This window comes from Rana temporaria, chromosome 9 (genome assembly GCF_905171775.1).
Source record: "Rana temporaria chromosome 9, aRanTem1.1, whole genome shotgun sequence".
In the NCBI taxonomy this organism is placed as follows: Eukaryota; Metazoa; Chordata; class Amphibia; order Anura; family Ranidae; genus Rana; species Rana temporaria.
Window position 1 is genome coordinate 157,750,287 of NC_053497.1, and position 1,082,405 is coordinate 158,832,691.

At 46.5% G+C, this 1,082,405-nt stretch overlaps 2 protein-coding genes and 1 pseudogene across 2 annotated transcripts; 2 read left to right on the forward strand and 1 right to left on the reverse strand.

Moving 5' to 3' along the window:
• Positions 1 to 106,844: 106,844 nt before the first annotated feature.
• Positions 106,845 to 964,953, forward strand: OLFML2A (olfactomedin like 2A). Its single transcript, XM_040324870.1, has 8 exons — positions 106,845 to 107,056; positions 393,669 to 393,932; positions 530,625 to 530,732; positions 661,229 to 661,405; positions 784,403 to 784,655; positions 820,483 to 820,734; positions 878,510 to 878,695; positions 963,348 to 964,953. The coding sequence occupies exons 1-8, from the start codon at positions 106,988 to 106,990 to the stop codon at positions 963,947 to 963,949; spliced, it is 1,911 nt and encodes a 636-aa protein (XP_040180804.1). The 5' UTR covers positions 106,845 to 106,987; the 3' UTR covers positions 963,950 to 964,953.
• LOC120914247 (serine-threonine kinase receptor-associated protein-like) lies at positions 774,814 to 776,135 on the forward strand. The gene has a single exon (XM_040324871.1). The coding sequence runs from the start codon at positions 774,870 to 774,872 to the stop codon at positions 775,857 to 775,859; it is 990 nt and encodes a 329-aa protein (XP_040180805.1). The 5' UTR covers positions 774,814 to 774,869; the 3' UTR covers positions 775,860 to 776,135.
• LOC120914248 lies at positions 940,915 to 942,134 on the reverse strand (annotated as a pseudogene).
• Positions 964,954 to 1,082,405: the final 117,452 nt, after the last annotated feature.

Genomic DNA, 1,082,405 nt, shown 5'->3' on the forward strand with positions numbered 1-1,082,405 from the left:
TAACATACATTAAGGGAGGGAAATAGCGGTTGTCCTGAAAGGCTCTTAGAAATACCGTCACCGGTAAGTTCTAACTAAGTCTTTCTCTAATCGCCTTTCAGGACAACCTTGGAGAGGATAAACAAGTAACTTACCCTAGGGTGGGACTACTGCCTGCAGCACCTTTCTGCCAAAGGCCTGATCTGTGGCAGACAATAGGTCCAACCTGTAGTGTCTTAAGAACGTGGAGTAGTTGGACCAGGTGGCGGCCTTGCAAATCTGCTCAGGTGTAGCACCTGCTCTTTCAGCCCAAGATACTGCAGTTGATCTTGTAGAATGCAGTAGAATGCCTAAGGGAGGCGTTACTCCTTTGGCTTTGTAAGCTTCCATAATTGTGAGTTTAAGCCACCTTGCTAGCATACTTTTGGACGCTTTTTCTCCTTTACTGAAAAAACTATAAACAGTGCATTTGTTTTTCTAAACTCTCTAGTGACTGAGAGGTATTGCTCAAGACACCTTTTCACATCTAAAGAATGAAACGCTTCTTCTCCAGCGTTGGAAGGATTCGAAGAAAAAGTGGGCAAAACAATTTCCTGTGAACGATGAAATTTTGATGCCACCTTTGGAAGGAAAGCAGGATCTGTCTGAAGAACTACTCGATCCGGAAAGATTCTTAAAAAAGGTTCAGTAATGGCTAGAGCTTGGAGCTCGCTAACTCGCCTTGCTGAAGTTATTGCCACCAAAAAAAACTATTTTTAGAACTAAATTTTTCAAAGAAACATTTACTAAAGGTTTAAACGGATCCCCTGTTAGACCTTGCAAGACAACTGATAAGTCCCAACTTGGAACATTTTTAAGAGTCACTGGTCTGTTTCTTGATAGTGCCCTGAAAAATATGGAAATTAACGGTTCTCTAGACAGCGTTTTTTCAAAATAAACAGAAAGGGCTGCTACCTGCGTTTTTAGCGTACTAGCTGCCAGACCCTTCTCAATTCCTTCATGGAGAAACTCTAGAACCGAGACTATGCTCTTGACTTGGAAATCCTTGGGGGAACACCAAGAATTAAATACTTTCCAGACCTTCCTGTAAATAGATCTGGTTACTTCCTTCCTACTTGATAATAAGGTTTTCACTACCTTGTCAGATAAACCCTTGTCCTTTAGAATGTCCTCTTCAGAAACCAGGCGCACAGATGTAGTCTGTCTGTTTCTGGGTGACACATTGAGTCCTGCGTTGTTCCTTGATTAAGGATTTAGCTTGTAAAACTGTATTTATAACCAGCAGCAAGCTGCCAATAAATCAGTCTTGGTTCCAGCATTCAGTCTTGACTCATGTGTGGATGATCCTGTGATGTTCTTGTATGAAGAGGAGGGAATGCTTGACGGGGATATCATACCGATACCGTCACAATTGGTGGCAGCAGTGGGATTTTCCCTTCTACTCTCCCTTACACCAGGATTCCAAGCAGACACTGGGAACAGTGAATGGAAGGCTGCTACACCCTGCTTAAAAGAAATACACTGAAAGAACTACTGGAAGTTCGTGGAAGGATTGCTAGCAACAAAACCAAGCGGGTCATCATAGCAGAATTAATGGAGCTAGACCAGGAGGATGGGATTGCAGCAACGCCAGCAGTACAAGAGATGGAGACACCAGTGATTCAGGAAGAGGAATCACCAGCCAACAAGCTAATGAGAGAGAAGCTAGCGTGGTTCGGCCCGAACCCAACGCCGGATGTGGTGCTGAAAGTGATGGACCTGTTAGTAAACGCAGAACTACAGGAGGCTAAACAAATAAGAGACGCAGAGCTACAGAAGGATAAACAAATAAGAGACACAGAACTACAGTTAAAACTGGCAGCAGTCCAACAAGCAGCCGCACATCCTCCAAGCAGTGAGTACAGCACAGCAGACACAAGGAAGATTCCGTTTAGCGCTTTTAAAGCTTTTGATGAAAAGGACTGTGAGATTGATAACTACCTGGCAGATTTTGAGCAACAATGTAACCTGCACCGAATAGCTAGAGGAGAGTGGGTTTCAATATTGTCAGGCAAACTGTCAGGCAAAGCTTCTGATGCTTTCCGGACCGTGCCAGATCAGGATATCCATAGCTACGCCCAGGTTAAAGAAGCGCTCCTGGCTCGTTATGCAGTAACCCCAGAGTCCCACAGACAGAAGTTCAGGGACTCACGCAAAACCACGGAAGACTCTTACGCGGAATGGGCATGCCAGTTGTCCCTGTCGGCCTCTAACTGGGTTAACAGCAGCCAGGCCACCACCGCAGAGGACATTTTGCAACTAATGCTCCTGGAGCAATTTTACAATCACATCCAGACGGATGTCAAAGATTGGGTGAGAGATCGCAGGCCCATGACTCTACCAGAGGCCGCGAAGTTGGCGGATGAATATGCGGATACTCGCAAGACAAACCAGGTCACACCACGGGTACAACCTCCACGACCAACGGCGCCCTCACACCCACCAGCCGCTAGATACCAACCGCCTAACAGACCGATGATATCGAGCCCTCGCTATCCACGCCAGGAGGACAACGAACAACGCTGCTTCCGGTGCAAACAGTTGGGTCACTTCAAGCAGAATTGCCCCCTGAATGACAACACCAGGTCAAATTGGTCTCAACCTGGGTACCGCCCACCAGCAGCAGCCCATTGTGTAGACTCGGCTTGGGATCCCCAGGAGCTGGGTCAGGAAGAACCATTGGGCACCCCTTACGAAGCCCTCATGGTACAATCTGTTATTACGGACAACAGGGAACACCATTGTCAGCTGGTCATGGGCGACAGCCATGAGCCGGAGGGGCCTTGGAGGGAGCTGGGCAGAAAGAGGCACCGCCAGCTACCCTCCAAGAAGAAGAGGTCCTGGAAGTCATATAACCAGCGGACCTGGGAGGAGAAGAAGCGACTGGAGGAGATGGAATCGCAGCGGGCGCCCCAGATGCGGGCCGAGATGTTCGCCAAGGGCCCACCGGTGGCCCCTTACACCACCACCCAGTTCCTGATGATGAAGGACCACGTGGAAAGCCTGCAGGACATGAGCAAGCAGGAGCTGATCCGTGAATGCATGGAGCTGGAGGAGTGCATAAGCCGCATGGAGGAGGAGAACAACCGCCTGAGGTCACAGCAGGCCGACCCCCCCAGGCTCCATGAACTGGAGATGGAGCTGGAGAAGCTCCAAGAGGAGAACCGGCGGCTGCGGAGGGAGCAGGGGGTGGCTGACCTTATGGGGCTCTGATTCCCCTCCCCCCCCCGGACTCTGAGCACCAGTGCTACAGCATTTCAACAAATATAACTTTTCCTTTTTATGAATCTCCTGTGATTGTCACTTCAGAGCCATAACCTGCCCCTCCCATAGCGGGACACCTAGACGGCGGCGCACAGACCCATTCGCCGTCTTCACACTGACTTCTGGTGACTCTGCAGATCGCACAAAGACTTGATTTTAAAATCAAAGGAAAAGATTCTAGTAAGTCCTTCCTTGATGTGCCTGCTTGTATATGGCTCATAAGTTTTTCTACCCAACACTCCAAATTTCTTGCCACCACTGTAGAGGCCATGGCTGGCTTCAGACTGAGTGAAGTAGAGTCCCATGCTTTCTTGAGTAGAGAATCTGCTCTTTTATTCATGGAATCTTTACGCACACCCATATCCTCAAACGCTAGATCTGTGCATCCTTCCTGATAGTTTTAGATACCACCTTGTGGACTGGAAATACTTTAGATTTAGATTCATCTAACCCCTGATACATTTTGTCATGCAGAGATAGCTGAATTTTTTCCTCCTGAATTTCAAGAGTAGTATAAATTGCAGAAAGTAGATCGTCCACTTCGTCTAGGGAGACTTTGTATCTAGAACTTCTACCTTCTTCTTCCTCTTCCTCTTCATCTGAATCCATGACTGAGCAAAGAGTACTAGTCCCTCCATCCCCTGAATCCGCCCTCTCTGATCTGGAAGCTTTAGGGCTAGGTGGTGATTGCTGAACTTCAGTATGAACCACTGGTTTTGTCACCAGCAAGTTCTTAACTGACCCCAAAGAACCTTTAAGTTCCTGTACAGAAGAGAACAATTCTTTGTATTGTTGAGATGTTTCCTCTTCAACCAGATCCCTGATACAGCTTCTGCACATTTTTTTTTTTTTAAACCGCCACCAACTAAGGAAGGTACAGACAAAACACCACCATAAGTGAAAACTGACAGGGACCGAGAAAAGTTAACTCTGTCCCTGCAGTACAGGCTCCCAATGGAGGAACACATATAAAAACCCATATAAAGTCCATGAGGTAAAGAATAAAAGGCCCCACTGTGCCCCTCTTACCTGGACTGGAGCGGCGTCCATTACGCCTGTATCCGCCATCGCTGCAGATCCCTCTTCCATGCTGAACAGAGAAGCAGCTGGGACTGTGTGGCTTTTTAAATTTTCCTGGGGTCCTGACGTCATCACAGATGGCCGGAACCCGGAAGACGCCGCTCGACAGGCCTGACCCTTGACTTCTGCGTTCCAGGTAGTGTTGAGCAGAATATGCCATATTCGATTTCGCGATATATCTCGAATATATATTCGAATATTCAAGATATATTCGCTAAATTCGAATATTCGTGATATTTTATCGAAATTAAATGGTTGCGATTTTTCGCTATTGCGAATGCGAAAATAATTGCGAATTTTTAATAACTGCGGTAGGAGCACTCTGATTGGCTCACAATATTCTTGATATTTTACAATACAAAATAATTGCGAATATTCGGCAAATGCGGAAGGAGCACTCTGATTGGCTCAGAATATTCTTGATATTTTATCGAAATTTCGCAAAATGCGAATGCGATATTTATTGCGCAATTTCGACAAATGCTGGAGGAGCGCTCTGATTGGCTCAGAATATTCGTGATATTTTATCGAAATTTTGCAACATGCGAATGCGATATTTATTGCGCAATTTCGAGAAATGCTGTAGGAGCACTCTGGCTCAGAATATTCGTTATATTTTATCGAAATTTCGCAATATTGCGAATGCGATGATTATTGCGGAATTTCCCCAAATGCTGTAGGAGCGCTCTGATTGGCTCACTCTGAAATTGAATATTCGAGATATTTTAGCGCAATTTCACAAAATGCGAATGCGAAATTGATTGCAGATATTTCGAAAACTGCTGTAGGAGCACTCTGAAATCGAATATTTATGATATTTTAGCAAAAAAATATTGCGATTGCGATTTTTCGATCGCGCATGCGCAATCGCGCTAACAACACGCGACCATTTCCTGGACCCTTGCCAGTTTCCAACTTTATGATCGCATCACAATCGCAGAGCAAGATGGTTGGAAGTAATTTCACTGTATCTGAGGAAAAGATGCTGATTTGTGTAAGTATTTTGACCACTGTTATTTCATTATCTTCAACTGCATTTTAGTCTAGTTTAAAAGTTAGTATATATGATCAGATATTAGTATTTTACAAACAATGTGTCTCCTGCTTTTACAAAACTACAACTCCCAGCATGCCTGGACAGCTGCAGACACCCTGGTTGGTAAATGTGTATTTAGGCACTTTTCCTTGTTATTTAGCATAATGAATTTAACATTTTTTTGGACATAGGACGTATGCGAACGTCCTGACTTCAGGGTCCTCAAGGCCCAATGACGTTCGAATACATATTGCCCTTTAGATGTTGCAGAACTACAACTTCCAGCATGCCTGGGAATGCTGGCACTTCTAGTATTGTAAGTTCTGCAGGCCCACATTTTTCAGGCCTTTATGCACGGGTCTCTAAACTGTGGCACCCTAGATGCAGCAAAAGTAAAATTCTTAGCATGCACTGACAGACCGTGGCTGATGGGAGTAGTAGTTTTGCAACAGCTGGAGGTGGACTGGTCTTGAAACCCTGAGTTAGGTAACAAACCCGTAGTGTTTTGCAACCATTCTGCCTCCAGCTGTTTTTTTTCTGTTGAAAAGCCTGTGGCGTGCAAAACACAACCCAAAAACTTCACCCGGTGCAGGGAAAAATGTGCACACACCTAAAGAGTGACATCACAAAAAACTGCGACGGGTGCATACGTCAGTGGTCCTCCGAAAAGGTCCCGTCTCTGACCCCCCGGGGCGTTAGGCTCCTGACAGGGAAAATAGTTACTGTGGTCCATACAGCCGAAGCCATATGGACCCATCTCGGTCCAAGCAGCCGAAGCCACAAGGACCCAACATCCTCGGAGGGACTGCCGAAACAGAACCCTCCTCGTGATGCTCCCCCAAAGGGAGACCCCATGAGAGCCGGTGAACCTAACCAGAAGGCTAAGTCTACCAACTCCCAAGACTTTCAGAGACCGGCCCGAGGACCAGCACCCTACTCGCCACACATAAAGTGCAAGCACCAAAACAAAAAGAGTGACAAACAAAACAGAACACGGGGAAAAATAATAAAAGAAAGTGGGGAAAAGGAAGATGGGAGAGTGAGGAAAGTGACCAATGTGAAATAATTCTGCCTCCAGCTGTTGCAAAACTAAAACTCCCTGCATGCAACTGGCTGCAATTACCCCCCCCCCCCCCTCTCCCCCAATGTGAATGTACAGGGTACATTCACATGGGCTGTGGCTTACAGTGTGCTTCTAGCTGAAGCAAATTCGGTGCTGCAGCAGCCTACATATTTCTTGTATGACAGGTGCAAAAGATCAGAAAGTGTTAAGGAAACCAGTAGATGGCAGCACACATTCATTTATTGCTGTACTGCATGGATAAATGTGCCTACATAGAAAGGGGAGATATTTTTTTGGTCCTTTGAAGTTATATGTCATCATATATTAAGGCATTAGCTAATAAACACATAGATAAATGAGCCGCAGGTGGCACATACAGCTAGCCATACAAGTGAAGGGTAGTACACAGATGTATGTTGATAATGTTATGCACATTTTAAGTCAAAAAAGATTCGTAATCCATGGGTCTCACCCCTTTTGCCAGTAGATTTTGATCATCACTGGTTGTAAAGGAATTTATTTTTTTCCCTAAATAGCTTCCTTTACCTTAGTGCAGTCCTCCTTCACTTACCTCATCCTTCGATTTTGCTTTTATTTAACCACTTAAGGACCGGACCAATATGCTGCTACATGACCCAAGGGGTTTTTACAATTCGGCACTGCTTCGCTTAAACAGACAATTGCGCGGTCGTGCGACGTGGCTCCCAAACAAAATTGGCGTCCTTTTTTCCCCACAAATAGAGCTTTCTTTTGGTGGTATTTGATCACCTCGACAGTTTTTATTTTTTGCGCTATAAACAAAAATAGAGCGACAATTTGCTATAATAAATATCCCCCAAAAACATATATAATTTGTTTTTCTCAGTTTAGGTCGATACTTATTCTTCTACCTATTTTTGGTAAAAAAAATTGCAATAAGCGTTTATCGATTGGTTTGCGCAAAATTTATAGCGTTTACAAAATAGGGGATAGTTTTATTGCATTTTTATAAATTTTTTTTTTTTTACTACGAATGGCGACGATCAGCGATTTTTTTTTTGTGACTGCGACATTTTGGGACCATTGTCATTTTCACAGCAAAAAATGCATTTAAATTGCATTGTTTATTGTGAAAATGACAGTTGCAGTTTGGGAGTTAACCACAGGGGGCGCTGTAGGATTTAGTGTTCACCTAGTGTGTGTTTACAACTGTAGGGGGGTGTGGCTGTAGGACTGACATCATCGATCGAGTCTCCCTATAAAAGGGATGACTCGATCGATGCAGCGCCATAGTGAAGCACGGGGAAGCTCTCCCCGTTCTTCAGCTCCGGGGAGCGATCGTGACGGAGCGGCTATAAACGAATAGCCGCGCCGTCGTCCCGGATCGCTCCCCGAGGGAATCCGACCGCCGCATGTATCGGGGGGGGGGGGGTCCTGATCGGACCCCCGACCCACGTCTAGGCAGACACGTACAGGTACGTTGATGTGCCTGTCCATGCCATTCTGCCGACGTATATGTACATGCGGCGGTCGGGAAGTGGTTAAATGTCCTTATTTCTTCTGAGAAATGCTCACTTCCTGTTCTTCGGTCTGTAACTACACACCATAATGCAAGACTTTCTCCCTGGTGTGGAGAAAGCCTCTTGAGGGGGGAGGGAGCGAGTTTGTTTTGTTCTTTTGAGTAGCAAGTGCTTAAAATAAATATCAATTCACCTGCTAAATAAATGGTATAAGCAACACCAAAAGGCTGCACGCTTTGTGCATTTACAGCTAAATTCCCTGGCCCAGATTCAGGTAGATTTGCCCATTAGTTGCACATGTGAAGAGCAGCTGATTTGCTCTGCGCTGGGGCAAATTGGAAAGATTGCCACCTGATTCAGGTTTCCTTTTGTCTGGTAATTTGCTCCTTTGTCAGGCAAAAATCAGGGCGCAAGCCAGCGCAAGTGAAAGTGGGTGTGCCCCTATGCAAATGATTTGTTTCCACTCAGCCGTGGTTTGCGCCGGGCGCACGCATGCGCAGTTCGGGCGCTCTCGTCTGCGCATGCGTGAAACTGCGCCTGTCCTATTTTCAGGGCAAATTATGCCCACCTGCTTGCACTGAGCAAATAAATAGGGCCAGACCTGCGCAGGTCATGTGCAAAATTACATCCTGCTTGTTCCCCCCCCCCCCCCCCCCCCTGAGCAAGGTAATTTTGCCCTTTGTTGTAAGATGGCACCTCCCGGCCAAAAAAAAAAAATGAAGGCTAACTTTTTGGCAGCTGAGATGGAGATTCTGCTGGAGGCACTGACGCGCCATACTGGTGTTCTTTATGGCTCTGAACGCCAAAATACCACCGTAGCCCAAAGGAGGGCAATATTTGAGGCTATAACCTTGGACATCAATGCCCTGGGCATTGAGGAGCGGACTTAGGAGGACATACAGAAGAATTTCACTGACATGCGGCGTTGCGTCAGGGACAAAATTGTCCTCATCAAAAAACATAGAAGGGGCACGGGAGGAGGACCAGCCTGCTCTTTGCGACTCAATCCGGAGGAGGAGGTCATCGCTCAGAGTTTAGCGCTGGAGCAGGTGGAGGGACTGCCAGGCTATGACTCCACTGTTGGGGAGTTGGGGACTGGTACGTTTTTTGTTTCTCATATTCGCTGTGTATCATGGGAGGGGGTAGAAGGGAACATATGATAAGTGTGTTGCTCCAGCAACATTTTTGTTTTGTGTCATCCACAGATGTTGATGATGAGGCTGGGCCGTCGTCGGCTGTAGGGCGACCCACGCCATCCCCCGAACATCATGGGGTCCAAGCATGCCCCCTGCAGATACTGGGCATGTTGGTGGAGGAGGATTTCGGGCAGAGTCCATCTAGGGAGGAGGAAGTGGTGGAGGAGTCCATTATCCTCAACCTGGAGGAATCTGTGTCCCTCCAGGAGGATCCCACCATCCCTGACCGACCCACCACCCCCCGACCATAACATCATCCCCCTCCAGGGCAAGCCCCTCCAGTGTCCCTCCCTCCAGTGTCCCCCCCTCCAGTGTCCCTCCCTCCAGTGTCCCTCCCACCCCTTCTGCTCCCTCAGTTCATGCCCCAGCCTCTCCTCCAAGGAAGGCTCTTTCTAAAACTAGGGGTGTACCCTCCAGCCTCCGTGAGGGTCTGCAGGAGGAGCAGGCCCGGCAGACCCACCATATAGGGGAGATGGTGGGAGACCTGAGGCGGGTGGCGGACAGCCTGGCATCCTCCTCCTCCTCCTCTGTACAGCAGGCCCTCACCCTCCATGCTGACCGGGGGGACCGACAGACTGAGACCCTGGAGGATGTTAGTGGTAACTGCGCAGCCATTGTGACCTGTCTGGTTGAACAGCAGGATGCCACCGCATTATTAACATCGGAGGTGAGCAGGTTGGCAGTTGCGGTGGAGGCCAACACTGCTGCTGTGCGGGAGGAGAGGAGATTAACCCGACGGCAGCTCAAAATCACCACCACATGGCAGATGAGGATGTTGGGACAGACCAACAACGTCCTCAACCGCCTGGCCAACGCCATGGAGGGCATGCAGGCACCACCTGCCAGGAGAGAGGAAGTAGGGGTTGATGCTCCATCCCCACCACAGGCTCAACCACTGCGTCTGAGGAGCCAGAGCCGGGGCACCCTTGGGCCAAGGATGTCCAAAAAAAAAAAAATTTTCCTTTTTTTTTTTTTTTGGTGTCTCAGATTATGAGCTTGTTTTTTGTTTATGCTCAGATTTTGAGCTTATTTTTTAGTTTCATAATACTGAGTTTTTTTTTATTTTGTAGTCTCTACACACGGTGAGGAGTGTATACTACAGTGTGACTGGTGTGTGAATGGGGGGGGGTGTCACTCCTGCTGGAAAAGGGGTGTCACCCTCTGCCATGTGAAAGGTGTATGAATGGACAGCAACATAATTGGAGCCTTGACGCGGCGTTGCTGCTCCCTAATACCATGGGGTATCCTTGGGTCTAATTCAATTTTGGGTGCATGTGGGGTGTGTGTGCTAGGGACCACAGTGGTGTGCACGTGTGCATTCTACTTGTGACATGATTAATGTGTGTGTTTAACGTGAAAAGAGACGTTCCACGAGACCACTCCTGATTGCTCTTCCCTCAGTAGACCGTGTAGAGTTACTTGGGGGGGGATTGCGTGGTTGGGGGGTCAGGTCATCACGTATGTCAATCTGCAGGCCCTTTCTCTGGGCAAAGTTATGCAGAATACAACATGCCCCGATGATCTGGCACACAAAGTTTGGGGAATACAACAGGGTCCCCCCGGATTTATCCAGGCATCTGAAACGGGACTTCAGGAGGCCAAATGTGCACTCCACCACTGCACGGGTACGTGCGTGTGCCTCGTTATATCTTTCCTCTCCTGGGGTTTGGGGGTTCCGGAATGGAGTCATCATATGGGGTCCCAGTGCATATGCCGCGTCACCTGGAAGGGAAAAGACAGGAGGATGTTAGTCGTGCATGTGCCCCTCGTGATGTCTGCATCATGGGGGGGGACAGTCATACCTGACACCCATGTCACTCACCAATCAGCCAGCTGTCCCCATACATGTTCTGTTCAAATTCGGTGGGGATGCTGCTCTGACGGTAGATGAAACTGTCATGGCAGGACCCTGGGTGTTTGGCACGGACATGCCATATGAGGCCATGGGCATCCACGATCACCTGGACATTTATGGAATGCCAGTGCTTCCGATTACAGTAGATATGCTCTAGTTCACGGGGGGGGCCGTAGTGCCACATGGGTACAATCAATGGCACCCACAGTGCATGGAAATCTGGCAATTTGGTAGAAATCTGAGATTGCCTTCTGCCGCAGGTCATCCTGGGTTGGTTTGATGAACTGGTGGGACATGCGTCTCAGGATTGCAGGAATAACTTGGTGCACACACCTGCTCATGCTTGATTGGGACATCCCAGCCACCATTCCACCTGTGCGCTGAAAAGATCCACTGGCCAGGAAATGCAGGGTTGCCACTACCTTGACCAGTGGCTGCACTGCATGTCCATGATGTGTCTTGCTGGTGATGTCATCATGCAGGATTGTGGCTAATTCCAGGATGACTTCAGGGCTGAATCTAAACATGCGATACACCTCAATATCACTCAGGTCAAAGATGTTCCTGCGCACTCGGTATACCCTCTTCCGTGCCCTCCTACGAGTCGGTTCACTCTCTAGTATTGCTAGAACCATAGCTGCCCCTGGCATGTTGGCACACAGATGTGAGATCCAGAAAGTGTGGGTGCTCTGCTTGTTCAGCTCGTCCGTATTGGTGCTGCTGTAGTTGCTCTCCAGCTGACCTGTGGCCATCTGTTGCTAACTTGCCCCTGCTTTTATAAAGTGCAAATTTGCGCGGCCCGAACAGCTTGCGCGCTTTGTGCGCAAAGTGCGCCTCACACGCGCAAGTTTCTGAATCAGTGGTAGTTCCTCATTTGCATATTTGCTGAGGGAAAACCATGAGAGCGCAAGTTGCCCCCTGAGCAAAATTTCCCCTTAATTGCGCCGGGGCAGTGAAACTGCCTCCGTGGAAAAATGGCACATTTCAGGCTTAGCTTGCTTTCTGGGTCACCCGCAAATTTGCCTGTGCGCAAATCCGTACTTGCGCGGCGCAAATCGCGATTGCGCCCGCGCAAGTCGTACCTGAATCTGGGCCCCTGTGTTTTGTAGGTTAATACACTAATGCCCCGTACACACGACCAGATTTCCCGTCGGAAAAAACATTCAACATTCAACCAGAAGCGATTCAGTTCGCATGCGCCGCGCTTTATAAGTTTTTCATTCAACCTCTGTACGGGGCATTAGTGTAGTGAATTCCGCTCAAGCTTGTCTTGCATACACACGGTCACACAAAACTTCTCTGAACTTTCGAGCGTTAAGAACGTGGTGACAACACTACGATGACGCAAGAAAAATAAGTTCAATGCTTCCAAGCATGCGTCAAATTGTTTCCGAGCATGCGTGGTTTTTCCTGTCGGAATTCCATACAGACTAACCTTTTTTTCCGCTAGGAATTTTTTCCGTCTGGAAAATAGAGAACCTGCTCTTTATCTTTTTCCAGCAGTTTTTCCGTTGGAAAAAGTCTGATGGAGCATACGCACGGTCGGGATTCCCGACCAAAAGCTCTCATCTGACTTTTTCAGACGGGAAAACTGATCGTCTGTATGGGGCACTCATCCTAATTTGACAGGAGTGCAGATGTGGATGAGCAACCCCAAACACACAATGAGGTTTATTTACCGAGGGCAAATCCACTGTGCACTTGGAAGTGCGGTCACTGTAGATCTGAGGGGTACATGCAAGGAAAATAAAAAATAGCATTTTTGCTTGTACATTTGGATTGGATGATAGAAATCCACAGAGCTTCCCCTCATTTCAGATATTCAGCGACTGCACTTGCAAGTGCACTTGTAGTGCACAGTGGATTTGCCTTTAGTACATATAAACCCCACAGTCTGCGTTTGGAGCTGCTCACCCACAGGGCTGTAAAATTAGGACAGTGACAGTGTCCATTACAGTTGCTGCATACCTATAGACTTGCACAAGCCTGGCGGCTCAAGCCACAGAAACACATGGCCCATTTGCAGTCTATGGGCCTCACTGCGTGTGAATGAGCCCTTACCTTATCTTATCTTTACAAACTGAACTTTGGCTTAACTTATGGAAACTTGGGAAAAAAGAAATCCCCCTCCTCCCTCCGTGAGCCTTTCTTGTCTTCAACAGAACATCATTTAATGATCTATGGATTTGGAGACAGTAAATGTTATTATTCCTGAATCCTGACTCTGCACTGTGTTCTCACACAGCTTTTCTAGCAAAACATCTTCACTGGAGCATGATGAATGTAAGAGACAAACCATCAGTAATCCTTTGGTCAGACACCTGCCTGTGAGCAGAAGAGCACACATACCATATATGCACTGGTTCCTGGCCATAGCTGAGAGTATGTGCACATGTCTACACAATGGGGCAGCTGAGATATTGTACAGTCACGCATTGCATCTCTCTACTGGTTACCATATGGCCACTTGGAATGATCAAAAATTCAAGATTTTGCTTTGCTTGCTTTCCTCTGAAATTTTTCCATTCTCTAAAATTCTTTGGCGTCTGCAAGGCAAATGTAAAGCTGGTCATACATGTTTTTTTTTTTTCGTTCAGCCAGGTAATCGAAAAAAGATTCCTCCGTCCAAGCGATGGAGAAATTCTCTCCTGCCAAGTCATTGTATTCTGACAATGGCACCCACTACTCTCACAATACACTAATTAGTAGCTGCAACCGCTGATGAGTGGAAAATTTCCCGACATGTCCCTTTACCTGAAGGCAAGCTCAGGGCACACACACACTGGTTGAAATTCATCCAGTTTTTGCTGGACGAGCTGAATTTTAATCAATGTATGGCTACCTTTAGTTATACAGTGCAGTGCATAAAGCTAGTCAAACACCTGTTAGTAATAACAAAGATTGATAAATATATCACGTGAATATTATAAATATCACTCTGTGACGTGATAATTTAATATTTCAAAGCAAAAAAAATCCAATTAGATGTTTCAATGCTAAATCTTCTTTTCCTGACAGACTCTCCAATGCTATAGGACCCCATACCCATAAAAGTCAGCTCACCTCTCAGTACTGTGTTCCTTTTTTGTCCTCCTCCTACGGTCCGGGATGCACAGCAGTCCAAAGAAGTCGGATGGGAAAACACACCTTCAGCGGGGCAGCTCGGAGCCCAGCCATGGGCGGGTGGTGAGCTTCAGCAACTTGTCCATGGAGGGATGTTGCTGCGGTGTGTCCTCGTTGGCATCCCCGGCTGGCAAGGTCTGACCTCCTTTTTTTTTTCATGGCAGTTGCATCTGTATTTTTACTTTGTGTCTGTGTTTCATTCCCTGCTCGTTTGTTTTCCCCATTGAGCCCCCTGCCACTTCCGGGATGGCGGCTGGAACGCTTCTGCGCTCCAGCTCGCCGTTTCAGGTCGCGCATGCACCATAGCCCCTCTCAGATCGAGGCTTGGTTGGCGCCTGCGCAGTACAGTTGGACCCGCAGCGGCCGCGCAGGCGCCGCCGGCGGGTTTCTCATTGCACGGCTGCACGATGATGTCACAGGCGGCAATTTTAAAGCTGCAGATCGCCTGTAGTGAATGGGTTTCCCATTAAAGGCGAGCAGTGCTTTTTGGATAAGCATTCAGGTCAGTGTTTTTAAAACTACATATTGTATGCATATTCTTGCTTTGGGGGGAATGTCTTCTGGTTTATTTTGCATAGACCTCTGTTCAAGCAGGTCTCTCTTAAAGGGGCAGATATTTTATTTTCTGTATGCCTTACATTCAGGTCCTGTTTTCCTTTGCTGTTCCTGCTGTGACGCTCTGGTCCGGGTGCTATGGACCAATCACCGCCCACAAGTGGCCAGCCCCTTCGCATTAGGTATATGCGGGGGGATGGGAGGGCTCGGGGCTATAGTCACGAGTATAGGTGTACTTGAGACCTTATTATTTTCCCCTCAAATTTCTTCTCTAGCCCTTCCGGTTTGGGTCCTCGGATCGCAATCCAGCCCAACTCAGACCTTGCCAGGCAGCACCATCATTCGTCTTCTTCTTCAAAATCAAAGTCCAAATGCAGTTCTCCGCCTGCATCTCACCACCAGAGGAGAAGTTCTCATTCCTCCTCCAGACACCGCTCCCACCGCCATGACAGCCGCTCTGGTCAAAGAGCCTGCTGGGGCTGCGACACTCAAGTCCCTGAGGGCAAGTCATTGTGTGACCGCTGCTATGCCCACGCGTTTGGGGAAAAAGAGACTGAAGATCAACGCATTGTGTCTCTAGTTGAACAGGTGGTGCAAAGTTCCTTAAAGGAGAAAGTGTCTCCCCACGCACAAAGCCAGGCCAGTACCATGCGGTCTGGTTCTCCAGCCAACGAGGTCCATGAGGATCCAGGTCCTTCTCAGCCATATACTTCCTCACCAGCTTCCGCGGAGGGAGAACTGGAAAGTGATGAGGAAAGCGTGGAGTTTGATTTCTCCCAGGTAACTCCGCTCATTAAAGCGGTTAAGGAGGCCCTTTTATGGGAAGACCCGTTTACTCCACGGGTGGAAAATCAGGCTTCCTCCCCCAGGATAAGCGTCAGACAGGAAGAAACCTCAGTTCTGAAGGCGTAGCCCTGAACGATCAAGGGAAGCTTGCTCCTACAGACCTGGTAGGGACTTCAGGAGAAACTGAAGCAGGGGTCAGACATCTTTCTGCAAGCCAGCGACAAGCCAGGCGTCAAGTGGACGCGAACAGGCAAAGTCTTTTAGAGATAACACCCGCCCAGGTGGGTCGGGTGGGAGCCCGCCTGCTCCTCTTTTGGCATGTCTGGGCGGCCTCGATTATGGATTTTTGGGTCATCAGGACAGTGTCATCAGGCCACGCATGGTCCTCCAACATTCCTCCCCCCAGATTCATCTCCACCCTACTCCCAAGTACAGCAGAACAGAAACAGGCTCTTCTGTCCTACATGGATCTGCTAAAATCCCAGGGAGCAGTAATATGCGTCCCAAAGGACGAATAGTTTCATGGAGTATACTCCCCCCTCTTCTTGGTACAGAAGAAAAGTGGTGCTTGGTGTCCAGTCATAGATTTGACCTACCTGAACAAGTTCATAAGGCACGGGAGGTTCAAAATGGAAACTCTGTCAACAATCCAACAAGCCATACAACCAGGCGATTAGATGATCTCTATAGATCTAAAAGATGCTTATTTCCATGTGCCAGTGGCAGAAGAGTTTCAGAAGTATCTCAGATTCCAGGTCGGGCAGGAACACCTTCAATTCATTTGCCTACCCTTCGGGCTGACAACCTCCCCGCGTGTCTTCACCAAGACCCTATTGGCAGTAGTGGCCCTCATCAGGCTGAAAGGAGTATGCCTTTATCACTATCTGGATGACCTCCTTGTCCTGTCCCAAGACAGAACTCATCTCCTGACGCAAAAAGTTCAGGTAATCTCGACCCTGTCCGAGTTCGGATGGCTCCTAAACTTAGAGAAAAGCCACCTAGAACCAACTCATTTGATATACCTAGGGGCTCAGTTCGACACAGTGAAGAAAACCATCTCTCTTCCGAGGATTTCCCGGGCTCTGGATACTCATCACCTGAAAGCATCTCAGTGCCTAAGAATACTCGGCACAATGGTCTCCACGACCCCCATGGTGAAATGGGCACTGTGGAGGTTACGCCCTTTCCAGTCCGGCTTCCTCAAGCAGTGGAAGTCAAGGAACAAGAATCAGCGGATTCGTATATCACCATCAATGAGGAACAGCCTTTTTTGGTGGCTCCAGCAGAAGAACCTGCAAAATTGCCATTCCATCGCTCCCGTCTCCTGGATCACAGTGACAACCGATGTCAGTGGTTCCGGCTGGGGGGCCCTCTGCGGTGCGAACATAGCGCAGGGCAAGTGGGATGCTCGCCTCTGCAATCCGGTGTCGAATGTCCTGGAGCTTCGGGCAGCTTGGTGTGCCATCCAGTCCTTCTCCCGGCTCCTGAAAGGGGAATCAGTGCTGTTGAGGATGGACAACACCACGGCTGTGTCCTACGGTGTCCTACATGGAGTTCAACACTTCTTCAGGAAGTCAAACCCATTATGAGGTGGGCTCAAAAGAACCTGGCCAACTTGTCAGCAGTTTTCATCCCTGGAGTACAGAATTCCCAGGCGGACTTCCTCTCACGCACTCAGGTAGACAACTACGAGTCCCTCCACGAACAGTCATTCCGATGGATCCTGTCCCTGGGGATCGATCCCCAAGTGGATCTTTTTGCTTCCCCCTACAACTTCAAGATGGAGCAATTCTATAGGAGGGGTCATTGCATTCAGGCTATTGGGACAGATGCCTTGACGGATCGGTGGAGGTTCAAGAGGGCATATGCCTTTCCCCCGATCCCAATAATCCTCAAATTCTTGTGGAGACTTCAAGCAGAGGCAGTCGAAGTGACGCTGGTGGCTCCCTACTGGCTGAACAGGCCGTGGTTCCCTCTCCTGGTCAAGCCGAGGAGAGGGAACATCAAGGTTGAGGCCTCAAAAGAAGCCAAGATTCCCCAAGTGGGATCTTCCCCTGGTTCTTGATTTTCTGAACGGGCTTAGTACAACGGGGTCTTCCCCGTCCTCCATAAAGGACTGTTCAGCTAAAGTTGCATTTTTGGTCACTATCACTTTGGCCAAGAGGGTTTCAGAGATTGGGTCTCTCGATCACAAAGAACCGTTCCCGACGTTCTTCCCGGATTGCGTGGTCTTGATACCCATGCTGGGCTCAAATCCAAAAGTTTCTTCAGTATATCACGAGAATCAAAAAATTGTTCTTCCTACCTTTAAGTCTCCGGAGTCCAACGAAACTCACTCCCTGGACATAGGCAAGATCCTTACCGAGTATCTCCAAGTGACGTCTCCCTTTAGACCAGTGGTTCTCAACCTGGGGGTCGGGACCCCCTCGGGGGTCAAATGACGATTTGCCAGGGGTCCCCAAATCCTGGGCTGTTCCTGAATCCTGCATCACTCCCCCAGCCTTTTCCTGGTAACCCAGCAGGGCTGTTTCTAACGTCCCCTGGCCGCCCACTCAGCCGCTTCAAAGCCAACCATTCAGTTCACAGCATAGGTGGGGGGGGCAGAGACTAGAGTCAGCTGACTGGTTAAGAATGTGAAGTGGGAGGGGTTGGAAGAGACCCTATCTCCTGATTTCGGCATAGGTGTCACTGCTACAAGACACCACAAATCAGAGACACAGTGAGTAACACAACCTGTGATTAGAGTTGCCATTAATTTACCATATTGAATTTTGGGGGGACGGGAGGAAAGTACCAATTGGAAGGGTGTATGCTGTGATGATGAACAGTGTGGGGGAGGGGAGGGAAAACGGGAGGGGGGGCCAACACAGGTTGAGGGGACACCAGGGAAGGAAGGGAAAAGGAAATTACCAGGGGAACAGTGGGAGGGGATAAAAGGGACCCAGCCACCAAGGATGACCACACAAAGCTTAAAAGACCACAGAGGATCCTTACCATCACTATAGTAAAGATACATGAAGTGTTACTGGGGCACAAGAGGGCGGATGTATTCAGCCAGTTAGATGGTGAACATGCTTCCAAGTTTTGGACCGTGCTGAGCACTTAACCTGACTGAGAAAAAGTCAAAGGAGAAGGGCTTAACATGAGGGTTAAGATCCAATACAGGCATTAGAGAGCATAGAGACCGTGTGATTAGGCACTGGTCCCGCTTACCATGATCGTATGGAATCGCCGTGTGTCCCCAGGGAGAGCATCCGTGCTGTCTCACAATAACAGCTGTGGCAGCCGTTTATGTAAGCTTTCCTGGACGGCGTCTGACGTCATTAGATTCACGACGCCGCCGCCGTCCAACGTCCCACCAACCCCTGCACGAGGGTGCGTGGGCGTGCAACCTGAGACCCAATGGCAGGACGCCGGGTCACAGGCTGCAAACAGAGAGCTATGATTGGCGCTCTCTGCTGGGGACGACACTCCATGCGCCAATGACTGAAGGGGGGGCCAGGCATGGGGCTCGATCGACCAATCAGGGCGGCTGGACTCCGGGAACGCGCTGCTGTAAATAAACAAACATTTACCTAAGACATTTACAATCGCGATTTAAACAAAATCAATAAACTGTACAAAATATGTATAGATGAAAGGGAATCAATCCATCATCATGCTTGTGTTGCTAGGCAAGAGCCAATTGTTCCTTAACACTGAAACAAAGGACAGGAATTGCATATGCCAGACCTCAATTGATGTCGATTCATACAACCAGGCTAGGATAGCTTTTACATTAAGCTATTCACTAGAACCTGATTGTGAAAAGGTATGATAGTGAGCACATAGGCAGGGGAGGGGGGGGGTTTTGGAGAAGGGGGGGGTTTGGAGAAGAGAGAGGAAAAGGGAGAAAGGGGGGGGGGAAGGAGATTAGGGAACCGGAAAAGGGGAGGGGGAAGGGGGAACCCTGGGGGGGTAGGGGAGCAAGGGGGGGGGAAGGGAAAATGAAGGTGGAACAAGGTAACATACATGGGTATTATCGCAGAAATGATTTGTATGAATTAATTTCGTTTAACCCTGGGAAGGTCATGGCATTCAGGTGTTCAATCCACAGACATTCTTTTTGTAAGATGATTTTGTCCCAATCTCCACCCCGAGGATGTTGGGGGATCACTTCCAGGATAAAGAAGCGTACAACAGAGAGGTCATATCGGTGGTACAATCCGACATGACGCCCTACTGTTGTTAATTTACCGACATCAGAGTCGTATAGGTGGTCGCCCATACGTTGCCGGAATTCTCTAAAGGTCTTGCCTATATAAAAGGCTCCACAGGTACAGGTCATGAGGTAGATAACCTCTCTCGTGCCACAATTAGCAGAGAAGGGGGGGCAAAAATCCTCGCCATTTGGTAATATGAAGCGTTCGCCCTCCAGCACCCAAGGGCATCGTGGGCAATTGCCACACTGGTAGGTGCCTCTGCGTGCTGGTTGAGCTATGCATTCTGTAGTGTAGTGACTTTGTGTTAGTCGGTCTCGTAGTGAGTTAGCGCGACGAAACACCATCTCAGGTTGTCCTTTGACATATTTTTTCAAGGTATTATCCTCGGTGAGGATATGCCAGTTTCCTTGCAAAATATTACGCAGCTCGTTGTGATGAGCTGAGTAGGTTGTGATGAACCGTACTGATTCATGAGTACATTTTGTTTTATTTTTAGAAGGGTCGTACAGCAGGGAGTGTCTCGATCAGAGGCACGCCCTGTTATAGGCCTTCTTGAGGTTAGTGTGGGTGTAACCCCGGGCGAGGAGGCGTTCTCGTAGTTCATCAGCTTGTCTTTTGAAATCTGTTGATAATGTACAATTTCTGCGCAAACGCAGGTATTGGGCAAATGGGATACTTCGGATAAGTGGTTTCGGATGGGCACTAGAGGCGTACAACAAAATATTTCCCGCTGTGGGCTTTCTATAAAGGTCAGTATAGTGTGTGCCATCGGTTTGCTTGATGACAACCAGGTCCAGGAAGGGGACCTGGTTCTTATCAAACACAACCGTGAACTTCAAATTAAATTCATTGACATTGAGCATCTGTACAAATTCAAGTAGGGACTCACTTGAGCCCGTCCATATAATAAACAGGTCATCAATAAATCTATACCAAAGCAGGATCTTATCCATAAATCTGTTAAACATTTCACTTGCATTAAGGAACCGTTCCCATCCACCCAAATATAGGTTTGCGTAGGCCGGGGCACAGGAGGTGCCCATGGCCACGCCCTAGGTTTGTAAAAACAGTTCATCATTAAAGGTAAAGTAATTTTTTGTCAAAATAAATAATAACAGTTGTAGGACAAAGTCAACCAGGGGCCAGGAGGTGTTCTCCTGCTCATAGAGGAAGGAGCCAGCCATTCTGACGCCCTGCTCGTGGGGGATGCTCGAGTACAGAGCCTCGATATCCAGGGCCACGAGCAGGGCGTCAGGAGGGACTTGGGTCCCCTCAACATGTTTCAACAGATCAGAAGTGTCTCTAATAAAAGACGGGAGGCTGGTGACATGTGGCATCAGAAAGGCATCGACAAATTTACTGGTGTGGTCTGTGAGTGAACCCATGCCAGAGACGATAGGTCGCCCAGGGGGGTTCTGTACATTTTTGTGGGTTTTTGAAAGGGCATAAAAGGTGGGGAGATGGGGAAATTTCGGGATGAGGTACTCTAAGGTGTCCTTATCTATCAGGCCATTGAAGTAGGCCTCGGTACATATAGCCCTTAATTCAGTAGAAAAAGAGGCGATAAGGGTCCTGATGCCCTGCTCGTGGCCCTGGATGTCGAGGCTCTGTACTCGAGCATCCCCCATGAGCAGGGCGTCAGAATGGCTGGCTCCTTCCTCTATGAGCAGGAGAACACCTCCTGGCCCCTGGTTGACTTTGTCCTACAACTGTTATTATTTATTTTGACAAAAAATTACTTTACCTTTTAATGATGAACTGTTTTTACAAACCCAGGGCGTGGCCATGGGCACCTCCTGTTCCCCGGCCTACGCAAACCTATATTTGGGTGGATGGGAACGGTTCCTTAATGCAAGTGAAATGTTTAACAGATTTATGGATAAGATCCTGCTTTGGTATAGATTTATTGACGACCTGTTTATTATATGGAGGGGCTCAAGTGAGTCCCTACTTGAATTTGTACAGATGCTCAATGTCAATGAATTTAATTTGAAGTTCACGGTTGTGTTTGATAAGAACCAGGTCCCCTTCCTGGACCTGGTTGTCATCAAGCAAACCGATGGCACACTCTATACTGACCTTTATAGAAAGCCCACAGCGGGAAATACTTTGTTGTACGCCTCTAGTGCCCATCCGAAACCACTTATCCGAAGTATCCCATTTGCCCAATACCTGCGTTTGCGCAGAAATTGTACATTATCAACAGACTTCAAAAGACAAGCTGATGAACTACGAGAACGCCTCCTCGCCCGGGGTTACACCCACACTAACCTCAAGAAGGCCTACAACAGGGCATGCCTCCGATCGAGACACTCCCTGCTGTACGACCCTTCTAAAAATAAAACAAAATGTACTCATGAATCAGTACGGTTCATCACAACTTACTCAGCTCATCACAACGAGCTGCGTAATATTTTGCAAGGAAACTGGCATATCCTCACCGAGGATAATACCTTGAAAAAATATGTCAAAGGACAACCTGAGATGGTGTTTCGTCGCGCTAACTCACTACGAGACCGACTAACACAAAGTCACTACACTACAGAATGCATAGCTCAACCAGCACGCAGAGGCACCTACCAGTGTGGCAATTGCCCACGATGCCCTTGGGTGCTGGAGGGCGAACGCTTCATATTACCAAATGGCGAGGATTTTTGCCCCCCCTTCTCTGCTAATTGTGGCACGAGAGGGGTTATCTACCTCATGACCTGTACCTGTGGAGCCTTTTATATAGGCAAGACCTTTAGAGAATTCCGGCAACGTATGGGCGACCACCTATACGACTCTGATGTCGGTAAATTAACAACAGTAGGGCGTCATGTCGGATTGTACCACCGATATGACCTCTCTGTTGTACGCTTCTTTATCCTGGAAGTGATCCCCCAACATCCTCGGGGTGGAGATTGGGACAAAATCATCTTACAAAAAGAATGTCTGTGGATTGAATACCTGAATGCCACGACCTTCCCAGGGTTAAGCGAAATGAATTCATACAAATCATTTCTGCGATAATACCCATGTATGTTACCTTGTTCCACCTTCATTTTCCCTCCCCCCTTGCTCCCCTACCCCCCCAGGGTTCCCCCTTCCCCCGCCCCCTTTTCCGGTTCCCTAATCTCCTTCCCCCCCCCCTTTCTCCCTTTTCCTCTCTCTTCTCCAAACCCCCCCCCTTCTCCAAAAAAAAACCCCTCTCCCCTGCCTATGTGCTCACTATCATACCTTTTCACAATCAGGTTCTAGTGAATGGCTTAATGTAAAAGCTATCCTAGCCTGGTTGTATGAATCGACATCAATTGAGGTCTGGCATATGCAATTCCTGTCCTTTGTTTCAGTGTTAAGGAACAATTGGCTCTTGCCTAGCAACACAAGCATGATGATGGATTGATTCCCTTTCATCTATACATATTTTGTACAGTTTATTGATTTTGTTTAAATCGCAATTGTAAATGTCTTAGGTAAATGTTTGTTTATTTACAGCAGCGCGTTCCCGGAGTCCAGCCGCCCTGATTGGTCGATCGAGCCCCATGCCTGGCCCCCCCTTCAGTCATTGGCGCATGGAGTGTCGTCCCCAGCAGAGAGTGCCAATCATAGCTCTCTGTTTGCTGCCTGTGACCCGGCGTCCTGCCATTGGGTCTCAGGTTGCACGCCCACGCACCCTCATGCAGGGGTTGGTGGGACGTTGGACGGCGGCGGCGTCATGAATCTAATGACGTCAGACGCCGTCCAGGGATGCTTACATAAACGGCTGCCACAGCTGTTATTGTGAGACAGCACGGATGCTCTCCCTGGGGACACACGGCGATTCCATACGATCATGGTAAGCGGGACCAGTGCCTAATCACACGGTCTCTATGCTCTCTAATGCCTGTATTGGATCTTAACCCTCATGTTAAGCCCTTCTCCTTTGACTTTTCTCAGTCAGGTTAAGTGCTCAGCACGGTCCAAAACTTGGAAGCATGTTCACCATCTAACTGGCTGAATACATCCGCCCTCTTGTGCCCCAGTAACACTTCATGTATCTTTACTATAGTGATGGTAAGGACCCTCTGTGGTCTTTTAAGCTTTGTGTGGTCATCCTTGGTGGCTGGGTCCCTTTTTATCCCCTCCCACTGTTCCCCTGGTAATTTCCTTTTCCCTTCCTTCCCTGGTGTCCCCTCAACCTGTGTTGGCCCCCCCCCTCCCGTTTTCCCTCCCCTCCCCCACACTGTTCATCATCACAGTTTTCCCTCCCGTCCCCCCAAAATTCCCCCCTCCCCCCCTTCCCACCCTGTCCCCCCATCCTTCCCAACCCCCTCCCCCATTCCCTGGTCAATCTATCTCCTCACCCCTTGCCTCATCCCTAAACCCGGGTACTCACGACCAAACATGTATGGTGAAAGCGGTCCGTCGGACCGTTTTCACCATACATGTCTGCCAGAGGGCTTCTGTACGATGGTTGTACACACCATCGTACAGAAGTCCGCGCGTAAACAATACGCGGGGCGTGTCCGCGGTGTCGCCGCGTCGATGACGCGGTGTCGCCGCGACAATGACGCAGCGACGTGGGCGGCCCGCCTTTAAAATGCTTCCACGCATGCGTCGAAGTCATTCGACGCATGCGAGGGACGGCGGGCGCCTGGACATGTACGGTAGGTCTGTACTGACGACCGTACATGTCCGAGCGGGCAGGATTCCAGCGGACTGTTTTAAAACAAGTCCAGGAATATTTGTCCGCTGGGAAAAGGCCCGGCGGGCAAATGTTTGCTGGAATTCGGCCCGCTCGCGCCCACACACGGCCAAACATGTCTGCTGAAACTGGCCTGCGGACCAGTTTCAGCAGACATGTTTGCTCGTGAGTACGGGGCCTGAGGGGTCCCCACAACTTGGGAAGTTTTATCAAGGGGTCACTGCAATAGAAAGGTTGAGAACCACTGCTTTAGACGCTCCGATCATCTGTTTATCCTGCACTCAGGCAGTAATAAAGGGAAGAAGGCCTCTACAAGGACAATCGCATCTTGGATCGTCCAGACAATCCAGCAGGCTTATAGGGCTAAGGGCTTGGCTCCCCCGCAGGCGGTGACGGCACACTCCACCAGAGGGATGGCAGCTTCTTGGGCGGCGGCTCGTCATGTGGCCCCGGCCTCTTGGTCCTCCATAAATCCGTTTATGTCTCATTATTGTACTGAGCCTGCATCTCTTTCCTCTGTGAATTTTGGTTTGAGAATCCCGTCGGTTGACGGGACAAATTAAAAAAATGTTTTGTTCAGCATACCCACCCGTGCGGTCTGGCTAGTTATTTCCCACACGTAGGCTGCCATGGAGTCTGTCAGGAAAAGGGAAAATTTATTATCAGTTACTTACCGTAATTTTCCTTTCCTGATGGACTCCATGGCAGACGGAGTTCCCACCCTAGAAAGTAAGTAGTCGGCTAGTTATGGAACACGGTACTAAGAGGTGAGCTGACTTTTATGGGTAGAAGTTTCATTCGGATGGGGCCACCCTTTGGGCTGCTTTTGCTGATTTTGTGTTACTAAAAGACGATTCACGCTTTTCAGTCCGTTACAGCGTGATGAATGTGCTATCTCCATTAAGAACGCTAGTTTTCCCAGAAAAAGTGCTCCCGTCTCATAACTTGCTTCTGAGCATGCGCGTTTTTTTCACGTCGTTAAAGCCCACACACGACCATTTTTTAAGACGTAAAAAAAAAAACGTTAACCACTTGCTGAACGCCGCATGTATATGTACGTCCACAGAATGGCACGTACAGGCAAATGGGCGTACAGGTACGTCCTTGCCTTCTAGCGGGTGGGGGGTCCGATCGGGACCCCCCCCCGCTACATGCGGCGGTCGGATTCCCGCGGGGAGCGATCCGGGACGACGGCGCGGCTATTCGTTTATAGCCGCTCCGTCGCGATCGCTCCCCGGAGCTGAAGAACGGATGAGAGCCGTATGTAAACACGGCTTCCCCGTGCTTCACTATGGCGCTGCATCGATCGAGTGATCCCTTATATAGGGAGACTCGGTCGATGACGTCAGTCCTACAGCCACACCCCCCTACAGTTGTAAACACACACTAAGTGAACACTAACTCCTACAGCGCCCCCTGTGGTTAACTCCCAAACTGCAACTGTCATTTTCACAATAAACAATGCAATTTAAATGCATTTTTTGCTGTGAAAATGACAATGGTCCCAAAAATGTGTCAAAATTGTCCGAAGTGTCCGCCATAATGTCGCAGTCACGAAAAAAATTGCTGATCTCTGCCATTAATAGTAAAAAAAAAAAAATTAATAAAAATGCAATAAAACTATCCCCTATTTTGTAAACGCTATAAATTTTGCGCAAACCAATCGATAAACGCCTATTGCGATTTTTTTTACCAAAAATAGGTAGAAGAATACGTATCGGCCTAAACTGAGGAAATTTTTTTTTTTTATATATATATGTTTTTGGGGGATATTTATTATAGCAAAAAGTAAAAAATATAGATTTTTTTCAAAATTGTCGCTCTATTTTTATTTATAGCGCAAAAAATAAAAACCGCAGAGGTGATCAAATACCACCAAAAGAAAGCTCTATTTGTGGGGAAAAAAGGACGCCAATTTTGCTTGGGAGCCACGTCGCACGACCGCGCAATTGTCTGTTAAAGTGACGCAGTGCCGATGTGCAAAACCTGGCCTGGGCATTTGGCTGCCTAAAGGTCCGGGGCTTAAGTGGTTAAAAATGACATTTAAAATTAGAGCATGTTCGAAAAGGCCATTTTTCTATAGGTGCAGTGGTGGTATAGGGTATTAGGGGCAGTTACATATCTATTACCAACAGCTCATAGTCACACACCTTTGGATTTTTGAATGAGCAAAAGTATATTTGATAATGCCTACATACTTGACAAATGTTGATTGAGTACTTTGAAATTCCATTTGCTTATAACAGTCGATGTTGGTATGAAAGGATTTCCTGAAAAAAAAAAAAAAAAAAAACACATACACTTCCGGGAGCTCGTTCGTAAGTTCAACTTACGAAAGAGTTCGTAAGTCCAGAAAAAATCTGTGCTTTCAGACAAAAGCTGCGTGCACTAATAAGTGTGTTCTGGCAGGGGTAGCCCCCCTGTCAGAACACAAAGGCACAGCACGGAAGATCACAAGCATTGCTTGTGTTGATATGGCCAGGGCCGGACTGGCCTACTGGGATGCCGGGAAATTTCCCGCCAGGCTGCCTGCCCTGGGCCGCTTTGGGCTAAGCTGTGGCTGCAGCGCAGAGATCCGCTCCCTCCTCCTCGGGCAGCGAGTGTTAAAAATTTTGCGGCGCTGCTTTGAGAAAAGTCCCGCCCTCCGAGACCAGCTCGATTTATATGCAGGGCGCACCTACAGCAGTGTGTACCGGAGGTGACGAGGGAATGTCTGCTGTGGATTGTGCGGGGGAGCGGGGAGGGAACTATCGCATGCAGTACAATGACAGTTCCCTCCCCCGACTCCTCCAGCTGCTGAGCCATTCGGCGGCTCAGGGCTCTGATGCTTAGGTGCTGGCCCGCCTCCTTCACTAACAATGGTCGGGACTCGTGAGGGGGTGTGGCCCCGCCTGTTACGGGGGGCGGAGCGGCCGGAGTCAGGGATGAACGCATGGTCCCAAGTTCTGGGCAGAACAACATGGAGGTACAAAAAAAAAAGGCTCTAAAAATGTTGTTTTACTTTTTATGTAGCTGTCCCCTGTGTCACCCAGCCCTGTGTCACCTGACCCAGCCCTGTGTCACCCAGCCCTGTGTCACCTGACCCAGCCCTGTGTCACCCAGTCCCCTGTGTCACTCAGCCCTGTGTCACCTGACCCAGCCCTGTGTCACCCAGCCCTGTGTCACCCAGTCCCCTGTGTCACCCAGCCCTGTGTCACCCAGTCCCCTGTGTCACCCAGCCCTGTGTCACCCAGTCCTGTGTCACCCAGCCCTGTGTCACCCAGTCCCTAGTGTCACCCAGCCCTGTGTCACCCAGTCCCCTGTGTCACCCAGTCCCCTGTGTCACCCAGTCCCCTGTGTCACCCAGCCCTGTGTCACCCAGTCCCCTGTGTCACTCATTCCCCTGTGTCACCCAGCCCTGTGTCACCCAGTCCCCTGTGTCATCCAGCCCTGTGTCACCCAGTCCCCTGTGTCACCCAGCCCTGTGTCACCCAGCCCTGTGTCACCCAGTCCCCTGTGTCACCCAGTCCTGTGTCACCCAGTTCCCTGTGTCACCCAGTCCCCTGTGTCACCCAGTCCCCTGTGTCACCCAGCCCTGTGTCACCCAGTCCTGTCACCCAGTCCTGTGTCACCAAGCCCTGTGTCACCAAGCCCTGTGTCACCCAGCCCTGTGTCACCCAGTCCCTAGTGTCACCCAGCCCTGTGTCACCCAGTCCCCTGTGTCACCCAGCCCTGTGTCACCCAGTCCCCTGTGTCACCCAGTCCCCTGTGTCACCCAGCCCTGTGCCACCCAGCCCTGTGTCACCCAGTCCCCTGTGTCACTCATTCCCCTGTGTCACCCAGCCCTGTGTCACCCAGTCCCCTGTGTCACCCAGCCCTGTGTCACCCAGCCCTGTGTCACCCAGTCCCCTGTGTCACCCAGTCCCCTGTGTCACCCAGTCCCCTGTGTCACCCAGTCCTGTGTCACCCAGTTCCCTGTGTCACCCAGTCCCCTGTGTCACCCAGTTCCCTGTGTCACCCAGCCCTGTGTCACCCAGTCCCCTGTGTCACCCAGCCCTGTGTCACCCAGTCCCCTATGTCACCCAGTCCTGTGTCACCAAGTCCCCTGTGGCACCCAGTCCCCTATGTCACCCAGCCCTGTGTCACCCAGTCCCCTGTGTCACCCAGTCCCCTGGGTCACCCAGCCCTGTGTCACCCAGTCCCCTGTGTCACCCAGCCCTGTGTCACCCAGTCCCCTGTGGCACCCAGTCCCGTGTCACCCAGCCCTGTGTCACCCAGTCCCCTGTGTCACCCAGCCCTGTGTCACCTGACCCAGCCCTGTGTCACCCAGTCCCCTGTGTCACCCAGTCCCCTGTGTCACCCAGCCCTGTGTCACCTGACCCAGCCCTGTGTCACCCAGTCCCCTGTGTCACCCAGCCCTGTGTCACCCAGCCCTGTGTCACCCAGTCCCCTGTGTCACCCAGCCCTGTGTCACCCAGTCCCCTGTGTCACCCAGTCCCCTGTGTCACCCAGTCCCCTGTGTCACCCAGTCCTGTGTCACCCAGTCCCCTGTGTCACCCAGTCCCCTGTGGCACCCAGTCCCGTGTCACCCAGCCCTGTGTCACCTGACCCAGCCCTGTGTCACCCAGTCCCCTGTGTCACCCAGTCCCCTGTGTCACCCAGTCCCCTGTGTCACCCAGCCCTGTGTCACCTGACCCAGCCCTGTGTCACCCAGTCCCCTGTGTCACCCAGCCCTGTGTCACCCAGTCCCCTGTGTCAACCAGCCCTGTGTCACCCAGTCCCCTGTGTCACCCAGTCCCCTGTGTCACCCAGCCCTGTGTCACCCAGTCCTGTGTCACCCAGCCATGTGTCACCCAGCCCTGTGTCACCCAGTCCCCTGTGTCACCCAGTCCCTAGTGTCACCCAGCCCTGTGTCACCCAGTCCCCTGTGTCACCCAGTCCCTAGTGTCACCCAGCCCTGTGTCACCCAGTCCCCTGTGTCACCCAGCCCTGTGTCACCCAGCCCTGTGTCACCCAGTCCCCTGTGTCACCCAGTCCCCTGTGTCACCCAGTCCCCTGTGTCACCCAGTCCCCTGTGTCACCCAACCCTGTATCACCCAGTCCCCTGTGTCACCCAGTCCCCTGTGTCACCCAGTCCCCTGTGTCACCCATCCCTGTGTCACCCAGTCCCCTGTGTCACCCAGTCCCCTGTGTCACCCAGCCCTGTGTCACCCAGTCCCCTGTGTCACCCAGTCCCCTGTGTCACCCAGCCCTGTGTCACCCAGCCCTGTGTCACCCAGCCCCCTGTGTCACCCAGTCCCCTGTGTCACCCAGCCCTGTGTCACCCAGTCCCCTGTGTCACCCAGCCATGTGTCACCCAGCCCTGTGTCACCCAGCCCTGTGTCACCCAGCCCTGTGTCACCCAGCCCTGTGTCACCCAGTCCTGTATCACCCAGTCCCCTGTGTCACCCAGCCATGTGTCACCCAGCCCTGTGTCACCCAGTCCTGTGTCACCCAGTCCCCTGTGTCACCCAGCCCTGTGTCACCCAGTCCCCTGTGTCACCCAGTCCCCTGTGTCACCCAGTCCCCTGTGTCACCCAGTCAACTGTGTCACCCAGCCCTGTGTCACCCAGCCCCCTGTTTCACCCAGTCCCCTGTGTCACCCAGCCCTGTGTCACCGAGTCCCCTGTGTCACCCAGTCCCCTGTGTCACCCAGCCCTGTATCACCCAGCCCCCTGTGTCACCCAGTCCCCTGTGTCACCCAGCCCTGTGTCACCCAGTCCCCTGTGTCACCCAGTCCCCTGTGTCACCCAGCCCTGTGTCACCCAGCCCTGTGTCACCCAGTCCTGTGTCACCCAGTCCCCTGTGGCACCCAGTCCCGTGTCACCTAGCCCTGTGTCACCCAGTCCCCTGTGTCACCCAGCCCTGTGTCACCCAGCCCTGTATCACCCAGTCCCCTGTGTCACCCAGTCCCCTGTGTCACCCAGCCCTGTGTCACCCAGTCCCCTGTGTCACCCAGCCCTGTGTCACCCAGTCCCCTGTGTCACCCAGTCCCCTGTGTCACCCAGCCATGTGTCACCCAGCCTTGTGTCACCCAGTCCCTAGTGTCACCCAGTCCCCTGTGTCACCCAGTCCCCTGTGGCACCCAGTCCCCTGTGTCACCCAGCCCTGTGTCACCCAGCCCTGTGTCACCCAGCCCCCTGTGTCACCCAGTCCCCTGTGTCACCCAGTCAACTGTGTCACCCAGCCCTGTGTCACCCAGCCCCCTGTTTCACCCAGTCCCCTGTGTCACTCAGCCCTGTGTCACTGAGTCCCCTGTGTCACCCAGTCCCCTGTGTCACCCAGCCCTGTGTCACCCTGTCCCCTGTGTCACCCAGTCCCCTGTGTCACCCATCCCTGTGTCACCCAGTCCCCTGTGTCACCCAGCCCTGTGTCACCCAGTCCTGTGTCACCCAGCCCTGTGTCACCCAGTCCCCAGTGTCACCCAGCCCTGTGTCACCCAGTCCCCTGTGGCACCCAGTCCCCTGTGGCACCCAGTCCCCTGTGGCACCCAGCCCTGTGTCACCCAGTCCCCTGTGTCACCCAGTCCCCTGTGGCACCCAGTCCCCTGTGGCACCCAGTCCCGTGTGGCACCCAGTCCCGTGTCACCCAGTCCCCTGTGTCACCCAGCCCTGTGTCACCCAGTCCCCTGTGTCACCCAGCCCTGTGTCACCCAGTCCCCTGTGTCACCCAGTCCACTGTGTCACCCAGCCCTGTGTCACCCAGCCCTGTGTCACCCAGTCCCCTGTGTCACCCAGCCCTGTGTCACCCAGTCCCCTGCTGTCACCCAGTCTCCTGCTGTCACCCAGTCCCCTGTGTCACCCAGTCCCCTGCTGTCACCCAGTCCCCTGTGTCACCCAGTCCCCTGCTGTCACCCAGTCCCCTGCTGTCACCCAGTCCCCTGCTGTCACCCAGTCCCCTGCTGTCACCCAGCCCTCTGTCACCCAGCCCCCTGCTGTCACCCAGTCCTCTGTCACCCAGTCCCCTGCTGTCGCCAAGTCCTCTGTCACCCAGTCGCCAAGTCCACTGTCACCCAGTCCCCTGCTGTCGCCAAGTCCTCTATCACCCAGTCGCCAAGTCCTCTGTCACCGAGTCCCCTGCTGTCACCAAGTCCTCTGTCCCCTGCGGTCGCCCAGTCCCCTGCTGTCGCCAAGTCCTCTGTCACCGAGTCCCCTGCTGTCACCAAGTCCTCTGTCACCCAGTCCCCTGCTGTCGCCCAGTCCCCCTGCTGTCACCCAGTCCTCTGTCACCCAGTCCTCTGTCACCCAGTCCCCTGCTGTCGTAACATGCTGAATCTGGTGACAAGGGACAAGTGGCAAGTGACATTTCTGAGTGTCTCCGAAGCGCCCAGAGGCGATTTAGTTCGCATGTGCTGCGCTATATAAGTTTCTCACTCACTCACTCCTGTGCCCCCTACCTCTGGCCACATGCGGTATTGCATGCAATTGAAGTCAATGTGGAACAAATTATTTTAGTTTCCATTGACTTCAATGGGGAAACTCACTTTGATATGTGAGTACTTTGGATTACGAGCATTCACCTGGAACAGATTATGCTCGTAATCCGAGGTTCCACTGTAATATATATATATCTCCCTAGCCCTATGTGCTTTCATATCTGTCTTATCTTTATATAATACGTATCTTTATATAATACGCTCTTTAAATGTTTCTTTAAAATGTATGGTTTTCTCTTTTATGAACAAGAAAATAATGACGTTATGATGTTGGGCTGGTAAAATAATGCTATGGGGCTGGTATGAAATGTTTTCCAGGGCTGGTTTTTACTCCCAGTCCGGCCCTGGATATGGCGGTCTGACAGTTTTTTCCCCGATTAGTCCATGTATGTAAATAGATTTACAGGATTGGACATGTGACCACATGTTCACATCTTTAAAAATTGGCAAGTTGGATGTTCGTATGTAGGCAGTAGGGATGAGCCGAACATACCCAGGTTCGGTTCGCACCAGAATGGTCGAACAGACCGCGGTTTCGTACGAAAATTTAGAACCCCATTGAAGTCTATGGGACTCGAACGTTCGAATTCAAAAGTGTTCATTTTAAAGTCCAATATGAAGTTATTGATGGAAAACGTCTTTGAGATCCCGGGTCTTGTCCCAGGGAACATGTATCAATGGGAAAAAAAACTGTAGTTTTTTCTTGAGCAGCGATTTTAATGATGCTTAAAGTGAAAAAAAAAATCCTTTTAAATATGGTACCTGCTGGGTGTCTATAGTAGTGGCACGTGTTTAGAAATGACCCTGCACAACATGAGATTACTCTCAGAAAAAAGTAATTTAATACTGCTTGCGGCTTTAATGTAATGGTTGGTCCCTGCAATATGGATAAAAATCATTGAAAAAAATAGCATGAGTTTCCCCGCCACCACTCCCCCCAGGTCATTACAAGACCCAGTGCCGATCCTGACCTCCCTGGGGCCCTAAGCAAAATGACATGGCACATTAAAAATGAGAATCGGGGTGGGGGGGAGACTGTGGACAGTGACATGTCACATTACAGAAAGTTGAGAAGTGGGGGGAGGGGGTGTTCTGCTGTCGGAAATGACTCAGCCAGCGAGTTTAGAAGCGGGGTGAGGGGGCGAAAATGACTGATCTCACCAGGTGGGGCCTCTAGTAATTTGGGGGGCCCTTTGCAGCTTTGCGGGACCCTAAGCGGCTTGCATAGTGAGCCTATAGCGAGGATCGGCCCTGACAAGACCGTTTGGCCCTATATACTTTGAACAGCAGTATACAGGCATTGCAAACAAGATAAGGACTGTAGGTTTCTTAAGTAGAATCAGAACCATGTCATACTTTGCTCCTGCATATTGTACAATTTCCTAAAGAGACCCTCAACAAACTGCATGACACTTGTGCCTGATGAGGCCACTGATGTTCCAGTGGTGGTGGCCCGTGAGACTGTCCATACAGGCTTGGCCCCCCAAAGTGCACGTGCTGTGTGGCAACAGGGGTGGGGGGGGGCATTACAATGCCAGATCTTGGCTCAATAAATTATTATTTTGGGAAAGTAAAATTCTAGAAAAAAGGGGGGTTGCCATCCGGGGCCCCCTTTTTTTTTTTTTTTATTTCTGTTTATTAAAGGTCTTATATATATATATATATATATATATATATATATATATATATAATAAAACATTTCTTGGCACTCCGCCAAGCTTAACTATCGGCCAACATGACCGGGAACATATAACCGTGCCATCGCAGATGGCATATTCTACAAACCCCTCCCAGAACCCCCCCCATACACCCCTGCTCAGTTCCCCATCCCCATCAATCCATAGGTGAGGACTCATTAATTAACTGCTCTCCCTCTCAGTGGTAAGTCATAAATCCTTATTCCAGACGCACCCGAAATCAATTCTCGTTACATTTCAGCACAGACAACAATACATTTCAATTATCCTTCACCCTACCCAACCGTTTGGTCAGATTCATACCAGGCCCTCCACACCTTTTCGAACTTCCCCACGCATCCCCGAGATAAGTATGTTGCCTTATAATATGGGAGCATTGCGTTTACTAAACCTTTCCAGAAAGCAACCTCCGGGGCCCCTGAACTCCTCCATTTAATAAAAAATAGCTTTCTTCCCATAGAACAACAGGATACTTAGTAATGTTCTATGAGCCCTAGACGGGACCACCTCCTTTACCAGTCCCAGTAAGCAGACACTAATTTCTCGCGGGACAGGAACCCCCAGAACCCCTTCAATACAGGCAGTAACCCAGTCCAAAACAGTTGGATCTGGGGGCATCCCCAAAACACGTGATGTGCATCCGCAGGTGCAAACGTACACCTCCAACATTCGGAGGGCACTGAGGGACATATCGATGCCAACCTGGCAGGGGTGTAATACACCCTGTGCGGGAACTTAAATTGAATTAGCCTGTCCCTGGCCGCTACCAAATACTTAAAGGGACGGTCCCACATATCGTCCCACTCCTCCCCCTGCAACCCCGGGACCTCCTCCACCCACCGCTCTCTGCACTTAAGTAACGCTTTGGGAATAGCTTTAAATAGTTCTTTATAGGTCACTGACAAGGTCTTGGGCAGGTCCTCTGTCATAAGTAGGTCTTCCAACCTAGAAGGGAAGGATTCAACTGTCTGAGTTCCAAACTGAGTTTGATAGGCATGTCTCAGGCTCAAATATCTAAAAAATTGCAAGTTCGGAAGATCATGTCTGGCTTTCATTTGATCAAACGTCAAAAGTTCTCCATCCCGAGTAACATCCTTAAGCTGTTTAATCCCCCTAGATGCCCACCCAGCCGCAGCATCTAATTTATAAAAGTGTTGTATTTTAGGATTCATCCACAAGGGTGTTGAGGGGGAGAGCCCTTTGTAACTCGGAGAGGCCAGCCTCTCCACCTCCTCCCAAGCCTTGACAGTAGCCTTCATTGAGTCTGTAAGAGGAAGATCCCTGCCCGTGCCCCTATGAATGGCCAGACGGAGAGACTTGTACGACCCCAGATGAGCTGCCTCAAGCACCCCCTTTGAACAAATTCTTCGAAGAACTCCTGTTCTCTGAAGGCCTCCATTATTTTTGCAAGTGAAAATATTGCAAAAAAAAACAAATGTCAGTCAAGCCTTAGCTTTCTCCCCATATCTAACCCACAAACTCATCCACTGATCAAAAAGTCCAAAAATCAAGTTTCGTATCGTCGTACTGCACGACCGTTATCACAACATATTCTACCGACGGCGAACTACGTAACTCACGCAATATCCCTTTATACACTGCGCATGCGTGAAGCTCCGCATGTATCCCCGCCTATGACGATCGTTGGAGTGATTGACACGCCCCTTTTCAGTCATTCAATGCAAGAATCAGAAGACATGATGGAGGGAAGACAGCAAGCTGCAACCAGGCAGGAGAGAGGACAGGCACACCCCAGGAGGAGCAGAAGTTACAAAGCCACCAACATGAGCTTCGAAGAGATGGTAGAGATGGTGGCTGTTCTTAAAAAGGAGGACTACGACGGCAAAAAAGGGCCTTACAAGAACCCCAATAAAATGAAGGCCCAGATCATGGAGAAGTTGCAGAGGACTCTCCATGCAAAATTCGGGGTGCAGAGGTCCAGGGAGCAGCTGCGGAAGCGATGGTATGATTTGAAAATCAGAGAGCAGGACCAGATGGGGAGAATTAGAAGAGTTCTCAGAAGACGTAAGTAAATTTCATGTGTACTCCGAATATTTGTTTTAATTATTTTGCGTCATTTGGTTTTCTTTCAGGTTGTGTATATAGACAGTCCAAGAATAGATGTTTCAAGGTTCCTGTTTGTGGGCATAATACTTGGTTGTTTATTTTTTTTCTTTAAGTGTATTTTGTGCGTATACTCGAGAGAGGAGCCGTACTGCAGGAGTTGGGAGTAGGCAGGCCTCCCCCAGAGGCAATTTGCCACCTTTCTCCATGCCCTGGGTGGCAATGGTCGGTGTGTGAGGTGGTCCTCCCACACAGCCCGCCCTACCTGCTCCGCTTTGAAGCCCAATGGGGCAGAGGCACTCCCTATAAGGGAGTGAGAGGATCTAGCCCGCTCAACCATCCCCGTTAGTCCTTTGCCTCTCTTTTTAGAGACCGCGTGGTCAAAGTGCGTGCATGTTAACCCAATTTCGAGTGCGTGTAAGTGTGGTGGTTTTTGTGGGAGGGGGGTGGGCGTACTAAGCGCACTAAGCGCAAGCTTACCTCACATAGCACACCCACCGGGAGCCGGGCTGAGACCACCAAACTCAATTTACATGTAGCTGAGCACAGGATACGAACCTCTAGCTGCAGAGGTGAATGGCTTGTCAGCGCAGTGCCAATCGCGTTGAGCCACCGCAGCTCCCCAATACTTGGTTGTTCATTGTATTTAAGATCTTCTTATGTGAGACCAATTTTTTATTGAATGTAGATGTGTTATTAACTAGATTTAAATAAACCAACTTAAGTCATTATACAGTAAAAGGAGAGTATGCTCAGCGCAGAAGTTGATTACACATATGGACTCAGTAGCACAATGGTTGGCATGGCCGATCCCCCCTATAGGCTCGCTATGCAAGCCGCTTAGGGCCCCACAAATCTGCGAAGGGCCCCCCAAATAACTAGAGGCCCCGCCTAGTAAGAAGTAATTTTCGCCCCCTCACCCTGCTTCTCAACTTGCTGACTGCATGGGAGAAGAGGCAAGAAGTCAGCACCCCTTGCTTCTCAATGTAATGTAAGATGTCATTTCCGACAGCACAACACCCCCTCCCACCACTTCTCAACTTTCTTTAATGTTACATGTCACTGTTGTCGGCGCCCCCCGATTCTCATTTTTAATGTGCCATGTCATTTAGCTTTGAGCCCCAGGGAGGTCATGATCGGCACTGAGTGTTGGTCACAACAACAACCTAGTTAGCGTGTCACACAGAGGGGATCCAGTGTATACTTGTTGTTTTTCCAGGTAGGAAACTTGTCCAAAGATAGAGAAATGCAGCAGGTTCGGTAATGGATAAAATCCAGTGTTAAGCTTAGAAGGATTGTAAAAGCAGACAATTGTACTACACTTTTTAAAAAGGATGATTGATATTCCACTTTCAGGCCTGTAATCTTTTTGATTCATCCATCCCTTTTTTTTTACAATCTCATAGGCCGCAAGCAAGCTGCATCAATGGAGCAGACCAACCCCACACACAGCCAAGCCCCACCCTCGCCGGATGTACAGGAAGTGCAAAATGCCACCACATCAGGTCAGTGTCATACAGCACAGCTTCAGGTAATACATGTAGGCCTGCATAATTGTAATACATTTTTTTCTCAAATTTCAGGTGTACGAGCTGTTGATGGTGGCTTAGGCAGTGACAGTGCCCAGGTGCTCATTGGGGAGATAATGTCCTGTAGGGCACGAATAGAGGACACAAACATCGCCCTGGAGAAGATAATAAGGGACAATAAGAAGGTGGACCAAGACCTCAAGAATATTATTGATGTTCTGGGGAGGGTTTAAAAAATAAATAAATAAATAAATGTAAATATATATATATATATATATATATATATATATATATATATATATATATATATATATATATATATATATATATATATATATATATATATATATATATATATATATATAAAGATATAACAAATAAATAAAAAATAACAAATTTTAAGTGTGATACAATAAATATTTTTGGATACTAAACAATGTCTGGCTTCTTATTATATCAATGCTGCCTAAAAGAACAAATGTAGATTTGTGTTGTTTCCATTGACAATGATGAGTAATTAGTAAAGGAAAATAAACATGACACTATGATAACGTAGGAGAAAGCTAGAATGAACTTAAATTAGAAAAGAAGCAAACCAAGAAAATTACTAGAACCGGTGGCAGAAAAATTGGGCCTTAGTCACTGGTGGCGGTGTCACAACACTGCAACCCCTCACAGATACTGTAATTGGAGCTCAGCAAAGAGACACATGCAAAGTATAGCATTAAAAATTGTTATTAGCCGCCTCTGTTAAACAGGGGCAGAAACATTGGGCCTTAGGCACACCAAAAAACTGCAACCCCTCAGATACTGTAATTGGAGCGCAGAAAAGAGACACATGCAAAGTATTGCATTAAAAATTTTTATTAGACGCCCCTCTTAAACAGGGGCAGAAACATTGGGCCTTAGGCACTGGTGGCAGAGCCCAGAACACAAAATTTTATTAATAGCTATGAGCAAGATCAGTGAGGAGGAAAAGGATATTCAATCAGCAGCATAACAGGACAGTCACTCAGCATCAGTCTTGACCACTGGGCACTTAAACCCCCTTCCTAACCATATCAATTTTCAGCTTTCCGTGCTCTCACAATTTGAATGACAATTACTCAGTCATACAACATTGTACGCGTCTGAAATTTTTGTCCTTTTTTTTCACACAAATAGAGCTTTATTTTGCAGGTATTTAATCACCTCTGCGGTTTTTATTTTTTGCGCTATAAAAGAAAAAATTCTGTAAAAATATAAATACATTTATAGTTTATGCCATATTAGCGGGTTATTTCTCACACACAGCATATGCATACTACAAATAACACCCCTAAATACATTCTGCTATTGCTCCCGAGTATGGCGATACCACACATGTGAGACTTTTACATAGCGTGGCCAGATAGAGAGGCCCAACATGCAGGGAACACCATCAGGCGTTCTGGAGCACCCAGGCCAATTCTGACATTTCTCTCCTACATGTGAAAATCATCATTTACTTGCTAAAAAATTACATAGAACCCCCAAACATTATATATGTTTTTTTTTTTTAAAGACCCTAGAGAATACAATGGCGGTTGTTGCAACTTTTTATCTTGCACGGTATTTTCGACCCAATTTTGGAAACGCGTGTTTTAAATGTGACGGGCTGGGGTATCACTTGAAAGACAAAACAGGCACCCCATAGCCTACATTCATTTATTTTTATTGTTATTTTTTGATATCCTGCTATTCTATAAAACAACCAGTAGATGGCAGAGATGGTACCTGAACAGAGTCTATATAAGGCCACATGCACCATGTGACTTAGTGAAACTCATTTCACATCATAAAGAAGCATGGTCATATATTTTCTTGTTCGTGTATTTTTGTAGGTATGTACTTTAAACCTTTCTCATTCTTACTAAACTGTACTAGAAAGATTCCTAAACATCTAGAGCAGATGCAGGAGAAAGTTTTAGTAGATTTTGTGCAATAGTTTGGCTGTAATTAGACTTTCAAAGCAGCATGTGTTGAGAGCAGTGAAAATAGCGAAAAACCCTAGGACTATTGTACTGGTCGGAGCAACTGTTTATTACAAGCACTAGACTGTTATATATGGGTATATTTCAACCTGATTTATGCAAAGTTATATATATTAGAAGCACATGTTAAAATTAGATTAATAGCCACATGGACAGGTTATACACTGCTTGTACATTTATGCAAGGTGCGCCATCTAGTGGTCAAAAGAGAGAATTGCTTCAGGATTTATATTATAAGCAATGCAGTGTAATTCTCATTATGACACAGCTAAAGTGTGCCATAGAGATAAAGATAAGTGTCTATAACACGAAATAAAAGGAAAATGTATGTTTATTAAAATATAATAATGTTCATTGTTGCAGCTATGTTTTAAAGTATTTCAGTCCAATCTGTACTGTTGTTATGTTGGCAATTATAAACATGTAACTATAAAAAACTGTATGTATTGTTATGTAAAAGTGAAACTCATTTTAGTCATAAGGAAGCATGATCATATATTCTCTTGTTCGTGTATTTTTGTAGTACCCGCCGAGATGATCACATCCCATCAGTACGTCTACAATCATCGGTTCCCTTAATCTATATCTTGGGACCGGTAACATTTTGGGGGCTCGTCCGGGATTCGTTGTGTACCAGTGAGAGGGAAACGCGAGACGAGCGTGAGTCGACTGCAGAGCTACAAGGAGAGTCGCGAGTGTCGTCTGCCGTGTGAGTGCAAGTTGTCAGAGTGCAACAGAGATGGCGTCCCCTCGTCGTGCGCTGATGTGGGATATCCGGAAACAAATTCATCTGCTGAGTAAAGAACAGCTGTATAGCCTCGCTATTACGCTGGATGATGAAAGAGACGTGGACGTTCCATCAGTGACTGGTGCAAACGAAATGGAATTCGTTGAATTTATTGTAGACTACATGAGAAGTGATCAGCTGGCGAAGTTAGAAGATCAAGGCATGTCTTACCTGCTCATCATCCAAGACAAGATCGATGAACTAAAACTCAATAAGGAAAGTACACCAACTGTGAACATTGCAACCACTGCTAAAGAAATGAGTAGTGGGACTGCAAGGACTGAACAGGGATCGGAGGTGGTGAGATTAACTGATGTTGTTGCTTTATTGCCACGTAGGGAATTCAAAATGCATGGTGGTGTAATTTCAGATCATGGTTCGGACATGAGTTACAGTAGCGTGTGCCGTCAGATTGACGAGGGTCTAAGTGAAAAATTCCCTGAATCTGAAATTATACGCACAGTGTTGAGAATAATCAAACCTGGTCATTTTAAAGATATGTTGACTGACAAAGAGGATCTTACTGTTGTTGAATTGAAAAAGTTTTTGAAGTCACATATGAGAGAACGAAGTGGTACTGAGTTATTTCAGGAACTTAGCAATGCTACACAGCAAGAAAAAGAGACCGCACAACAATTTGTTTACAGGCTAGCAGGGTTAAAACAAAAAATTCTGTCTACATCACAACATGATAGGCTAGAGTTTAACTATGACAAAAAACTAGTGCAAGGCGTATTCCTTCATACACTGTATCAGGGACTAAACGAGAACAATTCTAATGTCAGACGAGATATCAAGCCTTACGTGTCTGATTTAACAGTAACTGATGACTTTGTCATAGAGCAGGTCACCAGATCAGTTGATGAAGAAACAGAAAGGCAGAGACGCTTAAACAGTGCACCTAAACATAAACATCTTACTGTTCATTCATCACAGACACCAGGGAATAGTGAAAAAGAAACAGTGCAAAAGAGAGTTGAGGGAGATGCTAGAGCAAATCACACTGCACTAATGGAACTAACAACACAGGTTTCGGCTCTCACGAAGAACCTGGAGAAGATGATGAAGCAAACTCCTGTTGTGGAAAACCGAATGACTAAGCCACTAACCATTGTTCAAGTTCCAGATACAGCTCACTGCAAGCCCAGGTGTGATGATTGCATCAAACGAGAGCGTCAGAACTGCTACCATTGTTTCTACTGTGGTTGGACAGGACACAGAGCAGTTGATTGCTTGAAGAAAAGAAGGCAGTCGGGAAACGACAGACGGTCACTGGGAAAGGGACAACCAGTGACCACCTCAAATAATCTGTCCCATGCTAAGATAAATAGGGTATTCACCCACCGGTCAACTAGAACACTCCCAAAAGAGAATGGATGCTCCAAACAACGCGTAGCACAATTAATTGGAGGAAAATGCCTATTGTCTTGTCGGATGAATGGTGTTCCGGTTGACATGTTGATGGACACAGGAGCTCAGGTCAGCATTGTCGGGAAGGCATGGTTAGAAAAGTTCCTACCCGGTGTCTCTATTAGACACATACAAGATTTACTTTGTGACGACAACTTATCCATTACAGCTGCAAATGGTTCTATCATTCCATTCATTGGATGGATTGAAGTCCTCCTGGAATTCGAAAGTAGTGGACATGGAAACTCAGCCATCCATGTGCCAATACTGGTGAGCGACTGCTGTAACGACAATCCACTTCTTGGGTTTAATGTTATCGAAGAATTGAATCGAGAAAACCGTGACCGATCAAACAGCACCCAAAACCTGACTATCTTGCTAAGTGAAGCCATGAAAGTAAGACAGAGTGTAGCGAATAACATTGTCAATGCTGTCAGTCAAGCAACTGACCCAGGAGAAATATCCGATAGTCGTGTGGTCAAAGTGGGGAAGAAAGGACTCCAGATCAAAGGAGGCGAGCTTGGTGAAGTCAAATGCAGAATTAGAGCATGGCCGAAAGGAGGAATCATGCCATTTGAACCACTTCCAGAATATCCAGTTGAAGAAGGACTTGAACTGTTTCCTTCAGTGGTAGATGTACCAAACGGTTTCTCTAAACTAGTGAAGATACCCATACTGAACCGTGCTGAACATGATATATACCTTCCACCCAGAACAGTATTGGGTACCATTTCTCCAGCAGCTGAGATTCTACCGTTTTCTCCAAATAAAGACGATGAAAAGGGAATGGACCAGAAGAAAAGAATGTTTCATGTAAACCAGTTGAATCAAGTGGACACTGAAAATCAGCTACCCACTAACGAATTTGTTAAGTGGCACCCACCTGTCAATTTGGATAATCTCTCAGAAGAAGAACAGGAGATAGCGAGACAAATGTTATATGACGAATCAGATGTCTTTGCTCGAGATGAGGGAGACATAGGAAGCATTCCAAACCTGAAACTGAAGATAAATCTGAAAGATGAAACTCCTGTCCAGAAACGCTACAATTCGATACCGAAACCCCTATATCAGGAAGTGAAAGAATATGTCCAAAACCTTCTTGACCAAGGTTGGGTAACGAAATCTTCTTCCGCATACTCGTCACCAGTTGTTTGTGTTCGGAAGAAGGACAGAAGCCTACGACTATGTGTGGACTTTAGGGAGTTAAACCGGAAGACTATTCCAGATAGACATCCACTACCTAGAATACAAGATCTGCTGGATAGCTTAGGAGGATTTACATGGTTCTCAATCCTGGACCAGGGTAGTGCGTATCATCAAGGCTTTGTGCACGAAGACTCCAGACACCTGACAGCTTTCAGCACCCCCTGGGGACTCCTGGAGTGGAATCGCATTCCGTTCGGATTAACTAATGCCCCAGCAGCTTTTCAGAGATGCATGGAGAATGTACTAGAGGGCATCAGAGACAAATGTTGTTCTCCATACCTGGATGACGTACTTTGCTACTCCAAAACTTTTCAGGAGCATGTCGATGATCTTAGGCAAGTGCTTAGTCGAATGCGCAAGCATGGTATCAAACTTAGACCGAAGAAGTGTGAACTCTTTAAACGACAGATTCGATACCTTGGACGAATGGTGTCAGAAGAAGGCATAAAAATTGACCCAAATGATCTTGAAGCGGTATTGCAGTTGAAAAGGAAAGAACCAAAAACAGTTGGAGAAGTCAGAACCTTGTTAGGATTCCTGAGCTACTACAGGTCCTTCATTCAAGATTTCTCTCGACTTGCTAAACCACTGTATGAACTTTTGCAGAACACTGAGAAAGAATCTGCTACATCCATCACCAAAAACCGGCACGGGGAACCTACAAAGAGAGACGGGAATAAAACACAAGTGCCATCTAAAACACCGATCCAATGGACACCCAAACATCAAGCTGTGGTATTCAGATTGGTGGACATGCTAACCAATCCACCAATACTAGCATACCCTGATTTTGACTTACCCTTCATCTTACACACTGATGCTTCCAATGAAGGTCTAGGTGCTGTACTGTACCAACGACAAGGAGAACACCTTCGTGTTATTGGATTTGGCTCCAGAACATTGACCCCAGCGGAACGCAATTATCATCTCCACTCTGGTAAACTTGAGTTTTTAGCTCTCAAGTGGGCAATCTGTGACAAATTCAGAGATTACCTGTATTACGCTCCAACATTCACAGTCTATATACAGACAACAACCCATTGACATATGTCTTGAGTACCGCCAAACTGAATGCTGTGGGTCATCGCTGGGTTGGTGAGCTGGCCGATTTCCACTTTGATATCAAGTACAGGCCAGGTAAACAGAATGCTGACGCGGATACACTGTCACGATTTCCGGTGGAACTCACTGAGAATCTGAGTGAGTACACAGAGCTTGTACCATTCGAGGTTGTGTCAGCTATGTGGCAAGGGAGCAAAGCTGTCAACGAAGAAGAGGCACCATGGGTGGCCTCATTGACTCTTCACTCAGAAAGTGATGTGGCAGAAGAATTGCTGAAAGGACGGACAATCTGCCCAATGACTCAGGAGAATATCAGAGCATTACAAGAAGACGATACCAACATTAGAGAAGTGGTCTGGCTGAAGGAGAACAATTGGACTCCAAACCACAAAGAAAAGGAGAGTATGACCAGTAAAACAAGACGTTTGATACACGAATGGAACAAACTCATAGTGGAGGAAGGAATCCTATATCGACACTCTGGAACCCGAAAACAGCTAGTTCTACCAGAAAAGCTAAAACCATTGGTCTTAAGAAGTCTTCACGATGACATGGGTCACATTGGCACTGACAAGGTAATCCACCTAGCACGTGAACGGTTTTACTGGCCATTTATGCAAAGAGACATTGATGAATATGTGCTGAAGACGTGTAACTGCATCAAACAAAAGCGTCCAAATATCCCAGAAAGAGCACCTATGGGTGGGATTACTACCAGTTCACCCTTGGAGCTAGTATCCATTGATTACCTCCACTTGGAGAGAAGCAAAGGAGGATATGAGTATATACTCGTAATGGTAGACCATTTCACACGCTTTGCACAAGCGTATCCAACTAAGAACAAATCTGGAAAAACGGCAGCAGAAAAGATTTTTCAAGATTTCATACCACGTTTTGGATATCCAGAGAAACTCCACCATGATCAAGGAAGAGAATTTGAAAACAACTTGTTTCAGACATTGCAACGATTGGCAGGGATTTCTCATTCAAGAACTACCCCATACCATCCACAGGGTAACCCAGTGGAGAGACTGAACCGTACTTTGTTACAGATGCTTCGTACCTTAGAGGAAGAGAAAAAGTCAGATTGGAAAGAACATCTTCCACACATGGTTCATGCATACAATTGCACCAGGCATGAAGCCACTGGATACTCGCCATTCTTTCTATTGTACGGGAGATCTCCTCGTTTGCCGATTGACCTAATGCTCAATCTAAATTTGGAAAAAGAATCAGAAAGTCAACCAACATTTACTCAGAAATGGGCATCCAGAATGCAAGAAGCTTACAAGATCGCATCCGAGAATAGCCAAAAATCATCTGCCAAAGGGAAGAAGTACTATGACAAGAAGATAAAAGGAGCACCTCTTCAACCGGGTGATCGGGTCTTAGTACGAAATCTCTCTGAAAGAGGAGGTCCTGGTAAACTTCGTTCATACTGGGAAGAATCAGTACACAAAGTGGTAGAAAGAATCAAAGATGGGCCTGTGTACAAAATTCAGCCTGAAAGTGGTAAAAAGACTATTCGAGTACTGCACAGAAATCTGTTACTACCAGTAAATGACCTACCCATTGAAAGACACATTCCAAGAGTACCGATGAACAAAAGACAATCAAGTAACAGGGAAGAGACTAGCATGGATCTGAACCAGGAGAAGGAAGGTTCCGATGATGAAAGATGGTATTATTCTTATGTACCGGAGACTACAGAAAGTCATGATCACGTTGTGCCTCAACAAAACTCTCAAAACGTACAAAAACCGCCATTAAGAATTTCTGCTCCAGAGTTCTATCCTACAACTACCACACCCAATCTTGAACAAGAACAAAATGATGGAACAGTAGTTGGCGACCAAGTTTGGGCTTCAGACATGGTGGAACTAGACACTGCAGAATTACACCCATTAAGTCAAGACTTGCCTGTGAGCCAAGATATGCTAATAGAGAATGATGTTGATGGAGAAGACTCAACTCCTGTAAGAAGATCTACCAGGCAAACTAAGTCTAAAGAGATCTTTACATATGATACACTAGGTCAGCCAACCTACAGACCAAGTCAGGTTCACACCGTACAAACTCCTACAATGCTAGCTACTCCCATGACATACCAGGTAGTTAACATAGCTCCGTGGTGGCAGCAAGTACCTATTTGGGTTTCTTAAATCACTCAATAGAGTTCAGAGAACAATTAAGTGTAATGTCAGGAGCCATTAACTAAAGGAGGGGAGAGTGTGACGGGCTGGGGTATCACTTGAAAGACAAAACAGGCACCCCATAGCCTACATTCATTTATTTTTATTGTTATTTTTTGATATCCTGCTATTCTATAAAACAACCAGTAGATGGCAGAGATGGTACCTGAACAGAGTCTATATAAGGCCACATGCACCATGTGACTTAGTGAAACTCATTTCACATCATAAAGAAGCATGGTCATATATTTTCTTGTTCGTGTATTTTTGTAGGTATGTACTTTAAACCTTTCTCATTCTTACTAAACTGTACTAGAAAGATTCCTAAACATCTAGAGCAGATGCAGGAGAAAGTTTTAGTAGATTTTGTGCAATAGTTTGGCTGTAATTAGACTTTCAAAGCAGCATGTGTTGAGAGCAGTGAAAATAGCGAAAAACCCTAGGACTATTGTACTGGTCGGAGCAACTGTTTATTACAAGCACTAGACTGTTATATATGGGTATATTTCAACCTGATTTATGCAAAGTTATATATATTAGAAGCACATGTTAAAATTAGATTAATAGCCACATGGACAGGTTATACACTGCTTGTACATTTATGCAAGGTGCGCCATCTAGTGGTCAAAAGAGAGAATTGCTTCAGGATTTATATTATAAGCAATGCAGTGTAATTCTCATTATGACACAGCTAAAGTGTGCCATAGAGATAAAGATAAGTGTCTATAACACGAAATAAAAGGAAAATGTATGTTTATTAAAATATAATAATGTTCATTGTTGCAGCTATGTTTTAAAGTATTTCAGTCCAATCTGTACTGTTGTTATGTTGGCAATTATAAACATGTAACTATAAAAAACTGTATGTATTGTTATGTAAAAGTGAAACTCATTTTAGTCATAAGGAAGCATGATCATATATTCTCTTGTTCGTGTATTTTTGTAGTACCCGCCGAGATGATCACATCCCATCAGTACGTCTACAATCATCGGTTCCCTTAATCTATATTTTGGGACCGGTAACATAAACAAAAAAAAAAGTTTTGTGCTTAAAAAAAAGGAAAAAGCAGTAAAGTTAGCCCAATGTTTTTGCATAGTATGAAAGATGATTTTACGCTGCCTAAATAGATAAGTAACATGTCACCCTTCAAAATTGCACACGCTTGTGGAATTGCGCCAAACTGCGCTACTTCAAAATCCACATAGGTGACGTACTGCAAGGAATTGGAGTATTGGGGTGTTGGGTAGTATTGGGGTATTGTGGAGTATTGAGGTTATTGCGGATTATGGGGGTATTGCACAATATGGGGGTATTGCACAGTAGGGGGGTATTGCAGAGTGTGGGGGGTATTGCAGAGTGTGGGGGGTATTGCAGAGTGTGGGGGGGTATTGCAGAGTGTGGGGGGGGATTGCAGAGTGTTGGGGGGATTGCAGACAGTATGAGGGGGGTATTGAAGAAGGTGGGGGGGTATTGCAGAGTGTGGGGGGGGAATGCAGAGTGTAGGGGGTATTGCAGACAGTGTGGGGGGGTATTTCAGAGTGTGGGGGGGTATTGCAGAGTGTGGGGGGGGGTATTGCAGAGTGTGGGGGGTATTGCAGAGTGTGGTGGGGTATTGCAGAGTATGGGGGGTAATATTGCAGAGTATGGGGGGTAATATTGCAGAGTATTGCGCAGGGAGGGATGGCTGGATCTGTGACTGCATTTGTCACAGATCCAGCCCACAGTGCTGCTGCCACCCGTTCCCCCCCCTCTCCTCTTGCACTGTACCGATCGGTACAGAGAGGAGAGGGAGGAATCATGTAATGACGCCGGTTTGTTTACAAGTGATTGCTCCGTCATGTGACGGAGCAATCGCGTGGTAAACGGACGCTATCAGCGGCAATTTACCGCGATCCGTGATGCGCCGTGTCCTCTAGACCTGGCGCTCATGAATCATTCTGGGGGCGCGCGAGTGGGGGTGCGCGAGTGAAGCATTCTGGGAGGACGTCCCAGGGACGTCTGCCCAGAATAACTCCACCGCGCTGTAGCAGTATTTTCTCTATGGCGCGGTGGGAAAGTGGTTAATGTAATGCTTGGTCCCTGCAATATGGATAAAAAACGTTGAAAAAAATAGCATGAGTTTCCCCATCCCCACTCCCCCCAGGTCATTACACAAGACCCAGTGCCGATCCTGACCTCCCTGGGGCCCTAAGCAAAATGACATGGCACATTACAAATGAGAAGTGGGGGGCGCTGACAACAGTGACAGGTCACATTAAAGAAAGTGGAGAAGCGGGGGAGGGGGTGTTCTGCTGTCGGAAATGACTCAGCCAGCGAGTTTAGAAGCGGGGTGAGGGGGCGAAAATGACTTCTTACCAGGCGGAGACTCTAGTACTTTGGGGGCCCTTCACGTCTTTGCGGGGCCCTAAGCGGCTTGCATAGTGAGCCTATAGTGAGGATTGGCCCTGACAAGACCCTTTTTCCCTATATACTTTGAACAGCATGTGACGGTATTGGTATGATATCCCCGTCAAACAGTCCCTTCTTCCCATAACGAAAATCACCCAATATTCCACAAGTAGGAGTCCATGGAATCGCCCCAATAAGCCACACATGAGCCCAGGCTTACTGCTAGAACAAGACACTTTAATGACACAACACTCAGCTTATATGTGGTTACAACCTGTTAGGAACAATGAAATCTCCGCCCCCTCTCACACAGTGGGGGTTCCCATACAGATTATAGGAGACACGTCGGAGCTGACCATGCAGACACATTTCTTTAGATAATGACATCAGTGGAGGTAATTACTACACTGAAGCAATCAGAATAATTAACATGAGCCACTTATCTAATCATTGTAAACAGTAAGGCCAGTCTCCTTCACACACACAATAAATCAATTACCATTTGAACTAGGGAGCTGGCTGAAGAAGGGTCATTAACATCTCAATCAGCCTGTAACACATGAACCCGTTTTACCTCTAACACACACAATATAACAAAAACAAGCAGGGAGAATTACACTGAAGCATATCCTTCACACAGCAGTATACAGGTGGTGCAAACAGGATAGGGACTGTAGGTTTCTTAAAGCGAAGTTCCGGCCACAATTGCACTTTTTAAATATTAATACCCCTGTAATACACAAGCATAATGTATTCTAGTAAAGTTAGTCTGTAAACTAAGGTCCGTTTTGTTAGGTTGTTACAGCATTTAGACACTGTATCTGCTGTCCAAGTCACATGATTCTTTGAGACTGGGGATTGCACAGACTCCTGGAAAGTTACACCCACTACATTCCCAGGAGTCTGTGCGGTGAAGCTTAAGCACCTAGGTGCAGGAAGTGGGAAGATTAACTGTTCTGCCTAGCAACAACACTTTGAAGGCATCTAAAAAAAAAAAAAATTTCATAGAGGACTAATGACATTTTTTTAAAACTCCTGATGTAATGTTATATTTATGGGTGGAACTCCACTTTAGGTAGAATCACAACCATGACATACTTTGCTCCTGCATATTGCACAATTTCCTAAAGAGACCCTCATCAAACTACATGACACTTGTGCCTGATGAGGCCACTGATGTTCCAGTGGTGGTGGCCCGTGAGACTGTCCATACAGGCTTTGCCCCCCAAAGTGCACGTGCTGAGTGGCAACAATATGTCGATTATTTTAGGGGTGGGGGGGGCCATTACAATGACAGATCTTGGCACAATAAATTATTTTTTGCGGAAAGTAAAATTATAGAGAAAAGGGGGGTTGACATCCGTGGCCTCCTTTTAACAAATACTGTGAAGAACTCCTTTTCTATGAAGGCCTCCATTATTTCTGCAAGTCAAAATCTGCAAAGTCAAGCCTTAGCTTTATACCCATATCTAACCCACAAAATCATCCACTGATCATAAAGTACAGAAATCATGTTTCGTTTCGTCGTACTGTGCGATCGTTTGCCCGACGTATTCTACCGACTGTGAACGACGTTGTAACTCACGCAATATCCCTTTATACATTGCGCATGCGGGAAGCTTCGCATGGATCCCCGCTTATGAAGATCGTTCTAGTAATTGGCACGCCCCTTTTCGGTCGGCCAATGCACTTTACTGTAGAAATGATGGAGGACACTCACAGCCAGGAAGCTGCAACCTCAAGTGAGGAGAGAGGCCATGCAGACACCAGCAGAAATAGTAAACCAGCCACCAGACTATACTTTAAAGAACTGGTGGAGATGGTAGGAATTCTGGAGGACTATGACTATGATGGCCAACTAGGGCCTTACAGCCAACCGAAGAAGGGAAAGACACAGATTATGGAGAAGGTGCGGAGGACTCTCCAGGAGAATTTTGGGGTGCATAGGTCTGCAGAACAGTTACGAAAAATATGGTGTGACCTGAAAAGGAGAAATCCAGAGAAGCTGGAGAGAATTAAAAAAGTCCTCATAAGACGTAAGTAATTTTCATGTGTACTATGAGTATTTATTTTTATTATTTTGTGGCATTTGTGTTTTTTAATTGAGGTTACGTATATATACGGTTCAAAAATAGACGTTTCACGGTTCATGTTTGTGGGCATAATATTTGGTTGGTCATTCCATTTAAGTTCTTTTTATGTCACAACAATTTTTTATTGAATGTACAGTTGTATTCAAAATTATTCAACCCCCACTGAAATTGATTGTTTTGCCCAGTTTGACATTGATTTTGATCATTCAGTCATCCTGCTTACAATTAAATCAAAGAGGCATGTGTAGGTCAGACAAATATAACATAACATTTATAATGAAATAACCACAAATGTCTTTTCTGTGCAAACATCATTATCAGTTTTATTCAACCCCAGTTGACATTCAATCTTAGTACTTAGTACAACATCCTTTTTCAGTAATAACAGCTTTTAAACTTGAAGCATAGCTTGACACAAGTGTCTTGCAGCCAGGCCCGGATTTACTCCCTTTGCCGCCCCAAGGCCGGCTCCTTCAATGCCGTGTCTTCTAGACCTGGCGCTCACGGATGATTCTGGGAGCGCGCCCCAGGGGGCGCGCGAGTGAAGGATTCTGGGAGGACATCCCAGGGACGTCCGCCCAGAATAACTCCACCGCGCTGTAGCAGTATTTTCTCTATGGCGCGGTGGGAAAGTGGTTAATGTAATGCTTGGTCCCTGCAATACGGATAAATATGGATAAAAAACGTTGAAAAAAATAGCATGAGTTTCCCCGTCCCCACTCCCCCCAGGTCATTACACAAGACCCAGTGCCGATCCTCACCTCCCTGGGGCCCTAAGCAAAATGACATGGCACATTACAAATGAGAAGCGGGGGGCGCTGACGACAGTGACAGGTCACATTAAAGAAAGTGGAGAAGCGGGGGGAGGGGGTGTTCTGCTGTCGGAACACCCCCTCTGCTGTCGGAACAACATCCTTTTACAGTAATAACAGCTTTTAAACTTGAAGCATAGCTTGACACAAGTGTCTTGCAGCCAGGCCCGGATTTACTCCCTTTGCCGCCCCAAGGCCGGGTCCTTCAATGCCGCTAACCCCCCCATTAAAGGGGGGGCGACGCACGGGGGTAAGCAATTTTTCCCAGACAATGACTGGTGTTAGTGCTTCAATCATCCCGGCACCATGGTTGTTATGGTGTCAGGATGATTGAAATGCATTATTTCTATCATTACATTGTAATATAAAATGAAATAGTTCAACTAAACATAAAGCAGAATGAGTGTGAGCCCTGAGCGTGTCACTTGCCACCGTTGCTTGTCACCAGGTGGGAATGTCACTTGCCACACTGCCTGCCACCAGATGGGAATGTCACTTGCCACAACTGCCTGCCACCAGATGGGGATGTCACTTGCCACACTGCCTGCTAGCAGAATGGGAATTGCCACAGTTACCTGGCTGCCACTCAAAAAGTATCAGTTTGTCACTAATTGCATGTAAAATCAAGCCCCCCTCCAGCATTGCAGAGTACTTGCAGCCAGGTACAATGCTGTCAGCCTGTCCTCTCCCACACGGGGAAACTAGCTGCAGGTTAACCGTGAAACAGAGGCACATGAGACTCGAGTGAGAGATGAGAGTGAGGGCGGGCGCTGAGAGATGACGTAATTCTCTCTCTTCTGTGTCACGCAGCCTGTAAGTAAGGGTGGAAGTTGGAACAGCAGTGCAAAAAATGAGAGAAGATGTAATCTCTCTCCGCCACCGCACGGCCCGCACCGCTGAAAAAATTACTTGTCTCCTCCGCCGCGCGCTGCCGCCCCTGCACACAGTGCCGCCCCGAGACCTGGCCTTGTTGGCCTTGTGGGAAATCCGGCCCTGCTTGCAGCGATCTACGGGTATCTTGGCCCATTCGTCATGGGCAAAAGCCTCCAGTTCAGTCACATTCTTAGGCTTGCGCACTGCAACTGCTTTCTTTAAGTCCCACCAGAGGTTCTCAATCGGATTTAAGTCTGGTGTCTGCGATGGCCACTCCAAAATGTTACAGCCTTTAATCTGCAACCATGCTCTAGTGGACTTGGAGGTATGCTTGGGATCATTGTCCTGTTGAAAGGTCCAACGTCTCCCAAGCCTCAGGTTTGTGACGGACTGCATCACATTGTTATCCACTATCTCCTGTTACTGAAGAGAATTCATGGAACCTTGCAGACGCTGAAGCTTCCCTGTACCTGCAGAAGCAAAACAGCCCCAAAGCATGATTGACCCCCCGCCATGCTTCACAGTAGGCAAGGTGTTCTTTTGATCATAGGCCTTGTTCTTCCTCCTCCAAATATAGCGTTGATCCATGGGCCCAAATACTTCTAATTTTGTTTCATCAGTCCACAGAACACAATCCCAAATCTTCTGTGGTTTGTCCGCATGATTTTTGCATACTGCAGTCGACTCTTCTTATTCTTTGGAGATAGCAAGGGGGTGTGCCTGGGAGTTCTGGGATGGAGGCCTTCATTACGCAGTGTGAGCCGTATTGTCTTAGCAGAAACTTCAGTACCCACATCTGACAAATCTTTTCTCAGTTCCTCAGCAGTCACAAGGGGACTTTTCTCCATTCTACGCTTCAGGTAGCGCACAGCAGTCGAAGTCAGCATCTTCTTTCTGCCACGACCAGGTAGAGTTTCAACAGTGCCCTTTGCCTTGAATTTGAGAAGGATGCTTCCTATGGTGTCTCTTGGTATGTTTAACATCTTTGCAATCTTCTTATAGCCATTGCCCTTCCTGTGAAGAGTAATCACCTCTTCTCTTGTCTTCCCGGACCATTCTCTTGACTTCACCATGTTTGTAACCACAAACATGGTTACATGGTTTGGTAATGGATAAAATCCAGTGTTAAGCTCAGAAGCATTGTAAAAACAGACAATTGTACCAAACTTTTGAAAAAGAATGATTGATATTCCTCTTTTAGGCCTCTAATCTTTTTGATTTATGTATCCCTTTTTTTACAATCTCATAGGCCGCAATGAAGCTGCTGCAGTCGACCCGCCGAAGCCAACACATAGAGAAGCCCCACCATCGATGAATGTGCAGGAATTGCAGAATCCCACCACATCAGGTCAGTGTCATACAGCACAGCTTCAGGTAAAACATGTAGGCCTACATAATTTTAATACATGTTTTTTTTCCCAAATTTCAGGAGGTGTCGGAGGTGTTGGGGGCACAGTGGACACCAACAGTGCCAATGTCCTACTTGGGGAGATAAGCTCATGTATCTCCGAAATAGAGGAAACAAACCTCATCCTTGAAAATGTTCTAAAGAAAAAACAAAATTTGGAAGAACAATTGAAGAGTCTTGTAGATGAGCTGGGGAGGGATTTAAATAAAACCTAAAAAAGAAAAAAAAAATACATGTTTAAAAATCTTGCAAATCAAAATAATATGTCTTGAACACAAAAAAAAATATTAGATTACGATATATTTTGAACAAATAAAAATAAACACTTTTTAAGTGTGAGACAATAAATATTTTTGGATACTGAACAATGTCTGGCTTCTTATTATATCTGTTATATCCTCTGTGTTGTGAGGGACACAAGACTCAGGTCTGGAACAATGGATGTTTATTTCAGTACAGGCTGTACACTGCAAAATGCATCTCAGGACATTACAGGTTATCTGCTTCCTGCATGTGCTCTCTCTAAGATGGCTACTATGCCCCTTGACCCTTGTCATCACTGCTGGGTGGAGCCAGTCTTAAAGTGCCAGTACATGTGGAACCCTTCAGGTATAACAATATCAATGCTGTTTAAAATAAGAAATCTATGTTTATGGTGTTTACATTGACAATGATGAGTATTTAGTAAAGGGAAATAAACATCACACTATGATAACGTAGGAGAAAGCTAGAATGAACTCAAATGATAAAAGAATCCAACCAATAAAATTACTGGAACAGGGCCATACAATTTGGGCCTTAGACACTGGTGGCGGTGTCACAACACTGCAACCCCGCACAGATACTATAATTGCACCGCAGAAAAGAGCCACATGTAAAGTATTTCATTAAAAATTGTTAGTAGATGCCCCTTTTTTCACAGGGGCAGAAACATTAGGCCTTAGGCACAACACAACACTGCAACCCCTCCCAATATCTTTAATTGGAGCACAACAAGGAGGGACGTGCAAAGTATTGCATCAAAAATAGGTATCAGACGCCCCTGTTACACATGGGCAGAAACATTAGGCCTTAGACACAACACAACACTGGAACCCCTCCCAATATCTTTAATTGTAGCGCAACAAGGAGCCACGTGCAAAGTATTGCAGCAAAAATTGGTATCAGACGCCCCTTTTTTCACAGGGGCAGAAACATTATGCCTTAGGCGCAACACAACACTGCAACCCCTCCCAATATCTTTAATTGGAGCACAACAAGGAGGGACATGCAAAGTATTGCATCAAAAATTGTTATTAGGCGCCCCTGTTAAACAGGGGCAGAAAAATTAGGCCTTAGGCACTGGTGGCGGAGCCCAGAAATACAAAATTTCTTACTAGATATCAGGAAGAAAAGTGAGGAGGAGAAGGATATTCCATCAGCAGCATAACAGGACAGTCACTCAGCATCAGCATACACAGTCTCCAAGGGATCTGACATTTCAACAAAAAATTATTATTCAGTAACATCAGCATCAGGTGCTTGGTAGCTGGTGTTGATCCAAGCCTGATTCATTTTGATGAAGGTCAGTCGATCAACAGAGTCGGTGGAGAGGCGCACCCTGTGATCGGTCACAAAGCCTCCAGCAGCACTGAATGTGCGTTCTGAAAGAACACTGGATGCAGGGCAAGCCAGTAGCTCAATTGCGTACTGTGCAAGCTCTGGCCAGTGATCCATCCTCAAGACCCAGTAAGCCAGAGGATTTTCGGTGGGGAAGGTGTCCAAGTCGGATCTTGCCCCTAGGTATTCCCGGACCATGTAAACCAGACGCTGGCGATGGTTGCTGGAACCGGTCAGACCTTGGGGCTGCGGACTAAAAAAATTGTTTGAACGCATCGGTCAGACGGCCACCTTCTCCACCGCTCCTTCTCTGACTCACCGAAGCCTCAGCAAGACGTTGTCCAGGGCCAGGTTTTGTTAATCCCCCCGGTTCTGGGAACGCATTGCACAGAGCCTTCTGCAAGGCCTCCCGCAGAAGTTTCATCTTCTGCTCCCTCTGCGATGGCAACATAAGGTCCGCTACCTTACTCTTGTAACGTGGATCAAGGAGAGTTGCCAGCCAGTAATGATCACTCTCCTTGATAGCACGTACACAAGGATCCTTATGCAGGCTTTGCAGGATCAGGGAGGCCATGCAGCGTAGGTTTGCAGAGGCATTCGGGGCACAGTCCTCTGGGTCACTGAGGACGACAGGATCGGCAGCCACCTCATCCCAGCCACGTAAAAGTCCATGTGTTCCTTGGGAAAAATGTAAATGTAAATGATCCCTTGAAGACTGCTGCTGTTAATGCTGAGTGCTAGGCTCCACCTCCATGCTGCTGATACAATCCTCCTCCTCCTCCTCCTCCTCCTCCTCCTCTTCCTGTGTTCCAGGTGGGCAAGCAGGAACAGTGTCTGGATAAAGGGGGCCTTGAGAAGTCAGGAAGTCCTCCTCTTCCTCCCTCTGTTCTGCCTCAAGTGCCCTGTCCATTATTCCATGTAGGGTGTGCTCCAACATGTGAATAAGTGGGACAGCCTCACTGATGCATGCACTGTCACTGCTCACCATCCTCGTAGCCTCCTCAAATGGTGACAGGACAGTGCATGCATCCCTGATCAAGGCCCACTGGCGTGGTGAAAAAAACCCAAGCTCCCCTGAGCCAGTTCTGCTGCCATATTGGCACAGGTACTCATTGATGGCCCTCTGCTGCGTGTGCAGCCGCTGCAGCATGGCCAACGTAGAGTTCCATCTGGTGGGCATGTCACAGATTAGGCGGTTCTTGGGCAGGTTGTATTCCCTTTGGTGGTCTGTCAGCCGAGCAGTGGCATTGTATGACCTTCGGAAATGCACACAGACTTTCCTGGCCTGCTTCAGGACATCCTGTAAGCCCGGGTACCTGCCCAAGAACCGCTGCACCACCAAATTGAGAACATGCGCAAAACAGGGAACATGGGTGTGTTTTCCCTGTCGCAGGGCAGAGAGGAGGTTGGTTATCGCTGACCACCATTCCAGGCTTCAGCTGGCGTGGCGTCAACCACCTCTGAGCCTGCCCCTGCAGAGCTGAAAGAACCTCTTCCCCAGTGTGGCTCCTGTCTCCCAAGCACACCAGCTCTAGCACTGCATGGCATCTCTTGGCCTGCATTCCTGCGTAGCCCCTGCTACGCCTACGGAGAATGGCTGGTTCTGAACAAACATCACCACAGGAAGAGGCCACAGAGGAAGAAGAAGAGGAGGGGGTGGAGAGGATAGGTGTGTCACAAGCAGTAGTAGTGTTTTGGAGGCGTGGTGGCGGAACAACCTCCAAAACTACTGTACCTTGCCCTGCGTCCTTCCCAGCTGCCAGCAGAGTCACCCAATGGGCCGTAAAAGACAGGTAACGTCCCTGTCCATGCCTGCTGGACCATGAGTCAGCGGTAAGATGCACCTTACCACTGACCGCCCTGTCCAGCGAGGCATGGACATTGCCTTCCACATGCCGGTAGAGAGCCGGAATCGCCTTCCGGGAGAAAAAGTGGCGTTTGGGTACTTGCCACTGAGGTACTGCACATTCCACAAACTCACGGAAGGGGGCAGAATCTACCAACTGAAAAGGTAGCAGTTAAAGTGCTAGCAATTTTGCTAAGCTAGCATTCAACCGCTGGGCATGTGGATGGCTGGGAGCGTACTTCTTTCGGCGCTGCAGCAGCTGGGGCAGGGAAATTTGTCTGTTACTCTCATTAGATTGCCTGCATGTACTACCACTACTACGTTGTGACAAACCTATTTCTACACCTTCGGTGCAGGCTTCAGAGAGGACTGGGGGTCTAGTGGGGTTGGAGGTCACAGAAGGGCAAGGCGAGGTCCGCTTCGGTCTTTGGTGTGGGTCTTTCTGGTATGCTTGCCATCGAACTGCATGGCAGCTCGACATATGTCTGGACAAACATGTGGTGCCCAAGCGGGTAATGTTTTGGCCACGCGAGATACGCTTGAGACATATGTTGCAAACAGCAAAGGTACGATCTGATGGACATGTTTCAAAAAAGGCCCACACCAAAGAACTTTTGCTGTACTGTTGAGACACAGCAGCGCCACGTAATGCAGTTGGTGTGCTGCCCTTAAGCTGACCCCTGGAGGGCTTCCTGCCTCTTTGAGGATGTGCCTGTGCCTCGTCCTCCTCCTCTCTCCTATCAGGCACCCAGGTAGAGTCAATGACCTCATCATCCCCTCCCTCCTCATCATCACTGTCGAAAACCTGGCAGTATGCTCCAGCTGGGGGAACATCACTCCCAGATTGTTGTCCCTCTCGGCCACCCCCTCTCCCTGGGCTCACATCAATGCCTTCCTCTATCTGTGTTCCGTCACCGGAGTCTTCAAAACGCTGCGCATCTTCATGTAACATGTACCCAACACTGTGTTGAAACAGTTCGGAGGACTCCTAAGGAGGACACGGTGGGACTAGGGAAGGATTGTGTGATGCCATTGTGCAGAGGGTAGAGGACGCCTTGGCAGCTGCTTTGCCAGACAAACTATGATCAGTCTGTGTGAGAGAGGATGAGGATGGCTTGGTCATCCACTCAACTAATTTCTCTGCATGTTGAGGCTCAACACGTCCAGCTCCCGAAAAGAAGGACGCTCGCACATAGCACCTGAACGCATAAATATGGCTGGAAGGACAAAGAGAGGCAGAGAGTCACGAGGGCAAGCAGGCTCTGCATCTAGAGGTAACGCTGGTGGTGGATGTGGTTTATCCTCTTCAGCACGTGGCCGTGGCCGCTCGGCCACGGCCACGTGCTGAAGAGGATAAACCACATCCACCACCAGCGTTACCTCTAGATGCAGAGCCTGCTTGCCCTCGTGACTCTCTGCCTCTCTTTGTCCTTCCAGCCATATTTATGCGTTCAGGTGCTATGTAACAGAACAGGCGCAATCACACCGACTGCGTTCAGGTGTTAGTAAACTGCACACACGCAGTAAGAGCGACTGCGTTCAGGTCCTATGTAACAAAATAGTCGCAGTCACACCAACTGCGTTCAGGTGGTATTAAACAACACCCGCACAGTAAGAGTGACTGCGTTCAGGTCCTATGTAACAAAATAGTCGCAGTCACACCAACTGCGTTCAGGTGGTATTAAACAGCACCCGCGCAGTAAGAGCGACTGCGCTCAAGTGCTATGTAACAGCACACACACAGTGATACCAACTGCGTTTAGGTGGTATTAAACAGCACCCACACAGTAATAGCGACTGCGCTCAAGTGCTATTTAACAGTACACACGCAGAGACACCAACTGCGTTTAGTTGCTATTAAACAGCACACACGCAGTAAGAATGACTGCGTTTCTGTGCAATTCAATAGCCCAGTTGCATTAACAGCGACTGCGTTTCTGTGCAAATAAATTGCACACGTGCAGTAACAGGTAATGCGTCTCTGTGCAATTAACTAGCACACGTTGAATAACACAGACTAATATTTTAAAGCTAATCCCTAATGCAGGCAATACAACACATTAGAGCACTGCATGTAGAACAAACTCCTGCCTGACAGATACTAATAGCAGATCTAGCTGAGCTATACAGTTTATAAATATATTGACAACTCCTAGGGATGTGAATATATTCTCTACAAACTGTAGATTAAACTATACTGACTAGCCTTCCTTATCTATCTATCTATCTATCTATCTATCTACTGGGCCAGATTCATGTAGATCCGCTAGATCTACTTGTTTTACGATCCGCCGGTGCAATTTAGCGAGGCTAGTGCACGATTCATAAAGCACTTACCTCGCAAATTGCAACGTCGGATCCTAACTCCCCCCGGCGGAATGCAAATTCCGCTGCTAGGGGGAGTGTACAATGTAAATCAGGCGCGTTCCCGCGCCGATTTAACTGCGCATGCGCCGCCGGCGAAAAAGCCCAGTGCACATGCTCCAAATGACGTCGCTAGGCTACTTACGGCCATCCGTATTCCCGACGGACTTACGCAAACGACGTAAAAAAATTCAAACTCGGCGCGGGAACGCCGGCCATACTTAACATTAGCTACCCCTCATATTAGCAGGGGTAACTATCCGCCGGAAAAAGCCGAACGCAAACTACGTTGCGTACGTACGGACGTGAATCGGCGGTTCTCCTCATTTGCATATGCGACGTGTAAAAAAAAGCGATGACACCTAGCGGCCGGCGGGAGATTGCAGCCTAAGATTCGACTGGTGTAAGTCACTTACACCAGTCGGATCTAAGGGAGATCTATGCAGAACTGACTCTTATGAATCAGTCGCATAGATCCGACCATGGGATCTCACAGATCCGACCGTCGGCTCTCACAGATACGACGGCGGATCAGGAGATCCGCCGTCGTATCTCTTGATGAATCTGCCCCACTGTGTCTCTATCTATCTCTCTCTCTCTCTAACTGTCTCTCTGACTTGTCTCTAACAAAGCCGGAACACACTACACGAGGCCGCTGTGCAGGCTGCCTTTTATAGTGTGGGGCGTGTACTAATCCCCCTGAGCCATAATTGGCCAAAGCCACCCTGGCTTTGGCCAATTATGGCTCTTCGTTTTTGGCGTGCTGTGATTGGCCAAGCATGCGGGACATACAGCATGCTTGGCCAATCATCAGCGCTCAACGCCGCAGTGAATTGTGGGATGTTTTACGTCACTCGAATTTGGCGCGAACGACCCGTTTTGTTCGGGTTTCGGCGAACGATCGAACGACCAATGTTCGAGTCGAACATACGTTCGTATCGAACGCGAAGCTCATCCCTAGTACGCAGCTTACTGTACACTGTTAGAAATTTGCATGTTTGAATTTTCTCACTATGGTCAAAAATGAACGTTGATCTGACCCCAGTAATGATTAGAAGTTTGAACGGCCAGTCACATTTGAGGTCAGTCAGTCTACTGATCGACTACTCACAAATGGGCTTGTTGGAAAACTTTAGTTTATCTGACCCATATTCCATTAGATTACACAGCGGGGGAGGGTACTCAATTCACCATGATTGGATAGGTGGGGAAATCTGTTATTTTCGCTCAGCCCGCTGGTTGAATGATAAAACAGAGCTGTGTATGGCCAGCCTAAAATTGAAATTCACTTTTGAGGAGATTTCCTCTTGTTACCTATTACTAAAGGGAAAGTCCCCCAGTGGGACACAAACATAAAAATAAAAATAAATTAATGTGGCCTTTAATCTATCCAAAATGAAGAGAAAAAAAATATAATGTTTTGGCATACACACTTTACTTACCTTTCTGTTTTCCAAAGCAACAATCAACTTAATTTTCAAATCTGACCTGTAAAGATACTGTAACAACCTAAAACTGCTACAGGCAACAATACGTTTTACCTATTCCCCTATTATCCAATACATTTAAACAGGACCAGATTTCATATTAGGCACTGTGAGCCAGATTCTCAGAGACTTCCGTCGGCGTATCAGTAGATACGCCGTCGTAAGTCCGAATCTGCGCCGTCATATACGCTTAATTTTGGCTAAGATATGAGCGGCGTAAGTCTCCTACGCCGTCGTATCTTAGGGTGCATATTTACGCTGGCCACTAGGTGGCGCTTCCGTTGTTTTCCGCGTCGAATATGCAAATGAGCAAGATACGCCGATTCACGAATGTACGTATACCCGTCGCAATTAGTTACGCCGTTTACGTAAGACATACGCCGGCGTAAAGATAAAGCAGGTCTCTAGGTGGCATAGCCCATGCAAAGTATGGACGTCGGAACAAGCGTATCTTTTTATGTCATTTGTGTAAGTCGTACACGAATAGGGCTGTGCGTAAATTACGTTCACTTCGTAGGCAGTGTTCGATGTATCTTAGGCATTCTATCCGACGCATGCGCACTGGTATACGTCCACGGACGGCGCATGCGCCGTACGTTCAAAACGTCATTTACGTGGGGTCATGCTTTATTTGCATAAAACACGCCCACCTCTTCCCAATTTGAATTAGGCGCGCTTACGCCGGCACATTTACGCTACGCCGCCGTAACTTAGGACGCAAGTGCTTTGTGAATACAGCACCTGCCTCTCTAAGTTGCGGCGGCGTATCGTAAATACGATACGCTACGCCCTCCCACACTTACGCCGGGGTACGTGAATCTAGGTCTGTGAGTTTGTACCTATTTGTGGCAAAAACAAAGAAGAGTAGTTTCTCTATACAGTTATACTTTGACCATACTTCACTACTGCAAATATACTGCTGCCTCATTTAGGCTTATTATACAACAATATTCTAAAGGTAACGCTAGGGTGAACAAATATCCCCGGTTCCTGGGCACAGTAGCCGGATTGAGGACACTGCCCCCGGTACAAGTCTGTCCTCGGTCTTGTCCCCGGACAGTCAGTGCAGAATTAAAAAAAATTCTGATTGCACACCACTCCTCTGCCGCTCCTACTAGCTTAGGGGGTGTATTTTTTTTCTATTATCTGTCCCCCTTTCTGATGATCATGTGTTGGTCGGGGCGGAGGGAATATTTCTTCAGTTTCGGGTGCATGCCCATTCAGCTCCACTCGCATTTATTTCTGCCTCAAGTCCCAGCCAGCCATGTCCCCGAATTTCATTTTAAAAAATCTGGTCACCTTAGGTAAAGCTGAAGTTTATGTTGTGCATGACTAGTGTAGTCCAGAGGTACCCATCCTTAATTTTACCGTTATGACCTTTATATTCCAACCCATACTTAACTTCTAAAATAATGAGACCACACCGTAATATTGGAGTAAAATGGCTACAACAGCCTATTTATTTAAACACTGTAAGGTAAAACTCCAACTCAAAATAATCAAACGAATATATAAAGCATATATAACAACATATAACATCTGTAAACCTTTTATTAATTAATTAACACAGTCTCCAACACATCTATAACCAATAGGCCCCATACACACGATAGAATCCATCCGCAGATAAATCCCAGCAAATGGGTTTCTGCGGATAGATCCTATGGTGTGTACACGCCAGCGGATCTGTTTCCGCGGAGAAATCTCCTCTGGGATGGATTCCAGCAGATCGGATATTTGCTGACATGCACAACAAATCCATCTGCTGGAATCCATTCCAACGGATGGATCCGCTCGTCTGTACAGACTCACCGGATCCATCCGTCCAAAGGGATTCCCCGCACGCGTCGTAATGATTTGACGCATGCGTGGAATTCCTTATATGACAGCGTCGCGCCCGTCGCCGCGTCATAATCGCGGCGACGGCGCGACACGTCATCGCCAGAGGATTTCCGCGCGGATTTCAATGCGATGGTGTGTACACTCCATCGCATAGAAATCTGCGGAAATCTTTGAGAGGATTTATGCGTGGAAACGGTCCGCTGGACCGTATCCGCGGATAAATTCTCTCGTGTGTATGGGGCCATACACTGCAGGCCCATATAACACATTAGGCCTCCAGCCGTATAGTCCGCTCGGAGACAACCACCGCCCGCAGTGCAACCATTACGGTATTCCATAAATCCTTTAGTTGGAATACACCGGAGGGGCACATACTACTGATGAGCCCCCACCCCCATTTTATCACATTTCTTACTGCCACCGTAAAAGACCAACAGAAAAACACTGTCACTCCAATCTGTTATAACGATCATCTGCCCGTGCTCCTGTAAAAGAGAAAACACACAAACAACAACACAGATACTACATAGGGAGGGAGGGTGGGAAAAACAGCCTCCTCCAATTTCTAACTCCAACTTTCTGTCTCTCTCTGGCCCCGCCTCTCCTTTAAATAATACCACTCCCCTACAGCTCTTCTTACTGCTAACTACCCCCTCTCTAACTTGTTAACCCTTGCAGTGTAAACTAGCCACACAGTCATGCCCGGCCCTACACTATTGTCTCTGTCCTTTTGTTTCGGGCCTCACTTGACTAGTGTAGTCCAGAGGTACCCTGTAACAATACGCCAAATTAGATTCAGGTTTATGGATCGCAACTGCGGAGACTTCTCAGGTTCGAACCCAGGTTTCACTCTTAACTCAGTTAAGAGTTTGGGTTCTATCATCACAGCCTCAGTAAAGTAAATAGTGCTTATTCCAGCATAAGCAACATTAAAGTAAATCTTGGTATTAATGGTATAGGGATAAGTATAGCTGCAGTACTGGGACTGCACACTAGGGGTTAGTAATGAACATTAACATGAGAGCTGGTATCTGTAGCAGTGAACATTAACATGAGAGCTAATACAGGCTTGAGTGAAAGTCCTTAGTACTTTAGCATAGCAGTGCACATAACTTGGAAGCAAGCGGCAAGTATGGAGAAGAGAGTTTAGTAATTGGTTTCTATAGCAGAGTATTTGCGGTTGCAGATGGCTGGGCATGGATGTGCGTCCTGGGAGCCTGGACCTGGTTGATGAGAGCGGTAGCTGCAAACAAGGAGTCCTGGTGATCCAGTTCAGGAAGCTGGAGCTCAGTTCAGGTGAGTCTGGAAGCCCAGCTGACAGTGGCGTACTGTCAGCATTAAAGGAACACCTTCCTGTCAGTGCTGAGAGTTTAAAGCGGTTCTCCACCCTAAAGTGGAGTCCCGCTGATCGGAACCCTCCCCCCCTCCGGTGTCACATTTGACACCTTTCGGGGGGGAGGGGGGTGCAGATACCTGTCTAAAGACAGGTATTTGCACCCACTTCCGGCCCGGCATTCACGGGCAAAAGACGGGCATTCCGTCACATCCCGTCGCCCCCCCGTTGTGTGCTGGGAACACTCGGCTCCCAGCACACAGCGGGAGCCAATCGGCGGGCGCGCCGCGACTCGCGCATGCGCCGTAGGGAACCGGGCAGTGAAGCCGCAGCGCTTCACTTCCTGGTTCCCTCAGCGTGGATGGCGGGGGGAGCAGCAGAGAGACGAGCGATCGCTCGTGCTCTGCTGCGATCGGCGCTGGACTCCAGGACAGGTAAGTGTCCTAATATTAAAAGTCAGCAGCTGCAGTATTTGTAGCTGCTGGCTTTTAATATTATTTTCCCGTGGCACATCCGCTTTAAATAGGCCGCAGGAAGTGAGAGGGTATTCGGAAAGAAGGAAGAACCGAAGAGAGTTGACTGGGAAAGAAGCAACTATAGTTGTACCCAGTGGAAGCCCAGTGGTGTGAGGTTACATACCCAACCTTAATTTTACCGTTATGACCTTTATATTCCACCCCATACTTAACCTCTAAAATAATGAGACCACACCTTAATTTTGGAGTAAAATGGCCACAACAGCCTATTTATTTAAACACTGTAAGGTAAAACACCAACACAAAATAATCAAACATATATATAAAGCATATATAACATATAACATCTGTAAACCTTTTATTAATTAATTAACACAGTCTGTTGGCCTTTCCTTGCAGCCCCCCGACTCTAACACATCTATAACCAATACACTGTCGGCCCATATAACACATTAGGCCTCCAGCCGTATAGTTCGCTCGGAGACACCCCCCGCCAGCAGTGCAACCATTATGGTATTCCATCAATCCTTCAGCTGGAATACACCGGAGGGGCACATACTACTGATGAGCCCCCCACCCCCATTTTATCACATTTCTTACTGCCACCATAAAAGACCAACAGAAAAACACACAGCCACAGCCCGCAAGGATGATACCTCCACCTTAAGGGCCCCTCCACACCCTCAGGGCCCGGACCAAAGATCAATCCACACATCTGAGAGATGCACCCCATCCCTCCTCAAATAAATGCCCAAATTGGACTCCAGCTCCAAATGCCGAATGACCAAACCTCCCTGGCGCTCCATAAACCTTCCCACCACCCTATTAACACAGATCCTGGCCCTGTTCATTCTTGCCACGGACCGAGCCCTGCGACACTGTGTTTGGGCAACAATATCCGACCACACTAGGACAGTAGACAGAAAGGCCGCGCACAGCTTTTCAATGTCCAATTTGACCCCCAACAGACGTACGAGTGGCCAAGTATCCAGACGAGGCGTGCAGACCCTCCATCTGAAACAAGACAAATAGGACCCGATAGCACCCAGGTGAGAACAACAGTAAACCAACCCACAACTAACCCCCCCAAGAGCGACCTCTCCCCCCACCTGTTACTGGCAGCCCAAACGGATCTGTTTTTCTTTTTTTTAATCAACAACTAAATGCGGCCGCACATAGGAACAAAATCTTCTCGATTCCCACCTCCCAATCCTTCGCACTGCAGCTTCATCCAGCCTACACCTGGCAGCTTCAGTAGCCTCCCCAATGCGAAAGGAGTGTGAAGCATAAGCGGAACCCTCCAAACCTACTTTCTGCAAGCACTTCCGAAACACAGCCACAAATCTTCATGCCTCAACAACGGACCTCACCCAGCCGACCCAACCCTCACAAACTGCCACTGCCAGGCATACCCAAGACCCCGGTAACGAAAACAGTAACACGTCCACCCCTCTGCCCTTCTGGTCAGTTTTAGACCGACACAGCTGAACACACACCCTGTCCCCCGCCACCCGTACATCCTCCTCCAATAGCCCCCCGGCAAGCCGCCGGGAAGGGCTAACCTGCTCTCCGATCCGAAAAGCCCCATAGAATGCTAACGAAAAGGCAGATGTAAATAGCATACATTCGTACTGTCCCGTACACACCCCCTCCAAAGAATCACAGGGGGAGGAGCCACGCAAGATGGCGCCGGCCAGCAGCTGAACGCCGGAGCTCCCGTTCCCGCCTTGACTACAGCTCCCCCCGGGCAGATGAAGCTATCTAAGGGCTGATTAATGGCCATAATAATTTAAACTAGACCCTGACATAGACACAGACTCTGATCCTGATGCACTCTGCTGGACCCCGTCGCTGCTGAACCCACGCTGGGTCGCTTGGACTACACGTGTAATGCTGTACTGAGGATCGAGGATACTAGAGAGTGACGCGAGTGGCGTGTTATCCTTATCTCCCCCTTTACCTGTGTCGCGGCCATCGGCAGGTTGAGCGCTGCTATAGGGCAGTGCTCCCGGAAAGCTGTGGAGAGGTGCGGAGATCCACGAGAGGCAGGGGGGGTCCGACCCCGATTCTGAATAAGCTGCAGGCACTGCTGGGCGAGCGGACTGAGCAGATGGTGCGGATAGAGTCCCCTTGGATGAGCGGTGTCACGCTAAACTGTTTGACACGTTATATGCTATACGCTGTGTTATCTTGAACTACACACCGGGAGCCCCCTGCTGTGAGCTGGTACACATCTTACATCTTACACACCTTACAAACAGCCTGAGACGATCTGAGCTCTCTGAACTCTCTGAGAAGGACGTGGTTACCAGGGACTGGAGGCCCGGATGGATGGAGGAACAGAGGGACTGTGCGGGTGGTAAGAAACCAAATTGCATATTGTTCCATTGAGAGACAGTCTCACCCCTCCTGCAAGTTTGGTAAACTAATATAGGGGAGTACTGCTGGACTGTATGATACTGTATGATATGACAAGATGGAGACTACCCCTTAAGTAAACTAAATCGCAGATGTCTGTATAAATCTATGTACCTGCAAATAAGTGATGAATAAGATGAACAAGCAGTAAACCATGAACTGAGAGTTAATGAGAATTAATAACATCTTACAGGACCTGAGATAGCAGGGTGGAATCTCTGCCTACTTGTCTACCAACTTGTCTACCCTCTTTATAAGTAATAGGAAGCTATAAGAAACATGGAAAAATGGGGTACATAAATCTGTCTTAAAGTCGCATAGGCTACCCATATAAATTAGACTTTTTCATTCTATTGAGATAAGAATTTACTAAAATCGTATAGAGGCAGAGGTATAGAATCAATTCAACACATTTTTATATGGCTGAATAGAGACGGACTGCTATATATCTGCTATATATCTGCTATATATCTTCTTAACGGGTCAATAGAAACTTACCTCTCTTCAAAAGTCTCTACTGGCTCTCCCCTTTTTTTTTGCTGTGGTTTTTTTTTTTTGCTCTGTTTTTTACTCTGCTTAAAGGTTGGGGAATCCAAAAGCTCAGTGGGTGTCCGTTTTCCAACCATATGCGGTGGATAGCATTGGAGAACTCCCTTTTTTGAAGAAGAAAAGAGAACAGAGAAACTGGACAACTGAATCCAGGGTGACCCCCCCTCCCCCCTAAAATTTTTTTGTGCATTTTTTTTCCCCCACCCTTTTTTTTTTTAACACTGATATAGATACACATATAAGGGGTATATAATCCTTATTAAAAAGAAATATATTTGTTTTCTCTTCTTTTTTTTTTTTTTTTTTCTCTTCTCCTACCCCCCCTTTTTTTCTCCCCTTTCACTCCCCCCCCTTTTTTTTTTTGTACATATATACCCACTTATTTATGCATATTATATATATTTATATATTTATATATATTTATTATTATTTATATGCGTATATATCTAATTTTTTTGTGTTTATTGGGTTTATCAGGTTATTTATGAGATAGAAGTGGCTTATTAACAGATAGCACGGTTAGATAAAAGGTATCGGATAGGTAGATAACAGGATAGGTTACGAGTTCTAGAGGGTTTTTTTTTTTGTTTTGTTTTTTAGAGTAAATTATACAATATTAGAGCACTTTAAGATCGATAGATAAAGTCACTGAAATCACTGAATTAATTAAGTAACTAGGTACCGGGGGGGGGGGGGGGGGGGGGGATTGGCTCAGGATAAAATTAACAACACCAACAAAGCTAAAGCCCAGGGTAATAATTTGATAATAATTAAACATTGAGCTACGGAATAAAATAATGGGGAAGAAAGGCCCCAAGGCCACAGAAAGTGGGAAGGGGAGCTCTATAAAGGCATACATGGTACAGGACATAACAAGTCAAAAAAAAGGACAAGAGATGGAGGAGACAGAAAAATCAGCGCCCCTTATGGAGAACCTAACAACAAAATCCCTGAATGAAGAAGAAAGAAATTCCCCACAAAAGAATGTAGAAGAACAGCAGCTAGCAGAGAAGGAAATTAATAAAGATACAGATAAATCTCAAATGCCATCCACTAAACAAGATATGGCCGAGCTGATGAAATATTTGGAATGTACGATCAAGGGTGAATTAAATGCAACCAAAGCAGATATTAAAAGTGTACTAACGCGAGTTGAAGAATCTGAAGGGCAGTTAGAGGAACACAAAAAAGCTATCCTAGAGCTACGAGAAAGGGCAGACAAAGATTGGATAGATATGAGGAACCTCAGATATAGGCTGGAAGACCAAGAAAACAGAAGCAGATGAAATAACCTAAGGATTCGTGGTCTCCCAGAATCGGTAGAAAATAAAGACTTAGAAGATGTGACGCAAGAAATATTTAATAAAATAATGAAAAAAGAAGCAAAAACACCGATAGTCTTTGAAAGAGTACATAGAGTACAGAAATCTTTGAAAGCCCCTCCTGAAACAGCAAGAGACGTAATAGTGAGATTTTTTCAATATAAAGACAAACAACAAGTTCAATATGGTTTGAGAAATACTGAAGACATGGAATATGAAGGAACTAAGCTGCTCTTTTTTACAGATTTATCACAAGAGACAATGGCACGAAGAAGAGCCTTGAAACCTCTGATCAATCAGCTGCAAGAGAAAAAGATCTATTACAGATGGGGGTTCCCGGCATGTTTAATAGCTAAAAATTAGGGAATATCAGTGACCCTGAGATTCCCAGAAGATATGAAGGAATTTTGTTCCAAGCTGGAAATACCATATGTTACCATAGAAAACTGGGGAAAAAAAAACGAATGGGGGAAAGAATCAGTCATGGAACAGGGTGTAACAGAAAAGTAACAGAAAAGTAACAGAAATATAAAGGAAAACTAGCAGAAAGGATGGGTCTAGGTTATTAAGAAATAGTTCTGCCTGGGGGGGGGGGGGGACCTGGCGGTGCCTGCCCGGACCCCGGGCCCATTCCCAAATAGGGACAGGACCCGGGGGCCGGGACTGGCATTACGGGCCCCCAGGAAGGTCTGACCAGGCTGGGAAACTAGCAATAGGTCCCAGCATGGATGACCGCAACATTGTTTTTTCAATGGAGGGGGGGAGGGAGAAAGAGAGAGGTATTGTATATGGTGTTTAGTCTGTTTTGTTGGTTTTTGTTATTGTCTGGGTACACTGAAAGATCCACTCTATGGAAAAAGCTACATAAAAGGGCATAGAATCTGGGATGTATATATTTGATCTTTTTTTTTGAAAAATGGCACCTTTAAAAATCATTACATATAATGTTAGAGGATTAAACAGTCCCTCTAAAAGATACCAAATATTGCAGGAGCTGAAAAACTGGGCATCAAATATTGTTTTCTTACAGGAGACCCACTTCAAGTGTTCCTCCAGGGCTGGATTAAACTCCAGACACTTCCCATTATGGTTCCATGGGTATTCACCAAATAAAAGATCCAATGGCATAGCAATTGGATTTGATAGAAATACTCCCTTTGTAGTGAAAGCTATGGAATCAGATTCTGAGGGGAGATATCTTTTTGTTAAAGGTTCTCTATTTAATAAAATGTATACCTTAGTTAACGTCTACTGCCCTAATGCACATCCCTGTCTCTTTCTAAGAAAAGTGCTGAATAAATTGGAAAAATTTAGAGAAGGGGGTGTGATTATGGCAGGTGATCTCAATTTTGTATTTGATCCAGCCCTGGATACCCAACCCCTCTCACTACGATCAGGAGGAAAAGAACTTAAGATTGTTAAAAGGAAATTACACCAGCAACAATTAATTGAAGTGTGGAGGATCTTCCATCCTAAAGGAAGAGACTTCACATACTATTCTCAAGTGCATTCTAGTTAGTCGAGAATTGATTATATCTTTTTAGATCATCAGCTTATGGAAGGGATAACGAAAATTGAGGTGAAGTCGATAACTTTTACGGATCATGCACCAGTTATGGCCCTACTGGACATAGAAAACATACCGGTTAGGCAGAGATGCTGGAGACTAGATGAATCCCTCCTATATGACCGTAATATCAGCAATGTCCTAGAGAGAGATTGCACCTTCTGTATTGTGGGAAACACACAAAGTATTTATGAGAGGGAGATTAATAGCAGAAGGGGAAAAAAGAAGGAAAATCTGGGTAGTGGAAAAAAAAAACTGATTCTACAGGAAATTCAGAAGCTGGAACAGACACATAAAGAGACAATTGATAGTAAAATAATGGAGGAGTTAACAGGAAAACGAAAAGTATTGAAAAACCTAGTAGAACAGGAGACAAAGAGAGTGTTTTTGAAAACGGCCAGAAAACAATATGAGTCGGGTAATAAACCTGGGAGGTTATTGGCGGAGGCAATTAAACCTAGACGGACCCGGAACTATATTGAAAAAATAAAAGATAAAAAGGGGACTTTGAAGTACACAACTAGAGATATTAGTAAAACTTTCTCTGAGTACTATCAATCACTCTATAAAGTAAGCGACAGACAGGATAATCAAGAAATACAGAATAGGAAAGAGAAAGTTGAACAATATCTCAAGAAGATAAAATTAACAGCTATATCAGAAGAAGATTCAAATAAATTAGAAAGTGAGATATCTGAGGAAGAGATCCGACAGGCAATTAAAAATAGCAAAAATGGGAAAAGTCCAGGACCAGACGGGTATACATCCCTGTACTATAAAAAAAATTCTGAGATATTAACACCTCTCTTTCACTGTTATATGAACTCCATTGGAGAAGGAATGAAGATACGTAAAGAAGCATTAGGAGCTCATATAACAATGATACCAAAGGAGGGTAAGGACCCAACGCTATGTGCCAGCTTTAGGCCAATCTCTTTGATAAACGAAGATATAAAAATCTATGCCAGGATTCTGGCCGAAAGACTGAAGCTATATATGCCAGACTGTATAGAGAAGGACCAAGCAGGCTTTGTGCCCGGAAGGGAAACAAGAGACAATATACTGAGGACGATCCTACTGATACACAAAGCAAAAAAGAGAAAGAGACCTGCCCTTTTTTTGTCTGTAGATGCCGAAAAGGCCTTTGACAGAGTCAATTGGGAATATATGCTACAAACATTGCTTGGATTTGGCCTGAAAACACGAATGATGAGATGGATAGGGGCATTATACTCGGATCCTACGGCGCAAATCCAGGTGAATGGGACTCTGTCGGAGGCTTTTAAGCTATATAATGGGACGCGGCAGGGATGTCCACTCTCCCCCTTATTGTTTGTTTTGTCGTTGGAGCCCCTCTTAGCCTCCATAAGAGAGAACCCAGAAATAAAAGGTATTAAGGTAGCAGATCAAGAACATAAAAATAGCTGCATATGCAGATGATATCATGCTATTTATAGCGAAGCCCAGCCAATCACTACCAAAGATCATGGAAGAAATGGAGGAATATGGAGGGGTCTCCAATTTTAAAATAAACCTGGAAAAAACAGAGATATTGAATATAGATATATCCCCAAAAGAAAAAAGAGAATTAAAAGCTCTCTTCCCATTTGTGTGGAAAGAAAGGGGACTGAAATATTTGGGAATTTATCTATCAGCAATAACAACGGAATTATATCAAGATAACTATATCCCACTTTTGAATAAAATCAAACAAGATTTGAAGGAATACCAGGCACGCAGACTGTCATGGCTAGGAAGGATAAACGTGATAAAAATAATGACGCTCCTGAAAGTTTTATATATCTTCCAAAGCCTGCCAGTCTGCGTCCCTGGGGCCTATTTTAGAACTTTTTTTTATAAATTCTTTATTTTTCCACATTGCAGTAGTATTATACAACAACACATCTGTATACATTCATAATTCTCTTCTACCTATACAGAAGATCTTCCTTCAACATTGCCCATTAATTCCTTCTCCCCTCAGCTCATTTACACCCTTCTTAACATCACATATTTTATATACATATTTGTCTCATACTTCTGATACAATTATGTTATACAACACCACTGCAATATCTTTTTCTTAACTGGGGTATAACCCCAGTACCCTCCACATCCAGTCTACCTAGATTAACCAACATAAAACACTGATAATACGCAAAAAAAAAAAAAAAAAAAAAAAAAATCTATAAATAACAAAAACATAAACAACAAAAGGAAAAAAAAAAAAAAAAAAAAATAAATAAAAAAGTAAAAAAACACAAATTATATATATTTACATTTTGGACACTGGGCCCCCCGCTTCCCCCCCATTCCCCCGCATATCTACCTACAGGCTTTGTTCCCTGTATTTAATATATGGCGCCCAGATCTCCCGGTATTTCTCTTCTTGTTCTCTCAGTATCATGGTTAGGCTTTCCATTTGCTGAATGTCTGCTATTCGCCCCATCCATTGTATTTTGGTTGGTGCGGTCGTACTTTTCCATAGGGCCGGGATGCACGCTTTTGCTGCCGTAATCAAGTGCCTTATAAGAGAGTTTTTATATTTTTCATTAGATAAAGGGATATCATGAAGTAAAAAAGCTGATGGATTATTTCCCATATGTACATCTGTAATTTCTAAGACCGTTTCTGACACCGTTGTCCAAAACTCTTTCAGTTTGGGACATTCCCAAAAAATATGAAATATGGTACCCTCCGCATTCTGACATCGCCAGCATAGATTGGCCACTTGCGGATATATCCTATTCAGTACTGCCGGAGTTCTATACCACCTGGTCAAGATTTTGTATCCCCCTTCCTGATACTTAGTTGCCATAGATGCTTTGTGTGCAAATAACAGTATCTTTTTTTTCTGTATCTCCGTGAAGGTAATACCCAGGTCCCTTTCCCACGCCTGTAGAAAACCCAGCTCTTGAGGGGCTTCTAAATCTATCAACAAAGCATAAATAACTGAAAGTGCGTGTCTAAGTGGCTCTCTTTTTAAGCATATCTGTTCATACCCAGAAGGTTTACGTATTCCTGTTATGCGTTGTCTAAGTGATTGTAAAAAGGCATTGAGCTGTATTCTCCTAAAAGGGTCCAGAGCCTCCGAAAATGCTCTATCTATCTCTTCCCTATTCATTACCAGGTTTTCTCTAGAAAAATGTATCAGCCTACTAATTCCCTGCCGCTTTAATTCTCTGAATCTCTGATCTATCAACCCCGGCTCAAAACCTGGGTTTCCCAAGACTGGGATCATAGGGCTTGGATATGTCGACATCTTTGTTTTCTTAAATATTTTCCTCGTCGTCTGAATTGTTGCCCCAATCGTAGGGTGACCCTTCACCTCCTGTGGTATCTCTGTTTCTGTAAGCCACACTATTCCTTCTAAGGGTATAGTAGTTATAGTTTGTTCAAGCTGTATCCATGGTTTTGCCTCTTGTACTGTACACCAGTCCACTACCCGTGCTAAGTGCGCTGCTTCGTAGTAGCTCACCGGATCCGGGAGACCCACTCCACCTCGTTCTTTGGGTAGAGTCAGAATGGCTCTACGTACCCTCGGGGGTTTTCCTGCCCAGATAAATCTTACAAATCTTGCCCTTAACTCTTTTAAGAAACCAGCTGATAGCTTAACGGGTAGGGTCTGGAACAAGTACAGTATTCTCGGCATTATGTTCATTTTAATGATATTAATTTTTCCAAACCATGTGAAGATTTCTTTCTCCCATCTCTGGAAATCCAATTTAATTTGCCTAATCAGGGGTGCATAATTCAATTCGAATACACGATTAAGCCTATTTGGTATTTTAGTCCCCAAATAGCTTATATGTGAATCTGTCCATTTAAAACTAAAGTTATCTGCCAGCTGTTGTTTTAACATTCCATTCATTTCCACTCCCATTGCTTCGGACTTACTGTAATTTATTTTGAAATTAGATATCTCCCCATACCTCCGTAACTCCAACAGCAATGGCGGTAAGGATATCACTGGGGACGTTATAAAGAACAGTAAGTCGTCGGCATAAGCTGCCACCTTATGCTCCCTCCCTTTAGTTTGGATTCCCCTGATGTCTGTATTTGCCCTTATTATTCTTAAAAGGGGTTCCACTGTAAGAATAAATATGATGGGTGAGAGTGGACATCCCTGACGCGTTCCATTACTTATCGGGAATGATTTGGACATAACATCATTCACCTTCACTCTTGCTCTTGGGCATGAATATAAGCTTGTAATCCAATTCAACATCCCCTTTTTTATTCCTATCTTTTGTAAAACTGCTCTCAGGAATGTCCACTCTACCCTATCAAATGCTTTCTCCGCATCAGCAGATACGATCACTAACGGTTTCTGCTGGGAGTGGGATAGTTGTATGGCACTAAGGACCCTTTGTGTATTTTCCCTCCCCTCTCTACCTGGTGTGAATCCTACCTGATCTGGGTGTATGAGGCCCGGGATAAATCCCAATAACCTATTTGCCAGTATTTTCGTTAAGATCTTAAGATCAACATTTAACAACGAAATTGGACGATAACTCGCACATTGAGTTGGATCTTTACCTGCCTTTGGAATTAGTGTTTTTATGAGCCATCAGTGTCTCTCCTCTCATCTCCTGTCCATCTCGTATAGAATTAAATGCGGCCAGGAATTTTGGTGCCAGCCTCTCAGAGAAAGTTTTATAATATATCAACGTATAACCATCGGGACCTGGTGATCTTCCTGGTTTTAATACTTTCAGCGCTTCTAAGAATTCTTCTATTTTAATTGGCCCGTCAATATTGTCTGCCTCCTCTTCTGACAGCCCCGGCATCCCTGATGTTGCTATGTAATCGTTAACCTGTTGTTCTCTGCATAAGGCAGATTGTTGGCCTTTTATGTTATATAGCTTCAAATAGTATTCCCTGAACGTCTTTGCAATTTCCTGTGATGATTTCACTAGAGTGTCATCCTGTTTTTTTATATGCTCAATATGATTCCTCGCCCTTGTCTCTCTCAGCGCATTTGCCAACATTCTACTCGGTTTATTTCCAAATTCATAGTATGCACGCTTACATCGAGTTAATTTTGCCCTTGCTTTCTCCGTTAGTAAAACATTTAATTCTTCCCGTAAATTCATAAGTTTTTCTTCATTCCGTATAGTTTGAAGTTTCTTATGCGACCGCTCCGCAACTTTAATCTGCTCAATCAGCGCATCTAGCTTTGCCCCATAAATTCGTTTCCTACGTGCGCCAAGTGAAATAAGAATTCCTCTTATATAACACTTGTGCGCTTCCCATACGCAAAGAGGAGTTATTTCTTCCGATTTGTTAATTTCAAAGTAGGATTCAATTTCCTGTGCTATTTGATTTTCATACTCTGGATCCTTCAGGAGCATCTCATTTATTCTCCAATGCCATTCCCGGGGGCTTAGCTCTCCCCATTCCAAGATGCAGCTGGTGGGCGCGTGATCTGATATCGTAAATGAACCTATGGAGGCCCCCACTACGCACGACAGAGCATTCTGTGACACAAAGACATAGTCAATTCTGGTATACGTCTTATGTCTCGATGAAAAAAAAGTATAATCTCTGTCGCGAGCATGGAGGACCCTCCATGTGTCCATCAGCTGCAGGTCCTGTAACAGTCCCTTCACTCTCCGTATTTTTCCATAAGATAAATGAGATACTCCTTTAGAGACATCCAGAGTCGGATCCAATACCAAATTCAGGTCCCCGCCCATTATCACTATCCCCTCCTTATTCTGATGGACTATATTCAAATAGTTTTCCAATGCACTGACTTGGTTTTCATTTGGTAAATACAGGTTTACCAATGTGACCTTTTGGTCACATAACAGTCCTGTCACAATAAGGATGCGGCCCGTCTCATCTTTAACTATCTTACATTCTTTCCAAGGCACTTGGTTAGACATCAAAATGGATACCCCATTTGACTTTGTGGACTTGGATGTACTGTGATAAACCGTTGGAAATTTACGGTTTCCCAACTTCGGGATTTTGTCATTTTTAAAATGTGTCTCCTGTAAAAATATTATTTGGGATTTCAATCTACTTAATTCCGCCAAGAGTTTTGAACGTTTCTCAGGGTTATTTAACCCCTTTACATTATATGAGGTAAAGTTTAATTTGGTCATCTTGCTATTCTACTACTTGCTAATCGCAGCTTATTGGGGGCTGGGTAAACTCACCAACGGGGGAGCCCAGTGTCCAAGGAAAAAAAAAACAAAAACAAAAAAAACAAAGAACCTTTACACTCTTACTCCGGGTCTGGTAGAAACTCTTCCCCCCCGGATACTGTATTATATTTTCCAAATAGTCACAGGTCTTGTGCACCCGCAAATTGACCTGTAACCCACAATTCCACAAAAAAAAAAAAAAAAAAAAAAGACAAAAACAAAAAAATTCCAACGTCTCTGACTTTCCCCCCACTTGGAGGAGAGACGTTGATATTGGGAGAAGTGAACAAGCACAGCCGTGATCTGAGCCTTTTTGCCTACACTCCCGTGCACCCTATATTTAATCCTGCATATCTGAAACAGCTTTCCATACCCCTCTCTCCGCACTTCTAAGTTAGACATTCCTCCTCTAATATTATACCTTTACTTCATACCTTCCCTGGATTCCCCTTACCCTCCTTCCCCCATCGCCTCCTTATATATTCATAATTACTCTATGATCTGTCTACTGCGATAGAGGAAAGATACCAAAAAAAAAAAAAAAAAAGGGACGACACAACCTCAATGCTTCTTCCACCTTCGATCCGGGGGCCTACCCTCTTATCCCTCCCCTCCTCCCTCCCTCTCTCCCAAAAAAAAAAAAAAAAAAAAAAATCCCCCCCCCCCCATTTAGCTTACCCCAACTATTATATTAGATTATAGTCTATTAGTTAGTGCCTAAATTAAGTAAATTAGTAAAATGTTATCAGTGCTTCGTCGATATATCTCCTTATAGTGCATTATATAGTGCCTTATATAGTGTCCATTATTTACATATTCTGTTGCATCAGAGGTATCATTCCTCTGCAGACTCCCCTCCACTCATCAATCCATATTACCCCAGTGAGATGGGACAAATAACAATGTCCTTCCGCTATTTTCTGTGATTCTTGTGACTCCCCTTTTCCTCCCCCCCCCCCACCCCCACCCCTGCCCATCTCTATTTTTAGAATCTATAGTGCCATACAACAACCAAAAAACAGAAAAAAAAAAAAAAACACTCCCCAGGTGTTGGTAAGCCCCCTCTGATATCTTAACCTTCCCTCCCCCTCCCTTCCCCTCCCTCCCCTTCCATGTTTGTATATCGGGGTGATCAAAGGGTCCACGTTAACACCCCTCCTCTCAACCCCTGTGCCTCTCTAGATTCCTCAGTAGGAAGGGCGAGCGCGAAGGGAAAAAAAAAAAAAAAGGGGTGTCAGTAAGGTTATGTTTACCCCAATACACAAAAATTAAAAAAAAAAAAAAAAAATTAAAAAAAAAAAAAAAAAATTAAAAAAAAAAAAAAATTAAAAAAAAAAAAAATTAAAAAAATAATAAAAAAAAAAAAAAAATAAAATAAAAAACGGGTGGGAGATATCCCATATTTCGCCAGGTTCTACCGTATCCCCTGACTTTTACTTTCCTTACATGCCCACTTTATTTACATATATATGTCTACCTGAGTCTCTTACCCCCCCGATAAACCAAAAAAAAAAAAAAAAGGAAACAGGATTAGGGAAAGTCCTCCAAGAATAAGTCTAGAAAGAAAAAAAAAAAAGTTTATATTATTTTTCTGTCCCGCCAGCTAGCTAGTCCTTACTAGCTGGCATACTCAGTCATTGTTGACAGTTCTGTCCAGTTGGGAACCTCTATCGGCTCAGAATCCAAGAAATTAAAAAGATCTGGAAGTTGAGACGGTTCTTTCAAAATGAGGGTGCGCCCCCCCTTTTTTATGATTACAGCAAATGGGTATCCCCATTTGTATGTAGCCCCTCTCGATAGTATGTGTTCCAGCAGTGGTTTCAACATGCGTCGCCGGCTTTTAGTTTGCCTGCTGAGATCTGGATATAGTTGTAACTCTCCTCCCAGATACTTCACTGCTCCCTCCTTCCATGCCGCCCTGAGAATGTCTTCTTTTACACGAAAAAAATGAACTCTGCACAGAATATCTCTTGGGTTACTCTGCCCAGGGTGACGCGTAACCGGTACCCTGTGCACCCTGTCTAATTCAATGGGCGTATCTAGGGGATTTTTTAATAATTGGTTAAAAATATTAGTAACAACTTCTCTAAGCGCAAGCCCCTCCATCTCTTCTGAGATTCCCTTAATCCGGATGTTATTTCTCCTAGACTTATTTTCGAATTCTTCTGATTGCAACTGTAGGGCAATTATCTGCTGTTGCTGTTTATTCAATTTTTTCTCTGCATTTTCAAGGCGCTTTTCCATTGAATTTTGCGTTTGCTCTATAGTCGCCGTTTTAACTTCTACCGCTTCCACTTTGTTATTTACTGCTGCAATCTCCTCTCTTAAAGGTCCAGTTATACTGCTAATCAACTGTTGAATGTCTTCCTTAGTGGGGAGAGCTTGGATAAGATATTTAAGCTGACTGATGTCCTGCTCTATCCCCTTCTCTTTTGTTTGCAATTCAGATATATTATGAGAACAAGCAGATATATCTTCCGAGACTCCTGCAAACATTTTAGGGTCCCTTTCTGCAGTTCCCTTCGCTGACCCCTTGCCTATTTGTTGTGCTTCCACCGCTGGTATCATTGCCTGCTGTACACTCTGTAATGTTGCCTCCGGGAGTAGCTCCTGTGTCATAGCCACATTCATGTTCAAACCTGTATCTGCCCCCTGTTTCATATCTCTCCTTACCGTCAGGTATCTAGTAATATATGAATGAGTCGGTGTAGTTGGCACTCCTGTGTTCTTCCACCGTCTAGACATATATATTTAAGGTTGCAGGGCTACACGGATACAAGGATACCCTCCCTGTTCCCACCTGGGTCTTCACCCGTGTATTGTCAATATACTCTACGGGTCACCTTGCCAGGGAGTTGTATCTCTGTTTCCCAACCCGGAGCGCAATAATGTACAGTCTTAATCACCAGCACCTATTAAATAGATTAAATATATTTGCAGATTTGCGGTCCTGAATCATGAGTAGCGCTGCTTAAATTTGCTTTTTACAAGGATTGTTTCAGGCAATATACACTGCGGGTAGCTTTACCAGGGGGATGTATCTCTATTTTCAGACCCAGTCCATAATAAAACGCAGTCTTAATAATGGTCAGCACCTCTTGAATAGATTTGCAGTCTTACCACCAGTATGGCACCGCTTGATTTTTTTGCAGCAGTTAAATCAGGCAGTGATTTTAAGCAGCCATAGACTATACTGCTTCACTGACCTTGTAGTCCTCCGACCAGCCGACGAATCCGCTCCAGCTCACACAGTCCTGCTTGTCCCGCAGCTCCAAGCTCTCGCTTGTATTCTATGCTGCCTCCAGCTGGTCTGTCACGTGTCACTCCGTGCTGTGAAGCCAGCCGACACACCCAGCACTTGTCCCGCTGACACACCGCGCGTCTCCACCGGTCTCCACTCTCCACTCTGCTCCGGGTCCCTGGTAAGGCAGATAGTCTCTATGCTGCTATACCTCACGCTAGCGAGGTTTACAGCCGATATGTGTCAGGATACATGCAGGAATATCCAGCTTCTTAGAAGATCTTCTGCAAGGGTGCACGGTGCTAACGCTTAGCTCCGATCTCCTCGGCTCTCACACCTCCATGCTTACGCCACTCCCCCCTACAAACGGAAGTGCAACTCTATTTTAGAACTTTGAGAAGTTTAATACAAAAATTTGTGTGGAAAGGGAAAGGAAGTCGCATCTCTTATAAGGTAATGAGTAGTTTAAGGGAAAAAGGGGGAGTACTACTCCCAGATCCTCAGAAATATTATGAAGCAGCCACAATCAAAAGAATCATAGACTGGGTCCATAATTCAACACATAAGAAGTGGGTCTCTCTGGAAGATAATATGAGTAAAACGGAGTTAGCCCATATTATCTGGATCCCAAAAAAATATAGGGATCTTTCTAAGACACCTGCCTTAATTACAACAGAAACACTAAAAATATGGGATAAAGTAACTAAAGACATGAAAGGACAGTACAACAGCCCACTGATGTCCCTGATAGAGGGTAACTATTTCCCACCAGGGAAAAACAATAAATTATATCTAAAGTGGACCCACAGGGACAGAGTAAGGTTGAAAGATGTCTTAAAGGGTGATAGGCTATGCTCATTAGAAGAACTACGAGAGAAATATGGGCCATTGCCGTGGGAGGGTTGGAGATATATGCAGCTCGGACATTTCGTTGAATCTCTCCCAAAACCTCTTTGAGGCTTGGAAGAGCTAAACTCCTGGGAAAAGCTGATAGATCAGGGAGGGATGAGCAAAAAAGGGACGATCTCCAAGATATATAGGCTATTGATAACATCTAATGATGAGCGGCTGACACACCCACTGGAAAAATGGGAGACAGTATTAAATCAAACAGCTCCAGAGAGGTTGAAGAGGAGTATTATGGACTATATACACTCTACTTCAAGGGACATAAAAGTGAAAGAAATTAACTATAAATTACTGACCAAATGGTATTATGTTCCTACTAAAATGCATAAAATAAGCCATGATATGTCTCCCCTGTGCTGGAGGGGGTGTGGAGAGGAGGGAAATCATGCTCACATATGGTGGCAGTGTAGGCTGATCCAAATATATTGGATAGAGGTATTGGATATAATAAAGCAGATAGAGGGGAGGGAAATAGGATTAGACCCTTGGAAATGCCTATTTCATGCGATGGATGACCAGAGGAAAAAATATAGAGCTACCCTTATCCCCTTTCTATTGAATGCAGCGAAAGCATTAATTCCGAGAAATTGGAAAATGAAGGAACCACCAAAGATAAAGGAGTGGCTGAATGAAGTAGATAAAATAAGGGTAATGGAGGAACTAATAAGCTTTCAAGAAAATGCAGAAATAAGATTTCAGGAAACATGGGAAAAATGGACAAAATTTAAGCAATCTTGGACTTACCTGAATGTGATGGGGAGTGAATGAGAGCTCTGAGTGGGTATGGGGGGGGGGGGGGGGTAGGGAAAAGAGAGAGGGGTCTTCCCCCTCCTTTTTTTTTCTTCCCTTTCCCCCTTCACATAATATGAAGTGTCGGAGGGAGGACAGATAGCCCCCCCTCCGCACTTCCTTAAAATAAAGACACATACATATAGGGATGTAGGATTAGATATAGACCCCACTATAAAAGGAGATATGTTCTCCTCCTTTTTTTTCTTTTTTTTTTTTTCTTCTCCTTTTCTTTTTCCTAGTTTGTTGGAAAAAGACATATAGGTGTGCACATAAGGTGATGGGCGGGATACGGGGGTGGGACAATGATCTGATATGGACTATATGAAAACACCTAGATAGTCCTATTCGTCCCCGTATCTTTCCCCCCCCCCCCACCCTCCCTCTTTCTTTTTACACTTTTCTTTCCCTCTCCCCTCCTCCCTGTCAGGAGAGTTTAGTAGACCAGTACTGTGTGCCTACACAGAGGAGACCAACACTGTATGCAGTGAAATAAAGGTGTTTATTTACAAATAAGTGAACAAAACATGTGAAGACAACCAGTGCACAGATAAACAACAAACGTATATACAATCCAAGGGGGAATGCCGTAATCATAAACAAAAAGCCAAGCCGAGGTCATATACCAGGAGATCGTAGAAGATGGGTAAGGACGGGACACAACGGAGCAGGGAGCGGATGGATGGCCAAGGATCGGGTCGGATAGGGATCGGGTCCAGAAAGCAGACTCAGGGTCAGAGTAACAGGCTCAGGATCAAGGTAGTAGACTGATACCAGGGCGAGGAATGATTACACACGCCGGGTATATATAGAGGCTTGCTAATTGCATTCAGGTCACACCTGAACGCAGGAAGGGCTGTATGCTCCATACTGCCAAGAATCCCCCGCTGGTGGACGCCAGTACTGCAGCCCAAGGATCACATAATACCACCAGGGGAGAGCTCCCCCGAGCAGTATCACCAGCGAGGGAAACCTTTCCTGACACTCTCCCCCCCCTTTTTTTTCCTCTCTTTTTCTCCCCCTTTTCTTTTCTCTCCCCTTTCTTTCTCTCTTTCTTCTTCTTTCTTCTCTCCCTTCCCTCTCTCTGTCCCCTCCCCCTCCCCCCCAGCTTATTGTGATAGATGGGAGGGTAAACTAAGGTGTATATCTTGGGGAGATGATTTCATTATCCCTAGGAGGTCTGTCAGTAACAGGAGAAGTAGAATAGGAAATAAAAAGGTGCTAAGATATAATACAAGCCCTATAATAAATTTAGGATTACAAAAATGGATCTAGTTGTGTACCCACACAAAATATTTTTATGTATGAATTTTGTTGTATGTATATGTTAAAGTATATGTTTTTATGTAAAAAGAATCTATAAATTATATACGAGATGTTGATTTTTAAAAAGTTTGTAAAGATTTTTTCTATGAGAAAAGAATAAAAACAATTTAAACACAAAGAATCAAAGATGGCCAAGAGGTTAGAAAAGGTGACCGGCGGGGGGGCGTGGCCAGCAGCCGGAGCGGATGGCTGTGTGAGAGAGGAGCTCCGTCCACAGAACCTCCATCCAGCGACATCCAGAGCTTAAACCAGCCAGTTTCTTCTACCTGACCTCCGCAGACGTCCCAGTGGGAGAAGGAGCAACGATGGGGAAGCGGAAGCAAGATAGGAAGCCTAAAAAACTTACCGACTTCTACCCCGCAGCGAGCACCCCTAGGCCGCAAGATGGCGCCGGGGCCTCGGCCTCACAGCGCGGCTCCGACGGCGGCGGACGCCAGCATAGCCCATCGCACCTGATGAGCAGTTCTCCATCCCAGCGAACAGGGGGGGAAGCGGGGGCTCCACGCCGTCCCCGTCCCCACTGAACAGCCCGCAGAAATCTGCTTTGAGGAGATCGGAGGACCACAGATATGCAGGTGAGCAAGATGACACCTGCAACTCCCAAAATAGCACAAGAGATTTTGTGGAACAGATCCACGAGTTCCCTACTTCTGGGGTCCCGCTCAGTGACACAGTTATGAAGGACATGCTGGTAACCCTTAGGGGGTCTATGCATAGAGACATGATGCAGTGTGTATCACAACTGAAGCATGAGGTGTCGGCCATTGGAGACAGGATAAGCCACGTGGAGGACAAAATGGGAGATTTTACCATAGCTCACAATGACTTGATAGAGGCTCATTATGAGGCAGAAGGGGATATCCAGGCCATGCGTGAAAAATTGGCGGACTTAGAAGATAGGTCCAGAAGGAACAATATAAAATTACGGGGGGTAGAGGAGTCAGTGCAACCATCAGACCTAAGGCAATATGTTCAGGAATTCATAGCGGCCATTTTGCCTGATGCCCCTGGAGCTGAGATCATTGTAGACAGAGCACACCGCCTCCCCAAACCTAAATTTCTGCCTGAAAAAGTCCCCAGGGATGTCATTGCCCGCATTCATTTTTTCCATATTAAGGATGATTTAATGCGCTTTGCGAGGAAAAACCATCCCCTCCCTGCTCCATACTCGGACATTTCAATTTACTCGGATCTGTCACAATTTACCATGATGGCACGCAAAAATCTGACCTCCATTACCAAGATCCTGCAAAATAACAAGATCACATACTCATGGGGCTTCCCCACTAAGTTGCTGATCACCTTTGCTATCAGAAATATTGATGAGGGACTGGAACTAGCCAAAAAATGGAACCTTCTTCCAGCAGAAGCTCCTACTTCTCTTCCCAAAACCACACATGCTCGGTTATCCCCTGATTGGAGCACCACTTGAAATGCATTGTATTTTAGCTTTAAATGCATTCTTCTTCCGCATCTCACCCGAGGCTGGTTTAGGATGACAACTGTAGTCATCTTTTTTCTCCCTATGTTTGGTTCTTTTGGGAGCTCATACCCCCCCATGAGAAATGCGAGGGATACTCGCACTCTGTGAAAGTCTTCACATTTTTATGTGTTGTTTGACATTTTTGCTCTTTTATTTTTTTGTTTGGTCTGTTTTTCTCTTCCCCCCTTCTCTCTTTTTTCTTTTTGACATATTGCCTGAAGAGTATGATACCATACCTGCCTGATATGCAATTCTCCTGCTTCATATGTATCCAGCCGTTCGCATTAATGTTGAGATCTGGACATCCAACTCCACCTCGATAGCACCATCTACAGGTAACTTTTTAGTACTACACATGGAAGAACTATTTATCAGCAGCAATGAAAAATCTAGACTTACACCTTTAATATGTCTTTGTCTATAGTATCCATGAACGTGCATGGGCTAAATAGCCCGTATAAACAAAGTGCTATGTGGAGGGAGGCCATCAAACTTAAAGGGGAAATTCTATGTGCACAGGAAACCCACTTTATGACTACAAAACAACCAAAATGCACCCACAGGGCCTTCCCTCATATCTTTCAGGCAACAGCAGCAGTTAAAAAAAGGGGAGTGTTAATTGCAATTAAGCAATCTGTTACTTTCCAGCTACATGAAGTGTTTACAGACCCGAATGGCAGGTTCATCATCCTGATATGCGAATTAAACAACTCCACATATACCTTGGTGAACGTATATGCCCCTAACCGCAGACCCCTCTCTTTTCTCAAATCACTGTTAAAAAAAGTTGATAAAATCAAGAAGGGCTCTCTATTGTTATGCGGAGACTTTAATTGCATTGTTGATAAGCACTTAGACAGCTCCGGCACGAAGCCTTCTTCAAGAAAAGAACTGCAACCGTTACTATCGGAGCACAACCTTTATGATCCTTGGAGGTGCCTCAACTCGACGGAAAGAGACTATACCTATTTTTCTTCCCCTCACCGCATATATTCTAGGATTGATCTCTTCCTCACGGATTTATCGCTTTTACATAAAGCACAATTAGCCAAAATCCACTCCATTACGTGGTCAGACCATGCCCCGATCTCTTTAGTATTACAGAATAACTCTCATGTTCCCCCCACGTACCTTTGGAGAAACAATACTGAACTTCTAACTAATCCTTCTATTATTTCTTCTCTTAATTCTCAATTATCTGAATTTTTTGAATTTAATGATACTGCTGATATAGATGTTTCTATGTTATGGTGCTCACATAAGGCCTTTAGCAGGGGACTGCTTATCCAAGCGGCAGCTCGGGAGAAAAAACGCAGGGGGGCAGTGCTGAACAACCTCCTCAGGGACCTAAAATCCTTAGAGGACCTTCATAAGTCGACCCCTTCCCCTGCAATAGAATCTGACCTAATAGAATGTAGACAGAAAGTACGTTTAGCCCTCTTATCTGGCCACCAAAATTGCTTAAAGAGACTCAAGGCTCAATTTTATGTACACGGTAATAAAGCGGGCAAACTTTTGGCTAGTTACATATCTAGGCGACAACAGAAATCCAACCTGACATCCATCAGGGACCCCCACACCAACATACTTGAACATCACCCCAATAAAATAGCCAACTCTTTCATGAAATATTATCGTGACCTGTATAATCTCCACTTAGATAGCGACACCCCACAACCGACTCCTCACTCCATTGACTCCTTCCTATCTACAGTGTCACTACCTTCGCTGACGGAAGAAGACTTAGCCATGCTGAATTCGCAATTCTCCCAAAAAGAAATACTGGACACCATCAATTCCCTCCCAAAAAACAAATCCCCAGGGGAGGATGGCTTTTCATCCGAATATTATAGAGCATTTTCTCACCTACTTGTCCCATATATGGAGAGGTTGTTCAGTAAGGTCTCATCCCTAGCCTCCTTCCCAGAGGAAATGTTACAAGCTATAATCGTGACACTGCCCAAACCGGGGAAGAAGCCGGACTCGCCCCAGAATTTTAGACCCATCTCCCTCCTTAACACGGATCTCAAGATCTACGCCAAAATCCTGGCCAACAGGTTAGCTAAAATAACTCCCTCCTTGGTCAAAGCGGACCAGGTGGGCTTTGTCAAGGGAAGACAGGCTCCTGATGGCACTAGGAGGCTGTTTAACCTACTTCACATAGCTGAAAGCAAAAAAATCCCTGCAGCTATTCTAGCACTCGACGCCGAAAAGGCCTTTGATAGGGTCCACTGGGGATACCTTCGTGCTACGCTGCAAAAATTTGGCCTTCAGGGACATATCCTATCGGCAATACTAGCTTTATATTCCAACCCATCGGCGAAAGTTTTTACCTCAACTGCTCTTTCGGATAAGTTTTACATTACGAACGGTACCCGCCAGGGGTGCCCTCTATCCCCTATCATTTTTACCCTTATGATGGAGCCCCTGGCAGAGGCCATTAGGACTGATAACTCGATTTCGGGTTTTAAGATAGGAAAAACCACCCACAAAATCGGTCTTTTTGCCGATGACGTAGTATTAACTCTCACTGACCCAGCTTCTTCCCTGGAGGGCGTATTTGAAATATTGACAAGGTATAGCAATGTCTCATATTATAATATAAGTTGAATGTAGTAAAGTCATGCCTGTTGCCCGTAAATCTATCACAGAGACAAATATCTTTCCTGAAAAGTAGATACAAATTCCAATGGATGTCTAAGGCGATCTCTTATTTGGGTGTCCGTTTAGCCTTTCCCTCCTCGTATACATATGAGGCAAACTTCCCTAGCTTGATCCACACAGTGAGGAACGATTTACAGCACATTGCCTCTTACGAACTATCGTGGTTAGGGAGGATTGCTGCATTAAAAATGGTGGTACTCCCAAAACTGATCTACTACTTTCGTACTATCCCTGTATGTCTTCCTGAATCTTTCTTTGCACTTATAGACAAACTCTTTAGACAATTTGTATGGAACCGGAAAATGGCTAGGATCCCTTATGTAATACAGAAACATAGGAAAAATGGCGGGGCAGGATTCCCAAATGTGAGAAATTATTACAGAGCGGCGATATTAGACCAGAGTAAAGCCTGGTTTGATCAACAGTCTCCCAAACTTTGGGTACACATAGAGAGATCAGTAGTGTCTAACAGGGATCTTCCCTCCCTCCTTATAGCAAACCTGATCAAAGCTCCTTTAATTTGTCCTAAGTTCCCCTCTATTGAGGCGACGCTTTTTGCTTGGAAAAAACTCCATCTCACAGCCCCCCGGGAGTCGTTAAATCAATGTCCCTTGTCTAGTCTCCAGGTGTACGAATACCTAATTCCCAACGTTAGTGTAGGTCAGTGGCTAAAAAAAGGAATACTCACTTACGAGGACTTGCTAGCAAGAGATCCAGATACACATCAGTTCTCTAAAACACAGATTCATTACTTTCGCTCTAGTTATCCAGATAAGACTTTTTCTTTGCATAATGAATTATGGGAATACCTCAGGTCTAATCACGGGAAGCCTAAAGGTTTGTCTTGGTTTTATGACTTACTACAAAACAATTCTAGGTTTAGCAAATCTTCCCACATGTTGAGCTGGGAAAGGGATCTAGGCTCTGTCCATTCCATAGAAGAATGGAAAAGGGCAATAGCCAATTGTTATAGAGTCTCTCATTGCTCCAACCACTGGGATCTAATGTTAAAGACGCTCCACAGGTCTTACCTGACTCCGGTGAGGATGTCTCTGATATTTTCCTCGGAGACCAGTGAGTGCTGGAGATTATGCGGAGCAAGAGGGAACATATTACATATTCTCTGGGAGTGTAAATCCATTCGCAGTTTTTGGCGTGAAGTTTTTAAACTGATCTCTTCAATAACAGGTTTTTTTCTTAAACCTTCCCCTCAATTAGCGCTACTCTTTCTCAACATCCAGACTATCCCTACACAACTTAGGAGCATCATAAGCCATGTTATCATTGCAGCGAGGCTTACGATCACTTCTAAATATAGGTCCACCTTAGTTCCTAATATCAGTGAAGTTATCCAACGGGTGCAGGAGCAGTACTCATATGAAAAGCATTTTGCGGCCCAATCACATTCAGTAGCAAAATTTCGTGACCAGTGGGATCCATGGGCATCTAAATTCCAGATTAACTAGGCAATTAGGTATATAGCTTACTGATTTACTGACATATATGTGCTGGCAGGCGGGCAAAAAAAAAAAAAACAATCACTAGCTATTCACTCTAGTATCACTCTTGAGGCAATCTCTTCTCTCTTCTTCTTCTCTCTCTTTCTACTTCCCTTAGTAGTCCTCTTTTTTCCCTATTCTCCTCCTTTTCTCTTCCTTCCCCCTCATTATTTGTTTGTTTTCCCTTTATACCCCTTTGATTTGTTGATTATAACCCTGGTTCATTTCTTGGGTGCTATATTTACAAGCAACCTACATTCTGGGTTAATATCCATTGCCATACCACGTGTGGTATAATTTAGATCACCGGATAAGTGTTTTGGCGGCAAGATCTATAGTAATCTTGGGGTTCATGCCACCTCCCAACTTGGGAATGTCCAGAGGGGAGGTAACGCCCACATTTAGCAGTAGGGCGTGCTTCCTCATTTACTTATTACTCATTGGAGACAGGTGTGACCCTACGGTCAATATCTTAATGCTAAGTTTCTCTTTTTGTATTATCTCCTCTACTAATTCTACGCAAATATCCGTTGGTTCTGCATTGACGAATGTTGAAAAATTGTATACGTTTGTATAGAGAATTGCAATTTTTGTATTGTCACTCTTTTTTATGAACCAATAAAAACTAATTGAAAAGAAAAGGTGACCGGCCTCCTAGTATCCTTCAACCTGAGCACTTTTTTATAGCCCTTCACTGACTGCTTAACCCAGAAATCCTTTGTCCAATCCTCCCCGCCCAAGAGCTTAAAGAAAAATGACAAACCCACCAGCTTCTTTTCAATAGCTGACACAGACACCCCCGTTCCATGTTCCTGAACACAAAGTACACCACCCTCAACCGAACCTCCGGCCCATGGCTCGCGGCCCCCGCCTCGGTCCCCAAGTCCAACCATTCTCTCCATACCTTGGCGTAGGCCGACCACGTGGCCTCGTTTATCGACTTCCGGATCCATCCAGCGGCGATTCCAATGCCAGCTCCCAAATCCAGCCCAGGCAAGGATCCCCTTCCGCCTCCGCAGCCGGGGCCAGCTCTCTGAACTTATCACACTGAAATCGAGACAAGGAGTCAGCCAGCGTGTTATCGATGCCCGGGAGATGAACGGCATAGATAAAAATGTTCAACTGCAAGCACCTCAACGCCAAATGCCACAGCATCCGGATGACCAGTTGTGAGGACACGGACATGCGGTTCACCACCTGAACCACGGCCATGTTTTCACAATTCAGCCAAAGTTTTAGGTTGCGGCACGACTAGCCAAGACCACTGGAAAAAGCTCCAGCAAGACCAGGTTGTGAAGAAACCCTGCCTCCACCCAAGCCCGCGGCCAAGGTTCCGCGCTCCACTGCCCTTGAAAAAACGCCCCGTAACCTGTGGACCCTGCCGCATCTGTGACCAGTTCCACATTAAAGTTATTCACCGCCAGCGAACTCTGGGGGGCGTGACCGGATGCAGGTGTGCGGAGTAAGGTGCGTGAGGAGAGAGGTGGACATGTGAGAGCTAGCGGGAGGTGAGAGGTCTCCCCCTTCCTACCTACTCTAGGCATGTGAACATTATGGGTGCTTCATACTCACGGGGGGGGTCAGTATACTGGTAAGCAGGGGACTACTATTCTCCTGCGAACACAGCTGGATAGATGAACAGGGACGTTATATCTTTTTGGCCTGTACAATAGATAACGAGCCTTATATATTGGCCAATATATATGTTCCCCCCCCCTTTAATCTTTCAGTATTACAGAAACTAATTGAGTTTATGATGGACAGGCCAGATATCCCCCTGATAGCAGTGGGAGATTACAATGAAGCCCCTGACAGAGTGAACAACAGATTCCCCCCGAGGCTGAACTCAAAAAACGAACGTGGAGGTCGTTTGGTTCAGCTCATGGAGGAGGCAGGGTTAAAGGATATCTGGCGTGTCCATCATCCAATGACCCGTCAGTACTCCTGCTTTTCCAGTTCTCATAACACATTGTCTAGAATCGATTTGGCTTTGGGCAATGCAATGTCAACAAATAGGGTGAAGGAAATAGAATATGGCCCGAGAGGGGTCTCAGACCACTCACCACTAGATTTAGCAATCAGAAAAAAGGAGAGTCCAGCTCCAAGGGAGTGGAAAATCAGCCCTTATTGGCTTGAATTGATTGGGAAATCACAAGAACTGTCGGACCTTCTGAGGGAATATACCCAGATTAACACTGGTACGGCAGAAGCTGACATGGTCTGGGACTCCCTGAAGGCATATTTAAGAGGCCTGCTAATACAAAAAGTTGCAAGATTACAACGGGAATCCAGAAAATGGGAAGAAGAGGTGAGAAACGCAGCGATGCTAGCCGAGCAGCGCTATATAGTAGATCCCTCCCCAAGCAGACAAGGGGAATGGCTTGAAAAACAACAGACTTATAAAATAGCAATTAGGAGAAAGGTTGCGAATCGCCAAATCTTTCAAAAACAACTCCAATTTGGCGAACAAGAGAGGGCATGGCGGGTGCTGTCACTCCTGATACAGACTAATACCCCATCCTCTAATATTAAGGCTATTAGAAATCCAACAGGCGAAATCGTAACAGAAAGCAGGGAGAGAAGATGCACGTTCCACAAATTTTATAAAACCCTATATAAATCAAGGGGTGAGAATGAGAATATGGAGGCTTTTTTTCAGGGAGTATCGTTTCCAACCTTGCTAGACAACGAGAAAAAAAAACTAGAATTCCCAATTACGTTGGAAGAACTGCGATGTGCCGTGACAGAGATGGCTAACCATAAATCACCAGGTCCCGATGGGCTCCCAACAGAAATTTTTAAACAATACGGAGATATATTATTACCTGAGTTATTGCACACTTTGAATCAGGCTTTCTCCAATGGACACCTACCTCCCTCTATAATGGAGGCAACAATCATCATAATTCACAAAGAGGGAAAAGATCAACTCGACCCCGCTTCATATCGTCCAATTTCACTACTCTGCACGGACGTAAAAATCCTTGCAAAGGTGCTTGCAACAAGATTAAAAGGGTGCATTGAGCGCCTTATTCATCCTGACCAGTCAGGATTTATCCCTAACAGGTCAACAAGCCTTAATATAAGAAGGGTTTTCTTAAACATCCAGGTTCCCACTAATAACGAGGGCCCTAGGGCACTGCTGGCTCTGGATGCTGCTAAGGCATTCGACAGCCTGGAGTGGACGTACCTATGGCGGGTATTAGAAGGCTTTGGGTTTGGCCCGTCCTTTATCAGGTGGGTTAAGCTCCTGTATAATAAACCTTGTGCAAAAGTCAAGATTAACGAAGAAACATCAGATCTGTTTGAGTTGGAGAGGGGAACGAGACAAGGGTGTCCTCTGTCCCCACTCTTATTCGCTTTGGCCATGGAACCCTTAGCTATAAAAACTAGATGTAAGGAAGACATTCTGGGATTCAAAAGGGGCCTAGACGAAGATAGGATATCGCTCTTCGCGGACGACATCCTTTTTTTATAGGGGATGTTAATAATTCATTAGCCTCCGTGGTCCAAATGGTTAGAGAGTTCGGCAGGTTTTCTGGACTAATTATTAATTGGGACAAGTCGGCTTTGCTACCAATAGATACAGCACGATATAATACATCAGTCAACATACCCCAGTTGAAAATCCTGACTACATTTAAATATTTGGGGATTTGGATCACCCGAGATGTTAGCGAATACATTGGAATAAACATGGCCCCTTTATTATTAAAGTTGAAGCAAAAAAAAGACATTAGGGGCCGCCTCCCTCTCTCGGCGGCCGGGAGATGCAGCCTAATTAAAATGATCTGGTTCCCTCAGATATTATACATTCTCCACAATTCTCCGATCTGGATTAACCAAGTGTGGTTTAAAAGATTGGAAACCTTATTTTGCGAATTAATGTGGAAAGGTGGACAGGCCAGAATTGGGTTGCAGACTATGCAGCTCCCGGTCAGGGGGGGGGGGGGGAGGAATGGCGGTTCCACACCCAAGAATTTATTTTCTGGCGTCTCAGCTTCAACATATTGCAGGTTGTGGGAGCGTAGACCCTAGAAAAGACTGCTTTAGAACAATGCTAGCAGGGGCCCCACATATAACGTTAGTAGAAACCTTGGAGGCAAACTCATTTGCCCATAAGTGCCCGACTATAAACCTACTCAATAAGGTGTGGAGGACAACAAAAGCATTGCTGGGATATCTTGGAATATCTGAATTTGCTCCCCTTTGGAACAATAAAAACCTCCCAGAAGTTGAGGGGGTGGGAAAATGTAATATCTGGGAGAGACAGGGAATCACACGCTTGGTCCATTTGTACGAGGGGAATACTATGAAGTCATTCTCAGATTTAAAACAAGAATTTAATATTCCAAATAATACTTTTTTTAAATACCTTCAGATCAGGCATGCCATTCAGACTCAGCTTAAGTCCCATCTACTAACTAGGGCCCAGACCCCTGCTCTCAACAAAATAGCCCAAAAAGTTTCAACAAAAGGGTTTATTTCAGAGTTACAGTGAGGAAAATAAGTATTTGAACACCCTGCTATTTTGCAAGTTCTCCCACTTGGAAATCATGGAGGGGTCTGAAATTGTCATCGTAGGTGCATGTCCACTGTGAGAGACATAATAAAAAAAAAATTTCAGAAATCACAATTTATGATTTTTTAACTATTTATTTGTATGATACAGCTGCAAATAAGTATTTGAACACCTGTCTATCAGCTAGAATTCTGACCTTCAAAGACCTGTTAGTCTGCCTTTAAAATGTCCACCTCCACTCCATTTATTATCCTAAATTAGATGCACCTGTTTGAGGTCATTAGCTGCATAAAGACACCTGTCCACCCCATACAATCAGTAAGAATCCAACTACTAACATGGCCAAGACCAAAGAGCTGTCCAAAGACACTAGAGACAAAATTGTACACCTCCACAAGGCTGGAAAGGGCTACGGGGAAATTGCCAAGCAGCTTGGTGAAAAAAGGTCCACTGTTGGAGCAATCATTAGAAAATCTCTGTCAATCTCCCTCGGACTGGGGCTCCATGCAAAATCTCACCTCGTGGGGTCTCAATGATCCTAAGAAAGGTGAGAAATCAGCCCAGGACTACACGGGAGGAGCTGGTCAGTGACCTGAAAAGAGCTGGGACCACCGTTTCCAAGGTTACTGTTGGTAATACACTAAGACGTCATGGTTTGAAATCATGCATGGCACGGAAGGTTCCCCTGCTTAAACCAGCACATGTCAAGGCCCGTCTTAAGTTTGCCAATGACCATTTGGATGATCCAGAGGAGTCATGGGAGAAAGTCATGTGGTCAGATGAGACCAAAATAGAACTTTTTGGTCATAATACCACTAACCGTGTTTGGAGGAAGAAGAATGATGAGTACCATCCCAAGAACACCATCCCTACTGTGAAGCATGGGGGTGGTAGCATCATGCTTTGGGGGTGTTTTTCTGCACATGGGACAGGGCGACTGCACTGTATTAAGGAGAGGATGACCGGGGCCATGTATTGCGAGATTTTGGGCAACAACCTCCTTCCCTCAGTTAGAGCTTTGAAGATGGGTCGTGGCTGGGTCTTCCAACATGACAATGACCCGAAGCACACAGCCAGGATAACCAAGGAGTGGCTCTGTAAGAAGCATATCAAGGTTCTGGCGTGGCCTAGCCAGTCTCCAGACCTAAACCCAATAGAGAATCTTTGGAGGGAGCTCAAACTCCGTGTTTCTCAGCGACAGCCCAGAAACCTGAATGATTTAGAGAAGATCTGTGTGGAGGAGTGGGCCAAAATCCCTCCTCCAGTGTGTGCAAACCTGGTGAAAAACTACAAGAAACGTTTGACCTCTGTAATTGCAAACAAAGGCTACTGTACCAAATATTAACATTTATTTTCTCAGGTGTTCAAATACTTATTTGCAGCTTTATCATACAAATAAATAGTTAAAAAAATCATACATTGTGATTTCTGGATTTTTTTTTTTGATTATGTCTCTCACAGTGGACATGCACCTACGATAACAATTTCAGACCCCTCCATGATTTCCAAGTGGGAGAACTTGCAAAATAGCAGGGTGTTCAAATACTTATTTTCCTCACTGTATATAATAATTTGGGGGACAGGGCCATAAACCAAAAGGGTATCCTTAGGAGTAGAGAAAAATGGGAATGGGACTTGGGACCGATAAAGCAGGAGAGGTGAAACAGGATTCTGAGCAGAGGGGTTTTAGTATCTATCGCCCCAGCGCAGAGACTGTCTCACCTCTTTTTACTGCATAGGGTCTATTACACCCCAAAAAATGTAAATTTGGTTGGAAAACGAACGATCAATGCCCTAGATGTAATGCCTATGGGCCCCTTTCCATCTCTCCTCCTCCCCCCTCTCCATCTATTCTTCTCATCCCCACTCTCCCCGTGTCTCTATCCATCTCTCCTCCTCCTCCCTTTCCAGGGTCCCCTCTACATCTCCCCTCCTTACTCCTTCCCCCAGGGGGCCCCCCTCCATCTCTCCTCTCCCAGGGCTCCTCTTCATCTCCTCTCCTTCCTTTTCCCCCCTCTCTCTGGGGGCCCCTCTCCATCTCCTCCTCTCCCTATGGGCCCCTCTCCGCATCATTTATATGGATATGAGAATTTTTGCAATATACTGTATTCTGGAAAGATAAAGTATAAAATAAAAAAAAAAGAATATAAAAAAAAAGTTACTCACCTGGCCGGACATCCATACCGATCTGCCGTTATTGGATGCCAGGAACTTATACCATACCCTTAAATCCTCCCGATGCTCTTTCATCAAGCGAATAAAGTGAGTCAGGGCCTTTACCCCTGCAGTAGCCACCGACAGCCGCCGGCAAAAAACCCTACCCATGGGGATAATCCTACAGGCAAAGTTTAACTTACCTAGTAAAGATTGCAACACCCTCTACTGCACCTCCTGCAAACCTTGGAACTCCCTAACCTCCCTCTGAAACGACTCCAACTTGTCCCTGGGCAGGCGACACTCCATCGCCCCCGAATCGATCACTATACCCAAGAAACTAATCTGTCGTGGGGCCCTCCATCTTGTCGGCCGCCAACGGCACCCCAAAACGTCCTGCAATGTGCTGCAACGTGGATAGGAGAATCGCACACACACCAGAGGAAGGCGGCCCCACGCAGAGAAAGTCGTCCAGGTAGTGAATGACCGAATCCAGCCCCAACACATCTCTCACCACCCACTACAAGAAGGAGCTGAAAGCCTCAAAGATGGCAAATGAAATGGAGCAGCCCATGGGTAAGCACTGATCCACGTAAGATTGACCCTGCCAGCAGCTTCCCAACAGCCAAAAAGCTGTCAGGATGTACCGGCAACAGCCTGAAAGAGGATTCAATGTCCGACTTAGCCATCAGTGCCCCGCGTCCGTACCACCAAACCCACCTGACCCCCGCGTCGAACGACGTGTATGACACTGTGCATGCGTCAGGGTCAATGAAATCTTTGACAGAGCCCCCTTTCGGAAAAGACAAGTGGTGAATAAGACGGAATTTGTTTGGTTCCTTCTTAGGCACCACCCCCAATGGAGAAACCACCAGATCTGGCAGCGGTGGGACCGCAAACGGATCGCCCATGTGACCCAGTGCCACCTCCTTCACCAACTTTTCCCCCACCACCCCTGGATGAAGCAGAGCCGATTTCAAATTCCGAGCTGTTCATTGTATCTCAACCACGCTGAACCTCCATACACCCCGTGGGCCTCCCCGATCGCATGCATGTAACAAAACAATGCTGTACAATGTTTGAGGTTCTTTTCCCTTATGACGCTCGCCATGATGGCGAACGCCTGTAGCCAGTTCACAAACGTACACGGGATCAGCCTATACCGCCTCTTCTCATCATCCTCTTTTTTTGAAAACATCAGATTTTACCCTATCCAGGTTGAACTTTTCCAACGACAATAGTGAGAAGATCTCCACATACTCACCTTTGCAAATCTTGTCCCTGATCTCCTGCTTCAAATGTGCCCCCAGCGGACCCTCATCCGCAATACAAATTATTTATTTCCAAATTTTCGGACTTCCGAAAATTTCAAATTTACGAATTTACGAAAATTCTAATTTTCGAATTTTTTAATTTCCGAAATTCCGAATTTTTAATTTCCGAATTTTCGTATTTCCGATTTTTAAATTTCAGAATTTTCGTATTTCCGAGTTTCGGAAATTCAGATTTTCGGAAATTCTGAAATACGAAAAATTTTCGTTTTTTACATTTTAGAAATTCAGAATTTTCGTATTTCCGAATTTCGGAAATTCGGATTTTCGGAAATTCGGAAATACGAACAATTTTAGTTTTTTTTTTTTCGAACTTTACAATTTTAGAAATGTCGAATTTTTCATTTTTTATTTTTTGAATTTTCTAATTTTCAAATTTCTAATTTTCAAATTTCGAATATTCGATTTTTTTATTTTCGAAATTTTCAATTTTCGAATAGTTCACTTTCGAATTTTTGAATTTTCAAATTTTCAAATTTCGAATTTTCGATTCTTTTACTTTCGAAATTCGAAATTGAAAGATTCAAAATTTCGAAAATTCGAAATTTCGAAAATGAAAAATTCGAAAATTCGAAATTGAAAAATTTGAAAATTCGAAAATGAAAAATCCGAAAATTCTAAATTTCGAAAATTCTAAATTTCGAAAATTGAAAATTTCGAAATTCGGAAGTAAAAAATTCGAAAATTCGATTATTGAAAAATGTGAAAAATAAAAAAAATCGAAATTTGAAAATTCGAAAATTCGAATATTCGAAAATTCAAAAAATAAAAAATTCAAAATTCGAAATGTCCAAAATTGAAAAATTCTAAAATAAAAAATGAAACATTTGAAATGTCCAAAATTCGGAATTTCGAAAATGAAAAATTCGAAAATTCTAAATTTCGAAAATTCGAAATTGAAAAATTCGAAAAATCGAATATTCGAAAAATCGATTATTGAAAAAAATTCGAATTTTTCATTTTCGAATTTTTCATTTTCGAAATTTCAAATTTTTTATTTTCGACATTTCGAATATACGAATTTTCGATTTTTTTTATTTTTCGAATTTACGAATTCGAAAAATTTGAAAATTCGAAAATTAAAAAAATTCGAAAATAAAAAAAAACAGAATTTTAGAAATTGTGGAATTTTCGATTTTTTTAATTTTAGGATTTTAGAAATCCCGAATTTTATAATTACATTTTTTTCGTACAAATTTTTTCATTTCCGAATTTTCCTAAATTTTTTGAATTTTTAGAATTTCCGAAAAAAAAATGTTTTTTCATTTTCGTTTCATTCGTTTTTTTCGGAATTTTTTTTTCCGTTTTATTCGTTTTTTGCTTTTTCGGAAATCCGAAAATTCGGAATTCCGAATTTCTGAATTTTCGAATTTCCCGAATTTCCGAAAAAAGCAAAAAAACAAATAAAACGGAAAAAATGTATTTTTCGATTTTCCCGAATTTCCGAAAAAATAAAAAAAACGAAAATAACAAACGAAAAAAACTAAATTTTTGGCAGTGCACATGTCTAGCCGCCGGTGCCCAAGGGGCCACCAGCGGAGGGGAACTTGCCCTGTGGCCACCCGGCCCACTAAATCCCGGAGGCCCCCTAACAAATCCCTCAGCAGCGCATTTGACCCGAAGTAGCAGGGACACTGCCCGCCACCCCAGTGCCAGCCGCCGCAACCTGCAGCGGAGGTGCTGACACCACCCTCTTGCAACACCCAACTGATCACACAAAGCATCAGACAATGAAACAGTAGCAGTAGAAGCAGACTTACCAGGCCGACCGGGAGCAGCCCCAACAGCCGTCGCATGGATCTCCCCTGCCTATTCGCGCTCCGGCACCTCCTCCTCTTCCTCCGATAGCTCGCCCTCAGATCTGTCCTCCCCGACCGGGATCGGTAGAGCGGTCAGCCCCCCAGGCAAAGCCGACCTGGAGGCTGTGGAGTCACTCCTCTGCACATCCGAAACTCCGCCCCTCATCACCTCACCGTTCTCGCCGCCTGTTAAGCATCTAGGTCTGTCACTTCCAGCTCGATCGCCGCCATCTTGGGTCCCATCCTGCCTGCTCAACAGGCCACGCCCACCCATGGAACCGCCGCCCCCACGTTTAGAGGGCCCAGCAGCCATGCCGGTGTGTCTTCCGTGCTGCGTACCACCCCGTGTGGATCCCGGTGCTGAGAGGGGGGGGGGGTGAAGCAGTCCTCTCCCCACGATTCTGGGAGTTACCGAGCTAGGCCGGCGGCGTGGAAGCAGCCCAGGCCCAGCCAACTGCTGTACTCTCTTTGCTGGAGGGGGCGATCGTCCCACCTGCGGGCTCCTCACCTCCCGGACAGTCCTGGAAGAGGGCCCAGGAGAATAACGGGCCGAAGGCCGCGACCTACGCCCGCATGGGGTCACCTCACATCACCTGATCCGCTCGCCTAGTCCTCCAAAAAGCCAGCGACGCAGCTCTCCAACCACTCCGGCCCTTTGCTGGCAGCTGCAGCCCTCAAACGTGCAAGGATCAGGTCCACGGAAGCCATGATGGAGGAGCAGCGTGTAAAAAACTGCCTCCTCCAATTCTAACTCCAACTTTCTGTCCCTCTCTGGCCCTGCCTCTTCTTTAAATAATACCACTCCCCTACAGCTCTTCTTACTGCTAACTACCGCCCCTCTAACTTGTTAACCCTTGCAGTGTACCCTAGCCACACAGTCATGCCCGGCCCTGCACTATTGTCTCTGTCCTTTCGTTCCGGGCCTCACTGAAAACTAGAATACATTAAACTTGTGTATTATAAGGGAATTTTTTTATTTAAAAAGTGTAATTTTTGACCAGAACTCCACTTTAAAGCGGTAGTTCCCCCTCCAAAAAATTGTTACCCTTAGATTGATGCTCATTTTGTCTAGGGGAATCAGCTAGTTGTTTTAAAATCGAAGCTGTACTTACTGTTGTAGAGAGCGATCTTCTCCGCCGCTTCCAGGTAAGGTCTTCGGGTCTGGGCATTCCTTCTTGATTGACAGGCTTCCGACAGGCTTCCGACGGTCGCATCCATCTCGTCACGAATAGCCGAAAGAAGCCGAACGTCGGCGCGGCTCTATACGGCGCCTGCGCACCGACGTTCTGCTACTTTTGGAAAATCGTGACGCGATAGATGCGACCGTCGGAAGCCTGTCAATTAAGAAGGAACGCCCAGACCCGAAGACCTTACGCGGAATCGGCGGAGAAGATCGCTCTCTATAACGGTAAGTACAGCTTGGATTTTAAAACAACTAGCCGATTCCCCTAGACAAATTGAGCATCAATCTAAGGGTAACAATTTTTTTGAGGGGGAACTACCGCTTTATGTATGGACCAGTAAAACAAGGAAATGTTCTGGGCTGAAAAAGTGGTGCTAAAGGGGTTGTAAAGCTTCGTGTTTTTTCAACTTAATGCAACCCTGCACTCACATGCCCCCCAGCCCCCCCCCCTTTTACTTACCTGAGCCACAAAACTATGTGGGGTCGATTACGCTATGCTTGCCCCCAGCTTGAGGCGGCTCTTCATTGGCGATTGATAGCAGCGCAGCCATTGGCTCCCGCTGCTGTTAATCAAATCAATGATGTGGCATGCCGGGGGCCGGGGTCGAGTGATACAGTGGCGGCCATAGCTGCCAAGTGTATCACACGGGAGCACGCCCGCATGCTAACCCCCTTGGTAGAGCAGTTCCCAGAAGGGGGATTAGCTCTTGCGAAAAGGTGCCTAGCCAGCCGCCCACGGGCCCGTAGAAGACGAGGATTCGGGCCACTCTGCAAAACGATCTGCTAAGTGGAGGCAAGTATGGTATGTTTGTTATTTAAAAAAAAAATAACCCGGTGGCCGGGATGTGAAAGGGAGCAGACGTGCGTTAGCTGAGCTCCGCTCCTACCTTCATCCTGACTTGATTCCAGCGCAGATTCCTCCTTCCAGCATCCGTCTGTCAGGTACCCTGGGGCGGAAGAAGGCACCCAGTACTCCGAGGGCTCCTCCGCTGTCGCCGGGCAAGCTCCGTTCATCCTTGACGCCTGGTGCCCGGGCCGCGGCGTCCATCTTACCCGCGAGGCTCCCCACACTTGAAATGTCGATTGACTTTCCAGCCCTACCTAATCCATCGGCATCCCAAGCCGCCTCTCACGCTGAACTCCTGGCAGCTATCAAGGAGGGCCGGGACTCTGTTATGGTCAAGATACACCACCTTGTGGCGGACGTGAGCCTAATCAGGCATGATATGGACAAATTTAGGGCCCGGTTCACCGAGGCGGAGGGCCACATCTCGCAGCTGGAAGAATTCACCAGAGCTGACTCCAGGGACCTACATGCCCTACAATTGCAGGTCAGAGCCCTACAGGAGAAGTCAATTGATACCGAAAACAGGCTCAGGAGAAACAACATCAGGATCCTGGGCCTCCCGGAGCGGGCGGAAGGCCCCAAGCCTGCGGAATTCACTGAAACCTTCCTGATCTCCCTCCTGGGCTTACCAGCTATGCCACCCACGTTCGTGGTGGAGCGGGCCCACAGGGTCCCCCCTAAGCCTCCGGTTCCGGGGGCCCCCCCACGGCCTTTCCTGCTTCGCCTGTTGAACTACCGTGAATCCTGGCGGCTGCCAGATAGAAGAGGGACCTGATGTTCGAGGGAGCCAAGATCATGCTATTTCCAGACTACTCTCCTGAGGTGCAACGCCAACGCTGCTCCTTCACTGAGGTGAGGAGGTGCCTGCGAGATTAAGGCCTCAAGTTCAGCCTGCTGTATCCCAGCAAGTTGCGGGTGATAGACGGAGACGGCACGCGCTTCTTTACCGATCCAGAGGCGGCTATGTCGTGGCTGGAGGCCTGTTGACGAAGCATACCTCGTGGCAAGTATTGCAGCCCGGTTTCCTGACCTCTCCCCTGGGTTACCCTTTCCTCCCCATCCCGTTTTTGATTTTCTGATGGTGGGGCTATGGCCTCTTGGACTCAGGATGGAGATTAATCCCTTTTTGCTGGTACTGTTATTTTATATTTTTTTCTTTTTCCTTTTTGAAACTTTGTTTTTCCAACATACCACTACCATCCGTTTTCAAGATGGCCGCCGCTGCCTTTGGTCCCTGATCCTGCTGCTGGAGGGGGGCGGGTGTGAACATGTCCTTTGAGTTTTGCTTCCCTTAGACTGAGAACTGAGATCCGTTTGCCCCCCCCCCCCTCCCTTCCTCCCTTTCCCCCTCTTTGCTGGCCTATTCTTCCTCTGCGGCCTTCCAATCCTGATGTTTTTACCCCTCCGTGGTTTGACCTCTGTGCCTTGCCCGGGCCTGGAATCTGCCTTGTAACCACTGGTTGGAGATTGGTTGCTCAGCGCGCAGCCATTGAGACGCATCACTCCGGCTCACAAATGCTGCGACATTTATGTTTAGTGTGTTTGATAAGCTCAATGTCTTGTACTTCCTACTGATGATGATATGCTCAGGTGCTATTTTTATGTTATGCAGTGTGCTCGGCATCTTGCTGCTCCTGGGGTGTCTTGCGGTGCACCCACATAGTTATCCTCCCCTTTCCTCACCCCCTCTGCCAGATGGCTGACCACTCGTCTGACTCCTTCACCATTCTCTCCTGGAATGTCAGGGGCCTTAATTCCAAGTTTAAACGCGCCACCCTTTTCCAATATTTGAAGTCCCGCTCGGTCCAGCTCATTTTACTTCAGGAGACTCACCTCATGGGCAGCAAGATCCTGACTCTAAAAAAGCCCTGGGTGCAGCGGGCGATACATGCTACGTACTTCACATATGCCAGGGGTGTTACAATCCTTGTCCATAAGAATTTTCCCTGTGTGATTGAGGAAGTCCGTACGGACCCCCTGGGTAAATATGTGATACTTGTTTTTACACTATGGTCGCAGAGGTACATTGTTGTTAATTTGTACATCCCCCCCTCCTTTTTCCTCTGCCCTATTGTATGATGTTTTGGATAGAATCACGCCCTTCTGCCCGGGGAGGGTTCTGGTGACTTTAATGCCATCCTATCCCAGGACCTGGACAGACCTACCCCACCGAAGTCCCGATGTTCAGACCTGCTGGCCTGGGCCCAGGCGGTGGGCCTGGAGGAGGTCTGGAGATGGAAACACCCCGATGTGCGAGCCTACTCCTGCTTCATACAAGACCGCCTCCCGGATAGATCTGGCCTTCTCCAACCCCGCACTGTTAGCGGATGTGTTGGAGGCGGACTATCTTCCCAGCGGTCTGTCTGATCATAGCCCATTGATTGAATTCTGGGAGCAGAATACTGGCTCGTCCTCCCCAGACATAGAGTGGGACGCCTTTAAGGCATACACAAGAGGGCAGTACATTTCCTCCATAGCTAGCGTTAAAAAACAACATTCAGCGCAAACGGGTGATTTGGAGCAATTGGTTGCTGACCGCACTGGCACATATAACTCTGACCCCTCCTCGGACCATTTTGATCTGATGATGGCAGCTCAGCGTGACTTGCACCTACACATAGCGGAATCGACGCGTCTAGAAATCCATAAGGGCAGACAGAGGGCCTTTGAACAGGGTGACCGGAACGGCCATTTCTTGGCCATGATGGCCCAGCACGACCAGCCTCTCACGACAATATCTCTCCTCTAGACCCCGGGGGGGGGGAACTGTGTCCTCCCCTCGGAACATACTACAGACTTTCAATGACTTCTACAGGACCCTTTACTCTTCTGGGTTACCCACAGATTACCGGCCTGAGACGTTAAATGACTTGCTTGATCCTTTGGCTCTGGGCTGGCTCCCTGACCAGGAGAGGGAGGCCCTAGTACAACCATTTGAGGTTCAGAATGCCATCCAGTCCTTTCCACCGGGCAAAGCGCCCGGGCCGGATGGGCTCCCACTGGATTTCTATAGAGCCCATGTGGGCCTCCTAACCCCCTTGCTGGCACAGCTGTACACCACGTGTCTGGCCGAGGGCAGCCTCCCCGCTTCCATGTACCATGCCCACTTGACACTGATTTACAAACCTCCCGAGGATCCCACTTCCTGTGTCTCCTACCACCCTATTGCACTACTGAACACAGACTTTAAAATACTTACCAAGCTCCTAGCCCTTCGGTTATACCCCATGCTGCCCACGGTCATAGACTCTGACCAGACGGGGTTCATGCCCCGGAGGTCTACGGACGTTAACCTCAGGAGGCTTTTTACCAACATCCATATCCAACACATTAATACAGGAACGGGGACCGTGGCCTCGTTGGATGTGGAAAAGGCTTTTGACACGGTCGAGTGGCCTTTTCTATGGGAAACTTTGCATCGGATGGGATTCCCCCTACTTTTCATAACATGGCTCCAGGTGATCTACAAGGCCCCCACCTCGTCGGTGCGTTTGGGTGGTGGTTTATCCGTCCCTTTTCAGCTTTTTCATGGCACCAGGCAGGGTTGCCCTCTTTCCCCAGCCCTATTCGCCCTTGCCATCGAACCGGTGGCGGAGGCTCTCCGTACATCGCCCCATATTAGGGGGCTCAGGGTGGGTCTGCTGGAGGAGAGGGTAGCCCTATACGCAGACGATATGCTGCTTTTCCTGAACGACGCGGGCCCCTCCCTGCAAGGCGCTCTAACTGTCCTGGACACATTCGCCCCGGTCACCGGACTCAGAGTGAACTGGTCCAAATCCCTCCTGTTCCCGATAGACCAGGCGGCCAGATCTACCTCCCCCCTAACAGCCCCCTTTGCTGGGTAGATACATTTAAATATCTGGGAGTACATGTCTCTGCCCTGGCCTCTGACTTTATCTCCCTTAATCTCTCCCCGGTTCTGGTAGAAGCTCAATCCAAGTTTAGGGCATGGGGCAACCTCCCTCTATCGGTCTGGGGGAGGGTAAATCTTCTCAAAATGAAAATTGTCCCCAAACTCATTTATCTCTTCTGCCACTCGCCGCAGTGGGTGCCTATGTCCTTTTTTGATAAGTTAAATCAAAATTTTTCCTCCTTTATTTGGGGGCCTTACCCGCTGAGGTATAAACTAACTACGCTAATGAGGCCGCGGACGCAGGGTGGGATGGCATTTCCAGACTGCTACAAGTACTACCTCGCCGCCCAACTGGTAACGGCGGCTTGGTGGTTGCGGCCGGATGGTACAAACGCCTCCACTGCCCTTGAGGCTTCGGTGGTTGGCTCGCTGGGGGCCCTCCAGTTTTTGCTGTTCCGGGGCCCCTGCGCGCCGTACTCCCTGACCCCCTCTATGCTCACCACCCTGCGGGCGTGGCGAACCGGCCTTGCCATTGAAAAGTGTAAGCCCACTGAAATCTCACCCAACGCCCCGATATGGAAAAACCCTACCTTAGCCCATTTCTATCGGTTATTAGATCCCTTTGCGTGGTCGAAGTACGGCGTGAAACTAGTCTCCCATATTGTTTCGCAGAACGCGCTGAAGCCTTTCACCGTGCTCTCGTCCGAGTTTAGTTTACCCGCTCATTATATTTTCATATACTTTCAATTATCACATGCCTTTTCAGCTCAGTTTCCTCTGTCCTCCTGCATCGTGGCCCAGTCGGAGTTGGAGAGGACACTTAGATTTGACTGTGATGTGAAACCCACCTCGCACTTGTATTCCTATCTACTCTTTGTGTCCCTCCCTCCCCTTGACTGCGATCCAGGTGGCAAACTGACATCCCTACATTAGACACGGACGACTGGGATGAGATATGGGACCTTCCCTTCACTACCTTGGTGTCAGTTCGAGATAGGTTGGTGCAATACAAAATCGTACATAGGGCATACTTCACCCCCTACAGGCTGCACAAAATGAACCCCACGCATTCACAGGAGTGCTGGAGGTGCGGCGCATCCCCGGGTGATTTCGCCCACATTTTCTGGAAGTGCCCAGAGGTGGTACATTACTGGGAGGCGGTGCTGGAATCGACCAACAAAATTGCTGGGACACAATTGCCTCTAAATATGGAGATATGTCTTCTGGGCATAGTAGAGAACATCGTCCGAACCTCAGCTAAACGCAGTTTAGTTAGCCTGCTGCTCTTCTACGCCCGTAAAAACATCGCCATGCATTGGAAAAAGCCTTCGCCCCCATCTCTAGTGCAGTGGCGGCGACTGGTGAACGCCAGCCTTCCTCTGTACAGAGACACATATGCCAACCGCGGATGCCCACAGAAATACGATAAGGTCTGGGGGGCCTGGGTGGAGGAATCCGAACATGCTGGTTAAAACATGGTTGTTAGGATGACACCCACCACCTCCCCCCCCCATTTCCTTTTTTTATGTATGCCGGTCATTGTGTGTATTAACCTGATAACATGTATACACTGCAGAGATTAATGTCAACTTGTTATATCAGCCGTCTCCCCTCGAGTGCTGTACGGAGTTGAGCTATCTATGTCCTGTCTTGTCTATTGTTTTGTTTTTGTGTTAAAAATTCTTCAATAAAAATAATAAAAAAAAATAAAAAAAAAATAACCCTTACAACCCCTTTAACAGAAGGGGTTGGGGTAGTATGTTGCATTGATCGATTAAATTGTTTTTATAATCAATAGGTGGTTGCAACCGAAATATAGTCAGCAAATTAGCCATGACTATACATAAAGCAATTTTATATACAAATTAAAAACGATTCATTGAACATAAAAGATGCTGTATACAGCGCTCCTGAAATGCCCCTTCCTGTTGCAATAAATCAGCAGCACCTGAAAAGCGATTCGGAAGTGCCGCAACGCGGGTGTTTGTAACCCCTTCTTCGACCGCTAGTGGGGGTTAAAAGCGCCTTGGTTTTCTAGTAACGTGGTATAACAAGCATTTTGCAAGACAAGCTATTATACATTTTTTAAATCCTGACTTGATTTGCGAGTGCTGTCTCGCAATATGAGCAGGACTCAAGTCGCTGGTGTATGTATTACCGTATGTGGCCAGAGGTCCGGAGATGCTCGAAAACACTCCCAGCTGGGTGGGGCCGGCGTGACGTGCGTCAGAGCACCCGAAAGTGTCAACAGTTCCCGAGTCATCTGAGTTTCCATTATTTCTTATGATATACTATATATACACACTATATTCTATATCTTATTGAAATACGAGTGCTTTGGATTACAAGCATGCTTCTGGAACGAATTATGCTTGTAACCCAAGGTATTACTGTACTTGTTTCCCACCACAAGATGTCCTCAGAATGAAGCCTACTTGGGAGGCTGAGGGCACTTTGAGTGCAGGGAGTCATGACCCCATCCCCTAAGGCCACTGCCTTAGTTTGAAGCGACAAACTATATTGTCCTTTGTAGTTAAAATTACGCAAAGCTGTACACTAGTAGAATCTTGTTTAAAACATTTTTTTTTTTTTTGATTTTCTAATTTGAAGGAGCACGATGAAAAATATTTCTGGAATTAACTAATTTCTAACAGTGTATATATTATGTGGTTTTTGTTAAGGAAAGTCCATTTATACCAAAATCAAATTTCAAGAGACACTTGTCTCATCTTTGTCGGCATTATCAAATGTATTAACAAGTTTTTTCATATGAATATTCGTTCGAAAATCTATCAGTGTGTAGCAATCTTTAGTAGATCTTTGCTCAGCATTACATTATAGAAGTGGAAGAGTTATGTGTGTGATAGCTGTGGTTGTGAGAAGTGCTCACCATGCCCCTCCTTTCCAGATGAAGAGCCTGGGAGGCACTGAAGCATATTCACTTCACTATCAGAGCTGAGGGAGGCAGGACACAGAAATCTGTCCAAACCATCGCCCCTCCACCATCCATCTGCTCTGTCTCCACTGCCTACTGTGCTCCTGGCTGCTAACACTGTATGACTAGTTGGTTGTATAGTGGCACCCCTGTAACCCGCTATGTGGGGATATAGACAGTCTGTGCTCCCCTGGCTTCTATTCACAACAGCGGTGATGGCAAACAGCAAGGTAGGAGGATCACAAATTTAAATATTATATGCACAGTTTTTCCAGCTGTGGATTGTATCAGGAAGAGGAAGACAACACTTATTTGCAATTGAAGTACAATTTCATTCCTTGAGTTGCTTTTACTTTTATAATATTTACTTCATTTTTGGATTATTTGCACAAACTACTTCTTACATTTTATAGGCATGTAATGTATGTATGTATGTATGTATGTATGTATATTGGGGCATATACAGTATACTTATGCATAGAAATGCATGGATTTTACTGCTGTTGTCAGAGGGCTACAATGTACAATATTGTACTGAATACAATGGTATCTAATCTAGTGCTTAAATATTTATCACACAAATGCATTACCAAGGTTAGGTTCACTCTTGTGTTGGTCAGGAATGCTTGTAAAATCATGCATGTTCTCGACACGCTGGCAAAACACACTGCTCTTTAGAAGATGCACAAGATTACTATTAATTCCTAATAGCACCCACATGCATCTGCAAAAAGGCATGTGTTGCAAAACCACATGGTACCACAGCACCATGAGATTCTATGTGATATGATTTAAAAAAAAAGTGTGCAGGACTTCTTTACCCAAGTTTCTGCGGGTAGGGCAACCTAGTAAATTGAATGGGCCGGCCCACCTCCAGAACGTGGGTCACTCTGAACGGAGCCTACAGCCAGCCACACATGGATTGAAATTCAGCTGGTTCAACAGGGACCGCCCGAGATTCGATCCACCTATGGGAAGGCTGATTGTACCCAAGTCGATTCATCAATCGACTTGGGTATAACCAGCCTGTTTGATTTTTTTTACATGAGATCAATGCTAGTGACTAACCGTGATCATTGTGCTCTGCTGTCTGGGAAGGCTCCACGCCTCAACCCCCCAGCCGGCAGAACACAATAGCGCTGCGGGAGGCATTTCCACATCAACACTGACTGTGTTGATGGGGGAATTGAGCGATTTTAAGGCAGGTCAAAGATGATGCATTTTTTTTTCATCCAACCTGCGGGCTGAACGAAAAAAAGTGATTTGATTTCCCCTATCAACACACTCAGTGTATATGGGAGAATCCCTCCTGCAAAGAGTTCCCTGCCATTACAATACAATGCTCAGTGTAACCTCAAAAGAAAACAGAGGGCGCACCAACCTAGTGCATTATCCTACATGACTTTATTATTGTAAAAAGTGTTTAAGTATTATACTCGCAGAATAACAATTGTATCAAAGCTCATTAAAAAGAACAGCACCATCCAAGCCACAGTACATTATGACGTGTCACAGGATAAATTAAGATCCAATAGGCTAACGTGTTTCGAGGACTAGCCTCTTCCTCAGAGCCACTAAAGTAGTTCTTGGGCACCACAACAGGTGTATTTTACAGCAGTACAAACAAATGGATGGCTGTGTGCAAGAGCCTTTATACCTAGTAGACACAATCGCCTGATAATCTGATCGTTAGTACACAGCTTCCAAGAGTCAATCACAACAGTTCATGCAAAAATATCTGAAGGGACAAGCATGGAAGTTCTCATATGATAACAAAACAAACAATTTTTGTGTAATTAGTATGGTATTTGTAAGAAAAAAATGTGACCAAGACCACGCATGCTCAAAAATTAAAGAACACATTATAAATACAATACAATATATTACATCACTTCTGAAGTTGTATTCTATTGTACAAGAATGTGTGCAACTTTAGTAACCTATTGGTTTTCAATATGAGTCTAGCATGCAAAAAAACAACAAAACTACGCTCTTTTGTCCTTTATTCTTATTGTGTGTATGAGGCTTTAGGCTTTATCAATACTGTATCTCCATGCCTTGCTAGTGTCAGGAAAGTCTGTGATGGACAGTAGTAAGTAGAAACAGTAGTAGCTCTTTGATGTATCGGCAGAATTGTGTTTATTTACATTTACATTTAGCATTCCAGCGTTGGGATAGACATGGAATCTCAAACTAGAGCATCACACTAACATCTGCACTGCAGCCTCGGCCTGCTATGTCATCTGCTTGGTTTTGCAATTATCCCGGATTTCCCAGTTTATTACATCCCTGTGTAGTGATTCAACAAAGACACATTTTTGGCATTGCGTATGCAATTGGAAGCCTTGTGCTAAATTCATGAAAACCCTGCTTTGTTGTTAATACAGAAACATGTGATAAATTCATGCAGTTCCTGTTTGTGACACTTTTCTCTGACAAATTTATATAGAAATATTGGTGATAAGGAAATTATGCACTCTTCCATTTTGTAATGAACTGTCAATTGTGATGCCCTTATAATTATTCTGTCACGTCTTCTGCAAAAAAATTGCCTTTAAGGGCTCATGCAACACGGGCAGTTTTGCCCCATACAGCATAAAAACTATTTACTGCATTTTGACATTTTTTTAGGTGCAAGGGAGGCATAGGTGCAGTGCACAGCCCCACTGCCAGCAGTCAATGATAAGCTGAAATATGTAGCAATTCTGAGCAGTGCTTGTGTTTAGATTTGTACGCGTTCAGGGATGTATGCCCCGAACACAGGAATTTTGCATTCAGGTATACATCCCTGAACTCATAAGGCCCTAAAACAAAAGCTAAATGCACCCAGCTTTGTAAAGTGGCCTTGTATTTTAACCTGTCCTTGATTTTGACAAGCTGTTAGAAAAGTGCTGTGTGCAGCACCTTTGCCACTCTTACACCCAAAAATGCCAAAATATCCATGAACACAAGCCCTTAATTACTCTGGAACTGATCTATAATGTACAGCAATTATAAAACAAACTGGCCCGGATTTAGATAGCAGTTACGATGGCGTATCTCTGGATACGCCGTCGTAACTCTGAGTTGCAGGGTCGTATCTATGCGACTGATTCATAGAATCAGTTACTTATAGATTTCCTTAAGATCCAACCGGCGTAAGTGTCTTACACCATCGTATCTTAGGCTGCATATTTACGCTGGCTGCTAGGTGGCGCTTCCGTAGATTTACGCAAGGAATATGCAAATTAGGTAGATACGCCGATTCAGAAACGTACGTCCGCCCGGCGCATTTTTTTATGTCGTTTACGTTAGGCTTTTTCCGGCGTAAAGTTACCCCTGCTATATGAGGCATATCCTATGTTAAGTATGGACGTCGTTTCCGCGTCAAATTTTGAAAATTTTACGTCGTTTGCGTAAGTCGTTTGCGAATAGGGCTGTACGTAAGTTACGTTCACGTCTAAAGCATTGACCATTTGCGGCGTAATTTCGAGCATGCGCACGTCAAATACGTGGGGTCACAATTAATTTAAGTAAAACACGCCCACATCATCCACATTTGAATTAGGCGGGCTTACCCTGGACCACATACGCTACCTGAGATACGTTACGCCCGCCGATAGATACACCATTGTATCTGAATCCGGGCCACTGTTTTCAACCTATAAAATATATGTTAAGTGTAGCACACCCAATATAGGAGCTGCAAATGAACAGGGACCCCTACTTCACAAATAGGCACACAGAATCTTCAGGCACTCAAACTCAGAAAACAGTTTGTAGCTTTGTTTTTGTTGTTTATTAGGGGTTAACAACTTGGATGGGGAAAGGGAGTTTATGGGATGCCCACTTATTGGCAACAGCATTAGGGACAACTTCCTATATACAGACTCCTCTTTAGCTTTTCGCTCTATTCCTGTTGGATCTGACAGGCTCCTTGTCTGTTCAGTAACAGCCCTTTATAGGCAGAAACTCACAGTCCCATGAGATAGCACTTGTGGAGTGAAGCAGTGTTTAGCTTTTCCTTCAGCTTCCTCTGTAGCCGCTGGTCCCAGCACCACTTCCTCAGGCAATGGCTAATCCACCTGGTTGAAACGGCCTCTTCCACCAGCCCTCCTGGCTGTCTCTCTCTTTACACCAGTCTGCCCGACTGACTCTTCACTTGCCCACCCAGCTGACTTGACTATGGTATCCCAGATATAACCTTTACTGCTAAGACCCACAGTTTATACTCCCCCTTAAACCTTTAATAATAATGAGACCACCACTGTAACTTGGAGTAAAAACTGGCCATAGCAGCCTACTTTATTTTAAATACTTCAAGTAATAAATAACATATATAAACCATAGAATTCCTGAGAAAACAGTTCTCTCTTACTACTGGACTTTGCAGGCACCACTAACACCAACTTGTAAACCTTTTAACGTTATAACATTTTTGGCACTGCGGTACCTAACCTCTGGTCATAGGCCTCAAGCCGACAAGCTGACTCAGAGACGACCACTGACCGCAGTGCCCCCATTAACCAACATTCCAGCTACACCTTGGTAGTCTAGCAAATAACACCCCTTCAGAACCCATACCACCTCTGGGTAATGGCGTCCATCTTTGGGGTAATTTCTTCTCCTGCAAAGTCCAAACACCCGCCACCAGCACCCAAAGGTAACACCTTGCCTTTGGGCGCACCTCCACAACCTCAATGCTTGCTGTACCCCGTACTACGGGTCCAACACCCCCATATCGACACCTACGGCCGAGTGGTGAACTCAATCACCCCTACTGTAACCCCATTTAGACATCCCCAACTCTGGATGCCTGACCACCAGGCCCCCCGTTTTTATTTACACACAACCTTTTTCTTTTGGCGCTGCGGTACCTGACCTCTGGTCATAGGCCTCAAGCCGACAAACTGGCTCAGAGACGACCACTGACCACAGTGCCCCCACCACATCTCTGTTAATCTACCTCTGTGCTCCGTTCACCCCCACCACTGACCTGGCCATCCTCTATGATGCCCTAGTAACCATGTCCCGACCATACCAACTTCGCATCCGGGAACGACATGTGGATGCGCAGCAACTCAAATATAAAGCGTCCTTCGCGACGTCCAGTATTGACCCCTCCCCCAAATCCTTTCCCCCCACCTGGGGAACCCGTACATCCGGCGGTCGGTCCACACCTGCAAACCTGTGCCCATCCGGTACCACTCTACTCCACCACAATTCCAGGAAACCACACCAACGCACATGAGCCTGTCGTCTCTGGGCCCCCAGCTATCTACCCTTCGGTCGCACCTGCTCTATTTGCCCCCCAATCCCCGAAGGGGTGGTCACAATCCAGACCAATCCCTGTACAGTACCAGAAAACAGTAAGCCACATATACAACCCTTTTTTTTAATAAAACAAAACACAAACCCCTTAAGCCAGGCCACCAGCCATTGTGGTCTTACAGCCACTCGAAACCTCCACGACTCCCACCTGCCTATCCTCTTGACAGTTGCCTCGTCACGACCATCACGCGCAGCCTCTGTCGCTGACCCCACTCCAAAGAAATGCACCGAGAATTCCTTATACACGAGGCCCAATGCCCCCCAAAACATTTCCCAAACACTGTTACCACCGATACCGCGACCAGGATCCCTCCTTCTTATGTAACGAAAATGAACCGCCCACCTTCGGGCGTGCCTGCGGGACTTACCGCACCAGCCCTACTGGACAAAGGTCTAAACCAACAACAGTGAACGTCTGCACTGACTTAACCTTCCCCTTCCGATCCGTTTTGGATATACTAGAACCAGTGTAGCCCCTTCCTTTGCCCACCCCGCGTCAGCAGAAACATGCCGCCTTGACTTTTATTTTTTTTTTTTTTTTTGAAGGGGTTAGGGTGGGTAACCGACCCGACCACCCCAAATGCTGCAAAAATAGCCCGAGCAAACACTACACGGAACAACGCAACCCCATACCGGGACGGACACAATGTCCCCCCCTTTCTCCATAACCACCTCCAAAGATGTAAACGACACCGAGCTACGTGCATCCATCCGGCGCCTCTGATTCCTATAACCCTTGAGTGCTTGCCGCACCCAAAACCTCAGTAAAATATGGACAACCTTGCCACTCGAACAAGAATGCCAGCCTCACCAATTTTCCTCATCCAATACCAGCTGTGACATCACCGCCTCCCTGTTCCTGGACCAACCATACCGAACCAGAACCCTTACCTCCGGTCCCAACGGCTACACCTCTGACTCCCGAACCATAGTCTGCCACCCAACCAGACCTTCTACAGACCGCCCATGTTCCCTCACTTTACCGACCTTCTGCTTCCACGGGGGACGATTGAACTAACCTCCACAGCCACTCAGGGCAAGGGACCCCATGTTCATCCGCACCCACTCACGAAAACCCGTCCCACTGAAAGCGGAACGAGGCGTACGCCACTACAATGTCCACTCCCGGCAAAACACAGCCTACACAAACTATCCCTTCGTAAACCGCGCAGCCCCATGTCGCAGGAGACGAGTAACTGAGGGGAGGAACCCGTGACCCTGTTGCCACCTTTGTACCACCCCCAACTTCGCCCCGTTGAGCGTACTTTTCCTGTCCCGAGAAGCCGCACCCCCACAACTCAACTGCCAGCACCCCTGAATCAGCTCAGCCGCACTAAATTCCTTGTGAAACACCGCTGCCCAACCGGACTGAGGAAAAATGGCAAGCACACCCCTTGCCCTGAAAGATCATCCCAAACCCCTGCTCCTCGCCCACATCCGTGAGCAGCTCCATGTCCAAGGTGCTGACCGGCTCGGACACGAGGCCCTGCCGTTAACAGACTACCAAAACCCAACAAAAGGATAAGTGCCCCAGCAGGTCCTACCTGTGACCTTTTTCCCCACCGCACCTAACCTCTACCCGCCGGGAGGATGCGGCCCGCAAAGTCAAGTCTTCCCCAGGAGCATCTCCAGCGCTTTAAGGTGAACCTTCCACAAACCTACTATCCCCTTAATCTCTGCCTTGAGGCCTACCAGTTTATCCGGCGGCAACCTGACTTCCAGTGATTATGAATCGCTGACAATGCCCAAGAATTGCCCGCACGACCTGGGGCCCCCGTCAGTCTTTTGGGCACCAACAGGGCGCAAACCGTACCGCCATGCAACCCACCATGGCCATCCAAACACCGCAGATACGCGACCCAGCTGGGCAAATGCCGAGAAGTCGTTCCGATAGCGCACCGGCTCCGGAGAAACCCATTGGCCGGCACTTATCCACGTAGCTCACCCCTTCTCCCGGACAACCCAACAGCTTGAAGCTGTCCGGGTGTACCGGCAAAGCCGAAAGGCCGCCTTGATGTACGACCTAGACACCCAGGTCCCCCGACCACACTACCTACCCATCACTGCCGCACTGAATGACGTGTACCACACCGTACAATCTCCCAGGTTGATGGCCCCCACTGACCGCCCCCCCCCCCTAGTACATGAAAGATGATGAATGAGAATGAGCCTGACCACCCCTCAATGGGGAAACTACCAACCCCACACAAGAGTAGGGGGAGGGTGAAACAGGCCACCACACTAACCAGTGCCCCTTCCCTCCCCAGGCCACCGAAACCACTCTGGGGAGATGTAACACAGCACGCAAAAGGTCTGTACCTCCGGGGGAACCCCGGACCACTAAAACCCCCTGCGAAACCCTTCCCAAGCAGCCACCCTGTCGGGCCACCTAACTATAATTTGTCGCAGCCTTTTACCCATCGCCGACGTACTACCTCTTACCGGAAGGATATGCGGGACGCCCCTACCTTGTCTTAAGACAGCGGAAAGAGGAACCCCCCCAACTTTTCGCCGCTACCCTGCTTACACCGCCAGGCAGTGCCCCCCTAAAACCGTAGGCTTTGCTGCTCGTTTCATGGTAGCTGAAGAGCGCCAGACCGTGCCCGGGGCCCCTCTCCTATCACGCTCGCCACAACCGAATACCCCTGCGACTAGTTTGCTAAAAGAAAATTCCTGGGTATACGCCTGCACCCCCTTGTACCTCTGCCCACCTTCTTGGACTCCTCCGGCTTGACCCTGTCCAGGTTAAACTTCTCCCAGCGGCAACAGAGCAATTTCTCCACATATTCGCTCTTCCAGCTTATCTCTTGTTTCAAATGTAAACCCAGCGGAGCCACGGACAAGTGTATACCTCCCCCTTTACCGCGTCCGCCAAACGGGCTAGATACCGCTTACTTGCAGTGTACCCCCACCGCCTCCGCCTTGTCCCCCTAGTTGCCACGCGGCCCTCGCCCATCCCATACACCTCTCCTCTGCCCCGAAACCAGCAGCCACCGGCACCGCTATCGCGGTAGCGGTGGTTCCAAGTTACCTCCACCCGCCGGCACCCCAGCTGCCACCGGGCCAATGGCGGGTTTGTCCCTCCCCTTTTGCTTGCTCCCCAAGGCCTCCAACCCCAACCGAAATCGTTGCACACCTGAGTCAACCACATAATTTTTCCCCATGGGCCCTGGCCCCCCCGACGGCCACCCCACTGTCACCCCCCCCCGCCACTGCGGGCACCTTCAATATCACCTGGGCCCCCCTCTCTCGGCCCCCACCCCACAGATACCCCTCACACCGTATTGCAAAAGTAATTAGCCAAAATCACCTTAACTGACTGCCTGGAAGCAATCCCAGCAGCCGACCGACACGCCTCCCTCGATGCCGACACCGTCCTGGATACGACCTCCTCCTCTGAGCCCGACATCTCCCCCTCCGCCCGGCCCACGCACGAACATCTGAAAAGAAAGAAGGCCCACCAGGCACCTCGGGCCTAGCGGCTGACGGTCCAGCGCAAGCGTGCACTCCCACTGCGCCCTCAGGACCCCTCCGGATTTTTTTTTTATTTTTTATTTATTTATTTATTTATTTATTTATTTATTTATTTATTTTTAGGGTGCCAGGCCTCTGCGACTCCCGCTGCCTTGTCCCTCCCCCCCTCTCTCCTGGGCTGGATTGGAGGTGGCTAGCCTCGGATGGTGAGGGGCTATAGCCACCGCTGGGACAGATTTCCCCCGCCGAGACTCCGGGACCTCCAGTGCTCTTCCCGTACAGGTGGGCCTAGCTGCCGCCTTGGTGCCCCCCCGAGCTGACCCCCCCGAACCGCACCACCGCCTGGCGCTGTCACCGGGGCCCCCCCGCTGCGCCCGAGTGATCTCCCCCCCCGGATCGCGGGCTCCCCTCCCTGCAGATGTGCATGGTGGAAGGCCCGAGGGGGGGGGGGCACCGCCACTAGGCCGCAAGCGCCGCGGCCGAAGTTATTATGAGGGGGGGGGGCCCGGGGGGACCCAGTAGGGCCCCCCACCTAGCTAATTTCCCAGGTGGATGGCCCAGGGGGGGGGCGCCGCTACTAGGCCACAAGCCCCGCGCTCGAGTGACCCCCCCCCCCACAACAGGCGGTGCGATCGGTCTGGCAAAGTGTGCGAGGAGCGGCTCCCAAACAGCTGAAATCACCCCTCCAGAGCCGCCCGGCCTATGCAGAAATATGGGCAAGCAGGCTGTCCCCCCCCGACGGTTCTGGCAAAGCACACGAATCCCCAGCAGCAATCCTGCCTGAGAAATATGGGCAAGCAGGCTGTCCCCCCCGACGGTTCTGGCAAAGCACACGAATCCCCAGCAGCAATCCTGCCTGAGAAATATGGGCAAGCAGGCTGTCCCCCCCGACGGTTCTGGCAAAGCAATCAATTCCCCAGCAGCAATCCTGCCTGAGCAATATGGGCAAGCAGGCTGTCCCCCCCGACGGTTATGGCAAAGCACACGAATCCCCAGCAGCAATCCTACCTGAACTTTTCTCCCCACACCATGTGTTACCCGGGAAAGGAGGGAGAAGGAATTTATAGCTTCTCCTCCCCCACCACTGTACTCTCCCTAACCACTCCCCCCTGGCTTGTAAGGGTTTCTGTTAACCCTGTCATGCCGGCCCTGCGCCTATTGTCTGCTGTTCTTTGCTCCGGGCCTCTCTTTCTGGAGATCTCTCAGGGGAAAGGCATAAGACTTAAGCCCACCGCTGTCTTCAAGAGAGACTGGCTACATGCGGTAGTCTCCCCCCTTTGTTAGTCCCCACCAGTGTTGAAGTACTCACTCAGTTCTCTCTTGCTTCCGTGCCTCCAGGAAAGCCTCCTCCCTTGTGTTTTTTGGCAGGATCCTTCCAGCACTCGAGCCCCAGCCGAAGGATGGGGCCACTGGCCCAGACTAGGAGGTACGCCTCAGGGCCAATGACAGCCTCCTCAACACTGCATCTACATCTTCCACCTGACTGCCCCTGCTGGAATGGCCCATGTCTATTTATGAGGTTATCTCAGTCCTTGCCAGCTCACCACTGGGGATTGCCCGAGGCCTCAAAAATATCCATGGCAGCTCCTTCTAACCCCCACCCTCTAATTCTAGAAGGTTCTCCAACCTTCCAGACATCAGGGGGAGGCACAAGGGAACTGCCCGGATTAGTCATCCAGCTATGAACTCTACTAACCCTGACCCAATTATAGACTCACAAGTTTACAGCATGAGTCAGGATATGGTTTGCCTACTCTTACTTCTAGCACACCACTAGAGGGTGCTACATAATATTGACATAAAGCAGACCATCAGTCATTTTTTCAACTTTCCATCTATTAAATCTTCTGCCCTTGTTTTAACTTTGGATAGTAAATACCTTATACAGCCAACTTCCTGTTTCTTGTCTGGTAAAAAGCCTAGGCTTATGACATCATTCACAGCTCCCACTCTCATGAGTTTGCCAGTAAGGGAGTGGAGGCAAGTTATAAGAGGGCCAATCAAAGCTGCAGGGCTGCAGAGCTGGAGGTGTGTGTCTGTGGAAATCCAGGAAGTGAACAGGCAGCAGCTTCAGCTGCCCATATTTAAAACGGTTGTAGCCAGACTTAGTGGAGGGAGATTTCTGCAGCATATTTGGCAAGTACAGAATCACAGTATATATAAAATATTCAAAGTGGTTGGAGGGAGCCTTCAGAATGGCAACAATGTTTTTTTTACAAATTATGTGAGCAGACTGGAGTTCTTTTAACACATGTGAAACTAGGCCAGATCCACAGCCAGCCGCCGCAACTTAAATATTCCCATTTAAGTTACACTGGCTGAAAATTTCTACCTAAGTGCCCGATCCACAAAGCACTTACCTAGAAATTTTCGGCTGTGTAACTTAAATCCGGCCGGCGTAAGGCGTTCCCAATTCAAATGGGGCGAGTCCCATTTAAATTAGGCGCGCTCCCGCGCCGGACGTACTGCGCATGCTCGTCACGTCATTTTCCCGACGTGCATAGTGCGAAATTACGTTACGCCGAGCTTCGTGAATCGCGCCGGGTCAAAAAAGTTGCGTCGGGAAAAAAAAACGAGTTGCGGCGGGAAAAAAAAGACAGCGTCGCTGGAAAGAAGTGTCTGCTTTTACAAGCTGTACTAACTTTACACTTTGTAAAAGCAGCCCTAATTTTACGATTGCAAACTAATACTTACGGAGAAAAAAACGAAGCTGAAAAGCTTTGTGGATCTCCGTAAGTGCTAATTTGCATACCCGAAGCAGCATTTCGACTCAAAATGCCCCCAGCGGCGGATGCGGTACTGCATCCTAAGATCCGGCAGTGTAAGTCCCTTACACATGTCGGATCTTCTGTCTATCTCTTGGAAACTGATTCTGTGGATCAGTTCCAAAGATAGAAACAGGGATACGCAGGCGGAACAGCAGATCCACCTGCGTATCTCTTTTGAGGATCTGGCCCCTAGTGTCCAGAAAATCCTTAAACAAAAAGGGTAAACAAATCAGTATAAAATGTGTATCCCATACATTGCACAAACCAAAAAAAAAAAAAAAAAGCATCCATAAAAATGTCCAACCACGTGTATAATTAAAATTACTTCTTCAATATCACCAGTAATTTGAAGATCACCACCCAAGTGCTCTCACAGCAGTGCACTCACTGCTTACTGGACCTAAATGATCACTATAATACAACGGTCAAAAACTAAATGCTCAGGTCCACACCTCTCCACCATTCTCAGTCACACCATCAACATAAAGGAAGAGATAAACCGCATGCATTGGGTAATAAAGTTTTAAAAACTTTCATTTATTATAAACAAGTGTGCACTCAAAATATCCCCCAAAATATTGCGTAATAATACAGCTCTAGAAGGTGTACTGATTACATCATGTCATAAGGCTCCCAATGCGTTTTGTTACAGACAACATCAGGGAACTGGCTGTATAGGGCTGTAAGTAGATTTACCATGAGAAATGCATAAACCGGCAAACATGTAAAGCCCCAGATGCAGATAGTCTGTGTCTACTGGTGTATATGTGTCTAAACGCACATAACACGCTATTACATGTTGTAAGATTGGGGAATTAAACTCAAGTAGCAGGTGCATTTACAATTGGCAGCGACCAGTCCAAACTGTAGTTTTAGGGTGTGGCAGCCCACTTTTATTGAGTAAAAGAAAAGTTCACTTATACACCAGTTGCCCATGCAGGGGGTTTCTTCCACAAAAGGATGAACGAAAATACCAAGCCACCTGTCTTACCCGTTGGCAACACTGCTGCTCCTCTTACCAGTCCTTTGACTGTCATTCAGCTCTTTTGCACACTTGGCTCTCTAGCCTTCAGTTGCAGCTCCCTGCTGCATGGCCCACCTCTGGCCTAGGAATTGGGGTTCTCCTGATTGGAGCTGACCTGACTCCTGGGACCAAGATCCGCTGCCTTGGGGCTGGGTCCTCTGACCCCTTGATGAGACCTGTCCTGTGGCTTCTGGCTGGGGCCCCCTGACCCCAGGTGAGACCTTCCAGACACCATACTGGTAGCTGTCTCCAAAACGACCCTGCACACCTGTGTAGTGAGTCAGGTTGCAAGCATCTAGCAAAACCTGGACCCAGGATTGAATGTTCTGATTCAGAACTACAGAATCTAGAGAGATGCTAGTTCTGAGCCTTGCATTAACCCTTAATGAGACTCCTCAGTCACCTTTTCCTATAAACTGAAAGAGCCTCTCTGTCACAGTGTATTTTTACAGTGGATGTCTCTGCCAGCTTTTGGCAACAAGATGCAACATAGATATTAGTATTTTCGTTTCAAAAATTATTATTCAGGTTTTCACATTTTTCAAACAATAGCACACAAATATTGGACACATGGTTCAGAGTGTTGACTTAACACAATAGGCTATATATTAGTATTTAGCCTATTGTGGGCATAGCAACTTTCAGGCATTTATGTTGAATGTTTGTGAGGCATATTACAAGTGCTTTACATGTTTATTCAAGCTTCAGGCATATTTGCTTTAGCCAATAGAAAGCACTAGAGGGGGAAAGCCAATTCTTACAAGGTTAAAAAAACACCTGAAATACGCCTGTAAGTGGGTGCAGTGTTGTGCACTGGCAGTAAAGAATACACTTAGAGGCTGAGGTAGGAGAAAACAGTATATTGAGAGACTTCACCAGTCACTTAAGGCGGAGTTCCACCAATATAAAAGTCGGCAGCTACAAAAAGTGTACAGTTGCTGTTGACTTTTATTAATCGGACACACACCTGTCCTAGGTTACAGCGATGCAGGCTGTGGCTTCACGCACTGCGCATGCGCGAGCTGCACGCCTTGATTGGCCGGGCAGTCATCTGAGGCCTATAATGTGTGTCCCAGATGATTGTGAGGGAGGGAGGGGGGAGAGGTGAACCGGTCCGGACCGGGAGGAAGTGGGAGCTGGAACCCTCTAAAAAGAGGGTTTCCGCCCCCCCCCAAAAATGACATGCCAAATGTGGCATGTCAGGGGTCACCTTCCCTTAAAGCAGAAGTTCCATTTTTGGGTGGAACTTCACTTTAAGAACAGTAGCAGAGTATTGTGATCTTGAAATGATGCTGACAGCTTCTGCAGCAAGGCGGGAAGGGAATGTGGTCTGGCCAGTCCATACCCAAATGGTAGATGAAATAGCACAGTTCTTGCACTTTCCCTACTTCTCCAGAACCTTTCCCTGATGCTAGGTACTGTCCCTGCCAGACGGGTAACCTGTTTCTACACTAGCCACTTGCATAAAGCACAACAAACCCGAGAGTTGGAGTCTTAAATAGACTCTGTCCTGCCCAAGATGGCCACCCAGATTACATGGAGTGCCAGCATTTAGTCAGAAAGCTGTATCCAGGAAGTCATAGAGCAGCGATATGCAATTAGCGGACCTCCAGCTGTTGCAGAACTACAAGTTCCATGAGGCATAGCAAGAGACTGGCAGCCACAAGCATGACACCCAGAGGCAGAGGCAAGATGGGACTTGTAGTTTTGCAACAGCTGGAGGTCCACTGATTGCATATCCCTGTCATAGAGGAACCTAGGGCCTAATCCACAAAAGGGATACGCCGGCGTATCTACTGATACGCCGTCGTATCCCTGTTTCTATCTATGGAACTGATCCACAGAATCAGTTTAACATAGATAGGCAGAAGATCCGACATGTGTAAGGGACTTACACTGTCGGATCTTAGGATGCAGTACCGCAGCCGCCGCTGGGGGCATTTCTCGTCTAAATTAGCACTTACGGAGATCCACGAAGCTTTTAAGCTTTGTTTTTTCACCGTAAGTATTAGTTTGCCGTCGCAATATTAGGGCTGCTTTTACAAGGCCTAAACTGTTTACACCTTGTAAAAGTAGACCCTTCTATCCTGCGTCGCTGTCATTTTTTTTTTGACAATTTTCTTTTTCCCGCCGCAACTCGTTTTTTTTTTTTTACGCCCGTCGCGATTCTCAAAACCCGGCGCAACGTAAAACCGCGCAAAGCACGTCGGGAAAATGACGTCGGGAGCATGCGCAGTACGTCCCTGCCAGACGGGTAACCTGTTTCTACACTAGCAACTTGCATAAAGCACAACAAACCCGAGAGTTGGAGTCTTAAATAGACTCTGTCCTGTCCAAGATGGCAACCCAGATTACATGGAGTGCCAGCATTTAGTCAGAAAGCTGTATCCAGGAAGTCATAGAGCAGCGATATGCAATTAGCGGACCTCCAGCTGTTGCAGAACTACAAGTTCCATGAGGCATAGCAAGAGACTTGCAGCCACAAGCATGACACCCAGAGGCAGAGGCAAGATGGGACTTGTAGTTTTGCAACAGCTGGAGGTCCACTGATTGCATATCCCTGTCATAGAGGAACCTAGGGCCTAATCCACAAAAGGGATACGCCGGCGTATCTACTGATACGCCGTCGTATCCCTGTTTCTATCTATGGAACTGATCCACAGAATCAGTTTAACATAGATAGGCAGAAGATCCGACATGTGTAAGGGACTTACACTGTCGGATCTTAGGATGCAGTACCGCAGCCGCCGCTGGGGGCATTTCTCGTCTAAATTAGCACTTACGGAGATCCACGAAGCTTTTAAGCTTTGTTTTTTCACCGTAAGTATTAGTTTGCCGTCGCAATATTAGGGCTGCTTTTACAAGGCCTAAACTGTTTACACCTTGTAAAAGTAGACCCTTCTATCCTGCGTCGCTGTCATTTTTTTTTGACAATTTTCTTTTTCCCGCCGCAACTCGTTTTTTTTTTTTTTTTACGCCCGTCGCGATTCTCAAAACCCGGTGCAGCGTAAAACCGCGCAAAGCACGTCGGGAAAATGACGTCGGGAGCATGCGCAGTACGTCCGGCGCGGGAGCGCGCCTAATTTAAATGGGACTCGCCCCATTAAATTAGGAACGCCTTGCGCCGGACGGATTTAAGTTACACCGCTCAAAATTTCTAGGTAAGTGCTTTGTGGATCGGGCACTTAGGTAGAGATTTTGCGGCGGTGTAACTTAAATGGCAAAAGTTACGGTGCGCCGGGTTTTTGTGGATTAGGCCCCTAGTTCCTCACAACTTTTTTCCCTCTCTGCATTGCTAGTTTGGTCTTACACCACCTACAGTGGGGAATACAGACTGCACCTGCATACACGTCTGCCAAAATGAACACTTGGGATTGTTAAGAGATATGGTTCTAGCTACAAACCGCTCAGGTGTAAACGCTCAAGGTCTGTGAATACAGGATCAAACAGCCTTTTTATGCGAATGATTAACTCCTTAAAGTCTTACTAAACCCACAACAGTAAAATCAGTCTGTATATGCAGTAAAACATGCTTGTTAAGCTCACTGTGGAACCTAAGGGGTTAATCATCTGTAGTGTGTAAAAAGGCTGTTTGATTCTGTATGCACAGATCCTCCTCTTCTTTCACTGAATTCAAAGCATGTCTGGATAAGACAGAGCCTTTGGAGTCAGGCTGCACATGCTCAGTTTGTTGTGTATTGCTAGGAAAAAAAAAATTCTTGGGCGTGCATGTGATCAGCGCAGGGCCAATCAGCACTGTCCAGACCAAGGGTCAGGGGTCCTGCATCCTGATAGGACAGCCAGTGCAAGTATGAAAATTCCTCTTACATGTGTAACCAGGCTCTTACATGTGTAACCCAAGACTGCTATTTAATGCTGATTAAGAAAAAGTATTTAGCAATCCTGGGTTTAGTAACACTTTAATCTTTACAGGAGTCTGTGTAGCTTCTAACTCGTGAGTTGCAATACCTGGTTAAAAAGCCATCAAAGATTTGGCAATTATGTTAGTTGGCAAACACACATGGCAACCAGGTTTCCTGCTCTACCAATATGACTTCCATATGTTGAAATCTTATTGGTTATTGCTTTGTTGCTTTTAGCAAAACATTGTAAAAAACCCAGCAGCCTTTGGTGTAATGGAATTAATTAACTTCAGATAGCTTTCAATGTTGGGACAGAGCTATAAACATTTTCTTTCAGGAGTGTAGTAGGAGTGTAGTAGCTTTTTGCTGTTTTTCTTGGGTAGTCATGAGGTTGTACACTCCCTAACATCCATCATACAGTACCAACATACCAAAATAATAAACATACAATAAAGGTTTTGGGAAAATGTTAAAGGAGTTGTAAATGTTTTTTTTTTTTTTTTTAAATAACAAACATGTTATACTTACCTCCACTGTGCAGTTCGTTTTGCACACAGTGCCCCCGATCCTGGTCTTCTGGGGTCCCTCTGTGGCTGTCGCGGCTCCTCCCCGCAAAAACTACACACAGACATGCGAGCAAGCTCGCATGGTGTGTAGCTATTGCAGACGTGCCCCCGTGATACAGTGGCGGCCATAGCCGCCGCTGTATCACTCAGCCCCGCCCCCCAATGCGCCGTATCATTGGATGTGATTGACAGCAGCGCCAGCCAATGGCTGCGCTGCTTCCAATCCATCCATTGCAGCCAATCAACGGCCAGGCTTCGACTCGAGGAGGATGACGGGGCGAGCGCGGGACTTTCGAAAAGGGTCAGGTAAGTAAAACGGGGGCTGGGGGCATCATCTAATGTTTTTTCACCTTAATGCATAGAATGCATTAAGGTAAACATTATTTTATTTTATTTTTTACAATCAAAGGGCCAGATTCACAAACAGCGGCGCAAATTAAGTTAGTCAAAACTTATGTCATTTAAGTTACGGCGCCCTAATTTTGTGTCGTAAGTGCCGTATCCACAGCGCATTTGCGTCCAAAATTGCGCAAGTGTAACTTAAATTCCGAGACGTAAGGCGGGGCTATTGCAAGTGGGAAGGAAGTGGGCGTGCTTCATTGTAATGAGCCGTGACCCCATGCAAATGAAGGGCCGGTCGTACTGCGCATGCGCGCATGAATCTGCTCCTCACTGGGCATGTGCAGAACTTTGCTCGGCGCAATCAGTGAGATAGGTAAAAGGCCAAGTGTACTTAGTTTGAGGATCGCCCTGTGTATAAAAAGCCCCAGACATACACACTTCTCTTGCAAAAGTATATCCCTGTGTTCCCCTTCCTAGAGCAAGTTGCTTCTGCTCTGATCGTTTGTTGGTGTTTGTTGGTGAGTTGTGTGTGAGATAAAAGTTTTGGAGGAGTAGTAGATTGTATTTGGTGTTTTTTTTGCTAAGTGTATTTTCTGATTGTTTTTTTTCCTAAGTGTATTTTCTGTTTGTTTTTTTTCTGAGTGTATTTTCTGTTTGTTTTTTGCGTGTTTGTTTTTGAATTTGTAGTAGCTGTCTGCTTGTGTGTTTAGATTTTTGTGTGTGTTTCTTCTGTGAGTTTTTTTGTTTGTTTGTTGTGTGTGTATTTTTGTTGGTGCTGAGTGGTGGGTGTGATGGCACCAAAGCGAAGGAAGCTCAATTTTTCCACGATTGAGAAGCAGATACTTGCTCGGGGCATCGTCCAATATGGGCGTTTTTTGCATGGCCCTGATAGCCGGAACACCTCCCCGGCCCAGAGGAAGGACATATAAAAAAAATCACGGATCAGATCAATGCGGCGGGGGGGGGAGACGAGGACCCCCGCTGGCATACAAAAGAAGATCAACGATCTTAGGAGCGTGGTCTGTGACAAGGTGGCCAAAATAAATGCACATGCCACGGGCACTGGAGGAGGGGGACCCTGCCCCGTCAGGCTCAGTGAGGAGGAATGGGCAGTGTCCCGGTGTTTCCACCCACAGCAGGTGGTGGGCCTGCGTGGCTATCAATCCGATGTTGCTGTGAGGACAGGTACATTTTTGGTTTTTCTATCTGGTGATTAGCATGTGTGGGTGGGGGAAGGGAAGATGTGCCAAGTGTGTGGATCCTCCAACCTGTGATTGTTTTGTGTCCTCCACAGATGGCCAGGAGGTTGCCGGCCCATCAGGCCAGGAGGTTGCTGGCCCATCAGGCCAGGCTGCTGCACCATCCCCAGGACAAGAGGCTGCTGAGGAGTCCCAAGAAGGGCAGGAGTCCCCAGGGGAGGGGATTGGCCACACCTCCCCTCATGAGGAGGTTGAGGGGGAGGAGGATGAGGGGGGGAGGCTGAGGAAGAAGATATGCAGATTGGCAGGGAAGTCCTTTTGGCCTCTGATTTGTTTCCCCCTGAGGCTACTCCTGAGGCTGGCAGCAGTCAGGCCACCATCAGGGTTAGCCCCTCCCACTCCTCCCCCAACAGGCCTCAACCCACAAGGGTCACTCTCTCCCCTCCTCCCAGGGCACATGCCTCAGGGGCAGGCAGGATGGCGACTCAGGAGACCAGGGGGGTGGCCGAGCGTCTGCCGGCCAATCTGCAGAGGGACAATACCCGGCAGACCCTCAATCTGGCTCAGATAAAAGATACTCTGAGCCAGATGCAGACAAGCCTGGGTGCAATGAGGGAGGCAATCACTGATGGGGCCACAAACTCCTTGGCGGTCATCACATGCTTGTGTGACGTGCAGACCGCCACAACAGGCATGGCCCAGGAGGTGAGTGCCCTGACCCAGGCTGTCCAGGACAATACCCGGGCTGGCCAGGCCAATGCGGCTGCCCTCACAAACTGTCTGACAAGGATAGCAGTGGCCTTGGAGGGCAGGCCAGCAGGAGGACAGTCACCAGGGGAGGCTCCTCCTTCCCCTGCTCACACCCCCCCCAGGATGATCCTCCTTCCCCTGCTCACACCCCCCCAGGATGATCCTCGTTCCCCTGCTCACACCCCCCCCAGGAGGCTCCTCTGGTTGGCCGTGGCTGTCGCCGCCGCCATTAATTTTGCAGGGGTACTTTTGTTTTTTTATTTTTATGATTTTGTTTTGTATACTGTACTTATGATTTGTTTCATGTGTGTGAATGATGTGTGAATGTGGGGGGGGGTGGCATTCCTGATTAAATAAGGGTGTCACCCTCAGTTTTGGTGGAATAGGGATCCCCAGGACCAGGGAGAAGTGATCCCAGGTCCCTGAATGGTGTATGAATGCACAGTGACATAATTGGAGCCGTGGCGGGGCGTTACTGCTCCCAAGTACCATTGGGGGGGTACTTGGATCTAATCCAATTCGATGTGCATGTGATGTGTCTGTGCTAGGGACCACAGTGGTGTGCATTCATGCATTCTAATTGTGACATAATTAATGTATGTGTTTACTGTGCAAAGATGCATTCTCATTGTGACATGTTTAATGTGTGTTTACTGTGCAAAGATGCCTTCTGCGAGGCGTCTCCTGGCTGCTGTTCCCTCAGCAGACCGGGTAGAGTTGGTTGGGGGGGGGGGATTGTCAGGTTCGGGGGTCAGGTCATCACATATGTCAATCTCCAGGCCCCTTCTCACTGCGAAGTTGTGCAGAATACAACATGCCCCGATGATCTGGCACACACAGTCTGGGGAATACAACAGGGTACCCCCAGACTTATCCAGGCATCGGAAACGTGACTTCAGGAGGCCAAATGTGCGTTCCACCACTGCACGGGTGCGTATTTGTGCAGCATTGTAGTTTTCCTCTCCTGGGGTTTGGGGGTTCCGGTATGGAGTCATAAGATGGGGTCCCAGTGCATATGCAGAGTCACCTGGAAGGGAAAAGCCAGAAGGTTGTTAGTCATGCATGTGCCCCTCGTGATGTCTGCATCATGGGGGGGGACAGTCATACCTGACACCCATGTCACTCACCAACCAGCCAGCTGTCCCCATACACGTTCTGTTCCAATTCTCTGGAGATGTTGCTGTGACGGAATATGTAGCTGTCATGGATGGATCCTGGAAATTTGGCACAGACGTGCCATATGAGATATTTGGCATCCACTATCACCTGGACATTGATTGAATGCCAGTGCTTCCTATTTTGGTACATGTGCTCTGTCTCATGGGGGGGCTGTAGTGCCACATGTGTGCAATCAATGGCCCCGATGGTGTGTGGGAATCCAGCAATTTGGAAAAAATCGGTCATTGTGTCCATTCGCTGGACCTCCTGGGAGGGTTTGATGAATTGATTGGCCATGCGTCTCAGGATTGCAGGGACAACCTGGTGCACACATCTGCTCATGGAGGATTGTGCCATCCCAGCCACACCTCCACTTGTGCGCTGAAAAGAGCCAGTGGCCAAGAAATGCAGTGTGCAGCCAGGACCTTGATCAGTGGCTGCACTGCATGTGAGCGGTGTGTTGGGCTGGTGAGGTCATCCTGCAGGATTATGGTTATTTCCATGATGGCTTCACGGCTGAATCTGAAGGTGCGATACACCCCTGCTTCCCCCATGAGAAACACATCTAGGCGTCTGCGGTATACCCTCTCCTGTGCCCTCCTCCTCCGTTCCCTCCTCCTTCTTAGCGCGTCTAAAGTCACTAGTGCAGTTATGATCATGGATGGCCCTGGCATGTTGGCAGACAGATTGTAGTCCAGCAAGTGTGTGTGCTCAGCTCTTCCTTAATGGTGTTGCTTTAGCTGACCTTTACACAGCAGGTGTAAAATTAGGGCACCTTTTATAAAGTGTAACTTCCTGCTGGTAAACTAACAGAAGCGCACAGGGCGTAATCTACGGCACACACACTTAATTTTGTGGATCGCCCTATCTCCCTCATTTGCATCTTTGCCTATCAAAACAGCGGCGTGTCTAGCGTAATTTGCGCGAAGAAGCGCCGTTGTAATTTTTTTAAGTAGGACGGAAATACCGGAATTTCAGGCGTATCTCGTTTTGAGGATCAGCCGCAAAGATACGCGCAACGCAAATTTCAATTACGACGCGTATCTCGAGTTAAGTCGGCGCATCTGCTTTGTGGATCTGGCCCAAAGGTTTTATTGAAAATTAGTAAATACATACAATTGACAATGTTGCAGAGATTGACATGAAACATAAACTGAGAAACAATGGGCTAGATGCATAGAGAGTTACGCCGGCGTATCAGTAGATACGCCGTCGTAACTCTGAATCTACACCGTCGTAAATTTAAGCGTATTCTGGAAACCAGATACGCTTAAATTAGGCTAAGATACGAGCGGCGTAAGTCTCCTATGCCGTCGTATCTTAGGGTGCATATTTACGCTGGCTACTAGGTGGCGCTTCCGTCGATTTCAGCGTAGAATATGCAAATGAGCTGGATACGCCGATTCAGAAAGGTATGTGCGCCCGGCGCATTTGCATTGACTATTTGCGACGTGATTAGGAGCATGCGCACTGGGATACGTTCACGGACGGCGCATGCGCCGTTCTTGAGAAACGTCATTTACGTGGGGTCATGTTTTATTTACCTAAAACACGCCCACCTCTTGACAATTTGGATTCGGCGCGCTTACGCCGGCAGATTTACGATACGCCGCCGCAATTTACGGAGGAAGTGCTTTGTGAATACTGCACTTGCCTCTCTAAATTGCGGCGGCATAGCGTAAATAACATACGGTACGCCCGCACAATTTTACGCCCCGCCCCCCCTCCCTCCTGAATCTAGCCCAATGTCTGTTGACAAGATAATAAAATATTATTGTAAATTCTTAAGAACAATTGCATCAATGAGATTAAAATTACTTATTGAGTTTTAATAAAGAGTATTAATAGGGAAGGGGTGTAGGGGTTGGGGGAGGGTGGGGTCAAGAGGTGAAAAGGAGTCGGAAAGGGAGGTAGTAATGGGGAATTCTGTACCATAACCTGTATTTGCTTATATGAATACACATTGCCTGTGTGGGGTCATATTGGAAAGAACATCTCAAAGACATAGTTAAAGGGTTTGTAAAGGAAATTTGTATTTATTTTTTAAATAACAAACATGTCATACTTACCTCCACTGTGCCCCGATCCACGTCTTCTGGGGTCCCTCGGCGCCTCCCCGCAATTAGTCACCACTGTCATGCGAGAGCTCGCATGGTGGTCACTATTTGCGGGCGCGTTCCCGTTCCCGTGATACAGCGAACGGCCATAGCCGCTCGCTGTATCACTCGGCCCCGCCCCTTGGCGCGCCGCGTCACTGGATGTGATTGACAGCAGCGCCAGCCAATGGCTGCGATGCTCTCAATCCATCCGCGCTAGCCAATCAGCGGCCAGGCTGAGTGGCGAAGAGAATATCGGGCCCGCGCGGGACTTTCGAGGGGTCAGGTAAGTATAACGGGGCTCGAGGGGGGGGGGGCAGCAGCAGCAGATGTTTTTTCACCTTAATGCATAGATTGAATTAAGGTGAAAAAACATTTTCCTTTACAACTCCTTTAAGGAGTACCTCAGAGTTGTATACGATGAATTGAATTACACAGCCGTTTAATTGTATAGTGAACGATATTCACTTGAATAAATGAATAAAACCCAGGGTTGCCATGTCAAATTGAAGTTATCGCTATTTTCTTTTTTCATTGCCACAACTTCTTCCACCTTATATAAATATTGTACCCTATCTAGCCAATCCTTGACCGTCGGAACTTTGGTGGTTCTCCAATGTAATGGGATAAGAGTTTTTGCTGCTGTTAGGAGGTGTCTGGTTAATGATTTTTTATATTTACTAAGCGTTAAATGGTTAATATGTAACAGACATGCCTCAGCGTTCAGGTTTATTTTGGTGTTTGTAACATGCTTTATCCAATTTGTAATCTGTTCCCAGTAGTCAAGGATTGGCGGGCAACTCCGCCATATGTGCAAGAAAGATCCTGTCTCCTTGCTGCATCTCCAAGAGGGGGCCTGACGTTGAGTGTGACCATTTTACGGTTTTCTGCGGAGTCAAGTACCACTGTGTTAAGATTTTATAGGAGATTTCCTGGTATTTTGTACTAAGTGAAAATTTGTGTGAAAATATACATGCTTTTTGCCATTGGGCGTTGCTGAACCTGTGTCCCAGTGCAGTTTCCCAGTTTATTTTGTGTTTACTACCAGCATCTGATTGTGACTGACTCAATCAAGTATAAGCTAAAGAAGTCGTTTTCAAGATCCGCGTTCTGTTGTAACAGATATGTTCCAGTAGAGTCAGTCTACAGCTGTATGCGCTTCTGTGTTTACTATTTAGTAGAAAATCTTTCAGTTGCATGTTGGACCAAATACCTGGGGATGTATCTCCAAATTCTGCTTCGAGAGCATCTAGTGTTTTGACCCTATTTCCGGTAAAACAGTGAGTGACAAGGAATTTGGAGGTAGCATAAGAAGATGGTAGGATTGGTTGGTTCATGCCCGGCAGAAAATCTGGGTTGTTGGCAATTGGGGTTAACGGACCCGGGATTGTGGCTAACTTATACGGTCCGGCTATCTTGTGCCAGACATTTAAAGTGGTGGCTACCAAAGGGTGTTTTATTTTTTTGGTGAATTTTGAGTGGGTGGACCAAGGGTAATATAAAATGTGTTGCTTACTGTGGCCCTGCTCTAATTGTACCCAGTCTTTATTATGTCCATGGCAGTGCCAGTCGATCAATCTGGTGATATGAGAGGCGTAATAGTACTTTTTAAAGTCAGGGAGGCCGATGCCTTCTTTACTTTTGGGTAGTGTGAGGAGGCTTAACTTTATCCTTGATTTCCTGTCTGCCCACAGAAATGTTCTTTGTAATTTTTGTAGTTTGAAAAAAAAAAGGAGTTAAGAATTGTGATCGGCAGAGCATTAAATAAATAAAGTAACCTCAGGAGAATGGTAATTTTTAAAATTGATGCTCTTCCAAACCATGAAAATAGCTTTGGTGTCCATTTGTGTAAATCTTGAGTGATAGAAGTAAAAAGGGGAGTGAAGTTGGCGGAGAAGAGTGTTTCATGGAAGGAGTTAATTTAATTCCCAGATATTTGAGGGTGGTTTGTTCCCATTTAAACTTATGATTGCTTTTTAAAAAGTTATATTTGTCAGGAGGAAGATTTAAGTTGAGTGCTTCTGATTAACTTTAAAGTTAGAAATAAAGCCGAATGTTCTGAATTTTTTTGTGAGATTGGGGATAGATATGTGGGGTTGCGTAATAAAAAAAAGGAGGTCATCTGCATAAGCAGCTAACTTATATTCTTTATTATGAATTGTGAATCCTTTGATATCTTTAGACAAATGTATGGTTCTAATTAGGGGTTCCAATGATAGAATGAAAAGGAGCGGAGATAGGGGACATCCCTGGCGCGTGCCATTCCGGATTTTTATTGTGTCCGAGAATACATTATTGATCACAACGAGAAAATAGAGAGCAGGTTCTCTATTTTTCTCGTCAAGATTTTATGCAGTTTTCTTGACGAGAAACTTAAAAGCCTCGTACACACGCACGTTATACTCGGCAAGAAAGCTCTGCCAGCTGTTTTCTTGCTGGTTCTTGCCGAGTAAACCAAGCGTGTACAAGGCTTTAGAGTAATTAACCACTACTCTTTGAATTCTGTGTTTTAGCCAGTTTTCTATCCATTTACAAATTGATCTTTTAAGCCTGTGGACTTACACATGAGTGGGGATTGGGGAACTGTGTCAAACGCTTTTGAAAAATCCAGGTATACCACGTCTACAGCCACCCCTCTGATCAAGGTTTTACTTACATAATCATAAAAAGAAATCAGGTTTGTTTGACAACTTCTGTCTTTTATGAACTCATGCTGTCTGTTGCTTAAAATATTTTTTGCCAGCAAGAACTCATCTATGTGGTCTTTTATTAAATGTTCCAGTATCTGTCATCAGTGTTGTTCATCTTCCTTTAAAAAAGTAATTAGTTACAATTACAAGTTACTTGTCCGAAAAAGTAATTGAGTTAGTGACTCTATTTATTGGCAAAGTAACTAGTTACTCGGCAAAGTAACTGAGATTTTTTTTTTTATATATTCTACAATGCAATTACGGTTAATCATATGCCTTTTTTTTCTTTGTGTGAATTTTCTACTGCAGGGCATGTTTTTTTAAAATCTATACCAAACCTAGAAATCTAGAAAGGATTTTAAAGGTGGACCACATTCAAAAAAATAAAAATAAAAAAAAGAATACTTTTTTTTAAATGTGTCCCCAAATACAGCCATGTCCCCCAATATATGCAGCCATGTCCCCAATATATGCAGCCATGTCCCCCACATATGCAGCCATGTCCCCCACATATGTAGCCATGTCCCCCATATATGCAGCCATGTCCCCCACATGATATACAGCCATGTCCCCCACATGATATGCAGTCATGTCCCCCACATATGCAGCAATGTCCCCCACATATGCAGCCATTTCCCCCACAGATGCAGCCATGATGTCCCCCACATATGCAGCCATGATGTCCCCCACAGATGCAGCCATGATGTCCCCCACATATGCAGCCATGATGTCCCCCACCCACATATGCAGCCATGATGTCCCCCACATATGCAGCCATGATGTCCCCCACATATAGCAGCCATGATGTCCCCCACATATAGCAGCCATGATGTCCCTCACATATAGCAGCCATGATGTCCCCCACATATGCAGCCATGATGTCCCCCACATATAGCAGCCATGATGTCCCCCACATATAGCAGCCATGATGTCCCCCACATATAGCAGCCATGATGTCCCCATACCTAGATGATGTCCCCATACCTAGATGATGCCGCCGCCGATCTGCCGCCGCCGCGTTAATCACCGTGCGGGGAACATTACAGCTTTCATTTGAATAGCTGTGTGTTCCCCGTCGCGTATAGACACTCCCCCTTGCTCGTGATTGGATGGGTGACCTGCACTTTGATAGACAGATCACCCATCCAATCCCGAGCAAGGGGGAGTGTCTATACGCGGCGCGGCGGGGAACAGACAGCTATTCAAATGAAAGCTGTAATGTTCCCAGCACCCTAATTAACTAGGCGGCGGCGTTGCGGTATGCGGCGGCGACGGCTGCGGGGGGTAATCTTGGTAACGCCGCCCATGTAGTGGGAACGGCGTTGCCGAGAGGGTAAAAGTAATCAGGTAGATTACTGTGATGCAATTGCCTATATGTCTCAGTTTAATGCTCCCTGCTTGTTTAAGGCTGTTAATGGTATTTACCCTTCTGCAGCCAGTCCTGTTTCAAATGTTAATTGCTCTAGCCCTGTGTTTACTGGTTACTGTGATTAGACAAGTGGCTCATGTTAATTATGCTGATTGCTTCATTGTGGTAATTATCTCTCTATATGCGGAGTCGAACCGGCTAGATACTGATTAGTTCAAAGAAATATCCTTATTCCAAAGGATCTGTATGGAAGCCCCAGTGTGAGGGGGGCGGAGATTTGTCATTGTAACAGTTTTGGAAATGACATATAAGCTGTGTGATATAACATTAAAGTCTGTCTTGTTCTAGCAGTAAGCCTGGACTAATGTGTGGCTTAATGGGCGATCTCAGGAATATTCCTCCTAGTGGAATATTGGGTGACGTTCTTATGGAAGAAGGGAATCTTTGACGGGGATATCATACCAATACCGTCACAATTGGTTGGTAGCAGTGGGATTTTCCCTTCTATTCCCCTTCACACCCGGATTCCAAGCAGACACTGGAAGAACTACTGGAAGTTCGTGGAAGGATTGCTAGCAACAAAACCAAGCGGGTCATTATAGCAGAATCAATGGAGCTAGACCAGGAGGACGGGATTGCAGCAACGCCAGCAGTACAAGAGATGGAGACACCAGTGATTCAGGAGGAGGAATCACCAGCCAACAAGCAAATGAGAGAGAAGCTAGCTTGGTTCGGCCCGAACCCAACGCCGGATGTGGTGCTGAAAGTGATGGACCTGTTAGCAAAGGCAGAACTACAGAAGGCTAAACAAATAAGAGACGCAGAACTACAGGAGGCTAAACAAATAAGAGACGCAGAGCTACAGAAGGATAAACAAATAAGAGACGCAGAGCTACAGTTAAAACTGGCAGCAGTCCAACCAGCAGCCGCACATTCTCCAAACAGTGAGTACAGCACAGCAGACGCAAGGAAGATTCCGTTTAGCGCTTTTAAAGCTTTTGATGAAAAGGACTGTGAGATTGATAACTTCCTGGCGGATTTTGAGCGACAATGTAACCTGCACCGAATAGCTAGAGGAGAGTGGGTTTCAATATTGTCAGGCAAACTGTCAGGCAAAGCTTCTGATGCTTTCCGGACCGTGCCAGATCAGGATATCCATAGCTACGCCCGGGTTAAAGAAGCGCTCCTGGCTCGTTATGCAGTAACCCCAGAGTCCCACCGACAGAAGTTCAGGGACTCACGCAAAACCACGAAAGCAGCCAGGCCACCACCGCAGAGGACATTTTGCAACTAATGCTCCTGGAGCAATTTTACAATCACATCCAGACGGACGTCAAAGACTGGGTGAGAGATCGCAGGCCCATGACTCTACCAGAGGCCGCTAAGTTGGCGGATGAATATGCAGATACTCGCAAGACGAACCAGGTCACACCACAGGAACAACCTCCACCACAAACGGTGCCCTCACACCCACCAACCACTAGATACCAACCTCCTAACAGACCGGTGACATCTAGCCCTCGCTATCCACGCCAGGAGGGCAACGAACAACGCTGCTTCCGGTGCAAACAGCTGGGTCACTTCAAGCAGAATTGCCCCATGAATGACAACACCAGGTCAAATTGGTCTTAACCTGGGTACCGCCCACCAGCAGCAGCCCATTGTGTAGACTCGGCTTGGGATCCCCAGGAGCTGGGTCGGGAAGAACCATTGGGCACCCCTTACGAAGCCCTCATGGTACAATCTGCTATTACGGACAACAGGGAACACCATTGTCAGCTGGTCATGGGCTCCAGCCCTGAGCCGGAGGGGCCCTGGAGGGAGCTGGGCAGAAAGAGGCACCGCCGGCCACCCTTCAAGAAGAAGAGGTCCTGGAAGCCGTATAACAAGCTGACCTGGGAGGAGAAGAAGCGACTGGAGGAGAGGGAGTCGCAGCGGGCGTCCCAGATGCGGGCCGAGATGTTCGCCAAGGGCCCACCGGTGGCCCCTTACACCACCACCCAGTTCCTGATGATGAAGGACCACGTGGAGAGCCTGCAGGACATGAGCAAGCAGGAGCTGATCCGTGAGTACATGGAGCTGGAGGAGTGCATAAGCTGCATGGAGGAGGAAAACAACCACCTGAGGTCACAGCAGGCTGATCCCCCCAGGCTCCATGAACTGGAGATGGAGCTGGAGAAGCTCAGAGAGGAGAACTGGCGGCTGCGGAGGGAGCAGAGGGTGGCTGACCCTATGGGGCACTGATCCAACCCCCCCCCCCGGACTCTGAGCACCAGTGCTACAGCATTTCAACAAATATAACTTTTTCTTTTTATGAATCTCTTGTGATTGTCACTTCAGAGCCATAACCTGCCCCTCCCATAGCGGGACACCTAGACGGCGGCGCACAGACCCATTCGCTGTCTTCACACTGACTTCTGGTGACTCTGCAGATCACACACAGACTTGGGGACTGACCGGCGTGTGATCTGACGACCCGGTGACATACCTGAGTCGGGAGCAGTTGCCAAGGGAGGTCAGTTACGCCAAACAGAGTTAACCTCGGACTAAAAGCTCTGAACCCGTCAACCCTACTGGACCAGGGAAGGTCCAACCGGGTTTGCCAGAGCAGGGAGAAAAAGGGGGGCCATTGTGATGCAATTGCCTATATGTCTCAGTTTAATGCTCCCTGCTTGTTTAAGGCTGTTAATGGTATTTACCCTTCTGCAGCCAGTCCTGTTTCAAATGTTAATTGCTCTAGCCCTGTGTTTACTGGTTACTGTGATTAGACAAGTGGCTCATGTTAATTATGCTGATTGCTTCATTGTGGTAATTATCTCTCTATATGCGGAGCCGAACCGGCTAGATACTGATTAGTTCAAAGAAATATCCTTATTCCAAAGGATCTGTATGGAAGCCCCAGTGTGAGGGGGGCGGAGATTTGTCATTGTAACAGTTTTGGAAATGACATATAAGCTATGTGATATAACATTAAAGTCTGTCTTGTTCTAGCAGTAAGCCTGGACTAATGTGTGGCTTAATGGGCGATCTCAGGAATATTCCTCCTAGTGGAATATTGGGTGACGTTCTTATGGAAGAAGGGAATCTTTGACGGGGATATCATACCAATACCGTCACAATTACTAGTTACCCGCAGGAGGCCAATTATTACATAACAGCGTTTATTTAAACGCTGTTACTTACAACACTGTCTGTCATGAATGTCACATCTATCCCAACGCAGGTGGTCAGAGACTATAGCTGGCTACTGTGCTCTTCACCTATAGCAGCCCCCTTTGCCTTAAAGGGGTTGTGAAGGATTTTTTCCCCCCTAAATAGCTTCCTTTACCTTAGTGCAGTCCTCCTTCACTTACCTCATCCTTCGACTTTGCTTTTAAATGTGAGAAAGAAAATGTAGCGCTGTGATACCATAGAGACAAGCTTATAAACCATGCGTCTGAAAAAGATTGACAGGTGTTGCAGATCATGCATTGGTGCTCTTATTCCAGTGACCCCCTAGGTAAATGCTCACCTTGGAGTGTGTGATTTAGCAATTACGCTCAGTCAATACCCACCCCTGGGTTCTATAATGGTAACAGAATCCTGGGCTTCCCGAGCAGTATCTCAGGAATAATGGGGAATAAAAAGCCTCAATAGTTTGATATCGCTTTAAATGTTTTATTAAACAAACAAGAACAACCCCCCAATGTGGTACTCACATGTACCAGGTGCATCAGTGCACCACTCTGTGTATGACATGAAATATTACAGAGGCTTTTATTTTTGAATGGTGTATGCTTCCTACTAAGCAGATAGACTGCCTGCTGTATCATTGATCATGACAGTATCTTCCCGACTATAGAAGTTAAACTAACAGGTCTATAGTTACTTGGTAAAGACTTTGATCCCTTTTTAAATATGGGCACCACATTGGCGCAGCCCCAATGCAGTGGTACCATTCCAGTCATTAACAAATCCCTAAATATTATAAACAATGGCCTTGAAATGACAGAGCTTAATTCTTTTAGGATCCGTGGGTGAATGCCATCTGGTCCAGGTGCTTAATTCACCTTTATTCTGTCTAAATATTTCTGGACCATATCACCTTTGAGCCATTATAGATCATTTGGGGCTGTGTCAAAACCATCCCCATTATGTAAGGGAAAAGGGAGTAGCCGCTCCAGGTGGGAACCCAGATGAACATCCCCCGCTGCAGACAACTCAGGTGCAGGCAATACACTTAGCAAAGCAGGAACAAAAATTGTCTCTGGACAGCCGCACTCTGAACAAATTGTAGCCTTTATTAAAAGAAGGACAGCACTACAAGTCACAGCAAAACAAAATAAAACCTGACTGCTGCCGCGTTTCGCACTGAAACTAGTGAATAGTCATAGCACAATGGTGAAGCTCCAAAAACTTTATCCAACATCTATGCCCCAGTTGAAGTCCCTTTGGACGAAACACGTAGGGCTTGGTACACCTACTCCTCATATTGCTTTTATTTCATCTTTTTTATTTGTGATCACTTTTATGTCAATGTTTTGTTGGTTTTATTACAATAAAACCTTATACAATTTTGACCTGCACCATTGGAGCACCGTTTTTTCTTTTTTCCTGCATGATCTGTTGGATAAAGTTTTTGAAGTTTCACCATCGTGCTTTGTTATATCCCATTTGGGGGTTGTTTCCTTCATCACTCAACATCTGCTGGAAGTAGGGGGTCCTCCCCTTTCTTTGGGTCCATTCCATCGATCCAGATTGACACTCACTCATTGAGAGTTTCCAGTTAAGGACTGTTGGGTCCCAACAAGGCCAAGTTTGTAGTTCCAATCACTCAGAGTCATCAGACAAGGTGAGTCGATCTTCCCTGGGATTTCCCATGCCTTTATGATCTTCTGTCGCTGACAGGTAGATCCTCTGGATCTGGTAAGCGTATTCCATCTATTCTACATAGTCGGAAGGAATGTGTCAGGTCACCTGCGGCCAGGTGACAAGTGCACCCCGTTAAGGTCAGGGATGCACCACAGGGTAGTGAACCCTATGGCCGACTGCTGCGATTAGAGAGGAAGCGTGAACCCAAGATCGCCCAGGTGCGGAATCTAAGACCCAGCTTTGTGTTCACCAGAGCCTATAGTGTTGAGGATGGCCTTCGCCGCAGCTGGATCCAGGTTGCGACCCCTGGGATCCCCTAGGTCACGCTACGCAGGGAGAGAGGGGAAGCAGCAAGAAGGACAAGCGGTAGTGATGGGTAAGCCGAGGTCAGGGCAACAGGCAGAACAGGGTAACCGAGGGCAAACGGGAGAAGTCAGGGACGAGCCAAAAACGGTACACAGGAAGATAATCGTAGCACACTGCAGACAGGAACTAAAGCTAACTACACGGTTGAACAGCAAAGCAGACTAGCAGTGCAGTGGTTAATATAGGCTTCCTGGGATGGCCTAGGGTGGAGCCATACAGGGAGGAAGTTAATAAAATACAGTCAGAAGGAGGGTCAGGCCTCTAATGAACACATGGAGATCAGGTAAGCTGCCAGACTTTATTGCATATCCATGACAGTACCCTCCCTCTTATGGCCCCTCCCCCTCCCCAGCCTGGACCCAGGCCTAAAGGGGAATCCCAGATGAAACCTCCTCAACAAATGGGGCGCAAAGACCTCAGATGCAGAAATCCAAGATGCCTCCTCAGGACCAAACCCTCTCCAAAGCACAAGGTACTGAAGAATGCCTCTGCAGAGGCGAGAATCCAGAACTTGAGTAACCTCATACTTTAGATTATCCTCATTGACCAGAACCGAAGTAGGGAGAAGACAAGAGGATTTATTGAGGACTAAATGCCTTTTAGGAATAAGTAAGGGCATGAGAGGATCAAAAGGAATCTGAGGAGGATTCCCCAGACCCTTAGAGATGAACTGGGCATCTAGCACAGGACCATCAGACTGGGCAGAGGTCAGAGGAACCCTGAGGTCAGGTTGGTTAGAAGGTGACATCACACAGAAGTCAAGCTGCATAGCAGAAAAAACAGCAGAATGCAGAGAGCCCTGAAAACAAGGTAGAAAATCCCACTTGGCCGAATGAGGCAATCTATCCAAAGGATGGATTGAGCCCCTTAAACAGGTTTGAAAGGACGTAATAGTACTAGGATGAGGCGAGGTTTCAGAAGGTCCTGAACAAGAAAAGGTAGGAGGCTCACTGGGCATGGGCTGGCCTGGTATAGCTGATGCAGAGGCGGATTGAATAGCACAGTCAGGTGTAGAGACTACCCGAATCGCATCACAAGGCGTAGCGACTGTGGAACTTGCAGACAAGTTAGCCTGGCTGTGCATTTTAGGGACAGACAAAGGTAACCTGGAGTGAATGATCGGCTCAGGTTCACAGGCGGGCTCCTCATCCAGAGTGCCACATGGGCTAGAAAGTGCATCAGCCTGACTATTGCAAGACACATCCCGGACACCACTACATGCAGGGCTAGCGCAACCACCAGGCGGACCAAGCGGCCGCTTGGGGCGGGCAGGTCCGCAGCCTGGGATGGGGCGGAAAGATGACTTTTTTTTTTTTATTGTCCGGAGTTGCCGCCGCCCTCCGGCGCCCGGTGTCCCGCTCCAGGGCTCGAGTCCTGCAGGAACGGCGTCCCTGCACTTTTTTGACAGCAGGAACGCGCGTTCCCTTTGTAGGACTCGAGCAGCGCAGGCAGGTAGGCGCGCCCCCCCGCGGCAAGAGAGATCCAAGTGTGGGTTGCCTGCGGGTTTAAGCCGCTGCACCACGGCGGTGACGGGAAGAACGGAGAGCCTGTAGTGCGGGCATAGTTGCCGCTTTTGTCCCAAGCCTCCCCCGCTATCATGAGTAGAGGAGCGGACGGCGGGGGGCGGGACAATTCTGGACTGCCTGTCACGTTAATCAGGATATGATTGGCTGCTAGGAGGTGGTCCTAGCAGCCAATCACCAGTTCACAGAAAATTCAAACCGGCAGCTCCCGCACCCCTGTGCTTTCGGTTCACGATTGTCACGCCTCCTGCTCTCCGCTCTGTGAAAGGTAGGAGTGGAGAGGGAAGGGAGGAAAATATATGAAAATGTGATGGATGGGGTGTGGGGGGCAGTGCTGTGTGTGTGGGGGGGTGCAGTGCTGTGTGTGTGGGGGGGGCAGTGCTGTGGGGGGACAGTGCTGTGTGTGTTTGGGGGGGACAGTGCTGTGTGTGTGTGGGGGGGCAGTGCTGTGTGTGTGGGGGGCAGTGCTGTGTGTGTGGGGGGACAGTGCTGTGTGTGTGTGTGGGGGACAGTGCTGTGTGTGTGTGTGGGGGGCTGTGCTGTGTGTGGGGGGGGCAGTGCTGTGTGTGTGGGGGGTAGGGCTGTGTGTGTGGGGGGGTAGTGCTGTGTGTGTGTGGGGGGGTAGTGCTGTGTGTGTGGGGGGGGCAGTGCTGTGGGGGGACAGTGCTGTGTGTGGGGGGCAGTGCTGTGTGTGGGGGGGCAGTGCTGTGTGTGGGGGGGCAGTGCTGTGTGTGGGGGGGGCAGTGCTGTGGGGGGACAGTGCTGTGTGTGTGGGGGGCAATGCTGTGTGTGTTGGGGGTAGTGCTGTGTGTGTGGGGGGGGGGGTAGTGCTGTGTGTGTGGGGGGACAGTGCTGTGTGTGTGGGGGCAGTGCTGTCTGTGGGGGGCAGTGCTGTGGGGGACAGTGCTGTGTGTGTGGGGGGCAGTGCAGTGTGTGGGGGGGGTAGCGCTGTGGGGGGGCAGTGCTGTGTGTGTGTGTGGGGGGGTAGTGCTGTGTGTGTGTGTGGGGGGGGGGGGGTAGCGCTGTGGGGGACAGTGCTGTGTGTGTGGGGGGGACAGTGCTGTGTGTGGGAGGGCAGCGCTGTGGGGGGGTAGCGCTGTGGGGGGACAGTGCTGTGTGTGTGGGGGGCAGTGCTGTGTGTGTGTGGGGGGCAGCGCTGTGGGGGGACAGTGCTGTGTGTGGGGGCAGTGCTGTGTGTGTGTGGGGGGGGGTAGTGCTGTGTGTGTGGGGGGGGGTGTGTGATGGGGAAATACTGTGTGGGGGGGTATGTGATGGGGGGCAATAATGTGTGGGGGGATATGTGAAGGGGGGTACATTACTGTGTGGGGGGATATGTGAAAGGGGGCATTACTGTGTGGGGGGATATGTGAAGGGGGGCAATACTGTGTGGGGGGATATGTGAAGGGGGGACAATACTGTGTGGGGGGATATGTGAAGGGGGGCAATACTGTGTGGGGGGATATGTGAAGGGGGGACAATACTGTGTGGGGGGATATGTGAAGGGGGGGCAATACTGTGTGGGGGGATATGTGAAGGGGGGGCAATACTGTGTGGGGGGATATGTGAAGGGGGGGCAATACTGTGTGGGGGGATATGTGAAGGGGGGGCAATACTGTGTGGGGGGATATGTGAAGGGGGGCAATACTGTGTGGGGGGATATGTGAAGGGGGGCAATACTGTGTTGGGGGATATGTGAAGGGGGGGCAATACTGTGTGGGGGGATATGTGAAGGGGGGGCATTACTGTGTGGGGGGATATGTGAAGGGGGATAATACTGTGTGGGGGGATATGTGAAGGGGGGTGCATTACTGTGTGGGGGGATATGTGAAAGGGGGCATTACTGTGTGGGGGGATATGTGAAGGGGGGGGCAATACTGTGTGGGGGGATATGTGAAGGGGGGGCAATACTGTGTGGGGGGATATGTGAAGGGGGGGCAATACGGTGTGGGGGGATATGTGAAGGGGGGCATTACTGTGTGGGGGGATATGTGAAGGGGGGGCATTACTGTGTGGGGGGATATGTGAAGGGGGGTAATACTGTGTGGGGGGGATATGTGAAGGGGGGGTAATACTGTGTGGGGGGATATGTGAAGGGGGGCAATACTGTGTGGGGGGATATGTGAAGGGGGGTAATACTGTGTGGGGGGATATGTGAAGGGGGGTAATACTGTGTGGGGGGATATGTGAAGGGGGGCATTACTGTGTGGGGGATATGTGAAGGGGGTAATACTGTGTGGGGGGATATGTGAAGGGGGTAATACTGTGTGGGGGGATATGTGAAGGGGGGCATTACTGTGTGGGGGGATATGTGAAGGGGGGTATACTGTGTGGGGGGATATGTGAAGGGGGGCAGGACTGTGGTGGGGAAGATGTGAAGGGGACAAGCAGCTGCGCACAAAATGAGGTGCTGCACAGAAAACGTGAAGGGGTACCATTGACTCCTAAATGCTCTGAAATGCAAGGTGCAATTTCCCGCACATGTAAATTGCATGGTACAAATGCATCATGCAGTTTCCATGCGGCTGCATTTTTAGAAGATGCCAGGACCTTTTCCAGCAGAAAACTCAGGCACAGCAGCCCATTCAAACGAATTGTGTGTCTTGCCTGGGCTGTGATGTAAAGAATCGGAGTAATTGCACAAAACTGCGATGCGGACCTCAGCTGGAAGAAAATGTTACTAATCGGACCTCCGTGAATTTTAATTCAATACCCCTGCTGTAGTGGCTTTGCAAGGAGGGGGGTACGCTAGCCGAGTGACCCCCCCTTCTCCCACACCGCGGCTCTGTTTAGTCTCGGCTGTCTCCGCCGAGCAATGCCGAGCTGTTACTGTCTCTGCCGAGTAAAGCCGCCTCCCCCTCCTCCTCCTTTCTACACAGGGGGAGGGGACCGGTCACCTGACCAGTTTTTTGCATGTCCCGCGCTTATCTGACTAAGGTATTGATTATGGGTCACTCTGTACTGTGAGGGGGGGGAGGGGGGGTCTGCACTATAGGGGTGTCTGTACTGTGTAGGGGTCTTCACTATAGGGGTGTCTGTACTGTGGGGGTCTGCACTGTAGGGGTGGGGATCTGCACTATAGGGGTGTCTGTACTGTGGGGGTCTGCACTGTAGGGGTGTCTGCATTGTAGGGGTGGGAGTCTGCACTATAGGGGTGTCTGTACTGTGGGGGTCTGCACTGTAGGGGTGTCTGTACTGTGGGAGTCTGCACTATAGGGGGTCTGTACTGTTGGGGTCTGTACTGTAGGGGTGTCTGTACTGTGGGGGTCTGCACTATAGGGGTGGGGGTCTGCACTGTAGGGGTGTCTGTACTGTGTCGGGTGGGGGTCTGCACTGTAAGGGTGTCTGTACTGTGGGGGTCTGCACTATAGGGGTGTCTGTACTGTGGGGGGTGGGGGTCTGCACTGTTGGGGGGTCTGAACTGTTGGGGGGTGTCTGTGTAATGGGGTCCAGAGGTGCAGGGTGCTATGTAATGTAAAGGGGTCCAGTGGTGTATGGTGCTGTGTAATGTAAAGGGGTCCAGTATGTTTTACATTTAGTAGTATGGTGTATATTATACTAAGAATTTCTGGTGTGGCGTGGTTACAAAAGCACAAATTAGTGTGTTTTTTTATATAAAATGGAGCTTTGCTTGTGTAGGCAGAAATCCTTGCACCGGCCCTGACTACATGCGGTTGAAAGAGCAAAAGATACTGGAATGGTGGCAACAGGAAGTTTCTCTTTTGGGGCAACCTTGGGTAGGCAGTACGTGGAACAGGAGGGACCCCAAGCCAGGATCTGTCCGGCAGTCCAGTCAATGTGTGGAGAATGGAGCCTTAACCAAGGAAGACCCAAAACGATAGGAGCTGAGGCCTTAGGTAGGATAAAGAAGGATATCCACTCCTGGTGAAGTGTCCCTACTGACATTTTAACTGGGAGTGTCTGGAAGCGAATAGGACCCCCTGGGAGAATAGTGCCATCAATCGCCAAGACTACCAATGTCGTGGTGAGGGGCAAGAGGGTAAGTCTCAAGGACGATGCGATTTCCCAGTTCATGAAGTTGCCAGCGGGTCCGGAATCCAGATATGCCGAGACCGAATGAGAAGAAGCACCAAGATGAAGGGACACAGAAAGAAGACGAGAAGGTGATATTTCTGGGTCCAATACTCCACCTTCCAGATGTATTGAACACAAGCGTTTTTCCCGGGCAAAGAGAGCAAGTGTCAAGAAAATGACCTTTGCCCCCACAGTAGAGACACAGGCCCAGAGTTCTGCGCTTAGCACGTTCCTCGGGGAGATAGCCTGGTCCGACCCAGCTGCATGGGTTCCTCAGCTGGCAGGAGATGCTCCACGGGTCGAAGAGAGGGGAGCTCAGGCTGACTAAGGACCAGTGGCGGCCCGTCCATAGGGACGCACGGGCGCCCCCCCCTCCCGCAGTCACACAAAAAAATAATAATAATTTAAAAAAACGGGCCCTTTAAGAACTTTTATTCGGCTAAAATGTCATTCTGACATTTTAACCGCAGTTCTGGTGGCCGTCTATAGAGGGCGCTGCAGCGCCACCCCCTCTCGCAAATAACACACATTCGTGCATAAATGCACGAATGTATGTTATTGTTGGTTGCCAGCTGCCTGGTCTATTCATATAACCGGACGTGGGTCGCCGGTTACCCGAATAGCGGCAGCTGGTTGGCTGAGGGGAACTGCCTATCAAAGCCAGCGGCTCTGATAGGCTTTTCCAGTACCGCCCTCCTGCTCTCGGATGTCTATACTCGGAGCGCAGGCAACCTGCGTTCCTTGCATAAGACTTTCGGCCGTTTCAGCCGATTGGCTGAAGCTTCACCACGGCGGCAGAAGACATCGAGGGAGGACATGGAAGCTTCAGGTAAGTGCTTTTTACAAGAAAGGGGCGACATTGGGCACAGTGGCATCATGGGGCACACTTGTGACAAAGGGCACAGAGGTGACAATTGGCACAGTGGCATCATGGGGCACAGTGGTGACAATGGGCAGAGTGGCATCATGGGGCACAGTGGTAACAATGGGCACAGTGGCATCATGGGGCACAGTGGTGACAATGGGCACAGTGGCATCATTGGGCACAGTGGTGACAATTAAAGGGCATAGTGGTGACAATTGGCACAGTGGCAACAATTGAGGGGCACAGTGGCTGCGTTTGATGGCATGGCACAGTGGTGACAATTGATGGAACAGTGGCTGCATTTGATGGCATGGCACAGTGACTGCGTTTGATGGCATGGCACAGTGGTGACAATTGATAGCACAGTGGCTGCGTTTGATGGCACAGTAGCTGCGTTTGATGGCATGGCACAGTGGTGACAATTGATGGCACAGTTGCTGTGTTGCATGGCACAGTGGTGACAATTGATGGCACAGTTGCTGTGTTTGATGGCATGGCACAGTGGTGACAATTGATGGTACAGTGGCTGCATTTGATGGCAAGGCACAGTGGTGACAATTGATGGCACAGTTGCTGTGTTGCATGGCACAGTGGTGACAATTGATGGCACAGTGACTGCATTTGATGGCATGGCACAGTGGTGACAATTGATGGCACAGTGACTGCATTTGATGGCATGGCACAGTGGTGACAATTGATGGCACAGTTGCTGTGTTTGTTGGCATGGCACAGTGGTGACAATTGATGGCACAGTTGCTGTGTTGCACGGCACAGTGGTGACAATTGATGGCACAGTTGCTGTGTTTGATGGCATGGCACAGTGGTGACAATTGGTGGCACAGTGGCTGCATTTGGTGGCATGGCTCAGTGGCTGCGTTTGATGGCACAGTGGCTGCATGTGATGGGCACAGTGAGGCTGCAATTTTTTTTTTTCGTTTGCGCCCCCCCAAAAATTTTGAGCACCAGCCGCCACTGCTAAGGACCAAGGAATGCTGGCGTTGCTTTTCTAGGGTCCTTTCCTGAAAGCGAATATCGATCTGGTTACACAAGGAGATCACTCCGTCCAGATCAGTGGGGATGGTTCTTCCTGCTAATTCATCCTTCACTCTATCAGAAAGGCCATGCAAAACGGTTGCGACTAAGGCCTCATTGTTCCAGCTCAATTCAGCTGAGAGGATACGGAACTGAAGAGCATATTGTCCCACTAAACAGGATTCTTGGCGGAGATGTAAAAGGGCGCTGGCCGCTGAAGAGACATGAGCCGGTTCTTCGAAGATATTCTGAAAAAGTTTCAAGAAAACACACAGGCTAGAAACCACTGGATCATTCGATTCCCACAGAGGGGCAGCCCAGGCTAAGGCCGCGTACACACGGGCAAACATGTACGATGAAACCGGTCCGCCGGACCGTTTTCACCGTACATGTCTGCCCGGGGATTTCTGTACGATGGCTGTACTAACCATCGTACAGAAATCCGCGCGTAAACAATACGCGGGGCGTGTCCGCGCCGTCGCCGCGGCGACGTGGGCGGCCCTGCCAGTTAAATGCTTCCACGCATGCGTCGAAGTCATTCGACGCATGCGAGGGATGGCGGGCGCTCGGACATGTACGGTAGGTCTGTACAGACGACCGAACATGTCCGAGCGGGCAGGATTCCAGCGGACTGTTTTAAAACAAGTCCAGGAATATTTGCCCGCTGGGAAAAGGCCCGGCGGGCAAATGTTTGCTGGAATCCTGCACGCTCGGGCCTACACGCGACCGAACATGTCTGCTGAAACTGGTCCGCGGACCAGTTTTAGCAGACATGTTCGGTCGTCTGTACGGCCCATTAGGCTTCACCGGAGAGGAGGGAAATGATATAGGCTATTTTAGCCCGATCAGACAGAAAGTGTTGGGGCAGGAGCTCAAAATGAATAGTGCATTGGCTTAGGAAACCCCTGCAGGACTTAGAGTCTCCAGAAAAACGGATTGGAGGTAGAAGTTTCAGTGAATGCGACTCTGCGACTGGTGCAACAGGCGCAGCCACTGGTTGTACTTGGGGTTGCGGATTCGGGGTTCCCAACGAGGTCTGAAGCTGATCAAAGCGGGAAGCCAGATCCTGAAGGAAACGCATCACCTGAGCTTGATTAGCTTCATGCGTCTCAAGTCTACGAATAATGCCCTGTAATGGATCGTCTGCGGGGAGCAACACGTCGGCCGGATTCATGGCTGTTCAAACTGTCAGGTCACCTGTGGCCAGGTGACAAGTGCACCCCGTTGGGGTCAGGGATGCACCACAGGGTAGTGAACCATACCCTGTGAATCGACTGCTACGATTAGAGAGGAAGCGTGAACCCAAGATCGCCCAGGGCGCGGAGTCTAAGACCCAGCTTTGTGTTCACCAGAGCCTATAGTGTTGAGGATGGCCTTCGCCGCAGCTGGATCCAGGTTGCGACCCCTGGGACCCCCTAGGTCACGGGGAAGCCGCAAGCAGGACAAGTGGTAGTGATGGGTAAGCTGAGGTCAGGGCAACAGGCCAAACATGGTAACCGAGGGACAGGCAAAAGGTCAGGATCACAGGCAAACAGGAGAAGTCAGGGACGAGACAGAAACGGTACACAGGAAGATAATCGTAGCACACTGCAGACAGGAACTAAAGCTAACAACACGGTTGAACAGACTAGCAGTGCAGTGGTTAATATAGGCTTCCTGGGATGGCCTAGGGTGGAGCCATACAGGGAGGAAGGTGATAAAAGACAGTTAGAAGGAGGGTCAGGCCTCTAATGAACACATGGAGATCAGGTAAGCTGCCAGACTTTATTGCATATCCATGACAGAATGTTTGTCCCATGATGATCCACGTGGCCATATGTTTTTCAGCATTTATTCACATTATATATTGATGGACATTCATTTGCATATCCATTTTTCGTTTTTTCGTTTTCACTTTTGTGCCTTTTTTGACACATTCACTTATATGGACTATTCAGTTTATATTTGTTTCTCTTAGTTACTCAGTGTAATATTGAGTGCTTCTTATTATCACTAGCGCTACATTTATATATTCATCCCTATTATGAACATGAACTCCCCCATGCTCCTTTGTATACACAGAGCTGAAGAAAGCATTCTCTTTGTCCCCAGTCACCCACTCTAGATTATTTTGTAAAGGGCCTACATGCTCAGACCTGACCTTTTTACTATTAATATATTTAAAGAATTTTTGGGGTTTGTTCTACTATCTTTTGAAATCTGTTGTTCGTTTTGATTTTTTACGTCCTTGATTTCCTTTTTACATATTCTGTTATATTCTTTGTAAAATTTAAACAATGATATTTTTTAAAAGCTCTTTTTTTTATTATTTATAGCCATCTTAACTTGGGCCATGAGCCACATAGGTTTTATTTTTAGCCTTTGAAACGCATGCATGGAAGTACTTCCAGCGGCGCGCACGTCGCCGCGTTATCATCACGGCGACGGCGCGACACGTCACCGCGGATGAATTCCGCGCAGATTTTGATCCAATGGTGAGTACAAGCCATCGGATCCAAATCCGGAGGAGGAATCTCCGCTGGAAACGGTCCAGCGGAGATCCCCTCGTGTGTACGGGCCTTACCTGTATCTTACAGCTAACATTAAATGAAATCATGTTATGGTCACTGCTACCCAGATGTTCTTTTATATGATGGTGATAGTAGTAATCAATAGAGTTGAGCGGACATCTGGAAAGTTCGGGTTCGGGACCGAACACGACCCGAACCCGAACCCCATTGAAGTCAATGGGGACCCTGACTTTTGACTACTAAAATGTCTCTAAAAAACTAAGGGAAAGGGCTGGAGGGCTGCAAATGGCAGCAACATGTCGGGAAGAGCATGGCAAGTACTCTGGAGATAAATGTGGATAGGGAAATAACTTAAAATAACATAAAAAAATTAAAATAAAATAATTTTGACCTAGGAGGACGAGGTCCATATGTAGTAGGAGGTTGAGGTGGATGTGGCGGTGTGGAAGCGGCAGTGGAGGAGGAGGAGGTAGCCAACACAGCAGGTTTTGGTTTTTAATTGATTTATTTTTTAAATTAGGGTAAACCCCAAAAGAGTGAGAAAGATCTAGGGTTGCTACCTCATCCATTTAAACCTGAACACAGAGTAATTACACAGGTTCTGGGACTAATTTAATGTCAATAAGTGTAATGACACTGCCTATGTGAAGTAATTAGAACTGTTGGATCTCAGCTGCAGAGGCTTCTCAGGTCTAACCACCAATTCACTCTCTTATTTAGTCAGAAAGTTTGGGGTTAATTCATCACAACCTCAATCCGTACCAACATAAGGAAGCTTATTACTTCATAAGCCATATATCATAAATGTCATTAGTAATAGAGTCTCTTTGAATGAAAAGGAATCCTACTGTATAGTTCCTAGGCAGTAATATGTCTCACTAGAATCTATGGCAGAGTAATATTATCTGATAATATATTGTTAGTTCACTTTATAGGCTTAGTACTATAGTAAGCAAAGTCCATCAAAGTAATAAATGGGGAAAGCAACAGAAATACAGGTGCAAAGCAGTCCTTTTGTGTTGCAAGCAAAGTGTGTGACACAGTTCAACAGGTATGAATATGAACAGGATACTTGCGGTTCTGCTGGGTCTTGTGGTACACGGCTGTAGGATGTAAGTAGGAGAAAGCCAGGGGACCTGTTGTGGAGGAGTCCTTAAAGGTCTGGTGTCAGGTGCTGGAGGCTGGTGGTTCAGAGCCTGCTGGGGCAGGGGAACAGTGATCGCTCGCCAGAGGTCCTGGAACGGGGGACGGTCCTCAGAGGCTCCTGGGCTCAGTGGTGTGATCCGCTCTTCCACAGGTGACGGCAGGCATTCGACAAAATAACCGAACACCCTGCCGTCATCTGTGGGAAGTTTAAATAGCCGCGATTTCGCGGGGAAAACGGGCAGGGTGCTGAGACGCACTTCCGCGTTCCAGCTTGGAATGCAGACGTCCGCGCACCGGAAGTGACGCGGACGTCTTGCATAACGGAGCGCAGCTGCTAGGACAAGGCACAGCCGCGCTCGTTCTGCGATAAGAAACATCAGAGATGTTACATACTCCCCTCCTCAAGGGGGCACCACCAGTGCTCCCAGAAATAAAGGGCCGAGTAGGATATCTTGAATGAAATTGCCTGATTAGACGTGGGGCATGTATGTCTGAAGAATCCTCCCAAGAGTCATCAAGTTGATCATAACCTTTCCAACGTATTAGGTATTGAAGAGTGGAACCACGTTTCCTAGAGTCCAGTATTTTCTCAACTTCATATTCAGTCTCACCATGGATCTTGATTGGTGAAGGAGGACATGGCTTTCTATTAGGAAATGGATTAGAAACAAAAGGTTTAATGAGAGAAACATGAAATGAAGAATGTATCTTCCAGTCTGGGGGTAAAAGTAATTTGACAGCATTAGGACTAATCAAATGTGATATCTGGAATGGTCCAGTGAATTGGGTGCCTAGTTTCTTTGATGGTATTTTAAGCTGAAGATTGCGGGTGGAAAGCCAGACTAAATCCCAGACCTTATATTTAGGAGGTACCGATCTGTGAGCATCATAGTATTGTTTTTGTCTTTGTTGAGCAAATTTTAAGTTAGAACGTAGAATCTCCAGTGTATCCTTTAAAGTAGATAGATAATGATCAGGTGCTGGAACACTATTTGGGAGGTAAGAGGTTGGTAGACTGTTGGGGTGGAAACCAAAATTGGCGAAAAATGGTGTGAATCGGGACGAAGAACTGGTGGAATTGTTATAAGAAAATTCAGCAAGGGGTAGAAGTTGAAACCAATCATCTTGTAGATGTGTACAGTAACAGCGTAGATATTGTTCTAGGATTTGGTTGACACGTTCTGTCTGCCCATTTGTCTGAGGGTGGTAGGCAGTGGACAGGCGGTGGTCAATCTGTAGAGCATTACATAGGGCTTTCCAAAATCTAGAAACAAATTGACTGCCGCGATCCGAAATGATTTTTGAGGGTATACCATGTAATTTGAGAATATTGGTGATGAATGCGTTTGCTGTCTCAAGGGAAGTTGGTAACTTCTTTAAAGGGACAAAGTGTGCCATCTTGGTTAAGAGATCTACTATGGCCATGATGGTGTTGGCACCATTGGATTTGGGAAGATCAACTATAAAGTCCATCGACACAACTTCCAAGGTCTATTAGGTACTGGGATAGAAGCGAGAAGACCGAAGGGAGGTCTCCTAGAATGTTTGTTACGAGCACAAATTTCACATGAACTAACATATTCATGGACCGTCTTAGCCAGATTGGGCCACCAGTAATCTCTCTTAATGAGGTGAGTAGTCTTGTTGATTCCAGGGTGGCCGGCTAGGGGTGGAGTCATGAAGATGTCTAAGTAATGAGAGTTGTAAGTTAGGGGGAACGAAGATCTGTCGTTGAAAGTATAACTCCATCTGGTAATCTAGTAAGATCTTTTGGTAAACTAGAGCGATCTCTGGAGAGTGATTGAGAAATTAATTGTCTAAAAGTGGTGGAAACGCCAATGAATCGGTTTGATGGAATGATAGAAAGTGGAGGAATCTCAGTAGTTTGGTCTTCATTCATACGAGACAAGGAGTCGGCTTTGATGTTTTGTGTGCCAGGCCTGTAGGATATATAAAATCAAACCTGTCAAAGAATAAGCTCCATCTGACCTGACGGGCAGAGAGCGTCTTACAGGCCTTGAGATGTTGTAAGTTACGGTGATCGGTCAGAATGGTTATTGGATGAGTGCTACCCTCCAATAAGTGTCTCCAATTCTCTAAAGCATCTTTAATTGCAAGGAGTTCCTTTTCACCGATGGGGTAGTTCTTTTCTGCTGGCGAGAGGGTTCTGGAGTAAAAAGCTACAGGGTGTAACGGCTCTGATAGACTTGGACGTTGGGACAGAATAGCACCCAAAGCATAATGAGAGGCGTTCTACTTCTACAGTGAAGTGGTATTGGGGGTTAGGAGTTGTAAGATGGTGGCTGAAGTGTAACAGAGCTTTAGAGTGTCAAAGGAATCCTGGGCTTCCTTTGACCAGGAGAAGGGTGTCTTCGAGCTAGTGAGAGTACTCAATGGTTTGACAATTGCTGAGAAATTTTTGATAAATTTGCGATAATAGTTTGAGAAACCGAGGAACCGTTGAAGAGCTTTTCTAGAGTGAGGTATTGGCCAGGAGGTAATACATTCTACTTTAGAAGAGTCCATTTGGATACCTTGAGGTGTAATTTGGTAGCCTAGAAAAGATATAGTTGACTGGCTGAAAACACATTTCTCCCAGTTTGGCATATAAGGAATGTGTTCTGAGTCTGGCCAAAACCCAACGAACATGTTTAGTGTGTTCCTCCAGTGTATCAGAATAGATCAGAATGTCATCCAGATAAATTACTACGCAGACGTCAAGCAGATCCCTAAAAATGTCATTTATGAACCACTGGAAAGTTGCAGGTGCGTTACAAAGTCCAATGGCATCACAGTGTATTCGTTAAAGACCATAACGAGTCTTGAAAGCAGTCTTCCACTCATCACCTGGACGAATCCTGATCAAATTGTAGGCACCCCTGAGGTCTAGTTTTGTGAAAACCTTTGAGGTTTGAAGACGTTCAATGAGCTCTGGAATGAGAGGTAAGGGGTAGCGGTTCTTCACAGTGATACTATTGAGGGCACGGTAATCAATGATAGGCCGTAATGAACCATCCTTGTTTTTGACGAAGAACATGGCGGCACTTGCGGGAGAAGTGGATGGTCTAATAAAGCCCTTTTCAAGTTTCATCCAGGTAACCCTTAAGATGTACAAGCTCTGGTTGTGATAGGGATAGATACGTGCAGTTGGAATTGGAGAGCCAGGAATGAGATCTATAGGGCAATCATAAATTCGATGGGGGGGGGAGAATCTCTGCCTTACTGAAAACATCTGAAAAATCTTGTAAATATGTAGGGAGATCTTTATAGTAAATTTCCGTGGAGAGATAGTTAAAAAGGAGGTAGCAAGTTTCTTTGCAGAATGTGGAGTTTAGATTGAGTGAGTGGTTAGTCCAGAGGAAAGTTGGCTGATGTAGGAGTAGCCAAGGTAACCCGAGAAACTATTGGGAAAAGTGGAGATGGAAATGACATCAAAGACAAGGGTCTCTGTATGGTTATTCCCGCAAGTAACAGTAGGGGTGAGGTTTGAGAGGACATTGGACCAGAGGTGGGGGAAACTAGAACCATCAATAAATGTGACAGAGAGAGGATTTTGCTTAACCACACAAGGAATTTTATTTAATTCACAATTGCTAAATCAAATAAAGTTGCCACAGGCACCGGTGTCGACAATCGCGTCAATGGTAGTTCTATTTTGATCCCACTGTAAGGTAAGAGTGACATAAATAAATCGATTAGTGTAGTTCCAGGTGGATTGATCTTACAAATGTTAGAAATGTTACCTTCTGAGTTCCTCTTTAGTAATGGACAAGTGGAGACAATATGGTCTGGGGGCTGAACAGTATAGGCCAGAGGTTATTAGCACTGCGCCGTTGTTTCTCAGCCAATGATAAAGGACCTTTGAGAGCTCTAGTTCCATGGGAACATCCTTTGGAGGTGATTTAGATCTCTGAATTGTGGAGGTAAGTAAGTGTTAAATAGGTTCAGCCTTCCCTTTCACGGAGACGCCGGTCAATGGTGAGAGATAAATGCATCAGATCTTCTAGGATGAGGAGGAAGCTCTACGCGAGCTAACTCGTCCTTCATTGGTTCAGATAAACCTAATCTAAATTGATTACGGAGTGAAATGTCTGTCCACTGTGTCTCTCTGCTCCAACACTTGAATTCCGCAATATAGTCCTCCACATGTCTTTTTCCTTATTTAAGGTTCCTAATGGTGTTCTCAGCTGTAAGCTGTTTGTTAGGGTCTCGTAGAGGAGTGACATCTCATCCAAAATGTCATTAAATGCCCCCAGTAAATCACCATGTTCTTCCACCATACGCATCAGCCCAGACCCTAGGCTCTCCTTTCAAATATGATATGAGGGTGAGGATACGAACCCTGTCTGAATGATAGGTGCGGGGCGCAATTCAAACATGAGGCGGCAAAGCACTAATGAATTGGCGGAAAAATTTTCGGTCCCCTGAAAAGGTTTCAGGGGGGCAAACTTTGGGTTCAGGTCCTCTCCCTGGGTAATGCAAAATTTTGGTTGCGTAAAGCGTCATTTCTAGACGTAAATCAGTGACAGTGGCAGTGAGGTTATCCACTCTTTGTGAAAGTCCAACTAGGTGGTTAGCAAGCTCTGCTGGATCCATTATCCTTTTAAAAGGGTGTTCGGTTATTATGTAATGACACTGCCTATGTGAAGTAATTAGAACTGTTGGATCTCAGCTGCAGAGGCTTCTCAGGTCTAACCACCAATTCACTCTCTTATTTAGTCAGAAAGTTTGGGGTTAATTCATCACAACCTCAATCCGAACCAACATAAGGGAAGCTTATTACTTCATAAGCCATATATCATAAATGTCATTAGTAATAGAGTCTCTTTGAATGAAAAGGAACTCCTACTGTATAGTTCCTAGGCAGTAATATGTCTCACTAGAATCTATGGCAGAGTACTATTATCTGATTATATATTGTTAGTTCACTTTATAGGCTTAGTACTATAGTAAGCAAAGTCCATCAAAGTAATAAATGGGGAAAGCAACAGAAATACAGGTGCAAAGCAGTCCTTTTGTGTTGCAAGCAAAGTGTGTGACACAGTTCAACAGGTATGAATATGAACAGGATACTTGCGGTTCTGCTGGGTCTTGTGTACACGGCTGTAGGATGTAAGTAGGAGAAAGCCAGGGGACCTGTTGTGGAGGAGTCCTAAAGGTCTGGTGTCAGGTGCTGGAGGCTGGTGGTTCAGAGCCTGCTGGGGCAGGGGAACAGTGATCGCTCGCCAGGAGGTCTGGAACGGGGGGACGGTCCTCAGAGGCTCCTGGGCTCAGTGGTGTGATCCGCTCTTCCACAGGTGACGGCAGGCATTCGACAAAATAACCGAACACCCTGCCGTCATCTGTGGGAAGTTTAAATAGCCCGCGATTTCACGGGGGGGAAAACGGGCAGGGTTGCTGAGACGCACTTCGCGTTCCAGCTTGGAACGCAGACGTCCGCGCACCGGAAGTGACGCGGACGTCTTGCAGAAACGGAGCGCAGCCTGCTAGGACAAGGCACAGCCGCGCTCGTTCTGCGATAAGACACATCAGAGATGTTACAATAAGGCACCAAGTGAGTTTAATTAGCAGCACCTTAATCAGCCAGAGAACCTGTGTAATTAATATGCTTTTGCTTTTAAAGGGATGAGATGGCAACCCTAGAAAGATCAATTTATGGTAAAATTGTTCAATGACCTAGGTGATTTAGGTACTCTTCATAATGAGTCTTTAAAGGCGGTGATAGCGGTGATTCCTAAGGAAGGAAAGGATCCCTCCCAATGTGGGAGTTATAGACCTATTTCCTTGTTGAATGAAGACCTGAAGCTCTTTGCCAAAATCTTGGCAGGGCGGATACAGCAGAATATACCAGGACTGGTCCACAAAGGACCAGGTGGGGTTTGTGCAGACCACGGGAAGCCGAGACAATACGATCAAGACTATGAACCTGATCCACTTGGTGGGTACCACCCGAACCCCATGTGTCTTTTTAGGAACAGATGGAGAGAAAGCATTTGACCGGATTAATTGGCAATTTATGTTTACGGTGTTAAGACACATGGGGTTCGGGAGAAAGATGCTTCAATGGATCGCAAGTAACTATACACAACCAACGGCTCAGGTTAGAGTGAACGGAACATTGTCATCTCCCTTTAAACTATCAAACGGGACAAGGCAGGGTTGCCCTTGTCGCCGCTCTTGTTCGCTTTGACGGTTTGAACCACTATTGAGCAGGATCCGTTTGAACCCGGGTATTAAGGGGGTGTCTCTGAGAGGTACAGAATATAAAAATTTCAAGCTTACGCTGATGATATGATGTTTAGCCTGACCAGCCCGATGGAATCCCTTCCCAATTTGGAACAAGAACTAAGTTTATACAGAGAGTTGTCAAATTTCAAGATTAATTTTGATAAATCAGAGGCGATGGGAGTGGCGATTCCGGGGAGAGAATTAAGGATATTGAAAACAAAATTTAGATTTAAATGGTCTGACACTGCCCTTACATACCTGGGAACCTCCATCCCGGCGGACCTAACACAAGTTTTTAACTAACTTCTTGCCTTTGTTGTCCAAAACGCGGGCCCTCCTGGATGGATGGCAGAGGGGGTTCCATTCGTGGCTTGGGAGATCTAGCATCATTAAAATGAGTATACTACCTAAATTTCTGTACCTCTTCCAGACCCTTCCGATTGCAATACCCAGATCTTTCTTCAAGCAGGTTCAGTCTATTATTAATAGGTTCATATGGGCAAACAAACGCCCAAGAATCAAGGCTCGTATAATGTCATTGACTAAACGGGACGGAGGAATAGCGGCCCCAGATATCTATAGATTTTATCAAGCGACATTACTGTGTCGACTTATTGATTGGAGCCGACATGCTGGAGAAAAGCTATGGCCAGGGTTAGAGCAGGATCAGTGTGGTAGTATTTTACGGCGGGCGGCATGGTGCTATCTGGGACTCCCAATAGAGATGAAGAGGCCACCCGTTGATAGCCCCACCTTGCGGGTGGCACATAAGCTATTTGTGAGGGGGGTACTGTCAACGGAAGACTCGCCGTCTTTCCAATTTTGGGAAATCCGCAGTCTTGAACCAGGGGCGATGAATGGCCCTTTAGTAAATTGATGGAAACAGGGGCGGTTCCAAGCATCGCACTTTCTGAGGGAGGGTGCATGGATTACCCCAGGCAGGAGATGGAGAGGGAAGATCTGCCTTACCAACTAGACTATTGGAGATCCTTAAACTGCACCATTTTTTAGATACATTAAAAACCACCAGCCAGATATTGCGAAGAACTGACAATGTTCGAGAGATATTGTAGATGGGGGAGGGGTCTTACGGCACTCCCTTTCAAGAATTAGTGAGTTGCCTCAATATCCCAACAGATGGCTCTCAGATGCCCTTCTTTAATAAGTGGGAACAGGAAACTGGGAAGACCCTTTACAGAAGATCAAAAAGACTAAGATAATAGGGGAATATTTTTGAAACATCCATGTGTATAAAGACACAAGAGATGAATTATAAAATTTTATCTCGGTGGTATCGTACCCCCGAGATATTGAATAAATGTTTCCCAGATAGACAGACAGATGCTGGAGATGTGGGAAGAAGGGAGGAACTTTAATGCATATTTTTTGGGACTGCCCTAAGATCCTAATCTACTGGAGAAAGGTCGGGAAATAACGCAAAGATTTTGTAGGGAACAACTACAGTCGAGTTGTCCTTTTTTCATACTTCAGGATGTGGGGATACAGTGAGCCGCTACAGGAAAATCAGTGGTATGCCACCTCTTAAACGCGGCCCGGGCCTGTATCCCAGGGTTGTGGAAACAGACAAGGGCCCCATCCATTAGGATGTGGCTTAATAGTGTGGAAGACCTGAACAGAATGGAGGACTTAGTATGGACTTCAAGGCAGAAGAGGAAAGGGTTACTTGGAAACGTGGACGGAAAATGGAACTAATTTTGATACTCAGAGGAGGGGAAGGCCCCTGATGGATGTCGGATTGAAGGGGGGGCGGCCTTAGAGGGGTCCGAAGGGGAGAGACAAGCAGGCATGGTTTTTTTTTTTTTTTTTTCTTGGGGGTTTTGTTTTTGTTTGGTTTGGGGGAGGGGTAATGGATTGGGGGGTATAAGGGAGATTAAGTAAAGCAAAACAGAGAGAGACAGTATAATAGTTTAATTGCCCCAATTCTGGCGGGACATTGGTATCCCGACAGGAAGGGGACAAATGGTACTGAGGTAGTGCTGGTGCTACATAGAGTAGAGAGCTGACCTCGGAAGACTGATAGCTGGGAGGGAAATTAGGATAAGACAAGAATATCCAAAATGTAGCATGTTTTTTTTTTGCCTCGTTTACATATGGAGAATGATATGATGGGGAAATGTTCTTGAATTTTTTCTTTGGATGTATGTTGATATCCCTGTTATACGTGAATTGAGGGGGCCAAAGTAGAGGAATGCCTCTTAGGTTTCTGTGACTTTCTGTTTTTGGCTGTTTAAAATCAAATAAAGATGATTAAAAGAAAGATCAGAAAAAAAACAATGGCTGGGTAAGGCTGGCCCGGGTGTCTATTCTGCACAAGGTACGGACAAGTCCTGTGGGATCCATGCCTGGTTCATTTTAATGAACGTGAGCTTGTCCACATTGGCTCTGGACAGGTGGCTGCGCTTGTCTGTGATAACGCCCCCTGCCGTGCTAAATACACGTTCAGACAATATACTGGCCGCAGGGCAGGGCCAGCACCTCCAAGGCGTTAAAGGGCAAGCTCAGGCCATGTGCCCAATTTGTTGACCCCAGAAGTTTAAGGGGCATAGCCCATCATTCAGTAGGTGTAGGTGTGTGCACACATACTGCTCCACCATGTTGCTGAAATGCTGCCTCCTGCTAAAACGTTCCATATCAGCTGGTGGTGCTGTTTGTTGTGGCGTGTTGACAAAGCTTTTCCACATTTCGGCCATGCTAACCCTGCCTTCTGAGGTGCTGGCGGTGCCCCTGCTGCGTTGGCGACCTCTTCCTCCTCCTCTGCCTTCGTCTTCTGCTTCCACTGTGCCCCCGCTGCCAGGTGGGAATTGCACCAGCAGCGCGTCTACCAGCGTGCGCTGGTACTCGCGCATCTTGCTCTCACGCTCCAGTGAGGGAATTAAGGACGGTACATTGTCCTTGTAACGGGGATCCAGCAGCGTGGCCACTCACTAATCAGCACCTGTTAAAATGTGCGAAACACGCCGGTCGTTGCGGAGACACTGCAGCATGTATTCGCTCATGTGTGCCAGGCTGCCCAGAGGCAACGAAAAGCTGTCCTCTGTGGGAGGTGTATCATCTGTGTCCTCTGTATCCCCCCAGCCATGCACCAGTGATGGCCATGAGCTGGTCTGGATGCCATCCTGCTGTGAACATGGTTCCTCCTCCTCCTCCATGTCTTCCTCCTCCTCATCCTCCACCGCGTCATCCTCCAGAACTGTGCCCTTGCTGGACAATTGTGTACCTGGCCTTTTTTTGTGCACGAACCCACTCTCGGAGCCACTTGTGAATGACTGCCCTGAAAGCCTTGGAAATGATCCCGATTCCTCCTCCTCCTCCTCCTCCTCCTCCTCCTCCTGTGCCACATCCTCTTCCATCATCGCCCGTAGTGTTTTTTCAATGAGGCATAGAACTGGGATAGTCACGCTGAGAGTGGCGTCATCGGCACTGGCCATGTTGGTGGAGTACTCGAAACAGCGCAACAAGGCACAGAGGTCTCGCATGGAGGCCCAGTTATTGGTGGTGAAGTGGTTCTGTTCCACAGAGCGACTCACGCGTGCGTGCTGCAGCTGAAACTCCACTATCGCCTGCTGCTGCTCGCACAGTCTGGCCAGCATGTGCAAGGTGGAGTTCCACCTTGTGGGCACATCACATATGAGGCGGTGAGCGGGAAGGCCGAAGTTACGCTGCAGCGCTGCCAGGCGAGCAGCAGCAGGGTGAGAACGCCGAAAGTGCGCACAGACGGCCCGCACTTTCTGCAGCAGCTGTGGCATATCGGGGTAAGTTTTCAGGAAACTCTGCACCACCAAATTCAGCACATGTGCCAGGCAAGGGATGTGCGTCAAAACCGACTAGGCCCAGAGCTGCTACGAGATTTCGCCCGTTATCGCACACCACCAGGCCTGGCTTGAGGCTCACTGACGCCAACCACTCATCGGTCTGTTCTTCCATGTTCCTCCACAACTCCTGCGCGGTGTGTGATTTTTCCCCAAACAGGAAAGTTTTAAAACTGCCTGCTGGCGTTTACCCATGGCTGTGCTGAAGTTGGTGGTGAATTTGTTATGCTGACTGGATGAGGAGGCGGTAGAGGATGAGGAAGCGGAGTAGGAGGAGTTAGGAACAGGAGGCAAACTGAAGCAGGTGGAAGGACATGCGCCAAACTGCTATCCGCCTCAGGCCCAGCCGCCACTGCATTTACCCAGTGCGCTGTTAGGGAGATATAACGTCCCTGACCGTGCTTACTGGTCCACGTATCCGTAGTTAGGTGGACCTTGGCACAGATGGCGTTGCGCAGTGCACACCTGATTTTGTCCCCCACTTGGTTTTGCAGGGAAGGAATGGCTCGCCTGGAAAAGTAGTGGCGGCTGGGCACGACGTACTGTGGGACAGCCAATGCCATCAGGCTTTTAAAACTCTGTGTCTCCACCAGACGGAATGACAGCATTTTTAAAGGCCAGTAATTTTGAAATGCTGGCATTAAGGGCCAGGGATCACGGGTGGGTAGGGAGGTACTTCCTCTTCCGCTCCAGTGTTTGGGAGATAGAGAGCTGAATGCTTCCATGGGACATTGTGGAGATGTTTGGGGACCCAGGTGGTAGTGTTGCTTGCCAGTCCTCTAATTGAGGGGTGGCAGGTGGCACTGTCACTACAGAGGTGGATGAAGAGGCCGAGAGGCCCGAGACTGATGCAGAAGAGGAAGCAGGAGGAGCCAGAGACCTTTCTTGGTTTTTGAGGTGTCTACTCCACTGCAGCTCGTGCTTTTCACTTAGATGCCTGGTCATGCAGGTTGTGCTCAGGTTGAGAACATTTATACCTCGCTTCAGGCTCTGATTGCACAATGTGCAAACCACTCGTGTCTTGTCATCAGCACATTGTGTGAAGAACTGCCACGCTAAGGAACTCCTTGGACCTGGCTTTGGTGTGCTCAGTCCCTTGCTGCTTTGGGCAGTAGCAGGCATACTGTCTAGGGGACGGACACTCTGCTTTGGCACCCTGCTCCCTCTTCTGTTGTGCTGGTGGCTCTGTGCGACCACCGCCTCTTCCTCCGAACTACATGGGTCACCTGCATGAGGTTGATTTCATGTTGGGTCGAGGACCTCATCGTCCTCCACATCATCTTCCACTCAGTCTTCACCACTACCCTCCTTGTCGGTCTGCACAATTGCAAAAGCACCAGCAGTTGGCAACTGTGTTTCATCATCATCCGAGACGTGCTGTGATGGTCCCCCCATGTACTCATGTTGAAACATATGTGGTTGGGCATCGGTGCACTCAATCGCTTCCACTTCTGGGGCAGGGCTAGGTGGATGGCCCTGGGAACACATGCTAACAGACTCATCAAAAAGAAGAAGAGACTGCTGCATGATTTGGGGCTCAGACTGCTTGGCTGATTTGCAAGGGGGTGAGGTGAAAGACTGATGGTGGACATCGGCTCTCCCTGTAACAGGAGCTCCACCAGCAGCAACTGTGTTTCATCATCATCCGAGACGTGTTGTGATGGTCCCCCCATGTACTCATGTTGAAACATATGTGGTTGGGCATCGGTGCACTCAATCGCTACCACTTCTGGGGCAGGGCTAGGTGGATGGCCCTGGGAACACATGCTAACAGACTCATCAAAAAGAAGAAGAGACTGCTGCATGATTTGGGGCTCAGACTGCTTGGCTGATTTGCAAGGGGGTGAGGTGAAAGACTGATGGTGGACATCGGCTGCAGGCGCCAACTCTAAACTTTCAGCACAAGATTGGTTGGAAAACAATGTGAAGGAACTGGAGGCACTGTCAGCAATCCAATCTACTACCGCCTATTCTGCTCCTGGCCTCAACATTCGTAGAGCTGGATTAGGCCAGACCAAATACCGCTGCAGGCTCTGTCGGCTACTCGCACCTGAGAAAGGTGTTTCACTTGTGCTTGTAGCTGGCACAGATCTACCACGTCCTCTCCCTGTAACAGGAGCTCCACCAGCAGCACCATGACCGCGGCCACGTCCCTTATTTGACTTTTGTCCTCATATTTCTCAAATGTAGGATCTTGCCCTAAATGGGTGTTTTTTAAATACAACAATAGTGTAATATGGTGTAAAATGCAGAGATTCACCTATATATTTCTCTCCCTATAGCAAGAAGCAGGAACCTAGCCCTAAACAATGTACTGCACAGACAGTATATCACAGGGGACAGGTAGAGTGCTGGTGAAATATGCAGAGATTCACCTATGTATTTCTCTACCTATAGCAAGAAGCAGGAACCTAGCCCTAAACAATGTACTGCACAGACAGTATATCACAGGGGACAGGTGGAGTGCTGGTGAAATATGCAGAGATTCACCTATATATGTATCTCCCTATAGCAAGAAGCAGGAACCTAGCCCTAAACAATGTACTGCACAGACAGTATATCACAGGGGACAGGTTGAGTGCTGGTGAAATATGCAGAGATTCACCTATATATTTCTCTCCCTATAGCAAGAAGCAGGAACCTAGCCCTAAACAATGTACTCTACATACAGTATATCACAGGGGACAGGTAGAGTGCTGGTGAAATATGCAGAGATTCACCTATATATTTCTCTACCTATAGCAAGAAGCCGGAACCTAGCCTTAAACAATGTACTGCACAGACAGTATATCACAGGGGACAGGTGGAGTGCTGGTGAAATAGGCAGAGATTCACCTATATATTTCTCTCCCTATAGCAAGAAGCAGGAACCTAGCCCAAAACAATGTACTGCACAGACAGTATATCACAGGGGACAGGTGGAGTGCTGGTGAAATATGCAGAGATGCACCTATATATTTATCTACCTATAGCAAGAAGCAGGAACCTAGCCCTAAACAATGTACTGGACAGACAGTATATCACAGGGGACAGGTGGAGTGCTGGTGAAATATGCAGAGATTCACCTATATAATTCTTTCCCTATAGCAAGAAGCAGGAACCTAGCCCTAAACAATGTACTGCACAGACAGTATATCACAGGGGACAGGTGGAGTGCTGGTGAAATATGCAGAGAGTCATCTATATATTTCTGTCCCTATAGGAAATAGCTGGAACCTCTCCCTAAACTATGTACTGGACACACACAGTATATCACAGGTGACAGGTGCAGTGCTGGTGAAATATACAGAGAGTCACCTAAATATTTATGTCCCTATAGGAAATAGCTGGAACCTCTCCATAAACTATGTACTGGACACACACAGAATATCACAGGTGACAGGTGCAGTGCTGGTGAAATATACAGAGAGTCACCTATATATTGCTGTCACTCTAGGAAATAGCTGGAAACTCTCCCTAAACTATGTACTGGACACACATAGAATATCACAGGTGACAGGTGCAGTGCTGGTGAAATATACAGAGAGTCACCTATATATTGCTGTCCCTATAGGAAATAGCTGGAACTTCTCCCTAAACTATGTACTGGACACACACAGTATATCACAGGTGACAGGTGCAGTGCTGGTGAAATATACAGAGAGTCACCTTTATATTGCTGTCCCTATAGGAAATAGCTGGAACTTCTCCCTAAACTATGTACTGGACACACACACAGTATATCACAGGTGACAGGTGCAGTGCTGGTGAAATATACAGAGAGTCACCTATATATTGCTGTCACTATAGGAAATAGCTGGAACCTCTCCCTAAACTATGTACTGGACACACACAGTATATCACAGATGGCAGGTGTAGTGCTGGTGAAATATACAGAGAGTCACCTATATATTGCTGTCCCTATAGGAAATAGCTGGAACCTCTCCCTAAACTATGTACTTGACACACACAGTATATCACAGGTGACAGGTGCAGTGCTGGTGAAATATACAGAGAGTCGCCTATATATTGCTGTCCCTATAGAAAATAGCTGGAACCTCTCCCTAAACTATGTACTGCACACACACAGTATATCACAGGTGACAGGTGCAGTGCTGGTGAAATATACAGAGAGTCACCTATATATTTCTGTCCCTATAGGAAATAGCTGGAACCTCTCCCTAAACTATGTGCTGGACACACACAGTATATCACAGGTGGCAGGTGCAGTGCTGGTGAAATATACAGAGAGTCACCTATATATTGCTGTCACTATAGGAAATAGCTGGAACCTCTCCCTAAACTATGTACTGGACACACACAGTATATCACAGGTGGCAGGTGCAGTGCTGGTGAAATATACAGAGAGTCACCTATATATTGCTGTCCCTATAGGAAATAGCTGGAACCTCTCCCTAAACTATAAGATGCAGATCTCACAGAAATAAACAGTGCTTGTGTAGATTTCTGAAGCAGGATACACCTCTCTGACACTGTCCCTCAATCAGCAGCAGCCTCTCCCTACACTAGCTAATGCAGAGTGACGACTGTGCTGTGTGCCTCTATCTGATATAGAGGCTGGTCACATGCTGGGTCACATGCTGCACTGGCCAATCACAGCCATGCCATTAGTAGGCATGGCTGTGATGCCTTCCTAGTCACACTAGTAAAGCAAATGGCGATTGGCTGCCGTGCAGCGCGCCATAAAATAGCCGAACTCCGAACCCAAACTTTTTTCAATTATTCGGGTTCGGGAGCAAAAAAAAAACAAAGTCCGTACCGAACCTGAACTTTACAGTTCGGGTTCGCTCAACCCTAGTCATCAATCCATCCTGTGTAAAAGTGAAAGAAAGTGCGCAACCAAATTGAGCAATAAAAATTGCATGTAAAAAAATCATATACACAATGTAGAATGAATGAATGATGAGATACATTCAAAATGTCCTTATTGCTGTGCAACAAAGGGTATGTAATAAAAACTAGGAAAGTGTCCTTATGAAGTCACATCAGTGCAATGGCTCATACAGGATCTTAATCTTCAGTCTGATGACTGAATGGATGCAGATAACTTCATACAAAATTCCCACGAATAAAGGAAATAAGTGGCCGCTTACCAGATCCGTTGGATCCCTGCAGGGATCAGACAGGCTCAGAGACATAGATGTCCGTGGTTGATTCAAAGCGGTTACTCCTGGTTAGGGATGAGCTTTGCATTCGATACGAACGTATGTTCGACTCGAACATCGGCCGTTCGATCGTTCGACTAAATTCAAACAAAACGGGTCGTTCGCGCCAAATTCCAGTGACGCAAAACGGCTGATGATTGGCCAAGCATGCTGTATGTCCCGCATGCTTGGCCAATCAAAGCGCGCAAAAAACGAAGAGCCATAATTGGCCAAAGCCTTGGTTGCTTTGGCCAATTATGGCTCAGGGCTTTAGCACACGCCCCACACTATAAAAGGCCGCCTTCCAGGCGGCCTAGTGTAGTGTGTTCCGGCTTGTTACAGAGAGCAGTTAGAGAGACAGAGGGCCAGATTCTCATACATTTACGTTGCTCCTGGGCAGCGTAACGTATGTGATTTACGTTACACCGCCGCAGGTTTACAGGTTTACAGCCTGATTCTCAGAACACTTACCTGTAAACTTGCGGCGGTGTATCGTTAAATCGATTGGCGCAAGCCTGCCCAATTCAAATGGGGTGGGCACCATTTAAATTAGGCGCGCTCACACGCCGAGCATACTGCGCATGCTCCGTCGGGTAAATTACCCGACGTGCATTGCGCTAAATGACGTCGCCCCGACGTCATTTGCTTAGACGTTTACGTAAATGGCGTCCAGCGCCATTCACGGACGTCTTACGCAAACGACGTAATTGTTTTTTAAATTCGACGCGGGAACGACGGCCATACTTAACATTGGTTGCCCCTCCTAATAGCAGGGGCATCCTTACACGTCGCGTACGCTACGGAAACGATGTAAATTCTCAGCGTCGACCGCGCGTATGTTCGGGAATCTCGCGTAATTACCTCATTTGCATAGACAACGGGGAAAATGACGATGCGACACCTAGCGGCGGGAAAAAAATTGCTTTTAAGATCTGACAGCGTAAGAGCCTTACGCCTGTCAGATCTAATGGGTATCTATGCGTAACTGATTCTAAGAATCAGTCGCATAGATACCCGGGGCCAGATGAGGAGTTACGACGGCGCAAATGGTGTTGCGCCGTCGTAACACCTTTGAGAATCTGGGCCAGAGAGATTATCTTTTTAGATAGATAGATAGAGCAGGGTAGTCAGTTTAGCTTGAAATACAGTGGGCCAGATTCACAAAAGAGATACGACGACGTATCTCCTGATACGCTGTCGTATCTCTGTTTTAGGGCCGTTCTAACTATGCGACTGATTCATAGAATCAGTCATAGCTAGCATAGCTATCGCATAGCTAGCCCTAAGATCCAACAGGTGTAATTGAATTACACTGTCGGATCCTAGGATGCAATATTTCGGCCGCCGCTGGGGGGAGTTTGCGTCGTAAACCAGCGTCGGGTATGCAAATTAGCAGTTACGGCAATACACAAAGGTTTTTCCCGTCGTTACGTTGGTGCAAGTCTTAGTTTCCCGTCGCAAAGTTAGGGGTACTTTAACATGGTGTAAAATTACTCCACCATGTTAAAGTATGCCCGTCTTTCCCGCGTCGCTTTTGAATTTTTTTGTTTTCCCGGCGTAAGTACGTTACGCACGTCGCGATTCTCAACACGCCGGCGCATCGTAATTTCCCGCAAAGCACGTCGGGAAATTTGCGAACGGAGCATGCGCAGTACATCCGGCGCGGGACTGCACCTAATTTAAATGGTACCCGCCCCATTTGAATTGGGCCGCCTTGCGCCGGACGTGTTTACGATACATCGCCGCAAGTTTACAGATAAGTGCTTTGTGGATCGGGCACTTAGACTGAAAACTTGCGGCGGTGTAACGTAAACGGGTTACGTTACACTGCGCCGCAGGTACGAGAATCTGGCCCGGTGTGTAGAGAATATATATACATCCCTAGGAGTTCTACATATATTTATACACTGTATAGCTTAGCTAGATCTGCTATTAGTATTTGTCAGGCAGGAGATTGTGCATAGCTGCAGTGCTCTAACGTGTTGTATTGCCTGCCTGTGTGCTGTGTAGTTTACACCTAAACATACTGGGTGTTACTGCACGTGTCCTGTTTATTTGCAACTAAGCGCATTTACTGTAAGTACAAGTTTGCTCTTTAATAGCACGTCAAAGCATTTACTGTAAGTGCAAGTTTGCTCTTTAATAGCACGTAAGCGCATTTACTGCAAGTGCAAGTTTGCTCTTTAATAGCACGTTAAAGGCCCAGATTCAGAAAGCAATTGCGCCCGTGTAACCATAGGTTACACGGCGCAATTGCTTACTTGCTCCGGTGTAACGAGTGCTCCTGATTCAGGAACCTCGTTACACCGACTGCAGCCTAAAATCTGCGCGGCATAAGGCTCTTATGCCTCGCAGATTTTAGGCTGCATTCTTGCGTGGGCCGCTAGGGGGCGCTCCCATTGTGATCAGTGTGTAGTATGCAAATTGCATACTACCAACTGATTCACAAACTTACTTCTAATAGTAGGGGCAGCCAATGCTAAAGTATAGCCGGCCTTCCCGCGCCGTGAAATTCAAATTTCACGGCGTTTGCGTAAGTGATTCGTGAATGGCGCTGGACGCCATTCACGTTCACTTTGAAGCAAATGACGTCCTTGCAACGTCATTTGACGCAATGCACGTCAGGAAAGTTTCCCGACGGAGCATGCGCTGTACGCTCGGCGCGGGAGCGCGCCTAATTTAAATGATTCCCACCCCCGGCGGGATCATTTACATTGCGCGTGCTTACGTCGGTCAATTTTGCCGGCGCGCCCTCGCAATTCACGGAGCTACTTCTCCGTGAATCGAGGGCAGCGCAAAATATTTGCGGGGGCGCAGGGCAAAATCGTTGCCCTGCTCCCCCGCAAATATCGCGCAATTCTACCTGAATCTGGGCCAAAGCATTTAATGTAAGTGCAAGTTTGCTCTTTAATAGCACATAAGCGCATTTACTGCAAGTGCAAGTTTGCTCTTTAATAGCACGTCAAAGCATTTACTGTAAGTGCAAGTTTGCTCTTTAATAGCACGTAAGCGCATTTACTGCAAGTACAAGTTTGCTCTTTAATCGCACGTAAACGCATTTACTGCAAGTGCAAGTTTGCTCTTTAATAGCACTTCAAAGCATTTACTGTAAGTGCAAGTTTGCTCTTTAATAGCACGTAAGCGCATTTACTGCAAGTGCAAGTTTGCTCTTTAATAGCACGTCAAAGCATTTACTGTAAGTGCACGTGTTCTGTTTATTTGCAACAAAGCGCATTTACTGTAAGTGCAAGTTTGCTCTTTAATCGCACGTAAGCGCATTTACTGTAAATGCAAGTTTGCTCTTTAATAGCACGTAAAAGCATTTACTGTAAGTGCACGTGTCCTGTTTATTTGCAACTAAGCGCATTTACTGTAAGTGCAAGTTTGCTCTTTAATCGCAAGTAAGCGCATTTACTGCAAGTGCAAGTTTGCTCTTTAATAGCATGTCAAAGCATTTACTGTAAGTGCAAGTTTGCTCTTTAATAGCACGTAAACGCATTTACTGCAAGTGCAAGTTTGCTCTTTAATAGCACGTCAAAGCATTTACTGCAAGTGCAAGTTTGCTCTTTAATAGCACGTAAGCGCATTTACTGCAAGTGCAAGTTTGCTCTTTAATCGCACGTAAACGCATTTACTGCAAGTGCAAGTTTGCTCTTTAATAGCACGTCAAAGCATTTACTGTAAGTGCAAGTTTGCTCTTTAATAGCACGTAAGCGCATTTACTGCAAGTGCAAGTTTGCTCTTTAATAGCACGTCAAAGCATTTACTGTAAGTGCACGTGTCCTGTTTATTTGCATTTAAGCGCATTTACTGTAAGTGCAAGTTTGCTCTTTAATCGCACGTAAACGCATTTACTGCAAGTGCAAGTTTGCTCTTTAATAGCACGTCAAAGCATTTACTGTAAGTGCAAGTTTGCTCTTTAATCGCACGTAAGCGCATTTACTGCAAGTGCAAGTTTGCTCTTTAATAGCACGTCAAAGCATTTACTGTAAGTGCAAGTTTGCTCTTTAATAGCACGTAAGCGCATTTACTGCAAGTGCAAGTTTGCTCTATAATCGCACGTCAAAGCATTTACTGTAAGTGCAAGTTTGCTCTTTAATAGCACGTCAAAGCATTTACTGTAAGTGCAAGTTTGCTCTTTAATAGCAGGTAAGCGCATTTATTGCAAGTGCAAGTTTGCTCGTTAATAGCACGTCAAAGTATTTACTGTAAGTGCACGTGTCCTGTTTATTTGCAACTAAGCACATTTACTGCAAGTGCAAGTTTGCTCTTTAATCGCACGTAAACGCATTTACTGCAAGTGCAAGTTTGCTCTTTAATAGCACGTCAAAGCATTTACTGTAAGTGCAAGTTTGCTCTTTAATAGCACATAAGCGCATTTACTGCAAGTGCAAGTTTGCTCTTTAATAGCACGTCAAAGCATTTACTGTAAGTGCAAGTTTGCTCTTTAATAGCACGTAAGCGCATTTACTGCAAGTGCAAGTTTGCTCTTTATTCGCATGTAAACGCATTTACTGCAAGTGCAAGTTTGCTCTTTAATAGCATGTCAAAGCATTTACTGTAAGTGCACGTGTGTTGTTTATTTACACCTGAACGCATTAAAATGGCTGGAAGGACAACAAACAGAGGCAGAGAGTCACAAGGGCAAGCAGGCTCTGCATGTAAAGGCAACGCTGGTGGTGGACGTGGTGGCTTTCTTTTCGGGAGCTGGCCGTGTTGAGCCTCAACATGCAGAGAAATTAGTAGAGTGGATGACCAAGCCATCCTCATCCTCCTCATCCTCTCTCACACAAACTGATCTTAGTTTGTCTGGCAAAGCAGCTGCAAAGGCTTCCTCTTCCCTCTGCACAATGGCATCACACAATCCTTCCTTAGTCCCACCGTGTCCTCCTGAGGAGTCCCCCGAACTGTTTCAACACAGTGTTGGGTACATGCTGAATGAAGATGCGCAGCGTTTTGAATGCTCTGATGATGGAACACAGATAGAGGAAGGCATTGATGTGAGCCCAGGAAGAGGGGGTGACCGAGAGGGACAGCAATCTGGCAGTGATGTTCCCCCAGCTGGAGCATACTGCCAGGTTTTCGACAGTGATGAGGAGGGAGGGGATGATGAGGTAACTGACTCTACCTGGGTGCCTGATAGGAGAGAGGAGGAGGAAGAGAAGGAGGAGGAAGAGGCACAGGCACATCTCCAAAGAGGCAGGATGCCCTCCAGGGGTCAGGTTAAGGGCACACCAACTGCATTACATCGCACATCTACGCTTGTGCATGGCGCTGCTGTGTCTGAACAGTACAGCAAAAGTTCTTTGGTGTGGGACTTTTTTGAAACATGTCCATCAGATCGTACCTTTGCTATTTGCAACATATGTCGCAAGCGTATCTCGCGGGGCCAAAACATCACCCGCTTGGGCACCACATGCTTGTCCAGACATATGTCGAGCTGCCATGCTCGTTGGCAAGTGTGACGAGATCCTTTCTCGCCCGGTTCTGCTCTCCCGACACTCCTCTGCTACCATTGAGTCAGCTTGCAGATTGCAACGTCTGATGGTCCAGTCATCCAAGGTTCCGGGATCCGAATTACAGCTATGTGCCATTCGGACCCATTAAGAACAAACACCAGGCAGGCTGTATGTAAGTTCCAACAGGACCCTTTATTTTCAAGTACACAGCACACTTTTATACAGAATTTTGGAACATCCCACTCCCAACAACCGCTTTCCTATTGGTCAATTGTAAAGTATGCAGTCTTCACTCAGGTCCTCCTTGACCATGCAAATGAGGACTTGAAATAGTCAACAGGGATTGGCCCAATAGCTTGGATAAAAAGACTTGTGTATTGAGACAGAAGCCCCAGGGGGTAATCAATGTACACAATAACCCGGTCTACTTAATTACTACCTCTGAGAGGTTACATTCCTTTTAGATAATAGAATGCTAATTCAATACAGCTGACAGGCTTCTGACCTTTAGAACAATACAAAGTCCCTTAGCGTAAACACATACATCTTCAAACATACATAATAGATTCAATTAACCTTCAATCCCCAATTCTAGCCAGACGGACTGTCTCCGACACCCGCTCTTAACCTGCAGAACACAATAAAAGGTATTTCACAAGCTGGTTCCACTTAGCATTTCAAAAGCCGGTGTCCTTGCATTGAATGTCCCTCTCCTGTGTAACAGATGTCAAGTAGAAACACTTTAACCACTTCCTTACTGGGCACTTAAACCCCTTCCTGACCAGAGGACTTTTTGCGATTCGGCACTGCGTCGCTTTAACTGACAATTGTGCGGTCGTGCGACGTGGCTCCCAAACAAAATTAACGTCCTTTTTTCCCCACAAATAGAGCTTTCTTTTGGTGGTATTTGATCACCTCTGCGGTTTTTATTTTTTGCGCTATAAACAAAAATAGAGCGACAATTTTGAAAAAAAATAAAATATTTTTACTTTGTTGCTATAATAAATAGCTCAATTTTTTTTTTTAAGTTTTTTTTTTATCCTCAGTCTAGGCCGATACGTATTCTACATATTTTTAGTAAAAAAAAAAAAAAAATCGCAATAAGCGACTGGTTTGCGCAAAAGTTATAGCGCCTACAAAATAAGGGACAGAATTATTTTTTTTTTTTTTTTTTTTACTAGAAATGGCGGCGATCTGCGATTTTTATTGGGACTGCGACGTTATGGCGGACACATCGGACACTTTTGACACATTTTTGGCGCCATTCACATTTATACTGCAATCAGTGCTATAAATATGCACTAATTACTGTATAATTTTTTTTTTTTACTAGAAATGGCGGCGATCTGCGATTTTTATTGGGACTGCGACGTTATGGCGGACACATCGGACACTTTTGACACATTTTTGGCGCCATTCACATTTATACTGCAATCAGTGCTATAAATATGCACTAATTACTGTATAAATGCTTTTTTTTTACTAGAAATGGCGGCGATCTGCGATTTTTATTGGGACTGCGACGTTATGGCGGACACATCGGACACTTTTGACACATTTTTGGCGCCATTCACATTTATACTGCAATCAGTGCTTTAAATATGCACTAATTACTGTATAAATGTGACTGGCAGGGAAAGGGTTAACACTAGGGGTTGAGGAAGGGGTTAAATGTGTACCCTAATTAGTGTTCTAACTGTGGGGGAAGGGGGGTGACTGGGGGGGGTGACCGATCTGTGTCTCTATGTACAAGAGACACAGATCCGTCTCCTCTCTCCCCTGACAGCACCGCTGTCTGCGAGAGCCGGGAATGAGAGATGATCTCATATGTAAACATATGAGATCATCTCTCATTGGCCGCACAGATCGCCTAGGAAACGGCCGCTCCGATTGGCCGTTCACGGCGATCTGTGACTGGCTGTGTCCAAGGGACACGGCCAGCACAGCAGTTCCCCGCTGCGCGCTCGGGAGCGCGCGCGGGGAACGCGAAAAGGGGAGGCCGTAAAAAGACGGCCTGTTAGAAATTGGGAGCCGCGCTGAGGCCGTACAAAGTCGTACGGCCGTCAGCAAGTGGTTAATATCTCAAGATCCATGACATTACTTCCCCTGGGAAACAGTCCAACAGCCGCAGTGGGACCCAAACTCGAGGATGTTGGAAAAGTAGTCTTAAAGTTCCAGGACTGTCTGCTGGGGTGACCCATCTGCCTTCCTGTTTTGAGGTCCTGGCCCATAATCGGACGGCAAGAGGCTCGCATTCAGTCCTCTCCAAAAGCCCCTGTCCCGGCTAGGTCTGTCACACATCTCCCCCTTTGGCAGGAGACTAACACTGGGAGAGACCCCAATTCCAGGACCCACCCAGTACCCCAGATAACTTGTCCCAAACAGAGCATTACTCACCCAGCCAATCTCTGCCTCTCTCAGAGAACACGCCTGCCGCTGGGGAGAGGCCTGGACTGGCCCTTCTCCCTAGAGTCCTTTCAGCCGCTGGAGAGAAGACAGGATGGCTGGGCTCAGTTCATCATGCTGTTGGGGATCTGGGCCAACTGGCCACCATTCCTGGGGTATACCAGTGGAGACTGAAGTCCCATCCACTGGTGGTAGGTGAAAATCCCCCGGTGCTTGCAAAGCAAAGCCGACATCCTCCTGTCTCAGTGCCGCACCATTTTCTGGGGTTGTGTCAGTGGAGATCAGAGTCCCATCCACTACCACAGGAACCCCCTCTCCTGTTAGTTGAGAGCAGAGGCCTGGGGCACTCTGCTCTGTTGCCAGCTCTTCCGCTGGGTTGCTGTGAGTGGAGACCACAGTCCCATCCACCGATATCCGCTCAAGCTGTAGTGGGGAGCAGCCGCCAGTAGCATCCTGTCCTGCTGCCAGTGATTCAGCTGGGAGTATGAGCTTTACCACCTCAGCTTGTTGCTGGGGAGGGGGGCCAACCGCCCAGGCTCCCTGGAACTCCACAGTTGGTCCCGATGCTGGGCAGAGATGGCTAGCACTCTGCCCTGTTGCCAGCACTTCTGCTGGAGGCTCCCCAGGTTGTTCTTCCTCAGCAGAAAAGTCTATCAAATCCCCTGTCTCTACAACTGGTGTCTGGGGATAGAGGTTCACCATCTCCTGTCCATGGAACCCAGAAGATGCTATAGGTACTGAGCAGAGGTTATCAGAGCTTGGCCCTGCGGTCAGTACTTCAGCTTTGGGAATGGCAATCTCCAGATTTTCCACTGCCGATTCACTGGCATACTGCTGGACAGGCACATTCCTCCATTCAAAATCATCCCATGCAAAAACCGGATCATCAAGGTCAGTCAGCGCTTGCTGCATCCGCCATAAGACCTCCCGGTCCATAGCTACAGGGCAGGTTGGCAAAGCCCACTGTTGCTCTGCCACATTGCCGATTCTTCAGCCAGGATTTCATCACTGTCAGCTGATATTTCTCCATAGTCCCATGTAAAGGGAACCTCACCCTGCTGCTGAGCGAAGTCTAGCAGCTGTTTGTAGGCGATTTCCAGTTCCCATTCCTGAGCGGCCAGGAATTCCAAATCTTCCTGTAACCAGTGCACTTCCGGGACATTCAGTCTTCGCTCTCTGTGCTCCATTATTTCCTCCCAACGCCACTCCCGATCGCTCCCAAAGTTGGGATCCCTGGACATCCTCCAATACAACAATCCCAGGCCATCATAGTCAAAGCCTTCCGTGGGGCTGTCATCCCCTACCACGGGCACTCTTGGACTACATACCACCAGAGGGCTCTGTAGCTCTCGTCCAACCGCATCTCTGCCTCGGATCAGCCTGCTTAACTCTGCTGTCCACTCCTGCTTCAGGTTGTTCCCCTGATAACAGCATTCTTACTTCATACTGTGACCAGTACCTTACATGGATGGAGGGGAGAGCTTTTCCCTGGTGTCGCTGCTCGCGGGCTAGCGCTTCTTTCCAGAGTTCGCAGCGGATCGACTCAGACCATCCAAGCAGGACCTCCTCTGATACTGGTCCTCTGTGCTGTATCTGCTTCTCTCGCAACCTCCTTCTGAATTCCTCTTCCATGGTTACTGGTATCTGTACCTTTCCTCTTCTTTCATTTGGTGCTGCTTCTTTAGGCGTTGTCACCGATCGCCGTATTTCTCCAATTCTCAGCTCCTGTTGCCGCTCTCGTTCTCTCTGTTGTCGCTCTCGTTCTCTCTCATCCTGCCGCTGGAGGTCTCTAATGGTATTCTGTATGGCGGTCTCTGATGGGTTAGCACCATATAACGCCAACAGCTGTTGAACTCGCTGCTGGAACAAGTCTTCAACTGACCGGGGTCCTGCATCACCATCCCTCTGATCCATCTCGGCTAGCGCAATGATCAGGGTGGCCTTGTTCTTCCCACCGGTCCCTCCACGGCTCTCAAGCAAGTCTTTTAGCATGGTTCTCCTCCAGGCTGCATAGCTGGTCATTCATGGTGGTGGTTTGGAGTTGTCACAGTAACTGGAGAGCAAATCCCACCGCTGCCAACCAATGTGACGAGATCCTTTCTCGCCCGGTTCTGCTCTCCCGACACTCCTCTGCTACCATTGAGTCAGCTTGCAGATTGCAACGTCTGATGGTCCAGTCATCCAAGGTTCCGGGATCCGAATTACAGCTATGTGCCATTCGGACCCATTAAGAACAAACACCAGGCAGGCTGTATGTAAGTTCCAACAGGACCCTTTATTTTCAAGTACACAGCACACTTTTATACAGAATTTTGGAACATCCCACTCCCAACAACCGCTTTCCTATTGGTCAATTGTAAAGTATGCAGTCTTCACTCAGGTCCTCCTTGACCATGCAAATGAGGACTTGAAATAGTCAACAGGGATTGGCCCAATAGCTTGGATAGAAAGACTTGTGTATTGAGACAGAAGCCCCAGGGGGTAATCAATGTACACAATAACCCGGTCTACTTAATTACTACCTCTGAGAGGTTACATTCCTTTTAGACAATAGAATGCTAATTCAATACAGCTGACAGGCTTCTGACCTTTAGAACAATACAAAGTCCCTTAGCGTAAACACATACATCTTCAAACATACATAATAGATTCAATTAACCTTCAATCCCCAATTCTAGCCAGACGGACTGTCTCCCACCCCCTCTCTTAACCTGCAGAACACAATAAAAGGTATTTCACAAGCTGGTTCCACTTAGCATTTCAAAAGCCGGTGTCCTTGCATTGAATGTCCCTCTCCTGTGTAACAGATGTCAAGTAGAAAAACTTTAATATCTCAAGATCCATGACAGCAAGCATACCAGAAAGACCCACACCAAAGTCCAAAGCGGACCTCCCCTTGCCCTTCTGTGACCTCCAACCCCACTAGACCCCCAGTCCTCTATGAAGCCTGCACTGAAGGTGTAGAAATAGGTCTGTCACAACCTAGTAGTGGTAGTACATGCGGGCAATCTACTGATAGTACCAGACAAATTTCCCTGCCCCAGCTGCTGCAGCTCCGAAAGAAGTACGCTCCCAGCCATCCACATGCCCAGCGGTTGAATGCTAGCTTAGCAAAATTGCTAGCACTTCAACTGCTACCTTTTCAGTTGGTAGATTCTGCCCCCTTCCGTGAGTTTGTGGAATGTGCAGTACCTCAGTGGCAAGTACCCAAATGCCACTTTTTCTCACGGAAGGCGATTCCGGCTCTCTACCGGCATGTGGAAGGCAATGTCCATGCCTCGCTGGAAAGGGCGGTCAGTGGTAAGGTGCATCTTACTGCTGACTCATGGTCCAGCAGGCATGGACAGGGAAGTTACCTGTCTTTTACGGCACATTGGGTGACTCTGCTGGCAGCTGGGAAGGACGCAGGGCAAGGTACAGTAGTTTTGGAGGTAGTTCCGCCACCACGCCTCCAAAACACTACTACTGGTTGTGACACACCTCTCTCCTCCACCCCCTCCTCTTCTTCTTCCTCTGTGGCCTCTTCCTGTGGTGATGTTTCCTCAGAACCAGCCGTGCTCCGTAGGCGTACGAGGGGCTACGCAGGAATGCAGCCCAAGAGATGCCATGCAGTGCTAGAGCTGGTGTGCTTGGGAGACAGGAGCCACACTGGGGAAGAGGTTCTGTCAGCTCTGCAGGGGCAGGCTCAGAGGTGGTTGACGCCACGCCAGCTGAAGCCTGGAATGGTGGTCAGCGATAATGGCACCAACCTCCTCTCTGCCCTGCGACAGGGAAAACTCACCCATGTGCCCTGTTTTGCGCATGTCCTGAATTTGGTGGTGCAGCGGTTCTTGGGCAGGTGCCCGGGCTTACAGGATGTCCTGAAGCAGGCCAGGAAAGTTTGTGTGCATTTCCGGAGGTCATACAATGCCACTGCTCGGCTGACAGACCTCCAAAGGGAATACAACCTGCCCAAGAACCGCCTAAAGTGTGACATGCCCACCAGATGGAACTCTACATTGGCCATGCTGCAGCGGCTGCACACGCAGCAGAGGGCCATTAATGAGTACCTGTGCCAATATGGCAGCAGAACTGGGTCAGGGGAGCTTGGTTTTTTTTCACCACGCCAGTGGGCCTTGATCAGGGATGCATGCACTGTCCTGTCACCATTTGAGGAGGCCACGAGGATGGTGAGCAGTGACAGTGCATGCATCAGTGAGACTGTCCCTCTTATTCACATGTTGGAGCACACACTACGTGGAATAATGGACAGGGTCCTTGAGGCAGAACAGAGGGAGGAAGAGGAGGACTTCCTTACCTCTCAAGGCCCCCTTTATCCAGACAGTGGTCCTGCTTGCCCACCTAGCACACAGGAAGAGGAGGAGGAGGAGGATGATTGTATCAGCAGCATGGAGGTGGAGTCTAGCACTCAGCATCAGCAGCAGCAGTCTTCAAGGGATCATTTACAGTCCCAAGGAACACGTGGACTTTTACGTGGCTGGGATGAGGTGGCTGCGGATCCTGTTGTCCTCAGTGACCCAGAGGACTGTGTCCCGAATGCCTCTGCAAACCTACGCTGCATGGCCTCCCTGATCCTGCAAAGCCTGCGTAAGGATCCTCGTGTACGTGCTATCAAGGAGAGGGATCATTACTGGCTGGCATCTCTCCTTGATCCACGTTACAAGAGTAAGGTTGCGGACCTTATGTTGCCATCGCAGAGGGAGCAGAAGATGAAACTTCTGCGGGAGGCCTTGCAGAAGGGTCTGTGCAATGCATTCCCAGAAACGGGGGGGTTACCAAAACCTGGCCCTGGACAACGTGTTGCTCAGGCATTCGGTGAGTCACAAAAGGAGCGGTGGAGAAGGTGGCCGTCTGACCGATGCGTTCAGACAATTTTTTAGTCCGCAGCCCCAAGGTCTGACCGGTTCCAGCAACCATCGCCAGCGTCTGGTTTACATGGTCCGGGAATACCTAGGGGCAAGATCCGACTTGGACACCTTCCCCACCGAAAATCCTCTGGCTTACTGGGTCTTGAGGATGGATCACTGGCCAGAGCTTGCACAGTACGCAATTGAGCTACTGGCTTGCCCTGCATCCAGTGTTCTTTCAGAACGCACATTCAGTGCTGCTGGAGGCTTTGTGACCGATCACAGGGTGTGCCTCTCCACCGACTCTGTTGATCGACTGACCTTCATCAAAATGAATCAGGCTTGGATCAACACCAGCTACCAAGCACCTGATGCTGATGTTACTGAATAATAATTTTTTGTTGAAATGTCAGATCCCTTTGAGACTGCGTATGCTGATGCTGAGTGACTGTCCTGTTATGCTGCTGATGGAATATCCTTCTCCTCCTCACTTTTCTTGCTGATAGCTAGTAAGAAATGTTGTGTTTCTGGGCTCCGCCACCAGTGCCTAAGGCCTAATTTTGGTGTCTAATAACAATTTTTGATGCAATACTTTGCATGTGGCTCTTTTGGGCCGTACACACGACCGAACATGTCTGCTGAAACTGGTCAGCGGACCAGTTTCAGCAGACATGTTCGGTCGTGTGTAGGTCCGAGCGGACAGGATTCCAGCATACATTTGCCCGCCGGGCCTTTTCCCAGCGGGAAAATATTTCCAGACTTGTTTTAAAACAGCCCGCTGGAATCCTGTCCCCTCGGACATGTTCGGTCGTCTGTACAGACCTACCGTACATGTCCGAGCACCCGCCATCCCTCGCATGCGTCAAATGACTTTGACGCATGCGTGGAAGCATTGAACTGGCAGGGCCGCCCACGTCGCTGCGTCATCGTCGCGGCGACGGCGCGGACACGCCCCGCGTATTGTTTACGTGCGGATTTCTGTATGATGGTGAGTACAGCCACCATACAGAAATCCCCGGGCATACTTGTACGGGGAAAACGGTCCGGCGGACCGGTTTCATCGTACATGTATGCACGTCTGTACGCGGCCTTAGTTGCGCTCCAATTACAGTTATTGGGAGGGGTTGCAGTGTTGTGTTGTGCCTAAGGCCCAATTTTTCTGCCCCTGTTTAACAGGGGTGCCTAATAACAATTTTTGATGCAATACTTTGCACGTGGCTCTTTGTTGTGCTCCAATTACAGTTATTGGGAGGGGTTGCAGTGTTGTGTTGTGCCTAAGGCCCAATTTTTCTGCCCCTGTTTAACAGGGGCATCTAATAACAATTATTGATGCAATACTTTGCACGTGGCTCTTTATTGCGCTCCAATTACAGTTATTGGGAGGGGTTGCAGTGTTGTGTTGTGCCTAAGGCCCAATTTTTCTGCCCCTGTTTAACAGGGGCGCCTAATAACAATTTTTGATGCAATACTTTGCACGTGGCTCTTTGTTGCGCTCCAATTACAGTTATTGGGAGGGGTTGCAGTGTTGTGTTGTGCCTAAGGCCCAATTTTTCTGCCCCTGTTTAACAGGGGCGTCTAATAACAATTTTTGATGCAATACTTTGCACGTGGCTCTTTATTGCGCTTCAATTACAGTTATTGGGAGGGGTTGCAGTGTTGTGTTTTGCCTAAGGTCCAATTTTTCTGCCCCTGTTCAACAGGGGCGCCTAATAACAATTTTTGATGCAATACTTTGCACGTGGCTCTTTGTTGTGCTCCAATTACAGGTATTGGGAGGGGTTGCAGTGTTGTGTTGTGCCTGAGGCCCAATTTTTCTGCCCCTGTTTAACAGGGGCGCCTAATAACAATTTTTGATGCAATACTTTGCATGTGGCTCTTTGTTGTGCTCCAATTACAGTTATTGGGAGGGGTTGCAGTGTTGTGTTGTGCCTAAGGACCCATTTTTCTGCCCCTGTTTAACAGGGGCGCCTAATAACAATTTTTGATGCAATACTTTGCACGTGGCTCTTTATTGCGCTCCAATTACAGTTATTGGGAGGGGTTGCAGTGTTGCCCTTTTTTCTACAATTTTTCTTTCACAAAAAAATAATGGCCCCCCACCACCCCTAAAATAATCGACATATTGTTGCCACACAGCACGTGCGCAAGCAGTATTAAATTACTTTTTTCTTATAAAAATCTCATGTTGTGCAGGGACATTTATAAACACGTGCCACTACTATAGACACACAGCATCACTAAGCATCATTACATTCGCTGCTCCGGAAAAAACGGTTGTTTTTAAAACTTTTTTTTCCATTGATACATGTTCCCTGGGGCAAGACCCGGGTTCTGAAAGACGTTTTCCAACATTAAATTGAATATTGGTCTTTAAAATGAGCGTTTTTGAATTCGAACGTTCGAGTCCCATAGACTTCAATGGGGTTCTAAATGTTTGCGCGAACCCACGGTCTGTTCGAACGTTCTGGTGCTAACCGAACGCGGGTATGTTCGGCTCATCCCTACTCCTAGTCCACTCCTCTGTTTTAAATCCAAAGGAAAACTTCTGTGGTCTCCTACTAATTAATCCCGGGATAGACCAGCCTCAGACAATATTGTGGGAACGTGTAGGTAAGAAGGAGAAAAAGCGCTTCATAGTGCAGTATTGATTAAAAATGTTTCTCTTTATTCCATTCAAAGGAAAATGACTGACATCTAAAAGCTTCACAAGTGATAAAGTATCAAAAACATAGGAAGCGTATGCAAACAAACAAACCAGCCTCGGCTCTGGCCGATCAGCTGGGGGATTGGTAACGTCAGCAACTCTCGCTCCCCCCAACGCTGTGTTTCTCCCTAACAAGCATCGACTGGGAAAGGAGGCGTAGAGCCAGACATCACACACCATGCTTTTAAATATTCACAAGACAGGAGAGTGACATCGGAAGTTCAATGATGAATAGAGTTGAGCGGACACCTGGATGTTCGGGTTCGACGGGTTCGGCCGAACTTCGGAAAAAAGTCTGGGTTTGGGACCCGAACTTGACCCGAACTTGACCCCGAACCCGAACCCCATTGAAGTCAATGGGGACCCGGACTTTTGACTACTAAAATGTCTCTAAAAAATGAATGGAAAGGGCTAGAGGGCTGCAAATGGCAGCAAAATGTCGGGAGGAGCATGGCAAGTATGCTGCAAATAAATGTGGATCGGGAAATAACTTAAAATAACATAAAAAATATAAAAAAATAATCTTGACCTAGGAGGACGAGGTCCATATTGGGTAGGAGGTTGAGGGTTAGGGTTAGGGTTGGGGTTAGGGTTAGGGGGTTAGGGTGGGGGTTAGGGTTGGCTAGAGGGCTGCAAATGGCAGAAAAATGTCGGGAAGAGCATGGCAAGTACTCTGCAAATAAATGTGGAATGTGAAATAACTTAAAATAACATAAAACATAAAAAAGAAATAACATAAAAATAAAATAAAAAATAATTTTGACCTAGGAGGACGAGGTCCATATGGAGTAGGAGGTTGAGGTGGCGGTGGATGTGGTGGTGTAGGTGGAAGCGGCGGTGGAGGAGGACAAGGTAGCCAACACAGCAGGTTTTGGTTTTTAATTGATTTATTTTTTAAATTCGTGTACACCCCAAAAGAGTGAGAATGATCTAGGGTTGCCACCTCATCCTTTTAAACCCGAACACATAGTAATTACACAGGTTCTGGGGCTAATTTAATGTCGATAAGGCACCAAGTGAGTTTAATTAGCAGCACCTTAATCAGCCAGAGAACCTGTGTAATTAATATGTTTTCGCTTTTAAAGGGATGAGGTGGCAACCCTAGAAAGATCAGAAAAAAAAGAGTGGCTGGGTAAGGCCGGCCCGGTGTCTATTCTGCACAAGGTACGGACAAGTCCTGTGGTATCCATGCCTGGTTCATTTTAATGAACGTGAGCTTGTCCACATTGGCTCTGGACAGGCGGCTGCACTTGTCTGTGATAACGCCCCCTGCCGTGCTAAATACACGTTCAGATAATACACTGGCTGCAGGGCAGGCCAGCACATCCAAGGTGTAAAGGGCAAGCTCAGGCCATGTGCCCAATTTGGAGACCCAGAAGTTTAAGGGGGCAGACCCGTCATTCAGTACGTGTAGGCGTGTGCACAAATACTGCTCCACCATGTTGGTGAAATGCTGCCTCCTGCTAAAACGTTCCATATCAGTTGGTGGTGCTGGTTGTTGTGGCGTGCTGACAAAGCTTCAGTGCCCCGGATGCGTTGGCGTCCTCTTCCTCCTCCTCTGCCTTGGCCTTGTGCTTCCACTGTGCCCCCGCTGTCAGGTGGGAATTCCACCAGCAGCGCGTCTACCAGCGTGCGCTTGTACTCGCGCATCTTGCGATCACGCTCCAGTGAGGGAATTAAGGACGGTACATTGTCCTTGTAACAGGGATCCAGCAGCGTGGCCACCCAGTTATCAGCACCTGTTAAAATGTGCGAAACACGGTGGTCGTTGCGGAGACACTGCAGCATGTAATCGCTCATGTGTGCCAGGTTGCCCAGAGGCAACGAAAAGCTGTCCTCTGTGGGAGGTGTATCATCTGTGTCCTCTGTATCCCCCCAGCCACGCACCAGTGATGGCCATGAGCTGGTCTGGGTGCCGCCCTACTGTGAACATGGTTCCTCCTCCTCCTCCATCTCCTCAACCTCCACCTCGTCATCCTCCAGCCCTTGCTGGACAATTGTGTGCCTGGCCTTTGTTGGTGCAGGAACCCACCCTCGGAGCCACTTGTGAATGACTGCCCTGAAAGCCTTGGAAATGATCCCGATTCCTCCTCCTCCTCCTCTTGTGCCACATCCTCTTCCATCATCGCCCGTAGCGTTTTTTCAAGGAGGCATAGAACTGGGATAGTAACGCTGAGAACGGCATCATCGGCACTGGCCATGTTGGTGGAGTACTCGAAACAGCGTAACAAGGCACACAGATCTCGCATGGAGGCCCAGTTATTGGTGGTGAAGTGGTTCTGTTACGCAGAGCGACTCACGCGTGCGTGCTGCAGCTGAAACTCCACTATCGCCTGCTGCTGCTCGCACAGTCTGGCCAGCATGTGCAAGGTGGAGTTCCACCTTGTGGGCACGTCACATATGAGGCGGTGAGCGGGAAGGCCGAAGTTACGCTGCAGCGCTGCCAGGCGAGCAGCAGCAGGGTGAGAACGCCGAAAGTGCGCACAGACGTACCGCACTTTCTGCAGCAGCTGTGGCATATCGGGGTAAGTTTTCAGTAACCTCTGCACCACCAAATTCAGCACATCCGCCAGGCAAGGGATGTGCGTCAAACCGGCTAGGCCCAGAGCTGCTATGAGATTTTGCCCGTTATCGCACACCACCAGGCCAGGCTTTAGGCTCACTGACGCCAACCACTCAGCGGTCTGTTGTTCCATGTCCCTCCACAACTCCTGCGCGGTGTGGGGTTTTTCCCCCAAACAGGAAAGTTTTAAAACTGCCTGCTGGCGTTTACCCATGGCTGTGCTGAAGTTGGTGGTGAATTTGTTACACTGACCGGATGAGGAGGCGGTAGAGGATGAGGAAGCGGAGTAGGAGGAGTTAGCAACAGGAGGCAAACTGAAGCACCCTGCAATCCTCGGTGGTGGAAGGACATGCGCCAAACTGCTATCCGCCTCAGGCCCAGCCGCCACTGCATTTACCCAGTGCGCTGTTAGGGAGATATAACGTCCCTGACCGTGCTTACTGGTCCATGTATCCGTAGTTAGGTGGACCTTGGCACAGATGGCGTTGCGCAGTGCACACCTGATTTTGTCCCCCACTTGGTTGTGCAGGGAAGGGATGGCTCGCCTGGAAAAGTAGTGGCGGCTGGGCACGACGTACTGTGGGACAGCCAATGCCATCAGGCTTTTAAAACTCTGCGTCTCTACCAGACGGAATGACAGCATTTCAAAGGCCAGGAATTTTGAAATGCTGGCATTCAGGGCCAGGGATCGCGGGTGGGTAGGGGGTACTTCCTCTTCCACTCCAGTGTTTGGGAGATAGAGAGCTGAACGCTTCCATGGGACATTGTGGAGATGTTTGGTGACCCAGGTGGTAGTGTTGCTTGCCGGTCCTCTAACTGCGGGGTGGCAGGTGGCACTGTCACTACAGAGGTGGATGAAGAGGCCGAGAGGCCCGAGACTGAAGCAGAAGAGGAAGCAGGAGGAGCCAGAGACCTTTCTTGGTTTTTGAGGTGTCTACTCCACTGCAGCTCGTGCTTTGCACTTAGATGCCTGGTCATGCAGGTTGTGCTCAGGTTGAGAACGTTTATGCCTCGCTTCAGCCTCTGATTGCACAGCGTGCAAACCACTCGTGTCTTGTCATCAGCACATTGTGTGAAGAACTGCCACGCTAGGAAACTCCTTGGACCTGGCTTTGCTGTGCTCGGTCCCTTGCTGCGTTGGGCAGTAGCAGGCGTACTGTCTAGGGGATGGACGCTCCGCTTTGGCACCCTGCTCCCTCTTCTGCTGTGCTGGTGGCTCTGTGCGACCACCGCCTCTTCCTCCGAACTACATGGGTCACCTGCATGAGGTTGATTCCATGTGGGGTCGAGGACCTCATCGTCTACCACATCATCTTCCACCCAGTCTTCACCACTGCCCTCCTTGTTGATCTGCACAATTGCAAAAGCAGCAGCAGTTGGCAACTGTGTATCATCATCATCTGAGACGTGCTGTGATGGTCCCCCCATGTACTTATGTTGAAACATAAGTGGTTGGACATTGGGGCACCAATCTCTTCCACCTCTGTTGCAGGGCTAGACTCATCAACAAGCAGAAGAGACTGCTGCTTGATTTGGGACTCAGACAGATTGGCTGATTTGCAAGGGGGTGAGGTGAAAGACTAATGGACATCGGCTGCAGGTGCCAAATCTGATCTTTCAGCACAAGACTGGTTGGGAGACAATGTGAAGGAACTGGAGGCACTGTCAGCAACCCAATCTACTACTGCCTGTTCTGCTCCTGGCCTCAACATTTGTAGAGCCGGATTAGGCCCCACCAAATACCACTGCAGACTCTGTCGCTTATTCGCACCTGAGAAAGGTGTTTCACTTGTGCGTGTAGCTGGCACAGATCGACCACGTCCTCTCCCTGCAACAGTAGCTCCACCAGCAGCACCGCGGCCACGTCCCTTATTTGACGTTCTCCTCATATTTAAAAAAATGTAGGATCTTGCCCTAAATGGGTGTGCTGCTGTAATATGCAGAGTATCTAACAGGAACCTACTCAGTGCTGCTGTAATATGCAGAGTATCTCACAGGAACCTACTCAGTGCTGCTGTAATATGCAGAATATCTCACAGGAACCTACTCAGTGCTGCTGTAATATGCAGAGTATATCACAGAAACCTACTCAGTGCTGCTGTAATATGCAGAGTATCTCACAGGAACCTACTCAGTGCTGCTGTAATATGCAGAGTATCTCACAGGAACCTACTCAGTGCTGCTGTAATATGCAGAGTATCTCACAGGAACCTACGCAGTGCTGCTGTAATATGCAGAGTATCTCACAGGAACCTACTCAGTGCTGCTGTAATATGCAGAGTATCTCACAGGAACCTACTCAGTGCTGCTGTAATATGCAGAGTATCTCACAGGAACCTACGCAGTGCTGCTGTAATATGCAGAGTATCTCACAGGAACCTACTCAGTGCTGCTGTAATATGCAGAGGATCTCACAGGTACCTATGCAGTGCTGGTGCAATATGCAGAGTATCTCCTATATAATTCTCTCCCTATCAGAACAAGCAGGAACCTTGGCCTAAACGGTCTAATGCAGAGTATCTCACAGGAACATATGCAGTGCTGGTGCAATATGCAGGGTATCTCCTATATAATTCTCTCCCTATCAGAACAAGCAGTAACCTTGCCCTAAATTGTCTAATGCAGAGTATCTTACAGGAACAGATACAGTGCTGGTGCAATATGCAGAGTATCTCCTGTATAATTCTCTCCCTATCAGAACAAGCAGGAACCTTGCCCTAAACTGTCTAATGCAGAGTATCTCACAGGAACCTATGCAGTTCTGGTGCAATATGCAGAGTATCTCCTATATAATTCTCTCCCTATCAGAACAAGCAGGAACCTTGCCCTAAACTGTCTAATGCAGAGTATCTCACAGGAACAGATGTAGTGCTGGTGCAATATGCAGAGTATCTCCTATATAATTCTCTCCCTATCAGAACAAGCAGGAACCTTGCCCTAAACTGTCTAATGCAGAGTATCTCACAGGAACCTATGCAGTGCTGGTGCAATATGCAGGGTATATCCTATATAATTCTCTCCCTATCAGAACAAGCAGAAACCTTGCCCTAAATTGTCTAATGCAGAGTTTCTCACAGGAACAGATACAGTGCTGGTGCAATATGCAGAGTATCTCCTGTATAATTCTCTCCCTATCATGACTATGGTATACCAGAATACACCCTGACCGCTAAAGCCCCTTTACAGTTAATACCCCCCACTTACCCTTAATAAATAATGAGACCACTACTTAATTTTGGAGTAAAAACTGGCCATAGCAGCCTCCTTTATTTTAAATACTCTTTAAATAATAAATAACAAATAACACATGAAAACACATACTCTTCCTGAGATAATAACCTCTCCTAAAATGGTGCTGGACTTTGCAGGACCCATTAAACCACTAAACTTGTTAACATTTTAACTTTGTAACCTTGTAACACTTATTGGCACTGCGGTGTCCTAACCTCTGGTCATAGGCCTCAAGCCGATGCGCTGGCTCAAAGACGACCATTGACCGCAGTGCCCCCATTCACCAACCTTCCAGCTACATTAGTAGACTGGCAACTAGAAACCCCTTCAGAACCCATCCCACCGCTGGGTACTGGCATCCATCTTTGGGGTAATATCTTCTCCTGCAAAGTCCAAAAACACCCGCCACTGCCACGACAACGTGATCCTTAAACCTGAAAGAAAAGAAAAACACCAAACAGCACCAAACCACATACCAATTTATCCATATACCATCAATACCCTAATCAATAAAAACCCCAAAATAAAGGGAGGGTGGGTGGGAACTTCGCTCCCCCACGCTGCCACTGCCCGGGAAACTGAGGGTAAGAGATATCTGTGATCTCTCCTCCCCTCACTCTGCTCCTCCCCCCCCCCAGCTACCAGGGTTTCTGTTAACCCTGTCATGGCCGGCCCTACACTGACTTCCAGTTGCTCCGGGCCTCACTTGACTATGGTATACCAGCAGGCGCGTCGCAACAGGACAGGCAAGGCAAGCAATTGCTTGGGGCCCCGAGCTAGAGGGGGGCCCCCAAGCTGGCTCGCCTGTCTGCCTGCTGCTATGTTCACAGGCTCCCCGCGAGCCCCCCTCCTCCCGCACGGAGAGCCGCACAGCTGAATCCTGGAGTTCAGTGCCGAAGCGTGCAGTTGCACTGAACTCCAGGATTCAGCTGTGCGGCTCTCCGTGCGGGAGGAGGGGGGCTCGCGGGGGGGGGCCGTTTCTCCACCCCCCGCAAAGTGGCGCGGTCACCGGGGACAGTGCAGCCGTCCCTCTCTCTCCACTGACTGCAATACACAGTCACACTTCGGCTCCTCCCCCCCTCATGGCTCAATGTGTACACAGCCAGGAGGAGGAGCCGAGGAGAGACACGAGTGCTGCACAGTAAGCAGGAGGTAAGGGGCCCCCCTTAAGCAGATTCGAGGTGAACTATTGAAGTGATGGGAGAGGAGAGGGTGGTATGGTGATATGTGCTGGGGACTGATTTGAGAGGGAAGATGATATGTGCTAATGTGTGTGTGTGTGGGGGGTCCGATTCCCCCCCCCCACTAGCACATATCATCTTCCCTCTCAAATCACTCCCCAGCACATATCCCCATACCACCCTCTACCCCCCCCAAATTAAGATGCTCTGTTACCATGTCCCCATCCCACCCTGTCCCCATCCCACCATGTCCCCATCCCACCCTGTCCCCATCCCACCCTGTCCTCATCCCACCCTGTCCCCATCCCACCCTGTCCCATCCCACCCTGTCCTCATCCCACCCTGTCCCCATCCCACCCTGTCCTCATCCCACCCTGTCCTCATCCCACCCTGTGCTCATCCCACCCTGTCCCCATCCCACCCTGTGCTCATCCCACCCTGTGCTCACCCCACCCTGTGCTCATCCCACCCTGTCCCCATCCCACCCTGTGCTCATCCCACCCTGTCCCCATCCCACCCTGTGCTCATCCCACCCTGTCCCCATCCCACCCTGTCCCCTTCCCACCCTGTCCCCATCCCACCCTGTCCTCATCCCACCCTGTCCTCATCCCACCCTGTCCCCATCCCACCCTGTGCTCATCCCACCCTGTCCCCATCCCACCCTGTGCTCATCCCACCCTGTCCCCATCCCACCCTGTCCCCATCCCACCCTGTGCTCATCCCACCCTGTCCCCATCCCACCCTGTCCCCATCCCACCCTGTGCTCATCCCACCCTGTGCTCATCCCACCCTGTCCCCATCCCACCCTGTGCTCATCCCACCCTGTCCCCTTCCCACCCTGTCCCCATCCCACCCTGTCCTCATCCCACCCTGTCCCCATCCCACCCTGTCCCCATCCCACCCTGTGCTCATCCCACCCTGTCCCCATCCCACCCTGTCCCCATTCCACCCTGTCCCCATCCCACCCTGTGCTCATCCCACCCTGTCCCCATCCCACCCTGTGCTCATCCCACCCTGTCCCCATCCCACCCTGTGCTCACCCCACCCTGTCCCCCTGTGCTCATCCCACCCTGTCCCCCTGTGCTCATCCCACCTTGTCCCCCTCCCACCCTGTCCCTCTGTCCTCATCCCATGAAAATGACAGGACGAGTCTTAAAAAGGAAGGGGTGCGCGAGTTTCACCAGGCCTAGGGCAGCACAAAACCTAAATACACGAGTGTGTCCTGCCTGGCTCCCTCTCCCTTCCTCCTCCCTCTCCCCTCCTCCTCCCTCCCTCACAGTCCAGAGCCGCCAGTAGGAGGCCGCCCACCGGTTCCTGTAGGCTTTGTGTGCGTGCAGGGGGGGTTGGGGGGCCTCTATGTCCATTTTGCTTGGGGCCCCCAAATTCCTTCAAACGGCCCTGTATACCAGAATACACCCTGACCGCTAAAGCCCCTTTACAGTTAATACCCCCCACTTACCCTTAATAAATAATGAGACCACTACTTAATTTTGGAGTAAAAACTGGCCGTAGCAGCCTCCTTTATTTTAAATACTCTTTAAATAATAAATAACAAATAACACATGAAAACACATACTCTTCCTGAGATAATAACCTCTCCTAAAATGGTGCTGGACTTTGCAGGACCCATTAAACCACTAAACTTGTTAACATTTTAACTTTGTAACCTTGTAACACTTATTGGCACTGCGGTGTCCTAACCTCTGGTCATAGGCCTCAAGCCGATGCGCTGGTTCAAAGACGACCATTGACCGCAGTGCCCCCATTCACCAACCTTCCAGCTACATTAGTAGACTGGCAACTAGAAACCCCTTCAGAACCCATCCCACCGCTGGGTACTGGCGTCCATCTTTGGGGTAATATCTTCTCCTGCAAAGTCCAAAAACACCCGCCACCAGCACCCAAAGGTAAACACCTTACCTTTGGGCGCACCTCCACACCCTCATTGCTCGCTCAACTCCATCCTGCAATCCTAACACCCACATGTCAATCCCCACGTCCGTGAGGTGAACACCATCACTCCTGAGGTAACGCCAAGTGTCCACTTCCAATTCTGGGTGCCGAATCACAAGCCCCCCGTTCCTGAGCACAAACCGCCCCACATTCCTGTTGATCTTCCTGCGCGCCCGATTCACCCCCTCCACTGACCTAGCCATCCTCCACGATGTCCTAGCCACCATGTCCGACCACACCACGACCGTATCCGGGAAGGCCATCCGGATCCGCTGGAAATCAAATTTGATGTCGCGGGCGACATCCAACATTGCCCGTACTCTGAGATCATTCCCCCTGGCATGAATAACCAGCACCTCCGGTGGCCTGTCCAAACGCGCAAATTTGTGCACCTCCGGCACCACCCTGCTCCATAACATCCCGGGGACCCCCAACCAACGCACACTCACCTCCTGTCTCGATATCCCCAGCTGGCGACCGGTCGGTCGCGCATCCGCCCGTTTGGCCCCCCAGGCCACATAAGAATGGCCCAATATCCAGACCAAAAGCGGTCCATTACCTGAAAAACAGTAAACAAAGTATATATCACTAACATACCCCCAAAACAGAATTAATCAACCTTCGTGAACAAACACTGACCCCTAGTTATCCCCAGTCCCTCAGCACAAACTCGCCACCAGCTGTGGCCTGACGTATAAACGAAACCTCCTAGATTCCCACCGTCCTATCCGCTTTATTGCTTCCTCACTCAGTCCATTCCTTGCTGCCTCTGTAGCCGCCCCGATCCTAAACGAGTGCCCCGAGAATTCCTTTGCCACTAGGCCCAATGCCCCCAGACACCTCCTAAAAACCGCCACAAATTGATATCGTGACAGCGGGGACCCATTCTCGTGTACCAAAAAGGTGACCCCTGCCCCAGGGCGGACATCCATGTAATCCTGAACCAACCCCACTGGACACATGTCTGATCCTTCAATCGGGAACACCTGGACCGCCTTGCCCCTGCCACATTGGTCCGTCTTAGACCTCCTGAGCCACAGCGTGACCCCCTCCGGGGCCCAACTAACGTCCGAGGCCCTCATGCCCCCGTGTACCAATTTCGATGGGCTAACCAGCTCGCCCACCCTAAAGGCCCCAAAAAACGCCAACGCGAATGCCGCGCGGAACAACGAAACCTCAAACTTGGAAGAACATACTGTACACACTTTTTCCATAAGGCCTCTCAGAATGTCGAAAGACACAGGGCGGCGTGCGTCCGGCCGCCGCCCCCGCTTTCTGTATCCCTTGAGAGCCTGGCGCACCCAGAAATCCTTCGTGAGATCCGGCCACCCCTGCCACTTGAACAAAAACGCCAGCCCAGCCATCTTCTTGTCTAGCACCGACTGAGACACTCCCGCTTCCATATTCCTGGACAAAAAATACAATACCAGTGTCCTCACCTCCGATCCCGAAAGGCGAGCCCCCGACTCCTTCACCAGATTCTCCCACTCCAACCACACCTTCTCATAGGCCGCCCAAGTGCCCTCACTCACCGAGCTCCTAATCCAATTGGAGATGATTCCAACGGAATTTGCCACAGCCACTCCGGACAAGGGACCCCGTGTTCCTCCGCCTCCGGCACCAACTCCCGGAACCTGTCCCACTGAAACCGAGACAGAGCGTCAGCCACGACATTGTCCACACCCGGTAAATGCACTGCGTGCAGAAACACATTCAACTGCAGACAACGAAGTACCAAGTGTCTCAGGAGACGAATGACTGGGGGAGAAGACGCCGTCACGCGATTGATCACTTGTACCACCCCCAGGTTATCCCCATGGAACCGCACCTTCCGATCCCGGAAAGACGCGCCCCACAGCTCGACCGCCAGCACCACTGGAAACAGCTCCAGCAGCACCAAATTTTTTGTGAAACCCGCTGACACCCAGGACTGCGGCCAAGGGCCAGCACTTCACTGTCCCTGAAAGAAAGCTCCAAATCCCGATCCCCCGGCCGCATCCGTATACAGCTCGAGATCGAAATTACTGACCGGGCCGGACATCCACAAGGCCCTGCCATTAAAAGCCTCTAGAAACGAGTGCCACACCAGTAGGTCCTCCCTATGCTCCCTTACCAGCCGTACGTAATGATTGGGCACCCTCACCCCCGCCGTGCTTGCCGACAGCCGCCGACAAAAAATTCTCCCCATCGGGAGGATCCTGCAGGCAAAATTTAGCTTACCCAAAAGCGACTGCAGAGCTTGCAGTTGCACTTTGTGCACGCCAATCATACCCTTAACCTCCGCCTTGAGGCCTTCCAGCTTGTCCGTCGGCAACCTGCATTCCATGGCATCAGAATCGATGACTATGCCCAAAAATTGAATGACCGACCTGGGCCCTTCCGTTTTGTCGGGCGCCAATGGCACCCCAAAACGTTCCGCTATGTGTTCCAGCGTGGACAACAAAACTGCACAGATCCGTGACCCCGCCGGTCCAATGCAAAGAAAGTCATCCAGATAATGGATAACCAAACTTACTCCAGCCACGTCACGCACGACCCATTCCAAAAAGGAACTGAATTGTTCGAATAACGCACAGGACACCGAGCAACCCATGGGCAGGCACTTGTCCACATAGAACTCCCCCCTCCAGTGACACCCCAACAGCCTGAAGCTGTCCGGGTGCACCGGCAACAGCCGGAAGGCCGCCTCGATGTCCGACTTGGCCATCAACGCCCCCCGGCCGTACCTCCTGACCCAACCCACTGCTGCGTCAAACGATGTGTAACTCACAGAACAATCCTCTGCACTAATCGCATCGTTCACCGACCCCCCTTTTGGAAAGGAGAGGTGGTGAATGAGCCTGAACTTATTCGGTTCCTTCTTTGGCACCACCCCCAACGGGGACACTACCAGCCCTTCCAACGGGGGGGAATCAAACGGGCCCCCCATACGGCCCAGCCCCACCTCCCTCCGCAGTATCTCAGAAACCACTTATGGGTGGTGGAGCGCAGAACGCAAGTTTTTGGACATTGGTGGAACCACCGGCAAAGTGCAAGGGATATGGAAGCCAACGGTAAAACCCTCCTCCAGTAGCCGGGCCGCCGCCCTGTCAGGATACCTACCGAGAAACGGCAGCATCCTTTTCACCATCACCGGGGTGCTCCCTCTTACCTGAAGAATCCCCGGAACGGCCCTTGCCTTGCTTGAAGCAGCGGGAAGAGGGGTGATTACCCCCACACCCGGAGCACTCATGCTTGTACCGGCACGACCCTCCGAACTTGCAGCTGCCCTCATTAAATTGCCAACAAACCCCCTTTTTCTTTCCGGCCGACTGTCCCAGGGAAGAGGCCCCGCCGCCCCCCCCCCTGAAAAAATGGCGCAGACGTCCTCGGAGCCGTCATCAGCCGCATCCAAAGGCTAATGTCTTTTGCATCCCACCGAATCTCCGGCCTTATCGCCCGCCGCTGTCTAAATTGTTCGTCATAACGCAGCCAACCTGTGCCCCCATAACACCTGTAGGCCTCACTGATCGCTTCTTGGTAGCTAAAGAGCGCCGAGCAGTGCTCGGGGTTCTTCTCGCCAATCACACTAGCCAAGATTGAATACGCCTGTGACCAATTCGCAAAGGTTCGAGGTATGAGCCTGTACCTCCTTTTTTCCTCATCCTCCTTCTTGGAATCTTCCGGCTTAACCCTATCCAAGTTAAACTTTTCTAACGGTAACAGCGCAAATATCTCCACGTATTCGCTCTTCCAAATCTTCTCGCGGACCTCCTGCTTCAAATGCGCACCCAATGGCGCATCATAGCAAGTGTAAACCTGCCCCTTCGCTTCGTCCGCCAAACGCACCAAATCCCGTTTCTTAGCTGGGGTTCCCGCCGCCTCGGCATTCACCCCCGGCTGCGGAGCTACCCCGGCCCCTGCGCCACCCACACCTGTCTCCTTTTCAGCCGCCACTACCGCCACCGGGGCAGACGCCGCAGCCGCAGCGGTCACCCCCGGCGCCCCCCCCGACCGGCCCCCATGCTGCCGCCGGGCTTGCGGGGGGTCTGTCACCCCCTTTAAGCTGACTGACCAGAGCCTCCAGACCCGACAGAAATCTCTGCAATCCCGCATTCACCCCGACATTACCAACCTGTGCATCCGTAACCAGGGAAGATGCTGCACTGCCCCCAGCCCCTGCGGGCACCACCAACCTATCCCGGGGCCCCCCCCTACCCCTCTCAACCACATCAGCACACTGTACAGAAGAAATAGTAGCATAAACGGACTTACCGGGCTGCGTGGAAGCAATCCCATCAGCCGATCGTCTGGCATCCCTCGCTGCAGGCACCGTCCTGGGTAAGACTTCGTCCTCCGAGCCCGACAGCTCCCCTTCCGACCGGTCCCCGAACAGAACCTCATCACCCGACGATGACCCACCGGGCGGCTCGGTCCCGGAGGCCGAAGGCCCAGGGCCGGACAAACTCCCCCTGCGGGCCCCGGACCCGTGCATGGATTTCGCCGACGCCTTTCTGCCAGGCGGATCACTGCTGCTGCCGGCGCCTTCTTCCTCCCGACCTCTCCCCCTCACCACAGGGGTCCTTGGTAAAAGGCCAGCCGTGTCCGCCGGGCGGCTAACCACCGCTGCCTGCGATCCCTCCTGCCGTGACCCCATGGCCGGGCCCGCCTCCTCCTGCTCCTCACGCCGGGCGGGCAAGGCCGCCGTATCTGAGCCCCCTTGCCGTCCCCCCCTCGACCCCTGACTGCTTCTGGTGCCTCCGGCCGGACCCTCCGTAACGGACGCCGCCGCCGCCGCGCGTTTTGCTGGGGGACCCAATGGGGCCCTGCCGCGATCGCCCTCAGTCCTCTGCTGCCCGGGAGATTGGTTAGGGGAATAACGGCGGGGGGGCCGGGACGAGCGCGTCCGCGTGGTCCCCCGGCCTGTGCGAGTAGGCCCCGATTCAGCCTGCACTGTGCCCCCCCCGCCCTGGGGGAGAAGTGGTCCCAGCTGCTGCTGCAACCACTCTTCCCCATGTACCGCCGCCTCCGCTCTCAGCTGCGCAAATAGGGCCTCAATCGCCGCCATCACGCCGCTCCTACCTGGCCAAATAGTAAGACTCAAGCTGCAGGCTGTTCAGACCTCACAACTTCGCTCCCCCACGCTGCCACTGCCCGGGAAACTGAGGGTAAGAGATATCTGTGATCTCTCCTCCCCTCAGTCTGCTCCTCCCCCCCAGCTACCAGGGTTTCTGTTAACCCTGTCATGGCCGGCCCTACACTGACTTCCAGTTGCTCCGGGCCTCACTGAACAAGCAGGAACCTTGCCCTAAACTGTCTAATGCAGAGTATCTCACAGGAACACATGTAGTGCTGGTGCAATATGCAGAGTATCTCCTATATAATTCTTTCCCTATCAGAACAAGCAGAAACCTTGCCCTAAACTGTCTAATGCAGAGCATCTCACAGGAACAGATGCAGTGCTGGTGCAATATGCACAGTATCTCCTATATAATTATCTCCCTATCAGAACAAGCAGGAACCTTGCCCTAAACTGTCTAATGCAGAGTATCTCACAGGAATAGATGCAGTGCTGGTGCAATATGCAGAGTATCTCCTATATAATTCTCTCCCTATCAGAACAAGCAGGAACCTTGCCCTAAACTGTCTAATGCAGAGTATCTCACAGGGACAGATGCAGTGCTGGTGTAGATTTATGAAGCAGGATAGTCCTATCTCAATCTCTCCCTCAGATCAGCAGCAGCCTTTCCCTACCCTAGCTAAAGCAGAGTGACAAGCTGTGCTGTGTGCCTCTAGCTTATAAAGATGCTGGGTCACATGCTACACTGGCCAATCACAGCCATGCCATTAGTAGGCATGGCTGTGATGGCTTCTTAGTCACAGTAGTAAAACAAATGGGGATTGGCTGCCCTGCAGCCCGCCAGAACATTCCCGAACACCGGACCCAAACCCGAACTTTCAGCAAAATGTCCGGGTTCGGGTCCGGGTACAAAAAACAGTTCGGGTTCACTCAACCCTAATAAATATTAAGTGTGTACTTAAAAATGGCAGTGTCTCTGCGCCTCTTGAGCCGGAATTTTACTTCAGGGGGAGAGGCGCATGCACCGCTCAAAAAATGACAGAGAACAACAACCCAATATTATCAAAATATTCCATTTACTTCATTGTGTCTTGCAGGATATGGGTATGCATAGGTGGAGGTCATGGTCGGAAATGCACATGCATACAAACAAAAAAACCCCACTAGTTTAGTTATCCCCGGTCTTAAAGGGCCAGTCGGAAAAAATTCTCCATAGTTACCTAAACATAACTAAACCTACACATATGCATATCTCCCACACAGACACCTCGTAATCAAAACACATTCCTGAAACATTAAATAAATGGAAAAAAAGCAGAACGTAGCCTAAACACATGTGTGGCCCTGACCATGTTGGTCATGCCACAGCTCTATGATCATTACTGTATGAGGCTACTAAAGAAATTATTTTTCACACGATGAGATTATAAAAATATATTAAAAATATTTCTTATATAAGAAAATATATATTAAAAATTAAAAATAGATAAACCAATATATATATATATATATATATAGATAAAAAAATGTATATATAAATAAAAAATATAAATAAAAAATATTTTGTGGACACCAAAGCCAGGTCAAAGAAGTCATAACCCTGGATAGCCCCTTACGACTGTATCCAAGAGAAATGAGGAAAGAAGGGGGGGAGGGGAAGCCAGGGGTGGAAAGACCAATTAATTTTAAAGGCAGAAATAAGAGATTATATAAAGGGAGAGGAGCTTGGAAATGACATTGTCTAGCTGTTATTAAAATAGCAGTTAATGTCCCACTCTATGTTGAGGCCCAGAGGTGTGTAACACTGCATATCATAAATCCAACATGTTTCTCTACGTGATATGTGACGTTTCAGATCACTCCCTCTCCAGTGTGGAGTATATTTTCAATCCCCACTACTTCCAAAACAGAGGAGTCTCGGTTATGGTGTTGCCGAAAGTGCAAAGAGACACTGTGTTCTCTAAATCCTCTGTGTATGCACGAAAGATGTTCACCTATTCTGACCTTGAGGGCCCTAGTGGTCCTCCCAATGTACTGGAGGCCACAAGGGCACCTCAACAAGTAGATCACCCCTACCATTTCGCAGGTAATAAATTCTGAAATGGAATATACCCGAGTGGTAACCTGAGACGAGAAAACCAAAGTTTTCATAGTCTTACAAGAAGCACACACTTTGCACCTCTTGCATGGAAAAAATGCTTTTAGATTCTCAAACATCCGGATTTTGGGGGAGGGTCTACAACGCTAGGTGCCAGCAGGTCCTTGAGATTTTTATTTCTTCTAAACAGGACCTTAGGGTTCTCAGGGAGTTTGGGTCCCATAATCCGATCATTTGAGGACTGGCCAATGCTTTTGTATTACTTTCCTGACCCACCAATGTTGTGACGAGAAAGTGGTCAAAAAGGACCATTCAAAATCATCGTTGTATCCCTCTTTGTTTTTATTTTTGGGGACTAACAAATTTTGTCTATCTAACGTGGCAATGTTTTTGATATCTTCATCCAGAGATGTTGTCATCTTTCTCCTCAAAACGACTTTTTAGTATTTCTACTTGTACTTCGAAATCCTCTACCCGGGAACAGTTTCTCCTAATCCTCTGAAACTGTTCTTTAGGGATGGCCTTGAGCCAGTTTGGATGGTGGCCACTATCCTTCGGGATATAGCCATTTCGGTCTGTACTTTTGAAAAAAGCCTTAGTTAAGAGGGCATCCTGTTCTTTAAAGATGACCAAATCTAGGAAATTGACCGATACAGTACTATATTCATATGTGAATTTGATCCCCCAGTTATTGCTGTTGAGATTTGTCACGTCACCCTTCCACAAAAAGAAGGCATCGATGTACCGATGCCAAAACAGGAGGCGGGGCTCCCCCAGGGAAAAAAGTTGGTAATTTTCCCACAGGGCCATAAACAACCCCGCGAGGCTGGGGGCAAACTTAGCCCCCATAGCCAAGCCTGTGCTCTGCAGATAAAACTGCCCACCATAGTAAAAATTATTATGTTCCATGGCGAAGCACAATAATTTCATGACAAATTCCAACGTAGAGGATTTTAGGGAGAGATCTTTTTTCAGGAAGAATTCCGCTGCCTTATACCCCAAATCGTGGGTCATAATTGTGTACAAGGAGGTAACATCCGCTGTTACCAGCAAGACGTCCTCCTCCACCTTCAGAATGGCAATTTATTTAATAATCTACATGGAGTCCCTCAAGAAGGCTGGCGTTTTGGTTACCACCGGTTGCAAAAAGTGATCGACAAACTTGCCCACCCTAGACGTGAGGGAATCTATGCCACTCACTATGGGGCGGCCTGGGGGTTGGATGGGGTTTTTGTGAACTTTAGGAATATAATAAATAGTGGGCGTCCTGGGGGTCAACGGTATCAAGTAGTCCCGCTCTTTGTTATTGATAACACCCTTCCTATGTCCCTCCTTTACAATGCTCTTAAGGATTTTTATATATTTGCCCATGGGGTCATTCCCCAGGACAGTATACATGTACTTATCTGCCAGTAGAGCATCTATTTCTTTGAGATAGTCTGCCTTTTTTAAAAGGCAGACCCGTTAGCCGGTCTTATAATAAGATCCTTCCTCTCACATAACGTTGCAATCCACTCCTCTGTATTTTTCTGTCTTTCCTTTTTAAATTGGACCTGGGATAGGTCACGTAATACCAGTTCCTTAAAAACTGTGACACTTGCATCTGGTTTCGCCGAGGGATTAAACAAACATGCATTCCTGAGTCCTGTCCCTACTTGGCTGCCAGTGGTACTGCTATTCCTTATGATAGGATTAGTCATAAAATGACGTTTGATGCTCAACTTTCTGGTAAATTTCTGCACATCAAGAAACATCTGGAATTTGTCCAAAGACCTTCTTGGGGCATATTTAAGTCCCTGGTTTAAAGTCATCTTTTCTGCTCTAGTTAGTTCCTCCCCACTTAAATTAAAGACCCCCTCACATGTTAACTCTTTCTTTTTTTGGGAGTGGCTCCGTTGCCCTCCTCTGACTCCTCTCTTAGTCTTCCCTTTCGGCTTTGGCCTCGTTCTAAAAAAACTATCTGTCTTGTTCCTCAGGGGGGCTGATCCAGACGGTCCATCATGGATACCTGGTTGGGGACAGTTAGTGTCTTCTGGCTAGGTGTTTTGATGTGCCAGGGTGTCCCTATTTTCACTGTACCCTTGTAATGGTTCATATTGGTTTCTTACCGGAATTTCATAGCCCCATGGCATCCGCAGAGGGGGGGAAGTGCCTCCCCTCTGTAGCCATCCCCATATTGGTTCCCATAAGGAACCCCATATTGCCCATTGTGGTCCATATAGGGTAATCTGCTCTGGGTATTGGGATGTGAATTAGGGTAATAATGGTTGGGCCCCTGAGGTTGCCTATTCCCTCTATTGCTACCATGGTTGGAAAACCTACCCTGGTTCCTGGGGTGTTGATATGGAGGTAGATAGTAATTGGATCCAGCCACTGCGGGTTTACCTATGTAACCATTGGGTTTCTTCTTCGTATTTTGAGGCGTCTTATTCCCCCCTATTCTACTGGGTCCCTGTTCTCTTAGGGGTAGGAAAACCCACCTGAGGTCTCGAAGGCTCACAAAAAGGGGGCGAAATGCCACTGGCTCCCGCATCGCCTTTCTCCATGTGAGTCTCTTCGTTCTGTCTATTAGTATTATTACGACTTCTCTCCTGCCATTTGAAGACATTGTGGAATTTGTAATCCTCAACATCTCTCAAATACTTTTTATGCTTCTTTATTCTTTGTTCCTCTTCCTCCTCAATCATGATTACTCTAAGCTCTTTGGTATACACCTGGTACAACCCCTCCTTACTCATGAGAGTCAGTTTTTCCGTGAAAACATTGATCTCCTGTTATAATCTAACTACTTTGGATTTTTTGCGGGTAACCAAGAATTCGAAAAAATGCTATACCTACGCTGTTAAAATAAAGAAACCACTCCGAGAGGTCCGCATCGCCTCTGTCTACACATGCCATCTAAGACTCCTAGGTATCATCTTCTCCTGGATATACCTCTCCAGGAAGACAATATCCCAAGTGGCATTTAATTCTGATACAAGTACATTTTTCAACCTCATAAAAATGCCCCATATTCCATCAGTCTCCAGACTGGTCTGATCAAACACCTCATCTGGATTGATTTTCCTATTTTTTTATAAATCAAAAATATCCACTTATATCACTTATTTTCTTTATTCGTGGGAGGCTGGTTTGTTTGTTTGCATACGCTTCCTATGTTTTTGATACTTTATCACTTGTGAAGCTTTTAGATGTCAGTCATTTTCCTTTGAATGGAATAAAGAGAAACCTTTTTAATCAATACTGCACTATGAAGCGCTTTTTCTCCTTCTTACCTACACGTTCCCACAATATTGTCTGAGGCTGGTCTATCCCGGGCAGTGGCGGTTCGTCCATAGAGGGCGCTGGAGAGCCGCCCCCTCTGGCTCTCACCGCCACTGAGTCAAATAACATAGATTCATGCATTGCACAAATCTATGTTATTTTCGCCGCTGTTATTCAGATGTCCGGCCTTCTGAATAACGCCAGCTGGTTGGCTGTACGGAAATGTCTATCAAAGCCAACAGCTCTGATAGGCTTTCCCAATACAGCCCTCGGGTCCCGGAAGCTTATTCTCGGAGCGCACAGACTGTACGCCCCTTGAATAAGATGACAGGCGTCTCAGCCAATCAGGTTGGCCGGTTCTGGCTACCGGTAACCTGATTGGCTGAGACGCCTGTCAGTCATCGAGGGCGGGAGAAGACATCGTGGGACATGGATGCCTAAAACCAGTAAAGGTAAGTGCCGGGCGGGGGGGGAAGAAAGCAATTTACAGGGCACAGTGGGGACAATTGGCACAGCGGCGACCATTAAAGGGCACAGTGGCTGCGTTTAATGGCATGGCACAGTGGTGACAATAGATGGCACAGTGGTGACAATGGATGGCACAGTGGCTGCGTTTAATGGCATGGCACAGTGGTGACAATGTATGGCACAGTGGTGACAATGGATGGCACAATGACTGCGTTTAATGGCATGGCACAGTGGTGCAAATTGATGGCACAGTGACTGCATTTGATGGCATGGCACAGTGACTGAGTTTAATGGCATGGTACAGTGGTGCGAATTGATGGCACAGTGACTGCATTTGATGGCATGGCACAGTGACTGCGTTTAATGGCATGGCACAGTGGTGCAAATTGATGGCACAGTGGCTGCATTTGATGGCATGGCACAGTGGTGCAAATTGATGGCACAGTGGCTGCATTTGATGGCATGGCACAGTGCTGCAAATTGATGGCACAGTGGCTGCGTTTGATGGCATGTAACAGTGGCTGCGTTTGATGGCATGTAACAGTGGCTGCGTTTGGGCACAGTGAGACTGCAATTTTTTTTTTTCCTTTGCGCCCCCCCCAAAAATTTGGAGCACCAGCCGCCACTGATCCCGGGATTAATTGATAGGAAACCACGGAAGTTTTCCTTTGGCATTAAAACAGAGGAGTGGACCAGGAGTAACCACTTTGAATCAACCATGGACATCTGTGTCTCTGAGCCTGTCTGATCCCTGCAGGGATCCAACGGATCTGGTAAGCGGCCACTTATTTCCTTTATTCGTGGGACGTTTGTATGAAGTTATCTGCATCCATTCAGTCATCAGACAGAAGATTAACCAGTTCCCGACCCGCTCATGTACATATACGTCAGCAGAATGGCACGGACAGGCACATCAACGTACCTGTACGTGCCCTGCTTGACGGGGGTCGGGGGTCCGATCGGGACCCCCCCCGGTACATGGCGCGGGTCGGTAATCTTCAGGAGCGATCCGGGATGTGGGGGCGGCGGTTCGTTTTTGTCCGCCCCCTCCGGATCGCTCCCCAGCCAATCAGCTTCCTCCCCCGCCCTCCTCTGCCTGCATTGTAAACACAGGCAGAGGAGGAAGTGATGTCACCGCTCCTCCCGCCGGTATATTCGTCCGGCGGAGGAGCGGAGACATCACACAGTGAGTACACAAGCACTACACTGACACCTGTACACATAGGCTTACGATCCCCCCCCCGGTCACCCCCCGATCACCCCCACCAGCCCCCCCCTGTCACACTGTCACTAAATTGCAGTGATCATTTACTGATCACTGCATTTAGTTTCAGTGTGACAGGCAGTTAGTGTCAGGCAGTTAGTGTTAGGTCCAGGATAGCCCCCTACCCCCCCCCAATAAAGGTTTTAACCCCTTGATCACCCCCTATTTAACCCTTTCACCCCCCTTTTGCCAGCGTCACTAAGCGATCGTTTTTCTGATCGCTGTATTAGTGTCGCTCATGCCACTAGGTAGCTAGTTTTTTTTTGAGGTTCGCCGCCATGTTTTTATAGCGTTAGAAAATGTATGGGGGTACCTAACGCTATAAAAACATGGCGGCGAACCTCAAAAAAAACTAGCTACCTAGCGGCACGAGCGACACTAATACAGCGATCAGAAAAACGATCGCTTAGTGACGCTGGCAAAAGGGGGGTGAAAGGGTTAACTAGGGGGTGATCAAGGGGTTAAAAGTGTTAGGTCCAGGGTAGCCCCCTACCCCCCCCAATAAAGGTTTTAACCCCTTGATCACCCCCTAGTTAACCCTTTCACCCCCCTTTTGCCAGCGTCACTAAGCAATCGTTTTTCTGATCGCTGTATTAGTGTCGCTCGTGCCACTAGGTAGCTAGTTTTTTTTTGAGGTTCGCCGCCATGTTTTTATAGCGTTAGAAAATTTATGGGGGTACCTAACGCTATAAAAACATGGCGGCGAACCTCAAAAAAAACTAGCTACCTAGCGGCACGAGCGACACTAATACAGCGATCAGAAAAACAATCGCTTAGTGACGCTGGCAAAAGGGGGGTGAAAGGGTTAACTAGGGGGTGATCAAGGGGTTAAAAGTGTTAGGTCCAGGGTAGCCCCCTACCCCCCCCCCCCCAATAAAGGTTTTAACCCCTTGATCACCCCCTAGTTAACCCTTTCACCCCCCTTTTGCCAGCGTCACTAAGCGATCGTTTTTCTGATCGCTGTACTAGTGTCGCTCGTGCCACTAGGTAGCTAGTTTTTTTTGAGATTCGCCGCCATGTTTTTATAGCGTTAGAAAATTTATGGGGGTACCTAACGCTATAAAAACATGGCGGCGAACCTCAAAAAAAACTAGCTACCTAGCGGCACGAGCGACACTAATACAGCGATCAGAAAAACGATCGCTTAGTGACGCTGGCAAAAGGGGGGTGAAAGGGTTAACTAGGGGGTGATCAAGGGGTTAAAACCTTTATTGGGGGGGGGGTAGGGGGCTACCCTGGACCTAACACTTTTAACCCCTTGATCACCCCCTAGTTAACCCTTTCACCCCCCTTTTGCCAGCGTCACTAAGCGATCGTTTTTCTGATCGCTGTATTAGTGTCGCTGGTGCCGCTAGGTAGCTAGTTATTTTTTGAGGTTCGCCCGCCAGGTTTTTATAGCGTTAGGTACCTCCATACATTTTCTAATAAAGGTTTTAACCCCTGATTGCCCCTAGAGTTAACCCTTTCACCCCCCTATTGCCAGCGTCACTAAGCGATCGTTTTTCTGATCGCTGTATTAGTGCCGCTGGTGCCGCTAGGTAGCTAGTTATTTTTTGAGGTTCGCCCGCCAGGTTTTTATAGCGTTAGGTACCCCCATACATTTTCTAATAAAGGTTTTAACCCCTGATTGCCCCTAGAGTTAACCCTTTCACCCCCTATTGCCAGCGTCACTAAGCGATCGTTTTTCTGATCGCTGTATTGGTGTCGCTGGTGCCGCTAGGTAGCTAGTTATTTTTTGAGGTTCGCCCGCCAGGTTTTTATAGTGTTAGGTACCCCCATACATTTTCTAATAAAGGTTTTAACCCCTGATTGCCCCTAGAGTTAACCCTTTCACCCTCTATTGCCAGCGTCACTAAGCGATCGTTTTTCTGATCGCTGTATTAGTGTCGCTGGTGCCGCTAGGTAGCTAGTTATTTTTTGAGGTTCGCCCACCAGGTTTTTATAGCGTTAGGTACCCCCATACATTTTCTAATATAGGTTTTAACCCCTGATTGCCCCTAGAGTTAACCCTTTTACCCCCTATTACCAGCGTCACTAAGCAATCATTTTTCTGATCGCTGTATTAGTGCCGCTAGGTAGCTAGTTATTTTTTGAGGTTCGCCCGCTAGGTTTTTATAGCGTTAGGTACCCCCATACATTTTCTAATAAAGGTTTTAACCCCTGATTGCCCCTAGAGTTAACCCTTTCACCCCCCTATTGCCAGCGTCACTAAGCGATCGTTTTTCTGATCGCTGTATTAGTGTCGCTGGTGCCGCTAGGTAGCTAGTTAGTGCCAGTAACGCTTACACCCACGCGCAAAGCATACTCACCCCATATGTGGAATTACACCCCAAAATACATTCTGCTGCTTCTCCTGAGTACGGGGCTACCACATGTGTGAGACTTTTTGGGAGCCTAGCCGCGTACGGGACCCCAAAAACCAATCACCGCCTTCAGGCTTTCTAAGGGTGTAAATTTTTGATTTCACTCCTCACTACCTATCACAGTTTCGAAGGCCATAAAATGCCAAAATAGCACAAAAAAACCCCAAATGACCCCATTTTGGAAAGTAGACACCCCAAGCTATTTTCTGAGAGGGATGTCGAGTCCATGGAATATTTTATATTTTGACACAAGTTGCGGGAATATGATAAACTGATTTTTTTTTTGCACAAAGTTGTCACTAAATGATATATTGCTCACACATGCCATGGTTATATGTGGAATTGCACCCCAAAATACATTCTGCTGCTTCTCCTGAGTACGGAGATACCACATGTGTGGGACTTTTTGGGAGCCTAGCCGCGTACGGGGCCCCGAAACCAATCACCACCTTCAAGATTTCTAAGGGCATACATTTTTAATTTCACTCCTCACTACCTATCATAGTTTTGAAGGCCATAAAATGCCAAGATGGCACACAACCCCCCCAAATGACCCCATTTTGGAAAGAAGACACCCCAAGCTATTTGCTGAGAGGCATGTTAAGTCCATGGAATATTTAATTTTTTTGCCCCAAGTGATTGAATATTGACCAAAAAATAAAAAATAAAAAAAATTACAAAACGTTGTCACTAAATGATATATTTCTCACACATGCCATGGTTATATGTGGAATTGCACCCCAAAATACATTCTGCTGCTTCTCCTGAGTACGGAGATACCACATGTGTGGGACTTTTTGGGAGCCTAGCCAAGTACGGGACCCCAAAAACCAATCACCGCCTTCAAGATTTGTGTGAGTGAAATCAAAAATTTATGTCCTTAGAAATCTTGAAGGTGGTGATTGGTTTTCGGGGTCCCGTACGCGGCTAAGCTCCCAAAAAGTCCCACACATGTGGTATCCCCGTACTCAGGAGAAGCAGCAGAATGTATTTTGGGGTGCAATACCACATATAACCATGGCATGTGTGAGAAATATATCATTTAGTGACAACGTTTTGTAATTAATTTTTTATTTATTTTTTTGGTCAATATTCAATCACTTGGGGCAAAAAAATTAAATATTCCATGGACTTAACATGCCTCTCAGCAAATAGCTTGGGGTGTCTTCTTTCCAAAATGGGGTCATTTGGGGGGGTTGTGTGCCATCTTGGCATTGTATGGCCTTCAAAACTATGATAGGTAGTGAGGAGTGAAATCAAAAATTTATGTCCTTAGAAATCTTGAAGGTGGTGATTGGTTTTCGGGGTCCCGTACGCGGCTAGGCTCCCAAAAAGTCCCACACATGTGGTATCCCCGTACTCAGGAGAAGCAGCAGAATGTATTTTGGGGTGCAATTCCACATATAACCATGGCATGTGTGAGAAATATATCATTTAGTGACAACTTTGTGCAAAAAAAAATCAGTTTGTCATATTCCCGCAACTTGTGTCAAAATATAAAATATTCCATGGACTCGACATGCCTCTCAGCAAATAGCTTGGGGTGTCTACTTTCCAAAATGGGGTCATTTGGGGGGGTTTTGTGCTATTTTGGCATTTTATGGCCTTCGAAACTGTGATAGGTAGTGAGGAGTGAAATCAAAAATTTGCGCCCTTAGAAATGCTGAAGGCGGTGCTTGGTTTTCGGGGTCCCGTACGTGGCTAGGCTCCCAAAAAGTCCCACACAAGTGGTATCCCCGTACTCAGAAGAAGCAGCAGAATGTATTTTGGGGTGCAATTCCACATATAACCATGGCATGTGTGAGCAATATATCATTTAGTGACAACTTTTTGTAATTTATTTTTTATTTTTATTTTTTTGTCATTATTCAATCACTTGGGACAAAAAAAAAAAAATATTTAATGGACTCAACATGCCTCTCAGCAGTTTCCCTGGGGTGTCTACTTTCCAAAATGGGGTCATTTGGGGGGGTTTTGTACTGCCTTGCCATTTTAGCACCTCAAGAAATGAGATAGGCAGTCATAAAATAAAAGTTGTGTAAATTCCAGAAAATGTACCCTAGTTTGAAGACGCTATAACTTTTGCGAAAAACAATAAATATACGCTTATTGCGATTTTTTTTACAAAAGACATGTGGCTGAATACATTTTGGCCTAAATGTTTGACTAAAATTTAGTTTATTCGATATTTTTTACTTTTTGTTATAAGAAAAATCATTTTTTTTCAAAATTTTCTGTCTTTTTCCGTTTATATCGCAAAAAATAAAAATCGCATAGGCAATCAAATACCATCAAAAGAAAGCTCTATTTGTGGGAAGAAAAGGACGCAAATTTCGTTTCGGTACAACATTGCATGACCGCGCAATTACCAGTTAAAGCAGCGCAGTGACAAATTGTAAAAACACCTTGGGTCTTTAGACAGCGTATTGGTCCGGGGCTTAAGTGGTTAAGATCCTGTATGAGCCATTGCACTGATGTGACTTCATAAGGACACTTTCCTAGTTTTTATAACATACCCTTTGTTGCACAGAAACAAGGACATTTTGAATGTATCTCATCATTCATTCATTCTACATTGTGTAAATGAGTTTTTTACATGCAATTTTTATTGCTCAATTTAGTTGCGCACTTTCTTTCACTTTTACACATATGCTCTAAGCCTGATATTAGTTTTTTTTTGAGTAGGTGCGGCACCTTCATTTATTGTTATTTATTTAATTTCACGTTTGCCACTGAGCACTTTGTTTTTATGGGGATAGCACGGATTGTCCACGCCATACAATCAATCCATCCTGCCTTCCATGTGCTGTAGTGATCCATCCTTTCTGTCTTCCATGTGCTGTAGTGATCCGTCCTTCCTGGCTTCCATGTGTAGTAGTGATCCATCCTTGTGTAAGAGAGAAATAGAGAGAGAGAGAAAGTGCAAGACAGCAGCAGTAATAGTAGCCCAGTCCCTGCTGGCAGACAGAGCAAAGCTATGGGCCTGGGGATACACAAGGGAAAAATAGAGTAAAAGGGAGACTAGAAGATGGAGAAGGTGAAAAGATACAAATGAAAGGATAAAGATAATCCAGATATGAGCCCAGATAAGGGTCCAGAGGTAACTGTTGACACCTCCAAGTGGTAGGAGTAAATTTACAACTGATTGCTTACTCTCATTAGCCAGCGTTTTCCCGCAAAAAGATTTGTCGCTAATCCAGTTCTCAGCTCAGTCTGCAATTCTGTCGAGCCCAAAGTAATCTTCCTAGCAACACCTTGTAAGCGTAAACACAAAATAGACAGAATCAGAAAAGCAGCCACAGATAGACGTGCATATAACTATTAGAGAAGAGCTGAACACCCCCCCGTTCGGTTCCCAGGCAGAGCAGCTTGTTTCCCAGGCAGAGCAGTGCTGTGCCTGGGAAACACAGAGGGTACTGATCTGTGAGAGCAAGGAGGTTTTGGGAGTCCTACATCAGTACAGTTTCCAGTCTGTCCCTGGGGATCCATTCCATCCAAGGATACATCATCCAATTGGGTCTACACTTCCCGCCAAGGATCGTTTTTTGACATCTGTCATATAAAGCCTTGATCGACCTCTTTTGGCATACGCCATCAGTGGTCAACAAGTTCCGGTAAGCCTGCACTTTTATCGGTGGTGGGACTGTCTCGTTTTAGAAGTCACGTATTTTTTAATTTATTCACTCACTTGAAGGACATGTAGAAAATATGAACTTCAACATTATCATTCTGAACACTGAGTTTTGCTGGACTTTGCACCTCACTTGATATCTCATTAAGTGTACTAGATTATTCATTTAATTGGCACCTTTTTCTATTTAAAGGGTTGTACATACTGTTTTGATTCATGTTCCACATTTATTATTATCTATGCATTTTATTTATTACATAGATTATGGTATTTTGATATTTATTATATCACTATAAGCGCTACACTTATATATCCTTTTGTTACTTTGCTTTTTTGAATAAGCTGTGTTAGCAGCTACCATTAGCGCACTACTGGCAGCGCAGGGTATTCACTTTTCTTTAGCCGCGGGGTTATAGCTTGGGCATAGTGGCGAATCTGCAGGTAGCTGTAAAACACTTGTCTGGGGAGGTCATGTTGGGATTGGAGCTTAGAGAACGGGAGCAGCGTACGGGACCTGGGGTCCACCAGGTGTCCGAAGTGGAACAGGCTCCGGGAGGCCCAGGGCCACGACATCTGGTGGGTGAGACTAGCCGGCACCTCGGGGATACACAGGAACGAGGTCATCAGGGAGTGATCCGATTTGAGGTTGTGTTCACGGGAGAGTTTTAGCCATAGTCGCAGAAGCTGGGACATAGGCCCCAACAGTCGACCGGGGTCTAGCTTCACATTTGCGCTCCAGAGGAGACTGTTGTGGTGTACGGGTGCTAACCAGATTTTCTCTATCTCCGTCCACCTATTGTATGACCTCTGTGGGAACCAGGACACAATCGCTTGCAGTTGGGCAGCCTGGAAATATCTAACCAGGTCGGGGAACGACAGACCCCCATCTGTGCGGGCCGCCATCATAACCGAGCGCGAGACCCTGTGTCTCCCGTAGTTCCATACATAGCACAGTAGGTCGGCCAGGAGTTTACGTAAGTGACTATAGGGAATAGAGATCAGTAGGGTCTGGAATAGATATAATAGTTTAGGGAGGATGACCATTTTAACGGATGCGATGCGCCCTAAGAGAGAGATTTGGTGGGTCTTCCATTTTTTTAAGTAGTTCCCTAATAGATTTGTAGAGGGGGGGGGGAATTGGAGTGGTATAGGGAGTTATAGGACGGGGTGATGTTCACCCCCAGGTATTTCAGACTCTGACGCACCCAGTTGCATAGGAACTCTGATTGCAAGTGGAGCCGTTCGGCCTCCGGGATATTAAGCGGGAGGGCCATGGATTTGGAAGCGTTTGTTTTATAGCCCGAAAGGGCGCTGCATATGTCGAGTTCGGCGTGTAGGTTGGGCAATGAGATTCTGGGTTGGGTCAGGGTAAGGATGATGTCATCCGCAAACAGGGATATCTTAAATTCTCTACCTCTGATGGAAATACCTTGAATATCCGGGTTTCTCCGAATGGTCGCCGCTAGGGGTTCGACGCAAAGGGCAAATAGCAATGGGGAGAGCGGGCATCCCTGCCTCGTTCCATTGGTAATCGGGAAGGAAGGCGATGTGGCGAACAGAGTTCTGACCTGCGAAGTGGGATTAGTATAGAGATGTTGGATCGCGTGTAGGAAAGGTCCCATGAACCCTATATAACGTAAGGTGGCGAGCATAAAGGGCCAGCCAAGGCGGTCAAACGCCTTTTCCGCGTCGAGGCTCAGGAGCAGGGATTCCGTGTTGTCCCTATTGGCTACGTCGATCAGGTCAATGACCTTTCCTGTGTTGTTGCCTGCTTGGCGGAGGGGGACAAAGCCCACCTGGTCTTTATGGATCAAAGAGGGAAGTATCGCATTCAGGCGTATCGAGAGGAGTTTTGTAAAAATCTTTAAGTCTTTTCAGTAGAGCTATAGGCCTATAACTGGCGCATGAGGAAGGGTCCTTGTCCGGCTTAGGGATCAGGGTGAGATGGGAGCACTGCATGTCAGTCGGGATGGGCGTCTGGTGAAGAAAAGCATTGTAGAGTTTGGTCATGTATGGGAGCAGCAGGTGGAGAAAGGTTTTATAGTATTCGTAAGGCAGTCCGTCTGGCCCAGGGGATTTGTGGGTGGGGAGGTCCTTTTTTGTTGTCGTGAGTTCCTCTCCGGTAATGGGGGCGTTAAGTGCGTACAGGTCCGACTCCGGCAGGCGGGAAATTCCCGCCTGCTCTAGATATTGTGTCATTCTGTCCACTAGGTCGGGGGAGCAGTGATTTTAATGATGCTTAAAGTGAAAAAAAAAAGAAAAATTAATTTAAATATCGTACGTGCTCAAAGGAATCTACAATTACATTTAGCTGAGGTCACATGCTTGGAAACATATAAGGGTAAACAAAGGGTCTTTGAGCAAGGCGATCGGAACGGCCGTCTGCTGGCCATGATGGCCCAGCACGACCAACCCCTCATGCTGGTATCGACCTTGCAGACCCCTGGAGGTGGGACAGTGTCCTCCCCCGCGTACATCCTACAGACCTTCAATGACTTCTACAAGACTCTGTATTCTTCTGGCCTGTCCGCGGATTTCCAGCCTGAGATACTAAACGACCTAATGGACCTGTTGGCGCTCGGCTGGCTCTCCGACCATGAGAGGGAAACCTTGGTTCAACCATTTACGGCTTTAGAGGTTCAGAAAGCCATCCAGTCCTTTCCGCCTGGCAAAGCGCCTGGGCTGGATGGACTCCCGCTGGACTTTTATAGAGCACATGTGGGCCTCCTGGCCCCCCTGCTAGTCTATGTACCATGCCTACTTAACGCTGATTTACAAACCTCCCAAGGACCCCACTTCCTGCGCTTCGTACCGACCCATAGCACTGCTTAATACAGACTTTAAAATCTAAACTTCTGGCCCTCCGGTTGTACCCCATGTTGCCCTCAGTGATAGATCCGGACCAGATGGGTTTCATGTCCCGGAGGTCCACAGATGTTAACCTCAGGAGGCTCTTCACTAACATTCATACTCGACACATCAATGTGGGAACGCGGGCTGTGGCTTTGTTAGATGTAGAAAAGGCCTTCGACACAGTGGAGTGGCCCTTTTTGTGGGAAACTTTGCGCAGGATGGACTTTCCTCTACTTTTTATAAAATGGCTCCAGGTGATATACAGGTCCCCCACTTCCTCGGTGCGCCTGAGTGGTGGACTATCCGTCCCCTTCAGGCTCTTTAGGGGAACTAGACAGGGTTGCCCTCTTTCTCCGGCCTTATTTGCCCTCTCCGCACCTCACCGCATATTAAAGGTCTTTGTGTGGGGTTGCTGGAGGAGAGGGTGGCCCTGTACGTGGACGACATGTTGCTCTTCCTCAATGATGCCGGTCCCTCACTGCGGGGAGAATTAAATGTTCTGGACACCTTTGCACAGGACTCAGGGTGAACTGATCCAAGTCCCTACTCTTTCCGATTGACCGAGCGGCCAGGTCCACCTCCCCGCCCGATAGTCCCCTTTGCTGGGTCAACTCTTTTAAGTACTTAGGTGTGCACGTCTCCGCCTCAGCTTCAGATTATATCTGGCACCGGTGCTTCTAGAGGCCCAATTAAAACTTAAAACATGGAGTAATCTCCCTCTCTCTGTCTGGGGAAGGGTGAATCTTATTAAAATTAAGATTGTAGACCAGCAGTTATCCCACCTATATCATCTCACCCATTCGTCCTCTATAGACTCCAGAACTCAAGAGATGAACTTTAAGGTACTGGCCAGATGGTACCGGGTACCGGCGGATCTGGCGTATATTTACCCCTCAATGTCCGAGTTGTGCTGGAGAGGGTGTGGACACCGGGGTACCTTAGTTCACATCTGGTGGGAATGTCCCCTGATTAGACCCTACTGGGAAGATTTACGGGACCAAATAAAAATAGTGACAGAGATAAAAGTCCCTCTCCCCGAAACACTTTCTCCTCCATTTCCCCCCCTGATCCCGCTCGGTCACTATCAAAAGAGCGTGCTACCCCATTTGTTGAATGTAGCGAGGCGATTGATTCCAATTTATTGGAAGACGTCCAGGATTCCCACTCGGGAAGAGTGGATTAACGGAGTGAGCGCGGTTCGGGAGGCTGAGGATTGGGTGGGAGGATTGGGTGGATTGGGTGTGCCCTTGAGTCTGGACGTTGCTCTATTAGATAGGAAAAACAAGCTGCACAATAGATCTGATAATTCAAACAAAAAACCAACAAGCATAAAAATGTGAATGATTGTACTATTGGTGTGTTAAAATCACTACAACAAGTAGGATCACCCCAGGACGAAGTCTTTTGTAGTGTTGCTCACGAATATTCGCATTGCGAATATTCGACTCGAATATAGCATATTCGAGAAATCGCGCTATATTTCGAATTTCGCGGTGAATATTCGCAATTCCGAATATTCGATTTTCTACAATTTTATTTTTAGAACAGATCACATCCTAGATATCTCCATCGATGTCTAAAAGCATTGCTGGTATGATTAGAGACCCTGGGCCGAGTAGCTGAAGCGTTCATTGAATTTTGCCGAAAAATCGCAATGCGATTATTCGGCAATCGCAATATCGCGCGATTATTTTCTTCGCCCCTATCTTCCGCATCAGAGCGATTTTTACAGTTTCATTTTTAAAACAGATTACATCCTAGTGATCTCCATAGACGTCTAAAAGCATTGCTGGTATGATTAGAGACCTTGGGCCGAGTAGCTGAAGCGATCATTTTATATTGCCGAATATTCGCAATGCGAATATTCGGCAATAGGAATATTGCGCGATTATTCTCTCCGCCCTTCTTTTGCATCACAGCCAATCAGAGTTCTCCTACCACAGTTGTCATAGGTTTTGCAACCAATAGGAACCTGCCTGCACGGACATTATATAAGGTCACTCCCAGCACCATTTCATTGCAGATTCAGAAGCTGGCTAGAGAGTGTGGAGGCTGTTTCTGTGTTCCTGTTTGATTGATCTATCATCATCAGCATAGTGCTGCATTGCTATTTAGTGATTCCAGTGCATATATTCCAGTTTATCAACTGCTTTTTTCAAAGCAATAGATCCAAGAGCTTTTTTCAAAGCTAAGTTTTGTGCTGTTTTGTTCATCTTGTGTTACTGTTTGATCTTGCAGCTTCGCTGTTCAGTGATATTTGCTAGTGATTTCAGTGCACATTTTGCTTAGTTTTTCTTAAAGAGCTTTTCTAAAAGCTAAGTTTTGTGTTGTTCAGGTTAGTTAGATTTCTGTGTAGTAAGTGTACACACTGTTAGTGTACATTTATTTCATCTAGCTTAGCTTAGTGTGTGTTTAGTGTCTGTGTTTTCTGTTAAAAAAAAAAAAAAAAAAAATTTAGTTAGTGTTTGTTTAGTGCATTTTTTTTTTAATTTTGTAGTCCTTGTCTTTGGTGTACTAGTTTTATTCTAGTTTAGTAGCTGTCTGTGTACATCTTTGTCTGCGTGCCTGTCTTGTAAAAAAACACATAAAAACACATTTTCCTCACATTTTCCCCCCCCAATAAAGTTTACCCCCCCCACACACATCAGCAATCATGAGCGGCATCCGTGGCCGTGGCAGCAGGGGTAGGGGAGTTACTCCCAGTGCTGGGTCGCTGCCAGCACGGGGTACCTCTCGTGCCCCTACTAGTGGTAGAGGATCGGGTGCAAGGGGAGTCCGCCTGATCCGGGAGTTCTTCCCATCGGGCAGCCGCCCGATATTGCCATCTCAGGCTGAAGTAGTGGTGGACTACATGGGGCACAGCAGTGCCACTGAGTCGTCGGTCCCGACTCCCAGTAGTACCACCATTACACCGGTGCCTGTAGTACCCCCCCCAGCCCCCAAGAGTCCAGCATCTTACTGTTCGACAGCGACAGTGAGAGGGATCTCTTGGGGGAGGCCATGCATCAGGCAGACCTCCAGCTCTGTCCTGATGGTCAGGACCTTTTTGAAGGGATGGATGAGGAGGATGGGATACCTGCTGGCAGTATCCCAGAGACATCCCTTCAAACTGGTGCTGCTGTTTTGGTGCAGGAAACAGCAGCACCTAGTCAGACCCAGGCGTGGGTGAGGGGACAGCGGAGCCAGGCTAGAGGCTCCATGTCAGTTGGTTCCCTCAGACCAACACATCTCAGCCCTTGGTCTGACATCTCTGGGGGCGAAGAGGGTGACCCATCATGGTTGCCATCTGACGCGTCGGCTCACTGCGTCAGTGACGACGGGGAAGGTAGGCACCCTGGTGAAACGGTGCGCCAGGTCACCACCAGGGAGCCCATCGTCAGGGTCTCCACTGGTGATGGCAGCAGGAGGTGTCAGGAGGAGCAGCAGCAGCAGCAGCAGCAGCAGCAGCAGCAGGCAGCTCCACCTGTGCGCACCGAGTCCCAGCAGGTGCAAGTCAGCGTCACCCCATCTGACAGGAGGGCGGTGCTGAAGTCACCTGTCTGGAACTACTTCACCCTGGTGGCAGACAACCCTACCGTGGCCATCTGCCGGATCTGTAAAGTGAGGGTGAAGAGAGGGAAGTGTTTGGCTCGGGTGGGTACCACAGCCCTGAACCAGCACCTGAGGATAAACCACTGGGGGGTGTTTGACGAGATGAAGCGTGGTGGTGGTAGCAGCGCCACCACCACAAGTGAGCAGGGTACAGCAGCCCCTGCCACAGCTTCATCTCTTTCCAGCAGGTCATGCCCCCGCGCTCCCTCTAGTAGAGGTACTGGTACCGGCAGCCAGACCTCTACTTCCACAGCACCCTCCGCGTCTGTGTCCCGCACTGCCGTCCGGCGCCAGGCGTCGATTTCAGACGCCTTTGACCGCACCACTCCCTTCCCCCCTGGAGACCGACGTGTGCGTTCCCTCAATGGGCTCCTGGCAAGGGTTATTGCCCAACATCTGCTGCCCTTCAACATAGTTGACAGCAACCCCTTCAGGCATATGTTGGAGCAGGCCCAACCCCAATGGCGTGTCCCCAGCCGCCATTTCTTTGCCAGGACTGGTGTCCCTGCCCTACACCAGCACATTGTGCAGAATGTAACCCTGTCGCTGGATCACGCTGTCAGCGACAGGGTTCATCTGACAATGGATGGCTGGACCAGCAGGCATGGGCAAGGGCGCTACATAAGCTTCACGGCCCATTGGGTTTCCCTCCGAGGCGTCGGTGAGGGATCGGCGGCAACCGATCTTGTGGTGCCGCCCCGGGGTGTCCAGGGGAGAACTGCTGGTCTCCCTCAAGCCACTGTCTCCGCAGCTGCTGAGCCTCCCAGCAAGCGCCCCCGTAGCTACTCAAGTGTGGGGCACGTGCGCTGTCAGGCCGTGCTCCAGCTTGTTAGTTTAGGGGACCGGAGACACACTGGAGAAGAAGTGCTGAAAGCACTTCAGGCTCAGGTCCAGAAGTGGCTGACACCCCGAAGGCTCCAGGCAGGTATGGTTGTCTGCGATAACGGCAGCAACCTACTCGCCGCCCTCAGTGCTGGCAGTCTGACCCACGTGCCCTGTCTGGCACATGTCCTCAACCTGGTGGTGCAGAAGTTCCTGCGCACTTATCCCGGGTTGAGTGACATTGTGCCAAAGGCGCGTAGGATTGCCAGCCACTTCAGGCACTCCCCAACCGCTACCGCGTCCCTGTCCGAGTTGCAGCGGAACTACAGGCTGCCCCTTCACAGGCTGATTGTGGACAGTGTGACGCGGTGGAACTCCACCCTCCACATGCTGAAGAGGTTGTGGGAGCAGCGAAGGGCGGTGAGGGAGTACCTGATGGACCTACGCACTGAGAGGGCTTCACCACAACTCCCTTTCATTGCCTGTGCAGAGTGGGGGCAGATACACCAGGTCTGCCAAGTGTTGTCCTCCTTCGAGCAGGCGACCAAGATGGTCAGCAGTGAGCATGTCGGCCTCAATAACGTGCTGCCAATAGTGTTCATGCTGGAGAGGACACTAGATCGCCTGCTCGAAGCTGGGGAGAGTGCCTTGGTGGAGCAGGAGGAGTCAGCAATGCTCCACCGAGACCAGAGCCAGGACGAGGAGGAGGAGGAGGAGGATGATGATGATGAGGAGGAGGTGGTTGCTGGTGTCATCCCGGAGTCAGGGCCTGGTCAGGAGGGAGAGCCGGTGTTGGGGGCACCGATAGTCCGGGGGTTGGGCATCTCTGAGCGTGACCAGCAGCGCCTCAGGGATGAAGAGTCGGACCTCATTGACCTGGGCAGCAGTGAGGAGTCACAGCGGGCTGTGCTCTTCCCCATGGCTGCCCACATGCTGAGATGCCTCAGGAGGGACCCCCGGGTTAAGACCATCAAGGCGAGGGATGATTTCTGGATGGCCACCCTTTTGGATCCCAGGTGCAAGGGGAAACTGGAGCAGTTCGTCCCAGCCAGCCGGAGGCAGTGCCGGATGGAGGAACTGCAGGCAGGCATTGTCAGCCGGTTGGAGCAGGCAACTCCCCGGCCTCCAGTTGTCCCCCCTCATCTCACCCAGCAGGTGGCTGCACCCAGCAGCAGCCGAGCAGGGGACCTAATGGATGAGATGAGGATGTTCTTCCAAACCGAGCGACCCAGTACCAGCACCAGCAGCAGCAGTCACCACCAGCGGCTGGCCCACATGGTGGCAGACTACATGGCGTCCGTCGGTGCTTCTGACAGTATGAGCACCGACGACCCCATGGAGTACTGGGTTGCCAGATTGGACACCTGCCGCGAGCTCGCTCAGTATGCGCTGGAGTTATTGTCTTGCCCCCCCTCCAGCGTACTATCTGAGCGGACATTCAGCGCGGCAGGTGGGGTGGTCACGGACAAGAGGACCCGTCTGTCCACAGACTCCGTGGACAGACTCACGTTCATAAAGATGAATGAGTCCTGGATCGGCGGTGACTTTCTGGCACCCGTCGTCGGTTCAGGGCGCTGAAGGGTCCCTTGTCATGCATTCCCTGATGGAGCCCCGGACCTGATGTATTTACAGTGCTGAATATAACTATTTTAACACCTGAGAAAATCAATGTTAATATTTGGTACAGTAGGCTTTCTTTGCAATTACAGCGGTCAAACCTTTCTTGTAGTTTTACACCAGCTTTGCACACACTGGAGGAGGGATTTTGGCCCACTCCTCCACACAGATCTTCTCTACATCAGTCAGGTTTCTGGGCTCTCGCTGAGAAACACGGAGTTTGAGCTCCCTCCAAAGATTCTCTATTGGGTTTAGTTCTGGAGACTGGCTAGGCCACGCCAGAACCTTGATATGCTCCTTACAGAGCCACCCCTTGGTTATCCTGGCTGTGTGCTTTGGGTCATTGTCATGTTGGAAGACCCAGCCTTGACCCATCTTCAAAGCTCTAACTCAGGGAAGGAGGTTGTTGCCCAAAATCTCGCAATACATGGCCCCGGTCATCCTCTCCTTAATACAGTGCAGTCACCCTGTCCCATGTGCAGAAAAACACCCCCAAAGCATGATGCTACCACCCCCATGCTTCACAGTAGGGATGGCGTTCTTGGCATGGTACTCATCATTATTCTTCCTCCGAACACGGTAAGTGAAATTATGACCAAAAAGTTATATTATGGTCTCATCTGACCACCTGACTTTCTCCCATGACTCCTCTGGATCAGACAAGACACCTATGTCAGCAGTTATTTCCCACTCTATATACTCCTATTACCACTGCTGTTCATCATGGCACCTCCTGCCCAAGTGATATGACTCTGTATCAACTACTACTGCTAATACTACTACTGCTGCTGCTCAGTCAAGACACCTATGTCAGCAGTTATTTCACACTCTATATACTCCTATTACCACTGCTGTTCATCATGGCACCTCCTGCCCAAGTGATATGACTCTGTATCAACTACTACTGCTAATACTACTACTGCTGCTGCTCAGTTAAGACACCTATGTCAGCAGTTATTTCACACTCTATATACTCCTATTACCACTGCTGTTCATCATGGCACCTCCTGCCCAAGTGATATGACTCTGTATCAACTACTACTGCTAATACTACTACTGCTGCTGCTGCTGCTGCTCAGTCAAGACACCTATGTCAGCAGTTATTTCACACTCTATATACTCCTATTACCACTGCTGTTCATCATGGCACCTCCTGCCCAAGTGATATGACTCTGTATCAACTACTACTGCTAATACTACTACTGCTGCTGCTCAGTCAAGACACCTATGTCAGCAGTTATTTCACACTCTATATACTCCTATTACCACTGCTGTTCATCATGGCACCTCCTGCCCAAGTGATATGACTCTGTATCAACTACTACTGCTAATACTACTACTGCTGCTGCTCAGTCAAGACACCTATGTCAGCAGTTATTTCACACTCTATATACTCCTATTACCACTGCTGTTCATCATGGCACCTCCTGCCCAAGTGATATGACTCTGTATCAACTACTACTGCTAATACTACTACTGCTGCTGCTGCTCAGTCAAGACACCTATGTCAGCAGTTATTTCACACTCTATATACTCCTATTACCACTGCTGTTCATCATGGCACCTCCTGCCCAAGTGATATGACTCTGTATTGTCAATGTCTACTACTACTACTACTGCTCAATCAAGACACCTATGTCACTAGTTATTTGCCACTCTATACTACTATTACCACTACTGATGCTGCTGCTGCTGTTCATCATGGCACCTCTTGCCCGAGTGATTTGACACTGTATTGTCAATGTCTACTACTACTATTGCTGCTCAGTCAAGACACCTATGTCCCAATTTTTTGGTACACTATTGACTACTATGGCCACTACTGATGCTGTAAAGGCTTCCCCAAGTGTTTTGATGCTATCTAGTACTATTACCACTACTGGTTGTAAATCCTGCCTTTGTGATACTTAGTGGGAATGCTTTAATAAGCATTCCCAGTATGGATACCCGTAAATGTATTAATCTTAATTAGTGTGAATGCTTTAATAAACATTCCCAGTATTGATATCCGTAAATTTATTATTCTTATTATTCCTTACGTTTTTTGGTTCTGCGTAACTTCGGCATCCTTTCAGCTATTGAGACCATTCAACTGTAAAAATGTTCGTCTCGTTCAGCTAATGATGGGACTTCTTCAAGTTTTTTTGGACTATTTATACTTTTATAAATTTTAAGCTTTTAGACCCTTTTTTTTAACATTGAAGTCAATGAGAACATCCTTTTCCCCTTTGAAATCACATGCCCTGCCAAAAGTTTCATCTACTTCATACTTTCACTTACAGACACCAAACAAACTTTAAAGCGGTCACAAAATATTTAGCTATCCGGCTATGACTTTTCAGATCGATATCGTTTACAATTTTTGGTGAAAACGCAATTTACGTTTGGGGAATTTTTTACGAAAATGCAATCGGTTATAATGTAATCCTATGGAGGGGATTTAGAGTGTGTCATGTGACCTTAACATTGGAGATCTTTGTAAAAAAAAATATCTTTAAAAAAAGGGGAAACAAATTGCTCTCACGCCCACAAGATCTACTTTTCATACGCAATTTATATATCAAAACGTAGCTATGCTTGTCTGGTTTCAGGCAATGTGATCAGTTCTGCGATACGTATTTTAGTTTTAGTTCTTGGAGCTTCTAAAGGACAACAGCCTGAAATTATGTCTCATAGACTCTCATGTTAAATTATCTAAAAAATTTTGCTGCAAAACACACAAAGACGCTCTTTTCTAAATCGCAGACATGGCCAAATTTTTAAGTTTATCAACATAAATTTCATATCGATGCGTTCACAAGGGCCGTGTATTTCAAACGGTGTAGTCGTTGTATCGATCGCATGTACGGTTGAGGATTTATTAAGCTTTGTTTGGAGGCTTAAATCATGTATTTGATCTGTGAATTAAAAGTGTTTATTTCTTTCCATAAATAGCTTTCCTTACCTCAGTGCAATATTTCTCCTCACTGACCTGGGGGGAGGGGAAACCTCTTGAGGGGGGAGTGGCGACCATGAAGTCAGCATACTCTATACTTTGCAGATAGAGAAAGAAGCTGTGTGTCCTAAAGATAGTGTAGTGGTTATGGTGAATGTCTTTGGCAAGGGGCTCAGCAATTAAGCTAATCAGCATTCCCACTCACATTTTCCTCAGGAAATGCATTGTCTAGTTACATTATATTTTAATACTACTGCTGCTGCCTCCATGCTGAGTAAAGCTTCATGACCTCTCTGGCACAGCGGATCCATCAACAGCCTCCGCTACAAGCTACCAGACCGGATCTAAACAGCAAGTGTAACTAAAACAATGAACCTTATGTTAAACCCTGGTTTGCGGCCTTTATACTGCAACCATTGGGCTGTCTGCAAGAGCTAATCTGCATTCTCTCTCTCTTTCTTGCTCTCTCTCTCTCTCTGTATATATATATATATTGTTGCTTTTGTTATGTTCATTTTTCAACAGTTTATTTTGTGTTCGTCGTGTCTGTGTCGTGTGCTTTAGTTTGTCCTAGGTTTGTGTTAAATAAAATAATAGTATAAAATGTTTTTGCTTATTATGAAGTTAGATGTGTTGATGTTGATTTGTTCGATGTGAAGTTAGATGTGTTGAAAAACCTACAAATCTATCTCAAAAAGAAATGAAACATTTCCAAAAAATAAGATTTTTTAATAAAAAAATAAATTCAGACATAACTCTGATTGAGCTTCTGAAGCCTTTCCATCTCAGCAATATTTTTTGATTGCTGCTGCTCTAGCAGCGCATTTTGTTGGACCAGGTAGCGGATTTGGCGTTGATTTCCCAGGATCCTCTGGCTCATCATCTTTCTTGATACTGTTAGGATATAATAAAAAAAACATTTGGATTTCAAAGAACGTTACCAAATAAATAAAATATTTTTTTTGCTTATTAATCAATCATTATCATGTCTATACACTTGTTATGTGTCTAACACATCCCGGGAGTGCAGAATTATTAGGCAAATGAGTATTTGGACCACATCATCCTCTTTATGCATGTTGTCTTACTCCAAGCTGTATAGGCTCGAAAGTCTACTACCGATTAGGCATATTAGGTAATGTACATCTCTGTAATGAGAAGGTGTGTGGTCTAATGACATCAACACTCTATATCAGGTGTGCATAATTATTAGTCAATTTCCTTTCCTTTGGCAAAATGGGCCAAAAGAAGGACTTGACAGACTCTGAAAAGTCCAAAATAGAGAGATATCTAGCAGAGGGATGCAGCACTCTTAAAATTGCAAAGCTTCTGAAGCGTGATCATCGAACAAAAGAAGCGTGTGGAAAAACAAAGGCGCAAAATAACTGCCCATGAACTGAGAAAAGTTAAGCGTGCAGCTGCCAAGATGCCACTTGCCACCAGATTGGCCATATTTCAGAGCTGCAACATCACTGGGGTGCCCAAAAGCACAAGGTGTGCAATACCCAGAGACATGGCCAAGGTAAGAAAGGCTGAAAGACGACGACCACTGAACAAGACACACAAGCTGCAACGTCAAGACTGTGCCAATAAATATCTCAAGAAAGATTTTTCTAAGGTTTTATGGACTGCTGAAATGAGAGTGAGTCTTGATGGGCCAGATGGAAGAGCCCGTGGCTGGATTGGTAAAGGGCAGAGCGCTCCAGTCCGACTCAGACGCCAGCAAGGTGGTGGTGGAGTACTGGTTTGGGCTGGTATCATCAAAGATGAGCTTGTGGGGCCTTTTCGGATTGAGGATGGAGTCAAGCTCAACTCCCAGTCCTACTGCCAGATTATGGAAGAGACCTTCTTCAAGCAGTGGTACAGGAAGAAGTCTGCATCCTTCAAGAAAAACATGATTTTCATGCAGGACAATGCTCCATCACACGTGTCAAAGTACTCCACAGCGTGGCTGGCAAGAAAGGGTATTAAAGAAAAAAAACTAATGACATGGCCTCCTTGTTCACCTGATCTGAACCCCATTGAGAACCTGTGGTCCATCATCAAATGTGAGATTTACAAGGAGGGAAAACAGTACACCTCTCTGAACAGTGTCTGTGAGGCTGCGGTTGCTGCTGCACGCAATGTTGATGGTGAACAGATCAAAACACTGACAGAATCCATGGATGTCAGGCTTTTGAGTGTCCTTGCAAAGAAAGGTGGCTATATTGGTCACTGATTTGTTTTTGTTTTGTTTTTGAATGTCAGAAATGTATATTTGTGAATCTTGAGATGTTATATTGATTTCACTGTTAAAAATAAATAATTGAAATGGGTTTATATTTATTTTTTTGTTAAGTTGCCTAATAATTCTGCACAGTAATAGTAGTCACCTGCACACACAGATATCCCCCTAAAATAGCTAACACTAAAAACAAACTAAAAACTACTTCCAAAAATATTCAGCTTTGATATTAATGAGTTTTTGGGGTTCATTGAGAACATGGTTGTTGTTCAATAATAAAATGAATCCTCAAAAATACAACTTGCCTAATAATTCTGCACTACCTGTATACTTCTATCATAAATACCATATTATGGTTCTGCAATCTGACGGGTGCGCTTTATATGTTGTCCATTTTTATATCTACATTTTATTGTTGAAATGTTATTAATCATTGTGCACATATTTACCTTCCTGAGCGAGGCTCATCGCAACGGGCTCTTCTTGGACCTCGACCTCTCCATGACCCGTGATATCCTCTTCCTCACCAGTAGTTTCTTGGAGGGGGGGATGCTCCTCAACAGGAGCTCTGGGTGGCGAGTTGGAGGGCCCTGGCTGCTCCTCCTCATCCCTCTCCTCCTCTGCCGCATCCTCCTCTGCCGCATCCTCCTCTGCCGCATCCTCCTCCTCATCGGCCTGGCGCCTTCTGCGCTTGGCGCGCACAACTGGTAGCGGAGCTCCTATAATAACACAATGTTCATATATTATAAAAATGTTTTCTAATGACGTATGCAAATTCTGTGTACTCTGCTGTATTGTATATGAATACAAATTAATTTATATAGACAGTTAACCAATGTGACAATGTTATATTAAAGGGTCTTGTGGGCACTATAGGGGACTGAGCGTGAGCTGGGCTGCCACCATGGAAAAATTAGCTGTTTTTGTCTCCTTTGTTTTGTTCAGACGATCTCATGTTAAAAAAAGGGCCTGATGGAGTACACAGGATTACTATAACAACCCCACGCCTAACACAGGAATTTAGTGGGAATCTATATATATAAAACTCAACGTGTGTGTGCATGTATGTATGTATGTTCCAGCATCACGTCCAAACGGCTAAAGATATTTACATGAAACTTGGCACACAGGTTACTTATATGTCAGCCACAAACATAGGATAGGTGGTTTAACCCTTACCCACCCCCATTTGCCATGGTCGGGGTTTTTCTTTAAAGTCCCATTCAACTCTATGGGAAATACATGTTACTTCATAAGAGCTGTAGATATTTCGATAACACTTGGTCACATGTTACCTATACGTCCACTTAAAGTATAGGATCGTTAATTTATCCCTTAACTACCCCCATTGGTGAGGGTCTGGGTTTTTGTTTAAAGTCCCATGCAAAGCAATGGGAAAAGTATGTTCCCACATAACTTCTGTGTTCCTGTCTGCTGTCCCATGTCTTTTTTCAACGGTACTATGAATACCTTGGCTGGTGGTGATATATGTTACCACAACATGGCGTCTTGGTTAACAACATCTGACCTTACATGAATTACATATGACCTTATATAACTGTCACCAAAGGAGCTGCGGTGGCTCAACGCGATTGCCACTGCGCTGACAAGCGATTCACCTCTGCAGCTAGGGGTTCGGATCCCGCTCTCGGCTACATGTGAATTGAGTTTGGTGGTCTCAGCCCGGCCCCCGGTGGGTGTGCTATGCGAGGTAAGCCTGCGCTTAGTACGCCCACCTCCCTCCCACAAAAACCACCACACTTACACACGCACTCGAAATTGGGTTAACATGCATGCACTCTGACCATGCGGTCTCTAAAAAGAGAGGCGAAGGACTAACGGGGCTGGTTGAGCGGGCAAATCCTCTCACTCCCTTATAGGGAGTCCCTCTGCCCCGTTGGGCTTCGAAGCGGAGCAGGTAGGACGGTCTGTGTGGGAGGACCCCCTCACACCCGCCATTGCCACCCGGGGCATGGAGAAAGGTGGTAGATTGCCTCTGGGGGAGGCCTGCCTACTCCCAACTCCTGCAGTCCGGCTCCTCTCTCGAGTTTACGCACAAAATACACTTTGGAAAAAAAACACATAACTGTCACCAATAACTTACCTGGATGATATTTATTCCGGATATGCCTAACACGGTCCATGTTGCGCCTCTTCATATCGGACCATTTTTTCACGATCGCCAGGCGATCGTGTTGGCCGCCTAATTCCTCCATTAGGGCGCTGACAACGGCCTTTTTCTCAGCCTGCCTGTGGAGCTGATCATACCCCTTTTCTAGGAACCTCTGCAAGATGAAGAACAAAGTATATTGTAATACTTTTGTTTAAAGCCTTATGGATATATGACGTAAATGTATGGTATTCAACAATTGGAAGCATTCTCGCCTTATTAATCAATGACAGGGGTAACATGACAGATTTTATATCCTGCCATTTCGGTCGCCACCTTTTTTGCATAAATATAGCAGCCATTATCATTTGCATAATTATGTATATATGATTAACAACACAGGATACACGTATAGGGGAGATATGCGTTGCTATTCATCTGACCGCTATAATTATTTTTGGACACTGATAATGGGCCTGTACAATAGATTATTTTTTTTCATCCCTATCTTTATATAGGAACAATAATATGTTTGTTTCTTTTGACTTTTTGATGAATTAATTTTGAATAAATAATGGAGTTGATGTTATTTAACAACTACAACTACAAGCATGCTCTGATACACCATGTAGCTCACCGTCACCAGCTGTACAACAATTATACTTTAACTCCCAGCATGCCTGGACAGTTAATGGCTGTCCGGTAATAACGGGGAGTTGTTTTGCAACAGCTGTAGGCTCCGTTTAGGAAACAGTGCCGTACAAGATGTTTTCTTTTAATGTGGAGGTGAGGGTGGCTATGTAGGGGTATGTGTATATGTTTTGTTTTTTCATTTATATTTAGTGTGGTGTAGTGTTTTTAAGGTACAGTCAGAGGGGCATGGGGTTCACAGTAGTTTCCCGCTGAGGGTTTGAGCTGCAGCGCCAAATTTGCTTCAGCTAGAAGCACACTGTAAGCCACAGCCCATGTGAATGTACCCTGTAAATTCACATTGGGGGAGAGGGGGGGGGGGGTAATTGCAGCCAGTTGCATGCAGGGAGTTGTAGTTTTGCAACAGCTGGAGGCAGAATTAGTTCACATTGGTCACTTTCCTCACTCTCCCATCTTCCTTTTCCCCACTTTCTTTTATTATTTTTCCCCCGTGTTCTGTTTTGTTTGTCACTCTTTTTGTTTTGGTGCTTGCACTTTATGTGTGGCGAGTAGGGTGCTGGTCCTCGGGCCGGTCTCTGAAAGTCTTGGGAGTTGGTAGACTCGGCCTTCTGGTTAGGTTCACCGGCTCTCATGGGGTCTCCCTTCGGGGGAGCCTCACTGAGGAGGGTTCTGTTTCGGCAGTCCCTCCGAGGATGTTGGGTCCTTGTGGCTTCAGCTGCTTGGACCGAGATGGGTCCATATGGCTTCGGCTGTATGGACCACAGTAACTCTTTTCCCTGTCAGGAGCCTAACGCCCCGGGGGATCTGAGACGGGACCTTTTCGGAAGACCACTGACGTATGCACCCGTCGCAGTTTTTTGTGATGTCACTCTTTAGGTGTGTGCACATTTTTCCCTGCACCGGGTGGAGTTTTTGGGTTGTGTTTTGCACGCCACAGGCTTTTCAACAGAAAAAAAACAGCTGGAGGCAGAATGGTTGCAAAACACTACGGGTTTGTTACCTAACTCAGGGTTTCAAGACCAGTCCACCTCCAGCTGTTGCAAAACTACTACTTCCATCAGCCACGGTCTGTCAGTGCATGCTAAGAATTTTACTTTTGCTGCATCTAGGGTGCCACAGTTTAGAGACCCGTGCATAAAGGCCTGAAAAATGTGGGCCTGCAGAACTTACAATACTAGAAGTGCCAGCATTCCCAGGCATGCTGGAAGTTGTAGTTCTGCAACATCTAAAGGGCAATATGTATTCGAACGTCCTTGGGCCTTGAGGACCCTGAAGTCAGGACGTTCGCATACGTCCTATGTCCAAAAAAATGTTAAATTCATTATGCTAAATAACAAGGAAAAGTGCCTAAATACACATTTACCAACCAGGGTGTCTGCAGCTGTCCAGGCATGCTGGGAGTTGTAGTTTTGTAAAAGCAGGAGACACATTGTTTGTGAAATACTAATATCTGATCATATATACTAACTTTTAAACTAGACTAAAATGCAGTTGAAGATAATGAAATAACAGTGGTCAAAATACTTACACAAATCAGCATCTTTTCCTCAGATACAGTGAAATTACTTCCAACCATCTTGCTCTGCGATTGCGATGCGATCATAAAGTTGGAAACTGGCAAGGGTCCAGGAAATGGTCGTGTGTTGGGCGCGTGTTGTTCGCGCGATTGCGCTGCTTGGACCGAGATGGGTCCATATGGCTTCGGCTGTATGGACCACAGTAACTCTTTTCCCTGTCAGGAGCCTAACGCCCCGGGGGGTCAGAGACGGGACCTTTTCGGAGGACCACTGACGTATGCACCCGTCGCAGTTTTTTGTGATGTCACTCTTTAGGTGTGTGCACATTTTTCCCAGCACCGGGTGGAGTTTTTGGGTTGTGTTTTGCACGCCACAGGCTTTTCAACAGAAAAAAAACAGCTGGAGGCAGAATGGTTGCAAAACACTACGGGTTTGTTACCTAACTCAGGGTTTCAAGACCAGTCCACCTCCAGCTGTTGCAAAACTACTACTTCCATCAGCCACGGTCTGTCAGTGCATGCTAAGAATTTTACTTTTGCTGCATCTAGGGTGCCACAGTTTAGAGACCCGTGCATAAAGGCCTGAAAAATGTGGGCCTGCAGAACTTACAATACTAGAAGTGCCAGCATTCCCAGGCATGCTGGAAGTTGTAGTTCTGCAACATCTAAAGGGCAATATGTATTCGAACGTCCTTGGGCCTTGAGGACCCTGAAGTCAGGACGTTCGCATACGTCCTATGTCCAAAAAAATGTTAAATTCATTATGCTAAATAACAAGGAAAAGTGCCTAAATACACATTTACCAACCAGGGTGTCTGCAGCTGTCCAGGCATGCTGGGAGTTGTAGTTTTGTAAAAGCAGGAGACACATTGTTTGTGAAATACTAATATCTGATCATATATACTAACTTTTAAACTAGACTAAAATGCAGTTGAAGATAATGAAATAACAGTGGTCAAAATACTTACACAAATCAGCATCTTTTCCTCAGATACAGTGAAATTACTTCCAACCATCTTGCTCTGCGATTGCGATGCGATCATAAAGTTGGAAACTGGCAAGGGTCCAGGAAATGGTCGCGTGTTGGGCGCGTGTTGTTCGCGCGATTGCGCATGCGCGATCGAAAAATCGCAATCGCAATATTTTTTTGCTAAAATATCATAAATATTCGATTTCAGAGTGCTCCTACAGCAGTTTTCGAAATATCTGCAATCAATTTCGCATTCGCATTTTGTGAAATTGCGCTAAAATATCTCGAATATTCGATTTCAGAGTGAGCCAATCAGAGCGCTCCTACAGCATTTGGGGAAATTCCGCAATAATCATCGCATTCGCAATATTGCGAAATTTCGATAAAATATAACGAATATTCTGAGCCAATCAGAGTGCTCCTACAGCATTTCTCGAAATTGCGCAATAAATATCGCATTCGCATGTTGCGAAATTTCGATAAAATATCACGAATATTCTGAGCCAATCAGAGCGCTCCTCCAGCATTTGTCGAAATTGCGCAATAAATATCGCATTCGCATTTTGCGAAATTTCGATAAAATATCAAGAATATTCTGAGCCAATCAGAGTGCTCCTTCCGCATTTGCCGAATATTCGCAATTATTTTGTATTGTAAAATATCACGAATATTCTGAGCCAATCAGAGTGCTCCTAGCGCTGTTGTCGAAATTTTGCCATCAATATCGCATTCGCATTTTGCGAAATTTCGACAAAATATCAAGAATATTGTGAGCCAATCAGAGTGCTCCTACCGCAGTTATTAAAAATTCGCAATTATTTTCGCATTCGCAATAGCGAAAAATCGCAATCATTTAATTTCGATAAAATATCACGAATATTCGAATTTAGCGAATATATCTCGAATATTCGAATATATATTCGAGATATATCGCTAAATCGAATATGGCATATTCTGCTCAACACTAGTCTTTTGTGACGAAACGACGTAGGGTGAAGCGGCATGCTGACATCTTCACTACATACAGAGTCCCGGAGTGAACGGGCTGTGTTAGCCGGCCAGCTACAAATTTTCACATGCGATTTTTTTATCTTCATATTATAAGTGCAATTTTATCTATTTAATTTTACATTAAAATGTTTACTGGATTACGCTACGTCAGCCTTTTTTCCTTTCTCATCTGGTTGTAATCACATCTGACCATTTGTGAGCGGTGGGAGACTAATTGGATACTGGAGATATCCAGCTGCATAGACCCCTGGGCTGGGTTAGAAAGCCACACGCCAACAGAAGATCCCTGGTTGGGATCTTCCCTTTCGGTAAGGGGCAGTTATTTAAGAAGGTGGAGGATTTCTTTTCTATCCCATCACTGTTCTGCGGTTTCTTTTGGTTTGATTTTACCAACTTACCTGTAGGAGAACAGCACATCTTCAGTTTTTGACCATCATCTAATGCGTCCTTTTTGGGAAATTGGACATTTATTTGCTCACCTTTTTCACTGGGACTCATTAGAATGTGATACAAATAGGGCAACCTACTTGTTGTAGTGATTTCAACACACCAATAGTACAATCATTCACATTTTTATGCTTGTTGGTTTTTTGTTTGAATTATCACATCTACTGTATTGCACGCTTGTTTTTCCTATATGTGTTTATTTTGTGTGTGTTCCACATTTAAAGTTGCAGCATTTTCAATATTTGTTTACTGACAGCGCAGTATCACCACATTTCCTTATCTAACGTTGCTCTATTAGAGTTAGCAGATCCCACACTTAAGGCCCTCAGGTTGGCTGGAGCGTGGGGGGCGACGACATAATCTGCTGGTGAGCCGTAGGTGTTTACAGATACTGATACTTGGCAGTGGCGTCACTAGTGTTGGTGTCACCTGGTGCGGTAAAATATGGTGTCACCCCCCCCCCCCCCCCCCCCCAATAACATTTTTCAAATATTTTTTACCCTACTGTTTTCTCTCTGTTCTCCTTTTCTCTCTCTCCCTATCCATCTTTCTTGTTCGTTCTATCCCTTCTTCTTTCTCTCCATTTTTCTTTGTCCCCTCCCCCACCTCTCTTTCTCCAGAAATGGAATTCACATCTCAGGAGCCTATAGGCCAGGGGCGTACCTAGAGCATTTGGCACCCGGGGCAGATCCAATATCTGGCACCCCCCCCCCCACATTAAAATGTAAAAACACCCCACTGTGCCCCCTGCATACCTCTGCATCCTTCAATATCTTTTTGTTACTACTGTGTACCCCTCTCCACAACTGCACCTCTGGACCCCTTTACATTACACAGCCCCCTGCATCACTGGACCCCTTTACATTACACAGCCCCCTGCATCACTGGACCCCTTTAAAATTACACAGTACCCTGCATCGCTGGACCCCTTTAAAATTACACAGCACCCTGTATCACTGGACCCCTTTACATCTCACAGCCCCCTTCACCTCTGGCTCTGGACCCTTTTACATTACACAGCACCCTGCACCTCTGGGCCCCTTTACATTACACAGCACCCTGCACCTCTGGGCCCCTTTACATTACACAGCACCCTGCACCTCTGGACCTCTTTACATTACACAGCCCCCTGCATCACTGGACCCCTTTACATTACACAGCCCCCTGCATCACTGGACCCCTTTAAAATTACACAGTACCCTGCATCACTGGACCCCTTTAAAATTACACAGCACCCTGTATCACTGGACCCCTTTACATCTCACAGCCCCCATCACCTCTGGCTCTGGACCCTTTTACATTACACAGCACCCTGTACCTCTGGGCCCCTTTACATTACACAGCACCCTGCACCTCTGGGCCCCTTTACATTACACAGCACCCTGCACCTCTGGGCCCCTTTACATTACACAGCCCCCTGCATCACTGGACCCCTTTACATTACACAGCCCCCTGCATCACTGGACCCCTTTAAAATTACACAGTACCCTGCATCACTGGACCCCTTTAAAATTACACAGCACCCTGCATCACTGGACCCCTTTACATCTCACAGCCCCCTTCACCTCTGGACCCTTTTACATTACACAGCACCCTGCACCTCTGGGCCCTTTACATTACACAGCACCCTGCACCTCTGGACCCTTTTACATTACACAGCCCCCTGCACCACTGGACCCCTTTACATCACATAGCCCCTTGCACCTCTGGACCCCTTTACATTACACAGCCCCCTACATCACTGGACCCCTTTACATTACACAGCACCCTGCACCTCTGGACCTCTTTACATTACACAGCCCCCTACATCACTGGACCCCTTTAAAATTACACAGCACCCTGCATCACTGGACCCCTTTACATCTCACAGCCCCCTTCACCTCTGGATCCTTTTACATTACACAGCACCCTGCACCTCTGGACCTCTTTACATTACACAGCCCCCTGCATCACTGGACCCCTTTAAAATTACACAGTATCCTGCATCACTGGACCCCTTTAAAATTACACAGCACCCTGCATCACTGGACCCCTTTACATCTCACAGCCCCCTTCACCTCTGGACCCTTTTACATTACACAGCACCCTGCATCACTGGACCCCTTTACATTACACAGCACCCTGCATCACTGGCCCCCTTTACATCTCATAGCCCCCTGCACCTCTGGACCCTTTTACATTACACAGCACACTGCATCACTGCACCCCTTTTACATTACACAGCCGCCTGCACCTCTGCACCCCTTTACATCACACAGCCCCCTGCACCTCTGGACCCTTTTACACTACACAGCCCTCTGCACCCCTTTACATTACACAGCACCCTGCACCTCTGGACCCCTTTCCATTACACAACACCCTATATCACTAGACCCCTTTACATTACACAGCCCCCTGCACCACTGGACCCCTTTACATCACATAGCCCCCTGCACCTCTGGACCCCTTTACATCACATAACCCCCTGCACCTCTGGACCCTTTTACACTACACAGCCCTCTGCACCCCTTTACATTACACAGCACCCTGCATCACTGATCCCATTTACATTACACAGCACCCTGCATCACTGGCCCCCTTTACATCTCATAGCCCCCTGCACCCTTTTACATTACACAGCACCCTGCATCACTGCACCCCTTTTACATTACACAGCCACCTGCACCTCTGGACCCCTGCATGTTACGCAGACCCCCTTCAGTGCAGACACCCCCTTAGTGCAACCCCCCCTCAGTGCAAATCCCCCCCCTCAGTGCAACCCCCCTCGGTGCAACCCCCCAGTGCAAACACCACCAGTCCAAACACCCCCAGTGCAAACACCCCCCCTTAGTACAACCCCCCCCCCTCAGTGCAAACCCCCCTTAGTGAAAAGAAAACCCCCTCAGTTCAAACACCCCCTTAGTACAACGCCCCTCTCAGTGCAAACACCCCCCCCTTCAGTGAAATCCCCCCAGGTGCAAACACTCCCCATTCAGTACCTCAGCTCATCGCAGGCAGCGCCACGGCACATGGACAGAAGGTCCCCTGTGCCTGTGTGCCGACTGCCGAGCACCGCTAACAGCCCGTGGCTGTGAGAGGAGGGGATGGATGGTGCTGCGGTGTCACCCCGCAACCCCCCCTCCTCTTGTACCGCGGCGCTCCGATTCCGCGGCGCTCATCGCTGCAGTCGCGGGGGGGAGCCCCCCCCCCCACATGTCAGCTAAAAAAAAAAACTCTCACTTCCTGTTGTCTCCTTCCGTTTGCAAGTAGGAGTCGTTTGTAAGTTGGATGTTTGAAAGTAGGGGCCTGCTGTATATATTCTGCATACATTTGGGCCCTAGGTGTTGGTGTTGCCACAACACTGTAAGCCCTCACAGATAGTCTTGGTGGGCGCTGCAACACCCTGCTGTGAACTATTATATCAAGAATTGTAATTACATGCCACTGTTGAACAGTGGTGGAAAAGTGGGCCTTTGGTGCTGGCGCTGGTGCCACAACACTGTATGTCCTCACAGTTACCCTTGGTGGGCGCAGGAATGGGCCCTGCTGTTAAATATTAGATCAATAATTGTAATTACATGCCCCTGTTAAACATGGGCAGACAAATTGTGCCTTTGTTGTTGGGGGTGGTGGTGGTGGTGCTGGTGCCACAACACTGTAAGCCCTCACAGTTACTCTTGGTGGGCGCAGGAATAGGCCCTGCTGTGAAATATTAGATCAAGAATTGTAATTACATGCCCATGTTGAACAGGGGCAGAAAAATTGGGCCTTAGGCACTGGTTACACAACACAGCAACCCCTCACAGATACTCTATTTGGAGTGCACTAATGAGCCCTGCTGCAAAGTATTGCATCAAAAATTTTAATTACACGCCCCTGTTAAACAGGGGCAGAAAAATTGGGCATTAGGCACTGGTGCTGGTGCCACAACGCTGCAACCCCTCACAGATACTCTAGTTGGAGAGCAGCAATAAGCCCTGCTGCAAAGTATTGCATCAAAATTGTAATTACACGCCCCTGTTAAACAGGGGCAGAAAAATTGGGCCTTAGGCACTGGTGCTGGTGTCACAACACTGCAACCCCTCACAGATACTCTAGTTGGAGCGCAGGAATGAGCCCTGCTGCAAATATTGCATCAAAAATGTTAATTACACGCCCCTGTTAAACAGGGGCAGAACAATTAGGTCTTAGGCACTGGTGTTGGTGCCACAACACTGCAACCCCTCACAAATACTCTAGTTGGAGATAGGGATGAGCCGAACACCCCCCAGTTCGGTTCGCACCAAAACCTTCGAACGGACCGACCGTTCGCGCGAACATTTAGAACCCCATTGACGCCATCAAATTCAAAAGTGCTCATTTTAAAGCCTAATATGCAAGTTATTGTCGGAAAATGGGTTTGAGAACCCGGGTCTTGCCCCAGGGAATATGTATCAATTGAAAAAAAAGTTTTAAAAATGGTCGTTTTTTCTGGAGCAGTGATTTTAATGATGCTTAAAGTGAAAAAAAAAGAAAGAAAAATTCCTTTAAATATTGTACCTGCTGTGTGTCTATAGTATGCCTGTGAAGTGGCACGTGTTTAGAACTGTCCCTTCACAAAATTAGATTACTATAAGAAAAAAGTAATTTAAAACTGCTTGCGGCTTTAATGTAATGTCTGGTCCCTGCAATATGGATGAAAATCATTAAGAAAAATAGCATGGGTTTCCCCCCCTCCCCCCAGGTCATTACCAGCCCCTTTGGTCCTATATACTTTGAACAGCAGTATACAGGCGGTGCAAACAAGACAGGGACTGTAGGTTTGTTGTTAAGTAGAATCTGTTTGTAATTGTGAACTGGTACTTTTTTAAAGTGTAGCTCCAGCCATAAAATCTTTTTTTAAGCTTTTCTGAAAACATAGAGAAGGGTTATCACCCCTGTAACATTTGTTTTGCTGTCCGTGTGCATCTGTTCAGAAGATTACAATTCACTTTCTGTCCAAATGACAAATGATTTTTTGAAAATGTGGGTTTTTTAGTGAAACAAGGATTGGTGATAAAGCATCAGTGGACAGGAGACACCTCTTACAGAAGAGAATTTCCCTTCCTAGGGGTAGATTTCCTCTCACTTCCTGTTGTCTGCTTCCGTTTGCAAGTAGGAGTCGTTTGTAAGTTGGATGTTCGAAAGTAGGGGCCTTCCGTATATACTCTGCATTAGTGATGTCGCAAACCTAACATTTTCGGTTCGCGAACGGCAAACGCGAGCTTCCGCAAATGTTCACGAACGGGCGAACCGGGCGAACCGCCATAGATTTCAATGGGCAGGCGAATTGTAAAACCCACAGGGACTCTTTCTGGCCACAATAGTGATGGAAAAGTTGTTTCAAGGGGACTAACACCTGGACTGTGGCATGCCGGAGGGGGATCCATGGCAAAACTCCCATGGAAAATTACACAGTTGTCGCAGAGTCCGTTTTTAATCCATAAAGGGCATAAATCACCTAACATTCATAAATTGTTTGGAATAACGTGCTTTAAAACATTAGGTATGATGTTGTGTCGATCAGGTAGTGTAAGGGTTAGGGTTAGGGTTACATACAGGGTTAGGGTTACAGACAGGGTTAGGGTTACAGACAGGGTTAGGGTTAGGGTAACAGTGAGGCCCCGTACTCACGACCAAACATGTCTGCGGACCAGTTTCAGCAGACATGTTTGGCCGTGTGTAGGCCCGAGCGGACCATTTTCGGGCGGATCGGACAGGTTTCCAGCGGACAACTGTTTCCTGGACTTGCTTTAAAACAGTCCGCTGGAAACCTGTCCGCCCGGACATGTACGGTCGTCTGTACAGACCTACGGTACATGTCCTGCCGCCCGCCATCCCTCGCATGCGTCGAATGACTTCGACGCATACGTGGAAGCCTTTTAAAGGCAGGCCGCCCACGTCGCCGCGTCATTGTCGCAGCGAAACAGCGTCATCGACGCGGCGACACTGCGGACACGCCCCGCGTATTGTTTACGCGCGGACCTCTGTTCGATGGTGTGTACGGCCATCGAACAGAAGTCCCCGGGCAATCCCCGGGCAAACATGTCCGATGGAAACGGTCTGCAGACCGTTTTCATCGGACATGTCTGGCCGTGAGTACAAGGCCATAGGGTTGGGGTTACAGATAGGGTTAGGGTTACAGACAGGGTTAGGGTTTCAGACAGGGTTAGGGTTACAGACAGGGTTAGGGTTACAGTCTGTAACCCTAACCCTAACCCTGTCTGTAACCCTAACCCTATCTATAACCCTAACCCTATCTGTAACCCTATCCCTATCTGTAACCCTAACCCTGTCTGTAATAGGGTTAGGGTTCACAGTGACAGACCAAACTCTGACTATGTCCTCAGAACTTTTTGAGTTCAGGGTACGTGGCCTCTGAACACTGGGCATTATTCTAGGGCCAAAGGGAATCACAGCACCATGACCACGACGGCCCCTGCGGGGTGGCCTGCCTCTGCCTGTCATTTTTTTTAGATTAGTTTAGTTGCACTATGCGTGCAAGCTACTGTGCCACCAGATATGAAATGTGGCACTGGACAGGTGGGCACAGTTTACCCTGTGAGGCAAAGACACCCTGGCAGACAAATGACTACTATTATGTATTGCAGTGAATTGTGTTTTTATATCTTATCAACTGTGCCAACACAATATAGATGAGATGTGGCACTGGACAGGTGGGCACAGTTTACCCTGTGAGGCAAAGACACCCTGGCAGACAAATGACTACTATTATGTATTGCAGTGAATTGTGTTTTTATATCTTATCAACTGTGCCAATACAATATAGATGAGATGTGCCACTGGACAGGTGGGCACAGTTTACCCGTTGAGGCAAAGACACCCTGGCGGACAAATGACTACTATTATGTATTGCAGTGAATTGTGTTTTTATATCTTATCAACTGTGCCAACACAATATAGATGAGATGTGGCACTGGACAGGTGGGCACAGTTTACCCTGTGAGGCAAAGACACCCTGGCAGACAAATGACTACTATTATGTATTGCAGTGAATTTTGTTTTTATATCTTATCAACTGTGCCAACACAATATAGATGAGATGTGGCACTGGACAGGTGGGCACAGTTTACGCTGTGAGCCTGGGCCCCTTACATTACACAGCACCCCACAGCTCTGGACCCCTTTACATAGCACCCTGCACCACTGGACCCCTTTATATTACACAGCAGCTTGCACCACTGGGCCCCTTATATTACACAGCACCCCACAGCTCTGGGCCCCTCTACATAGCACCAGCACCACTGGACCCCTTTATATTACACAGCAGCTTGCACCACTGGGCCCCTTTATATTATACAGCAGCTTGCACCACTGGGCCCCTTACATTACACAGCACCCACAGCTCTGGGCACCTCTTGTTATATCCTCTGTGTTGTGAGGGACACAAGACTCTGGTCTGGAACAATGGATGTTTATTCAGTACAGGCTGTACACTGCAACATGCATCTCAGTACAGTACAGGTTATCTGCTTCTTACATGTGGTCTCTCTAAGATGGCTACTATGCCCCTTGACCCTTGTCATCACTGCTGGGTGGAGCCAGCCTTAAAGTGCCAGTACATGTGGAACTCTTCAGGTATAACACCTCTACATAGCACCCACCACCACTGGACCTCTTTATATTACACAGCAGCTTGCACCACTGGGCCCCTTACATTACACAGCACCCCACAGCTCTGGACCCCTTTACATAGCACCCTGCACCACTGGACCCCTTTATATTGCACAGCAGCTTTCACCACTGGGCCCCTTACATTACACAGCACCCCACAGCTCTGGGCCCATCTACATAGCACTCAGTACCATTAGACCCCTTTATATTACACAACAGCTTGCACCACTGGACCCCTTTATATTACACAGCAGCTTGCACCACTGGGCCCATTTATATTACACATCAGCTTGCACCACTGGGCCCCTTACATTACACAGCACCCCACAGCTCTGTACCCCTTTACATAGCACCCTGCACCACTGGACCCCTTTATATTACACAGCAGCTTGCACCACTGGGCCCCTTACAATACACAGCACCCCACAGCTCTGGGTCCCTCTACATAGCACCCAGCACCACTGGACCCCTTTATATTACACAGCAGCTTGCACCACTGGGCCCCTTTATATTACACAGCAGCTTGCACCACTGGGCCCCTTACATTACACAGCACCCCACAGCTCTGGGCCCCTCTACATAGCACCCTGCACCACTGGACCCCTTTATATTACACAGCAGCTTGCACCACTGGGCCCCTTACATTACACAGCACCCCACAGCTCTGTACCCCTTTACATAGCACCCTGCACCACTGGACCCCTTTATATTACACAGCAGCTTGCACCACTGGGCCCCTTACATTACACAGCACCCCACAGCTCTGGGCCCCTCTACATAGCACCCAACACCACTGGACCCCTTTATATTACACAGCAGCTTGCACCACTGGGCCCCTTTATATTACACAGCAGCTTGCACCACTGGGCCCTTTACATTACACAGCACCCCACAGCTCTGGACCCCTTTACATAGCACCCTGCACCACTGGAGACCTTTATATTACACAGCAGCTTGCACCACTGGGCCCCTTACATTACACAGCACCCCACAGCTCTGGACCCCTTTATATTACACAGAAGCTTGCACCACTGGACCCCTTTATATTACACAGCAGCTTGCACCACTGGACCCCTTTATATTACACAGCAGCTTGCACCACTGGGCCCCTTTATATTTCACAGCATCTTGCACCACTGGGCCCCTTACATTACACAGCACCCCACAGCTCTGGGCCCCTCTACATAGCACCAGCACCACTGGACCCCTTTATATTACACAGCAGCTTGCACCAATGGGCCACTTTATATTACACAGCAGCTTGCACCACTGGGCCCCTTACATTACACAGCACCCCACAGCTCTGGACCCCTTTACATAGCACTCTGCACCACTGGGCCCCTTACATTACACAGCACCCCACAGCTCTGGACCCCTTTACATAGCACCCTGCACCACTGGACCCCTTTATATTGCACAGCAGCTTGCACCACTGGGCTCCTTACATTACACAGCACCCCATAGCTCTGGGCCCCTCTACATAGCACCCAGCACCATTGGACCCCTTTATATTACACAACAGCTTGCACCACTGGACCCCTTTATATTACACAGCAGCTTGCACCACTGGGCCCATTTATATTACACAACAGCTTGCATCACTGGGCCCCTTACATTACACAGCACCCCACAGCTCTGGACCCCTTTACATAGCACCCTGCACCACTGGACCCCTTTACATTACACAGCAGCTTGCACCACTGGGCCCCTTACATTACACAGCACCCCACAGCTCTGTACCCCTTTACATAGAACCCTGCACCACTGGACCCCTTTATTTTACACAGCAGCTTGCACCACTGGGCCCCTTACATTACACAGCACCCCACAGCTCTGGGCCCCTCTACATAGCACCCAGCACCACTGGACCCCTTTATATTACACAGCAGCTTGCACCACTGGGCCCCTTTATATTACACAGCAGCTTGCACCACTGGGCCCCTTACATTACACAGCACCCCACAGCTCTGGGCCCCTCTACATCGCACCCTGCACCACTGGAGACCTTTATATTACACAGCAGCTTGCACCACTGGGCCCCTTACATTACACAGCACCCCACAGCTCTGGACCCCTTTATATTACACAGAAGCTTGCACCACTGGACCCCTTTATATTACACAGCAGCTTGCACCACTGGACCCCTTTATATTACACAGCAGCTTGCACCACTGGGCCCCTTTATATTACACAGCATCTTGCACCACTGGGCCCCTTACATTACACAGCACCCCACAGCTCTGGGCCCCTCTACATAGCACCAGCACCACTGGACCCCTTTATATTACACAGCAGCTTGCACCAATGGGCCCCATTATATTACACAGCAGCTTGCACCACTGGGCCCCTTACATTACACAGCACCCCACAGCTCTGGGCACCTCTACATAGCACCCACCACCACTGGACCCCTTTATATTACACAGCAGCTTGCACCACTGGGCCCCTTTATATTACACAGCAGCTTGCACCACTGGGCCCCTTACATTACACAGCACCCCACAGCTCTGGACCCCTTTACATAGCACTCTGCACCACTGGGCCCCTTACATTACACAGCACCCCACAGCTCTGGACCCCTTTACATAGCACCCTGCACCACTGGACCCCTTTATATTGCACAGCAGCTTGCACCACTGGGCTCCTTACATTACACAGCACCCCACAGCTCTGGGCCCCTCTACATAGCACCCAGCACCATTGGACCCCTTTATATTACACAACAGCTTGCACCACTGGACCCCTTTATATTACACAGCAGCTTGCACCACTGGGCCCATTTATATTACACAGCAGCTTGCATCACTGGGCCCCTTACATTACACAGCACCCCACAGCTCTGGACCCCTTTACATAGCACCCTGCACCACTGGACCCCTTTACATTACACAGCAGCTTGCACCACTGGGCCCCTTACATTACACAGCACCCCACAGCTCTGTACCCCTTTACATAGAACCCTGCACCACTGGACCCCTTTATATTACAAAGCAGCTTGCACCACGGGGCCCATTTATATTACACAGCAGCTTGCACCACTGGGCCCCTTACATTACACTGCACCCCACAGCTCTGGGCCCCTCTACATAGCACCCTGCACCACTGGACCCCTTTATATTACACAGCAGCTTGCACCACTGGGCCCCTTACATTACACAGCACCACACAGCTCTGGACCCCTTTATATTACACAGCAGCTTGCACCACTGGACCCCTTTAAATTACACAGCAGCTTGCACCACTGGGCCCCTTTATATTACACAGCAGCTTGCACCACTGGGCCCCTTACATTACACAGCACCCCACAGCTCTGGGCCCTTCTACATAGCACCCAGCACCACTGGACCCCTTTATATTACACAGCAGCTTGCACCACTGGGCCCCTTACATTACACAGCACCCCACAGCTCTGGGCCCCTCTACATAGCACCCAGCACCACTGGACCCCTTTTTAATTACACAGCAGCTTGCACCACTGGACCCCTTTATATTACACAGCAGCTTGCACCACTGGGCCCCTTACATTACACAGCACCCCACAGCTCTGGGCCCCTCTACATAGCACCCAGCACCACTGGACCCCTTTTTAATTACACAGCAGCTTGCACCACTGGGCCCCTTTATATTACACAGCAGCTTGCACCACTGGGCCCCTTACATTACACAGCACCCCACAGCTCTGGGCCCCTTTACATAGCACCCTGCACCACTGGACCCCTTTATATTACACAGCACCCTGCACCTCTAATCTAACTAAACTATACAGTGTATAAATATATGTACAACTCCAAGGATGTATATATATCCTCTAGACACTGTAACATTAACTGACTAGCCTGCCTGCTCTATCTAACTCCAAAAAATTACACTCTCTCTCTCTCTGTCTCTCTCTGTAAACCACGCAGCACAGATTACAGAGAAAAACAAGCAGACTGATTGATTAGCCCTAACAAGGGCTGTTTGGGGTGCTGTTCTAACAGCAGAGATCAGATGAGTCTTTCATGACCGGAGTACACTGGCCTAGCTAGCGCTTCCCTATAAAATCAGCAGCAGCAACACTGTCCCTCCTCTCACTAAGAATGCAGGTTCAGAATGAATCTAAAATGGATGCTGCCCTAGAGGTGGGAGGGTCAGGGAGGGAGGGTATGCTGCTGCTTGGCTGGAATGTGTCTGCTGACTGTGAGGTAGAGGGTCAAAGTTTGCTCAATGTTATTTAATAGGAGGCGGGTCGAACATCGCATATGTTCGCTGGCGGCGGCGAACGCGATCAAGCGAAAATCGCCGCAAACTATTCGCCGGCGAACCGTTCTATACATCACTACTCTGCATACATTTGGGCCCTAGGAGTTGGTATTGCCACAACACTGTAAGCCCTCACAGTTAGTCTTGGTTGGCGGCGAGCGCTGAAACGCTCTGCTGTGTGAGCTATTATATTAAGAACTCTAATTACATGCTATTGTTGAACAGTGGTAGAAAAAATGGGCCTTTGGTGCTGGCACTGGTGCCACAACACTGTAAGGGCCAGATTGAGGTAGCTCGGCGTATCTTTGAGTGGGCGTAGCGCATCTCATATGCGCTACGCCGACGTAACATAGAGAGGCAAGGCCAGTATTCACAAAGCACTTGCTCCCTAAGTTACGATGGCGTAGCGTAAATGGGCCGGCGTAAGCCCGCCTAATTCAAAGTAGGCAGATAGTGGGCGTGATGTATTACAATGAAGCATGACCCCATGTAAATGAAGGGCCGAACGAACGGCGCATGCGCGCGCATGCTCAGAATCACGTTGCATATACTCCCTAAGATACGACGGCTCAATGCCTTCGATGTAAACGTAACCTACACCCAGCCCCATTCACGTACGACTTACGCAAACAACGTAAAATCCGACGGCTGTTGCGACGTCCATACCCTAACATGACTTACCCCTGCTTTATGTGGGATAACTTTACGCCGGACGTACGCCTTACGTAAACGGCGTAGATTACAGCGACGGGCGTAAGTACGTTCGTGAATCGGCATATCTAGGTCAATTACATATTCGACACGTAAATCAATGGAAGCGCCCCTTGCGGCCAGCGTAAATATGCGTCCAAGATACAACGGCGTAGGAGACTTACGTCGGTCGGATGAGGCCGAAATTTAGGCGCATCCGTGGACTTACGCAGCGTATCAATAGATACGTTGGCGTAAGTTTTCTCTGAATCTGGCCCTAAGTCCTCACAGTTACTCTTGGTGGGTGCAGGAATGGGCCCTGCTGTGAAAAATTAGATAGAGAATTGTAATTACATGCCCCTGTTGAACAGGGGCAGAAAAATTGGGCCTTTGTTGGTGATGGTGATGGTGGTGCTGGTGCCAAAACTCTGTAAGCCCTCACAGTTACTCTTGGTGGGCACAGGAATGGGCCCTGCTGTGAAATATTAGTTCAATAATTGTAATTACATGTCCCTGTTGAACAGGGGCAGAAAAATTGGGCCTTTGTTGGTGGCGGTGCTGGTGCCACAACACTGCAACCCCTCACAGATACTCTAGTTAGAGCGCAGGAATGAGCCCGCTGCAAAGTATTGCATCAAAAATTGTACTTACACGCCCCTGTTAAACAGGGGCAGAACAATTGGGCCTTAGCCACTGGTGGCGGTGCCCAGAACCAAAAATGTTCTTACAAGCTATCAGCATGATCATTGAGGAGGAAAAGGATAGTCACTCAGCATAACAGGATAGTCACTCAGCATCAGCATAGGCAGTCTTGAAGGGATCTGACATTCCAAGCCTGATTCATTTTTATGAAGGTCAGTCGATCGACCGAGTCAGTGGAGAGGCGCACCCTGTGATCGGTTACAAAGCCTCCAGCAGCACTAAATGTGCGTTCTGAAAGAACGCTGGATGCAGGACAAGCCAGTAGCTCAATTGCATACTGTGCAAGCTCTGGCCAGTGATCCATCCTCAAGACCCAGTAAGCCAGAGGATTTTCAGTGGGAAAGGTGTCCAAGTCTGATCTTGCCCCTAGGTATTCCCGCACCATGTAAAACAGACGCTGGCAATGGTTGCTGGAACCGGTCATACCTTGGGGCTGCGGACTAAAAAATTGTCTGAACGCCTTAGCAACACGTTGTCCAGGACCAGGATTTTGTAACCTCCCAGTCTCTGGGAACGCGTTGCACAGACTTTTCTGCAAGGCCTCCCGAAGATGTTTCATCTTCTGCTCCCTCTGCGCCGGCAAGATAAGGTCCGCAACCTTATTCTTGTAACGTGGATCAAGGAGAGTTGCCAGCCAGTAATGATCCCTCTCCTTGATAGCACGAATACGAGGATCCTTCCGCAGGCTTTGCAGGATCAGGGCGGCCATACAATGTAGGTTTGCTGAGGCATTCGGTGAGGAGTCCTCTGGGTCACTGAGGATGACATGATCCACAGCCACCTCGTCCCAGCCACGTACAAGTCCATGGGTTTCTTGGGACTGTAATTGATCCCTTGAAGACTTCTGCTGATGCTGAGTGCTAGGCTCCACCTCCATGCTGACACAATCCTCCTCCTCCTCGTCCTCCTCCTGTGTGATAGACGGGCAAACAGGAACACTGTCTGGATAAAGGGGGCCTTGAGAGGTAAGGAAGTCCTCCTCTTCCTCCCTCTGTTCTGCCTCAAGGGCCCTGTCCATTATTCCATGCAGCGTGTGCTCCAACATGTGAAAAAGAGGGACAGTCGCACTGATGCATGCACTGTCACCGCTCACCATCCTTGTGGCCTCCTCAAATGGTGACAGGACAGTGCATGCATCCCTGATCATGGCCCACTGGCGTGGGAAAAAAAACAAGCTCCCCTGACCCAGTTCTGCTGCCATATTGGCACAGATACTCATTGATGGCCCTCTGCTGCATGTGCAGCCGCTGCAGCATGGCCAACGTAGAGTTCCACCTGGTGGGCATGTCACAGATTAGGCGGTTCTTGGGCAGGTTGTATTCCCTTTGGAGGTCTGCCAGCCGAGCACTGGCATTATATGACCGTTGGAAATGCACACAGACTTTCCTGGCCTGCTTCAGGACATCCTGTAAGCCTGGGTACCTGCCCAAGAACCGCTGCACCACTAAGTTAAGGACATGAGCAAAAAAGGGCACATGGGTCAGTTGTCCCTGTCGCAGGGCGGAGAGGAGGTTGGTGCCATTGTCGCAAACCACCATTCCTGGCTTAAGCTGGCGTGGCATCAACCACCTCTGAGCCTGCCCCTGCAGAGCTGACAGAACCTCTGTCCCAGTGTGGCTCCTGTCCCCCAAGCACACCAGCTCAAGCACCGAATGGCATCTCATTGCCTGCGTGCCTGCGTACCTGCGTAGCCCCTTAAACACCTACAGAGCACCGCTGGTTCAGAGGACACATCAGCACTGGAAGAGGCTACAGAGGAAGAAGAAGAGGAGGGGGTGGAGGAGAGAGGTGTGTCACAACCAGTAGGAGCATTTGGGAGGCGTGGTGGCGGAACAACCTCCAACACTACTGTACATGGTGATGCATCCTTCCCAGCTGCCAGCAGAGTCACCCAATGCGCTGTGAAAAATAGGTAACGACCCTGTCCATGCCTGCTGGACCATGAGTCAGCGGTAATGTGCACCTTACCACTGACCGCCCTGTCCAGTGAGGCATGGACATTGCCTTCCACATGCCGGTAGAGAGCCGGAATCGCCTTCCGTGAGAAAAAGTGGCGTTTGGGAACTTGCCACTGAGGTACCGCACATTCCACAAACTCACGGAACGGGGGCAGAATCTATCAACTGAAAAGGCAGCAGTTGAAGTGCTAGCAATTTAGCTAAGCTAGCATTCAACCGCTGGGCATGTGGATGGCTGGGAGAGAACTTCTTTCAGCGCTGCAGCAGCTGTGGCAGGGAAATTTCCCTGGTACAATCTGCCATCGGTGTACCGATAGTAGATTGCCCACATGTACTACTAGGTTGTGACACACCTAATTCTACACCTTCAGTCCCATCAGTGCAGGCTTCAGAGAGGACTGAGGTGGGGTTGGAGATCCCAGCTGATGAGGGGCAAGGTGAGGTCCGCTTTGTTCTTTGGTGTGGGTCTTTGAGGTACGCTTGCCAACTAACTACATGGTAGGTCGACATATGTCTGGTCAAGCATGTGGTGCCCAAGCGGGTGATGTTTTGGCCACGCTAGATACGCTTGTGACATATGTTGCAAATAGCAGCGGTGCGATCTGATGCACTTGTCTCAAAAAAGGCCCACACCAAAGAACTTTTGGAAAAACAGCAGCGCCCTGCACATGCAGAGCTCTGCGTTGTGATGCAGTCGGTGTGCTGCACTTAAGCTGGCCCCTGGAGGGCATCCTGCCTTGTTGGAGATGTGCCTCCTCCTCCTCGCTTCTATCAGGCACCCACGTAGAGTCAATGACCTCGTCATCCCTTCCCTCCTCATCACTGTAGAAAACCTGGCAGTATGCTGCAGCTGGGGGAACATGACTGCCAGATTGCTGTCCTAATTGGGCACCCCCTCTCTCTGGGCTCAGGTTACTGCCTTCCTCTAGTTGTGTACCATCATCAGAGCCTTCAAAACGCTGCGCATCCTCCTGCAGCATGTACCCAACACTGTGGTCAAACAGTTCGGGGGACTCCTCAGGAGGACATGGTGGGGCTAGGGAAGGAGTGACTAATGATATTGAGCAGAGGGAAGAGGCCGCGTTGGCAGCTGCTTTTCCAGACAAAGTACCCTGAGCCTGAGTGAGAGAGGATGAGGAGGATGAGGACGGCTTGGTCATCCACTCTACCAAGTGTTCGGCATGTTGAGGCTCAACACGGCCACCTGCCGGAAAAAAAGGTGAGCGTGTCCCACAGCCACGTGCTGATGAGGATGCACCGTGTCCACGACCAGCAGCACTGTTGCCTCTAGAGGCAGAGCCTGCTTTCCCTCTTATATCGGCTCGGGACTCTCTGCCTCTCCTTGTTGTCCTTCCAGACATACTAATGGCCTGCAGGGAGATGTAGCTGCACAAATACTGACAATACTTGCTGATCAGTCACTGCCTGTGGTATTAATATGGGAACAACAGCAATTGTATTCACGTAGCTTTAGGTGCACACTGTGCAGAGGACACAGTACACCAAGTGAAAATACTTGCTGATCAGTCACTGTCTGTGGTATTAATATGAGAACAACAGTAATTGTATTCACGTGGCTTTAGGTGCACACTGTGAAGAGGACACAGTACACCAAGTGGAAATACTTGCAGATCCCTGCCTGTGGTATTAATATGAGAACACCAGCAATTGTATTCACGTAGCTTTAGGTGCACACTGTGCAGAGGACACAGTACACCAAGTGAAAATACTTGCAAATCCCTGCCTGTGGTATTAATATGAGGACACCAGTAAATGTATTGACGTAGCTTTAGGTGCACACTGTGCAAAGGACAGAGTACACCAAGTGAAAATACTTGCAGATCCCTGTCTGTTGTATTAATATGAGAACACCAGCAAATGTATTGACGTAGCTTTAGGTGCACACTGTGCAGAGGACACAGTACACCAAGTGAAAATACTTGCTGATCACCCACTGCCTGTGGTATTAATATAAGAACAACATCAATTGTATTCACGTGGCTTTAGGTGCACACTGTGCAGAGGACACAGTACACCAAGTGAAAATACTTGCTGATCAGTCACTGACTGTGGTATTAATATGACAACAACAGCAATTATATTCACGTGGCTTTAGGTGCACACTGTGCAGAGGACACAGTAAACCAAGTGAGAATACTTGCTGATCAGCCACTGCCTCTGGTATTAATGTGAGAACAACAGCAATTGTATTCACGTAGCTTTAGGTGCACACTGTGCAGAGGACACAGTACACCAAGTGAAAATACTGCAGCTAGCACAATCACCTGCCTGCCTGTCAGTATATTAGGAAGAAAGGATCTCGCTAAACTCAATACAGTGTATAAATATATATACAACACCTGGGATGCATATATATCCTCTATACACTGTGAGGCCTCGTACACACGACAGAGTTTCTCGGCAGAATTCGTCGAGAATCTCGGTGAAGAGCCGGATTCTGTCGAGAAACTCGGTCGTGTGTACATTTTCGGCCCGATGGAGCCGCCGAGGAACTCGTCGAGCAAATAGAGAGCAGGTTCTCTATTTTCTCGATGGCAGTGGATTTTGGCTCGACGAGTTCTTCATCGGGCTGTTTTTTAAACGAGAAACTCGGTCGTGTGTATGCTAAGAAACCTGTCAAAAACTTAGACACTGGAGACCAACATAGGTAAAACTAGCGTTTGGAATGGAGATAGCACATTCGTGTCGCTTCCAACATTATTTAATCGTTTATTTGCAGCGCTTTACACAATTTTTTCTAAGGGCACAAAACAGCAATATAATTTTTTTTTTTACGATATTCACACAGAGTTCCTTAAAATTAGGTGGAACCTTTTTCTTACTGGACTCAATATTTTTTTTTTTTTTTATTGTCACCTTATTTTGGTCGTGTGTTTTAAATCCTGCTTTTAATCACCTTAATTTTAAATTTTTAAAAAATGCAAATCCTTTTATTTTTTGTAATGTCAAGTTCCCCCCATAGAAACCTTATTGCTTTGTCTTATCTCATGTGTCCCTTTCAAATTACACCTTATATCCAATTTTTAAAAAATAAGAACCTGCCTTCTCACTTGCAAAATTGAAATGTAAAAAAATACAAGGACAAGTATGAACTGTAAAAAAAAAATGTACCATTTATTTTGGTAATAAAAAAAAATTTTATATGCAAAAGTCAGCACTGGAGAGCTTGCTGCCATTTGTGCACAGCCAGGTGTGGCCTGATGTGACTGGTGATCAGTTGGAGGCCAAAATGGGGACTTGAGAGGTTCATTCAGGAAGTCACGCATCAAGGTCTTGGACTCCCCGAGGTCAGAAACTGGAGCAGGGCAGGCAGATGTCACCAGGTTGTGGTACTACAGCAGCCTGAACTCTGGTACACCACATGGAAGTAAGGGAGTCACTTTCTTGATTTCTTCAAGGCCTTCCTTGGTGGCTTCCCTGCAGCCTGCTCTTTCACCTTCTCTGCAGCCTTCTCAGCAGCCTTCCTCTTCTGCCTGGCTGGAGGTGGTGCCACAGGGGTAGTACTCATGCCAGGAGGAGGAGTAGACGAAGGTGGTGGAGGATGAGTAGCCGACGGTGGTGGAGGAGGAGGTGGAGGAGGAGGAGGAGCAGTAGAAGGAGGAGGAGTAGTAGAAGGAGGAGGAGCAGTAGAAGGAGGAGGAGTAGAAGGAGGAGGAGCAGTAGAAGGAGGAGGAGTAGAAGGAGGAGGAGCAGTAGAAGGAGGAGTAGAAGGAGGAGGAGCAGTAGAAGGAGGAGGAGTAGAAGGAGGAGGAGCAGTAGAAGGAGGAGTAGAAGGAGGAGGAGCAGTAGAAGGAGGAGGAGTAGAAGGAGGAGGAGCAGTAGAAGGAGGAGGAGTAGAAGGAGGAGGAGTAGTAGAAGGAGGAGGAGTAGAAGGAGGAGGAGTAGAAGGAGGAGGAGCAGAAGGAGGAGGAGCAGTAGAAGGAGGAGGAGTAGTAGAAGAAGAAGAGGAAGCAGAATGTTCAGATGGAGCAGGAGAAGAAGAGGAAGAAGAATGTTCAGATGGAGCAGGAGAAGAAGAGGAAGAAGAATGTTCAGATGGAGCAGGAGAAGAAGAGGAAGAAGAATGTTCAGAAGGAGCAGGAGAAGAAGAAGAAGAAGAAGGTGGGGGAGCTTGAGAAGGAGCATGAGAAGAAGAAGAAGGTGGGGGAGCTTGAGAAGGAGCATGAGAAGAAGAAGAAGAAGAAGGTGGGGGAGCTTGAGAAGGAGCATGAGAAGAAGAAGAAGGTGGGGGAGCTTGGGAGTTATGTGGTGTGTGAGGATGGGGATGGCGGCAAATCACAGTGTCCTCCGTGAGAAGACCCCTCACCCCCTGATTTGCGAGGGTGATGAGGAGGCCCTCAAAGAGGAGGCGTTGGTCTAATGTCATTTCTGACATTTTGGCCAAAACCACTGTGACAAATCCCTCCTGAGCAGTGGGAGGCTGTTGCAGGGTTGCATGGGCGTCCCGAATGAGGGCTAGTGAGGCGTCACGCACCCTTGTATCCCTCACCTGCCTTCTCGGACGCAGACGAAGAGGAGACACCTGGCATCTTGTGCTTGGCCCAGCAACCTCGTGCAACCCACTTGGGCCTGCCACCTCATCCGCTCCACTTGGGCCTGCCACCACGTTACTGATACTTGGGCCTGCCAACACGTCCAAGATACTTGGGCCTGCAGCCTCCTCCAAGCCACTCACCCTGTCCTCCTCCTGCCTGGCATTTTCCTGATCCTCCTGCTGCCTGGTCTCGTCCTGTGTATGGAAAAAAAGTAAAGTTTTACTATTTTAAAAAATTTTTGTTTTATTTATTTAAGCTCCTGACTGTTGCATTTTTTTTTGTCACGACTTAGCTAAGCCAATCATTCTGACCCATGTTTTATGGTCAATCACACCACAAAAATTCATGGCCAATACTGACAAATTTTAGGAATAACACTTTTAGATCTAATTTTTATTTACCTTTAATATCTTAATTTACATCTCTTTAACAACATTTAAACACCACACATTTGCACATTGAAAGTACTATATACCTGGCTCCAGCTGGGCAAATCCGGATCTTCATCCAGGATGGAAGGCTGCTGAGAGGGTTCTTCTGCAGAGGGAGCAGCAGGTTGGCTGGAGGGAAGGCTGGACCTTCTGTGGCTTCTGGGGCGAAGGCTAGAATGTGACTCCCTTACCTCCAGGTGTTCATCCAGGAAGCTCAGTTTGCTGTAGTACCACAACTTGGGTTTAAATACCCGCCCTGCTCCAGCTCCAGACCTCATCGAAGCCAAGACCTTGTTGCGTGCCTTCCTGTAGGTGCCTCTCAAGGTCCCAATTTTGACCTCCAACTGGTCAGTTGTCACATCAAACCCCACCTGTCTCCGCACAAGTGGGAGCAGGCTCTCCAGTGCAGTTTTGCGCAATTCTCTATTTCTAGAGATGGGGTCTTTGGTGGCCCACAGAACAGGAAGTTCTTGCCACCTATCAATGAAGATCTCCAAGAAGTCGGGTCGGTTAAAGAGATTCATCTTTTCCTGTCCAAAACCAAGGATAAAAAAATAATGTCACTACACAATCTATAAAGTCAATTACTCTTTCTCACAAGCTAGCCCTTAAAGGGTCACTAATGGATAACTATATTTTTGGAGGAAATGACTGTTTACAGTGTCTAGAGACATACAAGTGCATACATATAATGTGCCTCTAGTTTCACTTTTGTTTTTAAATTTATTTATTGTTTCTGTGAAGTAAAGAGACACACAGAACCCAAAAAAAATAAAAGCAGGGCATATTTTAATTTCTAAAATTATTAGCATTGTTTTGGTTGATTTTTAGACACACAGCTTAGACCACAGTGACAAGCTCCCCTGATAAATTTGAGAGGGAGCAGAACCAGGAAGTGATGATTTATGCAAATGATTACAGCTGCTTAAAAGCAAAAAGGGACAATGAGGACATGAAATCAAGACTGATATAATGTAAAGTTAGTTATTTCTGCCCCAAACAATTTTGGCTTATTGCTCCTTTAAATGTCTGTCTTTCCTGAATATGCCACTGCTGTCCCAAGTTCGAAGCATACCTACACGCTTGTCGTTCAAACGTCTTTCTTACGCAACCCGGTCGTATGGACGCTACATGTGTTCGAGCCTTATATACACTCCGCACACGACATCCGCCCATGCTTAAAAAAAATTGATGTTTCCCCCCCGCCCCTTATCTTCCGTCGCAAAAACGACAAGGTGGAATTGGCAGCAGATCATGTTGGGTCAGTTCCTAGGAAACAGATGACCAGTTGTGTCGAACTAATAAGCCAGATCTCATCCTCATTTGTGTATGAAACGTTAGTTAGAGAAAAGCACTCCCGATATAGTTTGGTCAAGACATAAAAGCGACCATTTGCATCATGTTTAAACCGACTTGTTTTTAGAAGACATCCTGATGAGAACCGAGATTGCCCACACAACAGTAGTTGGATCAAAATGCATAATCAAAGCGTTGTTTACGTACGACGGCACTATAGCGGACCATTACCTTCAAATTTCAAACTGGCTATGTTTTAATTTATGAACCTAAGATGTAGGCCACAAAATCATTCAATCAAGAAAAACATGTAAAATGTAGTTACATACCGGTCTTTGACCCGATCGTTATCTCCGCCGTCTTCCACAAACTGTGAACGCCCCTTTTACTCACGTGGTAGCCCTTTATACACGCGCATGTGGTACTTTACGCACGTCTCCCCGCCCCTGACGTTCATGGTGTCGTATTTTCCCCGCCCCTTTTCCATCTTTTTTTTGTTGGAAGCACATGGAGAATATGGCAGCACGGCGAATCCGTTGTAAGGCCTCCAACATGACCTTTGAGGAAATGGTGGAGATGGTCCTCATCCTCAAAGCAGAGGACTACGATGGGAGGCATGGGCCATATAAGTACCCTAATAAGGTCAAGGCCCAAATAATGGAGAAGGTGAGGAGGAGTCTCCATCAGAAATTTGGAGTGAAAAGGTCCAAGGAACAGATCCGGAAAAGGTGGTGTGACCTTAAGAAACGTGAGCCGGAACAAATGAAGAGGATCAGGAGAGTGATTAGAAGAAGTAAGTTTGTTATATATTTTGTAAGATTTGTTCCGCGCCATGTGTTTTTTATTTCAGGTTGTACTGTAATATTTTTTTATGCACAATAATTTGTCGTCAAACTGGACGTCCATTCGGAACGACTAAATATTGTGTTTAAAATCCTACAAATTATGACATTTTTTTAAAATTGTGGTGAGATCAATCGTGAAAATTATGTAGATGTGCTATTAAAACCACAAAACTTTTTTTAATAATTAAATATACAGTAAAAGGAGAGTCTGCTCAGCAGTCGGTGACACATGTGGACTCATTTGCATAATTGTTGTCCCCTTTAATAACCCATTTTGGGCTTCACACAGAGCTGAGGTGATCCAGTGTATACTTTGTTGGCTTACATGTTTAAAAGTAGACCAAAGCTACAAGATTTGTCAGGATCTTTGTGAATGCCTTCAATCCTGTGTTTTGCCCTGAGGGGTTTTTCTAAACATCAATAGTCCCAGAAATTTTATAAAGTGAATCATATTCCTCTTTCAGGCCTATAAGCTATAAAAATCCTGTTTCCATTTTCTTCATTCTCGTAGGGCGTCATGAAGCAAGAAGGGAGCAAGAAGTCCAGCAAGCCACACCCCCGAGGGATGGTGATGATGCGCAGCCTGCCACCACATCAGGTAAAGTAACATATAACTAACCCAGCTTCAGGTAATGTAGATGTAGGCCTGCCTAATTTAAAAAAATTGTTTTGTCCCACATTTCAGGATCAGGTGGTGGCTTGGACAGGCATACTAAACAGATGCTGATCTCCGAAATATGGGCCTGCAGAGAAGAGGTGGAGGAGATACATCTGGCCAACAGAAAAATAAACGAAAGAGCAAGGAGGGTGGAAACTAAATTAAAAAATTTATTGGATGTTTTGGGGAGAGTCTGAATCTGAAAAAAATACCCAAAAAAATTTTAAATACCAGATTTTGATGTTTATTTAATAAAAAAAAAAAAAAAAATAATAATATAACCAGATTTAGCTGTTTATTTAATTAAAAAAAAAAACAAAAAAATAATAAAACCAGATTTAGCTGTTTATTTAATTAAAAAAAAAAAAAAATAATAAAACCAGATTTTATACTTTATTTAATAAAAAAAAAACCAAAAAAATAATATAACCAGATTTTATACTTTATTTAATAAAAAAACAAACAAAAAAATAATAACCAGATTTTAATGTTTATTAAGAAAAAAAACCAAAAAAATTACAAAAATGATTGTATATTGTATGAGAAAAAAAAACAAAAAAATTACAAAAATGATTGTATATTGTATGAGAAAAAAAACCAAAAAAATTACAAAAATGATTGTATATTGTATGAGAAAAATCACCCACAAAAATACAAAAATGATTGTATATTGTATGAGAAAAAAAACCAAAAAAATTACAAAAATGATTGTATATTGTATGAGAAAAATGACCAACAAAAATACAAAAATGATTGTATATTGTATGAGAAAAAAAAACCAAAAAAATTACAAAAATGATTGTATATTGTATGAGAAAAATCACCCACAAAAATACAAAAATGATTGTATATTGTATGAGAAAAATGACCAACAAAAATACAAAAATGATTGTATATTGTATGAGAAAATATACCAAAAATTTTTGTAGGGTATTTATGAAAAAATAAAAATAAAAAAATTAAGAAAATAAAGAGCTTTTGAACATCAAAAAAGTGTGTGGTGTTTTTCCTAAAATACGTAAAATTTTCTATGTGTTTGGTTTGGGGGTCACCTGGGAAATGTTTGCTAGTTGATAATGAAAATACACTTAGTTACACTTAGTAAAGAACTCCAAACAACACAAGCAAGACATAACAAGTTTAGAAAAAAGATTATGATTTATTTTTTTGAAAGCTACAATTAGGGCAAATTTGATTGAGATGGTATTGCCCCCCTACCCATGAAATAGTCCATGTATTTGTCCCGGACTTCACGGGCACTCTGGGGGGGCAGTCCTGTGTGGCCAGCTTCAAGGCCCGCCAAAGTTTCTGCAGGGGTCAAATGTTGTGCCTCGGGCCCAACCAGGGCCATATAATTTGGAGATTGTCTCCGCAAAAAATTGTGGAGAATGCAGCAGGCAAAAATAATTGTATTCCACTTATATTCCGCCATGTGGAGAGAGGTGAGGAAAAGGCGGAACCGGCTGGCCATGATGCCGAAAGCGTTCTCAACCACTCTACGTGCTCGGCCCAGCCGGACATTAAAGACACTCCTCTCTGGGGTGAGGGTGCGCTGAGGGAATGGCCTCATAAGATGGGGTCCCAGGGCAAACGCTTCATCAGCCAGGAAAACAAATGGCAGGCCTTCTACATTCTGGTCATCCGGTGGCAATGACAGATCATCATCCTGAAGGCGAAGCGCGAACTCCGTCTGCCTGAAGGCTCCCCCATCCGATACCCGTCCATTCATCCCGACATCCACAAAAAGGAATTCATACTGTGCTGACACCACCGCCATCAGCACAATACTGTTGAACCCCTTATAATTAAAGAACTGGGATCCTGAACGGGGTGGAGGCACGATGCGGACGTGCTTCCCGTCGATGGCTCCCCCGCAGTTGGGGAAGTTCCATCGGGTCTGGAAGTCCAAAGCCACAGACTGCCACTCCTGTGGTGTGGACGGAAGCTGGGGAAGAAAAAAAGAAAAAATTAGCCACATAACCTTGCAAGCAGATTATACAAAGACATTATAAGCATTATAACATTTCTGGGAACTAGCATATTATATCTAAATATATTTAGCCAATTAACACATTAAACACCCCCTCTGATGGGCCAGTGCCCAAGTTTGGGGGAGGGCTAGATGAGTTTGGGAGTACTAAAAAAATTTAATTTTGATTATTGGTGAACATAGACTTTACAACACATTTTGGAGGGGAGGGCTAGATGAGTTTGGGAGTACTAAAAAAATTTAATTTTGATTATTGGTGAACATAGACTTTACAACACATTTTGGAGGGGAGGGCTAGATGAGTTTGGGAGTACTAAAAAAATTTAATTTTGATTATTGGTGAACATAGACTTTACAACACATTTTGGAGGGGAGGGCTAGATGAGTTTGGGAGTACTAAAAAAATTTAATTTTGATTATTGGTGAACATAGACTTTACAACACATTTTGGAGGGGAGGGCTAGATGAGTTTGGGAGTACTTAAATAATTTAATTTTGATTATTGGTGAACATAGACTTTACAACACATTTTGGAGGGGAGGGCTAGATGAGTTTTGGAGTCCTAAAATTAAAATAAAAAAAAATTAAATATTGGTGAACATAGACTTTACAACACATTTTGGAGGGGAGGGGGGGGACATTACAATGGATATAACACAATACATTGGGAAGTGACTAGACTAGGTAGGTTGGGGCCCAGGATAGCATGCTGGGGAGGTAAGTGATGGGAAATATGCATGTAGGCCAAAAAAGGGGCATCAAAGTTTACATCATGCATGGGGGCAAAGGGGACATTCACAGCATATTCCAGACATGGTAATTAGGGAAGGAGGAGATAACTACAAGACATTAGCATACATTATAGACATAAAATGTGAGATTAAAGGAGAAAACTTACCCTCATATATTCCTCCTGCAGAACCTGGATGATGGCAGAGCAGGTGTCAGGAATGATGAGGCCCAGAGCCTGGGGGGAGATGCCCGTCGAGAACTTTAAGTCCTGAAGGCTTCTCCCAGTTGCCAGATAACGGAGGGTGGCAACTAGCCTCTGCTCAGCACTGATGGCTTCCCGCATAACGGTGTCCTGCCTGGTAATATAGGGGGACACCAAAGCCAACAGGTGCTGAAAGACGGGATCAGACATCCTCAGGAAATTCCTGTAATCAACAGGATTATTTTCCTGAAGCTCCCGCAGCAAAGGCATGTGAGAGAATTGGTTCCTACGGAGCAACCAATTCTTGGTCCATGAACGTGTCCTCCTCCTGTTCATGAACTCCTCATCGTCTAGGTCATAAACAAACAGACCTATAGACAGAAGATGCTTAGCACGAAGTCGGCGACGACTAGGTGCCTGCAACATGGCTACAAGGCTAGTTACGAACGACAAATCAGAATTGCACTAAACAGACCGCAGTGAAGAACAGCAAGACCTATGAAGAACGACCCTGACAATGAAAAACGCGGGGACAGGACCGCAATGTAAAACAATACGACCTGACCGCACGTCTCGATTGCCTAGATACGACCCACACAAGTACAAACTGAACGGCAGAGATCAATCTGAAAGCACAAAGACTGAAAAGCACGAATCGTCACTCACCAAACTTTTACTAACACGCGTAAACACGGAATCAGCAAAAGGAGCCCCAAGGGTGGCGCCAACAAAATCAAACCTCCCCTTTATAGTCGCGTCATACGTCGTGAGCGTCATTGCGCCGGAGAACGACCAGATTTTGGTATGTTACGTGTGTACGCAAAGCAAGCCTGCCGAGCTTCTCGACAAGTTCAACAAGAAACTCGACGAGCAACTCGACGGGCTTGGCACGTCGAGTTTCTCTGTCGTGTGTACGAGGCCTGACTGTATCTAACTAACCTGCCTGCCTGCCTGCTCTATCTAACTAAAAAAAAAGACACTCTCTCTGTCTCTCTCTGTCTTAACCACCGCAACACACTACACAAGCCCGCCACAGAGCCGGCCTTATATAGTGTCTGGCGTGTACTAAACCCCCTGAGCCATAATTGGCCAAAGTCACCCTGGCTTTGGCCAATTATGGCTCTTCGTTTTTTGCACACTGTGATTGGCCAAAGCATGCGGGTCATAGTGCATGCTTGGCCAATCATCAGCCAGCAATGCACTGCGATGCCGCCGTGAATTATGGGCCGTGACACGTCACTCGAATTTGGCGCGATCGGCCCATAACATTCGTAATTCGACAAACGGTCGAACATACGATGTTCGAGTCGAACATGAGTTTGACTCGAACACGAAGCTCATCCCTACATGGGAGACACCTCCCCCTTCAGGAAGAAACTCACCGGATTCTTATGCAATTCATTATCATAAGCATACAGCTCTTGTGTATATTTTCCCTGGGACGAATCTCCGTTGCCTCACACCCTCATCCAGTTTAATCATTACCTTATCATATAAGAAAAATAAAAAAACAGCCTGTAGTAGAATAATCAACGCACTCTTTTATTATTTAAAATAACAATCACAAAGTTAAAACAATATTGGCTCATCTCATCCTAGAAGTAGCGTCAGGTAATGGTGACTAATGCTCCTCTCATCACACCCGGGGCCTACGACCTCATCCAGCGTGTCACTTCAGGTTCCAGGCTCAGACGTCACATCCAGTTGCCACGAAGCCACGCCCTGACACGTCTCTCTTTCTGACTTTATCATAGGGGGTGGCCGCATGGCATGACAACCACAACTATATACCCTCCGCCACACAATTATTAACCCTCGCTACTCCAGTGCTTCACTTTGCACCTGCAGGTATACAACACTGGAAGAATCTAACCAGACCGTCAAGATATATCCATCTGTGTAATTAACCCATGTCATGCCAATGCTATTGTAAGAGGGGGAATATTCCCAATGACCACAAATGTAAACACCATTCTTCCCAGTGACCATCACACTAATGTACAGTGAGTTGATATAGTAATTATTAGCAGGTGTTCCCTGAGACCAGAAAGTTACCTCAAGGGTTCCTGCATGTTAAAAGGGTTGATAAAGTCTACTCTAGATAGTAATTTGTTATTTATTTTTAAACCCTGAAGCTGTTTTGATTGATTTGGATTATGAATGGGATATCAATAGCTGTCCATTTATAGTCCAAATTCAATGCGCAAGTGGATAAGAGAGTCTGCGTCTGTCATTTTCTGAGTGATAGAGCAGCCCTGTGCTTCATTATTCTTTAGCTCTCATCAGTCCTCTGAGAGAAAACAAGTGGATAGCAATATTTTCTTTCATTACATCATTCACGTCTGCTGCAACTGTTCTACACTAGTGTCTGTATTGCTTCCAAAGAAATTGTCTATGTAGTCATACATTCTTCATTCCAAAGTTTTATGTGTAAATTGATACTGGAAATCAGCCTGTGTATGTCAGAATATACCCATTGAGTAATTAATGAATTTGTTCAGATTTTTGTAGAGCAGTCATATACAGTATGGGCCAGATTCAGAAAGGACTTACGATGGCGCAGCGCCATGTACGCCGTCGTAAGTCCTAATCTGGCCCGTCGTATCTATGCGACTGATTCTTAGAATCAGTTACGCATAGAAGTCTCTTACGCCATTGAATCTAAACTGCAATTTTTTTTCCCCGCTAGGTGGCGCTTCCGTCGATTTCCGCGTCGAGTATGCAAATTAGCTAGATACGCAAATTCCCAAACGTACGCGCGGCGACGCAGTAAAGTTACAACGTTTACGTTAGGCTTTTCCCGGCGTATAGTTGCCCCTGCTATATGAGGCGCAGCCAGTGTTAAGTATGGCCGTCGTTCCCGCGTCGAAATTTTAAAAAGTTACGTCGTTTGCGTAAGTCGTCCGTGAATGGAGCTGGACGTCATTTACGTTCACGTCGAAACCAATGACGTTCTTGCGACGTCATTTGGAGCAATGCACACTGGGATAATTTAGGGACGGCGCATGCGCAGTTCGTTCGGCGCAGGGTGATTTACGCTACACCGCCGCAACTTTACAGGCAAGTGCTTTGTGAATAAAGCACTTGCCTGAAAAACTTGCGGCGGCGTAACGTAAATCGGATACGTTACACCGCCGCACAGATACGCCCGCTGTACCTGAATCTGGCCCTATATATTTATGTAGTGCTACCTCCCTAGGGGCTGCTGGTGAATGTGGTTCGTCTCCCACCCTGCACAGCCAGGAACAACTATTTCCAATCACACAGTCCTTGAAGCAATCCTTGAAACTTTTGTTTTATTAGGAGATTAGAACTTGGATGGGGATAGGGTGCATATGAGATGCCCACTTGATTGAAGAAAATTGGTAGGGACTTAACTATATACACTCCAGTATATACAATCTCTTCTCCTCAACCTCCACCACATACACTTGCTTGCAGACTATCACTCCCAGGACCAGCTAGTACTGATGTGGGGATCTGACACTGACTCTGTCAGACCCAAAGCAAATGTCCTTTTCAGGCAGGGTCTGTGGGCCCTTATGGTGTAGCAAAATGAAAGTCTTTGGCACTAGCTGTCCTATATGTGGCTAGGGTGACCACATTTCCAAACTACCATTTAGGGACACCCTTCCTTCCCAAAAATCAGCTTGTTCTGTAACGAATCACAGCACAGTGATTGGACACAAGAGGCAAGATTTATAATTTCTCTAATCACAAGCAGGGGGCGGGGATTGTGCTCCTCCAGGCATTCCCGGCCAGGACAAGTACTGTCAGTGAGTAAAGCGGTGATGTGGCAGCCTTTTTTGGGGGCATCAGATTGGCCCCAGGGGTGGCTGTGTCAGTTTCATTCCAGGACACTGTATTGTCCTGGCATAAAGGTACCTGGGACAGACCTGCAAAATGCGGGACTGTCCCGGCAGGCCCGGATTTACTCCCTTTGCCGCCCCAAGGCCGGGTCCTTCAATGCCGCCCCCCCATCATCACATGGGGGGGGCGATGCAAGGGGGGTGAGCGATTTTTCGCAGACAATGACTATTGTTAGTGCTTCAATCATTCCGGCACCATGGTTGTTATGGTGTCAGGATGATTTAAATGCATTATTTCTATCATTACATTGTAATATAAAATTAAATAGCTCAACTCACCATAAAGCAGAATGAGTGGGAGCCCTGAGCGTGTCACTTGCCACTGTCGCTTGTCACCAGATGGGAATTTCACTTGCCATGCTGCCTGCCACCAGATGGGAATGTTACTTGCCATACTGCCTGCCACCAGATGGGAATGTCACTTGCCACGCTGCCTGCCACCAGATGAGAATGTCACTTGCCATGCTGCCTCCCACCAGATGGGGATGTCACTAACCACGCTGCCTGCCACCAGATAGGGATGTCACTTGCCATGCTGCCTGCCACCAGATGGGAATGTCACTTGCCACACTGCCTGCCACCAGATGGGGATGTCACTTGTCACACTGCCTGCTAGCAGAATGGGGATTGCCACAGTTACCTGGCTGCCACCCAAAAAGTACCAGTTTGTCATGTAAAATCAAGCCCCCCCCCCAGCATTGCAGAGTACTTGCAGCCAGGTACAACACTGTCAGCCTCTCCTCTCCCGCGCAAGGAAACTAGCTGCAGGTGAATCGTAAAACAGTGGCAGATGAGATGAGAGTGAGTTGTCTCCTCTGCCGCGCGGCGCCGCCCCTGCACACAGTGCCGTCCCGAGGCCTGGCCTTGTTGGAAATCCAGCCCTGTGTCCCGGGCAATCCGGGACACGTGGTCACCCTATATATGGCTACTTCTCCCTTTATCAACTCTTAAAGCGGAGATTCACCTGTAAAATGCTGTTTTTACCGTTAGATGGATGCTCATTTAGTCTAGGGGAATCGGCTAGTTGTTTTAAAATCCGAGCATTACTTACCGTTGTAGAGGGCGATCTTCTCCGCCACTTCCGGGTATGGGCTTCGGGACTGGGCGTTCCTTCTTGATTGACAGTCTTGCGACAGGCTTCCGACGGTCGCATCCATCACGTCACGATTTTACGAAAGTAGCCGAACGTCGGTGCGCAGGCGCAGTATAGAGCCGCACCGACGTTCGGCTTCTTTCGGCTACTCGTGATGCGATGGATGCGACCGTCGGAAGCCTTTCGGAAGCCTGTCGGAAGACTGTCAATCAAGAAGGAACGCCCAGTCCCGAAGACCCATACCCGGAAGTGGCGGAGAAGATCGCCCTCTACAACGGTAAGTAATGCTCGGATTTTAAAACAACTAGCCGATTCCCCTAGACTAAATGAGCATCCATCTAAGGGTAAAAACAGCATTTATGGGTGAACTCCCGCTTTAAGGCACTGTGTCATGGACATGCAAAGTTTGGCTCTCCACCAGGAACATCAAGCTCTGAGTTCCTTCTCTGAAGTTTGCTCCAAGATTCATTGGTCCATACACTATAACTTCTAAACTGAATTCAGTTTGTTTCAAACTTCAGATTCCCAAAAGCCTCAAAATCCCTAACTCCTTCCATGTTGCCCTTCTGAAGCCTTTAGTCCTCAATAAGTTCTCTCGTCCTCTCCCTACCATGGCGCCGGTCTCTGAGGATAATCAGGAATACGAGGTCAGTCAAGTTCTGGATTCCCAACTCTGTAGAGGCGCTCTTCAGTACCTTGTTCATTGGAAAGGCTTTGGTCCTGAGGAGAGGTCTTGGGTCCCTGCATCGGAGGTCTTTGCACCTCGTCTGTTGAAGAAGTTTCATCTGAAGTTTCCCTCTAAACCCGGACCCAGGCGGGAAAGGGGGAGGCCTCGTAAGAGGGAGGGTACTGTCATGGATATGCAATCATGTCTAGCAGCTTACCTTCTCCTCATGTGTCCATTAGAGGCTTGACTCTCTTCTGGCTGCCCTTTTATCATCTCTCCTCCCTGTATGGCCCCACCCCAGGCCTTCCCAGGAAGTCTATATTAACTGTTGCACTGCAGGTCTGCCTTTCTGTGTACCGATTTTGGCTCATCTCTGACTACTCCTGTTTGCATGTTACTCTGACCTTTGGCCTGTCCCTTGGTTACCCTAGTCTGCCTGTTGCCCCGGCCTTGGCTTACCCATCACTATCCCTTGTGTCTTAAGTGGCTGCTTCCCCTCTCTCCCTACGGAGTGTGACCTGGGGGACCCCAGGGGCCGCGACCTGGGTTCAGTTGCAGCGAAGGCCATCCTCACCACTAGAGGCTCTAGTGAACACCTGCTGGACCTTAGATTCCGCACCCTGGGGAATCTTGGGCTCACGTCTTCTGTCCATCCGCAGCAGTCCGCTATTGGGTTCACTACTTTGCGGTGCACCCCTGTCTCCAACGGGGTGCATTTGTCACCTGGCCACAGATGACCTGTTAGGTTTGAACAGCCATGAACCCGGCCGTCATGCCGCTCCCCGCAGACGATCCGTTACAGGGCATAGTTCGCAGACTCGAGACTCAAGAAAATAGTCTCAGGTGATGCGATTCCTACAGGATCTGGCTTCCCGCTTTGAACAGCTTCAGACCTCGTTGGGAACCCCGAATCCACAACCCCAGGTACAACCAGTGGCTGCGCCTGTCGCACCAGTCGCAGAGTCGTATTCGCTGAAACTACCACCTCCAATCCGTTTTTTGGAGACTCCAAGGCCTGCAGGGGGTTTCTTAGCCAATGCACCATCCATTTTGAGCTTCAGCCTCAAAACTTCCGGTCTGATCGGGCAAAGGTAGCCTATATTGTTTCCCTCCTTTCCAGTGAAGCCTGGGCTGCTCCCCTGTGGGAGAAGAAAAATCCGGTAGTTTCCAGCCTGTCCGACTTCTTGAAGCTCTTTCGTAGCATCTTCGAGGAGCCAGGTCGGGTTTCTTCAGCGGCTAGTGCTCTTTTACATCTCCGCCAAGAATCCCATTCAGTGGGACAACATGCTCTCCAGTTCCATATCCTCTTAGCTGAATTGAGCTGGAACAATGAGGCCCTGTCGCTACCTTTTTTCATGGCCTCTCTGACCGCGTGAAAGACGAATTAGTGGGAAGAACCATCCCTGTCGGTCTGGACGATGTCATCTTCTTATGCAACCAGATCGATATTCGTTTTCAGGAGAGGTCCATAGAAAGAAAAGGCCAACCTTTTCTAGGCCCTAGCCAGTCTGAGCTCCCCTCACTTTGTCCCGTGGAGCATCCTCTGCCTGCTGAGGAGCCTATGCAGCTGGGCTGGACCAGACTAACCCCCGAAGAACGTGCTAGGCGCAGAACTCTGGGCTTTTGCCTCTATTGTGGAGGCAAGGGCCACTTTCGTGACTCCTGCTCGCTTTCGCCCGGGAAATGCTTGGGTCTAATACATTTAGAAGGTGGAGTATTGGACCCAGAGACATCACCTTCCTGTCTTCTTCTTCTGGTGTCCCTTCATGTAAGCACTTCTCCCCAATCGACCCTTGCATACCTGGATTCCGGGGCTGCAGGCAACTTTATGGACTGGAGAACTGCTTCTTCAATGAAGCTCACCCTTTCGCCCCTTACTACGCCATTGGTAGTCTCGGCAATTGATGGCACTGTTCTTCCAGGGGGCCCTATTCGCTTCCAGACACTACCTATTAGGATGTCGGTAGGGATTCTCCATCAGGAGTGGATATCCTTCCTCATCCTACCCAAAGCCTCTACCCCTATTGTATTGGGCCTTCCTTGGCTACAGCTCCACTCTCCCCATATGGACTGGGTCTCTGGGCAGATGCTGGCTTGGGGTCCTTCATGTTTCTCGTTATGTCTTTCCAAGGTGACCCCCAAGGATAGACTTCTGGTTGCTACCACATCGGTATCTTCTGATCTTCCCACTGCATACAGCGATTACCAGGATGTGTTCTGTAAGAAATCGGCTGAGGTGCTTTCTCCCCACAGGTCTTTTGACTGTGCCATTGACCTTGTTCCCGGAGCAACTCAGGAGTCGTACCTACCCTTTGTCCATTCCAGAGACCCAGGCCATGTCTGAGTATGTCGCAGAAAATCTTGAGAGAGGTTTCATCCAGAAATCCTCATTGCCTGCAGGAGCAGGGTTGTTTTTTGTTGCCAAGAACGATGGTACCTTGAGACCCTGCATTGATTATCGAGGCTTAAACGCTGTTACCATTAAAAATCGTTACCCCTTACCCTTAATATCTGAACTATTTGATAGGTTGAAGGGTGCCTCCATTTTCACTAAGTTGGATCTCAGGGGTGTACAACCTCATTTGAATACGAGAAGGTGATGAATGGAAGACTGCGTTTAACACTCGAGACATCCTTTACGAATACCTGGTCATGCCTTTTGGGTTATGTAATGCCCCAGCCGTGTTCCAAAACTTTGTCAATGAAATCTTCAGGGACCTGCTGTACCAGTTTGTTGTCATCTATCTGGATGACATTCTTATCTTTTCGGAAAATCTGCGTGTCCACAGAAACCATGTCCGCACTGTACTCCAGCGCCTTAGAGAGAATAATCTCTATGCCAAGCTGGAGAAATGTTCCTTTGAATGTTCTGAGGTCCTATTTCTAGGATGCTTTGTCTCAAGCTTGGGTCTTGGTATGGATCCTGGGAAGGTTTAGCCATTACCAACTGGTCTCTTACTGCTAGCGTCAAGGCAACACAGTGCTTTCTTGGCTTCACAAATTATTATAGGCAGTTCATGAGGAATTACTCTTCCATTGCCGCGCCTATTATCGCTTTGACCAAGAAGGGTGCTAATGCCAAAGACTGGCCCCCCGAAGCTGTCTCTGCGTTTCACGATCTGAAACAGGCCTTTGTCTCTGGACCTCTCTTGAGGAGACCAAATCCTGGGGAGGCATTCTTTATTGAAGTGGACGCTTCTTCAGTGGGGGTGGGAGCAGTGCTTCGTCAACTCTTTGAGAAGAGACGTCAACCATGTGCGTTCTTTTCCACAAAAAAATCTCAGGCCGGGAACTTCTCGCAATCAAATTGGCGCTAGAAGAGTGGCGTCATCTTTTGGAGAGTTCCCCTCACTCCATAACGATCTTCACTGATCACAAGAATCTACAGTACTTACAGAATGCTAAACGTCTGAATCCCAGACAGGCCAGGTGGAGTCTCTTCTTTTCCCGTTTTAATTTCACGATTAAGTACAAACCTGGTTCCTGCAACGGTCGGGCTGATGCGCTCTCTAGGTCCTTTGACACTTTGGATGAGGAGCCCACTCCTGAATCTGAGCCGATCATCCCAACTTCATGCATTGTTGCCCATTCTACCACCCTGGATTCAAAAAGTCCTCCTGGTAAGACCTTTGTCCCCACTGAGCTAAGAGCTAAGATCCTTCGTTGGGGACATGATTCCAAGGTGGCGGGCCATGCTGGATTCCTCCGGTTCTTCTTACTCATCAGTCGTCACTACTGGTGGCCAAATCTCCGCTCGGAGGTCAAAGACTATGTCAAGGCTTGTCATGTCTGTGCTCAGTCTAAATCCTCCACACAAGCTCCTGCTGGTCTCCTCATGCCCTTGCCCATTCCTAAGAAGCCCTGGGCTCATATTGCCATGGATTTTATCACTGATCTCCCACTGCCTGACGGTAATATGGTCATTTGGGTGGTAGTCGATTGGTTCTTCAAGATGGCTCATTTTGTTCCCCTTCCTGGTCTTCCTTCTGCTCCTGCCTTGGTTCCCATTTCTATTCAATACATTTTTCCGTCTCCATGGGGTTCCTTCTCATATTGTTTCTGACAGGGATGTTCAATTTACGTCTCGTTTCTGGAGAGCCTTTTGCAAATCCCTCAAAATTGCCTTGGATTTTTCCTCTTCTTACCATCCTCAATCCAATGGTGTCAGGGCCAAAGCGCTGTACTTTCTCCTTTGCCACACCTGCGCAGTAGATTGGCTTCCCGGCGGCTAATTGGGCACTTCAGACGTGTGCGCACAGGCACGTGACCTCTCGGGGCCAATCACCAATGTGACCGCCCTATTTAAACCAGCTCCTGTCAGTAGACAGGTTGCTGGTTTATCGTCAGCTACTTCCTGGACCTGTTTCTCTGGAATCCTTTCCTGTTGGAAATCCGTTCGACTCACCTCTCACCCGGAACCTGACCTCAGCTTGCTTCACCACTCTATTTGAACTCTCCTGATCCAGACCTCGGCTTGTGACTTGGACTCTGTTGTTGTTTCTCCTGCCCTTGAACCTCTTGACTTGTGACCCAGATTTGCTGTCTTCTCTGCTCCCCGAACCCTGGCTTGCACCCCGGACTATCCAGCTTGTCTCCTGAACTCCTTCAGTACCGGCTGTCCGGATTCATTACTGTCTGTTTCCTGTTCCCGTCTACCGCCATCCAGAAGCACCTGCTATCTACGACCATCACTAAGCAATGCTTCCCCACTGGCACCGGTACCGCCTCGTGCTTCCGCCACCTGTTCCAAAACTCAGTGGGCGGGTGCGCCTGGTCGTAAAGGTGAACCACCCTCTGCATTTCGGTCCCGGTGAGTACTTGATTCCTGATAAATGGGCAGACGGAGAGGGTTAATCAGGAGTTAGAGGTTTTTCTTCGCACCTTAGTCTCCGCTCATCATGACGATTGGTCCTCTTTACTTCCCTGGGCGGAATTTTCTCATAACAATTATGTAAATACCAGTTTGCAGAAAACACCCTTTTTCTCATTTTATGGAAGACATCGTCAACTTCCGCTTCCCATGACCTGTTCTCTGGATATCCCAGCCTTGGCTTCAGCTCAGGAGTCCTTCAATTCTATCTGGAGTGACGTTCATGATTCCCTCCGGGCAGCTGCCAACAAATTCAAAGGCTTTGCTGACCGCCGTAGGCGTAAACCGCCTTCTCTTCAGCCAGGGGACAAAGTTTGGCTCTCCACCAGGAACATCAAGCTCTGAGTTCCTTCTCTGAAGTTTGCTCCAAGATTCATTGGTCCATACACTATAACTTCTAAACTGAATCCGGTTTGTTTCAAACTTCAGATTCTCAAAAGCCTCAAAATCGCTAACTCCTTCCATGTTGCCCTTCTGAAGCCTTTAGTCCTCCAATAAGTTATCTCGTCCTCTCCCTACCATGGCGCCGGTCTCTGAGGATAATCAGGAATACGAGGTCAGTCAAATTCTGGATTCCCGACTCTGTAGAGGCGCTTTTCAGTACCTTGTTCATTGGAAAGGCTTTGGTCCTGAGGAGAGGTCTTGGGTCGTTGCATCGTAGATCTTTGCACCTAGCCTGTTGAAGAAGTTTCATCTGAAGTTTCCCTCTAAACCCGGACCCAGGCAGGGAAGGGGGAGGCCTCGTAAGAGGGAGGGTACTGTCCTGGACATGCAATAATGTCTGGCAGCTTACCTTCTCCTCATGTGTCCATTAGAGGCCTGACTCTCTTCTGGCTGCCTTTTTATTATCTCTCCTCCCTGTATGGCCCCACCCCAGGCCATCCCAGGAAGTTTATATTAACTGTTGCACTGCAGGTCTGCTTTGCTGTTTAACTTTGTTTGTTAGCTTGTTCCTGTTTTGCTGTGTGCTACGTTAACCTTTCTGTGTACCGATTTTGGCTCATCTCTGATTACTCCTGTTTGCCTGTTACCCTGACCTTTGGTCTGTCCCTTGGTTACCCTCATCTGCCTGTTGCCCCAACCTCGGCTTACCCATCATTATCCCTTGTGTCCTACGTGGCTGCTTCCCCTCTCTCCCTACGGAGCGTGACTTGGGGGACCCCATGGGCCGCGACCTGGGTTCAGTTGCAGCGAAGGCCATCCTCACCACTAGAGGATCTGGTGAACACCTACTGGACCGTAGATTCCGCGCCCTGGGGAATCTTGGGCTCACGTCTCCTGTCCATCTGCAGCAGTCCACTATTGGGTTCACTACCTTGTGGTGCACCCCTGTCTCCAACGGGGTGCATTTGTCACCTGGCCATAGGTGACCTGACACACATCCAGCCCTTCTGACTGCAGCTGCCCCTTTCGAGTGCCTGAGCCACCACAGTCCTACTGACTGGCTCTGCACCCATCCCAAACTGCTCCATTCTAGTCCTCTCAGGTGTGCCTCTCAGTCCTCCTGACTGTGTGTCACTTACCAGCCCTCTTGGCTGTTTCTGTTTCTCCTGGAGACTTGCCCGGCAGTGTTCTCTCACTGTCTTCTCCTTGCTCCCATTGCCTCCTGGACAGGACACCTCTATGGGTTTTGGGATGGTCCTGTCTGCACCCGAGCCCAGGCCCAAGGTCACCCCCCAAACTGGGGAGCTCCCTCCAAGGCCCTGACAGCCTAACACTCCATCTCCAGCTTCTACCCGAACTCTCTTCCCCAGCTGGGCTGACCCAGAGTATTTGAGGAGGCCTGCCCCCTGCCAATGTAAGTTGGGGATTGGTCAGGGCCCTCAGAATACTGCAGGTAGCTCCACCTTATCTCCCCTTCCATATTTTCAGAAGGTTTCAGTACATTCTAGAAATAGGGGCAAGGTCACAGTGATGCTGACTGTGAGACATCCAGCTCTCCCTGGATTTTTGCCCAACCCAGGAAAAACACAGACAGGCTTGGCTGCCAGCCAAGCCTGCACACATTTTACCTACACTAAACAAAAATCTCACCTTTACCACTTTAGCAATGCTAGGGGGTGCTACATTTACATATTTAGAACAAATATTGCATATTTAGAAAAGGGAGTTTAAAAGAGAAATGCACAGGGGGCCCCAAAGAGAAGTGGGTATGGCTACATAGCGCAAAATATTTGTGTGATTTAATGGAGTCGATTAAATAGAATCTATTCCTACTCACATTCGCCATTATCCACAAAATCTTAAGCACAAAATATTCAGATTTTTATCTAAAAGGCTTACAGACACACATACAGCTAAGGACTAATATATATATATATATATATATATATATATATATATATATATATATATATATATATATATATATACATACACACACACATATATGAAAAAACTCTTCCATCTGAAAATGGAAAGATTTGGGCAGAAAATTGTTGGCTAAACAGAGACTGCATTCAAACAGTTGTAGCCACTGTACAGGGTACCGACTATCAGATTACAGTAGCCAGTAGGGGTAAGTCCTCCATTCATGCTGTTTAGTGTGGATGGAGAAGATGATAGATTTCTTTCATTTAGCCGGTGGTCAGCTTAATTATTAGTAACTGCTTGCCATCTTGTACTGTAGAGAACAAAAGACTGAGTGTATGTACATCCAAACTAATACAAATCCAAAAGTGGAAAATTAGTAGAATTTCACAAAAAAAACAAAACACATTTCATTTGTTCTATGCCTGATATACAACAATCATAAATGTGTGATACATATTTTTGTCTTCTTGAATTCGTGCCACTCATTACAACATTCCTGGCTGCAACCACTTTTTCTTTTTTTTATGGAATCCATTGCCTCTGCCTAATGGTGTGGACACTTTAAATCAATTTGCTCTGGACAGCTGCTTCCCACAATTCCAGCTTTCAGCGGACACCTAACCCATTAATTCCTTGGGAAGTTTAAAGTCATACATTTCTTACGCTGTATGTTTTGATGACTCACTACTGTCAGCTACTATTTTTCATGGTATTTATCATGGCATGTGTCTATTTAGACTCAAACCAGCCAGATAGATTTCAGATCAGGCCCGGATTCAGGTAGATTTGCCCCTTATTTGCGCCCGCAAATTTACTGCGCTACCCGCGATTCACGGAGCAGTAGTTCCGTAAATTGCGTGTGCGCTGTGTAAACTTGCCCTGCGTAAGGGCGCCTAATGTAAATGATCCCGTAGTGGGCGGGAATCATTTAAATTAGGCGCGCTCCCGTGCCGAGCGTAGAGCGCATGCTCCGTCGGGAAACTTTCCTGACGTGCATTGCGGCAAATGACGTCGCAAGGACATCATTTGCTTCAAAGTGAACGTGAATGGCGTCCAGCGCCATTCACGAATCACTTACGCAAATTACGTAAAATTCGAACGTCGCGACGCGGGAACGACGGGTATACTTTAGCATTGGCTGCCCCTGCTATTAGAAGGGGCAGCCTTACGCTAAACACGCCGTACTGAAACAACATAAATTGCGTACGCAAGGCTCGCGCAACATTGTGAATCGGTGTTAGTATGCAATTTGCATACTATACACTGAGCACAATGGGAGCGCCCCCTAGCGGTCATCGCTAGAATGCAGCCTAAGATATGCGTGGCATAAGAGCCTTATGCCACGCAGATTTTAGGCTGCAGTCGGCGTTACGATGTTCCTGAATCAGGGGCAAGTAAGAAATTGCGCTGTGTAACCTATGGTTACACAGGCGCAATTGCTACTTGAATCCGGGCCTGTGTGTTTTCACACTGTTAAAACAAATGTCTGAAAAGACACACAGATCTTGGAGACATTTAAATGCATTTTTAAATGTAAAAGAAACAAAACAAGGGAAACACTTAGCAATTTGAGACAGTTAAATCTGAACGCCATAAAAACAGCTAAACATACAATTGATATACCGTATTTATCGGCGTATACCGCGCACTATTTTGCCCTGAAAATCAGGGCAAAATCGCGGGTGCGCGATATACGCCGATACCCGCTTTCCCGCCACGAGTTTCAATACTGCGCCGGCATATACCGAGCGCAGTACACTCGTGAATCTTCGGGCAGTCTCGGCGCCTCTCGCACTGACGTCCTGTACGTACAGGACGTCAGCGCGACAGTTTTGCCAAGCCTCCCCGAAGATTCACGAGTGTACTGCGCTCGGTATATGCCGGCGCAGTATTCAAACTCAAGGCGGGAAGGACGCGAGGACGCCGCAGAAGGACGCCGGACCCGCCGAAGAGGACACCGGACCCGCCGAAGAGGACACCGGACCCGCCGAAGAGGACACCGGACCCGCCGCAGAAGGACGCCGGACCCGCCGAAGAGGACACCCGAAGCCGCAGAAGGACGCCGGACCCGACGAGGCCGCCGATGGACGCCGCGCAAGACACCAAAACTAAGTACAAAAAAACTAAAAAACTTTTTTTCCACAGGATTGGGGGCCACTTTAGGGGTGCGCGGTATACGCGGGAGAGCGTTATACCGCGATAAATACGGTACATATTAGAGCCATTTTAACCACCAAAGGGTTTGCATTTCAGAACAGCTAGTCCTGAGATTTACAAACATCACTCTCCCAATAAGAGTTCTGCTCCAGTGTGAATGATATTAGGCTGATATTATGAAGGGAAAATCATGTACTTGCACAAGTTGCATTTAAATCTTATATAATAAATGTAATGAATATTTCACATTAGTGATTAGTATTTATATCTACTTGGAATTCAGCTTAAGCATCGCACCCCCCTCTCAAGCCTAGTACACATGGGCTGAATGTTGGGTGGCATCGGCCGGTTCCATAGAAACCGTTCGACACTCGCATTGTGCGTACGGCAGCCGGTCAGACAGGAGGCGGCCGACTGGATCATGAACGAAAAAGGTCTGCCGATCGGCTCCCGTTCAGCACTCTCAGCTGATGGCTGAGAGCTTTGACCAGAGTGTTCTGTCTGTCCTTTTTTATAAACATCATCTAGGATGAGGTACCTCCATAGGCCACTTTCTCATTTTACATATATTTACATAGTTAGTCAGGTTGAAAAAAGGCACAAGTCCATCTAGTTCAACCAAAAATAAAACAAAAAATACAATCCCATATACACAATCCTATATCAACAGCTGATCCAGAGGAAGGTGAAAAACACCAGCAAAGCATGCTCCAATTTGCTACAGCAGGCAAAAAAAATACCTTCTTGATCCCTGGATTAACTTTACCTATAAATGTTATATTATGTTATGTACCGTATTTTCCGGCATATAAGACGACCTTTTGGATGCAAAAAAAGTGCATCCAAAGTCGGGGGTCGTCTTTTACGCCGATGACAGTCTCCGTCAGGCTGCGGGCATCCATGATTCAAAAGCAGTGCCTTCTCCTCAGACTGTTCCGTGATAGGCGGAACACAAATTTTCCCAGCAGGGCCTCTGTTCAGTGTTCCGCCTATCGCGGATGCCTTCTCATCCTCGGACGAGAGGACATCCATGATAGGCGGAACACTGAACAGAGGCCCTGCTGGGAAAATGTGTGTTCCGCCTATCACGGAACAGTCTGAGGAGAAGGCACTGCTTTTGAATCATGGATGCCCGCAGCCTGGAAGCCAGAATCTGCAAAAAAATAAGGTAGGGAGATCGTCTTGGCCGGCACAGTGGGGGCAAGTGATGGCACAGTGGAGGCAAGTGATGGCACAGTGGAGGCAAGTGATGGCACAGTGGAGGCATGTAATGTAATGTAATGGCACAGTGGAGGCATGTATTGTAATGTAATGGCACAGTGAGATTTGAAAAAAGCCTGTTTCTGTCAGAGGTTGTTCCTGTCAGTGGTTGTTCCGGCTACCCCTCAGCCAGGGCCAGATTAAGAACATCATGGGCCTGGTGCTGAGGATTTTGGTGGGGCCTTTTAGGCTGCATTCACACCTCCGCGACAAGTAACGCCGCGTACGCGGCGTATTTTGCCGCAAATAGTGTAACTTTTTTTTTACAAATCCTTCCTATTGCTTTGTATGGCCGAACGCCAATGCCACCTGAAAAAAAGGGTCCGGGACTTTTTTTCATGCCGCAGGTGTACGGCGTCTATGAGATGTGAACCATCTCATAGACAGCAATGGGAATTCTCCCCTCCAGCGGCACGAGCGGCCGGCGTCGGGCGTTTTGTCACGGAGGTGTGAATGGGGTGTAATAAATAATAAATAAATGCGTGGGAATGACATGAACGCAGCCCAGCCAAGGCAAGTGACCAAAGGCACAGAACCCAGAAGGAAGACCGGGTGAAGATGGAAGTGTCCAGGCCCCGCCTGATTCATCGCAGCACTGGAGGGCTCAGTCTGAAAATTGAAGTGTACACTAATGTGCTAATATGCTGTGCATACTTGTACGTTGTGGCATAACCTACCCCAGGGCCTCTAAAAAGTAGTAATGTCAGGAAAGTTTACTACCGCTTTATTATCACAGGATCCCAGGAGCCTCTCATGGGGCCCCCTACTGACCCGGTGGACGGTGGCCCTTGGGCAGTGCCTAAGTGCACAGTTGCCAACATTTAAAAAATATTTTCAGGGCCACTTTTTTATATAAGTGCTATATTTAGAGTAGCTGAGATCCCCGATGTTCCTCTATACATCATAGTAGTAATCACAAAATTAAATGAGTACTAATAATGGGGCAGAACAAATATGAGAACTGATATTTCCTTTAGTTGAACTAACAAAAGTGTGTCCATTCTAGAGCTGGTAACATTGAGGATATTCAGTATAATTTTAAAGAACTGTTTTTGTGGGTAAGCGACATAGGGGAGGAGTATGGACGGTATATAAGTGGGAAGTATGTGCAGGTGAGGGAGAGGAATGTGGAGGGTCTAACAGTGGGCACTATGTATAGGAGAGGAGTACAAAGGGTACGGAAAAAATCACTATGTACAGGAGAGGAGTGTGAAGGGTATGACAATGGGCAGTATGTACAGGAAGAGTGAGGGGGTATGACAGAGGGTAGTACGTACCAGAGAGAAGTGTGGAGGGTATGATGGGGCAGTATGTACAGGAGAGGAGTGTGGAGGGTATGACAGTGGGCAGTATGTACAGGAGAGGAATGTAGACGGTATGATAGTGGGCTCTATGTATAGGAGAGGAGTGTGGAGGGTATGACAGTGAACACTATGTATAGGAGAGGAGTGTGGAGGGTATGACAGTGGGCACTATGTATAGGAGAGAAGTGTATGACAGCAGGCACTATGTACAGGAGAGGAGTGTGAAGGGTATGACAGTGGGCGCTATGTATAGGAGAGGAGTGTGGAGGGTATGACAGTGGGCACTATGTACAGGAGAGGAGTGTGTAGGGTATGACAGTGGGTACTATGTATAGGAGAGAAGTGTGGAGAGTATGACAGTGGGCACTATGTACAGGAGAGGAGTGTGGAGAGTATGACAGTGAGCACTATGTACAGAAGTGGAAGGATATTTAGGGACTGAGTAGTGGTTAAGCGGGTCATACATGGATTGAAATTACGCCAATTATGCAGAGACCAGCCATAGTCAATCTATGTATGGGCTAGCTGGTTTTACACAAGTCAATCTATTAATCAACTTGAGTACAACCAGCCTGTTTTTTTTTTCTTAAAACAATCAGTGCTGCCAGCTAAAGTTAGCAACACTGATCATTGTACGCACTGGCAGAACACAATAACACTGCAGGAGTGATTCCCCCATCCACAGGTCAGCAGGTGAGAGGGTGTGTGGGGACAGGCTGGGGAGAGATACTAGTCAGTGGCTGGGTAGGCACTGGTAGTATCAGAGCCAGATACACACAGGTTACATACGCCATGATCGTTAGAGCGAGAACAATAATTCTAGTACTAGACCTCCTCTGTAACTCTAAACATGTAACCTAAAAAAATGTAAAGCATCGCTTAGGATACCAAAAAAAATCGTGCTAACTTAACTAACTAACTGTTTTTTTAATGAATGAAACATTTTTTTCCAAAAAAACATGTTTGAAAAATTGCTGCGCAAATACCGTGCTAGAGCTGCACAATTAATCGTTAAAAAAATTGTGATCTCGATTCAACCCCCCTGATGATCTTCAATGCAGAGTTTGCTGATTCTTTCATATAACAAGTGGAGAGACTTTCAGCTATCAAAAGAAAATATCCCGGCAGTCTGCCAAGTTTTTAACAGGAAACATTGTAACTAAAACTTCCTTCTTAGATCAAAGGGATACACTTCTGTGTGTAAAGAACAAATCTGGGCAGTCTGCAAAGTTTGTAAACAAAATGAAACATTGTAACTAACTAACATTGTAACTAAATTTAACCACTTAAAGTCCAACACTTGTTTCTTAAGTTAGAAAGCAATATTATTTGCTAGAAAATTACTTGGAGCCGCCAAACATTAGATATATTTTAGCAGAGACTCTAGGGAATACAATGGCTATTGCTGCAATATTTTATGTCCCACTGCATTTTCCCACTTCAATGAATAATAAAAACCATAAAAACAAAACAGTGAAGTTAGCCCATTTTTTTTTTTTTTTGTTTTAATGTGAAAGATGATGTTACGCCGCAACAATCGTGAGAGAATCGTGATCTATCTTCTAAGCAAAAAAATTGCAATTCTCATTTTAGCCAGAATCGTGCAGCTCTATACCCTGCAACATAAAAAGTGCAAAGACCACCATAGAGTAATTTTCTAGCAAAAAAACAATGATGATTTTTACATGTAGTAGAGAAGTGTCAGAATTGGCCTGGGTGGCAAGGGGTTAATTACCATGAGTAATATACAAATAATTATTATAAGCCCTGTGATCCTATCAGTCTGCTGCAGTGTGTCAGCTTGTATTTATATTGGCCGCTCTGAATGTAGCTTCTGACAAGCTGTGCAAGCAGGCCCGTATCTCCGGAACCATTAATGATAGCCGTCCCATATTTTAACCAGTTGTGGGGTAGCTCTTCCCATGCCTACCCCCAAATGTGGGGTTTCTGTGACCTCTGGTCATCGAGCTACAACCCCCCAAATTCGATCTTAAAAAAAAATTCTAAAAAAAAAAAAAAAAAAAAAAATTTTTTTTTTTTTTTGGGCAAATGGGCCTATCTTGAGAAAGGGGCCTGGAGCTGCAGCTCCATCAGCCCCATTGTTAATCCGGCCCTGCCCTCAGCTTCCAGAAAGACTAGTAGGAAGGGGGTAGTCTTATATGGCGAGTATATCCCAAAACCAACATTTTTCCTGGAAAAATAGGGGGTCGTCTTATACGCCGGCAAATACGGTACATTTAGGAAAGAATCCAGGCCTTTTTAAAAGCAATCTACTGAGCTTGCCAGAACCACCTCTGCAGGGAGTCTATGCCACATTTTCAACCCCCTCCTGGGAAGAAATCTTTCCTGTATTTGGAGATGAAATCTTTTTTCCTCTAGACGTAAAGAGTACCTCCTTGTCCTCCGTGATGACTTTAAAGTGAATAACTCAACACCAAGTTCACTTTTTGGACCACTTATGTATTTGTACATGTTGATCATATCCCCCTTAACTACTAGCCGACCAGCCACCGTCATTATACGGCGGCAGGTCGGCTCTCCTGGGCGAGAGCCCGTAGCTATACGTCCGCTCTTCGAGCGGCCACTAGGGGCGCGTGCGGCTCGCCCCCGACTCCCGTGCGTGTGCCCGGTGGGCTCGATCGCCGCCGGGCACCCGCGATTGCTCGTTACAGAGCGGGGACCGGGAGCTGTGTGTGTAAACACACAGCTCTCGGTCCTGTCAGCAGGGGAAATGCTGATCTTCTGTTCATACAATGTATGAACAGAGGATCAGTGTTTCCCCTAGTGAGGCCACCCCCCACAGTAAGAACACACCCAGGCACATACTTAACCCCTTCCCCGCCCCCTAGTGTTAACCCCTTCACTGCCAGTGGCATTTTTATAGTAATCCAATGCATTTTTATAGCACTGATCGCTATAAAAATGCCAATGGTCCCAAAAATGTATCAAAAGTGTCCGAAGTGTCCGCCATTATGTCGCAGTACCGAAAAAAAATCGCTGATTGCCGCCATTACTAGTAAAAAAAATATATTAATAAAAATGCCATAAAAATACCCCCTATTTTGTAAACGCTATAACTTTTGCGCAAACCAATCAATAAATGCTTATTGCGTTTTTTTTTAAAGAAAAATATGTAGAAGAATATGTATCGGTCTAAAATGAGGAAAAAAATGTTTTTTTATATATTTTTGGGGGATATTTATTACAGCAAAAAGTTAAAAATATTCATTTTTTTTCAAAATTGTCGATCTAATTTTGTTTATAGCGCAAAAAATAAAAACCGCAGAGGTGATCAAATACCACCAAAAGAAAGCTCTATTTGTGGGAAAAAAAGGACGCCAATTTTGTTTGGGAGCCACATCGCACGACCGCGCAATTGTCAGTTAAAGCGGCGCAGTCCCGAATCGCAAAAAGTGCTCTGGTCTTTGGGCAGCAATATGGTCCGGGGGTTAAGTGGTTAATCTCTTCTTCTCAAGAGAGAATAGATTCAGTTCCTTTAATCTTTCCTCACAGCTGAGCTCCTCCATGCCTCTTATCAGTTTGGTTGCTCTTCTCTGCACTTTCTCCAGTTCCCTGATATACTTTTTGAGAACTGGTGTCCAAAACTGAACTGCATATTCCAGATGAGAATAAATAGAGAACTCCATGCTATGGTAATAAAAATATAAATATATCAACCACTTAAGGACCGCCTAACGCCGATATACGTCGGCAGAATGGCACGCAGAGGTGATCAAATAACACCAAAAGAAAACTCTATTTGTGGGAAAAAAAGGATGCCAATTTTGTTTGGGAGCCACGTTGCACGACCGCCCAATTGTCAGTTAAAGCGACTGTACAGGACGCCAGGGTTGGGTCCTGGATGGACGCTATGTTGTGCCAATTTTTGGAGTCTGGTCCCTTTAAAGCAGTGATGTAGGATTCAGGAGAGCCTCCTCTTCTGACCCCTGGCTTTCAGGCACACAGGGGGTTAAGAACTCCCAGGAAATCAGCTTAAAGGACAGGAAGTGCTGATAGAGGGTATGAAGGAGTTTGGGAGTAAACCTGTCTGTAGAAGCTGTGCATTGCTGAGAAGGACTGGAAGTTTTACCTAAACCGTATGTGCCTTTGTTTTGTTTTGTTTGCTGTGCTGAAGGAAAAACAGACTTTTTTATTTAGGCTGGAGACAAGCAGGACTTTTGCTTTGATGCTTTTCCCTGTGTGCTGAAGAAAGCGTTGTTTTGTTTAGTTTGGTCACAAATAAAAACCCTTTTTGTTCACTGTTACGGTTTAAGCACTTAATCTCGCAGAGCTAAAGAACCTCCAAAGTTCACAACTGGTGTCGAATGCGGGCAAAGTGCATTTGCAAGCGCAAAAAACGTTTAAAACTGACGTTTAAAGAGACAGTGTGCTTATGGCATGTCTTGGGTGAAGTCAGCCCAGACATTGCAAACAGCAGGCAAAGGCATGGAGGAGGTCATTAAGGCTTTGGCACAAGCCACTGTGACCCAGCAGCAAGCCACTGTGACCCAGCAGCAAGCGTCAGCAGAGGCAAACCGTCGCCATGAGGAAGCAATGGCTCAGCAGCAGCAGGCCCTGGCACAGGCTATAGCTGCGCAGCAAGAAAACACACGGCTGCTAGCCACCCAGTTTACGGCCCAGCAGGAGTCCACTAAAGCACAGGTGGCTGCCTTGCAGGAGGCAGTACATCGGCTGGCTCAGGGACAAGAGCAAGCGGTCGTTGCCGTTAGCAACCCAGTGTCTGTGAGAGTCAGCCATTTTCCTACAAAAACGAACTCCCAGCGATGACGTAGAAGCCTTCCTCACCACCTTTGAAAGGATAGCAGAGAGGGAGGTGTGGCCCCTGGACCAATGGGCCGGCATTATCTCCCCTTTTCACACCGGTGACCCGCAAAAGGCCTATTTTCTGAGCACATTAGCGACTATGAACGTCTAAAAGCAGAGATCCTGGCCCGTCTGGGAGTGACCACAGCTGATCGATCGATCAGCACTTTCTGGGTGTCGATCGTATAAGTGGTGAAAGTTTAGGGAGAGGTTCCAGCTATTTCCTATAGGGACAGCAATCTATAGGTGACTCTCTGTATATTTCACCAGCACTGCACCTGTCACCACCTGTGATATACTGTGTGTGTCCAGTACATACAGTACAGACCAAAAGTTTGGACACACCTTCTCATTCAAAGAGTTTTCTTTATTTTCATGACTATGAAAATTGTAGATTCACACTGAAGGCATCAAAACTATGAACATAGAATATGAAATATATTTTCAGTTGTTTCACACTTTTTTGTTATGTATAATTCCACATGTGTTAATTCATAGTTTTGATGCCTTCAGTGTGAATCTACAATTTTCATAGTCATGAAAATAAAGAAAACTCTTTAATTGAGAAGGTGTGTCCAAACTTTTGGTCTGTACTGTAGTTTAGGGAGAGGTTCCAGCTATTTGCTATAGGGACAGCAATCTATAGGTGACTCTCTGTATATTTCACCAGCACTGCACCTGTCACCACCTGTGATATACTGTGTGTGTCCAGTACATAGTTTAGGGAGAGGTTCCAGCTATTTGCTATAGGGACAGAAATATATAGGTGACTCTCTGCATATTTCACCAGCACTCCACCTGTCCCCTGTGATATACTGTCTGTGCAGTACATTGTTTAGGGCTAGGTTCCTGCTTCTTGCTATAGGGACAGAATTATATAGGTGCATCTCTGCATATTTCACCAGCACTCCACCTGTCCCCTGTGATATACTGTCTGTCCAGTACATTGTTTAGGGCTAGGTTCCTGCTTCTTGCTATAGGGAAAGAATTATATAGGTGGATCTCTGCATATTACACCATATTACACTATTTAGGGCAAGATCCTACATTTGCGAAATATGAGGAAAACGTCAAATTAGGGACGTGGCCGCGGTCGTGGTGCTGCTGGTGGAGCTCCTGTTACAGGGAGAGGACGTGGTCGATCTGTGCCAGCTACACGCACAAGTGAAACACCTTTCTCAGGTGCGAGTACCCGACAGAGCCTGCAGCGGTATTTGGTCGGTCCTAATCCAGCTCTACGAATGTTGAGGCCAGGAGCAGAGCAGGCGGTAGTAGATTGTTCTTCTGAGGGAAAGTGTTAGGTCTATGCTGTTCTACTGATCCAGAAATATCAAGAGGCACACTTTATTAATTTGATATCTGCATCATCTTATTTCTGAATATTTCAACAACAGTACACCTGCCACCCCACCTGTGATATACTGTGTTTCTGTCAAGTACCTTAGCAGGCAGGCACAGTTTGCTGAAATATTTGTTCTGTAGGGGCAGTCAGCACAAAAGGTGACTGAGTATTTCAACAACAGTACACCTGCCACAGCACCTGTGCACATCTGTTCTATTCTGTGTTGCTGTCAAGTTCCTTATCAGGCACTGTTTGCTGACATATTAGTTCTGTAGTGACAGTCAGTACTGTATAGGTGAGGTGACAAGTATTTCATTAACAGTACATCTGCCACACCACCTGTGCACATCTGTGCTATTCTGTGTTCCTGTCAAGTTACATAGTCAGGGAGAGTTTCCTGAAATATATTTTCTGTAGGGGCAGTCAGCACTCTATAGGTGACTCTGTATATTTCACCAGCACAGTCTACCTGTCCCCTGTGATATACTGTCTGTGCAGTACATTGTTTAGTGCTGGCTTCCTGCTTCTTGCTATAGGTGGATAAATATATAGGTGAATCTCTGCCTATTTCACCAGCTTACACTTTTTTGTATTTAAAATTTCTCAAAATTAGGGCAAGACCCTAAATTTGAGAAGTTTGAGGAAACCGTCAAATAAGGGACGTGGCCGCGGGCGTGGTGCTGCTGGTGGAGCTCCTGTTAGAGGGGGAGGACGTGGTCGATCTGTGCCAGCTACAAGCACAAGTGAAACACCTTTCTCAGGTGTGAGTAGCCGACAGAGCCTGCAGCGGTATTTGGTCGGGTATAATCCAGCTCTACGAATGTTGAGGCCAGGAGCAGAACAGACAGATTGGGTTGCTGACAGTGCCTCCAGTTCCTTCACATTGTTTTCCAACCAGTCTTGTGCTGAAAGTTCAGAGTTGGCGCCTGCAGCCGATGTCCACCATCAGTCTTTCACCTCACCCCCTTGCAAATCAGCCAAGCAGTCTGAGCCCCAAAGCATGCAGCAGTCTCTTCTTCTTTTTGATGAGTCTGTTAGCATGTGTTCCCAGGGCCATCCAACTAGCCCAGGCCCAGAAGGGGAAGAGATTGAGTGCACTGATGCCCAACCACTTCTATTTTAGGATGAGTTCATGGGGGGGCCATCACAGCACGTCTTGCATGATGATGATGATGAAACACAGTTGCCAACTGCTGGTGCTTTTGCAATTGTGCAGAGCGACAAGGAGGGCAGTGGTGAAGACTGGGTGAAAGATGATGTGCAGGACGATGAGGTCCTCGACCCGACATGGAATCAACCTCGTGCAGGTGACCCATGTAGTTCGGAGGAAGAGGCGGTGGTCGCACAGAGCCACCAGCACAGCAGAAGAGGGAGCAGGGTGCCAAAGCAGAGCGTCCGTCCCCTAGACAGTACGCCTGCTACTGCCCAACCCAGCAAGGGTCCGAGCACACCAAAGCCAGGTCCAAGGAGTTCCCTAGCGTGGCAGTTCTTCACACAATGTGCTGATGACAAGACACACGCGTGGTTTGCACGTTGTGCAATCAGAGCCTGAAGCGAGGCATAAACGTTCTCAACCTGAGCACAACCTGCATGACCAGGCATCTAAGTGCAAAGCACGAGCTGCAGTGGAGTAGACACCGCAAAAACCAAGAAAGGTCTCTGGCTCCTCCTGCTTCCTCTTCTGCATCAGTCTCGGGCCTCTCTGCCTCTTCATCCACCTCCGTAGTGACAGTGCCACCTGCCACCCCTCAATTAGAGGACCGGCAAGCAACACTACCACCTGGGTCACCAAACATCTCCACAATGTCCCATGGAAGCATTCAGCTCTCCATCTCCCAAACACTGGAGCGTAAGAGGAAGTAACCCTCTACCCACCCCCGAGCCCTGGCCCTGAATGCCAGCATTTCAAAATTACTGGCCTTTGAAATGCTGTCATTCCGTCTGGTGGAGACGCAGAGTTTTAAAAGCCTGATGGCATTGGCTGTCCCACAGTACGTCGTGCCCAGCCACCACTACTTTTCCAGGCGAGCCATCCCTTCCCTGCACAACCAAGTGGGGGACAAAATCAGGTGTGCACTGCGCAACGCCTTCTGTGCTAAGGTCCACCTAACTACGGATACGTGGACCAGTAAGCACGGTCAGGGACGTTATATCTCCCTAACAGCGCACTGGGTAAATGCAGTGGCGGCTGGGCCTGAGGCCGATAGCAGTTTGGCGCATGTCCTTCCACCACCGAGGATTGCAGGGCGCTTCAGTTTGCCTCCTGTTCCTAACTCCTTCTACTCCGCTTCCTCATCCTCTGCCGCCTCCTCATCCAGTCAGCTTAAGAAACTCACCACCAACTTCAGCACAGCCATGGGTAAACGCCAGCAGGCAGTTTTAAAACTTTCCTGTTTGGGGGAAAAACCACACACCGCACAGGAGTTGTGGAGGGACATGGAACAACAGACCGATGAGTGGTTGACGTCATTGAGCCTCAAGCTGGGCGAAATCGTGGTGGTGTGCGATAACGGGCGAAATCTCGTAGCAGCTCTGGGCCTAGCCGGTTTGACGCACATTCCTTGCCTGGCGCATGTGCTGAATTTGGTGGTGCAGAGTTTCCTGAAAACTTACCCCGATATGCCACAGCTGCTGCAGAAAGTGCGGGCCGTCTGTGCGCACTTTCGGCGTTCTCACCCTGCTGCTGCTCGCCTGGCAGTGCTGCAGCGTAACTTCGGCCTTCCCGCTCACCGCCTCATATGTGATGTGCCCACAAGGTGGAACTCCACCTTGCACATGCTGGCCAGACTGTGCGAGCAGCAGCAGGCGATAGTGGAGTTCCAGCTGCAGCACGCACGCGTGAGTCACTCTGCGGAACAGAACCACTTTACCACCAATAACTGGGCCTCCATGCGAGACCTGTGTGCCTTGCTGCGCTGTTTTGAGTACTCCACCAACATGGCCAGTGCCAATGACGCCGCTCTCAGCGTGACTATCCCACTTCTATGCCTCCTTGAAAAAACCCTACTGGCGATGATGGAACAGGATGTGGCACAGGAGGAGGAGGAGGAGGAGGAGGAATCGGGATCATTTGAAAGGCTTTCAGGGCAGTCATTCACAAGTGGCTCCGAGGGTGGGTTTGTGCACCAACAAAGGCCGGGTAGACAATTGTCTAGCAAGGGCACAGTTCTGGAGGATGACGCGGTGGAGGAGGAGGAGGAACCATGTTCACAGCAGGATGGCATCCAGACCAGCTCGTGGCCAGTACTGGTGCGTGGCTGGGGGGATACAGAGGAAACGGATGATACACCTCCCACAGAGGACAGCTTTTCGTTGCCTCTGGGCAGCCTGCCGCACATGAGCAATTACATCCTGCAGTGTCTCCGCCACAACCGGCGTGTTTCGCACATTATGACAGGTGCTGATTACTGGGTGGCCACGCTGCTGGATCCCCATTACAAGGACAATGTACCGTCCTTAATCCCCTCACTGGAGCGTGAACGCAAGATGCGCGAGTACAAGCGCACGCTGTTAGACGCGCTGCTGGTGCAATTCCCACCTGGCAGCAGGGCCACAGTGGAAGCAGAAGGCGAAGGCAAAATAGTAGGAGGAAGAGGTCGCCAACGCAGCAGGGGCACCGCCATTACCTCAGAAGGCAGGGTTAGCATGGCCGAAATGTGGAAAAGCTGTGTCAGCACGCCACAACAAAAAGCACCACCAGCTGATATGGAACGTTTTAGCAGGAGGCAGTATTTCAGCAACATGGTGGAGCAGTATGTGAGCACACCCCTACACGTACTGAATGACGGCTGTGCCCCCTTAAACTTATGGGTCTCCAAATTGGGCACATGGCCTGAGCTTGCCCTTTACGCCTTGGAGGTGCTGGCCTGCCCTGCGGCCAGTGTATTGTCTGAACGTGTATTTAGCACGGCAGGGGGCGTTATCACAGACAAGCGCAGCCGCCTGTCCAGATCCAACGTGGACAAGCTCACGTTCATTAAAATGAACCAGGCATGGATCCCAGAGGAGTTGTCCGTACCTTGTGCAGAATAGACACCGGGCAGGCCTTACCCAGCCATTTTTTTTTCCGAGCTTTCTAGGGTTGCCATTTCATCGCTTTCAAAGCAAAAACATATTAATTACACAGGTTCTCTGGCTGATTAAGGTGCTGTTAATGAAACTCACTTGGTGCCTTATCGAGTCTATCGACATTAAATTAGCCCCAGAAACTGTGTAACTCTGTGTTCAGGTTTAAAGGGATGAGGTAGCAACCCTAGATCTGTCTAACTATTTTGGGGTTTACCCTAATTTAAAAAATAAATCAATTAAAAACCAAAACCTGCTGTGTTGGCTACCTCCTCCTCCTCCTCCTCCTACACCGCCGCTTCCACCTTCAGTCACATTCTTAGGCTTGCGCACTGCAACTGCTTTCTTTAAGTCCCACCAGAGGTTCTCAATCGGATTTAAGTCTGGTGACTGCGATGGCCACTCCAAAATGTTCCAGCCTTTAATCAGCAACCATGCTCTAGTGGAGTTGGAGGTATGCTTGGGATCATTGTCCTGTTGAAAGGTCCAACGTCTCCCAAGCCTCAGGTTTGTGTCGGACTGCATCACATTGTCATCCAATATCTCCTTGGTACTGAAGAGAATTCATGGTACCTTGCACACGCTGAAGCTTCCCTGTACCTGCAGAAGCAAAACAGCCCCAAAGCATGATTGACCCCCCGCCATGCTTCACAGTAGGCAAGGTGTTCTTTTCATCATAGGCCTTGTTCTTCCTCCTCCAAACATAGCGTTGATCTATGGGCCCAAACAGTTGTAATTTAGTTTCATCAGTCCACAGAACACAATCCCAAAACGTGTGTGGTTTGCCCACATGACTTTCGGCATACTGCAGTCGACTCTTCTTATTCTTTGGAGACAGCAAGGGGGTGCGCCTGGGAGTTCTGGCATGGAGGCCTTCATTACGCAGTGTGCGCCGTATTGTCTGAGCAGAAACTTCAGTACCCACATCTGACAAATATTTTCTCAGTTCCTCAGCAGTCACACAGGGACTTTTCTCCACTCTGCGCTTCAGGTAGCGCACAGCAGTCAAAGTCAGCATCTTCTTTCTGCCACGACCAGGTAGCGTTTCAACAGTGCCCATTGCCTTGAATTTTGCATTTACTACTGTATTACAAAACCAATTGATATCATTTTAGTTGCATATGGTTCTTTATGAAGTCCTTGTAGGATTTCATTCTGAATACAATTACAAATGTACACTAAATTCCCTAAAACCCTTTACAGCATTGGGGGGTTGAATAATTTTGAACAAAACTGTATGGACCTCGTCCTCCAAGGTCAAAATCATTATATTTTTTATTTTTATTTTTTTTAGGTTATTTCCCTATCCACATTTATTTCCAGAGTACTTGCCATGCTCTTCCCGACATTTTGCAGCCCTCCAGCACTTTCCCTTAGTTTTTTAGAGACATTTTTGTAGTCAAAAGTCCGGGGTCCCCATTGACTTCAATGGGGTTCGGGTCAAAGTCGGGTTCGGGTCCGAACCCGAACATCCAGGTGTCCGCTCAACTCTACTTATATTTCAAGATGAGTACATGGGGGGGGGATTTATCACAGCACGTCTTGGATGATGATGAAACACGCTGGTGCTTTTGCAATTGTGCAGACCGACAAGGAGGGCAGTGGTGAAGACTGGGTGGAAGATGATTTGGAGGACGATGAGGTCCTCGACCCGACATGGAATTAACCTCATGCAGGTGACCCATGTAGTTCGGAGGAAGAGGCGGTGGTCGCACAGAGCCACCAGCACAGCAGAAGAGGGAGCAGGGTGCCAAAGCAGAGCGTCCGTCCCCTAGACAATACGCCTGCTACTGCCCAACGCAGCAAGGGACCGAGCACACCAAAGCCAGGTCCAAGGAGTTCCCTAGCGTGGCAGTTCTTCACACAATGTGCTGATGACAAGACACGAATGATTTGCACGTTGTGCAATCAGAGCCTGAAGCGAGGCATAAACGTTTTCAACCTGAGCACAACCTGCATGACCAGGCATCTAAGTGCAAAGCACGAGCTGCAGTGGAGTAGACACCTCAAAAACCAAGAAAGGTCTCTGGCTCCTCCTGCTTCCTCTTCTGCATCAGTCTCGGGCCTCTCAGCCTCTTCATCCACCTCTGTAGTGACAGTGCCACCTGCCACCCCTCAATTAGAGGACCGGCGAGCAACACTACCACCTGGGTCACCAAACATCTCCACAATGTCCCATGGAAGCATTCAGCTCTCCATCTCCCAAACACTGGAGCGTAAGAGGAAGTACCCCCTCTACCCACCCGCGATCCCTGGCCCTGAATGCCAGCATTTCAAAATTACTGGCCTTTGAAATGCTGTCATTCCGTCTGGTGGAGACGCAGAGTTTTAAAAGCCTGATGGCATTGGCTGTCCCACAGTACGTCGTGCCCAGCCGCCACTACTTTTCCAGGCGAGCCATCCCTTCCATGCACAACCAAGTGGGGGACAAAATCAGGTGTGCACTGCGCAACGCCATCTGTGCCAAGGTCCACCTAACTACGGATACGTGGACCAGTAAGCACGGTCAGGGACGTTATATCTCCCTAACAGCGCACTGGGTAAATGCAGTGGCAGCTGGGCCTGAGGCGGATAGCAGTTTGGCGCATGTCCTTCCACCACTGAGGATTGCAGGGCTCTTCAGTTTACCTCCTGTTCCTAACTCCTCCTACTCCGCTTCCTCATCCTCTACCTTTTTTTTAAAGTCCGGGTTTGGGTCTGAACCCGAACATCCAGGTGTCAGCTCAACTCTACTAATGACTGCCCCTGTTTTTTTATGTTTTTTTTTTATTTCTTCCTTTTTCTTTTTGCCCCTATTATTGTTATTTCTCTTCCGTTCATGGCAGAATTACAGCACTTAAAGTGTTAATAACCTTTCTTTAGTGCAGCTCCCCCCAGGTGCGTGGCTCCCCAGGCATAACCCACACCCTGCTCTAGCAGACTCAGTTTTTTTTCTGCCTAACGACAGGAGAGGTCAGGCACTCTGGAGTCCTGTACTCTGGAGATTTTTTTTTCTTGCGATTTTTCTCGCTTTTTATTATTTTGTTCCTGCATTTTTGAATCCAGTGATTCTTCTATCAACAGCCGACTGGGGGACAGGCTGGGTCTTGACTCTTGTAGTCCCCCCATGTTCGGCCATCGAGCGTGTGCCGAACCTCAGTTCAGCTTTGGGACGTCCACCACAGGCCCCGTTGCTCCCGGGGCGGCCGGGGAACATCTTGTTCTAGGGCACACATATGACCGGTCTTTTATGGCTTTGTCACAGTGTGTCTGGCCGACAGCCATGCCGTTTAGCGAACGTTGGATCTGTCTGGGATACCTCCAGCCGGTGGTCGCAGGACGGGTAAGTAGTGGCTCCTTGCTCAGGTAAGGTAGTATGGCTGGAATTTTCCCCTGGGAGGTTGACTGAGGGCTTGCCCTGCTTTCCTCTCTCCCTTATTTCCTCTCCCTCCTTTCCCATTTGGGTAGCGGCTGTGAGGGGGGGCTTTCTGGGGTCTCTTATTACACCTGGGCCTGTGTGCGTAGCGGGGGCTGAGTGTGTTCACTGCAGGGGGCTGTGTGTGTTCACTACTGGGCCTTTTGTGTGCTATGTTGTGAATTTTGTGCTGCGCTGTATTGCTGTGTCACTGTCTTTTTAAATGCGCAACGGCCGCCATTTTGCCGAAGTCGCGCTTTATATAGCTTGCGGTCATTTTCTTGTGGTCCTATGCTGTTTTTTACACATTCGGCGGCCATCTTGGATTTTGTTTGGCCTCGTGTGGTCGTTTTAGCGCTGCAAAAAAGGCCGCGAATCTGCCTGAGTGACAGACGCAGCGCAGCCGATTTCTCAGCACACCTTAGGCTTCTCTCAGACCGCTCTGCACCGGGAGGGGTGGTGAGTTCCCGGGGGGCCACCATACTCTGTAGTAGCAGCCAGGAGGTGACCAGTGTTTTTTTTTTTTTGCCTTGCAGTAAGGGTGACACAGCGGTGGGGCATTATGGAGCCTGAGCCAGGTACTTCTTCCCCAGCAATGCCTAAGTTAACCCTTGATGCCCCTCCCCCTGCCACATCTGTTGAGGCAATGTCGGCTGTCCTGGAGTCTTTTCTTGCCAGGTTTGAAGCAGCTAGTGCCCAGAAGGGGGGTAAAAAGCGCCCCCTCCCTGAGCCTGCTTCTGGGGATGTCTCTGACGCTGAATCAGACCCTGCTATTGCTGCTTCTGGTTCTGTAGTGTCAGAGGCTGCGGGCTTAACCCACGCGGACAGTGAGGATGACTCTGCTTCAGGGTCAGTTGCTGACAAGGAATTTGTTGGAGCTCTTATTTCTGCGGTGCGTGATACTCTGAAACTTGAAGATGTGGCGGAGGCACCTGATGTGCCAGTCCTTTTTGGGTTCCGCAAACCGCCACGCACCGCTAAAGTGTTTCCTTGTGTTCCTTATTTGGACAATATGTTGTACAAGGAATGGGATACGCCGCAAAAGGTTTTTGCTGTTCCAAAAAACTTTGCAACCCGTTACCCCCTTGAGGAGGACTTTTTAAAAAAGTGGGTCTCTCCTCCGTCAGTGGACCCTCCCGTGTCCAGACTAAGCAAGGCCACCACGTTGCCTGTGGAAGGGGCTCCTGCATTTAAGGACCCTGCTGATAGGAGAGTGGAGACTGTGGCCCGCTCCCTATTCACTGTTGTGGGTTCGGCGGTGAGGCCGGTTCTGGCCGGGACTTTGGTGTCACAGACTCTGACTGAACGGGTGAAGCTCCTACTGCAGGAGCTGGATGAACAGGACGCTTCCGAGACCTGTAAGGACCTGGCTGAACAATTGGTTCAGGGTCTGAAGTTAGTCTGTGAGTCGGTCCTGGATACGCTCCCCTTGCTTTCCAGGGCTTCCGCCTATGCGGTGGTATTGCGCCGCCTTGTGTGACTGAAATGCTGGTCGGCAGACCAGTCCTCTAAGAAGGCTTTAGTGGATTTGCCCTTTAAGGGTGAACAGCTTTTTGGGACATCCCTGGATGACATCATTAAGGATGCCACGGGTGGTAAGAGCACACTGCTCCCACAGTCTGGGAAGGGCAAGGAGCCTCGCCACAAGCAAGGACCCTCCTTTACTACCCCAAAGCGTTTTTTTTTGTGCGCCCTGCGCGGCGGGATAAGGTCCGCAAGGTGCTAAGGCCCCCGCTGCGGGGCAGAAGCGCACCTGGTACCGCAAGCCCAACAAGCCTGCGGACAAACCTGCTTCCCCATGAAGGTCTGCCCCCGCCCGGGTCTCGGGTGGGGGGCCGGCTTCGCGAATTTGCGGATCGGTGGAGGTCTCTTCTGTCCGACCGTTGGGTTTGCAAAGTGGTTGCCTCAGGGTACAAGATAGAGTTTCTCTCTTGTCCCCCAAACAGATTTTTTCCTTCCAACCTCCAGCTTCCTCCGGTTCGCCGGCAGGCCCTGGCAGGGGCTGTCCAGGATCTACTGGACAGGGGGGTGATTGTACCAGTTCCCTCGTTGGAACGATTTCAGGGGTTTTACTCCAATCTGTTCGTGGTTCCCAAAAAGGATGGGGTCCGCCCTATCCTGGACCTCAAGGCCCTCAATTGCTTTGTCAAGGTGCAAAAATTCAGGGTGGAGTCGATTCGCTCGGTGATAGCGGCACTCCATCAGGGGGACTTCATGGCGTCCTTGGATATCAGGGACGCATATCTACATGTTCCCATATTCACAAAGCACCAGAGGTTTCTGCACTTTGCGATCAGGGAGGATCACTTTCAATTTGTGGCCCTCCCGTTCGGCTTGGCCTCGGCACCGCGGGTTTTCACCAAGGTGCTCGCCCCGATACTAGCCCTGCTGAGACAGTGAGGGTTTTGCTATCGTGGGATATCTGGACGACCTTCTCCTGCGAGCTTCCTCAGGCTCAGAATTAGAAGAGGACGTGTCTATCACGTGTCAGACTCTCCAAGAGTTCGGCTGGCTTCTGAATCTCCAGAAGTCAGTGTTAGTTCCGTCCCAGAGACTGGAATACCTGGGACAAGTTCTGGACTCCGGAGTCAAGTGTTCCTCCCGACGGAGAAACTGAAGACCCTGCAATCTGCAGTGAAGCAGTTGTCGACCCAGAAGTGGCCATCTCTTCGCTTCTGCATGAGAGTTCTGGGTCTGATGGTGACCTCCTTCGAGGCGATTCCGTATGCCCAATTCCACACCAGAGACCTACAGAAGGAGATTCTGTCACGTTGGGACAAACTCCCGTCTTCTCTGGATTACCAGATTCAGTTGAGCCATCTGGTCAAGTCTTTCCTCGTGTGGTGGCTGACGTCTCCGGTGCTTCGGACCGGGAAGTCTTTTCTGCCGTGCTGCTGGACAGTGGTCACGACGGATGCCAGCCTCTCCGGCTGGGGGGCGTTTGGGGCACTCAGTCAGCCCAGGGGCGCTGGACTCGGGTGGAGTCCCGCCTGCCGATCAATATTCTGGAACTCCGAGCAATCAAGCTGTGCATTGCCAGGTGGTCCCTGGATCTGCAGGGCCGTCCGGTCAGGATCCAGTCCGACAACGCCATGGCCGTGGCGTACGTCAATCATCAGGGAGGCACAAGGAGCTCAGCTGCAGCGACGGAGGTCGTGCACATCCTTCGGTGGGCCCGAAAGGTCCGTTCCGGCTCTGTCAGCCGTGTACATTCCGGGAGTTCAAAATTGGCAAGCCGACTTCTTAAGTCGCACAACTGGATCAAGGGGAGTCGTCTCTCCACCTGGAGGTGCTTCAGGGTCTGTGCCCAAAATGGGGCACTCCAGACGTGACCTTCTAGCGTCCTACCTCAACCGGAAGGTGCCACGATTCGTGGCCAGGTCGAGAGACCCGTGGGCGGACGCGTCGGTGGCCCCTTGGGGTCACTATCGCCTAATTTACGCCTTTCCTCTGAAGCTTCTTCCTCGCCTGTTGCGCAGGGTGGAAGCCGAGGGGATTCCAACAATCCTGATTGCCCCAGATTGGCCGCGCCGATCCTGGTGCGCGGACCTGGTGCATCTGGTGGCAGACATCCCCTGGCGTCTACCCCTGAGAGAAGATCTTCTGTCCCAGGGTCCGATCTTCCATCCTGCTTTACAGTCGCTGGCTTTAACGGCGTGGCTGTTGAGAGCCAGGTACTGAAGGACCGGGGCCTGTCGGGCTCGGTGATCTCTACTATGCTGCGTGCACGAAAGTCTACTTCACGAAGGATTTACCATCGTACGTGGAAAGCCTACATCTCTATGTGTGAGGAGATGAAGTGGAACCCTCGTACATACGTGGTGTCCCGGATTCTGCTGTTCTTACAGCGGGGAGAGGATCAGGCTCTCGCCTTGAGCATGGTCAAGAGCCAGATATCTGCTCTGGCTGTTTACTTTCAGCGTCCCTTGGCAGCGCACTCCTTAATACGCACGTTTGTGCAGGGGGTCCGCCATGTGGCTCCTCCGGTGCGCCCTCCACTGCCCACATTGGACTTGAATTTGGTCCTCTCGATGCTTCAGCTCCCTTTGAGGACATCCGAAAGATCCCTTTGTTGACTCTGTCACAAAAGGTGGTTTTTCTGGTAGCTATTACCTTGATCAGACGGGTGTCTGAACTGGCGGCCTTGTCCTGCAAGGCCCCCTACTTGGTCATCCATCAGGATAAGGTGGTGCTGCGCCCGCAGCCCTCTTTTCTTCCTAAGGTCGTTTCGCCTTTCACATTAATCAGGACATTGTTCTTCCATCTGTATGTCCTCAACTGAAGAACCCGAAAGAGGCCATTTTGCATTCCCTGGATGTGGTTCGGGCCCTTCGAGTATACTTATCGGTGATGGCTCCGTTCTGGGAGTCGGACTCACTGTTTGTCGGTGTCTGGTCCCAGAAAGGGCCTGGCAGTCTCGTCGGCCACCATTTCCAGGTGGATCCGACAGGTTGTGCTTCAGGTCTATGCTCTGAATGGGCGGGCACCTCCTTTTTCGGGTCACGGCACGGTGCCTCTTCGGCTTTCTGACATCAAGCCTCTGTGTTACAGGTGTGTAAGGCAGCGACCTGGTCGTCGGTCCACACTTTTTCAAAGTTTTACAAGGTGGATGTGAGTGCATCTTCTGATGCCTCTTTCTGCTGCAGGGTGTTACAGGCGGCAGTTTAAGGTTGGAGTTCCTCCGTTGAGTAACTCCGGTTTTGTTTGGGGTGAAGCTTGGTTTGCTGTGTTGTTTTTCCCACCCCTCGAAATTTTTGACACTGCTTGGGGATGTCCCTACAGTCAAAGGCTGCTGTGTCTGTCCATGAATGGAAGAGAAAATAGGATTTTTGTACTCACCGTAAAATCCATTTCTCTGAGTTCATGTACCCACCCCTCCTTTGTTTGTACTGCTTGTTACGAACTGAGGCTGCTAGAGCAGGGTGTGGGTTATGTCCGGGGAGCCACGCCCCTGGGAGGAGCTGCACGAAAGAAAGGTTATTAATAGGGTTGAGCGAAACCGAACTGTAAATTCGGTACGGACTTTGGGTTTTTCACGGACCCGAATAATTGGAAAAAGTCCGGGTTCGGGTTCGGAGTTCGGGTATGTTTTGGCACGCTGCACGGCAGCCAATCGCCATTCGTTTTACTACTGTGACTGGGAACTGATCACAGCCATGCCTACTTATGGCATGGCTGTGATTGGCCAGTGCAGCATGTGACCCATCATGTGACCAGCCTCTATATTAGATAGAGGCACACAGCACAGATCGTCACTGTGCTTCACTTATGATAGGGAAAGGCTGCTGAATCTGCTGCTTAGGGGCAGTGTTAGGTGTATCCTGCTCCACAAATCTCAAGAAGCACTCTTTATTCCTGTGACATCTGCTGTGCTTCATATAGTTTAGGAATTTTGTTCAGCTATAGGGGCAGTTAGTCTATCAATCTATAGGTGACTCTGAATATTGAATATTGACTCTGAATATTTCAACAGCACTGCACCTGCCACCACCTGTGCACCTGTGATATACTGTGTTTTTCTGTCAAGTACATAGTTCAGGGACAGGTTCCAGAAATTTTCCTATAGGGGCTGTCAGCAATCTATAGGTGACTCTGAATATTTCAACAGCACTGCACCTGCCACGACCTGTGCACCTGTGATATACTGTGTTTTTCTGTCAAGTACATAGTTCAGGGACAGGTTCCTGAAATTTTCCTATAGGGGCAGTCAGCAATCTATGGGTGACTCTGAATATTTCAACAGCATTGCACCTGCCACCACCTGTGCACCTGTGATATACTGTGTTTTTCTGTCAAGTACATAGTTCAGGGATAGGTTCCAGACATTTTCCTATAGGGGCAGTCAGCAATCTATAGGTGACTCTGAATATTTCAACAGCACTGCACCTGCCACCACCTGTGCACCTGTGATATACTGTGTTTTTCTGTCAAGTACATAGTTCAGGGATAGGTTCCAGAAATTTTCCTATAGGGGCAGTCAGCAATCTATAGGTGACTCTGAATATTTCAACAGCACTGCACCTGTCCCCTGTGATATACTGTCTGTGCAGTAAATTGTTTAGGGCTGGGTTCCTGCTTCTTGCTATAGGTGGAGAAATATATAGGTGAATCTCTGCCCATTTCACCAGCATTCCACCTGTCCCCTGTGATATACTGTCTTTGCAGTACATTGTTTAGGGCTGGGTTCCTGCTTCTTGCTATAGGTAGAGAAATATATAGGTGAATCTCTGCCCATTTCACCATATTACACTATTTTTGTATTTAAAATCTCTCAAAATTAGGGCAAGACCCTAAATTTGAGAAATATGAGGAAAACGTCAAATAAGGGACGTGGCCGCGGTTGTGGTGCTGCTGGTGGAGCTCCTGTTACAGGGAGAGGACGTGGTCGATCTGTGCCAGCTACAAGCACAAGTGAAACACCTTTCTCAGGTGCGAGTAGCCGACAGCGGTATTTGGTTGGGCCTAATCCAGCTCTACGAATGTTGAGGCCAGGAGCAGAACAGGCGGTAGTAGATTGGGTTGCTGACAGTGCCTCCAATTCCTTCACATTGTTTTCCAACCAGTCTTGTGCTGAAAGTTCAGAGTTGGCGCCTGCAGCCGATGTCCACCATCAGTCTTTCACCTCACCCCCTTGCAAATCAGCCAAGCAGTCTGAGCCCCAAAGCATGCAGCAGTCTCTTCTTCTTTTTGATGAGTCTGTTAGCATGTGTTCCCAGGGCCATTCACCTAGCCCATCCCCAGAAGGGGAAGAGATTGAGTGCACCGATGCCCAACCACTTATATTTCAGGATGAGTTCATGGGGGGACCATCACAGCACGTCTTGCATGATGATGATGATGATGAAACACAGTTGCCAACTGCTGGTGCTTTTGCAATTTTGCAGACCGACAAGGAGGGCAGTGGTGAAGACTGGGTGGAAGATGATGTGCAGGACGATGAGGTCCTCGACCCGACATGGAATCAACCTCCTGCAGGTGACCCATGTAGTTCGGAGGAAGAGGCGGTGGTCGCACAGATCCACCAGCACAGCAGAAGAGGGAGCAGGGTGCCAAAGCAGAGCGTCCGTCCCCTAGACAGTACGCCTGCTACTGCCCAACGCAGCAAGGGACCGAGCACACAAAAGCCAGGTCCAAGGAGTTCCCTAGCGTGGCAGTTCTTCACACAATGAGCTGATGACAAGACACGCGTGGTTTGCACGTTGTGCAATCAGAGCCTGAAGCGAGGCATGAACGTTCTCAACCTGAGCACAACCTGCATGACCAGGCATCTAAGTGCAAAGCACGAGCTGCAGTGGAGTAGACACCTCAAAAACCAAGAAAGGTCTCTGGCTCCTCCTGCTTCCTCTTCTGCATCAGTCTCGGGCCTCTCTGCCTCTTCATCCACCTCCGTAGTGACAGTGCCACCTGCCACCCCTCAATTAGAGGACCGGCCAGCAACACTACCACCTGGGTCACCAAACATCTCCACAATGTCCCATGGAAGCATTCAGCTCTCCATCTCCCAAACACTGGAGCGTAAGAGGAAGTACCCCTCTACCCACCCCCGAGCCCTGGCCCTGAATGCCAGCATTTCAAAATTACTGGACTTTGAAATGCTGTCATTCCGTCTGGTGGAGACGCAGAGTTTTAAAAGCCTGATGGCATTGGCTGTCCCACAGTACGTCGTGCCCAGCCGCCACTACTTTTCCAGGCGAGCCATCCCTTCCCTGCACAACCAAGTGGAGGACAAAATCAGGTGTGCACTGCGCAACGCCATCTGTGCCAAGGTCCACCTAACTACGGATACGTGGACCAGTAAGCACGGTCAGGGACGTTATATCTCCCTAACAGCGCACTGGGTAAATGCAGTGGCGGCTGGGCCTGAGGCGGATTGCAGGGCGCTTCAGTTTGCCTCCTGTTCCTAACTCCTTCTACTCCGCTTCCTCATCCTCTACCGCCTCCTCATCCAGTCAGCGTAACAAATTCACCACCAACTTCAGCACAGCCATGGGTAAACGCCAGCAGGCAGTTTTAAAACTTTCCTGTTTGGGGGAAAAACCACACACCACGCAGGAGTTGTGGAGGGACATGGAACAACAGACCGATGAATGGTTGGTGTCAGTGAGCCTCAAGCCGGGCCTGGTAGTGTGCGATAACGGGCGAAATCTCGTAGCAGCTCTGGGCCTAGCCGGTTTGACGCACATCCCTTGCCTGGCGCATGTGCTGAATTTGGTGGTGCAGAGTTTCCTGAGAACTTACCCCGATATGCCACAGCTGCTGCAGAAAGTGCAGGCCGTCTGTGCGCACTTTCGGCGTTCTCACCCTGCTGCTGCTCGCCTGGCAGCGCTGCAGCGTAACTTCGGCCTTCCCGCTCACCGCCTCATATGTGATGTGCCCACAAGGTGGAACTCCACCTTGCACATGCTGTCCAGACTGTGCGAGCAGCAGCAGGCGATTGTGGAGTTCCAGCTGCAGCACGCATGCGTGAGTCGCTCTGCGGAACAGAACCACTTTACCACCAATAACTGGGCCTCCATGCGAGACCTGTGTGCCTTGTTGCGCTGTTTTGAGTACTCCACCAACATGGCCAGTGCCAATGACGCCGCTCTCAGCGTGACTATCCCAGTTCTATGCCTCCTTGAAAAAACGCTACGGGCGATGATGGAAGAGGATGTGGCACAGGAGGAGGAGGAGGAGGAATCGGGATCATTTGCAAGGCTTTCAGGGCAGTCATTCACAAGTGGCTCCGAGGGTGGGTTCGTGCACCAACAAAGGCCAGGTACACAATTGTCTAGCAAGGGCACAGTTCTGGAGGATGACGCGGTGAAGGATGAGGAGGAGGAAGACATGGAGGAGGAACCATGTTCACAGCAGGATGGCATCCAGACCAGCTCATGGCCATTACTGGTGCGTGGCTGGGGGGATACAGAGGACACAGATGATACACCTCCCACAGAGGACAGCTTTTTGTTGCCTCTGGGCAGCCTGGCACACATGAGCAATTACATGCTGCAGTGTCTCCGCAACGACCGGCGTGTTTCGCACATTATGACAGGTGCTGATTACTGGGTGGCCACGCTGCTGGATCCCTGTTACAAGGACAATGTACCGTCCTTAATCCCCTCACTGGAGCGTGAACGCAAGATACGGCGAGTACAAGCGTACGCTGTTAGACGCGCTGCTGGTGCAATTCCCGCCTGGCAGCGGGGGCACAGTGGAAGCAGAAGGCGAAGGCAGAGGAGGAGGAAGAGGTCGCCAACGCAGCAGGGGCACCGCCAGCACCTCAGAAGGCAGGGTTAGCATGGCCAAAATGTGGAAAAGCTTTGTCAGCACGCCACAACAAACAGCACCACCAGCTGATATGGAACGTTTTAGCAGGAGGCAGCATTTCAGCAACATGGTGGAGCAGTATGTGAGCACACCCCTACACGTACTGAATGACGGCTATGCCCCCTTAAACTTCTGGGTCTCCAAATTGGGCACATGGCCTGAGCTTGCCCTTTACGCCTTGGAGGTGCTGGCCTGCCCTGCGGCCAGTGTATTGTCTGAACGTGTATTTAGCACGGCAGGGGGCGTTATCACAGGCAAGCGCAGCCGCCTGTCCAGAGCCAATGTGGACAAGCTCACGTTCATTAAAATGAACCAGGCATTGATCCCACAGGACTTGTCCGTACCTTGTGCAGAATAGATGCCGGGCCGCCCTTACCCAGCCATTGTTTTTTTCTGAGCTTTTTTAGGGTTGCCATCTCATCCCTTTCAAAGCAAAAACATATTAATTACACAGGTTCTCTGGTTGATTAAGGTGCTGCTAATTAAACTCACTTGGTGCCTTATCGACATTAAATTAGCCCCAGAACCTGTGTAACTCTGTGTTCAGGTTTAAAGGGATGAGGTAGCAACCCTAGATCTGTCTCACTCTTTTGGGGTTTACCCTAATTTAAAAAATAAATCAATTAAAAATCAAAACCTGCTGTGTTGGCTACCTCCTCCTCCTTCTCCTCCACCGCCGCTTCCACCTTCAGTCACATTCTTAGGCTTGCGCACTGCAACTGCTTTCTTTGAGAACCTCTGGTGGGACTTAATCGGATTTAAGTCTGGTGACTGCGAAGGCCACTCCAAAATGTTCCAGCCTTTAATCTGCAACCATGCTCTAGTGGATTTGGAGGTATGCTTGGGATCATTGTCCTGTTGAAAGGTCCAATGTCTCCCAAGCCTCAGGTTTGTGACGGACTGCATCACATTGTCATCCAATATCTCCTGGTACTGAAGAGAATTCATGGTACCTTGCACACGCTGAAGCTTCCCTGTACCTGCAGAAGCAAAACAGCCCCAAAGCATGATTGACCCCCCGCCATGCTTCACAGTAGGCAAGGTGTTCTTTTCATCATAGGCCTTGTTCTTCCTCCTCCAAACATAGCATTGATCCATGGGCCCAAACAGTTCTAATTTTGTTTCATCAGTCCACAGAACACAATCCCAAAACTTGTGTGGTTTGCTCACATGACTTTTGGCATACTGCAGTCAACTCTTATTCTTTGGAGACAGCAAGAGGGTGCACCTGGGAATTCTGGCGTGGAGGCCTTCATTACACAGTGTGCGCCGTATTGTCTGAGCAGGAACTTCAGTACCCACATCTGACAAATATTTTCTCAGTTCCTCAGCAGTCACACGGGGACTCTTCTCCACTCTACGCTTCAGGTAGCGCACAGCAGTCGAAGTCAGCATCTTCTTTCTGCCACGACCAGGTAGCGTTTCAACAGTGCCCTTTGCCTTGAATTTTGCATTTACTACAGTATTACAAAACCAATTGATGTCATATTAGTTGCATATGGTTCTTTATGCAGTCCTTGTAGGATTTCATTCTGAATACAATTACAAATGTACACTAAATTCCCTAAAACCCTTTACAGCATTGGGGGCTTGAATAATTTTGAACAAAACTGTATGGACCTTGTCCTCCAAGGTCAAAATCATTATATATTTTTTTTTTTTATGTTATTTTAAGTTATTTCCCTATCCACATTTATTTCCAGAGTACTTGCCATGCTCTTCCCGACATGTTGCTGCCATTTGCAGCCCTCCAGCCCTTTCCCTTAGTTTTTTAGAGACATTTTTGTAGTCAAAAGTCCGGGTCCCCATTGACTTCAATGGGGTTCGGGTCAAAGTCCGCGTTCGGTCCACCCGAACATCCAGGTGTCCGCTTAACTCTAGTTATTAACACTTTAAGTGCTGTAATTCTACCTAAACTCTCCTGGAAGGAAGGTGCATAACCCTACAGTCAAAGGCTGCTGTGTCCATCCATGAACTCAGAGAAATGGATTTTCAATCCAATTTTTTTGTACCCAGCAGATGTTTTTTGAACGTACTACGATTAACCCCCTTGGCATGCTTTTCGGCATCTCAAATTGATGTACTTAAGTTTGTGTGGTTAGCCCCTTTTTTGCTGCCCACATTTTGGCGAGGTTTGATAATCTGCTCTGTGGAGATCCGCGCCTCCATTGACGAGTGACTTGTCGTTTTGTTCCTGTTTGGGGGAGATGTGCTCTTCTCGGTTGGGGCGGCATGGGGAGGGGGGTGGGGGTTGAATGGCCGTTGCCTTCCGTTTTCAGGTGTTTTTTTGGGGGGTTACATTTAGTTCTAAGAGATTGGTCTTTGCTTATTCAGCTCTGTCGGGGACATGTGAAGGCGCCTTGTCTGTCTCTCTGGGGGGGTGTTTTGCCTCGTACCTGTCCGGTTGGGATTGGGGGAGGCGGGCACGCCCTCGGGGGTGGCAGACTGACAGGTTATGCTCTCCTCCTTTATATTTCTGTCACATGCAGGATGGCTCATTTTACTGTGATGTCGTGGAATGTCAGGGGCCTTAATTCTGCTATTAAGAGGTCTTTAGTATTCAAGTTCATACAACGTCATGGTCCTAAGATTTGTATACTACAGGAAACTCACTTGGTGGGCTCCAGAGTCATGGGGATGAGGAGGGCTTGGGTTGCTGCGCATTATCATGCATCCTATTCCATTTATGCTAGGGGTGTAAGTGTCCTGGTGCACCGGTCCCTGCCCTTTCAGCTCCAAGCAGTTCGAACTGACCCTGGGGGTAGGTATGTGTTGGTTCACGCTCTGATAGCGGGTACTCAGTATGTTATAGTTGGGCTTTATCTGCCTCCCCCTGCGGATCTTGACTTCCTCCACAAGGTAATACAGATTGCTACTCAATACGGGGTGGAAAGGGTGCTCCTGGTGGGGGATATTAATTTAGTTATGTCTGACACGGGTAATAGACTCCGCCCTTCCCAGTCCCAGACCCCTGGCCTGGCTGTCTGGGCGTCTACTTTTGGTATGACAGATCTCTGGTGTCACTTTCACCCCTCTGACACGCAGTTCACACGCCTATCCACTACCTTCCGAACGTTGTCTCGTATTGACATGGCATTTGCCTCCTCTGGCCTTCTGGGGGAGGTGGTGTCCACTGAGATTTTATCCCGGGGGGAAACTGGGGGGCGGGGGGGGGGGGGGGTCTGGCGACTTTCTAGGTACTGGATAGCGGACCTGGAGATCCAAGAGGCTATGCCGGAGGAGGTATGTAATTTTTGGTTGACAAATGAGGGGACCTCCGGTCCCTTGATAGTGTGGGATGCACTCAAGGCCTGGCTAAGAGGGGAATACATCAAGCGTATTGCAGCAAGGAAAAGGGGATCGATGCAGTCTCTCAGGCAGCTGTAGGATCGGGCCCTGTCGCAGGAGAGGTTGTACGCCCAGTCACCTGGTGCGGACAACTATTATGCCTGGCAGCATACTCTCAGTGAGCTTTCCCTCCTGAGAATTGATCTTACTAAGAAGTCCATGCTTGACAGTGCCCAGTGAGTATTCAAGTTTGGGGACAAGAACGGGAGGCTTTTGGCGTGGCTTGCTAGGGGTCAAAACCCCACTACGCACATAGGTAGGGTGAAAGATGAGGACGGTAGTCTACTAACCACGCCGGAGGACATTAACTCTAGGTTTCTCCGCTTCTATCAGGACCTCTACTCCTCTAGGGTGTCCTATACCCCGGGTGACCTTTCTGACTACCTCGATAAGATCCCGTTCCCCACACTTGACTTGGCTAAGAGTAGAGACCTGGATAAGGATATCACTTTGGAGGAGGTACAGACGGCCATGGGTTGCATGCAATCGGATAAGGCCCTGGAGTTGGACGGGTTGCCCACTGAACTATACTTTGAGCACCAGGAATTGTTAGCTCCTATATTGACCTCACTTTTCTCACAGTTCTCCACTCTTGGGGCTCTCCCGAGCTCCATGTCCGAGGCGGTAGTGGTGCTGGTGCCTAAACCGGGTAAAGACTCGGAGGAATGTGCATCATATAGACCCATCTCTCTGATTAACGCGGACGCTAAACTTTTGGCGAAGATTTTGGCCCTGAGACTGGTCGCGGTGCTGGAGGACCTGATCCACCAGGACCAGACGGGGTTCATGCCAGGGAAAGGCATAGACATAAATATCAGGAGACTGTTCCTCAACTTAGATACTTCCCATGATAATGGTGGTGCCCGGGTCATAGCCTCACTGGATGCCGAGAAGGCTTTTGACTCGGTAGAGTGGGGCTATCTCTGGGAGGTACTGAGGCGCTTTGGCTTTGGTTCCAAATTCCTGAAGTGGCTGTCTATGTTGTATGCATCCCCCAGGGCTAGAATTCGCACTAATGGTACCTTGTCAGGGTTCTTTCCCCTCCAGAGGGGCACCAGGCAGGGCTGTCCTTTGTCGCCCAGCCTATTTGCTCTGGCACTGGAGCCGCTGACGATTCTGATTAGGGAGCCGGGCGAGGTCAGAGGGCTTAGGGTTGGCCCCCTGGAGAAGAGGATCTCCCTCTATGCAGATGATGCTCTGCTCTATCTGCAGGATGCGGACACCTCGTTGCAGGCGGATTTTCAAAATTTTTGGACGCTTCGCCGGGGTTAGGATTAATTGGGTCAAATCTGTCCTGTTTCCAATGGATCCTGGGGCCCGGTGAGGGGGGACGTCGGCCCCGCTGCTATGGGTTGAGGAGTTTAAATAGAGTTTAAATACTTAGGGATTGTGGTTCAGGACTTTCGCCGTCTCAATCTGCTTCCTGTTGTTAGACGGCTTAAAGAACATTGCTCCAGATAGAGAGAACTGCCTCTTAACTTATTGGGACGTATAAATGTACTGAAAATGCTTTTTCTACCGAAATTCAATTATATATTTAGGAATTGTCCGGTCAAGCTCCCCCTTTCCTTCTTCAGGGAAATAGATGCCTGTATAGGCTCCTTTATGTGGAGGGGATCCTCCCCTAGGCTGGCTAGGTCCACCTTGCAGTTGCCGGTCCGCTGTGGGGGGCTTGCGCTTCCTAATTTCCTGGTGTATTATCAGGCGGCGGTCTTGGTCACTGTGATGCCCCGTACACACCATCACTTTATGTGATGAAAAAAAACGACATTTTCTGTGAAGTAAAAAATGACGTTTTTGAAACTTCAATTTTCAAAGACGAAGTTGCCTACACACCATCGTTTTTCTCACAATGTTCTAGCAAAGCGAGGTTACGTTCTCACCACTTTTTCCATTGAAGCTCGCTTCTGGGCATGAGCGGGTGAAAAAACGTTGTTTTAAACGACGTTTTTTGCTACACGCGGTCAATTTCTGTGAAGTAAAAGTTGACGTTTTGAAAAACGACACATAAAATTTGAAGCATGCTTCAATTTTTTTGGGTCGTTTTTTAGAAGACATAAAATGACGTTTTCCCCCACACACGGTCAATTAAAGTGACGTTTTTAAAAACGTCATTTTTTTTCATCACATAAAGTGATGGTGTGTACGGGGCATTAGATGGTGGTTCAAACAATCCAGGTCGAATGCGGCCACCTGCTTAGAGGTGGCGATACTGGGCTCACTTAGAGAGCTGGGCAATTTGGTTTATAGAGGGGCTGCTGCGTACCTCTCTCCCGGGAACCTACCAAGACTACCCTACAGGTGTGGTCTGTGGCCTGTAGGCGGCTAGTTCGCCCCCACCATTATTACCCCTTCTGTCCGATTTGGAAAAATCCCTCCCTTCCTCACTTCAGAACTGTACCAGACCCACAGTTGTGGGCAGGTTATGGGATCAAGACTCTTCGGGACATTATACGCTCTGAGTCACTGTTGCCCTTCCAAGATTTAGCTGTCAAGTATGAACTTCCGGGCACATGTTGTTCAGATATTATCAGCTGAGGCATGCGACTAGGGCGCAATTCCCACAGGCTGTCACCCTAAGTGCTGACCCCATTGAGGAGACACTAGCTCAGGAAACCCTTAAGAAAACGCTATCTATACTTTATATGGCCCTACTAGAGGTGGATTCTCCTAAGATCAGCGCCCTCTGGGGCAGGTGGCATTCTGATATCCCTGGCCTTGATAGAGAAGAATGGGTGGAATGTTTTGAGGATGGGACTAAGATAATGATCTCGTCTAGGGATAAACTAATACATACCAAGTTTATGCATCGTGTCTATTACACACCCCAGAGACTGCATCAGATATACCCTGATAGGTCCCCAAGGTGTCCTAGGTGTCACTCCCCGGGGAGAACGTTCTTTCATATGTTCTGGACCTGCCCATTGCTGGTGACGTACTGGGGGAAGGTGTTTGAGTGCATCAATATGCGTCTCCTGCTGTCTATCCCAGTATCGCCGGAGTTGGCCCTGCTTGGGATTCATGATGATGACCAACGCCCTCGGTATACAAAATTGCTTGTCTCTATGCTTGGGACTCCTCTGTAAATGCACTGTTGCCAATGTATAAGCTGACTTATATTAATAGGGGTTGCCCCAAAAAATTTGACAGGGTCCCTGCTCCCCTGGACACAACAGTTCTAATGTATGTTTTACCTGATGTGAGTGCTTTCTTATTATATGTTACGCCTGTCCGATGGGCGTGTGGGAGGGTTTGATAATATGATTTGTTCATGGATTGTGGTGCACGCTAAATCTCTGTTACTTTTATGTGACGATTTCTATATTGTTTCTGTTTGAGCTGTATACACATGTTACTTGTATTTTTATGAAAAGGTAGTATGAATCCGCGCCACGGAAAAAATATATGTATATAGGTTTTGCAGGGAGGACAATGAAATGAATGCAAATAAATGCAAATAAGTATAAAAGAATATTGGTTACAGTGGCTGCCCCTACAAAAGTATCCCACCGGGGTGGAATATAAATATGAGAAAAAGGGGGGTTGGTAGGTGTGCTGTGTAGATTATTGTGCTGATGCTGATAAAGTAAAATATAAAGTGAAATATGAAAATACTTCTTAGATTACATTAAGTGAAATATATATATATATATATATATATATATATATATATATATATATATATATAATATATATATTAGTAAATAAATGTGTCGCATATAGATCTGGTAATGCTCAATACATGCATAAAGTCCATATGATATTGCATAAAGTCCATAAAGTGATTAACGTGCTAGATAATTTAATTTTCTAAAGATATATTGCTGTATTATAAAGTGCTGATTAATCCGTGCAAAAGGTGCTACATGCCACTCTTAGAATTTCAGGTGATTCACTCTGTGCACCCTTCCTCTGTGCTTGAGTGTTTCCCGCACTCACCAGATTAAAATCCCCTCCTGGGGTAGCAGGCATCCACAGTATACGCCATGATTCTGGCTGGGGCCACATGACCCCGGGTGAGACCTTCAGTCTACCAAATTGGAAGCGGTCTCCAAACCGGAAGCTGTCTCCAAAATGGAAGCTCTGAGCAATTCTCAGACCTGATTATATAATGACCCTGCACACCTGTGTAGTGAGCCAGGTTGCAGGAGTCAAGCAAAACCTGGACCCAGGATTGAATGTTCTGATTCAGAACTACAGAATCTGGAGAAATGCTAGTTCTGAACCTTGCATTAACCCTTAATGAGACTCCTGGGTCACTTTTTCCTAAATACTTATATCCACATATGGAACCTTAAAAGGATAAAAGTCAGGCACATTGTGAAGCTGACTTTCATGTATGGTAACATAATGTCTACATTTGCATTTTATATGGTTCTCAGTTCAATTTATGCCTTACAATAAAACACTTTATCTATGTGGATAATTGTTGAATGCAGATTTCCTGTCTTTCAAATGTTGCTATTTATAGATTTTGTAGGAAAATCAAAGCACAAACCTTGATCATAAGGAACAATTTTCTTTTACTTACCTATGTCTGATACATTCTAACATCTGCCAAAAAATCTTTATATAACTTTATAATGAATATAGATGTAGCACCCTCATGTTTGGGCAGGGTTACTACTAAATGTATCTGCCAGGTGTATTTGCCTTGGCCTATTGTTAGGGATTAATTATGTTTACCCTAAGCCTTGAATTTCTACCCTTCTCTCTTTTGCCGCTGGGTGGCCAGGTGTAAAGACCCTGCTCTCTGTATTTATGAATAGGTTTGGATCTCAGCTGCGGAGGCTTATCAGGTCTAACCACCAATTAACTCTCAATACTGAAATGAGATTATGGGGTCAAGTCATCATATCCTCCTTGGGAGACCGAAACTTGAAAAGGGGACAGCGTATTACTTCATAAGCTATCGTTAGAAATAAACTAAATATAGAGTCTCATGAGCACAGAATCAGTCACTATAGGAACATATTGCAGCAGTAATATTAGGAATGTGGTTCTATGGTAAGTTATTATTGTGTCATTATGCCAACTTGTTCTCAAATGTCAAAGTTCAGTTCACAAGAGAGTATACATTGAATGTGTAGAGAAGTGGCATATAAATACAGTCCCTTGTATCTATGAGTAGATAATAGACAAGACAAGTTTGTTATGCTGAAGCCCAGATACTTGCGGTTCTGTTGTTTTTAGAGATGAGGTTATATGGTTGGGAACTTTATCCAGGATTCAGCAGACTCTTTGGAGATGAAGATCCAGGCTATGGTGAGGATGTAGGGGTGCTGGGTTGGTATCAGGGCCACCAGAGGATACAGGTAAGAGTGAGCACAACCTTCTGCAGTGTTGGTGAGTGATGGCCTGGAGGAATCACAGGGTGCATTCGTCAGGCGTCAGAGCAGGAAGGTCTCCGGTCTCAGATGGCGGCAGGGGTTCACAGAGAATATCGGAACACCCTGCCGACATCTCTCAAAGTTTAAATAGCCCCGAATTCGCGGGGAAAAGCACAGCTCCACGCTGGGTCGCACTTCCGCGTTCCAGCGTGGAGCGCAAACGTCCGCGCACCGGAAGTGACGCGGACGGAACGCGGCTGCCTGAATTGGACAGAGGCGCGCTCGCCAGGATAACGGCAGAGGCGTTACATACTCCCCTCCTCAAGGGGGCACCAACAGTGCTCCCAGTAGGAGATGGTCGATTAGGATACCTGCGGTGAAATTGTCTGATAAGTCGGGGAGCATGAATGTGTGAAGAATCCTCCCAGGAGTCGTCAAGTTGACTGTAACCTTGCCAGCGTATCAAGTATTGAAGAGAAGAACCACGCTTCCTGGAGTCAAGAATCTTCTCAACCTCATATTCAGTTTCACCGAGAACCTCGACTGGAGGAGGGGGATGTGGAATTCTGTTTGGGAATGGGTTGGATATGAAAGGTTTGATAAGTGAAACATGAAATGAGGGATGTATCTTCCAATCCGAAGGTAGAAGTAGCTTAACAGCATTTGGGTTGATCACATGTGAAATTGGAAAGGGTCCAGTGAATAGACGTCCAAGTTTCTTTGAAGGTATCTTAAGTCGTAAGTTTCGGGTGGACAGCCAGACTAAATCGCCTACTTTGTACGTAGGGGGTACTGTTCTATTGGCGTCATAGTATCTTTTTTGTCTTAGTTGGGCAGTCTCGAGGTTGGAACGAATTATACCTAGTGTCTTTTTTAAAGTTAAGAGATAGTGTTCAAGTGCTGGAACATCCTTTGGGAGAAAGGAGGATGGTAGACACTTGGGATGGAATCCGTAGTTCGCGTAGAACGGTGAGAATCGGGAAGAAGAGCTGGTAGCATTATTATACGCAAACTCAGCGTGGGGGAGCAATTGATACCAGTCGTCCTGTAGATGGGTGCAATAACATCGTAGGTATTGTTCCAATGTCTGGTTGACACGTTCTGTTTGTCCATTTGTCTGAGGGTGATAAGCAGTGGACATGCGATGATCAATTTGTAAAGCCTCACAAAGAGCTCTCCAGAATCTGGAAACGAATTGAGAGCCACGGTCTGAAATGATTTGGGAGGGCAACCCATGGTGTTTAAGAACGTGGCTAATAAAGGCATTCGCGGTTTCTAAAGATGTCGGCAACTTCTTTAAGGGAATGAAGTGAGCCATCTTTGTTAGTAAGTCTACTGTGACCATGATGGTGTTCGCACCGTGTGACCTGGGAAGATCAACTATGAAATCCATCGATATGACTTCCCAGGGTCTGTTAGGTATTGGAATGGAAGTTAGAAGACCGTAAGGAGGCATTCTTGAATGTTTGTTGGAGGCGCAAATTTCGCAGGAGTTAACATAGTCGTAAACTGTCTTCGGCAAATGAGGCCACCAGTAGTCCCTCTTCACAAGATGAAGGGTTTTACTGATTCCAAGATGACCGGCCAGTGGAGAGTCATGGAGTTGTTTGAGAAGAGGAATTTGTAAGTTAGGTGGAACGTAAATTTTATTTTTGAAAGTGTATACTCCGTCAGGTTGTCTGATGAGCCCCTTAGGAAGTTGGGAGGCATCATTGTTAAGAGCTTGAGTAAGTAACTGCCTAAAAGAGGTAGTAACCCCAATGAATCTGTTAGATGGAATAATGGAAAGTGGAGGAAATTCAGTAGTCTGGTCTTCGTACATGCGGGACAAGGAGTCAGCCTTTATGTTTTGTGTACCCGGGCGATAAGAGATATAAAAATTAAATCTATCAAAGAATAAGCTCCACCTAACTTGGCGAGCGGACAAGGTTTTACAGGCTTTGAGGTGTTGTAAATTGCGATGATCTGTAAGAATAGTGATAGGGTGTGTAGTACCCTCCAATAGGTGTCTCCAGTTACTTAATGCATCCTTTATTGCAAGGAGTTCTTTTTCTCCAATGGGATAATTTTTTTTCAGCAGAGGATAAAGTCCTGGAATAGAAGGCTACCGGGTGCATTGGCTCTGATAACGTGGGTCTTTGAGAGAGAACAGCTCCCAAGGCAAAATGTGAAGCATCAACCTCAAGTGTAAAGTGGTATAGTGGATTGGGTAGTTGAAGAATGGGAGCAGTGGTGTAACAGAGTTTGAGAGTTTCAAAAGAGTTTTGTGCATCATTAGACCAAGAGAAAGGTGTCTTTATACTCGTTAAACTAGTCAGTGGTTTCACAATTGCTGAAAAATTCTTGATGAACTTTCTGTAATAGTTTGAAAATCCAAGGAAACGCTGGAGAGCCTTCCTTGAATTGGGAACAGGCCAAGAAAGAATGCACTCCACTTTGGAGCGATCCATCTGGATCCCATTAGGAGTAATTAGATATCCTAAGAAGGATATAGTTGACTGGCTGAAAACACACTTCTCAAGCTTGGCGTATAAGGAGTGAGTTCTGAGTCGAGCCAAGACCCAGCGTACATGTTTGTTGTGTTCTTCAGGAGTGTCAGAATAGATCAAAATGTCATCCAAGTAAACTACAACACAAATGTCGAGTAAATCGCGGAAGATGTCGTTAATGAACCACTGAAAAGTTGCAGGTGCGTTACATAAACCAAATGGCATTACAGTATACTCGTACAGGCCATACCGAGTCTTAAATGCTGTCTTCCATTCATCTCCTGGACGGATCCTTATTAGATTATAGGCTCCCCTGAGATCTAACTTTGTGAAGATTTTAGAGGTTTGGAGACGCTCGATGAGCTCTGGGATAAGCGGTAAGGGATATCGATTCTTTACAGTAATGTTATTGAGAGATCGATAATCGATAATTGGTCGGCGTGAGCCATCTTTATTTTTGACAAAAAACATTGCTGCACTTGCAGGAGAAGTGGAAGGTCTAATGAACCCTTTCTTGAGGTTTTCATCAAGGTAAACCTTGAGATGTACAAGTTCAGGTTGAGATAACGGATAAATTTGTGCGGTCGGGATAGGACTGTCAGGAACAAGATCTATTGGGCAGTCATAAATCCGATGCGGTGGGAGTATGTCTGCGTTGGTCTTACTAAACACATCTGCAAAGTCATGTAGATGGGAGAACAGTAAGTGAAGGTTCTATGAATGAGATAGTAAATAAAGGATAACAGGTTTTCTTACAAAATGCAGAGTGTAGAGTGAGGGAATTGTTAGACCACTGAAAGCTAGGCTGATGGAGCGTAAGCCAAGGTAACCCAAGAACTATAGGGAATAAAGGTGATGAAATAACGTCAAATACAAGGGTCTCTGTATGACCAATTCCACAGGTGACCAATAGGGGAGAAGTTTGAGAACGCACAGGGCCGGAGGAGGAATTAGAACCATCAATAAAAGTAAGTGACAAAGGAATTTGCTTAATCACACAAGGAATTTTATTAAATTCTACAATTCTAGAATCAATAAAGTTGCCACAGGCCCCGCTGTCGACCATAGCGTCAATGGTAATCCTTTCTTGATCCCACTGTAAAGTAAGGGTAACAAAAATATATTGATTAGTGGTAGTTCCATGTGAATTGAGCTTACTAATGTGGGAGAGATTACCTTCAGAATTTCTCTTTAGGAGTGGACATCCAGAGACCATGTGATCAGGAGCTGAACAGTATAAACATAAGTTGTTGAGTCTACGACGTTGTTTTTCTGCTGGGGATAGTGGCCCTTTAATAGCTCCAAGTTCCATCGGTACATCTTTAGGGGGTGATCTGGATCTCCTGAGAGGTGTAGGGAGATATGTGGTAACTCTTTCAGCCTTCCTTTCACGAAGGCGACGGTCAATGGCAACAGAGAGATGCATGAGATCCTCTAAAGATGGCGGAAGTTGAACACGGGCAATTTCATCTTTCATTGCCTCAGATAAGCCTAAGCGAAATTGGTTCCTTAGTGCTATATCTGACCACTGGGTTTCTCTGCACCAACATTTAAATTCAGATATGTAGTCTTCCACATTTCTTTTTCCCTGTTTAAGATTCCTGATTGAGTTTTCTGCAGTCAGCTGCTTATTGGGGTCTTCATAAAGCAAGGACATCTCATCCAGGAAGGTGTCAAATGCCCCCAGGAGGTCCCCGTGCTCTTCCACATAGGCATCAGCCCGAACTCTGGGTTCGCCCTTAAGGTAGGTTATTAGGGTGAGAATTCTGACCCTATCGGAATAATAGGTGCGGGGACGTAAGTCAAACATCATGCGACATGAACTAATAAACTGGCGAAAATTTTTTCTATCTCCAGAAAAGGTTTCTGGGGGGCAGACCTTAGGCTCAGGTCTATCTCTAGCTTGCGCATAATTTTGGTTACGGAGGGCATCATTCTCTAAACGTAATTCGTTCATGGAGGTGGTTAGGGTATCTACCCTTTGTGAAAGTCCCACTAGGTGATTAGCAAGCTCCGCTGGATCCATTTTAAGAGGGTTCCGATATTATGTAAAGACCCTGCTCTCTGTATTTATGAATAGGTTTGGATCTCAGCTGCGGAGGCTTATCAGGTCTAACCACCAATTAACTCTCAATACTGAAATGAGATTATGGGGTCAAGTCATCATATCCTCCTTGGGAGACCGAAACTTGAAAAGGGGACAGCGTATTACTTCATAAGCTATCGTTAGAAATAAACTAAATATAGAGTCTCATGAGCACAGAATCAGTCACTATAGGAACATATTGCAGCAGTAATATTAGGAATGTGGTTCTATGGTAAGTTATTATTGTGTCATTATGCCAACTTGTTCTCAAATGTCAAAGTTCAGTTCACAAGAGAGTATACATTGAATGTGTAGAGAAGTGGCATATAAATACAGTCCCTTGTATCTATGAGTAGATAATAGACAAGACAGTTTGTTATGCTGAAGCCCAGATACTTGCGGTTCTGTTGTTTTTAGAGATGAGGTTATATGGTTGGGAACTTTATCCAGGATTCAGCAGACTCTTTGGAGATGAAGATCCAGGCTATGGTGAGGATGTAGGGGTGCTGGGTTGGTATCAGGGCCACCAGAGGATACAGGTAAGAGTGAGCACAACCTTCTGCAGTGTTGGTGAGTGATGGCCTGGAGGAATCACAGGGTGCATTCGTCAGGCGTCAGAGCAGGAAGGTCTCCGGTCTCAGATGGCGGCAGGGGTTCACAGAGAATATCGGAACACCCTGCCGACATCTCTCAAAGTTTAAATAGCCCCGAATTCGCGGGGAAAAGCACAGCTCCACGCTGGGTCGCACTTCCGCGTTCCAGCGTGGAGCGCAAACGTCCGCGCACCGGAAGTGACGCGGACGGAACGCGGCTGCCTGAATTGGACAGAGGCGCGCTCGCCAGGATAACGGCAGAGGCGTTACACCAGGTACCTAGTGACATTACCGACGACAAGGGCAAAGCAAGGACAGATATAGGAGTATATGGGGTATCTCAGCCAATTGGAAGGGGTTTTCTTAAATCCCCTGCTAGGAGAACCTATATATTTGGGTGGATTCAGGGCATCAGTGTTCTGTGCCACCTGGATGGATGTTTGGGTGTACGTGTGTTGTGCTGCCTGGGCTGCTAGACCAGAGTTTGGGCCTATCCCGGGCACATCTGGCTGCTAGGCTGTCTAAGGGGGCCTATCCAGAAGCAAGAGAGCAGCGTAGAGTTGGGATTGCGGCTTTCAGTCCAACCAGAAGTGACAGTTCTGCAGGCCAGAGAACCTATCCTGGTTGGACGTAGAGGGGAAGCTGTTACCCCCAAGGGACCAATTACCTTGTTACCAGGGACCAGAGTGAGTAGCTGAAGCAAGTACCGGAGCAGTATTTCACCAACCGGGGACTGTGAAGAAGCGGGAAACTTCAGCAGGTGCCAAGCCAGGGACCCAGCCAGTGGGGTGATGCTTGAGCAGTATCTGGAGTGCCAAGCCAGGGACCCAGCAGGGAAGTGGAGCGGTGACGCTTGAGGAAGATACTAAAGTAAGAAGATTAGAAGAGCTCACAGGATTCAGTGGCAGTGAATCAGCAAGTCTAGTGAGAGAGATTGGGCTGAGAATCTACAAGAAGTGATTGCATAAATAGTAGAGGAGTTCCTTTCAACTTGTGTTAGGAACTGTTCTAAGACTGTTGCCATAGAAGACAACGCTCCTTCACATGCAGATGTGGTGTTTTGATGGATGTTTTTCCCTGCATTGCTGTGTACCTGTAGAAGACTTAAAGGGTCACTAAAGGAAAAAAAATTTTTGCTGAAATGACTGTTTACAGGGTATAGAGACATAAAAGTTAACCGATTCCTTTTAAAAATGATTAAAAATAGATTAAATTCAATCATATAATGTGCCTTTTAGTTTCACTTTCGTTTTTAAACTGGTTTCATGTTTCTGTGAAGTAAAGAGACCCACAGAACAAAAACAAACAAATCCAGGGCAGTGTTTTGTTTTTAAAATGAATTTGATTGGTTCTGAGGAATTTTAGACACACATCTTGGACCACAGTGAAAAGCTTCCATGAGATTTTTCATAAGGAGCCAGACAACCAGGAAGTGTGGAGATCACAGCAGAATTACAGCAAATTCAAAGCAAAAACGAACAATGAGGACATGAAACCAGTACTGCAGTAAGGTAAAGGAAGCTATTTAGCTTAAAAATAATAATTCCTTTAGAGATCCTTTAACATTGCAACTAAGTAAGGGTGTTCTGTCCCTAAACCCTCTCTCCCACCATTCTGGTCAAGACAAAATAAATCTCTTTGCATTCAAGAAGTGTCTGGGGCCCATGAATCTACCTTGCATTACACCCACTATGCCTTGCAACCCATTCTATACAGAAGGATGTCAGCTGTCCCTGGCTCTGGAGGTTCTCATTAGACTAAAGGAGGCCTGGGACCTTGCTACATAAATATACTGACTTAAGGATCATGACTTTAATTTTGATCTCCATTACCATGCTAGTTCTGAAATGTAAGTTATTCAAGTAGTCTATTATTAACCACTGTATAATCCAGAATATGCTAGACTCAAGCAGCCCTCCTACCTCTGTGGTGAGAAAGACAAGCCAAACAGGGCTTTTTTGTGGAGAGAGACAGTGTGAAAATGTCACCTGCAGGAAGTATTGTTAGTCTAATGCCGCGTACACACGACTGTTTTTCATAATGTGAAATTTTACGTCGTGAAAAACGGTCGTGTGTGGGCTTTATCAACGTGAAAAATGAGCATGCTCAGAAGCAAGTTATGAGACAGGAGCGCTAGTTCTGGTAAAACTAGCGTTCGTAATGGAGATGGCACATTCGTCACACTGTAACAGACTGAAAAGCACGAAGACTGAAAAGCGCAAATCGTCTCTCACCAAACTTTTACTAACATGAAATCAGCAAAAGCAGCCCCAAGGGTGGCACCATCTTAGTTTGGGATGTTGGAAGGAATAGAATGGTAAATAGATGTCTGTTTTTTTTTCCGTCACTTCCTGGGGAATTTCTGCACGGTAAGGAGAAATACTTTTTTAGACAGCAGTACAGGTGGGGGGACCTTGGGGATTTTTTTCTTATCTTCTGCTCCTGCGACTGTGCTAAAATAATTTTATCCGTACATTTCCTGTACAGTATACAACGATCACCAGGAAGAAAGGTACATTTCTCCAGAGGGGCTACGGACAGGATTGGAAATCTGATAAGGGATCTAACGTTCCTTAATCAATCCAAAAGCCATCCAAAAAAAGTTTGGAACTTTCATACACGAGTGTCATAATATGAATGTATTTTTGAGTAAAACAAGACAGGAGAAAATTAGCCTGGTGGTTTACATAAATGTACAGAGAGATTCTTTACAAAATATTCCTTATTTCATATGTATGCAATCTACAACTTATAACTAAATTGTAAAGTAAAGCCCATTCAGGAGTTAAGTGCTGGGTAATGATTTTGTTATGTTTATTATGTCAGTGGGCTCTGCCCTGTCTCAGGAGACCAGTCTGAGCTATTTGAAGGTCACACTAATTTAACATATATGAAAACTTAGTTGCTTATAAAGTAAACCATGGCCAGCTGTTTTTTCTTCTGGTGGGATGATCCCATCTAATTTTTATAGAATAGAAATTCTGCACATCAAGTCATTAAACCAAACTAGTGTCAGTCCAATAACAAGGCAAACCACTCAAATGTTGCATACAATTATTATTCTTTTTGCTAGGCTTCATGATACAGGGTCTTGCCAATGTTTATATTATAAGGAAAAAACCCATTTAGAAATGAGAAAACCACTTTAAGGTTGTTTAGATATAATGTTGAACAGGTCCTAAAATACCAATGGTTGCCTAGATTCAGGTACGTTGCCGCAAGCGCCACCTAGCGGCCATCCGAAATATTGCAACCTAAGATAGGACGGCGCAAGCCGTCGTATCTTAGATATGTTTAAGTGTATCTCTGATTGAAAATACACTTAAACATAAGTCAGCGTAGATTCTGAGTTAGGTCGGCTTATCTACTGATAAGCCGGCCTAACTCTTACTGAATCTACCTAGGTATGTTTTTTTTTAAATCAAGAAAAAGGTTTATTGAAGCAAAATAGTCAAACAATACTTTAGGATGCATACAGAAATAGTATAAATACATTCAGGAGAATTGAGAGCCATTTAAGAAAAAATGCTTAAAGTCATAGATTGATAATTAGCAAAACCCCATCAAACATGGGTGGATTGTACACCCCCATGATTACAACCAGGATGAGCCGAAGGCCATCGCAGCTATACTCATGATACTGTCAACTTTACATACAACCCAGCTATCCGGGAATACCCTAGGCCCTCTTCATAGTAACTTTGCATTCTGCATAACAATAACATGTGATAGTACAGTTTTATTTGCAACTGGCATATAAACACATGAACCACATCCTGTATTAGCCCCTACCTCACCACATCCTGCTATAAAGGTCTTAATCAAATAGATCCATGTCTACCCTAAAACCATTTGGCCCATATCCACCCATCCAGTATCCCCTTATCCCTGCAATAGTCTCTCCATGATCAATTGAGTTGGTCCCAACCCCAGTACATCCAGCCAGGGTTGCCACAGTGAATAGAATTTTTTAAGAGCATTCCTATGTTGGTATATGATTTTTTTCCCTTATTAGTAAACTATTTACCATCTTTACCCATTGTCCCTCTGATGGCACTCTGGGGGTAATCCAATATCTAGCGATGGCTTTTCGTGCAACGTAAAGCAGCCTCAGTACAGCTGTATGGCCGTTAGGAGAAAGCGACGGCACCTCGAGGGCACCTAGTAGACATATCACTGGGTCATGAGGCAACGAAAAGCCATATGCCTGAGATATAGTATCAATAACATAGTTCCAGTATCTGAAAAGTTTAGGACATTTCCACATCATGTGCAGTAAGTCGCCCTCCTGCACACTGAATTTTGGACATATTGGGGAGTCTCGTATGCCCCATTTATGTAGACGAGTGGGGGTTCTGTAAACTCTGTGAAGGAGGAACAAATGAGACAGTCTATGTTGTGCCGATACCGAGACCAGTGGGGCAGAGGTTAAGCACAGCTCCCATGTATCCCCATCAATGGGGCCTAAATCGGTTACCCCAGGGCTCGACAAATCCCGGTCGCCAGGTCGCCATGGCGACTAGAAATGGTGTCCTGGCGACTTGGCTTGGAAGGTGGGCAAAAAAAAATAAAAAAATCTTTTTTTTTTGTGAGCTGGTGCCATCTGGTGGTGAGCCGTTGGTATTACAAGTTAAGCATTACAAGTTAAACAGCAATTCTAATGTCATTTTTCACTGCCATCTTCTTCCCTCTAATTAGAACCCCCAAACATTATATATATTTTTTATCCTAACACCCTAGAGAATAAAATGGCGATCGTTGCAATACTTTTTGTCACGCCGTATTTGCGCAGCGGTCTTACAAGCGCACTTTTTTGGGGAAAAAAATTCACTTTTTTTAATTAAAAAATAAGACAACAGTAAAGTTATCCCCATTTTATTTTATATTATGAAAGATAATGTTACGCCGAGTAAATTCATACCCAACATGTCACACTTCAAAATTGCGTCCGCTCGTGGAATGCCAACAAACTTTTACCCTTTAAAATCTTCATAGGCGACGTTTAAAAAAAATCTACAGGTTGCATATTTTGAGTTACAGAGGAGGACTAGGGCTAGAATTATTGCTCTCGCTCTACCAATCGCGGCGATACCTCACATGTGTGGTTTGAACACCATTTACATATGCGGGCGCTGCTCACATATGTGTTCGCTTCTGTGCGCAAGCTCGTCGGGACGGGGTGCGTTTTCTGGCTCCTAACTTTTTTAGCTGGCGCCTCGATTCCAAGAAAATTTGTCAAACCCTGGGTTACCCACCCCTTCCTACATGGTAGGGCGGTCGCATCATGGGTAACATTAATCAGTCTAGAATAGACTTGTGAAATCATGCCCTTTTTGTCTTTATTAAAAAGCACATCATTATGGAGGGGGTGTCTCACTAACGATATAGGGGAGAGCCTGACTTCCCTCTGAACTGCATGTCTTAGTTGTAGATATTTATAGAACTGTGTTCTATCCAGCTCAAACTCATCCTGTAGGTTTACAAAGGACTTGAGGATTGGGCCAACAAACAGTTGTGTGATGTACTGAATTCCTGCGTTAGCCCAAGGCCTGAAGCCCTCTAGTTTAAAAAGTTCCCTGTAGTAGGAGTTTTTCCAAATGGGGGTGAAGGGGCATACCCCCCTGACACTAAGACTGGACCGGATATATTTCCATAGTGTATTCAGTAACACCACAGTAGGTAGAGTCTGATCCAGGTGTGTAAACCCTGCCTCCAAATAAGACACCGCCGGGAGCACTGATCCCGGTGGGAGTAATGGGGTTCGTACTGGGTCCCCCAGATCTACCTCCCCCAGTTTCCCAGATGTTGGATTTGTGATGCTATAAAGTAGTAGCGGGCATGAGGGACAGCTAAACCGCCTTGGTCCTTGGCTAATTGTAACGTAGTAAGTTTTATGCATGCTATCTTACCGCCCCAGATCAAATCTCTAAACTGGGCATCAATCTGTGCAAACCATCTATGCGGAATCCAAACCGGGGTATTATGAAAAACATATAGAAGCTGGGGGGCCCACACCATTTTTATAAGATTCGCTCTGCCTGTAACTGATAGGGGAAGTTTTTTCCAGGACGCACATTTCTGTCTGAATTTATGCAACAGTGGTGCCAGATTCAGAGAGAGATATTGGGCAGGGTCGGGGGTAACCTGTATTCCCAAGTATTTAAATTCGTTCACTACCACTAGGTCCTTGGCACAGTCAGGCAGTCGGTCTGTCAAGGGGTCCAAGGGCATAAGCACCGATTTGTTCCAGTTGATGCTGAAGCCTGATAAATCACCGAAGTCCGCGATCAAAGTCTACCTAGGTATGTTTACATAAAAGCATATTGTCTGCTGTTCAACACTATTAAAACACTAATTGTATAAATTACTATAGAACTACTGTAGGTGCATAAAATAATTTGCTTTATTTCACAAATTATGTGAATACTGTCAGTTTCTTGTAGAAAATTACTATCTTTTGATTTAGTGAAGTATACATGATAATTGACTGTGCTGCTGAATTCCGGCACTGGTCATCAGTATCTAGACACCTTCAGACAGTTTCATAAGCCCAAGACAGCTGTTCTAGGGCAGTAATGGTCAACAATACAATTATAGCAGGCCTCAAGTGTGACCACTGGCACCCCCCGAGGGCCGCATAATAGATTTTTGTTTTCACGAGTTGAAATGTACTGCATCAATTTAGACAGCCCTGTTTTTTTTTTTTTTTTGTATAATCTTTATTTTTCAAAAATTTTCAGAGGAAAAACAGACGTGTATACAGTCGGCCAACATGACCCAATAAATTGAATACAACAATCACACTGCATGTCAATACGGATCCTATCTTGGGCATTCAAGTGCAACATAGTGGCAAAATACACCCCTAGGGTGTGCCTATACCTGGAAGTGCGTCCGGGGGAATAATAAGCAGCATATAAAGGACAAATTATAAACCTGTTTCATAGTGGATCACCCCGCTTGCCCTACCCAAGCACACCCCAGTAGAAGGTAAACCCCTCCACTAACCAAAACAAGCGGAACAGGCCCTCGAGCGTTGGACCCACATGCAGTGGGGGGACAGGGAGAGGGAACACAGAGGGGGGTCACACAGCCAAAGGAAAGGGATGGGGGGGGAAGCATCCGTTACACGTGCATCAAGAAGTTAGTGAAACTGTAACGTCTCCATCATGGCTCTAACAGTCCATGTCGTCATCAGGACCTCCAAGGGCACCCCTCTCTCTAAGTACGGGCCCCCTGCCAGAGGAAATCACCCCCTGGGGGGGCCCAGGCACAGGCAGCTCCTCCGGCCCCACATAGTGTATCCAAGTTGCCCATATCGAGTAGAATTTGTCATATTTATCTTTGCACTGTGCCCTCCACTTCTCGGCCTCCATGATTTTGTTCACCATAGCCACCCACTCAGAGCGGGTTGGTATCCGAGGCGTCTTCCAATGTATCGGAATAAGCCATCTGGCCGCGTTGAGCAGATGGGGCAGCGCAGATTTGCGATACTGACTGACTGACTGGAACAGTAGGGAAGTGGAGCAGGGACTCTAACGGAGAATCCGGTAGCTCCACATCCAGGACCAACTTGATCTGAGTGTGGACATCCTGCCAATAGGGGCGTAGTCTGGGGCACTCCCACCAAATGTGCAGGAAGGTGCCACTTTGGCCACACTCTCGCCAGCAGGCATCAGAAAGAGAGGGTTATATCTGAGCAAGTCTGGTTGGTACCCTATACCATCTGGTGAGCACCTTATAACCATTTTCCCGCATCCTTGTATCAACCGTGCTCGAGTGCGTGAGTCTATACACGTGGTCCAGCTAGTAAAGATGTGCTGTAGGTCTCCCTCCCACTCCCGTATGAACCTCGGCTTTCCGTCCTCGCGCAAGGAGTGTATCAGGGCATACAGCACAGAGATGGCATGGGGGACAGTAGCCAGGGACATACATAGACGCTCAAAGGGGGATGCCTGGGTGGGTGACCTAACCCCCTGGGATAGGGTGGTGAAAAAATGACTAAGCTGCCTATAGCGCCATTCATCCATCATGAAGGGACCGTACTGCTCTCTCAGCGTAGCCAGGGACAACAAGCCTTGATCCTGAAAAAACCTCCTGCACCTGGACTCCCCATCCGCCGCCCACGTCCGGAAAAAGGACGGGTGTTCCCCCGGAGTGAACCAGGGGAAGACCCCAAGGGGTGCCATCGGGGAAGTTGGCAAAGCGAGCTCCCCCGACTTGTTTAGAGCATCCCAGATCGCCAGGGCATGGGCGGCAAACGGAGAAACCAGCGGCGATAAACCTCTATGCTCCCTAGGTACCCATGGGGCATGGGACAGGTTACGCCCCGCCAGGAACTTGTCTAAGGGCACCCACACTTTGTGTTGGACATTATGATACCAGTCTAAGATGCGCTGTAGGGCTATCGCCTCGTAGTACTTGCGAACCACTGGGACCCCCAACCCACCCGCAGACTTAGGGCGTTGCAAGATGCGGAGTGCCAACCGGGGGCATTTCCCACTCCAAATATACTGGATGAATAAGCTGTTGAGGCTAGAGAAGAAGGCCCTGGGCAAGTCAATCGGTACCATCTGTAGGAAAAACAAAATTCTGGGGAGAACATTCATCTTCAACACACTGACTCGGCCCATCCATGAGAAGGCCGCCTTATCCCACTTCTTCAGGTCCACTCTAATGGCTGAAAGCAATGGGGCGAAGTTACAGTCATACAGCTGAGCGCAGCTCGCGGGCAGATGAACTCCCAAATACTTCAGGGAGGACTGGCACCATGTAAACAAGAAGGCGGATTGCAGCTGTGCGCGCAATCCCGGGGAAATATTCAGTGACAGGATCTCCGACTTGGCATAGTTTATCTTAAAGTTGGACAGAAGGTGGAACTCCACCAGCTCCGCCATGATGTTGGGCAATTAGAGCAAGGGTTCAGACACATAAAACAGCACATCGTCCGCATAAGCGGACAACTTATGTTCCTTTGGGCCAACCGTAAAGCCTTTGATATTGTTATTGAGGCGAATCCGGTTGAGCTACGGTTCAAGCGTTAAAGCGAACACGAGGGGTGACAAGGGGCACCCCTGTCGTGTCCCGTTGCTAATCGGGAAGGCGTCAGATAGCAGTCCATTCACCTTAACTCTGGCGGATGGGGAGCTATACAGGGAGGAGATCCAGGCCAGCATATTAGGACCTAAGCCCAGCTTGGTCAAAACTATCTTCATATATGTCCAGTCCACCCTGTCAAATGCCTTCTTGGCATCTGTGGAAAGCAAAAGACATGGGTGTAATGCTGCCCATGATTCCACCCAATGTATCAACTGGAGTGCCCTGTTAGCATTGTCCCTTGCCTCCCTACCCATGATAAAGCCAGTCTGATCAGGGTGTACTACTGACGGGAGGACCAGTTTAAGCCTATTGGCCAGAATTTTGGCCAATATCTTAATATCGGTGTTCAGGAGTGATATGGGTCTATAACTGCCTGGCAGGGAGTGGTCCTTCCCCTCCTTCGGCAGGACAGAAATATGGGCCATAAGTGCCTCCGGGGGTATTGCCGTACCAGAGGCCAGCGCCGTGAAGTAAGCACACATGGGCCCCGACAACTCCTTCACATATTTTTTTGTAATATGCGTTAGTATAGCCGTCCGGGCCAGGGCTTTTCCCATTAGGGAGGTCCTTCACCACCGCCCGAATCTCTGCAACGGCAATAGGGGTATCAAGCTGTTTACCCACTGAAGCCTTTAGTTGTGGGAATTGCACCTCTGCCAGATATTGGTGAATTCGGGCAACCCGTTGCGGTTCAGAAACGCCGGGTAACGAGTCTAGGAGGTGGTATAGCTGGGCGTAGAAGTCCCGAAACGCAGCGGCTATCTTGGACGAGTGTACGATCGGCGTGCCCGTCGTGGATTTAAGTTTGTGTACATTGCCCGAGTCCCGTTGGCCCCTAAGGGCCCTAGCCAGTATCCTCCCACATTTATTGCCAAACTCGTAGAACTTGTGGGTCAGGTATCGCAGCCGTGCCCTGATCTTGGAGTCCAGTAGGCCAGCCAAGTCCTGGCGGAGGGAGGCCAGCTCCGCCGCCAGTGCCGGGGTGACCTTTTTCTTATGCTTGAGCTCCGCAGCACGGAGTTTGGCTAGGAGGGTCTGTAGTTCACCCTCCCTAGCCTTCTTCAGCCAAGCCCCCTGTGATATCAGCTCTCCCCGCACCACTGCCTTGTGGCCCTCCCAGATGGATCCCATGCCCACCTCTCCAAGTGTATTCTCCGCAAAATACAAGGAGATGGTATCTGAGATCTGTTTTTGAGCAACCGCATCATCCAGGATGCCATCGTTCAAGCGCCACGTCCATGTCCGTGCCTCCACCGAAAGGGGATGCAACGAGATGGATACAGGCGCGTGATCAGAAATGGTAATGGAACCAATGGAGGCCCCGGCCAGGGAGTCGAGGGAAAACTGATCCATTAATAGAAGGTCTATGCGAGTGTATACATCATGCGTGGCTGAGAAATAGCTATAGTCTCTGTCCGTGGGGCGAAGCAATCTCCAGCAGTCCACCAAATGATGGGCCTGCAGAGATTTCCTGAAGCGCTTCAAAAAGGCAAATGAGTGCCCCGAGCGGCCGGAGGAGGTATCAACAAGGGGGTCGGGGCTGACATTAAAGTCCCCCCCCCAGGATGAGGTGGCCCTCCCGGAAGGCGGACAATGACTCCAGCACAGAGTTCAAAAAGGTGATCTGGCCACTATTCGGGGCATAAAGTGTAGCGAGAGTATATCTACGACCGGAGATGGTGCCCTTGACGAAGGCAAAGCGACCCTCGGGGTCCAGCTTTTGGTCCACCACTGAAGAAGGGACAGTTTTTGTGTATCGCAATAGCCACCCACCCCCCCCCCCCGATTTAGCACGGGGGGAATTGCTAAGGAACCACAATGGGTAAAGGTGAGTGGGAAGGCGGGGGGCCAAGTCAGTGCAGAAATGTGTCTCCTGCAGAAAAAGAACATGTGCCCCCATGTGTTTCATCTCAAGCCACAACTTACTGCGTTTCATCGGGGAGCCCAGGCCGCGGACATTGTAGGATATGACCTTCACATCAGCCATTTCAGATGATCAGGAAAAGGGGTCGCCCAACCGTCGACGGGAAGTGGAAGGAACCGCCCACACATCTCTGCCAGCAGACAGGAGCACATAGAACTCATTGAGCCTCGAAGGAGCCTAGGAAACAGAGCACGGTTATAACAGATGCACAGTACAGACAATGCAAGGGGTAGGGGAGGTACATAGAAAAAACAGTAAACAAAAAACAAACAATGTAACAAAGAAAAACATAAGGCCCAGAGGGCACAGCATAGTGCAATAACACCACTGGTCGGGGACCCCCCGTCTCCCAAAAAATGAGAGACGGTGAGGGCCAGCGAGCAAAGGTAGTCCCCAAAAAGGGAGCATGACTCCAAAGGAGTTGGCCTATTGGGGGGTTAGTGACGAGGCACAGGGAGCGAGTCCGTCCTGTGACCCGCGGGTGTCAAATGAAACAGCGTCTGCCCCTGAGCCCAGGGGAGACCAATGTAACGGCAGTCAGGGGGAGATTTTGTCAGGCAATGTCAAAATAGCATCTCAGGGGCCAGGAACAGCAGAAGCAACAGTTCATGCCTCCCCTTGCGGGAAATAGGGAAGTGGCGTGTGGCCAGGTGGGCCCCTCCTGGGGCCACGGCGGCGCTTGCGGCAGCGGGCCGGGAGCCACTGTTCAGGGCGATTAGGTAGAGGTATGTCCGGCGATGCCCTCCAGTCTGGAATATCCACTTGAGGTAGCCCCAGGGACTCCAGAAATCGGGGCAGGTCATCCTTGGTACGGAGAGTATGCGTCTGGCCATCTTTAGTTGCTGACAGGCTAAATGGAAAGCCCCATCGGTAAATCAGCTGGGCATCTTGGAGAACCCCCAGAAGGGGCTTGAGGGCCCGGCGTTGCATCAGTGTGCGTCTGGACAGATCCGGGAAGAAAGTTAGCTGTGCACCGTCAAAGTCCACGTGCCTGACCCCTCTGACCTGATTCATAATGCGCTCCTTAAGGGAATACTTGTGTAACTTACAAATAATGTCCCGGGGCTTATCTGGGTCATCTGAGGGAGGGCGCAGGGCACGGTGTGCCCGATCAATTTAAATAGTCAGGGGCTTGGCGGTCTAGGATTTGTTTAAAGACCCCCTGCAGAGTGGGAACAATATTCCTCGGGCCTGTCGCTTCAGGTAGGCCTCTGATGCGAATATTCACCCTGCGGCTCCTGTTCTCAAAATCATCCATTTGATCCAGCAGGGCCTCAAGCCTGCGATCTTGCCTCCTACAGTGTTCAGTGAGCGCCGGTAAGGCTGGAGTGGTTTCTTCCCACTGATTTCCCAGGGTCTCCACTCTGCCACCCAGATGAGCTGTATCTACCTGTAGATCAGCAATGTCCTGCCTCAGGGCCTTTTCTACTGTATGGGCAAATCGCTCCAAGTCTGCCTTAGTGGGGAGGGAGAGTGTATGGAAGCGAATGTCCTTATCCCCCCAGGGGTTCACTCCATTCCCGGGCTCATCAATGCTTTCAGAGCCGGATGTGGAAGGAGAGTGAGGCTGGGTAGAGGCCTGCACATGCGGGGAGCTAATAGGGGAAGCAGGCCTGGAAGCGTGGGAGCCGGGCGCCATCTTGGCTGTACTTGCCGTGTCACTGCATTCTCCAAAAAAGGCTTCCAGCGATCCGGATCGTCCTCAGGATGTCCGCTGAGGCTGCGGGGATGGCTTGCGTTTCGGCGGCATCATTTGTTGCTGAAATCCCCCCAGGGAAACCGCCGTATGTGCCGATAAGAGCGCGGGTCACACGGAGCTCAGGGAGAGCACGTCCTTACTCGCTCATGCCGTGGCCACGCCCCCTTAGACAGCCCTGTTAAACTTAATGGGCTGTGGCACCAAATATTTTAAGTCTGCTATATATTTTTCAATGAACAGTACTGGAACACACACTGAATAGAGAATTGGAGTAAAATCACTCCTTATCATTGGTGTAAGTGGCCACAAATATAACCCCCCAGCATTGTTGTCATTGGCTGCAATAATAATCACCAGCATTAGTGTTAGGAGCCACAATAATAACCATAATAGTAACCCTTGTAATGGTGTCAGAGGCCACAATAATACCCCCTCAGCATTGGAGTTCATGATCACAATAATAACCTCAAACATTGGCATCAGTGGCTGCAAAATTAACCCTCATTGGTGTCAATCTCAATAATAATCCCAAGCACTGGTGTATGCAATAATAGCCACAGAAATGGTAGTGGCAGTGGCATACCATTCATGTGTATGTAGCCAGGTTCTGGCTAAATTGCCTGTGTCATGGGGGGACACTCTACAACATTAGCCACAGTGAGGCTGTTCCCTCTAGTGCCCACTGTATTGAAAAAATATATATATGCAAAAATATATATAGAGGGCGCTAGACCACTCGGTGATACTAAATAATATTAAACCAAAGTGATCCTGTGAAAAAAATTGTTATAGATATGTAACTATCTGATATTAACAAAATAATATAATAAAGATAATTGACAAAAAAATTCAGAAGTGTCTGTGTCAAAAAAAAAATATATATATATATATATAAATAGTCCCAATAGTGTGTTCAATCAATACATCACACATATATAAAACAAATCTTCTTTGTTGAGTATTCTTTATGTGAAAAAAAGGAGAGGAAAGCCGTCACCACAAATCCAATCTTCTTAATCACCCTCTAATGGTGTTGAAGCAAACAGATGCGCTTACCGGAAATATTGGACTATTATAATTAAACAATAGTCTGTTAAACTTATGCAGGATTGTGCCTGCATACACATCGGACAGGAAAACCAAATTAGAACCTCGGTACCAGGGATTCCAGATAGGATATGAAACAACAAAAAGGCAATGGAGATGCCAATAGTGTAATATTGCTAAAAGTTTATTGTATTTAAAAAAAATATATATAGAAAAAACAAGGTACAATGGTCAAAGATGGCCTCTTACTTTAAAAGTGCCTACCCGGCACTGGGGCTGCAGGCGTGTCACCGCTACCTTGCGATGCGGTACGTGTCTAGGTCGTCTAGTGCGGTGCTAGCTCCGTAGCACGGCTCGGCGTCCCAGCTGTCAGCTAACACGGGCAGGGAGGCACGTCACGTGATCGGGTCCGCCTCCGACGTACGTTTCGTCAGGTACAACGTCTTAGGGGGGCGTGCCTGATCACTGTATATGTAGTCTCGAGGAGACTACCCATTGGTCCAAATTAAAAAGGTAAAAAGGAAGCAGCCGCTGTGCCGTTTAGGCTGCACATGTGGCATAATAATCGAAATATCACAGATGGAACTTAACATTATGATTAGACAGTATTGCGTGACCCCAATAGTTAGCTCTATAGACCAGAAAACAACAACAAAAACAGAATAAAAAAAGTGGCCTATCAAATACAAAATCCCGGGGAAGGCTAAAAAATACTACACTCGCATCCCTCCGGGCGTGCACGTCCAATTCAATCATAGACAATTCTATGTATTAAAAAAACATCTCGCAGGCTAGATGTCATACAGCAGTACCTAGTGCTAAAAATAGGGCACACTAATTATGTTGTATATGGTTGATGAAAGAACTCTAACAACAATGACATAAACAACACAGACTGGAGGTAAGTGGACACCTTCGCATCCCTCCAGGCGTGCAAAACGCTAGTTCACCTAATGTTAAGGAAAATATGTTTAAAAAATATACATACACATGTATGCACACATATGTCTAAAAAAGTGTTATATATGGCGAATATGAACAGGGATATGAGAGGCTCTCTGTGTTGTATACATTTCTATATAATTAGGCAAGTGGAGAAGACTAATACAAAAACTCCCTAGCCATAGAACCAAAGAAAAAGACTTGATATAGGAAGCTGAATAGAGTATATTACCACTTAGATGGACTCGATCGACAGAACACAAACCAAGTATTACAAATTATACCATAATCCATTACTAAAACTCGTTAACAATGGAATGTTGCATAAATACAAGAATAGTATATTAATGCACTTAGCTATAGAAAAACTTGGATCTGGAAGGTTATTAACTTAATTATTGGCTAAAAAGCAGTTTAAGTCTAGCTCAATATTGAGACCAGTGGGCTGCATGGTACGTAACCTATGCATCCATTTCATCTCATTTTGTGAGAAACTTTTAGTCATGTGCGTACCCCTCCAATGCTTGCTGATTTTATCTATACCATAAAAGGTACATAAGCTTGGGTCGCTATCGTGATATTTGGTAAAGTGTCTAGAAACACTGTGGTTTGGGAACTCTTTTGCAATATTTGTTAGATGCTCATTTATTCTTGTTTTTAGTTGTCGAGTGGTCCTGCCGACATACTGAAGTGAGCACGGGCACTCGAGTACATAAGTCACATGATCAGATCCACAAGTGATCAGGGGTTTGATTTTAAAACTCTCTGTATTGTCACATCCTGAATGCAGTGAGTGAGATCTAAAATAAGAGCAAAGAATCGTGGGACATGTAGTCTGAAGAGCAAAGTGTACACTGGGGATAGACCATTGTGCACTATAAGTTCCAGTCGGCTGAAGGGAGAGAACAGAATGCTGGAAGAGATGATGCTCTGGGGAGGAGTTGCTCTCTTGTAACCATGGCCTTGGGATGCAAGCAGAGAGCCAGACGTTCAGAGGAATACGAGCCAATGCTGCAGCCTAGGCAGTGGGGAGAGTCTCTGACGGGTGTGTGTGAACGCAACCATCATCACCAGCTTTCTGTTGGTCTGATGACAGTCAGGGGGTCACCCTCATCATCATCAGCAGAGATCCCCTTGAATTCTGACGCTACACCAACACCTTGCTTTTGTTACAGATTCTTCAGTATTTCCTCACTATTCCTTTGAGCCTGGTGTCCCCTGGATTGGTGAGCAGGCAGAAGCCCACCCTCTTTACACCCCAAGAGACACTCATTCCCCTGGGCCCTTGTTACGCTAGCTGAAGACACAGAACATTTACAACACAAGGGCTCACAGAAGGATGTTGTGAGTTTGGCGAAAGGTATAGAGGCTCAAGTAATACTGTTACTGCTGGCTGGGGACCTGGAAGAGAATCACTCACAGTTTGGGTCAATAAGCCAATTGTCGGAGGAAACTTATGTACCTGCAGCTGGTTTGCCGCCTGCCCCCTTTTAAACCAACATGAGCACACTGGTTGAGAGTTTAGTGAATTACAGCTTCAGCCTACCAAGGATACCAGAGGCTTCAGTTCTTCTCGAGTCCCTGGTGGAGAGAAGGAATTTGCAAGCTGGATAGATCATGCCATGCAAGCAGTGGGGGAGTGGAGTGTTCCAGAGGTGGTGAACAGACAGAGGATAAGTGAAAGTCTTAGAAGCCCATTGGCAGATGTGATCTGTAGTCTGAGAAGGGGGAAAACAGACTCTGTAGCAATGGATTACATTCAAGCCATGTGTGCTGTGTTTGGCAGAGTGGAAAAACTTCCTGGCTTAATGTACAAATTTGAGCACACCTACCAGTGCAAGGGTGAGAGGCTGTCTGATTATGTTGCCAGAGTGGATTGGATCCTACATCATATCATTTTAAAGAGCTGATCAGCTTCAACTATGAAGATCTACTACAAACTGGACTAGACTGTTCCCCCAAAGCTAAAATCCTGTTATTGAATGTGGAACTTCATGGAGACAAAATCTTCACCAACAATACTGAAGTTGCAAATCTTTTCTTCCTTGAGCCAATGTCCGCTGATCTCTCTTTGGAACCTTTCAGTTCCAAGGGGTTGTAAGGGTTATTTTTTTTTTTCAAATAACAAACATACCTGTAACGGGAGTCACTTTAGGGGCACAGGGTGAATGAGAATCCCACTATGGTCTGTGCTAGTCACATTTAATGCAGTCAGATATTGTATATATTGTATATACAGTATATTGTGTGTTGGCTGATGTATACTAGTAAGCTTGCTGTGATGAAAGGGGTGGGGTGTGATTGCATTCCATTGTCTATAGTGGTAATTAAGTCTGCTATGTGGATTGGAGCTTGGTAGACAGTCTGGATACCTATTATGGGATGTTTAAGTGTCTTGCTGTGAGGAAAGGGGGGGGGGAATCACTCCAGCAACCCCCCCCCCCCTGCTAAGACTGTTTACTGAAGGAGAAGTTTGAACACACCTGACCTGTATCACCATTGTCATTGGACAATTTAACCCACCCTGTTTCCCAAGGGTGGGAGGGATGTATTTTGAAGAGAAATGTGTTACCATGTGCAGATAATAAAGATTCATTCCCTGTTTTAAACCTGAAACAGAGCTGTGTGTCTCGTTTCTGGGGGAATTCTTATGGGTCATGTTCGTTTGCCTGATTGTGGAGTGTCTATTAGCTGTCTTGGATGGGATGGAAGGTCGTAAACGGTGGTGACCGTTACAATTGGTGGCTAGCAGCGGGATAATTCCATCGCTTAAAGGACAGCTACAAGGACTACTGGAGAACCGTGGCAGACCAGCCAGCAACCATAAGAAGATGGACGTGATCACAGAACTGGTCCAAATGGATGGAGCGGAAAGACCCAACTTAACGGAAAGGCCCAGCATAACAGACAGGACTCCGGAGGAGGCAAGCTTTGATCAGGCTGTCAAACTAAGACTGGCACACTATGGTCCTAACCCTCCACCGGAGATCATAGACCGGGTTATAGCTGCTGTGGATGCAAATTGGCTACGGCAAAGACGTTCTGCAGCAGCAGAAGTCACAGCAGCACCAACTGAAAGGAGAAAGATACATTTTGCTGCTTTTAAGAACTTCATTGAAACTGAAGGGGAGATTGATGGGTATCTTGCTGATTTTGAACGGCAATGTGCCCTACACCGGGTGCCCACAGAGGAATGGGTTACCATTTTGTCTGGGAAATTGTCCGGCCGGGCCAGTGAAGCGTTCAGGGCCATCCCAGACAAGGATATTATGAACTATGGACTGGTAAAAGAAGCACTTTTGGCCAGGTATGCCGTCACACCAGAGGCGGTTTCCGAGAGACGAGCAAGCAGACTGGAGACTCATATACCGAGTGGGCATGCCGCCTACACCGCACAGCATCCCACTGGGTCGATGGATGCCAAGCAGAATCCGGGGAAGAGGTGCTGCAGGTGTTCCTGCTGGAGCACTTCTTTGACAAACTGTCCCGGGAAGTCAGAGAATGGGTCCGGGACAGAAACCCTTTCTCCTTGTCTGAAGCAGCTCGCCTGGCGGACGAATACACAGACGCCCGCAAACTGCATAACTCTGTGGTCAAGACCACAGCTCGGGTGGATTATCGATCAGCGGCACCCCCGCCGGCTATTGCCTACAAACCCCAGTCGGACCGTCCTACAACACCACCTCCAGCGGCCACTTATCCTCAGAAGCCTAGGTTCAATTTCCAGGACTACTCACAGTCCATCAGGTGTTTTGGGTGTAAACAGCTAGGACACAGAAAGCTAGACTGTCCATTGAATCCACCCAGGCAGTCACAGTCATGGAGACAGCCAGAAAGGGGGAACCCCCGCACATCCATGCCTGCAGCCCACTGCATTGAGGAGGAAGAACATTGGGGCGTTCTGCACGAGGCAGATCCGATACAAGCAGCTAACCAGGACAACAGGCAGCAACACAGGCAGACTGTCTGGGTCAATGGAAAGGTAGCCAATGGACTACGCGATTCTGGGGCCACGATGACCCTGCTACAGAAGAAACTCATCCCAGAGAGCCAGCACACCGGAGACACCGTAGCCGTAAGAGTAGCAGGAGGCACTGTCTTCCGGCTACCTGTTGTCCGGGTTCACCTGAATTGGGGGGTTGGTTCGGGACATGTGAATGTGGGGGTGATGAAGGATTTGCCAGCAGATGTACTACTGGGGAATGATTTGGCCCCCCTTGTTTCTGCGTACGCCCCGATGTGCCCCGCTGAAGCCCACACAGTGACTACCTGTGCCCAGACCCGCATTGCTGGAACCAACTCGCTTGCTGCTGAGACCCAGGTAAGACTACCTTCCCTGACATGTACTGTAGATCCGGCACAATATCACAGTCTAAAATGGGAATGTGACAAGTTGGCCAGTGAGAAATCAGAGATGCAACGACACTATGTAATGTATTATGAGATGTCCCGTGGCTTGAACATTGAAATGCACAAACAGGCGGAAATTGTCAAAAGATTAAATGGGATTTGCATCCAGGTTGTGCCTTATCTGTCCCAAGAGCATCAGCACCAGGTTTTGGGAGCCATTGAGAGAGCAAAGCAAGTGACTGTTCCAGAGCTGAACTCCATTATTCACCTTCACCATCAACTACCAACCTGGTAAGCCAAATGGCAATGCTGATGGGTTATCCCGGCAAACAGACGTCATCCCGGCCTCCTAGTTCCGGACATCCCCAAGTTGACCCGAAAAGGATCAAGCCGGGTCTGCCGGAGTGTTCCACAAGGAGGGAGCCATGTAACGGCAGTCACTTTAGGGGCAGAGGGTGAATGAGAACCCCACTATGGTCTGTGCTAGTCACATTTAATGCGGTCAGATATTGTATATATTGTATATATATATTGTGTGTTGGCTGATGTATACTAGTAAGCTTGCTGTGATGAAAGGGGTGGGGTGTGATTGCATTCCATTGTCTATTGTGGTAATTAAGTCTGCTATGTGGATTGGAGCTTGGTAGACAGTCTGGATACCTATTATGGGATGTTTAAGTGTCTTGCTGTGAGGAAAGGGGGGGAATCACTCCAGCAACCCCCCCCCCCCGCTAAGACTGTTTACTGAAGGAGAAGTTTGAACACACCTAACCTGTATCACCATTGTCATGGGACAATTTAACCCACCCTTTTTGCCAAGGGTGGGAGGGATGTATTTTGAAGAGAAATGTGTTACCATGTGCAGATAATAAAGATTCATTCCCTGTTTTAAACCTGAAACAGAGCTGTGTGTCTCGTTTCTGGGGGAATTCTTATGGGTCATGTTCGTTTGCCTGATTGTGGAGTGTCTATAAGCTGTCTTGGATGGGATGGAAGGGAGTAAAAAGTGGTGACCGTTACAATACCATACTTACCCCCACTGTGCTGTTCGTTTTGCACAGAGTGGCCTCGATCCTGGTCTTCTGGGGTCCCTCGGCGGCTGTCTCGCCTCCTCCCCGCATGAGCTAACCCCCGTTCTAGGAAGCGCTCTACCAAGGGATAAGCTTGCGGGCACACTCCTGTGTGATACAGTGGCGGCTATAGCCAAGTGTATCACTCAGCCCCGCCCCCCGGCGTGCCTCGTCATTCATTAGATTGACAGCAGCGGGAGCGCTGCTATCAATCTCCAATGAAGAGCTGAGAACAGCCGAGAAGACCAGGCAGGGAAGCCAGCACTTTCACAACGTGGGACTTTCGAGGGCTCAGGTAAGTAAACGGGGGTCTGGGGGGCTTGTAAGCATCGGATGTTTTTTCACCTTTAATGCATAGGATGCATTAAGGTGAAAAAACATGAAGCTTTACAACCCCTTTAAGATTTTTGGGATCCCCTCACTATACCCTTGAGTCCACTGTCGTCTGGATTGGTGAGCGGGCAGAAGCTCACCCTTTTTACACCCTAATGCCGGGTACACACGAGAGGATTTATCCGCGGAAACGGTCCTCTGGCAGATTTTGATCTCCTGGTTGTACCAGGAGATCAAAATCCCCGCGGAATTCCGTTCCGCGGTGACGTGTCGCGCCGTCGCCACGATGATGACGCGGCGACGTGCGCGACGCTGTCATATAAGGATATCCACGCATGCGTCGAATCATTACGACGCATGCGAGGGAGGGAATCGGACGGATCGATCCGGTGAGTCTGTACAGACCACCGGATCGATCCTCTGGAGCCGATTCCAGCGGATAGATTTCTTAGCATGCTAAAGGGGTCCAGAGGTGCAGGGGCTGTGTAATGTAAAGGGGTCCAGAGGTGCAGGGTGCCGTGTAATGTAAAAGGGTCCAGAGGTACAAGGGCTGTGTAATGTAAAGGGGTCCAGAGGTGCAGGGTGTGGTGTAATGTAAAAGGGTCCAGAGGTACAAGGGCTGTGTAATGTAAAGTAGTCTAGAGGTGCAGGGTGCTGTGTAATGTAAAGGGGTCTAGAGGTGCAGTTGTGGAGAGGGGGTACACAGTAGTGACAAAAAGATATTGAAGGAGGCAGACGTATGCAGGGGGGTGCCAGATATAGGATCCGCCCCGGGTGCCAAATGCTTTAGGTACGCCCCTGCATCAGAGGTGTCGGGGGACTTGCAGCGGCAGGGCAACCTTTGTGGTCAGTCATCTTGAAGCCCAGGGATGACGCTACATGTGCAAATGTGTGCGGTGTACATGGGCCCTGAGGGTGAGTGGGGCCGACTGTGTCCCCACACATTTGCACGCATGGAGAAGCTGCATGCCCCCCTTCTGCTTTTATATGCCCCCCCCACGCACAATACCGATCGCCTGTGGCTGAGGCTCCCCTGCTGCTTCTTTTTCTCCTCTCCAGCTGGTTGGGGAGCGGCAGGGGAGCCACAGGTGTAATAAATGCCCTCCTTCCTCCCAACGCTGCTGGCTGGTATCCCCTCCTCCACCTCCCACTGGCTGCAGCTGGGGCAGGAGATGTGTGAATTTTCAGTGTGGCCTGAAGAATACATTGTGATTCATTAATCCCAGCCAGCAGGAAAGATTGTAGCAAAGCCAGCGAGTACCTGTCAGAGAAGCCAATGCAGCTGCTCTCATGCCAGCAGGTCTCTGCTGACAGCTCTGGTTGTAAATGTCAGTATCTAAGAAACTGTGGAAGATGGAGGGGAGGGAGATGGTAAACATGATATGTCAAGTTTACCAGCCCCTTTTTGAATGAACACAGTAAGCGATCGGTACAGATTGCTCCTGTATTCATTCATCACTGAAGCATAGTAGACAGTGTTTACTATGAAGCATATAGTGTTTACTATGCTTTAGTTTTTAAATAAATATAAGTCTCTGTACAGAGTTCTGTTCATTCATCTCAGGTTGCATGGAAAGGGAATGAGGACTATATGTCCCTTTCTCTGTCACACTGTCTATGTTCAGGATCATACACCCGCAACCAAACAGATGTCAGATTGGGAGCAGCAATGTCCATGCAGTCACTGCATCCCAATTGACATGAATGGGACTGCCTGCACAGGGATACACGGAACACCTATGCAGAGGTGTATCTAGTGAAAATGGCGCCTATGGCAAGCACTGAAACTGTGCCCCTGTCAAAACATTTTCCAGATAACCTTAACAAAAAAAAGCTAACAAAACTACAGGTCAAAATTTCAAAATATAAAATTGTAGTATATTAGTGATGGTGACACCCCCTATTGTAGGTGGAGTTATTTTATTTTTGAGGGGGGGGTTACCATCAATTACATATTGCAACTTGTTATCAAAAATCTTTTGAGGGGGTGTCAATATCACTATATGCTGCAATTTTATATTTTGATATTGTTATTTGTTTGAAAGATATAAAGTTGGATAATTGGTTTACAGGACACCACATATACAGTATATAATATTCAGAAGGAGGGCTCCACCATCACTTGAACTGGATGTAAACTTCCTTTAATGCCTTTTACATATAGGTAAGTCTATAATAAGGCTTACCTATAAGTACAGTAAATATCTCCTAAACGTGTACAGTTTAGGAGATATTTCGATTACATGGAGCCAGTGACATCACTGGCGCATGCGCTCTAAAGGAACGGCCACAGGTGTTGTTCCTTTAGAAAACTATGACATAAACGGTGGATCCTGCGTGCATGCACATGGGTGACTTCATCATGGCTCCGGACAGTCACAGAACCCGTAAACCTGGAAGCAAGATGAGAAAAAATGAGAGCACCTGCTGCGCTGACTTCTGGGTTTGGGAGGGCTTTGTTTTAAGGTAAGTTTGCCATAATGTGCTAGTATGCACATACTAGCACATTATACCTTTACCTTGCAAGGTAAAAAAAAAAAAAGTCCAGCAGTATACTACCGCTTTAAATTATGCAGTTACAGTTAAAAATGAAACACTAAGGTGAAGAAGGAAGCACACCATTGTATATATATTTTTTGTAATATTTACAAAATGTTTATACTGGTTATGGCAAGAGAGAGAGAGGGAGAGGGAGAGAGAGGGAGAGGGGGGGGGAGAGAGAGAGAGAGAGCGAGAACATCAGAAAGTACAAAGAGAGGAGCTCTTGCAGTAAATATCTTTTCCTGTGACATTCTTCAAATTACCTGAATGCCTTCTTCTGCTTCTCTTGCTCATTTCTCATCCTTCTCTGCCCCCTCCCCAGTCCCCACGGCAGCTGGCTCTTTCTCCAGGCTCCAGCATGGCTCCAGTTTTCTGTTATTCTCAATCGGAGGGCTACAGCAGCGCCCATTGGCTCAGTAAGCAGCAGGAGGTGGAGCTGTTAACTCTTTCTTGGCCTGTGGCTTGCCAGCAGCCTTCCTATAGTATGAGGCTGCTGGTTCCTAATCTGATTCTAAAGTAAGGTGACCAGATTTTTTAAATTAAATCCGGGGACATATTTTTTCTTTATGGCAACAATCAGCTACTCTCTGCCTGTCGCTGCCCGCCTCACAGCCTCTCAAGTCTTACTCTTCGGGCCCCGGGTACTACTGGATGGGGAGCGGAGGAAGATCACTCCACCAGGGAAGGCAAGGAGATAGGCAGGTGGCTGGCCAGGATTTGAGCCAAGGCAGAAGAACATGCGAGCGAAGCTGAATGGGCATGCGCCCGAAAATGAAGAAATATTCCCTCCGCTCCGACCAGCACATGATCATCAGAAAGGGGCACAGATAATGGGAAAAATGCAACCCCCCTATGCTAGTAGGCACGGCGGAGTGGGGGGTGTGTAATTCTAATTTTTTTATTTTAATTCTGCACTGACTGTCTTTGAAATTGCCCCTGCCCCTTATTAAATCCAATCTGGGGACAAAACCAGGGACAGACTTGGTTCGGGGACAGTGTCCTCAATCAGGGGACTGTCCCCTGCAAATGGGGATGTCTGGTCACCCTATTCTAAAGACAATGACAGGAGAGGAAAAAGGAAGCTGCAGGGCGCTCTTATACACACAGAGCCACTGGGAGAGAAGAGCTGCAGTTTCAGGACTGTTAAGCTGGAGAGCACAGCACACCTCCCGACTCCTTTGCCCTCTTTGGCACAAAAGACTAGTTTGCAAATATCCTAGGGGGACACCGGGACACACCACTGCCTTAAAGTGGTTGTAAACCCTTTTAGACCATTTCTACCTATAGGTAAGCCTAGAATAAGGCTTACCTATAGGTAGTGGAAATATCTCCTAAACGTGCGCCATTTAGGAGATATTTCACTTGTAGCCCGCCGAAAATCCCAACGGCGCATTCGCGGAGAAGAAACGAAACAAAGTTCAGTTTCTTCCCCAGCCTGTGCCATAAATGACGTCACGCGGCTACGGCGAATCACAGAGCCAGAATCCGCAGCCCGGAAGGAAGAGGGGACAGAAGATGGACGCCGCCTACACAGGGGACATCGCTGGATTCTTTTGCAAGTAAGTGGCACATAATGGGCTGGTATGCCATGCATACTAGCCCATTATGCTTTTCATTTGCAGGCTTTGCAGTGGTCTAAAGAGGAAGTAAAACCCATCAGGGTTTACTTCCTCTTTAATGCCTCTCTCCCTTTGTGCACTGCAGTCAGTGTCTGTGCCTCCACATGTTTCTTGTGCACTCGAAAAGATGCAGGGAGGAGGTGGGCGGAGCTAAGCAGTGTGCGCGAGGAGGAGGAAGTTAAATCCTCCTCCTGTGAATGCTGGTCTCTGCCTCTCTCCTCCTCGTGACATCACTGGTTGCTAGACGCGAGACGGGCCGTGGCTAGCAACCAGTTTGGGCTGTGAGCCAGGGGACAGTGGTGAACGAACTAAAGCAGTTTCCCCCAGCCAGGATCTCACCCCAGGCTGACAGTGAGCAATATCAGGGCTATTTTAATAAGAAATCTCTGTAAGTTCATATGGCGCCCATGGCACTTGCCTTATCTGCCATACCCTGGATACGCCACTGCACCTATGCATCCCTATGCAGCTAAACACAGCCCTCACATGGGTGTACACTTTAGTACACCCTATGTGAATGAGGAATTAGTAGGAATTTACCAGGAGTTGTGTAAGTTAAGTTTATGTGTGCTAATAATGATTTTAGTTTATTTTTTGTGAAAACAGTGATTTGATAAACATTTGCACAACTATTGTGGGGCCTTGACCAGTGTAGCTCAGATGTCCCCACCTTCTTTAGAACTTGACTGAGGTATAACAGATGGACTTGTTCTATAACCCAATTACAACCCCCTTTAACCTTACTATAGTAACTGAGACCACACCAGTGTTGGAGTTAAAACAAGGCTGTAGCAGCCTAATTTATTAAACAATATATATATATATATATATATATATATATATATATATATATATATATATATATATATATATATATATATATATATATATATACACATAACACTATAAATACCATAATAACATAAACTCTGTTAATAAACCATAATTTAACTATTGTTGGTCTCGGCAGGCCCTCAGTACCCATATCAGGGAATAAAAACATAAAGCACTGCGGTACCAAACAGTGTATAGATAGGCCTCCTGCCGAAAAACTGGCCCAGAGACAGCCACTGACCGCAGTGCCCCATTCCCACTTTCCAGCTAACCTCCGTTAGCTGGAAACCATTATCGGGAACCATAACAACGATGGGTCCCCAAGACTCCTCCTTTTACCATATCTTCTCTCTCCTGCCAAGACCAACACCCGCCACAGCACCCAAGGGGAACCACCTTACCCTTGGGAGCCCCTCCACACTCTAAGGGCTCTCTGAACTTCATCCTGCAACCCCAACACCCACATCAGTCAGGTGCACCCCGTCACCCCTCAAATATCTCCATGTGTCCTGCTCCAGCTCCCGGTGCCTCACCACCAAACCCCCTTTTCTCACAATAAACTTACTTATCTCGCTGTTTATTTTCTTCCTCGCCCTATTAACGCCCTCAACAGACCTGGCCATCCTCCAGGTCGTCCTTGCCACAATGTCCGACCAGACAATGACCATGCCAGGAAACTCCACCATCAATTGCTCCACATCCGCTTTGATGTCTCGCATGATGTCCATCATTGTTCTCTTCCCCAAATCATTGCCGCCCACATGCAAGACTAAAATGTCAGGCGGCCTATCCCTCTGTGCGAAACGCCGCACTTCGGGCAACATCCTCTCCCATAACATACCCGGGACACCTAGCCACCTAACACATGCCTCCCGCCTGGAACAGCCCAACTGCCTACCCTCCGGCCTGGCGTCACCTCTCCGAGCCCCCCAGCACACGTAAGAATGGCCAAATATCCAGACCAAACCAGTCATCGCATCTGAAATTAAAAGAGAGGAGAAAAAACAGCAACCCGTGACAAACGGCTCACCAAAATAAAGAAAGGCAGTTGACATGCACCATCGCACCCTTCCTCCCCCCAACACCAAAATTCACAAACCCACAGCTAAATGAGGACGAACATACAATTGGAACCTCTTGGATTCCCACCTCCCAATCCGTTTCACCGCCTCCCCATCCATGCCAACCCTGGCCGCTTCAGTCGCCGCCCCTATCCTGAAGGAATGAGAAGAAAATTCCTTACCATTCGAGCCCAAACTCTCCAAGCATTTTCTGAAAACTGCCACAAACTGGAAACGAGACAGGGGGGAACCATCCAAATGGATCAAAAAGGACCCCACCGACTGGGGGCGCAAAGCTAAGAAACCCCGCACTGCCCCTACCGGGCACAACTTGGAACCGCCCACTGCAAACACCCGAACCGACCTGCCCCTGCCTGCCTGATCCGTCTTGGACCTACATTAAAACAAACGCAAATCCCCTTCATTGCACACCACCTCCTGACACCCGATGCCACCTTGCACCTTTCTGGACGGACTTACCAACTCCCCTACCCGAAAAGCCCCAAAAAACGCCAACAAAAATGCCACCTTAAACAAGGCAACCTCATAAGGAGACGAGCACACCCTCGGCAGCTGATCCACCATGCCACCCAGAACTTCAAACGTTACCGGTCTCCTGGTATCCCTCCGTACTACAGCCTTCCTGTATCCCTTCATCGCCTGGCGCACCCAAAAATCCTTTGTAAAGTCAGACTGCCCCTGTAATTTAAAATAAAAGGCCAAACCAGCCAACGTCTTATTCACACCAGACGCAGACACCCCTTCTTCAAGCAACCTGGCTACATAACATACCACCAGCCACCGTACTTGATCCCCAACCGGGTCCTCACCCGCCTCGCTCACAAAGTTCTCCCAAGTTCGCCATACCTTCGTGTAAGACGACCAAGTGGCCGCACTAACCGACTTCTGGATCCAGCCCGCTACGCAGTCAATGCCACCTCCCACAGCCATTCGGGACACGGGACACCCTGCTGCTCTGCTGTTGGTACCAGCTCCCAAAACCTGTCCCACTGGAAGCGAGACAAAGCGTCAGCTATGACATTCTCCACCCCCGGGATATGAACCGCATACAGAAAAATATTGAGTTGCAAACATCGCAAAACCAAATGCTGTAAGAGCTTTATTACCGGCGGTGAAGACGCCGAGACTTTGTTAATGACCTGAACCACACCCATGTTGTCACCGTGATACCGGACTTTCAGATCCCTGAAAGACGTCCCCCACAACTCTACTGCCAGGACCACCGGGAAAAGTTCCAGCAGAACCAGGTTTTTGGTAAAACCAGCCTCCACCCAGGACCTTGGCCACGAACCCGCACTCCATTGACCTTGAAAGAACGCTCCAAAGCCAAAGGATCCCGCGGCATCCGTAAACAATTCCAGGTCAAAATTGCTCACCGGGCCCGACATCCACAATGCCCGACCGTTAAAGGACTCCAAAAAGGTATGCCATACCCCCAGATCCTCCCTATGGTCTTTTGCCAGGCTCACAAAATGCTTCGGTGACCTAACGCCCGCTGTACTGGCCGCAAGCCTGCGACTGAAAATCCGCCCCATGGGTAAAATGCGACACGCAAAATTCAGCTTGCCCAGCAATGACTGCAACACTCGCAGCTGAACCTTGTGCAATCCCATCAACTCAGCCACCCCCCTTTTTAGGTCCAACAGTTTGTCCTCCGGCAGCCTGCACTCCATGGCCTCGGAGTCCAGCACAATGCCCAAAAACTTGTTGACCGTACAGGGTCCCTCAGTCTTTTTAGGCGCCAACGGAATGCCAAACCTCTCTGTGATGTGTTCCAACGTAGCTAAGAGCACCCCACAGAGTCTGGAAGAAGCTGGCCCGATGCACAGGAAGTCGTCCAGGTAGTGAATGACAGAATTCACCCTGGAAACATCCCGCACCACCCATTCCACAAATGAGCTAAAGAGCTCAAACAAGGCACAGGATACCGAGCAACCCATTGGCAAACACTTGTCAACGTAGAACTCCCCATTCCAGCAACACCCAAGCAACCGGAAACTGTCCGGGTGAACAGGTAACAACCGAAACGCTGATTCCACGTCCACTTTTGCCATAAGCGCCCCCTGCCCATAACGCCGAACCCATCTCACCGCTGCATCAAAGGATGTATAAGTCACCGAACACACCCCCTGATCAATCGCGTCATTCACTGACCCGCCTTTAGGAAAAGACAGGTGGTGAATGAGCCTAAACTTATTGGGCTCCTTCTTAGGCACTACCCCCAACGGGGATACCACCAAGTCAGAAAGTGGCGCTGATGGGAAAGGACCTCCCATGCGACCCAAAGCAACCTCCTTCTGCAGCTTCTCCGAAACCACACCAGGATGCTGCAGGGCAGACCGAAGATTGTGAGCCAAAGGGGGGACCACCTCCAAATTACATGGAATCCTGAAACCCACCGTGAACCCCTCCTCCAGCACCCGGGCAGCCGCCCTGTCAGGATACCTACCTAGGAACGGCAGCATCCTTTCCACCCTCACCGGAGTCTTCCCTCTTGTTACCAGAGTCGCCGGCCTTTCCCTTACCCTGCTTGAAACATCTTGACCCAGAGTGGGAACCCTCACACCCGGAACACTCATGCTTGTATCGGCAGGCACTGCCAAATTTGCATGTCCCAGAGTTGTATTGCCAGCACACACCCTTTTTGTTTCCGGCCAACTGACCCTGGGCAGGAGGTCCACCGGCCCCCCCCCTGAAAAAACTGATTCTGCCCCCGCGGAGCCGTCATCAACCGCATCCACACCGTGATGTCCTTATGATCCCAGCGCAGGTCAGGCCGTACGGCCCTACGCTGCCGGAACTGTTCATCATAGCGGAGCCACCCCGAGCCCCCATAAACCCTGTGTGCTTCAGCAATCGAGCCCTGATAGCAGAAAAGCGCAGAGCAACACTCCGGGTGCTTTTCCCCAATCACGCTGGCCATGATCCCAAAAGCCTGCAGCCAATTAGTAAACGTTCTCGGGATGAGCCTATACCTCCGTTTTTCCTCATCCTCCTTTTTGGAATCATCGGGTTTAACCCTATCCAAATTAAACTGTTCCAGCGGCAGCAATGAAAAGATGTCAACGTACTCACCGTTTCACAGCTTCTCCCGCACCTCAGGTTTTAAATGTGACCCTAAAGGCCCCTCATAGCAAAGATACACTTCGCACTTCGCCGCATCAGCCAGCCTGATGATGTCCTGCCTACTAGACATGTGCATTCGTTTTCGTTAGAATGCATTTTCGTCCGAAAATCTTTTTTTTTCGTTATCGTTTTAACAAACGATAACGAAAGTGCAAGAAACGAAAACCGAAAGATCCGACATAAAAAATGCTTTATTTTCGTTTTCGTTGCGGTAAAAATTCGATATAGAGAGATTCGACATTATAGGGAAAGATTCAAAATTTTTGAGAAAAGATTCGACATTACAGAGAATAGATTTCGATTTATGAGAAAATAGATTCGACATTATAGAGAATAGATTCAACATTATTACTAGTCATACAACATTAGAATTCTTGTAGGCGGAATATTCGAACGGAAATGTACGATTTGGTGTAAAGATTCGACGTTGCGTCGAATATTTTTTGACCATTAGACAGAAACTAAGTATCATTGGATTTTTGGACGAAAGCTATTCCCCAACGAAAAACTAAATAAATCAAAACGATTTTCGGGAGTAACTAAATACATTTATTTTCCAAACGAAAACGAAAAAACGAAACAAAATATTCCAGTCTGCACATGTCTACTGCCTACCCGCTGATTCCCCCGTACTCACCTTACTGGACCCCTGCTGAACCACCGGTGCAGGGGAATCCACTACAGGGACAGCCACTGGAGCAGCAACGGGCCCTAAGGGGGGCCCCACCCCCCGTCTCGGTAGCCCCCAGCCCGGATGGAGGGACCCAAGCAGCTGCTGGACCCGCCCGAGACCTCTCAGCCGTCTCAAAATTTTGTACCAACGCCTTAATGCCCTCCAAAAATGCCAACATGCCCCGTTATCACCAACAGCCCCCCCGACCACCGGGGGGACCACAACCCTCGCCTGGCTACCTTGCCCCACATCGCCAGACACACCACCCACTGATAATGGTAAACTGGACTTACCAGACTGCGCAGGTGCTGACCCGCCAGCCGATCGTCTGTTCTCCACCGCAGCCGCGTGGAGGCCCCAAAACGATCGGGGGAAAAACGCTCCGGAGGCCTAGACCTCCGGGCCCTGCCACCCGTGGGCGCCGCTGCCGGGCTCTCCTCCATCGGTTGCTGCAGCACAGGCCCCAAGACCCCCTGCAGCCAGTCCTGTCCCCTCTCCTCTGCCTGCTCCCTGAGCTGAGAAAAAAGCTCCTCCATACCTGACATGCTGCCTCACTGAAACTTTCCCCCGCGCTGTGCTTGCCTATGATAGGATGGGCCAACCTTTTATATGCCTCTCACCCCTCCCCTAGGCAACTCCCCCTTTAAACTCCTGACCATTTTACTTCCCCTGTTAACTCTGTCATGTCCGCCCTGCGCATATGCCATTGCATTCTATTGCTCCGGGCTTCTCTGCCCAATCACTCATACTCCACCATCCCCCTCTTCTAAATTAACGAGACCACACCTAAATTTGGAGTATAACTGCCTGTAGCAGCCTTTTATTAACAAATATAAAAAACTCAACACCTTTAAAACAAAAACATCTGTATGACAACTTTCACCCTCAGTCTGTTGGTCTTTGACAGCACCCCAAGCTTTACACTTCTTCCACTACTACACTGCGGGACCTTTCCCATGATAGGCCTCCAGTCATACCACCAGCTCATACTACCAATGAGCCCCCACTTTGTATTCTTCCCGTCACCATCAAAGACCAAATACCACCGACGCTACCATCACTGCTACGACAAACCGACATCCATTGACCTAGAATAAAAGAACACAGACAAACAACGGACAACAAAACAAATTCAGGGAGGGAGGGAGGGTGGGAAACTGCTTCCTCCTCCCGGTCAGCAGAGTAAAGGACAGTAAGTCCCCACCTCTCCCTTAAGAAATCCCCCGCCCCCTTCAGACTTTCTTCCAAAACCATCCAGCCCCTTCCTGTTCCTTCTTGTAACTCAAGCATAGTTAACCCTTTGGTTGCCCCCCTTCCACACTGTCATGCCCGGCCCTGCACTATTCTCTTCTTTCTTTATTCCGTGGCCTCACTCGACCAGTGTAGCTCAGATGTCCCCACCTTCTTTAGAACTGCCCAACCACTCAAACTCAACCATCCCCCTCTTACCATTCTAAATTAATGAAACCACACCTCAATTTGGAGTATAACTGGCCGTAGCCTTTTATTAACAAATATGAATAACTCAACATCTTTAAAACATAAACAAACATCTGTAACGACAACTTTTCACCCTCAGTCTGTTGGTCTTTGACGGCACCACGAGCTTCACACTTCTTCCACCACTACACTACAGGACCTTTTCCCATGATAGGCCTCCAGCCGTAACCACCAGCTCAGAGACAACCCCTTTCCACAGTGCAACCATTCCTGTATTCCAGCTAACCATCTCCTGAAATACACCACCCAACACTTCCACTCGTATGTTTCCTACCACCATCAAAGACCAAATACCACCGCCACAGCCCACAAGCATAACACCTTGTCGTAGAAATCCGACTGTATGCAGAGCACACAGACAGATATCGTGTCTCTAAGGCCCCGTACACACAAGAGGATTATCCGCTGGAAATGGTCCTCCGGACCGTTCCCGCGGATAAATCCTCTGGCGGATTTTGATCTGATGGTTTTACTAACCATCAGATCGAAATCCGTGCGGAATCCATCCGCGGTGACGTGTCGCGCCGTCGCCGCGGCGACGTGCGCGACGCTGGAAGATAAAGACTTCCACGCATGCGTCGAATCATTACGACGCATGCGAGGGAGAGGAGCGGACGGATTGATCCGGTGAGTCTGTACAGACCACCGGATCAACCTGCTGGAAAGGATTCCAGCGGATAGATTTCTTAGCATGCTAAGAAATTTTTATCCGCTGGAAATCCGTCGGCTGGAATTTTTTCCGCCGATAAATGTCCGCTCGGACGTACACACCACCGGATCTATCCGCTGGAACTGATCTGGGGATAAATCCCAGCGGATAGATCCGGTGGTGTGTACGAGGCCTAATAGTAACACATTTTGTCTCAGTGAAATAATCCATCTTTAAGCTAAAAGGCCCATCATTTGCATGGGGTCACGGTTCATTTAAATGGATCACGCCCACCGTCCACCTACTTTGAATTAGGCGGGCTTGCGCCGAATAATTTACGTTACGCTGGCGCAACGTAGGGAGCAAGTGCTTTGTGAATACTCTGCTTGCCTCTCTGTGTTACGTCGAGATGCGCTACGCCGACAGAAAGATGCGCCGATCTACCTGAATCCGGCCCATAGTTTCCAAAACAAAAATGAAAAAACAAAAACCAGCCGGAATTCTGCCTTCACTCTTTCAGCAATAGAAGAAAATACAATGGGAAAAATATGAGAGCAGCTCGAGAACCTTGCATGGTGGCCAGCCATACAAAGTTCAATCAAACAGGCATGAGCCTCTGAGGATCACCAAAGCGTGTACTATACCTCCATCAACACACTCATTCAAGGTTTTTTTTTTTCTGAGGTCTCGTACCTCCAGTAAGAGTACCTTCCAAAGGAATACACCTTACTGTACCCTCTGACCACCTATGTCAATCTTTAAGTAGTCTCATGTCCGGAGCCCCAAACCCAGACCTCATGTGCGGTGTAGCTGTCTGACTGGTGCACTGCATGGACGGCACATTTGCCCATGCCGGTTTGAATCGCTTTTTTGGTGTACTCTGCGTCCAGAGAACTTTGCACTTTATTTTCGGATGCGGTTATGGTTTGCGTCTTTATTATCATAACCGACCCCCGGAATCCCGATTATTGTACACGGCCTGACCGGGTCTGTTAGCGTAACTACTCCTCACATTTATGCTAATACAATCGTGCACAGGAATTCCGAATATACTACACGGCCCGACCTGTCTCACGATATAAAGCCTTCTAAATGTGTTTATCAGAAACATGTGGACTACACTGCTGAGACACGGAGAGACTGCATCCTGAGTCTGCTCTCCCTCCCAGGGCGAGAACTGGTGCTTGCTAGGTAACGGCGCGCGCTCCTAGGAGTAGGACGTGTGGCTCGAGCACCAGATAGGCAGGGTTCTCCTAGATCCCCTGCCCCAGCTCCAGCTTCCAGCCCAGGACCAGTGATCTCCCTTCCCCTCGGACCTCCCTCGGCCTCCCCAGAACTACCAGGCATTACCGGTGCCTCTCAAGGTAAGGACCCGGCCTTCTCTCGATCACCCCCCCCCCCCTGGCACAGTGTGTGGCCGTCCTTTTCAGGATAAGCCGCGGCCAAAATACAGTGGGCCCCACCTGTGAGCTCAGGGGTGAGCTTACCCCACCCCCCCAATAGCCCTAAAAAGTACAAATCCAGGGACCACCACCATTGTAGCATTTGATCCAGGGTTCGTCTGATCGCCCCTGAGGGATCAGGAAGGAATTTTTTCCCCTGTCGCTGCAGATTGGCATTGCGCGGCTAGGGTTTTTTTTCCGCCTTCCTCTGGATCAAAAAAACAGGGAGGGATGGTTTAGCAAATCAGGGATCCACCTGGAATCCTCGCTCCCATTGCCATTTGAATACCCCCCCGATCAACATTTAACCACGATCTCCACCCCCGGTATTTCTGAGACTATGGCTAATCTGAGATACTCTGCAGAAACCATCTGGGGTCTAAAGCCATCTGCCTCAATACTACCAGCCGCCACCAAACAAGCTCTAAGGAGTGAGCAACTGTTAAGAATCAATCGACGATCGACAGTCAAAAATCACACGTATTCACCCCAGCCAAGGCACATATCATGCGCTTTGGTCAACACAAGATTGGCAGTAAAACACCGACAAGAAATCCATGATTTCATTCTACAACACGATTTAGACTGCCTTTTTGTCACAGAAAGTTGGCTAACAGCAGACTGTAACACCACATCTCTATCTCGGACTCCCTAAATACCAAATCTCTCGTCTGCAAGTCGTTCAAAATACGGCCACTCGATTGGTGACGGGGAAAAAAACATGGGAATCGATCTCACTCTCACTGAGATCGCTTCATTGGTTGCCAGTAAAAGACAGAATCACTTTCAAGGCACTCTGTCTAACGCATAAGTACGTTCAAGGAAATGCCCCCCAATACCTATGCGAAAAAACTAAAAGCTCACAACCCCAATCGCGTTCTGCGATCCACCAACCAAAATCTACTCCAGATAGCCAAAGCCAGATACAAGGCCAAAGGAGAATGGAGATTTGCAGTCCAAGGACCCAGACTATGAAACGCTCTACCAACCAACATCCGATTGGAGGTGAACCACTTGGCCTTCAGAGGAAAAATCAAAACCTATCTCTTCTGAGGGCAAAAGTTTCACTCAGAAAATGGATACTAAGGGCTAGATTCACAAAAGAGATACGACGGCGTATCTCCTGATACGCCGTCGTATCTCTGAGAGTATCTATGCGGCTGATTCATAGAATCAGTTACGCATAGATAGCCCTAAGATCCGGCAGGTGTAATTGACTTACACCGTCGGATCTTAGGATGCAATACTTCGGCCGCCGCTGGGTGGAGTTTGCGTCGTTTTCCAGCGTCGGGTATGCAAATTAGCTTTTACGGCGATCCACGAAGGTACGCGCGTTCGTTACGTCGTTGCTTGTCGATTTTTCCCGTCGCAAAGTTAGGCCTGCTTTTTCATGGCTTAACTTTAGACGAGCCATGTTAAAGTATGGCCGTCGTTCCCGGGTCGAATTTCAATTTTTTATTTTTTTCCGTAAGACGTCCGGGAATAAGAAAGTACGTTACGCACGTCGCCATTCAAGAAACACGTTGGGGCGCCGTAATTTCACGCAATGCACGTCGGGAAATTTCCTAACGGAGCATACGCAGAACGTTCGGCGCGGGAACGCGCCTAATTTAAATGGTACACTCCCCATTTGAATTAGGCGGGCTTGAGCCGGACATCTTTACGTTACTCCGCCGCAAGTTTACACTCAAGTGCTTTGTGAATCAAGCACTTACGAGGAAAACTTGCGGCGGTGTAACTTAAAGACGATACGTTACGCCGCCGCAGTTCTCTATGAATCTGGCCCTAAGTGCCCAGAGGCGATTCAGTTTGCATGTGTTGCGCTATAAAAGGTTTTCACTCACTCACTTACTCGCTCACTCACTCACTCAACCTACAACGCACCATGAAATCCTCCACTATTCAAAACAATATTATGTCTTCTTTCTACCTGCATCTAGATGTTACAACAGTAATGCTGATGCCCTCCATACTACTACCCAAACCTGTATTTACAGTATAAAACTTCACAAAAACAACTGAAATTAAACTTTTAAACACTATTTTTAAACGCCAAAATATTTTCCATTTTCCTTCCAAAACCCAAATCTCATTGCTCATTTTTCAGAAGACTCCAAAACTCATCCCACCAACTTCCTGCTGATACATGAATGCTGAAAAATTACTTTCTGTTGTATGCTCAGCTCTCAAAACCCTAAAAACTGGTTTATTTACATAATGACAGGAAGAGGGAGGGGAGGGGGAAGCCTAGCTTCATTGCCTTGTCTCATCAACACATCAAAAAATCCATGGCTAAACATCATATATATTTCAACAATTTCCCCTGGGAAGTTAAACCACAAGTTTTGAGACCGAAATATTATACAGCAGTAAACAAAAACACCTTTAGTTCAGGAAAGGGAAAATAATCCCCCCCATACTGCAAAATGGGAGTTGATGCCCCCCTGACCCAAACAATACCAGCTTCAAAAACAATGAATTGCCCTCTGGGAAACTCCCAAATATTCAAAAACAACACACCGCTGTGCACAAAATCGCAGTCAAAGCCAGTCCCATAAACCATCAAAATTCAGTGCTTCACCCAAAAACGAAATTCTACACAAAAATCTCCACTCCTACACTGCAAAGTCAACCGGTAGGTTAGTCAGATCCCGATTATAAATTGGCCCTAGCATGTGCCCGCAAGCGCGTCGGGACCCCTCGGGGCAAGACCACGCTATATCAAGATATCACTCTACTCAATTTAAATGCAGAAAACAGATTATCGGTCTATGTCTCTATGTAGTGCCACATCCAAAGAAAGAATCAGAAGAAAACAATGGATCCCCTGACTGGACTTTTAAGGCACATTAATGTAAACCACAAAGTGGATAAACGTTTTAGAAAAAATATATATAATTTATTATAGAAATACAAAACGGATTATGTTAAAACATTGACATGATATGGAATGGATGTGATCTACCATATAACTGGGTTTTAAGTGCAAACAAGCATTGTAGGACGTAATTCTTCAAGTGTACCCGACGTTTCTGAGAGATGTCTCTCTTTCCTCAGGGGTGTAGAGAAGAGTTAGCCCTTTATCTATAATATGTATAATAGATAGTCAGTATAAAACGTGCAACATTTTTCAAATTATGCTTAATGATAACAAAAGAGAAATAGTAACTTCTCAGTACTCACAGCTAGATGCTGTTCCATGGACAAATCAATCCACCCGCCACCCACTTAGACAGACTTACCAACTCTCCAATGAGGAATGTCCCAAAGAATGCTAATGAAAACGCCACCTTAAACAGCAGGACCTCGTATTCAGTCTTACACAAGGACCTTAAAAAAACACAAATGGCCTGGAGATTCGCAGGACACAGGACGTCTGGAATCCTTGTGCCTGTGCATCTTCCTATAACCCTTTATAGCATGTCTCACCCAAAAATCCTTTGTGTGATCCGCCATGTCATGCAATTTGAAGAAAGAAGGCAAAATCAGCCAACTTCCATTTAATGGCCAACACCGATCCCCCATGTTCAATGTTTTGTGACACGAAATACAGTACCATCAGCTTCGCCTCGTGGCCGCCCCCGCCTGTCTAAACCAAACGCAACCATTCCTGCGAGAACTTGGTGTACGCCGCCCACGTGGACTCACTCACGGATCTTCTGATCCATCCTGCGGCGATTCCAAGGCAATCCCCCATAGACAAGTCGGGGCAAAGAATTCCCACCTCCTCTTCTGAAGGGGCCAATTCTCTGAGATAGATAGATAGAGTGTCAGCTAGTGTGTTCTCAACCCCCGGTAAGTGAACAGCATACAAAAATATGGTCAGTCCTAAGCAGCGCAGCACCAAATGGCGCAGCAGACTAATCACTGGCTGTGAAGACACTGAGATGCGGTTGATTACTTGCACCACTCCCATATTGTCACAATTCAACCTGATCTTCCTACAAGAGCCCTCCCATATCTCCATTGCCAGTACCACCGGGAAAAAGTTCCAAGAGCACCAAATTGCAAATAAAATTTGCATCCACCCAAGACCGCGACCATGGTTCTGTGCTCCATTGACCTTGATAAAAGGCCCAATACCCGGTAGACCCCGCAGCTTCCGTCACCAACTCCAAGTCAAAGTTACTCACCGGTCCGGACATCCATACTGATCGACCATTGAATGACTCCAAATCCGCTAAATGCTCTGGATCATGCTCTGCTGGTGTTTTTTGCCTTCCTCCTGGATCAATTGTGGGTATAGAATTGGGTACTGTATATGTGATTGTACGATATTTTTTATTTTATTTTTATTTATTTTTATGGTTGAACTGGATGGACTTGTGTCTTTTTTCAACCTGACTAACTATGTAACTATGCTTCCTAGTCAGCCTTACAAAATGAGTCGGTGACCAGATACCAACCGTCGCTGCAAGGTCTGAAGCTGTACCTTGTGCCTTTCCATGATCCCCTGAATCTCCAACTTATGCGCCGCCAATTTATCCTCAGGTAATCGGCATTCCAAAGCCTCCAAACCCAACACTATGCCCAGGAACGTGTTTGTGGGACCTGAAAAACGCAACAACAGGCGTGGCCCAGGAGGTGACTGCCCTCACCCAGGCTGTGCAGGCCAATACCCGGGCTGTGCAGGCCAATACCCGGGCTGGCCAGGCTAATACGGCTGACATTACTTCCTGTCTGACAAGGATAGCCGTGGCCTTGGAGGGAAGGCCAGCAGGAGGACAGACACCAGGGGTGGCTCCTTCTTCCCCTGCACAGACCCCCCCATGAAAATACTCCCTCCCCTGCACAGCCCCCCTCCCATGAAAATACTCCCTCCCCTGCACAGCCCCCCCCCCCCCCGTGAAGATCCCCCAGTCGGCCGTGGCCGTCCCCGTGCCCGTGCCCGTGGGCAGCCCAGAAGGAGCACTCGGCAACATCCTTAAGTTGCAGGGGTACTTTTGATTTTTTTTTTTTATACTGTACTTATGATTTGGTTTATGTGTGTGAATGATGTGGGGGGGTGGCATTCCTGAAAACATAAGGGTGTCACCCTCAGTTTTGGTGGAGTAGGGATCCCCAGGACCAGGGAGAAGTCATCCTAGGTTCCTGAATGGTGTATGAATGCACAGTGACATAATTGGAGCCGTGGCGGGGCGTTACTGCTCCCAAGTACCAAAGGGGGGGGGGGTACTTGGATCTAATCCAATTCGATGTGCATGTGATGTGTCTGTGCTAGGGACCACAGTGACGTGCATTCATGCATTCTAATTGTGAGATAATTAATGTGCGTTTTGTACCAAAAAAGACATTCTCATTGACATATAAGTAATGTGCATTTTATGTGCAAAGAAAATGTTTAAAGGTCACATAATCTATGTGATTTATTCTTGGCAAAGCAAAAAAATAAAGATAATTAGGGTCCATTTACTGGGCAAAGATGCCTTCAGCCAGTTGTCTCCTTATTGCCTGGCCCTCAGCAGACCGGGTAGAGGGGTTTGGGGGGGGGGGATTGCCTGGGTGGGGGGTTAGGTCAGGACATAACTCAACATGCAGGCCCCTTCTCAGAGCAAAATTATGGAGGATGCAACATGCCCCAATAATTTGACAGACAAAGTCTGGGGAATACAAGAGTGTACCCCCAGTCTTGTCAAGGCATCTGAATCTGGACTTGAGAAGGCCAAATGTCCGCTCTACTATTGCCCGGATCTGGATGTGCACCTCGTTGAATTTCCGTTCTCTGGGTGTTTGGGGGTTCCTAAAGGGGGTCATCAGGTGGGGTCCCAACGCATATCCAGAGTCACCTGTAAGGGAAAAGACAGGAGGATATTAGTCATGCATGTGCCCCTTGTGATGTCTGCATCATGGGGGGGGCATACCTGACACCAATGTCACTCACCAATCAGCCAGCTGTCTCCATACACATTCTGCTCCAAGTCTTGGGAGATCTTGGTCTGCCGTAGAATGAAGCTGTCGTGGCACGACCCTGGAAACTTGGCACAAACGTGCCAGATGAGGCCATGGGCATCTACAATCATCTGGACATTGATCGAATGCCAGCCTTTCCTGTTTCTGAACAGGTGTTCAGTTTCATGGGGGGGCTGTAGTGCCACATGGGTGCAGTCTATCGCCCCGATGGTCCTTGGGAAGCCAGCAATGCTGTAGAAGTCAATCATGGCTTGCAGACGCTGCTCCTCCTGGGTGGGCTTCACAAATTGATTGGTCATGCGCCGCAGTATGGCAGGGACCACCTGATGGACACATCGGCTCATTGTCGACTGCACCATCCCAGCCAGACCTCCAGTAGCACGCTGGAATGAGCCACTGGATAAAAAATGGAGGGTTGCCATCACTTTATGTAGAGGTGTCAGGGCATGGGAGCATATTGTTGGGGTGATAAGATCCTCCTGAAGTAGTTGGGTGATCTCCAGGATGGCTTCCCTATCAAGCCTGTAGTTGCCATACACCTCATAATCTGGCATTTGGAAAAGATCACGCCGTGGCCGATAAACTCTCGCCTGTGCCCTCATCCTCCTCCTCTGTGCCCTCCTCCTCCTTTGTGCCTGTAAGGCGGCAAGTGCCGTCAGAATCATAGATGCCCCTGGCATTTTTAAAGACAGATCCTTCTCAACTATAGCTCTAGTCACTACCTACAGCAAACCCTTCCACGGCATGTGTAAAATTAGGGCTGGTTTTATAATGTGGAAATTTAGTCAGGGAAACTAACAGGTGCGCACAGGGCGGAAAATACGGCGCACACGCTTAATTTTGAGAATCGCCCTAACTCCCTCATTTGCATCTTTGCCTATCAAAAACAGCGGCGAGACTAGCGTAATTTGCGCCCGGGGATGCGCAGGTGTAACTAATTTAGGTACGGCTGAAAATACGGAAATCTGGGCTTAACTCGTTTTGAAGATCGTGCGCAAAGATACGCGCCGTGTAAATTTAGAAAACTAGAGTTAAGTCTGCGTATCTCTTTTGAGAATTTGGCCCTTTGAGTATTTAGTCATGCCCTTCGGGCTCTGCAACGCCCCAGCAACGTTCCAACACTTCGTGAATGACATTTTTAGAGACTATCTGGACCTCTTTGTCATCATTTATCTGGATGATATCCTAATCTCTGGAAAAACACCGGGTACACGTCAGGAATGTGCTTGAGCGACTCCGAACTCACGGACTGTATGCCAAGCCCGATAAATGCGAGTTCGAGCGCTCAAGTATACAGTTCCTGGGACTTATAATTTCTGTAAAGGGTGTTGAGATGGACCCCCAGAAGGTTTCCGCAATTCTTGACTGGCCAGCACCTACAGACATAAAGGGCGTTCAGCGATTCGTCGGTTTCGCAAATTTTTATAGGAAGTTCATCAGAGCCTTCTCCAACATCATTGCTCCTATAACGGATTTGACCAAACAGTCTGCTCGGTTCCGTTGGACACCAGAAGCCCAAACAGCCTTTGAAACCCTGAAGGACTTGTTCACTTTGGCATCCATTCTCAGACACCCCAACGCAAGCTTGCCCTACATTCTCGAGGTGGATGCATCTGAAACCGCAGTTGGGGCAGTTCTCTCTCAAAGACAGGGCCCCCGAGGCTCTCTTACATCCTGTTGCTTACTTTTCCCGTAAGTTATCTGAAGCTGAAAAAAACTATGACGTTGGGGACCGAGAGCTGTTGGCAATAAAGGTCGCTTTGGAGGAGTGGCGGTACCTCCTGGAGGGCGCAGCACACCCAATTTTGATTTACACGGACCACAAAAACCTCGAGTACCTGAAGGTGGCCAAGAGACTTAAACCACGCAAGGACAGGTGGGCACTTTTTTTTACGAGATTCTCCTTTCACCTCACGTACAGGCCAGGGTCAAAAAACACCAAGCCGGATGCTCTTTCCCGCATGTACGATAGTTCGGAGTCTCTCAGTCCCCCGGATACCATCTTGTCGTCAGGGAACTTTTTGCTATTACAAAGGGACTTATTACCCCAAATCAGGCAAGCCTCTGCTGGAATTTCCCCTTCATCTGGGTCGGAGCTGCAGTTCAGGGACGGTTTGCTATGGCATCAGGACAAGATCTTTGTGCCTGAGGGTCTACGAATTAATGTCCTGGGATCTTGTCACGATCACGAGCTGGCTGGTCACTTTGGGGTACAAAAAACTTCAGAACTTTTGCAACGCACCTTTTGGTGGCCCCAACTTCTGAAAGATTGCAAGGACTATGTGGAATCGTGCACCACGTGCATTCGTAACAAAGGAAGCAAGCTTAGAGCCTGGGGGCTCCTTAAACCCTTATCAGTACCAGAAAGACCATGGAGAATGATCTCCATGGATTTCATCGTGGAACTTCCCCCATCAGAGGGCTTTACCACTATCTTTGTGGTAGTGGACAGGCTCTCAAAGATGGCACACTTTATTCCTTTGAAAGGCACACCCTCTGCCCCGGAAACGGCCAAAGTTTTCATCAGGGAAATTGTTAGGCCCCATACACACGATAGAATCTATCCGCAGATAAATCCCATCGAATGGGTTTCAGCGGATAGATTCTATGGTGTGTACACGCCGGCGGATATTTATCCGCGGATATTTCCGAATTCCAGCAGATAAATATTTGTCGACATGCACAGAATATCTATCTGCTGGAATCGGATCCCACGGATGGATCCGCTCGTCTGTACAGACTCACCGGATCCATCCGTCCAAAGGGATTCCCCGCACGCGTCGTAATGATTTGACGCATGCGTGGAATTCCTTATATGACAGCGTCGCGCCCGTCGCCGCGTCATAATCGCGGCGACGGCGCGACACGTCATCGCCAGAGGATTTCGGCGCGGATTTCAATGCGATGGTGTGTACACGCCATCGCATAGAAATCTGCTGAAATCCTCGAGAGGATTTATCCGCGGATACGGTCCGCTGGACCGTATCCGCGGATAAATCCTCTCGTGTGTATGGGGCCTTAGGCTTCACGGCATCCCTGCGGACATTGTGTCCGATCGAGGGGTGCAGTTCACTTCCAGGTTCTGGAGGGCACTCTGCAGTAGTCTCAATATGGGCCTCTCTTTTTCATCAGCGTACCACCCACAGTCAAATTGGCAGACAGAGAGAATGAATCAGACGCTTGAACAGTATCTCCACTGCTTCTCCTCCTTCTCTCAAGAAGATTGGGTGTCCCTGCTGCCCTTGGCGGAATTCGCTTACAATAATTCCATTCACTCTGCCACCAAACAGTCTCCCTTTTATGCCAATTACGGTTTTCACCCATTGTTCCTGTCCAATTCTGTTCTGGAGAGTACAGTACCCGCTGTCCAGGACACTTTGAATTTTTTTAACACAAACAACAGGATCCTGCAGGAGACAATGACTAAGACACAGGAACGTAATAAAGAGATCTATGACAAGAGAAGAAGAGGGGAACTCAATCTGGAGCCCGGAACCAAAGTTTATTTGTCCACTCTAAATTTAAGGCTTGCATGCCCCACGAAAAAGCTAGGTCCTAAATTCGTGGGCCCCTTTTCTGTTAAAAGGAAGATAAATGAGGTAGCCTACGAACTTGACCTACCGGAAACCTTCCGAATTCATCCAGTCTTCCATGTTGCCTTGCTCAAGCCAGATGTTCCTAACCCCTTTCCTGAAGGAGATACTGGTCCTCCAGAACCGGTATTAGTCAATGGGGAGGAAGAATTTGAGGTGGAATCCATCCTTGACTGCAGGAAGAGACGCAACCAAATTCAGTTCCTCGTCAAATGGAAGGGGTATGGGCCCGAGGAGAATTCATGGGAACCAGAGAACAACATACATGCTGAAAGGCTAATCCAGTCATTTAAAGACTCACATCCACTGGAGATATCTCGGTTGGGCATCCGGAGGCTGCCCATTGGAGGGGGGCAATGTCATGAATTACCTCGGCCACCAGATGGGGCTAGCAGCGCATCGGCGCGCGGGGCACGCGCAATCTCGGCAATGACGCTCGTGCACGCGCGTTCACGGTACCGCGGTGGGCGCGCGCACCGGCGGCAACGGCGCGCGGGCACGTGCAAGCGTCAATCTGGCGCCAAAACGGGGTACTTACTCCTGGGAGCCTGGCCTCTTGCTGTCCAGTCTATAGCGTTTCCTGAGTCTACCAGTACCTGTTACCCCTGCTTGATCCAGATCCTGATACCCGGCTTGTTCCTGTTGACCCTGTCTTCCGCCTGCCCTGACCTCGACTTGCTCTGACCATCCCTTTGCCTCATCCCTGGTACTCTGCCGCCTGCCTGTTACCGACCCGGCTTGACAACCTCCCTACCATCTTGGCCTTCCTGTGCCTGATCGGCTGGTCCAGCTTCTGGGACTCTTCACTGTCTTCTGGGACTTGTTGATGCCTGATCTACAAAACACCTTCCCTCCGGTCTGTTACCTGCCAGCCTGCACCTGTCTTCCAGAGACTCTCTCAGATCCTGCAGAAGCATCAACCAGCCCCTGCATCAGCGTCACTCCTGTTCCCCCTGTCCACTCTACCAGGGGTCCCGGGATCAGAGGAGTAACGGCTGCCACTTCCTGCATGTCGGGCTCATCCTCCAGGTACGTGACAATATGTCTACACCAGTCCACTAATCTAGATAGATGTACTGCATAATAATACTTAAATATATCTGGGACCCCCATTCCACCAAGATTCTTAGGCATAGCCAACAGATCTCTTTTAATCCTAGGACGTTTCCCGGCCCAGATAAAATTCATAAATAAACTACGTATCTGACGCAAAAAAGTCACTGGCATCCTAATTGGTAGCGCCTGAAGTAAATACAACATTTTCGGAAGAACGGACATTTTAATTATACTAATGCGGCCAAATATAAAGAATGGGAACCAAGTCGCCATTTGTCAAGTAGGGCTCGTAATAGATTATACATTGGTAAAAAATTCATTTTAAAAATTTCCTTTTCTTTTGATGGAATATTTGTGCCCAAGTATCTAAGCATTGGACTCCATTTAAAACAAAAATTTGCCCGAATGGAATCCCGGGAAAGAGGGGATAGTGACATGCTCATGGCCTCAGATTTAGTCTGATTTATTTTTAAATTAGAGAGAGTGCCATATTTCTCAATCTCACCCAGCAAAGTAGGGAGAGAAATATGAAGCTTGGTTACTGAAAAAAGCATATCATCCGCATAGGCAGAAACCTTGTGGATTCCTTCCCCAACCCTAATACCCCGTATATCCGGATTCAGGAGAATTCTGTTTAACAATGGTTTCAAAGAGAGAACGAAGAGAAGGGATCAGAGGGGGCAGCCCTGGCGAGTACCATTCGAGATGCTGAAGGGTTCAGAAAGGACCCCATTTGCCTTTACAACCGCTTGAGGGTTCGTATAAACACTTTTAATCCAGCTAATCATTCGTTCTCCCATTCCTATTTGTTTCAGCACCTCAAATAAGAACCGCCAGTCTACCCTATCAAACGCCTTCTCCGCGTCGGTATTCAAAAATACACACAGTATTTTTTTATCGTTTACCTGATTAATCAAATTAAGAACTTTTGTTGTGTTATCTCTACCTTCTCTAGTGGGGACGAACCCTACTTGGTCTAAATCTATTATTTGGGGAATCCATGATTGTATTCTGGTTGCTAATATTTTCGTAAATATTTTTAAATCTGTATTCAGGAACGAGATGGGTCTGTAACCTCCACAATCCGCCAGGTCCTTCCCCTCTTTTGGAATTAACGTAATATGTGCTCTCAGGGTATCCATAGGGAATGTGGAAGTCCGACCCACCGCATTAAAGACTTTTGTCATTTGTTTACTTAGCAACTCAGAAAATTCTCTGTAGTAACTTAAAGTAAAGCCATCCAGAACAGGAGATTTTCTAGATTTGAATGATTTTAATATTTCAGTCACTTCTTTTACCGTAATAGGAGTGTCCAGATTCTAACGGGCTGGTGAGGGTAATCTCGTCATACCTGTCGAGGTTAGATATTCTGCCATCCTGGACTGAGGGGAAGTAACGTGAGGCAAATTATACAAAGTAGCATAATACTTCCCGAATGTCTGGGCAATATCTTTAGGTATCTGTTTTAAATGTCCCTCTATCTTTTATTTGTGATGTATAAGTTGACCTATTCTTTTCTTTAATTTTCCCTGCTAACAATCTGCCACATTTATCTCCTATTTCATAATCTATTTGTTTCCCTCGTTGGATTAGGGCTTTTGCTTTAAACCGTAAAATCTCTGACAGTTGTCTTCTCAGATGTCCCAGCTCCCTACCTACTGATGCTGTCTGTATCTTTTTATGCTGTGTTTCTAAGGCCTAAATCTCATCTAATTATTCTTTGGTCTGTTTTTCCCTTTTCTTTTTCAAAATTGCTCCATGTTTGATTAAAATTCCTCTGATCACGGCCTTGTGTGCCTCCCAAATCATACCTGGGTCACTCTCAGGAATGTTGTTTATCTGAAAATATTCTATCATTTCTTTAGATACATCGTCTCTTACTTCAGGATTTTGAAGAAGGCTTTCATTCAATCGCCAGCATCCCTTACGTCGAGTGGCCAGGTTAGACAGGGAGAGACACAACGAAACCGGAGCATGGTCCGACCATGTTATATTTCCGATGAGGATTTCTGTAACGTCTGAAATTAAATAGTGTGGAATCAAAAACATATCAATACGCGAGTACACTTGATGTGGGTTGGAAAAAAAAGTATAATCTCGTTCCTCTGTATGTAAAGACCTCCAGGCATCTACCACTTGCATTTCATGCATTTTTTGTAGTATACTTCTTCTGACCCGACAGGGGACAGCTGAAGTTCCTGAGGAGGTGTCGATTCTAGGATCTAGGGCAGGGATAAGCAATTAGCGGACCTCCAGATGTTGCCAAACTACAAGTCCCATGAGGCATAGCGAGACTCTGACAGCATCAAGCATGACACCCAGAGGCAGAGGCATGATGGGACTTGTAGTTTGGCAACAGCTGGAGGTCCGCTAATTGCTTATCCCTGATCTAGGGGGATGTTGAAGTCCCCTCCCAGAATCAATCTCCCCTCTATAAAATCCCTTAGTTCTGAAAGAATTTTTTTAACAAACTGGTCCTGCTGTTTATTTGGTACATAGATTGTTGCTAATGTTACCTTAATGTTTCCAATGCTTCCTTTAAGGAAAACAAATCTCCCATTAGGGTCTACCAGTTTGTCCACTAAGCACCATGGCACTCGATTAGATATTAATATTGAGACCCCCTTAGATTTAGCCTGTTGATTTGGAGCATGATACACACAAGGGAAAAATCTATTTTGAAGAAGAGGGAGTCTACCTGCCTTAAAGTGTGTTTCCTGAACATAGGCTACATCTGTCCCGGATCGCCTCAAATCGTTCAGCATCATTTTCCTTTTCCCCCGGGACATTAAGACCCTTAACATTCAAGGAGGTAATCTTCACCTCTTCCATTTTTCAGACAACACTGACATAAAAAAAAAAAAAAAAGAGAAAAATACAAAAATAAAAAAAAAACCCCACCCAAACCTACCTATACGCTCCTTCCTAACCCCTTCTAATCCCTCCCTCCCCTCTAGGCCCAATCGGGCGCGCACCCAAAACTGAGCCACCTGACTGTGACTTCAGTGGGTAAAACCCAATTGGGGGTTTTGGCACAAGATGACCGGGGGGCTCAGACCTAACCTCTTTTCCCCCCCGGCTCTGAGTTTACTACATTTACCATCTGTAGTCAATCTTCTATAACGTATATATCCACTTTATATTTAACCACTTAGTAACCACCCTATAGCCGAAATATGGCTACAAGGCGGTTCCCTTACTCTGGGAGGGCAACAATGTACTTCCTCCCGGAGAATCAGACCCGCAGCAACCAGGATTGCGGTAAGGAGCCAATGTAAGCGGCTCCTTACCATGTGATCGCGCCGTCCAATGACGGCGCGATCACTTGTACACAAACCGGCGTCATGTAATGACGCCGGTTCCTCCCTCTCCTCTCTGTACCGTTCGTTACAGTGTGAGAGGAGAGGGGGGGAGCGGGTGGCAGCAGCAGCACTGTGGCTGGATCTGTGACAATTGCAGTCACAGATCCAGCCATCCCTCCCTGCGCAATACTCTGCAATACCCCCCATACTGTACAGTACCCCCATACTGTGCAATACCCCCCATACTGTGCAATACCCCCCCCATACTGTGCAATACCCCCCCCCATACTCTGCAATACCCCCCATACTCTGCAATACCCCCCCCATACTCTGCAATACCCCCCATACTCTGCAATACCCCCCCATACTCTGCAATACCCTCCATACTCTGCAATACCCACCATACTCTGCAATACCCCCCATACTCTGCAATACCCCCCATACTCCGCAATACCCTCAATAAAAAGTTGCAACAACCGCCATTGTATTCTCTATGGTCTTTGAAAAAAAAAGTTTATATAATGTTTTGGGGTTCTATGTAATTTTTTAGCAAATAAATGATGATTTTTACATGTAGGAGAGAAATGTCAGAATTGGCCTGGGTGCTCCAGAACGTCTGATGGTGCTCCCTGCATGGCGGGTCTCTGTATGTGGCCATGCTGTGTAAAAGTCTCACACATGTGGTATCGCCATACTCGGGAGGAATAGCAGAATGTGTTTTGGGGTGTAATTTGTAGTATGCATATGCTGTGTGTGAGTAATAACCTGCTAATATGACAGAAACTAGATTTTTTTTTTTTTTTTTACAGAATTTTCAGTCTTTTTTCTTTTATAGCACAAAAAATAAAAAACGCAGAGGTGATCAAATACCACCAAAAGAAAGCTCTATTTGTGTGAAAAAAAGGACAAAAATTTCAGATGGGTACAATGTTGTATGACTGAGTAATTGTCATTCAAATTGTGAGAGCACCGAAAGCTGAAAATTGGTCTGGTGATTAAGGGGGTTTTCGTGCCCAGTGGTCAAGTGGTTAAGCCAATCGCCTTATTACTTTTTATTTATATCCAAAAAAAAACGCTCATCAACGCTACCCTATATCCTTCTTCCTACTCCATCTCTCGTAGGATCTGGACAATCCACTAAAACTCTCAGGCCCCGTACACACGACCGAGTTTCTTGGCAGAATTCAGCCAGAAACTCGGTCGGAGCTGGATTCTGCCGAGAAACTCGGTCGTGTGTACACTTTTCAGCGAGGAACCCGTCGAGGAACTCGTCGGGCCGAAAAGAGAACATGTTCTCTATTTTCTCGTTAGTCAATGGGAAAAGTCGGCCCGCCGAGTTCCTCGGCGGCTTCCACACTGAACTCGACGAGGAACTCGATGTGTTTGGCACGTCGAGTTCCTCGGTCGTGTGTACGGGGCCTAACAAAACATATATCTATCTTCTAATCATTGCACATTCATGTTCCCAGCGGTCACATCTTCCTTACTTCTTCTTCAATTCCCGAAAACTAATCTTTAACGTTTAAAGCAAAGATTCTCTGTCAAAATAAAAATTGTATTCCGCAAATATAATATCTCATATGGCCCCCCATAAAGAGCGGGCCAAAATACCAGACGGTCTTTGAAAATTTGATTTAAACTGGGAGTACCGCTAGAAGCGTGTTTTGATGTATAATAGCCAAAGTTAGGTAGAGGAACACAAATCTGCCCATCAGTAAGTCTATACAGTATCATTAAAATATCAATTGCCCGATCCCCTATAAACATAGCACACTTCCTTGATCAAAATATTATGCCCTACGTTCCCCAAAAAAAAAAAAAGGGGAGGGGGGCCAGAAACCGCCAAAATAATATCCAGTTGTCCTTTACCTAAATTCATCACCACTTAATATTACTGCTCCCTCCCTTTGTTTTCCCATTTCTTCCCTTTCCCTTCCCCTTTTTCTCTTCCCTTAACCCTTGCTTCTTCCCTCTAACCGCCCCTTAAACAACATATAAATGGTCCTTAACATAATTTTTTTCACAAATAGAGGGATTTGGAAGGGACATATAAATCCAACTTTTATTTAAATGATTTTAAAAAAAAATCGAAAAAATCCCTCCTGGAAAAAAAAGTTGGGACATGTTTTTTTTTTTTTAAAGGAAACAGGGGGGGGGGGGGCAGAAACCACCAAAATAATATCCAGTTATCCTTCACCTAAATTCATCACCATTTACTGTTCCCTCACTTTCTTTTCCCATTTCTTCCCTTTCCCTTTCCCCCTTTTCTCTTCCCTTAACCCTTCCTTCTTCCCTCTCACTGCCCCTTAAACAACATATAAATCGTCCTTAACGGACATTTTTTCACAAATAGAGGGATTGGGAAGGGACATATAAATCCAACTTTTATTTAAATGATTTAAAAAAAAAATCCCTCCTGAAAAAAAGTTGGGACATAAAACAAAAAAAACAAAAACCTATTTTATATCAGGGGTATTCTTCATATTCTCTATCTCACTTCAGATGGACCCAGGTATACCCCCCCTTCTTTTTTTCTGGGTTTGGCGTTATTTTATTTATAGCCACATTTTTTATTCGTTTAGAAAAATTAGGAATAAATTGTAGCCAGTCTGGCACTTCCAAAGAATCTACTTCCAAAAATGTAAACAATTCTGGTAAGTCTGTGGGTTGTTTAAGAGGGAAGGATTGCTGATTTTTCTTAATTGCTAAAGAAAGCGGTTATCCCCAGCGGTACGTCCCACCACATTTTTTAATGATATCTAATAGGGGGCGTAGTATTGCTCTCCGCTGAAGGGTAGCCCGTGAGAGATCAGGCATCATTTTTATTTGAGATCCCTCGTATCTTATCTCTCCCGCCTCCCAGGATGCCCGGGTAATAGCCTCTTTATCTGAATATCGGTGGAAACAGCAAATCACATCCCTAGGCCTATCTGCATTTACTGAGCGTGGACCCAGTGATCTGTGAACTTGTTCGAATTCAAATCTTTTGGATGGGGGAGTAACAATTATTTGAAGACAGATTGAATAAATAGTCTCTTGCAGTTTCTCTCTTTCAATTGTTTCTGGGATCCCCCTGAACCTCAAATTTTTGCGACAGCTACGGTCCTCAATTTCTTCCAGCTTTAACTGTATGTCATTACACGTCGGTGGATATTGTGTTTGTGTCTGCTCTAAATGTGTAAACCGATTTTCTAGGACACTCAACCGACTCTCATTAATTTCTAATTTATCCGAAAGTGTTTTTATGTCTCCTCGTACTGCTTCCAAATCTCTCCGGTGTGTCTCCTCAACTCTGGCGACCAAAGCTTCCATATCTTCCTCCACTCTAGAGACAAATTGCTCCATATCAGCACGTGTTGGCAATGTTTGTAAATCTGCCCTGGTTGGGAGAGCCAAAAGCAAAGTCCTGATATCAATCTCCTCATCTCCATGTTTCTGCTGTATTATATCTGGGCTCGGATTTACAATTGAGCTTTGACTAGAACTAGGGGAAACACAATCTTCTCCCCCCTCCATTAACCCACTGATTACTGTTGATGTCAATATATTTCTGTCCTGTGTCTTTCCCTGTTTGCCAAGCCCCACCACCTCATACCTCTCCTGTATCTCCTGTGTCATGCACAGAGTATCGTACCGCCCACAGCGCTCCTCCGGCTCTCCGGACCTCACAGGCTCTGATGGCTGCGATGACACTGAAGATCCTTGCCCACACCCGCGCTCCTGCACGTCGACGGCAGCAGCAGTGGCGGTGGCGGTGTCCTCTGTTGCAGAAGTTGCAGCGGCGGCCACTGCGACTGCGCGGGTCAAAGGAAAAAACCTTCGGATCTCTGGCTGTTCCCTGCTCCCTGCACTTTGACACTGCGGGGTCCAGTCTCCCTCCTCCTCATTCCAGGAATCCAGCAAAGGTAACAGTAATGTTAAACGCAGCACTAAAAGCCGTCACACATCCACTTCATTGAGTCCCATTAAAGTCCCATTAAAGTCCTGTTGATGGTTATGGCTTTTGTTTTTTAACTGTGACCGGTATGCAGAGTATGAAAGATATGTGAGTTGTACAAGATATACGAGGTATGCACTGCAGAACACACTGAATATGCAGAGTATACAGGGTATGCACAGTATACAATAAATGTTTCTGCACAAACCCTCCGTCCGTCCGCCAGCCAGCAAGTCTCTCATCAGTCTTCTCATCAATCAGTCAGTGTCATCAACTTCTCCAGTTTAGCCAGGTGGTTTAGGGAGAGGTCTGAGCGTGTGTTACTCTACTCCTTCATCTTGCAACCACACCCCCCTATGGGAATGATGCTATTTCCCATAGGAAACTCTTATATATCTTCCATAATTCACCGATATGGATACCGAACAAATGGTTCAAAAGAATCGATACCCAGATGAGTTGATATGGAAGAAAAAGGTAGCCAGGATCAGTTTAACCACTCTACAATATGGAAAGGATAGGGGGGGATTGGCGGTACCTCATCCTAAAACGTATTTTTTAGCCTCTCAGATACAACAGCTGGCGGGATGGAGACGGGAAGAAAGAGAGGATCCGAATAGAAACTAGAATAGAAACCGAATAGAAACTTGGTGATTGGTACTGCTCCCTCATTAAAGGCAGCCTCTCATCTTGAGATGTGCTTGCCCAGTATGCCACAGTCAGCACCCACAGGAATCCTCCTCAGAAAGGTATGGGCGGAGCTACGGAAAACTTTGGGGACAGAGGGGGTGCTACCATTCACTCCAATATGGAACAAACCGAGATATGCAGAGCTACAGGATCTAGCAGGCTTTACTTCCTGGAAAAAAAGGGGAATCTGGTTCTTTTCACAGCTGTATGAGGGTGAGGTGTTGAAAACTTACGAGCAGCTGTGCAGGGAATATCAATTAGCCCCGCGGGGCTTCTATCAGTATCTCCAGCTCCGACATGCCCTACAGAAACAACAACAAATACGATCGTTGGTGGTAACATCACCGTCACCTTTGATGACAACGGTTCTGCAAGCAGAAGCTCGAAAAGGACTGATAACAAAAATATATGAGGGATTGCTAGCAACAATTCAGAACCATGCCTCCCTAAGAAGTCATAGGAAGTGGGTGGAAGACATCGGGGAGATAGACGGAGATCAGTGGGAGAGGGCGCTTGAATCTGTCCCGGTGCTGTCCATGTCTGCGTCGCACAAACTGTCGCAACTTTTTATTCTACACAGGGCGTACAGAACAGCGCCACAATTACATAGATGGGGAAGAAGTGACACGCTTATGTGCCCAAAGTGTAGGGCTTAGCAACGGGACTTTATACATTTGATTTGGAGATGCCCAAAGCTTCATAGGTATTGGGAGGAAGTATCCCAGTGTATTACCAGAGTAGCACAGGTACCAATTCCATTGGATCCTTTGGATTGTATACTTGTTAGGGGCCATTGACCCTGGAGATTATACAAAAGGATAGTACTATATGGTAACTAGATTGCTGTATTTGGCAAGAAAACTCATTGCACGTTATTGGATGGCTTTGGGGGTCCCCACAGGGAAGCAATGGATTGCGTATGTCAACTCCCTGTTGGGTAGAGAACATCTGGCCTATAAAAGAAGGAAAGCAGAGGGTAAATTTGAGGAAATTTGGCATTCCTGGTTGAGAGACACAAGTGTCGCACCACCAAAACTGGTGATAGATAGATTTTCTATATAGAGTTCAGAGGACAGGGGGGAAGGGGTGGGGGGGATACAATAAATAAAGAGATATACATTGAAATATTATAGGAAGGTAAAAATGTTGTATAATGCATGTTAACTGAACAGCAATGGATGCCGAATAGGCATATCTATGTATGAAATAAGAGAATAAAAATAAAAATAAAGTTGAATAAAATAAATATATATACAACACCTGGGATGCATATATATCCTCTACACACTGTAACTCTAACTGACTAGCCTGCCTGCTCTATCTACCTGCAATAAATGACACTCTCTCTCTGTCTTTCTCTGTCCTCTCTTAACCACCGCAACACACTACACAAGGTCGACTTGCAGGCGGCCTTTTATAGTGTGGGGCGTGTACTAAATCCCCTGATCCATAATTGGCCAAAGCCACCCTGGCTTTGGCCAATTATGGCTCTCCGTTTTTTGCGAGCTGTGATTGGCCAAGCATGCTTGGACAATCGTCAGCCAGCAATGCACTGCGATGCCGCAGTGAATTATGGGCCGAGACACGCCACTCGAATTTGGCGCGAACGGCCCAAAACGTTCGTAATTTGACGAATGATCGAACATACGATGTTTTTTTTGAATCAAAAAGCAAGTTTATTGTATACAGAAAGGAATACAATCATATAATTGTACACAGACAGATCAACATTATTTGCAGTTTACAGGGAAGAATCAGGATATAATCCTATATCCAACATATCCATAAACAGTACAATCATGAGAAAATGTTATACTTTACAGTACTGCATGTCATATGTAGCATCACCCTGGGAAACGTAATCTGACTGTGTGCAGATGCATCTGACTGCAATCTCAGGAGGTAAAAAAAAGTGAAATAAACTAAAGTTGGAAGGAAAGGGAGGAGGGTAAATAAGAGAGAAGGAGGAAAGAAAAGAGAAGAAGAGGAAAGAAAAAGAAAGAGAAAGAAAGAAAAAGAAAGAAAGAAAGAAAGAGAAAGAAAGAAAGCTGTGGACCTCTATCATATTCCCCGTGCCTTTTTAGGTTCTCCAATAAATGATGTAGCATGTTCCTCTCTCTCTACCCACCCGCAGCACCATCACACTCCCTTTCACTAGAGTAAGCTACTCTATCCCTGTAGCAATCTGTCTCTCACCAATTGCAAGGGACCCAGTCCCGGTACATCCAGCCATGGCTGCCACATAGAGTAAAACTTTTTTAAGGCACCCCGGTGTTGATATGTTAGTTTCTCACGTATTAAAATACTGTTAGAACATACGATGTTTGAGTCGAACGTGAGTTTGACTCGAATACGAAGCTCATCCCTAGTACTGGGAAGAGCTTCGTATTTGATTATGGCAGGCGTCTCTCGACTAATACTCAGTAATCTCTTAATCTCTCAGGAACATCTGGTGGTAAATCAGATTAAAATGAGATTGTTTGCCCTCCGGCATTATGGGTATTGTGATCCTTTGATAAGACTTGCTGATATAAACACCTGTGTGTGGGACACAGTAATAATACAATGTGGTGTCCCATATCATTTGAAATATAATATTCTTTAATGTTAGGTCAGTCAGTAAGCTAATTGGCCCGTACACACGATCTTACTTTTTGACAACAAACCGCAGACGGACCTGTTTTTGCAGACAATCTGACCATGTGACCTGTTGTGTGTACAGCACACAAAAGGTAATTATACAGCTTGGTAAGTGTAAGCAAAGCATATACAAAAATAGATCCTAACGCGTTTCGACCCTAAAGGTCTTCTTCAGAGGTTTTAGTTGTGACTGAAAAGAAATTTGCAAAAAATTATTTATTAATTATAAGTTTATATCAACTGTCCCCCGCCCCAGCCCCGTCTGTATATGGGCACTAGTGAAATAGAGGGGGGAGAGAAAAAATAAATGCACATAAATAGAAAAAAAGTAAAAATAGATATCAAAATCATCCTTACCAAGTAGAAGAGTATGGAACAGTCCAAATTAAGCTTCATCGTCGCAACAAAGGAGGCCCAGCTGGTTCCCTGGATGATGTTCCAACCTCAAGGTGCCCCCACACAGGCATCCCAAAGGGTTGCTGAGTGATCATGTGTGACTCTACAGGGGGTCACCGGATAAGGGGGCGACGCCCAACAAAGTGGATAGGAAGGGAGAGAGCGGAGGGGGGGGAAGTGTTGGCCTGTAGTAAAGTAATTAAAGGCATTCGTAAATTAGATTTTAGTGGTATGTGTATATATATATATATATATATATATATATATATATATTCATAAAGCACATCTTGTATTAATTGATTGGATCCCATTAATGGCCAGCCCTGACAGATCCCACAAATTAAAATTGATTGAAAATAAATAAAAATATGTTGATTTCTTACGTGGGTGTTCCTGCCCGGGTTTTGCATCCTCTGTCCCCCAGGAGTTTGCCCCCCTGTTTTCCCTGGGTGTTCCTGCCCGGGTTTTCCTAACTAGTGTCCCCTACTTTGTCTTCCTGTGTCACCTCCCAGCAGGGGGCGAAATTGTGCACCTGTGCGCTCTCAAGTCCCCACCGGATGGCGATTATTTGCCTGTCTGATAAGGGCTGTTCTCCCCTGCTGGCGGCATGTGTGGCTGCTTCCGAGTGTCTCGACGTCTATCGCACATGTGCGGTCACGTTGTGCTTGCGTGATGTCGTCATCAGGTTACGCTGGCGTATGCGGAAGCGACGGCAGTGGCCGACGCTGTTTTGGCATCCACACACGCCGAGGGGATCACCCCAGTGATCCGCCTACGGCGGATAGGTGATGCTAGGCAGGTTTGGGTTGGGAGGGATTCCCCATCATCATGGGGGTTAAAAAGGGAGGGGGCGTATACTGTGCTTGGCCACTAATTGGGACCAATATAAATTCCCCAGCCCCATGTTACTCTCCCAGAGGACCTTGGTATCTCCAGGAGAGCGGACACCATCCCCTCAGGGTAAGCTCAGACCTAGCTACCTTCATCCTTAATTCACCTTATGCTGGTAATTTATTTTAACCACTTAAGCCCCGGACCTTTAGTCAGCTAAATGCCCAGGCCAGGTTTTGCGATTCGGCACTGCGTCGCTTTAACAGACAATTGCGCGGTCGTGCGACGTGGCTCCCAAACAAAATTGCCATCCTTTTTCCCCCACAAATAGAGCTTTCTTTTGGTGGTATTTGATCACCTCTGCGGTTTTAATTTTTTGCGCTATAAACAAAAATAGAGCGACAATTTTGAAAAAAATGCAATATTTTTTACTTTTTGCTGTAATAAATATCCCCCAAAAACATATATACATTTTTTTTTTCCTCAGTTTAGGCCGATACGTATTCTTCCACCTATTTTTGGTAAAAAAAATCGCAATAAACGTTTATCGATTGGTTTGCACAAAATTTATAGCGTTTACAAAATAGGGGATATTTTTATTGCATTTTTATAATTTTTTTTTTTTTTCTACTAATGGCGGCGATCAGCGATTTTTTTCATGACTGCGACATTATGGCGGACACTTCGGACAATTTTGACACATTTTTGGGACCATTGTCATTTTCACAGCAAAAAATGCATTTAAATTGCATTCTTTATTGTGAAAATGACAGTTGCAGTTTGGGAGTTAACCAGAGGGGGCGCTGAACGTGTTAGGCTTCACCTAGTGTGTGTTTACAACAGTAGGGGGGTGTGGCTGTAGGTCTGATGTCATCGATTGTGTCTCCCCTATAAAGGGGATGACACGATCGATGCACCGCCACAGTGAAGCACGGGGAAGCTGTGTTTGCATACGGCTCTCCCCGTTCTTCAGCTCCGGGGAGCGATCCCGACGGAGCGGCTATAAACAAATAGCCGCGCCGTCGTCCCGGATCGCTCCCCGAGGTAAGCCTCCCGCCGCACGCAGCGGAGGGGGTCCCGATCGGACCCCCGATCCGCGGAAAGGCAAGGACGTATATATACGACCATCTGCCTGTCCGTGCCATTTTGCGGACGTAAATAGTCGTGCGGCGGGCGTTACGTGGTTAATAAATCTCTTCTCATTAATTGCAGATTGGGAATATGCTATCACTGAATTCCAATGTTTCTTTTCCTTGAAACTTGGGGGCAGATCCACATAGATCGGCGCATATATCTGCCGGGCGTATCGTATCTAAGATACACTACGCCGCCGTAACTTTCTTTTTTTGAATCCTCAAAGAATTTGCGCCGTAAGTTACGGCGGCGTAGTGTATCTTTGGCGGCGTAAGGGCGCGGAATTCAAATGGATGTGATGGGGGCGTGTTTTATGTAAATACATTGTGACCCGACGTAAACAACATTTTTTTTGAACGGCGCATGCGCCGTCCGTGGGGGTATCCCAGTGTGCATGCTCGAAAATAAACCGGAACAAGCCAATGCTTCTGACGGTGACGTCATTCTACGCAAATCACTATTCGCGAACGACTTACGGAAACTACGTAAAAAATTCTAAATTCGATGCGGGAACGACGGCCATACTTAACATTGAGTACGCCTCATAATAGCAGGGGTAACTATACGCCGGAAAAAGCCAAATGCAAACGGCGTAAAAAAATGCGCAGGCCGGACGTACGTTCGTGAATCACCGTAACTAGTTAATTTGCATACTCGACGCGGAATTCGACGGAAACGCCACCTAGCGGCCGGCGGAAAAATGCATCTACGATTCGACGGCGTACTAAGACGTACGCCTGTCGGATCGATCCGAGATGCAGTCGTATCTTGTTTTGTAGATACAAAACAAAGATACGACGCGGGAAATTTTAAATTACACGGCGTATCAATAGATACGCCGGCGTAATTATTTTGTGGATCTGCCCCTTGGTCTTTATTGAATCTTTTGTCCATACTCTAAAGATTTCCTCACTACTTTGTGACAACCAAGGTAACACTCTTTCTTATTTACATTTCTCCCACTTGTCATTCTCACTTGCATATCATTTCCTTTTTCCCACTCTCACTCTTTCCTCCTCACATTTTATTCTCGTTTCCCATCCACACATTGCAACCACATCACCTCCCTCTCCTTTTCATTCGCAGCATTTGTTTTTCAGTCTTCTGTTTCACATTTTTCCGCTTTTCACTAGTAATTTTTTCACTTATTCCTTACACACATTCATCACTCACTTACATGCCTTCATTGCCTGTCTTTCTTTTCCCTTCCCCCCTGTCTGTCCCTCTCTTCCCCTCTCTCCGCCTTCCTCACTTTTCCTCCTTTTTCTTTTTCTTTTTCCTTTTCCTTACACACACCGTCCTCATCTTTTGGTTAACTCCGTTCACTCCAGCTCATCACACACACCTCATCATGTCCCTTTTCACCCCATCCATTTTCACTTTTCCATGTCCCCCTCCCTTATTCCCATTCTTACTTCCTTTCTCCTTCCCCTCTCTTCCCTCTAGCTTTTTATGCACTTGCACTTTATCACTCACCATGCCACCATTTCTTCACCTTTTTGCCCTCTCACTCTTTCACCGCTTCTTCACATTCTCACCTTTAGTGTCTTTAAATTTAATTCAATTAACGTGACACCATCACTTAACAAAAGAAATCAACATATTTTTATTTATTTTCAATCAATTTTAATTTGTGGGATCTGTCAGGGCTGGCCATTAATGGGATCCAATCAATTAATACAAGATGTGCTTTATGAATATATATATATATTGAATATATATATATATATATATATATATATATATATATATATATATAAACATACCACTAAAATCTAATTTACGAATGCCTTTAATTACTTTACTGCAGGCCAACACTTCCCCCCCCCCCCCTCCGCTCTCTTCCTTCCTATCCACTTTGTCGGGCATCGCCCCTTATCCGGTGACCCCCTGTAGAGTCACACATGATCACTCAGCAACCCTTTGGTACACCTGTGTGGGGGCACCTTGAGGTTGGAACATCATCCAGGGAACCAGCTGGGCCTCCTTTGTTGCGACGATGAAGCTTAATTTGGACTGTTCTATACTCTTCTACTTGGTAAAGATGATTTTGATATCTATTTTTACTTTTTTTCTATTTTTATGTGCATTTATTTTTTCTCTCCCCCCTCTATTTCACTAGTGCCCATATACAGACGGGGCTGGGGGGGGGGGACATTATTATAAACATATAATTAATAAATATTTTTTTGCAAATTTCTTTTCAGTCACAACTAAAACCTCTGAAGAAGACCTTTAGGGTCGAGACGCATTAGGATCTATTTTTGTATATGCTTTGTTTACACTTACCAAGCTGTATAATTACCTGTTGTGTGCTGTAAAAAGTTATGGAATTTTAAATGCTTTTGTATTACCGCAACTTATGTCTTAACCATACTCCCCATCCCTCCCTCCCTTATTATTCCCAATAAACCTTTTTTACACATTGCATTCTAACTCATTACTTGAGCTGCCTAAAAACCCCACTGGGGAAAATTTCTCTGATGCCTTTTTCGCGGTAAGCAGCAATTTCTCTCTACTACGTGTGTTTTGTCCCTTTCGCATATATATTGGGTGGTTAAACACCCACTCCCATATAAACACAGTAGAGATAAGGCATGAGTTTCCTGGCATTGGTACTTGATCGATTTCTTTTTACTGTCATGTAATTTATTTGCCCATCATCATAATTATGTACCAGGGTAATGAATAGATTAGTCTCATGCAAACGCATGAAACTGCCTTTGAACAAGATGATCAGGTTGAAACGCATATTTCATCCTTAACCCATAAGCTACATTAGATTTTAGATAAAAAATCCTCGCTCTATTGGCATGTTGGTTTCTTTGACGGATATAATTAATTTTTTTTTTATATAAACTGGACCATTCTAACGGAATATCGAAAAGTGAATTCATTTATTTCCAAGTATCCGTCAACTATATTCAAACATGCTACCTAATCCGATCACGTGTACACAATTCCATCGGACTAAAGTCCAATATACAAACATGCATGCTCAGAACCAATGCTAAAGATCAGACAACAATAGCAGAAGTTGCCCAAAGGGTACAACATGGTGGCCAGGACCATACAGCGATTTAACAGGACAGGTTCCAGTCAGAACAGGCCTCGCCATGGTCGGCCAAAGAAGTTGAGTTCACATGCTCAGTATCATATCCAGAGGTTGTCCTTGGGAAATAGATGTACGCATTTCTGCAGAGGCTGAAGGGGTGGGAGGTCAGGCTGTCAGTGCTCAAATTGGTCTGGCTGTCATCCAGAAGGAAGTCTCTTCTAAAGATGATGCACAAGAAAGATCATTAAACAGTTTGCCGAAGACAAGCAGACTAAGGACATGGATTACTGGAACCATGTCCTGTGGTCTGATGAGACCAATATAAACGTATTTGGTTCAGATGGTGCCAGTCGTGTATGGCGACAACCATTTGAGGAGTACAAAGTGTGTCTTGTCTACAGTCAAGCATGGTGGGAGGAGTGTCATGGTCTGGGGCTGCATGAGTGCTGCCGGTACTGGGGAGCTACAGTTCATTGAAGGAACCATCGATGCCAACTTGTACTGTGACATACTGAAGCCGAGCATGATCCCCTACCTTCGAGACTGTGCCAGAGGGTGGTATTTCAAGATAACAACCGCAAACACACCTCCAAGACAACCACTGCCTTACTAAAGAAGCTAAGGGTAAAGGTGATGGACTGGCCAAGCATGTCTGCAGACCTAAACCCTATTGAGCATCTGTGGGGCATCCTCAAATGGAAGGTGGAGAAGCGCAAGGTCTCTAATGTCCACCAGCTCCGTAATGGCGTCATAGAGGAGTGGAAGAGGACTTCAGTGGCAACCTCTGAAGCTCTGGTGAACTCCATGCCCAAGAGGGTTAAGGCAGTGCTGGAAAATAATGGTGGCCACACAAAATATTGACACACATATTTATTTAGTGGTGTACCAACTTTTGTTGCCAGCGGTTTAAACATTATTGGCTGTGTGTTGAGTTATTTTGAGGGGACAGAAAATTTACACCGTTATACAAGCTTTACACTCACTACTTTACATTGTAGAAAAGTGTAATTTCTTCTGTGTTGTCACATGAAAGGATATAATAAAATATTTACAAGATTGTGAGGGGTCCACACACGCACACTTTTTATTTTTGAGGGGGGAGGGGGGGGAATCTGTGTAAATTCCCACACTTTTTTCCTTTTATCCAGGACTTGACCCTGAAATAGGTACACTTTAAATAATGTGAAATAAGCCATTCATAAAAACACTAATATAAAGTGGAGCTCATGTTATGAGCATGTCATAAACTAAGCTATAATACACATTCAGAAACCTTCGTAGAAGCTTAGAAACTCTTGGCAACATTCACGTAAATTTTTTACTTCTGAATGACAAAATGAGCTGGGAGAAATCATCCAAACGCATGCAGTAAAGAAATAGACAAACTTGACAAAGGATTATTTTCTTAATGCCAGATACTGACTAACTAAACATCACAAGGGATTTGAAGAAGTAATCATGTGTTAGTAAAAATATATTTTTAGTTTATGCACTTTGAAAAAGGATTAACGAAAGCCAATGATTAGAGGCTTACAGAGACAAAAATAATATAATGTCATTAATGTCATGTCTAGATTCTAGAATAAGAAAAGTGTTTTTTTGGGGCCCAATTATGGGAGTAAAATAGGATGTAGGTGGTAGTGGAGGATCTGCTTGTATTGTTAATCTTCATCCTCTTCAAATTAAGTTGTTCCATCAAAGTGGTGGGGAGTGGGGAGGAATTTGGAAAACTTCATTTTTGTAAACTACTATAGGCAAGACAATTTGAAAAAAACATTAATTAATTAAAATTAATAACAGTATTTTTGTGGTGGAAATTTTTAGGCACTGATGTATACCAAAATTCCTGACACTAAGGCCCCATACACACGAGAGGATTTATCCGCGGATATGGTCCAGCGGACCGTATCCGCGGATAAATCCTCTCGAGGATTTCAGCAGATTTCTATGCGATGGCGTGTACACACCATCGCATTGAAATCCGCGCCGAAATCCTCTGGCGATGACGTGTCGCGCCGTCGCCGCGATTACGACGCGGCGACGTGCGCGACGCTGTCATATAAGGAATTCCACGCATGCGTCAAATCATTACGACGCATGCGGGGGATCCCTTCGGACGGATGGATTCGGTGAGTCTGTACAGACCAGCGGATCCATCCGTGGGATCCGATTCCAGCGGATAGATATTCTGTGCATGTCGACAAATATTTATCTGCTGGAATTCGGAAAGATCCGCGGATAAATATCCGCCGGAGTGTACACACCATAGAATCTATCCGCTGAAACCCATTCGATGGGATTTATCTGCGGATAGATTCTATGGTGTGTACGGGGCCTAACTCTATATTATATAATATACAGTTTGTGGCAGGAATTTGGAATTAAGTTTAAGTCTATCTATTATTTATTTATTATCTATTAAGTATTTTTTTGTTTACAAACGTTTTTATTGAAGCATAAGGTCATAGTATAAGCATTTACCAGTGGTAAAAAATGAACAAGTGAAAGAGTCATTTACATTATACATTACATACAAGTAAAGATATATCTCATGAGAGAATGTATACAATTGATTTACAGATCTATACGAGCTCCGTGGGGGAGAAAAAAAATAATAATAATTAGTGGATGTGCTAAAGCAGAATACCTGTAATAGATTTTACATCCGTAGAGAGGCTTCCCACAGAGACCATTTTTTTTGGTGTAGATGCATAGTGTCATATAGCGTGTGGTGTATCATTTCCGATAATTTGATATTTTCCATGCGGTTAAGAATTTGAGGCCATTGCACATTGTTTGAACGCCAGTTGAAAGCTATGGCCCAGTGGATGGCGCTAAGGAGAGTGTGGATTAATCTAGAACTTGCAATAGGTATGTCTTGAATGGGAGTAAATAGAAGGCACATTTGAGGAGTTATTGGGATTTTTCTACCTGAAAATCGATCAATCATAAGACTTGCATTGTGCCAGATGCGTTTGATGTGGGAGCATTCCCAAAATATATGTAATAGCGTCCCCTGTGTAGGACAACCCCTGAAACAGAGTGGAGAAGTTGATGGGTAAAACGAATTAAGTTTGTCAGGGGTTAGATACCATCTGTACAGCAGTTTAGTGGCAGATTCTCTAATGGTGGTAGTTTTGGTACATCTGTGTAGATTGTCAAATATGGCATCCCATTGTTCGGGGGAAAATGAAACATTTAAGTCCGATTCCCATTGTAGTATAGGGTGTGTTTTTTCAGGCATGTTGAACTCGTTTAGGTTTTTATAGATTTTTGATATTAAACCCTTGTCACGAGGGGAGGAAATACAAATCCGTTCGAATAGTGAGAAAGGGTTATTTGGAGTAAGTGAGTAGTATTTTTGGTAAAAGTGCTTTATCTTTTCATAATTTTCATAATCTGTGTGTGCAAGGTCAAATCTCGTTTGTAGTTCAGTGAATGAGTAAAAAGTATTGTTATGGGTGAGAGATTTTAGATTCGTTAGATTGTGTAGCTTCCATATTGCTAATGAGTTTTGGTAATTATCTTGGAGAGTGAAATGAGGGTCTCCTAGGAAGGATGCCAAGGGAGGGATGTCTGAAGACAAGTTAAATTTGGTGACCTGTCTGTTCCACAGTTGTAGGGAATGTGTTACAATTGTATTTAACGGTCTAATTCTCTGAGGCAAAATGGATCTGGACCAGAGTAGACCTTGTAGATGGTAAGGGAGGACGGATTGCTCTTCGAACTGGAGCCATGGTATTTGGGAGGCTGGGGCATACCACTGTGCAAGTTGAGTAAATCTGGCTGACAGATAATACAGCCATAAGTTTGGGATGCTTAGTCCTCCTTTCGATTGGGGCCTAAACATTAGGGAGTAGCTAAATCTTGTTTTTTTGTTTTGCCAGACAAATTTATTAATTTCCCTTTGGAGTGAATCTAACTTGCTTTTGGGCAATGCAAGAGGAAGAGCTCTAAAAAGGAACAAAAGTCTGGGTAGTAAGACCATTTTCATGGCCACTATTCTTCCTGAGAAAGATATTTGGTGTGAAGACCATAGTTTTATTGTGTTTTTGATATTATTGAATAATGGTGGGTAATTCGCATGGAATAGCGCTTTGAATGAGGGGGTGATACGTATTCCCAAGTATCTAAATGAATCCGTACACCAAGTGAATGGAAAATTGTCTTTGAGCGTTGCAATTAAGGTTGGTGGGATGTTGATGGGTAAGGCTGAGCATTTGGACAGGTTTACACCCAATCCAGATAGATCATGAAAGGTATCTAAAATCTTGGTCAGATTAGGTAAGGAGATTAGAGGATTCGTTAAAAAGAGAAGGACGTCATCTGCGTAGAGGCTTAGTTTGAATTCTTTGGACCCTTTAGTGTAGCCCTTGATATCTACATTATTTCTAATTGCGCAGGCTAGGGGTTCTATTGCCAGGGCAAAAAGGAGTGGGGATAGTGGGCAACCCTGCCTGGTGCCCCTGCACAGAGGGAAAAAGTCAGAATTGTTGCCTGGAAGTTTAATACGAGTTTGGGGGTCATGATAAAGAGCTTTAAATCCATGAAAGAATTTGCTATTTATGCCATATCTAGGGAGTAATGTTATCTATTAAGTATTAGGGGAGGCTGGTGCACACACAGAAGGCTGTTTACCTTTATGCATACAATGCATAAAGATAAAAAAAACTTGAGCCTTTACAGCCATTTTAAGCAAGCATAGTGTAGATGAAGTCTTGATTGAAGAAAAAAAAGTAATGTTGAAAAAAAACAGAAGATGACTAGCAAAAATGGTAAAACTTTTCTCAGCAGCGGAGTATACATGATATCAAAAAAGAAACACAGCGAAAGCAATATGGGATATGAAAAATGGAAGTAACCTACACGCACACACATACTGTACTTAGGTTGAACTGGATGGACTGATTTCTTTATTCAATCTTATTAACAATAACATCCATCTATCTAATACACTAGCAAAAAACTGAAGCATGCCAGGAGTTGGAGGGGGTTGTACCAGGCTGGTCGTTCACGTTGAAGCAAATGACATCCTTGCGACGTCATTTACCGCAATGCACGTCGGGAAAGTTTCCCGATGGAGCATGCGCACTACGTTCGGCGCGGGAACGCGCCTAATTTAAATGATCCACGCCCCCTACGGGATCATTTAAATTATGCGCGCTTACGCCGGCCACTTTTACGGAACGCCCCCGCAAATTACAGAGCTACTGCTTTGTGAATGAAGCGTAGCGCAAGTAATTTACGGAGGCGTACCGTAAAAACGGAACGCTGCGCCTCCGTAAGAGCGCGCAGCCCTACCTGAATCTACCCCAGTGTATTTCCTGACTTGCTCCATGGCAGCATACGTGTGGGTTGGCCCCGCCTCCATAACTACCCAATAGGACCCCTCCCTAAAAATTTCAGCTGTGGGCTCTCAGCCGTGTTCCTTTTTTGTCCTCCTCCGTAGGACCATGTGTTTTTGGTTCTCCTACCTGAAGACGATTGTTCCTACGATCAAGATCGGCCGATGATATGATGTCTCATCCCTCCGATAAGCCTTGACTGTTAAGCAGGGTATGGAGTGTATTGCAGAGTAGCGCTGAAGAGCTGGATTATGTCTTCCACTGGAGGCCTGAATACCTAGCAATGTGCAGGTGGCCATTATCTGCTGAAAGCCCGGTGTGTGTATGGATGCGGTGTCCCTGGCCGAATCGATCGTAGGTGGTGGTAAGCAGTATCGGCTTCATGGCAGCAGTGTTTATGTTTGTTAGAAATTAGGAAAGGTGTCTCTATATGGAAACACTAACAGCGCTTAGGTAAAAGAAAAAAATCTAAAATTACCCCTCTGCTTATGGTGATAGATATTCACCCTTGGTGAGAGCAATTGTCACTCCAAATCAATCATATACCATGAGTGAAAAAGAAGAGCACAAAACCTCACTGAAATGATAATGGTTGAAATTGCAAAAGAAACGATGATACAAAGTCCATTTACCAAAAAAACGCATTAGCATAAAAAAGTCTCTAAAATCATTGTAATTCCTGTGCGTTGTTATACTCCTGAAGTGTCCACACAAAGATCTTCACATACAGGTCTCCCTTAGGAGTTCTACTCACCAGATGCCTATGGTGTAATCAGCCTTGAGAACTCCTGTGATCCTGCTGGGCTCCTTCAAATGGTATGCCTAGGATGTATCCTGGAAGACTCTAAATATCTTTCCTCCTATTACCAGCATCTCTCGGTGGAGTGGATGGGTAATCAAGGGCAGAGTATGATCATGGAAAATAAGCATAGGAAAGAAACATAGTGTGATACTGCTTTTTATTCAAACCAAGCCCCTCACAAAATGTTATGCTTACAATGTAATAGAAAAATACAGGCACATCAGATGTTAGGACTATTAGCTCACGTAGCTATGTTGCTTGTCAGCTGAGCTCCAGCTGACAAGTTGCTCGTTCTATACAACTGCTGTCTGTATGGGTGTAGACTCGTCGTGTAGCCACGCCCTGACGCGTTTCGGGATTGGTTCCCGTCTTCAGAGGGCGTAGCTACACAACGCTGGCTCCGAATTTAAATAGGCAGAGCTGGTGTATCCATCCACGCTCCAGCCTATAGTACATCAGCTATGTGTGCGGATGGTACCCGCCCACTCAGTCCTGGAGTTCCCTCTCAGGTCCTGTTTTTGGCTGATGGTATCTCCCTATGCAAAACTATGGGCGCGGAGTGCATTGTAATGCCCGCGCTTCCATAATATGCCGGATGTTTAAAGCTTAGTGACACCTCCCTCCGAACGGATGACACGGCATCTGTGTCACCCTGCTCGAGGTGGCGTCAAAAGCTGGGGCAAATGAACGAAAACTCTGTTTAACCAGAGAAGTACTCCCCATCTCAGTGTGATAACCTGATCCCTGATGTTTTATCCTGCCCCCTGTTAACTGCAGATGCAGGACAAGGTTTGGGTAAATAAAGGTGTTATATCTTTAAACACCTGAATCAACATGCTGTGTGTGCGCCTCATCACTATACACAATGTGAGCACGAATTTAAAAATAATGACAATGCTAAAATGGCAGCAAGTGCTGTGCATGATAAACAGTAAAAAACACAACATATTATATGTGCAAATACAATGTATAAGTCAACGTAAATCCATTGATATGCTCTGGCACTACGAGCTCAAACATGGAAATACACGTGTTAATTCATAATATCAAACAAATACAATAAAAATACCATTAAAAAATATCATAAAAAATGCAACTATCTCTTCGTTAGCTATATATATTCTATATGCGTTGAGATGAACGATTCAAATATACAGAGTCTTAATATAATGAAAAAAAAATAAATAAATAAAAAAAAAAAAAAATAAATAAAAATAAAACGACCTCTGTATAAAATATATAGTGATTACTGACTGTATCGAAGACAGTATGTACACTAGGTGTATGACTACTCATGAAAGAGACTAACAATAAAACATAGATGTTAAAACATATGTTAAACTGTAAAATGTGAATACTTAATAAAAATGACCAGCATGAGGGAACATTTATCATGAGGGAAAATTTATCAGCATGAGGGAAAATTTATATATTACTGTGTGTCGATACACTAAAATCATGAAAAATCATAAAAACATCAATCTGAGCTGAAATTAATCTAAGCTAAAATTAATGGTTACTTATAAAACAATTTATGTCCAGGTCTATGTTCAGGCCATTGGGGCTGAGTGTGTTAGTGAGGAAAATCCACTCCGTCTCGCGCTTAGATATTTCTCTCACCCTATTGGACCCTCTCCAGTTGGGGTTGATCTTATCTATGCCCCAAAATTTTAATCCAATGGGATTTTTGTTATGTTTCTCCAAAAAGTGGAGGGACACACTGTGCTCATCGTAGCCTGTAGTAATATTGTATATATGCTCTGATACCCTCTTAGACAGCTTCCTTTTTGTACGGCCAATATACATTAAACCACATGGGCACTCCAGGGCGTACACTACATGCGTGGATGCACATGTGATGCATTCTTTAATTTCAAAAGACTTGCCATTGGCCGTAGAAGAAAACTGTTTTAGGTCCCTTAGATGAACTGCAACCTGCCGGCATGCTTTGCATCTTCTGCATGCCGTGAAACCTGGTCTGTCCCAAAACATTTTAATCTTCGTGGGGGGGTCCAGTACTTTTTTCACTATCTGATCCCCAAAGGAAGGTGCTTTCCGATAGATGAATGGTGGAACACTCGGTAATTGTGTATTTAATATTCTATCCATCATTAGTATGTTCCAATGTTTTCTAAAGATGGCCTCAATGTCCTTATATTGTTCGTTATAGCCTGTTATGAAGCCCCATTAATGCTGTTGATTCTGTGGTCTGATTCTGGGTACCAGAAGGTTATTTTGTGTATTACTTCCCACCTCTTGCATTAAGGAATTCAATTGCGGTTCCTTGTATCCCTTTTCAACAAAACGATCCTTTATCATTGTTGCTTGATTAAAATAATCACTATCCTCAGTGCAATTGCGCCTAATCCTCATAAATTGTCCTTTAGGGATGTTACGGAGCCATCTCGGGTGATGTCCGCTTTGAATGGGGATGTAACTATTTCTATCAGACGCTTTAAAGTATGCCTTGGTATAAAAATTTGTGACTCCCTTCATGACTGTCACATCCAGATAATTGATCTGTTCTTTATCCCACTGAAATTCCAGCTTAATATTATTTTCATTGGTATTTAGCCAATCTGCATAATTCTTAAGGGCGTCTTCCGATCCTTCCCAAATGATGAACAGATCATCAATAAAGCGTTGGTAGAAAATTAATTCTTTACGTCTGTTATGAAAGATCCATTTATCCTCCCACTCACTCATGAATAAATTTGCTATACTCGGTGCAAATTTAGCGCCCATAGCGACGCCAGTCTTCTGGTTATAAAAATGGCCACCGTACCAGAAATAATTGTGCGTGAGACAAAACTCTAAAATCATTTTAAGGAACTTCTTCTGTATAAATGGTAATTCATCCCGTTTGCTCAAAGCCCAATTCAAGGCTAAAATGGCGTCTTCATGGCGTATGTTAGTGTACAAAGAGGACACATCAGCTGTCACTAAATATAAAGTGCTATCGGGTGTGATCATAACTTGTTTTAATTTCTGCAAAAAATCCGTAGTGTCTTTGAGGTAAGCTTTAGTTATAATTACACTGGTCTGAAGAAAACGATCCAGGTACTGGCCTACTCTTGCTGTTACTGACTCAATGCCATTCACAATAGGTCTGCCTGGTGGTAATGTAAGGTGCTTGTGCATTTTTGGAACCGTATATATAGTGGGAGTGCGGCTGAAACTAGGACATAAAAATAGTTTTTCTTTTTTATTCAATATTCTCATATAGTAACCATAGTCTACTAGGTTCCGTAACTCTGTTCTATATTGTTTATTTGGGTCAACAACTAAGTGAGAATAAGTGTTTACATCATTCAGCATTTCCTGTAATTGGGAGTGGTAGTAGGTTTTGTCCATCACTACTACACCACCCCCTTTGTCCGCTGGTCTCACTACCACATCCTTACGTTTTTCTAAAGCTTGTACCCCTTCTTTGATGTGTTTCGGATTGAGGCTTTTTTTCACTTGTAGCGTGTCCAAATCCTTTAATACAAGCTGTTTAAACACCTCCACATGGTGATTGGAAGATTGTGGTGGGTTGAATAGTGACTTGTTTTTCAAACCGCTATCTACCCCAATAACTTCTGAGTATTTATTGCTCTTATTGCCACAGTTGTTATTAGTCAAAAAATATTTCTTAATATTGACTTTCCTTATATACTTATGTATGTCGATGTAAACTCCAAACTTGTTCAATGGTTTTGTTGAAGCACACTTCAGACCTGCATTTAGTATGTTGGTTTCTTTCTGTGTCAGAGCTATAGAAGATAGATTATAAATACCTCCTATTCTGTTTGTCTTGCTCTTTTTTTGTTGGACTCGTTGCCCTGCCCTGGTTCCTCTTCTCGTGGTGGTTGATTGTTCCTTAAAGGACTGTATGTGGCTTCCCCCATTGGGGGGTTCCACCAATCTCTCACATTCTGAGTGTTCTGATGTTGCTGTGGTCGTCCCCTCCAGGGGCGTCCCCCACGTGATCGACCTCTGGGGTGTCCCCTCATGCCTCTCCCTAAAAAAGGAGCCGGGCGTGGTGATTGCGTATAATATTGATTATCTGTATTCTCCTGTCTTGGTAATTGCTCGTACCTATTATGGGTGGTTATTGGGTAATGCTCATTATTGTATGCTGTGTAGTTAGCATCATACTCCATTTTAGGAGGTGCATTGATACCTCCCCTTCCCCGAGATTTATTGCCTCTACCCCGTCTTTGAGGATTAGAAATTAATCTCTTTCCTATGCTTATTTTCCATGATCATACTCTGCCCTTGATTACCCATCCACTCCACCGAGAGATGCTGGTAATAGGAGGAAAGATATTTAGAGTCTTCCAGGATACATCCTAGGCATACCATTTGAAGGAGCCCAGCAGGATCACAGGAGTTCTCAAGGCTGATTACACCATAGGCATCTGGTGAGTAGAACTCCTAAGGGAGACCTGTATGTGAAGATCTTTGTGTGGACACTTCAGGAGTATAACAACGCACAGGAATTACAATGATTTTAGAGACTTTTTTATGCTAATGCGTTTTTTTGGTAAATGGACTTTGTATCATCGTTTCTTTTGCAATTTCAACCATTATCATTTCAGTGAGGTTTTGTGCTCTTCTTTTTCACTCATGGTATATGATTGATTTGGAGTGACAATTGCTCTCACCAAGGGTAAATATCTATCACCATAAGCAGAGGGGTAATTTTAGATTTTTTTCTTTTACCTAAGCGCTGTTAGTGTTTCCATATAGAGACACCTTTCCTAATTTCTAGCATTTCTTTTATAATAGCTGCTATTCTGCCAAAAACTACCACTTCACATATCTCAGTAGATATCACACTATATCCATAGAGCGCTTGGATCAGTACTATCTTCGGATAAATTCTGATATTTTTTATATGTTTATGTTTGTTGTATTGTTTCTCTGTCTTTCCATGTGCTGTTTTTTCATGATTGCATCATGCCCAGTGAGCGGCTGGTTCCCGTGCGTTCCAGCCGCCACTCCCTCTTACTTCCGGGTTTCCGTCTGCGTTCTACGAACGGACAGACCCAGGAATGAAAGCAAGGTTTGGTTCGCGCATGCGCGCAAGTATCGCCGTTGTTCTTAAAAAAAAAGTCGGGGGAAATCTGTGAAGTTCGGGTTCGATCGTTCAAAACAACGGTTTACCTATGCATTTACAGAGAATACCCCAGGTTTGTGCTCGTTCAGAATGTTTGGTTTTAGCATGTGTTTTAGTCGTTTGAGATCTGATGTTTGATTCTCCCACCTGCAATGTGTCTGTTCTACTATGGATGCTTCATTGCCCCTAGTGGCCAGCCCTCTCTCAGCAGGTAAGATTGGAAAACTATGTTCTTCTTTTCCTGTTGGGGGGGAAGAGAGTGGAGTATAGGGCATTGTCATGACTATGCTTGTCTCTCTCTTTCTCTCTATTCTTCTTTTTTCAGCCCTTCTAGGTCTGACCAACATCACAGCGAGTCCCGCAGACGCAGCGGGTCCTCTAAATCGCACCACCAGCACTCATCTTCTAGACACAATAATTCTTCTAAATCCGGACATCCCAGTAGGGATACTCCTCACCCCCCCTCATCTCACAACAAGACGTTAGAGAGATTTTGTGTCCCTTTGCGACTATTGTTTTTTTAAAGGCAGCCAATGAAAAGGAAGGTGCAGACAAACACCTAGAAGCATTGGTTAAGTGGGTCATGAACAAGTCGCTACAGGAGAGAGATGCCAGAGTGCAGCATGATTCTCCTCCAGACCCAATGATTCCCTTGTTGGATCAGGGACAAATGCATGAGACTTTTGAAGTCGCTCAAACCAGCCATCCCTCAGCTTCCCCCTCAGAGAGTGGGTCAGAAGTGGATGATGCAGGGATAGACTTTGATTATGCCTTATGCCGCGTACACACCATCACTTTATGTGATGAAAAAAAACGACACTTTCTGTGAAGTAAAAAATGACGTTTTTGAAACTTCAATTTTCAAAGACGAAGTTGCCTACACACCATCGTTTTCTCACAATGATCTTGCAAAGTGAGGTTACGTTCCACCACGTTTTACCATTGAAGCTTGCTTCATAAGTAGCTTCTGGGCATGCGTGGATGAAAAAACGTCTTAGAAAACGACGTTTTTTGCTACACACGGTCAATTTCTGTGAAGTAAAAAGTGCACTTTTGAAAAACGACACATAAAATTGAAGCATGCTTCAATTTTTTTTGGTCGTTTTTTACAAGACATAAAACAACGTTTTCCCCCACACACAGTCAATTAAAGTGACGTTTTTAAAAACGTAATTTTTTTTCATCACATAAAGTGATGGTGTGTACGCGGCATTAGTTCCTGCTTTAGTGAAAGCAGTCAAGGAAGTTTTGAATTTGGAAGATCCAATTATCTCTCCTCCCAAACAAAGAAAACGTTTTAAACAGCTCAATAAGGAGCGACATTATTTTCCGTTTGTCACGGAAATAGGTGCCATTATCTCAGAAGACTGGGGTAAACCTGATAAAAAAAATAAAAAGGCTCTGTGCAGTCAAAAAAATTGCAAAATGATATCCTTTTAAAGAGAAAGACGTGAAACATCTTGACTCCGCTCCATTGGTTGATGCAGCTTTGATGCGTTTGGTGAGATACGTAACCCTTCCCCTGGAAGATACGGTTTCTTTCAAAGATCCTCTAGAGAGATGGATTGATTCAGACCTGAAGAGAATCTACCTGACAGCAGGATCAAAATTCTGGCTTTAGCAGCTCTCTCAAATCCTTAGAGGCATGATCAGACAATGTGAAACAAATCAAAAAAAATCCTTCAGGGTAGCGCTGTAACAAACAAAGACGGTAAAGTCCCACAATCATGTAATAATGAATTTATTAGGAATGTCTCGAGGGCAAAAAATCTCCAAAAACAGCCTGATAAAACAAGGTAATAATGATAAAATGTGAAATATGATAGAAATGTCACATATTAAAACAACTCCGAGAAGGTTGGCAGCAAGGTAAATATGAATGTAAACAAACCAGCACTTGTGCTGAGCAAAGGAACTCCTCCCACAAGCAGAGCGTCGCTGGTATATCACTGGTATATCACTCGTCACTGGTATATCTGGACAAGGAGGAGCTGCTTGTGGGAGGAGTTCCTTTGCTCAGCACAAGTGCTGGTTTGTTTACATTCATATTTACCTTGCTGCCAACCTTCTTGGAGTTGTTTTAATATGTGACATTTCTATCATATTTCACATTTTATCATTATTACCTTGTTTTATCAGGCTGTTTTTGGAGATTTTTTGCCCTCGAGACATTCCTAATAAATTCATTATTACATGATTGTGGGACTTTACCGTCTTTGTTTGTTACAGCGCTACCCTGAAGGATTTTTTTGATTTGTTTCACTGTTTTCACATCACTCCTGATGTGTATATCCTTCCAGCAGCTGACAAACTTTGGATATCCTTCCCCATGATAAATCCATTCAATCCCATGGTTTTACATGTTGCTATGTGTTCATAATTGCTGCACTTTGTCTTTTTGGCGCTGTCTTTGTTTTGTTTGTCATCAGACAATGTGAATGATTCCCTCAGAAGTATCTCTGAAAAAATGGCTTAGAGCTCTCCTATTCAGGAAATCAGGCTAGCATCGGCCTTTTTGGGGAGGCCTCTATTGATGTTATTCGCCTAGTGGCTCGAGTAATGTTGTCAGCGGTCACTGCCCGTCGTGCCTTATGGCTCCGTCCCTGGTTGGCGTATCCAGCTTCAAAGCAAGCTTGGTGCCGCATTCCCTTTAAGGGCTCTTCTCTCTTTGGCAATAAACTCGATAGTGCCATTTACCATGCCACAGGTGGTAAGTCGGGGTTCCTCCCTCAGGATAGGCGTTTACAAAATCAGAAATGCACCTTTTTTTCAGAACACAGAATACAGACCGTGCAAGGGAAGCAAGCAGCTACAGGCCTGTTCGTGAATCTTCAAGGCCCTGGAAATCCAGACAGTCTTCTATCAAGAAGCAAACTAAGAGTACTTCTTCTAGTAATCAGGAGTCTACTGAAAAGTCTTTCTGAAATTGGGTGGCCTCAATTCGAGATTTTTTGACCATCAAGACGGTCTCTTCATGCCACACCTGGGTCTTCAACAGCTACCCCAAGCTCAGATTCATGCCTACAAATCTTCCATGTACAGAAGAAAAGAAACAAATCCTATTGGCTTATGTAAGCTCTTTAGTAACTCAAGGCGCAGCCATTACTGTTCCAGAGGGCGAACAAGGCGAAGGCATGTACTCCCCTTTGTTCATGGTACAGAAAAGAACAGTACCTGGAGACCAGTAATAGACTTGACTCATCTCAACCGATTTATTCGGAAATAAATTCAAAATGGAGTCACTATTGACAATCCAGCAGTCAGTCCATCCAGGAGATTGGTTAGTGTCAATAGACCTGAAAGACGCATACTTTCATGTTCCAGTGGCGGCAGACTATCAAAAGTATCTCCGCTTTGCGGTAGGCAATCAACACTTACAGTTCACCTGCCTACCATTTGGTCTCACAACGTCACCTCGGGTGTTCTCCAAAGTTCTGTTAGCCGGTGTGGCTCTCCTCCGAGGGAAAGGAGTTCATCTTCATCTCTACCTAGACGATCTCTTACTTCTAGCTCAAGACAGAAGTCAACTCCTGGAACACAGGGACCTAGTAGTTGCCACTCTCCAAGAATTCGGATGGCTATTGAATTTGGAGAAGAGTCATCTTGTTCCAACACAATCTCTGGTATTTCTAGGTGTCCTCTTCAACACAATAGAAGGCACCATTTCACGCTTCCTGACGACGTGTCAATCACGAAACATACGTTGAGGCGCCTGGTTACGTACGAACGACGCACTTCCGGTCCCGCTGGCTCTCTGGCCTGGAACGCACGCCAGTTCCCCAGCGAGGAACTCTTATCTGACCTGGATTGCACGCCAGTTCCCCAGCGAGGAACTTTCATCACATTCTCTGCTTGCCACGCTGACTAGCCTCAGTGCCGGGTCTAAGGCACCACACAAGTAAGAGGCCATTTGGCGACGCTGTATATATTTTTGATACATATATTAAATAGTACTTCACTATGGTGGTTTCCTTCTCCCTCTTTGTTTGATTACCATGAGAGTACCTGAGTCTAGGAAACGTAGAGCCGCGCAGCTGAATCTCTGAACTGGTTTTGTGACCAACTGCTCTATTTGACCTTTTCTAAACAATTAGGTCAACACCTTGTGGTAAGAAGCCATCCATTAGCGCACTTTTGGGGGATCTTCTTGGTGGAGGTGGACACCTTTCACACTGAATTTTCAGCATTGTCCTTTCAGCTCAATCTGATAAGAACATCTTTGAATGGACTTTATTCAACACTTATGAATGGACTTTACTTATTTATTTATTTTATTTATTTATTCACTTATTTATTTTTCCCGAACTGTGTTTATGTTCACTAGTGCACTGTTGTTGGTTCAGACGGACCATCTGATTGTATTATTAATTTAATTGATATTTTAGGTATCACTTATTTACTGATTCACAAATTATTAAGTTATAGCGCCCCCTCCATATACCATTACCATTTTATTGCCCGAAGAGAAAATTGCAACAATCCGGGACAGGATACGCGCAACACTTGCTGCTCCTCACCTATCTGCTCTTCAATGTTTTGAAGGTGATTGGCACCATGGCAGCCACCATTCCTATGGTGAAGTGGGCTCAGTGACACACTCACCCATTCCAAAAGGGTTTCTCCAGCAATAGGACTTCCCCAGCAAGAGTCAGCGCATCATGCTCACTCAACCCATGAGAAAGTCTCTTCTGTGGTGGCTTCAGGGGAAGAATCTCCGTAACTGTCATTCGATCTGTCCCATAACTTGGGTTACAATAACCTCAGATGCCAGCAATCAGGGCTGGGGCGCTCATTGCCTGACAGAAATATCCCAAGGCAGGTGGAGCACACCTTCTCAAGGAACTGTATCCAACATACTGGAGCTGCGAGCTGCCTTTCAGGCGCTCATATCCTTCCGCCATCTATTAATGGATTCCTCTGTGATGCTCAGGCTGGACAACACAACCGCTGTTTCTTACATAAGGAAGCAGGGTGGAACCCGCAGCTGGTCCTTACTCTGAGAGGTGGAGCCAATTATGAATTGGGCCCAGAAGAACCTAGCCAACATCTTGGCAGTGTACATTCCGGGGGTCCAGAATGTTCAAGCAGACTTTCTATCACAAATCCAATTGAACAGCGAATGGTCTCTGCACATAGAAGTGTTCAATTAGCTATTAACACTGGGAGTGTCCCCAGAAGTGGATCTGTTTGCATCCCCATACAACCTCAAGTTGATCAAGTATTATTCGAGATTCCAGGATCCCCAAGCCTATGGGATAGACGCTCTCACAGATCAATGGAAATTCAGCATAGCATATGCCTTTCCACCAATACCTGTAATTCTTCAGTTTCTTTGGCGATTCTTCGGCGATTCAGATCAGAGGATGTAGAAATCCTAGCAGTGATTCCATTTTGGCCCAACAGGCCATGGTTTTCCCTCCTAACGCTTCTCAGTTACCGTGACTCGATATCTCCTCTCTCAGGGCACAACGTTGCACCCACGCTAGAAGAAATAGTACTAACAAAGTTTACGAGCGTATCTGGTCAAAATTTACAGATCATATGTCTTCCAGAGCTAACCCTTGCAGTTTCCCAGAGGTCCAAGATATACTAAGTTTTTTTTCACAAAACAGGTTTGGACTTACCTTTAGCAATCAGTTCACTCCGAGTGCAAATCTTAGCCATCTCTGCATTTACTGCAATCTCTTGGGCCAATCATCCCTTGGTTCGCCAGTTCTTCAAGGGTGCCATCCGGCTTAGACCCCAGAGAAAACCAAGGTTCCCCAAATGGGATCTGCCTCTTGTCCTGGGCTATCTTACCACGATCAGCTCTGATCCGGATAAACCACAATCAGCTAAGGATTTTACTCTCAAGACCGTCTTTCTAGTAGCGGTCACTTCAGCTAAGAGTCTCTGACATCAGAAATCTGGGTTCAAAAGAACCATTCTTGACCTTCTTTCCAGATAGAGCAGTATTAATTCCTATGCTGGTCTCTAATCCTAAAGTTACATCCATTTTTCATGAAAATCAGGAAATTGTACTGCCCACTTTTGGATTATCTGAAGATCAAGGGGGCGTGGCCTGGACAGGCATGTGAGCGGTCGCATAGCACGGAGCTCCCGCTATCGATCCTCCTACGATCCTTCCCGCAGTGATCCTGTTCTATAACAGCGCACCGGAAGACTCACCCTACCTTCCCCGAAGTGGCGGTACCGCTTGTGAACCATTCCAGGCTCCCGTTATGGCCCGCAAAGGCGACAAAGATCCGTCAGCGGCGGCGGCCCTGCACATCCAAGATGGCGCCAGCCCCATCCTCACGCAGAAAGCTCCGCGCGGCTGGGAGAAGCCCCAGGACACAAGTAAGTCCAATAAGACCCAGAAACCGCAGACCCAGAAACAGCAGGGAAAGGAGCAGCCCAAGGACATGTTATACTATGCCCAGAAGATGCAGGGCCCTAGCATCTCCCCTCCCCCGTGGCTGCAAGCCCCACTACATGAGGCTGGGGGACAAGATGGCGCCTCCGCCCTAGATGATACATTGCCTCTGGAGGTGTCCCAGGACCAGGATCAGATCACTGATTTGCTTGAAAGGCCAGCAGATGCCCCACAGCCTACCCTGAGTGAGATCTTGCAGGCAGTGCAGCGCTGCACAACCTCAGTGACGGCGTCAGTGGATGGTTTGAAAATGCAGTTTGGGGCACTGACAGAAACTGTTTCTTTCATTAGACATGATATCCAAAAAATCAGGGAGCGAACCACGGCGGTGGAAGGGCGCATTAGTGAGGTGGAAGACCAGATACCCCCCCTCGCCAGAGACGCAAGATCGGCGCTACAACAGGCGGCCCAGGCGAACGCAAAAACAGACGACATCGAAAATCGTTTACGGAGAAACAACGTGCGCATAGTGGGGCTCCCAGAGAAGGTCGAGGGCAGGGACCCCACGATCTTCGTGGAATCGTGGCTCCAGGAGATCTTTGGCGCGGATGCGTTTACCATGCTGTTTGCGGTTGAGAGGGCACACCGCCAAGACCCCTCCCGCCAGGTAACCCGCCTAGACCGATGCTTGCCAGGCTCCTGAACTACAGGGACAGGGAGATCATACTTCGCCTGGCCTGGGAAAAGGGAACAGTGCAATATAACGGCGCAAGGGTCTTGTTCTACCTGGACTTCTCGGCAGAGGTACAGCGCAGGAGAGCCAAATTCGCCGATGTGAAAAAGCGCCTACAGAGGCTACAAGTAACCTACGCCATGCTGTATCCGGCCAAGCTACGGGTCACCGCCAGGGGCCAAGCAACATTTTTTGAAACTGCTGCGGAAGCTGCTGACTGGCTGGACTGCAATGAACAAGACCTGAGAAGGAGACGTGATGCGGACGAGGGAGACTGAAGGCCTGAACCACAATCGGTGGGGTAAAGGTATGACATTTTCTGAAAATGGTGTCTCTAATCACCACCTGTAAAGCGGGACATGCTCTATTTGTTTTTTGTTTTTTTCGGGTTAGCGCTGGCTCAGTGCTTTGAAAGTTGCCATTTCCCTGTGATGGATTCTGAGCGGCCGTGGAGGGGGCTCCCCCACTGTGCCGCGCAAATTCGAGATCGATCCCGCTTGAAGGAGTGGACTGTTTGGTGCCCAGTTGGCACTGAGTTACAGAGACTGTGTTGTTTTGTTTTTATTTTTTCATTTTTTGCTCACCTCAGTACACACTTTGCTGCCTCTCTCTCCCCCCCCTGTGTGTTTTTGCTCCCCCACCCACTCCACGCATGGACGGACCCATACAGGAATGCAAATCCCTCATTTGACTTCTGTGCCCAAAAGGGGCAACCCATACCACCAACTTGGCCCAAGACCGTGTCACGGGGGCATGCTGCTCGCGGCTCCACCGCCTTTCTCCACTTGCCATGGCAACTACGCCAATAGTGACATGGAATGTCCGCGGAGTGCATGATCCTTTGAAACGCACCATGATTGGCTCCTGCCTAAAAAAGTTCCACCCGGGCATTGTGGGCCTCCAGGAGACGCACCTCACAAGAGACACTCTGGGCTGCCTGGGTTTTTCCTGGGTGGGCAAGGCCTACCACTCCACTCACACCTCATATTCTCGGGGGGTGAGTGTGTTGGTACACAAATCCTTGGCTTACCAGGAAATTGACTCGGTCGTAGACTCGCATGGGAGATATGTTTTTCTTTACTGCAAAATTTTTACTGTGACATTGATACTTGCATTTGTATATATACCCCCCCCATTCTCTAGAGAGGTTGTACAATATCTTTTATCGTACCTAGACAATAAGCCAGATGTGCCTGTTATGATTATGGGGGACTTCAACGGTTGCCTTGATCCCAGACTAGATAGGCATCCGCCAGCTCTACCGCCCCTGGGGGGAAGAGGCACCATTTTGAGCCGCCTCCTGGCGGAGGTGGGCTGGATAGATGTATGGAGGGCCAGGAACCCTACAACCAAACATTTCTCATGCTTCTCTAAGACCCACGGGTCGCTATCCCGCATTGACTTGTGAGTGGGGTCCTCTCACATGTTGCATATGGTGTCCAAGCTAGAGTATCACCCCAGAGGGGTGTCAGACCATTCCCCCCTGGCGGCGCACTTGACCACCCGCCCAGCTTCCACTTTGCCCAGGGCCCCCTGGAAATTAAACGCCTTCTGGCTAAAGCTTTTTACTTCCCATGAGCGGATAGGACTACAGATAGAACAATATTTCGTAGATAACGGGTTGAGAGGTGTCACTGTGGAGGGATGGGATGCGTTTAAGGCGTGCCTTAGGGGCACATTCATAGCTGAAATTACCTCTATTAAGCGCAACTCCGCAGCCCTTTTAGAGCAGGTGGAGGATCAGGTACAGAGGTTGGAGCTGCAATTTGTAACAGATCCCTCAGACTCAGCGAGGGAGGCGTGGATATCGGGCCAGGACTCTCTGGACCGGTTGAGGGCCTCCACCGTGGAAAAGAAACGCTTTTTCACAAAGCAGGCCTACTATGAGGAGGGGGAGAAGACAGGCAGGCCTTTGGCCAAGATTGCTAGGTCCCAACAGGCGTCCCCGGCCATTGGAGCAATCCGTGACCCCCAGGGACGATTGATGAATGACCCTGAGCAGATTGTGGCTGTACTGGCAACTTTCTACTCGGATCTGTATGGCTCTCGGGATGGCTATTCCGACGGTGAGTTTCAGGCGTACATGGATACTGTGGCTCTCCCGACTTTGAGTGGGCGGGCCCGGGCTGAGATGGACGCTTCCCTGACCCTTACTGAGTTGATGGAGGCGGCTGCCTCCTTCCCTACCTGCAAGGCCCCGGGAGATGACGGGATTCCCATAGAAGTTTACACCCAGTACGGGGGGGAGATCCTTCCCAGGTTACTGAAGGTTTTTAATGCCTCGTTTGACCTGGGGAGGCTCCCTCCATCTATGGCAAGGGCAAACATCATCCTTTTATTGAAACCAGGCAAAGACCCCCTCGATCCAGGCTCATACAGGCCCATTTCCTTGCTCCAAAGCGATGTTAAAATCCTTGCGAAAGCGCTGGCCATCAGAGTGAACAAGGTCATCCTGTCCTTAATACACCCTGACCAGGCAGGGTTTATGCCTCGTAGCTCCACCGCGACTAACCTTAGGCGCCTATACCTTAACTTGCAGACTCCCTCGGATGCCGCTGGCCATAGAGCACTGTTGTCACTTGATGCCAATAAGGCTTTCGACAGTGTCGGCTGGCGGTACCTGTGGGCTGTGCTGGCCAAGTTTGGCTTCGGCCCCAGGTTCCTTAGGTGGGTGAGACTGCTGTATGATGCGCCACAGGCGGCCATACGCTTGTCGGATAGGATGTCCCAGACCTTTGCTCTGGGCAGGGGGACCAGGCAGGGTTGTCCCTGGTCCCCTCTGCTCTTTTCTCTGGCAATTGAGCCACTGGCGGCCCTGGTGCGGGACTCTCCCGAGGTCAGGGGTTTCCGTTATGGTGACTTGCACGAAAAAATCATGCTGTACGCCGACGACATGCTCCTGTTCTTGGAGGATGCGGAGGACTCCCTGAGCAGAGTAATGTCCTTGGTGGCGGGGTTCGGCCATTTCTCCGGCCTCACCATCAACTGGACGAAGTCAGACCTAATGTTTTTAGATGGGCCTCCCCCACCTGGTGGGAGACCCACATGCCCTGTCCCCGTAGTAACCTCCTTCAAATACCTGGGGGTCCATGTCTCCCCCAAGGTGACCGACTACTGTAGCCTAAATGTCTTCCCCTTACTGACCAGGTTCAGAGACAAGATCCACATATGGAACAGGTTAAAAATGTCCCTAGCGGGCAAAACCAATCTCATCAAGATGATTCTGATGCCGCAGCTACTCTACTTCCTCCACAACTCCCCGGTAGTCATCACCCTCAAGACGTTTAGAGTGGTCAACTCGCTCTTTAGGCAACTGCTCTGGCACACTAAAGCTCCTAGGATAAAACTGGAACAATTGCAGCGCCCCAAGGAGGGAGGGGGGCTGGCTCTTCCTAACCCGTGGATCTACTATCTAGCCGCGCAGCTGCAACACCTGATCGGTGCCATGTCTCCGGTCCCGGCTGGCTCCTCGGCCAGGCTTCTATTGCTTGGCTCGGGGGCTAGGTCGATACCGGAAGGACTTGAGGCCCAGCAGTTTCAGAAACCTAACAAAAGAATGCCCACCTTTGCGCTTATCCAGAAGGTTTGGAATAAGGCGAGGCAGCTTCAGGGGGTCACAGGGTTCACTGAATTCAGCCCAATCTGGGAGAACAATACATACACTGAACTGGCCAAATTAGGTCAGGGTCCTAGATGGCGCCTTCAGGGCATAACGCTCTTAAAACAGATATTTCGGAGTGGTACGCTACTCCCTTTTGACACCCTTCAGTCTAGATTTGCACTCCCTCGATCCATGCTCTTTTACTATTTACAACTGCAACATGCAATTAGAGCCCAGGGAGATGCGGTGGAGTGGGCTCAGTCCCCCACTCCAGTATTCCGCGTCTTAAGGGCCGCAACTGAGACCAAGGGTATTATTTCGCAATGTTACAACATGTTGCTAGACTCGTTCTTAGAGACACATCCCATGAAAGTGGCGGACGTGGGCCCGATGACAGGTGACATGTGGGAGGAAGCATTGCAGGCAGTCAACAGCTGTTCGCTCAATGTGGCGCAGAAAATATCTCAGTTATACATTTTGCTGAGGGTTCATTACACCCCAGTAAAACTCTTTAAAATGGGTGGGGTTACGGACCCGATGTGCAACAGGTGTAAAGTAATGTCCGGTGATCTGATACACTTACTCTGGCGCTGCCCCAAACTCCACAGGTTCTGGAGGGGAGTTGTGGACACACTTAACTCTGTGTTCCAGGTAGCAGTACCCCTGGAACCGATTCACTGCCTGCTTGGAGTATTGGAGGGAGTGGTAACAGAGGAATTGACTCGGATGGCACTAAACAGGGCACTGTTCCAGGCCAGGAGGGCCATTCTCCTGAATTGGAAGCTGGAGGAACCTCCCACGCTCAAGTCTTGGGTGATGCACATGGGCAGGATGCTAGTTATGGAGAAGTATATATACCAGCATAGGGGAAATGCAGGCAAATTTGACAGGCTTTGGGATGCATGGCTGGCCACACCTGGCTTGAGCCCTATGGAACTGGTTCAGGGGAGGCTGTTGGGTAGTAATTAGATCCGCTAGTCAAGGGGGGGTGGGATTAGAGGGCATAATGCTGGATACTGAAGATCAAAGTGTTCATCCCCTTGGTGTGGGTCACACATTAAGTCAATATCTGGAAATGACAGAATCTTTCAGACAGACGGATTTTCTTTTCATTCTTCTTCATGGAAAGAATAAAGGAAAACGGGCTTCAATCAGATCTATTTAAGCTTGGATAGTTCAGACCATCCAGAGGGCATACAAAGCCAAGGGCCTGGCTCCTCCAGAGGCAGTAACTGCACACTCAACCCGGAGCATTTCGACTTCTTGGGCAGCCTCACATCATGTCGCACCTTAAGGTATATGCAGAGCGGCTTTGTGGTCATCAATTAATACTTTTGTTTCCCACTATTGTGTTGAACCGGCTGCTTTATCCTCACTGAATTTTAATTTACAAGTGCTGTCAGTTGACAGTGGTAAATGAATTTATTTTCTTGCCTCAGCATTTTGCCCGTCCGGGTGTGTTTGGCTAGTTATTTCCCAAACGTATGCTGCCATGGAGCAAGTCAGAAAAATAAAAATTTATTATCAAATACTTACCATAATTTTCCTTTCCTGATAGGCTCCATGGCAGCAGGAGTCCCTCCCAATGCTTGGAGTAGGCTAGTTACGGAACACGGCTGAGAGCCCACAGCTGAAATTTATAGGGAGGGGTCCTATTGGGTAGTTATGGAGGCGGGGCCAACCCACACGTATGCTGCCATGGAGCCTATCAGGAAAGGAAAATTACGGTAAGTATTTGATAATAAATTTTCCTTTTTCTCGCAATTTTGTGTAGAAAAAGCTGTCCAGCTAAATTAAAGTGACAGGGGCTCAGACAAACTACAACATAGTCAGAGATGCTTGCAACAGTCACTTTTTTGCATTAGAGCTTGGTCTGCATGTAAAAGTGGAAATTATATTTTTATAAAAATATAATAAAATATATCATATATAAAATATAAGTATGGGGGAAAAATGTATATACTGAATGTTATCATTATGTATTAACCTCAAAGAATTATTGATCTTTACATTTTGTGAAAGTAGACTATTAAAGCGGAGGTTCACCAGTAAAATGCTGTTTTTACCCTTAGATGGATGCTCATTTAGTCTAGGGGAATCGGCTAGTTGTTTTAAAATCCGAGCATTACTTACCGTTGTAGAGGGCGATCTTCTCCGCCACTTCTGGGCGTTCCTTCTTGATTGACAGTCTTCCGACAGGCTTCCGAAAGGCTTCCGACGGTCGCATCCATCGCGTTATGATTTTCCGTAAGTAGCCGAACGTCGGTGTGCAGGCGCAGTATAGAGCCGCACCGACGTTCGGCTTCTTTCGGTTACTCGTGAAGCGATGGATGCGACCGTCGGAAGCCTTTCGGAAGCCTGTCGGAAGACTGTCAATCAAGAAGGAATGCCCAGTCCCGAAGACCCATACCCGGAAGTGGCGGAGAAGATCGCCCTCTACAACGGTAAGTAATGCTCGGATTTTAAAACAACTAGCCGATTCCCCTAGACTAAATGAGCATCCATCTAAGGGTAAAAGAGCAAAAAACAGCATTTATGGGTGAACTCCCGTTTTAAACATGTACAATCTGTTTGTGCTTTATTTATGCAAAGTCGTTTTAATGACATCACAGTTAGGATATGTATTACTGCAGTCACTGTCATTTCAGGATTTTAGGAACAACAGGCAGGCAAGAGGGGAAGCTATGGCACAGTTCCATCATCCCTCGTTCTGATGACATCTGTTTGAGTAGTCGTGGCTGCAGATTTTATACTGCTTTCATATAAATTGTCCATGTTTGCTGATTATAATTAAATCCATATTTCAGATATTCGGAGATACAGACCATGTGCGGATGATTTCAGAAGGCTCAGACTGTCGCTGCAAATGCATCATGAGACCCTTGAGCAAAGAGGCCTGCGCCCGTATTAAAGATGGAAAAATGCAAGTGGAAGATTACTATGCAGTCGAGACAGTGAGTTCAGGATCAGACTGCAAGTGTTCCTGTACTGCACCCCCCTCATCTCTCAACCCTTGTGAAAATGAATGGAAAATGGAGAAAATAAAGAAACAGGCCCCTGAGTTATTTAAGGTATATTATCCCAAAAAATGACCTAAAATGAAAAATATCACTACACCTAAAAATGCTAACTGATAATTTTGTTTTGGTCATATGTAGAATTGTTAGATATGCTGCCAGTTGTAATATGTAGCCAGAAGTTTGTAGACACCTGACCATCACAACTACAGGTGAAACTCGAAAAATTTGAATCTCGTGCAAAAGTTCATTTATTTCACTAATGCAACTTAAAAGGTGAAACTAATATATGAGATTGACTCGTTACATGCAAAGAAAAGTAGTTCAAGCTGTTATTTGTCATAATTGTGATGATTATGGCTTACAACTAGGGTTGAGCGAACCCGAACTGTAAAGTTCGGGTTGGTACCGGACTTTTAGATTTTTGGTACCCGGACCCGAACCCGAACAATTTGTTGCAAGTTCGGGTTCGGTGTTCGGCAATGTAATGGCGCACTGCAGGGCAGCCAATCAACATTTGTTTAACTCGTCGTGTGACATAGAAGCCATCACAGCCATGCCTACTAATGGCATGGCTGTGATTGGCCAGTGCATGTGACCCGCCTCTATATAAGCTAGAGGCACACAGCACACGTCACTCTGCTTTAGATAGGGTAGGCAAAGGCTGGCGCTGCTGCTGCTCTGAGGGAGAGAATTAGATAGGAGTCAGACTGTCCTGCTTCAGAAATCAAATTACTCAGCGATCTACATAGCACAGCAAGTCACTCTGCTTTAGATACTTTAGGGAAAGGTTCCTGCCTGGTTTTGCTTTTAAGAAGATAAATAGATAGGAGTCAATCCTGCTTCAGAAATCAAATTACACCAGCACTGCATATGTTACTGTGAGATACACCCTTTAGATACTTTAGGGAAAGGCTCCTGCCTGGTTTTGCTTTTAGGGAGAGAAATAGATAGGACTCAGTCCTGCTTCAGAAATCAAATTACACCAGCACTGCATATGTTACTGTGAGATACACCCTTTAGATACTTTTCTTCTATTGTGCTATTCAAAAAACATCCATTTAGGGCAAAAAAAAATATTTTGCAGTGTTTCCTCCAGTGTTTGCAGTGTTTCCTCCAGTGTTTGCAGTGTTTCCTCCATATCTGTACGTGTGAGATAAACACTTTAGCTACTGTTCTTCTATTTTGCTATTCAAAAAACACCCATTTAGGGCTAAAAAAATATATTTTGCAGTGTTTCCTCCAGTGTTTGCAGTGTTTCCTCCATATCTGTATGTGTGAGATACACACTTTAGCTACTGTTCTTCTATTTTGCTATTCAAAAAACACCCATTTAGGGCAAAAAAATATATTTTGCAGTGTTTCCTCCAGTGTTTGCAGTGTTTCCTCCATATCTGTACGTGTGAGATAAACACTTTAGATAATGTTCTTCTATTTTGCTATTCAAAAAAACACCCATTTAGGGCAAAACAATATATTTTGCAGTGTTTCCTCCAGTGTTTGCAGTGTTTCCTCCATATCTGTACGTGTGAGATAAACACTTTGGGCCGGATTCACAAAGAGTTACGCCGGCGTATCAGTAGATACGCCAACGTAACTCGGAATCTAAGCCTGTCGTAAGTTTAAGTGTATGCTCAAACTGAGATACACTTAAACCTAGCTAAGATACGACGGCCTGCGCCGTCGTATCTAAGGGTGCAATTTTTCCACTGGCCACTAGGTGGCGCTTACGTTGATTTCGGCGTAGAATATGTAAATGACTAGATACGCCGATTCACGAACGTACGCTTGCCCGTCGCAGTAAAGATACGCCGTTTCTGTAAGAGATACGACGCGTAAAGATAAAGCTGCCCCCTAGGTGGCGTAGCCAATGATAACTATGGCCGTCGTTCCCGCGTCGAAATTAGAAAAATTTTACGTCGTTTGCGTAAGTCGTCCGTGAATGGGGCTGGACGTAATTTACGTTCACGTCGAAACCAATACGTCCTTGCGGCGTACTTTGGAGCAATGCAAACTGGGATATGTACATGGACGGTGCATGCACCGTTCATAAAAAACGTCAATCACGTCGGGTCACCAATAATTTACATAAAACACGCCCCCTCATCCTCAATTGAATTAGGCGCGCTTACGCCGGCCCCATTTACGCTACGCCGCCGTAACTTAGGAGGCAAGTGCTTTGTGAATACAGCACTTGCCTCTCTGACTTACGGCGGCGTAGCGTAAATACGCTACGCCGCCGTAAAAATGCGCGGATCTACGTGAATCCAGCCCAATAGCTACTGTTCTTCTATTTTGCTATTCAAAAAACACCCATTTAGGGCAAAACAAAATATTTTGCAGTGTTTGCAGTGTTTCCTCCATATCTGTACGTGTGAGATAAACACTTTAGATACTGTTCTTCTATTTTGCTATTCAAAAAACACCCATTTAGGGTAAAAAAATATATTTTGTAGTGTTTCCTCCAGTGATTGCAGTGTTTCCTCCATGTCTGTACGTGTGAGATAAACACTTTAGCTACTGTTCTTCTGTTTTGCTATTCAAAAAACACCCATTTAGGGCAAAAAAAATGTTTTTGCAGTGTTTCCTCCAGTGTTTGCAGTGTTTCCTCCAGTGTTTGCAGTGTTTCCTCCATATCTGTACATGTGAGATAAACACTTTAGATACTGTTCTTCTATTTTGCTATTCAAAAAAACACCCATTTAGGGCAAAACAATATATTTTGCAGTGTTTCCTCCAGTGTTTGCAGTGATTCCTCCATATCTGTATGTGTGAGATAAACACTTTTAGGTAGATTCACATACATTTGCCTAACTTTAGGGCGGCCTAGCCTAGCCTGTTTAGGCTACACCGCCGTAAATTAGTTAGGCTAGTAGTGATTCACAATCTACTTACCTGCTAATCTACGGCGGTGTAGCCTAAAACGAGCGGGCGTAAGGGCGCCTAATTCAAATTGCTTGGAGGGGGGCGTGTTGTATGGAAATGAGGCTTGACCTCACGTTTTTTTTTTTTTTTAACCACTTTTAACCACTTTATTTTTATTTATTTTCTTATTTCATACATAAGTCTGCCTATTCGGCATCCATTGCATTTCAATTGACATACATTATACAGCATTTTTACATCCCTATAACATTACAATATACGTCTTTTTTTTTTTTTTTTTTTTTTTTTTTTATATTCCACCCCTCCCCCCCTTCCCTCCACCACCCCCTATCCTCTGCTCTCTACATAGAGAATCTATCCATTACCAGTTTTGGTGGTGCGACACTCGCATCTCTCAACCAGGAATACCAAATCTCCTCAAATTTACCCTCTGCTTTCCTTCGTTTGTAGGCCAAGTATTCTCTACCCAAGAGGGAGTTGACATACGCAATCCATTGCTTCCCTGTAGGGACCCCCGGGGCCATCCAGTAACGTGCTATGAGTTTTCTTGCCAAGTACAGCAGTCTTCTTACCATATAGTACTTTCCTTTTGTATACTCTCCAGGGTCAATGGCCCCTAACAAGTATACTATGGGATCCAATGGAACTGGTACCTGTGCTACTCTAGTAATACACTGTGATACTTCCTCCCAGTACCTATGGAGCTTTGGGCATCTCCAAATCAGGTGTATGAAACCCCCCTGCTGAACTTTACACTTTGGGCACATAGGAGTTTCCCTTTTTCCCCATCTATGTAGTTGTGGCGCTGTTCTGTAGGCCCTGTGTAAGATAAAGAGTTGCGACAATTTGTGCGACGCGGAGATAGATACCACCGGGACATTCAAGTGCCCTCTCCCATTGGTCTCCGTCTATCTCCCCAATGTCTTCCACCCACTTCCCGCGGCTTCTAAGAGAGGCATGGCTCTGAATTGTTACTAACAATCCCTCGTATATTTTGGTTATCAGTCCTCTCTGAGCTTCTGCTTGCAAGACCGCCGTCATCAAAGGTGACGATGAAGTTACCACCAGTGGTCGTGTTTGTTGTTGTTTCTGTAGAGCGTGCCGGAGCTGGAGATACTGATAGAAGCCCCGTGGGGCTAATTGGTATTCTCTACACAGCTGCTCGTACGTTTTCAGTGCCTCTCCCTCATACAGCTGTGAAAAGAACCAAACTCCCCTCTTTTTCCAGGAAGTAAAGCCTACTAAATCCTGTAATTCTACATATCTAGGATTGTTTCATATTGGAGTGAATGGTAACACCCCATCTGTCCTCAAGGTCTTCCGTAGTTCCCCCCATACCTTTCTAAGAAGGATTCCTGTAGGTGCTGTCTGTGGCATACTGGGCAAGCCCATCTCAAGATGGGAGGCTGCCTTTAATGAGGGAGCAGTCCCAATTACCATATTTCCATTCGGGTCTTCTCTTTCTTTCCGTCCCCATCCCGCCAACTGTTGTATCTGAGACGCTAAGAAGTACGTTTGGGGGTGAGGTACCGCCAATCCCCCCCTATCCTTTCCATATTGCAGAGTGGTTAAACTAATCCTGGTGACCTTTTTCTTCCATATCAACTCCCGCATCTGAGTATCAATTCTTTTAAACCATTTATTTGATATCCACCTTGGTGAATTATGGAAGATGTACAGGAATTGTGGAGCCTATACCATTTTGATTAGGTTAGCTCTCCCTACCACTGATAGGGGGAGTTTGCACCAGCTGTCACATTTCTCTCTTTGCCTTGCCAGTAGTGGACCCAGATTCAGCTGAAGATATTCAGCCGTATGCGGGGAAACCACCACACCCAAATAGCAAAACCTACTTGATATAGTAATCTGCTCTGCTCCTGCTGGTAACTGTTCCCTCAATGGATCTATAGGCATTAATATTGATTTGGACCAATTTATATTAAACCCGGAAAAGCTTCCAAATTCTCCTATTATCCCCATTGCTATTCGCAGCGAAGCTGTCGTGTCACCTAAATATATAAGTATATCGTCTGCATATAAGGAGACCTTTTCTTCCCTCTGGCCCCTACAAAACCCAACCACCTCCGAAGTGTTTCTAAGCAGTATCGCCAACGGCTCGACTGCCAAGGCGAACAGCAGTGAGGATAACGGACATCCCTGCCGGGTGCCTCTATGTAGCTCAAATGGGAGGGAAAGGTTATTATTAACTCGGAGTCTAGCTCTAGGTTTAGAGTAAAGCACTTTTACCCATGTTATAAACCTCTCTCCCAGTCCGAACCTAGTTAATATTTCCAAGAGGTAAGGCCACTCCACACTATCGAACGCTTTAGTAGCATCCAGTGACAGGATGGCCCTACCCCCTGGATTATCGACCAGCACCTGTAAGTTCATATATTATCTTCTAATATTATCGGCCGTTGAACGGTTAGGTATAAAACCAGACTGGTCTTTATGCACCAGCCTGTCTATAACCAGCGATAACCTTTTGGCCAGAATTTTAGCTAGAAGTTTGACATCCGTATTTAACCTCTTGACCACTGGGCACTTAAACCCCCTTCCTCACCAGACCAATTTTCAGCTTTCGGTGCTCTCACAATTTGAATGACAATTACTCAGTCATACAACATTGTGCCCATCTGAAATTTTTGTCCTTTTTTTTCCCACAAATAGAGCTTTCTTTTGGTGGTATTTGATCACCTCTGCGATTTTTATTTTTTGCGCTATAAAAGAAAAAACACTTAAAATTTTGTAAAAAATAAATAAAAATATCTTGTTTCTGTCATATTAGCAGGTATTGCGGAGTATTGGGTGGTATTTCAGAGTATGGGGGGGGTTATTGCAGAGTATGGGGGGGGGTTATTGCAGAGTATGGGGGGGTTGTTGCAGAGTATGGGGGTTAATTGCAGAGTATGGGGGGTTAAATGCAGAGTATGGGGGGTTAAATGCAGAGTATGGGGGGTTAAATGCAGAGTATGGGGGGTTAAATGCAGAGTATGGGGGTTAAATGCAGAGTATGTGGGTTATTTGCAGAGTATGGGGGTTATTTGCAGAGTATGGGGGGTTAATTGCAGAGTATGGGGGGTATGGGGGTATTGCAGAGTATGAGGGGTTAATTGCAGAGTATTGCACAGGGAGGGAGGGATGGATCTGTGACTGCATGTGTCACAGATCCATCCCACAGCAGCTGCTGCTGCTGCCGCTCTCCCCCCTCTCCTCTCACACTGTACCGATCGGTACAGAGAGGAGAGGGAGGAACCGGCGTCATGTTATGACGCCGGTTTGTTTACAAGTGATCGCTCCGTCATTTGACGGAGCGATCACGTGGTAAACCGCCGCTATCAGCGGCGATTTACCGCGATCTGTGATGCGCCGGGTCTTCTAGACCCGGCGCTCACAGATGATTCCGGGAGCGCGCCCCAGCGGCCGCGCGAGTGAAGGATTCTGGGAGGACGTCCCAGGGACGTCGTCCCGGAATAACTCCACAGCGCTGTAGCAGTATTTTCGCTATGGCGCGGTGGGGTAGTGGTTAATAACGAGATTGGTCGGTATGAGTCTCGAGACAACTTATCTTTTTCTGGTTTAGGAAGTAATATAATTATAACCTCCTGCATACTGTCAGGTAGAGTTCCCTTTTCCAATGCCTCAGATAATGCTTCCAGCAGGTGCTGCAATATAACTTCTCCATATTGAGAGTATACCTCCACTGGTAGTCCATCTGGACCTGGAGATTTGTGTTGTGCGGCCCCTTCCAGCTTCAGTTCTGCCATTGTAATAGGGAGATTTAACATCTCCCTATCCTCCTCAGCCAATTGGGGGATGGGGCAGCCCTGAAGAAAAGAGGCCATCTCCGAGTCTACCATCTTAGTTCTGGAGGAATATAGCTCCCTATAAAACTCATAAAAATCATCTAAGATATCAGCACTAAGGGTGTGCGTCTCCCCGGACTCCACTCTTATAGCCAAGATGTTTGAGGAAACCCTTTGCTCCCTAGCTACCAGTGCTAGAATGTGTCCCGTATTTTCCCCTTCCTCAAAGTGACTCTGTTGGTGAAAGTATCTCCTCTTCTCAGCTGCCGTCAACAATACCGAGTTGTACAATGATTGCGCCTCAGCCCAGGATTCCTGATTACTCTGAGAGGGGTCTACTACCAGCGCTTGTTCTCTGATTTTCATTTCATCCCGGACTTTATCCTCCCATTCCCTGGAGCGGGTCTTGATGCCCGATATTTCCTTGATCAAGCACCCCCTCAGAAATGCTTTTAATGTATCCCATACCACCCCTGCACTGGCAGTGCCCCTGTTAAGTCGCTGAATACTCCTGTAGCATACCTACCGTCCCATCTGGGGATGGGAGTAAGGTCAGCCAAAAGGGGTTCACTTTTCACAGTGGGCGACCCGTTGCAACCGTAGCATCCAGTCTAACCCAAAATGGAGAGTGATCCGACAGTAATCTTGGCTCATACCCCGAATCCCTTACCCTTTGCATTAGTGCTTCATTTCCCAGGCCCAGATCTATTCGAGAGAGTCCGCCATACGAGGCCGAATGACACGAATAACATCTTTCGTCGCCATGTCTCTCCCTCCATACATCAAGGAGTCCTACTTCTGAAAGCAACAGAGCAAACTTAGTTTTTCCAACCATCTGTCCTGTCGCCTTAAGTATCAAAGACATTCTGTCTAGTCCTCGATCCAGAATATTATTGAAATCTCCTTGTGCTAACACAGGGGTATCTGGGTATAAAGCCATGAATTGTGCCAGCTTTCTCAGGGGTACCGCAGAAAATGGGGGGGGGGGATATAGATTGCAGCAATAATACATGTTAGCTTATTTAGTTTGCATAACAGGAAAACGTATCTGCCTTCTTCATCCACCTGTTGTTGAATACATTTGAACAGAACATTTGCAGACACCATTACACTGACCCCCCCTAGAATAGGAAGAGTATGTGGAATGGTATTGCCTCGAATATTTACGTGAACTCAGCCGGTGGATAGAGTCAGGACGCAGATGGGTCTCCTGTAAGCATATTATCTGAGGCTGCAGCCTATCAAAGTATCTAAACATTGCGTTCCTTTTATCTCTATTCCCTAAACCATGATATTCTATGTTATAAGTAGTACTCCCTTTTTTGTTACCTTATTCATTTGGACTTGTCAAACAGTAAATTATGCTAAAAATTGCTAAAACAACAAAAAGGGACAACAAAGAAAAAAACTCACTAAGTTTCCCACTACTATAGTGTACAAAAACACTAACATTGGTCGTGTTTCTCTATTAATATTCCTATACCATCTAGTGCCTACATAGTTCATATTTTGCCACCTTATTATTTGTGATTGTATTTGTAGATTAGTGTTTAGTGATTTATCTTTGCCCCCCCCCTTCCTACCCCATCTACCCCTGCCCTCCCTCCCCCCGGCCCATCTAGGCCTACCCCCAGGGTTGTACCTATGGCCTCACTATTACTCATACTACCACTCATACTCCTCCACTCTTCTCTTACATACCTCCCTACTTCTCCCTCACTCATACCCATTCGCTTCCTCCTTCTACCACTCATCTATACTCCCTTTATACCATTCCTCCCCCCCCACCCCCTTTTAATTAACTTTAGTGCTTCCGTGCTTCCGTGCCTCTTCCCTATTTTATTCAATTAATTTGAAATCCATAACCAGACTTTTACTTCTAGTTATATCTTTCTTCCCCTAGCTTCCCACACCATTTTATATTAGCAGCAATTTTCTTGAACCCTCCATACCCACACCTTTGCATTCTATACATTTTGTGCTTTTTTCCTTTTAAAAAAAAAAAAAAAAAAAAAAAAAAAAGGAAAACCATACTCTTGTGCTACCTCTAAATTGTGCTTCTTTGTGCGTTTCATGCAAAAAAAAAAAAAAAAGAAGAAAGAAAAACATTATTTTTCTCTTTTTCTTTTCTCTTCCTTCCAGCAAGTTCTCAAAGCCAGTCCTACTTCTATCTTATATCCCGAAGGAAAAAGAAAAAAGAAGAAAAAAAAAGGATTAGTTTTAAAGGTCCTTCTTGTTTTCTTCAAGCCACTTTTCCACACTTTTTGGAGTATCAAAAAATTTGGTACCATCTTTCGCCATTACTCGCAAGCGTGCGGGGTAAAGTAATGCATAGTCTAGTTTATGTTGTTGAAGCATTTGTTTGACCGGTATAAATTCTCCTCTTCGTCTCTGCAGGTCTGGGGAAAAATCCTGATAAAATGAAATTCTCGTCCCATTAAAAAAAATTTCTCCCTTTTCTCTGGCCTTCCGGAGCAAAGTCACTTTATCAATATAATTGAACATTTTAAACAGTAGTGGTCTGGGATATTTATTTGCCGGTTGGAGCTTAAAGGGGGTACGGTGGGCTCTCTCAATACCAAAAAATGGTGAGAAGGATGTAGCCCCGAAGACCTCCCTAAGCCATCCCTCCAGAAATGCTATTGCATTAGCTCCCTCACTCTGTTCGGGCATTCCTATTATTCTAACGTTGTTTCTTTGATTTCTGTTTTCTAAATCGTCGATTTTTGCAGCGTGTATATCCATCTGTTTCTTCATATCAGTAACTACTTGTTTAAGGGGATAGAGATCGTCTTCCACTGTACTGAGTCTCTCCTCCAACACAGTAATTTTTTCCACCGTCTTACTCACCCTATCCCCCATTGAGAGGAGCTCACCCTTAATGCTTTTAAGCTCTACATCCAGGCCAGTTATTGAGTCTCTACAGGCATTAATAGCATGCAGCAAATCCCGCAACGTGGGCTCCTCCTTCCTTTCTATGGGTGCTCCCTCCATGTTGGTTTGAGTTGTCTTCACAGGGGTTAAAACAGGGGGTAAAACAGCAATAACAGCGGTTACAGCAGTTACAGTATTGATTTTTCCTCCCCCTGCCCCTTTGGAACTCACAGTTTTCGCGTTAAGCTTCACAGCAGCAGATGGGCTGGCCGATCCCTGTCCACCACCCTGACTTTTCCGAGTCACTGCCGATCTTGCTTGAGTTAATTGCTGAGGGTGGGTCCCCTTTGTTGGTTTTAGGGAGGTTCGGGCAAAGCGCTCCAACTTTGCCGCTGCCGCCGCTGCTTGATTTTTTGCAGATCTGGTTTTCTTGACCCCCTCCTGTGATAGCTGTGCGGCCTGAGTCTTTGTAGAGCGGGAGCCTTGAGTTCCTCCTTGGACTGAAAAGTGTTGAACTGGTTGCTCCTCTTCTTCTCCACGCTTTTTGGACATATTACTGTCTCCTCACTTATTATTTAATGATGTCCACTCCACAGAGGCCGTTCTTTTCTTTTTGCAGATAAAAAAAAAAAAGAGGGGGTAACACGTTTATTAGCCTGTGAATTATTGATGTTAATCTGCGGTTCATGAGGGTGCAAAACCAAAAAAAAATAAAGGGGCGCCCCAACCATAGCTTATGGGGTAAACAATATCACAATGTCACAAAAGAACTGGTCTTCTGAGGCTGTTTTTGGTCATATAGGACTTTACTGGGGCTTTGCTGTACTCATCTGTACCAGTTCCTCTTGTTTTAAAAAAAAAAAAAAAAGAAGGAGCTCAGCTAGTGCTTCCAAGAATGCCAAAAATGCATAGGGCTGTATTGGTGCAATTTTGCTGTTTTATTATTTTTTAAACCGCCAGCTCTATGTCCGCACTCGGCCCAGAGAGCAGTGTATCTCTCCCCCAGTACCTAGCAGTCTCTTCCCCCTTTATGGGGTTCTGTGGTGCTCTCTCCACCCGCCTGCATTACATCGCCAGGTCTCTGTCTCTGTTACAGAGACACTCAATGCAGTACACAAAGCGAGGAGACCCGCTCTCGTGTTTGTGCGAGCTGTTTAAGTGTCCAGGTTTAACACCAAGTTTAACACTCCTTTGCAGGGATCTTTGTACTCTTCTTGGTCGGGTCTAGATCGGGTCTAGATCGAGTCTCTGTCCCCACTGAGAGACTGCAAAGAGACACAGTGACCAGGAGATGTGTTCTCACTTGTACTCGAAATCTCGCGGGATTTCGCGGGGTCCCGCGGGATCTCGGCAGCTCTGTAGTTACGGGTACCTCCTGTGCACCTTCGATCCTCCGCTTAGTGAAGCCTGCTCCCGGTCACCTCCAGCCCCAGAACCCCTCCGTGGTCCGGTCAAACAGCCCAGCACCCGAGCGGGAACATAAGTAAGTACACTCCGAACCTATAGTGCCCTGATAGCCAGGTTAGCCAGCCAGCCAGGATAGTCAATAACAGCAGCAGCAGTATTGCATAGCATAGTATATGAAAAATGCCACAGATAACGGTTCAGATAATGGCTGCAAAAAAAAAAAAAAAAAAGTTCATACATCAGGCTCAAACAGCACAGATGACAGGGAGTATACCGCTGCTCTATACCACGTCATGATGCTTCAAAGTCCTTGGGGGTAAATATCCGGCAGGGGTCCGAGTTTGAGTGGACTATCTCGGCATGATTTTCAGCCAGGTAGGGGGGAAGGTGAGACACTCACTCACTCACTCCAGTGCTCTCACTCCCTCCTGCATCCGGCCGTTTTTTTACGTTTTTTGACACTGCGCATGCGCCGGGCGACTACATTTCCCAGTGCGCATTGCTGCTAAGTACGCCGTACGGGCCTATTGATTTCGACGTGGATGTAAACAACATAACTCCCGATTCGCGGACGACTTACGCAAACGACGCAAAAATTTCGAACCTCGCGGCGGGAACGGCGGCCATACTTTAACATTGTTATTCCACCTCATAGGTGGAATAACTTTAGGCCGCCTAAGGCTTTACGGAAACGACGTAATTCGACGGTGTAGGCCTGGCGTACGTTCTTGAATCGGCGTATCCCCTCATTTACATAATCTACGCCGGCCGCAATGGAAGCGCCATCTAGCGGCCATCAGAAACATTGCAAGTTAAGATAGAACGGCGCAAGCCGGCCTATCTTAGCTTTGTTTAAGTGTATCTCTGTTTGAGAATACACTTAAACAAACGCCGGCGTAGATTCAGAGTTAGGTCGGCTTATCTACTGATAAGCCGGCCTAACTCTTTGTGAATCTACCTATTTGGGCTGGATTCGCAAAGAGTTATGCCGGCGTATCAGTAGATACGCCGACGTAACTCGGAATCTAAGCCTGTCGTAAGTTTAAGTGTATGCTCAAACTGAGATATACTTAAACCTAGCTAAGATACGACGGCCTGCGCCGTCGTATCTTAGGGTGCAATTTTTCCGCTGGCCGCTAGGTGGCGCTTCCGTTGATTTCGGCGTAGAATATGTAAATGACTAGATACGCCGATTCATGAACGTACGCTTGCCCGTCGCAGTAAAGATACACCGTTTCCGTAAGAGATACGCCGCGTAAAGATAAAGCTGCCCCCTAGGTGGCGTAGCCAATGATAAGTATGGCCGTCGTTCCCGCGTCAAAATTAGAAAATTTTTACGTCGTTTGCGTAAGTCGTCCGTGAATGGGGCTGGACGTAATTTACGTTCACGTCGAAACCAATACGTCCTTGCGGCGTACTTTAGAGCAATGCACACTGCGATATGTACACGGACGGCGCATGCGCCGTTCGTAAAAAACGTCAATCACGTCGTGTCACCAATAATTTACATAAAACACGCCCCCTTATCCTCATTTGAATTAGGCGCGCTTACACCGGCCCCATTTACGCTACGCCGCCGTAACTTAGGAGGCAAGTGCTTTGTGAATACACCCCACCAAAAACACCCATTTAGGGCAAAAAAAAAATATTTTGCAGTGTTTCCTCCAGTGTTTGCAGTGTTTCCTCCATATCTGTATGTGTGAAATAAACACTTTAGATACTGTTCTTCTATTGTGCTATTCAAAAAACACCTATTTAGGGCAAGATCCTACATTTGAGAAATATGAGGAGAACATCAAATAAGGGACGTGGCCCCGGTCGTGGTGCTGCTGGTGGAGCTCCTGTTTCAGGGAGAGGACGTGGTCGATCTGTGCCAGCTACACGCACAAGTGAAACACCTTCCTCAGGTGCGAGTATGCGACAGAGCCTGCAGCGGTATTTGGTCGGGCCTAATCCGGCTCTTCGAATGTATAGGCCAGGAGCAGAACAAGCGATAGTAGATTGGGTTGCTGACAGTGCCTCCAGTTCCTTCACATTGTCTCCCAACCAGTCTTGTGCTGAAAGATCAGAGTTGGCACCTGCAGCCGATGTCCATCAGTCTTTCACCTCACCCCCTTGCAAATCAGCCAAGCAGTCTGAGCCCCAAATCATGCAGCAGTCTCTTCTGCTTTTGATGACACTGTTAGCATGGTTTCCCAGGGCCATCCACCTAGCCCTGCCCCAGAAGTGGAAGAGATTGAGTGCACCGATGCCCAACCACTTATGTTTCAAGATGAGTACATGGGGGGACCATCACAGCATGTCTCGGATGATGATGAAACCAACTGCTGCTGCTTTCGCAATTGTGCAGACCGATAAGGAGGGCAGTGGTAAAGACTGGGTGGAAGATGATGTGGAGGACGACATGCAGGTGACCTGTGTAGTTCGGAGGACGAGGCGGTGGTCGCACAGAGCCACCAGCACAGCAGAAGAGGGAGCAGGGTGCAAAAGCGGAGCGTCCGTCCCCTAGACAGTACGCCTGCTACTGCCCAACGCAGCAAGGGACCGAGCACACCAAAGCCAAGTCCAAGGAGTTCCCTAGCATGGCAGTTCTTCACACAATGTGCTGATGACAAGAAACAAGTGGTTTGCACGCTGTGCAATCAGAGCCTGAAGCGAGGCATAAACGTTCTCAACCTGAGCACAACCTGCATCACCAGGCATCTAAGTGCAAAGCACAAGCTGCAGTGAAGTAGACACCTCAAAAACCAAGAAAGGTCTCTGGCTCCTCCTGCTTTCTCTTCTGCTTCAGTCTCGGCCTCTTCATCCACCTCTGTAGTGACAGTGGCGCCTGCCACCCCGCAAACAGAAGATCTGCAAGCAACACTACCACCTGGGTCACCAAACATCTCCACAATGTCCCATGGAAACGTTCAGCTCTCTATCCAAACACTGGAGCGGAAGAGGAAGTACCCCTCTACCCACCCGCGATCCCTGGCCCTGAATGCCAGCATTTCAAAATTTCTGGCCTTTGAAATGCTGTCATTCCGTCTGGTGGAGACGCAGAGTTTTAAAAGCCTGATGGCATTGGCTGTCCCACAGTAAGTCGTGCCCAGCCGCCACTACTTTTCCAGGCGAGCCATCCCTTCCCTGCACAACCAAGTGGGGGACAAAATCAGGTGTGCACTGCGCAACGCCATCTGTGGCAAGGTCCACCTAACTACAGATACGTGGACCAGTAAGCACGGTCAGGGACGTTATATCTCCCTAACAGCACACTGGATAAATGCAGTGGCGGCTGGGCCTGAGGCGTATAGCAGTTTGGCGCATGTCCTTCCACCACGAGGATTGCAGGGTGCTTCAGTTTGCCTCCTGTTGCTAACTCCTCCTACTCTGCTTCCTCATCCTCTACCCCCTCCTCATCCGGTCAGCGTAAACACATTCACCACCAATTTCAGCACAGCCATGGGTAAACAACAGCAGGCAGTTTTAAAACTTTCCTGTTTGGGGGAAAAAACCCACACCGCGCAGGAGTTGTGGAGGGACATGGAACCTCCGATGAGTGGTTGGCGGCAGTGAGCCTCAAGTCGGGCCTGGTGGTGTGCGATAATGGGCGAAATCTCGTAGCAGCTCTGGGCCTAGCTGGTTTGATGCATATCCCTTGCCTGGCGCATGTTCTGAATTTGGTTGTGCAGAGGTTCCTTAAAAATAACCCCGATATGCCACAGCTGCTGCAGAAAGTGCGGGCCATCTGTGCGCACTTTCGGCGTTCTCACCCTGCTGCTGCTCGCCTGTCAGCGCTGCAGCGTAACTTCGGCCTTCCCGCTCACCGCCTCATATGTGACGTGCCCACAAGGTGGAACTCCACCTTGCACATGCTGGCCAGACTGTGCGAGCAGCAGCAGGCTATAGTGGAGTTTCAGCTGCAGCACGAACTTGTGAGTCGCTCTGCAGAACAGAACCACTTCACCACCAATAACTGGGCCTCCATGCGAGACCTGTGTGCCTTGTTGCGCTGTTTCGAGTACTCCACCAACATGGCCAGTGTCGATGACGCCGTTCTCAGCGTTACTATCCCAGTTCTATGTCTCCTTGAAAAAACGCTTCGGGCGATGATGGATGATGTGGCACAGGAGGAGGAGGAGGAGGAATCGGGATAATTTCCAAGGCTTTCAGGGCAGTCATTCACAAGTGGCTCCGAGGGTGGGTTCCTGCACCAACAAACGCCAGATACACAATTGTCCAGCAAGGGCACAGTTCTGGAGGATGACGAGGTGGAGGATGAGGAGGAGGAGATGGAGGAGGAGGAACCATGTTCATAGCAGGGTGGCACCCAGACCAGCTCATGGCCATCGCTGGTGCATGGCTGGGGGGATACAGAGGACACAGATGATACACCTCCCACAGAGGCCAGCTTTTCGTTGCCTCTGGGCAGCCTGGCACACATGAGCGATTACATGCTACAGTGTCTCCGCAACGACCGCCGAGTTGCCCACATTTTAACAGGTGCTGATTACTGGGTGGCCACGCTGCTGGATCCCCGTTACAAGAACAATGTACCGTCCTTAATTCCCTCACTGGAGCGTGATCGTAAGATGCGCGAGTACAAGCGCACGCTGGTAGACGTGCTGCAGGTGGAATTCTCACCTGACAGTGGGGGCACAGTGGAAGCACAAGGCGAAGGCAGAGGAGGAGGAAGAGGTCGCCAATGCAGCCGGGGCTCCGCCAGCACCTCAGAAGGCAGGGTTAGCATGGCCGAAATGTGGAAAAGCTTTGTCAGCACGCCACAACAACCAGCACCACCAGCTGATATGGAACGTCTTAGCAGGAGGCAGCATTTCACCAACATGGTGGAGCAGTATGTGTGCACACGCCTATACGTACTAAATTACGGGTCTGCCCCCTTAAACTTCTGGGTCTCCAAATTTGGCACATGGCCTGAGCTTGCCCTTTACGCCTTGGAGGTGCTGGCCTGCCCTGCAGCCAGTGTATTATATGAACGTGTATTTAGCACAGCAGGGGGCGTTATCACAGACAAGCGCAGCCGCCTGTCCAGAGCCAATGTGGACAAGCTCACGTTCATCAAAATGAACCAGTCATGGATCCCACAGGACTTGTCCGTACCTTGTGCAGAATAGACACGTATACCGGCATTACCCAGCCATTCTTTCTATTTCTGATCTTTCTCACTCTTTTGGGGTGTACCCTAATTTAAAAAATGAATAAATTAAAAACAAAAACCTGTGTTGGCTACCTCGTCCTCCTCCACTGCCGCTTCCACCTACACCGCCACATCCACCGCCACCTCAACCTCCTACTCCATATGGACCTCGTCCTCCTAGGTCAAGATTTTTTTTTTTAATTTTTAGGTATTTTATGTTATTTTAAGTTATTTCCCTATTCACATTTGTTAAGAGTACTTGCCATGCTCTTACCAACATTTTGCTGCCAATTGCCCTTTCCATTACCTTTTTAGAGACATTTTAGTACTCAAAAGTTCGGGTCCCCATTGACTTCAATGGGGTTCGGGGTCAAGTTTGGGTCAAGTTCGGGGCCCGAACCCGGACTTTTTTCTGAAGTTCGGCCGAAGCTGTCGAACCCGAACATCCAGGTGTCCGCTCAACTCTACTTACAACTCATGAACACCCCAAATCCACAATCTCAGAAAATTTGAATATTGTAAAAAGGTGCAATATTTTAGGCTCAAAGTGTCCCACTCTAATCAGCTAATTAAGCCATAACACCTGTAAAGGGTTCCTGAGCCTTTAAATGGTCTCTCAGTCTGGTTCGGTAGGAATCCTTAGCAGCTCTGGGGTGTTTGGCTCCCATGCCCCATCTACTCAAGGCCCCTCTCACAACTGGCATTTATATGGGCACTGACCCATGACATTACTATAAAGGGAATTTTCTAAAAGGAGACCTAACACCCAATCACAACTTTCGTTTACCATACTATAATGGGACCAGAACCACCTAGTGGCAGGCAAGCTTACTGGACCTACCAACATGTTCTACAGTGATTTGCAATAAAATGCAGACATGCATAGCACTGCTTTACAGTGACATGCATCAAATGTGACTTTGAATGTGCTTCGTACAAGTACGTACAAAAAAAGGGAACTATGTGATGCGCTGAATCGCGCACCACAACACCTTCTATCACCAGCTCACTGCAGCCAAAACAGACAACTGTCTCACAGTATACCGCTGTGATTACTGTTTGGTAGCTGTCCATTTTAGTGTGAACAGGTCCTTATTGTATGACAGTATTAAATGATTAATCACAGTAATAAAAATGTATTTTATAGTATGTCTTGCTATTATACTATATCTGTACCTTAAAGTGGATGTAAACCTGATTTTTTTTTTTGATGTCACAATGTATACGATTTCCTACCATCTGTGCCCAGTCTTGCCACACAGAGTTAATCCAGCTCTGAGCAATCCTCTTTTATTGTTCAGTGAAATAAAACAGACTTGCAGAGAAAAACCTTAGTCCGTTACACCCCCTTGCTGTGAGTGCACTAGCTTCAGACAGGCATTATTTTTTAATTCCCACCCCCACTCCTTTTTTGAAGTCATGTGGTTACTTTTCTGGATTTTGACTGGATGTTAGTGAATATAGCAGAATTCAGTGTAAGAAATACATAGGAAAAAATGCATTTTGACAAGGGTAGTATAGAGGTGGGCGGAGAGTCTACTGACATCACAACTCCACCCACCGAGCTCCAGACAACAGATCCACCCACAGAATCTGCAGTATTTCAGTTCTTATAACAGACAGAGGGGAGACATTTGACAGGTAAGGATACATGCAGGAGGCATCTATATCCTTATAGATCAGCACTATGGCAGTAGTTTGGAAAGGATGAAAGTGGGTTTACATCCACTTTAAGGCCCCTTCCACATGGGTGGGAAAGGAGAGGTGTAAAAACAGACAGTTGATCTGGGCTTTTGCCACCCCCGACCACTCACCTTAAGCTTACCATGTAGGCGCAAAATGGTGGTACACATTACACAGCCACCCTGCTATGTTTTGTAACTGTGGTAGATTTAACTCAGATTGTTGAGTTTGCCAGGTAACATCACCTGTCAAACCCAGGGACTGCATGTAGGCAGGTAGCGGGGTTTGCTGCCCCAGTTTGGAAGAGTGGGGCTAATTGTCTATTTTGGTGGGTTTTCATGGGTCTGTCCCCCCTTCCCCAGACATGTATGCTATACAAGGTACAGACCCTAAAAGACTAGGCCTTGCTCACTTGTTGTGGACCCGCTCACCGCCATTGCCGTAGTCTGGATTATCATTGCCATGCCAAAATCAAAATTCCCACTGCAAAGGGGGATTGTTGGGATTTACAGCCCTCCCTGAGGAAACCAAGCATTGATTTAACCAAGAGTGGACTCTTTCCTATGCATGTGTGTGTGTGGGCAGTCACAAGCCTGAAGTTCGGGACTAGGGATGTTAGGGAAAAGACTAAACTTTATTTTAGACTATTGTTTGTGTATATCATCATGTTAGTTTATTTAAGTAAAATGGTTGAATATTTGCCTTTCCCTGTTCTGAAGTTACTAAAGGGGTGTCATGTAAGTAACCAGCATGCATAGTTACAACTTGGGTTAGAAAAGACCTTAGGGTATGAAGATAACGGTATAAGAGTTTATACAGTGTGAAGATAAAGTAGATCTGTGCCACCAGAGCCCTTAGCCTTTACACAGGTACAGAAGAGAAAGAGTTAAGTCCATGCTAGGTGCACGGTGGGACCCCATAATGTTACTGGGAGTGAGGTAGCGGTGATACGCTGGACAGGTGGAGAGGGAAAGGGCTCTGCATGCCCCTCCTAAATGCACAAGTAATCATGGTGATATTTAGTACATTGAGAGAGTTTACTCAAAGCAGTCAACTGTTCCAGCAAAGGTATCCCATGTGTAATTATAATTAAGATGTAGCGCTGAAATTAGGAGAGACCAAATCACACAATGGTGAGATATGCCTCAATGTGCAACAAAAGTGAAAATAAATAAATAAGTTCACATAAAAGTCCATTCATAAAGCCATGGAATGGGATGATGGAACCAGACGTGTAGCAATAAGGGTGTCATGGATATGCAATAGTCTGGCAGCTTACCTCTGTCCATGTGTCCATTAAGAGGCCTGACTCTGTTCTGGTTACCTTCTTATCTCCTCTCCTTCCTGTATGGCCCCACCCAGGCCATCCCAGGAAGTCTATATTAACTGTTGCACTACAGGGTTGCAGTGCTGTTCAACAGTGTTGCTTTGCTTAAGTTCCTGTCTGCAGTGTGCTACGTTTATCTCTCTGTGTACCATTTTTGGCTAGTGCCTTATTCTCCCTTTTGCCTGTGCCCTTGACCTTTGCCTGTCTCCCGGTTACCCTGTCCGTCTGTTGCCCTGACCTCGGCTTACCCATCACTTCCGTTTTTCTTGCTTGCTGCTTCCCCTTTCTCTCTGTGGAGCGTGTCCTAGGGGATCCCAGGGGTCACGACCTGGGCCCAGCTGCGGCAAAGGCCATCCTCACCACTAGAGGCTCTGGTGAAAACAAAGCTGGGTCTTAGACTCCGCGCCCTGGGCAAACTTGGGTTCACGCTTCCTCTCGGATAGCAGCAGTTGGCTATAGGGTTCACTACCCTGAGGTGCATCCCTGACCCCTACGGGGTGCACTTGTCACCTGGCCACAGGTGACGTGACAGTTTGAACAGCCATGAATCCGGCCGACGTGCCGCTTCCCGCAGACGATCCATTACAGGGCGTTGTTCGCAGACTCGACAAGCATGAAGCTAATCAGGCTCAGGTGATGCATTTCCTTCAGGATCTGGCTTCCCGCTTTGATCAGCTTCAGACCTCGTTGGGAACCCCGAATCCGCAACACCAAGTACAACCGATATGTTAGTGTTAAACGAGATGGCTCGTACGGCCGAATGCCTGGGTCTAAAAATTAATTGCTATAAACCGACACCTGGAAGATTTGGAAAATAGGGGGAGGAGGCATAACATTAGGGTCAGGGGGGTACCCGAATCAGTCATACCTGAGCAAATTTTCCCCACCCTGTCCTCCATTTTTAACAAAGTATTGGAGAAATCGTCAGATAACCTAATTGACTTTGATAGAGTCCATCGGGCACTTTGTGTGCGTCCAAGTGAATCAGCGCCTCCTAGGGACATTATCTGCTGTATTCAGAATTTCAAGCTTAAGGAGGACATTATGGCACATGCACATCAAAATTAGTTGATTTTCTTTAATGAGCAGAAGATTTCCTTATTTCAGGATCTTTCACCCATTACTTTGGGCAATCGAAGAGCCTTGCGCCCTTTACTTGATATACTTAGAGAGCATAAGCTCACCTATAGATGGAAGTTTCCTTTTGCTCTCTCAGTCAATGTGGAGGGAGTTTCCCACACCCTTAAGACCCCGGATGAATTACTGCAATTCTATGAAGCTCTTCATCTACCACCGGTGGACTTACCAGATTGGTATAGGGAATTTAGGTTCCCTCTAGACCCCCTTAATCCACCTGTTTTACAACAATCAACCCCAACTACACAAGGTAGGGAGACCACCGCTCCAGGTGAGCACAGGCAGGTAATCGATGTCCACTCAGGAATCACACGGGTGCTGGCAATGCATAGAATTAAGCAGGTGGGAGAATGGATGGACAGCCGCACTCCAAAAAGTCTTGTTGAAAAAAGACGTGCTCTTTATTGTAAAAAGGAAAAAATGCACAGCACACAACAGCATACAGTGGGATAGACAGCTGACGCGTTTCGCATTAACAACTAATGCTTAGTCATAGCTACAAATGAAATACAAAATTCTCAATATATACATATGAGGGTGTAAACTTTCCAGGTCCCACCCAGCCTCTGATTAGCTCCAGTAATTAGCTGGATGCAAACCACATGCAGGGGGGGAGGGAAAGAAAAGAAAAACCCAATGTCCAAAACATATGTGCAAGATGTAAAGCTCATAAACAAACAAGATACAATATATGTAAAATATATAAAAAAGGATTATATATATAGATGAAGGGCATAAAAGTGAATATGAACACACAAAACCACAAGAAGGCCGACAACCTATTAATAAACCCTACAAGTGAGTTGCATATTAGATAAAAAGTCAAAATATGGTACACCTGTATAGAAATAAAGTAAAGTAAAATAAACAGAAGTAAAGGTGATGAACAGTGATGTGTGTAAACCATAAAGACCATGGGAAGTGTCAAAGTATATGCAATGATGCAGTGAATGTGAAAAGTATAGCTGTATTCAATGCGTGTCAAAAAATGACAGTGGTGATAGTAATCGTGGTCATAAAGACCACCAAGTAAATGAGCATTGGGGTACATCGTGAAAAAAAGAAGTAAAAAAGACTGAACTACTGTGACGGCGGTGGGCATGAGAAATGGAAATAAAACGTCTGTGTATATATAACCAATGAAAAGTTCCAAGAAGAGAGAACAATATCAAAGCAATGATATGTACGGGAGGATTCCCAGCACAGAGCGTGTGGCTAATTACCGGTAAATAAAATATATATACATGTGGTGAATGAAGTGTGTTCTGTGATATGTTTTATGGTCGGAAAACAAAGAACAAGTTAGTTCGAAGTGACCGACAGTATCGTTTGAAAGAACTAATAAGTGAGATGCCTACAATATGTAGGCATAATGAAAATGGAGTAATGATATGTGCGGGAGGATTCCCAGCACAGAGCGTGTGGCTAATTACCGGTAAATAAAATATATATACATGTGGTGAATGAAGTGTGTCCTGTGATATGTTTTATGGTCGGAAAACAAAGAACAAGTTAGTTCGAAGTGACCGACAGTATCGTTTGAAAGAACTAATAAGTGAGATGCTTACAATATGTAGGCATAATGAAAATGGAGTAAAGAATGCACCGTGATGATGAACATAAGAAGTATGAGTCCAACCAATGGTGGTATACATATGTAATATTGTAATTGTGTTTCTCACTATTTCATACACAATATTACATATGTATACCACCATTGGTTGGACTCATACTTCTTATGTTCATCATCACGGTGCATTCTTTACTCCATTTTCATTATGCCTACATATTGTAGGCATCTCACTTATTAGTTCTTTCAAACGATACTGTCGGTCACTTCGAACTAACTTGTTCTTTGTTTTCCGACCATAAAACATATCACAGGACACACTTCATTCACCACATGTATATATATTTTATTTACCGGTAATTAGCCACACGCTCTGTGCTGGGAATCCTCCCGCACATATCATTGCTTTGATATTGTTCTCTCTTCTTGGAACTTTTCATTGGTTATATATACACAGACGTTTTATTTCCATTTCTCATGCCCACCGCCGTCACAGTAGTTCAGTCTTTTTTACTTCTTTTTTTCACGATGTACCCCAATGCTCATTTACTTGGTGGTCTTTATGACCACGATTACTATCACCACTGTCATTTTTTGACACGCATTGAATACAGCTATACTTTTCACATTCACTGCATCATTGCATATACTTTGACACTTCCCATGGTCTTTATGGTTTACACACATCACTGTTCATCACCTTTACTTCTGTTTATTTTACTTTACTTTATTTCTATACAGGTGTACCATATTTTGACTTTTTATCTAATATGCAACCTCACTTGTAGGGTTTATTAATAGGTTGTCGGCCTTCTTGTGGTTTTGTGTGTTCATATTCACTTTTATGCCCTTCATCTATATATATAATCCTTTTTTATATATTTTACATATATTGTATCTTGTTTGTTTATGAGCTTTACATCTTGCACATATGTTTTGGACATTGGGTTTTTCTTTTCTTTCCCTCCCCCCCTGCATGTGGTTTGCATCCAGCTAATTACTGGAGCTAATCAGAGGCTGGGTGGGACCTGGAAAGTTTACACCCTCATATGTATATATTGAGAATTTTGTATTTCATTTGTAGCTATGACTAAGCATTAGTTGTTAATGCGAAACGCGTCAGCTGTCTATCCCACTGTATGCTGTTGTGTGCTGTAAATTTTTTCCTTTTTACAATAAAGAGCACGTCTTTTTTCAACAAGACTTTTTGGAGTGCGGCTGTCCATCCATTCTCCCACCTCCCAACTACACAAGTACTGAAGAAGGGGAAATATCCAAAACATCAGGGTGTGGACCGCGAAAGACAGGTCCAGGTGACCAGAAGCACAAGGGCAAGAGAATACACTAAAGATGCCGCATCCCTGCTTCAAGGACTTTTGATTTGTAAAGGGAAAGGAAAGAAAAGAAAAAAAAAAGGAAACTTTTTTTTTTTTTTTGTTTGCTTCTCTCCGTTATATTTTCAGCTTGCCTATTTTTGGGCCCCAGATTAAGTATAGTTCATTGTTGGGACCATTCCCCGTCTGTTGTACATGAATTGACGGCTTGCAATTTGTGTATTTGAGTACATTGGATAGGGTGGTCTGATTGTTTGATTGCTCTCTGCACTTCTGGGATGTTGGAAACATTTTGGTCCCTTTTTTTTTTTTTTGTGTTTGATCCATGCACGTTTTGATAAATTTACGGATCAATGTTCTATGTTGTATAATATGTTGTTTTCTAGGCTGCGGGTGGGAGTAGTTGCTTTTTCGTTATTAAGATTTATTAAATACATTGTGTTTTCTGACCATTTCACAGGCCTCTCCCACGTACCCCACACTGTGTCTACCCGGAAGTTCAACGGGGCTATTTTTCTTCTGCCCGCGTACCCCTGGTTAGACACAATTGGAGGAGCCCCTCTACAGCGGTAGAGGAGTGCTCGATCGGTTTTTGTTTATATCTAGCCTGTTTATTCAGGGGACTTTTCTCTTTTTTTTTTTTTTTTGGGCTGGGTTAATTGACACTGTGCTGAAATGGCTTATCACTCACTAGGCAAGCACCCCACCCTGATCTCTCATAACCTAAGGGGCCTCAACACTCCGGAAAAGAGGGTATCACTTTTAAGAGAATTGAAAAAAGCTCAACTTGCTTTTGTGTTTATCCAGGAAACCCACTTCCAATCTTCTTCTGTACCTAGATTATTTGATAGACACTTCCCTGAGGTATACCATGCGCCAAACCCCAACTCTAAGTCCAAAGGAGTGTCTATTTTGTTGCATAAACATGCAAATTTTAAAGTGTCCCAGCAATGCACTGACCCTATGTGGCGATTTCTGTTCCTCAGAGGAAAGTGGCATAATAGAGAGATTACCCTGGCAAATGCTTACTTCCCTAATTCAGGCCACCTTGCATTTTGTCGTCATTTAATAGATGAACTAAAGGGCTTTGCCACTGGTTGTATTATTTTAGGTGGAGATTTTAATATCCCATTGTTACCCCTACAGGATACCTCTAATGTCAGGTCTAGCATTTCTTATTCTATTATACAGAAAATTAAATCACAGCTGAACTCTTTGGCCTTGGTGGATGCTTGGCGCCTGGTATACCCGACAGGCAGAGATTACACATACTATTCTCCGTTGCATAAAAAGCACTCCCGAATTGATTATGTGTTCATTTCGCAACGTGATTTACCCTTGCTCCAGGCAGCTAATATAGGCATACAATCCCTTTCGAACCACTGTCCGGTATCGATCTCTCTCTCACAATTAGATAGGCCCCCTAGGTCATGCAGCTGGCGGTTGAATTCCACCCTATTGACGGACCCCTCTACTTGCCAACAAATTCACGAGGCGCTCAAATTATATTTTCAGCTTAATAATACAGAGGATATGTCACCTCCGACGATCTGGGAGGCCCAAAAGTGTATCCTACGCGCAGGGGCGTAACTAGAAATCACAGGGCCCCATAGCAAAATGTTGTATGGGGCCCCCCAGAGCCGCCCTAGTGTCAATGCAGCGTGACCTGTGCCCCATGCAGCGTGACCTGTGCCCCATGCAGCGTGACCTGTGCCCCATGCACCGTGACCTGTGCCCCATGCACCGTGACCTGTGCCCCATGCAGCGAACGTGCTCGAACGTTCGAATTCAAAAAAAGTGCTCATTTTAAAGCCCAATATTCAAGTTATTGTTGGAAAACGTCTTTGAGAACCCGGGTCTTGCCCCAGGGAACATGTATCAATGGAAAAAAACGTTTTAAAAACTGTAGTTTTTTTCTTGAGCAGCGATTTTAATGATGCTTAAAGTGAAAAAAAAAAAAATCCTTTAAATATGGTACCTGCTGGGTGTCTATAGTAGTGGCACGTGTTTAGAAATGTCCCTTCACAACATGAGATTACTATATATATACATACACACAGCATATGTATGTTTTATGTACTACTTTTTTAATGAATAAACTGCAATATTTATTGTGAAGCGCCAGTTTATGAGTTGAGGACACATCTAACATTCACATGCATTAAACAAATAAATATAGCACAGATGTAACAACAAAATAATTTAATCTGTATGCTATACTAACAATAAAACACACCACACTGTGTGATAATGGTTCCCTCGCAGGGAATTTCTAAAACAAGTTGCAACAACTGGGACTCCTTCTGCACTATATTTCTATTCAGGCTCCAATGTGTGGGACCCCTGCTGCCCCAATGCGTATGCACACATGTGTTAATCTGTGCAGAAGAGTAAGTTTGGGATTGCTGAGTATGCCGGCTTGTGGCCCCTCTCCTCAGGCTGCCTGCCCTGGGCCACTCACTCCTCAGTGCCCATCAAATGCAGCCTGATTAGTGCCCATCAATGCAGCCTTGCCAGTGCCCATCAAATGCAGCATGATCAGTGCTCATTATTGCAGCCATACCAGTGCCCATACAATTCAGCATGATCAGTGCCCATCAAATGCAGCCTGATCAGTGCCCAGTAATGCAGCCTTACCGCCTTACCAGTGCCCATCAAATGCAGCTTGATCAGTGCCCATCAATGCAGCCTTGCCAGTGCTCATCAAATGCAGCTTGATCAGTGCCCATCAATACAGCCTTGCCAGTGCCCATCAAATGCAACCTTACCAGTGTCCATCAAATGCAGCCCGATCAGTGCCCATGAAATGCAACCTGATCAGCGCCCATGAAATGCAGCCTTGCCAGTGTCCATCAAATGCAGCCTAATCAGTGTGCAGCAATGCAGCCTGATCTGTGTCTAGCAATGAAGCCTGGCATGTGTCTGAATCTGGGATTTGAATATCCCAGCGCCATCCCGTCCTCCCCTCCCTCAGTCCACCTCCTCCTCCTCCAGTGGCCGCTGTAACAAAATCCCGGCTCCTATAATTTACATCACATTGATTCAATTTGCCAATGAATCAGTGTTAATAAATGAACGTAGGGAGGGGTAGTGGCGCTGCCCTACCTACAACTGGACACAGCAAGAATTGTGAACAGTAACCCAAATGGGTATGAGGTAACGTGTAATAGTCTAGTGGTCAATGCAGTAAGTGAAAGCAGACCTGTGTTCCAACAAAATATTATGGTGATAATACAATATTAAATAGAATGCCCCACCACATATAATATGGGGTGAAGGTAGGTAAGAATATCACTAGTAGGCTATAAAAATAGCCTGTGAGGGTTCCACTGTGCTATAAATACAAATAAATAATACTAATAAAATACGTAAAAATTATACATGTGACAAAAAGGATGAGCGTGTGACAAAAATGCAAAGTTGTGGTACTTGTAAATAAATATCTATTATAATAGTCCAATAGTATGTATATATAGTACAGAAAAATATAGTCCAACGATATATATGCAGTGAAAAAAACTTATTGCAACAAAAATATGAAAAAGGCCATCCAGGGAGTGGTAAAGTCCGTGCTGTTAAAGGTGCACCTGTGAAGGTGAGTGCTCAGGTATACAGTAGTGGAACTTGCACGCAGTGGTCACGGTGCTCCCCCTTATGGGTCCCCACTTACCAGAGGCACTAACCCCTGCAGGGGTAAAGTGCAAGTAGTCAGCCTCGGACGGCTCAGTGGTCTCCCGTAGTTCCTCAGTTATACTTGGGACCTCCTAGATGTAATAGTGATGTTTTATCCGGATCCAAGGTGAGTGGTTGTTTTAAAAGCCAGCAGCCCTCCGGAGAAAAAAACACACTGACATAGCGTGGTATGTTGGAATAAGTGCTTGGTTTATTAGCACTCACAAAAGCATGCAGGGTACATCAAAAATATAATAAAGGAATGAACATAAAAATACGCTAGAGCGGGGGTGGTTGCTCTAAAAAATAAAAAAAAATTTAAAAGCAAAAAGATGAATGTGGAGCAGCTAACAGCCTGTTAGCATAGCTCCGTCGCTGCACTGGGTAAGTCAGGAAGTATCGGCTATCGCCTGGGACCGGCGTGCGTTCCACTGATACTCAAGCTAGAAACCGGAAGTGCGTGCGTGTGTGCGTGTATCCGCTTTACGCGCGTTTCGTCATATTACGTCTTCAGAAGCGGGTGCACGCATCCAGCAGAAGGTGGCCTATATAGTAGGTTTCAATATGCAAAACCCCACCCACTAACGGCAGTGGCCAATCGTATTTTTCATGCGGGGTTCCCATCGAATCCGATCTTAAAGGAGGTGTAACCTTGGGTTTATCCTATTTGCATATTTACACCCTATTATCCTGACTGTGGCCATAATGTACCGTAATCATACTATCCGCAGTGTTTTTCCCAGAGGTGGCCCCAACATCCGTCCACCAGGAAGATGGAGACCAAGGACAGGATACGGAAACCCCGGATGGAGAGGGGGGAATGGCAACCGAGGGGGTACCCAGTCACGACCATCGGGAAGAGGGGAAAGTCAAAGAAACCAACCCTACCAAGGTCAGGGAACTTATCCCAATCAATGGAACAGCAGACCCCACAACCAGGAGAGAGAAATGGATCAAATACAAAGAGAAAACGCACCAGAGGGTGTAGGGGAGGGCAGAAGAAAACGCCCAAGACAACACTAGGGAAAGGGATATTTAACCTTAGTACTATTCAACTAACTGAAGACGAATTACGCATATTAGATTTAGGCCTCAAATATGCCCCAGAAAAAACTTTAGACCAATTTGAGGTATACATCGACCTCCAGAAATTTCTTAGAAAACTGAATCTACGCAAATTCTTTTTGAACAACACAGAGGAGCATGAAATGGAGGCGTCGGAATACACTCAAACTAATCTGAGAAACAACTCCACGTTCAACCCCAATACACCGGGCAACCAATGTATAGGAGCGTTTAAAAAGATGGTGGAGGGGGATTTAAGAAAACTACAGAGGAAATTTAAAAACAAAAATAAAAATGTGTGGAAAACCATTAAGGAGATTGGCAATAAGAATGATGTGATTATCAGACCAGCAGATAAGGGGGGCGGACTGGTAATTCTAAATAAAATAGATTACGAGGAAGAAATGAAAAACCTGCTGAGTGTCGAAAACACCTATAAAAAATTAAAAGGTAACCCGAAAATACGATTCATCAAACAACTGACCAAGTTTGTCAAAAAGGGTGCAACCATGGGGATACTCAATAAGAAGGAGGCAGAGTATTTGGTTTCTAATTCTACAAAGACACCAGTGATCTATTACACCCCCAAGATCCATAAGAGACTGCATAAACCCCCAGGCCACCCTATTATAAGCGGGATCAATTCCATCTTTTCTCGCTTAGGAGAATATCTGGATACATATCTACAACCTGTTGTTAAAGAGGGAAAATCACATCTTCGTGATAGTCTGCAACTTATTAACGAACTGCAGCATATTGGTGAAGTACAAGATTTACTATTAGCCACCATTGATGTCAACTCATTGTATACCAGTATATCTCAGAGAGATGGCATTATGGGGGTGGAGAAAGCGTTACATCAGAACACCAGGCTCAAACAGCAACAGATCAACTTCATCGTAGAAGGGCTGGAAATGGCCATGAAATGTAACTATTTCTGGTATAAAAAAAGCTACTATGTTCAAACTAGGGGCGTGGCGATGGGGGCACGCTATGCACCTAGCGTTGCTAACCTATTGATGGACTGTTGGGAAGAAGAATACGTTTACAACAGAAACATCTCCCATATCAAGCTATACCGGCGTTACATCGATGATATTATCATCCTATGGGACGGGACGGCGGACAGCTTCCAGGAATTCTTAGAAGAGCTGAATTCCAACAGATATGGTCTTACCTTCACAGGAAAATGTGATAGAGAATGTATAGATTTCCTTGACCTTCAGATTTTTAAAGACGGCCCAATACTACAGACAAGAACACACTTTAAGTCAACGGACCGCAATGGTTACATCCCATCAGCAAGCTGCCACCACCCCAGGTGGAAGTCCAATATACCCAAAGGACAAATGATGAGATTGCGGAGAAACTGTAGTTCAATTGCCGACTATAAAACACAAGCTGATATAATCATAGATCGATTCAAGGAAAAAGGATACAAAGAGCAAAACCTGATAAAATTGAAGGAAGAAGTTCTAAATATGAACAGGAACAACATGCTGGCACCTAAGAAAAAGAACAAGCAAAATAAGCCAGATGTGGCATTCATTACAGGTTTTAACTCTCAATATAAGGATCTTGAGCACATAATCAAAAAGTACTGGCCGATCCTACAAGAGGACCACGCCCTCTCCAAAATACTAAGGAAAAAACCCAACTTCATCTACAGGCGTGCTCCCTCCCTCCGCCACCATCTTGTGCACAATGTTGTAGACCCACCGCGATCAGTTAGTATATGTCCCGAACTTAAGGGCTTTTATAAATGCCAGAAATGCCTACCCTGCAGGGTTAGTAAAAAACAACCAAGACGAAAAATGAGTTTTAAGTCAAGAACTGACTTTAAAGAATACAAAATAAGAGAACTCATCACCTGCAGTACCACCCATGTAACGTATATTATTGAATGCCCCTGCCACCTACAATATGTAGGAAGAACAACCAGACCCCTCAAAGTGAGAATTCGTGAACATATAAACAGGATAAAAACAGGATATGATAAGCACTATCTATCACGCCACTTTAAAGAGGTCCACCACCAAGACCCTAGTGGTCTGATCTTTTACGGTATAGACCTTGTAAAAGATAACTGGAGGGGTGGTAATAAAACTACAGCTATTTCCCAGAATGAAACCAGCTGGATCTACCGTCTGGGATCACTGGCACCTCACGGGTTAAATAAGGACATTGATCTAAATTGCTTCCTGGCCAACCCCTGAACTAGATCTCCAGGTTAACTATATTGACACTCTCACATATTAATGTCTCCAATGCCCTATTTATTATTTCCATACAGCAATGCCTCCAAGGCCAACATCTATTCCCCCCAAGAGGGCATACACTATTTATTGACATATATATTTACAATCCCCACATTATGGTACGTCCTTGCCTGGTATGCCAGCTTACATACCTTAGATAACCGACGACCACCTACCTTATATATAGTTAATACACTTCTACCCCAATACTATATATTTTATTTTCCATATATATATATACATCTTTTACCTCTATGCGTAGTTGTGGTTTTTATATATACTTTCTCATATACCCCTTTTGTATTATCCATATGTAATTCCACAACACCCCTGTAAGAAGGCTTGGAAGTACAGCCTCTACTCAAGTGAAGCCACCTCTAACCAGTACCAACTTGGAGCTATCAACCCTTTATGGCTATCTCCATTTGGGATTTGCATTCCCTCATGTCTCTTATGTATGCATCTCTAGATGGCTAGCTCTACCATGTTCTTAATAAACATATTTAATTATCTGCGCTGGTAATATGGCGCATTGTATATACAGACCTCTTCCCATGGGCTGAGCTACCCATGACCAGTTTGGTTGTAGCCCTTTAAATAAGAGCTTATGCTAATTAACCTTACGCCCTTGTCTCTAATATATATAAGACGGACATTTAATATTCAATTATCTTACTTATATTTTATTATGTTCTATATATTTGTTTTTTGATTTCTGTAAATGACCGCTAGTTAATGGTGCAATTAGCAGATTAGGTTGCCTGTTTATACATATTGATTTATACCGATTGTGGCGATGGCAGACCCGCACAAACACTGCGGATAGTATGATTACGGTACATTATGGCCACAGTCAGGATAATAGGGTGTAAATATGCAAATAGGATAAACCCAAGGTTACACCTCCTTTAAGATCGGATTCGATGGGAACCCCGCATGAAAAATACGATTGGCCACTGCCGTTAGTGGGTGGGGTTTTGCATATTGAAACCTACTATATAGGCCACCTTCTGCTGGATGCGTGCACCCGCTTCTGAAGACGTAATATGACGAAACGCGCGTAAAGCGGATACACGCACACACGCACGCACTTCCGGTTTCTAGCTTGAGTATCAGTGGAACGCACGCCGGTCCCAGGCGATAGCCGATACTTCCTGACTTACCCAGTGCAGCGACGGAGCTATGCTAACAGGCTGTTAGCTGCTCCACATTCATCTTTTTGCTTTTAAAATTTTTATTTTTTAGAGCAACCACCCCCGCTCTAGCGTATTTTTATGTTCATTCCTTTATTATATTTTTGATGTACCCTGCATGCTTTTGTGAGTGCTAATAAACCAAGCACTTATTCCAACATACCACGCTATGTCAGTGTGTTTTTTTCTCCGGAGGGCTGCTGGCTTTTAAAACAACCACTCACCTTGGATCCGGATAAAACATCACTATTACATCTAGGAGGTCCCAAGTATAACTGAGGAACTACGGGAGACCACTGAGCCGTCCGAGGCTGACTACTTGCACTTTACCCCTGCAGGGGTTAGTGCCTCTGGTAAGTGGGGACCCATAAGGGGGAGCACCGTGACCACTGCGTGCAAGTTCCACTACTGTATACCTGAGCACTCACCTTCACAGGTGCACCTTTAACAGCACGGACTTTACCACTCCCTGGATGGCCTTTTTCATATTTTTGTTGCAATAAGTTTTTTTCACTGCATATATATCGTTGGACTATATTTTTCTGTACTATATATACATACTATTGGACTATTATAATAGATATTTATTTACAAGTACCACAACTTTGCATTTTTGTCACACGCTCATCCTTTTTGTCACATGTATAATTTTTACGTATTTTATTAGTATTATTTATTTGTATTTATAGCACAGTGGAACCCTCACAGGCTATTTTTATAGCCTACTAGTGATATTCTTACCTACCTTCACCCCATATTATATGTGGTGGGGCATTCTATTTAATATTGTATTATCACCATAATATTTTGTTGGAACACAGGTCTGCTTTCACTTACTGCATTGACCACTAGACTATTACACGTTACCTCATACCCATTTGGGTTACTGTTCACAATTCTTGCTGTGTCCAGTTGTAGGTAGGGCAGCGCCACCACCCCTCCCTACGTTCATTTATTTATTCTACTATCCCCTATGGGGATTTGTTTTTGGGGGGCTGCAGCCTGATTATTGATTATTGATTATTTTGATTATTTTGATTATTCTGATTATTTTGATTATTTTATCTATCGTTTTTCCCGGATTTGATTAGACATTTGTTTAGTATCTACTGCCATTTATATTAGCCTGGTCAGATCCTAAGCGCGGATTAACCCCTACCCTACCTTAATGAATCAGTGTTCACACATCACTAGAGCTGGGACTTTGTAACAGCGGCCGCTGGAGGAGGAGGAATAGGAGGACCAAGGTAGGGGAGGTCGGTGCACCTTGACAATGAGAACGGCATTCCTGCTGTGGAAAAAGTAAAGGAACGTTGTTCCCATGCGTTCCCGCAGGACTTGAGCCCTGGGTGTTCACACCCATGTGATTCAATTCCTGTCCGAATTTGCAGATCGCACTGCGATATGCAAACTGATTTGGCGGTGCCATTAAGTTTTAATTGGCACTCCCAGCAGTTCATATGGGGCAGTGTAAACTGCTGACAGGAGACATGCGATGTGGGAACTGCTCTGCATTTGCGATTCCTGTGCGGGCTGCGACTCCAGAAATGGTGGAGGGTCCTTTTGACCTTTTCTTTGTATTTAAGGAGGCACAGCAGCCCACACAGTATAAATGGGCTGCCATGCCAACACAAAATACACCTTGCAGAGCCACATTAGTGTGAACTAAAGGAAAAAATCCCCCCCTCTACTGCTTAAGAACCCCCACAAGCAAAACTCCCCACTGAAAAACACCACCCTCCCTCATATATCCCCACAATATTAACCCCCCTGTCTCTGATCACACCTCAAGGCAAAAATATCTCCCTCATATCTAATGCTAAATAATATCTCCCTTCATTTAACAAACTTCCCACCCAGAACCAAATCCCTGCCAACCACCCCCTGTAAACTTCTCTACAAGAAACTTACAGGGGGGAGGGGGGTCCTTCTCCAAAAGCAAACCCACCCCCTTTCCTTAACCTCCCCACTAAAATAAACTTCTCCAGGCATGAATTCTCACCCCCTCCTTCCTCCACATAGAAAGCCATGCTTCTCCACCTACCTGACCTCATCTTCAGAAATCGGCACGGCACAGAGGCAGGAAATGAAATCTTCTGCATCCCCGGTCTCCCTTCGGCTGTGTCAGATCTGTGAAGTCTCTAGGAGATCCCTCGGCAGTGTGCTCTCATTGGCAGAGCGTGCCTGGAGCAGTGTGTGTGTGTAAGCAGCCACAGCTGCTAACGGGAACAACGTTCCTGCCGGGCCCCCCTGATCCTCACTCGGCTGCGGGCCCCATAGCGTCCGCATGGGTCGCTATGGTGGTAGTTCCGCCACTGCCTACGCGGCGAACTTATGCGTCTTGGTTCCCTTAAGAAAAGAGAAGCCGATAAAGTTACTTCGGCATTGGCGGAAAAAATTGCTTCTTTGGAAAGCCAACATAAACAGTCACACTTAGAGGTGCTTTTGTTGGAACTGTCAAAGACGCAGGAAAAACTTAACTCCTTACTTAATCTTAAAGCAAAACGTATTCTCTATTTCAAGAAGGGCTTTTTATTATGAACATGGGGATAAGTGTGGCAAATTCCTTGCAAAAACCCTTAAAACAATTTCTCATGCACATTCTATTCTTTCCATTAAGACATCTAAGGGTCAACTTATACAAAAAACAGACCAGATTGCTTCACAATTTCATGCTTTTTACACTAAGCTTTATAATCATATAATTCATAAACCATCAGAGCTTCAGGGAAATAGAGAATCCGTTTTACGAGAATATATAGCGTGGGGAGTGGCATGCCCACTCTATCACCGGCTGAGAGCGATTGCTTGGAAGTGCCGATTTCAGAAGAAGAACTTATGGGGGTAATTAAGACTCTAAAACCGGGCAAAAGCCCAGGCCCGGATGGGTTTACGGCCCATTATTATAAAACATTTATAGACACCCTGAAAGCTCCCCTACTTCGTGCCCTGGAACATATCTGAATTTCTTCATCAACCTCGAGCTCTTTTACGACGGCATATGTAACATTGATCCCTAAACCAGCGAAGGACCCTACTGATTGTACAAGTTACAGGCCGATTTCATTGTTGAACTTGGACCTACAAATACTGGCGAAATTAATAGCTTCCAGACTGACACCTTTCCTTTCAAAACTTATAGGCCCAGAACAGGTGGGACTCATGCCAGGAAGGGAAGCACGGGATAATGTCATAAAAGCCCTTAATTTGGTTCATTACGCACATACTCTGGGAATTGAGGGCCTTCTCCTCTCAACCGATGCGGAGAAGGCCTTTGACCGTGTTGCCTGGGACTATATGTTTGCTACTTGCAGACATATTGGGTTGGGATCACACATGATGGCGTGGATATCGGCCCTATACCATAAACCTTGGGCACAGCTTAAAATCAACGGCACTCTTTCAGAAGCAGTGGATATAAATAATGGCACAAGGCAGGGATGTCCTCTTTCCCCTCTTTTATTTATTCTATCTTTAGAACCTTTTATTCGCACAGTCAATGCAAATCCGGAGGTACAAGGCTTCCAGATAGGTCAACGTGACTTTAAAATGGCAGCATACGCTGACAATCTTTTATTTTTTTTTACACGGCCTCATGATTCAATTCCGAATCTTTCTAAAGCCTTTAAAATGTTCAGCTATATCTCCAATATGAAAATTAATGACTCTAAATCAGAAGCTCTTAATCTTACACTGTCATCTGAGTCCCTAGAGAGTGCACGCTCCAACTGCTCGTTTAAGTGGGTAACTTCATCTATTACCTATTTAGGAATCAAATTGGCGGCTGACTTTGGGGATATTTACAACATTAATTTCCTCCCTTTGCTAAAAAAATTCAAGTAGATCTTAAAGGCTGGACTTCTAGACCCTTTTCTTGGTTTGGCAGAGCTGCCATACTAAAGATGGTAATTTTACCCAGAATCCTATATCATTTTCACACTTTACCTATCCCACTCCCAGGTCTCTTTTTTAAACGACTTCAGGCTATTGTACGCACTTTTATTTGGAAGGTGCAAAAACCTCGGATAAAGCTGGACATGCTTTCAAAACTTAAAGAAGAGGGGGGTATAGGCCTGCCTGACTTTAAACTATACCACTCCGGGATACACTTAGCCAGAATCGTGGACTGGAACTGTCACAGGGGGCAGAAGGATTGGGTTACACTGGAGGAAACATCGTCCATATTACACCTTAGATTCCTACCTTGGATTCCCTGGGGGAAACTTCTGCAGAATCTACAGCAGCATCCCCTGGTGGGGTCTACGCTTAGAGCGTTTCATACGATGATTAAACATCATAAATTGTCCTCATGTCCCGGTCCGCTTACCCCTATTACTCGCAATCCGGATTTCTTGCCCAGGATGGACTTGCACCTTTCTGCACCCACTGACCAATCGATGCCCCTCTTAATGACACATTGTGTAGAGGCTGACTCCTTAAAACCCTTTGATTCCTTAAGAAGAGATGTAAACCCTCAGAGTTCATTTTCATTTTGGACCTACCGCCAGCTGCATAACTACACACAGGTTTCCCAGCTTAAAAAACAGTTCTTTAGACCAATAACTCCTTTTGAACAAACTTGCCTGGCTGGAGCTCCGACTTCGAGATCTACTTCTCTTACGTACTCCTGGCACCAACTAGACAGGGGGGGGGGGATAGCTTCTGGAATACGAGTGCAATGGGAAAAGGCTCTCAAAACAAGCTTTACTGAAAAGCATTGGAAACGTGCCTGCATTTTTGCCCATAAGTGTGCGATTGGCACAAGATTGCAGGAGATGTCGTATAAGCTTTTAACACAATGGTATGCCCGGATAAAATTAAAAAATGGTACCCGCTGACATCTGGTTCCTGCTGGAGATGTGAGCAAGACCAGGGCACCATTGTTCACATTTGGTGGGAGTGTCCTCGTCTGAGACCCTTCTGGGACAAGGTGCGCGAACTGATCAAAGCCATTACGGATACCACAATCTCTCTTACGCCTGCATGTTGTTTACTCCACATCGCGGACTGCTCCATGCAGTATTACAAAAAATCACTGATTAGACACCTGCTGAACGCAGCAAAAGTTTTGATTCCCAGACACTGGAAATCGAAGGATATTCCTTCTATCCCTGAATGGTTCAGCTCCATAGAGAATATTTATCAAATGGAGGAAACTGTAGCAATTGCCAGGGAATCGTCGAAAAAATTCAATCAGACGTGGTCACCATGGGTGACGTTCAGGTTTTCTAATCACTACTCACAACTTGATTCGGGATGAGATTGCTGTTTTTTGGCGTTGACCATTTCCTTTTCACTCGGTGGTACGTAGAGACCTTATATGGTCCGTTCGCTACAGTGTATTTTTGTATTTTTTTTTTCTTTCTCCTCTCCTTTTTTTTTTTTTTTTTTTTTTTTTATTTATTTATTTATTAATTTTTTCTTCTTTCCCTCTCTCCCTTTTTTTTTTCCTTTTAGTAGTAGCTAGTAGCGAGTTATATCCTAGATAGTGATGTTTCCCTTTGCTTTCTTTTGATAAAAGTTGCTTACTTTCAGAGTATGTATCGACATGTTTTGATTATGTGCTATTGTGCGGTACTAAGGTACCCTGGCAGTATTCTGTACTCTGATTTCTTTCTTTAATAAAAAAAAACTTTAATACAACCAGCGGCTGCGCCTGTCGCACCAGTCGCAGAGTCGCATTCACTGAAGCTTCCTCCTCCAATCCGTTTTTCCGGAGACTCCAAGGCCTGCAGGGGGTTTCTTAGCCAGTGCACCATCCATTTTGAGCTTCAGCCTCAAAACTTCTTGTCTGATTGGACAAAGGTAGCCTATATTATTTCCCTCCTTTCCGGTGAAGCTCTAGCCTGGGCTGCCCCCATGTGGGAGAAGAATGATCCGGTAGTTTTCAGCCTGTCCGACTTCCTGAAGCTCTTCCGTAACATCTTCGAGGAGCCGGCTCGGGTCTCTTCTGCGGCTCTTCTACGTCTCTGCCAAGAATCCTGTTTAGTGGGACAATATGCTCTTCAGTTCCGTATTCTCTCAGCTGAATTGAGCTGGAACAATGAGGCCCTGGTCGATACCTTTTTACATGGCTTCTCTGACCGAGTGAAGGACGAATTAGCAGGAAGAACCATCCCCGTCGGTCTGGACAATGTCATCTCCCTATGCAACCAGATCGATATTCGATTTCAGGAGAGGTCCATAGAAAAAAGATGCCAACACTCCCTAGGCCTTAGCCAGTCTGAGCTCCCCTCACTTCATCCCATTGACCATCCTCTGCCTGCTGAGGAACCTATGCAGCTGGGCCGGACCAGACTAACCCCCGAAGAACGCGCTAGGCGCAGAACTCTGGGCTTGTGCCTCTATTGTGGAGGCAAGGGCCACTTTCGTGACTCCTGCTCGCTTCGCCCGGGAAACGCTTGGGTCTAATACATTTAGAAGGTGGAGTATTGGACCCAAAAACATCACCTTCCCGTCTGCTTCTTCCGGTGTTCCTTCATGTTAGCACTTCTCCCCAATCGATCCTTGCATATCTGGATTCCGGGGCTGCCGGCAACTTTATGGACTTGAGAACTGCTTCTTCTATGAAGCTCACCCTTTCACCCCTCACTACGCCACTGGTAGTCTCGGCAATTGATGGCACTGTTCTCCCAGGGGGGCCCTATTCGCTTCCAGACACTACCTATTAGGATGTCGATAGGGATTCTCCACCAGGAGTGGATATCCTTTCTCATCCTACCCAAAGCCTCTACCCCCATTGTATTGGACCTTCCCTGGCTACAGCTCCACTCTCCCCATGTGGACTGAGTCTCTGGGCAGATCCTGGCTTGGGGCCCTTCATGTTTTTTGTTATATCTTTCCAAGGTGACTCCCAAGGAGAGACTTCCGGTTGCTACCACATCGGTATGTTCTGATCTTCCCACTGCATACAGCGATTACCGAGATGCGTTCTGTAAGAAATTGGCTGAGGTGCTTCCTCCCCACAGGTCCTTTAACTGTGCCATTGACCTTGTTCCTGGAGCAACTCTGCCCAGGGGTCGTACATACCCTTTGTCCATCCCGGAGACCCAGGCCATGTCTGAGTATGTCGCAGAAAATCTCGAGAGAGGTTTCATCCGGAAATGCAGGAGCAGGGTTTTTTTTTGTTGCCAAGAAGGATGGTACCTTGAGACCCTGCATTGATTATCGAAGCTTAAACGCTGTTGCTATTAAAAATCGTTACCCCCTACCCTTAATATCTGAGCTATTCGATGGGTTGAGGGGTGCCTCCATTTTCACTAAGTTGGATCTCAGAGGGGCATACAACCTCATTCGAATACGGGAGGGTGATGAATGGAAGACTGCGTTTATCACTCGAGATGGCCATTACGAGTACCTGGTCATGCCTTTTGGGTTGTGTAATGCCCCAGCCGTGTTTCAAAACTTTGTCAATGAAATCTTCAGGGACCTGCTGTACCAGTTTTTTGTCATCTATCTGGATGACATTCTTATCTTTTCGAAAAATCTGCGTGTCCACAGAAACCATGTCCGCACTGTACTCCAGCGCCTTAGAGACAATAATCTCTATGCCAAGCTGGAGAAATGTTCCTTTGAATGTTCTGAGGTCCTGTTTCTAGGATGCTTTGTCTCAATCTTGGATCTTCGTATGGATCCTGGGAAGGTCTTAGCCATCACCAACTGGCCTCTTCCTGCTAGCCTCAAGGCCACACAGCGCTTTCTTGGCTTCACAAACTATTATAGGCAGTTCATCAGGAATTACTCTTCCATTGCAGCGCCTATTATCGCTTTGACCAAGAAGGGTGCTAATGCCAAAGACTGGCCCCCTGAAGCTGTCTCTGCGTTTCATGATCTGAAACAGGCCTTTGTCTCTGGACCTCTCTTGAGGAGACCAAATCCTGAGGAGGCATTCTTTATTGAAGTGGACGCTTCTTCAGTGGGGGTGGGAGCGGTGCTTCTTCAACTCTTTGAGAAGAGACGTCAACCATGTGCGTTCTTCTCCAAAATTCCCAGGCAGAGAGAAATGATGCCATCGGCGACCGAGAACTCCTCGCAATCAAATTGGCGCTAGAGGAGTGGTGTCATCTTTTGGAGGGTTCCCCTCACTCCATAACGATCTTCACCGATCACAAGAATCTACAGTACTTACAGAATGCTAAACGTCTGAATCCCAGACAGGCCAGGTGGAGTATCTTCTTTTCCCATTTTAATTTCACGATTACGTACAAACCTGGTTCCTGCAACGGTCGGGCTGATGCGCTCTCTAGATCCTTTGACACCTTGGACGAGGAGCCCACTCTTAAACCTGAAACGATCATTCCTACTTCATGCATTGTTGCCCATTCTACCACCCTGGATTATAAAATTCCTCCTGGTAAGACCTTTGTCCCCACTGAGCTAAGATCCTTCGTTGGGGACATGATTCCAAGGTTTTCTCCGGTCCCTCTTACTCATTAGTCGTCACTATTGGTGGCCTAAACTCCGCTTGGAGGTCAAAGACTATGTCAAGGCTTGTCATGTCTGTGCTCAGTCTAAATCCTCCACACAAGCTCCTGCTGGTCTCCTCATGCCCTTGCCTATTCCCAAGGAGCCCTGGGCTCATTTTGCCATGGATTTTATCACCGATCTTCCACTGTCTGGCGGTAATACGGTCATTTGGGTGATAGTCGATCAGTTCTCCAAGATGGCACATTTTGTTCCCCTTCCTGGTCTTCCTTCTGCTCCTGCCTTGGTCCCCATTTTTGTTCGAGAAATTTTCCGCCTCCATGGGGTTCCTTCTCATATTGTTTCCGGCAGGGGTGTTCAATTTACGTCTCGCTTCTGGAGAGCCTTTTGCAAAATTCCTCAATATTGCCTTGGATTTTTCCTCTTCTTACCATCCTCAATCCAATGGGCAGACGGAGAGGGTTAATCAGGAGTTAGAGGTGTTTCTTTGTACCTTAGTCTCCGCTCATTATGACGATTGGTCCTCTCTACTTCCATGGGCGGAATTTTCTCACAACAATCATGTAAATACCAGTTCGCAGAGAACACCCTTTTTCTCAGTTTATGGAAGACATCCTCAACTTCCGCTTCCCATGACCTGTTCTCCGGATATCCCAGCCTTGGCTTCTGCTCAGGAATCCTTCAATTCCATCTGGAGTGACGTTCATGATTCCCTCCGGGCAGCTGCAGACAAATTCAAAGGCTTTTCTGACCGCCGCAGGCGTAAACTACCTTCTCTTCAGCCAGGGGACAAAGTCTGGATCTCCACCAGGAACATCAAGCTCTGAGTTCCTTCTCTGAAGTTTGCTCCAAGATTCATTGGTCCATATACTATAACGTATGAACTGAATCCAGTTTGTTTCAAACTTCAGATTCCTAAGAGCCTCAAAATCCCTAACTCCTTCCATGTTTCCCTTCTGAAGCCTTTAGTCCTCAATACGTTTTCTCGTCCTCTCAGTCAAGTTCTGGATTCCCGACTCTGTAGAGGCGCTCTTCAGTACCTTGTTCATTGGAAAGGCTTTGGTCCTGAGGAGAGATCTTGGGTTCCTGCATCAGAGGTCTTTGCACCTCGTCTGTTGAAGGAGTTTCATCTGAAGTTTCCCTCTAAACCCGGACCCAGGCGGGGAAGGGGGAGGCCTCGTAAGAGGGAGGGTACTGTCATGGATATGCAATAGTCTGGCAGCTTACCTCTGTCCATCTGTCCATTACAGGCCTGACTCGGTTCTGGTTACCTTCTTATCTCCTCTCCTTCCTGTATGGCCCCACCCAGGCCATCCCAGGAAGTCTATATTAACTGTTGCACTACAGGCCTGCAGTGCTGTTCAACAGTGTTGCTTTGCTTAAGTTCCTGTCTGTAGTGTGCTACGTTTATCTCTCTGTGTACCGTTTTTGGCTAGTCCCTGACTTCTCCCGTTTGCCTGGCCCTTGACCTTTGCCTGTCTCCCGGTTACCCTGTCCATCTGTTGCCCTGACCTAGGCTTACCCATCACTTCCGTTTGTCTTGCATGCTGCTTTCCCTCTCTCTCTGTGGAGTGCGTCCTAGGGGTTCCCAGGGGTCGCGACCTGGGCCCAGCTGCGGCGAAGGCCATCCTCACCACTAGAGGCTCTGGTGAAAACAAAGCTGGGTCTTAGACTCCGTGCCCTGGGCGATCTTGGGTTCACACTTCCTCTCGGATAGCAGCAGTCGGCTATAGGGTTCACTACCCTGAGGTGCATCCCTGACCCCTACAAAGGGTCATCACATAAACCTCATTGCAAAGGAGTAAGGGAGAATACTCTTACTGGAACCGGTGGATCGTTAGAGCGTGTGAAATCCCAATGGCAAGTCGCATCAATTAGTATGGAGACTCTGGATGGACCAAACAGATCGCAGATGGCAACTTGTTTGAAAGATATCCTGACCTCAAAGGAGACTCTGGATTCACTGGATATACCTGTGGTCCTCAGATGATGATAAAGTGACTTCCAATCTAGGAATGTTCAGGATTGGAGGATGGCACAATGGAAAAAGGAGAAAGAAAGAGAAAAAGGGGGAAGTGCTCCAATAGTGCAGGTAAATGTGGGTTTAGTGAAAAACCAGCAAAGCTTGAAAGTGATCACAGTACAAAGTTTAAAAAAGGGCAATACGTGGAGTGGTGTATTGCCCTTTTTTAAACTTTGTACTGTGATCACTGTCAAGCTTTGTTGGCTTTTCAATAAACCCACATTTACCTGCACTATTGGAGCACTTCCCCTTTTTTCTCTTTCTTCCATGTTGTGGTTGATTGAGTTGCTGTTGGGAGTTTTTTCCATCGTGCCATCCTCCAAGAAAAGGATTCCTAGATTGGAAGTCACTTTACCATCATCTGAGGACCCCCGGGATTATTCATTGAATCCAGAGTCTCCATTGAGGTTGGAATATCTTTCATAAGAGTTGCCATCTGCGATCTGTTTGAGTCTTTATACTAGTTGATGCAACTTGCCATTGGGATTTCACACGCTCTAACGATCTGCCAACAAGTAGATCCACCGGTTCCGGTAAGAGTGTTCTCCCTTACTCCTTTGCAAGAAGGTTTATGTGATGACCCTTATTGTTACACGTCTGGTTCCATCATGCCATTACATGGCTTTATGAATGGACTTTTATGTGGACTTATTTATTTATTTTCACTTTTGTTGCGCTGTAGAAATGCCGCCCATGTAAAAAGGGTCTAAAAGTCCCAATATTTGTAAATGTGTTATGGGCATCTATATTATTGTAACATGGTGCCCAGACCTATCAATCAGTCCAAGATATTGGATTGCTGTAGCCATTAAATTGTATTATCACTCATATTTTTCATATGTCTTTAGACATGTAGGTCTAGATCTGATTTTGACCTTTATCAGTGGTGTAGCACCCTTCTAGTATAGGTGCTAGGATGTATATAGTTAAGTTAGTGTAATTTGCTTCTCCACCTAACGAGGGGGGCTAGAGGCAAATTTATCTTCTAGCAAGCTGCCTAACAGACTGATGCAATTTACTAGTCAGGACTGAGCATGATGTTCTGGTGCTGTTAAAGTGGATGTAAACCCAAAGGCCCAGATTCTCATACATTTACGTTGCTCCTGGGCAGCGTAATGTATGTGATTTACATTACACCGCCGCAGGTTTACAGGTTTACAGCCTGATTCTCAGAACACTTACCTGTAAACTTGCGGCGGTGTATCGTTAAATTGCTCAGCGCAAGCCCGCCCAATTCAAATGGGGCGGGTACCATTTAAATTAGGCGCGCTCCCGCGCCGAGCGTACTGCGCATGCTCCGTCGGGTAAATTACCCGACGTGCATTGCGCTAAATGACGTTGCCCCGACGTCATTTGCTTAGACGTTTACGTAAATGGCGTCCAGCGCCATTCACAGACGTCTTACGCAAACGACGTCATTTTTTTTAAATTCGACTCGGGAACGACGGCCATACTTAACATTGGTTGCCCCTCCTAATAGCAGGGGCAACCTTACGCGTCGCGTACGCTACGGAAACGACGTAAATTCTCAGCGTCGACCGCGCGTATGTTCGGGAATCTCGCGTAATTACCTCATTTGCATAGACGACGGGGAACACGACGATGCGACACCTAGCGGCAGGAAAAAAATTGCTTTTAAGATCTGACAGCGTAAGAGCCTTACGCCTGTCAGATCTAATGGGTATCTATGCGTAACTGATTCTAAGAATCAGTCGCATAGATACCCGGGGCCAGATGACAGCTTTATGTACAGCTTTATGTATATTCTGATGGCTGTTCACTGGAGCATTTCCTCATGACACTGAACTGTGGATCACCCCATATTTTGAAAACATTTAATCAAAACACAGGAAAGACAGCCAATCCTGGGAGAGCTGGAGGGGAGAGGAGAGGGGAGGGGGATGTGAATTGTGCATTTTGCAGAAGCTGTGCATGTCTGCAAGCTAGTGCACAATATATGTAAATAACCTGTCACTTAAAGCAGGGACTTTGGTTTTTATCTGCAAGTCTGTTTTATCTCACTGAACAATAACAGAGGATTGCTCAGCGCTAGATTAACTCTGTGTGGCAAGACTGGGCACAGATGATAGGAAATCTTATTCTCTACATTGTGACATAAAAAAAATGTTTTGGGTTTACCTCCATTTTAAGTTTACATGGGCTCCTCCTGCCTTCTGGAAACTACCAGAGCTTTCCAGAACATTGATTGGAACTGGGTAAATGAGCAGCATGAATATGAATGTAAGGATAAGGGAACTGAAGTGTGGCCCTGGTTCTTCTAGCTGACTCAATGGGAAGTTCGTACAATGGGAATCCATACAGTATCACTAAGAGGCTGTCGGTTGCTCTACAAAGGCTTGTAAGTGCAGACACCTGTGAAATCTAAGGGACTGTTGCTTTTGACCCCTTCTCTGCTGTTATCTAGTCAGCTAAAGGGTCCAGCTAAAGAGATCACTGGCATGTGATCTGTAGAGCTCTGTCTATCTGCCACTTACTGCAAGGGGCTTTGCTCAAGCATTCTTAGTTCTGCCCCTCAAGCTTCCAGCAAAGGAACTTCACCCAAGGCTCCATCTTAGATCAGCTAGAGTCTTCAAGTTGTGAATAGTTTTGTTTGCAATCCCCTTACCCTATCCAAGTTTCTCAAAAATAAAAACTACATAACACCTATAGATTGTTGTTTGTCTCCAACGAACTGAAGTGTGTGAAAACCTGGCTGTGGAAAAACCTTGTGCCTGGCTATTAGTACATAAGTGGGGACTACCTGGACAACACTCTGGCCGCTCCTACGGGGTAGTGCTACAGTGGCAAAACTGGGGCATTTTTTTTTTACAAATGGTGTTTTTTGTTTGTACTTTCTCACAAACATGATTAGTCATTCTAAATTAAAAAGACACTTCTGTATTATTGCTGTAATATAATTTAAGGAGGTTCTGTAAAATTGCACAGTTAGACTGGTTTTATCTGCTATGCTAATCTCTAATATTTATTTAGTGTGGGAAAATACTAATTGACATCAGCTTCAGGCATTGTCTCTGGAAAAAAACAGTTGTATGAGTGTATATTTTTACCAGCTAATTTTATCCCTTTCATGGGAAGTCATGGGAAAATGTCTGTACGTTGGGATGGTCTCGTTTATCCCATACAACTGAGGATTTTCTATTTTTTTATCAAAACTCCCTGAGGCTTCCCTTATTTTGTCTCTCAGAACACCCAGCCAATAGTTTAAACATTGCCTTCCTTGTTTAATTCCTGTAGAGTGTAAAACAATCCCAAGGAGGTTTTCCCATTAGTTATAACTAATTTGGTCCCGCTATATTGATTAATTATATTTCTCTTTAGATATATTTAATTTTTAGATAGTTGCGCTTGTTTAGTAGTATTTCCTTAGGGTTTAAATTAAAAGACAATTTCTTCAAATTATTTCTTGCTTTGGATAAAAGTTCTTGTGGTCAGTATGAGTGAATATAGTTTTGAAGTTAGTAAGGTTGAAAGACTCTAGTCCATGACTAATGTATAACAGATGTACTTACTGCTTAAACCCCCTGTTTACTCCAATTTCTTACCCATAATCCTATATTAACGAGACCACACTAAAATTGGAGTAAAACATAGGCCGTAGCAGCCTTAATTATTAAACAAATATATTTTCAAAATAATATCAACATAACATCAACATAAACATCTGTTACTAGAAAACCTATTAGACACCTAGCGTTGGTCTTTGCGGGAACCTCCATTACCATCCATGTAAACTACTGCACTGCGGTACCTCTCATGTGATTATAGGCCTCAAGCCGACAGGCTGGCTCAGAGACAACCACTGACCGCAGTGCACACGTTACCAACACATTTCAGCTATACCTCCGTTAGCTGAAATTCCACCATCAGGACCCATACCACCGATAGGTCCTGAACTCATTCCTTCCAAGGTATCTTCCATCTTCCGCAAAGACCAACACCCGCCACAGCACTCAAGGGGAAAACCTTACCCTTGGGTCCCCCTCCACACTCTCAGAGCTCTCTGTATGCCATCTTGCAGTCCCAATGCCCATAAGTGAATCCCCACAGCAGTGAGGTGCACCCCATCACCCCAAAGGTACGTCCAGGTATCCACCTCCAACTCCATGTGCCTTACCACCAACCCTCCGTTCCTCACCACAATCTGCTCACCTCTCGATTAATCTTTTAACAGGCAATGTTGATACCCTCTAAATACCTAGCCATCCTCCATGTGGACCACACAATGATCATGTCCGGGAATGCCATGTGTAGAAGCAGAAAATCTAATTTGATGTCCCACCGTGATGAGCAACATCGATCTCACCCCTAGATCATTACCACTCACATGCAGGACTAAAACATCCTATCCAGACATGCAAAACGATGCAGCTCTGGAACCATCTTACTCCATAGCATTCCCGGAACTCCCAGCCATCGAACACAAACCTCCTGTCTTGGAAACCCCAATTGCCGACCCTCTGGCCTCACATCCACCCTTTTTGCCCCCCAAAACACAAAATAATGGCCCAGTATTGAAGACCAGGCCCTGCACCGAACCTGAAAGAAACAAGCCACCATGACCTTAGCAAGCCCAAAACCATTACAGCCTTATACACTCCCCCCACTAAGCCCACGGCTATTCCAACCCCACCAGCAGATGGGGGCGAATGTATAGCCCAAATCTGCAAGTCGACCTACCAATGCGCTTAACCACCTCAGCATCAATCCCACACATAGCCGCCTCCATCGCGGCCCCAATCCTGAAGGTATGAGAAGAAAATTCCTTTTCATCCAAACCTAAAACCTGTAAACATTTCCTGAAAATGGAAACACATTTAAACCTGGACAAAGGGGACCCATCCGCATGCATTAAGAAAGACCCTGCGGCCTTGGGATGCACTTCCAAAAACCCCTTTGAGGCCCCCACAGGACACAGCGACGAGCCAGGCAGAGCAAAGACCTGCAGCAACTTACACCTGCCTACCTGATCCGTCTTGGATCTCCGTAACACCAACGACACCCCCTCATCCGTGCACCTTACCTTGTGAACACACATCTCCCCTTGAACCACCTCCCCAATCCAAAAGGCTCCAAAGAATGGCAACAAAAACACTACTCTAAATAGGGAAACCTCATATGCTGATGAACACAAACCCTGCAACTGCCCCAAAATCTTTTCCAGGTTATCAAAGGAGACCAGGTGCCTAGAGTCCCTTCGCTGACTGGCCCGCAGGTAACCCTTGACTGCCTGCCGCACCCAGAAATCTTTTGTAAAATCCGGGCAACGTTGCCATTTTAACAAAAACGCCAAGCCCGCTAGTTTTTTCCCCAACGCGGACCCAGACACCTCATTTTCCGTATTCCTGGAAATAAAGTATAACACCAACAGCCTCACCTCATCACCCACTGGATTCACTTCAGTCATTTGAACTAACACCTGCCATTCTTGCCATACCTTTCGATAAGCAGCTCACGTAGCCTCACTCACAGACTTCTGGATCCATCCAGAGACGACTCTAATGGAATCTTCCACAGTCAGTCAGGACAGGGCACCTAGTGTTGCTACACCTCTGGCGCCAACTCCCGGAATCTGTCCCATTGAAAGCAAGACAACGCATCAGCTATGATGTTCTCCACTCCCGGAAGATGTACAGCGTAAACAAACACATTTAATTGCAGGCATCGCAACACTGAGGCCTTGTACACATGGTCGGACCAAACGGATGAGAATGGTCCGACGGACCGTTTTCATCGGTTCACCGCTGAAGTGGCCTGATGGTCTGATGTGTGTACACACCATCGTTCCAAAAACCAATCAGGTCAGAACGCGGTGACGTCAAACACACGACGTGCTGAATAAAATGAAGTTCAATGCTTCCAAGCATGCGTCAAATTGATTCTGAGCATGCGCGGGTTTTGAACCAATGCTTTCTGTACTAACCATCGTTTTGAAGCATGTTTTAAAATTTTGGACCGAAGGAAAACAGACCGAGGGCTATACACACGGTCGGTTTGGACCGATAAAACTGAACCTCGGTCCATTCTCATCGGTTTTGTCCGATCGTGTGTACGGGGCCTGAGTGTTGCAATAGCCGAACCGGGGGAGATGACGCAGAGACTCTATTATTCACTTGCATCACCCCCAAGTTATAACCGTGGAACCGAACCTTCAGATCCCTCAAAGAAGCGCCCCACAACTCCACTGCCAATACTACCGGAAACAACTCCAGCAGCACCAGATTTTTTGTGAAACCCCCGTCAATTCAAGACTGAGGCCACGGGCCTGCTCTCCACCTACCCTGAAAGAACGCCCCAAAACCTGTCGAGCCAGCCGCATCTGTGTACAACTCCAAATCGAAATTGCTAACTGGGCCGGACATCCACATCGCCCTCCCTCGAGGAATGAGTGCCACATTAGCAAATCCTCCCTGTGTGCCCTAACCAAAAGCACAAAGTGTTTTGGTGATCTGATCCCAGCTGTACTCGCCGACAGCCACCGGCAGAATGCACTCCCCATCGGCAGTATGCGACACGCAAAGTTCAGCAAGAGCGACTGCAACGCCCACAGCTGTACCTTGCGCAAGCCCAGCATACCCTTAATCTCTGCCTTGAGAGCTATAAGTTTGTCCTCCAGCAAGCCGCACTCCATGGCACCAGAGTCCAGGACAATGCCCAAGAACGTGATGACCATGCCTGGTCCCTCCGTCTTTTCTGATGCCAAGGGGATGCCAAAACGTTCTGCGACATGCTCCAACGTAGACAGGTGCACCGTGCAGATTTTGGACGATGCTGGGCCCACACACAGAAAGTCGTCCAAATAATGGATGATGGACGACACCCCTGACACATCCCTAACCACCCATTCCACAAATGAGCTGAACTGCTCAAACAGTGCTTAGGAGACAGAGCAACCCATCGGAAGACAATGATCGACCCGGAGGCTGTCCGGGTGAACTGGCAACAGCCTAAAAGTTGACTCCACGTCGGCTTTAGCCATTAATGCTTCCCGCCCGTAGCGACAAACACAATACACTGCTGTGTCAAAGGAAGTGTAGCCCACCATACATTCCTCCGGGTCAATGGTATCATTGACCACCTCCACTTTTGGGAAAGAAAGGTGGTGTATCAGCCTAAATTTATTGGGCTCCTTCTTTGGCACTACCACCAAAGGGTAAACAACCCAATCAATTAAAGGTGGTGACAGGAAAGTGCCGCCCATGCGACCTAATGCCACTTCCTTGTGCAGTTTCTTAGAATCTACGTCAGGATGTTGCATGGCCGAACGTAAATTACAGGACAGTGGGGGAATAACCTCCAAAGAGCACAGTATGTGAAACCCCATTGAAAAAAGCCGCCTTCCTATCCGGAAACCTACAGAGAAACGGCCACATCCTTTTCACCATCACTGGCGTCCTTCCTCTTGTTTGCAGACTCACCGGAATTACCTTTTCCATGCTTGAAGCATCTGGGCAGGGTGTGTGCCCCCCATACCCAGAACATTTGTGGTTGCAATGACACAGGTGCCCTCATTGAACTGCCAACAGGCCCCCTTTCTCCTGCCGGCCGATTGTTCTGAGGACGAAGTACCACTGGCCCCTCCCTGAAAAAACTGACATGGGGCCCTCGCAGAAGTCATGAGGCACATCCACAGACTGATGTATTTGTGATCCCACCGTAGTGCTGGACGTATCGCCCTCCTCTGCCGGAACTGCTTGTCATACCGCAGCCATGCCGTGCCTCCATAGAACCTGTAAGATTCCCCTACCGAATCCAGGTAACAAAAAAGCGCCAAACAGTGTTCGGGGGTTCTTCTCACCAATCACGCTCGCCATGATGGCAAATGCTTGAAACCAATTGGCAAATTATCAGCGAAATCAACCGGTACCTCCACTACTCTTCATCCTCATTTTTGGACTCCTTTGGCTTAGCCCTTGTAGTGATATAGATGAGTATTGTTCCTCCAGTACTCCGGTTAGATAATTGATATCTTAGATGTTAGTATGATGACTTATAAATTACGTTGTTTCGCATCAACACACCAGGCTCTCCTGAGAACGCAAAATTGAATTAACTTCCAATAACATACAAAGTCCAAAGTCCACAGACGATACAAATCCAACAGAGTATATAATTCCTAGACATGTGCCATATTTCTCAGTGAAGACCAGACTAGCTGAATGCCAGCTTGAGCGTCTAAAATATTGGTCTCACACTGGAGGGGGGGGGGGGGGTCAACCAAATGTTCCCATTGAATGAATACCCCCCCTCAAGTCTAATTACCATCAATAAATACTTCCTTATGTATGTAAGGAAATACCAGGCCAACTCACACACCTAGGTCGTCTTAGATAAGATTAACACATCAAAAGGGTCCTCAGCTGTTCCTTTGATCTGTGTTTGACCACTAACCCTTTTGGTCAGCAAACACCTTTTGATGTGTAACTTTGAATGCCTGTATGTAAACCATGCCATACACATAACACAATATTTGAAATACCTACACATCTATATTAATATTACAACATATTCCCCCACTTGGATCGGTTCTAACTACTAGAACTGATCCATAATTCGAACAACAAACATCATTATGGTTTGAGGTACTGTATGCTTTACAATGGCTCATATGAAATATTAAGTTGAGACTGGTTACATCTCTCTTCACCAACCTCTAAAATATCCCATTAAACAGTTATTAGATAATATAACTTTAGACCATGACTGGAAAAGGATTCAGTAAACATTCGTAGCCAGTATCACATCCCGATCTTGAATATTGTGCAAAAACGAGCTGATGTCACCGTTCCATTCTGACTTCATCACATCTCTCATCATCTCACTGAAAGTAAAGCTTGGTATGTTTTGGGAGGTCCAATCCACATAAGTCCAGGATTCTCTCATCTCCAGGCTCAAAGTTTTCATTTTTTTAAAGATGCTTTTACACAAACACCAGCAATTCCTGAAATTCTTCCATCTTCCATCCAGGGCCGGATTCCAGACAAGGCCAACAAGGCCAGGCCTCGGGGCGGCAGTGGGTGCAAGGGCGGCACTGCGGCTGAGAGGAGAGAACACTTTTACTTTCATATCCGGAGTTCCCCCCTGTCATGCGGATGGTGAGAGGAAAAAAACAGAGGGAAGAGGAGGTGAGATAGTTCTTGGCAGCAGCAACCCCCCTCCCGGTTCTCAATGTCATTTTGTCATTTTCTGCAGCAGCACCCCCCAATGCTCAATATCATTTTTGGCAGCAACACCCCCCCCCCCGCTTCTTAGTGTCCTGCCGAAAAAGTCCCCTGACGGATACTATCCCCCCTGTACTGCGCAGGCAGGGGCAGCATTGAAGGACCTGGCCTTGGGGCGGCAAAGGGAGTAAATCCGGGCCTGCCCGTGACCTACATACACTGACCTACCTAACCTACCTACATTGACGGTAGTGACCTACATACACCACTGACCTACCTACACTGACGGTAGTAGTGACCTATATACACTGACCTACCTACACTGACAGAAGTGATGAGGCGCAGCCAATGTTAAGTATGGCCGTCGTTCCCACGTCGAAATTTGAAAAATTTACGTTGTTTGCGTAAGCCGTCCGTGAATGGGGCTGGACGTCATTTGCATTCACATCGAAACCAATGACGTCCTTGCGGCATACTTTGGAGCAATGCACACTGGGAAATTCCACGGACGGCGCATGCGCCGTTCCGCAAAAACGTCAATCACGTCAGGTCACAGTAGTTTTACATAAAACACGCCCCCCTGATCCAAATTTGAATTAGGTGGGCTTAAGCCGGCCGATTTACGCTACGCCGCAACAGAGCAAGTGCTTTGAGAATACAGCACTTGCCCGTGTAAGTTGCGGAGGCGTAACGTAAATCAGATACGTTACACCCGCACAATTTTACGCGGCTCTATGTGAATCCGGGCCAAAAGTAGCAGTTTGTCCTTAATAGTAATGGTGCAGAACGCTGCCCCTAGTGGTCAGCGCGCTGGTACTGCACAGTCCGCCAGAAGAGGAGAAAAAAAAAGTGCGGAAGTAGCAGCAAAGAGGAGGAGAGAATTTTTTTTTTTTTTCCTGTTGAATCTTCCAATGCTGTACCTGGAAAATTGACAGAGTTCCACTCTTTAGGTGCAAACTGCAGAGGACACAGGCAATACACACACTACGTAGCTTTAGGTGCAAACTACAGAGGACAAAGGCAGTACACACACCACATAGCTTTATGGTGCAAACTGCAAAGGACACAGGCAAGTAGCTTTAGGTGCAAACTACAGAGGACAAAGGCAGTTCACACACCACATAGCTTTATGGTGCACACTGCAGAGGACACAGGCAGTACACACTACATAGCTTTAGGTGCAAACTGCAGAGGACACGGGCAGTACACACCAAGTAGCTTTAGGTGCAAACTGCAGAGGACAAAGGCAGTACATACACTGACGGTAGTGACCTGACCTATGTACACTGACCTACCTTAGATAACTACGCTGACCTGACCTATGTACACTGACAGTAGTGACCTGACCTATGTACACTGACCTACCTGACATACCTACACTGACAGTAGTGACCTGACCTACCTACACTGACAGTAGTGACCTGACCTATGTACACTGACGGTAGTGACCTGACCTATGTACACTGACCTACCTGACATACCTACACTGACAGTAGTGACCTGACCTATGTACACTGACCTACCTGATATACCTACACTGACAGTAGTGACCTGACCTATGTACACTGACCTACCTGACCTACCTACACTGACAGTAGTGACCTGACCTATGTACACTGATGGTAGTGACCTGACCTATGTACACTGACCTACCTGACATACCTACACTGACAGTAGTGAACTGACCTATGTACACTGACCTACCTGACATACCTACACTGACAGTAGTGACCTGACATATGTACACTGACGGTAGTGACCTGACCTATGTACACTGACGGTTGTGACCTGACCTATGTACACTGACCTACATGACATACCTACACTGACGGTAGTGACCTGACCTACCTACACTGACCTACGTACACTGACCTATATACATACACATTACACTGTCTCTAACCTACCTCAGCAGTGTCACAGCAGTCAGTCATTCCGGCATCAGAGGAGGAGCCGAGGACTGGAGCCTGGGAGAGCCTGGGAGCCGAGGAGCCTAAAGGAGAGGAGAGCCGCCCGCCCGAGCGGCGAGTCACGTGTATTTGTAATTCCCGCCCTCTGGAGCCTGCAGCGCCTGTGATGGACGTGACATGTCTCGCTGCGCGGTATTGGTCCAGTTGGACGTCCATCACAAGCTGCAGAAGGCGGGACCTGCTGCTGTGGCACTCGGCCGCACTCGGCAGGAATCGGCTCAGCGGCGCTCAGGATCAGATCGTTCCTGGCGGTCGCCGCTCGGCTCAGGGCTCACAATGGCAAACTTGCATGCCTGAGACTCGGGACTTTATGGGGACCCATTCGGGGCTCCAGCCACCCAAGCCCAGGCCTCCCGACGCCCCTGCAGCACACACTGGGTTGTGGCTCCGCCCCCAGAACCTGACAGGATTGGTTAGCTATAAATTTGAAGGGGAGATGCCCCGCACCATTCTCTGTATATATCATCTAAAACGGGGCGGGCACTTGTGTGCTGCCATGAAGATGCGTCAGAAAAGGAAAATTACGGAAAGGTGAGTATACAATTTTCCATTTTCCTGACGCATTCATGGTAGCACACACTGGGAAATGACTCGCCAGTCAGGAGGCAATATTTTATTCCTTATAGTGCTGAGGAATTGGCTCTAACAACTGATCTACCAAAGTCGGCTGTAGCCAAGTGAGCAGAGTCCACTCTGTAGTGGGAAATGAAGGTATGTCTGGAAGACCAAGTTGCTGCTCTGCATATGGTCTCTGGTGAAATCTCGCAATATGCTGCCCATGAGGTAGCCATTGCCGTGGTCGAGTGAGCCCTAATGCCCTCCGGAACCGTTAGTTGCTGAATGGAATAGGCCTTTTTGATGGATTTGACTAGCCAGGAGTAGGGATGAGCCGAACATCCCCCCATTCGATTCGCACCAGAACCTTCGAACGGACCTAACGTTCGCACGAACATTTAGAACCCCATTGACGTCAATGGGACTCGAACGTTCGAATTCAAAAGTGCTAATTTTTAAGCCTAATATGCAAGTTATTGTCGGAAAACGGGTTTGAGAACCCGGGTCTTGGCCCAGGGAACATGTATCAATGGAAAAAAAAGTTTTAAAAAATGTTGTTTTTTCTGGAGCAGTGATTTTAACCACTTAACCCCCGGACCATATTGCTGGTCAAATACTTTGCCAGCACGCTGCCATTACGCCCAGGTTTCAGAAACCCACTCTGAGAACGAAGAGCGTGAGGTAGCATCAGGGTTCGACTTCTGCTTAGAAGCAAGAACGGCAAGCCAATTTACCTGGAAAAGCTGGAGCCCTGCATACCGTTTGCGGTGGGACCGGCTATGACGGGATCGGCTGTGACGTGAGCGGCTATGTCTTGATCCACGATAGTGGGAGGGTGACTTTGAGCGGCTTCTGCAGGATCTTCTGCTTAAAGCATGACTTGATCTCCCTCTATGCCGTGACCTTGCGTCTGTCAGAAACGCAGCGTGAGCTCTCTTTTTTGTCTCTTTTCTACTTACCTATTTGTTTTGGACAGCCTCTTACCTAGTTTGCTGGTGGTGGTCTGCGAGGGCAGTGGCCTCCATGAAGGGTGCAGGAGAGACAGCCTTGAGGACAGTCTGGAGGGAGAAGAAAAAAAGGAAAGCCAGGTGTAAAAAATGCCATAGGAGACTGGCCAGGGGTAGAGACAGGTGGGAGATAACCTACCTTTATGCTTGTTTTTTTTAAATTTAGGGCTACAGGCAGTAGCCTGTAGCCCTAAACGATAGGGCTGTGTTTTTAAATCCGGCACCACCGTCGCGGCGCAGATAACGCACTCATGCATGTGCAGAAGCGTTCCGCTCGTCCCGGCACCATATTGGAAGAGGGCAGAGAGTACTGCGTCGTTATCATCTTGCTGCGCGCATGCGCAGAGGGGCGAGAAGGACGTGCCAGTGACGATAATACAGTATGGGGGCTGCCTGGAGGACAGCAAGGCTCAGAAAGACCTACCATATGGTCTAAGGTAACAAGTTACAAATCTATGAACCCAGGCTGGACAAAAGTGAAAGAGAAAGGAGTAAAAGTGGGACCACTGCGAGAACTGAAGCTTCTTTAAAGCTTACTATAATATGCCAGTATGCTCCTTATGCCCCTGAGACCACCAGAAAGGGGTTCCCTCCATAGAAGCTCCTTTAGAGACTATACAGTAGTGTTGAGCAGAATATGCCATATTCGATTTCGCGATATATCTCGAATATATATTCGAATATTCGAGATATATTCGCTAAATTCGAATATTCGTGATATTTTATCGAAATTAATTGATTGCGATTTTTCGCTATTGCGAATGCGAAAATAATTGCGATTTTTTTAATAACTGCGGTAGGAGCGCTCTGATTGGCTTAGAATATTCGTGATATTTTATCGAAATATCGCAACATGCGAATGCGATATTTATTGCGGAATTTCGAGATATGCTGGAGGAGCGCTCTGATTGGCTTAGAATATTCGTGATATTTTATCGAAATATCGCAACATGCGAATGCGATATTTATTGCGGAATTTCGAGATATGCTGGAGGAGCGCTCTGATTGGCTCAGAATATTCGTGATATTTTATCGAAATATCGCAACATGCGAATGCGATATTTATTGCGCAATTTCGAGATATGCTGGAGGAGCGCTCTGATTGGCTCAGAATATTCGTGATATTTTATCGAAATATCGCAACATGCGAATGCGATATTTATTGCGCAATTTCGAGATATGCTGGAGGAGCGCTCTGATTGGCTCAGAATATTCCTGATATTTTATCGAAATATCGCAACATGCGAATGCGAAATTTATTGCAGATATTTCGAAAACTGCTGTAGCAGCACTCTGAAATCGAATATGTATGATATTTTAACCAAAATACATATTGCGATTGCGATTTTTCGATCGCGCATGCGCAATTGCGCGAACAACACGCGACCATTTCCTGGAGCCTTGCCAGTTTCCAACTTATGATCGCAGCGCAATCACACAGCAACATGGTTGGAAGCAATTTCACTAAGTCTGAGGAAAAGTTGCTGATTTGTGTAAGTATTTTGACCACTGTTATTTCATCATCTTCAACTGCATTTTAGTCTAGTTTAAAAGTTAGTATATATGATCAGATATTAGTATTTCACAAAAAATGTGTCTCCTGCTTTTACAAAACTACAAGTCCCAGCATGCCTGGACAGCTGCAGACACCCTGGTTGGCAAATGTGTATTTAGGCACTTTTCCTTGTTATTTAGCATAATGAATTTAAAAATTTTTTGGACATAGGACGTATGCGAACGTCCTGACTTCAGTGTCCTCAAGGCCCAAGGACGTTCGAATACATATTGCCCTTTAGATGTTGCAGAACTACAACTTCCAGCATGCCTGGGAATGCTGGCACTTCTAGTATTGTAAGTTCTGCAGGCCCACATTTTTCAGGCCTTTATGCACGGGTCTCTAAACTGTGGCACCCTAGATGCAGCAAAAGTAAAATTCTTAGCATGCACTGACAGACCGTGGCTGATGGGAGTAGTAGTTTTGCAACAGCTGGAGGTGGACTGGTCTTGAAACCCAGAGTTAGGTAACAAACCCGTAGTGTTTTGCAACCATTCTGCCTCCAGCTGGTTATTTTCTGTTGAAAAGCCTGTGGCGTGCAAAACACAACCCAAAAACTCCACCCGGTGCAAGGAAAAATTTGCACACACCTAAAGAGTGACATCACAAAAAACTGCGACGGTTGCATACGTCAGTGGTCCTCCGAAAAGGTCCCGTCTCTGACCCCCCGGGGCGTTAGGCTCCTAGGCTCCTGACAGGGAAAAGAGTTACTGTGGTCCATACAGCCGAAGCCATATGGACCCATCTCGGTCCAAGCAGCGCAATCAACACGCGAACAACACGCGACCATTTCCTGGAGCCTTGCCAGTTTCCAACTTATGATCGCAGCGCAATCACACAGCAACATGGTTGGAAGCAATTTCACTAAGTCTGAGGAAAAGTTGCTGATTTGTGTAAGTATTTTGACCACTGTTATTTCATCATCTTCAACTGCATTTAAGTCTAGTTTAAAAGTTAGTATATATGATCAGATATTAGTATTTAACCAAAAATGTGTCTCCTGCTTTTACAAAACTACAAGTCCCAGCCCAGCCCAGCATTTTAGTCTAGTTTAAAAGTTAGTATATATGATCATATATTAGTATTTCACAAAAAATGTGTCTCCTGCTTTTACAAAACTACAAGTCCCAGCATGCCTGGACAGCTGCAGACACCCTGGTTGGCAAATGTGTATTTAGGCACTTTTCCTTGTTATTTAGCATAATGAATTTAAAAAATTTTTGGACATAGGACGTATGCGAACGTCCTGACTTCAGTGTCCTCAAGGCCCAAGGACGTTCGAATACATATTGCCCTTTAGATGTTGCAGAACTACAACTTCCAGCATGCCTGGGAATGCTGGCACTTCTAGTATTGTAAGTTCTGCAGGCCCCCATTTTTCAGGCCTTTATGCACGGGTCTCTAAACTGTGGCACCCTAGATGCAGCAAAAGTAAAATTCTTAGCATGCACTGACAGACCGTGGCTGATGGGAGTAGTAGTTTTGCAACAGCTGGAGGTGGACTGGTCTTGAAACCCAGAGTTAAGTAACAAACACGTAGTGTTTTGCAACCATTCTGCCTCCAGCTGTTTTTTTCCTGTTGAAAAGCCTGTGGCGTGCAAAACACAACCCAAAAACTCCACCCGGATGCAGTGAAAAATGTGCACACACCTAAAGAGTGACATCACAAAAAACTGCGACGGGTACATACGTCAGTGGTCCTCCGAAAAAGGTCCCGTCTCTGAACCCCCGGGGCGTTAGGCTCCTGACAGGGAAAAGAGTTAGCAACGCATATCTCCCCTATACGTGTATCCTGTGTTGTTAATAATATATTCATAATTATGCAAATGATAATGGCTGCTATATTTATGCAAAAAAGGTGGCGACCGAAATGGCAGGATATAAAATCTTTCATGTTACCCCTGTCATTGATTAATAAGGCGAGAATGCTTCCAATTGTTGAATAGCATACATTTACGTCATATATCCATAAGGCTGTCAACAGAAGTATTACAATATACTTTGTTCTTCATCTTGCAGAAGTTCCTGGAAACAGGATACGATGAGCTGCGGAGGCAGCCAGAGAAAAGGGCTGTGGTCAGCGCCCTAATCGCTGACTTTGGCGGCCAACATGACCACAAGGCAATTGTTAAGAAGTGGTCTGACCTGAAGAGGCGCCAAATGGTTCATGTCAGACGTCTTCGGGCTAAATATCATCCAGGTAAGTTATTGTTGACAGTTATGTTTTTTTTTTAAAAAGTGTATTTTGTGCGTGAACTCGAAAGAGAGAGGAGCCGGCCTGCAGGAGTTGGGAGGCCTCCCCCAGAGGCAATCTGCCACCTTTCTCCATGCCCCGGTTGGCAATGGCGGGTGTGAGGGGGTCCTCCCAACCCAACCTCGCATAGCACACCCACCAGGGGCGGGGCTGAGACCACCAAACTCAATTCACAGGTAGCCGAGAGCGGGATCCGAACCCCTAGCTGCAGAGGTGAATCAGTTGTCAGTGCAGTGGCAATCGCGTGGAGCCACCGCAGCTCCTTTGGTGACAGTTATGTAAGGTCATATGTAATTCATGTAAGGTCAGATGTTGTTAACCAAGATGCCATGTTGTGCTAACATATATCACCACCGGCCAAGGTATTCATAGTACTGTTGAAAAAAGACATGGGACAGCAGACAGGAACACAGAAGTTATGTGGGAACATAATTTTCCCATTGCTTTGCATGGGACTTTAAAGAAAAACCCCGACCATGGCAAGTGGGGGTGGGTAAGGTTTAAACCACCTATCCTATGTTTGTGGCTGACATATAAGTAACCTGTGTGCCAAGTTTCATATAAATATCTTTAGCCGTTTGTACGTGATGCTGGAACATACATACATACATACATACATACATACATACATTTATGCACACACACACGTTGAGTTTTATATATATAGATTACCACTAAATTCCTGTGTTAGGAGTGGGGTTGTTATAGTAATCCCGTGTGCTCCATCAGGCCCTTTTTTTAACATGAGATGGTCTGAACAAAACAAAGTAGACAAAAACAGCTCATTTTAACATGGTTGCATCCCAGCTCACGCTCAGTCCCCTGTAGTGCCCACAAGACCCTTTAATATAACATTGTCCCATTGGTTAACTGTCTATATAAATCAATTTGTATTCATATACAATACAGCAGAGTACACTGAATTTGCATACGTCATTAGAAAACATTTTTATAATATATGAACATTGTGTTATTATAGGAGCTCCAATGCCAGTTGTCCGCGCCAAGCGCAGAAGGCGCCAGGCCGATGAGGAGGAGGAGGATGCGGCAGAGGAGGATGCGGCAGAGGAGGAGATGCATGAGGAGGAGCAGCCAGGGCCCTCCCACTCCCCAACCCCAGCTCCTGTTGAGGAGCAAGCTGAGGAGCTTCCCCCCCCCACCACCCCAACTTCTCAAGCAGAAGAGCAGGAGGAAGAGAGCGGTCCTGTGAGCCTCATTCAGGAAGGTAAATATGTGCACAATGATTAATAACATTTCAACAACAAAATGTAGATATAAAAATGGACAACATATAAAGCGCACCTGTCAGATTGTAGAACCATAATATGGTATTGATGCTAGAAGTATACAGGTAGTGCATAATTATTAGGCAAGTTGTATTTTTTGAGGATTCATTTTATTATTGAACAACAACCATGTTCTCAATGAACCCCAAAAACTCATTAATATCAAAGCTGAATTTTTTTGGAAGTAGTTTTTATTTTGTTTTTAGTGTTAGTTATTTTCGGGGGATATCTGTGTGTGCAGGTGACTACTATTACTGTGCAGAATTATTAGGCAACTTAACCAAAAAATAAATAGATAGCCATTTCAATGATTTATTTTTAACAGTGAAACCAATATAACATCTCAACATTCACAAATACACATTTCTGACATTTAAAAACAAAACAAAAACAAATCAGTGACCAATATAGCCACCTTTCTTTGCAAGGACACTCAAAAGCCTGACATCCATGGATTCTGTCAGTGTTTTGATCTGTTCACCATCAACATTGCGTGCAGCAGCAACCACAGCCTCCCAGACACTGTTCAGAGAGGTGTACTGTTTTCCCTCCTTGTAAATCCCACATTTGATGATGGACCACAGGTTCTCAATGGGGTTCAGATCAGGTGAACAAGGAGGCCATGTCATTACTTTTTTTTATTTAATACCCTTTCTTGCCAGCCACGCTGTGGAGTACTTTGACACGTGTGATGGAGCATTGTCCTGCATGAAAATCATGTTTTTCTTGAAGGATGGTGACTTTTTCCTGTACCACTGCTTGAAGAAGGTCTCTTCCATAATCTGGCAGTAGGACTGGGAGTTGAGCTTGACTCCATCCTCAATCCGAAAAGGCCCCACAAGCTCATCTTTGATGATACCAGCCCAAACCAGTACTCCACCACCACCTTGCTGGCGTCTGAGTTGGACTGGAGCTCCCTGCCCTTTACCAATCCAGCCACGGGCTCTTCCATCTGGCCCATCAAGACTCACTCTCATTTCAGCAGTCCATAAAACCTTAGAAAAATCTTTCTTGAGATATTTATTGGCACAGTCTTGACGTTGCAGCTTGTGTGTCTTGTTCAGTGGTCATCGTCTTTCAGCCTTTCTTACCTTGGCCATGTCTCTGGGTATTGCACACCTTGTGCTTTTGGGCACCCCAGTGATGTTGCAGCTCTGAAATATGGCCAATCTTGTGGCAAGTGGCATCTTGGCAGCTGCACGCTTAACTTTTCTCAGTTCATGGGCAGTTATTTTGCACCTTTGTTTTTCCACACGCTTCTTTTGTTTGATGATCACGCTTCAGAAGCTTTGCAACTTTAAGAGTGCTGCATCCCTCTGCTAGATATCTCTCTATTTTGGACTTTTCAGAGTCTGTCAAATCCTTCTTTTGGCCAATTTTGCCAAAGAAAAGGAAATTGACTAATAATTATGCACACCTGATATAGAGTGTTGATGTCATTAGACCACACACCTTCTCATTACAGAGATGTACATTACCTAATATGCCTAATCTGTAGTAGGCTTTCGAGCCTATACAGCTTGGAGTAAGACAACATGCATAAAGAGGATGATGTGGTCCAAATACTCATTTGCCTAATAATTCTGCACTCCCGGGATGTGTTAGACACATAACAAGTGTACACACATGATAATGATTGATTAATAAGCAAAAAAAAATATTTATTTATTTGGTAACGTTATTTGAAATCCAAATGTTTTTTTATTATATCCTAAAAGCATCAAGAGATCTGAGGAGGCAAAATATACTCATCGAAAAGACGCACCAGAAGATCCTTCAGAACCAGCGGAAGATGAGCTACCTCACCCAACAAAATGCTCTGCTAGAGCAGCAGCTATCGGGTCAGATTGCGGAAATGCACCGCATTCAGAAACGGATTGAGAGCTATATTTAAATTTATTTTTGTATTAAAAAAACTTATTTTTTGGAAATGTTTCATTTCTTTTTGAGATAGAGTTGTAGGTTTTTCAACACATCTAACTTCACATCAAACAAATCAACATCAACACATTTAACTTCATAATAAGCAAAAACATTTTATACTATTATTTTATTTAACATTAACCTAGGACAAACTAAAGCACACGACACAGACACGACGAACACAAAATAAACTGTTGAAAAATGAACATAACAAAAGCAACAATATATATATATATATATACAAAGAGAGAGAGAGGGAGAGCAAGAAAGAGAGAGAATGCAGATGAGCTCTTGCAGTCAGCCCAATGGTTGCAGTATAAATGCCTCAAAACAGGGTTTAACATAAGGTTCATTGTTATAGTTACACTTGCTGTTTAGATCCGGTCTGGTAGTCCGGTCTGGTAGCTTGTAGCGGAGGCTGTTGGTGGATCCGCTGTGCCAGAAAGGTCATGAAGCTTTACTCAGCATGGAGGCAGCAGCAGGAGTATTAAAATATAATATAACTAGACAATGCATTTCCTGAGGAAAATGCGAGTGGGAATGCTGAATAGCTTAATTGGTGAGCCCCTTGCCAAAGACATTCACCATAACCACTACACTATCTTTAGGACACACAGCTTCTTTCTCTATCTGCAAAGTATAGAGTATGCTGACTTCCTGGTCGCCCCTCCCCCCTCAATAGGTTTCCCCTCCCCCCCAGGTCAGTGAGGAGGAATATTGCACTGAGGTCAGGAAAGTTATTTATGGAAAGAAATAACATTACAAACGCTTTTAATTCACAGATCTAATACATGATTTAAGCCTCCAAACAAAGCTTAATAAATCCTCAAACGTACATGCAATTGATACAACGACTACACCGTTTGAAATACACGGCCCTTGTAAACGCATCGATATGAAATTTATGTAGATAAACTTAAAAATGTGGCCATGTCTGCGATTTAGAAAAGAGCGTCTTTGTGAGTTCTGCAGCAACATTTTTTAGATAATTTCACATGAGAGTCTATGAGACATAATTTCTGGCTGTTGCTCCAATAATTAAAACTAAAATACGTATCGCAGAATTGGTCACATTGCCATAAACCAGACAAGCATAGCTACGTTTTGATATAAAAATTGTGTATGAAAAGTAGATCTTGTGGGCGTGAGACCAATTTGTTTTCCCTTTTTGTAAAGATATTTTTAATTACAAAGATCTCCAATGTTAAGGTCACATGACAGACTCTAAATCCCCTCCATAGGATTACATTATAACCTATTGCATTTTTGTGAAAAATTCGCAAAACGTAAATTGCGTTTTCACCAAAAAATTGTAAACGATAACGATCTGAAAAGTCATAGCCGGATAGCTAAATATTTTGTGACCGCTTTAAAGTTTTTTCAGTGTCTGTAAGTGAAAGTATGAAGTAGCTGAAACTTTTGGCATGGCATGTGAATTCAAAGGGGAAAAGGATGTTCTCATTGACTTCAATGTTTAAAAAAAGGGTCTAAAAGCTTAAAATTTACAAAAGTGTAAAAAGTAGAAAAAAACTTGAAGAAGTCCCATCATTAGCTGAACGAGACGAACATTTTTACAGTTGAATGGTCTCAATAGCTGAAAGTATGCCGAAGTTACGCAGAACCAAAAAACGTAAGGAATAATAAGATTACTAAATTTACGGATATCAATACTGGAAATGTTTATTAAAGCATTCACACTAATTAAGATTAATACATTTACGGGTATCCATACTAGGAATGCTTATTAAAGCATTCCCACTAAGTATCACACAGGCATGATTTACAAGCAGTAGTGGTAATAGTAATACATAGCATAAAAACACTTGGGGAATACTTTACAGCATCAGTAGTGGTCATAGTAGTCAATAGTGTACCAAAAAATTGGGACACAGGTGTCTTGACTGAGCTGTAATAGTAGTAGTAGACATTGACAATACAGTGTCAAATCACTCGGGCAAGAGGTGCCATGATGAACAGCAGTCTTAATAAGAGTATATAGGGTGTGAAATAACTGCTGACATAGGTGTCTTGACTGGGCAGCAGAAGCAGCAGTAGTAGTATTAACAGTAGTAGTTGATACAGAGTCATATCACATGGGCAGGAGGTGCCATGATGAACAGCAGTAGGAATAGGAGTATATAGAGTGTCAAATAACTGCTGACATAGGTGTATTGACTGGGCAGCAGCAGCAGAAGCAGCAGTAGTATTAACAGTAGTAGTTGATACAGAGTCATATCACATGGGCAGGAGGTGCCATGATGAACAGCAGTAGGAATAGGAGTATATAGAGTGTCAAATAACTGCTGACATAGGTGTATTGACTGGGCAGCAGCAGCAGAAGCAGCAGTAGTATTAACAGTAGTAGTTGATACAGAGTCATATCACATGGGCAGGAGGTGCCATGATGAACAGCAGTAGGAATAGGAGTATATAGAGTGTCAAATAACTGCTGACATAGGTGTCTTGACTGGGCAGCAGCAGCAGAAGCAGAAGCAGCAGTAGTAGTATTAACAGTAGTAGTTGATACAGAGTCATATCACATGGGCAGGAGGTGCCATGATGAACAGCAGTAGGAATAAGAGTATATAGAGTGTTAAACAACTGCTGACATAGGTGTATTGACTGGGCGGCAGCAGCAGCTGAAGCAGCAGTAGTAGTATTAACAGTAGTAGTTGATACAGAGTCATATCACATGGGCAGGAGTTGCCATGATGTACAGCAGTCTTAATAAGAGTATATAGAGTGTGAAATAACTGCTGACATAGGTGTATTGACTGGGCGGCAGCAGCAGCAGAAGCAGCAGTAGTAGTATTAACAGTAGTAGTTGATACAGAGTCATATCACATGGGCAGGAGTTGCCATGATGTACAGCAGTCTTAATAAGAGTATATAGGGTGTGAAATAACTGCTGACATAATTGTCTTGACTGATCCAAAGGAGTCATGGGAGAAAATCATGTGGTCAGATGAGACTATAATATAATTTTTTGATCATAATTTCACTAACCGTGTTCGGAGGAAGAATAATGATGAGTACCATGCCAAGAACGCCATCCCTAATGTGAAGCATGGGGGTGGTAGCATCATGCTTTGGTGGTGTTTTTCTGCACATGGGACAGGGTGACTGTACTGTATTAAGGAGAGGATGACCGGGGCCATGTATTGCAAGATTTTGGGCAACAACCTCCTTCCCTGAGTTAGAGCTTTGAAGATGGGTCGAGGCTGGGTCTTCCAACATGAGAATGACCCAAAGCACACAGCCAGGATAACCAAGGATTGGCTCTGTAAGGAGCATATCAAGGTTCTGGCGTGGCCTAGCCAGTCTCCAGACCTAAACCCAATAGAGAATCTTTGGAGGGAGCTCAAACTCCGTGTTTCTCAGCGATAGCCCAGAAACATGACTGATGTAGAGAAGATCTGTGTGGAGGAGTGGGCCAAAATCCCTCCTCCAGTGTGTGCAAAGCTGGTGTAAAACTACAAGAAATGTTTGACCGCTGTAATTGCAAAGAAAGCCTACTGTACCAAATATTAACATTGATTTTCTCTGATGTTGAAATAGTTATATTCAGCACTGTAAATACATCAGGTCCGGGGCTTCATCAGGGAATGCATGGCAAGGGACCCTTCAGCGCCCTGAACCGACGACGGGTGCCAGAAAGTCACCGCCGATCCAGGACTCATTCATCTTTATGAATGTGAGTCTGTCCACGGAGTCTGTGGACAGACGGGTCCTCTTGTCCGTGACCACCCCACCTGCCGCGCTGAATGTCCGCTCAGATAGTACGCTGGAGGGGGGGCAAGACAATAACTCCAGCGCATACTGAGCGAGCTCGCGGCAGGTGTCCAATCTGGCAACCCAGTACTCCATGGGGTCGTCGGTGCTCATACTGTCAGAAGCACCGACGGACGCCATGTAGTCTGCCACCATGTGGGCCAGCCGCTGGTGGTGACTGCTGCTGCTGCTGCTGGTGGTGGTACTGGGTCGCTCGGTTTGGAAGAACATCCTCATCTCTTCCATTAGGTCCCCTGCTCGGCTGCAGCTGGGTGCAGCCACCTGCTGGGTGAGATGAGGGGGGACAACTGGAGGCCGGGGAGTTGCCTGCTCCAACCGTCTGACAATAGCTGCCTGCAGTTCCTCCATCCGGTGCTGCCTCCGGCTGGCTGGGATGAACTGCTCCAGTTTCCCCTTGCACCTGGGATCCAAAAGGGTGGCCATCCAGAAATCATCCCTCGTCTTGATGGTCTTAACCCGGGGGTCCCTCCTGAGGCATCTCAGCATGTGGGCAGCCATGGGGAAGAGCACAGCCCGCTGTGACTCCTCAATGCTGGCCAGGTGAATGAGGTGCGACTCTTCTTCCCTGAGGCGCTGCTGGTCAAACTCAGACATGCCCAACCCCCGGACTATCGGTGCCCCCAACACCGGCTCTCCCTCCTGACCAGGCCCTGACTCCGGGACGACACCAGCAACCACCTCCTCCTCCTCTTCATCATCATCCTCCTCCTCCTCCTCCTCCTCCTGGTCCTGGCCCTGGTCTCGGTGGAGCATTGCTGACTCCTCCTGCTCCACCAAGGCACTCTCCCCAGCCTCGAGCAGGCGATCTAGTGTCCTCTCCAGCATGAACAGTATTGGCAGCACGCTATTGAGGCCAATTTGCTCACTGCTGACCATCTTGGTCGCCTGCTCGAAGGAGGACAACACTTGGCAGACCTGGTTTATCTGCCCCCACTGCGCACAGGCGATGAAAGGGAGTTGTGGTGAAGCCCTCTCAGTGCCTAGTTCCATCAGGTACTCCCTCACCGCCCTTTGCTGCTCCCACAACCTCTTCAGCATGTGGAGGGTGGAGTTCCACCGCGTCACACTGTCCACAATCAGCCTGTGAAGGGGCAGATTGTACTTCCGCTGCAATTTGGACAGGGACGCGGTAGCGGTTGGGGAGCGCCTGAAGTGGCTGGCAATCCTACGCGCCTTTGCCACAATGTCACTCAACCCTGGATAAGTGCGCAGGAACTTCTGCACCACCAGGTTGAGGACATGTGCCAGACAGGGCACGTGCGTCAGACTGCCAGCATGGAGGGCGGCGAGTAGGTTGCTGCCGTTATCGCAGACAACCATACCTGGCTGGAGCCTTCGGGGTGTCAGCCACTTCTGGACCTGAGCTTGAAGTGCTTTCAGCACTTCTTCTCCAGTGTGTCTCCGGTCCCCTAAACTAACAAGCTGGAGCACGGCCTGACAGCGCACGTGCCCCACACTTGAGTAGCTACGGGGGCGCTTGCTGGGAGGCTCAGCAGCTGCGGAGACAGTGGCTTGAGGGAGACCAGCAGTTCTCCCCTGGACACCCCGGGGCGGCACCACAAGATCGGTTGCCGACGATCCCTCACCGACGCCTCGGAGGGAAACCCAATGGGCCGTGAAGCTGATGTAGCGTCCCTGCCCATGCCTGCTGGTCCAGCCATCCATTGTCAGATGAACCCTGTCGCTGACAGCGTGATCCAGCGACAGGGTTACATTCTGCACAATGTGCTGGTGTAGGGCAGGGACACCAGTCCTGGCAAAGAAATGGCGGCTGGGGACACGCCATTGGGGTTGGGCCTGCTCCAACATCTGCCTGAAGGGGTTGCTGTCAACTATGTTGAAGGGCAGCAGATGTTGGGCAATAACCCTTGCCAGGAGCCCATTGAGGGAACGCACACGTCGGTCTCCAGGGGGGAAGGGAGTGGTGCGGTCAAAGGCGTCTGAAATCGACGCCTGGCGCCGGACGGCAGTGCGGGACACAGACGTGGAGGGTGCTGTGGAAGTAGAGGTCTGGCTGCCGGTACCAGTACCTCTACTAGAGGGAGCGGGGGGGCATGACCTGCTGGAAACAGATGAAGATGTGGCAGGGGCTGCTGTACCCTGCTCACTTGTGGTGGTGGCGCTGCTACCACCACCACGCTTCATCTCGTCATACAACGCCCAGTGGTTTATCCTCAGGTGCTGGTTCAGGGCTGTGGTACCCACCCGAGCCAAACACTTCCCTCTCTTCACCCTCACTTTACAAATCCGGCAGATGGCCACGGTAGGGTTGTCTGCCACCAGGGTAAAGAAATTCCAGACAGGTGACTTCAGCACCGCCCTCCTGTCAGATGGGGTGACGCTTACTTGCACCTGCTGGGACTCGGTGCGCACAGGTGGAGCTGCCTGCTGCTGCTGCTGCTGCTGCTGCTCCTCCTCCTGACACCTCCTGCTGCCATCACCAGTGGAGACCCTGACGATGGTCTCCCTGGTGGTGACCTGGCGCACCGTTTCACCAGGGTGCCTACCTTCCCCGTCGTCACTGACGTAGTGAGCCGACGCGTCAGATGGCAACCATGATGGGTCACCCTCTTCGCCCCCAGAGATGTCAGACCAAGGGCTGAGATGTGTTGGTCTGAGGGAACCACGTGACATGGAGCCTCTAGCCTGGCTCCGCTGTCCCCTCACCCACGCCTGGGTCTGACTAGGTGCTGCTGTTTCCTGCACCAAAACAGCAGCACCAGTTTGAAGGGATGTCTCTGGGATACTGCCAGCAGGTATCCCATCCTCCTCATCCATCCCTTCAAAAAGGTCCTGACCATCAGGACAGAGCTGGAGGTCTGCCTGATGCATGGCCTCCCCCAAGAGATCCCTCTCACTGTCGCTGTCGAACAGTAAGATGCTGGACTCTTGGGGGCTGGGGGGGGGTAGTACAGGCACCGGTGTAATGGTGGTACTACTGTGAGTCGGGACCGACGACTCAGTGGCACTGCTGTGCCCCATGTAGTCCACCACTACTTGAGCCTGAGATGGCAATATCGGGCGGCTGCCCGATGGGAAGAACTCCCGGATCAGGCGTACTCCCCTTGCACCCGATCCTCTACCACTAGTAGGGGCACGAGAGGTACCCCGTGCTGGCAGCGATCCAGCACTGGGAGTAACTCCCCTACCCCTGCTGCCACGGCCACGGATGCCGCTCATTATTGCTAATATGTGTGTGGGGGGGGTAAACTTTATTGGGGGGGGTAAATGTGAACAAAATGTGTTTTTGTGTATTTTTTACAAGACAGGCACGCAGACAAAGACGTACACAGACAGCTACTAAACTATAAGAAAAGTAGTACACCAGACAAGGACTACAAAATTAAAGAAAAAAAAAAAAGCACTAAACAAACACTAACTTTTTTTTTTTTTTTTTTTTTTAAACACAAAACACAGACACTAAACACACACTAAGCTAAGCTAGATGAAATAAATGTACACTAACAGTGTGTACACTTACTACACAAAATTTAACTAAACTGAACACAAAACTTAGCTTTTATAAAAGCTCTTTAGGGAAAACTAAACAAAATTTGAACTGAGATGCCTATCAAATATCACTGAACAGCGAACCTGCAAGATCTAACAGTAACACAAGATGAACAAAACTTAGCTTTTAGAAAAGCTCTTTTATAAAGCTCAGCAAAATGTGTTCTGAAATCTCTTGCAAATATAACTGAACAGGGAGGATTGCAGGATCAAACAGTAACACAAATGAAAAAAACAGCACAAAACAGCACAAAACGTAGCTTTGAAAAAAGCTCTTGGGTCTATTGCTTTGAAAAAAGCAGTTGATATACTGGAAAAGATCCACTGGAATCACTAAATAGCAATGCTGGTGATGATCTAAATCAATCAAGAACAAAGACACAGGAAACCAGGAACACAGAAACAGCCTCCACACTCTATAGCCAGCTTCTGAATCTGCAATGAAATGGTGCTGGGAGTGAGCTTATATAATGTCCATGCAGGCAGGTTCCTATTGGTTGCTAACCTGTGACGAGTGTGGAAGGAGAACTCTGATTGGCTCTGATGCAAAAGGGCGGAGCAAATAATCGCGCAATATTCCTATTGCCGAATATTCGCATTGCGAATATTCGGCAATATAAAATGATCGCTTCAGCTACTCGGCCCAATGGCTCTAATCATACCAGCAATGCTTTCAGACGTCTATGGAGATCACTAGGATGTGATCTGTTTTAAAAATGAAACTGTAAAAATCGCTCTGATGCGGAAGATCGGGGCGAGGAAAATAATCGCGCGATATTGCGTTTGCCGAATAATCGCATTGCGATCTTTCTGGAAAATTCAATGAACGCTTCAGCTACTCGGCCCAGGGTCTCTAATGATACCAGCAATGCTTTTAGACGTCGATGGAGATATCTAGGATGTGATCTGATTAAAAAAAAAAATTGTAAAAAATCGAATATTCGGAATTGCGAATATTCACCGCGAATTTCGAAATATAGCGCGATTTCTCGAATATGCTATATTCGAGTCGAATATTCGCAATGCGAATATTCGTGAGCAACACTACTATACAGGAGGGACTTCCAAACCTGCTGGGGCGATTGCGGTAAGAGGCATGCTGTTCCGTCCAATCTGTCAGGTGAGGATAAAAAAAGAAAATGGTGCGGGGTGTCTCCCCTTCAAATTTATAGCTAACCAATCCTGTCAGGTTTTGGGGTTGAGTCACAACCCAGTGTGTGCTGCCATGAATGTGCGAGGAAATTAAATTTCTAAAGGAAAAAAAGTCATTTAAAACTGATCGCGGCTTTAATGAATTGTCGGGTTTCGGCAATACAGATAAAACTAATTGAAAAAAAACGCATGGATTCCCCCCCAGTCCATTACCAGGCCCTTTGGGTCTAGTATGAATATCAGGGGGAACCCCGAACCAAAATTAAAAAGAAAAATTGAGTGGGGGTCCCCCCAAATTCCATACCAGGTCCTTCAGGTCTGGTATAGATTTTATGGGGAAACCTGCACCAAAATTAACAAAAAAAGGCGTAAAAAATCCATTCCACACCCATTTTCCAAGCATGCAACCTGGCAGGCGGCAGGAAAAGGCAGGGATGAGAGAGCATCCCCCCTCCTAAACCGTACCAGGCCACATGCCCTCAACATGGAAAGGATGCTTTGGGGTCTGACAAGGGCCTCATCCAGGGCCGGTACAAGGGGTGGGCGGGAGGAACGGGTGTCCAGGGCGGAGTGTGAGAGGGGGCGGTTTCCTCTCCCTCCCTCTGCTCACTTACTGAGCATAATACCAGAGCCGTTTGCATAGCCACGGCCGCCCGATCTGCTCCCTCCCCCTGCATCCTTATTGGCAGGGAGGAGAGCACTTTAGAAAGGACTCCACCAGGGGGGGGGGGGCAAGCCATCCATTATCTTAGTAACCATGAAGAAACAGACTGATTCCTCCCGTCCGTAGGACAGGAGAATCAGTCTGTGAATTCTGAGACTGGCTGCAGCTCTGAGTGCCTGTGACACAGCCCAGCAAACACATCCACCCCCCTCTCTCACTGACGAGAGATCAAAGAGGAATACAGATCCTCCCACCTCTGCTCCTCCAGTGACTTCACGCCCCGCCCACACTATCCCCAGCATGCTGTGCAGCTGACTGTATCTGCAGAGAAGGGGATGTGTTTGTGGGCGGAAAATATGAATACAGCAGCTGCAGATTTCTCTGTGTGCCAAAGATGCCTGATCTTTTAGCCTGGAAATATGGGTGAGTGTACACTGCAGTACACTGTGATCATTGAACTGCCCTTATCTTCATCCCTCTGCCTTCTCTCCTCCATATGTCTCCCTCCCCCCTCATGTTCTTTCAAGACGTTCACTATATTTACTTTCACTTTCAGTTAGGCAGGTAATAATGGGGGTTAATAATGCGTTTGCTGACACCAATGCTGGGGGTTAATAATGCGTTTTCTGACACCAGTGCAGTGAGGGTTAATAATGCTTTTGCTGACACCAGTGCAGTGAGGGTTAATAATGCGTTTTCTGACACCCGTGCAGTGGGGGTTAATAATGCGTTTTGCTGACACCAGTGCAGTGGGGGTTAATAATGCGTTTGTTGACACCAGTGCTGGGGGTTAATAATGCGTTTGCTGAGACCAGTGCTGGGGGTTAATAATGCGTTTGCTGACACCAGTGCTGGGGGTAAATAATGCGTTTTCTGACACCAGTGCTGGGGGTAAATAATGTGTTTTCTGACACCAGTGCTGGGGGTAAATAATGTGTTTTCTGACACCAGTGCTGGGGGTAAATAATGTGTTTTCTGACACCAGTACTGGGGGTTAATAATGCGTTTTCTGACACCAGTGCTGGGGGTTAATAATGCATTTTCTGACACCAGTGCTGGGGGTAAATAATTTGTTTTCTGACACCAGTGCTGGGGTTAATGATGTGTCTGCTGACACCAGTGCTGGGGGTTAATGATGTGTCTGCTGACACCAGTGCTGGGGGTTAATGATGTGTCTGCTGACACCAGTGCTGGGGGTTAATGATGTGTTTGCTGACACCAGTGCTGGGGATAAATAATACATTTTCTGACACCAGTGCTGGGGGTTAATGTGTTTGCTGACACCAGTGATGGGGGGTTAAAAAATGCGTCTGCTGACACCAATGCTGGGTTAATGCGTTTACTGACACCAGTGCTGGGGGTTAATAATGCGTTTTCTGACACCAGTGCTTGGAGTTAATAATGCGTTTTCTGACACCAGTGCTGGGGGTTAATGTGTCTGTTGATACCAGTGCTGGGGGGCAGGGCTGGACTGGAAAAAAATTTGGCCCTGGACTGAATCCAGACTGGCCCACTTTGACAGGTCTCTCCCATGGCTGCCGGACAACTCCCGCACCCCCCCCCCCCTCCCTGCCCGGCCACCCAAGTAGAACGGCTGGTACTGGTACTCTTATAGGCAGTACCAGTGGGGAAGTTAGACATTATTTCACCCTTTTTTAAAAGCTACGTTTTGTGTTGTATTGTCCACTGTCCAGGTTAGTTTAGCTTAGTGTTAGAAAGATTTCTGTGTAGTAAGTGTACATACTGTTAGTGTACATTTCTTTCAGCTAGCTTAGTTTAGTGTTTGTTTAGTGCATATTTTTTATTTTTTTTGTAGTTGTAGTCCTTGTCAGTCAGTGTAAAAAAAAAATAAAAAATAAAAAAATTAGCTTTAGTTTATAGTCATATAACTTTGTGTAAGCAGTTAGTGTTTGTTTAGTGCATTTTTGTTTTTGTTTTTTGTAGTCCTTGTTTTATTATAGTTTAGTAGCTGTCTGTCTACGTCTTTGTCTGCGTGCCTGTCTTTTAAAAAAAAAAAAAATCCTTCCTCACATTTCCCCCCCAATAAAGTTTACCCCCCCCCCCTCTCCAGATCAGCAATTATGAGCGGCATACATGGCCATGGCCGTGGCAGCAGGGGTAGGGGAGTTACTCCCAGTGCTGGGTCGCTGCCAGCACGGGGTACCTCTCGCGCCCCTACTATTGGTAGAGGATCAGGTGGAACGGGAGTCCGCCTCATCCGGGATTTTTTTTCATCGGGCAGCCGCCCGATATTGCCCTCTCAGGCTCCAGTAGTGGTGGACTATATGGGGCACAGCAGTGCCACTGAGTCGTCAGTCCCGACTCCCAGTAGTACCACCACTACACCTGTGCCTTTAGTACCCCCCCAGCCCCCAAGAGTCCAGCCTCTTACTGTTTGACAGCGACAGTGAGAGGGATATCTTGGGGGATGCCATGCATCAGGCAGGCATGCAGTTCTGTCCTGATGGTCAGGACCTTTTTGAAGGGATGATGGAGGAGGATGGGATACCTGCTGTCAGTATCCCAGAGACATCCCTTCCAAGTGGTGCTGGTGTTTTAGTGCAGAAAACACCCGCACCTAGACAGACCCAGGCGTCTGTGAGGGGACAGCGGAGCCAGGCTAGCGGCTCCATGTCAGCTGGTCCTCTCAGACCACCACATTTCAGCCCTGGGTCTGACATATCTGGGGGCGAAGACAATGGTGACACAACATGGGTGCCACCTGCCTTGTCGGTTCACAGCAGCAGTGACGACGTGCAAGGTAGGCACCCTGTGGAAACGGTGCGCCAGGTCACCAGGGAGACCAGCGTCAGGGTCTCCACTGGTGATGGCAGCAGGAGGTGTCAGCAGCAGCAGCAGGCAGCTCAACCTGTGCGCACCGAGTCCCAGCAGGTGCAAGTCAGCGTCACCCCATCTGACAGGAGGGCGGCGCTGAAGTCACCTGTCTGGGCCTACTTCACCCTGGTGGCAGATAACCCTACCGTGGCCATCTGCCAGATCTGTCATGTCAGGGTGAAGAGAGGGAAGTGTTTGGCTCGGGTGGGTACCACAGCCCTGAACCAGCACCTGAGAATCAATCACTGGCGGGAGTATGACCAGATGAAGCGTGGTGGTGGTAGCAGCGCCACCACCACAAGTGAGCAGGGTACAGCAGCCCCTGCCACAGCTTCATCTGTTCCCAGCAGGTCATGCCCCCCCGCTCCCTCTAGTAGAGGTACTGGTACCGGCAGCCAGACCTCTATTTCCACAGCACCCTCCTCGTCTGTGTCCTGCACTGCCGTCCGGCGCCAGGCGTCACTTTCTGACGCCTTTCAACGCACCACTCCATTCACCCCTGGAGACCGACGTGTGCGTTCCCTCAATGGGCTCCTGGCAAGGGTTATTGCCCAACATCTGCTGCCCTTCAACATTGTTGACAGCAACCCCTTCAGGCAGATGTTGGAGCAGGCCCAACCCCAATGGCGTGTCCCCAGCCGCCATTTCTTTGCCAGGACTGGTGTCCCTGCCCTACACCAGCACATTGTGCAGAATGTAACCCTGTCGCTGGATCACGCTGTCAGCGACAGGGTGCATCTCACAATGGATGGCTGGACCAGCAGGCATGGGCAGGGGCGCTACATCAGTTTCACGGCCCATTGGGTTTCCATCCGAGGCGCCGGGGAGGGATCGGCGGCAACAGATTTGGTGGTGCCGCCCCTGGGGGGCCAAGGGGAGAACTGCTGGTCTCCCTCAAGCCACTGTCTCCGCAGCTGCTGAGCCTCCCAGCAAGCGCCCCCGTAGCTACTCAAGTGTGGGGCACGTGCGCTATCAGGCCGTGCTCCAGCTTGTTAGTTTAGGGGACCGGAGACACACTGGCCCTGCAGTGCTGACCGCACTTCAGGCTCAGGTCCAGGCAGGTATGGTTGTCTGTGATAACGGCAGCAACCTACTCTCCGCCCTCCATGCTGGCAGTCTGACCCACGTGCCCTGTCTGGCACATGTCCTCAACCTTGTGGTGCAGAAGTTCCTGCGCACCTATCCCGGGTTGAGTGACATTGTGCTAAGGGTGCGTAGGATTGCCAGCCACTTCAGGCGCTCCCCAACCGCTACCGCGTCCCTGTCCAAGTTGCAGCGGGTCAACAGGCTGCCCCTTCACAGGCTGATTGTGGACAGTGTGACGCGGTGGAACTCCACCCTCCACATGCTGGAGAGGTTTTGGGAGCAGCGAAGGGCGGTGAGGGAGTACCTGCTGGAAATAGTCAATGACGGGCCTTCACAAACCCTCCCGTACATCACCTGTGCGGTGTGGGGGCAGATACACCAGGTCTGCCATGTGTTGGCCCCTTTCGAGCAGGCGACCAAGATGGTCAGCAGGGAGCATGTCGGCCTCAATGACGTGCTCCCTATAGTGTTCCTGCTGGACAGGACACTAGATCGCCTGCTCAAAACTGGGGAGAGTGCCTTGGTGGAGCAGGAGGAGGCAACACTGCTCCACCATGACCAGGCCCAGGACGAGGAGGAGGAGGATGATGATGATGAGGAGGTTACTGGTGTCGTCCTGGAGTCAGGGCCTGGTCAGGAGGGAGAGCCGGTGTTGGGGGCACCGATAGTCCGGGGGTTGGGCATCTCTGAGCGTGAGCAGCAGCTCCTCCGGGATGAAGAGTCGGACGTGATTGACCCGGGCAGCCTTGCGGAGTCACAGCGGGCTGTGCTCTTCCCCATGGCTGCCCACATGCTGAGATGCCTCAGGAGGGACCCCCGGGTTAAGACCATCAAGGAGAGGGATGAATTTTGGATGGCCACCCTTTTAGATCCCAGGTGCAAGGGGAAACTGGAGCAGTTCATCCCAGCCAGCCAGAGGCAGCGCCGGATGGAGGAACTGCAGGCAGGCATAGTCAGCCGGTTGGAGCAGGCAACTCCCCGGCCTCCAGTTGTCCCCCCTCATCTCACCCAGCAGGTGGCTGCACCCAGCAGCAGCCGAGCAGGGGACCTAATGGTTGAGATGAGGATGTTCTTCCAATCTGAGCGACCCAGTACCAGCAGCAGCAGCAGTCACCACCAGCGGCTGGCCCACATGGTGGCAGATTACATGGCGTCCATTGGTGCTTCTGACAGTATGATTACCGACGACCCCATGGAGTACTGGGTTGCCAGATTGGACACCTGCCGCGAGCTCGCTCAGTATGCGCTGGAGTTATTGTCTTGCCCCCCCTCCAGCGTACTATCTGAGCGGACATTCAGCACGGCAGGTGGGGTGGTCACGGACAAGAGGACCCGTCTGTCCACAGACCCCGTGGACAGACTCACATTCATCAAGATGAATGAGTCCTGGATCGACGGTGACTTTCTGGCACCCGCCGTCGGTTCAGGGCGCTGAAGGATCCCTTGTCATGCATTCCCTGATGTATTTACAGTGATGAAAATAATTATTTGCACACCTGAGAAAATCATTGTTAATATTTGGTACAGTAGCCTTTGTTTGCAATTACAGAGGTCAAACCTTTCTTGTAGTTTTTCACCAGGTTTGCACACACTGGAGGAGGGATTTTGGCCCACTTCTCCACACAGATCTTCTCTAGATCAGTCAGGTTTCTGGGCTGTCGCTGAGAAAAACGGAGTTTGAGCTCCCTCCAAAGATTCCCTATTATGTATTGTCAATGTCTAATACTACTACTACTACTACTGCTGCTGCTCAGTCAAGACACCTATGTCACAAGTTATTTGCCACTCTATACTACTATTACCACTGCTGCTCATCATGGCACCTCCTGCCCAAGTGATATGACTCTGTATCTACTACTACTACTACTGCTGCTCGGTCAAGACACCTATGTCACTAGTTATTTGCCACTCTATACTACTATTGTCAATGTCTACTACTACTGCTGCTCAGTCAAGACACCTATGTCACAAGTTATTTGCCACTCTATACTACTATTACCACTGCTGCTCATCATGGCACCTCCTGCCCAAGTGATTTGACTCTGTATCTACTACTACTACTACTGCTGCTCAGTCAAGACACCTATGTCACTAGTTATTAGCCACTCTATACTACTATTACCACTGCTGCTCATCATGGCACCTCCTGCCCAAGTGATTTGACTCTGTATCTACTACTACTAATACTGCTGCTCAGTCAAGACACCTATGTCACTAGTTATTTGCCACTCTATACTACTATTGTCAATGTCTACTACTACTGTTTTCGGTCAAGACACCTATGTCACTAGTTATTTGCCACTCTATACTACTATTACCACTGCTGCTCATCATGGCACCTCCTGCCCAAGTGATATGACTCTACTACTACTACTACTACTACTGCTGCTCGGTCAAGACACCTATGTCACTAGTTATTTGCCACTCTATACTACTATTACCACTGCTGCTCATCATGGCACCTCCTGCCCAAGTGATATGACTCTGTATCTACTACTACTACTACTGCTGCTCGGTCAAGACACCTATGTCACTAGTTATTTGCCACTCTATACTACTATTGTCAATGTCTACTACTACTGCTGCTCAGTCAAGACACCTATGTCACAAGTTATTTGCCACTCTATACTACTATTACCACTGCTGCTCATCGTGGCACCTCCTGCCCAAGTGATATGACTCTACTACTACTACTACTACTACTGCTGCTCGGTCAAGACACCTATGTCACAAGTTATTTGCCACTCTATACTACTATTACCACTGCTGCTCATCATGGCACCTCCTGCCCAAGTGATATGACTCTACTACTACTACTACTACTACTCGGTCAAGACACCTATGTCACAAGTTATTTGCCACTCTATACTACAATTACCACTGCTGCTCATCATGGCACCTCCTGCCCAAGTGATTTGACTCTGTATCTACTACTACTACTACTGCTGCTCAGTCAAGACACCTATGTCACTAGTTATTTGCCACTCTATACTACTATTGTCAATGTCTACTACTACTGCTGCTCGGTCAAGACACCTATGTCACTAGTTATTTGCCACTCTATACTACTATTACCACTGCTGCTCATCATGGCACCTCCTGCCCAAGTGATTTGACTCTACTACTACTAATGCTCAGTCAAGACACCTATGTCACAAGTTATTTGCCACTCTATACTACTATTACCACTGATGCTCATCATGGCACCTCCTGCCCAAGTGATATGACTCTACTACTACTACTACTACTACTGCTGCTCGGTCAAGACACCTATGTCACAAGTTATTTGCCACTCTATACTACTATTACCACTGCTGCTCATCATGGCACCTCCTGCCAAAGTGATTTGACTCTGTATCTACTACTACTACTACTGCTGCTCAGTCAAGACACCTATGTCACTAGTTATTTGCCACTCTATACTACTATTACCACTGCTGCTCATCATGGCACCTCCTTCCCAAGTGATTTGACTCTGTATCTACTACTACTACTACTGCTGCTCAGTCAAGACACCTATGTCACTAGTTATTTGCCACTCTATACTACTATTGTCAATGTCTACTACTACTGCTGCTCAGTCAAGACACCTATGTCACAAGTTATTTGCCACTCTATACTACTATTACCACTGCTGCTCATCATGGCACCTCCTGCCCAAGTGATATGACTCTACTACTACTACTACTACTACTGCTGCTCGGTCAAGACACCTATGTCACTAGTTATTTGCCACTCTATACTACTATTACCACTGCTGCTCATCATGGCACCTCCTGCCCAAGTGATTTGACTCTGTATCTACTACTACTACTACTGCTGCTCAGTCAAGACACCTATGTCACAAGTTATTTGCCACTCTTTCCTACTATTACCACTGCTTCTCATCATGGCACCTCCTGCCCAAGTGATTTGACTCTGTATCTACTACTACTACTACTGCTGCTCGGTCAAGACACCTATGTCACAAGTTATTTGCCACTCTTTCCTACTATTACCACTGCTGCTCATCATGGCACCTCCTGCCCAAGTGATATGACTCTACTACTACTACTACTACTACTGCTGCTCGGTCAAGACACCTATGTCACAAGTTATTTGCCACTCTATACTACTATTACCACTGCTGCTCATCATGTCACCTCCTGCCCAAGTGATTTGACTCTGTATCTACTACTACTACTACTACTGCTCAGTCAAGACACCTATGTCACTAGTTATTTGCCACTCTATACTACTATTGTCAATGTCTACTACTACTGCTGCTCAGTCAAGACACCTATGTCACAAGTTATTTGCCACTCTATACTACTATTACCACTGCTGCTCATCATGGCACCTCCTTCCAAAGTGATTTGACTCTGTATCTACTACTACTACTACTGCTGCTCAGTCAAGACACCTATGTCACTAGTTATTTGCCACTCTATACTACTATTGTCAATGTCTACTACTATTGCTGCTCGGTCAAGACACCTATGTCACTAGTTATTTGCCACTCTATACTACTATTACCACTGCTGCTCATCATGGCACCTCCTGCCCAAGTGATATGACTCTACTTCTACTACTACTACTACTACTACTACTGCTGCTCGGTCAAGACACCTATGTCACTAGTTATTTGCCACTCTATACTACTATTGTCAATGTCTACTACTACTGCTGCTCGGTCAAGACACCTATGTCACTAGTTATTTTCCACTCTATACTACTATTACCACTGCTGCTCATCATGGCACCTCCTGCCCAAGTGATATGACTCTAATACTACTTCTACTACTACTGCTGCTCGGTCAAGACACCTATGTCACAAGTTATTTGCCACTCTATACTACTATTACCACTGCTGCTCATCATGGCACCTCCTGCCCAAGTGATTTGACTCTGTATCTACTACTACTACTACTGCTGCTCAGTCAAGACACCTATGTCACTAGTTATTTGCCACTCTATACTACTATTGTCAATGTCTACTACTACTGCTGCTCGGTCAAGACACCTATGTCACTAGTTATTTGCCACTCTATACTACTATTACCACTGCTGCTCATCATGGCACCTCCTGCCCAAGTGATTTGACTCTACTACTACTTCTACTACTACTGCTGCTCGGTCAAGACACCTATGTCACTAGTTATTTGCCACTCTATACTACTATTACCACTGCTGCTGCTGCTGCTGTTCATCATGGCACCTCTTGCCCAAGTGATTTGGCACTGTATTGTCAATGTCTTCTACTACTACTACTACTGCTGCTCAGTCAAGACACCTATGTCACAAGTTATTTGCCACTCTATACTACTATTACCACTGCTGCTGCTGCTGTTCATGGCACCTCTTTCCCAAGTGATTTGACAATATATTGTCTACTGTTACTACTACTGCTGCTGCTCACGACACCTATGTCACAAGTTATTTGACACTATAGACTACTATGGCTACTACTGATGCTGTAAAGTCTTGCCCATGTGTTTAGATGCTATCTAATACTATTACCACTACTGCTTGTAAATGCTGCCTGTGTGATAATTACATTATATTTTAATACTACTGCTGCAGCCTCCATGTTGAGTAATGCTTCATGACCTCTCTGGCACAGCGGATCCACCAACAGCCTCCGCTACAAGCTACCAGACCGGATCGTAACAGCAAGTGTAACTAAAACAATGAACTTTATGTTAAACCCTGGTTTGCGGCCTTTATACTGCAACCATTAGCCTGTCTGCAAGAGCAAATCTGCACTCTCTCTCTCTTTCTTGCTCTCTCTCTCTCTATATATATATATTGTTGCTTTTGTTATGTTCATTTTTCAACAGTTTAGTTTGTGTTCGTCGTGTCTGTGTCCGTGTACTTTAGTTTGTCCTAGGTTTGTGTTAAGCAAAAACATTTTATACTATTATTTTATTTATTATATTTCAATAATTTTTATTACATTTTTCATTAGAAAGTAGTACATGCATTACAAAACGAAGAAGTAGACATATACATAAGAATTAGATGAGTACAGCATCACAAATCATTGGGACAATAGGTATCAGTACACAATAACACATTCTGCGGTGGATCATGCTCGTATTCTTTGCAGTGTCATGTGGCCCAGAATTGGGTGGAGGTCCCGGGTGACTATCCTAGGGTAAGTAGCCATAGCTAGCCCCTTGCGATCCCTCTCTATGGTCGCGGTGGCCAGCTCCATATATAAGAAGTATGATCCGTACCCCTACACTCATCACCCAAGTCTCCCCCGCTGTGACAGATTTTTGAGTGATATGACTGTGACAGAAGCTATGATTGTATTCATATATTCGAGAAGATCAAAAGAAGAGTAAGCATAGTACAGAAAAAAATAAATAAAGAGAAGAGAAAAGTAAAGAATGAAATATCAAAGTAGTGTATCAAAAACAGGACAGAAAGGCTGTTGTCCATTAACATTGACACTACCAACAGTGTTATACGCCCTAGCTGACCATGTCCCACCTTTGTTTCATATTATAGTGCATTCAAACTAACTGTTTGCTGCTGTGTCTAATGTGCCATGGAGCCCATAAGTTATTGATCTTTTCATACTTTCCCAAAGCCGAAGCATGGAGGATTTCGTAGGTGCTGTGAGTGTGCACCATGTTTATGATTTCTGCCAATGTGGGAGGATTTATATTCTTCCAATGTCTAAGAATTACTAGGCGGGTGGCTAATAGGATGTGTGAAACTACCATTGTCTGGGATTTAGGAATTGCATCAATGCCTATGGATAGTATAGCCATGGCAGGATGGAGTGGTGGGAAGGAGTCCGAGACCCCAGCCAGAACGCCCTCTACTTGTGACCATAGTGCTCTGATGTTCGGGCATTCCCACATTATGTGGAAAAGCGTACCCCTCTCTCCACACTGCCTCCAGCAATTTGCATTGGCGTTTGGAAACATCTTGGCCAAGCGATGGGGGGTGAGGTACCAACGAAGTAACAGTTTCTGGTGCATCTCAAGGAGATTGGTACTCCTGGTGGAGGCCGTCGGAGTCTTTATGGATTTTGCCCAGGATTGAACTGGGTAACTTACCCCAAAGTCTCGCTCCCAAGCTATAATATTATGTTCTTTGACTAAAGTGTCTTTCTCCTGTAGGCCCTTGTATAAGATAGATATGCCCTTGGGCTTAGTGGACGGATGGAGAAAGAACTTTGTCATCTGGGCCGGAAGGTGGGTAAAAATCTGAGGAGATTTTTTGAGCATTTGGGAAATCTGGATGTACCTGTATCTTTCACTAGCTGGGAGGCCGAACCTCTGTTGCAGAGCTTCAAAGGACAACATGTTGGAGCCCTCTATTGTATCTTCTAGGTGAGCTATACCCTTGTCTTTCCAAGGAGTGAGATTGATGTCCGGGATTAGGTTATGAATGGCCGTTATGGGGAATTTAAACGACTCTGTGGGACCAGTCCATCTGTGAGCTGTACGTAAATGGGCCCAAGCTCTCAGTTATGCCAAAATCGGGGGGGGGGCATACCTTTTGTCTAAGGATTTAGTAAGATGAGCTGAAAGTAAAAACTCACTGAGGCTTCCCCTTGGAATCTGTCTCTGTTCTAGGTCTTTCCACTGCACTTCAGAGTCGGGATTGAACCAGTGAGCTAGTTGAGCCAGAATAGACGCAAAATAGTAGTCCTGTAGGTGGACATGACCTACTCCCCCCGCTGATCTACTCTTAATTATCCTACCAAAAGCGCACCTAGCCCTCTTGCCCTGCCACAGATAATTGTTTAAAATAGCTTGTATGGATTTAAAATAGATATTGGGCAGGGGGATAGGGAGGGTTCTAAATATATACAAAATTTAAGGTAAGACAACCATCTTGAAGGCTGCCAACCTTCCCAACCACGACAACTCAGATATAGCTAGTTTTTGAAGCTTTGATTTGAGGGAGTTCAAGAGGGGAGTATAATTAGCAGGCACTAAGTCCTCAGGGTTAGAGGTAAATTTTATGCCCAGGTATGTTATACCCTCATCTCGCCACACATAAGGGAATTTACTTTGTAAGGCTTCTTTCAGCTCCTCGCCAACACCCATATTCAGCACGTGGGATTTCGCCTCGTTCACTTTGTAGTATGATATGGAAGAGAAGGACTGAAGTGTGTCTTGGACTGCTGTCAATGATTCCTCTACTTTGGATAAAATTAAGATGATGTTGTCAGCAAATAAGCTTATGACATGCTTTTTTGGGCCCACTATTATACCAGAAATTCGAGGGTGCGTCCTTATTTGGGCGGCCAGGGGTTCCATCATTAAATTGAAAATAAGTGGAGATAGAAATGGTATCTAAAATGGTGTTGAAAGCGTACCAGCTACATAAACCTGAGCCGATGGGCTTGTGTATAGCGCCATAATGGCTGAGAGCATCCATCCACTAAAGCCAAACTTTCGCAGGACCTCTGCCAGAAATCCCCAGTGGATCCTATCGAACGCCTTCTCTGCGTCCAAAGATAGGAGCAGAGAAGGCGTTCCCCTACGTCCAGCGATATGCATCAGGTTGACTAGGCGTCTGGTAGCATCCGCTGTCTGTCTGCCCCTAGTGAACCCTGTCTGGTCAATATCCACGATCCCCGGCAGTATAGTCATCAATCTAGTAGCCAAGAGCTTGGCATATATCTTAACATCGTTATTTAAAAGTGAAATCGGCCTAAAGTTCTGTGGGACGTCTGGGGACTTCCCTGACTTCGGGAGAGCTATAATTGTTGCCTTAAGCATCTCTTGGGGGAATGAGGAAGACACAGCAGCAGAACCGAACACCCCCACCAGGTGAGGACAAAGAATGTCCCTAAATGCCCTGTAATATTCCCCAGTGTACCCGTCCGGGCCTGGCGATTTATTAAGTGGAAGAGAGTTAATGATTCCTTTTACCTCCATTTCAGTTAAGATGTTCGAGTTGGACTTGTGTTAATTGAGGAAGGTCAATTTTTTCTAGGAAGGCCTTTATTGCGCCCTCCGTGGGTTGCGGGACTGTTTGGTCTTCTTTAAGATTGTATAGCGAGCTGTAGTACTGGCTGAAAGAATCAGCTATTGCTTGTGGGTGCGTTTGTTTAATTGAGGTATGGGGTTGGAGTATGTGGGATATCTGGGATTTAATTCTATGTCCCTTCAGTTTATAGGCCAAAAGTTTCCCAGCTTTGTTACCACTGGTGTAGTAGGAGAGTTTTAGCCTCCTTGAGGCCCTCTCAAAGTCCTCAAGGAACTTAATTCTGAGCTCAGTGCGTAGGTGGGAACGAACGGATCCTCTACCGTCCCCTGATTCAGATCAAAAAATTCCTCTAGCTTTTTTTCAATGCAGGACCTGGACGGACCCTCCCTCAGCAGGCCAGGATTGGCTCTCCACAAATAGGTGGGACTATGAGAAGAATCCTCTACAGTCAAGCCTACCGAGGCATGGTCCGACCACGTGATGCTACCGATCTTGGCATTTTTACATTTGAAAAGTAGTGACCTGTCCACTAGAAACATATCAATTCTGCTATAAGATCTATGTGCAGTAGAATAAAAGGTAAAATCTCTCATTTGCATTCAGACATCGCCATACATCAAACAACTCATGAGTTTGTATAGAAGCCCTCAGAGAAGGCAGGATCCTCTTAGGAGAAGAGGTCATGTCCACCGAGGGGTCGGACGTTATATTGAAGTCCCCGCACACCACCAAAAAACCCTTCTGCATCGCTCTCACCTTTTTCATAACTCTATGAAAAAATCTAGTTTTATATATTTGGGGCATAAACATTTGCCACTGTATACATGGTGGAGTTGATTTCGCATACCAAAATAAGGTAGCGGCCCTGTGGATCAGAAATCATATCATGGAGATGAAAAGCCACAGAGTCTCTCACCGCTACCATCACCCCTCTCTTTTTAACTGCAGCATTCGCCATGTACAAGTGAGGGAAGTTAGGGTGTGCGCATTTAGGGTGCGAATGTAGGGCAAAGTGCATCTCCTGGATACACAAAACATCACACCTGTACTGCAGAGCGTCCTTCCAGAGAGATCTTCTCTTGGCTGGGTGGTTAAGACCCTTGGTGTTCAGGGTAAGAAAGTTCACCGCCATGGGAGTAGATACAAGGAGTGCTTAAAAGTGTAGATATGTAATAGAGCACTTACGAAGCAAGGAGTCTGAGTCCCCAGGGCGGTGTACCTGGATGAAGGATCTGGTTGTGGTGGAGGCGAAGGCAGATCGGTGCTTGATCTCTGGAATGCGATGGGCATCTTGGTGGGTCTGGTCAGCAAGGCATAAAAAAAAATCTAAACAAGGAAAACATAACAAAACAGTAAAGGCCAAAGGCCAAAGTGAAAAATGCAGAGGGTGTGACTCACGGTCACTCAGAAGGTAAGTAGGGGGTATAAAGTTATTGGAGCCGGGAGAGACGGAAAAAGAAACGATAACAAAAAAAAGAACACATCTCTCCAGCGGAACTATCTAATGGTCTGGCTCAATCCAGGCTAAGTATGAGAGCGAGCATTCCTGCGGTCTACTGTACGCCATTCTTGATCTTGGTCTCCTTTGCCGGTACGCTGACGTGGAGGCTGTTGCAAATCCGGAACTATGCCCCAGTCCTGGAGCATGGTCAATCCTTTCTCGAGGGAGTCCATCACGTATTCCCTGTCATCTTTGGTTACAATCAGTTTCGTCGGGAAGCCCCACTTGTATGTCAGTTTATGATTTCTGAGGGCCTTTGTGACCGTAGCAAGGTTTCTGCGCTTTTGCAGTGTGTGCTGTGATAGGTCTGCATAGAATTGGAGGTTAGCATACTGTGTTGGTATCCCTTCTGCTTGGCGCGAGGCTGCCATAAGCTTCTCCTTGGTGTGGTAGAAGTGAAGCCTGAGGATCACATCCCTCGGGATGTTATCCGACAGATAGGAAGGTTTAGGGAGTCTGTCAATCCTGTCTACTGTGAAGTCCAGTTCAGACATGTCAGGCAATGCATCCATGAACAGTTGAGCTACATAGTGGCGCAGATCTTGTTGTCTCACAGACTCAGGGATCCCCCTTATTTTTAAATTGTTCCTCCTTGATCTGTCCTCCATTTCTGCTATTTTGGCCTTTAGTGACTCTATATTGTCCTCATTGTTTTCATTAGCATCTACCAGGGCATTGATGGTGGAGGCATATTCTCCCATCTTGGTCTCCACATGAGTGACCCTGTCAGCCACATGTCTCAGGTCAGAGCTGAATTTATGTACACATGAGACCATATCAGAGTGGAGGGAGCTTCTGAGGGACACTAGCATTTCCTTCAGCATAGTATCTAATACTGGCTTGTTGTTAGTGGGGAATAAGTCTATGGAGTCAGGCAGCTCCCTAGTGTCATCCCCCGATTCTATGTGTGAGCTCACCTCATGGCTGGCATCCGCTGCATCCAGTCTGAATCTTGCCTTTTCTGGGCTTCCCAAGGACGGGGTGGCAGGTGGGGAGTTCAGATGCCTTGGAGGGCTGCTTCGTTTTGCAGATTTCCCCGATCTGGACGAGGCCTGTGAATCCCTGGGCAGCGGTGTGGAGGATGCGTCGGCGCCATCTTGTTTAGGCCTCACTGAGAAGAATTCAGTGAGCTTAAGGGGACGATTCCCCTCCGTCTTTCGTCGCACCTTGGCTAGGGTGGCTTCCTCGGCTCCCTGGGAGGTAGAACGCCGCTACAGGGTGTTGAAAACCCCGCTGGATAAGCTGCTTTGGGCCGCTTTAGGTCCGCTGGATCCGGAGCTCTGTTACAGCGCGGCCATTCCGGTCTCCGGCTAGCTCCGCCCCCATGTTTTTGCTTATTATGAAGTTAGATGTGTTGATGTTGATGTTGATGTGTTAGATGTGAAGTTAGATGTGTTGAAAAACCTAAAAATCTATCTCAAAAAGAAAGGAAACATTTAAAAAAATAAATAACATTTTTTATTAAAAAAAAAAAAAATCAAACATGATTAAGCATGAGCTGCTGAAGCTCTTCCATTTCAGCAAAAAAATGTATTTGTTCCTGCTCCAGCTGCTGATTCTGCTGGTCCAGATAGCGCATTTTACTTTGGTTCGATAAGATCTTCTTTTGCATTCTCCGGATCACAGCTTGCTTCAGCAGCATCTTTTTTACAACTGTTAGGATATAAGAAAAAAACATTTGGATTTCAAAGACCGTTACCAAATAAATAAAATATTTATGTTGCTTATTAAACAATCATTATCATGTATACACAATTGTTATGTGTCTAGCACATACAGGGAGTGCATAATTATTAGGCAAATTAGTATTTTGACCACATCATCCTCTTTATGCATGTTGTCTTACTCCAAGCTGTATAGGCTCGAAAGCCTACTACCAATTAAGCATATTAGGTGATGTAGATCTCTGTAATGAGAAGGTGTGTGGTCTAATGACATCAACACCCTATATCAGGTGTGCAGAATTATTAGTCAACTTCCTTTCCTTTGGCAAAATGGGTCAAAAGAAGGACTTGACGGGATATCTTGCAGAGGGATGCAGCACTCTTAAAATTGCAAAGCTTCTGAAGCGTGATCATCGAAAAATCAAGCGTTTCATTCAAAATAGTCAACAGGGTCGCAAGAACCTTTTAGAAAAACCAAGGCGCAAAATAACTGCCCATGAACTGAGAAAAGTCAAGCGTGCAGCTGCCAAGATGCCACTTGCCACCAGTTTGGCCATATTTCAGAGCTGCAACATCACTGGAGTGCTCAAAAGCACAAGTTGTGCAATACTCAGAGACATGGCCAAGGTAAGAAAGACTGAAAGACGACGACCACTGAACAAGACACACAAGCTGTTACGTCAAGACTGGGCCAAGAAATATCTCAAGAATGATTTTTCTAAGGTTTTATGGACTGCTGAAATGAGAGTGAGTCTTGATGGGCCAGATGTATGGGCCCGTGGCTGGATTGGTAAAGGGCAGAGAGCTCCAGTCCTACTCAGACGCCAGCAAGGTGGAGGTGTAGTACTGGTTTGGGCTGGTATCATCAAAGATGAGCTTGTGGGGCCTTTTCGGGTTGAGGATGGAGTCAAGCTCAACTCCCAGTCCTACTGCCAGTTTCTGGAAGACACCTTCTTCAAGCAGTGGTACAGGAAGAAGTCTGCATCCTTCAAGAAAAACATGATTTTCATGCAGGACAATGCTCCAGCACACGTGTCCAAGTACTCCACAGCGTGGCTGGCAAGAAAGGGTATAAAAGAAGAAAAACTAATGACATGGCCTCCTTGTTCACCTGATCTGAACCCCATTGAGGACCTGTGGTCCATCATCAAATGTGAGATTTACAAGGAGGGAAAACAGTACACCTCTCTGAACAGTGTCTGGGAGGCTGCGGTTGCTGCTGCACGAAATGTTGATGGTGAACAGATCAAAACACTGACAGAATCCATGGATGGCAGGCTTTTGAGTGTCCATGCAAAGAAAGGTGGCTATATTGGTCACTTATTTGTTTTTGTTTTGTTTTTGAATGTCAGAAATGTATATTTGAGCATGTTCAGATGTTATATTGGTTTCACTGGTAAAAATAATTAATTGAAATGGGTATATATTTTTTTTTTGTTAAGTTGCCTAATAATTATGCACAGTAATAGTAGTCACCTACACACACAGATATCACCCTAAAATAAACTAAAAAAAAACAAAAAACTACTTCAAAAAATATTCAGCTTTGATATTAATGAGTTTTTTGGGTTCATTGAGAACATGGTTGTTGTTCAATAATAAAATGAATCCTCAAAAATACAACTTACCTAATAATTCTGCACTACCTGTATACTTCTATCATAAATACCATATTATGGTTCTGAAATCTGACGGGTGCGCTTTAAATGTTGTCCATTTTTATATCTACATTTTATTGTTAAAATGTTATTAAGCTTTGTGCACATAATTACCCTCCTGACCGACGCTCATAGCAACGGTCTCTTCCACCTCCTCGACCTCCCCTGCAGCCGCGATTTCACCAGAAATTTGGGGGGAGGGGGTAAGCTCCTCATCAAGCGCCTCAACTTCAGCAGGAGCTGGGGTTGGCGAGTGGGAGGGCCCTGGCTGCTCCTCCTCATCCCTCTCCTCCTCTGCCGCATCCTCCTCTTCCGCATCCTCCTCTTCATCCTCCTCCTCTGCGGCCTGTCGCCTTGTGCGCTTGGGGCGCACAGCTGGTAGAGGAGCTCCTATAATAACACAATGTTCATATATGTAAAAATGTTTTCTAATGATGTATGCAAATTCTGTGTACTCTGCTGTATTGTATATGAATACAAATTAATTTATATAGACAGTTAACCAATGGGACAATGTTATATTAAAGGGTCTTGCGGGCACTACAGGGGACTGAGCGTGAGCTGGGCTGCCACCATGGTAAAATGAGCTGTTTTTGTCTCCTTTGTTTTGTTCAGACGATCTCATGTTAAAAAAAGGGCCCGATGGAGCACACGGGATTACTATAACAACCCCACGCCTAACACAGGAATTTAGTGGGAATCTATATATATAAAACTCAACGTGTGTTTGTGCATGTATGTATGTATGTTCCAGCATCACGTCCAAACGGCTAAAGATATTTACATGAAACTTGGAACACAGGTTACTTATATGTCAGCCACAAACATAGGATAGGTGGTTTAACCCTTACCCACCCCCATTTGCCATGGTCTGGGTTTTTCTTTAAAGTCCCATTCAACTCTATGGGAAATACATGTTACTTCAAAACAGCTGTAGATATTTCGATAACACTTGGTCACATGTTACTTATACGTCCACTTAAAGTATAGGATCGTTAATTTATCCCTTAGCTACCCCCATTGGTGAGGGTCGGGGTTTTTGTTTAAAGTCCCATGCAAAGCAATGGGAAAAGTATGTTCCCACATAACTTCTGTGTTCCTGTCTGCTGTCCCATGTCTTTTTTCAACAGTACTATGAATACCTTGGCTGGTGGTGATATATGTTACCACAACATGGCGTCTGGGTTAACAACATCTGACCTTACATTAATTACATATGACCTTACATAACTGTCACCAAAGGAGCTGCGGTGGCTCAATGCGATTGCAACTGCGCTGACAAGCGATTCACCTCTGCAGCTAGGGGTTCGGATCACGCTCTCGGCTACATGTGAATTGAGTTTGGTGGTCTCAGCCCGGCCCCCGGTGGGTGTGCTATGCGAGGTAAGCCTGTGCTTAGTACGCCCACCCCCTCCCACAAAAACCACCACACTTACACACGCACTAGAAATTGGGTTAACATGCACGCACTCTGACCACGCGGTCTCTAAAAAGAGAGGCGAAGGACTAACGGGGCTGGTTGAGCGGGCAAATCCTCTCACTCCCTTATAGGGAGTCCCTCTGCCCCGTTGGGCTTCAAAGCGGAGCAGGTAGGATGGGCTGTGTGGGAGGACCCCCTCACACCCGCCATTGCCACCCGGGGCATGGAGAAAGGTGGCAGATTGCCTCTGGGGGAGGCCTGCCTACTCCCAACTCCTGCAGTCCGGCTCCTCTCTCGAGTACACGCACAAAATAAACTTAAAAAAAAAAAAAAAACATAACTGTCACCAATAACTTACCTGGATGATATTTATCCCGGATATGCTTGACCCGGTCCATGTGGCGCCTCTTCAGGTCGGACCATTTTTTCAATATGGCCATGCGGTCGTGTTGGCAGCCTTCCTGGTTGTGTAGGTCCTGCATTAGGGAGCTGACCACTGCTTTTTTTTCCTGCTGCCTCCGCAGCTGGTCGTAGCCCTTCTGCAGGAACCTCTGCAAGATGAAGAACAAAGTATATTATAATACTTTTGTTTAAACCCTTATGGATATATGACGGAAATCTATGATATTCAACAATTGGAAGCATTCTCGCCTTATTAATCAATGACAGGGGTAACATGACAGATTTTATATCTTGCCATTTTGTTCGCCACCTTTTTTCCATAAATATAGCAGCCATTATCATTTGCATAATTATGTATATATGAGTAACAACACAGGATACACGTATAGGGGAGAAATGCGTTGCTATTCATCTGACCGCTATAATTATTTTTGGACACTTATAATGGGCCTGTTCAATAGATTATTTTTTTTCATCCCTATCTTTATATAGGAACAATAATATGTTTGTTTCTTTTGACTTTTTGATGAATTAATTTTGAATAAATAATGGAGTTGATGTTATTTAAAAACTACAACTACCAGCATGCTCTGATACACCATGTAGCTCACCGTCACCAGCTGTACAACAATTATAATTTAACTCCCAGCATGCCTGGACAGTTAATGGCTGTCCGGTAATAACGGGGAGTTGTTTTGCAACAGCTGTAGGCTCCGTTTAGGTAACAGTGCCGTACCAGATGTTTTTTTTTTATGTGGCTGCAGCGCCAAATTTGCTACAGCTAGAAGCACACTGTAAGCCACAGCCCATGTGAATGTACCCTGTACATTCACATTGGGGGAGAGGGGGGGGGGGTAATTGCAGCCAGTTGCATGCAGGGAGTTGTAGTTTTGCAACAGCTGGAGGCAGAATGGTTGCAAAACACTGCGAGTGTGTTACCTAACTCAGGGTTTCAAGACCAGTCCACCTCCAGCTGTTGCAAAACTACTACTCCCATCAGCCAGAGGAGACACATTGTTTGGAAAACTACTACTCCCATCAGCCAGAGGAGACACATTGTTTGGAAAATACTAATATCTGATCTTTTATACTAACTTTTAAACTAGTCTAAAATGCAGTTAAAGATAATGAAATAACAGTGGTGAAAATACTGTCAGTGCATGCTAAGAATTTTACTTTTGCTGCATCTAGGGTGCCACAGTTTAGAGACCCGTGTATAGAGGTTTGAAAAATGTGGGCCTGCAGAACTTACAAAACTAGAAGTGCCAGCATTCCCAGGCATGCTGGAAGTTGTAGTTCTGCAACATCTAAAGGGCAATATGTGGAGCTGCGGTGGCTCAACACGATTGGCACTGCGCTGACAAGCCATTCACCTCTGCAGCTAGGGGTTCGGATCACGCTCTCGGCTACATGTGAATTGAGTTTGGTGGTCTCAGCCCAGCTCCCGGTGGGTGTGCTATGCGAGGTAAGCCTGCGCTTAGTACGCCCACCCCCCTCCCACAAAAACCACCACACTTACACGCACTCGAAATTGGGTTAACATCACGCACTTTGACCACGCGGTCTCTAAAAAGAGAGGCGAAGGACTAACGGGGCTGGTTGAGCGGGCTAATCCTCTCACTCCCTTATAGGGAGTCCCTCTGCCCCGTTGGGCTTCAAAGCAGAGCAGGTAGGGCGGGCTGTGTGGGAGGACCCCCTCACACACCTGCCATTGCCACCCGGGGCATGGAGAAAGGTGGCAGATTGCCTCTGGGGGAGGCCTGCCTACTCCCAACTCCTGCAGTCCGGCTCCTCTCTCGAGTACACGCACAAAATACACTTAAAAAAAAAAAAAAAAAATTAAAAAAATAAAGGGCAATATGTATTCGAACGTCCTTGGGCCTTAAGGACCCTGAAGTCAGGACGTTCGCATACGTCCTATGTCCACAACATGTTAAATTCATTATGCTAAATAGCAAGGAAAGTGCCTAAATACACATTTACCAACCAGGGTGTCTGCAGCTGTCCAGGCATGCTGGGAGTTGTAGTTTTGCAACAGCAGGAGACACATTGTTTGGAAAATACTAATATCTGATCTTTTATACTAACTTTTAAACTAGTCTAAAATGCAGTTAAAGATAATGAAATAACAGTGGTGAAAATACTTACACTAATCAGCATCTTTTCCTCACTGGGTGTGAAATTGCTTCCAACCATCTTCGCTTCGCAATCGCAGGACAGGGCAGCAAAAAACAGCGATGCGAACATTAACTGGGAACTGGCAAGGATCCAGGAAATGGTCGCGTGTTGGCGCGTGTTTTTCGCGCGCTTGCGCATACGCGAACCATAATGTCGCAATAAATATCGCAATCGCATTAGCGAAATTTCGCAATATTGTTTTTTCGCTAAAATATCACAAATATTCGATTTCACAATGAGCCAATCACAGTGCTCCTACCGCAGTTGTCAAAATTCCGCAATAAATATCGCATTCGCATTTTGCGAAATTTCGATAAAATATCACGAATATTCTGAGCCAATCAGAGTGCTCCTACCGCAGTTGTCAAAATTTCGCAATTATTTTCGCATTCGCAATAGCGAAATTTCGCAAACATTTCATTTCGATAAAATATCACGAATATTCAAATTTAGCGAATATTTCTCGAATATTCGGCTATATATTCGTGATATATCGCGAAATCGAATATGGCGTATTCTGCTCAACACTAGTGAACAATTCCCTTCTAGCTGTCCCTGCCATTCCTAATTTCTCTTGCGCCATCAGATCCTTGCGATCAGCCGCGATATAGGATGCTGGGACAGCTTCACCATCACGCATGAACCTCTTGAATTACCTTATAAGCTGTAGATACCCAACCGACAAGAGGCAGAGCCATAAAAATGATAACCAATTTTACCCTCTAAAAACATCTCATTAAATTTCATTGACAAGTGTCTGTTTGAAGTCTTCACTAGTTTGTCAATAATCCTCATACCAATAACAACATCATAAATAGCATGTACCACTGTCATCGCTGGGCACTAAAGCTCGGTGGAGACTCCGAACAAACCCCGCAATCGGTCCCGTTCACATTCTTAATTAGTCATAGAATACACTTTAAATAATAACTTGGGATGTATTTCATCGTTACCCTTGCTAAAATTTACTAAACAAACACATACAAAATAAACAAAGACACTACTAATTTCTTTGATGTGGTTGAGGTTGTGGTTCTTGCAGTGGCTGGCGTGGTCTCATACATCTAGCTTCTTTACAAACGACCCAGTCACCTGATTGGGAAAAATGAAAACCAATTACCGTGTCAGGGTCCAGGAGAGACTCCTGAACCCTTTGAAGTTCATGTTACAGTGATCTCACCCACCCCATCACCTGAGAATAGACGTGACAGTTGATGAGGGGAGTACGACCCTGGTTTTGGTTGACCTCCAAACAAACCTTATGACAATAACCCCGACCTCGGGACTGTGTTCACTGCACAATCTGTGCGTGGCTTACCATCGCCTGTAATCGCTTACCATCTCCTGTAATACCTAGAGCCATTGAGAGGTTCTTAGCAGCTAAGATGGGAACCTACTTCACCAGACTGCTGCTTGCCGATTCAAATTCCATCAAAGAAAGACAGTCTTGGCACAAACTTGATTAGAATTAGAATGATTAGTGTTATTGGTTCGAAAAACTGTCACTTTTACATTTATTTATCCCCCCCTTTTCTTCCTCATTACAGACTGGAGGAATAAATGTGTGGTGCAGGAAAAAAGAAACAATGAAATAGCCTATGATACTTTCACCTCCTTAGACTCGTATTTATCCATGTGTACAGCTGTCTACATACACCTGCTCTCTATGTACAAACACTTCCAGAAACTCCTTGGACCTGAAAAATACTTAAAAGCAGAAATCATTACTCCATCCCTCATATTTATCCTGCAGAGAATGGCAAACAAAAATTACATTCCTGTAAATTTTCAATGACATTCTTTCAAAACCGATTCAAACAAAACTCTCTGTAACCCTTACTTTTCCTGTTCCTTCAAAAATACAACAGCCGCGGAAAATTCGAACATATTCATGTTACTACATATAAACATTCAGATACAAATGTGGAGGCGATATTCATAGTTTTCAAAACAAAAATTAAAAAACAAAAACCAGCTGGAATTCTGCCTTCACTTTCAGCAATTGAAGAAAATACAATGGGGAAAATATGAGAACAGCTCGAGAGCCTTGCATAGACCAGCTATACAAAGTTCTCCTCTGAGGGTCACCAAAGCATGTACCACACCTCCATCCACACTCATCATTACAGATTTCTGAAGCCGCAGCAAAACTACATCCACTCCAGAGGGATACCCAAATAATATCCTTGGCAATCTTTTAAAGGGGTCTAAAGGCCTTTGCCCCCAAAACTAGGCTTTGTGCACTGTGTAACTGTCTGACTGTGGGAAGCCTCCATTCCTTCCCATGCGATTCAAATCGGCTTATCGTCTTACCTCCCGGATCCAGGAAAAACCATTGCACCCATTTCGGGGAGCACCGCCCGGGGGCCTTCTTCTACGGTGGATTGACGGGCTACAACCACTATCTGGACCAGTCCCCCAACTAGAAAACCCTAACCGAGGCATCATCTCTATGGCTTGTTGTCCCAACACTCTTGGCACAGAACTACAGAGTAACTATGCCAAATGATTCGTCAACAACCACAGATCAACCCCCAAATTAGGCCTCTACCCCTCACAGTGTATGCATCCCATACACTGCGTTGCCAGACTAAACTAAACAGAACACTTACGCCCAGTTAGCACCTGCAGAATAATGTGGCTTCTCTCTGCATCTAGATGTTACAACAAAAATGGTGATGCCCTTCCGTTTGCTCTCACATACCCAAAACTGTATTTACAGTATAAAACTTCACAAAAACCTTTAAAGCGCCAAAATATTTTCCATTGTCCCTTCAGGACACAAATCTCATTGCTCATCTTTCAGAAGACTCCAAAACTCCCCCCACCAACTTCCTGTTGTATGCTCAGCTCTCAAACCTGAAAAACTGGTTTATTTACATAATGACAGGAAGAGGGAGGGGAGGGGGAAAGCCTAGATTTATTGCCTTGTCTCAACACATCAAAAAAAATCCATGGACTACATATATATCCCCTGGAAGTATTATACAGTAGTAAACAAAGCCACAACTGAATCTCTTGCGCCTTTTTCTTTTTAAAACAAAATACCTTTGGTTCAGGAAAGGCAAGAGGGTTAATCCCACTGACCCTATGATCTTCAAAAACAATGAATTGCCCCCCGGGGAAACTCCCAAACATTCAAACACAAAAACAACGCAGACCGCTCTGCACAAAAACGCAGTCAAAGCCAGTCCCACAATAAATCAAAATTCAGTGCATGCAAAGCAGAGTCTTTTCACCCAAAAACGAAATTCTACACAAAAGTCTCCATTCTTACACTGCAAAGTCAGCCGGTAGGTTAGTCAGATCCTGATTATACATTGGCTACCTAGCATGTGTCCGCAAGCGCTACTCAAAAGATAGTGCTTAAACTGCATCTCAAAATGGCCGACAACAAGCCAAGCAACAATGGCACTATTTACGCTTGCAAAAAACAATTTAACTGCGCCTCCAAATCACCTTTTTTACCACAGGACAGACAGTACTACACACACACACAAGGGAAAACAAAAATGGCGTCCACCAGATTCCAACACAGAAAAGACAGCGCTACTCAATTCGCACTAAACATCAAAATCTGCCCCAAAGGCTGCGAAATTCCACTGCACAGTCACCTGGTATCACACCCCAAAAGAAAGGTGGCTGCACCCTCTCCTATAGGATGACCCACAGACCAAACAAATTGTTCCTGTCAAAATGGCTGCCGACGACCATGGCAGCAAACAAGATGGCTGCCAGATGCAGTTTTCAAAAACCTGCCTAGAATCTTTCTCCACAAAGACAAACATGGGACATCAAAAATGAACACTTAAAAACATTTTTAAAAACAATCTTCACCCACTTAAGGCTACTTCAACTCAGACCCTTTGGCCAACTTAAACAGCACAAAAAAAGTTAGTTACATGAAACACAACATAGCACACTATTAAAAACAACAACACTCTTTTCTCAAAATTCATATACTCTGAATTAGTCACCACACACACAGTAACACAATGTAACACAATGTAACACAAGCAACACAATGTTGCTTGTATGCGTTCTTAGAACATCAGAGTTCCCCTCCCTCAGGGTGTCGCCCCTCCCCTATTCAAGCAAAAGCGAGTTTTAAAACCAAAGCCTTTCTTTCCTACCAACAATAAAAGATACAGCGATAATACCCAAAACAATGGGGGAGGTGCATGAATTTCCCTCTGAGATACTCAAAGAAAATGCCCAAACAATTAAAAATGCAAATAAAATAAAAATAACACACCGTTAAGGGTACCAAAAAATCACAGTTAAAGTTAGTTTTACTATCTATTGAAATTCAGTGTAAAGTAGAGATTTCACTTTAAACCGATATTAAAAACAAAAACGCAATAGTTTTACTAAAAAGTATGCACAAATAACTAAACTTGAAGATTGGATTCATACAAAGAAAAAACAAAAATTATGCCTCAGGTAGCATGGCCGAACACAAAGTAACACAAGATGGAGTTTTCAAAACAAAATGGTGTCGCAGCATGGCCAAACCCACACACAAAGTAACACAAGATGGAGTCTTCAAAACGAACAGTGAGAAAACCTATTTAGACTAGCAAATTTCAACACAATACAGTTTCTCCTGTATAAGCGCTAACAAGACCAAACCGTGTCTCTTACAAACAAAAAAAAACACTGTTCTAACACAAAACAGACTGTGCTACTTAACTCATACTAAAACGTTAGACAAACTATAATAGCCACACACTTTACAAAGTTATTTCACACAGTGACCAGCACTATGAAATAACTCAGTCACACAATGTTATGTCATTCAATATCTGCCGCACATTTAAAACATAAACTAGCACACTCCATGCATACCATCACGTTGTACTACAGAAAATGGATTTACATTTAACATAAACCCCATACAAAGACCCTCTAGGCTGTATTGACCAGGGGTCTACAGAGGACAGTAATATAGACTTCTATCCCCAGTCACAATACAACCATCCCTCCCAGTACAAATATAAATCCCCGTCCTTGTACACGAAGAGTGAAACCGCAAAAATTAGTTCTTTTGCTAAGCTTAGTTACCTGCATTCAGCGATCAAAGAGACTAGATGCCTGTTCTAGAACAACAAAAATGTAAAAAACTGAAATGGAGTTTGTCTTACCAAACTTTGCCAGCTTTTGTCTGTCCCAAAACCGGGGACCCAATCTCTCCTCTCGGATCGCTGTGCTGGAACTAAGTTGTCTCCGAAATCTGGCTCGCCGAAATGTCGTGGAAGAATTCCCTCTGGCTTTGTACGCAAATCCACACCGTGCCAAAATGTGCACTTCCAGCGTCTCAATGCACACAAAGCACCAAACAATTCCTTTGTGCTTAAAAGCATGTTTGTATTAAGCTCTTTGTACAAGGAATGTGAAGTCACTTCATGGCACCAGGAAGAGTCAGAAAACATAGCTGCTTCTAGCTGGAATCTCAAGCTTCTGGGCCGAGCACAGGAAACTCAAGTTCTTTATTCATTGGAAACAAAAGAATAACAAAGCAGGAAGTGATGGCCCCAACAGCCAATCACTTCCCTTAATACAAAATCACATGACAGGAAATGACAAACAGAAAAGGGGAGGGCACTCAAAGAAAGGCAGGGGGAGGAAGTGCACACACCCCCATCTTAGTCAGCATGGATCCCATTCAGACATTGTTCAAAGTAAAACAATATCTGAATTAAGATCATTCTACTTGTTCTTACAGACTTGAGACAATCTGCGGGGACATTGCTACTGCTGTTGTCAATATACGGTACAAGTACACCCACAAGGCAGATATCAATGTCCTCTCAAACAGATATGTATCCATAAGGGATAACGAAGTCTGCAAGAGGGATATAATAGGTTTCTCTCGTTATGCGGACATTGGAAAGCAAGCAGTCCAGCGCATTGCGCTTGATATCTACAAACCAATAAATGCCCACACACACAGAGAACACGTTTCAATCCCATAAGAAGGTTTTCATACTGACCGTTTTTACTGCTGGTCTTGATTCAACCCAAGTGCGCTCTACTAGAGCGCTCCTCGATTAAACATCAGACACAGGGAGACAGATAACAATCTATAAAACACACATCCTAGAATAAAATGTCCACATATATAAAATTTTCCACAACAGTCATCAGTCCTACATTGATCCTACATTGGTCCGACATCCATCAGACTTTCATGAACAGGATACCACTTTGTTCCGACTTTGTGATAGTCTGACTTGTTCTTAGACCAATCAAAACAATCCCAGTGTGAGATAAATTCCTTTTACTGCTGCTGTAATCACCATGTCGGATGCCACAAGTCTGATGGGTAGGACAAGGATCCTACTTTGATACGACTTCAATGATATTCAATGGGCTGAAGTAGGATCAAAGTCAAACCAAAGTAGTGCAGGAACTTTTTTCAAAGTCAGACCGACTTGTGTCGGACCAGTTAAGACGGCTTTAATGGGGAAACATTGATTTTCATACGTCATGCGACATTAGTGAGTGAGTGAGAAACTTGTATAGCGCAACACATGCAAACTGAATCGCCTCAGGGCGCTTGGTATCCATTTCCTACTGTATTTTGCCTTCAGAATAGATGGGTTTTGAGTTTTTTCCTGAAGACCAGGTGATTCACTTCCGTTCGGATACTTGTTGGCAGGGCATTCCATAGTTTAGGTCCTTGGACTGCAAATCTTCGTTCTCCTTTGGACTTGTATCGGGCCTTGGGTATCTGGAGTAGTATCCGCCGTATTCTGGACGACTTGTAGACGAGCAATTTGGTATTTTGGGAGTGCAAGGTACAGGGCGTTTGCATAGTCGAGTCTGGAGTTAATTATTGTTCCCACCACGACTGCTATGTCTTCTTTTGGGATGAAGGGAACGAGTCTACATAGTAGGTGCAGTAGATGGTGGGATCCGCTGACCACTGAACTTATTTGTGCATCCATTGTGATGTCGGAGTCAAAGGTGACTCCGAGACTTTTGACTTTGGTGCTGGGGGTGATGGTTTGTCCCAAAATGGGCGGGGGTGTCAATGTTGTTGTAGCCAGCCTCCTAATGCCGGAACGTTTGTTGTACCAGTGTGAACCCCGTCCCATGCAAAAGTCAGAGCATGCAAGACAGCGTTCGACTTTGATCCGACTTCAATGATAATTAATGGGCTGAAGTAGAATCAAAGTCGGACCAAAGTAGTACAGGGAGCATTTTCAAAGTTGGTCCGACATGTGTCTTCGGACCAGTTAAAACAGCTCCCATAGGGAAACATTGATTTTCACTCGTCATGCGACATGACATGAGCTCCCAATGTTTGTCGGAACAGTGTGAACCCAGCCTCAGACAGATTTGTGAACAATATTTGAGAGAAATAGGCCTTTTGTGTACATAGAAAAAGTCGTAGATCTTTGGGTTCAGCTCATGATAAATAGGGGCAAACACAAAAGTGATGCGTTAATAATTTTGCTCAGCTCAGCTTTGAGGGACCGTCACTGATTTGGAGCAAAATCCCTCTGTCCCTCTTTCCTCCTCATTTGTCCCACATTTTGGTCTGCTCTATATAGTTGTATATAAAAAGCACTATTTCTCTATCAAAAACTGTTTCTCAGTGCTAAACCTTTCATCCAATTTCTAAATTGCTGCATTGGTAAATTCCAAAAGCCAGTATAATAGAATAGTAGTGGTAAAAAAGCACTTGTGGGTTTAACCAATATTTTTTTCTTGTACAATCCTCCTTTAACTGCTTGCCGACCAGCGCACGATTATATACGTCGACAGCATGTCACGAACAGGCAGAAGGACATATATATATGTCCCCTTTAAGAATCCGGCCTTGTGCGAGCGCACCTGCCGCAAGCTCCGTGACTCCAAACGCAGGTACCGCGGACTCAATGTCCGTGGGCATACCCGCGATCATGTCACATTGAGTAACAAGGGGGAAATGCTTATGTAAACAGTAATCGTAAGCGGTGATCACTGTCCTGTCACACACAGTCCATCCCCCTACAGTTAGAAGCACTCCCTAGGGCACACTTGACCCCTACAGTGCCACCTAGTGGTTACCCCCTTCACTGCCAGTGTCATTTTCACAGTAATCAGTGCATTTTTTTAGCACTGATCGCTGTAAAAATGACAATGGTCCCAAAAATGTGTCAAAAGTGTCCGATGTGTCCGCCATAATGTCGCAGTCACGATAAAAATCGCTGATCACCGCCATTACTAGTAAAAAAAATATATTAATAAAAATGCCATAAAACTTTCCCCAATTTTGTAGACGCTGCACTGGTAACAATATGTAAAAATAGAAAAATTTGTAAAAAAACTAAATGATAAACTTTTTTCCTTTTACATGCTGTTGTCAGAACAAGTGCAGTGTCACTATGATGACATCATACTGCTGTGTTGGTGATCATGTATATGTGTATGGCTAGCTGCTCTGAGATCCATTATCCCTAATCACCACCACATTAGTACAGTGTCACAAGACCAGAGCTGCCAGTCAGTATCTCTAATCACCGCTGCACCAGTCAGTGTCCCTGATCACCGCCTCCCACTCACAGTGTCCCTGGTCATCGTTGCCCCAGTCACAGTATCCCTGATCACTGCCACACCAGTTATGGAGCCCCTCAGTGGCATAGCCAAAGGGGTCACAGGGTTTGCAAAAACAAAAACAATTTTGCAATAAGCTTGTTGTATTATGTTCTCGGCAGACCTAAGGTAAAACCGTCAGTCTAACCACCTGCTCCGTTCGTTCCCCTCTTCACTTCAAAGCACTGCACACCCGGGGGTAGGTATTCCGAACGTTTTCCTGGAACACGAGTAGTATGCCGTGTAACCATTCCTAGACCAGTTTCGTTGTTCAAGACTTCTTCAATAGGAATCTTTTGGACACTTTAAGTTTAATTTCTTATGGACTTGGCTTGTTAATATACATTGTTTTCATCACTGGATGAACGTTTTTCTTTGGAACATTTATTAATATATATATATTGTTTTTATTTCTATTTTTCACTTCTCATATATACCTAACATGGTTTAGTATGTGTATATTTTGTCACAAATTTATTTTCACATTTATTTAGGATTGTTCAAAATCAATTTTGAACATAGCGCTACTATTTTGTTCATTCAGAATTTGTTTCATATCTTTCAAATTTTTTAAGTAGCTGCTTTATTTGGGGTTTTTATATTGATTGGCACAGTGGGGTGAAAGGAGGTTGAAGGACGCATATTTCCTTTTTTCACTATTTGTTTGCTATAACTTTTGTGCAAATTAATCAATAAACATTTAGGGCCTGATCCACAAAAACCCGGCGTAACTTAATTTTTCCCGTTTAAGTTACACCGCCGCAAAATCTCTACCTAAGTGCCCGATCCACAAAACACTTACCTAGAAATTTTGAGCGGTGTAATTTAAATCCGTCCGGTGCAAGGCGTTCCTAATCTAATGGGGCGAGTCCCATTTAAATTAGGCGCGCTCCTGCGCTGGACGTACTGCGCATGCTCCCGACGTTATTTTCCCGATGTGCTTTGCGCGGTTTTACGTTGCGCCAGGTTTTGAGAATCGCGACGGGCGTAAAAAAAAAAAAGAGTTGCGACGGGGAAAAAAAATGACAGCGACCCGGGATAGAAGGGTATACTTTTACAAGGTGTACTAACTTTACACCTTGTAAAAGCAGCCCTAATTTTGCGACGGCAAACTAATACTTACGGAGAAAAAACGAAGTGTAAAAGCTTTGTGGATCTCCGTAAGTGCTAATTTGCATACCCGACGCTGGATTTCGACGAGAAATGCCCCCAGCGACAGCTGCGGTACTGCATCCTAAGATCCGACAGTGTAAGTCCCTTACATGTCGGACCTTCTGCCTATCTATGAGAAACTGATTCTGTGGATCAGTTCCATAGATAGAAACAGGGATACGACGGCGTATCAGTAGATACGCCGGCGTATCCCTTTTGTGGATCAGGCCCTTAATTTTTTTTGGGAGATATTTATTATAACTAAAAGTAAAAAATATAGAATTTTTATCAAAATTGTTGCTCTATTTTTGTTTATAGCGCAAGAAATATAAAACACAGAGGTGATCAAATACCACAAAAATATATCTCTATTTGGGGGAAAAAAGGACGTAAATTTTGTTTGGGAGTAACGTCGCACGACCACACAATTGTCAGTTAAAGCGATGCAGTGCCGAATCGCAAAAAGTGGCCTGGTCTTTGACCAGCAAAATGGTCAGGGTCTTAAGTGGTTAAGGGGGCATGGCAGGGGTTGCGTCATATGCCTACATACTTTTGCTGATAGGTGTCTCTCATTCCCATCTCAGAAAGTTGGGAGGTACAGTATGCATACAGCCTTTCAAAAAATGAACAGTATAGTACCTTCAATCACACAGCCGGGTACTGAACTGTAAGAGGAGGCAGAGAGCACAGCACTTGGGAAGACACCAAAACACCTCTCCCTCCTTTGTTTTCACTTTGCTAATTGTCTTCACTGTGTGACGGAGCTCCCAGTGCCTATGTATGGTGGGTAGGTTGGTCTGACAGCCTCTCTCTACCAGCTGCACAGGCGCGCTCCCGCAGCAGGGGTGGGGTCACCATTGCAAACCCTGTGACCCCTTTGGCTATGCCACTGAGGGGCTCCATAACTGGTGTGGCAGTGATCAGCCACACTGTGACTGGGGCAACGATGATCAGGGACACTGTGAGTGGGAGGCAGTGATCTGGTGCAGCGGTGATTAGAGATACTGACTGGCAGCTCTGGTCTTGTGACACTGTACTAATATGGTGGTGATTAGGGATAATGGGTCTCAGAGCAGCCAGCCATACACATATACATGATCACCGACACAGCAGTACGATGTCATCATAGTGACACTGCACTTGTTCTGACAACAGCATATAAAAGGTAATAAGTTTATCATTTTGTTTTTTTATATTTTTCTTTTTTTACATATTGTTACCAGCGCAGCGACAGATATTCTGGAACATTTGAGAGCGCCACGGATGCTTTTAGAGCCCTGCTGCCTTTGCTGCCTGAATGGCAAAGGAAGGAACAGCCTTACCTACAGAGCCTGTGTCATCATCAGTGCTTAAAGGGATCAGAGTCAGTACAATCAGCAGCGCTTAAACGGCCATTATCCTTAGCGCTCTGACATAATAGTCGGCCCAAACAAGCTGGCCAGCAGAAAATATTATATTACAGACTGCTGAGCTGTTAGAGTGGTGTAGCTCTCCTAGTTCAGATTGGCCAGTATAGGGTTTTTGAGGAGTAGAATTCTAGACTCATTGATTGTTATTTACAGTATATTTCTTTCTATTGTTCACCAATTTGCAATATATACTGTATTTTTTGCTTAGTTTAATAGTGTCCTTGCTGGGTTTTTTTATACCAATTTTTTGCTACTGGGGTACTGTGTATACATCTGCAATAAATATTCCCTTCCCAGCCAAGTGTGTCAGAATGTATGGTGCTATTATCAGTCATGGACACAAGAAGAGGGAACCCAGTACATCCAATGGCTCCTTAGGAAGTAAGCACTACATGAATATATCCTCTTAACCACTTGACGTCTGACTCACGTACATATACGTCGGCAGAATGTCACGGGAAGGCAAAGCAACGTACAGGTACGTTGCTTTGAATCTGCCGCCTAGCGGGCACACACGCACCCGCAGCGAGCTCCGTGACCATGCATTACGGGACCCGTGGCAGAACGGGGAGATGCCTATTTAGTGAACAGTGTACTTAGCTAGTAGGTCAAAGTATCTCAGTACTTTGTGATCTGGACCCCTGGCTGTGCAGGGGTAGGAACTGTATATGTCAGAACCTGTACTCACCGAGACCGAGATGCTGAGGGCGGCTCACCTTTGCGACCCTGTGCAGACCACTCCCTGGAGTTGGGACAGAGGAGGGACGGCACAAGGAGGCACCGGCCCCGGGAGCTGGCAGGAAGACTTGGTGCAGCTGACAGAAGCAGGGCAGGTACAGAAGACTGGAAACAAGCGTTGGTCAGGCAGGAACTGGTAGGTGAGTCTGGTAGGGTCCACAGGAGATGAGGGCAAATCCGAGTCACAAGCCGAGGGTCAAGGGCAGGAGAGTTCAGAGGGAGTCCATGAGAGCAAGCCAAGGTCAAGGGGCAGGAGACAACAGCAATCCAGGTAACGTTAGCCAAAGGGTCAGAGGTTCCAGGTGAGAGGAGAGTCGTCAGGAATTCCGGGTCAAAACAGGCAGGTACGGCAACAGGTAAACACATAGGAGCTGAAGACAAACCAGCAACCTGTTCAGGGAAGGCTGCTGGTTTAAATAGGAATGTCCGGCCTCTGATTGGCCCCAGGGTTGCCGCATACGTGCACGTGCGCGCTTCCACGCACACGGCGCGCTGCCGTACCGCGCATGCGTGCGCGCAAACCACGCACAGGCAAATGCGCGGAAATGTCATTCTACTGGGCATGTGCGGGAATCTGTCAGAGATGGAGCTAGTACCCTGACAGTGCCCCCCCCAAGGGGCGGACTCCGGACGCCCAAACTGGTCATTAACTCCGGGTGTTCCAGGTGAAAGGCCCGAATCAGGCGAGGGGCATGGAGATTACGGGAAGGCTCCCAAGAGTTATCTTCAGGGGGATATCCCTTCCACTTTATAAGGTATTGCAACTGCCTTCCTCTTTTCCTGCAGCTCAAGATAGCCTCCACCTCAAATTCTTTTTCACCCTCAATCTCCACTGGTGGAGGTGGCAGTTCTTCTCTACCGTTGAAGGGGTCAGACACAACGGGCTTAAGCAGAGAGGCGTGAAACACAGGGTGGATCTTGTAGGACCTGGGTAAAGCCAACTCAAAAGCTACTGGGTTGATTTCTCGCCTGATCTCAAATGGCCCGATGAACCTTGGACCCAGCTTCCGAGAGGGAATAGGTAACTTGAGGTTGATGGCGGATAGCCAGACCTTCTCACCCACTTTGAAGACAGGGCAATCCTTCCTCCCCTTGTCATGGAACCTCTTATAGTCCTGCTGAGCTTGCTGCATGCTTTCCTGTAACTTCTGAAAGTTTCGCTGGATGCAGGTCACACGTTCCTGGACCGCTGGCACAGATGTTTCCGGAATGGAGTCCGGCAAAAAGAAAGGGTGGAAACCGAAGTTAGCCCAGAACGGGGTTTGGTTTGTGGAAGAATGTATATAATTATTGTAAGCGAACTCGGCTGTAGATAACAAGGAGGACCAATCGTCTTGGGAGACTGAGCAAAAGCATCGTAGATACTGTTCTAGCGTTTGATTAGTGCGCTCTGTCTGGCCATTACTTTGAGGGTGATAGGCCGAGGACAGACAGATCTTCACTTCCAAAGCTCTGCAAAGTTCCTTCCAAAATTTGGATGTGAATTGAGTACCTCTGTCAGATACTATGCTTTTGGGCACTCCATGGAGCTTGATAATCTCTTTAAAAAAGATTTTGGCTGTGTCTGCCGCGGAGGGCGTACCCACCATGGGCAAAAAATGCGCCATCTTGGACAGACGGTCCACCACGACTAGGATCGTGGTAAACCCGGCTGAAGGAGGCAAATCGACAATAAAGTCCATGGAGATGTCAATCCAGGGCCGTTCTGGGATAGGAAGGGGTTTCAGCAGCCCCCAGGTCTTCGTGTTTGGCCCCTTACTCCGCTGGCAGCGAATGCAGGAAGAGACATAATCCTTGCAGTCGGACCTCCATTTAGGCCACCAGAAGGAGCGAGAGATCAGTTCGGAAGTTTTACGGGTACCAAAATGGCCAGCCAATTTACGATCATGGAAGGTGCTGAGGATTAACTGTCTTGCCTCTGTTGGAACAAAAATCTTCCCACGAGACCACAGCAGGTCGTCCTTTTTCTCCAAGGAGGAAACCTCATGATCAGGGCACCGTTGGCATGCGGTCTTTAGAGCAGTCAACAAATCTGTTTGAGGGAGAAGCAAAAAATTTTGAGGTGACAGGATCGTGCTGGGCTCGGAAGTATCGGGCGTCTCTGGAAACATCCTGGAGAGGGCATCAGCTTTTCCATTTTTTGCGCCAGGACGATAGGTAATATGGAAATTGAAGCGAGCAAAAAAAAGAGCCCAACGGGCTTGTCTGGGCCTAAGGCGTTTTGCAGACCGTAAGTATTCCAGGTTCCTGTGGTCAGTGAAAATGATAATGGGATGCGCTGCCCCCTCCAGCAGGTACCTCCACTCCTCCAGTGCAAACTTTATGGCCAGTAGTTCTCTATCGCCTACGTCGTAATTGCGCTCAGGAGGACTTAGTTTCCGAGAGGCGTAGGCTACTGGGTGAAGAAGCGACTTCGGTCCCTGTCTCTGGGAAAGAATAGCGCCTGTAGCAGATTCCGAGGCGTCCACTTCTAGAACAAAAGGTAACGTAGAATCCGGATGACAAAGTACAGGTGCCGAGGTAAAGGCCGTTTTGAGTTTGATAAAGGCCTCCTGAGCCTCTTGTGGCCACTGGAAGCGGTGCCCCTGGCGGGTCAACTTGGTGATGGGAGAAACAATTGATGAAAAACCGATGATGAATCGTCTATAAAAATTGGCGAAGCCAATGAAGCGCTGAACGCCCTTTTTGTCTGTTGGAGGTGCCCACTCCTGAATAGCACTGATTTTCTGGGGATCCATGGCTACCCCATGCACAGAAATGATAAATCCTAAAAATTGCACTGATGTCTTTTCGAACTCGCATTTTTCTGATTTGAGATAAAGCCGGTGTTGTCTCAAGATGGTGAGAACCTGCCTGACATGTTGCCGATGTAATTCTTTTGTGGCTGAAAAGATGAGAATATCGTCCAAGTAGACTACGAGGAAGTCATCTAAAAATTGTCGAAAAATGTCATTGACTAGATGCTGGAAGGTGGCGGGCGCATTACAGAGCCCAAAGGGCATGACCAAATACTCGAAGTGCCCGAATCTGGACCTGAACGCAGTCTTCCACTCATCTCCTGCCCTTATTCGGACCAAATTGTAGGCGCCCCGGAGGTCCAATTTAGAAAAAACCTGAGCTGATCGGAACCTTTGAAAGAGCTCGGGGATTAGAGGCAGCGGGTACCGGTTCTTGATGGTAATTTTGTTTAACTCCCTATAATCAATGCAGGGTCTAAGCGATCCATCTTTTTTCTCGACAAAGAAGATCCCCGCCCCCGCTGGCGAGGAGGAGGGACGGATGAACTTCTTACTTAAATTTTCTTCAATATAGACCTTGAGGGTCTTCAACTCAGTCTCTGACAAGGGGAATATGCGCCCAAAGGGAATTTCAGATCCGGGCAAGAGGTCAATGGGGCAGTCATATGACCGATGTGGTGGGAGACAATCGGCTTGTTTTTTGTCAAAGACATCCTTGAAGTCTAGGTAGGCTGGAGGAACATGCTGTAGGTCTTCAGGTGGAATAGCTAGCGTGGAGCAGGCGACTGGAGCGGGTGCGAGACAGTGCTGGGAACAGTAGGTGGAAGGGAAGCTGACTTCTTTCTTGAGCCAATCAATGCAGGGCAGATGAACTTGTAGCCAAGGGAGACCCAGAATGATAGGGAACATGGGGGACGGGATCAAGTCCAAACAGAGGAACTCCCGGTGCCCAGAATCTGAGATGGCACAAAGAGGAAGGGTTTCCTGGGTAATCAATCCGGAACGGGGAAGAGAGCCATCAGCCAGATGAACTTGCAGCTGAAAATCCTTGGTACGGCAGGGGATACGCAGCTTTTGGGCCAAGGATGAGTCCAAGAAGCAGCTGCAGGCCCCGGAATCAATTATCGCCGGCAGACGTGTTGCCCCTTCCGGGAGCTGTAGGGAAAGAAAGAGGATAACATAAGTCTGAGGCAAACTGGTAACAGGGAAATTGATAGCAGATGGAGGTTTCGACTTACAAGGCCTTACTGGGCAAGTGCGCAAAAAGTGTCCGGCGGCTCCGCAGTACAGACAGAGGTTAGATTGACGCCTCCGGAGTCTTTCTTCTGGAGTCAGAGGGGCCCGTACTATACCAAGCTGCATCGGCTCTGGGTCGGGTAATGAGGTGTTTGGTGGAGCTGGGTGAGGCGGAGGTACTGGAGCATATCTTGGTGGAACCCAGTTAGGCCGGTTGGACTGGAACCTCTCCGAACGATGTTCTCGAAGGCGCCTATCCAGCTGAGTGGCGGTTTGGATTAAATCCTCCAGAGAGGCAGGGGGGGCCGACCTTGCAAGCTCATCCTTTAGGTTCTCAGAGAGGCCCTGGCGGTATTGGTACCTGAGGGCCAACTCATTCCAGCCTGTGTCAGCAGACCACTTTCTAAATTCGGCGGTGTAGTCTTCCACCGGCCGTCTCCCTTGATTTAAGCTGTGCAGAGTACCCTCTGCGGTGGCTGCACGTAGGGGGTCATCGTATAATTTCCCCATGTGGGTGAAGAAGGTGTCCATAGAGTCAAGTATTGGACTGCGTTGTTCCATTAAGGAGTGTGCCCATGCTTGAGGCTCCTCAGAAAGGAGAGAGATTACGAATCCAACCTTAACAGCTTCGGTCGCAAAAGTTCTAGGTTGCAAGGCCAGGTAAAGGGAACAGGCATTCTTGAAAGCCCGATATTTCCGGCGGTCGCCCGAGAATCGCTCGGACATGGAGACCCGGGGTTCGGGATTACTCCCCATCATGGCAGGGCTTGCAGGAGCTTGGGCAGCAGAAGGTCCGGGTGAAGAGGCTAGGGCCGCAGTGGATGGACCTGGGGAACCGGCCAGTTGTTGGAGGCGGCCATCAATCTGGAGGTAGCCTTCCTGAAGCTTCTGGACTGCCTCTGTTAAGGCGGAGACCTGTTGGCACAGCGTCTCAAAGGGTGAGCGCGCCCTGTCGGTCTCAGACATCTGGCTGGTTTGTACTGTCAGAACCTGTACTCACCGAGACCGAGATGCTGAGGGCGGCTCACCTTTGCGACCCTGTGCAGACCACTCCCTGGAGTTGGGACAGAGGAGGGACGGCACAAGGAGGCACCGGCCCCGGGAGCTGGCAGGAAGACTTGGTGCAGCTGACAGAAGCAGGGCAGGTACAGAAGACTGGAAACAAGCGTTGGTCAGGCAGGAACTGGTAGGTGAGTCTGGTAGGGTCCACAGGAGATGAGGGCAAATCCGAGTCACAAGCCGAGGGTCAAGGGCAGGAGAGTTCAGAGGGAGTCCATGAGAGCAAGCCAAGGTCAAGGGGCAGGAGACAACAGCAATCCAGGTAACGTTAGCCAAAGGGTCAGAGGTTCCAGGTGAGAGGAGAGTCGTCAGGAATTCCGGGTCAAAACAGGCAGGTACGGCAACAGGTAAACACATAGGAGCTGAAGACAAACCAGCAACCTGTTCAGGGAAGGCTGCTGGTTTAAATAGGAATGTCCGGCCTCTGATTGGCCCCAGGGTTGCCGCATACGTGCACGTGCGCGCTTCCACGCACACGGCGCGCTGCCGTACCGCGCATGCGTGCGCGCAAACCACGCACAGGCAAGCGCCGAAATGTCATTCTACTGGGCATGTGCGGGAATCTGTCAGAGATGGAGCTAGTACCCTGACAGTATATCTACAAGAGACTCACTGCCCAGTGCCTGAATCTCATATCACATACCCGATTGGAGACCGCAAGAAGGAGTTAGCCATCAGACCTAGGAGCCACCCGGCACCCCACCCCTTTGGGAACTCACTGTGGAAGTGATCGGTCTCCCCCAGGCCAACATCACATGCCCTCCCCCTAACCCCCAGCGGCCTATTTGAGGTGCCAATACAGTTCTTTGCAGCCTCTTGTGTTATAGAGTCTCTGACCAATAAGGTGGGCCTGCAGGGCTGCTTCAGCAGCAATCTCAACATGCTAGCTAATGTACTACTCTTCCCGTTCCACCTGAGGGAAGTGCAGTAACCCCCTCACGATAAATCAGGAGGTGGGAGCAGAGCATCCCAAAGTGTGAAAAGAAACAAACAAAACAAAAAAAAAAAGGAAAAAGGGAAAGAAGGAAAGAGGGAGAGGTCCAGGATCGTCCAGAACTATTGCTGTAAAAGGCCCAAGGCTCCCAAATAGCGTTAAAACTTTTTATTTTATCGTGCAGTTAAGCTAAAAAATTTTTTGTGCCATTATCCATGATACTTTTCTCTTGAATCCCCTAAAAGTTACTGTAGGGGTTTTCCAAGATTTTGCAAGCATTATGTTGGCTCCTAAAAGGATTAAAAATGTGATAGCCTGTAGATGTTTGGGTAACCCGGGGAAGGGTCGATTTAGGAGGGCAATGGTGGGGTTACAGTGTGGCCTGTTATTATCCTTACAATGTGAAAAACCTTATTCCAATAGAATCTGATGCGGGGGCAAGTTAACCAAATGTGAGATAATGGGTAGATCATTGACAATCTGGATGGGACACAGTACCACCTAGATAGGATCTTGAAATTGGCTTCTATCAGGGAGATACCACATGGTATCACATCTCCGGCCTCCAAGAGCATCCCGTGTCCACCTCCCAGGCCCAGGCGTAAGCCAGGATAATGTCCCTGCTCGCCAGTGCAGAGTGGATCAGCGATATTCCCCCCTCTGATCCATGGCATTCGAGCACCACTGCTCGTAAGGGGTAATGGTGATCTCCAAACCTAGGACATAACAATTGGTTGGAATTTCTAGATAATTTATTTACAAGTAAAATAATTACAGGCAGTCCCCGAGTTACGAACGGATTAGGGACTGTAGGTTTGTTCTTAAGTCGAATATGTTTGTAAGTCGGAGTAAAAAAAAAAAAAAAAATAAGTAAGGGGTAATGGTATAAGGAACCTGTCTGCTATCACCCATTGAGGTAAGGAAATGTGTTATTTGAGAGAAGAGGAAAATTTCTGTGTCGGCATTTCAAGCTTCTGCTTAAAGTGTTGCAGAGTGATTGGGTCTGCCGAGGTAAGAAAGTGGCCAATGTGTTAGTCCACCAGCCGAATGCTTTGATGTTGAGGCCAGGGGGGAATCTTGGGTTGTGAAATATGTGAGACAGGGGCTTCTGGGGAGAGATCAGAGAACGGTTTGTATAAAGAATGTTGCACACCCATTAAAGTCTATGGAAGAAATCAAAAGTGCTAATTTTAAAGGTTAATATGCAAGTTATTGTCATAAAAAGTGTTTGGGGACCCAGGTCCTGCCTCAGGCAACATGTATAAATCCCAAAAAAAGTTTTAAACACTGCATTTTTTTTGGGAGCAGTGATTTTAATAATGCTTAAAGTGAAACAATAAAAGTGAAATATTCCTTTAAATTTTGAACCTGGAGGGTGTCTATAGTATGCGTGTAAAGTAGCGCATGTTCTCCGTGCTTAGAAAAGTCCCTGCAGCAAAATGACATTTCTAAAGGAAAAAAAGTCATTTAAACTGATCGCGGCTATTATGAATTGCCGGATCCCGGCAATACAGATAAAAGTAATTAAAACAAAACAGCATGGGTTCTCCCCTTAGTCCGTTACCAGGCCCTTTGGGTATGGTATGAATATTAAAGGGAACCCCGAATCAATTTTTTTTTAAAAAGCGTGGGGATCCCCCCACAAATTCCATATCAGGCCCTTTAGGTCTGGTATGGATATTAAGGGGAACCCTGCGCCATTTTTTTTAAAAGAGCAGGAGAAATGTCACAGTCTTCTACCTCATGGAGGAGCATGCCTGTATGGGGGTCAATTATAGGTGTATAGGTGGAGGCCTATCCCTGTTCTTCCCAGTAAGGATTCAGTGGAGGATGGTGAGGGTGCCATTCAAAGTGGAGAGTTTGCAGTACCTGGGGATGTTGGAAGAGCTTTGCCTGATTTGCAATGGATTCCTCTACTGCAGCATCTGTGTGTCCCCCTCATGGAGCGGCCGCTATCTTGGCATAGCTGAGCGGGCCGGCCGCGGAGGTCATCTGTCGGGTCAGGCTTCTTCTAACCGGCGCCGATAGCATCAGTTGGTTCCCAGGGGGGTTCCCCAGCACTATGGTCCTGGTGAGGTGTGCGGGCGGGCGCTCCGGATACTGTAGTGGCTGGTTATGGGACCGTGGAGGCACAGAGCTCTAAAGAGACGCGGCCATCTTCAGAGCTTCCGCGCATGTGCCTGCCGACGCTATAACTTTTGCGCAAACCAATCAATATAAGCTTATTGTAATTTTTATAACCAAAAATATGTAGAAGAATACATATCAGCCTAAAGTGAGGAAAAAAAAAACGTTTTTTTTTTAAAATATTTTTGGGAGTTATTTATTCTAGCAAAAAGTAAAAAATAAAGCTTTTTTTTTCTAAATTGTCGCTTTTTTTATAGCGCAAAAAATTTAAACCGCAGAGGTGATCAAATATCACCAAAAGAAAACTCTATTTGTGGTTAAAAAAGGACGCTAATTTTGTTTGGGTGCAACTTTGCATGACCGCGCAATTGTGAGTTAAAGCCACGCAGTGCCGAATCGCAAAAAATGGCCCGGTCATTGGGCAGCCGCCAGCCAATTCTTCTGGAGCTGAAGTGGTTAAAGGGGTTGTAAAGGTAAAAGTTTTTTCATCTTAATGCATTCCATGCATTAAAGCGGTTCTCCACCCTAAAGTGGAGTCCCGCTGATCGGAACCCTCCCCCCCTCCGGTGTCACATTTGACACCTTTCAGGGGGGAGGGGGGTGCAGATACCTGTCTAAAGACAGGTATTTGCACCCACTTCCGGCCACACGCTACGGGCAAAAGACGGGCATTCCGTCACATCCCGTCTTTCGCCCGTTGTGTGCTGGGAACACTCGGCTCCCAGCACACAGCGTGTGAGCCAATCGGCGGGCGCAGCGCGACTCGCGCATGCGCCGTAGGGAACCGGGCAGTGAAGCCGCAGCGCTTCACTTCCTGGTTCCCTCAGCGTGGATGGCGGGGGGAGCAGCAGAGTGACGAGCGATCGCTCGTGCTCTGCTGCGATCGGCGCTGGACTGCAGGACAGGTAAGTGTCCTAATATTAAAAGTCAGCAGCTGCAGTATTTGTAGCTGCTGGCTTTTAATATGTTGTTCCCGTGGCACATCCGCTTTAAGGTGAAAAAACTTCTGACAATAACGGCCTCCCCAGCCCACCCGTTTACTTACCTGACCCCTGGAAATTCCCAGACTGTGAACACGCTGGCATCTTGGCCGGCTTCTCGGCTCATTCATTGGTTGATTGAAGCAGAGAAGCCATTGGCTCGCTCTGCTGTAAATCACAATCAATGACGCAGTGCGCCGGGGGGCGGGGCCGAGTGATACAGTTAGCCGCTATGGCCGTCGGCTGTATCATGGGACTCCACACAATGCAAGCTCCCTCGCATGAATGTGTGGAGTTCTTGCAGGGAGGAACAGAGACAACCGCCGAGGGACCCCAGAAGACGTGCAAAAAATAAGAAAATTTCCTTTAGTGTTCCTTTAAGCATCTCTTCTCCAGAGAAAATAAGTTATATAATATGGGGTAGATCCACAAAGAAATTACCCCGGCGTATCTACTGATACGCCGGCGTAATTTCAAAATTCCTGCGTCGTATCTTTGTTTTGAATCCTCAAAACAAGATACAACGGCATCTCGGCTATATCCGACAGGCGTACATCTTCGTACGCCGTTGGATCTAAGATGCAATTTTTCGGCGTCCGCTAGGTGGCATTCCCATCGTAATCCGCGTCGAGTATGCAAATTAGCTATTTCCGACGATCCACAAACGTACGACCAGCCGTCACATTTTTTTACGTTGTTTCCGTTTGGCTTTTTCCGGCGTATAGTTAAAGCTGCTATATGGTGGCATACTCAATGTTAAGTATGGCCGTCGTTCCCGCGTATAATTTTGAAAATTTTACGTCGTTTGCGTAAGTTGTCTGTGAATAGGGCTGGACGCCATTTACGTTCACGTCGAAACCAATGACGTCCTTGCGACGTCATTTGGAGCAATGCACCCTGGGAGTTTTTACGGACGGCGCATGCGCAGTTCATTCGGCGCGGGGACGCGCTTCATTTAAATGAAACACGCCCTCTACCCCGCCGAATTTGAATTCCGCACCCTTACGCCGCAAGAGATACGCTACGCCGCCGTAACTTATGGCGCGGATTCATTGAGGATTCAAACCAACTAAAAGTAAGTTATCTTAGATACGCTGCGCCCAGCGCAGATGTATGTGGATCTGCCCCTATGTTTGTAGTCAATCCTCATAACTGAAGTCCTCCAGCCCCTTATTAGTTTTGTTGCCCTTCTCTGGACTCTCTTTAAAATATCATATTGATGAGAGATTTGGCTTTGCATGTAATATAAAAGAAAATATCTGTACCTGCTTCACTAAGGTTTTTGCACACAGCAATAAGATGCATGTTCTTTTGCCGATATGTGTTTTGGGTGAAGATTTTCCTTTGTAAACTGGCCTCAAAATAGGCACACATATAAAATGAAATGCAACTTCGAATATCAAAAGTTGAAAAGATAAGAACAAAAGTTCAAATTTTGCATAAAAAAAGACAACCAGCAAAAAAATTAAATAAAAACAATTTAAGTATTGAATGAAAGTACACATATATTTATGAAAATATAGACATCTTTTTTTAAATCTTAATTTAAATTAATATAAACTTGAGAAGAAAAGAATAAAAACATGTAATTTGCCAACAATCCAGATTTGTGGTCACTGATCATCTTCCTAAATTTCCATTAAGGCTTTAACTTGTTTGCCAGCAGTTAATGTTTTATCTGGAGCGTCACAACCACCTCCTATTTATCACAGCACCGCATCCTGTTTTACTTACGGCGGCCATGTTTGGTATGATATTGAGGACCGAAGTCCATGTATTCTAGTGAATGTGAACGACGGCCATTTTTGGTGTAAAGTGTGATACAGTCTCCGCCACCATTCTATGTTAGATAATGGAGACTGTAGCCTGGATGCCCTTGTCACTAGATTATATTATCCCCGCAGGAAGCGATGTGTTTATATCACAGCTACAAACATTAAAATTGTATTACATCAAATTTAAAATGAAACGGGTTAATACGTACATTAATAAATATAGAAATAGAACGGGAGGATTAGATTGAAGTTCAGCTAATTCTAAATGCAAGAGTATATCGGGGGGCATACAAAATTAATTATATAACGATACAGATGGCATAATTACAACCAACCTTAATGTGTTGATAAAAATAAGGAAACTATATAATAATATAATATATGTATAATATAATAATATAAATATGACGTAAATTAATTGTATTCCTATTTTAATTTTAATAAAATGTTTGAAACAAAAAAAATAATATAAATATGAATCAGAAATTAGGAAATTGGAAATTAAAAATAGGGGTCGGATTCCCTGGTTATTGAAAATTAATTAATTGATGATTAATCAAAAGATTAAAAATTAGAAAACAATTAAGATCTAGATCTATATTCAAGCCTAAGGGCTGGAGGGTCTCGAGCTCAAAAATCTATCGGGTTTCGTTTTGTGATATCTTAATTTTCTTATTCTCTCCTCTCAAATGTCCCTTGATCTTATCTATTCCGTAAAATGTCATGATAGTCCCTAAAATGTCTCGAAACACTATGTTTATTGAATCCATTTTTTATGTTTGGAGATATGTTCCAGAATCCCAACGTGTAACTCCCTAGTTGTTCTTCCAACATATTTTTGACATGGGCACTCTAAGGCCCTGTACACACGATCAGTCCAAACTGATGAAAACGGACTGAGGTTCAGTTTCATCAGTCCAAACCTACCATGTGTATGGCCCATCAGACTTTTGTCCTTCAGACCAAACTTTTAAAACTTGCTTTAAAATCGGACTGATGACCGATCAGTCAAAACCGATGGTTAGTACGCAAAAGCATCGGTTCCAAACCCTCAAATGCTCAGAATCAAGTCGACGCATTCTTGGAAGCATTGAACGAATTTACGGTATATAAAGACGTGGTCTTATTTTTAAGGAGGGTTTTCTTTCGATCCCTGTATCAGCAGGATGATCGGGAAATCGAAACAAACCCGCAACCTGATCTGGACGACCAGCAGGCCTTGGAAATTCTCAATTTACTGCTGGAAGAATCAGAGGGTACCCAATTAACTAGTCCCACATCAATACGACGTGCCAATCTTAATATCAAATCAACTAAAATGCCCCCACTCAACAAAAATCGTTGGCTTAACATCTTCCTTGAAGTAGTTCAGAGAGATCTGGAGGGATTGCCCTGGCAAATCAACAATCAGGACAACCTCTCCAAAATGGAGCGTAAAGCCCTTACGGAGCTAAAGAATGCCAAAAATATCATTATCAAAAAGAGTGATAAGGGGGGTAATGTTGTCTTGATGGACAACGAGGACTATGAAGCAAAACGTCTTCTGGGGGACCACAACACCTACCGTAAACTTGAACGTGACCCCTTCTCAGGAGTGGCTGGGGAGCTTAATAGCAAACTGGATGACGCAGTGGAGGCAGGACTTCTGCTTAAACGGGAATCTGAATACCTATCGGTAGACGATTATAATATCCCGACCTTTTACTGTATTCCTAAATTGCACAAGTCTCTCCCTGGGAGGCCTATTGTCTCGGCAATCAGGGGACCCCTAGATAGAATCGGTGGGTATTTGGACTCACTACTAAAAGAGATGGTGTGTAATATAAAATCATATGTCCAGGACACTCGGGACGTACTGTCCAAGATTGCCGACATAAGAGCAGATGAGGGGGTGTGGCTAATTGTAATTGATGTGGAGTCGCTCTACACTTCAATTCCCCACAATGTTGGAATTAATGCAGTGAGGTTTTTCTTGGAGAAACATTTTCCACTTCTGGGGCCCCAGAACAAATTTCTCCTAGACCTCCTGGAATTTGCATTATCCCACAATTTCTTTCAATTCGCATCATCGTTTTATCAACAGACAAAAGGCACCTCTATGGGTGCTGCATGGGCTCCGGCCTATACATGCCTACATCTGGGCCTGTGGGAAGAGGAGGATGTGTTTGTGTCCCCACTATATCACAGTCACGTACATACGTGGCTGCGATATATTGACAATGTATTCGTCATCTGGAAGGGCGACATTGAGAGCTTACACAACTTCATTAACCAATTAAATATAAACGAAAATTAACATCAGGTTAACCTACACCTTTGATAGATCCCAAATTTCTTTCTTAGACCTCAAGATTGGCCTAAAAGACGGTAGGATTTCTACCTGCACCTTTAGGAAGGACACTGCTGCAAATACTCTGTTGCAGGCTGATAGCCACCACCCACAGTGGCAAAAAAACGGCATCCCTATGGGGGAGTTCGTTAGGATTAAATGCAATTGCTCTGACCCCTCCACTTATCACAAGGAGGGTAAAAAGTTATATGCCAGGTTCCGGGAGAGAGGATATTCCCACACGCAAATTAAAATTGCGAAAAGGAAAGTAGCCACACGAAGCAGGAAAAGCCTGCTCCTCAAAAACACACACAGAACCAATGGGAAGAAAAAAGGTGAGTGTGGTCCAGTGAGGTTAAAAACCACCTATGGTTCCCAATGGGACAGGGTAAGGAAAATCCTGGAAAAACACTGGGCCATACTCACCAGTAACAAAAACCTGTCAGACATTGTTGGCGTGGGGCCCAAAATGGTGGTCCGTAGAGCCAAGAACCTGAGTGACCTGTTGGTTCAGTCAGAATATGTCAGACAGCCTAATAAATCATGGCTGCCTGAATACCCTCGTAGTTTGGGCATGTTTCCATGTACTAGATGTCAAGTCTGCCCCTTCGTGGACAGAACACATACTTTTATGGATGCCACAGGCACCAAAGAGTATGAGATCAGGGATCTCATTAACTGCTCGTCCGAGCGGGTCATTTACATGATCACCTACCCCTGTCAGAAGATGTATATAGGCAAAACAAAAAGGCAGCTTAGGATTAGAATAGGAGAGCACTTGCGAGAGATTAAAAAGGAGAAGGATAGAGACAAGGAGGGGAGACAGGAAAGCCCAGTGGCACAACATTTTTCAGACTACCATCAGGGTAAACCTGATGGTATGAAAATTAAGGGCATCTATGCGCGAGAAACAAGCGAGGGGACTACAGCGAAAGGACACCACTTTCGACAGCAATATTTATCCACGCACACGTAAGGCATATACCCCTTATCTACAATCAGGACCTGGTATCCTCTGGAGGGAAACCCTTAATTGGATGACACGATCGAATACACAGCGTTATTATCCTCCACACATGCTGCTTACACAGACGCATCTGATGCCACAGGCACCAAAGAGTATGAGATCAGGGATCTCATTAACTGCTCGTCCGAGCGGGTCATTTACATGATCACCTACCCCTGTCAGAAGATGTATATAGGCAAAACAAAAAGGCAGCTTAGGATTAGAATAGGAGAGCACTTGCGAGAGATTAAAAAGGAGAAGGATAGAGACAAGGAGGGGAGACAGGAAAGCCCAGTGGCACAACATTTTTCAGACTACCATCAGGGTAAACCTGATGGTATGAAAATTAAGGGCATCTATGCGCTCAATTTACCCACTAGAAGAGGTGATTTCGACAGAATACTCCTCCAGAAGGAAAAGTGGTGGATTTTCACCCTCAAATCTCTCGTGCCACTGGGCATGAATACTGAACTTAGTATGCAACCCTTTCTGAAGCAGTAGACATTCGACTTACCTTTTGAAATATGGGTGACTGCAGAGGGATGGCACCTTTGAGACCAGACTGTTTCAATGGTATTTATTTATTGATAGATACACCTCTATGAGGTATCCCCTATTCCAACATGAGTCCTTGTTCTCCCTCTCTTGTCATTCTCTCCTCCCTACCTATATCTCCACAATCGTACGATGCCTTGATCCATATATGTATCTATCAAGCTATACTCTTCTATTTTCCAACCCCTTTTTTCTCTAATCCTTCTCAAATCTATTTGTATCCTTATTCTCTATGCTATAACAAATTTTTTTTCCCCTTTAATATATGCGGTTATGTTAGTCATTTGAAATGTGACAGATGCCTGGTTGTTGGTACTCAACATGGACAAGTGCATGTGTTTGAAGTTGCTGACCAACACATCTTTAGGAAATTTCCTTCGTTTTCCATGATCTATCTGCTCACATTCATGTTTGTCTGTTGTTTTGTGTGGTAGGCGTTGTGGTTTTTGTTGTTAAGAAATAGGGTCAGTTAACATATGAGAAGCACCTCCAGTCTATTTTCCAATACTCTGATTTGTTTTCTTTTTCCTTCACTAATTAGAGACAGACGTGCGCCGATAGCATATAAAGGAGCGGCACACGCCTCTCTCTTTCCGTCCAGACGAAGCTACGCACTCACGTTACGAAACGCGTTGACGTCACTGGGCGCCGGACGCCACTCCAACAACGCCCCGCTGCAGCGGGAACCAAAAAAGTTTGAACTGAACAAACGAGAAACAAGCGAGGGGACTACAGCGAAAGGACACCACTTTCGACAGCAAAATTTATCCACGCACACGTAAGGCATATACCCCTTATCTACAATCAGGACCTGGTATCCTCTGGAGGGAAACCCTTATTTGGATGACACGATCGAATACACAGCGTTATTATCCTCCACACATGCTGCTTACACAGACGCATCTGAAAGATCACAGACGCTGTCAGCAGCACACCTGCAACTCAGATGGTGGGAGGATAAATTCATCTTGCCTATTTCCGAATCTATCAAGCCAGTGACGGGTAAGATCGTTCCATTTCTCCAATCATATATCCATACTAGGAAATCTAGGGGTTACTTATGTTTTGCCTTTCAAAGTGAACCTTATTCACATCAAGCATGGCACTCCATGAACTGTAATATGTTGCTTCCATTCGCTTTTTTTCATTTGGAACCACAGGAAACTTATAAGGAACTGTATTTTTCTTCCTTCCAGGTTGCTCAGCTTATATAGAACTGTCAACACAATGGATCCACTGATCATTTCTAGTCCTTCTCCCTAATGACAGAACTACATGTTCTATCGTTTCATGTATGCACTCTCATTGTACTGTGCAGCATTACCCTGGTAATTCCAGCATTCCCCTGCAGGGCCACTTCTGCTGTCTATTCTCTAGAATTTTTCACAATTTGTTAGAACTATACATGGTTATTTTTGACCAGAATCCTCAGCAGAAGTGATTTACAAGGCATCCGGATCGCCATAAATTTTGTCTTTCATGTCTGTCTATTGTTTGTGCCTTTTATGTGGTTTCTTGTTGCACTTTGTATGAACTAGGTTCACTAGTGCAGTACTGGCCGGCCACTGCTAGTAGGTTTGCAAACAGAGCTTTTCAGCCCAAATGGTAATATTCTTTGATATCTCATTTTGTTCATATATTTGTAAATTTTCTAATATTTAATTAAACTTTTTATATCTATAATATTTTCCGTCACTGCCTCAGTTGTCCCTTGGGATGCTATCTCTTGGTCTCCCTATGGGATAACATCCCCCTTTCTTATATGCATTGTTTTGGCTATGGTGGTGATCCCCAATTTGTGGATGTGACTATTTATAGATCAATGAGATATTAATTTTGTAGTGGTTGGTGGGGACATGCTCATTCTTTTTGATGTTCATTTGTGAAGTAGCCTCTAGTTGTTCAGCTATACCTTGGAGTGCATCCCTGTTTATAGTTAAGGATCCTCTGTTGACCATAGTAAATATAATTAATCCAATCTACATTCCTATTGGAACCCTCTTTATCCCATTACTAAATTAAATTTCATAAAAGCAACAACTTCACCAGATTACTGTATTTTTTTTCTTCTTACTATACTTTCAATCATAAGCATTTTAATTTTGCAGAAGAACATTAATTTTATATTGGGCTTTCTTAAATATTTTATTTCTAAAAGACACTAAATTATATTGAATTACACTATTTTTCAGAACCAATCATACATGTGGTTCATCAACTGAACCACATGTGCTCTGTCACTATATGACTGTTTAAACAAACATAGCAGCCTTTAGTTCTATCCTTCAGTGTAGACAAACATACAGGAAGTTCCACCGTGCCCATATATGGATCCATTTATAAAGGCACAATATTTCTTCCCGATAAATACATTTGTCAATCCAAAGCCTGAAAAGTGACATTTTTGATTCACCATTGTGGCCCTATGACACTGCATCATTTCAGTCTCATAATTTTATCTATACACTATTTTAACCGACCTTTCTTTTTAACATCCAGTTGTCACTGGACAAAGCTTAGTCAAAGCCATGCAAATTAACACCTCATGTTTCCTTAATAATAAAATGGCGAAAGCACCCACACATTTTACTAAAATACCAATGAGAGAGAGAAAGAGAGAAGGAAAGAGAGAGAGAGAGAAAAAGAAAGAAAGAGAGAGAGAGAGAGAGAGAGAGAGAGAGAGAGAGAGAGAGAGCAAGAGAGAGAGAAAGAAAGAAAGAGATCTCTACATTAAACAAAAATACTAAATTAAGTAGGGCTTTCTTTAGATTTTTCAAATGATTATGTATTCAAGTTATCTCTTATTATTAAAAAAAGACTTGCCCTATAATAAGCTTTATAGTTCACTTAATATTCACTCATTCAAAAATCTCAATGAACGCTCAAGAAAAGTTATTTAGGCTCAAAAATGTTTTAAAACCATTACTTCTAGAAAGCCACATGTTCTCCGGTCTCTACACTAACATTCAGCGTGTCAGGCTGTGTAACGTGATCTGCATCTCTATGCTAGAAGCACATTCCTTCCCTGCTCTCCAGAGAAAAACATCTGCTAACTACTAAACCGAATCTTGCAACCTTTGTATACCATACATCATACAATGTGATTACAATCAAATTGTATCATTTTTCTCATTTTTAACCCTTTTTAAAAAAAATTTAAACATGTTTGGTTTGTACATCTGCCAAAAATCATGTACATTACATTATAATATGACGTTTCTTGACTACAGCAGTGACAAAAATTGTTTAACGGACAAATCTTGTGAAATCCACAGATCAGTTCCTGCGCATGAACTGACCGGCGTTTTCCCCTGAGAAAATTACTCCAACAAAGTCCTTACTTTTATCGGAAATACTCAATTACAAAAACTTTTAACAATAGTTTTTTTTTCTACAATTTTTGATAATTTTAGATTGAACAAAATGTTCATATTTTAATATTTTTCCTGGGGAACCTTACGTAAATTAGAACAGTCTACTACCTTAATTTAACAACCAAACCCCAGTTTAGAATATTTTGTAAAAATTGCTCAATCCTCAACTTATTATTTACTGCAACCAAATCTGTAGGACTTTATGTTAAATACTAAATACCATGTTGTTTACCATTATCTGAATTTTAAAAATTTCTTTACACAATCTTAATTAATAATTTTCTCTTAAAACTTTGTTCTGTTCCCATGTTTGTGCTTTGAATGACATATAATAACACATTTTCAGTTGTTTAGGCTAAAATATTCATAAACATTTACAGGCAGTATTTAACTTAATTTCCTCATTAAAGAACTTCTTTACACTCTGACATTAATTAACTAATTACCCTATGGAATACCGCGTTTCCCCGAAAGTAAGCCCTACCCCGAAAATAAGCCCTATCTCGATTATCAGGGTGGGCTGTAATATAAGCCCTACCCCGAAAATAAGACCTAGTGAATCTCCTTAACAACACTTTTAAAATGTTGCCTAGTGTCTCCGTTTGCTGCTATATTTAAAAGAAATACGTTTTCACTCACTGCTGCCCCGCCGGAGGTCCTCTTCTCTCCTCCCGGCTGATTAATGCTGCTTCCTCTTTCGTTGCATGTCAGCGCGCATCTCGGCTATTCCCTAGTGTCCCGTTGTAGCTGCTACGGTATATTTAAAAGAAATAAGGTTTTCACTCACTGCTGCCCCGCCGGAGGTCTTCTTCTCCCCTCCCGGCTGATGTCTGCTGCTGCTTCCTCTTTCGTTGCATGTCAGCGCGGATCTCGGCGGATCTCGGCTATTCTCTCTTTCCTCCCCTCCTCCCTCCAGCAGTCGTCTTCGACGCACTGACGTCAGCGGCAATCTCGGCTTTTCGTTTTCCTCTTCTCCTCCCGCTGACGTCTGCGCCCCCCTCCTTCTTTGCACGGAGCGGGCTGACGTCACTGCAACACCTCTAATCATCACCTCAGAGAAGAATAAACGCTGGTAAACAGGTATTTTTAAAAGTATACCGTACCAGTACCATATAAAACAACACTGGACCTCATACAGTACATACAGTACCATAAATAATGATATAAAAAACGAACTCCTGACCTGATGGGGGGGTGGGGGTGGGGTGATACCTGAGGGGAAGACAAGACACAGAATTTAACAGATTGTAACAGAAAATAGAGAGGGATAAATGACACAGCACAAACACTGTGTTGTTTATCATGCTTTAAAGGAACAGGATTTTTTTTTAAAGCAACAACCATCCAGACAGACTTGAGACTTTTTGCGCACTTTATGTGTACCGTATATGGTATTAATACAGTACGGTATTTTGATGGAGATGCAAGAAATTCAGGCTGGCAATCAGGGTTTGGAGAGTTTTGATGATATTCCAGAAGAAGATGACATGGTTGTAATTGAATAAATGTTGTTTAGGGAGAGCTACCGTACCATATATTGCTGTAAATGAGAGATTAGGACCAATGGTTCAAAGGAAAATGAAAATGAAGATAACTGTACCGGTATTTGAATAAATGTTGTTTAAATGTTGTTTAATGTACATACCGGAAATAAATAAGCCCTACCCTGAAAATAAGCCCTAGTGTGTTTTTTTGGACAAAATTTAATATAAGACCCGGTCTTATTTTCGGGGAAACATGGTATATCACAGTGATTATGGGACTCAAAACCTGTAGTTACTTGGTCTCTTGATTCGGGACCCCCCTTGGGACCCCTCTGGCATCTATATATCAGGGCCTATAACACACATATATCAACTATATTCCAAAGAATGTTTTCAAAGGAACCTCTTAATCATCACCCAATCATCAGGGAGTATACAGTGAATATCGGTACCTAAATTAGAACCTGAAATGCGAGAAAATACTCGTACACGGATATTAGTTAATTATTTTACAAGACCGGTCACATAATTTCTCAAAGTATCAGACTGTAATTGCAACTGTCATGGATTATAACAACCTAATTTAGAGACTGTTTCAAACAAGATTTCAAAAGGGGATAATGAATGATTCCCCCTTGGGGCCACTTTCCCACTAGCTGAGGGTGGTAAGGTATGTGAGACATCTAATGTAGTACCCAGGACCTTCCATATTTCTTTTGTAACTGTAGCAATGAACGCAGGGGCTGATCACTCTCTATCACTCTCTATCACCTCAGTTACCCCATGGAGCCATCAACATACAAGGTGAGTTAAGGCATTGGGGTCGGGGCACACAGGACAGAGGGTAGGTGAGCGGATTCCACCTTCATGAGTTCAGAACAATCATGTTTATCCAGGGTAGGAGTAGGTAGGTCTGCATCATTCTCTTCTTTCTGTGTTTGTCCAAAGACATGGCATGATACCCCCCTTGGACAAAACAAAGGAGAGAAAAAGGGTTGGTGGGTTACAGAGCACAGAATCTGGCATGGGCAATGGGCTGGGGGCAGGAGAGGATGCCATCTGCATTAACAGGGGATAGAGGGGGTAGTGTAATACTGAGCACATGGGGTTGGGACAGGATGGGGCAGGTCGGAGCAAGGCCTGTTTGCAGGGGGATGGACCTCCAGCACAGAACAGCATTCGGGCGGAGCCCATGCTTCCACAATAGCAGTGGTGTTGCTCAGCATACATACAGCAGCTTAGACCTTGGGCAGATCACCACTCGGTACAACAGCCAGTGTTCGATAGGTAATACCAACAGGGAAAGCAGCAGGGGCACATGGTCTTGAAGGGGCAATAACCGCAGTAACAGCCCTTGGGCACCACATTATAACAGGGAACAAGCCATATATGTATCAGATCGTGGGTCACATACCACCATCAGGGTAGGTAGGTCATGGGAGGCTATCTCAGCTGAAGTGGCAGGGAAGGGGCAAAAGGAAGGTTGGCCTTGAACTCAGTGATAAATACAGGCAGGGCCCCACAGATCACACAATCTGACCGATAAAATGACAAAAATCAGTGAAGGCTGGACATCATTTAACATCTAAATTACGCTCAGCATAAGAAAATAAGCTTCAAAGATAAGCATCGTGAGTTACTAAAATTCCTTCTTATACATCAACATTAACAGTTGCTGTGAACGTGAAACAGATCAAACGAATTGACATTTATCTAACAAAGAAACAGTTGCAATTCATCAGTCTGTCTTTTTTTTTTTTTAAACCTTTTTTTTTCCCTATGTGTTTTTTATGGCTTGGCCTCTAACAGCCAGCAGACATATGGTTAACAAGACACACAGCAGGAAAGGGGGGGTGAAGGGGGATTTAGTAAGCTGCCAGAAGCAAAGCAAACAGGAGAATACACATACACGGAGTGTTACTTTAAATCAGTGTTTCTCAATTCCAGTCCTCAGGCCCCCCCAACAGGTCAGGTTTTCAGGATTTCCATTATTTTGCACAGGTGATTTGATCAGTTTCACTGCCTTAGTAATCACCACAGCCTTTTCATCTGAGGGAAATCCTGAAAACCTGACCTGTTGGGGGGGCCTGAGGACTGGAATTGAGAAACACTGCTTTAAATGAACTTTTACGGAGCACACAATAACTGATAACATACAACAAACAACAGACCAGACACAGTTGGGCGAACATTAAGCTACACACACATAGCTAGAATATAACTATTTCAGCGATCATTTTTGACACACTCCGTGCTCCTTTCGTCTGTATGGAGGTAAATATTATATACACAAATATGCATTGACACCATAGATTTGCTTTCTTTTCATATTAATACAGAAAGGACAAGGCATCTGTGACCATTGCCACCCTCTCTAAATCTCTGTCTGTGCAAAGAGAAGCCAATCTCATAATTACATATTTGTATTTATAATAGTATGTGCACATCTATAAATCTGGGTGTGTTTTTTTTTCCCCGCTAGGACGTTTTTTTTTCTCACACAGAGGTAGCCAGGCATCTGTGACTCTCACGGGTCACCCTCTTAAGCCACTCTGCTGCCAGATAAGGTAACGGTGCCACCCCCCTTCTACAGACATACACCTGAAATAGCCACATTCAAATCATAAAACATAAACGTCAAACGGCAGAATAGGGACGATGTTTAGCACAAATGTCCTTGTGTCCTCGTGTCATACAGGGATCCCCATTGAATCTCACAGGGGCTTCATTCTTCAGTCGATGGGGTGGGCCGGAAGGAGGGGGTTTAGGAGTGCAGTAGAAGGGGCCAGCTGTCTTCACTTAATAATTTCTTGAGCCGAGATTTTAACCCTATAATGTCTTTTAAAACCACTTGCCGACTGCCGCATGTATATGTACGTCCACAGAATGGCACGTACAGGCAGATGGGCGTACATGTACGTCCCCGCCTTTCTGCGAGTCAGGGGTCTGATAGGGACCCCCCCCCCCCCGCTACATGCGGCGGTCGGATACCCGCGGGGAGCGATCCGGGACGACGGCGCGGCTATTTTTTTATAGCCGCTCCGTCGCGATCGCTCCCCGGAGCTGAAGAACGGGGAGAGCCGTATGTAAACACAGCTTCCCCGTGCTTCACTGTGGCGGCTGCATCGGTCGAGTGATCCCTTTTATAGGGAGACTCGATCGATGACGTCAGTCCTACAGCCACACCCCCCTACAGTTGTAAACACACACTAGGTGAACACTAACTCCTACAGCGCCACCTGTGGTTAACTCCCAAACTGCAACTGTCATTTTCACAATAAACAATGCAATTTAAATGCATTTTTTGCTGTGAAAATGACAATGGTCCCAAAAATGTGTCAACATTGTCCGAAGGGTCCGCCATAATGTCGCAGTCACGAAAAAAATCGCTGAACGCCACCATTAGTAGTAAAAAAAAAAAATTAATAAAAATGCAATAAAACTATCCCCTATTTTGTAAACGCTATAAATTTTGAGTAAGCCAATCGATAAACGCTTATTGCGATTTTTTTTTACCAAAAATAGGTAGAAGAATACGTATCGACCTAAACTGAGGAAAAAAACTATTTTATATATGTTTTTGGGGGATATTTATTATAGCAAAAAGTAAAAAATATAGATTTTTTTTCAAAATTGTCGGTCTATTTTTGTTTATAGCGCAAAAAATAAAAACCGCAGAGGTGATCAAAAGAAAGCTCTATTTGTGGGGAAAAAAGGACACCAATTTTGTTTGGGAGCCACGTCGCAGGACCGCGCAATTGTCTGTTAAAGCAACGCAGTGCCGAATCGCAAAACCTGGCCTGGGCATTTAGCTGCCTAAAGGTCCGGGGCTTAAGTGGTTAAGGAAAGTAACAGCACTGTAGTATATTTTCACACATACATATGTAACATTTGAGTAGCTCAGGAGGAAAGTAATCATAACACAAAAATATTCATTTTAGTAACTTCCATCACAGTCTGTTACAGCGTGATGAATGTGCTTACTCCATTATGAACGATAGTTTTACCAGAACGAGCGCTCCCGTCTCATTACTTGCTTCTGAGAATGCACGGGTTTTTAACGTCGTTTTAGCCCACACACGATCATTTTTTACAACCTGAAAAACTACATTGTTTAAAACGTTGTTAAAAAATGCAACATGCTCGAAAAAAAATGCAACATGCTCGAAAACAACGTTTTTTTCATGACGAAAAATTATCGTGTGTACGCGGCATAAGGGTGCAAATTCTTCAATTTTATCGATATGAGACAATTTAGGTGACTATGGATGAAACATATCTACCTGTCTGCCTTTCTATGCATGAATCGTTATTACAAATTAGCCTTTGACCTTCCAAGTGGAAACAAAGATATCACTTTACCACTCCCCTTAAAAAATAAAACAAAAAGATTTAATTGGATGAGATAAAGATGATATTGTCACTGCTCCTCCTCTCCACCTCGTCCAATCAGAGAATGTCTTGTATGCATTGAAAAAAATACAAGGTGTTTTATGAAGGGTAGCAGTGCCAAGTGAGCAACACCCTGTGGTCAGTGTACGGAGATGAAGCAGCACACACAGGAACCATCAGATTGCAGGACTACCACAGTAATTGTCAGCTTCTTCAGCTAACTACCAGGTATGAAAAAATGCATACTTGTTCCAAGCTAGACCAAAGTAAGTGTGCAATAAAGATCATATCTGGAGTTCAACTTTTAAAAGGGAATTACAAGCTTTTAAAAGGGAAATTATGACCAGTTCTCTGACCAGTCGGTATTGTATGCTGTATGAGAACTTTGGTAATGGAAACAGACGTACACAGTACATTGTTAAAGATAAAGATGGTTGACATAAATCCTCTACCAGTCCAGCATGTTTGAAATGTTGGTATAGGACCAAGTGAAGAGCACACTTAGTGACCAATTGACTTAATGACCTAGTCAGAGGAACGGAACTCTGTCATTAAAGTGTTTGTTAACCCCCCCAAAAAAATGTATCTTGTTTTTTTAAAGCATGCTAAACAGCACAGTGCGTGTGCTGTGTAATTTGGCCCTGTGTAACAACTGTAATACCTGGCTGATCCTGCCTGGCTATACCCTTCCCCCTGTGAACTGCCCACGATAATCGGGGCTCCTGAGCCCTGACACTGTGGTCCATTTACATGCCTCCATCAGCCGCAGCCTGCACTCTTGTGTCTGTGTCTCCCTCTGTCCTCCTCCTCCCTTCCCTCCTTGCCTGTCAGCTCCCCAATCCTTCCCTCCTGCACTAAAAATAACAGCAATTTTCTTTTATAGTTCCCTCTGATGTAGAACAGTAAGCTCCCCAGTCCTTTATAAAAATATGCAGTATAATAGCTAACTTCAGAGCACCTTTCGGCGATCACGTGACTGTCCACCGGTCTCCTCCTCTCCTCGCCTCGACTGACGTCACTGGGGGTTTTCCAGCACTTCCCCTAGAGCTATCACATCAGGAGAGGAGACCAGCGGGCAGTCAGCTGAGCGCTGAACGGTGTTCTGAAGTAAGCCATTATACCACATATAAAGGACTCTATAAAGGACATCCACTGGGGAGCTTACTATTCTATATCAGAAGGAACTATAGCAGAAAATGTTTTACTTCACAAACTCTTTAAGTGGGGGCTGTCTTTATAGCATAAAACTGCTACACAAGCCACTTTGTAATTTGTTGTTGTTAGAAATGATCTTTCCATTTCAATCCAAAGCTGCTGTAATATTCTAAAACTGTCAAGTAAACTAAATGCAATATGCCAACCAGTAGGGATGAGCCGAACACCCCCCCCCCCCCCATTTGGTTTGCATCAGAACATGCGAACAGGCAATTAATTTGTTTGAACGTCCGAACACCATTCAAGTCTATGGGACTCGAACAAGAAAAATCTAAAGTGCTCATTTTAAAGGCTCATATGCAAGTTATTGTCATAAAAAGTGTTTGGGGACCTGGGTCCTGCCCCAGGGGACATGTATCAATGCAAAAAAAGTTTTAAAAATGGCATTTTTTTTCGGGAGCAGTGATTTTAATAATGCTTAAAGTGAAACAATAAAATTTAAGCCCCCCGCCTGCAGACCCCCACAACCACTGGGCAAGGGTTGTGGGGATGAGGCCCTTGTCCCCATCAACATGGGGACATGGTGCTTTGAGGGGTTACAGACACCCAAAGCATCCTTCCCATGTTGAGGGCATGTGGCCTGGTGCGGTTCAAGAGGGGCGCTCTCTCGTCCCCCCCCCCTTTTACTGCGACCTGCCAGGTTGCGTGCTCGGATAAAGGGTCTGGTATGGATTTTTGGGGGGAACTCCACTCCATTTTTTTTTATTTGGGGTGGAGTTCCCCTTAATCTCCATACCAGACCTGAAGGGCTTGGTAATTGAATTTGGGGGGACCCCCACACTTTTTTTTTAGCAATGTTTTTTAATGCCTTTTCTCTGTATTGCCGTGAGCCGACAATTCATTATAGCTGCAAGTGGTTTTAAATGACTTTTTTTCCTTCAGAAATTACACTTTGTGCATGGACAATCCTAAGCACGGGAAACAAACGCTGCTTTACAGGCATACTATACACACCCTCTAGCTACGGAATTTAAAGGAATATTTCACTTTTATTGTTTCACTTTAAACATTATTAAAATCACTGCTCCCAAAAAAACAGCAGTTTTTAAAACTTATTTTTGCATTGATACATGTCCCCTGGGGCAGGACCCAGGTCCTCACACACTTTTTATGACAATAACTTGCATATAAGCCTTTAAAATGAGCACTTTAGATTTCTCCCATAGACTTTTACTGGGTGTTCCGCGGCTTTTTGAATTTGCCGCAAACACCCCAAATTGTTCGCTGTTCAGCGAAAGGGCGAACAGGCAATGTTCGAGTCGAACATGAGTTTGACTCGAACTCGAAGCTCATCTCTACCAACCAGGTGTACATAACACCCCCAGCAATGTAATGTCAGATTTGCTAGCTCAGCTCCTTACATTGCTTTTAATCTCTGCTCACCAGTATATGTACACATCCTATCCGATGTTTGTACCATTTTTCTTTCCATGATCCTCATACTTTTCATAGGGTGTACATGCCGGTCTACACTATCCACACTTTGGACAACTTCTGTCTGAGGTCCAGTGTCCAACCTTGGAGCTCCTCTACTCGGTTCTTCCTGCTTAATTTACCTACTGCCGCTGGCATGTGAGTCCATGCCATCCGGTAAGAGTGTTTACCACTTATATCGGGTGAAGGACACACTATCCATGGTGACCCAATTGTGTCGTTTGGTTATCCCATATTCCTTTGCCTCTGTATTGGACCATACCTCTGAGCCCTTCTCCCAGTGTGGACTACTCCAGCATATTGTGGCAGTAATACATCTTTATAAGAACTTTATTCACTATCCAGTGATTTCACTTTTCCATCTGGTTGTCCAGGGAACTTTGCACTTTTGCACCCAGCACTTTAATTTAGCACTGTGGTTCAATTCATGCACTTTATGATATATCTTGCACATAATATATATGACACTATCATTTTAAGCGCTACACTATGGGGGTTATTTACGAAAGGCAAATACACTTTGCACTACAAGTGCACTTGGAAGTGCAGTCACTGTAGATCTGAGAGGAAGATCGAAATAAGAGGAAACGCTGCTGATTTCTATCCTCCAATCATGTGCAACCTAAAATTCATTTTTTTTTTTTTTTCCTTGCATGTCCCCTTCATATCTACAGTGACTTCACTTCCAAGTCAAGCGTGTCACGATCCTACGGGGTAAAATGACCGCACCAGCCAAGCAGACCCTGGCTGGAAAAAGCACCCAGAGGCGATTCAGTTCGCATGAGTAGCGCTATACAAGTCATTCATTCAAGTGCACTTGTAGTGCAAAGTGGATTTGCCTTTAGTAAATAAACCCCTATTTGTTATAAAATAATAGGAGGGAGAGTACATCACCAGAAACCTGAGCGATGCGATTATACCTGTTGAATTTATCAACTTATCTGTAAGTAACAAAACATAGGATTTATTTACTGTATCATGCCAAGAGTTCTTCATCGCTAGCCTCAATGTACTAACACTAAAACAGACAAAATTATGAATGTGACATACAGTTATACTTAGCACATTGATGAATTCCTCTACATAGTAATTACTGACTAATGTTTGGACTCCACAAAGAAGCCTTTGAAATCAAAGTGTGGTAAATGTCACAGGCTCTCACTAAATGTGAGCTGGAAAAATACATAAGAGAGGATCTTTTCTTCTTCACATAGCCACATCAGTGCTTGTGCTGGAACTTGTGATTCACTGAAAAGAAAGGGGGCAGACTGTTACTGTTCAGTGGGGACTGAAAGTAGTCAGCGCTATCATATAGAACTATATGATTAATTATGATATTATTCATGTATTATTCATGTTTACTTTTTTTTTTCAAATATTTGCCGCCATTACTGTACATGCACAAATGTTTACTATGTACAGATGCCCCATTCACTGAGTTTAACGGCTTTTCTTGCAGTTTAGGGAGTTTTCCTTCCTTTGGTATTGAACCTATAGTTAGCGAAACAGCCAGGTAGCTAGCATTTTCTAGAAGGAACGCAGGCATGGCAGCTTATATACTGTAGCTAGCAAGCCAATGTCCATTCCAGAACAGGCCATGTTGGAAATATTAAAAAAACATTGCTAAAGAAGCATCTTATTTATTACAGGTACTTATATAATGTTTCACCATTAATTTACACAGCACTTTACATATATACAGTGGCGTCTGTGAGGGGGGGCGGGCCACACCCGGATGACACCGGCCAGAGGGGTGACACCCACGGGTAGCAGCAGAGGCGTATTAAGTGGGGGAGGGGGGGCAGGCCGCCCCAGGTACCACACACTGTGGGGTGTCAGGCCGGCACCCCCCTCCGCGATTAAAATGGTGGCAGCGCCGCGGGTTTAGACAGCGCCGCAGTGGCACAGTGAGAGGCACAGGCAGGGAAAGGCGAGCTATAGTGGCACTGTTGCGAATCGGCGATACAGTGGGGCGCAGGGTGACACCGCTCACCGCTGCACCTACCATCCCCTCCTCTCGCGGCCGCGGGCTGTCTGATACCGGATGTCACACAGGCACAGCCAGGCCGAGCAGCAGAGTGAAGTCGCCTCCCCCTCCTCTCTGTTTATTTGTAAACAGGGGTAGGGAACCTGCTGTGCATGTGTCGGCCACTATCCGAAGGAGGACACATATCAACAGGACACCCGCCACGCTGATCAGAGGTACTGAATGGGGGCATCTACACTGAACGGGGGCTACACTGAAGGGGGGGCTGCACTGAATGGGGGGCTGCACTGAAAGGGGGTCTACACTAAACGGGGGCTACACTGAAGGGGGGGCTACATTGAAGGGGGTGCACTGAATGGGGGCTACACTGAAGAGGGGGCTGCACTGAACAGGGGCTATACTGAAGGGGGCTGAACTGAAGGGTGCTACACTGAAGGGGGGCTGCACTGAATGGGGGGCTGCACTGAAGGGGGGTCTACACTGAACATGGGCTACACTGAGGGGGGCTACACTGAAGGGGGGCTGCACTGAACGGGACTACACTGAAGGGGGGGCTGCACTGAAGGGGGTCTACACTGAAGGTGGGCTGCACTGAAAGGGGGCTACACTGAAGGGGGGCTACACTGAAGGGGGGCTGCACTGAACGGGGGCTACACTGAAGGGGGGATACACTGAACAGGGCTACACTGAAGGGGGGCTGCACTGAACAAGGGCTTCACTGAAGGGGGAACGGGGATCTGTGTAACATGCATGAGGTCCAGAGCTGCAGGATGCTGTGTAATGCAAAGGGGTCCAGAGATGCAGGGTGCTGTATAATGCAAAGGGGCCCAGAGGTGCAGGGTGATTTGTAATGTAAAGGGGTCCAGAGGTACAGGCAGCTGTGTAATGTAAAGGGGTCCATAGGTGCAGGGTGTTGTGTAATATAAAGGGGTCCAGAGGTGCAGTGAAATGTAAAGGGGTCCAGAGATGCAGGGTGCTGTGTAATGTAAAGGGGTGCAGGGTGCTGTGTAATGTAAAGGGGTCCAGAAGGGCAGGGTGCTGTGTAATGTAAAGGGGTGCTGGAGGCTATGTAATGTAAAGGGGCCCAGAGGTGCAGGGGGCTGTGTAATGTAAAGGGGCCCAGAGTTGCAGGGGGTTGTGTAATGTAAAGGGGCCCAGAGATGCAGACTGCTGTATAATGCAAAGGGGCCCAGAGGTGCAGGGTGCTGTGTAACGTAAAGGGGTCCAGAGGTGCAGGGGTCTGTGTAATGTAAAGGGGCCCAGAGTTGCAGGGGGTTGTGTAATCTAAAGGGGCACAGAGATGCAGAGTGCTGTATAATGCAAAGGGGCCCAGAGGTGCAGGGTGCTGTGTAATGTAAAGGGGCCCAGAGGTGCAGGGTGCTGTGTAATGTAAAGGGGTCCAGAGGTGCAGGGTGCTGTGTAATATAAAGGGGTCCAGAGGTGCAGTGTAATGTAAAGGGGTCCAGAGATGCAGGGTGCTGTGTAATGTAAAGGGGTGCAGGGTGCTGTGTAATGTAAAGGGGTCCAGAGGTGCAGGGTGCTGTGTAATGTAAAGGGGTGCCAGGGGCTGTGTAATGTAAAGGGGTCCAGAGGTGCCGGGGGCTGTGTAATGTAAAGGGGCCCAGAGTTGCAGGGTGTTGTGTAATATAAAGGGGTCCAGAGGTGCAGTGTAATGTAAAGGGGTCCAGAGATGCAGGGTGCTGTGTAATGTAAAGGGGTGCAGGGTGCTGTGTAATGTAAAGGGGTCCAGAAGGGCAGGGTGCTGTGTAATGTAAAGGGGTGCTGGAGGCTATGTAATGTAAAGGGGCCCAGAGGTGCAGGGGGCTGTGTAATGTAAAGGGGCCCAGAGTTGCAGGGGGTTGTGTAATGTAAAGGGGCCCAGAGATGCAGACTGCTGTATAATGCAAAGGGGCCCAGAGGTGCAGGGTGCTGTGTAACGTAAAGGGGTCCAGAGGTGCAGGGGTCTGTGTAATGTAAAGGGGCCCAGAGTTGCAGGGGGTTGTGTAATGTAAAGGGGCACAGAGATGCAGAGTGCTGTATAATGCAAAGGGGCCCAGAGGTGCAGGGTGCTGTGTAATGTAAAGGGGCCCAGAGGTGCAGGGTGCTGTGTAATGTAAAGGGGTCCAGAGGTGCAGGGTGCTGTGTAATATAAAGGGGTCCAGAGGTGCAGTGTAATGTAAAGGGGTCCAGAGATGCAGGGTGCTGTGTAATGTAAAGGGGTGCAGGGTGCTGTGTAATGTAAAGGGGTCCAGAGGTGCAGGGTGCTGTGTAATGTAAAGGGGTGCCAGGGGCTGTGTAATGTAAAGGGGTCCAGAGGTGCCGGGGGCTGTGTAATGTAAAGGGGCCCAGAGTTGCAGGGGGTTGTGTAATGTAAAGGGGCCCAGAGGTCCAGGGTGCTGTGTAATGTAAAGGGTGCCGTGTAATATAAAGGGATGCAGGTTTTTTTTTAATGTAAAGGGGTCCAGTAATACAGGGTGCTGTGTAATGTAAAGGGTCCAGTGATGCAGGTGCTGTGTAATGTAAAGGGGTCCAGTGATACAGGGTGCTGTGTAATGTAAAGAGGTCCAGAGGTGCAGGGTGCTGTGTAATGTGAAGGGATACAGAGGTGCAGGGGGATGTGTAATGTAAAGGGGTCCAGAAGGGCATGGTGCTGTGTAATAAAAAGGGATCCAAAAGGGCAGGGTGCTGTGTAATGTAAAGGGGTGCAGGAGGCTGTATAATGTAAAGGGGTTCAGAGATGCAGGGTGCTGTGTAATGTAAAGGGGCCAGAGGTGCAAGGGGTTGTGTAATGTAAAGGGGTTCAGTGATGCAGGGTGCTGTGTAATATAAAGGGGTCCAGTGATGCAGGGTGATGTGTTATGTAAAGTGGTCCAGAGATGCAGTTGTGGAGAGGGGGTACACAGAATTGACAAAGAGATATTAAAGGATGCAGAGGTATGCAGCGGGGCACAGTGGGGTGCTTTTAAATTTTAATGTGGGGGGGTGCCAGATATAGGATCTGCCCCGGGTGTCAAATGCTCTAGGTACGCCCCTGGGTAGCAGCACTGGTAACACTGCCCGCTGCCATGATCTGCTCCTCTTTGATCTTATGGCTTTGTCCCTCAGCAGAGCGGACCGAAGCTGCCTCCACCTCCTCTCTGTTTACATTCAAAGAGGAGGAGTCCGAGACACACACACACCGCTGTCTGCGATGTTCTGAGGTCTTTTATCTCTATTATATGTACATAGACATATGCGGGGGGTGCTATGGGAGAGGAGAGGGGTGTCTATACTGAGGGGGGTCTGCACTGAGGGTGGAGTGTCTATACTGATGGGGGGTCTGCACCGAGGGGGGAGGATTCTATACTGATGGGGGGGTCTGTACTGAGGGGAATTCTATACTGATGGTGGGGTCTGCACTAAGGGAGGGGATTCTATACTGATGGGGGGTTTGCACTGAGGGGGGTGTCTATACTGATGAGGGTCTGCACTAAGGGGGGATTCTATACTGGTGGTGGGTTCGCACTGAGAGTGGTGTCTTTGCTGATGGGGGGGGTTCTGCAGTAAGAGGGGGGATTCTATACTGATTGGGAGGTCTGCACTGAGGAGGGGGGGTGTCTGAACTGATGGGGGTGTCTATTCTAATGGGGGTCTGCACTGAGGGGGGTGTCTGTATTGATGGGGGGGTCTGTACTGAGGGGGAGGTCTATATTGAGGGAGGGGGATCTGTACTGCACATTAGTATTAAACCAGAGATATAGATAGTGACCATGCTTTGTACAGATACAGTACATTTTTGCTATAAACGTATAAAATATTACTGGTCACTTTATATTGTGTTAATTAGAAAAAAGAACCGTCAAAAAAGTTGTCTTTGTAGAATAGTCTATGTTTATGAATATATTAATTTGTACTTTTATTTTTTTTTAGCTGCAGTCTATGGTTGACTTATTGGAAGCAACTTTGTACAGCATGGATCTTATGAAAGTACATTCCTACATCAACAAAGTTGTGTCACAGATGAACACTCTGGAAGAGGTAGGAGCAATTATCACTGAAAGTATGCTTAGTTTACAGACATCTGCTAAGTCATCTGTAAAGGTTTGCCCCTGAACCGGGCACACTTGAACCAGTATAAGCAAAAACTGCAAAATGTGTGTGCCAGGTTTCCCCAAAATAACAACTAACATACAAGATATATACATAAAGGGAATGTTGGGGGAAGGGGAATAGCAAATGTTCGCTAATTTTATAGGTTTGTCTCAGGGAATACCTATAATTGATCATATACCCTGTTGGGTTTCGTTGCTGTAACCGATATATACATCTATTAATAAGTAAGGAAAGGACTGGGGAAGGAAAGTGAGCTAAGAAAATATCACTTAAAGGGGTTGTAAAGGAAAAAAAAAAAATTGCCTAAAATTAATGTCTGCAAGGTAGACAGACAGAATAGGGTAATGATTCTGTTAAAAAACGAGTAAATACCTATTAAATTCCTTCATCTTTATCACCTCCAGCATTCTAGTTTCTGTTCTCTCATTCACTTCCTGGTTTGGGGTGCTGGTTCATGTAAGAACTACATTTCCCAGTATGAATTGCGGCAAGCCCAGTAATTCACACCTCTTTGAAGTCTCTAACATGTAGAGAGCGTCCTGCCACACACATGTAGTTCCCAGGAGGGGGTGAGCACGTTACCGACCACCGCAGTAAAGCCTCCCATCACGGTGGTCAGTAAAATCAGACAAGCAGGAAGTGAACAAAACAGAGAAGAAATAGAGCAACTTCTGAGCAAAAATTAACAATGAGGAAGTGAAAAGAGGAATGTCTGCAGGTAAAGGGTGCTTATTATGAAAACATTTTTTTTACTTTACAACCCCTTTAAAAAGAGGTTACCTTTAGCAGAAAATAATGATCCTTGCCAAGAAAATATGATACAACTTAATTTATTCTGGTATCATTAAGTCTTAGAAAAGTGCAATGGTGGAACTCAATAGTACAAAAAGTTAATCTTTTAAAAACAAGCTCGCGATTGGCGGTATACTGGTAATGTATTAACCCTCCTCTGACTGCCCAACTCTATTGGATACCAGAATCAGGTACTCTGCATATCAATGATTTAAACCTCTTGCTGTCAGCCTTTCTTTACTCACCAATTGTGACAGGACTGTTTATGAATATACAATCAGTGCCGAAAAAGCTTACGTTATCAATGATCATTGGACATATATAACCAGGAATGTTCATGTATGGATTACCAACTAATATCACTAACCAATGCATGCGTATGGTTCCTTCATTGACATTAATCAACAAGGATATTCCAGAGTTAACCCCTCGATCCAATTAGTAACTCCCTCCCCCCTCCCTCTCTCCCCTCCCTCCCTCTCACTCCTGGGGTCCAGCCACTAGTTAAAGCACCCATTGGCTCTGATAAAGAAGGTGTTATCAAATTATTTTTTTTTGATTCACATAATCTCCTTTTAATAAATGTATTTGATGAACCGTTTTGGATATGGTGCATACTAACTGTGGATGAACCGTTAAAACGTCCGGACTGGTGCTGTTATGTGTTGTACCATGTGTGTCCTGTTTGTTACATATGTTCATGATAATTCATGTTCTTTTTAAAGATTCATTTTTTGTACTATTGAGTTCCACCATTGCACTTTTCTAATGCCGCGTACAAACCATCACTTTATGTGATGAAAAAAAATGACGTTTTTAAAAACGTCACTTTAATTAATTGTGTGTGGGGGAAAATGTCGTTTTATGTCTTGTAAAAAACGACCAAAAAAAATTGAAGCATGCTTCAATTTTATGTGTCGTTTTTCAAAAGTGCACTTTTTACTTCACAGAAATTGACCGTGTGTAGCAAAAAACGTTGTTTTCTAAGACGTTTTTTCATCCACGCATGCCCAGAAGCTACTTATGAAGCAAGCTTCAATGGTAAAACGTGGTGGAACGTAACCTCACTTTGCAAGATCATTGTGAGAAAACGATGGTGTGTAGGCAACTTCGTCTTTGAAAATTGAAGTTTCAAAAACGTCATTTTTTACTTCACAAAAAGTGTCGTTTTTTTTTTCATCACATAAAGTGATGGTGTGTACGCGGCATAAGACTTAATGATACCAGAATAAATTAAGTTGTATCATATTTTCTTGGCAAGGATCATTATTTGCTGCTAAAGGTAACCTATTTTTAAGTGATCTTTTCTCAGCTCACTTTCCTTCAGTCATTTCCTTACTTATTAATAACATACAAGATAGCCCTCAGGAAAATGCTACATGTTTGTCAAGTATACAGAGTTTACTGATAACATTATGTTGACTAAAATATGTGTATGTTTTTAGGGCTGTTCTACTATAGAAAATGTTACCCTTTTGTAACCATTTAAAGCCAAGGAAACCAATACTATTATGGTTCAATGTATTCTTTTAGGCCCCTTTCACACAGGCTTTCTCACTCCTATGGGGCAGCGGATGTCAGCGTTGACATGTCCGCTCACACCTGCTGCTATCCGATAAGATCCTGTCCATGAAATCCAGACCGATGGTAAACCTATTTTCCATCCATTTAGTGGATCGATTGAAAGCGGACAGGCGGTCCATTTTCATCCAAACTACCTATAGAGGACAGCAGGGCTCTGACAGGTCCACCTCAGCACAGTGAGCGGGGACGGACCTGTAATCCGCCTGCTCAGCAGGCATCAGCGGGCCTTAGGTAGGTATGTAGGTTTATGTGTATTTGTTTTTAGAAATATGTATGAATACGTTTTTAGAAATATGTATGAATAAGATTAGCTTTAATTAAATATAAATGTTTAAATAAAGATGTAGAGCAATCAGACAAGTGATTTCCTAATGCTGTTAAGTAAATACTGCAGCAGAGCTAAAATTTCTCTAAGTTACTTAACCACTTCAGCCCCGGAAGAATTTACCCCCTTCCTTACCAGAGCACTTTTTGCGCTTCGGCACTGCGTCGCTTTAACAAACAATTGCACGTCGTGTGACAAGGCTTCCAAACAAAACTGACGTCCTTTTTTTCCCACAAATAGAGCTTTTTATTTGTGGTATTTGATCACCTCTACGGTTTTTATTTTTTGCGCTATAAACAAAAATAGAGCAACAATTTTTAAAAAATGCAATGTTTTTTACTTTTTGCTGTAATGAATATCCCCCAAAAATCTATAAAAAAAATTTGTTTCCACAGTTTAGGCCAATACGTATTCTTCTACATATTTTTGGTAAAAAAAATCGCAATAAGCGTATATTGATTGCGCAAAAGTTATAACGTCTACAAAATAGGGGATAGTTTTCTTGCATTTTTATTTATTTTAATTTTTTTACTAGTAATGGCGGCGATCTGCGATTTTTATTGTGACCGTGACATTGCGACGGACATACAGTATCGGACACTTTTGCCAAATTTTTGGGAACATTAACATTTATACAGCGATTACTGTAGTGCTATAAAATGCACTGATTACGGTAAAAATGTGACTGGCAGGGAAGGGGTTAACACTAGGGGCGGTGAAGAGGTTAAATATGTTCCCTAGTGAGTGATTCTAACTGTAGGGGCAGGGGACTCACAAGGGAAGGAGACCGATCTGTGTTCCTCTGTACTGGGAACACACATCGGTCTCCTCACCTCTGACAGGATCTGTGTGGATCTTGCACACACAGATCCACGGTCCTGCTGTGGTTGTGGGCAATCGTGCGTGACTGGCGGACATTGCGGCCGCCGGGCACGCACATTGGGTCCCGAGCACACCCCCCCCCAGACAGCCAGGAAGTCCAGGAAGTCATATGACGTCCACCCAGGATTTTTCACTCACCTCAGCCTCAGTGTTTCGTAACTATTACTACTTAACTGGGTGGGCTCTGTGCTGACATGGAGCTTGTCAGGAAAGGAAAATTATGGTAAGTATTTGAATTCAATTTTCCGTTTTCCTGACGGCTCCATGTCAGGACAGCTGGGAATTAACTAGCAAAAACAGGGGTGGGATAATGCTACACACTCCTCAATTCTGACTAAAACAGTAACAGAAGCCATGATGCCTCTGTCAAACTCAATTGTCATTAAGCCAAGAATATGAACATTTTGGTGTCCACATAGCCACATTGCAGACAGTTTGAGACACCCGGCCTGCTGTCACTTTTAAAGCCCAGACCCTTCTAGTGAGAGTGCCGTGATTCTCCTGGCACAGCCAGCCCTACAACCTGCAGGCCAAGGATATGAGGTTACCAACCAAGAGACAATAATCTTGCTGGAAGCCGTAAAATCATTATGTGTTCCACCTGAAGATAACAAACAGAGGCACAGACTTCCTGATGGCAAGAGTCGCCTTGATTAAATATTTTAGAGCTTAGCCCATGGGCCTCCAATGGGCTAATTTCTTGAGTACTCCCCAAAGGGAATGTTGAAGGAAAACCTCTTGTGTGATATGAACTCTGAAGGTCAGTTCAGGAACAAATTAGATCATCATCCTGTCTGGGTATGGGTTCTTTAAACCCCAAGAACACCAATGCTGATGTAATTGCCACCAGTAAATCAGTTTCGGTGAGAGGTACCACAGGGTGATTGAAGGCATTTGATGAAATAACATCCATCAGCATTGGGATACTTCATTCTGGACACAATCTGAGGTGTCAACCAAATTGCACCTTGAAAAACTGTATAACTAAGCGTTGGAAGCCCATGTCCAAAGTCTGGCCTGCCTGGTTTTGAACGGCCCGTCTGGTTATCTAAACATATATATCTAAACATAGATATACTGTATTTATCAGCGTATAACATGCACTTTTTTCCCCATAAAATCAGGGTGAAATCGTGGGTGCATGTTATATGCCGATCTCTGCTGTCTGTGAGGGGAGCGAGTGCCACCGAAATAGCCAGAGCTGAGTGTACTGTGTACTTGGCTAGGCTCGGCTCCGCTCGCAGTCACGCCCGGTCCCACCATTGGACGTATGTTATGTCCATCATAGGAGCTGGGCCAAGGGGCGGGACTGCGAGAGGAGCCGAGTACAGCTGAGTACACAGGACATCCGGCTCTAGGTATCTTGGCATTTAAAAACGATAACGCTTAATTTTTGGGCACAGCTGCAGATGGACCCTTGGGACAGGCTGCAATGGTGAGTGTATTCCTGGCAACAGTGGGGCTGCAATCCTAGCAATAGTGGGGCTGCATTCCTGGCAATAGTGGGGCTGCAATCCTGGCAATAGTGGGGCTGCAATCCTGGCAATGGTGGGGCTGCAATCCTGGCAATGGTGGGGCTGCATTTCTGGTAATAGTGGGGCTGTAATCCTGACAATAGTGGGACTGCATTCCTGGCAATTAGAGTTCATTCCTGGCAATGGTGGGGCTGCATTTCTGGCAATGGTGATGTAGCAGCACTGGCGAACTGGGGTAAACCACAACTGTGGATGCAAGGATTTAATGCGATTCTCTATGCGACAACTCAGTATTGGGCCCCAGGCGTCACTCCTCGAAACAGGAGTTTGAGGGATCTATACATCATCTCTGTGTCACATAAAGAAAGGTGTTGAGCTACTAAGCATGGACGCATTACAACATGTGACCAAGGCTTAGCGTTTAAAATTATATTAGGTTCTAACATTGCAATGCACAATCTACGCTAGTGATTTTGAGTATTACACAGCGTCATGCATTAGGCGATTTAAGGGAGAAGGTATACAATACATCAACCCTTAGCATAGGAAGTTTAGGCCAACATGTTCCGCAACTTTAGGGCATGTGCCCATATACAAGTAGTACTTATGTCAGCATGTAGTAAATATGAGTTGTAATAACAAGTATTAGTTGCATATGTGAGGCAATATAACTCAGGTACTTTGGGAGTATTTATAATAGTTTGGAGCTGTAGTAACAACCAATAAATATACATGAGAGGTAATTAGCTCTGGGTATTTGCGTGTAGATGTGCCACTAAACATATTCCTTAGCAGACAGTCCTATAACACAACAGTACATCCTAGATACATTGAGCAGTAGAAGATATGATAGGGAACAGCAAGTGTATAGCTGGTATATATGTAGCAGGTATGCTATAGCACTACAAGTAACAGACAACTTATCCGTTTTGTAGGCTTCAGTATAGGTACTAGCGGATCCTGTGGTGAAGCATGTTCAGCAAGGCCTCAAAGTTGTAGAAAGTGCAACAGCACTAAAGGAGTAGTTGATACCAGGAGTGGTGTTTCAGCATAGGGAGCGATGCAATCCAGGTCCAGGGATGCTGGGAGCTGTAGTACCTCTGTAGAGTTAACAGTGGATGCCTCCAAAGTCTAGAAAGGCTGGTAGCCTAGGCGGCTATGGCCGACAATGCTGACAGGGTCAATAAAAAAACAAAGTCTGTGAGTTCTGTAAATGCCTTTATAGGCCATCGACAGCTGTAGTGCATAAGCACTGAATTCAAATGATCACCGTGTAACGGTGACGTGATCGCACAGGCGCCGTATGCCTACCAGCGTGGAACACATTACGGCGCTGGAAGCGCCCATCATAGGCAAAGGGAAGGTGCACGGAGCGCAGATTTAAGAGGAAACAGCAGTGCGAAAAGCGGCTGTTACAGGTGAGTGCATTCCTGGCAGTGGTGGGTGAGTGCATTCCTGGCAAAAATGTGTGAGTGTATTCCTGGCAATAATGGGTGAGTGCATTCCTGGCAATGGTGGGTGCTGCATTCCTGGCAATTGGGGGTCTGCAGATGGGCACTGACCCTTATTTTGCTTCACAGTTCTTTATTTAACATTTTACGTTTTTTTTTTACTGAAACTTCCCTCTTAAAGTGAAGGTGCATGTTATACGCCAATAAATACGGTATATCCAAATAATACGCCTGAGCTCATCTCTTTACTCACATAGCCACAAAGGCAAGAGAATTCTTGTTGGGCAGGGTATTAATGCTCGAACTAACACACTTAGACTGAATTTTATTGGTTCAAAGTATGTCAGGCAAAATGGTCGGCCCTCGCGCATGTTCACTTTATCAAATCTGTCCCTCTTTGAAAAAAGTTTGGGCACCCCTGCTCTAGGCATTCGGAGCAGGCTTCTGAAGTATCCAGCGTAAAATCTTGATCAGCAAATATACTGGGCATAAATGCCATGTTCCACTATAGGTATGCTCAGCGCTGTCCTTTCTTGTCTCGTAAGATTATTCAAATCTTCACAGAGCATTCGACATCCATTAGCCTCTGACTCTCCAGACCCAGACCATCAGCCTGAGCCTGTTGGGTGCTTGATGAATGAGACTGGAGAAGATTTTGGTCTACCAGGCAGAGGGAGTCACTCCTTGAGGCTCATAAGGATGAGTAGCGGTTACCAGAACTGTCACCTTCCCTCGCCCCAGCCTTAGCTGGAAGCTGAGAATCAGAGGGAGCAGCAGAAAAAGGCATAAGCCATCTCGGTGATCCATTCTGCGGTCAGCACCCCCACTCCGATAGCTTGTGGATCCTGGGTCCTGGAATGGAACTTCAGCAACTCAGTGCCGACTGGGAATGTAAGCGGTTTACCTCTGGCAGAAAAAACACCAAGCTCTGTTATTTTTTGGAAGACTTGCAGTAGCCTGGCTCATCCATTGTCGTCCAGACTTGTCCTGGACAAGTAGTTTGCCTGAAGATTTTTTCTGACCAGGCACATAGGTCGCAGAACCCTGGGAGTATTGACTTGGGTGCATTCTAGAATTAGAGAAAACCTCAGACATGAGAGACTGAGCCTTGTTTTCAGATGTAGGCCACCGTCGTTGTGCTGTCCAACTTCCCAGGACAGGCTTACCCTGGACCAAGTGACTGAAGACTAAGAGCCTGGTCTCAACTCCAGGATGGAGTCTTGGATCCTTGAAAAAGACCATTGGTCTTAAGCCCATTGATCTTGAAGTAGGGCTTCCCTACCCTGGCTGGAGTCTGACTGCACCACCAGGTTGTCTGTAGGGAATGACATTGCAGACAATTAGTTTCTTCAACGACAAGTTTAGGCCACTGGTCCAGAAACCTGACTTGAACGGGAGTGAGAGTTAAACTGAGCCTACCTCAGCTGCTGGTGCGAGGCGACTTTTATGGTTCAATTTGAGACGTAAAGGGTGAAAGATCTCCAAATATGGCCCAAAATGCTTGCCTTAAGGGACCACGTGTCAATCACCAAAGGCGTACCTATGTCCACAGAGGAACCACATAGTGCCCCTAGGGCATGTATGGGTGGCACAATCCCAAATAACAGAAAGCATCCTAACATGGAATTTGTTGTAGTACCACAGACTGGGGACATACATACATTCATTTGCTGCTGTTCCTGATCTCTCTGAGTCCAGGACCAGATCGTGCTCCCTATTATATGGACTTCTCAAGCTACCAATTTTGTTTTGCAAGTAGCTGATGTTTGCCTTGGGGTCCAAAGGCTTTCCAAATTCCAGCAGTTTCTCCAGCATGACCTTCCTCTTTATTTTGTTATGAGTCAGAATAAATATATATATATATTCTGAAAATACTTGCCTATGTGTTTTTCTTTAAATATGACCGTTTGTGAGTAGGCAGGTACATTTCAAAAACGCAATGTCAAACTAACAATGGACACCAACCAACCTCCTTGAGGTTAAAAAATATAAGATAATAATGTTGTGGTAACTTGACACAGAAAAAAAAAAATTATGGAGATCACTAGAAAATAATTTTCAAATAAACAAAAAAACAGGAGATCTTGATTAAAATAAAAAAAGGAAAATAGAGGACTATCAAAAAATATTCTAAACATTATTATGGAGATCTGGCTTAAAAAAAAAAAGATTATTCAGGAGATCATGAGAAATAATAAAGAAATACGTTTGTCTAAACTCTGTGTGAATATCAGCAGCAAAACAATTTCATTATGCTAGCATTATAAAGAAGAAAAGAATGCGCTGCATTAAAAGATCCATTAATTTGCAGCGTGATGAATGTGCTATCTCCATTATGAGCGTTAGTTTTACCAGACCGAACGCTTCCGTTTCATACTTGATTCTGAGCATTCAGGTTTTTTTGCACGTCGGAATTGCATACAGATGATTGGATTTTTGAGAATTTGGGGACCACCTCACAATCTTTTGTTGGCAGAAATTCCAACAGCAAAAGTCCGATGGAGTATAGACATTGTCAGAATTTACGTTTAAAAGCTCACATCGGACTTTTGCTGTCAGAATTTCTGATCGTGTCTACGGGGCATTAGAATTTTCTGTTTCTGGTTCCCCTGTAGGAGGCAGCCAATTGGAGAAAATGCACACACCCCCTCCCCACACAAGCAGAGGTTGCCTGTGTATAGTTTAGTAGTCTGCTAATCTATTTATAGCAACCTCCCACAACATACACTTCTATCTCCCATCTTGAAGAGTTTGTCAAAAATGATCAGGCTGATAACAGAGGAGGACAAAGCTACGGGACATAGGAACAGAGGAGGACAAAGCTACGGAACATAGTGCTTTAAAGAGATATAACAAAACACTGCAGATAGATGCAGGGCTGTCTTTAAGGCAGGGCAAAAGGGGTAGCCCTGCTGCTTTGAAACCCACAACAATAATGTGCCAACTATCCCAGTTTAAATTTACTTACCTATTGTGCCCCGGTATCGATGTGTGAAGTTCTGTTACTAATGCTGTCCAGCTCTGCCCTATTATTATTATTATTCAGTATTTGTATAGCGCCAACACATAGCGCTTTACAATATAAAAGGGAGACAATACAGTTATAATACAATATAATACAAGAGGATTAAGTGGGCCCTGCTCAGAAGAGCTTACAATCTAATAGGGTGGGGCAGATGGTACAAAAGGTTGTAAATGTGGGGAATGAGCTGATGGAGGTGGTAAAAGATTAGTTGGAGGAGTGATAGGCTTCCATGAAGAGATTTGTTTTCAGGGATCGCCTGAAGAGTAAGGCCCCATACACACGAGAGGATTTATCCGCGGATACGGTCCAGCGGACCGTATCCACGGATAAATCCTCTCGAGGATTTGCGCGGATTTCCATGCGATGGAGTGTACTCACCATCGAATCGAAATCCGCGGCGAAATCCTCTGGCGATGACGTGTCGCGCCGTCGCCGCGATTATGACGCGGCGACGTGTGCGACGCTGTCATATAAGGAATTCCACGCATGCGTCGAATCATTACGACGCATGCGGGGGATCCCTTCGGACGGATGGATCCGGTGAGTCTGTACAGACCAGCGGATCCATCCGTTGGGATGGATTCCAGCGGATAGATTTGATAGCATGTTATCAAATATTTATCCGCTGGAAATCCATCCCAGGGGATAAATATCCGCGGAAACAGATCCGCTGGAGTGTACACACCATAGGATCTATCCGCTGAAACCCATTCGCTGGGATTTTTCAGCGGATGGATTCTATCGTGTGTATGGGGCCTAAGGGGATAGCCGGACAGGTTGAGGTAGCGAGTTCCAGAGGCTCTGGAGAAATCCTGGAGACAAGCATGGGAGGAGGAGACAAGGGAGCTTGAGAGTAGGAGGTCTGCAGAGGTCTCACCTGCAGACCCTATGTTTACATGTAAATAGCCACGTACCGATGCCATTCATATGTAAATAGAGGAGGCATTTATATGTATATCATGCCCCCCGAGGTCATATCACCATCACTTCTGCTGAATGCTGCCCACTGGGGAGATAACATGCTTGAAAATCCTGCCTACAACTGTGGGCATTAACCCTAACATCAGCCTGTTCTGCAAAGGTAAGCAAATTGCCCTTTACATTGGTGGTTAGTGTAAATCCCCATTACATTTGTGGTCAGTGTAAATCCCCATTACATTGGTGGCCAGTGTAGAAATGCCTCCTTATATTGGTAATCAGTAGTTTCAAATTCTCCCTTACATTGGAGGTCCATGTAGAAGCCCCCTTTAAATTGGTGGTGAGTGTAAATCTCCCCTTACATAGGTGACCAGTGTAGAAATCCCCCTTTATTGGTTGTTGATGTAAAACCCCCCATTACATTGGTTGTCAGTGTAAATTCTTCATTACATTGGTGATCAGTGTACATTTCTTTTTACATTGGTGTAAGTGCAGAATTGTCCTTACATTGGTGGTCAGTGTATATCACCCTTTTTATTGGTGGACAGTAGGGATGAGCTCCGCGTTCGATTCGAACGTATGTTCGAATCGAACATCGGTCGTTCGATCGTTCGTCGAAAATCGAACAAAACGGGTCGTTCGCGCCAAATTCGAATGACACAAAACGTCCCATAATTCACTGGGGCGTTGAGCGCTGATGATTGGCCAAGCATGCTGTATGTCCCGCATGCTTGGCCAATCACAGCGCTCAAAAAACGAAGAGCCATAATTGGCCAAAGCCAGGGTGGCTTTGGCCAATTATGGCTCAGGGGGATTAGTACACGCCCCCCACTATAAAAGGCAGCCTGCACGGCTGCCTAGTGTAGTGTGTTGGCGGTTCTAGAGAAGATCAGTCAGTCAGACAGAGAGAGATAGAGAGATAGAGACACAGTGTCTTAACCAGATAGATAGATAGATAGATAGATAGATAGATAGATAGATAGATAGATAGAGTAGTTAAAAGTACAGTTTGTAGAGAATATATTCACATCCTTAGGCGTTGTCAATATATTTATAAACTGTACAGCTCAGCTAGTTTATCTATCAGGCAGGAGATTGTTCCACATGCAGCGCTCTAACGTGTTGTATTGCCTGCATTAGGGATTTACTTTAAATATAATTATTCTGTGTTATTTAACGTGTGCTAGTTAATTGCACACACAGACGCATTACCTGTTACTGCACGTGTGCAATTTATTTGCACAGAAGCGCAGTCGCTGTTAATGCAACTGGGCTATTGAATTGCACAGAAACGCAGTCGCTATTACTGCGTGCGTGCTGTTTAATAGCAACTAAAGGCAGTTGGTGTCACTGCGTGCGTGCTGTTAAATCGCATTTGACCGCAGTCGCTATTACTGCGTACGTGCTGTTTAATAGCAACTAAAGGCAGTTGGTGTCACTGCGTGCGTGCTATTAAATCGCATTTGACCGCAGTCGCTATTACTGCGTGCGTGCTGTTTAATAGCAACTAAAGGCAGTTGGTGTCACTGCGTGCGTGCTGTTAAATCGCATTGGGCCGCAGTCGCTATTACTGCGTGCGTGCTGTTTAATAGCAACTAAAGGCAGTTGGTGTCACTGCGTGCGTGCTGTTAAATCGCATTTGACCGCAGTCGCTATTACTGCGTGCGTGCTGTTTAATAGCAACTAAAGGCAGTTGGTGTCACTGCGTGCGTGCTGTTAAATCGCATTTGACCGCAGTCGCTATTACTGCGTGCGTGCTGTTTGATAGCAACTAAAGGCAGTTGGTGTCACTGCGTGCTGTTAAATCGCATTTGGCCGCAGTCGCTATTACTGCGTGCGTGCTGTTTAATAGCAACTAAAGGCAGTTGGTGTCACTGCGTGCGTGCTGTTAAATCGCATTTGACCGCAGTCGCTATTACTGCGTGCGTGCTGCTTAATAGCAACTAAAGGCAGTTGGTGTCACTGCATGCGTGCTGTTAAATCGCATTTGACCGCAGTCGCTATTACTGCGTGCGTGCTGTTTAATAGCAACTAAAGGCAGTTGGTGTCACTGCGTGCGTGCTGTTAAATCGCATTTGACCGCAGTCGCTATTACTGCGTGCGTGCTGTTTAATAGCAACTAAAGGCAGTTGGTGTCACTGCGTGCGTGCTGTTAAATCGCATTTGACCGCAGTCGCTATTACTGCGTGCGTGCTGCTTAATAGCAACTAAAGGCAGTTGGTGTCACTGCGTGCGTGCTGTTAAATCGCATTTGACCGCAGTCGCTATTACTGCGTGCGTGCTGTTTAATAGCAACTAAAGGCAGTTGGTGTCACTGCGTGCTGTTAAATCGCATTTGACCGCAGTCGCTATTACTGCGTGCGTGCTGCTTAATAGCAACTAAAGGCAGTTGGTGTCACTGCGTGCGTGCTGTTAAATCACATTTGACCGCAGTCGCTATTACTGCGTGCGTGCTGTTTAATAGCAACTAAAGGCAGTTGGTGTCACTGCGTGCGTGCTGTTAAATCGCATTTGACCGCAGTCGCTATTACTGCGTGCGTGCTGTTTAATAGCAACTAAAGGCAGTTGGTGTCACTGCGTGCGTGCTGTTAAATCGCATTTGACCGCAGTCGCTATTACTGCGTGCGTGCTGCTTAATAGCAACTAAAGGCAGTTGGTGTGACTGCGACTATTTTGTTACTTTACACTTGAGCCAAGTCGCTCTTACTGTGTGGTTGCTGTTTAATACCATCTGAACGCAGTTGGTGTGACAGCGACTATTTTGTTACTTTACACTTGAGCCAAGTCGCTCTTACTGTGTGGTTGCTGTTTAATACCATCTGAACGCAGTTGGTGTGACAGCGACTATTTTGTTACTTTACACTTGAGCCAAGTCGCTCTTACTGTGTGGTTGCTGTTTAATACCATCTGAACGCAGTTGGTGTGACAGCGACTATTTTGTTACTTTACACTTGAGCCAAGTCGCTCTTACTGTGTGGTTGCTGTTTAATACCATCTGAACGCAGTTGGTGTGACTGCGACTATTTTGTTACTTTACACTTGAGCCAAGTCGCTCTTACTGTGTGGTTACTGTTTAATACCATCTGAACGCAGTTGGTGTGACATCGACTATTTTGTTACTTTACACTTGAGCCAAGTCGCTCTTACTGTGTGGTTGCTGTTTAATACCATCTGAAAGCAGTTGGTGTGACAGCGACTATTTTGTTACTTTACACTTGAGCCAAGTCGCTCTTACTGTGTGGTTGCTGTTTAATACCATCTGAACGCAGTTGGTGTGACAGCGACTATTTTCTTACTTTACACTTGAGCCAAGTCGCTCTTACTGTGTGGTTGCTGTTTAATACCATCTGAACGCAGTTGGTGTGACATCGACTATTTTCTTACTTTACACTTGAGCCAAGTCGCTCTTACTGTGTGGTTGCTGTTTAATACCATCTGAAAGCAGTTGGTGTGACAGCGACTATTTTGTTACTTTACACTTGAGCCAAGTCGCTCTTACTGTGTGGTTGCTGTTAATACCATCTGAAAGCAGTTGGTGTGACAGCGACTATTTTGTTACTTTACACTTGAGCCAAGTCGCTCTTACTGTGTGGTTGCTGTTTAATACCATCTGAACGCAGTTGGTGTGACAGCGACTATTTTGTTACTTTACACTTGAGCCAAGTCGCTCTCACTGTGTGGTTGCTGTTTAATACCATCTGAACGCAGTTGGTGTGACAGCGACTATTTTGTTACTTTACACTTGAGCCAAGTCGCTCTTACTGTGTGGTTGCTGTTTAATACCATCTGAACGCAGTTGGTGTGACTGCGACTATTTTGTTACTTTACACTTGAGCCAAGTCGCTCTTACTGTGTGGTTGCTGTTTAATACCATCTGAACGCAGTTGGTGTGACTGCGACTATTTTGTTACTTTACACTTGAGCCAAGTCGCTCTTACTGTGTGGTTGCTGTTTAATACCATCTGAACGCAGTTGGTGTGACAGCGACTATTTTGTTACATAACACCTGAACGCATAACTATGGCTGGAAGGACAAAGAGAGGCAGAGAGTCACGAGGGCAAGCAGGCTCTGCATCTAGAGGTAACGCTGGTGATGGATGTGGTGCATCCTCTTCAGCACGTGGCCGTGGCCGCTCGTCCTTCTTTTCGGGAGCTGGCCGTGTTGAGCCTCAACATGATGAGAAATTAGTTGAGTGGATGACCAAGCCGTCCTCATCCTCCTCATCCTCTCTCACACAGACTGATTATAGTTTGTCTGGCAAAGCAGCTGCCAAGGCGTACTCTACCCTCTGCACAATGGGATCACACAATCCTTCCCTAGTCCCACCGTGTCCTCCTGAGGAGTCCCCCGAACTGTTTCAACACAGTGTTGGGTACATGCTAGCTGAAGATGCACAGCGTTTTGAAGACTCCGATGACGGAACACTGATAGAGGAAGGCATTGATGTGAGCCCAGGGAGAGGGGGTGGCCGAGAGGGACAACAATCTGGGAGTGATGTTCCCCCAGCTGGAGCATACTGCCAGGTTGTCGCCAGTGATGATGAGGAGGGAGGGGATGATGAGGTCATTGACTCTACCTGGGTGCCTGGTAGGAGAGAGGAGGAGGAGGAAGAGGACGAGGCACAGGCACATCTTCAAAGAGGCAGGAAGCCCTCCAGGGGTCAGCTTAAGGGCAGTACACCAACTGCATTACGTGGCGCTGCTGTGTCTCAACGGTACAGCAAAAGTTCTTTGGTGTGGGCCTTTTTTGAAACCTGTCCATCAGATGCTACCTTTGCTGTTTGCAACATATGTCTCAAGCGTATCTCGCATGGCCAAAACATCACCCGCTTGGGCACCACATGCTTGTCCAGACATATGTCGACCTGCCATGCAGCTCGTTGGCAGGCATACCAGAAAGACCCACACCAAAGACCAAAGCGGTCCTCCCCTTGCCCTTCTGTGACCTCAAACCCCACTAGACCCCTAGTCCTCTCTGCAGCCTGCACCAAAGGTGTAGAAATAGGTGTGTCACAACGTAGTAGTGGTAGTACATCCGGCCAATCTACTGATATTACCAGACAAATTTCCCTGCCCCAGCTGCTGCAGCGCCGAAAGAAGTACGCTCCCAGCCATCCACATGCCCAGCGGTTGAATGCTAGCTTAGCAAAATTGCTAGCACTTCAACTGCTACCTTTTCAGTTGGTAGATTCTGCCCCCTTCCGTGAGTTTGTGGAATGTGCAGTACCTCAGTGGCAAGTACCCAAACGCCACTTTTTTTCACGGAAGGCGATTCCGGCTCTCTACCGGCATGTGGAAGGCAATGTCCATACCTCGCTGGACAGGGCGGTCAGTGGTAAGGTGCATCTTACCGCTGACTCATGGTCCAGCAGGCATGGACAGGGACGTTACCTGTCTTTTACTGCCCATTGGGTGACTCTGCTGGCAGCTGGGAAGGACGCAGGTCAAGGCACAGTAGTTTTGGAGGTTGTTCCACCACCACGCCTCCAAAACACTACAACTGCTTGTGACACACCTCTCTCCTCCACCCCCTCCTCTTCTTCTTCCTCTGTGGCCTCTTCCTGTGGTGATGTTGGCTCAGAACCAGCCGTGCTCCGTAGGCGTACGACGGGCTACGCAGGAATGCAGGCCAAGAGATGCCATGCGGTCCTAGAGCTGGTGTGCTTGGGAGACAGGAGCCACACTGGGGAAGAGGTTCTTTCAGCTCTGCAGGGGCAGGCTCAGAGGTGGTTGACGCCACGCCAGCTGAAGCCTGGAATGGTGGTCAGCGATAATGGCACCAACCTCCTCTCTGCCCTGCGACGTGGAAAACTCACCCATGTGCCCTGTTTTGCGCATGTTCTCAATTTGGTGGTGCAGCGGTTCTTGGGCAGGTACCCTGGCTTACAGGATGTCCTGAGGCAGGCCAGGAAAGTCTGTGTGCATTTCCGGAGGTCATATAATGCCACTGCTCGGCTGACAGACCTCCAGAGGGAATACAACCTGCCCAAGAACCGCCTAATCTGTGACATGCCCACCAGATGGAACTCTACGTTGGCCATGCTGCAGCGGCTGCACACGCAGCAGAGGGCCATCAATGAGTACCTGTGCCAATATGGCAGCAGAACTGGCTCAGGGGAGCTTGGTTTTTTTTCACCACGCCAGTGGGCCTTGATCAGGGATGCATGCACTGTCCTGTCACCATTTGAGGAGGCCACGAGGATGGTGAGCAGTGACAGTGCATGCATCAGTGAGACTGTCCCGCTTATTCACATGTTGGAGCACACCCTACGTGGAATAATGGACAGGGCCCTTGAGGCAGAACAGAGGGAGGAAGAGGAGGACTTCCTTACCTCTCAAGGCCCCCTTTATCCAGACACTGTTCCTGCTTGCCCACCTGGAACACAGGAAGAGGAGGAGGAGGATGAGGAAGAGGAGGAGGAGGAGGATTGTATCAGCAGCATGGAGGTGGAGCCTAGCACTCAGCATCAACAGCAGCAGTCTTCAAGGGATCATTTACAGTCCCAAGGAACACGTGGACTTTTACGTGGCTGGGATGAGGTGGCTGAGGATCCTGTCGTCCTCAGTGACCCAGAGGACTGTGCCCCGAATGCCTCTGCAAACCTACGCTGCATGGCCTCCCTGATTCTGCAAAGCCTGCGTAAGGATCCTCGTGTACGTGCTATCAAGGAGAGGGATCATTACTGGCTGGCAACTCTCCTTGATCCACGTTACAAGAGTAAGGTAACGGATCTTATGTTGCCATCGCAGAGGGAGCAGAAGATGAAACTACTGCGGGAGGCCTTGCAGAAGGGTCTGTGCAATGCGTTCCCAGAACCGGGGGGATTACCAAAACCTGGCCCTGGACAACGTCTTGCTGAGGCTTCGGTGAGTCAGAGAAGGAGCGGTGGAGAAGGTGGCCGTCTGACCGATGCGTTCAGACAATTTTTTAATCCGCAGCCCCAAGGTCTGACCGGTTCCAGCAACCATCGCCAGCGTCTGGTTTACATGGTCCGGGAATACCTAGCAGCAAGATCCGACTTGGACACCTTCCCCACGAAAAATCCTCTGGCTTACTGGGTCTTGAGGATGGATCACTGGCCAGAGCTTGCACAGTACGCAATTGAGCTACTGGCTTGCCCTGCATCCAGTGTTCTTTCAGAACGTACATTCAGTGCTGCTGGAGGCTTTGTGACCGATCACAGGGTACGCCTCTCCACCGACTCTGTTGATCGACTGACCTTCATCAAAATGAATCAGGCTTGGATCAACACCGGCTACCAAGCACCTGATGCTGATGTTACTGAATAAGAATTTTGTGTTGAAATATCAGATCCCTTTGAGACTGCTGATGCTGAGTGACTGTCCTGTTGTGCTGCTGATGGAATATCCTTCTCCTCCTCACTTTTCATGCTGTTAGCTAGTAAGAAATTTTGTTTTTCTGTGCTCCGCCACCAGTGCCTAAGGCCTAATTTTTCTGCCCCTGTTTAACAGGGGCGCCTAATAACAATTTTTGATGCAATACTATGCACGTGGCCTAAGGCACGATTTTTGTGCCCCTGTGTAACAGGGGCGCCTAATAACAATTTTTGATGCAATACTTTGCACGTGGCTCCTTGTTGCGCTCCAATTACAGATATTGGGATGGGTTGCAGTGTTATGTTGCGCCTATGGACACATTTTTATGCCCCTGTGTAACAGGGGCGCCTAATAACAATTTTTGATGCAATACTTTGCACGTGGCTCTTTGTTGCGCTCCAATTACAGATATTGGGAGGGGTTGCAGTGTTATGTTGCGCCTACGGACACATTTTATGCCCCTGTGTAACAAGGGCGCCTAATAACAATTTTTGATGCAATACTTTGCACGTGGCTCCTTGTTGCGCTCCAATTACAGATATTGGGAGGGGTTGCAGTGTTATGTTGCGCATACGGACACATTTTTATGCCCCTGTGTAACAAGGGCGCCTAATAACAATTTTTGATGCAATACTTTGCACGTGGCTCCTTGTTGCGCTCCAATTACAGATATTGGGAGGGGTTGCAGTGTTATGTTGCGCCTACGGACACATTTTTATGCCCCTGTGTAACAAGGGCGCCTAATAACAATTTTTGATGCAATACTTTGCACGTGGCTCCTTGTTGCGCTCCAATTACAGATATTGGGAGGGGTTGCAGTGTTATGTTGCGCCTACGGACACATTTTTATGACCCTGTGTAACAGGGGCGCCTAATAACAATTTTTGATGCAATACTTTGCACGTGGCTCCTTGTTGCGCTCCAATTACAGATATTGGGAGGGGTTGCAGTGTTATGTTGCGCATACGGACACATTTTTATGCCCCTGTGTAACAAGGGCGCCTAATAACAATTTTTGATGCAATACTTTGCACGTGGCTCTTTGTTGCGCTACAATTACAGTATGTTTGAGGGGTGCCCTTTTTTCTACAATTTTGCTTTCCCAAAAAGATAATGCCACCCCCCCACCACCCCTAAAATAATCGAGATATTGTTCCCACACAGCACGTGCGCAACCAGTATTAAATTACTTTGTTCTTATAATAATTTAATGTTGTGCAGGGACATTTCTAAACATGTGCCACTACTAGAGACACACAGCAGGTGTGATATTTGAAGGAATTTTTCATTTTTTTTTTTTCACTTTAAACATCATTAAAATCGCTGCTCCGCAAAAACGTCCGTTTTTAAAATATTTTTTTCGATTGATACATGTTCCCTGGGGCAAGACCCGGGTTCTGAAAGACGTTTACCAACATTAAATTGAATATTGGTCTTTAAAATGATCGTTTTTGAATTCGAACGTTCGAGTCCCATAGACTTCAATGGGGTTCTAAATGTTCGCGCGAACCCGCGGTCTGTTCGAACGTTCTGATGCGAACCGAACCCGGGTATCGGCTCATCCCTAGTGGACAGTGTAAATCCCCCTAACATTGGTGGTTGGTGTACAAGTGTTACCTTACATTGGTGGTCAGTACAAATCTCCAATGGTTTTCAGTGTAAATTCCCCCTTACATGGAGGTCATTGTATATTCCTCCTACACTGGTGATAGGTGTAAATGCTCCTATTACATTAATGTCATTGTAGAAATCCCTCTTTGTATTGGTGGGTGGCTGTTAATTTCCTGTCACATGGTGGTCACTGTAAATCCCCCCTTCATATTGCTGGTCATTGTAAATTCCCCATTACATTGGTGGTCAGTGTAGAATCCCCCACTCAAACTTGCAGTTACCCTATGGACAGTTTCTCCCACCTGAGCTGTGGCTCTCTGCAGCTCCTCCAGAGTTACCATGGGCCTCTTAGCTGCTTATCTAATTAATGCTCTCCTTGCCTGGCCTGTCAGTTTCGTTGGACGTTTTTTTATAACCTGACCCTGCTTTAATTTTCTCCACAACTTTGTCCCTGACCTACCTGGAGTGTTCCTTGGCCTTCACAGTGCTGTTAGTTCACTAAGGTTCTCTAACAAACCTCTGAGGGCTTCACAGAACAGCTGTATTTATACTGGAATTACATTACACAAAAGTGGACACTATTTACTAATTAGGTGACTTATAGTTAGGGGTTATCAGAGTAAAGGGGGCTGAATACAAATGCATGCTACAATTTTCCGATATTTATTTGTAAAAACTTATGAAAACCATTTATAATTTCCTTCCACTTCACAATTATGTGCCACTTTGTGTTGGTCTTTCACATAAAATCCCAATAAAATACATTTAACTTTTTGGTTGTACAGTAACATGACAAAATGTGGAAAATTAAAAATTTTACATGGCATGAATAGTTTACACTAGCTCTTCCTAGCAGAAAGTTCCAGCGTAAAAATTGTATAGCATTTGTGTTTACACGTTGTGACAGTAGGAGCTACTGTCACGGTAAAATTGACAGTTTGCTGGACACAGGATATGCACATTTGCGAGGTGGAAGACTACAGAGCGTAGATGTGGACTGGAGAAGACTGCTTTTGCAGCTTTCTCCAGGTTTTGGTAATTTGACATGGGGCTCTGTAGTTTTGGAGATTCTACAGTGTCTGGGGTGGGACGGGATCTCCAACCCTGTATCCAGACTTTGTTGATTACCAGCAGGGTGTGTGCTCAGGGGAGCACAGCCCTTATAATGAGAGTGTGCCAAGACCTCATGGCTCCCAGTTGGAGACAGCTCCACATTAAGAGACAGGAGGTCTCCAGAAGTCAGAGAGGCTGTAGGAGACAGCCAGAAGCTTGGTGACTGCAAGAGGCAGAGCTGTAGACGCTGTCTACTTTGAGGAGTCCGCTGGTCTGCATGACCAGGATAAAGTGCAGAAGTACTGCTACAGAGAGCCAGGTGGGCTAGTATTTTCTGTTTGTGTTTGATGGAGAAGAACCCCCTTCTTGGGAAACCTTTGTTTGGACTTTTATTTTTGCCTTTTTTTTTTTTAAATCAGTAAAATGGTTTATTGTGCCAAAAATATAAGTACCGTACAGAAATATATGTCAGCATACATGAAAGTCACAAAATAACATTACAAAAAGAATTGTACCTTACATATGCCAGAACAGAGGCACCAGGAGGTTACAGAAACCAAATTCCGTTATTGATGGAGTTTGAACCGTGCCGGGCAGGTGAGAAACCGCCTCTCCCCCCAACACAAACACACACTAGGCCAACGGGCCAAAACTGAAAGTCTGCATTCCACAGTCTGCCCAAACATTCAAAATCCTCGACCAACCTTAAAGGGGTGGTTCACCCTAAAAACTACTGGCATCCGGCTTGCGAGTCCCGCGGGAGTGGGCGTTCCTAACATGTCTGTAATTGACGTTTTTACCAAAAACGAGCTCCCCCCCGTCGCGTAAGCCGCGTCACAATTGGCGAAAGGAGCCGAACGGCGATGCGCATGCGCAGTATAGCGCCGACTCGCCGTTCGGCTCCTTTCGCCAACCGTGACGCGGCTTACGCGATGGGGGGGAGCTCGTTTTTGGTCAAAACGTCAATCACAGACATGTTAGGAACGCCCACTCCCGCGGGACTCGCAAGCCGGATGCCACGGGTGAATATGCTGTACAAAGGTATGTACAGCATAAAAAAAAAAAATAATAGCCTTAATCGTATTGTAATGTGGGGGGCCAGTGTAATTAAAAAAAGTAGTTTTTAGGGTGAACCACCCCTTTAACGTAAATTCTCCTGTCCACAGTATAAAATCCCCAAAGATATATACTTCAATCATGGTCTAGATTTTATTCATTCTTTGATTTAGTCATACATGTTTTGTGATTTTATGTTGTGTACCCGAGAGGACAATGTCAACTACATCTGCAGCAGCCGAGTCATAACCAATCTCGGAGGTGCTAATCCAGGCGTTTCCAGCCAGGGCTGCCAAATGGAGTTAAATTTCTTGGGGGCATTTCTATGCTGATATGTATAATGTTCTCTCACAATAATAAGGTTTACTTGATCAATCCATTGTTTTTTAGTCGGGACGTGCGGGGACAACCAGAATCTAGCTATCTGTTTCCTTGCTAGGTATAAGAGCCTGATCACTGCAATATTAACAAGTGGAGGGTATACCTCTTCATCCACAGCACCTAGTATGCATACTCTGGGGTCCAATGGGACCCTAACTTGGAACACTGAGGAAATAACCTCTGTGACACTCCTCCAGAACCGATGTAACTTGGGACAGCGCCACATCAGGTGAATAAGCGACGCCTCCCCCCCACATAGCTTGGGACACAAGGAAGAGTCCTGCCTTCCCCACCGAAACAGTTGAATAGGTGTACGGTAAACCCTGTGTAACAGGAACAGGTGAGACAACCTGTGTGACTGCGAGACAGAGGTGAGAGGACCAGCTTGTAGACAAGTTTCCCAGGTCTCACCATCAATGTCCCCCAGATCCTCTGCCCATCCTCTCCTGCAGGGCAATGTTGCTGAGTTCTGCACGGACAATAGGGAGGAGTATACATGGGATATCATACCCTTTCTATCCGTGCCAGAAAATACGTCTGTTATTAGCCTGTGACTAGATAATTGGAGAACTGACACCCGCCCCTGGGTCTGAAGGGCGTGCCTGAGTTGCAGATACCTGTAGAATTGTTGTCTAGGTAGACCAAATTCATTTTGTAATTCCTGAAATGACTTAAGCACATTGTTACTATAGATCTGGGCAATATTCTTAATCCCTGCTAGTTTCCAAGCCATGAAGCCTTCAAGCCTGAAAACTTCCATCAGGTTTAGGTTGTCCCACAGAGGAGTGTCTACAAGAAATCCCGAGACACCCAGGGTGGATCTGACCATGGACCACAGCTTCCCAAGGAGGACCACGGTGGGCGCCGCCCGAGGTAGATGCGGAAATCCCGCCTCCAGACTCGCCAAGACCGACGCACTCCCTGATGCCACTCGCAATAAAGTATCAATTGAATCACTGTCATTGGCCCGCCCCATGCCACACAGATGCTGCAATTGAGAAGCCAAAAAATAGAACTTAGGGTTAGGGACAGCTGCTCCCCCCTGATCTTTATCATATTGTAATGTGGACAATCGAATACGGGCCACTTTTTTCCCCCCAAATCAGTGATCTAAATAAGGAGTCTATCCGGGTAAACCACCGACGAGGTATCCATTGAGGGGAGTTGTGCATAATATATAAAAGTTGGGGGCCCCACACCATCTTAATTAAATTTATCCTGCCTATCATTGATAACGGGAGTTTACACCAGGTATTACAGGTCGTTTGCAAGCGTTGGAAAAGGGGCAATAGATTCTCCTCCAGATATTTCTGTGGGTTGACTGACACCTGAACCCCCAAGTACTTAAAAGATTCCACCACCTGTAATGACCCCGCCGCCTCTGGTAGAGAGGCGACCGGGCCATCCACAGGTAAAATAACGGATTTACCCCAATTTATCGAGAAACCCGACAAGGAGCCAAACCGCTGGATCAAATTCCATAGCTGCCCTAAGAGATGTATCCACATCTCCCAGATACAACAAAGTATCGTCTGCGTAAAGAGAAATCTTCTCTATCTGCTCACCTCTCTCAAAACCAGCTATCACAGGGGAGGACCGTATTTGCGCCGCCAGAGGTTCAAGGGCCAGTGCAAAAAGCAGGGGCGATAAGGGACACCCCTGCCTCGTGCCTCTGTACAAAGGAAAGGGGTCCGTAAGGTCCCCATTCACTCGAAGCCTAGCCGTGGGGGCAGCATAAAGCAGCCGTACCCACCTAATGAAGTTGTCGCCCAATCCAAAGCGTCCCAGGACCTCCCATAAATAGGGCCATTCGACGCTGTCAAAGGCTTTGGCAGCGTCTAATGAAAGGATTGCCCTCTGGCCTTCATTATCAGCAGGTATCTGTAAATTAAGAAAAAGACGCCTGATGTTAATGGCTGTCGATCGGGAAGGAATGAAACCTGACTGGTCTGTATGGATCAGTTTAGCTATTACTTTAGCTAGCCTGGTGGCCAACACCCTGGCCAATAATTTAACGTCTGTTGTCAGTAATGATATAGGTCTATAGGAATCAGCACTCTGGGCGTCCTTACCAGGCTTCAGTAGCAGAACTATTATGGCCTCGTTCATGGATTGGGGCAGGGATCCCCGGTCAAAGGCATCTACAAACACTTCCTTCAAAAGAGGTATCAGGCCATCAGAGTAGCGCCCATATACCTCCGCCGGCAAGCCATCCGAGCCCGGAGACTTGCCGGGAGAGAAAATCGCCAACGCCTCCAGTATTTCATCAGCCGTGAGCGGCGCATTCAGTTGCACCACATCTGCGGCCGACAAACGCGGGAGGTGACACTGATCCAAAAAGGAGATAATCTCCCCTGTTGTAGGTGAGACTTTAGAGGAATACACATCAGCATAGAAATCTTTGAATGTGGACAGGACATCCGCATGGGATGAAACCAGTAACCCTGAGGCGTTAGTAATTGACTCTATATGTGGCGAGCCCCTTTGTGTTCTCACCATCATAGCCAGCATATGACCCGTGCCCTCCCCGTCCTCAAAGTACTTCTGTTGAAGGAAAAATCTTTTATTCTCCGCCCTGGTCATAGTCACATGTTTAACCATATTCTGAGCCTCATTCCATGCCCTTTCGGTGTTCTCAGAGGGGGAGTCCACATAAGCTGACTTAGCCCTCTCAGCCTCCCGAAGCACAAATTGTTCCCAAGACCTCGTCCCCGTTTTAATGGAGTTAATAGATCTGATAAACTGGCCCCTCAGAAAGGCCTTAAGAGCATCCCAGAGGACACCAAGGCCCGTAGAATTCCTATTAACCTTAACAAAATTTACCAGTTCAGTATGAATAGGATCAGGGGTTGGGAACAGTGACATCCAAAATGGATTAAGCCTCCAGCAGGTACGCTTAGAAATTCCAGACGCCAATATCTCAATACAGTCCTGGCTTCATACTTTACAGACGAGACCAGGGGAAGCATCTCACTGTTACCCAAGCCCAGGTCGATTCTAGAAAGGCCCCTATGTGAGGTGGAGTGACATGAGTAACATCTCTCCTGTGGGTGGGCGATCCTCCAGACATCTCTTAACCCCAGCTCCTGCAGAAGCCGAGCAAAAGGCGTCTGGCTCCCTCTCGGTGTAACTGCCTGCGCCCCAGGAGAAAACTTATCAAGGCTAGCACACAAAAAATTGTTAAAGTCCCCCACTACGAGTGCAGGGACACCCGGGTGGCGCGACAAGAAGGTGGCCAGGGTCTTGAGAACCTCCGCTGAAAAAGGGGGTGGTATGTTAGCTATAATGCATGGTATACCATTTAGGGTGCAGTGCAAAAAAACAAAACAACCTCCAGGGTCTATTAGAGAGGAGGTGAAAGTAAACGGAACATTTATGCCAATAAGTGTGCTGACCCCTCTGGCATATGATGAAAAAGCAGAGTGGTACTGATTGCCATACAGCCTAGAGGAGAACGGGGATTCCTGACCTGGGAGAATATGCGTCTCCTGCAGGCAAACCACAGAGGAGCCCAGACGCTTAAGTACATGGCCTACTGCCAGACGTTTCACCTTGTCTCCCAGACCTCTTACATTCCAGCTAGTTAACACAATCTGCACAGCCATATCTTAAGCGTATAATCATCTATAGCAGGCACCACATAAATGCACTCCAAGTCGATAGACCAGGACAGTCCTGCAAAAAATAAAAGAAAAACCTTTCCGTCCCGGTCGGGACAAGGCAAGAAAAAATAATGACCAGTTGGAGAGAACAAAATCACATTACTAATACTGTGGAGAGCACAAAACACGGGAGAAGGTCTCCCTAATGACCCAGTCCAGGCACATTGGGCACAACCTGTGGAGGCAAAGGTTAAGCAGACTGTAGACATATCGTCCAAAAGGACCATTATCAAACTCAAAAAATGTAGAAAAGGAAAAAAAAATGAAAAACAGTCAATGAGCCTTCTTGTCCACGAGGGACTCATTTCTAGGGGGCAAAGTTCACTAGCCAGCTTGAGGGCATCCACATTGAGCGGATCTTTTTTCAGGGTAAAACCAAACGTATTCCAACAGTACAAACACCTCCTGTGGAAACAGTTCTCCGCCTTGGAAGGAGGTTGAAACAAGACATCTTTTCTGTCCCGCAATTAGAAAATGTAACCAGTACTGGTAAACTAAGCAAGTGGCAGTTACTAATTTCTGCGTCTTCTCCCCAAATCTTCACGCAAAGAGCGCTCCTCTCTATCCATCCACTGCATGGCTTGGGCAGGTCTCTCAAAAAAATGCACTTCATTTCTGGCTACCACACGGAGCTTAGCAGGATAAAGCATGGCATACTGCAATTCCAGGAAGCGCAACCGCTTCTTGACATCATTAAATTGAGCGCGCTGCTTTTGCACCTCCACTGAAAAGTCCGGAAACAAGGATATCTTGGAGTTGTCCATAACTAAAACATCCCCCAGGGTGCGTGCCTTAGACAGGATGACATCCCTGTCCCTGTAGTGTAGTAGTTTAAATAGAAAGGCCCTGGGCGGATTCCCAGGGGGTAAAGGCCTCAGAGGGACACGGTGAATTTCTCTGTCAGCCATTGCTCTATGAATGCCACCGGATTCTTTCCCTCCATCCTTTCCGGTATCCCAATGGCTCTAACATTATTGCGACGCATCCTATTTTCGAGTTCTTCGATTTTTGCCGCATGTTTAGCGACCATTAATTGCTGGGCATATGCCTCCCTCCAGTACACTAACACGGCCCTCAACATCAGTTGTGCGATCCCGCAGCTTCTGCATGTCCTGGCGCATGTATGTCATTTCAGCCTTGACCCCCTTAAGTTCTGATGCCAAGTGTGTCACCGAGGCATTGCAGGCTGTGATTGCTGCAAAAATGTCCCTTAATGTACTCACTGCGTTCCATGGCAGCACCGGTGCGGATGGATCCTCCAAGGGCACAGTGTCGTCAGTGTCGGATTGGGACCCGCTGTGGTTCTCTCCGCCATCCCCAGGGATCTCCAGTAGCTCGCGGGTGCTGATCGGGGAGAGCAGCTTCTGAGCAGCAGCCCTGTATTTCTCTTTCGCCGACTGCGCGGCACCGCCATCTTGGATCACGTGGTCCGGGGCTGTGAGGCCTGGTGGATTGCGCCGGGACATCTCGTCTATGCCCGATCAGGTACCGCCAAGGGTAGATGTAGCAGCCGGGGGAGTCAAGGTATAGTGACCAGAAATAAGCCACGAACGGCTTGTCAACAGGATAAACGAGCGGATGATCGGCGGAGCTCACAGGACGTGCGACCGTCTACATCCCCAGCTAAGCCACGCCCCCTATTTTTGCCTTTTTAATAAAAATGGGCTACCTTGCCCTTAAATATAGTTCCTGACTGGCGTGGATCACTGGGAAAACGCATGTACCACAAGAGCTAACAACCCCCAACCTTACAAGTGGTGGATTCAGCGGGCACAAGACGGTGGAATCCGGGTCCTTCTCCACAGTGAGTTCAGGTCAGGAACTGATGGCTGTGTGTGGAAGTGCAGCCAGGCAAAAGGCATTGCGTGTTACAGGTGGTGTACCTGTGAACAAAAAGTCAATTTTTTTTTGCTGCTGTGAACTACTGCTAGCTGTGTGTGGCAGCCAGGCAAACTGCATTGTGCAGAAGTCTATTTTGATGGACTGTGGTGCACCTGTGAGATTGTTTCCTTTTCTACTGCTGTGAACTGTGTAACAAGCTGCTGTGCATGCGACTGCAAGGATGAGGCAGTCAAAACACAAGAAGTTCATGTTAAAGCAAGGTAAAGGAGAAGTGAGCTCAGCGTGGCCTGAAAAGATGTCTCCACCTAGGAGGGCCAGTCAAAAGGGACCAGTGGTGTATGAGACCGTGAATGAGTGGTTCAAGCGGAACCAGAGTAAAGAGGGGGATGCAGTTCATTGTGCTATGATTTGCAACCCATGCTACCTACAGAGGAGGTTGGAGACTTCCTGGAAATTTTTTAAAAAGTCACTGTGAGGAGGAAATTGCCTAGAGACCGGTGGCCAAAATTGCTGCAACCCTTATTACTGATAGAGTACCGGTCGATTTACCATTTGATAGACGGTGACCACGATGACTACAGCCAGTTTAAAGAGGAAATATTTCTTAGAGGAGAGTTTCATCGCATCATGGGCCAGCAGAGCTCTGCAGGGAGAGTGCGATCTCCCATGACAACAAGAGTGGAAGTTGCACCTGGAGGGAGGAGCTGCAGGAGAGATTTGCCTCAATGACCCCACAAAGAGCCCTGTGCGTTCTTGCCAGCTGGGAATCATCAGGAGAGAAACGCACTGGAGAAAAGTCGTCCAGTTCTATGTCTGGAATGTGGCAAGCTGGGGCACAAAATATTGTCTTGCTCTAGATTCTGGGGTGCACCTGGAGGGAGTGCTAAACAGTGGGAGATGCCAACGAAGTGGCAGTGTGTTCGGTGGGGAGATCTGCAGGTGTAAAAATGGACTTGCTGCAGTGTCCTAACCAGAGCAATGGGGAGACACAGGTTAAAACCCTGCTTGCAGCAAGGTCAAGGACTGAAAAGGACATATGGACTCTGTGTGCACCTAAGGTAATCCAGCAGAGTGCTGGGGGTGACCAAATCAGTTGGTGTGCCATGTTCCCTAGTGACAGTGACAGGTGCTGCAGAGTTGCCAAGGGAAACCGCCAAGGAGCCTGCAGTGGTGAGGAAAGTGGTTTCCCAGGACAACTGTGAAGCCGCCCTAGTGGGCAAAATAATTCCTTTGGAGAGGAAGGGTGGTGTGCTGAGTGGCAAGCAGGGTGCCATGCTTTATGACAAAAGACAACCTGATAATGCTTATAACACTGCTATGTTTGTGAATGCTGATAATAGAGATATTGCTGGTACATAAACCTATGTTGGTGATGTTTTCACTAATGAGAAAAGGGGGATGTCTCCCTTGCCAGCCAAAAGCAGAACCACAGTGTTGCCCATGGAAATCTCTGGGGGTCCCCGGATGTTGGAGCCAGAGATTGTCCAGGACAGCCCTGATATTGCTGTGGTTAAACAGACTGGGTCTACACCATGCAATGAAAGTTTGTGTGAGCAGTCCACTCACCCTATGTGTAATGCAGTTGGTAAGGGGTTAAGTCAGATGGCCAAAGTTGAAGGTACACAGCTGAGTGTGTTAACGCTCCCAGAGCAAGGTAATGATGGTGTATTGCAGCCTGCCTTGTTTGATGAAGCATTAGCATGAAGCATGAAGCATTCATGTTGACAAAATATGATTTATCCAGAGCTGACAAAGGTACTGTTTGTGATGCAGAATTCCAGGTGCCTCCTACAGCATGTGATGAGGTGCTGCTGAGGCCTCATAATGGAAGTACAACAGATTGGGACAGTTGGGCCAAACAATTACTAGCCATGTTAGACAAGGCTATGTTGGGTGACAGGGGTGTGAATACAACCACTGCTATGCCAGACAGAGATTGCAGAGCGACCGATGGTTGACGGTGCGTTGGTCCCTGCAAGGGTTGTTTCCCTTCAGTCAGAAGGACCAGATCCGGGCGCATCAAAAATTGGTACTGGTAGGAATGGGTCATGCATTGTTCAATGTCAGTTGTTAGGACAACTGCCCACAGAGATTTGGACAACAGGTGAAGTGAAGCCTTGTGAAGGTCCTATAGGGGATAGCTGCTCACCTGTGTGTTGTCTCTCCTTGGGCCTGGCCCTAACAGACTAATTGAACACCCCAACCTGTAACCCTTTGCTCGTCTCACTCCCTCGTACCTTAAATGACGACACAGACAACTTCTTAGCCTTGAATGGACGTAGGGGTCGGCCACAGCTTTATTTTGTTAAACATAACGTAACTTGTTAACCTTTATTAACCTTCACATGGTTGATTACTAGGGGGGGAAGCACCAGCCAGCCGCCGGCCTAAGCCGACGGGCATAAAAGCCTTCCACCCCTCCTTTCCATAATTATTCTCCTGTACCGCCAGCTGTGACTTAAATAGCCAATATAACCACTCGCACATAAATGCAAATAAATAAAACAGGGCCTGCAAGGCCAACGACATATCCCCGTAAACATAGAATTACAGCAAAACAGTCCAACGTGTCCGTCCGCTTATCTTATTATTTATTTATTTTTATTTTTTTTATTTATTTTTTTTTATTTTTTTTGGGGAACAAAATGTAAGTAAAATTGCAGACAATTCCAGACAGTAAGGGGCGGGAGGGCGGGGAGCTGCTCTGCTGGCGCTGCACGGTAAGAGGGAGGGGGGAGCATCCCTGCTTTATAGCCTCTGTCCCATCTCCAAGTACTCCCCCCTCCCCTACTCCTGCACTATTGGTTCCACGCTGGCCTATGGTAAGCCTCCATCCCCTATGAGAGAAGGGGGGGAGGAGTGAGGCTCGTTTAACCCCTTCCTGGCTGTCCTGCATCTCAATTAGTCCGTGGCACCTAGCCCTAATTGGGCCGGTGCCAACCAGACTAATTGAACACCCCAACCTGTAACCCTTTGCTCGTCTCACTCCCTTGTACCTTAAATGACGACACAGACAACTTCTTAGCCTTGAATGGACGTAGGGGTCGGCCACAGCTTTATTTTGTTAAACATAACGTAACTTGTTAACCTTTATTAACCTTCACATGGTTGATTACTAGGGGGGGAAGCACCAGCCAGCCGCCGGCCTAAGCCGACGGGCATAAAAGCCTTCCACCCCTCCTTTCCATAATTATTCTCCTGTACCGCCACAGGAGGAGCTCAGCCCCTCAAACTGAGCTCTGACCCCCACCCAGAATATAAAGGGCCTGCTCAATGCCATCTTGCAGGCCAGATAAAAATATATCCAGCCCGATGTCGTTAAGGTGAACACCGTCTTGGCTCATAAGCCGTCTGTTGTCCCCTTCCAACTGTCTATGCCGGACAACTACCCCAGACCTGGCCCTGACATAACGGGACATACGGGAATTTATGGTCCTACGGGCCCTCTCTATGCCAGCAGCGTCCCTGTCCTCCTGCCAAGTGACCCGAGGGACGATCTCAGACCAAACATTCAAAAGTTCTGAAAAAAGGAAAACCATTCTCTCCAGATCCATGCGCATGAGCACAATTATTTCCGGAACCCGTAGGGAACGTATGTCGTTCCCACCGGCATGAATCACCAGCACCACCGGCGTCCGAGACGCACCGGCAATCTGGAAAGCCTCCATAAGGATCCGGGACCAAGGGAGACCCCCAATACCTCGCCAATGCACCTCCACCGGAAATCCCAGAGATCTACCGCCCGGCCGGCAAATAGCCCTCTGCGCGGCACGATGAATGTAAGAGTGCCCAACAATGTGCACAACTGGAGCGCGAGGACCTAAGAAGGAGAAAACATTAAAGTAACAATTCAGGGCGAACATAACCCGCATAGCACCCCGACATCCACCGACCAATCCTCTGAATGTTACCCACCGAGAGCCCGGCCCTGGCTGCTTCCGTAGCCGCACCGATTCTAAATTAATGCATGCCAAAATCACCTGCCGAAACCCCCGCAGCCGCTAGACAGCTCTTAAACATCGAACTAAACTGGTACCGCGTAAGGGGGGCCCCAGAAGCATGTACTAGAAATTTTTCCCCAACTGGACTCACCTTCAGGAACTCTGTCACCATGGCAACCGGACAAAGGGTACCTCCCACCGCCCCCAGGCGCAGCCAGCAACCCTCGCTCAACTGATCTGTTTTGGACTTTCTAATCCGGACTTGAACCACCCCGTTAGCCAGTAAAACATCCTCCCTGAAAAGACCCCCAGACCCCTTGGCCGAGGCCGGCACCAGCTCACTTACCCTTAATGCGCCGAAAAACGCCAGGCAAAAAGCCGTGGAAAAGAGAAGCCCCTCGTATGGAGAAGAGAAAACCCCCCCAGTGACCCCGACCAAGGAGTCTAACAAAGTAAAAGAAATCAGACGCCTGCTGTCCTTCTTGGTATGCACCTTACGCCAACCCTTTAAAGCCTGCAAAATGCCAAAATGTTTTGTGCAATCCTGCCAGCCGTGCAACTTCAAGTGAAAACCAACACCTCCCAGACGGCGTTGCGCCACCGCAGCGGAACAGCCGGAATGCTCTAAGCCCAATAGGTAGTCAACCGTGACTTGAAAGCGGACACTCCCGCTGGAAGCTATGTTCCTACTACTATGTTCCACTCCCAACCAGGCCTTCCACGCCTTACCATGATTGGACCAGGTGGCCGGAGACACAGAGGAGGCGATGAGCGGCAATAGATTTACAACGTTAGGGTCCAAAGGAACTGCGGGCAGGGCAGGCCCTCCTGAGCCGCCCCCGGGCACAGCATGCGAAACTCCTGGAAACGGAAACGAGACAATAAATCAGCGATCACATTGTCGACACCAGGAACATGACGAGATCTAAACCATATATTAAACTCCAGGCACCTGAGAACCAGGTGACGGAGTAGGGCAAGGCCCGGAAGGGAGGAGGAGGACAAACCGTTAATGCAATGGACCACACTGCTATTATCAGTCCAAAAACAAATCTTCCTGTCCCTGAGCTTGTCTCCCCAAAGTTCGACCGCCACCACAATGGGAAAAAGCTCAAGGAGAGTCAGGTTGCGACATAACCCCTTATCCTGCCACTCTTGTGGCCAAGTTTCCGCGCTCCAATCGTTCCCGAGAATTGCCCCGTAACCCACCGATCCAGCTGCATCGGTGAAAAGGGACAACTCCTGACTGCCCACCTCGTCCGACAAAAAACACGTGCGACCGTTGTAGCGGCGCAAGAATTCACGCCAGACTAAAAGGTCCGCCTTTAGGCACGAAGTTAGTCGTATCCGATGTTCCGGCCTCCTGGCCCCCTTGGTAGCCAGCGATAGCCGCCGTTAAAAAACCCGACCCATCGGCATAATGCGACAGGCGAAAACCAAGAGACCCAAGACCGACTGCAACTGGCGCAGAGTGACCTTCCGAACTTCGCAAAAACCGTCAATCAAGCCCGATAGTTTCTCGAGCTTGCCCGCCGGTAACCGAAAAACCATCTCAAGGGAATCAATTTCAATGCCCAGGAAGGACAGATTGGTAGTCGGACCCTCCGTCTTTTCAGCGGAAAGCTGAACACCAAACCTGCTCATCAGGGCACAAAAAGAATCCAACAAGGATTGACAATGAAAAGACCCACCCGAGGCCACGATCAGAAAATCATCCAAATAGTGAATGATAGATCGACAGCCAGTGTCACACCGGACCACCCATTCTAAAAAGGAACTGAACATTTCAAAATAGTGGCACGATATAGAGCACCCCATCGGCAAACAGGTATCGTAGTAAAACAGGCCATCCACACAGCAACCCAGAAGGTGGTAGCATTCCGGGTGCACCGGCAACAACCTGAAGGCGGATTCGATATCCGTCTTAGCCATAAGGGCACCCCGACCGGCCCGTCGGACCAACATCACCGCCCTGTCAAAAGACACATAGGAAACCGACGCCTCCTCCTTAGAGATACCGTCGTTGACCGATGAGCCCCTCGGATAAGACAGATGGTGAATCAGGCGAAACTTACCACTGTCCTTTTTGGGGACAACCCCCAAAGGGGAAATCCTCAAATTGGAAAATGGGGGAATTAAGAACGGACCCTCAATGCGACCCAAATTAACCTCTTTACTAACCTTGTCCCGTAGGGCGTCCGGATAGAGCGCAGCCGATTGCAAATTGTTAGCCAGTTGAGGAAAAGCTGAAGGAACAAAGGGGATAAGAAAACCATACAAAAAACCTATGCGCAACTGCTCCGCCGCTGACCTATTGGGGTAACGCTCTAGCCAGGGCAGCATCTCGTCCACGCTCACCGGCGTCTTTCCCTTCAGCAGGCCCTGTGGCCCTCTGAACTGGTTTTGCGCCGCGGGGGCAGCGGACTGCCCCATGGGCGCCACCGCAAGAAGAGCATTCATGCTTAAACTTGCATAACCCAAAGAACTTGCAATGGCCCTCGTTGAAGAGCCAGCAAGTTCCCGGTCTTTTTGCGGCCGCTGCGCCCTGTTGACCTGTTGAGGAAGCAGCGCCCCCCCCCGAGAAAGGGAGTCTGCCTTTGCGCCATCATGAGCCGCAGCCAGACATCCGTCGCTTTACAGCCCCATCCCACCTCGGGCTGCAACGCTAACCGCCGTCGGAACTCCTCATCATATCTCCACCAAGCGCTGCCGCCATGAGATTTATATGCATTGTAGACCGAATCCAGATAGATGAAGAGCTCCGAACAGCGTTCAGGGTGTTTTTCTCCCATTATACCACCTAGTACCACAAAAGCCTGAAGCCAGTTACCTATAGTTCTAGCAATGCGGGGCCTACGCTCGACTGACCTGTCCGTAAAAAACTTGCGCTCCTTGTCAATAGTGTGCTGGTCCGCCGACACCAGGGACCAGATATTCACGTACTTGTTATCCCATATTTTTTGCTTAATGTCATCGCTAACATGCGAGCCCAACGGGCTAATCCCGCAGAAAAAGGACTCCTTGTGCACACTAGCTCTTGGCGGAGACGGAGCCCGCTTGTTCGGAAGAGGCGTGAACGCCCCCTGGGAACCGGACTCCAGCTGCGCCAACAGTGCCTTCAGGGCCGGTACCAAAACCTGCGACCCACCCCCAGCACCCCAGGCCCCTGCGTAATCAAACTCACCAACCACGGCAGAAGACGAAGGAGGAGGCACCTCTGGAGAGACCACCGATGACATCGCGGAGGCGGACGCCGGAGCAGGCGGAAGGATCACAGCGACTGGAGAGGGAGCCACTGGAACGGGCACAGCTAAGGGAGCAACAGAGGATGCGGGCGCGCCGGACATTATGCCCACGCGAGAAGGCTGCCTAGAGCGCCTTGAGGACCCCTGCCTGGATCTATGATGGCCCTCTCGAGCCGTTGGGGCTCCTGGATCGGCTGGCAGAGGAGGATGGCGACCCCCAGCGGGAGGACATAGAGCGCCTGGAACTACTATGGCGCCTGGGAGACCTATGGCGACGGCTACGGCCGTATCTGTAGTATCTCCCCGAACTACGGGAGGAGGATCTGGAGTAGGACCGCATCTCCGTTTGCGGGAGCGGTCGCGCCTGTGACTAGCGGCGCGGGGGCAGTCATCAGCGGGAATGATTTGAGGGGCAGAGGAAGGGTTAATTAAATTCTCCCCTGCATCCTCAAATATGGATGCAAGAGGATCGCTGTGAGCAGCCTGGCCAGGGGGGGGCACAACATCCACATCACCAGTAGGCATGAGGGCAGCAGCAGCATCCCTTACTAGGCCAGCCTCCTCACTAGCTGAGGAGCTGGATCCACTCGGGGCATTGGTATTGCCCATGGCCTCAGAGAACAGGGAGGGAGAGACCCAGGGAGTTACTGCAGGTCGGCAGGGGAGTGAAGAAGCGCCTCGTGGAGCTTCAATAGAGGAAGGGGGCGGGGCTACGGCGCCACCGTGCGCTCGGGCGGCGGCCCCGCCCCTTCCTCCCCCCCTCACAGCCACAGCTGCTGCGGAGCCTCCCCGACGCCGTGAAACCCTGGGGGGACTAGGACTAAGCCTGACGGGCGGCCCTGCGAGGGGCCAGCCGACCCCTTACCTGATCAGCAATAGCGGAGCACGGCGAGGGGGGCGGTCCCGGCACCCCCAAATCGGCGGCAACACGGGCTAGGAAGCTGCCATCGGACCGCGCCCTCTCCCGGATCAAAGCCATTAGATCCTCAGCCATGACCAGCTTGGAGCTGCTCTGCTGGCGCTGCACGTTAAGAGGAAGTGGGGAGGGGGGAGCATCCCTGCTTTATAGCCTCTGTCCCATCTCCAAGTACTCCCCCCTACCCTACTCCTGCACTATTGGTTCCACGCTGGCCTATGGTAAGCCTCCATCCCCTATGAGAGAAGGGGGGGGAGGAGTGAGGCTCGTTTAACCCCTTCCTGGCTGTCCTGCATCTCAATTAGTCCGTGGCACCTAGCCCTAATTGGGCCGGTGCCAACCAAACCCTGAACAAAGAACTGACGGTATTGGTAATTGGAGAAATGGTGACTTATTACTGAATGTTAATATAAATAATGGCCTGGATATGAAAATTAATAATTTCTTGGAAAATGAGTGTGATACACAGATGTTGAGCCCTAGGGAGTTGGTAGTTGAGGGCAAAGGAGTTGGTAAACCCAAGGGACCTATTGTGATGGGGAAAACGGGTACCAGTGAGAGAAAAGGTGGTTCCTCGTCAGGCGTAGTGTCTGGAGCAGGTTCCTTACAGAATCCAGAAACTGAGTTTAAAGGAAGAAGCAGCAAAGGCAGGGGGCCACCAGAAAAGAAACGTGAGCTCAGGAACCCCAAGGACAGAGGGAGTAGGCTGGGCATACAGAACGGTAGAACCCTGTTGCGATCCAGGGTAGGGCGTGCCCCAATCAAGGATTCGGGCTGGTGTGTTCCGCCCCCTTCGGGTTTGTAACAAAGGGGGGGGATATGTGACAGTAGGAGCTACTGTTACGGTAAAATGGACAGTTTGCTGGACACAGGGTATGCACATTTGCGAGGTGAGACTACAGAGCGTAGATGTGGACTGGAGAAGACTGCTTTTGCAGCTTTCTCCAGGTTTTGGTAATTTGACATGGGGCTCTGTAGTTTTGGAGATTCCACAGTGTCTGGGGTGGGACCAGGGCCAGATTAAGAACATCATGGGCCTGGTGCTGAGGATTTTGGTGGGGCCTTTTAGGCTGCATTCACACCTCCGCGACAATTAACGCCGCGTACGCGGCGTATTTTGCCGCGAATAGTGTAACTTTTTTTTTTACAAATCCTTCCTATTGCTTTGTATGGCCGAATGCCAATGCCGCCTGAAAAAAAGGGTCCGGGACTTTTTTTCATGCCGCAGGTGTACGGCGTCTATGAGATGTGAACCATCTCATAGACAGCAATGGGAATTCTCCCCTCCAGCGGCACGAGCGGCCAGCGTCGGGCGTTTTGTCGCGAAGGTGTGAATGGGGTGTAATAAATAATAAATAAATGCGTGGGAATGACATGAACGCAGCCCAGCCAAGGCAAGTGACCAAAGGCATAGAACCCAGAAGGAAAACCGGGTGAAGATGGAAGTGTCCAGGCCCCGCCTGATTCATCGCAGCACTGGAGGGCTCAGTCTGAAAATGTAAGTGTACACTAATGTGCTAATATGCTGTGCATACTTGTACATTGTGGCATAACCTACCCCAGGGCCTCTAAAAAGTAGTAATGTCAGGAAAGTTTACTACCGCTTTATTATCACAGGATCCCAGGAGCCTCTCATGGGGCCCCCTACTGACCTGGTGGACGGTGGCCCTTGGGCAGTGCCTAAGTGCACAGTTGCCAACATTTAAAAAATATTTTCAGGGCCACTTTTTTATATAAGTGCTATATTTAGAGTAGCTGAGATCCCCGATGTTCCTCTATACATCATAGTAGTAATCACAAAATTAAATGAGTACTAATAATGGGGTAGAACAAATATGAGAACTGATATTTCCTTTAGTTGAACTAACAAAAGTGTGTCCATTCTAGAGCTGGTAACATCGAGGATATTCAGTATAATGTTAAAGAACTGTTTTTGTGGGTAAGCGACATAGGGGAGGAGTATGGACGGTATATAAGTGGGAAGTATGTGCAGGTGAGGGAGAGGAATGTGGAGGGTCTAACAGTGGGCACTTTGTACAGGAGAGGAGTACAAAGGGTACGGAAAAAAGCACTATGTACAGGAGAGGAGTGTGAAGGGTATGACAATGGGCAGTATGTACAGGAAGAGTGAGGGGGTATGACAGAGGGTAGTACGTACCAGAGAGAAGTGTGGAGGGTATGATGGGGCAGTATGTACAGGAGAGGAGTGTGGAGGGTATGACAGTGGGCAGTATGTACAGGAGAGGAATGTAGACGGTATGATAGTGGGCTCTATGTATAGGAGAGGAGTGTGGAGGGTATGACAGTGAACACTATGTATAGGAGAGGAGTGTGGAGGGTATGACAGTGGGCACTATGTATAGGAGAGGAGTGTGGAGGGTGCGACAGTGGACACCAAGTACAGGAGAGAAGTGTATGACAGCAGGCACTATGTACAGGAGAGGAGTGTGAAGGGTATGACAGTGGGCGCTATGTATAGGAGAGGAGTGTGGAGGGTATGACAGTGGGCACTATGTACAGGAGAGGAGTGTGTAGGGTATGACACTGGGTACTATGTATAGGAGAGAAGTGTGGAGAGTATGACAGTGGGCACTATGTACAGGAGAGGAGTGTGGAGAGTATGACAGTGAGCACTATGTACAGGAGTGGAAGGATATTTAGGGACTGAGTAGTGGTTAAGCAGGTCATACATGGATTGAAATTACGCCAATTATGCAGAGACCAGCCATAGTCAATCTATGTATGGGCTAGCTGGTTTTACACAAGTCAATCTATTAATCAACTTGAGTACAACCAGCCTGTTTTTTTTTTCTTAAAACAATCAGTGCTGCCAGCTATATAGTTAGCAACACTGATCATTGTACGCACTGGCAGAACACAATAACACTGCAGGAGTGATTCCCCCATCCACAGGTCAGCAGGTGAGAGGGTGTGTGGGGACAGGCTGGGGAGAGATACTAGTCAGTGGCTGGGTAGGCACTGGTAGTATCAGAGCCAGATACACACAGGTTACATACGTTACGATCGTTAGAGCGAGAACAATAATTCTAGTACTAGACCTCCTCTGTAACTATAAACATGCAACCTAAAAAAATGTAAAGCATCGCTTAGGATACCAAAAAAAATTGTGCTAACTTAACTAACTAACTGTTTTTTTAATGAATGAAACATTTTTTTCCAAAAAAACATGTTTGAAGAATTGCTGCGCAAATACCGTGCTAGAGCTGCACAATTAATCGTTAAAAAAATTGTGATCTCGATTCAACCCCCCTGACGATCTCCAATGCAGAGTTTGCTGATTCTTTCATATAACAAGTGGAGAGACTTTCAGCTATCAAAAGAAAATATCTGGGCAGTCTGCCAAGTTTTTAACAGGAAACATTGTAACTGACACTTCCTTCTTAGATCAAAGGGATACACTTCTGTGTGTAAAGAAAAAATCTGGGCAGTCTGCGAAGTTTGTAAACAAAATGAAACATTGTAACTAACTAACATTGTAACTAAATTTAACCACTTAAAGTCCAACACTTGTTTCTTAAGTTAGAAAGCAATATTATTTGCTAGAAAATTACTTGGAACCGCCAAACATTATATATATTTTAGCAGAGACTCTAGGGAATACAATGGCTATTGCTGCAATATGTTATGTCACACTGCATTTTCCCACTTCAATGAATAATTAAAACCATAAAAACAAAACAGTGAAGTTAGCCCATTTTTTTTTTGTTTTGTTTTAATGTGAAAGATGATGTTACGCCGCAACAATCGTGAGAGAAGCGTGATCTATCTTCTAAGCAAAAAAATTGCAATTCTCATTTTAGCCAGAATCGTGCAGCTCTGTACCCTGCAACATAAAAAGTGCAAAGACCACCATAGAGTAATTTTCTAGCAAAAAACAAATGATGATTTTTACATGTAGTAGAGAAGTGTCAGAATTGGCCTGGGTGGCAAGGGGTTAATTACCATGAGTAATATACAAATAATTATTATAAGCACTGTGATCCTCTCAGTCTGCTGCAGTGTGTCAGCTTGTATTTATATTGGCCGCTCTGAATGTAGCTTCTGACAGGCTGTGCAAGCAGGCCCGTATCTCCGGAACCATAAATGATAGCCGTCCCATATTTTAACCAGTTGTGGGGTAGCTCTTGCCATGCCTACCCCCAAATGTGGGGTTTCTGTGACCTCTGGTCATCGAGCTACAACCCCCCAAATTCAATCTTGGCAAATGGGCCTATCTTGAGAAATGGGCCTGGAGCTGCAGCTCCATCAGCCCCATTGTTAATCCGGCCCTGGGTGGGACGGGATCTTCAACCCTGTATCCAGACTTTGTTGATTACCAGCAGGGTGTGTGCTCAGGGGAGCACAGCCCTAATAATGAGAGTGTGCCAAGACCTCATGGCTCCCAGTTGGAGACAGCTCCACATTAAGAGACAGGAGGTCTCCAGAAGTCAGAGAGGCTGTAGGAGACAGCCAGAAGCTTGGTGACTGCAAGAGGCAGAGCTGTAGACGCTGTCTACTTTGAGGAGTCCGCTGGTCTGGGTGACCAGGATAAAGTGCAAAAATACTGCTACAGAGAGCCAGGTGGGCTAGTATTTTCTGTTTTGTGTTTGATGGAGAAGAACCCCCTGCATGGGAAACCTTTGTTTGGACTTTTATTTTTGCCTTTTTAATACAAATGAGCTACCATGCCCTTAAATATAGTTTCTGACTGGCGTGGATAACTGGGAAAACGCATATACCACAAGAGCTAACAACCCCCAACCTTACAACGTGTATAGATGGATAAACGTTTGTATGCATATAAGGGCATAAAATTAGCTTAGATCCCAGGATACTATTTTGCATAAAAATATTCAAAAAATATTGCAATCTTATATTTAAATATGTAGATACATTTTGTGCCTTTTCTTGCTCGTTGCTGCTTTTATTTCCAAGGGCAGTGGTATTTATGTGGATGCACATGCGTATTCATGAATATGCGTAGAAAAGACTGATTTATATATAATTTCCAGATCTGAACATGATCCTAGTTTACTGACATTTATGTGGCTGCATTCATGAGTCCATAGAAAACAATGGGCTGCATTCAGATCAATATAAAAAATGATTGCCTGAAACACGAAAAATAATGCTTTTATTGGTGCCAGTGTGCAACAGCCCTTATGCTTTCACTGGTTGTAGCCTGCAACTTGCAATAATATTATTGGGGCAATTTGAATTTTCTCCAGTTGGTGAAAGTAGAAGAAGCCATGTCTGGAATATCCATACCTGAAAAATAAAAGTTAGCACAAGTGGTGAACATATTTCAGATGGAAGGCTTTAGGCTGTGCTTTGTAGTTGCAGGATATAAGACTTTGAAAAACTGCACATGTATTTTTAATACACTCTATATTAAATTTTTAAGAGAATGAAGAAGAATTTTCAGAGATGGTAACATTTAATCTTTCCCCTGGTTTTGCTACGCTATCTCTATAAAGTGATGTGATATTAGAATGTGTAAATTATTTATTGTAAAGGGCTAAAAATAAGAGATTTAAACCCCCAATTCAGGCAGCAGAAAAAACTATACCCTTGCAAAACAGGCAAAACAGTGAAAGTCTGTTTTTTTTTTATCACAAAGTTTAAGCTTTAACCACTTACCCCCCAGACCATATTGCTGCCCAGAGTACTTTTTGCGATTCGGGACTGCGCCGCTTTAACTGACAATTGCGCGGTCGTGCGACGTGGCTCCCAAACAAAATTGGCGTCCTTTTTTTCCCACAAATAGAGCTTTTTTTTGTGGTATTTGATCACCTCTGCGGTTTTTATTTTTTGCGCTATAAACAAAAATAGAGCGACAATTTTGAAAAAAAATGAATATTTTTTACTTTTTGCTGTAATAAATATCCCCCAAAAATATATAAAAAAACATTTTTTTTCCCTCAGTTTAGGCCGATACGTATTCTTCTACCTATTTTTCGTACATTATGGCGGACACTTCGGACACTTTTGACACATTTTTGGGACCATTGGCATTTTTATAGCGATCAGTGCTATAAAAATGCATTGGATTACTATAAAAATGCCACTGGCAGTGAAGGGGTTAACACTAGGGGGCGGGGAAGGGGTTAAGTATGTCCCTGGGTGTTATCTTACTGTGGGGGGGGGTGGCCTCACTAGGGGAAACACTGATCCTCTGTTCATACATTGTATGAACAGAAGATCAGCATTTCCCCCGCTGACAGGACCGAGAGCTGTGTGTTTACACACACAGCTCCCGGTCCCCGCTCTGTAACGAGCAATCGCGGGTGCCCGGCGGCGATCGAGCCCGCCGGGCACACGCACGGGAGTTGGGGGCGACTAGAAGAGAGGACGTTATACTACGTGCTCTCGCCTGGGACAGCCACCTTGCCGACATAGAACGGCGGTGCGCAGTCGGGAAGTAGTTAATTAAGTCTGTACAGCTTTCCTATATATTTTAGAAAGCCAAGGCTTCTTCTTTCTTCATTTTGGATAGTGTTAAAACACCTTTCCAATACTGGTAAAAAAAATACCTGTCAGCTTTTATGGCAGTCTGTGTCACTGCTAGATAAATGCACTTTATTTGTCCTGGTGGTGATTGTCACTGGATAGTGATGGGAATTTGAAAATGGTACAGTCGTCATCATAAAGGGAACAGAAGGGACATTTTTCAATAGGGAACCTTTTCCAGCAACAGGGGATTTCTATTCACGTTTGAGAGATTCCTGTCACTTCATGTTGTGTGTCCAGTAGAGAATGTGAAGGGAAATCTCCCCAATGGGAGTTGGGGATGTTCTATATACAGTATCTCACAAAAGTGAGTACACCCCTCACATTTTTGTAAATATTTTATTATATATTTTCAAGTGACAACACTGAAGAAATTACACTATGCTATAATGTAAAGTAGTGAGTGTACAGATTGTATAACAGTGTAAATTTGCTGTCTCCTGAAAATAATGCCGTGTACACACGAACGATCAATCTGATGAGAACAGTCTGATGGACCATTTTCATCAGACCAAACCGATCGTGTGTAGGCCCCATCGGTTATTTATCCATCGGTTAAAATTTTTTAAACTTGTTTTAAAATTAACCGATGGATGCCTAACCGATAGAAAAAAAACGATTGTTTGTAGTCACGTCCATCGGTTAAAAATCCACGCATGCTCAGAATCAAGTCAACGCATGCTTGGAAGCATTGAACTTCATTTTTTTTCAGCACGTCGTTGTGTTTTTTAACTGATGGTGTGTAGGCACGACTGATCATCAGTCAGCTTCATCGGTTAACTGATGGAAAAATCCATCAGACCGTTATCATCGGATTGACCGATCGTGTACAGGGCATTACTGTCAAGGAAGCATGAATCAGACGTACAAAACAGATAAATGAATAAGAAGATTTTATTGGAAACCAAACAGCAAGATCAAAGTCCACACTGAAGGTCGAAACAGCCAGAAGAGTCGTCCAACGGTGCCAGGGTCGATAGCCAGGGATGAGAGTCAGCCAAGCCAGAGTCTGTAGCCAAAGACAGGGGGGAAACGAAGCCGGGGATCAGGAACCAGAAGGAACGTCTGTAGCCGGGTCGGTGACCAGGAGCAGGCAGCACGATCACAGAAGGGGTGCCAAGCGAGGAAATGCTGCAGCTGTCGTCATATATATATGCTGAGCAGCCAGCTCCCCCCAGTGGAAAGGAGGAGCCGCAGGGTGTGACAGGTTACAAGAACCCCATAAAGCAAGATGGCTGCTAGCACATGTCAGTGATGAGAAGCCTGCAAAGAGGTAAGACCATGACAGTACCTCCCCCTCAAGGGCCCCTCCTCCGCGGCGCAAAATACGGCTTCTGTGGAAAGGAGCAGGAGCATGGACATCTGCGGAAGGAACCCAGGAACGCTCCTCTGGACAATACCCACGCCAGTGGACCAAGAACTGCAACCGGCCACGGACCAAGCGTGAGTCCAGGATATCGCTCACCTCATATTCTTCATGATCGCCCACCTGGACAGGACGAGGCCGCGGAACCGAGGAGGTGAAACGATTGCATATTAGTGGTTTCAATAGGGAAACGTGAAACACATTGGAAACCCGCATACCAGGTGGAAGCGCGAGAGCATAGGCAACGGGGTTCACCCTGCGGAGCACACGGAAGGGACCAACAAAGCGAGGAGCCAGCTTAGGAGTGGGCACTCGGAGGTTGAGATTGCGAGTGGACAACCATACACGATCTCCGACCTGGTAGGAAGGAGCAGGCAACCGTCTGCGATCAGCCTGGAGCTTTTGTCGCTGCGCAGAGACCCTGAGGGACCTCTGGATCTGTACCCATGAAGCATGTAGGGCAGAAAGATGGTTCTCCACAGCCGGAACATCTTGGGGAGAGAATGACTCCGGTAATACAGCAGGTTGGAACCCATAATTGGCCATGAAGGGAGACATCCCAGAGGAAGAGTTGACCGCCGTGTTCCTGGTAAACTCAGCTCATGGCAGAAGGTCAACCCAATTGTCCTGATGATCGGAGACATGGCAACGAAGAAATTGCTCCAGGGCTTGATTGGATCGCTCTGCGGCCCCATTGGACTGAGGGTGGTAAGCCGAAGAGAAGGAGAGTCGAATACCCAACTGAGAGCAAAAAGCACGCCAGAACCTGGACACAAACTGACTCCCTCGATCCAAAACTATATTTTTAGGCAAACCGTGCAACCGGAAGACCTCCCTGGCGAAAACCGTGGCCAACTCCTGTGCAGTGGGAAACTTCTTGAATTGAACACAGTGGCACATTTTGGAGAACCGATCCACAATCATGAGAATGACCGTATGGCCTCAGAACACAGGAAGGTCCACATGACCACAGGAAGGTCCACAAAGTCCATCCCCAGGTGTGACCATGGGCGCTCCCCATTGGGAATGGGTTGTAGAAGTCCCAATGGAAGATGCCGAGGGGATTTATTCTGGGCACAAACAGAGCATGCCGCTACATATGCAGCAATGTTGGACCATAGAGAAGGCCACCAGAACAAGCGTGAGACAGCCCAGGACAGCTGATTCTTTCCAGGATGGCCCGCGGTCTTGGAGTTATGGTAGGTTCGCAACAGCCGGGTGCGCAACTCCTCAGGCACGAAGCACCTACCATTGGGTCTTCCAGAAGGAGCACCAGATTGATCCGCCAGAATCTACTCTCCAAGGGTCAAGCTAGTACGGATGGCGGCCAGGATCTGATTTGGAGGTATGACCGAAGTCGGTATCGAATCCTCTTTGGACAGCTCGGAGTATTGACGTGATAAGGCATTCGCCCTGATGTTCTTGGAACCGGGTAAGTAGGAGACCACGTAATTAAAGCGTGACAGGAACAGAGCCCATCTGGCCTGACGGGGTGTCAATCTCTTGGCCTCCGAAAGGTACGTCAGATTCTTGTGGTCCGTCAGGATGAGAACCGGAACCACAGAAGCCTTTGAGCAAGTGCCTCCATTCTTTGAGAGCCTGCACGATAGCTAACAGCTCTCTGTCACCAATCTGGTAGTTGCATTCCGCGGGAGACAGTTTCCTGGAGTGGAACCCAGAGGGAAGCAGAGGTCCCTCTGGTGTCCGACGCTGAGACAGAAGGGTGCCTACCCCCATCTCAGACGCATCCACCTCAAGGACGAAGGGAAACCCAGGATTGGGATGAGACAGTATTGGAGCCGAAGCAAAGGCTGACTTTAGAGCCTCAAAAGCCAGGATGGCCTCGGCCGGCCAATCATGGGAATTACTGCCCTTCCTGGTCAGATCCGTGAGAGGCTTGGCCAGCATGGAGAAGTCCCTAATGAACTTCCGATAATAATTGGCGAAGCCCAAAAAGCGCTGCAGGGAACGAAGGCCAGTGGGCTGTGGCCACTGTAGGACTGCCGAAACCTTCTCAGGGTCCATGGAGAACCCCTCCGCGGAAATGATGTAACCTAAGAAGGTTACCTGGGACCGGTGAAATTCGCATTTCTAAAGCTTACAGAAAAGCTTGTTCTCTCGTAACCGTTGCAACACTCGCTTGACGTCCAGGATGTGGACCTCCATGGATTCAGAGTATACCAAGATATCGTCCAAGTAGACCACTACACACTGCTGCAACAGGTCACGAAAAACATCATTGATAAACTCCTGAAAGACTGCGGGTGCATTGCACAACCCAAAGGGCATAACCAGGGATTCGTAATGACCGGTCCTGGTGTTGAACACGGTCATCCACTCATCACCCTCCCTGATCCTTACAAGGTTATACACAGCCCTCAGGTCGAGTTTGGTAAAGACCGTTGCCCCCTTGAGACGGTCGAACAACTCGGAAATCAACGGAATCGGGTATGCATTCTTAATCGTGATGCGATTTAGACCCCTATAGTCGATGCAAGGCCTCAATTCTCCGCCCTTCTTCTTTACAAAGAAAAATCCAGCCCCCGCTGGGGAAGAGGTTTTGCGAATGTGCCCCCAGGAAAGCGCCTCCCTCACGTACTCCTCCATGGCCTCATTCTCAGCAACCGACAGTGTATATACCCTGCCACGAGGAGGAATGGCACCAGGTTGTAAATCTATGGCACAATCGTATGGGCGGTGCGGAGGCAGGGCACCAGCGCGCACCTTATCGAATACATCCAGATACTCCCTGTACTCAGAGGGCAACACGGAGTCCGAGGAGGCACACAACACCTTTACGGGCCCATGGATGCAACTAGCCCCACACTGTGGGGACCACGAGAGGATCTCAGCCGATCTCCAATCGAAAGTCGGATTATGCCTCTGGAGCCAGGGGTACCCCAAGACCACCGAGTAGTGAGGAGACGAAATGACCTGAAGACAGACCGATTCCCTATGAACGGCCCCAATGGCTATCTCCACTGGAAGGGTCTCATGAGTCACCTGCGGCGGCTGAAGGGGTCTGCCGTCAATCACCTCAAGCACCAGCGGAGAACCTCAAGCCTGCAGAGGAATGGAGTTTGCGGCAGCAAATCTACTGTCGATGAAAAGACCACCAGCACCAGAATCCACCAATGCCTGGGCCGTCACCGAGCCCCCGGCCCAGGAGAGGACAACAGTGAGCAGTGGTTTATCAGCACGGAAAACCAGGGACGAAGAAACTCCACCCAAGATCTGTCCCCGACAGGATCTCAGGTGCGAGCGTTTCCCGGACAGTTCGGACATGACAACCGAAAATGCCCACTGAGGCCGCAGTACATGCAACGACCCTCACGTCTCCGAAGGGCCCTCTCCCCCTCAGACAGGCGAGCAAACCCCTGCTGCATGGGCTCACCCCCAGGCACGTCAACCCCAGGAGGCGTGGGAGGAGAGGGAGGCACGGGTGGGGCAGCAAACGTAGGCGCCAATCTGTTGGAAGGCCTCCACAGGCTCTCCTTAAAGGAAGGTCTCTCCCTGAGTCTGGTGTCAATCAATATCAGGAAAGAAATGAGAGCCTCGAGCTCCACGGGTAGGTCTTTAGCCGCAATCTCATCGCAACCTCATTATTCCAACCCACCTCTGCTGCCAGGGTACGAAACTCAATGGCGTATTCGGCTACCGATCGTGAACCCTGTCTGATGGACATGAGGAGCTTCGCAGCAGAGGCAGAGCGAGCCGGCTCATCGAAAGCCCTCTGAAGAGAAGCAACAAAACCGGAAAACTCGGCAACCACCGGATTGTTGTTCTCCCATAAAGGACTTGCCCAGGCCAAGGCCTTGTCCGAGAGCAGCGAGATCAGGAAGCCCACCTTCGATCTCTCAGTGGCAAAAGCATGTGGCAGCAACTCGAAATAAATGCCCACTTGGTTAAGGAAGGCTCGGCACTTAGTTGGCTCACCCCCAAAGCGCTGTGGGAGGGGGGCAGAACCGGTCATACCCCGAGACACCGCAGGCGCAACAACTGGTGCCGGGGTAGACTCTGGCGCAACAACCGGAGCGGCAGTGGAAGCGGTAACAGGAGCGACAACCGGCTTAGCAGCAGCAGGAGCGAGGTGAGCAGTGCGTGCAAGCAGGGTTTGCAACGCCTGAGCGAACTGACCCAGCAGGTGATCCTGCTGATCAAGTCTGGCAACCAGCATGGGTAGTGAGGATGGCCCTGTACCGTCAGGATTCATGGCTTGGGCCTAATGTCAAGGAAGCATGAATCAGACGTACAAAACAGATAAATGAATAAGAAGATTTTATTGGAAACCAAACAGCAAGATCAAAGTCCACACTGACGGTCGAAACAGCCAGAAGAGTCGTCCAACGGTGCCAGGGTCAATAGTCAGGGATGAGAGTCAGCCAAGCCGGAGTCTGTAGCCAAAGACGGGGTGAAACGAATCCAGGGATCAGGAACCAGAAGGAACGTCCGTAGCCGGGTCGGTGACCAGGAGCAGGCAGCACGATCACAGAAGGGGTGTCAGACAAGAGGCCCAAGCGAGGAAATGCTGCAGCTGCCGTCATATATATATGCTGAGCAGCCAGCTCCTCCCAGTGGAAAGGAGGAGCCGCAGGGTGTGACAGGTTACAAGAACCCCATGAAGCAAGATGGCTGCTAGCAGATGTCAGTGATGAGAAGCCTGCAAAGAGGTAAGACCATGACAATTACTCAACACAGCCATGAATGTTTAAACCGCTGGCAACAAAAGTGAACACACCCCTAATTTAAAATGTCCAAATTGGGCCCAATTTTATTTTTCCACCTCAGAGAACTGTCGAGAGACTTATTCAGTTGTGTGTTCATTCTCTGTCTCAATCACAGTTCGCATCATTGTGGTATTTCTTCGAGACTTTTTATATATATATATATATATATATATATATATCTTTATTACTTTATTAATTTTCCAATTACACATCTCATAAATACCTAATGCCTAACATATTAAAAAGATTGTTAAAGTGGTTTCTAAACCCACATTTTTGACTTTTGCCTACAGGTAAGCCTATAATAAGGCTTACCTGTAGGTATAAAGAATATCTCCTAAACCTGTACGGTTTAGGAGATATTCCCCTCGCAATGCGCCGCTGATTGCAGCGGCGCATGCGCAGGGGGGATCCTCGGCTGCAGGGCCGGCATTCCGGAATGAAATCTCCTGCGCGCATGCGCGGGAGTGACGTCATCGCCGCTCCAGCCAATCACAGCGCTGGAGCGGCGATACCCGGAAGACGCGCTCGGCTCGTCGTGGACCAGGTAAGTTCCTTACACCTCGTTCCGAGGTAAGTATTTCATAATGAGCTAATATGCGGTGGGGGGGGAGTGGCCGGATGCAGGAGAGTGTGAGTGTGGCAGCGTGAGCGTGTGAAGGCATCCACCTCACCCCTCTCTCCCCTACTATGCAATTTGCACCGTGACTACCAAGCTCTTATGCTCGGCTTCTATCCCAGGATAGTGCTAATATAGCACAGTACCTCTCCTTGTGCCTATATAGTGCCACTACTTGTACCTTGTATCACCTGCATTGACCCTGCATTGATCCTCTGGAGCGAGATCTGTGGGCTCCATTCGCTGCTCTGTCCGCTGCCTGACGCCGCGCACGCTGTCCTCAACGGCCCTCAACGCTCACTCTGATTGGCTGGCTGGAGCTGCTGGGAGATTGGAGCCTCGCCGGCCCCGAGTGGTCGCGTGTGAACGCCTTTCCATCGGCGGCGGTCCAAGGGATCCCGGAGTTGCGCCGCATTGAGTGTGGGAGGTGTGGGCGTGGAGGAGACTGGGACCGGGACCGCGGCACCCGACATCCGGGACTCTCGTGAGACGCGCACACATGGGAGTGCGCTCCCTCATTACAGAACAGCACCAGCCAGGGAGACCCGTACAGAAGACCCTCAGTTGGAGGGGGTGAGGAGTCCGCTGGTTCAAACTACCAGGAACATAGGACAACAGTACACGGACAAGGTAATACCTGTTTACCCTCACCTCTTACACCACATAGCAATAACCGAACTTGACCTGATATATTTTTTCTAGAATTGCTAGAATTACATTACTTTGCTGGACTTTGTTCAACTTGCTCTATCTTGTTTTACTTTGCTGGGCATTTCTTCATTCTGCTGGATTTTGCTTTACCTCACTGGACTTTGCGGACTTTGCCTTGCTTGGCTTTGCTTTGTCTCTTTGCCTCTCTGAGTCAGCCGCCACTATATTGCTTTTTGTGTTGGCGACTGGTTACTTGAGACAGAGCTAGCAACAGGACACTTGGCTCGTATGTGTGAGCGAGTTACATCACAGATATAATTATCGAATTAAAAACAGTATTTAATCCTTATGTTTACCATGTCCAAAAGTACACCCCATGCAGAGGGGGCCCCTGTCACAAGGTCCACTAAGGACAAAGACAAGGATAAAGACAAAGGCAGCCAAGTAGCGGCAGCTAAGCTGGATCGCTTTTTCCACCCCCCAAAATCTAACACTCACTCCCCAGCTAAGGGGGGGGGCGGCACCGGCTGCAGTGCACCCTAAGGGTGCGCCAGCTCTAGCAGCCGACAGGCGCAGTTTGGGGTCAGGATCAGCAGTACCCTCTAAGACATCCAATGTAGCTAATTCATCCGGCCCTAAAACTCAATCCAATAAGGGCCCCGGCGGGGGGAGAAGCGAGAGTGTGGCAATAGCAGCGGAAGAGACCACCTCAGGATCCAATGTAAATATTGATCCGGAGTTATCCCAGGAGTCCCAGGAGTCTACATTAAAAGACACTAAGTCTCATAAAATAACCACGGCAAGTGGCGCAACAGACAGTGAGGGTGAACCTACATTGAAAGACCTCCTGCACGCCATAAACGCATGCAAGGACTCAATCACTGGTTTAGAGACTCAGTTGAAAGGCATTAAGGAGGACCTATGTTCAATGGGGGACAAACTGAGTAAGACCATGGAAAGAACCACCATCTTAGAGGAAAGATTAAGCACAGTCGAGGACGATTTATTCCCGCTTAAGCAAGAAATCTCAGGGTTAAAGAAACAAATGGACATGCAAGGGGCCAAGATCGATGACTTGGAAAATAGAAGTCGTAGAAATAATGTTCGCATTATTGGCATACCGGAGAGGAGCGAGGGCGCCAATCCTATTGAATTCCTTGAGGGCTGGTTGAGGGAGACTTTTGGGGCCACAACTTTTTCATCCTTTTTTGGCATCGAACGTGCCCACCGAGTCCCCTTTAAACCACGCCCGCCAAGTGAGCGCCCTAGACCATTGCTTGTCAAAATGTTCAACTATATAGATAAAGTGACCCTGCTCCGCAAGGCCAGAGAAAAAGGGGAAATTTTATACAACGGGGTCAAAGTCTCATTTTATCAGGACTTCTCTCCCGATTTGCAGAGACGAAGAGCCGAATTCACTTCAATCAAGCGAACCCTTCAAAAACGCAACCTTCCGTATGCCCTGCTTTATCCAGCCCGCCTACGAGTTTCTGCTCCAGGGGGTACTTTCTTTTTTGACTCACCGGAAAGTACAGCGAATTGGATCGAGGACAATAAGAGAGATCTTTGAAAGACTTATGAAAGACTTATGAACCCAGGGACTTCTTGCCCTTTTTTTTTTTTTTTTTTCTCTCTCTTTTTTTTTTTTTTTTTGGCCCTTGTGCATTTTGCCCTTCTTTTTTTCTTTTTTTTGGGGGGTCTTTTTCTTTTTGTGTTTTTTTTTTTTTGGGCTCGGTTATTTATGGCATTGTTTTAACATGTTCATATGTTCACGAAGTTGGTAAATACGGTAGCACGGCAAAGTGCCAAACACTGCTAGTTAAATCACAGGGAACTCTTTCCCCTACACTATAAAATAGCACTAAAATTGCACAAACTGGGAAGAAGAGAAAGTAAGTGGCACTGTAAGGTAGCAAAAGGGGGGGGCGGGGTGGGGGGGGGAGGGAGGGTTGTAGGGTTGTGATTTGTATAGGGAGGTATGACTGGTTCATCAAGGGTGAGTAATATGGAGGCCACAGGTAGCGCCCCCAGGGGAGGCCCAGGAGGGCCAAGGGTGGGAGGGTCGAGTAGAATGGGCAGGGATAGGAGGGGGGGATTTATTGGGGGGGAGGGTGGGAAGGGCGGGGGAGGGGGGGATGGGTCGCACACTACCACTAAACATTTGACAAACACTAGTAATATTTGCATTTTTCTACTTAGATTGAGTTTTACTACGTTTCTTTTTTTTTCTTTTTTAAGGTATGACGAAGCGGGTAAATGTTTATTGGGGCTTTTCTCCTGTTTTTTAAAGAAAGGAAGGGATAAAGAGACAGGGGGGGGACAGAAGAGGGGAAGAAAGGAGAGAAGTAAAGAAGTGCACCCTGGGGAGTTTCTCTTACACAACCAGTATCCTATTCTTAGACGTCTATGTTCCCCGAGGTGTCACCTACGGGGCTCCCCTTTAGCATATAGAATTTTGATTGTCGCTCAGGTCTTGGTCTTCCCTTTGTCCCTCTCGCCGCCAGGTCTCCTTGATTTTTCTCGATGTCCCAGACTTAAATCGGGCAAAGGTTAAAGACTCATATATTTTATGATTGTACCAATTTCTCTTTCTTCCTCTGTTTTTCTCTTGTGATTTTTCTTGCGACAAGACAAAAGAGAACAATAGAGTGGCTAATATCAAACTCAACCATAGGATATGGTAGATAAAACGTTCTGCATAAAATCTCTGAACGTGCGCGGAATGAGGGACTCTATTAAGAGAACGAATATCCTAGACATGCTGGGGGCCAGAGGAGAAGGCCTGCTCTGTCTGCAGGAGACGCACTTAACCGCAAAAACAGCCGCACAGATGTGCGGTCCTAAATTCCAGTCCACTTACCACTTCTACCACACATCCTATTCTAGGGGTGTGAGTATACTGGTGGGAAGAGGATTGGCATTCTCCTGTAGAGAGAGCAGGATAGACGATCAGGGAAGGTTTGTATTTTTATCTTGCTTAATCGAAAATAAACCATTTGTGATAGCCAGTGTTTATTTAAATTCGATTTAAATTCGAAGTCCTACACAAACTGATTGAGTACACACTGGACAAACCTGGGACTCCGATACTTATTATAGGAGATTTTAATGAAGCCCTAGATAGGACCCAGGACAGGTTCCCGCCGGGAAACAGACCTAAAATAAAAGGAGAGGACAGATTAGCTCTATTTCTGGATGAAGTTGGATTATGCGATATTTGGCGCAGGCGCTATCCGTTTGAACGCCAATATTCCTGTTTTTCAAAGACTCATCATACCTTATCCAGAATAGACATGGCGTTGGGTAACGACGAGGCAGCAACACTAGTATCTAACATAGAATATGGTCCAAGAGGAATCTCCGATCACTCGCCGATTGAGTTGATAATAAAAACCAGGGGCAAATGGTACCCCAATGAATGGAAAATTAGTCCTCATTGGCTTGAGCTAATGAGCGAACACAGTACGGTGATGTCTGCTCTTAAAGAATTTCTACAGATAAACGTGGGAACTGCTTCAGTGGGGGTGGTATGGGACACCCTAAAAGCTCACCTCCGAGGTCTCCTGATTCAAAAGATAGCAGGGATTAAGAGGAAGAATAGGGAGGGAGAGAGCGAGATAAGGAGGCAGCTGCTACAGGCAGAGAAGAGATATGTTGAAGCCCCAACCCCGCATAGCTTAAAAGAGTGGTTAGAAAAACAACAGATATATAAAATGACTACATTAAAAAAAACAGAGGGAAAACGAATATTCCAGAGACAGAACCAGTTTGGAGAGGGAGAGCGAGTGGGGCGCCTATTATCTCTGCTCATTAGAACTAATTCCCCCCCATCCACTGTTACAGCAGTCACGTTAGCAAGAGGGGTAACTTCTACCGATAAAACGGTGATATTAAATACTTTCAGAGAATTCTACGTGTCCCTTTATAGTTCCAAGAGAAGGGAGGGGACCGAAGGACCGGGAAATTTTTTCCTGGGAATGTCCGTCCCGGCACTGTCGGAGGAAGATAACATTGATATGGAGGCTCCAATCACTATATCTGAACTAAAACAGGCAGTAGCGGGGATGTCAACTCAAAAGTCACCTGGTCCAGAAGGGTTGCCCATAGAGATCTACAAAAGATACGGGGATATTCTGTTACCAGAACTCCTCAAGACACTAAATTGGGCACTGATTCACGGAGCACTCCCCACCTCTATGTTAGAAGCCACTATTATTGTCCTACATAAGGAGGGGAAGGATCCAACTGAGGCCTCATCATATCGTCCCATCTCACTACTATGTACGGACGCCAAGATCTTGGCTAAAGTTTTAGCAACCCGGCTAAATCGGAATATCCAAACGCTCATACATCCTGACCAATCTGGCTTCATCCCAAATAGGTCAACCAGTATTAATATCAGGAGATTGTTCCTGAATATGCAAATTCCAACAGAAGGGGTGGGTTCCAGAGCAGTTTTAGCCTTGGATGCCGCCAAGGCTTTTGACAGTTTGGAATGGGACTACCTATGGCAGGTCTTAGAGAAATTCGGGTTTGGCCCTAGGTTTATTGGTTGGGTGAAGCTGCTATATAACCAGCCAAGAGCTAGAATTAAAATCAATAACGAATTTTGTGAAACCTTCCAGCTAGAGAGAGGTACTCGACAAGGCTGTCCCCTTTCCCCCCTTCTGTTCGCGCTGGCGATGGAACCATTGGCCATCAAGATCAGAAAATCAGAAGATATACAGGGGTTCCGCAGACTAACCATAGAGGATAAGATCGCACTGTTTGCGGACGATGTCCTGTTTTTTCTGTGAGACACCGGAACATCGTTAAAGAATGTAATCAAAATGGTGGGCGAGTTTGGGCTATGCTCCGGGCTGGTCATCAATTGGGAAAAGTCATCATTACTGCCAATTGATTCCCCTGGCGTCCAGATACCCCACGACATTCCCCAGTTAAAAGTAGAAACAAAGATGAAATACCTCGGAATATGGATTACGAGGGACACCAATAGCTTTGTTCCAAATAACTTAATCCCCCTCTTGGATAAATGGGAACATAAAAGAGACATCTGATGTAAACTACCACTATCTATAGCGGGGCGATGCAATTTAATAAAGATGTTATGGCTGCCCCAGCTACTTTATATACTCCACAACTCCCCAGTTTGGATAGACCAAAAATGGTTTAAAAGGATAGAATCCATCTTTAGAGATTTAATCTGGAAGAAGGGACAAGCCCGGATTTGTCTCCAGACCATGCAGCTACCAGTTAAAGAGGGGGGAATGGCAGTTCCACACCCGAAAACATACTTCCTAGCTTCGCAGCTACAACATATCGCGAATTGCGGATTGGAGGGAGACGGTAATCCTGGGATATTGATGCTAATAGGGGCACCACATAGGACAATATTGGAGGCACTCAAGGCTGGCTCGTTTTTTCATAAATGTCCAACCATAAAACTTATCCTTAAAGTATGGCAAATAACAAAAACACTGCTGGGCTATAAGGGAATAACAACGTTTGCCCCTCTCTGGTGCAACCAAAACTTAAAGGAATTAAAAGACATTGAGAGATGTAAGGAATGGGAGAGACAAGGGATAAACCGCTTAAGTCAATTATATGAGGGAGAACATATGAAATCATTTGCAGACCTGCGACAGGAATTCAAGATAGCAAATAAAACATTTTATAGATACCTCCAGATCCGGCACGGCATCCAAGCCCAGTTTGGGTCACAACCCATTGTATGGTCCTCGGCTCCTACTCTCCTGAAAATAACCTCTTCAAAAACAACTAAAGGCCTGATCTCCGAACTGTATTCCAGAATAGGAGCTAAAACAATAAGCAGGGCAGGCCCCATCAAAAGCAGGACAGGATGGGAGAGAGACTTAGGGCAAATGTCTACGGAACAGTGGAGCGCGATCCTGAGGAGGGGGGTATTGGTCTCGATCTCTCCATCCCAGAAAGTGTCACACTTGTTCCTCTTGCATAGAGTATACTATACCCCCAGGAGAATGTTTAATCTTGGGTGGAGAAGAACTGACGAATGTCCTAGGTGCAGAGCGACAGGCAACCTTATCCACATGATGTGGAAATGCCCTAAGCTATTCAGATACTGGGAGGAGGTGATAGATATAATAAATAAAAATTTTAAAACGAATTTGGAAGCCGAGTCTAAGACATGCCTATTAGGCAGTATTGACGAGGATAGAGTGCCTGCTGGGACCCTTGAGGTGGTGCTGAGATGCCTCTTCCAGGCAAGGAAGTTAATTGCGTGGAGGTGGCAGGCCCAGATTCCACCCACTGTTAAATCGTGGGTTGAAACCATCAATACAATGATCTGGAGCGAGAGAGTGACACTCATTAGACAGGGCAATTATAGAAAGTTTGTGAGGATGTGGAAACCTTGGCTAGACATAACGGGATGTTCTATATAAGAAGAGGGCTTCTTTTAAACTCAACTCAAATCAATATATGCTTTAATCCGCTACTGGACATCCCTTTATGGGGAGGATCTATCCAATGAAGCAAATCAAATTAATTTAAAAAACTGGTCCATGGTGCGATGGGAGGGTGGAGGGGTGGAGGGGTGGTGAGGGTAGATACAAGGGAAGAAAATTTGGAATTCAAGAGGCTTTTTTACTCAACTACAACGACTCAGGGGTAGGGGGAGGGTGAGGGGTAAAAGGCTTGCTTGTGTATGTATTATGTTAAATGTACGCACGTTGGTGCATTACTTTTTGTAATTTATATATGCAAACAATAATAAAAAATGTTATAATTTAAAAAAAATATGCGGTGCATACTAGCTCATTATGGCTTTTGCCTTGCAGGTGTAAAAAAAAAATGTATATGCGGGTTTACAACTGCTTTAAGTATAAATGTACCTTAATAAAAAGTATCCCACATTTCCCCCCCCCCCCAGACCTCTTCCTTCCCGTATATCACAGACTTCCAAACTTCTCTCTTTAATGTCTACTTCTCTTTCTCACCTCCCTACCTCCTCTCTCTTCTACCTCTTATTTATATAAATGTATAGTGTCCTGTACCCCATCAAAAATGAACGGATCGAACATGAGATAAAATACCCTCTGTTGCCCATCTAAAGCGCTACCTCATGCCATTAGATATTAAATTAAGTTATATTATGTACCCATCACTTCTGCATAGCCCAAAGTATGCTTATACCCTATCCATTCCTTCCACTTCTCTTCAAACTCCTCCCAATTCTCTCCTTCGCTAAATCTCAGATACTCCATATTGTAAATTTTGTCTACTTTGTTGCACCACCCTCTCAATGAGGGACTCCAGTTCCTGTCAGTGTAGGAATATTTGGCTCTTTGCAGCGTTCAGGAGCTGTGGGAGTAATGTCTTCAGGTAGTGTTTAGTTGGCATTCGAGACCCATGTAACACACATACCCACGGGTTGTCTGGGAGTTCATTGTTTGTTATTTCTCAAATTTTTTGTCTTATCTCCCCCCAATATTTTCTAATTTTGGAGCAGGTCCACCAAATGTGGGTCATAGTTCCTACTTCATTGCAGCCCCTCCAACATAGCTGTGATGTAGTTCCTGAGTATTTATGGACCTTATCCGGGGTAAGATACCAGCGCACCAGCCATTTATAATTCAATTCCGTTATATTACAGTTTACCGACGTAGCATCTACCCTCTTTATTAATTGACTGATCTCGTACTCATTTTACACATGAGCCCAATTCCTCCTCCCATTTCTTGATGTATGGCGGGGCACACCGCAATTTTGACTCATTCAAGATCTTATATATCTTAGAAATTGTCCCCTTTTTAGCCTTTCCCTTGCATCATTTTTCAAGGGGCCGTAGATTTACTTCTGATCGAATAGGCTGGGGGAGTCTTTCGAAAAAATGTTTTAATTGCGCGTACCGCCATGCTTCAATCAAAATCACTTCCTTTTTATTTGTTAGTTCCTGAAAAGTTAACAGTTTGTTTTTCTCCATTACATCTTTTAATTGTATGTTATCTTGAATTATCCAGTTACCAAACATTTTTTCTACTCCTGGTAGAAAGAATTTTGTATCAGTTAGAGGTATAAAGGGTGAGTTGTAATCCCAATTTTCCTTCTTGTGTATCTTGTTCAATATTTTTATTGAGTTTTACAAGGAAAAAAATATATATAATAAGCAACATATTATGAGATACATATATAATAAGTAGAGACATGTCTATATTTACATAACTCTATGTAACTCAAAACTAACAGGAGAGTAGAAAGAACATTTTGTGAATAACACATAGTTGGATAATAAATGTGAGGACCCAATTATGAGTCAAACATTTTTGAGGGTAAAATTCTGTAGAGCATGCCTCCTGACCACTCATCCACCCCAAATGGGTTCAAACTGTGGACGAGTGGGGGCACGCACAGTAAATGTGAGAATTATTGAGGTAATTGAGTAGTAAACCATGTGTTATAGAAAAAGGGGTATAACGCTCTCCTAACAAATTATAATCTGTATAATGGAGTTTTCATAACTAACATAACCACTGTCTTTGAACTGTGAAAACAGTAAATTGAAAATGATGAAAAAAATAAGATATTGATCATTCAAACCGTCTAAATATAATTCTACAGTGGTAGGATATGTCTCATAAAAAAAGAGAGAAATAAGTATCCCTATATTATAAATATCATAAAGGGAAAGAAAAAAAAAAGGAGAAAGCTTAAAAGCAAGAAATTTGTAATAGAGAGAGGGGGGAGGAAGGGGTGGGAGGGAGAGATTCCCGAGGTGATAGCCTGGCTCCCGATTGAGAAAGACAAATAATTTAGTAAATAGACTATACAACCTAGTAAGGTAACAGCAAAGATTGGTCAAAATCAGTGGGGGGGTAGTGATTAACCCATGGTTGCCAAATCTTACGAAATGTATTAATTTTATTGTCTTCTATAGCTGCAGTCTTAGCATATACAAGTGCTCTGTTCATTCTGTGTTTAGTCTCTGCTAGGATTAGAGTTTGTGATTTCCATGCTTTGGCAATAGTTTGCTTAGCTGCTGTGGTAAGTTGGATGAGCAATTGAAATTGCGTGTGGGTAAGTGTATCGTGTTTTAGGTTAAGAAGTGCTGTAGCGGGATCAGGGTGAATTGAGGTTTCTAAGGCCTGTAATAGCCATTAAAAAAACATTCTTCCAAAATTCCTGGGCTACTGGACATTGCCACCAAATGTGGAAATGTGTACCTGGTGTTTCACAACCTCTGAAACAATTAGTTGGGTATGTGGGGATAAATTTGGCAATTCTAGCAGGTACCAAATACCAACGTGCTAAGACTTTATAGTTAGTTTTTACGGCAAAACAATTAGGAGAAGAGGATTTAGTGGCTAACCAGATCTTAGACCAATCTTTGGTATCGAACACTCGGCCAATGTCTTGCGCCCATTTAGTAGCATATGAGGGTAACATTTCGTCAGTGGGCTCATAGAGACGTTGATATATAGCAGATATTAGTCCTCTAATATGTGGATCGCTTATACAGATCCGCTCAAATTGTGTCATTTGGTTGAGAGATGAGCCTGTATTAAGCCTTCTTGTGTATCTTATCCCATATTTTTAATGCGTGCCTAGTGATAAAGTGAGCATCTGAACTGATTTCTCTATACTGTGCCGCAATCCAAAGTAATTTCCCCAGTGCTGTTTAACTCATTTTAATCTCCATATTTAGCCACCTTTTGTCTGTGTTATTTTTAGCCCAATCAATTATTTGTGATATTACAATCGTGTGATAGTAATTTCTTAAATCAGGTGCCCCTAACCCCCCTTGCGCCTTATCTTTAATACACGTTTTTTTCCCTCTCCAGATACATTTTAAAAACATTGACTGTAATATTTTGAAATATGCTTGTGGTATTGGAATTGGGAGCATCTGCATTTTATAAACTATTTTAGGTAATATTGCCATTTAAAAGATGTTTATTCGAGGAAGCTTTTTTTTTCCTCACACGCGATGAGGACGTGACGCGTGTGAGGGTGGGAGGTGCCGGAACGCTCCATGACTTGAAGCGGCGTACATCGCGTCGAGGCTCCGACGATACCAGCAGCGGACCAGCGGACGGCAGCGTGAGAGGCTGGACGTCCGGAGGACCGTGCGGGAGACTCAGCCCCGCTCAAGACCCGACGTACTTAGGGGACTCAGCACGTGAGCGAGCCCCTAGGCACCAGGCTGAAGGAGACCACAGAGCCCCACGATCCTCCAATTGATCACTCTGCTCTGCACTGGATGCCGGAGCAGAGCCCAGCAGACAGAGCGGTGACCACGGTGACCACGCAGCGGAGGAAACAGCGGGGCATCCATCAGGATATCCCTCGGAGCTGCACAGAGCTGCAGTGGGCCGGCGAGAGGGTCTCAAGGATTGATGAGGCGCTCAGTTGAGCCGAGTTGGGTCGGGCTTTCTCCCACCCCCCCCATGCCTACATCCTCCTTGTGAATGCGCTTTGCTTCTCAGTTTTAAGAAGAATCTTGGTGTAATGCATTACAGGGTTAGCTGCTAATCCTACCCAGACATGTCATATCGAAGAATAGGAAGTGCACACTCATTTTTATCTCTCTGACCTGTGATCAGTGATGTATGGAGAAATCTGTGAAATATTTGGGACTTGTGATACAAGGGCCAGTAAAGCGGATTATAAGACCTTCCACTCATATTTTCTGCTTAACGCTTATCAGAGGGGTCAGGTCCTTTGCCCTCAGGGAATAGAACTGTATTGAATTGCACAGGATTGTTCAGGACTAGCCCGCTGGGTAAACAGCGTAAAAAGGGCAGATGCGCAGTAGAAATCTTGCGGGTATAAAACGCCCTACACAATCGATAGATTTATACATATTGAGGGTACTGCTCAAATTTGGAAGTTGCGTAGCGAATAGAGGGAAACAGGATAATCTGCTTCATGATAACAGGACCAAATAGTCTTGAGGCAGAGGTGTACCCTTTTTTTTCCTCAGTAGTTGTATACTCTGCATACTGAGCTCCCCTCTCGGCACCGAGTTCAAGACAGCTATTACGGCCTGACTACCTGAGGGGAAAAATATACACAAGGGCCCCTAGGTCCTTGAGTAGCAGGCAGAGTTGGGTCGCGATAAATTTATTTAATACCCTCAAACTGGGGAAGAGTATTAGACCCACAAATAAAAACAAGATCAATAGATCAACGAGAGGCGTTGCCTCAAAAGCACCTAAAAGCAACGCCGGGACCAGCTCAATACAGCAGTATATGACCCAAGAAGGAAACCCCAGAAGTCCTGGACTTGTAAAAAAAAACTGAAAAAAAGAAGAATGAGACTAAAACGGGGGGAAGGCAGCGCGGATCGCTCTAAAGGAGAAATGACAATAGAAAGTGATCATGAGCATAGCAGATCTGAAGAGCTAGTCCAAGATACACAACGAAGGCAGAGATGAATGCTATGTTATTGAGGATGGAAAATGTTATAAAAACAGAAATCAACAGGATAAGAACGGACCTAGGAGGGCTCCTAGACAGAGTGGAAGAGACAGAAAAGAGAATGGAAGAACAAGACCACGAATTAAACAAATTAAAAACGCAAGTTAAGGTTATGACCGACAATCAAAGAATGTTAGCATACCGGTTAGAAGACCAGGAAAACCGCAACAGGCGACAGAATCTCAGAATCCGTGCGATAGTGGAAGAAAAAGGTGAAGATCTAAGAGCAATTATGAATACACTATTTAATCCCCTGTTAGAGAAAACAGCAGAAGCGAAGCCCCTCAAAATTGAAAGGGTACATCGAGTGGGAAACCCGAGGAGCGTCCTGGAGCATTACCACTAGTGAGGAGCCGATGGTGAAGGAGTGGAGGCAACCAATAGCGGCTCCTAGGCCAAGAGTGGGCCAGGGGGAGGGAAGGGAGGGGGGAGTAGGGGTAGCGGGGAGGGAATTGGGGGGGGGGGGTGGGGGGACCATCTCGATGATTCCACAAGAAATATTTCAACCCCTTCAAAACACCTATAGATGACTGAAATTAAGTTTCTCTTGTATAATGTTAGAGGTCTGAACTCTCATGTTAAGAGACACAAAGTTCTCAGTGAATTGACGCACTATAGGGCAGATGTTGTCTACTTACAAGAGACCGACATAACATTAGAGTCTAACATAAAGTTGTACTCCTCTAATTACCCCATATGGTTCTATGGAGACACAATATCATCGCGGTCCCGCGGGGTTGCAATAGGATTTGCAAGAGGTACCCAATTCACACTGGGGGACAGACTGACAGATCCCGAAGGAAAATTCCTTTTCCTGAAAGTAAAACTGGGAGGGGTGGATTCCCACCCCTAAAATAATCAACATATTGTTGCCACACAGCACGTGCACTTTGGGGGGCCAAGCCTGTATGGACAGTCTCACGGCCCACCACCACTGGAACATCAGTGGCCTCATCAGGCACAAGAGTCATGTAGTTTGTTGAGGGTCTCTTTAGGAAATTGTGCAATATGCAGGAGCAAAGTATGACATGGTTCTGATTCTACTTAAGAAACCTACAGTCCCTATCTTGTTTGCACCGCCTGTATACTGCTGTTCAAAGTATATTGGGAAAAAGTGTCTTGTCAGGGCCAATCCTCACTATAGGCTCACTATGCATGCAAGCCGCTTAGGGCCCCGCAAAGACGTGAAGGGGCCCCCAAAGTACTAGAGTCCCCGCCTGGTAATAAATCATTTTCGCCCCCTCACCCCACTTCTAAACTCGCTGGCTGAGTAATTTCCGACAGCAGAACACCCCCTCCCCCTGCTTCTCAACTTTCTTTAATGTGACCTGTCACTGTCGTCAGCCCCCCCCCCCCCCCGTGTCTCATTTTTAATGTGCCATGTCATTTTGCTTGGGGCCCCAGGGAGGTAAGGATCGCCACTGGGTCTTGTGTAATGATCCATCACTGTGGGCTGGATCTGTGACAAATGCAGTCACAGATCCAGCCATCCCTCCCTGCGCAATACTCTGCAATATTACCCCCCATACTCTGCAATATTTCCCACCATACTCTGCAATATTACCCCCCATACTCTGCAATATTACCCCCCATACTCTGCAATATTACCCCCCATAATCTGCAATACCCCCCCCTAACTGTCTGCAATACCCCCTACACTATGCAATACCCCCCCACACTCTGCAATACCCCACCACACTCTGCAATACCCCCCCACCTTCTGCAATACCCCCCCCCCATACTGTCTGCAATACCCCCTACACTCTACAATACCCCACCACACTCTGCAATCCCCCCCCCCATACTGTCTGCAATACCCCCTACACTCTGCAATACCCCCCACACTCTGCAATACCCCCCACACTCTGCAATACCCCCCATATTGTGCAATACCCCACATAATCTGCAATAACCTCAATACTCCACAATACCCCAATACTACACAATACCCCAATACTCCAATACCTTGCAATATGTCACCTATGGGGATTTTGAAGTAGCGAAGTTTGGTGCAATTCCACGAGCGTGTGCAATTTTGAAGGGTGACATATAAGGTATCTATTTACTCAGCGTAACTTCATCTTTCATACTATGCAAAAACATTGGGCTAACTTTACTGATTTTTGTTTTTTTTAAGCACAAAACATGTTTTTTTTAAAAACATGCCTTTAAAAAATTGATGTGAAAATAACATGCAAGATAAAAAGTTGCAACAACCACCATTGTATTCTCTAGGGTCTTTCAAAAAAAATTAAAGCATATATAATGTTTGGGGGTTCAATATAATTTTTTAGCAAGTAAAAGATGATTTTTACATGTAGGAGAGAAATGTCAGAATTGGCCTGGGTGCTCCAGAACATCTGATGGTGTTCCCTGCATGTTGGGCCTCTCTATGTGGCCACGCTGTGTAAAAGTCTCACATGTGTGGTATCGCCATACTCGGGAGGAATAGCAGAATGTGTTTTGGGGTGTAATTTGTAGTATGCATATGCTGTGTGTGCGAAATAACCCGCTAATATGACATAAACTAGAATTTTTTTTTTTCTACAGATTTTTCAGTCTTTTTTCATTTTTAGCGCAAAAAATTTAAACCGCAGAGGTGATCAAATACCACCAAAAGAAAGCTCTATTTGTGTGAAAAAAAATGACTAACATTTCAGGCGGGTACAATGTTGTATGACTCAGTAATTGCCATTCAAATTGTGAGAGCACGGAAAGCTGAAAATTGATATGGTTAGGAAGGGGGTTTAAGTGCCCAGTGGTCAAGACTGATGCTGAGTGACTGTCCTGTTATGCTGCTGATTGAATATCCTTTTCATCCTCACTGATCTTGCTGATAGCTATTAAGAACATTTTTGGTTCTGGGCTCCGCCACCAGTGCCTAAGGCCCAATGTTTCTGCCCCTGTTTAACAGGGGTGTCTAATAACAATTTTTAATGCAATACTTAGCATGTGTCTCTTTGCTGAGCTCCAATTACAGGATCTGTGAGGGGTTGCAGTGTTGTGACACCGCCACCAGTGACTAAGGCCCATTTTTTCCGCCCCTGTTCTAGTAATTTTCTTGGTTTGCTTCTTTTCTAATTTGAGTTCATTCTAGCTTTCTCCTACGTTCTCATAGTGTCATGTTTATTTTCCTTTACTAAATACTCATCATTCTCAATGGAAACACCACAAATCTAGATTTGTTCTTTTAGGCAGCATTGATATAATAAGAAGCCAGACATTGTTTAGTATCCAAAAATATTTATTGTATCACACTTAAAATGTGTCCTTTTTTATTTATTTTTTATATCTTTATATATATATATATATATATATATATATATATATATATATATATATATATATATATATATATATATATATATATATATATTTCAGTTATTTATTTATATATATATATATATATATATTTTTTTAAACCCTCCCCAGAACATCAAGAATATTCTTGAGGTCTTGCGGTGGCACGACGCGATTGGCACTGCGCTGACAAGCCATTCACCTCTGCAGCTACAGGTTCGGATCCCGGTCTCATCTACATGTGAATTGAGGTTGGTGGTCTCAGCCCGGCTCCCGGTGGGTGTGCTATGCGAGGTAAGCTTGCGCTTAGTACGCCCACCCCCCCCTCCCACAAAAACCACCACACTTACATGCACTCGAAATTGGGTTAACATGCACGCACTTTGACCAAGCGGTCTCTAAAAAGAGAGGCGAAGGACTAACGGGGCTGGTTGAGCGGGCTAGATCCTCTCACTCCCTTATAGGGAGTCCCTCTGCCCCATTGGGCTTCAAAGCGGAGCAGGTAGGGCGGGCTGTGTGGGAGGACCCCCTCACACACCCACCATTGCCACCCGGGTCATGGAGAAAGGTGGCAAATTGTCTCTGGGGGAGGCCTGCCTACTCCCAACTCCTGCAGTACGGCTCCTATCTCGAGTACACGCACAAAATACACTTAAAAAAAAAATAAACAACCAAGTATTATGCCCACAAACAGGAACCTTGAAACATATATTCTTGGACTGTCTATATACACAACCTGAAAGAAAACCAAATGACGCAAAAGAATTAAAACAAATATTCAGAGTACACATGAAATTTACTTACGTCTTCTGAGAACTCTTCTAATTCTCCCCATCTGGTCCTGCTCTCTGATTTTCAAATCGGACCATCGCTTCCGCAGCTGCTCCCTGGACCTCTGCACCCCGAATGTTGCATGGAGAGTCCTCTGCACCTTCTCCATGATCTGGGCCTTCATTTTATTGGGGTTCTTGTAAGGCCCTTTTTTGCCGTCGTAGTCCTCCTTTTTAAGAACAGTCACCATCTCTACCATCTCTTCGAAGCTCATGTTGGTGGCTTTGTAACTCCTGATCCTCCTGGTGTGTGCCTGGCCTTTCTCCTGCCTGGTTGCAGCTTGCTGTCTTCCCTCCATCATGTCTTCTGACTCTTGCATTGAACGACTGAAAAGGGGCGTGTCAATCACTCGAACGATCGTCATGGGCGTGGCAACGTGCAGAGCTTCTCACATGCGCAGTGTATAAAGGGATATTGCGTGAATGAGAACGTCGTTGACGGTCAGTAGAAAACGTCGGGAAAAATGATCGTGCAATACGACGATACAAAATTTGATTGTTGGACTTTATGATCAGTGGATGAGTTTGTGGGTTAGATATGGGGAGAAAGCTAAGGCTTGACTGACATTATTTTTTTTTGCAAAACTTTGACTTGCAGAAATAATGGAGGCCTTCAGAGAACAGGAGTTCTTCAAAGAATTTATTCAAAGGGGGCCCAGGATGGCAACCCCCCTATTTTCTAGAATTTTACTTTCCCAAAAAAATAATTTATTGAGCCAAGATCTGGCATTGTAATGGCACCCCCCACCCACCCCTAAAATAATTGACATATTGTTGCCACACAGCACGTGCACTTTGGGGGGCCAAGCCTGTATGGACAGTCTCACGGCCCACCACCACTGGAACATCAGTGGCCTCATCAGGCACAAGAGTCATGTAGTTTGTTGAGGGTCTCTTTAGGAAATTGTGCAATATGCAGGAGCAAAGTATGACATGGTTCTGATTCTACTTAAGAAACCTACAGTCCTTATCTTGTTTGCAATGCCTGTATACTGCTGTTCAAAGTATATAGGGCCAAACGGTCTTGTCAGGGCCGATCCTCGCTATAGGCTCACTATGCAAGCCGCTTAGGGTCCCGCAAAGCTGCAAAGGGCCCCCCAAATTACTAGAGGCCCCACCTGGTGAGAAGTCATTTTCGCCCCCTCACCCCGCTTCTAAACTCGCTGGCTGAGTCATTTCTGACAGCAGAACACCCCCTCCCCCCGCTTCTCAACTTTCTTTAATGTGACATGTCACTGTTGTCAGCGCCCCCCCATTTCAAATTTTTAATGTGCCATGTCATTTTGCTTAGGGCCCCAGGGAGGTCAGGATCGGCACTGGGTCTTGTAATGACCTGGGGGGAGTGGTGGCGGGGAAACTCATGCTATTTTTTTCAATGATTTTTATCCATATTGCAGGGACCAACCATTACATTAAAGCCTAAAGCAGTATTAAATTACTTTTTTCAGAGAGTAATGTCATGTTGTGCAGGGACATTTCTAAACACGTGCCACTACTATAGACAGTGACACCCAGCAGGTACCATATTTAAAAGGATTTTTTTTTCTTTCACTTTAAGCATCATTAAAATCGCTGCTCAAGAAAAAACTGCAGTTTTTAAAACTTTTTTTTCCATTGATACATGTTCCCTGTGACAAGACCCGGGTTCTCAAAGAAGTTTTCCATCAATAACTTGCATATTGGTCTTAAACTGCTTGCCGACCAGCCGCCGTCATTCTACGGCGGCAGGTCGGCTCTCCTAGGCGAGAGCCCGTAGCTATACTGCGGCTCTTCGAGCCGCCACTAGGGGCGCCTGCGCGCCGCCGGAGGTGCGCACGCGCGCCCCCCGCTCGCCCCCGACTCCCGTGCGTGTGCCCGGCGGGCGCGATCGCCGCCGGGCACACGCGATCGCTCGTTACAGAGCGGGGATCGGGAGCTGTGTGTGTAAACACACAGCTCTCGGTCCTGTCAGCGGGGGAAATGCTGATCTTCTGTTCATACAATGTATGAGGATCAGTGTTTCCCCTAGTGAGTCCACCCCCCCCCCCCCCCCCACAGTAAGAACACACCCAGGCATACTTAACCCCTTCCCCGCCCCCTAGTGTTAACCCCTTCACTGCCAGTGGCATTTTTATAGTAATCCAATGCATTTTTATAGCACTGATTGCTATAAAAATGCCAATGGTCCCAAAAATGTGTCAAAAGTGTCCGAAGTGTCCGCCATAATGTCGCAGTACTGAAAAAAAAAATCGCTGATCGCCGCCATTACTAGTAAAAAAAAATATTAATAAAAATGCCATAAAAATACCCCCTATTTTGTAAACGCTATAACTTTTGCGCAAACCAATCAATTAACGCTTATTGCGATTTTTTTTTATGAAAAATATATAGAAGAATACGTATCGGCCTAAACTGAGGAAAAAAATGTTTTTTTTATATATTTTTGGGGGATATTTATTATGGCAAAAAGTAAAAAATATTAATTTTTTTCAAAATTGTCGCTATATTTTTGTTTATAGCGCAAAAAATAAAAACCGCAGAGGTGATCAAATACCACCAAAAGAAAGCTCTATTTGTGGGAAAAAAAGGATGCCAATTTTGTTTGGGAGCCACGTCGCACGACCGCGCAATTGTCTGTTAAAGCGACGCAGTCCCGAACCGCAAAAAGGTCTCTGGTCTTTGGGCAGCAATATGGTCTGGGGGGTAAGTGGTTAAAATGAGCGTTTTTGAATTCGAACGTTCGAGTCCCATAGACTTCAATGGGGTTCTAAATGTTCGTTCGAAACCGCGGTCTGTTCGACCGTTCTGGTGCGAACCGAACCCGGGTATGTTCGGCTCATCCCTATTTACCATTTCCATTCCCCCATTCCCGTACCATTTATCTACCAACCCCTCGATTTCTTCCTCCCCACTATACCTCAGACACTCCATATTGTATGTCTCTTCTACTCTATTTAACCAGTCTCCAGTTTTGGGGGTTTCTATTTCCTGACACTTCTTGGGTATAAAGCTTTTAGCAGCATTTATCATATAGGGAATTACTGATTCCTTATATTGTTTTACTGAGCCTTCCACCCCGTGGAACAAACAGATCCACGGTTCTTCAGGTATTACTATTATTTTTTATTTTAGGACAGTCACGCCATAGATGGGCCAACATTCCTACTGCCTTGCACCCTCGCCAGCACTCCGGGAATTTCCCTGGTTGGTATTTACATGTTTTATCTGGGGTTGCATACCACCTTATCAGGCATTTGTAATAAATTTGTGTCCGTCTTTATATCTACAGCGGAACTATGTGCTAATTTCAAAATCTTTCCAATATTGTGTTTGTTTCCTCATGTCCCCAATTCTTTTTCACGTTTTTTTTACATATGGCAGGACCTCCAGCTCTTCTGTTGCTATTAATATTTTATAGATCCGGGATATGTTATTTCTTGTATTTACCACTGTACATAGCCGCTCCAGCGGCATTAGGTCATCCCCTGATCTCTTTGGTTAAGGCAAATTCGCTACAAAGTGTTTCAGCTGGAAATACTGCCATCCATTTATACCATTAAATCTGTATCATGTTTTAACTCTTGAAATGTGCTTATTTTCCCCTTTTTAATTATACCTGTATCTCTAAGTTGTGCATTTTCTTTTTTGTTATGCAGTTACCCCCTACAGTCCTTTTCCCAGGTATAAAATAATCATTTTCCTTCAGTAAAATTAAAGGTAACTTGTATTTCCAGTTACTTTGTGTACTGAGTTCCAGATTTTAAGTGCATTTTGTGTAATTTCATGAGTGTTCTCTCCCAGTGCTCTATGTTGTGGGGGATATTATATTCCCTAATTGTGCACTACATATTTTATTTTCTAATTTTACCCACCTTTTTTCTTTTTTTTTTTCTTTTGCCCATTCCACTACTCGTGATAGCACCACTGCATTGTAGTATTTTTTTTAGGTCTGGAACCACTAAACCTGTTTTTTCCCTAGTCATAGTACCTAAAATGAAATTCTGGGTTTTTGGTTTTGCCAAATAAATGTTGTTATCATAGGTTTTAATACTTTAAAGTATGACTTTGGTAATGAGATAGGCAGCATTTGAAACTTGTACATGATTTTAGGTAGTATTACCATCTTTAAGGTGTTAATCCGCCCTATCCATGAGAGAGGTCTTATTGCTATTTTTTTATTTAATGTTTTATTTCATCTAACAGGGGAATATAATTTGCTTGATATATTTTCCCTAAAGATGCAGTTAGCCTTATCCCTAAATATTTTAATTCCATCTTCCTCCATGGGAATTGGAATTCCATTTGTAGGTTCTGTTCCTCCTGTTTATTTATATTTATGTTTAAGATCTCTGATTTAGTGAGATTTATTTTAAAGTTTGATAATCCCCCATATTTTAGTGTCTTTGGCTTTGTAATCCTAGGGTTTGATATATAAAACAACATGTCATCGGCAAATGCTGCAGGCTTGTGTTCTTCATCCCCTGTCTTAATACCACCTATAATAATGGAACAAGAAAGGTGTAAGTGGCGCTGCTGTAGCAATCTGGGGGTCAAATAAAGAAAGTGTAGGTTCCCAAAGACAAGCGTGTCTGTGTCGGGTGACCTGTGGTAGGGCTAGATCCAATGGTGCATGGACTCCCTGTAAACACACACTAGATTGGAAAAAAGGGGTGTGTTGAGGTTACCCTTTTTAATGGTAGAAAATGTGCCACAAGAGGTGACTGAGCGTGGGCCACCAACCTCCGTAGGCGTGCGTGCGTACGTGCTTGCATGTAGGTCACCTGCATGCAAGAACGTACGCACGCACGCCTACGTCCTAGCCGACACAGAGGACTGCGGAGGAGCTTACCAGCGTTTCAGCCGTCAGCATTCCCAGCCCGCTCTGTACAGGCGGCGAGCTTTGCTTAAAACTACTTTGCTTTTATTTTGAGTGGCAGCCCAGCACAAACTGGGACCATTAGCTGTTTTATATGTTATATATTTTTTTATTTTTTACTTTAATAAATTATCCCTTGGAAGCTTTTTATACCTACACTATGTGGGCATCATTTATTTTATGGTATGGTTTTCTTTAACTTCAGAATTTTTTTTTTTTCTCAATCAAAGGCTTTTATTAGAAAGATTAAACAGAGTATACAAAGGTCATATCCATCACAAGGAGTATACTGATTATAAAACAAGTAGAGAAAAACAATATATGTCAGTGTACAATAAAATGTGGCATAGCCTGATAGGTTTCATACAGGTAATTCAAAACATAAGATAAATGTTTGTGAGTGGGGAGGGAGGGGGAGAGGGATGGGGGGTATAAGGAAGAGTAGGGCAGTAGGGGATCGAGAGGGGGGCGGGTGGGTACAGAGGGGAGGGATTTTGTCAGGACATGATAAGCGTTGTTTAAATCATTTTTCAAGTACTAGACAAAGAGAGCATTCAATGGAGTCATCTAACTCAGTTCACTTCGGACAAGTATGAGCAAATAACACAATCATTGACACAGTGTTTGGAATTCAGCAGAATAAGTAAACAGGAACCACGGTTGCCAAAGAGTATTGAAAGTAGAGCTGTTCTCATTTTTCATAGCCAGGATTTCCTCCATCTTATAAATATAGGTGACTCTGTCTAACCATTCCCTGATCTTTGGTGTTTGGGTTGACTTCCAATATAGGGGGATACGGTTTTGGCAGCATTTAGCAGGTGTCTAGTGAGGGACCTTTTGTATCTACCAATCGGTAGGCGATTGATATGGAGCAGGCATGCAGCTGCGTCCAGAGTGATTGTTGTTTCGGTGATATGCCTGATCCATTCAGACACATTTTGCCAGAAGGCAGAAATAGCTGGGCAGTCCCACCAGATGTGCATGAAAGTGCCCACATCCTTTCCACAATGCCAGCATGTGTCCGAAGATGTGATAAACCAGTTTTTGGTTCGTTGTGGTGTAATATACCATTGGGTTAGTATCTTGTAGGAGATCTCCTGATATCTGGTGCTCAAAGAGCATTTGTGTGATAAGATACATGCTTTTTCCCACTGCGTGTCGTCTATACAGATACCTAGGTCCCTTTCCCTCTTCAGTTTATGTTTATTAATGTCTTCATGTGCTGGCTGGACTAGCCATGAGTAGGCTAGGGAGGTAGCGTGTGCGACCTGGTCTCTCTTATAACATAAGTCTTCCAGGATTGTCAGTGGGCGACTGCATGAGGGGATGGATTTAGTATTGACTAGAAAGTTTCTCAATTGGATATAAAACCAGAAGCCCGGGAACCAGTCACCGAACTCTGCCTTCATCACATCATATGATTTAACTCTGATCCCAGAGAAGCAATTAAAGGCCAGAAGGTCTGACATTTTTTTGCCCTGGAGGCCTGTGGGCAAGTCAGGATTGTCAAAGATTGGGGTAAGGGGGCCAGGAGTTGAGGATAAACCATGTTTTGTTGCGATCTTATGCCAAATTTTGAGTGTATTCGCTATCAGTGGGGGTTTTATTGATTTACTTATTTGTGAGTGCAAAGTCCACGGGGAGAACAGAGTATGGTGAGGGGCTAGTTGCCGTTCCAGCTTAACCCAGTCCTTTTCCTTGCTGTGGCAGTGCCAGTCTATTATTCTGGTGATGTGTGATGCTTGGTGGTATTTTTTGTAGTCAGGAAGTCCTATTCCGCCCTTACATTTAGGTCGGGTGAGTAGAGTAAGGTTAATCCTGGGGTTTTTATCAGCCCATAAGAAACGCCTTTGTATTCTAAGTAGTTTAGTGAAGAATAAGTCCGATATATGTACTGGTAGAGCGTTGAAGATATATAAAAGTCTAGGGAGGATTGTCATTTTCAGGACCGAGGCTCTTCCGAACCATGAAAACAGTTTTGGGGTCGATTTGTGAAGATCAGTGGAGATTGATCGTAGCGAAGGGGAGTAGTTAGTGTGAAAGAGAGAGTCTATGTTGTTGGTCAGGTGTACCCCTAAATACTTAAGGGAGGAGGGGACCCAATGGAATGAGTGATTTGACTTCAAGAGGGCGATTTGGTCAGATGTTAGGGTCAAGCTAAGGGCTTCTGATTTGGATTCATTTTAAAATTTGAAATGTACCCGAATGTTTCAAATAATTTTTGCAGGTTGGGAATGGAAAAAAGGGTTTTGTGAGGAAGAATAGTAAAGCGTCTGCGTATGCAGCTCCCTTGAACTAATTTTTACCTATCTTAAAGCCTCTCACATCTCTAGACAGGTTGACAGCTCTGATCAGGGGTTCCAAGGAAATGATAAAAAGTATAGGGGAAAGGGGGCAGCCCTGACGGGTCCCATTCTTTATATTTATTGGGTCATACAGAATGTTGTTTACTTTTATTCTGGCTTGTGGGCGTTGGTATAGGGCTGACAGCCAGGACAGCATGCCTCCTCCTAGTCCTATGTGCGTGCAGGATATTCTATTGAAGGCCTTTTCGGCGTCGGTAGATAGTAACATCCCGTTGGTCTTGGAGTCTCGTGCAATGTGGATCAGGTTAAGCGCTTTCGTGATGTTGTCACGTGCTTCCCTCCCGGGCATAAAGCCTACTTGCTCAGATCCTATTATTTTGTTGAAAAGGGGTTTCAGTCTGTTGGCCAAAATTTTTGCTAGGAGCTTTAAGTCAATATTTAACAGCGATATGGGTCTGTAATTAGCGCAATCAGAGTGGTCCTTATCGGGCTTGGGCATCACTGCAATGTGGGCCATCAGGAAGGAGCTGGAGTCATGTTTGTTTTTTGCCAGGTGGTTAAAGGAGGAAAGAAGGGGTTTACAGAGGATATTCGTATAAGTCTTATAGTATTGGGAGGTGAAACCATCTGGGCCTGGGCTCTTCCCTGCTTTTAGGTCTGTGATGGCTGCTTGTAACTCTAAAAGGTTTATAGGTTCATCTAGTTTGGACGTGTCTTTGTGGTTGAGCGTTGGGAGTTCACTATCTTTTAGGAAGTCTAGTATTGTTTCTCTCTTGGTGCTCGTGACATGGTGGGGTTTGTGTTGGTTAGGGAGGTTATAGAGTTTGTCAAAGAATTTTGAGAATAGGCTAGCTATCTTCCCTGGGTCATGGTTCAGCACCCCTTGCCCATCTTTAATGGCATGGATATGGTTTGCTGATTGAGCGTCTCTGAGGGCCTTAGCAAGTAGTTTCCCACTTTTATCCCCCTGCTCATAAAAAATGTTTTTCCGGAAGAAGAGGGATTTTCTGACTTTAATGTCTAGGATCTAGTTGGGAGTGGTAGGGGGCGCTAAAACAGTGGGCTAACTAAATAGTGTACCACAATTAGAAGAGCATAAACTCGATAAGAATATATGCATAAAGGTGAGTGATTGAATGCAATTCGAGCCCTAACAGCAGGAACTGCATAAGGTGATATGTGAAACTGGATCTTGATATCAAAATATAAAGTGCCAAATAGCCATAAAATTGGATCTACCGGTAAAGCAATATAAATGTGAAACACAATAGGAAAAAAAGTGCTCTCAAAAACCAGAAAAAAACAAAAAAAGTAAAAAAAGTCCAAAAAAAATTGTATTAACAACACTGTCCATGCACTCTTAAAGTGATAGTTGGCTTATTCCAAAATCGCAGTGATTCAACTTGACGGATAGGCATGCAATCTTCTTTAAACCAAGTGTATACAATTAGAATCTTCCACCACTTATGAGTAAACACCCGAGAAGTGCTGATGAAATGGGCTCTTACCAGAGCGATAGGGCTTGCTTAGTGAAAAGAAAGCCGAAATCGCATTAGCAGAATGATGTCTGCAAACATATGGAGCGTCTTCCACTTGTGTCACGGGCTATCTCACTTCAGGGAAATAGGCAGATGGGACATAAAAAGGCAGAGAACAACTCATAGTGCAACCGGTTTATTGAAATAAAAAAGTTAAAAAACAAAGAGGGGCCAAGTGGCCACTTACACTAAAAAGTGCCCAACCCGGCACTAGGTCTGCAGGCTCAGATATGGAGGCACCAGCCTCTCATTCCGTGTCGGCGCGAGTCCGTCTGATGTCCTTGCTGACAGCCGAATGCGGGAGGGGGATAAAATTCAAAAGGAGTGACCAGGCTACGCCGCCGACGATCGTTTCGTTAGTACGTCTTCAGGGGGGCGTGCCTGGTCACGGGGGTCACGTTCTTTTGAGTGATAGAGCAGGGAAAGCGCGAAGGGTGATTGGCGGAGCCAGCGGTCAATCACAGCGCAATCCCGGCAGGTTAACAAAATAGAATGGATGAATGCAAATTTGAGTGACACGGATGGCAGCCTATTGCAACGCAGTCCCAGTGGCGAATTGAACAACTGCAGTCGGTGATAATGGAACATGCCAGCATGTATATTCTCAATAGAGCAATTCATGTGATTAGAATACAATAATTAACACCAGCCTCAAATTAATTAAAACTTGTATGTATAAAATACATGATGGCAAATTGTTTAATTACAAATTATTAGAGATATATTATAAGAATAAATGAAGAAAATAGGGGTCTCTGATGCAATATTGCATCCATTCCACTAGATGGCTCCCCATTTCTCTCTCAATCATTCACCATAGCTCCATAGGGAAATGAATATATATAAGAAAGATGACAATTCGAAAAGTGTCACCTTTCTTGGGCTCGGACACAAGAAAAATAAATTTCTGAAGGCGAATCTTGTGAGGGCAAGGTAAACAAAACCAAAAGGCATGGATCACTATAATATATAAAAAAATAAAAAAGGAAATGCTAAAATAGTTATATCTTAGCAAGCAAGGGCAAATGAGACATAGCGGGAGCGATAAATAAATATGCAAATAATGTCATAACATACAGGTCACGAAGGACCAATAGGGAATGTATATATAAATAGCTAATGCTCCAAGTAGCTGGCTTGGAATAGATAAATCCTCGCATGATCAATCGTTAGAGAGGTAGCAATTCAGGTCAAGTTCTATATTTAGGCCGAGGGGCTGCATACTCCTCAACCTATATAACCACATGGTCTCATTTTGAGAGATGGCTCTTCTCATATGAGTCCCTCTCCAATGAGTCGAGACTTTATCTATCCCATAGAATCGACATAAAGATGGATCACTATTATGGTGTTTTTCAAAGTGTCTGGAAACACTGTGATTGGGAAATTTCTTTTTTATGTTCGCAAGGTGTTCCCCTATTCTTATTCTGAGCTTACGTGTCGTGCGTCCCACGTACTGGAGCGAGCAGGGACACTCCAGAACGTAGGTCACATGGTCGAAATTGCACGTGATCAGAGGTTTAATTTTAAACTGTTCATGAGTTACATTTGATTGGAAGTGTGTTTTTTTCTTTATGTCTCCTGGCTTTCTAGTGATCTTACATGCCTTGCAACGTGTACAGTGGTGAAAGCCGGAACCATCCAAGAAAGTACTCAATTTTTTAGGGGGGTCTGGTACATTTTTTGCTATCCGATTCCTGAGTCCAGGAGCTCTTCTATATATAAATTTGGGTTTTGATGTGATCGATGTCATCAAATCGGGATCTTTGAGTAGTAACGGCCAGTGTTTTTTAAAAATGGCTTCTACTTGTCGGTATTGTCGGTGGAATCCTGAAATGAAAGGTTTTTGGTTCTCAAATGATTTTTTAGGTTTGGAAATTAGTAACGGCTCTCTTTCCATCTTTGAAACTTGGGTACAAATTTTATTTAGATTTTCTTCAGAATAACCTTTTTCAATAAATTTATTGGTCAAAACTGCTGCTTGGATGTCAAAGTCCTTTAGTGTAGCGCAGTTTCGCCTAAGACGCATGAATTGACCTTTGGGGATGGCTCCTATCCATTGAGGATGGTGACAACTAGTTGTTGGTACGAAGCCATTTCTGTCGGTGGTTTTGAAATAGGTTTTAGTTTCAAAAATGGTATCTCTTTTGGTGATGGTGAGGTCTAGATAGTTTACTGTCTCCATGTTCATCTCCGCTGTAAATCTAAGGCAATACTTGTTGGCATTCATCTGGACCCAGAAAGGTTTCCAAACTTCCAACTGGACCCTCCCAAAACAGAATCACATCGTCTATGTACCTCCGATAAAACAGCAAAGACTGGTTCCGATTAGAGAAAATACTTTCGTGTTCCCATTTATTGAGCACTACATTAGCCACACTGGGAGCATATCTTGCCCCCATGGCTACTCCACTCGATTGGTTATAGTACTGGTTGTTAGCCCAAAAGAAGTTGTTGGACATGGCTAATTTCAAGCCTTGCACCAGGAATCTGATCTGGGCCTTTTTCAGGGTAGATTGATTCACCAAAGCCCATTGTATTGCTTCGAGTGTATCGGAATGAACAATGTTCGTATACAAGGATTCAATGTCGATCGTCACCATTATGGTGGATTCTGTGGCTCGAAGCTTTTGTAGTGCTATTATAAGATCCTTGCTATCTTTCAGGTAGGAGGGACTTAGGGGAACCAAGAGTTTGAAGAAACTATCCAGATACTCTCCGACTCGCGAGAAGAGAGATTCTATGCCACTAATTATTGGCCTACCAGGGGGGTGTTCTCTATCTTTGTGTACCTTTGGCAATATGTACATGACAGCGACTTTAGGTGCATGGGGCATCAGATAAGCCGCCTCTTTCTGATTTAAAATTTTGCGACCAACACCCTCTTCAATCCATTTAGAGAGTAAATGTGTCAACTTTAATGTCGGGTTCCATGCAATAGTTGATAGGTAGATCTGTCTCCCAGTAGCCTTTCCATTTTCCCGTATAATAATATTCTTTCTTCAGGATTACCAATCCTCCGCCTTTGTCGGCGGGGCGTATTTACAATTTGTTTGTTATCTTCTAGTAACTTTATCCCTTCCCAAATTTGTTTATTGGATGCATGACGAGAGATCTCCATCTCTCTCACATCATCTTGGACCATAGTTTTGAAAGCCTCAATTTGATGGTTCGTACCCTTCTTGGGGTTGAATGTTGAATTATTTTTTAATCCACTATGCTGATATAGCGGATCATGATTGGTTCCATCGTTGGTAGTAGTTTTTCCAGAGAAGAATTTTTTTTATGTTAAGTTTGCGAATGTATTTTTCGATGTCGATAAATATCTCAAATTTATCAATGTTCTTTTCAGGTGCATATTTCAGCCCCTTTTGTAGGACTTCCAGTTCAGATTCTGAAAATTCCACCCCTGCTAAATTAAAAATTCCATCTTTTAGTCCACTCTTTTTCTTTTTCGTTCTGCCTCTTCCTCGTTTTCCTCTTTTTCTATATGTTCCTTTGGATATTGAGGGGGATACGGTAGGGCTCCTTCCATCCTCTCCATTCCCCCCCCTGGTATTGATTTGATAGGGGGCTGGTCTCCCCCTATAATTCCCTCTTGATCACCCTCTCGGTGGTCTGGGTGGGTAGGGGGTCTGTTATATTCATAGTACCCTCCTTCCGTCTGACGTGGATCAGGAGTTGAATACCGATAGTAGGCATCCATGGGATAAGGTTGGGGATAGGGGTAGTAGGGTGGAGCCGTAGACTCCATCCTATTGGGCTTGGAGAGATTTGGCTGCGATTTAGCCGCAGGTTTACTGGATTTACCTGGAGTGTTAGTTTTTGGTGGAGCCTTCTTGCGTGCTATTACTGGAGGTATGCTCCCTTGTACTTTCACTGGGATGAGTCAGGAGTAGTGGTTAAAATAGGAGTAATCTGCCATTTATACACTTTACTTTCTTCATAATCCTTTAAATCTCTTTGGTATTTTTTAAGCTTTTTGTTCTTAATTTCGCCATCATATTTATTAAGATGCACTTGTAAAAGCTTTGCCTTTTCTGTATACTCACTATGGACTAGGAATGGTTCCATTCTTTCCTTTAAATCACCGATTTTTTCATCCAATAATCGGTTTTTGGCCTTACGCCTCCTGACCATAAGCTGCATTAGCTTTTGTTCACAGGCGTTAAAGAACTGGAACCATTCATCCAATAGTTGTAAATCTTCGATGCCATCGTTGGGACCGACATCCCATCTGAGTCTCCTCGGAGTGAGATTTTTGCCTATATACATTTCGAAGGACGCATACATAGTATACAGAAAAGGCAAAGCTTTTACAAGTGCATCTTAATAAATATGATGGCGAAATTAAGAACAAAAAGCTTAAAAAATACCAAAGAGATTTAAAGGATTATGAAGAAAGTAAAGTGTATAAATGGCAGGATACTCCTATTTTAACCACTACTCCTGACTCATCCCCAGTGAAAGTACAAGGGAGCATACCTCCAGTAATAGCACGCAAGAAGGCTCCACCAAAAACTAACACTCCAGGTAAATCCAGTAAACCTGCGGCTAAATCGCAGCCAAATCTCTCCAAGCCCAATAGGATGGAGTCTACGGCTCCACCCTACTACCCCTATCCCCAACCTTATCCCATGGATGCCTACTATCGGTATTCAACTCCTGATCCACGTCAGACGGAAGGAGGGTACTATGAATATAACAGACCCCCCTACCCACCCAGACCACCGAGAGGGTGGATCAAGAGGGAATTATAGGGGGAGACCAGCCCCCTATCAAAATCAATACCAGGGGGGGGAATGGAGAGGATGGAAGGAGCCCTACCGTATCCCCCCTCAATATCCAAAGGAACATATAGAAAAAGAGGAAAACGAGGAAGAGGCAGAACGAAAAAGAAAAAGAGTGGACTAAAAGATGGAATTTTTAATTTAGCAGGGGTGGAATTTTCAGAATCTGAACTGGAAGTCCTACAAAAGGGGCTGAAATATGCACCTGAAAAGAACATTGATAAATTTGAGATATTTATCGACATCGAAAAATACATTCGCAAACTTAACATAAAAAAATTCTTCTCTGGAAAAACTACTACCAACGATGGAACCAATCATGATCCGCTATATCAGCATAGTGGATTAAAAAATAATTCAACATTCAACCCCCAAGAAGGGTACGAACCATCAAATTGAGGCTTTCAAAACTATGGTCCAAGATGATATGAGAGAGATGGAGATCTCTCGTCATGCATCCAATAAACAAATTTGGGAAGGGATAAAGTTACTAGAAGATAACAAACAAATTGTAATACGCCCCGCCGACAAAGGCGGAGGATTGGTAATCCTGAAGAAAGAATATTATTATACGGAAATGGAAAGGCTACTGGGAGACAGATCTACCTATCAACTATTGCATGGGAACCCGACATTAAAGTTGACACATTTACTCTCTAAATGGATTGAAGAGGGTGTTGGTCGCAAAATTTTAAATCAGAAAGAGGCGGCTTATCTGATGCCCCATGCACCTAAAGTCGCTGTCATGTACATATTGCCAAAGGTACACAAAGATAGAGAACACCCCCCTGGTAGGCCAATAATTAGTGGCATAGAATCTCTCTTCTCGCGAGTCGGAGAGTATCTGGATAGTTTCTTCAAACTCTTGGTTCCCCTAAGTCCCTCCTACCTGAAAGATAGCAAGGATCTTATAATAGCACTACAAAAGCTTCGAGCCACAGAATCCACCATAATGGTGACGATCGACATTGAATCCTTGTATACGAACATTGTTCATTCCGATGCACTCGAAGCAATACAATGGGCTTTGGTGAATCAATCTACCCTGAAAAAGGCCCAGATCAGATTCCTGGTGCAAGGCTTGAAATTAGCCATGTCCAACAACTTCTTTTGGGCTAACAACCAGTACTATAACCAATCGAGTGGAGTAGCCATGGGGGCAAGATATGCTCCCAGTGTGGCTAATGTAGTGCTCAATAAATGGGAACACGAAAGTATTTTCTCTAATCGGAACCAGTCTTTGCTGTTTTATCGGAGGTACATAGACGATGTGATTCTGTTTTGGGAGGGTCCAGTTGGAAGTTTGGAAACCTTTCTGGTCCAGATGAATGCCAACAAGTATTGCCTTAGATTTACAGCGGAGATGAACATGGAGACAGTAAACTATCTAGACCTCACCATCACCAAAAGAGATACCATTTTTGAAACTAAAACCTATTTCAAAACCACCAACAGAAATGGCTTCGTACCAACAACTAGTTGTCACCATCCTCAATGGATAGGAGCCATCCCCAAAGGTCAATTCATGCGTCTTAGGCGAAACTGCGCTACACTAAAGGACTTTGACATCCAAGCAGCAGTTTTGACCAATAAATTTATTGAAAAAGGTTATTCTGAAGAAAATCCAAATAAAATTTGTACCCAAGTTTCAAAGATGGAAAGAGAGCCGTTACTAATTTCCAAACCTAAAAAATCATTTGAGAACCAAAAACCTTTCATTTCAGGATTCCACCGACAATACCGACAAGTAGAAGCCATTTTTAAAAAACACTGGCCGTTACTACTCAAAGATCCCGATTTGATGACATCGATCACATCAAAACCCAAATTTATATATAGAAGAGCTCCTGGACTCAGGAATCGGATAGCAAAAAATGTACCAGACCCCCATAAAAAATTGAGTACTTTCTTGGATGGTTCCGGCTTTCACCACTGTACACGTTGCAAGGCATGTAAGATCACTAGAAAGCCAGGAGACATAAAGAAAAAAACACACTTCCAATCAAATGTAACTCATGAACAGTTTAAAATTAAACCTCTGATCACGTGCAATTCCGACCATGTGACCTACGTTCTGGAGTGTCCCTGCTCGCTCCAGTACGTGGGACGCACGACACGTAAGCTCAGAATAAGAATAGGGGAACACCTTGCGAACATAAAAAAGAAATTTCCCAATCACAGTGTTTCCAGACACTTTGAAAAACACCATAATAGTGATCCATCTTTATGTCGATTCTATGGGATAGATAAAGTCTCGAATCATTGGAGAGGGACTCATATGAGAAGAGCCATCTCTCAAAATGAGACCATGTGGTTATATAGGTTGAGGAGTATGCAGCCCCTCGGCCTAAATATCCACTTAAGCCCCGGACCAATATGCAGCCTAAAGACCCAAGGTGTTTTTACAGTTCGGGACTGCGTCGCTTTAACAGACAATTGCGCGGTCGTGCGACGTGGCTCCCAAACAAAATTGGCGTCCTTTTTTCCCCACAAATAGAGCTTTCTTTTGGTGGTATTTGATCACATTTGCGGTTTTTAGTTTTTGCGCTATAAACAAAAATAGAGCGACAATTTTGAAAAAAAATCAATATTTTTACTTTTTGCTGTAATAAATATCCCCCAAAAACATATATAAAAACATTTTTTTTCCTCAGTTTAGGCCGATACGTATTCTTCTACCTATTTTTAGTAAAAAAAATCGCAATAAGCGTTTATCGATTGGTTTGCGCAAAATTTATAGTGTTTACAAAATAGGGGATAGTTTTATTGCATTTTTTTTTTAATTTTTTTTTTACTACTAATGGCGGCGATCAGCAATTTTTTTCGAGATTGCGACATTATGGCGGACACTTCGGACAATTTTGACACATTTTTGGGACCATTGTCATTTTCACAGCAAAAAATGCATTTAAATTGCATTCTTTATTGTGAAAATGACAGTTGCAGTTTGGGAGTTAACCACAGGTGGCGCTGTAGGAGTTAGGGTGCACCTAGTATGTGTTTACAACTGTTTGGGGGTGTGGCTGTAGGAATGACGTCATCGATCGTGTCTTCCCTATAAAGGGAATGACGCGATCGATGCGCCGCCACAGTGAAGGACGGGGAAGCCGTGTTTACACACGGCTCTCCCCGTTCTTCAGCTCCGGGGAGCGATCGCGACGGAGCGGCTATAAACCAATAGCCGCGCCGTGGTCCCGGATCGCTCCCCGAGCGGACCCGACCTCCGCATGTAGCGGGGGGGGTCCCGATCGGACCCCCCACCCGCTAATAGGCGAGGACGTACGTGTACGCCCATGTGCCTGTACGTGCCATATTGTGGACGTACATATACATGCGGGGGTCGGGAACTGGATATAGAACTTGACCTGAATTGCTACCTCTCTAACGATTGATCATGCAAGGATTTATCTATTCCAAGCCAGCTACTTGGAGCATTAGCTATTTATATATACATTCCCTATTGGTCCTTCGTGACCTGTATGTTATGACATTATTTGCATATTTATTTATCGCTCCCGCTATGTCTCATTTGCCCTTGCTTGCTAAGATATAACATTTTAGCATTTCCTTTTTTATTTTTTTATATATTATAGTGATCCATGCCTTTTGGTTTTGTTTACCTTGCCCTCACAAGATTCGCCTTCAGAAATGTATTTTTCTTGTGTCCGAGCCCAAGAAAGGTGACACTTTTCGAATTGTCATCTTTCTTATATATATTCATTTCCCTATGGAGCTATGGTGAATGATTGAGAGAGAAATGGGGAGCCATCTAGTGGAATGGATGCAGTATTGCATCAGAGACCCCTATTTTCTTCATTTATTCTTATAATATATCTCTAATAATTTGTAATTAAACAATTTGCCATCATGTATTTTATACATACAAGTTTTAATTAATTTGAGGCTGGTATTAATTATTGTATTCTAATCACATGAATTGCTCTATTGAGAATATACATGCTGGCATGTTCCATTATCACCGACTGCAGTTGTTCAATTCGCCACTGGGACTGCGTTACAATAGGCTGCCATCCGTGTCACTCAAATTTGCATTCATCCATTCTATTTTGTTAACCTGCCGGGATTGCGCTGTGATTGACCGCTGGCTCCGCCAATCACCCTTCGCGCTTTCCCTGCTCTATCACTCAAAAGAACGTGACCCCCGTGACCAGGCACGCCCCCCTGAAGACGTACTAACGAAACGATCGTCGGCGGCGTAGCCTGGTCACTCCTTTTGAATTTTATCCCCCTCCCGCATTCGGCTGTCAGCAAGGACATCAGACGGACTCGCGCCGACACGGAATGAGAGGCTGGTGCCTCCATATCTGAGCCTGCAGACCTAGTGCCGGGTTGGGCACTTTTTAGTGTAAGTGGCCACTTGGCCCCTCTTTGTTTTTAACTTTTTTATTTCAATAAACCGGTTGCACTATGAGTTGTTCTCTGCCTTTTCATGTCCCATCTGCCTAATTCCCTGAAGTGAGATAGCCCGTGACACAAGTGGAAGACGCTCCATATGTTTGCAGACATCATTCTGCTAATGCGATTTCGGCTTTCTTTTCACTAAGCAAGCCCTATCGCTCTGGTAAGAGCCCATTTCATCAGCACTTCTCGGGTGTTTACTCATAAGTGGTGGAAGATTCTAATTGTATACACTTGGTTTTAAAGAAGATTGCATGCCTATCCGTCAAGTTGAATCACTGCGATTTGGAATAAGCCAACTATCACTTTAAGAGTGCATGGACAGTGTTGTTAATACAATTTTTTTTGGACTTTTTTTACTTTTTTTTGTTTTTTTCTGGTTTTTGAGAGCACTTTTTTTTCCTATTGTGTTTCACATTTATATTGCTTTACCGTAGATCCAATTTTATGGCTATTTGGCACTTTATATTTTGATATCAAGATCCAGTTTCACATATCACCTTATGCAGTTCCTGCTGTTAGGGCTCGAATTGCATTCAATCACTCACCTTTATGCATATATTCTTATCGAGTTTATGCTCTTCTAATTGTGGTACACTATTTAGTTAGCCCACTGTTTTAGCGCCCCTACCACTCCCAACTATTCACTGAACAGAGATGTTAATTCTCTCTTCTTAGGGGAGCTGCTTTTTGCTATTTATTTATTTATCCCACATTATATATATTTTTGTAATATTTCTTTGGCGCGAAAATCACTTCTCTACACAATGTCTAGGATCTGTTTCAGTGAGGATCTGCATTTCAGCAGCTCCTCCTCTACCGCTGTCGAGAGGGACTGTTTGTGCTGAGTTTCCAAGTTAGTTATTTGGTGTGATAATCGAGTGATTTCGCCCTCTCTTTCCCTCTTCCTTCTGAAGCCCCACTTTATTAGTACACCCCTGACTACAGTTTTGTAGTTGTTTAGGGGGTTTGTGTCACTGTCTTGGTTATTCTGTAAGTACGTCGTGATTGTCTGGTGTATGCGTCCCTTACCTCCTGATCAGTGAGCAATGTTGCGTTAAGCCTCCAGTTAAAGGTGGTGCGTTTGGTTGAGTCAAGTAGTAGGGAGATGGCAGTAGGCGCATGGTCGGAGAGGGAAATAATGCCAATGTCAGCTCTTAGTATACTGCCCAGGTCTCTTTGAGTAATGAAAATCATGTCAATTCTGGAATGAAGACTGAAGCAGATTCTTGATACGTTTCAGTATCCTATAGGAAACATGTGTGTAGCCGTTTGAGGTGTCCCTCAGTGGGGAGAGGGGGATATTGAAGTCACCGCCCAGGACAATATAGCCCTCTGCAAACCATTTGAGTTCATCAACAATTTTACGGCAGAATGTGATGTGTGCCGTGTTAGGGAAATAGACATTGGCAAGGGTAGTTGGGGAGCCTCCCCATGTGCCCTTTAGGAAGATATAGCGACCCTCTGGGTCTGAAATTTGGTGTTGGAGTACAAAGGGTGAATCTTTGTTGAGTAAAATGGACACTCCTTTGGTCTTAGCTAGAGGATTGGTGGCGTGAAAGGCCTTTGTGAAAAAATTGTCTGTGATTTTGGGGATATTCTGTCCTTTGAAGTGGGTTTCCTGCAGGAAAACTATGAAGGGGCGAGCCTTTTTCAGCTCTTTTAGCAATTGTGTTTGTTTTTCAGGGATGTTCAGTCCGTTGATGTTGTGTTATATGAGGGAGGGTAATTTACCTAGAAAGGAGTAAGCCATTTTGTGGGGGGGGGTATTTGCAACGAATTATCGGATTATTTCATTAATAAAATTGAAAAAATCCGTGAAAGTATTCAGCAAAATGGAACCGTCACCAACTCCCCCCCAAATCCCAAACCTAATACCCACATAAATCCGTCGCAACCACCAAAATTCACTCTAAAACCCATTTCCATCGATGCCACTAAAAACATCATCGGGACTCTGGTAATAGCACAGCACCCAATGATATCATCCCCACTAAACTGCTGAAAGAAAGTGCCGATATACTGGCACCAGCTATCACGCAGCTCATTAACCAATCATTCAAGGAGGGCATGGTGCCCACCTTGCTAAAACAAGGTACAATAAAACCAATTCTAAAAAAAAACTACCCTCGATCCAAAGACCCAAACAACTGGAGGCCCATAACAGCTCTAAATGTCTTCTCCAAGGTAATGGAGAAAGTAGTTGTACAACAGCTGCAACTGCATTTAGACACCCATAAATTACTCGATCCGTTTCAATCAGGCTTCCGTCCGGGTCACGGAACAGAAACGGCGCTGCTTAAAATATGGGATGACGCTCTAGAGGCCGCAGACGAAGGAGAATCTTGTCTTCTGATACTGCTGGACCTAAGCGCGGCTTTTGACACTGTAGACCACGGACTACTACTGGCTAGGCTAGCTGAAGTAGCCGGAGTCGCTGAATGTGTTTTACCCTGGTTCTCCTCCTTCTTGGAAAACCGATCACAAATAGTGAAACTGGGGTCTTTCACTTATGAAAAACGTACGGTGTCATGCGGAGTCCCTCAGGGATCTCCCTTATCGGCCCGTATTGTTTAATAATCTATCTTCGCCCTCTCTTTGAAATCATCAGTAACCAGAAGTTACTTTACCACTCCTATTGCAGACGACACACAACTGTATTTCCTCATCTGCAACAAAAAGGATCATTTCTCTTGGACTAGAGAAATGCCTCACTCTAATAGATAACTGGATGACAAACAGTTATCTTAAACTCAATGGTTCGAAAACAGAACTTCTCCTGTTTCACGCTAACCGGAAAAATCACCCCGCCGTCAACATGGACTCCCCCACCCATTCTGGGTAAAACTATCACCCCTAGCACTAAAGTCAAAAGTCTCGGAGTCATTTTCGATACCTACATGACAATGGATGCACAAATAGGGTCAGTAGTCAGAATCACGCCCTTTATCCCGAAAGAGGACATTGCAGTCGTGGTGGGAACAATCATCAATTCCAGACTCGACTACGCAAATGCCCTCTATCTAGGACTCCCCAAATACCAAATCACTCGTCTGCAAGTCGTTCAAAATACGGCCGCTCGACTAGTGACTGGGAAAAAACCATGGGAATCAATCTCACCTTCACTGAGATCCCTTCATTGGTTGCCGGTAAAAGACAGAATCACTTCAAGGCACTCTGCCTAATACATAAGTGTATTCAAGGCAACGCCCCCCAATATCTATGCGAAAAAATAAAGCCCATAACCCCAATCGCATTCTGCGATCCACCAATCAAAACCTCCTCCAGATACCCAAGCCAGAAACAAGTCCAAAGGAGATCGAAGATTTGCAGTCCAGGGACTCGCCTGTGGAATGCACTACCAACCACCATCCGACTGGAGTCGGACCACTTGGCCTTCAGGAGAAAGATCCCATCTCTTCTGAGGTCAAGGGGTTCCTTACCATGAAATGGATACAGCGCCCAGAGGCGATTCAGTTCACATGTGTTGCGCTTTACAAGTCTCTCTCTCTCTCTCACAGTTAGTGAGTGAACACGATATTGAATCGTTTGTGGGGGGATCGAGGCCGTGGGACCCGAGAGAAGTATGCATGAAAAACTAGGTTATAATATACTGAGGCCAGAGAGCGGGGGGGGAGAGTTGGTGAACTCCAACCAGACTATCATAGATAGGGATATATAGCAGTATGTATGAAACTTGGTTGTTGATCTATGCCAGCGAGGTGTATAGTAAAGGTAATACACATGTCATGTTCAACTATTCCGTCGGATACAAATTTGTGTATCAGCTGCCTGTATGAGCCTAACAAAGAGGAGACCCCCACAGTAAAAATAAGGAAAAAAACAACAAGAAAAGAAAAAATACAATGCCTTATACATATCATGTGTGACCTTAATTATACCAGAGGTAAACCTGAGTTGCATAACAGCAAGGCCTGCAATATGCTGGCAGAGAGTTGGCCTAGAGTGCCTTCTAGTGTGCTTTAAGGTCTAGGCATTACAGCGATGGGGCTTGAAGAACATCTGAGGGAAGGAAAAAAAAAAACGTGCATACAAACTGATACACTGCAAGCTTAGGTTAATGCAATCCTAATGTGTGAATGTGGTTGGTAAGTGTGCACCAGTTCATCTCGACTCCAAGGTCCGGGTCGAAGGGGTGCAGCTTAATGCGTGGGCGCTAACAGGGCAACAAAGTACTCACATTCAAACCCGATAGGAAGAATGGCAAGATGTCAGGAGCGTTGGATTTAAGGCAGCTGTTGCTGCAAAACCGTCCGGGGTTCCAGAAGTGGTGGACGCTCCGGGATCCACATCACCTTTTGCAGTAGCCCAGCTTTCAGTAAGGGGGAACAGGGACCTGGGAGGAGATGGTAGGGTGAGCGCAAAACACCTATAAGGCTATAAAAGGTTAGTTGAGAGCATGTTAAAGTTTATCACACCGCAATGCGTAAGTCCGTCGGTCTGCTCCGTCATCAGGTCTCCGTTCAGCAAGTGATATGAAGAAAGAAAGAAGCATAGATGGTACCGTGAGGTCAGTCTTGGTAGAGAGCGCCATCTAGGGGATGGTCTGTTGAACTCCATCCACCATCTCATGTAACCATACATGTAACAATTAAAATTAAAAATAAAAGTCAAAAAATAAATATAACTTCAAATCCGGGGTTCTGAGGCAAGGGTACAGGGCAGCTCGGGGAAAAAAGTGATGATGGACTGGGTGAGTGTTGAGGGTTGTTGATGAGGGGCGGCAAGTAGGAACTCTGCATACCAGTCAGGTAGCTCTACAGGTGGCAATCTGCAGGGCCTCGGCAGAATTTCAAGAGATCTTCAGGGACTCTGAGTAGATGTTGTTTGCCCATGTAAGCAGCCTGGAGCGCAAATGGAAACTTCCATCGGTAGTTTATCCCCTTCTCTGTAAGAACAAGCGAGGAGGGGTTTCAGGGCTCTCCTGTTTTTGAGGGTGATCAGGAGAGATCTGGAATAACTGGATCGTGGCGCCACCATGTTGGATCTAGGCTGCGTTTCTTGCCTTGTGCAGGATTTCCTCCTTCAGGCCAAAATTTGGCAGGCAGCATATAATATCCCTAGGAGGGTTGTCATCTGGGGCTTTGGGCCTAAGTGCTCTGTGTGCACGGTCAAACTCGATGGGAGACTGCTCCGGCCTATCCAGCAGGGTATTGAAGATGGCGGACAGCGTCGCCTCACACCCTCGGGCGATACCGACTCTGGGACCCCCCTCACCCTGATGTTGTGCCTGCGTCCTCTAATGTCCAAATCTTCGATCTGCCTGTTCATATCGATCAGGTGTTGCGAATGATTGGCAGAAATATCATCAAGTCTGAGCAGGGCCCTGTCTCTCCTTTTGCCTGCACGCTCTGTCACAGCCATCTGCTCTGAGAGCCTGAGCAGTTCAGTTTTAATGTCTGTGATGGCTATTGAGAAGGAGTTTTTAATATCTGCTGCTATATCAGTCATTGCAGCATATGTCAGGGGAACGTCTGCACGGTCAGTACCTTTTGAAGAGTCCTCAGATGCTGGGAAGGAGACCTCGTCGTCTTCCATATCCTCCTCCATGTTCAGTCTGAGCGGCGGCGCCATCTTGGAGGCCTTGCTGCTGCCATTATAGCAAAATTTGCTAAGGTTTGTAGGGGTGGTCTTCCGTTTGGGGGTGCCCAGGGAGCGCAGGGAGCGGTTGTGAGATCCCCTCCTAAGTTGGGAGGACATAATCGCCCGTAATCCGGCCAGTTTCAGCTCTCAGGTCCCACGGGTTGTCGGAGCTCCTCTACACCGCTGCCATTCATGCCGCGCGTCAAGCCACGCCCCCTCCAGAATTTATACTTTTACAGTAAATACAAGCTGACACCCTTTGAAGAGATTGAGTTAATCTGTGCATAGAATATTTTTACCACCCTTTCTGAGGCAGCTCTGAAACATCTTGTGGACAATTTCTCCACAGACAGATTGCTAAGCAGGTGACTATTAATTTCCATGGCACTTCATACCGATATGCAGTTCATATGCTATTTCGTTTGTGCTTCTTCAATAGTTATAGTTATAAACTGTTTCATTTGCAATTCCTTAGGAACTTAAACAGGGTTTTTCGCATCAAAGTTTGTATTTTTAGATGCGAGTTTACATTCACAGCGGCACTTCCTCCTCAGCTGGTTCAGCTTCAGCGATCCCGGTTACCGTTCCACTCTCTCCTCTCTTATCACTGCTTGCCATTGTTGTCAGATGATCTTTGCCAAGCCGTCTGCCGGGGCTCCCATTAACTTGGATCCTCAACGTGGCTTCCTCTCGCCCACTCAGACAGTCTGTTTAACAGGCAGGTGGATGGAGCTGCTGGAGGAGCAGCGGGGGGGATCTCTAGTTGTCCAGCGTTTTACTGCGAGCCAGTATCGAGCATATCCAGCCAGGTGGGTGGATGCGGCGAGACTCGGGGGCCATCATATGTAGCAACACCACAACCTCTCACGCTGCTGATCAGCCACGGCTATTCCTGCATAGCCCCTCATGCTCCTTTCGGAGCCACAGTCAGGCCCCTCCCTCAGCAGGGGAACGTCCTGTTACGTCCTTATTTCCCAGGGTCTAGAGTTAGTTCTAAAAGGTGTTGTAGATCATCATAAAAGTGGTCAAAGCCTTCGTAACAATCTGCAATCAGTGTGACAACCCCCACCTCTCCTTACCTGACCTATGTTTCTCTCTTATCCCTCTTTCTTCTCTCATATACCCCACTACATTAAGAGTAATTTGATTCATGCAATGTTTGATTAATTCATAGAACTATTGGCATACAAATCTGAATCCGCCCTCGTCCAGGTGGCTGCTCAGTGCTACCGCGGATACAGGACTGAGTACAGCCACAGTGTCTTATGTTGAGACATTGAACAAGTTAATGCTCTTATGCCAACTAGATTGAACACTGTATTTTCATCTCATTTACATTATTTACGCTACTGAATAATTTGTTCAATACGAAATCTGTATTGCAATCTTTGGCTTTAATAAACCTTTGATGATAAAAAAAAGTGGTCAAAGCCAGCTTCTTCGGCATCAGAGGTTGGTGTATAAACTTGGATTATTGTAAAGTTGAGTGCTTTGCCTTGTATAAGGACTGAGGTCATCCTGTCGTTTTTGGGATTGTACCCCAGTACTGATTTCCTCACTCTTTTGTTGACTATGAGGGCTCCACCATTTTTGTCCACAGTAGTAGATATATTAGTCATCTGAGTTGAATTTGCCCATTCCAGTCCATTTTAGTTCAATAATTCCCAAGTTATCGATGTTTAATCTTGTCATCTCTTGTTTGACCACATCCACTTGACCTTGGACTATTGATCTTACATTCCAGGTTCCTATGCAGTATTCTTTACAGCATTGGACTTTCCTTTCACTCCTACCATTCACAGCTGAGAGTCCTTGTGACTTTGGTCCAGCCATTAGTTCTGGAGCTACTTGTATTTGCTCTCTGCTCTTCCCCAGTAGCACATTGGATCCCTTCCAGTCTTAGGGACTCATCTTCCAGTGTCATATCTGTTTGTTTATGAGGTTTTCTTGGCAAGGATACTGGAGTGGGTTGCCATTTTCATCTCCAGTGCATCACGTTTTGTTAGAATTCTCCGCTGTGACCTGTCCGTCTTGGCTGAGCATACACGGCATAGCTCGTAGCTTCACTGATTTATGCAAGCCCCTTCACCACGGCAAGGCAGTGATCCATAAAGGGGAAGAAATACATAAATGCATTCCATTACATGTTTGGGAGATGCCTTTAAGCTGTATGCGGTGTAATGGAACAGTACGATTTTCACAGACAGTGTCAGCTTCAACATTTTCTGGCATTGCATATTTTGGAATGGGTAATTGATTTTTTTACCTTTTAATTCTAGTTTGGCTTAAATACAATAGTGACACCTCAACCTGATTAATTGGAATTTGGAATATAGGCTTTTTAGTTAGTGTTGGTTGTAGCACCTGATTTTACAGTTGAATTATGGAAGTAGCAAACACAGCAGATCTAAAAGCTATGGAAAATGTTATTATTTTTTATGTTATTTTTTTGAAGAGTAAAGAAAAAACCCTCAAGCTTGTAGAAATAAACCAGTGGCACATTACTATATAGTGTGCTGTGAGCTTTTTTTTTTTCACAATACACACTGCATGGTCTTAAAAGTGTAATAAAATGTCAAAACAGAATGACCTTCAAAACCACAGTCCCATATTCATTGAACCTCCTCCCTATTCCCACATATTCAGCAAATATTTAAAATATAGGCTTCAAGAATTGGCTAGCACCAGGACAGTACATGAGCACTTAAATAGGCAGCTGATAGCAAGACCGGTTTTATTTTGCAATAAAAATGTGAGTGCGTTCTCAGACTGAGGCAATATTCACAAGGAGTGTTCACTGGCTGGACAGTATGTCAGCAGCTTGGTAAGGTCGCAATAATAGAGGGAGGTTTTATTGTGAAATAAACATTAAAATGCATTAAGACACAGTAGCCACGCATACTGTATGGGTGCTGGGCAGTGTGTAAGCAGTTTGGATAGGCTGCATTGTAGAAAGAGCAGGTTTTGTCCTGAATTTCTTTTAAAGAATTATTTCAGATACAAGAGCAGAAAATGTAGTAATGTGTTGCTCCTTCTCCTCCTCTAAGGTGCATAGCAGGTATTTTTTGAACTGCTAATGCACCCTTTTTTGCAGCAGAAGGCAGAGGAGGAATAAAACCAGGAGGAGTGTTGGAATGCGAGCAGTGAGGAAGAACGTGTTTGTTTGGAATCTTTAAGAGGGATTTTTCACCCCTCCCTGATACATCCCAATAATTCTGAAGAATCTACTGCCATCATTCCAATGGGAGCTGAAGCTGTCCCTCTTTGCTTTATTTCCTAATGGTTGCAATATCCCCTGCACTGGAGGCATAGCTACAGGGAGGGAACCTATAGCAGCAAGCTGCTTTCCCTTTGACAATCCAGGAGAAAAGGGCAGGCATCAGCAAATGGAAGTGGTAAATCCTGCATGCACCCACTGTGCATCCTTTTTTTTTTTTCTCAAAAAGAATGTTTATTGACACATATGACAACAATCACAGGTACAGGGTATTTGTACTAAACTAAGTCAGTTATTCCAGAAAATGTTTGGCATTGCATAGAACAATCCCCCCCCCAAACAAAAAAAAAGAGAAGGGGAGACCAGCATTATAAAACAACACATATAGATTCCCTCCGCACTCCATACAATTGGCATTATTACAGACGTCACCCACCAGTCCCTAACTGAGCCCCATCCTCCACTCCGGCACCATGCTTTCGCCACCCGCCTCAGCATCTAAACCAATAGTCTCTCCAGGACCAATTCAAGAGGTGCCAGCCCAGGGGTATCTAGCCATGGAGCCCACAGGAGATCAAACTTCCCCCGTCGGCCCCTGTGCTGGTAAATATACTTTTCCAGGCGTAACGTGACGCCCATCTGTGCTATCCATTCATTAATCTTGGGAGGATCAACCGCCTTCCAATGATGAAGAATGAGTTTACGGGCCTGGAAAAGGGCCCTGCCAATAGCCTGCTTAGGATTGTCCTCCACCGGTATATCGTCCAGGATCCCCAGGACACAGACCTTCGGGTCCCGGGGGACCGTGGCCGAAAACACCGCGGACAGAGTACTAAGAACCCCACTCCAGTATAGGTGTAACTTGGGACACCTCCACATTAAATGAATGAGGTCCCCACGGTCTCGTGCACATCTGGAACAGATATCATCTTCCCCCAGACCCATTCTAAACAATCTTGCAGGCGTGTAATGTACCCTCATCAAGATATACAATTGTGATAGACGCTGTGCAGCGTTAAGTGAGCACCCCTGAACTGCCTGTAATGCTCCCTCCCATTGATCCTCCACGAAGATACCAACGTCCCTCTCCCAAGAAGACAGCACCTTCGCAGGAAACCCCGGCAGGAACGAGGATAGCAGCATGGAGTATGAATCTGAGATAAAGCCCCTAAAACATTTCACTCCCGACATGTATTGGAAGATTGGGGCGGATGAGAGGGTCCAGGGGTTATCTCCCGCTTGGGCCCTAACGGCATGCCTGAGCTGTAAATAATAGAAGTGCATGGACTGAGGGAGTCCAAATCTCTCCTGTAATTCCGCAAAGGAGCGTAGCCTACCGCCCGAAAAAATGTGGACCAAATGTGTCACCCCTGTCCTTCTCCACCTCTCCTCACAGGTCAGCTGAGCCAATTCCTTATAATACTGATTTTTCCATATGGGGCTGTGCCTTGTAAAACCCTCAACATCCTGTAGCTGTCGTGCCTTGTTCCAAATTTTTTGGATCAAAGCATATGTGGGAAAGCGTTTATTAGATTTGGCAAATTGTAATGCTTCTAGGCCCATAATTACTGTATCCGCGCCTGTGGTGTGCCTCAACAAATCATTTACAGGATCCCTTCCGCGACCTCCCGACACCCACCGGGCAATGTGCTGTAATTGGGCTGCCAGATAGTAAAGCCACGGATTAGGGAGGGCGAGCCCTCCCAGCTCCTTGGGCTTCTGTAACTGTTCTAGTTTGATTCTAGGGGACTTGTTAAGCCAGAGAAAGGCCCTGAATAGGGAATTTATTATTCTAAAGTACTTCAGGGGGATTACCATCGGGGTATTATGAAGGATATACAGGAGCTGTGGCATAAAAATCATTTTTATAAGATTTACCCTACCTACTAGGGACATTTTCAGTTTTGACCATATTTTCGCCTTGTCTCTAATCCGGTTCAGTAGGGGGGAAAGGTTCAAATTGATATAATCACGCGGTTGTGGTGTGACCCAAACACCCAAGTACTTAAATTTCACTGATACAGGGATATTCTGCAGCTCGGGTCCCTCTGGCGTTGTGGAGTCTAGCCTCATAATTGCTGACTTGGTCCAATTAATTTTCAGTCCAGAATATGACCCGAACCTTTGAATCACTGACATGGCCTCCCCTAGGGAGCCCGTCGTGTCCCCGAGCAGCAGCATAGTGTCATCCGCATAAAGCATAATTTTTTCGTGTATTTGTCCATATTGGAAGCCGGATATTAAGGGGTTGGAGCGCACCATCTCAGCCATAGGTTCTATGGCGATGGCGAACAACAGAGGAGACAGGGGGCACTCCTGCCGGGTTCCTCTGTGTAACGGGAATGGGGAAGACACTCTGCCCGCCTCTCTAATGACCGCCGATGGGGAGTTATACAAAAGTTGAACCCAGGATTGAAATATCGGCCCAAATCCAAATTTTGACAGCGTCGCCCATAGGTACTGCCACTCGACGCTGTCAAATGCTTTGTGTGCATCAAGCGACAGCAGTGCCCTATCCCCAAGACTGTCCGCCGGTGACTGCATGTTGAGGAAAAGCCTCCGGAGATTGATGGCTGTGGACCTTTCCGGTATAAAACCAGATTGATCCGGATGGATAATGGACGCTATGACCTTATTAAGTCTCACAGCTAATACCTTGGCTAGAATTTTAATATCGGTCTGGAGGAGCGATATCGGCCTGTAGGAGCCCGGGTCTAGTGGGTCCTTTCCTGGTTTAAGTAGTAGGACTATGCTCGCCTGTCTCATAGAGTCAGGGAGTCGCTGCGAAACCCTGGCTGAATTCAGTGTCTGGAGCAACCTGGGTAGGATTACCTCGCCATACTGCTTGTAGACTTCAATGGGAATGCCATCGTCCCCAGGTGCCTTGGAATTGGGGAAAGAGTCAGTGGCAGCAACCATCTCCTCCATAGTAATGGGAGCCTCTAGAGTCTCCGCCTGGGACTCCGTCAAAGACGGTAGCTCTATCCCCTGCAGAAAATCCCGAACCTCCTCCACTGTGTGTGCCTGCCTCGTGCCATAGAGCTCTGAGTAGAAATCCACTAGCTCGCCCATGACCAGATCTGGGGTATTCACCACCTTCCCCACTTTGTTGCGTATGGCCCCAATGGATGGGGATGACTCCTGTGAGTGCACTATTTTGGCCAATAGTTTGCCCGTCTGCTCCCCCTCCTCATAAAAAGCTAATTTGTTAAAGAACCTTTTCTTGTCTGCGGTAGAAGCCTCAATTCTGCTAAGCGCATCTTGAGCTGCTATCCACGCCTCACGAGCACCCTCCCCTGAGTTGGCGATGTATTCTGCCTCTAAGCGTTTAACCATGCGTGCAGCCTGCTCTCTAAGTGCATTTGTATTATGCTTAACCGCGTTAACCTCGGATATAAATATCCCCCTCAGGAAGGCCTTAAAAGCATCCCATGTGACCCCCGGGTCGGGGCCGTCTACATGAGCTTGCCAGTAGGTTGTTATTTCACGGCCAATTTTTGTGTGGGATGGAAAGAGATTCAGCCAGAAGGCGTTTAGTTTCCATGGTGCCCTTGGTAGGTGTGGCTCTGGCCTGACCCTCAGATAAAGCAAAAGGGGGGAATGGTCCGAGATACTTCTAGGAAGGTATTGCACTTTCTCGATGTACTGGGACGCATCCTGGGAGCATAAGCATAAATCGATCCTTGAAAGTGACATGTGGGTTTTAGAAAAGCAAGAGAACTGTCTCTCCAAGGGGTTCCTATTTCTCCAGGGATCCGTCCACCCCACCTCGTCCATGAACTTAGCCAAAGCGGGCCTAGCCCTCACTTGTCCGCCCATGGGGGGAGGGTGCCTATCCAGAACCGGGTCAATTATCCCATTAAAATCCCCCACCAGAACTAGTGGTATCCCCGGGTGACTGAGCTGAAATGCCAGAAGAATGCGCATTATCGTGGGGTTAAATGGGGGCGGGACGTACACCGCCGCTAATATTAGGGTCAATTGGTGCAGTCTACAGAACAGAAACACAAACCTGCCCTCCTGATCTACCCTGGAGTCAATCATTTGGAAATCTAGCGCTCTATGAATCATCACGCTCACCCCCCTGGAGTAGGATGTGTGGGTAGAATGATATGTCCATCCCGCCCAAGCAAATCCCATCCATGACACTGTCTCTGGGGTCAGGTGGGTCTCCTGGAGAACACACACCGCCGGGAGGTGCTTTCTAAGTGCAGTGGATACCATGGTGCGCTTGAGTGGTTCACTCAAACCCCTGACATTCCACGAGACCAACGGAATACCTGCCATCACGGAACCTCTGGGGAGCAAAGGCCCCCCCGCCATAGGTTGGATAAGGGTGCCCACCTGCCGAACTCGGCCTGTGATGGACCCCCGCATCCATCATACCAACACACATATTCATCACACATTATTGTACATAGCCCCAGTGCCCCAGCAGGGATCCGTCTCCCCATCCCTTCAGTCCAGCACGCTACAGTAAAAATCACACACGTCGCAGCAAAAATTGTGGAAACAGTCAGCATATCCCATTGTAAAAAGTAGCATGGGGAGATAAAGAAAAAAAACATTACAAAAGGGTTCCGTGTAGCATGATACAGTACCGGTAGGTGAGACTGGCGGCATCCAGCATCAGTATCAGGACCAATTATCAGGGACCCAGTCTCAAAGTAAGGAGGAAAATTCGTAGGTGTTGCCTGGTGACCTCTAATTAGGGATTCTCTGGAATGCGGAAGCAAAAAAAACAAAAACAAGTAGAAATAAAACTCAAACCTGAAAAACTTCTGGGTGTAAACAAGAACCCATTTAGGCCTTCGATGCAACAGGCATTCAACCGTCCAGGCCCTATACCTCTCTGGGTACTTCAGCTGCAAGTCTGGTCGCATGAGAAATACACAAGCTCAACACCTGTGTGAATAGAAATATTGTTCTCCCGGTCGCATGACCTCGTATCTGAATAAACATGGCTTCTAGGAGCAAAAAATCGAGAAAAAAAAAAGAAAAAATTTGAAAAAGGAAATGCGAGAAAAAACAACACAAAAAGGATGAGAAAATTACCCCCCACTGGGGAAAGAAACCAGATTAGTAACGAAGGCAAGCTATCTGTTCCCCTGTAAACATCTTGGGACTCATCGTGCTCGGGACTCAATCCGCTTCTGCCGCTGGGCCATCCGCTTGTCTCACCAGGTGTTCATTGGCATCCAGCCATCCCGAGGCCTCCGCCGCCGACTCAAAGAACTGCGCTCTGCCTCCAGCAATAATTCTGAGTTTAGCAGGATACAACATGGCATATTTGGCACGCAATCGGTATAGCCTTTTCTTCACCTCCCCAAACTTGGCCCTGCGCCTCTGTACTTCCGCCGAGAAGTCGGGGTAAAAAGAGACTCTAGCCCCGTTAAATTGTATGTTGCGCTTTTCTCTGGCAAGGCGCAGGATTATTTCCTTATCTTTGTAGTTGAGGAGTTTAGCCAGCATAGTGCGGGGCGGGCTGCCCGGGGGTAAGGGCCTAGGTGGAACCCTGTGCGCCCTCTCGACTGAGAAGAATGGCGTAAAAGCCTCTTCGCCGAATACCTCTTTCAGCCAATGTTCCACAAATGCGGTGGGGTCCCTGCCCTCCGTCTTTTCCGGCAGTCCCACTATATAACACTGTGCATCCTTAAGGGCTCATGCACACAGGACATTTTTACAGCTGCTTTTAGGGGCATCTGATGTTTTTAAAACTACCTGTAAACGCCCCTCCATGTTAGCCTATGTGTCCAGGCACACATAAACTGACAGAGGCGTTTGGAGGCATAAGTGTTCAGGGGCAGTGGAAAAAAACGACAGCCTGTGCGTCCGTGAGCAGAGGCTGTTGAGCTGTAAAAAAGAAAAATGCCCAAAATCGCCCCTAAAAGCTGATAAAGACTGCTAAACGCTGTAACAAGTTGTTGGCTGCGTTTAGTCACGTTTGGCGTTTTAAGGCGTTTTTACATTATGGAATGTTTTTACTGAAAAAAAGCAGTAAAACGCCCATAATTGCTATTCAAAAAACGCGGCTAACAGCGTGTTTCTAACACTGCTTTTTCATGGGAGCAGCACTGACGTTTTTTGTACCGTATATGTGGCAGCATGGAGTAAGTGATGCAATGTTTGTGGCTAGAGTTGAGCGGACACCTGGATGTTTGGGTTCAACGGGTTCGGCTGAACTTGCGTGGTGTGGGGTTTTTCCCCCAAACAGGAAAGTTTTAAAGATGCCTGCTGTCGTTTACCCATGGCTGTGCTGAAGTTGGTGGTGAATTGTTGTTACGCTGACCGGATGAGGGAGGCGGTAGAGGATGAGGAAGCGGAGTAGTAGGAGGGTTAGCAACAGGAGGCAAACTGGAAGCGACCTGCAATCCTCGGTGGTGAAAGGACATTGCGCCAAAACTGCTATCTGCCTCAGGCCCAACCACCACTGCCATTTACCCAGTGTGCTGTTAGGGAGATATACGTCCCTGAACCGTACTTACTGGTCCACGTATCCGTAGTTAGGTGGACCTTGCCACAGATGGCGGTTGCGCAGTGCAACACCTGATTTTGTCCCCCACTTGGTTGTGCAGGGAAGGGATGGCTCACCTGGAAAAGTAGTGGGCGGCTGGGCACGATGTACTGTGGGACAGCTAATGCCATCAGGCTTTTAAAACTCTGCGTCTCCACCGAACGGAATGACAGCCTTTCATAGGCCAGTAGTTTAGAAATGCTGGCATTCAGGGCCAGGGATCGCGGGTGGGTAGGGGGGGGTACTTCCTCTTCCGCTCCAGTGTTTGGGAGATAGAGAGCTGAATGCTTCCCTGGGACCCAGGTGGTAGTGTAGCTGGCAGATCCTCTGTTTTTCGGGGTGGGCAGGTGCCACTGTCACTACAGAGGTGGATGAAGAGGCCGAGACTGAAGAAGAAGAGGAAGCAGGAGGAGCCAGAGACCTTTCTTGGTTTTTAAGGTGTCTACTCTTTCAATCTTCTTTTATTTGATTTTTAAAACAAACAGACAATGGAAAATGGCCACACGAGAATACACATTTGATTTAACATCAACAGTTAACACAGGAGAAGTTAGGGAAGGCAAGGAGAGACACATTCCATATATACATACTATATATATATATATATATATATATACCAATATCAACTTAAAAATTCAATTTATGTATTTCTCCCAGCCTACCACCTCTCTACCCTCTATAAACTCATAACTCTACATATTATTAATCATCAATAACCCAACCCTATCATAGTTCTACTCCTCTTTAGTCTTTAACTTCCTCTACTACCCACCCATGAATGGGGGTAACAGTCCCCCTTACCTCAAGATAGACTCCTGTCTCAGGGTAATGAGGGAACTTTCTATCACTCTCTTGTTCCAACCTCCTCTGTTTTTTTAACCCCTTATCCCACCCACCCAAAAAACAACAACAACAAAAAGAATCTCCACCTGCCCCGTCAGCTTGCGTCAAAAACGGTTTTACCCTCTTCTGAGTACTTAAAACGGTTCCATTCTGCCCATGTCTCCAAGTAAACCCCCCCGTTTCTGCCGCGAAGTCCACACTAAATCCTCCATTCTGTTCAACTCTCTCCCACAAGTTTAAGCCACATCCCTACCGATAGGGGCTGCGCCTTTTTCCACATTGCAGGAATACAGGCCATTGCTGCCTTCAAGAAATGACAGACCACTGACTTCCTATACTGTCTGATTGGTAACAAATAGAAAGTCCACTCTCTCGGTAACTCCTCCTCACTGAACCTTTGCACTACTTCCCACACCTTTTCCCAGAAACTCGTATTTTAGGACAGGCCCAAAAGATGTGTATTAAAGTTCCTCCTTTCTTCCCACACCTCCAACATTCTATCTGGCATCTCTGCATAACACCTGTTTAAGACGGCCGGGGGGTACTATACCATTGTGATAAAATCTTAAAATTCATCTCCTGAACCTTTACACATACCGAGGATTCAAATACCTTTCGTAGTATCTTTTCCTTTTGCTCCTCTGTGAAGGCCCTACCCAACTCTGCCTCCCATTTGTTAAGAAAAGTAAGTGAAAATCCTCCACAGGTGCGTTCAGTAGATCGCTAATTTTTGAGAGGGTGTTTTGAAGCACCCCAGTCCCGTTACAATATCCCTCAACTTTGTTAACCTACGTCCGTATCTACTCGGAAATTCAAGGTGTCCATAAAGTGTCTCAGTTGTAATGCCCTCCAAACGTCAATTCATAAAGTGTACCTCCTGTCGTCATCTCCTGTATCGTAGGCCATATTGCCGCCCTCAAAAAGTGAGAGGCTTGGAACAGCCCCTGTTCTAATAGTCCCCTTAAACGGTCCGTTCAGTAGCCCTGGTTCAAACTGAGGATTCCCCAGAATGGGAAAAAGGGGTGATTCTACTGTTGATAGTTTCCCTTTCACAAATAACCCGAATCCCATCCGGGAGGGTAGGACCTATCAGTGGATGTTTCTTGACATCCACTGGAAGTTCCCTATAGCACCAAATCGCTCGCTAAAGTATACTACCACATTGCACTTGCTCTATTGCCGGCCATATTTTCTCTTCTGTGTGTCTGCTCCAGACGGGTTAGTAACGCTGCCTGAATAGCACAATAGAAGAACAGTATCTAAAGTGTGTATCTCACACGTACAGATATGGTGGAAACACTGCAAACATTTTTTTTTGCCCTAAATGGATGTTTTTTGAATAGCACAATAGAAGAACTAAAGGGTGTATCTCACACGTACAGATATGGTGGAAACACTGCAAAAAATTTTTTTTTGCCCTAAATGGATGTTTTTTGAATAGCACAAACAATAAAAGAACAGTATCTAATCGGTGTATCTCACAGTAACATATGCAGTGCTGGTGTAATTTGATTTCTGAAGCAGGACTGACTCCTATCTATTTCTCTCCCTAAAACCAACACCAGGAACCTTTCCCTAAAGTATATAAAGCAGAGTGACTTGCTGTGCTATGTAGATCGCTGAGTAATTTGATTTATGAAGCAGGACTGAGTCTGATTTTCCAACAACAAAAGTTGTGTACACAATTCAACACACAAACATTCTATGCATGCTCGGAATAATTTGACGCATGCTCAGAATCATTGAACTTAATTTTATCGGCTCGTCGTAGTGTTGTATGTCCCCGCGTTCTTGACGTTCGGAATTTCCGACAACAATTGTGTGACCGTGTGTGCAAGACAAGTTTGCGCCAACATCCGTTGGAAATTTATCTACGCTTTTGTTGTCAGAATGTCCAGTCCAATGGAGTTCCCCATAAATTTAACAAATGATGGTCCCATTGGCTTGAATCTAGCAACTTGCTCTATGATGGTATGTGTAGGGAGATGAGAGAGGAGGGGGAAGGGAACGCAGGTAGGAGATAGATCTGTAATAGATTAAGAAGTAGAATTGAAATGAAAATGAAACATAAAGAGAGGTGTATGTTTATTGTTGTATTGTCTTGTTAGATGTTTTATGTTGTGGAATTGTATTTTTTCTTCTTTATTTTCTTCTTGATATAATAGTTATTGTAACGGAATGACCCGGGACAAACAAAGACTTTGGAAGGATGAGGGGTACTCCTGTGCAGCATCATAATAACTCTTATGTCTAGGGTCACCTTATGTCCGATAGGGCCATAGGGTGACTGAGAAATTATATCCTAATTACAGGACAGGGGACATTACTGATAGCTCATATTGCAATGAAGATATTGCAAAGTGTTGGTTTATTTTATGACTCATCTCTCTGTGTAGACTGTTGACATGTTAAATAAGGCTGGCTCTTGAAAGGCCTTTCATTGTGTGATAACACTGTTTAAAGCCTATTGATGCTCAGAGGTTTGAATACCTTTCATGCGGAGACAGAAAGTCTGTCTAAAGATGTGGATTGAGAGGGATTTATTGTGTGATGGTGTTTTGTTTGAATTATGTTAATGAAGGAATGTGACTTCTCAGGTGCAGTGATAATTATAGCCCGGCGCCGAGATGTCTGGAATGTTTAGCAATTAGCCATCTGAAGGTGTATTGAAGCCCCCCCAGGGTGTGATGTGTGGGTGGAGAGTTTGATGGTTCCTTTCATGCTTGAACTGTATATAAACTTGAGAGCTAGCCATTAAAGTGGGTCTTGCATTGAAACCAGAACAGAGCTGTGTGTCTCGTGTCTGGGGGGAATTCTTATGGGCGTCGTGTTCGTTTGCCTGATTGTGGAGTGTCGATAAGCTGTCGTGGGTTGATGGAAGGTCGTAAACGGTGGTGACCGTACAGTTATCTACTATAATGTTGAATTGAATTAAGCTTTACACACTTGCTATTTTAAAATGTAATGAAAAGTTCCTTATTATTACTCTTATTATTAAGCTCTTAAAATCTTTTTCTATGTAATAAGCAATAACAAAAACAAAATAAAAAATTATTTGATTTAAAAAAAAAGCATGTCCAATCATCTGTACACGGCAGTAGATATCACTCTCACCTGCTCCTCTAGCTCAAACTGTTACTTTCTGATCTGGTGTACAGCGTGAAGTGCTTACAGATTGTTGTCATTTAGCCACGCCCTCAACATGTTTCATCATACAGACTTATTGATGGCCTGGTAGATGTCTTATGCACAATCTTCTAAGCTGCAGTGCATGAGTCCTTCCATGTTTTCGTCAGGGGTAAAATCCCTAAACAGGTTCATGCATTTAGATGTGGAATGTACTGAGGGACAAATATGTACATTACGGGATAATCCCAGGCAGACACGTGGTCACCCTAGGCACGGCACAGTCTATAGAAAGATGTAGTGGTGCTGTCATCTGCAGCTATATAGAATACCATGCACAGTGTATATATTGTATTGTCTCTGTGTGATGTGCAGATGTATAGAATTTAATGAGCAGTGTATAATGTACTGCATTATCTCAGTAATCTGCAGATACATAGAATCCCATATACAGATATAATACTGTATAATGTATTGGATCTGTGGTCTGCAGATGTATAAAATCCAATGCACAGATTGTATAATATAATGTATGGATCTGTGATCTGCAGTTGTATGGAATCTCATGCACTGTGATTGTACTGGCTGGCTCTGCAATCTGCAGAATCGCAGAATGTGTAATATATTGTATAGGTTATGTGATCTACAGATGTATAGAGTCCAATGCACAGTGCAAAGTACTGCATTAGCCCAGTGATCTGCAGATATCTGGAATCCCATGTACAGATATAATATAATGTATTGGATCTGTAGTCTGTAGATGTATGGATCTAATGCACAGTATATAATATAATGTATTGGATCTGTGGTCTGTAGCTGTATAGAATCCCATGCACTGTGTATATTATACAATGTATTGGATCTTTGATCTTCAGATGTAAGGAACCCATGTGATTCTATGTACTGGCTGCTCTGCGATCTGCAGATGCACAGAATCCAATGCAGATTGCGTAATTTATTGTATGGGCTCTGTGATCTGCAGATGTGCGGGATCTAATACACAAGGTATAATATTAATAAGTAAAATGTATAGCGCAGTGTATTCGTTTTGCAATATGCAGGTGTATCGTATCCAATGCACAGTATTGTATCGTATGAATCTGTGATCTGCAGATGTATGGAATCCTGTGCACAGTTTATAATAGAATGTATGGGCTCTGTGATCTGCAGATGTGTGGGATCTAATGCACAAGGTATAATTTCAATAATCTTATATTATATATTGGGGGAGAAAAATGTGCAATGTACTCTGGAAAGTAATTGAGGGAGGGATGTATCATGTATGCACCATCTGATGGGGCACAGTAGCGGCAATTGATCAGCACACTGGCAGCATCTGATGGGGCACAGTAGTGGTAATTGATGGGCACACTGGCAGCATCTGATGGGGCACACTGGCGGCAATTAATGGGCACAGTGTCAGCAATTGATGTGTACAGTGGCTGCGTTTGATGGCACAGTAGCTGCGTTTGATGGGTACAGTGGCTGCAATTGATGTTTCTTTTTTCAGTTTGTTTGCGCCCCCCCCAAAAATGTTGCGCACCAGCTGCCCACTGATCCCAACATGTTTCGTAGGTGAGGCCTTTTCAGGGGAAAATAGATGAGAGGTTGTGGTCAAAAAGATAATCACTATGATGACACAGTTGCACATCACACCAATCAATGAGTCAAACACTGTCTGAGTCCTGTAAATTTAGCTATTAGACAGTACTGTATATCAAAGGGGCTTCAGATGTCTTCCGCTTAGCCAAGATATATTCAACACCGCTCAGACTGCACTACCATATTTTCCAAGATTAAAAGTATACCTTGGTAAATGTTGGGTCTTTTGAACCTATGACCATAACGGGCGAGCATATTCAGTATTTGTTTATGGTATTTAAAGGGATCTTTACATTACAGTCGTATGGGAACATATATTCTTAGCTAAGCAGAGGTCATCTGAAGCCCCTTTGATTATAATATCTAATATCTACATTTAATTATATTTTGTTATATAAAATAATTATATTTTGTTACAGTTTTTCCTTATTCTAGTAAACTGACCCATATTAATACTTCACTAGGAATGATGACAGCTGTATTTGGGGATAAACCCATTACAATCAGTAAAAAAGTTTAGTACAAATATTATTATTCTGAATAAGTATAGAAATGGACCAAACACCCGCCTCTTCGATTCACAGCAGAACTCCCAAACAGGGGAAAAGTTCTGACCCGAACGGCGAACTCCATTGAAATGAATGGGAGCCGAAAAGGAAAAAGCAAAAGTGCCCACTTTAAAGCTTATATGCAAGTAAATGGGGTTCCAGGTACTGCCCTGGGGGACATGTATCAATGCAAAAATGTTTTTTAAAAACAATTGTTTTTTCATCTCAGTGATTTTAATGGTGCTTAACCACTTACGGACTGCATGTTTTACATTGACTGTTTGAAGAAGAATAGCGTTGTTATGGTAGCAGCTAGCTACCATAACCCTGGTATCCTCTTCTTCAGTGGGCGGCCCGCTACAAGATAAAAGTGGTCTCTGCAGCGGATACGCCCTCCGGTGCCCTCCGCTGCTTACTGGAGCTGTTGGCAGTGGCGGAGGCGACCCGGTCCTCTGTTGCTGTGTATGGAGACGAGTGAAGGGAAGATGGCTGACTTCGGAAGTCTGTACAGCCCGGGGCTACACAGTATCCATACAGTCAGAAGCCTTAAAGAAACAGGCCTGCGCCAGGCGAAGTAAGCAGACACACTACACAGAGATGCGCTCTGTCAAGCAGCATCGACACTAGAACGGTCTCTATACAGCAAGACAGCTTCTTCCCCGCAGCCATGTCTCACAGTGGGAACTCTTCTTACAAACACGTTCACGTGCAAGCTCATCTAAGTCATCTGTCTCAAATGCAGCAGCTATCGCCCGTTTGAAAGCTGAAGCATTCGCAGACCAAGAGCTGCAGATGAAAAAAGAAAAGGCCCAACTTGAAGCAGAAAGGGTGAGACAGTAACAAGAGAGAGAGAAGGAAAGAGTACGCATGGAACAAGAGAGAGAGAAAGAAAAAGTATGCATGGACCAAGAGAAAGAATAACAAAGAATACGCCTGGAAGACGAGCTAGCTCAGCAGGAAGCATCTCTGAAATTGCAGTAGGCTATCTTAGGCCTCGTACAGACGGGCAAACATGTACAATGAAAACAGTCCGCCGGACCGTTTTCAGCGTACATGTCTGCCCGGAGATTTCTGTATGATGGCTGTACACACCATCATACAGAAATATGCGCGTACTCGATACGCGGCGACGAGGCCGCGCCGTCGCCGCGACGATGACGACGTGCGCGGCCCTGGCAGTTCAATGCTTCCACGCATGCGTCAAAGTCATTCGACGCATGTGAGGGATGGCGGCCGCTCGGACATGTACGGTAGGTCTGTACAGACGACCGAACATGTCCGACGGACAGGATTCCAGCGGGCATGTTTCTAAACATGTTTAGAAATATTTGCCCGCTGGAAAAAGGCCGGGCAAATGTACGCTGGAATCCTGTCCGCTCGGCTGTACAGACGACCGAACGTGTCTGCTGAAACTGGTCCGCGGACCAGTTTCAGCAGACATGTTCAGTCGTCTGTACGGGGCCTTAGAAGCTAACATGGAGAAAGCTGGCATTGGACCGAGACGCTGCCGCCACCATTGCAGAGGCAGAAGCTTTAGAGGCAGCCGTCTTCGATGAGCCAAGAGTAGGTAGCAGCATAAAGCGGGTAAAGCAGAATAAAGCATAAGCGGCCAAGGAGTTGGCTGGAGTCTGGATCTCTGTCAGATTTTCTTGCTTGTAACACTGGGGTCCAAGGTTGGCTTGTTGCTTTATTTGATGTGGACTCACTGACATCACGTTTAAAGGGTCACTAAAGGAAAAACATTTTTTTGCTGAAATGACTGTGTACAGGGTATAGAGACATAAAAGTTAACTGATTCCTTTTAAAAATGATTAAAAATAGATAAAAAATCATCATATAATGTGCCTCTAGTTTCACTTTCAGTTTTAAACTGGTTTTAATGTTTTTGTGAAGTAAATAGACACACAGAACAAAAACAAACAAATCCAGGGCAGTGTTTTGTTTTTAAAATGAATCTGATTGGTTCTGAGGAGTTTTAGACACACAGTAATGACAGCTTAGACCACTGTGAAAAGCTCCCAGTACATGGTTATAAGGAAACAGGCAACCAGGAAGTGTGGAGATCACAGCAGAATTACAGCTACTTCAAAGCAAAAACGAACAATAAGGACATGAAATCAGTACTGCAGTAAGGTAAAGGAAGCTATTTAGCTAAAAAAAAAAATTCCTTTAGTGATCCTTTAAGTTCTTGTTGTGGGATGCTGCTTGGGTGACAGTGCTGGTAGACATAATCTAAAGTGCGTTGCAAGGAATCTTGATGGTCTTCCTCTAGACCCAGTAGGGTCTAGAGGAAGACCACCAAGATTCCTTGCAAGGTACCCAGCCTTCATACAAACATCAAACACACCTGTCTTTACTCCAAAATGGTATGCAACAAGCCAGTACAAACTGCCAACCTTATGCAAGTACTTTTTTGGTATTGCTTCAGTTCTGTTTATTCAATTACTGTGTGTGTAGTTAAGGAAGTTGTTAGTAAGTAGGGAATTCTGGGTAGAATCTTCACAGGAAGTAAACAGCCACCATGCTCTGAGAAGACACTGCAGGGAGCAGGACATGTCTTGCTCAATCTATCGCCATCATCCCTTAGAGAACTTAAAAAGTATGGCCCGGATTCACAAAGCACTTATGCCGACGTATCTGTGCGCCGTGCCCACAAAACTAGATACGCCTGAAAATATGCTTCCTATGACCGGACATAACTTTCCTACGCCGGCGTATCGTGGGCGCATATTTACGCTGGACGCATCTGGCGCTCCCATTGATTTCCTATTCAAATATGCAAATGAGGGAAATACGGCGATTCACGAACGTACATGCGCCCGACGCAGGCTACGCGATGTGCGCGTAAGTTGTACGTCCGGCCTAAAGTTATTCCCTATAAAGCAGGTGTAACTCAGCACCAGATGTGCACAGGTCAGCTGGAGAGCAGCTGCAGCAGCACCGTTACGGACGAGCTGAGCAACCACACTTGCAGGACAACACATCTGTATGCCAACATGCCAGGCAGGGCCGCCATCAGGAATTATGGGGCCCCTTGCACAGCTTCAAGCATGGGCCTGGGGGGTGCTGCCGCAAATTGAGAAAGATGAACTACAGAAAAATATATAGAAAAAAAAGGAACTAAAAAGATTTATAAAAAAATTTAAAAAAAATCCCATTTAAAAAAAAAAAAAAAAGGGGGGGGCTTGCCATCTGGGGTCTGTGCTCACACACACCACATCCACCTCACATTGGATTAGCCCCAGTCCACCATGCAGGACTTGGGAGCAGCAACACCACGCCAAGGCCCCAATAGTGTTACTGTACATTCATACCACATTCACACGGTCGTGGGGATAACCTCTCCCCGACGACCCAGGGTGACACGCCTTGCTGGCAGGTATGTCACACACCAGTCACACTGTAGCCTGCACTACTGACCGTGTGCAGTCACAAAAAAAAAAGGGTTCATGCCATTGGCGGACATGGCATGCCCTTACTGGAGGCCGGCACATCCTTCTGTGCACGACACTCCAAAATAAAAAAGCTCATAACCTGAGCAAAAAAAAAGCACTAATTTCCCTGTCGTGGGCCAGGCATAGTGCCACGGCTCCTGCTCCTCAGTTGCCTGGGGGGAGCCTTAGGTGGGGGGGTGGGGCATCAGGAGGAGGATCATCCCCAGGTCTGCCACTCCTGGCAGGTGCTGGCTGCCTGCCCTCCAACGCCAGGGCAATGCGGGTGAGGACCGCGTTAGTCTGCGCCTGCATCCGCAGCTGGCGGGTGGTGGTGTGCCGCTGGTGGCGCCTCGTCTGCCTCCCCTCCGCCTTGATGGCAGCAGTATTGGCCTGTACAGCCACTGCCAGGCTCTTCACCTCTGCCACAAGGCCTGCTGTTGTGGCCTGCAGCTCCCCAACGCAGGTGACCAGAGCAGCGCAGTTACCACTCACATCCTGCAGGCTGTCAGTTATCTGGGCAGAGGAGGCCAGGCTGTCTGCCACACAGCGCATGTCCCAGACTATAACACCCATATGGCGGGTCTGGCGGCCCTGTTCCCTCGCAAGATTTTCCACGAGGGATTCAGGAACACCCCTTGTCTTCCGCGTAGCCTTCCTGGGGGCAGAAGAAGCTTGGGGCCGTCTGTACGGGGAGGCCCTTGAGGGGCTTTCCCTGATGGGGGAGGCCATTGAGGGGCTTCCCCTGATGGGGGGGAGGGGCTTCCCCTGATGGGGGAGGAGGTTTGGGAGGGTCCAGGGATGATGGAATCCTCCTCGAGGTAGACACCTTCCTCTAGGTCCCCATGCTCCTCCTCAACTTCCTCTAGAGGAGAGGTGTGGGCACACTCCTCCGGGGATGGCATGGGTCGTCCAGCAGCTGACGATGGCCCAGCTCCCTCCAGCACATCTGTGGATGACACGAAGCATTCACATGTTGGTGGACCCACACACTTGTCACATGTTCCCTTACAACCCCTCACATGCTACACACCAGATAGGGGATAAAACACACTTACCTGTCCTCAAGGCCTGGTCACCGGAGTCAAAGCCCTCAAAGCCCTCCACCTGCTCCCGCTCCAGACATTGGGCAATGACCTCCTCCTCATCCGTCAACCGCAGAGCAGAGGCTGGTCCTCCTCCTGTGTCCCTGGCGTGCCTCCTCATAAGGGCCAGCTTCTCACGGACACGACGTCTCATGTCATTGATCTTTTTGTTCACATTGTCGGGGGTCCTGGTCTCATTACCAATGGCATTCACCTCCAGGGTGATCTCCTCCAGGATCTCCCTCTTACGTGCCTTGCTGGTCCTGGCACTGTGGGCACCATGGAGGTACTTATCAAATTTCGCTATTGCCGAAATCAGGACATCCCTCTCCTCCTTCGAAAAATTCCTCTTCCTCCTCTCCTTGCCAACATTTGCAGCTCAGCGAAAGTACCTTGCTTCAGGGGGGGAAACAAGCATGATGTACTTTTGCGCCGGACGGGCATATGGCTGGGCGTATTCATGCGCTCGGCGTAAGCCGGTGGGCCGGCGTATGCCAGGAAGTTGCACCGGCGTAGTTGTGAGCATGCGCACAGGGGTGCGGTCATACGTCCGCGTCACTGCGCATGCTCCGAATATGATACGCCGGGGGTAAAACACTGCTCCACGCTCGGACCATCATTTGCATGGGGTCACACCCACTTCCACCTACGACGGCTTACGCCTACGAATTTACGTTACGCCGGCGCAACGTTGGGAGCATTTGCTTTGTGAATTCCATGCTTGCCTCTCTGCGTTGCATCGGCGTAGCGTAAAAGAGATACGCCACGGCGGCATATATATGCGCCGATGTATGTGAATCCGGGCCTATGTTTTTACTATTACATCTTGTATTGTATATCGTTGTTTCTGCTATGTATGCTGTTTGTATGCAATAGTGTACTTTTTGAGGTCTATTTCTGTTATTTTGTAGTTTCACCTAGCTTGTTCTAATAAACTGTGTAGCGCTACCCCCTCAGGAGCCGCTGGTTAGATTTGGGATCGGCATAATTATGTTACCTCTGTCATGTGTCTAGGGGTGATCATGGCGGTGAGAGCAATGACGGAATCTCCAGACTGCCGCAGTAATTCCAGCTCCTCCTCCTTGTGATCATTCTGCTTTCTGCTGGAGAGGAGTGAAGACCTGTTTCCTGAGATCCTGTGTTCCATGTTCCAGCCACCAGGACCAGCCTCCAGCCCCAGCCCCAGCCCCGGCCCCGAAGAGGGGAGGGATGGCCCTCCCTCAGCCCAGGTGAAGGACCAGCATCCGGCCTCCGGAGTAACCAGCAGCACCTGCCCTCCTCCAGCCAGACGAAGATCAGCAGGGATGACCGCCTCTTCCTGGACACCCAGGAGGGTCTCTTAGACTGGACTACCACACTACCAGGTGAGACTGAGGCCAAAGCCAGGAAGAGGTGTGATAAGATCAAGTCCCTGCTGGTTAGGATAGCCCAGGCCTGCGTGGAAAAAATGACAGCTCTCGCAGGCCTGAGGGACAAGAGGGACAGGTGCTCTAGTAGTAAGAGGTCGGAATATAGGGGGGCCATCAATACCCTCAGGCTTGAGGTCAATGAGATCTGGGGTTACCTGGGAGGCTTTTTTGAACGTGGGGATGGAGAGGTGAGCTTTCTTGAGGAGCTCCGGAAGACCCTCCAGCAGGCCAGCCAATCAGGAAGTCAGACGGCAAGGAGGAGCAGCGGGCGGTCGGGGTCCCAAACCCCCAAGCAGCCGGGGAAGTCAGGAGAGCCTGGGTGTAGTGGGGGGGGGTGGAAGCTCTGGTGGTGCAGGGCCCAGTAAGGCCATAAAACCTGGGGAGGACTCCCGAGAGCCGATCCCTCGGTCCGTGAAAAAAGGGGCTGGGGGGTTGGCTATGACAGGGGAGCCCAGTGATTCAGGAGGCCGCAGGGCCCAGGCGCCGCCGGAGGTACCCCCCCGGTGTCTTCGGGTCAGCATGCCCAGGCTCCCTCAGGATGGTCACGCTGCCACAGCTGGGGCCCACCATGTGCCGGCCTCCATGACCCCTCAGCGTGCAGTAGAGCGGGATGATCTGGCAGTGAAAGTGTCAGGGACTGCTCCTGCAGCTGCTATGTCACCGGGAGAGGGGCAGGTGCATGGTGGAGGTATAATAACAAAGTCAGCTTCAGGCAAACAGCTGGTGTGTAGTGTGACCAAGATGGTGCCGGCTGCTGGGGGAGGAGCAGCTGAGGCCACATTCCCCAGTGGGAACCAACCCCTTTTCAGGGAAGGGGGATGTGGCCAGCTCCCATCCAGTGCTCGGGACCCGGAGGTGACCGCCCGCGAACCGGAAGTGCCCCCCTCGCGAACCGGAAGTGCACCCCCCGCGACCAGAAGTGCACCCCCCCCCCCGCGACCGGAAGTGCATTGGGGGGTCGCTCTTTCGCCCAGGTGGCGGGCTCTCGTGCCCCTCTGGACCACCTGTACTGCCGGTTTGGCGCCCAGAATTTCCGCGCCCCCCCTGCTGACCAGGAGAGGACGCAGGGGTCGGCGTGGACGAGGGGTACAGGTGGTCCAGAGAGGAGGCGTAGGAATGTTGTCCAGCTTCGGTACGAGGGTCCGGACCCCTGCCCCGCCCGAGGTGAGGTGGTGGGCCTGGTACTCTCCTTGGGTTTTGGGGTGGGTGACCTTTTTGCGGTCATCCATCCCACCAACACACGGGAGTTTGATATAGTTTTGTTACTCCCGTGTGTATGGAACGCTTCATCACCAGCTTTGGGTTGGTGAGGGGCGTTGACCCTTGGAAGAGGTACAGGCTCATTCCCATCTCCAGGCAGGAGGAGGTTAAGAACATCACCATCCTGGTGAGGAATGAGTCGCTCCCTCCGGAGGACATTGCCACCTGGCTTGGGAGGTACGGGCAGTTGCAGACCCCCCTGAGGAAGAACCTTGATGAGCGCGGGGTCTGGACCGGGGCTTGGTTGGCCAGGATCCGGCTTAAGAGGGAGGGCAACAGTGTTGCCCACCTCCCTGGCAGCGCCTTCCTGGGCAGAGACCGGATCCTGGCCTTCTACCCGGGACAGCCCCGTCGTTGCTTCAAGTGCGGCAGCCCGACCCACATGAGCTCGGACTGCATGGTGGTCAGATGTGGCCGGTGCCACGAGTTTGGCCACCTGTCCGAGTCATGTGGGAAGATATGCTGCAACTTGTGTGGTGAGATGGGGCACCCGTTTAGCAGGTGCCCCAAAGCATATCGGGGTTCTTCCTCAGGGGGGGGACCTCCCTGGGCTGGGAGCGGGCCGAAGCCCCCCCGGCGAGTGATGGCCGGGGGGGTGGGGATCCTGGAGCCCCTAATGCCCCTTCGGAGGGACCAACAGGCCCGCAGCCTCAAAGAAGGCGGAGCAGGCGTGGGCGAGGGGCTCCCCCCCGGGAGACACGGGCTCAGTTGGCCAGGAGGCTCCCGATCCTCCGGAAGGCAGAGCCGGTGGGGAGGAGTCGGGAGGGCCTGGAGGTCCTGGGTCTGAGGATCCGAGGCCCTGGTCTTTCCCTCCTTTTGTTGCAGAGCCAATCCCCATCCCCCTTCCCCCCCCACCTACTTGCCCCCTCCCATCACCTGGCCCTAAAAAAAAATCCCCTCCTTGTCCCCCCCCTCGCCCCCCCCCTCCCAAGTCCCGTCCCCCCTTCCCCTTCTTTCTCCCATGCAGTAAGATCTGGTTCCCCCCCTGTCCCCTCCCCTGTCTCTGGCCCCCTCCTGCCTCTCCTATCCCCCCCCTTCTGGACCCAGGGCTATGGCCATGGAGACGGATGCTGCTCGGGGCCTCGCATAAGAGGGCTAAGGAGGTCTCGAGCAGCGGGTCTGAGGAGGGGGGTGGTGTTGTCACCCCGGAGAAATGGCAGGAGTGGGAGCAAGTCAGACATAGGAGGAAGAAGGGGCAGGCTAATAAATCTGGGGGCGGGAAGCTCCTTGCGAAGGGTGGGGTTCCCCCAGGGGCACGAAGTGGGGTGTCCCTGGGGAACCCGTTCAGTGTCCTCTCCTCCTCGGATTCCGAGGGGAGGAGGAAGTGTAAATATGTGTATAGGTTTATGTATTATGTAGTATGAAGGAGAACGTGACCCTTTCAATCATTTTGATGGCGGTACCCTCTCCAATACGGCTTGCGACCATTAATGTCGCAAGTATTCGTTCTGCAGGAGCTCGTTTTATGGCCTTTGATTTTCTCAGCCGTGTTGAAGCTGACATTTTGTTTTTTGCAGGAGACCTGGCTGGCATCTGTGGCAGAGATGCATCTAGCAAAGAGGGAGTGGAGATGTGGGCCCTCCCTCTGGTCTCTTGCGGCCGAGCCCTGCAGTGGTGTTGCGGTCCTTTTTAAGACTGGTTCGGTGGCTTGCCGGCGAGTGATTGAAGTGGAGATTGGTAGATGTCTGGTGGTGGACGCTGTCGTGAGGGGGCAATTCCTCCGGCTCATTAATTTTTATGGGCCTCAAACCAAGAGGGAGAGGAAGAGCCTCCTTACAGCGGTTAAGCCTTATCTTTTTACATCCCAGCAGGTGATCTTTGGTGGTGACTTCAATATGATCACTAGGCCCAAAGACCGGGCAGGTGCCGCCAACCCTCTGGGATATGATAGTACTTTTTTGAATAGTGTAGTGAGGGAGGCCGGGTTGGTGGATGTGCACGTTCGTCACCTCCCCAACCTCACTGGTTTCACATTTTCCCGAGGTAGTTCTAAGAGTAGATTAGATAGTTTTTTTTTAAAGGGGGACTCTGCTTGCTCGGCTCCAGAGCTGCAGTCGGTGGAGTTCTCTGATCACTGTATGGTATCTGTGGCCCTGAATGTCGCAGACACTCCTCAGAAAGGGAGGGGTTTGTGGCGCCTGAATGGGTCGCTACTGGAGGATCCTGAGGTTAGGGAAGCCTATGAGGTTTTCTTCCTGGACCAGACCTCGCTCCTTGAGGGCAACTGCTCCCACCTTGAGTGGTGGGAAGTAGTTAAAAAGAGGTCTGGCGACTTTTTCCGGGAAATCTCTGGGTATAGGGCAGCTTCCAGGTACCAGGCCTACCAAAGACTACGCAGGCAGCTTGACCGCCTGGTGTCCTCTGGGGGCTCTCGGGAACAGATATCCGGTCTGAAGGCGCAGATGAAGGAGTGTCAGTACGACCGTCTCGCCTCCCTGTTTTTTGAGAGGGATTATGGAAGTTTATCTCTCCTGATCCCTACAGGAGCTGTGGTGAGGCGGCGAGTTCGAAGGTCGTACATTGCCTGAAGGATGCCTCGGGATCTCTGGTCCGGTCCAGATCGGGGATCCTGGGTGTCGTCAGAGACCACTTTTCAGACCTCCTGAAGAAGCGGCCTCTAGACATGGAGAAAGTCAGGGTATTCCTTGATGAGACCCCGCTGGAAGTGGGGTCTGACCTTCCTGACTCTCTGACAGAAGAGATCTCGGTAGCTGAAGTCGAGCAGGCTATCAGCTCTTTAGCTTCTAAAAAGTCGCCTGGGCCCGATGGGCTCACGGCCGAGTTCTACAAAACCTTTAAGAGCCTCTTGGCTCCTCATCTGAGGGACGTGTTTAGTGAATGTTTGGCCTATGGCCTGCTGCCTCCCTCAATGAGAAGGTCGGCTCTGATCCTTCTGTAGAAGGGGAAAGATCCGTCTGTGGTGGAGAATTGGCGTCCGATCGCCCTTCTTACCACAGATAGGAAGATACTGGCAAAGATCTTGTTTACACGTCTGTCTGCTTTGGCGGGCGGGATGCTGTCTCCCTCTCAGCACTGCACAATTCCTGGCCGGGGCACTTTTGGTGCTGTCCTGAACGTCCGGGAGGCTGTGGAAAGGTGCAGGGCTGATGGCAGCGAGCGGTATCTGCTTGCACTGGATCAGGCTAAGGCGTTTGATCGAGTTAACCATGAGTACCTTTGGCTGCTTCTGAGGAGATACGGTCTGCCTGATCAATTTGTTGATTGGCTACAGGTACTGTATAGGGGAGCTGAGAGCTTCCCTCTTGTTAACGGTTGGGTGGGTCGGGCCTTTGCTGTGGACTCTGGCGTCCGGCAGGGCTGCCTGTTGAGCCCCCTCCTGTACGTCTTTGCGGTTGACCCCTTCGTAAGGAGGCTAGACTGCGAGCGTCTTGGGGGGGTTCCGGTGGGACCTGTCGGGGGTCCGGTTTCTGCAGTGAGGGTCGTGGCTTACGCGGATGACGTCTCGGTGGTGGTATCTGGTCGTGAGGAGGCCCATTATGTGGAATCCCAGATCGGGTGTTACTCTGAGGCGTCAGGTTCGCTGGTCAATTGGGACAAGAGTGAAGTTTTCTGGATGGGGAAGGAGGGGGAGCAGTTCCCCCTTCCGGACGTGTTCCCCACGCCCGTACCAGAGATTCGAGTACTTGGCATTCATTTCGGCCCGGGTGATTACCCCAAGCTAAATTGGGAGCGCAGGCTGGTGAGTGCCACTCAGAAGGTGAAGGCCTGGAAAGGTTGGAAACTTTCCCTGAGGGAAAGGGTATGCTTGGTCAAGACGTACTTACTGCCTGAGTTTCTCTTTGTGAGCTACGTGTGTCTTTTGCCAGCATCTCTCTATGCTCGGGTCTATGGTCTGTTCTTCCTGCTGTTGTGGGGAAACAGACTGAACCTGATCAAGAGGGAGGTCACATACCGCCAGCGAAGGCAAGGAGGGTTGGACATGGTCAACCCGGTGGTTGTTCTTCATCATCATTTTTGTAAAGTACAACTTGCAGTCCATCTTTGTGGACGTGCCTTCCTGGTGGGAATGTTCATGCACGGACTGGCTCTTGCTGTTCCTGAGGAGGTGGGGGGAGGGGGGAGGCCCGGCGATCTGAGGAGATCGCATGGGTATCTCCCATCCTACGTCCCCTGGCATTGAAGGTACTGAGGCAGTGGCGGATAACTGCCCTTGAGGTGGGCTCTCTGGGTCGGCGTGAGCTGTACCAGAGGGTCATGGCCTCGGACATTTTAAGCCCCTGTCTTTAAGGGACTGTCCTGAGAGGGTCCTCACGGAGGGGTTTAGCCCTCTTGAATTCTTCCAGAATTCCGAACAAGTTTTGGGATCTTGCATGGAGGTCGTTCCATGGACGACTGTACGTCCGTGCAAATCTCAAGTATCTGAACCTAGGGGGACAGGGGCTGTCCCCGAAGGGAATGTGGAGGGACATTGGAGACCATGGACCATTTTCTGGTCCAATGTCCCTTCAACATGGAGGTTCTTACGGGGGTAGGGGGTGCCATTGGCTACCCCCGCCTTCCGGCCCTGACCTATGCTGAGCGGGTGTATGGTGACTTCGGGGTCCGCAGGGGTTTTCAGTTATCGTCACTTTATTTAGTCAGCGTAGTTGTGCTTTACTACACTTGGCACGCTCGGTGTTTGGTGTCCACTAGGGACAAAATCCTGTCTGTGCATGAGGTGGTGGGCGATATCTTTCGGGAGTTGGTGAAGGTGCGGGATCTGGAGAGGAGCAGGGTCGGGCCTGAGAGGTGTGCCCATTTATGGAGGGGGTTCCTCTTCCAGCCCCCTTAGGCCATGACCCTGCCCCTCTCCATGGGTAGGGGCAACTTTCCTTTCTCACCCCCCTTAGATTTTGTTTATAGTTTATTTTTGAAATAAGGCTACAGACATGTCTGATTATCATGTTCTCGCTCATACGTGGGTTGTAGGTATTTGTTGTTATGGTGGTGGGGTGTGTTGTGGGTTGGCGATGATCTGGACAGTAGTGGTTTTTATGGACTTTAATATTTCCCTACTGTACCAGTGAGCCGTTTTTAAGTTGGTTTTGTTATTTTTGTTGGCAATGATCTGGACAAGCTTTTATGATGGACTATAAAGACTTTTTCTTGTACCAGTGAGCCTGTTGTAAATACCCGTTCTAATGTTATTTTTCTTTCTTTGCAGTTATTTTCTTGGAGGGTGGAGGTCGGTGGTAATAGTTTGTGGTGGTATTGTGATTGTCGTTTGTTTTATGTTATTTTGTTTATATGTTAAATTTTGTCGTAGTTTTTAAAATAAAAAATCTCCAGACTGCCGCAGTAATTCCAGCTCCTCCTCCTTGTGATCATTCTGCTTTCTGCTGGAGAGGAGTGAAGACCTGTTTCCTGAGATCCTGTGTTCCATGTTCCAGCCACCAGGACCAGCCTCCAGCCCCAGCCCCCAGCCCAGGAAAAGTGGTGAAGGATGGCCTCCCTCAGCCCAGGAGAGGGACCTGCCCCCGGCCTCCGGAAGAGCCGGCAGCACCTGCCCTCCACCCAGGACATCAGCAGGGAGGAATGCCTCTTCCTAGGCACCCAGGTAGGCCTGTCTGATTAGACCCTGCCCCAACCTGGGGAGAGTGAGGGGAAAGCTAGGAAGAGGCAGGATAAGATCAAATCCCTGCTGGTGAAGACATCTCGGGTCTGCGTGGACAAGATGGCAGTCCTTGCAGACCTGAGGAACAAGAGGGACAGGTGTGGTAGTGGTAAGAGGTGGGAGTTTAGGGAGGCCATCAATACCCTACGCCTGGAGGTAAAGGAAATGTGGGACTTCCTAAGGGGTTTTTGTCAGCATGGGGCTGGAGAGGTGAGCTTTCTTGAGAAGCTCAGGAAGACCCTCCAGCAGGCTAACGAAGATGGAAGTCAGGCAGCGAGGAGGAGCGGAAGGTCAGGGTCCCAACTCTCCAAGCAGCCGGGGAAGCCAGGTGAGCCTGGGTGCAGTGCGGGGGGTGTGAGTTCCGGTGGTGTGGGGCCCAGTAAGGCCATAAAACCTGGGGAGGGTTCCCGGGAGCTAGGCCAACCCTGGGGAGCCCAGTGATCCAGGAGGTCGCCGGGCCCAAGAGGTACCCCCCCGGCGTCTGCAGGGCAGCATGCCCAGGCTCCCACAGGACGGCCATGCTGCCACTGCTGAGGCCCGCCATGTGCCGGCCTCCATGACCCCTCAGCTTGCAGTAGAGCGGGAGGATCTGGCAAAGAAAATGCCAGGGACTGCTCCTGCAGCTGCTAAGACACCGGGAGAGAGGTTGGTGCATGGTGGGGGCGTGGTGGTGCAGTCTATGTCAGGCAAAAAGCTAGTGTGCAGTGTGGCCAAGATGGCGCCGGCTGCTGGGGGAGGAGTGACTGAGGCCACATTCCCCAGTGGGAGCCAACCCCTTTTCAGGGAAGGGGGATGTGGCCAACCTCCGTCCAGCACTCTGGGACCGGAAGTGACTGTCCGCGAACCCGAAGTGGTCACCCGGGAACCGAAAGTGGTCACCCGGAAACCGGAAGCGGCCGGCAGCAATTCGGCTGTTGTCACCAGAGCCGAGGGGAACCTGGGGGAGGAAGAGCCGGGGGTGCCCAGATCCGGATGCTGCAGAGGGTACCTCCAGGCACCCTCGGCCTGTGAAGGACGGTAACATGGACGGTAAGGACGGTAATAAGGACAGTTTGTCATCTGCCCCCCAGGTCCCCATGGAAGTCAGCACAAGCCCCGATGGACTTCCGGCAGCACAGGCGGGGTGGGTGGAATGATAGGTGGGATCCCTCCCGGAGGACAGTGCTGCGTATGATTTTATTCGTCAACTGGAGGGGTCTCAGGAAGTACTCATGTGGAGTCACAGGGGGCCTGTGAGGCTGTGGAGGGGTCTGGGTGGCCGGCAGAGTGGGGGAGCTTGGTGGGGGATGTACCCCCCTTTGTCGAGCCCCCCAGGGGGGAGGAGCCTATAGTAAGGAATAGGGTGGTGGTTCAGAGTGGTTTGGGTGGTGATGCTGGGGTGGGTGGTGCACCACCGGCAGGGGTAGGGGCCCCCCATCCGCCCCCATTTCTGGGGGTGCCCCACTTCCAGAAAATGTTTTGTGGGGGTCTCCTGAGGCCAATATCTTGTCTGCCCTGAGGGGGGGTCGCTCCTTTGCTCAGATGGCTGGCTCTCGTGCCCCTCTGGACCGCCTGTACAGCCGGTTTGGTGCCCAGAACTTCCGCGCCCCCCCTGCAGACCCGCAGGGGTCGGCATGGATGAGGGGTACAGGTGGCCCAGAGAGGAGGCGTATGAACGTAGTTCGGTTACGCTATGAGGGTCCAGACCCCTGCCCTGCTCGAGGTGAGGTAGAGGACCTGGTCCTCTCCATGGGGTTTGGGGTGGACTCCCTTTTTGCAGTTATCCACCCCACCAACACCCGGGAGATCGATATCAGCTTTGTGACTCCTGTAAACATGGAGCTGTTTATTACTAACTTCGGACTCCTGCGGTGTGTGGACCCATGGAAGAGGTACCGACTCATTCCCATCTCCAGGCAGGAAGAGGTTAAGAACTTTACTATCCTGGTAAAGGAATGAGTCTCTCCCTCTGGAGGACATTGCCACCTGGCTTGGGAGGTATGGGCAATTGCAGGCCCCCTTGAGGAAGAACCTCGATGAGCGCGGGGTCTGGACCGGGGCCTGGTTGACCAGGATCTGGCTCAAGAGGGAGGGCAACAGTGTTGCCCACCTCCCCGGCAGCGCTTTCATCGGCCGAGACCGGATCCTGACCTTCTACCCGGGACAGCCCTGTCATTGCTTTAAATGTGGCAGTCCTACCCACATGAGTTCGGACTGCACGGTGGCATGAATTCGGCCACCTGTACGAATCATGTGGAAGGATCTGCTGCAACCTCTGCGGGGAGATGGGGCACCCTTTCAGCAGGTGCCCCAAAGCATATCGGGGTCCCTGATGCTGCTCTGGAGGGACCAACTGGTCCATTGCCTCAAAGAAGGCAGAGCAGGCGTGAGCGAGGGGCACCCCCCCCTCAGGGGACACAGGCGCAGTGAACCAGGAGGCCCCAGTTGTTCCGGATGGTGGTGCTGGTGGGAAGAAGTCAGGGGGGCTTGTGGATCCCGGGTCCAAGGGTCTGGGGTCTCAGCCCCCCCTCCTCCTGCTGTAGGGTCCCACCCCTCTCCACTTTTCTCTTCCCACCCTCCTTCCTCCTACGCTTGTACCCCCTCCTCGCCCCCCCTCCATCTACCTCTCCATGTCTCCCCTCCTCATCTTCCTCTCCTTGTGCCCCCCCCTCGCCCCCCCTCCTTCTCCCCGTCCCCCCCTCCCCCTTCTTCTTCCCCCTTGTTCCAGCTCGTCCAGTTTCTGGTCCCCTTCCTGTCCCCTCCCCCGTCTCTGGCCCCCTCCTGCCTTTCCTCCCCTCCCCCCTCCTGGCCCTGGCGCCTCCTCTATGGATACATCTGAGGTGGCCAGGGGCTCACAGAAGAGGTCCAAGGACATCTCAAGTAGTGGGTCTGAGAAGGGGGTGGTGTGACCACCTCAGAGAGATGGCAGGAGTGGGAGCAAGTGAGGCACAGGAAGAAGGGGAAGGCTCCCAAACCTGGGGACGGAAGTCCACTAGGAAGGGTGGGGGTTCCCCAAGGGCACAAAGTGGGGTGTCCCTGGGGAGCCCATTTGGTATCCTCTCCCCCTCAGATTCTGAGGAGGAGCAGGAAATATAAATATAGTTTGTTTGTTTGTATTGTAGTATGAAGGAGAATGTAATCCATTCAATCACTAAGGATGGCAGTACCCTCTCCAATATGGCTTGCGGCCATTAATCTTGCAAGTATTCGTTCTACAGGAGCTCGTTTTATGGCCTTTGATTTTCTCAGCTGTGTTGAAGCTGACATTTTGTTTTTGCAGGAGACCAGGCTGGCATCTGTGGCAGAGATGCACCTAGCAAAGAGGGAGTGGAGGTGTAGGCCCTCCCTCTGGTCTCTTGCGGCCGAGCCTTGTAGTGGGGTTGCAGTACTTTTTAAAACTGGTCCGGTGGCTTGCCGACGAGTGATTGAAGTGGAGATTGGCAGATGTCTGGTGGTGGATGCTGTCGTGAGGGGGCAATTCCTCCGGCTTATCAATTTCTATGGCCCTCAATCCAAGAGGGAGAGGAAGAGCCTCCTTACGGCAGTAAAGCCTTATCTTTTTACGTCCCAGCAGGTGATCTTTGGTGGTGGTTTCAATATGATCACTAGGCCCAAAGACCGGGCGGGGTGCCACCAACCCTCTGGGATACGATAGTATTTTCTGAATAGCGTAGTGAGGGAAGCCGGGTTGGTGGATGTGCATGTTCGTCACCTCCCCAACCTCACTGGTTTCACATATGCCCGAGGTAGTTGTAAGAGTAGGTTAGATAGTTTTTTTTAAAGGAGGACTCTGCCTGCGCAGCTCCTGAGCTGTGGTCGGTGGAGTTCTCCAATCACTGTATGGTATCTGTGGCCCTGAATGTTGCCAACACTCCTCAAAAAAGGGAGGGGCTTGTGGCGCCTGAATGCGTCGCTACTGGAGGACTCTGAGGTCAGGGAAGCCTATGAGGCTTTTTTCCTGGACCAGACCTCGCTCCTTGAGGGCAACTGCTCCCGCCTTGAGTGGTGGAAAGTAGTTAAAAAGAGGTCTGGAGACTTTTTCTAGGAAATCTCTAGGTACAGGGCAGCTTCCAAGTACCAAGCCTACCAGAGGCTGCGCAGGCAGCTTGACTGCCTGGTGTCTTCTTGGGGCTCTCGAGAGCAGATATCCAGTCTGAAGGCGCAGATGAAGGAGTGTCAGTATGACCGTCTCACCTCCCTGGTTTTTGAGAGGGATTACGGGAAGTTTATCTCTCCGGATCCCTACAAGAGCTGGTGAGTGGTGAGGCGGCGAGTTCGAAGGTCATACACGGCCTGAAGGATGCCTCAGGGTCCCTGATCCGGTCCAGATCGGGGATCTTGGGTGTCGTCAGAGACGACTTTTCGGACCTCCTGAAGAAGCAGCCTCTGGACATGGAGAAAGTCAGGAACTTCTTTGATGAGACCCCACTGGAAGTGAGGTCTGACCTTCCTGACTCTTTGGTAGAGGAGATCTCGGTAGCTGAAGTCGAGCAGGCTATCAGCTCTTTAGCAGCTAAAAAGTCACTTGGGCCTGATGGGCTTACGGCTGAATTTTACAAAACCTTTAAAAGCCTTTTGGCTCCTCATTTGAGGGACGTGTTTAGTGAATGTTTAACCTATGGCCTGCTGCCTCCCTCAATGAGAAGGTCAGCTCTGATCAGGGCTGGACTGGGACAACAATTTGGCCCTGGTCTTCATCCAGACCGGCCCACTGGGGCGCTGCCAGGGCGTTAAAAAAAGTCCTCCAAGTAGCATCTTTGGGGCGGTGGAGGAGCGGTGTACAAACTGCTCCTGCCCATTGAAATGAATGGCTACCGCATCTGAAGCGCCTGCAAAGCACTTCGGCAGCAGCGCTACATGGGCGCATTTAACCTTGAATTTGCCTGCTAGTGGGGGTTAAAAGCGCCTGCTAGACGCCGAATAGTGCAGCTAAAATGACAGTAAAGTGCTGCTAAAACTAGCAGTGTTTTACCGACAATGCCTGCCCCAGTGTGAAAGCAGCCTAAGAGTCAGGGAGTGAATGAGACAGAAGAGGGAGCTGAGAGACCGAGGGAGGGAGCTGAGAGACAGAGGGGGTGGTCTGAGAGATAGAGGGGACTGAGAGACAGAGGAGGGGGCAAAAAAAAAATGGGAATGAGAGACACGGGGACTGAGAGACAGAGGGGGGGACTGAGAGACAGTGGGGTCTGAGAGAGGCTCTGTTTTAAAAAACGGCCCACTGAGCCATCGGCCCACCGGGAAACTCCCTGTAGTCCCTATGGCCAGTCCATCCCTGGCTCTGATCCTTCTGTCACAGGGGAAAGATCCGTCCGTGGTGGAGAATTGGCGTCCAATCGCCCTTCTCACCACGGATAGAAAAATACTGGCAAAGATCCTTTTTACACGTCTGTCTGCGTTAGCGGACAGGATGCTGTCTCTGTCTCAGCACTGCACAGTTCCAGGCTGGGGCACATTTAGTGCCGTCCTGAACGTCCGGGAGGCTGTGGAGAGATGCAGGGCTGATGGCAGTGAGCGGTATCTGCTTGCATTAGATCAGGCTAAGGCGTTTGATCGGGTGAATCACGAGTACCTCTGGCTTCTTCTGAGAAGATACGGTCTGCCTGATCAATTTGTTGATTGGCTGCAGGTATTGTATAGGGGAGCAGAGAGCTTCCCTCTTGTCAACGGTTGGGTGGGTCGGGCCTTTTCTGTGGACTCTGGCATTCGGCAGGGGTGCTCGTTGAGCCCTCTTCTGTACGTCTTTGCGGTCGACCCCTTCGTAAGGAGGCTAGACTGCGAGCGTCTGGGGGGGTTCCGGTGAGTCCTGTCGGGGGTCCGGTTTCGTCAGTGAGGGTCGTGGCCTACGCAGACGATGTCTCGGTGGTGGTATCTGGTCATGAGGAGGCCCACTTTGTGGAATCCCGGATCAGGTGCTACTCCGAGGCGTCGGGCTCGCTGGTCAGTTGGGACAAGAGTGAAGTTTTTTGGATGGGGAAGGAGGGGGAGCAGTTCCCCCTTCCGGACGTGTTCCCCACGCCCGTACCAGAGATTCGAGTCCTATGCATTCATTTTTACCCCGGTGACTATCCCAAGCTAAATTGGGAGCGCAGGCTGGTGAGTGCCACTCGGAACCACATTTTCCGGGAATTGGTGAAGGTGCAGGATCTGGAGAGGAGCAGGGTCGGGCCTGAGAGGTGTGCCCATTAATGGAGGGGTTTTCTCTTCCAGCCCCCTTAGGTCACGACCCTGCCCCTCTCCATGGGTAGGGGAAACTATTCTTTTCACTCCCTTAGATTTTTGAGTTTATTATAGTTTTGAAATAAGACCTGGAAAGGTTGGAAACTTTCTTTGAGGGAAAGGGTAAGTTTGATCAAAACTTTCTTATTGCCTGAGTTTCTCTTTGTGAGCTACGTGTGTCTTTTGCCAGCATCTCTCTAGGCTCGGATCTATGATCTGTTCTTCCTGCTTTTGTGGGTAAACAGACTAAATCTGAGGTCACATACCACCAGCGAAGGCAAGGAGGATTGGACATGGTTCTTCGTCACCATCTTTGTTAAGTACAATTTGCAGTCCATATTTGTGGACATGCCTTCCTGGTGGGAATGTTCATGCAAGGACTGGCTCTTTCTGTTCTTGAGGGAATGGGGGAGGGGGGAGGCCTGGTGATCTGAGGAGATCGCATGGGTATCTCCCATCCTATGTCCCCCTGGCATTGAAGGTACTGAGGCAGTGGCAAATAACTGCCCTGGAGGTGGGCTCTCTGGGTCGGCGTGAGCTATACCTGAGGGTCATGGACTCGGACATTTTGAAGCCCCTGTCTTTGAGGGACTGTCCTGAGAGGGTCCTCACAGAGGGGCTAGCCCTCTTGAATTCTTCCAGAATTTCGAACAAGTTTTGGGATCTTGCATGGAGGTCGTTCCATGGACGACTTTATGTCCTTGCAAATCTCAAATATAGGAACCTAGGGGACAGAGATTGCCCCCGACAGGAATGTGGAGGGACGTCGGAGACCATGGACCATTTCTTGGTCCAATGTCCCTTCAACATGGAGGTTCTTTCGAGGGTAGGAGGTGCCATTGGCTACCTCCAGCTCTGTCTCTGGCTGAAAGGGTGTACGGTGACTTCAGGGTTCGCAGGGGTTTTGAGTTATCGTCACTTTATTTAGTTAATGTAGTTGTGCTTTACTACACTTGGCACGCTCGGTGTTTGGTGTCCACTAGGGACAAAATCCTGTCTGTGCATGAGGTGGTGGGTGACATTTTCCAGGAATTGGTGAAGGTGCGGGATCTGGAGACGAGCAGGGTCGGGCCTGAGAGGTGTGCCCATTAATGGAGGGGTTTTCTCTTCCAGCCCCCTTAGGTCATGACCCTGCCCCTCTCGATGGGTAGGGGAAACTAGTCTTTTCACTCCCTTAGATTTTTGAGTTTATTATAGTTTTGAAATAAGGCTACAGACACGCTGATCTATACGTTCTCGACCATACATGGGTTATATATGTTATTTGATGTGGTGGTGTGGTGTGTTGTGGGTTTGGCGATGATCTGGACAGTAGTGGTTTCTATGGACTCTAATTTCCCTACTTGTACCAGTGAGCCATTTTATGTAGGTTGTGATGTTGTTTGGCAATGATCTGGGCAAGTATTTCTGCTTTGATATGGACTATAAGAGACTGTTCCTTGCACCAGTGAGCCTTTTGTATATATATGCCTCGATTTGACGGAATTTTTCTTTCTTTTTTTTTTTCAGTTGTATATATATTGGAGAGTGGAGGTCGGTGTGGTAAATGGTTTATGTTGGTATTGTGTTTATTGTTTGTTAATGTTTACTTGTTACCTTGTATATATAGTAGCAGTTAAAAAATAAAAAAAAATTCCAGACAGTTAGTTGACGTTTTCTGTGCCTTTATTTTGGGTCAAACATGACTAACAGTCAACATGAGGTAGATAGAGAAAGGTTGGTGAAAAGGAGAAACTTTGCAGATTCAGGCTATGGATAAAAGAAGCAGTCCTGCCTCCAATGAATATTCTTGATACGTCGCCACTCCAGCCGGAGTGGGTATAGTGCCCTTGGACAGGTCCCTCTCACAGGCCTGGCAGCCAGGGCATCACCCGGAACCACTGAGAAGGAACAAGTCTCTGCCACTGACTTGGCTCTAATAGAATTAAGATTAGTAGAGAGCCTCTGCCACTCAGGAACATGGATAGTAGAGCGAAATCTTTCAGTCAATAATTTGCCTGAATCTCCCCCAGGTAGATTTCCTATGTTTGAGGCCACCGACTGACAGTTTGCAGCATACAACCTGCCAGTGTTCGGTCACCCAGATCCCTGATGGTTTTGTCTGAGTCCTATTGGATCACCTGCCTCCGGGCTCACCTCAGACCAACTCCCCGTCGAACAGCACAACTCGCTTGGGATCTTCTTAATAAGAGATGGGGGACCCAGTAAGTCACTGGGGCCCCTTTGCAGCATCAGTTGTTCTGAGCCATGAGGGCCCAGAGTCAGGAACTCCGCGTAGCATGTGTGCCCCAGCCTGGTAGGCTATATCGCCGGGGCCCGTGATGTGCACACACCCTAAAGGTGGGTGCCGCACCTGGAACCAGGAACCCGCGAAGAACACCACAAAATGGCATCCGCCCCAGAAATACCCTCCCCCAGCATGCCCCGCGAAGGGAAACACTCCTCTGATTGGCTGCTGGAGAAAGGGCGCCTCCGCCTGGACCCCTCTGGCACCACCTGCCATCCAGAGATGGAACTACATATCTAGAGCACAGATTGACCCACAGGACAGTCCAGGGCTGGCAACAGCCAAATTTAAACAAATCAACATGGATGAGATCAAATAACTCTCTCATCCCACTAAATTTGAAATAGCACCTGTACTGAAAAGTACACAGGCGCTACAACTGAAATCAAAGAAATATGGTATCTGAAGTTTATGGGATAAGAAGGTTTAGCTGAATGTCCTTGAGACAGAACGTGATGTCAAAAGGGGCAGTGCCACCAGATGATGTAGCCAGGTGGTCCCCATCCCTTACCTATTGTATATAAGAACTGTCAAAGGGCAGTGCCAGCAGTAAGTGGCCAAGGAGTTGGCTGGAGCATTTTTATTTTTTGGGTGCGGGCGGCGTGATTTACATTGGGGGATTTTTGTTATTTAAAAAAAAAGGAATTGTCAAAAATGGTGTGTGTGTGTTTTTATTACTCTTTAACGCTTTTTTGCCAAATGGGTAGGGGTTCTATGTACTATATTACTCATTCACATGGGGGGTGGGATCTGGGGGCCCCCTTGTTAAGCTTCTAGATTCCGATAAGCCCTCTGCCCGCAGACCCCCATAACCACCCGCCATGGTTGTGGGCATGAAGCCCTTGTCCCCATCAAAATGGAGACAAGATGCTTTGCCTCCCCCCCCATGTTAGGGGCATGTAGCCTATAATGTTTTTGTTTACTTTTTTTACCAGCAGGGAAACCCATTGACAGTTAAGGATGCCATAGCCGTAAATACCTTATACAGCCCACTTCCTATTTCTTGTCTGGTAAAAAGCCTAGGCTAATGACATCATGCACAGGTCTCTCACTTGTGAGAGTTTGTCAGGAAGGGAGGGGAGTCATAAGAGGGCCAATGAGAGCTGAGGAGCTGGAGGTGTGCGTCTGTGTAAATCCAGGAAGCGAACAAGCAGCAGCTTCAGCTGCCCACAGTTAAAATGGATGCAGCCAGACTCAGTGGAGGGAGAATTATGCAGCATATTTGGCAAGTACATGATTACAAATTACATGAGCAGACTGCAGTTCCTTTTTAAAGCCAGCTTACACTATGCCCTGATTGGGCAAAGCGTTTCCTTATTTACTTCCAAATGCTATGTTATAATTATTTCCATTTGAACCTTTCAAAAATCTTACCAAACTCTATTATTTTCCTCTCCAGCTAAAACATATCATTCATATAACACTTGATCAAATCAAATCTGACATTTTCTACCAAACACATAATGCTTCTCTTACATATCCATATAAAGATTAGCAAGACTGGGACACATTTTTGCTCACATAACTGCTCCTTTCCTTTGAAGGTAACAAACCCCATTGCACCAGAAATAGTTATGATTAAAAAGAAATGTAAGGCATTGGACATTAAAATAACGTTATGAAAACGCCAGTAGCTTTGCAGTGAGTTTTTTCAGCTTTTTTCAAAGTTTTTGCAATAGCAGGTTTTAGCGTTTATTAGCATTTTTCCGCGTTAGCGTTTTTTTTTTAAGATTTTTTTTTTCAATGGCTCAAAAACGTTAAATGCTGGTGAGTGACGTTTTTAAACGTTTATCAGAGTTTATAAGCGTTTATCAGTGTTAGAGCGTTTTTACAGCTTAAAAACGTCTCTCAGAACCCACTAGTTTTGTTTTGTTTTTTTACTGCTCAAAAACACCACTGCCCAAAACTGCTGATAACAGCCTATGGGCCAGATTCTCAAAATAATTACGCTGGTGTATCTACAAATACACCAGTGTAATTCGAATTTCCCGCCGGCGTATCATTGTTTTCTATCCAGAAAACATGATACGCCGGATTTACGCTAAGATCCGACTGGCGTAATAATCTTAAATGTCTGTCGAATCTTAAATGTAATTTTACGCCGGCCGCTAGGTGGCGTTTAGGTCGATTTCTCATTTGACTATGCAAATGAGCCTGATACGCCGATTCCCGAACATTTTTGCGCCGCCTCGTCGTCGTCGTTTACGTAGTTTCCGTAAGCGTAAACTTACCCCTGCTATATGAGGGGTAAGTTTACGAAGGTCCGTCGTATGCCATGTTAAGTATGGCCTCGGGACAGCGTCGTCTTTTTCCGTCGTTTTCCTAAGTAGTTTGCGAATAGGGATTTGCAGAAATGACGCTCACGTTAGCTTCATTTACGTTTTCCGACGTGAGTTGGAGCATGCACACTGGGCTATTTTTACGGCCGGCGCATGCGCAGTTCGATCGGCGCGGGGCACTCTTAATTTAAATACAAGCCGCCCCCTTTGAATTACGTGGCCTTACGCCGGGCCATTTACACTACGCCGCCGCAAATTACAGAGCAAGTGCTTTGAGAATACGGCACTTGCTCCAGTAAGTTGCGGCGGCGTAGTGTAAATGGCTTATGCTACGCCGCCGCGGATTCTATGAGAATCTGGCCCTATGTGTGCATGAACCATAGGATAACATGATGGGGAGTTTAATGACTGTAGAAAAAAACGTCTACTGCCAAAAACAGCTGCTGTAAAAATGTCAAAAGTAAGGCCTCATGCACACCGGACGTTAAAATAACGTTATAAAAACGTCAGTAGCTTTGCAGTGAGTTTTTCAACGTTTTTGCAATAGCGTTTTTAGCGTGTTTTTGTGTTTCTTTTTTTTTTTGAAGAAATTTTATTATTTTTTTGCTTTTTTAATGGATCAAAAATGTTAAACGCTGGTGAGTGACATTTTTGGGCGTTAATCGACGTTTATTAGCGCTAGAGCATTTTTACAGCTGAAAAACGTCTCTCAGAACCCACTCGTTTGGGGTTTTTCTTTACTGCTCAAAAACGCCACTGCCCAAAAAGCATAACATGATGGAGAGTTTAATAACTGTAAAAAAAAAGTCTACTGCCAAAAACAGCTGCTGTAAAACGTCCAAAAACGTCCAGTGTGAATGAGGCCTAAACATTTCAGAATGGTAAATGATTATTAGGATATTATACCAATGAAATAGGTAATGCTTGGAATTGGATGGCTTTTTTTTATAAATAATTTCGCACTTCAGCGAGTTGTGAATTTTTGGAGTTATTTATATCCAAAGTGCTGTGTATAGCACCATTTCATGGGAATGCTCTGTGCGGATTTTTCATTCCTCAAAAAAAAAGGTGTATTTTACAAAAAAAAAATTGTTGAGGTGATTATTTTTATTGTATATTGACAATAAAATACATATATGACTGAAATGCATGCAGTATCAGTAAATGGAATACATATTGTGAGGATGGGACCCTGTGCTGTGGGAGAAATGGCTGCTTTACACCAAAATCTGTAGAGAAACACACGTAAATGGGTCAGCTGTGTTTTGGGCTTTTTAAATCTGACCTGAACAGCATTCAGGGCCCCACCCTACAGACAGGAGGTCTATTCCTGGGAGCCAGGTGAGCTCCCATATCTCTGAGAGAAGAGAGAGGCTGCATTGGTTGCAGCTAGAAGCTGTGTGCTTCAAGAGGATAAATCGCTGTGTGCGAATCAAACGCTGTGTGCGAATAAAACGCTGTGTGCGGACAAGTCGCTGTGTGCGAATCAAACGCTGTGTGCGGATAAGTCACTGTGTGCGAATCAGACGCTGTGTGCGACTGTTGATTTTTTTGCAAGATACAGGAATGATGAAACCCCCCTGCGAGGGCTGCTTTTGTATCTGTGAACTTTGATGTTTTTAAATAAAAGTGTGCTACCAGGCCCTTAAAAACTCAGTATTGGACTGGCGTACTCACTGAAAAATGCACCTACCATTGGAGTCTGATCCCCCATTCTTACATATGGTGGAGAATGCGGGCAGTTTGGAAGAGTTCCAGATCCTTGCATACCAAACAGTAAGTAAAAAAAAAAAAAACTGTGTGTTTTGCAGCAATGCTATGATGAACAGCCAATATGAACTGGAAGTTAAAAGTTTTCTGCTGTGAACTTCTGTTAGCTGTGTGTGGCAGTCAGGAGAACTGCATTGCACAGGAGTTCAATTAATGGACTACTGTATTTATTGGCATATAACACTCACTTTTTTACCCTGAAAATAGAGGGTAAACTGTGCCTGCATGTTATACGCAGGGGCTGTGGAAAGTTTTTCTCCTGAAACTTCCGTCTTAAAGTTAGGGTGCGTGTTATACCCCCGTGCGTGTTATACGCCGATAAATGAACAATATAGTTCATGTGTCACAAATAATAAATAAATAAAAACAAAAAAAGTATAAAATCAGTATAAGTTAGAGGATTAAATCAAGTTATTGAGGCTATCAGGAGGTGGTAAATGAATCGGGGAATGGAAGCTGAATACTGCTATAAACAAAAGCATTTAGGCCTTCTTATTATAGAGGGCTCTCCATGTGATGAGTTTTTTGACTTATGAGGCAAATGTTAAAATGTACTTTCTTGGGTTAAAGTTCGTGTCAACATCTTTTAAAGATCAGTGTAGTTTATTGCTATATCACGCACAGACTTTGAGTGGAACCTGTATGATTTTTAAGATTATTTTTTTTTACTTTTTACATGTATTTATTGGATGGGAATATGATTGCTTAATTTAACTTTTTGTAACCAATGTACAGCATGTATGATTTTATTTTTTGTAATATTTCGTTCTAGACCATCAAAACGAATTTAACTCGTGAAAATGACTTCATGAAGGAGAGTGTGATAAACCTTTCCAATCAAATGAAGAAATATGATAACTATTCTGATATTATGATGAGTATCAAGAAGGAGATCTCCAATTTGGGATATCAACTGCTTCAAAAGGATGCACCAGAAAACAAAGTGCAGGTAACAACCACTGACTAACATGGAGATGACTTGTTGATGTATTAAAACATTTTGGATCTACTGAATTTATTCTTAGTTATTGTCTAGTTCTTATCTTGTAATGTAAAAAAGGAAATCAAATTTACATCTTCTAGGGTGTTGGATTGGCTTTTGTTCTAAAAACTGCCATAGAAAAATATCACTTGGAAACAGACTGATTCCTGTGGGCAAAATGCCTGCTTTGTTTTCCACCAAGTTTTTTTTTTTTAATACATGGCCTAGAATGTCCATGCTTGTTAGTATGCAATGTGGTTAAGTACGATGTCTGCTCTTACTGAATGTTTTGTGTTAGCCCAGTGACTAAGTGATATTAAGTCAGACTGACATAAGAATAATAAGATTCATTAACCAGAATGTACATTCAGTCAGTAATTCCATAAATACACATAAAGACAGCATTCAGTCAGTGTCTATAACTATTAAGAGACCTTAAAATCTTAATCAGCAGAGTGGATAGTTTTTTTAGTAACAAAACCAATTTCGAGATTTATAATTCTTTACTTTTTTTTTATTCTGCAAAACTTCAATGTATACATAAGATATAGGCGCCACTCTAAGTGCAGTATATCAACAGGTTTTTAATTCCACAAATACTGTAGAATAAGGGTACTCACAAAAGGTACGATCATAACAGGCATTTAGGCATAGTATGCTAAACGTACGTGAAGTCTGTGCATCCGTACGGCTGATGGCTGCGGTCTCTTGAACGGGTTGCACCGGTGATCGACGACACTTTCTGTATCTGGAACGCACGCAGAGGGAGCCAGGGGATGCTGTCACTTCTGGATGGAGGATAACCAATAGGCAACGTGTTTGCAGAGCACATGCTCCTTCTTCAGGCCTAACAGAGGAGGAACGCATGCTCTGCAAACATGTCGCCTATTGGTTCTCCTCCATGAGGAAGTGACGACATCCCCTTGCTCCCTCTGCGCAAGTTCCAGATACAGAAAGTGACGGCGATCACCATCGCAGCCTGTTCAAGAGACCGCAGCCATCAGCCGTACGGATGCACAGAATTCAAGGTAGACATGTTCACACTGAAATATTTTGTTTCAAAATTAAATTTGTCACAAAATTTTAATTATTTAGTTACTTCCGAAATTCATTTTTATTTATTTTGTTTCATTAAAAAATGCATTTGTCCGAAAATCAAAATTAGGTTGAATCTGTCATTGAAGGCTTATGGTGTCTGTCGAAGGTTCCAAGAAGATTCGACAAAGCAGCTAAACTGTATGATGCCGCAATCGTACATTTCCGGTCGAATGCTCCGCCCACAAGCTATAGTAGAATTCTAATGTTGTATGACTAGTAATAATTATGTTTATTAATTATTATTACTAGTCAACCAACATTAGAATTCTTCTATAGCCTATGGACGGGGCATTTGACCATAAATGTCCGCTTGTGGCAATCGTATGTTTTTAGCTTTAATGTAAAATCTTTTCTCTCTATGTCGAATAATCTTGGACTAATAGAGTTAGGTTAGGTACATTCAACCGCAGGTTTGATAGACACAGATCACTATTGTTACCATCATGGTGAATCCTCCATCTATATCAAACTGTTGTTGCAACGCAAATAAAGCATTTTTTATGTCGGATCTTTTGGATTTCGGACTCTGCAAATTCGTTATCAGTTGTTAAAACGAACACGAAAATCCCAGAAATTCGGATGAAAATGCATTCGGACGAAAACGAATGCACATGTCTACTTCACGGATGTTTGGCATATTATGCCTAAATGCCTGTTATGATCGTACCTTTTGTGAGTACCCTTTTTCTATGTGTGGAATTAAAAACCTGTTGATATGCTGCACTGAGAGTGGTGCCTGTGTTTCATTCCCAGCTGCTCCAGAAGACCTTTTCTATTCTTCCACTGGGCTGCCTTCAAAGTCGCTCTTAATGAACTTTATGAAGTCAGTGTTTTAATCATCTTTTTTATCATTTTTATTCCCTTCTACACCGAGCAATTAGGTTGGTGGGTTCACAGTGAGTGTGGCGCAAGCACCAACTTCTTTGCCTATGTGTGTATACATGAGATATACAATCTCTAGCTGCACAGCAATATATGAACAATTATGGAGATATATTAATAAATCTTTTATAAAGGGACCATGTTGAATTACAGCCTATTATAGCTCAGTCAACAGCCTAAAAAAAAGAATTTACCAATACCTTTTTATATAAGTAAAAGTACAATAATTAACAACACTGCACCATGATGTATTTTGCCAATATGTTAAAATAGGTCAAACAGGATTAGAAAATACGTTTCGAAGAAAAAAATCTAGTAAAATCAGACAAAATATACAATGCATAATAATAATAATAATAATAATAATAATACATATTTCGCATTGCATACAAGTTTGTTTATCTTCATACAAGTTTGTATATTTAGTACAAACTATTCTTCCCAAATAAATGGTATTGTACAGTGATATTGTTTATTTGAACTACAGTAATTACAAAAATGTATATTTAGTCTTATTTTATCTTTACAATCTGTAAAGATTATAAAGAGATTTCCTTTAGCAGAAGTAAAAAAACATATCAGCTTCTACTCATCACAGAATATAGTCTCAAAACACAAAATGACCTTTGATGCCCACAATGCTAGGGTTAATTTCTAATTTTGTCTAGGGGAAAGAAGAAACATTTTTGCTTACCTGATCCTCTGCTCCCACAGCAGATGGTGCTCCTTCACACTCTGGTGGTGGTCTGGGCGTCAACATGTCCAATGTAGGGTTAGGGTCCCTGTATTGCTTTGATGATGTCAGGATCCTGGAACACAATAGCATGGGAAATAAGAGGCTGTGTTGACCAGTCTAGCTGTGGAGGACTGGAGGATTTGGTGGGTAAATCTTGTTTGTTCCCCTAAATAAGCAACTAACCCTTGCAGTGTGATGCAGCCCCTTTACAATGTATAATTTTTTTAGTTGTCTGGAGTTGGGCTTAAAGTTTGCCACACATATGGCCCACCAGTCAGGAGAGGGGGAAAAAAACACACATGACCTTCAGACAGCCACACCTTCCTGCTTTTGCGCCACCACACTTCACTCAGGTCTTCTGGCACCTATCTCAAATACCCTTTTTTAAAGGATTAAATGCTGCTTCCTTATAGGGGGCACATAGCCTAAACAGTGGTGAAACATAGGACGCGACAAAAGGCATCAGTGTTCTGATGCAGTTTCCCAGACCTATTATCTATCACAAATGTGTGGTAAAGGAACCAGTGAGTAAGCCTGGAATTGGCCTCCTTGCATCTTAAAATCCATAACAATGAGGCGTGGTCAGAAATCAAATAAAACCTCTGGGCCAAGAGTTATTATTTTAGGGAGCCAGGGTTAACATTATGGCAAAACACTCTTGATCCACTACAGCATGTTTTTTTCGCTAGGGTTAGCCTTTGGCTCAGGTACACCACAGGATGTTCTTCTCTATTTAGTTTACTACACAAACCAGCTACATGCCAAGACCCACATCAGAGAGGTCCATCTGTACTTCAAATTCCCTGAAGAAATCAAATGCCAGCAGCATAGGATTTAGCCAAAATTCAGACATGAGTACAATAAAATTTTCTTTTTGCTTCTGTCTTCCACTGCACCATGATTTCTGACCCCTGATCAAATCGGTTAAAGGGGCAGCCAAGGTGGGAACATTGGGCATACAACACAGACAGTTATTTTTCATACAGGGACAAGGCCAACTCTAAATTGTTTCCAACAATGGAACACGGAGCCAGCCAATGGGATGACACGTTTCACCGGGCCTGCATTACTACCTATATGCCCTGTACCTCTCCTGTTTTGTGAGTAGCCATTTGGCTGTATGTGACACATTTCTATTAAATTTTCTATTTACTGCACTCAGATTGGCGCATCTCTTTCTCTTCTCACAATATATTTCAGAGCTTGCTTTTGCTTCAGGGCTGCTGCCGCTAGTGCATATACATGTATTTGGACTATTGATTGGACTTTCATTGGACATTGGACTACATTTTAGTACCTTTTATTTACTTATGGACCATATAATATTACCTTATTGACCACTATTCTGTATGCTCTAATAATCGTGCGCCATCTTACCACAATTTTTTTATATTGATTTCCAAGTTGTTTGACTTGGTTTCTGCTTCAACCATCTGTATTGCACACTTGTCAGGATTCACAGTGAAACCACCCACCCTTAATGCAGTGATGCACCCGTGGGGTCGCTGAGTGTAATAGTTTCACCTGTCACCCTGCCCAGCATGGCATTCACTTCCAGTAACTCTTTGCTGAACAATGAACAATCCATCAGCTTGTTTTTGTTGTTTTGAGGGATTTAACTTGGATGAGAAAAAGGGAACATGGGATGCCCAGATTAAAAGCAGAAATAGATAAGTAATTGGTTGGAACCTCTATCCACAATCTAAAGCAGGGGTCTCAAACTCAAATTAACTGAGGGCCACAAGACAAGTTTCCATATCCCATGGGGGGCCACATTCAAACTTTCAAACTTCAAAAACAGTACTGGTGTCAGTGAACGCATTATTAACCCTGACCACTACACTGCACACTGACCACTACACTACACACAGACCACTCACCATCAGGGTACAGCACATCAGGGCACAGGGCACAGCACACATGAGTGCACAGCGCACATCAGGGTACAAAGCCCAGCACATCAGGGTACAGGGCACATCAGAGCACAGCACATAGGGGTACAGCACAACAGGCCACATCAGGGTGCACTGCACATCAGGGCAGGGCATATCAGGACAGGGCACATGGCACAGTGCAGGACATGGCGCATCAGGGCACAGCACATCAGGACAGGGCACATCAGGGTACAGGGCACATGAAACAGCACATCAGGGTACAAAGCCCAGCACATCAGGGTACATGGGGCACATCAGGTTACATGGGGCACATGGCACATCATGGTACATGGGCCACATCAGGGTACATGGGGCACAATCAGAGCACATCAGGGCACATGGGGCATATCAGGGCACATACGAGCACACCAGGGCACATGGAGCACATGAGAGCATATCAGGGCACAATCAGGGAACATGGGGCACACCAGGGAACATGGGGCACATGAGAGCACATCAGGGCACAGCACATCAGGACAGGGCACATGGCACATCAGGGTACAGGACATGGCACATCAGGACAGGGCACATGGCACATCAGGGTACAGGGCACAGGGTACAGGGCACATGAAACAGCACATCAGGGTACAAAGCCCAGCACATCAGGGTACCCCATGTACCCTGATGTGCTGGGCTTTGTACCCTGATGTGCTGTTTCATGTGCCCTGTACCCTGATGTGCCATGTGCCCTGATGTGCTGGGCTTTGTACCCTGATGTGCTGTTTCATGTGCCCTGTACCCTGATGTGCCATGTGCCCTGTCCTGATGTGCTGTGCCCTGATGTGCCATGTTCTGTACCCTGATGTGCCCTGTCCTGATGTGCTGTGCCCTGATGTGCTCTCATGTGCCCCATGTTCCCTGGTGTGCCCCATGTTTCCTGGTGTGCCCCATGTTCCCGATTGTGCCCTGATGTGCTCTCATGTGCCCCATGGCACATCAGGGTACATGGGCCACATCAGGGCACAATCAGAGCACATGGGGCATATCAGGGCACATGGGGCACATACGAGCACACCAGGGCACATGGGGCACATCAGGGCACATGGGGTACAATCAGGGAACATGGGGTACAATCAGGGATCATGGGGCACATGAGAGCACATCAGGGCACATGGGGCACAGCACATCAGGACAGGGCACATGGCACATCAGGGTACAGGGCACAGGGTACCCTGATGTACAGAGCCCAGCACATCAGGGTACATGAGGCACATGAGGGTACATGGGGCACATGAGGGCACACGGGGCACATCAGGGCACAATCAGGGCACATACGAGCACACCAGGGCACATGAGAGCACATCAGGGCACAATCAGGGCACAATCAGGGCACACCAGGGCACAATCAGGGCACATGAGAGCACATCAGGGCACACGAGAGCACATCAGGGCACATGAGAGCACATCAGGGCACATGAGAGCACATCAGGGCACATCAGGGCACATCAGGGCACATGAGAGCACATGAGAGCACATGAGGGCACATCAGGGCACATGAGAGCACAATCAGGGCACATGAAAGCACATCACGGCACATGAGAGCACATCAGGGCACATGAGAGCACAGGTCAGCATTTACTTGTTGTTTTCTTCAAAGGCAGAGTAGCGCAGGAAGCGTCTGTCATAAGTTCACTTGTCTCTCATGTCACACTGCTACTCCCCGGCAGCCCCCCCCTCTCTTCTCGTCCATCTCAGATAATGTCACAAGCAAATGGGGATGGACGAGAAGAGAGGAGGGGCCGCCGGGGAGTAGCAGTGTGACATGAGAGACAAGTGAACTTATGACAGACGATTCCTGCGCTACTCTTCATGCACCTCAATCTACACTTCCGCGGCACCCGCCCTGCCTGCGGGCCATTTAAAACCGGTCCGCGGGCCCGTACTTTTAGACCCCTGCTCTAAAGCTTCAGACTCCTCCATTACAACACTTCTTTAACATACCTCCCAACTTTTTGAGATAGGAATGAGGGACACATATCAGCAAAAGTATGCAGGCATAGGCCACACCCCTTGACACGCCCCCTTAAAGGAAAATTGTACAAAAATATAAGATTGGTCAAACCCACAAGTGCTTTTTTTTTACCACTACTATTCCTTTATATTGGCTTTTGGAATTTACAAATGCAGCAATTTAGAAATCAGATTAAAGCTTTAGCGCTGGGAAACACGTTTTGAAAGATAAAAAGTACATTTTATATACAACTATATAGATCAGACCAAAATGAGGGACAAATGAGGAGGAATGAGGGACAGAGGGACATTGCTCCAAATCAGGGTCAGTACCTCCAAATCAGGGACAGTTGGGAGCTATTCTTTAATGACCTGTTACTTCCTCTACTGTGCAATACTCAGTTCCTGGGACAGCTAGCACATGGTTAGGCCCCACTCTGAATAAGGCCTTACAGTTAAAGGGGTGGTTCACCCTAAAAACTACGTTTTCTTATTACACTGGCCCCCCACATTACAATACGATTAAGGCTATTAGTTTATTTTTTATGCTGTACATACCTTCTTACAGCTATTCACCCGTGGCTTCCGGGTTGCGAGTCCCGCGGGAGTGGGCGTTCCTAACATGTCTGTGATTGACATTTGGACCAAAAACAAGCTCCCCCCCATCGCGTAAGCCGCGTCACGGTTGGTGAAAGGAGCCGAACGGCGAGTCGGCGCTATACTGCGCATGCGCATCGCCGTTCGTCTCCTTTCGCCAACCGTGACGCGGCTTACGCGACGGGGGGGGAGCTCGTTTTTGGTCAAAATGTCAATCACAGACATGTTAGGAACGCCCACTCCCGCGGGACTCGCAACCCGGAAGCCACAGGTGAATAGCTGTACGAAGGTATGTACAGCATAAAAAAAAACTAATAGCCTTAATCGTATTGTAATGTGGGGGGCCAGTGTAATAAGAAAACATAGTTTTTAGGGTGAACCACCCCTTTAAGGATTCGCCATTTGGTGGCAGGGGTCTGCAGTCCCATTTGGTGTAGCAACCAATAACAATTAAAAAGAGTATTTTTGTGCTAGCTGTGTTCTAGGTGGACTACTGGTCCCAGTCAGTCCTGTGCAGACTCTGCCAACCCTCCTGGATGCAGCAGCATGTCTCTAATGCCAGCAACATCACAGTCTCTCCCTCTGGCTCTACACCCACTCCTGGCATGTCTCTGCCAGATCTTCTGACTGTTCCCCTCACTCACTAAACCACATATTGATCCCTCCAGATGATTTGCCCGGCAGTGTTCCCCGCTGTCTTCTTCTGCTCCTGTTCAGGACACCCCTCATTTTGGTTATATGGAGGGGTTCCTGCCCAGCTCTTTGAGCCCTGGCCACAGGTCACCCCCCCCCCCCAGGTAGGGGGCTTCCTCTAAGGCCCCGACAGCCTTACACTCCATCACTTAGTTCTTCCACCCAACAACTCCTCCCCCAGCAGGTGTATATATAGGAGAAAGAAGGAAAGAAACTGCTCTAAAAATGAAATAAAATAAAAAATTATCTAAATATATGATCCAAATGTGAATAAAAACCGAGGCCCAGATTCTCAAAAGAGATACGACGGCGCATCTCCAGATACGCCGTTGTATCTCTGCGTAGCGCCGTCGTATCTATGCGACTGATTCTTAGAATCAGTTACGCATAGATATTCATTAGATCCGACAGGCGTAAGTCTCTTACGCCGTCTGATCTAAACTGCAATTTTTTTTTGCTCGCTAGGTGGCGCTTCTGTTGATTTCTGCGCCGAGTATGCAAATTAGCTAGATACGCGAATTCCCGAACGTACACGCGGCCGACGCAGTAAAGTTACAACGTTTACGTTAGGCTTTTCCCGGCGTAAAGTTGCCCCTGGGTCTATGAGGCACAGCAATGTTAAAGAGTGGTTCCCCTAAAACAAATTTCTAACAATACATTCGGAAGACTGCTTACACTGCGGGTAGGCTGCCTTTTTTTTTTTTTTTTTCGTACATACCTCGATCATATCGCATATCGCCATTTCATCCCTCGGCTTCCGGGTATGAGTCTTGATGGACCTAGTTGATTGACGTTCCTCCGACCGGCGCATACTGCGCGTCACGACTTTCTGACAGAAGCCGAACGTCATTGCGCAGGCGCCGTATAGAGTTGGCTCTATACGGCGCCTGCGCAGCAACGTTCGGCTTCTTTCGGAAAGTCGTGACGTCAAGTATGCGTCGGTCGGAGGAACGTCAATCAACTAGGAACGCCCACCGCCACAAGACTCATACCCGGAAGTCGAGGGATGAAATGGCGATATCGAGGTATGTACGAAAAAAAAAAAAAAAGCCAGCCTACCCGCAGTGTAAGCAGTCTTCAAAATGCATTGTTAGAAATTTGTTTTAAGGGGAACCACCCCTTTAAGTATGGCTGTCGTTCCAGCATCGAAAATTAAAAAATTTACGTCGTTTGCGTAAGTCGTCCGTGAATGGGGCTGGACGTCATTTACGTTCACGTTGAAACCAATGACGTCCTTGCGATGTCATTTGGAGCAATGCACACTGGGATATTTTAAAGATGGCGCAATGCGCAGTTCGTTTGGCGCGGGGGGACGCGCTTCATTTAAATGAAACACGCCCCCTACCCGCCAAATTTGAATTCCGCCGGGTGATTTACGCTACGCCGCCGCAACTTTACAGGCAAGTGCTTTGTGAATAAAGCACTTGCTGAAAACCTTGCGGCGGCGTAATGTAAATGAGATACATTACGCCCGCACAATTTTGCGCCCATCTACGTGAATCTGGCCCAAGTGTATCTGTAGAGGTGAAAAGGCTGCAACCTGCTGATAAACAAAACAGTGAAAAAACGTGGAAAAAGGGTGATTGCGCTAACTATAGTGGGTCTGCATAGCGTATAAACACGAATAGTGATTACCGTTAATGCAGGTAAAGTAGTGAAAACACAGAATTGCATATGGTAATCCGATAAAATGAACCAAATGGTATTAATATAGCAAATAAATATAGTGAACAAATGAGTCCACTGAAACCCACAACACGATAGTCCGATAAACTGGTCATATAGTGTTGATGGAACAAAATAGGTGGTTGTAAACCTAATGAGTCAAAAAAAATAAAAATGGTGTAATTTGTATCAATCGTATGGTGTGAAGATGATGAGTTAACCTCCAAACTTAGACACCGTGTCACTACAGTCTTTCTCCTATGCTATAATAGCTTCATGAAAGACTTGTTAGATGTGATCCACCACCGAAAAAAATGCCTGCTTACCGGATCTAGTTGAATAAAAATAAGATGGGGTGTTGGCGCCGCCCTACTTATAAAGTGTGCCAAGCCGTGGTAGGGGACAGTGACCCTATAGGGTACGAAATATAGGTATGGTGATCAATAAACCAGCATCATTTGTGAAAACAAAACTGTGTTCTAGCTATATGATATGTGTAGTGACAGTATTATGTGCTAGCATGCATATATGAACCAAACACATATAAGTGTATATAAACAAATGAACCAAACTGTGCTGTCACTGGTAGGCTGTGAGGTAGCCTGTGCAAAACTTCACTATGTAAATATAGTACATACATATGAAACAATTAATATAAAAATGATGCTCATGAATGAAAATAATAAAAAATAGTCCAATGGTTGTGTGCAATAAAAGGACTTTCTTCAATGAAAGAATAAATATATAAATAAATACAGAGTCACATAGAAAAAGCCCATCCAAGGGGTGATGAAGTCCGTGCTTGCAAAGGTGCACCTATAAAGGTGAGTGCTCAGGTGTACAGTAGTGTATATTTCCACGCAGTGGTCACGGTGCTCCCCTCCTGGGTCCCCACTCACCAGAGGCACTAACTAACTATTATTTTTTTATTATTTTTTTTATTATTTTTTATTATTTTTTATTATTTTCATTCATGAGCATCATTTTTATTATTTTCATTCATGAGCATCATTTTTATATTAATTGTTTCATATGTATGTACTATATTTACATAGTGAAGTTTTGCACAGGCTACAGTACCTCACAGCCTACCAGTGACAGCACAGTTTGGTTCATTTGTTTATATACACTTATATGTGTTTGGTTCATATATGCATGCTAGCACATAATACTGTCACTACACATATCATATAGCTAGAACACAGTTTTGTTTTCACAAATGATGCTGGTTTATTGATCACCATACCTATATTTCGTACCCTATAGGGTCACTGTCCCCTACCACGGCTTGGCACAGTTTATAAGTAGGGCAGCGCCAACACCCCATCTTATTTTTATTCTACTCTTGCTATCCCTTTTGGGGATTTGATTTCTGGGGGGCTGCAGCCCGACATTTTAATTTATATTTAAGTTACATTTTATGTATATTTTTTACGTCTATTGGATACTTATTGTACTACACCGGATATATATTTAGTACTCCATTACCCCAGCGTACTATTTCACTGTTCTTTGCAATAGCCTTGGTGGATCCTAAGCGCGGAATACTTCCTTCTTTTTATTACCGGATCTAGTTGACCCCCCTTTACAGAGGGTCAAAGACAGCCTTGAGATAATATGCTCAATCGCCTCCAGCTGAATCCAAAAGATGGCGGTCTGGGACAACGCACTCGTAGGTTCAGTGGATTCCAATCTCAGAGATCATACCGAAAAAACAAAATGGCTCCCATAGTGTAAAACCGTAAGGATTTATTATAAAAGGGATAAAAAAAACACACTTACATTAAGATAGTAGAAACACAGCCTTAAACCTGCAGTGCCGGCCGGTCTCCTGCAGGTAAACCGGTTCCGGTTTGGGTGAAGTGGGGAGTGACGTTACTGCGCCGTTCTGCCCTACGCTGTTTCGCAACAGAATTGCGTCTTCCAGGGGCATGGGTGGCGCATCACGTCACACCCTAAATACACAACTAGTGGCTAGACCCCGCCTTGGGACGCAGCGTGCGTGCGTGCGCCATTCCGTGGGCCAAGCCTTGCATTAGATCTATCCGCAGCGTGCGCGCATGTGCATCGGCGTGCGCACCAAGCCCTCACGGGTAAAACTGCACACAGCCATGCGCACCAGCCCCGCCAACCAAGCCTCGTTCTGGGCCGCTGGCTGGGGACAGGCGCACCAGCACCATGTGCCAAGCCTCACTCTGAGCCACCGTCCCCAGACATACATTGGAATATACAAAGGGGAGGGGAAGGCTCCCTGCGGAGATTCCTTTAAATGCACTAGTGGCGTCTAATCCTCCTCCATTGGAAACTCATGGTGAACCATGTCCAAAGGGAGATGCCACAAAGACTACTTTAGAAATTAAGCCATATTTTAAAAGCCGATTTCTTAAATAGTTACAAAAATTATATATAAAAAATGTATTATAAAAAATTATCATTAATTTATTAAATTATAAAAAATAGTAAGAATAAATATAAAATTAAAAATAAACCCAGCCTAATTGATAGGCAGTTTGCTAAAAAAAAATCTAATCTTAAAATTTAATGGACATAAAAAATATAAGATAAAATGAGAATAAGGAATTGAAGGAAATTTTTTTTATTTGTGATGTCGTATATAGAAATTCAGAATAGACAGTCTTGGCCCATAGTGTAAAATAATTGCATACAATGGGATATAACTGTGACCATTCAAAATGCATTAAAATATTGCATAACACACAAAATTAAACAACACTCCACTGCGTCGATCTAACGATACCTGCAGTGGCCAATTAGAATACAATCGTAATATTTAGTCTTATTTGTGATCACCGCAACTGCCATCTGCTGGCAACATCACAGTAGAACCTTGGCTATAAGTGTTAAATATATATTTTATATGTAAAAAATATATATATACTCCTATCAGATATTAACCAGATACTCCTATGAGTTATTATGAATGCGTTAAAATCTGTATTGACGTTAAGGCCGAAAGGGGCGTAAGTCTTGAGCGATAAATACAGGACATTTCCTGTTTTGAGATCTCCTTGACCAAGGAGCTGCCTCTCCAATGTGGCCTGTATTTACCAATCTCTATAAATAGAGTATTGGAGAGGTCTCTCTTATGTACTTGGTCATAATGTCTGGAGACAGGGGGGCTGGATTCAAGTAGAATTGCGCTTTTTTTACGGAGGCGCAGGGCAACGTTTTTGCCCTGCGCCCCCGCGAATTTACTGCGCTGCCCTTGATTCACGGAGCACTAGCTCCGTAAATTGCGTGGGCGCGCCGGCAAAATGCCCGGCATAAGCGCGCGCAATTTAAATGATCCCGTAGGGAAATTTTCCCGACGTGCATTGCGGCAAATGACGTCGCAAGGACGTCATTTGCTTCAAAGAGAACGTGAATGGCGTCCAGCGCCATTCACGATTCACTTACGCAAACTACGTAAATTTCAAATTTCGTGACGCGGGAACGACGGGTATACGTAACATTGGCTACCCCTGCTAATAGCAGGGGCAGCCTTACACGAAAACCGCCATACGGAAACGGCGTAAATTGCGTACGCAGGGCTCGCGCAACGTTGTGAATCGGCGTTAGTATGCAATTTGCATACTATACGCTGAGCACAACGGGAACGCCACCTAGCGGCCATCGCAAGAATGCAGCCTAAGATATGCGGGCATAAGAGCCTTATGCCACGGATATCTTAGGCTGCACTCGGCGTAACGAGGTTCCTGAATCAGGAGCATTCGTTACGCCGGGGAAAGTAAGCAATTGCGCTGTGTAACTTATGGTTACACAGGCGCAATTGCTTCTTGAATCCAGCCCAGTGTGTTTATCAAAGCCTCTCCTTATATTGCCAACATGTTCGTTCAAACGAACACGAAGTGCCCTTTTGGTCCTCCCGATGTATTGTTATCCACAGGGGCATTGAATCAGATAAATAACGCCCTCTGTGGAACATGTGATAAATGGCTCTACCTCGTAGGACTGCAAAGTCCTATGTCCATGTTTAGTGAGCATATCTGGCAATTTTTACATCTGTGATAGCCTGTAAGGTTCTGAAAAAAACACCTATTCTCTTTTGGTGGGTCCTGTACACTAGGCGCAATCTTATTGGATAGAGACGCTGCCCTCTTGAAAACAATCTGGGGTCTAGATGGTAGTACTGTCACCAAAAGCTGATCGCTTTCTAGGACGTGCCAATGTTTATGAACAAGTTTTTTAATACTCTGGTGCTGTATTGAAAACGTGGTTATGAAAGGTAAAGATATTTTTTTATCTATATCCTTAACTTTCTCACATAGAAGTGAGGCTCTGTCGGACAGTTTTATCCACACTTGTTGGTTCTGTTTGGGAGAACAGAACCAACAAGTGTGGATAAAACTGTCCGATCATAACCTTTCTCAATAAACCTCTCAGAAAGGACTGCTGCCTGGCTGTCAAAAACAGACGTACAGTTACGCCTAAGGCGTGTGTACTGACCCTGGGCGACTGCTTTTAGCCAAGGGTCATAATGGTAGCTGTCCAACGGAATATATGAATTCTTATCTGTTGGTTTGAAATAGGTCGAAGTAATAAACGTGTTCTCTTTTATGGCAATCTTCAAGTCGAGAAAGTTGATTTCCTCTAGACTTGCCTCAAAGTTGAGTCTGATGCCTTTGTCATTGGTGTTAAGAAACTACATAAAGTCCAGCAACTCAGATTCGTTGCCATCCCAAAGGAGGAGGACGTCGTCGATGTTCCTAGCCCACAAGTCCACCTGTGGTCTAACTTGGGCATCGACGACGTCCTCCTCCCACTTGGCCATAAACAGGTTGGCAAGGCTGGGGGCATATTTAGCCCCCATTGCCAGGCCTCTGTCTTGGCGATAGAATTGCTGGTTAAACCAAAAAGAATTGTGACCTGCATCGTAACTAAAGAGCTCCATAATAAAATCAATCTGTATTGGCGCTAAACCCGAACCTCTTGAGAGGTAAAGTTTTACTGCCTCAAGCCCAAGGTCATGTGTGATTATAGTGTACAGTGATGTTACGTCTGCAGGGCCTATCCATAAACATCTCTTGGGGGCAATGGAGGCCAGCAGATTGATCACCTGCTTTGTGTCCTTAATATAGGGCGGAACTCTCTGCACAAGAGGTTGCAAATAGTGGTCAATATACTTGCCCACCCGGGACGTGATGGAATCAATCCCACTGACTATGGGACGTCCCGGGCGGCAGGTCTGGTTCTTGTGGATTTTCGGTAGATAGTAAATTACCGGTATCCGGGGAGCATTCGGAACTAAGAAAAACCTCTCTTTGCTCGTAAGGATGCCTGATTTGAGACCCCGGTCCACAATAGCTTCCAACTCTTTTTTATACTTCACTACTGGATACCTAGTGAGTGGAGTGTAAGTCTCCGTATCATCCACAATCCTATGTAGTTCAGCCATGTAATCACATTGATCTAATATCACTATCCCCCCCCCCTTTATCCGCTGGTCTGATGACCAGTGATTTGTTACTGCATAAGGAATCCAGACCTGCCTCCAGATCCTTATGCATTTTAATTTTCTTAATCTTGATGAGCTCAAGGTCCCTAAGAACAACGTCCCTAAAAACCCTTATACTGGAGGCCAATGCTCCAGGAGGATTAAAGAGTGAGGCATTCGACAAATTAGAGTGATGAAACTCAGAATTCGGGGTTGGATAGCATGTACCGTTTAATATTGAGTTTCCTCACATATTTGTGGACATCTATATACGTTTGGAATTTGCTCAAGGTCCTGGGTGGAGCAAACTTTAAACCTTTGTCGAGCAGTTTTTTCTCAGAGTCGGTCAGGATTTGTTTGCTCAGATTGAACACCCCCACCCCTATGTCCTTTTTCTTTTTGGCCGATTGAACCCGCCTCCCCCCTCTAGTTCCTCTCTTTGCTCTATTGGGCCCCGAAATCCCTGGCTGTCCCTGGGAAAATCCGAATTCTGATGACTCCAGTCATCTTGGAGACCAGTGAATTGGTCCGTCCCAAATTGGCTGGGGCCATGTTCATAGTTGGCCAATTGCCAATTATGGGGACCCCCCCCTTAATTCCCATGACCAAACCCACCAACCTGTGGTTCATAGCTTCCATGGGCTCCAGGGCCTGATAGGGGGTGGAATCGTTTCTGGGTGGGGACATTATAACCCTGGTTGTTATTCCATCTATTGTGGTAAATGGAATTGACCCGGTCATACCCCTGTGGATAGGGAAAAGGGACCAGTCTATTCAGGGGTGTTCTCGTGGTCTTTGAGATACATTTCCAAACTGTTGATTATGGCCCTCCTGTCTAGGGCCTTTTAATTTCTGCGGACCTTTTTTCGGGGTTCCCGCATAGACTGGACCATTTTTCCCAGGTTTACCATTATTCTTATTAAAAGAAGTCCCTGGTTTGGGTGAGCCATTGTGATTGCTCCTTAAGATGGGAAAAGTTTGAGATAACTCTCGGAGCAGTTGCAACCGCTCCTTGAGTTGAGGTATCCATTCCATTAGTGTCCTCATTCTCTGAGGCTAACTTTTTTTCCATACAAAAACAGAATTGGTCTGGTAAGCAAATAAATATAGTGAACAAATGAGTCCACAGAAACACACATGATAGTCTGATAAACTGGTCATATAGTGTTAATGGAGGGTATGGCGTGCAGTGACGTCATCGCGTTTGTACGAGGAGGAAGGGCTCCTATCCATGCCGGCCGGCATCTCTTTTATGCTGCTATTACATTTTATGGATGTAAGTAGATTTTAATCTGTTTTAAATAAACAACGTTGGACGTATTACACCATGTGCGGCTTTCTTTTCTACATGACATGCTGCTGAGCTCCCTGGAAAGGTCTTAGAGGTTTTTGTCTGTGCTGATTCAACCACATCCCTCCGTGGATGAGCTGTATCCCTGATCCCAACCTGTGTGTGTTCATGCTATCTGGATATCCTGCTGTGGATTGTATAACAACGCTTTTATTTACCTACCATCTGGTAAGCCTCTGTCCGTGTGGTGGTGGCTCACTATCAATATCGGTGCACCGGGTGTTGTTTGTCACAAGAACTTTATTAATTTTTGGACTTTTCATCATATTTCTTCTACCAAAAATCCAAGAAAGATAGGGTATCATAGCGTAATTTTTTTTCCAATAGTATTTATTAAAAAGTCAATTGAAACCCCACATTTAAAAGTGCATATCTGATGCACTGCAAACAAACCTTTTTTACCTTAAGGGTCCTGGTCTCCAGACACTCACAAGATGGTGGATTGCAGCTCTACCTTCTATCACATTGGATATTTTAAATTTATCCATTTAGGTGTGATAGATATCTTTTCAGAAAAACAAACAAGGCACCTCTAAGTGCAGAAATATAAAACTTTTAATATCCCCTAAAGGGGTTAAAAACACTTACAAGATGGTGGATGAAGCAGGCATGTAGCAGGTAAGTGTCCAGAAGATGTTCCAGTGGCAGGGTAGTCCCAGTCTGATGATAAAGCTTCCAGGGAAGTCCACAAGAAAACAGCCAACTTGTGCTGTGAGTGTTTAGGGAACACAATGGTGCTGGAGCCTGGGAATGATGTCAGAGGAAGCGAGACAAAAACCAGCATGGAACACAAACAGGAAGAGGACAGGAAGTGTGTCATAGAGGCGGGACGCGTTTCGGAACAGCTCATTGGTTACTTCTTCAGCCAGTGACAATGGTTCCATAGGAGCTAGACTTCTTATAGTCTATGTGTTGTAATGGGGGCGTGACTTGTGGACAGCAATAAAATAGAAAGCAACACAGTGTTTTGGCAGCAGAAGGACTGGACACACTTACCTGCTACTAGTGTTGCTCAAGAATATTCGCATTGCGAATATTCGTTACGAATATGGCATATTCGAGTATTCGCGAATAACTCGAATTTCGCGGCCAATATTCGCTATTCCGAATATTCGTATTTTTTCAAATTTATTTTTAAAACAGATCACATCCTAGTGATCTCCATCGACGTCTAAAAGCATTGCTGGTATGATTAGAGACCCTGGGCCGAGTAGCTAAGCTGAGGCGATCCGTTTATGTTGCCGAATATTCGCAATCGCGAATATTCGATTTCCGAATATTCGCAAATACTTTCTCCGCCCTTCTTTTGCATCAGAGCCAATCAGAGTTCTCCTACCACAGTTGTCAGAGGTTAGCAACCTCCATAGCAACCAATAGGAACCAGCCTGCACGACCAGTATATAAGATCACTCCCAGCAGTATTTCAGTGCAGATTCACAAGGTGGCTAGAGATAGTGGAGTGTTTCTGTGTGATCTTAGAGCTTAGAGCATCAGCATTGTGCCATCAGCATTGTGCTTCCTATAGTGCTTTCAGTTCTGATTTTCCTGCTTCTAAACTGATTTTTTCAAAGCAAAAGACCCAACAGCTTCTCTAAAAGCTCAGATTTGTGTTGTTTTGTCCAGGTTAGTGTAGCTTAGTGTTAGATAGATTTATGTGTAGTTAGTGTAAGTGTACATTTCTTTAAGGTAGCTAAGTTTAGTGTCTGTGTTTTGTGTAAAAAAAATAAATAAAATTAGCTTTAGTTTAGTCATATAAGTTTGTGTAAGTAGTTAGTGTTTGTTTAGTGCATATTAGTTTAGTATTTGTAGTCCTCGTCCTGGTCTGCGTCCTTCAGTCTAGAAAAAAAATTTTTTTTTTAGGTGTAGTAGTTTTATTCTAGTTTAGTAGCTGTCTACGTCTTTGTCTGCGTCTTTGTCTGCGTGCCTGTCTTGCTAAAAAAACAAACACTCCTTTCTCACATTTCCCCCCCCCAATAAAGTTTACCCCCCCCCCACATCAGCAAGTATGAGCAGCATACTAAAGAGAAGGGATCCGCGCTTAGGAATAAATAATATTAAGCTGCTGCCTCCCTGACAGGCCTCAAAGAGACCTGGAAATAGCAAAAAATTGGATTAGGGGATGGTGGCGCTGCTTATGCTTGTTGTTGAGTGTCCACAAGATGTCCTATGTGTTGTAAAATATTTGTAGGGGAGCTTCAGTTACTAGGAGAAACCAATAGGGATGGGTCTCCTAGGCCTGCACGTTATTGTATCCAAACGTCCAGGTGCTACCCCCTATTAATGCTTGTAATCAACACTGGTGACCCAATGGTCTGTTGGTTCTTCCAGTGAGAATAATGTATATATATCCAGAGGGTGAGAGGGCAGCCAGTAGATTAAATTCCTAATCTAATAATATCCTATGTACTTTATCTGGTTCAAATAATTACAGCAAATTATATTAGAAATTATCAGGTGATTCCGATGTGTAACCCCAAAGTAATACTGTGTGCAATGGGTGCACAAATCCAAATGATGAATACAAGATATCATAAAAATCCACAATTAATATAATAAAAGAAAATGAAAAGAAAAAGTAATTGGAATTGTAAGAAAGTAATTAAGTGTCTCCCAGGACACTGTGCAGTGAGTGATAATTCAGGGTCTAAACCCTTAGTTGACTAAATAAATGGGTGTTGTACAATAATTACAAATAAATAAATTGATAGTGCATAGTCCAGGACACTATGCAGGCCAGAAGGATACCGTGTGTTAAGGACTTTAGTGTAGATCAGCTCTGGCAGAGAGCGTGTTGAAAAAATATATATGTGTTAAGAAAAAATAAATAAATAAAAAGAAATATCAGAAATAATTATGACCAACAACCGACGTCGTCAGGTTATGAACCAAAATATGTGCAAAGCAACAAAAGATTAATATATATATGTGCCGTCCCTAAGTAGGGCTCTGAGAAAAATATATATATATAAAAAATATATATGTGGTATTAAGTAGTGAAGATCCAAAAATGAATGGAAAAAACAGTATCAATAAACAAATGATCATATGAAAAATGGAATAAAACGTCCAGGCTAAACCATATAATTAATAAAAATAGACTGGAAACCCTCACTGGGTAATTGCTACAAGTTCTCTTGGTTAGCCAGGGTCTCAGGGACCAATCAAAAGTTCAATATGGAAACAATGTATCACTGATGACAGAGTGCATATAGAAGGAAAAACAAAATAGTGACTTCATGTGATTTTCTTCTTGATGAATTTTAGCGTGACTTTTGTGCTCCCCCTGCTGGGTCCCCACTCACCAGATGTTGGCACCCCTAAGGGCAAAAGGCAATGGTGGTGGTACCTCGTTGTTTGTTGTTGCGCTGGTCTGTATTTCTAAGACGCAGGAAATTTCCTTCTCACCTCTCCAGAGGGGGGGAGGAAGAAAATCCAATCAGCTTCCAGGTGTCCAGAGGATAGCAGTCAAAAAAGAAAAAAAGGAATCCACATAGTGTGACACTGTGTTTTGCAAGAAAAAAGACCACCGTCTTTATTTAAAAATATATATCTATCTATCTATCTGCTGTTTAAAGGTTGTGTGACAATCCAACCACCAATCCCAAACACTCATGGGATAGACATGGGTATCAGCAGGACATAGCTTAAAAAACGTTTCCAAAAAACATTTGGTAGAAATAAAATAAAATTAAAATAAAAAAATGAAAAAGGACCGTTCAAAGAACCAAAAAAATAAAAGTAAAAATGGGCCACAAAGGCACAATTAGCCCTGTTATCCGCTTATGCTCACGAGCTGGTAAGCGAAGCCTGTGTCTCACGATGACCGCCGTGCAATCAGCAAAGGGCGTTCGTGGCTTTCCGTTCAGGCAGATCGCGGCTCGGAGGATAACGCTACAGTCAGCTGGGAGGGCGTGACCCAGACGCAAGCACACATGTACGCACGCCCTCCCAGCTGACTGTAGCGTTATCCTCCGAGCCGCGATCTGCCTGAACGGAAAGCCACGAACGCCCTTTGCTGATTGCACGGCGGTCATCGTGAGACACAGGCTTCGCTTACCAGCTCGTGAGCATAAGCGGATAACAGGGCTAATTGTGCCTTTGTGGCCCATTTTTACTTTTATTTTTTTGGTTCTTTGAACGGTCCTTTTTCATTTTTTTATTTTAATTTTATTTTATTTCTACCAAATGTTTTTTGGAAACGTTTTTTAAGCTATGTCCTGCTGATACCCATGTCTATCCCATGAGTGTTTGGGATTGGTGGTTGGATTGTCACACAACCTTTAAACAGCAGATAGATAGATAGATATATATTTTTAAATAAAGACGGTGGTCTTTTTTCTTGCAAAACACAGTGTCACACTATGTGGATTCCTTTTTTTCTTTTTTGACTGCTATCCTCTGGACACCTGGAAGCTGATTGGATTTTCTTCCTCCCCCCCTCTGGAGAGGTGAGAAGGAAATTTCCTGCGTCTTAGAAATACAGACCAGCGCAACAACAAACAACGAGGTACCACCACCATTGCCTTTTGCCCTTAGGGGTGCCAACATCTGGTGAGTGGGGACCCAGCAGGGGGAGCACAAAAGTCACGCTAAAATTCATCAAGAAGAAAATCACATGAAGTCACTATTTTGTTTTTCCTTCTATATGCACTCTGTCATCAGTGATACATTGTTTCCATATTGAACTTTTGATTGGTCCCTGAGACCCTGGATAGTCCCGACTCCCAGTAGCACCACCAGTACACTGGTGCCTTTAGTACCCACCCCCAGCCCCCAAGATTCCAGCCTCTTACTGTTTGACAGCGACAGTGAGAGGGATATCTTGGGGGAGGCCCTGCATCAGGCAGACATCCAGTTCTGTCCTGATGGTCAGGACCTTTTTGAAGGGATGATGGAGGAGGAGGATGGGGTACCTGCTGTCAGTATCCCAGAGACATCCCTTCTAAGTGGTGCTGGTGTTTTTGTGCAGGAAACACCCGCACCTAGTCAGACCCAGGCGTCGGTGAGGGGACAGCGGAGCCAGGCTAGCGGCTCCATGCCAGCTGTTTCCCTCAGACCACCACATTTCAGCCCTGGGTCTGACATATCTGGGGGCGAAGAGGAGGGTGACCCAACATGGGTGCCACGTGCCTTGTCGGTTCACAGCAGCAGTGACAACGAGGAAGGTAGGCACCCTGGGGAAACGGTGCTCCAGGTCACCAGGGAGACCAGCGTCAGGGTCTCCACTGGTGATGGCAGCAGGAGGTGTCAGCAGCAGCAGCAGCAGCAGCAGGCAGCTCCACCTGTGCGCACCGAGTCCCAGCAGGTGCAAGTCAGCGTCACCCCATCTGACAGGAGGGCGGCGCTGAAGTCACCTGTCTGGGCCTACTTCACCCTGGTAGCAGATAACCAGACCATAGCCATCTGCCATATCTGTCGTGCCAGGGTGAAGAGAGGGAAGTGCTTGGCTCGGGTGGGTACCACAGCTCTGAACCAGCATCTGAGAATGAACCACTGGCGGGAGTATGACCAGATGAAGCATGGTGGTGGTAGCAGCGCCACCACCACAAGTGTGCAGGTTACAGCAGCCCCTGCCACAGCTTCAACTGTTCCCAGCAGGTCATGCCCCCCCGCTCCCTCTAGTAGAGGTACTGGTACCGGCAGCCAGACCTCTACTTCCACAGCACCCTCCTCTTCTGTGTCCTGCACTGCCGTCCGGCGCCAGGCGTCGCTTTCCGACGCCTTCGAACGCACCACTCCCTTCCCCCCTGGAGACCGACGTGTGCGTTCCCTCAATGGGCTCCTGGCAAGGGTTATTGCCCAACATCTGCTTCCCTTCAACATTGTTGACTGCAACCCCTTCAGGCAGATGTTGGAGCAGGCCCAACCCCAATGGCGTGTCCCCAGCCACCATTTCTTTGCCAGGACTGGTGTCCCTGCCCTACACCAGCACATTGTGCAGAATGTAACCCTGTCACTGGATCACGCTGTCAGTGACAGGGTGCATCTCACAATGGATGGCTGGACCAGCAGGCATGGGTAGGGCCAGTACATCAGCTTCACGGCCCATCCCGCCGGAGAGGGATTGGCGGCATCAGAATTTGTGGTGCCGCCCCGGGTGTCCAGGGGAGAACTGCTGGTCTCCCTCAAGCCACTGTCTCTGCAGCTGCTGAGCCTCGCAGCAAGCGCCCCCGTAGCTACTCAAGTGTGGGGCACGTGCGCTCTCAGGCCGTGCTCCAGCTTGTTAGTTTAGGGGATCGGAGACACACTGGACAAGAAGTGCTGACCGCACTTCAGGCTCAGGTCCAGAAGTGGCTGACACCCCGAAGGCTCCAGGCAGGTATGGTTGTCTGTGACAACGGCAGCAACCTACTCTCCGCCCTCCAGGCTGGCAGTCTGACCCACGTGCCCTGTTTGGCACATGTCCTCAACCTCGTAGTGCAGAAGTTCCTGCGCACCTATCCCGGGTTGAGTGACATTGTGCTAAGTGTACGTAGGATTGCCAGCCACTTCAGGCGCTCCCCAACCGCTACCGCGTCCCTGTCCAAGTTGCAGCGGGACAACAGCCTGCCCCTTCACAGGCTGACTGTGGACAGTGTGACGCGGTGGAACTCCACCCTCCACATGCTGGAGAGGTTGTGGGAGCAGCGAAGGGTGGTGAAGGAATACCTGCTGGAGCAAGGCACTGCCGGGCCATCACAAACACTCCCGTACATCACCAGTTCGGAGTGGGGGCAGATACACCAGGTCTGCCATGTGTTGGCCCCTTTCGAGCAGGCGACCAAGATGGTGAGCAGGGAGCATGTCGGCCTCAATGACATGCTCCCTATAGTGTTCCTGCTGGACAGGGCACTAGATCGCCTGCTCGAAGCTGGGGAGAGTGCCTTGGTGGAGCAGGAGGAGGCAACACTGCTCCACCAAGAACAGGCCCAGGACGAGGAGGAGGAGGATGATGATGATGAGGAGGTTACTGGTGACGTCCTGGAGTCAGGGCCTGGTCAGGAGGGAGAGCCGGTGTTGGGGGCACCGATAGTCCGGGGGTTGGGCATCTCTGAGCGCGAGCAGCAGCGCCTCCTGCATGAAGAGTCAGACGTCATGGACCCGGGCAGCCATGAGGAGTCACAGCGGGCTGTGCTCTTCCCCATGGCTGCCCACATGCTGAGATGCCTCAGGAGGGACCCCCGGGTTAAGACTATCAAAGAGAGGGATGAATTTTGGATGGCCACCCTTTTAGATCCAAGATGCAAGGGGAAACTGGAGCAGTTCCTCCCAGCCAGCCGGAGGCAGCACCGGATGGAGGAACTGCAGGCACGCAAAGTCAGCCGGTTGGAGCAGGCAACTCCCCGGCCTCCAGTTGTCCCCCCTCATCTTACCCAGCAGGTGGCTGCACCCAGCAGCAGCAGCAGCCGAGCAGGGGACCTAATGGGTGAGATGAGGATGTTCTTTGAATCTGAGCGACCCAGTACCAGCAGCAGCAGCAGCAGCAGTCGCCACCAGCGGCTGGCCCACATGGTGGCAGACTACATGGGGTCCATCGGTGCTTCTGACAGTATGAGTACCGACGACCCCATGGAGTACTGGGTTGCCAGATTGGACACCTGCCGCGAGCTCGCTCAGTATGCGCTGGAGTTATTGTCTTGCCCCCCCTCCAGCGTACTATCTGAGCGGACATTCAGCGCGGCAAGTGGGGTGGTCACGGACAAGAGGACCCGTCTGTCCACAGACTCCGTGGACAGACTCACATTCATCAAGATGAATGAGTCCTGGATCGGCGGTGACTTTCTGGCACCCGCCGTCGGTTCAGGGCGCTGAAGGGTCCCTTGTCATTCATTCCCTGATGTATTTATACCTTTGAAACTCATAGTGGGCAGGTAGTGTTAAGGGCATAAATATTTCCATGCTGTGTCATTAAGCCACTATAAGGAGTCCTGATGCTGCTGCCACATTATTTTGAAAAGTAATTGTTCATCATGAATTTAAAAAGTCACGTATAGCATAGAAATAACGTTAATCAAACTTTTAAATTATGAGGCACTATGGTATAGTCAGGCTACAGCTACTTAAGGCCTGTGTCATTCTGCTTTTCAAATGTAATCACCATGCTACTGCAACTTCAAGCTTTTGTAATTTTGCCACCATATGGGCTCCTACTGCTAATGCCAAAAGGCTGAGTGATTATGTACCGATATATTACTCATACTGCTGCTGTCACCTTTTGTCCGAGAGATTTGCCACTTTCTATTACTACTGCTGCTGCTGATGGCACCTCTTGCCCGAGCTATTTGCCATTTTTATTACTCTTACCGCTGCTGCTGCTGATGGCACCTCTTGCCCGAGTGATTTGCCATTTTTATTACTCTTACCGCTGCTGCTGATGGCACCTCTTGCCCGAGTGATTTGCCATTTTTATTACTCTTACCACTGCTGCTGTTCATGGCACCTCTTGCCCGAGTGATGTGACACTATATTGTCTACTATTACTACTACTGCTGCTGCTCACGACACCTATGTCACGAGTTATTTGCCACTATATGCTACTATTACCACTGCTGCTGCTGCTGTTCATGGCACCTCTTGCCTGAGTGATTTGACACTATATTGTCTACTATTACTACTACTACTGCTGCTGCTCACGACACCTATGTCACGAGTTATTTGCCACTATATACTACTATTACCACTGCTGCTGCTGTCCATGGCACCTCTTGCCCGAGTGATTTGACACTATATTGTCTACTATTACAACTACTGCTGCTGCTCAGACACCTATGTCACAAGTTCTTTGCCACTATATACTACTATTACCACTGCTGCTGCTGCTGTTCATGGCACCTCTTGCCCGAGTGATTTGACACTATATTGTCTACTATTACTACTACTACTGCTGCTGCTCACGACACCTATGTCACGAGTTATTTGCCACTATATACTACTATTACCACTGCTGCTGCTGCTGTTCATGGCACCTCTTGCCCAAGTGATTTGACACTATATTGTCTACTATTACTACTACTACTGCTGCTGCTCACGACACCTATGTCACAAGTTATTTGCCACTATATACTACTATTACCACTGCTGCTGCTGCTGTTCATGGCACCTCTTGCCCGAGTGATTTGACACTATATTGTCTACTATTACTACTACTACTGCTGCTGCTCACGACACCTATGTCACGAGTTATTTGCCACTATATACTACTATTACCACTGCTGCTGCTGCTGTTCATGGCACCTCTTGCCCGAGTGATTTGACACTATATTGTCTACTATTACTACTACTGCTGCTGCTCACGACACCTATGTCACAAGTTATTTGCCACTATATACTACTATTACCACTGCTGCTGCTGCTGTTCATGGCACCTCTTGCCCGAGTGATTTGACACAATATTGTCTACTATTACTACTACTGCTGCTGCTCAGTCACGACACCTATGTCACGAGTTCTTTGCCACTATATACTACTATTACCACTGCTGCTGCTGCTGTTCATCGTGGCACCTCTTGCCCGAGTGATTTGACACTATATTGTCTACTATTACTACTACTGCTGCTGCTCACGACACCTATGTCACAAGTTATTTTTCCACTATATACTACTATTACCACTACTGCTGCTGTCAAGTCTTGCCCGAGTGTTTAGATGCTATCTAGTACTATTACCACTACTGCTTGTAAATGTTGCCTGTGTGATAATTACATTATATTTTAATACTACTGCTGCTGCCTTCATGCTGAGTAATGCTTCATGACCTATCTGGCACATCGGATCCACCAACAGCCTCCGCTACAAGCTACCAGACCGGATCGTAACAGCAAGTGTGACTAAAACACTGAACTTTATGTTAAACCCTGGTTTGCGGCCTTTATACTGCAACCATTATCCTGTCTGCAAGAGCAAATCTGCACTCTCTCTCTCTTTCTATATCTATATATATATTGTAGCTTTTGTTATATTAATTTTTCAACAGTTTAGTTTGTGTTAGTAGTGTCTGTGTCTGTGTTGTCTTAGGTTTGTGTTAAATAAAATAATAGTATAAAATGTTTTTGGTTATTATGATAGATGTGTTGATGTTGATGTTGATGTGTTAGATGTGTTGAAAAACCTAACAATCTCAATAAGAAAGGAAACATTTTAAAAGAATAACATTTTTTATTAAAAGAAAAAAAAATTGAATGTAATTTTGCATGAGCTTGTGAAGCTCAGCCATCGCGTCAAAATTATTCCTCTGCTGTTGCTCCAGCTGTTGGTTTTGGAGGTCTAGGATCCGCATTTTACGCCAAATTGAGAGGATTTTATCATTGGTCCTCTGGATGAGACTGTGTTTTTCCTCCATCTTTTTTAAAACTGTTAGTATATAAGAAAAAAAAAATTAGGATTTCAAAGACCGTTACCAAATAAATAAAATATTTATGTTGCTTATTAAACAATCATTATCATGTCTATACAATTGTTATGTGTCTAGCACATATACTTCTATCATAAATACCATATTATTGTTCTGAAATCTGACGGGTGCGCTTTAAATGCTGTCCATTTTTATATCTACATCTTATTGTTGAAATGTTATTAATCTTTGTGCACATATTTACCCTCCTGACTGAGGCTCACAGGAATCGTCTCATCCTCCTGCTCCTCTTCTCCATCACCCGATTCACCAGGAGTTTGGGGGGGGGGGTTGCAGCTCCTCATCTTGCTCCTCAACAGCTGGGGGTGGTAAACACTGGGAGGGCCCTGGCTGCTCCTCATCCCTCTCCTCCTGTGCATCCTCCTCCTGCTCCTCCTGTGCATCCTCCTCCTGCTCCTCCTCTTCATCCTCCTCCTCCTCCTCTGCGGCCTGTCGCCTTGTGCGCTTGGGGCGCACAGATTGTAGAGGAGCTCCTATAATAACACAATGTTCATATATGTAAAAATGATTTCTAATAACGTATGCAAATTCTGTGTACTCTGCTGTATTGTATATGAATACAAATTTATTTATATAGACAGTTAACCAATGGGATAATGTTATATTAAAGGGTCTTGCTGGCACTACAGGGGACTGAGTGTGAGCTGGGCTGCCACCATGGTAAAATGAGCTGTTTGTGTTTCCTTTGTATTATTCTGACGATCTCATGTTAAAAAAAAGGGCCTGATGGAGTACACGGGATTACTATGATAACCCCACGCCTAGCACAGGAATTTAGTGGTAATTAAGTTATAAAATACCACCCCTTCCCCTTTAACCCACCACACCACCACTTTAATTCCATGGTTTAACTTGATGCAATAATGATAGAAAAGGAGAAGAAGGTTTCAATTCCCCCTTTTCTCATGGGAAAGCGGCAGGACTTAATAAAATTAGTAGTGACGGTTTCAAGTGCCCCTTTTGGGAACCTAATAGGGCTCTTTAGGTGTAAGCTGGTCCTCACGTGGCCTAGTTAGCTGTAAAACGTGTTTTTCCCGTTTTTTTGCTTTCAAAGATTTTATTAATTTCAAAACATACACAAACATACAAGAGTATCAACAATGAGACAAAAAAAAAATAGACTCGATGCCATCTGATATAAGTTGACCAGTGGAAAAAAAAGACAAGTCACAATTTAAACCAAAAAAAAAAAAAGTATAACCATCTTGATATCAAAAGTGGGCAAGGAGATGCTATATACAGATCTAGGACTCCAGGAAACAACAACGGTACCCCAATCGGGATCAAAACTGTACCGAAGTTGAACCCGAAGACCTCTTAAAACATCATCCCATCAAAAGTTCAACTCAGAACTAAAACTATTCAACCAAAGGATTCGTATAGAGGCTAAGACATCATAAAACATCTCTGGACAAATGTAAAACAGAGGTTAAATTGCGACCTTAAAAAAGACAGATAATACATTATCCAATTAGAAAGCATCAAAAAGAAAATAAAAAGGAAGGGAAAAGGAGTTACAAGAACAAAATAGAGAGAGATGAGGAAAAATGAGGAAAAGAAAGAATAGAGAGAAAAGGAGCTGATCTACGAGACCACAAACCTACACATACCGGAATTGCGAGATCTTTAGGCAGAGACCCCTGGATATAGAGAAATGCCTACAAAAAGGGCCCATGGGTCCCAGATGGAGTGAAATTGCTCTGCAGTGTCAAATAAAACACTAGACAATTTTTCTTGGGACATAATCCAGGAAATTTTGCGTTTCACTGCCATGAAGGATACTTTAGGTTTTTTCCAAGCCTTTGCTACCGTTGCTTTAGCTCCTAGCAGGATAAAGTGAATCAAGGTTCGTTTAGACTTATGGATTTTGGGAATGTAAGCGTTGAGGAGGGCAACCTCAGGGGTTCTAGGGACCTGTAACTCAGTAACCTGATAAATTAAATTAAAAACCCTCTTCCAATACTGCCGAATTCTGGGGCATTCCCACCAAATGTGGGCCATAGAACCAATCATATCACATCCTCTGAAACAAAGGGGGCTAGCAGAAGGGAACATATGAGATAATTTAGCTGGAGTTAAATACCATCTTGTTAACACTTTTAGATTAGCCTCAATCAGGGAAACATTTCGGATACCCCTGAACGCTGTCAAAAAGGCGGACAACCAAGAATCTAAATCCCACTGAATTTGGAAATCATTTTCCCACGCTGACATATAGGATGTCTTACTATCTTGGTGGGCAAGAGATTGATATATGACAGAGATTCCACCCCTCTGTTCAACTGTCCCCCCACACCACTGTTCATAAGCCGTGAAACGTGGCGGGATGGGTTTTTCCTTCCACAGTTTATGGAGGAAGTGTTGTATCTGACCAAACCTAAAAAGTTCGACACCGGGAGATCAAGTCGTTGCTTACAAAATTTTAGAGTTATAGGACCAGAGGCCATAAAAAAATGTCCAATTCGGTACAGTCCCTTATCCTTTTCCCGTTTTTTTGGTGAGCACTAGTGTTGCTCACGAATATTCGCATTGCGAATATTCGACTCGAATATAGCATATTCGAGAAATCGCGCTATATTTCGAATTTCGCGGTGAATATTCGCAATTCCGAATATTCGATTTTTTTCAATTTTTTTTTTAAAACAGATCACATCCTAGATATCTCCATCGACGTCTAAAAGCATTGCTGGTATGATTAGAGACCCTGGGCCGAGTAGCTGAAGCGTTCATTGAATTTTCTCGAAAAATCGCAATGCGATTATTCGGCAAACGCAATATCGCGCGATTATTTTCTTCGCCCCTATCTTCCGCATCAGAGCGATTTTTACAGTTTCATTTTTAAAACAGATCACATCCTAGTGATCTCCATAGACGTCTAAAAGCATTGCTGGTATGATTAGAGACCTTGGGCCGAGTAGCTGAAGCGATCATTTTATATTGCCGAATATTCGCAATGCGAATATTCGGCAATAGGAATATTGCGCGATTATTTTCTCCGCCCTTTTGCATCAGAGCCAATCAGAGTTCTCCTTCCACACTCGTCAGAGGTTAGCAACCAATAGGAACCTGCCTGCACGGACATTATATAAGCTCACTCCCAGCACCATTTCATTGCAGATTCAGAAGCTGGCTAGAGAGTGTGGAGGCTGTTTCTGTGTTCCTGTGTCTGTTCCTGATTGATTTATATCATCACCAGCATAGTGCTGCATTGCTATTTAGTGATTCCAGTGCATCTTTTCCAGTATATCAACTGCTTTTTTCAAAGCAATAGACCCAAGAGCTTTTTTCAAAGCTACGTTTTGTGCTGTTTTGTGCTGTTTTGTTCATCTTGTGTTACTGTTTGATCTTGCATCTTTGCTGTTCAGTGATATTTGCTAGTGATTTCAGTGCACATTTTGCTGAGCTTTCTAAAAGAGCTTTTCTAAAAGCTAAGGGCCAAATTCTCAAAAGAGATACGCAGACTTAACTCCATTTTTCTAATTTTACACGGCGCGTATATTTGCGCGCGATCGTCAAAACGACTTAAGCAAAGATTTCCGTATTTTCAGCCGCACTTAAATTAGTTACACCTGCGCATTCCCGGGTGCAAATTACGCTAGGCTCGCCGCTGTTTTTGATAGGCAAAGATGCAAATGAGGGAGTTAGGGCGATTCTCAGAATTAAGTGTGTGTGCCGTATTTTCCGCCCTGTGCGCACCTGTTAGTTTTTCTGACTAAATTTCCACATTATAAAACCAGCCCTAATTTTACACATGCTGTGGAAGGGTTTGCAGAAGGAAGTGACTAGAGGTTACAGCTCTAGTTGTGAAGCTTGTTGTTTAAAAATGCCAGGACCAGCAATGATTTTGACGGCACTTGCTGCCTTACAGGCACAAAGGAGGAGGAGGGCACAGAGGAGGAGGATGAGGGCACAGGCGCGTGTTTATCGGCCACGCCGTGATATTTGGCAAATGCCAGCTTATGAGGTCATCGGCAACTACCGATTTGATAGGGAGGCCATCCTGGAGATCACCCAACTCCTTCATGAGGATCTAATCGCCCCAACCCTACGTTCCCATGCCCTGACACCTCTTGAAAAAGTTATGGCAACCCTCCATTTTTTATCGAGTGGCTCATTCCAGCGAGCATCTGGAGGTGTGGCTGGGATGGTGCAGTCAACCATGAGTAAATGTCTACATCAGGTGGTCCCTGCCATACTGCGGCGCATGAGCCATCAGTTTGTCATGCCCACCCAGGAGGACCAGCGTGTGCAAGCAATGACAGACTTTTACAATATTGCTGGCTTTCCTAAGATCATCGGGGCGATTGACTGCACCCATGTGGCACTCCAGCCCCCCCATGATACTGAACACCTGTTCAGAAACAGGAAAGGCTGGCATTCGATCAATGTCCAGATGATCGTAGATGCACATGGCCTCATCTGGCACGTTTGTGCCAAGTTTCCCGGCTCGTGCCATGATAGTTTCATCCTAAGGCAGACCAAGATCTACAGAGACTTTGAGATGAACGTGTATGGAGACAGCTGGCTGATTGGTGAGTGACATTGGTGTCAGGTATGCCCCCCCCATGATGCAGACATCACAAGGGGCACATGCATGACTAATATCCTCCTGTCTTTTCCCTTACAGGTGACTCAGGATATGCATTGGGACCCCACCTGATGACCCCCTTTAGGAACCCCCAAACACCCGGAGAACGAAAATTCAATGAGGTGCACATCCAGACCAGGGCTATAGTAGAGCGGACTTTTGGCATGCTAAAGTCAAGATTCAGATGCCTGGACAAGACTGGGGGTACACTATTGTAATCCCCAGACTTTGTATGCAAAATTATTGGGGCATGTTGCATACTGCACAATTTTGCATTAAGAAGGGGCATGCATGTGGAGATATCTCCTGACCTAACCCCCCACCCAGGCAATCCCCCCCCCCCCAAACCCCTCTACCCGGTCTGCTGAGGGCCAGGCAATCAGGAGACAACTGTCTGAAGGCATCTTTGCCCAGTAAATGCATCCTAATTATATTTTTGTTTTTGATTTGCCAAGACCAAATCACAGAGATTATGTGACCTTTAAATCTTTATTTTGCTAAATAAATGCACATTACTTATATGCCAAAGAGAATGTTTATTTTTATTTACAAAACGCACATTAATTATCTCACAATGAGAATGCATGAATGCACGTCACTGTGGTCCCTAGCACAGACACATCACATGCACATCGAATTGGATTAGATCCAAGTACCCCCCCCCCCCCTTTGGTACTTGGGAGCAGTAACGCCCCGCCACGGCTCCAAATATGTCACTGTGCATTCATACACCATTCAGGAACCTAGGATTATTTCTCCCTGGTCCTGGGGATCCCTACTCCACCAAAACTGAGGGTGACACCCTTATGTTTTCAGGAATGCCATCCCCCCACATTCACACATCATTCACACACATAAACCAAATCATAAGTACAGTGTAAAAAAAAAAAAAAGTACCCCTGCAAATTAGGGATGTTGCCGAGTGCTCCTTCTGGGCTGCCCACGGGCACGGTCACGGGGACGGGCACGGGGACGGCCACGGCCGACTGGGGGATCTTCACGGGGGGGGGTCTGTGCAGGGGAGGGAGTATTTTCAGGGGGGGGGACTGTGCAGGGGAGGGAGTATTTTCAGGGGGGGGGGGACTGTGCAGGGGAGGGAGTATTTTCAGGGCGGGGGGACTGTACAGGGGAGGAAGCAGCCTCCCCTGATGTATGTCCTCCTGCTGGCCTTCCCTCCAAGGCAACGGCTATCCTTGTCAGACAGGAAGTTATGTCAGCCGTATTGGCCTGCACAGCCCGGGTATTGGCCTGCACAGCCTGGGTGAGGGCAGTCACCTCCTGGGCCACACCTGTTGTGGCGTTCCTCAGGTCCCACAAACAGGTGATGACCCCCACGGAGTTGGTGGCCACGTCACCCAGTGACTCCCTCATTGCACCCAGGCTGCGCTCCACCTTGCTCATAGTTTTTTGTATTGCAGACAGACTGCGGGTCTGCCGGACATTGTCCCTCAACAGACTGACCGGCAGACGCACCAACCCCCCCCTGTTTTCAGGGGTCGGCATCCTACTTGCCCCTGAGGCTTGTGGCCTTGGAGGAGGAGTTGGAGTGAGCCATGGGTGCTGCTGCATGTTGGAGGAGGGTTGGAAGGGGCGACCCATGATGGTGGCCTGACTTCTGGGCGCCTGTGGGGTTCCCTCAGGGGATGATTCAAAGGTCATATCTTGGCCCATCATTATTTCCTGCCCAATCAGAATATTGTCATCTTCCTCCCCCTCATCCTCCTCCCACTCAACATCCAAATTAGGGGAGTTGTGGGCACTCCCCTCCCATGGCGAATCCTGCCCTTCTTGGGACTCTGCATGAGCCTGTCTTGGGGGTGGTGCAGCAGCCTGCCCTGATGGGCCTGCAACCTCCTGACCTGATGGGCCAGCAACCTCGTGACCTGATGGGCCAGCAACCTCCTGACCTGATGGGGCTGCCACCTCCTGGGCTGATGGGGCTGCCACCTCCTGGGCTGATGGGGCTGCCACCTCCTGGGCTGATGGGGCTGCCACCTCCTGGGCTGATGGGGCTGCAACCTCCTGGGCTGATGGGGCTGCCACCTCCTGGGCTGATGGGGCTGCAACCTCCTGGCCATCTGGGGAGGACACAAAACAATCACAGGTTGTTGGATCCATACACTTGGCACATCTTCCCTTCCCCCACCCACACATGCTAATCACCAGATAGAAATTCCAAAAAATTACCTGTCCTCATAAGAGGATCATTGTCAAAGCCAGGCAGGCCCACCACCTGCTGTGGGTGGAAACACTGGGCCACTGCCCATTCCTCCTCACTCATCCTGACTGGGCAGGGTCCCCCTCCTCCAGTGCCCCTGGTATGGGCATGCAGCGTTGCCAGCTTGTTCCGGGACACGCTCCTCAAGTCATTTATTTTTTTTTGAACTCCAGCGATGGTCCTGGTCTCCCCCCCCCCCCCCGCCGCATTGATCCGATCGGTGATCTTTTGAAGGATCTCCTTCCTCCTGGCCGGGGTGGTGGTGTGGCTCTCAGGGCCATGGAGAAATCGCCCAAATTTAATGACGCCCTGAGCAAGTATATGCTTCTCTGCCACTGAAAAATTTAGCTTCCTGCGCTTGGTGGCCATGACAGACAACACCCAGCAACAGGGAACTCACCCAAAAAACAAACACCAATACACACACACAACAAAGAAAATACAAACAAGCCAAAATAAAAAATATACAGACAGCTACTATTAATTCGAAAACAAACAGGCAAAAAAGGAAAACAAAAAATATAAACAAAACCCAAAAAAAAAGATTTAAAAAAACAAACAGGCAAACAATCAAAACAAAGAACAAATTATCAAAAACAAACACCAACTATACCCTCCAACTCCACAAACACTTTTCTCACAAAACAATCTTACCAACAAATACTGACAAACGTTCAAAGCAGAAGCAACTTGCTTTAGGAAGGGAACACAGGGAAATACTTTTGCAATTGAAGTCTGTTTGACTGGGGCTATTTAGACACAGGGCGATCTTCAAACTAAGTACGCTTGGCCTTTTACCTATCTCACTGATTGCGCTGACCAAAGTTCTGCACATGCGCAGTGAGGTCCAGATTCCTGCGCGCATGCGCAGTACGGCCGGCACTTCATTTGCATGGGGTCACGGCTCATTACAATGAAGCACGCCCACTTCATTCCCACTTGCCATAACCACGCCTTACGCATTGAAACTTAAGTTAAGGATGGCGCAGTTTTGTGCGCAAATGCACTGAGAATACGGTAGTTAAGACACCAACTTAGGGCGCCGTAACTTAAATGACATAAGTTAGATAATCCTAAATTTACACATGGTTTTGAGAATTTGGCCCCATGTTTTGTTCATCTTGTGTTACTGTTTGATCTTGCAGCTTCGCTGTTCAGTGATATTTGCTAGTCATTTCAGTGCACATTTTGTTTAGTTTTTCCTAAAGAGCTTTTCTAAAAGCTAAGTTTTGTGTTCAGTTTAGTTAAATTTTGTGTAGTAAGTGTACACACTGTTAGTGTACATTTATTTCATCTAGCTTAGCTTAGTGTGTGTTTAGTGTCTGTGTTTTGTGTTTAAAAAAAAAAAAAGTTAGTGTTTGTTTAGTGCTTTTTTTTTTTCTTTAATTTTGTAGTCCTTGTCTTTGGTGTACTACTTTTCTTATAGTTTAGTAGCTGTCTGTGTACGTCTTTGTCTGCGTGCCTGTCTTGTAAAAAAAACACAAAAACACATTTTCCTCACATTTCCCCCCCCCAATAAAGTTTACCCCCCCCACACACATATCAGCAATTATGAGCGGCATCCGTGGCCGTGGCAGCAGGGGTAGGGGAGTTACTCCCAGTGCTGGGTCGCTGCCAGCACAGGGTACCTCTCGTGCCCCTACTAGTGGTAGAGGATCGGGTGCAAGGGGAGTCCGCCTGATCCGGGAGTTCTTCCCATCGGGCAGCCGCCCGATATTGCCATCTCAGGCTGAAGTAGTGGTGGACTACATGGGGCACAGCAGTGCCACTGAGTCGTCGGTCCCGACTCACAGTAGTACCACCATTACACCGGTGCCTGTAGTACCCCCCCCAGCCCCCAAGAGTCCAGCATCTTACTGTTCGACAGCGACAGTGAGAGGGATATCTTGGGGGAGGCCATGCATCAGGCAGACCTTCAGCTCTGTCCTGATGGTCAGGACCTTTTTGAAGGGATGGATGAGGAGGATGGGATACCTGCTGGCAGTATCCCAGAGACATCCCTTCAAACTGGTGCTGCTGTTTTGGTGCAGGAAACAGCAGCACCTAGTCAGACCCAGGCGTGGGTGAGGGGACAGCGGAGCCAGGCTAGAGGCTCCATGTCAGTTGGTTCCCTCAGACCAACACATCTCAGCCCTTGGTCTGACATCTCTGGGGGCGAAGAGGGTGACCCATCATGGTTGCCATCTGACGCGTCGGCTCACTACGTCAGTGACGACGGGGAAGGTAGGCACCCTGGTGAAACGGTGCGCCAGGTCACCACCAGGGAGACTATCGTCAGGGTCTCCACTGGTGATGGCAGCAGGAGGTGTCAGGAGGAGCAGCAGCAGCAGCAGCAGCAGGCAGCTCCACCTGTGCGCACCGAGTCCCAGCAGGTGCAAGTAAGCGTCACCCCATCTGACAGGAGGGCGGTGCTGAAGTCACCTGTCTGGAACTACTTTACCCTGGTGGCAGACAACCCTACCGTGGCCATCTGCCGGATTTGTAAAGTGAGGGTGAAGAGAGGGAAGTGTTTGGCTCGGGTGGGTACCACAGCCCTGAACCAGCACCTGAGGATAAACCACTGGGCGGTGTTTGACGAGATGAAGCGTGGTGGTGGTAGCAGCGCCACCACCACAAGTGAGCAGGGTACAGCAGCCCCTGCCACATCTTCATCTCTTTCCAGCAGGTCATGCCCCCCCGCTCCCTCTAGTAGAGGTACTGGTACCGGCAGCCAGACCTCTAGTTCCACAGCACCCTCCGCGTCTGTGTCCCGCACTGCCGTCCGGCGCCAGGCGCCAATTTCAGACGCCTTTGACCGCACCACTCCCTTCCCCCCTGGAGACCGACGTGTGCGTTCCCTCAATGGGCTTCTGGCAAGGGTTATTGCCCAACATCTGCTGCCCTTCAACATAGTTGACAGCAACCCCTTCAGGCAGATGTTGGAGCAGGCCCAACCCCAATGGCGTGTCCCCAGCCGCCATTTCTTTGCCAGGACTGGTGTCCCTGCCCTACACCAGCACATTGTGCAGAATGTAACCCTGTCGCTGGATCACGCTGTCAGCGACAGGGTTCATCTGACAATGGATGGCTGGACCAGCAGGCATGGGCAGGGGCGCTACATCAGCTTCACGGCCCATTGGGTTTCCCTCCGAGGCGTCGGTGAGGGATCGGCGGCAACCGATCTTGTGGTGCCGCCCCGGGTGTCCAGGGGAGAACTGCTGGTCTCCCTCAAGCCACTGTCTCCGCAGCTGCTGAGCCTCCCAGCAAGCGCCCCCGTAGCTACTCAAGTGTGGGGCACGTGCGCTGTCAGGCCGTGCTCCAGCTTGTTAGTTTAGGGGACCGGAGACACACTGGAGAAGAAGTGCTGAAAGCACTTCAGGCTCAGGTCCAGAAGTGGCTGACACCCCGAAGGCTCCAGGCAGGTATGGTTGTCTGCGATAACGGCAGCAACCTACTCGCCGCCCTCAGTGCTGGCAGTCTGACCCACGTGCCCTGTCTGGCACATGTCCTCAACCTGGTGGTGCAGAAGTTCCTGCGCACCTATCCCGGGTTGAGTGACATTGTGGCAAAGGCGCGTAGGATTGCCAGCCACTTCAGGCGTTCCCCAACCGCTACCGCGTCCCTGTCCGAGTTGCAGCGGAAGTACAGTCTGCCCCTTCACAGGCTGATTGTGGACAGTGTGACGCGGTGGAACTCCACCCTCCACATGCTGAAGAGGTTGTGGGAGCAGCAAAGGGCGGTGAGGGAGTACCTGATGGAACTACGCACTGAGAGGGCTTCACCACAACTCCCTTTCATCGCCTGTGCGGAGTGGGGGCTGATAAAGCAGGTCTGCCAAGTGTTGTCCTCCTTCGAGCAGGCGACCAAGATGGTCAGCAGTGAGCACGTCGGCCTCAATAGCGTGCTGCCAATAGTGTTCATGCTGGAGAGGACACTAGATCGCCTGCTCGAAGCTGGGGAGAGTGCCTTGGTGGAGCAGGAGGAGTCAGCAATGCTCCACCGAGACCAGGGCCAGGACGAGGAGGAGGAGGAGGAGGATGATGATGATGAGGAGGAGGTGGTTGCTGGTGTCGTCCCGGAGTCAGGGCCTGGTCAGGAGGGAGAGCCGGTGTTGGGGGCACCGATAGTCCGGGGGTTGGGCATCTCTGAGCGTGACCAGCAGCGCCTCAGGGATGAAGAGTCGGACCTCATTCACCTGGCCAGCAGTGAGGAGTCACAGCGGGCTGTGCTCTTCCCCATGGCTGCCCACATGCTGAGATGCCTCAGGAGGGACCCCCGGGTTAAGACCATCAAGGCGAGGGATGATTTCTGGATGGCCACCCTTTTGGATCCCAGGTGCAAGGGGAAACTGGAGCAGTTCATCCCAGCCAGCCGGAGGCAGCACCGGATGAAGGAACTGCAGGCAGGCATTGTCAGGCGGTTGGAGCAGGCAACTCCCCGGCCTCCAGTTGTCCCCCCTCATCTCACCCAGCAGGTGGCTGCACCCAGCAGCAGCTGAGCAGGGGACCTAATGGATGAGATGAGGATGTTCTTCCAAACCGAGCGACCCAGTACCAGCACCAGCAGCAGCAGCAGTCACCACCAGCGGCTGGCCCACATGGTGGCAGACTACATGGCGTCCGTCGGTGCTTCTGACAGTATGAGCACCGACGACCCCATGGAGTACTGGGTTGCCAGATTGGACACCTGCCGCGAGCTCGCTCAGTATGCGCTGGAGTTATTGTCTTGCCCCCCCTCCAGCGTACTATCTGAGCGGACATTCAGCGCGGCAGGTGGGGTGGTCACGGACAAGAGGACCCGTCTGTCCACAGACTCCGTGGACAGACTCACATTCATAAAGATGAATGAGTCCTGGATCGGCGGTGACTTTCTGGCACCCGTCGTCGGTTCAGGGCGCTGAAGGGTCCCTTGTCATGCATTCCCTGATGGAGCCCCGGACCTGATGTATTTACAGTGCTGAATATAACTATTTTAACATCTGAGAAAATCAATGTTAATATTTGGTACAGTAGGCTTTCTTTGCAATTACAGCGGTCAAACCTTTCTTGTAGTTTTACACCAGCTTTGCACACACTGGAGGAGGGATTTTGGCCCACTCCTCCACACAGATCTTCTCTACATCAGTCAGGTTTCTGGGCTCTCGCTGAGAAACACGGAGTTTGAGCTCCCTCCAAAGATTCTCTATTGGGTTTAGGTCTGGAGACTGGCTAGGCCACGCCAGAACCTTGATATGCTCCTTACAGAGCCAATCCTTGGTTATCCTGGCTGTGTGCTTTGGGTCATTGTCATGTTGGAAGACCCAGCCTCGACCCATCTTCAAAGCTCTAACTCAGGGAAGGAGGTTGTTGCCCAAAATCTTGCAATACATGGCCACGGTCATCCTCTCCTTAAGACAGTGCAGTCACCCTGTCCCATGTGCAGAAAAACACCACCAAAAAAAAAGATGATACCACCCCCATGCTTCACATTAGGGATGGCGTTCTTGGCATGGTACTCATCATTATTCTTCCTCCGAACACGGTTAGTGAAATTATGATCAAAAAGTTATATTATGGTCTCATCTGACCACATGATTTTCTCCCATGACTCCTCTGGATCAGTCAAGACACCTATGTCAGCAGTTATTTCACACCCTATATACTCTTATTAACACTGCTGTTCATCATGGCACCTCCTGCCCAAGTGATATGACTCTGTATCAACTACTACTGCTAATACTACTACTGCTGCTGCTCAGTCAAGACACCTATGTCAGCAGTTATTTCACACTCTGTATACTCTTATTAACACTGCTGTTCATCATGGCACCTCCTGCCCAAGTGATATGACTCTGTATCAACTACTACTGCTAATACTACTACTGCTGCTTCTGCTGCCCAGTCAAGACACCTATGTCAGCAGTTATTTCACACTCTATATACTCTTATTAACACTGCTGTTCATCATGGCACCTCCTGCCCAAGTGATATGACTCTGTATCAACTACTACTGCTAATACTACTACTGCTGCTGCTCAGTCAAGACACCTATGTCAGCAGTTATTTCACACTCTGTATACTCTTATTAACACTGCTGTTCATCATGGCACCTCCTGCCCAAGTGATATGACTCTGTATCAACTACTACTGCTAATACTACTACTGCTGCTTCTGCTGCCCAGTCAAGACACCTATGTCAGCAGTTATTTCACACTCTGTATACTCTTATTAACACTGCTGTTCATCATGGCACCTCCTGCCCAAGTGATATGACTCTGTATCAACTACTACTGCTAATACTACTACTGCTGCTGCTCAGTCAAGACACCTATGTCAGCAGTTATTTCACACTCTGTATACTCTTATTACCACTGCTGTTCATCATGACACCTCCTGCCCAAGTGATATGACTCTGTATCAACTACTACTGATAATACTACTGCTGCTGCTGCCCAGTCAAGACACCTATGTCAGCAGTTATTTCACACTCTATATACTCCTATTACCACTGCTGTTCATCATGGCACCTCCTGCCCAAGTGATATGACTCTGTATCAACTACTACTGCTAATAGTACTACTGCTGCTTCTGCTGCTGCTGCCCAGTCAAGACACCTATGTCAGCAGTTATTTCACACTCTATATACTCTTATTACCACTGCTGTTCATCATGGCACCTCCTGCCCAAGTGATATGACTCTGTATCAACTACTACTGCTAATACTACTACTGCTGCTTCTGCTGCTCAGTCAAAACAACCTATGTCAGCAGTTAATTCACACTCTATATACTCCTATTACCACTGCTGTTCATCATGGCACCTCCTGCCCAAGTGATATGACTCTGTATTGTCAATGTCTACTACTACTACTACTACTGCTCAATCAAGACACCTATGTCACTAGTTATTTGCCACTCTATACTACTATTACCACTACTGATGCTGCTGCTGCTGTTCATCATGGCACCTCCTGCCCAAGTGATATGACTCTGTATCAACTACTACTGCTAATACTACTACTGCTGCTGCTGCTGCTGCTGCCCAGTCAAGACACCTATTTCAGCAGTTAATTCACACTCTATATACTCCTATTACCACTGCTGTTCATCATGGCACCTCCTGCCCAAGTGATATGACTCTGTATCAACTACTACTGCTAATAGTACTACTGCTGCTTCTGCTGCTGCTGCCCAGTCAAGACACCTATGTCAGCAGTTATTTCACACTCTATATACTCTTATTACCACTGCTGTTCATCATGGCACCTCCTGCCCAAGTGATATGACTCTGTATCAACTACTACTGCTAATACTACTACTGCTGCTTCTGCTGCTCAGTCAAAACAACCTATGTCAGCAGTTAATTCACACTCTATATACTCCTATTACCACTGCTGTTCATCATGGCACCTCCTGCCCAAGTGATATGACTCTGTATTGTCAATGTCTACTACTACTACTACTACTGCTCAATCAAGACACCTATGTCACTAGTTATTTGCCACTCTATACTACTATTACCACTACTGATGCTGCTGCTGCTGTTCATCATGGCACCTCCTGCCCAAGTGATATGACTCTGTATCAACTACTACTGCTAATACTACTACTGCTGCTGCTGCTGCTGCTGCCCAGTCAAGACACCTATTTCAGCAGTTAATTCACACTCTATATACTCCTATTACCACTGCTGTTCATCATGGCACCTCCTGCCCAAGTGATATGACTCTGTATCAACTACTACTGATAATACTACTGCTGCTGCTGCCCAGTCAAGACACCTATGTCAGCAGTTATTTCACACTCTATATACTCCTATTACCACTGCTGTTCATCATGGCACCTCCTGCCCAAGTGATATGACTCTGTATCAACTACTACTGCTAATACTACTACTGCTGCTTCTGCTGCTGCTGCTGCTGCCCAGTCAAGACACCTATGTCAGCAGTTATTTCACACCCTATATACTCTTATTAACACTGCTGTTCATCATGGCACCTCCTGCCCAAGTGATATGACTCTGTATCAACTACTACTGATAATACTACTGCTGCTGCTGCCCAGTCAAGACACCTATGTCAGCAGTTATTTCACACCCTATATACTCTTATTAACACTGCTGTTCATCATGGCACCTCCTGCCCAAGTGATATGACTCTGTATCAACTACTACTGATAATACTACTACTGCTGCTTCTGCTGCTGCTGCTGCTGCCCAGTCAAGACACCTATGTCAGCAGTTATTTCACACCCTATATACTCTTATTAACACTGCTGTTCATCATGGCACCTCCTGCCCAAGTGATATGACTCTGTATCAACTACTACTGATAATACTACTGCTGCTGCTGCCCAGTCAAGACACCTATGTCAGCAGTTATTTCACACCCTATATACTCTTATTAACACTGCTGTTCATCATGGCACCTCCTGCCCAAGTGATATGACTCTGTATCAACTACTACTGCTAATACTACTACTGCTGCTTCTGCTGCTGCTGCCCAGTCAATACACCTATGTCAGCAGTTATTTCACACCCTATATACTCTTATTAACACTGCTGTTCATCATGGCACCTCCTGCCCAAGTGATATGACTCTGTATCAACTACTACTGATAATACTACTGCTGCTGCTGCCCAGTCAAGACACCTATGTCAGCAGTTATTTCACACCCTATATACTCTTATTAACACTGCTGTTCATCATGGCACCTCCTGCCCAAGTGATATGACTCTGTATCAACTACTACTGATAATACTACTGCTGCTGCTGCCCAGTCAAGACACCTATGTCAGCAGTTATTTCACACCCTATATACTCTTATTAACACTGCTGTTCATCATGGCACCTCCTGCCCAAGTGATATGACTCTGTATTGTCAATGTCTACTACTACTACTACTGCTCAATCAAGACACCTATGTCACTAGTTATTTGCCACTCTATACTACTATTACCACTACTGATGCTGCTGCTGCTGCTGTTCATCATGGCACCTCCTGCCCAAGTGATATGACTCTGTATCAACTACTACTGCTAATACTACTACTGCTGCTGCTGCTGCTGCCCAGTCAAGACACCTATGTCAGCAGTTAATTCACACTCTATATACTCCTATTACCACTGCTGTTCATCATGGCACCTCCTGCCCAAGTGATATGACTCTGTATTGTCAATGTCTACTACTACTACTACTGCTCAATCAAGACACCTATGTCACTAGTTATTTGCCACTCTATACTACTATTACCACTACTGATGCTGCTGCTGCTGTTCATCATGGCACCTCTTGCCCGAGTGATTTGACACTGTATTGTCAATGTCTACTACTACTATTACAGCTCTGTCAAGACACCTGTGTCCCAATTTTTTGGTAAACTATTGACTACTATGACCACTACTGATGCTGTAAAGTATTCCCCAAGTGTTTTTATGCTATCTAGTACAATTACCACTACTGCTTGTAAATCCTGCCTGTGTGATACTTAGTGGGAATGCTTTAATAAGCATTCCCAGTATGGATACCCGTAAATGTATTAATCTTAATTAGTGTGAATGCTTTAATAAACATTTCCAGTATTGATATCCGTAAATTTAGTAATCTTATTATTCCTTACGTTTTTTGGTTCTGCGTAACTTCGGCATACTTTCAGCTATTGAGACCATTCAACTGTAAAAATGTTCGTCTCATTCAGCTAATGATGGGACTTCTTCAAGTTTTTTTCGACTATTTACACTTTTATAAATTTTAAGCTTTTAGACCCTTTTTTTTAACATTGAAGTCAATGAGAACATCCTTTTCCCCTTTGAATTCACATGCCCTGCCAAAAGTTTCAGCTACTTCATACTTTCACTTACAGACACTAAACAAACTTTAAAGCGGTCACAAAATATTTAGCTATCCGGCTATGACTTTTCAGATCGTTATCGTTTACAATTTTTTGGTGAAAACGCAATTTACGTTTGGCGAATTTTTCACAAAAATGCAATCGGTTATAATGTAATCCTATGGAGGGGATTTAGAGTCTGTCATGTGACCTTAACATTGGAGATCTTTGTAATTAAAAATATCTTTAGAAAAAGGGGAAACAAATTGCTCTCACGTCCACAAGATCTACTTTTCATACACAATTTTTATATCAAAACGTAGCTATGCTTGTCTGGTTTCTGGCAATGTGATCAATTCTGCGATACGTATTTTAGTTTTAGTTATTGGAGCAACAGCCAGAAATTATGTCTCATAGACTCTCATGTTAAATTATCTAAAAAATGTTGCTGCAGAACTCACAAAGACGCTCTTTTCTAATTCGCAGACATGGCCACATTTTTAAGTTTATCAACATAAATTTCATATCGATGCGTTTACAAGGGCCGTGTATTTCAAACGGTGTAGTCGTTGTATCGATCGCATGTACGGTTGAGGATTTATTAAGCTTTGTTTGGAGGCTTAAATCATGTATTAGATCTGTGAATTAAAAGCGTTTGTAATGTTATTTCTTTCAATAAATAACTTTCCTGACCTCAGTGCAATATTCCTCCTCACTGACCTGGGGGGGAGGGGAAACCTATTGAGGGGGGAGGGGCGACCAGGAAGTCAGCATACTCTATACTTTGCAGATAGAGAAAGAAGCTGTGTGTCCTAAAGATAGTGTAGTGGTTATGGTGAATGTCTTTGGCAAGGGGCTCAGCAATTAAGCTATTCAGCATTCCCACTCGCATTTTCCTCAGGAAATGCATTGTCTAGTTATATTATATTTTAATACTACTGCTGCTGCCTCCATGCTGAGTAAAGCTTCATGACCTCTCTGGCACAGCGGATCCACCAACAGCCTCCGCTACAAGCTAACAGACCGGATCTAAACAGCAAGTGTAACTATAACAATGAACCTTATGTTAAACCCTCTTTTGCGGCATTTATACTGCAACCATTGGGCTGTCTGCAAGAGCTCATCTGCATTCTCTCTCTCTTTCTTGCTCTCCCTCTCTCTCTCTTTGTATATATATATATATTGTTGCTTTTGTTATGTTCATTTTTCAACAGTTTATTTTGTGTTCGTCGTGTCTGTGTTGTGTGCTTTAGTTTGTCCTAGGTTACTGTTAAATAAAATAATAGTATAAAATGTTTTTGCTTATTATGAAGTTAAATGTGTTGATGTTGATTTGTTTGATGTGAAGTTAGATGTGTTGAAAAACCTACAAATCTATCTCAAAAAGAAATGAAACATTTCCAAAAAATAAGATTTTTTAATAAAAAAATAAATTCAGATATAACTATCAATGCGTTTCTGAATCCGTTCCATTTCCGCAATATGTTCGGATTGCTGCTGCTCTAGCATAGCATTTTGTTGCGTCAGGTAGCGGATCTTGCGTTGGTTTTGCAGGATCCTCTGGTGTGTTTTTTTGATGAGTCTGTTCTGCCTTCTCATATCTCTTGATGCTGTTAGGATATAATAAAAAAACATTTGGATTTCAAAGAACGTTACCAAATAAATAAAATATTTTTTTTGCTTATTAATCAATCATTATCATGTGTATACACTTGTTATGTGTCTAACACATCCCGGGAGTGCAGAATTATTAGGCAAATGAGTATTTGGACCACATCATCCTCTTTATGCATGTTGTCTTACTCCAAGCTGTATAGGCTCGAAAGCCTACTACCGATTAGGCATATTAGGTAATGTACATCTCTGTAATGAGAAGGTGTGTGGTCTAATGACATCAACACTCTATATCAGGTGTGCATAATTATTAGTCAATTTCCTTTTCTTTGGCAAAATGGGCCAAAAGAAGGACTTGACAGACTCTGAAAAGTCCAAAATAGAGAGATATCTAGCAGAGGGATGCAGCACTCTTAAAATTGCAAAGCTTCTGAAGCGTGATCATCAAACAAAAGAAGCGTGTGGAAAAACAAAGGTGCAAAATAACTGCCCATGAACAGAGAAAAGTTAAGCGTGCAGCTGCCAAGATGCCACTTGCCACCAGATTGGCCATATTTCAGAGCTGCAACATCACTGGGGTGCCCAAAAGCACAAGGTGTGCAATACCCAGAGACATGGCCAAGGTAACAAAGGCTGAAAGACGACGACCACTGAACAAGACACACAAGCTGCAACGTCAAGACTGTGCCAATAAATATCTCAAGAAAGATTTTTCTAAGGTTTTATGGACTGCTGAAATGAGAGTGAGTCTTGATGGGCCAGATGGAAGAGCCCGTGGCTGGATTGGTAAAGGGCAGGGAGCTCCAGTCCGACTCAGACGCCAGCAAGGTGGTGGTGGAGTACTGGTTTGGGCTGGTATCATCAAAGATGAGCTTGTGGGGCCTTTTCGGATTGAGGATGGAGTCAAGCTCAACTCCCAGTCCTACTGCCAGATTATGGAAGAGACCTTCTTCAAGCAGTGGTACAGGAAGAAGTCACCATCCTTCAAGAAAAACATGATTTTCATGCAGGACAATGCTCCATCACACGTGTCAAAGTACTCCACAGCGTGGCTGGCAAGAAAGGGTATTAAATAAAAAAAAGTAATGACATGGCCTCCTTGTTCACCTGATCTGAACCCCATTGAGAACCTGTGGTCCATCATCAAATGTGGGATTTACAAGGAGGGAAAACAGTACACCTCTCTGAACAGTGTCTGGGAGGCTGTGGTTGCTGCTGCACGCAATGTTGATGGTGAACAGATCAAAACACTGACAGAATCCATGGATGTCAGGCTTTTGAGTGTCCTTGCAAAGAAAGGTGGCTATATTGGTCACTGATTTGTTTTTGTTTTGTTTTTAAATGTCAGAAATGTGTATTTGTGAATGTTGAGATGTTATATTGGTTTCACTGTTAAAAATAAATCATTGAAATGGGTATCTATTTTTTTTTTTGTTAAGTTGCCTAATAATTCTGCACAGTAATAGTAGTCACCTGCACACACAGATATCCCCCGAAAATAACTAACATTAAAAACAAACTAAAAACTACTTCCAAAAATATTCAGCTTTGATATTAATGAGTTTTTGGGGTTCATTGAGAACATGGTTGTTGTTCAATAATAAAATGAATCCTCAAAATTACAACTTGCCTAATAATTATGCACTACCTGTATACTTCTAGCATAAATACCATATTATGGTTCTACAATCTGACAGGTGCGCTTTATATGTTGTCCATTTTTATATCTACATTTTATTGTTGAAATGTTATTAATCATTGTGCACATATTTACCTTCCTGAACGAGGCTCACAGGACCGCTGTCTTCCTCCTGCTCGTCTGCTTGAGAAGTTGGGGTGGGGGGGGGGGAAGCTCCTCAGCTTGCTCCTCAACAGGAGCTGGGGTTGGGGAGTGGGAGGGCCCTGGCTGCTCCTCCTCATCCATCTCCTCCTCTGCCGCATCCTCCTCCTCCTCCTCATCGGCCTGGCGCCTTCTGCGCTTGGCGCGCACAACTGGTATTGGAGCACCTATAATAACACAATGTTCATATATTATAAAAATGTTTTCTAATGACGTATGCAAATTCTGTGTACTCTGCTGTATTGTATATGAATACAAATCGATTTATATAGACAGTTAACCAATGGGACAATGTTATATTAAAGGGTCTTGTGGGCACTACAGGGGACTGAGCGTGAGCTGGGATGCCACCATGTTAAAATGAGCTGTTTTTGTCTCCTTTGTTTTGTTCAGACGATCTCATGTTAAAAAAAGGGCCTGATGGAGCACACGGGATTACTATAACAACCCCACGCCTAACACAGGAATTTAGTGGGAATCTATATATATAAAACTCAACGTGTGTGTGCATGTATGTATGTATGTATGTTCCAGCATCACGTACAAACGGCTAAAGATATTTACATGAAACTTGGCACACAGGTTACTTATATGTCAGCCACAAACATAGGATAGGTGGTTTAACCCTTACCCACCCCCATTTGCCATGGTCGGGGTTTTTCTTTAAAGTCCCATGCAAAGCAATGGGAAAAGTATGTTCCCACATAACTTCTGTGTTCCTGTCTGCTGTCCCATGTCTTTTTTCAACAGTACTATGAATACCTTGGCTGGTGGTGATATATGTTAGCACAACATGGCATCTTGGTTAACAACATCTGACCTTACATGAATTACATATGACCTTACATAACTGTCACCAAAGGAGCTGCGGTGGCTCCACGCGATTGCCACTGCGCTGACAAGTGATTCACCTCTGCAGCTAGGGGTTCGGATCCCGCTCTCGGCTACATGTGAATTGAGTTTGGTGGTCTCAGCCCCGCCCCCGGTGGGTGTGCTATGCGAGGTTGGGTTGGGAGGACCCCCTCACACCCGCCATTGCCACCCGGGGCATGGAGAAAGATGGCAGATTGCCTCTGGGGGAGGCCTCCCAACTCCTGCAGGCCGGCTCCTCTCTCTTTCGAGTTCACGCACAAAATACACTTTTGAAAAAAAAAACATAACTGTCAACAATAACTTACCTGGATGATATCTATTCCGAAGACGTCTGACCTGATCCATGTGGCGCCTCTTCAGGTCAGACCACTTCTTGACTATTGCCTTGTGGTCGTGTTGGCCGCCGAAGTCAGTGATTAGGGCGCTGACCACAGCCCTTTTGTCTGGCTGCCTGCGGAGCAGGTCATACCCTGTTTCCAGGAACTTCTGCAAGATGAAGAACAAAGTATATTGTAATACTTCTGTTGACAGCCTTAGTAGTAAATGTATGCTATTCAACAATTGGAAGCATTCTCGCCTTATTAATCAATGACAGGGGTAACATGACAGATTTTATATCCTGCCATTTCGGTCGCCACCTTTTTTTGCATAAATATAGCAGCCATTATCATTTGCATAATTATGAATATATTATTAACAACACAGGATACACGTATAGGGGAGATATGCGTTGCTAACTCTTTTCCCTGTCAGGAGCCTAACGCCCCGGGGGGTCAGAGACGGGACCTTTTCGGAGGACCACTGACGTATGTACCCGTCGCAGTTTTTTGTGATGTCACTCTTTAGGTGTGTGCACATTTTTCACTGCACCGGGTGGAGTTTTTGGGTTGTGTTTTGCACGCCACAGGCTTTTCAACAGAAAAAAACCAGCTGGAGGCAGAATGGTTGCAAAACACTACGGGTTTGTTACCTAACTCTGGGTTTCAAGACCAGTCCACCTCCAGCTGTTGCAAAACTACTACTCCCATCAGCCACGGTCTGTCAGTGCATGCTAAGAATTTTACTTTTGCTGCATCTAGGGTGCCACAGTTTAGAGACCCGTGCATAAAGGCCTGAAAAATGTGGGCCTGCAGAACTTACAATACTAGAAGTGCCAGCATTCCCAGGCATGCTGGAAGTTGTAGTTCTGCAACATCTAAAGGGCAATATGTATTCGAACGTCCTTGGGCCTTGAGGACACTGAAGTCAGGACGTTCGCATACGTCCTATGTCCAAAAAAATGTTAAATTCATTATGCTAAATAACAAGGAAAAGTGCCTAAATACACATTTGCCAACCAGGGTGTCTGCAGCTGTCCAGGCATGCTGGGACTTGTAGTTTTGTAAAAGCAGGAGACACATTTTTTGTGAAATACTAATATCTGATCATATATACTAACTTTTAAACTAGACTAAAATGCAGTTGAAGATAATGAAATAACAGTGGTCAAAATACTTACACAAATCAGCATCTTTTCCTCAGATTCAGTGAAATTGCTTCCAACCATGTTGCTCTGCGATTGCGTTGCGATCATAAGTTGGAAACTGGCAAGGCTCCAGGAAATGGTCGCGTGTTGTTCGCGCGATTGCGCATGCGCGATCGAAAAATCGCAATCGCAATATGTTTTTTGGTTAAAATATCATAAATATTCGATTTCAGAGTGCTGCTACAGCAGTTTTCGAAATATCTGCAATCAATTTCGCATTCGCATTTTGTGAAATTGCGTTAAAATATCTCGAATATTCGATTTCAGAGTGAGCCAATCAGAGCGCTCCTACAGCATTTCTCGAAATTGCGCAATAAATATCGCATTCGCATGTTGCGATATTTCGATAAAATATCACGAATATTCTGAGCCAATCAGAGCGCTCCTCCAGCATATCTCGAAATTGCGCAATAAATATCGCATTCGCATGTTGCGATATTTCGATAAAATATCACGAATATTCTGAGCCAATCAGAGCGCTCCTACCGCAGTTATAAAAAAAATCGCAATTATTTTCGCATTCGCAATAGCGAAAAATCGCAATCAATTAATTTCGATAAAATATCACGAATATTCGAATTTAGCGAATATATCTTGAATATTCGAATATATATTCGAGATATATCGCGAAATCGAATATGGCATATTCTGCTCAACACTAGTGAGCACGAGGTGATCACGCGGCCTACACATGCTTTTCCCGCACTTTTTAGGCCTGTGGGCCTGGTACCAGTTGGTTCTGGAAAAATCCAGTGTTAGTTAGGGGTATATAAGTAGGGTTCCGTCAGCCTTGCTCTCAGTCGCCTCAGTAGACAGGACTGTGGTGTCCCCCCCCCCTTTTTCTTTTTGTCGCGGCTGCTAATTATGTGGAATGGTCACCTTTGTTTTTAAAAAAAAAAAAAAAAAAAAAAAAAAAATGTAATTATACTAAGGGGGACAAATCTGTTTAGTTTAGTTGTTGGATACATTTTAAAGTTGGAATATATTTATGTACAGCCTGAGCCGTAGTGACTACTAGGCTGTTTTTTAAGTTATTAAAGTATTTATTTAAAATATATGTCTGAAATCCAATAATAAAGCAGCCTCGGCCAGTATTAGTCCAATAATGGTGTGTCTTGTTTATTTAGTTTAATTATAGTTAATAAGTGTTCCTGTCTGCTGTCCCATGTCTTTTTTCAACAGTACTATGAATACCTTGGGTGGTGAAGATATATGTTACCACAACATGGCGTCTGGGTTAACAACATCTGCCCTAAGGTTAATTACATATGACCTTACATAACTGTCACCAATAACTTACCTGGATGAAATTCATCTCGGACCTGTGTGACCCAGGCCATGTGGCGCCTCTTTAGGTCAGACCACTTTTTTAGGATGGCCATGTGGTCATGTGTGCAGCCATGATTTTTCCGTAACTCCCGCAATAGGGAGCAGACTATTTTTTTTTGTCCTGCTGGCTCCGGATTGCATCATATCCCTGTTGCAGGAACCTCTGCAAGATGAAGAACAAAGTATATTATAATACTTTTGTTTAAACCCTTATGGATATATGACGTAAATGTATGGTATTCAACAATTGCAAGCATTCTCGCCTTATTAATCACTGACAGGGGTAACATGACAGATTTTATATCTTGCCATTTTGGTCGCCACCTTTTTTGCATAAATATAGCAGCCATTATCATTTGCATAATTATGTATATATGAGTAACAACACAGGATACACGTATAGGGGAGAAATGAGTTGCTATTCATCTGACCGCTATAATTATTTTTTGACCCTTATACTGGGCCTGTACAATAGATTATTTTTTTTTATCCCTATCTTTATATATGAACAATAATATGTTTGTTTCTTTTGACTTTTTGATGAATTAATTTAGAATAAATAATGGAGTTGATGTTATTTAAAAACTACAACTACCAGTATGCTCTGATACACCATGTAGCTCACCGTCACCAGCTGTACCACAATTATACTTTAACTCCCAGCATGCCTGGACAGTCAATGGCTGTCCGGTAATACTGGGGAGTTGTTTTGCAACAGCTGCAGGCTCCGTTTAGGAAACAGTGCCGTACCAGATGTTTTACTTTTTTATTGTGGAGGGGAGGGGGGCTATGTAGGGGTATGTGTATATGTTGTGTTTTTTAATTTTTATTTAGTGTGGTGTAGTGTTTTTAGGGTACAGTCAGAGGGGCGTGGGGTTCACAGTAGTTTCCCGCTGAGAGTTTGAGCTGCAGCGCCAAATTTGCTTCAGCTAGAAGCACACTGTAAGCCCCAGCCCATGTGAATGTACCCTGTACATTCACATTGGGGGAGAGGGGGGGGTTACTGCACCCAGTTGCATGCAGGGAGTTGTAGTTTTGCAACAGCTGGAGGCACACTGTTTGGGAAATACTAATATCTGATCTTATATCCTAACTTTTAAACTAGTCTAAAATGCAGTTAAAGATAATGAAATAACAGTGGTGAAATTACTTACACTAATCAACAGTTTTTCCTCACTGGATGAAAAGTTACTCCCCACCATCTTCGCTTCGCTGGGCAGCACAGCCGAAAATCGACTGGCAAAGATCCAGGAAATGCTCTTCTTTCTCGCGTGTTATTCGCGCGCATGCGCGGACGAGAATTTCGCTATAATTTTCGCATGCGCATTAGCGAAATTTCGCAATGCATTTTTTTGTTTGAAATATCACGAATATTCGATTTTTGCGAATATTTCTCGAATATTCGCCTATATATTCGTGATATATCGCAAAATCGAATATGGCGTATTCCGCTCAACACTACCTGCTACATGCCTGCTTCATCCACCATCTTGTAAGTGTTTTTAACCCCTTTAGGGGATATTAAAAGTTTTATATTTCTGCACTTAGAGACGCCTTGTTTGTTTTTCTGTTCCCCATTAGAGATTGCTTGTCTCCCTGAGTGCTGCCTAAAGTGTGTGAAGATCTGCTACCCTCTCCAACACAGACTTTATCTGTCAGGATTCAAATTCTTGGAGCGCCCTGGATATATACATTTTTCTAGATATCTTTTCATATTTTTATAATAAGGGCTTTATATGTATGCTTTTCATAGTTACATGGTACATATAGTTACATAGTACAGTGGGGTAGTGAGTAGCACTCTCGCCTAGCAGTAAAAAGGGTTGCTGGTTCGAGTTTGCATGTTCTCCCTGTGCCTGCGTGGGTTTCCTCCGGGTACTCCGGTTTCCTACCACACTCCAAAGACATGCTGGTAGGTTAATTGGCTTCTGCCTAAATTGGCCATTGTATATAAATGTGAGTTAGGGACCTTAGATTGTAAACTCCTTGAGGGTAGGGACTGATGTGAATGTACATTGTATATGTAAAGCGCTGCGTAAATTGATGGCACTATATAAGTACTGTAAGGGGTTAGCTCGGTAGCGGGGGGGTGTGGCCTCCTGAGTGGGTGCACTACACACTGAACTATACAGAGAGGCAGCCGAGGGTGGTTGAAAAATAAGGGTTATGGTTTATTCTTCCATATTGCTGGGAACAAGTGCAAGCATCCAAACAGCATAAACAAAATAAAACATAAAATAAACCCTGGCTACTTGAGCCGTCTACCTTCACAACACAGGAACCTACCTATGGAGTCTGGCACAGCCTACTGCTGGGCAGACACTGCTGGTCTTCCAGCAGAAAACAATAGTCTTTGATTTTTTTTTATCACACAGCAAAAATATCAACAACCACTTCACCTTCAGAAGTCTTCCTCAGCTCACTGTTCTCCTTAACTCAACAAGCCTCAGGATGCAGCATTTAGTAGTAGTCCTCTTTACAACTTATAGAGGCCTTAATTGCCTCATTCTGAACAGCTGAAGCTATCCAACATCCTTAAACCTTTCTGGCTACCTCTGCAGCCGAAACCTGATAGTAATTGGTGAATTTTCTAAACAAGGCAGAAATGTATCTACCGTCTGTGACAACACCCCCAGATTTACCTGATTTCCTGTCACATACCCCCCCCCCCCTCTTGTTTCAACCCTAGGGTTGGGACACAGGTTGCCAGGCACGCATGTACTCGGGACAAACCATCTGCATTCCCCATTTTAACACCGGGCGATGCGTTACCACAAAACTAAATTCCTGAAGGGCCAGGATCCACCTATTTATTCTCCTATTGGTCTCCTTGTTTTGTGCCATCCACTTCAATGGGGCATGATCCGTCACCAGTTCAAACTGTCTACCCACAAGGTAGTACTGGAGAGAATACAAAGCCCATTTCACCGCCAAACACTCTCTCAATGGTGGCATAATTCTCCTCATGGGCCTTCAACTTTCAGCTGAGGTAAAGAACAGGGTGTTCCTCCCCCTTGATAATCTGGGACAGTACAGCTCCTAACCCCACATTTGACGCATCTGTCTGAACCACAAAGTTCTGTGAAAAATCAGGCGCATTTAAAACTGGCTGACTACATAAGGCCTGTTTTAAAGCCTGAAAAGCTGTTTCTGCTTCGGGAGTCCATTTGGTCATGACAGACTCCTTCCCTTTGGTCAAATTGGTCAGGGGAGCAGCCCGTGCAGCAAAATAGGGGATAAAACGGTGATAATAACCCGCGATCCCCAAAAATGCACGAACCTGTTTCTTATTGGTGGGACGTAGCCAATCCTCAATAGCCTCAAATTTGTTTATCTGGGGCTTGATTAGACCTCTTCCAATGGTATACCCCAGATACTTCGCCTCTTCTAACCCAAGGGTACATTTTTTTGGATTGGCTGTAAACCCGGCTTCCTAGATGGAATCCAACACAGCCTGAACTTTTGGTAAGTGTGAGTCCAAATCCTCACTGTGGATGACCACATCATCGAGGTATGCAGCAGCATAGGCTCGATGAGGCGGGAGCATTCTGTAACCCAAAAGGCATCCTCCGATATTGGAAAGTTCCTTCTGGAGTTACAAATGCTGTTTTTTTCCTGGCCGACTCCGAGAGGAATTTGCCAACAACCCTTGGTCAGGTCTAACGTCGTCATGTACCGGGCAGTGCCTAGGCGATCAATTAGTTCATCTATGCGGGGCATAGGATAGGTGTCAAACTTAGTGATTTTATTCTGGCGGCGAAAATCATTACAAAACCGCCAACTTCCATCTGGTTTGGGTACTAAGACAATGGGACTGGACCAATCACTATTTGACTCGATCACCCCTAGCTCAAGCATTTTTTTTACTTCCTGGCGAATTGCCTCTCGCCGGGCTTCTGGAATTCGATAAGGCTTCAACTCGACATTATCACCTGGTGTGGTGATAATGTCATGTTCAACTCCGGAGACCCAACCTGGCAAGTCTGAAAACTTCTCCCTATTTCAGAGCACAAACTTTTTAGCCTCCCGTTGCTGAGTTTTGGACAGAGTCTCTGCTATCCCAACTTCAGGGACAGCCAGGTTAAACGGAGCAGAAGATCGGGTAGTCTTAGCGACCAAAGACTCTCTATCCTTCCATGGTTTCAACAAGTTCACATGACAGAGCTGCTCAGGTTTTCGTCTTCCCGGTTGGCTAATTATTAATTCACCACCCCCATTTTCTCCAACACTTCATAGGGACCCTGCTATTTGGCTAGGAATTTACTTTCGACCGTGGAGACCAGCACCAACACCCTATTACCAGGTGCAAAGGAACGGACCTGGGCCCCACGATTGTAAATCCTTTGTTGAGTCAACTGGGCTTGGGCTAAATGTACCTTCACAATCGGCATCACTTGGGCAATTCTATCTTGCATTTGTGCCACATGTTTAATCACACTTCGATGAGGGGAACTCTCACTCTCCCATGTTTCCCTGGCAATGTCCAGTAGGCCCCCGGGGGTGCCTCCCATACAGTAACTCAAATGGAGAGAACCCTGTGGACGATTGGGGAACCTCTCTTATGGCAAACATCAGATAAGGGGGCAGATAATCCCAATTCTTTCCGTCTTTATCCACCACCTTCCTCAACATTTGTTTTAAGGTTTTATCAAACCTTTCCACTAACCCGTCTGTTTGAGGGTGATATACTGATGTACGTAATTGGGTCACTTTCAGGAGTTTACAAAGTTCTCTAGTCACCCTAGACATAAAACGGTGTGCCCTGGTCAGTTAGGATTTCCTTGGGGAGACCCACACGGCTGAAAACCTGAAATAACTCTTTAGCAATGGTTTTAGCAGAGGTGTTTCTGAGAGGAATCGCTTCTGGGTAACGGGTGGCATAGTCCATTATTACCAAGATGGGCTGGTGCCCTCTAGTGGACTTCAGTAAGGGGCCGACCAAGTCCATGGCGATCCTCTCAAAAGGGACCTCAATAATGGGCAGGGGTACCAACGGACTGCGAAAATGTGGCATGGGTGCAGTAATCTGACACACTGGACAGGAAGAGCAGTACACTTCCACTTCCTTAGTGATCCCAGGCCAATAAAACCTCTGGGTGATTCTCTCCCGGGTTTTTTCTGCTCCCAAATGTCCCCCAAGAATGTGCCCATGGGCCCGTTCCATCACCATCTTGCGGTACGGTTTAGGCACTACCAGTTTCTCAATGTTGTCCTCTATCCTCTGTGACACTCAATATAACAGGTCCCTTTCAATAATGAAGTAAGGGAGGGCAACCCTCTCGTCAGGGTTAACTAACTCCCCATCTATCTTCACTACATTCTCCCGGGCTCTTAGCAATGTGGGGTCCCTCAATTGCTCCCTGTGCACCTCGAGGTCATCAAACTCTATCGGCCGCTGTTCCTCTTCTGAAGTAGCCGACTCCTCCCTAGGGACTGGTGTTTCCCCTGCTAAGAGTGAGAACGGAAACGCAGGAGAATCCTGACAGTTAGAGGATTCTGGAGTAGATGGTTCAGGCTCAGAAGAACCACTTACTGGGGAATCTGGGCAATCCCAGAGTTCTCAGAACTTTGTGAAATCCCTTCCGACAATGGCGTCATGTGGCAGTCGGGGGAACTAGACCCACTTGGTGACACAAGTTACCGAGGGAGGTTTCAAAGGAAACCGTAGTCACCGGATATTCTTGAGTGTCCCCATGTACACAAACTACAGCCATTTTCCTAGGATGTAAGGTATTTCCCCCCACTAGATCACTTTTCACTAAGGTGACCAGGCTACCTGAATCCAACAATACCACAACATCTTTACCATCTAAACACATTCTACATAAAGGTTTCTCGTTCCCCTTTACTGCAGTGCATGTGGTTGCAAAAAGGGACTGTCGTCTCTCTGTCAGAAAGTCACACTGCATGGGTTCATTAACCGCTGGGCAAACCGCTGCTACATGTCCCTCTTCCCGGCAACGGTAACAGATCAACCTTCTGGTCCTCTCTTGTGGGATGGGTCTTCCAGGGCGCTCTCGCCAACCACTAGCAGTGGTCCCGATAATCAGGGCCGGACTGGGAGTAAAAACCAGCCCTGGAAAACATTTCATACCAGCCCCATAGCATTATTATACCAGCCCAACATCATAACGCCATTATTCTTTTGTTCATAAAAGAGAAAACCCATACATTTTAAAGAAACATTTAAAGAGCGTATTATATAAAGATAAGACAGATATGAAAGCACATAGGGCTAGGGAGATTTATATATATATATATATATATATATATATATATATATATATATATATATAAATGTTACACAGTGGAACCTCGGATTACGAGCATAATCCGTTCCAGGAGAATGCTCGTAATCCAAAGTGCTCACATATCAAAGTGAGTTTCCCCATTGAAGTTAATGGCAACGAAAATAATTTGTTCCGCATTGACTTCAATTGCATGCAATACCGCATGTGGCCAGAGGTGGGGGGCGCCGGAGAGCATCGGAGACACTCAGAAATGTCACTTGCCACTTGTCACCAGATTCAGCATGTCACTTGCCATCCGTCCCCTGCCACCAGATTTAGTGTGTCACTTGCCACCCATCCCGTCACCAGATTCAGCGTGTCACTTATCACTTGGACTGGGTGACAGTAGGGGGACTGGGCGACAGCAGGGGGACTGGGCGACAGCAGAGGACTGGGTGACAGAGGGCTGGGTGACAGGGGACTGGGTGACAGTGGGCTGGGCGACAGGGGACTGGGTGACAGCAGGCTGGGTGACAGAGGACAGGGTGACAGAGGACTGGGTGACAGAGGACTGGGTGACAGCAGGGGACTGGGTGACAGCAGGGGACTGGGTGACAGCAGGGGACTGGGTGACAGCAGGGGACTGGGTGACAGAGGTCTGGGTGACAGAGGACTGGGTGACAGAGGACTGGGTGACAGAGGGCTGGGTGACAGGGGACTGGGTGACAGGGGACTGGGTGACAGGGGGCTGGGTGACAGGGGACTGGGTGACAGGGGACTGGGTGACAGAGGACTGGGTGACAGAGGACTGGGTGACAGGGGACTGGGTGACAGAGGCTGGGTGAGAGGGGACTGGTTGACAGAGGATTGGGTGACAGGGGGCTGGGTGACAGAGACTGGGTCACAGAGGGCTGGGTGACAGGGGACTGGGTGACAGAGAGCTGGGTGACAGGGGGCTGGGTGACAGGGGACTGGGTAGAGAGAGATTATACAGTCCAGACTACAATTTGCAGGGGCAGCATGCAACCCCCTCTCTCTCTGTCACCTTTGCTGCCCCTGCAAATTGTAATCTGGACTGTATAATCTCTCTCACCATTGCATGGACCCCCCCACCCCCTCTGCACCTACCTTTTCTGCCTTCTGCTCCAAGGGTGGCCGGCGCCGTTCACTTCTTCTCCTCTGCGGCTCTGCCTTCACACGTGGAGAAACATAGTGGGCGGTGCTGGTGCCGCACGGGACGATGGGATGTTCGGTTCTCCTGATCGGCTCCTCCCCTCCCTCAAACAGCATGATCGCTCCAGTCCCACACTTCACACAGCGGCGCGGGAAGGAAAGTGTCAGTGAAGCGGCGAGCATGGCGGCCGCAACCCGCTGGCGGCCGGCCCGCCGCTGCTTATAGACATAGACATCACACTGGAGTGGCTAAGCAGCTAATCATATCGCACGCAGGGGTACAATTGTAAAGTGTGGCCGCGGCCCAGAGCTGACCTGATAAATTTGACTGACAGCAAATTTTCCCGGTATCCCGGTAGGCCAGTCCGGCCCTGCCGATAATACCTCTAGTTGTTCTTTGGTCCCTCTCTCCACCCCCATCCCTTGATGCAGTCTTACCTATAGGTAGGGAGGGTCTGGTCTTGGGGTGGAAAGTCTGTGCATCTCTGGGGAAAGGGGAAAACATTTCTGTTAGGTACCTTTCGACCAGGTCTACTAGTTTGTCTGCAGTTTCCGGACCGCCATGGCTCACCCCTTTCTGTAGGGTGTTAGGAAGAGACCTAAGAAATTTGTCCATGACTACTCGCTCCAAAATTTTTGGTCCAGACAGAGTTTCTGGCTGCAGCCATTTCCTGGCCAAATGGATGAGGTCATACATCTGCGATCAAGGTGGCTTCTTCAGCTGATAACTCCAATTGTGGACCCGCTGAGCACGGACAGCCAGGGTTACACCGAAACGTGCCAATATTTCCTCTTTTAACCGATCATGTTTTTTTGCATCTGCAAGCTCCAAATCAAAATATGCCTTATGGGCTTCTCCAGATAATAGGGGGGGCCACTAGTCCAGCCCACTGTTCTTTAGGCCAACTCTCTTTTTCCGCTGTTCTCTCGACTTACCCGAAAAGTCGGTATGTTACTGGCCTGACTCCCAACCTTGGCCTGCTGTCTCTGAAGCTGTTTCACGATGGCCTCCATTTGCTGCTGGTGTCTCTATTCCAAGCCTGCAATGCTCTCTTGGTGAGCTTGTTGTTGAGCTGCAAGGCTCCGCTGCAAACCTGCATTTGTCTGCTGTTGATTTGCATTTTCCTGCTGTTGATTTGCATTTGCTTGCTGTTGATTTGCATTTGCTATAGCCAGCTGCTTCAGTATCTCCTCCATTTTGGGTTTACTTTAACTGCCCGCAGCACTCCACCATGTGTAAGGGGTTAGCTCGGTAGCGGGGGTGTGTGGCCTCCTGAGTGGGTGCACTACACACTGAACTATGTATAGGCAGCCGAGGGTGGTTGAAAAACAAGGGTTGTGGTTTATTCTTCCATATTGCTGGAAACAAGTGCAAGCATCCAAACAGCATAAACAAAATAAAACATAAAAAAAAACCCTGGCCACTTGAGCCGTCTACCTTCACCTACCTATGAAGTCTGGCACAGCCTACTGCTGGGCAGACACTGCTGGTCTTCCAGCAGAAAACAATAGTCTTTTTGATTTTTTTATCACACAGCAAAAATATCAACAACCACTTAACCTTCAGAAATCTTCCTCAGCTCACTGCTCTCCTTAACTCAACAAGCCTCAGGATACAGCATTTAGTAGTAGTCCTCTGGACAACTTATAGAGGCCTTAAAGCGGAGGTTCACCCTATTAGGTCACTTTGTTTGATATAACAGTCCCCCCGGTGTGCCTGACGATTTGGCGGTTCCAAAAAAATATAAAAATCTACATACCCCCTTTTCAGCATCTCGAGCAGGCACATCCGGGTTGTAGGGGTTCGGGAATGGGCGTGTCGGCTAGCTCCGCAAAGGATTTTGGGAGCTAACACGTGTGTCTCTGGACGGTGACGAGACACAGCAGCTAGAGAAGCAATCTCGCGATCTTTCGAACGTCACCTGACTGCACGCGGTCAGGTGACGGTCATGTGACCGGGGGCGGATACAATTCTCCCATAGTAAACATAAATTTATATGCTAGGCACAGCGGGGAGTGTCCTTTTCAGGACGCTGCCGGCCGTTGTCCTAGCAACTCAGCAGTGTTGACGGCGCGCCTCGCCGTCACACTGCGCATGCGCGGGATAGAGCGGTGAATGCTGGGACAGCATTCACCGCATCCCGGAAGATCCTGCAGGACGGCTTCAGAGTGCCAGTAGTAAAGATGGCAATGTCCATCAGAAAATTTTATAAAATATCTTTCTGGGCGATATCGTAGTGCTAGCGGCAGCGAGGATGAGACTGGTGAGTACTATTTTCTATGTACCACCAGCGTGACAAAAGCTCTTTAAAAAAAACTGTTTTCCCGCGGAACTCCCGCTTTAATTGCCTCATTCTGAACAGCTGAAACTATCCAACGTCCTTAAACCTTTCTGGCTACCTCTGCAGCCGACACCTGATAGTAATTGGTGAATTTTCTAAACAAGGCAGAAATGTATCTCCCGTCTGTGACAACAACCCCAGATTTACCTGACTTCCTGTCACAGTACCTAAATAATAATAATACTACTAATAGTAGGTAAGGTTAAAAAAGACACAAGTCCAACCTATGTGTGTAATTATATGTCAGTATAACATTGTATATCCCTGTATGTTGTGGTCGCTCAGGTGCTTATCTAATAGTTTTTTTAAACTATCAATGCTCCCCGCTGAAACCACTGCCTGTGGAAGTGAATTTTACATGCTTGCTGCTCTTACAGTAAAGAACCCTCTACACAGTCTAAGGTTAAACCTCTTTTCTTTTAATCTTAATGAGTGGCCAAGTGCCTTATTAAATGCCCTTCCATAGAAAGTTGTATCCCTATTGTGGGGTCACCACACCAGTATGGTGTTTGTGAATTAAAATCATATCCCCTCTCAAGTGTCTCTTCTCCAGAGAGATAGGCCCGGATTCACAGACAGCGGCGCATATTTATGCCGTCGTAGCGTATCTCCTTTACGCTACGCCGAGGCAGCGCAGAGGCAAGCATTGAATTCACAAAGCCAATGCTCCCAAAACTGCGCTGGGTTTCCAAGGCGTAAGTCGGCGTAAGTCGGCGTAAGTGGAAGTGGGCGTAAGCCATTAAAATGAGGTGTGACCCCATGCAAATAATGGGCCGAGCGTCAGACAGATACGTATAACGAACGGCGCATGCGCCGTCCCGTGGACGCATCCCAGTGCGCATGCTCAAAACCATGTCGGAACAACTGCCTATGATACGCCAGATCACTGCCTACGGAGTGAACGTAACCTACGCCCAGCCATATTCACGTCCAACGTAAACTACGTAAAATACGCCGGCTTGAGTTCCCTGGTGCAGACCTTTGCATGTCTGCTGCTGGGTTACACCTCCTTTATGGTGCTTAACTTTACGCCGGACGTACAACTTACGCGCACCAGTCGTAGCCTACATCGGGCGCAAGTACGATCATGAATCTGCGTATCTCCCTCATTTGCATATTTGAATAGAAAATCAATGGGAGCGCCAAATGCGTCCAGCGTAAATATGCGCCCACTCTACGCTGGCGTAGGCAAGTTACGTTGGTGGAATGAAGCCTGTTTTTAGGCGTATCTTAGTTTTTTGGGCCCGGTGCACAGATACGGCGGCGCGAATTTGCACTTACGCGGCGTATCTCGAGATACGTTGGCGCAAGTGCTTTGTGAATCCGGGCCAATAAGTTCAGTGCTTGTTACCTTTCTTTATAACTAATATCCTCCAGTCACTTTATTAGCTTTTGTTGCCCTTCTCTCTACTCGCTCCATTTCAGTACATCCTTCCTGAGGACTGGTGCCCAGAACTGGACCGCATACTCTGGATGAGGCCAGATCAGAGTCTTGTAGAGTGAGAATTTTCGCTTTATCTGGAGTTAATCCCCTTTTTATGCATGGCCATATTCTGTTTGCTTTGTTAAAAGCAGCTTGGCATTGCATGCCATTGCTGAGCCTATCATCTACTAGGTCCCCCAGTACATTTTCCATTCTTGATTCCCCCAGAGGTTCTCCCCCCCAGTGAGTAGATTGGATTCATTTTTTTGCCACCCAAATGCATTATTTAAAATTTTTCCACATTTTACCGCATTTGCCATGTAGTTGCTCACCCTATTTATTTGTTGAGATCTTCTTGCAAGGTTTCCACATCTTGCAGAGAAGTTATTGCCCTGCTTAGCTTAGTATTGTCTGCAAAATACAGAGATTGAACTGTTTACCCCATAATCCAGGTACTTTGTGAATAAATTAAAGGGTTTGTAAAGGATTTTTTTTTATCTTAATAGCTTCCTTTACCTTAATGCAGTGCTGTTTTCATGTCCTTATTGTTCGTTTTTGCTCTCAAGTTGTTGTAATTCTTCTCTGATCTCCACACTTCCTGGTTGTCTGTTTCCTGATAACTACAGTACTGGGAGCTTTCTCTCTGTGGTCACTAATCCAGGAGGTGTGATTACTGTGTGTCTAAAACCCCTCAGCACCAATCAGTTTAGTTTTCCAAACCATCACTGCCCTGTATTGGCTCTGTATGCTCTGTACAGCAGAGAAGCAGGAAACATGCAAAAACGAAAATAGAAACTACAGGTACATTATATGATTAATTTTTATCTATTTTTAATCGTTTGTAAAAGGAATCAGTTAACTATTATGTCTCTATACCCTGTAAACAGTAATTTCAGCAAAAAAATTTTTTTGATTTACAACTCCTTTAAATTGGATTGTTCCCAGGATTGGTCCCAGCACAGAACCCTGGGGGACCCCACTTTTCACCCCTGACCATTCCAAGTACTCCCCATTTATCACCACCCTCTGAATGCACCCTTGTAGCCCGTTTCCAATCCATGTACTCACCTTATGATCCATGCCAATGAACCTTACTTTGTACAGTAAACGTTTATGGGGAACGGTGTAAAATGCTTTTGCAAAATCCAGATAACAAGTCTACATGCATTCCTTTATCTAGATAGCAGCTCACCTCCTCATAGATTGTTATTAGATTAGTTTGGCAAGAATTCTGAGAATTGCTGAGCCTATCATCTACTAGGACCCCCAGGTCCTTTTCCATCCTTGATTCCCCCCCCCCCAGAGGATCTTCACCCAGTGAGTAGATTGTATTCATATTTTTGCCACCCCAAATGCACTTTTAAAATTTTTCCACATTAAACCTCATTTACCATGTAGTTGCCCACCCCATTCATTTTGGGTGGGCAACTACAGCTCTTCTTGCAAGGTTTCTATATCTTGCAGAGAAGTTATTGACCTGCTTAGCTTAGTATCATCTGCAATTACAGAGATTTAACTGTTTACCCCATTCTTCAGGTTGTTTATAACAAATTAAATAGGATTGGTCCCAGCACAGAACCCTGGGGGACCCACTTTCCACCCTGAACATTCGGAGTACTCAAATGTTAATAGATTGGTTTGGCAAGAACGATTTTTCATGAATCAATGCAGATTACTGCTAATGATACAGTTTTCATGACTAAAATATATATATATATATATATATATATATATATATATATATATATATATATATATATATATTTTGATCCCAAGGTCTCCCAGGCACAGTGCATCTTCAATCGGCAGGAGGGCTCTGTGATTGGCCCTCCTGATCACTTGATGGCCCTCCTGATCACTTGATGGCTGTGTCCAATCACAGCCGCCATGTAATGTAAACACAGAGCCAGTTGCTAAGCAATCAGCTTTCCTCTCCTCACACAGACATTTTCGGTGAGGAGAGGAGAGCGGATCACTGCAGCCGGCAGATGATCAGTGTGTATGAGCTGTTTTTTTTACAGCTTTTTACACACTGATCACCAGCCTAGTAACACAAATTGTGAAACATACATGCCCCCGCACACGTCCCCACATAGTAAAAACACCTGTCCCCCACATATGTAACAGTGAAATCATAGGTCCAATTGATTATATGCACACATATGTCCGTGATCACATGAACCAATTATTATACACTTAACAGGATTTTTTTTACCAAAGACATGTAGCAGAATTAAATAAAGATGACAAAATTCGATTTTATTGGATTTCTTTTAAAATAGAAAGAAGAAAATATTGTTTTTTTTCCCCAAATCTCCACTCTTTTTTCGCTTATAACGCAAAAAATAAAAAAAGTCGTAAATAAATACCACCAAAAGAAAGCTCTATTTGTGCAAACAAAATTATAAAAATTAAATTTGGGTACAGCGTAGCATGACTGCGCAATTGTTATTAAAAATGTGAGAGCCCTGGTGCCAAGAACTCATTACACTATGTGCAGGATGTGCTGCTAGGGCTGGGGGAGGAGCACTGCTAGGGCTGGGGGAGGAGCGCTGCTAGGGCTGGGGGAGGAGCCTGACCGTGGCGCTGGACAGGAAAGGAAAGATCATCTCCCCAGGATAGCCCGGGACGCGGCTGCCACTGACCCCGTGGAGAGGGTGATATGCCGGCGGAGGGATGGTGGTCCTGAACACGGAGCTTGGGGCCCGGCACCTGGAGGATTCCCCCTCGTAAGGAGAAGCATAGGGGGTGAGGTGAGCAAAGACATTAATTCAAATGCAAGTGAAAATGATAAGAACTGAATTAAGTTAACACGTTTCCTATGCATTAGTCTTTGCTGGTCTTTTTTTGCCATGATTAACCCCAGCAGGATACAGGACAATTTGAAATAGGCACAGATTTTGATACTAGATGAAGACTCTAAGCAGAGCAATTTTAAATACATACTCATGTTTGCAACACCTGGCGGATGAGAGATTATACTTGTGTACCCTCTCATCTGCATTAGAGGGACCCCTCACTAGGAAAGTTCTAAAAAGAGAGGTGAGCAAATGGATAGATGTCAGATGCACTAAATTAAAGCAGTGGCCCTACTGAGATCTTCATATAGAACAGTGGTTCTCAACCTGGGGGTCGGGACCCCCTCGGGGGTCAAATGACAATTTGCCAGGGGTCACCAAATCCTGGGCTGTTCCTGATGCCTGCGCTGCTCTCCCAGCCACCCAGCAGGGCTGTTCCTAAAGGCCGCAGCCACCCATTCAGTTCAAGGCATGGCTGGGGGGCAGAGACTAGAGGTCAGCTGACTGGTGAGGAATGTGAAGTGGGAAAAGCTGGAGGAGACCCTATCTCCTGATTTCGGCATAGGTGTCACTGCTACGAGACACCACAAAGTCGGAGACACAGTGAGTAACACTACCTGTGATTATAGTTGCCATTATAAGTCCCCACTACTATTCTCAGATAAGCAGATGGCCTTGATCAAGAACACCTAAGTTGGCTGATCAGAAATCCCCCCCCCCCCCAGCACTGCCACTCATTCCAACTCTGCCCAGCACTGCCACTGATCCCACCAGAACTGCCACTCGTCCCATTCCCCTCACCAAGGAGTAAGAGAAAGAATAAAATAGAGAATACATGGAAGGGAGAGAAAAAGAGAGTGGAACATAGAAAAAGGAGAGAAAGAATAAGAGAAAGAACAAAAAAGATGGCTAGAGAGAGGGAGAAGGGGGGGGGGACAAAACAAGAAATTAGGATAGCGAGAGATAAAAGGGAAAGAAAGGAGAACAAAGAGAAACAGTGGCACATCCTAAAATGTACCAGAAGGGGTTATAATACTGTACGAGTGGGAGGGACTCAGGGAGCCCTAAATGTTCGTGGGTTAGGGGCGCAAATTACTTGTCTTGTCTTGGGTGCTGACAACCCACACTCCGAAAATAATTTTACTGTTAGGGGTCCCCACAACTTGAGAAATTTTATCAAGGGGTCACGGAACTAGTAAGGTTGAGAACCACTGATATAGAAGCAAATTTAAATATTGCAAACTGACTGTACAGTAGGATTAAAGGAAAAAGACTGCATACACATCTATTAATTAGGGCACACAGGAAGAAAATTGGTATGTGAACTTTGGCTAATTACTTGGAGGTGGCCCCTTTACTAGGAATGAAATGCCCATAAAAAAAGGCCCTTAGGTGGTCTGTATTGTCTCCTTACCAGCCTTGTCTGGGAATTCAATTTAAAGGAATATACCCCGATACATTCAGTATCCTCTTTTCTTCAATTAGAGTGGTGCAGAGACTTGGGGGACTTGTTGTTTTGTATCCCATTTTTTTTTCTTATATTATCTTTACTCTTCTTAGTCGTCTCCCTCTCTGTATGTGTATGCTAGAATGACAGGGAGATTTACAAAAGCTACTAAAGGAACAAAGGAACCAAAACTAAAACATCAAGAAAAAAGCTAGAATACCAGTACAATTCAAAACATTTTTAATCAAAGAGGGTAGTCCTAAACACAGCCTACCCCGGAAAAACAAACAGACGGCTAAAATAAGAAAAGGGAAGCAACGAAAAAGAAGGGAGACATACAAGAAAAAACAAAGGCAGTCACCAAGATGGATAGTCAAACAGCGAATGGAGAGCAGAGTAGATTAAATTTCAATGTCACAAACAAACGTACACAATTAGAAACATATTTTATTTATATGAAGATAGAATGTGAACAACCCATCTCAATGAAAACAGGATGTAAATTTGGTATACTATGACCACTGTTAAATTTTTGACCTATAATGTTAGAGGGCTGAATACACCATGAGACAAATGTGAGGTTGTATTCCCATCGGCTTCCAAATTGGTATTATGGTGACTCAATGACAAATAAGGCAAAGGGGGTTGCAATAGGAATGGGCAGAGGGATATGGTTTATTCTGGAAGACAGAATAACTGACCTGGAGGGAAGATACCCTTTTCTAAGGGGGAGGCTGATGGGAATGGAATGCACATTAGCGAATATATATTGCCCTAATAGGGATCCAACGGTATACTTGGGGGGAGTCCTGGAAAAATTGTCGGAGTTTAAAAGGGGAGAAGTGTTTACTGCAGGGCACCTGAACTTCTGTATGGACCCAAAACAAGACAGTATGTCACGGGGTACAGGGGACATGTACAGGGGACAAGGAAGGCTCAGTTGAGGTTAATAAAAAAAAAAAACTTTACAGCCACCAGTTGGTGGATATACTGTATGGTGGATAAATGGAGAACACAACACCCGAAGATACAAGACTTTACTTTCTACTCCCCTGTACACGGGATGTACACGAGGATAGATTATTAAAAAGAAAAGGAACAGAAATTTCCAAAGAAATTAATCAGAGAGGAATAGGGATTACGACTGCAATTTAATTTATTATAAATCCACGTGTACACAACATATACAAAATACATAATACAAAAGTACAAAAAGGTACCAATACCTCCAAGGTACTAATAAAATTAGACGCTAGTCTAAAGAGGACAGGTGGCCACCACAACCACTCAACTCACACACACTCTCACACTCGCATGGGAACAGGCTAAGGACTGGAACATGGCCATGGATATAGTTAAGCTTAACCAGTGATGTTCAAAAAAGGGGTCAAACAGTTGACTAAATGATAAATGAAGATCCAAGGGGGCATGTGAACAGTCCATTAGGGTTATTTCCACAAAGATAATGTGCTTGAAAAAACACACAGTTCAGTAATAGAAATCAATGTGGGAGCCACTATACTGCTGGTAGGAGCTTTGAGTCATCCACAGTGATAATCAATTGTTGAGTATTTCTGACATCTTACTGGGGTGATGGTTGCTAATAGCTGAATTCACCATAAACCGATGCTGCTAAATGATAAGTAAACATCCCAAACAGACCACTCGGGGAAATTACTGCTCACCCATCAGATGTCCGGGTAAGCAGGCTCACTTCAATCTTCTAATCCTAGGTCCTGAGACAGGCATAGATCCAGACGCTGATATGTAACTTGATAACACCTCCGGCGGGAGGATAGGTTGTGCAGCCGTCAGCTAGTGTCCGAGGCATACGAAGATCAAGTTACTTGGTTCCGGGGATCTAGGAAATTCCTCAGTAAGGAGGCAATTAGTGAGTGAGCACTCAGCAGGCAGCGTGGTTTTCTTACTGCATAACCCAGGCAAGTGTGACTTAAAGGAGTAGGTGCCAGAAATTAAAAATCATGTGAAGCTTTATGGAATAAATCCAAATATTGGCTCAGTGGATGGTTGGAGTGGTGGCTTGTCCTGCCTCACCGCTGGTATGCGTACTGCTTACGCGTTTAGATCATTACTGAGCTTCATCGGAGCATACGCAGATGGTCAAAATCCCTCCTTAAAGATGGGGCATGGCCGGACCTGACTAGAAGATGGACGCTTAAGCTCCTAGCTCCTGCCACCTCGGGAAGGTCTGACACATTCAACGGAGATCCCTGACCCCTATTTACTCTAACAAAATGGGAACTTCCTCCAGACAATCATCGGCGTCCCACTCCCGTTCACCGAGGCAAAATACCGGAGCCCTGAGCCAACATACCGGAGATGTTCCGCACGAATCGAGGGAACATGGCGTCTTCCCGCCACGGCTTATCTCAGGGACCCCAGCTGGTGCAGTCTCATGCCCAACCTGAAATAATTCTATCAAAACCGCAGAGTTCACCCTCTCCGCCGCAAGATCCCGGACAAGGAGGAATGAATACTCCTCCATTACCTCAACTGAATATACTGGATTTGAAAGCCATAGTGGCGGACATTAAAGACACTCTTTTGGCCGCCATTGCTGAGCTTAGATTAGACATCCGCTCCCTGAATGAATGGGTATCAAACACGGAGTGGGTGGTGGAGGATCATGGCTTGGTCCTCCACCGTTCTACGAGAAAGATTGATGCCCACACCCTCCAACTTAGGGATATGAAACTGCCATTTGGAGGACCTCGACAACAGAGGGCCGACGCCATAACCTACGAGTAAGGGGGTCTGCCTGAAACCATTGAGGGGGATCAAATTCCACTTGAGGTAACTGCTCTATTCAATACAGTCCTCAACAGGCCCCCCCAAACTGCCATCGGTATGGAAAGGATCCATCGTGCGCTTCGTCCCCGAGGCAGGGACCCGTACCCCCCCAGGGACATTGTGTGTTGCCTAGTAGACTACAAGACCAAAGAGGACATTCTGAAACAGGCAAGGGGCCAGCGCCTCACTCACGGTGACTCACCTGTCCAAATTTACCAGGATCTCTCAGGGATCACCCTTCAACACCGCCGAGACCTCAAACCTCTACTGGACACCTTGCGCTCTAAGGAGATACGATACAAGTGGAAGTTTCCATTTTGCCTTTCGGCTTCTTACCAAGGCCGCACGGCCCTACTCAAAGTTCCGGAGGACTTGCCCCGCTTTTGTGACACACTGGGAATACCGCTAGTGGTAGTTCCAGATTGGTATGCTCCCTTCCGTCGGTCTGTTGGCAGGTGGGGCAAAATCTCAGGAAGAACCGATGGAAACCAGGCCACCAGATCCCGCAGGAGGAGATCTCCCTTGAGCCCCAGGTACCCCTCTGGTGCTCAATCTCTCGGAATGATCGTGACCCTCTGTCTCCCCTGGTTCTCGGAGAGCCAGGGAGATTATTGAGTAAGAAGTGGGCATATCACCTCAATTTGTCAGTAATGACTTGCAAGTACGTTTTTAGTTTCTACAGTTTGTAATTTATTCCAGGTTTGCGTAATGTCAAATGTCGCGCACATACGATCGACTTTGGTTTACAGTTTTAAAATCTTTATTTCCTTTATCCTTCAACATGGCGGGCTTTTTCACTGACAAGCTACTTTGGCCTAATATGATTTTTATTTCTGAACTACAATACCCATGCCCCCATGCGGCAGGACGTTGGCGCCGGATCTAAAGTGACTTCCGCCTCATTTTTCCGGCAAGAACTCTAGATGCTCTTATGGGTTCCGCACTAGGAGACAACATGATACCGGTCAACTCGACTCCTGTTCTTTCTTTGCGATGCTATCGGACCGGCTGACTGATCGGACCGGCTGAGCGACTCTCATACAATATACCGACCATAGCTGTTAGGGGTTCCACCGGTTTGCCCTGCTTACTTGACGGTATTTCACACATGGACCAGCATTCTTTCGTTCTGTCACATTTCTTCTACGGTTCACCCCGGTATTCAAACTATTTGAAACACAGTGGTCCTCCGAATGCTGCGACTGCAACCGTTACTATCAGCGCTCAGCCGACTGAATTGGCATGAATGTTGAGATGGCTGGACATATCGTGTGGAGGTCAAACTATGTTCCTTCGGAGGACTCTATATGGACACGCACAGCGGTGATGATGGTTGGTATGGTAGGCGCAACACTGTCAGCTAACCCTTGACAAGAACCGAATGATTGTTGACATTGTAGTAGTTCTTTGTTCTGTATAGGGATGAGCTGGTCGTTCGACTCAAACGTATGTTCGACTCGAACATTGTCTGTTCGTATGTTCGACGAATTTCGAACAAAACGCACCAAACGCGCCAAATTCGAGTGACGCGATTCGGCCCATAATTCACTGCAGCGTTACGCGCTGATGATTGGTCAAGCATGCACCATGACCCTGCATGCTTGGCCAATCACAGCGCCCAAAAAACGAAGAACCATAATTGGCCAAAGCCAGGGTGGCTTTGGCCAATTATGGCTCAGGGGGTTTAGTACATGCCCCACACTATATAAGGCCGCCTATAAGGCGGCCGCGTGTAGTGTGTTCCGGCTTTGTTAAAGAGAAGTCAGTCAGACAGTTAGAGAGAGAGAGATAGAGAGAGAGAGATAGATAGATAGAGACACAGGGCCGGATTCAGAAAAGAAATACGCCGGCGTATCTCCTGATACGTCGTCGTATCTCTGAGTCCGGCCATCGCATCTATGCGCCTGATTCATAGAATCAGGTTACGCATAGATATCCCTAAGATCCGACAGGTGTAAGTGACTTACACTGTCGGATCTTAGGCTGCAATCTCACGCTGGCCGCTAGGTGGCACTTCCTTTTGTATGCGCGAGGAATATGCAAATGAGGAGTTACGCCGATTCAGAAACTAACAACCGCCCGGTGCTTTTTTTTACGTCGTTTGTGTTCGGCTTTTTCTGAGCGTATTGTTACCCCCGCTTTATGAGGGGTATGTGCGGCGTATCCTATGTTAAGTATGGCCGTTGTTCCCGTGCCGAGTTTTGAATTTTTTACGTCGTTTGCGTAAGTCGTTTGCGAATACAGATGGATGTAATTTACATTCACGTCGAAACCATTGACATCCTAGCGATGTCATTTAGAGCAATGCACGCTGGGAAATTTTACGGACGGCGCATGAGCAGTTTGTTCGGCGCAGGGACGCGCCTGATTTAAATTTTACACGCCACCCCCTACCCGCGGAATTTGTATTCCGCCAGGGGATTTACGATACGTCGCCGCAAGTTTACAGGCAAGTGCTTTCTGAATAAAGCACTTGCCTCAAAAAATTGTGGCGGCGTAACGTAAATGAGATCCGCTCACCTATCTGAATCTGGCCCACAGTGTCTTTTCTACTAGATAGATAGATAGATAGGTAGGTAGGTAGATAGATAGAGCAGGAAGGCTAGTGAGTTAAGTTAAATTTACAGTGTGTAGAGGATATATATACTGTACATCCTAGCGTTGTACATATATTTATACACTGTGGCCCGGATTCAGGTAGATTTGCCCCTTTCTTGCGGAGGCGCAGGGCAGCGTTTTTGCCCTGCGCCCCCGCAAATTTACTGCCCTACCCGCGATTCATGGAGCAGTAGCTCCGTAAATTGTGGGGGCGCTGTGTAAACTTGCCCTGCGTAAGGGCGCCTAATGTAAATGATCCCGTAGGGGGCGGGAATCATTTAAATTAGCCGCGCTCCCGCACCGAGCGTACTTTCCCGACGTGCATTGCGGCAAATGACATCGCAAGGACGTCATTTGCTTCAAAGTGAACGTGAATGGCGTCCAGCGCCATTCACGAATCACTTACGCAAATTACGTAAAATTTGAACGTCGCGGCGCGGGAACGACATGTATCCTTAGCATTGGCTGCGCCTGCTATTAGCATGTGCTGCCTTACGCTAAGCACGCCGTACGGAAACGACGTAAATTGCGTACGCAGGGCTGGCGCAACATTCTGAATCGGTGTTAGTATGCAATTTGCATACTATACACTGAGCACAATGGGAGCGCCCCCTAGCGGTCATCGCAAGAATGCAGCCTAAGATATGCGTGGCATAAGAGCCTTATGCCACGCAGATTTTAGGCTGCAGTCGGCGTTACGATGTTCCTGAATCAGGAGCATTCGTAACGCCGGGGGAAGGTAAGCAATTGCGCTGTGTAACCTATGGTTACACAGGCGCAATTGCTTCTTGAATCTGGGCCTGTATAGCTTAGCTAGATCAGCTATACCTATTGTTAGGCAGTAGATTTTGCTAGATGCAGTGCTCTAATGTGTTGTATTGCCTGCATAGTGTTTAGTTTACACCTAAACATAGTACTCAGTGTTAATGGACGTGTGCTATTTAATTGCACATACACGCAGTTGCTGTTACTGTACGTGTGCTATTTGCACATAAACGCAGTCGCTATTAATGCACGTGGGCTATTTAATTGCACATAAACGCAGTAGCTCTTACTGCACGTGTGCTGTTTTTTAGCCCATAAACGCAGTCGCTGTTAGTGCACGTTTGCTGTTTTTTGGCCATAAACACAGTCGATCTTACTGCACGTTTGCTGTGTTTTTGCCCATGAACGCAGTCGATCTTACTGCACGTTTGCTGTGTTTTTGCCCATAAACGCAGTCGATCTTACTGCACGTTTGCTGTGTTTTTGCCCATAAACAAAGTCCATCTTATTGTACGTTTGCTGTGTTTTTGCCCATAAAGGCAGACGATCTTACTGCACGTTTGCTGTGTTTTTGCCCATAAACAAAGTCGATCTTATTGCACGTTTGCTGTGTTTTTGCCCATAAAGGCAGACGATCTTACTGCACGTTTGCTGTGTTTTTGGCCATAAACGCAGTCGATCTTATTGCACGTTTGCTGTGTTTTTGGCCATAAACGCAGTCGATCTTACTGCACGTTTGCTGTGTTTTTGCCCATAAACACAGTCGATCTTATTGCACGTTTGCTGTGTTTTTGCCCATAAACACTGTCGATCTTACTGCACGTTTGCTGTGTTTTTGCTCTTACTGGACAGGTGCTGTTTATTTCAGATTTTGACCTGTGCAGGCTATTAAAATGTCTGGAAGGACAACAAAGAAAGGCAGAGAGTCACGAGGGCAAGCAGGCTCTGCATCTAGAGGCAACGCTGGTGGTGGACACGGTGCATCCTCTTCAGGACGTGGCCATCTGACCGATGCGTTCAGACAATTTTTTAGTCCGCAGCCCCAAGGTATGACCGGTTCCAGCAACCATCGCCAGCGTTTGGTTTACATGGTGCGTGAATACCTAGGGGCAAGATCAGACTTGGACACCTTCCCCACCGAAAATCCTCTGCTTACTGGGTCTTGAGGATGGATCACTGGCCAGAGCTTGCACAGTACGCAATTGAGCTACTGGCTTGCCCTGCATCCAGCGTTCTTTCAGAACGCACATTCAGTGCTGCTGGAGGCTTTGTGACCGATCACAGGGTGCGCCTCTCCACCGACTCCGTCGATCGACTGACCTTCATAAAAATGAATCAGGCTTGGATCAACACCAGCTACCAAGCACCTGATGTGATGTAACTGAATATTTTTTTGGAAATGACAGATCCCTTGGAGGACTGCCTATGCTGATGACTGAATATCCTTTTCCTCCTCACTGATCTTGCTGATAGCTAGTAAGAAAATGTTTGTTTCTGGGCTCCGCCACCAGTGCCTAAGGCCCAATTTTTCTGCCCCTGTTTAACAGGGGCGTCTAATAACAATTTTTAAAGCAATACTTTGCATGTGGCTCTTTGCTGCGCTCCAATTACAGTATCTGTGAGGGGTTGCAGGGTTGTGTTGTGCCTAAGGCCCAATGTTTCTGCCCCTGTTTAACAGGGGCGTCTAATAACAATTTTTGATGCAATACTTTGCATGTGGCTCTTTGCTGCGCTCCAATTACAGTATCTGTGAGGGGTTGCAGTGTTGTGACACTGCCACCAGTGCCTAAGGCCCACATTTTCTGCCCCTGTTCTTGTACTTTTCTTTGTTTGATTCTTTTCTAATTTGAGTTAATTCTAGCTTTCTCCTACGTTATCATAGAGTCATGTTTATTTTCCTGTACTAAATACTCATCATTGTCAATGTAAACACCACAAATCTAGATTTGTTCTTTTAGGCATCATTGATATAATAAGAAGCCACACATTGTTGAGTATCGAAAAATATTTATTGTATCACACTTAAAATGTGTCATTTTTTTTTTTTTTAAATATCTTAAAGCGGAGTTCCGGCCACAATTTCACTTTTTTAAATATAAATACCCCTGTAATACACAAGCTTAATGTATTCTAGTAAAGTTAGTCTGTAAACTAAGGTCTGTTTTGTTAGGTTGTTACAGCATTTAGACACTTTATAAAATAGAAATTGACTGGGGCCATCTTAAGTGTGGGCATCATGAAGCCAGGCTGTTTGACTTCCTGGATTTCAGCCTTGCAGATCTCACACATGCTCAGTGCTGCACAAGCAGTGTAATAGGTTTCAGATCAGGTTTCAGAACCTGTACTGTCCAAGGTCACATGATTCTTCGAGACTGGGAAGTGCACAGACTCCTGGAAAGTTACACCCACTACATTCCCAGGAGTCTGTGCGGTGTAGGTTAGGAAGCTTAAGCACCTAGGTGCAGGAAGAGGGAAGATTAACTATTCTGCCTAGCAACAACACTTTGAAGGCATCTAAACAAAAAACAAAATTCTTAAAGGACTAATGACATTTTTTTAAAACTACTGATGTAATGTTAAGAAAATATAAATTCTTGAATTTTTTTTGTCAAGAAATATATTTTTGATTTCAAATACTTTTCTACATCAATTTTTATTTATTTATTTATTTATTTTTTAAATTCCTCCCCAGCACATCAATAAGATTCTTAATTTTTTGTTCCAGCTTTCGGTTTTTGTTAATGTTTCTCTCTAGGGCGAGGTTTGTGTCCTCTATTTCTACCCTGCAGGACATGATCTCCTCAATTAGGACATGGGCACTGTAGGTGTCCAATTCGCCCCCAACAGCTCGGACACCTCCTGAAATTTGGAAAAAAAACATGTATTACAATTATGTAGGCCTAAATGTATTACCTGAAGCTGTGCTGTATGACACTGACCTGATGTGGTGGCATTTTGCACTTCCTGCACATCCGGCGAGGGTGGGGCTTGGCTCTATGTGGGGTTGGTCAGCTACACTGCTGCAGCTTCATTGCGCCCTATGAGATTGTAAAAAAAGGGATACATGAATCAAAAAGATTAGAGGCCTGAAAGAGGAATATCAATCATTCTTTTTAAAAAGTGTGGTAAAATTGTCTGTTTTTACAATCCTTCTAAGCTTAACACAGGATTTTATCCATTACCAAAGCTGCTGCATTTCTCTATCTTTGGCCAAGTTTCCTACATGGAAAAACAACAAGTATACACTGGATCACCTATGTGTGACACCCTAACTAGGTTGTTCTTGTGACCAACACTCAGTGCCGATCCTGACCTCCCTGGGGCCCGAAGCAAAATGACATGGCACATTAAAAATTAGAAGCTCTGACGACAGTGACATGCCACATTAAAGAAAGTTGAGAAGTGGGGGGAGGGGGTGGTCTGCTGTCGGAAATGACATCTAAGGCCCCGTACACACGACCAAACATGTATGCTGAAACTGGTCCGTGGGCCAGTTTCAGCAGACATGTTTGGTCGTGTGTGGGCGCGAGCGGGCCGAATTCCAGCAAACATTTGCCCGCCGGGCCTTTTCCCAGCGGACAAATATTCCTGGACGTGTTTTAAAACCGTCCGCTGGAATCCTGCCCGCTCGGACATGTACGGTCGTCAGTACAGACCTACCGTACATGTCCAGGCGCCCGCCGTCCCTCGCATGCGTCGAATGACTTCGACGCATGCGTGGAAGCCTTTAAATGGCAGGCCCGCCCACGTCTCCGCGTCATCGCCGCGTCATCGTCGCGGCGACGACGCGGACACGCCCCGCGTATTGTTTACGCGCGGACTTCTGTACGATGGTGTGTACAACCATCGTACAGAAGCCCTCTGGCAGACATGTACGGTGAAAACGGTCCGACGGACCGCTTTCACCGTACATGTTTGTTCGTGAGTACCCGGCCTTACATTAAATTGAGAAGCAAGGGGTGCTGACTTCTTGCCTCTTCTCTCTCCCATGCAGCCAGCGAGTTGAGAAGCGGGGTGAGGGGGCGAAAATGACTTCTTACCAGGCGGGGACCCTAGTTATTTGGGGGGCCCTTTGCAGCTTTGCGGGGCCCTAAGCGGCTTGCATAGTGAGCCTATTGTGCTACTGAGTCCATATGTGTAATCAACATATCAACAATACTGTATATTGACTTAAGTTGAATTATTTAAATCTAGTTAATAACACATCTACATTAAATAAAAAATTGGTCTCACATAAAATGATCATAAATAGAATGAACAACCGATTAGTATGCCCACAAACGTGAACCTTGAGACATCTATTCTTGAACTGTATACTGTATATACACACAACCTGAAAGAAAAAGCAAATGCCGCAAAATAATAAAAACAAATAATCAGAGTACACATTAAAATTACTTACGTCTTCTGATGGCTCTTTGAATTCTCTCCATCTGCTCCGGGTCTCTTCTTTTCAAGTCTGACCACATCTTCCTTAATTGCTACCTTGACCTCTGCACCTTGAATTTCTCATGGAGAGCCATCTGAACCTTCTCCATTATCTGGGCCTTTACCTTCTTGGGCTTCTTGTGTCCATCTCATCGAAGGTCATGTTGGTGGCTTTGTTCATGCTCCTGCTCCTGGTGTGTGCCTGGCCTCTCTCCTTACTTGAGGTTGAAGCTTCCTGTCTCTCCTGAGTTTCCTCCATCATGTCTTCAGTGAAGTGCATTGACCGACCGAAAAGGGGCGTGGCAATTACTAGCACGATCGTCATGGGCGGGGAGACGTGCGGAGCTTCTTGCATGCGTAGTGTATAAGGGATATTGCGTGAGTGAGAACGTCATTTGCAGTCGGTAGAAAACGTCGGGAAAACGATCGTGCAGTACGACGATACGAAACTTGATTTTTGGACTTTATGATCACTGGATGAGTTTGTGGGTTAGATATGGGGAGAAAGCTAAGGCTTGACTGACATTAGCTTTTTTTGCTTAATTTGGACTTGCAGAAATAATGGAGGCCTTCAGAGAACAGGAGTTCTTCACAGAATTTGTTCAAAGGGGGCCCTGGATGGCAACCCCCCTTTTTTCTAGAATTTTTCTTTCCCCAAAAAAAATTATTGAGCCAAGATCTGGCATTGTATTGCCCCCCCCCCCACCTCTAAAATAAACGACATATTGTTGCCACACAGCACGTGTGCTTTGGGGGGCCAAGCCTGCATGGACAGTTTCACGGGCCACCACCACTGGAACATCAGTGGCCTCTTCAGGCACAAGTGTCATGTAAATGGATAAGGACAAGTGTCATGTAGTTTGTTGAGGGTCTCTTTAGGAAATTGTGCAATATGCAGCAGTAAAGTCTTACATGGTTCAGATTCTTCTTAACAAACCTACAGTCCTTATCTTGTTTGCACCGCCTGTATACTGCTTTTCAAAGTATATAGAGCCAAAGGGCCTTGTCAGGGCCGATCCTCCCTATAGGCTCACTATGCAAGCCGCTTTGGGCCCCACAAAGCTGCAAAGGGCCCCCCAAATTACTAGAGGCCCCCGCTTCTCAACTTTCTTTAATGTGACATGTCACTGTCGTCAGCGCCCCCTGCTTCTCATTTTTAATGTGCCATGTCATTTTGCTTAGGGCCCCAGGGAGGTCAGGATCGGCACTAGGTCTTGTAATGACCTGGGGGGAGTGGTTGCGGGGAAACTCATGCTATTTTTTTCCATGATTTTTATCCATATTGCAGGGACCAAACATTACATTAATGCCGCAAGCAGTATTAAATTACTTTTTTCTGAGAGTAATCTCATGTTGTGCAGGGACATTTCTAAACACATGCCACTACTATAGACACCCAGCAGGTATGATATTTAAAGGAATTTTTTATTTTTTTTACTTTAAGCAGCATTAAATCGCTGCTCCAGAAAAAACTACAGTTTTTAAAAGTTTTTTTTCCATTGATTGTTCCCTGGGGCAAGACCCGGGTTCTCAAAGACGTTTTCCAACAATAACTTGAATATTGGGCTTTAAAATGAGCACTTTTGAATTCGAACGTTCGAGTTCCATAGACTTTAATGGGGTTCTAAATGTTCGCACGAACGGTCGGTCTGTTCGAACGTTCTGGTGCGAACCGAACGCGGGTATATTCGGCTCATCCCTACTCCCCAATGCAGCTCGATATCCCCAGTACCATAGCCACTCAGCAGTTCGCAGTGGCATTCCACGGTCAGGGCTTGCAGGCTTTTGCCCCCCCCCCACCAGATTGTAACTGGAAGCTGACTACTGACTGTAGCTATGACTACAGGCTTTAAGGCTATCAAGCTATCGGACTGTGTCAATCCTAGTGCCAGTCGGACCATACCATCCATGCCACCCCGGGCTGGCTGCACTCAGGAACAGAGGGAGGCTAGATGAAGGCTAAAAATTGCAGGCTGCAGGCAAGACTGGAGGACCTTGAGAGCCAGGATGAGTGCATGGTTAAGCTGGGCTGGGCTCATTGTTCACATGAGTATTTTTGCCAGGGAGTCTCTATGGGCACCAAGTTCACACCTTCAATGGCAAGCCTTTATATGGGGTGGTGGGAGGAATGATTCTTGTTCTCCCACCTTAACCCAATAAGCAATATATTTTTTGGTATATGGACCAATACTGATACATCTTTCATGCAGTTTATCCAATTTGCCAATAATAATAACTTGAACTTGGAATTCTCACTCGAGAGTGGGAAAACTTCCATTAATATTTTAGATGTTACTGTGTTTGGTAATGTGGTTACAGTGGGAGACTATACACAAACTTTGCGCAATGGATGTGCATGAAATTCCCTTCTCCTGGCCTCTAGTTGTCCGAAAAACTGCTCTTGCAACCATTCTGCAGGAGGGTTGCAGATTTTCCAATAGATGTTCACAGACTTTAGGGAATCTGTTGTCCCCCAAAAATCTTGGTTTTCGGTAGCAGGCTCTTACTGTTGTGAAGAAAATGCTACTACTGCATCAAACATTGTAAAGGCACTGTAACGATCACTTCTAGAACTACAGAGAGAATTTATCCTATTTGTAAAAATACATCAATTGTGGATCAAACTTTATAGTATATGTAGTAGAATGTACAGCCTTGTGCACTGCAATATGTCAGTTGCACAATTAGACCATTATGTGCTAGGATTGATGCCAAGCATTATAATGATACCGGTAATCCCAATGCAAAGAACATTTCAAATGTCTCTAAACATTTTAGGGATATGCATCTTGCCAATATGAGCTTATTTAGTTTCAGTGGCACAGAGAGAGATAAAAGACACACAGGAGAGGGGACATGCATCACATCCTTTTGGAAAAGGAAGCCAAATAGATGCCAATCATAGGTGGGACATAGATCTTTTTTTAAAGTGATGTTGACAACCTGTTGATAGATCAGGCTACTCCTTACAATTAGTTAATTGGCTGGTGGGATTATTTACATGTGCACAACCCTTGAGGTCTGTATATCGTATGACATTGCTCACATATGCTACTCAGGAAATTTTCTTCCATCTAGATGCTAATACATATTATTAATTTCTTTTTGGATGTATTCCTGTACAAATCGCTTTTTTCTGCAGTTATTTTTGTAATTTTTATCTTTTATCCAATTACATTTTTAACATTCACATTTTTTTTTCATTCTGTCATTCCTCTTTCACTCCCCTCCACCTGTTAGGGACACTCTCAGGTCTCCACAGCTAATTGACCAACTGATTTGCCCAATTAATTTCACAAGCTATTAGACATGTGCACACTGAAATATTTTGTTTCGTCTTGAAAATAAATGTAATAAGTTACTCTCAAAATTCATTGTTATCTATTTTGTTTAGTTAAAAAATGCATTTGTACGAAAATCCAAATTAATTAAGGTCCAATCTGTCAATTAAAGGCTTAAGGTGTCTGTCAGATGTTCTAAGAAGATTCGATGAAGCAACACCGCCCACAAGCTATAGTAGAATTCTAATGTTTGATGGTCATTAAAGGGGTAAAATCTTCCGGGGCTGAAATGTTTAGAATTCTTTTGTAACCTATGGGCGGAGCATTTGACCGTAAATGTCCGCTCGCACCGATCGTATGTTTTTAGCTGCTTCGTCAAATCGTCATGTCTCTATGTCAAATCTTTTCTCTCTAAGTCGAATGATCTTGGAATAGAGTTAGGCTAGGCACATTCAACCACAGGCTCGATAGACACATATTGCTATTGCCACCATCATGTTGAATCCTCTATCTATATCGAACTGTTGTCACAACGAAAATAAAGCATTTTTTATGTCAGATCTTTCGGATTTCAGACTCTGCACATTCGTTGTTTGTTTGTAATGTGGAAACCTCTAGGGTTGGGATTATGTGGGCAACGAAAAATATATATCCAAAAAATTATAAAAATATATTTTAATACATATGCGTAGAAAAATTACAAAAATTACATGAAATACAAAATTGGTGAAAAAAAACACAAAACATTTACATTGAAAACATATTAATAGACAGATTGACACTATGCCATGTTACAACATGAAATTCACCCCAAAGAGGTGAATTTGTGAAAGATGGACTGATCCGACACGTTTCCGAAAAAACTTTCAAAGTTTGATCTTCATCAGGGATGTAAAGTGTCTTTACTGTCTGAATAGAGAAAATGATTGAAAAATATATACAATGAAATTATATTCAATATTGTAAAAGTTCATACAGATGCAATAAAAAACTCACTTCATAGTGCCTATGGCTGTATCTCCATTCTACACCTGAAATAACCTCCACAGTGCTGACACAAGATCCCCAAGCCGATCCGTAATCCAAATCCACATAAAATTGCCAAACACTATTTCATCAGAGATTGAGACCAAAAAGGTCAAAAAAGGCGTTTAAAAGAGTGAATCTAGCAAAGGAAAAAACAATACATAGTAAAAAAAGGTCATTCAAAAACTCATGGATAGTGAAAGTCTGTATTTGTCAAAAGACAAAATAAAGAAATCCCACTTACTTGATGGAAAAGTGGACTAACTCAAGATGAAATGTTTTCCATATGGAGAAAAAAGGTGCCCCAATGAATATGTAACTTGTGGAGATTATCCAGCAGATATACTAAAAAACAGAGGGAAAAGAACAGCACCATTTAGAAGGAATACATCAATTGGGAGAAAATGATCTTTACCATAAGAAAATGGAGAAAAACTTACTAAGTATGTAAACCAAAAGGACTTCCAGCAGCGAGATCCTGGGTGGAAAGCACCTTCTTATGGATGTTGTACAGAGATCAATTAGATGCTCCTCGCAAATGCTGAGGAGGGAGAATGACACCATCCAAACTCCCCGGCGTTCTTATATAGCATGGCTATAACTCTCATTGGTTAAAAAGATACCATGTGACCGCATCAGCTGTATGACGCATCACATGTTAAGTAATGACTGAAAGAAAAATCCCTTAATGATATAGGTGGAGTGTGGAATGTGCCGCCCATACACGGACAACCACCGATAGCAGTACTGCAGAGGGGCCGTGCTGGAAGTTTGCACAGCTGATGACACAAACAAGGTGTGCACCGTGCTGAGCAGAAAAATCAGCAGCAATTACAAACAGCTGACAAGGAGCTGTCTTGAGCATTTGCCTAGTAAGCCAATGGTACATAGCAGAAAACAAAAAACAAAAAGTGAGCGCTGTGTTTGACAATAGAGAAATTGGTGGACAGAAACACCAAATCCCATTGTGCAGGATAGAAAAATATTCCAATCAAAGAAAAGATTATTAATACCAGTTTTGCTTATAAATAAACAAAAAAAGCTTGTTTAAATGTATTGTCTCTATCATGGCTTGTAAAACCAATGAAAAAGCAATTAAAAAAAGCAAATATATAATAATAAAGGCAAAAAACGGAAAGAAAGCGCCTGGCTAGGTACACTGCTGGATGCAGTTTGTGGGTGGTTGACCAAAAGCTATAAAGGGGATTGTGGTCATCTTTTAGAGAGAGAATAGGGGAAATGGCACAAAAAGACACAAATAGCCGGCAGTGCCAGGGAATGACCCCAGTAAAAAGGGGATCAAGAGGGTCTACAGTTTGAGGGTTGCCCAAACAGACACTTCTTACCCTGGCACCGGATGAGAAGGAAGGCGATTGGGACTGGAAAGGAGGGGCTAATCTTGGGGGCAGTGCGGAGGTACCGCAGTTGATGGGGGACACATGAAAGGGCACTCGAGGTATTGAGCTCATATACATACAAGAATCATGAACAAATTTCCAAAACAAACAATACAAAATTATATATATATATATATATATATATATATATATATATATATATTACACCGTATTTGTCGCAGTATAACGCGCTCCCGCGTATACCGCGCACCCCTAAAGTTGCCCCCGAAATTCCTGTAAAAAAAAGTTATATGATTTTATTACTTACAGTTTTGGTGTCTTCCCAGCGTCCATCATCCGGTCCGGCGTCCGTCTCCGGCCTCGATGGTGTCCTCCCGGCTCCTCCAGCGCGCGCGCCTCAAGTCGAGTCCTCGCTTCCCGCGCTCAGTTCGAACGCCTCCGCCGACATATACCGAGTGCAGTACACTCGGGTACATTCGGCAAGGCTCGGCGTCGCTCACGCTCATGCTCTGTGACGTTTATGCGTGAGCACGAGCGAAGCCGTGACTAGCTGAATGTACTCGTGTACTGCACTCGGTATATGTCGGCGCAGGATTTCAAACTGAGCGCGGGAAGCGGCTATCGGCGTATATCGCGCACCCACGATTTTCCCCTTATTTTAAGGGGAAAATTAGGGGGCGATATACGCCAATAAATACGGTATATATATATGCATGAAATAGATATCTTCCAAAAAATAAATACTGGAGATAAATCTTCATGAGTTACAAAGTAAAAAATATAGTAAACCCCATATGATGTAACATTGTAGCTCCTATTGAAAAACAACAAACTATACTGTAAAAAATTCCCAAAAGGAAAGAAAGACAGAGAGAGGTGAAAAAATGGGAGGAGGAAAGCCTAGGGGCCAAAGTTGGAAAGTTTGGCCCATATATACAATTAAAAAGTCAATAAAGAATTGTCTAAAAATGAAATGAGAAGATGATATTCAATCAGTTTTCCCTGAACTGAATCCCTCCAAGAAGGGTCTAAAACTCTCTATCTCATTGAGTTCTGGGGGGTGGTTGCCCTAAGACGTCTAATCCAGCGCATTTCCCGCTGGAGCAGGGTCTTGTTCCAATCACCTTCCCTTAGTGGATTATGGATACGCTCCAAAACATAGAAAGAAACCCTTGGCATTCTATAATGGTGGCATTTAGCAACATGTCGACCAAGTGGGAGATATAGATTCCCTATGGTGATACTGTATACATGTTTCAACACATTTCCTTAATTCCTGTCTTGTCTTTCCAATGTAGAACCCTCCACATTGACAGGACATGAGGTAAACACCCTGTGTTTTGCAATTTGCATAATGACGGGATTTGAAAAGGTCACCATTGGGTAATGTTAAATGGGGTCCTCCTCCAATAATGGAACATTGTTTGCAGGAACCACAGGGATATGTCCCGAAAGTCCTGCATGGATCTCCCCTATTCTCACCTTTATATTCGCTTTGTACCAACATATTACCTATGGATGTAGCTTTCCTATAGGCAATTTGGGGTTTTGCAGTGATGACTCCCTTTAAAGTTGGGTCCTCGGTGAGGATAGGCCAATATTTATTGATGATCATGCAAATTTTTTGGTGAGAATTTGAGAAGGTCATTATAATATGAGGAGTATTACATTCTAATCTCTTCTTTTTTTTGAAGATTAGTTCACGTCTTTTTATACCCAAAACTCTGGTGAATGCTTTTTTTAGGCCTGTTTTTGAATAGCCCCGTGCCATCAGGCGGTCACTAAGCTCGTCAGATTTCTTTTTGAAAGGTGTCATCAGAGGTACAGTTCCTTCTAATGCGCAGATATTGGCTGTAGGGGATTGATTCTTTCAAGTTTGAGGGATGGAAACTGTTTGCTAGACATGTGCAATTCGTTTTGTTTCTAATTCCTTTTTTTTAACGAACATTCGGAAATTCGTTAATTACGAATTTTCGTATTTACGAATTTTCGTATTTACGAAAATTCAAATTTACGAATTTTCGTATTTACAAAAATTTGAATTTACGAATTTTCGTATTTCCGAAAATTCGTATTTCCGAATTTTCGGATTTCCGTTTTTTTTTTTATTTCAGAATTTTCGTATTTACAATTTTTGGAAATTCGGAAATAGGAAAAAATTTCGGATTTTAGAATTTTCGAAATTACGAATTTTTTAATTTTCGAATTTTTCACTTTTCCAAATTTCGAATTTTTCACATTTCGAATGTTTCAATTTTTCAATTTTCGAAATTCGGAATAATTCGAAAATTGAAAAATTCGAAATTGGAAAAGTGAAAAATTCTAAAATTCGAATTTTTCAATTTTCGAAATTTCGATTTTCGAATTTTTCAATTTTCGAAATTTCGATTTTTTCAATTTTCGAAATTTCGATTTTCGAATTTTTCAATTTCCGAATTTTCGTATTTCCGAATTTCAAAAATTCGAAATGGAAAAATTCGAAAATTGAAAAATGCGAAATTTGAAAAAAAAATTCAATTTTCGAACTTCGAATTTCGAATTTTTCAAATTTCGACTTTTCGAAATTCGGAAATACGATAATTCGAAAATCGAAATTTCGAATATTGGAGAATTCGAAAATCGAAAAATTCGAATTTTAGAATTTTTCGCTTTTCCAATTTCGAATTTTTCAGAAATTTCGAAAATTGAAACATTCGAAATTCGAAAATAGAAAAAATAGAAAATTGAAAAAAATGTTTCAATTTTCGGATTTTCGTATTTACGAATTTTCGTATTTACGAATTTCGAAAATTCTAAAATAGAAAAATTCGAAAATTTAAAATTGGAAAAGTGAAAAATTCGAAAATTCGAATCTTTCAATTTTCGAAATTTCGATTTTCGAATTTTTCAATTTTCATATTTCCGAATTTTCGTATTTCGAAATTTCAAAAATTGAAAAATTCGAAAAATGAAAAATTCGAAATACGAAATTTCGAAAATTCGAAATTTCGGAAAATCGTAAATTTCCGAAAACTTTTTTTTTCCGTTTCATTGGTTTTTTTCGTTTCATTCTTTTTTTCCGTTTTTTTGCTTTTTCGGAAATCCGAAAATTTCCCGAATTTACGAAAAAAGCAAAAAAACAAATTTGTCAATGTCATGTCAAATCTTCTATTTATCTATATCGAACTGTTGTTGAAACAATATAATGGATAGGAAAATAAAGTATTTTTTATTTTGGATCTTTCGGATTTCGGACTCGGTCGTTATCGTTTTGTTAAAACAAACTTGAAAATCCCAGAAATTCGGACAAAAATGCATTTGGACGAAAACGAATGCACATGTCTATGAGCTATTGACTGGAGAGGAAGAGCAGGGGGTTCCTTGTACTTTATTGTATATAAATGCTGTGTCCTGAGATGTTTTTCATGGCCATGATTGAAGTAATACTAAAGTCTCTTTTTTTTTGCTTAACCACTTCCGGACCGCCTACCGTCATTTTACGTTGCTACTTTGAAGAGGAATACCCCTTTGTTATGTTAGCAGCTAGCTACCGTAACCCTGGTATCCTCTTCAAGAGCGGGCGGTCCGTTTTCCGATAAAAGTGGTCCACCCTCTCCCGCCGATCTCCGATGCCCCCGCCGCTTACCTGAGCCGTCGGTAGCAGCGGAGGTGATCGGACGCTGTCCCTTGTTGAGGGGAAGATGAGTGAGGGGAAGATGGCCCTTACCCGTCTCCATATCATTGCAGGGCGGAAGCGACATCAAAACTTCACTTCCGCCCAATGCTCTTAAAGGGACATTTTTTTTAATTACATTACATGTTTTCTATTACAAGGGATGTTTACATTCCTTGTAATAGGAATAAAAGTGGGCCAATAAAAAAAAAAAAAACTGTAAAAATAAAAAGGTAAAATAAATAAGAAAAAAAAATAAAAACATTTAAACACGCCCCGTCCCGACGAGCAATATGGGGGTGCTTCTCCTGCACGCAGGCTAACACTCCATTCTCTGTAACTCAAAACATGGAACCTGTGGAATTTTTTAAGCTTTACCTATGGAGATTTTTAAGGGTAATAGTTTGTCGCCATTTCACCAGTGGGTGCAACTTTAAAGTGTGACATGTTGGGTATCAATTTACTCGTCGTAACATTATCTTTCACAATATAAAATAAATTGGGCTAAATTTACTGTTGTCAAGGAGAAGTGTCCTGGATGTAAAAATTCTGCAGGGAGAGTACAGAGGCGGGAAAAGTTCTGAGGTGAAAAGTCTGTCAAGAGTCCACCATGTCCAAGTCCAAGTCCAAGTGTAAAGTTGGGGGTTGTTAGCTCTCGTGGTATATGCGTTTTTCCAGTGGTTCACACCAGTCAGGAACTATATTTAAGGGCATGGTAGCCCATTTTTATTAAAAAGGCAAAAATAAAAGTCCAAGCAAAGGTTTCCCACGCAGGGGGTTCTTCTCCATCAAACACAAATCAGAAAATACTAGCCCACCTGGCTCTCTGTAGCAGTATTTCTGTGCTTTGTCCTGGTCACCCAGACCAGCGGACTCCTCAACGTAGACAGCTTCCCTTCAGTGTCTACAGCTCTGCCTCTTGCAGTAACCAACGTTCTGACTGTCTCCTACAGCCTCTCTAACTTCTGGAGACCTCCTGTCACTTAGTATGGAGCTGTCTCCAACTGGGAGCCATGAGGTCTTCCCACACTCTCATTATAAAGGCTGTGCTCACCTGAGCACACACTCTGCTGATCATTCACAAAATCTGGATACAGGGTTTGAGATTCCGTCCCACCCCAGACCCCAGACACAGTGAAATTTTCAAACTACAGAGCCCCATGTCAAATTACCAAAACCTGGAGAAAGCTGCAAAAGCAGTCTTCTCCAGTCCACATCTACGCTCTGTAGTCTTGCACCCAGAAAATGTGCATACCCTGTGTCCAGAAAACTGTCCATTTTACCTTGAAAGTAGCTCCTACTGTCACAAAAGCAAAATACTTTTCATTATCTACAAGTGTGATGTATGGATGTCTGACAGCAGGGTGAATATGCGTAGCTGTTAGTAACTCGTAGCAACACACCACTACATAAGACAACAGTAAATTTAGCCCAATTTATTTTATATTGTGAAAGATAATGTTACGACGAGTAAATTGATACCCAACATGTCACGCTTTAAAGTTGCACCCACTGGTGAAATGGCGACAAACTATTACCCTTAAAAATCTCCATAGGTAAATCTTAAAAAATTCCACAGGTTCCATGTTTTGAGTTAGAGAATGGAGTGTTAGCCTGCGTGTAGGAGAAGCACCCCCATATTGCTCGTCGGGACGGGGCGTGTTTAAATGTTTTAATTTTTTTTTTCTTATTTATTTTACCTTTTTATTTTTACAGTTTTTTTTTTATTGGCCCACTTTTATTCCTATTACAAGGAATGTAAACATCCCTTGTAATAGAAAACATGTAATGTAATTAAAAAAAAATGTCCCTTTAAGAGCATTGGGCGGAAGTGAAGTTTTGATGTCGCTTCCGCCCTGCAATGATATGGAGACGGGTAAGGGCCATCTTCCCCTCACTCATCTTCCCCTCAACAAGGGACAGCGTCCGATCACCTCCGCTGCTACCGACGGCTCAGGTAAGCGGCGGGGGCATCGGAGATCGGCGGGAGAGGGGGGACCACTTTTATCCGAAAACGGACCGCCCGCTCTTGAAGAGGATACCAGGGTTACGGTAGCTAGCTGCTAACATAACAAAGGGGTATTCCTCTTCAAAGTAGCAACGTAAAATGACGGTAGGCGGTCCGGAAGTGGTTAAGCAAAAAAAAAGAGACTTTAGTATTACTTCAATCATGGCCATGAAAAACATCTCAGGACACAGCATTTATATACAATAAAGTACAAGGAACCCCCCTGCTCTTCCTCTCCAGTCAATAGCTCATAGACATGTGCATTCGTTTTCGTCCAAATGCATTTTTGTCCGAATTTCTGGGATTTTCAAGTTTGTTTTAACAAAACGATAACGACCGAGTCCGAAATCCGAAAGATCCAAAATAAAAAATACTTTATTTTCCTATCCATTATATTGTTTCAACAACAGTTCGATATAGATAAATAGAAGATTTGACATGACATTGACAGTAGCGATCTGTGTCTATCAAACCTGTGATCAAATGTGCCTAACCTAACTCTATTAGGGTACTCACAAAGGTACGATCAGAACAGGCATTTAGGTATAATATGCCGAACGTCCGTGAAGTAGACATGTGAAGTAGACATTCATTTTCGTTCGAATGCATTTTCGTCCGAATTTCTGGGATTTTCGCGTTCGTTTTAACATATACGAACACATGTTCGTATATGCAAGGATGCAGAGGGAAAGATTGCCAGCAAACTTTTTTTCGTTTCGTTTTTTTCCTTTATGTTATTTTCGTTTTTTTTTTTTTTTTCGTAAATTCGAAAAATTTGTTTTTTCCGTTTTTGTTTCATTCGTTTTTTATATTTTTTCGTAAATTTCGAAAAAAAAAATAGTTTTTTTGCTTTTTTCGCAAATTCGGGAAATTTTCGGATTTCCGAAAAAGCAAAAAAACGGAAAAAAAGAATGAAACGAAAAAAACCAATGAAACGGAAAAAAAAAGTTTCGGAAATTTACGATTTTCCGAAATTTCGAATTTTCGAATTTTGAATTTGTGTTTGATGGAGAAGAACCCCCTGCGTGGGAAACCTTTGCTTGGACTTTTATTTTTGCCTTTTTAATAAAAATGGGCTACCATGCCCTTAAATATAGTTCCTGACTGGTGTGAATCACTGGAAAAACGCATATACCACGAGAGCTAACAACCCCCAACTTTACACTTTGTTTTGTTGTTTTATTTGGGGGACTGAACTTGGTTGGGGGAAATTGGTATTTGCAATGTTAGAGCGGATCTGGCTTTACATTGGCAAATAGTTTACTCATTATCTTTGCATTATCTTGAATAGAACAAAAATGGTGGACTCTTGACAGACTTTTCACCTCAGAACTTTTCCCGCCTCTGTACTCTCCCTGCAGAATTTTTACATCCAGGACACTTCTCCTCCTGTGCACCACTTTCCTGTCACAGCATTAGACATCCTGTCCCACCATCTTGAGCTGACCTAGCCTCACTCTGAATAAGTCCTAGGTGTAGTTTCACTTGATTAACCACTTAAGGACCACCTAACACCGATACACGTCGGCAGAATGGCATGACTGGGCACAATCACGTACCTGTACGTGATTGTATAATGCCCAGCCGTGAGTCGCGGGCGCGTGCCCGCGGCGCGCACCTGCGACCCGTTTCGAAGCTCTGTGACCACGGCCGCGGGACTCGCGGACCCGATCGCCGCTGGAGTCCTGCGATCGGTCCCCGGAGCTGAAGAACGGGGAGAGCTGTGTGTAAACATAGCTTCCCCGTTCCTCACTGTGGCAACGTCATCGATCGTGTGTTCCCTTATATAGGGAATCACAATCGATGACGTCACACCTACAGCCACACCCCCCTACAGTTAGAAAAACTCCCAAACTGCAACTGTCATTTTCACAGTAAACAATGCATTTTAAATGCATTTTTTGCTGTGAAAATTACAATGGTCCCAAAAATGTGTCAAAATTGTCCGAAGTGTCCGCCATAATGTCGCAGTCACGAAAAAAATCTCTGATCGCCGCCATTAGTAGTAAAAAATGTTTTTTTATAAAAATGCAATAAAACTATCCCCTATTTTGTAAACGCTATAAATTTTGCGCACACCAATCGATAAACGCTTATTGCGTTTTTTTTTACCAAAAATAGGTAGAAGAATACGTATCGGCCTAAACTGAGGAAAAAAATATTTTTTTTATATATTTTTGGGGGATATTTATTATAACAACAAGTAAAAAATATTGGGCTAGATTCAAGTAGCCCGCCGTAAGTTTGTGCGGGCATAGCGTATGTTATTTACACTACGCCGCCGCAACTTACAAGGGCAAGTGCAGTATTCACAAAGCACTTGCTCCGTAAGTTGCTGCGGCGTAGCGTAAATGGGGCCGGCGTAAGCGCGCCTAATTCAAATGAGTATGAGGGGGCGTGTTTAATGTAAATGGGTGGGGACCCGACGTGATTGACGTTTTTCTCAAACGGCGCTTGCGCCGTCCGTGGAATTTCCCAGTGTGCATTGCTCCAAAGTACGCCGCAAGGACGTCATTGGTTTCGACGTGAGCGTAAATTACGTCCAGCCCTATTCGCGAACGACTTACGCAAACGACGTAAAAAAAATAAAAAATTTGACGCGGGAACGACGTCCATACTTAACGTTGCGTACGTCTCATAATAGCAGGAGCAACCTTACGCCGAATTAGCCTAACGTAAACAACGTTAAAAAATAGCGCTGGGCGTACGTAAATTTGTGAATCGGCGTATCTATGTCATTTGCATATTCTACGCCAAAAATGATGGAAGCGCCACCTAGCGGCCAGCGTAAATATGCACCCTAAGATACGACGGCGTAAGAGACTTGCGCCAGTCGGATCTTAGGCTAATGTCGGCGTATCTTGCTTTCTGAATACAGAAAGAAGAAACGCTGGCGCAGCTTTGAATTTACGCGGCGTATCTATAGATACGCCGGCGTAAATCAATGCTGAATCTAGCCCATTGCATTTTTTTCAAAATTGTCGCTCTCTTTTTGTTTATAGCGCAAAAAATAAAAAACGCAGAGGTGATCAAATACCACCAAAATAAAGCTCTATTTGTGGGGAAAAAAGGACGCCAATTTTGTTTGGGAGCCACGTCACACGCGCAATTGTCAGTTAAAGCGACGCAGTGCCGAATCGCAAAAAGGGGCCTGGTCCGGGTCTGCATTTTGGTCCGGGTCTTAAGTAGTTAATAGGCCAGGGGCCTATTAACCACTTAAGGTCTTGATGGCCCTGAATATTTAGTTAGAAAGAATATTCAACGATGAACTACTGTTCCCAGCAAGAACAACGTGCAAATCCTGCACCCTCAGGCTGCAACGATTTGACACAAAACCCCACAGTCTCTCCTCTGGCTCTGCACCCAGCTCCCTTGGCATGCCTCTTCCAGATCCTCACTGTGCTTCACTCACCGAATCCTGCCATGAGTCGTTCCTGAAGGATTTACCCAGACCGTGCGGATCAACTGACTCTCCAGCTCCTGTTCCAGGACAACTCTCCATGACCATGTAAGGAGAGGCTCCCTCCCAGTTCCCGAGCTCCTCCGCTCGATCCAAACATGGGGGTGTTTCTCCTGCACGTAGTTTAGCACTCCATCCTTCAGTTCACCCAGCCAACAACTCTCCTCCAGCAGGCTGACTAAGTATATGTAGGAGGCCTGACCCCTGCCAATCCTAGTTGGGGATTGGTCAGGGCTCCTCACATGTACTCCATGCCACTCCAACTCTCAGCCCTGCCCCTCTTCCAGAACATTCTCCCTGGAAGCAGGAGAGGTGACCAAAAGCTGAAGTACATGTCAGTCACACCCACTGCTACACTAACCACTCTCTGAATGAATGAATGAATGACTTGTATAGCGCAACTCATGCGAACTGAATCGCCTCTGGGTGCTTTTTCCAGCCAGAGTCTGCTTGGCTGGTGCGGTCATTTTACCCCGTAGGATCGTGACACGCTTGGTACACACAGTCATACACACAGATATACATATATATACTGGGTCAATTTGGACAACATCCAATTTACCTACCAGCATGTCTTTGGAGTGTGGGAGGAAACCGGAGTACCCGGACGAAACCCACGCATGCACAGGGAGAACATGCAAACTCCAGGCAGATGGTGTCGTGGTCGGGATTCGAACCAGCGACCCTTTTACTGCTAGGCGAAAGTGCTACTCACTGCACCACTGTGCTGCCCCCAGATCAAAAACAAACAGGCCTAGCTCATAGCATAAACCTGTTTAAATGTACCTGCACTGACATAACCTTCAAACACTACACCTCTAGCACCTACCTATGGTAGAGGGTGCTACATAAATGTTTTAATTATAAAAAGTTTATTTTTTCCAAAAAAAGTGCGCTTGTAAGACCGCTGCCCAAATACGGTGTGACAAAATGTATTGCAACGACTGCCATTTTATTCTCTAGGATGTTAGAAAAATATATATAATGTTTGGGGGTTCACTGACTTGGATTGACAGCAGGGGGATACAATGGCTTTGCTCTGCTGTCTCAGTCAACGAAGAAGGGAATCCCAGACAGCTGAGTCTCTCCTGCAACATTGATGGATCGAGATGGTCTCAGGTAAGTATTAGGGGGGCTGCTGCACACAGAAGGCTTTTTATCTTCTTTTTTTTTTTCAAATAACAGTTGTTTTATTTTCGTAAAAGGTCAATAGAAAATATAGCAGCATTTCAAGTGTAAGAGAAAAAGGGTGATACAAAATTCCAACTGAATGTACTTACACCGCAGCTTCATACTTGGTTATATGATCAGCAACATGTAAAACAACTAGAGATTAAAGAAGAAGAGGGGAAGAGGAAAGAGGGGATGGGGTGAGGAGAAGGAAATAGGAGAGAAGGACTGGCGAGGAAAAAAAAAAAAAAAAAAAGGAGAAGAGGGGAGAGGACAGAGGGGGGGCAGGCAGGAATGTCGGGGGAAGTAATGTACCTTGGTGGCTTGTCATCGGTTCACGGCGGATCCTCCTCCACATGCCACCTCTCCCAGACCAGGTCATGGTCATGGTCCTCCAACCTATCCCGGATCCTAGCTGTCATCTTTTCCATAAGCTCTACATCCTTGACCCTAGCATAGAGGGCTTCTTGGGATGGGGGCACTGGTTTCTTCCAATGAAGTGCTATCAAGCACCTCGCACCTGTGGTTATGTGTCTCAGCAGTTTCTTGTAGGGTTTAGCTATGCGGGGTTGGGATAGGCCCAGTAAAAATAGCTTCGGGGAGAGGGGTATGGGCGCCTCCAGGAGGCGAGTCAGGAGCTCCTGTGTCCGAGTCCAGAACAGGACAATCAAGGGGCAAGTCCAATAAATATGGAACAGTGTGCCCTTGGCCTGGTTGCAACGCCAGCATCGGTCAGAGGTGGAAGGATAAATCCTGTGGAGGACGTCCGGGGTCAGGTACCAAAAGAACAGCACTTTATACGTATTTTCCTTATAAAGGGTGCAAATCGAGCTTTTGGCCGCCTGCCTCCAGACCGCCCCCCACTCATCCTCCGAGAGCTCCCCCCCCCCCAGCTCCCTCTCCCATCGGAGCATATAGGCGTGTTTACCTTTGGTTTGTAAGGGGTATTTGTTTAGGATTTGGTATATATCTGATATGAGGCCCCTTCGGGCTGTGCCCTCGAGTATGATACGCTCGAATGGGGTCGGTTTTGAGAAAAGGAGCCGGGGGGCTATTGTGTGGGCGTAGTGGCGGATCTGTAAGTAGCTAAAAAAAGCTTGTCGTGGGATGTCATGTTTGGCTTGGAGCTCAGTAAAGGAGTGGAGGGTGCGGGACCTGGGATCTACTAAGTGACCAAAGTGAAACAGATTTTGCGAGGCCCAGGGCCATGACATCTGGTGGGTGAGACTTGTCGGTAATTTAGGGTTATAAAGGAAGGAGGTCAGCAGGGAGCTATCGGACTTAAGTCGACAGTCTTGGGCTAGCCTCCTCCAAGTACTTTGCAGCTGCCGCATGGAGCCCAGCAAACGTCTGGGCTCCACTGCCACGTTCGCGTTCCACAGGAGATTATTGGGGTGTATTGGAGCCAGCCAAATCTTTTCCACCTCTGTCCATCTATTGTAGGACTTCTGGGGAAACCACAATGCCACTGCTCGGAGTTGTGAGGCCTGGTAGTATTTAACCAGGTCTGGGAAGGCCAGGCCTCCCTCGGTATGTGCGGCCGTCATGACCGAGCGTGGGATTCTGTGGCGCTTGTAGTTCCACACATACCGGAGGAGATCCACCTGTAGAGCACGCAAATGAGCACACGGGACCGGGATAGGGAGGGTCTGGAAATGGTATAGCAGTTTTGGGAGGATCACCATCTTTATGGCCGCTATCTGGCCCAAAAGGGATGGGACTTCCATTTATGGATCAGTGCCCTTATTGAACTATATAGGGGGGGGAAATTGGCCTGGTACAGGGAGGCAAAGTTCGGGGTCAGATGGACTCCCAGGTATTTCAGGGAGGTTCGCTCCCAGTTGTACGGGAAGACGGACTGTAAGTGTAGGGCCTCGGGTTCGGGCATGTTAATTGGCATGGCCATGGACTTGGACGTGTTGGTTTTGTATCCCGATAGGGCCCCGTAGCGTTCCAGTTCCCCGTGTAGGTTGGGTAGGGAGATGCGGGGACGCGTCAGTGTCAAAATGATGTCATTGGCAAAGAGGGAAATCTTAAATTCCCTTCCCCTTACTGGGATACCTCGAATATCCGGGTTGCCGCGGATCGTTGCTGCTAGAGGTTCGACGCAAAGAGCGAAGAGGAGGGGGAGAGGGGACACCCCTGACAGGTTCCATTAGTAACGGGGAAGGTGGATGAAGTGGCAAAGGGAGTTTTCACCTGTCTTTATGGACCAGGGAGGGCAAAACTACATTTAAGCGGAGGGAGAGGACCTTCGTAAAGATCTTGAGGTCTGAGTTCAGCAGGGCTATTGGCCTGTAGCTTGCGCATAATGAGGGGTCCTTGTCTGGTTTAGGGATGAGGGTGATAAATGATCGCTGCATGTCTTGTGGGATGGGGGTTTGTTGTAGAAAGGCGTTGAAAAGCTTTGTCATATGGAGGAGAAGTGTGGGGAGGAAGGTCTTGTAATATTCGTATGGGAACCCGTCTGGGCCTGGGGATTTGTGGGCGGGTAGGGCCTTAATGGCCAGAGTCAGCTCCTCTTCTGTGATGGGAACGTTAAGGGAGGCCAAGTCGTCCGGTTGTAGCCGAGGAATGCCCGCCTGTGTCAGGTATTGTGTCATCCTATCTAGCAGGTTGGGGGAGGGTGGGTTATGGGGGATTTCCGGCTTGTTGTACAAGTCAGCGTAAAATGCAGCGAATGCATCCGCAATACTTTGAGGGTGTGATAAAATATTGCCCGATCTGTCCTGGACCTGGTGCGGGGTGGAGGCGAGCGCGCGGTCTGTTAGTTTCCTCGCCAATAGGGCTTGCGCCTTGTTGCCCTTGTCATAATACACCTGTCGTAGGCGAACCAGGGCTTTCTCGACTCGACCCAGCGCGAGGTCCCGAAGCGTTGACCGTACTAGGGCAATACGTTTGAGGAGCGTCAGGGAGGGTGAGGCCTGGAGGCGAGTTTCTAGGGCTCGAAGCTGCGCTTCCGCCTGCTTTCTAGCCGACTCGGCATTCCTCTTTAGGGCCGATGAGATGGCCATACAGCGTCCTCTGATTACCTCTTTATGCGCGGCCCACAGTGTGGTAGTGGAGATGTCCTGCGTGTCATTTTCGCTAAAGTAGAGTTGCAGGGCAGAGTCTATTTCCATTTTAGAGGGGGTGTGCTTCAAGAGGAAGTCATTCAGGCGCCAATTATAAGGCCTCCGGGTGGTAGCGTTCAGGTCAAGGGTCAGGGTAATTGGGGCGTGGTCGGACCAGGAGATGGGCAGGATCTGTGCGGAATCAGTAACGCGTAACGTGGTGTTGTTTACTAGAAAATAATCTATACGTGAGTGCGTGTGGTGGGGGGATGAATAAAAGGTAAACTGGCGTTCCCCTGGGTGAAGCGCCCTCCATGCGTCGAATAGAGCATGCTTCCTCGTTAGCTATCGGAAGAGCTTAGAGTCCCGCAAGGCCTTTGTCTGAGAGGCCCGGGGACTCACCACCAGGCGATCCCAGGTCACCGAGTGGGGTAAGTTAAAGTCCCCCCCCCCACTACCAGCAGGCCATGGGGGGGATCTGGCCAGGCGGGCAAGAACCCGGCCCAGAAATCTGTGCTGATGTGCATTGGGGGCATACAGGGTACATAGGGTTATGTCCCGCGAGTGCCATGTTCCCCTCAGGATAATAAAGTGGCCCAGGGGGTCAATGTAGGAGTCTATGCAGGTGAAGGGGGTGCCCCGTTTTACCAGGATTGCAACCCCTGCCCGTTTTCGCGGGCTAAAGGCCTGATATGTTAAGGGGAAATATCTGGACGCGAACGTGAAGGAGTCGCCCTTAGAGAAGTGCGTCTCCTGTATCATTACGATCTCCGCCCCTGACTGCTTCAATTCCCCTAAGTGCTAAATGACGTTTCCTGTTGGTGTTAAGCCCGTGGGCATTCAAGGATAGTAACTTAGCCATACTGTGGGTGGAGTGACCGTGGATCATACTTAGCTGGAGTCAGGCGAGCTGCATCTGGTTCTGGGAGGGCGAATGGAGGGGCCACCGAGCCGATAGCCACCAAGGTGCGCCGTCGGGTCCTGCCTGCGCGGAAGGGGAGAGAGAGATATCTGGAAAGAAAGAGAAAGATGAGAGCAAAAGAACAAAAGAAGAACACATCAACATTCAACAATGGGGGCCCGAGTGGCCCAGGGGCCCTCGGGTCCCAACAGTTCCTTAAGGACCTCCCGACCAGAAAGTCCAAAAATGTGGGTCGGGGGGCAGGGGGGTGGTGTGGAGAAACTCCACTGAGGGGGTTGGGAAAGAAGGAACTCTCAGGCTATCAGCCATGGGGGGGTCCGTAAGCAGAAGGGCAGCCTCTTCGGCGTCTCGTCCGAGACAGGCCCGATGTGTGGTGTAGGGGTAAGGCTGGGGCAACCGGGGGGTAAAGTGATATAATAAAAGCAAAAACAAAACAGGAGGGCTTCATGCAGTGTTCAGGGCGGCTCTTGTAGCCAGGGCGACCATCTCAAGTGGGCCTGTGCCTGGGGGAGTTGCGGGCGGGGTCCCGGCCCCTAGGGCGTTTGGGCGGGGGGACTCTCTGCCAGACCACTGGTGGAGGGGGCGGTGTGGCCACGAGGTCCCAGTCCGGCAACTGGGGGACGGGGATGTCCAGGGTTCTGCAGAAGACATCCAGGTCCTCCGGGTAACGTAAGGTCGCGGAAGTCCCCTGGTGATTGGCGGACAGGCTAAAGGGGAAGCCCCAGCGCTACACAATGTCTTTGTCCTGTAAGGTACGGAGCAGGGGTTGTAGTAGACGTCGTTTCTGCAGGGTGATCCAGGAGAGGTCCGGGTAGAGCTGTAATGGGTTGTTGTTGAAGACTAGGTTGCGGATGGTCACAAAATATTCCTACTGCACACCTTCCAGGAAAATGGCCAATAAGTAAAAGGGTGCTGAAACGATCACCAGCTGGGAACCGGAAAGCAAATCATGTACACATATTCGCCAGCACACCAAGGATCATTGAAAAAACGTCCAAAAATTTAATGCATAATAGCGATCCAAAAAGCAACGTTTCGAGGTCACGCAGGACCTCTTCGTCAGGCAAAAGATACAAACACAATGCAGTACACAAATATATATAGAAAGCTGTCACCAATCAAACCATGTGAAAAAATAAAACCCACCCATCCCAATCACCTCCTCCCCCTCCCCTCCCCCCAATCAGGAACCTTCATTGATTAAATTATGCAAGTACCTGCTAGTAACCAGCTGCTTGTGGATGATCATCAGGAAAAAGCAGCCTGGGGTGCCGACAACCTACCCCCGCTGTACTCACGATCGCAGTGGCGATCGCACAACTGTGTCACACATTGCTAGTGAGATAAATCAATCACATCACATGTAACAGGGCTGAAGGTGTCGACAGTATACCCCCCCGCTGTGTCTGCGATCGTAGTCCTGATCGCACAGCTGATACCCCACATAATACAATAAGGATTGCCAACCATATCTTCCCACGCATCCCGCGCAAGCGCACAGGATGCGGGAAGACATCTCGGAAGACGCCGATGTGTGGCCGCTGCCGCCATGGAAACAATGACGTCAGGGCGCGGCACATCGGCCCAACCTATCACTCAAGGCAGATGTGACAGCGAGGCTTGGAAAGCAAGCCGCTGTCACATGGCTAAATGGGCCAAGGAGAGTTACGAAATAGAGGAAGTATGGTGCGCTCACCCCAGCTTAAAAGCGCAGCGGAAAGACAGTAAAAAAGTAGGAAAAAAGGAAAAAGAAAAAAAGATTAGAAAGAATAAACGCTGATGAGCATACATACTGATAAAACAGCCATACATAAATAAAAATGAAAAAAAGAAAAAGAAAAAAATAATAATAATGCTAAAAAAAAAAAAAAAGGGGGGGGGGAAAATGTTAAAAATACAAGAAAAATAAAAAAGAAGAAAGAAAACAAATAACAAAAGACAAAAAAGTGAAAAGTAGACAGGATGAGCAGACTAAAAAGTAAAAGATGTAACATGTAGACACTATGCAGAGAGCTAACAATCCGGGTGAAAACACCAACAGACAAATGGTTGCTACAACGAGCTATATCAATGTACACCCTATCAAGACCTGCCAAAGGTCTAAGTTGATGGGGTCATCGTCCATACATGGCAGAATGCACAATGTCTACATTGTCAACATGAAAAAGGAAAACAAAAATATACAATTCAAAAGAAGCCCACAGGGGAGTGAAAAAAAATAAATGGTATAAACAATACCATATGGGGTGTCATTCATAATGAACAATGGCAAAGCTAAAACTAGCATTTAAATCCAGTATGATTAGTGCATACACGAGAACGGTATGCGATTCGAGCAAAAAAGAACACTAAACGAATAAACTTAATAAAGGGCCAAAAGGCACCACATAGGGGAGCCTAATGGAAGACAGAGCGACCCATCAGCGATCATCAATGAAGCACGTCAGAGACAAATTGGTGTTCAACCCACCAGGTTGTACTGTCCCCAACGTGTGTATCCAATACGCCTCACGGCGGAGTAGTGATCGATTACGATCGCCACCCCTATAGGGTGCTTTAACATGTTCAATAACCATGCCGCGAAGTTCGTGGACCTGGTGTTTGACTGTCACAAAATGTAAAGCCACAGGTTTGTTCAGATCTACCTGTTCCCCCTTGGCGGTTTTAGTCAAAGCTATCCTAATGTCGCTTCTATGTTTTTGGAAACGCTTCTTAAATGGGCCAATAGTCTTCCCAACGTATACTAATGTACAGGGACATTTCAAAATATAGACACAAAAGTCGGTGTTGCAATTAAAATATTTGTGTATGGGATAGCGACCTCCCATATGCGGATGTGAAAAATATTCCCCACAAATAAGGGAGTTGCATACATTACAGTTATAGCATCTAAAACACCCGGTTTTATGGGATATTTTAGTTGCGGTCTTAGCGTACTTGTGTCGTGGGTCAGCCTGTACTAGGTGATCTCGTAACGTCTTACCGCGTTTGTACGCCATCATTGGTTTGGTCTTGATTTCAGGACCCAAAGATCTATCTGACTGCAATATTTTCAGATTGCGTTCAGTGGCGCATTTAATTGTGCCTGATTCTTGATTGTACGTATGAACTAGCATAGGGCAAGAGATAGACCTAGAACTTTTGTTACTACCCGCTAGTGCCTTATCCAGAGCCTTATCCAAAACTAATTTGGGATAACCCCGTTCAAGGAATTTCTGGTACATGATGTCAAGTTCCTTCTTTTTATCATGCTCGTCTGAGCAGATCCGCAAGACACGTGCAAACTGTGAAATCTGCAAATTATGGCGCAAATGTGTAGGATGTGCACTCTGGACATGTAATAGAGTATTTGTCAGTAGGTTTAGTGTATAGAGATGTGGTCAGAACACCACCAGTGATAGTGATAAGTACATCAAGGAACGGAATACATTCACCCGAAATTTCTGGGTTAAACACAATCCCTGGGAAAACACTATTAATATACTCCACAAATCTTACAAAGTCCGTCTCACTCCCCGTCCATATAAAAAAGACATCGTCTATATATCTCATCCATTTTTTGACATATCGATGAAACAAAGGGGATAGATAAATATACACCTCTTCCAGATAGCCCACAAACAGGTTAGCAAAAGAGGGAGCTGCGGAGCTCCCCATAGCTGTCCCTCTAATCTGTGTGTACATCATTCCTTCAAATCTAAAATGATTATTCACCAAAATAAATTCGAGGCATTCAATAATAAAAGCACTTGGTAACCCGAGGGAACCTTGTTTGGTCAGGAAATGTTCAACAGCCTGAAGACCAGCTGTTGAACAGTGATGAAATGTCCATTGTGGCAAGCTTCCAACCGTCCTCGAACGTAGCGGAGGGACCAAGTTTGTCAAGGAAATCACCCGTGTCCCGGATGTATGCTGGTAGATCCTTGACTAACGGTTGTAGATAGTAATCCATAACCTGGGCCAATGGCTGGGTAACAGAACCAGTACCGGAGACTATGGGCCGAAATTTAAGGGGCGTGATGCCCTTATGGATCTTGGGCAACCCATATATAACAGGCGTACGAGGAAATTCGTTATACAAAAAATCAGCTACCTCGTCTGTCAACCAGCCATTAGCCCGACCGATACCGATCAGTCTCACCAGGCCATTCTTAGTACTCAATAAGGGATCACTCCACAATAATAAGTAACTGGACGTATCCGCCAACATGGAAAGCATTCCCTCCCCTGTAATCACTATAGTTCATGATGACCACCCCCTCGCCTTTATCGGCGGGCTTAATTATGATGTTTCTGTCATTCTTGAGGGATTTTAATGCTGAAAAGTCCATAGGTCCCAAATTGGTCTGTGCGTTTTTAGAGGCTTTACTAACAACATCATGTTTGATCGTTCTGATGTAACTCTCGATCGAATGGAAATGTCCAGGAGGAATAAATTTGCTCTTTAGTCTAAATGGAGGCGGAGCTTTGGAAGATATCATGGGTTGATTGTGAAAGAATTGTTTGATTTTCAAAGTGCGTTCAAACTTGAACATCTCTACCTCAAAGTCAAATACATTTAATCTATTAGCAGGGCAAAATGATAGACCTTTAGACAACAACTTAGATTCGCCCTCAGTGATTGGTCTTGAAGAAAGGTTAATCACCGGGCACGACCGGTTCCCCGTCTCGTGTTAATGCGAGGTAGAGGGGGGACTAGATTTCTTAATGCCCCTCCTGGATCTGTGTTTCCGCCGGCAACCGGAAAAAGGTTTGCGTTACTGGCGTTTCCAGCGGGTTTGCTGCCTGCACTAGTCCCAGCCTCACTGTCACTCGATGGATTCTCGTGGGTCGGTCACTCTCAGATGTTGGTGGTTGACCAAATTTACGTGTTCCACCACCACGTGTGCGGAGTCACCTCCTAGCACGAGTGACCCCGGATATCCAAGGGTAAACCCGACCCTCCTGATAATCTTGATTGACCAGTCTCAACTTATCACGTTTAGCCTGTTTCTGTTTGTCAGAATATGCTAAAATCTCCTTGTCAATGGTCTGCAGTGCATTTGCTTGTGTATCATCATCCAAAGTTGTAATTTCAAACGATGATAATTCCCTGTTGACTTGGCACAATTGTACTTTCACTTCCTCTATCACAATCAACATATAATTAAGTGAGTTCTGCGTGGAAACCTCACACCACTTTTCACAAAACTCACGTTTGTGTCGTCCAATCGTGGGTTGATTGCTGATACGAAAACCTCTCGGAATTTTCTTAGTCCTATAATACTCAGAGAGAGTCTGTCCATGTAGTTCAAGATCCACACGTTTTCTCTTCAACCGTTTAATCTCGCGATGTATGTCAGTAACAGTATCGCTCCCAAACGCTCTGGCTTCACTTGGAGGAAACAAGATGGCATCAATCTCCTCTTGATTGTAGATGCAACCAGGAGCTCAGTTAAACTGGGAAGCTGTTGTCTGGGAAGCTGCCATTGATATTCGAATGAAACACCCCAATTAGATTCAACTGGTGACGCTGTGTCCCAACAGGTAAGGGCACGGAAATGAATAAACCCAATCAATGGGCGGCATCCGGGGGTGCAAAAAGGAAACCCAAATATACAGTCACAAAATATTCCAACTGCACACCTTCCAGGAAAATGGCCAATAAGTAAAAGGGTGCTGAAACGATCACCAGCTGGGAACCGGAAAGCAAATCATGTACACATATTCGCCAGCACACCAAGGATCATTGAAAAAAGTCCAAAATTTAATGCATAATAGCGATCCAAAAAGCAACGTTTCGAGGTCACGCAGGACCTCTTCGTCAGGCAAAAGATACACACACAATGCAGTACACAAATATATATAGAAAGCTGTCACCAATCAAACCATGTGAAAAAATAAAACCCACCCATCCCAATCACCTCCTCCCCCTCCCCTCCCCCCCAATCAGGAACCTTCATTGATTAAATTATGCAAGTACCTGCTAGTAACCAGCTGCTTGTGGATTATCATCAGGAAAAAGCAGCCTGGGGTGCCGACAACCTACCCCCGCTGTACTCACGATCGCAGTGGCGATCGCACAACTGTGTCACACATTGCATTGTGTTTGTATCTTTTGCCTGACGAAGAGGTCCTGCGTAACCTCGAAACTTTGCTTTTTGGATCGCTATTATGCATTAAATTTTTGGACGTTTTTTCAATGATCCTTGGTGTGCTGGCGAATATGTGTACATGATTTGCTTTCCGGTTCCCAGCTGGTGATCGTTTCAGCACCCTTTTACTTATTGGCCATTTTCCTGGAAGGTGTGCAGTTGGAATATTTTGTGACTGTATATTTGGGTTTCCTTTTTGCACCCCCGGATGCCGCCCATTAATTGGGTTTATTCATTTCTGTGCCCTTACCTGTTGGGACACGGCGTCACCAATTGAATCTAATTGGGGTGTTTCATTCGAATATCAATGGCATTTGATGAGACAACAGCTTCCCAGTTTAACAGAGCTCCTGGTTGCATCTACAATCAAGAGGAGATTGATGCCATCTTGTTTCCTCCAAGTGAAGCCAGAGCGTTTGGGAGCGATACTGTTACTGACATACATCGCGAGATTAAACGGTTGAAGAGAAAACGTGTGGATCTTGAACTACATGGACAGACTCTCTCTGAGTATTATAGGACTAAGAAAATTCCGAGAGGTTTTCGTATCAGCAATCAACCCACGATTGGACGACACAAACGTGAGTTTTGTGAAAAGTGGTGTGAGGTTTCCACGCAGAACTCACTTAATTATATGTTGATTGTGATAGAGGAAGTGAAAGTACAATTGTGCCAAGTCAACAGGGAATTATCATCGTTTGAAATTACAACTTTGGATGATGATACACAAGCAAATGCACTGCAGACCATTGACAAGGAGATTTTAGCATATTCTGACAAACAGAAACAGGCTAAATGTGATAAGTTGAGACTGGTCAATCAAGATTATCAGGAGGGTCGGGTTTACCCTTGGATATCCGGGGTCACTCGTGCTAGGAGGCGACTCCGCACACGTGGTGGTGGAACACGTAAATTTGGTCAACCACCAACATCTGAGAGTGACCGACCCACCGAGAATCCATCGAGTGACAGTGAGGCTGGGACTAGTGCAGGCAGCAAACCCGCTGGAAACGCCAGTAACGCAAACCTTTTTCCGGTTGCCGGTGGAAACACAGATCCAGGAGGGGCATTAAGAAATCTAGTCCCCCCTCTACCTCGCATGAACACGAGACAGGGAACCGGTCGTGCCCGGTGATTAACCTTTCTTCAAGACCAATCACTGAGGGCGAATCCAAGTTGTTGTCTAAAGGTCTATCATTTTGCCCTGCTAATAGATTAAATTTATTTGACTTTGAGGTAGAGATGTTCAAGTTTGAACGCACTTTGAAAATCAAACAATTCTTTCACAATCAACCCATGATATCTTCCAAAGCTCCGTCTCCATTTAGACTAAAGAGCAAATTTATTCCTCCTGGACATTTCCATTCGATCGAGAGTTACATCAGAACGATCAAACATGATGTTGTTAGTAAAGCCTCTAAAAACGCACAGACCAATTTGGGACCTATGGACTTTTCAGCATTAAAATCCCTCAAGAATGACAGAAACATCATAATTAAGCCCGCCGATAAAGGCGGGGGGGTGGTCATCATGAACTATAGTGATTACAGGGGAGGGAATGCTTTCCATGTTGGCGGATACGTCCAGTTACTTATTATTGTGGAGTGATCCCTTATTGAGTATTAAGAATGGCCTGGTGAGACTGATCGGTATCGGTCGGGCTAATGGCTGGTTGACAGACGAGGTAGCTGATTTTTTGTATAACGAATTTCCTCGTACGCCTGTTATATATGGGTTGCCCAAGATCCATAAGGGCATCACGCCCCTTAAATTTCGGCCCATAGTCTCCGGTACTGGTTCTGTTACCCAGCCATTGGCCCAGGTTATGGATTACTATCTACAACCGTTAGTCTAGGATCTACCAGCATACATCCGGGACACGGGTGATTTCCTTGACAAACTTGGTCCCTCCGCTACGTTCGAGGACGGTTGGAAGCTTGCCACAATGGACATTTCATCACTGTTCAACAGCTGGTCTTCAGGCTGTTGAACATTTCCTGACCAAACGAGGTTCCCTCGGGTTACCAAGTGCTTTTATTATTGAATGCCTCGAATTTATTTTGGTGAATAATCATTTTAGATTTGAAGGAATGATGTACACACAGATTAGAGGGACAGCTATGGGGAACTCCGCAGCTCCCTCTTTTGCTAACCTGTTTGTGGGCTATCTGGAAGAGGTGTATATTTATCCATCCCCTTTGTTTCATCGATATGTCAAAAAATGGATGAGATATATAGACGATGTCTTTTTTATATGGACGGGGAGTGAGACGGACTTTGTAAGATTTGTGGAGTATATTAATAGTGTTTTCCCAGGGATTGTGTTTAACCCAGAAATTTCGGGTGAATGTATTCCGTTCCTTGATGTACTTATCACTATCACTGGTGGTGTTCTGACCACATCTCTATACACTAAACCTACTGACAGAAATACTCTATTACATGTCCAGAGTGCACATCCTACACATTTGCGCCATAATTTGCCGATTTCACAGTTTGCACGTGTCTTACGGATCTGCTCAGACGAGCATGATAAAAAGAAGGAACTTGACATCATGTACCAGAAATTCCTTGAACGGGGTTATCCCAAATTAGTTTTGGATAAGGCTCTGGATAAGGCACTAGCGGGTTGTAACAAAAGTTCTAGGTCTATCTCTTGCCCTATGCTAGTCCATACGTACAATCAAGAATCAGGCACAATTAAATGCGCCACTGAACGCAATCTGAAAATATTGCAGTCAGATAGATCTTTGGGTCCTGAAATCAAGACCAAACCAATGATGGCGTACAAACGCGGTAAGACGTTACGAGATCACCTAGTACAGGCTGACCCACGACACAAGTACGCTAAGACCGCAACTAAAATATCCCGGGTGTTTTAGATGCTATAACTGTAATGTATGCAACTCCCTTATTTGTGGGGAATATTTTTCACATCCGCATATGGGAGGTCGCTATCCCATACGCGAATATTTTAATTGCAACACCGACTTGTGTCTATATTTTGAAATGTTCCTGTACATTAGTATACGTTGGGAAGACTATTGGCCCATTTAAGAAGCGTTTCCAAAAACATAGAAGCGATATTAGGATAGCTTTGACTAAAACCGCCAAGGGGGAACAGGTAGATCTGAACAAACCTGTGGCTTTACATTTTGTGACAGTCAAACACCAGGTCCACGAACTTCGCGGCATGGTTATTGAACATGTTAAAGCACCCTATAGGGGTGGCGATCGTAATCGATCACTACTCCGCCGTGAGGCGTATTGGATACACACGTTGGGGACAGTATAACCTGGTGGGTTGAACACCAATTTGTCTCTGACGTGCTTCATTGATGATTGCTGATGGGTCGCTCTGTCTTCCATTAGGCTCACCTATGTGGTGCCTTTTGGCCCTTTATTAGGTTTATTCGTTTAGTGTTCTTTTTTGCTCGAATCGCATACCGTTCTCGTGTATGCACTAATCATACTGGATTTAAATGCTAGTTTTAGCTTTGCCATTGTTCATTATGAATGACACCCCATATGGTATTGTTTATACCATTGATTTTTTTTAAGCCCCTGTGGGCTTCTTTTGAATTGTATATTTTTGTTTTCCTTTTTCATGTTGACAATGTAGACATTGTGCATTCTGCCATGTATGGACGATGACCCCATCAACTTAGACCTTTGGCAGGTCTTGATAGGTGTACATTGATATAGCTCGTTGTAGCAACCATTTGTCTGTTGGTGTTTTCACCCGGATTGTTAGCTCTCTGCATAGTGTCTACATGTCACATCTTTTACTTTTTAGTCTGCTCATCCTGGCTACTTTTCACTTTTTTGTCTTGTTATTTGTTTTCTCTCTTCTTTTTTATTGTTCTTGTATTTTTAACATTTTTCCCCCCAATTTTTTTTTGTTTTGTTTTTTTAGCATTATTATTATTTTTTTCTTTTTTTTCTTTTTTTCATTTTTATTTATGTATGCCTGTTTATCTGTATGTATGCTCATCAGCGTTTATTCTTTCTAATCTTTTTTCTTTTTCCTTTTTTCCTACTTTTTTACTGTCTTTCCGCTGCGCTTTTAAGCTGGGGTAAGCGCACCATACTTCCTCTATTTCGTAACTCTCCTTGGCCCCTTTAGCCATGTGACAGCGGCTTGCTTTCCAAGCCTCGCTGTCACATCTGCCTTGAGTGATAGGTTGGGCCGATGTGCGGCGCCCTGACGTCATTGTTTCCATGGCGGCAGCAGCCGCACATCGGCGTCTTCCGAGATGTCTTCCCGCATCCTGTGCGCTTGCGCGGGATGCGTGGTAAGATATGATTGGCGGTTGGCAATCCTTATTGTATTATGTGGGGTATCAGCTGTGCGATCGTGACTACGATCGCAGACACAGCGGGGGGGTATACTGTCGACACCTTCAGCCCTGTTACATGTGATGTGATTGATTTATCTCACTAGCAATGTGTGACACAGTTGTGCGATCGCCACTGCGATCGTGAGTACAGCGGGGGTAGGTTGTCGGCACCCCAGGCTGCTTTTTCCTGATGATAATCCACAAGCAGCTGGTTACTTGCTTACAGGTACTTGCATAATTTAATCAATGAAGGTTCCTGATTGGGGGGAGGGGAGGGGGAAGAGGTGATTGGGATGGGTGGGTTTTATTTTTTCACATGGTTTGATTGGTGACAGCTTTCTATATATATTTGTGTACTGCATTGTGTTTGTATCTTTTGCCTGACGAAGAGGTCCTGCGTGACCTCGAAACGTTGCTTTTTGGATCGCTATTATGCATTAAATTTTTGGACGTTTTTTCAATGATCCTTGGTGTGCTGGCGAATATGTGTACATAGGTTGCGGATGGGGCGCGCTTTAGGCATTATAGCTTCCTTCAGCGGGTAGGAGTTTACACGGCATATGACGTCCCGCGGCTTGGAGGCAGGGCCCTTTGGCTTGAGGGCTCGATGAGCTCTATCCATCTCAATGGGTTTGTCTGTTGGTTCGCCCAGTATGTCGTTAAATAATTTCTGGAGGGTAAGCTGGAGATCCTCCGCCCCGTCTGCTTCGGGGAGACCGCGTATGCGGACGTTGTTGCGGCGCCCCCTATTGTCCAGGTCTTCAATGTGCCGCTGCATGTCTCTAAGCATAAGGTGATGGTCTGATGCCTGAATTTGGGTGTGATGCACCGCCAGTTTAGTCTCTTGGATCTCCTCCTCCGCCATCTCCACTCTGTCAGCTAAGTGTTTGAGGCCTGTGTGAAGAACCTAGATTTCAGCACGGCAAGTTGCCTTAACATCTTCAATCAGTTGTTTGAAGTCGTCCTTCGTAGTGAAGGCCTGCATGTAGGACTGCCATGGAGGGGGAGGATATTGGGGGGCTCCCCTGGTGTCAGGCGGGATGTAAAATGGGTCGGTGGGGGACGGCCGGTGGCTGGAGGCCAATTCTCCCTGCCTTCTGGTCTCTAGGGGGGGTTGATGGGATGAGTCCCATGGTTCGGACCAGGCCTCAGCCTGATCCCCCATTGGGGTAGGGGCCCCTCCGTGCCACGGGGTGCTGGTACTTGCCATTGAGGCATATGAGGGGGGAGAGATCCCTCTCCGATCCCCGACCTCGGGATGGATGGCCAGGTGGATTTGTCCCCTGGCTACAGGGGAGGTGTGTTGCGGCCTAGCACTGGCAGAGGAGCTGCCATGCTCTGGAGATCCCATGGAGGCCTGGGAGTTGGTGGGGGCTTGCAGGGCCGGAAAGTCCTCCCGGGTGAATGTGGGAGAGGGGGAAAGCTGAGCCCCGTTTTGCAATTCCTGGCCTGGGGCAGTGCGGAGCAGGTCGGGGGAAGGCCCCCGTGCATTGAGTGTCCTGGTCATGGGGGTTGTGGATAGTTGCGGCCTGTACCGCATGGTCCGCGGCGCGGGGGCGGGGGTGTGGGGATCCACTCACCCGTTGCTGGGAGCCATCCGGGCTCAGGGAGGAGGCCGAGGTCCGTGATCTGGTCGGGGATGGCTCTGGATGGCGGAGCGAGGGGAAGATGTCCCTGTGCTGCGTGTGGCTGCATCCGGCGCCATCTTGTCCCCTTCACCCGGCGGCATGTCGGGTGGCTTAAAGTACCGCTCGAAGGTCGTGGAGGAGCCTGGCGGGGGTTGGGATGATCCCCGTGCCTTGGTGGATCTGGTGGTCCGCGATCCGCCCATGGATGGCTGCAATATCCCCCGGTTTTCTGCCGATTTGCTGCGGGCAGGAGAGGAGCTCTCAAGGGATGCTTCCTTCCAGGCTGGCTTCCGGTCACGCCCCCCCGAAGGCTTTTTATCTTAATGCATAGAATGCATTAAGATAAAAAAAAACTTCTGCCTTTACAATCACTTTAAGGCTTATTGCAGAAACGCATTAGCCACTTTACTTTATAATAAAGTGACTTTTTCTGAAAGACAAGTTGTCGGCTCGTCACCATATACCTCCATGTCTAATTGTTGGGAAGACACTGAACAGGAGCATGTCAGTCCACCTCCATGGGGGGAATCTGCTTGGGCGTGGCACTTTTCTTCTTATAGCATTCTTGAAAGTTCATTGATCTAGGGCAGGGATATGCAATTAGCGGACCTCCAGATGTTGCAGAACTACAAGTCCCATAAGGCATTGCAAGACTCTGACAGCCACAAGCATGACACCCAGAGGCAGAGGCATGATGGGACTTGTAGTTTTGCAACAGCTGGAGGTCCGCTAATTGCATATCCCTGATCTAGGGGATTACATTAGCAATCCTTCCTTGCATCTGCAAAATGTGAACTTTTGCGAGTAGTGGTTTCACATTTCCATATCTCTCTCATCAGATCCAGCAATTCACAGGGTTCACATACATCATCTCAAATTACAAAGTCCAGAAAGTAAACAATTCTAGTCCTTCCCACTTTTTAATGTACCACTTCTTAAATTTCTGCATTTTATTGAATCTCTCAACCAGGCCATCCTTTTGTGGGTGGAAGACAGATGTTTTCAGCTGCTTAAACTGAAACAGTTCACACACGTTGCAATAACCTCTGGCATATAGGACATATAGGGTTTGCTGTGGTCCATGATCTCCTTTACAAAACTAGTCCTGGAGAATATAATATTTCCTTGCAATCACTTTCAACAAGCTATTTTTAAGGGATTATGCACAGGCTACTGAGTAGTATAATCAAGAAATACCATAATCAAGGGGGCAAACCAGGTTCACAGTTATGCCTTTTAATTGTACCTTAATTATGGGGATAGTATCCAAAGAGTTTTAGAATTGTGACATGGGAGCAATAAACTGGTAGATTGCAGAAGAAGCACAGTATCTTTTCACCTCAGCTTTCAGCCAAGGCAGGTGAAGCCAGTCAGCTTCCTATGCCTCTCTTTTCTCCACCCCTAAGTTCCCTCCTAAAACTGCATCTAACCCAATTTATTTAAATGGTTGGGGAATAAGCAATTGTTTATCCACCTCATTATATGCCTGGATGATTTGATACAGTAAATCCCAAATTGATGCAATATGAGGAAGCTGTGGAACCCATTATAACATCAAAGTGGCTGTAAAGGCACAAGAATGCATAGAATGCATGAAGGTAAAAATCCTCCCCCCCCCCAGCACCCTTTAATACTTACCTGAGCCCCTTCTCAATCCAGCGATGTCCAGGAGAGCCTTGCCTCTCTGGGGACTCACACTCCTGGTTGGCTTTTGCCAACAGCAGGAGCCATTGTCAATCACAGCCAGTCAGGAGACAGCAGGCAGAGCCAAGCCGTGGCTCAGTGTGTGAATGGACACACAGAGCAGCGGCTCGGCTTAGGTACCCCCATAGCAAGCCGCTTGCTGTGGGGGCACTCAGCAGGAGGGAGGGGCCAGGAGTACTGGTGTGGGACCCACGAAATGGAGGATCAGGGCTGCTCTGTGCAAAACTACTGCACAGAACAGGTAAGCATAACAAGTTTTTTTTTTTTTTATATAAAAAACAAGACATTAATATACTTTAACCACTTGCCGCCCGCCAATGACAAATTGACGTCGGCAAAGTGGTTGTAGAATCCTGACTGGACGTCATATGACGTCCTCAGGATTCTATGCCGCTGCGCGCCCCCCGGGGGCGCGCATCGCGGCGATCGTTGTTGCGGGGTGTCAGTCTGACACCCCGCAACACCGATCTCGGTAAAGAGTCTCTCACGGAGACTCTTTACCACGTGATCAGCCGTGTCGAATCACGGCTGATCACGATGTAAACAGGAAGAGCCGTCGATGGCTCTTCCTCACTCGCGTCTGACAGACGCGAGTAGAGGAGAGCCGATCGGCGGCTCTCCTGACAGGGGGGGGTCGTGCTGATTGTTTATCAGTGCAGCCCCCCCTCGGATCGCCACATGGACCACCAGGGAAGCCCACCCTGGACCACCAGGGAAGGGCAGGAAGAAAAAAAAACGGGGCAAAAAAAAAAGTCTAAAAAAAAAAAAAGTTTGAAAAAAAAATAAAATAAGTCTGGAAAAAAAACAAAAGGAAAACAGTGCGGCCCCACAGTGTCCGTCAGTGCCGCCCCACAGTGCCCATCAGTGCCGCCCATGAGTGCCCATCAGTGCCGCCCATGAGTGCCCATCAGTGCCGCCCATGAGTGCCCATCAGTGCCGCCTATGTGTGCCCATCAGTGCCGCCCATGTGCCCATCAGTGCCGCCTATGAGTGCCCATCAGTGCCGCATTTCAGCGCCCATCAGTGCCGCATACCAGCGCCGCCAATCAGTACCACCTCATCTGTGCCCGTCAGTACTACCTCATCGATGTCCATCAGTGCCATCTCATCTGTGCCCATCAGTGCCGCCATATCAGTGCCCATAATTGAAAGAGAAAACTTACTTATTTACAAAAAAAATTACAGAAAAAAATAAAAACGTTTTTCAAAATTTCCAGTCTTTTTTTAGTTGTTGCGCAAAAAAAAAAAAAAAATCGCAGAGGTGATCAAATACCACCAAAAGAAAGCTCTATCTGTGGGGAAAAAAGGACGCCAATTTTGTTTGGGTACAGTGTAGCACGACCGCGCAATTGCCATTCAAAGTGCGACAGTGCTGAAAGCTGAAAATTGGCTTGGGCGGGAAGGTGTATACGTGCCCTGTATGGAAGTGGTTAAGGTACTTTAAGGAACTTTAAAATGCCATTAAGCCAGGACTATGAAAAACTGAATGTTCATACTCACAAAGCCACTAAAGCATTAGTTTTGTGTACAGTAAAATATACCTGGTAGATGCTGTCTTCAGCTGTCTCTGCCATCTTCTATGTGCTGCACACTTCAGACTGACATTTTCTTCAGTATACACAGTAAGTGCAAAACAAAAACAGCACAGAATACAATCTTAAAACACAGAAATTAATATTACCTCTGCTTTGACACAGATTTTAGTTTACACAGGGCTAGGGTTGCCACCTCATCCCTTTAAAACAGAACACATATGAATTACACAGGTTCTGTGGCTGATTTAATGCAGGTAAAGCACCAAATGAGTCTAATTACCACCTTAATTAGCCACATAACCTGTGTAATTCATATGTGTTCTGTTTTAAAGGGATGAGGTGGCAACCCTACACAGGGCCCACCAGCTAAAAGAGTAGTACAAGCCATGCATGGTTTTCAGGCAGCTCCCCTTCCCTGAGGGAGAAAGATTACTCTTACCTGTCTGCTTCCCATCTACCACACTCCAATTAAGTCGCATGCTGGCTATACCTGGATCAAAATTTGGCCGGTTCAGCAAGAACTGCACACATTTTGATCCATGCATCCCCATTCCCATTCATGAGACGTTGATCTTTTAAAAAACTTCTCACAACTAGGAATGCTAAAAAAATACAGTTCAACGAGCACTGCAGCCATTATCTGATCTGATCTGTGTATTCTGAAAGCAGGGAGGCGCTGCTGTCAGAATACAATGACACAGCTGGAGGATTCCCCCATACACACCAAATGTGTAGATGGGGGAATTAGTTCAGTTTTTCATTCAGCCTACCTGAAACCTTTTTTATTCCCTTTTACATATGGTTAACAGCCAGTATCACTGATCACTACCGCACCAGTGATATGATGATGCTGTACTGCTCTTGTGACCAGCAAGAATGACCAGTATCCACCAAGAATGACACGATCAGTGGGCTGTACCTTAAGAAATCAGGCTGAAGGAAGTTAAATGAAGTTTCTTAAGACAAATAATAAAATTCCAACCAACCGACACCAGTAACCATAAACAATATAAATGACACATAAACCTGAAAGTGCAGCAACCCAAATAACAACCTAACTGCCTATGTACAAGTGGAGGGAGCACACCTGAGCAGGACAAGGTCAGGACAGAGACAGGGGGCAGTATAAAGGTACATTGAGCATGGTACCGTGAGCTTGTCAATGAAGAAGGTCTCAGGATCAAATACAGGAACAGGAACAAGGATTAAGATCAGGCAGCAACAAGGCTCACAGGAAGAACACTGAAGCACTGAACTTCAGTCAAGGGTGGAATTATATACCTTCCAGCAGCCCATGTCAGGTGCAGCCTAATTACTAGGACAGCTCAGCTGCTGAGAGATACCCACTGGTGACCACCGGTCCTAACACCATGCCTTTTAGTAAATACCTTGGACTGTCTAATTTCCAAAAATGGGTAATTTGGGTGGTATTTGTATTGTCCTGGCATTTTAGGGCCTCAAGAAACGAGATAAGGGACGCCACAGCTGCATGCTCCTTGATTGGACAGAGCTCCCCATCATATTAGCCCTCATCGATCATGGCAGTCGCGTTTCCGCCTCGTCACTTCCTTCTGGTAGCGAGACGGTGTGTGTGTGCGCGCAGCTGTTGTATTCGGCGCAGAGATGGCAATGCGGCAAACTCCGCTGACCTGCTCCGGTCACACCCGGCCTGTGGTGGACCTGGCTTTCTCCGGGGTCACACCGTACGGGTTCTTCCTTATCAGCGCATGCAAGGATGGGAAGCCCATGCTACGTCAGGGTGACACTGGAGATTGGATTGGAACATTTCTGGGCCACAAGGGGGCAGTCTGGGGGGCCACACTGAACAAAGATGCTACGAAAGCTGCTACAGCTGCTGCAGATTTTACCGCGAAAGTCTGGGATGCAGTCACAGGGGACGAGTTGTTCACTTTGGCTCACAAGCACATTGTAAAGAGTGTCAACTTCACCGAGGACAGCGTTCATCTTCTGACAGCAGGACAAGACAAGCTTTTGCGCATTTATGACCTCAACAAGCCGGAAGCTGATCCTGAGCAAATTGGGGGTCACACATCGGCTATTAAGAAGGCTTTGTGGTATAACAATGAAAGGCAGATCATCTCTGCAGCTGATGATAAAACTGTGAGGTTGTGGGACCGAGCCAGCATGACGGAGATAAAAACGCTTAACTTTAATTTATCGGTCAGCAGTATGGAGTACATTCCAGATGTGGATACGCTGCTAATCACATATGGCAGAACTATAGCGCTGTACAATACATCCAGTCTTGAGCTGATCAAGTCGTTTGAAGCTCCGGCCTCCATCCATTCTGCATCGCTCCATCCAGAGAGAGATTGTATTGTGGCAGGAAGAGATGACTTCAAGCTGTACAAGTACGACTACAGCAGTGGAGAGGAGCTGGAATCCTACAAAGGTCACTTCGGTCCAGTCCATTGTGTGCGCTTCAGCCCAGACGGGGAACTGTACGCCAGCGGATCAGAAGACGGTACATTACGCCTCTGGCAGACAGCAGTGGGAAAAACGTATGGATTGTGGAAATGTGTTCTGCCAGAGGAGCTGGTCTCTGAGAATTCAGACTCAATCTACAACACATCTGCTGAAATTAAAGCCTGAAGTGCCTCGAACGGCATTGCGAGACGTGCAGATATCTAGACTCTGAAAATGGCAGACGCTTGTGGAAGTGCGCACTCCTCCCAGCAGCAGCATTGGAGGTAGCAGATTGGCAGAGGACACACAAGTTATTCCAGCCATGTGGTAGACTGTTCGGAGATGGGGGGAAAAAAAAGATTCATTTTTTGGGAGTTTTGTCTGACTCCGGCCTGATTCTGACCACTTTGTGACATTTATCATTATTGTAGTTCCACTTCTGTGAATAAAGTGTATGGGGAATGACTATAAAAAAAAAAAAAAAAAAAAAGAAACGAGATAAGCAGTCAGTAGACTAATCAATTTTCAAATATATATACCACCGTTTTCAGACTCTAACTTTTACACAAACTAAATAATATAACTGATTTGGATTTTTTTTTTACCAAAGACATTTAGCAAAATACATCTTGGCCTAAATATATGAAGAACGATTATTTATTTGCTAAATTTTAGTTTGGGAGAATTATTGTTTTGTCTTTGGAGTGAATGCCCTTTTTAATGCATGTCAATATTCTGTTGGCTTTGCTTGCAGCTTTGTTTATATAGTGTGGCAGAGCACCTACGGAAATGGTGTTTAAGAGGACACAGTGTGGCAGATCCACGTACATCGGCGCATATATAGGCCGGCGTAGCGCATCTCATTTCCACCCCGACGTTGCGCCGGCGCAACATAAATTCCTAGGCGTAAGCCAGCGTAATTCAAAGTAGGAAGAAAGTGGGCGTGTTCCATTGAAATGAGCCGTGACCCCATGCAAATGAAGGGCCGAACGAACGGCGCATGCGCTGTGACACTGACTATGTTTAGCGCCTCTCTGCACATGCTCAGAACTAGGCTCGGCGTAATCAGTGAGATACAAACTAGGCCCAGCGTAATCAGTGAGATATACGCCCAGGGCATAAATACGCCCAGACATGTAACCGTCCAGTGCAAAAGTACATCCGCTTGTTTCCCCCCCTGAAGCAAGGTACTTTTGTTGTTTTCTTTGCAGCTGATTGTTTTTGAGCCATGTCTGCGCCAGCAGCTCAGAAGAAGAGGAAATTAAATTATTCCCCACAGGAGAAGGTCGTCATTATCCGGGCCATGGCCCAGTATGATATTTATCTCCATGGGGCAGAGAGTGCCAACACCACCCAGGCCAGGAGGAAGGAGATCCTGGCGCAGATTGCCACAGATGTCAATGCTTTGGGGAGTGGGGTCAGGACCCCCAATGAAATTTTTAAAAAAATCAATGACCTGCGTCACCTGGTGAATGGTAAGCTGGCCAGCATGAGCGCTCATGCCAGGGGCACTGGAGGGGGACCAGCAACTACCCTGACCTTGACTGTTGAGGAGCAGGTGGTTGCCCAGTGCCTCCACAGGCATCAAGTGGAGGGAGTTGAGGGCTTTGACTCCGTTGAGGATGCATTGAGGACAGGTAAGTGTGTTTTATCTCCTATCTGGTGTGTAGCATGTGAGGGGGTGGAAGGGAACATGTGACAAGTGTGTGGATCCTCCAACATGTGAATGTTTTGTGTCATCCACAGATGTGCAGGAGGGTGCTGGGCCATATGGCCAGTCCACACCATCCCCCGGACATCAGTCTGAGGCAGACCACCTGGCAAGCCAGGAGTCCTCAGTGGAAGGGAGTGGCCACACCTCTCCTCAGGAGGTGGTTGAGGAGGAGGAGGTGACCAGTGGGAATGAGGTGAGGCTCCATTTGGAGGAGTCTTCCCCTGTGGCTGGGACCAGTCAGCCCACCATCACGGGTAGCCCCTCCCGCTCCTCCCCCAACAGGGCTTCCCCCCCAAGGGTCTCCCCTTCTCCACTGCCCCAAGCCACTTCTGGACCCAGGAAGGTGTCTAGGAAAACAAGGGGGGTGTCTGACGTTCTTCCTGAACACCTGAAGAGGGACCAGACCCGCCTCTGGGTGAGGTTGCCATGAATATCAACCACATGGCACAAAGCATGGCCTCCCTGAAGGAAGCTGTGCAGGATGTGGGCTCCAATTCCTCAGCTGTGGTCACCTGCCTGGCTGAACTGCAGGCCACCACAGCAGGCCTGGGTGATGAGGTCCACGCCCTGACAGAGGCTGTCAGGGACAACACAGCAGCCATCCAGGTGTGGGTGAGGCTGCAGGCGGACACAAATGCGGTCCTCACCCGCATCGCCCTGGCGTCGGAGGGCAGGCCGCCAGGCGTGGATAGACCAGGGGATGCTCCTCCTCCTGATTTCCCCCCCATGAGTCTCCCATGAGGAGGCGGGGCCGTGGCCGCCGCAGGCGTGGGGCACGTCAGCGCCGTTAATTTTTTTTGTATTTTTTCTGATCTACTCAGGTTATGAGTTTGTTATGTTGATTTTTTGTATATACTCAGGTTATGAGTTTTAATTTTTTTTTTTAGCCCAAGCACACGATTAGTATTGCAGGCTACAGTGTGACTGGTGTTTGAATGTGGGGGTGACATTCCTGCCGGAAAGGGGGTGTCACCCTTGGTTGTCGGGGAGAAGTGATCCCCAGGACCAGGGAGAAGTTAACCCCCAGGTCCGTGTGAATGTGGTATGAATGGACAGCAACATAATTGGAGCCTTGATGGGGCATTGCTGCTCCCAAGTCCTGCATTGTGGACTTGGGCTAATCCAATGTGATGAGGATGTGGGGTATGTGTGCTAGGGACAGTGGTGTGCATGCGTGCATTCTCCTTGTGCCATGATGAATGTGTGTGTTTAACGTGCAAAGATGCCTACTGTGAGGCATCTCCTGACTGCTCTTCCCTCAGAAGATGGGGTAGCCTCGGTCAGGGGGGGAATGTCTGGTTCGGGGGTCAGGTCATCACGTATGTCAATCTCCAGGCCCTTTCTCACGGCGAAGTTGTTCAGCATGCAACATGCACCGATGATCTGGCACACAAAGTTTTGGGGAATACAACAGGGTCCCCCCAGACTTATCCAGGCATCATAAACGGGACTTCAGGAGGCCAAAGGTGCGTTCCACCACTCCACGGGTATGTGTGTGTGCATAATTGTATCTTCTCTCTCCTGGGGTTTCAGGATTCCGGAATGGAGTCATGAGATGGGGCCCAAGTGCATATGCCGCGTCACCTGGAAGGGAAAAGACAGTAGGATGTTAGTCGTGCATGTGCCCCTCGTGATGTCTGCATCATGTGGTAGGACAGACATGCCTGACTCCCATGTCACTCACCAACCAGACAGCTGTTCCCATACACGTTCTGTTCGAATTCTGTTGGGATGGGGATTTGATGGTATATGTAGCCGTCATGGCTGGACCCTGGGTGTTTGGCATGGACGTGCCATATGAGGCATTGGGCATCGACTATCACCTGTACGTTGATGGAATGCCAGTGCTTTCGATTGCGGTATATGTGCTCTGTGTCACGGGGGGCCGTAGTGCCACATGTGTGCAATCAATGGCCCCCACGGTGCATGGGAATCCTGCAATTCTGTAGAAATCACGCATTGCCTTCACCTGCAGATGCTCCTGGGTGGGTCTGATGATTTGGTGGGACATGCGTCTGAGGATTGCGGGGACAACCTGGTGCACACATCTGCTAATGGAGGATTGTGCCATCCCAGCCACAACTCCACTTGTACGCTGGAACGAGCCACTGGCAAGGAAATGGAGTGTTGCCAGTACCTTGACCAGTGGCTCCACTGCTTGTGAGCGGTGTGTCTGGCTGGTGATGTCATCTTTCAGGGTTCTGGCTAATTCCAGGATGGCAGCAGGGCTGAATCTGAAGATGCGATACACCTCCGAATCCCCCATGTCAAAGACGTTTAGGCGCGGTTGGTATATCCGCGCCCGTGCCCTCCTCCTTCTACGCGCATGTAAAGCCAGTAGTATAGCTATGACTATGGATTCCCCTGGCATGTTGGCATACAGATTGTTGTCCTGCAAGTGTGGATGCTCAGCTCGTCCCTAACGGTGCTGCTGAAGCTGCTCTCCAGCTGACCTGCACACGTCTGGTGCAAATTTACAGCTGCTTTTATGAGGGGTAACTTTAGACCGGACATATAACTTATACGCGGCGCACGTAGCATGCGTCGGGCTCACGTACGTTCGTGGATCGCCGTATCTCCCTCATTTGCATATTTGAATAGCAAAACAATGGTGCGTCCAGCGTATATTTGCGCCCACGATGCGCCGGCGCAGAAAAATTACGTCGGACGAAAAAAGCCTATTTTCAGGCGTATCTCGTTTTGTGGATACGGTGCATAGTTACACTGGCGTATATATACACTTACGCCGCGCATCTTGAGATACGCCGGCGTAAGTACTTTGTGGATCTGCCCCAGAGTCTGCATATCGGCTGAGTGAAGAGCTACAGAGCGTAAATTTAAAAACGTAGAAAACTGCTCTGGCAGTTTTCTCCGGATCTTGCTATTTCTGGAAGGGGCTCTTTAGTTTGGAGATCCTTCAGGGATATGGGTGGGACAGGATCTCCAACCCTGTGTCCAGATCTTATAGAAAGCCTGCAGGGTGTGTGCCCAGGTGCACACAGCTCATATAATGAAGGGCTGGGGTGAGCAGAAGTGAGAGGTAGGTGGAGTTGGAGCAGTGGCTGCTAGTGAGTGGCCCTGTGTGAAGACAGACGCTGTGTGCGTTGAAGGGCTTCAAAAGCTGTGTGCGCCCAAGGAGCCTGAAGCTGTGTGCATTAAGGGACTTCAAGCTGTGTGCGTTTAAAAAGCCCAAAGCTGTGTGCGTCCAAGACTATGAGACTGGAAGATATGGTGGTTTAAGGTACCAGTACCTATAGCAGCAGTGCTGTTGAAGAGTAGCCAGGTGGGTTTGTATTTTTTAGTTATCTATGAATGACATTTATACCCCTGCATGGGATTCCTGAGTGGACTTTTTATTTTGCTTTTCTCATTTAATAAACGTGGGCTACCAGTCCCTTAACGATATATGCCTGTTTGGTGTGGACTCACTACAAGAAAACGCATCTGCCATGAGTTAACAATCCCCTATGTCACAATAGCAAAAATAAAAAAACCTAATGATGATTAAAACCACCAAAAAGAAAGCTCTATCTATATAACAGGATATGTAAAAAGGAAATCAAGGATGCAAACATTCAAAACGAAGGACAGATTGCAAACAATAGTAGGACAAACCCCCATAAATTCTTCAAATATATTAATAGTAAAAAGGTCAAGTCTGAGCATGTAGGCCCTTTACAAAATAATCTAGAGTGGGTGACTGGGGACAACGAGAAGGTTAATTTATTAAATACTTTCTTAAGCTCTGTGTATACAATGGAGCATGGGGGAGCTCATGTCCATAATGGGGGTGGTAGTGACACAGCCCCAAATGATCCACAATGGTTCAGAAGTGATATGGTTCAGAAATATTTAGACAGAATAAAGGTGGATAAAACACCTGGACCAGATGGCATTCACCCACAGATCCTAAAAGAATTGAGCTCTGTAATTTCAAAGCCATTGTATCAAATTTTTAGGGACTCATTAATGAAGGGAATAGTACCACTGGATTGGCGCAGGGCCAATGTGGTGCATATATTTAAAAAGGGAACAAAGTCTTTACCAAGTAACTATAGACCTGTTAGTTTAACTTCTATAGTTGGGAAGATACTGGAGAGATTAATAAAAGACCACATGGATGAGTTCTTGCTGGAAAAAAAACAATTTAAGCAACAGCATGGATTCATGAAAGACAGAAGTTGTCAGACAAACCTGATTTATTTTTATGAAGAGGTAAGTAAAACCTTGGACAGAGGGGTGGCAATGGACATGGTATACTTGGATTTTGCAAAAGCGTTAGATACAATTCCCCACACACGGCTCATGTGTAAGGTAAAGTCATGTGTAAGGATTGGAAATATCAGTTTGTAAATGGATAGAAAACTGGCTAAAAGACCAAATTCAGAGAGTAGTGGTTAATGACTCTTACTCTAAATAGCCTAAGGTTATCAGTGGTGTACCCCAAGGTTCAGTGCTGGGACCCTTACTTTTTAATATCTTTATAAATGATATTGGGTCTGGGATCAAAAGTAAAATTTCTGTCTTTGCAGATGACACCAAGCTATGCAGTGCAATAACGTACAGGATGTCGCCAATTTACACGCAGACCTCAATGCACTGTCTAATTGGGCAACTATGTGGCAAATGAGGTTTAATGTTGATAAATGTAAAGTTCTGCACTTGGGGGCTAAGAATAGTCATGCACCATACATACTAGGGGGAGTACAACTGGGGAATCCATAGTGGAGAAGGATCTGGGGGTTTTGGTAGATCATAAGCTCAATGATGGCATGCAATGCCAAGCTGTGGTTTCCAAAGCGAGCAAAGTCCTTTCTTGTATTAAGAGAGGTATGGACTCCAGAGAGAGAGATATAATTTTGCCCCTGTACAAATCATTAGTAAGACCTCATCTGGAATATGCAGTTCAGTTTTGGGCACCAGTTCTCAAAAAGGATATCAGGGAACTGGAGAAAGTGCAGAGAAGGGCAACCAAACTGATAAGGGGGATGGAGGAGCTCAGCTATGAGGAAAGATTAGAGGAACTGAATTTATTCACTCTTGAGAAGATGAGAATAAGGGGGATATGATCAACATGTACAAATATATAAGGGGTCCATATAGTCAACTTGGTGTTGAGTTATTCACTTTATGGTCAACACAAAAGACAAGGGGGCACTCTTTACGTCTAGAGGAAAAGAGATTTCATCTCCAAATACGGAAAGGTTTCTTCACGTTAAGAGCTGTGAAAATGTGGAACAGATTCCCTCCAGAGGTGGTTCTGGCCAACTCAGTATATTGCTTTAAGAAAAGCCTGGATTCTTTCCTAAATGTACATAATATAACTGAGTACTAACATCTATAGGTAATATTGATCCGGGGAAAATCCGATTGCCTCTCGGGGGATGAGGAAGGAATTTTTCCCCTGCTATAGAAAATTGGATCATGCTCTGCTGTTTTTTTTTTCCCTTCCTGTGGGTCAACGGTGGGTATGGAATTGGGTATATGGAATTGTACGATATTTTTTATTTCATTTATTTATATTTAATGTTTGAACTGGATGGACTTGTGTCTTTTTTCAACCTGACTATCTATGTAATTATCTGTCTCTAAAAAGTAATTAAAATGTGATTTGGGTACAGTGTTGCATGACTGAGTAATTGGCATTCAAAATGTGACAGCACTGAAAGCTGAAAATTGGCCTTGAGGTGGTTAAGAGTAGTAAGGTTTTGACCAGAAGTATAATTTAAGTTCCACCCCCCCTCATCAACTTTTTATGGACAATGTGATTGTCATTCATATTCAGCGATCGATGGCACCCCCCCCCCCCCCCTGCTTATAAAGTTTTAATGGGCGATGTCATTCATTTGCTTTCAGCAATCGACGGCACCCCCCCTTACCAACTTTTAATGGGCGATGTGATTGTCATTTATATTCATCGATCGGCGTCCCCCCCCCCCCCCCCGCTTATCAACTTTTAATGGGCGATGTGATTCTCATTTAAATTCAGCAATGGACGGCACCCCCCGCTTAGAAACTTTTAATGGGATGGGCGATGTTATTCATTTACTTTCAGCGATCGGTGGCACCCCCCCTTATCAACTTTTAATGGACGGTGTGATTGTCATTCATATTCAGCGAACGGGGGCACCCCCCGCTTATAACATTTTAATGGGCGATGTCATTCATTTCGTTTCAGCTCAGCGACCGGGGGCACCCCCCCTTATGAACTTTTAATGGGTGATGTCTGTCATTTACTTTCAGTGATCGATCGGTGGCACAACCCCCCCCCCCTTATCAACATTAAATGGTTTATATCAGGAGAGGTTTGCATAAGGGGCGGCAACTTCCTCTGACACTGCCGTTGCTATGGAGACCTGACCTGAAACCTATTACACTGCTTGTGCAGCACTGAGCATGTGCGAGATCTGCAAAGCTGAAATCCAGGAAGAAATACAGTCTGGCTTCAGATGCCCACACTTAAGATAGGCACGATCTAATGCTAGTTTATAAACTTTCAAAATGCTGTAATAACCTAACAAAACTGACCTTAGTTTACGGACCAACTTTAGTAGAATACATTAAGCTTGTGTATTATAGGGGTATTTTTATTTAAAAAGTGTAATTTCGGCCAGAACACCACTTTAAAGTATTTAGGTCCAATTACCTTTTACACACTATTAAGGTGCCAGGTAACATTTCAGCGTATAATTGTTTTCATTTGGCACACAATGGGGGAAATATATCTAAAACTGGAGAATGCAAAATCTGGTTCAGCTCTGTATAGAAACCAATCTGTGTCCAGGTTTTATTGTCAAAGCTCAATTGAACAAGTTGAAGTTAGAAGCTGATTGGCTACCATGCACAGCTGCACCAGATTTTGAGAGCTCCAGTTTTAGTAGATCTCCCCCAATATGTACATCCAGTAAATGGGGGCAAAGTGCAAAAAACAAGATGTGCTCAACCTTGTCAACCAACTAACATATATATTTATATTTAAATGTTTTACCCGTTCTGAATTGCTGTAATCCTGCAGGACACAGCTGGAACAAAAGAAATCAAGCATTCAACTGGCAAGAAAAACTCCGGGGAGAAATTACTGTCTAAAGTGACAAAGGAGAAAGTTCAAAAATCCAAGAAAGAGAGTAGCAAAGCCAAACCAGCTTTGTCTCAACCAACCCAGAGACCTAGAGCACCTATACTGCAACAGCACCCTGTAGTTATTCGAGGGGTCACCTATTATAAGGCAGGAAGACATGAAGGGGCTGAAAGCATGCCAAACAATAGAGGTATGATCCGTTAAACTAAACACACTTCTAAACATCTCTTTTATTTTTACCCAGCTTATTTTTCTAAACTCTTTTGGTTTTCACTGGAAACAAATATATATTTTCTTTAAAGACAAACTGCAGCCTAAACTTTTGTTCTGGATAGAATTGGTAAGGGCTATAGTCTATTCTTAGTGACACAAATAGATTTTTGAAAAACCATGATGCTTGCCTACATTATGAAGCACAGAAGACTGTATGGAAGTACATCTGGACAGCACGGTCTTAGTGGTTAGCACTTCTGCCTTGCAGATCTGGGCTCCTCAGTATGAATGCCAGCCAGGACACTGTCTGCATGGAGTTTGCATGTTCTGCCTGTGCTTGCGTGGGTTTCCTCTCACATTCCCACAAAGTCATGCTTGGTAGGTTTATTAGCTCCTGTCTAAATTTTCCTATGTATGCATGCAAGATTGCAACTTTGTTTTGTAAGTTCCTCCAGGGCAGGGATTGATGTGAATGTACAGTATGTAAAGTGTTGTGTAAATTGTCAGAGCTAAAATACCTGTGATAAATAGTCTGGTGTGAATGAGCCCTCGGTACAGTGGCAATATTTGAACATGGCTGCTTCAGTGACATCTGCCAAACTGTTGATAAATGATTTTACAGCCATTTACCACATGCCGACGCCTAACAGCTGATGGGTGGATGTGCTGAGTAGGTGCTCTATGCTCCCCCCCCCCCCCGGGCTATGAGATAATTAGCAAACGGCTGCAGTTAGGGCATGCGGAGCAGAGCACAGCCACGGAGATGTCGACCCGTAGACAGACAGAAAGAGCAATACGGGCATACCTCTCCCCACGTGTGGGGATGGACGGACACCAAGTGGAGGAACGATTAAAGGGGAAGAGAGGACTGACGGAACCTAGCAGATATCCTGCAGTAAATGGTCGTAATACAGCCAAAATGGACGGACAGGACCGCCGCTCGACGGGTCATGGAATACAGACTAAAGAGCAGGGATCTCCGGCTATGGGAAGAGGACGGGCAATAACGAGCGGAGACAACATGGTTTTTGATCAATTCCCAATGAGGCTGGAAGTAGAGCATACAAGGTTCAATATGAACGGGACAGGCCAGGAGTGCCTACCGTTGACAATGGGACAAAAGTTGTTACAAGACTCGAACGGAAGAGAAGGACATAAAGACCCTGAGGTAAAGGGCCAAGTTAGCACAAATTTTTCATCTACCCCTGTTTCTTTACTGACACCCCCAAAAACTGTAGGAGAGGAGGTAGTGGCCTTAAATGAGTACACTTTATATAAAAACTACACTGCAGCCATGGAGATGAATGGGGCGTCAGAAATAAATGGGCTCTCAGTGCAAACTATGCAGGTGGAGACTATGCAATGTTTTAATGTGGTGCAAAATGGAGATAACTTGCAATTAAGGCCGGAAGGTCAACCTGGGGGCCTAGAGATGGATATGAGAGTTATAAGAGAACTTCTTAAAACACTCCCTACCAAGACTGACATTTTGCAATTAATAATAGTGGTAGAACAATCATGCCAGCAAGCAGTAGAGGGCCTTGGAGAGGAGATATGTGAGCTGGGGCACAGGGTAGAATCAATTGAGAATGATCAGAATGCAGTGACACAGGCAGTTGCAGATATACAAGATACAGTAAAATATCAAGAAGAGCTCTTAGGCCTCGTACACACCAGAGGATATCCGATAAATCCTCTGGCGGATTTGGATCTGATGGCTGTACACACCATCAGATCGAAATCCGCGCGGAATACATCCGCGGTGACGTGTCGCGCCGTCGCTGCGACGATGACGCAGCGACGTGCGCGATGCTGGAAGGCAACTACTTCCACGCATGCGTCAAATCATTACGACGCATGCGAGGGATGGGAGCGGACGGATTGATCCGGTGAGTCTGTACAGACGACCGGATCAATCCGCTGGACACGATTCAAGCGGATAGATTTCTTAGCATGCTAAGAAATTTCTATCCGCTTGAAATCTATCGGCTGGACGAATCTCCGCGGAAAAATATCCGCTAGGCTGTACAGACGACCAGATTTGTCCGCTGGAACTGATCCGCGGATCAATCCCAGCGGATAGATCCGGTCATCTGTACGAGGCCTTAAGTTCTCTCAGGGACCAATTAGACAATCAAGAAAACAGGGATCGCAGGCAAAACTTTCGCATGAAAGGACTACCAAAGACATTTCAGAGTGCGGAACTACTCCCAACAGTTCAAGAAATATTCCACAAAATAATGGGAGAGGAGGCATTAGAAACTATTGAGGTTGATAGAATACATTGTATCCCATCATATGCTACCCCCAATGCTGAAAGACCAAGAGATATATTATGTAAATTACACAAATTTGCAGTTAAAGAATCCATAATGAAAGCTGCCCACAGTAAAAATGAAATTGCCTTTGATGGAATACATATATCACTGTATCCTGACTTATCATACCGAACCCTAATGCAAAGAAGGAATGTTAGGCCAGTCATGGAAGCCCTACATGCCGTTGAGGTAAAGTACCGGTGGGATTTTCCATTTAGCCTCACGGCCTCGCAAAATTGCAGGACAGCAACCCTTCGTACAAAGGATGACCTGCAGTCGTTTACAGAAATATTAGACCTACCCCCAATAGATTTCGTGGACTGGAGAAGGAGTACTAATGGAAACTATTTACAACGTCCAGAACTATGGAAACAAGTGCCCTTTAAAAAATCACACAGAAATAAGTAAAACAATTAAAAGGAAGGAAAAAGAATTGATGAAATTATGGATAATGGGAAGGGGGCCCCTGTTTCGGAATACCCTTGGGGAGGGAGGGTAGGGTGAGGGGGTAAAGGGTTGTAGTCTCCCACTTATTTTTGTGGATACATTTTTTTTTGTGTGTGCAGGGGATGGGTATATGTTGGTGTTTATATATAGAAGGGTTTTTTTTTGGGGGGGGGGGGTTGTTTATCTCCCCTCAGGAGTGACATTTCTATATGTATAATGAGGAAGAAAACCGAAGGTTAACAATTATATAAATGGTGGTACAACTTTAAGAAATAATTGATCAGAGAAGGTATTTGGATATAGAGGTTGGAGGGTGGAGAATGGGGGGAAGGGGGGGGGGTTTCTTTTGTTTTTCTCTCTCTCTTTATTATTACATGTATATTTCTTTTGGAAGAAGGGTGAAGGAGATTACTGGATTGTTGGGACACTTATTGTAGAATTTAAATGTTGGTATAATTATATAAAGGGTGCTGTATGAAATAATATATGAGAAATTTTATATAGATATACAATTTAAAGGTGTAACCCTTTTATATACATATATATGTTGAGATAATAATTATATAAATAATGGTAGAAGTGTATGAAATAATATGCAAGAAAGGGTATATGGACACAAGATTTGAGGGACTACCCACTCCCCTTTTTTTTTTTTTTTTTTTGGAGAGGGTTAAAATTAATTATTAACACATTGATATAACTGTTTAAAATGGTATAAGGATATGGGGCCAGATTCACGGAGAATCGCGGCGGCGTAACGTATCCTAGATACGCTACACCGCCGCAAGTTTTCATCGCAAGTGCCTGATTCACAAAGCACTTGCAATGAAAACTACGCCGGTGGCCTCCGGCGCAAGGCGAGCCAATTCAAATGGGCGTGTGCCATTTAAATTAGGCGCGCTCCCGCGCCGGACCTACTGCGCATGCTCAGTTTCGCAATTCCCGTCGTGCTTTGCGCGCCATGACGTCATTTTTTCAAACGGCGACGCACGTAGCGTACTTCCGTATTCCCGGACGTTTTACGCAAACGACGTTAAATTTTAAATTTCGACGCGGGAACGACGGCCATACTTTAGACAGCAATATGATTGCTGACTAAAGTTAGGGCACCCAAAACGACGACTAACTTTGCGACGGGAAACTAGACTGGCGGCGACGTAGCGAACTCGAAAATCCGTTGTGGATCGCCGTAACTACTAATTTGCATACCCGACGCTGGTTTACAACGCAAACTCCCCCCAGCGGCGGCCAAGGTACTGCATCATAAGATCCGACAGTGTAAAACAATAACACCTGTCGGATCTTATGGATATCTATGCGTAACTGATTCTATGAATCAGTCGCATAGATAGAAACAGAGATACGACGGCGTATCAGGAGATACGCCGTTGTATCCCTTTTGTGAATCTGGCCCATGGTTTCTGGGTGTTCCCTATTTAGGGAAGTTAAAATGTAAATGTTGGTATAATGATTGAAGTTTGTATAGGGGTGAAGAGCACCATTTGTATTTATCAGAGAGGTGAAACTGTTTTTTTTTTTATGATACCTATTTAAGGAAGTCACATTAAAAGTCGGCATAATTGGCAGAAAATGATATAGGGGTAAAGGGCCAGATTCACAGCGGAGATACGACGGAGTATCTCAGATACTCCGTCGTATCTCTCAGAGTATCTATGCGACTGATTCATAGAATCAGTTACGCATAAATATACCTAAGATCCGACAGGTGTAATTGTTTTACACTGTCGGATCTTAGGATGCAGTACCGCGGCCGCCGCTGGGGGGAGTTTGCGTCGTAAACCAGCGTCGGGTATGCAAATTAGGAGTTACGGCCATCCACAACGGATTTTCGCGTTCGCTACGTCGCCGCTAGTCTAGTTTCCCGTCGCAAAGTTAGTCGTCGTTTTTGGTGCCTTTTGGTGCCTTGGTGTATTAATGTATAAAGTATGGCCATCATTCCCGCGTCGAAATTCAAAAATTCACGTCGTTTGCGTAAGCCGTCCGGAAATATGGAATTACGCTACGCGCGTCGCCGTTCGAAAAAATGACGTCACTGCGCGCAAAGCACGGCGGGAATTTCGAAACGGAGCTTGCGCAGTAGGTCCGGCGCGGGAGCGCGCCTAATTTAAATGGCACACGCCCATTTAAATTACGCGGGCTTACGCCGGAGGCCGCCGGCGTAGTTTTTATCGCAAGTGCTTTGTGAATCAGGCACTTGCGATGAAAACTTGCGGCGGTGTAACGTATCTACGATACGTTACGCCGCCGCACTTCTACCTGAATCTGGCCCAAAGAGTATTATTTATATTACTTTTTTTGGTGGATCGGTTGTAATACCTTCCCCTCAGTACCCACCCAAACCACAGTTTGTAGTTAACATTACAGTATAAGAGTCCCAGCAACCCTGGAGTAATATGGCTTAGAAAAAGGAAGAAAAAAAATAAATAAAAGGGGGTTGCAGGGACCACATATACTGTATGTGAGGTATCTATATGTGGAGGTGGTTGGGTATTGGGGAAAGGGAGGGGAATTATAGTAGAGAGGAAAAGACATGGTTACCCAATGCCCCATATCTGGGGGTACTTGGGGATGAATCTAGGGGTGGAGTAATATTAGGGGGGGGTAGGGGAAGGAAAAACTACTAACCTAATATCCCCACCCAATGTAAACCAAGGGGGGGGAGAAATAAGGGTCCCATTATGAAGCGGGCACGTGGTAAAGGGGGGGAGATAAAAGGGGATAAAAGGGCGAGGGAGTAATGGGGGGGTAAAGGGGTGTTTTACCCAGTTGGCCAAGTTCGATATACGGGACACGAAAATCTGCAAGATTGCAGAAAGGTGGAGAGGTCGGCGAGGGGGATTATACCCTCCTGCGGACAACTCTACCGACTAGGGGGTAACCCAAAGGAGAGTACTGGGTTAGGGGAAGGGAGGGTTGGGGATGCTGACAAATTTTTTTTTCCTCTCTCTACCTCCCTCTTTCCTCTCTCTCCCATGTGCAGGGGTAAAAATAGAGATAAACAGGAGCTAGTAGATGAAGCGTTTAGAAAATATAAAAACTAGTGATGGCGGGCCCAATAAAAGTAATAACATATAATGTTAGAGGTTTAAATTCTCCCCAGAAGAGAGGCAGTCTTTGGCAAGAGCTACGCCACTATGCAATAGATGTGGCCTTTTTACAAGAAACACATTTCTTGAAAGGGGCCACACCAAATATGCCCCTACACATATTTAATCAATAGTTCCATGCCCCGTCCCCGATCGCAAGGGCAAGGGGAGTGACAATAACATTTAGAAAGACATGCCCAGTTATTGTGACATCCTCACAAATAGATCCCGAAGGCCGTTACCTTTTCTTAAAGGCGAAATTGAATGGCTATTGCTACACTTTTGCCTCTGTGTATGCGCAAAAACACAGGAACAGCAAATTTCCTGATAAAAACTCTGAAACTGCTGGAGAAGTATAGAGAAGTATTTTTGATTTTGGGGGGGATATTTTAATTTAGCATTAAACCCAAGTATAGATACATCAATGGGCAAAACACCTATATCCTTTAGGCCCTAAAACATATAAAACAGCTCTTATGGTCTTCCCACTTGGTAGATGGATGGCGAGTAATACACAAGGGGATAAAGGACTATACCTACTACTCCAAAATACACAATATGTACTCTCGTCTAGATCTTTTCTTTGTGGACCAATTCTACTTGGAAAAGATCAGATCGTGTATGATAGAACCAATAACGATTTCAGACCATGCACCTATCATTATGACTCTAAATGAACGTCTCAATAGGCCACCTGGAACGAACATGGCGGTTAAATGAGACACTGTTAGATGATAGTCGCATTGTGGAGGATTTAACCACTTCCCGACCCCCGCATGTACATATACGTCCACAATATGGCACGTACAGGCACATGGGCGTATAGGTACGTCCTCGCCTATTAGCGGGTGGGGGGTCCGATCGGGACCCCCCCCGCTACATGCGGAGGTCGGGTCCGCTCGGGGAGCGATCCGGGACCACGGCGCGGCTATTTGTTTATAGCCGCTCCGTCGCGATCGCTCCCCGGAGCTGAAGAACGAGGAGAGCCGTGTGTAAACACGGCTTCCCCGTGCTTCACTGTGTCGGCGCATCGATCGCGTCATTCCCTTTATAGGGAAGACACGATCGATGACGTCATTCCTACAGCCACACCCCCCAACAGTTGTAAACACATACTAGGTGCACCCTAACTCCTACAGCGCCCCCTGTGGTTAACTCCCAAACTGCAACTGTCATTTTCACAATAAAGAATGCAATTTAAATGCATTTTTTGCTGTGAAAATGACAATGGTCCCAAAAATGTGTCAAAATTGTCCGAAGTGTCCGCCATAATGTCGCAGTCACGAAAAAAATCGCTGATCGCCGCCATTAGTAGTAAAAAAAAAAAAATTAATAAAAATGCAATAAAACTATCCCCTATTTTGTAAACGCTATAAATTTTGCGCAAACCAATCGATAAACGCTTATTGCGATTTTTTTTACTAAAAATAGGTAGAAGAATACGTATCGGCCTAAACTGAGGAAAAAAAATGTTTTTATATATGTTTTTGGGGGATATTTATTACAGCAAAAAGTAAAAAATATTGCATTTTTTTCAAAATTGTCGCTCTATTTTTGTTTATAGCGCAAAAAATAAAAACCGCAGAGGTGATCAAATACCACCAAAAGAAAGCTCTATTTGTGGGGAAAAAAGGACGCCAATTTTGTTTGGGAGCCACGTCGCACGACCGCGCAATTGTCTGTTAAAGCGACACAGTCCCGAACTGTAAAAACCCCTTGGGTCTTTAGGCAGCAATATGGTCCGGGGCTTAAGTGGTTAACTAATAAAATTAAAACATATTTTGAAATGAACGTGTCTGGGGAAACCTCTGAACAAGCTATTTGGGATAGCCAAATAGGCCACCTGGAACGAACATGGCGGTTAAGCTTTGGGGTCAAGGAAAAAAAAAGAAAAACAAAAAAGTAACAGATCTGCTGGAAGAAATAAATAAGTTAGAGATAAAACATAAATCTTCTCTAGACCCAGCAGATGCTAAGAGGTTGGAAATCGCGCGAAGTAAGTTGACACAGTGTCTAGATTATAAAACCAGAAATAAATATAGATATTATGCACACCAGTTCTATGAACAGGGAAACAAATGCGGTCGCCTCGTAGCTAGGCAGCTTAAAAAACAACAGGACTCCAAACATGTTCATAATTTAACAATACAAAATAAAAAAATAGTGGAAACCCAGGCTATAGCGGCAGAAATCCACAAATTTTATGAGACTTTATACAATATTCAACCCGAATCGACAAGTGCCACAAATGAATATTGATTGGGGGAGATCCGGGACTATATTGCGGATTCAGCGTTACCCTCGTTGCCGCCTGAAGCAACGGAAGTAATAAATAGGCCGATCACAGTTGAAGAAGTGAATAGAGTAATATCAAATTTGGCAATAGGGAAAAGCCCAGGGCCAGATGGCTTTATGAATAGAGTTGAGCAAACACCTGGATGTTCGGGTTCGACGGGTTCGGCCGAAATTCGGAAAAAAGTCTGGGTTCGGGACCCGAACTTGACCCGAACTTGACCCCGAACCCGAACCCCATTGAAGTCAATGGGGACCCAAACTTTTCAGTACTAAAATGTCTCTAAAACACTAAGGGAAAGGGCTAGAGGGCAGCAAAATGTCGATAAGAGCATGGCAAGTACTCTGAAAATAAATGTGGATAGGGAAATAACTTAAAATAACATACAAAAAAAAATCTTGACCTAGGAGGACGAGGTCCATATGGAGTAGGAGGTTGAGGTGTCGGTGGATGTGGCGGTGGAGGTGGAAGCGGCGGTGGAGGAGGACGAGGTAGCCAACACAGCAGGTTTTTGTTTTTTAATTGATTTATTTTTTAAATTAGGGTACACCCCAAAAGAGTGAGAAAGATCTAGGGTTGCTACCTCATCCCTTTAAACCCGAACACATAGTAATTACATTCGGTTCTGGGGCTAATTTAATGTCAATAAGGCACCAAGTGAGTTTAAAGCAGAGGTTCACCCTCATAATGAACTGCAGCTCATTCAGACCAGCACACAACTACATAAACAGTACCGCTATGCAAAATGTTTTAAATCATTTTAATACCTTTAATTGGGGCGAAATTAGGAGCCACTTCCGGGTATCACTCCTGTGGGACTGGGCGTGTCACTTCGTTCCCAGATCGCAATGTCTCCTGGGAGCACAGTGTCTCGTTTCCCAGGAGACAATGTATAACGCTGTATCAGTAATATCGCAGGATTTTGTGATCAGCTGCAGTGCTTTGTGAGCTATTTCTTCACGGCCGAATGTGCATGCGGATGGCTCTAAAGTTCAGAGACGTAAGTACACTTACAACTATGTTAAAGGCAGTAGATGCACCTGAAAAACAAAAAAATAGTTTTCCCGCAGAACCCCCGCTTTAATTAGCAGCACCTTAATCAGCCAGAGAACCTGTGTAATTAATATGTTTTCGCTTTTAAAGGGATGAGGAGGCAACCCTAGAAAGATCAGAAAAACAAGAATGGCTCGGTAAGGCCGGCCCGGTATATGTGTCTATTCTGCACAAGGTACGGACAAGTCCTGTGGGATCCATGCCTGGTTCATTTTAATAAACGTGAGCTTGTCCACATTGGCTCTGGACAGACGGCTGCGCTTGTCTGTGATAACGCCCCCTGCCATGCTAAATACACGTTCAGATAATACACTGGCTACAGGGCAGGCCAGCACATTCAAGGCGTAAAGGGCAAGCTCAGGCCATGTGCCCAATTTGGAGACCCAGAAGTTTAAGGGGGCAGACCCGTCATTCAGTACGTGTAGGCGTGTGCACAGATACTGCTTAACCATGTTGGTGAAATGCTGCCTCCTGCTAAAACGTTCCATATCAGCTGGTGGTGCTGGTTGTTGTGGCGTGCTGACAAAGCTTTTCCACATTTCGGCCATGCTAACCCTGCCTTCTGAGGTGCTGGCGGTGCCCCGGCTGCGTTGGCGACCTCTTCCTCCTCCTCTGCCTTCGCCTTGTGCTTCCACTGTCCCCCCGCTGCCAGGTGGGAATTCCACCAGCAGCGCGTCTACCAGAGTGCGCTTGTACTTCTGCATCTTGCGATCACGCTCCAGTGTGGGAATTAAGGATGGTAAATTGTCCTTGTAATGGGGATCCAGCAGTGTGGCCACCCAGTAATCAGCACCTGTTAAAATGTGCGAAACACGGCGGTCATTGCGGAGACACTGCAGCATGTAATCGTTCATGTGTGTCAGGCTGCCCAGAGGCAACGAAAAGCTGTCCTCTGTGGGAGGTGTATCATCTGTGTCCTCTGTATCCCCCCAGCCACGCACCAGTGATGGCCATGAGCTATTCTGGGTGCCACCCTGCTGTGAACATGGTTCCTCCTCCTCCTCCATCTCCTCCTCCTCATCCTCCACCTCGTCACCCTCCAGAACTGTGCCCTTGCTGGACAATTGTGTACCTGGCGTTTGTTGGTGCAGGAACCCACCCTCGGAGCCACTTGTGAATGACTGCCCTGAAAGCCTTGGAAATGATCCCGATTCCTCCTCCTCCTCCTGTGCCACATCCTCTTCCATCATCGCCCAAAGCGTTCTTTCAAGGAGGCATAGAACTGGGATAGTAACACTGAGAACGGCGTCATCGGCACTGGCCATGTTGGTGGAGTACTCGAAACCGCGCAACAAGGCACACAGGTCTCGCATGGAGGCCCAGTTATTGGTGGTGAAGTGGTTCTGTTCCGCAGAGCGACTCACGCATGCATGCTGCAGCTGAAACTCCACTATCGCCTGCTGCTGCTCGCACAGTCTGGCCAGCATGTGCAAGGTGGAGTTCCACCTTGTGGGCACATCACAAATAAGGCGGTGAGCGGGAAGGCCGAAGTTACGCTGCAGCGCCGCCAGGCGAGCAGCAGCAGGGTGAGAACGCCAAAAGTCCGCACAGATGGCCCGCACTTTCTGTAGCAGCTGTGGCATATCGGGGTAAGTTTTAAGGAACCTCTGCACCACCAAATTCAGCACATGCACCAGGCAAGGGATGTGCGTCAAACCGGCTAGGCCCAGAGCTGCTATGAGATTTTGCCCGTTATCGCACATCACCAGGCCCGGCTTGAGGCTCACTAACGCCAACCACTCATCGGTCTGTTGTTCCGTGTCCCTCCACAACTCCTGTGCGGTGTGGGGTTTTTCCCCCAAACAGGAAAGTTTTAAAACTGCCTGCTGGCGTTTACCCATGGCTGTGCTGAAGTTGGTGGTGAATGTGTTACGCTGACCGGATTAGGAGGCGGTAGAGGATGAGGAAGCGGAGTAGGAGGAGTTAGCAACAGGAGGTAAACTGAAGCGCCCTGCAATCCTCGGTGGTGAAAGGACATGCGCCAAACTGCTATCCGCCTCAGGCCCAGCCACCACTGCATTTACCCAGTGTGCTGTTAGGGAGATATAACATCCCTGACCGTGATTACTGGTCCATGTATCCATAGTTAGGTGGACCTTGGCACAGATGGCGTTGCGCAGTGCACACCTGATTTTGTCCCCCACTTGGTTGTGCAGGGAAGGGATGGCTCGCCTTAAAAAGTAGTGGCGGCTGGGCACGACGTACTGTGGGACAGTCAATGCCATCAGGCTTTTAAAACTCTGCGTCTCCACCAGACGGAATGACAGCATTTCAAAGGCCAGGAATTTTGAAATGCTGGCATTCAGGGCCAGGGTTTTGCGGGTGGGTAGGGGGGGTACTTCCTCTTCCGCTCCAGTGTTTTGGAGATAGAGAGCTGAATGCTTCCATGGGACATTGTGGAGATGTTTGGTGACCCAGGTCGTAGTGTTGCTTGCCGGTCCTCTAATTGCAGAGTGGCAGGTGGCACTGTCACTACAGAGGTTGATGAAGAGGCCGAGAGGCCCGAGACTGAAGCAGAAGAGGAAGCAGGAGGAGTCGAAGACCTTTCTTGGTTTTTGAGGTGTCTACTCCACTGCAGCTCGTGCCTTGCACTTAGATGCCTGGTCATGCAGGTTGTGCTCAGGTTGAAAATGTTTATGCCTCGCTTCAGCCTCTGATTGCACAGCGTGCAAACCACTCGTGTCTTGTCATCAGCACATTGTGTGAAGAACTGCCACGCTAGGGACGCTGCCACGCTTTGGCACCCTGCTCCCTCTTCTGCTGTGCTGGTGGCTCTGTGCGACCACCGCCTCTTCCTCCAAACTACATGGGTCACCTGCATGAGGTTGATTCCATGTGGGGTCGAGGACCTCATCGTCCACCACATCATCTTCCACCCAGTCTTCACCACTGCCCTCCTTGTCGGTCTGCACAATTGCGAAAGCAGCAGCAGTTGGCAACTGTGTTTCATCATCATCCGAGACGTGCTGTGATGGTCCCCCCATGTACTCATCTTGAAACATAAGTGGTTGGGCATCGGTGCACTCAATCTCTTCCACTTCTGGGGCAGGTCTAGGTGGATGGCCCTGGGAAACCATGCTAACAGAGTCATCAAAAGTCAAAGAGACTGCTGCATGATTTGAGGCTCAGACTGCTTGGCTGATTTGCAAGGGGGTGAGGTGAAAGACTGATGGACATTGGCTGCAGCTGCCAACTCTGATCTTTCAGCACAAGACTGGTTGGGAGACAATGTGAAGGAACTGGAGGCACTGTCAGCAACCCAATCTACTATCGCCTGTTCTTCTCCTGGCCTCAACATTCATAGAGCCGGATTAGGCCCTACCAAATACCGATGCAGGCTCTGTCGCCTACTCGCACCTGAGAAAGGTGTTTCACTTGTGCGTGTAGCTGGCACAGATCGACCCGTCCTCTCCCTGCAACAGGAGCTCCACCAGCAGCACCACGACCGCGGCCATGTCCCTTATTTGATGTTCTCATATTTCTCAAATGTAGGATCTTGCCCTAAATGGGTGTTTTTTTAATAGAACAATAGAAGAACACTAGCTAAAGTGTTTATCTCACACCTACAGATATGCAGGAAACGCACCAAAAAAAAAATATTTGCCCAAAATAATTTTATTTTTGAATAGCACAATAGAAAGCAGTATGTAAAGTGTGTATCTCACACGTACAGATATGCAGGCAAGACTGCAAACACTGGAGGAAAAACTGTAAAATATATTTTTTTGCCCTAAATGGGTGTTTTTTTAATAGAACAATAGAAGAACACTAGCTAAAGTGTTTATCTCACACCTACATAAATGGAGGAAACACTGCAAACACTGGAGGAAACACTGCAAAATATATATGTTTGCCCTAAATGGGTGTTTTTTGAATAGAACAATAGAAGAACACTGGCTAAAGTGTTTATCTCACACGTACAGATATGGAGGAAACACTGCAAACACTGGAGGAAACACTGCAAATCCCCCCCCCCCAAATGGATGTTTTTTGAAAAGCACAATAGAAGAAAAGTATATAAAGGGTGTATCTCACAGTAACATATGCAGTGCTGGTGTAATATGCAGAGTATCTCACAGGAACATAAGCAGTGCTGCTGCAATATGCAGAATATCTCACAGGAACATATGCAGTGCTGGTGTACTATGCAGAGTATCTCACAGGAACATATGCAATGCTGCTGCAATTTGATTTGTGAAGCAGGACTGACTCCTATATATTTCTCTCCCTATAAGAACAATCTGGAACCTTTCCCTAAATCTAATGCAGAGTATCTCACAGGAACATATGCAGTGCTGGTGCAATATACAGAGTATCTCACATGAGGTTGATTCCATGTGGGGTCGAGGACCTCATTGTCCACCACATCATCTTCCACCCAGTCTTCACCACTGCCCTCCTTGTCGGTCTGCACAATTGCGAAAGCAGCAGCAGTTGGCAATTGTGTTTCATCATCATCCGAGACGTGCTGTGATGGTCCCCCCATGTACTCATCTTGAAACATAAGTGGTTGGGCATCGGTGCACTCAATCTCTTCCACTTCTGGGGCAGGGCTAGGTGGATGGCCCTGGGAAACCATGCTAACAGAGTCATCAAAAAGCAGAAGAGACTGCTGCATGATTTGGGGCTCAGACTGCTTGGCTGATTTGCAAGGGGGTGAGGTGAAAGACTGATGGACATCGGCTGCAGGCAGTGGCGTATCCAGGATATGGCAGGTATGGCATGTACCATGGGCGCTATGTGAAGGGGACGCTTGTGAGTGGCTGGGCAGCAAGGCACTTATCACATACTTGTCAGCAACAGCATGGGCGTAGGAACCAGGGGGGACGGGGGGGATGCATCCCCCCCAGGAAATAATGCGGGGGTGACAGGTATGGTAAAATCCCCCCCAGGTTAGGAGGACTTGGAGCACCGCTGATCAGAAGCGTACTAACTAAGGGGCGGGCCGCACCAGGTGCCACACATTAGGGGGGTGTCAGGCGGCTCCCCCATCCTCCCCTGTATGAAACAGTGAGAGCAGGCTTGGTAGTGCAGCCACGATGTGATATGCTGAGAGCACAGGGAAAGCTCAGGCAGACTGACACACTACTGTGCACCTCACTCCCTGTTAAATTCTAACAACTCAATGAGTACAGCTCCCCCCCCCTCCTCTACAGGAATGGAATAGGCTGCATCAGCTCTGTCTCCTCCCTCCCCTCTGTGTCCTCCATGCTCCGTGCAGCCCGTGCTCAGCTGTGTCTGAAAGGAACGTGTGGGCGGGAACACTTAAACAAGTAGCCGACAGCTAAAGAGCCACCAACTTAACTAGTGTGAGACATGATCATCCTGGGAACATAAAGTGAGTTATCAGCATTGTCACTGTGTCCAGACTCTGCCCTCTCTCTCCCCCAAATCCTTCACTCCCCCTCTTTCCTCTGTTGTCCTCTAGCAGAGCCTGTCATTAACTCTATGCTGATAGGCGGCCACATCATGTCTCTTTTAGTCAGGCTTTTCACTAGCACTCAGCAGCAACAGTCTTCAAGGGATCACTTACAGTCCCAAGGAACACGTGGACTTTTACGTGGCTGGGATGAGGTGGCTGCGGATCCTGTCGTCCTCAGTGACCCAGAGGACTGTGCCCCGAATGCCTCAGCAAACCTACGCTGCATGGCCTCCCTGATCGTGCAAAGCCTGCGTAAGGATCCTTGTGTTCCTGGTATCAAAGAGAGGGATCATTACTGCCTGGCAACTCTCCTTGATCCATGTTACAAGAGTAAGGTTGCGGAGCTTATCTTGCCGTCGCAGAGGGAACAGAAGATGAAACATCGCCAGCGTTTGGTTTACATGGTGCGTGAATACCTAAGGGCAAGATCAGACTTGGACACCTTCCCCACTGAAAATCCTCTGGCTTACTGGGTCTTGAGGATGGATCACTGGCCAGAGCTTGCACAGTACGCAATTGAGCTACTGGCTTGCCCTGCATCCAGCGTCCTTTCAGAACACACATTCAGTGCTGCTGGAGGCTTTGTGACCGATCACAGGGTGCGCCTCACCACCGACTCTGTCGATCGACTGACCTTCATAAATATGAATCAGGCTTGGATCAACACCAGCTACCAAGCACCTGATGCTGATGAAACTGAATAATTTTTTTGAAATGACAGATCCCTTGGAGACTGCCTATGCTGATGCTGAGTGACTGTCCTGTTATGCTGCTGACTGAATATCCTTTTCCTCCTCACTGATCTTGCTGATAGCTAGTAAGAAAATGTTTGTTTCTGGGCTCCGCCACCAGTGCCTAATGCCCACCATGTGATCTCAACCCATGTGACATCACATTCCCTGGGCATGATGGGAATGTGATGTCACATGGGTTGAGGTCACATGGTGGCATTGCCCTATATAAGTCAATGCCCACCGCTCAGACGGCATTCCAGTGCGAGACCTCATCGTGTCAACATTGAATGGAAAAGAAGGGAGAAGACAGCGGAGACAAGCCCTGGGCTCTGCGGAGGAGCCAGGCAGAAGCGGAAGGCACCGCAGAAGCCCGGAGGGTGGCGCCCTCCGGTGGAAGACAGCAGAGACAAGCCCTGGGCTCCGCGGAGGAGCCAGGCAGAAGCGGAAGGCACCACAGAAGCCCGCGGATGTCGCCCCCCGGCGGAAAACAGCGTAGAAGCCCGGGGGGGGCTACAGCACCCCCCCCAGCAGAAAGCCATGAATCTCGGGGGCCCTCCCACATAAGCAAGGAGCTTCATGGTGAAGGGGGCTCCGGCAGAAAACAGCGTAGAAGCCCGGGGGGCTACAGAAACCCCCCGGCAGAAAGCGACGAAGCCCGGAGCCCTCCCCATAAGCAAGGAGCTTCATGGTGAAGGGGGCTCCGGCAGAAAACAGCGTAGAAGCCCGGGGGGGGGGGGGGGGACTACAGCCCCCCCCCCCCGGCAAAAAGCGATGAAGCCCGGAGCCCTCCCCCATAAGCAAGGAGCTTCATGGTGAAGGGGGCCCCTGGCGGAAGACGGCGCAGAAGACCGGGGGGTAGGTGCACCCCCCGGCAGAAAGCAGCGAAGCCTGCCCCCCCCCCCCGAATGCAAAAAAACCTTATGGGGTGGGGGGCCCCGGTGGAAGACGGCGAAGCCCGGGGCCCAATGGGGTGGTGGTGGGGGGCCCCGGCAGAAGACCCCCAGCTGACTAATACATTAATTTATAAATGTGTGTGGTGTATTCTTTTTTTTAATTTTTTTTCCCCAGGTGAATGGGTAGGGGTACAATGTACCCCATACTCATTCACATAGGGTGGGGGGCGGAATCTGGGGGCCACCTTATTAAAGGGGGCTCTCAGATTCTGATAAGCCCCCGCCCGCATACCCCGACAACCAACGGCCAGGGTTGTCGGGAAGAGGCTCTTGTCCCTATCGACATGGGGACAAGAGTGCTTTGGGGTGGGGGGGGCAGTGCCCCCCTCCCCCACAGCACACACTCCCCCATGTCGAGGGCATGCGGTCTGGTACGGCTCAGGAGGGGGGGCGCTCGCTCGTCCCCCACCCCCATTCCTGTCCGGCCAGACTGCGTACCTGGGATAAGGGCTTGGTCTGGATCAGGGGGGACCCCACGCTGTTTTTCGGTGTGGGTTTAACCCCTCACGTTCTGGACCAAGCCAAAGAGCCTAATGTACCCCTGGAGGGGGACCCGCGCCGGTTTCTTGTTTGAAATTTGGCGCGGAGTTCCCCTTTATCCCGGTCCTGTCAGGGGGGGAAATGCCTGATCGTCTGTTCATACAATGTATGAACAGCGATCTTTCATTTCCCCTAGTCAGTCCCACCCCCCTTACACTTAGAACACACCCAGGGAACATAATTAACCACTCCCTTGCCTTTAGTGTTAACCCCTTTCCTTGCCAGTGACATTTTCATAGTAAGCAATGCATTTTTAGAACATTGGTCGCTAGAAAAATGCCAGTGGTCCCAAAAATGTGTCCGCCATAATGTCGCATTACCGATAAAAAATGCTGTTCGCCGCCATTACTATAAAAAAAATATAATAAAAAAGCCATAAAACTAAACACTATTTTGTAGACGCTATAACTTTTGCACAAACCAATCAAACGCTTATTGCGATTTTTTGGAAACAAAAATATGTCGAACAATACGTATCGGCCTAAACTGAGGGAAAAAAAAAGATTATTTTTAGATAATTTTGGGGATATTTATTATAGCAAACAGTAAAAAAAAATTTTTTTGGTTAAAAAAAAATGTTGCTCTATTTTTGTTTATAGCAAAAAAAAACGCAGAGGTGATCAAATACCACCAAAAAAAATAATCTATTTGTAGGGAAAATAAGGACGACAACTTTCATTGGGAACCACGTCGCACGACCGCGCAATTGTCAGTTAAAACGACGCAGTGCCGAATCACAAAAACTGGCCCGGTCATTGACCAGTAATATGGTCTGGGGCTCAAGTGGTTAAAAATTAACAAAACACTAAAGTTAGCCCAATTTTTGGTGATAATGTGAAAGATGATGTTACACCGAGTAAATAGAGACCTAACATGTCACGCTTTACTATTGCAAACACTCATGGAATGGCGCCAAACTTCAGTACTTTAAAATCCCCATAGGCGACCTTTTTTGTTTTTTTCAGGCTACCAGTTTATAGCTACAAAGAAGGTCTAGTGCTAAAAGTATTGCTCTCGCTCTAACGCACGCGTCAATACCTCACATGTGTGGTTTGAACGGTGTTTACATATGTGGGCGGGACTTACGCAAGTCCCGCCCACATATGTAAACATCGTTCAAACCACACATGTGAGGTATTGACGCGTGCGTTAGAGCGAGAGCAATACTTTTAGCACTAGACCTCCTCTGTAACTATAAACTGGTAACCTGAAGAAAACAAATGTGCGTATTCGCTTCTGACTGGGAGGACAGGGGCATTTTAATTAATATTATTTATTTTTGTTACGTAATAATTCACTAAGACCTCCCCTTCAGGCTGGAAAGCATGAGTTCAGGGAAAAAAAAAAAAAGCTCTCATGCCATTGCAGCTTTGTTCCTGCATGTGTGATGAACTGAGCCTGCTCAGACACTTAGACAATGTTTTCCTTTCTTTTTAAAAGGTGAAAATCACTTGGATGCTCATAGAGCGTGGGTGGGTTAGTAATTTAAGGACACCCTTACCAGGTGTAAGCACTTACAAGCTCACCCAAACTAGAGACTGAAATTTGTTCATGTGATTTCAATTGCTTAATTAGCACACGTTATAAAAAGCGCGGATCGATCAGTCCTCAGCTGCCCTCAGAGGGGCAAGCTGGCAGGAATGTTTTTGCTAAACAGAAATGTGGTTTGGAGCATGTTTATTTTTATTTTGCCAATGTCTTTTGTTTATTTTTAAATGATGTTCACTTTGATGTATTTGTCTCTGCTGCCTTATTTTGATAAAAAATTTCTGAAGATGTTGGGACGGTTAACCTATGTTTATTTTGATTTTTGAAGTGTATTTTTGTTTGTGTGTGTGTTTGTTTGTTTGTCTTTTTTGCTTTCCTTGTTTTGTTGACCAATAAAAATTACTTTAAAATTTTGAAGTTTGTTTTTTGTTACTTTTTCATGCTACATGTTTTGACAGCTGCAGCTGAAATAGGTTTGGGCCTAACAAATTAGGTGTGATTTTTGTCTAAGCTTCTTTCCTGGTGTGTAATCATGAAATGTTTGCCATGTTTATTCACCAGGAAATTAAAAAGATAAAGTGGTAAGTATTTTGTTTTTACTGCAGTGGTCCTCAGCCCTCAAGTACCCCCGACAGGACATTTTTTGTGGATTTCTCTTATCAATAATTGCTGTCCAGACTGTCTTTTAAAGCACATGTGCAAGATGAAGGAAAACCTGCAAACATGGCCTGTGGGGGGGGGGGGCTATTGGTGGACAGGCTTGAAGTGCTGATTTACAGCACTGTGCTTAAATCTAGCACAAGGCAATCCTATTCTAATTGTGGGTGTTTGAGGGAAGCCAAGTGAGTGTTAGAACCCCTGCTTGTGTTTTTTTGGGGTTGAGCTTTGTGTCCCTTTTCTTAAAATTGGCTTCACTTCCTGTCACACAGCTGAACAGGAAGTGAGGTTAAAACCTTACCAGTATCTTTTCTTGGGGACACAGGTCAATCTAACTAGTGTCCCCATTAAGCAAATTGCACTCCAGCACTGCTGTGTACACCCCAAAAAGATTATTTAGTTTGGGGTTTAGTAAAGGCAAAGCCACTCTGCAGTACAAGCGTAGTCGCTGAAAATCAGAGAGGAAGCACTGATGGTTTTAACATCCAATCCTGTAGAAGCAACGTTTTTTTGTTTTCTTCCTTGCTTGTAGTGCAAAGTGGATTTGCCTTTAGTAAATGGACCCCAAAGTCCAAGATCCCTAATAATTTGGGGTGTACACAGCAAAATGCTAGAGTGCAATTTACATAATGGGAAACTATTTAGATTGATCTCTGTGTCCCCAAGAAAAGATATTAGTAAGGATTTACCCTCACTTCCTGTTTGGCTATGTGACAGGAAGTGAATGAATTTGAATTAGAAAGGGTGAAGACACCTCAAAAATGTTGTCACTATCAGGGGTGCAGACATCCCCAAAAAATGAGCAGATAATACTTATTTGCAAATTAATAATTTTTTATTTAACATTGGGTGGTGTTTGTGGGGGGCCCTAACACACACATTCATACATATTAGCAACGCTGTATCCTGGCCTATTGGCATGGTTATATTTTCTTAGGCCTCTCAATAAAACTCTCTGAAATGTGTGCTTAAACTAGAACTATAATCAACACTTTTTATTTTCTTTAATTTTGGATAGAGTGAGGGAGGGTTATAGGCCCTGTCAGTTTATTTTGTATTATCTGTGTCCAATTGGGGAGATTTGCCTTCACTTCCTGCCCCATAGCCAAACAGGAAGTGAGAGAAAAACTATGCAAATTAAGGGAATCCAGTGCCCCCCTCCCCCCCAGAACTAGTGTGAGTGTCCCCTGAAAATTCCTGGGCGGGTCATACAAAAACAGGGTGTGGCTTTGACAGGAAGGGGTGAGTCATTTTTCTATTAGGAGGTGCAGAAATGTAGTCAGGCCTGGGGCAGCACAAAACCTAAATATACTACTGCATATTAGGGCTTATTTAGACTGGATCCGATTTACAGCATGTTTTTATAGTGTGGGAGGAAACCCACGCAGGCACAGGGAGAACATGCAAACTCCAGGCAGATGGTGTCACGGGCGGGATTCGAACCAGCGACCCTTTTGCTGCTAGGTCAAAGTGCTATACACTACACCACTGTGCTGAACGAACATGATTGCAGCTGAAAGCATGAGATTTTTTTTTTCCAATACCATGCTTTCCAGCCTTATTGACCCCGCCTCTCTCCATAAAGAGGACCTGTCACACACTAGTCCTATTACAAGGGATGTTTACATTCCTTGTAAAGGAAGAAAAGTGATCCAAAATAAAAAAAAGTGACAAAAAAGTGCAAGAAGAAAAATATGAGGTAAAAAAATAAAACGCCCCTGTCCCTAGAAGCTCGCACTCAGAAGCGAATATGCATGTAAGTCCCGCCCACATATGTAAACACCATTCAAACCACACATGTGAGGTATTGACGCGTGCGTTAGAGTGAGAGAACTAATTCTAGCCCTAGACCTCCTCTGTAACTCTGAACTGGTAACCTGTAAAAAAAAATCAAGCATCGCCTATGGATATTTTTATGTCCTGAAGTTTGGCACCATTCCATGAGTGTGTGCAATATTAAAGCGTGACAAGTTAGGTATCTATTTACTCGGTGTAACATCATCTTTCACATTATCCATAAAAATTGGGCTAACTTTACTGTTTTGTTATTTTTTAATTCATGAAAATTATTGCACAAATACCGTTGGAAATCAAATAAAAAATGACCGCCACATTATTCCCTAGAGTGTCTGCAAAAAAAATATATATATAATGTTTGGGGGTCCTGAGTAATTTCCCAGGAACAAAATACAATTTTTACATGAAGGAGAGAAGTGCCAGAATAGGCGCGGTATGGAAGTGGTTAAAGTGAAACAATAAAAGTGAAATATTCCTTCAAATTTCATAAAGGGGGGGAGGGGGGTACACGCATGTTTCCCATGCTTAGAACTGTCCCTGTACAAGATGTCATTTCTGAAGTGAAAAAAAAGTAATTTAAAAGTACTCATGGCTATTAAGAATACAGGGCCATATTCTCGTAGATCGGCGCATATTTACTCAGGTGTAGCGCATCATAGTTGCGCTACGCCGGCTTAACTTGGAGAGAGCTCTCCCATATTCCCGTACCACATGCGTCCTACGTTGCGCTCGCGGAGCTGAAATTGTTTCGGCGTAAGTAGGCGCAAGTGACGGTAGGAGGGATGTGGGCGTGAAGAATGCTAATGAACCGTGACCCCATGCAAATGATGTCCAGACCGAACGGAGCATGCGCCGGACGTGCCCCGCCCTCTGCGCATGCGCAAAACAACAGTAGGCGTAAATCCCTGCTGAGTTGGGCCGGCCCAGTGTATAAATGCGTCACCACATGCGCTCAACGAGTGCAAAGTGACTCCATTGATTCTGTTGGTGGAGATTTTTCTCTTTAGCTTTGCAATGCCTGGACCCAGGAAGGAAAGGAGAAAAAAGAATTTCAGCCAAGATGAGAGGGCCATCGTAGTCTCTGCCATGGAGAGATACGATTCAAGACTCCATGGTGCTGACAGTGGCAGCACAAGTAAAACCAAAAAGGAGGAGATCCTTAGGAAAGTGACTGCCCAGGTCAATGCCTTAGGCCATGAGGCAAGGACCCCCCAGGAAATTCAGAAAAAAATGAATGACCTGCGTGGTGTGGTCAGGAACAAGATGGCCATCATTGCAAAGCATGCCAGGGGCACAGGAGGGGGGCCACCCTGTTCTACCCGGCTCACTCAAGAGGAGGAAGTGATTGCCCACTGCCTTCGGAGGGAGCAGGTGGAGGGCCTGGAGGGCCATGACTCAAGTGAGCCACCCATGAGGACAGGTAAGTGTGTTTTATCTTCTGGTGTGTTGCATGTGTGGTGGGGGTGGTGGGTTATGTGACAAGTGTGTTGGTCCACCAACATGTGACTGTTTTGTGTCATCCACAGGTGAGCAGGATGAAGCGGGGCCATCCAATGCTGCCAGTGGCCGTCACAGACCATCATCCACTGAGCAGTCTGCTTCTGTGACTGACCTCCTGGGAAGCCAACAGGCCTTGGTGGAGGGGAGTGGTCAGTCCTCCGCGCAGGAGGTTGTTGAGGAGGAGGTCCATGAAGAGGAGGTCCATGAAGAGGAGGTCCAGGAAGAGGTGGTCCAGGAAGAGGTGGTCCAGGAAGAGGTGGTCCACAGCGAGCAGGAGGTCTTCCTTTTTTTGGAGGAGTCGCATGTGGTGGCAGGACCATCACAAAGCCCCCGCATATCCAGCCCCTCAGGGTCCTCCAACACCCTCTCCAGTCCCTCCCGTCCCATCCCCCTCATCTCCAGCCCCTCCAGGTCCTCACTCTATGCAAGGGGCCCAGCCACTCCTGTCCCCAGGAGGGCTACCCACAGGACAAGGGGTGCGGCAGAAATGCTTCATGAGAATCTGGCCAGGCAGCAGGACCAGCAAACCCGTCATATGGGGGAAATCTTGGTGGAGTTGAGGCGCATGTCCGACAGCTTGGCCTCCTCGGGAGCAGTACCAGATGCTCTGCAAGATGTGGCTGGAAACTGCGCAGCCACAATCACCAGCCTGGGTGAGCTGCAGACTACAACTGCCGAACTTGTGGGGGAGGTCAGGTGCCTGCGAAGGGCTGTTCAGGCCCAGACAGCTACCCAGGAGTCATTGCTCACCCGCATAGCACTAGCTTTGGAGGGCAGACAGGCAGGCAGGGAGGCACCTGGGAATGTTCCTCCACCTGGAGATGTTCCTCCACCTGATGCCCCAGCTCCCCCCAGGCAAGTGAGGGCCAGGAACCTGGGCACCAGGCGTAGCCCGCGCCGGGGCAAGTGATTATTTATTGTTCATTTGCTCTGGTTAAGAGCTTATTTTATTATTTGCTCTGGTTAAGAGCTTTTTTTTTAGTTTGGGTGCTGCACACAGGCAGTGTTGCAGAGTACAGTGTGAATGGTGTGTGAATGTGGGGTGGTGACATTCCTGCCAGTAAGGGGTGTCACCCTCGGGCGCTGGTGATAAGTTCTCCCCAGGTCCGTATGAATGACGTATGAATGGACAGCAACATCATTGGGGCCTTGACGCGGCGTTGCTGCTCCTTAGTACCGTGCGGTGTACTTTGGTCTAATCCAATGTTCTGTGCATGTGGGGTGTGTGTTAGGGACCACAGTGGTGTGCATGCGTGCATTTTCTGTGTGCCATGTTTAATGTTTGTGTTTAACGTTCAAAGATTCGCTCCACGAGACATCTCCTGACTGCTGTACCATCAGCAGACGGGGTAGCCTCGGTTAGGGGGGGACATGGTGGTTGGGGGGTCAGGTCATCACGTAGGTCAATCTGCAGGCCCTTTCTCACTGCGAAGTTGTGCAGCACGCAACATGCAGCGATGATTTGGCACACGAAGTTGGGGGAATACAGCAGGGTACCCCCAGTCTTATCCAGGCATCGAAATCGTGACTTAAGGAGGCCAAATGTTCGCTCAACCACTGCACGGGTGCGTGCGTGTGCTTCGTTATATCTTCTCTCTCCTGGTGTTTGCGGATTGCGGAATGGAGTCATGAGATGAGGTCCCAGGGCATAGGCAGAGTCACCTGGAAGGGAAAAGACAGGAGGATGTTAGTCATGCATGTGCCCCTCGTGATGTCTGCATCATGGGGGGGGACAGTCATACCTGACACCCATGTCACTCACCAACCAGCCAGCTGTCCCCATACACATTCTGCTCAAATTGTCTGGGGATGTCACTTTGCCTGAATATAAAGCTGTCATGGCTGGATCCGGGGTGTTTTGCACGGACGTGCCATATGAGGCCATGTGCATCCACGATCACTTGGACATTGATAGAATGCCAATGTTTTCTGTTGCGGTATATGTGCTCGGTCTCGTGGGGGGGCTGTATTGCCACATGGGTACAATCAATTGCACCCACAGTGCGTGGGAAACCATCAATTAGGCAGAAATCTGTCATTGCCTTCAGCCGCATGTCCTCCTGGGTGGGTCTGATTATGTGGTGCGACATGCGTCGGAGTATTGCGGGGACAACTTGGTGCACGCATCTACTCATGCTGGTTTGGGATATCCCAACCACGTCTCCACTGGTTCTTTGAAAAGAGCCTGTGGCAAGAAAATGCAATGTTGCCAGGACCTTCACCAGTGGCTGCACTGCATGGGATCGTTGTGTTGGGCTGCTGATGTCATTCTTCAGGGCTCTGGTAATTTCAAGTATGGCATCAGGGCTGAATCTATAACGGTGAAACACATCCACATCAGCCATGCCAAAGAGGCTAATGCGCTGTGGGTAGATCCTCTCACGTGCCCTCCTCCGTGCCCTCCTCCTTCTAAGTGCCTCTTCCTCCTCACACACTAGCAGTGCTAAGACCACGCCTGCCCCTGGCATGTTGGCATACGAATGTGTTGTCCGCAAAATTTGGTTGCTCAGCTCGTCCGGGATGGTGCTGCTGTATTTGCTTTTTTCAAGCTAACTTACTCAGGTCTGGAGCAAAGTTAACCGAGCTTTATAAGGGGTAACTTTCAGCCGGACAATCGTCTTACGCGCACAGCGCGTAGCCTAAGCCGATCGCGCGTAGGTTCGGGAATCAGCGCATCTACATCATTTGCATATTTGAATACTAATTCTATGGCAGCCTAGGATGCCATCAGCTGAAATATACGCCTACGCTGCGTAAACTTAAACTAGTTAAGACGGACAGGAGTAGCCTGATTTCTGGCGGATCTGGTTCTGTGACTACGGCGCATAGATAGGACGGCGCATCTTTACACTTACGCCGCGCATCTCCATATACGCCGGTGTAACTTGTTTGAGAATATGGCCCAGAGTCATTGCTCATTAAAATGAAAAAAAAAAAAGTGTGGCGGTTCCCCCAAATTCAATTACCAGGCCGTTCAGGTCTGGAATGGATATTAAGGGGAACCCCGCCTTAAAAAAAATGGCGTGGGGTCCCCCCAAATATCCATACCAGGCCCTTCAGGTCTGGTGTGGATTTTAAGGGGAACTCCACCCCAAATAAAAAAAATGGCGTGGAGTCCCCCTAAAAATCCACACCAGACCCTTATCCGAGCACGTTAAAAAGAGGGGGGGACAGAGTGTGGCCCCCCCTCTCCTGAACCGCACCAGGCCACATGCCCTCAACATGGGGAGGATGTCCCCATGTTGATGGGGACAAGGGCCTCATCCCCACAACCCTTGCCCGGTGGTTGTGGGGGTCTGCAGGGGAGGGCTTATCAGAATCTGGAAGACCCCTTTAACAAAGGGGACCCCCAGATCCCGCCCCCCCCTATGTGAAATTGTAATGGGGTACACTGTACCTCTACCATTTCACCAAAAAAAGTGTCAAAAGTGTGAAAAATTACAGTAGCCGTTTTTTGACAAATCTTTTAATAAAATCTTCTTTCCGCGTTTTTTCTTCTTCTTTCATTCGGGTTTCTTCCTCTGCTTCTTTCTTGGGTCTTCTCGTCCACATCTTGCCCGACGTCTTCTCCTATCTTCATCTCCGTCTGTCAGCCTTCTCGTCCAACATCTTCTTGTTCTTCTGGGTGCTGCGCTTGAAATTTAAGACCCCGACGTGTTCCGCTCTTGGGACCCGCCCCCCTCTGACGCCACAGGTTAACTCATGAAAGTCCGCGTGTGGTATATGTGCGTCAGAGGGGGGCGGGGTCACATGAGCGTCACACTGCGGGAACTTCAATTGGAAGCTCGTCCGCATAGTGCGGGGGCTTCTTCTTCTCCGGACGGCGCGCTTGAAATTGAATTCCCCCACCGTGTGACGCTCTGTGACCCTGCCCCCCTCTGACGCACATGACTTTCAAATGAGTTTACTTGTGGCGTCAGAGGGGGCGGGTCCCAGGAGCAGAACATGGTGGCTAATTAAATTTCAAGCGTTGCGTCCGGGGAAGAAAGAGATGTGGACGAGAAGGCTCAGGCTGACGGACGGACGGAGAAGATAGGAGAACACACCGGGCAAGATGCGGGACGAGAAGGCCGATGGAAGGAGAGGAACATGGGAGAAGACGTCGGGCAAGATGTGGACGAGAAGACCCAAGAAAGAAGCAGAGGAAGAAACCCGAATGAAAGAAGAAAAGAAGAACCGCGGAAAGAAGAGAATAAAAGATTTGTCAAAAACCGGCTACTGTCATTTTTAACACTTTTGACATTTTTCTTTTGGTGAAATGGTAGAGGTACAATGTACCCCATTAACATTTCACATGGGGGGGGGCAGGATCTGGGGGTCCCCTTTGTTAAAGGGGTCTTCCAGATTCTGATAAGCCTCCCACCCGCATACCCCCACAACCACCGGGCAAGGGTTGTGGGGATGAGGCCCTTGTCCCCATCAACATGGGGACATCCTCCCCATGTTGAGGGCATGTGGCCTGGTGCGGTTCAGGAGAGGGGGGGCGCACTCTGTCCCCCCCTCTTTTCTGCGGCCGGCCAGGTCAACGTGCTCGGATAAGGGTCTGGTGTGGATTTTTAGGGGGACTCCACGCCATTTTTTTTTAAATTTGGGGTGGAGTTCCCCTAAAAATCCACACCAGACCCTTATCCGAGCACGTTGACCTGGCCGGTATGGATATTTGCAGGGAACCCACGCCATTTTTTTTTTTTTTACGGCGGGGTTCCCCTTAATATCCATATCAGACCTGAAGGGCCTGGTAATTTAATTTGGGGGACCCCCATACATTTTTTTTTTCCTTTATGAATGAATCCCTTTAGAATTGCCGGGAGCCGACAATTCATTATTGCCGCGTGTGAATTTTAAATGACTTTTTTCTTTCAGAATGTCATTTTGTGCAGGGACAGTTCTAAGTGCGGGAAAAATGCGCTATTTCACATGCTTACTTTACACCCCCCCTAGGTACGAAATTTAAAGGAATATTTCACTTTTATTGTTTCACTTTAAGCATTAATAAATTCACTGCTCCCGAAAAAACGGCCGTTTTAAAAAATAAAAAAAATGTTGATACATGTCCCCTGTGGCAGGACTGAGGTCCCCAAACACTTTTTAGGACAAAACTTGCATATTAGCCTTTAATATGAACACTTTTGATTTCTCCCATAGACTTCTATAGGGAGTTTGGCGCGGCTTTACATATCAATTGCAATGCCCCGGCTGCTACGCTGGTTCATGCGCCTAATTAAGGCTTCACCCGGAGTACTAATTAAGGCATGAACCAGCGCAGCGCACAGAGAATAGTAAATCAGCCCCACAGTGTCATGTTTATTTTCCTGTACTAAATACTCATCATTGTCAATGTAAACACCACAAATCTAGATTTGTTCTTTTAGGCAGCATTGATATAATAAGAAGCCACACATTGTTGAGTATCCAAAAATATTGATTGTATCATGCTTAAAATGTGTCATTTTTATTTTTTCAAAAAATATCTTAATAGAAATTCTTACATTTTTTTTTTGTGTCAAGAAATATATTTTTGCTTTGAAATACTTGTCTACATCTATTTTTTTTTAAACCCTCCCCAGCACATCAATGAGATTCTTCAGTTTTTGGTCCACCTTTCGGTTTTTCTTTATAAACTTCTCTAAGGCGAGGTTTGTGTCCTCTATTTCTGCCCTGCAGGACATGATCTCCCCAATTAGGACATGGGAGACCAATCCGCCCCCAACAGCTCGAACACCTCCTGAAATTTGGAAAAAAAACATGTATTAAAATTATGCAGGCCTACATGTATTACATGAAGCTGTGCTGTATGACACTGACCTGATGTAATGGCATTTTCCACTTCCTGCACATCCGGCGAGGGTGGTGCTTGGCTCTGTGTGGGGTTGGTCGGCTACACTGCTGCAGCTTGATTGCGCCCTATGAGATTGTAAAAAAAGGGATACATGAATCAAAAAGATTAGAGGCCTGAAAGAGGAATATCAATCATTCTTTTTATAAAGTGTGGTACAATTGTCTATTTTTACAATCCTTCTAAGCTTAACACAGGATTTTATCCATTACCAAAGCTGCTGCATTTCTCTATCTTTGGCCAAGTTTCTGTGATGTTTGTGATAGATCACTGTGACCTTTACCCTCTTTCTCCTGATGCATGATGGGGGAGGAGGAGCTGTACCAGGAAGTCAGACAGTGTGTGAGGGGAACTGGAAGCAGACACATGAGGCTGAGAAGGGATTACATCTGATAAGGACAGAAGCTGTTTGGAATAAGACTCCTCCATGTAAGAATGCCATAATGTTCTGAGTAATAAACCTTGCTCTGGTTAAGTAGTACATCGGCCTGTGTGTGTAACTTGCTGAGCAGATACTGGCAGCATTGCCAGCAGCACCTGAGAGACAGAGCGGCAAGGGGACATAACAGTGGCGACGAGGATTGTGGATTTTAGCACACATGGCCTTCATAGGGTTTATTCAACCATTTGATCCTGTAGCTGAGTCATGGAGCTCCTGGGTGTAGAGGCTGGAACAGTATATGGAAGCAAATAATGTGACTGTTGAAAAGAAAGTTGCAGTTTTTCTCACTGCATTGGGTCAAGCTGCATATGGAACCCTCAGAGACCTTGTTTCTCCAGACAAGCCGGCCTCTAAGCCCCTGCCTGAGTTAATTCAGACGCTACATACACACTACAACCCGAAGCCGTTAGAAATTGCAGAGCGGTTTAAATTCTACAGTAGAAGGCAGCAGGCCGGGGAGGATATAAAGACATATATCATTGCTTTACGTAAACTAGCTGCCACTTGTCAGTTTGGAGACTACCTGCAGACGGCTCTCCGTGACATGTTCATCATGGGACTCTGCGACCCAGCCATACAGAAACGTTTACTCACAGAACCCGACTTGACTCTGGCAAAAGCCACTGACCATGCTACGGTCATAGAGTTGGCAACACGGGATGCCACCCTCCTGAAGGCACCACCTACAACTCCTACAAGCCAGGGTGAGGAAATATTCCACACTGCTATCACTCAACGCTCGAGACGCCAGTCCCCTGCCACTCAGCTTAAACCTTGCCACCCTAATTCTTCTGTCTCTGGGACCCCGACTTGCTACCGTTGTGGTAACACTACTCACAGTGCGCCTGCTTGCAAGTTCAAGGATGTTGTTTGTTGGGCGCGTTTGCCGCAGCTCTCGCTCCCCGAACACTACCACAAAAGATAGACGTAAACAGACATTCCGTGTGGATATGGACAATAACGGTTTCAGCTCTGATGAGGAGACCTGTGTCCAGCATGTTGGACTGTTTCGAGTAGCTGGGAGTACTCCTGCGATTAAAGTGGATGTCACACTCAATGGCTGTCCTGTCTCCATGGATGTTGATACAGGGGCAGCTGTGTCTGTCATTTCATGGACTGATTTAAAGGCATCGGGTCTGTCCCTGCCGCTAAAACCTACAAAGCTCACACTACAAACCTACAGCAAGGAACTACTACAGCCCTTGGGTTATGTAAAACCCCTTGTTACATTAGGCAACCGCAGTCAAAGTCTACGCCTTTATGTTGTAAGGAATGGAGGTCCTCCGCTGTATGGAAGGGACTGGATCAAAGCCCTGGGCATGCCTCCTTTTACCATTGCCCAATGTACATTGATTTCTAAAGTAGACCATTGGGTGGAATCCCTGAAGTCACGTTTTAAAGAGGTTTTTGAGGACTCTTTGGGCACCGTAAAAGGAAAGATGGCCCACCTCCTCTTGAAGCCTGGTGCTACACCTCGTTTTTGTAAGGCAAGATCAGTACCTTTTGCCTTGCGGAAGAAAGTGGAAGCAGAGCTGGACCACCTATTGGCTGAAAAGATCATAACGAAAGTGGATAGAAGTGAATGGGCATCACCAATTGTGCCTGTCAAGAAAAAGAATGGAGACATTAGGATTTGTGGTGATTTCAGGGTAGCTCTGAACAACCAACTTCTTGTGGATCAATACCCATTGCCTCGACTTGAAGATTTATTTGGCTCACTGGCTGGGGGGCAAAAGTTTACAAAAATAGACTTAAAGCAAGCTTACCTGCAACTGCAAGTACACCCAGATTCACGCCATCTGTTGACCATTAACACTCATAAAGGATTATTCCAGTATAACCGCATGGTTTTTGGCATAGCCCCAGCTCCAGCCATCTGGCAGCGGATCATGGATGAGGTACTGGCAGGAATACCTTTCACCCAATGTCTACTGGATGACATGCTCATCACTGGTCCCACTGATGAAGAACACAGAAAGAATGTTGAAGCTGTGCTAGAGAGACTCCAAAAGTATGGTTTACGTGTCAATCTTTCAAAATGCGAATTTCTCAAGTCTCAACTGGAGTTTTGTGCCCACACGGTGGACCGACATGGGTTACACACTACTGAAGAAAAGGTTAAAGCCCTTACCCATGCCCCTACCCCCTGAATGTCACCCAGCTCAGGTCCTACCTTGGCCTCCTAAATTACTACCACCGTTTCTTGCCGAACCTAGCACACCAGCTCTACCCATTACATCGCTTACTGGATGCAAGAGCTAAATGGATATGGACAGACAAATGTGAAGAAGCTTTTCGGCTTACTAAAGAACTCATTCTGTCTTCTCGAGTTCTGGTCCACTATGATTTAAAGAAACCCGTCATCCTGGCTTGTGACGCCTCGCCTTATGGACTGGGTGCCGTGCTTTCCCATGTCATGCCGGATGGCACGGAGCGCCCCATTTCTTTTGCCTCCAGGTCTTTAACCTCAGCAGAACAAAACTACTCCCAGATTGACAAGGAAGCTTTGGCCATTGTATGGGCCACAAAAAAAACACCAAGTATCCACTGTATGACCTCTGTGTGACACCCTAACTAGGTTGTTCTTGTGGCCAACACTCAGTGCCGATCCTGACCTCCCTGGGGCCCGAATCAAAATGACATGGCACATTAAAAATGAGAAGCGGGGGGCGCTGACGACAGTGACATGTCACATTAAAGAAAGTTGAGAAGTGGGGGGAGGGGGTGTTCTGCTGTCGAAAATTACATCTTACATTAAATTGAGAAGCAAGGGGTGCTGACTTCTTGCCTCTTCTCCCATGCAGCCAGCGAGTTGAGAAGCGGGGTGAGGGGGCGAAAAATTACTTTTTACCAGGCGGGGCCTCTAGTTATTTGGGGGGCCCTTTGCAGCTTTGCGGGGCCCTAAGCGGCTTTCATAGTGAGCCTATAGGGCGGATCGGCCATGCCAACCGTTGTGCTACTGAGTCCATATGTGTAATCAACTGCTGTGCTTAGCATACTCTCCTTTTACTGTATATTGACTTAAGTTGGATTATTTAAATCTAGTTAATAACACATCTACATTAAATAAAAAATTGGTCTCACATAAAAAGATCTTAAATAGAATAAACAACCAATTATTATGCCCACAAACATGAACCTTGAGACATCTATTCTTGAACTGTATATATACACAACCTGAAATAAAAAGCACATGCCGCTAAATAATAAAAACAAATATTCAGAGTACACATGAAAATTACTTGCGTCTTCTGAGGACTCTTCGAATTCTCATCTGGTCCGGCTCTCGGATTTTCAAATCAGACCATCTTTTGCGCAACTGCTCCCTGGACCTCTGCACCCCGAATTTTGCATGGATAGTCCTCCGTACCTGCTCCATGATCTGGGCCTTGACTTTATTGGGGTTCTTGTAAGGCCCTTTTTTGTAGTCATAGTCCTCCTTTTTAAGAATAGCCACCATCTCAACCATCTCGTCGAAGGTCATGTTGGTGGCTTTGTACCTCCTGCTCCTCCTGGTGTGTGCCTGGCCTCTCTCCTGCCTGGTTGCAGATTGCTGTCTCTCCTCCATCATGTCTTCAGACTCTCTTCACCGTCTTGCATTGACCGACTAAAAAGGGGCGTGGCAATCACTAGAACGATCGTCATGGGCAGGGAAACGTGTGGAGCTTCTCACATGCGCAGTGTATAAAGGGATATTGCGTGAATGAGAACGTCGTTCACAGTCGGTAGAAAACGTCGGAAAAACGATCGTGCAGTACGACGATACGAAACTTGATTTTTGGACTTTATGATCAGTGGATGAGTTTGTGGGTTAGATATGGGGAGGAAGCTAAGGCTTGATTGACATTAGCTTTTTTTGCTTAATTTTGACTTTCTGGAATAATGGAGGCCTTCAGAGACCAGGAGTTCTTCACATAATTTGTTCAAAGGGGGCCCCGGATGGCAACCCCTCTTTTTTCTAGAATTTTTATTTCCCCAAAAAAAAAATTATTCAGCCAAGATCTGGCATTGTAATGCCCCCCCCCAACCCTAAAATAATCGACATATTGTTACCAGTTGCCACACAGCACGTGCACTTTGGGGGGCCAAGACTGTATGGACAGTCTCGCGGGCCACCACCACTGGAACATCAGTGGCCTCATCAGGCACAAGTGTCATGTAGTTTGTTGATGGTCTCTTTAGGAAATTGTGCAATATGCAGGAGCAAAGTATGACATGGTTCAGATTCTACTTAACAAACCTACAGTCCTTATCTTGTTTGCAACACCTGTATACTGCTGTTCAAAGTATATAGGGCCAAAAGGTCTTGTCTTGTGATGACCTTGGGGGAGTGGTGGCGGGGAAACTCATGCTATTTTTTTCAATGATTTTTATCCATATTGCAGGGACCAAACATTACATTAAAGCCGCAAGCAGTAATAAATGTCTTTTTTCTTATAGTAATCTCATGTTGTGCAGGGACATTTCTAAACACATGCCACTACTATAGACACCCAGCAGGTACGATATTTAAAGGAATTTTTGATTTTTTTTTCACTTTAAGCATCATTAAAATCGCTGCTCCACAAAAAACTTTAAAAAGTTTTTTTTCCATTGATACATGTTCCCTGGGGCAAGACCCGGGTTCTCAAAGACGTTTTCCAACAATAACTTGAATATTGGGCTTTGAAATGAGCACTTTTGAATTTGAACGTTCGAGTCCCATAGACTTCAATGGGGTTCTAAATGTTCGCGCGAACGTTCGGTCCGTTCGAAAGTTCTGGTGCGAACCGAACGCGGGTATGTTCGGCTCATCCCTACTAGACATTTATTGTTTATTACATTTGATGTAGCAACATGTTTATTGTGGTTAAAGCTGTACAATTTGATCTTGACCTAGAGTCAGAATGGAAATGTTTTGAGTCAGGATCTACGGTACTTTGAATAAGAGCACTTAAAAGTAGAGTTGAGCGGACACCTGGATGTTCGGGTTCGTGTTTTAAAAAAAAAGTTCGGGTTCGGGAACCTGAACTCCGAACCCCATTGAAGTCAATGGGACACAGACTTTTAGTAAAAAAAAAAAATGCGTGGAGGTCCCCCCAAATTCAATAACCAGGCCCTTTAGGTCGCCGTCAATTTAAAAAAAAATGACGTAGGGTTCCCCCTAAATATACCCTAAATATCCATAAGTGCGCCCCCCCCTCTCCTAAACCGCACCAGGCCGCATGCCCTCAACATTGGGAGGGTGTTGATGGGGACAAGGGTCTCATCCCCACAACAATTGCCCGGTGGTTGTTTGAGTATGCAGGCAGGGGGGGTTATCAGAATCTGGAAGACCCCTTTAACAAAGAGGACCCCCAGATCCTGCCCCCCCCCTGTGTGAAATGGTAATGGGGTACACTGGTACCCCTACCATTTCACGAGGGAAGTGTAAATAGTAGTTTTCAGAAAAAAAAACACACACACCGTAGAACAAATCACTTTATTAATTAAACTAAATAAAAATCCAGCGGTGAAAATAGACGATCGATGCTGCTCGCTGCTTCATCGTTGTCTCTATCCAGCGTCGGGTGATCTCTCCAGCGCCGATGCTTTGACGTTTCTTTTATAGGGGAGGCGGGCCACGCGTCATGTGACTCCGTCCCCCTCTGACGCAAACTCTGCTACATCACTGGGACAGCCCTTGCGTCAGAGCGGGACAGGGTCTCGTGACGCGTGGCCCGCCTCGCCTATAAAAGAAACGTCAAAGCATCGGCGCGTCATTCGCTGAGCTGTGCTCTGAATGGATGGATCTTCTCATCGCTGGACCAATCGCTGGAGACATCACCTGTCGCTGGAGAGATCACCCGACACTGGATAGAGACAACGATGGAGCAGCGAGCAGCATCGATCGTCTATTTTCACCACTGGATTTTTATTTGGTTTAATTAATAAAGTAATTTGTTTTACAGTGTGTGTGTTTTTTTCTGAAAACTACTATTTACACTTCCTTCGTGAAATGGTAGGGGGGCAGGGGGGGGCAGGGGGGGGCAGGATCTGGGGGTCCCCTTTGTTAAAGGGGTCTTCCAGATTCTGATAAGCCCCCTGCCCGCATACCCCCACAACCACCGGGCAAGGGTTGTGGGGATGAGACCCTTGTCCCCATCAACATGGTGACAAGGTGCTTTGGGGGTCACCCCAAAGCACCCTCCCAATGTTGAGGGCATGTGGCCTAGTGCGGTTTAGGAGAGGGGGGGGCCACACTCTGTCCTCCCCTCTTTTCTGCGGCCGGCCAGGTCAACGTGCTCGGATAAGGGGTCTGGTGTGGATTTTAGGGGGAACTCCACGCCATTTTTTTTTTCAATTTGGGGTGGAGTTCCCCTTAAAATCCACACCAGACCTGAAGGGTCTGGTTATGGATATTTAGGGGGAACCCTACGTCATTTTTTTTAAATTGACGGCGGGGTTCCCCTTAATATCCATACCAGACCTAAAGGGTCTGGTTATTGAATTTGGGGGGACCTCCGCGCATTTTTCTTCCTGAACTCCGAACCCGGACCCGAACTTTCAGCAATTATTTGGGTTCAGGTCCGGGTTCGGGAAAACCCCAAAGTCCGTACCGACTTCGGGTTCGCTCAACTCTACTCAGGCCCCGTACACACCATAGAATCCATCCGCAGATAAATCCCAGCAAATGGGTTTCAGCGGATAGATCCTATGGTGTGTACACGCCAGCGGATCTTTTTCCACGGATATATCTCCCCTGGGATGGATTCCAGCAGATCGAATATTCGCTGACATGCAGAACATATCCATCTGCTGGAGTCCATCCCAACGGATGGATCCGCTGGTCTGTATAGACTCACCGGATCCATCCGTCCGAAGGGATCCCCCGCATGCGTCGCAATGATTAGACGCATGCGTGGAATTCCTTATATGACAGCGTCGCACACGATTATGACACGGCGACGGCGCGACACGTCATCGCCAGAGGATTTCGGCGCGGATTTCAATGCGATGGTGAGTACACTCCATCGCATTAAAATCTGCTGAAATCCTCGAGAGAATTTATCCGCGGAAACGGTCCGCTGGACCGTATCCGCGGATAAATCCTCCCGTGTGTATGGGGCCTTAGAAGTACACATGCTGTTGATAGGTTATTCCATGGCGCTGCAAATTTTAATTTGTGATAAATTACTTAATGAAATTTGTAATCGGAATGTATAAGGGTTCATTGTTTTATGCTGTCTTATTTCTAGAAAACATTGGAAGGTTGACAATACGAGGAGAAAAACAAGATAGCAAAACAGAGGGAGACATCAGAGAAATCGTTCAAGAGGATAAGACTATAGAGATGACTGCAGCAACCACTACCACCTCCACAACACCTGCTACAACAACCACTAGAACCAAAAGTACCACAACAACAGCTAAAACTACCACTACTGAATATGTACCAGCAACAGTTTTATCCACAGATCTTGGACCTGAAGTAGGCAACAATAATAAAGGTTGGTATTTTTGCAAACATTGGCCCAGATTCAGCATAGCTTGCGCGATATTTGCGGGAGAGCAGGGCGGGAATCATTTAAATTAGGCGCGCTCCCGCATCGAGCGTACAGTGCATGCTCCGTCGGGAAACTTTCCCGACGTGCATTGCGGCAAATGACGTCGCAAAGACGTCATTTGCTTCAAAGTGAACGTGAATGGCGTCCAGCGCCATTCACGAAGCACTTACGCAAACGCCGTGAAATTCAAATTTCACGGCGCGGGAAGGCCGGCTATACTTTAGCATTGGCTGCCCCTGCTATTAGAAAGGGGAGCCTTGCGCTAAAGTTGCCGTACGGAAACTCCGTACCTGGCTTGCACGGGGGCCGCGCAAGCTTGTGAATCAGTGGTAGTATGCAATTTGCATACTACACGCTGATACACAATGGGAGCGCCGCCTAGCGGCCCCCGCAAGAATGCAGCCTAAAATCTGCGAGGCATAAGAGCCTTATGCCGCGCATATTTTAGGCTGCAGCCGGTGTAACGAGGTTCCTGAATCAGGAGCACTCGTTTCACCGGAGCAAGTCAGCAATTGCGCCGTGTAACCTATGGTTACACGGGCGCAATTGCTTTCTGAATCTGGGCCATTATGTGATATAGGAAAACTGCACTTGCAAGCATTGACTGATAGAAGTATTGTAGAGAAGCTGTAATTAATATATATATATATATATATATATATATATATATATATATATATATATTCTATTTGTTTTGTACCTTTTCTGGAGTACAAAGGGGTACTTCTGTCCTAAACCCGCTGTGGTGGGGCACGTAATTACATCCTTACCCTCGGAAATGGTATAACCTCAAATTTGGGATTTTAAAGGCAATTGTTCAATAAAGAATAAAAAAAATATATATATTTATTTTAATATATTTTTTATATCCCAAATTTGAGGTTATACTGTTTCCATTTAGGGATGATGGCAATTCACATGCCACGCTACATGAGTCTAATCAACTCCTCCTTACCCTCCGCTGCCTCCTGGGACCTGTGTGTGTACCAGAAAATGACAGGGCCATTCAGAAAGCGCAGCATGACTCGCGCATGCACAGTAGGAAACAGGCTGTGGAGCCTGAAGGCTTCACTGCCAATTTCCCTTAGTTGCAATGGCGGCGCCTGCACCTGAGCCGATGGAGCCGAATCGGGTTTAGGGAACTGAAATCTCGGGATCCCTGGACAGGTAAGTGTGCTTATATTAAAAGTCAGCACGTACAGTATTTGTAGCAGCTACTTTTCCTTTTTTTGGAGGCTGGAAATCCGCTTTAAAGCTCTGTTCACATACAGTGTATGTGAATCAGATGCATTTTGAACCACATCTAATTTGCATAACATGTGAACCAGACCGACTTGCAATGGAGCTGGTTTACATGTATGCGGGCTAGTTGTGGTTCGTATTAAAAAAGGGTCCTGTGCGTTTTTATTTTAGTGTCAAATTCGCACCTGAATAGCAGCTGAACCACTGAATGAAAACCGCACCAGACTCGCATACAGTATACGTGTACCCAGCCTTAAGGCCGCGTACACACGGTCGTTCCAAACCGATGAGACTGGTCCGACGGCCATTTCCATCGGTTCACCGATGAAGTGGCCTGATGGTCTGAAGTGCGTACACACCATCGTTCCAAAAACCGATCGGGTCAGAACGCGGTGACGTCAAACACACGACGTGCTGAATAAAACTAAGTTCAATGCTTCCAAGCATGCGTCGACTTGATTCTGAGCATGCGCAGGTTTTGAACCGATGCTTTCTGTACTATCCATCGGTTTGGACCGATCGGGCAGCGGGCCATCGGTTCGATTTTGAAGCATGTTTTAAAATTTTGGACCGAAGGACAACAGACCGATGGGCTATACACATGGTCGGTTTGGACCGATGAAACTGAACCTCGGTCCATTCTCATCGGTTTTGTCCGACCGTGTGTACGCGGCCTAAGTGGTATTAAATCCAAAGCCAAACATTTTATATATTGCAATCCTTAAAGCGGAGGTTCACCCTAATTTGAAAGTTAGCGTTAAACACAAGTGCTCAGTGTATGTATTGAAAGTTCGCTGTAAAAAAAAATTTAAATCGATTCCATACCTTTGTTCTCTCCTTTGAACCAGGCACTTCCTGGTTTGGCTCCTGTGGGACTGGGCGTGTCGCTTTGGCTGCGATCACCGCATTGATTCCTGGGATTACTTAGAAATGTCTCCTGGGCGCACAGCGTGATGATTCTTTTGCCCAGCAGAAGAACTCTCGCATGATTTTACATGTCACATGACTCTTGCAGCCGGTCATGTGACGAGGGCGGATACAATTCCGCCATTTTAACTGATGGAAAACAGGTGAAAACGCCATTACACACCTGTAGACTGCCAGGGCAGGACTTAGGGTGGTGGGGGCCCCTGGGCTTGAGTGTTGAAGGGGCCCCCTGGAGCCGAGAATTGAGGGGGATCGAAGGTGTTGAGCGAGGGGGGATCATAGTTGTTGAGTGGGGGGGATGCGCATTAAAGTTGTTGAGCGGGGGGGGGCGAATTGAAGTTGTTGAGTGGGGGGAGCATTAAAGTTGTTGAGCAGGGGGGGGTGCCTCTCACCTGTGCCAACAGCCGGGGCCACAGACTGTCATTAGCCCGGCTGTCGGCTTTCTTCCCTTCAGCAGCCACAGTCCTCCACACACCGCTCCGGTTCCTCCTGCTTAACCCTTTCACGGGACTGCGGGAAGAAGCTGTCTGTGCGGGAAAGTCCAGCAGAATGCGGTCGTGTTGGGAGGTATACGCAGGGCCGCCATCAGCCTCTTACACAGCTTAAGGCATGGCAGAGAACCGGGGGGGGGGGGAGTGCTGCTGCCTGAAATTGAGCGTGGGGGGGGGGCGTTTACAAAAAAAATAAAAATAAAGAAAAATATATATATATATACACAGTACAGACCAAAAGTTTGGACACACCTTCTCAATCAAAGAGTTTCTTTTTATTTTTATTTTCATGACCATGAAAATTGTAGATTTACACTGAAGGCATCAAAAGTATGAAATAACACATGTGGAATTATACATAACAAAAAAGTGTGAAACAACTGAAAATATATTTCATATTATAGGTTCTTCAAAGTAGCCACCTTTTGCAACAGACACATCTCTAGAATTGGTAAGAGGAGACTGTGTGAATCAGGCCTTCATGGTAGAATATCTGCTAGGAAACCACTGCTAAAGAAAGGCAACAAGCAGAAGAGACTTGTTTGGGCTAAAGAACACAAGGAATGGACATTAGACCAGTGGAAATCTGTGCTTTGGTCTGATGAGTCCAAACTTGAGATCTTTGGTTCCAACCCCAGTGTCTTTGTGCGACGCAGAAAAGGTGAACGGATGGACTCTACATGCCTGGTTCCCACTGTGAAGCATGGAGGAGGAGGTGTGATGGTGTGGGGGTGCTTTGCTGGTGACACTGCTGGGGATTTATTCAAAATTGAAGGCATACTGAACCAGCATGGCTACCACAGCATCTTGCAGCGGCATGCTATTCCATCCGGTTTGCGTTTAGTTGGACCATCATTTATTTTTCAACAGGACAATGACCCCAAACACACCTCCAGGCTGTGTAAGGGCTATTTGACCAAGAAGGAGAGTGATGGGGTGCTGCGCCAGGTGACTACCTCTTGAAGCTCATCAAGAGAATGCCAAGAGTGTGCCAAGCAGTAATCAAAGCAAAAGGTGGCTACTTTGAAGAACCTAGAATATGAAATATATTTTCAGTTGTTTCACACTTTTTTGTTATGTTAATTCATAGTGTTGATGCCTTCAGTGTGAATCTAAAAGTTTCATAGTCATGAAAATAAAGAAAATTCTTTGAATGAGAAGGTGTGTCCAAACTTTTGGTCTGTACTGTATATATAAAAAAAAGGGGGGTAGCCATCTGGGGCCCTGGGGACCTCTGGGCCCTTTAATAAAAATAAAAAAGAAGCCTCTGGGCCCTTTAATAAAAAAAAAAACATTTATAAAAAATGCATTAAAAAGGGGACAACCTCCCCTTTTTAATGCATTTTTTATAAATGAGCCCTTTAATAAAAAAAAAATGAGCCCTTTAATAAAAAAAAAATATATAAAAAAATATATAAAAAAAAATGAGCCCTTTAATAAAAAAAAAAATATATATATATAAAAAAAAAAGGAGGGTTGCCATCCGGGGGCCCTGGAGATCTCTGGGCCCTTTATTATTAATAATAATAATAATAATAATAATAATAATAATAATAATAATTAAAAAAAAATATATATATATATATATATATATATATATATATATACATATATATAAAAAAATTATATATATATATATATATATAAAATATATAAAAAAACATTTTTTATATAAAAAATAAATACAAAAAGGGGGGGTTGCCGTCCGGGGGCCCTGGGGACCTCCGGGCCCCTTGGGACCTCCGGAACCCTAAAAAAAAAAAAAAAAAAAAAAAAAAATTTTTATTTTATTTTTTAAAGGGGGCCCCCTATTGGGTGGGGCCCATGGGCTTGAGCCCAGTCAAGCCCAATGGTAAGTCCGGCCCTGTAGACTGCACATGTGCGCGATAGAGCGGTGAATGCTGGGACATCAGCATTCACCGCATCACAGAAGGATTTGCTTGTGGGCTTCAGAGTGCCCACAAGCAAGATGGAAGCGTCCATCCTAGATTTTTAAAAATCATCTTTTGCGGCTGAATCAGAATGCTGGCGGCTCGAATATTAGGACACGCGAGTACCCTATTATCTAAGGTAAGAGCGCCTGAAGCATTTAAAAAAAAAAAGTATTCCCGCGGAACCCCCACTTGATACGCTGCGTAATTTCAAATCTGGCGCGTCGTATCTTTGTTTTGGTATCCACAAAACAAGATACAACGGCATCTGTGTTAGATCCGACAGGCGTACGTCTTCGTACGCCGTTGGATCTTAGATGCAATTTTTCGGCTTCCGCTAGGTGGCGTTCCCGTCGTAATCAGCGTTGAGTATGCAAATTAGCTATTTCTGACGATCCACGAACGTACGACCGGCCGTCACATTTTTTTACGTCGTTTCCGTTCGGCTTTTTCCGGCGTATAGTTAAAGCTGCTATATGGTGGCGTACTCAATGTTAAGTATGGCCGTCGTTCCCGCTTCTAATTTTGAAAATTTTACGTCGTTTGCGTAAGTCGTCCATGAATGGGGCTGCGACGTCATTTGGAGCAATGCACCCTGGGAGTTTTTACGGACGGCGCAGTTCGTTCGGCGCGGGGACGCGCTTCATTTAAATGAAACACGCCCCCTACCCGCCCAATTTGAATTCCGCCGCGAGAGATACAGTACGCCGCCGTAACTTACGGCGCAAATTCGTTGAGGATTCAAACCAACTCAAAGTAAGTTACAGTGGCGTAGCGTATTTGACATCTGCGCCGGGTATGTATGTGGATCTGCCCCTTCCTGTGTTAGGGAGTCTCCACTCTAGATGAAGGAGCAAGAGACACCTTTGGACAGCAGCACTGTTAAGGCCCATACACATGATCAGATTTTCTGACAGGAATTGTGTGATGACAGGATGTTGTCGGATAATCCGACCGTTTGTATGCTCCATTGGACAATTCTTGTCAGAATTTCCGACAACAAATGTGGGATAGCATGCTTCAAAATTTTCCAACAACAAATGTGTCTTGTCGGATTTTACGATCAAGTCTGTCGGAAAAAAAAAATCCAAAGTACAAACACGCATGCTCGGAAAGCAATGCTAACCATAAGACAACATTAGCAGAAGTTGCCCAAAGGGTGGCACTAAAAAGCTGAAAAACACATATGGCCAGATTCACGTAGTGGCGCGTATCTTTATGCCGGCGTAGCGCATCCCATTTGCACTACGCTGACGTAACATAGTGAGGCAAGTACTGTATTCACAAAGCACTTGCCTCCTAAGTTACGTCGGCGTATCGCAAATGGCCCGGCGTAACCCCGCCTAATTCAAAATAGGCAGGTAGGGGGCATGTTGTATGGTAATGAATCGTGACCCCATGTAGATCGTACGCACATGCGCGTGCATGCTCAGAATCACTTCGCAAATACTCATTGCTTTCGACGTGAACGTAACTTACGCCCAGCTCCATTCACGTACGCTTACATAAACGATGTAAAATTTTACGGCTGTTCTGACGTCCATACCTTGCATGGGCTGCGCCATCTTTTTGGTGGTTTATCTTTACGCCTGAAAAACGCCTTACGTAAACAGCGTATCGGGCGCAAGTACGTTCGTGAATAGGCGTATCTTGCTCATTTACATATTCTAGGCGTAAATCAACGTACACGCCCCTAGCGGCCAGCGTAAATATGCAGCTAAGATACGACGGCGTAGGAGACTTACGCCGGTCATATCTAAGCAACAGAGAAGCGTATCTCAGTTTGAGAATACGCTTAAAGATACGACGGCGCGGATTCGGACTTACGACGGCTTATCTACTGATACGCCGTTGTAAGTCTTTAAGAATCTGGCTAATAGTTTCTTTGCCGTTTGTATGCAAGACAAGTTCACAGCCAACGCATTTCGGACAAAAGTCCTACGTTTTGTCCGTGGAAAATCCAATCGTGTGTACAAGGCTTAAGTCTGGTGAGAAGCCAGTGTTAAGCTGGCCGCGCACAAGTAGAATCTTGAGCAAAATCTTTAATTTTAAGAATATTTGTTCGATTTTCTGAAGGTAGTTCAGTCATGGTAGTTTCTACCATAGAGACAACAAAATTCAAAAGAACAGAATATAAACTTTTTCTCAAATGAAAATTGGATATTTAAAGCAAAGAAAATTTTGAAGTACTTTTGAAGGGCATTCGTCAATTCATCGAAAATTACTGAGAATTTTTGTATGAATGTTTTTTTTTTTTTGTATGGCCAGCTTTTTATACACTAGCAGAATCAGGTTGGCTTAATTAACAAATTCAATATGAACTGCTGCTAATACTTTTGCCCTAGGTTCACATTGGTATGATTTGACATGTCAAATTGGCAGCTATTGCTGGCAATAGCATGGTCCGAATCGGTGCGACGCCACACCGATTCACTACTTTTGGCGACTTAGGGTGCGATTCCGCAAGAATCCGCACAGATGTCTGTCAAATCGCCCCCCGATGTCAGACTGCATTGCCGAGTTGAAATTGTGCGAGTTCAGCTAAACTCACGTTTTTTTCTAACCTGCAACAATATGCTTAAGCAGTTGTTTTTTTCTGGAATAATGCTTTTACGTAAATGAATAAAAGCTGATGATTGTAAGCACCCTTCAGTTAACCACTTCCAACCCAGCCTATTGTCAAATGTCATGGGCAGGACCTTTGTCATTCCGGGTGGACGTCATATGACATCCTCCCGAAACTCGCTGTTCTGCTGCACAATCTGTTACCTGATCAGCGTACCGGCCCACTGACAGTACCATGTGATCGCTGGGACCAATAACAGCAGATCACATGACAATAGTAAACAATGCATGGCTTTGATTGATGCCATTCGTTTTGCACAATTGTGTTGTTAGCTGTGATTGGTCACAGTGATCACATGGTACAGACAGGGGCCAGCCACAGCCCATCCATACCTTATGATTAGCTGTGGCCAATCACAGCTAATCACAATACACAATGAATGAATGTATTCAGTAAAAATGGTTGCTTATACTGTACCAGAGAAATTCACTGGAATAAGCAATTATAATGTGTAGTACAGTGTTACTATAGTTATGCCGCGTACACACCATCACTTTATGTGATGAAAAAAAACAATGTTTTAAATCATGAAATAAAACGACATTTTTGAAACTTCATTTTTAAAAACGACATTGCCTACACACCATCGTTTTTTCAAAATGCTCTAGAAAAGCGTGGTTACGTTCAGCACTCTTTTCCATTGAAGCTAGCTTTATAACTTGCTTCTGAGCATGCGCGGGTTTAAAAACATTGTTTTAAACGTCGTTTTAGCTACACACTGTGATTTTTTGTGACACAAAAAACGACGTTTTGAAAAACGACACAAAAAATTGAAGCATGCTCGAATTTTTTTTTTTTGTCGTTTTTCAGAAGACATAAACAACGTTTTCCCCACACACGGTCATTTTAAATGACGTTTTTAAAAATGTCGTTTTTTTACATCACATAAAGCGACCGTGTGTGCGGGGCATAACACTGTATTGCTCTGGTCACAGTGTGTAAAAAAAAAAGGACATTTTTTTTTTTTTTACATCACCTGATCACCGCCATACCAGTTATATGATGACGCTGTTCAGCATTGGTGAGACAGTATGTAAAAAAAGAATTGTGAAAAAAAGTTACAACTTCAAAAAACTCACTAAACCTTTTACTAAGTACCTCTGACTATCTACTTTCCAGAAAGGGGTCATTTGGGGGATATTTGTACTGTCCTGGTGTTTTCAGGCCTCAAGAAATTAGATAAGCTGTCAGTACATCAGGACTGATTAATTTTCAGATATATAGTTTGTGGACTCTATAACTTTCGTACACACTGAATAATTAACGCTGATTTGGGTTAAAAATAAAAGAAAAACCTATGCACTACCACTTTAACCACTTGCCGCCCACCAAAATGACAGAAAGTGGTTGTGTTATCCTGATCGGACGTCATATGACGTGATCAGGATAATAAGCCAATGCGCGCCCCCATTGTTGTTGCAGTGTGTCACTCTGAGATACTGCAACTCTGATTTAGGTAAAGAGTTTCTGACGGAGACTTTACCACATGATCAGCCGTATTGCATCCCTGGGGAATCAGCCTCCGCATTCTGAAGTGAGTGTTCAGGGATAACCATGGCCCTCGCGGTCAACATGGAGGAATGGCCATGGCTACCCTGCTCTCTCTTGACAGTCTCCAGGGACATCCCATTGTGAGAGATGTCAAGGAAGATATATAGGGTAGATTGCAGTTCCAGGAGAGACCAGAGTCTGACTTCTCTCAAGTTTGTGATTGCAGTGGTAAGAGAAAAGGGCTGTCTATTTTTACACAGAAATCTTTTCTGCACAGATGCCTGCAAAGTGCACCATCCTAGCTCCTAGGCTCTGAGGACGGTCCCCTGTGTCCCCCTCAACCACTGCCTGATGCCTGGGTTTGATGGGCAAATCTGGAATCTCTGGATCCGGAGGGATGGAACCAGATTTTCTCCCTAACACTCTTGATAAAGCCATCTCCATCTTACTACTGAAGAGGAATTTGCCATTTGAAGGTATTTTGCACCAACTCTGTTCTGAAGATGCCTCTGGGAAGCTTGCATGATGGTCGGTCTGCCTGCGTTTAAATTCCTTGAAAGGTAAATTGCTTTCAGAATTTGTCGGTGATTTTCCACTCCAGACATTATGAGTTTCACCTCTCTTAATAGCATATTGCTGCGAGTACCTCCCTGCTGAATATAGGCAACCGCTGCCCTGTTGTCCTTATGCAGAGAGCCTGGTCTTCTATAGATTCTGTATAGCAAGGCAGAAAGTGACAAAAATAAAAAAGGCTGCTTGAACTTCCAGCGCATTTGAGACCATCCCCTTTGGTTGGGAATCTCTACTTGCCTTGAACCGACAGTCACTCGCACTGCGCCGTCCCGAATATCTTGCCGACATGATTTCTAACATCAACCCAGTCTAATGGGGCGTGACTTGTTCAAGGTCTCTCTGTTTGGCCCCACCCACCGACTTCTACTCAAACTGAGTGACACTATTAACTGTGATAGATTCTGTTTCCTCCATTGAGTTAAAAATCCCAACTGAAAACTGTTGTAGGTGCCCAAGGGACCATTGGTATGCATGATGACATTGTGTCCAAAAGATCGAGGCACTAAGAAGTGCAAAACAAGTGGAGGTTTCTGCCTCGGTTTTCATTTTTTTTTTAAACAGAAAAGAGATTGTCGTTTTGAAGAAAGGGTTAATATGACTTTTACACATGCAATGGCCTGCTTGATTGCTTGGGTACATGGCTCCACAAAGGAAAACCTGAAACCAAGCAGCTCTGGGTCTTCCTCTCAGGAAGAGGAACCAGTATTGTGTGCAGGCTACCTGCTCGGCAGGGTAGCAGAACTAAGAAGTTGAGCACCATTTGCCAAGGTGCCAGGTTTCTCTTCTAGTGGCTTGACTGGCAACTCGGCTAACTGGCTGGGATAGAAAAAAAATGATACATGTTAACTGCACAACTTCTTCAGGCAGTCTTTACTCACCAGCCTGCAGGAACTGCAGGACTTTTTCTGGGGCACTGGTGTTGCTCTGGGGAAGAGGAGATAAGATGTCTTCCTTGGAACTTTTCCCATCTCTGGCTGCGCACCTCTGAAGAAGGTCCAATATATATATATATGTATAATATATATAAAGTTGTGCTCATACGTTTACATGCATTACCCTAGCAGAATTTATGATTTCCTGGCCATTTTTCAGAGAATATGAATGATAACACAAAAACCTCTCTTTCACTCATGGTTTGTGTTTGGCTGAAGCCATTTATTATCAGTCAACTGTGTTTACTCTTTTTAAATCATAATGGCAACAGAAACTACCCAAAAGACCCTGATCAAAAGTAAATTCTTGGGCTGTCTTGCATGAACTGCACATTTGAGATCTCCCCAGAGTGGCTTAATGATATTGAGGTCAGGAGACTGAGATGGCCACTCCAGAACCTTCACTTTATAATGCTGTAGCCAATGACAGGTCGACTTGGCCTTGTGTTTTGGATCGTTGTCATGTAAGGTTGGAATGTCCAAGTAGGTCCCATGCACAGCTTCCTGGCTGATGAATGCAAATGTTCCTCCAGTATTTTTTATAACATACTGCATTCATCTTGCCACCAATTTTTTATTTTTCGTACATCACGGGACACAGAGCGGCATAGTAATAACTATGTGGGTTATATGTCTACCTTCAGGTAATGGACACTGGCACACCCAAGACAGGAAGTCCCTCCCCCTATAATAGCCCCTCCCATACCGGGAGAAACTTGGTTCCCTCTGTGGGCCAAGAAAGCTATTCCTGATCCGTCCAAAGTGCCACTGAGGCCAAAGTGGACGGTACCTGGGCCTTGGTGAAGAAGAACAAGGTTTTGCCTGTAATGCCTATCCTGGGAGGGCTGGATCCTGCGTTCCAGAACTTTGGTCATCCCAAATACCAAATGTTTCTGGCAGGATGCGGTACAGGTCCAGGGGAGTGGAAATCCTAGCAGGAACCTGGTCTCTGAAGGTCTCTGAAGGTCACCGTGATGGGTGAAGATTGGGCTGTCTGTGTTTTCAGCAGAGTCCTGCAGCGGGAAAGGTGAGTGAAGGTCCTGGTGGAACTTGGTTAAAGCAGGAGACCTTCTAAGGAGCTATTGTGTTATACCTATAGGTTACCACTTGAGAGTGTTAACATGCCTTTTTATATGTTGTCTGTTTGCTACTGGGAAATCTCCCTCTGCTTGTGTCAGGTCATGTTACCCAGAGGTGTTACCATGCCTGTTTATGCCAAAGAGTTGTTAAGTGAGTCTCTATGCAAGGCTATTCATGCTGAAGGCAGTGAACAAACTGCAACAACTTGGTCACTGTGACTTGGCGTTTTTTATCCCTGAGATAAACCTGCTATGTGGAGACGCTGCCTGAGCTATCTAGAGCAGTATAATGTGGTTTACCTGCAAAGAGCACTACGGTACAGCCTGGCTGTTTGCAGGGACATCCTCTGGCGTTTCCTCCCCTTTGGAGATTAGCAAGCCTGCGTTTTTCCCCTCCTCCCCTCCTTCCTTTTCCTCGAGCGTGGGTCACGCAGGCTCATGCATGCTTGGGAATGTCCTTCCTTTCTATCCATATGGCAAGACGTGAGGCAGAGGTGGGCAGAGCTTAGCGAACCGGCGCTCCGTGCCCAACAGCGCAGGCGCGGGGCAGCCTTGTGTTTAAAGGAGCTCAGTCTTCTTATGACAGTCTGGCTGACGAAGGGACACAGGAACGTGGCAGAGTGGCAAATACAGGCAAACAGATTTATACAGTGAAATTAATTGATTTTCATGCTAAATCAGACAAATATTGGCATAAAAAAGGCTACTGTATACAAGCATACCCAGACACATTTGTTTGCTCCGCATCAATCTGAGTTTTTGATAGCAGCATATCCGCTGGTCTGTAGCTCAGCAGTAGATGCAAATTTGGCTGTGAGTACCTCTGCTTTGTGCTTGGGACTATGCCTTCTAAGGGCTCTGGGACTAAACGTCCTAAGAAGCTAATGGGTTCGCCATCAGGCTCTGAGGATCTTGGTCATGCTTTTGCTGTTCCATCCTCCCCTGATAAATCAGAGGTTGTTGTCCGGGGTGAGCCATTGGGGCTGTTAGGTGCTGCAGCTAGCCTCAGCCCGGTTGCTCTGTTTTTTGTTAGAGGAAGTGTTTGCTTCAGCTCTGGGAGGCTTAGAGGAGAGGCTGACAGCATTAATTGCACCTTCCCTTCCTGAATGGAAGCGTGGCAAATCCCCCTTTGGGCCCTCTGGCAGCTGAACATTTTTCTCCAGAAGAGATTGACTTTCCCTCTGGGGATCAAGCAGAAGGGCACTCTGATGTGTCTGCTTCAGAGGAATCAACAGTAGAGGAACCTTTTTCAGCATCACAAACTGAAAAATTGATGGTACAATCCCGTACTGAAATGTTTTGTACAGCATTCAAGATCCCCTTGTCTGAACCAGCAGGGAGGTCCGTGTCCTCTTTGGGATCTTTAAAGGCTCCTCAGGCCATCTGCTCTTTCCCAGCTCATCCTTTACTGGAAGAGATGATTTATCAGGATTAGAAACATCCGGATAAACATTTTCTTCCTCCTAAGAAGTTTTCTATACTTTATCTTAGAAAAGTTCACTAAGAAATGGAGTGTGCCTGCAGTGGATGCTTCTACCTCCTGTGTGAATAAAAGTCTGACTTGTCCGGTAGACAATGTACAGATTTAAAGATCCAAAGGATAAAAGGTTGGAAAACACTGTTAAAAAAACAATTTTTCCGTGGCAGGTGCAGTAGCCCAGCCTGTAGCAGCTATAGGTATTTGTCAAGCACTAAAGGATCAGATGAAGCAGGTATTTAAAGATATCCCTGCTCAGCAAGCCAGCAACTTAGCTGATTTGCCTAGGGCATTATGTTTTGCGGTAGATGCCATTAAGGATTAAATCCATCAGGGCTCTCGCCGTACGCTCCTATTGCTGCATATGCGTAGACTCTTATGGTTAAAAAACTGGTCAGTCGAGACACCCTGTAAAAAGCTCCTGGCTGGATTTCTGTTCTATGGGGAACGATTGTTTGGGGATGATTTGGACAATCCAGAGAGTTTCCAATGGGAAAAGCACTCTGTTACCGGTTAAAAGAAGGGGTAGGCGTCCTTATTTTAAGCGATCCTCCTCCCTGGTGCCAGGGACATCTACCTCTAAGCAGTTCCAACGGCCTCCCCAGTCAGGACCTGGAAGGAAGAAGCAGGGGCAAACCCAGGGTCATAAGTAACCCTGGGGACAAAAGCCTGCTAAACCAGCCCCCAAGTCAACCTTATGAAGAGACGCCCCCACTTGGTCGGGTGGGTCCTCTCCACGGTTTCGCTAGGGTACAAGTTGGAGTTACGAGAATTTCCTCCATTTTTTTTAAGTCAAAGTGTTCCAAAAGATCCAATAAAGAGAAGCTCTCTCTTTCTGGCATTGAATTGACTATTGTCCCAAGGGGTGATCATAGAGGTTCCAGCAGAGGAACACGGCTTAGGTTTTTATTCAAACCTCTTTACAGTACCAAAACCAAACAGGGACGTCAGACCTATCCTGACCTCAAAGAATATTCGCTATTCGCTAATATTTGCATGGAGTCAATTCGGTCGGTAGTCTCCACCCTGCAAGGGCGACAGTTGCTGGCGTCAATCGACATCAAAGACGCATATTTGCACATACCTATATTTCCTGCTCATCAAAAGCTCTTTTAGGCTCTTGCGACTTTTAGGCAAGATGGTGGCCTCATTTGAAGCAGTCCCTTATGACCAATTTCATTCAAGGTGGTTGCAAAACGCAATCCTATTCACTTGGAACAAAAGAATTCAAGCTCTGGACTTCCCGATTTGGGTGACTTGCCTGGCCCTGGAGGCCTGGACGTCCGAATTGCAGGGATGCCCTATCAGGATTCAATCCAAAAATGCCACAGCAGTGGCTTACATCAATCACCAGGGGGCACCAGAGGTCATGCTACCCAGAGGGAAGTAAACCAGATCCTAGTCTGGGTGGAAAAGCACGTTCCTTGCATAACTGCAATCTTTATTCCAGGAATAGAGAATTGGCAGGCGGACTTCTTTAGTCACCAAAAGCTGCTCCCAGGGGAATGGTCTCTTCATCCCGACATCTTTCTAGCCATATGTCAAAGGAGGGGGATTCCGGACGTAGATCTCTTGGCATCCAGGTTCAACAAGACGGTGAACAATTTTGTGTCCCGAACAAGGGACCCTCTCGCATACGGAACAAATGCGCTGATAACTCCCTGAGATAATTTTTTTCTGATTTATGCAACTATTGCCACGACTCCTTCGCAGGATCAGGATAGAGAAAAGGCCGGTGATTCTGGTAGCTCCGGCGTGGCCCAGAAGGTCCTGGTACGCAAAAATCATAAGGATGTCCGTGGGAGCCATGGACCATTCCACTTCGACCAGACCTGCTTTCACAATGTAAGCGCCGTCGCCGATTGCGTTCCACCTTGGAACGCATTCAGCGATCGCGCTTTGACGTCACTTCCCGGCGCCGCGTGCATTCCAGCGTGGAACGCGGAAGCGCTGTGGGGAATCAGCACTATTGCAGACACCTGTTTTCTCCCTATATATTTACTGTGTTCCTGCAGTATGCCGTTCTATTATTATCGGCCGTAGCAGGACTACGCTACCACCAAACTACAGGCAATATCATCCCCTCAGCTGTAATCCATCGCAGCCCGGATCCACGCTACCATCAAGCTGCAGCTCAATCCTACTAAGTACCCTCTACCTGGATCCACGCTGCTATCCTGACTTCAGTTGCTGTGGGGACACCCTAAGATATGCACCAGCAGGAGACCCTATATTTCCTAATCCCATTTCCTGCCAGAATACTCTGCTATTGCTGAAGAACTCTCATGCTCTGCAAACGGATACGTACCCTTACCACGTTACATTTATTGCTCTAGAATTACGCTGTTCATATATTGCATTTACTAAGTACTGTATTTGAACCTGCCTTTAGTTTAAACTACCACTTTGCTTGGGATTAGTTATTGTGGTTTCACATAACAGTTGTGACATATCTTAAAGGGACATACACTCTTTATCCAAATTAATCTACAGTTGCCTCTCTCAAGTATATGCTATCTGCATACAGTATTCTCTCATGTGCCTTCTGGCCTGAAATACGGAACATGTTCGCTAAACCTTTTTAAAGCTAGGGGTTGTAGGTATGTAGTAATACCTCCTCCCTTAGTAGCTCAATGCATTCCTGTATGTGAAAGATATGATGTAGTGAACCCCCAAACTCTTTTTCTCTGATTAGAGTGACGCCTGGGGTCCAGTACTGAAAATCACATAACATAGGGAAGTGCATTGAAATCTTTCCCCAACCGCAGTTGTGGTTCACTCTCGTTCACCGTAGTTTGTGACAGAATAATAGAACCTTATCATGAACCCAGCAGAACTTGCTAACCATGTTGTCACCCTTACTCAAAAGGTAGACGCTCTTGCTCCTACTGTACAAACACTTTAATTAGAGAACCAAACCCTGCAAGACTTAGTTGCTCAGAATCCAAATGTACTTTGTGTTGCTCCTGAACCTAAGGGCAATCCTCCTGTACCTTTCACTGGTGATCGAAAGACCTACAGAGAATTCATTAATGCATGTAAATTAATGTTTGAATTACACCCTCGCTCCTTCCCCAATGATAGGGTTAAGGTCCTTACCCTTATATCCTATTTAAGTGGAGAACCACGTGCTTGGGCAAATACCTATCTAGAAAAAGAGGATCCAATTCTAAATTCTTGTCCACAATTTCTGACTACTATGTCTTTGCTCTATGATGATTTCAATAAGCAACTGACCGCTGAAAATGCTATTAGGAATCTCAAACAAGGTAGACGACCAGTTGAGGACTTCATAGCGGAATTTCAGAGGTGGGCTCCCGAGACTTAGTGGAACGATGTTACTCTCCGTAACCAATTTGGTCTCAGCCTCTCCGAACCACTTAAGGATGAGTTGGCTAGAGCAGATCTCCCCCAATCTCTTAATGACATCATACAACGTTCTATCACTATAGATCGTAGGTTAAGAGAGAGACGAGCTGAAAGTCAATGAGGTTCCACAGCACCTGTCCCTATACAGTGGGTGACTGCGATATTGTGTCAATCTCGCTCCCTTTCTCGGCGAGATTGACCACCTACGAGCCCCATCGCGGGAGCCAGCGCCGAGCTGGCTTGCCGCGATGGAGACAAAGCCGTCATAGAAGCGACGGGGATCCGACTTGGATTCCCGTCAATTCTACACGTGTGCAGCGTTTGTTATGAATCCTGAGGAGGAACTCCCCGCCGGATTTTAAATAAAAATCCGGCATGGGTTCCCCCCTCAGGAGCATACCGGGCCCTTAGGTCTGGTATGGGTTGTAAGGAGACCCCCCTATGCCGAAAAAACGGCGTAGGGGTCCCCCTACAATCCATACCAGACCCGTATCCAAAGCACGCTACCCGGCCGGCCAGGAAAGGAGTGGGGACGAGCGAGCGCCCCCCCCTCCTGAGCCGTACCGGGCTGCATGCCCTCAACATGGGGGGGTTGGGTGCTCTGGGTCAAGGGGGTGCACTGCGGCCCCCCCACCTCAGAGCACCCTGTCCCCATGTTGATGAGGACAGGGCCCCTTCCCGACAACCCTGGCCGTTGGTTGTCGGGGTATGCGGGCGGGAGGCTTATCGGAATCTGGGAGCCCCCTTTAATAAGGGGGCCCCCAGATACCGGCCCCCCACCCTAAGTGAATGGATATGGGGTACATCATACCCCTACCCATTCACCTGGAGGAAAAATTTTAAAAGTTAATAAACACGACAAAATGGTTTTTAAAATAATTTATTAGTCTGCTCCGGAGGCACCCCCTGTCTTCTTTAGCTCTTTTTACCAGGGGGGGCTTCTTCTTTGACGTCTTCGGGTGGGGGCCGCTCTTCTTCACCGCCGTCTGGTTCTCTTCCACCGCCGGGGGGGGGGGTCGCTTTTATAAATATTACCATTCCTCTGGGGTTAACGCAAGATGAAGAAGGTTTTCTTTACAAGCATACTCAACTTTATATACCTCCTTCTATGATTATCCACATACTAAAAGTTCTACATGATGCTCCCTTAGCTGGTCATCCTGGAATAGAAAAGACCACTGATCTTATCCAATGCTATTTTTGGTGGCCCAACATGACAACTACCATAAAAGAATACGAATCGACCTGTGAGGTCTGTATAAGATCTAAGCATGAGAGAAGACCACCCTATGGCCTACTGATGTCTTTCCTACTTCTACTAAACCTTGGGAAGCATTATATCTAGATTTTACCGTTGATGTACCTCCTTCCAATGGTTATAATATCATCATGGTAACAGTTGATATGCTTATGAAAATGGCTAATTTTGTTCCGCTTAAAAAATTACCCTCATCCAAAGAAACAGCGCCAACTTTACTCGACCATGTCATTAAATTACATGGCGTTCCTTCACGTCTGGTTTCTGATAGAGGTTCCCAATTTGTTTCAAAATTTTGAAAAGCTCTATGTCACATCCTTCAAATAGATCATAGATACTCCAGTGCATATCATCCACAAACAAATCGACAAACAGAACATGTAAACCAATGTCTTGAACAATGCCTCAGATGTTACTGCACTCATCTTCAGGATAACTGGACTACCCTCCTTCCTCTCGCTGAGTTTTCTTACAATACTTCTACCAGTTCTTCTACTCGCTATTCTCCTCTTTATGCAAACTATAGGTTTCATCCTAATATTTTGCCTGAGTCTCCACTACTTACTAATGTACCCTCAACTAATGATTATTGGTCTACCCTTTCTTCTGTTCTGCAAGTGCTGAAACAAAATCTTAAACTGGCACAAGATCACAAAAAAACTTATTATGATCTCAGACATAGACCTTAACCACCTTTATAAAGTTGGGGATCAAGTATGGCTTTCTACAAAAAATGTACGTTTACAAGCAATTCTTTGGTCCATTTCCTATTTCCAAGGTTATCAACCAAAATACCATGTGTAACAGGATGACCCGTGACACCCAGAGACTTTGTGAGGATGGGGGATACTCCTGTGTCTGCGTCACTGATAACTCTTGGGTCTGAGTCCACCCTGTGCCCTTTGGGCATGGGGTGGCAAGTGAATCATAATTCATGTATTACATGAGATGGGACATTAATAATAGTTCATATTGCAGGATCTTGAGAGATTGCAAGTTGTTGGTTAATTGTGACCCAACCAGTCAATAGTGACTCATCACTCTGGATAGCCTAGTGACATGTTAAATGAGGCTGGCTCTTGAAAGGCCTTCCATTGTGTGAGGCTGTTGAGATGCTAACTAAGACTGCTTCTGTGGATTGAAACCCTCTCATTATGTATACTGTTTATGTGTGGAATGTACTTGTCGGAGATGCAACGTCTGGGGCATAATTAACTCTGAATATCATTATGTAAAAGAACGTGATTGAAGCCCCCCATGGTGTGATGAGGGGGGGACAGTTTGATTGTTCCTGTGCCTTGAAAACTGTATAAAATCTGAGAAGAAACCATTAAAAGTTAGTTCATATTTTGACGCAGTAACAGAGCTTGTCAGTCTCGTTATTGAGGGAATTCTTATGGAATGGATCGGGTCTGCCTGTTGGTTGGAGTGTCGATAAGCTGTCTTGGATGGGATGGAAGGTCGTAAACGGTGGTGACCGTTACAATTGGTGGCTAGCAGCGGGATAATTCCATCGCTTAAAGGACGGCTACAAGGACACGGGACAATGGAGACACTGTATGAACGGCTGAAGCTCTCTTCCCTCAAGGACTTACTGGAGAACCGGGGCAGATCGGCCTGTAATCGTAAGAGAAGGGACATTATTACAGAGCTTGTCCAAATGGATAGAGCTGAAAGGCCCATCATAACAGACAGGACACCCGATGAAGAGTTTTTTGACCGGGCTGTTAGATGTGGACTGGCACAGTATGGACCTAATCCTCCACCGGAGATCATAGACCGGGTTATAGCGGCTGTGGATGCCACTTGGCTACAGCAAAGAGGTGCTGCAGCAGCAGAATTCACAGCAGCACCAACTGAAGAGAGGGGAGAGGTACAGATGCCAGTCACCATGAAATTGGAGTTCCAGGGAGCCGGGGCAATTGGCCCCTCTCCCCAGCAACTAGCTGTGGTGGTAAAGCATTTACTCCCAGCTGAATCGCTGGCGGCAGGGCAGGATGCTACTGGCTGCTGCACACAACTGCAGCTTGAGCTGACATCGGGGGATGGGACTGTGGTCTCCCCTCAAAGCGACCCAGCAGAAGGGCTGGCAACGGAGCAGAGTGCCACAAGTCTCTGCTCTCAACTAGCAGGAGAGGGAGTTCCTGTGGGAGTGGATGAGACGGTGGTCTCCACTCAAAGCAACCCAGCAGAAGAGCTGGCAACAGAGCAGAGTGCCACAAGCCTCTGCTCTCACCTAGCAGGAGAGGGAGTTCCTGGGGCAGTGGATGGGACTGTGGTCTCCGCTGACACAACCCCAGAAAATGGTGCGTCACCGAGACAGGAGGTTGTCGGCTTGGCTTTGCAAGCATCGGGGGATTTTCACCTACCAGTGGATGGGACTTCAGTCTCCACTGGTATACCCCAGGGATGGGGGCCAGTTGGCCCAGATCCCCAACCACCTGATGGACTGAGCCCAGTCACCCTGTCTTCTCTCCAGCGGCTGAAAGGACTCCAGGGAGAAGGGCCAGTCCAGGCCTCTCCCCAGCAGCAGGCAGGTTCTCTGAGAGAGACAGAGGTTGGCAGGGTGAGTAATGCTCTGTTTGGAGCAATTTATTTGGGGTACGGTATGGATACCAGCATTGGAGGACTGGATCTACTGCCTGACTTCGGAGTCAACCCGTTCTGGGTCTCCTCCTGTGTCAGTCTTCCACCGAAAGGGGAGAGATGTAACAGGATGACCCGTGACACCCAGAGACTTTGTGAGGATGGGGGATACTCCTGTGTCTGCGTCACTGATAACTCTTGGGTCTGAGTCCACCCTGTGCCCTTTGGGAATGGGGTGGCAAGTGAATCATAATTCATGTATTACATGAGATGGGACATTAATAATAGTTCATATTGCAGGATCTTGAGAGATTGCAAGTTGTTGGTTAATTGTGACCCAACCAGTCAATAGTGACTCATCACTCTGGATAGCCTAGTGACATGTTAAATGAGGCTGGCTCTTGAAAGGCCTTCCATTGTGTGAGGCTGTTGAGATGCTAACTAAGACTGCTTCTGTGGATTGAAACCCTCTCATTATGTATACTGTTTATGTGTGGAATGTACTTGTCGGAGATGCAACGTCTGGGGCATAATTAACTCTGAATATCATTATGTAAAAGAACGTGATTGAAGCCCCCCATGGTGTGATGAGGGGGGGGCAGTTTGATTGTTCCTGTGCCTTGAAAACTGTATAAAATCTGAGAAGAAACCATTAAAAGTTAGTTCATATTTTGACGCAGTAACAGAGCTTGTCAGTCTCGTTATTGAGGGAATTCTTATGGAATGGATCGGGTCTGCCTGTTGGTTGGAGTGTCGATAAGCTGTCTTGGATGGGATGGAAGGTCGTAAACGGTGGTGACCGTTACAATTGGTGGCTAGCAGCGGGATAATTCCATCGCTTAAAGGACGGCTACAAGGACACGGGACAATGGAGACACTGTATGAACGGCTGAAGCTCTCTTCCCTCAAGGACTTACTGGAGAACCGGGGCAGATCGGCCTGTAATCGTAAGAGAAGGGACATTATTACAGAGCTTGTCCAAATGGATAGAGCTGAAAGGCCCATCATAACAGACAGGACACCCGATGAAGAGTTTTTTGACCGGGCTGTTAGACGTGGACTGGCACAGTATGGACCTAATCCTCCACCGGAGATCATAGACCGGGTTATAGCGGCTGTGGATGCCACTTGGCTACAGCAAAGAGGTGCTGCAGCAGCAGAATTCACAGCAGCACCAACTGAAGAGAGGGGAGAGGTACAGATGCCAGTCACCATGAAATTGGAGTTCCAGGGAGCCGGGGGAATTGGCCCCTCTCCCCAGCAACTAGCTGTGGTGGTAAAGCATTTACTCCCAGCTGAATCGCTGGCGGCAGGGCAGGATGCTACTGGCTGCTGCACACAACTGCAGCTTGAGCTGACATCGGGGGATGGGACTGTGGTCTCCCCTCAAAGCGACCCAGCAGAAGGGCTGGCAACGAAGCAGAGTGCCACAAGTCTCTGCTCTCAACTAGCAGGAGAGGGAGTTCCTGTGGGAGTGGATGAGACGGTGGTCTCCACTCAAAGCGACCCAGCAGAAGAGCTGGCAACAGAGCAGAGTGCCACAAGCCTCTGCTCTCACCTAGCAGGAGAGGGAGTTCCTGGGGCAGTGGATGGGACTGTGGTCTCCGCTGACACAACCCCAGAAAATGGTGCGTCACCGAGACAGGAGGTTGTCGGCTTGGCTTTGCAAGCATCGGGGGATTTTCACCTACCAGTGGATGGGACTTCAGTCTCCACTGGTATACCCCAGGGATGGGGGCCAGTTGGCCCAGATCCCCAACCACCTGATGGACTGAGCCCAGTCACCCTGTCTTCTCTCCAGCGGCTGAAAGGACTCCAGGGAGAAGGGCCAGTCCAGGCCTCTCCCCAGCAGCAGGCAGGTTCTCTGAGAGAGACAGAGGTTGGCAGGGTGAGTAATGCTCTGTTTGGAGCAATTTATTTGGGGTACGGTATGGATACCAGCATTGGAGGACTGGATCTACTGCCTGACTTCGGAGTCAACCCGTTTGGGGTCTCCTCCTGTGTCAGTCTTCCACCGAAAGGGGAGAGATGTAACAGGATGACCCGTGACACCCAGAGACTTTGTGAGGATGGGGGATACTCCTGTGTCAGCGTCACTGATAACTCTTGGGTCTGAGTCCACCCTGTGCCCTTTGGGCATGGGGTGGCAAGTGAATCATAATTCATGTATTACATGAGATGGGACATTAATAATAGTTCACATTGCAGGATCTTGAGAGATTGCAAGTTGTTGGTTAATTGTGACCCAACCAGTCAATAGTGACTCATCTCTCTGGATAGCCTAGTGACATGTTAAATGAGGCTGGCTCTTGAAAGGCCTTCCATTGTGTGAGGCTGTTGAGATGCTAACTAAGTCTGCTTCTGTGGATTGAAACTAAGAGTCAGGCTGGCTCCTAGACCCTCTCATTATGTATACTGTTTATGTGTGGAATGTACTTGTTGGAGACGCAACGTCTGGGGGATGGAAGGTCATAAACGGTGGTGACCGTTACACCATGCAACTTTCCCTTCCTACGGAATTGAGGATTCATCTGTCATTTCATGTCTCTCTTCTTAAACCCTACCTACCCAATCAATTTTCTGGTAGAAATCCTCCTCCTACACCCCCTATCCTAGTGCAGGGTGAGGAACATTATGAGGTTGAACGTATTCTAGACTCTAGAAGGAGAAGAGGACGTCTACAATACTTGATTAGATAGAAAGATTATGGAATTCAAGATGATTCCTGGGAAGATTCAGCTGAAGTGCACGCACCTACTTTATGCAACCAATTCCACTCTAGGTACCCTGATAGGCCTTCACCTCTTGGGACCCCCAGGAGGGTATCCCTTAGGAGGGGGGTACTGTAAGCGCCGTCGCCGATTGCGCTCCACCTTGGAACGCATTCGGCGATCGCACTCTGACATCACTTCCCGGCGCCGTGTGCGTTCCAGCGTGGAATTCGGAAGCGCCGTGGGGAATCAGCGCTATTCCAGACACCTGTTTTCTCCCTATATATTTACTGCATTCCTGCAGTATACCGTTCTATTGAAATAAAAAAGGAATTACCGCGCTAAAGAACAAGCAGAAAAAATTACTAAAAAAGCTGCAACAACAAAGTGTCATACATTACACAATATAAATAGAAACGGGGGGGAAAGAAGTTGCGCTGAGGATTAATCTAAACAAGGATTGATATATGTAAAAAATTGAATTAAATTAAACCAGTGGACCCAAATTAATGGGAAACTGTATGGAATAGTCTCAATATGTCCGCACCAAATAAAGTTCATATGAAGGTGAACAAATATTAAAGAGCAGGTGAAACAGCCACCACCACGATGTGATAAAAAATTGGAGGCTTACCACAAGGCAAGCAGTAAATGCTTGCGGCTGCAAACCCCAGCCAGGGCCTTTAAACGATCCTCACGGAGGGGAGGGGGGGAGAGAAGGATGTTGAACCCCCAACTGAGTCCACGATTAGTTGTCCCGTGTTGCAAAGAGACACTCAATGGTGAAGTATATCAAGGATCAAACACATCAATAGTGACTTGAGAACCACCACTACCGACACCCTTTAAATCGGAGGCTTACCAGAGTTTAAGGAATAGTCAGCATGTGGCTAAAACCCTAGCCTGGGCCTTTAAGGGTCCTGGGATATAGTGACAATCACTGGAAATCCTCCGTATTCAACAGGAATATAAAAGGAATAATAGAGCCCACATAGTGAAGTACATTTAAGCTAGATGTTTTAATGGATAAAAAAATACACTTACAGAATCATAAGCAATTAAAAGCAGAGAGATAAGCCGGCCGGCTCGGATCAAACGCCCGTCCACTCTGAACACCACGTCCTGCGTCAGCACGCTACCTTCCCAACGCGCGTTTCGTCATAAAATGACGTCATCTGGGGCCGTTCTATTATTATCGGCCGTAGCCGGACGACACTACCACCAAACTACTAGCAATATCATCCCCATAGCTGTAATCCATCGCAGCCCGGCTCCACGCTATCATCAAGCTGCAGCGCAATCCTACTAAGTATCCTCAACCTGGATCCACGCTGCCATTCTGACTTCAGTTGCTGTGGGGACACCCTAAGATATGCACCAGAAGGAGACCCTCTATTTCCTAATCCCGTTGCATGCCAGAATACTCTGCTATTGCTGAAGAACTCTCATGCTCTGCAAACGGATAAGTACCCTTACCACGTTACATTTATTGCTCTAGAATTACCCTGTTCATATATTGCATTTACTAAGTACTGTATTAGAACCTGCCTTTAGTTTAAACTACCACTTTGCTTGGGATTAGTTATTGTGGTTTCACATAACAGTTGTGACATATCTTAAAAGGACATACACCCTTTATCCAAATTAATCTACATTTGCCTCTCTCAAGTATATGCTATCTGCATACAGTATTCTCTCATGCTACATGCTTGACACTTGTTATTTATAGAATATGGCCTTCTGGCCTGAAATACGAAACATGTTTGCTAAACCTTTTTAAAGCTAGGGGTTGTAGGTATGTAGTAATACCTCCTCCCTTAGTAGCTCAATGCATTCCTGTATGTGAAAGATATGATGTAGTGAACCCCCAAACTCTTTATTTTTCTCTGATTAGAGTGACGCCTGGGGTCCAGTACTGAAATTCACATAACATAGAGAAGTGCACTGAAATCTTTTCCCAACAGCAATTGTGGTTCACCCTCGTTCACCGTAGTTTGTGACACACAAGGCCCAATATTCCATTCTTTCTTTCAAATTCTAAATTTAACGGTTTGGCTATTAAATCCCACATTCTGAGGAATCAGGGACTCTCTGATTCGGTAGCATCTACCCTAATTAGTGCAAGAAAGCCGGCTTCTAGACTTATTTATTATAGGGTCTGGAAGGCATACGTCTCCTGGTGTGAGACTAGAGGCTGGCATCCTCGAAAGTATGTCATAGGCAGAATTATGGATTTTCTACAACTGGGTGTAGACATGAAGCTGGCCTTGAGTACTATCAAGGGTCGGATCTCGGCCTTGTCAATATTATTTTAAAGACCACTGGCTACGCACTCTCTGGTTCGAGCTTTCGTACAAGGGGTTACACGGATCAATCTGCCGGTTAAATCCCCTTTGTGTCCATGGGCTTTGAATTTGGTCTTGTTGGCATTGCAGAAGCAGCCCTTTGAGCCTTTACTCAATGTTCCCTTAGTCCTTTTGACCAGGAAATAGTTTTTTCTGATAGCCTTATCCTTGGCTAGAAGGGTATCAGAATTAGCTGCTCTTTCCTGTAAAGAGCCATATTTGATTATTCATAAGGATAGAGTGGTTTTACGTCCACATCCGACCTTTCTGCCTAAGGTAGTATCAAGTTCTCATTTGACCCAGGATGTGGTTCTCCCTTCATTTTTTCTGCAGAAGAGAAATCATTGCATTCCTTGGATGTAGTGAGAGCAGTTAAGCTCTATCTGAAAGCTACTGCCCAGATCCGGAAAACTGATTGTTTGTTCTGCCATGAGGCCCCAGAAAGGGTCAAGCAGCATCAAAATCTACTAGTTCAAAGTGGATTCGGCAAGTTATTGTTCAAGCTTATGGTTTTAAAGGGAAGGATCATCCATTTAAAATTAAGGCACACTCTACCAGAGCAGTCAGTGCTTCTTGGGCAGTGCATCACCAAGCATCCATGACTCAGATCTGCAAGACTGCAACTGGGTCTTCAGTCCACACATTCACTAAATTCTATCAGTTGGATGTAAGAAGGCATGAGGATACAGCCTTTGGGTGAAGTGTGCTGCAGGCTGCAGTATAGATCCTCACGTTTGATGGCACCCTACTTGTATTGGTGTCTCCCTCCCCTCATTTGGCATTGCTTTGGGCCATCCCACATAGTTATTAATATGCCATTCTGTGTCCCGTGATGTACGGAAAAAAAAATAGGATTTTTATAACAGCTTACCTGTAAAAATCATTCACATCACGGGACACAGAGCTCCTGGCCCTCTTATTTGGGGATAGGTGTATATATTGGGATATTTATTGCTTTGCTACAAAACTGAGGTACTCCCGATATAGGAGGGGTTATATAGGGGAAGGGACTTCCTGTCTTGAGTGTACCAGTGCCCATCACCTGAAGGTAGAGATATAACCCACATAGTTATTACTATTGCATGTTTCCCGTGATGTACTTCAAGAAAGGGATTTTACGGGGGGGGGGGGGCGTGGCTACCGCGCGGCTGTATGGACGTGTGAACACGCAGCTCCGTCCAAGGGAACCTGCAACTTAGCTACAGCGGCGGTTTTTCCGCCCATCACTTGCCCCATTCTCGCCGGGGGGTCCGGAGACACGGGAGGCATGACCCGCAAAAGAAAAGAGGGGTCCCAGCCCCGGAAATTAGAGGAGTTTTATCCTCCAAAAGGCCGCGGCCTGAAACAAGATGGCGCCGGCGCCGGACTGAGGAACGCATCTCCTACCTCTCCCTGCAGCTCCCGATCATCAGCCTCGAGCCAGGAGATGCATCCAGGCACCACACATCAGTCCCCAGGAGGATCGACCCCGGTGGATAGGAGCCCTGCCAAATCCAAACCTCGCCTGGAGGCGAACTGCAGTCAGGTGAGCTGAGGCCCTGGAGGACACGAGGGAGCTGATTGACCCCTTCACTGCCTTCCCCACTTCAGGGAAGGCAGTGTCTGATACAACTTTAAAAGACATGCTTGTCTCCCTCAGGAGCTCCATGCATGCTGACATGCTCCAGTGTATGAGAAACTTTAAAGCAGATGTAGGTGAGCTGGGGGAAAGAATCACCCATGTGGAAGAAAAAATGGGAGAGTTTGCCTCATCCCATAACTCATTGATTGATGCCCACTCTGAACATGATACTGAAATAGCCTGGCTGAGGGCAAAGGTCGCTGACCTCGAGGACAGGTCAAGGCGCAACAATGTTAAGCTAAGGGGGGTTCCTGAAACAGTGCTCCCCACCCAACTACAGAAATTTGCCAAAGACCTGCTCCAGCAGATCCTCCCTGATGTCTCCGAGTCGGAGCTACAGATTGACAGAATTCACAGGCTGCCCAAACCAGGTTTTTTGCCTGAAAATGTACCCCGAGACGTCCTGATGAGAATACATTTTTACCAAGTTAAAGAGCAGTTAATGATCTCATTCAGGAAAGTTCAACAACTTCCGGAACAGTTTGCCGGGCTCCAGCTGTTTGCAGACTTATCGCAATTCACTATGCAGAAGCGACGGTCATTGGTGACGATTACCAAAGCCCTGCGTAATCACAACGTTCCCTACAGATGGGGTTTTCCAGTGAAGCTTACTGTCACCCTTGATGGGAAAGATACAACCATCGCAAGTCTGGAGGAGGGTCTTGCATTGCTCCGGTCCCTAGATATCCTCCCAGCTCAGGCACCTACAGGTCCCATGCCACCTGCCAAAATTGATCAGCGCTACCAATGGCAAACAGTGTCCAGAAAGAAAAGCGGCAAGAAGCGTACTGCGTGATCCCTTCCCTCTGCAGAATGAAGTGGCTCATTACTCACTTTAAGGTTCCCACTCCATCCGGAGTATTCAGTTGGATTCGTTCCCTTTGATCCCCCTTGATTATGGGTAGATGTTCTGCCCTCTGGTTCTTGCTTTTTCAAGCTTTTTTAGAGAACTCCATGTTGCTTATTTTTGCTTTGACTTTGTCTTTTTTGTTTTATTTTCCTTCCTTCTGGTCGATGGACCCTGTTCTACACCGGAAAGATCTGTCTGTTTTCCCTACGCTCCCCGCACTCCTGGGAAGGCTGTCTCTACTCTCCATTGGAAGCTGGCTACACCGCAAGAAGAACTGCTCTCCACAGATGAAACCAAGGTACTATTTCCAATTTCGTTTTCTAGCCCTAAATGGCGATCAAGATTGTCTCCTTTAATGTGAATGGGCTCAACCACCCCGCCAAACGGGCCTCGGTCTGGAGAGAGGCTCTGGCCCTCCAGGCTGATGTCCTCTGTCTGCAGGAGACCCATTTCTCCACTGTCAACCCGCCCCGTTTCTCACACAAACGTTTCCCGCACATTTTCCTGGCCTCAACCCCAGCTAAGAACAAGGGTGTTTTGGTAGCCATAAAGGACTCGGTGACTTTCAGCTTACAGCAAGTTCTTACAGATCCTGAGGGGAGATATCTGGTTGTGGTGGGTGAAATAAACAACAAACCCTTTACTATTGCGAATGTTTACGCGCCTAACTCCCATCAACTCCGATTTTTGAAAAGGACCTATGCTAAAATTGCCTCGGTGAAAAGAGGGTCCCTGGTGATATGCGGGGACCACAACCTGACAGTTGACTATGCCCTGGACTCCTCCTCCACCTTAGGGAGATCCCCTCCCCAACTCCAGCAACTGTTGCACTCGGAGGACGTCTTTGATGTCTGGAGGTGCCACCATCCGACAGAACAGGACTATTCTTTCCACTCAGCCAGGCACAATTCCTATTCTAGAATTGACCTCATACTAGTCGATAAGATGCTTCTGCAGGCGGTGTCCTCCTCCGCCATCCACAACATAACATGGTCTGACCACGCCCCAGTCTCTATAACGGTGGCGGAGGGGCACACTCCCAGTACTGCATATATTTGGAGGGCTAATTCAAGAGTGTTTCAAATGCCTACTCATGCTGCCACGATTGCTAAATGTCTGTCGGAATTCTTTGCAAATAATGTGGGGTCTGTTTCTGACACAACTACTTTGTGGTGTGCCCATAAGGCGGTGGTTAGAGGGGTGATCCTTCAGATCTGTGCGAGGGAGAAAAGGCAGAGGACACTTAAAATGAATCAGCTTTTGGATGACATCAAAAAGCTTGAAGCCCAAAACAAATCTAACACGAATACGGCACTAGGAAAGACTCTTTCACAGTGTCGGGCAGAGCTCAGGTCCCTTCTCATTGAGCAGTATGATAAACATGTACAACGGCTGAAATTGAACCACTACTCGTCGGGTAATCGTGCAGGAAAATTTTTAGCCCAAAGGCTCCAAGCAGCCCGAACTAAAGCTAAGATCCCCTTTCTGATCCATCCGACTAACAAGCATAAAATTATTAACCCTAAAGACATAGCGAACTCCTTCGCCGACTACTATTCATCCCTGTACAATCTTAGAGATGACCCTGACACTCCACAACCCTCCGATGATAAGATCCAGGCATTTCTAGCCAGTGTTAACCTCCCATCCCTTTCTCAATCACAACTAGAATCCCTAAATGCCCCTATCTCAGAGCTTGAAATTCGAAAGTCTATTAACTCACTCCCTCTAGGTAAATCCCCGGGACCCGACGGTCTTCCGAACGACTATTATAGAACGTTCCAAGACGATCTGGTTCCAGCTTTACAGACCTTATATGCCCAAGCGGTGTCCTCTGCCTCCTTCCCTCCTGAGATGCTCAAGGCGTATGTGGTTACTATCCCAAAACCGGGTAAAGATCCCACCACCCCTGCCAACTTCAGGCCAATCTCCTTATTAAATTCCGATGTAAAATTATATGCAAAGATAGTGGCTCGTAGAATTTTATCTGTCCTTCCCTTTCTTGTTAAGTCTGACCAATCTGGCTTCACTCCAGGAAGACAGGCGTCGGATGCTACAAGGAGGGTGCTGGGGGTTATGCAGCATGCTAGATCCTGTCGGACGCCTTCTCTGCTACTCTCTTTGGATGCGGAGAAGGCGTTCGACAGGATACATTGGGGATATATGAAAAACACCCTGGGAAAATTTGGGTTCTCGGGGCCGATACTCTCGGCCGTGCTCGCTCTTTACTCCTCCCCGTGCGCCCAGGTGTATACCTCCAATCTACTATCAGACACCTTTTCAATATCAAATGGCACCCGCCAGGGCTGCCCTCTGTCCCCCTCGATCTTCAATCTTCTGATGGAGCCATTGGCGGAAAGGATCAGGTCCCACCCAGGTATCGAAGGATTTCAGATACGCCATAGGTCACACGTTATTAACCTGTTTGCGGATGACATCATCCTTTTTTTAACTTCCCCCCTAGTGTCCCTACGCCATGCTCATGATACCCTACAAGTGTTTAGTGAGATCTCATTCTATAAAGTCAATTTCACCAAGTCAGTTATCCTTGGACTGGGAATCCCCTCCCCTTTACAATTAAGACTTCAATTAACTTTCCCCTACTCCTGGGCAAAATCCCATATCTCCTATCTAGGCCTAAAGCTGACCCCTGACCCGGCTGACTTGGCCGGTGCCAACTACCCACCCCTAATTGACAAATTAACTAAAGAAGTTTGCAGACTTGCTAATGTAGAAATGTCCTGGTCTGGAAGACTGTCGGCATTTAAAATGCTACTTCTTCCGCAGATACTCTACGTGTTTAGGACTCTCCCCGTCCCTCTACCAGCCCCATATCTTAAAGCCTTGAACACACTCCTCTCCAGATTCATTTGGCGATCCAGACGTCCCAGATGCTCTAAGCCCCTACTGACTAAGCATAGGAGAGCCGGAGGTATGGGTCTGGTGGACATTAGGGACTATTACAGAGCGTCCATTTTGACGCAACTTACGACTTGGATGACCCCCCAGGAAGACTCAGTCTGGGGGTCCATCGAACGGGCCCTGGGTCCGTCCGCCAGCCTCGATCTCCTCCTCCTTGCGGATGTTTGGAGACCATTTAGTCTGCTGGACCTCCCGATTACTCTTCGGGCCTCCTTGGTGGCCTGGAGGGCTCTGAGGGAGGTTCAGTTTCCCACTTCTGAGTTAATAGAAGTCCCCATCCCGTTGGAGACACTCTCTCTGGTAATTCCGGATCTCCCCCTATCCAGCTGGAGGGCGGGGGGGATAAATGTGGTTCAGGACTTGTTCCTGGGCGACGCTCTTCTCTCCTTCAAATCCCTAGAGGAAAAGTTTAGTTTAGGCCCCCCAGATCACTATGCCTATGTTCGCATCTCCCACTTCCTGAACTCAATTGGACCCTATCGGATATTCATGGCTAGGGAGGTGTGGAAGTTTTATCATACCTCCCCAACACCCCGTAAAGGTATTTCATTTTTCTACAACCTTTTCCAAAGCAAGTTGCGCTTTGTTAAGTCCCAACCCTTCAGGAAGTGGGAGTCCGATTTGGGAATAACAATCACGGAAGCTCAATGGACTAAAGCGTTCAGCTCAATCTATTCCTCCTCCAGATGCATCAACCACTGGGAGTTATCCCAGAAAATAGCACTTCGGTGGTACCTCACCCCCTATAGAATTTCTAAATTTGGGAATCAAAGTTCCCCACTATGCTGGAGAAATTGTGGTGGGATAGGTAATCTGTTCCATATGTTGTGGTCCTGCAGGCACTTAACTAGTTTTTGGCACTCGATTTTCCAGTACATATCCAGGATCACTGGTATTCTAACCCGGCCTAGTCCCAGCTTGGGGATCCTACATGTGGGGATAGAAATCTTCCCTGTGGATTGCAGGGCGGTGGTGACCCATATCCTCCTGGCAGCTAGATCACTGCTCGCACAGCAGTGGAAGGCTGACAGGGCCCCAAACGCGTCAGAGGTTCTCCTTATGACACAGACGCATTATGTTTTCGAGTCTCTTTTGGCCAGAAGGAGAGGGGTGGGATGTACATTTGATGCCCTGTGGAAGATATGGACCACATGGTATATGGCCAAAGACTGAAATTCTCTCTTATGTATTCGATTTAACTCCCGTAAAAGCGGAATCAGACTTTCTTCTTATTACTAACCTACTCCTCCACACCTCAGCCTTCCCTCCCTTCCCTTCCCTTCCCTTCTCTTCCTTTCTCCTCCTATATTTCCCATCTTTTCTTTCTTCTTCTCTTGTTTTATTTCCTATTTTCGGTACCTTCGTCTTTATCGCTCCTATCTCATCTCAATAGAGGACTGATACATTGAAGGTTCTAACAATTTATTTTAAGTGTTCATAGTGGTATCCTTGGATGCATATAATGGATATTTGTTGTATTGTACAGGAGTATAGTGGACAATCTGGGTGCGGTCGCACTGGTGGCGCCGTTCCCTTGATGCCGTATTATGTATGTATCTCTGTTCCCTTGCTACCAAGTATATGTTTGATGAAAATTTTTCAAATAAAAACGAATTTAAAAAAAAAAAAAGAAAGGGATTTTACAGGTAAGCTGTAAAAAAATATATATATAGGATTTTTATAAGTATAATTATTTTTTCAAGGATTTTTTCAATTATAAAAACGTATAAACAATATCAACAATATCAAGAGAAGGAATAAACCTATGTTACATTAAAAAGAAACAAATCTAACCATCCGACCAGACTAGAAAAAAAATTGATGCAATCAGCAATTAAGACCTGCAGCGTATCCAATTAACACTTCATTACATGACTTAGGAATATAAATATAAATCCAAATAACAAAAGAAAAAAAAGATGTGCCTAGTTAAAAATATTACCACTATTGTTAACCTAAGGTACATTCCCTTCCTATTTCTGCCTGAATTCTTCCTTAATTTTACCTTCCTGTCTCTTGGTTAAAAGAAAAAGTAAATGTCTCCCCATCCCCTCGGGGTCCCGAGATAAAAGGAAAGAAAAAAAAAAAAAGAAACCATCTTACTTAAAGGTTCACACTGACACCCCCCCCCCCCCATCTCCCCCAAAGGACCACCCCTGCTGCACTCATAATTATTGAAAGCTAAGCAAAAAAGCAATCATATTGAAGTGTACTGGTAAATGTCGTCCATGGATGCCAGGTTTCCATACATTTCTCCTCTCTACCATAGAATAAGGCTGTCATATTTCCCTAGTTCGTCTTTCAGGACAGCCACCTTAGAGAGATTACGGCTCCTCCCCTCTCAGGAAACACCACCTTCATAGAAGTATTTAAGCCTCATCCTCCCACCAGCCCTTCAGTTATGGTGTTTCCTCCAGTGGGGAGACACCGCTGAGGAACCAGGGCTGAAGGCCGGGGAGACTAAGGCAGTTTTGTTAGAGAGTTGGCCAGGGGAGACGAGTATCTCTCTTTTTTTTTTTTTTGTATTTGACGCCAGGTCAGCGAGGGAGCCAGTTTCCTGATACGGCGCCATGCAGCTCAGCGTCTCCTTGGGGAAGGATCTAAGCTGGGAGGTCTGTGATTCTTCTGTCCAGGGGGGCGTTGTGGGGAGTGTCTAAGTCCCCCCTGTCTTACAGCAGCTCGTTGGCTGGCCGGATGACGGGTGACGTCAGTTCCGGTGGGGGGGCGGACTCTGTCACACGAGGCGCGTCTTCCGGTTACGGATGCGGCCTAGAAGACAGACCAGGCACTCAGCTGGTGCAGCCTTTTCTTTAAGCTGGCGTGGCAGCGTTGTTGGAGGCCGGAGACCACAATTCCTCAGACCGGGAAATGTTGGAAGCGGAGGCTTCTAAGGCAGCTTCTTCGGATGATAGCACCAGCCAAACTAAGGTGAGTGGAACCCTGGGGTGGTGTTCCTTCACCTAAATTCCCGTTAGCTCCACGGGTGTGTTCCCTTCCTGGTGGTCGGTGGGGAGAGGAGTGGGACCCTGGTGATGGTTGTTCCTGGGTGATGGCACTCCTGGTGATCCCTGTTGGTACTGCTGTGGGCCTTGGCCTAATGCTGCTCTTTCTGTTCTTTTTGCTTATTTTCAGAAATACACAAGTAAATCGCTCCATGGCTCTAAAAAGAAGTGCCCTGTGTGCAGAACCACATTGGGGGAGTCTTGGTCCAAAGCCCTCTGTAGGGGATGTATTGATGGGCTAGTAAGAGAGCTGGCAAGCAGAACAGGGGGTAGATCTGGCGGCATCAGTTAAAGAGCTTTCAAGCACTTTTCAGTCTTTTCAGGCAATGTTTTCCAATTTTCAGTTGCCCCAGCCCCAGAGCAACCCTCCCCCAGCACAGCAGAGGGTTTCACCTGACCTAACAGAGATTCTCACTAGTGGTGCTGAGAAACCGGAGGGGTCTGGAGAGGAGATTGAGGAAGATGCAGGTAGCAATTCTTCAGGTTCTCAGGGAGAATCTGACGCAGAGAGGGTGGACAGGGAGTCCACAAAAATCTCTCGGTACAAGCTCTCCCTAGAAGAGGTGGAGGATCTATTAGAAGCCGTCCACACCACTCTGAGGATTCAAGAGGAAAATAAACCGCTGTCACTGCATGACCAAATGTACAAGGGCTTGGGGGAACAGAAGAGGAAGGTGTTCCCGGTCCATGATGTTCTGGTCAATGCCATCAAGAAAGAATGGCAGGATCCGGAAAGGAAACCTTTCTTCTCAAAAGCATTGAAAAGAAGATTTCCTTTTGCAGAGGAAGAAACCTTGGTTTGGAATAAGTCTCCCAAACTGGACGCGGCTTTTTCCCAGGTTTCTAGACATACGGACCTGGCTTTTGAGGATATGGGGGTTCTCTCTGACCCCATGGATAGGAGGATAGATTCTCTTTTAAGGAAATCTTGGGACTTCTCGCAGGCTAACTTTAAACCTGCTATGGCAGCCACTGTAGTGGCCCGCAATTTAGAGTATTGGCTTACTCAAATTAAAGCGCATATTGAAGCAGGTACAGATAAGGACACTATCCTCTCCTCTTTTCCCATGCTACTCAAGTGGGGGGTAACCTGGTGGATGCCTCAGCGGAAGCTGTGCGTATGTCTGCACGATCCGCAGCCCTGTGCAACTCGGCAAGAAGAGCCTTGTGGCTTAAAACATGGCAGGGGGACAGTGCATCCAAGGTAAAGCTCTATGGTATTCCTCTCACAGGAGACTTATTGTTTGGACCTGGCTTGGAGGTCGTATTAGATCGGACGGCCGACAAGAAAAAGGCGTTTCCCATTAAAAAGAAATTTGGGGGGCGACCAAAAAAGAAGTTCCAATTTCAAAGGAAATCGGAAGCCCCTAAAGCAAGTCCCCAAAAGAGGGTCAGGCGACAGAAAGGAAAAGGGCGAGGGGAGGCGATTTTTCGCCCTCCTGAACAGCCTAAGAAAACCCAGTGACAGGGTAACAGTGGGAGGAAGGTTGGGGGCCTTCCTCCCACAGTGGGAGATGAACACCTCCAATCAGTTCATCTTGGAGGTCATCAGAAGGGGATACAAGTTGGAGTTTTCAAACCCCCCCCCCCCACTCAGACTCTTGGTCACCAACTTACCAAGGTGCGTAGAAAAATCTTCAGCCCTGCTTTCCTCTCTGCAGGAGTTGAAGGAACAGGAGGTGATAGTCCGGGTACCAACCACGGAGATAGGCAAAAGCTTTTATTCTCACATTTTTGTTGTTCACAAGCCTTCGGGAAAATTCAGACTCATTCTAAATCTGAAGCCTCTGAATGTCTCTATCGCTTACAGGAGGTTCCGAATGGACTCGATCTATTCGGTGAAAGCTCTTCTTCCACCAAACTTCTTCATGGCATCGATCGATCTAAAGGATGCGTACCTACACATCCCCATAGCAGAGGACCATCAGAAATTCCTAAGACTAGCAGTAAGAAATGGGGAAGAGGTACTACATCTGCAGTTCAGAGCTCTCCCCTTTGGCCTATCATCTTCCCCCCGAATCTTCACCAAGGTGATGGTGGAAGTCTTGGCTTTCCTGCGGCTCAGAGGGATCTCAATAGTCGCATACCTGGACGACCTTCTCCTGTTTGCACCTTCTCCAGAGTAGTTGATCCGGGATCTTCAGATAGCAAGAGACATCCTGGAAAACTTAGGATGGCTCCTAAACCTGGAGAAATCCAACCTAGTTCTGTCCTAAAAGATCTCCTTCCTAGGGTATGTGTTGGGTTCAACAGAACAAAGGGTCTTTCTTCCCCCAGAGAAGGTCCTGAAGGTGGACAAAGCCATGTTGTTTCTGCAGGGCAACGGCCAGGTTTCAGTAAGGAAGGCTATGTCAGCCTTGGGATTACTGACTTCCACGCTCCCAGCAGTCCAGTGGGCGGGTCTACATTTTCGCCCTCTTCAGCTTTTCATTCTGAAGGTCTGGGTCCACAGGCAGGAGTCATTGGATTGCCTGATCTCGGTTCCAGATCAGGTCAAACGATCTCTCTGGTGGTGGAGAAAAGGAGCGAATTTGTCCCAGGGTCTGGAATGGATTCTACCAGTTTCCAAAATGGTCACGACCGATGCCAGCGGCACAGGTTGGGGAGCGCACTTAGGTCCCCAGTGGGTACAGGGCACCTGGGAGTCAAAAGATGCAGAGAGATCCTCCAACTGGAGAGAGTTGAAGGCGGTAGCCCTGGTGCTCAGGTCCTTTCAGGAAGAACTTCTGGGGAAACATGTGCGAGTCCGATCGGACAACTCCCCAGCAGTAGCCTACATCAACAGGCAAGGGGGGCACAAAAAGTGTCTCTCTATGGCTGCTGGCAGAAGCCACCCTCAGATGGGCCGAGCTCAATGTTCTATCCCTATCTGCAGTCCACCTGAAGGGGGATCAGAATCAGGTAGCAGACTTCCTCAGCAGGACAACGTTGAGGGAAGGCGACTGGGTCTTGAACCAGGAGATCTTCAGGATGATAGTCCGGAGGTGGGGGGTGCCTTGTGTGGACCTCTTTGCCTCAAGGCAAAATGCCAAAACAGATCTCTTCTTTTCCCTGAACCGATGGGACGGGGCATTGGAAATAGATGCACTGGCTCAGACATGGGCATTCTCCAGGTGCTATGCTTTCCCCCCTCCAGTAATGATTCCTGCAGTGTTGAGGAAGTTTCAAGAGGAGAATACAATCCTCATTTTAATTGCCCCACACTGGCCCAGGAGACCATGGTTCTCAGTTCTAAAAAACCTGGCTGTGGAACCCCCCTAGATTCTACCGGCTCAGGACATATATATATATATATATATATATATATATATATATATATATATATATATATATAGGAGGTTATTTACAAAAGGCAAATCCACTTTGCACTACTAGTGCACTTGGAAGTGCAGTCGCTGTAGATCTGAGGGGGACATGTAAGGAAAATAAAAAACAGCATTTTAGCTTGCACATGATTGGATGATAAAATCAGCAGAGCTTCCCCTCATTTCAGATCTTTCCCTCAGATCTACAGCGACTGCACTTCCAAGTGCACTTGTAGTGCAAAGTGGATTTGCCTTTAGTAAATGACCCCCATAGTGTCATATTATTGTGTTATAGGTCTAAATTGATCAGGCCGGATTTCGAACCTGTAATTCAAAGAGACAGGACGGAGTCTTGTTTACACATCAGACCTGTAATTACATGTTACACATCAAAAGAGGTTTGTCTATTGTCAAATAGGCAAAGACAGGTAATCTAATTACTTATTGGAGGTTATTGGTATGCAAGGTGACCAATCAAATTGCTCAGCTATTCAGTAAAACAAGCAATAAAAATCTTGGAAGTGTAGTCTTGTCACAGAGAGAATATATTCACTGTATCCTCTCTGTATGGGTTTGGAGACATAGGTCTACCAGAGCGGTAGCGACTTCACACGCAGAATGGGCTGGTGCTTCTCCAGAGCAGATTCGCAGGGCTGCAACGTGGTCCAGCTTCAGCACGTTTGTGAAACATTACAGACTGGACCTGCTGTCAGCAAAAGACCAGGCCTTTGGTCGTAAAGTTTTGCAGGCAGTAGTCCCTCCCTAAGGTAAGGTGCTCGCTTATCCTCTCTAAGGTGGCTGTCCTGAAAGACGAACTAGGGAAAAACGAAGTTACTTACCGGTAATGTCCTTTTCCAGGAGTCTTTCAGGACAGCACCGCTACCCACCCAGGTATTGGATATCTGAAGACTCATCACATAAGGCCGTCAGGTAAGATTAAAAGTTTTTGTATGACGTGTTCTTGTATCTCCCCAGTTGGCCTGAGGTGCTCGTTAAGGATGAGCTTTGTGTTCGAATCGAACGTATGTTCGACTCGAACATCGTATGTTCACCGTTTGTCGAAATACGAACAAAACGGGTTGTTCGCGCCAAATTCGAGTGACGCGCCACGGCCCATAATTCACTGCGGCATTGCGCGCTGATGATTGGCCAAGCATGCTGTATGTTCCGCATGCTTGGCCAATCATAGCGCCGTCAGTAAAGAGAGCCATGGTGGCTTTGGCCAATTATGGCTCAGGGCTTTTGCACACGCCCCACACTATAAAAGGCAGCCTGCAGGGTGGCCTTGTGTAGTGTGTTCCGGGCTTGTTCCAGTTCAGACAGAGAGAGAGAAAGAGATTGTCTTTTTCCTAGCTAGATAGAGCAGGCAGGCTAGATAGTTAAATTTACAGTGTGTAGAGGATATATATACATCCCAGGAGTTGTACATATATTTATACACTGTATAGTTTAGTTATATTGGTTGTTCCTAATCTGTCAGGCAGTTGATTGTGCTAGCTGCAGTGTTCTCACTTACAGTGTGTAGAGGATATATATACATCCCAGGAGTTGTACATATATTTATACACTGTATAGTTTAGTTAGATTGTTTGTTCTTAATTAGAGTTGAGCGGACACCTGGATGTTCAGGTTCGAACTCGAACCCGGACTTTGAAAAAAAAGTTTGGGTTTGGGACCGAACCCGAGCCGAACTTTGACCCGAACCCCATTGAAGTCAATGGGGACCCGGACTTTTTACTACAAAAATGTCTCTAAAAAACTAAGGGAAAGGGCTGGAGGGCTGCAAATGGCAGCAAAATGTCGGGAAGAGCATGGCAAGTACTCTGGAAATAAATGTGGATAGGGAAATAACTTAAAATAACATAAAAAAATTAAAATAAAAAATATAATCATTTTGATCTAGGAGGACGAGGTCCATACAGTTTTGTTCAAAATTATTCAACCCCCCAATGCTGTAAAGGGTTTTAGGGAATTTAGTGTACATTTGTAATTGTATACAGATTGAAATCCTACAAGGACTTCTTAAAGAACCATATGCAACTAAAATGACATCAATTGGTTTTGTAATACAGTAGTAAATGTTTATTTTGTGAATTCTTCATTTACACAATTATTCAACCCCTTAAAGACTACCACTCTGAAGAACAGAGGTTCATTGAAGTGTTTTCAATCAGGTATTGAAAACAACTGTGGATGTCAGGGAGCAGCAATAAAGCCTAATAAGCACCAGGAAGACAAGAGAAGAGGTGATTACTCTTCACAGGAAGGGCAATGGCTATAAGAAGATTGCAAAGATGTTAAACATACCAAGAGACACCATAGGAAGCATCATTCGCAAATTCAAGGCAAAGGGCACTGTTGAAATGCTACCTGGTCGTGGCAGAAAGAAGATGCTGACTTTGACTGCTGTGCGCTACCTGAAGAGTAGAGTGGAGAAAAGTCCCCGTGTGACTGCTGAGGAACTGAGAAAAGATTTGTCAGATGTGGGTACTGAAGTTTCTGCTCAGACAATACGGCGCACACTGTGTAATGAAGGCCTCCACGCCAGAACTCCCAGGCGCACCCCCTTGCTGTCTCCAAAGAATAAGAAGAGTCGACTGCAGTATGCCAAAAGTCATGTGGACGAACCACACAAGTTTTGGGATTGTGTTCTGTGGACTGATGAAACAAAATTAGAACTGTTTGGGCCCATGGATCAACGCTATGTTTGGAGGAGGAAGAACAAGGCCTATGATGAAAAGAACACCTTGCCTACTGTGAAGCATGGCGGGGGGTCAATCATGCTTTGGGACTGTTTTGCTTCTGCAGGTACAGGGAAGCTTCAGCGTGTGCAAGGTACCATGAATTCTCTTCAGTACCAGGAGATATTGGATGACAATGTGATGCAGTCTGTCACAAACCTGAGGCTTGGGAGACGTTGGACCTTTCAACAGGACAATGATCCCAAGCATACCTCCAAGTCTACTAGAGCATGGTTGCAGATTAAAGGCTGGAATATTTTGGAGTGGCCATCGCAGTCACCAGACTTAAATTCAATTGAGAACCTCTGGTGGGACTTAAAGAAAGCAGTTGCAGTGCGCAAGCCTAAGAATGTGACTGAAGGTGGAAGCGGCGGTGGAGGTGGAGGAGGTAGCCAACACAGCAGGTTTTGGTTTTTAATTGATTTATTTTTTAAATTAGGGTAAACCCCAAAAGAGTGAGAAAGATCTAGGGTTGCTACCTCATCCCTTTAAACCTGAACACAGAGTAATTACACAGGTTCTGGGGCTAATTTAATGTCGATAAGTGAGTTTAATTAGCAGCACCTTAATCAGCCAGAGAACCTGTGTAATTAATATGTTTTTGCTTTTAAAGGGATGAGATGGCAACCCTAGAAAGATCAGAAAAAAAACAATGGCTGGGTAAGGCCGGCCCGGTGTCTATTCTGCACAAGGTACGGACAAGTACTCTGGGATCCATGCCTGGTTCATTTTAATGAACGTGAGCTTGTCCACATTGGCTCTGGACAGGCGGCTGCACTTGTCTGTGATAACGCCCCCTGCCGCGCTAAATACACGTTCAGACAATACACTGGCCGCAGGGCAGGCCAGCACCTCCAAGGCGTAAAGGGCAAGCTCAGGCCATGTGCCCAATTTTGAGACCCAGAAGTTTAAGGGGGCATAGCCGTCATTCAGTACGTGTAGGCGTGTGCACACATACTGCTCCACCATGTTGCTGAAATGCTGCCTCCTGCTAAAACATTCCATATCAGCTGGTGGTGCTGTTTGTTGTGGGGTGCTGACAAAGCTTTTCCACATTTCGGCCATGCTAACCCTGCCTTCTGAGGTGCTGGCGGTGCCCCTGCTGCGTTGGCGACCTCTTCCTCCTCCTCTGCCTTCGCCTTCTGCTTCCACTGTGCCCCCGCTGCCAGGTGGGAATTGCACCAGCAGCGCGTCTACCAGCGTGCGCTTGTACTCGCGCAATCTTACGTTCACGCTCCAGTGAGGGAATTAAGGACGGTACATTGTCCTTGTAACGGGGATCCAGCAGCGTGGCCACCCAGTAATCAGCACCTGTTATAATATGCGAAACACGCCGGTCGTTGCAGAGACACTGCAGCATGTAATTGCTCATGTGTGCCAGGCTTCCCAGAGGCAACGAAAAGCTGTCCTCTGTGGGAGGTGTATCATCTGTGTCCTCTGTATCCCCCCAGCCACGCACCAGTAATGGCCATGAGCTGGTCTGGATGCCATCCTGCTGTGAACATGGTTCCTCCTCCTCCTCCATGTCTTCCTCCTCCTCATCCTCCACTGCGTCATCCTCCAGAACTGTGCCCTTGCTGGACAATTGTGTACCTGGCCTTTGTTGGTGCACGAACCCACCCTCGGAGCCACTTGTGAATGACTGCCCTGAAAGCCTTGGAAATTATCCCGATTCCTCCTCCTCCTGTGCCACATCCTCTTCCATCATCGCCCGTAGCGTTTTTTCAAGGACGCATAGAACTGGGATAGTCACGCTGAGAGCGGCGTCATCGGCACTGGCCATGTTGGTGGAGTACATAAAACAGCGCAACAAGGCACACAGGTCTCGCATGGAGGCACAGTTATTGGTGGTGAAGTGGTTCTGTTCCGCAGAGCGACTCACGCGTGCGTGCTGCAGCTGAAACTCCACTATCGCCTGCTGCTGCTCGCACAGTCTGGCCAGCATGTGCAAGGTGGAGTTCCACCTTGTGGGCACATCACATATGAGGTGGTGAGCGGGAAGGCCGAAGTTACGCTGCAGCGCTGCCAGGCGAGCAGCAGCAGGGTGAGAACGCCGAAAGTACGCACAGACGGACCGCACTTTCTGCAGCAGCTGTGGCATATCGGGGTAAGTTTTCAGGAAACTCTGCACCACCAAATTCAGCCCATGCGCCAGGCAAGGGATGTGCGTCAAACCGGCTAGGCCCAGAGCTGCTACGAGATTTCGCCCGTTATCGCACACCACCAGGCCCGGCTTGAGGCTCACTGACGCCAACCACTCATCGGTCTGTTGTTCCATGTCCCTCCACAACTCCTGCGCGGTGTGTGTTTTTTCCCCCAAACAGGAAAGTTTTAAAACTGCCTGCTGGCGTTTACCCATGGCTGTGCTGAAGTTGGTGGTGAATTTGTTACGCTGACTGGATGAGGAGGCGGTAGAGGATGAGGAAGCGGAGTAGAAAGAGTTAGGAACAGGAGGCAAACTGAAGTGCCCTGCAATCCTCGGTGGTGGAAGGACATGCGCCAAACTGTTATCCGCCTCAGGCCCAGCCACCACTGCATTTACCCAGTGCGCTGTTAGGGAGATATAACGTCCCTGACCGTGCTTACTGGTCCACGTATCCGTAGTTAGGTGGACCTTGGCACAGATGGCGTTGCGCAGTGCACACCTGATTTTGTCACCCACTTGGTTGTGCAGGGAAGGGATGGCTCGCCTGGAAAAGTAGTGGCGACTGGGCACGACATACTGTGGGACAGCCAATGCCATCAGGATTTTAAAACTCTGCGTCTCCACCAGACAGAATGACAGCATTTCAAAGGCCAGTAATTTTGAAATGCTGGCATTCAGGGCCAGGGATCGCGGGTGGGTAGGGGGTACTTCCTCTTCCGCTCCAGTGTTTGGGAGATAGAGAGCTGAATGCTTCCATGGGACATTGCAGAGATGTTTGGGGACCCAGGTGGTAGTGTTGCTTGCCGGTACTCTAATTGAGGGGTGGCAGGTGGCACTGTCACTACAGAGGTGGATGAAGAGGCCGAGAGGCCCGAGACTGATGCAGAAGAGGAAGCAGGAGGAGCCAGAGACCTTTCTTGGTTTTTGAGGTATCCACTCCACTGCAGCTCGTGCTTTGCACTTAGATGCCTGGTCATGCAGGTTGTGCTCAGGTTGAGAACGTTTATGCCTCGCTTCAGGCTCTGATTGTATGAAGAACTGCCACGCTAGGGAACTCCTTGGACCTGGCTTTGCTGTACTTGGTCCCTTGCTGCATTGGGCAGTAGCAGGCGTACTGTCTAGGGGACAGACGCTCTGCTTTGGCACCCTGCTCTCTCTTCTGCTGTGCTAGTGGCTCTGTGCGACCACCGCCTCTTCCTCCGAACTACATGGGTCACCTGCATGAGGTTGATTCCATGTCGGGTCGAGGACCTCATCGTCCTCCACATCATCTTCCACCCAGTCTTCACCACTGCCCTCCTTGTCGGTCTGCACAATTGCAAAAGCACCAGCAGTTGGCAACTGTGTTTCATCATCATCCAAGACGTGCTGTGATGGTCCCCCCATTTACTCATCTTGAAATATAAGTGGTTGGGCATCGGTGCACTAAATCTCTTCCACTTTTGGGGCTGGGCTAGGTGGATGGCCCTGGGAACACATGCTAACAGACTCATCAAAAAGAAGAAGAGACTGCTGCATGATTTGGGGCTCAGACTGCTTGGCTGATTTGCAAGGGGGTGAGGTGAAAGACTGATGGTGGACATCAGCTGCAGGTGCCAACTCTGAACTTTCAGCACAAGACTGATTGGAAAACAAGGAACTGGAGGCACTGTCAGCAACCCAATCTACTACCGCCTGTTCTGCTCCTGGCCTCAACATTCGTAGAGCTGGATTAGGCCCAACCAAATACCGCTGCAGGCTCTGTCGGCTACTTGGACCTGAGAAATGTGTTTCACTTGTGCGTGTAGCTGGCACAGATCGACCTCGTCCTCTCCCTGTAACAGGAGCTCCACCAGCAGCACCACGACCGCGGCCACGTCCCTTATTTGACGTTTTCCTCATATTTCTCAAAATATGGATTTAAATATTTAAATACAACAATAGTGTAATATGGTGAAATAGGCAGAGATTCTCCTATACATTTCTCTTCCTATAGCAAGAAGCAGGAACCTAGCCCTAAACAATGTATTGCACAGACAGTATCTCACAGGGGACAGGTAGAGTGCTGGTGAAATTTGCAGAGATTCACCTATATATTTCTCTACCTATAGCAAGAAGCAGGAACCTAGCCCTAAACAATGTACTGCACTGACAGTATATCACAGGGGACAGGTAGAGTGCTGGTGAAATAGGCAGAGATTCACATATATATTTCTCTACCTATAGCAAGAAGCAGGAACCTAGCCCTAAACAATGTACTGCACAGACAGTATATCACAGGGGACAGGTAGAGTGCTGGTGAAATAGGCAGAGATTCACCTATATATTTATCTACCTAAAGCAAGAAGCAAGAACCTAGCCCTAAACAATGTACTGCACAGACAGTATATCACAGGGGACAGGTGGAGTGCTGGTAAAATAGGCAGAGATTCACCTATATATTTCTCTACCTATAGCAAGAATCAGGAACCTAGCCCTAAACAATGTACTGCACAGACAGTATATCACAGGGGACAGGTGGAGTGCTGGTGAAATAGGCAGAGATTCAACTATATATTTTTCTACCTATAGCAAGATGCAGGAACCTAGCCCTAAACAATGTACTGCACAGACAGTATATCACAGGGGACAGGTGGAGTGCTGGTGAAATATGCAGAGTCACCTATAGATTGCTGTCCCTATAGCAAATAGCTGGAACCTCTCCCTCAACTATGTACTGGACACACACAGTATATCACAGGTGGTGGCAGGTGCAGTGCTGGTGAAATATACAGAGAGTCACCTATAGATTGCTGTCCCTATAGCAAATAGCTGGAACCTCTCCCTCAACTATGTACTGGACACACACACAGTATATCACAGGTGGTGACAGGTGCAGTGCTGTTGAAATATACAGAGTCACCTATAGATTGCTGTCCCTATAGGAAATATCTGGAACCTCTCCCTCAACTATGTACTGGACACACACAGTATATCACAGGTGCACAGGTGGTGACAGGTGCAGTGATGTTGAAATAAACAGAGTCACCTATAGATTGCTGTCCCTATAGGAAATATATGGAACCTCTCCCTCAACTATGTACTGGACACACACAGTATATCACAGGTGCACAGGTGGTGACAGGTGCAGTGCTGTTGAAATATACAGAGTTACCTATAGATTGCTGTCTTTATAGGAAATATCTGTAACCTCTCCCTCAACTATGTACTGGACACACACAGTATATCACAGGTGCACAGGTGGTGACAGGTGCAGTGCTGTTGAAATATACAGAATCACCTATAGATTGCCGTCCCTATAGGAAATATCTGGAACCTCTCCCTCAACTATGTACTGGACACACACAGTATATCACAGGTGCACAGGTGGTGACAGGTGCAGTGCTGTTGAAATATACAGAGTCACCTATAGATTGCTGTCCCTATAGGAAATATCTGGAACCTCTCCCTCAACTATGTACTGGACACACAAAGTATATCACAGGCGCACAGGTGGTGACAGGTGCAGTGCTGTTGAAATATACAGAGTCACCTATAGATTGCTGTCCCTATAGGAAATATCTGGAACCTCTCCCTCAACTATGTACTGGACACACAAAGTATATCACAGGTGCACAGGTGGTGACAGGTGCAGTGCTGTTGAAATATACAGAGTCACCTATAGATTGCTGTCCCTATAGGAAATATCTGGAACCTCTCCCTCAACTATGTACTGGACACACACAGTATATCACAGGTGCACAGGTGGTGACAGGTGCAGTGCTGTTGAAATTTACAGAGTCACCTATAGATTGCTGTCCCTATAGGAAATATCTGGAACCTCTCCCTCAACTATGTACTGGACACACACAGTATATCACAGGTGCACAGGTGGTGACAGGTGCAGTGCTGTTGAAATATACAGAGTCACCTATAGATTGCTGTCCCTATAGGAAATATCTGGAACCTCTCCCTCAACTATGTACTGAACACACACAGTATATCACAGGTGCACAGGTGGTGACAGGTGCAGTGCTGTTGAAATTTACAGAGTCACCTATAGATTTATGTCCCTATAGGAAATATCTGGAACCTCTCCCTCAACTATGTACTGGACACACACAGTATATCACAGGTGCACAGGTGGTGACAGGTGCAGTGCTGTTGAAATATACAGAGTCACCTATAGATTGCTGTCCCTATAGCTGAACAAAATTCCTAAACTATATGAAGCAAATGTCACAGAAATAAAGAGTGCTTGTTTAGATTTCTGAAGCAGGATACACCTCTCTGACACTGTCCCTCAATAAACAGCAACCTGTCCTTATAGCAAATAGCTGAACAAAATTCCTAAACTATATGAAGCAGATGTCACAGTAATAAAGAGTGCTTGTTTAGATTTCTGAAGCAGGATACACCTCTCTGACACTGTCCCTCAATAAACAGCAACCTGTCCCTATAGCAAATAGCTGAACAAAATTCCTAAACTATATGAAGCAGATGTCACAGAAATAAAGAGTGCTTGTTTAGATTTCTGAAGCAGGATACACCTCTCTGACACTGTCCCTCAATAAACAGGAGCCTGTCCCTACCATAGCTACAGCAGAGTGACGAGCCATAAACCATAAGATGATGCAGATCTCATAGAAATAAAGAGCGCTTGTGTAGATTTCTGAAGCAGTATACACCTCTCTGACACTGTCCCACAACCAGAAGCAGCCTCTCCCTACACTAGCTAATGCAGAGTGACGACCTGTGCTGTGTGCCTCTATCTAATATAGAGGCTGGTCACATGCTGGGTAACATGCTGCACTGGCCAATCACAGCCATGCCATTAGTAGGCATGGCTGTGATGGCTTCCTTTACTAGTATAACAAATGGCGATTGGCTGCCGTGCAGCGCGCCATAAAATAGCCGAACTCCGAGCCCGAACCCAAACTTTTTCGAATTATTCGGGTTCGGGAGCAAAAAAAAAACAAAGTCCGTACCGAACCCGAACTTTACAGTTCGGGTTCGCTCAACCCTATTCCTAATCTGTCAGGCAACTGCCTGTGCTAGATGCAGTGTTCTCACGTGTTGTATTGCCCGTGTGCTTAGTGAAACTAAACCCACTTGGTGGATAGTGCAAGTGTGCTGCTCATTCATTTGCAACTAAACCAACTTGGTGCATAGTGCTAGTGTGCTGCTCATTACTTTGCACCTTAACCCACTTGGTGCATAGTGCTAGTGTGCTGCTCGTTACCTTGCACCTAAACCCACTTGGTGCATAGTGCTAGTGTGCTGCTCATTACTTTGCATCTAAACCCACTTGGTGGATAGTGCTAGTGTGCTGCTCATTACCTTGCACCTAAACCCACTTGGTACATAGTGCTAGTGTGCTGCTCGCTACCTTGCACCTAAACCCACTTGGTGCATAGTGCTAGTGTGCTGCTTATTACTTTGCAACTAAACCCACTTGGTGTGTACTGCACGTGTCCTCTGCAGTTTGCACCTAAAGCTACAAGGTGTGTGTACTGACTTTGTCCTCTGCAGGCCATTATAATGTCTGGAAGGACAACAAAGAGAGGTAGAGAGTCGCAAGGGCAAGCAGGCTCTGCATCTAGAGGCAACAGTGCTGGTGGTGGACACGGTGCATCCTCTTCAGCATGTGACCGTTGGACACGCTCATCCTTCTTTTCGGGAGCTGGCCATGTTGAGCCTCAACATGCAGACAAATTGGTAGAGTGGATTACCAAGCCGTCCTCATCCTCTCTCACCCAAGCTGAGCTCACTTTGTCTGGCAAAGCAGCTGCCAAGGCGTCCTCTTCCCTCTGCACAATGGCATCACTTACTCCTTCCCTAGTCCCACCATGTCCTCCTGAGGAGTCCCCCGAACTGTTTCAACACAGTGTTGGGTACATGCTGCATGAAGATGCGCAGCGTTTTGAAGGCTCCGATGATGGAACACAGATAGAAAAAGGCAGTAATGTGAGCCCAGAGAGAGGGGGTGCCCGAGAGGGACAGCAATCTGGCAGTCATGTTCCCCCAGCTGCAGCATACTGCCAGGTTTTCGACAGTGATGAGGAGGGAGGGGATGATGAGGTCACTGACTCTACGTGGGTGCCTGATAGGAGAGAGGAGGAGGCACAGGCACATCTCCAAAGAGGCAGGATGCCCTCCAGGGGCCAGCTTAAGGGCAGCACACTAACCACATTACATCGCAGAGCTACGCCTGTGCAGGGCGCTGCTGTGTCTCAGCGTTACTGCAAAAGTTCTTTGGTGTGGGCCTTTTTTGAGACATGTGCATCAGATCGCACCGTTGCTATTTGCAACATATGTCTCAAGCATATCTCGTGTGGCTAAAACATCACCCGCTTGGGCACCACATGCTTGACCAGACATATGTCGACCTGCCATGCAGTTCGTTGGCAAGCATACCTAAAAGACCCACACCAAAGAACAAAGCGGACCTCCCCTTGCCCCTCATTAGCTGGGATCTCCAACCCCACAAGACCCTCAGTCCTCTCTGAAGCCTGCACTGATAGGACTGAAGGTGTAGAATTAGGTGTGTCACAACCTAGTAGTACATGCGGGCAATTTCCCTGCCCCAGCTGCTGCAGCATCAAAAAAAGTACTCTCCCAGCCATCCACATGCCAGCGGTTGAATGCTAGCTTAGCAAAATTGCTAGCACTTCAACGGCTGCCTTTACAGTTGGTAGATTCTGCCCCCTTCCGTGAGTTTGTGGAATGTACGGTACCTCAGTGGCAAGTTCCCAAATGCCACTTTTTCTCACGGAAGGCGATTCCGGCTCTCTACCGCCATGTGGAAGGCAATGTACATGCCCCGCTGGACAGGGCGGTCAGTGGTAAGGTGCATATTACTGCTGACTCATGGTCCAGCAGGCATGGACAGGGACGTTACCTTTCTTTCATGGCGCATTGGGTGACTCTGCTAGCAGCTGGGAAGGACACAGGGCAAGGTACAGTAGTGTTGGAGGTTGTTCCGCCACCACGCCTCCAAACCACTACTACTGGTTGTGACACACCTCTCTCCTCCACCCCCTCCTCTTCTTCTTCCTCTGTGGCCTCTTCCTGTGCTAATAACCAGCCGTGCTCCGTAGGCGTACAAGGGGCTACGCAGGAATGCAGGCAAAGAGATGCCATGCGGTGCTAGAGCTGATGTGCTTGGGAGACAGGAGCCACACTGAGGCAGAGGTTCTGTCAGCTCTGCAGGGGCAGGCTCAGAGGTGGTTGACGCCACGCCAGCTTAAGCCAGGAATGGTGGTTAGCGACAATGGCACCAACCTCCTCTGCCCTGCGACAGGGACAACTGACCCATGTGCCCTGTTTTACTCATAAATTTGTTCTGAATTTGGTGGTTCAGCGGTTCTTGGGCAGGTACCCGGGCTTACAGGATGTCCTGAAGCAGGCCAGGAAAGTCTGTGTGCATTTCCGAATGTCATATAATGCCACTGCTCGGCTGACAGACCTCCAAAGGGAATACAACCTGCCCAAGAACCGCCTAATCTGTGACCTGCCCACCAGATGGAAATTTACATTGGCCATGCTGCAGCAGCTGCACACGCAGCAGAGGGCCATCAATGAGTACTTGTGCCAATATGGCAGCAGAACTGGGTCAGGGGAGCTTGTTTTTTTTTTCCCCATGCGTGTGGGCATGCGAGTGGGCCTTGATCAGGAATGCATGCGCTGTCCTGTCACCATTTGAGGAGGCCACAAGGATGGTGAGCAGTGACAGTGCATGCATCAGTGAGACTGTCCCTCTTATTCAAATGGTGGAGCACACGCTACGTGGAATAATGGACAGGGCCCTTGAGGCAGAACAGAGGGAGGAAGAGGAGGACTTCCTTACCTCTCAACGCCCCCTTTATCCAGACAGTGGTCCTGCATGCCCACCTAGCACACAGGAAGAGGACGAGGAGGACGAGGTGGAGGAGGAAGAGGATTGTATCAGCAGCATGGAGGTGGAGCCTAGCACTCAGCAGCAGCAGTCTTCAAGGGATCACTTAGAGTCCCAAGGAACCCGTGGACTTTTATGTGGCTGGGATGAGGTGTCTGCGGATCCTGTCGTCCTCAGTGACCCAGAGGACTGTGCTCCGAATGCCTCAGCAAACCTACGCTGCATGGCCTCCCTGACCCTGCAAAGCCTGCGTAAAGATCCTCATGTTCGTGGTATCAAGGAGAGGGATCATTACTGGCTGGCAACTCTCCTTGATCCACGTTACAAGAGTAAGGTTGCGGAGCTTATCTTGCCGTCGCAGAGGGAGCAGAAGATGAAACATCTTCAGGAGGCCTTGCAGAAGGGTCTGTGCAACGCGTTCCCAGAACCTGGGGGATTACCAAATCCTGTTCCTGGACAACGTGTTGCTGAGGCTTCGGTGAGTCACAGAAGGAGCGGTGAAGAAGGTGGCCGTCTGACCGATGCGTTCAGACAAGGTATGACCGGTTGCAGCAACCATCGCCAGCGTTTGGTTTACATGGTGCGTGAATTCCTAGGGGCAAGATCAGACTTGGAAACCTTCCCCAGCGAAAATCCTCTGGCTTACTGGGTCTTGAGGATGGATCACTGGCCAGAGCTTGCACAGTACGCAATTGAGCTACTGGCTTGCCCTGCATCCAGTGTTCTTTCAGAACGCACATTCAGTGCTGCTGGAGGCTTTGTGAACGATCACAGGGTGCGCCTCTCCACCGACTCGGTCAATCGACTGACCTTCATAAAAATGAATCAGGCTACCAAGCACCTGATGCAGATGTAACTGAATATTTTTTTTGAAATGAAAGATCCCTTGGAGACTGCCTATGCTGATGCTGAGTAACTGTCCTGTTATGCTGCTGAATGAATATCCTTTTCCTCCTTACTGATCTTGCTGATAGCTAATAAGAACATTTTTGTTTCTGGGCTCCTCCACCAGTGCCTAAGGCCCAATTTTTTGGCCCCTGTTTAACAGGGGCGTCTAATAAAAAATTTTGATGCAATACTTTGCATGTGGCTCTTTGCTGCGCTCCAATTACAGTATCTGAGGGGTTGCAGTGTTGTGTTGTGCCTAAGGCCCAATTTTTCGGCCCCTGTTTAACAAGGGCGTTTAATAACAATTTTTGATGCAATACTTTGCATGTGGCTCTTTGCTGCGCTCCAATTACAGTATCTTTGAGGGGTTGCAGTGTTGTGTTGTGCCTAAGGCCCAATTTTTCTGCCCCTGTTTAACAGGGGCGTCTAATAAAATGTTTTGATGCAATACTTTGCATGTGGCTCTTTTCTGCACTCCAATTACAGTATCTGAGGGGTTGCAGTGTTGTGTTGTGCCTAAGGCCCAATTTTTCGGCCCCTGTTTAACAAGGGCGTTTACTAACAATTTTTGATGCAATACTTTGCATGTGGCTCTTTGCTGCGCTCCAATTACAGTATCTGTAAGGGGTTGCAGTGTTGTGACACCGCCACCAGTGCCTAAGGCCCAATTTTTCTGCCCCTGTTCTAGTACTTTTCTTTGTTTGATTCTTTTCTAATTTGAGTTCATTCTAGCTTTCTCCTACGTTATCATAGTGTCATGTTTATTTTCCTGTACTAAGGGCCAGATCCTCAAAAGGGTTACGCCGTCGTATCCCTGTTTCTAACTATGGAACTGATCCACAGAATCAGTTTTCCATAGTTAGGCAGAAGATCCGGCATGTGTAAGGGACTTACACTGCCGGATCTTAGGATGCAGTACCGCATCCGCCGCTGGGGGCATTTCGTGTCGAAATGCCGCCTCGGGTATGCAAATTAGCACTTACGGAGATCCACAAAGCTTTTCAGCTTCGTTTTTTCTCCGTAAGTTTTAGTTTGCAAACGCAAAATTAGGGCTACTTTTACAAAGTGTAAACTGTTTACACCATGTAAAAGCAGACCCTTCTGTCCAGCGACGCAATTTTTTTTTTGTTTTGAATTTTTTTTTTCAGCGTATCTTTTTTTTTTTTCGACGCAACTTTATTGACCCGTCGCAATCCACAAAGCTCGGCGTAACGTAATTTCGCACTATGCACGTCGGGAAAATAGGAAAAATATGTATTGTATCACACTTAAAATGTGTCATTTTCATTTTTTCAAAACATTTCTTAATAGAAATTGTTAATTTTTTTTTCTAAGAACTATGGGCCAGATCCTCAAAAGAGATACACCGGCGTATCTACTGATACGCCGTCGTATCCCTGTTTCTATCTTTGGAACTGATCCACAGAATCAGTTTCCAAGAGATAGACAGAAGATCCGGCATGTGTAAGGCCCCGTACACACGAGAGGATCTATCCGCTGGAATTGATCTGCGGATCAGTTCCAGTGGATAGATCCGCTGGTGTGTACATCCCAGCGGATCTTTTTCTGCGGATTTTTTTCTGCCCGACCGATTTCCAGCGGATTAAAAATTTCTTAGCATGCTAAGAAATCTATCCGCTGGAATCGGCTTCAGCGGATCGATCCGGTGGTCTGTACAGACTCACCGGATCGATCCGTCCGATTCCCTCCCTCGCATGCGTCGTAATGATTCGACGCATGCGTGGGTATCCTTATATGACAGCGTCGCGCACGTCGCCGCGTCATCATCGCGGCGACGGCGCGACACGTCATCGCGAAGGGATTTCGGCGCGGATTTCGATCCGATGGTGAGTACACTCCATCGGATCCAAATCCGGGGAAATCCTCGAGAGGATTTATCCGCGGATACGGTCCGGCGGACCGTATCCACGGATCAATCCTCTCGTCTGTACCCGGCTTAAGAGACTTACACTGCCGGATCTTAGGATGCAGTACCGCATCCGCTGCTGGGGGCATTTCGAGTCGAAATGCCGCTTCGGGTATGCAAATTAGCACTTACTGAGATCCACAAAGCTTTTCTGCTTTGTTTTTTTTCTCCGTAAGTATTAGTTTGCCTGCGTAACTTTAGGGCTGCTTTTACAAAGTGTGAACTGTTTACACCTTGTAAAAGTAGACCCTTCTTACCCGCGACGCTGTTATTTTTTTTATTTTTTTTCGCCGTATCTTTTTTTTTTCCCGACGCAACTTTTTTTACCCGGCGCGATTCACAAAACTCGGCGTAACGTAAAACCGCGCTATGCCCGTCGGGAAAATGACGCCACAAGCATGCGCAGTACGTCCGGCGCTGGAGCGCGCCGAATTTAAATGGGACTCGCCCCCATTTGAATAGGAACGCCTTGCGCCGGCGGAATTTAAGTTACACACCCGAAAATTTCTAGGTAAGTGCTTTGTGGATCGGGCACTTAGGTAGAAATTTTCCGGCAGTGTAACTTAAATGGAAAAAGATAAGTTACGGCGGCTGGCTGTGGATCTGGCCCTATATTTTTGCTTTTAAATACTTGTCTACATCAATTTTTTTATTTTTTTTAAACCCTCCCCAGAACATCAACCAGATTCTTCAGGTTTTGGTCCACCTTTCGGTTGTGGTTTGTGTCCTCTATTTCTGCCCTGCAGGACATTATCTCCCCAATGAGCACCTGGGCACTGTAGGTGTCTAAGCCGCCCCCAACAGCTCGAACACCTCCTGAAATTTGGAAAAAAACATGTATTCAAATTATGCAGGCCTACATGTATTACCTGAAGCTGTGCTGTATGACACTGACCTGATGTGGTGGCATTTTGCACTTCCTGCACATCTGGCGAGGGTGGGGCTTGGCTCTGTGTGAGGTTGGTCGGCTCCACTGCTGCAGCTTGATTGCGGCCTATGAGATTGTAAAAAAAGGGATAGATGAATCAAAAACATTAGAGGCCTGAAAGAGGAATGTCAATCATTCTTTTTAAAAAGTGTGGTATAATTGTCTGTTTTTACAATCCTTCTAAGCTTAACACAGGATTTTATCCATTACCAAAGCTGCTGCATTTCTCTATCTTTGGCCATGTTTCCTACATGGATAAACAACAAGTATACACTGGATCACCTCTGTGTGACACCCTAACTGGGTTGTTCTTGTGACAAACACTCAGTGCCGATCCTGACCTCCCTGGGGCCCGAAGCAAAATGACATGGCACATTAAAAATGAGAAGCGGGGGTGCTGACGACAGTGACATGTCACATTAAAGAAAGTTGAGAAGTGGGGGGAGGGGGTGTTTTGCTGTCGGAAATGACATCTTACATTAAATTGAGAAGCAAGGGGTGCTGACTTCTTGCCTCTTCTCCCATGCAGCCAGCGAGTTGAGAAGCAGGGTGAGGGGGCGAAAATTACTTCTTACTATAGTTTGCATAGTGAGCCTATAGGGCGGATCGGCCATGCCAACCATTGTGCTACTGAGTCCATATGTGTAATCAACTGCTGTGCTGAGCATACTCTCCTTTTACTGTATATTGACTTAAGTTGGATTATTTAAATCTAGTTAATAACACATCTACATTAAATAAAAAATTGGTCTCACATAAAATGATCATATATAGAATGAACAACAGATTATTATGCCCACAAACATGAACCTTGACACATCTATTCTTGAACTGTATATATACACAACCTGAAAGAAAAAGCACATGCCGCAAAATAATAAAAACAAATATTCAGAGTACACATGAAAATTACTTACGTCTTCTGAGGACTCTTCGAATTCTCTCCAGCTGCTCCGGCTCTCGGATTTGCAAATCAGACCATCTCTTGCGCAACTGCTCCCTGGACCTCTGCACCCCGAATTTTGCATTGATAGTCCTCCGTACCTTCTCTATGATCTGGGCCTTGAGTTTATTGGGGTTCTTGTAAGGCCCTTTTTTGCCGACGTAGTCCTCCTTTTTAAGAATAGCCACCATCTCAACCATCTCGTCAAAGCTCATGTTGGTGGCTTTGTACCTTCTGCTCCTCCTGGTGTGTGCCTGGCCTCTCTCCTGCCTGGTTGCAGCTTTCTGTCTCTCCTCCATTATGTCTTCAGACTCTTCACCGTCTTGCATCGACCGACTAAAACGGGGCGTGGCAATCACTAGAACGATCGTCATGGGCGGGGAAACGTGCGGAGCTTCTCACATGCGCAGTGTATAAAGGGATATTGCGTGAATGAGAACGTCGTTCACAGTCAGTAGAAAACGTCGGAAAAACGATCGTGCAATACGACGATACGAAACTTGATTTTTGGACTTCATGATCAGTGGATGAGTTTGTGGGTTAGATATGGAGAGAAAGCTAAGGCTTGACTGACATTAGTTTTTTTTGCTAAATTTTGACTTGCAGAAATAATGGAGGCCTTCAGAGAACAGGAGTTCTTCACAGAATTTGTTCAAAGGGGGCCCCGGATGGCAACCCCCCTTTTTTCTAGAATTGTTCTTTCCCAAAAAAATAATTTATTGAGCCAAGATCTGGCATTGTAATGGCCCCCCCCCACCCCTAAAATAATCGACATATTGTTGCCACACAGCACGTGCGCTTTGGGGGGGCCAAGCCTGTATGACCACAGGCTCACGGGCCACCACTGGAACATCAATGGCCTCATCACCAGGCACAAGTGTCATGTAGTTTGTTGAGGGTCTCTTTAGGAAATTGTGCAATATGCAACAGCAAAGTATGACATGGTTCAGATTTTACTTAACAAACCTACAGTCCTTGTCTTGTTTGCACCACCTGTATACTGCTGTTCAAAGTATATATGGCCAATGGGTCTTGTCAGGGCCGATCCTCCCTATAGGCTCACTATGCAAGCCGCTTAGGGCCACGCAAAGCTGCAAAGGGCCCCCCAAATTACTAGAGGCCCCGCCTGGTGAGAAGTCATTTTTGCCCCCTCACCCCGCTTCTAAACTCGCTGGCTGAGTCATTTCCGACAGCAGAACACCCCCTCCCCACGCTTCTCAACTTTCTTTAATGTGACATGTCACTGTCGTCAGCGCCCCCTGCTTCTCATTTTTAATGTGCCATGTCATTTTGCTTAGGGCCCCAGGGAGGTCAGGATCGGTACTGGGTCTTGTAATGACCTGGGGGGGAGTGGTGGCAGGGAAACTCATGCTATTTTTTTCGATGATTTTTATCCATATTGCAGGGACCAAACATTACATTAAAGCCACAAGCAGTATTAAATTATTTTTTTCTGAGAGTAATCTCATGTTGTGCAGGGACATTTCTAAACACGTGCCACTACTATAGACACCCAGCAGGTACAATATTTAAATTAATTTTTGTTTTGTTTTTCACTTTAAGCATCATTAACCGCCGCATGTACATATACATCGGCAAAATGGAACGGACAGGCAGAACGATGTGCCCGCACGTTGCTGCCTTTCCGCGGGTCGGGGTCCGATCGAGACCCCCCCGGTACATGTGGCGGTCGGTAAGCCTCAGGGAGCAATCCAGGATGAGGGCGCGGCTATTCGTTTCTAGCCGCCCCCTCGCGATCACTCCCCGGAGCTGAAGAACGGGGGAGAGCCGTATGTAAACACGGCTTTACCGTGCTTCACTGTGGCAGCTGCATCGATCGCGTGATCCCTTTTATAGGGAGACACGATAGATGACGTCAGACCTGCAGCCACACCCCCCTACGGTTGTAAACACACACTAGGTGAAACAGAACTCCTTCAGCGCCCCCTGTGGTTAACTCCCAAACTGCAACTGTAATTTTCACAATAAACAATGCAATTTAAATGCATTTTTTGCTATGAAAATGACAATGGTCCCAAAAATGTGTCAAAATTGTTCGAAGTGTCCGCCATAATGTCGCAGTCATGAAAAAAATCGCTGATCGCCGCCATTAATAGTAAAAAAAAAATAATAAAAATGCAATAAAACTATCCCCTATTTTGTAAACGCTATAAATGTTGCGCAAACCAATCGATAAATGCTTATTGTGATTTTTTTTACCAAAAATAGGTAGAAGAATACGTATCAGCCTAAACTGAGGAAAAAAAAATGTATATATGTTTTTGGGGGATATTTATTATAGCAAAAAGTAAAAAAGATTGAATTTTTTTCAAAATTGTCGCTCTATTTTTGTTTAGAGCGCAAAAAATAAAAACCGCAGAGGTGATCAAATACCACCAAAAGAAAGCTCTATTTGTGGGAAAAAAAGGACGTCAAATTTGTTTGGGAGCCACGTCGCACGACCGCGCAATTGTCTGTTAAAGCGACGCAGTGCCGAACCGCAAAACCTGGCCTGGGCATTTAGCTGCCTAAAGGTCCGGGGCTTAAGTGGTTAAAATCGCTGCTCCAGAAAAAACTACAGTTTTTAAAACTTTTTTTTCCATTGATACATGTTCCCTGGGGCAAGACCCGGGTTCTCAAAGATGTTTTCCAACAATAACTTGAATATTGGGCTTTAAAATGAGCACTTTTGAATTTGAACGTTCGAGTCCCATTGACTTCAATGGGGTTCTAAGTGTTCGCACGAACGGTCGGTCTGTTCAAATGTTCTGGTGCGAACCAAACGCGGGTATGTTCGGCTCATCCCTACTCATTAGGGTCTATTTTGAAGGTGAGAGGCTAGCACACACTGGGGGGTGGATTGGAGAAGGCTATCTAAAGGCTATCATACTTAGGCCCAGATTCTCAGTGGAGATACGACGGCGTATCTCTGCGTTGTGCCGTTGTATCTATGCGCCTGATTCTTAGAATCAGTTACGCATAGATATCTGTTAGATTCGACAGGCGTAAGTCTCTTACACCGTCAGATCGTAACTGCATTTTTACGCTGGCCGCTAGGGGCGTGTATGCTGATTTACGCGTTGAAATATGTAAATCAGCTAGATACGCGAATTCCCGAACGTACGCCCGGCCGACGCAGCTGGGACTTTGGGTGCACTTTATTTTGGATTATTCATATATATATATATATATATATACTGTATATATATATATGTTAGTTGGCTAACTTTAGATGTTGCTGGAGTACACCTTTTGCACATTGTCGTTGGATTGTACTGTTTGCACATTTGGAATAGATATATATTAATTCATATCTGTATTATATTAGCACTTTAAAATAGTATTTAGCGCTGCTTCACTATATTATTTACACACTCACTGGTGCTGGCAACACTACAGAAGCCCAGCAGCTTTATACACATTTTTTTGCGTTAAGCACTATATTACTCTGATCGTTTACACTTTTAGTAGCACATTAGTACCTCACTGAATGTTTTATGTGATCGGTAGTTTAGAATTGTATAGTCTTACCATAAAACTCTTTTCTTTCAGTCAGGGAAGGCGCATGTGAGAGCACCATTGCTTCAGTTGAGGCACCAAAAAAGCATCACAGTTACGGCCGCAATGAAGGTGCCTGGATGAAAGACCCTGCAGCAAAGGATGACAGAATCTACATCACCAATTATTACTATGGCAATAATCTAGTGGAGTTTAGAAACCTAGACAATTTTAAACAAGGTATGACATTTTTTATTTTAATATCATGGAGGGAGGGGGGTTGGTATCAGTTAGACATACTTTGTAATTGGAGCAAATTTTCCTGTCCTGTTAAATCATGTAAATTGCCTGCTCTTAGGTATTGAGTTGGTCGATGTTATGCAATTATGCAATTTAGAAGTAAACACATTCTACTTGCATTCACAGTCTATAAAATATACGTATGAAATACAGTATAAAATGTATTTAAAGCAGACCTCCGTCATTTTTTAAACTTTCCATCTATTAAATCCTCTGCCCTTGTTGTTTTAACTTTGGATAGTAAAAAAAAAGTTCTGCCAGTAAATACCTTATACAGCCTAGGCTTATAACATCATGCACAGCTCTCTCTCTCACCCCTGATCTCTCCCAATGCCAGTCTTTTGTTCCAACCCTCTCAGACTCTCTCTTTTACCCTCCTCTCTAGCATCCTTTCAGCATATCTCAATGATTGCCTGTACATCAACCAATCCTTCCATGTCCTTACGAAACCTTCTTCTCCTATTTCGCCGCTAAACCTTAAGGCCCCATACACACGAGAGGATTTATCCGCGAATACGGTCCAGCGGACCGTTTCCGCGGATAAATCCTCTCGAGGATTTCAGCGGATTTCCATGCGATGGAGTGTACTCACCATCGCATTGAAATCCGCGCCGAAATCCTCTGGCGATGACGTGTCGCGCCGTCGCCGCGATTATGACGCGGCGACGTGCGCGACGCTGTCATATAAGGAATACCACGCATGCGTCGAATCATTACGACGCATGCGGGGGATCCCTTCGGACGGATGGATCCGGTGAGTCTATACAGACCAGCGGATCCATCCGTTGGGATGGATTCCAGCAGATAGATTTGTTTAGCATGTCAGCAAATATTTGATCTGCTGGAATCCATCCCAGGGGAGAAATATCCGCGGAAACAGATCCGCTGGAGTGTACACACCATAGGATCTATCCGCTGAAACCCATTCGCTGGGATTTTTCAGCGGATGGATTCTATCGTGTGTATGGGGCCTAAGGCCCCATACTCACGACCAAACATGTCTGCTGAAACTGGCCCGCAGGCCAGTTTCAGCAGACATGTTTGGTCGTGTGTGGGCGCGAGCGGGCCGAATTCCAGCAAACATTTGCCCGCCGGGCCTTTTCCCAGCAGACAAATATTCCTGGACTTGTTTTAAAACAGCCCGCTGGAATTCAGCCCGCTCGGACATGTACGGTCGTCAGTACAGACCTACCGTACATGTCCAGGCGCCCGCCGTCCCTCGCATGCGTCGAATGACTTCGACGCATGCGTGGAAGCATTTTAAAGGCGGGCCGCCCACGTCGCCGCGTCATTGTCGCGGCGACACCGCGTCATCGACGCGGCGACACCGCGGACACGCCCCGCGTATTGTTTACGCGCGGACTTCTGTACGATGGTGTGTACAACCATCGTACAGAAGCCCTCTGGCAGACATGTATGGTGAAAACGGTCCGACGGACCGCTTTCACCATACATGTTTGTCCGTGTGTACCCGGCCTAAGAGTTCCATATTGTAAATTTTGTTGATTTGACCAACTTCTCATCGAAGGCCTCTCCATATCTTTCCACTAGACACTTCTCTTATACTGTTTAATGGTCATACTAACCCCATGGAACAGACAAACCCATGGGTCCTCAAGTATTTTAATGCCAGTAATTCCTTCTATTGTTAATACTTCTTTCCAATATGTTTTTATTTTGGGGCATGTCCACCATATATGGAACATATTTCCAGTTTTCACCCATCCCCTCCATCATAAGTTGGAGGCGTCCTCTTGATACCAGTGTAATTTATCAGGTGTTATATACCAGCATGCTAGACACTTATAGTTCATTGCTGTTGTACTACAATCTGGTGATATAGCATGTGTCAACTGTAATATTTTACCGACATCTATTTTATTATCCCCTATTCCCATCTCTTCCTCCCGTTTTTTTTTTAAAAATGGGGGGGCCCGATATCTTTAGTCCAGTCAAAATTCTATATATATCTTTGAGATCCCTCTCCTTCCGTATGAAGCTGAACACAGAGGGGCAGATCCACAGAGATCTGCACCCGCGCAGCGTATTAGAGATACGCTACGTCGCCGTACCTTACCTGGCTTTAGTTCGAATCCTTAAAGATTTTGCGCCGTAAGTGACGGCATCGTAGTCTATCTCTGACGGCGGAATTCAAATCGGCGATTAGGGGGCGTGTTTCATTTAAATGAAGCGCGTCCCCGCACCGAATGAACTGCGCATGCCCCGTCCCCAAATTTCCCGCCGTGCATTGCGCTAAATGACGTCACAAGGACGTCATATTTTTTAACATAGACGTGAATTACGTCCATCCCGATTCACGGACGACTTATGCAAAAAAAAAAAAAATTGAAATAAACGCGGGAACGACGGCCATACTTAACATGGCAAGTCTAACTATACGCTGCAAAACACCAGCTTTAACTATACGCCGGAAAAAGCCGACTAGAGATGACGTAAGAGAATGCGACGGCCACGCGTACGTTCGTGGATCGTCGGAAATAGCTAATTTGCATACTCGACGCGGAAAACGACGAGAACTCCACCCAGCGGACGACGAAGTATTGCATCTAAGATCCGAAGGCGTACGAAGCCATACGCCTGTCGGATCTAACCCAGATGCCGTTGTATCTTGGTTTGAGGATTCAAACCAAAGATACGACGCAGGAAATTTGAAAGTACGCCGGCGTATCAGTAGATACGCCGGCGTACTCGCTCTGTGGATCTGCCCCAGCATCTCTAATGGAAGCAGGCAGCCCTTAGACCTAATCGTTTGGGGTAGGGACTCCACAAAGTGTTTTTAACTGTGCATACCTCCACCTATTTACTGCCATTATCTCTTTTTTATTAGTCAATTCATGAAAAGTGCATATTTTACCACCCACTGTGATATCTTTTAATTGTGCATCTTTTTGCATGATTCAATTCCCAAACAGACTCTTTATCCCAGGAACAAAATAATGAGTGTCGCAAAGTGTTAACAAAGGGGAATTGAATTCCCATTTTTCACTTATGTGCACCATGTCCCACATTGCCATTGCTATTACATGTGATCGTGTGAGTGTGCTTGTCTAAATCTCGTATATGTGTTGGGATTAGGGATGAGCCGAACATACCCGGGTTCGCTTCGCACCAGAACGTTCGAACAGACCGACCGTTCGCGCGAACATTTAGAACCCCAATTGAAGTCTATAGGACTCGAACGTTCGAATTCAAAAGTGCTAATTTTAAAGCCCAATATGCAAGTTATTGATGGAAAACGTCTTTGAGAACCCAGTTCTTGCCCCAGAGAACATGTATCAATGGAAAAAAAAGTTGTAATAACTGTAGATTTTTCTTGAGCAGCGATTTTAATGATGCTTAAAGTGAAAAAAAATATTCCTTTAACCACTTGAGCCCCGGTTCATTGTAAAATGACGGCTTAACGGTGGCTCTGAAAATCCAACAGGACGTCTATTGACGTCCTGGATTCCTCCGGCCACTGGGGGCGCGCGAGCGCTCCGGCGGCGCGCGCGTCCCCACGAGATGCCGATGCGCGTGCCTGGCGGTCGCGATGTTCGATCGGTAATGACAGAGCAGGAACGTGGAGCTCTGTGTGTAAACAAAGAGCTCCGCGTCCTGTCAGGGGAGAGAGGAGACCGATCTGTGTCTCTTGTACATAGGGACACAGCATCGGTCACCTCCCCCAGTCACCCCCCTCCCCCCACAGTTAGAACACAGTACAGGTACACATTTAACCCCTTCCTCACCCCCTAGTGTTAACCCCTTCAATGCCAGTCACATTTATACAGTAATTAGTGCATATTTATAGCACTGATCGCTGTATAAATGTGAATGGCGCCAAAAATGTGTCAAAAGTGTCCGATGTGTCCGCAATAATGTCGCAGTCCGAATAAAAAAATCGCAGATCGCCACCATTACTAGTAAAAAAAAAAAAAAAAAAAAATAATAATATTAATAATAATTCTGTCCCATATTTTGTAAGCGCTTATTGCGATTTTTTTTTTACCAAAAATATGTAGAAGATTATGTATCGACCTAAATGGAGAATTTTTTTTTTTTGGAAAAAAAAATTGGGCTATTTATTATAGCATCAAGTAAAAAATATTGAATTTTTTTTCAAAATTGTTGCTTTTTTTTGTTTATAGCGCAAAAAATAAAAACCACAGAGGTGATCAAATACCACCAAAAGAAAGCTCTACTTGTGGGGAAAAAGGACGTCAATTTTGTTTGGGAGCCATGTCGCATGACCGCGCAATTGTCAGTTAAAGCGACGCAGTGCCGGAAGCTGAAATTTCACCTGGGCAGGAGGGGGGTATATGTGCCCGGTAAGCAAGTGGTTAAATATGGTACCTGCTGGGTGTCTATAGTAGTGTCACGTGTTTAGAAATGTCCCTGCACAACATGAGATTACTCTCAGAAAAAAGGAATTTAATACTGCCTGCGGCTTTAATGTAATGCTTGGTCCCTGCAATGTGGATAAAAATCATTGAAAAAAATAGCATGAGTTTCCCCGTCACCACTCCCCCCAGGTCATTACACAAGACCCAGTGCCGATCCTGACCTCCCTGGGGCCCTAAGCAAAATGTCATGGCACGTTAAAAATGAGAAGCGGGGGGGGGGGGGGCCTGACGACAGTGACATGTCACATTAAAGAAAGTTGGGAGAGGGGGGGCCTACTGTCGGAAATGACTCAGTCAGTGAGTTTAGAAGCGGGGTGAGGGGGCGAAAATGAATTCTCACCAGGCGGGGCCTCTAGTACTTTGGGGGGTTTGCGGGGCCCTAAGCGGCTTGCATAGTGAGCCTATAGTGAGGATCGGCCCTGACAAGACCTTTTGGCCCTATATACTTTGAACAGCAGTATACAGGCGTTGCAAACAAGGACTGTAGGTTTCTTAAGTAGAATCAGAACCATGTCATACTTTGCTCCTGCATATTGCACAATTTTCTAAAGAGACCCTCAACAAACTACATGACACTTGTGCCTGATGAGGCCACTGATGTTCCAGTGGTGGTGGCCCGTGAGACTGTCCATACAGGCTTGGCCCCCCAAAGTGCACGTGCTGTGTGGCAACAATATGTCGATTATTGTAGGGGTGGGGGGGGCCATTACAATGCCAGATCTTGGCTCAATAAATTATTTATTTGGGAAATAAAAATTCTAGAGAAAAGGGGGGTTCCCATCCGGGGCCTCCTTTGAACAAATTCTGTGAAGAACTCCTGTTCTCTGAAGGCCTCCATTATTTCTGCAAGTCAAAATTTAGCAAAAAAAAATTATGTCAGTCAAGACTTAGCTTTCTCCCCATATCTAACCCACAAACTCATCCACTGATCATAAAGTCCAAAAATCAAGTTTCGTATCGTCGTATTGCACGATCGTTTTTCCGACGTTTTATACCCACTGTGAACAACGTTCTCATTCACGCAATATCCCTTTATACACTGCGCATGTGAGAAGCTCCACACATTTCCACACCCATGACGATCGTTCTAGTGATTGACACGCCCCTTTTCAGTCGGTCAATGCAAGAGTCTGAAGAAATGATGGAGGGGAGACAGCAAGCTGCAACCAGGCAGAAGAGAGGCCAGGCACACACCAGGAGGAGCAGGAGGTACAAAGCCACCAACATGAGCTTCGAAGAGATGGTAGAGATGGTGGCTGTTCTTAAAAAGGAGGACTACGACGGCAAAAAAGGGCCTTACAAGAACCCCAATAAAGTGAAAGGCCCAGATCATAGAGAAGGTGTGGAGGACTCTCCATGCAAAATTCGGGGTGCAGAGGTCCAGGGAGCAGTTGCGCAAGCAATGGTCTGATTTGAAAATCAGAGAGCCGGACCAGATGGAGAGAATTAGAAGAGCTCTCAGAAGACGTAAGTAATTTTAATGTGTACTCTGAATATTTGTTTTTATTATTTTGCGTCATGTGGTTTTTCTTTCAGGTTGTGTATATAGACAGTCCAAGAATAGATGTTTCAAGGTTCATGTTTGTGGGCATAATAATTGGTTGTTCATTGTATTTAAGATCTTTTTATGTGAGACCAATTTTTTATTTAATGTAGATGTGTTATTAACTAGATTTAAATAATCCAACTTAAGTCAATATACAGTAAAAGGAGAGTATGCTCAGCACAGCAGTTGATTACACATATGGACTCAGTAGCACAATGGTTGGCATGGCCGATCCGCCCTATAGGCTCGCTATGCAAGCCGCTTAGGGCCCCGCCAAGCTGCGAAGCGCCCCCCAAATAACTAGAGGCCCCGCCTAGTAAGAAGTCATTTTTGCCCCCTCACCCTGCTTCTCAACTCGCTGACTGCATGGGAGAAGAGGCAAGAAGTCAGCACCCCTTGCTTCTCAATTGAATGTAAGATGTCATTTCCGACAGCAGAACACCCCCTTCCCCCACTTCTCAACTTTCTTTAATGTGACCTGTCACTGTCGTCAGCGCCCCCCGCTTCTCATTTTTAATGTGCCATGTCATTTTGCTTCGGGCCCCAGGGAGGTCAGGATCGGTGTTGGTCACAAGAACAACCTAGTTAGCGTGTCACACAGAGGTGATCCAGTGTATACTTGTTGTTTTTCCATGTAGGAAACTTGTCCACAGATAGAGAAATGCAGCAGCCTTGGTAATGGATAAAATCCAGTGTTAAGCTTAGAAGGATTGTAAAAGCAGACAATTGTACCACACTTTTTAAAAAGAATGATTGATATTCCTCTTTCAAGCCTCTAATGTTTTTAATTCATCTATCCCTTTTTTTACAATCTCATAGGCCGCAATCAAGCTGCAGAAGTGGAGCCGACCAACCCCACACAGTGCCAAGCCCCACCCTCGCCGGATGTACAGGACGTGCAAAATGCCACCACATCAGGTCAGTGTCATACAGCACAGCTTCAGGTAATACGTGTAGGCCTGCATAATATTAATACATGTTTTTTTCCCAAATTTCAGGTGTACGAGCTGTTGGTGGCGGCATAGACCTTACAGTGCCCAAGTGCTAATTGAGGGGATAATGTCCTGCAGGGCACAAATAGAGGACACAAACATCGCCCTGGAGAAGATCATAAAGAACAACAGAAAGGTGGACCAAAACCTCAAGAATATTATTGATGTTCTGGGGAGGGTTTAAAAAAAATAGCTTTAGACAAGTATTTAAAAGCAAAAATATAGTTATAAAAAAAAAATAAAAAATTCTATTAAGATATTTAAAAAAAAAAAATTACACATTTTAAGTGTGATACAATAAATATTTTTGGATACTCAACAATGTCTGGCTTCTTATTATATAAATGCTGCCTAAAAGAACAAATCTAGATTTGTGGTGTTTACATTGACAATGATGAGTATTTAGTAAAGGAAAATAAACATGATACTATGATAACGTAGGAGAAAGCTAGAATGAACTCAAATTAGAAAAGAATCAAACCAAGAAAATTACTAGAACAGGGGCAGAAAAACTGGGCCTTAGGCACTGGTGGCTGTGTCACAACACTGCAACCCCTCACCGATACTGTAATTGGAGCTCAGCAAAGAGCCACATGCAAAGTATTGCATTAAAAATTGTTATTAGATGCCCCTGTTAAACAGGGGCAGAAACATTGGGCCTTAGGCACAGCACAACACTGCAACCCCTCAGATACTGTAATTGGAGCGCAGAAAAGAGCCACATGCAAAGTATTGAATTAAAAAATGTTATTAGATGCCCCTGTTAAACAGGGGCAGAAACATTGGGCCTTAGGCACAACACAACACTGCAACCCCTCAGATACTGTAATTGAAGCGCAGAAAAGAGCCACATGCAAAGTATTGCATTAAAAAATGTTATTAGATGCCCCTGTTAAACAGGGGCAGAAACATTGGGCCTTAGGCACAACACAACACTGCAACCCCTCAGATACTGTAATTGGAGCGCAGAAAAGAGCCACATGCAAAGTATTGCATTAAAAATTGTTATTAGATGCCCCTGTTAAACAGGGGCAGAAACATTGGGCCTTAGGCACAACACAACACTGCAACCCCTCAGATACTGTAATTGGAGTGCAGAAAAAAGCCACATGCAAAGTATTGCATTAAAAATTGTTATTAGATGCCCCTGTTAAACAGGGGCAGAAACATTGGGCCTTAGGCACAACACAACACTGCAACCCCTCAGATACTGTAATTGGAGCGCAGAAAAGAGCCACATGCAAAGTATTGCATTAAAAATTGTTATTAGATGCCCCTGTTAAACAGGGGCAGAAACGTTGGGCCTTAGGCACAAAACGACACTGCAACCTCTCAGATACTGTAATTGGAGCGCAGAAAAGAGCCACATGCAAAGTATTGCATTAAAAATTGTTATTAGATGCCCCTGTTAAACAGGGGCAGAAACATTGGGCCTTAGGCACAACACAACACTGCAACCCCTCAGATACTGTAATTGGAGCGCAGAAAAGAGCCACATGCAAGGTATTGCATTAAAAATTGTTACTAGATGCCCCTGTTAAACAGGGGCAGAAACATTGGGCCTTAGGCACAACACAACACTGCAACCCCTCAGATACTTTTATTGGAGCGCTGAAAAGAGCCACATGCAAAGTATTGCATTAAAAAAATTTATTAGACGCCCCTGTTAAACAGGGGCAGAAAAATTGGGCCTTAGCCCAGGAACCAAAATGTTCTTACTAGCTATCAGGAAGATCAGTGAGGAGGGAAAGGATATTCAGTCAGCAGCATAACAGGACAGTCACTCAGCATCAGCATAGGCAGTCTCAAAGGGATCTGTCATTTGAAAAAAAATATTCAGTTACATCTGCATCAGGTGCTTGGTAGCTGGTGTTGATCCAAGCCTGATTCATTTTTATAAAGGTCAGTCGATCAACGGAGTTGGTGGAGAGGCGCACCCTGTGATCGGTCAAAAAGCCTCCAGCAGCACTGAATGTGCGTTCTGAAAGAATGCTGGATGCAGGGCAAGCCAGTAGCTCAATAGCGTACTGTGCAAGCTCTGGCCAGTGATCCATCCTCAAGACCCAGTATGCCAGAGGATTTTCGTTGGGGAAGGTGTCCAAATCTGATCTTGCCCCTAGGTAGTCACGCACCATGTAAATCAAACGCTGGCGATGGTTGCTGGAACCGGTCATACCTTGGGCCTGAGGACTAAAAAATTGTCGGCCACCTTCTCCACTGCTCCTTCTGTGACTCACCGAAGCCTCAGCAACACGTTGTCCAGGACCTGGATTTGGTAATCCCCCAGGTTCTGGGAACGCGTTGCACAGAGCCTTCTGCAAGGCCTCCGGAAGATGTTTCATCTTCATCTCACTCTGCGACGGCAAGATAAGCTCCGCAACCTTACTCTTGTAACGTGGATCAAGGAGAGTTGCCAGCCAGTAATGATCCCTCTCCTTGATACCACGAACACGAGGATCCTTACGCAGGCTTTGCAGGATCAGGGAGGCCATGCAGCGTAGGTTTGCTGAGGCATTCGGGGCACAGTCCTCTGGGTCACTGAGGACGACAGGATCCGCAGCCACCTCATCCCAGCCACGTAAAAGTCCACAGGTTCCTTGGGACTGTAAGTGATCCCTTGAAGACTGCTGCCGCTGAGTGCTAGGCTCCACCTCCATGCTGCTGATACAATCCTCCTCCTCTTCCTCCACCTCGTTCTCCTCATCCTCTTCCTGTGTGGTAGGTGGGCATGCAGGACCACTGTCTGGATAAAGGGGGCCTTGAGAGGTAAGGAAGTCCTCCTCTTCCTCCATCTGTTCTGCCTCAAGGGCCCTGTCCATTATTCCACGTAGAGTGTGCTCCAACAGGTGAATTCGAGGGACAGTCTCACTGATGCATGCACTGTCACTGTTCACCATCCTCGTGGCCTCCTCAAATGGTGACAGGACAGTGCATGCATCCCTGATGAAGGCCCACTGGCGTGGGGAAAAAAAACCAAGCTCCCCTGACCCAGTTCTGCTGCCATATTGGCACAGGTACTCATTGATGGCCCTCTGCTGCGTGTGCAGCCGCTGCAGCATGGCCAATGTAGAGTTCCATCTGGTGGGCATGTCACAGATTAGGTGGTTCTTGGGCAGGTTGTATTCCCTTTGGAGGTCTGTCAGCCGAGCAGTGGCATTGTATGACCTTCGGAAATGCACACAGACTTTCCTGGCCTGCTTCAGGACATCCTGTAAGCCCGGGTACCTGCCCAAGAACCGCTGCACCACCAAATTGAGAACATGAGCAAAACTGGGCACATGGGTCAGTTTTCCCTGTCGCAGGGCAGAGAGGTGGTTGGTGCCATTGTCGCTAACTACCATTCCTGGCTTAAGCTGGCGTGGCGTCAACCACCTCTGAGCCTGCCCCTGTAGAGCTGACAGAACCTCTGCCCCAGTGTGGCTCCTGTCTCCCAAGCACACCAGCTCTAGCACCGCATGGCATCTCTTGGCCTGCATTCCTGCGTAGCCCCTCGTACGCCTACGGAGCACGGCTAGTTCAGAGGAAACATCAGCACAGGAAGAGGCCACAGAGGAAGAAGAAGAGGAGGGGTGGAGGAGAGAGGTGTGTCACAACCAGTAGTAGTGTTTTGGAGGCGTGGTGGCGGAACAACCTCCAACACTACTGTACCTTGCCCTGCGTCCTTCCCAGCTGCCAGCAGAGTCACCCAATGCGCCATGAAAGAGAGGTAACGTCCCTGTCCATGCCTGCTGGACCATGAGTCAGCGGTAAGATGCACCTTACCACTGACCGCCCTGTCCAGCGAGGCATGGACATTGCCTTCCACATGCCGGTAGAGAGCAGGAATCGCCTTCCTTGAGAAAAAGTGGCGTTTGGGTACTTGCCACTGAGATACCGCACATTGCACAAACTCACGGAAGGGGGCAGAATCTACCAACTGAAAAGGTAGCAGTTGAAGTGCTAGCAATTTCGCTAAGCTAGCATTCAACCGCTGGGCATGTGGATGGCTGGGAGAGTACTTCTTTCGACGCTGCAGCAGCTGGGGCAGGGAAATTTGTCTGCTACCATCAGTAGATTTCCCGCATGTACTACTAGGTTGTGACACACCTATTTCTACACCTTCAGTCCTATCAGTGCAGGCTTCTGAGAGGACTGAGGGTCTTGTGGGGTTGGAGCTCCCAGCTGATGAGGGGCAAGGGGAGGTCCGCTTTGTTCTTTGGTGTGGGTCTTTCTGATATGCTTGCCAACGAACTGAATGGCAGGCCGACATATGTCTGGTCAAGCATGTGGTGCCCAAGCAGGAGAGGTTTTGGCCACGCGAGATACGCTTGAGACATATGTTGCAAATAGCAACGGTGCGATCTGATGCACATGTCTAGAAAAAGGACCACACCAAAGAACTTTTGCAGTACCGTTGAGACGCAGCAGCGCCCTGCACAGGCGTAGCTCTGCGATGTAATGCAGTTGGTGTGCTGCCCTTAAGCTGTCCCCTGGAGGGCATCCTGCCTATTTGGAGGTGTGCCTGTGCCTCTTCCTCCTCCTCCTCCTCCTCCTCTCTCCTATCAGGCACCCAGGTAGAGGCAGTGACCTCATCATTCCCTCCCTCCTCATCACTGTCGAAAACCTGGCAGTATGCTGCAGCTGGGGGAACATGACTGCCAGATGGCTGTCCCTCTCGGGCACCTGCTCTCTCTGGGCTCACATCAATGCCTTCCTCTATCTGTGTTCTGTCATCGGAGCCTTCAAAACGCTGTGCATCTTCATGGAGCATGTACCCACCACTGTGTTAAAACAGTTCGGGGGACTCCTCAGGAGGACATGGTGGGACTAGGGAAGGATTGTGTGATGCCATTGTGCACAAGGAACATGACGCCTTGGCAGCTGCTTTGCCAGATAAACTAAGCTCAGCCTGGGTGAGAGAGGATGAGGAGGATGAGGACGGCTTGGTCATCCACTCTACTAATTTCTCTGCATGTTGAGGCTCAACACGGCCAGCTCCCGAAAACAATGACGAGCGTGTCAGACGGCCACGTCCTGAAGAGGATGCACCGTGTACACCACCAGCGTTGCCTCTAGATGCAGAGCCTGCTTGCTCTCGTGACTCTCTGCCTTTCTTTGTTGTCCTTCCAGACATTTTAATAGCCTGCACAGGACAAAATCAGAAATAAACAGCACCTGTCCAGTAAGAGCAACTACGTTTATGGGCAAAAACACAGCAAACGTGCAGTAAGATCGACTGCATTTATAGGCAAAATCACAGCAAACTTATAGTAAGATCGACTGAGTTTATGGGAAAAAACACAGCAAACGTGCAGTATGATCGACTGTGTTTATGGGCAAAAACACAGCAAACTTATAGTAAGATCTACTGCGTTTATGGGCAAAAACACAGCAAACTTATAGTAAGATGACTGAGTTTATGGGCAAAAACACAGCAAACATGCAACGTGCAGTATGATCGACTGTGTTTATGGGCAAAAACACAGCAAACTTATAGTAAGATCGACTGAGTTTATGGGCAAAAACACAGCAAACGTGCAACGTGCAGTATGATCGACTGCGTTTATGGGCAAAAACACAGCAAACGTATAGTAAGATCGACTGTGTTTATAGGCAAAATCACAGCAAACTTATAGTAAGATCGACTGAGTTTATGGGCAAAAACACAGCAAACGTGCAGTATGATCGACTGCGTTTATGGGCAAAAACACAGCAAACTTATAGTAAGATCGACTGAGTTTATGGGAAAAAACACAGCAAACGTGCAGTATGATCGACTGTGTTTATGGGCAAAAACACAGCAAACGTATAGTAAGATCGACTGAGTTTATGGGCAAAAACACAGCAAACGTATAGTAAGATCGACTGAGTTCATGGTCAAAAACACAGCAAACGTATAGTAAGATCGACTGAGTTTATGGGCAAAAACACAGCAAACTTATAGTAAGATTGACTGAGTTTATGGGCAAAAATCACAGCAAACGTGCAGTATGATCTACTGCGTTTACGGGCAAAAACAGCAAACGTATAGTAAGATCGACTGAGTTTATGGGCAAAAACACAGCAAACGTATAGTAAGATCGACTGAGTTTATGGGCAAAAACACAGCAAACTTATAGTAAGATCGACTGAGTTTATGGGCAAAAACACAGCAAACGTATAGTAAGATCGACTGAGTTTATGGGCAAAAAACACAGCAAACTTATAGTAAGATCGACTGAGTTTATGGGCAAAAAACACAGCAAACGTGCAGTATGATCGACTGCATTTATGGGCAAAAACAGCAAACGTATAGTAAGATCGACTGAGTTTATGGGCAAAAACACAGCAAACGTGCAGTATGACCGACTGCGTTTATGGGCAAAAACACAGCAAACATATAGTAAGATCGACTGAGTTTATGGCCAAAAACACAGCAAACGTATAGTAAGATCGACTGAGTTTATGGGCAAAAACACAGCAAATGTGCAGTATGATCGACTGCGTTTATGGGCAAAAACACAGCAAACATATAGTAAGATCGACTGAGTTTATGGGCAAAAACACAGCAAACGTATAGTAAGATCGACTGAGTTTATGGGCAAAAAACACAGCAAACTTATAGTAAGATCGACTGAGTTTATGGGCAAAAATCACAGCAAACGTGCAGTATGATCTACTGCGTTTACGGGCAAAAACAGCAAACGTATAGTAAGATCGACTGAGTTTATGGGCCAAAACACAGCAAACGTATAGTAAGATCGACTGAGTTTATGGGCAAAAACACAGCAAACGTATAGTAAGATCGACTGAGTTTATGGGCAAAAACACAGCAAACGTATAGTAAGATCGACTGAGTTTATGGGCAAAAAACAAAGCAAACGTGCAGTGTGATCGACTGCGTTTATGGGCAAAAACACAGCAAACTTATAGTAAGATCGACTGAGTTTATGGGCAAAAAACACAGCAAATGTGCAGTATGATCGACTGAGTTTATGGGCAAAAAACACAGCAAACGTGCAGTATGATCGACTGCGTTTATGGGCAAAAACAGCAAACGTATAGTAAGATCGACTGAGTTTATGGGCAAAAACACAGCAAACGTATAGTAAGATCAACTGAGTTTATGGGCAAAAACACAGCAAACGTGCATTATGATCGACTGCATTTATGGGCAAAAACACAGCAAACTTATAGTAAGATCTACTGCGTTTATGGGCAAAAACACAGCAAACTTATAGTAAGATCGACTGAGTTTATGGGCAAAAACACAGCAAACATGCAACGTGCAGTATGATCGACTGCGTTTATGTGCAAAAACACAGCAAACGTATAGTAAGATCGACTGTGTTTATGGGCAAAAACACAGCAAACGTATAGTAAGATCGACTGAGTTTATGGCCAAAAACACAGCATACGTGCTTTAACAGCGACTGCGTTTATGTGCAAATAAATAACACACGTGCAGTAACAGCTAATGCGTGTATGTGCAATTATATAGCACACATGTCATGCAGTAACAGCAACTGCGTGTATGTGTGCAATTAAATAGCACACGTCCACTAACACTGAGTACTATGTTTCAGTTAAAACTAAACTGCATGCAGGCAATACAGCACGTTAGAGCACTGCAGCTAGCACAAAGAAATTGCCTAACAATAGGAATAGCTGATCTAGCTAAGCTATACAGTGTATATATATATATGTACAACGCAAGGATGTATATATATCCTCTACACACTGCAAATTTAACTATACTGACTAGCCTTCCTGCTCTATCTATCTATCTGGTAGAAAAGACACTGTGGGCCAGATCCACATAGATCGACACCGGCGCAGCGTATCTAAGATACGCTACGCCGCCGTAACTTACTTGGCTTTGTTTCAAATCCACAACGAAATTGCGCCATAAGTTACGGCGGCGTAGTGTATCTCTGGCGGCGGAATTCAAATCGGCGATTAGGGGGCGTGATTCATTTAAATGAAGCGCGTCCCCGCGCCGAATGAACTGCGCATGCTCTGTTTAGAAATTTCCCGCCGTGCATTGCGCGAAATGACGTCGCAAGGATGTCATTTTTTAATCTTAGACGTGACTTACGTCCATCCCATATTCACGGACGACTTACGCAAAAAAAAAAAAATTCAAATTTCGACACAGGAACGACGGCCATACTTAACATGGCAAATCTAACTATACGCCGCAAAAAAGCAGCTTTAACTATACGCCGGAAAAAGCCAACTAGAGAAGACGTAAGAGAATGCGACAACTGCGCGTACGTATGTGGATCGTCGGAAATAGCTAATTTGCATACCCGACGCAGAAAACGACGCAAACTCCACCCAGCGGACGCCGAAGTATTGCATCTACGATCCGAAGGCGTACGAAGCCGTACGCCTGTCGGATCAAACCCAGATGCCGTCATATCTTGGTTTGAGAATTCAAACTAAAGATACGACGCGGGAAATTTGAAAGTATGACGGCGTATCAGTAGATATGCCGGCGTACTCTCACTGTGGATCTGGCCCTGTGTCTCTATCTATCTATCTCTCTAACTGACTGTCTGTCTGACTTGTCTTTAACAAAGCCAGAACACACTACACGAGGCCACCTTGCAGGCAGCCTTATATAGTGTTGGGCTTGTACTAAACCCCCTGAGCCATAATTGGACAAAGCCACCCTGGCTTTTGCCAATTATTGTTCTTCGTTTTTTGCGCCTTGTGATTGGCCAAGCATGCAGGGTCATGGTGCATGCTTGACCAATCATCAGCGCGCAACGCCGCAGTGAATTATGGGCCGACGCGCGTCACTCGAATTTGGCGCGAACGACCCGTTTTGTTCGAAATTCGTCTAACGTACGAACAGACGATGTTCGAGTCGAACATACGTTCAAGTCGAACACAAAGCTCATCCCTAGTTGGGATCCATATCACTTTCCCTAGGGTGACCTTACTAATCTGACTTTCCAATCTAACCCATTCCAACACCCGTGACATAAGAATGGCAGTGTAATACATTTTTAAATCTGGTAGCCCCAACCCACCTTGTGCCTTATCTCTCATTAACACCTCAAGACTTATACAGGGCTTTTTGTTCTGCCAAATAAACCTACGCAATAGCGTGTTTAATATTTTAAAATATGTATCTGGGATTGGGATTGGTAACATCTGCATCTTATATAATATTTTAGGAAGGATTACCATTTTAAAACAGTTTATCCTACCTATGCATATCCATGACCTTTGTCTAGAGCAGTGGTTCTCAACCTGGGGGTCGGGACCCCCTCAAGGGTCGAATGATGATTTGCCAGGGGTCACCAAATCCAGGGCTGTCCCTGAAGCCTGCACCACTCTCCCAGCCGTTCACGGCATGCCTGGGGGGCAGAGACTAGAGGTCAGCTGACTGGTGAGGAATGTGAAGTGGGAGGGGCTGGAGGAGACCCTATCTCCTGATTTTGGCATAGGTGTCACTGCTACGAGACACCACAAAGTGGGAGACACAGTGAGTAACACTCCCTGTGATTAAAGTTGCCATTAAAAGTCCCCACTACAGTTCTCACATCCGCAGATGACCTTCATCAAGAGTACCTAAGTTGGCTCATCAGAACTCCCCCCCCACCAAGGAGTCAGAGAAGGAAAATAAAAAAAGAGAATACATGGAAGGGAGAGGAAAAGAGGGGGAGGAACAAAGAAAAAGAGAGAGAAAGAATAAGAGACCAAGAAAATAAGATAGAGAGATAAAAGGGAAAGTAAAGGAGAACAAAGAGAAAGAGTTGTACATCCTAAAATGTACCATAAGGGGTTTTGATACTGTACAAGTGGAAGGGAATGTTAAAGGAGCGCTAAATGTCCGTGGGTTAGGGGGAGCAAATTACTTGTCTTGCCTTGGGTGCCGACAATCCACGCTACCAAAATAAACGGTTAGGGGTCCCTACAACCTGGGAAATTCTATCAAGGGGTCCCGGCACTAGAAATGTTGAGAACCACTGGTCCAGAGGCTATTTTATTTAAGTCGGTTTTAATGACATTCAACAGAGGAATAAAGTTCAGCTGGTAAGTGGTCTCCAGTGAGGATGTTATTTTAACTCCTAAGTATTTTAACTCAGTGTCCCTCTATACCAGGGGTGTCAAACTGGCGGCCCTCCAGCTGTTCCGAAACTACAAGTCCCATCATGCCTCTGCCTGTGGGAGTCATGCTTGTAACTGTTAGCCTTGCAATGCCTCATGGGACTTGTAGTTTTGCAACAGCTGGAGGGCCGCCAGTTTGACACCCCTGCTCTATACAAATGGGAAGTCCCATTTAAAAATTCTCTCCTGTTGTTTATTTTGAAATTTGCAACCTCACCATAGTTTTTTGGGGTTTTCATAAGGTTGGGGAGGGTTGTCCTGGGGCTTGTAATATAAAACAAAATATCATCGGCGTAGGTCGCTAGTTTATGTTCCTCCCCATCGATCGATATCCCCCTAATATCAGGATTTTGTCTAATCCCAGCCAGCAAGGGTTCCAATACTAAAACAATAACAGGGACAGGGGACACCCCTGTCGCATCCCATTAAACATTTCAAAGGACCCAGACAATGTCCCGTTGATTTTAACCCTTGCCTATAGGGCGTTTATCCATCGAATTATCATAGGGCCTACTCCAAATGCCTCCAGTGTATTGCGCATAAATCTACTCTGTCAAACGCTTTTTCGGAGTCTATAGACAGTAGCAGTCCTGGGGATTTGCTATCTTTTATCTTTTGCTCTAACAGAAGGGGTCTAATGCCATTATCATTACTTTCCCTGCACCAAGTCATTCATCACTGTCTTCAGTCTACCAGCTAGTACTTTCGCGAACAATTTCACGTTGGCATTTAATAAAGAAATAGGCCGATAGCTAGAACACAATGAGGGGTCTTTACCCTCCTTTGGGCTGATGGTAATCGCGGCCTCTAGTGCTTCGCGTCGTATGTCCCAATTGACTAAAATATCACTAAACTTAATATAATAACCAACAACCCATCATGACCTGTTTTTTTTTCCGGCAGGTGATTCTTTTTAGATTCTAATGCCCTGTACACACGATCAGTTCGTCTGATGAAAAAGAATCGATGGATTTTTTCATCAGATATCCGATGAAGCTGACTTTCATCAGTCTTGCCTACACACCATCGGTTTAAAATCTGATCGTGTCTAACGCAGTGACGTAAAACACAACGACGTGCTGAGAAAAATTAAGTTCAATGCTTCCAAACATGCGTTGACTTGATTCTGAGCATGCATGGATTTTTGACCGATGGATTTCCCCACAGACGATCGTTTTTTTCTATCGTTTTTTAACCATACGAAAATTTTTAAACAGGTTTTATTTTTTTTCACCGATGGGGAAAAAAACTGATGGGGCCCACACACGATCGTTTCGTCCGATGAAAACGGTTCGTTTTCATCAGACGAACCGATCGTGTGTACAGGGCATAAGTATCTCTGCCCCTGTTATGGGATCCTCTAAGGAACTACATTTATCTGGGGGTATTTTTTTTAGGCCTACCTCATTTAGCAAAACTCTAGAGTTATCTAGTCTTCTTTTAACCTTTTCTGGGGGATCTTTTTGAGTTATCGAATATAATTTCCCGTAATACTCTTGAAAAGCCTGTGCTATCTCAGGGGTTGAAAATACCTTTGCCCCGTTACCTGTTTGTATACTTTCAATAAAGTTTGCCCGGATTTTTTTTAACAGTTTACATAAATATTTAGCCGACGCGTCTCCCTTTTGGTATCGCTCTTTCTTTAGCCAAAAAAACTGTGTTCTATTTTCCTGTTCAATTCCTCTCTTTTTCTGATAACTTCAAAAGTTATTCTGTGGTCTCCTGTATTTTTGTGATTTTGCTCAAGATCACGGATTTCTTTATATAACTCCACACCTCTCCGTCTACTCTCATTTTTCTTTGCTGTACCTATTGCAATCAAGATCCCCCTTATGTAGGCCTTATGGGCCTCCCATATGGTAGCTCTTTTTTAATCCTGTCTGTGACTTTGCATCCTGTATCAATTCTTCATTCAGTCTCCATACGTTGGTCCTGTTTTGTACACCCTCTATTTATATATTTATTGATATTGGTGTGTGATCTGAAAAGGTAGTAATTTCTATGTTTGAACTTGTCACTGCCATGAGCATCCTATTCTCTACAGAAATAAATCAATTCTCGAGTACGTCCCGTCCACAGCGGAGTGGAACGTATAATCATGTATTTTTGCGTGTTGAATTCTCCATACATCCATCGATTGGTGTTGGTGTAGCTTCTTTTTAAGTAACTATGGTGTGCCGTTCCAGTCTGCTGTGCCCAAGATGTACTGTCCACTTCAGGTTCTATACAGATATTGAAATCTCCGGCCATGATGGCTCCACCTATCTTAAAATCCAAAAATTTCTCCACCACCGCTTTCAGAAATCCCATTGGGTTCCTATTCCATCCGTATAGATTTGCTATTGAGTATTTCACCCCGTTTATTCTGCCCCTTAAGAGCTAATAGCACCCTTCAGGTGCCACCATTCTATCAACCAGGGTGAACCTTACTCCTCTAGCAAAACCTATAGCGACCCCCTTAGCATGTCTGGTTGGGGAGTCACCATAGAACCAGGTTGGGTAATCATATGACCAAATTTTCAGATTTGAGTCCTGGGAAATGTGTTTCTCTTATAGTAGGACTACGTCCACTTTAAGGTGCTTTAGTTCCCTTAAGATGTTAGACCTTTTTACAGGGGTATTAAGTACATTGTAGGTAACTATTCTTAGTGTAGCAAACTTCTATCGCAACCTTCCCAACACTCATACCCCCCCATGTCCTTGATCCGCTTCATTGCCCCTGCCCCACCCCCTCCCCACTCCCCCTGTCCATTTCCCATTCACTTCATCATCTCCCCCTCTCGGGCATCTTCTTAGAAAGTTTATTTTGATTTTTATTCTGACGCCACAGCTGTTGTTCCACCCGATTTTGAAGTTCTTTCGTGTTTTTCCCACCAACCTGGGATCTCATCTAGTGGAATATACAATTTATTACAAAATTAAACTGGTTGCAGCCAGACTCAGTGGAGGGAAATTTCTGCAGCAATTTTTGGCAGGTACAGAATCACAGTATATATATACAATAATATGTAAAGCTTGTTGGAGTGAACGGACTGCCGTGGCCATCCCTTATTAATGTTTCATTATATTTTATTTACAAAACTGTTGTTTGGCTGCATCTTGAGTATGATGTGCATTTCTGGTCACCAGTCCTCAGGAAGGATGTGCTTGAACTGGAGAGACCTCAATTATGAGGAAAAACTACAAACTTTAAACGTATTCTCCCTTGAAAAGAGATGCTTGAGAGGAGATATTGTGTGAGTCGATACAAGATTTTAGGAGATACCACTTTACACTCCTCCAACACTTCACCCCATTCCTCATTATCCAAATTCCAGTAATTATCCAGAATGATCTCCCAATGGGACTTGAGGGAATAGACAAATTGAGATGCAGCCAGAGTAAGTAAAATATCATAGAAAGTAGAGATTAACTTGCGTGGCCCTTCAATATACCCTCCTCAATGGGCAGTGTGGTAAAACGGCCAGCAAATTGAGTGCGGAGAGCGTGTCTTAAATTGTTACTAAACCCATAACAGTAAACTCAGTCTGTATATACAGAATAGTAGGGATGAGCCGAACACCCCCGCATTCGGTTCGCACCAGAACTTTTGAACGGACCGAACGTTCGCGCAAACATTTAGAACCCCATTGAAGTTCGAACGTTCAAATTCAAAAGTGCTCATTTTAAAGCCCAATATTCAAGTTATTGTTGGAAAACGTCTTTGAGAACCCGGGTCTTGCCCCAGGGAACATGTATCAATGGAAAAAAAGTTTTAAAAAACTGTAGTTTTTTCTGGAGCAGCGATTTTAATGATGCTTAAAGTGAAAAAAAAATGAAAAATTCCTTTAAATATCATACCTGCTGGGTGTCTATAGTAGTGGCACGTGTTTAGAAATGTCCCTGCACAACATGAGATTACTATAAGAAAAAAAAAATTAAATACTGCTTGCGGCTTTAATGTAATGTTTGGTCCCTGCAATATGGATAAAACTCATTGAAAAAAGCATGAGTTTCCCCGCCACCACTCCCCCCAGGTCATTACAAGACCCAGTGCCAATCCTTACCTCCCTGGGGCCCTAAGCAAAATTACATGGCACATTAAAAATGAGAAGCCGGGGGCGCTGACGACAGTGACATGTCACATTAAAGAAAGTTGAGAAGCGGGGGGAGGGGGTGTTCTGCTGTTGGAAATTACTCAACCAGCGAGTTTAGAAGCGGCGTGAGAGGGCGAAAATTACTTCTCACCAGGCGGGGCCTCTAGTAATTTGGGGGGGCCCTTTGCAGCTTTGCGGGGCCCTAAGCGGCTTGCATAGTGAGCCTATAGGGAGGATCGGCCCTGACAAGACCCTTTGGCCCTATATACTTTGAACAGCAGTATACAGGCGGTGCAAACAAGACAAGGACTGTAGGTTTGTTAAGTAGAATCTGAACCATGTCATACTTTGCTCCTGCACATTGCACAATTTCCTAAAGAGACCCTCAACAAACTACATGACACTTGTGCCTGGTGATGAGGCCATTGATGTTCCAGTGGTGGCCCGTGAGCCTGTGGCCATACTGGCTTGGCCCCCCAAAGCGCATGTGCTGTGTGGCAACAATATGTCGATTATTTTAGGGGTGGGGGGGGGGGCATTACAATGCCAGATCTTGGCTGAATAAATATTTTTTTTGGGAAAGAAAAATTCTAGAAAAAAGGGGGGTTGCCATCCAGGGCCTCCTTTGAAAAAATTCTGTGAAGAACTCCTATGAAGGCCTCCATTATTTCTGCAAGTCAAAATTTAGCAAAAAAAGCTAATGTCAGTCAAGCCTTAGCTTTCTCCCCATATCTAACCCACAAACTCATCCACTGATCATAAAGTCCAAAATCAAGTTTTGTATCGTCGTACTGCACGATCGTTTTTCCGACGTTTTCTCACTCACGCAATATCCCTTTATACACTGCGCATGCAAGAAGCTCCGCACGTTTCCCCGCCCATGACGATTGTTCTAGTGATTGCCACCCCACTTTTCGGTCAGTCAATGCAAGACGGTGAAGACATGATGAGACTCAGGAGAGACAGCAAGCTGCAACCTCAAGGCAGGAGAGAGGCTAGGCACACACCAGGAGCAGGAGGAGGTACAAAGCCACCAACATGTCCTTTGATGAGATGGTGGAGATGGTTGGAATTCTTAAAAAGGAGGACTATGATTGCAAGAATGGGCCTTACAAGAACCCAAAGAAGGTCAAGGACCAGATAATGGAGAATGTTCAGAGGACTCTCCGTCAGAAATTCAAGGTGCAGAGGTCAATGGAGCAGTTGAGGAAGAGGTGGTCTGACCTGAAAAGAAGAGAGCCAGAGCAGATGGAGAGGATTCGAAGAGTCATCTGAAGACGTAAGTAATTTTCATGTGTACTCTGATTATCTGTTTTTATTATTTTGCGGCATGTGCTTTTTCTTTCAGGTTGTGTATATATACAGTTCAAGAATAGATGTCTCAAGGTTCATGTTTGTGGGCATAATAATTGGTTGTTCATTCTATTTATGATCTTTTTATGTGAGACCAATTTTTTATTTAATGTAGATGTGTTATTAACTAGATTTAAATAATCCAACTTAAGTCAATATACAGTAAAAGGAGAGTATGCTCAGCTCATCAGTTGGTTACACATATGGACTCAGTAGCACAAGTGTTGGCATGGCCGATCCGCCCTATAGGCTCACTATGCAAGCCGCTTAGGGCCCCGCAAAGCTGCGAAGGGCCCCCCAAATTACTAGAGGCCCTGCCTGGTAAGAAGTAATTTTCGCCCCCTCACCCCGCTTCTAAACTCGCTGGCTGCATGGGAGAAGAGGCAAGAAGTCAGCACCCCTTGCTTCTCAATTTAATGTAAGATGTCATTTCCGACAGCAGAACACCCCCTTCCCCCACTTCTCAACTTTCTTTAATGTGACATGTCACTGTCGTCAGCGCCCCCCGCTTGTCATTTTTAATGTGCCATGTCATTTTGCTTAGGGCCCCAGGGAGGTCAGGATCGGCACTGAGTGTTGGCCACAAGAACAACCTAGTTAGGGTGTCACACAGAGGTCATACAGTGGATACTTGGTGTTTTTCCATGTAGGAAACTTGACCAAAGATAGAGAAATGCAGCAGCTTTGGTAATGGATAAAATCCTGTGTTAAGCTTAGAAGGATTGTAAAAATAGACAATTGTACCACACTTTATAAAAAGAATGATTGATATTCCTCTTTAAGACCTCTAATCTTTTTGATTCATGTATTTTTTTACAATCTCATAGGGCGCAATCAAGCTTCAGCAGTGGAGCCGACCAACCCCACACAGAGCCAAGCCCCACCCTCGCAGGATGTGCAGGAAGTGGAAAATGCCACCACATCAGGTCAGTGTCATACAGCACAGCTTCAGGTAATAGATGTAGGCCTGCATAATTGTAATACATGTTTTTTTTTCCAAATTTCAGGAAGTGTTCGTGCTGTTGGGGGGAGGATTGGACACCTACAGTGCCCAGGTCTTAATTGGGGAGATCTTGTCCTGCAGGGAAGAAATAGAGGACATAAACCTAGCCTTAGGGCAGCTTAAAAAAAAAACAAGTGGGGGACCGAAAACTCATGAATCTGATTGATGTGCTGGGGAGGGTTTAAAAAAAAATAGATGTAGACAATTATTTCAAAGCAAAAATATATTTCTTGACAAAAAAAAAATTAAGAATTTCTATTAAGATATTTTTGGAAAAAATAAAAATGACACAATTTAAGTGTGAAACAATAAATATTTTTGGATACTCAATAATGTGTGGCTTATTATTATATCAATGCTGCCTAAAAGAACAAATCTAGATTTGTGGTGTTTACATTGACAATGATGAGTATTTAGTACAGGAAAATAAACATGACACTATGATAACGTAGGAGAAAGCTAGAATGAACTCAAATTAGAAAAGAATCAAACAAAGAAAAATACTAGAACAGGGGCAGAAAAATTTGGCCTTAGGCACTGGTGGCGGTGCCACAACACTGCAACCCCTCACAGATAATGTCATTGGAGCGCAGCAAAGAGCCACTGATTTAGATTCTTTTCCTGTCTCAAAACAGGATAGACTTGCAGTGATTCACTGGTATGATCAGGGCCGGATTAAAAATGGGGCTGTTGGAGCTGCAGCTCCAGGCCCATTTCTCAAGATAGGCCCCTCAAGATCGAATTTGGGGGGTTGTAGCTCGATGACCAGAGGTCACAGAAACCCCACATTTGGGGGTAGGCATGGCAAGAGCTACCCCACAACTGGTTAAAATATGGGACGGCTATCATTTATGGTTCCGGAGATACGGGCCTGCTTGCACAGCCTGTCAGAAGCTACATTCAGAGCGGCCAATATAAATACAAGCTGACACACTGCAGCAGACTGAGAGGATCACAGTGCTTATAATAATTATTTGTATATTACTCATGGTAATTAACCCCTTGCCACCCAGGCCAATTCTGACACTTCTCTACTACATGTAAAAATCATCATTTGTTTTTTGCTAGAAAATTACTCTATGGTGGTCTTTGCACTTTTTATGTTGCAGGGTACAGAGCTGCACGATTCTGGCTAAAATGAGAATTGCAATTTTTTTGCTTAGAAGATAGATCACGATTCTCTCACGATTGTTGCGGCGTAACATCATCTTTCACATTAAAACAAAACAAAAAAAAATGGGCTAACTTCACTGTTTTGTTTTTATGGTTTTTATTATTCATTGAAGTGGGAAAATGCAGTGTGACATAACATATTGCAGCAATAGCCATTGTATTCCCTAGAGTCTCTGCTAAAATATATATAATGCTTGGCGGTTCCAAGTAATTTTCTAGCAAATAATATTGCTTTCTAACTTAAGAAACAAGTGTTGGACTTTAAGTGGTTAAATTTAGTTACAATGTTAGTTAGTTACAATGTTTCATTTTGTTTACAAACTTCGCAGACTGCCCAGATTTTTTCTTTACACACAGAAGTGTATCCCTTTGATCTAAGAAGGAAGTGTCAGTTACAATGTTTCCTGTTAAAAACTTGGCAGACTGCCCAGATATTTTCTTTTGATAGCTGAAAGTCTCTCCACTTGTTATATGAAAGAATCAGCAAACTCTGCTTTGGAGATCGTCAGGGGGGTTGAATCGAGATCACGATTTTTTTAACGATTAATTGTGCAGCTCTAGCACGGTATTTGCGCAGCAATTCTTCAAACATGTTTTTTTGGAAAAAAATGTTTCATTCATTAAAAAAACAGTTAGTTAGTTAAGTTAGCACAATTTTTTTTGGTATCCTAAGCGATGCTTTAAATTTTTTTAGGTTACATGTTTATAGTTACAGAGGAGGTCTAGTACTAGAATTATTGTTCTCGCTCTAACGATCGTAACGTATGTAACCTGTGTGTATCTGGCTCTGATACTACCAGTGCCTACCCAGCCACTGACTAGTATCTCTCCCCAGCCTGTCCCCACACACCCTCTCACCTGCTGACCTGTGGATGGGGGAATCACTCATGCAGTGTTATTGTGTTCTGCCAGTGCGTACAATGATCAGTGTTGCTAACTATATAGCTGGCAGCACTGATTGTTTTAAGAAAAAAAAAACAGGCTGGTTGTACTCAAGTTGATTAATAGATTGACTTGTGTAAAACCAGCTAGCCCATACATAGATTGACTATGGCTGGTCTCTGCATAATTGGCGTAATTTCAATCCATGTATGACCCGCTTAACCACTACTCAGTCCCTAAATATCCTTCCACTCCTGTACATAGTGCTCACTGTCATACCCTACACACTCCTCTCCTGTACATAGTGCCCACTGTCATACCCTCCACACTCCTCTCCTATACATAGCGCCCACTGTCATACCCTTCACACTCCTCTCCTGTACATAGTGCCTGCTGTCATACACTTCTCTCCTGTACTTGGTGCCCACTGTCGCACCCTCCACACTCCTCTCCTATACATAGTGCCCACTGTCATACCCTCCACACTCCTCTCCTATACATAGTGTTCACTGTCATACCCTCCACACTCCTCTCCTATACATAGAGCCCACTATCATACCGTCTACATTCCTCTCCTGTACATACTGCCCACTGTCATACCCTCCACACTCCTCTCCTGTACATACTGCCCCATCATACCCTCCACACTTCTCTCTGGTACGTACTACCCTCTGTCATACCCCCTCACTCTTCCTGTACATACTGCCCATTGTCATACCCTTCACACTCCTCTCCTGTACATAGTGCTTTTTTCCGTACCCTTTGTACTCCTCTCCTGTACAAAGTGCCCACTGTTAGACCCTCCACATTCCTCTCCCTCACCTGCACATACTTCCCACTTATATACCGTCCATACTCCTCCCCTATGTCGCTTACCCACAAAAACAGTTCTTTAACATTATACTGAATATCCTCGATGTTACCAGCTCTAGAATGGACACACTTTTGTTAGTTCAACTAAAGGAAATATCAGTTCTCATATTTGTTCTACCCCATTATTAGTACTTATTTAATTTTGTGATTACTACTATGATGTATAGAGGAACATCGGGGATCTCAGCTACTCTAAATATAGCACTTATATAAAAAGTGGCCCTGAAAATATTTTTTAAATGTTGGCAACTGTGCACTTAGGCACTGCCCAAGGGCCACCGTCCACCAGGTCAGTAGGGGGCCCCATGAGAGGCTCCTGGGATCCTGTGATAATAAAGCGGTAGTAAACTTTCCTGACATTACTACTTTTTAGAGGCCCTGGGGTAGGTTATGCCACAATGTACAAGTATGCACAGCATATTAGCACATTAGTGTACACTTACATTTTCAGACTGAGCCCTCCAGTGCTGCGATGAATCAGGCGGGGCCTGGACACTTACATCTTCACCCGGTCTTCCTTCTGGGTTCTATGCCTTTGGTCACTTGCCTTGGCTGGGCTGCGTTCATGTCATTCCCATGCATTTATTTATTATTTATTACACCCCATTCACACCTCCGCGACAAAACGCCCGACGCCGGCCGCTCGTGCCGCTGGAGGGGAGAATTCCCATTGCTGTCTATGAGATGGTTCACATCTCATAGACGCCGTACACCTGCGGCATGAAAAAAAGTCCCGGACCCTTTTTTTCAGGTGGCATTGGCATTCGGCCATACAAAGCAATAGGAAGGATTTGTAAAAAAAAAAGTTACACTATTCGCGGCAAAATACGCCGCGTACGCGGCGTTAATTGTCGCGGAGGTGTGAATGCAGCCTAAAAGGCCCCACCAAAATCCTCAGCACCAGGCCCATGATGTTCTTAATCTGGCCCTGGGTATGATCTGTTGAAATAAGCAAAGACAAACAAACACACACTCACACAGCTTCTGGGGGCTGGAGCTGCAGCAAAAAGCAGACACACACACACAGATGCAGTAGGTAAGATGAGAGCAGAGAGAACAGACAGATGCACACACAGAGAATGTAGTAGAAGAATGAAAGAAGAGAAAGAGGCGGCCCTCTCCTCTTAGATTTATTGACTTCATGATGTCACAAAATACACACCCATCAATCCCTCCCAATTACCCTCCACTCCACCCATTTACCCTCCCCTCTTCCAAGTACATGGCAAAGTCTTATTGTTCAACCCTAAATGATAGGGGTCCCCTACTGAAGTCCACAAGGAATATAATGAGGTGGGCTGGAGAGGGGCTAGTCCAGGACAGGGTTGTTTAAACAAACATAGCAGCCTTCAGCATAAACGAACATACAGAAGTTTCACTGTTCCCTTACATGGATCCAAATACAAGAGATCAATATTAGTGTTGCTCACGAATATTCGTATTGCGAATATTCGGCTCGAATATAGCGAGTATTCGCGATATATTTCGAATTTCGCGGTGAATATTCGCAATTCCGAATATTCGAATTTTTCCAATTTTATTTTTAGAACAGATCACATCCTAGAGATCTCCATCGACGTCTAAAAGCATTGCTGGTATGATTAGAGACCTTGGGCCGAGTAGCTGAAGCGATCATTTTATCTTGCCGAAAAATCGCAATGCGATTATTCGGCAATCGCAATATCGCGCGATTATTTTCTTCGCCCCTATCTTCCGCATCAGAGCGATTTTTTCAGTTTCATTTTTAAAACAGATCACATCCTAGTGATCTCCATCGACGTCTAAAAGCATTGCTGGTATGATTAGAGACCTTGGGCCGAGTAGCTGAAGCGATCATTTTATATTGCCGAATATTCGCAATGCGAATATTCGGCAATAGGAATATTGCGCGATTATTTTCTCCGCCCTTCTTTTGCATCAGAGCCAATCAGAGTTCTCCTACCACAGTTGTCATAGGTTTGCAACCAATAGGAACCTGCCTGCACGGACATTATATAAGGTCACTCCCAGCACCATTTCATTGCAGATTCAGAAGGTGGCTAGAGAGTGTGGACTGTTTCTGTGTTCCTGTGTCTGTGTTCCTGTTTGATCTTGCAGCATCAGCATTGTGCTTCATTGCTACTTTGCTAGTGATTTCAGTGCATATTCTACTGATTATAAACTGCTTTTTTCAAAGCAAAAGACCCAAGAGCTTTTTTAAAAGCTACGTTTTGTGTTGTGTTGTTCAGGTCAGTTTAGCTTAGTGTTAGATAGATTTCTGTGTAGTAAGTGTACATACTGTTAGTGTACATTTCTTTCAGCTAGCTTAGTTTAGTGTGTGTTTAGTGTCTGTCTTGTAAAAAAAAAAAAAAAAAAAAAAAATGTATTATTTAGTGTTTGTTTAGTGCATTTTTTTTTGTAGTTGTAGTCCTTGTCAGTTAGTGTAAAAAAAAAAAAAAAAAAAATTAGCTTTAGTTTATAGTCTTTAAGTTTGTGTAAGCAGTTAGTGTTTGTTTAGTACTTTTTTTTTTTTGTAGTCCTTGTCTTTGGTGTACTAGTTTTATTATAGTTTAGTAGCCGTCTGTCTACGTCTTTGTCTGCGTGCCTGTCTTTTAAAAATACAAAAAAAAACCTTCCTCACATTTCCCCCCCCCCAATAAAGTTTACCCCCCCCCCACATCAGCAATTATGAGCGGCATCCGTGGCCGTGGCCGTGGCAGCAGGGGTAGGGGAGTTACTCCCAGTGCTGGGTCGCTGCCAGCACGGGGTACCTCTCGCGCCCCTACTAGTGCTACAGGATCGGGTGGAAGGGGAGTCCGCCTGATCCGGGAGTTCTTTCCATCGGGCAGCCGCCCGATATTGCCATCTCAGGCTCCAGTAGTGGTGGACTATATGGGGCACAGCAGTGCCACTCAGTCGTCTGTCCCGACTCTCAGTAGTACCACCACTACACCGGTGCCTTCAGTACCCCCCCCCAGCCCCCAAGAGTCCAGCATCTTACTGTTCGACAGCGACAGTGAGAGGGATATCTTGGGGGAGGCCATGCATCAGGCAGACCTCCAGCTCTGTCCTGATGGTCAGGACCTTTTTGAAGGGATGGATGAGGAGGATGGGATACCTGCTGGCAGTATCCCAGAGACATCCCTTCAAAGTGGTGCTGCTGTTTTGGTGCAGGCAACAACAGCACCTAGTCAGACCCAGGCGTGGGTGAGGGGACAGCGGAGCCAGGCTAGAGGCTCCATGTCAGCTGGTTCCCTCAGACCAACACATCTCAGCCCTTGGTCTGACATATCTGGGGGCGAAGAGGAGGGTGACCCATCATGGGTGCCATCTGACTCGTCGGCTCACTGCGTCAGTGACGATGGGGAAGGTAGGCACCCTGGGGAAACGGTGCGCCAGGTCACCACCAGGGAGACCAGCGTCAGGGTCTCCACTGGTGATGGCAGCAGGAGGTGTCAGCAGCAGCAGCAGCAGCAGGCAGCTCCACCTGTGCGCACCGAGTCCCAGCAGGTGCAAGTCAGCGTCACCCCATCTGACAGGAGGGCGGTGCTGAAGTCACCTGTCTGGGACTACTTCACCCTGGTAGCAGACAACCCTACCGTGGCCATCTGCCAGATCTGTAAAGTCAGGGTGAAGAGAGGGAAGTGTTTGGCTCAGGTGGGTACCAAAGCCCTGAACCAGCACCTAAGAATCAACCACTGGCGGGTGTATGACGAGATGAAGCGTGGTGGTGGTAGCAGCGCCACCACCACAAGTGAGCAGGGTACAGCAGCCCCTGCCACAGCTTCATCTCTTCCCAGCAGGTCATGCCCCCCCGCTCCCTCTAGTAGAGCTACTGGTACCGGCATCCAGACCTCTACTTTCACAGCACCCTCCGCGTCTGTGTCCTGCACTGCCGTCCGGCGCCAGGCGTCGATTTCAGACGCCTTTGAACGCACCACTCCCTTCCCCCCTGGAGACCGACGTGTGCGTTCCCTCAATGGGCTCCTGGAAAGGGTTATTGCCCAACATCTGCTGCCCTTCAACATAGTTGACAGCAACCCCTTCAGGCAGATGTTGGAGCAGGCCCAACCCCAATGGCGTGTCCCCAGCCGCCATTTCTTTGCCAGGACTGGTGTCCCTGCCCTACACCAGCACATTGTGCAGAATGTAACCCTGTCGCTGGATCACGCTGTCAGCGACAGGGTTCATCTGACAATGGATGGCTGGACCAGCAGGCATGGGCAGGGGCGCTACATAAGTTTCACGGCCCATTGGGTTTCCCTCCGAGGCGCCGGGGAGGGATCGGCGGCAACAGATTTTGTGGTGCCGCCCCGGGGTGTCCAGGGGAGAACTGCTGGTCTCCCTCAAGCCACTGTCTCCGCAGCTGCTGAGCCTCCCAGCAAGCGCCCCCGTAGCTACTCAAGTGTGGGGCACGTGCGCTGTCAGGCCATGCTCCAGCTTGTTAGTTTAGGGGACCGGAGACACACTGGCACTGAAGTGCTGACCGCACTTCAGGCTCAGGTCCAGAAGTGGCTGACACCCCGAAGGCTCCAGGCAGGTATGGTTGTCTGTGATAACGGCAGCAACCTACTCTCCGCCCTCAAGGCTGGCAGTTTGACCCACGTGCCCTGTCTGGCACATGTCCTCAACCTTGTGGTGCAGAAGTTCCTGCGCACCTATCCCGGGTTGAGTGACATTGTGCTAAGGGTGCGTAGGATTGCCAGCCACTTCAGGCGCTCCCCAACCGCTACCGCGTCCCTGTCCAATTTGCAGCGGGTCAACAGGCTGCCCCTTCACAGGCTGATTGTGGACAGTGTGACGCGGTGGAACTCCACCCTCCACATGCTGAAGAGGTTGTGGGAGCAGCGAAGGGCGGTGAGGGAGTACCTGCTGGACCTAGGCACTGAGAGGACTTCACTAAAACTCCCTTTCATCACCTGTGCGGAGTGGGGGCAGATACACCAGGTCTGCCATGTGTTGTCCTCCTTCGAGCAGGCGACCAAGATGGTGAGCAGGGAGCATGTCGGCCTCAATGACGTGCTCCCTATAGTGTTCGTGCTGGAGAGGACACTAGATCGCCTGCTCGAAGCTGGGGAGAGTGCCTTGGTGGAGCAGGAGGAGGCAGCAATGCTCCACCGAGACCAGGGCCAGGACGAGGAGGAGGAGGATGATGATGATGATGAGGAGGTTGCTGGTGTCGTCCTGGAGTCAGGGCCTGGTCAGGAGGGAGAGCCGGTGTTGGGGGCACCGATAGTCCGGGGGTTGGGCATCTCTGAGCGTGAGCAGCAGCGCCTCAGGGATGAAGAGTCGGACCTCATTGGCCTGGGCAGCAGTGAGGAGTCACAGCAGGCTGTGCTCTTCCCCATGGCTGCCCACATGCTGAGATGCCTCAGGAGGGACCCCCGGGTTAAGACCATCAAGGAGAGGGATGATCTTTGGATGGCCACCCTTATAGATCCCAGGTGCAAGGGGAAACTAGAGCAGTTCATCCCAGCCAGCCGGAGGCAGCACCGGATGGAGGGACTGCAGGCAGGCATTGTCAGCCGGTTGGAGCAGGCAACTCCCCGGCCTCCAGTTGTCCCCCCTCATCTCACCCAGCAGGTGGCTGCACCCAGCAGCAGCCGAGCAGGGGACCTAATGGATGAGATGAGGATGTTCTTCCAATTGGAGCGACCCAGTACCAGCAGCAGCAGCAGCAGTCACCACCAGCGGCTGGCCCACATGGTGGCAGATTACATGGCGTCCGTCGGTGCTTCTGAGAGTATGATTACCGACGACCCCATGGAGTACTGGGTTGCCAGATTGGACACCTGCCGTGAGCTCGCTCAGTATGCGCTGGAGTTATTGTCTTGCCCCCCTCCAGCGTACTATCTGAGCGGACATTCAGCGCGGCAGGTGAGGGGGTTACGGGCAAGAGGACCCGACTGTCCACAGACTCCGTGGACAGACTCACATTCATAAAGATGAATAAGTCCTGGATCGGCGGTGACTTTCTGGCACCCGCCGTCGGTTCAGGGCGCTGAAGGGTCCCTTGTCATGCATTCCCTATTGAAACCCCCGGACCTGATGTATTTACAGTGCTGAAAATAACTATTTGAACACCTGAGAAAATCAATGTTAATATTTGGTACAGTAGGCTTTGTTTGCAATTACAGCGGTCAAACCTTTCTTGTAGTTTTTCACCAGCTTTGCACACACTGGAGGAGGGATTTTGGCCCACTCCTCCACACAGATCTTCTCTACATCAGTCAGGTTTCTGGGCTCTCGCTGAGAAACACGGAGTTTGAGCTCCCTCCAAAGATTCTCTATTGGGTTTAGGTCTGGAGACTGGCTAGGCCACGCCAGAACCTTGATATGCTCCTTACAGAGCCACTCCTTGGTTATCCTGGCTGTGTGCTTTGGGTCATTGTCATGTTGGAAGACCCAGCCTCGACCCATCTTCAAAGCTCTAACTGAGGGAAGGAGGTTGTTGCCCAAAATCTCGCAATACATGGCCCCGGTCATCCTCTCCTTAATACAGTGCAGTCACCCTGTCCCATGTGCAGAAAAACACCCCCAAAGCATGATGCTACCACCCCCATGCTTCACAGTAGGGATGGCGTTCTTGGCATGGTACTCATCATTCTTCTTCCTCCGAACACGGTTAGTGGAATTATGACCAAAAAGTTATATTATGGTCTCATCTGACCACATGACTTTCTCCCATGACTCCTCTGGATCAGTCAAGACACCTATGTCAGAAGTTATTTCCCACTCTATACTCCTATTACCACTGCTGTTCATCATGGCACCTCCTGCCCAAGTGATTTGACACTGTATTGTCAATGTCTAATACTATTACTACTACTGCTGCTCAATCAAGACACCTATGTCAGAAGTTATTTGACACTCTATACTACCATTACCACTGCTGTTCATCATGGCACCTCCTGCCCAAGTGATTTGACACTGTATTGTCAATGTCTAATACTATTACTACTACTGCTGCTCAATCAAGACACCTATGTCAGAAGTTATTTGACACTCTATACTACCATTACCACTGCTGTTCATCATGGCACCTCCTGCCCAAGTGATTTGACACTGTATTGTCAATGTCTACTACTACTACTACTGCTGCTGCTGCTCAATCAAGACACCTATGTCAGTAGTTATTTGCCACTCTATACTCCTATTACCACTGCTGTTCATCATGGCACCTCCTGGCCAAGTGATATGACTCTGTATCTACTACTACTACTACTGCTGCTGCTCAGTCAAGACACCTATGTCAGAAGTTATTTGCCACTCTATACTCCTATTACCACTGCTGTTCATCATGGCATCTCCTGGCCAAGTGATATGACTCTGTATCTACTACTACTACTACTACTACTACTACTACTACTGCTGCTGCTCAGTCAAGACACCTATGTCAGAAGTTATTTCCCACTCTATACTCCTATTACCACTGCTGTTCATCATGGCACCTCCTGGCCAAGTGATATGACTCTGTATCTACTACTACTACTACTACTACTGCTGCTGCTGAGTCAAGACACCTATGTGAGAAGTTATTTGCCACTCTATACTCCTATTACCACTGCTGTTCATCATGGCACCTCCTGGCCAAGTGATATGACTCTGTATCTACTACTACTACTGCTGCTGCTCAGTCAAGACACCTATGTCAGAAGTTATTTGCCACTCTATACTCCTATTACCACTGCTGTTCATCATGGCACCTCCTGGCCAAGTGATATGACTCTGTATCTACTACTACTACTACTGCTGCTGCTCAGTCAAGACACCTATGTCAGAAGTTATTTGCCACTCTATACTCCTATTACCACTGCTGTTCATCATGGCACCTCCTGGCCAAGTGATATGACTCTGTATCTACTACTACTACTACTGCTCAGTCAAGACACCTATGTCAGAAGTTATTTGCCACTCTATACTTATATTACCACTGCTGTTCACTGATACCACTGATAGTTAATTTATCCCTTAACTACCCCCATTTGTGAGGGTCGGGGTTTTTGTTTAAAGTCCCATGCAAATCAATGGAAAATGTATGTTCCCACATAACTTCTGTACGCCTAGAGATATTTCAATAATACCTGCTACACATATTACTTATATGCCAAATAAAAATATATAACAGTTAAATTAACCCTTACCTACACCCTTATATAAAAGATGGGTATATTTATATTACTATGATTTTCCTCCCCAAAAGGTTAAGATAGGAAGACCGGGCAACGCCGGGTATTCAGCTAGTAATAATATAAAATGTTTTTGGTTATTATTAAGTTAGATGTGTTGATGTTGATGTTGATGTTGATGTGTTAGATGTGAAGTTAGATGTGTTTAAAAAACTAACAATCTCAATAAGAAATGAAACCTTTTCAAAAAATAACATTTTTTATTAAAACAAAAAAAAATCAAACATAATTAAGACATGAGCTTCTGAAGCTCTGCCATCTCATCAAAATTTTTCCTTAGCTGTTGCACCAGCTGTTGGTTCTGGCGGGTTAGAAACAGAATTTGCTGCTCATTTGTGAGTATTCTGTCAGTCATATTCTTCATGGCACTTTGTTTCCTCTTGAGCTTTTTCAAAACTGTTAGGATATAAGAAAAAACATTTGGATTTCAAAGACCGTTACGAAAGATTATTTTCAGCCCTAAAAATAATAAAGTCGGACTTAAGAGACTCTATGAAAGAGGATCTGGCAGAGGCAATTCTCTTCCTTAGAACTCTACATTAAATTGATTTGCATTTGCTAAGCCTAGAACTACATTTCAAGATTAATATAAACCATTTCTAGGTTTTGCAGATTTTGTTTTTGGTTCATTATAGATAAGCTTTGTTTTTGTTCTAAAACAACCAAATAATGTGGTTTGTATTTTTGAACTGGTAAAGATCCTGTTCCTGATGTTTATGCCTGCTGCTACTATCCAGTCACTTGATTGTTTTCATTGGGCCAGATTCAGGTAGATCCGTGCAATATTTGCGTGGGCAAAGGGCAACGAGTTTTGCTCTGCGCCCACGCAAATATTTTGAAATGCCCGCGATTCACGGAGCAGTAGCTCCGTAAATTGCGCGGGCGATATGCTAAATAGCCCGGCGTAAGGGCGCCTAATGTAAATGATCCCGCCGGGGGCGGGAATCATTTAAATTAGGCACGCTCCCGCGCCGAGCAAACAGCGCATGCTCCGTCGGGAAACTTTCCCGACGTGCATTGCGGCAAATGACGTCGCAAGGACGTCATTTGCTCCGAAGTGAACGTGAATGGCGTCCAGCGCCATTCACGAATCACTTACGTAAACGACGTGAAATTTAAATTTCACGAGCGGGAGGGGCGGCTATACTTTAGCATTGGCTGCCCCTGCTATAGCAGGAGCAGCCTTGCGCTAAAGTCGCCGTACGGAAACTCCGTACCTTGCGTGCGCAGGGCCCGCGCAACTTTTGTGAATCGGTGGTAGTATGCAATTTGCATACTATACGCCGATCACAATGGCCGCGACCCCTAGCGGCCAACGCAAGAATGCAGCCTGAGATATGAAGGCATAAGGAGGCTTATGTCTGTCATATCCTAGACTGCAGTCCGCGTAGCGATGTTCCTGAATCAGGGGCATTCGCTACGCGGGAGCAAAACGGCTATTGCGCCGCGCAACCTATGGTTGCGCGGGCGCAATAGCTTCTTGAATCTGCCCCATTGTGTTTGTCTTTTGCTTAAACTGTGCAATACAGTAGACTGTTGGCTTCCCAGCCAGTAGTCCTGTGGTAGGTTGCGTTTCTTTCCCTCAAGGAATGTATAAAATACATTCGCATATTAATACAGAGGAGTCGGAGTCGGGGAGTCGGAGTCGGAGTCGGAAGTACATAAAACTGAGGAGTCGGAGTCGGAACATTTATCTACCGACTCCACAGCCCTGCTTTAAATGCTGTCCATTTTTAGAGCTACATTTTATTGTTGAAATGTTATTAATCTTTGTGCACATATTTACCCTCCTGATTGATGGTAAAAGGAACCGTCTCATCCTGCTCCTCTTCTTCATCACCCGATACTCCACCAGAAGTTTTGGGGGGGGTGCAGCTCCTCCACAGGAGCTGGGGATGGTGATGTGGATGGCCCTGGCTGCTCCTCCTCATCCCTCTCCTCCTCTTCCACATCCTCCTCCTGCTCCTCCTCTGCGGCCTGTCGCCTTGTGCGCTTGGGGCGCACAGCTGGTAGAGGAGCTCCTATAATAACACAATGTTCATATATGTTAAAATGTTTTCTAATGACGTATGCAAATTCTGTGTACTCTGCTGTATTGTATATGAATACAAATTAATTTATATAGACAGTTAACCAATGGGACAATGTTATATTAAAGGGTCTTGTGGGCACTACAGGGGACTGAGCGTGAGCTGGGCTGCCACCATGGTAAAATGAGCTGTTTTTGTCTCCTTTGTTTTGTTCAGACGATCTCATGTTAAAAAAAGGGCCTGATGGAGTACACGGGATTACTATAACAACCCCACGCCTAACACAGGAATTTAGTGGGAATCTATATATATAAAACTCAACGTGTGTGTGCATGTATGTATGTATGTTCCAGCATCACGTCCAAACGCCTAAAGATATTTACATGAAACTTACCACACAGGTTACTTATATGTCAGCCACAAACATAGGATAGGTGGTTTAACCCTTACCCACCCCCATTTGCCATGGTCGGGGTTTTTCTTTAAAGTCCCATTCAACTCTATGGGAAATACATGTTACTTCATAACAGCTGTAGATATTTCGATAACACTTGGTCACATGTTACTTATACGTCCACTTAAAGTATAGGATCGTTAATTTATCCCTTAACTACCCCCATTGGTGAGGGTCAGGGTTTTTGTTTAAAGTCCCATGCAAAGCAATGGGAAAAGTATGTTCCCACATAACTTCTGAGTTCCTGTCTGCTGTCCCATGTCTTTTTTCAACAGTACTATGAATACCTTGGCTGGTGGTGATATATGTTACCACAACATGGCGTCTGGGTTAACAACATCTGACCTTACATTAATTACATATGACCTTACATAACTGTCACCAAAGGAGCTGCGGTGGCTCAACACGATTGCCACTGCGCTGACAAGCGATTCACCTCTGCAGCTAGGGGTTCGGATCCCGCTCTCGGCTACATGTGAATTGAGTTTGGTGGTCTCAGCCCGGCCCCCGGTGGGTGTGCTATGCGAGGTAAGCCTGCGCTTAGTACGCCCACCCCCCTCCCACAAAAACCACCACACTTAGACACGCACTCGAAATTGGGTTAACATGCACGCACTCTGACCACGCGGTCTCTAAAAAGAGAGGCGAAGGACTAACGGGGCTGGTTGAGCGGGCAAATCCTCTCACTCCCTTATAGGGAGTCCCTCTGCCCCGTTGGGCTTCGAAGCGGAGCAGGTAGGACGGTCTGTGTGGGAGGACCCCCTCACACCCGCCATTGCCACCCGGGGCATGGAGAAAGGTGGCAGATTGCCTCTGGGGGAGGCCTGCCTACTCCCAACTCCTGCAGTCCGGCTCCTCTCTCGAGTTCACGCACAAAATACACTTTGGAAAAAAAAACATAACTGTCACCAATAACTTACCTGGATGATATTTATTATGGATACGCCTGACCTGGTCCATGTGGCGCCTCTTCAGGTCAGACCATTTCTTGAGAATCGCCAGGCGATCGTGTTGGCCGCCTAAGTCCCTCATTAGGGCGCTGACCACGGCCTTTTTATCAGGCTGCCTGCGCAGCTGGTCGTAGCCCTTTTCTAGGAACCTCTGCAAGATGAAGAACAAAGTATATTGTAATACTTTTGTTTAAAGCATTATGGATATATGACGGAAATATATGGTATTCAACAATTGGAAGCATTCTCGCCTTATTAATCAATGACAGGGGTAACATGACAGATTTTATATCCTGCCATTTCGGTCGCCACCTTTTTTGCATAAATATAGCAGCCATTATCATTTGCATAATTATGTATATATGATTAACAACACAGGATACACGTATAGGGGAGAGATGCGTTGCTATTCATCTGACCGCTATAATTATTTTTGGACACTTATAATGGGCCTGTTCAATAGATTATTTCTTTTCATCCCTATCTTTATATAGGAACAATAATATGTTTGTTTCTTTTTTTTTTGTTTACAAAAGTTTTTATTGTAGAACAATAAATCGCATACAAGCAACGTTAGTACATGTAAGTTGTGGAAAAAGTACATCATAGAAGTACACACATGAATATACATAGAATGGTCAATGATGGGTAATCATATCGGTGCTATGTTGAGGCTTAGACTAACCAATCAGCAATATAGAACATGGATATATCTATAGAGGGAATGGTACATTCAATCGGGGAGTGACCAGTATGCCCATTTTGTTTCAAAGATGTGACGGCTATCATTGAGAACATGGTAGATTCTCTCAGTGAGCATCAAGAGATCCATCCTATCAAGTACCTGAGGCCATGATATAACATCAGATCTCCAGTTAAATGCAATCATCCACTGAATAGAGCTACAGAGTGAATGGAAAAGTCTAGAACATGGAAGGGGCACATCAGGGATGTTGTCATAGAGGAGGCAAATTTGAGGCGTGAGAGGGAATCTATGTTTGGAAGATTTTTCAAATCTGTTGGCTGCTTCCAGCCACAGGGGGGACAAGCGTGGGCAGTTCCAAAATATGTGAAGCAGTGTGCCCTCTGTCTGACAGCCCCTGAAGCAATATGGCGGGAGTGTAGGGTAAAAGGTGTGAATCTTAGACGGGGTAAGGTACCATCTGGCGAACAGTTTCATTGGGGTTTCTCTGAAAGAGATTGCTCTATTGCATTTCCTAAGATTAGTCGACATGGTGAGCCAGGTGTCAAGGGGAAGGGTGACATTCAGTTCGGCCTCCCATTGAAGCATAGGGTGGGACTTTTCAGGGATGGAGTGGGAATTAAGGTAATTGTATAATCTGGAGATCATACCCCTGTCTCTGGAGGAGGACAGGCACACCCTCTCGAAAACAGTGACTGTGGGAGTGGTGGAGAGTGAAAAGTGTTTTTGATAGAAGGACTTGATCAGTAAAAAATTTTCATGTTCAGAGGGGGGAATACTGTGTTCGCTTTGTAGGGATTCAAATGTTTTAAATCTCCACCTGGATTGCAGTGAATTCAAAGTGAGTAGATTACGGTTTATCCAGATGGAAAATGAAGGCCTATCATGGTAGGCTGAGATAAGTCTAGGGTCTCCCAGAAATGATGTGAGGGGGGAGATCTCTGAGGATAACTGAAAAAGGTCTCTAGTGTTGAGCCAGAGTTGGTACAGGTGGGCTACTATAATGTTGCGCTTGATGAGGTCACGGTATAGGACATATCTTGACCACAGAATCCCCTGTAGGTATAGTGGGGCGATGGATGAGGACTCAAACATCAGCCAGGGAATGTTCCTGATCGGAGAGAACCACTGGGATAGTTGTGATAGTCTCGCAGCCAGGAAGTACTTCCAGATATTAGGGAGGCCTAGGCCGCCAGAAGATTGGGATCTGTGTTGTAGTGCGTAGCTATATCTGGGTCTCTTGTTTGCCCATATGAATTTGTTTATAAGTCTCTGTATGGCTTCCAGCTTGGATCTCGAAACGTTAATTGGAAGTGAGCGGAAATAATATAAAAGTTTAGGAAGAATGGTCATTTTTATAGCGCACACTCTGCCCAGGAAGGAAATATGGTAGGGGGACCAGGTGTTCAAAAGTGTGTTGATCCGTTTGAATAATGGGGTGTAATTAGCTTTGAATAGTTCTCGGTGATTAGGGGTGATGTTGACCCCCAGGTATTTAATCGAGGAGGTGACCCATGTAAAGGGGAAGTTAGACTGGAGAAGATTGAGGGTGTTTATGGGGATGTTAATGGGCATGGCGGAACATTTATTTAGATTAATTTTAAGACCCGATATTTTATGAAATAGGTCTAGTTCTTTAAGAAGGACAGGTATGGAGGTGTGAGGGTTCGTGATGAAAACCAAGGCGTCGTCCGCATATAAGCTGATTTTATAATCGTGGTCTTCTTTAATGTATCCTGATATGTCATGGTTTGATCTTATGGCTTGTGCTAGAGGCTCTATGGCCAGGGCAAATAGGAGTGGGGATAGTGGGCAACCCTGTCTGGTGCCTCTACCAATAGGGAAAAATGTTGAGTTAACTCCTGGGAGCCTAATACGGGTTTGAGGGGAGCTATATAGTGCATTGAACCCCTGTAAGAAACGACCTGAGATACCAAATCTGGGCAGTATATGGTTTAGGTATGACCAGCTGACACTGTCGAAAGCCTTGTGTATGTCAAGGCTAAGGAGACAAGCTTGGCGTGAGTGGAGATTGGCGTCTTGGATAATGTTAGTGACCAGCCTAATGTTATCGGTGATCTGCCTATTGGGAATGAACCCGGACTGGTCAATGTGGATTAAGGGTGAGATAACTTTGGCAAGTCTGTCAGCCAAAATGCGACCGAAAATTTTGAGGTCGTTGTTTAGCACTGAAATAGGGCGGAAATTTTGGGGAAGTGAGTGGTCCTTATCGGGTTTGGGGATCAGTGACAGGTTAGCCAGAAGCATTTCATTTGGAAAGGTGTTGCCCTCAAAAATATGATTAAAGAGGTTTTTTAAGTGTGGGGCTAGAAGTGGAGCGAATTTTTTATAGTATAGGGAAGAATAACCGTCAGGGCCAGGGGCGGTGGAGGTTTTCAGAGATTTTATTATTTGAGTGATTTCTTCTGTCGTGCATGGTGCATTAAGGATATCTAGTTGATTTGGGTCAAGGGAGGGAAGGTTGAGACTTTCGAGCCATGACTTAGAGGCGGTCCCTGGTGGGATGTTAGGATCTGACATGAGGTTTTTGTAGAAGGAGTTAAATATTTCCATCACTTTCTGCGGGTGAGCCACAATATTGCCTCTCTCATCTCTAAGCTTATATATATGAGTAGGGTTGCAATCTTGTTTTAGTTTCCTAGCGAACATTGTCGAGTGCGAATTGCTATGTAGAATAAATTTAGCCTTGGAGAATCTGAGGGAGCGCTCAGCGTTGGCAGAAAGGATCAGGTCTAATGCCTTACGTGTGTCCTGTATTTGTTGGGTAATGATAGGATCGGTAGAATGATGTAATTTGATGTACAAGTGGTGTAATTCGTTAGTAAGTCTTTTGATGTCTGCTTGTTTTTCTTTGTTTTTTGCGGCTGCAATACTGATAATCTGGCCTCTCAGGACCGCCTTATGGGCTACCCATATAGAGGTGGGCAATGTGTCTCCATTCACATTATCTGCAAAGTAGTTTTCAATATAGGAGGAGATTGCGGACCTGTTTGCTGCGTCTGTCAGAAGGGAGTCATTGAATCGCCAATTGTAAGGTGATGGGATGAGGCCTATGTATGAAGTGGAGAATGCCACAATGTCATGGTCAGACCATGGGCACGGGTATATTTGAGCTTGAGCAGAATTGGCCAGTAAGATAGGTGTGGAGAATATATAGTCAAGTCTAGCGTAGCAGTCGTGTGGGTGTGAATAGTGTGTGTAAGCCTTAGTGCCTGTGTTGTGTGCTCTCCAGGTGTCTATCAGCTGTGATTTGTTAAGAAGACGATTGATGGTTTTAGAGAAGGATTTGGTATGGGGGGAAATATTGCTCCTGTCAAGTATTGGGTGGGCGGCTAGATTGAAATCACCACCTATTATCATATGTGGCGAGTGAAATTTGTCTAGAGTTTCAAAGAACCTAGAGAAGAACGAGGTGTGGGTGTCATTGGGGGCATATACTGAGGCTATCGTGATGTCACGGTTGTTGATATTGCCCTTGAGTATAAGGAATCGACTATCGGGGTCTCTATATATATTCTGAATGTCAAAAACCAGTGAGTTGCGTATGAAAATAGCAACGCCCCTGGTTTTGTTGTTAAAAGTGGTATAGTAGGCTTGATTATATAGTTTGTTGAAGTACTTAGGATGGTTGGGTGAGGCAAAGTGGGTTTCTTGTAATAGAATAATGTCAGCGCCTAACCTTTTGTACTGCTGGAATGCCTTTTTTCTTTTATGAGGAGAGTTAAAGCCGTTCGTATTATGTGATAGTATTTTAAGTCCCATTCCAACAGACAAAGAGAGCTAGCGTGAGGGTAATCATGGTATATATGGGACCAAGGAGGTGGCGGCAAACCAACTTAAGTTGATCCATAATACCCAGAGGTGTAGATGTGCGTAAGAGTTTGCAAGAAATATTGGTGTGACATAGTCTAAACGGCTTAAGTAATAATTTGAAGGTGAACCTAGTGCATGTGGATGCTGTGGGGTGGCAACAAACTGACCTATTTTGACCAATAATATCCAAAGATATAGATGTGTGAGAAAGCTTGCATACAATAACGGTGTAACATATTCTAAACATTTTAAACAATATATTGAAGTAGTATACAGACCTGGTAACTACCAGGAACCTTGGGACAGGTAGGTACCCATCATGCAAAACAATAAAATAAAAAATGAGGGACCAAAAAAAAAAACGGTCCATCTCCGGCATCAGTTCCAGCCGGACCACCACGGAGAGTGGGGGTCCAGGAGAGAACCAAGGCAGGAAGGGGGTCAATCCAGCAACGGTGGATTCACCCGGCCCTGTAAGGATGGCTATGTTGAAAATACATGAGAAAATACCTGCGGCAATGCATAAATGACATAGAGACAAAAAAAAATATAAGTGCGTGAGTGTTTAGACAAGGTTGCAATCAGAGGTGAACCGAGGCGAGGGAGGGTCAGCGAGGTAACAGTATTGTGTGATTACCCCGGGGGCCCATAACCTCGTCGTGGACCTGTAGGTGGAAAAGTCAGACCTGGAGTAACCTTAGTGCGTACGAGAAAAAAAAATGGTAAACAAAAACGAAGGGTGATGGTCAGCAGCATGCTAGGAGCACAGATGGAGACATTTAACATAGAGAACTTGTGGCCAAAAGGGGCCAAACATAGATGAGAGGGTGGTCAGGGGACAGTGAAGATCTGTGCAGGAATTGAGGTGTGATAATTGGAGGAGGTCAGGGATAGATCATGCATGCTGGTTTTGAAAAGGGTTGAACAGTCTCCTCTGATCTCTTTGGCTTCTCCTGTTGGATGGCGTAGACCAAATGGGTGAGGGCCTAGGAGTGGCGGGGGGGCGAGCCTGCGGTTCAGGAGGCAGGAGGCCCAGCTTTACCAGGAGTTCTTTCCCCTCAATCACGTTGTACACAGTGTACGTAGAGCCATTGTGGGGAATCGTGAGCTTGAAGGGGAAGCCCCAGCGGTACCTTATCCTGGCAGATTGCAACACAGAGGTGACCTCCTTCATCCTGCGCCTCCTATCCAAGGTGGCCGGGGAGATATCAGGATAAATTTGAATCCTTTTGCCTTCAAAGGAAATATTGGGAGTATTTCTGGATGCTCGCATGATATCCTCCTTCACCAGAAAGTCTTTCATACACATAATCACATCCCTGGGAGGATTTTCAGGGGTGGGTTTGGGGCGGAGGGCCCTGTGGATCCTGTCACATGCAAATGCAGATAGCGGTTTCTCTGGGAGAAGGTCATGAAATATTTTTGACACTGCAGGCATGAGGTCTATGGTGGATTCAGGGATACCGCGCACGCGTATATTCTGGCGGCGGTTACGGTTGTCTAAGTCCTCGACCTGAGCCTGCATGAAGGCGAAATTATCGGCAAGGTTCTCATAGTCCTTCCTAAGGTCGTTATGTGCTAGTGAAAGTTCATCGTGCTTGGCCTCCAGGCGGTCTGTGCGGCCTCCTATGCTAGCGATCTCTTGGGAGAGAGCTGACGTGGACTTGTGCACCTCTTTCTCAATTTTATCTACAAGCTTATTGAAGATTAGGGATAGGCTCTCATCCAAGTCTGCCTTGGAGAGGGGAGAGTTGTACTCACGGTTGTCTTGTCCCATTTGTGGATGTGAGACGAGTTCTCCCTCTCCCCACATACTGCCACTGGCGCCATTTTGGGACGATTTCCCGGTCCTCTGTTCCATGTCCAGAAGGAAGTTTGTGAGCGAGTGCTGCTGTCTCTTGCCGAGCTTCTTCTTGGAGCCGGTCATGCACGCAGTGTTCCCGCAGGGGTGCTTATGATTACTGGGGTGAAATGAGGTTTGTAGCCCTGGGGATTCTTATTTAGTGGGCCGGGTGCAACAGAGCTGTGCCTAGGCGCGACTCATAACTGGCGCACCGTGCATGCGCCCCCTGAAATTTTCAGAACAAGTAGTTTTACTGGGTCCTCCACAGTCCGCACCATCCACTGCAGGACACTTTATGGCTGGATGTACAACTCAGGTATAGGGGCTATTGGGGTGTACTAAGATGGCCACGGGTGGATATCAGAGCCTGCAGTCACTTCCACAGGGGTGTCACAGATCAGGCAGTTGGGTACAGTGTCTTGGTGGGTAAGTGGGAGAGAGTGACCAGTCAGGGAACTGGATACAGGGATTTTAGTGTGGAATGGCCTGGCGCTGGGGAGGAGCAAGATGGCCGCCGTGTGTAGGCCCGAGCCGCGGCCTGGATTTACGGATGGCCGGGGGTCCGCAATCGGATTACCGGGAGGGTAGGTGAAAAGTCTTACCTCCGGTGTTGCTGCAGCGGATGGCTCCGGATGTGAGCGCCGTCCGTCCCGCGGACGTGTCACTCGGTGGGTCTGGCAGGCATCGCAGGCCTCAAGATGGTGGCCGAAAGGCAGTGGATGGCGGCGGGTTGAGCCCGCACCGTGGAGCGTCCCCCGGTCCCAGCAGAGGTATGGAGCGGCCTAGGTTGGACCCAGGTGTTAGAATAGGGGCGCGGATATAATCAGGCCCGACGGAGCTCCTCCAGGATGCGTCCTCTCTCGTTCGCGGTCGTGCCTGTGGACACTTTCAGAGGGCCGGTGGAGATCTAACTGCTCCAGGTGGCAAGCTGGGTGTCCCCGCAGTGGTTGTGGGCGGGTATCTGCCGATGGGCCCGAGATTGAGGGCAGAAACAGCCGATCTTTGGAGGCCCGGATTCACAAGATGGCCGCCGCGAGTAGGCCCAAGCCGCGGTCTAAATTTGCGGACAGCCGGAGGATCCCCGATCGCCGCGCCCGAAAGCAGTCCCAAAATATCCCCCTTCCTGGGGTACAGCTGCGGATAGGTCCAGAGGTGGTCGCTGCTCCTATTTTCGCCGCGGTCGCAGCACCGGAGCTCGGAGAGTCCCCAGGCTCCACAGGCCTCAAGATGGCGGCGGCCCAGCAGTGGATGGCGCCGGCCGGACCCCGCCTGGCAGAGCGATCCAGCGCCCTAGAGAGATACCTCGGGCAGGGATCTGTTCAGGGGAGACCCAGGAGTCAGGGCAGAGAGATTCGTAGGGTTAGTCAGCAAATGTCCGCACAGGATGGCGTTGGATGTGTTCGGGCCTGGCGGAGCTTTCCCAGAGCACGTCTCTCTCCGTGCACGGCCAGCCACGCCCCCCCAATATGTTTGTTTCTTTTGACTTTTTGATGAATTAATTTTGAATAAATAATGGAGTTGATGTTATTTAACAACTACAACTACCAGCATGCTCTGATACACCATGTAGCTCACCGTCACCAGCTGTACAACAATTATACTTTAACTCCCAGCATGCCTGGACAGTTAATGGCTGTCCGGTAATAACGGGGAGTTGTTTTGCAACAGCTGTAGGCTCCGTTTAGGAAACAGTGCCTTACAAGATGTTTTCTTTTAATGTGGAGGTGAGGGTGGCTATGTAGGGGTATGTGTATATGTTTTGTTTTTTAATTTATATTTAGTGTGGTGTAGTGTTTTTAAGGTACAGTCAGAGGGGCATGGGGTTCACAGTAGTTTCCCGCTGAGGGTTTGAGCTGCAGCGCCAAATTTGCTTCAGCTAGAAGCACACTGTAAGCCACAGCCCATGTGAATGTACCCTGTACATTCACATTGGGGGAGAGGGGGGGGGTAATTGCAGCCAGTTGCATGCAGGGAGTTGTAGTTTTGCAACAGCTGGAGGCAGAATTATTTCACATTGGTCACTTTCCTCACTCTCCCATCTTCCTTTTCCCCACTTTCTTTTATTATTTTTCCCCGTGTTCTGTTTTGTTTGTCACTCTTTTTGTTTTGGTGCTTGCACTTTATGTGTGGCGAGTAGGGTGCTGGTCCTCGGGCCGGTCTCTGAAAGTCTTGGGAGTTGGTGGACTCGGCCTTCTGGTTAGGTTCACCGGCTCTCATGGGGTCTCCCTTCGGGGGAGCCTCACCGAGGAGGGTTCTGTTTTGGCAGTCCCTCCGAGGATGTTGGGTCCTTGTGGCTTCGGCTGCTTGGACCAAGATGGGTCTATATGGCTTCGGCTGTATGGACCACAGTAACTCTTTTCCCTGTCAGGAGCCTAACGCCCCGGGGGATCAGAGACGGGTCCTTTTCGGAGGACCACTGACGTATGCACCCGTCGCAGTTTTTTGTGATGTCACTCTTTATGTGTGTGCACATTTTTCCCTGCACCGGGTGGAGTTTTTGGGTTGTGTTTTGCACGCCACAGGCTTTTCAACAGAAAAAAAAACAGCTGGAGGCAGAATGGTTGCAAAACACTACGAGTTTGTTACCTAACTCAGGGTTTCAAGACCAGTCCACCTCCAGCTGTTGCAAAACTACTACTCCCATCAGCCACGGTCTGTCAGTGCATGCTAAGAATTTTACTTTTGCTGCATCTAGGGTGCCACAGTTTAGAGACCCGTGCATAAAGGTCTGAAAAATGTGTGCCTGCAGAACTTACAATACTAGAAGTGCCAGCATTCCCAGGCATGCTGGAAGTTGTAGTTCTGCAACATCTAAAGGGCAATATGTATTCGAACGTCCTTTGGCCTTAAGGACCCTGAAGTCAGGACGTTCGCATACGTCCTATGTCCACAACATGTTAAATTCATTATGCTAAATAGCAAGGAAAGTGCCTAAATACACATTTACCAACCAGGGTGTCTGCAGCTGTCCAGGCATGCTGGGAGTTGTAGTTTTGTAACAACAGGAGACACATTGTTTGGGAAATACTAATATCTGATCTTATATACTAACTTTTAAACTAGTCTAAAATGCAGTTAAAGATAATGAAATAACAGTGGTCAAAATACTTACACTAATCAGCATCTTTTCCTCAGCGAGTGAGAAATTGCTTCCAACCATTATAATATTGCGATGCGATCATAAAGTAGGAAACTGGCAAGGGTCCAGGAAATGGTCGCGTGTTGGGCGCGTGTTGTTCGCGCGATTGCGCATGCGCGATCGAGAATTTCGCAATATATATCGCAATCGCAATATTTTTTTTCGCTAAAATATCACAAATATTCGATTTCAGAATGCTCCTACAGCAGTTTTCGAAATATCTGCAATCAATTTCGCATTCGCATTTTGTGAAATTGCGATAAAATATTTCGAATATTCGATTTCAGAATGAGCCAATCAGAGCGCTCCTACAGCATTTGGGGAAATTCCGCAATAAATATCGCATTCGCAATTTTGCGAAATTTCGATAAAATATCACGAATATTCTGAGCCAATCAGAGTGCTCCTACCGCAGTTGTCGAAAATTCGCAATTATTTTCGCATTCGCAATAGCGAAAATTCGCAATCATTTCATTTCGATAAAATATCACGAATATTTGAATTTAGCGAATATATCTCGAATATTCGACTATATATTCGAGATATATCGCGAAATCGAATATGGCGTATTCTGCTCAACACTAATCAATATTCCTTCCATTAATACATTCGTCAATCTGAAGCCTAGAAAGTGACATTTTAATCCATAAATATAGCTGTATCATACCGCATCATCTATCCATGTTGTATCTTTATTTTTAAACTATTTTAACTGACCTTTCTTAAGCTATGCAGATTAACACCATATTTCATTCTCTTTAAAATGACACCCTTTAAGTAAGGTACTCTTCAAAACAAATGGTGCAAAAACCCACAGTTTAGTAACATATGAGAGAAAGAAAGAATGAGAGAGAAAGAAAGAAAGAAAGAGAGAAAGAAAGAAAGAAAGAGAGAGCGAAAGAAAGAGAGAGAGAGAAAAAGAAAGAAAGAAAGAAAGGAAAAGAAAGAGAAAAATAATATTTTATTAATAAGGGCTTTCTTTCAGATCTTCTAATGATTGTGTACAAATTACCTTTTATTATTAAAGAAAGATTTACCCTATAATAGGCTTTATAGTCTACTTAACATAAACTCTGATATTTATTTATTTTTCCCTTCAAACTTGGCAAAGAGCCATTGTAAAGCACAGCAGCTGAGGATGCTTAAACTGGGTGTCGGATTTCAAGCTAGCACTCACTCCTGTAATCCACCACAGCCTGTAACCTGATCTGCTGTTAATGACCTCTAAGGAAAAACATCTGTTCCCCCCCCTGCTACAGATTGTACAAGTTTTAGACCATATACAATCCAATCAAATTGCATCGTTTTTCTCATTTTTAACTCTTTTTCAAAAATTTTAAAACATATTTGGTTTGTACATCTGCCAAAAATCATGTACATCACATTATAACATGACATTCCTTAACTCTAGTAGCGACAAAAGATTGTTTAGAGGACAAACTCGTGAAATTCACAGACTAGCTCCAGCCTAATGAACTGTGAAGTGGCCATTTTCACGAGAACCTTCTCCAACCAATCCAATATCTCCACCCTGTCATAAACACCATGTTATAAAAACCTTTTAATACTTGTTTGTTTTTAATTTTATTTTTACTATTTTTTTACTATATTTTATAAAGTTTTTTTAGATTGAACATAACTTTCATATTTTAATATTTTTCCTGGGGAACCTTATAATAAACCAAACCCAAGTTTAGAATCTGTTGTAAACATTGCTCAAACCTCAACTTATTAATTCTTACAACCAGATCTGTAGGATTTCAGTTAAATACAAAATACCATGTTGTTTACCATTAACTGAATTGTATACAATTCTTCACACAATCTCAATCAACAATTTCCCATTAAACCTTTGTTCCAATCCCATGTTTATGCTTTGACATGTCATAATACATTTTCAGTTGTTGGGGTAAACATATTCATAAACACTTACAGGCAGAATTAAACTTAATTATCTCATAAAAGAACTTCTTTACACTCTGACATTAATTAACTAACTACCCCATGTAACCGGGACCCCCCTTTGAGATATTCCAACCCACAAACCCCAGTGGTCACAATCCCATGTATTTGAAAAAAGATATATAGTTTCATTCAGATTTGTGGGCACAGTCCATCATATCACTCATCTCCAGAGAATATTTTCGATGGAACCTTTTAATCATCACCCAGGGGATATTGGTAATTATCGGTACCTACATCAGAAATGTGAGAAAAAACTCGTACAGGGATATTAGTTACCTATTTTCAAAAGCGGTCACATAATCATAGCTTGTAACAATCTAATCTAGAGACTGTCTCACACAAGATTTCCAAAAAAAAAGATAATGAATTGAATGCTCCCCCCTTGGGGCCACCTACCCACTTAACCCTGAGGATGGCATGGCACAGCATGTGGAATAAAACCATTTAAATGTACTATGTAACATGTTCTACTGTTCCAATGTGATACCCAGAATCTCCTCATCCCTCATTTGTGACTTGTGAACACAGCTTCTGTAGTCATGAACGCCAGGATTTACACGCTCTCTCTACCTTTTGGGCACACCATGGGGTCAAGGCATTGAGGTCGGGGCACACAGGACAGCATATGAGCGGATTCTACCTTCAGGTAGGTCTGCCACTCCCATCTACATCATTCTCCTCCCTTACGTGTCTGTCCAGCAAAGTAGCATTGTAGTTACCCCCCCCCCTGGACAGACTAAGGAGGGCATGAAGAAGAAGGCCCGTGGGCCTGAGGGCACAGAATCCAGTATGGGCAGCGGGCAGGAGGTGACACCATCTGTGTTCAGAACGAGGCAAAGCCTTCAGCAGGGAAGAGCATCCGGGCAGGCCCATGCTTCCTCCAGCCGGGCATACAGTTGGGCAGAACGTGAGGGGAAGGAAGAGGCACGGCCTCAAGCAGTCGGGCGGGGCCCATGCTTCCAGCAGGGAACAGCATTCGGGCGGGGCCCATGTTGGAGCATCGTGGGCAGAACATGAGGGAAATGAAAAGACAATAACAGGCCCTGGGTATCACATTACAACAACCAAACTGGCAAAAAGCCCTCTATGTATCAAGTCAAAATACAGTGCATGGCATCGTCAGTGTAAGTGGGCAACTCAGAGAGGTAGGTCCCCACAGAACACGCATTCAATCTATCCAATTAAAAAGAATAAAAAAAACAGGACGGGCTGCTAAACTAAGCCCAGCACCATGAGGCACATAATTCTCCTAAATTAATTCTCTGTAGAAGAAGTTACTAGATCTCACAATTTTTCCTGTTACTCTAACTGTAAAACAAAGACTTAACAATGGCTTATTATGTGCATCAAATGTCTCTTCCATAGTGGTTAAACCTCTGGAGAAATATATCAGGGAGGCATCTCAGAACTATTAAAAAAAAAAAAAAAAAAAAAACAGCAAAAATAAGAAGCCCCACAGATACATCAGCAGCTGCGGAGAGTTTTAAAACAGCGAAACCACGACATATATACACACATATCTCACAGTGTTCCTCTCAGACTGGCAGCAAGGAGAGGGGGAGGGGAAAGAGTGAAGCGAGGGAGATACAAATCTCCACACAGCCAGGTTTTACCTGGCTGCATACAAAACCGCATATAAAAAAAACGCATGGCAGTTCATGACAATAAAACAATACAAAATACACGGAATACAACTCTTTCAGCCCCCCTTTCTGCAGGGCACTAATTCTTAACCCCTAACCCCAAAAATATGTAAAAAGAAAACCCTCAGTGCCCCCCCAAAATAAGGCTCAATCTTAGTGACCGATACACCCCAATTTGAATCCCACCGCCTAACACAACACTTAAACATAAAAACACAAAGGAGAAAGAAGAAAGACAGTGCAGCAGGGAAGGGATTGACAAAATGGTGGTGGAGAAGAAAGGGAGGAGCTTATGAAGAAGAGCGGCAAAATTAAAAAACTGTATTTGGAGAAGAAAGGGAGGAGCTTATGAAGAAGATGGAGGAAGGGGAGTCAGAAGTTAGAAAGTAAAACTTCAGACTCCTGTAGACGAAAACAAAAGTCAGTGCCAACAGCAGTCAATATACACAACAAGAAAACAGATATTCTATTCAGTCAAACACAGTTATCCAGCCTAATCATCCCAGCAAAAAAAAAATTAACTAGGAAAGGCACAGAAATGAGAAAAAAAAGTTTCCTTTTCAGACTGCAAAGAGACTGCTAGTTAGAAAAACCTTAATTGGTATGCAGCCGTGACAAAAGGCATAGGGTTTCAGGTCACAAATCAGCACCGCTAGCAGAGCAAGAAGCCAGAGACGAAAGAGTTAAGAATGCTAGTTTAGAAAGACCAAGAGTTAATTGCTTAGCCAGCTGTGACAAAAGGCAGAAGTGCAAGAAAAGAAACAATTTAGATACGAGAATAGAAACAGATACACAGCTTAGCAGAGGACACACGCAACAACCCCCTCCAGCTTTCGACCCCCACCTTTCCTTACACAGGAAAACTTTGTAAGCAAAAACCCCGCGAAATTCAAAGCAAGGCAGATGGGAGATATCTGACTCCACACATATATCTCACTACATTCATACACAAATAATCCCCAGTATCCCCAATGTAGTACCCCAATTTATCTAACCAAATGAAAGAGAAGGTTTGAGATATTTACCACAGGCCTAAATACAACAAAACACATATATATATAAACTTCGCAGCTAACTTCCTTAGAGCTGAATCCCAGACTAACTAAGCCAGAATGCAGTCCCCCTGCACTCCACAATTTTCACATCGGCTTAATCCGAGTCGATGCACGACCAGTACCTAACTTAGTCGGCCGATTTCACACACCCCTTACAGAACCACGCAAACAGGCAGATAATACCCAAGATACCCACACAAAAAAAAAATTATAGCAGTGAATCAGCACAAGCCGGAGGGTTCGCTTTCGTTTAAAAAAGTTTTGGACCGGAATACGTCCTTGAAAGGCTAAGGAGTGCAGACTGGCTGGATGAGGGAAAAGATGTCTTACATCGAGTACACAAAGTGAGGGAAAAAAATACACTCACCGTGCTTTGGGGTTCATGACGTCCCAGTCAATGCCAGACAAAATCTCATCCCTCAGGCAGATTCTTGTGGAGCAGCACTCCTGACCTTAAAGTCCAAAAACCACGTTGGCGCGCCAATTGATTTAGATTCTTTTCCTGCCTCAAAACAGGATAGACTTGCAGTGATTCACTGGTATGATCTGTTGAAATAAGCAAAGACAAACGAACACACACTCACACAGCTTCTGGGGGCTGGAGCTGCAGCAAAAAGCAGACACACACACACAGATGCAGTAGGTAAGATGAGAGCAGAGAGAACAGACAGATGCACACACAGAGAATGTAGTAGAAGAATGAAAGAAGAGAAAGAGGCGGCCCTCTCCTCTTAGATTTATTGACTTCATGATGTCACAAAATACACACCCATCAATCCCTCCCAATTACCCTCCACTCCACCCATTTACCCTCCCCTCTTCCAAGTACATGGCAAAGTCTTATTGTTCAACCCTAAATGATAGGGGTCTCCTACTGAAGTCCACAAGGAATATAATGAGGTGGGCTGGAGAGGGGCTAGTCCAGGACAGGAGGAAGAATATGACAGTCCTTCGTTGGGAAATAGTTCCAGCAAATCGTCCATTTAGAAATCCATACACAGGAAGCAAGGATATTGCCTTTCAAGGGTAAAATAGTCCAGGGCATGAACTCCTTTTTGGTGAGCTGAAGACAGGATGTGGGGGTGGGGAAGCTTCTTAATTTGGAAAACAGTTCTGCTTTTCACAAAACATCAAATCCCTTTAAAACAATCTCTGATAGAACTTATCAAGGAAAATAAGCAGTATATAAAAGAAATATGGAAATATTAACCGAATGTAAACATTGGGGGTTGTTTAGCTCTTCTGGCAGATGCGTTTTGGTGTAGTGAGTCCACAGCAAACAGGCAATTAGTGTTAAGGGCCTGGTAGCCCACGTTTATTAAATGGGGATAAACAAAACAAAAAGTCCATTCATAGGAATCCCACGTAGGGGTTTAAACGTTATGCAGAAACCAATGAAAATAACAGCCCACCTGGCTAGTCTTTAACAGCACTGCTGCTACAGGTAATGGTTCCTCAAACCATCAGCTCCTCCAGACCCACAGTCCTGGATGCACAAGGCCCCAAAGTCCTTCAACGCATACAGCGTCTGTCCCAACACAGAGACACAGCGACAGTCACAGCCACTGCTCCACCTTCCTCCCCCTCCTCTGTTCTGACCAGTCCCTGATTATATGAGCTGTCTGCAGCTGGGCAGACAGCTCGCAGGCTGTCTCTAAAACCCGGACACAGGGTTGGAGAGATTGAAAAATCTGAGAAAACTGCCAGAGCAGTTTTCTCTGTTTTTAAATGCAAGCTCTGCAGCTCTGCATTCACCCAATATGCAGACTCTGTGTCCACTTTAACGTGACAGTAGCTCCTACTGTTACATACCTCCCCCCCTTGTTTCGAACCCGTAGGGGGCGGAACACACCAGCCCGAATCCTTGATTGGGGCACCTCTGCGCCAGTTGTAGGCCCAATCTTTTTTTTGGGTGCGTTTCCAGGCACGCCCTACCCTGGATCGCAACAGGGTTCTATAATTTTGTATACTCTACCTTCCTCCCCCTCCTCTGTTCTGACCAGTCCCTGATTATATGAGCTGTCTGCAGCTGGGCAGACAGCTCGCAGGCTGTCTCTAAAACCCGGACACAGGGTTGGAGAGATTGAAAAATCTGAGAAAACTGCCAGAGCAGTTTTCTCTGTTTTTAAATGCAAGCTCTGCAGCTCTGCATTCACCCAATATGCAGACTCTGTGTCCACTTTAACGTGACAGTAGCTCCTACTGTTACACGAAATACACTTTAATATTTTTAATCATAACATAAAATTTTCATTTTAGTTTCATGTCTATCACACCACATGCAAAGTATTGCATCAAAAACTGTTATTATATGCCCCTGTTAAACAGGGGCCAAAAAATTGGGCCTTAGGCACTGGTGGCGGTGCCACAACACTGCAACCCCTCACAGATAATGTCATTGGAGCGCAGCAAAGAGCCACATGCAAAGTATTGCATCAAAAATTGTTTTTATTATACGCACCTGTTAAACAGGGGCAGGAAAATTGGGCCTTAGGCACTGGTGGCGGTGCCACAACACTGCAACCCCTCACAGATAATGTCATTGGAGCGCAGCAAAGAGCCACATGCAAAGTATTGCATCAAAAATTGTTTTTATTATACGCCCCTGTTAAACAGGGGCAGAAAAATTGGGCCTTAGGCACTGGTGGCGGTGGACAGAACCAACAATGTTCTTACTAGCTATCAGCAAGATCATTGAGGAGAAGAAGGATTTTGAGTCAGCAGCATAACAGGACAGTCACTCAGCATCAGCATAGGCAGTCTACAAGGGATCTGACATTTCAAAAAAATTATTCAGTTACATCAGCATCAGGTGCTTGGTAGCTGTTGTTGATCCAAGCCTGATTCATTTTTATGAAGGTCAGTCGATCGATGGAGTTGGTGGAGAGGCGCACCCTGTGATCGGTCACAAAGCCTCCAGCAGCACTGAATGTGTGTTCTGAAAGAACGCTGGATGCAGGACAAGCCAGTAGCTCAATTGCGTACTGTGCAAGCTCTGGCCAGTGATCCATCCTCAAGACCCAGTAAGCCAGAGGATTTTCGGTGGGGAAGGTGTCCAAGTCTGATCTTGCTGGATGGTTGCTGGAACCGGTCATACCTTGGGGCTGCGGACTAAAAAATTGTCTGAACGCATCGGTCAGATGGCCACCTTCTCCACCGCTCCTTCTGTGACTCACCGAAGCCTCAGCAACACGTTGTCCAGGACCTGGATTTGGTAATCCCCCAGGTTCTGGAAACGCGTTGCACAGACCTTTCTGCAAGGCCTCCCGAAGATGTTTCATCTTCTGCTTTCTCTGCGACGGCAAGATAAGCTCCGCAACCTTACTCTTGTAATGTGGATCAAGGAGAGTTGCCAGCCAGTAATGATCCCTCTTCTTGATACCACGAATCCGAGGATCCTTACGCAGGCTTTGCAGGATCAGGGAGGCCATGCAGCGTAGGTTTTCTGAGGCATTCGGGGCACAGTCCTCTGGGTCACTGAGGACGACAGGATCCGCAGCCACCTCATCCCAGCCACGTAAAAGTCCATGGGTTCCTTGGGACTGTAAGTGATCCCCTGAAGACTGCTGCTGCTGCTGCTGAGTGCTAGGCACCACCTCCATGTTGCTGATACAATCATCCTCCTCCTCCTCCACCTCGTCCTCCTCGTCCTCTTCCTGTGTGCTAGGCGGGCATGCAGAACCACTGTCTGGGTAAAGGGGGCCTTGAGAGGTAAGGAAGTCCTCCTCTTCCTCCCTCTGTTCTGCCTCAAGGGCCCTGTCCATTATTCCACGTAGCGTGTGCTCCAACAGGTGAATAAGAGGGACAATCTCACTGATGCATGCACTGTCACTGCTCACCATCCTCGTGGCCTCCTCAAATGGTGACAGGACAGTGTATGCATCCCTGATCAAGGCCCACTGGCCTGGGGAAAAAACCCAAGCTCCCCTGACCCAGTTCTGCTGCCATTATGGCACAGGTACTCATTGATGGCCCTCTGCTGCAGCATGGCCAATGTAGAGTTCCATCTGTTGGGCATGTCACAGATTAGGCGGTTCTTGGGCAGGTTGTATTCTCTTTGGAGGTCTATCAGCCGAGCACTGGCATTATATGACCTTCGGAAATGCACATAGACTTTCCTGGCCTGCCTCAGGACATCCTGTAAGCCCAGGTACCTGCCCAAGAACCGCTGCACCACCAAATTCAGAACATGAGCAAAATAGGGCACATGGGCCCTGTCGCAGGGCAGAGAGGAGGTTGGTGCCATTGTCGCTAACCACCATTCCTGGCTTAAGCTGGCGTGGCATCAACCACTTCTGAGCCTGCCCGTGTAGAGCTGACAGAACCTTTGCCCCAGTGTGGCTCCTGTCTCCCAGGCACACAAGCTCTAGCACCGCATGGCATCTCTTGGCCTGCATTCCTGCGTAGCCCCTCGTACACCTACGGAGCACGGCTGGTTCCGAGGAAACATCAACACAGGAAGAGGCCTCAGAGGAAGAAGAGGGGGGGGTGGAGGAGAGAGGTGTGTCACAACCAGTAGTAGTGTTTTGGAGGCGTGGTGGCGGAACAACCTCCAACATCACTGTACCTTGCCCTGCATCCTTCCCAGCTGCCAGCAGAGTCACCCAATGCGCTGTGAAAGAGAGGTAACGTCCCTGTGTATGCCTGCTGGACCATGAGTCAGCGGTAATATGCACCTTACCACTGACCGCCCTGTCCAGCGAGGCATGGACATCGCCTTCCACATGACGGTAGAGAGCCGGAATCACCTTCCGTGAGAAAAAGTGGCGTTTGGGGACTTGCCACTGAGGTACTAAACATTCCACAAACTCATGGAAGGGGGCAGAATCTACCACCTGAAAAGGCAGAAGTTGAAGTGCTAGCAATTTCGCTAAGCTAGCATTCAACTGCTGGGCATATGGATGGCTGGGAGAGTACTTCTTTCGGCGCTGCAGCAGCTGGGGCAGGGAAATTTGTCTGGTACCATCAGTAGTTTGCCCGCATGTACTACTAGGTTGTGACACACCTATTTCTACACCTTCAGTCCTATCAGTGCAGGCTTCAGAGAGGACTGAGGGTCTAGTGGGGTTGGAGGTCCCAGTTGATGAGGGGCAAGGGGAGGTCCGCTTTGTTCTTTGGTGTGGGTCTTTCTGGTATGCTTACCACAAACTGAATGGCAGGTCGACATATGTCTGGTCAAGCATGTGGTGCCCAAGCGGGTGATGTTTTGGCCACACAAGATACGCTTGAGACATATGTTGCAAATAGCAACGGTGCGATCTGATGCACACATCAAAATAGGCCCACACCAAAGAACTTTTGCAGTAACCTTGAGACACAGCAGTGCCCTGCACAGGCGTAGCTCTGCGATGTAATCCTGCCTCTTTGGAGATGTGCCTGTGCCTCTTCCTCTTCCTCCTCCTCCTCTTCTTCCTCCTCCTCTCTCCTATCAGGCACCCACGTAGAGTCAGTGACCTCATCATCCCCTCCCTCCTCATCACTGTCGAAAACCTGGCAGTATGCTGCAGCTGGGGGAACATGACTGCCAGATAGCTGTCCCTCTCGGCACCCCCTCTCTCTGGGCTCACATTACTGCCTTCCTCTATCTGTGTTCAATCATCGGAGCCTTCAAAACGCTGCGCATCTTCATGCAGAATGTACCCAACACTGTGTTAAAACAGTTCGGGAGACTCCTCAGGAGGACATGGTTGGACTAGGGAAGGAGTGAGTGATGTCATTGTGCAGAGGGAAGAGGACGCCTTGGCAGCTGCTTTGGCAGACAAAGTAAGTTCAGCCTGGGTGAGAGAGGATGAGAAGGATGAGGACGGCTTGGTCATCCACTCTACTAATTTCTCTGCATGTTGAGGCTCAACACGGGCAGCTCCTGAAAAGAAGGTCGAGCGTGTCAAACGGCCACGTGCTGAAGAGGATGCACCGTGTCCACCACCAGCGTTGCCTCTAGATGCAGAGCCTGCTTGCCCGCGTGACTCTCTGCCTCTCTTTGTTGTCCTTCCAGACATTGTAATTGGCCTGCACAGGACAAAATCAGTACACACACCTCATACCTTTAGGTACAAACTGGAGAGGACAAGTGCAGTAACACCAACTACGTTTAGGTGCTAATAAACAGCACAAGTGCAGTAACAGCAACTACGTTTAGGTGAAAATAAACAGCACACGTGCAGTAACAGCAACTATGTTTAGGTGCTATTAAACAGGACAAGTGCAGTAACACCAAGTACGTTTAGGTGCTAATACACAGCACAAGTGCAGTAACAGCAACTACGTTTAGGTGCTATTAAACAGGACAAGTGCAGTAACAGCAACTACGTTTAGGTGCTATTAAACAGGACAAGTGCAGTAACAGCAACTACGTTTAGGTGCTATTAAACAGGACAAGAGCAGTAACACTGAGGACGTTTAGGTGCTAATACACAGCACAAGTGCAGTAACACTGAGTACGTTTAGGTGCTATTAAACAGGACAAGTGCAGTAACAGCAACTACGTTTAGGTGCTAATAAACAGCACAAGTGCAGTAACAGCAACTACGTTTAGGTGCTATTAAACAGGACAAGTGCAATAACAGCAACTACGTTTAGGTGCTATTAAACAGGACAAGCGCAGTAACACCGAGTACGTTTAGGTGCTAATACACAGCACAAGTGCAGTAACAGCAACTACGTTTAGGTGCTATTAAACAGGACAAGTGCAGTAACACTGAGTACGTTTAGGTGCTAATAAACAGCACAAGTGCAGTAACAGCAACTAGGTTTAGGTGCTATTAAACAGGACAAGTGCAGTAACAGCAACTACGTTTAGGTGCTATTAAACAGGACAAGTGCAGTAACAGCAACTACAATTAGGTGCTATTAAACAGGACAAGTGCAGTAACAGCAACTACGTTTAGGTGCTATTAAACAGGACAAGTACAGTAACACTGAGTACGTTTAGGTGCTAATACACAGCACAAGTGCAGTAACAGCAACTACGTTTAGGTGCTATTAAACAGGACAAGTGCAGTAACACTGAGTACATTTAGGTGCTAATAAACAGCACAAGTGCAGTAACAGCAACTACGTTTAGGTGCTATTAAACAGGACAAGTGCAGTAACAGCAACTACGTTTAGGTGCTATTAAACAGGACAAGTGCAGTAACACCGAGTACGTTTAGGTGCTAATACACAGCACAAGTGGAGTAACAGCAACTACTTTTAGGTGCTATTAAACAGGACAAGTGCAGTAACACCGAGTACTTTTAGGTGCTATTAAACAGCACAAGTGCAGTAACAGCAACTACGTTTAGGTGCTATTAAACAGGACAAGTGCAGTAACAGCAACTACGTTTAGGTGCTATTAAACAGGACAAGTGCAGTAGCACCGAGTACGTTTAGGTGCTAATAAACAGCACAAGTGCAGTAACAGCAACTACGTTTAGGTGCTATTAAACAGGACAAGTGCAGTAACAGCAACTACGTTTAGGTGCTATTAAACAGGACAAGTGCAGTAACAGCAACTACAATTAGGTGCTATTAAAGAGGACAAGTGCAGTAACACCGAGTACGTTTAGGTGTAAACTAAACAGCACACAGGCAATACAACACGTTAGAACACTGCAGCTAGCACAATCTACTGCCTGACAAATAGGAATAGCTGATCTAGCTAAGCTATACAGTGTATAAATATATGTACAACTCCTAGGATGTATATATATCCTCTACACACTGTAAATTTAACTAAACTGACTAGCCTGCCTGCTCTATCTATCTATTTGGTAGAAAAGACACTGGGCTAGATTCACATAGGTTACGCGGATCTAAAGATCCGCTCACCTATCTCATTTACGTTACGCCGCCGCAAGTTTTTCAGGCAAGTGCTTTAGTCACAAAGCACTTGCCTGTAAAGTTGCGGCGGCGTATCGTAAATCCCCCCGGCGGAATTCAAATTCGGCGGGTAGGAGGCGTGTATCATTTAAATGAAGCGCGCCCCCGCGCTGACCGAACTGCGCATGCGCCGTCCCAAAAAAATCCCAGAGTGCATTGCTCTAAATGACGTCGCAAGGACGTCATTGGTTTCGACGGGAACGTAAATTACGTCCATCCGTATTCGCGAACGACTTACGCAAACAACGTAAAATTTCAAAACCCGGCGCGGGAACGACGGCCATACTTAACATTAGCTACGCCTCATATAGCAGGGGTAACTATACGCCGGAAAAAGCCGAATACAAACAACGTAAAAAAAAAAGCGCCAGGCGGTCGTTCGTTTCTGAATCGGCGTAACTCCTCATTTGCATATTCCTTGCGTAATAATACGGAAGCGCCACCTAGCGGCCGGCCTGGAATTGCAGCCTAAGACCCGACGGTGTAAGTCACTTACACCTGTCGGATCTTAGGAATATATCTATGCGTAACCTGATTCTATGAATCAGACGCATTGATACGACAGCGTATCAGGAGATACGCCATTGTATCTTCTTTCTGAATCCAGGCCACTGTCTCTCTATCTCTCTCTATAGGACTTCTCTCATTAACAACGCCGCAACACAGTACACGCGGCCGCCTTGCAGGCTGCCTTTTATAGTGTGGGGCGTGTGCTAAAGCCCTGAGCCATAATTGGCCAAAGCCACCCTGGCTTTGGCCAATTGTGGCTCTCCGTTTTTTGCGCCCTGTGATTGGCCAAGCATGCAGGGTCATAGTGCATGCTTGGCCAATCATCAGCGTGCAATGCCGCAGTGAATTATGGGCCGTTGCCCGTCACTTGAATTTGGTGCGAACGACCCGTTTTGTTAGAATTTCGACGAATGTACGAACATACGATGTTCGAGTCAAACATACGTTCGACTCGAACACAAAGCTCATCCCTACAGAATAGCATGCTTGTTATACTCACTGTGGAACTTAAGGGGTTAATCCTCTTCATTGTGTAAAAAAGCTTTTTGATCCTGTATGCATAGATCCTCCCCCTCCTGCACTGTCTATCTAGGGAAGGCTAGCTAACACAGGCAGGGTAGCTGACCTGCACATGCTCAGTTGTGTATTTTATGCTGGAGAGAACATTTACTTGTTTTCAGAGCTAGCCAGGTCACATGATATTGACATCACACATGTGGGTGTGTATACAGGCTGCAGTGGAAATCTCCTCCTACCTGAACTCTCGGCACTAGAGAAACTGTGCAGTTTATCATATACCCGTGGTATACAGTTCATCCAAAAAGGTATATAGTGGCAGTACTTTTTTTTTTTTTTTTTTAGAAAATTGCAAGTTTTAATGTGTAACTTACAGAAATCATCGAACATGAAAACCACAAGACAACAGGTGCGATTAAACAGGACAAGTGCAGTAACACCGAGTACGTTTAGGTGCTAATAAACAGCACAAGTGCAGTAACAGCAACTACGTTTAGGTGCTATTAAACAGGACAAGTGCAGTAACAGCAACTACGTTTAGGTGCTATTAAACAGGACAAGTGCAGTAACACCGAGTACGTTTAGGTGCTAATAAACAGCACAAGTGCAGTAACAGCAACTACGTTTAGGTGCTATTAAACAGGATCCTCTTCATTGTGTAAAAAAGCTTTTTGATCCTGTATGCATAGATCCTCCCCCTCCTGCACTGTCTATCTAGGGAAGGCTAGCTAACACAGGCAGGGTAGCTGACCTGCACATGCTCAGTTGTGTATTTTATGCTGGAGAGAACATTTACTTGTTTTCAGAGCTAGCCAGGTCACATGATATTGACATCACACATGTGGGCGTGTATACAGGCTGCAGTGGAAATCTCCTCCTACCTGAACTCTCGGCACTAGAGAAACTGTGCATTTTATCATATACCCGTGGTGTACAGTTCATCCAAAAAGGTATATAGTGGCAGTACTTTTTTATTTATTTTTTTAGAAAATTGCAAGTTTTAATGTGTAACTTACAGAAATCATCGAACATGAAAACCACAAGACAACACGTGAACAACAGAGCAGAAGGCAGAGCATATGTTACAATAGAATAGGTTGTTTTATGCAACTTGAGTTTAGGCAACTTCTTCATCGCCATCCTCTTCAAATTCTCCCTCCTCTTCTGCTGTGGCATCTTGGTACTGCTGGTATTCAGACACCAGGTCATTCATGTTGCTCTCTGCCTCTGTGAATTCCATCTCATCCATGCCCTCGCCTGTGTACCAGTGCAAGAAGGCCTTCCTATGGAACATAGCAGTGAACTGCTCGGAGATTCGCTTGAACAGCTACTGAATGGCTGTGCTGTTACCAATGAAGGTAGCGGACATCTTCAGGCCTCGAGGTGGGATGTCGCACACTGCGGTCTTCACGTTGTTGGGGATCCATTCAACGAAGTAGCTGCTGTTCTTGTTCTTGATATTGAGCATTTACTCATCCACCTCCTTCAGATAACGACCGTGACGTGGATCGCAGGCAGCCATCATGTTTTTGGAGTCGAACATCTGCTGCGTCAGCTCGGGCACGCTCAAGGCGCGGTACTGTTAGCTGCCACGACTTGTGAGTGGGGCAAAACCGGGCATGAAGAAGTGCAGACGGGGGAATGATACCATGTTGATGGCTAGTTAACACAAATCTGCATTCAACTGGCCAGGGAAATGCAGGCAGGTGGTGACTCCACTCATGGTGGCAGATACCAGATGATTTAGGTCACCATAAGTGGGGGTGGTGAGTTTGAGGGTTCTAAAGCAGATATCATACAGGGCTTCCTTGTCAATGCAGTAGGTTTTATCAGTGTTTTATACAAGCTGGTGCACGGACAGTGTGGCATTGTATGGTTCTACTACAGTATCAGACACTTTGGGGGAGGGCACAACACTGAAGGTATTCATAATTCTGTCTGGGTACTCTTCCCTGATCTTGCTGATTAGGAGGGTACCCATACCAGAGCCGGTGCCACCACCCAAAGAGTGGGTGAGCTGGAAGCCCTGGAGACAGTCGCAGCTTTCTGCTTCTTTCCTTACAACATCCATTACTGAGTCAACCAGTTCAGCTCCCTCTGTGTAGTGACCTTTCGCCCAGTTGTTGCCAGCACCGCTCTGACCAATACAAAGTTGTCAGGCCTGAAGATCTGTCCGAAGGGTCTGGATCGCACTGGAGTCCATTGTGCCAGGCTTCAGGTCCACCAGAATTGCACGGGGAACATATTTGCCACCTGAGGCCTCATTGTAGTAGACGCTTATTCTTTCCAGTTGGAGATCACTGTCACCATTGTATGTGCCAGTTGGGTCGATGGTTTGACTTTCTATTGAGCTTGCGAGCTCTCTTATATATATTTATTTTGTTTATATTTATATATTTATTTGTCACCCATTATTTTTCACTTATCATGTGTGTGTGATAGATTGCGCAGAATCCCATTTTTATTGATTTCTGTATTTGTGTATTGTAAACACTGTAGGTTTTGCTGCATTATATTTATAGGTTAGCACTCATTAAGGGTCTGTATTAGCGCAAAAGCACTTGTCACTTTATTTACTGTGGTTGCTTGCTGGTCTTTAGTAGGAAATGCTTGGGCATAACGGGTAAAGTCATCTGTTACCACCAAGATGTCCCCCTGCCCACTCAGATCGGATTCCAAACAAATAAAATGTCTATGCAGACCAGGTCCATTGGTCCCTGGCTCTCCAAATGGCCCATTGGGGCAGCCCTCTGGGGCAATGTCTTTCGTTGTATACACCTGAGGCAGGAATGACAGTTACTCTCCACTTCTTTCCTCATGTGAGGCCAGTAGAACCTGTCCCTTACTAGTTGGAAAGTCCTCTCGGCTCCCAAATGACCATGATGATCGTGTCAAGCAATCAGTACCCTCTCTCTGTGCTTTCCCGGCAGGAGCAGCTGCCACTTCGCTTCTGGATCATCGGAGGGGCCCCTTCGGTAGACCACCCCTTGTTGCAACTGCAACCGATCCCATTCTTTCAGTAACAGCCGGGCTTCCTTCTTGGGGCTCTTCTGCAGCACATCAGACTTTTGATGTTCCAATGCCTTCAGCACCAGCCCACACAGTGGATCTTCCTCCTGATCTCTCCTGAGATCCTTTCTGGATAGCTTGGGGAGACTCTCTTGTACAACCTGGGAGACGTTGCAATAGCACCTGGGTACTCCGCTGAGGATACTCCCACTTCTTCAGCTCTGGCCCCACCTCTCCCGTGTAGACTTGTCCCTTCACAAAGGGCTCTTACCCCCTCTGGAGTAAGTTGAGTCCAGTCTTCTGATGGATTTCGGGGGTCATGAGGCCTTCTTGATAGAGCATCCGCATCTTGATTACCAACCCCTGGTCTGTACTTCAGGCTGAAGGTAAATGCCGAGAGAGCAGCTAGCCACCTGTGACCGGTGGCATCCAGCTTCGCAGTGGTGAGCAGGTATGTGAGGGGGTTGTTGTCCGTCTTTACCACAAATTCAGCCCCGTAAAGGTAGTCCTTCAACTTGTCTACCACTGCCCACTTCAGAGCCAGAAATTCAAGCTTGTGAGTCGGATAGTTTCTTTCGGCAGGAATCAAACTTCTGCTCACATAAGCGATCGGCCGCAGATGCCCTTCATGCTCTTGATAGAGCACTCCTCCCAGTCCGTCACGGCTGGCATCCACATGCAACTCGTATGGTTTGGCAGGGTCTGCATAGGCCAAAACCGGGGTAGTGTTAAGGCTCCACTTCAATTGTCTGAAAGCTTCCTCGCATTCTGGCGTCCACTGGTCCTGGATGGACTCTTTCTTCCTTCTGGGCCCTTCTTTTGGCTTCCTTGACTGATCTGGGCTTACACTAACTTCTTCCTGTTTCTTTAGGAGCTCAGTGAGTGGGTGGGCTATTTTAGCGAACCCTTCTACGAACCTTCTGTAGTACGAGCAGAAGCCTAAAAATGACCTGAGTTCAGTCACGTTGGTGGGCCTTGGCCAAGAAGTGACAGCTTCTAACTTCTTGGGATCAGTTGCCACTCCCTCTTCAGACACAATGTGTCCAAGGTAATTCACTGAGGGCTGGTAGAACTGGCATTTTTCCATAGAGAGCTTCAGACCTTCATCATGAAGTCTCTTCAGGACCTTCTCCAGGCGTTCTTCGTGCTCTTCCAACGTTCTTTCAAATACTATGACGTCATCCAGGTAAACTAGTACTTCAAGTAGGTTCATGTCACCCACTGTCTTTTCCATCAACCTCTGGAAAGTTGCCCCAGACAGGCCTTGCGGCATCCGGTTGAACTCAAAGAATCAGACTGGGGTGATAAAAGCGGTCTTCTCTTTGTCTTCGGGGCACATGGGGATCTGATAATACCCACTCTTTAAGTCCAGCACACTGAACCACTTTGCTCCCGACAGGCTCCCGACAGAGCATCCTCTATCCGAGGTGTGGTGTACTGGTCAGGAATGGTCCTCCGGTTCAGGGTCCTGTAATCGATACATAGGCGTAGGGGCCCTTTCTTCCTGACCACCACTATTGGGGAGGCATAAGGACTCCTGGACTCCCGGATAATGCCCGTCCTCTTGAGTTCAGCCAGTTGTTCCCTCAAATCTTCCAGATCTCCCAATGGGATTAGCCTAACCCTTTCACGAAATGGCTTGTCTTCCTCCAGTCGAATTCGGTGGGTGACACTCTTCACCAAACCCACATCAAATTCACTTTATGAGAAAGTTGCCCTCCTCCTCAGAAGTTGGGCTTTAGCTCTTTCTCTCCATGCAGGAGTAAGAGGCGTATTCTTTAGGCAGAATTCTTCTACAGGGATTTCTGCTGCTGATCCTTCCATCGAACCACATGCTGCGACTGGAGTTGCTGGGCTGACCTGTCCTAACAGTAGTCTGGCTGGCACCCTCACTGGCACAGCTGCTGTGTTGCGGACACTGACTGTAACTTTGCCGTGAGTCCTCTTCAATGCCCTGGTGGGCAATACTTCAGGGATAAGTTCTAACCCCTTTTTTTCTTCCTGGCTTGTATTTTCAAGGACAATGAAAGGACCTATTTTTTTCCAGCTTAACTTTACGGAGGCTCTCAGGCAGACTACTTCACCCGGCTGGACTAACCTCTTTTTCCTATCCAGGAGCCAGATTTTTCCCACTCCCTCTTCAGGAGCCTCTTCCTCCTGTCTAAGGTCTCGGTATGTCTGGGCCAACATTGGATGTATTTTAGTAGGGAGGGTTCCCTTCTGCAGCACAAGCGGTGCAAGTAGCCTCCTCACTAAGTCAGTGTTCGTCCCAATGATGAGGGAATTTTTGTCAGCCCCTGGGGGACGAGGGCACACTATGGCCAAGGTGTCGAAAGTCTCAGCCTCTCCTGCTGTACTTGGGTCGAAGGTGAGTCTGACCGGCAGGTAACCATCATATGGGAAGTTCTGAGTGCCTAATCCCCATATCTCTAGTTCCTCCAATTTCTGTAACGGCAGGTGCTTGAGATGTCTGTCATAGAAATCCCTGTAGAGCAAGGTTACTTGGGCTCCAGTGTCCAGCAGAGCTTTTGTATAAATCCTCTCTACTTGGATGGGGACAATTGGGGAGGGTCCCACTAGCTTGGGGGGAAATCCACTGATTGCAGTACCTTTGACCTGCCTGGTGGCTTGTACCTTCGCCTTTGGTTTTGGGGGTCTCTCTCTTTTCTGTCCTGGCTTGTTGGTGACCCCAGTGGTCAGGGGCATATGAGTCGGTGTGGAGTTGGCTATTGCAACCGGGCGCCCAGTTTACTCCTTCACTGGGGCCCTCTGAAGTTTCCCTTTAACGCTTGCTGCCAGTACATTAAGTTCCTGAGTGTCTAAGGGGACACCTATCTGCTGTATTTTAGCACTTGTGGTGCTAGGAGGTTGAAGTTTCCTCTGTTTTTGGTCCCTCTCAATCTCCATCTTATCCGCTTCATTTACATTATCAATGAGGACCTCATCCGAGTGTCCGAGTGTGGGGGGGAGGCAGATGAACTATTTTTATACTACTTGGTTTAGTAACACTTTAATTGAAAGTAATTAAATAGCATGTGGTTTGTAAGAGCAAATTTGGATTTCAATTGGTCAAAGGATTTAAGTATATTACGTGAGAAAGCACATATATCCCTTTTGAAGGCTAGTGAGGCTAGTCTAGTGAGTGAGTGAGTGAGTGAATTACTTATCTAGCACTACAAATGCGAACTAAGGCGCTTGGCATCTATTTTCCTTCTGTTTAACCCTCAGAATAGGTGGGTCTTTAGTTTTTTTCTGAAGGCCAGGTGATCAATTTCCGTTCGGATATTAGTTGGTAAAGCGTTCCATAGTCGAGGTCCTTGGACTGCAAAACGACATTCTCCTTTGGTCTTTATACTGGGCTTTGGGAATTTGTAATAATTCTTGGTTAGTTGATCTAAGAACTCGATTTGGGTTTTGTTGTTTTATTTTCTCACTTAAATATAGGGGTGCGCTTCTGTGTACACATTTGTGCGTCAGGCATAAGGCCTTGAAAGTGACTCGGTCCTTTATGGGCAGCCAATGGAGGGATCTCAGGGATTGGGTGATTGGTTCCCAGGGTTTTTTCCTTGTTACCAGTCGAGCCGCCATGTTTTGGATGACTTGGAGCCGGGCAAGCTAGTACTTTGGGAGTCCGAGGTAGAGGGCATTTGCATAATCTAACCTGGAGTTAATGATTGACCCTACTACTACTGCTGTGTCTTCTTTCGGTATGAAGGAAACAACTCTTCGTAGGAGACGTAGAAGATGGTGCGATCCGCTAATTACTGATTCTATTTGTGCATCCATTGTCATGTCTAGGAGTCAAAAATGACTCCTAGACTTTTGACTTTGGTGCTGGGGGTGATGGTTTGTCCCAAAATGGGTGGTGGTGTCCAGGTAGTCCTGGCCAGTTTCCTCCAGTTTGCATGGGAGTTGAAGGATTTCTGTTTTTGCTCCATTGAGTTTGAGGTGACTCTGTGTCATCCAGTGGTCTATCTGAGTGAGGCATTGTTCTAATGCGGGGTATTGGTTCTTTTTGTCGCTGATACGAAAATAAAGTTGTGTGTCGTCCGCGTAGGACTGATGGAGTGTAGCAAAAATTTTTAAAAACGAGCGGAGTCCACAGCGCCAGCATACGTCACTCCAGGTGTACGTCCGTCCGTCCGTCCAATCCCTAATCAGGGATATGTGTGTGCATCAGTCAACATTTTAAGTGGAATTCAGCAACACCAGCAGCTCCTTTTTGGCAGTTTTATTCATTATAGGACTATTTTTGCACATTGTCACTTCACTATTCCTATTGGTGTTATTTTCACTCATTCATTCATTTTTTTGGGATTTTTTCTCACTTTCATTTTTGGTTTGACTTTCTATTGAGCTCTCTTATATATATTTATTTTGTTTATATTTATATATTTATTTGTCACCCATTATTTTTCACTTATCATGTGTGTGTGATAGATTGCGCAGAATCCCATTTTTATTGATTTCTGTATTTGTGTATTGTAAACACTGTAGGTTTTGCTGCATTATATTTATAGGTTAGCACTCATTAAGGGTCTGTATTAGCGCAAAAGCACTTGTCACTTTATTTACTGTGGTTGCTTGCTGGTCTCTAGTAGGAAATGCTTGGGCATAACAGGTAAAGTGATCTGTTACCACCAAGATGTCCCCCTGCCCACTCAGATCGGATTCCAAACAAATAAAATGTCTATGCAGACCAGGTCCATTGGTCCCTGGCTCTCCAAATGGCCCATTGGGGCAGCCCTCTGGGGCAATGTCTTTCGTTGTATACACCTGAGGCAGGAATGACAGTTACTCTCCACTTCTTTCCTCATGTGAGGCCAGTAGAACCTGTCCCTTACTAGTTGGAAAGTCCTCTCGGCTCCCAAATGACCATGATGATCGTGTCAAGCAATCAGTACCCTCTCTCTGTGCTTTCCCGGCAGGAGCAGCTGCCACTTCGCTTCTGGATCATCGGAGGGGCCCCTTCGGTAGACCACCCCTTGTTGCAACTGCAACCGATCCCATTCTTTCAGTAACAGCCGGGCTTCCTTCTTGGGGCTCTTCTGCAGCACATCAGACTTTTGATGTTCCAATGCCTTCAGCACCAGCCCACACAGTGGATCTTCCTCCTGATCTCTCCTGAGATCCTTTCTGGATAGCTTGGGGAGACCCTCTTGTACAACCTGGGAGACGTTGCAATAGCACCTGGGTACTCCCGCTGAGGATACTCCCACTTCTTCAGCTCTGGCCCCACCTCTCCCGTGTAGACTTGTCCCTTCACAAAGGGCTCTTACCCCCTCTGGAGTAAGTTGAGTCCAGTCTTCTGATGGATTTCGGGGGTCATGAGGCCTTCTTGATAGAGCATCCGCATCTCGATTACCAACCCCTGGTCTGTACTTCAGGCTGAAGGTAAATGCCGAGAGAGCAGCTAGCCACCTGTGACCGGTGGCGTCCAGCTTCGCAGTGGTGAGCAGGTATGTGAGGGGGTTGTTGTCCGTCTTTACCACAAATTCAGCCCCGTAAAGGTAGTCCTTCAACTTGTCTACCACTGCCCACTTCAGAGCCAGAAATTCAAGCTTGTGAGTCGGATAGTTTCTTTCGGCAGGAATCAAACTTCTGCTCACATAAGCGATCGGCCGCAGATGCCCTTCATGCTCTTGATAGAGCACTCCTCCCAGTCCGTCACGGCTGGCATCCACATGCAACTCGTATGGTTTGGCAGGGTCTGCATAGGCCAAAACCGGGGTAGTGTTAAGGCTCCACTTCAATTGTCTGAAAGCTTCCTCGCATTCTGGCGTCCACTGGTCCTGGATGGACTCTTTCTTCCTTCTGGGCCCTTCTTTTGGCTTCCTTGACTGATCTGGGCTTACACTAACTTCTTCCTGTTTCTTTAGGAGCTCAGTGAGTGGGTGGGCTATTTTAGCAAACCCTTCTACGAACCTTCTGTAGTACGAGCAGAAGCCTAAAAATGACCTGAGTTCAGTCACGTTGGTGGGCCTTGGCCAAGAAGTGACAGCTTCTAACTTCTTGGGATCAGTTGCCACTCCCTCTTCAGACACAATGTGTCCAAGGTAATTCACTGAGGGCTGGTAGAACTGGCATTTTTCCATAGAGAGCTTCAGACCTTCATCATGAAGTCTCTTCAGGACCTTCTCCAGGCGTTCTTCGTGCTCTTCCAACGTTCTTTCAAATACTATGACGTCATCCAGGTAAACTAGTACTTCAAGTAGGTTCATGTCACCCACTGTCTTTTCCATCAACCTCTGGAAAGTTGCCCCAGACAGGCCTTGCGGCATCCGGTTGAACTCAAAGAATCAGACTGGGGTGATAAAAGCGGTCTTCTCTTTGTCTTCGGGGCACATGGGGATCTGATAATACCCACTCTTTAAGTCCAGCACACTGAACCACTTTGCTCCCGACAGGCTCCCGACAGAGCATCCTCTATCCGAGGTGTGGTGTACTGGTCAGGAATGGTCCTCCGGTTCAGGGTCCTGTAATCGATACATAGGCGTAGGGGCCCTTTCTTCCTGACCACCACTATTGGGGAGGCATAAGGACTCCTGGACTCCCGGATAATGCCCGTCCTCTTGAGTTCAGCCAGTTGTTCCCTCAAATCTTCCAGATCTCCCAATGGGATTAGCCTAACCCTTTCACGAAACGGCTTGTCTTCCTCCAGTCGAATTCGGTGGGTGACACTCTTCACCAAACCCACATCAAATTCACTTTATGAGAAAGTTGCCCTCCTTCTCAGAAGTTGGGCTTTAGCTCTTTCTCTCCATGCAGGAGTAAGAGGCGTATTCTTTAGGCAGAATTCTTCTACAGGGATTTCTGCTGCTGATCCTTCCATCGAACCACATGCTGCGACTGGAGTTGCTGGGCTGACCTGTCCTAACAGTAGTCTGGCTGGCACCCTCACTGGCACAGCTGCTGTGTTGCGGACACTGACTGTAACTTTGCCGTGAGTCCTCTTCAATGCCCTGGTGGGCAATACTTCAGGGATAAGTTCTAACCCCTTTTTTTCTTCCTGGCTTGTATTTTCAAGGACAATGAAAGGACCTATTTTTTTCCAGCTTAACTTTACGGAGGCTCTCAGGCAGACTACTTCACCCGGCTGGACTAACCTCTTTTTCCTATCCAGGAGCCAGATTTTTCCCACTCCCTCTTCAGGAGCCTCTTCCTCCTGTCTAAGGTCTCGGTATGTCTGGGCCAACATTGGATGTATTTTAGTAGGGAGGGTTCCCTTCTGCAGCACAAGCGGTGCAAGTAGCCTCCTCACTAAGTCAGTGTTCGTCCCAATGATGAGGGAATTTTTGTCAGCCCCTGGGGACGAGGGCACACTATGGCCAAGGTGTCGAAAGTCTCAGCCTCTCCTGCTGTACTTGGGTCGAAGGTGAGTCTGACCGGCAGGTAACCATCATATGGGAAGTTCTGAGTGCCTAATCCCCATATCTCTAGTTCCTCCAATTTCTGTAACGGCAGGTGCTTGAGATGTCTGTTATAGAAATCCCTGTAGAGCAAGTGGCTCCAGTGTCCAGCAGAGCTTTTGTATAAATCCTCTCTACTTGGATGGGGACAATTGGGGCGGGTCCCACTAGCTTGGGGGGAAATCCACTGATTGCAGTACCTTTGACCTGCCTGGTGGCTTGTACCTTCGCCTTTGGTTTTGGGGGCCTCTCTCTTTTCTGTCCTGGCTTGTTGGTGACCCCAGTGGTCAGGGGCATATGAGTCGGTGTGGAGTTCGCTATTGCAACCGGGTGCCCAGTTGACTCCTTCACTGGGGCCCTCTGAAGTTTCCCCCCGGTTGTTTGGATTTTGTTTCAGTTACTGGGCTTGGGCACACTCGCCTGAGATGTCCTACTCCTCCACATTTGAAGCAGACTCTGTGTTTGTTTCATAGGGTGGTTAATGGTGTCTCCGTAGCCTTGAGTGGCGGGACTTCTTCTGTCTGGGGTTTCACTAGACAAGTCATCAACATGGTCATCATCTCCACTATTTCTTTCTAGGTCTGGAACAGCTTCTCCAGTCCAGTCTGACCTACGGGTGATGAATAGGTGAAAGCCATGATCCCTGTTCAACGCTTGCTGCCAGTACATTATTTTCCTGAGTGTCTGAGGGGACACCTATCTGCTGTATTTTAGCACTTGTGGTGCTAGGAGGTTGAAGTTTCCTCTGTTTTTGGTCCCTCTCAATCTCCATCTTATCCGCTTCATTCACTTTATCAATGAGGACCTCATCCGAGTGATATAGTCACTCCGTAGTCACAGATCTCCTAAATTTCCTCTTAACTAGCTCGGCTCCAAAATACTCTCCATTTTCTTCTTCCTTTGATGTGAACAGCAGGCTCAATGGCCCGAAATAGGAAGTTTTGAGGAGTCTCTCTACTATCCTGTGTCATATTTATCAGTCGATGAAACAGCTCAACGGCATCTTCCACCTCATAATAGCTTTTCAGTATCCTCTTTAGCTGGTTCAAGGTCAATCCACTCTTCCTCTCCAACATGCCCCTAACACTTGAACCTGGGCTGATGGAATGGATTATAGCCTCTCTAATTTACGATTCCAGATATCCTTTCTGTAGCCCCAACTCTATTTGGTGTAGGAGGCTGGTGTAGGACAGTTTGTCCTTCTGCCCTCTTTCTCCTATCTGGCCGTCAATGTGGAAATCCTTCCGGATGGTTACTTCCTGCAAGCAGCCCTGGGTGAAGCAACTTCAGTACCTTCCCAGTGTTGGGCGTTATCTGGCCATCTTTCTGGTCCTCCAAAACGGCACGTAACCCATTAATGCATTCAGCTATCATACTGGAGGTCTCCTGAAACCTCTCCTGTATGTTACGGTACTGTCGCTTCAGATCAGACAGCAGAACTGCCAGTGATTTAACAGCAGCCCCTGCTTTCCTGTCTAAAGGTTCTAACTGCTTTTGACTGGGAGAGCGTCAGGTGGAACTCTGTCTTTTCAGACAATTTTATACTGGCATCGTGGAAGTTTTCAGGGACATCTCGTCCCCACTCTATCAGTGCATAGGTGCGAGAGGTCCCGGGTTTAAATCCCGGATGAGCCCCCACGTGTAGCACTGACCCCCGAAGGAGCTGCTGGTTTAGTTTGGACCTGCACGCTACCAATAAACCCCACTAACTTGGCTCAATCCCCTTGACACAGCTGTGATGCAATGCAATACAATACAATGTAAGACAATACAAAATACCTGTATTGTAACCCCAGGATCCACTGACTGCACTTGGAGTGAGAAAAACAGTACGCCACAACAACTGGATACTTAATCAGAGATATATTTTACTGTGAAATATGCAAAGAAGTAATTACAGTAATTGTGCTGTCATCCCAACGTAAGACGACAGCACAATTGATTTCAACATAAGCTATTTGAAAACAGTATACATATACATAGGTTTATACCTGAGAGCTCCCCCTACTTTACAAGCTATGCGTGAGATCTCACTTAAAGTACTTAGTCCTGGATCTTCTTTTCTTCGCTAGCTAAAGTAACTCCTTGTGATTTGTAATCCACAGTTTTGGTGAGTCAAATTGAAGTGAAAGTGCTCCTGGTGTAACTGCAACAACAATTTTAAAATCGCTTGAAACGTCAAAGTAGATAGGCCTCAAGCCTTCTCAGTGTCAGTTTCTCTGCTCCTCTGTGGAACTATAAATCTATGAGTTATAACTGCGTGTAAAACTTAGCAAAAAGTGGGCCGTGACCCGCTCACCCACTGGATCGGAGCTCCGGGTAGTAACTTTTGTCCTGTGACTGCAACTTGCTTCTCCGTCAGCTGACGGAGCTCTGTTCAGCTCTGCTGCATGGATCTGGTTCTCCGATGCTCGGATAAGTGTCTCTCGGTCTCTGCAATCCGGCCACTGTCCCTCGGCCACCCTCAGATCACTTGCCCCAACAACCGGGATTGTTTTTCCATCGCTGTGTGTCCTTGTCTCCAAGGAAACCAAAAACAAAACAAACATCTCTCTGCATTACCAGTATTTGGTCACTAGATGGCTCCAAATACTTAAACATAGCAATGTCCATAGACGTTGTATTAAAGTATGCAAACACACATCAATATACGAGAATGTCGGCGCTACATATGTAATAAAACTTTCAGAAAAAGGGAGGGCAAAAATGCAAAAATTTCTAGATACTGTCTCTAGAATACTAGCTTTTAGGAAATACTATTACCATGTATGAGACCATATCCCAAGAGGAGTCTAGTCCATGATGTCTAAGATATCACAATATTGTGCATAAAAATACTGTAAATCACAATATTTAAATAATGGTAGAACAGTTCACAACCCTATTGACAAACTCATAATTTCATGTGGGTATACCTAAAGTAGGTATCCATAGTAACTAAAGGGGGAAATTACAAAGTTTAAACAGTATTCTTAACTATAAAATAACTTGCTGCAGTACTGTCCATAACATTATGGGAAAAAATGTAACATGTTACATTGTTAAATTATTAAATTGTTCCTTCAAGTCCAAATATAACCATGAAGTAGTAATAATTTAAGATGAAAAATCTAAAAATGAGAGACAAAAAAAGATCTAATGAAAAGAGAAAAAAAATCTACTGAATTCCATATTTGGATCAGTCATCAGGAAGCCAAAAAAAAGTTAGGCTTTTTAGTAAGAAAAAAAAGGCGGTATTTTAACTGTGGTACTTATTTCCCAGAGGGTGCTGCCTAAACAGAAATTGTGGGGTCAATGTTTCAAGAGTGGTCAGTCAGTCCATGGTATCTTCTTGGCCTTGGGGTGAAGATGCGAATCGACCTCTTTTGTGGGAATGAGAATTGCCATTTCTGTGCTCAGATTGGGAAGAATTTCTGAGGGAGGAAGCTGAGGCTGTTCTTCTGTGTGAGATACTGTAGTGTTTGCAGGGGTCTAGACCTCAAGTCAGCTTGAGGTCTAGAAGTGCTTGCTGAAGTTCTTCAGGTGTTCTGCATGAGAATCTGGTTCCTTGATGTGTGAATGGCAGGGAGAATGGGAATCCCCATTGGTATTTAATGTTGTGGAATTGAAGCTCCATTAATTGGGGTTTCATTGCCCTTTTTTTAGTTATTGTTAGTGTTGCTCACGAATATTCGCATTGCGAATATTCGACTCGAATATAGCATATTCGAGAAATCGCGCTATATTTCGAATTTCGCGGTGAATATTCGCAATTCCGAATATTCGATTTTTTACAATTTTTTTTTTAGAACAGATCACATCCTAGATATCTCCATCGACGTCTAAAAGCATTGCTGGTATGATTAGAGACCCTGGGCCGAGTAGCTGAAGCGTTCATTGAATTTTGCCGAAAAATCGCAATGCGATTATTCGGCAATCGCAATATCGCGCGATTATTTTCTTCGCCCCTATCTTCCGCATCAGAGCGATTTTTACAGTTTCATTTTTAAAACAGATCACATCCTAGTGATCTCCATAGACGTCTAAAAGCATTGCTGGTATGATTAGAGACCTTGGGCCGAGTAGCTGAAGCGATCATTTTATATTGCCGAATATTCGCAATGCGAATATTCGGCAATAGGAATATTGCGCGATTATTTTCTCCGCCCTTTTGCATCAGAGCCAATCAGAGTTCTCCTTCCACACTCGTCAGAGGTTAGCAACCAATAGGAACCTGCCTGCACGGACATTATATAAGGTCACTCCCAGCACCATTTCATTGCAGATTCAGAAGCTGGCTAGAGAGTGTGGAGGCTGTTTCTGTGTTCCTGTGTCTGTTCCTGATTGATTTATATCATCATCAGCATAGTGCTGCATTGCTATTTAGTGATTCCAGTGCATCTTTTCCAGTATATCAACTGCTTTTTTCAAAGCAATAGACCCAAGAGCTTTTTTCAAAGCTACGTTTTGTGCTGTTTTGTTCATCTTGTGTTACTGTTTGATCTTGCATCTTTGCTGTTCAGTGATATTTGCTAGTGATTTCAGTGCACATTTTGCTGAGCTTTCTAAAAGAGCTTTTTTCAAAGCTAAGTTTTGTTCATCTTGTGTTACTGTTTGATCTTGCAGCTTCGCTGTTCAGTGATATTTGCTAGTGATTTCAGTGCACATTTTGCTTAGTTTTTCCTAAAGTTTTGTGTTCAGTTTAGTTAAATTTTGTGTAGTAAGTGTACACACTGTTAGTGTACATTTATTTCATCTAGCTTAGCTTAGTGTGTGTTTAGTGTCTGTGTTTTGTGTTTAAAAAAAAAAAAAAAAAAAGTTAGTGTTTGTTTAGTGCTTTTTTTTTTTTCTTTAATTTTGTAGTCCTTGTCTTTGGTGTACTACTTTTCTTATAGTTTAGTAGCTCTCTGTGTACGTCTTTGTCTGCGTGCCTGTCTTGTAAAAAAAACACATAAAAACACATTTTCCTCACATTTCCCCCCCCCCCAATAAAGTTTACCCCCCCCACACACATCAGCAATCATGAGCGGCATCCGTGGCCGTGGCAGCAGGGGTAGGGGAGTTACTCCCAGTGCTGGGTCGCTGCCAGCACGGGGTACCTCTCGTGCCCCTACTAGTGGTAGAGGATCGGGTGCAAGGGGAGTCCGCCTGATCCGGGAGTTCTTCCCATCGGGCAGCCGCCCGATATTGCCATCTCAGGCTGAAGTAGTGGTGGACTACATGGGGCACAGCAGTGCCACTGAGTCGTCGGTCCCGACTCACAGTAGTACCACCATTACACCGGTGCCTGTAGTACCCCCCCCCCCCCAGCCCCCAAGAGTCCAGCATCTTACTGTTCGACAGCGACAGTGAGAGGGATATCTTGGGGGAGGCCATGCATCAGGCAGACCTCCAGCTCTGTCCTGATGGTCAGGACCTTTTTGAAGGGATGGATGAGGAGGATGGGATACCTGCTGGCAGTATCCCAGAGACATCCCTTCAAACTGGTGCTGCTGTTTTGGTGCAGGAAACAGCAGCACCTAGTCAGACCCAGGCGTGGGTGAGGGGACAGCGGAGCCAGGCTAGAGGCTCCATGTCAGTTGGTTCCCTCAGACCAACACATCTCAGCCCTTGGTCTGACATCTCTGGGGGCGAAGAGGGTGACCCATCATGGTTGCCATCTGACGCGTCGGCTCACTACGTCAGTGACGACGGGGAAGGTAGGCACCCTGGTGAAACGGTGCGCCAGGTCACCACCAGGGAGACCATCGTCAGGGTCTCCACTGGTGATGGCAGCAGGAGGTGTCAGGAGGAGCAGCAGCAGCAGCAGCAGCAGGCAGCTCCACCTGTGCGCACCGAGTCCCAGCAGGTGCAAGTAAGCGTCACCCCATCTGACAGGAGGGCGGTGCTGAAGTCACCTGTCTGGAACTACTTTACCCTGGTGGCAGACAACCCTACCGTGGCCATCTGCCGGATTTGTAAAGTGAGGGTGAAGAGAGGGAAGTGTTTGGCTCGGGTGGGTACCACAGCCCTGAACCAGCACCTGAGGATAAACCACTGGGCGGTGTTTGACAAGATGAAGCGTGGTGGTGGTAGCAGCGCCACCACCACAAGTGAGCAGGGTACAGCAGCCCCTGCCACATCTTCATCTCTTTCCAGCAGGTCATGCCCCCCCCGCTCCCTCTAGTAGAGGTACTGGTACCGGCAGCCAGACCTCTACTTCCACAGGACCCTCCGCGTCTGTGTCCCGCACTGCCGTCCGGCGCCAGGCGTCAATTTCAGACGCCTTTGACCGCACCACTCCCTTTCCCCCTGGAGACCGACGTGTGCGTTCCCTCAATGGGCTCCTGGAAAGGGTTATTGCCCAACATCTGCTGCCCTTCAACATAGTTGACAGCAACCCCTTCAGGCAGATGTTGGAGCAGGGGAAATTTTTCACTTTATCTTTGTTTCAGATATCAGACTATTCACTTTCCATAGTATGACCCAAAAGAGAAAAGGCTGACATAGCGTGATACCGTAATAAAATTTGTTTATTAGTAAAAGTGTTGCACTTACAGTTATGCAGTAAAACAGTGCGTGTGTAATAATAGCCGGCCGGCTTAACTGTCCGCTCGTCCTTCCGGATAGACTGCGCAGTACGATTCGTGGTGACGTCAGCACGCCGCTCCTCCCTACGCCGTTTCGTCACAACAATGACTTCTTCCAGGGGCTTGTGCCTATGGAGGGGATTTAGAGTCTGTCATGTGACCTTAACATTGGAGATCTTTGTAATTAAAAATATCTTTAGAAAAAGGGGAAACAAATTGCTCTCACGCCCACAAGATCTACTTTTCATACACAATTTTTATATCAAAACGTAGCTATGCTTGTCTGGTTTCTGGCAATGTGATCAATTCTGCGATACGTATTTTAGTTTTAGTTATTGAAGCAACAGCCAGAAATTATGTCTCATAGACTCTCATGTTAAATTATCTAAAAAATGTTGCTGCAAAACTCACAAAGACGCTCTTTTCTAAATCGCAGACATGGCCACATTTTTAAGTTTATCAACATAAATTTCATATCGATGCGTTCACAAGGGCCGTGTATTTCAAACGGTGTAGTCGTTGTATCGATCGCATGTACGGTTGAGGATTTATTAAGCTTTGTTTGGAGGCTTAAATCATGTATTTGATCTGTGAATTAAAAGCGTTTGTAATGTTATTTCTTTCCATAAATAACTTTCCTGACCTCAGTGCAATATTCCTCCTCACTGACCTGGGGGGGAGGGGAAACCTCTTGAGGGGGGGGGCGACCAGGAAGTCAGCATACTCTATACTTTGCAGATAGAGAAAGAAGCTGTGTGTCCTAAAGATAGTGTAGTGGTTATGGTCAATGTCTTTGGCAAGGGGCTCAGCAATTAAGCTATTCAGCATTCCCACTCGCATTTTCCTCAGGAAATGCATTGTCTAGTTACATTATATTTTAATACTACTGCTGCTGCCTCCATGCTGAGTAAAGCTTCATGACCTCTCTGGCACAGCGGATCCACCAACAGCCTCCGCTACAAGCTACCAGACCGGATCTAAACAGCAAGTGTAACTATAACAATGAACCTTATGTTAAACCCTGTTTTGCGGCATTTATACTGCAACAATTGGGCTGTCTGCAAGAGCTCATCTGCATTCTCTCTCTCTTTCTTGCTCTCCCTCTCTCTCTCTTTGTGTATATATATATATATTGTTGCTTTTGTTATGTTCATTTTTCAACAGTTTATTTTGTGTTCGTCGTGTCTGTGTCGTGTGCTTTAGTTTGTCCTAGGTTACTGTTAAATAAAATAATAGTATAAAATGTTTTTGCTTAATATGAAGTTAGATGTGTTGATGTTGATTTGTTTGATGTGAAGTTAGATGTGTTGAAAAACCTACAAATCTATCTCAAAAAGAAATGAAACATTTCCAAAAAATAAGATTTTTTAATAAAAAAATAAATTCAGATATAACTCTGATTGAGCTTCTGAAGCCGTTCCATTTCCGCAATATTTTTGGATTGCTGCTGCTCTAGCAGCGCATTTTGTTGAGTCAGGTAGCGGATCCTATGATTAAGCGACGTAGGGCTGTCGCGATATGCGTGAGGAGGACACAGAGGGCTTGCTGGTGAAGTCACCTGCTTTGCGGCCGCAGAGCGGTGACACTCGATTGTACACACGCTGTTTAACACAGCAATGTTTGTGAGTGTATTCGTTTTTCTTTATTAAACTGATATCCTGTGGTTTTATGCTATGGAGGCATTCCTGTGTTTCTTTTTGAGAGCCTGAATGGGGAGGAGTGTGAGCCGTTTTTGGATCCTGGATTTTATCTATGTGACTGCAGAGCAGCTCCTGTTACAGGCTTGGTAAAAGCCTCAGGAAGGTAAGAGGCTGGTAAAAATAATCCCCACACTGAGGAAAATCGGGCTGGTTTGATTCACAGACATATGAGCACAATGTAACAAGTCTTCACTGAATGAGCACAATGTAACAAGTCTTCACTGAATTAACCACTGATCATCTGAATTGTTGAATGGAGCACAGATGCACTTTGCACTTTGGACTTTATTTTTAATTTTTATTATTATCATTATCACTTGATTGTGCACTGGATATAGTTTTATTCACTATCACTAATCCTGCAGTGATATTGTACTATCTGTTTTTGGACTATTATTTATTTTTTATTTATTATATTATTATATTTTTTTCATCGCACAGAAAAACAACAGTTTTATGATTGAACCTTTTAGGTTTTTAGGACACTTGCATTTTTGGACTTCTTTTCAGTTGTTGGTTTTTCCTGCATGTGTTTGCTAATTAGTAATTAACCACTTTCCAGGAGAGCTGGAGCTTTCATTCACTGCTATTATTGTTTTATTTATTAGCACTTTGCACTTGTTTTTTATCAAGCACTTTAAGGATTTATGACACATATTTTTAAAAAAAAGGATTATTATCCCATGTACACTGTGCGGCCAGTCAGGTACTTTTATCCATTGGATTTCATTATTTATTCACTCGCAGTTCCTTCCACATCTAATTATTGATGTTGGATGGTATTCTTTGGGCATAGACCTCGAGTGGAACACAATTTTACCCCAGTAGAGGACGGACTCACTCTCATACTTTAGGAATCATTGTTTAGAATATTTTATTGTTTTAATTATTGTCGGTTTTTAGTATTTGCAAGCGCCACTACATCCCCCTGTCTATCATATGCTGTCAGTGCGTGAGCACTATTAGTTGTGGCTGCTGCTTGATTGTAACTTTTAATTTATTTGTACCACTATAATTTTTTCCCGGGTTAGGCTGGTTTGCGCATTAGTTCCCCCCTTGTTTTATATCTAAAGGGCAATATGTATTCGAACGTCCTTGGGCCTTGAGGACCCTGAAGTCAGGACGTTCGCATACGTCCTATGTCCAAAAAAATGTTAAATTCATTATGCTAAATAACAAGGAAAAGTGCCTAAATACACATTTACCAACCAGGGTGTCTGCAGCTGTCCAGGCATGCTGGGACTTGTAGTTTTGTAAAAGCAGGAGACACATTGTTTGTGAAATACTAATATCTGATCATATATACTAACTTTTAAACTAGACTAAAATGCAGTTGAAGATAATGAAATAACAGTGGTCAAAATACTTACACAAATCAGCATATTTTCCTCAGATTCAGTGAAATTACTTCCAACCATCTTGCTCTGCGATTGCGTTGCGATCATAAAGTTGGAAACTGGCAAGGGTCCAGGAAATGGTCGCGTGTTGTTCGCGCGATTGCGCATGCGCGATCGAAAAATCGCAATCGCAATATGTTTTTTGGCTAAAATATCATAAATATTCGATTTCAGAGTGCTGCTACAGCAGTTTTCGAAATATCTGCAATCAATTTCGCATTCGCATTTTGTGAAATTGCGTTAAAATATCTCGAATATTTGATTTCAGAGTGAGCCAATCAGAGCGCTCCTACAGCATTTCTCGAAATTGCGCAATAAATATCGCATTCGCATGTTGCGATATTTCGATAAAATATAACGAATATTCTGAGCCAATCAGAGTGCTCCTACAGCATTTCTCGAAATTGCGCAATAAATATCGCATTCGCATGTTGCGATATTTCGATAAAATATCACGAATATTCTGAGCCAATCAGAGCGCTCCTCCAGCATTTGTCGAAATTGCGCAATAAATATCGCATTCGCATTTTGCGAAATTTCGATAAAATATCACGAATATTCTGAGCCAATCAGAGTGCTCCTAGCGCTGTTGTCGAAATTTCGCCATCAATATCGCATTCGCATTTTGCGAAATTTCGATAAAATATCACGAATATTCTGAGCCAATCAGAGTGCTCCTAGCGCTGTTGTCGAAATTTCGCCATCAATATCGCATTCGCATTTTGCGAAATTTCGAAAAAATATCAAGAATATTCTGAGCCAATCAGAGTGCTCCTACCGCAGTTATCAAAAATTCGCAATTATTTTCGCATTCGCAATAGCGAAAAATCGCAATCATTTAATTTCGATAAAATATCACGAATATTCGAATTTAGTGAATATATCTCGAATATTCGAATATATATTCGAGATATATCGCGAAATCGAATATGGCATATTCTGCTCAACACTAGTTATTGTCAATTGGGAGAGGTCTGCAAACAGCTGGTAGTTGTGGTCTTGGAATATTAAATTGTTCTTTTCTCTTGCTGCATCTAAGCGTTGCTCTTTAGTTTTGTAGAAATAAAATTTAGCTATGGTGTCTTTTGGTGGTCCATCTGCTTTTTTGGGCATGAGAGCCCTATGAACTCTGTCCATCTCCAGCCTTTCTATTGGTATTCCTGGTTTTAATTCCTGACATAATGCAATAATTGTTGCTTGTAGATCTATGACTGACTCAGGGATTCCTCTGAATCGCAGGTTAGACCTTCTGGCGCGATTCTCAAAATCCTCTAATCTGTGTGACATTTTCTTCTCCTTTAGGGAATCTATTTCAGTCAGGTATTCTTGGGTATAATTCTCAATTTCCTCCACTTTCAGTTCTAATGCCTCAGTGCGGTTTCTGGAAACTGCTTTATTGTTTGTGGAATTCTGTATGCTGTGGATTTGTATAACCAAAAAGAAGGGCAAATTTCCTATGCTTATGATACTCACACAGATACCGAAGCAGATCCAAAGTTGCCTCTTATTTCCTTTGTGAGGTTGCTTGTAATCTGCTCTGAGGTTTCTTTTAGTGCTTTGTGAAGCATTTTCTCAAATTGTTTTAAAATGCTTGAGGGGACTAAAGGTTCCTGTGTAGAAGTTTGAGACATGGTTAACTCAGTATCAGAGTCAGTATTCTCTGGGGAGATAACAGGTTCTGACAGCTTAGCCTTATACTTCTTATTTTCTGAGGAGAATGTTACTGAGGAGACTGGCGCTTTTTTTGTGGTACCTCTTTGCTGCTGACTGCTGCCGCTAGGGTTCTGTTTTTGCTTATTGCGGGCACCTCCAAACACCATTTTGCTTTTAAAATGTCCCCCTCACCTCTCAGGCTTGTGGTATCACGAATTGTGACTTTTTGGTTCCGACGCGCTGTCTCTATATCGCGGTTATCTCTCCTCATAGAGTGGAGCTCTAGCCCGACATGTCAGCCGCTCTAGCCTCCGCGCATGCACCTCGATCTGGGTGCATTTTTAACCCGCATCAAACATGCATAGCGCATTTGGGGAGCATTTTTACTGTGTGTTAAATGTACATCAAGCTTAACAAACAATTTAGGTGCGTTTTTTAAGCGTCAGTATTTTGAGCAAATGTGAACAAGGCCTAAGTGAGGGGGAAATGTTTAAAATACATGGGGTTCATTTAGACGTGCAAAGCAATTTGAGCACCCATTAACACACATAATCCATTAAGGTGCTTTAATTGGGTGTTTTTGGTGTATTTTTTATACATTTGCAATGTGTTAAAAAAAAAGCGGTTGCCAGAAATTACATTATTTTTTTTTTTATTGTATGGGATTTTATTATTATTATTATCATCTTGGCTAGTAACACTTTCTAAATGCATCTCAATTGCGCTGTAAATGGGGGCATTTGTAACATGCTTGAAGTGCGTTTACATTGACATCAATAGAAGCATTTTCAGGCTTGCACCTGAGACGGGACTTGTGTGGGATCTGTTCTAGCAGACTGATCTGGAGCGGCGTTGCTTTGCCACAAATATCCCTATAGCAATTATAATGCATTTAATAATAATTTAGAAAGTGATGATTATACAAAAATCCATACAATAAAAAACAACACAGAGTGGACACCTGGCAAGCGTTTTTTAAATGAGAAGCAAACGCATTGCAAATGCACCAAAAACACGCCATTAATGCATTAGGTGTGTTAATGGGCACCCCTATTTCTTTGCAGGTTTCACATTGGGCAGCGGAGGTGCGGTGACGGTATAGCCGCACTATTTTTAGCGCCGCTATACCGTCGTATTTACCGCGATATTCGGGCGCTAGCGGTGAGGTTTTAACCCCCGCTAGTGGCCGAAAAAGGGTTAATACCGCCCGCACTGCAGGCGGTATTACCGCGGTTTCCCATTGATTTCAATGGGAAGGCGCGGTATAGGAGCGGTAAACACCCCGCTCCTATACCGCTCCAAAGATGCGGCTAGCAGGACTTTTGGAGCGGTCCTGCTACCACACCGCTTCAGTGTGAAAGCCTTCGGGCTTTCACATTGAAGCCTGAAGGGCATGATTTTTTCATGCGGTTTAGCAGCGCTATTTTTAGCGCTGTACCGCATGAAAAACGCCTCAATGTGAAAGGGGTGAGCCCTAAGATATTTTCTTACTTTCTTCTGCTTCTAAACTCCTGTACTGAGTTGTCCTGTTTTTAAATAGCAAATATGATTAGGTTATGGTGATTTCAGCAAACTTTTTATGTTGCCATTGCTGAGATCTTTAGACAATGCTAGTAGCCTGGCTTCCAAACAATCTGAGTCACAAACCCAGAAAAAATATGCAAATTAGGACTTCTGATTTCTTTTTTTTTTTTTTGATTTCTTGTGATGTGTGCTTGTTATAGGTAATTTACTGAACTAAATTAGTTCTTTACAACTGTAAATGTGATTAAGTAGTAGTTACTCAGCAGTGATGTCTTGTAACAATCTGCTACTTTTGTTTCAGGTCGATGGAGCAACTTGTACAAGGTCCCTTACAATTGGATTGGTACAGGGCATGTTGTATATCAAGGAGCCTTTTACTACAACAGAGCTTTTACAAAAAACATTATCAAGTATGATTTGAAGCAGCGTTTTGTAGCAGCCTGGACACTCCTCCACGATGTGGTATATGAAGACACCACTCCATGGAAGTGGAGAGGTCATTCTGATATTGACTTTGCTATTGATGAAAGTGGCCTCTGGGTCATTTACCCATTTGTGGACTACGATTATGCTCAACAAGAAGTCATTGTCATCAGCAAACTTGACCCCAATGATTTATCTACAAAGAAGGAGACAACATGGAAGACTGGCCTGAAACGGAATTCCTATGGAAACTGCTTTATTGTTTGTGGAATTCTGTATGCTGTGGATGTGTATAACCAAAAAGAAGGGCAAATTTCTTATGCTTACGATACTCACACAGATACCGAAGCAGATCCAAAGTTGCCTTTCATTAATGAATATGCCTTTACAACACAGATTGACTACAATCCTAAAGAGAAAGTACTATATGCTTGGGACAATGGGCACCAGTTGACATACAAAGTGAACTTTGTTGACTGATTGGATTGATAGCTTGTTAAAACATAGATCAAGCCTATGCAAAGAGTGCACTTTTAAGAATCAATTAAAACAAGTTGCTTGGGGAGTAACTAAAGTATTATACTGGGAGTCAGATGAGGTTTAGCTATGAAAAGTTTAATGGTTCAGTAACATGGTATGTGACTAATGCCTTGTCATGAAACTAAACAATACTTTGGATGTGTGAATGGACATGGAATGAATGCCCCATAGTACAATACAAAGTCTATTTAATTGTCAGCCTTTTGACATCCTATATTTTTTTAGCTTACCCTGATGAAAGCAGTTGAACAGATGTAACACTTGGGATCAACTATGCATTTAAAGGACCACCAAAGTCACCCCCCGCCATTTTATTAGCTATTAGCCTTTAAGTGATTGTATTGGTAAAGTGAAGTTTAAGTGCAGTGTTTTGTGTTTTATCCATTTTTATTCACTAAGGGACCTATTTATAAAATATTCATCGGATGTCACAGAAATTCCTCCAGGTCGCATGACTTTTCCCCATATATTCACTAACACCATAGCCTTCTATGATCAGCTTCATCTAGTAGCCAAAATTCAGTATATTTTTCTGAATTACCGCAAGAAAAAAAAATGCATTTTGGCCACTAAATAAAGCTAGGAAGTCATAGTATTACAGAAAATATGATTAAAATGTATGCAGCTTGGACAAATGCTTTTGACATTCTTCCAACAAATGTTTTATAAATAGACCCATAGGTGTACATAAAGCTGATCATGTAATATATTTAGGTTTGAAAATATTTGAATTATTTTCCAATTAGAATGGGTAGCCTATTTTTTGGTTTTTTTTAAAAACCTTTCCTGAGAGAAATCAGTAGGCTGCAATTTCTAGCTTCTCATTCTTCATACTGTATCGGTTGACATTTTGACTGATTGTGGCATCGGTACTTTGAGTCACAAACCCAGAACAAGTATGCAGATAAAGGGGCAGATCCACGTACCTTTGCGCCGGGTGCAGCGTATCTAAGATACACTACGCCGCCGTAACTTTGTGCTTTTTTTTCGAATCCTGAAAGAATTCGCGCCGTAAGTTACGGCGGCGTAGTGTATCTTTGGCGGCGTAATGGCACGCTATTCAAATCTCTGTGATGGGGGCGTGTTTTATGTTAATACGTCGTGACCCGACGTAAACAAAGTTTTTTTTTAACTGCGCATGCGCCGTCCGTGGGGGTATCCCAGTGCGCATGCTCGAAATTAACCCGGAACAAGCCAATGCTCACGACGGTGACGTCATTCTACGCAAATCCCTATTCGCGAACGACTTACGCAAACGACGTAAAAAATTCAAAATTGTACGCGGGAATGACAGCCATACTTAACATTGAGTACGCCTCATAACAGCAGCTTTAACTATACGCCGGAAAAAGCCGAACGCAAATGACGTAAAAAAATGCACCGGCCGGTCGTACGTTCGTGGATCGCCGTAACTAGCTAATACTCAACACGGAAACGCCACCTAGCGGTATCAATAGATACGGCGGCGTAATTTCTTTGTGGATCTGCCCCAAGAAGTTCTGACTTTAAGCTGGACATAGATCTATCAATATACAGCGGGAATCAGCTGAATTTCGATCCATCGATGGCTGTTCCTGTTCCAGAGAAGTGGACCTAATGATCTAGTTCTCTCGAACCAACTTGCTGGAAATTTTTCCTCTGAAACAGTCAGGTAACCACCACTTTTAGATCGAGGATAGCATTGGCATCCTAAATGTTTCTCTTAGAAAATATTTTTTAAATACAAAATCCAAACAACCACTTGGAATGGGGAATTTATTGTAACAAAAATCTTTAAACAGATTGACTCAATCTAATTAAATAGCAGGAAATGACAACTTTCACCTAAAAATGCTCAATAGATAAATTAATATTAACAAGCAAACTCACCGCCAAACTGTGGAAAATTAATAATATAGAGTGCCAGTTTTCTGATGTCAGTGACATTTTCTCACAGCTTATCTCCCTTAGGAGCATTTCTGTGAGGCCCGTACACACGGCCGAGGAACTCGACGTGCCAAACACATTGAGTTCCTCGTCGAGTTCTGTGTTGTGACGCTCACCAACAATTTCCAACAATTTCCTCGTTCTCCAGCGCAGTGACGCTCACCACGTATGACGCGACTATAAAGGGGAGGTTTGAAATCTTGGGCGCCACCCTTGGGGCTCCTTTTGCTGATTCCGTGTTTACGCGTGTTAGTAAAAGTTTGGTGAGTGACGATTCGTGCTTTTCAGTCTTTGTGCTTTCAGATTGATCTCTGCCGTTCAGTTTGTACTTGTGGAATCATATCTAGGCAATCGGGACGTGCGGTCAGGTCGTATTGTTTTACATTGCGGTTCTGTCCCCGCGTTTTTGATTTTCAGGTCGTTCTTCATAGGTCTTGCTGTTCTTCACTGCGGTCTGTTTAGTGCAATTCTGATTTGTCGTTCGTTCCTAGCCTTGTAGCCATGTTGCAGGCGCTTCGTCGTCGCCGACTTCGTGCTCAGCATCTTATGTGTGTAGGTCTGTATATGACCTAGACGATGATGAGTTCATGAACAGGAGGAGGACGCGTTCATGGACCAAGAATTGGTTGCTCCGTAGGAACCAATTCTCTCACATGCCTTTGCTGCGGGAGCTTCAGGAAAATAATCCTGTTGATTATAGGAATTTCCTGAGGATGTCTGATCCCGTCTTTCAGCACCTGTTGGCTTTGGTGTCCCCCTATATTAACAGGCAGGACACCGTTATGCGGGAAGCCATCAGTCCAAGTCCAAGCCACCACCTGCTCCTGAAATGTGGGACAAAACCATTTATTAAAATTATGCAGGCCTACATCTACATTACCTGAAGCTGTGTTAGTTATATGTTACTTTACCGGATGTGGTGGCAGGCTGTGCATCATCACCATCCCTCGGGGGTGTGGCTTGCGTGCTGACTTGCTGCTCCCGTGTTGAAGCTTCATGATGCACTACGAGAATGAAGAAAATGGAAACATCATTTTATAGGCCTGAAAGAGGAATATGATTCACTTTAGACAATTTGTGGGACTATTGATGTTTCTAACAACCCCTCTGGGCAGAACAAAGGATTGTAGGCATTCCCAAAGCTCATGACATTTCTTGTACCTTTGGTTTTAAGTGTAAGCAAAACAAGTATACACTGGATCACCTCACCTCTGTGTGAACCCCAAAATGGGTTATTAACCACTTAAGCCCCGGACCAAAATGCTGCCTAAAGACCCAAGGTGTTTTTACAGTTCGGGACTGCGTCGCTTTAACAGACAATTGCGCGGTCATGCGACGTGGCCCCCAAACAAAATTGGCGTCCTTTTTTTCCCCACAAATAGAGCTTTCTTTTGGTGGTATTTGATCACCTCTGCGGTTTTAATTTTTTGCGCTATAAACAAAAATAAAGCGACAATTTTGAAAAAAATGCAATATTTTTAACTTTTTGTTATAATAAATATCCCCCAAAAACATATATAAAAACATATTTTTCCCTCAGTTTAGGCCGATACGTATTCTTCGACCTATTTTTAATTTAAAAAAACGCAATAAGCGTTTATCGATTGGTTTGCGCACAATTTATAGCGTTTACAAAATAGGGGATAGTTTTATTGCATTTTTATAAAAAAAATTTTTTTTACTACTAATGGTGGCGATCAGCGATTTTTTTCGTGACTGCGACATTATGGCGGACACTTCGAACAATTTTGACACATTTTTTAGACCATTGTCATTTTCACAGCAAAAAATGCATTTAAATTGCATTGTTTATTGTGAAAATTACAGTTGCAGTTTGGGAGTTAACCACAGGGGGCGCTGAAGGAGTTCTGTTTCACCTAGTGTGTGTTTACAACCGTAGGGGGGTGTGGCTGCAGGTCTGACGTCATCTATCGTGTCTCCCTATAAAAGGGATCACGCGATCGATGCAGCTGCCACAGTGAAGCACGGTAAAGCCGTGTTTACATACGGCTCTCCCCCGTTCTTCAGCTCCGGGGAGTGATCGCGAGGGGGCGGCTAGAAACGAATAGCCGCGCCCTCATCCTGGATTGCTCCCTGAGGCTTACCGACCGCCACATGTACCGGGGGGGTCTCGATCGGACCCCGACCCGCGGAAAGGCAGCAACGTGCGGGCACATCGTTCTGCCTGTCCGTTCCATTTTGCCGATGTATATGTACATGCGGCGGTTAATGATGCTTAAAGTGAAAAACAAAACAAAAATTAATTTAAATATTGTACCTGCTGGGTGTCTATAGTAGTGGCACGTGTTTAGAAATGTCCCTGCACAACATGAGATTACTCTCAGAAAAAAATAATTTAATACTGCTTGTGGCTTTAATGTAATGTGTGTGGCTGGGGTGTGGCTGTAGGACTGACGTCATCTATTGTGTCTCCCCTATAAAGGGGATGACACGATCGATGCGCCGCCACAGTGAAGCACGGGGAAGCCGTGTTTACATACGGCTCTCCCCGTTCTTCAGCTCCGGGGAGCGATCGCGACGGAGCGGCTATAAACAAATAGCCGCGCCGTCGTCCCGGATCGCTCCCCGAGCGAACCCGACCGCCGCATGTAGCGGGGGGGTCCCGATCGGACCCCCCACCCGCTAGAAGGCAAGGACGTACATGAACGCCCATGTGCCTGTACATACTGTGGACGTACATTTACATGCGGCGGTCGGGAAGTGGTTAAAGGGGCCAACAATTATGCAAATGAGTCCACATGTGTCACCAACTGCTGAGCAGACTCTCATTTTACTGTATATATTTTAATTTTACAGTAATAGAATTAAGTTAATAGCACATCTACATTAATTCCACTATTGATCTCACTTAAAATTTTCTGAAATGTCACAATTGTCATGGTTTTGGGCACAATATTTTGGCGTATGAGTTGTCGTTCCGAATGTACGACGACTTTGACGACAAATTATTGGGCACAAAAACATGATACAGTACAACCTGAAAGAAAAAACACATGGCGCAGAAAAAAATAATCAAAATTACACATGAAAATTACTTACTTCTTCTAATAACTCTCCTGATCCTGTTCATTTGTTCCGGCTCCCGCTTTTTGAGGTCCGGCCACCTTTTTCTTATCTGTTCTTTCGATCTTCTGACCCCAAATTTGAGATGGAGACTCCTCCTCACCTTCTCCATTATTTCGGCCTTGACCTTGTTCGGGTACTTGTATGGCCCATGCCTCCCATCATAGTCCTCCGCTTTGAAGATGAGGACCATCTCCACCATTTCATCGAAGCTCATGTTGGTGGCCTTAAATCTTCTCCTGGTGATCTCTCGTCCCGCCTGGCCTGGCTCCTGTAGTGCTGCCATATTTTCCTGCATGTGCTCCCCCAAAAAATCGAGAATGAAAAGGGGCGGGGAAAGGACTACACCGTGAACGTCAGGGGTGGGGAGACGTGCGTAGAGTCACACATGCGCGTGTATAAAGGGATACCACGTGAGTAAAAGGGGCGTTCACAGTTTGTGGAAGACGGCGGAGATAACGATCGGGTCAAACACCGGTATGTAACTACATTTTAAAGGTTATTAGTGATCGAATGCTTTTGTGGGCTACATATTATGGTGATAAGCTAAGACAAAGCTGGTTATAAAATTGAAGGAAATGGCCCGCTATAGTGCCGTTGTACGTAACCCACACTTTGCTTCAGCATTTTGATACAACTATTGGTGTGTGCGCAATCTCGTTTCTCAGGATGTATTTTGAAACCACGTCGTTTTAGACATGATGCAAATGGTCGCTTTTATGTCTTGACCAAACTAGATCGGAGTGCTTTTCTATAACGTTTAATACACAAATTAGGAGGATCTAAGCCTTATTAGTTAGACACAACTGGTCATCTTTTTCATACGAACTTACCCAACATGATCTGCTGCTAATTCCTCCTTGTCGTTTGCGCGACGGAAGATAAGGGGCGGGGGGAAACCTCTAATTCTTTAAGCATGGGCGGACGACGTGTGCGGAGTGTATATAAAGCTCGAACACACGTGGCGTCCGTCCGACCGGGGTGCGGAAGAAAGACGTTTGAACGACAAGCTTTGAACTTGGGACAGCAGTGGCCTATTCAGGAAAGACAGACATTTAAGGGCTAGCTGGTGATAAAGAGTAATTACCTTTCTAGACTGTGGATTGACATTATTTATTTCTCCTTGGTTTTGGACAGGAAAAGATGAACCAGTTCAACAAACCCGAATTTCTAGAAATATTTATAGACCGGTGGAGAGAACTGCCAGTTCTGTGGGCCACCAAAGACCCGCAATAAAGATTTGCGTAAAGCAGCACTGGAGAGCCTGCTCCCACTTGTGCGGAGACAGGTGGGGCGTGATGTGACTACTGATCAGTTGGAGGTCAAAATTGGGACATTGAGAGGCACCTACAGGAAGGCACGCAACAAGGTCTTGCATTCGAGTCTGGAGCTGGAGCAGGGCAGGTATTTTTACCCAAGTTGTGGTACTATAGTAGACTGAGTTTCCTGGATGAACACCTGGAGGTAAGGGAGTCACTTTCAAGCCTTACCCCCAGAAGAAACAGAAGGTCCAGCCTTCCCTCCAGCCAACCTGCTGCTCCGTCTGCAGATGAGCCCTCTCAGCAGCCTTCCATCCTGGATGAAGATCCGGATTTGCCAGGCTGGAGCCAGGTATAGTACTTTCAATGTGCAAATGTGTGGTGTTTAAATGTTGTTAAATAGATGTAAATTAAGATGTTAAAGGTAAAAGAAAGGTAGAGATAAATGTGTTATACATATCATTTGTCAGTATTGGCCAGGAATGTTTTTTTGGTGATTTAAAAAAAAACATGGGTCAGAATGATTGGCTTAGCAAATTCGTGAAAAAAAGTTTGCAACAGTCATGAGCTGAAAATTGGGTGTTATTTTTTAACACAAAAGTAAAACTGTACCTTTTTTTAACTACACAGGAGGAGACCAGCCAGCAGGAGGTTCTGGAAAATGCCCGGCAGGAGGAGGGCAGGGTGAGTGGCTTGGAGGAGGTTGCAGGCCCAAGTGGCTTTGAGGAGGTGGCAGGCCCAAGTCACTTGGAGGAGGTGGCTGGGCCCAGTAGGAGTACCAGGTGTCAGGTGCCTCCACTTTACCTTCGTCCAAGAAGGCAGGTGAGGGATACGAGGGTGCGTGACGCCTCACTGGCCCTCATTCGGGACGCCCATGCCTGCCTTCAGCAGCCTGCCACCGCTCAGGAGGGCTTTGTAACGGTCGTTTTGGCCAAAATGGACCAAATGACGGAGGACCAGCGCCTCCTCTTTGAGAGACTCCTCATCAGTCTAGCAAATAAGGCAGTGAGGGGTCTTCTCACTGAGGACAGTGTCATTTGCACACATGGCCATCCTCAGCCACCAGCTACCTCACAACCTCCTCCACCTTCTTCTTCTCCTGCTCCCACTCAACCTCCTCCACCTTCTTCTTCTCCTGCTCCCACTCAACCTCCTCCACCTTCTTCTTCTTCTGCTCCTTCTCAACATTCTTCTTCCTCTTCTTCTCCTGCTCCTTCTCAACATTCTTCTTCCTCTACTTCTCCTGCTCCTTCTCAACATTCTTCTTCCTCTTCTTCTCCTGCTCCTTCTCAACATTCTTCTTCCTCTTCTTCTTCTACTACTCCTACTCCACCTTCTTCTACTGCTCCTCCTCCTCCTCCTACACCACCAACTTCTTCTACTGCTCCTCCTCCTCCTCCTCCTACACCACCACCTTCTTCTACTGCTCCTCCTCCTCCTCCTACACCACCACCTTCTTCTACTGCTCCTCCTCCTCCTCCACCACCTTCGTCTACTCCTCCTCCTCCTCCTCCTCCACCACCTTCGTCTACTCCTCCTCCTGGCACGAGTACTACCCCTGTGGCACCGCCTCCAGCCAGGCAGAAGAGGAAGGCTGCTGAGAAGGTGAAAGAGCAGGCTGCAGGGAAGCCACCAAGGAAGGCCTTGAAGAAAACCAAAAAGTGACTCCCTTACTTCCATGTGGTGTACCAGAGGTCAGTCTGCTATAGTACCACAACCTGGTGACATCTGCCTGCCCTGCTCCAGTTTGTGACCTCTGCGAGTCCAAGACCTTGATGCGTTCCTTCCTGAATGAACCTCTCAAGTCCCCATTTTGGCCTCCAACTGCTCACCAGTCACATCAGGCCCCACCTGGCTGTGCACAAATGGCAGCAAGCTCTCCAGTGCTGCCTTTTGCTTATTTACTTTATTTTTCTAACCAAAATAAATGGTAACTTTTGAGTTTACAGTTCATACTTGTCCTTGTTTTTTTTGTAAAAAATGTAGCTTGTGAGAAGGCAGGTTATGTTTAAAAAAAATGCTATAAGGTGTAATTTGAAAGGGACAGATGAGATAAGATAAAGCAATAAGGTTTCAATGGGGGGAACTTGACATTCCAAAAAAAAGAGGATTTGAATTTTTGGTGTAAAAAATTTAAGGGGAAAATTAAGAGCAGGATTTAAAATACAGGACCAAAATAAGGCGACAATTTTTTAAGAAAATATAATTGAGATCAGTAAGAAAAAGGTTTCACAAACTTTGTCAGAACTCTGTGTGAATATCAGTAACAAAAGCAAAAAAGAATAGTGCTGTTTTGTGCCCTTCGAAATTTTTGGTTAAAGCGCCGTTACACCGCTTGAGATACACTACGCCGCCGTAACTTACGGCGCAAAATCTTTATGGATTCGAACCAAAGCCAGGTAAGGTACGGCGGCGTAGCGTATCTCAGATACGATGCGCCGTGGCAGATCTTTGTGGATCTCCCCCTTGGAGATGCTTACTGACTTCTGAATTGAGCTGACTTAGACTTCTCAAGAGTCTTTTGTTTTCAATTGGGTCATATCTGTTCCACGATAGAGAGAGCTCAAACAAATTACTAATGGTGTAGATAATTGCTTTTACCACGTCCATTCTTTGATTGTCACAGGAAAAATATGAGGGAAACATAATTGTTTAGGCAGATCTGCTGACTGGCCCACTCAACCTGCACTTCAGTCTTAGGCCGCGTACACACGGTCGTTCCAAACCGATGAGAATTTCCATCGGTTCACCGCTGAAGTGGCCTGATGGTCTGAAGTGCGTACACACCATCGTTCCAAAAACCGATCTGGTCAGAACGCGGTGACGTCAAACACACGACGTGCTGAATAAAACGAAGTTCAATGCTTCCAAGCATGCGTCGACTTGATTCTGAGCATGCGCGGGCTTTGAACCGATGCTTTCTGTACTAACCATCGGTTTGGACCGATTGGGCAGTGGGCCATCGGTTCGATTTTGAAGCATGTTTTAAAATTTTGGACCGAAGGACAACAGACCGATGGGCTATACACACAGTCGGTTTGGACCGATGAAACTGAACCTCGGTCCATTCTCATCGGTTTTGTCCGACCGTGTGTACTAAGAGTGATACTAAAGGTTTGTTTTTGATTTTTGTTTTCTGAAAATTAACAAACATGTCATACTTATCTGCTCTGCTTACCTGCACAGAGCAGCCCAGATCCTCCTCTTCTCGGTTCTGCGCCGGCACTCCTGGCCCCTTCCTCCTGCCCCCAAAGCAAGCAATTTGCTATGGGGCACCCGAGTCGAGACACTGCTCTGTGTTTTCATTCAGACACAGAGCCGTGGCTTGGCCCTGCCCCCTTTTCTCCTCATTAGCTCACTGACTTTGATAGCAGCGGGAGCCAATGGTGTCCACTCCTGTCTCAGCCAATGAGGGAGAGTCCCCGGACAGCTGAGGCTCTCTTGGATCAAGATGGGGTTCAGGTAAGTATTAGGGGGGTGGGGGGCTGCTGCACACATCATGTTTTTTATCTTAATGCATAGAATGCATTAAAATAAAAAACCTTCTGCCTTTAGAACCAGTTTAAGCCCTTCCAGTTGAGGCCACATGATGCATGTGGAGCCCTGGTGCCCAACTTGGGTCTGTGTATGTCCCTTTGGCACTTTTGTGTGGCCCTAAGGGCCCCTGCAGAAATTTCTGTTTTCCTATTGAACTGTTATAGCAGTGATTGCTACCAGTCCCATGTAACGTTTATGGCTGTCTCTTGCAGCAAGTCTTATATCAACAGTCTCTGACAGTCTCCTTCAGCACATCTGCAATCCCCGAGCATCTCTTTTATCATGGCCATAGTCTCTGACTATCAGTTGTATCATACCCACTGTCTCTATCTCTCATGTCATGCCTGTAGTCTCCAACCATTGTCTGAATCATGTCCACAGTCACCTGGGTCATGCCCACAGTCTCTGACCAACTCTTACATCATGCCCGCTGTCTCTGATCATCTCTTGTATCATTTCCACAGTCTGTCCATCTCTTTTATCATCGCCATGGTCTCTTGCCATCTCTTGTATCATGTCCACAGTCTCTGACTATACCTTGTATCATGTTCAGAGTTTCTGGCCATGTCTTGCTTCATGTCTAAAGTCTCTGACCTTCTCTTGTAGCATGTCCACAGTCTCTGACCATCACCAGCATCATTTCCAAAGTCTGACAATCTCTTGCATTATGTCTGCAGGATCTGACCATCTCTTGTATTATGTCTGCAGTGTTCGACCATCTCTTGAATCATGTCCACTGTCTCTGTTCATCTTTTGCATCATGTCCACAGTCTCTGACCATTTTTTTGCATCATGTCCACAGTCTCTTACCAACTCGTTCACCATGTTCGCAATCTTTTACCATCTCTTGCATAATGTCTGCAGTCCTTGACTATTTCCTGTTATGTGCCTGCTGTCTCTGATAAGGAATACTAACTTCATTTTATGTGCAGCCCTTTGGTAATGCCGGGGGGACTGCGCTTAAAGCCCCCCCCTATATCAGGAAAGTTGAACATGACTAATGTGGAGGAAGCCTGAAATGATGGTTTTGTCAGGAATAAAAAAAAATGAAATTGGAAATATTATGATTTTTTAAAAAATGTTGTTCATGTGTAGCATAAAGGGCTCTAGAGAAATGTTCATCCTCTGATTTATGCAGCTGTGTGTTCTAAACAAAATATCAAGTTACAGACTTTTTATAACATAGTGAAATGACTCGAAATAATTTATTGGGAGTGCATCACCTGCTGGCTGTAGGTGATGAATATAAAATATTACAATGTAATATTTTAATATTTTATACTTTGCAGACAAGAAAGACACAAAGTAAGCACTACTGCTTGAATACAATACATAAAGAAAAGATATACAAGTTCCTATACATTGCATCTAAGCTCATTTTTAACACTTATGATGGTGCTAAAATAATGGTGAGAATTAGTTTTTTGTGGCCTGTTATACAGTACAGTAATATTTGTGGTCTTAGCTCTGCCTGTTTTTTGTCCAAAATGAGATGAGCCATTTTTTCTCTTTTTGCAATGGTTTGCCATAGCCAGCAAGTGGTTTTAAACATTTTGATTTTAACTATCAGAACAGAAAACAGCTGGGGGTTATTTACTAAAGGCAAATCCATTTTGCATTACAAGTGCAAACTACAATTGCAAAGCGCACTTGAAATTGCACTGAAAGTGCAGTCACTGTAGAGGGGGACATGCAAGGAAAATAAAAAACAGCATTTTAGCTTGCACATGATTGGATAATAAAATCAGCAGAGCTTCCCCTCGTTTCAGATCTATCCTTTAGATTTACAGCGACTGTACTTCCAAGTGCACTTTCAGTACAATTTCAAGTGCACTTTGCAAAGTGGATTTACCTTTCGTAAATAACCCCCTCTGTGTTCTCCCGACTTACTGCACCCCCCTGCTGGGAGAACACCAACAGTCATTGTTGATGGGGGAGTCAAGCGATTTTCTTTCCTGCAACCTGTAGTTGCAGGAAAGTTACTTAGTTAGTTACATAGGGCCTGATCCACAACGAGCGGGCTTAACTTAAATATTCGGATTTAAGTTACACCGCCGCAAAATCTCTATCTAAGTGCCCGATCCACAAAGCACTTACCTAGAAATTTTGAGCGGTGTAACTTAAATCCGTCCGGCGCAAGGCGTTCCTAATCTAATGGGGCGTGTCCCATTTAAATTAGGCGCGCTCCCGCGCCGGACGTACTGCGCATGCTCCCGACGTTATTTTCCCGACGTGCATTGCGCGAAATTGTTTTTTTTTTATTGCGCAAAATTACGTTACGCCGAGTTTTGTGAATCGCGCCGGGTCAAAAAAGTTGCGTCGGAAAAAAAAGAGATGCGGCGGGAAAAAAAAATGTAAAAAAAATGTATCAGGATTGCATACTGCTGCAGGCTCACTAAATTAACTGCATGATTTTAATTATATATTTTTACATAATAAACGTTTATACCATCTTAACCAATATGCAATGCTAAACTCAGAATCAAGTTGTGCGAAGGGGGAAAAAACAAACAAACTTATCCAAGTAAGCAATGTTCTGTAAATTTTAAAGCAGACCTTCAGTCGTTTTCAACTTCCCATCTATTACATTTTCTGCCCTTATAGTTTTAACTTTGGATAGTAAAACATTTTTTTTCTGACAGTAAATACCTTATACAGCCCACTTCCTGTTTCTTGTCTGTTAAAAAGCCTAGGCTTATGACCTTATGCACCGCGCTCTCTCTCTCACTCTCGTGAGAGTTTGCCAGGAAGGGAGGGAGGATGAGTCATAAGAGGGCCAATGAGAGCTGCAGGGCTGCAGAGCTGGAGGTGTGCCTCTGTGTGTCTGTGTAAATCCAGGAAGTGAACTGCCCACAGTTAAAATAGTTACAGCCAAACTCAGTGGAGGGAGATTTCTGCAGCATATTTGGCAAGTACAGAATCACAGTATATATAAAATAATATGCAAAGTGGTTGGAGGGAAGCTTCAGAATGGCAAAGATGTTTTCCTGGTGCCTCCATGGCAGCATACCTGTGATAGAGCTCTGCCTCGACTCCTCATTTAGGACTAGTGAATAGCATAAATTAAAGGCATAATCCCTCCCCCAACACTCTCCAATCAGGATCCCTCTTTTCCCTCAACTTCTGTCGCAGGGCAGTCTAGTTCATCCAAACCCTCAGAAGTTGAATCTTCGAATCTGGAGGTTGAGAGGCGAAGATTCGAATCCCTAGGGTGTTCCCCAGGAGTCATAACAACCCTTCTAAAAGCCAGAAAGCCTGCAACTAATGCCATATAATCAAAAATCTGGGACAAGTTCTTGTCATTTGCTACCGGAAATGGATTTGATCCAATCCTTCTATGTCCAATATTCTAGGTTTCCTTCAGACAGGACTTGATCTGGGGCTTGGTCTGAGCTCCCTCAAAGTGCAGGTAGCAGCAATCTCTGCCGCAACAAGTAAGAGATGGGCGGAGGATCTCTTGGTAGTCACTTTCCTCAGAGGAGTATTGAAGATTCGTCGACACCTGTCAGACGATCATTTCCTAAGTGGGATCTGTCCCTGGTCCTTGAAATTCTATCTGACCATCCCTTTGCTCCAGTGGAACAAGTAGCAATATGGAACCTGACACTAAAGACGGCTTTCTGCTAGCCATTATATCTGGCAGAAGGATCTCGGAACTTCACTCCTTAGGGATAGGTGATGGCCACATCTCCTTCTTCCCCGACAGGGTGGAACTTCGCCCCTTCAAGGGTTCACACCTAAGGTCGCTACTCCAAGCCACCTGTTGGAACCTGGGCACTACCAGTGTTTACAGACACAGGTTCAGAGTCTTGTCGTGATCTGGATGTATCCAGAGTGCTCAGGGCCTACCTAGAAGCCACGGCCCCTTCAGAAACTCTGAGAGACTTTTCATTGTACTGTTTAGTAAATACAGGGGCAAAGAAGCTTCCATCAGAACTCTGGCATCTTGGGTTGTAGAGTTAATCCAGAAGGCCTACAGGGTGAAGAATATCCTCCATCCTGAGTAAATGATCATTCTACAAGGGCAGTCTCAGCTTCCTGGGCAGCAAGGGCTAATGTTTTGTTGAAGACGGTGTGCAGGGCCGCCACCTGGTCTTCTCACCATACGTTCCTCAGACACTGCCATATTGGTCCAGGAGCTCTCACGACTGTTGAGTTTGGAAGAAGGGCAGTTCAGGCTGCTATGTCCTCTTCTAATTAAACATTTATTGTTAAGCATTATCCCACCCATGTCAGCTAGTTATTTATCACAGGTATGCTGCCATGGAGGCACCAGGAAAACGGAAAATTGTATCATACTTACCAGTAATTTTCCTTTCCTGGTGCCTATCCATGGCAGTATACGCTCCCACCCTCGGTATTCTATATTACGGAGAATGTTGGGGGAGGGACTATGCCTTTAATTTATGCTATTCACCAGTCCTGAAGGAGGAGTGGAGGCGGAGCTCTATCACAGGTATGCTGCCATGGATAGGCACCAGGAAAGGAAAATTACTGGTAAGTATGATACAATTTTCAGTTTTTATTACGATTTCCATTCTAAATTCTTAGGGGCAGATTCACAGAGATCGGCGTATATCTGTGCGGGCGTAACGTATCTCATTTACGTTACGCCGCCGCAAGTTTTTCAGGCAAGTGCTTTATTCACAAAGCACTTGCCTGTAAAGTTGCGGCAGCGGCGTAGCGTAAATCACCCGGCGGAATTCAAATTCGGGAGGTAGGGGGCGTGTTTCATTTAAATGAAGTGCGTCCCCAGGTGTAAGTGACTTACATCGTCGGATCTTAGGCTGCAATTTTAGGCCGGCCGCTAGGTGGCGATTCCATTGCGGTCGGCGTAGAATATGCAAATGACTAGTTACGCCGATTCACGAACGTCCGATTTGCATGTCGCTGTAAATTTACGTTGTTTCCGTAGAGATACGCCGCGTAAAACTAAAGCTGCCCTCTAGGTGCAATGTTAAGTATGGCCGTCGTTCCCGCGTCAAAATTTTAAATTTCACGTCGTTTGCGTAAGTCGTCCGTGAATGGCGCTGGATGCCATTTACGTTAACGTCGAAACCAATGACGTCCTTGCAACGTCATTTAGCGCAATGCACGTCGGGAAATTTTAGGGACGGAGCATGCGCAGTACGTTCGGCGCGGGAACGCGCCTAATTTATATGGTCCCCGCCCCATTTGAATTAGGCGGGCTTGCGCCGGGCGGATTTACGCTACGCCGCCGCAAGTTTACAGGTAAGTGCTTTGTGAATCAAGCACTTACGTTGTAAACTTGCGGCGGTGTAACGTAAATGGGATACGTTACGCCGCCGCAGCGTAATGCATTTGTATGTGAATCTGGTCCCAAGTGCCTAAATACATTGCAAGGGCTGCCTTACAACACGCATCCGGCTTTACACCAGTTAGTGGTAGAAAAATAAGGATTCCTGGAAATGTCAATTACTGTATACCATTGCATAAGCTGCAGGAAATCAACATTTACATTTTTTGGAAGTTCTTAAAAGATATCTCTAATAATTAAATTGCAAATATGTACTGTATCAGTTTTCTAATTAAACTGTTTTTTTTTCTTTATAAAGGACAGCTGTGCATTGATAAAGAAAAAATCTGAGTATAAATTATGTAGCTGTGGGCTTATTTTCAAGTAATAAATGGATGCCATGAATCCCCGGAATAGTATTTGTGCTTTGTTTTAAGAGCCTCTCACACTGTGTCTGTAATCTGTAGACAAGTAGGCAGTCTACCTCACATTCACCATTGTTCTCTACAAGCCATCATGAGTCAGACCCTTTCACTTGCCTGCAATTTGTTGAAAAAAACTATTTCTATTCATAAGAGCAGCAGTATGGGAGACTAAAATCTTGCAGGCAATTTTGTTTTTTGTACTAAAATATAGGGTACTTTCATATTCAAGGGTACATCTGGGTAGTTGCTGTTATACATTGTTTTTGTCACTCAGGCTTTTGTTTATTAACAACCCATTCATGATTCCCCTATTCTCAAATCATTTAAATGATTGTTGATAAACCAAAGCACATTTTATGTTTTTTCAGGAATCGGATGTTACATGCTGTTGTTGTTTACACAATAGCATATCATGCAGCATTTGAGTGTTTTAATCTAAGAGCATCATGCTTTGAAAGCATTTGTTTTTACAAGTTTTGCTGCAAGTTGAATGCAAATGGCAACTCAAAAAAATTTAGCGTAAACAAAAAAAATCTGCATTTTTGCCCATCATCCCGTTTGCCATGTCGTATTGTCAAAAATCTGTAACATAAATTGTGATTTTTTTTTTGGCTTTTAAAATATATTTTATCTAAATGTGCTATGATAGTGTTTTGCATTAAAGCGGGTATCACCCTAAAAAACATCAATATACCATTACATCCAGCATACTTTCGACATCTACAGTATGCTGCTTTTTTTTTGCCATTCATACTGTTTTATTGTTATTTTCCCCCCCGGCTTCCGGGTTCTGGCTCCCGCGGTAGTTGGCGTTCCTATTCAGAGGTTAGATGATTGACGTCTGGTGAAAAACTTCCCCTGGCGCATAAGGCACGTCACGAGTTTTCCGTAAGTAGCCGAACTGCGAGTCGGCTCTATATGGTGCCTGCGCAGTCAGCTCAACACAGCGGGCTCAGGCGCCGTATAGCGCTGTATAGAGCCGACTCGCAGGTCGGCTACTTACGGAAAACTGGTGATGCGCCTTATGCACCAGGGGAAGTTTTTCACCAGACGTCAATCATCTAACCTCTGAATAGGAACGCCCACTCCCGTGGGAGCCAGAACCCGGAAGTCGGGGGGAAAATAACAATAAAACGGTATGTACTGCAAAAAAAAACCCAGCATACTGTAGATGTCGGAAGTATGCTGGATGTAATGGTATATAATTGTTTTAGGGTGAGCCTCCGCTTTAAGTGATCCGAAAAAAAAAGATCTTCTTACCCATTTAATTACAACTTTCTAACAAACTGATAAGACATGACTATGACAATTTAAATTTTGTGTTTGGAAAGTATCACTTGTTTTGTTGCCTTCTACCAGTACAAGATAGTAAGAGTTTCACCATGCATTTTTTATTTTAGTATTGGGGAAGTTACAGTGCTTAACCCATGGGTCTAAATTCTCATACATAGCAGTTCCAACTCTTGATGATAAGTCGTTCTATAGAGTTGGTCATGGAGGACACTGCTGTCTGATAATCAGCCATAGAGAAGGCTGGTTCCTAAATGCTACAGTAGGCATTGCATACACATGCTATACAGTCAGGTTGACCCTTGGTACACAACTTTATGCTAGCACTGGGAACTATCATATTATTGAAGATCCTCAAATCAAGATATGCAACATTCACATACAAAGGTGGGTTTGCTTTGATCTCTACTTGCCTTATGCTGCATTGTTTCTTTAGTGTTCTAATGAGAAGAGGACTTCTCTGAATCTAGACACGGTGCATAAGTTGAATACTCTTATTTTTTTACAGGTCCATTCACTAACCTGCCTAATAATACTATAATTAAAATGAAAGTGAGTGTAACACCATTCTAAAATGTATACATGTTCGATATTTAAACTTTGCTTGTTACTATAAAAAAAACTGTATATTGTGTAGTTATAACAGGTGTTTGAAACAGCTAAGATCTGTTACAAAATCTTTCTGTGGGTATACTCCTAAATATACTAGTGGGTATGCATTAATTATGGCAACTTTTAGTCTATTTTTAAAGTCTGTAATAGCATGAGGTAATAAGGAAGGAATCATATTTGAAAAGTTTGTTTTCACTGCTTGTGCAGTGTTCCTTTTGCTAGTGTAGTCTTGAGGGAATGGTAATCTTTGGGCAGGAAAATCCATCCCATCTTACTGATAATTTTTCAGAGATCGATTATCCCTAGTGGTTTCTACACAGCGTAGGGATAGCGCTTAAACATACCGTTATATGCTGGATGGTGCAATGATCATCTCCTATCCATGAGTTGTCTAAGGGTGTTCATAATCAGTTTAAAGAAGAAGTAGGGCCAAAGCTCTTTTGGCACTATTTCTCATGTGGGTCACAGAAGTACACTTAGTTCCACACTCCTGTGACCCAGATTCAGCTGACAGTTGGTTAAATTGCTGGCTGACATCACTTAGCTTTTCCAGGCGCTGGGGGGATCCCGACTTTAATATCAGGATGCGGCTAGATGTCTGAGCAGCAGCTGACTCAGCCTCACAGTGCTGAAAGCCTGAGCCAGTCACTCCTGCCCTCTCCACAGCCCAGCCCTCTAGAGCAGTGTTTCTCAACTCCAGTCCTCGGGGCGCACCAACAGGTCATGTTTTCAGGATTTCCCTCAGATCAAACTGCTGTGGTAATTACTAAGGCAGTGAAACTGATAAAATCACCTGTGCACAATAATGGAAAGCCTGAAAACAAGACCTGTTGGTGCGCCCCGAGGACTGGAGTTGAGAAACACTGCTCTAGAGCACTAAAGGGGCAGAGCACAAAGCACTCTGGCCTATATATCTGCCCCTGCTGCCTCTACACCAATCTCTACAAAGACCACTGCTCCCTCAATTCTCAGTGTAGAGGAAATGGGGGACAGATGAAACATCAGATCCACCTAAGTGAGTATGTATGTTTGTTATTTTAATATCTCACATTTTTCTTGTAATCCCTCTCAGTTCAAAAGCCAGTATGATGTTTGGAAGAGTATTGAGCATTTCCAACTATCAAGTGCTTGTTATTCCTTAGAGGTTTCAAAGATTGCGGAAAATATATATGTAAGACCTGTTCTGTCCTTCCCTGTTCTCAAATATCAAATTTGTTACACACAATTCACCATGTGGTTTTATTTATTGATTTTTCTTTTCTACTTTACTGATTCAATTTTTTTTTTTTTCATATTAAGGTATGTACAGTATCTTAGTGTTTAAGCATGCCATATTTTTTAAATATGTTGAAAATATAAAGCGTTATATAGAAAATAGACCTGGGCTCGGATTCACAAAGCACTTACGCCGACGTATCTCGAGATACGCCATCGTAAGTACAAATGTGCGCCGTCATATCTATGCGCCGAACCAGAAACCAAGATACGCCTGAAAATAGGCTTCATCCGACCGACGTAACTTTCCTACGCCGGCGTATCGTGGGCGCATATTTACATGGGCTCCCATTGATTTTCGATTCAAATATGCAAATTAGTGAAATACGGCAATTTACGAGCGTAGTTGCGCCTGGCGCATAATATACGCGGTTTGCGTAAGACTTACGTCCGGCATAAAGTTATTTCCCATATAGGAGGTGCAACTCATGCAAAGGTATGGACCAGGGAACACAGCCGTCATATTTTACGTTGTTTACATAGTTCGTGAATATGGCTAGGCGTAGGTTACGTTCACGTCGTAGGCAGTGATTCGACGTATCTTAGGCAGTTGTTTCGACGTGATTCTGAGCATGCGCACTAGGATGCGTCCACGGAACAGCGCATGCGCCGTACGTTATTCGTATCTTTATGACGCTCAATCCATCATTTACATGGGGTCACGCCTCATTTGCATGGCTCACGCCCACTTCCACTTACGACGAGTTACGACTAAGAAACCCAGCGTAGATTTGGAGGCAAGTGCTTTGTAAATTCGGTGCTTGCCTCTCTGCGCTGCGTCGGCGTAGCGTATATTCGATACGCTACGCCGTTATTATATATGCGCCGATGTATATGAATCCGGGCCCTTGTTTTTTAAAATGTCATCTGTATGTAAATTAGTTTTTTCTGCTACTATTTGTATATAATACATGCAAATATGTTAATCTTAATAAACAATTTTGTTTGAGTTCCAAATACTGTCATGAAAAATTTAACTTCCTGTGCAAGTGGATGCTTAACATAACATTAAACAGATATAGCTTACTTAATTTTTATAACATTACAGTTGGTTTTGTCCCACTGTAATGGCAAAATCTGTATTTGTGCTTGTAAATTGAAAAAATAAATGTATATGAATAAGGGCCTGGATGTCTTTGATGATAAGCGCTACTTATTTTATTGTAAAGTGAGTTTGTCTTCTCATAAATCAAAGTTTTGTGGTGTGGCTGCCCTTGATCAGTTTTATTAAACAGGTGGTTGTAAACCAAAATGTTAGTTTATGTTATTTTATTTTATCTTTGTGACTCACCTGAATTTTAAGGGAAAGATCTAATTAAATAACACTACAAAAAGAAAAAAAGAAAAAACTATATGATCTGCATTCACAGCATGGTCACAGGTCATAAACCCCTTTATATTTCCTAGGTGTTAAGCCCTGCTTCTATTTTTACACATCCTTTGTAAAGAGCATGCCTGTGCTGCCCTAGCAAAAGCATCCCCTTATACACTTTCAGGCAGGCAGGTGATCTGCAGTGCATAAAATATATATACAGTCTCCTACATTTATGGTCGAAGCCCTATGTCTGATATGGATATGAACAAGATAAGACTTACCACATGAAATAGACCTGAAGTGTGCCCTGATCTGATGGACGATATGCCAAAATAAGGGGGCATACCCAAGATTAGAGATGAATATTTTGTGGAGAGAAATGAATTTGAGAAATGCCCTGAAAAGGGGGTGGGATGGTGGGTATCGCTCACAGGAAACCGACAAAGACCACAGGTGAGTGGGCTGGTTAAATACCCCCGGGCTCCTCCCATAAATTCAGGCCAGCATACTGGCCTTGTTACTTATGGCCGAAGCCCTATGCCCTATGTCCGATACGTATATGAACAAGATTGATAGACTTAACATAAGACTTACCACATGAAATAGACCTGAAGTGTGCCCGGTATGCCAAAATAAGGGGGCAAAATCATTCAGGTATGGGTTTTAGCTTTATTCATTGAGCAAGTTTGGTGAACGCTTGTGCCATTTCCAACTGGGGGATTGGGGGATGTGCTGGGCAAAGCAGGCAGACTTACACCCATCAAGTCTCTTAATTATCATGATCTGGAATCCCACGCCGGGATGTGGCCGAGGCCGCTCCAACATGATAAGAGCGACTGGAGCACTGACTGGGGTTGAGGTGTAGGTAGCGTGGAAGAGCGAGTGAGTGTGAAGGTGACCGGACCCAAATTGACCTAACCGCCCCCTCGTTGATCCAGAGAAAGGCGAAAACCCCAACCGAGCCTAGGCCAATTGCTACAGCAGGGGAGAAAATTCCTTCCTGATCCCCCGAGAGGCGATCGGGTGAACCCTGGATCAACTTCCTACGGTTGGTTGTGCCCTGATGAATACTCACATGTTTGACGAACGCAAGGGTTTGACCGGGAAAGGTAGTAGGGGATAAGAGTTTGACTGTTCAGTTAGGAGTGACAGAAGGCGATCGAGTATGGTTACTGCACACGGGACATTGTTTGCTTTAGAGTAGGAGGCACACAGCACAGATCGTCACTCTGCTTCACTGATGATAGGGAAAGGCTGCTGAATCTGCTGCTTAGGGACAGTGTTAGGTGTATCCTGCTCCAGAAATCTCAAGAAGCACACTTTATTTCTTTGATATCTGCATCATCTTATGGTATCTGGCTCGTTGTCACTGTGCTTCACTTATGATAGGGAAAGACTGCTGAATCTGCTGCTTAGGGACAGTGTTAGGTGTATCCTGCTCCAGAAATCTCAAGAAGCACACTTTATTTCTTGGATATCTGCATCATCTTATGGTATCTGGCTCGTTGTCACTGTGCTTCACTTATGATAGGGAAAGGCTGCTGAATCTGCTGCTTAGGGACAGTGTTAGGTGTATCCTGCTCCACAAATCTCATGAAGCACACTTTATATCTTTGATATCTGCATCATCTTAAGGTATCTGGCTCGTTGTCACTGTGCTTCACTTATGATAGGGAAAGGCTGCTGTTGCTGCTTAGGGACAGTGTTAGGTGTATCCTGCTCCAGAAATCTCAACAAGCACTCTTTATTCCTGTGACATCTGCTGTGCTTCATATAGTTTAGGAATTTTGTTCAGCTTTAGGGGCAGTCAGCAATCTATAGGTGACTCTGAATATTTCAACAGCACTGCACCTGCCACCACCTGTGCACCTGTGATATACTGTGTTTTTCTCTCAAGTACATAGTTCAGGGACAGGTTCCAGAAATTTTCCTATAGGGGCAGTCAGCAATCTATAGGTGACTCTGAATATTTCAACAGCACTGCACCTGACACCACCTGTGCACCTGTGATATACTGTGTTTTTCTGTCAAGTACATAGTTCAGGGACAGGTTCCAGAAATGTTCCTATAGGGGCAGTCAGCAATCTATAGATGACTCTGAATATTTCAACAGCACTGCACCTGACACCACCTGTGCACTTGTGATATACTGTGTTTTTCTGTCAAGTACATAGTTCAGGGACAGGTTCCAGAAATGTTCCTATAGGGGCAGTCAGCAATCTATAGGTGACTCTGAATATTTCAACAGCACTGCACCTGACACCACCTGTGCACCTGTGATATACTGTGTTTTTCTGTCAAGTACATAGTTCAGGGACAGGTTCCAGAAATTTTCCTATAGGGGCAGTCAGCAATCTATAGGTGACTCTGAATATTTCAACAGCACTGCACCTGACACCACCTGTGCACCTGTGATATACTGTGTTTTTCTGTCAAGTACATAGTTCAGGGACAGGTTCCAGAAATTTTCCTATAGGGGCAGTCAGCAATCTATAGATGACTCTGAATATTTCAACAGCACTGCACCTGACACCACCTGTGCACCTGTGATATACTGTGTTTTTCTGTCAAGTACATAGTTCAGGGACAGGTTCCAAAAAAATTCCTATAGGGGCAGTCAGCAATCTATAGGTGAAAAAAATGTAGCGCCAAGAAATAAAAAGTAAATATAAATCACCTAAAAAGGATAATATAAAGGTGAATGTGACAGTCAAACGACTGGTATCAATGACTGCTCTAGTGACACAAAAATATATAAAAAAACCTGTGAGGTAAGATCAAACACATGCAACTCAATTGAAAATACCAATGTGGATAATGCAAAAAAAGATGACAAGTGATCTAATCAACTATAAATAAATGAGACAGAGCATCTGGTCTCTCATAAACACACACTAGTGTTGGATGAATAGTACAAGTACACAAAAAAATCCTTGGCTTAATAAACCATACGTGATGGTGAGTTAAAATAGTGCACCAGAAAAAGCGTCCGTGTAAGTACACCTTGAATGAACAAATAACTGAAAAATCAATAAAACAAAGCTCCATACAAAAGTGAACAAAAAAGTCCTTAAAAGTACATATATGTTTCTTCAAATATTGGGGTGGAGCAAGAAATATTCAACACAAATGACTCTCTTCATACATGGACATCAATTAAAAGGGTGGGTACTCTTACCAGAAAAGATGGACCCTCAACTTCACCATACGGTGGGAGGGTCGTCAGGGCTTTGACAGACTACCGTCTGAATCTGGGAGTTTCCACTTGGGATGGTCCAATCCAAAGATAACCTCACAGAGTCTTGATTGTCCGGAGAGAGTGTTGTAGAGGAAAATCAGCCCGTCAAGGTTGCTCCAAACACCCCGATTGGTATGCAAAAGGAAAACAATATAGAGGTGCTCCTCATAGTGTAAAAAGTAATTTATTAAAAATTTCAAATTGCACACACAGTGGCAAAAATCAAAAAATGAAGTGAAAGGCTGGCAAAGCCACACTTAGGTAAAAAATTATAAAACAGCAGCAAACTTAAAAATCAATAAAAAACCACAGCAACTGAAAAAAGGCAGCAAGCGCTCCCACCTTGGAAAGGTAAAGGAGAATTCCAAAAAGTCAGCAGTAGAGTTGTAAGAGAGCTATCACCCGACCGGTTTAGTCACGAGAGGACTTCAACTGGGGTATCTGGATACCCCAGTTGAAGTCCTCTCGTGACGAAACCGGTCGGGTGATAGCTATCTTACAACTCTACTGCTGACTTTTTGGAATTCTCCTTTACCTTTCCAAGGTGGGAGCGCTTGCTGCCTTTTTTCAGTTGCTGTGGTTTTTTATTGATTTTTAAATTTGCTGCTGTTTTATATTTTTTTACCTAAGTGTGGCTTTGCCAGCCTTTCACTTCATTTTTTGATTTTTGCCACTGTGTGTGCAATTTGAAATTTTTAATAAATTACTTTTTACACTATGAGGAGCACCTCTATATTGTTTTCCTTTTGCATACCAATCGGGGTGTTTGGAGCAACCTTGACGGGCTGATTTTCCTCTACAACACTCTCTCCGGACAATCAAGACTCTGTGAGGTTATCTTTGGATTGGACCATCCCAAGTGGAAACTCCCAGATTCAGACGGTAGTCTGTCAAAGCCCTGACGACCCTCCCACCGTATGGTGAAGTTGAGGGTCCATCTTTTCTGGTAAGAGTACCCACCCTTTTAATTGATGTCCATGTATGAAGAGAGTCATTTGTGTTGAAGATTTCTTGCTCCACCCCAATATTTGAAGAAACATATATGTACTTTTAAGGACTTTTTTGTTCACTTTTGTATGGAGCTTTGTTTTATTGATTTTTTCAGTTATTTGTTCATTCAAGGTGTACTTACACGGACGCTTTTTCTGGTGCACTATTTTAACTCACCATCACGTATGGTGTATTAAGCCAAGGATTTTTTTGTGTACTTGTACTATTCATCCAACACTAGTGTGTGTTTATGAGAGACCAGATGCTCTGTCTCATTTATTTATAGTTGATTAGATCACTTGTCATCTTTTTTTGCATTATCCACATTGGTATTTTCAATTGAGTTGCATGTGTTTGATCTTACCTCACAGGTTTTTTTTATATATTTTTGTGTCACTAGAGCAGTCATTGATACCAGTCGTTTGACTGTCACATTCACCTTTATATTATCCTTTTTAGGTGATTTATATTTACTTTTTATTTCTTGGCGCTACATTTTTTTCACATTGTTTTTCACGAAGTATTCCACTTTGTTATGTTGGCAGCCTGATCCACGACAACCAGTGGTTTGCGCAATATTGTTTGATAATTTTTAGCAATCTATAGGTGACTCTGAATATTTCAACAGCACTGCACCTGACACCACCTGTGCACCTGTGATATACTGTGTTTTCTGTGTTTTCTGTCAAGTACATAGTTCAGGGACAGGTTCCAGAAATTTTCCTATAGGGGCAGTCAGCAATCTATAGGTGACTCTGAATATTTCAACAGAACTGCACCTGATACCACCTGTGATATACTGTGTTTTTCTGTCAAGTGCATAGTTCAGGGACAGGTTCCAGAAATGTTCCTATAGGGGCAGTCAGCAATCTATAGGTGACTCTGAATATTTCAACAGCACTGCACCTGACACCACCTGTGCACCTGTGATATACTGTGTTTTTCTGTCAAGTACATAGTTCAGGGACAGGTTCCAGAAATTTTCCTATAGGGGCAGTCAGCAATCTATGGGTGACTCTGAATATTTCAACAGCACTGCACCTGTCCCCTGTGATATACTGTTTGTGCAGTAAATTGTTTAGGGCTGGGTTCCTGCTTCTTGCTATAGGTGGAGAAATATATAGGTGAATCTCTGCCCATTTCACCAGCACTTCACCTGTCCCCTGTGATATACTGTCTGTGCAGTACATTGTTTAGGGCTGGCTTCCTGCTTATTGCTATAGGTAGAGAAATATATAGGTGAATCTCTGCCTATTTCACCAGCTTACACTATTTTTGTATTTAAAATTTCTCAAAATTAGGGCAAGACCCTAAATTTGAGAAATATATAGGTGAATCTCTGCCCATTTCACCAGCACTCCGCCTGTCCCCTGTGATATACTGTCTGTGCAGTACATTGTTTAGGGCTGGCTTCCTGCTTATTGCTATAGGTAGAGAAATATATAGGTGAATCTCTGCCCATTTCACCAGCACTCCACCTGTCCCCTGTGATATACTGTCTGTTCAGTACATTGTTTAGGGCTGGCTTCCTGCTTATTGCTATAGGTAGAGAAATATATAGGTGAATCTCTGCCCATTTCACCAGCACTCCACCTGTCCCCTGTGATATACTGTCTGTGCAGTACATTGTTTAGTGCTGGCTTCCTACTTATTGCTATAGGTAGAGAAATATATAGGTGAATCTCTGCCTATTTCACCAGCTTACACTATTTTTGTATTTAAAATTTGTCAAAATTAGGGCAAGACCCTAAATTTGAGAAATATATAGGTGAATATCTGCCCATTTCACCAGCACTCCGCCAGTACATTGTTTAGGGCTGGGTTCCTGCTTCTTGCTCTAGGTAGAGAAATATATAGGTGAATCTCTGCCTATTTCACCATATTACACTATTTTTGTATTTAAAATTTCTCAAAATTAGGGCAAGACCCTAAATGTGAGAAATATGAGGAAAACGTCAAATAAGGGACGTGGCCGCGGTCGTGGTGCTGCTGGTGGAGCTCCTGTTACAGGGAGAGGACGTGGTCGATCTGTGCCAGCTACAAGCACAAGTGAAACACCTTTCTCAGGTGCGAGTAGCCGACAGAGCCTGCAGCGGTATTTGGTTGGGCCTAATTCAGCTCTACGAATGTTGAGGCTAGGAGCAGAACAGGCGGTAGCAGATTGGGTTGCTCGCAGTGCCTCCAGTTCCTTCACATTGTTTTCCAACCAGTCTTGTGCTGAAAGTTCAGAGTTGGCGCCTGCAGCCGATGTCCACCATCAGTCTTTCACCTCACCCCCTTGCAAATCAGCCAAGCAGTCTGAGCCCCAAAGCATGCAGCAGTCTCTTCTTCTTTTTGATGAGTCTGTTAGCATGTGTTCCCAGGGCCATCCACCTAGCCCAGCCCCAGAAGGGGAAGAGATTGAGTGCACCGATGCCCAACCACTTATATTTCAGGATGAGTTCATGGGGGGACCATCACAGCACATCTTGCATGATGATGATGAAACCCAGTTGCCAACTGCTGGTGCTTTTTCAATTGTGCAGACCGACAAGGAGGGCAGTGGTGAAGACTGGGTGGAAGATGATGTGCAGGACGATGAGGTCCTCGACCCGACATGGAATCAACCTCATGCAGGTGACCCATGTAGTTCGGAGGAAGAGGTGGTGGTCGCACAGAGCCAAGAGCACAGCAGAAGAGGGAGCAGGGTGCCAAAACAGAGCGTCCGTCCCCTAGACAGTACGCCTGCTACTGCCCAACGCAGCAAGGGACCGAGCACACCAAAGCCAGGTCCAAGGAGTTCCCTAGCATGGCAGTTCTTCACACAATGTGCTGATGACAAGACACGCATGGTTTGCACGTTGTGCAATCAGAGCCTGAAGCGAGGCATAAACGTTCTCAACCTGAGCACAACCTGCATGACCAGGCATCTAAGTGCAAAGCACGAGCTGCAGTGGAGTAGACACCGCAAAAACCAAGAAAGGTCTCTGGCTCTTCCTGCTTCCTCTTCTGCATCAGTCTCGGGCCTCTCTGCCTCTTCATCCACCTCCGTAGTGACAGTGCCACCTGCCACCCCTCAATTAGAGGACCGGCAAGCAACACTACCACCTGGGTCACCAAACATCTCCACAATGTCCCATGGAAGCATTCAGCTCTCCATCTTCCAAACACTGGAGCGTAAGAGGAAGTACCCCTCTACCCACCCGCGATCCCTGTCCCTGAAAACCAGCCAGCATTTCAAAATAACTGGCCTTTGAAATGCTGTCATTCCGTCTGGTGGAGACGCAGAGTTTTAAAAGCCTGATGGCATTGGCTGTCCCACAGTACGTCGTGCCCAGCCACCACTACTTTTCCAGGTGAGCCATCCCTTCCCTGCACAACCAAGTGGGGGACAAAATCAGGTGTGCACTGCGCAACGCCATCTGTGCCAAGGTCCACCTAACTATGGATACGTGGACCAGTAAGCGCGGTCAGGGACGTTATATCTCCCTAACAGCGCACTGGGTAAATGCAGTGGTGGCTGGGCCTGAGGCGGATAGCAGTTTGGCGCTGTGACGATATTGGTATGATATCCCCGTCAAAGATTCCCTTCTTCCCATAAAAGAAATCACAGCAGCATCCATACATGAGCCAAGGCTTAATGCTGGTATAACACAGAGTTTTAATAGTAAAAAACACAGCTTATATGTGGTTACAACTGTTACAATGACAAATCTCCGCCCCCCCTCACACAGTGGGGGGTCTTCAATACAGCTCCTTTGAAATAAAGATATTTCTTTGAACTACTCAGTAGCTAGCCGGTTCGGCACCGCATATAGAGAGATAATTATCACAAGGAAGCAATCAGCATAATTAACACAAGCCACTTATCTAATCACAGTAACCAGTAAACACAGGGCTAGAACAATTAACATTTGAAACAGGGCTAGCTGCAGAAGAGTAACTACAATTAACAGCCTTAAACAAGCAGGGAGGATTAAACTGAAGCATATAGGTAAAAAGTCCATCACAATGGCCCCCCTTCTTCTCCCTGCTCCGGAAAAGCCGGTTGGACCTTTCCTGGTCCAGTAGGGTTGACGGGTTCAGAGCTTTTAGTCCGAGGTTAACTCCGTTTGGCGTGACAATCCATCAGCATTCCCGTTTTGCTTGCCTGGGCGGTAATGAATCGTAAAGTCATAGGGCTGTAAGGCCAAGCTCCAGAGTAGCAAACGGGCGTTGTCCCCTGAAACCCGGTTAAGCCACACCAAGGGGTTGTGATCGGTGATGAGAGTGAAAGCCCAGCCATAAAGGTAAGGTGTGAGCTTTTTGAGTGCCCATACCAAGGCCAAACACTCTTTTTCAATGGTGGCGTAACTGACCTCCCTTGGCAACAGCTTCCGACTCAGGTATGCCACCGGGTGCTCTCCTCCATCCTCCCTGATCTGGCTTAGTACTGCCCCCAGTCCAAACATTGAAGCATCTGTGTGGACAATAAATCTTTTGTTAGGATCTGTGGTAACCAATACCGGAGCATTAACCAGAGCAGTCTTTAGGGTTTGGAAAGCCACCTCGCATTCCGGGGACCACAGGACTTGTCGGGGTAGCTTCTTTTTGGTCAAGTCGGTCAGGGGTTTGGCCAGGGCGCTATAGTCGGGTACAAAGCGTCTGTAATAGCCGGCTGTGCCCAAGAAAGCCATGACTTGTGTCTTGGTGTGGGGAGTGGGCCAATTGGCAACGGCCTCGATCTTGGCCGGCTCCGGCCGTTGCTTCCCACATCCTACTCGGTGGCCCAAATATTGTACCTCTGCCATACCCAAATGACATTTGTCGGGTTTCAGGGTCAGCCCGGCCCCCTTGATCCTATCCAATACTACCCCTACGTGCTCTAGGTGCGCTTCCCATGTATCGCTGTAGATGGCGATGTCATCCAGATAAGCGCATGCAAAGCTCTGGAGACCCCCAAGTAACTGATCCACCATCCGTTGGAAGGTGGCCGGGGCGTTCTTCATCCCGAACGGCATAACCCGGAATTGGTATAGGCCGAACGGGGTGATGAAGGCCGACTTGAGTCTGGCATCTTCTGCTAGAGGAATCTGCCAATATCCCTTGCATAGGTCTATTGTGGTCAGATACTTCCCTGCAGAGATACGGTCAAGCAGCTCGTCCATCCGTGGCATCGGATAGGCGTCCGTAACTGTCTTGTCGTTGAGGCGCCGGTAATCTACACAGAAGCGGGTTGTCCCATCCTTCTTTGGCACTAAGACTACCGGCGAGGCCCAAGGACTTTCTGAGGGTTCGATTACGCCTAGCCGAAGCATCTCATCTATCTCCTTCCGCATTCCTTCCCGGACTGCTTCGGGGATACGGTAAGGAGGCTGTCTCAGGGGTGTCTGTCCTGGAGTCTCCACCTTGTGTACGGCTAGGCGTGTGTATCCAGGCTCCTGAGAGAATGTGGCCTGTTTTATTTCTAGTAAGCGGCCAGCTTGAGCCCACTCTTGCGGCTCCAGCTGTTCACCTAGCTGGACTTTCTCTATCTGGGTCATCCCTTTGCTACTGCCCAATAGGTCGGGAAGGGGTAGGGTCTCTGTGTCTTCTCCTGCTGGTGCACAGATAGCGGCTACCTCCTCTGCCCGTTCCTGATAGGCCTTGAGCATGTTGATGTGAAAGGTTCGTTTCACATCTTCATCCTCGCAACTGGCTATCGTGTAGGTAGTGTCGCATATCTGTCCTATAACTTTATAGGGGCCCTGCCAGGCAGCCTGGAGCTTGTCAGTTCGGACCGGCCTTAATACCATGACCTTTTGGCCTATCTGAAAGCTCCGGTGCCTAGCCCGTCGGTCATACCATACCTTCTGGCGCTGTTGGGCCGCCTGGAGGTTTTCTCGCACTGTCTGGGCTAATTCCTCTATGCGATCCCTCAGCTCCAGGACATAAGGTACAACCGGGGTCCCCTCAATTTCTGTTTGCCCCTCCCAGTGATCCTTGATGAGATCTAAGGGCCCCCTCACCCGCCTCCCATAGAGAAGTTCGAAGGGTGAGAATCCGGTCGATTCCTGCGGTACCTCTCGGTAGGCAAAGAGAAGGTGCGGCAGGAATCGCTCCCAATCCTTGTACGCCCCTGTGAACGATTTCAACATTTGCTTTAGCGTTCCATTGAAGCGCTCGCACAGGCCGTTAGTCTGGGGGTGGTATGGGGAGCTAGTCAGGGATTTAACTCCACAGGTTTTCCATATCTGCTGGGTTACCTCGGCCGTGAATTGGGTACCTTGGTCGGACAGAACCTCCTTGGGAAAGCCTACTCGGGAAAATACTTTAACTAGGGCCTCTGCTACAGTCTCAGCCTGTATGTTAGAGAGAGCTACCGCTTCGGGGTAACGGGTGGCGTAGTCTACTACGGTGAGTATATACCGCTTGCCGGAACGGCTAGGTTGGGCCAGGGGCCCTATAATGTCCACGGCTACCCTTGTGAACGGTTCTTCAATAATGGGCATGGAAACTAGTTTAGCCTTTGGGTGGTCTCCCTTTTTACCTATACGTTGGCATACCTCGCACGTTTGACAATACGCCCTGACGTCGTCGGATACCCCAGGCCAGAAAAAGTTCTGGGTTATCCGATACCCTGTCTTGCGTATTCCCAAATGGCCTGCCAAGGGTACGTCGTGCCCAATCCTCAATAACTCCTGCCGGTACTTCCGGGGAACTACCAGCTGGCGTTTTTGCTTAGGCCCTGGGGCATTACCCCGGGTCTCGGTGAGCCTGTACAAGCGGCCTTCCTCCCAGATAAATTGCTCCTTCTCTAACCCCCCTTGGCCCCTCCTGGCTTTCTCTCGATACTTTCTGAGGGAAGGGTCTCCGGTCACCTCCCGCCCAAAGTCCTCTGGGGTGTCCCAGGGTAGGGGTTCCACAGTCAAGGGTAGGTTGGGTTGGCTTACCTGGGTCTCAGTAGGAAGCGGATGGCTCTCGGCAGCGCGACTTTGTGCTCTGGTGGTTACTGCGTGGGCCTCCTGAGCGGTGGTAGAGGCGAACGCCGAAGTCAGGGGCCCAATGTCGTTGCCCAAGATGACTTCAGAAGGTAAGTCTTTCATGACGCCCACATGAACATCGCCAGCTCCCGCACCCCAGTCCAGGTGTACCTGTGCAATTGCTGTGAAGGTGGCAGGGGGGGCAGTATACTACGGTATACTGCCCCCCCTGCCACCTTCACAGCAATTGATTTCCCCGGTTTCTCTGATGCAGTAATAAGGTGTCTTTGTACCAACGTGATGGTCGCCCCACTGTCTCTTAATCCTCGGGCGGTTTTTCCGTTAACCATGACCAGCTGACAATGGTGTTTCCGGTTGTCCGTAATAACAGATTGTACCGTGAGGGCTTCGTAAAGGGGGCCCAATGGTTCTTCCGGACCCAGCTCCTGGGGATCCCAAGCCGAGTCTACACAATGGGCTGCTGCTGGTGGGCGGTACCCAGGTTGAGACCAATTTGACCTGGTGTTGTCGTTCATGGGGCAATTTTGCTTGAAGTGACCGAGCTGTTTGCACCGGAAGCAGCGTTGTTCGTTGTCCTCCTGGCGTGGATAGCGAGGGCTAGATGTCATCGGTCTGTTAGGAGGTTGGTATCTAGCGGCTGGTGGGTGTGAGGGCGCCGTTGGTCGTGGAGGTTGTACCCGTGGTGTGACCTGGTTTGTCTTGCGAGTATCCGCATATTCATCCGCCAACATCGCGGCCTCTGGTAGAGTCATGGGCCTGTGATCTCTCACCCAATCTTTGACATCCGTCTGGATGTGATTGTAAAATTGCTCCAGGAGCATTAGTTGCAAAATGTCCTCTGCGGTGGTGGCCTGGCTGCTGTTAACCCAGTTAGAGGCCGACAGGGACAGCTGGCATGCCCATTCTGCGTAAGAGTCTTTCGTGGTTTTGCGTGAGTCCCTGAACTTCTGTCGGTGGGACTCTGGGGTTACTGCATAACGAGCCAGGAGCGCTTCTTTAACCCTGGCGTAGCTATGGATATCCTGATCTGGCACGGTCCGGAAAGCATCAGAAGCTTTGCCTGACAGTTTGCCTGACAATATTGCAACCCACTCTCCTCTAGCTATTCGGTGCAGGTTACATTGTCGCTCAAAATCCGCCAGGTAGTTATCAATCTCACAGTCCTTTTCATCAAAAGCTTTAAAAGCGCTAAACGGAATCTTCCTTGCATCTGCTGTGCTGTACTCACTGTTCGTAGAAGGTGCGGCTGCTTGTTGGACTGCTGCCAGTTTTAACTGTAGCTCTGCGTCCCTTATTTGTTTATCCTTCTGTAGTTCTGCGTCCCTTATTTCTTTAGCCTTCTGTAGCTCTGCGTCTCTTATTTGTTTATCCTTCTGTAGCTCTGCGTTTACTAACATGTCCATCACTTTCAGCACCACATCCGGCGTTGGGTTCGGGCCGAACCACGCTAGCTTCTCTCTCATTAGCTTGTTGGTTGGTGACTCCTCCTGAATCACTGGTGTCTCCATCTCTTGTACCGCTGGCGTTGCTGCAATCACGTTCTCCTGGTCTAGCTCCATTAATTCTGCTATGATGACCCGCTTGGTTTTGTTGCTAGCAATCCTTCCACGAACTTCCAGTAGTTCTTTCAGTGTATTTCTTTTAAGCAGGGTGTAGCAGCCTTCCATTCACTGTTCCCAGTGTCTGCTTGGAATCCGGGTGTAAAGGAGAGTAGAAGGGAAGATCCCGCTGCTGCCAACCAATTTGTGACGATATTGGTATGATATCCCCGTCAAAGATTCCCTTCTTCCCATAAAAGAAATCACAGCAGCATCCATACATGAGCCAAGGCTTAATGCTGGTATAACACAGAGTTTTAATAGTAAAAAACACAGCTTATATGTGGTTACAACTGTTACAATGACAAATCTCCGCCCCCCCTCACACAGTGGGGGGTCTTCAATACAGCTCCTTTGAAATAAAGATATTTCTTTGAACTACTCAGTAGCTAGCCGGTTCGGCACCGCATATAGAGAGATAATTATCACAAGGAAGCAATCAGCATAATTAACACAAGCCACTTATCTAATCACAGTAACCAGTAAACACAGGGCTAGAACAATTAACATTTGAAACAGGGCTAGCTGCAGAAGAGTAACTACAATTAACAGCCTTAAACAAGCAGGGAGGATTAAACTGAAGCATATAGGTAAAAAGTCCATCACAGGCGCATGTCCTTCCACCACCGAGGATTGCAGGGCGCTTCAGTTTTCTTCCTGTTCCTAACTCCTTCTACTCCGCTTCCTCATCCTCTACCGCCTCCTCATCCAGTCAGCGTAACAAATTCACCACCAACTTCAGCACAGCCTTGGGTAAACGCCAGCAGGCAGTTTTAAAACTTTCCTGTTAGGGGGAAAAACCACACACCGCGCAGGAGTTGTGGAGGGACATGGAACAACAGACCGATGAGTGGTTGGCGTCAGTGAGCCTCAAGCCGGGCCTGGTGGTGTGCGATAATGGGCGAAATCTCGTAGCAGCTCTGGGCCTAGCCGGTTTGATGCACATCCCTTGCCTGGCGCATGTGCTGAATTTGGTGGTGCAGAGTTTCCTGAGAACTTACCCAGATATGCCACAGCTGCTGCAGAAAGTGCGGGCCGTCTGTGCGCACTTTCGGTGTTCTCACCCTGCTGCTGCTCGCCTGGCAGCGCTGCAGCGTAACTTCGGCCTTCCCGCTCACCGCCTCATATGTGATGTGCCCACAAGGTGGAACTCCACCTTGCACATGCTGGCCAGACTGTGCGAGCAGCAGCAGGCGATAGTGGAGTTCCAGCTGCAGCACGCACGCGTGAGTCGCTCTGTGGAACAGAACCACTTTACCACCAATAACTGGGCCTCCATGCAAGACCTGTGTGCCTTGTTGCGCTGTTTTGAGTACTCCACCAACATGGCCAGTGCCAATGCCGCCGCTCTCAGCGTGACTATCCCAGTTCTATGCGTCCTTGAAAAAACACTACGGGCGATGATGGAAGAGGATGTGGCACAGGAGGAGGAGGAGGAAAATCGGGATCATTTGCAAGGCTTTCAGGGCAGTCATTCACAAGTGGCTCCGAGGGTGGGTTCGTGCACCTCTTTACGCCTTGGAGGTGCTGGCCTGCCCTGCGGCCAGTGTATTGTCTGAACGTGTATTTAGCACGGCAGGGGGCGTTATCACAGACAAGTGCAGCCGCCTGTCCAGAGCCAATGTGGACAAGCTCACGTTCATTAAAATGAACCAGGCATGGATCCCACAGGACTTGTCCGTACCTTGTGCAGAATAGACACCGGGCCGCCCTTACCCAGCCATTGTTTTTTTCTGAGCTTTCTAGGGTTGCCATCTCATCCCTTTCAAAGCAAAAACATATGGGCCCAGATTCAAGAAGCAATTGCGCCCGTGTAACCATAAGTTACACGGCGCAATTGCTTACTTGCTCCGGTGTAACGAGTGCTCCTGATTCAGGAACCTCGTTACACCGACTGCAGCCTAAAATCTGCGCGGCATAAGGCACTTATGCCTCGCAGATTTTAGGCTGCATTCTTGTGGTTGCCGCTAGGGGGCGCTCCCATTGTGATCAGCGTGTAGTATGCAAATTGCATACTACCAACAGATTCACAAACTTGCGCGGGCCCCGCGCAAGCCAGGTACGGAGTTTCCGTACGGCAACTTTAGCGCAAGGCTGCCCTTTCTAATAGCAGGGGCAGCCAATGCTAAAGTATAGCCGGCCTTCCCGCGCCTTGAAACTACTATGAATCGAGGGCAGCGCAAAATATTTGCGTGGGCGCAGGGCAAAATCATTGCCCTGTGCCCGTGCAAATATAGCGCAGTTCTACCTGAATCAGGGCCATTAATTACACAGGTTCTCTGGCTGATTAAGGTGCTGCTAATTAAACTCACTTGGTGCCTTATCGACTTTAAATTAGCCCCAGAACCTGTGTAACTCTGTGTTCAGGTTTAAAGAGATGAGGTAGCAACCCTAGATCTGTCTCACTATTTTGGGGTTTACCCTAATTTAAAAAATAAATCAATTAAAAACCAAAACCTGCTGTGTTGGCTACCTCCTCCTCCTCCTCCACCGCCGCTTCCACCTTCAGTCACATTCTTAGGCTTGCGCACTGCAACTGCTTTCTTTAAGTCCCACCAGAGGTTCTCAATCGGATTTAAGTCTGGTGACTGCGAAGGCCACTCCAAAATTTTCCAGCCTTTAATCTGCAACCATGCTCTAGTAGACTTGGAGGTATGCTTGGGATCATTGTCCTGTTGAAAGGTCCAACGTCTCCCAAGCCTCAGGTTTGTGACGGACTGCATCACATTGTCATCCAATATCTCCTGGTACTGAAGAGAATTCATGGTACCTTGCACACGCTGAAGCTTCCCTGTGCCTGCAGAAGCAAAACAGCCCCAAAGCATGATTGACCCCCCGCCATGCTTCATAGTAGGCAAGGTGTTCTTTTCATCATAGGCCTTGTTCTTCCTCCTCCAAACATAGCGTTGATCCATGGGCCCAAACAGTTCTAATTTTGTTTCATCAGTCCACAGAACACAATCCCAAAACTTGTGTGGTTTGCCCACATGACTTTTGGCATACTGCAGTCGACTCTTATTCTTTGGAGACAGCAAGGGGGTGCGCCTGGGAGTTCTGGCATGGAGGCCTTCATTACGCAGTGTGCGCGGTATTGTCTGAGCAGAAACTTCAGTACCCACATCGGAAATCTTTTCTCAGTTCCTCAGCAGTCACACGGGGACTTTTCTCCACTCTACGCTTCAGGTAGCGCACAGCAGTCGAAGTCAGCATCTTTCTGCCACGACCAGGTAGCGTTTCAACAGTGCCCTTTGCCTTGAATTTTGCATTTACTACAGTATTACAAAACCAATTGATGTCATATTAGTTGCATATGGTTCTTTTTGAAGTCCTTGTAGGATTTCATTCTGAATACAATTACAAATGTACACTAAATTCCCTAAAACCCTTTACAGCATTGGGGGGTTGAATAATTTTGAACAAAACTGTATGGACCTCATCCTCCAAGGTCAAAATCATTATATTTTTTTATTTTTTTTATGTTATTTTAAGTTATTTCCCTATCCACATTTATTTCCAGAGTACTTGCCATGCTCTTCCCGACATTTTGCTTCCATTTGCAGCCCTCCAGCCCTTTCCCTTAGTTTTTTAGAGACATTTTTGTAGTCAAAAGTCCGGGTCCCCATTGACTTCAATGGGGTTCGGGTCAAAGTCCGGGTTTGGGTTCGGATGCCGAACCCGAACTTTTTTTTCAAAGTCCGGGTTCGGGTCCGAACCCGAACATCCAGGTGTCCGCTCAACTCTACTCACTATCAATCTTGGCTCCTAACGTTTCTTTTACCAGACACAGCAGAATCGAGAGTTGGAAGGAGTGAAAGTCAGAGGGAATGACAATGGTTAAACAAGCACACGGTAAGAGTAACTTTAATTTTTTTTATTGTTCTAAACCGTTTGCAGTCAGTGTCTCTCTCTCTCTCTCTCTCTCTCTCTCTCTCTCTCTCGATTTCTGTATGGTGTACTCACCATCATACAGAAATCCGCGAGTAAACAATACGCGGGGCGTGTCCGCGCCGTCGCCGCGGCGACGTGGGCAGCCCTGCCAGTTCAATGCTTCCACGCATGCGTCAAAGTCATTCGACGCATGCGAGGGATGGCGGGCGCTCGGACATGTACGGTAGGTCTGTACAGACGACCGAACATGTCCGAGCGGACAGGATTCTAGCGGGCTGTTTTAAAACAAGTCCAGAAATATTTGCCCGCTGGAAAAAGGCCCAGCGGGCAAATGTATGCTGGAATCCTGTCCGCTCGGGCCTACACACGACCGAACATGTCTGCTGAAACTGGTCCGCGGACCAGTTTCAGCAGACATGTTCGGTCGTGTGTACGGGGCCTAAGAGGGCGAACCGCGAGAGTCGCAGTTACCTTGTCGTATTTGTGTGAACAAAGAGAACGTTTTTTGATGCCCTGACATATTTGTGTAGATAATATTTACCTCCATGCAGACATTGTCACTGATATTTTAACGGTCTGGTGCTTAATGTTATATATAATTGTGCGGTTGTGCGTCTGTGTCTATTGTTAATTGTATGCTGTATTCTAACTTGTGCCTAAACTGCTCTCATCTCCCTTGAAAAGGCATTCCTTGTCAGCACTTCCAAACACCCCTTTCCTCCCCCCCTTCCGCACACTTAACTCTTTGTTTGCTGTAAAATATTTTTTTTCTATGTTTCTATTTTTCTCTCTTCCGTTTTTTCCCGCCTCTGCAAAATCCCCCCCTTTCCTCTGATTCAAACTTCCCCCCCCCCCCCCTCTCCTCTGATATACTGGAAGGTGATTCTTTCTATTTGTACTGCAAATAGATTCTCTTTTGTTTGCTGGAAAATAAATTCTTTCTATATTTCTATTTTTTTCTCTTCCCTTTTTTTCAGCCTCTGCTAAATTCCCCCCCCCCCCCCTTCCTCTGATATAACTAACCCCTTCGCTGCCAGACCCCCCCTTTCTTTTGTTGTTCAAATGTTCACCTTTTCTATGTTCATCCTCTCCTTGCTGCCAGCTTGAAAGGCACATGAGGTCCAACAATTATTTTTGTTGCTGTTCTTTGCTATACATATATATGTGGAGATATATTTGTCAGAATTTATCTGTTTAAAGTGGATGTGCCATGGGGAAAAAATATTAAAAGCCTGCTGCTGACTTTTGCTGACTTTTAATATTAGGACACTTACCTGTCCTGGAGTCCAGCGCTGATCGCAGCAGAGCACGAGCGATCGCTCGTCTCTCTGCTGCTCCCCCCGCCATCCACGCTGAGGGAACCAGGAAGTGAAGCGCTGCGGCTTGACTGCCCGGTTCCCTAAGGCGCATGCGCGAGTCGCGCTGCGCCCGCCGATTGGCTCACACGCTGTGTGCTGTCTTTAGACAGGTATCTGCACCCCCCTCCCCCTGAAAGGTGTCAAATGTGACACCGGAGGGGGGGAGGGTTCCGATCAGCGGGACTCCACTTTAGGGTGGAGAACCGCTTTAAAATCTCAGCAGCTAGTGTATCTTTTTAATTCACAGTAATTGAGGTTTTGGGACAGGCTATTTGTGCATCCATTTATATCTGTGTATACTGGGGCCTGTTTTTGTTTAATGCTCCTCAGCTGACTTTCTAACTGGCACAAGCTAGTGTACAGACACCACTATAGTGCAGACTCCCACAGTACAGACACCCCTACAGTGCAGACCCCCACAGTACAGACACCCCTATAGTGCAGACTCCCACAGTACAGACACCCCTATAGTGCAGACTCCCACAGTACAGACACCCCTATAGTGCAGACTCCCACCCCTACAATGCAGACCCCCATCCCCCACAGTACAGACACCCCTATAGTGCAGATCCCCACCCCTACAGTGCAGCCCCCCACAGTACAGACACCCCTACAATGCAGACCCCCTCCCACAGTAAAGACACCCCTACAGTAAACCACCCCCCCACTGTACAGACACCCCTATAGTGCAGACCCCCACAGTACAGACACCCCTGTAGTGCAGACCCCCACTCCCCCCCACAGTACAGACACCCCTACACTGCAGGCCCCCACCCACCCACGGTACAGACACCCCTATAGTGCAGACCCCCCCACAGTACAGACACCCCTATAGTGCAGACCCCAACAGTACAGACACCTCTACAGTGCAGACCCCCACAGTACAGACACACCTATAGTACAGACCCCCACTCCCCCCCCCAGTACAGACCCATAATCAATACCTTATTCAGATAAGCGCGGGACATGCAAAAAACTGGTCAGGTGACCGGTCCCCTCCCCCTGTGTAGAAAGGAGGAGGAGGGGGAGGTGGCTTTAGACAGTAGAGCGCTAGTGTAACAGCTCGGCATTGCTCGGCGGAGGCAGCCGAGACTACACAGAGCCGCGGTGTGGGCGTGGGAGAAGGGGGGTCACTCGGCTCACACCCCCCCTCCTTGCAAAGCCACTACAGGCTCTCTGTTCTTCCCGTCACCGCCATGGTGCAGCGGCTTAAAGCCGCCCGCAACCCACACTTGGTTCTCTCTTGTGGCGGGGGGGGGGGGGGGTTGCGCGCCTGCCTGCGCTGCTCGAAAACATGCAGGGACACCGTTCCCACGCGTTCCCGCAGGACTCGAGCCCTGAGTCTGATACTTTGGTAGATTATGTGACGGCTCTTGCCAAAGAATTAACTAATATCCATGCACGAGTATTTTCTTCCATTCCAGATCCTGATTTAGATACCGGTACTCACAGTATACTTCCTGGTGATTGGGTGATGGTTAAGAAGTTCCTCCGAAAACATTCTCTAGAGCCAAGATATGATGGTCCATTCCAAGTGTTGCTGACAACAGCTACTTCAGTAAAGTTGGCCGGAAAGAACACTTGGATACACGCATCCCATTGCAAAAAGGCTCCAGTTCCTGAGGACTCTGCACCACTCGCATCAGAATTAAGTTATATGTCCTTCTTTTTACAGTGACAATTGTGTATACACAGGAGGTGGCTATTAGAAAAGCAGAACAGATGATGCAATTTTGGTATAATTCATCAAACATACATGTGGCTACCTTTATATTTGATTACTGTGATTTATATCTTCCTGGTTCTCTAATTGGGTGGCAGGGGTGTAAGGCGTACCGACAGCTGTTTGTTGCCCGTGGAGACATATATCTATGTGATGCAATTGAGGATTGTGACAATTGGGGATCTGTGGGTTGGAATACAGGTGATGACTGGGGAAATAGACCACAGAGTGCCCTGAATAAAAAAGACAAATATGGGGAGCCATTACTTGATAGACTGACGTTGAAAAAAAACAGGCATATGGTCAGGTAGTGAGGTAGAACATAGCACAAAACTTACCCTAACCATAAGGAATCCCAGTCCTGCGGATGCAGGCACATATGTTATGGGGTTACGGTATGATGAAGGGGAGATAATACTAGGTGTAGGTTAGGAGGGACCAACCAAACAGTTTCAAATCAAAGACATGTATAATTTATCTGAATGGCAGGCCTTTCAAGCAGCAAGTGATTCCCCCGGACCACAAGAAAATATGCGCACCCTAGATGATATAGTGGCCATAGCAGATCCCACATTTGAAGACACAATCGCAGCAGAGACTGGTTTCTCGGATGTCAACCTGTGGCTCGAATGGATGAGGTATAGTGCAGGGAAACATAACAGATCCAACTGTTACGTGTGTAGTGGAGCTAAACCCCATTTGGCAGTGTTTTCTGAGCCTGTTTACCAATACTACTACGGATTACTCCCAGTGTGAAACATGGAAAAAGGAATACCCAATAATAACTAAGACAGCAAGGCCCGGGGAGGGTATCACTATATATCCCGGTAATTACACATGTTATGGGAAATACCAGGGAGCAGGGAGGTTCTTGGGTAACTTCTCTTAGGGATACTGTGCTTCATATAGTAGTGTATCCGCAGAACTGGTCCAAAATTAAAGCCTTGGGAGATGTGTATTGGATCTGTGGGGACATGAAGATTAGGACTAAATTAACTGACAGATGGACAGGGGAATGTGCACTTGCTAAAGTCATAATGCCCCTGCACATCTTTTCTGTAGAAGACCTAGTAACAAAAGGGAAGCACTCCAACAGAAAGCGTAGAAGTGCCCCAGCTGGTAGTTTTGACCCACATGTATATATAGATGCCATAGGGGTCCCAAGGGGGGTCCCGGATGAGTTTAAAGCCAGAGATCAAGTAGCTGCAGGTTTTGAGTCCCTGATTTCCATAATGACCATAAATAAGAATGTAGATTGGATTAATTATATTTACTATAATCAACAGAGGTTTGTTAACTATACCAGGGATGCACTCCAGGGAATAGCTGAACAACTAGAGGCCACTTCACAGATGACTTTCCAAAATCGCATGGCCCTAGACATGATTTTAGCTGAAAAGGGGGGTGTATGTAAAATGTTACCTGGAACAAGTACATGTTGTACGTACATTCCGGACAATACAGGTCCGAATGGTAAGGTAACTTTGGCCATTAAGAAATTAGAGGAACTCTCCAAGGAGTTAAAAAGAAATTCAGGGCTGACAGATACCTGGGACCAGTATTTTGAGTGGATGAAAGGGTGGCAACGCATTTGTACTCAAATAGGTATAGCAATTTTGTTTGTGGTTATATTGGTTGTGATGATGTTTTATTGTATTCTGCCCTGTATAAAGAAGCTGTTAGGAAAAACAGCTGAAGAGGTAGCTCCTACTTTTTTGAATTTGGGTGGTATAGGAGATGCAATGAAGGAAGTAGAAGAGGGACCATATCCTCTATTACAGTCCTTACCTGTTAAGACCACTTACAACATTCTCAAGTGAGGGAAAGAACAAAGAGAATGTAGGGACAGTACTGATAAAATAGTCATTTTAAGGGGGGACTGTGATGGATTAGGATAACATTTCTATTTTGAATTAAGCTAATTCTTCTATTAGAACCACTAAAATGTTTTCTCTGCTTATATACTTTTAATATTGTTTTTTTTTTATATTCATCTTTTTATATATGCATGTGTGAAAAGTATCTGTCACAATAAGTGTTTTAAAAGAAATTATAACTCAGCATTGGAAAATGAAGGGCAAAGGAGAGCTGTTTGTTCAACCCTTCCCCCTCTTCCTGTCTTCATCTGACCAGAGGATTTTTTCCAAATAAGGACTTTCATTTCTTGTTCCTTGCTCCTAGACAAGCTTCTCCCCTAGCTCATATCACCGTCTGAAATAAAGATGGCCCCTGGACTGGGGGGGGGGGGTCAGTGGGTGTGGATGTATAATGTGAACCAATCAAATGCATGCATTTGTGATTTCATGGTGCTAATAAAACTACAGTGAGAAGTCCTCCTCTTCCTCTTCTTCGCACAGCCATCCAAGTAGTCTGGTCTCAGCTTCTTGTAATTTGGTCAGCAGGCAAAGTAGCTATTTGCCCTGAGAAATTGTGTCAGGAAATTAATCACTATCACTACCTGCGGTGATGGGGGCGATATTGATGGTATAATGTCGATACTGTTTTACGTAGTAAGGAACTCCTCCCATATTGACAGGTCCGCTACTGCCGCGGTGTCCAAGTTAAGGATCTGATCGGGGTCCTGTGTCTGTGAGAGGAAGACCAAGAGGCATGATACAAAAGATCGACCCTGGGGAATGATCCTAACTGCAAATTGAGCATCCCCGGGAGAGATTGAAGCTGCTTCTTAGTACACCCCTTGTGAGGGTAAAGTCTTGGAGAACTGACCTGTTGCGGGTCAACTTGAAGGAACGATAGGCGTAGTGAAAGCTAGTTTGAGTGTGAGCGCGACAACAAATAGGTGAGCAGTCGAGTTGCTCCTGGAGACGAGTGACCGATTTGAGCCACAATTGCAATTAAGCAGCTTTATTAGAAAGGTGAAAACAAAGTTTAGAGGAAATTTTGAGTATGTAGGAATGACCGTGCGCAACATTGTACATACAGATGGAGTGAGATGCAAATGTTTATGCTTGACAACAAACGTAAGGCCTGGGATCTGAATCATAAGTACCACTGCATTCGCATCGCTGATGCGAATAGTTCGAGGTGCGAGTGGGGTTTGTTTGTGAAGGATCTGAAACGTTGGGCCATTGCTGCGACTGTACTCGGATCGGTTGGTGAAGTTTGTATTGCCGAGGATGCGAATCGTTGCGCTGATGATGCGATTTGATTTGGATCGGCTGTGGATGTAAGGTGACGGGGGGGCTTGTGTGCCGGATCCGAGTCGTTGCACCGATGATATGCCTAGACTCGGATCGGCTGATGGTGTTAGTGGTTGAAGGGTTTTGTGGTTGCTGAGGATCCGAATCATAGGGCCGACATTGCGACTAGATTCAGATCAGCTGTTGGGGATATGCTGAGACGAATCGGTGCATGAGGATGCGACCGGATTAGAATCGGAACATTATACAAGACAGTGAAATGTTTTGCCATGACAGAGGCATGAATCAGTGTGCCGCCCGTGTGACTGACAACGACCAGACTCTGGAGCACGTACTGAAATGAGTCCAAACAACTGGGGCACACCGGGACGAATCGGTGCATCACAGATGCGACTAGATTTAAATCGGAGTGCGATATGTGACAGTTTAATGAAATTATTGCTATGACAGAGGTGCGGATTGGTCGGGCCATGATTGTGACTGAGAATGAACCGGACTCTGGCGCATGAACCGAAATGAGGCCGAAAAGCAACTGGGGCACGCCAAGGCGAATTGGTGCATAAGAATGTGCGTGGATTCAAATTAGATGCGTTTCGGTGAAATTGGGTGACAGAAATTCCCATGACAGAGGCACGAATCGCTGCTATGCAGATGCGACTGACAGCGAGCAACTCTGGAGCATGTACTGAAATAAGACCAACAACAACTAGGGCACGCTTGAGATAAACCTGCACATGAGAATGCATGTGAATTCAAATCAGATGCATGACAGTGAAATGAGTGACAGAAATTTCCCATGACAGAGGCAAACTCTGGAGCATGTACTGAAATGAGGCCAACAAATAACTGGGGCACGCCGGGACGAATCGGTGCATCGGATGCGACTTGCATTCGAATCAGATCGAAGGGTAAGTGAATCGAACCACTGAAATGTTTGCCATGACAGTGGCGCTAACAGGTGTGCTGCAATTTGCGACTGATAACGGACCTGACTGTGGAGCGTGAGATGCATGAGCCAGAATGACTAGCACGAGTTGACACAAATCAGTGTATCGCGGAAGAGACTGGATTCGAATTGGAGTGAAGGGAAAACAAGATGTGACAAATGAAATTACTGTCAGTGAATGAGATGGAAAAAAAAAAAACTAGCGAGAATAAACCGGTGAGTCGCTGATGTGACTAAATTCGACCGGAGGGTAATGTAAAGTAAAATGACTGGAATGATAGACAACAGGGCCGGTACAAGGTAGGGGCGGGAGGGGGGAGTGCCCAGGGCGCTACCATTTTGTACAGGAGGGGGGGCGCAGTTCTGACACACAAGCGGCCGCCAGATCAGTACAATTGTGTGTGTCATAGACAGCACGGGCAGTGGCACTATACAAATTGTGTGCCGACTGGCTGCCGAGTGCGCCTCTGCTGTTGCGGTCACGAACACAGCTGTGCTGTCCGTCCTCCCCCGTTTGCTCTCCCGGCCGGGTTAACACAATCGGCCACACTGACAGAGGAGGAAAACAGCTGTGGGCTGTGTAGTGAGAGCCGACTCGTCCTGCTTCTCCCTCTGTCAGGAGCTGCAGGATCGGAGTGGCTGACCTGTGACAGGGAGTGAGGCAGAGCAGTCGTCTGTGCTTCCCCCGTCCCGTCACCCCCCCCTCAGACTTCTATAGCACAGCACAAAGTGAAGTGTTCTGGCTGTATGCTACGGATCTGAGAGCGCGCCACACACACATTCCAGAAAGGTGCAGTCAGTGTCACGGTGAAGATGAGGACTATGAGAAGGAGGGGGAGGAATTTGTGAAAAGAGATGAGAACTCTTTAAAGGGAGGATTACAATGGTGGCTGTGGACGGACTTTGGGCGGTGGGGTTGGATACAGAGGTGGCTATGGAAGGGGGGTATACAGAGGTTGCTATGGAGGAGGGGTATACAGAGGTGGCTATGGAAGGGGGTATACAGAGGTTGCTATGGAAGGGGGGTATACAAAGGTGGCTATGGAAGGGGGGTATACAGAGGTTGCTATGGAAGGGGGGTACACAGAGGTGGCTATGGAAGGGGGGTACACAGAGGTGGCTATGGAAGGGGGGTACACAGAGGTGGCTATGGTAGGGGGGTATACAGAGGTTGCTGTGGAAGGGGGGTACACAGAGGTTGCTATGGAAGGGGGGTACACAGAGGTGGCTATGGAAGGGGGGTATACAGAGGTTGCTATGGAAGGGGGGTATACAGAGGTTGCTATGGAGGAGGGGTATACAGAGGTTGCTGTGGAAGGGGGGGTAGAGGTTGCTATGGAAGGGGGAGTATACAGAGGTTGCTATGGAAGGGGGGTACACAGAGGTGGCTATGGAAGGGGGGGTATACAGATGTGGCTATGGAAGGGGGGTATACAGAGGTTGCTATGGAGGAGGGGTATACAGAGGTTGCTGTGGAAGGGGGGGTAGAGGTTGCTATGGAAGGGGGAGTATACAGAGGTGGCTGTGGACAGGGGGGGATACAGAGGTGGCCGTGGACATGGGGTACAGAGGTGGCTGTGGACAGGAGGGGGATACAGAGGTGGACATTGGGTACAGAGGTGGACGTGGACAGGGGGGATACAGAGGTGGCCGTGGACATGGGGTACAGAGGTGGATGTGGACAGGGGGGGATACAGAGGTGGATGGGGAGTACAGAGGTGGACATGGACAGGGGTTACACAGTGTGTGTACATTTTTTGGGATGTTGGGGTGAAGAGCAAAATTGCATGGGGGCCCCAGGAAAATGGTTGCCCAGGGTCCATACAATATTAAAGACAGCCCTGGGCGGGTTGTTAGCAGGCATACGAGTATCATTATCCTATGCCGGGCATCACTAAATGGAAATTCTGTGTGGGGGATATGTAAAGGGGCAATACTGTGTGTGTGTGGGGGGGGGTCATGTAAAGGGCGAAATCCTGTGTGTGGGATGATAATTTAATTTGTATTGTTTTAAGTATATTCTTGTTCTTTAACAACGTTGATTCTTTCTTAAAAACGGGAGGGGGGGCACAGTTTGCCATCTTCGCCCTGGGCACCAAATGGCCTTGTCCCAGCACTGATAGAGAGTGCATTTCTAAGTGACATGGGTCTACTACGTGGCATGCGCTCATGAATTGCACGATAAGACAGTGGGCTTGCACAAGCCTCAAATAAGGCTGCATATGGAGACTTGACGAATGACTCGCAAGTTCCACAGTGGGGTTTTGATGGCACGGGTTATCTGGCAAAAAGGTGCGTGAAACAAAGAATTTGTACAAATCTTACCTGCGACAGTTTGAAAAAAGACTCGATCTACAAAAAGCACGGTGGGTGTGCAAGAAATCTGAAGAGCATGGTGTTGCGCCGTGGATGACGCACAAAAAATTACTTTGGTTTGGTAAACAAAGAGAGAAACGTGTGCAAACGATTTGTAAGTTCCGCTGCAAGAGCTAAAACACACGGCATGGGGGAAAACAATGAATGGCAACAGTAGAAAGTATGCAATGTATGTGACCCGAATCAGTTCGTAAATATATGAAATTAATCTGATACGAATCAGAAGGATTGAATTGATCTGATATGAATTGGTTGAAGAGTGTATGTCACCCCTTACTCTGAAACTGAACACCAACCAACCACCCCTCCCCCCAGGCTAACCCAGTGCAAAGGAGGGACCAGGTGTGTCTAATTATCACCTCAAACAGCCACAGAAACCTGTACAAACAATACATGCTTGTCTCTAAATGGAAGAGACGGAAAACCCATGGACAGTAAATCTTTGTATCCAGTTAAATCTACAGCGAGTGATATCGGACAACGACCAACCACGACTCGGAGGTTTGGAATTATAAATTAATCGTATGTTTGGCAGACCACAACTCAGAAGCAGGCCTTTTTTTTTTCTTTTTTTTTTTTTTTTACAAAAGGATGCAGGACAGGTAGCTTAACAAATTGCAAGATCGCACATGATGCAAAAGATTTGGAAAGTACCTGCGACAGTGAGGGGGAACCGCCGACGAAGACCAAGAACGAAGAAGCCGAAATGCACCTGCGATCAAAATGCCAGGACTCACAAACGTGAGTCGGCCCAGTGTCGTGTAGTCAGGGCTGGCCTTTGGGGTGTGCGGGGTGTGCGACCGCACAAGGCGCCATGGGCAATGGGGGCGCCGTGCGGGAGGGGCCGTGGTTCCCCCCAGGCTGTCCCGACTTATATGCAGAACGGCCGTGCTGCCGTTTTTTTTTTTTCTTTGAAGAATTCGGCCAGATGCACGGCCGCATGTTGTGCCATGATTCGGGGACACTGTACAGTAGGCGGCAGGCAGGCCACACAAACGCCCTGTGATTGGCCGAACAGGGTCATATGCGACCACACGCTGTGGAATTCTGGGACTTGAAGTCATGATGTGAGGCTCGCAGAATTCCACAGCATGTGGCACATGACCCTGTTCGGCCAATCACAGGGCGTTTGTGTTGCGAGCGCAAATGGATTGGCGGAGCTGGTCACGCGTGGATGCGGTAAAGCGCGGCTGGTCGTGACTACTTACTGGAGTCCCGCCTCTGCCTGGGATGCTGTGTGAGGTCTCTTAGTCTTATCTGCCCCATTTCTGTCAGCCATCCTCCTCTGGCAACCCACCTCCCCTCTGTGAACCCACCTGCTCTATGTCAGCCCACCCCCCTCTGTGAACCCACCTCCTCTAGGTCAGCCCACCCCCCTTTGTCAACCCACCTCCTCTATGTCAGCCCATCCCCCTTTGTCAACCCACCTGCTCTATGTCAGCCCACCCCCCCTCTGTGAACCCACCTCCTCTATGTCAGCCCACCCCCCCTTTGTGAACCCACCTGCTCTATGTCAGCCCACCCCCCTGTGAACCCACCTCCCCTATGTCAGCCCACCCCCCCATGTCAGCCCACCCCCGTTAGCCCACCTCCTCTGTGAGCCCACCCCCCCTTTGTGAACCCACCTGCTCTATGTCAGCCCACCCCCCCTGTGAACCCACATCCTCTATGTCAGCCCACCCCCCTTTGTCAACCCACCTGCTCTATGTCAGCCCACCCACCCCTCTGTGAACCCACCTGCTCTATGTCAGCCCACCCACCCCTCTGTGAACCCACCTGCTCTATGTCAGCCCACCCCCCCCACTCTGTGAACCCACCTGCTCTATGTCAGCCCACCCACCCCCCTGCTCTATGTCAGCCCACCCACCCCTCTGTGAACCCACCTGCTCTATGTCAGCCCACCCCCCCTCTGTGAACCCACCTCCTCTATGTCAGCCCACCCCCCCATGTCAGCCCACCCCCGTTAGCCCCCCTTTGTCAGCCCACCCACCCCCCCTTTGTCAGCCCACCCCCTCTTTGTCAGCCACAGCAGGGAGCCAGGCCAGCCACCTGCAGCAGGGTGCATTGTGCCAGCCAGCCACCGACCCACAGCAGGGAGCCAGGCTAGCCACCCATCCACAGCAGGGTGCACCACGCAAGCCAGCCACTGACCCACAGGCAGCCACCCACAGAAGCCAGACACCCACTGTGACCCACCCACAGCAGGGCCATGGTGCCAGCCAGCCACCCACGGTGACCCACCCACACCAGGAAACCAGTCAGCCTCAACAGGGTGCCAGCCAACCACCCAGAGGAGCAAGCCAGCTACGGTGACCCACCCACAGCAGGGAGCCAGCCAGCCACCCACAGGAGCAAACCAGCCATGGTGACTATCCACAGCAGGATGCCAGCCAGCCACCCACGGTGATCCACCCACACCAGGGATCCAGCCAGTCACAGTAGGGTGCTAGCCAGCCACCAACAGGTGCCAGCTAACCACCAACAGAAACCAGCCACAGAGGATGCGGGAGCCAGCCACAGCTACAGCACCCATAGTTAAGGTAAGAGTAGCGCTAGGACAAAGGTGAGAGTCATGGCACAAAGAGAGGGCCCCATTAAACTCTGTTGTAGTCTGTAATGGGGCCTGGAGGGGACACTTTCTAACAGACTGTCCATGGGACACTGTTAGAAAAAGAACCCCCTCCAGGTCCCATTAGACTCTGTTGTTAAACAGTGTTTTATTTTTTTTCAAAGGTAGTACTTTGTACAAATTGAAGGGGCGAGGCCAGGGGTGGGTCATGGGCTTTATTTGGTCTGGAGGCCCTGGGTGTTGTCAGTCCACCCCTGGGCAGCAAGGCGCGCCAGGTAGTTGGGACCCACATAACTGGCTTGTGCTACAAGTTTACTTGACCCCAGGACAGGAGCATCACTTCACACCCCCAGGATCGGAGGAGGCCATGCAAGGACCTGCTGAGCTGGCACATCCCATCTACTCCCTATACACCCTATTTACCCTGCCCAGTGTTTGCAGGGCCAATTGGGAGCGGGTGCACCGCAAGATGGGGCAGTGGGAGGGCGCCCAGGGTTTGTTCCCATTTGGGCTGCCTCGGAGGGGGATCTCCACCAGATTTCAAAACAGAGATCTCACACTTACCTGGCGGCCACTGTCATACAAAGTCCCGCCTCCTCGACTGGCTCCTATGATAGACAGCACACTGATGATGTCGATCATGGGAGTGGTCACGCTGGGTAAGTGGGAGTTCTCTGCTCTGTGTAATCCGGCTGCTCTCCTCTCTAATCCCCATGCACTGGTGTGGCTGCGCTGATGGACACTGGTGTGGCTGTGCTGATGGGCACTGGTGTGGCTGCGCTAATGGGCACTGGGGATGGTGAGCTTATTCGGTGGTTCAAAGGGCCACTTGACTTGTCCACCGAAAGTTAAGTCACACTGAGCCCCTGGCCCTGCATGCATCTACTTTTTCAGATAAAAAGAAAAAAGAAAAAAGTATTTATTTTATTATAGCCAGCTTACACACAGAAGGGGAGGAGGATCATTGTTACCAGTCTATCCAGTTATTTATTATTGTAATTGTTTGCACATGCACTTAAATTAACTGATATTAAAACAAATTATTTGTTACAAATATTTTTTTCCTCTTTGTGTATGTTTGGGTGATCAGGGGGCGAGGGGTGAAGATGGGGGGGGCGCCACAGGATTAGCTCGCACAGGGCGCCTGAACACCTAAGGCCAGCCCTGCATGTAGTATCGCTCACAGGAAACCGACAAAGATCACAAGTGAGTGGGCTGGTTAAATACTCCCAGGCTCCTCCCATAAATTCAGGCCAGCATACTGGCCTTGTTACATATATCCACTGCATTCTAATTTAGCCAGGCTTATATCTGACTGTAGGCCATTCCTGGTGTACGTGTTTAAATACAATTTCAGGCAGGCAGGCCAAAGCGGCCTATTCCATCAGCTCACTGTCATCAGTCACTCCTTCCCTAGCCCCACCATCAAGAGAGGCCCGGAGCAAAACAGAATGCCATAGGCGCAGGGCCGGCCATGACGGGGTTAAAGAAAAACCCTGCCATGGTCGGGGGGAGTGGCCAGCAAGGAAGGAGAGCGGAGGGAGGGAGGTTATAAATTCTCCCTCCCACGCTTCCCGGGCAAAGCACGAGGGGCGAAGTTTGATACAGGCTGCTGTTTTGCCAGACAAAACGAGGGGAGGTAGGCCGCGGCTGGGGAGGTAATTTTTGCTTGTACCGGCGGATTAGACAGACGCTGCGGGGGTCTCTTGCTCTGCCAGACAAAAAAAAAACGAGCGCCGCTAGGCCGCTACCGGGGACTGTATTTTTCGCTGCCATCTGCCTGCCACTATGTCTGGGGTCGAGACTATGCTCGCCCAACTCAGACGGGAGGCGGATCGGCGCGGCGAGGGGTGGCTGCAATCTATGCTGCCGCTCCTCCCGCCCGGGGACACCAGCCTGCTTTCACCAGTCCGGGGGGGGGGAGGGGGACACCCCCCGAGCGCGGGGATCCCGGCCTCTAGATCGGGACACCAGCCTCCCTTTACCAGTCCGGGGGGGGAGGGGGACACCCCGCGAGCGGGGGGGTCTCGGCCTGCAGAGCAATAATGCTAATTCACCCGTCCGGGGGGGGGGGATCCCGGGTGTCCCGGCCTCCTGTGCGGTATTCCCCAGGACCGTCCACCCGGTCCCATAGGAGGGAGGGCAGCCCCATCCGGGCCCCCTCGGGCCCCCCAGCAAAACGCACAGCGGCTGCGGGGCGCCAGGAGAAGGCCACCGATAGGCAGCGTGGGGCAGGGAGGGGGCGGCCAGGGGGCTCTAATGCGGCGGCCAGGTTTTGCACTGGAGGGCCAAGAGCCTCGGCAACGCACATCTGTCCCTGCGGTGGCTAGCTCTCCAGCATCGGCGGCCAGCCACCTCCAATCCAGCCCCGTGGTGAGGGAGCGAGGGGGAGGGGAAGACGGCAGAGTGTACGAGGCGCCAAGGAAAGCAATGAGGAAGTCGGTTCACGGGTCCAGGTTGCGCAGCGAGAGCGAGTCCAGCTCTGGGCCCACGGCTCCCAGGCCCGAGTCGCCTGGAGGGCTTTCATCTGGTGAGGAGGGTCGGCCTGGAGATCGATCGGAAAGGGAGCTGTCGGAGGAGGATGTCGGGCCCAGGACGGAGGTCGCAGCGCAGGAGTCAAGCCGGACGGCTGGTGGGATTACTTCCAGACAGCCCGGTGAGTCGTTTTTGGCTTTTTCTTCTACTAAACAAAATGTGGGGGTGTCAGTGGGGGGACGGGGGGGTCCCCGTAGTCGGTTAGGGGTGCCCGCAGGGGTGAGTAGTGGGGGTTCTGGTGCCCTGGGGGAACAGTCGGGAGAGGATGCGGGTTTGCACCGGTTTCTGGCTGGTCTGGAGGCGTTGGTGAGCCAGCTGAAGGGTGGCAGCATGGGGTCCGGCGGGGGGATCCGGGGTTACGTCACCGGCAGTGGCAGTCGCCGTGTCGGGGGCTGTGGTGCCCGTGGACAAGGGGCAAGATGTAGGGGCGGTGGCGGCAGGTACTGTGGTGTCGCCTACGGAAAAGGGGGATGCGGGGGTCGATTCCGCAAAGAAGAGGGAGTTGGTACGGTTGGCGGACGCGGCGAAAGGGGAGGTTTATACGTGTTGGGAGGCAGCGCTGGGTTCGCATTTGAAGCCGGAGGTGCGCGAAAAGATTTGGAAGAGTGAATATGTAGAGATATTCGCGTTGTTGCCGCTTGAAAAGTTTAACCTTGATAGGGTTAAGCCGGAGGAGTCCAAGAAAGAGGACGAGGAGAAGAGGAGGTATAGGCTTATACCTAGGATTTTTGTGAACTGGTCGCAGGCCTACTCGATCATGGCGAGCGTGATCGGTGAGAAAAACCCCGAACATTGTTCGGCGCTTTTCAGTTACCAGGAGGCGATTAGCGAGGCCTACCGGTGTTACGGGGGCACGGGGTGGCTCCGGTATGATGAGCAGTTCCGGCAACGCCGGGCTATCAGGCCGGATATTAGGTGGGACACTAAGGACATTGGCCTTTGGATGCGGCTTATGTCGGCCCCACGGACGTCCACGCCGTTTTTTCAGGGGGGGGGGGCGGTGGAACCTCTTCCCCAGGACAGTCGGCCGGAAAGAAAAAGGGGGTCTGCTGGCAGTTCAACGAAGGGAACTGCAAGTTCGGAGGGTCTTTGCCGGTTCAAGCACGAGTGCTCCGGCTGTGGTGGCAATCACCCCTCTTCCCGGTGTTTCAAGCAAAGCAAGGGACGTTCCGGAGATTCTTCAAGTAAGAGGGAGGACTCCGGTGATGGTGGAAAGGATGCGACCGTTTCTCGGTAGATATCCTGACAGTGCGGCTGCCCTGTCGTTGGAAAGGGGTTTCTCGGTGGGTTTTAGCATTCCGTGCAAGTTGGCGGTGGTCCCCCCCGGTGGCTAACCCGGATGTGGTTTCGGAGAAACTTGGATGACTTGGTTGTTTCCCCATTGGGGGTGGTGCCTAAGAAGGAGCCGAACAAATTCCGGCTTATTCATCATTTGTCGTTTCCAAAGGGGGGGTCGGTCAACGACGCTATCAGCATGGAGGAGTGTACGGTCAGTTACACCTCTTTTGATGCGGCGGTGGGCTGGGTTAGACGGTATGGCCGGGGGGCCTTCATGGCCAAGTCGGACATTGAGGCGGCTTTTCGGCTTCTGCCGGTCCACCCGGATAGTTTTCGGCTTTTGGGCTGCCATTGGGGTGGAGACTTCTACGTGGACAAGTGTCTACCGATGGGCTGCTCCATTTCCTGCGCGCTGTTTGAACGGTTTAGTTCTTTCCTAGAGTGGGTGGTTCGGGATGTGTCCGGAGTGAGCTCCGTGATCCACTATCTGGACGACTTCCTCTGTGTTGGCCTGGCGGGGTCGCGGATTTGCGCAGTGTTGTTGGCCACGTTGGAGCACATTGCGGAGCGATTTGGTGTGCCGCTGGCACCCGAGAAAACGGAAGGACCGAGATCGGTCATCCAATTCTTGGGCATCGTGATCGATTCAGAGGTGATGGAATGTAGGTTACCGCTGGACAAGTTGGAGGGCCTCAAGGCCGAGATTCAGGAGATGGCGGGCTTGCGGAAGGTGCAACTCCGAGCGCTGCAGTCGCTCCTGGGGAAGCTTAATTTCGCGTGCCGCATTCTCCCCATGGGGAGGGTCTTTTACAGGCGCCTCTAGGCGGCCACGGCGGGGGTCAAGTCACCCAGGCACTATTTGCGCCTGGGGAAAGAACATCGGGAAGATTTGGTGGTGTGGCACTCCTTTTTGGACTCCTTCAACGGCAGGGCCTTGTGGATGTCCGGTCCGGTTAGTAACTTTGACATGGAGTTGTTCACGGATGCGGCCGGAGGCTCCGGTTTTGGGGCCTATTTTCAGGGGCCATGGAGTGCGGGCTCTTGGCCTCAGGCTTGGTTGGAGGCGGGGTTCACAAAGAACTTGGTGCTGTTGGAATTGTTTCCGGTGGTGCTGGCAGTAGAATTGTGGGGTTCATCCTTCCGGGACCGGAAGGTGCGGTTCCATGGTGATAATCTGGGGGTGGTCCAGGTGATCAACAGAGTTACTGCGTCCTCTCCTGCAGTTATTCGGCTATTACGGCACCTGGTGCGCTGTTTGCAGATGAACATATTTGTGTATGCGGTGCATTTACCGGGGGTGGAGAATGTAGTGGCTGACGCTCTGTCTCGCTTTCAGTGGGACAGGTTCCGGGAACTGGTGCCGGAGGCAGAGGAGCAAGGGGTCCCATGTCCGGAGTGGCTTTGGTTGATTCCATTGGAATCGTCTCCGATTGGATCAGGAAGTCGGTAAGTGTGAACACTTGGAGGGCGTATGAGAAGGTTTGGTCGGAATGGCAGGCTCTGGTGAGGGAGGCTGAGGTGGACCCGGCCGGTCCTGAAGTCAGGGGATTGGTGATTTATTTTTTGGCCAGGAATATGGAGGCCGGGGTGTCGCAGTCCATGTTGGACAAAAAGTTGGCTGGTTTGGCCTTCCTGTTTAAGTGGCAAGGGTGTCCGGACTTTACCAAGGAATTTTGTGTCCGGCAGGCTCTTAAGGGTTACAGGAAGCAGGGGCGTCGGGCGGACTCCCGGCGCCCGGTGTCGTTTGAAATATTAAGGGGTATTATGGGGGAGTTGGGGACATTGTGTTCATCCCGGTTTGAGGTGTTATTGTTTCGGGCGGCGTTCGCGTTGGCGTTCTTTGGAGCTTTTCTCGTGGGGGAGTTGGTTAGCCCCTCGAAGTCAGTGCAGGGTGGCATGTTAGCTGGTGATAAGTTATGGACACGAGAAGGGGTCGCATTGTTGCTACGGCGGTCCAAGACGGATCAGAAAGGGAAGGGCAAGGTGGTGCGAGTTTTCCCTATTGAGGGGTCGGAGTTATGCCCGGTTAGGGTGGTGCAGGAATTTTTGGAAGTCCGGCCACAGTTGGGCGGATCTTTTTTGCTGCACGAGGATGGGACGGCTTTGTCACGGTATCAATTTGTGGCAGTGTTCAGAAGGTGTTTGGGGGCATTGGGCCTGGTAGCTCGGGAGTTCTTGGCGGATTCTTTTCGGATTGGGGCCACGACGGAAGCGGCACGTAGTCGCCTGGATGATGAATTGGTGAAGAGGATTGGCAGATGGGAGTCGAGGAGGTTTCGACTACATGTTAGACCTCAGCTCATGGTAGAATTAGGGGTGAGCGGGGGTGCAGGCAAATAGACATCCCGGGAAAACGTTAATGGGGTCACCTCCAATGTGGTGGGGAGTGGGCCAGGGGTTTTTTGGTTAAGGGAACATGTTGGTGGTCGGGGATGGGAGCGTCTCCCGATGGGCTTGTTTGTGATGGAATTCTTACTTGCTGTCTTTCAGGTGCGGGACAAGGACTGGTCTGGATAATGGGCCACTCCTTCGTTCATAGGGGGGCTAGGAGAGCGGATATGCGTCCGGACGGTCGCCAGCTGGGGGTCCCAAGACAGGAAGCGATGGTGCGGTGGTTGGGGTTCCCGGGGATGTTGTGGAGCAGGGTGGTGCCGGAAGTGCACAAGTTTGCACAGCTAGATCGTCCGCCGGATGTGTTGTTGATACATGCGGGGGGTAACGACCTGGGGGTTCGTACTATGTTGGATGTCGCATGTCCTACCCGGATACGGTAGTGATATGGTCCGACATTGTGGGCAGGTCATCATGGCGGATGGCCAGATCGTGGGAAGGTGTGAACAGGGCCAGGAGAAAGATCAATTGGGACGTGGCCAAGTTTGTGATCAGGAATGGGGGGTTGGTGGTTAGACACCCTGAGTTGGAGGTGGATACGTGGAGGTATCTGCTGAGAGATGGAGTACACCTGACGGACGTGGGGATTGACATGTGGGTGTTGGGCCTGCAAGATGGGATCCAGCGAGCATTGAGGGTGTGGAGGTGCGCCCAAAGGTAAGTGGGTGCTGGTGGCGGGTGTTTTGGACTTTGCAGGAGAAGAAATTACCCTAAAGTGGATGCCATTACCCAGAGGTGGTATGGGTTCTGAAGGTGCTGTTAGTCCAGTCTACCAAGGTGTAGCTGGGAAGTGGTTAATGGGGGGCACTGCGGTCAGTTGGTCGTCTCTGAGTCAGTTTGTCGGCTTGAGGCCTAAGACCAGAGTTGGGTACCGCAGTGCTCAAAAAAGGTTTAGAATGGTTACAAGTAGGGTTGTCCCGATACCACTTTTTTAGGACTGAGTACAAGTAACGATACTTTTTTTCAAGTAGTCGCCGATACCGAATACCGATACTTTTTTTTAAATGTGTCCCCAAATGCAGCGATGTCCCCCCACAGATGCAGCCATGTATCCCCCCATCCAGCCATTGTCACCCCCCATGCAGCCATTGTCACCCCCCATGCAGCCATTGTCACCCCCCATGCAGCCATTGTCACCCCCCATGCAGCCATTGTCACCCCCCATGCAGCCATTGTCATCCCCCCATCCAGCCATTGTCTCCCCCCATCCAGCCATTGTCACCCCCCATCCAGCAATGTATTCCCCAGCCATTGTCTCCCCCCATCCAGCCATTGTCACCCCCCATCCAGCCATTGTCTCCCCCCATCCAGCCATTGTCACCCCCCATGCAGCCATTGTCACCCCCCATGCAACCATTGTCTCCCCCCATGCAGCCATTGTCACCCCCCATCCAGCCATTGTCACCCCCCATCCAGCTATTGTCTCCCCCCATCCAGCCATTGTCTCCCCCCATGCAGCCATTGTCACCCCCCATGCAGCCATTGTCACCCCCCATCCAGCCATTGTCACCCCCCTTCCAGCCATTGTCTCCCCCCATCCAGCCATTGTCACCCCCCATGCAGCCATTGTCACCCCCCATGCAGCCATTGTCACCCCCCATGCAGCCATTGTCACCCCCCATGCAGCCATTGTCTCCCCCCATGCAGCCATTGTCTCCCCCCATCCAGCCATTGTCTCCCCCCATCCAGCCATTGTCACCCCCCATCCAGCCATTGTCACCCCCCATCCAGCCATTGTCACCCCCCATCCAGCCATTGTCACCCCCCATGCAGCCATTGTCTCCCCCCATCCAGCCATTGTCTCCCCCATCCAGCGTCTCACCCCATCCAGCCATTGTCACCCCCCATCCAGCGTCTCCCCCCCATCCAGCGTCTCCCCCCATCCAGCCATTGTCTCCCCTCATCCAGCGTCTCCCCCCATCCAGCGTCTCCCCCCATCCATCCAGCGTCTCCCCCCATCCAGCCATTGTCTCCCCCCATCCAGCGTCTCCATCCATCCAGCGTCTCCCCCATCCAGCGTCTCCCCCCATCCAGCCATTGTCTCCCCCCATCCAGCGTCTCCCCCCATCCAGCGTCTCCCCCCATGCAGCCATGTCCCGCTTACCTGCATCCCCGCTGCCGCCGACTGTGTAATACGCCAGGAACATTACAACTTTGAATCGCTGTAATGATTGGCGCCGCGCTGCGTATAGACACTCCCCCTCGCTCGGGATTGGACAGTTCACCCGAGCGAGGGGGAGTGTCTATGCGCGGTGCAAATCATTACAGCTATTCAAAGCTGTAATGTTCCCGGCGTATTACACAGTCGGCGGCAGCGAGGATGCGGCGAATGGCGGCGGGATGCAGCGTCACGGCGGCGGCGGGGGGGGATAGGGGGGGAAGTATTCTATATTGGTATCGGGGGTATTTGCGGGAGTACGAGTACTCCCGCAAATACTCGGAATCGGTCCCGATACCGATACTAGTATCGGTATCGGGACAACCCTAGTTACAAGTGTGTTAATGTGCCTGCAAAGTCCAGCACCAGTAGTGTTAAAATTGTTATCTCAGGTATACATATGTTTATGTGTAAAAATTGTATTTAATATTTAAAAAGGTTATTTAAATAAATGGAGGCTGCTATGGCCAGTTTTTTACTCCAAAGATTACAGTAGTGGTTTCAGTTATTTATTAAGGTAAAGGTTGAGTAAAATGTGGGTCTTAGCAGATAAGGGTTAATTTATGTATACCATAGTCATGCCCCGAGGAGTCCCCCGAACTGTTTGACCACAGTGTCGAGTACATGCTTCAGGAGGATGCGCAGCATTTTGAAGGCTCCGATGATGGTACCCAGGTTGAGGATGAAGGCCGTAATGTGAGCCCAGAGAGAGGGGGTGCCCAAGAAGGACAAAAAACTGGCAGTCATATTCCCCCAGCTGCAGCATACTGCCAGGTTTGCTTCAGTGGTGAGGAGGGAGGGAATGATTAGGTGCACACTGTGCAAAGGACACAGTACACTAAGTGAAAATACTTTTAGATCCCTGCCTGTGGTATTAGTATGAGAAAACCAGCAATTGTATTCAGGTAGCTTTAGGTGCACACTGTGCAAAGTACACAGTACACTAACTAACAATACTTGCAGATCCCTGCCTGTGGTATTAGTATGAGAACACCAGCAATTGTAGTCAGGTAGCTTTGGGTGCACACTGTGCAAAGGACACAGTACACAGCCGCATACACACGGTCGTTTTTTGTGATGAAAAAAAAACTAAATTTTTCAAAAAGTCATTTAAAATGATCGTGTGTGGGCAAAACATTGTTTTATGTCTTCTGAAAAACGACAAAAAAATATTCGAACATGCTTCAATGTTTTATGTCGTTTTTCAAAACATTGTTTTTTGTGTCATAAAAAATGATCGTGTGTGGGCTAAAACGACGTTTAAAACAATTAGGCAGATTCAAAGAGATTGGACTAACTTTAGGGCGGCCTAGCCTAGCCTGTTTAGGCTACACTGCCGTAAATTAACTAGGCTAGTAGTGATTCTCAATCTACTTACCTGCTAATCTACGGCGGCGTAGCCTCAAACGTGCGGCCGTAAGGGCGCCTAATTCCAATTAGTTGGAGGGAGCGTGTTGTATGGAAATGAGGCTTGACTTCACGTTTTTTGACGTTTTTTGCTACTGCGCATGTGCCGGGCTCCTACATTTCCCAGTGCGCATTGCGGCTAAGGACGCCGTACGGGCCTATTGATTTCGACGTGTACGTAAACGACGTAACTCCCGATTCGAGGACGACTTGCGCAAACGACGTAAAAAATTTGAACCTCGCGGCGGGAACGGCGGCCATTGGCTAGGCCACTAGAGCATAGCTCTAACTTTAGGCCGCCATAAGGCCTTACGGAAACGACGTTAATCGACTGCGGCGGGCTCGCGTACGTTCGGGAATCGTCATAAAAGCTCATTTACATAATCTACGCCGGCCGCAATGGAAGCGCCACCTAGCGGTCAGCCAAAACATTGCAACATTGCAATCTAAGATAGGACGGCGCAAGCCGTCCTATCTTAGATATATTTAAGTGTATCTCTGTTAGAGAATACACTTAAACATAGGTCGGTGCAGATTCAGAGTTAGGTCGGCTTATCTGTAGATAAGCCGGCCTAACTCTTTCTGAATCTGCCTAAATGTTTTTAAACCCGCGCATGCTCAGAAGCAAGTTATGACGCAAGCTTGAATGGAACAGAGTGCCTTCGTACGTGTTGTACGTAACCGGGTTTTGCTAGAGCATTTTGAAAAAACGATGGTGTGTAGGCAACGTCATTTTTTTAAATGAAGTTTGAAAAACGTCGTTTTTTTTCATGGGAAACGACCGTGTGTACGCGGCATAAGTGAAAATACTGAAGCTAGCACAATCACCTGCCTGCCTGTCAGTATATTAGGAAGAGAATACAGGAATGGATTTAGCTAAACTGAATACAGTGTATAAATATATATACAACACCTGGGATGCATATATATCCTCTACACACTGTAACTGCAGCTAACTGACTCGCCTGCCTGCTCTATATAACTCAATTGAAATTACACTGTCTCTCTCTCTCTCTCTGTCTGTCTTTCACCACCGCTGCAACACACTACACAAGGCCGCCATGCAGGTGGGGCGTGTACTAAACCCCCTGGCTTTGGCCAATTATGTCTCTTTGCTTACGGCGATGTGATTGGCCAAGCATTGCGGGTCATAGTGCATGCTTGGCCAATCATAAGCCAGCAATGCAGTGCGATGCCGCAATGAATTATGGGACTGTGACACGCCACTCGAATTTGGCGCAAACAGCCCATAATGTTTGAAATTCAGCGAACGGCTGAACAGACGATGTTCGGGTCGAACATGGGTTAGACTTGAATTTGAAGCTCATCCCTATGGATGAGCATGAAGTTTCCTTCCTTTGGGTATGCTCACCCAGTACACAGGTTGGATCTCGATGTGTATGTCTATTGATGTACTTTGTGTGGCCTAGAGGCCTATGTAGCGCACCCCTCAACCCTACATTCCATACTTAGCACACCTCTCAACCTTGCATTCCATATGTAGTGCATGCCGCAATGAATTATGGGGCTGCATACCAACGCTACATACCATACGTAGCACACTCCTCAACCCTACATTCCATACGTAGTGCACCCATACATTACATACATAGCGCACCCCTCAACCCTACATTCCATACATAGAACATCACTCAAACCTGCATTCCATACGTAGTGCACCCCATAACCCTACAATCCATACGTAGCACACCCGTCAACCCTGCATTCCTTACATAGCGTACCCCTCATTCCATATATTGCACACCCCTCAACCCTGCATTCCAAATGTAGCGCACCCTTCAACCCTACATTCTATACATAGCACCCCTATCATAGACATGGCATGTGCAGATGTGCATTTCCAGGTGACAGTCTTGTGTAGTGCACATTAGCACTAACAGGTGAACGCATATGTGCATGCGCGAAAATACGCACGTACTTAGCCATTAATGCTATATAAAGACAGAAGCTGCACTAGTGCAGCTGCTGTCAGATCTGCAGCTGTACCCTGTGTTCTGATCCTGTGCCTGTATCTGATCCAGTGTTGACCCGGCTTCCTGACAACGCTGCTATCTCCAGTCCTGACCTTTGGCTTGCTTGACCCTGCTATTCCTGCCTGTTTGCCTGATTCTCCATTGCCAAACCCGGCCTGAACTCTGACCACTCTCTGCCTGCTGCTTATGCTGATTGACCCTCTGTGTATGACCTGGCTTGTCTTACCTCCGCTCCAGCCTTCTGCCATCCTGCATCCGCAGCACTTCTGCATCTGCAACACACCTGCATCTGCTGTCCTGCATCCTCAGCACACCTGCATCTGCTGCACCTGCTACTCATCAGCTGCTACCTCTTTCAGCAAGAGACTCCGCAGAAACTCTTACCTCACCGTGCTCTCATGGCCACTGTTGCAACTCCAGTGGTCCCTGAGCCAGGGCTGTAGGAGTGGTCTCCTTCTGCACGTCAGGCTCACCCCCAAGATACGTGACAGCACCCTCACCCTACATTCCATACAGGCCCGGACTGGGACAAAAAATAGGCCCGGGCATTTTGGAATGAGCAGCCCATGACATCTTAACCGGCCCCTTCTCCACTCTCAATCCTGACGGATCCCCCGGGAGGGGGAAACCCTGCAAAAGTGCAGGGGGCGAGGGCACAGGGAAAGAGCAGGGGGGGCAGAGAGCACAGAGAAGAACCTTGAGAACATGGGGGAGGCGGAGAGCATGGGGGGCAGAGAGCACAGGGGAGAGGCAGAGAACACAGGAAGGAAGAGGAGAGCATAAGGGGGCCGGAGAGCACAGGGAGTGGGGGGTTGGAGAGCACAGGGGGAAGCAAAAACACAGGGAGGGCAGGAGAGCACATGGGGGAGGTGGAGATCACTGGGGGGAGGCGAAGGGAACAGGGGGGGCAGCAGAGAGCATGGGAGGCGGTGGAGAGCACAGGGAGTAGGTGAAGATCAATGGGGGGGCTGGAGAGTACTGGGGGAGAGGTGTAGGGCACAGGGGGGGCAATGTAGAGCATGGGAGGTGGAGAGCACAGGGGGGGGGGCTGGAGAGCACAGGGGGAGAGGCAGAGGGCATAGGGGAGGTGGAGAGCACAGGGGGAGAGACGGAGGACATAGGGGGCAGCGTAGAGCATGGGGGGAGGTGGAGAGCACAGGAGGGAGGTGGAGAGAAGAGGGGGCTGGAGAGCACTGGGGGGGCTGGAGAGAATTAGGGAGAATTGAAAAGAGCACAGGGGGAGGTGGAGAGCACAGGGGGAGGTGAAGAGCACAGGGGGAGAGGCAGAGGTCTCAGGGGGCAGCGTAGAGCATGGGGGGAGGTGGAGAGCACAGGGGGAGGTGAAAAGCACAGGGGGAGGTGAAAAGCACAGGGGGAGAGGTGGAGTGCACAGGGGGGCAGCGTAGAGCATTGGGAAGGTAGACAGCACAGGGGGAGAGACGGAGGGCACAGGAGGGCAGCGTAGAGCATGGGGGGAGGTGGAGAGCACAGGGGAGAGGCGGAGCGCACGGGGGAGGTGGAGAGCACTAGGGAGGCTAGAGAGCACTGGGGGGGCTAGAGAGCACTGGGGGAGAGACAGAGGGCACAGGAGGGCAACGTAGAGCATGGAAGAGGTGGAGAGCACAGGGGAAGAGATGGAGGGCATAGGGGGCAGCGTAGAGCACTGGGGGGAGGTGGAGAACATTGGGGGGGGGCTGAAGAGCACTGGGGGGGATAGAGAGCACTGGGGGTGATCATTCTCTCCATCTTCTTCCCGCAGTACCTGAATGCCTGCGAGAGGGAGAGGAGCAGAAGCAGGCATTCAGAGACCGCGGGAGGACGATGGAGAGAATTATTCTTCTATATGCAGCCACCGCACCGCTCCTCCTATTCAGGTTACAGGGGGCCGCACTTACGTTCTCTTTGAGAGATCACAACAGGCAGCAGGCTCCTCTCCCTTCCTGGTCACGCCCCCCGACACCAACGGCTGAACTTCACTGGCGAGTCTGGCGGCCGTGGAGCGGTGTCTTCTCTAGTCCCTCCCCTTCTTGTTTACGTCCGGTCCTGATGCCGATGCCGAAGGCTAAACTGGCAGCCGGGTAGCCGCGGAGGACCGGCGCGGGCTTAAAGTGCAGCCTGCCTTGGCCCCACAGGCAAGAACAGCGGCCCGGCGGCCGCAGCCCACCGGGCAAATGCCCGGTTTGCCCTATGGCCAATCCGGGCCTGATTCCATACGTAGCACACCTTTCAACATTACATTCCGTACATAGCGCACCCCTCAACCCTACATTCCACACATAATGCACCCCTCAACCCTGCATGCTTTACATAATGCACCCCTCAACCCTGCATTTCATATGTAGGGCACCCCTCAACCCTGCACTTTGTACATCGCACACCCTTCAATCCTGCATTCCTTATGTAGCGCACACCTCAACCCTGCATTCCTTACATAACGCACCCCTCAACCCTGCATTCTATATGAAATGCACCTCTCAACCCTGCACTCTGCAGGTATCACACCCCTCAACCCTACACTCTGTAAATAAGGCACCCCTCAACCCTACACTCTGTAAATAAGGCACCCCTCAACCCTACACTCTTCGAGTAGAGCACCCCTCAACCCTGCACTCTTTATGTAGCACTCTCCACAACCCTGCACTCTTTACATAGCACACACCTCAACCTTGCATGTAGTGCACCTTTCGACCCTGCACGCCTGACATAGCGCACCCCTCAACCCTGCACTCTGTGCGTAGCACATCCCTCAACCCTTCACTCTTTATGTAGTGCACCCCTCAACCGTGAAATCTGTATGTAGCTCACTCTTTAACCCTGCACGCTGTACGTAGCTCACTCCTCAACCCTGAACTCTGTACATATCTCGCCCCTCAACCCTGCACTCTGTACATAGCTCACCCCACACTCTGCGATACACACCCTTTAGACTGCACGTAGCTCACCCCTCAACGATGCACTGTGTACCCCCCTCAACTGTGCACTCTGTACATAGCTCAACCCGGCACTCTGTACAGAGAACACTCTTCAATCATGTACTCTGCAGTCTGTATATAGTGCACTCCTGAAATCCTGGTTTATTTTTTTTTTTTTTTTTCCCTTTACTTCAGGTTCCCCCTCCTAGAGTTTCTTTAGAGCGCTCAGCTTTCGTTTTTGCCAGCCCACATAGCGTCTCTATTTGGTTTTACATCATTAGTAAAGGGATGCTTTTAATTTGTTTTGTACTCATTTTATTTTATTTATATATTTTTTTTTTTTTTTATTATTTAGTTTCTTGTTTCTATTTCTTATTTTTATTTGTTATTTTCTTATTTTGTTTATATAAAAAAAAAATTTTTTATTTTTTTTTTTTAATTTACTTTATGAATACAAACACAATATATTTTTCTATTGAATTTCCCCTTCCCTCCCTCCCCCCCTATTCCCCCCCCCCCTCCTCACCAGATATGGCCACTTTATAGGATTTTATCAGGGATTTCTGTACCAGCCCTCAGATTTTCAGCATAGCTCCATGACCTCTTAAATTCTCTCCAATCGTCCCATTTTTTACTTTTACTTATATCGTTCCCCTCCAGCCCATTACTTAGATCTTCCATCCTGTATGTCTCTTCCACGGCGTCAATCCACTCCCATATCATGGGGCATTCTGTCTCTTGCCATTTTCTGGGAATTAGCCTTTTTGCCGCGTTCAATAAGTGTGGCACCAGTGATTCCTTGTATCTTCTAAGGCCTATATCGCCTCCATGGAATTAGACCGTCCAGGGATCTTTTTTTATTTTATTTTTTGTTATCTCTTCTATATACTTCAAGATCTTCTCCCAGAAAGTCTTTACTTTGGGGCATTCCCACCATAGATGTGCCATGGTTCCTGGGGTCTCGCAGCCTCTCCAGCAGTTTTCGGATTGGTCCTCTTTAAATTTGCTTAATTTATTAGGAGTTATATACCATCTGGCAATACATTTATAGTTCGTTTCTGCCGTTCGGCTATCTACTGCTGAAGAGTGTGTCAGTTTCAACATTTTCTGTAGTTGGGTCCTATCGTACTGTGATTTAAATTCCTTTTCCCATTTTTCAATGAATGGGGGTATCGCCCTCTCGTCGGTCTGCAGTAGTATCTTATATATTTTTGATATGGTGCCTTTGGCGTTTTCCATTATACATAATTTTTCCATTTCTGTTAGCTGTTCCCCTGTTCTCAATGGGGATGGTAATTTCTGAACAAACCGACTGAGTTGTTGATATCTCCACTCATTGATTTCCATCAAGGTTTCTTTCTGTTTTAACTCTTCATAGGTTATCAAGTGTCCATCTTTAATTATATCTCTTAATCGTGCTGTGTCGTTTTTTATCCAATTCCCTCCCACTTGTGTTTTCCCTGGTGCAAAGTATTCGTTATTTTTTAGTGCTATAAGGGGTGAGTTAAACTTACTATCCATTTTTTTTTTTTTTTTAACTGTGTCCCAAATTTTTAGTGCATTTTTTGTTATTGCATGTATTTTCGTGCTAAATTTTCTGTGTCTAGGGGGATTCCATATTATCGTGTCTAATCTCACCTTAGATAGTGCGCTCTCTAAACTGACCCACCTTTTTTCTTTATTGACTCTGGCCCACTCTACAACTCGAGATACCGCTACTGCTTCGTAATACTTTTTTATGTCCGGCACTGCGAGTCCCCCCTTATTTTTTGGTTGTTTTAGAATCTGTAGGGAGATTCTATGCTTCTTAAAATTCCATATGTAATTCATGATGAGTTTGTTTAACATATTAAGAAGCGGCTTTGGGAGGGCCAAAGGAATCATTTGAAATTTGTATACGATTTTTGGCAATAGGACCATCTTGCAGAAGTTTATTCTCCCTATCCATGAGATTTGTCGGTTTTTTACCCTTTTAATTTCACCCTTAATTTCATCCAATAGAGGTAAATAGTTAATCTCATAGATTTTCCTGATTGTATTTGCCAGCCGTATCCCTAGATATTTGAGTTCCTTTACCCATGGAAGTCGGAGCACCATTCTTAACAGCCTTTCCTCTGTTCTATTAATATTTACATTAAGGATTTCTGTTTTAGTGAGATTTAATTTAAAATTTGAGATTTCTCCATATTCCTCGCATAGGATCAAGAGCTTTGGGATTGATGTTATAGGGTTCACAACATAGAAGAGGACGTCGTCCGCAAATGCCGATAGCTTATGTTCTTCTTGATCGATTTTTACTCCCTCTATGTTTGGGTTATTGCGTACCCTAGCCAATAGTGGTTCAAGAGATAAGACGAATAGGAGTGGGGACAAGGGACAACCCTGCCTTGTGCCGTTTTTCATCGTGAATGATTTTGAAAGGCTGCCGTTTACTTTTATTTTTGCCGTTGGTGACCGATAGAGGGCTCTGATCCAATCTAGCATCCTCAGGCCAAAGCCCATATTTTCTAGGACTTGTAACATGAGTCCCCAGTCTACCCTGTCGAATGCCTTTTCGGCATCTATCGACAGGAATAGACCTGGGGACCCATTTTCCCTCATTTTTTGAAGGATCAGTAAGGCTCTGAGTCCGTTGTCCCTTCCTTCTCTCCCTTTAATGAACCCCGTCTGGTCTGGATGTATCAATTTGCCCATCTCTCTCTTAATTCTCTCTGCCAGTACTTTGGAGAACAACTTCATATCCGCATTTAGCAGGGATATAGGTCTATACCCTGCACAGTTTTTGATATCTTTGCCTTCTTTGGGAATTACTGTAATAGTTGCCTCAGAGGCCTCTCTACCCAGGCAATAGTCTCTTCCAATTCCGTTGAAGTATCTACAAAGTACTGGCAGGAGGATCTCCTTGCATTTTTTATAGTATAGGGCGGTGAAGCCATCTGGCCCTGGGCTTTTGCCTGACACACTGGCCGTCAGGGCCGTTTGAATTTCCTTAACTGTGATAGGTTGATCCATCAGACTCCTGTCGGTTTCACTCATTTTTATCAGTCCTGCTTCTTCCAAAAATTTTGAAATTTTATCTCTTTTCTCATCCTCCGATCGAATCGTCTGCTCTACTGCATATAGTTTTTCATAGTATATTCTGAAAGTTTCCGCGATGTCTTTTGTTGTGTGTACCTCCTTCCCTTTCTCGTCTTTGATCTTCTCGATGTAATTTCTTGATTTCTTTTTCTGTACCATCCTAGCAAGGTGTTTATTTGTTTTATTTCCCCACTTGTATCTTTCTTGGGCGATAAGATGGAACTCTCTTCTCGTTTCTTGATCTAGTAGTTCTTTAAGTTCGTTTCTTTTTATCACCAGTTCATGGTATAGTTCTCGATTAGTATCCGTTACTTTATGTTTTTGCTCCAAACCGTATATCTCCGTTATTAATTTTTCCCTTTTGCGGCTTTTTTCTTTTTTTTTCCTAGCACCTTCAGATATTAAAGTCCCCCTAATTACCGCTTTATGGGCGTCCCATAAGATAGCTGTTGATATTCCGTCTGTATCGTTTGTCTTAAAGTATTCTTCCAGGTCTTTATTAACCCTTTTGAGGCTAGTCTCCTCCACCAGTAGGGCCTCGTTGAGTCTCCAGATCGTTTTTGGCCTCTCGTTTCCTATGATTCTCAGGGATACACTGATTGGAGCGTGATCAGATATTGTCGCCACTTCAATTCTGGTTTCGACAACCATCTCTAGTATGCTGTGGTCTAGTAAAAAGTAGTCAATGCGAGAATAACTTCCGTGTACCGGTGAGTAAAAGGTATAGTCTCTGTATCCCGGGTTTAGGATTCTCCATATATCTATCAGTTGGTTTCTATATAAGCTGTTTTTTATCTTACTTGTCTGTGTGTTCCCGAATTCCTGGATCTGTGAGGTCTTGTCTATTTTTGGGTCCATGCAAAAATTTAAGTCTCCTCACAAAATCACCTTTCCGGCCCTAAAGTCTCTTAATTTTCCTAGGATCTCTTCAAGGAATTTTATTGGGCGATCGTTTGGTGCATATATGTTAACGAGGGTGCATTCCATTTCTTCTATTCTCCCTTTTAAGAAGAGGTACCTCCCCTCTGGGTCAGTCATCCTGTTGTTTAATATAAAGCGTGTACCCTTAGCTATCCCTATTGCCACTCCTCTGGCTCTTTTAGAGATTGTATCCCCGTAATACCAAGTTGGATAGTCTTGAGAGTATAGTCTGATTTTAGAATCAATTGTGAGATGGGTCTCTTGTAGAAATGCTATGTCTGTTCTGTAATTTTTCAATTCCTTTAATATTTTATGTCTTTTCGCGGGATTGTTGAGGCCTTTTACATTATAGGATAAGCATTTGATTACTGGCATTTCTTTTTTTTTCCTTTTTTTTTTCTCTTCATCTTCAACCCTATCACTGGCATTTCATTTTCCCTATACTTTTTCTTGTTGGCCAATCTGGTGAGGTCTCCCCATCCCCTATCCCACCCCCCCGAACCCAAACTCCCCCCCCTCCCCCCCCACCCCTCTCCTCCCTCCCCTCTCCCTCCCCCCCCTTTGGCCACCTATTGACCTCCAAGTCAGTTACCATGTCCTGGCTTGGGTCTCTCCAGGTGGGGCTGGGATTGCCTCCTCCCACTCGTTGACTTCGAGTGGGCTAGAAGGGGTCCTACCGACTCCTCTTTAGTAGGGTACAGGCCTCATCATTCTCCCCTCTCCCCCCCAATCCCCCCCCCCCTTGTGAGTCGGGGGATGGGGAAAAGAGAGAAAGGGGAGCCTAAGACTCCTCTTTAGTAGGGTACGGGCCTCATCATTCTCCCCCCCTCCCCCCCCCCCACCAAGTCGAGGGACGGGGACAAGAGAGAAAGGAGGAGCCAAAGAAGAAGAAAGAAAGCGCAAAAGCAAAAGAAAGAAAAAGAAAGAAAGAAAGGAAAGAGAAAGGCAGGAAGGAATGGCAGAAAAGCCGACAAGAAAAGCCGACAAGAAAAGGACAGAATCTTTCTCTCCGGGGTCTACGCCCATCCCGGTAGATCAGGGGGCTGGATTTCTAATCTATTGCAAAAGTCCTTTAAATCTTCGGGGAATCTTAAGATCGCAGACCTCCCTTCTTTTGTTGCTGTTAGACAGGCGGGGAACCCCCAGTTGTATTTGATTTTCTGGGCTACAAGTTGATTTAGAAGTGGTTTTAAGAGTCGCCGTCTTGCCAATGTATCTGGAGCAAGATCTGCAAATATCTGGAGTTCTAGTCCTTGGTACTCTATAGGGGGGGCCCCCTTCAGCTTTTTCCAGATCCTATCTTTATCCTCATATAGCTGAAACCTTACGATTACATCTCTAGGTCGATCGGTCTCTGCTCTTCTGGGGTTTCCCACTCTATGTACTCTTTCGATCATAATTTGTTCCTCTGGGGCACGTTTCATTAAGGGATTAAATATCTTCTGTATAGTTGTTTTAAGCTCTTCCCCTTTCTCCTCTGGTATAGATCTAATTCTCAAATTCTGTCTCCGGCTTCTGTTCTCCTGGTCTTCCTGTCGGTACATGATTTGTCTCTGTTGGAGTAGTACCTGCTCAAGTTGGACCTTTAAAGTGTTGGATTCCATCTCTTGCTTATCCGTCTTCTCTTCCACTGACTCTATTCTAGATAGAAGGTGTCCCAAGTCTGTCCGTAGGGTCTGTATCTCCCCTTTGATAGCGTTCTCTAATCTAGTCTCTAATCTTAGAAACATACCTTCCATTTCATCCCTTGATGGGGACTGTGGAGCTGACCGGGGTTCATCCATCCTGCTAGCTTCTGAGTCGCTCTGTGCGCCTCCTTCTCTTGAAGCTTCTCTCGAGTCTCCACTTTGAGGTTTCTTGTTTTCAATTTCCCTTTCCCTCTCCCCCCCTCCCTGTTTTTGCTTTGCACCTTGTGGTCGGGGGGTGTCATCTTTGATCATAAATGACCTAATTGAGCTTGTAGTTGTTTTATCGCTAGGTGTCTTCGGAGGTCCCCCTTTTGTAGATCTACTTGCCATCCTGTGAATTTCCTCCCCCCTCCTTCTAATTCTCTTACCCAGCTCGGCCCCTTCTCCTGTCTGCTCTGCTCTCTCAATTTTGCCTCTACGCTTATACGTATCTCTGATCGCGTCTTTGGGCGAGGGGAGCTATATGGCTCTACATTAATGGGGTGGGGGGGCAAGAGAAAAAAAGATCAGGTCAATTTTCTAATCAAGATCCTTTCCCCCATCCAGGTTTTTTATTATTTTTCTCTGTCACACCTCGTGTGTTAATTGCTTCTATATATGTCCCTGCGGTCGTACGGATAGATATCCTTGACCAATCACTAGGATATTACTTGTATATAAAACAAAAAAAAAGAGAAAACAGACATAGAGGGTGGACAAAACGGGGAGATAGTCACAAAAACGGAGGGCCACAGGGCCTGCTTGGCCGGTTTCAGGGTTCCAGGTTTAAAGGGGGTTTTTACATGTACTGTGTTGGTTACCTTATGTCTTATGCAGGGGGGGGGGTGTGTCCTTATAAATGCAAGACCTTTTTTTTTGTTTGGGGGTTTATATTTTAACCCCTTTTTTTTTGCCCCCTATCCATGGTCAAGCTCTCTTCCTGGTCCTCCTGATCTTCCTGCAGTGCTTTACTACGCTTACCAAAACTGTATGCCAAATGTCAGGAGGGGCTTATTCTCCCCTACCGTCTTTTACGGTCAGAATTTACCCCTCAATGAGATATCGTGCCCATCCAAGGAGTGTTACATGGATTTTCAATGTTCTAAGTTCAGAGTTCAATTTTTCCGAGGACTACTTTAAGTGCCAAACCATTAGATTTCGTACCGCGGCGTATTGCATGGGTTTTCAGGGTACCATGTACAGAGTATTGAATCTTTTTAATTCAAGTAACTTATTCAATTTGGGAGTTGCTTTTTTAACCCCTTCTAGCCTCTTAACCATGAACGAGCTCATTACATAACATAACCCATATGCAGTGCTTGACAGTACTATATGCTGCTGGGATGTTTTTTTTTTTTATACAGTCAGAATACAGTCCTGTCGGTTCACAATTTGCTGTATGCAACCTAGTCTTTAACATCAGTTCTCATCATCTCTTAGGATACACACTTCTTTGTTTTATATGAGAGTATTATATATAGCCCTTATCTGACCTTTCCACCATCTCTCCTTAGCCACTTGGTAGTCAGCATAAAACTTCCTTTACATCTCCCATCAGGGGTTTCCCCAGCCCCTACCTTACCTCCGTGCTTCTATCTGAAGCCTGTATGTTACCGGAGATGAGGGTGATGAGGATGCCTGTGTATACTCGGCAGCGCAGCGGCGCGTGTCTCCCTTCCTGCTTCCAACCATCCGCTCCTCGCAGACTGTATAACCTGTGAGGGGGGCCGTGTGTGTCCTTAGATATCACCCTCTGATGCTGTGGAACGATGGAGCCTGTTGGTGCGGCTCTCAGCGCACGGCGTGTCAGGCTGGACGCTGCTGTCTCCTCCCTTCATTCACCTCGGCGGTCCGTCCTCCCCGCCGTGCAATCCCATAGATGTTTCTTACCTCCCCACCTACGAGCGCGCGCGCGTCCTTACGTGCACGTGCACGCCATGGCTGGCCTGCTGCAATTCTGTGGAAATCCTGGTTTATAACAATGCCTCACTGGTAATTTAGCCACACTCACAATTTGATGCAGAGGCAATGATGTGCAGTAACCTCTAGCAACCAATCAGTGAACAGTAATGATAGTCCATAACCTCCAGCAACCAATCAGTAAGCAGTAATGGTGTTCAGTAACCTCTAGCAACCAATCAGTGAGCAGTAAGAATGTGTTTTAACTTCTAGCAACCAGTCAGTGAGCGGCAATGATATGCTGCAACCTATCGCAATCACTGCCTGATCTGCTGCAGTAAACTGATTTTGAGTCTAGCTGTTATTTAATGCATGTCCGAAAATTGGGGGAGTTGACCAGGGTCCAATCAATATTAAAGACAGCCCGGATGCCTCTACATTAAAGTCTCATAGAAGTGAATGGTACACAACCAAATTACAGCAGCAGAATCCATTGCATTTGAATTGAACATGTTCAATATCTCCTGCAATCAGTTTCACTGCTTCAGCTCCGGAAGGTGTAACCGCCTTCATGACCAGGCCATTTTTTGCAATATGGCACTGCATTAGTTTAACTGGCAATTCTGCGGTCGTGCGATGCTGTACACTAAATAAAAAAATGTATGTCTTTTTTTTCCCCAACAAATAGAGCTTTCTTTTGGTGGTATTTGGGTACCTTATTTTTTGCACTAAAAAATAAAGACCGTCAATTTAGAAAAAAAGTATATATTTTTTACTTTCTGCTATAAAACACATCCAATAAACAAAATTTAAAATCACATTTCTTCATCAGTTTAGGCCAATATGTATTCTGCTGCATGTTTTTGGTAAAATATAATGCACTGTCACTGTACTAATGACACCAGCAGGGAAGGGGTTAACACCAGGGGTGATCAAAGTGTTAAATGTGTTCCTAGGGAGTGATTTGTAACTGTGTGGGGGTTCTTTAACTTGCAAATACAGAGATGCGTGTTCCTGCTTAGCAGAAACACAGGATCACTGTCTTCTCTACTAACAGAACGGTGATCTGCCTTGTTTACATAGGCAGACCGCTTTTCTGCCTTTGTTGGGAGTGATTGGCAATCACAGCGGGAGTGGGTCATTGGCAGGGCGTGTGCACACCACAGACCCGGAAGGGCCAAATACGTACCTGTACATGATTTTGCGTAGAGGAGCCACCACCCCGCAGTACACGTTCTTAGGGCGACTGACAAGATGTTAAACAATAAGTAAACTCAAAATGTCATATTCCTGATATGTGCCTGCTGTACCATGTACTTGTATGAAAAAGTATCCTGTTCTCTTTGTATTGTTTTTTTTTGTGTAAAATCCCTGGTGCTCCTGCCAGACCCTCTGCTTTTTTATTGAAAACTGACCACACTAAGCAGGAGAACTCACAGGGGTCTAAACTAGCTATGGTGGGAACTCAGACTGCTCTCCCACAATGATTGGACTTGTCCTGACACAACCCTTTAAAGGATAAGTTCACCTTTGGGAACATGTTACATGTTCCATTCCCTCTACAAGCTTTAACAAGTGCTGGGTTGGACACTGAGGCCGCGTACACACGAGGGGACATGTCCGATGAAAACGGTCCGCGGACCGTTTTCATCGGACATGTCCGCTCGGAGATTTCGGTCTGATGGTTGTACACACCATCAAACCGAAATCCCCGCTGACAGGATACGCGGTGACGTGGCCGCGACGATCGCGACCCTGGAAGGTCAATGCTTCCACGCATGCGTCAAATCACTTTGACGCATGCGAGGGCTTTCGGCCGAGCGGACATGTCTGGTGAGTCGTACAGACGACCGAACATGTCCGACAGACAGGCTTCCAGCGGACAGGTTTCTTAGCATGCTAAGAAACATTTGTCCGCTGGAAACCTGTCCGATCCGCCGGAAAATTGTCCGGTCGGCCGTACACACGACCGAACATGTCCGCGGAAACTGGTCCGCGGACCAGTTTCAGCAGACATGTTCGGTCGTGTGTACGAGGCCTAATAGAAGTCACATACTGCTCATGAGAAAAGGTATTTAGCAGTTTACATTTACTAACATAATTTCATTTCCATGCTCTGTGTACTGTGGGAGACCCAATATAATGAATGCAGGGTCATGGGTTTAGGAACACTTTAAACATGAGTACCTTATCAACTTTCACTGGCCAAGTATTTTCAGTGGTATTCCTTTGTGGGTTGCACTGGTGAATATTGAGTAACTCGTTTGACTCAGCGCTTTAGTGCAATAAGGGGCATTATGTGGCTAGAGTAGGGACTGCTGCAACATAGCAATATTGAGAATCTCTTTTCTTGTGTCTGACCTCTCCAACAGACAGTCAAGGACCATTAAACCTGTAACCTCCTGTGACGGGAGTCACTTTTGGTGGGAGGGGGGGGGGGGCATGGAACCGAGCTTACCTTAGAGAGGTCAGGAAACTCCTTTTTCAGCTCCTCCAGGCCCCTCTTATGTGTAAGTTACCCTGTGTCTATTAGAAACCCAGTCTGGTCTGCCCTAACCAGACTCACAGTACAACCACACTGGATTCAGCATTTTGTTTTACCCCTATTTATCTTGGGTCTTATAATTGTGATTTGTGTTGAAAGTTGGAGAGGCTCCTTCACTTGGGACAGTAATATTTATCAACAATATTTTGACAGTACTAGTCCCATTTAGCATCTGTCCCAACTCTTTTCTTCACTGGGATACCGGTCCCTGAACCAGCCATGTTGTCTATGTTTAAAACACTGACATTAGACATAACATTGCTGTCATTGGCCATACAGCATTTTGTTGCTCAGATATAAAGTGTGACTGCTGTACCATGTTCCTAGGGTACCGGGCAGCCACACTTCTTCCAGCCGGGCCTATGGGGTAATGCCGGTCAATAACGCTACCTCAACCTCTTTACTGTTTGTATTATGCATGTTTTAAAGTGGATGTAAACCCACAACACCTTAATAAACACTGGCCCGGATTCAGGTAGATTTGCCCCTTATTTACGGAGGCGCAGGGCAGCATTTTTGCCCTGCGCCCCCGCAAATTTACTGCGCTACCCGCGATTCACGGAGCAGTAGCTCCGTAAATTGCGTGTACGCTGTGTAAACTTGCCCTGCGTAAGGGCGCCTAATGTAAATGATCCCGTAGGGGGCGGGAATCATTTAAATTAGGCGCGCTCCCGCGCCGAGCGTAGAGCGCATGCTCCGTCGGGAAACTTTCCTGTCGTGCATTGCGGCAAATGACGTCGCAAGGACGTCATTTGCTTCAAAGTGAACGTGAATGGCGTCCAGCGCCATTCACGAATCACTTATGCAAATTACGTAAAAACGTAAAAACATAAGAGCCTTATGCCACGCAGATTTTAGGCTGCAGTCGGCGTTACGATGTTCCTGAATCAGGAGCATTCGTAACGCCGGGGCAAGTAAGCAATTGCGCTGTGTAACCTATGGTTACACAGGCGCAATTGCTACTTGAATCTGGGCCACTGTTGCCAAGAAACTAAAGTATGTATCTGTATATGGCTTCAAATTCTAATCCTACCTTCCACAACTCACCCCCTTTCCTAAATGGGAGAAAATAAATATTGGACAGCCGCACTCCAATAAAAAGGTAAAAAGGTGGTGCCTTTTATTCTGGTAAAAAAATACTACAAAAACAAGAAAAAAAACAGCAGACAGTGGGGTAATAGAGCTAACTAGTTTCACATTGATAACCAATGCTTAGTCACCCCCTTTCCTACACAGAGCCCCACAAAACTCTGTAATCCATGGGCGGGTCTATGCTGCAGCGCTCGATGGGCGGAGTCGCAGTGTCACTAGGCTCCCACCCACCTCTATGCTCCCCTTGTGCTGGCAGCGGTGCAAGTACGAATCTTGTGCTTGTTATACTAGAAGTGCATGCACAGGGGACACATAGCTCGTTCTGGGCAGAAGCAGAGTGTGCTTACGCATTTGGGTTTACATCCACTTTAAGCATGAAGACCAGAGACAGAGTAAGAAATTGTCCTTTCCACTGACATAGTTGGCTGCGTGCCCAGTTTTTATTTATAAGATTTGGTGAAAAGTTTTCACAAATTATCCTGCTCACAATACGCCAAACAGCACAGAGACAAGGCTCAAACCTTCTGGTACAAAGTCATTTGGAGCAATGAGACCAAAATTTTGCTTTTTGGCCACAACCATAAATGCTACATTTGGAGAGGAGTCAACAAGACCTATGATGGAAAGGTACATCATTCCTACTGTAAAACACAGAGGTGGATCGCTGATGTTTTGGGGGATGTGTGAGCTACAAAGGCACAGAAAATTTGGTCAAAATTGATGATAAGGTGAATGCAGTATGTTAAAAAAAAATACTGCAGGAACATTTACATTCATCAGCCAGGAAGCTGCACATGGGACATACCGTATTTATCGCGGTATAACGCGCTCTGGCGTATACCGCGCACCCCCAATGTGGCCCCCAATCCTGTGGGAAAAAAAGATTTTTAGTTTTTTTGTACTTACAGTTTTGATGTCTTGCGCGGCGTCCATCTGCGGCCTCGTCGGGTCCGGCGTCCTTCTGCGGCTTCGGGTGTCCTCTTCGGCGGGTCCGGCGTCTGTATTCGGCGGGTCGGGTGTCCATCTTCGGCGGGTCCGGTGTCCATCTTCGGCGGGTCCGGTGTCCATCTTCGGCGGGTCCGGTGTCCATCTTCGGCGGGTCCGGCGTCCATCTTCGGCGGCGTCCTCTCGCTCGTTTCCCGCCACGACTTTGAATACTGCGCCCGCATATAGCGAGCGCAGTACACTCGTGAATCTTCGGGCAGGCTCGGGCGCCTCTCGCACTGACGTCCTGTACGCTCAGGACGTCAGTACGAGAGGCGCCGAGACTGGCCGAAGATTCACGAGTGTACTGCGCTCGCTATATGCGGGCGCAGTATTCAAACTCATGGCGGGAAAGCGGGTATCGGCGTATATCGCGCACCCACGATTTTGCCCTGATTTTCAGGGCAAAATAGTGCGCGGTATACGCCGATAAATACGGTACTTGGACATTCCAACATGACAATGATTCAAAACATAAGGCCAAGTCGACCTGTCATTGGCTACAGCAGAAAAAAGTGAACGTTCTGGACAATGCTGCATCTTGGCCCAGGCCTAGGGCAGAACTTTGCAGGGGGGCAGCACGAAAAGACTTTTAGTGTAGCGCCAGTCTTGGGGCGGACTGGACCGGGAGGCAAATCAGTCTAGTGCCCCCATAAAGCAACCGCACTACTGTCGATATAATAATACTGGCAGGGCCACCATCGGGGGGGGGGGGAGCCCATACACATGGAGGAGGTTAGGGAGTCAGACCCCAACCAATGAGTTTTTGTGTGGGCGGGTGGCGTTCCGCAACTGGGGGGGGCTTTGCGTTGCTTCAGGTTTTGACTGTCCTATCATAACAGTGGACCTCCCACCTGAGTTCTCAGCTAGAGAGAGACAGATGCCATGTCGGGAGGCTAAAAACTGTCAAACAGTCAGCTGACGGGCTCCATAGCAAGACAGTAAGGCAGAGTAAATCCCTGCAAATTAGGGGACTCTACTGTGTCCCCACTGGAAAATTTCAGGGCAGGTCTTAAATGGGGGTGTGACCTTGACAGGAAAGGGTAGGAAGCTGTGTATTATATTTAAATTAGGGGGGTGCATGAGTTTCGTCAGGCCTAGGGCAGCACAAAACCTAAATACACCACTTGTTCTGGAGTAGCCATCTTAGGCCCTGTACACACGGGCGGATATCCGATGAAAACGGTCCGCCAGACCGTTTCCATCGGATATGTCCGCTGGCGGATTTTGATCTGATGGCTGTACACACCATCAGATCAAAATCCCCGCGGAAAACATCCGCGGTGACGTGGCCGCAATGACGCGGCGACGTGCGCGACCCTGGAAGGTAAATACTTCCACGCATGCGTCAAATCATTTCGACGCATGCAAGGGATGGGGATCGGACGGACTTATCCGGTGAGTCTGTACAGACGACCGGATAAGTCCGAAGGACAGGTTTCCAGCGGATAGATTTCTTAGCATGCTAAGAAATTTTTATCCGCTGGAAAACCGTCGGCTGGACAAATGTCCGCTGGAAAATGTCCGCTCGGGCCTACACATGACCGGATCTGTCCGCTGGAACTGACCTGCGGATAAATCCCAGCGGACAGATCCGGTCGTGTGTACATGGCCTTAGTCTCCTTACCTCAACATCTCCTCAGCCACAGGAATGGGACGCTTTTTGCCAAGAGGAATAGGCAGCTTTACCATCTGAGAAGATAAAGAGCCTTATCTACAAATACCACAAAAGACTTCAATCTGTCATTGATGTTAAAGGGGGCAATACACGGTATTAAGAACTGGGGTATGTAAACTTTTGATCAGGGTTATTTGGCTTGTTCCTGCTGTCATTATGATTTAAAAATAGTAAACACAGTTGATTGATAATACATGGCTTCAGCCAAACACTAACCACGAGTTAAAGAAAAGATTTGTGTTATCATTCATATTCTCTGAAAAATGGCCAAGAAATCATAAATTCTGCCAGGGTATGTAAACTTATGAGCACAACTGTATGTACATAGCAAAAATTACACCCCAAAATAAATTTTGCTACTCCAGAGTATGGCAATACCACATGTGTGAGACTTTTACACAGCCAGGTCACATACATGCAGGGAGCACCTTTAGGTGTTCTAGGAACATAAATGACACATCTAATTTGACTACCTATTACACATTTGTGAGAAACTAATGGGCACTGTAGTGGCACTGACAATTGTCCTCACGTAACACCAGAGCGCAGGAGGTGCTGCCTGCCCCACACTGCTGGGATACACCCGCTGGTGGACACCACTCCTACGGCCAATGGATCAAACAGTGCCAGCAGGTGAGTCCTCTCGCTACAGGTCCTGAATATAGAACGACACCCGCTGGTGAACACTGGTACTGCGATCCGAGAGACTGATAGCGCCACCAGTGGATGAACCCTTTCCTGACAGAAGGGGCACTGTAGTGGCACAGATGAGAACTGATGTGGCATAAATGTGGCACGGATGAGTACTGATGTGGCATGAATGTGGCACGGATGAGCACTGATGTGGCTTGGATGAGCATGAATGAGCCATGAATGAGCCACGGATGGGCACGGATGAGCATGAATGTGCATGGATGAGCATGGCTGAGCAAAGGCTGGGCATGGATGAGCATGGATGGGCATGGATGAGCCATGGATGGAGCATGGATGGGCAGGAATGGGCACAGATCAGTGTTTTACAAGGATTGGCTGCTTTTTTTCCTGACTTCCTGGCAGACATTCCACACCCTATGCACACATTCCCACTCCCAGCTCCCAAAACTCCAAGCCAAGGGTAGAAGAAATAAATGTTTTCTTAAAGAACTCCTATATTTCTCTCTTGACTTATAGTCCCTAAAACATACATACAAGTTGTGATGGAGGATAGGGGTAAGGAATCGAGCCGACACAACAAATTTCACGCATCATTAGGGCAGACAGTACGATTACAATACAATTCAATACAGGAAGATTCAGAGGCCCCTACTTGTTAGAGCTTACCATCTAGGAGGAAGGGTCAAGTGATACAAAAGGGTAAAAACTGTGGGGGATGAGCTGATGAAGAAACTAGAAGTACAGTTGTTAGGTGGAGGGAGGACTGAAGAGAAAAGTTTTTTGGGATCGCCTATAAGTGGATAGATTTGGAGACAGTCTGACAATGGGTAGGGAATTCCAGAGGATGGGAGAGGCTCGGGAGAAGTCCTAGAGGTGAATATGGGAGGAGATAAGGGAGCTAGAGAACAGGAGGTCTTTGGAGAAACGAAGAGGACAATTAGGTTGGTATTTTGAGACTAGGCTAGTGATGTAGCTGGGGGCAGTGGATGGCTTTGTAACTTATTGTTAGTATTTTGTATTTAATTTGTTGGGCGAGTGGCAGCCAATGGAGGGGTTGGCAGAGAGGGGTAGCAGACACTTAGCGGTTTGTAAGGTAGATGAGTCTGGCAGCAGCATTCATGATGGACTGAAAGGGGGATAGTCTATTTAAAAGTAAGCCAATAATGAGAGAGTTGCAGTAGTCGAGGCGAGAGTGAATCAGGAGCTTTGTGGTTTCATTGTATAAAAAGGGACGTAGTTTAGAGATATTGAGGTGGCAAGCTTTGGAGAGTGATTGGATGTGGGGCCAAAAAGAGAGTATAGAGTCCAGGATAACACCTAGCACCCTGACATGTCAGTGGAAGAGGCACGTGGGGGAGGAAATATTATGAGCTTGGTTTTGGTGTGACATCCAGACAGATATGAGGCTTTTTATCAACTACTTGAGGGAGTGGCAGCAGTGGTACTTAAGGGGGGTGGCAGCAGTGATACTTGAGGGGGGTGGTAGAAGTGATACTCGAGGGGGTGGCAGCAGTGGTACCTGAGGGGGTGGTAGCAGTGGTACTTGAAGGGGGTGGTAGCAGTGGTACTTGAGGGGGCGTGGCTGTGGTGGTACTTGAAGGGGGTGGCAGAGGTGGTACTTGAGGGGGGTGGCAGCAGTGGTACTTGAGGGGGGCGCCATCCTCTTCCACCACCACCTGTGCCTCCTTACTGATCCCATCCCCCCACCACTGATCTCATCCCTATCCCCCGTTACTTCTACAACAGAGTTGATGGGAAGGGATAGGGATTAGCTAAGAGAGGGAGAGGATGGCACCCCCCTCAAGTACCACCGCTGCCACCCCCCTCAAGTACCACAGCTGCCACCCCCCTCAAGTACCACAGCTGCCACCCCCTCAAGTACCACTGCTGCAACCCCCTTAAGTATCACCGCTGACACCCCCCTCAATTATCACCGCTGCCACCCCCTCAAGTACCACCGCTGCCACCCCCCAAGTACCACCGTTGCCACCCCCTCAACATCACTGTTGCCACCCCCTCACCATCACTGTTGCCACCCCCCTTTAAGTACCACCATTGCCACCCCCCCTCAACATCACCGTTGCCACCCCCTCAAGTACCACTGCTGCCACCCCGCCCCTCAACTACCTCCGTTGCCACCCCCTCAAAAAAAGTATCAAATACATGTTTTTTGGGGGGGGGGGGGGGGGGTTTCTTGCACCGGGGCACAGAAGTTTCTAGTTACGCCTCTGACAACATAGTTCCATTTGTAGTAATGGCTGTATACACCTAATGGGGTGTGACCATATATTGTGACACAAAGGATGTAATGGCAAAAATTGCACCACAACAAAATGTGAAATTCAAATCAATATGGACTGGTTGCTATGGACTGGTTGCTATAGACTGGTTGCTATGGACTGGTTGCTATGGACGGGTTGCTATGGACCGGTTGCTATGGACTGGATGCGGAAGTGAACAATATAAACAAAAATGTAATGTAGTGTCCATAAACAATAAAACAATGAAGATGTCATGAGATGGTGAGGAACTTCCCAACAGAAATCTTCAAATATGAGGTGGAATACATATGCGCTTACTGCAACCGTTGGACCACAGAGATGTCACCGGAAGTCCAGAAGGAAATGGAGTCTACCTCCTAGGCAGTCAGATGTTGTCAACCCAGGAAAGGGCAGGAAGACCAGCGGCCAGATTCACGTATATGGGCGTATTTTTGTGCGGGCGTAGCGTATCTTATTTACGCTATGCCTCCGCAACTTAGACAGGCAAGTAGTGTATTCACAAAGCACTTGCTCCGTAAGTTGCGGCGGCGTAGTGTAAATTGGCCGGCGCAAGCCCGCCAAATTCAAAATAGGCTGGTAGGGGGCGTGTTGTATGTAAATTAATCGTGACCCCACGTAAATGACGCGCCTAACGAACGGCGCATGCGCACGCATGCTCAGTATCACGTAGAATTTACTCCATAAGATACGCCAGGCCCAATGCCTGTGACGTGAACGGAACCTACGCACAGCCCCATTCATGTACGACTTACGTAAACAACGTAAAAAGATACTCTTGCCGACGTCCATACTTTGCATTGGCTACGCCTCATATAGCAGGGGTAACTTTACGCCGGACGTAAGCCTAACGTAAACCGGGTAGCGGGCGCAAGTACGTTTGTGAATCGGCGTATCTACCTAATTTACATATTCGACGCATAAATCTACTGAAGCGTAAATATGCACCCAAGATACGACGGCGTAGGAGACTTATGCCGCTGGTATCTTGGCCAAATCTATGCGTAACTGATTCTAAGAATCAGGCGCATAGATACGACGGATCACATTCAGACTTAAGACGGCGTACGTGGAGATATGCTCTCGTAAGTCCACTGTGAATCTGGCCCCAGATGTTCAATGGCCACCGACTACTCCAATACTGAAGATCCTAGTAAACCTTGGGTATGGCAATCATAAAAGATCCTCCAAGCATCCAAACACGATCTGTAGGGATGAGCCGAACACCCCCCCGTTCGGTTCGCACCAGAACCTTCGAACGGACCGAACGTTCGCGCAAACATATCGAACCCTATTGACGTCTATGGGACTCTAACGTTTGAATTCAAAACTGCTCATTTTAAAGCCTAATATGCAAGTTATTGTCGTAAAACGTCTTTGAGAACCCGGGTCTTGCCCCAGGGAACATGTATCAATGGAAAAAAGTTTTAAAAACTGTATTTTTTTCTGAAACAGCGATTTTAATTGTGCTTAAAGTGAAAAAAAATGAAAAATTCCTTTAAATATTGTGCCTGCTGGGTGTCTATAGTATGCTTGTGAAGTGGCACATGTTTAAAACTGTCCCTGCACAAAATGAGATTACTATAAGAAAACAGTCATTTAAGACTGCTTGCGGCTTTAATGTAATGTTTGGTCCCTGCAATATGGATGAAAATCACTGAGAAAAATAGCATGGGTTTCCCCACCCCCCCTCCCCCAGGTCATTACAAGCCCCTTTTGTACCTATTCTTTGAACAGAAGTATACAGGCGGTGCAAACAAGACAGGGACTGTTGGTTTGTTGTTAAGTAGAATCTGTTTGTAATTTTCAACTGGTACTTCTTTAAAGTGTAGCTTCAGCCATTAAATCTTTTTTTAAGCTTTTCTGAAAACATAGAGAAGGGTTATCACCCCTGTAACATTTGTTTTGCTGTCTGTGTGCATATGTTCAGAAGATTGCACCTCACTTTCTGTCCCAATGACAAATGATTTTTTGAAAAAAAAAAATTTTGTGAAACAAGGATTGGTGATAAAGCATCAGTGGACAGGAGACACCTTTTAGAGAAGAGAATTTCCCTTAGTAGGGGTAGATTTACTCTCACTTCCTGTTGTCTCCTTCCGTTTGCAAGTAGGAGTCGTTTGTAAGTTGGATGTTTGAAAGTAGGGGCCTGCCGTATATACTCTGCATACATTTAGGCCCTAGGTGTTGGTGTTGTCACAAAACTGTAAGCCTTCACAGTTAGTCTAGGTGGGCGCTGGAATGCCCTGCTGTGAAATATTAGATCAAGAATTGTAATTACATGCCCCTGTTAAACAGGGGGCAGAAAAAATTGGGCCTTAGGCACTGGTGCTGGTGCCACAACACTGCAGCCCCTCACAGATACTGTAATTGGAGCGCAGCAAAGAGCCACACTCAAAGTATTGCATCAAAAATTGTCATTAGATGCCCCTGTTAAACAGGGGCAGAAAAATTGGGCCTTAGGCACTGGTGGCGGTGCCCAGAACCAACAATGTTCTTACTAGCTATCAGCAAGATCATTGAGGAGGAAAAGGATATTCAGTCAGCAGCATAACAGGACAGTCACTCAGCATCAGCATATGCAGTCTCCAAGGGATCTGACATTTCAAACAAATTATTCAGGTACATCAGCATCAGGTGCTTGGTAGCTGGTGTTGATCCAAGCCTGATTCATTTTTATGAAGGTCAGTCGATCGACGGAGTCGGTGGAGAGGCACACCCTGTGATCGGTCACAAAGCCTCCAGCAGCACTGAATGTGTGTTCTGAAAGAACGCTGGATGCAGGGCAAGCTAGTAGCTCAATTGTGTACTGTGCAAGCTCTGGCCAGTGATCCATCCTCAAGACCCAGTAAGCCAGAGGATTTTCGGTGGGGAAGGTGTCCAAGTCTGATCTTGCTGGATGGTTGCTGGAACCGGTCATACCTTGGGGCAGCGGACTAAAAATTTGTCTGAACGAATCGGTCAGACAGCCACCTTCTCTACCGCTCCTTCTGTGACTCACAGAAGCCTCAGCAACACGTTGTCCAGGACCAGGATTTGGTAATCCCCCAGGTTCTGGGAATGCGTTGCACAGACCATTATGCAAGGCCTCCCGAAGATGTTTCATCTTCTGCTCCCTCTGCGACGGCAAGATAAGGTCCGCAACCTTACTCTTGTAATGTGGATCAAGGAGAGTTGCCAGCCAGTAATGATCCCTCTCCTTGATACCACGAATACGAGGATCCTTACGCAGGCTTTGCATGATCAGGGAGGCCATGTAGCGTAGGTTTGCTGAGGCATTCGGGGCACAGTCCTCTGGGTCACTGAGGACGACAGGATCCGCAGCCACCTCATCCCAGCCATGTAAAAGTCCATGGGTTTCTTGGGACTGCAATTGATCCCTTGAAGACTGCTGATGCTGAGTGCTAGGCTCCACCTCCATGCTGCCGATACAATTCTCCTCCTCCTCCTCGTCCTCTTCCTGTGTGCTAGGCGGGCAAACAGGACCACTGTCTGGATAAAGGGGGCCTTGAGAGGTAAGGACGTCCTCCTCTTCCTCCCTCTGTTCTGCCTCAAGGGCCCTGTCCATTATTCCACGTAGCGTGTGCTCCAACATGTGAATAAGAGGGACAGTCTCACTGATGCATGTACTGTCACTGCTTACCATCCTCGTAGCCTCCTCAAATGGTGACAGGACAGTGCATGCATCCCTGATCAAGGCCCACTGGAATGGGGAAAAAAACAAGCTCCCCTGACCCAGTTCTGCTGCCATATTGGCACAGGTACTCATTGATGGCCCTGGCGGTGTGCAGCCGCTGCAGCATGGCCAACGTAGAGTTCTATCTGGTGGGCATGTCACAGATTAGACGGTTCTTGGGCAGGTTGTATTCTCTTTGGAGGTCTGTCAGCCGAGCACTGGCATTATATGACTTTCGGAAATGCACAGACTTTCCTGGCCTGCTTCAGGACATCCTGTAAGCCCGGGTACATTCCCAAGAACCGCTGCACCACCAAATTCAGAACATGAGCAAAACAGGGCACATGGGTCAGTTGTCCCTGTCGCAGGGCAGAGAAGAGGTTGGTGCCATTGTCGGTAACCACCATTCCTGGCTTAAGCTGGCGTGGCGTCAACCACCTCTGAGCCTGCCCCTGCAGAGATGACAGAACCTCTGCCCCAGTGTGGCTCCTGTCTCCCAAGCACACCAGCTCTAGCACTGCATGGCATCTCTTTGCCTGCATTCCTGCATAGCCCCTCGTACGCCTACGGAGCACTGCTGGTTCCGAGGACACATCAGCACAGGAGGAGGCCACAGAGGAAGAAGAGGAGGGGGTGGAGGAGAGAGGTGTGTCACAACCAGTAGTAGTGTTTTGAAGGCATGGTGGCGGAACAACCTCCAACACTACTGTACCTTGCCCTGCGTCCTTTCCAGCTGCCAGCAGAGTCACCCAATGTGCCATGAAAGAGAGGTAACGTCCCTGTCCATGCCTGCTGGACCATGAGTCAGCAGTAATATGCACATTACCACTGACCGCCCTGTCCAGAGAGCCAGAATCGCCTTCCGTGAGAAAAAGTGGCGTTTGGGAACTTGCCACTGAGGTACCGCACATTCCACAAACTCACGGAAGGGGGCAGAATCTACCAACTGAAAAGGCAGCAGTTGAAGTGCTAGCAATTTCGCTAAGCTAGCATTCAACCGCTGGGCATGTGGATGGCTGGGAGAGTACTTCTTTCGGCGCTGCAGCAGCTGGGGCAGGGAAATTTGTCTGGTACAATCTGCCATCGGTATACCGATAGTAGATTGCCCGCATGTACTACTGGGTTGTGACACACCTAATTCTACACCTACAGTCCTATCAGTGCAGGCTTCAGAGAGGACTGAGGGTATAGTCGGGTTGGAGATCCCAGCTGATGAGGGGCAAGGGGAGGTCCCTTTTGTTCTTTGGTGTGGGTCTTTCGGGTATGCTTGCCAACGAACTGCATGGCAGATCGACATATGTCTGGTCAAGCATGTGGTGCCCAAGCGGGTGATGTTTTGGCCACGTGAGATACGCTTGAGACATATGTTGCAAATATCAACAGTGCGATCTGATGCACATGTCTCAAAAAAGGCTCACACCAAAGAACTTTTGCGTAACGCTGAGACACAGCAGCGCCCTGCACAGGCGTAGCTCTGCGTTGTAATGCAGTTGGTGTGCTGCCCTTAAGCTGGCCCCTGGAGGGCATCCTGCCTCGTTGGAGATGTGCCTGTGCCTCCTCCTCTCTCCTATCAGGCACCCACGTACAGTCAGTCAGTGACCTTATCATCCCCTCCCTCCTCATCACTGTCGAAAACCTGGCAGTATGCTGCAGCTGGGGGAACATGACTGCCAGATTGCTGTCCTTTTTGGGCACCCCCTCTCTCTGGGCTCACATTACTGCCTTCCTCTATCTGCGTTCCATCATGGGAGCCTTCAAAACGCTGCACATCTTCATGCAGCATGTACCCAACACTGTGTTCAAACAGTTCAGGGGACTCCTCGGGAGGACATGGTGGTACTAGGGAAGGAGTAAGTGATGCCATTGAGCAGAGGGAATAGGACGCCTTGGCAGGTACTTTGCCAGACAAAGTAAGCTCAGCCTGGGTGAGAGAGGATGAGGAGAATGAGGACGGCTTGCTCATCCACTCTACCAATTTGTCTGCATGTTGAGGCTCAACACGGCCAGCTCCCGAAAACAAGGACGAGCGTGTCCAACGGCCACGTGCTAAAGAGGATGCACCGTGTCCACCACCAGCACTGTTGCCCCTAGACGCAGAGCCTGCTTGCCCTTGTGACTCTCTGCCTCTCCTTGTTGCCCTTCCAGACATTAGAATGGCCTGCAGAGGACAAAGTCAGTACACACACATCGTAGCTTTAGGTGCAAACTGCAGAGGACACGTGCAGTACACACCAAGTAGCTTTATGTGTGTCAAGGAAGCATGAATCAGACGTACAAAACAGATAAATGAATAAGAAGATGTTAATGGAAACCAAACAGCAAGATCAAAATCCACACTGACGGTCGAAACAACCAGAAGAGTCGTCCAACGGTCTCAGGATCGATAGCCAGGGATGAGAGTCAGCCAAGCCGGAGTCTGTAGCCAAAGACGGGGTGAAACGAAGCCGGGGATCGGGAACCAGAAGGAACGTCTGTAGCCGGGTCGGTGACCAGGAGCAGGCAGCACGATCACAGAAGGGGTGTCAGAAAAGAGGCCCAAGCGAGGAAATGCTGCAGCTGCCATCATATATATATATATATATGCTGAGAAGCCAGCTCCTCCCAGTGGAAAGGAGGAGCCGCAGGGTGTGACAGGTTACAAGAACCCCATGAAGCAAGATGGCTGCTAGCACATGTCAGTGATGAGAAGCCTGCAAAGAGGTAAGACCATGACAATGTGCGAACTAATAAGCACACTTGCACTATACACCAAGTGGGATTAGGTGAAAAGTAATCAGCACACTTGCACTATACCTCAAGTGGGTTTTGGGTGCAAAGTAATCAGCACACTTGCACTATACCTCAAGTGGGTTTTGGGTGCAAAGTAATCAGCACACTTGCACTATACCTCAAGTGGGTTTTGGGTGCAAAGTAATCAGCACACTTCTAGTATACACCAAGTGGGTTTAGGTGAAAAGTAATCAGCACACCTGTAGTATACACCAAGTGGGTTTAGGTGCAAAGTAATCAGCACACTTCCACTATACACCAAGTGGGTTTAGGTGCAAAGTAATCAGCACACTTGTAGTATACACCAAGTGGGTTTAGGTGCAAAGTAATCAGCACACTTGCACTATACACCAAGTGCGTTTAGGTGCAAAGTAATCAGCACACTTGCACTATACACCAAGTGGGTTTAGGTGCAAAGTAATCAGCACACTTGCACTATACACCAAGTGAGTTTAGGTGCAAAGTAATCAGCTCACTTATAGTATACACCAAGTGGGTTTAGGTGAAAAGTAATCAGCACACTTGCACTATACACCAAGTGGGTTTAGGTGCAAAGTAATCAGCACACTTGCACTATACACCAAGTGGGTTTAGGTGCAAAGTAATCAGCTCACTTATAGTATACACCAAGTGGGTTTAGGTGCAAAGTAATCAGCACACTTGCACTATACACCAAGTGCGTTTAGGTGCAAAGTAATCAGCACACTTGCACTATACACCAAGTGGGTTTAGGTGAAAAGTAATCAGCACACTTGCACTATGCACCAAGTGGGTTTAGGTGCAAAGTAATCAGCACACTTGTAGTATACACCAAGTGGGTTTAGGTGCAAAGTATAATGAGCACACTTGTAGTATACACCAAGTGGGTTTAGGTGCAAAGTAATCAGCACACTTGTAGTATACACCAAGTGGGTTTAGGTGCAAAGTATAATGAGCACACTTGCAGTATACACCAAGTGGGTTTAGGTGCAAAGTAATCAGCACACTTGCACTATACACCAAGTGGGTTTAGGTGCAAAGTGAGCACACCTGTAGTGTACACCAAGTGGGTTTAGGTGCAAAGTAATCAGCACACTTGCACTATACACCAAGTGGGTTTAGGTGCAAAGTAATGAGTAAACTTGCAGTATACAGCAAGTGGCTGACTGATCTATAACCAGCGCTGCAACACACTACACAAGGCCACCCCTGTAGGCGGCCTTTTATAGTGTGGGGTGTGTGCTAAAGCCCTGAGCCATAACAGCTCTCTTTACTGATGGCGCTGTGATTGGCCAAGCATGCGGGTCATAGAGCATGCTTGGCCAATCATCAGCGTGCAATGCCGCAGTGAATTATGGGCCTTGGTGCGTCACTCGAATTTGGCGCGAACGACCCGTTTTGTTCGTATTTCGACGAACGATCGAACCTACGATCTTCGAGTCGAACATACGTTCGCCTCGAACACGAAGCTCATCCCTAACGATCTGGTTCAGGTTAGTGGCATGGGTACTGGAAACCAACTGGAGAGGGCTCAAAAAAACCTTATCTTCCACAAATTCATGTAAAGAGAAGAAAAAAATGGGGGCTCCAATGGTGTAGGTCATAAAGAGGTTTTAATGAAAAAAACAATATACATAATAAAATATAAAAAAAGGTGATCACAATTCATAAGTATTAAAAGCAATATGGGGAGCAAAATGCATGGCCCGATGCGTTTCGATCCAATAGGACGTCTACAGGGGCATTTGGGTAGCGCACATATTTTTTCCCCTTACATTCTTCCGATAGGGAGTTTACAGACAACTTCCAATAGGGAGTTTACAAACAAGCAGTTCTGAGTGTCTGTGTGAAGAGAGAAAGGGGGGGTGAAAAAGCCCACACTGCTGCAGCAGACAGTTCTCCCATCATAGATTAGATCAGTCTGGAGAAGTACCTGCTACACACTCCCCCCACCAAAGAACCTTTGGTCCCCAAAGGAAATAAAAAGTCTGTAACCTGTTACATGCTTTTTATATACAAGCGGAGAAAACAAGTTAGTGTGCACAAGAAATCAGACAGTTTGCATTTGCATAAAACCCTGGCAGAGGAACCTCCCACCAATGAGCATGGGAAGGGAGGTTGTCCTTCCTACAGGCTGCTTTAACTGGAATGGCCCATCTAGATGTGCCAGGGGGTGAGTTGAGGTTGTCCTCCACTAAATGTGTGGTGGAAGGATCAGGCGTCTCAAGAGTCCTTTTTGAGGTGAACACAGCATCCTCAGAGCTTTCACCCAACATGTCCTAAGTCAGTCTCTTAGGTGGGTGAATAGCCCTTCGCTCTCTCTGTTGATTTGGCTCTGGTGTTACAGGAACGCTGGACTTTTGTCCACAACTTCTTCTTCTCTCTCAGCCTCAATTCCCTCTTCTGTGAATGATTGGAATTCTTCGGGGTCTGCTGTAGGCAGGGAAACTTGAGTGTCTTCCAACTCCTCAGAAGGCGGACTTTGGGGCACAAACTCAGGAGCAGCTGACCTTTTTAGGCAGAGACGAAGGAGGGTGGAAAACCCTGGCAGTTGAGGTGGCCACAACCAGTCTATCCCATCTCTTCATCTTCGCTGTCCTCATCTTCTACAGCAAGGGGTGCAGACTGAGACCTAGTGACCGGTCAGGATCTCTGAGAAACGGTGGGAATGGACTGTGAATCTAGCTGTGGTGGCAAATGAACGGCATCTGTTAGGGGCAGTAGATGGTTGCAATACCAAGTTTTCAGCCTGTGCTCCCCTCTGGTCAGATCTGGTACACTGGGAGTCCTGGCAGCTAGAGTTGAGCGAACCCGAACTGTAAAGTTAGAGTTCGGTACGGACTTTGGGGTTTTCCCGAACCCGAATAATTGGAAAAAGTTCGGGTCTGGGATCGGAGTTCGGGAAAAAAAATGCGCGGAGGTCCCCGCAAATTCAATAACCAGACCCTTTAGGTCTGGTATGGATATTAAGGGGAACCCCGCCGTCAATTTAAAAAAAAAAATGACGTGCGGTTCCCCCTAAATATCCATAACCAGACCCTTCAGGTCTGGTATGGATATTAAGGGGAACCCCGCCGGCAATTAAAAAAAAAGGCTTATCAGAATCTGGAAGACCCCTTTAACAAAGGGGACCCCCAGATCCTGACCCCCCTGTGTGAAATGGTAATGGGGTACACTGTACCCCTACCATTTCACAAAGGAAGTGTAAATTCTTGTAAAAAAAAAACACACACACACCGTAGAATAAAGTCCTTTATTAATAAAAAAAAAAAAAAAGAAAAAAACTCCAGCGGTGATAATCCACTCGTTCCCAGCTTCCTGCTCCAACGATGTCCCGATCCAGCGACGAGTGCGGGTGATCTCCAGCGATGAGAAGATCCAGCGACGGGTGATCTCCGCTCCAGCGTTGAGAAGATCCATCCATCCGGAGCGCAGCATCGCCAACCTCCTCTCATCGCTGGACACAGCCCAGCGAATGACGCGCTGGAGCTGTGACATTACTTATATAGGGGAGGCAGGGCCACCCGTCACGTGACCCCTCACCCTCTGACGTACCCTCTGCTACGTCACTGGGGAAGCCCAGGAAGAGGGAAGACTCTGGGCTTCCCCAGTGACGTAGCTGAGGGTACGTCAGAGGGTGCAGGGTCACGTGACGGGTGGCCCTGCCTCCCTTATATAAGTAATGTCACAGCTCCAGCGCGTCATTCGCTGGGCTGTGTCCAGCGATGAGAGGAGGTCGGCGATGCTGCGCTCCGGATGGATGGATCTTCTCATCGCTGGAGCGGAGATCACCCGTCGCTGGATCTTCTCATCGCTGGAGATCACCCGCACTCGTCGCTGGATCGGGACAACGTTGGTGCAGGAAGCCGGGAACGAGTGGATTATCACCGCTGGAGTTTTTTCTCTTTTTTTTTTTTTTATTAATAAAGGACTTTATTCTATGGTGTGTGTGTTTTTTTTTTACAAGAATTTACACTTTCTTCGTGAAATGGTAGGGGTACAGTGTACCCCATTACCATTTCACACAGGGGGGGGTCAGGATCTGGGGGTCCCCTTTGTTAAAGGGGTCTTCCAGATTCTGATAAGCCTCCTGCCCACATACCCCCACAACCACCGGGCAAGGGTTGTGGGGATGAGACCCTTGTCCCCATCAACATGGGGACATCCTCCCCATGTTGAGGGCATGTGGCCTGGTGCGGTTCAGGAGAGGGGGGGGCCGCACTCTGTCTCCCCCTCTTTTCTGCGGCTGGCTAGGTCAACGTGCTCGGATAACGGGTCTGGTTATGGATATTTAGGGGGAACCGCACGTCATTTCTTTTTTAAATTGACGGCGGGGTTCCCCTTAATATCTATACCAGACCTAAAGGGTCTGGTCATTGTATTTGCGGGGACCTCCGGGCATTTTTTTTTCTAAAAGTCTGTGTCCCATTGACTACAATTGGGTTCGGAGTTCGGGTTCCCGAACCCGAACTTTTTTTTTAAAGTTCGGGTTCGGACCCGAACCCGAACATCCAGGTGTCCGCTCAACTCTACTGGCAGCTGCTTGCAAATGACATAAAGCTGTGACTTCCAGGGACACCCAGATTTCATAGCAGCACCCTGTCACCTGGTTGCAAATCCTGCACTCGGACCCTGATATCAAAGTTCCTTTTATTTCTTATGCCGCGTACACACGATCATTTTTCAGCATGAAAAAACGTTGTTTTTCAAAAACGTCATTTAAAATGATCATGTGTGGGCTTCACATCATTTTTCAGTATCTGAAAAATGTCAAAAAAAAATTGAACATGCTGCATTTTTTAACGTCGTTTTAAACAATGTCGTTTTTCATGTTGTAAAAATATATTGTGTGTGGGCTAAAACGACGAAAAAAAAACGTACATGCTCAGAAGCAAGTTATGAGACGGGAGCGCTCGTTCTGGTAAAACTACCGTTCATAATGGAGTAAGCACATTCAGCACGCTGTAACAGACAACAAAAGTGTGAATCGTCTTTTACTAACATGGAATCAGCTAAAGCAGTCCAAAGGCCATGGGACAATTAATGGAAGGGATATTCAACCTAGCAGGTGTTGATTTTTCAGAGGCAGAATTAATAGTCCTAGCTAAAAAGTATGACATTTGCCCCTGCCAAAAATATAGACAAGTTTGACCTGTTTGTTGATGTGGAGAAATATGTGAGGAAACTCAACATTAAAAAACATTTTTCACAACATGAAAGCAATTCATCTCAACCAGTGGTAACAGAATGCCAACATAGTGGTTTGAGGAACAGTTCAGTATTCAATCCTAAAAAGGGCACACATCACCATGTAGAAGTTTTTAAAAATATGGTGCAAGAAGAAATTAAGAACTAGAGGTTAAACGATGCAACAACACTATTGTATCGTATCGTAGATACGTTACACCGCCGCAAGTTTTCATCGCAAGTGCCTGATTCACAAAGCACTTGCAATGAAAACTACGCCAGCGGCCTCCGGCATAAGCCCGCGTAATTTAAATGTGCGTGTGCCATTTAAATTAGGCACGCTCCCGCGCCGGACCTACTGCGCATGCTCCGTTTTGGAATTCCCGCCGTGCTTTGCGTGCAGTGACGTCATTTTTTCGAACAGCGACGCGCGTAGCGTAATTCCGTATTCCCGGACGGCTTACGCAAACGACGTTAATTTTTTCATTTCGACGCGGGAACGATGGCCATACTTTATACAGCAATACGATTGCTGTGTAAAGTTAAGGCACCAAAAACGACGACTAACTTTGCGACGGGAAACTAGACTAGCGGCGACGTAGCGAACGCGAAAATCCGTCGTGGATCGCCGTAACTCCCCCCAGTGGCGGCCGTGGTACTGCATCCTAAGATCCGACAGTGTAAAACAATTACACCTGTCGGATCTTAGGGATATCTATGCGTAACTGATTCTATGAATCAGTCGCATAGATACTCAGCGATACGACAGAGTATCTGAGATACTCCGTCGTATCTCCTTTGTGAATCTGGCCCTAATAGTTTAATTAGGGAAGGCATCAAACGATTGGAGAATAACAAAAAAATAAAGTGGTTCGCCCAGCGGACAAGGGTGGAGGAGTGGTGGTACTCACCAAAGAAAACTTATGGAGAAATCCAACGTTTATTGGGAGATGTCGACACTTACTATCCCCTGCCAGGTGATCCACTAGCTAAACTCAAGGCAGAGATGTCACTTTGGGTTAATGATGGGGCCGTACAATCAATACTGAATAAAAAAGAGGCATTATATTTGATACCAAAGGTACCGCGTACCCTGGTTCTTTACATTTTGCCAAAGATCCATAAAAATAGGACCAACCCCCCAGGCCGACCCATAATTAGTGGGATCGGCTCTCTATATTCTCGAGTTGGGGAATACCTTGACATATTTTTACAACCCTTGGTCATACAGGGAAGATCCTATCTTAAAGATAGCAGAGAACTTATAAAATCCCTATCCTCCATAGTGGTCACAGAAGACACATAGTTAGTAACAGTGGATATAGAGTCACTATATACCAATATTAAACAAAGTGATGCGATCTTAGCAGTTACTGAAGTGCTTAAAGAAAAATTCACACTATCACTGGCCCAGATCCAGTTTTTGGTCGAAGGACTGAGGCAGGCTATGGGCAATAACTATTTTTGGGCACAGGGAAAATTTTACAATCAAGTCAAGGGAGTCGCTATGGGGGCTCGGTATGCCCCCAGCGTAGCTAACCTGGTCCTAAATAAGTGGGAGGGAGAAACAATATTCAGGGAAAATGATAAATCTCTGATATATTATAAACGATATATCGATGACATAATATTGCTATGGGCGGGATCCCAGGCAACATTAGAAGACCTCCTATTGAAAATGAATACCAATCAGTACGGCCTCCGGTTCACCGCCGAGTTTAGTTTAACCTCCATCAACTATTTGGACCTAACATTGATGAAAAAAGGAAATCAGGTGGGCACAAAGACCTTTTTCAAGTCCACGGACCTTAATGGTTTTGTGCCCACAACCAGCTGTCATCACCCTAAGTGGTTGGGAGCGATACCTAATACCCAATACATGCTCATCCAGCGCAATTGTGATCAATTAACTGATTTCGATCAGCAGGCCAATATGTTGACTGAAAAATGTGTGGAAAAAGGTTATTCTCCATCTGTTCTATTGAATATCAAAAAAGAAGTCCACAACATGGATAGACAAACCCTATTGGAGTCCAGGAGGGGGCCTACTCGTCGGGATGACATAGAAAATACAAAGGTGTGGAAAAGATTTTCAAAACGTTCTGGCCTATTCTACTTAACCACTTTAGCCCCGGACCATTTGTCAGTCTAAAGACCAGAGGTGTTTTTGCACTGCGCTGCTTTAACTGGTAATTGCGCGGTCATACAATGTTGTACCCAAATAAAATGTGCGTCCTTTTTTCCCCACAAATAGAGCTTTCTTTTGATGGTATTTGACTGCCTCTGCGATTTAAAATTTTTGCGCTATAAACGGAAAAAGACCAAAAATGTTCTACTTTTTGTTATAAGAAAAATTGAACAAACTCAATTTTAGTCAAACATTTAGGCCAAAATGTATTCAGCCACATGTTTTTAGTAAAAAAAATTCAATAAGCGTATTTTTATTGGTTTGCGCAAAAGTTTTAGGGCCAGATTCACAGAAAAAGTACGCCGGAGTATCTGCTGATACTCCGGCGTACTTTCAAATTTGCCGCGTCGTATCTTTATTTGTAATTCACAAACAAAGATACGACGGCTTTTGGCTAAGATCCGACAGGCGTACGGCTTCGTACGCCTTCGGATCTTAGGATGCAATACTTCGGCGACCGCTGGGTGGAGTTTGTGGCATTTTCCGCGTCGGGTATGCAAGATAGCTGTTTACAGCGATCCACGAAGGTACGCGCGTTCGTCGCATTCTCTTACGTCGTCGCTAGTCGGTTTTTCCCGTCGCAAACTTAAGCCTGCTATTTCATGGCTTAGATTTAGACCAGCCATGTTAAAGTATGGCCGTCGTTGAATTTCAATTTTTTTTTTGCGTAAGACGTCCAGGAATACGAAAGGACGTAACGCACGTCGCCGTTCAAAAAACACGTTGGGGCGCCATAATTTCGCGCAAAGCACGGCGGGAAATTTCCTAACGGAGCATGCGCAGAACGTTCGGCGCGGGAACGCGCCTAATTTAAATGGTACACGCCCCATTTGAATTAGGCCGGCTTGCGCCGGACGGCTTTACGCTACGCTGCCGCAATTATACACGCAAGTGCTTTGTGAATCAAGCACTTACGATGAAAACTTGCGGCGGAGTAACGTAAAGGGCATACGTTACGCCGCCGTAATTGTTCGTGAATCTGGCCCATAGCGTCTACAAACTAGGGTACATTTTCTGGAATTTACATAGCTTTTAGTTTAAGACTGCCTATCTCATTTCTTGAGGTGCTAAAATGGCAGGGCAGTACAAACCCCCCCCCCCCCCAAATGACCCCATTTTGGAAAGTAGACACCCCAAGGAAATTGCTGAGGGGCATGTTGAGCCCACTGAATATTTAATTTTTTGTACCAAGTGATTGAATAATGACAAAAAAAAAATTACAAAAAGTTGTAACTAAATGATATATTGCTCACACATGCCATGGTTATATGTGGAATGACACCCCAAAATACATTCTGCTGCTTCTCCTGAGTATGGGGGTTCAACGCAATTTTCTTGCAAAAAAAAATATGCCTTCATGTAAACAAAAGTGTCAGAAAAGGCTTTGTCTTCAAGTGGTTAAGCTTCTAAATGTTGTGCATAAAATGCCAGGACAATTCAAAACCCCCCCAAATGACCCCATTTTGGAAAGTAGACACCCCAAGCTATTTGCTGAGAGGCATGTCGAGTCCATGGAATATTTTATATTTTGACACAAGTTGCGGAAATGGAATTTTTTTTTTTTTTTGCACAAAGTTGTCACTAAATGATATATTGCTCAAACATGCCATGGGTATATGTGGAATTACACCCCATAATACATTCTGCTACTTCTCCTGAGTACGGGGATACCACATGTGTGAGACTTTTTGGGAGCCTAGCTGCATATGGGACCCCGAAAACCAAGCACCGCCTTCAAGATTTCTAAAGGCATAAATTTTTTATTTCACTCCTCACTACCTATCACTACCTATCACAGTTTTGAAGGCCATAAAATGCCAAGATGGCACAAACCCCCCCCCCCAAATGACCCCATTTTGGAAAGTAGACACCCCAAGCGATTTTCTGAGAGGCATGTTGAGTCCATGGAATATTTTATATTTTGCCACCAGTTGCTGGAATATGACAAACTTTTTTTTTTGCACAAAGTTGTCACTAAATGATATATTGCTCACACATGCCATGGGCATATGTGGAATTACACCCCAAAATACATTCTGTTGCTTCTCCTGAGTATGGGGATACCACATGTGTGAGACTTTTTGGGAGCCTATTTGCTGAGAGGCATGGTGAGTATTTTACAGCGCTCATTTATTTTTGAAAATGAAGAAAGATTTTTTTTTTCTTTTTTAAATTTTCAAACTTTTCTGACAAAAAGAAAGATCTGCAAAATACTCACAATGCCTCTCAGCAAATAGGTTGGGGTGTCTACTTTCCAAAATGGGGTCATTTGGGGGGGTTTTGTGCCATCTGGGCATTCCATGGCCTCCAAAACTGTGATAGGCAGTGAGTGAGGAGTGAATTCAAAAATGTACACCCTTAGAAAGCCTGAAGGCAGTGCTTGGTTTTTGGGGTCCCGTATGCGGCTAGGCTCCCAAAAAGTCTCACACATGTGTTATCCCCATACTCAGGAGAAGCAGCAGAATGTATTATGGGGTGTAATTCCACATATACCCATGGCATGTTTGAGCAATATATCATTTAGTGACAACTTTGTGCAAAAAAAAAAAAAACAATTCTCTTTCCCGCAACTTGTGTCAAAATATAAAATATTCCATGGACTCGAAATGCCTCTCAGCAAATAGCTTGGGGTGTCTACTTTCCAAAATGGGGTCATTTGGGGGGGTTTTGAATTGTCCTGGTATTTTATGCACAACATTTAGAAGCTTAACCACTTGAAGACAAAGCCCTTTCTGACACTTTTTGTTTACATGAAGGCATATTTTTTTTTTGCAAGAAAATTGCGTTGAACCCCCAAACATTATATATTATTTTAAAGCAAAGGCCCTACAGATTAAAATGGTGGGTGTTGCATTTTTTTCCCACAGCGATTTTCCTAACACATTTTTATGGGCAAAAATACATATTTTTTTATTTTAATGCACTAAAACACACTATATTGCCCAAATGTTTGATGAAATTTAAAAGATGATCTTAGGCAGAGTACATAGATACCAAACACGACATGCTTTAAAATTGCACACAAATGCGCAGTGGCGACAAACCACATACATTTTTAAAAGCCTCTACAGGTTACCACATTAGATTTACAGAGTAGGTCTACCTCTAAGATTACTGCCCTCGATCTGCCCTTCGCGGTGATACCTCACATGCATGGTACAATTTCTGTTTACATATGATGCCAGACTGACGCTTGCGTTTGCCTTTGCGCGAGAGCAGGGGGGGACAGGTTTTTTTTATTATTATTATTATATATTTTGCTTTTTTAATTTTATTTTAAACCGTTCCTTCCTTTTTTGAATTTTTTTTATAATTTTTATTTTTATCTTAGGGCATGTAAATATCCCCTATGATAGCAATAGTTAGTGACAGGTACTCTTTTTTGAAAAAATTGGGGTCTATCAGACCCTAGATCTCTCATCTGCCCTCAAAGCATCTGACCACACCAAGATCGGTGTGATAAAATGTTTTCCCACTTTCCCAATGGTGCGGTTTATATCCGGGGGGGACATTCCCTCCCACTGCTTGTAAAAGCAGTCTAGAGGCTAATTAGCCACTAGGATTGCTTTTACATGAAAGCCGACCAGACCACTGACTGAAAAGAATGATACCAAGATGATACCTAAACCCGCAGGCATCATTCTGGTATAACCATTCAAAGTCCAGCAACATACCATACGTTGATGGTTCTTGTTGGACATGTATTGTAATCTTTTTTTTTTCATGCAGCCTGTTGGCTGAAGGAAAAAAAGAGATTGATTAGAATACCTCCCTTCATCCACCCACTTCTAATGATGGGCATACATGCACCATTTGTATATGCTGAAGCATTGGGGCATCCTCCCGCAAAAAAGTTATGCCGCTCACACACGGTCGGACTTTTCCACTGGCAAGCCCCTGTCGGAATTTCGACTGTATGTACGTGGCATAAAAAGTTATGGCGCATACACACAGTCGGACTTTTCCACGGGCAAGCTTCCGTCGGAATTTCGACCGTATGTACGGGGTATTAGGAGAAAAATCGCTCCCTAATGCCCCCATGCTTCGTCATATATGCTTTTTTTTTTTTAACTGTGGTGGTGAAATCCACACTGCAACTGAATGGCGTACCTGCTAAGCAAATGATGGTTAACATTAAAACAAAGTAACATTACATTTTAACAGTAAGACCTTACCATACCATACCTGCAAAGCAAATACCAAAAAAAAAACAGTAAAAAATAAAACATTTTTTAACGCAACCTGTGCCTAAAAAATATATATGCCAAAGCATGGGGGCATCCTCCCGCAAAAAAAAGTTATGCCGCGTACACACGGTCAAACTTTTCCACGGGCAAGCCTCTGTTACAATTTCGACCGTATGTTCCCACTTTTTTCACTTTTATAAAAACTGTAAAAAAACTGTAAACTGAACGTTGCAGATTATGGTCTCTCAAAATGTGATGGCCATCACATCTTCCGAGACCCTGTGTTAGTGTGCCTAGGACTGTGTGGTGCTGTACCCTACGCTAAAACTCAACTAGTGTGTGGTAGCATTTGAAACACTCACCAATGCAGAGACCAGGTTGGTCAGGACAGGAGGGACAATAAATGCATGTGTCACGCCTAAATCCGCGTTTGCTGCAGACACGACATCTTCTTTGGCAGTTTTTTTTGGTAGGGGTACCAGGGAGGACAAAAGGAAAATGCCTCTCATACAGGCGGCTCACTGCATTTGCGTTGGGAAGGTGGGGCACAGCAGCGTCTGGAAACAGAAGGGCTGCGATGATCTCTTCCTGGAATTTTAGGAAGGATCCAGTCCGTTCTGAAGCTCTGTATAGCACATGAGCGTTCAGCAAAGCCAATTGAAACAAATAAACAGACACTTTTTTGTACCAGCGTCTGGCTTTACGGGCAATTAGGTACGGCGCCAACAACTGGTCATTGAGGTCCACCCCTCCCATGTTAAGGTTGTACTCGTGGATACAGAGGGGTTTCTCCACAACACCAGTCGCCATAGGAATTTGGACTGCCGTGTCTGCGTGAAGTGTGGACAGAAAGAAAACATTCCGTGAATCCCTCCACTTCACTGCTAACAAATTATTACACTGTAAGCAGGCTCTCTCCCCCCGACTAAGACAGGATTCTACAAGCCGTTGGGGGAAGCCCCGGCGATTAGGTCGCACGGTGCCACATGCGTCAATTCCAGAATCAAAAAGGTGACTAAAAAGTGGCACACTTGTGTAATAATTGTCCACGTACAAGTGGTACCCCTTTTCCGAATAAGGGTGACACCAATTCCCACACTATCCTACCAGCGCTCCCTATGTAATCAGGGCAGTTCTCCGGCTCTACGTGACTGTCTTTTCCCCCGTAAACCATACAGCTAGATGTATAGCCTGTTGCCCTGTCACAGAGCTTATACATCTTGACTAGGGATGAGCCGAACATACCCGCGTTCGGTTCGCACCAGAACGTTCGAACAGACCAATCGTTCGCGCAAACATTTAGAACCCCATTGAAGTCTATGGGACTCGAATGTTCGAATTCAAAAGTGCTAATTTTAAAGCCCAATATTCAAGTTATTGTTGGAAAACGTCTTTGAGAACCCGGGTCTTGTCCAAGGGAACATGTATCAATGGAAATAGTTTTTTCTTGAGCAGCGATTTTAATGATGCCTACAGTGAAAAAAAAAATCCTTTAAATATGGTAACTGCTGGTTGTCTATAGTAGTGGCACGTGTTTAGAAATGTCCCTGCACAACATGAGATTACTCTCAGAAAAAAGTAATTTAATACTGCTTGCGGCTTTAATTTAATGTTTGGTCCCTGCAATATGGATAAAAATCATTGAAAAATAGACATGTGCACAGCAAAAATTTTCGTTTATTTCTGTTTCGTTTCTGTTCGTTTATCGTGATTCGTAACGAGTCGTAATTTCGTAAGACGTTAGTTATCGTATTCGTACTCTTTAGTATTTTCGTAACACTCTTTTTTCCGTTTCCGTTTTTTTCTGTTAGTTTATTTTTCGTTGAATCGAGATTCGTATTTTCGTTATATTTTGTATTCTGCCGCATTCGTATTTTTAAAATGATTTTATTCGTTCCTTCGTTTTTACGTTAGTTTAATTTTTGTTGTTTTGTTATTCGTATTTACATTATATTTTACATCATGCCGCATTCGTATTTTCGTAAAGAAATATATTTTCGTTGCTTTATGATCATTCGTATTTTCATGTCTAATTTTCTTTTGATTGTAAAAACGTACTTTTGTAGATTTTATTGCATTCGTAATTCTGTTAGAATACATTTTACGTTTATTCGACACACTACTCGTCGTAATTTTGTTATTCGGATTTTACTTTGATTGACTTGACTGTCTTAGTTAGCACACACACCCTGTCTAGAATGAAGTCTGACGTAGAAGAAAACTAAAATATGTCAGATATTACAAATACAAATCTAGAAATTAGATGCACTGCAGTCTAACACAGAAAAAGACACAATGAGCCAGGAGGTAATGAGAAAGAAGCTCATTGGGGGAAGGAACAAACCTCTTCAGAGGAAAGGGACAGCGCTCAGTGGCTATTGGTCAATGTCCAGAAATATTTCAGTACTAACGAAAGCTAATTTACATTATTTTGTATTTTCGTTGTTTTCATTTCAGTTTTCCGAAGATTCGTAATTTATTTTTCGTTAGTTTTGATTTTCGTTTTTTAGTCTTTGTTCGGCATTTCGTTTTCTTTTCGGTCTTCGAATATTAGTAAGTTTGCATTTTCGTTCATTTTGTTTTTCGTAATTTTTTTTTTTTTTGGGTTCGGTATTTTCGTTGTTTCTATGTTTTCGTTTCTTTCATCTTTCGTATCTTCGTTGTTTTTCATATTCGTTATTTTGAAAATATCGTTATTCGTTATCAATTGCGCTAAACCATTCGTTCATTCGTATGTTAACGAATCAACTAAAATAACGAAAATTGACGGAAAACGTATTCGTAACTTAAAAAATTGCACATGCCTATTGAAAAAAATAGCATGAGTTTCCCCGCTACCACTCCCCCCAGGTCATTACAAGACCCAGTGCCAATCCTGACCTCCCTGGGGCCCTAAGCAAAATGACATGGCACATTAAAAATGAGAATCGGGGGGGGGGGGGGCGCTGACGACAGTGACATGTCACATTAAAGAAAGTTGAGAAGCGGAGTGAGGGGGTGTTCTGCTGTCGGAAATGACTCAGCCAGCGAGTTTAGAAGCGGGGTGAAGGGGCGAAAATGACTTCTCACCAGGCGGGGCCTCTAGTAATTTGGGGGGCCCTTTGCAGCTTTGCGGGCCCTAAGCGGCTTGCATAGTGAGCCTATAGCGAGGATCGGCCCTGGCAAGACCGTTTGGCCCTATATACTTTGAACAGCAGTATACAGGCGGTGCAAACAAGATAAGGACTGAAGGTTTCTTAAGTAGAATCAGAACCATGTCATACTTTGCTCCTGCATATTGCACAATTTCCTAAAGAGACCCTCAACAAACTACATGACATGACTACATGACTACGTGCCTGATGAGGCCACTGATGTTCCAGTGGTGGTGGCCCGTGAGACTGTCCATACAGACTTGGCCCCCCAAAGTGCACGTGCTGTGTGGAAACAATATGTCGATTATTTTAGGGGTGGGGAGGGCCATTGCAATGCCAGATCTTGGCTCAATAAATATTTTTTTTTGGGAAAGAAAAATCCTGTTCTCTGAAGGCCTCCATTATTTCTGCAAGTCAAAATGTATAAAAAAAACTAATGTCAGTCAAGCCTTAGCTTTCTCCCCATATCAAACCCACAAACTCATCCACTGATCATAAATTCCAAAAATCAAGTTTTGTATCGTCGCACTGCATGATCGTTTTCACTACGTTTTCTACCGACTGCGAACAACGTTCTCACTCACGCAATATCCCTTTATACACTATTAAATAGCCCACGTGCAGTAACAGCTAATGCGTTTATGGGCAATTAAATAGCACACATCCACTAACACTGAGTACTATGTTTAGGTGTAAACTAAACACTATGCAGTCAATACAACACGTTAGCGCACTGCATCTAGCACAATCTACTGCCTAACAATAGGAATAGCTGATCTAGCTAAGCTATACAGTGCATACATACATGTACAACGCTAGGATGTATATATATCCTCTACACACTGTAAATTTAAAGGGTCACTAAAGGAAAACATTTTTTGAGCTGAAATGACTGTTTACAGGACATAGAGACATAATAGTTAACTGATTCCTTTTAAAAATGATTAAAAATAGATAAAAAACAATCATATAATGTGCCTGCAGTGTAGTTTCGTTTTTGCTGTTGTTTGCTGGTTCTCTGGTGTACAGAGAGCCACTAGAGGGCAGTCAGCCAATAGAGAGCAGTGATACTTTGTCTAAAACTCCTCAGCACCAATCCAGTTTCGTTTTACACACAGTAATCACAGCTCCTTAATTAGTGACCACCGTGAGAAATCTCCCAGTACTGTGGTTATCAGGAAACAGGCAACCAGGAAGTGTCCAGAACAGAGAGGATTTACAGCAACATGAAAGCAAAAACGAACAATGAGGACATGAAACCAGGACTGCAGTAAGGTAAAGGAAGCTATTTAGCTAAAAAAAAAATTCCTTTAGTGACCCTTTAACTAAACTGACTAGCCTTCCTGCTCTATCTATCTATCTATCTATCTAGTAGAAAAGACACTGTGTCTCTATCTATCTCTCTCTCTCTAACTGTCTGACTGTTCTTTTCTTTAACAAAGCTGGAACACACTACACGCTGCCGCCTTACAGGCAGCCTTATATAGTGTGGGGCGTGTACTAAACCTCCTGAGCTATAATTGGCCAAAGCCACCCTGGCTTTGGCCAATTGTGGTTCTTCGTTTTTTGCGTCTTGTGATTGGCCAAGCATTCAGGGTCATGGTGCATGCTTGGCCAATCATCAGCATGCAACGCCGCAGTGAATTATGGGCCAACGCGCGTCACTCGAATTTGGCGCGACCGACCCGTTTTGTTCAAAATTCGTCGAACGTACTAACAGACGATGTTCGAGTCGAACATACGTTCGAGTCGAACACAAAGCTCATCCCTAATCTTGACCCCGTATCTGGCACACTTGCTGGGAAGGTATTGTTTGAATGACAAGCGACTCCTCAACGCAGACAACTTGATGGGGATTATACAAGGCTGCAAAACATTGGTTTAAGTGGTTTACGAGGGGCCGAATTTTGTAGAGCCGATCGAATCCAGGGTCTCCCCGAGGACGACAGAGTTCATTGTCACTAAAATGCATGAACCGCAAGATCTGCTCGTATCGTGTCCTGCCCATGGAGGCAGAGAAAATGGGCATATATTGAACTGGGTGCGTGGACCAATACATCCGCAGCTCACTCTTTTTAGTCATGCCCATGAGGGAAAGGCCCAGAAAGATCTTAAATTCGGAAACCGTAATTGGTTTCCAATCTCTGGCAAGGGACTGCTGGGGATTAGCGGTGATGTATTGACCAGCATACAAATTGCTTTGGTCCACAATAGATCTATAGAGATCTTCGGTGAAAAACAGCGAATAAAAATCCAGTGACGTAAAATCAACTATTTCCACCTGAATTCCCGGTTGGCCAGTGAATAGGGGAAGTATGGGTGCTGCAGAAGTGGTGGGTACCCAATCAGGATTGGCGAATGCAGCAGGAAGGGCACTATGGGGACAGGCCTGTCTTTGTCTTCTTCTTCTTGGTGGCAGCAGGACACTACTCGTGCTTGCCACCTCGCCAGCTTAAACTGCACTTTTTGGGACTCGCCACGTCACCACGAGATACTGCAGTGCTGGATATATGACCAGGATGTACTAGCCCGCTGGTGCTTGCCAGTTCACCAGAAGGAATAGCGGCGCTAGTACTTCTCTGCTCCATACGAGAGCCCTGCAGTTCTTGCACCTCATCGACAGCAGAAGATCGGGGTCTGGTACGCCTGACCCTAGCAGGGACCACAACTCCGTCGTCAGAGCTATCTGTCAGGGAGCCACTGTCATCTACAGGATCGTATTCTGAGCTAGAATTTGACAGATGCGTGACCTCCTCTTCACTATCTGTCAAAGCTCAGAAACAAGTAGGCCTCTTCACCACTGTACCTTCGATTTGCCATTTTGGGCTCTAAATTTAGGGGTACAGTGGTAAGATTCACAGGTAAAAAAGCACCTGACCTGTCGGCGAGTCAAACGCTACCAAAAAACTGTTAGCGATTGCAGAGATCAGGCCTGACTCTGTGAACGCTGCAGTTATGTGTTTTTGTGTTTTGTGACAGTGATCAATCGATCGATACTGCACTTGGGTGGGCTGGGCTGGGCGAAGGGGCTAAACGTAGGTGCTAGCAGGTATCTGGGCTGATCCCGCTAACAATGCGATTTTGGGAACCCTAGTATAGATCTGATCAGATCAGGTTTCGATCCGTTCAATTAATTTCCTGACACAATTTCAGGATTAAACCCATTCTGCCGCTTGACCCAAATTAATATGGTGAAATGTGCAATCCAGACAAAAAGATTTACATCTCACCTTTCCAGCTTCTCAGCTCAACAGGAAGTGACTGGGCTTGCCCAGTTAATTTTATTATTGGTAAAATGACATCACAAAACATTATGCATGCTGATTGGTTCACATTATACATTCACACCCATTCTTCCCTCCCAATCACCCACTGACCCACCCCTTACCCTCTTCTTTACACGCTAACCTGTGAGCACATGTCTAAGTCTTTGTTCAATGCTCAAACATAGGGATTCCTGGCCAGCTTTGCAAGGGTTTTCTCCTCAAACCCATGTAAACTTATAGGAAAAGAGTAGGAGGAGAAGTTCATAGTTAGCATAGACAGTTCTTGTTACAAGACTCAAAGTTCCTTCAGTCATCCAAAGGCAAGGATTTCCTTTCAAAAGTACAAAACAGTCCCGAGACAGAAGTTCCTTTAGTGGGGAGGGGAAGACAGGGAGGAGGCTTGAGCACATTAGAGGCACAATGAAGGAGACAGAAGGAGGAGGGGCGATTGAAGTCCACTTTAGAATGCAGTAGAAGGGAGGGGCTGGAGAATCAGGAGTGATTGGGGGGGATGGAGCTGCTTTCAATAATCCTTTGTTTCTCCATTTCAAATGGTAACTTTTACAATATAACCACTTGAGACCCGTAGGACGTCCTCGACTTTGTGCGGTGATATCTGAATGATGCCTGCAGCTGCAGGCATCATTCAGATATCGCCGTCTTCAGCCGGCGATTCTGTGCACCAGAAGAACGATCAAAGCGGCAGTTCCGCCGCTCGATCATTCTTCTAGGCAGCGGGAGGGGACGTTCCCCCCCCCCCTCCCGCCGCCATCCGGTGCTTCTCCGGGCTCTCCCGTGCCATCGGGGGCCCGGAGAGCGAATCGGCCGGCGCTCGTTGGTGAACCATAGAGATGACTGGTGACCAGACGGCATGTAATCTGATTTTTTTTCACCGATTTCATGCTTGTAAGCCTGTAGGAGAGATGTGGGGTCTTATTGACCCCACATCTCTCCATAAAGAGGACCTGTCACAGTGATTCCTATTACAAGGGATGTGTACATTCCTTGTAATAGGAATAAAAGTGATCAAAAAAAAAAAATGTAAAAAAAAGTGTAAAAAAAAAAAAAATTAAGTAAAAAAAAAAAATAATAAAAAAAATTTTTTAAAACGCCCCTGTCCCGGTCGCTCGCGTGCAGAAGCGAACGCGCATGCAAGTCCCGCCCACATATGTAAACACCGTTCAAACCCCACATGTGAGGTATCATCACGTGCGTTAGAGCGTGTGCAACAATTCTAGCACTAGACCTCCTCTAACTCAAAAATAGTAACCTGTAAAAAAATGTAAAGCGTCACCTATGGAGATTTTTAAGTACCGAAGTTTGGCGCCATTCCATGAGTGTGCGCAATTTTAAAGCGTGACATGTTAGGTATCTATTTACTCGGCGTAACATCATCTTTCACATTATACAAAGAAATTGGGCTAACTTTACTGTTTTGTTATTTTTTAATTCATGAAACTGTTTTTTTCCCGTTGGAAAAATTATTGCGCAAATACCGTGCGAGAAAAAAAGTAGCAATGACCGCCATTTTATTCCCTAGGGTGTCTGCTAAAAAACATATATAATGTTTGGGGGTTCTGATTAATTTTCTAGCAAAAAAATTTTGATTTTTACATGAAGGAGAGAAGTGCCAAAATAGGCCCGGTAACAAAGTGGTTAAGTGGTTTCTTCATATTTTCAATGCTGGGTTCATAACTTTAAAACAATATCTGATATAAAATCCTCAAGGAAAATAAGCAGTATTGTGACATACCCATACATACATATGCATAATGCGTATAAAAACAAAATTCACAGTATAAGGAATATAGGAAAGAGAAACATTTAAGTGATTCTAATATTAAAAATAATTAGCCTAATTTGAAAATAGGCATTTTAGAATAATCTATCACAATACTACTAAGGGAGGCGTATGGTACGTGCGTGGGTGTTAGCGCTAGGCACGTTAGCTGGCACTAATCTGACGCTGCCTGGGGCGACGCAGACCCTATCTGGCGCTAAAACCAAACTTTCAGGGGGTTAAACCTTTATTGGGAAAAATATGGCGGGTGCCTTGATGCTATAAAAAATAAACTAGCTAAACTGCGTCACCCGTGACACTTATACTGTGATCACTGGTGACAGGGGGTAATCAAGGGGTTAAACCTTTATTGGGGGGGTTAGGGGGGGTCCCTAGACTTATTAGGGCCTAAGACTAATTACCCTAACAATTATTTTAGTCATTAATGACACTAGTACAGCGATCAAAAAAAGAAATCTGATCACTGTACTGGGTGACACAGTGACAGGCAGTGAAGGGGTTAATTTGGGGTGATCAGGGGGTGATCGGGGGGTTAATTGTGTGCCTATGTGTCAGGGCCAAAGCACTGTACTTCCTCCTTTGCCACACCTGCGCAGTAGATTGGCTTCCCGGCGGCTAATTAGGCACTTCAGACATGTGCGCACGGGCCCGTGACCTCTCGGGGCCAATCACCAACGTGACCGCCCTATTTAAACCAGCTCCTGTCAGTAGACAGGTTGCTCGTTTATCGTCAGCTACTTCCTGGACCTGTTTCTCTGGAACCCTTTCCTGTTGGAATTCCGTTCGACTCACCTCTCACCCGGAACCTGACCTCGGCTTGCTTCACCACTCTATTTGAACTCTCTTGATCCAGACCTCGGCTTGTGACTTGGACTCTGTTGTTGTTTCTCCTGCCCTTGAAACTCTCGACTTGTGACCCGGATTTGCTGTCTTCTCTGCTCCCCGAACCCTGGCTTGCACCCCGGACTATCCAGCTTGTCTCCTGAACTCCTTCAGTACCGGCTGTCCGGATTATCTACGACCATCACTAAGCAACGCTTCCCCACTGGCACCGGTACCGCCTCGTGCTTCCGCCACCTGTTCCAAAACTCAGTGGGCGGGCACGCCTGGTCGTAAAGGTGAACCACCCTCTGCATTTCGGTCCCGGTGAGTACTTGATTCCTGATAGTATAAACCAGCCATAAAACGAAATGTCCGAGACCGACAGGGTGCGTTCACCTTTCGAGACACTTTGCCAGCAGGTGTCCGCGCTTACCGAGGTGGTACAGAAGCTTCAGGAGGGATATGTCCAAGTTGATGGCCGCCTACAACAATTAACTGGGTCTCCTGGGGTATCAACTCCTCCTGCTGCATCTGTTGCCTGGATTTCCTCATCACAGTCCGCTCCCGGTTCAGCTGTCGGATTGATCCACCCGGAACCCCGGGTCCCTCCTCCAGAGCGTTTTTCCGGCGAACGCCGAAAATATCGGGCGTTCAAGAACGCATGTACTCTATACTTAGACCTCCAGCCTAGAACTTTTTTCTCCGAGGCCGTGAAAGTTGGGTTTGTTATTTCCCTCTTGTCCGAAGAACCCCAAGCTTGGGCGCACAGCCTAATGGAAAAACGAAGTCCGATCCTAGATTCACTGGACTCTTTCTTTGATCACATGGCCCAGCTATATGATGACCCGCAGCGTATGGCCTCTGCCGAAACCGTCCTCCATAATCTAACTCAGGGAAGGCGTCCGGTAGAGGATTATACCGCGGAGTTCCGCAAATGGTCAGCTGACACCGGTTGGAATGACGCAGCATTAAAATACCAATTCCGCCAGGGACTCTCAGAGACTCTCAAAGATGAGTTGGCAAGAACCGAGGCTCCTGCTTCATTAGAGGCCTTGATCCAGTCTGCCACTCAGCTGGATCGACGTTTACGAGAACGGCGCACTGAGCGTTTTCAGACCTCACGCCCTGCCTGGATTCCACCCAGAATAGTTCCAGTCTCATCTCCTCCTGCAGTTCCTCAACATGGTAGTCTCCCTGACCCAGAACCCATGCAACTCGGACTGGTCCGAACTCCTCTCACCAGTGAAGAGAGATTACATAGACGCCAGAATAACCTGTGTCTGTATTGCGGTGCCACTGGTCATTTTCTTCGCACCTGCCCTATAAGACCAAGTAAGTTCCCGACTCAACCCGTTTTCAACCTTTATGTCTCAAACAGTTCCCAAACTCATCTTGTCCTCTTCATCGCTTTACAGCTACCAGAAAAGACCATCCGCCTCCCAGCCATCCTTGATTCAGGTGCATGCAGTAATTTTCTGGACTCTAATTTAGCCCTTAAACTCCACATACCCCTTGGCAATAAGGATCAACGCCTGCAAATCCATCTGGCCGATGGCTCTCTTCCTAAATCGGGACTAGTCTCACAAGAAACTGTGCCTCTTCTAGCCATTACTGATTCAGGTCATCAGGAATTTCTATGACTAGATCTCATTCCTTCACTGCTTTTTCCTATTATTTTGGGACTCCCCTGGTTGCAAACACATCAACCCTGTATTGATTGGCTACGGAAAGAGGTCAACTTTACGTCTTCCTTTTGTGCCCAAAACTGCTGTGCACCCACGGTAGCCACCTGTTCAACTGTGGTAACCTCACCTGAACTTCCATCTCACGTCCCCTCTGTTTACCACGAATTTAAAGACGTTTTTGATAAACAGCAGGCTGACTCTCTCCCTCCCCATCGGCCTTATGATTGCCCGATTGATCTCCTACCCGGCTCTGAGATACCTTTTGGCCGCATTTTTCCGCTGTCTGAAACCGAGCTTGCGGCTCTTAAGGAATACATTGACGAAAACTTGCAAAAGAACTTTATCCGACCCTCTTCTTCTCCAGCAGGGGCAGGTATCTTTTTCGTCCAAAAGAAAGATGGCTCTTTACGACCCTGTATCGACTACAGAGAACTGAACCGGATCACCATCAAGAATAGGTACCCGTTGCCTCTCATACCAGAGCTTTTTCAGAGATTTCGAGATGCCCAGGTGTTTTCCAAATTGGATCTGAGGGGTGCCTACAATCTTGTTAGAATCCGGGTCGGGGATGAATGGAAGACTGCCTTCAGGTCGCGTTTTGGTCATTTTGAATACCTCATCATGCCATTCGGACTCTGTAACGCTCCGGCCACCTTTCAACATCTAGTTAACGATATCTTTCGTGAGTATTTGGACGATTTCTTGGTCGTATACCTGGACGACATCCTCATTTTTTCCCCTTCTCTTGAACTTCATAGGCACCATGTCAAGAAAGTTCTCACTATCCTCAGGAAACACTAATTATTTTTGAAAGCCGAGAAATGCGAATTTGAAAGAACGACCATACAATTTCTGGGATTCGTTATCTCCACCGGCGGGGTCGCCATGGATCCCCAGAAGATTAAAGCCATCTTAGACTGGCCGACACCAGTAGATAAGAAGGCAGTGCAACGGTTTATTGGCTTCGCCAATTTTTACTGGCGATTTATCGTCAGGTTTTCTGCCATCGTAATTCCTATCACTCAACTTACCCACCACGGCAGCCACTGGTCACAAGAGGCTCAGGAAGCTTTTGAGAAATTAAAAAGATTTTTTTTCTTCAGCACCTGTCTTACGGCACCCTGACCCAAAGTTGCCCTTTACTTTAGAAGTAGATGCCTCTGAGACAGCCCTAGGGGCCATTCTTTCACAAAGGCAAGGGTTAAAGTCCCTACTCCACCCTGTGGCCTTTGCCTCCCGGAAGCTAACAACTCCCGAAATAATTATGACGTAGGGGACAGAGAACTTCTCGCTATCAAATTCGCCCTCGAGGAGTGGAGGTACTTGTTGGAAGGAGCGATCCACCCGATAATTTTTACTGACCATAAAAACCTCGAGTACCTGCGCTCTGCAAAACGTTTGAGACCTAGACAAGCTCGATGGGCTCTTTTTTTCTTGCGATTTAATTTCCATATTACTTATAGGCCTGGTTCAAAAAATGGAAAAGCGGACGCACTTTCCAGGATGTTCCCGGAGACTCCTTGCACAGCTGAACCAAGTACCATCCTGCCTTCCCGGAATTTTCTTTTGATTTCTGAATCTGATCTATTAAATTCCATCAAGGTTGCTTCCAGACAACTCTCTGACCCAGAACTACCATCACTAAAGGAGCGCGATGGCTTGTTCTGGCTTCACGACAGGATCTATGTTCCAACCGAAACTAGGCAATCAGTTCTGAGCACTTTCCACGACCGTAAGTTAGCAGGTCATTTCGGGGCAAGGAAGACCTCTGAACTACTTTCCCGATATTTTTGGTGGCCAAAATGGAAACAAGACTGTAAAGCTTACATTTCTTCTTGTGCAATCTGTCAATGCAACAAAGGTCCTAAAACCAAGACCTGGGGATTACTTAAATCTTTGCCGGTTCCAGAACGTCCTTGGGCCGATATTGCTTTAGATTTCATTGTAGATTTACCTCCATCGGATGGCTTCACGACGATCCTGGTAGTCGTGGACCGTCTGTCTAAAATGGCACATTTTCTACCTATGGTTGGAACCCCTTCTGCTGCCGAAACGGCAAAAAAAATTTCAAGGAAATTATAAGGCTTCACGGGGTCCCCAAGACCATTAATGGTAAAGGAAAAAAGTGCGCTTATCTAATACAATAAGTGATAGCTGCAAACTCAAAATGTTTATACAAACAAATAATGATATAGGTAAAAGATGGAGTTGCGCTGAAAAAACTGTGTCTTATGCAGATCGCCAGTGAAAAAATAACAAGTCCAATGAACAATCTAGAGGATTTCTTCAGATGTGCATAAAGATATATAAAAAAGGTGATGTGGTAAACAGTTCAGTGTAAAAACAGCTTGTGAAAACGTGTTCCAGCAAAGGAATGTAGAAAAACCAAAATTAGTCCAGGATGCCTGGTGTTGCAGACCCTTACCAGAGTTAATGATCCACAGGATCAAAATGAGCGGATAGCCATACACCTGGGCTAGACAGGGAAACGGATCCACAGCCAGACACAGACACCCGATGATCCAGCAATGGTGAGCAACCAAAAAAAGAACAAAGCTCCAATAGTGTGATATTGTATGGTAAAAAGGTAAATATCCCAAGTGACTGGCAAACGGACAGTGTGACATAAACCTCCACCTCAGAACACACTGGTCCTTACCAGATTCATGTGAATGAAGGGCAAAGAAATCGTGGAAGATGACTATGCAGCTGTTGTAGGGAAACCTCACGTCCAGCAATCCTCAGAAAAGCACTCAGGGCAATGGTCCAACCATCAAAGAAAAAAGGCCACAATGGTGTGATATCGTTTGGTAAATTTAATAAATAAAATATCTCACTTACAGGTTAGTAGATAAATGTCAGCAGACAAACAAATTCCGACCGGTACGGAACTGTTCCTCACAAGCGGTGAAGTCAAACACGCCTCCTCCCAACGTTTCATCCAATAGGACTTGATCACAGGGTGGGTTCTTCTTGTGCAATCTGTCAACGCAACAAAGGTCCTAAAACCAAGACCTGGGGATTACTTAAACCTTTGCCGGTTCCAGAACGTCCTTGGGCCGATATTGCTTTAGATTTCATTGTAGATTTACCTCCATCGGATGGCTTCACGACGATCCTGGTAGTCGTGGACCGTCTGTCTAAAATGGAACATTTTCTACCTATGGTTGGAACCCCTTCTGCTGCCGAAACGGCAAAAAAAATTTCAAGGAAATTATTAGGCTTCACGGGGTCCCCAAGACCATTGTCTCAGACAGAGGGGTCCAATTCACCTCTAAATTTTGGAGAGAACTTTTCAGATTCCTGGAAGTTAAAACATGCTTGTCATCGGCCTACCATCCGCAAAGTAACGGACAAACGGAAAGGACGAACCAAACTCTTGATGTTTTTGTTCTGCCTCCCAAGACGATTGGTCATCTCTATTACCCACCGCTGAGTTCGCCTATAATAACTCTGTCCACACTACCACTAACCAAACACCTTTTTGGGCTAATTTCGGTTTTCACCCAGCCTTCCTGCCAGATCCTCTCCCGGAGATACCCGTCCCAGCCGCTCAAGAACACATAACCGCCTTACAATCTAATTTTCGGAAACTCAAGGAAGTAATGCAACAAGCCCAGGAGGACTACAAGAAGTTCTATGATAAAGGAAGAAAGGACTGTCCCTCTTTTGAAGTTGGGGAGGAGGTCTGGCTCTCTGCGGCCAATTTAAAGTTGCCTGTTCCTTCCCGGAAGCTAGGCCCAAGATTCATTGGCCCGTTTAGAATCAAACGCAAGATCAATGAAGTGGCTTTTGAACTTTCATTACCCAACTCTTATAGAATCCATCCGGTTTTCCATGCCTCCCTCCTAAAACCTACCATTCCCGATCCTTTTCAGGGAAGGGCAGCTCTTCCTGCACCACCTGTGGAGATAGATGGGGAAGAAGAGTTTGAGGTCGAGGCCATTTTGAGCTGTAGAAAGAAGGGGAGACAACTCCAATACCTGATCAAATGGAGGGGCTACCCTCCAGAAGACAATTCATGGGAGCCTTCAAGAAATGTGCATGCCCCTCGGCTAATTCGTGCCTTTCACCAGGAGCATCCGGAGTTAATGGCCGGTTTGGGCGTCCGGAGTCCGCCCCTTGGGGGGGGGCACTGTCAGGGCCAAAGCGCTGTACTTCCTCCTTTGCCACACCTGCGCAGTAGATTGGCTTCCCGGCGGCTAATTGGGCACTTCAGACGTGTGCGCACGGGCACGTGACCTCTCGGGGCCAATCACCAACGTGACCACCCTATTTAAACCAGCTCCTGTCAGTAGACAGGTTGCTGGTTTATCGTCAGCTACTTCCTGGACCTGTTTCTCTGGAACCCTTTCCTGTTGGAATTCCGTTCGACTCACCTCTCACCCGGAACCTGACCTCGGCTTGCTTCACCACTCTATTTGAACTCTCCTGATCCAGACCTCGGCTTGTGACTTGGACTCTGTTGTTGTTTCTCCTGCCCTTGAACCTCTTGACTTGTGACCCAGATTTGCTGTCTTCTCTGCTCCCCGAACCCTGGCTTGCACCCCGGACTATCCAGCTTGTCTCCTGAACTCCTTCAGTACCGGCTGTCCGGATTATCTACGACCATCACTAAGCAACGCTTCCCCACTGGCACCGGTACCGCCTCGTGCTTCCGCCACCTGTTCCAAAACTCAGTGGGTGGGCGCGCCTGGTCGTAAAGGTGAACCACCCTTTGCATTTCGGTCCCGGTGAGTACTTGATTCCTGATACTATGTGACCTGGTGTTAGTGTGCTGTTGTGCAACTCACGTTTAGATGCTCTCTCCCTCTCGGTGTAGAACGAAAAGACCGACAAAGACTTCCCCTGTAAACATTGGTTTACAAAACATAGACAAGGGAAGACAACCATTGGCTGAGAGTGATCACCAGGTCCAGGCCAGATTTCATTGGCCTGGACCTGGTGATTGATCAGCTCCCAAGCGAATCTGATCGTCGTGAACGGTGGGGGGCGCGCGCGCGCCCCCTAGCCGTTCACGCGCCCGACGTTATACTACAGGCTCTCGCGCAGGAGTGCCGACCTGCCACCGTAAAACTGGTCGGCAACTAGTTAAAGATATAGATTTGGCCAAAATGTTGCCACCCAAACCAACATTCATATATAGAAGGGCCCAAGGTTTGAGAAATAAGATAGCAGCCAATGTCCCAGACCCTCCAGAGAAACCATTGACGTTTTTGGATGGATCTGGCTTCCATTATTGTACCCGCTGTAGATCGTGCAAAAGCACCAATAGGAAAGGGAAGAAAAGAAGTGGTTTTAAGTCTAATGTTACCAAACAGGAGTTTACTATTGAGCCACTCATCACTTGTCACTCCAAATTTGTCACCTATGTCCTGGAGTATCCTTGTACCTTCCAATACGTAGGCCGGGCCACTAGGGAATTAAAAGTTAGGATCAATGAACACATGGCCAATATCATCACAAGTTTTCCGAACCATAGTGTATCTAGGCACTTTGCGGAATGCCACAATAAAGATCCATGCCAGCTAACCTTCTACGGTATAGATAGGGTCACCAGCGATTGGAGAGGCACTGACCTAAAAAAGGCTGTCTCCCAAAATGAAACACAGTGGTTGCACCGTCTAAGAATGATGCAGTTGCTGGGATTGAATATTGAACTAGATTTAAATTGCTTTTTAACCACTTGAGACCCGCGCTATTGACAAACGACGTCAACAGCGCGGCTCTCAAGTGGCAAGTGGACGTCTTTGGACGTCTTTTAAAGTGCATTACCCACGCACGCCTCTGGGGGGCGCGCAGCGGGTAAACACTGTCCCGGCGCATCGCTGAAGAGCCGATGCGTGTACCTGGCGGCCGCGATGTCCGCCGGGTACACGCAAACATTGGTAACACAGCAGGGACGTGGAGCTCTGTGTGTAAACACAGAGCTCCACGTGCTGTCAGAGGAGAGGAGACCGATCTGTGTCCCTTGTACATAGGGACACAGCATCGGTCACCTCCCCCAGTCACCCCCTTCCCCCCCCACAGTTAGAACACACCCAGGATACACATTTAACCCCTTCCTCACCCCCTAGTGTTAACCCCTTCCCTGCCAGTCACATTTATACAGTAATTAGTGTATTTTTATAGCACTGATCGCTGTATAAATGTGAATGGTCCCAAATTTGTGTCAAAAGTGTCCGATATGTCCGCCGCAATATTGCAGTCCCAATAAAAATCGCAGATCGCCACCATTACTAGTAAAAAAATAAATTTAAAAAAATCATAATTCTGTTGCCAATTTTGTAGGTGCTATAACTTTTACGCAAACCAGTCGCTTATTGCGATTTTTTTTTTTTTACAAAAATACGGCGAAAAATTAGTATCATCCTTAACTGAGAAAAAAAATATATTTTTTAAAAAAAATTGGGATATTTATTATAGCAACAAGTAAAAAATATATATATTTTTTTTAAATTGTCGCTCTTTTTTTGTTTATAGCGCAAAAAATAAAAACCGCAGAGGTGATCTATTTGTGGGGAAAAAAGGATGTCAATTTTGTTTGGGAGCCACGTCGCACGACCGCGCAAATGTCAGTTAAAGCGACGCAGTGCCGGAAGCTGAAATTTCGCCTGGGCACGAAGGGGGTTTATGTGCCCAGTAAGCAAGTGGTTAACCAATGAATAACCTAATTGAGAGTGTGTTAATTTTAATATAAACTGGATTTTATTTTAATATTTTATACCATTTATATATATTTTCTATGATATTTCTATGAAATTATACCTACCAGCGATGTGTCATCAAGACACTTTTTAATTTCGAACTATTATTATAGTGTAATCAATTAACGTAACTATGTGACTTCAATATCTATATGTATGTAATTGTTACGATTTCACTATTGTTTCATTCGAGCAGTTTTCAATGTAATCTGTCATAGCTATTGTTAATGGAGGTATTACGTGTGGTTGCTTGAACCGGGGCTGTTAAATGCTTAATCCCTCCCACCGAATTGATTGAAGGACCTATAATACAGGTCAAGTGCGTGTGATGCTTCCTGACGACGTGGTAACACGTAACGTACGTCGAGGCGCCTGGTCACGCAAAATCAAGTACTTCCGGTCCTGCTGGTTCTCTGGATCTGAGAGGTGGAACGCAGACTACATGCAAGCTTCCTCAGCATGGAACCGTCTCTCCACTAATGTACAACGCCGAATAGCCTCAGTGCCGGGGAAAGGCACCAACAAAAGTAAGGGGCCACTTGGCGCTGTGTATTTTTACTTATTTTTTTTAAAAACGTTATTACCCTATGGCGGTTCTCTCTCTTCCCTGTTTCACTTCATGCATATGGAGTCTGGTGGAATCAAGTGATTAAGAGCCGTGCATGAAATCCAAGGCTTGTGTTATATGCTATTTTTGACCTCTTTTTAAGTAAACAGGTCAACATCTTTTGGTAAGGTGCCATCCTTGAGCACATTTGTGGTGATTTTTCGTTCTGGTGGAGGTGGAAACCTTTTATTAGTGGATTTGAATCATCCTTCGAGCACAAGTTATATTGAGCAACAGCACTTTATCAATGGACTTTTTTGCACATTTATTATTTTTTTCTGTTTATTTACTATTTATAACCTTATGAGTTGGGGGTTATTTAAATTGTTTGTTATAGTTGGACACTATTGTTAATATTTTTTGCATCATTTCATGATTATTTAGTTTATTCACTATCTGCAGCGCCCCCTACCGTTCACTTTATCTAATATTGTTTCAGTCTACTGCAATTTGGGCAGCATCTAAGTAATAATATTATCATTCACTTTATTATTAATTCACAAATTTCTAGTTGGCGCGAGATTTTACCTCCCATAATTCAAGCTACAATTAATTTTCTAGTTTTCCATCTACGCAGCCATGGATGTATTCAACTTCATGCATAAATCGGCAGACTAATCTTGAAGAGATTTTTCAACAACTACCCAGCCCCAATTTAGATTTAGAAAGGGGGTTCAAACAACTCCAACACAATATGGAGAAACAGATTCGTCTGTGATGGGATATTGCATCGTTTGAGATGTACATCGCCAAAAACCTTATCCCTAGGGAGGTAGAGGTGGGATGTACACCCCAACGATGGTATAGAGGACCTCACCCTAGTGGATGAGTGGTTCCAATTTTTCAACGCATGTAAGCAGAAACTCATGCAGCTCATGATTAGGAGGCGCAAAGCCAAAAACATCATAGTAGAAGCCAACATAGCAGATCTTAAAGAACAAATGGGTCCCCATATGGGAACCAAGGATTATTCAGATAGGGCACAGAGTCTTCAGACTTACTTATCTAAATATGATGGGGATATTAAACAAAAAAAGCGCAATAAATATCAGAGGGACATTAAGGACTTCGAAGATCATAAAGTTTACAAATGGCAACTAGAATTTGACCCAGCTGTGTTAAATGAATCTCTAGTGGAGAGAGAAACAGAAGTACAAAAAGTGGTTACTCAAGCAGCCAATAAGTTTAAAATCAAAACACAAACTCCTAAAAAGGTTAAAACTCCATCCCAGCCTCACCATCCAGGAGGTAGGGGCCCACCACTTTCCTATGAAGGTAATTATCCACCACCAAATGACTATTATGGGGCCCCTTACATGGCACCCACATATACTAGATTTGCCCCATTGGATAATAGACCTATGGACTACAATTATCAACATTATAACCAGGGTCAACAGCAATATGCCCCTAGACCCCCACAGGGTCAATTTCAAGGTAACTTTAGAGGTAGACAAGCCCAATACCAATACAACCAACAACCATGGGGGGGGGAATGGAGAGGATGGAAGGAGCCCAACAAGTTTCCTCCCACCACACAGCTCCCCAAAGAAAATATAGGAAAAGAGGTAGAAGGGGGGGAGCCAGGAAGTAAAAGGCCACGGGACAATTAATGGAAGGGATATTCAACCTAGCAGGTGTTGATTTTTCAGAGGCAGAATTAACAGTCCTAGCTAAAAGGTATGAAATTTGCCCCTGCCAAAAATATAGACAAGTTTGACCTGTTTGTTGATGTGGAGGAAACTCAACATTAAAAAACATTTTTCCCAACAAACAAGCAATTCATCTCAACCAGAGGTAACAGAATACCAACATAGTGGTTTGAGGATCAGTTCAGTATTCAATCCTAAAAAAAGGGCACACATCACCATGTAGAAGTTTTTAAAAAATATGGCGCAAGAAGTATTTAAAGAACTAGAGGTTAAAAGATGCAACAAAACTAATAGTTTAATTAGGGAAGGCATCAAACGATTGGAGAATAACAAAAAAATATAGTGGTTCGCCCAGCGGACAAGGGTGGAGGAGTGGTGGTACTCACCAAAGAATACTATTATGGAGAAATCCAACGTTTACCTGGCACTTATCATCCCCTGCCAGGTGACCCACTAGCTAAACTCAAGGCAGAGATGTCACTTTGGGTTAATGATGGGT

Bases quoted from the DNA above. Each gene is read 5' to 3' on its own strand.
- OLFML2A (XM_040324870.1), top strand. From the start codon at position 106,988: ATGTGGGGATATAGACAGTCTGTGCTCCCCTGGCTTCTATTCACAACA. The intron at 530,733-661,228 runs GTAGGAGCAATT...ATTTCGTTCTAG, and splicing joins AGATGAACACTCTGGAAGAG to ACCATCAAAACGAATTTAAC. The intron at 878,696-963,347 runs GTATGACATTTT...CTTTTGTTTCAG, and splicing joins CCTAGACAATTTTAAACAAG to GTCGATGGAGCAACTTGTAC.
- LOC120914247 (XM_040324871.1), top strand. From the start codon at position 774,870: ATGGCAATGCGGCAAACTCCGCTGACCTGCTCCGGTCACACCCGGCCT.